This window comes from Rhinolophus sinicus, chromosome 3 (genome assembly GCF_057876585.1).
Source record: "Rhinolophus sinicus isolate RSI-liver-muscle chromosome 3, RSI-T2T, whole genome shotgun sequence".
In the NCBI taxonomy this organism is placed as follows: Eukaryota; Metazoa; Chordata; class Mammalia; order Chiroptera; family Rhinolophidae; genus Rhinolophus; species Rhinolophus sinicus.
The window spans coordinates 57,737,754-58,891,186 of NC_142503.1; the positions used below are offsets into that span (position 1 = coordinate 57,737,754).

At 35.9% G+C, this 1,153,433-nt stretch overlaps 2 protein-coding genes, 4 long non-coding RNA genes and 1 other non-coding gene across 54 annotated transcripts; 3 read left to right on the forward strand and 4 right to left on the reverse strand.

Annotated features, from left to right (window-relative positions):
• Window positions 1-11,729: 11,729 nt before the first annotated feature.
• On the reverse strand, window positions 11,730-151,524 carry LOC109448670 (uncharacterized). 22 transcript variants are annotated; one of them, XM_088796605.1, is made up of 7 exons: window positions 136,014-136,210; window positions 130,604-134,103; window positions 128,685-128,733; window positions 33,994-34,081; window positions 33,411-33,583; window positions 32,260-32,303; window positions 11,730-21,735 (listed from the first exon to the last, which is right to left on the reverse strand). In XM_088796605.1, the coding sequence occupies exons 1-2, from the start codon at window positions 136,172-136,174 to the stop codon at window positions 133,758-133,760; spliced, it is 507 nt and encodes a 168-aa protein (XP_088652731.1). In that variant the 5' UTR covers window positions 136,175-136,210; the 3' UTR covers window positions 11,730-21,735; window positions 32,260-32,303; window positions 33,411-33,583; window positions 33,994-34,081; window positions 128,685-128,733; window positions 130,604-133,757. The 22 variants fall into 22 exon arrangements, 6 of the variants coding, with proteins under 6 accessions (XP_088652731.1, XP_088652733.1, XP_088652730.1 ...); XM_088796607.1 differs by lacking the exon at window positions 32,260-32,303; XM_088796604.1 differs by lacking the exon at window positions 11,730-21,735 and having other exon boundaries at window positions 31,959-32,303.
• Window positions 151,525-169,292: 17,768 nt separating this feature from the next.
• On the reverse strand, window positions 169,293-337,320 carry MEF2C (myocyte enhancer factor 2C). Of its 25 annotated transcripts, none has more exons than XM_074328748.2 (12): window positions 337,132-337,320; window positions 321,506-321,592; window positions 265,007-265,202; window positions 247,293-247,496; window positions 209,513-209,650; window positions 202,399-202,585; window positions 200,256-200,303; window positions 182,713-182,885; window positions 181,196-181,219; window positions 180,174-180,303; window positions 179,454-179,589; window positions 169,293-174,016 (listed from the first exon to the last, which is right to left on the reverse strand). In XM_074328748.2, exons 3-12 carry the CDS (start codon window positions 265,058-265,060, stop codon window positions 173,695-173,697), a joined length of 1,416 nt encoding a protein of 471 aa, XP_074184849.1. In that variant the 5' UTR covers window positions 265,061-265,202; window positions 321,506-321,592; window positions 337,132-337,320; the 3' UTR covers window positions 169,293-173,694. The 25 variants fall into 25 exon arrangements, with proteins under 25 accessions (XP_074184849.1, XP_019589778.1, XP_019589780.1 ...); XM_019734219.3 differs by lacking the exon at window positions 209,513-209,650 and adding an exon at window positions 209,710-209,853; XM_019734221.3 differs by lacking the exon at window positions 209,513-209,650 and adding an exon at window positions 209,710-209,853 and having other exon boundaries at window positions 265,007-265,199; window positions 337,132-337,277.
• LOC109448662 (uncharacterized) lies at window positions 323,311-753,404 on the forward strand. Of its 2 annotated transcripts, XR_012495024.2 has the most exons (6): window positions 323,311-323,462; window positions 327,643-327,728; window positions 338,417-338,478; window positions 601,721-601,842; window positions 653,029-653,113; window positions 752,193-753,404. It is a non-coding gene; the product is annotated as an uncharacterized LOC109448662 (long non-coding RNA). The 2 variants fall into 2 exon arrangements; XR_002137562.3 differs by lacking the exon at window positions 601,721-601,842.
• Window positions 506,637-506,741, reverse strand: LOC141570854 (U6 spliceosomal RNA). Its single transcript, XR_012495300.2, has one exon. It is a non-coding gene; the product is annotated as a U6 spliceosomal RNA (small nuclear RNA).
• On the reverse strand, window positions 664,976-665,678 carry LOC141570413 (uncharacterized). The gene is made up of 2 exons (XR_012494418.2): window positions 665,444-665,678; window positions 664,976-665,212 (listed from the first exon to the last, which is right to left on the reverse strand). It is a non-coding gene; the product is annotated as an uncharacterized LOC141570413 (long non-coding RNA).
• A 29,802-nt stretch (window positions 753,405-783,206) lies between the features above and the next one.
• On the forward strand, window positions 783,207-848,420 carry LOC141570412 (uncharacterized). The gene is made up of 3 exons (XR_012494417.2): window positions 783,207-784,340; window positions 811,942-812,021; window positions 848,168-848,420. It is a non-coding gene; the product is annotated as an uncharacterized LOC141570412 (long non-coding RNA).
• Window positions 848,421-1,066,019: 217,599 nt separating this feature from the next.
• LOC141570410 (uncharacterized) lies at window positions 1,066,020-1,072,973 on the forward strand. 2 transcript variants are annotated; one of them, XR_012494415.2, is made up of 4 exons: window positions 1,066,020-1,066,086; window positions 1,069,280-1,069,385; window positions 1,069,971-1,070,125; window positions 1,072,227-1,072,973. It is a non-coding gene; the product is annotated as an uncharacterized LOC141570410 (long non-coding RNA). The 2 variants fall into 2 exon arrangements; XR_016020543.1 differs by lacking the exon at window positions 1,066,020-1,066,086 and having other exon boundaries at window positions 1,068,092-1,069,385.
• Window positions 1,072,974-1,153,433: the final 80,460 nt, after the last annotated feature.

Here is a 1,153,433-nt window from a genome sequence, read left to right on the forward strand (position 1 = left end):
ACTCCAAACCCACAGATAGTAGTTGAACACCAAGAGGGACACGTCAGTGGCAGAGGTACCCCTGGAAGAGGGAGGGGTACCAGCCTCACACTGGGCTCCCTAGTCTAGTGTCAGGAGGAGGAGTTCCCCCAACATCTGGCAGTGAAAATCAGCGAGGACTCTGTCTGCTGGTCCTGGTGAGACAGAAGATGGCTGGAAACCCAATGGCCTTCTTAAAGGAGCTGCACACAAACTCACTCACTTGCAAACACTCACGTGGTCTCTGGTGGAGGAGCGGCAACTCAAGAGGCACCAGAGACATATGGGGAAAGACTTAGCTGTGTGGCTTTGGAGAGAGGCTGGGAGAGCAGCCATTATCCTTGTGAGAGCCTGTCTCGCATGTAGCCTACAGGAGGGCACCATCTTTTCCATGCTGAACTCTCCCCCAAAAGGCCAAATCTGAAAGCACATTGGTCTGGTAAAATCTGTGCATGTGCACCACCTTCGTGACACCCTGGGTCCCTGCCTTGAATAGCTAGTACTGCATTTCCCAGAGCACTTTTGGTATGGAGTGGCTGGCCCTGCCTCCAAGTTGTGGAAGCCTTTTACGACAGTGGACAGCCTGCAGCAACCCAGAGAAATTTGGTGGTGGGCAGTAAGCCATAACTTGCACCACAGCTGCTTTTGGGCAGCTTTCAGGAATCTGCAAGCCTAAGTCATGTGGTGGCTGGCCGCAGTGTTCTCAGGGAATTTTGTGAAGTGATCTCAGGCCAGGCACTGGTGCAAGAACTGAATCTGCATTAACCTTATAAAAACCATCAGCCATGACTCAAGACTCCCTGGGACCCTGTCCATCCCAGCTAGTGCTATGTTGCTGAAGGCACTCTCAACACCAGGTCAACCAGCCCAGCCCACACATGTAAGGAGGCTCTTTCAATGGCTGAGCCTGGAAGGTGACAGCTGGAAGGTGTCAACAGGCCTAGGGGACCCTGAGACTTTTTATAAGCTGTCCCAGACATAATACTGATGACAGCCAGTTTCAGGTCACAGCAAGGCCACCCCAACATGTCTCTAGGCCCAGTACAGGTAGCAGCCACTCACATATAGTTTGAAACTCCTACCAGTAACCCTGGGATGGTTACATGCGAGGCTGAAATTGATTTGAATGGGAGCTCATCCCAAGAGACACCAAAAACAACACACCCAGAAGCCAACCTCAGACCACACCAAAGCACTACCTGGTTGGTTCAACAAGTACAACAGTTTACCTGGTTGGTCTCAACAAGTACAACAGTTGACAGGGGCGACTCCTCTTCTGAAGGGTCAACCCCCACACAGCAGCTCATATACTGTGGGTAGAACCAATCCTCACAGTCAGTCAGCCTGGGAGTCAATCCCACCCTCTGATGCACCAAAAGCAATCAAGGCTCAACTATAACAGGAGAATACACACAACACACACAAGAGACAGTCCTGGAACACGTGCACGGGAGATCAGGGAGACTGCACCATTGGACCATACATAAGGCTAGCCAGAAAAGACTGAGAGACATAGGAGATCTACCTAATTCATAGAAGAAAATACAGAGAGGCAGCTGGAATAAGGAAACAAAAAAACATGTCCCAAATAAAAGAACAAGAGAAACCTCCAGAAATAGAAATAAATGAAATGGAGGCAACCAACCTAACCAAGACAGAGGTTAAAACACTGGTTATGGGGGCTGGCCTGGTGGCTCAGGCAGTTAGAGCTACATGCTCCTAACTCCGAAGACTGCCGGTTCGATTCCCACATGGGCCAGTGGGCTCTCAACCACAAGGTTGCCAGTTCAATTCCTCGAGTCCCGCAAGGGATGGTGGGCTCCACCCCCTGCAACTAAGATTGAACACAGCACCTTGAGCTGAGCTCCCAAATGGCTCAGTTGGTTGGAGTGCGTCCTCTCAACCACAAAGGTTGCCAGTCGATTCCTCGACTCCCACAAGGGATGGTGGGCTGCACCCCCTGGAACTAGCAATGGCAACTGGACCTGGAGTTGAGCTGTGCCCTCCACAACTAAGACTGAAAGAACAATTTGAAGCAGACCAGCACCCTCCACAACTAAGATTGAAAGGACAACAACTTGACTTGGAAAAAAAGTCCTGGAAGTACACACTGTTCCCCAATAAAGTTCTGTTCTCCTTCCCCAATAAAAAAAGAAAAGAAAGAAACATTGGTTATAACAATGTTTCAGAAACTTAATGAGAATGAACAAAGAGATAGTAAACATAAAGAAGGACATAGAAACCATAAAAAAGAACCAGTCAGAAATAAAGAATATAATAACTGGAATGAAGAATACACTAGAAGGAATCGACAGCAGATTAGATGAAACAGAGTACTGAATCAGTGATCTAGAAGGCAAGGTAGCTGAAAACACCCAATTGGAACAACAAAAAGAAAAAAACAATTTAAAAAATCAAAGATAGTTTAAGAAACCCTGCGAAAACGTAAAGCATGACATTTGCATCATTGGAGTACCAAGGAGAAGAGAGGGAGCAAGGGATCGAAAACGTAGTTGAAGAAATAATGACAGAAAATTTCCTTAATCTTGTGAAAGAAATAGACATACAAGCCCAGGAAGTGCCGAGAATCCAAAACAAGATGAATTCAAACAGGCCCACACCAAGACACGTCATAATTAAAATGGCAAAGGTTAAAGACAAAAAGATAATCCTAAAAGCAGCAGAAGAAAGACAACTTGCTACTTATAAGGGAGCTCTCACAACACTATCAGCTGATTTCTCAACAGAAACATTGCAGTCCAGAAGGGTGTCGCAGGAAATATTCAAAGTAATGAAAAATGAGGGCCCATAACCAAGACTACTCTACCCAGCAAGGCTATCACTTAAAAGTGAAGGAGAAATAAAGAGCTTCCCAGACAAGAAAAAGCCAAATGAATTCATTACCCCCAAGCCAGTATTACAAGAAATATTAAAAGGACTTCTTTAAGCAGAAGAAAGGAGAAAACAAACAAACAAACAAAAGATCAAAAATATGAATAATAAGATGGTAATAACTATGCACTCATCAATAATCACTTTAAATGTAAATGGATTAAGTACTTCAATCAAAAGACACTGGATAGCTGAATGGATAAGAAAACAAAACCCATGTATATGCTTTTTATAAGATACTCACCTCAGATAAAGACACATACTTGTAGACTGAAAGTAAAGGGATGGAAAAAGATATTTTATGCAAATGGAAACAAGAAATAAACAGGGGTAGTAATACTATATCAGACAAAATAGACTTTAAAACACAGACTATAATAAAAGACATTAGATAATAATAAAGGGATCAATCCAACAAAAGTACATAACTCTAGTTAAACATTTATGCACCCAATATAGGAGCACCTAAACATATAAAACAAATATTGACTGACATAAAGGCAGAGATTCACAGTACAACGTCATAGTAGGGGACTTTAACACCCCACTGACATCAATGGACAGATCTTCCAGACAGAAAATCAACACGGAAACAACAGCCTTAAGTGACACACTAGACCAGATGTATTTAATTGATATTTTTAGAGAATTTCACCCCAAAGCAGCATAATATGCATTCTTTTCAAGTACATTGAACATTTGACTTTTCAAGTCATGGAACATTTTCCAAGGTAAACCACATGTTAGACCACAAAACAAGTCACCATAATTTTAAGAAGATTGAAATCATATCAAGAGTCTTCTCTGACCACAATGACATGAAACTAGAAATCAATTATAAGAAAAAAAATGAAAACACACAAACACATAGAGGCTAAATAACATTCTACTAAATAATGAATGGGTCAACAATGAGATCAAGGAAAAAAATCAAAAGATATTTTGAGACAAATGAAAATTAAAACATAACAACCCCAAAATCTCTAGGATAGAGAAAGCAATCCTAAGAGGGAAATTTATAGAATGCAGCCCTACTTAAAGAAACAAGACAAATCTCAAGTAAACAGTCTAACTTCACATCTAAGGGGACTAGAAAAAGAACAGCAAACAAAGATGAAAGTGAGTACAGGTAAGGTAATCATAAAAATCAGAGCAGAAATAGAGTCTAAAAAGCAATACAAAAGATCAATGAAACCAAGAGCTGGTTTTTTGAAAAAAATAAAAAACAAAATCAACAAACCTTTAATCAGCCTCATCTAGGAAAAAAAAAGAGAGAGAGGACCCAAACAAACAAAATCAGAAATGAAAGAGTAGAAGTGACAACGGACACCACAGAAATACATATGTATGTATATATATATACACACAGATATATATGTATATCTATATTAAGAAAAATACTACAAGCAACTCTATACCAACAAATTGGATAATTTGGAAGAAACAGTTAAATCCCTAGAAGCATACAATCTTCCAAAGCTGAATCAAGTAGAAACAAAATCTGAACAGACTGATTACTACAAATGAAATTAAATCACTAATCAATAAGCTCCCAACGAACAAAAGTTCTGGACCAGAAGGCTTCATGGATGAATTTTACCAAACATTCATAAAAGAATTAACACTGATTCTCCTCAAACTATTCCAAAAAATCCAAGAGAAGGGAAGCCTCCCAAGCTCATTTTATGAGGCCACCATTAGCCTGATTCCAAAACCAGACAAAGATATTACAAAAAAAGAAAACTATAGGCCAATATTCCTCATGAACATAGATGTAAAAATCCTCAACAAAATATTAGTAAACCTAATTAAGCAATACATTAAAAGGATCATACACCACATCAAGTGGGATTCATTCCTGGTATGTAAGGTTGATTCAATATCTGCAAATAAATTAACGTGATAAACAAATGTATAAACAAAATTAAAATCATATGGTTATATCAATAGATGCAGAAAAACCATTTGACTAAATCCAACATCCATTTATGATAAAAACTCTCAGTGAAGTGGGAATAAAGAAAACAATCTCAACATAATATAGGCTATATAGGCTATATATGAAAAACCCACAGCTAATATCATACTTGATGGGGAAAAGCTAAAAGCATTCTCCTTAAGATCAGGAACAAGACAAGGATGCTCACTTTCACCACTTTTATTCAACATAGTACAGGAAGTCCGAGCCACAGCAATCAGACAAGAAAAATAATAAAAGGCATTCGAATGGGAAAGGAAGAAGTAAAACTGTTATTATTTGCAAATGACGTGATATTATATAGAGAGAACCCCAAAGATTCCACCAAAAAACTATTAGAACTAATAAATGATTTAGTAAAGTAGTGGGATACAAAATTAATTTCCAGAAATCAATTGCATTTTTATATACCAATAACCAACTATCAGGAAAAGAACTTAAAACAATCCCATTTACAATTGCATCAAAAAAAAAAAAGAAATACTTAGGAATAAATTTAACCAAAAAAGTAAAAGACCTGTACTCAGAAAATTATAAGACATTGAAGAAAGAAATTAAAGATACGAATAAATGGAAACATATACCATGCTCATGGATAGAAATAATTAATATAGTTAAAATGTCCATACTACCCAAAACAATCCATAGATTCAATGCAATCTCTAAGAAAATACCAAGGCATTTTTCACAGAAGTAGAACAAAAATCCTAAAATGTATATGGAACCATAAAATATTCCAAATAGCCATGGCAATCCTGAGAATGAAGAACAAAGCTGAAGGTATCATGCTACCTGATATCAAGCAATACTACAAGGCCATAGTAATCAAAACAGCATGGTATTGGCAGAAAAACAGACACATAGATCAATGGAATAGAGAGCCCAGAAATAAATCGATTTCTATATGGTCATTTAATCTATGATAAAGGAAGCAAGAATATATATTGGGGTAAAGGCAGTCTATTCAATAAATGGTGCCAGGAAAACTGGACAGATACATGCAAAAAAAATGAAACTGGACCACCATCTTACACTATATACAAGAATAAACTCAAAATGAATTAAAGAGTTAAATGTAAGGCCTGAAATTATGAAACTCCTAGAGGAAAATATAGGAAGTAATCTCTCAGACCTTACCCTTAGTAATATTTTTACTGATATATCTCCTCAAATAAGGGAAACAAATGAAAAAATAAGCAAATGCAACTACATCAAACTAAAAAGTTTTTCATAGCAAAAGAAACAATCAGTAAAACAGAAAGATATCCTACTGAATGGGAGAAGATATTTGCTAATGATACATCTTGTAAGAGGTTAATATCCAAAATTTATAAAGAAAAACTCCCACAACTCAACATCATAAAAACAAACAATCCAATTTAAAACTGGGCAGAGGACCTGTATAGACATTTCTCCAAAGATGACATACAGATAAAAAATAGACATATGAAAAGATGCTCAATGTCACTACTCATCAGAAAAATGCAAATAAAAACCACGACGAGATAATACGTCACTCCTGCCAGAATAATTATCATCAATAAATCAACAAACAACAACTGCTGGCAAGGATGTGGAGAAAAGGGAACCTTTATGCACTGTTCAAGGGATTGCAAATTGGTGCAGCCACTATGGAAAACAGTATGGAGGTTCCTCAAAGAATTAAAAATAGAGCTACCTTATGACCCAGCAATTTCACTCCTGGGTATTTGTCAAAAGAAATTCAAAACATTAATTCAAAACAATATCTGCACCCCTATGTTTACTGCAGCACTATTCACAATAGCCGAGATGTGGGAATAACCAAAATGCCCATCAATAGACGATTGGATAAAGAAATTGATACATTTATACAATGGTTTATCATGCCATAAAAAAGAATGATATCTTACCATTTGCAACAACATGGATGAATCTAGAGGATATTATGCTAAGTGAAATAAATCAGACTGAGAAAGACAAATACCATATGATTTCATTTATATGTGGAATCTAAGGAACAGAATAAATAAATGGACAAAACAGAAATAGACTCATAGATATGGAGAACAAACTGATACTTTCTAGAAGGGAGGGGGCTTGGGGAGATGGCTGAGAAAGGTGAAAGAATTAGGTAGTAAATATTGGTAGTAACACCAATGGGGATGTAAAATAAAGTCATGGGGATGTAAAATAAAGTATGGGGAACATAGTCAATAATGTTGTAAAAACTACGTATAATGTCCGATGGGTACTAGACTTATCGTGGGGATCATTTTATAAATTATATAAACATCTAACCACTGAACTGTACACCTGAAACTAATATAAAATGACATTGAAGGCCAACTATAATTGTAAAAATTATATAAATTACACACACACACATTTATGAGGTCTGACGATTAAGTTCGTGAACTTGTTGCAACCATGTTGCTAACCTTTTTTGATATCAGAGGGATTATTATGAATTTGTACCAACTGGACAAACAGGCAACCAAGGTTATTATTTGGAAGTGCTGGAAAAGCTGCGTGAAAAAGTTAGACCACCTGAACTTTTTGCCAACAATTCATGGCTCTTGCATCACGACAATGCACCAGCTTACACAGCACTGTCTGTGAGGGAGTTTTTAGCCTGTAAACAAATAACTGTCTTGGAACACCCTCCCTATTCACCTGATCTGGCCCCCAATGACTTATTTGTTTACCCAAAGGTAAAGGAAATATTAAAAGACATTTTGATGACATTCAGGACATCAAGGGTAATCCAATAACAGCTCTGATGGCCATTCCAGAAAGAGTTCCTAAGCGCTGGCATCAGTAAATAACTTCCCAAGGGCAGTACTTCAAATGTGACCATAGTGATATTCAGCAATGAGGTATGTAGCACTTTTTCTAGGATGAGTTCGCGAACTTAATTGTCCGATGTCATGAATGTGAGTGTGTGTGTGTGTGTGTGTGTGTGTGTGTGTGTGTGTGTACACATACAAAGTCATGGGATGTAAAGAACAGCATAGGGAATATAGTGAACAGTATTGTAATAGCTACGTATGGTGACAGATGGGTAGTAGACTTGTTGGGGTTATCAGTGTGAGGTGTGAAATGTCTAATCATTATGTTGTTTTGTGCACCTGAAACTAATAATGATAATAATAAAGAACTAAAAAAAAAAAAAAGATCAGTGCTAAATAAAGTTGCTCCTATGATGACTATTAATTATAATTAATATGTTTGACCCCTTACTCTGCCAGATATTGTACTAAGAATTTACTTAAATTATTTTGTTTAATGCAACCAATAAGCATAAGTTCATTATTGCTACCTATGAGATATATATTATTTGTAATACGACTTTATAAAAGAAAAAGAATCTGAAATTTAGAGAGGTTAAATAACTTGCCCAAAGTCACCTAATAGCAGATGTGAAATTCTATCCTACATCTGTCCAACTCCAAAGTACTCTTTGAGTGCTGCAAAGTACTCAAAGGTTCTTAAGCATGGAATTCAATATTACTGATATTCAATATTACTACATTCAAAAATTTATAAAATTATATACAGTGGTTCTTTTTTAAAAAACAGGATGAAACCTGTAAAACATTTATCAAATTGTAATTCTACTTTATGGGACTTTTATTGGAGCTTTATGGTCTCAAAAACTAGAAACTGACTACTGCAATTAGTTGTTCAGAATAAAAGCCAGGATTGAAAGTCCTTCTTTGTATTGAATTTCAAATGTTCCACTTTGAATGAAACAGATGTTGAACTTTAGATTAGTTCAATCTGCATTAGATTTATCCTGTGCACACAGTAAGATAGTACTAACATGGGCACTTACACTACTTCCTCTTTAGGGACACCTTTCCCTAGACCAGCTTCATCTGCAATTTAAAAGAGGTCTTTTCAAAGAAATAGAGGATTTTACTTAAAAGCACAAGAATTAATCTAGTGGGTCTGAGCCATGGTCCATCCAATATTCCGTCTCTTCTAGGAATATAAAGGGGCATGTCATGTGACGGCAGTCTTCCATCATGTGAAACTCAAAAGGTTAGGGATACACCCTGAGACTTCTTGATATTTTTCTGACAAGGTAAATTTAGATTAACCTTTCTTGAAGCCCCTTTTTTAGCTTTTCATGATATAAAGTTGTACGTATACACTACCTTTTGAATAAACTAACATAAGAAAAACCTTGGATTTGTGGGTTCCAGACCTACTACAGCAAATATCTACCGTGTTCTCTAATATGAGGTCAGCTGACTCCTGTTCACCCATTAAAGCTTGTCAAACCCACCACCGGTTTCATCATATATTCAGTTGATTACTGAACTTCTATTTTCTGTTAAAAGGGATATTAGCAAGTGTTAGGAATTAAAGACATATTAACACCAAACTGAGACTGTCTTCCTGGCATAATCAAAAGGACTGAGATAGAATTTAAAAAGGATTAGCTTTGGAAGTTAGCAGCTATTGGAAGCATTTTATGTGGGTCCAAATGACTAAGCATACTGTAGAGGAGTACAACAAAGGGACTTGTGTACTCCCAAATACCCCCCCAAAAAAAATTATTCTAATTGTCCAAGTATCTTAAATCATCTATGCTAGTTGAGAGATCCAAATCACAGTTCTATTTGTTCTGTGAGTATAAAAGAGACATTCACACAAAAGGAGAAATGAGAACATATCACTATGCCTAAAACCTGGGCACCTTCTCAAAATATTTTAGTCAAACTACAACCAGAAAAGAAGGTATACTGGTTTTACCTTTACCAGTCTTAAATTTACCTGGTTCAAGCTTTAAGTGTTTCCACCTATTTCTCACATTTGTATTTAGCGTACAATCTATGTTCACTCTGTCTGTATATCCTTCCCAATTTCATGAGCTTCAGCTTTCAGCCTTTGCTTTTCCAATCTGAAGAGACACACTATTTTAGTCTCGCCTTACGTTTTTTTCATTATAAAAGTAACCTGCATTTAGTTGTCTTTAAATTTTGTGTTGAATAAATTTGCTTAGTTGGTTCTAATTAGTATTGAGAGTACCAAGAAGTCTAGACTGAACTTTATTATTTCTCTCAACCTGTAAATCAATGACAGCATTGATTCTCCCAAAAGAACCCAACTCTTGAGTACCTTAACTCTCCTCCAGGACCTTCGTTTTTAGACCCTGTCTCACCTCTATGCTTACCATCTTGATGCAAATACCAAAAGTGGTACTATGGACAATCAAGTTTCCAGAATTGCTTGGTGATATTGAGGTGCAGGCTGTGAATTATCTCTTTGTGCAGGTACAGTTTTAGGGTCATTTTTGGATGGAGATCTCAACCTTTCAGGTGCTTGTTCTCCCACTCGGGTATTTTAAGTAGGGGATTAACCAGGCAGTTTGGTAGTACAAAGGCCAGCACACGGAGTTCCTAGGTTTCTCCCATCAGCCACCTTAATGACTAAAAAACTCATGCTTTTGGATTCAGTTTCTTCTACTCAAAAGCAGGGAAATGGGAACTGGTTTTCAAATTCTTCCCAAAATTCTCTGGGATTTCTTTGATGCCCTTTTGTAGGCTATTAGGGAAGGGGTAATTGAACTGGTAGAGTTCTGGGCACCACAGCTCCCCACCAGCCACAGAACCTCTGCTTTCACCTGTTTGATGTATTTGGCTTCCTTCTAAGACTGTCTAAAACAAGAATTTCTGGGTGAGAGGGCATTCTGACTGGTACATCTGTCACCGCATTGATCACCAGTCTTTATTCCACTGATCTGGTTAGCCCAGCAAGTGTCCTCTTCCTCCCTCACTGCTCCATGTGCATCCCTCCCCAAGCTGTGCACTAGGTCAAAGAGAACAACCTTCCCTTCCCAGATAGAGGAGGATGGTTGTTCTGTCAAGGATACATGAGCAGCTGATTCCCCCCTAGCACTGTCAAACAAGCTCTCAGGGCCCATTTGTAGCAGAATGTAGGGTAGTCAAGCTTCCAAGACTCCAGACACATCTAAATGAGGCTCTGCAATGTGGCAGCCTGCCTTTAAAAAAAAAAAATGAAATCAAACAAGAATTTTTAAGAGGAAAGGGAAGGAGAGCGGAGGGGAATGGAGGTGAAGGAAGAAGGGAAGGGAGTCATTGGACTATACAATATCCGATGGCCTTGGGATGAGTAAACCTCTATCATTGTAGAGTCTAGAAAACAGTAATCATTGAAACATTTCATGTAAACTGCACATATTATAGAGAATTAAAATTCATTCTCCATGTAATTCTCATAAAATTTATAATTCTAATATTTTCTGTTCTTTCTTGGGGGTTTGCTGTATGCCAGGCACTTTGCTAAGGGCTTCACTAACATATCACTTTTTTTTTTCCAAGTCAAGTTGTTGTCCTTTCAGTCTTAGTTGTGGAGGGCGCAGCTCAGCTCCAGGTCCAGGGGCCATTGCTAGTTGCAGGGGGCGCTGCCCACCATCCCTTGCGGGACTCGAGGAATTGAACTGGCAACCTTGTGGTTGAGAGCCCACTGGCCCATGTGGGAATTGAACCGGCAGCCTTCGGAGTTAGGAGCATGGAGCTCTAACCGCCTGAGCCACTAGGCCGGCCCCACATATCACTTTGCATTTAATCTTCACAACAACCTTGTGGTGAGTAGCATTATGTCCATTTTATGAACGAGCAAATTAAGGCTTAGAGAGGTTAAGCAATCTGCCCAAGGTCACAACCCTGGTAAGTGACTTTTTTAAGGTTCAGACTGAAGTCTATATGACTCTATAAATTAAGCTCTTAAACATTAATGTGCCTAAAATATTTCTCTGAGCAGAAGGCATTAGAATGGGGGGGAAATACAATAACACAAATTAATATGACCCAAATGGTCATATAACAGAAGCACAGAAATTTTATTTTGGGAATTATAATTTACAAAGAAATAATGAAAGAAAATAAAAACCATCTGTACAATGAAAACTTCACTCTGCAGTAACTCAGTTTATCATAAGAAGCATGAGGTCCCTGACATGCACATTGGTAGATACAGAGTAACTTGCAGAGAAACAACAAATTGAGTTGTCTACTTTGTACAGGTGAAATTTCAATTGCTTTCCTTTTTTTCCTTTAAATCACTATTTATTTTAGTATATATGAGGGGTTGAGAGAAGTAATTAACCACAATTCTATAATTGTTTTGTATACATAGCTTAGAGAGCTATAACTAAGTAAAGGATTAAGGTTCTAAAGTTTCCTAATAAAACACTGTGTGCATAGTTTGGGTATATTTTGTATGTACAATTACAGATATAAAGTAAACCCTTGTATTTTTGAGAGCTGAACCATTGTAGCTAGATCTCACATGTTTCAAAATGATTGCTTTGACTTCAAGTGACCAAGTAGAAAGAAAGCTAATTAATTGCTGCTTATCTAATCTTCTTCACATCATACTCTCTGATCACTTCACTCACATAAACATTACTGGACCCTGTCAACTCCAAGGATATTCCCAGACTGTTCTCCAGAATCCTATTGATATTCTGTACTCCCTTTCACAAACCCCTCAAACACACCATTTTCCATTATTATTTAGTAATTTAAAAAATACATTCATCTCTTTTTTTGCCATCCCTATTATATGATATAACCCATTATACAATTATACAGTATTTAAGGTATTCATCTATTTTAAAAATAATTTGTTATATTTTGTTCATGTTATCCTTTTATCTTATTATCATCTTGATGTGTCAGAGACTGGTTGACTGTTCCTCAAACACATCTCCCCTCCTTTCTGGACCCATAGTTGGACTCCATTCCTGTTGTTGCCTATGATGGAGTTCTAGTCAGTGGAATGTGATTGGTGTGCCCTTCCAGATATGGCCCATCGAAACCCTTCAAGTACCACCTTCTATGTTCTTCTATTGTACTAGATTTATACAGATGAACATGACATCCTCAGAAGTCATGCCTTAAACATGGTGGAGCCCAAAAGATGAAAGGAGCCTGGGCCCCTGAATCACCCAGCCCATCAACAGGAAAACGTGTTTTTGACTTACATGAATGAGAAATAAATATCTGTTGTTTATAAACCATTATGCATTTAGAATATATTATATATTTCATATGCATTATAGATTGGGTATCTTTTGGTGTGATTAAACAAAGTTTGTTCAGTTCCTGAATAAATATTTAATACAAATAAGCATTATGATAAAAGAATTTAATTAACATTTGTTGGTCTAGTGGCAGTCACTGGCAGTAGTAGTATGCCAGTCATTCCACTAGGCACTTTATATAAGCTGGCATGCTTAATTTACTCAGTACCCTTTTAGTTGGACATGCCAGTGTGCCCTCCAGGATGAGCAAACCAAGGATCAATGGAGTGAAGTTAACCAAAGATACCAAGTGGCAGAGCTGATATCCACACAATGTCTGTCTGGCTCCCAACCTGTGTTCGTCCTACTACACCATGATAATTCCTTTTCCCCTGGTTCTTTTTTCCTTCCTTAACTAAGGCCCCAAATTATGCCATGTCCTTAAAGAGAAAAGTTGTTCTAAATGTATTACTTGAGTCAGAAGAAAAAGAAAGCAAATTAATAAAATTTTTAAAAATATATTTTTATATCTGTGCTTGAATTTTTATTGGTCCATGCAATGATTTGATGAAAAATCATAATAACCCATTCCATGACAGAGTCCTCAGATTTAGTACTACATTGATATGAGTCTATTAAAAAAGCTATTGACAGTCCCCAAAATATATAATACACTATCCTAGAAAAGAATAAAAGATGAATTAGAGCATTGATTGCTCACTACACCATAATTTTGCTAAAATTAAGTAAAAATAACTGCTAAGGTAATACTTGTATTTTTACATTATATCGAAACTTCCCAAAACATATTCTGGTCTCTACAAGGAATCAATAAGCTTTTCTTGCAAGGGTGGAGCCCAGAAGATGAAAAGATCCTGGGTCTCTGAATCATCCAGCCCATTACACTCTTGAATGGGTGTAATACATTTCTGCTGGGTAGGAAAAATCAGTTTGAAGTGTGATTTTAACTTTTGTTATACTTTGGCGCAATGAGTAGTCAAAACAGTCATTTTTGTCATCTAGAATAATAATTTTGTATTCAAATACTAATGTGGAAAGAATCTAACTCTGTGTTTCTTTTGAAAATCTTTCTATTTCCTCTCTCCATTCTCCAAGAATGCATACACACCTACTTCACTCACCCAGAGCTCTTTGTGGCTTAAGAAGCAATGCTAAAATCCCAACTCCTTTTTCTGAAGGATTAGTTTTCAAAGGACAGCTCTCCTTTAACTATTTGTCTTTTCCCCTCTCATTTCTCACTAAGAGTACAAATAATCACAGCAGACAGCCCCCAAATTTTCTACTGTACCATTGTATGTTCAGTTGACTTCTCTTGCTCATAGCAAACATTCTGTATCCTGAACAACTAAAATCTTGCAACTCTTATCCTGAAGATTACATTAAATTGAAAAATCTTAATCAGTAGAAGCAAGTAGGGGGCTGCTAAAAGTACTGAAATATTTGGCCATTCCAGACCACCTTGTAGATAAAATTTGTAACCACAGTGTTTCTTGACCAGAAGCCACCTATTTCTTAGAATGTCATACCCCACTTTGTAAGAAACTGATAAATCTTGAGGATCTCCTATTGATATTTTAAAGTGGATGCAGTCAATCTTTTTGGTATTTCTTGCATAAATTGTATGATGGTTTCAAAAGTAAGCCTATAGCCACAATTGGGTATTCTTTAGGAAATGAAAGAACAACTCTCATTTATAAATTTTATCCTCCTTAAATACATGAACAACAACAACAACAACAACAACAAAACTTACCTAAGACAGCTAATTGATTGAAGGTAGTTCTGCAAAATAATAATATTCATGTCCAATCAAGACAGTTTCAGTACTCTCTCAGAAGAGTGAAATACTTTACCAAAGTTACTGGGCAAAAAAATTTTTAGAAAGGGTTGGTGAAATTAAGGTGATCTAGACATCATCAGTATATGTGAAATTCTTTTTAGATGTTCGTCTCTTACACTCATCTCTTAGTGTTGCCACTCTATTTCTGACTCCTTATTTGTGGGTTTGTGACAAGAAACTTGCCTAAAATCATTCCTATGGCTGTATCTGTTTGTTTGGAGAGCACTCAAAATGCAAAAAGATGAGAGTCCAACAGTGGAAAAATCTACACTTTGAGACTATAGTGTTGTGCTTTACCTCTAGACTGCCCTTTCCTCCTACATCCACTTATTTGGCTATTCGTCCATCGCCCACTCTAGTTCTATGTGGCCTGGAAAGGGCTTTTACTTCTCTGATTCTGTAACCAGAGTCTATGGCCCAAGTTTGGCAAGTTTTTCCCTAGTAATAATGTTGATTCAGTAATGGCCATCTGAATTAAGCCAGTCCTGTCAAAGCAAAGGCCAAGAGTTTTGAAGAAAATAGGATAGAGGCTTCCTGTGAATACAACCAACACAAGATAAAAGACTGAGAAGAGGAATAGAATCTTAATGAAATCATTTTGGTCCCTATTTCCAGTTGTGCCTGCAGCCAGAGTACTTGTGGAATTTTGTGTTATGTGACTCGAACTTAATGCAGGTTTTTCATCCCATCACATGCTACATAAATGATTTTAATTGACTCCCTACCATAGCCTTTATTTCCTTAATTGTTTTTAATGACAGCACAGGAAAAATTAAAATAGCTTTGCCCTATCCAAAGCAAATGATCAGAACAACAAGAACAATAAATCTCATTTTCCACAGTAGCAAAAATGATTTCTGTCACTCTTTCATGCTAACAATTTTGTGGTTGTTGGCTTCCCATAGATTAAAGGCCCTTTCCACTAGAGCATGCTAGGTAGGGGCCAGGCAGAGCATTCACCAGATATCATTGTTCATTCAAAATGATAATTAATATAGTTTTAAATGTGGTGTTACTGACATGTGCTGAAAATCAAGAGTGATCATGCTTTTACCTTTAAACCACTGCTCTTAACTAGGGTATGAGACATTAAAACAAAAATAAAAGTGTGTCACAAACACAAGAGATATCACTCAGCTTATGTATAAAAATGTTGTGGTTAAAGAAACTCAATGTGATATACTACTTGCAAAAGAAATTGAAAGTAAGTCATTTTTTTTCAAATTTTTGATTAAAAGTTATTTTCCTTTTTGAAAATGAAAATTGGTTTTATGTTGCTCTCCTTGTCAAAGCCATTTAAGTAGATCAGGTTAGAGGTCCTAATTATAAGTTGTTGGCAGCCTGTGTTTATTCTGATACACAGTCTGACAAGTAGACTGTTTGTTTGTTTTAATTTAAAGATAATTTACTACCCATAAAAAGTAGGAGATTAATGGTCCTAGAAATTTAAATCAGTTCCCTATTCACCAACTAAAGAGAGTCTAATCTAAGGAAGTCTATATTTCCGTACCAATTTGTCTCATAGGTGAGAATGTAGTTTATACTCCACAATAATTCAATCCTTAGTTTTTCTCTTCAGATTCCCCACAAGGGTGCTAATTGTGTTGGTGACTTTTGTTACATTCACATTAAGAATTATTCTGAGTTCTCAACATCATTTTGTATAATCGAACAGCCAGCAGATAGCAATGACTTTTATCACTGCCTAAACTTCCATTTTTGAAATAGAAGACTCTGTAACTCATTAGCAATTCCACAACCACTGAAGGCCTATTTTTCCTGTCTTTCAACAGAAAACTATAATTGTTTTACATTTACTTCTAAAGAAGCATTTGACCTATTCATGGATTGGTGCCTTCAATTGAGTCTTCCAGTATAAGAATATTTATGTAGACCATGTTGAGCAATATAGAAATGTCTCCAAATTGGGTTGATACTATTATTGTAGTAGACTTCAAATTTAAGGGCTTACATCATTTTATTCAGCCAAAAGTTTCTAGTAGTTTTATATATACAACCTCTACATAAAACCATTGTTATGCACGTAGTGTTTAAATTTTAAAAACAAAGTTGTAAAAGATGAGGAGGCAGACACCTCAATAAGGGGAAAAAAAACGTGCAAGAACATGAACAGGTAATTCACAAAAGAAGAAGTACAAAGGTCCAATAAGCATATGAACAAGTAATTGATGTCATTAATAATAGATAAAATACTAAATAAAACAACAGTGACAAATAATTTTTCACCTATCAGATCACCAAAGATTGAAAAGAGCAGTGATACCTAGTATTAACACTAATACAGTATAGGTGGAAATGTGAAATATCACAATAATTCTGCAGGAAAATTTAACAGGATTTATAGAAATCACTTTTTAAAAAGTATTTTTTCATGGTTAGGAACTTTCCCACAGGAAAGAATTTAAAATGATGTAAAAATATTTGAATAAAAATGTTCATGACTACAATAAGCCATATACTGGACAGGAACCTGCAGTGTGTGTGTGTGTGTTTTCTCACTTTTCTATCTTCAATGTCAAATACAGTATCTGGCATATTACAGAAGTTCAATATTTGTTTAATTAATTACTTACATTGAGAAAAGATTTCACTCCATCTAAATATCTAGCATTAAAGCATGCAATAAAATAAATTATGATCTAGTTTTACAATAAAATATTATACACATTTAGAAAATAATGTCAGTCAATATACATCAACATGCAATGACATTTACTATAAATTAAAGATAAAGCTACAAAATAATATGATTTAATTTTGTAAAATTAAATTTTAAAATATTTCCAGTATATATTCTACATTATAATATTAAGAGTGATATGTGTGGGTTATGAAATTCAACTCCTTTTTTTATTCATCTGTATTTTCAAAACTGTCTACAAAGACTGTGTATTAAATCCTAGAACAAATTAGGTGAATTTTTATAAAATAAAAAGCATGGAAAGAAAGATCCAAGATGGTGGAGTAAATAAACACTGAACACAATGTGTTTCTTCCATGAACACATTAAAATTACAACTAAATTACAAAACAATCAACCTGGAGAGCCATTTGAAGTCTAGCTAAACACAAGTTTTATAACTTCTGAAGGATATAAAGAAAAAGCCACGTCGAGACTTGTAGGAGGGGTGGAGATGCAAAATGGGCTGGGCCCCAAACTCCATGTGGCGGTTGAGAACCAAGAGGGTTGTCTCAGACACGAAGGTTCCCATCTGGAGGAGCGAAAGACCCCGGCTCTATACCAGCCTTACCAGCCCAGAGTACTGGTGCGAGGAAGAGGAGCCTCTAAAAGATGTGCTTGTGAAAAACAGCCAAACGTTCTCTTAAATAGCCAGCACAAAGACTCATTCACTCACAGGCACTCACCTTGGGATCCAGCAGAGGGACAGTGACTCAGGGAACCTCGGAGACGTACAGGGGGCAGGCTGAGGTGTGTGGTTTTGGACGAAGAACTGGAGGACAGTCAACATTTTCTCTGTAAGGGTTTCACCTTCCAAGTAGCCAATAGACAGACACCATCTTTCCTGTGTTGAGCCTGCCCCCTTCAGCCAAATCTGAATCTGATTGGCCTGGTGAGCTCTGCTGCTCTGCCCTGCTGACTCACTGGCACCCCACCCCACCCAACTCGCGCACAGCTGGAGGCTCTTTCTCCACCTGTATTGCACTCTTTCTTAGAAAACTATCTCAGTCCGGCAGGCCCCAGGTAAGCAACGACTGGCGTCAGTGTGCTCAGAGACTTATGCTGAGTAGCTCTAGGCTCAGCACTGTCACCAAACCAGAATTTACATTAACCTGGTGACCACAATTCTTCTTAATCTAGTGACTCCCTGAGGCCCTGACTCACCCGGCTCACATACTGCATGAGGCATTTACAGTGGCTGAACCTTAAGAGAGCTGGCAGGTGGCAGCAGGCCTTGGGGTGTCCTGGGTTTTTGCGGAACTACCCTAGACCTGGTACTGGTAGGAGCTGTTTTTAGTTTGCAACATGGCCTCTCCCATGTGCCTCCAGGTGCAGCACAGGCAGTGAACAACCTCGGATCACTTTGTAGCTCCTACCATGTAGTCTCCCGGGTCACAGGCAGTGGCTGACCTGAGTCTGCACTGAAGCCCCTCCCAAAAGGCCCCAGAACAAACATACTTGGAGATTGGCTTCAGACCACAGCAGAGCACTGCTCAATGAGCCCAATAATGGCAGTCTCAACAAGCACCAGAGCCCACTGGGGTGAATCCCACTCAGTGGGGTCAGCCTCCTGCACAGCAGCCCATAAGCTGTGGATGTGGCCAAACCCCACAGCCAGTCAGCCTGAGCATCAGTCCCACCCACTAAGGTGCCAAAAGCAATCAAGGCTCAACTATAACAGGAGGGTACACACAACCCATGCAAAGAACACTCCTGGAGTACCCAGCTCAGGTGACGAGAGAGACTGTGCCAATGGGCCCCACAGGACACCTACTACATAATGCCACCCGACCAAGAATGGAAGACATAGCAGATCTACCTAATACATAGAAACACACACAGAGAGGCAGCCAAAATTAGGAAGCAAAGAAATACATCCCAAATGAAAAAAAATAGGAGAAAATTCCAGAAAAAGAACTAAATGAAATGGAGGCAAGCAACCTACCAGAGACAGAGTTCAAAACAATGGTTACAAGGATACTCAAGGAACTTAGTGAGAACTTCAACAAAGAGCTAGCAAGCATTTAAAAAGGACATAGAAACCATAAAAAAGAACCAGTCATAAGTGAAGAATACCATAACTGAAATAAAGAATGCACTAGAAGGAATCACTAGAAGACTAGGTCCAAATTTCCAGGTATAAAATAAATAAGTCATGGGGATGTTATATACAGCAGAGGAAATATAGTCAATAATATTGTGATAACATGGTACAGTGTTAGATGGTTGCTGGACTTATCATAGTGATCCCTTATTTAGGTATATACATATTGAATAACTATGGTGTACCCCTGAAACTAATATAATATTGTATGTTAGCTATATTTTTAATAAAAATCTTTTTAAAAGGTGGGAAGGGATTATGAAGTACAAATTGTTACACAGTAATGATGGGGATGTAGGGCATAGCATAAGGAATATAGTCAATTATATTGTAAGAACTATGTATGAAGTTGGACAATTAAGTTCACAAACTCATCCTAGAAAAAGTACTGTATATCTCATTGCTGAATATCACTATGGTCACCCTCGAGGTACTCCCATTGGGAAGCTATGCACTGACAACCAGTGCCTAGTCCACCCTTCAAAGCAATTTTGGAATTCTTTTTCTAGAATGGCCATCAGGCCTCTCTTCGTATTACACTTGATGTTCTGAATGTCATCAAAATGTCTTCCTTCCAATATTTCCTTTATCTTTGGGTAAAGAAAGAAGTCATTGGGGGCCAGATCAGGTGAGTAGGGAGGGTGTTCCAATACAGTTATTTGTTTACTGGCTAAAAACTCCCTCACAGACAGTGCAGTGTGAGCTGGTGCATTGTCATGATGCAAGAGCTGTGAATTGTTGGCAAAAAGTTCAGGTCATCTAACTTTTTCACATAGTCTTTCCAGTAATTCCCAATGGTAAACTTGGTTAACTGTTTGTCCAGTTGGTACAAATTAATAATGCATAATCTCTCTGATATCAGAAAAGATTGGCAACATAGTTGCAACAAGTTCGCAAACTTAATTGGCAGACTTAGTATGGTGACAGACGGGTACTAGGTTCATTAGGGTGATAGATGGGAGGGGGTTGGGGGCAGGGTGAAGAAGGTGAAGGGATTACAAAATACAAACTGGTAGTTACACAACAGTCATGGGGATATAAAGTAAAACACAGGTAATATAGTCAGTAATATGGTAACAACTATGTATAGTGCCAGGAAGATCATTTCTTAAATTATATAAATGTCTAACTACTATTCTGTACACCTGAAATTAAAATAATATTGAATGTCAAAAAAAGAGAAATTTTTTCTGAGAATAACAACAATTTAATCAGGCGTTGGGGAGAGGTAAGGCAGGGGATTTGAGGCATTGAGACTGAATGATGAAAAAATGAATTTTACCTACATGTATATGTTATCTCTGCTTTTTTGTGTGTTTTAAAGATTACATCATATAAAACTTTTAAGACAATAAACAAAAGTGATAGAGAACTTATGAACTGTGGAAAATATTTGCAAAACGAATACCAAGAAATTAAACAAATTCTAAGTATATAATGAACTCATAAATCAATTAACATATTAAATTGACAAAGAACATGAAGACAATTCACAAAAGGAAAAGAAAAAATGACAATGACTAATAAGCATATGAAAATAATTGTATGCTTGTATAATAATCTGTTAGCTATGTCTAACAGTCAAAAAATTTTATTTAAAATGAGAGAATTTCTTAACTAGTAATAGTTTTAAAATGACAAAAATCGATTTCTGACTTGATTAAAGTGGCAATTTGAAATACTGTTGGTAAGTGTGTAAACTGTCACAAACTTTCTAGTAAAATACATATTAAATCTTAACATTTTACTTATTCTTAGACACAGCAATTTTACTTCTAGGCATATAAACTAAAAAACAATCAAGAACATGCATGAAAATTTATCCAGAGAAATATATTAAAGTGATGTTTATAATAGTAAAAGAGATGTAAATAACCTAAATATATAAAAATAGATGCACTAAGTCACTATGATGGATTTATCAATGAAATTTTCTTCGTCCTTTCATTCATTCATTTTTTAAGAAAAATATTTAACCAGTGTCAGACATTGGTTACACACTGGGAATACAATAACAGACAAAGACATATTCCATGCTTCAAGGAGGGTCATATGATAGACAAAATCTGGCAGTGGGGTATCGTAGCCATTTGTTGCAGTAATCAAGGAAGCCTCACTCAAGGGGAGATGAAAAAGGTGAGATCTGAAAAATAAGAAACCTGTCATGCAGTGACCTGGGGAAAGAGGATTCCAGAACATTAAAATAATTCTGCGGAGAATATTTAAAACATAGGAAAATGTTCCTGTCAAATTAACTGGGGAATAAATAAGTGTCAACATCACATGTAATACAGTAATAATATCTATAAATATGTACATCACACATATAATTGGAAAGAAAGATATCAAAATTTTAACAGTGGCTATTTTGAGTGGTGAAAATGTGAGTTGATTTTTTTTCATTTATCAGTGATTTGTAAGTATTCTATAATAAGAAAATAATATATTTTCTATAATGATATATATTTCTTCATAATAAGGAAACAACTAATTTAAAAAATTAATTAAGAGTCTTTGCATTTACAAAGTATGGTTTCACACTTAGGTACTCTGAAGTTGAAAGTGTGCCAAATACTGAAGCCATAGGACACATGTTGTACAACTTTCCTTAAATATTGAATATACTGAAGTATTTGGAGAAATAGTGACAGTGACTCAGATAACTGACCATGTAAATTGCTAGGGAGCTTACACTAAGATTGATGGATATGCTTTACTTGGGTGATTTCCACTGGAATATTGGACAAGACTCGTTTATTAAGCACATCCTATATTGCCAGGGCACTTTGCTAAGTAGTAGACATCAGTAGATAATGTAGACAGGGCTTCTATATTCATGAAACTTGTATTCTAACATGGATGGACCTAGAGGGTATTATGCTAAGTGAAATAAGTCAGACAGAGAAAGACAAATACCATATGATTTCACTTATATATGGAACATTAAAAACAAAATAAACAAGCAAAGAAAAACAGAAACAAACTCATAGATACTGAGAACAAACTAACGGTTGCCAGATGTGAGGGGGGTTGGGAGGCTGGGTGGAAAAGGTGAAGGGAGTAAGAAGTATAAATTGGCAGTTACAAAATAGTCATGGGGATGTACACTACAGCATAGGGAATATAGTCAATAATATTGTAATAACTATGTATGGTGCCAGGTGGGTACCAGACTTATTGGGGGATCACTTCATAAGTTATGTAAATGTCTAACCACTCTGCTATACATTTGAAGCTAATATAATATTGAATGTCAACTGTAGTTAAATAATAAATAAACGTATTCCAATTTTTATCATCATAAGGTGATAAATTTATTAAATTTGTTAGTCAATAATTTTATTAACATTAATTCAAAAAATATTCATGGAGAGCCTGTAATGTCAGACTATGTTCTAGGTAATGGCAATAGAGCCATAAACAAATACTCCCTCATTTACCACAATTTAGACAAGGTCCAAATAAGGAAAAAAGTAACTTAAACATAACTAATAGAACTGTTACCTACCTAAATATTAAAACTTGAGCTGTTCATAAAAGTGCAATATGTAAGAAAATGATGTTCATATTTCTTTATATATTAAACCTTCGGTAAATATTAGTGAAAGTATTTTCCATCTTACTGATTTATGTGTTGACCAGTATAGGGTCAGAGGACAACATACTTTTCCACAAAAAGAGACACTGGAAGAACGTTCAAGTTGAAATGTTAAAAGAAAACAAAAATCAACCGCTGCACATTTTACTTACTGTAATTCTCTGGGTAAGCCTCATTCTCCCCAGGGTTGGCAGAGAAGACTACTAATAAAGCTATACAACTTGCAAAATTTTGTGAATGCTGGATGGTGATTGACTGGCAAAGCCATGATGGATGATTTTTCCAAGTGGCAAGAAGCTTGAGCAAGCTCTAATGTAATTTGGGGCTTAATTATTTGGAAAAGGGGTAAATGACACATGAATGAAATCCATAAGTGATACAAACCTGGGAGTTATAAATACCAATGAGAACAAATAGTGCCGAGGTGTAGGGAAGTTGTATATATCAGGAGGTAATAGCCCAGAGAAGCTCCGCTTCTTGGAAATATGCAGGAGATATGGAGGACTAACGCTGTCTGCTGGGCCTGTTAACTAGAAAACTATATCTAAAAGTTTGCAGACCACATGCCCCCTCTTGTATACACATTATTGCACTTGTACATCATTTCATGGTCAAGATTTGTAGTCTTCTGATATGGTTCCTATTTAAAGAGTCTAGAGATAAATAGATTTCAATAGAGCAACAAATATGTTTATTCAAGTAGGACCCTGGAACAGAAATAACAGTTAATGGGAAATCAATTAAAAGGGAGGTGGAGAGCAATACATTGGGTATCATTGGATTTAACATTTAAAAAATGTAAACATGGTGGTTATTACAGGTGTTCATCTCTGATCATGGTTCAAATCTGCTTCTAAAGTCCTGGATCCCCACCCCGCTGCTAAAGAAAGAAACATACTAACGGTTCTCCCAAATCCTTCATTTTCTTTCAGTCTGATTCTTTCTCAAAGTATTTTTTTCTCAAACTGTGACATCAAATTTTATAAGCATGCCAGCTTAAATTCTTTCTCTCCATCATATGTCACCCTGTGGGTCTGGTGTACTCCTGAGGCCACTGATTTTCTCAAAGGCAGTATTAGAACACCGCACAAGCTGGCAGATATTGCTTCTCCAATCACGACCTGCCACAGGGGTGATTTGAGGATTCAGAGTACATGTTTTTCCACAATTAGTTTTCTCTATAAAAAATAGCTTCTTTTGAAAATAGTGAAATTTAAATATTAATGTTTATTAGTGGACACACTGTATTTTAAAGGAATATTCAACAAAGTGAAAATATTAAAAATGTATTAGCACCTAGTTACAATTAATGTTCTTTCCATATCTTCAACTCTTAGCTTCAGTGTTTAATACTCATTGGTTCTATCTTCACATCACACTACTTGGAACTTTTCCTGTTGTGGGAACCTCTCATCATAGGCCTCTGGAATCCTGATGGTCAAATATCTCATCTGCACAGTCCTTCCCTTAAAGAAGTTTTAGACTTGCCTCTGCTGTGCTCGGGAGCAGATGGTGCTGAGACCTCTCACTCCCCTACTAGCCATTATTTCCCTCTTCCCTCTCTTAGAGAAGTCAGGAAGTCACCTTTTCATCCCACAGGGATTGGCAGAAACTGAAAAGGATTTTATATAAATATAATAAATAATAGTATATTATATACATATTCCTGTGATAAATACTATCTTGAAAACTGATTACCTGTTTCTTTTACTTTCCAGAAACTCATTCTTACCCCCTCCCATTTCGCATTGGCCTCATCAACAAATACAGTTCATCACCTTTCAAACTTGTCCCAAATCCAAGGAATCTACTGAAACTGATTTGCATCAAAAGACTTGGAAATGTAACTAGGGTTTTGCTAATAAACGTTAACAATTTATTCTGGAGTGGGATAAGCAGGGGTAGCGGGAAGGCATGATTTGTAGCATTTGCCATTTCTGTGATGTAAATCCACCCTAGCTGGTTTCAAGCTTCCAATGTGATGTCACTTATGTGGAACTGGAAAGAAATTATAACAATTGGCTCATGTGAGCCAATGTGGGTAGGCTCCAACACACCACTGGAACACTCAGCTTTACTACACCCAAACCTTTAAAATGCATTACATAGCACATAACAGGTTTCAAAATGGAGAAATTATGTAACTTCATGTGGCCACCTAGGCATAAGTTTTGGGGTCCTTACTTCCATTCCTGGCCCTTGCTTCTTGCAGCGGCTGTGCATTACCTGAGTAGAAAGTCAGATACATTTCCACTCTATAAATTTTGAACGCAAAAACATCTGAAATCATTTTGAAGACCTAACACAGGTTAATGTTATTAGCTATTATGTATATCCAATCCATCACCTCTCAACATGATTGCATTAAGCAGCACCTCTGTTCATCCTCACATTACCTGGATTACAATTGTCCCATTGCTAAGATTATTTCAAAGTAAGGCAGACAAAGTATTTGAAAAATATACACTCAGGAATAATCCAGAGTTGAAGAAAGTGGATAAATTGTGGGAGGGAAATTGCGTCATTAGCAAATAAGAGTATTCCGGTTGTATTTCCTGATGTTCAATATTAATAGGAAAATTATGCACAAGAAATTTTCCTCTGAGACAAAATAAAGTAACTCAAAATCATTCAAAGAACTTTGATTTTCATAGTTTATCATTTATAGCTCAAATTTGTCCTCTTTCATGAAGAAATTCTACCACATCCTGCTATAAAAAGGTCTTGTTTCACCACCCAGGTGATAAACCCCTAGAGGATGTGACAGGCCAGCTATTTTTTGCATCCTCCACAAAAATTCAACATTCTGTAGTTCGTTGATTGATTGTTCAATCAATTGATTTTAGCTAAATTAGAAGGTTTTTGACTGACACCAGTGATTTTCTGAATCCATAGATAGGGTTTTTAGTTTTTCTAAACTAAAACTACATACATGATGACAAATAATTTTTTCTGATTTGCACATTTCTTTATATGGAAACTCATAAAAAATGCATAAAACTAATCATGTTTAGTCATTTCTTAACCCAAAACAATCTTTCCTGAAAAGAAAGTGGAAGTTAAACTATTAACCTGGAAAATATAGACTAGGTAGCATTCTAGTCATTGTTGTGCAACAAATCATCCCCAAACTTAGTGGTATAAAGCAACACTCTTTTATTATCCCTCAGCATACAGCTGGATGATTCTGGTTTAGGATCTCTCTCATGAAGTTGCAATGATATGATTGCTGGTACTCAGACAGCTTGTCAGAAGGAGGATGGCTGGGCAGCTTTTATCTGCTCATAGTCTCAGGACCTTTCCATGTGGTCTCACCATGAGGTCTCTCCAGCAGAGGGGACTCAGGAGAGCCATACATCTTTCATGCTGGTTCAGTAAATATTGTAGGTGAGTGTCCTAAATTAAACTGACAGAAGCTGCATGGACTTTCCTTACCTAATCTCAGAGACCACACAACTTCAAGTTTGCCATATTCTCTTAGTTAAGGAAGTCTCAAGGAGGAGAGGAATAGACTCCACTTCTATTGTTTTACTTTTTTTTTTTAATTTAAAGAATAACTAACATGCAGTAAACTGAAATGGACTATTTGATTTGTTTTGACAAATGTATAAAACTGTGAAACAATCATTACAACCAAGATGATAAACTTACCCGTTACTCCTGAAAGTTTTCTCAAACCCCTTGATACCCACCCACTCCCTTATCTTTCCCTCAATTCTTGGCAACTACTAATCAGCTTTCTATCACTACTGATTAGTTTGCATTTTCTGGATTTTATACACTAAATTGAATCCTATAAGAAGTACTCTTTGTCTGGCTTCTTTTCCTCAGCATAACCATTATGAAATCCATCCATGTTGTTGTGCATATCAATAGTTCACAACAATATTGTCATGCATATCAATGCATATCAATAGTCATTCCATAATTTAGTTACTATGTTAGAGATATTTGGGCTATTTCCAGTTTGGGGCTATTACAAACAAGGCTGCTATGAACATTTGTGTATAGGTTTTGGCATGGCTACACATTTTCGTTTCTCTGTGATAAATTCCAAGAAGTATGTTTGCTGAGTTGTATGGCAAGTGTATGTTTAGCTTTTTAAAAACTGTTGTGAAATACAGTGGCTGTATCATTTTACGTTCCCACCAGCAGTGTATAGTCTAGTTTTTCTGCATTCTCACCACCATTTGACGCTAGCCCTATTTTTTATTTTATTTTAGTCGTTCTGATGGATGTACACATTGCAGTTTTAATGTGAATTTCTTTAATGATGTTAAACATCTTTTCGTATGCCTATTTGCCATCTGTATATCTTTTCAGTGAAATGTCTATTTATATCTTTTGCACATTTTCTAATTGGATTTTTATTTTTACTGTTGAGTTCTGAGAGTTCTTTACATAGCATATACAAGTCAATTGTGAGGTCAATTATCTTTAAAAGAGATCTAAATAAGAAAAAATTCTTTATGAAATAGACATTTTCAGCACTTTTCATTTCCATGCGGTCTCAGTTTCTTTCTTCCTTAAGAAATTTAACATCTCCTATAGTGTGGGTGTGTGGGTCATTTTGTGTGTATGAAACATCTTTCATCTTTGAAAGTCATTTTTGCTAGGTATAGAATTTTTTTGTCTTTTAAACTATAAAAACATTGCTTCACTGTCTGCTAACTTGCATTATTTCCAACGAGAAATTTACTGTCATCGTTACCTTTTTTCCCCCCGCTGTACAATATGCCTTTTTTCCTCTGGCTACTTTTAAGATTTTTTTTCTTTCTCACTGGTTTTGAGCAATTTGATTATGATGTGCCTTAGTATGGTGAGTCACATGCCCATCTCTACCCAACCCCTGGCAAAGGAGAATAGAATCATAATGAAGAATTTAGACCAACTATGACTCATTTCATGGAAATATGCTTATCTTCTCTGAGCCTATTTTTGCATGATATTTGGAAAGGAAACCAGAGTTTTGTTAGCAAATAAAAAGAGGAAAGGAAAATTTGGAAAAAAAAAAAAGAGTAAAGACAAAAGCTTGAGTATATCAAAGAAAACAGGATAGAAATTAATTAAAAGATCTTATACTTTTAAATATACTACCATGTAATAAAATAATCACCACTGGTATGACATATTTGTTTAGCTGGTTTGGGATTAGAGTCAGAATGGTATATGTACATAAAGCAAATATTTTGGGTGTCCAGACAGAATTAGGGTTGAGTTAGAGTTAGCCCTACCTATTTAATGACTGTTGGCCTCAGTTTACATAATTTGTAAAGAGATTTTTATACTATAAGTGCTTTTGGCATTCTAAAGTTGATAGAGAACTATGGAGTGGGTGAGGGAGAATATATTAGAGCAAAGAAAGGGCAACATTTAATCTCAAACCAAAGTCTTAAAGAGGCACCCTAACCTCCACTTCCTCAAATGGTGCCGGTAGACAATATGAACATAGTATTCTTGGATCCATCCTTCTGTGTGTCCCTAGCAATTCATGAAATAACCTCAGGGTTGAAGAGGCAACCTATCGGAGAGTCTCAAGGGTCGTTTCATTTACAAATTCTGTCTTAGCCAGCAAAAAGCAGTGTTTTTCATGAATGTTGGAGTTTCATAGCTGACCCATCACCATAATCTAACAAAACTGATGGTTGATGTGGAAGTCTTAATTATACTTCTTTATAGTAGTAATATTATGAGAAAATAAGGGTGTAAGAGTACATCACAGAACATCTTTCATGTACTCCACTCATTTTATTTCTGAATTATCAAAAATGGAATGAAATGCACAATAAATATTGGCTAGGCCAAATTTGGCTAAGAATGATGGTTTTACCAGGGACTGTACTCCTGTAAAGGAATTTAGAACAGTGTTATAATTCTTATATGTATGTTCTTCTGGTATTTGAATATGGGCTATGGTTTGATGGAAAGTGGGAAATTTGAGGGTCTTACTAAAGATATTCTGAAACTAGCATAACAGGTGTCCATTTATTCCGTATACCTTCAGGAATAAACAACACATACTAAACTTCCTCAGTGGCCAGTAAATAAGGACTTCTCTGCCTACAGATGATATTACACATCTCTCAGTTAACTCTGAAATCTAAGTGCAAAATCCAGCCTTCCTGGACATTGCCCTATGGATTTGTAACACTCCCTGAGACACTTTGATTCTATAACCCAAAGACTATAAAGCACTCACCTATTTGAGATTTTTGGATTAAAAATATAATACAGACATATAATAACACTTTCATATGTTGCTTTTTCATGAAAAAATGTAAGAACTGCAGTGAAAATGAAGAACAGACTTCCTCCTATCAACTTGATATATTCTTCATTTAACCATTTGAAGACACCAAAGCAAAAGAAAGGTCATCATCAAAAACATGGCATAGTGTTTTTATCTGACCAGGAAAATGTGTTGCTCTGGTTCACAGTGAGAACTGTGACCCAGACGAAGGAGAGTACCACACTTAAAATCTGGTTTGCAATGCATCTTTCATTTCAGCAAATGACCTCCTTTCTGCCATATATCAAAGAAGTTGTATAAGGTCAGCTAACCTCTTTACAGTGGGTGAGACAAAAGTCAGTGCTGCTACCTCGGCAGGGTTTCCATGTCTGATTCTTCCCCCTAAACTGCAATAGGGTAATCAGTCCTGGGTAGGAGACAAACCACCCTTTTGGTTTGTAGAAGTCATTTGGGGTAGTTGAAATAGCAAAAGGTATGGGTTTTGCAAATTGCTCAAATCAAATTGAGAATGAAAGGGAGCACTATTAATAATTATGTAAAGACAAATAGAAATGAAATAAGTCCTGAGCAAACAGGGGCAATTGATCACCCAACTCGTATAGAAAAATGAGGGAAGGATTGTAAGAAATGTAAACAAATATGCAAAGTGTAGCCACTAAAACTCTGTACTTTATGGCCATTATATTGTCATAGAAACACAAATGAGTTGGCATGTAGAAATCCCCTTCCCAGACAGCATGGGTTGATGTCATTTGTGTTGTTATCACAGGAGGTGGAAAGTGTAACTGGGAGAAAGCACTTCTGCAAATAGCACAGGAGCTTCTGCTAATAATTATAATGTGAGATTACTATGAGGTAAAATGATAGGAAGGATACAGAGGGTTAGGAGGTCCTCATTTGCTGTCTTTCGTTTTGGTCACTTGTTCCCTTTTCTGATAGCTACCAGCACAGAGGAGAAAAAAGAATGTCCAGAGCAAGAGACTCGGTCCTTGTTCCAGCTGTGAGTCTCTCGTGGGAACGAGAGCTACTCAGACTGCCCCAACGAAATGGCATCCTTGGGGGCTCTCGCCAGAGTTACTTCAGTGAGCTCATACTTTTTATAGCTAAAACCATTTTCAAGGATAGAGAAATCCAGGAGTTAATTTTTGTCTTAAACCCTTTAACTGTAAAGCACAAATGAATACTAATTGAGAAATCTATTTAGCAAATATTTGGGGAAGAAAAAAACACACCTTTTTTTTTTTATTGTTGTTGTTGAAATGTTTCCCAATCCTCACTCCCTCAAAAAAAAAAAAAAAAAAAAATAGGGGTTCGGGTGGGGCCGAACAGAGAAAAGGAGAAAAGTGGCTTCAGCTCAGTGAAACACTAAAAAATGCACATGAATCAATTATGAAAAAGAGAAGTTCCCTTTGAATGAGGAAAAGCTGATTGGAATTAAGATAGGCTTTGTTCCTATCTGCAAGGTACAAGGAGGGGACTTTTCAGTGGAACAGAAAAGGGGGATTTGGGACTGTTTGGCTGCTTAATGCCATAGTGCTTCAGAGCCCATGTGAAAATTTGCTGCTGGCTATTAATCATCATTGTGCCCCTGCAAAGAAGCTGTTACAATGATGACTATATGTCATTATATTCCCACTGTAAGTAACAAATCAGAGAGCTGGGAAAGTTGGATAAGAGCGGCTGGCAAACTTTTAAGCGGTCGAATCTATTTAAATAAATTTACATCACATTTGCTACTTTCTCTGGTATGGGAATCATACTTTAAAATGAAACAATATGCTGTGTTCATGGGGCCTGCTCTTTTATTCCCCTGTCTCTGAGCCTACTTTCCAGGTCAGCCTTTGCCAGCGCTGACAGCACGCTTTTCTCATAGCCTCTCCTTCTCATAGCCTTTGGTTGCTTTCAAGTTCAATTTAGCACAATAAAGTTGTTATGCATGACAGTTTGGAGAGCAGAATAGGTGGTGTCTGAGCCCGCTGTGTCGCTACAAAGTGGGTCCATTCTCTGTGGGCCAGCTCAGTTACTGGAGCCTTACTGGTGGGATACAGCCATGGACTTCCAGACGTTCCCATCCTGACGAAAACAATTAGCTTCAAACTGCACGAAGCCGCGGGGTCAGCCTCTCTTTGACTGCGACTGCGCCATTTAATATGCTGCAGTGGATTTCAAATTTATGTTGATTTATCCTGTTGTGCTCCTCTTTTATGCACTTTATTTACAGATGTGTAAAGAACAGGGCAAGTTGGAGTCCCACATGCTCCATGAGTTTTATTAGAAATCTAAACCATTGTTTTATGTTTATTTTATAAAGAAATAGAGTTGAAATGTGTCAGGCTTAATTCCACTAGGCTGAACTGCCCAGAACAGAGCCCTGGGGTTTGGAAGACAGAATCTGAAAGGAAGTGTCTCCTGGGCTAATCATCATCAACAAGCCAAACAACAAACAACCTTAAAACACCACTATTGGCAGCATAGTTTTCTATTGTGGGAGATTACCTCTCCAAAATCCCACTCAGGCTTAAAAGTGACAGATCTTTTAATAGAAGTAAAAAGTAATTTTTCAACCATTACAGACCACCATGTGCATTTGTGTACGTGCATATGGATGTATCAGATCAACTAGTGTTTAGTATTCATTGATGTACATCCAAGTGCCTAGTGGCCTTAGATATGCAATACAACATTCTACACCCAGAAAACAAACATTATTCGATTTTGACACTGCAGAATTGTCCTCATGCAGAGACTATAACCTCTTCTTTTGTCCCTCTAAAGAGAATCATGTAACAAAGCAAATTTAGGTGTATTTTGAATTTTACCATTAGAGTCGCCTAGGCCAGATGTCTTCAATCTCTGAGCAATCCTAGTAAAATAAATCATAGTTGTCTTGATTACTGATCTCCCTAATTATAGGGTACAGCCATCAAATAAGCCTCCTTCTAGATTAGAAATTAACTGAAAGCATATCTTAAAAGAATATTTCACTTTCTTAAAACATTTCACTTTTTCCGTAAGCTACTTATAACACTTAAAAAATTTTTTTATCAAAAAGGTGAGATATGAACAATAACCATGCCATATAATATTTAATTTAACTGTATATTAGTAAAGAACAGTAAAAAGAAAAATTACATATGAAGAGAATTTACAGAAAATAATTCTGTTTTCCAATATACAATTTAAATAATTTCAAAATGTTTTTTACCGAGTTACATCACTAAAAATAGAAATATATATCTAATTGCAGCTAAACTTTGAGAAGGAAAGTCAGATTGTTTGCTCAGTCATCACTCTCCTTCTGCTAATATTTGAATATTATTTGATGTCACTTATAGTAAGACATTTTTTTAAAGTTCCCATTTAGAATAGTTTTTGGAAAATAGAGCTGGACAGACAAAGAAAAATTGCATTATGAGAAAAAGTAAATGTGTTTGTGACAAAAGCACTGTACACCCTTTCTAATTTTCAAATGGGATAATTTCTTTGCCATTCAAATGAATGAATACTCCCAAAATTGACCGAGATATTTAAATGATAATTTTGCATTTAAACAGTGTTTTTTTCTTGAAAAAACTGTCATAAACATATTCAAAATTTCTCCATATAAAAGTAGTGAGAACAAAGCATAGCTAAATGTTAGACAGGAAGGGTACACACACATACCTAGAATGTTTATACACACACACACACACACACACACACACACACAAGAACACAATGTACAGAAGTATACTGTGGTATAGGCTATAAAACTAACATACATCTCCTCATCTGAATCTGGAAATACAGGGTAATTTAATATAAGTTTGTTTCCTAATCTCAGAAGAAATTTCCTAGAAAAGATTGTTAAATTAATAAAAAGAAATAAAAGATAGCAAAGCTTGAAAGATTAAAATATGTCATAATTGTTTTAATATACCATGAATATGTCATAAATGTAATATTTACAGACCTAGAATTTTGGACTTACAGATTTATACTAATATTCCTTATTTGAGAAGAAAAATCCCCAGTAGAAGTGGTTTTGAATAGGTAGATCATCTTCATTCATAAGTGAAGTTGCTTCGATGAAGGTGATATGGAAGATGTTTGATAGAAAGAAGTCTGATATGGCCGGTGATGGATCTTCAGTGTTTTCTAGGACTGAAGGAAAGAAGGGAAGAGAAAGGCAGAATGAAAAGCTCACTATAGGAAGTGAATTTGAAAAGAAGTGAGGCAATATAAAGGAAAAAAAGAGAAGGCAGTATTCACCATGAATGGCATCAGCAACATTAGCCAAATTTTACCAAAGTCCTTTGGCTGAAATTGATATTCAAGACAACATAAGCTTAGGAGCATATGATCTTGAGTATAAATCACAGCTTTACCCCTAACTTGCTTTGTGGGCTCAGGTAAGTTTTTAAAAACCCTGGAGCTTCTTTCTTCCCACATAAAATGAAATAATAATACTCCCCAAATACACAGGGTTGTTGCGGAGACTAAAAACAGTGGTAAAGTGCCCAATACAACATCTGGAATGTAGTAGATATTCTATGAATATTGACTTCCTTTACCTCTTCAATTTTTTTGATATAGCTCTTGAAATTCTCATCCTCAAATTTCTCTGTTGGTCATGAGTAGACAAAATTCCTGACATAAAATCTAGAAAGAGAGACATTCTTGTTAGCAAATCTTATCAGAATAGATTCCTGATAGTTTGGATTTGAGAAAAACTACACCCATATAACTAGTTTTTATTTGGTTGTATCTAGCCTTTGCTTATGCTAGTTTGATCACTGAAGCAATAAAGACCTGAAGAACAGTTGCTCAATACCATGGCAATGGGAGCTTCCTTTGTGTAGACATGGGTTTAAAGAGACAATTTCATGATAACTATAAGACAATCTCCACAAAACGTCTCCCAGCAACTCAGTTAAAAATCGGAAATGCCAAAAGTAAAGAGATCCTTGGCATTTTAAGAAACAATTCTACTTAGTGGTTACTCCTATTGCGCAAAAATAGTATGTTTTAGAGGAATAATGATTTAGTGTTCATGAAAAAAATAAGTGAATTCATTGACATAACACTCAGAGGCAGAGAATCATACTTCCCAAGTGACAACCTTCATTCTTGTGAAAAAGCCATGGGACCCTGTATAACTTTGATGATGGAGGGAGGCAAGGGGAGGGTAAGGATCTCTTCTCATTCAACATTTGAACTTTACTTCACCAATAACAATTAAAAGTATTTGGCAAAACTTAACATAGGACAAAGCTTTCAGAAGAATAGGTTCTATTTCTATTCACTATACCGTATACGTTTTCCTGGTACTAGCAATGATCTTGACCAAGTGATTGGTCAAAATTATTTTTTCTAGTATACTGCTGCTTAATTGAATTTCTACAATAGTGGTAGTCTTATTTTAGACAGTGCAATCAATGTATTTCATAGCATTAATTGGGAATATATAATAAATACTATATCAAACTGCAAAAACATACTTGATTCTATGTTGGAAATGCCGCATATGATGGAAACATGATAAACATTTTTTACTAAATTCAGTATATGGACATGTTGGTCCTTTTTTCCAAAGTCTACTATTTTTAATAGCAATTGATTATAGTCCTTAATGAAGTATTTGTTTGTACATTTAAAATATGCAAACCACGAAACAGCCTTCTAGCTTGACTTTTAAACTGATCTTTCTTTATAAATATTGGTAGAAAACCAAAAAAAGGTTAGCTACATTATATTTCTGCCTATTCCCTTACCTTTCAACTATTAAATAGGATATATTTTCTTATATCTCCTCATCACTGAGGTGATTTTTTTTCAAGACCTGTGAATATTGACTGAAACATATACATGTTAAATAGGCTATTGGTACAACATACAATATTTAAACAATTTTGTTTATGTGCAAGCTGTTAATAAAGAGACATATGTGCTGTTTTATATACGCACATGCTCTACTACCATTTTTTAGATAAGCACCATAACTTAAGTTGTCTTCCACACAAAGTTCTGGCAAGCTTCAATAGATTCATTAGTGGGTTTTTCTTTACAACCAACGAAGCTCAAAGAACTCCTAACAATGGAGCTAATCACTGCCTCTTCCCTGACCCAAGCTTAGGTTTTTCCCTCCTTTCACTCTAGACTCTTATTTCATTTCTGAGCAATTGGATTTCCTGGCACTCCCAGAACAAATAAATATCTCCCTTTTCCCCCGCTTACATCTTTTGTGTATATTTTTTTCTATACGACTGCCCGTATTTAAACTAGTGTGGTAATGGCAGGGTTCTTCAGGTAATCTTTCACTGGACATAAATGGTGTAGCATTAAAATGCAGATAATGTTACCTCAATTAGAGAATGCTGTGCAAAACTTGAAAAAGACGTAGCTAAATGTTTGGACTAAACAAGTAAGTCTATGTTGTTAAGAGTGGGGCTGGGCAAGTTGCATTTTCAATAGCTCCCTTAATGAATAAATGTTAGACTGTATCAACAGTCCTGAACAGGCTTGTGGTTTGTGTGTGCATGAAGTGTAATGGTATCAATTGACTGGCTCTTTGTGGTTGCTATAAAGTACTCTTGAATGTGTCAATGGAGAGAAGGCCTACAGACAATGAAGCCATGACAGCTGAATGTCAGCAGCGACCTTGAACCTAAACTGGTTTCACCATTCCAGTGACTCCAGCTACAGTGAAGACATGCACTGGAGCCGGACCTTCGGCATTGCCTGTCATTTTCTGTGTTCAGATTCCAAGCACTTAAGTGACAATTTCACCACATTGCCAGACCTTGCTAATATGCATCAGTGAACGTTCACTTATTAGTGATGGGGCTAACGATATGTTCAGCATTTTAATCAGACTTCCATTGGCATTTAAAAATACAACACACAAAGCAAAACAAAGCATCATTCTAGACTAAATGTATCATATAAGCAAACTCATCCAGAGAAGATACTCAAAACACGCCTTTTCTGCAGCAATAGATTCTTTGATCTCAATCTTACGTTACATAGCATTACTGCACATACATTACTACATTCTTTATTGCTGCAAATAGCACATGATTAGTTAATTAAAATATGGCATCAAGGAATAATTAATATTTGTAATGCAGTGTTTCTTTAATGAAAAACAAGAGAATTCTTCTAAAGGTCACATTTACAGATTAAATGTGTCTTTAACATAAATGGAATGTTATTAAGCTAGGCTCAATATTCAGGAGAGAACTACAAAGCCTTTTGTGGCAACCACACTATTAATGAATTCAAGAAACTGAATCCCTTTGCTAATGCTGAAGTTGAGCAAGGTTAGGACACCAACCACAACTGAATGTTCTTTCACATGTTCACTGTACTCTGCAGTGAAGAATGGAGGGCAGGGAAGGAAGGGACCTGGGTGGAAAGAGGGAAAGACTGGAGGAAATAGAGGAAGAAAGGAAAAGAGAGAGAAAGAGTGATCGTGGAAAAAAAGAGAGAGAGGGAAGATTTTGATTGATGAGAAACACATAACCATGTGTATGCAGAAAAGAGCAGTAATATAAAAAATTGGCAGGCATGCATTATAGGAAAGATAGCTACTATATTTTTAGCATTAAAATATGTTATTAACATTATAGCACTATAAGCTGATTACAATTCATTCTAGCAAAAATGTAGCAGTGGCTAAAAATGAACAATATGAAAAATATTAGCTTTGTAATTATGAAGATTTAGTAATGCAAATTTGTTATTAGAATGTCGTTGTGGATTAATATGAGTGAGGTATGATATGATATGAGTGAGGCACTTAATTTAACTAGTACTTCTTTGAGTCCTAATAACCAGTAAAAACTATTGTGTGATACATTATTTTTCAAAGTAAATAAAAGTAGGACACAACTAACTACCCCCGTGTGTCTCTGTGGTTATCTCAAGCTCTTATATACTATAAATATATAGTATTTATACTGCCTGATTAAATTTGTTCAGAAAAACTGGGGGGGGGATAAAAAACCCTTGAAGGATCTACCTTTGACATATTTGAAAAAGCTGAATGTTGCCAAAGATTTTTCAATAAGTTCTTAAAAAGAACAGGTCACATATGTTTTAAAATATAATAAGAAAGTATCTTAAAATTAAACATGCAACTGTGAGAAATGTTTATTATCCAAAAAACACTGAACATAGAGTTTATTATTTATTTTTAATAGGGTAATTTCTATAATATGTTATCAGATCATACAGTACTGTAGAAACAAAGGTAAATACATCATCTTGATTTCATATTTCAGTTGAAATATTCATTATGTGAAAAATCATATGATAGGTGTTATTTAAGTTCACCCAAAATAACCACTGAACACTTTTAAAACAGGTATTTTAATAATGACCTGAGATCACAATCAATTTTCCTAGAATAAAAAAATGATCAAAATTAAATTTAGTGTACAGAGAGGCTCTTTTTGGTCTTAAAACCAAAGTACAATGAGGAAAATAAATTGTGAAATAGAAATATTTTCTTGCATAAACTTTTATTTTTGTGTTTCCTAGAAAGAAAGATAATTCCCTTTCAAATTTTTATTGATGTAGTTGTAAAGTTGAATATTCAACGTACACTTTTTTACATTAGTATTACCACTTATAAGTGGGCTGATACTATCAGGTGGCTGCTGTAAAATACTTATCTGATTCATATGTTTATTGTTAGTTTGAGGTGACTGTATTTTTATAATTTTCCCATATGTAAGTTTTATACTAGAAAGAAAATATTAGCATCATCTGGTTTTATTTTGAATCGTTGAGATTTGTGTGAGTTATATTCACTAAGAAAATATAAGTTAGAAAGTTTTCATATTTATATTAGCACTTAAATGTATATAGACGTGGTATAATTTTTATGAATGCCAGACAATAAAGCAACTCCACAGATGCCACCATTCACTATGAAGTGGCATTTCTGCAAACTCCTCCGGATGGTATCATACTGTAAGTTCCTCTTCACTCTGCTGTATGGAAGAACTCTCAAGAAGACAATTCCAAATCTTGAAAAAGTTGATGGTTGGAATGAACACCTATTTTTGCTGTTACAGTTATTTTAAAGTAGAATGATAATTCTCAAATGAGAATTAATCCCCTGTGCATATATAGGTTATGGAGTTTAAGTTTAAATACAAAAGTAGTCAGAAATGAAATTCAGGTTAACAGGTCAACACAGTGCCTACAGCGGAGGCACTCATTTTTGTTGGCCTACATACACCGGGGTGCCAAAAAAATGTATACATTTTAAGAACTGTTACCTATGTATTTCTTTTCAAAGTTGAGTTGAATTATGGTAGCAATGTATAGTATGACGTTCACGCAAAAGACAGCATTAATCAAATGAATGCTAGTGTCATTCATTGTATTATAATTTTAATAGTTTTTTCCTTTCTTAAAATGTGTACATTTTTTTGTCACCCCCAGTTATCGGCAAACTTGACTAAACCCAAATGTATGTGGTGATATCTGAAAATATGTCCTTCTTCATGAAATGGTTAAAGGACATATTTAGTAAACATCTGACTATATTATTTAAGAAAATATTTTAAATAAATGTTGTACTATGAAGAAATGATAGACTATTCCATGAATAAGTGTGTGACTGCTAGAATTTGTGGTGAAAAAAAATTGCATAACAAATATGCATTCATGTGGGTTTATTACGGTACTTTAAAGTACTTTCCATAAAGATGTATGTCAAGTAGTTCCGCCTTCAACATATGTGAACATAAAGGTGGCTCAATTTAGATTGTCCTTCATTCTCCTAAAGTCCCTTGAACTTTCTATACTCAAAAGAATAAATAAAGGACAGGGTAGGGATAAACTTGGATTTACTTATTTTCAAATTTCAGTAGTTTATATATTGAAAATTCACCTTTATTTATTTGCGTATTTAGTCTATTATATGTCAGATTCTGTGTTTAAAACCAAAGAAAAAATCACTGTGCCAACATTAATTCTTTGTGTTTGTTTTTCAAATCTTGCCTAAGTTGCAGCTATGAGGAAAGACTCAAAAGTTTCCCATTGTTTGGTTAAATGTGGAACTCTGACCTGAGAATCTAGCAGCAGCCCCATACTGGGCCTCCTCGCTTTTCCCAGATGATGAAGGGGCTCTGTGGTCCCCCCTGAACCTCTCAGGATAAAACAACTGTTCTTAAAGAAGCACTCAGCTCTGAATTTATCCTGGACTCTATCTATACATTCAAATTTCAATCCAATCACGATTCTGGGGCATCTCTTACTCATATGTTCCAGACACAGCAGTAGTTGTTTTGTCAGATGATACTTTATGCGATCTTTAGAGTTACTAGGTAAGGAAGAAATTCCTGAGGCTCAGTAAGACAATGAAATTGGCTCAAAGTGCAGAGAAGCATTCAAAGGCCAGCCCTCTTTCAGATTCTTATATGCCAAAATTACCACCTGATTCACTCAGACCAAGCAGAATCCGTACTGAGTGGAAATATTAATCAAGCTAGAATTTGGATGAAGGGATTTTTTTTTAAGCCCTTAGATATAGAAGCCTGTGGAAAAGCGAGTGAACAAAGATACACTTAGCTGGTACAAACAAGCATGAGCTCAGATTCAAAGAACTCTGACTACATAACCCCCACCACCTCACTCCTACCTCTTCAGTCAGTTCTCCCTTGAAGAAAAGTATGCTTTTCTTTCTGCAATAGGGGTGGAGACCAGGAGGAATTCTTAGTGGGATTGTGCCTCTAATTTTAGCAAGCTTGAAGTTAAGATACTACATCAGAAATTGGGTTGCTGCTAGACCCAGCCATGACTCCATTTCTATGCATGCCCCTTTCCCTCTATAAAGTCCCACACTACTAGAGGTCAAGAGGTGGGTGAGAGCAATGTAGCAAGTTCATTCTCATTAAAACTCTGAGCAAAGGTGACATCTTTCAAAAGAGAAAACAACTCAAGAAAAGTTTATTCAGTGTCCGAATATCTAATATTCCTTTATATTTAATTTCTTTACTTATATTTGAATTGTTCTATTCTTAACAAACAAAAATTTTTTGACACTTTTAAGAGAAAAGTTGATTCTTCATATAGTAGCTCATGTTTCACATAAAATCAATTCATTTTAAAGGAAAGTTTAATTAAATTCATGGGTGGATACTTCCTGTTCTAACTGAAAATACAATTTATTCTTTTATTTTTGTCCACCTAAGTTATAAACCTGTGCAAATTAACATTAAATTTTATATACATATAAACTGCTTTAAATAATATTTTGTAATCCAAAATGAAGACAGATCACTGTCAATTAAATGTATGTAATACTAGTACTCATAACTGTATCTACTCTCACCTAAACTCTACAACTTCAATCCAGCTTCATACATTTTCAAACAAAAAACTTACTTGCATTCATTTTTGTCAGTAAAATGTTTAAATATATGTACTATTAACAAGTGATGATTATAGTACAATAAACAAATCTTCATCAAATTTTGTTTTTGGGAGCATAGACTATTTTACTCTATTCTATCATGCTGTTATCGTAACATAATTAAAAAAAAACACATGTGTATTTTATATTATAATCCAGATGTAATGAATTCCAAAGATAAAGATCCTCTTGTACATACTTTCTCTAGTTGCATGTCTTATTGACACAATTGATTGCATCAGCTAAAGTTGGTTGGACAGTTTTAGAAATGCATGGAATAGTGTGGTCACATTAATGCTGAAGTAATTATTAATAAAATTCTAACAAGGAGTTCTATTGATCGGAAAGAAAAATATAGTCTCATTCTACTTGTTTTCACACACACAAAAATTACATCACTACTATTGTGTACCTCAACACATTTGGAGACAACATACAAATCTACCTGTCATGTTTAATTATAAACCAGTGGAGAAACTTAATAAAATTAACGCATAAAAAATAGCAATATTCAGTATTTAACTGCACTTGGACTGAAAGCATATGAGAATCATTATTTATAAATACCAAGTGCCATTTAAATGATTAATCAATAAATACATTGTAACAAATTCTCTGAGAAGTGTTTGTAATGAGGTGAGCTGCCTACAACAGGGCTTCACGTTTTAAGATGCAGTCATCTTAAAATGGTCGCATCTGTGAGTTCAGAGTATTGAGAAATATGTGTACTAGGAAATATGAGATACTTTTGAGTATTTCAAGCCCCACTGTCGTTTGAATGTTTTCTATATCGTGGACAAAATCATGTCACCCAAATATAAAACCACAAACAGTAAAAGTTCAGGGGAACTCAGCACGTAACATTAATTTGGTGTTATTTCCAGACACCACCAGAATAAAAGAGATTCATTCCCAGTATGCTGAAAACACTGGATTTCTTTAGGACATATAAAGAAAAAAGAAGGACTCATTCATGTTAGGCCAATGTAAATTCAAGTAACGTCCCTCAAAAATTAAGGAATAATTTGCTAGTAATATCTGAGATGTAGAGTCTTGCTTTATATGAAATGGTAAACTTATACAGTACAAAATCTAATTTATAATGTCTTCCTTTGTCATCGTCATTATATGAGTATAGGTATAAATTTACCTTGGGCTATCTTAATTTATATAAAATGACTTGGAATTTGGGCCATTTCTATAGTATACTTTATTGTAAATGCTTTTGTCATTTAAAAATAAATCAAAGCTGCGTTATCTTTGGGTATTGTCTTTTCATATGTCTATAGAAAGTTACTTTCTGAAAGAATTCCTAGCTGTCCATATCGTTTTTCATCCTAACCAAGGCAAAGCATATGAATGGTCTCCTTATAGAGTTTGTATCTAAAATATGCGAGAATTTATAAAAATCAAACATCTCAGTCCCAATACAGGTATTGCACATTCCTCTCTTCAAAGTCTACAATAAATTGCCTATCTTCTTTTAACATGTATCTAAAGTTTAAGAGCCACAGATACGCATTATGAACCTTTCTTGAGTAAGCCCTACACAGAGTATAGAATACAAAGTACATTATTCCATTAAAGTGTTCTTGTTTCCCTTGGAATAATATAATTTAGAATGCACCTTAGCCATATTAAGTAGTTGACAGATAGCATAAACAAAAATAGGTTTTACATTGCAGCTGTACACAATATACCTTTGTACAGTTGACTGATTGCTTACAACAATAAAAAATAATTGTAGCATTCTGCTGTCAAACTTTCTGGCTAGTTTATAGTGAACTTCAAAAATATGGTTCCTTTTTCTCAAATGCAATTAATTTGAAGATAAAAGTAATGTGGTGCCATGAAATATAAATGTTTCACCCCAAAGAGGAGATGATTTGCTATCAAATAACAATAGATAAAGTTTCACATCCCAATTTTTCAAAAGAATGTAATGGTACCACTTAAGTATGCAAGGAAATACTTCATGTGGCAAGAAGTACAATATTATTAATATAAAAAAATGAAAAGTATTTATTTACCAATTTTGACAATTGTCATGGACATCACTGTTTCAAGTGGCATTTTTGACAAAACAATTTGCTGGCTGATAGTTACAGGGAAACTGAATGATTTTTTTCCCTGTGTGTATTTACAATATAAAAAAATACATCCTCAATGTAACTTTTCTGCTTAAGAGAAAAAAGAATGAGCTCTATAAAACAATCCAACCAGTGCAGTTTCTATAAGAACAAATGAATGTAAGTGTTAACAAGGCCTAATCTCCCCTTTTGTATTTGTTTCTTCATTAAGCTCTAACTATGCTCTAGCTCTTGTACCCTGAATATTTGATGTGAAGATGGTATGACAGGCTTGGCTTCTCCCGATGCAGCTGGCACTCCTGATGCCAAAAGCCAGAGCTTGTGGTAGTGAGATCAGGAGAGAGTCGTTCTGAACACAGTTTGCCTGTCAGTTTCCCATCCGCCTTGCAGTACAGCACTCCCTCCTCAGTCCTCTTAATGAGAAGTGGAGGACAATACCAGTATTGTTGTTTCTACTCACAGTCTTGTGGAAATAACAATCGCTGTTTACCCAAGCATTTGTATTACCCAAACTCTGTCGATAATTACTTCTAGAGTCCCTGATTAACTCTGCTGTCTGCCTCAGCACAAAAAACTATTGAGGTGGACACCAGGCAACTTTTCTATCTCTAAGAGTCTTTTAACCATTTACTAAATATGATTCAGTCCTCATATTTATCAGAGGAAATGTACCTACATGATTTGCACTCAGCTCATCAAGAGCTTTCGAACCATGTAAGAAACCCATGTACTTCAGAAGACTTGAAAATTCTCCATCACTCCCCCTTTTCCCCTCTCAAAAAAAGTTGCAGAGCGTCGTCTTTTTCCAGTTGACATAGTCCCGTACATAGGAATCTATCATAAATATAAGTACATTTCAAGTAACAGTGATACCATATGTCTAGTCAGCTTATCACTGTTAACTTTTTATGGTGAAATGTGTAGGAGAAAATTTTCTAGTTATTTAATTACTATGCAATTTTATGATATGCTTTTGTTTTGTAAGACCTAACAAAATGAAACTGTTGCTATGTCTATTTCCATGATCTGGTAATAATTTTAATCTGTCACATCACTTCTACCCCCTTTTACATCCCACCCCATATGCAGTCTGCTCTTAGCACTATGCAAAACAGCATCATGAATATGCATAATTATGGAGATTCATGGTAATTTTTCAGGGTTATCTGATGTGACGTTTATAGGACAGCAGCATACATCAATTTAAACGAGAGTGACAAATATCTTATCCCTTATATTTCTATAGTATTTTTAATATTTTCTTGGCCCTTCTCTAGGGAGTAGTGTGAAATGGTAAGAACTTGAATAATACAAATATTAAACATTCAAATGCTTTACTAGAACGTTTTTAAAAGCAACTTTAAAAATGATTCTCTACCTGTTGAAGTTTAAAAAGTATAATATACTGAATTTTTTTCCTAGTCGATACATTTTATCAAGCATCTTACACATTTCAAAACCAACAAAAGCATGGACATTTGCATGTGCCATTTGTAGATGAGGCTGAATTGCTTAATTACTTTTAAACTATGACTGCTTGCCTGACAGAATTATTTGGCAAATATGGTCCACCAACTTTATTAAGCATAAGCATTTGAAACAATAATCTAATTGTGGCATATTTGAATTTTGTTCTAAGTCTGTTACATCTCTTAGAGACTTGCATATTATCTTTATCATAGTGACTAATTAGGACTAGCTTGACAATTTTATATTTACAATGATTACCAAGAAAAATCCTTTTCCTTGTTCCTTATGTTTGTCACGAATACTGTACAATGGTAATTATATTGAAGATATAAAGAGCCCCACAATTTGATTGAGAGACATCTTGAGTTTAAAGTAAATGTGAATTGTATCAAGAATTTTAAATGGTGAGGTAATTAATAACTATTTCTTTTGCAGTCACTAAAAAAGACGAAATAACTGTGTGAGTTCAAGTGATTATACCAGCCATATTTTTAAGTACATTAACAATGAAGTCATTAAAAATTGGCTTGATTGAAAATGACTCCCCATTCCAACCACTGGATTCAGAATTCCTTTTTTTCAAGCATATACTTTCAGGATTTCGGGTTGAGGGTCAAACTTTCACAATTAAATGTTCCTCAGTACTATATTGGTAACACACCATCAAGAATACTCTCCATACAATTAGCAGGGCCTACTGTGGAGGTAGACTACTAATAGAAATAATAACGAAGGATACTGGGGCATTAGTATGCCAGAGAAAGTTGAAGAAACCTAGTTTGCATGATGCATATATAATTATATGCTACATCTAAATATCACTGTATGTTGCTTTAGAAATAATTACTTAGGAAAATATATTTAACCCCTCCCATTTTTAAAGATTCCAATTTGATTAATAAATAAGTTCAGTGGTGTATTAAGTCTGAAAGGTAGCAGTGTCATAAATGAATGTGTTCTGTATTTTCATGTTTTTTAAAGTGGCAATTTCTGGAGACACACATTGCTATGTCTATATACATGTATAAAGCAAAGTGAAGAATTGATGCAATCATCCAGAGAATTCCAAGGAAAAACACTTTTGCCTCAATTATCTGTTGCAAGCAAAACTAAGGGTTTAGCCTGAGTTGTTCAAATAAGTGCCTTGATTCTCTTCACTTTGCATGTGTAGACATATTTTACCATAATATTTATGTTAACATTTGTAACTGACATACATATAAAGGAGAAATATTTCTACACAAAAGATGACCAAAATCTTTTCACAGCAATAATTTCTACTCTTTGGTTTTACCTAACTTTTGGTAAACAATCTGATTATTCATGTGCATGTTATGTATGGTAATTGAAACAAGGCAAAACTAGACGGATTCATTTGTTCATTTATTAAATGCTTGGTTAATAATCTGAATTGTATATGTGATACTGACATCTCACTACAAAAAGTTCACTGATATAGTCTAAAACTTTAATAACACATATCTCTTACTGAGTATAATCATAAATTGATTTGGAGAAGTAAATGTGATTCATATGTACATTTACAGTAAAATGCAACATTAAAACAAAAAAATTTTCAAAAACTACATCCTATGTTGTTTATGTTTAAGATTTGTTATGAATAAGTTAATATCCATAAAGAAATCAAATACTGGCATGCATTTTCAAAAGTTCCATTGACACATTAAAAATTCAAATATGTATCAGATTTTACAGTGTTTTCTCCATACGCACTGACAGAAACAATAATATATTTAATTGCTGACATTTGTATTGTTTTACCTTATGTTTATTAAATGTATAAAGTGTATTTCCAATGCACTTGAAAAATCTGTTGTGTTTTATACATAAGGAATCCTAAATTTCTTCTGGGTCTGCTTAATCACTATTTGCAGTCTTTACTCTGGTCCACATTGAAAATGGATTCCAGAAAATGTAAAGCAACTCTACCATGTTTCTTCATATTGGTACTGTGTCAAAATATGTTTTGTTTGAACACTAGAAATTAAACCTAAATTTGGTTAAAATATTGCCAAAGCATCAGATTATAAATGTTTAGACAAATAATTAGTACCTAAATTTTAAAAGACACTGAAATATTGTATGGATCTATGTGGCAATGAAAATGAACTATCTATGTTATAAATTTGGGTGGATAGGGCTCACGTGTAGCATTCATTTATAATTTTCATGTTTTATATAAAAATAAGTAATTGATGCTTACAATATAAGCAAAATCTTCTCTGTCCTCATAAAAACACATGGAGCAGAAGTAAAATTAAGCATTTCAGAGTATTTTACTACTCCAATATTGTTTTAATTTGTTCTAAAAAAAAAAAAGTATCTATCTTTAAGTTTTATTTATGAAAAATCAACTTCCAGAATTAAATGGATGTATTTTATACTAAGTGGTGCCTTGATAGATATTTTTCTTTAGAATTGCTAAAGAGAAAAATATAATAATTTGGTGGGAAACATCTCTCTGGTAATCACATATGATAAATTCCTAAGAAATACAGTAAAGATATTTATTTACTGTTACTGCTAAGACAGTCTTTATTTATCTTAGAAGATTTTTCATCTATGAGTGGAAAACAAACTTTCCTTCAAGAGGTCTGTGAACCGAATAATAAATGTCAGGTCTAAATCCTGTATGAAAATCAGTCCGGTTTAATCCTGGATATTCTTCAGCATGCAAATGAAGACTAGAGGTTTCCCTGGGCCTGCTGTCATACAGGCAGCCAATTTACAGACCCTGGTACAGTGTATGTGTTACGGGCTAGCTGACTGCCCCTCCCCCCCCCCCCCCCCCCCCAGCCTAAGACTTGGTCTCAGCTGCCTGCCTTTCACAGAAAACCACAAACCAAGGAAACATATCAGTAATAGCGCCCTGTAAATTAACTTGACATTTGATGCAGAAAAAACCCTAAAAGCTTACAAAAGACATTGAAAACAAAAGCCACTCAGGACCCACACTACATATATTGTGGATTTAAGAGATCTGGAAGGTGGTTATTCTGTTGTAACCAACATATACAGCCTTCATCTTCTTTGTTAAGACAATTCAGTCATTCTTTGTTACAGGCATAGTATCTGTCAAACAAGAAAACAATATCTTCCACACACATACACACAAAAACACCTAAAAGTTCAACTGATATTATAATAATAATTCAATCAATGGGTTTCTTTGAAATTAAAAAATAAAGCTATACAATCCTAATGTGAAAAAAGATGCTAAAAATATGACTTTGTTTCCTTGGTAAATAAGACATGTTGACACTGCTAAGATGTAAATAATGTACGACGAGTTGAAGAATGGTGTGAATCTTGCTGAACATGAAGTATTCACAAATATGTTGTGTCAAAATTTTGCCATTCAAGAAATTTAATTTTTTTTGTGCTTGGAAACCCCTGAATCTTTTTAATAGGAAAAAAATGAGGTTTTTTTGGTTCAAAGAAGGACTATTGATAAAATATTAAATGGTTCTTTGACATCAGCTGCCGTGTGGGGCCAGAGTGAGGCACACAGCATATTTAAGCCATTAGACATGCAGGAATGTTAACATTATTATGCGTTATTGTGTCTGGCTATGTGCCCCCCCCTTTTTTCTCAGTCTTTCTCTCTCTCTCTCTCTCACTTTCCCTCCCTTCTTCCCTCCTCCCCACTTTTCTCTGTCTGTCCTTCCTCTCCCTCCCTCTGCAGGGCCTGCTACACTGCATCTTACAAATGTCTGGCCTTATAGTTTACAAGCACGAACTGTACTGGTAAAAATGCATAATCTTAGCATCTGTGCTTCTTGATATTCATGGATTTATTTACAAGTCCCTGTGTTCTACTTTTTTTTTTTTTGCCTGTTTCTATGGTTTATATTACTGTCATGCCTATATTCTTGTGGGAATTTCAAATATGAATCAAGATATAACTGGCAAATATTCTGTAATGCAGTGTGCATTTCCATAATTTAGCTGTTTTTTTAAAAGAGACAATTTAAAGAGGTTTATGGACTTAAGGATATATGAAGAGTATTTTGATTGGCTTTTTTTAGTACTTCAACTGCTTAAGGTTCAGTTTGTGTAAAATGGATGTAATAAAATAAATTTATGTACATATACGTGCTTGTGTATATGTAAATGCATTTAGAATGAAAAAGTTCATAAATCTCAGTCAAATTTACTGATTAAGTTCACTATATTCACATTTGGCAACATTAAGATATTTCACAAAAGGGTTCAAAGGTAAACGGCTAGCATTTTGTTTCTTCCTTGCATTCTAGCCTGCAAAAAGCTTAAATATTTACAAAGCAAGTATTCAGGTTCCTGTGTTCCCCCAACCCTCAATACACACCCCTCCCATATGTAGAGCTAGTTTAACAGAAACGTTTTTGTATACATCACTAGTGCAAAAGAAATTTTTTTTCTTTTTTAAGCTATAAAGACACAAATTCTTTTGAATTACTTAATTAACACTAACACTAGGAATTTAACTTAGTTTACAATAATTTTTAATTGATTTCACACCTATTTTCCCCCAAAATGGAGTTCCACCTTCATATTATCATTCCACTTATTTTTAGGAATTAATATTAATAAATTAATATTAAAAGCCGAGAAGTCCATGTATATGCTTTGCTGTTTATAGCTCCAGTTTAATTACTGTGTGTTAAACTGCCTAGACAGCAAAATTAATTTATGAATATCTTTCAAGACAGTTATAGTTTGGAACTGCACATGAGAGAAAATGGGATGGTGGGAGGCACTGCATTAAATGATCTGTATGTCAGTATTCTTGAAAATTCACACTATCTGTGTAGGAAAATGTTAAATATGAGAACATTATGAGGAAGGCTTGTTGTCCTAAAGTGTGGGATATGTAAAATATGAAGATTTTCACATGTACAGTTATAACACATGCTTAGCGGCATAGATTATTAAGCAAGATTCATTCCTTTATTGGAGAGGGAGGGGAGTAATTTACAGACAAGAGCTAAGCAATTCTGTTTAACACAACTCTGTCTAGTTGATTGTAAGGCATGTGTAGTATTTTTTCAAAGCCCGTCATCAGTAGTAAAGCAATTTACAGCTCAGGATATTTTTTAGAAGATACTCATTTTATTAAGAGTCAATAAGATAAGTTGTGTGAAAGATATACATGTATTTGCAATTCATATTGTTGCTGTGTTCCTATTGTGTTCTGAGCTTCCATCATGGCTGGGAGATGGGAAGCTGGCATGCAGTGCGGGAGGGTATGTGAGAAAGCCCCAAATAAACACTTACTGCATTTTCTAATTATCTCTAATTATAACCACGTTTCTTTTTTTTTGTTTCCTGAGGTGGGCGGGGGGAGTGGTAGAAAAAAGATGATTATGAGTGCAGGTCCTATCTGTGCTATTAAGTAATATTAATAATTCTTTTGGTCCAGGGGATGTTTTCATTCTGGACTTTCCAGCACCTCAGTCTACCCATTCAAAGCGATGACAGAAAAATGAATCTGAATGTGTAGGCATTAAACATTTAAATTCTCTACTCCCTGGTCATTATACCGACTGTCATATTTTACACCTTCCCCTCCCCCACTATGCTTTTGCTGATTTGACTTCATTTACATTGGCTCATTATGCATCCGGTCTTTGTTCTACTGAACGGAATACAGTACAGTGACAAAGCAAAACTTACATGTCTGGTGGAATATTTTTCTGATTTAAAAATTAGATTTCACTACTTAAATTTACATTTAACTTCCCAACATTGTTTAAATTGGAAGCAAGCCTTTTCTTATACAATAACTATAACCTATATGCAATTATTTTAAAAGTGGTTAAAATTACCTCAAAATGTCATTAGGAAATGACATTTAAGACCTTTTATAACAAATATTCTACCACTACGTAGGCAATATTATCATATTAGAACTATTGAGTTGTCCTTTTTAAGCCTCTGTCTGAATTTCTATGTAGGCCCAAGGAGCAAGCTTTTATCTATTTTATATGAAGTTTATTGTTTAGAGCTGTTCCTTATGGGTCTTACTTTAATGTATCAAACAACAAAGGTAATGTCAATCCTTTAAAAAAAGATTCCCACTTTGCATTTCTCGCAATTAAAAGGTTTTCTGATTTACAAACCAAATTTTCATCAAATTAAGAGGAAGTCCTAGCTGACCGATCACATGGAAAAATATGAAAGTTACTTTGAGCTTTAAACGTCTATCCCCATGACAGTGCATACTATCTTTTCATTTGTTACCAATGGAGACATGGGATTAATCTAATACAGCCTAATTAAACACCCATTCACACATGAGGGTTTTTAATGGTACTAGTGGCACAAATGCTCCTTTGTATCACAGTTATATTTATTTGAAGTTAGACAATAGATATTTAAATATAAAAAATGGGGGAAATGAAATATTGGGAAGGATGCTTTTAAAAATGGAAACAATTTCTTATTTCCTGAAAGGTAATTGCCATATGTACAATTTAGGTTTCATTCCAGATATTTTAACCAAGATGCTTTTCTAATTTTTGTTATTTATCAAAATGTATAATAATGGTCCCAGTGGCTACATATCTGGGGCACCATCTTGGAAGAGAAAAGCATTATCAAGACTTCGTGGCTCTGTTAATGACTCACTGTGTGCCCTCTGGCTTTCCCTTAACCTGCTTGCACCTTGATTATTTTAATATTTGAAAAGGAAATACTTGTCCCTTCCCTACTCCTATTGGGCCATTGCAAAGTTTAATTAGAATAATGTATTGTTCTTAGGAAGAAAATATCTTATGAATGCAAGCATTTATTTTTTTCCATTGATTAATTTTTACTATATGGTAGGAAAATGCAGTGTTGTATATTTGTCCATACTCAGTCAATCTCTTGTACTTAAGTTTGACACTTTGGGTTCTAGAGTTAATGAAAATAAAATATAAATGCTGATTTGGATTTCTTGGAGATGGGAGCAATCGCGTATATCTTGGCAGTTTATATAATATAACCTTGTTATCATCTGCAAGATATTTCTATGAGCATAATTGGCTTTAGAAAATGGCTTTTGCAGTTGAAGTAGTCAACACAGTAGTATTCATGATGAGTTCAAGCCTGTAGGAGACCTAGAAATTCAGCAAAGAATTCTTATTCCAGTGGCACGTCAAGGGAAGCAAAGTAAATAAAAAAATTTTAAGCTCCAGTTGCTTTGAAACTACCTTACTTTTTCTTTTTAGTCCTAAAAATTTTAGATATTGGACAATATGCAACTCTGGTACAGAAATCTGTAAGATGATATTATTTGAGTATTTATCAGGACTTATCTAGAAGCCCTCCCAAACTTAATACCATTTCCATAATACTGGACACAATTAACTCTATTCCCATTTTTATGACCAAAATGATGTTATTTAATTTATTCACACTTCAATGGAATCATCTGTTAAGTGATAGATTTGAGCTAAATTATCAACAAGACAATTCCAAGATCCAAAATTAACTTGGCCAGTATTTGGATATATCATTCTTGGAATTTTAGGCACATAGTAGCATGCCCAAGTCTAAATGATGTTTTATCAGATACGTGCTCATTTATTTGATGAATGTTTATTAAATACTGACTCTATGCCAGGCATTTATAAAATTCTTGAAACCTAGAAAAGAGGCAGGTTGGGAGGCAAAGATAAAGATTACCTACTGAACTCTGACCAAGATCAAAATCTATGAGCATCTAATGACTTGACACAACATAGTTAAATGTGTTTTAAGAATATTAGTGGGTATGGTAGACAGTATTACTGCTCACTAATATCCTGTATCTGTTCCTATAGGAGGATTATAGTCCCTGTCCTCATGAAGTCAGGCCAGGATATGTGACATGTTTTGGTTGTGAACAGAAGTATTAGGTGTCATTTGCAAGGGGAAGCTTTAAGAATCAGTCCATATTTTGCCATGCTTTCTTTTCCCTGGGCCACAGTTACCAGCATGTTCTAAAGAGTTTCTTCTCTACCAAAACAGGTCCCAGAGTGAAGGTTACACTGACATAGAGCAGAATGTCCAACTGATCCACAGTGGATATTAGGATGAGAGAGAAAAAAAAGAAATTTTACTGTTAAGCCACTAGTATTTGAGGATTGTATATTACTGTAGTATAACTTAGCCCAGTGGTTCTCAGAGCATTGTTTGGGAACTCCTGGGATTCCTGAAGCTCTTTCAAGGGATCCATGAGGTTAGAATTATTTCATCGTAGTATAAAGATGTCATTTCCCCTTTTGCTGTCATTCGCTCACAAGTGCAAAGTAGAGTTTTCCAAAGTCTAAACGGTGTGTGGTATTGCAACTGACTGAGGCAGAAGCTGATGTAAGAATCCAGTGGTTAAAAAGATTTGAAAAAAATGAATAATGATGGCATTCTAGTTACTAATTTTTTTGGAAAATTTAGTAATTTTACATAAAAATGTGTTGTTTTATGTTAACATATAATGGATTTATTAGTCTTATTTTAAAATTATAAATTAAAATTTTTTTAAAGTTTCCTTAATTTCTAATGTGAAGTAGAAACCAGTGGCTATAACCCACTTCAACAAATGCTCTTTGAGCATCCTCAATGATTTTTAAAGTAAAGAGACCACAGACCAAAAGTTGGGGACCTATCCTGTCCTTTTCTGACTGATGTATTGGGTTCCACCAGGAGTAGCTTATTAAAATGAATTAAACCCTGTCATTTGTGAAGCTCTGTAGATAGACAAAGTATAACTTTAAAAGTATGGATAGACTCAATCATATTATTTAGTTATGTTAACAGAATTAAATGGAACTTTTCCATGTCGTATAAAAAAGAGAACAGTTCCTGCATAATGCAACTACTATAATAATTAGCCTAAACATAATGAACTATCACTTTAGTTGACACAGTGGATTTTCCTCTTTGTTTTGTAGAAGAGAATAAATGTAATTTCTTGTGATAAGTATGAAAATATGTAAGCTAAACTACAAATCCATCAAATGTACAATTTGTCCAAATAAAAGGCAAGGGTAACAACAAAGGGAATAGACAGATGAACTGTTAAGATGTACAAGTTTCAAATCATGCTTTGGACAACCATTCAGAGATGCCGTAACTGACCACTACAGACCATACTCAAACAGAAAACAATCAGAAGTTAAAATATTTGGGCCCATCATCTCTCTTTCAGGCCAGCAGCGCTTCCATATCAATTTGCTCTTGCTTGCATGTTGGTCCATAAATACGTTTTTCCTTGTTTCGAGTGTTGATATGCATTCCTTCAACTGGGTCATAAGCTCCTAAAGGGTAGTAATGAGGTTTTCTATTGAATTTGCCTACATTCTCACCCAATGACTTCCTCCTGGGCTATGTGAGGCAGACTCCATAAATGCCAGCAGGTTAAATAAAACAAGGTAAGAACTCTAACTTCATACTGTGTTTCCCCGAAAATAAGACCAGGTCTTATATCAAGGTTTGCCCCAAAAGATGCATTAGGGATTACGTTCAGGGGATGTCATCTTGAAAAATCATGCTAGGGCTTATTTTCCATTAGGTCTTATTTTAGGGGAAACACGATAGCTATTGGCAAGCAATAAAATAATAAGTTGGGGGTGGTTGACCCTTTCTATTAAGTTAAATATACCTATTATTAAAATCAATATTGTATGAAGTATTAAATGGTTATTTAAGATAAGAAGAAAAAGATCAAATCTAGCATTGATGTCCCATTGAAGAAAGATTCCTGCTGTCCAGCATAATTCCTGGATGGGTTATGCTCTATTCCGACTGCAATACAGTGGCATTTTCATTTATGTATATTCCCCTTCCTTATGTGATTGAGTTGTAGAAATTCCTAAGGAGTTTATCTTAAAACATAAACTATTTCTCCTATAATTATCAATTCACTGGATTTTTGCTACAAATCCAGTTAATCAATCTTAAAAAAAAAAGTTTTATGGATCTGTTTGTGAATATGTGTAGGATTTCCTAGTTATATACATTGCCTACACTGTCTACATTATCTCACCTAAATTTCTCAACAAGCTTGTGAAATAATTTACCCCTATTTTATAAATAAGAAAGTAAGAACCCTGCTAGATTAAGAGATTTGTCCAAGAACATATGTCTAGTAAGTACTGAAGAGAGAATTAAAATCCAGAATCTATTCCAGAGCCATATTGCTTTTTAAAGTGTTAAGATATGAACATAACAGAAAAATTTATTTTTATTCTTCTAGTAAATAAAAACTACTGTTTCTGTCAAATGATTTCTAAATTGTATTATGCAATCAAACAATTGTATTTCCACTTGAATGAATGAGGGCCTAGGTGAATATTTTTAGAGTAAATATAGATGGGTGAAATTTTTGCATATATTCTGGAAAAAAATTATTTTTTCTGAGGTTCAAAATGTTTATTTACTTATTTATTTTTTTATAAGTGAGCCAAGGACTGATTATTTTATTGGGGAATATTGGGAAACTGCGTTTTTTCCAGGGCCCATCAGCTCTAAGTCAAGTCGTTGTGCTTCAACCTAGTTGTGGAGGACGCAGCTCACATTGGCCCATGTGAGAATCAAACCTGCAACCCTTTTGTTAAGAGCTCGCACTCTAACCAACTGAGCCATCTGGCTGCTCCCAAAATGTTTATTTTTCATTTAATTCTTTATTATGTCCTTAATTTAATTTTCTTCTTTTAAAACAATCATTCTATTTATAAATTTTAACAAAGTATAAATATTAATAACTCTAATAGACTGTCTTGAAAAAAACCTAGAGATAACGACCAAGTTTCCCTGAAAATAAGACCGGGTCTTATATTTATCTTTGCTCCAAAAGACGCATTAGGGCCTATTTTCAGGGGATGTCTCATTTTTTCATGTACAACAATCTACATTTATTCAAATACAGTCATGTCATCTTCTTCTGGAACATCGTCATAACTGCATCTGTCTGGCTGACAGTCTTAACTGGGGCTTATTTTCCAGGTAAGTCTTATTTCCAGGGAAACGTGGTATACTTCAAAAAAAATTTTTAAAGGGATATTATGGTAGCATTTATCTTAAGATTTCTAATAGCTTGGCTGATGGCGAGATTGTTAATGCAATAGTTAATCTATTTTGTGTCCCATAAAAATAACTAATGGGCCTTTCATTCAGATTTTCTAGTGAATTACTAAAAATAGTTTAATGTCTCATTATAATCCCCTAAGAAATCATTTAAAACCCAGACCCAAAATCTAGAACATAGAGTAATTTAAAGTTAGAAGCAAACAATAATCTCCATACCATGATTAATAAAAGCAATGAAATAGAAAATTACTTTTTACTTGGTTTCTAATGGCAGTAATCATAACGCATAAGTTCCCATCCTTCTTTATCTGCAGAGTTTGATATAAAAAATTGTGTACCCCCAAACTCTCCAGATGAGTGAGAGGCCATTTCAGAAGACTTGAATGGTATTGGAAGACAAGCGTAGGCAGGAGAGTTGGAAGTGACACTCTAGAATGAAACTGCTATTACTCTTCTTTTCCTTCTGGAAGTTTGAAATTCTGTCTCAGGTTACTGTAGAAATGTCCAGTGATTGTCAGGTTTTTCTAACTCTTATCTGACAGGAATATGCAAGCCAAAGAAGCTTAGTGGTCCAGACGTTACTTTTTTAATATCTCAAAATTCATAGCACAGCACCTCCTTGACACAACTTCTTCCTTTCCTTCCAACGAGCAACGTTTTCCCTTGGCACCCCCATCTGGTTAGGATGGTTCTTCTCAGCCCTTTCCAAATAGAAGTCCCTTAAGCTTTAGCAACCTCTTAAATTAACCTCTTCTCACATCCTAAAAGATGACCTTCTTTGTTTCAATGGCTTCTACAACTTCAATATTTACATGTATATGAAAACCACAAAATAACCGCCTAGACTCCTGATACTTATATATTTATCATTCCTGTCTCTCCCCAGATTATAGACAGCATGAAGAAAAGGACCTTGTCTTATTCATCAGATGCTCAACATTTGTTAAATGAATTTAAATGTATGACAGCTAATGAATTCGATGGCCTATAATATATAATCTACAATGATATTAGATATAGATGAATATAGTGGGTGACGAGGCTGGTCTGTCACCAAGGAGAGTCAGCAAGCTCTTGAATGAGTTTAGGAAACCATCTGCTCATCTGCTGTTCACAGGGTAAATGGTTTCCTTTGGTGGCATTGTGAATCTCAGAATTCTCAAAGGCCTCTAACACAGATTTGGTGAAATGTAAGGGTCTATTTTATACAATGCTTCTATCTGGAGGCAAAACAATGCAAGCATAAGAATAGGGCCTTTGCAGCCAGACTTTCTTGGTTCAAGTCTCACTTTTGGCACTTTGTAACTATATGACCTCGGGAACATAAGTATCATTCGCTTTCGAAAACTGTGAGGCTTAAAGGACATGTAAAGAACATAACACAATGACACACATAGTAGGTGCTCAATAATTGTTATTTATTTTTATTATCATAAAATTTCAGGACTGAGGATTTGGGCTTCTAATTTAAGATAAATATGTTAATTAATGTAAAATGGAAGAATGGCTGAAGAATTCATTAGTTTTGGAATTCAGTTGTTTTATATTACTAGGAAGAAATTGGAGTTATTGGAGGTTACAATATAGAAATCTATAATTGAGAGTAAGTTAAGTAGAGATTTTAACACTATTTTTTATAGGCAACTCAATCCCAGTGAAAACCACCAGGAATGCGGCACATACATTTCAGTATGTTGAAAAGAAATCATTAAGCATTGGTGCCTGAATAGCCAGCATAACTTCAAAGGAGAATATGTTTATTTTAATTTTGAAAGCATTATATATTCCAACACAATGATTATCCACCTCCAGCTTAAACTCCAATTGGGAGAATTTTGTTTGCCTACAATTAAAAATAGGCACAGACTATTTCTTAAATCATAGTTCAGTTCTTCTCTTCAAGTTCAATTATCCTGGGTGGTAGAATCTTCAGTGTAAAGGGACTGCTGCTTGAGCAGCATTATTTATTGAAACAAATAATCTTTGTATATTTAAAGCATCAAATCTAGAGCATGTCTGTGCATTTGTAAGATATTTAAGTAATTCTGCCATTCATAGCTATGCTATGGTTGAAATTCAATGTCTTTGAAGGTAATCGATGGAGAAATGACCTTCCCAAAGTCTCCATTAACTGCTTCTATGAGACAGAGAGAACTGTGAGGAAAATGGAAATATTTCTAGGCTGAGCTCCACGCAGTGTGGACAATCAGAAGCAGGAGCTCTTCTGAAGTAGGAATCGCGGCTGTGGAGCAAAAGATCTCAGCCTTACCAAGGAACTCATGACCATGTCCAATAGGCAATTTCTAGCCCTTACCTAACATTTCTTGCATATCATATTACTGACCTCTTTCTTCAAATTCTCTCCTAATCTATAATAATCTTTTGAAATTTACGTCCTACATGTCCAGACGTTTTTTTCTCAGTCATTTTCATGGATTTTTCTGCTGTAAGGGAGCAACTTCAGGCCTCTTCTCTAGTTTCAAGTGACCCCAGGAAGGGTTATGGAACCATCTACAACAAAATTATATCTTTAGACTTGTTAAAATTCAGATTCCTAGGCCCACTTCTGCTCTCCTGAATTAAAATTCCTGGACATGGGAGAGAGCAAATGGTATCTTACAGCGGCGTTATAAATCTCAGAATTCTCAAAGGCCTCATAATATGTGCTCTGTGAAATTCAAGTGTCTATTTTATACAATACTTCTATCTGGAGGCAACACAGTGAGGTGTAAGAAGGGAGCTTACAACCAGACTGCTTGGGTTCAGGTCTCAGTTTTGGCAATTATTAGCAATGTGACCTCAGGAACATTAATTCCACTTACTTTCTGAGATTGTGAGATGTCAGAGATGATATATATAAAGAATATATATGTGTAAAGGGCTTAACTCAATACTACACATAATAGATGCAAGTTGACAAGTTTCTTGGTTGATTAGATGCAGACCAAAGCTAGAGCACCACTGAGTGATGTCATTCATTGCTAAGGTTTCAGATCCACTTTTAGAATGATTATTTAAAACTGTTCAGTGACTTCCCATTATACAAGATCCTACATCAACTCATCCTTTTTGCCTTTCTAGTTTTCTCTATTGTCTTCCTTCCTGCTAAGCACTGGTCATACGAAAGTTCCTATTGGTATTCTGTTTTAGCTCCCAGCTTTCCTACTGGCTCTTCATTCTTTCTAAAATAATTTACTGTCTAGACAACTTTGCCGGACTCATCCAATCTGTCCTGTCTCAGCCTAGATGCCAGACCCTTCCCTGAACACCCAGGTCTTGAGTTTAGTTGTTCTCCTATGAGTTCCTATGCACTCTGGATATCTCCCATTATTGCACTTGTCACATTTTATTGTACTTGCTTAGTTATTTGTTTCTATCCCCTATAAGACATTTCTAGTGCCATATCCTGGCATATACTTAGAAGGTGTTTAATATATGCCGATTGATCAATGAATGAATGGCTCACAGATATATGCTTCTAGATCAGACCCTTCCCTGGGCCTTTCAATCAAACTGGACATGTGAAAAAAAGCAAATTGATTATCTTTTCCAAGAAAAATGATTTCTTCTTTCTATAGTCTTTTCAGTGAAACACATAAAAATTTTCCCAATTGCTAATGCCAGACAGTTGAGGATTATCCAAGGCTGTTGTATCTCCCTTATCCCCATATCCAATCTGTCACATTGCACATTAGCAATCACCTAGCTCAGGAGATTTTTCCGACGTGTGATTATTGAGATTTGATTTAAGAGGGAATTTTGAGTGCACATGTTTACCTTTCCTCTTTACTAAAAACCCATTGAAGAAATAGTAAAGTACAAAAGGGAATAAATTGATTACAGTCCTGAGAACAGAAAGACCAGAGATTTTGATGACTTTCTATAACATGGGAAGCAGATGGAAGCTATCATATTAATAAGCAAACAAAAGTGGGAGCCTCTATCTCAAACGAACATAGGAGAAAGCTTCAATGGAAACAAAAGCACCATTCCTGGCTGTGGAGCCACAAAAAGCCCCCAAGGAAGAAGCACTTAGAGAGTGGGAGTGGAGGTGGGGTGGATGGGTGGATGGGGAAGGTGATCTATAGGTGGTGTTACCAACCTGGCCGATTATAAGATTACACGGAGCTTTTGTTAAACAGAGACTCTCACGACCCTTCCAAGGGGACTCCGGTTTAGTAAGTCTGGCAACGTGACTCAAAATTCTCAATTTTTGACAAGGGTCCCAGGTGATTTTTATGGAAAACAAGTTTGGTCAATACTGGAATGTGGACAGCTCTTTGTTCAGGAACCCCACTTTCACCACTTATACACAAATCTGTATGGAATACAGGATTAGCATTTATCCTCAGGCTTAAAATTAGATAATGAATTTCTAAAGAAATTTTAAAATTGTCTGGGACACCTAGAATAGACAGTATCTCAAAATAAGGCTATCCTCATTCTCGCAGTTGGGATTGCCAGATAGGTCTCTCCTGAGCATCTTAAAGTGAGTCCCACCAATCTGCTTGCCCCAATCACATAACTAGAGCTCTCTGTTAGTCCCTTCGTTCAGGAAAGAGCCTTATTATAGAAACGGAGTTAGCCATATTAACTGCCTAGACTTTTATTAATACATATAAATGAAAAACCTAAATTCGCCAAACATTTGAGGGAAAAACATCATAAAAGAGAAAGAAAAAAATTGAATAAGTAGAACCTAACAACTGAACCTTTAAAAATAAATAAAGAACAGATGTGGTGGACGCTGAAATGAACCACACAGATCTTTCCATTGCAGGGAGAGTTGCCAAAAGAAAGCTCTAAAAGAATTGTATGGCCTACATCCAATGACCAATCATCATGGATATATAAAGACCTGGCCACCTTACTCCAACTTGGGGAAACTCTATAGGACCATGCCAGCTTCAAAACTTCCCAAAATTTAGCTGAGAGCTTCGTTGAGATTGCATTGCAGCTCTACCTTTTCCTCTGCCCCATCCTTTTTTCTTCCTTTTCCACATGTTGATCCCAAAGACACTCCCTAAAAATTGCATGCTAATTGGAAAAAAGAGATTATTTAGTAAATGGAAGAGTAGTTTACAAAAAAAAAAAAAAAGTAATTGGTATCTTCAGGGAGATTCAGGGTAATTATACATGCATAAAACAAAAACATGAAGCTAGAGAAAGAAAATAAAGAAGTTTGGGAAATTAAAAATATGACACTTGAAATAAAGCATTCAATAGAAAAACTAAAACAAATTGGGAATACATCACAAAAAGTTGAGAGAACAAATGGATGACAAATATAGGAAAAATTTGTGAGATATAAAGAATTACTCTATGAGGTCTATTGTCTATATAACTAAATCTGAAAATGATTTTTTTAAAGGAGGATTGAGAAATAATCAAGGAATAAGAATAAAATATCCAGAGTTGGAGAAGAGTAGTCTACAGATCACAAGTACCACAATATGATAAACAGAATGAATTTTTTAAAAGGCCTACAACTGAGCATACTTTGTAAAATTTCTGACACAAAGATTTCGAAATAATTTCTTTAAAGCCTTCAATACAAAATAACAGGAGTTTAAAAAGAGTAAGAATGAGAATGGAATTTCATTACTGATGCTAGAAGAAAATGACATCATGTCTTCAAAGTTTTGGAGTTAAATGATGTTGAACCTGAAATTTTATACCCACACTATGTATCAAGTGTGAAAGGAAAAAGATGTCTGTGGGTATACAAAGATCCAGAAAAAAATTCTAATAGATATCCTTTCTAAGGAAAAATGCTTGAAGATATACTCTAATAGCATTAAGAAAGAATCCAAAAAAAAAAAAAAGGAGGACATAGTATCCAGGAAATTGAGACTCTAACACAAAAGTGCAATGAAAAGAAATGCAAGGTGGCAATCATGCAGCAAGTGCAGAAAGCAATAAGTTTAAGGGACTATTCTAGTTCAGTGGTTAGTGGGTGTTGGATGAAGTGAACAGAAAGAGAGTAGAAAACCTAAGAATCCAGCCCCTATACAACAGCAGTCTTCTTGGTCCACAACCAAGTGGTCAGTTAGCCCTTTCCTCACTGATTCCCTAGGTAGCATTAAGAATCTAGTTCACAGCTTTCCCTGTTGAGAATCAGATATGAATTCTCTGTGCCTCCTAACTGCAGGGAATGTTATTTCTAAGCATTCCAAGTAATGCCCATGAAACACTCCTCACTAAGCAGTGATTAGAAAGAACCTTTTCCCAAAAGTTACTTCTCCAATTACCTATATATGAAAAGGGATATCTCACTCACTTTGGTGTCCTGATATCTATTTTAGCTCAGTTGATACTACAGCATGAAAAGTCCCTATATTAGCCTCCTATTGCTGCTGTAACAAATTACCACAAATTTAGAAGCTTAAAAAATTTATTCTCTTGCAGTTGTGGGGATCAGAAGTCTAAAATCAAGGTGTTGGCATGGAAGTTTTCCTTCTGGAAGCTTTAAAGGAGACTTCATCTTCCTCCCTTTTTCAGTTTCTGGAGGCCACTCACATTCCTTAACTTGTGATTCTTTCCTCACATCATTCCAACCTCTTACTTCTATTGTTACATCTCCTCCTACTGACTCTGATCCTCCACCTGCTCTCTGAATAGACCCTCGTGATTTCACTGGGCCTACCCACGTAATCCCGGTTAATCTCAGAATTATTAATTTAAACATATCTACAAATTTCCTTATAACATATTAACAGGTTCTAGGAATTGGGACTTGAGCATCTTTGAGGAGCCATTATTCAGCCTACTGCAGTCTCATTCTAACATCCTGTTATCCATGTTTGTTTTTACTTTTAGTGTTTTTAATGTGATTATTGTTAATCTGTCACTGAATTTTTTTCATTCTACTCTGCTAAATAGCTCAACCTTCTAAATTATTCCCTCTTTTTCTTACTGCCACTGCCTTAGTTCAGTCTTTACCATATTTTCCTGACAACTACATCAATGATGAACCGTTTTGGTTCATCTTCTTCGTCCATCTCCCTCCCTACCTCATGGTTATTGGAGTGAGTTTACCAAAATGCACTCCAATCTGTACTCCTCTATGTAAATAAAATGTATCCCCATGGCCTTCAGAATAAATTACAAATTCACTTGTGTTTGGCCCCTGGCTACCTCTCCTGCCTTATCCACTACCAGTCCCCAAATGTACTTTCACATGCAGTGATGTGAATTTCACACACTTTCCTGAATGGACCACATTCTCTCACTTCTTTTCTGCACTTTTCCCTCTGCCTAGAAGTCCCATCCCCTTCCTCTACCTAACTTACTCTATGTGTCCCTCAAGACTCAATTCACATTTTGTATCTTCTTATATGCCTTACCTAACCACATTCTCATGCCCTTAGTTTTCCTTTACAGACTTCTTCAGGATGCTGAAAAATCTTCAATTGCAGCATTCATGACTCTGTATTATAAGTGTTGGTTTACTTGTCTGTCATTGTCAATTGTTTGTGAATTCCTTGAGGGCGTTGACAATGTCATCTATTTCTATATCTTGGCAGAGAGACTGGCACATAGTTATCCCTCAATAGAGCATTTTTTTGGATGAATGAATAAACTATGACACGCTTTGGCCAATTGCCTTTTTACATATTTATCACTATCCACTATTTAAATCTATCAAGAGAGTTTTTCCCAGATATCTACATGTGGACAAACTTGAGCACTCACATACATACATATACACACAGATCAGCACTTCTCACTGTTTATTCTTGCCATTGAGTTTATAGAAATCAATTAGCAAACATAATGTATAAACAAGTACACGACATATACTCAAGTGAAAATAGATTGAAGTTTTTATCAAGGAACCAATGTACCAAATCAAAGAAACCGGAGATGAAAGAAAAGGTTTTCCTAAGGTTTCTTCAAATTTACTTCTTTAAATCACAAGAAAGTCAACCTGATCATCATCATGTCTGACATTAGTAAAGCATGTCCCAGCTTTCACAAGTTTTTAAATCATCTCTTCATTTGAATTTCACAATTGTATGAGACAAACAGGCTAGGTATGTGTTGCCCTACTTTTAGAGATGCAAAAATAGAAGCTTAACGGGAGGTTGAATTCTTGAAAGAAATTCAGGAAAAGTAGACATTATAAAATGGAAAGTAGAACAGTGAACTCACCTGAGGAGTTTGTGAAAATACTGCATGGCTGATCCTCACCCCCAAACAACTGAATTAGACTCTTAGAGGGAAGGAGGGGGTGTTTCTAGCATCTGTAGCTTTCGAAAGTTCACCAGATGTTTCTAATGGCAGCCAGAGTTGAGAAGCACTGGATTAGAACCCAGGTGCTCTGACTTTAGTTCAACGGTTTTTATATTACACAATGCCAAATCAAAATAGGTAGTCTGTATTATATCAGACAATGGTGTTGGAATTAGGTTACTTTTGTTATATTGCTTTAAGGGGAGTAGGGGTGAAGGTTTCTATTTGATTTCACTGAATTAATATGTTCTGATGGTTTTTAAGGAGAGGGTAGGGTTGCCAACATTTAAACAGCATTCAAGGTTGAGATTCTGAGCAAGTATTTTCCTAGCACCTTGATAACTAATAGCAAGGTTGACTATAGAAGAGAAGAGAGTGAGATGGAAGGAGGGGAGGCAGACATGGTACATGGCAACAAATGTGTCCCATGTCTTAGGTAACACATCAGAGTGTTTCCTTATGAAATACAATCCAAATTCTGCCACTCAAGTTCTAAACCCCCGTTAACTCTCCGTTTTCTCCTGTGCACAGGGGCGTACTGACAGTAGCTTAGTTGATCACTTAAAATATTAGATGCTAGAAGCTGAATGATAAATGCATCTCCATGTCATTGTCACACAAGGCTGATTGGTAGGAAATGCACACCTCACAAGGACATTCTGAGGGATAAACAACACTTACACAGCTCTCAGAAATACAAATAGCTCTCATAAAAAATGTTACCATGCACATGCTTTCTGCCAAGGTAAACTGTAATTTATACTTTTACCCTAGGCATAATTGTTAGTTTTTATCCCTTCTTTTCTGTTCATACCCATCTATTCCACGCCTTGGGCCTCAAAGCCACAAGAGTTTTTACAAAAATAATCTTTAAAACATATATTTACCCTCTGATTGACCCCTTAAACTCACTCTTTATTACTCCAGGGCATTTTAAATTGTTCTAAATTTGTTTTGGAGTCTGTGGGTGTATTCTCTCCTCTGTAGGTTTTCATAACCCCCACTAACTTCTGTGGGGTTAGGATATATACATATCAAAGTGAAACCAGACTCTCATATGTTTAAATCATGATTAAAATCTATTTATGATAAAATAAAAAATAAGAACTAAAATCTGGGGAAAAATATATTTAAAAAATGAGACCATGTTGTGTTTAATTAAAGAAGTTTACATTTATTGATAACTAAAATGGTATCCAGCCCCCGGCACTATTTCCAATATGTCCTTGGTCTCAGGCTATTTACTGTGAAGTGTCCACATTATCAAATTAAATGTGTGTGAATAACTGTCTCACAAACTACACATGGCCCCATGTGTCTTGGCTCCGTGTTATAAATACAGAGGAAAGAGCAAAGACATTGTTTTAACCAATATGAAGTCACCTGTGAGTACAATTTGATCTTACCTATTTATTGTCAGATTTTAAAGTTATGTCATAAACACATGCAAAATTTGCATATGTAAGTCTACCCACATGTATGCCCATGAAAATTGGGTAATCGAGTTCCAAGCAGTCCAATTTTTTCTTACAAACCCAGATCTGTGTAGTGTATACCCTCTCTCTGAACATTACTAGGAGGCAAATACAAACTTTACATACATATTTTGGTGTTCCTTTGAAATGTTTGCTTTGAAATACAGATATATCACACATGCAAATAAACACACTAATTCATCCATGCATTTAATGATATGAAGTCAACTCTAAACCCCACAGCAGTAAGAAGTGCAATATTAAAATTCATTTCCATTTTACAAATAAACATTGTGCATTTCTCAGATAAAATATGAGAAAATATGAACCTCTGTGAGTTTCAAACATAGTTTAAAATAAATGTATCTTTACTGAAATATAAGGTCATTCTGAGGAGGTTTGGTAAGGAATTTCTTCAGTTACATTAAGGTAGTATTTAGTCATTTGCTAAGTAAATGCTTTATTAACACCCTTATGAAAGGAGAGCATCTAATGCAGCTTTCAGAAGTAACAAAGGAACATCTAGGAAGTCAATAAATTGGGAGAATATTATTTTCCTTTATATACAAAATTATAGTGAAATTAGATTTGAAATAAGCATTGTAAAATTAACAAATATATATGATGCTATACAGATGTTTTAGAAATATGCTATTTTAAACACAGTATGATTTTTCGCAACTAAGCCTGTGTGGATGTAGCAGAAATAGGCTGTTTGAAAATTCTGAAGCTCTTCACCCTCCTTCATTCTCTTGAATTTCTGCCTCACATCCTCCTGTGGAGCAGCATTGGCCCATCTCCTCAAATGAGCTGAGCTGCCCAGACTCAAGTCCAGAGCATTTAATTAAAGTGGCTCATCAGTGGCAACTGTTTTATAGAGATTTAAGATGACTAGCATTTTTGCAATAACCAGAATTTTCCATACCATGTATTCAGCTCATACTACAACCCAAGAACTGTGCTAAATCCTTTATAAACAGATGTGCTAATCCTCAAAGTGATTTACAAAATAGACACTTTACAGGTTTAAGAAAACGAAGACAGAAGTAAGATACAGTGTGTCAGTGTTGAAGCAGGATTCACCTTGAGGACCCTTGGCCTCTGGCCTTGGAGGCTGCCTCCTTCTACTGCCTACTGACTCCCTCAGCAGCTGAACCTTGTAAACCTCACAGACTGGATACTTACATTTAGTTCCTACCCCTGTTTAGGAAAATCCCACAGAATGAGGCCAAGTAGGCATAATTTTTTTTTTAATTTCTAAAAAACACTTAACATGAAATCTACCCTCTTAAAAATGTTTAAGAGTCATATTATACAATATCATTGACTATAGGTATTATGTTGTACAGCAGATCTCTAGAATGTATTCATTTTGCTTAAGTGAAGCTTTCTGCCCCTTGATTATGAACTCCCCATTTCCCTCTCCCCCCAGGACCTACAACCACCATTCCACTCTTTCATTGTATAAATTTGACTCTTAAATAACTCCTACAAATGGAATCATGCAGTATTTGTCTTTCAGTGAACTGGATTATTTCACTTAGCATAATATCCTCAAGGCTCATCCATGTGGTCGCAAATGGCAGGATTTCCTTCTTTTTTAGGGTTGAATAATATTCCATTGTATGTATATACTACATTTTCTTTATTCATTTATCTATCCGTGGGCATTTAGGTTTCTCCCATACCTTGGCTATCATGAATAGTGCTGCAATGAACATGGGTTTGCTAATATTCTTCAAGATTCTGATTCCAATTTTTTGTGTGTAAATACCCAGAAGTGGGATTGCTGGGTCATAGAGCAGCTCTATTTTTAATTTCTCGAGGAACTTCCATAATGTTTTCTATAATGTCTGCACTATTTTATATTCTCAAGTGTTCCAATTTCTTCACATCCTCAACACTTGCTGGCTGTCTTTGGTCTTTTTGATAATAGCTATCCTGACACATATAAAGTAATACCTCATTGTGGTTTTGATTTACATGTTCCTGACGATGAGTAATATTAAAATTTTCCTCATATACCAGTTGGCCATTTATATGTTTCCTTCGATGAAATGTCTATTCAAATCCATAGCACAATTTTAACCAGGTTGTTAGTTTTCTGCTATTAAGTTGTAGGAGTTCCTTACATATTTTGGAGATTAACCTCTTATCAGATATATGATTTTCTCCCATATCATAGGTTGCCTTTTCACAGTGTTGATTATTTCCTCTGCTTGCAGCTTTTTAGTTTGATGTAGTCCCACTTGTCTATTTTTGCTTTCATGTGGTACCACAAAAGACCATGAAGAGCCAAATCAATCTTGAGAAAAAACAAAGCTGGAGGAATCACCACTTTCTGATTTCAAAACCTATTACAACACTACAGTAATCAAAACAGTATGGCATGCATAAAGACAGGCAGATAGACCAATGAAACAGAAATAGAGAGCCCAGAAACATCTCCATGCATACACAATCAACTGATTTCTGACAAAGTTACCAAGAACACACAATAGGGAAAGGACAGTCTCTTCAACAAATGGTGCTGGGAAAACTGGATATCCATGTACAAAAGAATAAAATTGGACCCTTTTCTTACTCTACACACAAAAATAAACTCAAAATGGATTAAAGACTTGAATATAAGCTCTAAAATTGTAAAACTCCTAGAAAAAAAAAAATAGGGAAAAGCTTCAGGACATTGATCTTGACAGTGATTTCATGGCTATAACACCAAAAACCTGGGCAACAAAATAAAAATAGACAAATGGGACTACATCAACCACAATTTTTAAATTTAGCTTAAGCTAGAGAGCCAATTGAAAACTACCTAACCAGCAACTGATGAGCTAGAACTAAAAGTGACATGACATGATACCTGAAACTAGACTCAGTTTCCCCAAAACTGAAATTCAGTGTTCACAAATCCTCTCTTTCGTCAAAATGCTATTATAATATAGACATTTGGGTATCAAGAAGACACAAAATCGATAATGAAGGTCAGAGATACAGTGGAATCCCCAAGTCATGGAATGACAACATCCCAGGGGGAAAAATTGTTTGTGATCTAGAAGCCATCTACAAAAAACATGACAATACATATCTTCTTTAAGATCTATTTATAAATTATTGCTTATCCTTATACTTAACAAGTTCTTTCTAAAGATAGGATCTTGACATTGAACTTCATAATGTGGAGTCAAAAAAAATTTTTTTGAGCTTAAAAGGACCTCAGGAAATCATTTTGCTTAATCCTCTCATTTAAACAGAGGAAAAAACAATTACTGCTTTTTGTTTAGAGATAACAGGATTACCGGGACACCTAACTGTAAATGTTTCATTCTGTTTCATCTCAACATGAGAAGATTGTGCTGGGGACTACTTTTTAAAAAATCCATTGCATTAAAGGGACCCTACTTTGTCCCATGACATCTTCTTGGTCAGCTGTGTCGCATTAGTACAGTATGGTGACTACTTTGGGTCCAATGTAAAATAAGCCAATGATCTTATTACTAACTTTTTCTATTTACGTATTCATGAATTACATGCATGTACGCATTCAGAAATTACAATCTGTCCTCATTTCCCAGCTCACTATAATCTCTCAAAGGGCGCAATCCCATCTGTTTTATTCACACTGTCACTGGAATTTAGATCAGTGCCTGACACATAGTAGGTAGTCAATAAATAGTCCTTAAATGATTAAAATACCAATTTTCTGCCCCAAACAAAAGATATGTTTTTAAATGGACACCTGTCTCTCTCCCTTACCTTGGTCAATAGTCAATCACTAACTCGTCTCAACTTTACCTCCTAAGTAGTTCTTCAATCTACTTCCACTATCATCTCCCAGGGCCAAGCAAGTTACAATCAGCTCATGCCTCACATAAAGTGAAACTCCTGCTCCACCCCAGCACTCTCTGGCCTGGCTTGGATCAGGTCTCCACACACTGCAGCTGAAGCATCCGTGACAAAATAAGAATCAGACTAGGTCACCACTCCCATATTAGTTTCTTAGGGCTGTCATAGCCATTTACCACAAATTTGCTGGCTCAAAATAACAGAAATATATTTTCTCATAGTTCTGGAGGCCACAGTCTGAAATTAAGATATCCACAAGACTGTGCTTCCTCTGGAAGCTCTAGAAGAGGACGTGTTCCTTCCCCCTACCAAGTTTCCCATGACTTACATTCCTTGTCTTGCAGATTCTCACTCCAATTTCTGCCTCCATCATTACATGGCGCTCTCCTCTGTGGTTTTTCTCCTCTTTTGTCTCTTGTAAGGACGTGTCATTGGATTTAGGGCCAACTGGGATAATCCAGCATGATCTCATCTCAAGAGCCTTACCTTAATTATTGCTACAAAAGCCCCTTTTCAAATAAGTTTACTGTCACACTTCCCAGGGGTTACGTACTGGACATACCTTTATGAGGGCTATAGTTAAACTCACTACGCTCCCTTTCTTAAAACATTGTCACAATTTCCACTGGTTCTTGGGATAAAGACCAAATTTTATAAATGGCTGAAAAATTCCTGAGTAGTTTGTTTGGCCCCTGATTCATCTTGTCCCTCCTTCTCTCTCCTTTGTTATCTGATCACCTGTGATTCTGGCCTTCTTTCAGTTTCCCCAGCTTGCCACCTTCTTCCCACTTGTGGTGGTTGCAAATGTGATTTCTTATCTCAATAGAAAGATCCCTATGCCTTACCCTACTATGACTTCGGCAGAGCCTTTCTTTCATGCCTACCTCACGCCCAGTCAAAACTTGGTTGCTTTGTTATAATAGATACTGAGATGCTTTCCACAAAATAACATATCTGTTTGTAATTATACAGTACTTTCTTTAGTATGGTGATATTATTAATCTTGCTTCTTCCACTTGTCTGAATCTTCACAACTCAGGAGTGTGACTGTTTGTTTGTTATTTTCCCCCCTGTATTTTTTTCCCACTTATCAATATCTTTCAGGGACTAACACAGGGCCTACATAACTTAAGAAACAAAAGCTTGTTGAATTAATGAACAGAATAATAGATAGGTGGATGAATTAATATGTTTAAATGCAATCTTCTGACCCTTTAGGGTCATCCTAGTAAATGGATTAATTAGTACTGAGGGAATATTACTATAAATTTCTATAAGGAAACAGTAAGATTACATGTACACTGCACTCATATACCAACGAACAGAAGTGGACAACTGAGACATTAACTCAGAAAATAAAATGCACTTGTAATGCTCAAATCTCCAAATAACTTTCTTGACTTTGTATTTTAGTGTAGGCACAGGCCACAATTCATGTCTATCACTAATCTTCAAGTCTGTCATTAATCACTAAATTTGAGTTGATGGGACCTAATAAGTCTCACTCTCTTGGAATCCACTTTGAAAGAGGCCATTTCCTCCATTGTAGAAACAGTAACAGACTGCATATAATATATAGCTCTCAGCTTTTGTGATTCCGTGGGAACGCTATTCTAACAATGGTGTTAGCTGAGAGAAGACTGGCTCATGTTTAATCGAAAGGCATGCAATATCCATGCTATAGCAGCAGTACATTTTATTTTATGACTTAAATAAAAACATTTCTAAAATCACATATCCTATGATAACAAGATTCAAAAAAGAGCCTAAGGTTATTGGAACACATGAAATTCAAGCTTGTAAAGAATTTAGTGGGTTTAAAATTATTTGAAGATCATATGAAAGTAAGGAATTTCCTTCTAGCTTCAGTTTAATACCTACTATCACCATGGGGATACAAGTAGCTAGCAAAAAACATTTCTACTGGATGATTCATATTCCTACATAGAAAGTTTCCTAAACTCTATGTTCACTGAATGAAAGACTATAACTAAAGGATATTTAGTTATTCATTAGTTCATATATAACAAAAAAATTCCAAAGAATTTCAAAGTCATGATAAATTAAAGCTATATATATTATAGCCTTTTTTAAAATGAGGAAATAAATCTACTTGTATATACAATTACTTTTGCATTTTGCAAATTATTAGAATGGTATATCTAGTCACTACGTACATGTTGCCAGTTATTCTATATACTTAATCCTGAATACTTTTCGAATGAAAATCACTTAATATGCTAAAGTCAAAGAAGTAATCAATGAAAGTTATTTTCATGTTAAAAGTTCACTGGAAGTTCCAATATATTTAAAGATTGAAGAAAATTTTGTAACTATAAACAAGTGCCCTAAATGATACATCACATTTTCAGATCCTACAGATTTAAAGACTGTAACAGTGATTTTAATATGAATGTTTACATCTAGATCTTCATTTTACTGATGACTAAAGTAACATTGTAAGAATTAACTTTGAAAACTGAGAGATTTCCAAATCTAAGTAATATAATACACAGGAAGAAGTTGATCCAACAGTAGAGCATAAGTACTAGGAACTTCACGTTATTTAATAACAATTGAAAACTTTATTTCTCTTCTATTTATTTTAATACTAAGAAGAACTCTTCTCATTAGAAATTGTCACCGGAGGCCATGAGAGAAGTCAGAAATTTGGATACTACTTCTGGTCCCATTGACTGAAATTCCCTTTAAAATATTGATGTTTACCACGTTGCTATCTCCAGACCTGCCCATTCTCTGGGCTTCTGACATCGGCCCTTTGCCTGGACAGACGCTATCAACATAGTCACCTGAACAGATGCTGTGGGTACTTTCTCCCTTTCAGCTGTGTGTGTCACTAGAGATTTGCAGAAAGGACTTCAAATTTCTAGAATTATTTCCAACGATCCTTTTGGTAATTTTTTTCTAGAAGGTACATCAATAAGCTGTCTTCTCTCTAAAATGCACAGCTTTAAACAGTGTTGGGGAAAAAAAAAAAGTTGCCTGCTATAAATAGGCTCATTTGTGGAGCACTAAACAGTTTTACAAGGAAAGCTTCTTTTGGTCTTTATAACAACCCTCTAGCACCGAACGATATGCATAGATGAAGGGACATCTACATTTCTATACTTGTGAAAAGATGATACATGGAATATTCTAATTTTAATGTTGTTTTCAAATGAGATCGGGAATGGATTCTATTTCAACAATACTTAGGCAAAATTTAAATCTGTGCCTTCAGAGAGTGAGGACACGAGTGTCCTTGCTTCAAGTATGAGTTGATTAAATAAGTAGACACTTAATAAGTAAAAGGACTCTATAAGGCATAAGATAAACCACAGATCATTATTTACTACAAAGAATAACTTATTTATCCCAGCTCAAATCATGCTAGTTTTTAAAAGAAATTGGGAAGAAAGGGATGAAATACATCTTAGTCTTTATATAGGAAAAACTAATTTTGATCGTTTAATTTGTTATCATTAAAAATCATTATGTAGGGGGCCGGCCCGGTGGCTCAGGCGGTTAGAGCTCCGTGCTCCTAACTCCGAAGGCTGCCGGTTCGATTCCCACATGGGCCAGTGGGCTCTCAACCACAAGGTTGCCAGTTCAATTCCTCGAGTCCCGCAAGGGATGGTGGGCTCTGCCCCCTGCAACTAAGATTGAACACGGCACCTTGAGCTGAGCTGCCGCTGAGCTCCCGGATGGCTCAGTTGGTTGGAGCCTGTCCTCTCAACCACATGGTTGCCGGTTCGACTCCCACAAGGGATGGTGGGCTGTGCCCCCTGCAACTAGCAACGGCAACTGGACCTGGAGCTGAGCTGCGCCCTCCACAACTAAGACTGAAAGAACAACAACTTGAAGCTGAACAGAACCCCCCACAACTAAGATTGAAAGGACAACAATTTGACCATTGTTCCCCAATAAAGTCCTGTTCCCCTTCCCCAATAAAATCTTAAAAAAAAAAAAAAAAAAAAATCATTATGTAAAAAAAGATGTCGTTTTTAAGAAAACAAATTAAAACTAAGGCAGCAGTATGTGTAGTGGCTAAACACATGGACTCTGGGATGAAACTGCCTAAATCTGAACCCTGACTTTGCCACTTAATAACTGCATGACCTTGGGCATGTTCCGTAACCTCTCCGTGTTCAGTTTTTGCATCTGTAAAAGGGAGACAATAAGAAAGCCTGTCTCGTAAGGTTGTTATGAGAATTAAATGAGCCAAAACACGAAACACACTTCAAACAGTACTGACATAGAGCAAGGTCTATATATTTATTATTACTAACAATTGCTGGATTACACATGTGGCCCCTCAGGAAATAGTGAGAGAATAGCAAGGAGAGATGTGCCCTTTCTCTATTGGCCTCTTTGTCCTCAGTTTCACAGTTCAAGATTTTAAAAGGTAGAAAATAAAGAGTTGCAACAACATAGTAGGAGAAAGATCATAAAATGTTTGATGTCTGGATAGTAGTTAAAAGCTCTGACTGTAAATTCAGAGATGCGTGTTTATATCCTACTCTGCCACTGACTAGTTCTGTTATCTTGAACAGGTTACATAACCTCTCTGAGTCTCAGTTTCCTATTCGGAAAACTAAGAATAATAGTACCTAACTCTAATAATGTTACATAAATAAGGCTGTTGTGAAGATCAAATGAAATACATGGAAAGCACTTAGGATACAGTAGGAGCTCAACAAATGTTACCTTTTTTTATTAGGTTACAATGTAGCACATCAAGCAAAACATGGCCTATACAACACATATATATTACCATGAAATTTTTTAAAAGTAGGGAGAACAAAGTACCATACTTAATAAGATTGTTACACAGTAGGTACATATAAAATAGCAACCACATTTTATATCATTCTCATTATAATCTTGCAGATAAGCAAGTATGCATAGTTGTTTTTCACACAATAAATCCAAAATGATTTAAAAATGAGAGAAAGGGGAAATCAGTGATACCATGAAACAACTCATGACACGAATATGTAATCTCAGTTTTGACCAAGTTCCTAGCCCCCACATTTCTCTCTAAAAACAGAGGATGAGTAAAAGAGAAATACTCTCCAAATGTTTCTGTACTGTATCCCATCCCCTCTGGGTGAAGTGTGAAAAGGCTCCAAGGCCTGCCCCCAGTGTTTTGGGTCTGATTGTCATATTAACTCCATACACTACTTAGGCCTACCTGTTAGCACAGCAAAATAAGATATAGTACTTAAATACAAAAGCTTCCTGACACTTCCTCAAGAAACTCCTGAATGCAGCTCCTCCATCAACAGCTCTCATTTATGCATACAACAGGTTCTTAAAACACTATTAATTGCTTCTGAAAAGTGACTTTATTCTGTCATGGACACCAAGAAAACATTTCTGCATATTTTTAATCTCCCATAATTGCATTGATCTAGCCTTAATATCAAGTCCACCTCATAAGAAGAAATTTAATTCATCATTGAAACCAAGCTTTTATACATTTTGTTACTTTTCCAAAGCTAAGCAGGAGAGCAGAATGATTAATAAAATAAAATTAATAAACAAAAGTTTATTTCTGTCAAGCTGTATCATTAACTTTAGTTTTTATACAATGATTCCGCCTACTCAAGGACCTTGAAGAAGCCTCAAAGATATCAGTTATTACTAAATACATATTTTTAAGTTAATAACTTAAAGTACTAGAGGTACAACTTTTACTAAGTTGCTAAAATAAAACTGAATTACTTCTCAATTAAATTCTACTCCCAGGGTAGGCTGGTGGCTCAGTTGGTTAGAGCGTGAGCTCTAAACAGCAGGGTTGCTTGTTCGATTCCCACATGGGTCAGTGAGCTGCGCCCTCCACAACTAGATTGAAAGACAACGACTTGGAGCTGATGGGCCCTGGAGAAACACTCTGTTCCCCAATATTCTCCAATAAAAATTTTTTAAAAAAGAATTGATCTCTTTAAAAAAAAAAAATCTACTCCCAGATGTGTCCCAGTGAGAGTCACATTTAACTAGAAATATAAAATTTCTAATAGTGTCACAACATATGTGAGGAATATGCAGTACTTTGTCTCCTAACATGGCTTCTCTTCTTCCTCCTCCCAGCTTCTAACTATAAGCATAGCTCAAAGTTCACTGATCCACCTTCTTTCTCAGAACTCAGCCAGTCACACAGCATTAACTATTTCTTTTCTGCATATAACTCCAGAGTTTAGAACTTCAGCCCTCAGCTCATGTCTTTATTTGAACACATTTTCTCTATCTGTCTAGTGGACATTTTAAGCATCTCAAATGCACCATATCTAAAATTGTTTCCTCCATGTAACTTCTCCTTCTCTAATGAATTTTTCTAATCCACAATTTTTCCAATCATGCAAGTTAAAATTCTCCACATGCAACTGCTTTCTTTATACTCTGTATGTAGTCAGGTCCTCCTGTTACACAGTTACACCAATCCAAAAAAGCTACAAGTGCTTTTCGGATTGGTGGCCCCAAAGAACCAAGTATTAGCTGCCCAATATTCACTGCCTCCCACACTGAACTGCTTTGGCCAATGGGACATTAGCAAATGGAAAGCAAATAAAGTCTTGAAGTATTTGCACATTGGGGTTTAAACTCTTGAAATGCTCTTACTTGGTGCCTTGTGCCACCGTGAAAAGAGGTTCTGCTACTCTATTAGGGAGACCTCATGGAGAGAGATGTCCAGTCAGCTCCCACCAGTTTCAGCCATCTAGATGAGGAGCCAGACATACAAGTAAAGAAGACATCTTGGACATTCCAACACCAGCAGACACCAGGTGAAGCGTAAGAGAGCAGAGCCCAATCCAGAAGGTACGATTATGACAAATAATAATGTTACTGTTTAAATGCTACTGTTTGACATTTTGGGGTGGTTGCTATGCAGCAATAGGTTAGAGGAAATGTTTTTTATGAAGCCATCTTGAAAAACACCACTTAAATAGGGATCTCTATTCCCACTGAATGCTTATTGCCCCTCCGGTGCACTGCACTGCTTTCTTGCTTCTTCATCATATAAAGTATCACCTTCAACCATGGAACCTTTTTATATGTTCATGTTTTCTTCTCCAGCATGACTATAAGTGTCTTACTTTCCAAATCTAGAACATCATGGACACAATAATTATTTGCTGAAAGAAGAGATGGAGGACAGATGGAGGGAGGAAGGGGGAGAGGTACTAAAGAAGAAAAAAAATGAGTCAATTCATTCAAACTGAACAAAAATGAACATGAGGCAAAAGGTAAGGAAGACATGTATTGACATTTTTGCACATTGGGCAAAGACAAAAGAAAAATTCTGCGTAGATAACTATGACTATGAAATATAGGTCACAGTAAATGCTTGGAACATTTTTCTATTTTGCCTATAAGACGATGGGCAATAAAACAGAAATAACTGTCTTATAGAAACTTCACTATTATGTGCTGACATCACTTCTTTTTCAGCACATGCTTTTAAAAGTGAAGAGAATGCCGTCAATGTGAGCACTATCAATATATTTCCATATGTATGTCACATACGTCCTGGATTGAAGGAGACTTAGCTTGTGTTCAAGAGAAGTTACCAACAAAGTCTCCTGTTAGGGACGTGGTGAGGGATTGTAATTGATGGCAGTTTTAGCACTGTAGTAATGCGAACAAGGTAGATTTTTACCGTTCTCCACTCCTATCTTTATCACTGAAATAGATCCAGGGTGTGCCATTTTCTCTTCTTATTAGTCTTTGTCATCAGAATATGGCATCAGAATGTTAATGCCTCAAAGAAGCTGAGGAAAACAAAGGTTTGTAGCTTCAAGTCTCTGGTGTATAGTAGGGTTGCTGTTTAAAAAAAAAAAAATCAAGTACTTCAGAAATTCTAATGAAAATTATTGTAAGATTTTAAAACCTTTTTCGGAACAAGTGTCTTATAGAGGATTAAATACTAAAATATTATAACTAAATAAATACTCTTGAACTTCTCCTTTCGTTTTGCAAGAGAGGTTATTTAATAGTAAGCCAGATAAAACTCACTTCAATTGCTATCATGTGCCTCTGATTGTATTAAAAAAAAGGGAAAGTGATTGAATCATATATATGGCCTTTCTAAATTAGAATGAAAATAAATTTTGATCAAGTCAGCTTGTCTAGAGACTGTCTTGGTTACTCAGATTAACTAAGGGAAACAGAGTGGAAGGTGTAAGTTTCTTCTGTTCCCATGGGGTTCCTTTGTGTATCTGCTAAATCCATGAAGTCTTTACAATTTATCTACTAGAGCAGCATTTTTAAAAATCCAATACCATGTAGAGGCCTCATAGAGCCAGAGTTGAGTCTACGCCGTCTTCCCACTCACTCTCTCTGTGGTGGTGGGAAGGCCAATGAACTTCGCTGCACCTCAGTTTCCTCAACTACAAAATGTGCAGAATAATTGATTACTAGTTTAGGCAAGGGCCTTAAAGACCTGACTCAACACATCAGGTCCCTTACCTGTAAATGGAGGTTTTAATTGTGCCTACCTCATAGAACTGATGAAAAATAAGTTAATATTTCTAAAGTGTAATGGGCAAGTGGCAAACATAAGAATTCTCCCATAATCCAAGCACTGCTCTAGGCCCTGGGACTACCAAACTGAACAAGATAGATAGGGTTTAATGTGAACTGATTTTAGTCTGAGCTCTCATGTCAGAGCAGCATATATGGGAAGAAACACAAAATTAATTTTACCATTTCAAACGTGGGATGATAATCCTACATGTAGAATGCAGTAAGAAAACTGGACACACTGTGTATGAAATTGCTTCAAAGATACAAAATATTTTTTCATTCATTTAAAATCTACTTATGGAGGTATATTATGCACCAAGCAAAATGCTTCATAAAAAAATGAATAATAGACCGATGAATAATTGGTGACCCATTTATCATTTGAGAGTTACAGTCTAGAGCAAAGTTGTTTAACAAAACGATGACCTACAATGCAATAAAATTAAAGAATGACAACATGGAAATAAGCAAATTTTCCAAGATCCCCTTCAGAAGGTAGGAAATTTATTTAAGTGATTCTTCCTAATTTCCCACTTCCTTTTAATTTTTCCAAACCATATTCTTTATGGAGCACCCATTTTTAAGGAAGGTAAAGCTAAAATAGATGTATTAGAAAACATAATACTACACTCATGGACAAGCTAGGGGGATATTTCTATAGGTAAAAATAATATTTCTTGACAAAATAGCAAAGACTGAGGATCAGAGTTACCTGATTCTTTATTTGTACTTATTACTTATGTCATCTTGCTATTTCACTTCTCTGGAACTATCTAGTGTACTGAGATTTAATTAATACCTTTTTCATGATATTCTGTAATCTCCCCTAATTAGCTATTTCCAAAATATTTGCTTTGAAATTAACATTAGAAATATGAATTTTACAGTACATAAATACTTAAAATCATCTGGAATACCATAAAAGACAAAGTTGATTAACATAAAATTCCATTTATTTTCATATCCTTTAACAAGTATATTGTGTGTGTGCGTGTGTGTCATGGGTCTCTTTAATTTCTTTCTTGCATCGTATACTTTCTCCCCTACAAGTAAAGATGGCACAGCATACGCTCTAGCAGACTAACCACTTAATATATTAGATTTCACCCTCAGCTTTCCATGAACAGTCTTGAAAGATAACCTACAGTAACATCTTTCTTCAAATGTACTGCTTTGGAATACAATCAAAGCTAGGTGGAGGTAAAAGCACCCTTCTACTAATTTGGGATGTTTTCCTAATCTGATGGTTTATACTTTTAAATGGTTCAGTTTACAAATTAAATCTCCTTTTTAGTCTGTATATATTAGTTTTTTAAAAGAAAACTAATTACCTTCTTGGTCCTTTGATCATAGGACCATCTCCAGGTAATGTTCTGTGGCTTCCTGCCTGATCTCCCTGTGCTCTCACTGCCAGGGTTTCCCTGCCCCATAGTCAGTCTCATCCACCTGCCTCTAAGCCTGCATGTGAGCGTGACCCTTCAGGGTTAGACAACAGAGGCAGACTATCCTCTTCAATGACTATTGCTAAAATGCCTCAAGGGCACGCCCTACGCACATCCCAATTATAACAAGGTTGGATTATTGTATTACTTAGCTGTCATCTTAGAGGACATAGAGACACAAATAAAAGTCCTGAAGCAAAATAAGTCAGACAGAAAAAGTCGTGAACCATATGATTTCACTGATATGTGGGATATAAAACTGCAAGCAACAAAGGAACAAGACAAACAAATAAGAAACAAAAACTCATAGACACAGACAATAGTTTAGTGGTTACCAGAGGGTAAAGGGATGGGGGTTGGTAGATGTGTAAATGGGATCAAATATATGGTGATGGAAGGAGAACTGACTCTGAGTGGTGAACACACAGTGTGATATATAAATGATGTATTACAGAATTGTACACTTGAAACTTATGTAACTTTACTAACCATTGTCACTCCAATAAACTTAAAAAGTCCTGAATTATTGTACTACAAGTGATGCTCCTAATAAATTAAAAATAATAATCCTTTAGAGTTATGTTTCTTAGAGTTCACAGAGAATTTTCATGTGTATTATATATTTGATCTTCATAAGCATCTAGGCCTATTATTCCTCTTTAAAGATGAGGAAACTGTAACACATAACGAGGAGACCTTCTAACCCACACTGTCCACTAAGCCCAAACCCTTTTAAGTGGGAAGGTGGGAAGAAGGAAAAAAGAAGGGCTAGGTAAAGCATGGCCAGAACAGTAGGCAGAGAGGGACAGAGTAAAGACGAGGTTGCCAAAATACAAATATAATAATTTGGCTCTAGACTTCCCTACTATCAAGTGGGTGGTAAAACATTTTCAAATTTATCTTACTTATGGGGTTGCTGCTTTCCTTCTGATTATCAATGTCTGCTAAGAGGGAATAAAAGCTATTGCAAGTAAATTATAAATCAAATGTCTATGTTGATAATAAACTCTAATAAAATAAATCAAATGATTTGGCCATTCTCCTGACCGACGAACCCTAATTTTTGCCTTGTTGTAGCAATTCAGTTGAGAATTTCCAGCACAGATAAGCATAAAATGAGTGCTCACGGTGCTCTACTAACGCATGGATTATTCAAGTTGAATTTAAGGGGATATTAAGAATTAGGGCTACTTATTTAGATTGAAGACCACATTTCCACTTAATATATGTAAAAGCATAGTAATCATGAAAACAAACAAAGTGCCATAAGCACGAGAAGAAATTGTTTGGCAGAAAGACAACAAAAGTACACAATACCATTTATTTTGTTTACCCATTCATCAATTCTGTTAGTCCTTCAACAAATGTTTATTAAATATTTACCAAGGATCAGGAACTATACTAGAGGAAAAGATAATTAAGTCATGGCCTCTACTACTGAAAAGCTCACATCTGGTGAGATCTACACCAGTAAGTGAATAAGTGACTAGAGAACACAGTACATGCTACAATAAAGTTATAACCCAGGTTCCATGAGCCTACCAGAGAATGGAGCCATCAACTCCATCTGAGGAACTTGAGGAAGACTTCTTGAAGACAGGAATATTTTAGCTGCATCTGGAAGTTTGCAGGCGTGACTATTTTAAGTGAATATGCTTGTGAACGTGAGCAAATGTGTTTACAGTCAAGGACAGAAGAAAGGTAGGATAGGAACTTGTCTTTTCCTTTTAGAAGAAGAGATGTACCCTGGAAAAAAAATTGCCATAGAATTCCTGGTGAGATAAGAGCCAAAACCAGCAAGGAGATCAATAAGGAGCAAGTACAGGCAGCTGAGGAATTAAGGCAGAGAAATGTTCTGGATCAGGATTCATCATAATGTGGATTTGATCCTAAAGAAGGAGGTATCAATATCACACATCTATAAAAATTAAAAAGTACGGAGCAAATTACCCAGAGTCATGGAATTGTGGAGCCCAAAGCTACCAATTTAATGTCTCAGAGTTGTTATACACTTAAGCTAAAATGCGTTGTCCTGTAAGGAGCTAAGGAGTTATTGAGATTTTTTTTCTTCTTTTCTTTTTTTTTTTGAGATGGCACCAACCGTCTAGGAAGCTTCTCCCTGAAAATGGCCTTTAGGAGTTTAGTGGGCACTGGCAGAAAACAACAGTGAAATATTCACTCTCCCACATTTGGCCCTACCCTTTTAATCTACTAATGCATAGCCTTTAAAGAAAAGCATTTCATTCTTTCATTTAAAAATAGCACCACCAATTTTTTATTGAAGTACATCACTGAAAAGAATATTATTTAGTAAGTTCCCTAAATATTCCAAAATTGATCTTGTAAAACCCTAGAACCACAGCATATGTGATATTACAATTGTGGCAGATATAAAATGAACCTGGAATGCTAAGGATGGAGGAAAGGGAAGTTTCTAAATATTTGATGGAAAATTATAAAATATATTTTTAAATTTCTGAGATTTAAAAACTAGAATTGTTCTTTTTTGGCTCTTTACCTTTATTGATCACTTTTCAGAATAATGATTGGGTTCCCAAGAATTACTAATAAAGTACGCTTTTAACACATCATTATTAACTCAGAGATTTTAACATACTTGATATTTTTCATTCATTGTAGTAATTTACAGATGTATGTATGTATTAGTTACTATTGACATAGTAACAATATTCAAGAATATTCCGGAAATAATCACCTATACAACAATATTTAAGAATATTATGGAAATAATCTACCTTAACATAGTTTTTTTTTCATTTTTTGCTTATTTCCTTTTATAAGCATAGTTGCAAAAAATAGAATTTTTAAATATTTTAATGATTTAATGTTCAATGTAATAAGATCGATGCCAAAGGAGTCCCGTGAAAGAAAAAGTTGGGTAACCACTGATACGAAGTGAACCAAAAAAATACTAGGTAGTGTCAAAACTGAAGAACAGGCCTGAATAATCGGAAATAGCCAAGGGCCATGTTGGTGATTATGCTATTATAAAGGCTGGTTCTTTATAGTGGTTATATTTTAATACTTTGGAAATGGATCAAAAGCAGAGGTTATAGTTGAAAGATCAGAGGTGAAGTAACAGGGAAAACATAATAATGAGCTTTTACTTTAATCACTTAATACACAAGTTTAAGTCTGATTTTCTTTAAACAAAAGACTATTATTTGAAGAACACCAAAGGGCCTTGACAAAGAGAAGATTATTTGAAGTTTAAGTTCTAAACTCTTTTAAGGGTTTAAAGTATTGTGAGACCTTTTAAAATACACCACCACAGTTGGGGACTATGCAGAAATGAAATGAGGAGGAACCTTATTTTTAATATCTTTGAAAAGGAGATTCTGCCTTTGGAAGCATTCTCCAGAGTTCACAGGTTGGAAAATCGGCCTATTATAACTAGTTTTGCATCTGGAAATTTTAATAATTCTTAGGATGACATGATGAACTAGATAAACCCTGTGGGTACTCCAGATCTGTACGCCAATGGTGTCCTTTCCAAAATAAACTGCTGATGTACCACAAAAATCAGTTTGAAGTATCTGAGAATAGCTGAAATCTATGCCCTCTTTTCAATATCTTTTGGCATATTCTTGGCTAAAATAAAATTTCAACTACAGGCTTTATAAATGTGATAATTACCTCTGCCATTGAATTGGAGGGCAGTGGAGAGATAAATATTTATTTATCAATCTAGTATGCAAAGTATTTCTTAGGTAATTTCTTAATGTTCCAAAGTTGTATAATGGCTAAAAGTTCATTCCACTTAAATATTTTTAAAATATCACTGATCTAGAAACTTCTCTTTGGATCATTTAAAATCTCTTGCTCTCTTAAATAGAATACTAAAATATATATATATTTTTAATCTCCCAGTAAAGTTTTCAGTTTAGTTTATTTGCAGACATAGGCTAAGCTTTAGTTCAGGCCGATGTGTAGTAGCCACTCTTTCTCAAAGAGGTATGTAATGTATGTTTACACAAATATTCTTAGAAAAATCAAACACTTCACACAAAAGATTGCATGAGGAAAAAGAAGTGTTTAATTTTAATATGTGTAGTGTAATCTCACTGAAGAACTTTTATTTAACTTTATTATTGTCACTTTGTTTAGAGCAACTCTTAAGAGTTGCTTTAAGGATCTCTTGTAACTACCAGTAGATAGATAAGGCCTTGAATGTGGTAGTGCATGTATTTTGGAATTGGAATTGAAAGCCATAGCTAGATAAATAAGTGGATAAAACATATTTTTAAGACATAAACATGTTACAGAAGTATTCATGAGTGAAAGATGTGCTATTTGGGATTTGCTTTAAAGTCATGTAATAAAAATGAATGCTATTAAAAAAAATGAATGCTATTAAACCCATTCATATTTAACTGATTTTGTTACTCTTCTCTTACGACTAACAACTGTACATTTAAATTTTTTTTTTGGCATTCTGCATTTACATGAAGTGCAAATCTCTTAATTCAAGTGTAAATACTAAATATCATAAGGAAACCCTTATCAACTCTTTTGTTACATTTTCTAGATAAAAATTTAAAAGCTTCTGATGGGTGTTTTGGCCAAAACTGATATGCAGTTATTTACTTCAAGTCCCTAAGATTGCTGACTTTTCACATAGTCACACACAGCAAATCTCAAGTCACAATATGAGCAAAAAGCAATTTACCGTGCTCAAAACCAAATTTCTAATCTTCCACCTCCCCAAACTCGTGCCCCCTTTTCAGCAAATGGCAACTCCAACCTTACAACTGTTCAAGGCAAAAGTCTTGGAGTTATTCTGGGCTTCCCTGTTTTTCTCAGTTTTCCCTATTAATCCATTAGCAAAACAGTGCAGCTCTACTTACAGAATATATCCAAATCTCTGACCACTTCTCACCACTTTGATTGCTATCAGATTGCTTCAAGTCACTGTCACCTTTACCTTATTGCAATGAATTCCTAAATGCTCTCCTATCTCTGCCCCATCAGAAAATAGAGGATGTGCTCAACACAGCACCTATAAATATTATTTTTAAAGTAAAGGTCAGACCACATCACTCCCCTGCTCAAAACCCTTCAACAATTTCTCATCTCAAAGTAAAAGCCAAAGTTCTCAAATAACTTTTAAGGCCCTACATGATAGGACTCTTCATTTTTCCTCTGATTTTATCTCCTTCTACTGTCCCCTCAAGCATTCTGTTCATGCTGCACGGGCCTCCTCACACACTAAGCATGTTTATACCTCAGGGTCTTTGTACTGTGTTTTCCTGAAAATATGACTGGGTATTATATTAAGGCTTGCTCCAAAAGACATATTAGGGCTTATGTTCAGAGGATGTCATCCTGAAAAATCATGCTAGGGCTTATTTTCCAGTTAGGTCTTATTTTCAGGGAAACATGGTATTTGCGGTTTCCTTTGCCTGGAATACTTCTTTCTCCAAATACGCTGTTTTGCCCCAGAGAACCATGCACCTTGCCTTCTCATCTCCTTTGGTTTTCCTTAAATGTCATCTTCTCACTGAGACCTTCCCTCATGCGCTATTTAAGATAGTTTCCCACTCCCAAAGTCCTGATTCCCTTCACTCCATAGCACTTGTTACCATGTGACATACTATATGTTTAACTTCTCTGTTTGTTCATTGTGTCTCTCAACACAACAAAAACATAAGCTCACTAAGGGAAGATATTTGGTTCACTGCTGTGTTCTTGGCATTTAGAAAAATGCTTGGCCTTAATAAATATTTGTAAATGAATGAATGAATAAATAAACCCCTAAAAAAATACCCAGATTTTTTAAAGCATTTAAAATTTTCTCATATTCAAGAATTTTGTATAAATGACTGTCTTTTCCATCCACACACCAAAGATCTCTTCTCTTTCCTTAAGTATATCTTCACATGATCTCTCCTCCCACATCCCTACTTTAAAAATTCACTGACCGGGCGGCCAGATGGCTCAGTTGGTTAGAGTGTGAGCTCTTAACAACAGGGCTGCCAGCTTGATTCTCACATGGGCCAGTGAGCTGCACCCTCCACAACTAGATTGAAGGACAACGACTTGACTTGGAGCTGATGGGTCCTGGAAGAACATACAGTTCCCCAAGATTCCCCAATAAAAATTAAAAAAAAAAAAACACAAAAAAAGAAACAGAGAGCTAGTTAAAAAAAAAAAAAAAAAAAAAAATTCACTGACCATGAAGCAGCATTAAGATAATCTCCAAGTGACTATGTTGCTCAATTAAGAGCCAAGTTGAAATTTCCAGAAGGGGGGAATGGATTCTGTGTTCCAAAAATCCACAAGGAATGAAAACAAAAACTTTAAATATTCAAAATTCCAAGTATATCCATCAATCCCTTTCACTTTGGGGGTGACTCAACAGATAGTTTCATAATTGGCTCACCGAAAATTTCCCTTTCTCTCAATTTTTGAGGCAAGAATTGTCACATTGAGATGAATACATATGTTTGTCCTAACAAAAATCAAGCTTGATTTCAGACTCCTTGAGAACAGGAAAGGTGGCATAAATGTTTGCTTTTTTAATAGCTCACAGTGTCAAGCACTGAGGTTACACTAGGTATATTTTGATCAGCTTTCTAGTCTGGTCTTTATCACTAGCTGAGTGATCTCAAATAAGTCATCCAACATCTCTGGACCTCCTTTCTCCTTCTCTTCAAATAAAAAAAAACACACAAAAAAACATAGTTGAACTGATTGAATTCTGGGACCATATCCAGCTCTAATATTCTAAAATACATAAATCGAAATGCTACAGTTTTATTTATTCCACCAGAGTTTATCAAATGTATTATCCATGTTTAGTTTGATGCTTTTATTTTTGTAGTGTATTTGGTTTTATTATAATTTACAAGTGTTCGTTAACTTATAGACGTTAACGTTCGTTTTTCTCTGTTGGCACAAAATGGTCGTTGGAGATAGTAATGAACTGATGAATTTTGCTAGTCCTTACTCTGGTATTCTGAGACTTATTGGGGATGTTCTGGGAAGCATCCTTTAAATATTTTTATGTCTTGCTGCTATCATTCTCTGATGGCTAAGGTCCTAATTGGCTTTTTATGATATCAATGGACACCAGTGATGCTGCTCAAGAATTCATGTCACATCTAAGTAGCTCCTAAGTATGTAGCTCCCTCCACAATTAAACATTAGCAATCCTACTTATCTTGGTTCTTTACTTTTCTTTTTTAACTTCTATTCTTATTATTCTTATCCTACTTCCACAAAATTCTACTGCTTTATTCTTAAAATTTTTCTGATTCTCCTTTTTCCAATCCAGTGATTTGATAATCTTCAATATTATTATTATTATTATTATTATTATTATTATGCAGCCTTTACAATCTTATGACAATAAGAGCTCAATAACTCCTAATGTGTCTTAGGAATAGATGCCTACATAGCATCTAGTGTTACCATTTTGTGAGAACATACTTCAGAGGACTTGCTGACAAAGTCATCTCTATTCAAATTGTCTGTGTATAAAATAAGTTCAAAGGAAATAAAACAAAACATCAGTAGTTATTGAAGCAAATAATTATTGCTTATCTTATTAACACTTTGACACTCTTAATTACACTTACTCTGAATAGTTTGACTAGGTCCACTCACTCTACTGGTCAACTGTGCTTAGAACCGCAACTGTCTGCTGTGTTGACTGTTTTTGCTGACAATATGATCCTCTGTAAGTGACTGCCTTGGGTCAAAGGGAGCTGCCTCTCCCCAGGTTACAAAATATGAGAAATAAAAATATAGAAATGGAATGGAAAACAGAGTCCAGCTAAGAGAAGGAATGTTGAGCAGCCATGTGGTTTTGGGATCCAGATCAGTATCCTCAATTTTAAAATACTTTAATCTCAGTTTTGTCAACTATAAAGTAAGAAAACAACAAAGTACATCATCTTTAAGGGCCTGTCCTGCTTTAAAAATCTTCAGTAACCATGTATCATTAATGTTCCTTTCAACTTCAAGTTCACTTTTGCAACCCAAGTAATCCCATAAAGCTACCAATTACTTCAGGCTATAATTTAGATTGAAAGTTTCATGAGAACAAGGACCAGTTCTATGTTGCTCACAGTGGTGTCCACAGGGCCTAGGATAGTGCTTCTCATGCAGTGGACATTGAATTATTATTTGTGCAGTGAACAATGAATGTTTACTTTTCAAAATCATCCTTGAACTAAAGAGGAAATAGACAACTATATTCTTCAAACAAAGATACGGAAAAGGAAGGAGCCAAGATGGTATGTCCACCAAACCAGAGAGCACTTATAGTAACAATATCATCCCACTTCAAAATCATAATCATCTTGAAAATTGTCTCTTACAAAGCAGGGTGATTAATAGGGTTATTAATCCATCATCAGCTTCTTACACAGGTAGAAAAACTAAGAGAGAAGATATTTGGAAGCAAAATACAATCTACAATGACCCAGCTTTAGTCATAAAGACTACCAGTGTGTTTGAACAAATTTTATTAGAGGAACATAAAATGAATAAACTAATATTTTCCATGGGAAAAACAAAGGCTGTTAAGAAGAGACTAAATTTATTGTTTAATTGTGGATTTGACGGTAAACACATTGATGGGGGAACTTGTACAGGAAGTTTGGAGTAGTGAAGAGAAAAGTAATGAAAGATAGCAGGAAAGAAAGAAAGAAAACATTTATATTTTACTCTAAATATTTCACTAAATCTATTTTCGATTTTGCCTGCCAGCAGTATTCTTAAAGTGCAAGGCTTGGAATGTCCTCTTACGTGAGAATAGAAAGGGGTGGCTGAGAAAAATAAAGATTTCTGACCTTCACCCCTGACGTACTGAATCAGAAATCTAGGGAAAGAGGCCTGGCAATCTGAATTCTTAAAGAGCTCCTCAGGCGATTTTTACATAAAACATTGGAGAACTGCTGCTATAGTGAGTTGTGATAATCTGTCCAAGAAAAAAAAATGTTTCTTTACTTCAGACATATAACTATCTCAGACGACCAGGATGTAATTCAGCATTCTGGAAGAGATGAATAGCCAAACACTTTCTATAATTTTGTGAGCATAGAAAAATAATTTAAAATAATAACAAAGGTTAATTTGAGGTTAATTTAAGCTCACAGAGATAACTGCGAGCATTTTATTTCAAGTTCATAATGGAACTAAACCAGTTTGATAAAGACAAAGTAATTTTTACTAGATCTGACGCATAGCCTTAAAATATTTAGTTCAAGTTTCAGTACATTGAGATTAAACCACAAACTTGACTTGAATTCATCCTTTTTTTCATGGTGACCAAACAAATATTTATTCCTTGAATGGTTTAATTCTACTGGTTTAATGGTTTAGGGCATAAAGTCAGAATGAGGAAAATGTATGATTGGGGTATGTGTCTCTGAGTGCATTTTTTTTTTCTTTTTTTTTTAACCTCACACTCAGGGGACATGCCTGTAAAAGGTAAACTGTTTCTAGAGAAAATCTAGTCACTCTTGGACTTTGTTTCCCTTATTCTTTTTATGTGCTTTTAATAAGTAATGATATTATCACAAACAGTACTTGGAACACTTAATTCATAAAAATAAAGCTTTTATGAATTAAAATATGTTTAATTTATAAAAGCTTATTCTCTAACCGTGAGATCACTGAGTTTATTTACAACTAGAGTAGTTGAAGGACTCAAGTTTATCTAAAGAGCACCAGTTTTGGAGACCTGTTTTTTTGTTTTTTTTGTGTGTGTGTTTTTTTTTAAACCAATCCTCACACAACTTCTCTAAGTAGGTGAGAATGAATATATCTGTTTTAATAATGAAAGACTATAAACTCTAAATTTCATAGCAATTCCTTCAATTATCTATTTGGTAACTCACCAGAATATGCATAATCTCCATTCCCACATTTTTTTCTCAGCATTGAACACATTCTCCTCATAATCAGAAATATTGAAATCCGTAAGAGAGTTATTTAGTGAACAACTTGTCTCCGCCTGGACCTTTGGCTACCTGAAAAAAAATCTTCCTACTTCTTATCATCTTGTTTTATCATCTTTTCCATTGGAAATGAAATATGAGCCATAAGTATATTACTTTCATCTAGTATTAAGCATCGATTCAATCAACTTTATAACTTTTATCTTAGTTTAAAAAGTGCAAAGAGTGTATAACAATTATCCACCTAGAATAGAGACCAAAGCCTATCTTTGACTGAAGTGTAAGCTCCTTGAATCGTGGTGGACATGTCTCATTTATTTATGAATTCAATAGTACATAACACGGAACCATGCATGCAGCAGAGCTCAATAAATGTTTGTTGATTTGCGGTTATAAGTCCATTTAATAAATTCTTTCCTTGAAAATAACTCAAGAAGAATCTTAAATTAAGTTTTCTATAAATAAGGCCCCATTAATTTTAAAAGATCCCTGGGGTCCTTACATAAAATTTGTGAGTAAAGAGTTATTTCTGTTTTATGTATTTCTTTAACATGACACAAGAATTATATATAGTTAATTTTCAGAACATTCCTCAGTAAGCAAAATTTATCTTAAAGTTAGTTGAAACTTGATTCTCATTTGCTGAGTTTGATACATAGATTTGTAATTTTGATTAAATTCAACATTTCCAAGTGATTTGGTAAATGAAATAAAAGGTAGAATTCTTGGAAAAAGAATTATGACTAAGGAAAAGATTTTCCACCCAGTTCGTGGAATATATAATTGTATTCCAATTATAATAGATCAAGGAAGAATGCTGATTGATGTCTTTTACATTGGGTGGTAATACCACATAAAAATACTTCAGACAGTGGAAACACAATAGTGCTTTACTATCTTCAAAGCCTTTATTCGTTACCTTGTTCATTTATTTGTACCCTTTTGTAACGATTGGATGGAAACTCTATAAAAGCAAGAGCCTTTCCTGTGTAGTTCACCTCCACACCTACAGTAGTGCCCTATTCAAGGAAAGCATTCAAATTTTCAAAATTTTGAGTTAAAAAATTCAAAATTGAGGATGCATACAGTAAATATGAAACAACCAATATGTCTCTACATTGAACCTTTCCTTGGTTCCTTGAATTATTCCTGTCATAGTAGGTACGTGATATTTACAAAGGATACACCTCGGTGCCTCTAGAACCACTGAATTAACAATCAGACCATAGCAAACAATTTCATCAGTTTCCTTATTTATAAAACTGGTATACTAATATGCACCTATTATAGAAGGTTGTCGTGGAAATGAAATAAGAATCGCAAATCCTTGGTGATGTGTGGATTCAGGGTGTTCAGTTTTCTCACTCACTGGCAAACTGCATGATTTTAATGTGCCCCAAAAATGTACCACCTAGTACTTCAAACTACATATCTTTGGAGGTACTCATAGCGTCAAAACTGTGCCAGGTATCAAGAAGTATAAGACAAAATAAGTAGTAAGTTTTCTTTAATAATACATGACCTCTGGCACACCCCTTGCTTGGTGAACAGTGTAGGCTTGAGGAAAAGCTGGGGATCTCCTCAATCAGGAAAACAGAAGTGGTTCATAAAGGATGAGACTGGGAGGTACACTAAAATTACTTGAGTAATTCTACCTCCAACTGTGAAAATCGCATTACTTACATCATAGGCGGAATTTCCACAAATAAAACAAGGAATATTGAGCAAAGTCAATATGATTTGCCTTTAAAATCATAATTAAATTTCATGGATAATTCAAATGAAAGAATTATCAGATAAGATCTTACTTGTATGATTTAGGCAAAGCTGTAAACTTTTAGCTGAAAAATATACATCAGAAAAACATTTTGGTTTTAGCGATGTCAAACATGTCATCAGACCCAAGAGGCAAATAAGGAATGATATTTAGAGGAACATGGCTACCAAGTCAAAGAGGTGAGTTGGTATTAGATGCCCTGGACAAGATGGATCTCAAAATAGCGCATGCTGGTAGTGTCTAATAGAAAAAAATTAATGCCCATGCTCTGAAGACTCCACAGCCAAAATGGAGTAGTCCATTTTAATTTTCAGAGGAATTTGGTGAACAAATTACTAAATATCCACCAAACCTTGGTACTAATGAAAAATCCAGTGCATTCTAAGAAAATCAATATATAGTTTGCCTGAAGGTATCCCAAAGGAAACATTCAGTTATTGAGGTTTAAAATACGTTAGCCCCAGAATAATAAAATTCTTGAATTGCAGGCGTTTGCAAGAACAGCAAAGGGGTTAAAGACATTTTATATTTTATCAAAGCTCTAAAACTGCTATGCAGAGTTTTATGCATTTCATATTTTTTTCCTTGCTGCTTCTTCATGCAAAAAGACTTCACCAGTTCCTCAGAGCATTGCTTCACTGTTTAGACCTTCTTAATTTGCTCTTCAAATAAAATATACTCAGTCCCACTCCTACATGGCCTCTATAGGTTCACACAGACAGTGCAGATTGGGTTGGGAGGACCGGGAGCATATCTTGAAGAACAGATATTTGTCACAATGTCTTATAATTGTAGTTAGTTACCAAACTGTTGAAGTCTTGTTTGTTTCTGTTTGGTTTTGGAAAATAAGTACTTTTTTCAGCCAAGCCACATTTGGCTCTAATTTTGATTATGAATCTTATTTTCTCCAATGACATAAAGAAAAATGGGAATTCTCAACTTTTAAAATGCAATGAAAATGTCAAGATATGAATATAAAGGGCTAAGACTATCTCTGTAGGAAAAGAAAACTGAAATATAGGTGGGAAATCAGCAACTCAATTTGGACTAAATAATGAGGTCAATTCAGGTAATAACCTAATTTGACTCTAGCAGTCCACATTTATTAGTTAACTCTTCAGTATCTGCTTAATAATCATCAACTAATGTCTTTCCTAAAAAAGGAAAACAAATATTTTGGAAACAAATTTGACAAGATGGTTTAGTATATGCAACATGTTACATTTCCCTTCTGCTGCCGAGTAATAAAACTATCAGTAGTCGAAGGGATGATTGAAGACAAGCACTTTTCAAAAAAGTGATTTCATAGAGGCAATACTAAGTTCAGTACAGAAGTATTTAAAAATAGTATAAATTTAATAAAAATAATTTTTCTTCTAATTATAAAAAGTATTTGACCACAGTAACAGATGCAGTTTTGTCTTCTCCAGCAAATACTATTACACTTGCTCTTGCATTAGTCATAGAGAGAACATTTAAATAGGCACTCACGAAGTTAGTATCATAATCATCTTTTAGTAATCACTTACAGTCTTACGATGTATTGAGTCACAAACAGAACGAGTTAGGATCATCATTCTCAGAACTCATCACTAAGAAACAATTCATTATAATTTTTGCTACCAGTGTAGCTCTAAACCACTTATTCCTATCTCTTATTTTTGAATTCTTTAAAATGTCACAAAGTTAGATGGTACTATGAAACTCCTTACACTTTCCAAACAAAATTTTAGTTCAAGAAAAAAGAAAAATACAGCACAATTAGCCATGCACTGTGACCACAAAGACAGAATGCTGTAACTCTACACAAGTTGAGTACAATTATGCCAAGTATTGTTTGCAGTGTGTTGAATTAGACAGATGATGGATTCTGAATGTCAGTCCTTTGTGTTGGTCATTTAGCTCTGACTCAAAGAGTTGAAAATACATCTAATGATGTGCTGATCAAACTTTACTGAAATTGAAAATGCTCTCCACCTTGGTCCCAAGACGCAGTTAAAGTAGACTAATCTATCCTCCAAGATGTCTATTGCAAGAACATTCTCAGAAAATGCAGAAGCTTTTTTAATAGATCACAAATTTTTTAACAGCGGGTGCTGCAGCTGTTGAAATAAATAAATGGTGACTCTCAGAAAGTGCTCGTAACTCAAGTAGTGAAAAACTACTTGCTACCTCCTGGTAGGTTTGAACAGTAAGTCACCTATAGATGATATGAAGAGTGAACTCCTCAGACATACATCCCAGATGTGAACTTTGCACTATTCTTTAGAAACTGTGATAGTGAAAAATAGCACAAGATTTTCAGTCTTAAGAATCATTAAAATTCATTTGAAAATCTCACTTGACTTTGAGTCCATGCATTATGACTTAGTTTATTATTATTGTTAGTGAAGGAAACATAAAATACGACAATTTCTTTGGCATTTTCAAAAAGAATTTCACTAAATACTTAACAGAGTAAAAAGGTAATTAATAAGAGACTATAATTACCGTCAAAGTATGCAAGTATTAACAGACTATCCAGTTTCTGAGTGATTTCTTTATTGTGTAAGAACTTATTATTTTAGTCATTTGGGCTACATTAATCCATTTTCTCCCAGGAAAAAAAAATAATATAAATTGAAGTTCATCAATATCACAAAATATCAGCACTGAAAATTGTAACAATGAAGCCAAAAATAAACTTCAAAACAGAAATTTGAATTTTTTAAATATATCTACTACTGACATTTTAAAAACATAGTATGAAATCTACATGTTTTTATAGACTATATAAAACTTAATACTAAAGATATGTAACTTTTAATGAGTATTTAATACATTTCATAGTATTAGACAGAATACTATTTGGTTAAAAAATTGTTGCTCCCCACCATATTAATGAATGAATATTACCTGGTATATAATTAAGAGGTAGATCTGTGTAGTGGAGAGAAAGCAGGTATTGAGAGCAAACACATCAGTGCTGGACGTGACACTTCCTAGCTGAATGTTAACAGGTAAACTGTTTTATCCTTGATGAGGTTATTGTGATGTTTAATATTTGATTCAGAGTCAGAGTCGACTTTTAATAATCAATAGTGCCTCTCCCTTTTGCAATTCTCTATCCTTATGCTGTATAAATATTTGTTAATATTTTAAAATATTCACAATGGACCAACATAGTTGGTGATTCTGGCAGCTAGCTAGATTTTTAGAACACAGTCCTATAATCCTCAGTGTTTGTCACAATCCCTGCATGAACCTGGCCATATCTATCCGGATACATTTTTTTTCAGATCATGTGTTTACTCACTAGACAAATAAAAAAGACATGAAGATCAACTTGCCGGTAGTTTTTGGAATTAATATTTTGAGGTCTTATCAATTTTATTTTTTCAAAACTGTTAATTCATTTTTTAAAAAATTCTATACACAAAATTCAATGAGAAAAGTAATAGAATGTGATTTTAATAATTTCTGGAAAATATCTTCATTTAATTTAATAATATTTTCAAACTGTTATGATAGCATGTATTGATCAATTCAGTTGTCTAAATTAAAATCATTTTTTAATTCAATATTTGACTTAAAACTAAAATATAAATAATACTATTATAGAAATAAAGGTAAAGTATCAGGTAAACCAATCTAAAGAAAAGTAACACTCAGATCCAAAAATACAGTGAACTGAAGGTAAGTCTTATTTATTTACTACAAAGTAAGTCCCTGGCTAGAAACACTGCATTCAGAATAACTTTGTAGATGAAGTTCTCAGTGTCTGCTTATTTTTTAAAAAAAAAAATGGTAACGATAGATTTCTTCTGATCTTTCAGAGCACCCATCAGTTTTGCCCCAGCAATATTTTTCTAGTCTTTAAAATAGTCTGTGGAATACCAAATAAGGTTAAAGGCAGCATTTTGTCTTTGAGGACTTCCTTGGGCAACAGAATAAATTAAAAAAAAAAAAAAAAAAAAAAGTTAGTTTTATATATTAAGGCCTGAAGAAAGCCTAACAGCCAAAACATCACCTTTAACATGGTTTCTATTTCTGAGTAGTTTATCAACCAACCTCTTCTTTATTCTTCGGTCTAAAAAACAGGTATGAGATTCTCTCTCAGTATTTTTAATGTATTCTGGTTCTTTTGGGCCTCATTAGAAAGTCTCTCAATATTACTAGCCTTTCTTGTCTTCCTCATTGTATAATAGCAAATGAATGCTAAGTCAATTTGAAGAAGAAACAGCACAATTGCTTATTTTATATACATTTAAAAATCAAAAATCACTTTTAGGGTGTGTGTATTTTCAAACCATTAGCTTAAAAAGAGTAGTCTTTCTCATTAAATAATAGACTTGGTCATAACAATATAGATAACTAATTCACAACATGCCTTAAACCTGGGATTGTTATAAAAGAGAATGCACAGGCTGAAGTTGTTTTAAAAGTACAAACTTTACACTTTGTCATTCCCACATTTCATTTTCTACCAGGATCCAAAGTAAAATCTGGTTCAAGGGTTAAGATTCTAATGACAAGGAACTTCAGACCATTGAGGGATTCCAAATTGTTATGCCTTCACTTTTATCACTATTCTGTCTATATTATGGTCTAAAAATGGTTGAATAGAAAAATAATAGAATGAGTAATTAAGTTGCCATGAAGGTACAAAACATTTCATTTTAGACATGATTTATTTCACTGATTCCATTGTTTTGATAATATGGATTTAATTAATTGTTGGTTGGTTGGTTAGTTGATTTCATCCAACCCAAATTATCCATCCATACAGCCTAAATACCCAGAGATATATTTACAATAAACAAATTGACAGTCATTTATTTTCGATGCTTACGTATTGTATTAATACTTAATGTTAATACCCACCTGAATCTAAACCTTTGGCTGTGCTCAGAATCTAAGGCTTATCATGTAGGAGTAATGATTGAGAAATCACTCATTTTTTCTTAAAATACTTTAACACCATATATTGGGAAACCAGAACTTTTTAATTTATTTACAACAAGATAAATATTATTACCTATGTGTTTGTTCTACAGATCCCATTTGAACACTATTTATGCACTTAGCTGCGACAATCAGGATGAAATATTATTTAAAATACTTTAGAAATCCAGATCACACTTCAAGAGATAGCTAGGTTTTGTTTACCGAAGTCCAGTCAGGAAACAGAAACCACACTAGTTATATAACAAGAGACAATGTAATATGAAAAACTGTTAACTATCAATAAATGGTCCTGGAATTTTTGGATAGCTATATACAAAAAAATAAATAAACTGATTCATGCCTCGTACCACATACAAGTATTAAAACAAAATGGATCATAGATCTAAATGTAAAACCTAAAACTACAAAAATTCTAGAAGTCATAGGAGAAATATTTGTGACACTGTGCAAAGATTTCTTAGAACAAAAACATGATCCATAAAAGAAAAAACTGATAAACTGGACTTAATCAAAGTTAAAGACATCCACTCTTCAAAAGATACTGTTAAGAGAATGAAAATTAAAGCCACAGACTAGGAGAAAATATTTGCAAATAACATATCTGATAAAGAACTTGTATCCCGAATATACGAGGGCTGACAACCAAGTTTGTGATCTGATCCTAGAAAAAGTGTTACATACCACATTGCTGAATATCACTACGGTCACCTTCAAAGTACTCCCCTTGGGAAGCTATGCACTGAAGCCAGCGCCTAGTCCATCCTTCAAAGCAATTTTGGAACTCTTTTTCTGGAATGGCCATCAGAGCTATCATCATATTACCCTTGATGTCCTGAATGTCATCAAAATGTCTTTCTTTATCTTTGGGTGAAGAAAGAAGTCATTGGGGGCCAGAGCAGGTGAGTAGGGAGGGTGTTCCAAGACAGTTATTTGTTTACTGGCTAAAACCTCCCTCACAGACAGTGCCATGTGAGCTGCTGCATTGTCGTGATGCAAGAGTCATGAATTGTTGGCTAAAAGTTCAGATTGTCTAACTTTTTCATGCAGCCTTTTCAGCACTTCCAAATAGTAAACTTGGTTAACTATTTATCCAGTTAGTACCAATTCATAATGAATAATCCCTCTGATATAAAAAAAAAAGGTTAGCAACATCGTTGCAACAAGTTTGGGAACTTAATTGTCAGACCTCGTGTATATATATATGCCACCATTGAGTCTAACTTTCATTCAGTTAAACAAATAAACTGTCAGAGTCACTTCCAGCTACACACGCTAAAGCATTAAATTTAGAACCTTTAGTTAGTGCACCCATATCTGTAAATGTGGTCCAACCCAATGTCTATTTCATGGTCCAAAACCCTTAGAATTCACTTCCTCATTCATTCCCCAGATTTCTGTCAACATAAATTAGCAACATTTTGCCATTCTCTTGGCATATAAACTATTTTGTGCTGGATGAGACTTTGTACTTTGGAGCATACTGAGATACGACCTCAGTAATAGATCTACAAAGAATGGTTGGGCTATGTCTTGAAGAGAATGGGCATCCCCTTACAAGGTGACTGCCCTGGGTAAGGTTATTACAGGATTTGTAAGCAGGGGAAGGCTAGTCTTCTCACAGGCAAGCTGCTTCCATTGGCAATACCTCCATTCCAGAGTCCCGCCTCTTCCAATCACTGCCCTAAATGTCATGATTTGGGGAGCCTGTGAATTCAACTTATAATTTTTTAATCTTTACAATTAAGTTTTGTATTTAATTTCCAGCGATATTGGCACTGTTGGTACCAGAAATAAAAGATTAATTTAAGGCTACCATAGAAGCTCTCAGGTTCTCTGACCACGCCTTGAAGAGTTAAAAGCCTGTGCCTCTCAATTGTCTTTCTGTAAATGTTCCAGTTCATTCAGCAGAATCCATCCCACACCAAGGTTCTATAGTTATTAATACAGCCATAATGGTCAAGTGTAGTAACACCTAGGCACCCAATGTATTTTCTCCAAAGATATTCATCACAATCAATTATAGGTGATAATTTGATTGTTTGTGATGCTGCCACATGCCATGGATTACTAGCATTTCATATTTTATTGGCACAGAGCTCAACATTTAATTCAAGTCCAAGGACATGCTTAAATCCCATCTTTGTAAAATATTCTGATAATTATTCTACTTTACTTAGACTTTAGTATATACCCAAATTATTTCCTAAACTGTAAAATGTGATTAATACTAATAATTGTGTAGTAAAGGATAACCAATTATGAATTGCAAAATATTAGTTTGGTGCACCAACCTAATATTTTAAAATATGATAAACTCTCATGTGAATTACTGAAAAAGTGTCTTCCTTACACTGTAGTAAATACATTATAGTGACTAAGAACATTTAGGTAATAAACCTAATGGTTCTTTCAATTATATGATGCCTCTCAATGAATTTGTATGTAGCTATGCTACAGATTGACTCATTTCTGATTTTAGGTGTATTGAGTCCCATTATACACACTGAACTAAATTCCCTAGCAAAAAGAGAATGTTTTCATTTACACATTGATTTTGCATGAATTCTTTTTGAATGCCCTAGATTTATAGCTTTCTGGGAGAAAACAAAAGGGCTTATAATCTTTTCCCTAGTTATTGCATTATAGCAACAAGTTTTTATTTTTATTTCCCTTCTCCATAATTCCTCATGGTAGGTGGGAAAAAGAAAGGGAATTATCTTTAATTCAATTTTTTATTAAACAGTAAGTTAACAAGCATTAATACAGCAAAAACTAGTTCTAGAACTACATCTCCTGAACACAAAATGAGGTTGCAAGACAGATATTAAATTTTTTTTTAATTTAAACAATTTCATAAGGAAGGCTGAACTCTTACCAATGTGTAGAATTTGTCCTGGGACCTATATATTGGGTAGATCCAGTGGCCTAAGGGTTATAAATGTCACAGTATCAACAAAATATTTCATAGACTATAACTTAGCTATTTAAATGAGTAATGATAAATTGAGTTGCATATTATTGGGGTCTGACTTAATTCTACCATCATTATAGTATTGGTTGATAATTACTGTTATAGGTCCATCTGTATTGACCTTAATTAAAAAGTTGTACTATTAATTCAAAGATTTGAGAAATTATCAGTTGAGAAATCAAATGACAATTGCAATTATGATATAATAATAAGCCTCAGAGCAAACAAGTGTCCTAGCAATCAATTTATTCTGTGAGATTTGAGAAGCTTAAACAATGATAGCAATTAACATTGAACTTTGATACTTCTCAATTAAACTCAATGTACTCTTGTTAGTACTTTTTCCTCTTTGTTGCTTTCACTGGTTACATAATTTTTCTTAGTGATTCTTCCATATACTCTAAAAAGTTAGGTAAAAATTCAATTAATATGGGTACTGTGTGAATTCTGATCCTTTAATTCTTTCATATATTTAGAAGGAGTTTTTAGAGATTCCTGATAGAGTATTATTATTCGGTAGTTAAAATGACAATGTATTTCACATTTAAATATTGTCACATATGAAATAGGGTTAAATAAAATAACAAACAATTTATGATATCCTTAAAATGTATTAATACTTCTGCATAGCACTGTTATGAAGAATAAATAAAATTTATGCTCATTCTTATGAAGAAGGGTTTCTCTAAAACGTTACGTATTTTTAAAAACTAGAAGCAATGATTGTTTATGAATAACTCAACTTAAAATTGGAATCATAATAGGATATTCCAAAAGTGAAAAATAAGCTTTTTCACTTATTTAGGCACCTCTCCTCACACACTTACACATACGGCAAAACAAAATTGTCACTTATTTAATATTAAGGTTAATATGTTTGTACAGTCATAACATCATATACAGTAAACATAATTCCAATGCACATTTCCTTTCCATGAAATTAAAGATAAAATTTCATATATTCATAGGCAACAAAAGCAAAAATAAGCAAGTGGGACTACATCAAACTAAAAATCTTCTGTACAGGAAAGGTAACAATCAACAAAATGAAAGGCGACATATGGAATAGGAGAAAATATTTGCAAAGCATATATCTGGTAAGGGGTTAGTAGCCAAACTATATAGGAATTCATACAACTCAACAGCAAAAAACTAATAACCCAACCAAAAAATGAGCAAAAGATCTGAATAGACATTTTCCAAAGAAAATACACAAATGGCCAACAGGTACATGAAAAGGTGCCCAATATCACTAATTAGCAGGGGAATGCAAATCAGAAACACAAGGAGGAATCACCTCATACCTGTTAGGATCACTATTATGAAAAAGACAAGCGATAACAAGTGTTGGTGAGGCTGTAGAGAGATTGGAACTCTTGTGCACCTTTGGTGGTAATGTAAATTGGTACAGCTATTATAAAAAAAGTATGGAGGTTTTCAAAAACTTAAAAATATAACTACCATATGATCTAGCAATCCCACCTCTGGGTATATACCCAAAGGAGATGAAATCAGGATCGCAAAGAGATATTTGTGCTCCCCTGTTCAATGCAGTATTATTCACAATAGCCATAGAAATAACCTGTGTCTATTGATGACTGAATGGATAAAGAAAATGTGATATATATATATATATATATATATATATATATATATATATATATTCAATGGAACATTATTTAGCATTAAAAAAAAGAGGCAAATACTACCAATTGTAACAACATGGCTAAAACTTGAAGGCATTATGCTAAGTGAAATGGGCCAGACACAGAAGGACAAATACTGTATAATCTCATTTATATGTGTAATTTTAAAAAGTAAAACTTACAGAAGCAGAGAGTAGAACGGTGGTTGCCAGGGGCTTAAGGGTGGGGGAAATAGGAGGATGTTGGTCAAAAACATACAAACTTTCAGTTATAAGATGAATAAGTTCTGGGGATCTAATGTACAGCATGGTGACTATAGTTAACAACACCGTATTGCACACCTAAAGTTTGCTAAGAGAGTAGAACTTAAGTGTTCTCAATACACACACACACACACACACACACACAGTAACTATGTGAAGTTATGGATGTGTTAATTGACTGTGGTAATTATTTCACAGTGTATATGTATATTAAATTATCATGTTGTACACCTTACATATATACAATTTTTATTTGTCAATTTTATCTTAATAAAGCTGGAAATTTTTTTCACAATAAAAACGGATTTTTTTAAGAAAATCAACTACTGAAATAACCATACATGTAGATTTAATTTCTAAATATGTAAAATTTGAAGCAGCAATTGTGTGTTTATAAATTATATCTACAAGATACCATAGCAATTGAATACAAATATGAAATGGTCAATTCATTTTGTAGATCTTAGGGGTTTTTTTCCCCCACCAAATGGTCTGTTTTTGCCCTTAAATGGCCTGATATTTTGATAATTTATGAATTCAAAGTACTGATGTCTTACTGACTTGAGGCTTTTTTTTAACTATTGAGATAGACAAATAAATCATAATATTCTCTAATCAGTTGTTTGTTTAAATATAAACATATCCTGATTCTGATTCTATGGTATCTACATTCCTCCACTTGTCCCCTACAGTATTTGTTTACTTGCTTTAAGTAACTTCCCCAACCCTCAGTGTCTGGCTCTGAAAAAATGAGGCTAACATAAACCATAAAGTTTTTAGGAGGATTATATGAGACACTATATGTAAAGTATCCAGCTGTGTCTAATGCAATAAGATTTCTTTTCTTCTTACCTTTCTTTTCCTGACTATTCTAGAATAGTCAGAATAATTGTAATGCATGAGAAAGAAATGTTTGTTCACATCCTTGGTTTGTTCCCCAATTAGGCACTGGTTAAAATATATATTTGATGTTCAAAGTTTTCCTTATAATATGCTATTAAGAAACCCATAGGCATTTATTTACTCACTTACCTAACTGCATAATGCTTCATCTCCATTCTACCAGGGGCAGCTGTGTGGTAGCACTACTGTGAAATTTCCCTTTGGCAGCTACAATTGCTCCAAGATAGATGATTTGAACAGAAGGACTAGCTTTGGAACTAGAGAGAATAACTTGACAGCTTCACAGAATGTCTGAATTAAACTTAAACTTTGATAGAAGGACAAGCAGTAAGAATGAAGGGGATTTCAGCAGAGTAGACACATCAATTGGTAACCTGTCTGCTAATGGAAGGACTGACGGACATTAGGCCACTATGAGGCTGTTGTTGTGGGTGCAGGAGTCCATTGGACAGAGGTTAGGGATCGACTAGCATCTTCTTCTGATTCCATGAGAACACTCTATCCTGACATTTTTAACTGATTCATACGTGACTGGAAGTTGACAAGAAGGTTACTGGTGAGGGTTTAAGCTAAAGTTTAGAGATTAGTTAATTTGAAGTCAGCAAAGAACCACTTAGCATTTTAAAAGTTGGTCCTATACATGGGGTTGTTAGGGAAACAGTTTACAAACTAAACCATAATTGTGAACTCCTTGTGTTTACAACAATGTTCATGAAATCCCTTGGGGGCATAAATAAATACCTTTTGGAGGGACAGTGCCTATAACTTTAAGTATCTGAAATATGAATTTCAAAAAGAATAAACTATGAATTCACAGAAGCCTTGCTTTCACCAAAGATGATCTCAACAATTCTTAGATACTTAATGATTGATGTTTAAATCCAATCTTTGCATACATTTGACATTGTACCTAAGAGAAAGTTGTGAAATAGTAGAAAAATTTTCCCCAATCCAATATAATTATAATTTGAGGTACTTTCATATAAGCAAAGTAATTTAAATTTAAATTTTAAAATGGTTTCCAAACTTCAAGAAAATGCTAGTTACCTCTGGGGTGTGAAACTCAGGGGCCTGGAAGCCTACTTTTACCATATATCTCTGTGCAACTTTTAACCTTTTAAAGCATGAGCATGTGTGCCTATTTTTTTTAATGGACTAATTAAAATTGTTAAACAATAGATTCAAGTCTGAACATGAATTCCAAAAACATTAACCACATGTGATTAGAAAACACCAATATTTCTCAAAACTATGATGTAAGCAATTAAGAAATGCCTTGAAAAGAAAAATTTTACTTAATAACTTTAACAAGTTAAAAATTTTATAACACATTGAAAATAGAAATATTATTAGATAATGGCAAAGAGTTACCTAGCCAAGCTCTATAAATAAATATAAATTATAGTTATTAATAAGTTAGAACAATGAATTGAAATGACTTAGCCCTCATATTTTTATTAGTATCCTAATGATCAACCTAAAATTTCTTAGCCCCCGTTCCAATCACTATTCTTGAATAATTCTATTCCCCAGTCAATACCTGTGATATCACTGTGATGGCACTTCAAAAATATAATTTCTAGAGCCTTCTGCATCCAAGATGGCAGAGTAAACAATGTGCCTGCATCCTTCATGAACACATTAAAATTACAACTAAGTTATAGAACAATCAACCTGGAAAACCATCTGAAGTCTAGCCAAACAGAAGTCCTATAGATAAAATTATAAAGAAGAAGCCATGTCAAAACTGGTAGGAGGGGTGGATTCTTGAAACAGGCCCAAAACCTCCATATGGTGGTTGACAATCAGGAGGGCTATCTCAGAGGAGCCCTCTGAGGAGGAAGGTTTCCCCCAGAGGAGCAAAGGACTCCAACCTCACACCAGGTTCCCCAGACCAGAGTACTGGTGCCAGGAAGAGGAACCCCCCACAACATCAGGCTGTGAAAAATAGTGTGACTCCTACCATCCGGGTGGAACAAAAGGCTATGGGAAACTCAGATGTCTTCTTAAACGGCCCACGCATGGACTCACTTGCTCGCAGCCACTCACCTTTGGCTCCAGCGGAGGGACAGTAACTCAGGGGACCTTGGAGACACATGGGGGTGGGAGGCAGATTGAGGTGTGTAGCTTTGGGGAGAGAGCTGGAGGATAGTCAGCATTTTCCCTATGATGGGTCCACCTTCCAAGAGGCCAGCAGGCAGGCGCCCTATTTCCTGTGTTGAACCCACTACCTCCAGCCTCATCTGAATCTGATTGGCCTGGTGAGCTCAGCTGCTCTGCCCTGCTGACTCACTGGGATGCCACCCCACCCAACTCATGCACAGCTGGAAGCACTTTCTCTTTAAGCAGCCAGCTCCACCTGCATTGCACTCTTTCTTGAAAACTATCAGAGACCAGCAGGCACCAGGTGGGCGGTGACTGGCCTTGGGGTGCACTGAGACTTTTGCTGAGTAGCTCCAGACTTAGCACTGGCACCAAACCAGAATCTATATTAACCTGGTGAACACAACTCTTCCCACTCTAGTGACTCCCTGAGACCCAGCCTCACCCAATTTGCTTACCTCACGAGATTCTATCAGCAGCTGAACAAATCTTAAGGAAACTAGCAGGTGGCAGCAGGCCTCAGAGTATCTTGGCTATTTGCAGAGCTACCCCAGGCCCAGTACTGGTGGCAGACATCCTCAGTTCGCAGCATGGTCTCTCCCACACACCTCCAGGTATAGCACAGGCAGCAAACAACTGTGGATCGTTTTGTAGCTCTACCATGTAGTCACAGGCAGTGGGTGACCTGGGCCTGAACTGGAGCCCTTCCCAAGAGGCCCTAGAACTAACATACTTGGAGGTTGGCTTCAGACCACAGCAGAGCACTATCCAATTACTCCCACAAGTGGCATACCCAAAGTGTGGTTTCATGGGCACCAGAGCCCTCTGAGGCAAATTGCACTTAGTGGGATAAGACCCCCACACAGCAGCCCATAATTGTGGATGTGATCACACCCCACAGCCAATCAGCCTGAGAGTCAATCCCTCCCACTTGATTGCCAATAGCAATCAAGGCTCAACTATAACAGGAGGACACACACAATCCACACAAGGGACAGTCCAGGAGCACCCAGAGCAGGTGACCAGGGAGACTGTGCCACTGGGCCCCACAGGCCTCCTCATACATAAGACAACCAAACCAAGACTGGAAGACATAGCAGATCTACCTAATAGATAGCAACAAACACAGAAAGGCAGCCAAAATGAGAAAACAAAACAATGCATCCCGAATGAAATAAAAGGAGAAAACTCCAGAAAAAGAACTAAACAAAATAAAGGCAAGCAGCCTACCTGAGACAGAGTTCAAAACAATGGTTATAAGGATACTGAAGGAACGTAGTGAGAACTTTGACAGAGAGATAGAAAACATAATAAAATGACATAGCAATCATAAAAAAGAAGCAGTCAGAAGTGAAGAATACAATAACTGAAATGAAGAATGCACTAGAAGGAATCACCAGCAGACTATATGAAGCAGAAGATCAAATCAGCTGTTTGGAAGACAGAAAACACCCAACTGGAACAGCGAAAAGGAAAAAAGAATAAAAAAAAAAAAAAAAAATGAGGATAGTTTAAGAGACCTCTGGGATAACATTAAGTGTAACAACATTCACGTCATAGGGGTACCAGAAGGAGAAGAGAGAAAGCAAGAGATTGAGAACCTATTTGAAGAAATGACTGAAAACTTTCCTAACCTTGTGAAGGAAATAGACATACAAGTCCAGGGAGTGCAGAGAGTCCCAAACAGGCCCACACCAAGACAAAAAATCCTAAAAACAGCAAGAGAAAGGCAACTAGTAACTTATAAGGGAGCTCCCATAAGACTGCCAGCTGATTTCTCAGCAGAAACTTTGCAGGTCAGAAGTGATTGGCACAAAATATTTAACATGATGAAAACCAAAGACTTACAACTAAGACTACAGCACCCAGCAAGGCTATCATTTAAAATTGAACGACAGCTAAGAGCCTCCCAGACAAGAAAAAGCTAAAGGAGTTCATCACCATCAAACCAGTATTACAAGGAATCTTAGAGGGATTTCTTTAAGATGAGAAAAAAAAAAAAACAGATCAAAATTATGAATAATAAAATGTCAAAAGTTACATATCTATCAACAATTACTTTCAATGTAAATGGATTAAATGCTCCAATGAAAAGACATAGAAGGGCTGAATGGATAAGAAAACAAAACCCTTACATATGCTGCCTACAAGAGACTCACTTCAGATTGAAAGACACACACAAAAAGAAAATAAAGGGATGGAAAAAGACATTTCATGAAAATAAAAATGAAAAGAAAAAAAAAAAAAAACAACAACAAAGCTGGGGTAGCAATACTTGTACCAGACAAAACAGCCTTTAAAACACAGGCTATAAGAATAGACAATGAAGAACCCAGTAACCCCATTTCAGGGTATTGATCTGAAGAAACCCAAAACACTACTTGGAGGGGATGTATGTATCAATATGTTCATTGCAGCATTGTTTACAATAGCCAAGATGTGGAGGCAGCCTGGGTGTCTGTCTGTGGAAGAATGAATAAAGAGGAGGTGGTACATATATACAATGGAATATTGCTCAGCCATGGAAGGGAATGGGTTCTTCCCATCTGCAGTGGCATGGATGGACCTGGAGGATATTGTGCTGAGTGGAGTATGTCAGACAGAGAAAGACAGATGCAATGTGATTTTGCTTATATGTGGAATCTAAAGAACAAAATTAACAAACAAAACAGAAACTCATAGATACAGAAAACATTCTGATGGTTGTCAGATTGGAGGGGCATTGGGGTGTGGGTGAAAAAGGGGAAGGGATTAAGAAGTACAAATTGGTTGTTACAAAGAAATTATGGGGATGTAGGGTATAGCATAAGGCAGGGGTGTCCAAACTGCGCGGCCCGCGGGCCAACTGCGGCCCGCAATCCATTTTTAATTGGCCCGCGCAAATTCCAAAAATATATTGTTTACTTAAATAAACCAGGTGAGGCAATAGTACTTCACCTCGAGTGAGTGGCCCAGCTGTTTGTGTATTTTACCGCATATGGCCCTTGGTAAAAAACGTTGAAAAAAGTTTGGACACCCCTGGCATAAGGAATATAGTCAATAGTATTGTAATAACTGTGTATGGTGTCAGATGGATACTAAATTTGTTGGGATGTTAGTGGGAGGGGGTTGGGGACAGGGTGAAAAGGGTGAAGGGATTAAGAAATACAAATTGGTAGTTACAAAATAATCATGGGAATGTAAAATAAAGCCTAGGCAATATAGCCAATAATATGGTAATAGTTATGTATAGTGCTAGGTGGGTACTAGTCAGGGTATCATTTCTTAAATAATATAAGTGTATAACCACTGCGCTGTACACCTAAAATTAATATAATAATGTTGAATGTCAACTGTAATTGAAAAATTTCAGGGGTGGCCTTATGGCTCAGTTGGTTAGAGCATGAGCTCTGAACAACAGGGTTGCCTGTTCGATTCCCACATGGACCAGTGAGCCGCGCCCTCCGCACTTGACTGAAGATAACAAGCTGCCACTGAGCTTCCGGAGGGGCAGCCGGATGGCTCAGTTGGTGAGCATGAGTTCTCAACAACAAGGTCGCCAGTTCAATTCCCGCATGGGATGGTGGGCTGCGCGCCCTGCAATTAAAGATTGAAAACGGCGACTGGACTTGGAGCTGAGCTGCGCCCTCCACAACTAGATTGAGGACAACTTAGAGCTGATGGGCCCTGGAGAAACACACTATTCCCAATAAAATTTATTTTTAAAAAATTCAAAAGGAGGGAAAAGGTGAAGGGGAATAAGAGGTTCAAACTTCCAGCATGGGAAACATAGTCGATAATATTGTGATAGCAGAGTAGTGTCAGATGGTGGCTGGACTTATGGTGATGACTTGTTTAGGTTATATAAATGTTGAATAACTACGGTGTACCCCTAAAACTAAAGTAATATTGTATGTTTACTATTTTAATAAAAATCTTATATATATATGTATCTATATATATGTGTGTATATGTGTGTGTGTATATATATATATATACACATATACATATATATATATAAATTCTACACCCATGTTTGGTATTATTGGTAGCATTGTTTTATTAAACGTATTATCACAATGCATCTCGAAAGTCTTCACCAAAATTTGATTTTTAAAAGAGCTTTTTAAAAATGAATTCTGAAGTTCATAAGCAGAATATGCAGGAAAAGAAACTATTTCATCTAGCTTTTTCTTTGAACTTGGATATGTAATTATGGAAGTGAAGCATATAGTCACATTCATGTACAGTGTTTTGCTCTCTACCCTTCTGTTTTGTGGTCCTGAATGGAGAATCAAAAGAGATCAAGAGTCAAGGTTTTTGTTGCTGTTAAACCCAAGTAGGTTCATTAATCTTTTGTAAACTAACAGACAAGTATATGTACCTCTTTATAAACTTAAATAGTGTATTGTGCTTTTGTGTATTAAGGTGTCGTTTTAAACATCACTTCCTCAAGTAAACTTTGCCTGACCACCTAATCTAAAGTAAGCCCCATTACCCTGTTTTATTTATCATAGCACTGGTAGCTTTCTGGTATTTATTTACTTGTTTATTGACTAGCTCCTCTTTAAAAAGTAGATTCCACAATCAAAACTAAAATTGATAGGACCAAGAACTGTGCCAGGCATGTAAGTTCTCAATAAATACCAGGGTGCTGAAAAAATGTACACAACCGGACGCTTTGGTCAATGTTGATCAAGCAGTAGTTTGCCATAATCAGAAGTGTCCGGACACTGATGGTAACCACTTTGAGCACCTCATGTAATTGCAGAAGTCACACATGACTTGTATTCATTGTTTCTTACGGGTATATATTGAGTATTACAATCTTCATAGTTTTTTTTCCTTTCAAAAAATGTGTATATATTCTTTGGTACCCTCTGTATTTACTGAATGAAAGAATAAACTTATGTTTTTCTAAAAAAAAAAAAAAAAAAATCTCTATGAACTTGAGCATATATTGGATAACTTGGTAACCATTTTTAATTAAATGTTTACAAAACATTACATGAATTCCAATTATTTCTAGAATTATATGAACACTCTCCAACCAGTCGCTCCTCCCTTTCTTTCTTTCCTTATTTCAATGTAAGATATTCTTAAATGTGGCAAACTGCAGACATTTGGGGGAGGGTTGTACTTATTTCAATAATTGAACACACACCAAACAGATAAAATTTAAATTGCCTTCAAACAGGAAATACTGAGAGACTGTTTCCAGATGTAAATTAATCCATGGGTGACACCTGCTTATTCCTTCCACCAGTTTCAAAATTGGTGCCTTGGCTTGCCATTCTCCACTCTCTACACTCTTTTCTTAGCAAACTCCACATAATATACCATACTCGTATGACTTTAATCCAATCACAAATCTCCATTGATGCCCTCCCAAACGAATCACATGCTTATGTCTGCACTTTCTATTTAGCTATCTAACACTGCAATGTCAACACTTTCAAAATGAGTCGGTCATTTTTCCTCCCATCCCACTTCCTTCTTCTAGCCACTAAGGCCACTAAAGTCACTACAATTTAGAACTTTTGAGTCAAAACAAATCATACATGATTCTTTTAAAATGTCTCTAAATATGTCTTCTCTTCTCCATTCCCAATGTCAGGTTCCATTACCTTCTCAGATTACTACAACAGTCTCCAACTGGTTTCCCTATTTTTATAGTAGGCCCATTTGGCACACTTGAATGTTGATGACAGTGAAGACTTCTTTAAATATAACTTTCCTCATTTTGTTTATCTGGTTAATTTTGCCTCATAAACACCTCTCTAATCTATTTGCCTCTCTCCATTTTCACTACAAACACCCTGGTCCAAACCATCATCATCTCTCAACTATTACCTCAGCTTCATAACTGGTTTCCCTCCCCCACTATTGCCTTCCTCCAATCTATATTGCAGTCAGAATCATCTTTTAAAAATGTAAATCCAAACATGGCACTCCCTTGCTTAAAATCATTCAGAGGCTTTTCATAACACATAGTTCAAAGACCAAAACCCTACAAAGTCTACAGGATCTGGTCCATCTATTTCTCTGAGCTCAACATAGACCATCCTATCTTGTTTTCTGTAGATTTCTGTAGTATAGTCACACTGATCTTGAAGTTCCTCAAACATGGCAGGCTTCCTCCTGCCTATAGGCCTTGACATGTGTTGTCTCCTCTGCCTATGAAGTTCTGCCTACCCCCCATCCCCTTTGCTCAGTCATCTCCTCTAGTTCAACTCAAACATTTTTTCTTAAAGCAAGCTTCCCTAACACTGCCCCCTGTCCAAGACTAGTTATTCCCTCTCATGATACCCTGTACTTCCCCTTTGCAGAACTAATCATAATTCAATAGTCAATTGTGCAAATAATTATTTAAAGCCTAGCTTTCCTGTTAGAATACTATTTCATGAGGTTGGGCAAGAACTGGATTTGATTCACTCCCAGTGCTTGACACAGTACTTTGCACATAGTAGATGCTCAGTAAATATTTGTTGAATAGATCAAAGAAGAAACTCAACATAACTACCCATAATTTCCATCATCGTGTCTATCTCTAATGGCCAAGTTTTAAGAATATAAATAATCTGGCTTTATCCCAGCTATCCACAAATATTAATGACCATTACTGAATCTGAGGCTCTTCTCCATTCTTACTCTCAAAAACATGTTCTGTTCATTCATGCATCCAGGTCATCATCAATCATTTTGTTTTTCTGGCCCAGAATGCTCTCCCCTCTATCTGTCTTAATTTTATAACTTTTTCAAAGCTCAAATTCAAAGCTGTAAATATTATTTTCTCTACTAATTCTTCCTTGGCTATTCACACTGATTTATATTTACTGTATATTCCTATATTATTATTAATAAGCATCCCACAATTCAACATTATCTTACATTATTCATGAACTGTTAGAGTTAATAATCTAGTCTCCTCAATCAGATCTTCGGTTTCTTAAAGGTAGCATCATTTCTTATATTTTTCCTAAGTCCTCTTCCAAAGCTCCCTATCTCTACATCTCCCAAGCCTACACTCTCAAACATATAAATAGTCCCTAGAACTCTATACTCTTATAAGGTATTCAGTAAATACTTAGTTGCTAATAGATTTATATTGGCCCAGAAATTCTTAATTGATTTCTTTAGATGTACTTTTAATATAGTAAATAGTATGGCCACTTATATAGAGGAGGCTTCTTTTCTAATTAAAAGCCAAAAGCATAAAAAAGTGACCCAGATAAAATATATAATCTGAATTCCCTGCTTTGCTTCATGCTAAGGTCTGTTGACAATATCAGTGTGGATTCAGATTTTACCAGATTCAGGAGTCAGTCATGATGTTCAGGCAGAATACTTGGCAGCCTATTATATCTCTCAGAGCATCATTTGGTGCCTATTTTTGCACCAAGACAGAATCCACTACAGCTTCCAAAAATGTATTCATAGGGGGGTGGCCAATTAGCTCAGTTGGTTAGAGCGTGGTGCTAATAACACCAAGGTTGCCGGTTGGATTCCCACATGGGCCACTGTGAGCTGCACCCTCCTTAAAAAAAAAAAATGTATTCATAGACAAAAATAGCACCTTAATAATGTGAGTTAATGGAGTCAACGAAATACTTAACCCTAGTCCCAAATCAAGAATATTCTTTCTCAATGGCACATAAATAGGAAAGGGCTACACTTTTTGATGACTCGTTCGTCTAACTAACTGGTCTTGTAAATGTGTTTGCTTGTTGCTTATGAACTCAACAACCTACTGCTGGTTATTTTCTAAGAACTTTAGAATCTTATTGGTGGGAACATAAAAGCCCCATTAAACATTTGATTGATTTGAGTTTCTCATCTTACATTTGTTACTTTCAACCCATGTTGTACAAAAATATGAAAAGACAAATTTTCACTGTTGATACCAAATCAGATATTCCAATTTCTGCTCAAAAATATAATCAGTAACTTAAATTCTCATGTAGGTTAGACACTCAGGTTAATTTTTAAGTCATAGGAGCAGTGTTTAGAAACATAAACTATATCTTTATTCATAATTCCCTTGTATTCTAAGGAAACTAATAGAGCTTTCAAAAATGGTCCTGATTTAATTGAGAAGCTTAGGCTCCAGGAAGGCTCCAATTCACATTTATTTTTTTTCTACCATTAGTTAAAATTGTAAGCGTTTCAGGCCAATTATAAGAGCATGCTTTTATGAATTGGATATTTTAATCAAAGTATAATAAAAATATCAAGAACACTTGCAAAATACTTTTGTTTGGAATACATTGTTAATAACTCCGTGTTCTATGATACAGTTCCCATGTGTCCAGTTAACTTGGCCTTGTTCTATGAACCACCGACTATTCCCTACATCAAGGATAAGATCTCAAATATATATACACAATTCTCCTAGAAATGGACTTTAAAATCTAGCTTAGAAGTTGCTTGCAGTCATCACTCACCCCCAAACCAAACAATGGTCTGCCTCTTTTTACTCTGTGTAGGAAGGGTGATCTCCTCAACATAGCTGGGCAGCTTCAATAGGGCTCCCATGTTGGGGAAACCAACCCATCAATGTGAATCAATCCCTTAGATCCATATCGCAAAATCTATCTCAGAAAAATCAATGTCATATTTAAATTTATTCATCCTTTCATCAACAAATAATCATTGAGTATCTACTATGTGTCCAGCGCTGTTCTAGGTGCAGGATATTCAGCAGTGAACAAGACAGGTAAGTTCCTTACTCTACAAACCTTGTATTCTGAGTGTCTCTGCAGGTGGTGAGAGGGGTGGGCATAATAAACAAATAAAGAATAATACTGGTTACTAGGAGGATAAAATTAGAAATTGAAGTAAAAAAAATTCAAATTGAAGAACATGCCATATAAAAGGCACATCGGGAGCACATTTTCCTTACTCAGTGGACTACATCCATATACTTCATTATTTAAGTAGACTGACAGATAAATAGATAGATAAGCTACACAGATATAGAATCATATCTACATATTGAATCCACACAATCTAAATATCCCCTGGTACTCACTGGCCCACAGTGAACAAAGGAAATAGTATCACACTTTCAAAATAATAGATTACTCATAAAAATGAAATTTTACATGCTTAATGTAGGCAATTTTCATTATAGATGCTTTATAACCCAATTACTAAAGATAATTAATAAACAGAATCAATAAATGTTCTAAATGAAAATTTTAAAATATTTACTCATCAATTTCACTTGAGAACATATATATATATAAATATATATATATATATATATATATATATATATATATATATATATTTATATATATATACTACTTACTCATCTGCCCTGAACTTTAACTATGCAAATTCCATAGTTAAAATTCCCTGTATAAATAGATACATATAAAGGAAAATAGTCCAGTGAGTATAATTATTTATAAGAAACAGCAAATTTTACATAACTGTCCTATTTCTATTTTCTATATGGTTTATATATATTCTAAAAGGTATTAAGAATTACCTGTTTTTCTGGCCAATTGTCTATTCACACAAATGTGGTAGATAATATAAACTTCAAAAAATAATTTATTACTGTCATATCAAATATCAATTCACATTCCAAAAGAGAATGTTGTATTTCAAAATGCACTAGTGAAGCCCACTTTTACTGTTAATGCTTCCATACACATTGTATACATGGCTTCCTAAATACGCCACTGTATTATAAAAATATATCCTCTTAAAGACATTTAAATTGGCTAACACGCTTTTTAAGAAGCATACAATTAATTTATGATCATGACAGGTATGTGTAGACTAGAGAATTAATGAAAAGCAAAGCATCTTAAACTAACAGGTTTTTAATATTATTAATTTGATTTTTCAAGAAATATATGTCACTTATTTTCAAAATGGAATGATAGCAATACCTGCTAGAGTCTATCAATTGTATTTATAATAAGATACTCATAACTTTCAAATACAGCTTTTACTAGTCATCACTTGTCATTAAATGTAACTATATTTGAGAGCAATCTAATAATAGCCTTTAATTAAACCAAGGACTGTTAGAGGGTTTCCGTTGCCCTTTGAAGTTCTTAATTATTACTTGTATCCAGCCTTTTATGGTACACTTAAAGTTAAATTAAATAATTTAAATATACCTTGAAGAGAAATATCAAGAATTTTTCCTGTATTAATTAAATCTCTGAATTTCAGAATTTGAAAATAATAACGTTTTTATTTTTTTCATGGACAAATGGTAAAATGCTCGCTATATTTAACAACAACAAAAAAATGGTAGCTTTTTATGGGACTAATCGCTAAGCAGATGCATGTAAATGAGCTATTTTCTATGCATGGCTTCCAAAAGTGCTAATTAAATAGTTGGTATTCAAGGCAATGCTCGCTCATTGTTTAGTGACACACAAATCCAGCGATGTGTGCCAGCAGACATTTTAAGTTGAATGTTTTCTCCTCTACGGCCTTTGTCATGAAATGGTGGCACCATGATGAGAACACTAGTGTAAGCAAAACATTGAAATATGCTTTAATAATGTTTTAACCATGTAGTGACAGTAGTCTAGTTTTCTAATGAATTTTTAATTTCTTTTTTCTTATAAGGGTGGTATGAGTTATCGCTGATGCATATTAAATCATATACATGAGTCATTTTCTCTAAATTTGCATAAAATGGCTAAATGCTAATGCACCAAATGGAGCTTACTATATGTAGTACAGCAAATATTCCCTTGAAGATTTTCTGCAATCAATCTCCTGTATTTCATTAGCAACCAGATAAGGTGTGGTCTGCAGGATAAAAAAGAAAAGTATGTAGCTCATGAACTTATGAGACTACAGATGATTTCTACATGGTGATTAGAGTGGATTCTGCAATTAGAATTTACGTAGGTAAAATAAACACGCGCCTCCTTTAAAGGCACAGTGCAACAAGAATTCTAAATACAGCCTTGCAATGTTAAACAATGAAAAGGCACATTTCAATTACTGTGAATTTCTATAGCTATAATTAAATGAAGAAAAGCCATTCTTTAAATTTAGTATCACTTGATTGCATAACCCTTACTCAAATTTTGTAACTCGATTACAATTTCCCTACTATGTTTATAAGAGAAATTTTTAAAATAACCATGAGTGAAATGGTGTTTGCTAACTTTCCCTTTTTTCCTTATCAAGTAATGGTGAGGAATATTCTACACTAATGTTTAACATTTAAACATGGTTTCTTCTGTAACCAAAATACCCTTACTGAACTAGCATTAAGATCACATGGCACAAAAATTGCATCAGGATGATAGTATGTATTATTGGGCAAAACAGAGATGTTTCCTTGAATGATAAACTTGCTGCTTACTCTACTCATCAACCTTTTTCTCATCTCTTCATATTTTCACCATCTGGAATATTTTTTAACCTGATACAAAAAAAAAATTGGGGAAGGGAATGACTATTTAAAAATAAATGTATTCTTTACCCTACAGTTATTTTGAATTAGTTTTGATAAATAATTAAGGAATGCATAATATATTATTTAGATGCCATGGTCTTAAGAATCTGAGTGGTATTTCAAGTACAATTATAGTCATTTATTTATCAGAAGAAAATTTACATAATCACACTTCAAAATCCAGTGGACTGGAGAGATATCAGAAAGACACCCACGAATGTGGTAATGACTCTAAGCATTAGATTAAGTTAATAATGTACTGATGCACATGATATTCGAACATCTAGCACTGCAATATTTGATCACTTAAAATGATAAAAGCATAAATATTTTTCCCTTTTCAAACTGCATTTTATACAGAAGGGCTCTTTATAGTATAAAACGCAATTTGAAAAATCAAAATTGAACTAGACAATCTCTACTAAAGTGGAGCTAGTTAAGTTTAACTTAAAGCCAATTTTTTATTTCCATTGGCTAAGAAAATAATTCTGTCTTAATAATAATTATTGGTTAACAAAAAATATTGTTCACTTAATATATGTTGAATTGACAATATAGACCTTAAGGCTAAAGTCCAGAAAAATGACCAAAATTCAAGTCCTCTCTCCTGTCAGTGAGCACAGCATGCAAATGCAGGGATTACCTATTGGAAAGGTAACACATTTTCTGTTAGCTCAGTCATGCTATGGATTCTTCCTTAGCAGTTAGTCCATCTGAGACAAATTTGGCAGAAATATATGCAGTATTTGTACTGTCCTGTTTGAATCACTGGAATCCCCTGTCATATCTGCAAACTCAGATTTTAGACTATAATTAAGCATGAGTCTTCAGTGTGAAAAATGTAAGTTATTGGGCAATTTGTAACTTTATTTGGGGACAGTTAAACTTTCTATTTGTTATATTAATCTAAGTACCTACAAATTGTCTTAAGAGTTACTTTATAAAACAATGCAAATATAAATTCATCAATTAATTCCTATTTCCTTGCTATTTAGGTATTTTCACTACTAGAATCACTCAAGAAGTATATACTACAAACTCTATAGATGAAGACCTATCAAATTATTTTTCTTCCATTCTTTGCAAACTCACTTGCCATGAATTAGTCATGGTAATAACTTCATATTTAAAGCTCCTAACAGTTTTCAAGCTATTCCACAGACTGTAAAATATCCTCAACTTCAGATTCCTATCGGCCAATGCTAAGTTAATTTTGTGTATAGATCATATATTTCAAGGATAACTCAATACATTAAAATCATATATATTGAGCAGTTACTATGTATAAACTATGTGCTTTCTGAAAATAAGGCCTAAAATCCATTATTTGAATTTCGCTCAAAGACAGTTAAATTCATGAAACAGTTTCAGGTACCTTCATAATTCTCACTGAATTAAAAATAAGGTCTAAGTACACTTCCATTATTACTATACAAGAGCTCTAGCCCTGACAGGAAGTAAGTCCATGGGTTCTGAATTTCAATGATATTAAATCTATTGTCTTCATGAAGGCATTACCTCCAAATAAATTATAGGAACTTTTTTTTCATTAGACCAGGGTTGATAAATACATAAACTAATTATAATCTAATATATTTATTCAGTGAAAATATTTCTTAATACTTGTTAGAAATTCTTCCAGTAAATTTCACTCATATCTATCTATATATGGGTGTACAGTTATAGATGTATAGATTTTTTTTCCCCAAAAGACAAAGATTTAAGAAACGTCTGGGTAGTAATCTGCAAATCATTTTTTGTGGACTGATTCAGAGGAAGTGTTTATGTACTTATTTATTTTTGGTATACATCCCTTTTTCGAAGTGGTTCATTTACAGGTTTTCACCAGTCATTAAAGTGATTAACATTTATAATTATTTCCCATCTCCCACTAGCAATTAATGATATAAGACAAACATTTTAACCTTGTCAAGTCCAAATTTAAAACTTAACTCCAAGAGCCAGGTTGCAGTTAAAAGTCTTCTCATAGCTTGTTTTCCCAGGGCCAGTAACTATTAAAAGAAACTCAGAAAACACAAGAAATCCTTCAGACTGCTATTTAGCGACTGTACGAAATGAATATTGTTAGCTGAGTGTTTTAATAAGGCAGCATTTTCAAAGCATTTTCCTAAGACTATTTCCAATTGACCCTGTCATAAAGTAGTTCCAAACTGCCTTAAAACAGTAATCAGTTTGAAACCAGTGAGCAAGCCTATGACAGGACGTTGTTAATAATGTGCTTCGGATATTTACCTGCGAAATACTGAGCTGAACTACTTTTGTAAAAGAACAATTGAAAGTAAACGGCCTTTGTAATGCAAATCGATACAGTTACAAAAGCCACCACCTTTGGACTCCCATAACTTCACCTGAGTTTGCAACAGACCTATCACTAAAGCACAGCCCATGAGTTGTGGCACGTCCATGTCTACTCAGGAACGAGTGACCATCACCCAAAAGGAACACTAGACGTCTCCTCCTGTTTCCGAATTCCTTGCGCTCCTCCAAGATTCCTCTTTCCCAGCCTTTCCCGAGGGCCGCAGATCCGGACCTGCACTGGGCTAGGTGGATTTAGACCGGTTAGAGTTAAGATGGTATCATTAGCTGCGCACAGCGTGACTTCCCACTAATCCTCTCTGCAACTTACAACAAGTTTAAATGTCCATGCATGATGTTATTAACTGGCTTTAGTAAGTGCTTAAGACCGAGATCTCTTTTTAATGCAATCTCTGAACAAGTTCTACTGTATCCACCCAACAAGATTAATATTTCCAGCTAATCTGATTGGGGGAAGATGCACCCTGAGTCCCTAGTGGGCAGTGGGGGTGGAGGTGTTAGCTGATTCAGCGAAGGGCCCAGAGTGGAATGCGCTCACCAACCGCGGCTCTGGATTCACAAAACTTCCTCCCCCAAGAACTTCCCCGCGAAGCGGGAGAGGGGTGATGGTGGGGTCTTTTCAGTTAGCAGTTTTTCACTGGGTTAAAAAAAATAGGAGGGGGACACACAATATCTTTATCAACGATATTGATCATACTCAGAGAGGATGCCTGGGCAGAACTACAGAAACTGAGTGCCAGCAAAAGAAAGCCCCTTAATCACAAGTTGCCTGCTAGACTGAGGAAGGGGCCCTAGGATGCCTGCCTCCAGGGGATGTCCTGGCGTGACTGAACTCCGACGTCACCCTCATCCACAAGCCCAACTCAATGATTCAGAAGCAACCGTAGTCCCGAGCTGGCGAGAGGCTGGACCTAGATGGCTGTTGAGGGGTCGAAGGGCAGGGAAATAAAAAAATAAAAAAATAAAAAAACAGAAGAGCCCTCGCGGACGCAACTTAGCATACCAGGCAGAGCGAGGCTGGCGGCCCCACGCTGCGGGGTCCAGCAGCGCCCGCGCCCAGAGGTCGCGGGGCGGTGGAGGGTCAGCGCCGGTATTTGAGCTCGCGGGATCTTGGGAGGCCTCCCAGCCTGCTACTCGGGCCGTAGCGCGCCCCCGGCCGCCCTATCGCGCGCCAGTCCGGAGCGCGCGCCAGCCCCGGGAGCGCGCGCGCCGGCGCACCAACACCGGTAGTTCCAGCAGCTCCGGCCGCCGGTCTCCAGGGAAACACCAATCAGACGCCCGCTTTCTGGAAAGGGCTGCGAGCCACCACAGCTGCTGGAGGATTCCGGCTGTTGGCGGTCACAGGGAAGCGTCGTGCTGCCCGGTCGCTGACCGGCCGCCTTCGCCGCTGCCACTGCCTAGCCCAGCTACTTCTGCAGCCAGTCACGGAGTCGGCTGTCTCCTCTGCACCGCCCACGCCAAGCATCTTGCAATGCGGCTGCTAAGCCTGGCTATTTTTAGATCTCAAGAAAACGTTGTGCCAGAGCTCAGCTAAAACCCAGTCAAACCACCAAACACAGGGATGTGCTTCTCTTTGAACAAATATGGCTCAGATCTCCATATTTCCCTGAATAAAGTCTACTATCTTCACTTTTTAAAGTCCTACCTGCGGTGGTCTAACAGTTGGCTGCAAAACGGAAAGCCACACTCTCCCACCTCAAAGAGGTCATCACCTTTCTAAGGACGTGCACTAACTCGCGGCCCTGAGTGAAGACAGGCAGATATTCCTTAGCAGCAGTCATAGCTACATTCTTTTCATTTCCATTCACCATCTTTAGAATTAATTCCACAATTAAGTCCAACATTTCCCAGAAGGGAATGGAGGTTTCTGCTGATTTCTGTACTAGGTTAAGTTGTGTTATGATACCAATGATCACACAAACAGGATAACAAAGCCATCCATTAAAATCTGGAGACACTGAAGAACTACCTCACATGCCCCATCGCTGTAGGACCTGTTTAACTGTCCGAAGTACTAGTGTTAAAACAACTGATCAGTATTATAGCTGTCTTTTTACTCAATAACTTCTAAAGGACACCTTGTCTCTTGTTGCCCATCTCACCACACCCCCCCCCAACACCCATCCAAATGCAACATATTAGGGTGTGTTTTACTTAATCTAACTAATTAGGGGAAAGCTAATTCATAGAAAGACAAAGCAGGAAAAGGATATCAATATTCTTAAGCTACAGTGGTATTTCCAGAGATACAGATCCATAGAAAAAACTAGACAGTTATACTATCTGTATTTCTTTCATATATTTTCTAGCCTATTAGAAAATAAAATCTTTGGCTTCATCTTTCCATTTTAAAAAAGTCAAAACCTTAGAATGCTAAACTGTCTTGAACTGTTTATACCTTATGTAGTCTATGAATAGGAAGAACATTTGCGAACTTGAAATATACTCATCCTTATCTATTACTTATTATTTAAGTGGTTTCTTAATTTTCATCAGAAACTACACATAATCAAATTAGAATTTCCTATTTTTCCAAATAAGGAAGTCATTTTAATTTAAAAAATAAACACAGATCACCAATAGTAGAAATTTAGTGTTTAAAAAGACTTGAAAGCCACTTTGGGAAAAGACTTCATTTTGAATGTAAATAATGCATTTATCTCATTACTGTGCACATTAATGGTAACTTCACTAGGGGCCTGATACTGTGAGTATGTCCATTCACAACCTGCAAGGATACTGCAGAGGTTTTCCTACATATCTTATTTACCTGTATTCAATTTCCATTTTTGTTATTTTGGATTTTTCTGTATGACTGTATTTTTCTTAGATCCTTTATAATTCCATTATTGAGTGACTTTTCATTGTTAATTTTCTTGTATAAAGTAGGACAAGGAAAATAAGTTGGTTATATCTTTATATTTACTTTTACAGGTGTCATTTTATCGGCCTATTTCTAAGTATTTCATGAAAAGATTCTAGATGTCAAAACCTGCAGTTAACGTTCCTGTTTAGAAATACACAAAATAATACCTTTGACGTTGGCAACTCAGATGTATTATTCAGCAAAACAGCAATTACTCATTGTTTTGCACTTACATATTAAGAACTATGCGACACTTGGTGACACAATAACAAAATTGCAAAGTCAATTATATTTAAAATAGACATCCTAATAAAACATACAACCAACTCCTTTTACTTTTTGAACTGTTTTGTTTCCTTTTTCTGACTGTTTATAGTCAAATAGATTGTGTGAATGTTAAACCTAAGCATAACAACCGATTCACACACATAATGAGAAAAGAAAAGTTAGAAAATGGGGAGGAGTGTAATATAAAGGGAGGTGTATTTGTGAGGGCAGCAGAATCCACCTAGCAAGGTGCCAGAACCTTGTATATTTTTAGAAATGTACATCTACGATATTCTTCGCAATGTCAATCATAGTAGCAAACTTTGAAAGAGCAGTGTCTGCCAAAATTTAAAGCAAAAATTAAGCTAGATTCGTATTCAGTAATTGAATAGATTCATATTAAAAAATTAAGCTAGATTCAATAATTCTAAGGAGCACTAAAGTAATACAACTCAAGTAGAGTCTCTTTATACTTAAGAAGGAAGAGTTTCAGGTGGGAGTAGGTGTTTGTTCTATTCTATTTTAATTGGACAAGAAGCATTTTTGTAACTTGAACTTGCCAGTAATGAATTCCACTCTTCAACCCAACCTGTAGCCTGAATTGAAGTTCCCATCAGGAAATTAAAATGTTTGGATAAAATAACTTCTAAATAAACTCTATTTCTTTTTGCTTCTTTTTGTATTTTCTGCAATGTAGCCCTTCGCAATGATATTAGTTCTAGTGTGGGAAAATATTATAATTGAGATCTGGTAAGTTATTTGCAGACTTCAAGTTTTTCTTTACACTGTGCTGACATTTAGTACAGCCCTGGTGAGGAAAACAATACTACCATTCATAGCTCTAGACGTAGATTTCAATCGACTTAAGCGGGCACAATGAAACTTGGTCATTCACTGGTTACCCATATTGTGTTCTCAAATTTTCTCTCAGCAAAAGTATAATGACTCAGTATTGTATGGTTGCATAGACAAGGGCTCTGAACAAGAGACACTAGTTTTGTCTGACGGTGTGAGAAAGTCGTGAAGGGATCTTTTCTTCCAGATGGTGTTAAATTCAGCTGCCTTTTTAACATTGGCCTTGCACAAGCAATCTGCTGCTCCCCTTTCACAAAGACTGTGCTTGGTTCCCACTAGTTAACATGCATACTCACGCAACCTGCAACTTCACTCCAACTGTTTTACAATGCAGTGGTATGCTAAATAAACTTGATCCGGTTTCTGCCAATGTTAAAACTAGCTTTCAAAGAACTACTTAACTGATATTTACACTTCTTTTGACTTAAATGTACATGCCTTTGGAATATTTCAGATTTCAAAGAAATATCACCTTATTATAAGGTCATTGTAGAGATTACCTCAGACACCCTTCAGACCCATGCTCAGATACAGTCTCTCTCTTAAACACACACAAATAAAACAAAATGTCAAAAGTTTGATGCGCAATAGAAAAAAAATTGGGACATGTTGCAGCAAGAGCAGTGGAACAGCAAAAAATAAAATGAAAATAATAACATTGAAATGTATTTTTATTGATCAATACGTCATGTAACATTAGTATGATACAAAGCAAGTTTGATATGACAATGGCAAACACATAATTATAATATTGTTTATTTTCCTTAGATGCTATTTTTAACATATTTACATAAAAGACCGAGATGTAGGCAAAAGCTTCAGTAATTTGACTCCATTGAGTGCTTTCAGTAAACAATAGGTTTCCCCAGCAAACATCTTATTGCCTTAATTGAACCTCCTTGAGAAAGAAAACCACACACTTTGTAATGTAAATGTTAATTGTAGTAGACAATGGGTCTAGGTAAATAGCACCCCTGGACATGAAGTAAATGAAAGGAATACAGGCACTTAACAATAAAAGGTTGTTTGCACAAACAGTGCTTCAAATGTAAATAAACAAGGGTCTTCTCAACGGTCACTACAGTAGTAAAACTTTGGCACGTGTTCAGCAGCCAAATTGAGAATTTACTTTAATAAAGTCTCTCAGAGTTTCTAACTGAAACCATCAATGGTTTTATAGGCTTCTCCAGTTTGAAGTCATAAAAGGAGTTGGAAACGTGTACTGCTTTTGAAGAAAAAAAATGTATATTTGGGATTTTCAGTAATCTAGGCCACATGGAAGGTAACAGGCCATTTTGGGCATTTTTCTTATTGCAATGCTTGTATTTATGTTTAAGTACCTATGCAAATGTTTTCTTAGTGACACTGGGAAACTGTGAGGACTTTTATGAAAAGATTACTGTGGGGACCTTCAAAGAGCCAGAGTTTCTGCTAAGCATAGTCACTTTTAGATTAAATAAAAATGGCTGTTTAGAACACCTCTAGCCGGGACTATACCAAAACAACCTTTTACCGTACTGTTATTGTAATCAACTTTCCATAGGTTGACGGTTTTATAGTTTTACTGCCAGTGTGTCTACTAGAAAAATTAGGGCAAGTTCCTAGGTATGTTAAGAGGTAAACAGGCTGATGAGGTGATGATAATGTCTGTTATATAGAGATATGAATTTTTAAATATAACTCACCCAAAACAAAAGCCAAAAGGTGGTCACAAGGCCAAAAGTATGTACTGAGAATTTGACTTGAGGTGCAGGCAGTAAATGGGAATCTTGGAACTGCTTTCTACTAGCTTTCCTTAAATATTGAAAATCTCAGTCAGAGAAGGGACCCAAACTTAATTATGGCCAGATTAAACAGAGGTTATAAAATTAACAGAAACAGACAGTATGCAGCAGCTACAGACCAGTTGGTGCTGCTATTTGGGAAGCTGCAGATGGCTGTGGGTGGGAAATGCCTCTACTTTCTTAAGCGATGGAGATGAGTATGGTGTGTGCACTTGATGTTTTTTTCATACCCTCACCCCCCAACAGGGCTGTCTGTCATAGGCTGCCGGGCCCGCTTTACCACTTGCCCCCCGAGCGTGGGAATCGGAGCGTCCTGCCGTTCACATCTCCTGCATTCCGTTTAGCGGAATCAATTAGGCAAGACAGACCCTCAGATTCCCCACCCCCTTCCCATTTTTGTCAGGTCTATATACGTCCTAATTATTTCAGTTTGGGATGCCAGAGCTGTTTCCTGGATAGACCTGATCATCCTTAAACAAAAAGAGAGGAGGCGCACACGTGGGTTGTGGCGTAAATGTCACTTTCATTTCCAATGCTAGGCGCAGAGTAAGACAGAACATTTTTTTAACACTTTGACAAGAGGGGAGGCGATCTCGTCTCCATCATGTCTTTCTGCTTCAGTAGCTTCCTCAAGGAAACCCTCTTGGAACAGAGAAGCATCTGTCCTTGTATTTTGAATAGAAGAATAAAAATCAGCCTTTGCTTTTTTTTTTTTTTTTTTTGCATTTTCCCTCCTAGCTCTATGTCCTCAGTAGATACAAATTATTAACCTTCCAATATAAACTTTTCTGAGAGTCTAATTTCATATCATTTGACATACACCCCCAAATACATGTGGTTTCCAAGCATAATCTTAATATTTTTTCAGGGAAGAGCCTCAGAACACCCTGAGTCTACATATTATGGAATCATTTTTTTAAAACTAGGTACCAGTCATCTCTACAACAGCTTTCTAAAAAAAAAAAAAAAAAAAAAATCCTCCTCATATTTAAACTTTTGTCTTAAAGTATGTAGGACAAACTGCACATGCCTCTTTACTCATTAGCACTACACAATCCTCCTTTGCAGCTTTAACAACCACTCTCGAGGAATCTGGCACCTTTATATTTTGGTATATGTACGTCACTTAATTTCTTCTAATCCCATCTTTAATCACAAGGAAAACAAAAACAAAAACAAAGTTAGATTCAATAAGTATTCCTGACCTTTCTGGTTTTTACTGTCTCTTGGTTGTAGTCTTTCATTTTCACACGCTCCCCGGCGATCTTGAAGGAGTTTTTACTTTCGGTTATCTAGCTTTATGAAGACCAATACACTCATACAGCTAGATAACCAAAGATAACAACTCGCTTCCCTCACACGCCTCTGTCTTCCTCTGGCCAGAGTCCAGATGCCGAAGTTTCTGGCAGTCCCGAAGGGTAGTCCTCTCGGACACTTGGCCGCGTTTAAGATTCCTCCTTGTATGTAAATATGACCTGGTTTCTGCTTGTGTGCGGCTAAAACATCCAAACGAGATCTGTGGCTTTCAAAGTTTATTCCGAACTTTTCTTTTCCTTCCAGCAAGTAATCTCCGGCAGCGTTAGCAAACAATTCATCTATTAATATCAGAAAATAAAACCAGCTATTAAGGTGCAGCAAGCGGTTACGACCCAGTAGCAGCATCCGTCCCTTCAGAGGCCTCTATTTGCATTGTAAATTGCTTCTTTCTCACGCAAGACTCTTTAGCCTCCCTCTATAGAGATGTATAAAAAAGCCAAAGGCAATTTCCAGCGCAGGTTAAGGAGGACGGAAAAAACAAAACAAAACAAAACATCCCATGCTATAGAAGTGACAGCTGATTCAGGGATCTGCTCCTGATCCTTTTGGGTTAGGCACCATGAGCTTTTTACCAAGCGGTGGCAGCTTGATTGCACATTATCTTGTGTGTGTGTGTTTTGGGGGGAAGATCCTCGATTTTCACAGGGCTTCTAGGCTGGGGAGGAGAAGAAGCCGTCTTGCTGGCATGCTGCTGCCCCCGGTCTGAAAGAAGGAGAAAAGGGCCATCATTGGAGGGGCTTTCACTGCCAAATTGCGGACCAGCCCGGCAAGGTCAAAGGTTCGAGACCGCAGGAGACCAAGGTAATGATGATGTCATGAGAAATCTCAAGTACATGGTTATTGATATGCATCAGTGATCAGCCAACTGCCCCAAGCCTGCAGCCCGGGCAGCGGCAGCGGCAGCGGCAGCCGCAGCATTGCAACAAGCCCTATTTTCTCAATCAACATCTCTTCCGCTAGCACTACGGACTGCTCCTGGAAAAGCAACCCGCGGCCTTTTACCTCCTTGGTGCTAGTGTAGATCGCTCTAATATCCAAAGACTGGAAGAAATCTCTCTCTAAGGACAGATAAAAGCATTTCAGATCTGGGGAACGTCTTTGCCTGAATTTCTCTTCTGGCAGATTGCATGGGCAGGCAGATGAAAGGCACTTTGCTGTTGCTTAAAGCAGGGCCTTGCTTTCTGGGGCTGGAATCAGCTCTGTATTACGCAGTGAGTCGATGTGTGATTACATTGACAATTTGCTCTGGTGGTGTGTTTTTAATGGCTTCACAGCTCAGACATGTTTTCTATCTGTGTACCATGGCGATAGGGCAGCGTATTTTGTTCTGTAAGTTCAAAATGAATGTCCTAAGCAAGCCGACTTCATCCTGGTTTTTTAAAAATGACTCTCTCAACAGGGGGTGTGCCATAGAATGAAGCACAGGTAAACACTGCTGCAACAGTTTCTAATGTTGTACACAACTCTGCTGTAATAAAAATGCTGCACCTTTGTCTATAGTTTCACACATCAATTTTCATACAGAAGGTCAAAATATATGAGTTTTTCTTATGAAATTATGAAAATCGTATTGCTATCACATGGAAAAGACAGGTAAAACACCTGGATGTTAATAGCATAACTCTACCCCCACCCCCCCTTCCCCATACCCACCCTTCTTCTATTTAGAGGGGAATATTGTTTAATTAGTTAGCCTCATTCCTTTTCTTAGGACTTTTCAAAGTGTGACTATGATCACTTAAAGAGCTCTTCTTCTCTTTCCTTCTTACTGAGTAATCTATGCCTAACTCATCTATAATATGTACCATTCTAATACTCAGATGCCCCTCAACATAACATCTAAGGTATAGTCCACATAAGATGCATATTCACCATGGGTGAACTTTATGGACTGTTTTCCAAAATTATGAGTTATGTTTGGTGATGTTACTATTTTTAAAATATATGCTACAAGAGAATGTCATAAATCTTCATATTCATTTCACACATCCCTAGTTTATCACAATACCCTCATTTCTATTCGTAAACTATTTTCCCCAATGACTAAAACACTTTCAGAATTAATATACACTCTTTCATAGATTCAGTAATTTATTCATTTAAGACATGAGTGTGAATATGCTTACTAGATTACATACAGAGCACATATGAAAATCCTACTGAAAGGACTGAGAAGTAAAGAAAACTAGAATTGCTAAGAAAAGCCCCCAATCAAGAGTACAAACAACAATATTACACCAATTAAATATACGATTTAATAACACGGATGCCAACTTTTCCCTAGATTTTTTATTAATTTACTTTTTTGGTAACCATTCTTGTCCTCATTATTGAGAAAACACTGTGCTATGGAAATCACTCATCTATTTTTCTTATCACATTTAGGTACAGAACTGTGATCAGAAAAGGCTATATTGGGAGATACATATATGTATATATGTATATATATGTATATATACACACATATATATGTGTATATGTATACAAACTACATGTATATATGTATGTATATATGTATATATACATATATATATACAAACTACAAATTAATTCAGAGAAACATACTCCTATAGAGTTACTGTTCCTTCTTGAACTATGAGGCCACAACATAAATTACTACTGGATAAGAATTGAACATATCACTGAAGAACATGCCAGTTTTGACATTATGTAAAACCCTAATGAGCTTTGCTGCCTTGGAAAACAGTGTATTTTGGCCTTGCTTTCGAAGACCTAGAAGCAGAATCATTAGTGAATTGGCATGTACTACATAAAGCAAGCATATGATCAGATCAATTCAATTGCTTAAGTCAAAACCCCAAGAAATGCCAGATATTTTTAGCATATCTTTTTGCTTTATATATGTCTGGGTGGGGAGTGGTGAAAGTAGAGATATGTGATGCATGTATATCTGTGTATCACCCCCATATTTGTGTGGATTTGCAAATTAATGTGGCTACATTTCCCCATTTATCAATTAAATGCATTTTAGAGCCCAAGTAATTATCAGGAAAGCCAAGACATTGAAAATTTGAGATGCTTCTACAATTAGAAGCTACAGAAGATACTGTTTTAAAATAGCATATTCGAAGGCAATGCCACATAGTCATATCAACTGACTCCAGGACTGGCCCCCATGCCTGTCACATATACTGTAGATTCATTATGAGAGCCCCCAACAGTGAAAATAGTTAACATAATGATTATGGGCAGTTTGTTCATTAACCATATAGCCAATTAAATATTTTGCTTCTCCATCATCTTCCAAGATACGAAGAAATAAAAGATATATAGCAAGGTTTAACACTGAGCACTTGATTATTTTGAATATTGCCAAGGTTCATATTATGGTTTATCATATACATTTCAAGGACTGTATTATTATCTATGATGTGAGACAAGTTGAAATAATTGTGCTCTAATGATTCCTAGCAATGTGTGCCATACATTGTTAGGAGAAACTATTAACACCTACATGTTTTTATTCCAGATACTTTTGTTTTTCAAAAAGCTATTTAAGTGAGCTACAGAATACCCTTTTTGAAATCTGCATATTGAAGGATATACTGAATTCAAATGGTTTGCCTATTCATTCTCTAATAAATTCCCATTAATGGCCAATAGGTTAGGACGTGATGGTCATGCTTGTTTTCTAATCTTTTTATAGGTCTCCAGATGGCTGAAACATGAATTGAAACATACTGGTTTTCTTAGGAATAAACAATCTGTGCTTAAGTTAAAAGTGAAAAGTTATGATGTTCCACATATTTGGATCAGAATCATGCTATTCTATAAATGCAAATACATCAGATTTGCCACTAATATTTAGAACACCTCTCTGAATCCTATTAACACTACTGCAGAGTATGTAAAAAATTGGTCTATCACCAAAATTGTTTTTAATATTGTGTGTGTATGATTGTCATGCATGTAAACTACAGTCCACTAATACAGTCAAGACTACCATTTTCTACAAAAAGCCATTTAATTTAGGGCAATCTGTATAGTTCAGGCAAGGTACTTGACTGGCTTACTTTCTAATAAAAGTCTCTTATTGTTTCTTCTGTGTTCCAAATTCTTTTTTATAGGCAGTTACAGGTTATGTTTACATTATCTGCAATATATAATTATAAAGGCTACCTATGGGAAAAAACTGCACATATGGAAACTTAGATTTTTCTGTAATTTTATCTATTGCATGAACTGGAAGATATGCAATAAATACACTACAGTCCTGCCACCCAGTAAATAATATTCTATTTTGATTTTGTGCATCACTTTGATTTTATCAAACATAAATTTTAAAATTACCTTTGGTTGGTTGGATTGTCTATTCATTTTTGCTTCTTTGTAGACTCATCTGAAAAACAGTCAAGAAAACAAATGATTACTATATATATATATATATATATATATATATATACACATATATATATATATATATACACACACATATATATATTCAGGTCTAGATTTGGCTTCATTTAAAGTATTGCAATTACAATGATTTTTTTAAATGCCAAGAGATTCCAGAAAACCTAGTACAATGTACCCTGGGCTTCAGTACCTACAGGGTTAAATATGCTAATTTGCATTTAAATGGAGACACGAAAGATAATGGGAATGCAAAATATGCAGAATCTGGAGGGGTTTGGAAATTAATTTTTTTCTTTCTTCTTTTATTTTTAGCTTGGAAGGAAGAGGGACTCGAGAAATATTACGGATTTGAACATTGTAACCTGCCATACAAAAGAGGAGGGAGAGTTATTCCATGTAAGAATTTTAAGACTGGAACAAGTTGTATTTTCTAAATGTTTGAGGGACTGAATTTCCAGGCCCTTCAAACAATGGGAATCCCTGGATAAATATCTAATCCATTAGAAAGATGCAAATAGTTTACTGTAAGGCCACAGCACGGTGAGATGTGCATTCATATCTGTGTCTCCTGATTGGCTATTTCCTCCAGTAAATCAATGAATAATGTAAAACCTGATTGCTGTAAAGTGGTGGATTTTTTATTCCTTTGCCCCATCCCCCATGACTGTATATTCAAGAAGTCTTACACTCCTGAAAATAGGTTGCTTTTCTTTTATGATTTTTTAATGCTTATTGTTATTTTGGAGTGGCAGGGTGGGGCTATTGGTTTTGCAAAATGAAAGTACTGCACTGGTTCAATTATGCTGACTATGGAGCTTGTTTCCCGGGACAGCACCCTAATTACTGATACCAAGATGAGGAAGGAGGTGGCGGGCAGAGGTGGGCATCAGGAGAGGGAGGAAACTGGATTCGACCCTCTGTTCTGGGCCCAAGGCAGCCACAGCTCCAAAAGAGCCCCCGGCCGTGGCCGTGACTTGACAGGGCCTCCGGTCTAACTTCTGATCAATTTCACTGCTGCCCTGACCCCTCAAGACAGTCCTCCATTCAAGCACCGCGGGTATAATTGCAAGAGAAAACGCCGCAGACTCTAATGCAAATACATTGCCTGGGTTCCCACTGCCCCGGGTTCCCTCAGACAATTCTAGGCCACAGAAGGAAGGTCTTGCCTCCCTCAGTGGGGTCTGGGCTCCAAGCAAACCGCAGAGACCCCGCTACGGTACGACTCCAGAAGCTCCAAGTCCCAATAACTAACCCCGATGCATCTTGATGAATCTGAACTTGGGATAACCTGGTAAAAGAGGCCCGTCGCCTTCCGGGGTACAAAAAGCAAAGAGAAAAAGGAAATGGAAATCCACCAGGTCTAGTTGGCTACTGCACATAAGTTTCCGCCAATTCCAATGAGACCCTCACATCTTTGCCAGGTAATTGCAACTTTGAGGTTGTTAAAAGAATTATTCAAAATGCGAATCCTAAATCCAGGAATGCAAAATATAACCGTATCTGGCTCTAGTTTAAGAGGGAAAAGTCCCACCACCAACAACACAAAATTACATACAAAATTCCCCTTTCCAGCACGAAATTTTCCTGGCTTCTCCCTGCAATCGAGGGTCAGGCCGCTGGATAATTAACAGTCCTGGCTCAGACAACTCTCGAGATCAACAGGTTTAGCATCTGAGACACACAATCAATTAGCTGAAACAAACCCGGGACTGGCCCTCAGAGCAGCCCGCAGCGGGGCTCTGCGGGCATCGACTCGCGGCTAGGTGAGGAGCGCCGGCGCGGAGCTGCAGCGGGCAGTGATGCCCCCCGCGCCGCCGGTAGAGTTGCCGCCTGCGGGCCGCCACGATACTCACTTGCTCTCCCTGCGCTAGGCAGTGTTGCCCCCCAAATCCAACTGGGCAGGAATCAAAGCGCGGGCCAGAAGACAAGATCCAGAGTCACAGGGCGGCCGCAGTACACAAACAGGCTCATTTCGGCGTCTCAAAAAAAGAAAAAAAAAAATTCAGATCATCCCTCTCCTGAGCACATTTAAAACTGCCGCTCAATTCCACGCGGTGATTCTTTCTTGATTGGGTCTAAAATAGTTTAAATGGATCTTCCCTTCTGGGAAGAGAGAGAAGGACGCAAAAGACGAAGGAAGAAAAAAACCCCAACTTTTCCCCCCCACGCCAGGCACTTGCTCCCTGAACCTCGGAGCGGAGAGTGAAGTGGTGTGTGCGAGGCTCGGCAAGTTTTTGGGGGGGCTGTCCAAGGTCTAGTCCAGCCCCCTCTGCCGAGGAGGACGTGCTCTGAAACTCAACCAATTTCCCCACTGCTTTTGTTACTGATGAACTGAAGCCCTATTGTTCATCCATTGCCACGGTCTTTTTCAGTCCCCACACTACGTTCTGCGTTGCCAGAGATAATGAATTTGCACCCAAACCTCTCATAGTCCCCTCCTGACAGACGGAACAAATTAGAAATGTCTCGCCTGAAGGAGGGCAATGGCTACATTTTCCCATTGTAGGATGCAAAGCACACATTTCTTTGGAAACTTCTTTTGCCTTTTCTACCTTTTATTATCTTCTTCTGTTTCTTTTTTCCTCCAGTTTTTTCTCTTGATTTCTTTAGACTCCCCCTCTTTTCTCTTTTTTAAGAATAGACCTATCTTGTTTTTCCAATGCACCAGTTTATGTAACTTGTGGATCTTTTCTACCTTCTTTCCTTCTTTCCTCTCCTTTCTTTTTAAAGGACTCCTTTGCAATTTTATTTCCAAACTTGGAGAATGACCTTTTGACTTGCAGACTTTTTTTTGAAGAAAGGTCTTTTGGTTCAAGTCCCCCTTCCTCACTCCTCACTCCTCCCCTTTTTTGTTGTGGTCGTTCAATTTGTTTGGCTAAAGACAAGCAATAGATTATAAGGATTTTTATTCCTTAAACTCCAGAGCTATATTCAAAGGGTACCAGGGACGCGCCATAGGGATTATCTATTTGAGGGGGAAGAAAAAGCGTGTGTGTGTGTGTGTGTGTGTGTGTGTGTGTGTGTGTGTGTGTGTGTATTCGTTCCAAGGGAAGAGGCAGAGAGATGTGGGAGGGGGTGGGTGGGAGTGTGCAGTGAGAGAATGGTGGGGGCCTTGAGGGGAAGGTGGGCTTCCTACAACACGATCTGGAAGACTGTCGGGGGGTGTAGGCGCGAGAGGGTGGGTGCAACAATCCGTCTCGCGGAGATCGGATTGCACCCCTGGGCCTGTTCGCGCGCCCCAGCCAACCACTGCCTGGGCACGGGTGTCTACGCGCGCGGGCGCTTGTTCCGAGCCTGCGCGCGTGCGACCGGTGACGGGAGGTGGGGGGGCTGTAAAAATTCAGATGAGTGGCCCGTATGTAAATGCGGCCGGGGGGAGCTGGGAGGCAGTAATGAGAGCCGCGGGCGCGCAGCCCCGCCGGCGGCCCCCAGCTTTCCCGCCAAGTGCAGCCGGAGGACAGCCAGGCGTGTCCTTGGCGGGAGGGCCCCCTCCCGCCGCGCGAGTCCGCCCCCCGCTTCTCCCCCACACACACCCCCTCGCACAGCACACACTCCCCTCGCAGGCTTGGGGCTCGGTAGCCACGAGTATGTCAGGAAAACAAAGCTAGGGCTGCGAGGTGGAACGAAGAAACGGCAGCCTTGGCGGCCAAGGACAGGACTGGAAAGCCGACACCGCGGCCTCCGGCACTCCTTCCTTGTGAGTCCGCTGCTCTGCCCTCCGCCCCCGGCTCCTCAAGACCCCCGCCCAGAAGAGTAAGGACCATTTCTTAGCTGCCTAGGAGAGGGTGGCGAACTGATGCGGGGACAGATGTGCACAAGGAGGTGCCAGGAGCCCCCCGCCTGGTGCGCGGGCACGCACACGCTGGCGCGCCGGGCCGCTGAGGGGAAGTCTGAAGGCCTCCTTGCAGCGTAGCCTAGAGCCGCCACCTGCTCGCCGAGGCTGTAGAGCTCCAAGTGAAAAACACACCAGACTAAATCAGGCAAGGCAGCTCCGGAGCTGCGGTCACGGAATGGTTCGCACCTCAGACCCCCACCCCCACCCCACTCACCAGACAATGTAATCGGAAAGGCCTGGCTTTTCAGAGGGAACCTGCTCTGACCACCTCTACCCTCATACCCCCTTTCAAATGGGTGAAACTCGAACTCCAGCCCAGGAGTTCTGGCCTAGATATCCCCGCAGATAAGTCCCAGAGGTGGCAGTGGAGAGACACAGATCTCTCTCTCATCTCGCTCACAGCGCCTGCCTCAGTGTGCGCTCCAACCCGAGCACCTCCCCAACACACACACACACACATCCGCGCGAGACACTCCCATCACATTAAAACGCACGCTAATGGCACGGCTGTTAATGAAGCCGACGCGCATAATGATTGCACAGGTAAGCAGGTACCGAAACGAGAAGCCCCCAGTAGTCGACTGGGTGATTTACCTCTCCCTACTGGAAACACGTATAGCTTAACGTGTTTTGGGGGTGATTTGCTGTTGTCTGAGGTCTCCCCCTCCTCTTCTCGTGGAAAGAAGCCAAAAAGAAAAAAAAAATCATGTTCCATTGTCAGTCTTCTTTCTGATAAGCTACTGAGCATTGGTCTAAAACATTTGGGGACTTGATTTGATTTGTTATCTGTTGTCTTTGATTTGTTGTTTTGGGGTGTATTGTTTTCTGAGGGAAGCAAAAGAACGTGTATTTGGTGGGGCTGGAGGTACAGGACAAGAGCCTGCGGGTGCGGTCGGAGGGCTGGCGAGGCTGGAAGCCAGGCAGTGGCGAAAGAAGGCGGTGGCTCATCCTCCCGGGGGGTTGGTACCGGCCCTCTTGGCCCCCTCGGGCCTGAGCGCGGCCAACGCCGCTGCCGCCGCCGGCACTAGCGGGCTCCACCGGCTGCCGTTCCGTGTTTTCCCCCATCCCGGCTTCACGTTCAAGGTTTAGCTGCGAGGTCACGTCCATTGACGTCAGCTCCCTGTCTCCCTCTACGTCCGGCTACATTTACATACATCAAGGAAATTAGGGCATTAAAAAAATATGCAAATCCTGAGCGAAGAGGAGCCGGTGCATTCCTGGCGCGATCGCCTTTTATTGAAGCTTTTAATTAAAGGGGCTAGTTGGCGAGCCCATGAAACAACCGCCAAAACCCCCAAAAGAGAAAAATAAACGCTGTAGCCTTCGGGAACGGTTGTTTCGGCTCCTGTTCTGTGGGCGGCTGAGGACCGCCGGCTGCCGGGCTCGGAGAAGAACAGGTTAGAGGAGGCAGCTCCAGCCCATGCATAATCAGGGCTCCGCGGCGCCTCCATTCTTTCCTCCTCCTCCTTCTCTCCTCCTCCTGCTCTCCTCCTCCTCCTCCTCCTCCTGCTCCCGCTCCTGTTGGTTCCAGCGTGTATTATTTTTAATACTGATGCATATGTAAAGCTATATTTGCATTTTCTAATCGCGAAAAGTTCAGGTTGTATTGTTTTATTGATTCTCCCCTCCCCATTTTTTCTTTTTTTGCTATCTTATGTCTGTCTTTCTTGTCCCTTTCCGTCGTTTTTATTTTATTTTATTTTATTTTTGGCGAGTGTCTGCTGCTGTCTCTTGCTAGATAATATGCAGTTGCCTCCCTGCTTCTGTTTATTTAAGGCTCCAAATATGCACATCTGTCATGTATGTAATGCCAGCTGTATAACCTCCTGGTTTGGTCATAAAAGAAAAGACACGTTTTATTCTTTCCTGACATAGTCCCTTGATGGACTGTAATGCCCACCTTTCAAGGCTCAAAGTTTGATTGTCTAATTAACTTAAGATTAGCAAAAACACAGTTCGGGCCAGCGCATTTGAGATTAATGTATGTATAAAGGGAAGTGACTCTAAAGAATTTTTTGTGTTGATTAACTGAAAGGTGCGGCATTCACTGCCCTATTGCTTTCTAGCATTTCTTATTGCAAAAAAAAAAATCTATTTTAAAATGTGTAGACACAGCAACGGACAGCCTTCTGCAAGGAAGACATTTTCAACCATGTTGTATGTTGTACCTTATCTGCTGAATTTGAAATTTACTGAGTTTCTTTTTTATCTTAATATGGCTGGAAACAAGGCACATTATCTTGATTTAAAAGCATCCTTAATTTCTGAGTTTGAAAGGAAAACAAATAAACAAAATAGTTGACTATATGAAGCCAGTTGATTTGCTCTAAAATATACAGGCCTTGAGTTAAATTTCAAGCAATGGTAATCTTGTTTATAAAGTACGATTTTCCTTCCTGGCAATATATCTATTCAGCACAATGGCTTTTGAAAAACATATATGTATAAACTGCACTTTTAAAATTACCCCAAAGCTATTATTTTTAAAAAGACTGAATCTATAATTGCATAGCCACAAAGAACAGCAAATATGCACACATGCAGCTTATTCAATTAAATAAGTCCAACTACATGCACAGGTAATTAGTTTTCTTATGAATGACTTACCTGCACAGATACTCAGGGCAAGACTCAGCCTTCCCCATCGCTTTCACGTATAAATATTCACATGTATTTTCCCTCATTTTAAACCTACAGCTGAATGCCATCTTTCATACTGGACTATCCAGCATCCATTTTTAGCAACCCTTAATTCTTATGTCATTTCCAGCCTTATCTCTGGCTGTAGTTTTTCCAGCCTACACCAAAGTGCTCATGATATGTCACCCAATAAAAAGTGGTCAGATGGCTGCACGTAAAACATTAAAAAACGGAAATACACCATCCCTTAGGTTCGCCCTTACCTTGCCATATATAGCAAGATTACCTTTTCTAAAGTACATTTTCAGCACATGCTATGAATAGTTGCAGGATTCCATAACTGATTGCAGAATTGGCGGTTTCTGGGGGGCACCTGCCTGAGTGAAACAATTCAGCAGGTTAACTGTCTCTTCGAGTTTGGCTGCAATTCAGTCGTGCGTGGCGGTTTGTTCCTGCCTGGATTCTGGCACATACCTGCCCGCCTTTATGCAGGGATCAGGACAAACACACCGGCCACGTTGCAGGGCATAGAGTGGCAGTGCATATATTTAGATGGTAGTAGCAAGGAATGTGTGCATGTACGGATGTCTGTGCATGCATGTGTGTTTAGACGCGTGTGTGCGTGTGTGTGCGCGCGCGCTGTGTGACAAGGGACACAGAGAGGAACACCTCATATCTGATCTCTCTGTAATCTCCTTTTCTGTTTCTAATCTCCCTCATTGGCACATGGTAGTAACCTGAAGCATCTGAACCGTCACCGTCATTGCCGTGTGCGCGCTGCGGCTTACCCTGGGGGCCCGTGGCTCGGTGGCTCGTTGGTTCGGTGGGTGTTGTGTCGGAGGGTGGGTAGCGCCGCTGCCGCTGCCGCCGCGGGTCCGGGTGCTCTGTCCCAGCCCCGCAGCGGAGCGCGCGGTGCCGGAGCCCCCTCCCACCCCGCCCTCACCCCCATCCTCCCCTCCCCGCCCCTCGGCGCCTCCCCCCATCCCCCCACCCCCCGCCCAGCATTACCATACGGAGGCCGAGTCCCTGCGAATCACAGCGGCAGCGGGCGGCATTTGAATAATCCCCGCAACGGGCGCAGACCCCCAACTCCTCCGCCAACAACGTGCCCTGCACTGAGGGCCACAACTCCAGCGGGTAACCGGGCAGAGGCCGACACCTCCCCAAAGTGCTTTGGGCTCTCAGGAGAGAGGGTGCTGGACCTCTCACTTGCTACTTTTACATTAACTTGACAGATAGGATCAGACAATAAATTGGGGGGGGGGGGAGAGACAGAGATAAGCACACAGAGAGGGGAAGCAGGAGGGGGGGGAGAGAGACAGAGAGAGAGAGAGAGAGAGAGAGAGAGAGAGAGAGAGAGAGAGAGAGAGAGGAAGAAGAAGGAGGAGGAGGAGGAGGGGAAGGGGAAGAGGAAGAGAAAGAGGAAGAAGAAGAAGAGGAGGAGGAGGAAAGAGAGGGAGAAGAGAAGGAGGAGGAAAGAAGAGAAGAGCAGTATGGAGAGGAGGGCAAGAGGGGGGAGGAAAGGAAGACAGAAGCCGAGGAAAGGGGAAGAAAGTGGGAGAAAGGAGCCTAAAGGGTTGAGTGAGAGAAGAAAATGGGGAGGGAATGGGGGAACGATGGGAGGGGGCAAGATAACCAAATATATGAATTTGGACTTTCCAAGCTAAAAATACTACCTCTCTGAACTTCACAACCTCCAATTAGACACGTGTTTCACTCCCCTCTCACGTCACCGAATGATTAATTTGCCGTCTCAATCAGAAATAATTACTTAGAATTGTATAGCAGATATAGGATTTAACGGAAAGGAGCCAAATTTGTGGAACATAGCAAAAGGCATGACAAGTAAAGACGATGGTCACCTCACGTTAAAAATTTAAGACTTGCCTTGAAGACCCAAGCACTTGCCCAGCATTGTCCTCCGAGATAGCGAGACCCAGGTCCACAGTCAGAAACAAGAAGTGTTCCAAAGTATTTCGGACTTAAATAAGACTTTTTCTTTCTTCCTCTTTGCTATTTGATTATTACGTTTTTCTTCTTCCCGAATTGATTAAGTTTACCAAGCAAAATACCGATAAAGTGTGGGTTTTTTAATTTACTAGAAAATGTCCCCACATTTGAATCGAAGATATGATTTTAAACGTTAGTTTAAATACATAGCCAGTTCCATTTTGCATACTACTAACTCTTTCAATAATAACTCCAAATTCTCAATTTAGCGTTTTCAACGCGTCCCCCCTCCTTTCTATCTTCAAATCCGAGCGGTGATTTCCCTGTACAAAACAATCAGAATCATAATAAAATCTCCAGTTACCTATAGGATGTACTCATTGTAAATGTCCCTCTCGGTATTCATAAGCCAAAACTCCCTCCTTTTGAGACACACAAAAAGAACGCTTCTGATTAATAATCTCTTACACGGCACACAGTGGCCGATGGCAAGGAGCCGCAGGACGCCAGAGAAGGGGGGTAGAATTCTCGATACCTAGAACTTCAATACAGATTCTAAAGATGTGCTAACTGCGAGGTTTATGAAGGAGAATAATACTTGAAAAGCAATACTTTCGGGGAAGACAACCACATCCAAATACTGACTTCTTTCTGGGCCGGGGAAGGAGGGCGGTCGTGGTTACCCGGCATTGCTGCGTGCAGACGAGTGTACAAGATGGTATGAAGCTAAAGCATGTGACCAGGCCCAGGTTTCTCTGTCTCTCTCTGTCTTTCTGTCTGTCTCTCTGTCTCTGTCTCTCTCTGCCTCTGTCTCTCTCTGCCTCTGTCTCTCTCTGAATTGAAACCATTTTTTTTTTTTTTTTTTTTTTTTGTGGCTAGCTCCCACGAAGCTGGGATTTCAACCTCTTATTTATATTTAAAGACAGTGTGGAGTCCGAGAGAAATTTCCCAGCTCGGGATTTTACTAGGATATCCCAGTTCCCAATCACTACCCACAGCACGTGAAGAGAAGAGAAAGGAGGGATAGTTGGTGGCTTCGAGCTGCTTCCGTCGGGGCCCCGAGTTTCGCCCCAACAGACCCATCTCTTCTTTCTCTCTCCGAGGGCGCTACCTTAGGCCGGCCCGTGTTGCTGCGGTCCTGGCCAGGTGAGCGAGCGAACGGTCCCGGTGGACAGCGGCCCTCTCTTAGGAGGTCCGTGAACCCGCCGGGTGCCAAAGGCTGGGTGGCGCCGGGACACCGCGCGGGCTCCGGCTCCGGCCAGCAGGGGAACAGCGACACCTACTGGCCGCGCGGGCACCGCTTCCGGGCCGTCGGGGCGGCCCTGGGCTGGGGAGCCGATGGGCATGGACTTGGAAGGCCGAAGGAATCTAAGCCCAAGGCTGGGCCCGCTGGTCTAGGCCTCGCCTGTCCCCGGAAAAGCAAAGCCTCTGCTTCTAGAGACCCTTAGGTCTCTAGTTGTATGGGACCGAACACTCACGGGCACACACGCCCTCCAGCCCGAGTCTATTTCTTCTGGTGAACCAGAGGACCCGTAGACGCAGTTGGCCACCACCTCATGATTCTTTGAGAGACCTAGGCGAATGCTGAAGCCCTGACCTCTTCGGGTTCATGACCCAGGACTCTTCTCCACCACCCCATTTCAGAGCTGACTAAAGATGGTACCTTTACAAATTAGGAAGCCAGGAGAGTTCATCATCCTCCCCTAGAGGGGAAATGTGCGAGTCAAGGACATAGATTCTTGCTGTGGCTGGTGCCAGGCACGCAGGCCCGCCAAGCCCTCCAGCTCGCCAGGATCCCGCACCTTGAGCGCACCCTCACTGCCGCCGGCGACTGAGCTTTGGTAGCTTTTCTTTAAGAATTATGATCTTAATTACACCGGAAGTAGAGGCAAATTTGGGGTCGTGGTGACATTTTTGAGACCTAAGGCTATATACGGATCACGCTAAATGTAAACGTGAATGTTTCGATTGTTGGCTTCGGTTGGGAAAGGTGGGAAGGGGATGGTCAGGCCAGAGAAAAACCTAGCAAGGATGAGGATGGAAAGAAACCGACTCGTGTAGTGTATTACAGATTTACTTTCTCTTACCAATCTTTTCTGTTCAAGCAAATAACCATTTTATATGGAAAGGAGATGTAGGTGGTCCCAGCAGTGGGTGGAGGATGAAGGGATCTCAGCCTCCCCTCCTCCCCCAGATGCCTCCGTTTCCCGTGTTGGTATCTGAGACTCACCTGGGCCTAAGAAACCTGATTGATTGTGATCCGTGAGTTAATTTGTTTGAATATTAAATATATATTCCCTCTCCTAGAAAGACTGGAGTATTTGAACTAATGCGAATCCTTGACATTTTCCATTTAAAATATTACTCATTAAAAATCCCAGAATAAAACAAATATATTTATAAACTTTTCATTGAAAGTTCGAGTTCATCTTGGAAATGATTTCCCTCAGCTTTAGATACTGGTTGGGAACTAGGGTCTAAAGTGTTTAGAGGAAAATGGGGAGGGATGGTGGTGGTGGTGGTGGTAAAGGTTACATTTTTGTCTGTATGCTCTACAATTGCAGAAGTTTTGCTAATTCTTCTGTATTTAAATAAAATTGGAATCTCTTAGTACCCCTGAAGTCAAGAATTAGATCAAGTCTCTTTCTCTCTTTTTAATGAAAGAAAATCTCCAAAATGCTCGAGAAGCTTGCTCCTTAACTCTGTTTTACAAGTTTTTTTTTTAATTTTCCTGCATGTTATACGAATGTGTTCTGATAACATATGAATTCACATCCCAGAGCAGGCCCTAAGCAGTTTGCATGATGTACAAATAAACCTGTGTTACTAATAACGAATAAAATACAGCTATGTTCTAATAGCATTTCTCTCAATGAACCCTGTACTCCACTACATACCAAAGTCAATTTTTCCTTGTAAAATGGAAGTCTTCACAGGAAAATGATAACAGAAAAATTAAACTACACTGGGCACACAACAAGCACCCATCAACAAAACCCAGTTCAGAGGCGTCTTTGAGTATTGAAAGCACCTTGAAAAATGCAGGGGTTGAATTTTTTCCTTTCTTGGGAAGCATTAGGTTTCTAGAATGTAGCTTCATTTGTGACTCAAAAATCTTAGCTAGAATGGGTTTTCATCATTTCTTGATATTCTTTGATTTTATTGACTCTAAAAATTATTGATTTAGTATAAAGAAAACAGAAAAATAGAATTTAAGTGTCAAAAATGATGGAATTTCTCTGTATACCTAATCCCCCCAGCATATTAAACCCTAATTATAGGAATGTTTCTTGATTTAGAACAGAAAATTAGACCAGTGAAATTGATTCTTTCTATGCAATATATATGTGTGTGTGTGTATATATATATATATATATATATATATATATATATATATATGGCTGTTATGATTTAGAACAGAAAATTAGACCAGTGAAATTGATTCTTTCTATGATATATATATATATATATATATATATATATATATATATATATGGCTGTTATGGTGATGTGTTTGTGAAGTAAGGGTGGAGACAAGGCTTATCGTTCTATTTAGGTCTTCTTTAATATATTTCTCTTTGAATTCCTCTTGTTTAGCAAGAAAATTAAGGAATGAAGACCAGCTATACTGTCATTAGCCTGTGTTCCTTTGTCACACTTGCCCTCCCTCTGGGCATGCCTGGAAGGTGTGTGTGTGTGTGTGTGTGTGTGTGTGTGTGTGTGTGTAGTTCCTTTCCTCCTTGTTGAGGAGCATGAAGGAAAAAAAGGTTGCAAAGATGGAAATGTTGATCAGAAAGGCACATCATTGCCTGTGAAAACGAGATGAATACATTTGAAACCCCGCTAAATCCCAGCTAGATGGTTATCTGGGGAGGGGCGACCAGTGTGTGGTAGCTGGTAGGCTGATTGCATAAATTGCTTGGGAAGAGGGGAGAGGCTCGCTGCGTCTGGAGTGGCCTCCCTTTCAGCTGCGGTGAAATCTGCAGGGGCTTAGTGTCCTTTGGTTTAAGGGAGTAGAGCGCCAAGGACACCTGTGTGCAGCTGGTTGGAGACAGGTGTGTGTGTGTGCAAGGAGGAGTAGGCGCTTCATCAAAAATTTATTTGAAAAATTATTGGTCCTAAAATTCTGCCATGCCATCAATTGGGGTCAGGCACCAAGGTCACTAACATGTCCCAGGTTCACTCATGGACCGACGCAACATTAATGCTTTTGATGATATGAATATGGCTTCTTTCATGTCTTTGGTTCTTCATGATACTTCGTTATAGTGGGGCGGGGCTCTAGCTTCCCCCCTCCTCCCTTTTTGATTCCCGCAAACAAAACCATTTTACCACTTGAGCCATCTGCCGTAGGTGTAATGGATGGCAGGGGGCCGACCTAACCACACTTCAGTCTCTTCTAGGTCGTCACCGCTCTGCACCAAACAAATGAGTCCTGTTTCGCCACTAGGGTGCCGAGGTGGATGGTGGATGCCGGCCCCCGCCCCTGGCAGCATTCAGCGCTTAGAAACCTGAGCCAGCTGACAACACGCGAAACACACAGGCAGAGAAAACGCCGAGCCAACGCGCGCGCTCCCTCTGCCCCCTCCCTCTGTTCTCTGTACACATGGAGGCCACGTACAAAGCCTTTACACATTTAAAAGCCCTTGTGACTGAATTCTTGGTTACTTATGACGGCCTTCCCCACTGCACGTAGCTCCGTGTGTGTGTTCGTGTGCGCACGCGAATGTGCGTGCGAGTTTAAAATGCTTATTGGTAGGTCATCAGCAGCTGATCAGACAGTAATCCAATAATCTTTTTGAATACATACACATTTTCGTGAAAGGTACTTTTTTTTTTAAGAGAAACTGTCAATTTCGTGCGCAAGTCTCGGATTCCCAATTTAGATTCTAGGGAACCGCAGAGCTGAGCAGCCCCCGCCTTGCCAAACTTTCCCTTTCCAAGGCTTGAGCGGGGTGCAAATTGTCACTTCATGATAGAGCAGGGGCTTGTTTGCACGCGGGTGTGTAAAAGGGGAGCTGTGAGAACGCTCAACATAGCGAGGGAAATCGTGTAGCTGAGGCCTCCCAATAGTCTCTTGGAACACTTGCAGGACGCACGGGGTGCCCCAGCGCAAGAGCAGTACAACATCGTCTTAGCCCCTCACTCCGGCTGGAGCCTGCCCGCCGCCCCACGCCCCCATTTTCAACATTATTTCAGTAGCCCCGGGTAATGGTGCTCACGTCTCGATCCTGGGCTATGGGTGGAGGCTGGGTCCTGCCAAGAATGGAACTCCGGTGCCCCCAGAGTACTTACCTTGAGCGAGGCCCTGGCAAACGGTGGCCCAGAGCGTCAAGTTTCCTCTCCCAGCCGTTGTGCCAGATTTCCTTCCTGCCTGCCGCTCCTCTCGGCAGACTCGTTCTCTCTCTTTCTCTTTCTCTCTCTCTCTCTCTCTCTCTCTCTCTCTCTCTCTCTCTCTCTCTCTCTCTCTCTCACACACACACACACACGGATTACTTGTGACTTTTAGAGGCAAAAGCTTGCTAATTCAGAGGAGAAAGGGAGGACAGAGGGTGAGGGAAGGGAGGCCGGAGGGAGGAGAAGGGGGAGCGAGTAGGAGAAGGGGGACGGAGGTTGAAGAGGAGGTGGAGAATCGGAGGTGGTGAAGGCGTAGGTAGAGGAAGAGGAGGAAGACGAGGAGGAGGAGAGATGGGAGGGGTAGGGTGGAGTAATTGAAGATGGGCTGGGATGGGACCGCGAGGAATAAATTGCTCCCCACTCAGCTGCAGTGCGACGCCCCCAGCGTCCCGGGGGAGCCTGTGCGTCAGATAGCGGCTGGCCTAGGCGGGGCAGTACAAAAGCACCGCGGGACCCCCTTCACCGGCTTCTACCCTGGCAGACCAAGCGCCGGACGCCGCTCCATGCTCGAGCTCAGACCAAGGAGGGCTCTCCTCCGCCGGGACAGGAGTGGCTGTCTACGGGTTCCAAGCCCTACACAACTTTGATTTCCTTCTCGGGCGTCTGGCCACCCTCGCCTGCGTTTCAGACAGGAGCTGGAAGCCCACGCGTTCCCCGCGCGTCCTCACCCTAGCGGCTGGCGCCCACCTTAGCCCTAGACTCTGGTGCCGGCGCCGCTCACCCCTCCCGCTTCTGCACTGCTCAGCCTCAGCCTCAGCCCTGCGTTCACATTTGGGGCACCCCCTCTGCTTCTTTTTACGGGTGTGTGTGTGTGTGTGTGTGTGTGTGTGTGTGTGTGTGTGTGCGCGCGCGCGCGCGCACAGCGCGCACGCCCCAGACTAGAAAGGAGGTAAAATCACGAAAAAGTAGCTTCAATCTCCTGCAGCTTGGAGCCCACGACCGAGTCTGAGCATATCCAATATTTGAGATACAGTTCGCAGCAAGGACCAAGGCGGGAGTTCACTGGCTCATTTCACTTGAGTTTCTATACAGTGAGGATTGTTTATTATTATTAAATACGAAAATAGGCTAAAAAACAAAGAGTAATTGCAGAGGAAGAAGGAAGGGCATGTTAGCAATGGTCGGGAACCAAAAGTGGTTGAAGTGGTTTTCTTGCACAAGAGCATCCAGGATGGATACAGGTGGACGCCTCAGAGTGGTATCTAAACCAATTCACGGCAGTGACAGGATTCAAAAATAGGAGAATTTTTTCAACATAGGCAACCGTTAGTTCTCTGTTACATGTATTAAGCAGCCCCATGGAATGATCACACGGCAGCCTTAATGTACAAACACAGGGATACTACTGAGGGTGGGCACAAGCGTTCATAGAATTCTGTGTGTACACACATGCACACACTTATACAAGAGAAAAAGTTTGAACACCAGCAACCTAAACTCATAAATACATGTATTTTCTCAAACAACTACCCCTTAAATATGGTAATTTTCTTCTGTATTTCCTTGCTGACCTGTATATGCGACACTATAGTTATACAGTAGGCTGCTGGGATCGACATAATTCTGCTGACATTTCTCGTGGATGACACGTCATAAAATGCCAAAGGGGGAGGGCAAACCTTGAGGGGCGGGGAGAAGCCTTTTATTAACAATTATATTCTCCCATAGCAGTTTAATTTAAATAATAGCAATGATGTCACGTTCACCATCCTTCTCCTACTCCAGTGAAACCACTAGATGATTTGGTGAACAATGCATTTGTATATTTAGTTAAGGAATTATTGTTGCTAAGAGCTGTAGACCTGTTCTGTGGCTTAAAAAAAAAAAATCTCTGAACATTACATTGGAACATTTGTCATGTTTTAGAATCCGATTATCTGCCAAATCTTGTTCCAGAATAAGAATGATAAAATGTTGCTAGTTTGTGCCCACCATAGTTTTGAAGGAAAATGGAACAAACGAAGTTGTTCTTTAAAAAATACGTTAGTTGCAGGCAAATAAAAATATTTCCCTTCAGCAAAACGAGCCGGTGTGCAATCTATTAAATGAGGATCATATTTTACCAATCGAAGTGGAGTTTTAAAAATTATTTTGGAGAGCAGTGGTAGGAGAGGAAGCAGGAAGCTCACAGACCCCAGCCCAGCCTGCACTCGTTGGTCACTGTGCCAGGAGCGCACACTGCGCTCGTGGGCATCCAGTCTTCGCTTATTCGCGCGATTTGGGACTCGGCTTCTGAGAATCAGAGGATCATCCACACGTTTTGTGTATAGCCCACACGTTTAGAAACGTGTATTTGTATAAGGGGAATGTTCAGGCTATAGAACAATGGCATGATGGAGATAGAACTTATTTCTTCATTATTTAACAATTGCTTAATAATTAGCTGCTTTGCTTATTGAATACCATTTTATAAAATTTGTCTGTTTCTTTGACATTATCAGCCAATGTTTGCTTGTAATGAAAGCTCCATATTGGGTTCTCCTGAGGAAGGGGAGGGAGCTCAACAAGGTACAGCTTTGAGGCACAGAACAACTAATGTAAAAGAAAAGTAAAGGAAGACAAAATAAACTTTGGGTTATGTTTAAATAGGGCTGGGCAGCTTGCAAAACTTTTCTTCTTTATATTTTAAACTGCCAACTTTATAAATTCTAATGCTTTTAAAAAAAATCACCTATAGTCTCAGAGATATAATCTTCCTTACTAGCAAAATGCCATCAAAGGCTTGAATTAGACACAGGTAGCCACTGACACCTCAACGATGTATGACCTGCCCCTTTTGAAGGTTTGGGACCCTTTATGAGGACTGAAGAAAACCCTCCAAACCAAAACTGATTCAGTGGTGACCACACTGAGGAGTTTGCTTTAAGTTTATCAGTCTTTTAACTACTACGTAATTAGACAGAAACAGTAACTTGAAAACACAACCTGATTCTGGGCAAAATCATTTTGTCCTTTTGGCATAAAAACGTAGTTATATCTCCAAGTTCTGCCCCCGGAACAGACGGCTGCATGTCAGGGCCGTTCCCTACCCAGACCACTACAGGATCTACAGCTGGAGGATGAGATCCAGCAAATGGGACTCATGAAGAAACTCATGTGTGTTTCAAAAAAAGAGGAGGGGGGGTGAAGAGTGCTACATACTGATTCTTTTTGCTGAGAGTTCCAGTGATAAGAATCAGTGGCTTCCGCAGCACCAAGGAAAGCAAGAATTCACTACTAAACAGTTCTGAACATGAAATGCTTAATGGAGCTAGTTCAAATTTTGTTTAAAAAATTCCCCTGCGGATGTTACTCTTCTCCCTGCTTATCTTTTACAAGATTTTTAAAAATCTCATTTATAGGTAGTCATTACCTGGGTTGTTCTACAATTAACACAGAAGTACAAGGACACTTCAGGTCATGTAATTATCAGTATAAAGGGTCTTCCAGCTTTACCTGGCAGCCTTACCTCTATAAATGAGAGTTACTCCAAAGAGAGACACATTTTTATTTGTGTACTTGCAAGTCAAGTCTTTATAAATGTGAGTTTTCAGTTTAATTCATCAGTCCCAAGTAAGGAATTGGGATACATGCCCAAATCTCCTGTAAATAACCATTTGGCCACCCAGTCCCTGGCCACTGTCTTCACAGTTACAGTCGTAACTCTTCAAAATTTCGCTTTTAACTTTCATATCACTTTAATGATATGAATTTGTCCTTTTGGGACTAAACACAAAGATTCAGATGTAGTCTTCAAGTTTGTCACCTAATTATTCCTATTTTATCATTCAAAATTAAGCCCACTCCCCAAAATTAAGCATTTGGCTCATTAAGGCTCAAATCCTTCCTTCTGATCTGTAAGGGTTCAAACCAGCCATAGCATCGATTTCCATGAAGGCAATTCCTTGGTGTCCACATTACTGAAGGTTTGGAGAGAGAAATACCACCATTCCTAAGTTTCCTTTCGTTTCTGCCTAATAATATGGAAGCTGAGAGTATATGAAATACCCTTCTACAGTTTACCAAAATTGGTAAAATATTTTTAATTCTAATTGGACAACAGTCCCGTGGTTTTTCATCTTAGAAAGGATCCCGAACTGGCTTTCTTTGGTTGATTTTTAGACACTTGCGCGGCCGAGGCGGCTCTCAGGTAAAGCGACAGAGATGAAGGCGGGGCTCCCTGTCGTTTAAGAAGGTGTTTTACCTAGAACCTCCTGATTTTGCGTCCTGACTCACACTCATCCACACTAGCAGGGGAATCAGTAAGTTAACAAGAGGCAAATGGCCATGGGGTGGAACCTCACATTTTCTACCCGAGGAACTTTGCCCAGAAAAAAAGAGAGCGGGGCAACCTCTCCACGCCTGGACTTCAGGCCACATGTGCTACTGTGGGCGATCTCAGGTGAGCGGCTGGGGAGGGCCCGCTCTCTGGAGGCTGGGCCCAGGGCCCAGGACTGGGACCGCCATTCCTCTTGGTCCTTTCCTGCAAAAAACACCTGCTGCTGTGGATAAGTACACCTGACACCAGATGTAGTCAACAAAAATGGAAAAGAAAAGAAGAGAACACCCACCCTCCTTAATTCCGTTTGGTAAGAGCCCGGGCTGCCAAGTCCCTTACATAATGCCAGCTCAAGCTGACACCTGTGCAGGTGCTGGAGCTGGATCAGGTTCTGGCGGCGACTCTGGCCTGATAGGTTGGCTCCGCAGCACCCGGACCAAAAGGCAAAGGGGAAGAGGAACGAATTCCGGGTTGAAGGGTGGCGCCTTGGTGCGGGAGGGATGGTGGGGACTGGATCTTGAATGGGAGGTCTCAGAGTGGCTCCCAGTACCGTGGGGTTACGAAAAACCAAGCCGCGGTTTCGAGATTCCAGAGTCCTCTCACCGGATATCCGACGCCCCTCGCTGGGATGGGCTTCCTAGGGCGCCCTCTCGGCCTCAGTATGGGCGGGCTAGACACCTGCAGCGGGGCCTCCGGGAGAGCCCTGCATCCCCGCCCTCGCCCACCGCTTGGGTGTTATTGATGGCAACCTTGTAGGTACCCACGGCGTGGCCAGACAGAATGCCCCTTCCCCATGAAGGCGGATAGTGGCTTCATTAATCGGCCATCATTAAACGATCACAAGGGAAGCTCGGTCCCGTAATGAAGGCGCGTCAGGTATATTTTGCCTTAACAGAGCAGTTTGGGCAAACGGTGGTTAACGCGCTGAATCCCGCCCTTTCAAAGACCTGAATGTCCAGATCTTTGGAAGTCGGCCCCAATGACTCCGTGAAAAGAGGTCAGTCTCCAAACTGCTAGGATATTCAGTCCCCCTCACCCCCAACCTCCTGCTCCCCGGATAAGGCGAAAGACCTCGGACCGTGTAAACGCCTGTCAAAACGCGTATTAATGTTTCCAAGGTTTTTCTCCAAAAGAATTAAGAACTCCTCAGGTGACCCGTCTACCTACCAGGACACCATGTCAAAGAAACTTGTCATGGCGGTTTACAAATAACATGACCTTGGATAGTGCTATTGGAATAAACCTGCGCTTCGTTTCATGTAGTTCTTAGGGATTCCGTTGAGGCCCTGGAGACATGACTCAGTCTTCCCAGTCCATTGTGGAAAATGGTTGTTGGGCTTTGGATGGGGGGGGGGGGGGAAGCAACACCTCAAATTCCGTGTGGATCTTTTAAAAACAAAACAAAAACAAAACCACGCGCACTCAGCAAGAGGCAGGGACCTTCCTTGGACATCTGCAGGCACTCCCTTCCTCGCGGGTTAAAAATCACCAGGGTCGATTTCCTGGCGTCCTTCTCAACCAGCCCCCTCCCTTTCCCAGACCCCTTCAATAGGCATGAGGAACGTCGTCGTCTCTACTTATTTCCTCTATCAATTTCAAAGTCATCTGGGCATTTTTTTTTTCGGTACTCCGCAACCTAAGTAAATATTCTTTTACATTCGTGTGCACCTAGGACGGTGTGGACCTGGGCCATTCGCCCTGGGCCCAACTCGGTGGCTACCGAGTTGTTGAAATCCACCCCAAGGACCAGTGTGCTGAAAGGGCCAGAACGCGCGCTTCCCAGCCTCCCAAAGCTGGAGCGCAGAGCCGGGCTCCGCCAACCTGCGCTCGCAGAACGTTATCTTCACAGCAATTTAGCAAGCCCCACAAACAAAAGTTAAAGCATGATGGCACTATACCTTGCCCCGGGTTACTCAGGCGCCTGTCTCCCATTTTGGACATGCTGGAAGTGTTGGGTTTGGGGAGGTTTGCTTTGGCTGAGTTTGGGTTGCCTATATAAGCCCTGCTGGAGTACTGTACGAAGGAACGCGCTTTGATAGACTCGGGTGTTAATTAACTGGCGGCTAATTTGAGCTCAAGGCGCTGGAGCCGGCCGGCCGCGCCGCGAGTCGCGAGGGGCCAGTGACCTCTAGTGGACACGAGGGGATATGCAGCTTGGGCGAATCTGCTCGTGGCGCTCCGTAGCGGAGAAAACTGCGCCGCCGATGCCTGGTCTTTTCTCTGAATTCAGCGACGTGGAGGGACACGAGTCCCCAGTTTAAGGGGAAAAGGCCTTCAGCAAATGATGTCGAGCAAAAGCCTTATCTGTTCTGATGTATCTGAAATTTAAACCCAACGCGGTTAAAAAACAACACACGAATCGTTAGTTACCATTCTTTTCAGCGAGAAAGGGAGAGCCTAAGGAATGGGGTTGAGAAGTGAGCTCCAAGAAGTTTGGTTTCTGACTCTAGAAGAAAGCAGGGCCTTCAAAGCTGGGGGGGGGGGGGGGGGGCGGTGTCTTCAGCCAGTCAGGAAAAGGAGTCGGAATATGCTTCTGTAAAGTTCATCAGTATGTCTATGACTTATTTTTGCTTTGAGAGAGAGAGAGACAGAGACAGAGACAGAGAGAGAGAGAGAGAGAGAGAGAGAGAGAGAGAGAGAGAGAGAGAGAGAGAGGAAAGAAAGAAAAGACCCTTGTTTAGCTCAACAAGAGGAAAGCAAGAGAAGAAATGATGTGTGGAACAGCCCAGAAGCCTCTGAGTTCACACCCCTCAGATAAGAATATAAGCAGATAAAGCAGACAGACAAGCAGACAACACTGTAAAATTACTAATAATAATGAAAAAGAGCCTTTCACATAATAAAAATTAAGAAAAAGGCCAGGAGGATAAAATGACCTGGTCAGCGCCCCCTTCTCCCCCCTTTATTTCATTAGTTAGCTAAACTAGTGCAGAAGTTGTTTTGGAAAAGATCTGTCAATGCGTGCGTCAAAAGCAAAGCACGGATCACAGTAATTCAGACTGAATGCTCCTTTTTTTGAATAAATAGGATTCTGCATTTTATCTTGCCCCCTTCCGCACACAGCAGAACGCAGAAGCTGGCGAAACCCCAATACAATCTCACGACCCGCCACCTCGGAGATCAGGGTTCCGCCGTCTGGCAGTAGCGGAGCTAACTTCGCCCACCCTCGTGCCAGCCTAGGCTGTTCCTCCCAGGTCCTGCCCTCAGTACTTTTGAGGATTTCTTAGTCTACTTTCCGTACAGACACTCTTCCCCGCGAGGGCCGTAGCCGAATCACCAACCACTCGGAGCCGGAACATGGAGGTGTTCCGGTCCCCAAGGGTAGCCTCCAGCTGGTCGCGGGCCCTCCTCCCTCTGTGCCAGGCTGTTCAGCGTGTACCCCAATCTGCCCTTAAGGCTGGGGCGGATATGCAGAACCCGAGGCATTTCCTCTCCCCAACTCAAGAGCACAACTCCCTTGGGGGTGGTTTCACACCTTCCGGGACTGAGGGTCCTCGCCAGGAACGCTGTAGTCGGGCCTCGCAGGCACTTACCGCTAGAAGCGCGTCTACGACGCTATGTCGGGGAACAGCAGCATCAGGGAGAGACAGTGGGCTCAAAGGGGCAGTCACCCATTGTGGGTGGAATAAAGTTTGGACCGCGGTGTTTGGGAGAGCAGAACTAGATGCCAAAGAGAGACGTTGAAGGTCCCCTGTGAATTGGTTCCTGTGAATGGGACCGTCCAGAGTCGGAAGCCGCCAGAGGCTGCAGCAGTGGCTACCCTCTTAGCAACGCTGTCAGATTGCAGTGTGGGAGGAAAAACTGTACCCCAGCAGGCCGTGGAATGCGCGAGGGAAAGGAACTCATGGGCACCGAAGATTTCAAAGAGCTGTATTTCACTGTAGACCAAAGAGAAAGGATTGCGAGCGGCTTAAGAGAAATACGAGAATTTTAAGTCCCAAATATAAAATATATGTTGCAACAAAAATACAATAATAAAAATAACAGATTTTAACAGATCAAAGCGAATTGTCATAGTTTAAGAAATGGTCTTTTCAGTAAAGTAAACCGGTAACAAAACAATTTTCAGTTTTAAAACTCCCAGACTTGACCCGCACAACAACAGCACATCGAGTAGTAGGCAGTTTTCTCCACCTCCTTCCACCGCGAGGCAGGAGTTGCCTATAACCCCAGGGTAGAAAAACCCATCAACCTCCAAATTAAATGAGAAAAAAGTCTTGTAGAGACTCAGGCAAGGATCCATTTACGTTCCTGCCCACCCTGCTTAACCTCGGTGCCCCCAGGAAGTGGCGCAAGTCACTCTTGGCACCACTTGGGGCGCACAGAGCGGAGCTGCCGCCTTTTGGTCAGGCAACCACACACCTGGGGCCAGCTATGCGTAGGTTGGTGCAGTCTCCTCTCTGGTGTCCTGACTGATTTTGCCCCTTGTAAACGTGGGGATTTATCTATGGCCAGGTAGCAGCCCTCTTCTTCCTTCCATTAGAGACAAAGTGAGGAGCTCTCCTTCCTGTAAGCTGGGACTTACTAAGAAAGTATCTGAGCTCACCAGGTCCCCAGCGACTCGGACTCAGGCCTGAGTGTGCCAGTTTCACCTTTGTTGGTGGCGCTCACAGCAGCTTTCCTCAGCCAACTTCTAAGTGGGTGCCGATGAGGAACAGTCCCCGCGGTTGTTCTGAAGAATCAAAATAGGGAGCTTCGGGAGGTCGCTGTGGTCTGGCACCACAGGCTACTAACCCAGACCCTGCATGTCTCCATCAGGGTGCAGGCTCCAGGGCTTATTTTCTGGTTTACAAGATCCAGCAGCCCCGCAATGCTATTAAACGGGTCGCCTCTTAAATTGGTTCATGTTCAGAATCTTTTCCCAGTAAGACTAGAAAAGACGACTTGAATAGTTGGCCCCTAGAACCTAACTCTCTCCTCACCAGCCCCATCCCGGTCTCTGATCGGGATGGAAAGACTCAAAGGCAGGGCCATCCCCTCCTCCCCAACTCCCTGGGGTCCTCCCGTTGCTGGGAATCCGAGGGACAATCTCGTCCATACAGTTTATTTGGGAAATTGAAAAACCGTGTGGAGTCCGCGATCCGGGATGATAAGTGATTTACGGCCTGGAGACGGTGTAGCTGGCTCAGGGTGCCCGAGGCCTGGTGAGGCCCCGGGCCAAGGAGCGGAGATGGGGGTATGTGGGGTGACCCCGGGCCCCGAGCCTGCGGCTCACGGGAGCGGTGCGCAAAAGTGGTGCAGGATGTTTCCCCGGGATCCTGGCTATTACATCTCTTTCTTAGCTTGAATTATAGATTTTATGTGTAGAGAGATTGAGAAAATAAATTTGGACTATTTAAGCTATTCTATATATATTTTTAAAAGAACGTGGAAAGCCTCGCGCTTTTTTTTCGTCTTTTCCCTATTTTTCTTTTTCTCATATTGCAAAATTTTAGCGCCTGGGTGGAAGGTAGGGAGAAGGATCCGCCAAGAGACTTAAGGCATGGGACCCGAGGTCCGAAAGTGAATTTTTCATTGCCTCTTTTACCCTTAATGTCTGATTTCATCTTAAATGACGACGACGATGATAATCTGAGAGGTAATGGAAGTCTATTTTGCTGATCTTCCGTGCAGTTTGGGACTCGAACCTCATGAACTTAGATTTCAGTTTGAAACTTTTGAGTGAGGAAAGAGGATACCCACTGCCTCGCTCAGACTTCGGGAATGGCATCTTCGGAACTCCTGTGGGCCGCCTCAGAAACGTCCAGAGAGCATTTCACTCCATCCTGGCGCTGCCACTCACACTGAACCTCGTTTGGTCCTGTTCTTTTTCCTCTACGAGCTTTCCCCAGCCCATCCCTGGAGTTGTTCTAGCAGGAGAACAGTGGGAGTGGAACTCCACCGTGCGATTCAAAGACACTTTTAGGTTGACCCGGGGAGGCCGCGTTTGGGGCTGAGACTTTGCAGTTTGTGCTGGTCGCTGATGACTCAATACTTCTGCGGACAAGAGCACCTGGGTGGATAGAAGAGTGGGGAGGGTCTCCAGCAAAGGCCAGGCCCTTAAGAGCAGCCTCCACTGTGAGCGTGGGCCAATGATAATCTCCACCTGGCCTCAGTTTCCCCATGTGCTTTAGATGAATTTTAAGGATGATTATTCTTTTAAAAATGATCCCCACCCCATATCTCTTGTCCCCTCGCCACCCCCAAACATCATAAATCTTTTCTTTTCCGGGTTAATTTAAAATAACCACAAAAACTGTGCATAAGACAGAATTTATCTGCCCATATATTTCTGTTGATGGAAAAACTATTTTTTTTACTTATTTTTTGTTTCTGTTGATTTTTAAAAAAACATCTGGGAAGTATTTGGCTTATCAGCTAAATAATATAGTTACCATTTATTTAATAATTTTAAAGCACTAGGAGCTGAGCTAAATGCTTTATATATTTTTTTCTCTCATGAAGTCTCACAACCGCTACGTAAAGATATTTTTTTCTTCTCTCCTCCTCCCTTCCACCTTTCCTTCCATTTTGTAAACTGCAGTGCAGAGACATTAGATGACTTTCACAAATGTACAGTGCTAGGAAGCCACAGGGGCAAGAGTTTGAAGACATCTACCAGTCCCCTAAACAGAAGCTGTCAGCCTAGGTCAGCCAATTTTTCAGATGAGGCCATATTCCTCCAGTACTTTCCAGTATCCTCCAACCTATGGTTCTTGGTTGCCCCTTAAAATGGAAAGCTGTGGTTAAGCAGCAAGGGTGGAAGGTGTGAGTAGCTAAGATGAGGTGACTTCTAATACAGAAAGCTTAAAAAAAGCTTGCATTCTCACCCCATTCAATGCTCTTCACAAGAGCAGACTCAAGTCTTGTGTGATATTAATTCTGGCACCCTCTCTCTTCTTGGTCATTCCCTCAGACCTCTGCAAGGAACTCAAAACATTTTGCCATTCTCCTTGGTGGTTTATTTTCAAAATTTGAGGTTAGAAATGTGGAAAATGTAACAAAATGATATGAAAAGGGAAAGCAAGTACCAGGAATAAGGATTATAAAGGAAATAGTCCCTTAAAAGTTGTGAGTAATAATGCCAACACACAGAGAAAATTAAGTAATAATTTAATGAAATGTCATGGTTTAAAAAAAATTACTTCTAATTTTATTACTATATGGAGAATCTTTGTATTCAAATAATTTTTGTATTTAATGCATCTTTGTATTTTATGCACCTCATTTAAGATAAACAAGATAAAATTATAGAGATTCATCCTCTATACATTATGATGTGTGATCATAAAGTCAATTTAAAACATTTTAAATAAATATGTCAAAATAAAATATGCATATAAAAGATTCATCTGGGCTGATTATGTGTTTATTTGAATAAAGTCACTTCCTACAATATATTTGGATTTATTTTCTTCTCCTCTCCTCCTTCTCTCTCTTTCTCATCCTTTTTTCTACTTCCTCTTATCCTTTTTGTCCTCGGAATCTATTTCTGAGACATACAAGCAAAATGAGTCTCAGTTTATTTTTTTCTTCCAATGGTATTTTTGAAAAAAAAAAAAAAGAAATATCTTTTGATATGCCAATTTGAATACCTTTTCCAACTGTTGCAGATATTCAGAACAATATGTGCAATCCAAAACATCTTGTATGGTAGCTATTTTTTAAGATGTTGTGTTATAGTTACAATATATGTGCTATTGGGTTAAACATTAAATTAGAATAGATTATACCATAATATTAAAAATTAACATTTTAAAACTACCATTGTGATGTCTTTAGCACTGCAACCATTTTAAGGAAAGCACAACGTCTTGTGAGACATAATCAGCAGTGGACACAATTACAGTGCAAACACAAGGACAATGCAATTTACCACAGCCCTAGAAAAAAAGGTTTGTTTGCTTTGTGGTTTCATATATCCTATTGCAGCAAGAAAACATTTATATTTTCATGTAAAAATACTCTAGAACTACTCTATGTAGGATGGCTGAAATTCTGAGCGTAAAACAACTTTGTTTTCATGACTTATCATGTATTGATCTTTTCCTGCTTTACTCACTAATCAACCAAACACAGCTCTCCTCTCTAGTTTTTTAGTGTCCTGCTCTTTGTAGTCTAAGACAATGATGAGATCACCTGATAAACTGAATCCATACTAATGTAGTGATGATTATATATGGATTAAGGTCCAAATCCTAGGCCATAGTTTCAAGCTTCCCAATTGAAATGTAAATTCTAATGAATGTGTTTGTAGGGTACACTTTTGCTTTTGTTGTCTAACGTCAAGTGATGGATGCATAGTCATACCACATTGGCTCGCTTTTTTAAGGCTGGCCTGTCTTCATGCTACAAGTCGTCAGTGCAATCATGAAGAAAGCACATTAAGGAAAGACCTGGAAGATATATCTCTGAAACATAAGACTGCTGAGTAAAAAAAATAACAAAGTCAGAATTAGAATCTAGACAGTTTGAAACACCAGTTTCTAACTCTTAGACATTCATTTTAAAAGAGCATTCAATGACAATTTAAATTATTGGGCTTGTTTTAGAAAGAAGACTACTTTCCTCTTATGTTAAAACCATGTTTACTTTTCTGTCCCCAGAACACTTTCCTTAGAGCTTTTGCAATTACTGTTCCCAATGATGGGAACACTTCCCCCAGAAAGTAACATGAGTGCATCCTCCTCCCTGCAGTCTCAGGAAGCATTCCCAGGCCAAACCTATTACCTCATCACTCTTTCTTTTGCCACATTCATATTTTTAAAATAAAATCTATAACGTTTGGAAAGCTCTTTGTTTCTATGTTTGTTTACACTTTTTTTTTTGGTCTATTCCCCTTTACTAGAAATAAACTCCAAGAGGTCAGAGACTTTGTCTCCCTTACTAGTTACGTGACAGGTACTCAATAAATATTGAATGAGTGACTAAATATGTTTATCCATAATGTAGATCATCTTTTCAATGTTTCTATCATTAGCCATCCTCACTGTAATATCCGCAAAATAAAATGCCTGTTCTGGTTTGCTTTTTGAATAACATGATAAATACCCTCACCAGAAACTTAAATGGTTTGGGAGAAGGCAGAACTTGGTTTAGAAATTGATTCAGAGGAGTAGCTTGTTAGAGAGTATACTTGCTACCTATACCATGTCTCCAGAAGTCAATTTCCTAGAGGTGAGCGATCATCCACGTATGGATCATACACAATATCAAGAATACATTAACCATTGAGTACTTGCATTCATTTATTCATTAATTCAGCAAACATTCATAGAATGACTACTCTATGGTTGGTACAGTGCTCACAAAGTCAATTGACAGGGTTCCTTTCCTGACAGGTTGGAGCAGTATAGTGATAGTCTCCACCCTTGAAGGCAAAACGACAAAGTCAGGAAAAACACCGCAGTGCCTCTAGTCCTTTCTCCAGGTACTTTCACTCTCCCTCACCTTTTTAAGGCACCCTGTTTTCTCTGGCTCTCTTTGTTCCTCAATCATCTGTAGACAAGTATTTGATAAATTTTCATACTAAAGTTTAAAAGATTTACATTGGCTATCTCCTGGAGATATTTACATTATGTCCAATTAGAAAGGAAAGGAAAAATTCTCTAATTCTGAACTTACGAAACCCAAAAGGAGGAAGTAGACTTATTTTTAAAGCCAGTGCCCTTGAAACTAGTACCTAGGATACTGCTTACATTGCTTATTTGTAAACTTTGGGAACTTAGCATTGAACAGCAAAAGGATTTTTCTGTAAGATATAGAAGACTCCATCAATATTTCTAAAACTAAGCACAAGTTTCCTAAATGCTTTTAATATTTGGAGGGACGATATTTTAATGTGCCCCCTTCTTCTTTCTCTTTCCTTTTCCTTCTTCTCTTCCTCCCTTCCTTCCTTCTTTCCTCCCTCTTTCCTTCTTCTTGCCATCCTTTTCTGGCTCCTTCTCCTTCTCTTTATCCAATCTTGCTGTGTCTCTCCTGAAAATCCAGAAGATATAGGAAATGTTGCAAAAAGAATTGCTTCATTGCTTCTGCTGAATAACACCCACCACAAAATAGACAATTAAACAAAGGAAAATACTATTTAAATATTTCTATAGCTTACCTGTAGCAAAGATATATTATGGTGAATTAATAGCTGATTTTTACTAAGTCAATTTATGCTCGTTTAATTAAAAATGTCTTACAGACCCTCCATTAAGGACAATAAATGGTGTGGAAACTTACCACCCACATATATTTAAAATGATAACTTTGAGCCTTGTCTTAGTCCCTTTGGGCTACTTTAACAAAACACTATGGACTGAACGGCTTAGAAACAACAGAAATCTATTTCACATAGTTCTGCAGGCTGGAAAGTCCAAGATCAAGGCAGATTCAGTGTCTGATGAGGGTCCATTTCCTGGTTCACAGACTGTGGTCTTTTTGCTACAACCTCACAAGGGAAAAGGCACAAAGGATCATTCTGCGTCTCTTTTGTAAGGACACTAATCTCGTTTATGAGAGTTCTGCCCTCATGACCTAATCATCTCCGGAAGACCCCACCTCCCAATTCCATCTCATGGAGGATTAGTTTTCAACATACACATATGAATTTTGGGTGGACACAAATATTCAGTCTATATCAAGCCTATTCCCCTTTCCTTTAGATAATAGCTCTTTTCCTTTGAGAGTGATATTATGACACCCCATTCGGGAAGATTGGTGATCTGTTCCATTAACGCCTTTGTTGATCTGAAAATATTAATAGCACCACAGATATAACAGCATCACTGATGTATTTTATTTTTCATAATATGAGTTTTCAGAGAAACCACAAGAAATATGTTTCTGAGCACGATGGTCAATATTCAGACTATTTCTCCCTCTGATTTACCAAGCAGATTACTCCTTTGTATGTTTTCTTTTAAAGTCTTACATATTTTATACACTAAACTTTTCTACAATTCTGGAAGCTTGGGGTTTATAAGCCACTTATTTTATTCCGACTTTGAAGGTGAGCAAGATAAACAAACTAGAGTGGGAAAGGGTTGGAGGGGGAAAGAGAAAAAGAAGTAGACCTATTTGAGTCTCTGCCAGCATGACCAATGAGTGGCAGTGAAGGAATTGCTTAGGAGGGGTAAGTCGTTCTGGAAAATGTATTCAGTTAAAGCTCTCTCCCCTTGGCCTGACTAGGAAACTAGTTAGTAACAACAGCAGGGTCTGTCCTTAGCCTAGGGACTTGAATTATTCATTAGACATGGTAATGTAAATTACCATTTAGAGGCAGGTGACACACATGTTTTCTCGAACAATTACTATCAGTAATCATCATTTTCTACAGTAATTTGTATATTCTCATTATTATTAGCCCTTGTTTTCTATGTAAATCCTTTTCATAAAACTGCCACAAGATGGGAGTTTTTTATTGGCTCTCTTTACCTCTTGCTATGTTTCTTGGCATTTTTGCACTCCTCATCTGGCACTTGATGGTTGGGTTTTCAGATTAGGCTGACTGTTGACATGCCCAGATAAAACATTCTTTCATTGAGCATATTGCATTTGTAGGGGAGGCCACCTTCTTTCACCTTCTGCCATATTGTACCCATATTTTTTTTATATTAATTGTCCAAACATTGACTCTTGCATTTTCCCCTTTTTGATTTTCATTGTGTACCATATTTGACACTTTAACTATTTTTACTATTTGTCCAAGCCTTGTCACAAAGACCAAAACTGAGACAGGCTTTGCCTAAACTGTTGCTTTGACTAAGTACATTTGCCATGCGGATTTCCCCTTCAAATCCTGTAGAACATCTTAGATATTTTCCTGTTTCTCTTGTATTACAGCTATATGAGCTCCAGGACTTCATTACGTGAAAACAACTAGTATTCTTTGTAACATTTATTTTATATCTCTAAGATTCAATTTTTCAATGAACTCCAGAAAGAGTTCTTGAAATTAACAAGTTCTTGGAAGCATGAGTTCCTGTCTGACTCATGAGGGAATGATGGGGATTTGTTTATAATTCCACTGGCTTGTAATGCTTCATCGTAATCTAAAATAATACTTAAAATTCTTACCTTTAGAATGAACCTCATTACATTGATAAGGGAACAGGCAGGCACCTTAGAAAAGATCTGGATTAACTCCCAGCATTTACAGAGTAAGGATTATAGACTCAGACCATCTCATTCAAGTCCTGACTTCCTGATTTACCAGCTGGATGACTTTGTAGCAAGTTAACTAATGCCCCTGTGCCTCAATTTATCTCACCTGTAAAAAATGTTTAATGATTATGCCAACCTCATAAGGTTTGGATGAGGATCCAGTGAGATAATACATGCAGAGCACTTAGTTTCTGGCATACAGTAAGCATGTGGTAGTGTCACCTGTTTATTATTGTTATTAATGTGGCATAGAGTTGTTTCTTGGAACAATAGAGGGTAGAATCTTGGTGATATGGACACAGATGTACAGGTTTTTATCACCCGAAGTCAGGTGAGAATGGCTTGAAGCACAGGATTTTCCTGTAGAGGGCAGACCTAGGTGGGAATCTCCAAGAGAAAGTGCTGGGTGGCCCCAACATCATGATGTTGTGGCTGCCAAGTGCTTTGTGCCTGGCCCTTCACAGTGTTTAGGACAAGTGTCCTTGACTAAACTCTCCCATGAAGCATTCATTGCCCAGTGAAGGCTTAGTGATTTTTACATAAAGACATTTTGTGGCCTTAACAGAGCTATGCTTTTTCATTACTCTCTTATGAAGCCAAGGCATTATGTAAGGACACCTTCAGTTGGTTTTCTACAATACATACTGTCTCAGTTTTGAATTTTACCTCAAGGTTGTTTACACCAGGCTTTTGCCTGTTTCGTTTTTAATGCATTTGGCTCATTGTTGAGTCTTGTCATTTGATCAGAAGATATAACTGCAGTGTTACTACATGGTTCTGATAGGGTCTTTACATAAAATACAGGTTTCTTAAACAAGGAAGAGAAGCAGCTGCAAGGTTCATGATAACAAGACTGTAAAGTGAGGGTTTTAACTTCAAGACCTATCTAAACAGTTATCTGTGTCACCACACACATGCGTGTACGCACACATACAGGCTTCAGAAATACAGGCGGAGGAAAACACAGGATAACATTCCATATTGTTATGGAGCTTCCTGAAACACAAAGCCTAGGAACTCAATATTACATCAACGTGGAATAGTGTCACAATATCCAGCCTGCCCCTCCTCCTTTTGACATTTCTGAAGAAGAAAAGGAGCTCCTACTGTTCACCCAGCATCTGACTGGGAGGAATGTGCACGAGGTGTGCCCAAAGGGATTCACATTGTAAGCTGGGTTAAAATAACTTCTGTCTGCACTAGGCAAATTATTTTTTTCTATATAAAATAAACACAGTGGAAAAGCATGTCATTTCAGGAATGCTGTGTTTCATAGACCTTTAAATTGTCATCATCGCAATTTAAAACTCAATTCTAGCATGCTGAATTGAAAAAAAAAAACCACAAAAAAACGAAAAACTGGAAAAAGCCAGTTAGAAGAGGTATGTAAATACAAAATCTAAACATAAGAAACAACAATTCAGTCATTAATATTGTAATGCAGGGTCTCTGGTCCTGCTTCCCACACAAGAATGCAGGATATTGGTGAGGCCAAAAAGGAACACCAACGGAGACATAGATAGGGGGTTCATACCACTATACTCTCACTCGTGGCTGGGTTGGAGACACAAGAAGCAAGAGCCACACGATCCCCTGTCCGCTTCTCTGCCAACCAATCAACCAGCCCGTTGCTAGCTGCAATCCACGTTTGCTAGCTCAGCCACAGCAGTTTTATCAGTGGCTAATGGCTAACAGATAACAGCTGATAGCCAACTAGTTACAGCTGATGGCCATCTAATAACTGAGCCAGCACCTTTCCAGTTGAGGTTGAGAGCCTGGAAACTGCACTCTGGGACTCTGTCCCTACAAATATACAGCAGATAAATTTTCCTTATCTGATGTCTTTGTTTTTGGAAAAATGTTACTCATTTATTTAAAATAAAATGACTTCTGGTATTTTGCACACCAACAAGCCTTGATTTTTGTAGTTATCATGTTTCCTTTCTTGCTTAACTTTGTAGAATATATTTTATCTTTGCTTAGAGATCTGCTAAGATGATGTTGCTTATAACCCATGTGTTACTACTACTGCCACCATACAAACTGCTTGGTTCAGTTGGCAGAGGGTGGGAGTAAACCTACCAAGATATTTGGATGGATTCCCATCTTGTAGGGATTTGGCTTGGCTCTTTGCCACAGCAACAGATATTTCTAACTCTTCATGACATCCTGGTTTCAAAATGCCTTGACACCAGGGGCTATACTTTAGAAAAATTATTTTATTTTTTGAAGTACCTAAAATACTGGTGTTCTGCACCCAGGATTTAATAACTATTTGCTTAGTGAAGGAAAAAACAAAGACAGCATCACAGCCATCTCGGGCATGTACTTTGGTCACAAATTACTGGAAAGACCATCCTCTCTTGCTCAGTCATCCTCTTCCTTAATAAAGAAAAAAAAATACATGGTCAAAGTCTGAATGAATTTGCATACTCAGTTACTTAAGAATTCTTTAAAAGTTATGTTATACTTTCCATTATGGTCCTATTTCCTGAATATATGTATTTTATAATGGAAAAATAACAAATTCATTAGCTCACTATTCAAAAATCCTTGAAGTTCACCATTAAAGGATACTGATGTGTAGGGAAAAAATGCAAATAAACACATGACAACATGCTTCTTCCTCCTTTTCTTATTTAACCTTCACATTTATATAGTAACAGTGTACAAAATTATGTTATCTGGATAGTACTTCATCTTTCAACTTAAGATTATTGAAGAGTCTAACTTGCTCTGACTAAATTATTTTAGCCAACTGAAAGAACTCTGACTTCTTTCTGCTTGTAGATATGAATTTGAGCTGACTTACATGATTAAATTAGCTAGAATTCTCTCAGACAAATTCCTCCAGGGACCTGGGTAAGATAAGATGCAACATACCGGAGACTAGATTTGTAAGTAGAAAACCCCTGGCATCTAAGTGATTTGGGTTAAGCTCTCATAGAGCTTATATTCTGAGACAGATATCCAAAGTCAAGGCCTCTTTTCTGATGTTTTATTGTATTAATCTGATTCATGTTTATGAACTATATATTATTTTTGTGTGTGTATATGTGTGTTTACATGTAAGTGTGTGTGTAAATGCTGAAGTTAACCAGAGTTATAAACGTGTATTTGGTTAAATGCATAAAAACAAACAGTCCCTAATGCTTTATAAAATATATTTTATGTTTTAATGCTTTGGGATTTTTTTTTCTTAAAAACTAAGACAAGTATGCAACGTCCCCCACTGGTAGCATCAGAATACTTAAGCAGACAGGCCTTGCACTTAATTTTACTAAGTGCACCTTAAAATGCACCTGGGCCTTTTATTTTCATTTGTGTTGTCCTTTATTTAACCCTGAAAGGGTGGGTAGATGGACAATCAATTTTACAGGAGAGTGATACAATATTACTGGTTGCACGTTACTATCAATTTTGATTCTATACCTATTGCAGGTTCAAAGAGTTTCCCTGGGAGAAAAACAAATGAAATTTCTTTTTGGACAGTCTAGAAACAGAAGATCAACATTCTAGCTTTATTATTCTCTTTTCTCTTCTGAGGTTTAACATTATATTGAGCAAGACTTGGTAAGAATATGGTATAAAAGCCTCCATAGAAAAATAGTCATTTAATATTCTGGAATACATAATGCCTTCATCCTTGAAGTAGTCAATTTATCTGACATACATTGTCACATTACATCATCACTCTCAACGTAATCATATTAATTTACCGCTACCACTTTAGCATTTGTGATCATTTGGTGAAGGTTGAACTGAAGTTTATCTCCCTTTATCTGTGAATATTGTAGATATTTGTCAACAAATATTGTGGGGGAATATGTGCAAGGTATTTAAGAGAACAAATGGTTTGGAGCAGTTTATCATGGCTTGGATTATGGCTTGATGGAGGTATGAGGATCATCTGTATCGAAGGTCCTACTGCTCTTCCTTATGTAACATTACTATATAAGATACATGTTTATATCTTATATATGAAATACTTATTATATATTATATAATTTCTTATGTAATATTCTGACTTTGAGATTTCTCTTCACATAAGCATTTTTTTTTAATTGAGGTAAATTTTACACAGAGTGAAGTGCCCAGATCTGTAATGTACCATTAGTAGAATTTTAACAAAGTATCCGATTCAAGATATACAACATTTCTAGCACTCCCAGAAAGTCCCTTTGTGCTGCTTCCAGTCAATCCCCACGCTGCCACAGTCAACCACTGTTCTGACTTCTATTACCATAGATGAGTTCTGTCTGTTCTTGTGTTGCAAGACTAGTATGGAATTATACAGCAGGGAATTCCATAGTGCATAAATGGAGTTATACAGTATACTCTCTTTTGTGTTCAGCTCCTTTTACTCAACATTATCCTCGCATATATTTTAATGAGTGATGTTTTTAATAATTATTATCACAATTAGCGCCAGCATTGGTTACATTTTATCTAATAACCAGTGGTATATAATTTTCTAAATGCAGAGAGTTAATGCATCCTGTACCATATTTCTTGATTGTATATTTCACAGTACTTTCTTTTTTATTCTCATGTTTTACAAAATGCATTGTTAAAGGCAGGAAGAAAACTGGGGTTTATCAAGGTAGGTGAGCTCTCAAGAGCTATTGTATATATTCTCATATTGTTGTCAGTATCTTTAAAGAGGATTCTGGAGAGGCTGAACTGTTTAGATGAAGTAAACCAGTTTTCTGAGTTCTTTCTTAATAATTTAACTCAAAGGAAAAATACCACCATTAACTGAAAATTTACGGGGAGAGGTCATGGAAAGTATTATCCATTACAGTATCAGATAGATAAAGGATAGAACTCTGAAATAGAGAATGTTTTTTGATTTGAAATAATTTACTTGATATGTTTTAATGGTAGAATTTTGTGCCTGCACAGAACATAAACCAGGATAGTAAAAGCAGAAGACAGGAAGGTGGGGAATTGTGAAAAAGGTATATTATTTTGAGATTTCCAATTTTCACGTGGAAATCTAGCCAATGAATTAGAAACTACCAAAAAAAGACATACTCTCCATGCTATTTCAGCTGATTGTTATGGACTTGGAAATTGGTTATGATGGCATGTTTGCTGTGTTCTAGTATAGCTGGGCACGTCACAGGTGGGAGCAGCTTATAGTGACAATGATCAAGACAGCTGTAAGTTCAACAGAAATCCAGTAAAAATCCCTTGATTTTACTATCTTAAAATAAGATGGCTCAATAGGATAAATAAATTCTTGATCAGGTAAATGAAATCTTACGGGATAAATTCTGATTCCTGGTTAAAAAAAAAAAGGCAGGTAAGTGGCTGGGAAAATGGCAAAGAAAAAATAAACTCGAATATTCTTAGACAAGAATATTTGTGATTTAGCTAGGGGAAACTGCTTGCTTTAGTAAGTCCTTTTGGCCATCTAGTGTAGTCAATGGAGACGCAAACTCCTAACTTTGAGGTTTCATTTCTGTCACTTAGCTGAAAATGGTATCTGAAGGCTTCTGCACCTGGAGAATCCTGAACACACACCCAACACCCTGAGTTTTGATCTACACACTGGCATTTTCCAAAGTCTTTTTCAGTCAGAAGAGAGTTTTCTATAAATTCACTCTATGTGGCATTTACATTTGTTTAGAAAGCTTTTTTTCTAAACTAAAACTTTACTCTTTTTGAATAAGTAGTATATTCATATCATTCAAAAATCAAAGCAATATTAAAAAGAATACGCTGTCAAGTCTTGCTTTCACTATGTTGATCCCTTCCCCAACCCCTCATCACTTTGGTAACTAATTTGTTGGTTTCTTTGCATATCCTTCCAGTGTTTCTTTATGCAAACTTAAGAACATTTATTGTTTTTACCCTACTGCATTTCTACCTGAAAGATAGCATACTGTATACACTGTTTTATTGTTGCTTTTTAAAAATCTAACAATATATCCAGGAAAATGTCCACATTAGTACATAGATGGTGTTTTGTTTTGTAGACTGTTATATAGTATTCCATCATGCTGCTGTACCACAATTCATTTAAATATTCCTTTATTGATGGGCACCTTCCCAATATTTTAACTATAAATACTATGCATATAAACTTTTGCATGCAAACAAATTTGCATTTCCAAACAGGACTCTTATTTGTGAAGAGAAACAAGCATATCATATAGAATATTTATAAAATAAATGCTTGAAGGAGGTCATTTTTTTCCTTTAACTATTGCTTCTAAGAAAGTCTCTGTGTTAATAGATTTAGCACCACTAGTGGGATGCTGTGGGATGAACACTGCCAAGCACTGCTTTCTCCATAAGTACAATATGTGCTTTGGGCATCAGCAAAGCAGGGGCATACCAAATTGTCCTTTGAGAAAGAATGTGATATTGCAAGAAAAAAACAACAACACATTGTAGTCATCATAGGAAAAATCAGAACTTTGTTGACTTAGTATAATTTTACAAAGTAGGGTCGCGTTTTTTTCGAGTAACTTGTAGGAGAGTAGGGATTCTGAACTTTTCAGTGATTAGCATCTGTAAAGGTCTTAACTGGGCCGCAAAACAACCCTGTGAGTTAGTGATATGTGAGAAAATCGGATACTTAGAATAAATAACTTGACAACAGCTACTTAACTTGTGAGAGGCAAAGCTGGCATGATTCTCAAGCAGAAGACTAGTTGACCTCTGGTAAAACTGCATCCAGTGTTACTGAGTAGGTTAAAAAAGACAGTGTAGGTCAAGGCCATTGCAGAGAAGGTGTCTTGCCCTCACTCATACACCAGCATCAGCTCCTGTTTCCTCATTGCCTGTGCCACTCCAACCTTCCAGGAAGTGGTGCTCTCTTTATAGAGGGGCAAGGGAACTGGCAAGGACCCTGCATTTCTGGTAGTGGAGTGTTTGGGTAAAGCGCTTTCTTAACTACTACTTTCTGTTCAGTGGAGAATCGCCCCACAGGTAGTTCACGTTTCCTCCCTTTCAGCCTGGCCCTTGCATCAGTTACCAGATTCAAAGGTGATTGTCATCTCTATTTTGCTGAGAGCAGAGGTTGGCTGCTAGGGAAGGGTACTTTAGGACTGGAAGTTCTCCCTCAAGTCTGAGCTGATCAGGACTGGGGACGTGATGGAGCTAATGAGCAGCAAGGCTGCCACTGAAACCAGAAACCACTTTAGGTCTGGAAACTATGAACATTTTCTTACATGTTTCCCTAACTGTAACTCTTATGCAAAAGTCGCCCAGGAAAAAGACTGTGCCTGAGAGAGGGGAGGTTAAAGGAATAGACTCATTTTTGGTGATAGAGACATTTGCTCTCAGGAAATAGGGACAGTAGGAATTCAAGGGAAACATAGAGTAGGGAGGTGAACTTGGCTTTCCTCTTTCATCACCAGATCTTTCTTAGAAGTCTGCCTGTAAGGACGTGTAGGAAAGATGCCACAGTAATATGCAAACAAAATGGAAAAAGGGCTTTCTCAATTCACAAATTGAAAACTCAGAGGTTCTGTTCCACATAGTATTCCTTTATCAAATTCAATAACTCTTTTAAATCCAGACTCCTAAACGTCATCGAAGTAAAAGACCCACACCCACATTGTGTTCAGAGGCCACCAAGTGTAATTCTCTAACCCCTGGTTAGGATGGGTCATGTCTGCCTTCTGCCCCTGTAGGTCCTCTCCAGCCCATAAGCATGCTCAGCTACCACCGGGTCCTTTCACTATCTTTCCCTTCATCCTTGAACATGCTAACTCCTCACACCAGCTCTCTCCTTTTAATCGCAAACATCATGGAAGATTACTTCATACTTGCTGCCTGAAATTTCACAGTATCTGCTAGACAACCTCCTGAGCTTTCTCTTCTCTCCCACACCATTTTATTGAAATAATTCTCAGACACTACCCAAGACCAAAGTTCCTTCAATCTTCCTCCTCTGTGATCCCAATAAAGCAAGACACTACTGATCACTTCTTTTTCCCCCGAAACCTCTTCGCGCCTTAACAGCACTCTTTGGCTTTCTGTCTGACTGCTCCTTCTTGAGGCCTTCCGAGGTCCTCCCTCAGTAGGTTGCCCCTCGTCAACATCCTTTTCTCAGCCTGCTTCTCCTCTTTCCCTTCCCCTTCCCCATGGCAAGCTCCTTCACAGACATGGCTTTCACTATTACCTGTTAGTAACATCCAAAACTTTATCTTCAGCATTTGCTGGTATCCTGAGTTCAAGTTTGTATTTGCAACCTTCTCATATTCTACTTGAATATAAGTCAGCAGTAAACATGCTGAAAACTGAATTAATTACCTTTCTCGTAAGGCAGTGACCTCTCTCTTTCCAATCAGGATATTACTAGGATCCTACTCATTTAAGCTTAAAACAATAAACTTCAACAATTCCTTATCTACTATCCCTCCTACCATTACCTATTTGCTGAATTTTGACAATTTCATCTCTTCTAAAACTTGCATTTAGGTGCTTAAACCACAGACACCTTAACCTGCAATTATATAATCAGACCCCAACCAACTTTTCCAGTCTTGTCTTTCACTGCTCTCCTACTGCTGGTTCGAAACCCCGGGAGCTTCCTGGATATAATATGATACTGGCCCCCACACACGGAGTGCAAGGAGAGACTTAAGAAGGAGGCAGACCACTCCAGATTGGGAGGTGGTAGGTTTAATAAGCGAGGGAATTTACATATGAGGTTTGTTGTGGATGGCTATGAGACAAGCAGATCTCTGTATCCACCTGCCAGAATCTTAAGTTTCTATAGAGGCATTAACTGGGTTTAGTTTGTATACAGTCCAGATGGTCTTAACAGCACATTGCTCTCTCAAGTCTGCATCCATGAAAACGGTTCCCACTGTGGGAACAGTGGGTAAATTATACATTCCAATGACTGGGAGTGGGTCAACCGGTGGTGACCTCCTCCAACATCCACACATGGATACACTATATCTAAACAGGATGGTCCCCGCTTCCTGCAAATTTGTCTCTCACTTTCCCATCTCTGTGCCTTTGTACCTACTATTTCCTCCTTGTAGAATGCCCTCATCTAGGCCTGAACTCATAATTTGTAGGGCTCAGTGCAAAAGGAAAATCTTTTTCCGAAAGCAAGAAAGGTTAAAAGTACTAAAATGAAAGCTTTTCACTTTTTTCTGTTACTTCCTCTGCTCCCTCGCAGGCTCTGTTGTCCTATCAGACTTCTCTTACAAAACACGAGCTCAAAGACTATCAAGGGAATGACAGCAGAGCACAAAACTAAGTGCAGGACCACGTGTACTGCAGAAGTCGCATGTCCGCTGGGTCAGCCCTGTCCTCATCCATCTGGGCCGTTCTCTGTCCTACCCATCCAAAAAGACAAGTCAAATGCTGTCTCTGCTGGGCAGATTATGAAGTGTCCTTGCTCAGGACCTCTGCCCTGCGCGGCTCCAAAGATGGCCAAAGTGGTTCCCTAGCACTTGGCAGAAGTCTCTGAGGACACTTTCGATTTCCTGTTAGTCTTTCAATCTCCTACTAGTTTATAAGTTTCTTAAGAGGAAGGGCTGTATCTTCATTCATCCGAGAATCCATCAAATGAGTTACACATAGCAATTGCTTAGTAAATGTTTGCTGAAAATGAATAAAGAGAACAAAGGGAAAAGCAGTGCTGTTTTGAAGCCACATGCAATGTTTATCCAGCTGCATTCCTTTTTGCATCAGAGCAGGAATCGCTGCTAATGCTGAAGTCCACGGGGTCCAGTTGGCTGGCCAGGGCCTCCTCGTTTTCCTTTTCAGTTTCTAAATTAGTCTTTACATTGATCTAAGGACATTCCAATTACAATTAAATTTTGGTAATGAATATATCATAGTTTCTAAAAATGTATGAATTCACTAATTTTCTCAAATATTTAGGTATAAGTCTATGTTTTCAACAGTTTTTTGTTGTTGTTGTTAAATAAACTATTTTAATGAAGAAAAAATAAATCTGGAAATGTTTTCTACACATTTTGGTTTAAAAATAATTTTACTTACTGCATACCGTAGTAGTGCCTTTCACAATGACTTCTGGAAAATTCTGTGCATTTAAGCAAGTTATCAAAGACTTTCCTAGAACTGCTTTGATAAAGAAGTTGAACAACTCGATAAGAACCTAGAACTTCCCACATTGGCTGAATACATTTATTACCCCAAGAACTATGATCCAATCTACACTCATCCTCCCTCCAAAACACAAATATCCTTTTTTTTGAGTATTTTGAGTTGAAAACTGAGAAAGCTCACTTGCGCTTGCGGGAGAAGCTACTTAAAAAAAAAAAAGAAAAATGATAAAGCGGAATAAATTTAAACAGCAAAACATTAAAAAAAATGCACCACAGACACTGCATCACTAAGAAAGCCAGTAACTTTACTGAATTGTCTGCAAAATACAAATTATACCTTATTTCCAGCAGGAGAAACTTTGGAAAATTCCCCACTTTTATTCACTACAGACAGCTGAATTAAGTCCCTTGAGATACAGAGATGTGGTTTAACTTAGTTATAACATCTTGTCATCTAGTGGCGACAAAGTCCAGCTTATGCCGCTGTGAGCCTCTATTTGAATATTTGTTGCAATGCTTGTATGCCCTCATTTACAAGCTACTTTAATTACTGTCATTTAATGGAAACAAGTCCCCCAAAAAAGAAGAAAAATGATACAGCAAACCATCTGAAGCAATCCAAGTCCTATGCCTACAGTAACCCAGGTCTACTTTGCTCCGAGAGAACATTGGTACTGCATTCAAACCACAACAGAATCCATCACTTAGCTGACCTCTCTGAATTAAACTGAGGTATGAATCAATTTGAGGTATGAATAGGGAAGGCAAACGCAATACCCGATTATGAAAATAACCAAAATGGACAAATTTAATGTAGAAGATATGTGGCTTGGATTGCTCCACATCTTTGGTTAAAACATATTTAAGAAAAGCCTTTAATTACATCTGTAGTCTGAAGCATTCTAACAGACACCAGTATTCCATCAATCTTCAAAAGATCTGTAGTGGCAGGAAATTCACGCCATATAAGTGACGACATCACAGCAGATGGCACAAACAGGAACAGATGAAGTATGCTATGCTTAAGCAACAGCCTTTATTAAGGGTTCAAGTGGCTGCTTCTTCTTTTTTTAAAAAAAACAACAACACTTTTTTTTTAAAAGAAAGAAATACAAGCATTAACTTTCTGAAAAAAACAAACAAATGGATAAAAGGGGCAAAAAATGCTATTTCTAAGTTAAAAGATGGGTGTGTGAGAAAAAGAAATACATAAAATTGTGAGAGGGCAGATATTCTTTTAAAAAGTGTATTTGAATATTTTTTTTAATTCTCACTTTAGTTAACCTTAAAGTGGTCTGAGGATGATAGGCATTTTCATATTCATCATTACAAAATGCTAAATTCCACCTTTGGGAAAAAATAAGCCATTTTACTAAAAAACACAATTTTAAAAAAGGTTGAAATGAATAGCCTTCCACGCACCAATGCATACAATATACAGGTTGTGCAGCTTGCATATATTGCATCAGTGTTACCAGTATTTAAGCTTAATATTACCAAAAAACTTCTAAAATAGGATTAGATATAACAATACTTGTAGCTGTGTAAAATGCCACTTATGGTTCTTTGACTTGCAATGAAGAATGTTGCCTAAATGTTACTCTAGGATGGGTTAAGTAAAATACTACTCCCTCAGGGCTCTGCCCTAAACTCCTGAATACAAGGATTTACTGTGATAAAAAACCAAACCATACTAGCGTTGCAAATACAATAAATGATAAATTACAGATAAAGTATGAGGGTAAAGATAGACAGTGATTGTTTACAGAAAGTGACTCATCACAATCAAAATTGTGCTTCTTCTCATTAAATCATCTTTAAAAAATTCTCAGATTATCCCTTCGCTATCTTGCCACCACTTTATATGAATTCAGTAGTGAGAACAAGAGATGACTGGCATCCATTTTCAAGTGATTCTGTTCTTTTCATGTTCTTATAAAACTATTGTCTGAATTGCTATAAATAGCCAAGGCTTCTGCTGGTACTTTAGCTTACTTTATCATCAGCATTAGAAATTCACCTTTTCTTTGTTGCTGAGGCAAATTGCAGGTAAAAAATTAATATGGCTATTTTTTCATATTTTCACATAATGACCCTTTCCCACCCACTGGTAAGTTTCTACTGATATTGATAAAGAGTTTTGAAATGACAAGGAACATTTGTGACATGTTTGCATATTTTATACACATCAAGTTATAAAGGTGTGTTGTAAGGATGGGATCAAGTCGATGGTAAGAAAAATGAGTTTCTTAGTTTTCTTTCCTGTCTGTGAATATGTGTGTGCGTGTGTGTGTATTTGTGTGTGTGTGTGCATATTTTCAGGGATGATTTTCTATTTTTCCTCTGCATAAATGTTTTTCTTTCATGTTCCATGGATACCTCGAGTAGTGGGACATATGAAATGGTTACTAGATTTTTTTTTTTTTTTTTAGTATATAAAATGTTAGTACAAGGCAGGTTAGCATCCTATATGGATACCACCAAAGGTGCATTGTGGTCTAATTGTAGATTTTAGATCAAGTTAAGAAAAATATAGCCTAGTTAGTAAGGTCTCCTGGCTTTTGCCACCCAGCGGCAGCCTTTTACAATGAGAAAACATAGCAACTGTGCAAGTAAAAGAAAAAATGGTAAGAAATGTCCTACATCTGATATAGGAGTGTCGATCTTACTGTCTGTATCTTCTTTGCTGTGTATGTCAATGCATATGATTGGAGGTGAATCGACAGATCTTCACATTCCAAGAGAAGGAAAATCATTCCTAGATTGAAATCTCTCTTAAACAATATATATCAACATTTTTTTATGGCACTCACTTTTTAAAGGGTCTGAAAATTAATCCCTTATAGACAAATATTAGACAAGAGTCATCAATATTTCTTGAATAATTAAAAAAAGGGACATAGAGAGGTTCTTTAATGGGATTTCTTGAAATGGCTATTAAATCTCTTTATTGAAGAAAAAAATAGATGACATACATGCTTTATGCAGAAGTGACATTTGGGGTTCCTAACACACTGGGGTTGTTCAACAGTCCTATATTGCTGACAAGATTGTTGAGGGTCAGTTAAAATAATTAAAAACGGATGACGAAGCAACTATCTCTTTACCTGCTTCCTTCTTGTCTAGCACCCAGTATTTCACATTTTTCTTCTGTGGGAATTTGTAACTTATGCATCGAGTAAACTCCATATCACTAGTTTCTAGGGCCACATTTGCAGGACATGTGCCCCAATACACCTTCTCTATTCTGGGCATATTTCTACAAAGCATATCAAATTCTAGGCTGAAAACCAACCAGGTAATTTAGGATACGGGCAAGTTAGGGTATGCACTTACTGAATTCCAAGATGCATGGTGAAATGGTGAGATCAGAAAGGGGCCCTGCATTTGATAAAAATTCAAAAACAAAAATAGCATAAAATAAACTAATTAGTATATACAATGGACGTCAGTTTACCCAATAGATCGCTAATGTATTTAAAACAATTTAGGGTGTTGCAGTGTGATATGTTCTAATCCCACAGGTTATCCTTTTGACAGCTGACCTTGAACTTATAAAATGTATGCAGAGTAAAAGAAAACAGAAAGAAAATAGTTACTCAAATGTGCAACTGCACAAATATACCCCCCTCCCGCTATTAACAAAACTTCTGCTATTACCATAATATTATATATATTAGAAAGCTATACACAAGCATGTTAATTTCACAGATTTTTTAAAAGATTCTTAATATTTTATATAATTAGAAATACACATTTCAAAAACAAAACTTCTACAAAGAGAAAACAGTTATCTTGGTTAGCAAAGCATGGAGTTCTTCATGGCTTAGGGTAGTGCTTTCTATACAAAAAGTCCTTTTTGGTTTTTTACAGGACTGTTTAAAATATTAGCGAAGCTATCAAGGGGGGAAAACACATTTTGGCTTAAGTAAACTACGAAAAGCCACAAATGCTTTGCAAACTCTGTCTTACCTTTTATATGAAAATAAGCAAAATGTAATGTACATATTTTTATATTTTTATTTAATAAGAGATGCAGACCCAGATTTATTTATTTATTTATTTATTTAATTAAATACGTTAGCCCTCAAACTCCACATTTTTTAAATAGGTATGGTCCTCTTTTAATGGTCATTGATCCTTTTGATTGAGTGCCATACGCCAATGATATGCCTGCAGGTTTTGAGTGGTCTTGGGATGTTAGGTGACCTGGCGTATTCCTAACATTTACCAATGGCCACCCTTTGCCGGGTCTGTCCAAAACATCTATACATTTTTCTATATGTTGCATAACAGCTGCTCTCTCTTTCAGTAAAGATCTGCCGCTTTTGGCAAATGTTTCCTTTTGTCTATTTACATGTAAATAACGTTGAACCTGCAACATGACACTATCTATTGTAACATACATTTTGCAAAGGAGCACAACAGTGAAAAGAAGTTAGCCTTAAAATCTATTTTGTACAAGTGTTCTGTTGTACAACTCGAGTGCTAAGCTTATCTCAGCATTTCTGTTTATCTTTATACTGTATCACTGAGGCAATTTAAAAGTACTTTTACAAAACAGAGTACCTGACTTTTTTTTTTTCCACACACAGCACATATAATGCATATCGACCCCCCTTCCCCATTAAGGTATAGCACACACACACACTGCAAGAAAAAAAAAACTATTAAGTAATAATCTGATCATGTTGCCCATCCTTCAGAGAGTCGCATGCGCTTGACTGAGGGACTTTCCCTTTCGTCCGGCGAAGGTCTGGTGAGTCCAATGGGGGAGTGGAATTCGTTCCGGTGATCCTCTCGGTCGCTCCCGTCGTAGGAACTGCTACAGCTGCTCAAGCTGTCAACAGGAGATCTCCCCGCCTCGTGGCGCGTGTGTTGTGGGTATCTCGAAGGGGTGGTGGTACGGTCTCTAGGAGGAGAAACAGGTTCTGACTTGATGTTGAGGCTTTGAGTAGAAGGCAGGGAGAGATTTGAACTCTGAGATAAATGAGTGCTAGTGCAAGCTCTGTAGGAGGAAAGGAAACCCAGTTACAGATGGAGGAGGCCTGGAGCCCCCAGGAACTCACAATTACATAAAACATCAGCTTAAAGACTCTCATAGACACCAGAGCATGCCCAGAGGGAGGAGAACGTGCTTAGGAGCACGTAAGGGCATTGCCTTCTTAGAGCGATTTAGGATGTCTCTGTTGATTTGCCCGGTAGTAATTACAGTATTTAACTGGTCCAGGCTCATGAATCACACCTCTAGTCTCTGACAGGTTCCCTAAACGGATAGGTTACCGGTTCAGAAAGGTTTTTTAATAAGACACACTGGAAAAAGCATTTTCTGTGTCTATGGGATTTCTTCCTAGACTAGTTCCAAAATATAATCTAAGATTTAAGATACAGTGTTTAGCTTTTGAATTAGATGTCCTTGATTTACTATTGCCAGTGTTTGGAAATTATTGTAAAAAGCTTATTATGGATATAAATGTTTTCCTCAATTTAATAAGCACGTACACATTAAGTTGCATAGTCTTCAGAAAAGGAAAAAAAGTTCAGATTTCAAATGAATAGAATCCATAAAAGGCTACTTATAACCATATCTGGTAAAAAGCTTGGGAGAGGGGAAAGAAGGGGAAGGAGGAAGGAGGATGACATTATTTGCAGAAATTTTAAGTACTGGCTTAAAAACACTTAGAATTCCTACCCCACTAAAACTAATATAATTTTACTTTCTTCGTTCATCCTTTCTCAGCTAAATGGGATAAAAGTGCTGTCTATTTTCTGCAATTATTTCAACTTTACCTCCTATTGCTAGTCTTGCTCTGCTGGGGGACTTAGGGGTTAGGGGACCACTTCTCTTATTTTTCACTGGCATTAGTTGGTGAATCTGGATTTGCCTAAGAAAATGTTGTTTGTAAAGAAGGATCTAGTGTGATTTTGTTCCAGGAAAGTATAACTTGCCCTTCTACCGAAATGTGGGAGAATTTCGATACTTGAAATTCTGGAGGGGAAAGCAGTAAGCCCTTAAGTGTATATCAGCAACGACGATGACCTTGATCAGGATAAACCATAGTAACATTGCCGATGTCAGTTTTAAGATGCTTCCATTGTTCTTACATTCTAATTGCACTGACATCCATGACTAGATTCAGCATTATTTGCTCATATTGTCGAGAGAATAGACAAATCTCTTTTTACTGAGGAAGAGTCACAGCAAAGAATAATCCGTAATAGACACACCCATTTTAAACAAAAGAAAGCAAACCTATCTACCCATGTATGTGATTGTGTTACTTTCTAATGGAGAGAATTAGATGGTATTAAAAACGTCATTATGAGTAGTGAGAAAATGGGTATATATTTCAGAGGAAAAAGTGGAGTAACTTGGGGCTGGCTTTTTGGAAGGTGCAATTCAGGCTCAAGATGTATACAGATATAAAATTAGTCAGAAATGAGTTTATTTTTGAGTGATGTTTTATACAAAAGCACCACCTACTGGCAAAGAATTACTTTCCTTCTCTTATTAATAGATGAGTGAATGTCAAGAATAACAAAGGAGAATTATTTGTTTTCCTAATCAGTTTTTCTTTCTCTGGCTTTTATGATTTTATAGAATCAAAGCAGTTTTAGCATTTGTATCAAGATACTACAAGGGAATGTATACAATTTTCAATCACCTGTTTATACTTGTATTTCTTTGTATTTTTATTTTACAGTCTATATTAGTATACTAATTTTCTAAGAGTTTTAATTAATGTTTAAATCAAGAAGATGTTAAAATGGGGGGGATACCTATATTTCAAAAGGATCCATAATGGTGGACTATTTTATCTTGTTTCAGTGTTACTTAATGTTTCATTTTGATGTCAGAGAAAATCATCTTTTGATTTTTGGATGAACTAATTTTCCTGACCATTTCACTAAAATTTAATGAAATGTCTACTATGATTCACACAACTGTTTAATAATGAATGCCAATTAGGAGTCTGAAAATAAAGTGGCATATCAATAAATATTTTTTGTCTGCCCTTTGACATTTAGATTATGTCTTCACAGGCGGGGGACATGGAAAACGAAAAAAAAAAATTTGGTGAGTTGGACTAGTAAAAGCAGTTCATCTGGATAAATTAAGCAAAAAGTGACATAATCAAAATGCTACTTCTTTAACAAAGCTTTTGGAAGCTGCATTATCTCCCAGTGTCAACTGGCTTGTCCAGGTTTTGCTGCATCTCGTCCCCATAAAAGACATGATGATTACTGTTTATCCCTTCCTATAAACAAATAGGCCAGTCCCTAAGTTAATCTTTTAGTGGCATTCCATTTGACATTGAAAGGATATATGAAGCATTTTGAGTAGTTCTGGGGACACTAAATCCAGAGTAATGAAATGTAAGTGGTATCTGAGATTCAGCTTCATTATACTATGGTAGAGGACTCAAAACAGGTTGACTTTTAATTGACTAGTCTCTGTTATCAAGGAAGTATTTTTCTTGAAAAGAAAAAACATTAAAAATCACTTAGCTGTATATATGCTGGTTCAGATATAACCATGTTGTGGTTTACTTATTCTTGAGAACAAAATTTTTACAGACACAGACAATTATGAAATGCTTCATATGTGTGAGTGATAAACAGGTGGAGGGGAGGGTGGTGGAAGTGGGGATAGAAACCAGACATGCAAGTTTCCTGTATCAAGTCCTGATGCAAGTTCTTGTCTACTACAGATGCCTTCCAACTGGAAAAACACCTACCCTTCCCCATACTTGTTCAGTAATCAAACATGACTGGATAGTTTTATTCAAACTGCTTACTGCCACTGCCTGGAAATGAGACTATCAAACTATATTTAAACCTAAACTTTTAAAAGTCATCTTTACTCCAAGTTACTCTCTCAGTATATACATTAACACAGATGATATACAGAAGTATTTCCAGAAAACAGGTTGCCCTTTTTAGGTGGTAGGAGAAAAACACCCAGAAATTTGAGGGGCATTTTTCTCAAATCTTAGCATTTAAATGACTTTCACTAACCCTTGATGGCAACTTCCTTCTGCCAGTCACCTCTGCTCTCTACATCAAGTCAGTTTATGCCATGTATGTAACTTGCTTAGATAAACATCAAATACTAGATAGTGTTAAGGTATAGCTTTGAAGAGTTAAAGGTATTTTCATGAACTAAATATGAAGCTCTCTTTTGTACTTTTCAATTTTGAGGAAGAATGGTGGTGACCATCTCGGGCTGCTGGGAATACCCACTTTGGTAGAGCTGAAATGTATTTTATTCTCCTTTGAACACTGTTATCTATCCAAAAGAATGTGAACTCACCATACAAGTGTATGAGACTACTTTAGCTAGGAAAAATATCAAATTTTAAACATTAATTTACACTGTACGAAAATAAGGGAGCTCATATAATTTATTTTACATAAATATTACATCTTGGGATAAAAAAAACAACAGTTTAACATTTAATGTTAAACTAGCATGTACTAGTCCATTTGAAGGACTCTCCTTTCGAGAAGTGTGTGTGTGTGTGTGTGTGTGAGGGAGGGAAGGAGGGAAAAGGAAAGAAGGGAGGGAGGGCGGGAGGAAAGAAAGTAAGTAGGTGGGCCAAAATTAGGACTGGAAGTGGTATCCTATCTGAGCGATAAGGGAAGTGATTAAGTGCAATAAAAACTCATAGACCAAATTCAGAGTGAAACTATGCACTATGAGAACTGGTGTTGTAAACAAATCAAACTAAACAAAATGCTTCATCCCTGTCTATTGTAATTCAGTGCCTCACTAGTCCAGTCCTATCTTTTCTCATTTGCTGAAGCATCTATTAAGAACAACAGATTCTTCATGTAACAGGAGAGAATTTTAAAATTGTAATAAAGTTAAAATACATAAGTAAATGTGTTTTATATGTAACATGTAAATTGTGAGATGTTATTGAAAACAAAAGAAAGCCACATTCAGGGAAAATAATACAATTTTTGACATTGATAATTTCGAAGGAAATCTAGTCCTCTAATGGATGAATTTTGTGAACAATGAAAAGTAAACAGCTATCTTTATTTTTTGCCAAAAAGCATGTACAGTGGATCCACTGCTGAGCCGCAGAAGTGTATGTATTTTAAAATTGCCTGGATGGTATGATGTACTTAGTGATAATTACCTGAAAAAGTTATTGCAATAAATGTCTACTTGGATAGTTAACATTTCTGAGAAAATTTAAATGTCCTAAAAAAACTCTGTTGCTGATCAATATTTAATATATCTTTCAAGTTAACAATCTTTCAAGACAGGAGCGTAATACTGTCATGTGAATTTATTATTTATACAAAAGGTTAGATTTTCAACAATAGTGATTAGTGAGTAGAATGTACATAAGCCGATGGTGAATGGGTTGAAGACTCCATTACCACAGCACTGATCGATGTGAAATCAATTCTACGGGAAGCTGGTGGGGCAGGGGAGGGTAAGAGATGAAGTTGTAATGTCACTCAGAGATTTTTATTCTACTTAATGTCTTATGCTCATTATCTCCTTAGAAATAGGAACGTAGAACTAGTTAACTATTCCAACCAAATGGCTCGGTAGACAAGTAAAAGTGAGACAGACATAGAAGATGTTTCCAAAATATAAAAACTTGTTATCTTTAAATTTTCTCTCCTCCTAGTATTTTTTTTTGAAGATTAATTGCAGTTTTGAAGTTTTTAGTGAAACTTAAAGTCTTAATCTCTAAAATAAAATTGTTTGTTTTACAAGTAGTGTGAATTGTGAATTCAAGGCTTTTTAAAGGTTTGAGCATTTCCACAATTTAATGCCAGGAGTCATTTCTACCATAAAGACATACCTCAAAACTACCACAAGGGGGCAGAAATACACATCTTCTGACCAGAAAACAACAAAATTTATTTTTATACCCAAACTTAGGTAATTAGTGTGTGTATGTATATATACATGTATGTTTATATTCAGACAATATCTATAAATATACAACTATGCTATGAGTATATTATAAATATATAAAATCAGTGGAATAGTTGATCCTATGATTATTATGTTAACATTAATCTGAGCTATGTGATTTATGCTAAGTGAGGATTCTCACATATCCCAAAAAACTTAAAGAACTTATAACTATAAATGTCTTCTTATATCCCACATGAGCTATATGAAACTTAACTAAATATTTATTACTGATAGAAGTGAAAATAAATATCGTCGAAAATAATAGGGAAATAATTTATGTCATTATCACAGAGTGCCTGGCCCCTGCTCTTAAAGAATAAGGAAAGTAATATTTAAGCTACTTGGAAGGTATTGATCTGATAATTACTTTCAGATTTGGATAAAGTAGAATTTTACGTCCTCTAATGGGACGTTAGATCACATTTTTTAGAGATTGCCATTTGTCATTTAAAAATGCATCCTAAAAGTGGATTATAAAAGAAATAATGTTGCTTACCCCAGTTGACTGAGGGCGGATGGCGGCATGTTATGTAGGTGTTGCTGTTGCCAGCCAGTTACTGACCCCAGGTGAAGAGCGCTGGCGGTGTTAAACCCAGACAGAGATGACAGGTCGGCACTACTCAGAGAGTACTCTAGATCAAAAAATAAAACAGGGAAAATGTTTAATTTGGAAATTGCCAGATGATGAATAGAAGAAACATTTTTGATTTTTAAAATATTCTATTAGCATTATTTAATGATCGTTATACGTTGTTTTACTCTTGGGATGGGAAGAAGGAGAAAAAACATCAGGGACTATGTTAATTTAAAAGAGATATACTATACCAAAAAATAAGTATTCCATGAAAGCTTCAAAGTAGTACAGCTTGCAATTCTAGTTTATTAAAACTACAATATGGTATTACAGTATATACATATGTTTTTTAAACAATCTCAAGGAAGTGAGCTTTCTATTACATCAAAGAAATAACAGCTCATTTTCCTTGAAATTGTTCTTCTATACTGAACTCAGGTTGGGTTAGTAAAACTTTCAGTCACTTAAAAAAAATGTGGATACTCACTTTGTCTTAGAAACAAACAAGTAATGGTATACTGCTCTGGACACCACAGGTACTAAGTAAAACCTCCTAACAGACTAAAAAGGTACTATCTTTTTCATCTTGCTTTTTAATAAAAAGTATTTCATGTACTATTTGAACATGGGAAAGCTACTCACCGGTACCATATGTTGTTGAAATGGCTGATGGATATCCTCCCATCCCTTGTCCTGGTAAAGTAGGAGTTGCTACGGAAACCACTGGGGTAGCCAATGACTGAGCAGACTGGGAGTTATTTATCCTTTGATTCTTTTAAAGTAAATAAAAAGACATTACTGGTGGAATTTTTTTAAAAGTTAAAAATATTATATTTCAGTACTAGTTTTGCACATAAAAATATAACCTGGTACAAATCTCATGAAATTAATCATTTAACATGTGTCTCTATGAACTCTGCCAACCCTATCATTTACAATCCTTCAAGAGACCAGTTGTTGCCATAGTAACCCATTACATCAGTATCTCCTAGGCAACTGAACTAGTAACAAGTACCATAGCTTTATTATGGGTAAAAACAGACTATGTTGAAAACTGATGAAATATGTATACTGTACTTCCATTGTTTCAATTTTTATTCAAATGCAAATGAAAAAAAATGAAATCAGCCACGGTGGCTTTATTCTCAGTTCTATATACAGCAGAGCAGATGGGTAGGGTGTCATGTGATATTCTGACCAGAAGGTGGTGCTCTGACCACTTTTTTCAGATTCTTCTAAACTTCCCTTAAACTAGATGGCAAAGCAGCTAACATTTACATTTAACTCCTTACAGCAAGGAGAGTAAAGAATCACATAAATTTGAAGATCATGAGGCTTAAACTTCTCAGAAAACAGTATCTTCATGGTTTTAAATAACTAAGGCATTTTGTGTGTGTGTTAGAATTTTACTATGAATTAAGTCCTAAAATAAATTTAAAACGTGGCCTTCACTTACAGAAGTTGAGACCGAAAAATAAATAACCTGACATACTTTTTATCTATGAGTGACACCCGAAACTAATAGTATTTAAATATAATCAACGTTAACACACAATGATGACTTCCAAAATCTTCCTGTTTTACTAGAGCTACCACTCCACCTAAAAGTTGCTTTAGGTTTCTCCTTGCCCAGGCCATTTCAGGGAAGCACGCTCACCACTTACCAAAAGCAGGTCGACATCCTCAGACTGACAGCATGGGGAAGGAGTTTTATAAATTAGTGTCTAAATATTTATAATCGGGCAAAATCTTTTCAACACAAGGAAAAGCATCTTCTAATACACACAACAGTTTAAATAGTTTTTAAAAACCAGACTCTAAAGATAATTCCTTACAAAGACATTCTTTGTTTCCCTTAATGAGCTGTTTGTCTCAAATATAAAGTCAATCTATCCAGTTTTCAGCATAGGTCACTGTCTCAACATTCATTATTTCACCATCACATTTTGGGGGAAAAAAAAGATTGTCTTTTGAAATCCCACTTGCTGGAGGAGGGGGAATTGCACCTGACCGACCGCTCATAGAATCCCTGTCAAAGCATCAGTTTTAAGGGAGTTGGGATAAATCTGCTGATAGAGACAGCCTGCCATGCATGGCCCACACTGCTTGGCTATGGCCCTGTGGGAGGTTTTATTTATTAGATCCAGTCTTCTCCTAAGGGAACGTTGCATATTATGTGATTTTTTTTTGGTTGATATTCAAAATTAATCTGCACTGTGCCATAATAAACTAATCAGCTTGCAGGACTGTTTTACCCTGAAGCTTGCCACAGAGCACAGAAAGGAAAAAATAAATGTGTTTGCAAAATGATCTAAATTTGTCTACTGAATCTTGGTTTTAAATGTTCTCGCTCTTAAGCAAAGCTAATTTGGAGAACACTGATGTAAGTCTCTTTGTTGTTGAATTTAGTTCCACAATATCATCTTCATCTTAGCCCTGCAAACCCAGGAGAAAGACAAATGATAGAGGCTGTGATATTATTTATATTTATATTTCACATTAATTTATTTACTCTTACAAGTGCCACAACTTATTTTTTTTTACGTAAAATGTAACCTTTGTTTTCAAAATGCCTAGGATCTTAAAACAATCTGCTTTTGAGAGGTAGTTTTTTGCATGAAGCACATACATAGAAAGATGAATTGAGGCAGTGTACAGGCATGTGATGTACTGAACACTATCACTGCAATATATCTAAGAAAAGAATTCCAATTAACAGGAGAAAGTTCATTTGGAAATTATGAAAAAAGATTTTTCATTGTCAGCACTTTGAGGACATAAATAGTTCAATACTGTAAAAATCTGTTATGAAATACCTCATTCTGTGAATTTGATTCTACCATTGGTCAAACCATATGTCTGTCCCATAAGCAGAGCAATAAGGAATATATATTTTTTCTAATTATAAATTGGAGCCCTTAAAAGGAAATGTTTTCTTTTCCCCAGAACACGAGTACTGTAGTGGAGTTTATTGGATGTTGGTTCTTTTTTTACATGGAAAAGGGAAATGTGAACCAGTTACCAGAAATAATTGCTAAATACAAAGAGAGCTCTAGCAACAGCACTGATGTGTTAATTTTCTGGGAGCACATAAGTAATTCATAAAGTTAGACAAATACAAAAAGAGCAGAACATATACAAAACATTATCAACATTTATTTAAAAGGCAGGTTGTCATTACCACTGATGGCATCGTATTCTTGCTGCCTGGTGGAATAAGAACGCGGAGATCTGGTTTACGGTTATTCATCCCTAAATTCATGGGGGGAGGAGATTTTGCTTGCATATTCTTGTTCAAGTTACCAGGTGAGACCAGCAGACCTGGTGAGTTTCGGGGATTGCCATACCCATTCCCTGTTAAAACAAAACAATGAAAGAAAGCACTCAGGAAGAAATCCAGACTCAAATATGTTTCTAGAGAATACACAACATGAGATTAAGAAAAAAAGCTTAACAGTATAAGACATGCAATAAATAACAGACGCTGAAAGTCTACGGGATGACTGATGAAACTGCCATGTGAAGAGCAACCCAATCAGTTATTTAATAGTACTCTATAGGAAGATTAAAAACTTCTAATGAGAAGACAGTTTATATACATCAACTTGCTCAGAAATCAACATATACTTTTTTTCCTATTAAAAAAATTCGGGAAGAAAGTCAGACAGTCATTCAAGGTCTAAGAAAAGCACAAAATTGGTCCTGCACTTTAATTGACCGGCTCGGCGGAGGCCTGGCTGGAGTGACTCACTCTTTCAGTTCAATGGTTTGGGTTTTATTTTGTGTGTCTGTGTGTCCTCAAGTGAAAAAAGGGCATACCAGCAAGATGGTAATTTCTAGGACACACAGGAAGAATAGCCTCTTACACAGCTTGCTGTTCAGTTCCCCTTTCCTTTGAGCGATTTCTCCCTATGGTTTTCTTCTGTCTCGTTTGCCCTCCTTGCTAAGTTCAGTGTACGACCCTGAAGGCTGGCTTTCCTGCACACACAGAACTTCAAAAAGCAGGACTCCTTCTCAGGAGCTGAAATGAAGGGATGATGCCTCCACGAAAACGCTGATTCACCGAGGCACAGGAATAGCCATCTAACGCGAACACTGAAAGGATTTTCTTAGGTCTCTGATGTTTAGCCCCCTACTAACAGTAAATGGCTATCTGGAGGTCTCCATGTCTCATAATTCAAAATATACTGCTTTGTGGCAGGAAGAACTATAAGGGAGTTGATGTAACCTGAGCCAAGGCAGAAAGTCATCGGCTGGCTTCCTCTACTGCCTCTGATTGGAGAATATGAGAAAACAATCACCTGATTCAACTATTCTTGCTGAAAACTAGACAGCTCTTTTCTGAAGCTCTCTAAAGGAGCGAGTCAAACCTCGTTGTAACTGCCATCATTCCCATAAAACACAAATATCTATTACCCCAGGACGAACGATACTATGTGCTGTCCAGTGGGGATGCAAAGACCAGGCTCCAGTTCTCAAAGGCCCTGAAACTCCTCTGTGGTAGTCCAATATAATATGTACACGTGCAAAATGCACAAACCAAGACAAGGCATCCTAGGGTGAAGTGCCCACAGAGAAATCCAGATTAAGTGCTACTGAGTTCCCAGAAGGGAAGATATTAAACCATAAACATTCACGTAAGAGGCAGGAATTGATGTGGACCTTGAAAAAAGAGAAGAGATAGTAAAATACACTGGGCTTGTGACTGGGCACTGGGAAAAAGATGAGGGGGGAATTTACAGAGCACGGTCTGGAACACTGAGGAAGCTGGTTAGAAGGGAACCCATGAAAAGAGAGGAGTGTTGGAGCCTCTGGAGGGCCATGGAGGTTGGGCTATGGAGACCTTGAATTGCAGTCTAACAAGGCTTGGGTTTACATGGTGGAAATGGAGATCCATGAAGGTTGCAGAGCAGAAGGAACACAGGCCCCTACGTGGACAGAATGATCTATGTGCATTAGGATATCCCATAATTAGGGAGGCCTGGTGGTATGAACCAGTCTGGAACCTACTGTGATAGCCTGAGCTACAGATGAAGAATTGGGAAGGCAAAGTACAGGTGTGTTTCAGGAGATATTTATGGGAACATCTTTTGAATTAGAATATATTTGAGGCACACTGTGCAGAGAACAATTGTTCTTCATATCCATTCATTTACCTGTCTCATTTTATGCATGAATAAACAGGCTGAATATATAGCAAATAACTACAAGACTAAATCTGTCAATTGGATTATGCATAAAACTCTCCACATTACTGGGGGGAAAAACCCCAAAATAAAACAAATGAAATACCCCAAACACGTGTTGAGTACACAGTAGTTGCTTAAAAAATGTTGGCTGAATTTGTATATAAACTCCTATAATAAACTTCAAGAAAATTAGCTAAAATCTCTAAAGCTAGCAAATAGGTTGAAAGCCAAAATTTTCCTTCACAGTTATTTTGGACAGCTTTCTGTGGCAAAAGTTATTATATGAAACAAATATATTTACCTTTTATCACTAGGAGAAATACAAAGAATTTGTTCATAGAAAAATGCTTGATAAAACTGAATGCTCAGAGGAGTTTTATATTGAGTATTTCTTTTATGTTTGAATCATTATTGTGAATATGTCAGGACTTCAGTTTTAATTAATAGATTCTACTGGATAAAAAGGGAATCAGAAAAACCAAGACAAAATTTGCACTATACTTTTCTGTCGGCTGAAGTCCAGACTGACACACTAAATACATATGTCACTTATTTATTAAGTCTGCGTGAGGTCTGGTTTAAATAAACAATCAAATGGAAAATTAGCTGGGTAATTTCAAAAGAAGGGGGAAAAAAAGTCAGTTAAGCAGTGCAATGAAGCTTGAGTAGATCAGAAGAAACTAAAACCCCGGCTTGGTAGATGCTGATACTGGTTTGCATGGAGGAGTTATTTTGTTAAAAGGAAGTAAAACCGCTTCATAAAATGTGTTGTCCTGTGATATGAAAAGCATTGGGCCAGTGTGCGAAAATGGAAATGCTTCATGGAGGCTCTGAGAAAAGTTTTTTTTTTTTTTAAAAAACATTTTCTACAGTAAACTCAGAAATTCCAACAAAGCCTACATCTTTTTACTCGCATTTTAAATAATAACTTGGGGCAGCAGTAGGGAAAACAAAAAACAACTAAACATACATTTCAGTTTTTAATCCAATAAATGCCTAAATATGAAAAAAGTTGATTTGAAAAGCATTCTATTTTCCTCTTGGAATATTTCCTGTTATTTGGAAATTATGCCATTTTTAGAAGATTACTCATATTTTAAGGTGTTTACATACTGAATGTAAAATATTGTGAACCACGATGACACTTCTTAAATTCATATTTTTAGAGCATCAAGTTATTTTTAAGAACAAATAAATTCTGCCTTTTACCGACGAATTTCTGCTCTTTTTAGCATATTGTGCCAGCTAGCATTTTGGAGCCGTATAATAACCATTTCTGTTTCCAGCCACCAAGTTGTTATTCTTCTGGCATAATATAGATTCAGGAATGCAAGACTGAGGATCCTAAACCAGTGATATAGAAACCTATCATTTGAAAATCAATGATGAATACATGCGTGTGGTTTGCTGCTAAGAAGAGCCTGCATTTAAACCAGCTCGGAAACCACGGCCTCCTCCTCACTCCGAACGCTGTGGCCTGCATTGAGGCTGTTGTCCTATCATAAGATAAATTCACCATACAGAACAGTCTTGTTCAAAGTCCAGGGTCAGAGAGGTGGGAAACACTACCTCGCAATAACCTTCTAATATACAGATTCAACCTTGCTTCATGCTATGTTTTAAAATGATCCTCCGCCTGAACAATTATCAATTTAGATGTGACTGTATACAGATGTCACATTCCCTGGACCACTTAAAAGCACAAAAATTATAAAGCATGAGTGAATGGATTTCCTGATTATAGATTATAAGAAAATGAAGAACAGACCAACTTTAGAGTCAGTTTGTTTTATAGTTTCATTTGATTAAAAATATTGTTTCACATAACATAAAACAACTTAAGCATTCACGATATAATTTGGATGAAGGATAAGGGAATCTACCTCAATTGGTTACAAGTTTCTAAACACTCATATTAAACTAGTATAAATATACAGAACTTGAAATGTGGTGTTAGGAGAAAAAAAAATTTTTTCTCTCCAGTTAACTTGAAAACACTTGCTTTTTTTTTTTTTTTTTATTGACTCCTATTTTAAGAAGTTGTAAATTCAAAGAACATATTCCTGGCTTAAGCTGTAGTAAGGAGGACATTTTGCCTTGTCTCACAGAGCTCAATTGAGCACGCAGCTCTCTTTGAGCCCAAAGTTCTAAAACTTTCTCTTATTTGGATATTTAGACATTATGAGTCTTTTCACTAGTTTTTTTTCCCCTTTTTTCTGGAACTTTCAGTTATAAATACAAGCATATAAAAAGCTATTATGCATAAAACAGAAACTAATCCTTATGGACCAAGACTAATGTTTTCATGGGCACAATCTTTTTTTCAGTCTCCCAAATTGTCTTTTTGACTATTCCCTTTTCCTCTTCCAACTCTATACCCAATCAGATACCAAATCTTGTTACTTTTTCTTCAAAAATGTCTCTCTCCATGTCCACTGCCACCATCCTGGTTTGGCTTTCATCACCATTTGACTAGGTTTTTCAATAACCCCCATGTGGTTCCCTGGTTTCTAGTTGAACAGTTCTTCACCGGGCCTTAAGATGGACTTCAGGAAGACTGTGAGCTCCTTAAGCCGTAGGCAAACTTATGTGCATATTTGTGATATTAAATCTAATGTACAGTCCCAACCTACCCAGGGAAATATTTTTAAAGTACTGCTTCCATCATGTTCCTTTTTCAGATCACACGGAACACTGGTGAGTCAGTGCCCTATGTGGCTCTCAGGACTCAGCAGAGTTTGACCCATTCTATCTATCTAACATTATTTCCAAAGGCCATAGCCAAACACATGGTCCTCTGAAAATGCTTCAGTCTTTGTTCTAACAGTTCTATAACCTGTGTTTGCCCTTCTGTTTGATGCAAATTCATTTTTTAAGGATCAGCGAATGTCCTAACTCTTTCATGATGCCTTTCAGACCATTTCAGTCCACTCTGAACTCACTCTCCTCTAAGATCTTGTTGAAATTAGAGGCAGGGATGCTATGTAGAGTACTAGCATTTTAAGTGTTTCAAGTGAGCACAAAATGGATTCACAAAATATGCTTAAAAATTAAGAATTATTCAGGAATGGTACTAAAAGTTAAGTGACTGAAGGAATGTGAGATGAGAACTGAAAAATGTAATGAGTAACTTATTAATTTCAAACATCGAGGGACTCTCCTCTTTACGCTACTTGAGAAAATTTTCTTGAGATAATAATTACATACTGATGACCAAGCACACCACTGAGACAAACTGCTTATCAACCATATAATATGCAAGTCAGGAAATCCTGCAAGTGCTCACCCACTAAATTTGTTTATAGAGAGTTAATTGAAGCTTCCTTTCCCACCTGTTACATCTATTAATCATTTCAAAGTACATTACCTTAGCTAACTGCAAGTGGTAGAATCGAATAAAGCAGAATTTTTCCCTGAGGAAAAAGAAAATGCTTAGACATTGGATCTTTTCCTCTACACTGACAAGTGTTTATTGCCATGGTTGTCTCTATACCAAGATAAATTTCAACAGTAATTTACTCACATAGACTTTCTACCAAAAGATGGGCTATATGAGATCCTAGGAAAAAGAATGGTGAAAGGGTGGCAATTAAGACTGAATAGGATTTCATCAGATGGTTCAAAGGGAGACTTCCTGCAGAGAGAGAATGCAGGAGCAATCTCAGAGTCATGACGATATTTGAGAAGAACAAACATTTCTATGAAGATGCAGCACTGCATGTTTTAGAGTATGAAATTTTCAGAAGTTGGAAAAGTAAGCTTGGCTAAGACAAGCCTCTCAGGTCATGCTAATTTTATACTGAACTTCATACTATAGAAAATGAACAGCCAGAGTTGGTTTGTGAGTGGTAAATGACATCGTTAACTCTGTGTGTGAGGAAAATAATAGCGGCAGTGGAAATGATAGATTAAAGGGGGTCAGGGTGCTGCTAGGGAAGGTAGTTAGGATGCACCTGCCATGGAACACACGAGGAATGAGGTCTCGACGAGGCAGCAGAGATGCGAACATTTACAGGGCAGAGGGGAGTCAAGAACAAAAGAAAAAAATAAAGCAGATAAATCCAAGTTCTAGTCATGAGATCTCCATCAGAGTTCCTCCAACCACAATGAGCCTTAGTTTTCTCAATGCTAAGCAATGATTTCATAAGTGAGAAAGAAGCTTAAAATTCATCTGAATCAGAGACTTCCACATACTCACCTGAGGCAGCCATCATGACGGCTGCAATATTAATAATAGCATACATACCCTTTATATAGTGTTATTTAGCAATAATAGTAATTACATAAAGCATACTCATTAAGTACCCTGAAAAGTACTAGGCACTTAGTAACTGCTATATAAGTGTTTGCTATTATACATAGATAGAAAAGACCTTTAAATGCTTACAACGACAACCGTGTGAGATACTAATACCCTCCCTGGGTTACATAATGAGAAAAATGAAGAACAGAGAGGTCCAGTAGCTCAATGTCCAACAGTGATCAACTGATAGAGCCATGATTTGAACCAGCAGTGTGTCCAGAGTCCATACTCTGAAGTACACTGCCCTGCTCCTTGAGAGTCGAACACACTTTGAGATTTTGAAAACCCTTCTATGTCAAATCTTATTCTAACACTACAGAATACAAATGAAGTGTGAGACCTGAAAGAGACATGAGACTAAAGGTCCTCTTGTGCCAGAGGTGATGTGGAAGCTTGAGAAACACCCTCCGTGGCCCAAATAACTGTTCTCGTTCAGAAGTTGCTGACCTTATGTAGGAAGGCACAGAATGGTGATGTTACAAACCATATTTCTGGTCTCTCTCTGGATAAATAAATATTTACAAACAGGAAATACTGGGTTTAACTACACTAAATGTCAGAGCAATTGTCTAACTTTCGTGTGCTATTCAACTGGATGATTAAATATGCTTTGAAAAAGAGATTTTGTAGTATTTTAGTCAATATTCTTCTCTCCTGTAACAGAGGGTAAAGATGTTTACCTGCCTATTGTCAATTTAAGAGACCATCTTCCATCAGAACCACTTAACACAATAGTGAAATGCCCAGTATTTTATAGTATCTGTTATTAGTTGTTATCTGGAAAATAATTTCTCATATATAGGTGTATAAAATTAATTTTGTTTAGTAATTTATTAATGACATCTTAATTTGGGGAATTTGAAGCAAAAAGCCATGGGAAAACATTAAGTTGAACATATAGCTGAACTTCTGATATATTGATTTTTTGCTTTTACTTTAGCAAAATATTTTACCAATCTAGGTTTCCTTTTTCTTTCATTAGAACAATTTTGAAAACATTTACAAGCATACTTGTCTTGTTAAACTAGAGATGTCACATACATTATAATGCCCATTACCATCAAGTAATTTTATATTTGACTTTTTTAAGGTTTTAAGATAAATTAGTTTTCAATATCAGGACATTGTTTGGTGTCTCAAATAAGCTTATGTCTTTTTACAGAAAATGCTTTGAAATTATATACAGTAGACTTGCTCATACAACTCACTACTCTACTGGAAGCGACACACTTAAAATAGTTTTAGTGGACAAATATTATGACCTTCTAGACTTCAGCCCTATATGCACTTTGACCTGAATGCCTGAAACCCTGCTAACAGTGGTAGTACTTATAAGTTATTCAGCTGTTGTGAAACACAGGTTTATTTTTTGTAGTTGTAGTGTTTTTGTCTTTAGGGAAAAGGAGATCTTCTTCATGGGATAGCTCTAAGGGAAAAGGCAACCACAAAACATCTGGAGGTCAGAAATCTGGGAATGATGAAAAATTCAATATGTCTACTATTGAATGGGGGCAAATCAAATTTCTGATTATGATTATGGTTGTGATCCTTAAACAGAAAACTGTCTTCATTCTATCTGGGGGTTTCTTAGGGAAATAATACAATAATGCATAATGTCAGACTAAGAAGAAACTCCTGTGAAACCTCAGCGCCTTTTGTGGTGTAGTCTTAGAAAAAATACCCCAAGAATACACCAAAGCCCAGGCTATTTTTGGTTGTACCAGTCAGAGGGTAGCAGACATTCTAAAAAGGACTTGTCTCTTTTGCTTGACCATGTCACCCTGATGTTGAACCAGACCTTCATGGATTTCATATCTACCCCACTTGTCCTTGATGTTTCTTGGCTGTGTTTTGTTTAGTATCTTTTGTGAAAGCAAGTCTATCTGCTAACTAGATACTGAACTTTAAACATTCAGCACATACAATAAGCTCTGGATTGTGAGATAGAAATTTTCTCTAAGATCAAGAGTCCATGTGATAAAGTTGGCTTGTGGTGGCAAGCCACTCGCTCATTTGTCCTAACAGTCATGTGGGTTGGGAAGGATCATCTCAATTTTTGACAGATGAGGAAACTGAGGTTCAGGGAGCTTCTGTGACTTGTCAGTAAGTGGGAGAGTTTTGATTTACTCCAAAACACACTACATTGTTACAAAGGCCAGATGTTTCCTATTTAGAATGCATCCTTATAGTCTTCCCTCTCTCTGAATACAGGCTCCATTTGCAAATAAGGAAGAAATTAACAATCTGATGTTTCCAGTAAAAAAGGCACTCAAAATATCGTTCTGCTTTTGAGTACTGATTTGCTGAAGGGATAGGTTTTTTTTTTTTTTTTTTTTTTAATTTTATTAGTTTCAGGTGCAAAAGACAAAGCAATACTTAGACGTTTATCATTTATATGAAGGGATAGTTTTTAATTGCACCACAAAAATGATATTGAACCTTGCTATCTTCAAAAAATTCCACTTAACAATGAGTGATAGATTTATGACTCACTTAATTGTTCACTTCTTGTGATTTTGGGGGCTGTCTCTTTGCTAAAAATGAGGGGGTGTGTTCATTATTGACATAATCGCTCATTCTTTCAGTCATTTTTATAAACAAAAATATTGAGACAGTATAAATTAGAGAGAACGTGACAGAAGAGAATGAATAATCACTTGTGATTTTAACATTTACACAACTGCTGCAAACACATCAGAAGATCATAATGTTCAAAGTGAAATGTGTTGCACTGTACTGCACTGCACTCCCATTCTGCCTCAGATTTATTAATGTATCGTCTTTACTCCCACCCTTGAGGGTAGAGGCTGTCACAGACATCTCTGTGAAGCCTACTAATGCATGCACATTGAATAAATATCACTGGAACTGCGTTAAACTAAGCTTTATCTTTTGCTTAGGAAATAAAAAATATAAATAATTATAATATTAACAATAGCTAACATTTATTAACAAGCACTTACTCTGGGGTAGAAACAGTGTTAGGGGCCTTGCGTTGGTTATCTGATTTAATTTTCACAACAATCCTGCAAAATGGAAATTCTCAGGATTTTCAAGGGCAAGAATGTCACCCCTAAAATAACTTGTATATCCTATATTTTCCTTGGTTATTTTATTATTCTGAGTATTTGCCTCAGGAATATTTTCCCAAATTATTGCTTGAGCAAACATTTTACTTCAAGATTTTACAGTTTTCTTTGAGTTGCTTAATATTACACTAAAGGTTCCTTTTTCATGATTGTTATGTTAATTAATGTTATCATATCTGAATATGTACACTGACCATAGATTTGGATTCACTATTATTACTATCATAACCTACATTAACTATAGCAGGGTTCCCCCCACACTATAAATACAACAGAATCAGTTCTTGACCATTACTGGAGGTGGTAAGTGGACTCTAAGGTCAAGACATTGTGAAAGGAGGGCAGAGTGTTTAGTAAAACAGTTAGCAAGTAAATATTAAGTTCAGTTAAAACAACAGAAATGGAGCAATAATAAATAAACCCAGTGAATACTTTACACCCAATGGACACATCTATAGTTTAAAAATTGAAATTGTTTATCCAAAGTTTTGGTACAATAATTTCCTTTAGTTTAAAATAAACTAAAGGAATATATTTGATTTGATCTTTCAAGTATGAGACTGTATCATGACGGTAACTCTTTGAATTGAAATTCAAATGAAACATACTATGTAAGTCTAACTGTAAAATTTAAGTGACTGGCAAAGGTTTGTCTAAAAACAGCAAATTATACTCTTGGCCGACAGCTTTGACGTCCTAAAAAGTCCCTGGTAGGTAAAAAATTGATTTCCAAAAGAGGGGTTTTTTAACCACATCCCTCCTTTAGCGTCTGCTGTCTGTTGATGTGCAATTTCATATCACTGACGATTGTTTAAAGAGCTTTTCTTTCCATGTTATCTCCAACTAAAATCTTATGGTGATGACAAAACCAGGGAAGAGAGAAAACAATAGTGTACCAAAAAGAAAAAAAAAACTGCCAAGAGAAAAAAAAGTTGAGTAAAATTAGTGTATTAGGAGGAAATATTAACTGCTTGAATTAATATTAAAAATGTCCAAAGGTTTATTATCAGTCACATTCCTAGGTTAAATCGACGAGATATGAGTGAAGAGACCAATTTTCACATTGCTTTACTGAATGTAACAGAAGGATAGGGGATAAAAACAACATAATTTGTGAGATCAGAAACCATAATATACCAAGGGCTCTAAAATCTGCTAATACACTCTCTAGGAAGTTATAATTTGAAGATTTGTTTTTCCCTCCAGAGATCAAACTTCTTAAGAAACAAGTCAAGCCAAAGAGGTTGAAAGCAGATTCTACGATATCCTGACTTAGCCTGTAACATTCTTCATTTGTCTTCTCTTTGATTTGCCTCTCTCAGTTCAGTATTAACCCCTAGAGAATGGTGTCAAGGGACTCCTTTTTTAGTAATTTTTCAGGTCTTGTATATGGAAAGTAGACAGTGATTTTCTTGGCAGTGACCATGTATCACGTGCTGTATATCATCCAACTAGAGAAATAGGTATTTTTCTTTTCTTTAATAAATCTAGATAACCTTGGTTTGGGTTAAAAATATCACTGTTACTTAATTTCATAGATATTAATAAAGCAATGCTGTTGGATCTTTATTTATGTTTTGGGTGAACTCCCAAGGTAAAACTGAAAATAAATTCAGAAGTTTTATTCAGAACAATTCAATTTAACAGAATAAAACTTTCAAAACAAGAATCCAACTATTAATTTAGGTATCTTTCACATGCTGCTTAATAATATTTTAAAATATAACATAAAATTATGTTTCTATACTAACAAAAGTAGTCTTCTTATTTGAGAGCAACTAAATGATATCCCTCCTGCACACTTTCTTGAGAACTGCAATCTAAATTTGTGTTTCGTTAGGCAACAAAAATGTAAACTTGTTAAAGCAAATCCTTTTAGGCTAAATTTTTAACCACTTCACTCATATTTTAAATCACTGGGTAAGAATTTCAGAGAAGTCTCTTTTGACTGATAAGATAAGTCAGCTGAGAAATTTTTGATAAGTATTCTCAAAAACAAAAACTTGGAAAGCAGTGATACTGGTACAGAATAATTAAACATTGTATGACCCTTTCCTCTCCTTACTTAGATCTATTTTATAATATGATAAAATTTTCTTTTTCATTGCTAAATGAATTTAGAGAGAAGTCATATAAGTAAATTTTTATAATTATATGATCATAACACATTGTGTATAAGTGGACACTAAAGATATTTGTGTCTTGGGGTGGCTAGGTAGCTCAGTTGGTTAGAGCGCAAGTTCTTAGCAATGGGGTTGCCAGTTCAATTCCCACATGGGCCAGTGAGCTGCGCCCTCCACAACTAGATTGAAGATAATGAGCTGCCGCTGAGCTGCCCGAGGGGTGAGGGGCGGCTGGATGACTCTGTTGGTTAGAGCGCGAGCTCTCAACAACAAGGTTGCCGGTTCAATTCCCGCATGGGATGGTGGGCTGTGCCCCCTGCAACTAAAGATTGAAAACGGCGACTGGACTTGGAGCTGAGCTGCACCCTCCACAACTAGATTGAAGGTCGATGACTTGGAGCTGATGGGCCCTGGAGAAACACATTGTTCCCCAATATTTCCCAATAAAAAAAAGAGAATTAAAGAACAATCTTAAAAAAAAAAAAAAGGTATTTGTGTCTTATCCCCAATGTGAATATACAGTTTAAAGGTTCTAAGTCTAAGGTCTTGCTAGAAGGAGTTTTTTCAGAGTCTGGAAGCCAGGTCTCCTTTTCACTGCTCAGTGGTTTATCCACAGCAGCACATCAAATCTCCATGTATTTAGCTGATATAAATTAAGAATTCTAGAAGTGACAATGCTTGACAACCAAATGCATAAAATAGTAAACAATTGACAATCAAAATAAAGAAACAGCTGTTAGTTTCTTTTTACATAAAATTATATCTAATTTACAATAAATGCCAATTAAAATTATTAACCAATATACATAAATCTCCTTTGCCTTATTGTCAAATAGCTATGTAGATTGTAAAATTCTCTTAAATTTTCAGAGATTCCTAAAGGTTCTCTCTCTCTGTCTCTCTCTCTTCCCTCTATCTCCAGTCTGAATCATGAATCAGTAAATCCTTGAGCATACGGGTACTTTCTACTCAATAAAAACCATGATATCAAAGTGAAAACAAAGGGTACTAATAGGACAGTGAATAATCCAACATAAGGTATTGCTATGTTAATGGTTATTTCTATTAAATCTAATAATTATGAAAACTCAACTGAACTTGATCTTACAATCATCAATAACCACTAAAATTAGCATGTTAAAAGCTTTAATGTGCAGAGATATGACAAAATGTACTTTTAAGAGCAGTGACTTTTCATTTTGCTTGTTGAGAGGAAAGGATTAAGTAGTGGATGAGTAACTGTCAACTGAAACCCAGAAATGTCACTATTACTAATGTGTTATAATGACTTGCTGTATATTTCCCTTATACCGAGAGTACAACTCCATCCCGTTACTTCTTTATCACCGCTTGCCTTCATCTTTGAAATTACTTCAATTTGAGTGATAAGAGGTTCGGTGTTTTAAGAGGTGATTTGTGAAGGTCTGAGATACCAACCCACATTCCATTTACTGCTATATATCAGTTCTTTACGTTTTCCACTAAGTATGTTAGAGAAGTTAGTAAAACTTTATTGTCCAGTGGTGCTCAGCCATGTAATCAAATAATTAATTTGCTATTCATTGTACACAGTATCAGAAGACTACATTAGTTTTGTGAATTACAGATCAAGGGCTCATCTTTTTGTATTTAAAATTACATTTTTTTCTTTGAAGTATTCTTTCCATTTTTCACATCAATACTATTAGAATTTTATGTGTATAAAAATCAGCTTTTCCTTTGTACTAGGAATGCATACATAAAGGCAAGCAGCCAAGATTACTGTCTGGAAAGTGGCAGCACACTACAGCAGTGAAGAGCCCGGACTCTGGAGACAGACTGCCTGGGTCCCACGTTGGCCAGTTACTGAACCTCTCTGTACCTCATTCCCACCATCTCCAGAAGGGCATAATATGATATCTATGTGAAAGGGCTGTTACAAGAATAAATGTTACTTTTCGTGAAGCACATAGTGAGAGCAATCTAAGTGTTTGCTATTATTAGAGTTGGAGTGCAGGGTTCTTGATGGCAGTGGCAGAGGTAAGAAGGTTTAAGACTGGAGAGTAGGTTGGGCCAGAGATAAGAGACTCACAGTTAATTCTGAGTAAGTTGGGAAGCCATTGCTAGATTTTAGGCATGTGAATGATGACTTACAATTAGTTTAAGGCTTTGAGAGAGACTAATCAGTCATGGGGAGACTGGAGTGGGATGTAATGTGAAGCAGGGAGATGAATTAGGGGGCTCTAGAAACAGTCCTGGGGCATTAGTACAAGACTGACCCAGGGCAGTGGGATAGGAATGGAGAAAAAGGGGTACATTTAGAAAACAGCTTGGTGGCAGAGGAGGTGACTTGCCAGATGAGATGAGGGAGAGGGATAGTTCAGGGACTGGATGGGAAAGACATACTTTATGATTGAGCAGAGCTGAAAATGAGAATGCTTATCTCTTTGGGCTTTTGGTATTCACAGACACACAATAAAGGTTAAATTTATTTCCTTCCCTCCTGAGACAATCCCTTTTTTACAAGTTGAGGTGATTTGATTTTGAAAAAAAAAGTTACAAAGACTGAAAATTATTTAACTTAACTGCAGAATCTTGCCACTCGGCCTCAGGGTTTCTAAGTTGATCTGAGACCTTGAATTTCAATGACAATATTCAAAATTTGGAAGATAGCTTTTGTCCATTTTGCTTTAGTTTTCTTTTCTGAAAATGTAGAGACACTCTGGCTGGCCTTGTTTCCCCCTGGTGTTATGTGATTCTCTGACATCAGCACAGATATATTCAGCTTTGACATATGATACTGTCCGGCATAAGAAAGAAGGGAAGACGGCTGAGCTTGTGAGCAGGACATGACAGCTAAGCTCAAGATTAAGTGGCATCTGCAACAGGTGTTCTGTGGCATCAGAGTTGGAAAGCACTTCTTCCTCTATTTTTAAAAAGTGGGGAAGTAACTCTTTCACAACTATACAGAAACTGTGAAAATTATATGCTCATGACTATAAGATACAACCATCAAAATATAATATTTACTGGGGAGGCCAGATAGCTCAGTTGGTTAGAGTGCGGTACTCTTAACAACAAGGTTGCTGGTTCGATCCCCACATGGGCCACTGTGAGCTGTGCCCTCCACAACTACTTGACTTGGAGCTGCTGGGTCCTGGAAAAACACACTTACATAAAAGTTTAAAAAGTATATAATATTTATTACCATGAGGATGGAGCAATGGCATGTCTTTCTTTCTGTTGGCTTCTACTGTTTTTGAAATAGAAGAGTCCCATGCCTGTGGCAGAGGTCCCGAAGTAGGAGGATGAATTTGCTAAGCTTGTAAGATATTTTTAGTTCAATGATACTATCAGCTATATGTGGCTAACTTTTATGCTTACAAGATTGAGCGTCTTCTCTGTCCCTGGAGGGCCATTAAACTTAGCGGACTGTCAGGGAATTGACAATGACAGCATAATTGAACAACCAAATACTTCTCATTTTCAATATAGGATTCTAAAGCATTCTAGCTGCTAAGCAGTAACAAGAGGCCACTTCCATCAAAGCTGAGTAACTCATCCCCCCACCACTCCACATGTTTTTCACTAGTTCTAATAATTTATTGCCACTATTGGCTGTTCCCTTTACAGCAAGCAAATTGATGCAGCAAGATACTGGATAAAATATCATATCTAAACCATCTTTATTTCTTTTTTTTTTCCAATTAAAACTTTATTTTTTAGAGCAGTTTAAGGTTCACAGCAAAATTGAAGGGAAGGTACAGAAATTTCCCATATACTTCCTGCCCCCACACATTTATTACCAACATCCCCTACCAAACTGGTACATTTGTTATAACTGATGAATCTATACTGATCTGACATTATCACCTGCTGTCCACAGTTTACATTATGGTTCACTCTTGGTGTTGTATATTTTGTGGGTTTGGACAAATGTATGATGGCATGTCTCCATCATTATGGTGACATAGAGAGTATTTTCACTGCCCTAAAAATCCTCTTGCTCCACTTATTCGTCTCCCCCCCCACCCCAGGAAAGCCTTTGTCTGTTTTTTTTTACTGAGCTATTTCTTTCTTTCTCTTTTTCTCTTTAATTTTAGGCAATCATTATATACTATGGCAACTAACCCTTTGTCAGCTATATGCATTGGAAATATCTTTATTTACAGTATGCTTTTATAACAGGAGTTTAGTATTTTAAAGGAGTCAAATTTATCAACTGTTTTCTTAATTGCTTTTGTATATTGTTTAACAACACTGTCTCCACCTTCAGATCTTAAGGATATTCTTTTATGCTATCTTCTCAATTTTTAAAATGCTGCTCTACACATTTAGTTTTTAATTCAGTCTAGGGAATGAGGTCAGAATTAAATTTTATTCTTTTCTACACAGATAACTAATTATTCCACCATCATTTTATTACCCCATTTGATCAGCAATGCAACTCCTGACAAATATTAAGTTTCCCTGTTGGCATATGCTTGAACTCTACATTCTATTCCACTGGGCACCTTGTCTATTTAAGTGACAAAATCATATTGTATTAATCACCATAATTTTACAGAAAGTATTAATCTCTTTCTCACCTTGTTCTTTAAAGATTTTTAGGCTACTCTTGTCGTTTACCATATGAATATTAAGGACACTTGTCAAGTTACATATAAAATTCTGATGACATTTTAAATAAACTGTTTTTCTTATGTTACCTTTTTCTTGGTATTTGTGACAACCCAATGCTTAGTTCCCACTGATTCTTTTTAATTATAGTGCTTGGTAGAGACTTGAATCCAAGAAACATTGGCCTGGCTTTGATCTGGTTCTGTAATATTGAGGCTACAAGCCACGAAGTATTTTTTAAAGGGAAAAATGAGCACTTCATTTCAATATCCAGCAAAATAGGACATTAAGATTACTCACTAATCTGACTCTAATTTTAAAAGAAAGATTAAAATAGGAAGCAGTGCCATCAATTTTGTTCAGTAATTCACTGTGTACTTCTAGTAATACTTTTTCTTCATTACTCACTGAATTAGTGACGAGCCAACATCAAAAGTGAGAAGCATTACCCCCAAATGGGTATTTGTAAAATGCTTTTATATAACAATGTTCTTTATTTTCTTTCTTATAATTAGCAGATTATTATATTTGGCGCTGGCAAAATATTTTAATTAGGCTGTCCATGGATATTTCAGTAAATTTGAATTTTTTGACATTTCAAACACAACCTCGTGTCATTCAAGCTTGCTTCCTACTATTTTAAATGTATAGCATGTTCCAGCTTGCAGGAATTACCATGGTTACTTGTTATGCCAACAGTGAACTGCAGTCAGCATTAAAAAGTATTGTGTGCTGTTTTGCCTCTGCATTGAAAATCGCCATCAATATCTCAATAATCACAATAATATGAATTAATACGGAACCCTGGAGAAATGTGACTATGAGTTAATTGGTCCTACTGGAAGAAGTTCTCAAAGAGCTGAAATATATTTAAGGGGCTTTTGGGGGGTACACTGTATTCATATTCTCTAAGAACTCATTTTAATGCCAAATGTGGTTTTATTTTATTAAATTATTGTTGAATGGTTATGATCTCATTACCTCCTTTTCTTTAGAAAAAAAATTCTCCTTTAGAAATGTATAGGAGTTTGGTCCTTCTTTGGGTAGAAAGTGATTCACATTTAATGTGAAATGATTAATCAAGAACTCAAATGGCAAGGCTTGCTTAAGGTACTCACGAATCTAGAGATGGTATTTAGGGTTAAATTGATTTGATAAAAACCCTCAATTCTCTGATTATGTTGAATCACTGAAGTTTTATTAAGGAAAGTTCTAGTTAATAAACAATCTTCTTCTAACTTTCTATCTAGCCACTCCCATCTCAGAAAAGTGCTTTAGAAATTCTTGGCATCATTTTTCCATGCTTCTCACAGATTCCCCCAACTTTGTTCAAAAGACTAACTTCTTGCAAGTCTCCCAGTAAAGGAATCTTGAACAATGATATACATGATATAAACTGTAGCACAGAAGTCTCCACTCACCTGCACTGGTGCCTGCACCGGGTGTGAGGTCTCCACCCATCAGACCACCTACAGATTAAAGAGCAAGATTAAAAGGAGAAAGGCTAAAGGCCCACAGAACAACACACTTTACCTTTAGCAACCTCAATATTTTGTCCTCTCCCAAGAGTCCTAAATTGTGAAGTATTATCTAAGTCAGATGGCTGACATTTGTTTTATTGTGACATGCTGTGCTCAGACATTAAAAATACATTCAATTGCTGACATTTTACAGAATCTTTTTTTCCTAAGAAAAATTACATTTAGGAAACCCTGTCTTTGAATGGTCTCTGAATTTTTATTATTTTCAAGTCTAGTTTTTCCTAAGAGGATTCTATAGAAAGTCAAAAGAAAAAAGAGTAAGGTTTACTGTTATGTTCAAATAATCATACATTTAATATTCAATTCTTTGTAAGTATATTTTATACAATTAATTTTGGGCAGTACTAATTGTTAAGAACTTTGGTCATTCCATGAATCTACCTACAGTGAATGACTTCATTTACTATGTGGATTTTACTTACTGACGCAATAAAATAGGCTGCACTGGTCTCAAATTTAGAAACTTAGGCTTATTCATTGCTAACTTAAGAAAGTACATCGAAATCTGGCAATGTTTATATATGAGAATTGGGATGTTTCAATAAAACATGTAACATAATAATTACTGTTAGTTTTTAAGGAATAAGATTTAGCCAAAAGAATAGAATATCAGCTAGATTACTTTCTAATTGTTTCTAAGTGATACTCTATAATTATTAGTTGGTTCTGGTTTTGGAATTAGAAGAAAATGTTCATTACATTTTAAGAAAATGTTTATTATTTCCAATTGAATAATATTTTGGAAATAAAGTAAGAGATTTTAAAAAATGAATGAACATGAACTCATCAAATAGGAAATTCAACTGCATTTGGGTATGATCTGAAAGGAATACATGATTATTGAAAATTCTTACGAAAACTTTCAATCATATTCGTAAGTAGAGAGAATGGTATAATGAAGCCCTTTACATCTTTTAGTCTCAAGATTTATCAAGATTTTTTTCTCTGGCTGATTTTTATTGTATTTTCTATATAAAGTTTCTGTACTGAATAATAATATACGTTTAGTTTTAATTATAAGGTAGATACTTAAGTACCCTAAAAAATTTCTTTTGTGAATAAGTTGCTTTTAATACAGTTATGTGTGCCTAAAATTTTCCTATGGTGTGCTTTTAAAAAAATAAAATGTAAATATATAATGGTTTGCCGTACATGACTTATAAATACAATTACTTGCATGGTACTTCCTTTGGAAATAGGAAGGATTTGTTTAGTTATATTCAATACACATTTACTTAGTTCCTACTGTGAGCCTGACAAATCAAGAGGACATTTTTCTCTCCAAGGTTTTTAAGTCCAGTGGGGAAATAGACGCATATTCAATACAACACATCATAATGTGTTTTGCTTGATTTGAGTAGTAATAATGGTTGAACTTTTCCTGAGCAATAATTTCTTCCCTCTGGGACACTGTACATTGTTCAACAGCAAGGATCTCTTAGAAGCATAGAAAGAAATTTATGGCAGGTATGTATGTCCTTAAGATATGCTCTTAACTTTGTTTCTGACTTAGTTTTGGTTTTATTTCACACTTCTTATAAATTATGCTATCCTATGATATTTCCTTTTTGCCTAAAATTCTTTCTGGTATAAGTAAGTTACTGTATAAATAAATAAAAATTGAACAAAATAATAACTATGTGGGGTAAACGCTATAAGGGAACACAGGCGAAGGTTTCATAGAAGGGGTGCCTGGAGAGATGGAAGAGGGGAAATGGCATTTTAGGCAGGAGAAGGGCAGAAGCCAAGCATGGAGATAGGATATTTGATATTTCTGTATGGTTAAAATATAGCCACAAGAGGAGATTGGTGACAGAGAGGCTGAACAGATAATTAGCAGATTATGAAAGATTTCAAAAGATACGCAAATGGAGTTACGCTTTATTATGTTGAAGACCTAGTGGTGAAGGAGTATAACAAATGGAAAACTGGAAAACTCAAGATCTTGTAGATAAAATAGCTTTTTCCCCAAGAGTGGCTCCTTCCAATGATTTGCTCACATTGTGTTCTTATGAGGACGTACCTGTGTTACCTGCACTTGGAGGTCGATGTGTTACACCAGGAGACATACTATTCCTCTGCAGAGAAGGGTGGGCCAGTGGCAAAAGGTTGGGGTTTCCCAGTGAGCTGACGGGGTTGCTGTATACCAAGCTGTTATGGCTGGACACTGGGATGGAGACTGGCATCTCAAAGTTGGGAGGTGGAACAGCCTATAGGAGCAGAAACAATATATGGGTAAAAAAATAAAATAGAATAAATCTCTCAAGTACAGACAGCCTTTACTGTTCCAAGAAAAATTTCAAATTCTAAACTGCTTGGTGTCTAGAAGACCATTAAGAAAAGCTCTCAAGATGTTCAGATCATAAATTGATTTCTTTAATGTGCTTAGAACTCTTTCTTTGCAACTATTAGAAAACGTTTCACTTTTGTTTAAAACAAAGCCCCATTTCATTAGACTCCATTGTCTCTGAATTCCATTCTATTAAGTAATAATTGTTCATTTGTGATATCTGAATCTGGTGCCAGAAATGACTGCAAGATCAAAGGTACATGATTGTGATGACTTCACAGAGAAAAAGGAGGATTAAAATGCAAACTGGAGCCTTTGGTTTAATTGCTTATTGAAGCATATTTATGCAGAAGTCTAATGATGTAAAATCATCTCCAGGCTTGTGAATAGTACATATACTTTAATCATCAGTTTTAAAAGTCTGTCTTTTGAAAGTAACTGTGAAGATAATAGACATTTTAACATACAGGATTCAACAGAGCATATATCATTCAGTAATTCATATTACAAAATGATAGTTCAGAATATATGTTGCACTTCATATTTTGGGATATACTGACACTGACAAATGGCAAGACCTGCATCTCAAATGAGACAGTTGGCAAATATTTAGTGAGCTGAAGCTGTGTGGCTATCTAATTAGAGTAATCAGATCCCAATTATTGATTTTTTGGGGTATTATTTTGGCAATTTAAGCAAAGTCATGCTTATTTTTTCTGCTTGCATTAACTAAATAATCAGAGTTGTAACTCCCTCCCTCCATTTTTCCCATTTTTAACATTGTAAATGAAACTACTGTCTGCGTATATTGCCAGAGGACTCATGGTCAGAGCATATAGCATTCTGAATATAAAATGTATGTATGTATGTATGTATGTATGTGTGTATCTAATATGTATATTATAGATGGGGTTTATATAGAACATTCCCTCAGGTATTCTTAAATAAGCCATTATTTTAAATGCATATGTGTATGTGGTTCAAAGTTGTTTTTTTAAAAGTGCTTTTTCCTGTAATCCTAACATCAATTTTTCTTTCACTTGTTGAGTGGCTGTTCTGCATCACACGTCGTGGTTCTACATTTATCCTGCTGATGATTACAATACTATTCTCTACTTATGCTTATGCTCCCTTTATTTCTTAGTTTTATTCTCCCCCTAGTTATCTTTTCTTCCAAGATCTGGGCATGTCGATATTAATAAGAGTAAATGTTTTGTTAACATGTCTTTGATTCTTCATTGTTTGAGAGAAATAAAAATATTCAAGTGCTACATTAACACAGTCTTTATTAGGCTTTATCTGTTATAAACAGGGTAGTAAAAATAATTTTGGAGAGACACTGTGATATAATGGAATAGCAATGTTTAATAAGATAACAAAGAATGACTATATACCCAAATTTCCAGAACCTTTTTAAACAAAAAAATTTACTATATGCTGTAAATAAATGTCTGTAGAGTGAATAAAACCTTGTGTTCCTTTATTAAAAGGCCAAATAAAAATTACTGTAGCATACCTAACTAAACAAAGTTAAATAATTGTGCTAGGGCTTCTCCATTTGCCCTCCAGGGCCACTGCCCACCTTCCTCACTGCTCTGAGCCTAAAGGCTGACCCTCCCTCCGGACTGTAACAACCAGGCTCCCCTTGACCTCTGGCTTCAGCTTGGCCAGTGGCACCACCAGCAGAAGTACTGCGAGTAGGAGGAGAGAGATCAGGGTATATTTCTACTGCAGCATCCTCCTTGCTGGACCACAGGTTGGCAGAGGTTGCCATCTCCTGACCAGTTTCCCTTGCTCTTCTTTCCCTTCTGTGATCAAATCAATTATGACATTGGCCAAATAACATCCCCTTTCATCAAGGTGCTAAAAGCTCTTTTGCTCTAAGGTAATGTGGAGCCTAGTCTACTTTTTATTATGCGAATTGCATATGTCTCTTCAAAGGAGAATTTTTAGGAAGACACTGTATTAAGACAAAAATACAAGCTTACAATTTACTGTGTATTATTTATTGAGTAGGCACTGTACTATATAATTTACATACACGATATAACAATTTCAACATTCCTTCACTGTAGATATAATTCTTCCCGTTTAAAATCCAAGAGATTAAGTAAGTGGCTCAAGATCATCTAACGAGTAGTGTGTCTGAGCCTTGTTGCTTTTGCTACTAAATCACTGTACAACACAGTCTAAGTTTTGGTATAGAAACAGAATATTGCAATCAGAAATCATTGCTCACTGTGGCGTGAGTAAGGGGTGGATGTTAGCAACTTATTATTTGTGAACTACAAAAATAATGAACTAAATGGGTTCCATGGGATGTGGTGGTGGGGCATCCACGTTGGAGTGCAGTCTGTTCTCTGCCAGGCTGGGACTGGGGTCTTGGGAAGAAATAAACCTTAAAGACTCCTCTCTTCCATATTTACTCAGATTTGATATTTTAAAGCTATCATTTGGTTGTAAATGTCTTAATTTGTTTTCACTATTGCTACTTACAAATGTTTATTACTGGATACCTAAAAAATCAGCTATAAAGTTGCTTCTCCCTTGAATATTCTACAGAATGGTGATTGTATCTCAGCAGAGAGCAAAGCCTATTTCCCTCTCCCCTCCCCAGGGTGATTATATGCAATCCAATATAAAGGGGATTATTAATAATTATTTAATAAATTCTGAACCACCCTAATAACCAATTCACGGAATGTCTCTCTACTCTTCCTTTCCTCTGACCATCATCCCCAAGAATTAGTCAGTTTCCAGTATTCTGGACCATAACTATTAGATGATGATTATTATGAAACTTTCTTGTGATTGTCTAAACAGCAGTCAGATATAATTCTGATATCAAAACATACTTGAAAAATTCAGAAGTCATAAAATATGCTAACATCCTTTGCATTTTCCTTATTGTTTGCTTTGTTTCCTTATCTGTATCAGGAACTGGCTAAATAATTTTGAAATCAAATTATAAGCTTAAAAATGACCACACTGAGAAGATCTCTCAGAGAATCAGAAAGAACATCAGCATTAATATCAGAAATCTCAGTTGTAGTCCAGATTGTGTAATGAATTGCCATTTGACCAGGCAAATCATTAAATCTCCCTTGACCTTATCTGAGACGTGAAGTGGTTGCATCCCTAAAGAGACGAATCAGCTCTAAACATTTTAGGGAAAGCAAAGGCTATAAATGTTTATAAGATATTTGTGTTATTCTTTTTTTTCTTGACTTTTCAAAATTAGGGAACTTAAAAGAATCTAAAAATATTTTAAATTTTGTCTAAAAAGTGAAAGCCAAAAAGTAGTTAAAGACTCCAAACTTGCAAATATCTCAGGGCTAGGTTCCACATTTTAGACCATTCAAGACATTTGGGGTGATTAAATAAAATGCCGTAGGCAAGACTGGCTATATAACTTGCAGGGCCCAGGACAAAATGAAAATGTGGGGCCCCTTGTTAAAAAAATTAAGAATTTCAAGAGGGTGATGCACAGTATTTAACCCAATCCGGCCCTACGAGAGCAGTACCCTATATAATTGCACAGGTCATACGCCAATGATGCTGGCCCTGGCTTTAAGAGATAAAGGCATAATAGCTAAAAAGCTTTTAGTTCTATCCCTGAACAAAGTGATCATGGTTGCTGAAGTGAGTCACCGTGGTCAGAAAGGTATCTAAACTCTTATCCAAAAGCCACTATTTTCCTAAATTTACCACAAGGAAAAGTCCCATAAAAAGTCCAATAAAATATTTTTAATAAAATATTTTTAGTTAATAAGCCGTCTTTTATTTAATGTGAATGATTGAACTGAATCCTTTTTTGGGTCGCTAATGACACCCTTCAATTTTGATCAACCATTATCGAGCTGCTGAAAACTAGCAGAGAAAAAAAAAAGTCACACAACTCTTATGACTAGTGACTACCAACTGCTGATATCCAAATTTCCTTAAAGCTGCCCAACAACTCTAGCACACACAGTATTTGCTTATTCCCTCTCTATCCCCAATTTCTCACAATGTCTACACCTTCATTCGCAGTCCTCTTTCAAACACCTGCTCCCCTACTTCAATATCTACAGAAGCTAAATTCAATATTAAAAATAGAGGTTATTAGGTCATCACCCACTCAACTTCCCTCTACACACCGACCACCTTAAACACACTGGGTCCATCTGCAACTCGGTCCTGTTCAAGTCCCATGCTCCTTTCCTTCCTTGAGAAGCTTTCCCATTGTATCTCCACTGCACCTATATGTTCAATTTTTTCCTTCCTTCTAGCCTTCTTCCTCTGCATATAAATAATCTCAAGTGCTTTTCCTTTTAACTCCCTCCTTGATCCTAGTTACGCTATTATTCCTCTCTCTTCACAGTCCTTTATTTGAAGAAAACATATACTCTCTTATTTCCACTTCCTCTCTTCCCGTGCACTCTCAACCAATCTTGCATCCGGCCCTCCCTTCTTCCTTCAGCCCATTTCCCAATTCCTGGTTCCTCAAATGGAGCTGTTTTTTCTTGGTGTGAAGCCCAGCAAGAACTGTGGTAAACCCTGCATGAGGAAATGCTGGTCAACAAAATTCCAAATCATCCATGAATTATTTCACGTAATTGAGGAATATGGGCATAAATTATATTGTACCAACAGGTGATTGCAATATTAAATTTTCTATTTTAAAAGGGAAACTCTTGAAATTGGGTCTTTGAAATAGAAAAACAGTCTTGTAATGTTTTTAAAGAGGTGGAGACACTCTCCACATACAAAGGGCAGAGTGTCCTTCTCCTGCTGTAAATGTTTTAGCAGCTGTGGAAACTTTCAACAAAATTTACTTCCAGCAACCGAAAGCGATGTACAAAAACTGGGCTTTTCATCCTGGAGACTGAAGCACTTACTAAAGAAATGAAGACTTGGAGGCACAGCTAGGAGCTATGTGGCTCCTCCTCACAGCCCTGCCTATAAACTGTAATGTGGTTTTTCATCCCCCACCGCACACCACTGCACCTCTTAAGAAATCATGTATCCTGATTTTGAACTCTTTACATGACAGGATGAAATACTGTGAGGGAGTCTAGGTCTGAGTCACACCTCTTTCCCCCTACAGCATGGGAAAAATGATCCAATGTGCAAATATGGGCATTCTCCCAGAATTTTGGGGGTTAAAGCTCCACACATATTTAGGATCACTGCCCTGGAGAGTGCTCAGCAGCGTTACATATATTGTCATTTTCCTAACTATGCAGGGCTCTCCTCCTATCTGAGACACCTAACGTATTTCGCCTTAAAATCTCACATTCACAAACTTTTGTGCCCAGCAGCTCTAAACTAGTGTATTATATAGCAAGAGAAACTCAGGCCATAAGAACTTAAAAATTGGCCCAAAGGAGTTTTCTTTCCTTCTTTGGGGAAAGATATCCCAATGGATATTTTATCATTTAAGAATTCTGGGTATAACAAGCATACATTGCAGCATCTGATAGGAAATATTTCATTTGATAAAGTGTCCACGTGGATGTGCTGTATGCAGTACTCGGTTTTGTGAAACTTTAAGAATTTACAGCACTTAGCTTTCCTTCATGATACAGTGTATTAATCATTCCGATTCAACAAAAGCTCCACTGCCGACATTATTTCACTTGACAAAAGAAGCAGACATGTATTTATGAAGACAGAAAGTTCGATGTGCATACATTTTCTAAATAAGTGCTAAAGTGTTCAATTTAATTCAACACAGGGTTACTGTGCACCTACTATGTGTAAAGCATTCATTTTCTTGTGAGTGCAGTTGTGGATCTGACCTACAGCTTTTGTCCCCCAATATCCGCTCCTGTGATGGCTGAGGTATATTTTCCCTGCAGAATGTGTCTCAATCCTCAGGTGTAGGCTGTTTTGTTAACTTAAAAAAAATATACTTTTTTGAGAAAGGAATTAATTACCCACTGAGGAGCTTGTACACTATGAGGGTTCAGAAACTAACATTAGTTATTCAGAAAGCGTGTGAGCCTCGAGCTGCATCACTTTATGTCACGTAATTAACATCACTTGACTGATGACAGAATAGAATAAAAGATATGTACTTTTCCCCTTTATATGTAGGCAAACAAAATAATACATGCAGAGTTATTTCTCTTAAGTATCTGGCAAGGCATATGATTGATTTGTTAGAAATCTTTTGACTCGGTTAAGACAAAATTTAGCCAAAGGTTAAAGCATGGAAAATGTTGGTGTAGGCAAAGCAAGTATTTGGATAAAGCTTTAAAATCACCCCAGCACACAAACATGTTGAAATCTTACCATTAGGTTTTCATGCAGTCTGTTTCCTTGCAGCGAGCATTAGCTTTAACCCTTCAGTGCTGTTGCTCAATTTCATGTTTAAGGAGAGGGGCTGAAACTTTATTCAGAAATAAACTTTTATTTGGGTGATGATTGTCAGTTTACATGAGTGAACTGCAGTTCCACTCGTGTATCTGGTCTCAGTAAAAAACATATACATACGAATGTATATATATTTTATAGTAAATCCTCAAACTTCTTGAGAAGGAGATTCTAGTGCTTTACTAGTGCACTGTGATTTGTGTGGACTGTGTGTTTAAGAGATTGTGTAAATTCAGGGTGTGTCACATAGATCTTTCTTCCTCCTGTGAATTTTCTACCTCCCAATGAACTTGACGGCAACTTTTTTTAGATTACATAATTTAAGCCTCCCTGAGGGTTTGTGTTCTAAATGAACTGCCGTGGGATGAGATGGCTGTTTTATCCGTTTGACTTTCCAGGGCTTCTTAGAGAAAGCCATCACTGAAAGGGTTAAGGTATGTTACTGCAGCAGTTATCAGCAGACCAGCCATCTACCTTTGGTACTTACAGGAATTTTATGACTCTTGATCATATTATCAAATTCTTCATTAATTTTTTTGTATTTTTCTTCAGTGCGTGGGGTGAGAGCATAAGAGGAGTCAGGATCGGGGCTTTCACAACCTTTGTTTTCTTTCTTGTTCAAGGCCTGCCAGGTTCAGAGAAATATCAAGAGTAAAAAAAATGAAGGGTGTTGTGAGTACTTACACACAATCTTTGCCTGCTGATCATTAGATCAATATCTTCGTTTATTTTCCTGTACTTGTCCTCAGACTCAGGGCTGTGACCTACTGAATCGTCTGCATCGGGATCGGGGCTGTCACAGCCATTAAGGCCCTTCTTTCTCAATGTCTGAAATACATAATTTGGAAAGTTCAATCCTAGACAAAGGCTGTAACAGACATTCAGGGGTGTTACGGAAGTTCAAGCTGCCCAGTATTTCAGGTTGTTATTACATACACTGTATATTACATTAGCGTAAAGAAACCATAGAGAAACCAAGTCATTTCAACAATGCACTTATTACTGCTAGTTAAAAATAAGTAAAGGGACATATTCCTTTTGCAACGGAATTTAGTCAGTGAACAAAGATAGTCTGAGGGCTGAACTTGCAAATATCTCGTGAGAGACAATTACAGACAAATACAAGTAAGGTGGGAACGTGCAACATTCTATTTTCCCACAGAAAAATTAGAAGTCAGGACATTACACAATGATTTCGGAATCTGATCATGACAAAAGCAGAAATGTTGGAAACAGATCTCTAGTTTGAGTTTGACATAATGGCTGGCACTCACGCTGTCCTGCCACCCCTCTGGATGTGCGCTTGACAGCAAAAGGCAGTAAGAGGACCAAGATAATATTCTCACGAAACACCCATTAAGAATGCTCAGACACTGATCATAAGGAGAACCACTTCGGTTTCGTCTGGTTAGCGTTCTATGTATGTGACAATCTGTATTGAAACTGGTAATACTGCTACGTTTTCTGCCTTAAACAACACAAGCTGAAAGAAAAGTCAAAACAGTTGAGTTGAGGGCTTCACGAGCTCCTGAGTAAGGAACCAGAGAGCACTGAAAACAGGAAACCAAGTCAGTAACTACCAAACTAGCAAAAGTTCCTCCGTGTTCCAGCTGAGTTGGATCACCCTGAGACTGCCTCCTGACACATGAAAGTGGAAAGTCAGTGCCTTATCTTGAAACTCCTGTCTCCTGAATGCAGCTCTGGTTTAGTGTCAGCTGTCACAGAAGGATAAATACTAATGTAACACGGTAACAGAAAAAGTATGAGTCAGGAGTCCTGAGACTTATTTTCTATTTTTTTTTTTAAATGATGGTTGTCAACTTAATTGTACAAGGTCTGATTTACAGAGATAATGCCATGTTTTTAGAGATCATAAAACTTCTGATTAATCACACAGCTTGCCACGTTAATTATTAATAGACAAGCAACATTTCTGCATTTTCCTGGTATTACCAAAATCGTTATAAAGAGCTGTGTACCTAAGTGTCTCTCATTAATGGGAAGTTTAGCAGAGCTCATATTTATTAAAAACAGAATTCACATACAAATAAAGCAAAAGCTGCAACATCAAGCTAAGGAATTCAAAGCTGAGATAACACTTCATCTTTAATTCGTGCAATTGGGGAAAATAAATAAAACAACATGAGTTTAAAAGGGGGGTGCTAGTCTTAAAAATTTAAACTCGTTGGCTCTCAACAATGTGTAACAAATGTCACATTATTTAAAATTAGTTTCTGAGGCACTGAAGATTTTCATTTAAAATCAAACTAAGAAAGCTACCATTTCTAATACATCTATGATACATTGCGGCTCTGTAAATATTTATTAATGTTATAGTGGTATAGTACAACAAATAAACATATGGTTATAGCTTATTATGTGGTAAAATGTTTGAATATTAAAATGAATATTTTGACACAAGATGATAAAATACACATTTACAATCTTGGGGAATTAATAATTGGGGGGGGCCACCTGTCCCCCTACCGTGGATCTATAGCCATCATTTTTACCCACAATAAGTACTTATAGAGTGTTCCACTATACATCAGAATAATAATTTTATTTGCTAACTTCATTTCCTTCATTTCAAAATCTTGCTAGCATTATCTCAACCACAAGAGCATTCTTCCGGGTGATAACTATTTGTTGAATTATGATGTGTTTCTGCTTTGATCTTCACATATCCTTGAGCTTTTAAGAATAATTTCTGAGTGTCTTGCATCATACTCCACATATTTTTCATAAAAATTCACTTATGTAGAGAAAAATATGTAAGATCAAGAAAATATGATCTGCTTTTTCAAACTTTACCTATATTTCTAGAAGGCATGCTAAGAGTATTCTTATATAAATCTTTAAAGTCTTATCTAGACAGTAGATTTTTCAATGTGCACCCGAGTCTTTTATCCAATAAATGGATATTACTGTAAAAATTATAGTTGTTTTGACGTACAGATTTTTGACAGCAGAACGCAAGGGTTAAGAGAGGCCTATCAACTGTCATCACAATCCATCTGGCACATACATGTGTGCTAAGTATTCTTACAAAGCTTTTGGGGGCAGACACTGTATTTGGTTTACAAAAATCAAACATCAATTACATGTTATTGAAAGATCTCCACAAATATTAACTCTTTACCTCTCACAAGTCTTTCATAAAGATTTTAGGGAAACCTGATCCCAGGTCTCAACCTGGCGTGGCCAAGCATGATGGCCCAGGCCTCCTGCCTCCTGTCAGGGGCGATGTGGGGCCACCTTTCCCCTGCCCAGGCTTTCCCACACTTGTGAAGTGAGGGATGTGGAAGAGAGCTCTCCCACTCACATACAATCACAGCAGTAGATTGAACACTGAAATCAACTGGGTAGAAATTCTTAAAATTAGGCTGTGGGGAAAATTTTAAGTACGAAAATACAGCTAAAATACTGATATTTCTTAGAAGGCAAATTTTAGACACAGTGGGAATCCTTATTTGTCAATAAAACACATCGGTTTACAGATTTAAAAAATCAACTTGATCAACAGCTCACTTTGTACTTGAAGAATTATATAAAGTATTAGGCAAAACAAAGCAAGTGGCACAAAGTCACAAAGGAAAAGATAGTGGGGGGGGGGGGGCGAGGGGAAGAGGAAGTAGCTCATTTTCTCCCAATAAATTTTTCTTGTATCTGACCACATTATCTTACAATGAGTAAAACCAGTACTTAAGTATTGAAGTAGCTCTACCCTAGTCCCTACCAAAGGGACATTTATAGTCTTATTTCAAGTTAAATTGTGTTATTTAAAAAAGGAGCATTTTGAAATACACAAACACAAACTCCAAAAGCAAATTAATATTGAGTTCCAAATTCCCATAATCACATAACCAGATCATTGAAAAAATTGTTCAAAAATATTATTCTCAGCTGAGAGCTTGTAGAACACATTTCTGCCAAGAACAAATGATTACGGTGGAATTATAAAGCTCTGAAAATGGAGGTGATGGCACAAACTTGAATACCATAGTGTGAATGTGGAACTCTAAGGGTCATCTTATCTTTATTATATTAAAAATCTACAGCTGTTTAATGATGACAAAGGAATTACTGTTAGATTCAGCCAAGTCTGTCTTTATCACAGTATAGCCAGTATAAACTAAAGGGATTACTAAATGGATAAATAAGCATTATTCCTTCAGGCCTTTTCTAGTAAAATCAAAATCTCTGCCACTGGCCTTTGAAAGTTTCTTTGATCTTTTACAAATGTTATTGGTCAGGTAATGTAGGCATTTAAATCATTATTCTTTTACAGGCACTGTGTAAGTGTCTGTCAGCTGGATTTATATAAGTATCTCTCAGCTGCCTATGTTTTGAAAAGATTTATTCTGAATGTCAAGATAAGGCAGGAGATCTACCAAAACCACCAGCTTCTCTTGCTATGTATCTAAAGAAACTCTTTTCTCAGAGAACTCTGTAAATCCTGAGTGAGCCTGTACACCGACCGAAGTTAGCTTTCCGTGTGAGACTGACACTTTTGGGGTAGATCAATTGAGTGCAGAGGCTTCTGGGATGTTTTCACAAGGCAGCAATTGTCATGCAGTGAGCTGAGAACAGCCGTTTCTTAGAGAAGTAATTAGACTGACAGAAGGTGACATACTCCAAACAATAAATGGGAAATGGAGTCCAGGTAGGTAATTCAAGAACCACGTGGATTGTCCCCTCCCAGACATGCGGACATATGGACCCTGCATTATTACATTTGTTAACCAGGAAAACTTGAAATCCATATAAACTGACGATGATAGGTGACAGGTGCTTCAAAAATTCTAATGAAATAGATGTGGGGAACAGATTCTATTTCATTAGTGAAAGGAATATAAATGACAAAAACAAGCCACATGGAGCTCTCATTTCTTGTCTTAGGCATTATGTTATCAACTAGAAAATGCTGTCTGTATACAATGGTTAAAACTAGTTGCCCCTTTATAATTATTTCTTGGTAGTAAAAAAGAAATAACTAAATTATTGACCTATTTCCATGAAATGAAATGATATATTTTACATTGTTGCTATTTAAGTAAAATTCTGCTTCTTCCAGAGAGTCACCATTATAGATTAGAAGCTTCCAACCATTTGATTTCTTTCCATGTCGGCATTCTTAGTCCTCAAGAATGTATATTTTTATCATCTTTCTTTTTCTGTACTTACCCACTGTACGGCAGAAATTTTAAGTCCTTTTGTGAAAACAACCCCAAAATACTCATAACTTTTTTCCTTAAAATATACATAATCACTCTTTCACGCACAGCTAGCATTACCCTTACTTCAGAGGGTTGATATGTCAGGGACACATGCAGGAATTATTTCTATTAGTTACATGCATGAATGTCTTGTTCACACAGAAGCCAAGACAAAAAAAAAAAAAAAAATCAACTTAGAAAAGGTAGCTTCCTTTTCTCTGATAAGAAATCATTTTTACGCTCGTCTTTCACAGCTTTATGAAGACAAGCGTCTGCTCTTACACCGAATAATCTTTAGAAAGTAGTAAGTACACACAGGACTAGGAGATGTGGTTGAAATAGACGCTGCCTAGAAATGAAGTTTCTTAGAGTATTTCGTAAACGTCCTCCCATAGAGGCATGCTGATACTCACGACTGCTGCCTCCAGTCCCTTCAGTATCTGGGGAGTCGCTGTCCTAAGGACTAAGCCTTATGACTTATTTCATTTAAAACATACTCAAGCACCGAAAACCTACTATACGCCAGGTGCTGTCTTGTACACTTGATTTTTAGAGGAGTAGCCAATACAAATTCAAACTAAAAAGCTCTGAACTGACCTATAATATTGTAGGTATTTTGGGGATTTCTAGAACGGATTACATAGGTTGGGGGAAGAGCAGGCGCTAAGAAATTTCTCCACAGGTTTTAATAGTCAAAACTGTAAGCACTGCTTGCACGCTCTCTCCTTGTTTCATAGTTCTTCTGTATTCTTAATATAGAAATTAAAAGACATTAAAATACTGCAAATTTAGTACAATTAGTAGGTAGGCTTTAGGTAGGCTTTAATTAGACAAGCCAATCATATCTAGCACAGAGTGTAAGAATTAAATTTTACCAAAAATTATTCATTTGTGGTGAAAATTTTAATAAAAAATTGAAAATGTAAACCTTAACAACATTATATTGCTCTAGGTTATTAATGCTCATTGTAACCAGATTATTAACTTCCACCAGGGAAAGGCTGGGAAGAACTGGAGATTTTCATTGTTTTAATTTTTATTCATTTCCTCAAATTCTTCCAATATTGGACTTGAAATTTTTTTCACTGAGTAATTTTTCATCTTTAATGGAAACAAAAGGCACTAATTAAAGATTTGAAGACTTTTAATGTATAGAACATAAAGAAACATACATCCACTGCCTCCTAATGGCCACAAATTATTTCATATAAACATTCAGAGAGGGATAGTTCCTAGAATTATTGGGACTCTGATTCTGGACAAGACCGCCACGGATCACGTGGCTTGCCCTCATGCCTTCCAGAAGGGGAGAAACAATGGTGCAACAGCACCTGGCCTCGGACACCTCACATCCTTGCTCTAGCTGACTTCTGGAGCGAGCCCACTAGTATGTGTTCTCTGCATGAGGACAGTCCTCCTTGGAGGCAGAGCTAACAGATCAGCTCCTTTCTGTAGACTTCTCTTCTCACCAGGGTTGAATTAATTGCTCCCTCTTTCATACACTCATTTATTGTATATGTGTTTCTATTAGAGCCTTTATCACACATTATTATTTATGTATTTGTCTTCTTTGCTAGTTTGTGAGGTAATTAACAAAGCACCTTCCGTGATTCACTTTTGAAGTTTCAATATAGAGTAGAACCTGACACGCTGTGGGTGCTCAATAAATGCTTGCTGAACGAACGGAACACACATTTCCACTTCAATATTAATGTATGCAAAGGTTTCGGAGACTGGACTGAGGCTGTCTGGCTGTTTGGAGGCGGAAATAATAGTGGGATCCAGCCCTCCTGATACACATTTACTAAGTGCTACTATGCGTTAGATGTTGTCTGTGCTCCTCTGGATGCAAAGAGGCTTCCTCTGAATATATGATGAAGATACTTTGTTCACATGTTTTCCTTCCCACTTGTGAGCTCCTGGAAGTTACTAGTCATCTTGTATCACCAGGCTTTAGCACAGGGCTGGGCATGGGGTAGAATAAATTCTTGCAGCATTAATGACAGACTGAATGGATGGATGAACAAAACAAGAAAGAATGTTCTGATGCTAGAGAAAGAGTAATCTCAGTGCAGTATTTTTGCAACTGTAATTTCTTTTTCATCACTTCATGACGTTATTTCACATTATGTTAAAACTCAGCTATTATTTTTTCTTTTCAGGTAACTTATAAATTGACTATTTTTGAAATGTACAGTTTTTAAGTTAGAAAGCAATGCAGAATAGGCATAATTTATGTGATGTAAGAAACATTATAACTCAGGAGATTTATATTACTGAATACTTAAAAATTGGAGTATTGGTCTAAATACGGAATGTCAGAAAAACAGCATTCATGAAATCTTTAAGGGACAAAAGCCATAAGCATATAATCTTGGTAATGAAATGGATAGCATGAAAGAGGGCACAGCATTCAGCATGGAAGGGGAAAAGGGGGAGTGGTATCTCAGCGGAATATATCAGGTTTAGAAAAGGGAAAACAGGAACCTTGTAGGAAAGAGCATGGATGTGAGTCACATTACTATAAATTTGAAATAAACATGTTTTAAAACTCTTGGGCAAAGTTCATCCTTTTCCCCCATCCTTGGATGCTGGTCTTCCACTCCACTATTCTGTGCTTTGACATTGGTCTTACTCTGGGCCAACCTTAGCCTTAAGGATTCATGGAAAAATTGGGGTGATTTTAGGGCCAATCAGGACAGGTCAGTGGTTTGGTGTTTTTGATCTTCCACCACACCTTTTCTGGAATCTAGACAAGGTGTTTGCATCACGAGGCTGGCCTAGAATGGAACTGAGATGGGGAAGTTTGGGACACTTAGCCACGAAATGCTCCCTGACATTCTGAATCCAGGAGAGATCTGAAGTAAAATACTAAGCCGGGAACACTTAAATATAAAATGATTGAAATGCATGCTAACATATGCAGTTAATTCTAATAATCTCTATAAAGCAAATCAAGAAAATAAAGCTGAAAGACAAAGGATCAAATTGTATGTGGGTTTGAAGAATGGACAATGTTAGTTATTTCTTAAATAAGGAAGGAAAAGACAAGACGGAACTATAAATTAAACAAAGGTTGGGAAAGAGAGGAGAGGAGTTAAGTTAACAAAGATCAGGAAGCAGGATTTTTGAAAGTATAAAATATGAGTGTAACTTCACCTACTAACCTTTTCCGACTATGGCATTTTACTTGCAAATAGGTTACAGAGACAAAAAAGCAGAATCTTGGGGAGCATGGATTCTTTAAAAATAACACATTGAAGCTTCTTTTGTAAACCATTAATGACTTATTTTAACAAAAGAAAATGTATGTTATCTTGAATAATCAGAGTAAGGCCAAATCATTATTTTTGTTTCTATGTAGGCGCTTATCCGGTTGTAAATGCCTTTTAATTCCAGTTGCGTAAATGCATGATTAGTCATTTGAAATGGCAGTAGCCTACAACTGCCTTATTTATCAGTCAGTTCAGGACTACCGTTCTGTCATCAGCCTTCCTCATTTCTATAAGATTCCCATGATCTCTTCCACTACATCATTCATTTTCCCATTTATTCTTTTGATTCCAACCTAACCCTTCATCTATTCCCCTTCTTTCCTTTCCTAGCAAACATCACCACCTAGTTCAAGCTGGAAACCCAGAAATCACCGTTGACTCCATTGTCTCTTGACTCAACTACCATTATTTTTTTCTATTTTTATCTCCCATCCTTAGTTTGTCTTCTGACCCCATTTTCAATCATCCTTCATACTTTTGGCAGAGTCTGCAAATGAAATGACAATCTAACTGTGTCACTGTTCTCCTTATACACCCAAAAGCCACACCCACTAGTTTGTATAGCAAGCCCTCCACTTGCTTCTCCAGCCTTATTTCCTTTCTTCTCCAGCATTCTGGGTTTTGCCAATAGGAAACTTCTGACCATTGCCCAAGTCATCAGGCAGGTCCTTTAGTGACACTGTTTTGATATGTGTCATTCATTCCTGTCTAGAATATCCTTGTTTACTCTTCTCTGCTACATAAACCTTAGTTATCCTAGGACAGCTACCACCGAATACCATCACTTGCTCTGTGGAAAAAAAGATTTTTAACTCTCCTCTGTACTTATGAACTCTTTCTCTGTACACCTATAGTCCTTGACTTTTTGTGTGTTTTCTTAAATTACATCTTTCAACATGTCTACTTTACCACTAGATAGTGGGTCCTATGAGGTTGGGTATCTCTGGTCCCTAACAGAGGGTCTAATTAATATATGTGTGTTCATATATTAATTAGACCCTCTGTTAGGGACCAGAGATATCCAACCTCATAGGACCCACTATCTAGTGGTAAAGTAACTGTTCACTTAAAAAATGAATCAGCACACAAACTTGACAGTCATACTTTCTGATAGTGACAGACTAATAGAAATGATTTGGGTGGTCTTCTAAGGTGACAGCGTAATTTTTTTATTTTAATAAGATTATTAAATCAAATGTTTCTTGCCTTTTTCTGTCTGACTTATTTAGCCATATGATTTCACTGGCATGTGGGATATAAAACTGAAAGCAACATAGGAACAAGAAAAACAAATGAAGAAAAACAAATTAAAAACTCATAGACACAGACAATAGTTTAGTGGTTACCAGAAGGTAATGGGGGAGGGGGTCAGTAGATGAGGGTAAAGGGGATCAAATATATGGTGATGGAAAGAAAATTGACTCTGGGTGGTGAACACACAATGTGATATATAGATGGTGTATTATAGAATTGTACGCTTGAAACCTATGTAACTTTACTAACCATTGTCACACCAATAAACTTTAATAATAAAAAGATTATTAATTCAAAATGCAATGAGCGCATGTTCTGGTTGGTTCAAGCAATCTCTAGAATCACTTCCTGACTGTGGCATAACCTATAGGAGCAGAAGGAACAGGGGAGGTGACACAGACTATTGTAAATGGGGTGCAATTGGTTGGGTTTCTCTGTGTTTAGAATTGCAGAGAGTCCTGGATATCACGGCCTGTTCCTTTCTAGCTCCTGAGCCTTTTGTAGCTACTGGTGCTCTCAGTTACCATCAGGAGAACATAAACATACTGAGAACCCAGAGTACTGCAGGAGACGCTTTTGTGCATTCTGTTCTCTATTTCTAGGTTTCTCCTGAGAAACAAGGGCATTACCTTTAATTTAATTTGAAGAATCTATGTTAGTTGGGATCTGTAGTTTCTCACTAGCTTACCTGAAAAAGCAGAGTGCACATAGAACACTTGATAAGGAAGCACAAAATAAAGAGATTTGAGGATGGCAACCGACTGACTCATGTCATAACAATTTTGATCGTACCTGAAAATGGTACCCAAATCCTCACTTCTGAGACAGTCAGGGACTCCCAGGTGAAGGTTAAATTGTTTCCTTTCCTAACGTCTCTCTCCCATCCTAAGCCTCTCTCAGGCTGGAGGGAGGTAAAGAGGTCCAGTGGGGTTGGCCCAGGCCCACTCTCTCCTGGGCTGGCCCTTGGCCTGATAGGAAAACCCTCTCTTTGCCATTCATCCCTGATGTTGTAGTTGCCATGTCTTACATCACAGGACCAACACGTACTAATAACAGATTTCAGTCTGGTAGATCACTGAAAATACTCACCAAGTTTCCTATTCCTTAACTGAGGAACTGGCAGGGAGAGAGGTTTTCAAGGACCAATTCTGGATTGTGAACACGGATTTTATTTACAGTATCCTTAGCTTCTTCCCCCATAATACCTGACATTCAACCCCTTCCCCCCTTTTTTTAAATAATAGATTTATCTCTCTTTCCAACAAATGAGCCTGCTTTTCAAAGAGTGGCTATAAGCTATTCTCTATTGAAACTTTTCAGTAGAAAAGTTTTGGTTTTGGTATTCCATAGTGATTTACGTAACAGCAACGATGGGAGAGGGCCTCTTACACTCCACTTCCCCAGTTAGAATACCTTCTCAGTGTTGTCCTGTAAAGACTAACCTAGCTGCTAATTCTGAGGGTTTTGCCCGAGCCTGTGATATGCCATCTGACGGACTGGTATTGACAACGATGTCAGCACATGCTGCTCAGTATCCACATTGCTCGGGCATGTAAATGAGGACTCAAGACCGCAGAGCAACGCTGGGATTATATGAAAACAATACGTAAGTTATAGCTACTGTGGCTGCCCCCGGAGAGGAGAGTCTCAACACAGTAGAACAAACCTCCACAAAGCAGAAACTGTCTTTTCACCTCTGTATCCACAGCAACTTGAATATGCCAGCACATGGATGATACTCAATCAATACTGTTGTTAATAAAACAATCTTGAAATCCAAGGCTGCAGGGACAGAGGTCGTTATTTAAAACGGAATCACAATGGGAGCTGAAAACACAGGTAGCAACTGCCAGATCTGTACTCAGAGTATACGCTGCTTTCACCCTAAGTAGTTACTAGGGAGAGCAGCCACTATTCGCCCTAAGTCCACCATCTCCCATCCTCACACATGAATTTAAATTATAAAAGAACCAATGCAAACTAGAGAGTTAATGAAATTAATGTCTCTCTTTTGTGCTGCCCCAGAACTTTGTAATTAACATTTATTTCATAACGTTGCTCTCTGTATTTTGTGTTTGTCTCATTTCTAGATTATGAGATCCCTGTAGACAGTAAATGTCTCTCCAGAGTTTTCTATCCTTGGCAACTAGTGCAGTATCTGACAGTAGAATGTTGCACCACATTGGTTCAGTTTTCTGGACAGATGTCCTGCAGCTGAATCGTGCTAAGGAGAGCTGGATAACACACAATAAGGAGGTTCAGAAAGATTAAACAAAAGTCAACGGGCACCCAAGCTTTCCCCTTCCTTTCACACTGCATCTTCTCTATGTCCTTTCAGCATTAGTAATGCTTACCAGGTCTGTCCAAGGCGAGCAGCCCTGGTCTCTAGCCTTACTCTGATTACTTGTCTCTTCTGATGTAAAATCCTCCTGGTTCATGCAGTACTAACATTTTCATTTTCTTGGCTGATATAATGGAAAACTCTCTGCTTAACAGAGAACGCCCAACATGTAATGGGTGGGATGATCATTGGTCAGGGGCTGGCCAGTTAAATCAGTAGAAGGAAGAACAGCATTGGGCTCCATCAGACTTGGTCCATGGACAGGAGACCAGAAGTGCTCCCAAGTGAATAAGGGGCCAACAAGAATGGTTGGAAGTCAAGATCTGGGGAAGAACGGCTCCTTATAGTTTCGAAGGGTTGTCCTGGATGTAGAGGTACTGGATATTAGGTTCACAGGATGTTGTCAGTTGGTCAGAGAACAAACCTCTACCCACACTCATGTCAGGCATTAAGACATTCCCTTAGATCAAATCTCCAAAATGCACAGCAGTACATGCTGTGACCCTTTTTTTCCTACAAATCTGTTTATATTGGTTTATATCTCTTATCTCTCCAACCATATTAAAAACTACTTATGGGGAAGGACAGAGTCCAGTCTATTAATCCTCTACAGCTGTTATGCCATTACCGCAGACCTAATATGTGGATTGGTAGTAAGTGGTGGAGTTGACATTCAACTGCCTTGGGTAGGAGTCCAACGGAAGAAATGCTATTAAAATTGTACTTAATCGTCAAGGAGCTTCAGGTAAATAAAACGGTGCTTAAAAATTCTCAGGCAGTTGCTCGATCTCAGCCCTCCTTTCATGGCTTTTGCTGCATTTACAAAACACACTGACATCATTCTTCACTGTATTTAAAACTAGCCTGCCCTATAGTCCTGTCACAGCTGTGCACTCTGCAGGGCCACTGTGTCCCTGCCTCAGTCTCCACACAAGACTGAGCCCCTTGAGGGCAGGGGCCCTGCCTTTTTAGCGGGGTATCCCTAAGACCAAGCAGAGCACCTGGCCCTTAGAATTTCATAAATTAATGTGAATTCTGAGTTCATTAATCAAAGGGCCTCTATTTGCTTTCCTAACAATATAATTATTTCCAGCTGGTATCAGGAAAAGAACCAAACAGAGTATCTATACAACAGACATCAAAAGTGCCAGTAGCGTTTCTGAGTTAGGATCCTTCGCCTAACTTTCCGAAAGCAGGGACTTGCCCTCTAGTTTCCTGGCTCATTTATTATGGGAGCTGCTGTCTCCTGGACTCACACTGTAGATCCTGCTACTTTATAGTATTGATATGATGGGTCCTTTATCATTGGTGTAGGCAACTATGAACTGTGTAATGATTAGAAATAAATGGGCCACAAGCCACCTATAAAGCAGATTCTGAAAACACCTAACATACAGTCCATTTTGGTAAACTGGGATCTTTCCTTCTGGATTAAATATTTATAAATAAAATATAATTCCTAAGAAATGTTTTGGAAAGTCTAGTATTATTAATATCCACTGCTGATCAAGGCCTACATAGGTTGTCACATCATGTAAAAGTTTAAATTTTTATAAATTGAGGTTTCCAAATTAAATGAACTAATGATTAAAATCAAATTCATTTTAATTTATTTTCCTTATGCTATGAATGCTAATCATGGATGAATTTATGGTCCCAGAATCTTCAACCAATTCACAGTTCACAAAATGACATTTCCTATTACTTCATATATAATACAGATAAGTAACATTTTTAGGTTTTGCATTTAGTCATCTTGGATTTCATGTAATGCTATAAAAGCTAGAAAGAACATTAAGAAATGAAAAATGGAAAGGAATGGAGAGTAAATGTTTAAGTAAAGGAATGACAAGGACAAGAGAAAGAGGATAAATGGATGATTGATAGATAGATGAAAGGAAGGAAGGAAGGAAGGAAGGAAGGAAGGAAGGAAGGAAGGAAGGAAGGAAGGAAGAGATAGGAGGGAGATATTGGAAGGGAGGGAAGATGGGGGAGGGTGGGAGGGAATGAGAATGAGTGAGAGAGAGAGGTTGAGGGTGTTGTGAAAGACAGAGGGAAAAAGTAATCAAGTGAGCACATCATGAAATCCCTTGGTATGAAAGCTGGCCTCCCATCATATCCAGGCTCAGTACTTTATGATCTAATACAAAGGTTTATCACAGATAATCAGCAATTTTGCCCATTTTGATATCCACCCCTGGTTAACAGCTCAGCACCTATTGTCCCCCTCAGTGAGGCCAAGTGGCGATGGCCAGCCCTACAGACTGCTCTGTTCTCTGTCTCCAGGCTGCCTTCTTTGGGCAGTCTCTGTGGCCTTGGGCTTCTGGCACCTGTGGCATTAGCTGTCTGCTTTCGTGGTCGTGATGACTTTAATAATTTCAGGCACTGTCGCTGGAAATATACTGCAACCTGATTTTTGAGTTTGGTACTTCAATTTCCATAACTTATGAATTCTCAGTGATTATGTTAGTGCTGTGGCAAACTTAGATTTTTCATTTGCACAATAACTTCTTCCATATTATTCATTAGGTAATGATAAAAACATTTCCTTTTATGGCATGAAGAGCAAATTAAACCACTCTCCCCGTACTATGAATGTATTAATTTTCCCTTAATTGAATCTGTGCCTTAGCAATAACACCTACCATTTATTGAGCACTTACTATGTGCCTGGGGACTGAGCCTGCAGCTTTGCATGGATCTTCTTTTAAGTCTTACAATCACTCTTCTACTATGATTGCCATTCTACAAATGACAAAAATGAGGTGCAAGGTGGTGCAAGAACTTGCCGAAGTCCACCAAGTCAGTTAGTGGTAGAACAAGGATAATGAACTCATGTACGAGCTCCAGAGTCTCCTCTCTCAGCTATTTCACTGTTTTGCTTCCCCAAGTTTGTCCAATTATAAAGACTGCCTACATTATACCTATGTTTTCTTTGAACACTTACCTGCAGCTGAATTTGGTGAAATGTTCGAAAAATCTTATTTTCTTCGCAAAAGGATATATTTGTAATAGAATTCATTTTTCTGATGAATAATCACATCTAAAATGTTGTTCCTACTCTTTTGTTGTAATATCCACTGAATACAGGGGAAAGCTCCTTCAATAATATTTAGGTTGTGGATATCCAGTTCAAATGAATTCTAAACTTAAGGCAAAGCATGGTTGCCTAACTTCTTCAATTCCTACATTTTCAAAACAAGGAAAGAATTCTATTGCAATAACATCTAGCCTGTATCTACCTGGGTAAAATGAAGCACTGGTTTGTTACAATTATTAAAATAATACTATCAAGAATAAGTCTCTGTTACTAAGAAAAAAAGTTGGCTTTATATATTTCAGTGCCTATACTTTTTAGATTCATAAACTAACTGCTCACTCAGCTTTTCAGCTTGCTTGAGTAGGTAAAGGATGCTAACTGTGAGATGCTGCTAACTATGAGATGACATTTTTTTCTGGGGTTAAAGAGGTGGGTTGGGGAAAACAGAAGAAATGTATGCTTTTACGGAGAAACTATTGTTTTTCTCTGGGCAAAGCTTTGGGATCGTGGAGAAATCTTGCACGCACTACAAAGATTCTTCATTTAAAACATGGGTACATAAGCTCTTCCCTTTCTTTTGTTTTTAAAACGATACATATAACACCGTGTTACTTTGTAGGCCGGGTAGGAGGGAAAGTAAAAGAAATGACTGTAAAAGTTCCCAATATTTTTCAACAGTTATGAGAAAGACATAGCAAGATGTGATCTTCTTAAGTGAAAATTTCCCAAAGTTCTAAGGAAAAGGGAAAACTGCAGGAAAGCTTCAAGAACCACAATCCTTGGGGTTTTGCATCAAAATCCACACTGTTAGTAAAAGCTTGGGGAAGGCTTGGCATGGACCTGACTCAGCAGAGAAATGCCACCCACAGTCACAGACTCAGCTTCCGTAGTGGCTGAGCTGTGCTGTTTTCTCTGGAGGGGTCCCCAGCCAGGCCAATACACCAGTCTCTCTGATGGGAAACTGGCTTATTTGAAAATTGAAATTAAACAAAGTTGTATAACATTTAAGAGAAGTTTACAATTATGATACTTGGCTTTTTACACAGGTTTAAAGTCAATTTTCTGTTGAATAAATAATATTAACCACATATTAGCCACCTAATAGTTTTCAAATGCCTCAAGCAGCCATCACTCTCGTTCTGAATAGAATCCCTCTCTTTTTAAAGACCACAGTTAAAAGATGAGGGGAAACAGTACCATTAAAAGAGGAAGGAAAGAAAGCACAGTCCAAAGTCTGTTTCCACATATTGACTAATGGTCAGAGGAATCCAGTCTATATGGAGATGAAGTGTGAAGTTAAAGCAGGTAGCTGGGGGAGAAGTTAGAAATCTCCCCCACACCCCATCTTACTGCATTCCTTTATTGCTGAAGCCAAAGGAGCAGACAGAAATCAGTAAAAGTTTTGTTGATCTGACACTGAAACTTGTGCGCAGAGATGAAACTTACATATATGAGCTCATCTGTTGGAAAATGCCGACCTCACATTAACTGCATGTGTATGTGAGTGTGTGCGTACACATGAAGTTAAAAATTTTGAAAGGATCTTCAGAATTGTTTCTGGGTAGATGTATTTCTGCATAGCTATTTTTATCTTTTATCTTCCCTCCAGAAGGAAATACTTCAATTTTGTAATTTAGACCACAAAAAATTTAGGTTGTTTTATTGCAGTATGTCTGAAAACTGAATGATGGTTTCTAATGGAAAACAAATTTCTTCCCTTAATCATAATATAACAAAAATTTTGTTATAATTACATTTTTCTCTAATATAAATAAAATCTCACCCATTTGTAGGAGCTCTATTGTTGAAAGCACGGAAGCGTTTCCCTATTTCTTCTAATGTTGATCAATCAGTAAGTGCTTTGATCTCAGTAGCCAGACATCAGATGCAGAATTCAGAATTATAAATTTGTTGCACCTCTTATCAGTTAAAGTGGGCTCTGATGGTCATCTTTCCTCAAATCACAGTTCATCTTTGCTAAATCTTCAGAGTGCAAAAGAGGTGTGGTTCAGCACGAAGTGTCAAACAAATATCAGTGGTTCAGAAATGATATCCTTTTCCCAGTAGCAATATACATTGTGGGTATGTGACTGGAATATTTAAAACACCTGTTCACTTGGAACTAAGCCAAATGTGTAATAAGTTAGAGTGTGCTAGAGTGTGCTTGGCTCACTTCCAAGAGCATGTATCGTTATTGCCATCAAAATACTGAGCAGCCAGGGCGAAGATATACACTCGAAGCAAAGGAAGATAGATGTACTTTATCGTTAACAATATCATCACACTAAACACTGTTGGCTGGCTAGTATTTTAATGAAATCAATTATTATTATTATTATTATTATTATTATCTGTATCAGAAAAGAAATTGGCAGCGTAGGGACACTCTTGTCTTAGTTTTGCTAATTACTTTCATTGCCTTAAAATCTCAATCAACCTCCTACTTCTCCCTCCCTCAGAAATTGTCTAACTGTGCTCTTCCCTGGATACATACATAGTAGTTCGGACGAAACACCAGAGAAAAATTATATTCTACCTATCAGAGTTCACCAACAGAACTTGGGCAAGCCCCTCTGACAGGATTCCACCTTTATTTTATTTTTTTAAAATTCTGTTTGAGTTCAGTTGATAGGTTTACCTTGTGACTCTTTCTTCTACCTTTTCCTTAGTTTTAACATATGTATATGGTGAAGATCGTCTCTGAAGAATTTCTCAACTTTATTATACAAGAAATATACATACATCATATATAACAATTTATAAAATGTGACATTCTGTTTGAATGTAATCACAAAATACACTGAAAATTTCAATGTCCATGTGTATGTGTTTGTATAAAAGAGTAAAAAGTTAAAAATGTTGCCCAAATTTATACATGCAGGAAGGAGTAGCAGGGAACAAAATAACATGTTTATGAGATCATGTGCCCAACATGTGCTAACAGCTACATGCATACATTACGTAAATTATTTCTCACAAAAAGACCAAAAAGTGAAATTTATTATCCCTATTTTACTGCTTGGGAAGCTGAAATTTGGCGGAGGTTTAGAGACTTGCCCTAAAGCACAGCTTTTAGGGAAGTGGTAGAACAGTTTGTCTGACTCTGAAATTTGTGAACTCTTATATCTAAACTGTAAAACTGCTACAGCACACTGTCTTACAATGAAAAGGTTGGGCTTTTAGATTATAGACGTGAAAGTGTACAGGTAGTTTTTATATCTGACAGTATTATATTTAGAATCCTGACCCGTTTATGTGGTCATTGAAAGTGCACTTACTTTATCAGAGACTTCTAAATTTATAGATTTTGATTTCTTCTTCAATTCAATCTAGAGAAGCTTATATACATTAAATACACTTCCTGAGGTTGCTATAATTTGCTCCTTTAACACACTATACATGACAAATAGACCTCAGCCAGAGGAATACATGTGTATATTATCAGAGCAAATTGAAATTATATGCATATTTCAAAAACAACTTGTTTTATATTATAATCATAGATGTTTACAGGATGACATAAATAGCTTAAAATATTGGGGGTGCCAAAGAAATGTATACAAATGGACACTTTTGTCAATGTTGCTCAAGCAGTACTGTTTCCCCCGGAAAATAAGACCTAACTGGAAAATAAGCCCTAGCATGATTTTTCAGGATGACATCCCCTGAACATGAGCCCTAATACGTCTTTTAGAGCAAAAATTAATATAAGACCTGGTCTTATTTTCAGTGAACACGGTAGTTCACCGTAATCAGAAGTGTCTGGATGCTGATGGTAACCACTTTGAGCACCTCTTGTAATTGCAGAAGTCAAACGTGACTTGTATTCAACATGACTTGTTATCGGTACATATTGAGTATTACAATTTTAATACAGTTTTCCTTTCTTAAAATGTGTATACATTTTTTGGCACCCTTTGTATATAAGTATGATGAAAGGTTATAGGCTTTTTAGCATACACACATATATGTCACTTATAAAAATTAAAATCTTTTGGCACTTCCACTTTTTACAACTAAATGGCTCTGTCTAGAATTTCATTTTTGAGTAGAATCTTCCTCAATAATTGGATGTCATTATGCTATTGTACTGCTTGACACTATACAGTATCTTTCTCCTACCTACTGTATTACATCTAATTCCACATCAAAAATTTAGAGCACTTGATTTACCTGTATCCTTACCATTTACCTTGCCATCTTTCTTACAGCTCCTTCCGTTAAGTGAACATTCTAGTTCTATGACGCTAATATTTTTCATGCCCTTGCTCATGTCTTGTGGATCTTTGCACAACTGGCTTTTTGAAAAGTTTGCCCATATCGTCTTCATCAATTCATATCCATCTTTCTGAACTTGACTTGCTTGAGCCTAAAAGTGACTACCTCTCATGCCTACCTTTCCTGACTTTTAAATATTTTACTTCCTAGCAGTTATGACTTGATTACAAGGTCTCATCATCGTCATCATCATCACCATAAACTTTACTATGTGCCTGACTCTGTTACAAGCATTTTATAAATGTTCATTTATTTAACTCTCATAATAACTATGTTCTAGGCACTATTGTTAAATCCCATTTACAAATGAGGAAATGCAGACACAGAGAGCCTAAGTAACTTGCCTGGGGACATACAACTAGTAAGCAGTGGCCATGGATAAGAACTCAGGCAGTCTAGCTCCAGAACTGACACTCCCAAACGCTCCGCTATCATGCCTACCCCCCAAAAGCTCATAGTGCCTTTTATGTTTTGTCCAATTCACATGTGTATTTTCTACCTTAACAGACTGTAAGCTTTAACAGGTCACAGACCCCGTCTTCCAAACTGATATCGCCCCTAGCACCACTATAAAGTTCTTTCTGTACACGCTAGCTGTCTAATAATTCTTGCTTGAATAAAAAGATCTAGAGATAAAAGTGGAAGTAACTTCCTACAATATACAGATTGGAGAGCCACTTTTAAATTTGAAAGTAAAAATGGAATTAAAATCTAGCATGCTTTAATTAATTCACAAAATAAATCGAAAGTCATTGGTTATCACTCATGAAATAGCCATATTAACTTCTTTGCTATCATAGTTAATAGTTCTTAACTGTCATTATAAGCATTTGATGCAGAAAATAAATATACCTTCTCTGATTTAAACCAACCTGCTTGTGTTATTTTGGCTTCAATTACAGATAAATAATACTGCAGACATTTAAAATCCCCAGTGATTAAGAGGTAGTCAAATCAATATCGGCTACATAATACATAAAGGATGGAGGCAAATTCTATAGCAAAGAAATTAATTATTAATTTATATCTGTTTACTGTAACAACAATTTGTTGTCAGCTTTTTTTGAAGTTTAACAATGCTTGAGCCAAGGTTAATAAATTGCATATGAAAACATCACTGTTTAGGGTAAACAGGCTACAAAAACAATTATATTATTTAATGTTTATGAATCTTATATAATCTGTTATACGTAGTAGTTCATGCACTATTGTTTCTATGTGAACAGTCTGCCACAGCTATTATAGCTCATATCACTATATATCTAGTAATATTAAAACATTTTTAGCAATTAAAAATAGCAAATATTTTCTGTATTACAAAACTTTTGCTTTGTAAGAGTCAGAAATGAATATCAAAGGTAATTATTTCCCAAATTGAATTTATCCGGCATAGCACAAATGACTCAACAATGAAATTCTGTTCTAAAGTGTACATATAAAAGGCTTTGTCCCTGGAATGTAGCTCTAAGTGGCTCACTATCTAGGTTGAAAATGGCCAAGCAGCGTTGTATGTCCTATTTTTCCATGCCTGCAGTAAAGATACAATATGGGAATTCAGCTTGGTAATTACTAATACACCACACAGACACAATTACACCCTGTATGCTGCATGAAGGAATCACTTGTGGTCTGCATCCATTACAAAGAGCAGTAGGGGGCCACCATGCAAGACGACAGAATGCTTTACAAGACGGAAGGAGACCAGAAGAGTCGATGTACACAGATACAAGGACCTTGATTCTTCTAGCAATGATTTAAGTCTCTTTCCATCAATTATCGTCCTTTGTCTGAAGAGTCTTATCACCAGCAGCAATACAGGAACTGGACATAACAATGCTCAGACCCGTATAACCCCATGAACTGTGCTGACATTTCCACACCCTGTTGCTATGTTTGACCTGGTTATTCAGATTACTTAAACAAAACAAAAAGAAAAAAAAAAAAGAAAGAGAAAAAAAGCATTACCATTGCAAAACTGGCTTATGTATTTTTTTACAGCTTACTCAGAATTCCATTTCTCTAAACTGAAAGCCATCCTATTCTTGAAATGTTATTTTTCAAAATAGTTTCAACTCCATTTAAAAAATAAACAGTGAAAATCTGCTGGGGTGAAAACTATAATTGAAGAAAGAGACTAAATATTGGTATAGCAATGGAATATATACTTAATAAGAGAATTTTATATTTAAGGGAGGTAAACTGAAGCAAGTCAGCTGCTCTCTTTAGCTGCAATGAATCTCAGGAATAGTTTTCTTTTTGCGATAAACTCGAAGATTTTGAATTTAATTGCAAGCAGTAAACAGTTTTTATTATAACAGTTTCTTCTTAATTATCACACGATGTACATTATTTTACAATACTTTCATTTAAGATGCTCTTTTAAAATACATCTCACAATTATGAATTTTTATAAGACCTTAGGAAAGTTAGTTTGTTATGGCAGTTTGTTAGCTTCTGTGAAATGAAGCCTTGTCTTTCAGAAAATGTTTACAACCTATGAGGAAAAAAAAAGTATCCTCGGGCAAAAATGTTTATTGGCACCTAGAAGTCTGAAGAGAGAGTCGGGCCTGTGGTTTTTTGAGGGCACTTTATCATCGCCAGCATTCTCAAAGGTTTCTCTGAATGAATAGAACTGGATTACTCAGCCTTCTATTCCACGCCTATTCCTCTCCATTTTCCTTGGCACGACTGAGAGCCAGGCTATTTTTAGTTAGGCAGTTTTCTATTTTTAGACAACTACCAGTTAGAAGACATTTGTTAGGAAAAAAATTTAAGCTTGCGTGCACGTGCGTGCGCGCACACACATGGAAGGGAAAGAAGCTTCCCTTCACATATTGTAAAGCAGCCCTCAACCTGTAACTCCAGGCATTTCAGCTGCTTTCAATCTTGGAAAAATAAAGAAAAATTCAGAGTTCAGGGTTTTAAAAATAAACCTACCCTCTGGCAAACAGACCAAAATGCAACAAGCTGTTACTATGTGAAACAGTGACTACAAAAACAAAGAACATTCTCCACTGATTTAACTGGGAGAAAAGTTGTAGACTGATTAGGTTATAAGAATGTTACACAGGCGTGTAACAATTTTCCAGCCTCTTAGCCAGATGTATCATGTTTTAGAATTCAGAGTAAGGGGGGAAATCCTCATCTGTAAAATTAAAGATGGAAGTAGGATGTAGCTTTAAGGTTTCCATTCTTAGCAAGAGAACCTTTTTATCAAACTTAAAGGCAATTGCATTCACTGCATTTTTCTAATTCATATCCTATAGAATTTCTCTGAAAAATTATAAACACGTTTGCAGAAAAAACATTTTAAAAATTCAATGGCAATCCAAATCAAGGCTGCTGAATGTACATATATACTACATACAAATGTATATACATGCACTTATATGTCTATATGTCATTACCTTTATTAGTCTCACTTTTACTTTAAATGGGACTAAATGACTTGCAGATTGGCTTAGCTTATCAATGTATTCTACTTATCATTCAAAGGTATGCTTTCATCTGTAATCCACCATGAAATGTTTTCAGGTGCTCATAGCTGTAAGTGCTTTCTTTCACCTCAGTTATCCCACTGTACTCTACATATTCTTGTTGTTCAGACTGCACACAGATGCATCACCAGTAACTAGCACAATGGTTTTCATGTTCATCATTCTTTGCTGAATGAAAGAACCAATCCTGTGTCTGTTTTGTCCACCCTGGACTATTGGCCCTGGAGGCACTGGATGTGTCATAATCATTGCCGCCAAGGACTCAGCCTTGCACAGAGATCATTTCCATAAATGCTTGTGGAAGGTGATTCTAGGCCTCAGCCTTTGAGCTGAGCTAGTTGCTATTAAACAGAGCAGAAATGAGATGTCCTTGTATACAGCCTCTGCCCAAACTGCACCTTCCTAAGCAAAATAAATATTATCACTGTTTTAAGCCACTAAAAATAAATAAATAAAAATAAATGCTTGTAGAAAGAAAATCAATTCATTGGCCATTGGTAAATCTTCTTAACTTACGTAAAATGCTATAGGTATTGATATAATAACACTATATTTATTAAATGATATACTTAACACAAAATATTACGTAATTATTCCCAAATTAAGAATTTGCTGTTTCTCTCTCTTTTGGTTAAACAGCTTTACTTGCCAGAACGTTTCCCTTGATGTCAGAAATAAAAGCGCCTTATACAACTTAACAGTTTACAATGGGCTCTGACATCTTTCATAGCCTGTAATCATCATGACAGCCCTGTGAGGAAGACAGATCAGGGTCGACAACACTAACAGAGAAGGAATCTCAAGACCAAGAAGGTTAAATAACTTGCCTCAGGTTAGAGAACTAGTGTGTGATGTTGCCATAACTAGAACTTAATTTCCCTCCAAATTTGTGGGGATTTTAAAGTTCTATTTCCTCAACACAAAATTTACAAGGTAAACTCATGGTAATGCTTCAACAACATTCTTTAGGAAAATCACGCTGCTTTCTTTTTGTCCCACATGAAATTAATTCACAACCCCACACTGAAGGAGAACCCAGTCATGAAGCCTGGAGGAAGATATAATTTCTTACATACCTAAGTAGGATAAGGAATGGGCCGAGCTTGTTTCTGCTTCCCCCATGTCTCTCCTTTCCTGTCTCTTCCTCTGTTTTCTCTTCTTAGGGTCATTCCAACTTCAGTGTTCTCTCTCCATCCTCATCTTGCTCCACAAAATCACATTTACTTTAACAAATATTCTGTTCCTGGGAGTAAACACTGACTAAGTGACTCAGCTTTTCTGACTACATTTCAATGGCCTGGCACAGATGCTGACACACATGGGCATACACTAAATGCCTGCTGGAGGAATGACAGATGAAAGGGCTATGTGCATCCTCTCTAGCTGCTGTGCCCTTTATTAGGTTGTATCCATCAACCATCATGCTGGTTACCACAATGAACAAGAGCACTAGATTCACCAGTTCCACCCCCTTATGTCAATTACTACCCAATAAAAGTTTCTGGGGTCAAGACCATTTCTGTACCTGTCCTGACAAACATGGGCGCCACCAGCCACATGTGGCTATTGAGCACTTGAAATGTGGCTAGTGAGACTAAGGAACTGAACTTTTAATTTTAATTAATTTCAATTAATTTAAATATAGCCACATGTTGCCAGTGGCTACCTTACTGATTAGTACAGATCTGTGTCATTTCATCTGAAATCTGGTTACATTATCCAAAGAGAATTCACATGACAGAAGTGAATGGGTTCGTTCATTGTCAGGTCATAGGAATTAAATGTATCACTTATTTACGAATGTGCACAATGACCTTGAAAGGAGTCTGGTTTCTGGAACTAAAATGGAACAGAGAGTGGAGGTGGTTTTAAATTAGCAGCTCATTCTCAGAGTAACTCTGACCTTAGTTTTTCCTCTCTGAAATAATTTTCTCGAGGTCACAGTGATGACATTTGTTTATGACTAAGGGGTAATTTACAAGCTATTTTTTTAAAAATAAATTTTATTGGGGAATATTGGGGAACAGTAGGGTTTCCAGGAGGGAATTTCCACCCTTTCTCAGGAATTTTTTTCGCTTTCCCGTTCCTGAATCCCGAGAAAAGTTGGAAAGTTGGTTGGGAAATCGGGAAAATCGGCTCCTTGAACCCAGGTGGTTGGCAGTATCGGCCATCACTTTGTGGAAATGATTCATCGTGGAGAACAGAAAACAGTTTATATCTGTGGATTCGGGAAAGGAAAGTGAAAATAATTCCTAGGAAACCCTAGGGAACAGTGTGTTTCTCCAGGTCCCATTGACTCGGAGTAGTTGTCTTTCAATCTAGTTGTGGAGGGCACAGCTCAGCAACCAGTCCAGTTGCCGTTTTCAATCTTTAGTTGCAGGGGGCGCAGCCCACCATGCCATAGGGAAATTGAACCGGCAAGCTTGTTGAGAGCTCACACTCAAACCAACTGAACCATCTGGCTGCCCTTGCACGCTATTTTGAAAAATCAATGATCTAATTCAGAAATTCTGGAATAAGATTACTATTATTATTTCGTATATCAGGTTTTTTTTTTTTTTTTGTAATAATGTTTTCTTATATGTGAGAGAAAAGCCCAAATACCCATTGTACAGTTTACTGTTTACAGTGTTTCTTATCCTAAAACAGTAGCTCTAGTTACTGAGTTTATTTACTAAAACATAAAGATAAGAGATTTAATTGATATGAAGAGGCTTTCAGAATCTAATTAACTTCCCAGCTAGTCATTAACTCTATGACCTTTAGAAATAATTGACAGGGAATTTTTTTCCCTTATTCAGAACTTCTGTCAGGTAGCTACATTTCGGGGTAACATAGAATACACTAAATACAGTTGAGACATGACTGGATAATATGCCAAATAGCTACAAGTAAAATGAGATATACTTCTAATAACGTAATTTATCCACCCAATGTATTGCATACATATGCAGCATTTGCCTCATTCCTATCCTTTTAGTGATGGAGTCTGAAGTCTTTTCCCAGAAGGTCCGATGAAATATTTTGACCCTGAGAATAATGAGGAAAGCATAGCTGCCACTACTCTGCACTCCTGGCACACACCCCTAACCAATCACATCATACTTGCCGCCGAGTCTGTTCTTAGAATCTTTCTCAACACGTGCTCCAAGCAACCACTACCAAGTGAAGGCATTCACAAGGGAGGGGACCAGGGACCAGGCCAGGAGATGGTAACGACCGAGTAGCTTGGCTCACTGAGTAATGACAGGCTTTTTATAGTGTATTTCCAAAAACCTAACACTCTTGCTTTCAAAAATTAGTTTCACCAAATTTCAGCTTAAAAATTTTATTTTATGGTATGACTCTAACTCTCAGTAAAGCTACAAAGAATAAATGTTCAAAAAAATGTACTTTTAAACTCCATGCTGGAGAAAACAAATGCTCGGAAAGGAGAGTCTAGATCAAGCGTGTCCAAACTTTTTTCAACGTTTTTCACCAAGGGCCATATGTGGTAAAATACACAAACAGCCGGGCCACTCACTCGAGGTGAAGTACGTGTTGCCTCACCTGGTTTATTTAAGTAAGCTAAATATATTTTTGGAATTTGCTGTGGGCCAATTAAAAATGGATTGCGGGCCGCAGTTGGCCCGCGGGCCGCAGTTTGGACACCCCTTGTCTAGATCCTTTGCTACTCAGTTTTGGTTCACAGACTAGCAGCATCAGCATCACCTGGAAATACAGACTCTTGGGCCTTGCCCCAGACCCACTTAATCGGAATTAGTCTTTCAGCCAGGTCTCCCCTGCCCCCCACTGACTCAGACTGGGCCAGAGGCGTATCATTTGAGACCCACTGATCCCTCTTGTCAGATCCTGGCCCAGGAATCAATGTATGTTGGTCTAAAAGTCTTTTACTTTCTACCAATACTATAAGTAATATTTTATGTGTAGTCTTCTGTACCTATTTGTGGTTTTTTTTGTTTGTTTGTTTTGTTTTTTTACACAGCAATAACCTTTATTCTTCTCTGGTTCACTTGAAATAGTCTCACTTTTATTATTATTAAAACATATCTGACTTCAACGAAAACTTAGTAAATTTAATAATGATCATCAGTGAGGATGTTTATATGTATACACATACATATATGTGTTATATTAAATATTTATTGAATATGTATAATGTTCTATAATTGAGCTGGTCGTTGGAGCTACAGAAATAAATAAAACATCATCATGTCCTTTAGGAAAAAGAAATAGATTTATAATAATTTCAAAAAAATGCAGTGAGGTAATTGAAATAACAAACATGCTTTGATTAAAAGACTCACCGTCTTTTATTCTTACTCTAGGCAGGACTCTATTCCTAAAACTTCACTTTTTAATATTTCACAGGAATATATTCAGCAACCAATCCTGAGGAAGTAAGGATGTTCTACTGTTTGATACCTTATTTGATACTGTTTAAAACCAAACAATGTTACTTTTACTCAGGTGCTATCAATGGCTAGAATGCAACTTTTGGATCAAATATACTGTCCAACACCAAGTTTCACATGTCATGAAATCTGTAAGTATCGTTAAAAATTGACAATTATGATCCAGGCTAAATATTTTTCCCCTTTCACTTTCAGATATTGGGGGAAATGCGAATCAAAACAAAACATGAAGACTTTGGTTTAAAAAAGTTCATGTAAAATAATGATGATGAATAATTATAAAGAAGTTACATTACTGACAAAAAGGCTATACTTCAAAACCTATTGTCTTTTCTGCTCCAACTATTATCAAATAATTTTCTGTTGACTATGTTAGTACTAATGCTTATTAAAGTTGCCCTAATAACAGAGATGAGAGAAAGTTCAGTTTTACTGCCTTGTGCATACAATTTAAGTAATCTAATGTGTACTTTATTTGTTCAACAATGATTTTTTTATTAAATGAGATGTGAAACAGCTTTTCATGGTTACAAAACATATGCAAATTAAGCAAGAGCATTACTTAAAAAAAGAATGGATTTTAAATTTGATGTATAAAAATTTGATACATAAAAACACCATTTTTGTAGGTTATATGAAATATAAACACATTTTTAGGCCCATTTCTTTTTTTTTTTTTCTTTTTTTTTTTTTTACAAAATCACTTTTCCTCCTTTTTCTTGGAAGCCTCAACATTGAAAGCTTAAATCTTTATGGAATATACTAATCCTTTCTTCATGTTTCAATACTACCTATTCAAAAGCAAGTATAGGAGAGACCCAAGATGGCAGAGTAGATAAACACTGTACCTGTGTCCTCCTGTGAACACACAAAAATTATAACTAAATTGCAGAACAATCAACAATCAACTATCAGAAGTCTAGCCAAACAGAAGTCCTATAACCAAAAATATAAAGAAGAAGCCACGTTGAGACTGGTAGGAGGGGTGAAGACGCGGAACAGACATGGAACAGTCTCAAAACCTGTGTGGTGGATGAGAATCAGGAGGGATCTCTCAGCCACAGAGTTTCCACTGGAGGAGTGAGGGACCCCCCAACCCCACACCAGGCTCCTGAGTATTCATGCAGGGAAGAGGAGCCCCTACAACATCTGGCTGTGAAAAACAGTGGGCATTCTAACCATCCGGGTAGGATGGAAGGCTGTGGGAAACCCAGATGTCCTCTTAAATGGCCCTCGCACAGACATACTTGCTCGTAGGCACTCACCTTGGGCTCCGGTGGAGGGACAGTGACTCAGCGGGTGTTGAAGGCATGTGGGGGTGGGGTGGGGCACAGATATGTGTGGCTTTAAGGTGAGGGCTGGAAGACAGTTGCCATTTTCCCTGTAAGGGGACCTCCTCCCATGTAGCGAGCAGTTGGGAACCATCCTTCCTGTGTTAGGCCTTTCCCCACAGGCCAAATCTGAATATGATTGGTCTGGTAAGCTCTGATAGAACCCCGCCCCACCAAACTCCCCCACACCAGACGCACTTTCTTCGCAAGCAGCCAGCCCAGCATGTCTTGCTCTCTTTCTTTGAAAACTATCAAAGTCCAGTAGGCTCCAGGCAGGCAGCCAGCAGTGACTGGCCTTGTGTGCTCTGAGGCTTTAGCTGAGTTGCTCCAGGCTCAGCACTGCACCAAACCAGAGTTTACATTAACCTGGTGACCACAACTCTTACCACTCTAATGACTACCAGAGACCCTGCCTTACCCAACTTGCATACTGCATGAGGGTCTATCAGAATCTTAAGGGAGCCAGCAGGTAGCAGCAGGCTTTGGGGTGTCCTGGCTTTTTGCAGAGCTACCCAGGTCTGGTACTGGAGGCAGACATCCTTGGTTTGCAATGAGGCCTCTCTCACATGCCTCCAGGTTTAGCCCAGGCAGCAAACAACTGCAGATTGCTTTGTAGCTCCTACCAGGTACCCCTCAGCTGGTCACAGGCAGTGAGTGACCTGTACTGGAGCCCCTCCCAAGAGGCCCCAGAATCAATGTGTTTCAAAGTTGGCTTCAGACCACAGCAGGACACTGCCCAATTACCTCCACAAAAGGCACATACAAAGGGTGTTACAACAGGCATCAGAGCCTGCTAAGGTGAATCCCACTCCATATGGTAAGCCCCCCGCCCCAGAGCAGCCCATAAGCTGTGAATGTGGCCAAACCCCACAGCCAGTCAGACTGAGGGTCAATACCACCCACTGACATACCAACAGCAATCAAGGCTCAACTATAACAGGAGGGCACACATAACACACACAAGGGACACTCTTGGAGTACCTGGAGCTTGTAAACAGAAAGACTGTGACAAGGCCCCACAGGATACCTACTGCATAAGGCCACCCATCCAAGACTGGAAGACATTTGCAGATCTGACTAATACATACAAGCAAACACAGAGAGACAGTGAAAATGTGGAAACAAAGAAAAGTGTCCCAAATGAAAGAACAGAAGAAAAATCCAGAAAAAGAACAAAACAAAATGGAGGCAAATAAAATGTGAATCAGATACACAGTTCAACACAATGATTAAAAGTATGATCAATGATCATAGTGAGAACTTCAACAAAAAAGACAGCAAGTATTAAAAAGGACACAGAAACCATGAAAAAGAGACAGTCAGAACTGAAATGAAGAATGCAACAGAAAGAAACACTAGTAGACTAGATAAAGCAGAGGATCGAATCAGTGATTTGAAAGACAAGGTAGCAGAAAATACCCAATCGGAACAGCAAAAAGAAAAAAATAATTTTAAAAAATGAGGATAGTTTGAGAGACCTCTGGGGAAACATCAATCACAACAACATTCTCATCAAAGAGGTACCAGTAGGGGAAGAGAGAAAGCAAGGGATTGAGAACCTATTTGAAGAAATAATGATGGAAAACTTTCCTAACCTGGCGAAGGAAACAGACTCACAAGTCCAGGAAGCACAGAGAGTCCCAAATAGGATGAACCCAAACAGGTCCACACCAAGACACATTATAATTAAAATGCCAAAGTTTAAAGACAAAGATAGAATCCTAAAACCAGCAAAAGAAAGGCAACTTGTAACTTATAAGGGAGCTCCCATAAGATCGTCAGCTGATTTCTCAACAGAAACTTTGCAGGCTACAAGGGATTGGCATGAAACATTCAACATTGTGATGGAAAGCAAGGACCTACAAACAAGACTACTCTACCCAGCAAGGCTAGCATTTAAAAATCAAAGGACAGATAAAGAGCTTCCCAGACAAGAAAAGGCGAAAGGAGCTCATCACCACCAAACCAGTATGACAAGAAATATTAGAGGGACTTCTTTAAGATGGAACAAAAAAATCAAAATTATGAATACTAAAATGGAAATAGCTACATATCTATCAACAATTACTTTCAATGTAAATGGATTAAATGCCCCAATCAAAAAACATAGGAGGGTTGAATGGATAAAAAAACAAGACCCTTACATATGCTGCCTACTAGAGACTCACTTCAGATTGAAAGACATACAGTAAGAAAGTAAAGGGATGGAAAAAGACATTTCATGAAAACGGAAATGAAAAGAAACAAAAACAGCTGGGGTAGCAATACTATACCAGACAAAATAAGACTTTAAAATAAAGGCTATAAGAAAAGACAAAGAAGGATCCAGTAATCCCACTTCAGGGTATTTATTCGAAGAAATAAAAAGGTACTTCACGGGGATGTGTGCATCCATATGTTCACCGCAGCATTGTTTACAATAGCCAAGATATGGAGGAAGTCTGGGTGTCTGTCAATGGAAGAATGGATAGAGGAGGTGGTACATACATACAATGGAATATTGCTCAGCCATGGAAGGGAATGGGCTCTTGCCATCTGCAGTGGCTTGGATGGACATGGAGAGTACTGTGCTGAGTAGAATGTCAGAGAGAGAAGACAGATGCAATGTGATTTTACTTTATGTGAAATCTAAGGAACAAAATAAACAAACAAAACAGAAACAAACTCATAAATACAGAAAATATTTTGAGGGTTGCCAGATGGGAGGGGGTTGAGGGTGTGGGTGAAAAAAGGAGAAGGGATAAAGAAGTATAAATTAGTTGTTACAAAGTAGTTATGGGTATGTAGGGTATAGCATAAGGAAAGTAGTCAATAATATTGTAATAACTATGTATGGTGTCAGATGGGTACTAGATTTGTTGGGGTGAGAGACGGGAGGAGGTTGGGGGTCAGGGTGAAAAAGGTAAAGGGATTAAGAAGTACAAATTGGTGTTACAAAATAGTTATGGGGATGTAAAATAAAGAATAGGGAATATAGTCAATAATATGGTAATAACTATGTATAGTGCTAAGTGGGGCATCACTTCTTAGATTATATAAATGTCTAACTACTATGCTGTATACATGAAATTGATATAAAATAATACTGAATGTCAACTGTAATTGAAAAATTAAAAGGAGGGGGAATGTTGAATGGGAATAAGAGGTCCTAATTTCCAGGTACAAAACAAATAAGTCATGGGGATGTAATGTACAGCATAGAGAATATAGTCAATAATATTGTGATAGTGTGGTAGTGTTGGATGGTTGCTGAACTTATAATGGTGATCACTTGTTTAGGTATATAAATGTTGAATAACTATTGTGTACACCTGAAACTAATATAATATTGTTATGTTAGCTATATTTTTAATAAAAACCTTAAAAAGAAACAAAAAACAAAAGCAATTATATACTTTCTTTAACAGAGGACAGAATAGAGTTACTGAGCTACCTGCACTAAGAACTGTTTTAATTATATTTTATAGTAACCTAAGAACGATTTTAAATGCTCCTGAAGAACATTATGTTTCTAAGTTCCTGCATGAAGAAAAAAATTTCTTTTCTGAAGACAATGAATTTACTTAATTATAAAGTTAAATACTGGCCCATGTTGCTTCAAGTAAATTTAAAATAAAATAGTGACAGGAAAGACCTACCGTTTTTCCCTTCTCAAATTTCATGGTTAAAAAAAACTAAAAAATGAAAAAAAAACAAAACAAAAAAAAAACAGCACCCAATAGGAAGCTCATGTGGTTAGTGCTCTTTGTTAGTCTGAATGCCTTTGCCGGGGGTTTCTGACCAGGTAGTAAGCTTAACTGATTGACTCTGTGGTTACTGGTTTAGGGGTAAAATGTGGTTTTAGTTTGTTCCCAATTGGTGTCTCTCAAACTGAACATTTATGCTCTGGATTCTAACATCTCAAGGCTACACAGTCCTTCACCTCTGAAATGCACTCCTCAAATTTTACATGGAAGAATGAATGTTGGCGTTAATTTGAGAAAACAGTGTAAATGCCTCCCTTTTCACATTTCCACCCAGACCAGTGCTATGCCCTAGAAATTTCTGTGACGATCAATGCATTCTACATCTTCCCTGTCGCACTCGGTAGTCAATAGCCACATATGGCTGTCGAGCACTTGAATTGTGGCCAGTGCAACTGAGAAACGGAATTGAATATTTTATCTAATTTTGATTCATTTAAATGTGAATAGCCGCATGTAGCTAGTGACTATTGCATTAGGTAGCACAGATCTGGATTATTTTAGGTTTTTGGTAGTACTTTGATAAAATTGATCAAATTTTAATAAACTGCTTCATCGCAGCCATGAAAACATTTTTCATACTTTCAATGAGTACCATTACACTATATGATAATCACTTGTATATATCCTGTTGTAACTGTCTACCCCTCTTTATTTATCCTACAAATATATTCCGAGGGCCTAACAATCTCTAGACCTCACATTAAGCCCTGGAGATAGGATGGCCAACAAAATGTGCACTGTTTAAAATCTAGTATGAAAGAGGCAATTGGAAAACAGCTTCCATAGGGCTTTCATGGGGACAACTGAACAGATTATGACTGAAATACAAGAAAAGATCTAACACAAGTTTCAGGGCAGTTCAAGGACGGCTATCTAAAAGTATAAATTGGGACCTGACTTGAATGAATGATAAAGAAAAGCCAAGAAAGGCCAGTAAGGAACATTGAAGACAAAACAGATACGGTTTGGAGAAGCTGAGGGATATAAACATGTTTAGGAGACTCAAGTATAGGATGGGAGTGGTGGGAGGAGGTTGGCTGGAGGGAAATAACAAAAGATGAGGTTGGAGAGGAAGAGAAACACAGGGGCCAGATCATGCATGGCCTTGTGAGCAACCTTAAGGACGAAGAGCCCTTGAGGGGCCTTGTTTCTGCTTGTATGTCCAGGCATTTCATGGCACATAGCACGTCAGGAGTTCAGCCAATCTTTGCTCAGTGAACACAAGAAAGAATGAAAATTCAACCAATAATCAAACAAGCAAATGTACTTTTTCTTTTTAAGTAAAGTATCTGTGTGTAAATCCATCCATAAGGCATACATACAAATAATTTTATATATCTATATTTTTCTAAGTATAAAATTAAAACCTATTTAATTGGTTTAGATATAAAGAGAGCTCAAGCTAAACAGATACATTTTCATAGTTTACACCTCCTCCCAAATTTTGTAATGCAGAGTTTGTAAAGGAAGTCGTCTTTCATTATTTGCTGCATTTGCTTTTCAACAAAAATGGCACGAACCAGTTTTTACCAAACTATGCAGAGGTAGTTAGCTTATTGATAACCTCTAGTATCACTGTGAAACAATAAAGTTTATAATCTATTTTAAGGCCTTTCCAGTCCCAGTTCAGGCCTTAATTACGTCTGTGCAAGAACACATTTTGCTAGAACAAACTACTCTTCGAAGGTTTTAAATTCAAATAGGATTCAGGTGACAGAAAATAAAATTTCATGTAAATATCATCTCTTACTCTCCTCTTCACTCTCCCCACACTCTTCTTGCCCATTTTTGCATTAAAAAAAAAGTAATCCTCTACTGTCTCAGGATAAAAGGTTTTTTTTTCTGCAGGAGTCACATCTATCTTTTTGACTTCCTAGAAAATAGCAGAGGACCTCGTGCTTTACTTCCCTTCCACACTTAGTCACTGGACGACTGACCCAAATTGGATGAATAGCTCCATAGAATCACTGCGTCACAGAAGGGTGAGAGGGTCCCTCCCATGTGACACTCCCCTATGGGTTCTGTGGTTAGAAAACGCGTGCTGGAATTGAAGGTAACCTGTCTGTGACTCCAAGCATCACCTGAAATGATCTGGTGATCAACCACCTTTTTGAATGCAAATTTTGATAAATTGTTTAGCTTATGCCTTCCTTTCAGTAGCTTGTACTCCTTTGCCCTCTAATTATTCCTAAACTGATTTTTATATGTTTTACATCCTTAACAAGAATGCCTAGCTTCTGCTGGCACTTGCTAAACTGTTGCTAAGTGAAGGAATGGCCTAGAAGCATGTCCTGTGGGATCTGTGTTCTTTAAGTCACCCTGATGTGCTCAACACCACATCTTCCAGGAACGGAGCCCATGCAGGGAATCATATTATTTCCCTTACAGCCCAATGTCAACTACAAGGGTAGAAAGGCAGCTAACAGAACCAGGAGTGGAGCTAGACAGTTAGAAGACATGAAGGGGGCCGTTCCTTAATACCATCAGCATCCCTATTGAATTTCAATGGCCTCATAAACTAGCATTTTGGGTAAATATCCAGTATACTTGTCACAGAATTAAATAAAATGGACTTTCTTCAAAGAAAATGCTTTTAATACCATAATTGTTTTTTTTTAAACCAATGGATTAAAAATTTAACACATTTACTAAATCTGGCATATTTATATATTGTATCTAAACAGATATTCAAGCTGCATTATAATATAATAATAATAAAAAAAACTCTCTCAGTCTAAGTCTTTGTAAGTCTTTGTGCCATTGTAACAGTAGTGCTAATTATCAAGCGAAGACATGATAATTACGCAGAGCTTTTTTGCTAAAAGAAGGAAATCTTTTTCAACACCCACGCACTGTACAATTTCCTATGACCCTGTAACACTACTCTGGTATGGCCCAGAAATTTATATTTCAGTTTAAATGCTGGGAATCATATTATTTCTCTCTCCCCATCAATCTTTTTTTCTTATGAGTAAACTGTTTTCAGAGGGTTAAGGGAGAGAGGTAATGGTCCAAATGGGAAATATAAAACTAATGACCCTTCGTGAAACATATTATGCTCCTCATTAAACTTACTCAGTTAAATGTATTCCATTAAATTAAAATAAATAGGATTTAAAATTTTACCCAGGAGTAGTAAACTACCTGAACTCTCAACTTCATGTTAGATCCATTCCAAGAACAGATTCCTCAAGTCCCTGATGTATCACAGGTTTTTCAGCCTCTAACACAATTTATGTCTTAGTGCTGCAGAGGTTTTCAAACTCGGTGTGCATAAAAATTATTGGGAAACTTGTTATAAATGCAGATTCCCACTCAGATCCCCTCTTCTCCACCAAGAATCCCACGCATACTGGTTTCAACGAACAGCACTTTGAAAAAGACTCCATGTGGAGGTGATGTAAATCTTATCGAACTCAGGGGATCCCACTTTACTTCTTTCTCCATCATCTCTTTTATTCCTAAAGTGTGGAAAAGGCAAGTAGGTGAAGAATATGTGATCCAGGTAATTGAGCAGGGCAGACTCACACGTGTTAGACTTATAACTTGTTACTTTCATCCAAAGAATCAAGCCATGGAATCTTTAGATTTGTCCTAGCAACCCCCTAATGTCTTTTTCAGAGATTCAGAGCTATACTCTATTGATGTTAAATCCAAGATAGAACTGCTGCTTTATGCTCTTTTAAAAGTATTGGGGAGGGGGGTGGTAGATGAGGGTTAATGGAATCAAATACATGGTGACGCTAGGTGGTGAACATACAATGTGATGACACATAGATGATGTATTACAGAATTGTACACCTGAAACCTATGTAACTTTACTAACTACTGTCACCCCAATAAACTTTAATTAAAAAAATATCACTTTTTAAGGAATTATGTTGTGAAGCAAGATTCTGCAAGACAAAGGTTCAAATGCCAGCCCTCTGATTTTCAACCCAGTGTTCTTCTGATGGCCTGTAAAGAAGTCTGGCTCAGATGCCCATCTGTCCAAGAATATGAAAGTCTTTACAGCATGTGAAATTTTAAGGTTTCTTTAAGTCACGTAGGATATTGTTAACCAAAACCCTCATTAGATGAATTTTCTAAACTATAAACTCCTTTAAGAGAGTAGATTTTCAAAGTCAACAAATTTTCAACTCGTTTAATATGGTTCTACTGCATTTTACATCATATTAAAAACTGGCACAGTTCAAGTCTAATAACAAATTCCAACTCAAATTCTTTTGTTACCCTGAAATGTTTGTTGTAATGATTTTGGTAATGAGATGGAGTTTTGAATATAGAGTTCTGTGTTTGGAACTTATGTTAAATGTATACAAGCATGCATAGACAGGCAGATAGATAGATAGACAGACAGACAGACACACACACACACGAAAGTACCTATGAGATTGGACAACTGATTAGTGATGTTCACAGTCATCTCTCTTTAATTTTTTTCACATTTATATGTGTACATAAATAAAATACTACCTGAAATACATAATAGGCAAATTTTATAAATGATCTTAAATTTCAAGATCAAGGCAAGCGCACAATTAAAATCATTAGTCAATGAAAACCTAAAATGATATGCAGTAATGCAAATCTGAAAGTATTTTAAACACATACCACATTAGGTCTCATTATAATTCACTTTTTTTTTTCTCTGAAATTATTTGCTTGGCCTTGCTGGGCAAAGATTAAAAAAAAAACAACAACTTTAAAACCTGATTAGCACAATACTTTAAAAAACCTTCCAAATAAAAGCAAAGAAATGAGAGTTAGTCTTAGACAATCATAACAAATCAAGGGAAGATGGATGTGAAAGCAGATTAATTTGATCAGGAATAGTACTAGATTTTTTTCATAATGTGGAACCAGTCTAAGAAATGGCAAGAATGACTTATAATCTGGCGAACTGGCTCTGCCTACGTATTTTTGAAACACTAATTTTTTTTCATTCCTAGGAAAGCAGACACAATCTAGGAGATGAGGAGCATAGGTAGGTGGGAAAAATACACAGATGGGGATAGTCCTCAATAGCCCTCTTTCTTTTTGGTTTAGTATTCATTGCTTGTGAAGGGTACTTGTAAGGCAATAACATTAAAGTAGGATACATGCAAGAAGCATTTAAAATTGTATGGCAATGATACTAACAAACCTAAAACATTTTTTGAGCTTTAATGTGGTGCTTATTTATATTTGGCACAATAAAACAATGTTTTAAATCTGACTTTAGTGAAACATTGAACCAACATTTAGAAATTTGTTTTCTTCAGATTTCTGATTCCATGTATACTAACAGTTTCCACTGCTATATTAAACTATATAATTTGCAGGAAAAACATATCTAGGAGAAGAAGTGTCTTTATTCTTCCAGCAAAAATGCATTAGGGAAAATTAATTAGAAAGAAGAGACATAAAATAAAAAAGTGAAGTGTAAGGTTGGGGTTAGCTCATTTCAAAAAAATTTTTTTTCCTTTGACTATGCTGGGAAACTAGTCTATATTAAAAGAAATCATAAGTCATCTAAAATGGGGGTGAGCTGTCCCCTGGCCACAGTTCCCAATTCTGGTGTCCTGACAGCCGTCGACAATGATGACTCACGAAGGATGAGGCCAATAATTTGACACCGGTGCCTGAATTCTAGCAAGGACCCGATTCACGATTTACATTGTCCCTATTATCATGTCATTCTAATTTGCATTTTGAGGGGGAAAGGGTGGAGTATTAGTTGGGGTGATAGCCCTGGGGACAACTGTGGGAATATGTACATCTTAGCAAAAGGAAGGTTGTGCTCGTGAGTATACGTATGTGGAGGGGGGGGTCCAAACGACCCGTGGCTCTGCCGAAGTTTGGGGTCACCAACTACGCATGCGCACTCACCTCCACGATGTCCGAGTTCGTCCGGCTCTCATGTGGCTCGTTGTATTCCGTGTATTTGAGCAGCACCTTGTCCATGTCAGTGCTGGCGTACTGGAACAGCTTGTTGGTGCTGTTGAAGATGATCAGAGCGATCTCACAGTCACACAGCACGCTCAGCTCATAGGCCTTCTTCATTAACCCAAATTTCCTCTTCGTAAATGTCACCTGAAAAAACGAAAGCACGCAAGTTTTTTAAAGAAAAATGAAATCATACTTTTTTTTTTATAAAAAAACAGTACTTTTTTTCCCCCTTTGTAAAACAAAGTGTGCCATTGTCAGAACCCTTGGGCACTAACACATTTGGAAAGAAAGCAAATAAATCTAAAACTAATTTCTGCTCAGAATTTGAAAATGTGTGATTTCTAGCTTGTTGCTGAATGTGAAACTGTAAATGCCAGATTTAATGTTGGAAATTTTAATGAAGGTGACCAGGATACTGTTCATGTTTCTTTGAACAATTTAAGATTAAAAAAATTAATTTCAGCATGGCTAACCTTTTTCCATTATAATTAAGTTTGGAGCTTTTTTTTTGACCACTTGAACACTGGACATGACATTATAAACATAGCATTTTAAATCTGTGTTCAAAAATTCTCAAAATTGCTTAAATCATGCCATTTAATTCAAAACAACTGAAGGGATATGACTGACTATGCTTTCAGACAGTGTTGTATTCTGTTTTCTAGAAATCCAGTGGGGAATTGGGAAGTACGTTAGTTATAATACCGTTAGGGTTTTGGTTTCATTCTTCTGTGTATCTTTCTTCCTCTCCCAGGCCAGAAACTGTACTGTTATCTATGCCTTTTCCTCTTTTTAATCTAATCTATTACCAAGTCCCATAATTCCTTCCCTCAAAATGTTTCTCAGGTTCACACTTTCTTGTCTATTTCCCAGGCGGCTCTATCGTTCACGTCCTTATCAGCTTCCTGTCCTAGATGATCTCCCTGTCTGGAATCATTCCCTCCTCAATTCATCCCAATCTTAAAAACCTCACTCTGCACTGCCTTTTTCTTGATGGGCCCTCTGTAACAGCTCCCTTTCTCTGGCTTCAAATACTTCCTGCCAATGCTACCAAATGCAAACATATATTCCACAATTCCCAATTTCAGTCCTCTCTTGATTAAACTCCAGTTTGCCCACCTAAAATCATGTACATACTTAATTATAAGCCCTTACATATGGCCCAATGTTTCCCAGCAGGTCTTCTGTAGAATATCATTTCCATAAAATACTCCTTTATAGAAAAAGTTCAATGGCTCAAGACATTTGGGAAATGAGGCACACTGGTATATTAAAAGCTGAGAAACCTTTTAAACTTTGTTTAACCTGCTTCCTAAACCTGCTGCTGACAGAACATTTGTTTCTTTTGTTTGTTTATTTATTTTGAGGAGCTTTTGTTTGTTTATTTATTTTGAGGAGCTTTTGTTTATTTATTTTGATAGTAAAATGATTTTTACTATCTTTTTTTGGGGGGAACAAGTTCTTCATCTTTATTTTATTTTATTTTATTTTTAATTTATTGGGGTGACAATTGTTAGTAAAATTACATAATTTCAGGTGTACAATTCTGTATTACATCATCAATAAATCTCATTGTGTGTTCACCACCCAGAGTCAGTTCTCCTTCCATCACCATATATTTGATCCCCCTTACCCTCATCTCCCATCTCCCAGCCCCCTAAGTTTTTGAAGCATATACTCTGGGAAATGCTGACTAACTTGATTTATTAATAGTTATTATTTTCAAAGGGGATGATATTTACATTTTTCCCCCTCTCATGTTCAAATTCAACCCATCTAGCAGAGGCCAGTTCAGTTTTATCTACTACCTATTTGTGTGTAATTCCTAAATCTAGATTATCACTCCTTCTCTTCGTCTCCAGACACCCAATGGAGGTCCTCCAGTGCTAAGTCTTATCTCTGAATGTCCTAGGAATCTCAACACCCCTTAAGCTCAGACTCATTATCTTCCCCCTTGAATCTGCTCTCCCTCCCAGATTCCCCATCTCCTTATAAACTCAGTCACCCAAACTAGAGACGTCAGGGTGAACTCTGAATCCCTCTGTCCTACACCCCTAAATAAACGTGTTGACAGGCACTGTGGACTAGCAGACACACAACCTGGCCTCCTGGTCTCTTCATTCCTCCACACTTTTGTTAATACCTATTGTTTTACTCATCACCCTTTATTTTCCCTTAATAGCACCTGTCATATTTTACAATTTGTGTATTTCTGTGTGATTATTTGTTTAATGTCTGTCTCTTCCACTACAGTGCATGTTCCTCAAGGGCACCTGCCGTTTTAATTTTGCTCACTGCTGTACCCCCAGTGCCAAGAATGGCAGACACAGATGGGCATGTGGTAAAGCTATCTAGTACAAAAACTAAATAGGGAAAACTATTACGTGAAGTTTTTAGAAATATCAAATTGACTATGTTATATAAAATTATGCGACAGATTTTTCCCATGAATGTTTTAGCAATTCATAAATAGAACTTTTAAAAAGAAAAATCTGTACTTAATAATAATTATATTGTTTTATCATATTTGTATTGAAGGCAGCCTGGTAGAAAAGGAAGGACATGGGGCTGAGATTCACAGGACCCTGGATTTCAAGGCTGAATCTACTATTTACTAGTCATGAGGAATTCACTTAACTTCTTTGAGTTTGATATTTGTTTGATTTTTCAACTGTAAAATTCAAAGAACACCCACTCTTAGCATTGCTGTGAGGGTTATATAAAATAACATATGTACAGTATCAAGCATTGTGCTGTAAGTGGAAGCTCAATAAATGTTAGTTCCCATTCCTTTCTGAGATGACTTACAAGAAAAGAAGAACTTACAAAATATGTCTTGGTGGGTTGAAGAGTCTACTAATTAAGGCTATCTGAGAATCTTACTATTCTTGATCGAAAGATAAAGCTGAACTATGGAATCCCTACTGATCATTCTTTGGAAAACAGCATTTAGGTATTTACCAGCCCACATAGCTAGTCAATATGTACTCAGATATGTCATTTACATTTCAACTTGGACAATTTTTCATTGTAATAATTGCCAATGTCTCACCTTCTATTTTATGTTTTTTGATTGTTTTACTAAAGTGCTTCTAATAAAATATAGTTAGTGTTTTATTTTCATATTTGGTATTGTATTAGTTCAGAAAATGTTTTACTCTGGTTCATTCAGATGAGTCATAATCAGTATTAAGGATGAACTAAATAAAACTGTCATTTTGGAATGGATAAAAAAGCATAATCATCAATTATGTAGATTTATACAAGATGTCTCTTAATATTTCCTTTATATGCAATTTAGTTATACAAATAAACATGCACATTGAAATAGGCTACAGAGTAGGTTCAATACACAAGGCACTGATCCAAAATACTTTCCTATATCTAAAACCACTTGTAATCAGACTTTCATGACCACAAACTGTACGTGGAATGTCTCAATATGGTATGGTTTCTGTTATACTCAAACCTCAGAATTTAGCACGTTACGACACTTACCGTCAAAGTACGTTTCAGCACAGAAATATCATTAAAACCACTATTTGTGTTTACTTTTAGGTACTCCTCAACTTTTGTGTAACCAACTAGGCTTCTGGATAATGCATACTTATTTAATAATACCTGTCAAAAAGTCAGTGCATGTAGCTTCTTTTCATTAAAACTGCAAACGGAAATGACTATATTAAAGCATTTAAGAAAATATCTTCAAAATCTACTCTTAATTGCTCTAAATTTAATTCTGTACTATGTTCATATTCTTCATAGCATACTCAAAATGCATTTTATAATGCTTTTTCTCACTGTTCATAGATAGATAAAATTGTTTTTAAGCATTAAGCTTTCTAAAGAGATCTGGGATATTACTCTTTGTTTAAAACATGCCACTCAATGACAGATTGCAATTCAGAGCTTTTATACTTAAATATAATAATGTATTGTAATGATTACATTTTTCGTAGCGTGACAATAGTTTGTAATGGGGACAAGTCCATTTCTATTTCAGTAACACATTTTGAACCTTAGGTGAGATGGAAAACTGTTTTTACAGTAGTTTGGCAAAGAGATGCTCCTCTAAATGCTATTGGAGCGTTTACACCAATCATGGTACACTGAGAGGAGAATAAAGTCAGTATTATTTAAGTGAGCACTAGAACTTGAAATTTAGTTTTCAGAATTAAAGAGACTTAATATGTAATATATGCGTGGAAAGCAAAAAGACTCTGGTTAAATACTAACCATTTAATGTTCTTTCTTTACCCCTGCAAACAACCCTAAATGTAATGATGATGTTGTATTAAGATATTTCAATATTAAGTTTTACAGCAACCTCAAGTTTAAATCATCATACATCTCATACTGACATGAACTCTAAAACGTACTAGATATGCATCAGGAATTGAACTTAGAATTTGAAATTGAGAAAAGGCACATTCATTAAATACAGCTCCATGTAATTCAGCTATAAAGAAATTAAGAAAAGCCATTCACAGAAAGATAAAATAATTCAAGCAATTCTTATGGAGCATTTTCTACATGTCACACCTTATGCTAAGCAATATTTATTGAGCATTCTCTATGTCAGACATTTGTGCTAGGTGCTAGGGCTTCTACTATGTATATATAGCGCCCTTGTTCATGTCTCTTTCTCAGGGCTGGAGAAAAAAATAGTCATTTGATTCCATAATGTTTAAAAGGAATTTTCTTTACTTAAAACAAAATGCATTACTTGGCTAATAGTGTTATATTTTCAGTCATGTGTAAATGATCTCAAATTGTACTTTTTAGAGTTGGGTGATTTCAGTGTTTGTTTTCTGACCTTTTTTTCTAGACTGAGCAAGAGAAATCACAGTAGATGTTAACCCAATCAAGATGAATATGAAATGAAACCTATCATACTGGTTATTTCTTATCTTGTACTCAGTGAAAGCTGACTGAAGTTTTATGTCCTTCCTCTTTCCACCTGGCCACTGGCAAGTTCCCATCATGCAAGGCTTAGTTTAAATGCCAGATTCTTCTACGCAGTTTTCATTGTCACAGCTAAAACTCATTCCTCCCTCATTGCATTGTTGTCCTAGAGAACTTTTTACAAACCTTGATTAATATTATAGAGTTGGTTGTTTATGAGTCTGCTTCTGATATTCTAATATTCTAATATTATAGAGTTGGTTGTTTATGAGTCTGCTTCTGCTTGTTTTTGAGTTCCCTGAAGACTCCACCCCTGGCCTCACACTGACTTTGACCAGTGGACACTCAATGAACATTTGCTGAAGGAGTGGATTATGGAATGGAAATATACTCTATTTTAAAGTCTAAATGTCTCAATATAATTTTCTGCTAAAAGTAGATACCTTTTTTTTTTACTTGCCTTTATGACAATCTCTAAAATAAGAGATTTTGGGGTATATTATGTTTTACTAAAAAGTTTGACATGTTAGTGACAGGAATCTTGAGAGAAAAGAATTATACCATCTTGGAATTTGTAACAGAGAATGTGTGCAGAGAAATATTATCTATATACACATGCTCTATACTTCAAGAAAAAGTATTTCAAAATATTCAGAGAAAAGCCTTTATTTCTTGCCCAGATGACTCATCATGAAGGATGGAGAAGTATGAAGATAAAAATTTAATTTTATAATCACAGGGTACAGAGATAAAGGGGGACAGGATCTAAGAGTTCAGGATGACTGCATTCATTAAGTAAAAAATTACTGAACTTTCTAATGAGTTCAGGTTTTCAAGGAACATGTATTTGGCAAAGTATTTGATGAAATTCTCATCACAATATTACAGATGTGAGACTAGCTGGCAGTAATTTTACGTGTAAATTAATTGAGCATGTCAAGGTTAAGGGAACAGTCTCCAGTAGAGTTCCATAGAATTCAGTAACTTTCCTATCTCAGGCAGCATTTTTATCATTGGTTAAGATGAAGATGTGGATGGCATGCTTATCAGATCTGCACGTAACATAAATCTGGGGGACAGCCCAATATATGGTAGAGCTCTATTCATAGCTCCCTCTACAGACCAGAAAGCTGGGTCACAAACAACAAGATGAAACAGAGATAATTTCAGTCTTCGTTTCCATTAAAAAAAACACCAAACAATCACATAACTCAGGTTGAAGGAAAATCAATGTAATAGGTGCTTTTAGGAAAAGGATCTAAAGTTATAGTGTTCCAATGTGGGAATTAAATATCCTAATGATTTTCTTTTTGTTAGTATTAACTAATCTTTGGTACTGTATTCAGTTCTGAGAATTACATTTTAAGAAGACACTGACAGAGAGGCTATAAGATGGCAAACAGGTTGATGTAGGATCTGAGAACCATTTAGCATGAGAAATCATTAAGGAAATCTGGAATGTTTCACCCAGAAAAATGAAGTTTAAAGTGAAATGCCAAACACTTTCCAAGATTTGAAGTCCTATGGCCATTTGAAGAGGCAGATGAGTTATTCTGTTTTGTTCTATGGAGCAGAATTAGAAAGTAGTGTTGCAAGTCATGAAGAGGTTCAAAATAAGGAAAAACCTAGTGATGAGAACTACCCATGAGTGGACCAAGTCTCGTGAAGTAAGAAGCAATTCATTCTTGATCATGTTCAAGTAAAGCTGTATATCAAAAAATGTATAGAGATGTTCCTGAATTAAGCAGGAAGTTGGATTAGAGACCTTTAAAATATTTACAACAAATTTCAGATGTTCAGATTCTATGCCTAAGCAGCATAGATTTTTGCATCAAGGGGAAGATTAGACTGATGTGGTTATATGGTTCAAAATAAGAATCTCTTTCTGTAATTTCATTCTGTAAAGTGCTGTATATTTTGGTTATTCAGCCTCATCAATATAATCACCTCTAATTTCCATATTCCAAGAAATAAAGATGGTCATTTTTTTTTTTTTTTTTGTAGTTAGAAGAGACACAAAAGACTAAAGAACTTGAGTAGACAATATAAATTATACGCAGTGGTGAAAATGCACAGAAAAAAACTGTCCAGATTGATCAAATAGTAAATTCACATTACTAAACTATTCTTAAAAAAGCAATATATATGCATCATTACTGGGCAGTGTAGTATAGAAGAAAAAACATGGGAATTGAAAATCAAGTCTGAGCTCTGACATTTATGAGCGTGTGCCCTTGGGCAAATTGTTTAACTTACCTGCACTCCAGTTTCCTCACCTGTAAAATAGAGGTTATAATAGGCATCTTATAGAATTATTATGAGACTTAAACTAAGGGACATAATACAAGTGTAAGTGACTTGTTGACAGTGAAACACTATACAAGGTAGGTAGTATTTTTCCTTGATGTGTCAGGCTCAGTCACTTTTTGTTACATACTGTAAAAGACTGCTCTCCTAGGACCTGCCAACTTGTGTTACCATTATTATATCTACATTAGTGTTTCTCTCAAGTAGACGTTGAACTTTCCCTTTATTATATCTACATTAGTGTTTCTCTCAAGTAGACGTTGAACTTTCCCTGAAAGCCCAGAGTATCACCTGTCTGATCTCGTAATCTGAAGTCCTAGAACAATATTTGGCTTGGTAGTTATTGAATGAACGAATGGATAGATGGATGGAGGAATTATGCATTTTTTTGCAACCCCAAATGAATGGATAAAAATAAAATTCTATGCACACTCAAACTATGTTAATAGGAAGTTTGCCACCGAGGGAGGAAAATTTCACAGTTTTACGAAGTTATTTTTCCTTTTTTGTCATGTTAGCTTACAGTACAAACACACGTTTGATAAAATTGAATAGGAGAAAAACTGGACTGAGTCAAATTATGTGTGTGGGTTTGTTGGTGAAATTGGAGCGTATCATATTTCTTATAATTGTTTTTAGATAAGAGTGTTGACTGTGTTTGGTGAACTTTTTTCTAAGAAGTTTGAAGACTTTATAAGTTATCTCACCACATTTGACAGTTATCTCTTTGATGTTACTATCAGACACAGTTAGTCACGCCCATTTCTCAGAGGATACTATAAACAAGGACATGAATTGCCTTATCCAAGGTCACAAAACTAGTCCCTGGTTGAACTAGAAAGAGAAAACCCTCTGCACACAAAATTTATCTTCCCTTCCCTTAGTGTTCCTGCCCTCTTTTAGATGCATTTCAAGGCTGAAATTCAGCACAGCGTGGACCTGGTCAACCGTTCACTGAGCAGTGTACAGGACCATTAAAAACTGTCAGCAATTCTGATGAGTACAAGCAGAGTAGTACAGAACACATTAATTAATGTAAGGATAGCTTTCTAGGTGAAAGTGAAAAAAATAGTACTAGTAATATTAAAATTGAGAGAAAGCTGGTTTCTACGTTCGGACAATAAACCAAAGCTCCTTTTGTGTGGATGCTGCAGTCAACTCTGCCCTCAGATCCTCAGCTATTCCCTCTAAAGTGGGGGAGAACCACATGCATGCACTAGTGGGCACACACTAGTTCTATATTTGTGGATGTTTATTTAAATTTCACAAAATGAGAAGCATTTTGGTTGGTAGCAAATACAGGTCTGTTTACAGCCAGAATAGAAAAGGTAGGTCTCTGATCTACACGCAGGCAATATAAATAACAAGTTCTAAAAACAGAGGACAAGTCCTGTATCACTTCCTACAGGGTAGGGAAATTAGTTTGACTACTGTATAATGGAAAGGACATTTAATAATGAGTCTCCACGCCACATGCATGCCTCCTCCGTTCACCATCCTAATCCCAGCTCCATAGAGTCACCTCAGGAGAACTTTTCTGCCATATTAATGATGGGAGTCCTTGCTCCTTACAGAAAAGGATTCTGAATAAATGAGAGCAAAAAGACCTTTGGAAACAGCAGCTACTCACATGTATGAGAATAATTGAGGCCTAACTCTAAACTACCTCAGGTGTGTTACTAAAGGAAGCAACAATAATTTTATCTGTGGGTCCCCAATACTCTTTCCATCAATCAGAGTACTTCAGATTCTTAATTCTTAATTCAACTGCTCAATGAGACTTGCTCAATGAGTGGAGAACTTTTTACTCATTTCTTTAGCTCATGAAGTAATAGCTTCCTTGTTTTAGAATCTATTTGGGACGACTGATATACCCAGGTAATTCTATTTTCAAAGTTCTGAGGTTTCATCTTTTTTTCGGTCTAAATAGAGTCATGATTACTATAACCCTCATCCTATGAAAATATTTTAGATCCACTCCTCCTCATCCCCAGCCTTGATAATTTGTTTCCTCCCAGTTAAGGAAGTGGAGTGACTAATGAGTGACAGGATGGACAGTTCATAGATACAATGCACTCTCTAATCCAGAGCCAGTAGGTCTTCCTATGTGTTTAAAGGGTTAGGGATGGAGTCAAGAGTCTGCAACGACAATCTCTAATTGAAAAAAAGGGAAATGCCCTCTTAAATGCTCTTTTTCTTCCTCTGGCTTGTTCCTGACAGTCAGTAATGGTACAACTGTTCTACAGTATTCCTCTTCAATTTTATTTTGTTTAATTCAGTCTGTCATTAGAAAGGCTCGCGAGCTTTAGGCTTGATGATTACTCTCGGTGGGAGGAAGTCATGCCACTGCAGACTTGTGTCCCAGACAAGCACTCCTTTATACAATGACGGGGCCTGCCATCGTAAATGAAAGGCTCTTTAAAGAGCAGTGAGGGACTCTTTTAAGCAGACTGCTACCATGTGCTTGTAACCCTCCAGCATAACTTGCGAGGATGAGACAGCAGTGTGTTCTGCTGCAAAGAGGACTATTGTCCTCGTTAGCCTCTAGCAAATCGAGCCTGGTCTCGCTGCCATGAAGTAGGATTTCCAAAGGGGTTTGCAAGCAGTAGTTCCTAAAATTCTGAACACAATAAAAGGATGAAATCAGGGGGCTAAGAGTGTGGAATTTAGAAAGCCACCAACCCCTCACCCTAAGTCAACACCCCAAGTCCCAAAATAAAACTGTAAATCTTGGGCACTGCACACTATTTTGAGAAAAAAGTAATAAACAATAGGTTACATTACAATGAAATAATTGAACACATATTAAAAAAATCTTGAGTGTTTATTACCAGACTCACAGACTTTGGGCTTTAAAACTTGTGATAGTTGATTTTTCATATATTGGTCTACATGAGAGGAAAAGAAAGACGAATGATCTATAATTATTAAACTTATCAGGATTTAGACGATTTTATTGTGGTCCATTTTTAAGCCTAAGGATGTTTTGGATTTTAAAGAGAGAAGACTGTAATTGTAATACAATTATCTTTCAAGTTTTTTATATGTGCTGTTCAGGTCAGCTTGGTTTGTTAAAGTACTGTTTTACATTCTAAATCCAATCTGTAGGTGGAGTCATAAATTAAGTACCTCTTTTTCTCTATATCTCCTACACATAAAATATGTAATTTAAATCAGAGAAGAATCAAACAAACCAGATTAATATTTTGGGGGCAAAAACATGTTTACTCGTTTAACAAAGCCAAAATGTACCTAAGGTAAAGGTCAAAGACTACTTCATTCCCTGCTGAGCAAATGCTCAGGAAGCACATTTGTCTACATTTCCTGTCATAACAGGAAGAGTGTAACTTCTTCCTTCCCACAATGGCTTCAGGTTTACCTCCTAACTCCAATATTTTCTCCCTCAGGGCCTTCCAAATCAATCCTTGCAAGACAGAAGGCAGGAGGCTGTCTCCCTTGTAGTTTCCAAACAGTTACATTTGTTGAAATGTTATTTAAATGTGAGTGATTTCTTAAACTAAACTGTTCCAACTTAAAATTTAAAGTCAAATTTCCAAACATTTAGAGTAGTTCTCTTATTCCTATTAGTGGTCCAACATATTTCAAAGAAATACAAATACACATTCCATATTGTGGAATTTCACTTAGATCAATTTAATTATGTAATTTTTTTTAAACCAAAGCCATTATTCTGGGGGGCAGAGTCTTCCAAACTGCTTTCAATAAGAGTATGTTGGGATGTAAACTTTCAAAATACTTTCACATAAATATTTTTGAAAGAGCTCATTTTTAACGAATAAATTACAATGTTAAAGTAAGTCTAGACTGCAAAGGACATGGCTTTTGAAACAATTAGCAACGTGTTCTTTAATCTACAGTTTAGAAGAAACCTTTTGGTTTATACGGTCTATTTATAATGTTAATATTTTTAGTGTTGTTTTCTCAGGAATACAATATCAGAGTTTAGCATTTGAAAATCAAAAGGTGACTTTAGCAAAAAAGGTATGTGCACGCATTTACAGAAGTGGAAGATGCCATTCAAAGTCAACACTGTACACAAAATGATTGAGATACAATAAACACAAACACTGGAATTCTTCTAAATTCTAGATTTAAATAGAAATTATATGAGATACACAAATCGGACTGAAACAAAAAGTCTTGAAGTCCTCAAGTGCAAGGCGAGCTTATTTCTTAAATACAGAGATAGAATTCTAAAGGAGACAGCTATCCTTATCCATGTGAAAAGTTTGGCCTCCCTTGGATTTTCTACAAAGGAAAACAGTGAGTTTGACAGAATTTGGGACAGTACCTTTCTGGCAGTAAAGGAATAGATCCAGCTGGCATAAACATCAACTGCCCAATACCTATAGGACGTATATAATAAGTGTGTGGTGCACCTCACTATGATTCAGCTATATGGTGGGGACCTCATTTGTGAATTGTTTTTAAATTGCTAGGAATAGAATAGAAATGAATGAATGGCCTGATGTCACAGCTGTTAAACATACATCTGAGCACTCTGGCTACTGCTTTCTTTGATTTGGAAATTCACAAAAGTACACTTTTCTCATTTTTCCTTTCTGGTTTTCTTTTTCGGTCTCTGCAATCACCAGTAATTCCAACTCTCTGAACAAAAACTTTCCCCTTTAGTGATTTCAAGATTAATGAACTACGTTGTTTCATATACCTGCAACTAATAATTTAAAAAAAGATTAATGAAAGAATGGTTTAACTTATATGCATGGGGAGCGTTAAGTAGGCAACCACAAGATGTATCCATATACCCTATAACTCAATTCTGAGATGTACTACTCTGTCCTAACGCATTACGATAATACATGTTAATTTTATTTATATGAGTTCAATAAAAATTTTAATACAAGTTGAGGGGAGGCAGTCAGCTGTTAAGAAATGATACTGAGGAAAAAAAGGCCCAAAAATCTTCATTAGGAGCTATTCACAGGTTTATTTTGGATTTAAAGAAAGAAAAATCAACACTTTTTCACTGACTGAACTATCATTCACTTGATTTGAAACAAAGTTCCAGATATACATTGACTGACATGGATAACTCTTCTCTAGTATTTAAAGTATAATTTCCTCTCAAATAATATGTACTTGCTTGATATGCATACAAGCATGTGACGAGTCTGGAAATTCTGTTAGTGGAGATGACAAAAGAAAACAGTGGGACTGGATTACCCTGTTCTTTTAACTCATGGTTCAGAATTCATCACAAAGTTATTTTCTTGAAGCAATTTATTTATATTTCTAAAGTATCCAGTTCCTCACATTTAAAAAGTGAATCTATCTCAATTTCAAAAGATTTTGTATTTGGTTAGTAGGTTGTAACTCTCAAGTGTAGAACTGTAATTGGCCTTTTTATTTACTGATATCCTGATACCACCTTGAAGTAATGTTTAAAAATTCCATTGATATTTTGGCTAAAATTCCAAGAAGAACCTAAAATAGTAAAAAACACGAAAAAGTGAGGAGTAAAATTTGATTCTTTTTAAAAAGAGAGTCATTTGAGGAAATCAATACATCTCAAGAGAAAAAGTTTAAAAATTTAACAGTTATGAACTCTGAATTCTTTTTAGTCACAAGGGGATTCTGCTGTTCTATTAACAGAAGAATGTTGCTAATTGTCTTTAATTTGTGCTCCAGTTATTGCCCTGATAATTACGTGAAATTTTGTTTGCTGGCAAAAAACTATTAGTGTGCCAGATCTGATGGAAAGAAAGAACTTAAGTCATTTAAAAATCTTTTTCCCTTAACATTACTGTATTAGGCCCTAACTGTATTATTTGGGAAATATTTTCCCCTTATAGTTATTAAATATTTAAATGTCTTTTTATAACAAGTCACACAAATAAACTTGAGTTAATCTCTCCTTTCAATGTGGGAAAACTGAAAATTTTAAATACATGCAAGTAAACAGGTTTAGGATAATTTTTATGTATCTTTCTTCTTGATATAACAGATATAAGAGATTTCTAGGTATACTGTTTGTAAAAAGAGTCATGCAAGGACAAAACTCATTTAAAAATCTGGTTGTTACAGGAACATAGCAAAAACTGGTACCATATGAAGGAGGGTAAGATTGTTGCCTAATTGATGAAGGTACCTAATGGGTAAAAACAAAAAATACAGAGAGACTGAAATTATAGTGTTAGAACAAGCTAGAAGTTATCAGCGATAAAAATGGTGATCAGTAGTTCAAAATAATTTGGTCAGTAACATACATTTGCAAATAAGTTCATAAGCATAGAACTTAGGAAACTACTTCTCTACATTCCGGTCACAAGCCCTGTTCTGCAAATATTCTGTATGATTTTTTTTCCTATCCACCAGCCATCCTCTGCCATCAACTGGTTCTTGCTCTGAAGTGACTCTTTGACTCCCTGTTAGCTTCCAAAGGCTCTTTTGTGCTCCTGCTCTACTCTTCTCCACTTTCCTTCTATCTCCCTGACACCCCTTTTAGAGAAAACCCTCTTGAAATGAAGGTTCAGTTACCATTCTTTAGTGCACTACACAGCACAAGAGTTCGTTTGATGGAAATCACATTAACTATGATAGCTAACGGTTCAAAGAGCACGATTCTTCATAGGAATACCTTAATAAGTAAATTTATTGAGCATTTATTTTATGTTAGGTGCTTTATGTTTATCCCCTAATTTAATTGTCAATGATCTCATGAGGTGGGTACTATTTTTTAATCCTTACTCTCCTGATGAGGGAACGGATGAAATTCCGAGAGGTGAACAAGGTTTATGTGTCTCTACAACCATGTTCTTCAACATTGTATTACACTGGGTGCCATTGTAATGTAATTGGGAAAAGCAATGACATAAAACTATGCTCTTAGCTATTATATTATACAGGACACAGCATCACTTAATCGAGAAAATCATGTTTCTTTTGTTTTTTAATCTGAAAGACTTGGGCTCAAATCTTGGCCACCTCCTAGTATTAACTAACTTAAGCTTTGCATGATCTGGGCACTGCCTAGCATCTAATCTTTTCTCTCTCTCTAAAGTTACACACACCAGGCTCAAGTTCCATAGCTTAAACTCCTTAGCAAGCTCTTTCCTTTCTTAAGGAGCTTTGCAGACACTGTTCTCTCCGGAATGCTGTCACCTAACTGACTCATCTTTTAGCTTTCCTCATTCAGCATTTCTTCAGAAAGGTGTTTCTCTGGCCTCCCATTAAATAAAGGACCTCTTGTTATTATTTCATAGCACTTTGATAGTTTCATTCATAGCACACATGAACAAAAGTTTTGTTACATATTTGCATATTTCATGTCTGATTCATCCCACTAGGCCAAGGGTCCACCAACTATGGGCTACAGGCCAGATCCAGCCTGCTCCCTCCCGCACCCCCTTCTTGTCAGTTAAGTTTTATTCAACACAGATACATTCATTCATTTACACATTGTCCATGGGCAGAGCCGAGTAGTTGAGATAGAGACTGCACGGCTCACAAGGCCAAAAATGTCTGCTGTCTGGCGCTTTACAGAAAAAGTTTGCTGACTTCTGTAGCAGTTGATAAGCTGGATGAGATTCTTCTTGTTTATCACTAAATATTTAATGTTAGGCACATTGCCACCTAATATTTGTTGATATAATAAATAGATGAATTATTCAGCTGTAAATGGGATTAACGAGGATTAAATAGAATAACATATATGCAGTTCTTGATATGTGTAGCTACTTTTGTTATCGGAAAATTTCTGTAAGACAAATTGAGAACTCAGGATATTATTTATTTTTATATACTAGCTTAAGAAATTCCTCTTGTTTAGGTTAGAAATTGAGAAATAAGTAGTTTTCATAAACTTAGAAACTCTGGAAAATATAAAAAAATTTAAAAAGCTGTTAATTTTCTTCCTCTCCTAAACTACTTTATGTATACAACTGGAGTTTTTGAATTTTAGCTGTTCCCTACTTCCATTATGAAAGATAAAATAAGGGCAAAATTCAATTTAAACAGTTAGCCACTCTGTTTTCCAACAGTTTTATTTCTTAGTGATATACAACTTATCACATCAGCTCTGCAATATTTCATTTCACACTTTCAGTTAGTATTTCTTATTCTGTAAAAACACACCCTGTTCTCTGTATTGCCAAATAAACACCTGCAATGGCAGAGCAGGCTTTTACTACTTTTAAGAAAAGATGACTGTGGACCATTGTGTGAGGTTCCATTAAGGCGTCTACAGTTGGGGGGAGCTTCAAAAAGGGCAAAGCAGTTAACATTTTTCTTTTAAACATGCGAACACAGAGTTTAAAGGAAGCCCAGGTTAGGGGTGCCTCCTCTGAATTTTGTATGATATGCTATTGCAGATTTGCTGGTGTTGATTATTAGAAGTGACCTATCTCTTTTAAGCTCTCTCCCAAATGGCTCTTACTCTTGCAGTAGGTGAGAGGGGCACATGACAAACATTTATAAGTAAGGTGGCTGTTGAAGATTGTCAATGGCACTCTAAAATAATCCCTGAAATATACATTAAAACATGGCAGTTGTCATTTTTACTAATGTCTTTTAAGAGTGTTGAATTAAAGAGTCTACTGTATCTGAAGACTAGAAAAAAGACTATATAGATCTTAAATTTTATAGAAAAAAACCAAGGAATTCATCTTTAGGATTAGAAACAAAAGATAAACTAAGTTGAATTAAAAAATTTTTTCTTCTCCTAAAATTATTATGCCTTCTAACACGGGTGAGAGTAATAGCAATTGCAGACATTAACATGTAACTATATTTAAATAAAGATGTTCGATTATTAGCTCAATAGTATGGTGTTAAAATTCTTGTATCCTTTATGTTTCTTTATAAAGCATAAAGAAAGCTCATGAATTCCACCTGCAAAAATTTCCTTATGTCTTTGAAAGCAAAAGGAAGATACAATTAATTTCATGAACCGAAAAATTACCCAATATTAATAAGGAAGTATAGGTGCTAATACATATAATTTTTGACTGTGCCCCAAACAGATTCTAGTCCAAATAATGACTCTAAACAGTCAATTCAATAGCATATGATATTCAATATTTCACTTTTAATTTCAATTACAATCTATGAACCAATTAAAATATATTATGGTTTTATATTGACAGAATTATTGCTTTTTGGCTTGACATATAGCAATAAATGATGTGTAGGAAAACATCGAAAGAATTGAAAGAATCCATCATAAATCTTAGCATTATTCATCCTTTAGCTCATTTTCAGCCAAAAATAGTTCAAGTCATATGTACTTTAAATATAACAATTTAAGGGACTATAAACTTGAAAATCTAAAAAAGTTTCTTTACCTCTTAATGGCATACTGGCTTTGACTGCATAAATAACAACTTCTACACATTATAATTTACACACACAGCAACATAAAATGTTAAACCATGAATCAGATCTAGTCTCACTTGCAGGTCAAGAAAAATAGAAAGGGGCAATAGAGGAGACAGCATCCTTATTTGGGGAAAAAATTACATTCTGGTGGAGCATCTCTAAAGTTGTTCTCTTAGCTTTTCCTAGTGTAAATGGGCAATTAGCAAAAGACTCCTCTCTCTCATGGTTAAGGAATGCCTGTTTTACAGGTTCCATTATCTTTTTGCAATGGTTGGGATCTCGCAGGAACCATTATTTGGTATTTAACATTAGAATGCATACAAACCACTCAGCTCTCCTTACATGCCTAGCTAAATCCACTCTCGCCAAGGGTGAAGAAAAAAAGTCAATTCACAGATATTCATGATGTACAAGTCTCTGCTGAAGAGAGCAACTGGGCATATAAATCCTTAGAATAGATTACCGGTATACAGATATCATCACTGGAGTTCTAGAAAAAAATTATAACATCATCGCCTCTATGTTTATAAAATTTTGGGTCTCAAGAAAATGGTATGAACTAATACTTCTTGCCTATATGTTTTAAGTTACTAATATTTTATGTGGGTGTTTTCTTTCTTGTTGTCAGGACATGTTAAATATTTTGGATGTATTTCAAAGTCTGTGAATAGAACGGAAGCCATTTTTATTCAGGATATTTAGCTTATATTATAAACCTTTTAAATGGATGACTACAAAAGGCTTCATGCCCATGAGTGTAAGAATATCTTTGTGTGCAGTGTAGCAGTTTTATGCTTATTAACTTTTAATTATTAAGCTATTTACAAATACAGCTCCCACTTAAAATTCAGGTTGAAGTAAAAAGTGTATAATCATGAATGTGTAAACTATTTTTTAAAAAATAATTTTTTTCTCTTTACATATAAGAGACTATTAGCACTTAAACTGGTCATATTGAATTCGCTAACAATTCTCTTAATGGATGTTTGTAAGTTCAAAATATTGTCAACACCCTTAACATATGTAGGGAAAATGTAATAAACAGTCCATGCAAATAATGATACAAAAAAGTTTACCCCACTCACCTGTCTGTTACGTTCATCCATAATCCTCGTAATCTGAATCTTTTTTCTCCCCATAGTCCCCGTTTTTCTTCTCTCTCTCGTCCCTGAAATTATGTATTTTTTCCTTCCTTTTCTTTCTCTTTCCTGCTTCCTCCCAACAAATCTCCTTCTTCAGCACTTGCACTGCTCAGTTCCCAAATTTCTGCATTCGTTCCTGCTGAACAAAAAAGAAAAATTCAATACCATTTTAACAGCAAGCCAGTTTCCTAAGAACCATCATATTCTAATTTTTAAAAAATAAAACTATATGGCAGTAAGCCATTCACATGAATGAAAATAAGTACTTATTAAAAGTACAGGGCATATCACATGCAGGAACACATCAAGTGGTAACGGTTTGTTTTTATTATATAATTAAAATAATCTCCTAAGTAATTTAACAAGTCACTTAAATGATGAAAACTATGCTTTAAAGCCCAACACTTGAAATGTATCTTTTGCAGAGTTTCTTAACATTTTTTAATGAAATTAAGTGACTATTTTCACCCTTCTGTTATGAAAAATTACCTAAATCAGAGAGTTAATGAACCTTTATGTACCTGTGTATGCTAAGTAGGGCAGCTAATTCATTGCTGAAGGGAAAACAATCTCGTGTTTTGACAGCAGAGGTGATAATGTCCCTCGTTATGCAAATAGGATGGACTATTATGAAAGTGCTATTTGATATATGTAAATGTCAACTAATTTAAATCTAAATCCTTTAATCTTATTTTTAAAAAGTCGCTGCTATGAGAACACTGTAAAGAGAATATGGGATATTTAATCTTACATAACAAGGAACTCTCAGCAGTGAGAGCTCCTTTTCCTTTTGAAAGCTCTTGAACACAAGAATCAAAAAGATAATCATTCATAGAAAAGAAAGAAATGGTGCAAAAATTAGCGTGTTATTCTATTTATAATTATACTTTTTATAAGCCATCCATCATCTAAATTGAAATATTTTAGAAAGACATCATATCTCTTTGGGGACTAAAATACAAAAACTACAGAAGCTTGCTATCATATACTGGACATCTTTAGGTCACGAATTAAATTAAAGACATAATCATCAATAATATAAGATAAACCCAGAGAATCCAGAGTATTAAAAGTATATATTTTACTTTGTTTGAAATTACATCGGAAAATATTTGAATGTAATTAAAGTGAATTGCCGTGAAATGTGGAAATTCACAAGAAAGCATTCCACAATGGCTTCTTCATTTGCAAGCAACAGCTTCAATTATTCTATCCCGGCTCATGTCAAAGAATGGAACAATTTTACACATTGCTCAGAATTTCCCTGTTTATTTTAGTTGGTGTCTGACAACCAACCTGATAAATTCCCACATGTATTATGTAACGCTAAGCCAGTGTCCTGGCTCTTAAATAGATTATTTGGCTCCAATTCAAAGTTATTGGAACAGGAAAGCTGTTATAGTCTTAGTCTGATCATCAGCTCTCTTTTGATTTCTTTAATTTAATTTCTAAATTCTTTATCACCTTGAGTAATTTTTTTTTAATTTAAGTTTTCTGTGATTATCTAATTGCAGAAGTTATTATGATATAATTAGTTCTGGTGGATTAAGCGCTGCTTAAACACTAAGCCCATCTATTCTCTTTTGCCCAATGCCTTTCTATTCAAGTGCAGCTCACTCCTGCCTCTGAGAATATAGTATATCGAGTAACAGCATGACCAAATAGTGCTCATCAAAAACTATTACTCCAGCGGTAATTTTAAATGTTGAAAGTAGTACAAAAGTCTTAAAAGTGTTAATATAAATAACACACATTTGACAAATACACATTAAAAAAATGGCTATCATAAGATACATTAAAAATACATTAAAATATGAAAAATCCACAATGCACAATTGCGTCATATATTCACTGTTGCCACTGTCCATCTATCTATTTTTAGAAATGGTCTTAAATATCACTCAACTGGGCAACTTTCCTGTGTTTCCTAGTCTTACCTTAGAAGCAAGCAGCACGTTAGAATGGTATTTCCCATGCATGTGCAAGACCCCAAAGAAGCGAACAGGCTTCCTCTATCACAGAAAAGCCAACCCATGAATCCACAGCAAATGCAAATGGGACAATTTCCTTTCTTTCATTTAGCTGAGGCCTGTGGCACTATCGGCTTACAGGACTCTGCCTGCCTAAGCGCTTATTCACTTTAAGGTGGAAGGTCAGGGTGAACAGATTAGTGTGTGGTGACAAGGCGGGCAAGACCAGAACGTCTACGGATCCTGCTTTCAAAATACAAATAACCAAACAAGTAGAGAAACATCCCTGGAGAAAAGTCTCCTCAGAAAGACAGGGTTCCTCCCTATCACCACCCCATATTTCACAACTTTGAAACAGGAGACACTTTTTAAAACGAGCAGAGGAAGGATTTTTTTGTTTTGTTAATTCTCAAAACATGATGGGAAGTACTTTGCCAGAAAAAATGTATATGTATGTCAAATATATATACATATATATACATATACATATATGTATATATATGTATATGTATATATACATACATATATGTATATATATATATATACACATACATAAAGTAGTTCATAAAAATGTCATTGAGTATGTTTTCCTTTTTGAAATATGCAAGGTAGAGAGAAGAAAGTTTAAATTTCAATAAAATTAAAATAGCTTCTTGTTTTCTGCAAAAATGAATATTTCTTGAAGTGTTGCCTTTTGAACCTTTCTACAATGCGAACTTGGACGTTAAGTATATATACAGAATAATAATATATGGCGATGATTTGACTGTTTTCATGAAGTAAAATGTGTCATAGAACATATAACTTCGAACATTTGATTATGGGTCACCACATTTCAAGGCTGTCAGTAAAAATTCAAACAAGAAGGTCAACAATAGCTCAGGAGTTGTTTTCTTAGCATAACACTATTTCCCTAACCTGATTTTTATGCACAAATTACGGTTTCAAGTATTATTCGTAGGAAGCTCAGGGATGCTGAAAAGAGATTATATAACTTTAGAAACCTATAAAATTGTTTTGTACGCATATGAAGAATATAGTAGCTAAACGACACGTAGTAGAATTTCAAGTTATACTGAAAACTTTCATTATGTACAATCAACCATAAGCTTAAAATAATTCCAGCAGGCTTGCCGCTACTTCTTTCCACATGAAAGAAGCATTCTTGGAAAATGACAGAGTTTCATAGAAACAATCAGTAATTAAAAAAAAAAAAAAAAAAAAACAGAAAGAAAAAGAAATGCTCTAGCATAGTTACACTATATAGAGTTACAGTCTTCTGCATTGCTTTTCTTGTTGCCAACTAAATATAAGAAAAATAAAATCAGGCTGCTTACTAAAAAGGGGAACTTCATTATAGTAGGCTTCTGTTCACTTTTGAGTTTGGCGTAAGCAGACAGATGAAGGCAAAGTGGTTTGAGACCCAAGTAGAGAAGAATTTCTCGTGGACGGATGCTAAAGATCCTTCTCCCTCTGGCTCTCTCATTTACAAACAAGTTTCCTTGAGTGATACACACCTCCCCCTCCCTTCCCCCCGCTTCCTTCCCTCCCTCTTTCTTGTACCCCTTTTCCCTCCTTCCCTCCCTCCGCCTACAAATCCCTCCCTGTAACACAGAAGAGTCTTGACAGAATGGCAGGAAACACGCACAGACTGGTCAGGGAAGGATATGATGTCAGCAACCACGAACAATAAAAGGTGTAAAGGTGCTTCCTTCCCTAAACTGTTCCAGAAGTGCAAAATGGGAACCAAAACTCTTCACTTCCTTCTCTGAGCAGAACTGTCTGAGTGTGCTGTGCTACACACCCCACACAGCGAGGCCTTTGAGAGGTTCAGATAAGGGACAATGAGAGAAATCCAGACATGGGGACAACATTTTTAATTTCTATTTTTAAAACACCTGAGCAAAATCCATTTCAGCTCTAGGTTAGTATTTGTGCATGGCTGCTTTAAGAAGTACAAATTAAAAAACAAACAAGAGTGAACTTGTTTGTTTTTTAATTTGTACTTCTTAAAGCAGCCATGTTTTACAATGTATTACAATTACCATTTGTCACAACTCACAAAAATCATCTGACACAGTTAATGTGGCCAAATAATCTTTAATTTGCCCTTCGATGCAAATGAAGAATTTTATACAGGCAATGAGCCAAATGGATACATTATATTTTTGGTGAAAAACAGAATCACAAAAACTGTCCCCAAAAAATCAATGTTGGTAAAATACAGTGATTACTTCTTTGTCCCATACTTAAAAAAGAGAGATATACTGGGTGGGGGGAATAGGTACTTACGTTATTGAAGCTCTCAAAGTTCTTTTGAAAAATTCAGACTAAGAACCAAAGTAACTAATATAAACTTTCAGGATATAGCGAAACTATTTACTTCAATCACATCACTGTTAGGTTCTTTCTAACATGAAAATGGCAGTCTACCATAAGGTTTCTGTAGGAAGAAAATCATGTATCCAGTGGATCTGAGTCATCTTCAGATTTCAATCATCTTCCCACAATACTTTGATTTAGAAATTAAACATAACCTTCAGTTATGTGTTTTGATCTTAGAGTGAAACTGCCATGCCACATTAAAAGATGTGGGAAGAAATTAATTCTCTCTTGCTAAACTTATCTTTGCAAAGCATGTATTTTGCTATAATAAGCACAATGCAGTCACTTAAATAAAAACAGCCCATGAATAATGATAAAACATTAAAATATGCAATATCAAATTGCAAAGAAAGAATTCTGGTTTTCTTTTACTCATATTGGCAAATAACTTTTTCATTGACTCACATTTTCACTAACACTAGCATCTTCATACAACATTTTGTAAAACTCAAGGCTGAAAACCAAGCACAGTATATCACAAAAAAATTATACTGTTAAGTAAATACAAGCTGGAAACTTAGTAAGGGACAAAAATGATCACAAGCCCAGTTGATGCAAGCCTGGTATTACTAATTCAAACAATTAAATGATTCATTTAAATCATTTACTTTAAGTGTAAAATGCCGCTCATTATGACGCTTCTAGACATTTTAACTTTCCATTTTATATGTTTGAAAGACATATGAGATATCTAATTATATTTTCGATAAAAGGAACAAGTAGAACTTTTACTTTTTTTCCCTTAAGAGGTATTCCGAACTTTAAAAGATATAATAATAATCATTCCTATTGTTCCTTGACTATGTGATGTCATATGAGTTGGAGGATATTTCCTTGGTCCTGAAAGTTACTCCTTATTTCTCTAAACTTACCATGTATCATGTAAAGTGTTATGCTACCCTAGCTATGAATACAAGCTGAGTTCATTTTAAAGACACAATAGCCAAGACTCAGCCTCTGAAAGGTAATGAAAGAGCAACCATTCTTTCCTCCTGGATAAACACCATCATGCAAAAGTTATTTTCTTTGCCTATTCCAATTTAGTGACAATATGATGAAATCTGAGTCATCTTCAAGTTTCAGTAACATAATACCACACATACAAATAATAAATAATGTTGACTGTCTTTCCTGCCATGGTCCTTCCTACCTCGGGGCCTTTGCAATGCAATTCCCTCGGCCCAGGAACACTCCTCCTTCCCCTCTGCGCCTGTGTAACTTCTTCCCTTCCTGTCTCACCTCCTCAGGAAGCACTACATGCTCTCCTGATCACATCAAATTCCCCTAAGAGTACTCACAGCACCATGTTGTCCTTTGTAGTGCTTGTCACAACTGAAATTGCATGTCTGCCTGTCTTCCTCAACATCTGTGGGTCAGGTCTGTTTTGTCTTACTTGTGTATTCCCAGTATCTACCCCAGTGCCAGGCATACAGTAGGGGTATACTATTAGTAGCATACTGTTAGTTGATTAATGACTTAATTTTTTAAGACTTTCATCTCTCAGGTGAGTATTTTCTTCAGTCTCTATTTTTAATGATTACTACTAGGAACATTTTCATATTTTTCTTGATACAGAAGCAGACTGATAACTGATACCCTGACACTTAATCCTTTGTCATATTTATATAGCATCTCATATATGGAATAAGAATAATTTATACTGAGAAGTGGAAGCTGAATGGATTTTGAAGTCAGGAAGCTCAGGATCTGAACTCTAGCTTGGTATTTAGAAGTGGAATGGCTACAGATTGATGATTTAATCCCTTGGAATCACTGTTTCCTTGCCCTACAAAAAGGTGGGAACATAATTCTTCACTTGCAGGATGGTTATGATTATTAAGTGTGGTACTATACGTGAAGTGCTGGGTACATAGTAGTACTGGGAACTCAGCCTACTACTTGTAAGATTGCTTCAGCTTTGAAACATCATTTCAGTCCTCTCAGACAGTAAGGCTATCAAGTGAGTTGTAGTCCTTATACATACACCAGGAACACCTCACTTTACAAAGCTAATGATGAGCAACATCTAGCAGGTAATGCTTCATTTATCCCTTAACAATAATCATTCTATGAAGAAAAATTTTACAGTGTTATAAAAATTAAGAAGTTTCTCTTAAATATCAGTCATGGAAGAGCTTCAGGCTGCAAAAGTAGAAATAACTAGGGAAATATATCAATTTTCCCAATGACCACGGCTGCTGAAAACTCTACATTAATGTTTCTAGTCCTACTTTAATATCTTTCCCCAAGGACAAAAGGAGATGAAATGTATGTCAGGAATATAATAAGGCTAAAAAGGAACTCGCTTTGAAAACCCCTGCAATTAATTTAATAAGTGGGCCTAACCTGCCATTAACACTGAAATAAATCATTTTATTTACACAGTTCTAGAAGTTAGGAGACACATACCTTTAAACAACCTTATTGTACTGTAAACAATTTAATAAAGACGAGGGAAGCACAGCTCCCCTGTCATGGTTATATCCACGGTGTATTTTGTCTTGGCCATTTTTTTTTCACACTGCAGCTTAAACAGCATTCTCCATTCCTCACGCCAAAATAAACTTCAAATGGTCTAAATATGTCAAGAGCCTCCTGCTATTCAACCACACCAGTTTTTAGTCTTTCCACATCCTATTATGTTATTAATTCAGGGTTTTGTCTTATTTTTTCCGAATTTTTCACAACAGTTAGGCACCACGTTTTCTTTCAAAGGCCACTTAGTGATGTGATTTACCACAAAGGTAAATCCTGCACTGTCTTCGTCACAAAGCAAGAGCTACTATTTAGCATCCCAGATTGTATGTATTCTGTTCCCCAGCTGTAGCCTCTCAATAAGCACATGCAGCTGGATTTTTTTTGTTGCTGTTATTGAACAAAGCAAGTTAAGCATGTACAACACCAATATCAGTGAAACAAAACTGTCAGCCTTCAAAGCAAGCGAGGCTGGAAGTGGGAGATGTTGCTATTATCCATTTTCATATTATGACAAAAATCTGAATTACCAGGCATCTCCTGATCCTGTCAGAAAAAATCTTATGTTCACTATTTTCTTAATCTTTAACATATTTTATTATTAAAATGGAAATATTCTACAATTTTCCCCCTCAAAAGCCTGTATGTATTGGACATCATTTTCAGCCATACTGATATATTTGTGTATGTGTGTGTGTGTGTGTGTGTGTGTGTGTGTGTTATGTGCAGAGAACATTTTCCTACAAAATTGCAGCAAATGGAAAAAACACATTTCAGTATTTCATAATATGTAGATAAAATAGTAAGAATACATTTTAAGACACCTGAGTAGTCCTGAGTATCATCACCAGTAAATAACCACAATATTATTAAGATGTTGATATGAATGGTTAAAAGGACATTTTAAGTAAAGGCTTTGTTTTATTCTGTATTCAAATATTATGTTAAATGATTGAAAACTATGCACTTAAAATAATTTGCCTATTATTATTTACTTTCCCAATTTATTTAACATTTAAAGATGACCTTGAAATGGAAAGAAACAATACTGTTCTCCTGCAAATGTTTCTGTTATGCATTAAGGAGGATATGCTTGAATAATCATCTGCTACTTCCATTGAATGTCATTTATTTTCATCTGTCATTAAACTGCAGAATTTAGAAAGTTTAGAAAATTTTAGAAAGTTTACACAAACCTTGCATGCTAATATATAATATTCAAAATGCCATAATCTCTCAAAGTAGACATTTAATATTACTATTATATGTGGCTCAACATGAAACCCAGTGATTCATCAATTTTTCTATTGCTCTTCATCTCTTTTACAGCATCCTAATCAACCTAATTAAGGCTTTGTTCATCTGAAACCTCTGATGACAATTTGTTTAACTCTATCCCACTGTGGTCTTCTTATAAGGAGAATTAAATCTGATCTTCTGACAGCAATCATTAAATGATCCCAACTGGCCCCAATTAAGCCACATGGCTCACGGGCTTCCATACAGTCAAGTGCCAAGTTCTCTGTTTCATTTACACATCAGTCTTTACCTTGGTTTATTTTCTTAAAGCCAATTAAGTATGTGTCTTATCAAGTGGAACTAAATTTCCTTGTGTACACTAGCTCAAGACACAGTGTGTCAACTGACTTTGCAGTCACGCAGAAGTATCATGCAGGACTACTGAAGCCATTCTCTCGAGCTGTAGAGCTATTAATGAAAAAAACGTTCTATTTATTTACTTATGCTGAAATTGATCCACATGAATCTTCTCAAAATAATGTACATGTTTAAACAGTTCTGGCTAACATAAATGAATAATAACTCTTCATTTGACTTATTTACTATGATCTTTTAATACAGTAGTATTGGCATTTAGTTGAGTTTAATATTCCTTTTTTTTTAACGTTTGAAATTATCTCTTTACAACCCTCTAAAAGAGCAGTACCAAAGTAAGACTTCTGAAGTTAACCTCTCTTACCTTTAATTTCTGCTCTAATTTTTTCACATATGCTCAATTGTAAGTTTTGTAATGATGTTCCCAGGCCTTCCTCTGAGCGCAGGTAGCCTCAGGATTTAGAGCTCATTGATTGTGTGCTACTCCAGGGAAACGGCTGATTAAAAACAGCTTCACGAAGGAGGAGTGGCTTCTGTTCACATCTGGCTCATCTTATTCTAAACTCTAATACCTGTATGGAAATTTGCCCCCAGCTTTAGCTTTGGAGAACCACAGTTTAGATGGTCCTTTACTTTAGACATCAAGGCAGAAACAGAGCTAAATGAATCCCAATATGACTGCTGTTTGACACAGTTTCCGCCGGCCTTAATCAATTACCCTGACTCCTTTCCTATGAATCTAAACAAATGCACAGTATTTTTTATATGTATTCTAATTATAGCTATCACTGCCTGTTGGTATCTGATGCATCAGCTATCTCAGTTCTCAGAGCAGATGGAGGAGAACATATCTGTTCATTCCAATCATACATTAAAAACTGACATGAGGATGGAGAACTAGAATGGATGCTATGCATCTTATAGTCATTAACCCTGATGGAACATATAATTCCTTTTATTACTTGACCAACAGATATAATGGAAAAAAACACATTTCAAAGAGAAAAAGAAAATACAGTAGAATTTTTAACATACTGATGTTTGGCAACACCTAGAAAAACTAGTGTGTGCTTTTCTTTATGAGAGTTAAATATATACTCTTATCATCTCAGTAAGTAACTGTTCTCCTCAAAAGAGGAAAATACAAAATATTACAAAATGATGATGATGTAGAAAATACCAATCTCATAACTGATGGACTTTTAAAAAACATATAATAAATGTACTAAAATTCTAGTAAAGCAAAATAGACACTGGGGTGTTGTATTATGAAATATTTCTCACTGTATTATAGTCATCTCCAATAAGATTTGATGTTAATTTTAGAGCATGCTTCTGCTAAAAAGGGCAAACCCTGCAACAGATTTAGTACAAAGAAGCTGAAAATATCCTGTGGAAAAAAAAAATCTGTAGTGAAATCAGCCAGCCCAAATCCTGCCATTACTCAGCAGTGCAGTGACGTGCGGATGTTTGTAGTGGTTTGAGGAGCCAGCAGGGGTGGAAACTCTACGTACTCGACTCCAACATGATTGCAATTGAACCTCATCAAAGTAAGAGCTCATAATTTGTCACAGAAAACAGCCAATTAACATATGTTAGAAAAAGGCTTCATAAAGATAATATATGATTAAAGACCCAGTGCAGCTGTTGAAAATCAAAACTATGCATTTAAAAAAGAAATCTCAGCCTGAGCTTCCGTATGGTTAAACTGATAATGGCTACTATGATTTTTTTTTTTTTAAAGTAGAAAAATATAATTACAGTGCTTCTCATAAGTTTGGGGTTAGGGCAAGGGAGAACTGGGCACTGTGGCACTATTTACTATGCCTTACTTAGTTCTATAAATAGCTGAAGCCCTTGCCAAAACTCTGTAGTTACTTTGTTATAGTGCTATTTTAAAACACAGACCTTTATTGTGAGCTAAATGGCCTTCAGGATGCACTTTGTAGTTATAGCATTCCTCTCAAAACTATATCCTCCCTTTATCTGTGCATAACCCCAGGACAAGAGGATTCAACATGACTTCCCCGGTCACTGTAAAACATGCTAGGGCTGTGTCACACACCGTTTTAGTACTTCAGAACTTTTGTCAGGGTTGGTGGTCAGGAAGGGTGAGAGTAAATGTCAGAAATGAGATTAAGGTGCACGTACGCAGCACAGGCCCTCTAACAGAATGCCATGCAGGCTACCTTGCCACAGTTTTGGAACAGATGAGCTACATGTAACTATATGTATTTGGTGTATTCGCATCGCAGATTTTAAACTAAACTTCAGCTTGGACCATGTGGATAACCAAATCCTGGCTGCACTGACTTCATCAGAGACCATGAGCCAAAATCATGATACTTACTATTACAGCTATCAATGAACAAGTTTGATCATTAGTCACAGAGACATAAAAGTGTGAAGCATGATATTAGGTGCCAGGGACACCACTATGAACAAAACGATGAAGGTCCTGGTCTTCACAAAACACATTTTTAAAGGGCCAAAGAGGCAATAAACAAGCACACTGCTAGGATGATTATAGAGAAGTGCTATAAAGCAAATACCACATACAGGAGAACAGGCTCGGGGCGGGGGGTAGAGATGAATGAATGGGCAAGGACGGGGGTAGGTGGTGTGGTCAAGGGAAGGTGATTTGAGAAGATGATGTGTGAGGAGAGATCTCAACCACAGATGCAGCCAGGCAGTATTAGGAGGGAGAATGAACACTCCAGCACTCTGCCTGTCACTGGTGATACGAAATTGGCTAATTCACAATTTCCTAAACCTCAGTGTCCTCATCTACAGAATGGGGATATTAACACATATCTTTTATGATAAGGTTGCGAGGCTCAAATAAAAAACAGAACCAGATTTATTTGTAAAAATTCAGTTGCATACAATTCAACTTAATAAATTTACTGTATAAACATGGGTTCTTCATTTCAGAATTACATAATTTCATAAAAATTATAAATACGTTGAAGCACTGAGAATATACTATCATGAGAATATATACTAATAAGGCAAAAAGTTTCTAAATTGATATTAATTGAATCCAAAGGTATGACTTTCCTGGAAATATGGATTATTGCATTAAAATTATACCCAATGGTTGAAGCAGTTCTTGGGGTTACAAGTTCATTTTGCAATGCTAAATATGGATAGTACCATGAACAACTTGACAAACACGATGCAAAATTTCTGCAAATGTAAAATGCAGAATATTTTTAAATCATACTTTTTTATCTTTTAGAAATAAACAATCTTACAATATTACTAATGTAACTGAGTCATTGGGTTAAGTTGATTTCCTTCTTTTCTCATAGGGCTCAACTCCCAAGCAATCAGCACAATTTTGATTAAGATCTCAGTGATATTTGAAAATCCCAGTGTCTAACTATATGGGAAATATTCATGTATCTTTGGACATACCCATCTAATGAGAATAAGCTCTGTAGCCTCAAGCCAAACAGATTAATTTCCAACTTAGAATGAATAGATACATTGAATCATCTAGTATTTTTTAAATTAAAGCATTTTTAAGAGGAAAAATACAAAATTTAAAGATTACGAATTTTAATAAGTAGGAAATTAGAGTATAGGACAACATACACACTTTAATTGTAAACGTTGTGAAACAGAAATGTTCAATGAAAAACTATAGTATTTTAAGTAAGGGGAGGACATAATTTATCAGTTTTAAAAAGTTGTATAATTTACAAAGCCTAAATAAACACTAATCTACTTTCATTTACAATTGATCAAATACCCTGAAAAAACTCATAAATTTGAATTTACTTCTTAAATCAAAACTGTCTTCTCTCCTTTCCTAAATGAATTATGGTGCAAATCTCTATTCCAATAACAACCAGCACAGCGTTTGATTTTATTCTCAGTGCTAACCAATACTTCACATTACTTACTCACCTCCTTCCCTTTCTTCCTATCTTGTAAAGTGACCTTTGGAGGACTTTCCCTTTCCCCTCCAAAACCTAGTCATAACTGCACACAAAGCAGGCATGTAAATACAAGTTTCTTCTATTTGTAGCATTCCCCCGTCCATTTTCTCATTTCATCACCTTTCTTTATCTCTTTTTCCACATGTTTAGAACTGAGGGGATATGGAAAGTAAAACTGTCAAAGAGCTAGGAATAGAGGTGTTTTCAGATGACCACAATGTTTCCTCCGTTAGAACCAGGCAGGGCAGGACAAGTATGCTAGCTCAGTTGGTTCCTAGGCCCAAGGTCTGGCGGGAGGCCCGTTATCTCTGAATGTCTACACATTCTGGCCCAAGCTATTTTCAAGGATAGACCAAGTCATCCTTGGTAGATAATTCTACATGGAAAGTATTACAGTACTTCCCCTATAAAAAAGACCATGCTACTATGGATCGGAGGTTACTGAAATGGACAGATTTTTATCCTGAGTCTCTAAAACCTAGGATCTAAAAGAAAATGCCCATCAGTGGAAGCAAGCTCATGACTCTCTTTAGAAATATCAAAGTGGATTCTAAAGTCCACTGGTTCCTAAGGATGCTAACAAGTTATTGCTAAAAAAAAAAAAAAAAAAAAAAAGTTAAAATAAAAAAATAAAAAGTCAGGAAATAAAAAGAAAATTAGGAAAACAGGTTTCTTCGGCTGCAGCAATTTTCATTCTTCAATATGCTGGATGCCAGAACCTGTAGTATTTCCAAATTTATCTATAATATCCTTTGGGAAATGCTAGCTTTAAAGCAAGGAATAAGCTTCTTCCCTCTGACTACTGAATACACTGCACCACTGAGATGCCCTAAACTGACACTTTAGCTCAGTGCCTTTTTCCTTTAGCTCAAAGAAAACATAAAAGTATTGTTGAATAATTGATCAAACATAGGAAAAGTATTCTTTTACCTTTACAAAGAAATACAAACATGGTATCAGGTGCAGAAAACTACTGCTCTTTTGAAGTAAAAATATTAATATTTAGCATTTAGTGTAATTTGTCTCCAAAGCCCAAGGCACCAAGTGCATCAGAAAGAAAGCTCTGTTTGGAATGAGACTCTTGGTTGGGTTCTGCCACCCAAGAGCTGCATGTCTTTGGGTCAGTCAACTCCTTTGAGTCTCATTTTCCTTGGGCATATGAAAAGACCTGGGTTCAATTTCTAAAAAGCTCTTTCAAGTTCCTAAATGGTATAAATTCAATAAAGGTGTAAGACAAAATGAGATCAGAATGCTTCTCCAAAGGATTTAGTCCTAGAGAAACAATAAGTTGACAAAAATGTTTAAATAGGCTGAATAAGTATAATTGCTTTTTCCATACTTTTGCATTCACTTCAGCTTCAAGCAATATAAGCAGTTAAGAGCGAGGTTACATTATGGACTTCGGACCACTAATCACATTTAGAATTTTAATAATAGCTACAAACTATAAAATACTGTGGCACTAAAAGTTTTACATATACTACCTTTAATCCACAAACAGCCTATGACGAAGGTGCTATTATCATTTCCATTTTACAGAAAAGGAGAACAGAGAAGTTAAGTTACTTGTTCAGGGTCACATAGCTAGTGTGAGAGCTATAATGTGAATCCCATACGTCCAGTCCCAGACTCACTACTCAAAACACATACTGTGCTTCTTCTCCATGCTGCAAGGTCATATTCAAAAGAGGACCTTAAAGTTAAAATTCTATGCAGAACATGTGATGTTCAGAGGGATTTAGTGGAACATAAGAAGTACTTTCAAAATCAGTGTTCTTTAAATCATCTCACATTCTCTTATTCTGGATGGCAAAAAAGAATTTACTTCATTGTGCTAGTAGGGGAGTAGAATGAAACTTGAGTTAGTTAGATATTAGTCATTAGAATATCAGAATTTACTGGCTGAACAACACCAGCAGTTGTCCCCACCCCCTCTTTCTACAAATGAATGTGGTTACTCACAAGGAAAAACAGGTGAATGAATATGAAATCAGCATATATTCATCACAACTCCTAGGAAAAACCATCAGAACAGGTGGTCTTCCTGAGGATGGGTCAGGAGAGTCAACTTCATTTCTGATGAAGATGAGAATCACACAGAGTATTACAGGTCCTTGTCTCCAGGCTTGAGGCAGTCGTCTCACTCTCCTTCAAAATACCTTGGGTAGGTTTCTAACACAGACCTAATCAACTCTGGTATTACTTTGTCACTATCTCCCCCCTCCCGCCACCCCTTTCCCACTCTTCCTCTTGTTCTTGTTTCATTCTATGCTCTTCCTTCATCTCCTTAAATTATGGTAGTACAGTATTCTATATGCAGTGGAATTTCCACTTTAGAATTTTATACATTTACCTACTTCTTTAGAATTCTGTGTTTGAGACCGCTGGGTATAACTGTGCAATTCAAGCTCTTTAAATATATTATTTTAGAAGTAATTTTATGGCTATCAGTTTTATAAGACACACACCTAATAAAATATACTAATTAATTGTATAAAAACAGTTGACATAATTGGCGATGTATTTATAATTGCTGAAGAAAAATCACACACTTTAGTGTTTTATAGACATTCACCTTATTTTTTTTCCCCACATTGTACCATGTAACCTTGCTCTAGCAGCGCATACAAAGTGTGAGGAAGTTATAGCTTGCATAGTTTCAGCATATACCAGACTTTTCTCCTACTTTCATAGGCAGAACACTGTAGTACAGATATAGGTATATAAATATTCATTTATGCATTTATCTATGTTATTGTACCAGTTAATGAGTACAGTGGGTAAGAGCCATTCAAAAACTCCATAATCAATAATGATTATATATTATATCCAAGCCTGACTTCAAATTTAAAATTCTGGGCAGTTGACTGCAAAGTGAAAGCTCAAAATGGCTGCTTGTATAGCCCTGCTATAGAGGGCTTTTGGCAAACAGGAAATCTCTAATTCAGTAAAAAAAGACCTGTTGGCAAATCTGCCTTTCACAATGAAGAAACCCCTGGAATAATTTTTATATCAGTACCACTCATACCTGTTGGTGGATCTGGTAATGGAAGTGTTCTGCGAAATATAGAGGGTGATACTACTTTTAGATGCTAGAAAAGTGGACATTACCATCAGCTAACTAGTTGACACACCAGGTCATTATTCGGCCACATTTCCAAGGTATCTAAAATTCAAAATTACATAAAAAGTTCATCTTTATATTTTATGAACTGGGAAACAATGACTATAGCACAATCTCTATTCAGTTCTCTTGAAAATAATTAGTTAAGATGAATATCTAATAAATGTCTCCTGAAACTTAAGGAGAATTTCAGTATGGGAAATTTCACTTGCTTGCCACAGTTGGATCTTTATCAGAGTCATTTTTAAATTTATCTAAATTTTGCCATGTTAGAAAAGAGTGAAAAAAATTTTTTTCAGTTGGTTGAAATACGTATCTATATTTCATTCAGGCAAGGTAAGAGTAGAGATGCCGGATATTAATACTGGCAGGGGCCATGCAAAGTCATATCATTTTTCCCTCCTTCAGATAATACCACACCCAAATTATTTCACAGAGATTCCACCTCTCCTATTTTTAAGGCCTTCCGGAAAAGAAGCAACATAACCTTCCTCAGTAACCTATTTTGATATTTCACAACTCACTCTCAGGAAATCCTTACTTATAGCTAATCCCTCACAGAATACTTTATGTCCAGTCCTCTTGTTCTAGCCTCTCTACAGAGAACAACATTTGGTTAGCATGGCCTCATTTGATATACTTGAAGATTGTATATGGAATTATACCTATTTTTGTTATTCTTTCCTTCCTTTACTTTCTCTTTTTTCCACCATCTTTGTGGCTCTTCATTTCAAGTTATAGCTGCCAATAGCTCTGGAAGTCTCAAAATATATATAATACTCAAATAGGCTCTATTATGTATGCCAATCAAATATATATTTTAAATTATCCAGACACTGCATACATTTTAAAGTAAATGTTTACCTTTTCATTTATTCCAATTCTGCATTTTTTCCCTTGCCAGATTTGTTTCTAGTCAACTCTTCTATGCTTTGTATTTAAAAAATTTGTTTCTTCCTGACTTCATGATTTCTGACCACTGCTCCAGTTTACCGAGGGTACGCTGAGTTCTGATTCTATCGTTCAAGGGCCAAACTTTCCACACTCTCTTTACACAAGGACTTTTGGCTTTTTAAAATTTAATTAACAAATTATTCATGTCACTATGCCTTCAGCTACCATTCAAATCTGTGTGGTTTAGAGGATAATTTCCCAATTTATGGATGAGGACACCATACAGAACACAAAATCAGAACCTTTGGAAAGCTGAGATTCTACCTCCTTCTCCTTCACACTCTAGAGTGAAAACGTTGAAATATTCTAATAGGATCAGATTTTTATGATGCTGTATTGATACTCACACCCAGGGAGTTCCAGGATGTATAACAAACATATAGCATGTAACAAATCATTGTGACTTTTCCTTGTATATATTTAAGTCGGCACATCAGAGAGTTATTATCCGTGGTTCTCTGGATCAGCCTTCATTTTCTTTTATCACTGATAGTTACCTTCTAGTCTTTATTTTATTTAAAAAAAAATTTTTTTTTTTTTAGTTACCTTCTAGTCTTTATTCAAAAATTCTTGGTGGCGGCCTGATGGCTCAGTTGGTTAGAGTGTGAGCTCTCAACAACAAGGTTGCCAGTTCAACTGCCACATAGGATGGTGCCTGCAACTAAGATTGAAAATGGGCGACTGGACTTGGAGCTGAGCTGCACCCTCCACAACTAGATTGAAAGAACGACTTGGAGCTGATGAGCCCTGGAGAAGCACACTGTTCCCCAATAACACCCCCCTCCAAAAAAAATTCTTAAGACTAAGTAGCTTGTGCTCTGCAATGGCATTATGTTACAAGAATTCCTGCTACTAAAATTATCCTAGGCTTTAGCCAGACCTGACCAGGAGTTCCGTGAAATTTGCTTTGTTCCTTAGTGTCATTTGATTCCACAGGTCATCATACGTACCTATGTTACATTTTATGTATGTGGCCACAAGCATGAGTTCATTTCACTGAATAAAGGTAAAAAAATAAAGCAAAGAAGCATTTCATTCATTTCTTCATTCTACAATGGCCTTTTTTGTTTTAGTAACTACTGTGTTCTAGGCACTATCCTAAGGGATATATAAAGAAATAAAACAAAAATTCATGCCCTTGGGAAACTTGTAATATTCTAGGTATTATCTATATTTAGTTCCCCATCATACGAAAAATGGACTAAACTTTATTTTGTTCTTTGTTGTTGTTCTCGTGGTTAAACTGAATAAGGTATAAATGTCATCTTAATTTTCCTTATCAAACTTTAAACCTTCACTATTTCTTAGAACTTTAAACTTCTATGCTATTTTTAATTTTTTTTTGTTCTAATTCTTTAAATTTCCATTCCTCATACAGGTCTGTCTTTAGCCCACCAGATACTCTCCTCCCTTTTTAATGTTTGTGATACAAGATGAACTGGTCTTTGACCACCTGTGTGATCAATCCTCCATCCTCCATACTAAATTTCCTAAGAATATCTTTAAATATTTCCAAGTCCTTTGAAATATGTCCACTAAAATTCATCTTTGTCTATTGTCGAATCCTTCAGATCTTTAATTCCTGCCCGTGGTTAGATCCTAAAATATTGTGAAGCTTTGGTTAATCACCAGGTTTGATAAAGAACTAAATTAATTAATGGATAATATCATCTTAGCTTTATTGAAAGAGAAAAAAATTCTAATAAATCAAGAACGCCAACTCGCTTTCATGTTTCCTGACTACATGTCTGGGTAATCTGTGACTGTAATATTTAGATATTTCTATTATACTAGGATGAGCACAAATGATCAATGACTTTTCTATTGTATAATAAAAGATAACAGATTAGAAAGAGTACAATTACAGATATCAACCATAGGGAAAAAAATAAAGTAAAAGATACACAGTGCGAAAAATCATTTCCTGAGAATTTATGAATATAGGATCAGCCATTAAAATTACAGAAAATAAATAAGTCAGAGATACTGTGATGATTTCTCTGTCACATTTTAGTTTTCATTAAATATGTTGGAAAAAAATTGCAGGAGGAGAAAACAGTGAGATAAAGAACACAGCTGTGACATATAGCTAGATCTACGACAATATGCCAGCTTCCTAGGTAAATTTTTCATGTATTTATGAGAAGCTAAATAATAATATTTAAGGTGATATTGTGGATTAGCATCTGAATTTTTCTTTTTTTGGAAGAAAAGCAACTTTCCTTTTCTAGAAGCCCTGAAATTGAGGATGGGCACCACCCTACAGTGAGCTGTCTAAACTTCAGAGGGCATGTGATGATGCTCACCACAGCCATCGACCCACATAAACCTACTGACCCTCCTCCAATCCTGCCCTACAAAAAGAAGGAGATGATGCAGAGATGCATGTCACTGTCACCTGGCTGGGAGATACAACAGAGTTATTTTGGAAGATCCCAATATATGGGGTGGTGATAGTTTGTTTGTTTTCTCTATCTCATTTCTTTGGGATGCAGGGCTTTGTAAAATGTCTCTATCATATTTTTGTGTTTTTGTTTAGTTTTTAGTTCTTTTTTAATCATGGCATGAAAAATGTTTTGATTTGTTCCATTAGCCATTTGATTTTCTTCAAAACTTTAACTGTATTATAAGCTTAAACACCCAAACAGACATGCCCCATCACTTAAAATATCGTGTCTGCGTATGTGTCATTTAAATTTGCTTACATAATGGAATACTATTCCGCCATAAGAAAAGATGAAATAGTGCCATTTACGACAAAATGGATGGATCTTGAGGTTATTATGCTACGTAAAATAAGTGACACAGAAAAAGTTGAGAACCATGATTTCACTGATATATGTGATATAAAACTGAAAGCAACAAAGAAACAAGACAAATAAAGAAACAAAGACTCATAGACACAGAAAATAGTTTAGTGGTTACCAGAAGGTAAGGAGAGGGGGGTGGTAGATGAGGGTAAATGGGGTCAAATACATGGTGATGGAAAGATAACTGACTCTGGGTGCTGAACACATAATGTGATATATAGATGATGTATTACAGAATTGTACACTTGAAACCTATGTAACTTTACTAACCATTGTCACTCCAATAAATTTTAATTAAAACAAATCAATGGTGAACCAAAAATTGTTGAAATTAAGTTTAAAAAAATCAGTCTATCTTTAGAATTCTATCGAGACTGTGCAAAAATGAGACAGACCAATTACTAGGAAGGCAATATAATTGTCTACATAATCACATTTAAACAATTTTTAATATTTCTGAAATTCAATTGTTGCATTTTATTCAATTTTTTTCCTAAGACTCGGTTTCTTCACTACAAAGTGAGAGATATTACTGAGATAATACACGTTTTTTTTTTTTCTATTTCTAATGAAAGATTTTATGATCAATTTAAACTAGTATCTGTGACTTTCTCTAATCCAGAAAATTGTCATATTAGGAGATTCTATTTCAGATTATAAACATGGAGGGAAAAATAGATTTGAAAAGTAAAACTTGCAATTTTGACAACAGACTCTTAGTTTGTATTTGATATTTTATTTCTGTGAAATAATTTTTAATCATCCTAGTGATAGTGCGAACATTAAATGAACATATCCCAGGAATATTATTTCTATAATTTCAATTGGATCTTATACCTGGATACGTTTGTGTTATCATGATCATACTTCATATTATTTTTCTGCTCGGAAAAAAATCAAGGCACAGAAAAAATACAGAACTTGCCCAACTTTATACTGCAAGTAAGTAGCAAAATGAGGAAACCTGACTCCAGATTTCAAACTCTTATTTCCTCTGCCACATGTTTTAGGAGGTCTTACAAAATGCTAAGGAAATATTTTCATTATCTAGTTTTTAAATTTTGTGTCAAAGTCTTAAATCAGCTGACAGTGAAATATATCAAATACAATAATCCATGATCTGAGCTTTTGTCTAAAAATAAATCTGAAAGTTTGATTCTCACTAGAGACCGGTGTTTCATTTTGTTTGTTTGGTTTTTCCATTTCATTCTTTGAAAAATTGGCTTAAAATATGTTGCTATTTATAGCTTAAATATAATAGGCTAAAAATACTAAGTAACTTTTTTCTCTGATTTAAATTTTATCACTTAATGCTTTTCTATTTACAATTATTTCAAGGAAAACTCTTTCCCCCATGGTTAAGAATTTAAATAGTGTTATAGGCTACCATTAACCATTTACTTATAATTTATAGCCAGGGATAAGATACCTCTAATTTTCCACTTGGTGTGCGCCTTAGTAATATAAACATAATAAAAAATTCTGACTATATAGATCAACTTGACAATGAATGGGAAATAGATACTGCTAAAGGTTAAATTTATAGGTGAACGGATACGAAATGCAGTATACTGTAATTTACTGAATATGCCTTACCTAATACATTTCTGTGTCCTTATCAAATGATACTTAAAGGTTCTACGTATGAAAATAATTCACCTATGCACTTAAAATGACCCATTAATTGGAAACAGCTTTCTAATACTCTACATACACATAAATACACACAATTTAAAAAATGTTAATGACCAGTAAATTTGCTTTAATTCCAGAAATTAACTAATTTGGATGGCTTGTAAAAATTTAAACTAGAATGTATATTATAATCAATGAACACTGAACCGAAACTGTCATATCCTCCAGTGTCAATGGCTCTTACAAATGCTGTTGTTAAAAACTGGTTCAAATTGCAAAAGATGCCAGAGTGATTCAGGAAGAAATAGTTTTAAAAAATGGATCCGCATTATGGAAAACAAAAATGTTCTTCCTTTATAGTCATTGTTTACCTCCTGTATTGAAATATGACGTAGAAACAATTGTAAGAAATTATGACCTGCTTAGAGCCTCTTTACTAAATAAAATCTCCAATATATGAAGTGTCTTTATTACAAGCATTTAAGTATAGATTACTAAATATGAGATTACAGTGGTAGAATGTTTTTAAAAAGTTACAGCTTTACTATTTGTCTTGACCTTTTCTATTCATTTACCTGAATCTTCTATGCACCATAGTTCCCTTCTTGTGTGACAAATTCATTTGAAGTAGGCAATAAGCAATGATGTGCTTGAATCTTTTATTGCAAAAGTCTAATAAGTTGTAATAAAAAGCTATGTTTTATCTTTTTAAAAAAAATTAGTATATTGGGGTGACAAGGTTAGTAAAGTTACATATATTTCAAGTGTACAATGCTGTAATACATCATCTATATATCACATTGTGTGTTCACCACACAAAGTCAGTTCTCTTTCCATCACCATATAGTTGATCCCTTTTACCATTATATGATCTAAATAAATCCTAAATGGTAATAAAAATAACTATAGAACTGAAGGTTTTATAAATCACATAATAAAAAATTTTCTTCAACATTGAATTTTCAACCTACATCTTCTCTACATATGCTTTCCGCTTTTGAGAACTTTGGTTATGAGTGGTATAATAAAATTTGACCACAGGTTTATGCCTATAATAAAAATAAAATCAACTTCAACCCTTTATGAAAGTGCTACCAAATATATAGCAGTCCTCCATAATGACAGAAAAGTGACAGCAACAGTGCATTGGAGTGAATTGTCATTTGAGAGAGCAAAGAGAAAGAATATCATTAAGGGATCATTGAAAAAATATTTTTGTTGTGATAAGAGAAAATTAAGCAGTAAAGTTCCAAAGAAAACTCTCTTTGTGCTTAACATGCTAGAAATATCATTCAAATAGTTTATCCCTGAAAAGAGATTACCTGTAATGCTGCCAAGGTCACTGCCAAGTTGTATTAATGGCCATGTTCAGTATATGTCAGTCACATGAGTTAGAGCTGCCTTCTTCTTCTTTTTCTCCTGCATAATGACCTACCTCTTAATGCACACTGACAAATTGAGGTGAGTGAATATGTTTTTCCAAAATATAGATGGAAGAGTTCCATTCCACCACTCTTCTGTTTTAATTGCACCAAACATGTGGAATGTAAAGTCTGGCAGGAAAGAGGTTTTAAATATTCTATTCTGAAAATTGAACCATTTTTGAAAATGGCACTTTGAGTCTTAAGGGGAATTATTTGTGGCTGCATTGTGAATTTTCTCTTAAGTGCACATTTGCATACATTGCTGCAAAAGCACAAAATATTTTTTAAGTGTAGGAATAACATTTTTTTTAATCTAGAAAATGTCATTGGAACACAGAGTTACTAACAGAATGATTTAGTATTCAATAGTTAAGCTCTATTGCAGATTTGTAATTTTCATTTATCAATATTATTCATCATTTACAGAAGAAATGTGAGGCATATTGGCTTCTGAATACACATCTACTGACTAGAGTGTAGCAGACATATTTATGTACTTAGAGTAAAAATAGATTAACACATCTCCTTTACAGGGCTATATTTAAATAGAATAAATCACACCCTCAAAGAATAAATGATATTCTAGTATGTTAAAATAAGACATGCTTTTAAGAGACATCTCTATTAAAAATTTACGACTTTAGTCCTGGAATACCAATTTAGTCCTGGTCTTGAGATTAGCAATATATTAAAAATATCTGGGGAATTAGCAATTTCAATTCTCAACTTGATATTAGAACTTGGCACTGATTTCTTTGTTTCCCTTATATAATTTAATTCATCAAAACATTATTGAAATGATAGGGAAAGAAAGCAGACATGAAGAAGCACTCCACTGCTTACACATCAGCTGACCTGAACAATATTTTAAAACTATATTTAGAAAAAGATAAAAAGAGCTGAGTGCAGCAACAATTCTCCATGCCAACTTCCTCTATTACCACTTTTCTTTTTTACATTTAGTAACTCATCTATAAAACAATGATATTAAAAAAAAGAGAGGGAGAATAATTCTAGGACCTCTAGATAGAATTTTAACAGGCTGATTAGATGCATAATTAGGAGACTAGAACAGACACCAATCTATAGCTTTCACATAAGATCACTATTTCTATTTTATCTCATTTATAGTTATACAATTTTTAGTAATGACTTGGATCACAAATGTATTACAAAGGAGTTTCTCAAATTGGAAGTTGAATACAAACAACTACTGTCTAAATTACAAAAATTAAGATTGAAATATATTGCATTTATAAAGTATATGAGTAAAAATTGGCAATGCACAGAGTGCAAATAAATTCCATTCTGCAAACTTATAACTAGTAATTGAGCACAACGTGATATGAGTAACTAAAACTCATATTTCATATATTCACTGAGATTTATAATCTTATTATTAAAACTTTACCAAAGATGATATAGATAATTTGCTATTAAAAAAATATTCCCCAAAAGGCAAGTAGCAGAAGGTGGTGGAGATCTGCATGATTTAAAAACCTAATAATGATCTGTATTTGCAAGTCCAAAGTTATAGTGGCCGAAAACAATTTAGGAGAAAATATAAAACCTACTTCCAGAATTTGGTTAAATGGGTATAACTCTCTAGTTAGGTCATATCTCTTACTCTGTAGAATATTGGGAAACCTTATGTAGCTGAAAATCACCTCCTTAAGAATTCACATTTTCACACATCTCCATCTTTCTATGTAGTAATAATAATAATAGGCAATATGCTAAGTGCTTTACACATATTATCTAATTTTTGTTGTAATTATTCTAGTCATAAGGTAGATAAACTGAGATACAATTCAAAAACTTCAGTAGTGTTAACTTCTCACTCATGCTGTTAGCTAATGATTTTCAACCTGGGTAAGCACATTAAAAAAAAAGTCACGAATTCATCTCCACCTAAATGGGGCACACTGATGTGAAAAAATAAAGTTCAGATTTTAGTAAAAAATGGACATATTTGGGGATAAAAATTGTTTACTAATGTAACTGTTTTCTGCAAAAGAGCTGATTAAAAGATTCCCTGCTTAGAGTTCTATGTGGGCCATGTGGGAATTTTGTTTTCTCAGATAGATACAAAAATTTTTCAGTGTTGTAGAATATTTCCTAAAAGAATCTGTCAGTGCCAAACACCTTAAAGTACAGTCAACCCTTGAACAATGTGGGGGGTAGGGACACCGGAGCCCTGCAAAGTCGAAAATCCACAGTAACTTTTGAGTATTCAAAAACTTAACTCCCAATAGCCTACTGTTGACCAGAAGCCTTTACCAATAACATAAACATTTGATTAACTCATATTTTGTATATTATATGTATTAAATACTATATTTTTACAATAAATTAAGCTAGAGAAAAGAAAATATTGTTAAGAATACCATAAGAAAGAGAAAACACATTTGCAGTTACTGAAAAAAGTCAAAACATTATTGAAATGACTGGGAAAGAAAAAAAGATAAGAAGTGTATAAGTGGACCTGCAGAGTTCAAACCTGTAGTGTTTAAGGGTCAACCGTGCTTTTAATTTACTTGTTTACAAATCAATTAATTTTAAAATACAAGGCATTCATAAATAGACATGCTCTAATTGTCTAAATCTTAAGATTTACATATCTAACAGCCAGCTACACATGATTTTAGCTATTCTATTGAATTCTACAGGAAATCTCTCTGTTTACAATTGTGAGAACAGTTTTTTTTTAAAAACTCATAAGTATGATAAAATGCACTAAAAATGAATGTGATATTTGGCTAATGCAAAATGTAGTTTTAAGGCTTAATTTAAAAATTTGCAAAAATCTGCAATAAAAGTTTGAACACATTTATCCACAGACTTGTGTCCAAATGTTTAACTTTATATCAGTGGGATTAATGATTTACCACTATTAAGGTTCAGTTTTCTCTGATGTTTCAAGAAAATGAATCTGCATACTCCTTCAGTAAGTTATCTATTGTTAATCAAGATTTCAAAACTCAGAAACTTCCAGAAATTGGTAAATCTGGTATCCTCTAATTCTATTTTTAAATTAATAATATGAACTGAAACTATTAAAATTCTACAAGAATTTAAAAAAAATCTTTGAAAAAATAAAATCAAATAATAAAGTCACCTTAAATGACGTTCGTTTGTAGGATAATGTAGAAAATTATAAAATCTATTTCCCCCCAAAAGGCCCAAACCAAAAACCTTTCAATGTAGAAATTCTTAATTATAAAAGATAAAAAATGATAATGATTGCTAATCTTTTTTGTGTGTCATGTACTATTCTATTTACTTTATGTATAGTAACACATTCATTCTTCATAACAACCTTACTGCGTTAGTACGTCCATTTTACAGATGAGGAATATGAGTCAAAGAGAAGGATTTCTATTGCCTAAGGTAAGTGATGGCTCTGGGATTGTTGGCAATATGACCCAAGCCTCTTCACTTTACATCCTGCTAAAAAGAATCCAACATTTTAATGAAAGATGATGGCTACTTTGATTGCTTTAAGAACACCACCTACGAATAGTAACTGCCAAAGCAGAGGAGAGAATGGAGGAATTTAGAGTTAGAGCAGACCTTAGAACACCATTGCTCTTCAGAGCCATCATGATTTCCAGAATGCCCTTCCTTTTGACATGGAACAGCAAGTAAAACTTCCAGGCTTCATGTACTCGCTCTAACTTTGGTGATCCCTTTGACATACATGCAAACATACATATGTGTATGTGTGTGTGTGTGTGTGTGTGTGTGTGTGTGTGTATGAACTTATATATAATAAATTTTTTAAATAAAGAATATGTTTTTAATGAACTTTGCTTTGTTTCATTATTACAATAATGCCAAGACTTTGCTTTATCTTCCAGTAAACACTCACACATTTTCCTATCAATCAACCTCTCTTAACAAGTATTGAATACAGAGTTAGTGAATTTACTCAGTGTGAACATTTATCTGCTAAAATTTGGTTTATTTTTCTACTAATATTTAGCTTCTATATGCTAACATTCTATTAAAAAAACTGTTAATAATTTCACATTCTGGTTGGCCAGCTAGCTACCTTAAGGTGCAAAAATTCAATATTTACGAATGTATACTTCTCTAGTATATTTGTAAATTAAAATAATTGATGCATTTATAATTATGTGAATAGACTATAATATTTTCCTAGGTACTTGAAATTACAAAATTTTCAGCATCTCAAAAAGAATTCTAATTGTACTAAAATGTATTGGGATAATTATTACTTGAAGCTTTATAATGCTACCAATACAATCAGACTCAATCCGGAAGTGCATTAGAAATCTAGAATACAGGTGTTCCTCAACTTACCATGAGGTATCTTAAGCTGAAAATGCATTTAATACATGCACATAGAACCTAACTTACCAAACATCATAGCTTAGTCTAGCCTACCTTGAATATGCTCAGAACACTTACATTACCCTAAAGTTGAGCAAAATCATCTAACAATAAATACTGTAGAGAACCAGTTGTTTACCTTCGTGATCCAATGGCTGACTGGGGGCAGTGGCTCGCTACCACTGCCCACCAGCATGGGAGAGTATTGTAGTGCATATCACTACCTCGGGAAAAGATCAAAATTCAAAATTCTAAGTATAGTTTCTACTGAATGCGTACCACTTTCACACCATTGTAAGATCGAAAAATTTTAAGTCGAACCATTGTAAGTTAAGGATCATCTGTTTAAGCAAATTATCAAACTAGATTTGCATTTTAGGTTGCAACATTTTCATAATGACAAATGGAAATTTAAATGACTAAAAGTGATTGTATATGGCAGTGATTTATGCAGAATTCTCTACATTCCTTAGTATATTATGCCAAACAAAAGAATATTAGTTGTCTTTTTTGATATAACATAATTAAAACATTTTTAGAACTGTATGTTGAAGTGTTCAGTACTTCCTAGCAACAGAGTCAAATTTACATTTAAAAATCACTCTCTTTTACTATGTATTTTAAATCTCTTCTATATAATTTAAAAAGTTAATTTTAAAGTATTTCTATTTATATTAATAAATATAAAGAAATATATATTTAAACATACCAATGGTAGAGATGGAAAGTTGAAATGAAGAAAATACATGACACATAATGAAAGAAGATAGAATCATATTCTAAAGTCAATTCCTGTGAAAGAACATTCAAGGCAATGTTCAATTTATTTAAACACTGGTTTCTGATTGTATTAACCATCATTTGAAATGAATATACTATACAACACGCAAAACTTTTTAACAAAGATTTTTATCATAGGTATTATTTCTTCAAGTGACAATGAAAATGGCATGTATGCTGTTCTTAAGAATGTAGTGTTAAAATGTAGCTCTAACTGAGGTGGGTACCTAACGGATAATGAGGTCTTCTAGGCTAGACTTGTACATCCTTGACTAAAGAGTCAATTATCAAATAGCTGTGTACACTTGGCAGCCAAATTATCTTCCATTAGGACCACTGAGAAGAAATGTTCCATTAGCTACATTCAATAAATTTAAAACAGTGATACGTCATTATACTTAAATGGATACAGGAAATTCGAAATGGCCTGAATAAATGAAATCTATGCAAAATAAATATGACTATCATTTTTAGATAACAATATTATTAAAACATATCTTGAAGATTGCTAGTGAAGAGTAAAACTTCATGAGTTGACCACCATTTTGTTTTTCTTATTCCCACCATATACCAATGCTAACTAAAAGTGGAATAGATAAAAGGCTTGAGTTAGCTTTTTGTTAGATGTCTACATAGAAAAGATATATACTCTTTCTAATGTACTTGGTGCTTCATATTTGTACAGGAATAAGAGATCAACTTAGTCAGATGCTTATCACAAAACAAAAACACCCCAACTTACATAAATTGATTGCATAAAACTTGAATTCCAACCAGAGCCAATAAGATATACTGTCTTTTAATGACTCATAAATGTGTCTTTTAACATAGTTTTATGAGTTACAACAGTATTATCTCATGATTTTGACTCATGACATAGACAAGAACCACAAAGGCTGATAATTTTTCATGGGGGGGCAAAATCTGGGAAAGAAATATGTATAATTTTTAAAAGATGCATCTATTACCTTCATATAAAATGAAATAAAGGCCACTGATAGCAGCTTTCTGTAACTATATCAGAACTGTGCTTTCTAATCAGAGACCACTTACAATATGTTCCCAGCACTTTCGCAGTCATATCTGGAGACCCTAAAATGGACAAGACTCGACAGATATTATAATTCAGAAGGAAGGGAATAGCAGAACTCATTTGCTCATTTATTTAACAAGTATCTATTCACCATGTGCCTGGACACATGGGCAATAAAATTCAAGGGACATCTCGGAGGAGGTAGCCCAGTAAGAGTTTATTAGAGACCATGGAAGGCAGCATCGTGTAGCCAAGAAGGGTATGGAGTCTGGAGCGCAACTGTGTGAGTCCTAATGCTAGTTTAGTCAAATCCTTCTCAGGCACTCTCATCCATGCACACGTCCTTGTTAATACCCTGTCCTCTAGTTCTTGTTCAGTTACACCTTGGGGTATTCGCTTTCTCATATATTTCATGTTAGTTAATGATAACTAGTAAATATTTAGAGTGATACTTATTATATATCTGCATTAAGGAACAGTAAAGGCTAGTTTTAGAAGAAATTATAAACTAAGAATTCTTACAATCTATAAGCAGTAATCCTCCAACTCCAATAAACATCTAAATATTATGTTGAGAGGTCTCTCCAGGAAGGTGGTGGTGGGAAATCTGCACTTTTAAAGGAACAAAGTGATTCTGAGGTCTGTATGTGGTGAACTACATTTTGAAATTTAGACAGTGTTTTCATTATTTCCACAAAAACTCCACCTGCCACGACAAAGAATCCTTTGGCCAAGCATTACTGGTTAAGGAAACTTTGAGCAATCGAATTCAGTTATTTGTATTACAAGCATCCATATGGCTTCCTACTGTTTTTAACAAAATTTGTTGTAACTGTACAATGGGTTTTTGTGGGTACATGTGAGAAGCTAACAACCATTTAAAAAGTGTTTCTATGAAAATTAAATCCTGGATTTTCCAATTTTAAAACAGATTTTGGGGATACAAATTATTTGTGTTGGGATGTGACTGTGTTATTGGATACATAGTGGTATGCTAGAGTCTGTATTCAAAACCAAGACATGTAGCAACAAGGCATGACACATTCCAGTTCTTCCTTTAAGATCCAGCTCAACTGTTTTCTCCTCTGTAAAGTATTTCCAGACCCTCATGCAGTACCAAGTGGGTCTTTTATTTCCTGTGTTATCAGAGAATGTAGAACCAGCGTGCAAGCAAAATCAAGGAGAATATCATTTAACATATGAATGTTCCTATATTAAGTAACTGAAGAATGCAGTATTCTATAACAGAAAGAAAGCATTTTTTCCCAAACTCCTACAAAATATCCCAGTTCAGTTCACAGCAGTTAGAATATTACATATCCACTGCTACCTCAGCCTAAGAGATGCCTTGGAAACAAGAGAGATACAATTAATTGCACACACTGGAAAGTTGTTCTGGAAGAGAAAAACTTCTTTTTTCAGAGATGACATAGATGTAAAGCTAATGGAGAAAATGCCCACAGCTGCAAATATATGTGATCATGTAGGAATAAGTCCAAAAATTTACAATTTTTTTTTTTTGGTGGGAATAAATTCAGTAGTGTTTAATAAAAAATGTATTTTAGATTTTTTTCCCCTTGAGAACAGAACACATGGGACACTAGAACAGACATTAATACTTTCCCTACACAACTTGATAAAGTTCTCTATAAAGTTTTTAAAACCTTACAGGCCTTATCATTTTATTAAATACTTTCTGCAAGTAGGAAAGAGTATAAATTTCCTTTATGTAGTGGAAATAAGTTACATTTTTATGAGCAGTTCAACATTCAAATAATGAATAGAAATACCAATGAAATACTATGTTCTGCAGGTAGGAAGAAAGCAGCAGTTTCTTTTACATAATGGAAATATGTTGCATTTTATAGTAGATTCAACTTTCTAATAATGATAAATGCAAAGAAATGAATGAAGTGCCTTCTAATTTTCTTCCACATCCCTCCAGGCTGGAAAAAAGAACAATCCCACCACTTCTAATGTGAACAGGTGAATAATTGAATGAAACTATTACTTTGTAGGTTTCCTTCTTTCTTATTTTTAATGGTAAGGTGAGTTCTTTAGCACCTCCTCCTAATTATCAGGAAGGCATGCCTGCTTGGCCACTCAGCTGAATTGTCCATTCTGCTTCCTTTAACATTTCCCCCCCCCTCTAAAATCATAAAGCAAAATGAACTGGGTTTTGTTGCTTTGTTGTTGTTGTTGCTTTTTAGAGATTGTACATTTTTTTTTCACCTTAAAAAGGTCGTTTTCCAGAACAAACTTTTCAGACACAACCTTAGGTCCTGTCTGTGTGCCAACGGCAGCCTGACTGGGGCATCAGACTCAGTCAGCAGGCTGGCCTGTTCAGCAGAGCCCTGCAGCCATGATCTGGAAGCGTCAGCCCCACCACGTGCGTGACATTAAGATGATCCACAGCAATCCTGCAAGACTACATTTTAAGTAGAGCTTCCAATTTGCTGTGGTTGGCATGACCTAATTTTGGCTCGAAAGGTACATTTTTTTCCCCTCTGGGTTTTACTGACTACACATTGGAGGAAAGAAAAAAAAATGTTCTTAAAGGGATTCATACTCTTCCTTTCCTTAAGGAAATATAGGGAATTTAACAACTGTTGGCCTCTGGCTAATACACAAACTAAAGTCTTTTCTCCAGCTTCGCCTACATCTTGACCCCTCATGCCAAATATTTCAGGCAGTCTATTTATAAAGTTCATCACTTCCCCTGTTACTTCATATTTAGAAATGCTAATAATTTAGAAGCTGGAATGATGCAGCTGGTCTCATAAACTAGGAAAGGAAAGAGTCTATGGAAGAGATAATTTCCCTGTTATAACTTAAGAAATCAATTTATTTTTGTCTCAATTTTATAGCTGGAAGGGAAGTAATGCTAATGTTCCTTATTTACTTCACCTTAGTGTTCAAAGATGATTCAAAGTTCTGAAGATTTTGAATGCTAACAGAAGTTCTTAACCCTGACTGCACATTTGAAGCACTTGAGGTACTTAAAAAAACCCAATAATGATATGTAGACCCATCCCTGACCAATGAAATCAGAATCATTGGAGCTGGTTCCCCAGCATTGTTATTTTTTAAAAGCTCTCCAAGAATTCGAATGTGAAGCCAGATCTGGAATCCACTGTATTAAACTATCTTAGAAATATAACACTCTAATACAGTTATGTTATAGTATTATCTTATTTGGATGGAGACTTCAAGTATATTGTTGAAGTCTACTAGTCTATCCATTTATGAGCTGACTGTCATCAAAGAATTTCTCGGCTATTGCATGATGTGAGAGAAAAACTCATCTGGATAACCTCGCTGACTCTCAATAGATTTATAAGTTGCAATCATAGAAAGCTCTGCCTTTCGGAGATAAAACAGTCCTAATAAATGTGCTCCTTTCCTGCAAAACCAGCACTGAGGGCTTCCAAGGGCTTAAAATCACTTGCTTTCACTTGGATCATATTGCATCTTTGGAGGGTTTCCAGTTGCATTAAAAAAATAAATCTCACCTTATGATATTTACTGACTTGTAAATCTCTAATAATACACTAATTGAATTCAACACTACATGTATACCTAATTTACTCAAGGTGATAATTTTCTAAAAGCATGTGTGATGTTAATGTATTGTCTATTTGAGATCAAATTCAATATATTTTGTACTTCCAAAAAAGTCAACCCATTAGATCAAAGTCCTCAGTGTTTCATAACTAATTTAATTCTCTACTCCAGTCACTGGCAAATGATATAGGCAAGCAGTACAGCCCAGTTCCCTGTCCTCCATCCCAATATGAAACTGGGCTTATTTAATGAAGAATCTGGTTTGTGGAGGTAACATGGTCTAGTAGCTGGAATGAAAAGTTGATTTACAGACTTGGAATTTTATTCCGTTATGTAACTAAGACAACCATCCAACCACCCCTTTCTCCCCCTTACATAAAACTGAATGTGGCTCATTTTATAGTAAGGATGCCTATGAAATAATGCAATTTTTTCTATGTAACTTGACTAGTATATTTATTTTCTCGTCTTCTGATATACACAGAGAAGTTGGTGTGTGTGTGTGTGTGTGTGTGTGTGTGTGTGTGTGTGTGTGCGCGCGCGTGCGTGTTGTAGCCTGTTAGGCAACACAGAAGAAATGAATCCAGTTTCTTGGATTCTACGTGTCTTTCAAGGCCATAGTTTGTTATGTTTTATAGATTGATTCCTTTCTATGAAAGTACCCTTAATAGAGTAATTTTAAAATACACAAGATCTTTTCCTAAGGGTATGACATCCATAAAGTACTTTTATTTATTTATTTTTGCTTTTTTAGAATAAGAAAAAAAAACCAAACCACCAGACATACCACTTGAAGCTATTTTTAAAGTAACTTTGTAACAGATAAACGTTGAATCTCCACAGTATATTCTTGTGGTGGTATCCCACTGTGGGTGCTCTTCTCCCTCATTCGTAACTTGTTCCACATCCCTTGTCCAAACACTGAATTGCAGGGGAGGACCTGGATCAGGCCATCCTTCCTTTCAGCTGTGTCTAGGACACAGGGCATGAGTGGGAGTGGAGGAGGAGCAAGTCCTTCAAGTTCCCTCGAGATTCGTAGCAATGAGGTTTTCTGTTGTCTAGAGAATGGAAAGGGCATGAGCTAGTCTCTTCCTACTTCTGGTACCATCCTCATAGCTTCCTCAGCTTCCCTAATTTTAATGAAACCTAAAGTCCTGGACAAGACCTGGGTCGCCAAATGGGGAGGCGATATTGAGAATATGGCAGGTCATGTAAAAACTCATAAACGTCTGTTACGCTTTCAGAGGAGAGACGAATCCAAAAAATTCCCTCTTCCAGAATACTGCCAGGATTTGACCCATTATTTAAGACTTGCTTTAGGTTAGGTGTCCTTTCTTCTACTGAAGGAAGACTGACCTGGCCAGTCATCTCCCAAAAAAGTTGAACATTCCATCACTTACGTATCCACTTTACCTTCAACACACTTGTAGTGTAGCCTTTATCACATTACGTTCATAAATTGTGCCTGGCATGTTCATCACCCTCATCAGACTGAATTCCTCAGGGGCAAAGACTTCATCTTTCACTTTTGTATCCCTAACGTCTAACAAGCCACCTCCCATTACACACTCAGTGAATGAACTGACTAATTAATAAATTTGTAGCCAATGTCCAAATGGGATGTGTTGGGGGAATAGCAGTAGACATTTTATGGGCAGAGCCCAACACAGTTTTCAAGGTACATGCTTACTTGTTTCTTTAACTTTCAGAATGCATGGAGTTGTATCACCAAGCTCTAGATTCACATTTGTCTTCTTCTAAATAGTCGTTCTTACCCAGGCTTCACATTACAATCACCCAGGCAGCTTTGAGAAACAGCAATGCCTAAATGGCAGACCAATTTAACCCAAATCTAGAGGTGGAACCTGCGTTCAGTGTTTTTGAAAAACTCCCTATATAGCCAGGATAGAGAACCAGTGCTCTAAACTAGGTGCACAAAGTAACCCCAATATTTTACACCTATGACCCTGTCACTTAACATCTACTCAAGATCAATTACAGCTCCCAGTATTTGAATGGATTCTATTTGTGAGGAACTATTAGTTGATTTTAGTCCGTGAATGATCAAAATTTTTGAAAAGGTTTTCAAAATGCAATATTTGCAATCTTCTTCCGGAAATATTACTAATGACTTTATATAATTATCTTTTATAGAATTAGTGAACAGCTATGACTTCCTCCTCAAGTCTTTGGGTAATCCAGGCCTCTATAGTGAATGCTTGTTTCCTGTATATTTAGAACTCAAATGGACACTAAATATAAATCTGGTGTTTTATGGAGTCTTCAGAGTGTGCTTTACGTTTGGAAGGTTCCAAAGAGGGAATTCAAATAACTATAGTCAAAATCACATTAGGAAGTAGACATTACTAGTTTCAGTGGTTTCCTTAGAAAGAGACGAAGGAACACTGAGCACTACCAGTGGCACTTAATATCGCATAAAACACACAAAACTCCCCCTGACGGTGGGCACCACAATGTGACACAGAGGCCATTTATCACTGTAACCAATTAATTCCAAATTACACAACTAATTCCCAAATCTTCAAGTAACATTTCTAAAAAAGCATTTTTAAATACAGAGAACACAGGTTATTTTGGTGTTTGCATGGTAATCCAAATAAGCATTTGCTCCTCTGCAACAGTAAAATAAAGCAGAACCAAATGTAGTTACTAAAATTCACTGTGGAAATCTGGCAAGGAATCCATGACTTTAAAGATATGGTAGCTATTAAGTTTGAAGTCAAAGCATACACATTTGGTAATTCATAAATATCTGAGTCTTGTTTGACCTCTGACCAGCCTCTCTGTCCTCACTTTAAGAGCCCAGTAATAGTTTTATGAAAAAACAAGAAAACTGTTTACTAGAGGAAGAGAAAGTTCATACTATTTCTCATAGTAAAAATTCTAAAAATTATCCTTTTCCTTTTTCAAAAGGCCTTTTACCGAACGCAGAAATATTCAGTTAAAAACTAAAAGCCATGCATTTGAATACAGTTGATATAACATTTCCTAGTTTTCAAATGTAATGCAAGTTGTTCTAAATTGTCAGTATTTATTTCACATATATCTGGTTTTAAAGTTTTGTTGTTTGTTTTCTTTTTCAACTACAAAGAGAAAGTTAAAAGATGTACTGAATTCAAATTCTCCAGAATATCCATCTATATTAAATTACTTGAATAACTCCTGAAATCCATTTAATATCCATTTATACACTGTCATACAGCTCACATTCTTAAAACTATATAAATTACTATGTTTCCTGAAAGTAAAGATTAAAAATTAAAACAGCTCAAAAAAGTAGGAAGCAAACTGAAGATCACTAGACAGAAATAACATAAAACTAGATGTTCACATTTCAATGAAAGCTAATATTGTAACTGAAAAAAATACATTTTTACAAATTGCCATAAGGCATTGCTTATAAAAGGAAGATCTAACAAATAGCTGGTAAAATATATATATATATATATAGTCATATATACAGATAGAGAGATAGATATAGATATAGTTTTTCCTTCACATTAACAATACAGAATGGTATCATAGACCAAGAATGAGTTCACTTATCTTTCAAAACCATACTAACGTATCACACAGTTTAAAATATGTGATTCTAGGGTTACTGAAAGAATACTTTTCCCCAAGATGCCATGTGAAGTTAAGTTTCTATAGTTATTTCCTTTTTCTTATCTAATTGCTGAGATAATGTATGTGAGATTTTGGCTTAGTGGGTAAAATTGGACTCTGAGACCCACTATTTAGTTGTTGAGGTTCTATCTCTGTTCTATCCACAAAGTGGATAACTTTAGGTAAGATGCTTAAAATTTTTTTTTTCAATTCTTCATCTGTAAAATGGGGAGTGTAACAGTGCCTATCTCATTCAGTTTGGAGGAATAGATAACTTAATGCATGTAAAGCCTCAAGCCTTTAGAACAGTACCTAAATATACAGTAAGCTCTCAAAAAATGTTAGCTGTGATTATCATGTAAAACAGCTATAATTAATAATACTCTCAAATTAATAATGCAAGTTTTTACACGTATCACAAAAGTTATTAGAATTATTAGAGATATCTGGAGTAGTGATGCTGGATAAAAGTGGAATTCCTAAGTCATAGTTGCACATATCAATTATATTTCTAGTAAATCAGTCTTACTTCCAACTACCAAGCCAGCAAGAATTGAAAACCAACTGGTCAACATATGTTGATGCAGATGGAAAAAGGATACCACTGTCTTTAAATTCCCTAAAGAAAGCCGAGTGGAGAGCCTTATGGTCACTACAGTCTAACCTATCATTACCCGTGCAGTGAGACTCTTTGATGGGCTTCGTAGTCTATGAATAATACATATTTTGGGGATAGCTTTCACAAAAATAGCCTGTCTCTGCTCCAAAAAGACCTATGACTAAGCAAATGTAAAGAAAGAATTACCTCCGAACCACAAAGGAGGGTGGTACCCATGTCGGAAAACGAGGCAACTGGCAAAATTTTTTTTAAAAAGTAGTTTTGAGTTAAACTGGCTCCATCATTTATACCCTAGAAAACGAGGGAAATTTCAAGTTTCAAAACTACTCTTCCCTTAATTTAAAAAAATAAAATTAGGGGAAAAAATCTGATTATGGCGTTATAAATAAAAATGCCTACCTTTTTAGAAGATCTGGTATTTAAAAGATTTCACAAAGCAAAGATTTGTGAATATTCTTTAAGATATTAAAGATATTTAAGAATATTTGCAAATATTCTTTAAGTTCTGTGACTCTCACTAAGAGGATAAAGGCTCTTTCTTCCCTCAGTGAAATTTAGGACTGTATTAACACTTTGAGTGATAAATAGGATTTTAAGGGTTAGTCATTCAGGATAAATATGATCAGGTTTGCCTATGGAGTTTTGTCTCAAAATGGTAGTCATGTATATTCAAACTATAGCAAAGGAAAAGATTCTGGTTGTTATTTTCCTTTGCTACAATTTGAATATACATGGCACCATTTTGAGACATGGATGGATCTTGAGATTATTATGCTAAGTGAAATAAGTCAGACAGAAAAAGTGGAGAATTATATGATTTCACCAATATGTGGTATATAGAAATGAAAACAACAAAGGAACAAGACAAATGAAAAAACAAAAACTCATAGACACAGACAATAGTCTAGTGGTTACCAGAGGGTAAGGGGGGAGGGAGTAGTAGATGAGGGTAAAAGGGATCAAATATATAGTGATGGAAGGGGAACTGACTCTGGGAGGTGAACACACAATGTGATATACAGATGATGTATTACAGAATTATACACCTGAAACCTATGTTACTTTATTAACAATTGTCACCGCAACAACCTTTAATTAAAAAAACAACAAAAAACAATATGCTACTTAATAATGAAGATGAAAACTTTGGGAAAAGGAAAAGATTCTGGCTGTTCTTCAGTCCCTGTGACTCTTCCCCTAATACTGGCAGTAATAAATTAGCAAGGCTAAGTCTACCATCTTGTAATGTACTATGGCTATTCTCCCCGACCCCACTGCCGAAGGCTTTGAGGGGAAGAGTAAGAGGCTCTGACATCCCATAGGATTCAACCAAATATTTATTCAGTTCACCATCTGTGATTCTTGGTGTAGCGTCACCTTTTTATCCTAAGAACAAATATTCGGGATTACCAAAAACTAAACAATTCAAGTATCTATAGACTAATTAAAAGTAAAGTTACCTGACACATAAAGTCCTGGATAAATTAAAGTATCGGCAAGAGAAAGTGAACTCCAGAACTGTTGTTTACCACACATCTTAAATATATGTGCCCTGTTCAAGTCATAAAAAACATTACAAAATAAACTCATGACAGGCATGGATACACTTCTACATTTGAAATATAATGAACAAGAATTCATCTTTCTTTAGGTATTAATAAAACTTATTATAACAATCATTTGATACAACTCTAGAAAGATAATTTAGCAATTAATCTATATGATGTGACAACAAAGCCAATAAGGTCCGTTTAAATTATTTTCTTGCTAAAATGCACCGAGTTATTCCAAAACGGTCTCAATATACTCGCATGCTGCTTGAGTTGTTTATGTGACAATATATCATAATCATAACATTTTTATGACAGAAATTATGCCTTAAAATATATTTCATAAATTTCTTTTATGCAGAAATCTAACGAGTTTTCTGATATAAATATATATAATTAATGCTAAATTTGTATATGATTACACATTAATATTGTTTCTAAATCGTCATTTATAGCTCATGTGAATTATAACATTGATTAAAAAATGTTTAATTTTCCTGAACTTTGAGTTGCTCTTCATACCAAAAATTATTTTAAAAATCTAAAATTCGCACTTAAGTGCATTTTAAAATCTTCAACTCTGGGAGGTATTTGAATACCATATCTGCATACAAAATGTAAATGTGTCCACTATCTATCTGCATGTGCACATATATGCAGTATGTACTTATTACACATACTTAAAATTTCAAATTCTGCTAACTTATTAAAGTTATTTCAGGAACGAATGCAGGTTTCTATTGCTTAAATATTTTATTTATTTATATAAAACCAGAGAAATTGTTTTCTATGAAGACAACAAAAGAAATTAACTTTTATTTAGAATACTTGATAGGAATAGAAACACCCAAATAAATAAAATTAAGTTTCAGAAATATTTACCTATCATGCTTTTAAAATGTGAAAATCTATAAAAGAAAAATGTCACATTATTTTGAGATAGTACAATTTATCAAGTGTCTCCATATAGGATAAGATAGTTTAACTGCTTTTGGTTTAATTTAATGGTGTCAAAGACTTAAGGGAACCCATATTACCTATGAAGTGAAATAATTGGTATTTATGACTATACCCTACATAGTATATCACAGTATTTTAAAATAAAGCCTTGATTTGAGTAGGAAAGTAGTTTGTTTTTAGTATGAGATACGTTTAATGATTATGAAGTAAATTTCGTAATTGGAAATTGGGTTTTTTTGAAAAAATCTTTGGTTTATTTTAAACATTCCTATAAAAATCTAGCCTTAAATTTAAATACAATGCATTCTGTCCATCATTAAAGACGTTTGTGAACTGTTACATTTTTATTTTTAATGGAAAATAAATATTTGGTCAAAAACATGTTTAGAGGAAAGCTTTTGGTTTAAAACTATTGTATTATAAAAGTTTCTTAGAAATCTCTTAAAGGCTGAGTACAAAACTAGGGCAATGCATATATTCTCAGTTACTCTTTAAAAAAAAACCTGTAAAAGTGACTATAGTGGCATGTTCTGACACATTCTTTTCATAAACCGAACCCTGTTAGTGACAGCAGAACAGATTGTGTGCATCTGCTGGGAATGAGCCAGATGACAGTGGAAAAACGCACATGGATACCTTGGCACAGCAAATAAAAAATGGAGAAAAAAAGACCTGGAAGAGAAAGTGCTCAACTTTAATTGAAACATTCTTTCCAACATGATGAACTTCATCCAACCACCTCTTGTAGCCTGTCAATTTTACATATAAGAATGTGTTTTAAAAGGGTCCTTTGTAAATTAGATCTGTTTTGTCCTCTCTTAGCACTAAATAATTGACTCAGGTTTTGGATTATTTCTTCAAATTATGGCAAATGTAGTAAGCATTAAGGTAGAAAATGAGGCCAAACCACTCTACCACAGTCTGGTACAAGAATGCTAAACTTTCAAAAACCCTTTCAGGTTTAAGTCAAATTTTAAATATCTGGGTTAAGTTTTGAATTATGTGGGTATTATACTGCTGCATGCTAGAGATGCCACAATTCAAATATTCTGCAAATGTGACTATTGTAAATGCTGCTTGCACTCAATAGTGCTACAATATTTTATTTTATGCTGATCAACCACAGTATTGTTTAAACAGTTGGCTCAATAGCACTAGAAAGGTCCATACATAAAAACAAATGTGCTTCTATAAATCATATCAGGAAGTTCTCTTGGATGCTCTGATTACAATGACAATTTATTCTATACAGTATACAATGCAAATTTTAAACTGAAGACCAAGTTGTTTAATAGATTAGTAGTCTGACTGAAGCAGCTGCAGTCAAAAAAAAAAAAAAAAAAATCTGGTGATTAACAGCCATTTTCCAGTAATCATAACCCTGGAAAGGGCTACTAAGCAGGGGGAGGGGGTTGCAGATGGGAATAATTCTCTAAGCCCATGTGCCTTAGATGGCTCCATCATCATCATGCAGACTTATTATTATTATTATTATTTTTAAATTAAAGTTTTTAGAGGCATCCTTGATTGCAGTGTTGGGAGCTGTCCATGCTGTTTTACCATAGCGAAGTCCACTACGAAAGAGTTCCTTGCACTGAGCACTCTTTAGCCAGGCATTAAAACAGGGCTAGGAAAGAAAGCTAGTGTGAGGTGCACACTAGAGGGGCATTATTCCAGAGCATGAGAATAATTTCAAATGGTCACAGCTCCACAGGCTGTCTACACTGGGCAGACCTCATCAACATAACCTGTCATCCAAAATATGAATTTCTTTGAGAAACTAAGTGACTATAAATGGTGAACAAAAAGGAGGTAAATGGACACTTGAGACCAGAAATAGTCCCATTTTCATCCACATCTTACTTAAATTTATTTGTGTTATCAAAAGGTACAATCCTCAGGTAAAATTCTGCATCTTCTGTACTACTTTCTATTTCTTCTCACATGAAGAAAAATACCCAAATTAAGATAATTTGAATCTGAAATTTGATAAACTATAATTCAAATGAACGATCTATCAAATCTGGAAAATGAAAAAGGACAGTGGAGTGCTATTTACTTACTTTTTAACTACTCAAATAAAAAATGCATTTTGCCTTTACTAGTAAATACGATTCATTAATTTATTCATCAAATAGCTATAGATTACCTAGTATATGCAAGAGTAATTGTGAAGGAATAGAAAGATGTGTAAATGACACTCATTCTTCATAAATTAATTCTGCCTCCATATACAATCAAAATTATGTACTAAGAAAAAGTAAGGAATATTAATGTGTCCTTCAAAAGTGGATAATACTAATGCTAAGGGGAACAAAACCTGTAGAACTCTCGGTGAGGTTGTTCTCACTATTAAAACCACCTAATAATTCTATGTACATCAAATGTTTCCTCCAAACTGAACGTTTATTAAAACTAAGCAATAATCTACCTGGAATTCATCCATTTCAATAAACGACTTTTAAAACTTATAGATGAAATTATTTTTTCCTTGGTTCCATTTATGTTCTAAAAACAATATGATATTTATTTAATAACATCTGATTCTGTGAAATGTTTTGATGTTCTTGAAAAAATATATTGTACTTAGCGATCATTAGCACTGGCCTAACATCGCATCAGAATTAGATAGAGCCTTGCCCTGAAAGTGACCCAATTTTAATGATATGAAAATATTATTGAAAAAAAATCAAAATAATTATCCCACCAAGCATTTCTAAGTGATCATCATTCGCAGGAAGAAAACATATTAAAATAATGTATGGTGCTATGATAATAATTTACTAATTACTGATCACTTACATTGTGCTTTTAGATGTATTATGCTGTTTAATCCTTACAACTCTAAGAGCTGGGTGGTCTTATAATCCCCATTTTACAGATGCTGAAACTGAGGCTTTCTGGTGGTTAAATAACTTGCCTAAAGTCACTCACCAGTAAATGGGAGGCTGGGATTTGAACCCCGTTTGTTCTTTGTTCATAACCATTCCTCTCTATTCTTTATGGGCCACTTTGTCTAATAGCACACATATGTATAATTCAAGGAATGATATTAAGTATGGCGATGGGGTCATCACTCTTTTATGCTTGCAAACAAAAAGAACTGATTTTCTCTTTCTCTTGTAGTCATCACCAGCTTCTCATGCTTTTTGTCTGTCTCGCTGCTTTCCCCCTCCTATTCCCCCTCCTCGCCGCCCTGCATCCTGTCCTGCACATGCACATGCACCTTGAACTTTTGGCCTGACATGAGGTTTTTACAGAACATCATGAAAGCCATAGCTTGGTTCAGCTACTCTAATAACTGTACCCCCTCCTGAGACTTCATAATGCTGTGCATTTTTGCTGTGGATGTACCATCTACTGACTCTAAAGCTGTCAGTGGTTCCTTACAAAGACATCATCCTGAAGTTTTTGCTGTTTCAAGATCAGTGTCTGGAGCTCTTTCATGACATGGCATTGTGCTGTGATGAACCACATCAATCTCTGAAGTGTAAGGAGATAAGTCCACACCTGAAACAATTCTATGATCTCACATGTATAGTTAAAACAAGTTAAAAGTGCACATGCTTCCTCACAATACCAAATATTTTGAAGCAAGAAGGGAACTCAGGACAGAATCCAAAAACAATAAAAAACTAAGGTAAAAAAGGGTGAAGTAAAGAATTCTTTGATTTTTGAAACTATAAAATGAGGGGGGGGGGGATCACACAGCACCCACTCTAACTAAAGAAAGGTCAGTCCTAAAAGGGACACTGTCCATTCATCTCAACCAAAGGGCCACAGGGAAACAAGCAATGGGCCTGAGTATTTACCCGGCCCCTTGCAAATCCATTTAATGACATTGTGGGAATTTCTTTTTGGTTTATGTAAGAGGAGAAAAACTCAACAGTGAAAGAAAAGAAAGATTTCGTCAAAATTATTTCCTTAACCTATAACCTATATAGACTCTAAGTGGTCTTTGGATAAGTACGAGAAATGAACAAATGGATACACTTACTATTTTTTTTAATAGTCAGGTTTGTTAGGCTTGATTCAGTTAAGAAAAAAATCCTGATGGAATTAGGTCTGGATTTATACCTTTTTAACATATTAACTGTTACAGAAGAAGGCTGAAAAGATCTACTTTCTGGACCACAAAACCTTTCCTTAAAGACCACCCAACAACTTAATGAGGTTCCTTAAATATGAATGAAAATCAGGCACTTTAAAAAAGTACAGTACTTGGTAATTTATTGGTTAACAGTTAAAAATTTTTAAATTCTTGCCCAGAGAATTACCAACTACAGGAACCTCCACCAGATTCATGTTTTAACCAGGTATAGTTTTATAATGTTTAAATAGCAAGAAAATCCATTTTCTAGTCAAAAATTTTCATCCAGTACACATTAAACTGGAACTTTACAATGTATCTAACAATATTTATCGAGTGGTAATGATTCAAATTATCCTATAGCTCCGGAGAATTCCAAGAAGATAAAGAAGTCCTGTACCATCTTCTAAATAAAAGCAGTTTTAAAGGTTAATACATCTGATTTTTAAACAGAATGCCTAATTTTGTAAGAAATAAATGTCAAAAAATTACTGACTCCTAGGTATATTAATATATGCAAAAAAAGTTCAACATTTTTCCCCCTTGCTAATGAGCCTTGAAAGTGTGCCAGATGTAGGATCCTTGTTCATAACACCTATTGCCAAGATTTGGCCATTATGATCATACTCTTATGAGTGCATTTACATTTTAAGATCTAAGTTGTATTAATTTCTTGACACTTATTAGGAAATATTTGCATCCACAGTAAAAATAGTTGCTTGATATTTAAATATAATTAAAATGATCTTTCTTATCTCTTTTAAAGAGAAAATTAAATTACCTTTAACTGTTGTTCTGACTTGGTAAATTTTATATAGGCAATTGACAATTGGTTTAGTGGGTTAATGACTAAACTAACATTTATACACCATTTGCATACTGCTAAATCGATAACTTAGTATAAAAATCAAGTTGCAACAAATATTTATTATGTAGTAGCATTTCTACTTAAGGCTCCACTTAATATATTTCTATAAGAGAAGGCTAGTTTTAGAAAGGTGTGCTGCAACAACTTGACTATACTTCACATAAATGAGAATGCGCTACTGATTGAAAGGAGCCATGGTGGCTAGAAATTATATTTTAATAAGATTTTAAAAAATCGCATTGGTAACGAGTGAAAAATGTCACTGGTAATTAAAGACTGGTTTTAACAATTTTTTACTCATTATTTTACAAGGAGAAGTATGAGTTTTCAGACTACAGTTTCAAATGTAAATGCAGATATTTGGAAGTTGATTTATTTTGCATGGTAATAAGCACATCACTTACACTGTACCTCTCAAATGAAGAGGATAAACCAAATCTGAAAACTGAAGCTCACATTTTCTCTTTGTGCTCTGTATTTTGACCTAGCAATCATTAAAAGTGTGTCTATCAATAAAAATGACTGTAGTGCCACATATTGTGGTGGAACATTGCTATTTCCTGGGATAAGTACAAAAAACACTCAATGTTAATTTGCATCACAAAATGACCTAACGTATCTGGAATATAATGCACAGGCTTCATTGAAAAGAAACCATTATACTTTTTCTCTGCAAAATAAAAAAAATACAGACATCTGATTGGGCCTGTGTGTACTAAGGGGAGGAGGATGGGGAAGAGGTCTCATTTTCTATCTTACACCTATTGTTTTATGTATTCTAAACTGCTATCTGGGAAGAAAATGGAAACCTACTGAATTCACTTTGCAGTTAATGTCTTAGTGATTTAAGAGGCTGAATTTCCAAGTTAAAGAAGGCAGACGTTATGCTTTTCCTTTCCCAAAGTGATTGCCCAGGAAGAAGGCTCTCTGCTCCTTAGCCTACACAAGAGGAAAAAAAGGACATGACTTCGGGCTGAAATCACTCCGAGACAGAAGAGGGGAAGTTTATGATGTGGCACTGTGCACTGTATCTGGTCTGCAGCCAGGAAGTTTTCATTTTGTAGCTCTGCTGCCAGTACCTGCCCTGAATATTCAGAAATAAAAATACACCAGAGCTCTACCTTAGAAACTGGATGTTACAAAGAATTAAAAGAGTCTATTTTACTTTCTTCATCCTGAGTGTAATTACTGTTTTTAAAAAGAAAGAGCTAAAGCTATAGTAACTGAAGGGTTTTTTTTTTTGTTTTGTTTTCCTTTTTAAACTTCTCAAACTACCTTCCCACAAAGCCATTTAAGTTAAATAGGACATTTACAGACTCACCTACATGACGGATATAACTTAAAACATCTGCTTAGACATGCATGTTCTGTTCAGATATAAAGAACATGGCAAAAATACTGAAAAATATAGGGGCGTTATGATATTAATAATGTGTGTTCTGTGTGTGTGTGTGGTGTGTGTGTGTGTGTGTGTGTGTGTGTGTGTGTGTGTGTTCATTCATTAAACAGATTTTTGACTGCAATTAGGTAGCCGGTCTTATAAAGGCTTCCTTGTGTGACCATGATTTCTAAAAATAAAATGCTCCAGTGAATATTTCTGCTAAATAATCACATCTTCAAAATTACTTGAAAGAAATCCCAATCCCTTATGTTACATTAAGCAATAATACCAGCTTTCCATAATGAGCCTTGGTTGTACACCTTATGCGTGGTCAACAATTAATTAGAAGGTTAAAAAAAGCATGTATACTCTATTAAGTAGTAGACTAATTTCCTGGTCTGTCTTTACGTATTTACATTAGCGCATCTATTTTCTAATTTTGCAAATATTAATACATAAACACATCTAAACCAAAGCTGCTTATCTTTGAGGTTCCCGGGAAGACACATTCTCTTCCTTATCATTCTAAACTTGCTGAAAGAATCATAGACATGTAAAAGGAAGGGAGAGGTAGTGGTTAGCTGTTTAAAAAAACAACAAAAAAACCCACTTTGCATTCTACCAAAAGCCCATATCCACCACTTTTTAAAACCAATATGCTAGAGAGCCACAGTATCTGAGAACAATTTATATGACTTCTTCATGTGCATCTTATCTATGACAACAAGATACAAGAAGAAAACCAGACCATGCTCAGGATGATATTTGTAAAAAGCAGGTTCTCAGCAGGGACTGCTCAGAGATCAGGTTCTCCAGTCTCTAAGTTTAAGGTACTTATTTAAGTCACTGCTAGAAGATTTGCATTGTCATTCTAAATGAATCACAACCACTTGCAGGATGAACAACATTGCTCCATTCATTTCAAATTTACAGCATTAAGAATTAATAAAGTCTCTATAACATCTGCATTATTAAAGAGTAATGATTCCTGCAGAAATCTGCCCGTAATAGGTTTACTGTTTATATCGTTTGTAATATCGCCAATTTCCTTTGTAATATCCTCAAGATTTTCTTTATGTGTACTTTGAACTTTGTTTACACTAGCCACTATATTTTAAAAATAATTAGAGATTTAACTTGGGCAATATAATGACAATGCACAATAAAGGCATTATGGTGATGACAAATGAATGTTACTCATCTTATCACTTGAAAGCAAAACATGGATTTCTGTAACAGGTACCACATACTATCCATACTTAATAAGAACGTGACTTTTTGCAGTAAACGTTAAATAATACAAAGAAACGTGAGATACTATTTTTAGGTAATGTTTTTTATAATCTTATTTTTTACAATGGTGCTCTGTTATAGAATTTTCTTTATTTACACACACATAAACAACTAACATAAGAACATCGATGCTATCTACTTATTCTTAAGAGAAAGTTAGGAAACGGGTGCCTCTAGCTCCCTTTATCCCTTTATATCTCAATTCATCTATAAAATAGTTACTATTGAATTCTTGTTTTGAGCAAAATTAATTCTAGTACACTTTATGAAAGTTAAATTATTAAAATTACAACACTTTCATAGACTTTTTTCACGATTCAGTGTGAGAAAGGTTATTAATAACTGCTTTTAGAAAAACCCTGACAGTTTCCTTTGCTTACTGACTACAGCAGACCATCAGAAATTATTTTTTCTCATGCTGTTATTCACTTACTTACTGCATATTTGCTTCAATTCTCCAAGGGGAAAAATGTGGCTCTTGTGGGAAAGGTCCACCCCTTTCTACGTTTGCTTCCTTGAACTAAAGGAATACACCCCCTTACATTCTTTGAAATGTATCCAATATGCACAGAATTGTAATAGCACTGTATTATTGTCCAAATCAGAAAATCTTAAATGAGAGTTAAATATTGTTAAAATGCGGTATGTTCTGAATCAGAAGAACTAAGTGACGCATATGTATCTAGATAACAGCAATGAACTATATTCAGTCTAGTGTCTAAAAGTTTGGATGCTGATAACACTTGTGTTAATGAAAGAAATTTGTGAGTTTTTGTGCATGTGTGTGTTGTATGGAGACTCGGGAAGAAGCCCACAAAATGCTACAGGTTTTTGAGGGCATCCTTTGAATTTAAGACCCATTAGGGGAATGCCTCCTCCCTTTCATAACTATTTTAAAGAAAAAATATTCAGAAACTAAAGTATCCATCTTCGTAAGTAGAGTCAGAAAGCTATTTGAAATCACAGATGTGCAAAAATATTGAAAGTCTACACTTACCCTAATGACAGAAAACTCACACCAAAGTTAGTATCTACTAACTTCTACCTCATTAAGACAATCTTCTGGTCATGAGAAGTTATGTTCTAATAAGTCTTCCTCCAATTATGTAAAATAATATACTCCCAACGCAAGTATTATTTTATTTTCTAATAAAGTGACATACTCTATATTTGTGGGAATCTGTACATTTATATTTACTTTTTTTTTCTAAATGCTCTTTTTCTTCATTCCACTTTTACAAAGAAATTCCTAAGTGTCAAGACACAGAGTTGGCAAAATTTTATATCTCTTTTAAGATATTTTAGTGTTTAAATGGTTAGTCCCTTAGCAATTTGCTCATCAGACATTTCCGGATGAACACAACTATATAATTTCCAGGCCTACAAAATGGAAGCTATGCTATTCTGCCTATGTTTTTCACTTAAAATAAGACTGACTATAAACAGTAAATATATAAACTGGAACTAAAGATAATAAACTTATTAAAACTTAGTAAGATATTGTTATGGTCAAAGAAAACCTGAAAGTGTGTGCCACAAATCCACTCAGATGAAACATCTCATTCACTAGAAGTTCCTATCTTATTATAATGCACAGAAAATTAAACACATAAATATTAATTTTATGTATCACAGAAGATGTTGGCAATGAAAATGTAATGTTTACATTTATGGGTGACTCATTAGTGTTTTATTGTGTGAAACACTAGGAGGCATCAGTTGGGTAAAAAAGGAGTTCAATTTTTAAAGAAGCAAAAAATTACTGTAGAGTTGGATGTGTAAGAAGTTGGGGTTTTCAAAATGCTATTATGTAAACCAAATTTTATTCTCTGAAATAAATTCTCAAAACTTCATATTTTGTTATAAAGAATGATCTATATGTAATATTCATAAATAATTTGACAAATAAACACCTATCAAGATATATTTCAAATATGGATTCATAATTATATAATTACACATTTTTATGAAGAATATATTTTGTAACAGAATAACATAATGGCTACTGACTATTATGCATTTTCTACTCAGTTACTCAATACCATGAGTGCATATTTTATTTCTGGCAAATTCTGTTTTGTGCTATCTACAACCCTCTGAAAATATCTACTGCAATTAAGCCTTGTAACTGTTTCGCATAAGCAGTCAGAACTTGATGTCTGTTCATAAAGAAGTGATGGAACTTAAAATTTAAGCAATGAAGACACATATAAAAAGGACATGCTTTCTCTTATTTTACTATTGAAAGCCTGTCATTTGAAAACTGAGTTTTCCACAGTTTGAATGGCTCTTCATAACGATGAAGCAACAGGGTTGTGGTATACTTATCTAGCAGTCATTTGAAATTGGACTGTCTTGCCATTTCTCAACAATCAGCTTTTATCTTTGACCTATCAAAATAACACATGAACTGGGTAATCCGTCTTTTGTAAGGTGCACAGACTGTTGTCGCTCCTGGTTTTGTGAATCGCCTCTGTAATCTGGTTTGATTTCCTAAAGATGACAGATCTCGGTGAACAGTCAAGCTTTACTGAGTGCAAGGCAGTCCACGCGCCCATGAGATTAAGGTACAGTGCTGAGAACGGGGATCTTAATCACCTATCCTTCCACATGCAGCACACAGACTGATCATCAGTGATTAAATCTTTTCATTGTGTCCAGCCAGTCTCTATAGTCATAAAATGAATATGTGCATTTTTATAAGTTTTAGATATTCATTTGCGGGGTGTTTTCTCAGAGGATGTGCTTTTGAAAAAATGTAGAACTTTCTTAATAATCTCTTTAAAGTCCATTCTGTGACCCTTAATTGCGTATGAAATTTTCCCATGTTGTTTTGAACCATGTCCCTGAAGCCAGGGTTCTCTGCTTAATAACTATTTTTTTTTTATTTTTTATTATGTAGCACAAATGTTGCTGCACAGATATTTCCCCATTTTTGTCACTTTCTGAGATTTCATAGACTCAAAATATACCGCACATAGAATTGGGAAATAAAACCACAAAATATACTACAATGAACAGAAGAAAGTTTTGAAATATAATGTTAACAGTGGCCAAGGAGTTATTTAGCTCAGTTTTTTATAAAAGGAACTTAAATAAAAGAAATAATTTCTTTGAAAGATATGGTTGTACTGTTATGCAATTTATTGATTCGGTAAAGTGAGCGCCAAGGAAGATAGTCATAGAAATCTGAAAAACATAAAATATGATGCTTTTTCAAGATTCAATTTTGAATCCTGAGATAGTCCTTTTCCCCATTGGAATGAGCCATTTCCCCCAAATTTTGAAAACTGAATATGTTTACTAAAAAGAAAAGAGGCAAGATGCAGTAAAGTTCTTGTTATTTAAATTTCCTGTATTTAATGTGTTTCTATTCTGAAAAGTTAATATATGTAATTGCATACTTTTAAAGTATGAACAGCTCAGGAAAGGTGGAAAATTGATTTTTGTTATAAAGTGCTCATTTTTTATTTAAACCAAAGAAAAATTATTATTTAATAAAAGTTGTACCTTTAATATTGTCTTTCACTATATTCCACATACTTATACAGCAATCAGAATGCAAATAGTGTAATTAATAAATGGAGTAAAATACTGTCTTTAGTAAGAAGTCTGGAAAATATGCCACAGATACTCCAAAGTTGTGTGAATTATGTTAATAAAAGAACAGTAATTTTAATGAAGTTTAGTAAAACTTGAAGTAAAGATAACTGCCAACTATTGTCTTCTTAAGTTGATTTGGGGACCATATTTTAAACAAACATTGAGTTTAAAGTGTTTTGACAAAAACTTTTAGAATTGAGTTAGTAGTCTAATATATAGCCAAATGTATTTTCCTACAAATAGAATGAGATATTTTAGAGATTTTTTTTTCCTCTTCAGAAAGGATATTAGATAGGTACATCTCATTTAATTAATACCTATCAAGTTCTGAACCACTTGCTTTAGAACTACTCCTTTTAACTTAAATAATTTCATGCATACACTAAGATAATAATATAGTTTCTTAACTGCATTATATTTAACTGAAACTGATGGAGAAACAAACATACTGCTTGTGCCATACTGATACATACTGAACGCTTTCAAAGACTAGCCAAAACTGACATTATTTAAAAAATTAATTAAGATGTTTTAGTTTTAAATTGGAGATTGTTAATCTATTTAAAGCTAAAATTAGTATGCAATTCAGAGGTTAAACGGGCTTCACAGGTGGTCACATTTCCATGTCTTACCAAGTCTCTAGGGATTCAAGTTATTATACTCTACATAAACATCTTTACTCTGCAACCACAATTCCATTGCAAGGTGCCAGTGAAAAAGAGGCTGGTCACTCTTTTTGACTGGTATAATGAGGTGGCTGGAGTTCCCTTTATAGCACTTAGAAAATATATGCAGTCACTAGCCATTTCACAAGACAGTTACTATTAGGGTTAATATCAGATTCACAATAGTAAAACCCACTTTGCGTCAAAGCAATTCTCCACTGAGGACCGGTTACAGAACTGGCAGAGAGCCCGATTCTACCTATTATACTGTCGGCATTCACATATAAAGGTATTTTATACAAAAGACACACATTCCTAAAATTTGAAGAAAAATAGGTTTTCCCAAAAAATAACTACTGGACCTAGAACAGTCAGAAATGCTTTAGATATAAAATTTCCTTTAAGAATCAATAGCCATATTCTGGGAAAGAGATAACATTAGTATCAAATTTAAATACTTGCATAATATTTAATATTATAAACAATGTGCCTGCCGTGTTTATATATACTTGCTTTGTTCCAACTTTACCACTGAGTTTGGTAACTTTCATCCAAAGTCCAAACAGAAGGCGGTTTAAGTGATTTAACCTTGTTTTTAAACAGCTATGTATTTGACTTGACCTAAACAGCAATGCATATACTGAAACCCCAACATGAACTGTGAAATGTATAGACTATCATGGCCAGGGTATTACTTTTTGTCCACACCAATTAAGAAGCCTTCTATCAAGGCAGCACTTTGGTAAGGGAATGGGATGCACAAAGGTATATTCTGACAGACAGCCATGCTTTAGCTCAAACTAATCCCAAGAATTAGTGGCTCAGAAGCATAACCCAAAGCAAATCAGAGTCTTTGGGGGGACTCAGAGGAGCATCTTTCCACAGTGAACTAACGGCCAGTTCTTAAGGCATGTACTTCAAGGTCACAGAACATTCTGTGAAATATTAAAATCTACCAGCCTCCACACGCTCCACCATATCAAACATGCTAATGACGTGAACTAACTTCATGAAACTTTAAACATATTGGTGTGACAAGAACGAGTCAGGAGTATTTCAATAACTGATGGCAAACGGATAAGACTATCTAAAAAAGTTACTTTCAGCAACAGACGAGGAAATCATGGAATCTAACGAAAAGAATGCACAACAAGCCTCAACTTCAGCCTTCAAAAAGGCAGAGGGATAGACCCAGTGCCGGGAAATATATTGATGCAAATTTTGGAGACAATACCCAGGCTATTTCTATTTTCTCGAGAAATGTCAGAGGTACTTACAGGAAGGAAGACCCGATCAGATTAGTCCTTGGGATATTTTCCTTTCTTAAGAGAGAGAGAAAGAGAGAGAAAACAACAATAATCTTTACTTCGTCCAGCCTTGAAGTGCTTCTCCACCTGATTCAAACATGCAGCCACGGCGACCCACACAGAACCTTCAAAGTCAATCCAATAGCAGCCCGAAGATGTCTGGGGTGTACGCGTGTGCTCAAGTGTCTGTGACTGCGAGCAGAGCAAGCAGAGAGCTGGAGACGATGTGTGTGTGTGCGCGCGCCAGCGCGCGCGCGGAAAGAGTGCGAGCGGGGGAGGCGCGCTCGGGGCCGCGCATTCGCGCGCGCCAAGGCCGCTGGAAGGAGGGGGAACGGGAGGAGGAGGAGGAGGAAGACGAGGAGGAGGAGGAGGAGGAGGAGAAAGTGGCTCTCAGCGGCCGGCCGGATTAAAAGTAACCAGACTCGTCCAGAAAACTGCGTCCAGGAAGGAAGTGACAGAAGACGAATGGGAAAAGGAGAGCCGCTCACAGCCTTTGAAACATCGCGTAAAAACGGCGGGGGGCGGGGGGAATGGTGGAAGGATATTGGGAGGGGAGGCGGGGGTGGCAGGGAAAATCGGAGCACGGGATTCTAAGCAGCGCGAACGACGAAGTACCTCTTGCCTTCTTTTTTTCCCTTTATTTTGTCCTTGCCTGTGTCTTTGCCTCGCGCTGCCTTTCATTCCGTCTCTCCCTCCCTCATAATCCCAAACCGTTGACTCCTCGCGAGCTGGAGAAATCATCAGTTTCACTCTTGCAAAAGGGGGGCGGGACTAGACCTCCGAGCATTTTAATAAAACAAACATACAGCAGTTCGCTCCTCACCCCTCCAGTCTCAACTAGATTGATAAATTACTCCACTACACTACTTTAATTATGTATATGGTATGCAGAATAAATCACTGAACATCAGTACCTCAATCAAGCACTTTTAAATGATAATTGCATCTTGGTGAATCAATCTTTCCATTCCTGACATTTTGCTAATTTTAGTTTTACGGTAGGGTAACGGCACATGCCATACGCACAGCTAATGACAATTCTTTATTGCACCAAATGAAGACAACACCGCGAGCGGCGACTCGCTGCTCTCTGCCGGTACCGTAGCCGAGGACGCCCCGAGAACCGAGTGTTTGGCTGCCGCGCGCTCGCTCCCCGGGGACGCTGCGAGCCAGCCAGCCAGCCAGCAGGAAAGTCCTTCTAAAGTCGGGATCTTTCCTCTGACCAATAGGAGCGCGACCCTAATAGTTGCTCTTGTGACTTTTCTCCCGTTTGGAGACGCGTTAACCACTTCATTCTTCCATCCGTCCGAGCGCTCCTCTATTACTTACGCGTAAAAGCCACTGTCCAGGATATCTGCAGCACCCGATTCCAGCGCGCTTTTCCAGAACGCCCAGAATACGCGATTTTCAGCTCTGGAAGGTCGGAGGGCTAGAAAGTGACCCTACATGGTTCTCAAATTTTAGCAATAAAAGAATCACCAGTATTTGAAATCTCGACTTCATCGCGGGGCCATGAACTTTCTAATCAGTTTGGAAATATTTAGTAAGGCGGCAGCTTCCTCGGAGATTTCCCCCTCCCTCCTCCTACTCTATCTCTTCCACACCTGACTGGATTTTATCCAGGGCATTACCATGTAAACCAAAACAACTTCCCAAATGCATTAGGCTTCCCTATCCGATAGCGGATGACTTCAGTTATCCTGAAGAGTTTCAGCTGCACAGGAAGCAGAAATAGAGACTGATAAGGAAGATACTACTTACGTTAAAGTTTAAAAAATAGATCAATATTAAAGATTTTGTAAAGGCTACTAGGGCTTGGGAACCTCCCTTCTCTAGCCAAATTACTCCACACCCATTAAAACCAAAGATAACATACACCAATTAGTACACAAATCATGAAAAGACACGATTGCATGCCAGTAGAACTATAGTTGATATAAAATGTTTAAACCAAGTTTTAAAATTTCAATATTGTAAAAGGAAGAACTGAAAACATAATGGGGAAATAAAAACATGGAATGTACAAGAGTAGACAATAGGAGTGTACTGAAATATCTAGCTAATTAAAGATATTTTCTCACTTAAAAAAATTCCCTTCAGCACTGTGTTTAACCCAATGACTAGTTGCATTTCCTGTTAAGTTCTGCCCTGTGCCTCCAGACTATTTTAATGCGGGAAGACTGTGTGATTCAAAAAGCCTCCTGCTTCATTGCAGGGGCTATTGAAGTGAGTAGCTTTTTTCAGAAGCGTAGGCTCAACATTTAGGCATTTGCCCCAAGGCTTCACTTGAAAGGGAAAGGTTGATTTTACAGGCGAGGACAACTAGATCTGAACAATCTTCAGGCTTCTGGCTCATCACATTGTGACTATCAGCACAACTAAAATGAAACTCTGGCTTTTAGTATAGGAAAGCATGGCAAACTGTGCAAAGCAAGAACCATCTGAAATAGTATTTACTACAGATTAGTATCTGCAATTTATTTGTTTGCCTGTTTGTTTTTCATCTGGTAAGTTTGCTACTATGAATTTATTTTAATAATATGGCAGAGATCATCTGTATTAGGGTTTCATTTAAGGTACAACTTCTAAAAAAGTCCAAAAATTTAAAGGTGCATAGACATTTTGAATACTAAGATACATCTATATATGGTGGTAAAAATGAAATTTCATTTTTTTCCAGATTCACAAATGCCCTAACAAAGCATACCATTTGCAGGAACACCTATGTTTATTTCCATAATGCCTCAAATTAATGTAATGAATTCTAACAGCCTGTTTTACATGTGCAAATAGACATAGGCAATACCTGACTTTGAACCATACTATTTTAGATGGATATAGAGAGTATTTATCACAGTATACTTCAATTTTATATTTTTCTTTAAAAAGAAACTTTTATCTTTTAACATTTTAAAGAATCATTTAATAATAAATATTATAAGAAACCTATAATTATCAATGATAGTACAAGCATTCAAAAGTATGTATAACCTCACACTGGATAATTTGAAAATAATTTAGACCTGGAATGTATCACAATTGGCCTTTTAAAATATAAAATATTCCCCTCAGCAGATTTAGCTTCTTAATTATGTGTGACCCTAAGTTAATATTAGCATTAGTTTCTTTCCCTGGAACTTTTATAGTTGAAGCAGAAGGGGTTGTACAGAAATATACAATAGAAATTCACCTGAGATTTAAAATTATTCATTGGAAATCCACAAAGCAGTTAATCCAAAATGTGCTTTGTATCCTTCTTTAAATACTTCTGGACTTTTTTTTCTTTCTTTAAAATCATCCTTATCCTTCCCATTTAATAGTACTTAGCTAGAATCACAATATTTTCTGGTGTAGGGAGGAGCTGGTACTAGATGTTTGGAGGCCTGGAGTCTCTGGTTCAAGATTTGTGCCTAACTAATGAGTGTGTCTTTTCTGGGCTTCAGGTTGCTTATGTGTTAAATGAATTCTCCAGTGTATTCCAGTTCTATGATTGGAAAGTAGAATATTCTTATACCCGTTAAGCCAATTGGAAGCTTGTAGCCTAGCAGGTTAAGTAAAAGGTTACACTTCCTTTAACACAAAATGATGTGTGGATTGATGTACTATTTAAACTTGATTTTTTCCCCCAATCACCAAATATTTCCTTCATTAAATAATTATCATGTGCTTTATTATACATGTAGATATATATTAACTTGTTTTTCCCCCAAAAGAAATTGTTTAGCAACATATTTAATTAAAGTGTTACAGAAGTTACAGAGAGCATGATCCTCAGGATTTTAACTCTAGGGAAAGCTAATTTCTAATTTCTGTTCAGGGTTGCATGCCATTTTACACTACCTTCCTCTCTTGACTACTTCCTTACATTAAGTCAGCAGTCACTGTGCACTGGGTCTGCCTGCTTTTAAGCTTGGCCCACAGTGGGTATAGCTTTAAAAAATTATTTTAAAGTAAGCTGGGGTGGTTACCACAGCAACCCATTCTAAAATGAAGAAATTAATCTACCCCTCAAGATTATTCAACTGTATAGTATTTGTTGAGAGACAGAGTACTCTCAACACAAACATGATAACTGAACATAGAAGTTCAGAAAAATATAAAAAGTAGTTAAGATATAAATTCCAATGGCATTTAAGGTTATTTTTTAATAGTTACAGTAGAGATGACATACATAACTTCCCCTAAAGTGGATTCATTGTAAAAGAGACTTGCAAAGATAGGCCCTGAAAGATAACAGCTTTAAATAAAATTATATGGTATTGCTTATAATATAAAGCATGTAATGGTTATATAACTTTTTATCACTTTTATACATGTCTATATCATAAATACATAATGACAAAGAGTTTGGCAGTTTTACCTCTATGAATCAACTTTGTGGTAGATGTAACAAATGTTAAGCACTCACCACATACACATACAGTCATTTGCCTTCCATTCTTTACTTCATCTCTTCATAGAAGTTACTTCACAGTTTGCAACTCTTCTTTGGCACCTTAAAATGTGTAAGTACAACAAGGTATATAGTTTTAATTAATGTTTTTAGAATGCTGATTATTAAAGTACATTCAAATAAATTTATTTCTGAAACTTCAAATCTAAAGTATCATAAATGTTAATTCTAGTATGAAACCAAATGAATGTGGATTGAATATAAAATAATTAAAATCATCATTAATTGTTATGATACTTATAGCCTTCGCTATAAATAGTACCAAATATCTAAATTTAAAAAATTCTTTAGGTACAGCTGTAGCACCTGCATAGCCTATACCGTATGGACTACCTGTGACGGAGAATCTGCAACATACAAAGGATTTGTTATTGCAAGCCAAGGTTTAATCATATTCGTTATCTCATATCCAAATATCCTATATTTATCTCTTTTTTTTTTCCTTTAATTTTGTATCAGATGAAGAATTACAAGGAAGGAAGTCAAATCCCTGCTATTCCAAGCCAACAAAATTTGTCAGGTTGGGATACTGAAGTTGTTGAAAGGGCAGCATCTTTTATGCATTGCCCAAAGGCAAATTTAAAATAGTTTGGGATTAGTGATGTGAATTCAGGACCCTCTACGAATGCTACTGCCAGTAAGACCTTCCAAGCACTGTCTAACTGTACTGAGCCTAGACAAATGCCCTGTATTCTAATCTGTTTGAAGCTACCTTTCTATGACTTTGAGAACACAAACGAACTTTTCCCTTGGCTGCAAAATGGGTCTAGTCCTCCCAACCTTGAGACATATCTGACCATCATGGTCAATATCCCTTCTCTCATTTGTACCTGTAAGACTTTTCATAGTAAAGAGTTAAGATTTATGAAATCTCTACATTTGGTTTGACATCCTTAAGATTTGCTTTTATTTTTAACTTGCTTTTGAGTCAAGGAGAAATGAAGAATTTTGGCCACTTTTATTTAGGGGTGTTAGCTGAGTTTAGTCTTTGAGGCTAAGGCCCACAGTGAGTTACTCTCAACTTGGTGACTGGTAGTCAGTACCAAGTGACTTGGTGAATTCCCTTTCTCCCAGCTCTGCTTGGTTTTAACAGTCTATTACGTGGGGATCATAACACACATCTCCCAGGGCCTTTTCACCTTATAGAAATGCAATCGTCATGAAATAATGTCTGAAAGATATGTTAAGGTTTTTAAAAATGCCACCACAAATTATAGTACATTTCTTCCTTATCCTGTATCAGCGTGCCCAAATAAGGATGGATCAGTAATTTGCTTGCGATAAAAAGTATCCATATGCATGGCTAAATTTAATGGACTTTACCTTTACTTACTAAATTAAATGTTCTTTGGAACATTGATTCTATCCCATTTCTTGAAATATCACAGAAACCTTCAATTCAAAGAATGGATTTTCACACATCCCCTTTTAACTGTTTCTTCTAGATACCTCTCTACGTGTGTGTGTCCTTTAATTTTTAAAGATCTTTACCCAGGATCGGAATGGGGGTAGGGGTTAAAAATCTCTTCCTGCGTTTTGGTGCCCACTTCTTTGTCTGGAAAGCAGAGGGCTGGGATTCAGTCGGGACGGCCCCTTAAAGACCCAGACGGGGGAGGCCTCTGATTTCAGCAGCTCACTCCGATGAGTTATTGATTGCAGGCAGCAACAATCCCTCCGGATGATTTGTGTGGAAAGTGAATCCGCACTGGCTGGGCGTTTAGCAGAGGCGCAACAGCCCAACGCTATTCAATTATTGCCGGTCCTCCCCTCAACACTGCTCTCACCACCTCTATACTCCTTTCTCTACACCGCTCCGCTTCCCCTCACCCACTTTTCTCCGCGCGGACAGAGCTGAGGGGGCGGGGGCTCCCTCAAGGGAGCGTTTCTAGAGCTCGGAGGCAGCTAGTAGGGGGTGAGTGCGCCACGTGCGTGCGCCACGGGCGAGGAGGAGGCGGGCGTGGGGCCCTTCTGGGGCCTGGATGCGCAGAAGGCGGGCGTGGGGCGGGGGTGGGGGGGCGTTGCTGTCTTGGCAGCGGGTATGCCAGGTTGTGTCTAGAGGCGGGATTTCACGGCTTGGGGGAAAGCGGCCGGTGGCTTGGCAAAGAGGCCGCGTGGTGGGCTCTGGGGAACGGAGGAGGACGCAACGCTGGTGGTTTTGGGCTGTGATGGTGTCAGGGTGGTTGTCCTGCTGGTCCGGTTTGCGGATCTTGGGGATATTTCCCCTAGGTTGGCGAAGGACGACCCCAAAGAGCTGAGAATGAGCTCCGAGCGACGTACATAGTGAACTCACCCACGCACCGTGCACAAAGCGCTGGCACGCGGTTCGGGTCCGGCGGCACAAGCTTCTCGGAGTGCTCCGAGCATTTTGCAAGCCTGAGAGAGGGCGAGTGGCACGCTCAGGTCGGGCTGCCGCCCCAGTCCCACACCAGCCAGTCTGGTTTTTCACCTGACAGACGAATAAGAAATGACTGCGTCCCGGAGCTGGATTTTATAGCCCAAGCTTTCAGGCTCTATAGGGTTATTTCAAAAGCTAACAGCCAAACCCTGGTTCTAGTAGTTAAGCTGCCTCGGTGGATGTGCGTGTCTTGGCTAAGGAAAGGCCACAAACAACAAGAAATGGGATACTAGGGAGAAAACACATAACTCCCCCCAAACTTCCTTTCTCCTTTCATCCCCCTCTATTTGTTAGCACGCTAGAATAGTATCGGGGTCTCTTGCAAACATGCCATCACGAAATGCAAATGCGTGTGCTGTTCTTTGATCTGTGTGTGGAGTTGTACCAAGGGCACCAAGCGTGGTGGAAAGATCAATGCTCCAAAGGCATTCTAGAGCACTCGGCTGAATACATCAAAGGTGTAAAATGTTTATATTGTCATGTTCTCAAAGCTATAAGCTGCTACCTAGGTTATAGCAGGTAGCCGCATGTGGCTTTTTAAGTTTAAATTAATTAAAATTAAATTTAAAATTAAGTTCCTTAGTTAACACTAGTCACATTTCAGGTTTTTGACTGGGAAATGTTGAACGTTTCCATCTTTGCATAAAGTTCTATTGGAATAGATTGAATGCTGGTTCAAAAAAGAGAAAGAAATAACCTGCTTTATGATACCATCTAAATTTTAGGACACTGGTATTTGCATTTCTTGTCACTAGTGTGAAAAGTTTTAAAGTCAGAATTTCAGTATCCTCCTGCTGGAGGAAATACTAGGAAATACTTAACAGAAGCACCTAAATTTTTACAGGGAAGGAAAGTTGGGCCCAGGGCAGTTAAGAGATGCACCCCCAAATCATGTCATAAATTTGTAAGGAAGTTAAGGTCACCTGACAGGGTCTAGCACACTTTGTGTCAGACCAGTGCACCTTTCTGCCAGCCCCAGGGCCTGGGGTTGGCTAGGCAAATTAACTTCACAAAAAGGTGACCTGACAGAAGATTTTAGAAAGGAAACCCTTTTACAAGGGAAAATACTTCTAAGCATTCCTCTAGGAAAAAATTCCATTTCATAAAGAATCAGGTGTGTGGGGAATCATACTGTCTCCCAAACTAAAAATGTATTATTGGTAGTGTCACAGATTCAAATAATGCCTTTTTGAAGAGACTAATTGGGATAACGGTGTGCTTACTTATACTTAAAAAATCCTGAGGAAATGGAATTACTCTTTTGAAGTAAGAGCTAAAAAGCACTCTTACGGTCAGGGAGGCAAGGTGTTACATAGGGGAGAATTATTAGCAAAGCATAACCTTCAAATTCTATGAAGATATAAGATACATTGATTACGTCTTTGCCTGATATTATGTTAATAACATGAACAAAACTTATTTACAAATTATACTACCTGAGACATACAAGGTAACAGAATACATCATAAAGATTTAGAGACATAGCATTAACTTTCTAACTTCAATGTTTTGGCTTATTTGGGTAGTTGGTTTTTGCCATGATCATCCCCTATATTTCTTCTTATTATTTAGGGGTGAAATGTTGGTATTAATTCTGTCCATTTATGGTAATTAGCTTGTAAGTTAACCCTTAGTGAAGGACCCCTAAGTTTTCAGATAGGAGGACTCATGAATAATAAATCATTTTACAACAATAACCATAAAATGTCTTTTAAAGCTCACACCTCCCCTGAGCTGATGCATATTTAAATTATTGTCTTTACGTCTCTTATTAATTTACCATTTGCATATGGTTCAAGGTATAAAGGATTCTTCCCATTCTCCCTGAAATCTAATAACCTAAGAGAAAAATCTTTTAATTCTTCAAGGCATAGGTACTAGAAGGCCTCAGTCTCTCTATAGCTTACTATTGAAAAGGCTGGTCTGACTAAGAGGATATGTGGCCAAAAACCAGTTGTCTCTAACACATGGTAACTATATGATTATGCACAAGTTACTGACCCTTCGTTTGCCTCATTTCTTCATCTATAAAATGTGGATCATAAAGTGCTACCCTCAAACCTTTGTTATGAGGATTCAACAAGCTATTCAATGTAAAGCACAGGGCTGGGAAAGTGGTAAACTGCAGTAAAAGCCATTCTTATTCTCCTGCAAAGAAATTCTCCTTCTATATTATTAAGTCACATATTTGCCCATACACAGGAATCATACACATTCCAAGTGGGGCTGTCACAGAGGAAGTTGGAGAAGTAGTTTGTCAGAGGGCTTGTAATTGGTTCAGGATGAGAACTGTTTGTGAGTTTTACCTTTAAGAGGTAGAGAGCTCTTCAGTCCTAAAATTCCCTGATCTAATAGGTAGAGGTTGCCTTATTTCCCTTTCAGAGCCATCGTACCTTCAGGATACTTTCAGGCTTCCTTTGTCTTTATTTAATATTATTATCATTTTCTTGAGAGATGCTTCCTTATACTTGTTAGCTGCTTGGTTGTTGAAAAGGCACTGGAAACTCCAAGTCCATCCTCTTTTCACCCTGGTTGACCTTTGGAATGCTGTTGTCAGCCAAGAAGACATTGATATCTTCAGTCTCCTGCTAGCTTGAATTCTTTAGGGCAGAGTCTGCTCAGATTATCTCCTGATGTCATTCCAAATGTCTGATGGCCATCTATGGCAACGAGGCTGGGTGGTGGCCTGCTGGGAAGGGGGAGCCCGTGGAATGCCTAACGGAGCATTCTCTACAAGAGGGACCTAGAAGTAGTTCTCTGTTGGACACATGATCAATATCACAGCTATGTCTAGGGACTATTTGCCGCTTCTTGAAAAACAAAAGCCGTAGACATCTTGCATTTTTGGTTTTAATAAAGTCCCACTTGGAATGTGTATGATTCCTATATTTGGTATTCACACCAACTCTCCTCATTATGAACACCAAGTTAAGTAAGATGAAGTAGTCTAGAAAGGAGAGAACAAAGCTACCACACTGCAAAATGTACTGTGTTTCCTCTCTCTCTCTAAGTAATTTTCCAAATGATTGTATGTATTTAATTTAGCCGAGAACTTAACACGATTATTTAAAAAATACTTTATGTATCACCTAAAATTTTAAACCAAGCAAAATAATATAAAAAATTAATTTTTCAAGAAGGCAAGAGCATGCATACATTTATATGCTTTCAATACATACTAGATTTAAAAATAAGGAGATATGTAATTATATCCATATTCTAATTTACTAGGAAGAAAGAAAATTAACTTTTATTATTTGGGATGAAGTATCTAAATTATTTTGGAATATGGAGAATTAAAAGTAAAATGTAATAAAACTTAAATTTAGTCAGTGATTAAAATTGGTTTGTTTTACCAGTGTATACTAATTCACTGAATCAAGAACCCAGACCAAAGATGTCTGGATTCCTGTAGATGATTTTTTAAAACTAAATTTGTAGTTAAATATTTCTACATCAATGATATATTTATAATGCAATGATATTTTAGTAAATGTGCAAAAATAATATCATATTTGATAGAATGTGGGTTGAAATAAATAAGTTCAAAGTGCCTAACATTTAATGTTCACTATTTGTCATTGTTGTATCACCTGCTTTAATTAATTGTGTTGTATTAAGTGCTTTATAAACTTTATTTCTTCTTATCAAAGCAACAGCCTCTCAGAGAGGTACTACTATTCTCCCCATTTTACAGATTTTAAAAACTGAAGCTTACTGAGGTGATATTACCAGCCCTGGATCACATAGCTCAGAAGGGCCAGACAAAGGACAAGAAACCAGGTTTGTTTGTTTCCAATAGATGCCCTTAGTTATGATGCCATAGTGCTTCCTTGTACTCCTGACCTTTGCTCACTTACAGGGATGATGAGAGCAGGTAATGATATAATCAATATTTTTTTCCCACCAGAAAATATTGCAGAAATACATGTCTAAATGTGTGTCTTCTTCTTCAAGGTAGACACTTTAGGAAGTTATTTGCTTATTTCAGTAATGTTGTCTTTGCACAAGTCAAATCTCCTTGGAATTTGCCATGCAGTCATAAGACCAGTCTTATTGCTGGCACATCTTTATCAGTAAGGATGAATTCGTTGCTGAAACTAAATCCAAACCAAATGTAGTAAAGAAGGTGCTTGACAAAAGCTCTGATGTGACTACAGAGTAGCAGATTATTTGATATCGCTCATAGAGTGACACTAATTGCAGATACAAAAAGAGAATTTCAAGGTTATCCCTGATACAAACGTGTAGCCTTTGAGACATTTTGGTGAGTAACACTCATAAAAGGTCTGATAATTTTTTTTTAATTTTAAATTTATTGGGATGACTTTGATTAATAAAATTATATAGGTTTCAAGTGTACCATTCTATAATACATCATCTGTATATTGCATTGTTACACTGTATCATTGTTGCATCTGTATATTTCACTTTAAAGGACTAATTTTCCTGAAAAACATCTCAATGTCTCAGTTATCTAATACTATTTTAGAAAATGTTTTCTTTTCCAAGAGTTTTCATACTTCAAAGCAGCTTTTATTTCATAATAGGGCGTTTTATATTTGAAATAAATATAAAACATACTTATGATAATGTGTCGCTTAAACCAATATATATTATGCCAAGAAGTCTTACATTTTGGGATTGCCAATTTATATTACCCTTGTTAGTGTTCTATATACTATTCTTTTCGGAGAAACTTCTCATTTGTATCCGTATTTGATTTTATCAGACTTACTAAAATAATTAGATATCCATTTGCCCAGAATATCTTATTTTTTAGTTACATCAGACATCTTCTAAATTGCTTATTGATTCCATAATCTTACACTTAAATATAAAGAACCTTAGCATAAATATGTAGAATGAGTGGCTTCCTATTAAATCTGAGTTTTAAAGTACATTTACATCAATGGTGTCCATGTGGTATAGGTAAAATTGTATCAGCTGGGTAAGTTGTATCAGCTGCCAGAGTAAAAGAAGGACAAGCTGAAGGTGATTGTAGGGAAGTCGGTGATACAAAGACAAGCTTTGGCAAACTTACAATTATTTTCAAAATCAATAGTTACATTGTCTGTTTCTTTGAGTGTCCCTATCTCCTCACAGCCTTTCATTGATGTGACCCACAGAGTGCTTTCATTCCTCAGCAGCCTCTTTATGTTCCAGAATTCTCCTGGATTATGTTCTGTCAGAGGAGCCAACCACTCCCCAAACTTCATGACACAGCATGAACATTTACTCCTTTAAATGAACTTTTCTTCAAAAGTTTTCTGCAAAGAGTTCATCATTCAAGGGAGTCTCCATGACTATACAAATTCTCTGCTGTGTTGGTCAAGGGATGATTTAGGGAGGAGACCCCATGTCTCAGTCCCTCCCACCTACAGTTATTCCCACCCACAGCCAACATGTAGGTGAGCCCTGGGTGCAAGTCAATGGGAAGCCTGGCTCTTACTTGAAGAAGAAATACTACTGTTTTCTAAAAGGCTGGGATTGGAATATGAGCTCTCTTATCAGCAAAATGTCATGATGCTCCTTGAAAATTTGTCTACTTATTTTTTAAAATATAGTACACTTTAGAACCTGTTGCTTCAGTCTCTATTTCCTCTTTTCATAGGAGTCACACAGTTGCTATGTGTTCTTTGTGCCATAGCTACCATATTGTCACTTGGTCTCACCTTGTGTGTACTCCCTTCTAACTCCCCAAAGCCGCCAGAGGTAGTATAATTAGTTATTTTTTCCAGACACATCTTGAAGAAAATATACGAACCCTGTGGGGACAAGATGTGTTGCTTCCTGGATGAAGGGAAGAAGTTGTTAGAGTTGGGTAGAGGTTCAGGATTGGAGGGCAAAATGCATACCTCCCATATGAAATCAGTGATAAAGCATCTTCCTGTGTGCAAAGACGGTGCACATAAATATTTCCCAACTTTGTATAGCATTAAACCTGTAGATACAGAGGATCCATTTCAAGTGAAATGCACTTTGTATTAATAATCATCACTCTTAAGAGATTCAGAAATGAAGGAATATAATTCTAAGTCAAAAATTTTGAATACTACTTAGAGGGGTAAGAAATATTATAGAATTTTCTTGCTCCTTTTGACCCCCTTTAGCAATAAATAGCCAAATCAATAGATTTACCCCCATCTTTTCCATTTCCTTCTTTTTTCCTTCTTCATCTTTTCTGCCCCATCTCTTCATCTTCAGTTGTAAATTTTTTTTATTTTAAATTGTAAACTCAGTAAAGTTACACACACACACACACACACACACACACAACTGGTTATTACTATTCAGAGTTTTTTCATTGTTTTGGAAAGTTACATTGTCTGTTTTACACCATAGGATATTAATAATAGTTTTATATTTATCTGATTCACTTATTTCTCAACAATTGAGATATGCTATAGACAATATAGCCATAGAAGGGTTTCTATGATTACTTTTGTTATTAATCATTATAATTACTCTGATTTTAATAATGATGAACTCACAGTGAATAAGGAATGTGCTGAGTTGTTTGTCTAGTATTGGCAAAGGATTTATGTTCATCCATCCACACATTCTCACCTCACCCTTATGTAGCTATGAGATTCTAGTTTGAGTAGCCTACAGCTACAAAATAACTTGCACACAGGAGAATAAAGCTGGTGGTTTCCTTTACATTAGTGGTAGGCTATAACCTCTTAAACTCTAGGTCAGTAATGATTAATTGAGTATTTTAAAACTTGAATGTGTATGCATACCGACTTCTCATAATAAGCACTGTTTGTGCTGTTTCATTATGACTTTCCTAAAGAGCCAGTTCAAGCCACTTTTCATATTTCAAGCTGTATTAGCCAGTTCTCGAAGTAGAACTTGAGAATGATTTTTGGTTTATCAGTAGTATTGGGTGAACCTTATCATTTACCAACCCACATGAAAATAATTAAAATAAATGAACTACTTAAGTGCTCATTTTCTTACTGTCATAGAGGAGAACCAACCCTCTTAAAGAAAAGGGTCGTGTGGGGACTCAACAATGTAGTGCAGAGAAGAGTTTATCACAGTGCCTCAAATTCACCCAGATTCCTGGGCCCCACTTCAGGCCCACTGACCCACAGTCTCAGGAATCTCTTTTCACTAGCTCTTCAGGTGTTTCTCATGTACATTTTGTTTGCAAGCCACTGCCTTAAGGTAAGAGTAAACACAAGATCTGTGAAGACCTTCTAATTCCATAACCTTGACTTTTCTCTATTACTTGTATTCATTCCTGTTCTCTCAACTAATCTTAACACGTTTTATGGAACTTTTAAATTAGTGAAAGCCGTTTAAAATATTAAGAATGAGAGTTCAAATTGATACAAATCTTTCCATTGCCTGTCTTGGTTCATGTTGTAAACAAGCAAAATAGACATACCACACATAGTCTGCCCACTGTAATTAGAAAACTGATTAATCAGTATGGGGATCTAATTCTCTCAAAGCTCTGTACAATTCCTCATCTTTACTTATCTGAGGAGTAACTTTTTTCTTGGATGGAGTATGTTCCTTGGATCGTGGTATCTCAGCAAAACTTACAAAATGGGCTTCAGACCCAGGTACCTACTGTTAGTGCCCGACAGACGAGTTCATGCTTCTTCCATGACCGCCAGCTGCATGTGTGCCTAGATTTCTTGCAGCCAGGACTAGCACTGTTCTGATCACTTGAGAGCTGTGGCTTTTCACTAAAGAGACTTTCAATCAATACGAATGTTCCTTATGATCTTGGTAATTACCTCTGTCTGCTGAGTAATCATAAAGGGCCTTCACAACATGGCCATCCCAGGCAAAACGGTGATCCATATTACCAGCCTTTTAATCTCTCTCCATACCCAGCTGCTGCCATTAACCTCTTTTGGACCCAGATATTTTTAACACTTCAGATTAGGGGTTCTCTGATATGCCTGTTTCTTGTTACAATGTTTTACTGACACAAACACATTCTCAGGCTGGCTTATTTACAGCAGTGAACGTGGTAAATTTCTTTTTCAATTTTTCATTAAAAAAATTTTCTCCCATTTTATAGAACTAAAAACATCAAGTGACCATTAAGTCCTTTGTGTCACCTCAGCCCTATGGAGCATACTGAAAAGTTCAAAGCTATGTGTGGTAATATAATTTCGAGGGTGAGACCTTGCATGTTTTGTTACCAGGGTACCCAAGTGGGAAAAATATGGCCAGCTGGTTGGGAGTGTGTTACAGGGTGATTTTGTTTGGCCCACTGATTTCACAGGCTGAATACTGGTGTTAGTTTTAATTATTTGAAATGCCGACATGGTGGGCTACATATAGCAATAAGAAGCGTGCAGGGCATGCCATTGTAGACAGGAACTCACCAATATGGTCTAGAATCCTTTTAGAAGTTCACACTAAGCAGAGGAATCACCTCTATTGGATAACTACAACTTCCTTTCCTATGATTGACACAAAGTCCAAAAGAGTCTCATCCATTCTGTAGCCTCACAGAGGTTACACGACTTGTTTTCAATCACAAAATTACTAAGCAGTGAAACAGAGACTATGACTCGAGCTGCCTACTTCTGCTCTGGTGCTATTTGGGCAACAATCTTCAGCTCTAAAGAGAAACCATTTATGATCTTTCAAAGGCCAATGATGGACAAGTCATTCACTAACACCCCTTTGAAATGCAGGGAGACAATTGAATTTTTTGAAAGAAAAAAAAAAGAAAGTCTTGTGATTCTGTATATTTTGCTTTGACAACCTTGTCTTTCGCATTTGTTAGCAATGGATACTATTTACTGATTATTTTGCTTGCAGTTGATTTTCATGCTGTTGTTGTGTATTGTTAACTGGTTTGCAGATTAATAACTGTTTTAAAATTAATTTTTATTTTTCAATTACAATTGGCATTCAATATTATTTTATATTACTTTCAGGTATACAGCGTAGTGGTTAGAGATTTATATAATTTACAAAGTAATTCCCTCCCTCCCCCATAAGTCTAGCACCCACCTGGTACCATACAAGTTATTACAATGATTAATAACTAATATTGATTTGGACTAAATATAATGGAATAAGCAAATACATTTAGATATATAATTTAGTTGCTAAATGGGAGCATAGAGCTGTTGGAGATCATTTTAGACCAATCTCTTTCAGGGAAACCCTATCCACAATTTCCTACCATGTCCTATATCAATGTTTTAAGCTCCCTCTCTCTTTTTTAAAATTAATTTGCATGTCTGGGTTTTAAAACAAATACTGCTGCAAAGCCCAGTATTTGTTACCAATAGGTCAAGTCATACTTTAAGATAAATTCTTTAAAATTTAGAACAAGGTAGATATCTCCTTTCTTTTCTGGAGGGTCCCAAAATAATTGAGTATTTAGTTTGAATATACGTTCATGACCTTGACTGAATCAGTATGTTGTATATAGCATTATTGACAAATTATAGCAATATAAAATATTCACATAATTAACAATTAGATGAATAAATGTAAGATACTTATATTAACACAGGATTATTGAGTCATAGAATTTCTGAGCTGTTAGGAAGCATTTGCTGATGGGGCCTTTGGGGTTCAGAGAGGTTTGGTAATTATACACACAACGACACACACACACACACACACACACACACACACACAAATACACAGAAATTGTTGAGTCAGTTATATGAACTGTTTAATATACTGCACTTGAGTATTATACATATGCTTATGCTTTGATATATTTGGTATTTTTAATTATCCCCTAATATTTCAAAAAAATTTCAACCTCCACTTTTCATTTCTGCATTCATCTTCTAAAAATATATATTGCCACTGATTTTTTTTTAATTTCTGCTATTTCACATACACTATAAATATTTTCAGTTTGCAAATCAGTTTAAATGGTAAAGAGAATCAAAAATAGAATTTATACTTTAGATATTTTTATGTGTTTATACTCTTTTTAAAAACTACATTTTAATATGCTGTGGTAAAATTGTTTATTTCTTTAATAAGGTTATTAAGTTTGGCGACTGAAACCAGTTCTCCAAAGGAATGTAACTCACAATTAATTTTTCATTAATTTTACTTATAGTTTGATAGTCCATATGTTTAAAGACTAATAGAAAAAAAAATCACTGGATTTAAATTTGGGAGACAGACTCAAGTCTCCATCTACATCTTCATGTTGGTTACCTTGGGTAAATTTCATTTTTGTGCTTCTGTTTCATTTTCTTTAAAATGAGTAGTAGAAAGCTTCAAAATCTTTCCCACAACTCAAAGGTTTCATGAGCTCAAAAGAAGATTTGATTGAAAGAAATGTGTGGGTTTCATTACTCGGTTGCCCAGTATTTTCATGGACATACACTTGTTACATACATCTGAATTACCTTTAAGGAAATTAACTCTTTGTAGGTGTGAGATATGGTCATCAAGAGAAGTGGGATAAATAAAGAAGGAGAAATAAGTTAATGACAAAGGAGGAATGGCAGGTGGTTGAAATGACTTCCCTTTTACTTCTTTATACATACAGTCTAATTATTCCTATTTTCCTATTTGAAAACCTACTGGCACCAGGTATTATCAACAGGGATGAGTAATATGTAATTTTTATCTTTACTGGGTTACATTTGGCCCAAGGACAGTTGACAGCTGTCAGTCAGGTGGCTGGTTAATGAGGAGACACACATAAAGCTGCCAAAATACTTTTGTTTCTTTAAATACCTATAAGAAAAAACATTTTAGCTGGAAAATCTGATGTCCTGAAATTAAACAGATTGATGTTCACAATATAATTTACTGAAGTTAGTTGCTGGAGAGTCAAGATTGTCTTTATGAATACATAAGATAAACAAAATGTTTTTCAAATGTCTTTCCAAATTAGGGGAATAATTATATATTCTCCACTATAAATAAGCTGTCCTTAAGATAAGAAGATGTATTGTAAACAATGCTTAAAGTGTATAGGTTTTCAAATTAACCTTTTGGGGAACATACGAGTTATTGCAACTTTAATCCACAATTTCTGACTAGGACTTATTAAAAGAAACGGTTCCCATACATTGAGGGAGTTGGCATAGGTATTTTCCAGACATGAAAATTGAAAGCATGTCAGAGAAGGACAAACATGTAGCTATGTGTCAAACTAGGGATTAAAGCTTCTCATAATTAAAAGAAAACAATCATGGAATTTTAGGTTAAGTCACAATTCAGGGTGTGGTTAAAATCATAAACTTTAGTTATTTAGAAATATTTGGGCTATACTTAACATTGTTACGAATAGGTCCAGTCATACTTTAATAATTCACAAGTGTCATAAAAATAGTTTGGAAGAAGCTTTTGTACTGCTTATACTTGGTGTTAATGACAAACAGTACAATAATTATAGCGGATAGTAATGCACAGAAATGTAATTCCAAAGTTGATCTAAGAGTGTATGTTCAGTTTTGCAGTAATTAGTTATCCCTAAAAGTGAGTGATCTGATACTTTAGGAATATACTGTTTAACTGACCAGATAAATAAAAATAAATCATCAAGTACATGGGGTACATACTCATCCTTTAAAGGACTAATGAAGTTATCTAAAAAATTCAGTGAGCATGGTTATTCAGGTGCCAGAATCAATATAATTAAGAAAAATGTCACACAAAAATAGCAGCTTGAAACCACAATATATTCCTTTTTAAAAGTAAAATATGCTTTGATTTCCTGAACCATATTCTACATGTAATCATTTATAAAGAAAATCAGATTTGGGTTTTAATTTTTTTAAAATATGGGTCCATTAAAATGTAGATAATAGTATGTTTTAAAAATATTAGGTTTTTTTTTTTGTTGTTGTTGGATCATTTCTGGTAGTTTTTAAAATCACAAATATATCATAATTTTAAATAGCAATTAAATCATACTAAAAGAGTATGATACTTATAAATTGGTGGCATATCTGTGTCAGCATTGATTTGAAAATTGTTTCAGATATAGTGGTCATTTAAGAAAGACAGATCTTATTTTCCGACTATACAACTATGTATTAAACATGTAGATTGAAAATTATTGATGGGATCATCAGAATAAAATAATTGCTTCATAATATTAGTAATTTATATTGGTAGGGGCCTTTCTCTTCTTAAGCACCAATTCTACCCCCCACAGCCCAGAAAATTGATTTTATGCATAATAATTTATAGCATTCTTGATCAATGTATGCTGTGTGTGTTTTACATGCATTAGCCCATGTTGCTTGTGAATATTGAATTTGGTTATTAAAACGGTTTCATATGTTTGCGATATATAGTCCCTAGCTTTGAGCTCCTTACTTGCTTAAATAAATGTTTTCAATTTGCTATAATACAACAATTTGTAGAGAAATGCTGTGAAGCATAGTTAAAAGAATGAGTCCTTGAAATAGAATCACTTTTTAAAAATATATCCTAACATGTGGTTTCGTTTTTCCATGTTTTGCATTAATTAAAATCCTATTCCACAAAAAAATATTTTTGCCTAAACTTTTGATTTCACAAAATAAAAATACCAAATATATAAATGTACTAATTTTGGAAATCAATGACGTAAAAACATGCTTTAGTACTGTCTTGGTTGTTTATTCCAAAGATTTTTCTCTAAAGAAACTCTTTGTAAAGTAAAGAGAAAATGTTGCCACTTTTAATTATGAAATATTCTGTATAATACATTTTAAAAATGTACTAAAAATAAAATTAATTTCATATTTTCTCTAATCACATTCCTGTCACATGAACACATAAAAATATTAGCACATGAAACATTTGAAAAGAGCATGTACCATTTTACATTTTTATTTGGAGATTTATTGAAAAATAACATTTTATTTGGAATAGATGATGACAGTTAGAAAAAAGAAATGATATTTATGTGTTTATTTAAATAGTTTAATATCATATATGCAATTAAGTCTCATCTTTCAGAAATTGAAGATAGTAATGAAAGAGACCAACATTAAAATATAAAGTATTTCCTTTAAAAAAAAACTTAAAAAAAAAAAATCCAGAAAATTGTCAAATGGTAACTGCTCTACTTTTTACACCAGGTAAACACATTGTTGAGTTAGGTGGCTCTGATTCCAATGGTCTCATTAGCTTTCTGAATGTAGGTACCTCAGCAGTGCTTCTTCTAAGATAAGAAAATAAACTTTTAGAAATTAAAAATTATATTTTGGCAATTGAAACTCACCAGTGCCTTTCTGCTTCTCCAGGAAGTTGTACCCGTCAGCACCTGCTGAGGGCTTTGTTGTCCAAACTCTGACAGGTAAAAAAATTCCTGTAGAATAAAGCCAGACCAGCTGGCTTTGAAGAGAAACCCCCCAGTTTGGGCTGCGCTTGCCTCCTCTCCTTTTCTATGAAGACCCAGGCTTTCCCCCCTTGATCGTCAAGCCGTAAGATGCGTGATCCCTGTGCACAAGTGTCTGGCAGGCCGAGGTGCACCTGTTCCTGTCACTCTGGAGTAAATTTAGCTGTAAAGGTATCACTGACAACCAGACCTTTGTCAGTGCTGGCAAAAGAACACAGAACTGCTTCCCTCCCCTCCCCCCCTTGCAAGCCCCTAGACTGCTAGTTCAAATGGAAAATATCAAATCGGAAGTCTATCCAAAAATCATTCCTAAAAAAATGAGATTGCTTTCACATGGTAAAAAAGTAAGTTTCCTTATTTCACACAGACTTCAAAATTACATTTCCAAGAATAATCTTGGAACAAGACAAGTTTTTGTTCAATTAATTGTGGCTGGAAACTTTTTAATGGAAACATACCATACACTTCCTTCATTTCAGGTTATTAAATTGTGTTAAGCATTCAAGTTAGTTGCCATTCTTTGCTGTAGCTCATTTGTTCCTTTGGATCCAAAGAAATATTAGAAGGTTAAAACTTATCACATAAGAGGGATTAATCACGCTACCAAAATTAGAAAGCATGTAGTTCTGAGAGGCTGAATGTCAAAATTGTATGCTCATAGCACTTAAACTATTGGGAATCTAGGATCCCACTCCAACATTTAAAATGGCAGCTAATGTCTGTGGGTGTTTAGGAGCTGGCTAAAGCTAGCATTCTCCTACTCTTTGATTAAGGTAAGGACATTTATCATTTATGTGAATTTTTTAAACATTAATTTCGTTACTGATGGTTTGAGAACAATTCCTTTTGAAGGAAAATAGAGGCAGGCATTGTTCATTTATATGTTTGGCATAAATATAGTAGTCAAGATATTTAAGCAGCCCAAGGAGTAATGTGCTTAGCTAAAGCATTTTGAGCTTCTCTTTAATAATTACAATGTCTTACATGGTGTTAAAAAGAGTTGTGCAAAGTACCTGTTCTACCATATTATTGCTACTTACAAGGGTTGGGTGTGATGAGAAAAAGAAATCTGGGTCAAAATAAAAAAAAATGCTTTGTAAAAATAAACAAAGTTCCTATTTACTTACTATGTATAAACAGCCACTCACCAAGCCTCATTTCTCCACAGGGCACCACTTTCAGATAAAAACATAGACCTGAATGGCATCATCCAGTATCCAAGGAAACCATGTAAGTACCTCTCTCAGTGTGTACTTCTCTTATTCAGAGTTTAAAAGCTAGCTGAGTACTGAATAAGTGAGTGTTTTTATTTAATAATTATACAGGAGGTACTTTTTAGGAGTTAGCTAAAAAGAAACAGGTTCTTGATTGTTATGTGCGTCATAACAAAATGCTTATGTTTTCATCATATTTCATAAAATTATGTGTTTAGTTCCAAACTCTCCATCAATTCTCATTCTTAGATACAAAACAGCTACTCAAAGTCCTAATGAATTGAGAGTTTCAAACTTTTCCAAGACCCATTAGTGTCTGAGAAACAATGTTTCAGAGGCCTTGTGCCAAGAATAGTTACCTAATTGTAATAAAACTCTTTAGATTTTAAAAATTAAGAAAAAACAGCTTGGAAAATAATATTTTATTGGTAAACATTTATAGCAATTTATTGGGTTTTAGACTTGCTTGGGGAGTGAGCAAGTGAGCAAAGAGATGAGGTTACAAATTTAAACAATGCAAAGAATCTTGAAAGCAAGTCTAATTTCCAAGATGCAAAAATCTGTAGAAAAGGTTGGAAGGTTGGTATATTCTTTTCTTCGTTTTTTTCCCCCTTGCCCCAAATGAATGTACTTTTTTAATAGCTAATTTCAAAGTTCTAATTAATTTTTAGAACTATGGAATCTGCTGTGGAAATTTAGTTTCCAAATAAAATGTTATTCTGGAAAATGATCAATTTCTAAAATATTTGGAATTTTCTGTTAAGTATTTATAAACCTGGACTTTATTATTTTTTTTGTAGTTGTACTACCTACTTCTAAAATAAAATATTTTCAATCCTAAATGATTATTCATTATTCTTCACTTTTTTGTGAAAATACTTAAAATTCTCTGTATACTCATGTAATTATAGATCCTTTTTAAGCCATCTGGATCAGCTATCTGGTTTATCTAGTCTTTTTAAATACAGACATTTTATGTTTCATCAAGGTTTACAGCAATTGCATTTAAATTCAACTGGTTTAGCCCTGTGGTTTGGGAGTTTTTCATATTATTTTCATTTACTTTTGTTACTCTTGTATTTTTATCTTTCCTCTGCACCATGGTTCCTTTCTAAGCATAAATGGTAGAGATGATGTCACTCACAGTTTCTCTGCTGTATTAGACAGACCAGGCAGACCTTCATATTCAGGTCTAACTTCAGGAGCATTTCACTTTCTTACATAAGGATGTCAAATTGTGTTGGTTATTCATTTCCACGTTTCTGTCTTTTTATATATGTTACAAAATGCATCTTTCTGAATTGGGAGATGAGAAGTTGTGTTAGACTAAGGAATTTGCTGGAACTTTGGAAGGGTGTAACAAAAAACTTCCTCACTTGGTAGGAGGACCTGGCGAGGAAGTGAGTTTTTTATGCTAGTAACCAATTTCTCAAGTGTGGAGCTTGAAGCCTGAAGTACTGCCCTCTAAAATAGGAATTCCTTGCCACAAAATAAAGGTTGGGCCATTGTTGGGTAAACTTGGAAGCAGAGCATGGTTAGAATAGATCTTTATAAAGAAAGAAAATGCAAATTGAAGGGGAAGACTGGCTAATGCTATAATTCCCTATCTTGAGGAAATGGAATCTTTTGAAATTCCATTCTTCTTGTAGTGAGAGAATAAAGAAAATCTATACTGCAATGATTGTGGCACATTTTTAACTTTTTACTTTATAATATAAATTTTCTAGAAAAATCATTTAAATTTGATAGGTTTAATTCAACCTCCTATAACAAAGGAAAAATGACTTGATAGAAATAAATTAATATCTACATATCCATTCATCAGTAGTGGTCTCTCTAACAAAGACCATCATTATTCAATAGAACTTTCTGTGATGATGGATATGTTCTATATCTGCACTGTCCAATATGGTAACCTGTAGCCACATGTGGCTATTGAGCACTTGAAATGTGAGTAGTGCAATGGAAAAACTAAATTTTGAATTTTGTTTAAATTTAATTAAATTTACACAGGCCACATATGACTAGTGTCTACAGTACTAGTAATTTGCTTTCATCAGAATTTTAAATACTCTCTTGAAAAGAATTTCTAATCTGTTGGTATTGTATCATACAATATCATTTTTATATTTACTTTAATATTTGAATTATCATTGCAGTGGAACTGTTTTATAACATTTTCCCAGAGATGAATGTTTTTAATATTGTTGATGGGAAGACACTATAACATTGTTTTATAAGCCTGGGGTAGCAACTTTTAAATGGCCATTACAAACAAGACTGTGTCTAAAACAAAAAACACTAAAAAAAGTTCTTACTATGGTGATAAATATTTTGAAAAGTTCAGTTGCAACTTCTGCAGCACATTCTTGCAAATAATTCCCAAAATGTAACCAGCCTACAAAAATGCTCACTAGCCTTGATTCCCCAAAGCTAATTCTGCTCCCAAAGCACATATCAGGTTTTAAATCTGCTCCTGTGGTCTTGTCAGGCATTTAGTAAAAATGAACATTAGGATGCATGATGATATTTTGATAATATTATTAGTACAGTAATATTATAGACATAATAATTACCTAAAAATATGCTGAAAATTTAAAATTTACTTCGTGGGTTATTGGTTATTTGTAGGATACTGAACTAGAGACCATGAGAGATTTTTTGGAAATAGAAGATATAACACTCATCTTCTTAGGGACTCCATTTATTGGACTTGGGCATATCCTTTTGGATGGGTAGGATTCAAATCAGTTAAGAGAGAGGGTACTTTTTTCTTTTTCTTTTGGCAGAACCTTGGATAATCTACTCTGAATGTCTTACTGCAAAACAACCAGATTCTAGATAAAGCATACCTTCTAATGAACTATTTGACCCCAGAAAAATTTTTGGACATCTCCAAAGATTCTTCTCCCTCACCTCAAAAACAAACAAACAAACAAACAAACAAACAAACAAAGTGTGAGTTGAAAGTAGAATTGAGAGCAATACGCAAACAGGAAATGTGGGAATGGCAAAATTGATTTGGAGGAGTTGTATTGCAAGAATGCTGTTGGAAGGATAGCAGCCATGTGTTCTATTAGACTTCTCATAAACCTAGCCTTATTAGAAGAACAGGAAGGAGTAACAACCACATTTATAGACCCAGTTTTCTGGTCTCCTTTGATGTCTTCAATTAGATAGTCAACCACTTGTGTACTGCCAGATCTATTTTCAGAAAAAATGTCTATCCTTAAAAGCCAATGACCTGTGTGGAGAAAACGTGGTCTCCATTAAGGGAATCTCACAAATCAGTCTTCGTTGTCCTTGTAAATGTTATCTCTGGTATCTCTAATTCCTGAGAAATAGTTTTCATTCAGAAGCATAGAGCATAACATCTGAGTCCTTAACCACTGCTTCAATTTATTACGTAATTATTTATGTACTTTAACATTCATCTAAATTTTTATTATGAAAATTCCAAACATATTGAAAAATAGAATAACATAATGAACTTCCATTCAACTACACCTACCTTGAATAACTATCATCTCGTGGGCAATTTTGTTTCCTCATTTCTACCCTTCACTCCACCCCAAATTTTTCTGAAGCCAATCCCTGACCTGACATTATTTCATCCTTTAACATTTCAGAGGTATCTTTAAAAGATTAGGACTTATTTTTTAACTGAAAATATGAACCACATCTAAAAAATGAACTGTATCTAAAAACTCAGTATTTCCTTATTGTTATCAAAAATATACAATCAGTATTCATATTTCCCCAGTCAATTTTTATGAGTGCTTTTTACTGTTTGAAACAGAATGCAAATAAGATCCATGCATTGCAATTGGTTGATGTTTCTCTTTTCTTTTAATCTAAAGGTTTCTATTTATTTTTCCTTATTTGTTGAAGAAACTGGATTGTTTGTACTGTAGAGCTTTCCATGGTTTGTATTTGCTGATGCATTCCTGTGGAGTTGTTAAATAAACTCCTCTGTCCCATGTCTTTCTTATTAACTGGGAATTAGGACTAGGAACTTGACAAAATTCATTTGGAGGAAGCTGGACAAGATTACTGGTTCTCTCATTATTTGTGGTGTTAGAAGGTATCAATCATTGTGTACATCTATTTATTCCTCAGGGTTAAGGACTGTCCAGCCTTGGATAGTTTTCTCACACATTTGCCCACATCAGCACACTGCTAAATTCTTGAATGGGACTCTCTAGATCTCAGAAGATCTTTCTCTGTGCAGCAGCTCTCTGCCAAGTGCTCTGTCCTGTGAATGGTAGTCATCTTATTCTCCCATACTTTCAGTTTTGTTTCCTCAACTCAGGCAGTTTGCCTCTCTTGAGTTACCCTCCCTGTGCCACTGCCAAGAAACCCTCAAAACAGTAACCAAGAAGTACCAGGGAAGATGGCGGATTAGGTAAATGCGAGGCCAGTTGTCTCTCAGGATCACATCAAAATTATAAATAAATTACAGAACAGTCAACCTCAAGAATCATCTGAAGTCTAGCTGAACAGAACCCCAATAACTAAGGATATAAAGAAGCGGCCACGTGGAAACTGGGAGGAGGGGTAGAGACATGAAACAAGCTGACCTCAAACCCACAGGTAGTAGGTAAACACTGGGAGGGACACCTCGATTAAAGGCTTCCTATGAAAAGGAAGGGGCTCCAGCCCTACACTAGGCTCCTCAGCCAAGGGGTCTTGTGCCTGGAAGAGGAGTCCCCACAACATTTGGCAGTGAAAATCAGTGAGGACTCTGTCCATCCATCCCGGTGAGATGGGAAGTGGCTGGAAACACAGATACCCTTTTAAAAGGCCCACACACAGATTCACTGATCTTGCAAACACTCACCTGAGCTCTGGTGGAGGGGCAGCAACTCAACAGGCTCCAGAGACATGTGGGGAAAGACTGAGTTTTGTGGCATTGGGATGAGCACTGGAGGGACAACTGCCATTGTCCCTATGTGGAGCCTGCATCATGTGTAGCCTATAGGAGGGTACCATCTTTTCTATGTTGAACCCTCCCCCAAAGGGCAAAATCGGAGACTGCATTGGTCTGGTATAATAAAATCCATTTGTGTGCACCAACTTGGTGACACCCTGGATCCCCTCTCCACTCAGCTAGTGTTGCATCATGGTGGCACTCTCAACTCCTGGGTGGCCAACCCCACCCCACAAGCTGTGGAAGCCTTTTACAGCAGTGGAAGGCCCACAGCAGTGTGGAGAACTTTTGATGGTGGGTAGCCAACCACAATTTGTACTGCAGCCTCTCTTGGGCAGCTACTATAGATCTGTGGGCCTGAGGGGAGCAGTGGTTGGCCATGGTGTTCTCAGGGCATTTTGCGAAGTGGTCACTGGCCTGGCACTGGTGCAAGAACCGAATTTACATTAACTTTGTAAAAACTACAGCACATACCCTGTGACTCCCTGAAACCCCACCATACCCAGCTAATGCTGCATCGTCAGGGACACTCTCAATGCTGGGTCAACCAGCCCAGCCTGTGTACCTAAGGAAGCTCTTTCAACAGATGAGCCTTGTGGGAAGCTAGCAGGTGGTAACAGGCCTAGAGGGGCCCTGGGCCTTTTGCTAAGCTGCCCCAGGCCCAATACTGATGGCAGCCAGCCTCAGACCACATGCCTACAGGTCTAACACAGGCAGCGAAAAAATACATACAGCTTTGTAGCTTCTACCTGGTAGCCCCAGGCCAGTCACATGCAAGGCTGAAATTGGCCTACATGGGAGCCTCTCCCAAAAGACACCAAAAACAACACACACAGAGGCCAGCTTCAGACCACACCATAGCACTACCTGGGTAGCTTGACAAGTGGCACATCCAAAGAGTGGTCTCAACAGGCACAAGAGCCCACTGGGGTGAATCCACTGGGGTCAACCCCCACACAGCAGCTCATACACTGTGGGCATAGCCAGTCCTCACAGCCAGTCAGCCTAGGAGTTAATCCCACCCTTGGAAGCCCCAAAAGTAATCAAGGCTCAACTAAAACAGGAAAATACACACAACACACACAAGGGACACTCCTGGAACACATGCACAGGTGATCAGGGAGACTGCGCCACTGCACCACACAGGACACCTACTACATCAGGCCACTGGGCAAAGACTGAGAGGCATAGGAGATATACCTAATACATAGAAGCAAACACAGAGAGGCAGCCAGATGAGGAAACAAACATGTCTCCATTAAAAGAACAGGCTAAACCTCCAGAAAAAGAACTCAATGGAATGGAGGCAGCAAACCTATCAAAGACAGAGGGTAAAACACTGGTTATAAGAATGTTTAAAAAAAATTAGTGAGAACTTCAACAAAGAGATAGTAAGCATAAAAAAGACATAGAAACCATAAACTAAAAACCAGTCAGAAATAAGCAATACAATAACTGAAATGAAGAATACACTAGAAGGAATCAACAGCAGCTTAGGTGAAGCAGAGGATCGAATCAGTGATTTAGAAGACAAGGTAGCAAAAAACGCTCAATTGGAAAAACAAAGAGAAAAAAAGAATAAAAAAGAACAAAGATAGTTTAAGGGACATCTGGGACAACATCAAGCATGACAACATTTGCATCATAAGAGTACCAGAAGGAGAAGAGAAGGAGCAGGGGATAAAGAACCTATTTGAAGGTATAATGACTGAAAACTTCCCTAACCTGGTGAAGGAAATAGACATACAAGCCCAGGAAGTACAGAGTCCCACACAAGATGAACCCAAACAGGCCCACACCAAGATACATTATAATTAAAATGGTAAAAGTTAAAGACAAACAGAGAATCCTAAAAGCAGCAAGAGAAAGGCAATTAATAACTTATAAGGGAGCTCCCATAAGACTACCAGCTAATCTCTTAACAGAAACTTTGCAGGCCCAAGGGAGGGCCAGGATATATTCAAAGTGATGAAAAGCAAGGGCCTACAATCAAGACTATTCTAGTCATCAGGCTATCATTTAAAATTGAAGGAGAGATAAAAATCTTCCCAAATAAGAGAAAGCTAAAGGAATTCATTACCATCAAGCCAGTATTACAGGAAATGTTAAAGGACTTCTTACAAAAAGAAGAATGGGGAAAACAAGGAAACACACAAAAGAAGAGTAGCTATATGAATAATAAAATGGCAATAACTCTGTACCCATCGATAATCACTTTGTATGTAAATGGATTAAATGAGCCAATCAAAAGACATAAGGTAGCTAAATGGACAAGAAAACAAGACATATATATATATATGCTAGCTACAAGAGTCACACCTCAGATTGAAAGACACACATAGATTGAAAGTAAAGGGATGGAAAAAGATATTTCATGCAAATGGAAATGAGAAAGAAACTTGGGTAGCAATATTTATATTGGACAAAATAGACTTTAAAATGAAGACTATACTAATAGACAAAGAACAGCATTGCATAATGATGAAGGGATCAATCCAACAAGAGGACATCACCCTAGTAAACATCTATGCACCCAACATAGGAGCATCTAAATATATAAAACAAATATTGACTCACATTAAAGGCAGAGATCGACAGCAACACAATCATAGTAGGGACTTTAACATTTCACTGACACCAATGGACAGATCTTTCTGACAGAAAATCAAGAAGGAAGCAGTGGCTTTAAATGACAAACTAGACCAGATGGATTTAATTTATATTTTTAGAGCATTTCACCTCAAAGCAGCAGAATATACTCTCTTTTAAAGTGCAAATGGAACATTTTCCAAGATAGACCATATGGTAGGCCACAATACAAGTCTCAATAAAGTTAAGAAGACTGAAATCATATCAAGCGTCTTCTCTGACCATAATAGTATGAAACTAGAAATCAATTAGAAGAAAAAAACTGAAAAATACACAAACACCTGGAGGCTAAATAACATGCTACTGAATAATGAGTAGGTCACCAATGAGATAAAGGAAGAAATCAAAAGATACCTTAAGACAAATGAAAATGAAAACACAACAACCCCAAATCTATGGGACACAGTGAATTTTCCTAAGAGCAATGCAGGCCTGCCTAAAAAAACAAGAAAATTCTCAAATAAACAATCTAAGTTTGCACCTAAGGGAAATGGAAAAATGAACAGCAAATGAAGCCCAATGTGAGTAAAAGGAAGGAAATAATATAGATCAGAGTGGAAATAAATGAAATAGAGGATAAAAATACAATAAAAAAGATCAATGATCCAACAGCTGGTTTTTTGAAAAGATAAACAAAATTGACAAACCTTTAACCAGACTTATCAAGAAAAAATGAGAGAGGATCCAAACAAATAAAATCAGAAATGAAAGACAAGAAGTGAAAATGGACACTACAGAAAAACAAAAAACTTTAAGAGAATACTATGAGCAACTATACACCAACAAATTGAACAACCTGGAAGAAATGGATAAATTCCTAGAAGCATACAATCTTTCAAGGCTGAATCAAGAAGAAGTGGAAAATCTAAACAGACTGATTACTACTAAGGAAATTGAATCAGTAATCAACAAGCTACAAATAAACAAAAGTCCTGGACCAGATGGCTTCACCGGTAAATTTTACCAAACATTTAAAGATTTAACACCCATTCTTCTCAAACTATTTAAAAAAATTTAACAGTAGGGAAGGCTCCAAACCTCATTCTACGAGGCCACCATTACCCTGATTCCAAAAACAGACAATGACATTACAAAAAACCGAAACTGTAGGCTAATATCCCTAATGAACATAGATGCCAAAATCCTCAACAAAATATTAGCAAACAGCATTCAGCAGTACATTAAAAAGATCATATATCACAATCAAGTGGGATTCATTCCTAATATGCAAGGTTGCTTCAATATCCATAAATCAATGTGATACACCACACAAACACAATGAAAAATAAAAATCATATAGTCATATCAATAGGTACAGAAAAAGCATTTGACAAAATCCAGCATCCAATTCTGATAAAAACTCTCAGGAAAGTGAGAATAGAGGGAACATATCTCAACAAAATAAAGGCCATATATGACAAACTCACAGCTAATACACTCAGTGGGGAAAGCTAAAAGCATTGTCCTTAAGATCAGGAAAAATAATAGAAGGATGTCCATTTTCACCACTTTTATTCAACAGGAAATTGTAGCCATGCCAGCCATATAAGAAAAAGAAATAAAAGGCATCCAAATAGGAAAAGAAGAAGTAAAACTCATTACTTGCAGAGGACATGATACTATACAAGGTCTGACAATTAAGTTTGCGAACTTGTTGCAACGATGTTGCCAACCTTTTTTGATATCAGAGGGATTATTCATTATGAATTTGTACCAACTGGACAAACAGTTAACCAGGTTTACTATTTGGAAGTGCTGAAAAGGCCTGCATGAAAAAGGTAGATGACCTGAACTTTTTGCCAACAATTTATGCCTCTTGCATCACCACAATGCACCAGGTCACACGGCACTGTCTGTGAGGGAGTTTTTACCCAGTAAACAAATAACTGTATTGGACACACTCCCTACTCACCTGATCTGGCCCCCAATGACTTCTTTCTTCATCCAAAGATAAAGAAAATATTGAATGGAAGATATGTTGATGACATTCAGGACAGCAAGGGTAATACAACGACAGCTCTGATGGCCAGTCCAGAAAGAGTTCCAAAATTGCTTTGAAGGGTGGACTAGGCACTGGCGTTGATGCATAGCTTCCCAAGGGGAGTGCTTTGAAGGTGATTGTAGTGATATTCAGCAATGAGGTATATAGCACTTTTTCTAGGATGAGTTGGCGAACTTAATTGTCCGACCTCATTTACAGAGAACCCTAAACATTTCATCAAAAAAACCTATTAGCACCGATAAACAAATTTAGTAAAGCAGCAGGATACAAAATTAACATTCAGAAATCAGTTGCATTTTGTACACCTATAACAAACCATCAGAAAGAGAAATTAAGAAAACAATCCCATTTATAACTGCATCAAAAAACAAAATAAAAAACCACCAAAAAAACCCAAAAAAACAAAAAAAAACACCCTAGGAATAAATTTAACCAAGTAAGTAAAAGACCTGTACTCAGAAAATTATAAGACATTGAAGAGAGAAATTAAAGAAGATACAAATAAATGGAAATGTATACCATGCTCATGGATAGGAGGAATTACCATAATATAGTTAAAATGTCCATACTACACAAAGCAATCCATAGATTCAATACAATCTCTATCAAAATACCAATGGCATTTTTCACAGAACTAGAGTAAATAATCCTAATATTTATATGGAACCATAAAAGATTCCAAATAATCACGACAATCCTGAGAAAGAAGAACAAAGGTGGAGGTATCACATTACCTGATAGCAAACTATACTACAAGGTCATAGTAATCAAAACAGCGTGGTATTGGCAGATAAACAGACACATAGATCAATGAAACAGAATAGAGACCCTAGAAATAAATCCATGCCTATCTGGTCATTTTATCTATGACAAAGGAAGCAAGAATATACATTGGCATAAAGACAGTCTGTTCAGTAAATGGTGATGGGAAAACTGGACAGACACATACGAAAAAATGAAACTGGACCACCGTCTTACACCATATAGTAGAAAAAACTCAAAATGGATTAACGACTTAAATATAACACCTAAAACCCTAAAACTCCTAGAAGAAAATATAGGAAGTAAATACTCAGACATTACCCTTAGTAATATTTTTACTGATATATTTTCTTGAGTAAAGGAAACAAAAGAAAAAATAAACAAATGGGACTACATCAAACTAAAAAGTTTTTTCACAGCAAGGGAAACCATCAATAAAAACGAAAAGATATCCTACTGAATGGGAGAAGATATTTGCCAGTGATACATCTGATCAGGGGTTAATATCCAAAATTTATTAAAAAACCTCATACAACTTAACATTAAAAAAACAAACAGTCCAATTTAAAAATGGGCAGAGAACCTGAATAGACATTTATCCAAAGAGGACATACAGATGGCCATTAGACATATGAAAAGATGCCAATGTCACTAAAAAATCATCAGAGAAATGCAAATAAAAAGCACAATGAGATACCACCTCACTCCTATCAGAATGGCCATAATCAATAAATGAACAAATGAGTGTTGGTGAGGATGTAGAGAAAAGGGAACCCTTGTACACTGTTGGTGGGATTGCAAATTGGTGCAGCCACTATGGAAGACAGTATGGAGATTCCTCAAAAAATTAAAAATACAACTACCTTATGACCCAGCAATTCCACTCCTGGGTGTTTACCCAAAGAAATCCAAAACACTAATTCAAAAACATTTATGCACCTCGATATTACTGTAGCACTGTTCACAATAGCCAAGACACAGAAATAACCGAAATGCCACTAGATGATTAGATAAAGAAATGTGGTATTTGCATACAATGGAATATTACTCTGCAATAAAAATGAATGGCATCTTACCGTTTCAACAACATGGATATACCTAGAGGGTATTATGCTAAGTGAAATAAATCATACTGAGAAAAACAAATACCATATGATGCACTTATATGTGGAATCTAAAGAACAGAATAAATGAACAAACAAGACAGAAATAGATTCATTGATACAGAGAACAAACTGACAATTGCTAGTTGAGAGCGGGGTAGAGGGGTTGGCTGAAAAAGTGATTGGGAAGTATACGAATTGGTAGTTACAAAATAGTCACAGGAATGTGATTACAGTATGTGGAATATACTCCTAGTCAATAATGTAAAAGCTATATGTAGTGTCAGATGGGTACTTGACTCATCGGGGGTATCCCTTTATAAATTATATAAATTTCTAACCATTACACTGTACATCTGAAACTATTATAAAGTAGTATTGAATGTCTGCTGTAATTTAAAAATATATATAATCACAGGATATAAAGTATAGCATAGGGAGTATAGTCAATGGTATTGTAATAACTATGTACATTGTCAGATAGGTAGCAGACTTGTTGGAGTTATCACTTTGTGTGGTGTGTAAATGTCTGATCACTATGTTGTTTTGTACACCTGAAACTATAAAAACTGTTCTCTAAAGAAAAAAATAACAATAAGCAAGACAATCATAAGATACATCTCCTTGGCTTCTCATCTCTCAGGGATCATTGTTCTTTGTCCCATGTCTTAAAGCATGTCCCATGTCTTTTAAGACCTGATATCCTGTGTCTTAAAAATCATTGTTTCATATATTTTGTAAGAGTTTTGTTGTTGTTATTAATGTTGGTTTAGGAATGGTGGGTACATCCAGAACCTCTTATTCCATCTTGGGTAGAATAGGAAGTGTCCCCAATTTTTTTCTAAAACTTAGTTCAGTCATAGCTTATTAATACAGACAACATCTTAATCTGAAGCTCAATATTTAAAACCAACTGGAAATTGTTCCAATTGAAGTCTGTGTGTGTGTGTGTGTGTGTGTGTGTGTGTGTGTGTGTGTGTGTGTATCTTTTGGAACACTGCCTCAGTCTTAAAATTGCCAGTGCAACTTCCAGGACTTCTTGCTGACATTTTCCCTCCCAACTAATTATGTTTTTCCCATGAGATGAGTCCTATTTTATTTTTCTGCCATTTAGAGATGAGTACTATTTTATTTTCTGCCATTTAGAGACAGTTTCATGGTTCATTCATTCTTCCTTCAACAAATATTTTTGAGTACCTACTATGTGTTGTGTAGTGTTGAAGATACAGTGATGAATAAGACACTGTTGTCCCCTTAAAAATCTTGCAATTTATTTTTACACTGGAACTTGTACATGAATGTTCCTAACAGCTTTGTTAGTAATAACCCAAAACTGGAAATAACCAAATGTCATAAATGGATGAACGGTTAAACAGACTGATATATCCATGGTATGGAATATTACTCAGCAATAAAGAATGATGAACTATTGATATGGGCAATAACTTGGATAAAACCTCAAGGAAATTATGCTGAGTGAATAAGTTTGTCTTAAAAGGATACATTATTGCTTATATCAATTTACACAACATTCATAAAATAACATAATCACAGAGATGGAGGACAGATTAGTGGTTGCCAGTGGTGAGAGGGGAGGGGAAGGAGTAGGTGTGGACATAAAAGGGTACCACTAGGGAGTTTTGTGATGATGGTACAATTATGTGCCTTGATGGTGGTAGTCGTTTCTCAAAGCTACAGATGTGATAAAGTTTCATACAGCTATACGCACAAACATGAATAAGTACATGTATAACTGATGAAATATGAATAAGCTTTATGGATTTTACCAGTGCCAAGAACCTACTTTTGATATTGTAGTTATGCAAGTTGTTAACACTGGGGGTAGGGAGAGGAACTGGGGCAAGAGTACACAGCTTAGTACATTTCTTTGTACCTTCTGTGAATTTTTAATTATTTCAAAATAAAATGTTTTTTCCTTAAAAATTTTGGAGTTTCATGGAGAATAAAAAGAACTAAGTAGCCGATTAGAATACACTATACTAATCCTCAGTTAAGGGCGAGTATTATAGAATATATGTATGGAGGAATGCCTTGTTCCCATTTCCAAGCCAATGTCACTGCTACTCCCTACTGCTCCCTTGTCTCCCAAAATTCCCTGTCAGGTTCAGCTTCTGTTTGAGGGGCATATATTAGCATAAAGGACTTGTGGAATGCTTGTGATTGACCCTCCCTCATTTCCATCACACAGTGTGGAAATGTGCCCTACCCATTAAGGCCTCAGTAAAATACCTTAACCATACAAGGCAAACATTTTATAAGAATGAGCATGTATAAAGTAACAGGAGTCTTGGGTTCTCACATGTTCAAATGGAAGTTCAAAGATCCATTCCAAATTTAAAAATCAATGAGTTTTGGATTACACACAGCTTTGGCTCTTCTCAGACCATATCCTGCCATCAGTACCTATCAGCCAAAGCTATACTCTGACCTGTTTAGAAACAGCCTTTGTATGTGAAGACAAACAAATAGCTGCAGTGGTTTTTGTACATACATTGTCACTTGTTACTGTAACCTATTTTAATTCGGTGACAGATTGTCATATATTTTGAATTTTTGTAAGTTATAATAGTCTTTTTTCCCTTGGAACTAAGTAGAAAATATATTATTTCTGATATGTTGGGGGACATATTTTGATTTTGTTGGTATTTAGTAGGAAGCACTATCTATAAAAGTTCCTCAATATGAATTTATGTTCTTGTCACATGGTGACAACTTAGTTGTCTTAGAATTTTTATTAGGTTGTATCTAAATTTCACAAACCCATGAATAGGTGGGCTTATAACATATGAGCTGAGAAATTTTGATATTTTATCTTTATTGTTGTTGCTGAAACTTACCGCTCTTCTAAGTCAGGAAAACCTCCTAGGAAATTCCATTGGACTAAGGAGGGTGTTTGAGTTTGTACCTATGTGTATTGCTGGAATATTTACTGGGCAAACAACATTCTTAAAGCTTTTAATATGATCTGAGTTTCCCTGAAACAGAATCTCAAAGTGTGTGTGTAGGTAGCTTTGGTTTGTGTCATTTACCTTTATCAACATAGCAGCCATTTTGAAATTACCTACATCTACCATATGAAATTCACACTTCTATCTTTTGAACTCATTCTTTTTTAAAATTGATAAAGTGGTGGGGTCTTGAACCATTTTTTGGAATTTTGCTAAAATAGAAATAATATATTTTATATTTAACGGGTCATTTATTATTGATCAGATCCTGAGACTTTTCCTTATTTTTTCATTGTGGCAAATTGTGTACTGTTTTTCAATTTTAACATTTTATTAACTTTGATTTTCTGAAAGAAAAACATTATTTGTGTGCTAAATCCTTTAAAATCATTTTAAGAAAATATAACAGAATGTCAAAGGTTATGGCTGACTTACAATATTTTTTTCTCATCTTCTGGTAATTTATAGTAACTGTGTGGTCCTGATTTTTATATGGCCATGATCTTTTCTGTGTCCTATCCTTTCTCTGAATATCTGGCAAAATTATTACTTCTCATTCTTATTTATTTCCTTAAAATGCCATTATAAGGACTCGTGAGGTTACACAACATTACACACATTCTATACTTTTCCACAGTCTTAAGATTGTGCCTGTGTTACGCTGGATATTTAATACTATTAAGAAAGATTATAAGTGGATTTTTCTTTTTTTTTGTAGAGGAATAGGGATTAACAGGAAACAGTGGCTTTTTCATAGATTTGGGAAGCTACTGAAGTGTGGTTTTTTGTTTGTTTGTTTGTTTGATTTCTAAGCAGCCTAAATATCCTTGAAACATTAATTTTGGAATAAGAGTTGCATAGGCACTAGTATAATCCCTCCAGTTCATAGAGAGTCACTGCTACCGTCTCCCTTCTTTGTCCTGCATCTGCCTGAGCAAAGTCGAGCTGAATGTACTGATGCCTGAACCTGTGGTCAAGCCCATAAGTCTTTGGACTGAACCCAACAATAATAGGAAGCATATTTAGAGCCTTTGACTTTCTGTTCCTCACTGGGTACATCTGGTGGCCCAGCTACCACTGCTGGGCTCCTGTTACAGCTCATTCTCAATTCGAATCTGTGGAGTCCACTACATCTGTGAGGCCATTTCTGTGGGTCTAGTCTCAAGAGCCTGTGTGGTTCCACAGTTAGGAAATTATCCCCTTTTCTCTTTTTGTGGGACTAGGCCTTTACTAGGTCTCTTTGGATCTTTAGATGCTGTCTCTATGCCTTTATTCCACACTGTGGTATGTCACAGAATATGATCAGATGTGATAATGGCCATCTGATTTTTATGTATTCCAGATAGTCCTTCTTTCCTCTGCTTAACTCGATACCATGTTACCTATAGGTGCTTCCATGACTTCAGAGCTTTCTGTGCCCTTCAAATGTTGCTATCTATCTCCATGAGCTTTGAGTGACAGACATGGATGGGGTCTGTACTGATGATCCTAAATGTGAGCACTGGCCTAGTATTGCTAAGCATACATCACACCTCATACCTGTGACTGGGAGAATGAGTCTCCCCAGGCTCTGGAGAGTGGTACCTCACTGATTGCTCCATGGTAAGAGGTTCACTCATGCTTTTATTTGCTATTAAGCTTTATTTAGTTCCAAAAAGCTTTTTTTTTTTTTTTTTAAAAAACAAAACAAAACAAAAAACAACTTACAATAAAACCATTAAAATAAGGGCAGAACCAAGGCAAGTAATAAAGAGGGCGTGGGATAAACTGCACCAGAAAACCAAGGCCCTCCCAAAAAAGCTTGCAGTTGAGTAAACTGAATTTTAGGCTCAAACATTCTGACAGTCAGAAGAAAAGGGAGGTATAAATACTGATGCCATTTACTATCATATCAGAAATGGACAGGTGATTCCCTTCGTAAGGAGATGCTCTTGTTTCCTAGCTGTGCATTATTGGGAGGACTGTATTGAGTGGCTCATTATATGAAGATTTTTATATCAGATAATCATATTAAAATATCAGTGTATGTTCCTGAATGTTATCCTCCCTCCCTATCATGAAATACTTCAAAAAAGTATTCTTTCTCAGAATGCCTTTAGACTAGTGCTGTCCAATAATTTTCTAGTATCCACAGTAAAAAGTAAAAAGACACATATGAAAATAATTTAATAATATATATATTCCACTCAATATATCCAAAATATTATTATCTCAAAAGGTAACTGACATAAAAATATAGATATATTTTTACATTGTTTTTTAAGTCTTTGAAGTGCAGTGTGTATTTTATACTTATAGCACAACTCAATGTGGACTAGTCTCATTCTGCATGCTCAGTAGTCACATGTAGGTGGGTGGGGTGGAGGTGGGAGGGGCAATTCTTGTTTGTTATAATACTTTTGTGATACTTTCAGTGTTGAGATTCCTCTGCTAAAATTACCATCAGGAGCCTTGAACGGAAAACTCTTCAGTGTTCTTTGTGCTGGGTGGTCATTAATCCAGAAGTTATTTTATGTATCAAAACTAATTTGATTAGAGGAATGAATAGATTCTGTCATTCTCAAGAAAGTGAGTAACTTATTCTGGAAAATTTTGGACCCCTACTTTCAATTCCTTCATCAGCGGTGAATGCACTAATGTACGTTATCTGGGAAATTATCTTGATCTATTTTTAAGCCACCTACTTCCTTAAGACTTCCATGATTTGACCAGCTTTCTTTCCTAAGGTTCCAATGGGAATTAATTTGTAATTTTTCAGTGATATTCATGACATACAGTTAATTTCTTTGTTAGCTCCTTGTTAAAAACTGAGACTTCTTGGCATCCCTCCTTCCCTTTAGTGCCTTGCAGTGAGTAAAGTATGGTCAGTAATGCTTGTTGATAGAACATATACATATGTGTTTTCTCTTCTAAAAGGCAGGGACATGCTTTTGACTCCTTTGGTCTATTAGCAGTTACTAGCATAGTGCAGGGTATGCAGTTGGTGCTTAATGAATTCTTGCTGACTAGACCCAGGACTTATATAATTGACTTTCCTAGACTTGGTCTAAAACCATATTCATCAAACTGTTAAATTACATCCTTGAAAAGAAAAATCACTCTTTTCATTTGGAAAAAGAAATTACAAACACACACATTCAGTAATCTTCCTTGATGGTTCCTAACTGACTCTATGAAAAAGGGAAAGAAAAAAGAGAGTGCTACTACTTTTAGTTAAATACCAATAATGTATAATAAATATTTTTTTTGTCAGAAAAAATAGTATGACTATTGTTGTAGGTCCTAAACATCATAATGAATCTAGTTTGTGGATATTTGTGTTTTTTTTTTCCATAGTTTGATATTTTAGTACCACTCGAATTGACAGCATACATTTTTAAAAATAAGAGAAGGCCTGAATGACAATATTAACTACTTTGACCTAACATTTATGGGACACAACACTCAACAATTTTTCAAATGCACATGAAAGTTTTATCAAGATAGACCACATGATGTGACATAAAACAAGTCTCAATACACTTTAGATGATTGAAGCCTTGACCACAGGAATTATATTAGGAGTCAATACACTAGAATACACTATCTAGAAAACAATATTTGAAAATTGAATACATTTGTAAATAACCTAGAAGTCAAAAACAGAAGGAAAAGTAGAAAATATTTTAAACTAAATCACAGTGAAAAAAAATACAAATAAAAATTTGTGGGATGCAGCTAAAGCAGTACTTAGAGGAAAATTAGCTTTAAATGTGTAGAAAAAAGGCTTAAAATCAACTATCTTAATTCCACTTAAAGAAGCTAGTAAAATAAGAGCAGAAATAGTGAGATAACCAACAAAAATTTTACCAAAGCCAAAATTTGGCTCTGTGAAAGGTTAATAAAATTGATAAATACTTAGCAAGGACAATCAATAAAAAAGAGAAATTACAAATTACCAATGTGAGGAATGAGAGATGGACTATCTATAGATTCTACAGAACTTCAAAAGAAAATATGAACAACTTAAGCCAGTAAGCTTTACAACTTAGGTGAAATGAACAAATTCCTCGAAAAATTCCTCGAAAAACAACTTAGCAAGACAGACTCAAGAAATAGGAAACCCAGTTTGCCCCATACCTATAAAAAGCAATTTTTATTTTAAAATCTTCCTATAAATAAAAATCCTGTCCCAGAAAATCTTCCTTAAAACATTTAAGGAAGAATTAACAAGACCTATCAATCATTTTCCCTCTTTTTTCATTTTTAAATTACAGTTGACATTCAATATTATTTTATATTAATTCCAGGTGTACAGCATATGGTTAGACATTTGCATAATTTAAGTAGTGATTGCCCGGTCTAGTGTAGTACCCACCTGGCACTAAACATAGTTATTACCATATTATTGACTATATTTCCTATGCTTCACATTATATCCCCGTGAACTATTTTGTAACTACCAATTTGTAGTTCTTAAACCCTTCCCCCTTTTCACCCGCCCCCTTAACCCCCCTTCCCATCTGGCAACCATCAACCTGGCAATTGTATCTATGAGTTTGTTTTTATTTTGTTTGTTTGTTTATTTTGTTCTTTATATTCAACATATAAGTAAAATTACATTGCATTTGTCTTTCTTTGTCTGACATACTCCACTCAGCACAATACCCTCCAGGTCCATCAAAGTCGCCACAGATGGCAAGAACCCATTCCCTTCCATGGCCAAACAATATTCCATTGTATATATGTACCACCTCCTCTTTATCCATTCATCCATTGATTGACACCCAGGCTGCCTCCACATCTTGGCCACTGTAAATAATGCTGCAGTGAACATACAGATGCACATGACCCCTTGAAGTTTTGGATTTCTTCAGGTAAATGCCCAGAATTAGGATTACTGGGTCCTTCTTTGTCTCTGTTATATCCTTTGTTTTAAAGTCTATTTTGTCTGGTATAAGTGTTGCTACACAAACTTTTTTGTTTGTTTCCATTTTCATGAAATAACTTTTTCCATCTCTTTATTTCAGTTTGTGTGTGACTTTCATTCTGAAGTCTTTTGTAGGCAGCATATTAAGGGTTTTGTTTTCTTATCCATTCATCTGTCCTATGTCTTCTGATTGGAGCATTTAATCCTTTTTTATTGAAAGTAATTGTTGATAGATATTTATTGCCATTTTATTATTCATACTTTTGATTTTTTTTCCATCTTAAAGAAGTCCCTTTAACATTCCTTGTAATACTGGTTTGGTGGTGAGGAACTCCTTTAGCTTTTTCATGTCTTGGAAGCTCTTCATCTGTCCTTTTGTTTTATTTTCAAAATTTTATTTATGTTTTAATCTTAGTTTCAGGTTTACAAAACAATATAATGATTAGACATTCACACCCCTCACCAAGTGATAACCCCCCCTCCAAGACTACTACCCATCTGACATCATATATAGCTGTTACAATACCATTGACTATATTCCCTATGCTGTACTTTACATGCCGTGAACATATATATGTGTGTGTATATATATATATATATATATATATATATATATATATATATATATATGTTTAATTATCGTTGACCTTCAACACTAATGTACTTCAGCTTCAGGTGCACAGTGCAGTGGTCAGTCATCTACACAATCTATGAAGTGATCCCCCTGATAAGTCTAGTACCCCTCTAGCACTCGACATACACTTTACAATATTATTAATTATATTCCCCATACTATATTTCATTCCCCATGACTATTTTGTGATTACCAATTTGTACTTTCTATTCCTTTCACCTTTCTCCCCCATCACTGTTGTTTGATTTTGAATGATAGCCTTGTTGAGTAGAGGAGGCTTGGTTGTAGGTCCTTGCTTTTCGTTATGTTGAATATTTAGTGCCAGTCTCTGGCCTGCAAAGTTTCTGGTGAGAAATCAGCTAACAATCTTAGGGGAGTTCCCTTATAAGTTACTAGTTGTCTTTCTGTTGCTGCTTCTAGGATTCTCTCTTTGTCTTTAACCTTTGCCATTTTAATTATAATGTGTCTTGGTGTGGGCCTGTTTGGGTTCATCCTGTTTGGGACTCTCTGTGCTTCCTGGACTTGTATGTCTATTTCCTTCCCCAGGTTAGAAAAGGTTTCAGTCATTATTTCTTCAAATAGGTTCTCAATCCTTTGCTTTCCCTCTTCTCCTTCTGGTATCCCTGTGATGGAAATGTTGTTATGCTTAATGTTGTCCCAGAGGTCCTTTAAACTATCCTCATTTTCTTGGATTATTTTTTCTTTTTGTTGTTCTGGTTAGGTGTTTTATGCTCCGTTTTCTTCCAAATCACTGATTTGATCCTCTGCTTCATTTAATCTGGTGTTAATTCTTTCTAATGCTTTCTTCATTTCACTTATTATATTCTTCATTTCTGACTGGTTCATTTTTATAATTTCTATGTCCTTTTTTTTATGCTTGCTATCTCTTTGTTGAAGTTCTTACTAAGTTCCTTAAGCATCCTTATAACCATTGTTTTGAACTCTGTCTCTGGTAGGTCGTTTGCCTCCATTTTGTTTAGTTCTTTTTCTGGATTTTTCTTCTGTTCTTTTATTTTGGATGCATTTCTTTTTTTCCTCATTTTGGCTACCTTTCTGTGTTTATTTCTACATATTAATAGATCTGCTATGTCTTCCAGTATAAGTTGGGTGGTCTTACGTAGTAGGTGCCCTGTGGGGCCCATTTGCACAGTTTCCCTGGTCACCTGAGCCAGGTGCTCCAGGGGTGTCCCTTGTGTGGGTTCTGTGTCCATCCTGTTATAATTGAGCCTTGATTGCTATTGGCTTGTTGGTGGGTGGTGTTGACCGTCAGACTGATTGGCTGTTGAGTTTGGCCACGCCCACAGCTTATGGCCTGAGGTGCAGGGGGCTTACCACATAGAGCAGGATTCATGCCAGCGGGCTCTGGAGCCTCTTGAGACCACCCTTTGTGTGTGCTGCTTGTGGGGGTAATTGGGCAGTGCTCTACTGTGGTCTGAAGCGAACCTCCAAGTGTATTCGTTCAGGCCCACGTCACCCACTGCCTGTGACTGGCTGGGGACTACCTGGTAGGAGTTATAAAGTGATTCGTCATTGTTCATTTTCTGTGATAAACATGGAGGGATGTGGGAGAGGCCTCACTGTGAACCGAGGTCAGCTGCCACAAGTACCAGGCCTACAGTAACTCTGCAAAAAGCCAGGATACCTGGTGGCTTGCTGCTGTCTGCTAGCTCTGTTAAGGTTCAACTGCAGATAAAGACTTGTATGTTATGCAAGTTAGGTGAGGCAGGTTCTCAGGGAGTCACTAGAGTGGGAAGAGTTTTGGTCACTGGGTTAATGTAGATTCTAATTTTGTGCCAGTGTTGAGCCTGGAGTGACTCAGCAGAAGTCTCAGAGCACACCGAGGCCAATCGTCACCTGCCTAGTGCCTGCCAGACTCTGATAGTTTTCCAAGAAAGAGTGTAATGTGGGCAGGACTGGCTTCTCATGAGAAAGTACCTCCAGCTGTGCACACGTCGGGTGGGGCAGGTCCCAGCTGAGTCAGCAGGGCAGAGTAGTGGAGCTCACTAGGCCAATCAAATTTGGCCTGGGGGAGGGGGGCTCAACACAAGGTGGTGCCCACCTGCCAGCTGCAGGGAAGGAGGACCTTGAACCAGGAAAATGCTGACTGTCCTTCAGTCCTACCCCTGAAGCCACACACCTCGTTTGCCCCGTATATGTCTTTGAGGCTCCCCCAGTCACCATCTCTCTGCCAGAGCTCAAGGTGAGTGCCTCCGAGTGAGTGAGTCTGTGCTCGGGCCGTTTAAGAGGACGTCTGGGTCTCCTGAAGCCCTCTGTCCCATCTGGATGGTCGGAATCCCCAGTTTTTCACAGCCAGATGTTGTGGGGGCTCTGTGGGAACAGAGTCCCAGAGAGCAGTTTCCAGGCTCTCCGCCTCATGAGGAAAGGTGCTGGCTCGATTATTAGATGGCCATCTGCTGTAATCAGATGGCCATCACTGTGGCTGGGTGGCCATCAGCTGTTGCTGGTTAGTCATTAGCCACTGATATAAGTGCCACCCACGGCTAAGCTAGTAAGTGCGGATTGCAGTTAGCAACTTAGGTTGGTTGAAAGAGAAGAGGACGACAGGCTGCGGATCATGTGGCTCGTGCTTCCTGTGTCTCCAACCCAGCTGCCAGTGGGAATATAGTGGTATGACTCCCCTATCTATGGCTCCGTTGGTGTTCCTTTTTGGCCTCACCATATCTTGCGTTCTTGGGGAGCAGGAGCTGAGTCCCTGCATTATAGGTTCCTGTACCCTGCATTAGTACTCCAGACTGGACAGCCTTGTGTGGGGGCTGGGGTCCTTCACTCCTCCATGGGGAACCTCCACAGCCAAGATATCCCTCCTGATTCTCAACTGCCACTGAGGTCTGGGCTTGTTCTGCATCTCTGCCTCTCCTACAAGTCTTGACATGGTTTCTTCTTTATATTTTTATTTATAGGGCTTCTGTTCGGCTAGACTTCAGATGATTCTCCAGGTTGATTATTCTATAATTTAGTTGTAATTTTAATGTGTTCACAGAAGGACACACAGTGTTTATGTACTCTGCCACCTTGGATCTCTCCTATTTTGTGGATATTTGAATCATTCACTGTTTCATTCAGTAAATACCTACTGAACACCTATTATGATTAAGACATTGTGTTGGGTACAAGGGATAAAAAGTAATATGTTTTGACCCTCAAGTTACTCACATTTTATTTGGAAAGTCAGATTGTGCCAAGGATCTCTTTAAAATATTTGTAAGTTTAGAGCAAGCTAGCTACGAATTGGAGAAAGATTGAGGAAGTCTAATTTTCACTCTGTTTTTTCCTTCAGTGGTATTGGCTAGTAAGTATTTTTATAAATGTGTAGATAGTGTTTTCTTTTTAAAGAAGTTACATTATTTGGCATTTATTACATTTTATTATTTCTTTGATTGATTATTTGCAGTTAAATTACCTTAGCATGCTAGAACAGATTTCACAGATTTTTGACATATGATTAAACAACATAAAGCATAGCTTACGTGGTTTTAGTGGCATGATATATTCAAGCATAAAAGTTAAACACACTTAATCAGAAATTTTTATAGTTACAGTGAATTAGAAAGATTCAGATATTGTAACTCCCTCCCCAACCCCTTTTTGGGGAGGGGCGGAATTTTATAATTGAGATTATTATAGAAGAGTGTCCTGACATAACTGATTGACTTTAGTGATGTGCCTTGAAAGTTCAAATTCAAGGTGTGCACTTATTTTAGTCAGCTTATTCTGAATGTTTAAATAAGAAATACTATTCCTGGGTATTCTGAATACCTCGTTGTACATTTATTCCTAATAGTGAGCATTTGAACTAATGATGGATTACTAATGAGCATGTAAATGTATCACCTGATTACATTAATATATGATCTTCCATGACGAGGTCTGGAATCAACCGTTCTAATATGTATTTCTAGTCCCCAAATGGCACTGTAGTGTATATTGAGCAGGACTGAGACAAGGATGTTTTTCTTATGAGCCACTGATTTAGTCAATTATCAAAAATCACATTATAATAAATGCTGTTCTAAGAACTTTGATTAACCTTTAAATAAATGTTACTTTGGAAAAAACTGCCAAATGTGTTAATGATAAATTGTGAAGTGGTAGTAATTGCAAGTATGGCTTTATAGATAATACAGTTAATTGATCCCACCCTCTCAAACATATATAACACACCAGCTGCTATGAGGCTGGGTGATGGTAATGGTGTCTCCAGAATTTTTGATGCATTGACGATGACATGAGTAAAATGGAAACTTAGAGTGCTCACCAGGGTCATACTCTCATGGATGTCTGATGCCCACGGTCAAGTAAATTTTTAATGACACATAGTTACTACACACCTTTCAGCCTTCTAGAGAGGTAAGTGTACATTGATCTGTCCTAATTGGCCTTGCAGAGTACTTCAGACATCCCTACATGAACACTATTATTTAATAAAATGGGAGCTGTTTTTTGTTTTTGTTTTTTCCACAAGCTCAGCATTTGCTCCTTGGATGGCTGTATTGTTTTTGTTTTTTTAAACTCAACTCTCATGTTCATTCTTGTCTTTGTCTGGCAATGTAGTATTAATGCATCTGCATAAAAAGGTAAGCAAAATTAAGGAATGGGTCTGATTATGAAGGTCCATTGCTATATTAAGAAACCTGTAAAGCGCACATCCATTCCTTCCCTAATGTATAGGGTGCTGACTGCATAAAATTGCTTAGAAAGACATTAAGGATATACAGGCAATTCTGTTGAGATGTGCAGTAGGATGCTTTTATGCTTGGCCATAAAGGTGGCTCTGGAATATCTTATTTGCAAAATAAAAGGTAGCCAAAACAGTTTGTAACTGGTCTACATTGGAATATTTATATAGGGACACATACTCGTTTTTAAGAGTTTATTTTTCATCTGAGTTTGGGGTCTATAACAAATAACTCTGAATTCACTCATCATTGGAGTAAATCAAGCATTGTTTATAATCAGCTGATAGGATTTGGAAGTAGGGGAGTTTCTAATATAGACGCTTCTTATAATTGTGAAGTTATTCAGTTCCAAATGAGATACAGACCAGATAGCGTTAAATCCCATCCCAGGGATAAAGTCTACAGGCAGAACTTCTTAGAGGCACGGATATCGCTTGGTGGACCTGGTTCACTGGTTACTGGATTTATTTGCTCTTAAGAAAATGGAACAAGAGTGGGTTCCTGTTGACTGTAGGGCTGGCCATTGATGACAATGTCTGGAGTTGCCCTTGTGTGCAATCTCTTCCTGCTGTTTTACAGCCAGAGAGTTGGCTATCAGGCTCCACAAATGCCTCCTTTACCTGCTTACTGATACCTGAAGTTGTAATTAGAGTGGAAAATCTTTGGATTTTGCAAATATCCCTAGAAATAATAGCATTTTATTTAAATCAGATCCATAGAACTTAGCGTGAGTTTACTACCTAGCTGTTTCTGGAGAACAAGTGTTAAAGGTGAGTGGTAGAAAAACATGAGGACACAAGGTAACTAGGGAGTAAGGGGAACTGCCTTGTGGGCATGAAGGGGAGAGCAGGGGTTAGATGAAAGGCTCTGAGTGAGGAGGCTGAGAATGGCAGAGGACAAGATTTACTTTCTTTACATTATAGGGAAACCTCTAAAAAAGCTAGGCCTTCTACACATTGTTTTAAAATAACTTTTAAAAATTCTGATTGAAAACTGAATTTGTTTTCAATTTTGTTTAGGTATAAAATTCATAATTTTATTATCAGACATTTTCTTTGAATTACTCAGTTCATTTATTCCAGAAGCATTTATTGAACAACTACTATGGGCTAAATAGTGTGCTGGATGCTAAGAAAAAAGAATATGATTCCTATCTGTAATGTTTTATTAGCCACCATGCTTTTGGCAATAGGTAGCAGAAAACCTAACTCCAAATGGCTTTAGTCAAAAAGAAAATTTGTTGGCTCACACCTCTGAATGTCCACAGGTAGGGTGGAATTCAGGGACATTTTAATCCAGTAGTTTTGACTTAGTTTTCCTTCCATTCTTTTTCCTTACCCTCTCTGTGAATCTGCTTCATCTGGCTAGTAGCAAGATGGGACTCAAGTGAAAGGGGCTATTTCAGAGACTTTCTAGAAGAGCTAGGAAAGCTTTCCCAGAAGCATCAAAGAAACCTCTTCTTGGATTTTATTAGCCCAAGAGACCAAGATTATGCAGGCAATTACAGGACTGGTAGGTGCAGACATGTATGGGTTCAGTGAGATTATTGAAGGGGGGGCATCCACTCTACACCAGTGAAGAAGCGGGGGTTCAGGGAAGGATACCATGAAGAGATGCTGCCCAAACTAAATCCAAGAGTATGAGAACTAATGAGGAGATGGGAAGGGCATATAGGGAATGAAGGAAGTGGGTGCACGGACACAGAAGTGAGAGGGTCCATTGCATGTAAGCAGCTATCCTTACTTCAGCTTTCAGCTTCACCTTATCTTCCCTAGGAGGTTTAACAGAGCCTCGTATGGTTTCATGGTTCCCTGTACTTAGTCCATCTTAACACTCACCACACTTTATTGTCATTCATTTAACTGCCTGCTCTTCTGCACTAGACTCTGGGAAGGCAGAGTCCATGACTGTCTAATTGCCTCTTCTATTCCTGGCGCCTAACACAGTGTCTGGCACATCATACACAGTTAATAGTGTTCATTAAATGTATGTATGAATGAATGACTTATTATCATTTTGTGAAATGACAGCATTTGGACGTGTTCATTCCTACATTGGTAACTTTCATGGCCCTGATTAGACTTCTTATAAACAGTCATAAAATGCTGGCGGTAAAACTAAATCTGAAGGATTCTGAGGACTTTTTGACTCTCATGTGACTATTTTGAATAGAATTTTCTTGAGCATAGTTATGTATTTTTATACACTATATAATCCCAAAGCAGAATGAGACCTTGAATGTCATCAAGACTCTTATCTGTTGGATAAGTCTTTTTTTATTGGAAGACTGAATCTTTGCTCACCACATTCTTCAAAAGATTAGCCCCATATGTACAAAGCTCCAGCTTCTGTGACTTTCTGATTTTTTTCTAGTTTTGTGATTTTTGAAAATTCTAATTAAATAATTAATCCATTATTTTATTGACATTACCTGTTTTTTTCTGTTATATGTAATGAGTTGGGCAAAGATTTTGCTAGATTCCACTACAGTGCATTTCCACTTGAAGTTTTAAATTAAACCTCACATATTGAAATGAATTAATAAAAAGATGTTTTTGGATAGAGTTGTATATAATACCTGCTGCTCATTATCATCAGTATTATAATTTGCAAATATAAAACATACCAAATATTGAAAGTCTAAAATGTTTAACTTGAAAAAAAATAATATAAGAATGGAAGAAACTATAATGATGTCTCATGATGAAATCTGATCTAAACTTCTATTTGTGATGTTAAGGACCTTTTGCAGGGCAGCATGGTTGTCTTGTGGAACTCTACAGATTTTTTAAGGCAAATTTGAGGTTTTCCCAGAGTTTGTCACAAGTCTGTTTTATGTTGTGTTTGTGAACATTTTTAAAATTTATTTACAAGTTTGAAATCTCTTAATGTATTCCTTATGATGTCATCCAGACAGATTGGTTTTATTGATTAAAGCCTCATTTTTAAGCTTATTTAACTTTCTCCAAGTTATAAAAACTATTTTAAAAATAAAAATCATTGTTTCATTAATTATAAATAGTTTTTACACATTTTTTTACTCTAGCTATCGTATATATGGGACATTTCCCATTGAAAGATGTTTTTGAGCAGTTCATGGAGCATCACACAAATATACTCTATGATTTCTGCTTCCTGGAAAAGTTATGGGGGCAATGTAGGCATAATAGAAATAATAAGAACTGTAAAAATACTTCATTTTTAATTTGGAATAGAGTATCATCATCAAAGAGCACACTTTTCATTATATAAGAAATGTCATATTCCTACAATAAGTTCTTTACAGTAATCTTCCTTATCTGCAGTTTTACCTTCTGTGGTTTCAGTTACCCATGATCAACCGTAGTCCAAAATTATTAAATGGAAAGTTCCAGAAACAACTCATAAGTTTTAAATTGCTCACCATTCTGAGTAGTGTGATGAAATCTCCTGCCAACATGCTCCGTCAAACCTGAGACATGATTCATCCCTTTGTCCAGCATCTCCACGTTGTGTATGTTTGCCACCCGTTAGACACTTAGCAGCCATCTTGGTTATCAGGTCAACTGTCGAGTTGCTTGTTTTTCAAGTATCCCTTTTAGTTGCCTAACACTCTGTCACGATACCTACGTCATTCACCTCACTTCATCTCATCATGGAGGCATTGTATCAGCTCACTTCATCATCAGATGAAGGGTGACTACAGTACAATAAGATATTTTGAGAGAGAGAGAGGCCACATTCACATAACTTTTATTACAGTATATTGTTATAATTGTTCTACAGCAGGTCCTCAAAGAAAAACTTCGTTTCGTTCAAAGCCATTTCATTATAATGTTGATGGGAAAGAAAAAAAATCTTTTCCTGGCCCAGAGCCCTGTCTGTGTGGGTTTTCTCTCTCATCCCAAAGATGGGTAGGTGAGGTGACCTGGTGTGTTTCAGTTGTCCCAGTCTGAACGAGTGGGGGTTTGTATGAGTTCGCCCAGCGGTGGAAGGGTGTTCTGTCCAACTGGGGTCCTGCCTAGAGCCCTGAGCTGCCTGCACAGCCTTTGGCCACCTGCGATGACTCTGAATGGGTTGGGAAACCATTATCTTACTTATTTTTATTCATCTTCCTTAAATTATGCATAAATCACATTTATTTTATTGTTTAATATTAGAAGTGTTTTGGGTCTTTATTTAGAAGTTTAGTGATGTTTTTATGACCATAAATATGCTCTGGGAACTTATTTCTTGTTTTTATCAATTAGCCTATGGTAAAATTGGTTTCATTGTACGTTGTTTCACTTAAAGTTGCAGTTTCCAAGAAGCTATCAATGACATTGAGGACTTACTATATTTTATTATAAGTTTTTGTTGTTAATTTCTTAATGTGTGTAATTTATAAATTAAACTTTATCATAGGTATGCATGTATAGGAAAAAACGTAATCTATATAGGGGTTGGTACTACTACTGTTTCAGGCATCCACTGGGGTTCTTGTAGTATCCACCTGGGTTAAGGGGGGGACTACAGTATTGCTATTAAGAATCAACTGTTTAAAGATAAGTTGTGATTTATGCAGTTGTAGGTAAGAAATAGAAATTTTTATAATAATTTTATGTTTCCCATGTAATCATCTTACATGATAGGTAGAAGGCATATTTCTCTAATTTAAGTGAACAGAGGAGATGAGTGACATGAGCCATTATAAAGTATGGTTGGTTGGACAGCCCCTGTTTTACAAGCCCGGGAAGGAGAAGGGAATAATCTTTAGTGAGATGATTTCTGGAGGTTCTGCTGTTTTGGGTAGAATCAGGGGGCTGGAAGAATGCCTTAGAAAATATCTGGTTCACCCTTCTGTTTGTACAGAGGAGGGGGCTTGGGCTTAGCAAGGTTATGAGACTTACCCAGAGCTGCGCATGATTAATGAGCCTGCAGAAGAGATGGGGCCAGTGCTGTGTCTCCTGCTTCTCAGACTTATGGATGTGCTTTGATCAATGTCGTGCTGCTCTCTTGAACTCTTCAATCTTGAAGAAACAACTAGATGTGAGAAGTAAAATCTTTGTGTGTAAATTCATTACAAAAAATATTACGCTGGTTTTGAGGTTTACAGAGTGGAGATTTATTGACTTCAGAAAATTAAGGAGTTAAGCCCCCCCGCCCCAGATACTTAGTTAAATCTACTCATAGTTTAAAAAAAGCGAAACTTATTTAGGAAATTTTCCTACATTCCCAGAGGCCCAGGTTCCTCTTGGAAAGAAAGCAGGTTGAGGCTGTTCAGTTGGGCTGTGCATTGTGTTTTTCTTCTCTGAGAGCTCGGAGATTGGCATTACTCCGCAGTAGTGTCACAGCCCGCAGTCATTTAATGCCTCTTCTTGTGAGGCCAGGATTCCACGCCCAAGTGCATTTAGTAGGTCAGTACAGTAATTTTAAATGTCTTTCTTTCAATCTTTTGCCATCTTCAATTATACCTTTCCACCCTACTATTTGTGTAATTTTCTTCTGTCTGAAGTCTCTTTACTGTTGTTCTCTATTGCACAGCATGACAAATTACCCATCAAGCCATATCTTTTCAGCCCAGAAATGCGCAATAACACGGAGTCATGGCATTATCGCATGTTGTGCACTTTATTTCCTCACAGTTCATTCAAGTGTGTCACTTTATTTTCCTGGCTTCCTTTTGTCATCATGGAGATTAACCATTTTATCCTTCCCAAACTTTAGAAACAATTAGAATTTCATTATAGTGGAAGCTGAGAGTGAATGCTTGCTCAGTTCTATATGGAGTATACTTTTCATATTATCGGTGGCAAAATTAAAGCCATGAATCCTGAGTCCTTTTCAAAGGAGAGACTTGAGGTTATTATACAGCTGAGTAACCCTGGCTCTGGACAAGAGAATTATTTGAGCCGGTGGCCACCAAACATATTAACTCTAAGAAACCATTTAGTCTGACATTGAGTATCTGATTCTTCTGTTCTCCTGGGAATTATGACACTCTCTGGGGCCCTTGTGTTCTGTACACAAAATCTTTTCCCCCCTCTTAGCTCTGGCTAAATACCAGTAGTGTACAGTGTACAATGAGATACAATAGACATTGCAGATATGTGTTAGGAAATCAATTGGTATTGATGTTCTAATCAGCAGGGCTGCAGCTGGTATGTAGACACATCGCTAGAAGTGGTGATTAAGATCGTATTCAAAAGCATTAAAAAACTCCCACAACATTTAGATCACTGTTCAGATAGACTGCTGTTTTACTGGGATAGTCGATGAGTTGGGCAGCCAGTGATACTTCTAGATTCTGCTAGGTTAATTTGTAAGATGTTTTATAACTTAATATATTTTATGTGTTAAATTTATAATTTATTTTAAATTACAATTTATAGGATATAGGTTAGTGGTTGTTGGTAAACAAACAAAAGTTCAAAGTTCTTTTGCTACAGTCGACTTACAGCCTGCAAGATACTAAATGCAAGCTGCTCCAGAGAAAGGGCAGAAAAAAAGGAAAGGAGGTGGTTACAGTTTAGTTGTAGTTTGAAAATACATTTAGGGAAGAGATTGAGGGGGCAGGGGGAAGAGAGAGAGAGATAGAGAAATGAAGAGAAAGGGAGGGAAGCAAGAAAGGATAGAAGAAGAGAATGGCAATAAATGTGAAATAATCTAGAGGAGAAAAGACAGTAAGAATCATGGTATGGTAAAAGAGGATTTTAGAATTTAAAGAAATGGAACAGTAGGAATACGAGGCAGGTGTCCGACCTAGGCATTTCCTACCTGTGAAAAGTAATTAGCTGAAAGTATTAGCTAAAACATTCTTTTAGGAAAATTTAAGGATGAAAGAGGTTTGAACTATTAGGTTGGTGCAAAAGAAATTGCGGTTTCTGCAATTATTTTTAACCTTTTAAACCGCAATTACTTTTGCACCAACCTAATAGAAGGGGTGGTTGCTTTCATACAATTCTCCATTTTCTAAACTAAATCCACGTTCTAAAACTACAAACATTGAAAGTCCAACCATATACATAATTTTCAATTTCAAGTCTTTTTATAAATAGGGATAAAGCTGGATGTTTAAAATAAATCTAGGTACAGAGGTCCTATCTTTTTTCTCTACATTAACTTTGACAGTAACTAAGTTCTAGTCTAGAAGTAGCAAAGCCTAACTAGAAGACAGAAGGATACCCAAACTATTGAATAGGAGTGGATTTCGGAAATAGTGACCATCACAGAGAAGTCAAGGTATTGATATTATTGTAAGCTTGGGATTGATTTCATTAAGTCAAACAGCAATTGAGAGGGGAAAAAGACTGGTACTTTAAGCATTTGACAGTAGTTTTTTTAAAGCATAAAACACATTGAGCCTTTCCATAAATGATTTTAACTAGCAGCCAGTAACTTAAAAAAAAAGAAGAAGAAAAGTGAGGGAATTCTGGGGGAATGAAAGAAGAAATAGCAACAAAAAGTTAAAACTGAGGAGAACTTCCTAGTTTTCAAACTATTTTTAAATGTATTTTTCCATGTATTAACACAAACTACCTTCAGTAAAATAGTGCAGGAATTATTAAAGCCCTTTTCATAGTTGGAGAAAATGAGACTCAACAGAAAAGGGACTTACATTAAGCCACATAAAAGAAGAATAGAAGAAGTAGTACTAGAATTGAGATATTTAGAACTCTGCTGTCCACTAGTCACATGGGGCAATTGAAAATGTGCCTAGTCCTATTTGAGATGTGCTATCTCAGTTTTATTTATCATTTCAATTCGATTCAATTAAAAAAACAAACATTGAGTTTCTAATATGTATAAAAGGGTAGTTCTAGGCATTATGTTCAGTATGTTTTGAGGAGAGGGGGGAAAGGATCATAACAAAAGGAGATAATACCTTTTCTGGAATTCTCTAACCAGATCACATGAGAGGAGAGATACAAAAGATTCTCTTTCATTAGATTTTGTCAAATATATTCTAAAGGAACCATAACTAGGGTAGAAGTGAAGAACCTGAGATTTTCTTGGCTGGTGAGTCCGCTGCTCTAACACACCCAAAGGCATTTTGGCAGGTGCACGGAGGGAGGATATGGTCTGTCATATGGTCTGTCCAAGTGGACTCCACCCACGCGGAGGAGGACTTTGAGGACAATTGAGTGAAGCACATTAAGGAATAGCTGTATGAAAAAAGCAATTCAGAATAAGAATAAAGGAATTGTTGAAAAACTAATGAACCATAAGATCTCTGTAATCGCCTCTTAATAGGTATATTGTTGAATAACACTGGTGTGCTCTAACTTAGTTATACCTTGTTATATCCGATTTCGTGAGCTATATGGCAACATGCACTGCAGTCCGTCCTGCGGAAAGGACTGAACCTACTGTTGTCATTTAGAGCACACTCTGGTAATGACTGCTACAGATTCCAGTCTCAGAAAATATTAATATTTTTCACAGTAATAGTTTTCAAAATGTGGAGTTCAACAAAGGAAACTCCAACGACTATTGCAACTTTTCAGGGTTTGTGCGGAAGGGGGGAATACACTTGTGTGATATTTTAAATGAAATTTTACTTTCAGAGTTCTAGATATAGTTGCTGTCTGTCATTTGAAAATTAATAACTGTTTTTCCTTTAATGTAGGCTGTGTAAAGAAACCCAATTCACTTCTAAACTGTTCTCCCGCCTTCCCAGATACATGGAAATTCACTACTGTTGCTGACAAACAAAATGCCACAAGATTTGTCGTACAAATCACATTATAAGAGATTCCAAAAACTTGACAACGTTGACAGTTGTTTTCAGCAAATGGCTGCTTTACTCTGTACTGTCAATGTTGATGTCCTTGTGCACATGTAAAAGAGCAATGTGATTAAGGCAAGCTTGTCCACGCTATATCTGAGCCAAGTTTTCCGTCTCCGCGTGGCACTGAAAGATTGCTCAGCTGTTGCAGATAAGGCAGGAATAGCTAGCAGATTTCTGCCATTTAAAAAAAAAAAAAATTCTCTGGGCATGCATTTCTGTAGGAATTTACCAACATCTGCTGCTGACCTAAAGTTTTCTATAGAAGTAGCATATTTAATTTATATAAGTACTTCATCACCGTATTGGTCAAGCCTGATTTCCTTAGGAAATAATGAGTTGTGTTCACCAAGAAGAGATGGGTTGAAGTTTAATAACATTTATATTCTCTAAATTGTCATTGGAGCTTCGGGCCTCATACTTTCTTGGCCCATCTTACATTTATTTTCTGCATGTTCTCTAAATTATATTTCAGCAGAGAAACTTTTTAGAGAGAAGAATAAAGAGCTAAGAGATTTTGGTGATTCCACAGAAGGCCTACACTTCACACATCTTTTTTTTTTATAGGCTCTCTGAAAATGTTTGATTTTTTTGGAAGCTAATTTATTCTGGGAGAATTTTGTAGCTGAATTTTAGTGTGATTTAAAATTGTCACATGTGCTATCCTCAAAAGAACATAGGACTTAGGTATTTCCCATTGTCAAGGTAACTTTTGATAACCTCTAATTCTTTTGATTTCGGACATCATTCATTTACCACTACTCACTTTTGAAATGTATTCTCTATGTTTATATTATTTTAATTCAGTTTCTTTTGAAATATAAATGCTCTTCAGGTAAAAATACAAAACTTAAGTCAGTTCTAGACATTCAAACCTGTCTTGTAATGCATTTGTTATTTGATTCATCTATTCTTATTCTTGGTCACCTTCGAGTACAGCTGCATGCTTTAACTGTCTGACTTGTCTTTGAAAATCTTAAGCCACATTCTTTGGAACAGTTGCTTCATGTTGGTTGAAATTCTCTGTGGCACTTTTTTCCATTCACAGGAGCCAATAGCCACCATAGCAGACACATAGTTTCCAAGAAGGCATGGTTCATGATTCCTGAATCTCAACAATTTCTTGTAGGAATTGCATTACCATGCATAGTGGCTGAAACCTTTGTGCTGTAAATTATAATAAAATAGGATACATTTATACTGTAAAGTTAAATGAGCACTCATGATTTAATGATACTTTCATTCTTGTACTGAGCAGAGGGACACAATTTGAATACCCACTAATAAAATAAAAATAATCCAATGGCCATGAGTAAGTAATTAGCTAAAGATATTAGCAAAAAAATTCTTTTAGGAAAAAACTAAGAATGAAAAGCTATTTGAACTAGAAGGGTAGTGGCTTTCATAAAACAATTCTTTATTTTCTAATCTAGATCCACGTTTTCCTATGAGCAACTTTAGGTTGTACTAAAAATATGGCAATTGAAAGTTCAAATTTTTAAGTCCCAAATTACTGCTTTTCAGATTCACTGAGGCATCTGAAAAACAGGTCAAGGTAACAATGCATAATTTGAAAAGTTAACAAAATGTTTCTGATGGGAATAAAATGAAAATCAGTATAATTGTGATAACCTTTAAAGCCTGTCTTATTTCCATTGTCAATTAAACATTTTAGGAAGCAGAAATCTTTGTGAAATATTTGCCACAGCTAGTGTCTTTATTATCATGTAGTCACGGTAGAAAGGAGGTATTTCCCGTAGAATGTTTAGATCCTTTGATTAAGTAACTGATTAAAAAAACATGAGTGGTTTATAAAAAAAGAGAGTTGGAATAAATACAGAAAAGCAAATGTGCATCTATAGAGAAGAGCATGCAGGCAGGAAAACATGGACATGCGCTTATTCTTTTTTGCTGATTTTTATTTTCACAAATTTTTATTTTGTAAATTCTCATTAGAACAATATTGATAATGATGTTTTATACTTGAATAACAGCTTATGAACTGGAAATGAGACAGTATCTCATTCATGGGATTTATGAAGTTCTGGTCTTAGCTTCTTCCTTAATTTTTGTTTTGTTTTTTAATTCCAGAAGTGCATAATCTGTCTGGAACTCAGCTCTTCTCACTGCCACTATCCTCCCAAGGCTTTGGTTCAATCCAATTATAGCTATGTCATTGATAGACAAAAACAAAGAGTGTGAGGAAAATTAAACCATTATTTGTGTATACATAAATTTGAAAAAATTCCTTTCTCTAAATAAACACATATAATGACATTCTTCTATGCATATTTTGAGTTTACCTTTTGGCACCATAGCTGTCAGGAGAGAAGTGAGGATAAATTGTTCTTCACAGACATCTGTGAGCTATCAGAAATACATAAGTAGCTTAAACACTTGCACTTCCCATTACCCTATCACTCCTCAAAGCCATAAAACTCCCATGTGCAAGGTGATTGGATTTTACTGATGGAAAAAGGAAAAAGCAAACTTTTATTTGCTTTTGAACTTTCTCATGATACTGAGAATTTCATGAGGCAAAAGTGATGTTATCAGTCATGCTATAAATACATGGAAGTTTTATGTTTTTCTGGGGTGTGCAAGCTGAAATCCCTTTTATTGAGTATTTCTAGTGTTGGGAAATATTTTCCTGGTGGATTGGATTCTATATCATTTTTGGGTATGCTGCAAAATATTAGCCATAATTTGGGAATGAAATTAGGTTTAAAATAAAAGGCCTCCTGAGACGTGAAGAGTCTTTCTCTCTAGGGTCCAAATCCTTTGGTCCACTCTGCTCTGGCTGCATTTCTGGGGAATGGTAACATGCAAGGACTTGTAAAGGGAGTGAGGGAAGAGGGTAACTAAGTACGTCACTAAATTTTGAAACCGTTATGTTTTTTTTTTTTTGACAAGATTATTGAATATGATTAAGAAACTACAATGGCCTGCTGTCACTTCCAGGATCAAGTTTAGATTCCTTAGTGTGGCACAAAGACTTCATGCATTGTCTACTTTTCAGACTCTTCTATATTACTTCTTCATAGCTACACCAAGCTAATAATAATTATTATAAATAATTATAATAATCATAATTATTAACCATTTTATTATCATTGATATTAACCATGTTCTGCCCATAGCTGGAATGTCTTCTGCTATTCTGCTAGAAAGTGTTTCAGTTTTATCCATTTTTGGAATGTGTATTCACTCTTTCAAGATAGGGTTCAAATGACATCTCCTTGGTGAAACATCTCCTGACCATCCAAGGAAGACAGTAGGTCCTTTGGCTTTTCCCCTAGTTTTGGCATTTTTCATAGTGTAACACACTGTACAGTTCCTGAAGATATATTAATTTCCTAAACTAGACTGTGAATCTTTTGAGCATAGGGATTATAGCATATCCATTTTTTTATTCCGTGGATATTGTATAGTACCTGGCCTATGATAGGTGCTGTATAAATATTTGTTGAAGGATATGCAGCTTTGTACAGAATCTGTGCCCCAGCCTCAGATAATTAGAGTTCACCTATCATGAGAATCTCTCATACCAGACATGTTGGGAAAACTGTACATAAACAAAGCACCTCTATGCATATCATTGGCATTCAAGAGCCCTTACAAGATTCTTTTACCTTAAATAATGTTTATTTTCATGTGCAGATCATTTTGTGGGGCCAGCATCATTGTGAGCATCGCACTTCATATAGAAGAACTAATTCAGATACATCGCAACTCATAAAGAAGTAGCAGAATGACCTGGCCACTGTTTTTATTTAAAAGTATTCGTTGCAGTTCAGAACTAAAGTTGGTAGGGAAAATTAACTATAGAGGCTGAAATACTAAAACCTCACATAACAACTGGTTAATATCTCAAACATTCAGACCATAGCTAGGAATTAAGACATAATCAAAAGGGCATAGAAATTCGAAGGAAAAAAGTCCACAATTTCAATCATGGTAGAAGAGCACCTCATTCCCTCATTCTTCTTCTCAGACAGAGCCTACTCATTTTTTATTTTTTGCAGTTCTCACAAGGTTTTGTTTGTTTCCATGGGTTTTGGAGATTAGAAGGGACATAGTACTCAAATTTGGGATTATGAAATTTCTAGATTCAGACAAGAATCTAGAAACAGTAAATGCCAGCTGAAAATCGAATTCTGGAATGTCAGAGGAAGCAATATTTTCAAAAGCAGAAGATAAAACGGCTTTATTGTCTGTCTGTGGGACATTTCAGTATTGTTCTAGCTAATCTAGCCTTACCTCTGAATTAAGGGACAGTCATTAGGCATTCCTTGCCTCCTTCTCTCATATACCTACCCATTTCTCCCCTTCTGACAATTTTGCTCTGCCTTTGTTCTGTGAAATACATACTGTCCAATTTCCCAAAAGCATGATGTGGGTATTTAGGGGTGAATAGACATGAAGGTTCAATCTTGGGATCAATATATGAACTAAACATTTGGGTACTTCACTCCCCTCCCCCACCATTCCATATAAAAATGTCTGCTTCTGAATCCCTGTAGCTCCCACTGGTTCCCCATGGGGTGCTCAGATGTGCCCCGTCTTTACCTGACTTCACAGTGTAGCTGCTGTTTAGAATCTTCCAGTATCTGTCCTGCTAGCCCAGTGGGTCCTCCTGGGCTCAGTGCATGGCAATTCCTGTATGGGACCTTCCACTGCTGACTAATTTTGGACAACCTAACTCTGGAAATTTGAGACAATAACTCTTAAGCACCTCTAGATTTTGTAGCTGACTCATTGACAATCTCAGTGAAATATGCACAGCGACAATGGCTTTAGAAGTTCAGGGAAGTAGTAAAGATTGTCGCAGTAACCGTGGAATTTTCATAGTAGTATTGTCCTTTAGGCCATGGACTATAATGGAGACAGTCTCCCCTATTCAAAGAATGACTGTCCTCTAAAAAATGCTGTTTTTTTGAGTTTCTTTGCTTGCATTGCTGGCTGTCATAAACCTCCACAGACAGAATGCTTCAGTGTGGAGTGTGTGGTTCTGTACCGCTATGCCACCCACGAGAAGAGTATGCCTGGGGCTTTAATTTGTGTAGCATTGCTTTGCTGACTATGAATTTTGAACTACTAGTGTTACCACCTTCCACTTAGTGATAATTTACTATTCTATTCCATGCTTGTGTTTTAGATCAAGTTCTTATGGTACAATTTAGGAGCTTTTATGTGCATTCCTGCTTGCTTAGATAAAATTACAACACATGGCTTAATTAGTAAGATGTGTATGTTCAGGAGGGAAGGCACACTTCCCACTGATCTTTTTCCCCATTTCCAACAAATTGCATAAAATTGAAAATGTTTTGGAGAAGTAATGATGCCATTCCCTGAGTAACATTTATTGTTATTTAGCAGTCTATGAATGAATAATTGAGTAACTAACAAAACTGTACCATTCATCTTGGCTGCAAACATCATTTCCATAATCCATCAGCTTCTACCATCATGACTGTTACAGGTATGTGTCTAGATGGCCACCCCTGAGGACAAATTTGAAGCTCTTTGGGAACTAAATATTATTATTCGTTAACTGTTTGAAATTATTTCATTCATTCTTTGGGGTTTTCAGAGCCTGTAGTCGTCAATGGAAATATCCGTTGCAGGGATAACATGCTAAATGGCCACATTTAATACTTAAATCATTGGTCAGTTTGGTGAAGCTATAGAGGTGTTCCCTGGAACACACAATAAAAGGTGAAGAAAGAGGTTCTGAAAGTGAGAGCTGAAAGCTCTGCATTAGTCTAGTATTCATTTTATCTAAGTTATAAAGTTGTTAAACCCTATTTATGTAATTAATTGCTGAATCATGCGGGAGGTATCTCGAATTTTTTCTAAAAGACTTATAGTTTCAGGGTACTTTACTTGAACTTATATATTTATTTATTTTTTTAATTATAAAAATATTATGGTTTCTTCAACTCTTATTTTATTCCGTGGAAATTGGTGATTTAATCACCAATAACCTCTAAAGTTCCTTTCAACCCTAACTTCCTATGATTCTTTCCTTTGTATTTTTTTCATTAGGAGATTTCTCAGGATGTTTGGTTCTGGTTCTCATTTGGGTGGTGGTGCCGAGGTAGTGGCTTATCTCTCTGAGATCATCAATTTGGGCATAGTCTTGATGGAGAGGGCTGATCTTACCGAGACTACCATTCAGTACATTTTTTTTTTTTTGGCATGAGTCTATTTCTTAATTATATTTGGCTTAGCATATGGCATTGTACATAGATTTTCTTGCCTTTCCTTCTACTGTATTTGTAAACTTTTATAGATACTAGGAAGCATTGATACCTTTAAGAGGAACTTACAATACTCAGTAACGTTTCCTATTGGATTTCTTAAAATCTATGTCAGAAAATACACTGCCAAGAACTAGCACTTTGATATACTTAATTTTAGTGAATCTTGTGAATATTGGTAGATCTTTTTTTGTTCACATTAGAGTAACTCAGAATTATTCTAATGCCCGTGAAACTTTCAGTAATTTAGAACAATGGAAATTCAATATTTAACATGAATAATTTTTTTGGAAAATATTTGACAAATTTCTGGAAAAAATGGATTGACTTTATAAAAGTTATTAATTTCGTTTACATGAATTAAAGTATGTTATAAATAGCAGGTATTTTGTTATACTTTTTTGTTCATTTAAATAAAAAGGATATAACTTGAGACATAAATCTGTCAGATTTGAGGATAGTAAATGAATATTATATGTATAAAGTTACTGGTAAGACTGGTGGATTCTACTCAATAAAATCTTCGTAGTGATTTTCCAACAAATGAGTATTTATTTACTAAATAACTATAAAAATTGATATAGTCAGTGCAACTTCTTAAATACTAAAGGAAAACTGTCAATGATAAAAGAAATTGTGGATTGTTTAAATAGTAAGTAGGTTTTGAGCAAGTGCACAGAATTAGTTTTGTTATTTTGCAGAATTAATAGTGATGTATGAAAATAAGTCACAAGAAATTTCCATTGAGTCAAACGTTGCAACTATGAACTGCAATTAAAAATGTTTTAGTACAAACTCCATTCTGTGGATCTACTGCCTTAACTCCATGGTAAAAGTCAATAAGAAAGTATAGTTTTATATAAAAGCGTTAACCTTAAAACAAAACTTCTTCAGACTGTGTCTGGCGCATAAGTGAAATGAAGCTGCATCTTTTCCAGTCGTAGGCCAGCAGTGCCTGTTCCCTAGAAGGAAGACAGGGAGGCAGTTTTCAAAGAAGTGAGCTTTTGCCTGCAGTGGCTTAGATGACTCATTCTGTCACAGGGGATAATTTCACTGCGACCATTGAGATTTTTATTTTCTTTCTGGGAGAAGGAATAGATGGGTTTATTTTAAGTACGGGGCAAAGGGATCGTTAGTGGGAGTTCTGCACAAAACTACCCAAGCTGTGAGCTGGACAGGAATCATTCATATTCTTAAGATAAGTTACTTCAAAATATGAGTATAATTACCCTTGAAATGTTACTTTTGAGTGTTTTTTTTTTTTTTTTTAAAGTGTCCCCCCCCCTCTTTTTTTCTTAGCGGGTGAAGGAAACACTTAAAATAATGACTGGGGTTAGTGGTATTTATAGGCCAGAATTGTCTGGTAGTCCTTCTTTTCATCTTCAAATAAACAGATGACCATATGTAAAATGACCATTATATACTCTTGAGTATTTTAAATCTGACTTTCATGTTTGGAATGCTCCTGACATCACCTACACGAGGATCAGTCCTGCTAGCCTCAAGTTTCTGCTTTGCTTGAATGTGCTAGGAAAGCATAGAAAACTAAGCTTCCTCATGGGCTCCTGCTTCTCGGCAAGAAACTCACCTCAGGCTAATAGTGAATGCAGAGAGACAGGTCTGTACTGTGCCAAGGTTGTATGCAAACTGCTTAGGATCATTTGGGGCCCTACTGGCAGCTCTCAAAGCATTTCTGGGTTTACAGCCCTCAGAATATCTTGGGCAGCGGGTTCCCTAACTCTGACCTGTTACTAAGAGTCAAACCTCTATGTAAAAATAAGTGCCTCATTTTTCACAGAGGCTGCTCTGCAGAGCAAGTGGCAAGTTCTTTCCTATGACCACAGTGCTGGTTGGGTTTGTTTTCCAGAAAAATGCATTGGTACATTTGTAGCTGGTGGGGGCACTTCTTTACTGCCAATTGTGGAATGCATACCAAATAAAAAAAACACCACGATTTGTAACAGGCAATCTTATATGCTTTCCAGGTTACTCAGATATTCAAACCTGCATAACCAGCCATCAATATAAGAAATTCTCTTCTAAGCTGTTAGCATATTACAGTCTGTGACTTTTCAACTCGGGGAATGATACTCATTTCTCCATCTGTTCCATTCGGAACACCTTCTCCTTTACTGCATTTAGAACAGTGTAACTGAAAGGCAATAAGGAAAGGCAATATCATAGAGTGGTTCACATTACGCTGAATTTTATTGTAGTCTGACATTGTGAGTGAACCTTTGGAATTCTTGAAAGCAGCATAAAGGCAAAACCTGCTTCTAATGGACTGAAGAAAAACATTCTGACGTAGTGATAAGTGGGGTGACTTCTAGAAATCACGACTTGAAAACATTTTCTGACCAAGTGCTATTTCTGCTATCCAAATTCACAGAATGATATTAAAACAGCCTGCCCTTGGCCCATACCACTAATTTTTCCCTCTAAGGGCAAGTTTTGTTTTTAAAAATATAAAGTTATCTATAACTCCTCCAAACTCCACTTAAAAAAGACACACACAAAAAAACCCTTGTTTTCCATTCTCCTCCAATTCTTTTCCCAAATGTTTATATCAAAAGTTTTAGAATTTAGGTACTATGAGAGTATTCCCTTTAATCTCTTTATTTTCTAATTGGATACATCAGTGGTGTTTATAATTATGAGCTATATTTTTTCATAAAAAGCAACAACGCTCCATTATTCTCTACTTTGAAATATGTGGAGTTGTATATTCTTTAGGCTTGAATTATTTTCGAGAACTAGTATAGATACATTTTTCAATTACCAAGGGAATTTCAGTAAGAATAATAAAGAGCCCATCAACTTAGGGCCCTTTCCCCAGAATCTTATGGTTCAAATTAGAAACAAATGATTAATATGGATGACAAGTTAGACTGAGAGTCACAAGATTTTTACAGGATGTCAGGAAAAGAAGCTCCCCTTTTACTAACCGAAACACAAACTATTTTTTCCCCTCTTTCCTCCCTCGCTACCACTGCCATCTCCCTGTTCTTCACTTTTCCCCAATTAACCTCTTCTGTTGTTGTGCCTGGCACATAGTAGGTGCAGAGTAAATATTTGTGTGTGTGAATGAATGAAGGACGTTCAGGATACAAGAGCTTCTTGGTTACTTGAGTCAGCTGGCTCTTAGCAGTATTCAGTGTATAAACTGGACGTGTTGTTGACAACTCTCTTTGCTCTTTGTGTGCATAAGCTAAGAATAAACAGCATTGAAGGGAAGGGAGTGCTTCATTCATCGGAGGATTACACCATCATAAACTCACTAAAGTGTACCACACAGAGCCAGTGATCACAGAAGACAGGCAACCCAGGCCCCATCATTAAATATAGAAGCCTGTCCTCACTGTTTTTAGCCAAACAGACACTCTGTATTTTGGAAATTTCCACCACACTTCCTTTTGAGTTGTTTCTTTTCTCAAGATACCAAGACTGAAGCTTTACAAAAGTAGACTTGGTCAGGGAAGCTGGTAAAATGATGGCTATACATTTCTTCATTCCCCCCGAGGAGAATGGTGTTAATGCTTCTTGGCTGACTTTTATGTCCCTAAAAAATATCTATACTCTGATTGAGAGACTAGAAACTCTGACATTCCAAGAGCCAAGGTTCAATAACTAAATGATTCCTCTTTTTCTAGAGCAAATAAAAGTGATATTTCAAATCTATATCTGTAATTGAACACAAACTACATAAAGAAACTCAGGTAGAATTGGTAAAGCTATTTGTGGTTTACCAGAAACGTTTTACATCTCAAGGTTCAATAGTTTTTCTTCTTACTTGTGAATAATTTTGTATGTGTGTATAAGCATTAAATACCATCTTTATTTTGTTTATCTATACAACATTTACTCTTTCATACAGCATTGAATATATATAGTTTTTAAATAGTTAATATTTAATACAATATTTATTTTTATTAAACTATTTTTAAACACTAAAATATTTTAAAATATTTTATTAAGTTGTTTTCAATATTACTAAGAATTTACTAAAATAAGAAAATAGGTGAGAATAATGGCAAAGCCACAGCAAAGGGAGAAATGTGTTCATCTGCTGAGGTGACAACGTGATAACTAGGTTGTGTGGATTCCTCATCTTCCCATCCCTGAGTAATCTCCAGTGCCCATTTGGCTTGTTTTAAAGATGTTTGTATTCCTCACTTTCTTGTAATGCCTTACACTAACTTAAGGTAGCTTGAATATGTTTCCATTCCTTGTTACCTGAAAAAGCCAAACTCATAATACTCATAATTATGAAGGTAAAATGGAATAATAGTACATTATGTAGAAGTTATTTGCAAACTATTTGTAAACTGTGAGCTGTTGTTCAAATGTGAGATGGATTGGAGATGCTTAGGATATAAATTAGTCTCAAAAGTTAAATGCTTATTAAGGAAAAATTCGTTTGGTGGTCAACTCAAATTGCAATTGTATATGTATGTATTCCTTGACTTTGTGAAGTAATCTAGAGGTAGTCAGGACTTGTATATTACAATACTCCTTACTTACCTGACTAGTGTTCTTTTGGCAACTTAAGCTTTTTGCAGAAAATACAGTGGCAAAACTTATTGGAAATTTATATAGTAGGTTTTATCCAGAGCAATATTTATTATTATTTAGCATAAATGTGTTAAAATATTTAGATCTCTTTTTCAATCTCAGAGCAGATTGGAAGGAAGAAGGTGAAATAATATTAGACATAGGCACAACAGTAGAAAAGTCTTAATTAAGAACCTGAAACTGAAGGAGAAAGCAGTCAACTTTAAGGGCAAACAGGATGCACAGGCATATAATATAATAGCGGAGATTCATACTGATGACATAAGACAAACACTTTTAGATTTGCATTCTAAAACATTTTTATAGAGGTAAGCGCATTTAGAAAACATCCTAGAAACTAATAAAAATGGCTGAAATTAAAGTGTTTAATTTGTTTATATACTGATCAAATACTTATTTGGAAAATGCATATCTGCGGCCATCTCATTAATGAGGTGTATTGTGTTTAGAACTGAACACAATCTCCATCCATTCTTTCAAATGGTGATCTTTTTTATTTCTCTTTAGCCCCTCCAGACTTAATTTTCATAGTTTTTGACATAAATAAAAAATACATTCTTTGGTAGATCATGATATCTTAAACTGCTCATCAAAAGCAGAAGAAGCGATATCTGGAAAAATGTACAGCCAAATGTATATTTCTTCTGCTATTCCTTTGATGCTGCTACATTCACTATTATACTGATGATGTAAACCATGCAGGTAAATCTATTCAGGTAAAATTCTAATAAAGCCAATGCTGCCACACACACAAAAAAAAATGGCGTCTGAGGAAGCAAACTTGGGATCCTCTGGTTGTGACCAAAACCCCCCAGTTTTTTGATGTAATATTGAAAAAAATGAATATGTAACTAATGTTTTATAGTAAACGATTCATTTTATTCCTTCCATGTTAACAACTGTCCTGTGTAATGGAAGTACTTATTTGTTTGGTGTTTAAAGGTTGAGAAAGGAATTGGTCTAAAGAGGCTCTTAGCTGTTTATCAAGCTGTTGTTTGACCATCAAGGCATGCTTACTCTCTGTTCTCCTCACTCTGACACACCAATCATTGGCCCTGGGGAAGTCTACCTTCAACACCAAGTTACTCCTGAAAACACAATAATGCACCCACATCCAGAGCTGGTAGACAGCTAGGAGGAGAGGGACAAGAGCGATGTACCATAGCTTCCTCCATTTCTCTTTCCTCAGGTCTGGGTATGGATTCCCCATTGCCATCTAGTTATAAAGAGGCTTTATTTAAAAAATTTTATTGTCTATTCTCAGATTGGGAATTTGTTTTCTATGAAGGTCATCATTATAACAAAACTCAACTGTATTACAGCAAAAATTTGGCTGGTCCATGAATAATATAGTAAAGAGAATCTACCCATGATCCTGAAAAATACTAGACTACTGCATATTCAATTCCACAATTTTGTAATTTTAACAGGCTCTTCAGAATGCCAAATCACCAATCCAACTGACTATATGGAAACTTGCCATCAACATGCCTGCCTCTAACAAACTGATGCTGTTACTCTATGTTATCCAGCTTGGGCTTAGAGACTAAAGGCTAAAAAGCATGTTGAATTTTTATGGTAAAAAAGTGCATCAGGAGGGCAACTACATACTAGGTTACCCTCCCAGGTTGACCCTTGTCCTTAGGTTTTTATTGCCTGAACTGGCACCAAAGAAACTCCTTGAAAATAACACATTCCTTGTCCATTCAGTGGTTAATGATGCTTTAAAAAAATCACAGTTTGTGACTGTGACCTAAATTATGCCAGAAGCTGTAAAACCATGGTTTCTTTAAATTCAAATATGACCCACATGCTTTAAAACCACTACACTGACCCTATAGTACTGTTGGTGAGTGTGCGTGTCCTCACATAAACACACACACACACACACACACACACACACATGCACACACACACAAAACACTTGGCATTAAATGACTCGATAAAAGAAATGCTATTTTTCAGACTTCCATGTTAGAGAAAAGGCTCATGAAAGAGATGTAAGTGAGCTTTAAGCCAAACATTTGTTTGGCCTTGCTGCAGCAGGCTGCAGGAATGTAAACTTTTTTTTTTTTTTTTTCAATGACTTCAGCTCCTAATTTGAAAGCTAGGATTTTTAGGAGTGAGCAAGAGACTATATTTGGCCAAAAAATTCTGCTGGCTTTACTTAGCCACTCTGCACATTCAAAACAATACTTCTTTATCAAAAAAACAATAGTCTGTATTATTCACAGCACATGTAGAAGTTGGAACATCGACCAAATTCTACTTTCTTCTCTCGCAGTGTGTCTGTAACCAGCTAATGAGCTGCAACAGAGCCTGGTCTTCATTTTCAGCACATTAAGTTCATCCCTCATAGGAATTGTGGTCTGGCTATGGCACCGCCCCTAGGTATGGGTGGGATTTGTTTCTTCTACCAGTGGTAGGTTAGCCACATGGGTACGTGCTGTCGCACCACACAACAAAATTTTCTCTATAATAACCACTTTAAGTAGCCTTTTACCCCACAAAAGTAGATCCCATTTAATTTACTTTGTGTTTATAGCACTCCCTCTCAAACCACATATTGGCACAGACTGATATTTATACAACTTTTTATTTTAAACTATTTATTTAGAGTTGAGACTTCAGTAGCACTGCCTGTCAGATTCATTGAGCATGATTAAATTCAGGATGCTTAAAATGTAAATTGGGAAGAGTGATGTGTGTTCGTGGGATTTGTTTCTTTAGTGCATGGACACCCACACAACTCTTACTGAAGTAAAGAGAGGTTACACATGTGTTGATAAAATTTGTGATACAAATTGCTGATAGGAAACTTTATGTTGATGGGTGATTAAAAATAATTGCTTTTGCCTATTGTGTCTCCATATTTCTTTGGCAATAGAGTTGATCTATTCAGTTGTGTATCATGCATCTAAAAATTTCTAATTCAGAAGTAGCAGTATCATTAGGGATCTCTTTTTATACACAATGCAATATTCTTTTACTCAGTTATTCTAATGGAAGTCTCTAGTCAAATAGACACTTGCCACAGAAGAAAAGGAAAATAAAGTTCTTGATTTTGTATTTGACCTCTGCTTTAGGACCTCACCCAAGTTATCTTTTTATTAAAGAAAATTTTTCAGTTCTTTAACTTTTAAAGTGAGGGAAGGGATGTAAATTTCAAATCGACGTTTAACCACATAAAATGAAGTGACATATGGGCCATTTTTCTACTTATGGTAGTCATTTCACACTGTTAATGACACTGAACCTTCATTTTTTTGTGAGTTCTGCATGTTGTTCATAAATCCCATATATTATTTCGTATTCTAAAAACACAAAGTCTTACTTGCATGTTTGATCCTCTTTTATTTTCTTCTTTTGATGAACACCTATCCATTTTCAAGACATGCCTCACGTATTGTCTCTTCAGTGAAAAATGTCCCACTTTCTCAAAGGACAGCATAGATTTAGTATAGTGTGATAATCTTTTGAGATATTAACCAGTGCTTCTGTCCTCCCAGTATTTTCTATAACCTCTATATTTCCTCTTAGCATTCAGGAGGCTGGGCTACTACAGGGAAGGGACAAAAAAATATTTTTAAAACAGGAGGCAATAAATAAATCAACTGCTTTGTTTTTGTAACTCAAAATTAAGGTCTCAATTTAGAAAATAGATTTAAAAGAATCAGGGGTCAGTTTCTGTTGTGCTTCACTCAGTCCAGAGCAGAGAAAGATTTCATGGGTCCTGGGAGGGGAAGAGACTTGAGAAGGGAATAAAGGAGCTTAGACACTGGAGTGTCCCTGAGAAGAGGCGCAGAGAGTGCCTGGAATGGTAGCAGAGCTGAAAAGTAATGGGATGAGGAGGACACCCCGAAGTCACCACAAGAGATGGGGGGCTTTCCCATAGTCTAGAGAGGAGAAACAACGCAGTGAGGACTGGATTCCTCCCCCTTACCCTGCTCTCCAGACACTCTGGTACTTTCCAAGCCTCTGGAAGTTAGAGGCAACCCAGAAAAGAGGAGGCTAGAGGAGGCCTTATTTTTGCCACTGTGTGAGTGGAGGCTTCAATTAAAAAATGAATTGTTATGGAAAAAATAACACGATACAGTTGTTGCAAACCTGAGTTTGGTGGCTCCAGGTTTGTATGCATCAGAAGGAACTATGCCTTCATTCTTGTCATGCTCCTGTGACAGAATATGTGACACATAGTAGGCACAAAATAAACGGTAACAGAATGAATTAATATTGTAGAGCCGGAGTTGCATGCCAACTCCTCTGTATCTTTGATCTGGTTTCCCTGTTGGGTCAGGAAAAAAAAAAAAAAAAAAAAGTCCTGCCTTAATTTTGCCTGCTGCATGTCAGCTTGGCCTGTTTACTCCTTGGTTTCCCGAATTCCAAAACAATGCGGCATTGCCTGAAATTACACTTCAGTGTTTTCTGGGGCCTTTCTGCTGCCCACCCTACTTGCAGTGACTCCACTTCAGTTCCTTGAACTCCAGCTGCTGCGATAGCTCGCTGTCACTAAGCCTCTCCATGCGTCCACCCCAGAGGAGTTAAGTGGGACCACATCAATGCTGGGGAACTGGCTGTCTTCCAGAACTGCAGTGTGGGTCATTCTGTCTCATGCTTTGGTGAGGTCTATTTTCTCCATGGCCTTTCAGTGGGGAGAGGGGCCTGGGATAGGGCAGAGCCTGGAAAATAGAAACAGAATGCCCAGCGTGGGTGTAAAATGTCCCCTTTCCCCCTTGAGTCAAGGAGATCTGTTTAGAGGACGGTCCACTTACACATTCTCTTCTAGTCGATTTTTAGTCTACTCTTTTTTTTGTTCCTGTTGTTTGTTTCTGGCACCTGTAAACCAGATGGGATATCCACTGACATACTGAGCTGTGTAGGATGAGGGTGGGGGCTCTTCTGTTTCCTACTTCAGCGCTTCTAAAGGCAGCTGCTGTTTGCCTCATGCACTGCTTAGACCTCAGTATCCACATCTTCTAAGTCACATTTGTATGATCCAAAATGCTCTGAAGCATTTTTAAACTTTAATACCTTAAGTACCAATGTCACTTTGATGTCTTTTACGCATAAGTTTAAAATATGGAAGAAAGTGTAAACTGCCCCCCCACTCCTATTTCTTTCCTGTATCAGTTCATGTATTTTTGGTTACAAGTAGCAAACCACCTTATTCGAGTTGGCTTAACAGGAATGTGAGGGCCTCTGCGCTGAATGGTGGTATAGTGTAGGTGGTTCCATTTCGTCAAGAAAACATGATTATTTCTATTTCCCTACTCTGCCCTCTAGAGCCTTCCTCGTGGTCACAAGATGACCATCAGCAGCTGACACCAGGGCTACCTGTTTTCCTGTCCATGTGCTGCAGAACTATGGGAGCCACTAACGAACCTCCTTTCCCAGAAATCCTCAGCAAATATATCCTTAAATCGTATTGGCACAATTTTGAAACACATCATATGTATGCAACATGTCACTTTCCTCCACCTTCATTTATCACCTCTACCATCTACTTGGTTAAAGTAGATAAAAGGGGACGAGGATATTATAACATATCAAAATGGGCCCGAATGAGACTGCGATGAAGAATATACTCTCAGTGACACAGCCTCCAGCTGCTTGCAATTAATCACTCTCACTTAATTAATCAATCAATTGAAGCTGATTGGGGTTATGAAAAGAGTTTAGTGAGGCTGTGTTCAAGCTGTGGCATTGATGTTTGTTAACAAGACTGATAGTCCCAGACAATTTGTTTCACCTCTCAGAAACCCAGTTTTCTTGTGAGAATCAAACGAGATGCTTGTAAAAGCACACATCATGTCCACATTCTACAAATGCAAGTATTATTATGATGATCATTATTATAATGATTCCTGTTTTAAATAAAACAGACTGGTCTTCATTATAAGAGATCTACATTGAAAGATTTTGCAGTGTATCAGTTTTTATTAAAAAATAAAAGTTTATGGACACTTTCAAATGGGCAAAGCACTGTGCTAGATGCTAGGAATATGGTATGTAAAAATAAATGTGAATGTTAAGAGAAGATGATATAAGAAAATTCATATAAGATGTTATAGGAAATTGAGTTGCATCTTCCAGGGCATACCTAGAAAAGTCACTTTTTATCCTCGAACAACCACCTCATATTTGACTTTTTCCCTCTTTATTTTCTTTTTCCTCATTTGACTGAGGAAAAGAAAATTTGGTTAGCTAAGGATTTAAATAAATTAGATTCCAATTGATTGAGTTCCTGATATATGTATATATTTTATGTTAAGAAACTTGTATGCTTAGTATTTTTTGATTTATAGACATGTTGCAATATATATTACTAATACATCAACGTTTTAAAACTTAGAATTTTTCAGCACTTCCTTAGAAAAACTTCTTATTCTGTAACTAATTTCAAAAATTTGAAACATGAACAGTAAACATAAAGTTAATTGTTTTAAAATTTTGAGTTATGACTACCCAAGCCAAAACCTTGAACTGCCATAAATCTCAGTTAAATTTAGACCTTAGCTGAGAAATGGTCTATTTCAGGTTCTTCTAATATTTCTCTTTGCTCCTGTTTCAGTTTTATCCAAATTTATTTTAATTGATTCATATTTCAACATTTTAAGTGTTTTCATACTTTTTATGGAAGTTACAACGCAGAAGAAGAAAGATATGGAGGGAGGGAGAAAGAAAGGGAGGAAAGAAAACTAGAGAGGGACTTAGAGAAAGGAATGAGCAGCTCAGAGCTGAACAGTAGTTTGGAAACAAGAGGGACTGATGAGAGACAAGTAGTTGGTTAGAAGGTACAAGTGTCAAAGAGAAGAAATGAGATCCAGACATAGGGCTATGGCAGTGAGAGAGGAGATAAGGGGTAAGTGAAAAGTAGACTGTCAGTGATGCTGAATGTTTAAACCTGGCTGATCTCAGAAAAGTTATGAACATTGGGTGGGGAGGATATGGAGATAATAGTGCCAAACACTGTGCTAACCAATTTACAGAAAGCCCTTCACATAAAACATCTTATTTAGTTCCCCAAATAACTGTGCCAGGTATTAGTATTCCCTGTTTACAGATGAGTAAACTAAGGAAGAGCAAGCTTTTTGTTTTGTTTCATTTTTTAAACTGGTAATTCTGTCTAATACATACACAGAAAAACCAGAAAGGAAACCCAAGTTGCTCTTTGGTCAATTTGATTCACATGGTCATTCAGTGTGGACAATTCAGGTCAAAAAAGGCTACCCCACTTTCCTTACCAAATACCATATTGTGATCATGTATGTGTGTAAGAATGTGTGTTTGCAGAGAGAATTATTTTTACTACAGTAACTTTCTTCTTTGTGTTCATTATATAATATTGACTTCCCTCACACAGCGACTTGGTTGTGTGTGGAAAATGTAGCTCCATTATCTTGTCTATAACTACTCTGGTTCTCTTAAAGTCGTATGTGGTTTAAAATTCAGTCCACCCCAGTAATTAAAACCATTCCTTTAGGTAATGCTGCTCCTTTAGGAAAACGTGCTTTGTCTCCCAGACCTCTCAACCTTCTGTCTACTCCTCAGCGCCCTTTCCAGTTGGTGTCCCGGTGTGTGGTAGAGGAGTAAGGTTTTCCTCGTCTGGAAGTGGTGGGGAAGAGCTGGCATTTTTGGTTGTGGAGTCCTGATCTTCTCATTTTCAGGGTGATGTCCCTTGTCTGTTGTCTTGCTGGTACTCACAGCTGATAAGGTGCTCACAGTGAGCACCTTTTATCTTGGCATGGTTGACTCACCCTCATCTCAGCTTTCTCTGCTTTATTCTCTATGTGGCTCCCTGGATGAAAGCCCAAATTCTGCCTTTACCATGGCGGAACCTTGCGTACCAGGTCTCAGCTCAGCTGCCAGTTCCCCATGGGATAGGGGTGGGGTGCTGTGGGAATACCTGATTTCCATGCAGGAGTTTAGGAAAGCCATTCATCAAAGCTAATATATCAGCTCTCAGGAGGTTGATGCAGGCAGCCCTGGGGTGTGGGGCAATTTGTGTTTTAGTCAGATATGGAATTTGAGGTTGTTCTTTCCTTCGGTTTCCCCGCACCTTACCATGAAGAAGAGTGAAAGCCAGAAAGGGAAATTGGGAGGCAATATCAGATTGCTTTCCATACTCTAACATCCTCAGTTCCCAGAAACAGAAGGGGTGGGCTATGCTCCCCTTCCTCTTTGTCCTAAGTTCTACCAGAAAGCAGCTAGCCACATGGCCTGCACAGTTCATAGGTGGGAGGTATTTTTTCTTCATTACGAGAATTCTAGATTGAGTCCTTTAGGCTTAGTCCTTGAAATGTTAAGTAGGAACTAAAAGAATTTAGCAAATCCATTTATTCTCCACAAAACCTTCCTCTCAAACTAAATTCTTATCCTTTCCTGATCTAGGATAATAAGTTTTCTGGCTCTGCCTTGAAGGTGGGAGACTGCAAAGAAATGGGATTTAGAAAATGTCGTGAAATACAATGGTTTAATATTTGCAAAATACTATTCATGGTATAGTTACACAGACACAGTCAAAAGTCCAGAAGTCTGTGTAGCAAAATGTATGTATACACTGTCTAGCTTTAGGTAAAATTAACATGAGTATCACTTTTTAATCCATTTTGTCTAGCAAGTAGGAAAGTTGGAGAACTGATTTTATTGTGAACTAAAAGTGGATAAAAACCAGTGGTATATTTAGAATACAGTCTATTAAAAAAATAATTATAGCCATTGTGACCCAACAAATAAACAGACTTGGCAAACACTTCTTTTATCAATAAATAATGAATTAACAAAAAGGTAACTTTTACAATGTAACTTTCTTGAGCTGTTTTTCAACTGGCATTTTTAGAGTGTTTTCTAAGCGTTTTGTCAGGAAAAAAAGCAAGTTTTATTTTGTGAATGCTACAGTTTAGTAAATTTTATTTAGTAAAATTTAGTAAATTTTATTTTATGAATGCTACAATTTAGAGTTCTGTTTTATGTGATAGCAAAATAAACTCACTTTTATACTTTTTTTTCTCCATTAGATTTCATTATTTGTAGCAGGCTTTGTAAATAGAGATGAAAATTAAATCAGCATGAAAACTGTACCTAGAAAATCATGGGAATTCTTTAACGAAGTATCTACATTTGCCTTACCCAAAGGAATATTTTTTTTGTGTGTGCTTGTGGTGCAAACTGATAATTAGAAGCATTGAATTAGACATTTGTAAAAGAATAGTGGGAATTACCCACTATTGCCTGCATTCTATCTCTTAGTCTTGGTATTCTATTCTAATTATGAGCCAACATTTTCCCCAAATTCCAAATTCATCATACAAAAAAAATGTATACTGACCACATTCCTAAAATCATCTTTGAAATTATGGACACATTTGATCGTGTTAATATGAGGCTTGCAGTTGAATTTAGATGATGGCGCTATGGATTGCTTTTGTGAATAGTTTCATATAAGGGCAGTTTGTAAGAATAGATAAAGCCAAAGGCAACCATAACATGAACCCTGTTCTTCCTCCTGTATGTACAGAACTGTGAAAGTCTAGAACCTTTTTCTTTATCGCACCTGTCAAATCTTAATGTTTAAGAGTTTTTCATTCTAATATACATATAAAAATTATACATAATGGATGGAAGAATTATGGCAGTACTCTTTATTTCCTCCTCTTCAACAATTATATGTTCATCTGTCACTCATAGAAAAGTGGAGGTCTCTAACTGCTTTAGTCTTGTTTCTTGAAAGATGCCTATTTCCCTTTTTCTTATGAACTTAGATGTATAGATGTAATGTTTTCACCCATGTAATATTACTACAGGCTTTTCTCCCTGTTGTTTTTGGTGACTTGATCATGAAAATAAAATGTTAAAAATGATTAAAAAAAATTCTCCCTCTGCATGTGGTAATTTAGGCAACACCTGTTGAATGCAAGTTGGCTTGAGGAATTCAATACATATCTTAATATTGGGCAGAGGAAGAAGCATATTTACATATGACACTTATAATCACTTTAATTTGTCATGATATCTGGAACATTTAAAAAATATTTTTGGAAAAGGGAATCTTGTTGACTGTGCACACTATAGTAATTATTGCTTGTAATGGAAGATACTCGTATGTCTTAAACGTGAGCTTTCTAGAAACCATGCCTGGGCACTGATGACATTCTTTAACTCTTCCTACCCTTTGTGAGATAATATACAATTTAGTATCTAAAACTATAGTTATGTATCATTGTCAAAAACTTTTTCCTGAACATGTGAAACATAATTCGTTTTCAAACAGCTATGCTTTCACTTCATAAAGTTTTATCTTAAAACCAACACCAAAATGAAAATATGAAAATGAAGATCTCCTTTTTATTTTTTTTTTTCAACTTATCCTTTTGGTAACCTAAGAGGGAACTGGTTAACATGATTTTTAATTTATCTCAAGGCCTGTGGAAAGAGACTGGCTTTCTAGAAGGTACATGGTTAAACATCGTACAGAAATAAATATCTCTCCCCCCTTGGAATTTAAATTGTATCTAGTAGTACTATTTTTATACCTCTTACTAGGAAACGAAATACCTCTAAATTTAGTGCTTTGGAATTTTATTTCCACTAAAAATTTCTTCAGATATGTGAGCACCATAGTAACAGCTTTGCAAGCTGATTCTTCATTACAGTTCCCCGATAAGAGCTTCACTCAAGACAGTTCCTTTGGGATGACTGAGACTAAAAATCAATTCTGATAACATTAGAACAAATTTAAAGATGGAGGGAAAAAAACAATCAGAGAAAGCATGCATGCTGTGGATAAACAGCTTCCTTTATTTATTTTTTTAATCAAAAGCTAAAATGCATTTTTTTCAAAAAATTTTGTTTCTTGCATTATTTTATATCTATGTAGGATTTTTTCCCCCTTCAAAAAAAACCCAACTTTTATCAGAGATGTGGAAAATTCAGCTGAATTTATTTATGGCAGAGGGAAAGGTCTTTTTCATGCTTTACAACAACAACGTTTTTACAAAACACACAGGTAAGTAATATGGGGTGTGATAAGATGACTGCAATGAATATATTTTAATAAAACATTAATAATTAATTATTTTCAAGAAAATCATTGCGAAAATCTAGTGTAGTACACTAGACTGAGCTCTGATCATCTTAGAAAGAAGTCTGTCAAAATAAATCAGGTTGATAACTGATTAGCAGAACGTGTAGTCTGTCATTTTTAAATACGTGCCCAATTTTTCCCCATAAATCTTACCTTTAAAATCTTCAAGGGGAAAATTTATTTTGGGCACATTGGCCATGAATATCAGTTGACATTTATACAGTGCACAGAATTTATACTGTGGGTTAGGATGTCGGCCATAATTCTAGGCTGATAGTTTGTAAAGGGAAGATTCCATTTTGTACTGTTTATAAAATGTTACTCTGCAGTTCCCTGCTCCAAGACTAACAAAGTCTATCCAAGTATAGTCAAGCGCTGCAGTTTAACTTACTACATTCATTAAACTAGGCTTAGATTGTCCTAATTATATGTTATCAACAATTAAGGAATGGATCACATGCCACAGACTGGCTAAAACATTCTGTATTCTTGGCTGGATGCCAGTGGAGGTGCCAAGTTCCATTCTACCTTGTCATCAGCTGCATCTCTGCTTTTGCAGTACAAGCAGCAGCTGTGCTAGACAAAATAATCTAAATTCTCACATGTACTTTTCCTTTAGGAAATAGCTCACACTGAATTGCATTTCTGGTGTGAATAGTGCTACACCTGAGTTTGTGCTGGACACGTATTTTTATGCAAATATAATTTTTAACTGATATAATCTCTCTTGACTTTCAAATGCATTTGTCCTATCAAAATAATGGTCTTACTTTTCATCCTGAAATTATTACCAAATGGATTCTGTGGGCAGCAAAGTACTCTTTGCTCGTTCGGCAATGATTTTCCTATACCTCAAATTACATAATTTTATAGGTGCTCTGTTTCAAAGGAAAACAATCTTTATTGATCCAGGCAGTCAGAATTAATCATGGATCTCCGATCGCAAAGCTCCTAGCAAAATCCTTTTATTCAGAACACCCGTGTGCCAGACGCTTGACACTTTACAAATCCTTGTGGGATGATGGGTTTTTTCAAATAGTCTGATTGTTCAATCTAGTGTGGCTTCTGAAGCGGAGATTCAGCCAGGCTTTCCCCTGAGTAGAGGCTGGCCCAGCCAATTTTACGTAGAGCTAAATCTGACCCAGCTTTTACTTCAAATTGTCATCTTTGTTCTTGGTAACATAAAAACGAATGCCAGAAGTTGTTCTTCTTTCCATGTGTTTGGTAGACAGAAGATCCTGGATTAGCACGTGTGTGTTATAGCAGGAGCAAAGGGTAATGGTGCCAGGGTGCCCTGCTAGGTAAATAAAGCCCAACAGCCTAAGATCTTTTGCTCATTGAATAGATCCTGTAATAGACAGTCATGGAAAGCTAGTCTCTATAGGAAGAAATGACTTTAAAATTCACCACAGAGCTTACATGTGGGTTGACATATATTTTCAGGTTACCAATTTACTTGGTTATTAAAAGCTTTACTGTATCCTACACGAATCAAGGTGGAGGGCTCATACTAAGTCCTTAATTAGAAAGGGAAGATATCAAAGCAATTCAAAAGACCCAGTCAAGGTTTCTAATTTACATACAGCTTGTCCCATGCCACTTTGTAAGGTATCTGCTGAGATCATCTCTAAACGGACAATTTAACTTTTCAAATTTTACTTTATAGCAGGAAATTTTTACAATTCAGGCAAATATGCCAAGAAATTGTTTGCCAAAACCAACTTCCCAGAATAATAATTTCCTTTTATTTCACAAAAGAATCCCCCCCCCCCCCCTTTTTTCCTTTAGTAGGTGATCTCTCTAGAGATTCAGATTAGTCCTCTCAGGGGAGAACCTATTCTGTTTGTGTTTGATCTTGATAATATATTAGCCTTCTCTGCTCAAGAGCCAACCAGTCAAATAGTCCCATTATCTGTATGCATCGCCTCTCTCATTTCTTTGCATCAGGCTAATATAAAAAATGCAAGTTAAATAATATTTAGGTTATTTTTCTTGCAATTGGGAACAAACTCTTGATACAGCACTTTGGTAATTGGTGTGCACGTTTGGGTCATCACAGACTCCCTGGCACCCAGGGCAGTATCTCCAGTAGGTTCTTTTTTAAAAAATTAATTTGTGTTAAATTTGGGGTGACACTGGTTAGTAAAATGATATAGATTTCAAGTGTACATTTCTATAATATATCATCTATATATTGCATTGTGTGTTTACTACCCAGTGTCAGTTCTCCCTCCATCACCATACCTTTGACCCACTTTGCCCTCTTCTACCATCCCTTCTACCCCTTACACTCTGGTAACCACTAAGCTGTTGTCTGTGTCTAAGAGTTTTTGTTTTTTTGTTTGTTTGTATTGTTCATTTATTCCTTTCAGTCTAATGACTCATATATGAGTGAAGTCATACAGTTCTTGACATTTTCTGTCTGACTTATTTCACTTAGCATGATAATCTCAAGAGCCATCCATGTTGTTGCAAATGGCAGTATTTCATCTTTTCTTATGGCCGAGTAATATTCCATTGTGCATATGAACCCCATAGCCTTTATACAATCATCTATCAATAAACACTTTTGTTGTTTCCATCTCTTGGCCACCATGAATAGTGCTACAATGAACATAGGGTATATATATCTTTATGGATAAATGTTTTCAGTTTTTTGGAGTCGATACCCAGAATAGGGATTGCTGGGCTGCATGGTAATTCTATTCTTAATTTTTTGAGGAATCTTCATACTGTTTTCCAAAGTGGTGGTGACAATTTACATTCCCACCAGCAGTGTATGAGGGTTCCTTTTTCTCCACAACCTCCCCAACACTTGTTATTACTTGTCTTGTTGATAATCGCCATTCTGACAGGTATGAGGTGGTATCTCATAGTGGTCTTGATTTGCATTTCCCTAATAACTAATGAAGTTGAGCATTTTTTCTTATATCTGTTGGCCATTTGTATATCTTCTTGGGAGAAGTGTCTGTTCAGTTCCTCTGCCCGTTTTTTAATTGGATTGTTTGCTTTTTTGTAGTTGAGTTGCATGAGTTCTTTATATGTTTTGGATACTAGCCCTTTATCAGAGATGTTTGCAAATATCTTCTCCCATTTGGTTGGTTGCCTCTTTGTTTTGTTGATGGTTTCTTTTGCTGTGCAGAAGCTTTTTAGTTTGGTATATTCCCATTCATTTATTATTGCTTTTACTTCTCTTGCCTTTGAGGTCAAATTCATAAAATCCTCTCTGAACCCAAGTTCTGTAAGTTTAGTACCTATGTTTTCTTCTATGCAATTTATTGTTTCAGGTCTTATGTTTAGGTCTTTGATCCATTTTGAGTTAATTTTGCTATGTGGTGACAGTTTAATTCTTTTAATTCTTTTGCCGCAACTTCGCATTTTTTTCCAGCACCATTTATTGAAGAAGCTTTCTTTTCTCCATGTTTTTGGCAGCTTTGTTGAAAATTGTCTGCCCACGTATATGTGCTTTTATTTATGGGTTTTTAATTCTATTCCATTGGTCTGTGTGTCTGTTTTCTGACAATACCACGCTGTTTTGATTATTGTCTCTTTGTAGTATGAACTGAAACCAGGGAGTGTAATATCTCCAAACTTTTTCTTTTTTTTAGGCTTGCTTTGGCTATTTGGGGTCTTTTGTGATTCCATACAAATCTGATGATTTTTTTGGTTCTATTTCTTTAAAAAATGACATTGGGATTTTCATGGGGATTACATTAAATCTGTATATTGCTTTGGGTAATATGGCCATTTTAACTATGTTGATTCTTCCAATCCATGCATATGGAATATTTTTCCATTTCTTTGTGTCTTCTTCAATTTCTCTTATTAATGTCTTAATGTTTTCAGTGTCCTTCATATTCTTTGTTAAGTTTATTCCTAGGTATTTTGTAGCAATTGCAAAAGGAATTTTTTTTCATTTCTTTTTCTGAAATTTCATTGTTGGTATTAATATTTAGGAATGCAATGAATTGTTGTACATTGATTTTGTATCCTGCTACTATTTGTTTATTGTTTCTAATAGTTTTTTGTAGGAGTATTTAGGGCTTTCTATATAAAGAATCATGTCATCTGCAAAAAGTGACAATTTAACTTCTTCATTCCCAATTTGCATGCCTTTTATTTCTTTCTCTTGCCTGATTTCTCTGGCTAGGACTTCCAATACTATGCTGACTAACAGTGGTGAGAGGGGGCATCTCTGTCTTGTTCCTGATCACAGAGGAAAAGTTTTCAGTTTTTCACCATTAAGTGTGATGCTAGCTGAAGGTTGAGGTACTTTCTTTCTATACTCATTTTATTAAGTTTTTAAATCATAAAGGAACGTTGTACCTTGTCAAATGCTTCTTCTGTATCTATTGATATGATCATATGATTTTTATCCTTTATTTTGTTTATGCGGTGTATTATTTGTTGTCTGAGACTTATATGGCTGGCTTTCATTCATATAACCAATTATTTAGGTTATATATCTTTCACTCTTTCACTCTGTGATTTTTGATTCTTTGGAAGGAGTTCCTCCAAAGATGTTCAGCCTTTTTTTGAACGGTTAAAATTTTCTTTCTTCTTCAGACTTTCTTTCTGATCTTTTGTTAAAAATAACTTTTTTTTATCATGTACTTCTTTATTGTCTCTTGCTTTTCTTACATCTTGTCTCTTTTGAAGCAGACTCTTTTGTTTTCCTTTGTCAGATTTTTTTCTCATTTTGCTCTCTTTCATGTTGCCATTTCAGCTGAGGCTAAATTGCTGGGACAGCTGTCTCTCTGACCTGCTCTAGACTTTGCTGACCACATCACCAACTGGCAGGGTGTGGTGCCTTACGGTCTTCCAGGAGATTTGCTTCCAAATGGAAATAATGGAGTGACATTTTTGAGTTATAATTTGTGACAACATGAGAGAATCCCAGTAATCTTAAGCATTTTAAAGCACATTCACTGTATCACTGAAAAGATTACTAAAATCCTGAATCTTAAAATCAGTCAATCCCATATTGAAACTGCACGTGAATACGTGATTCAGATAAGTCATTGGTTAAGAACAGCACCAGAAAGAAACCCTTGGGAATCATCCAGTATCCTCTCCTTCTAGGAAGCTATTCTTGGTAGAAGACTATGTTGTCTTTTCTTTAACTACTCAAAATAATTTTTTTTTATTATATTCCTGTCTATTGTCTTATGACTTGTACAGCCTCTGAATTGTTTGAGCTAAATCCTGTTCTTTCACTAGCTTATTCCTTCTCAAACACACATATACACAAATAAGTACACATGCTCACAATATAGTGAGAAAAATAGGTTTTTTTTTTTCTGTGTGTGTGTCATTAGGAAGAAGTCTATTTTTTTTCCTATCGAAGGAGTAAAATTTATTTTCGTTTTGCTTCAAAATGCTTAGGACTAGAATCAAAGTACACTTGGTTAGTGCTGAGAAACATTTTTTTTTTTTTTTAATTCAAAAGCCCAGTGGATCTTTTTGCCACTTCCATTCTTCCCCATTTTATCATAAACTTCTCTTCAGCTGTTGTGCAATAAAAATGGTGTGAGTAGTGCCCAATACCTCCATGGGGGAAGCCCAACTGCTTAGGGGAATGCACAGGACAAAGGGAGGTCCTGCACACTCTGTAGCCAGCAGAGAAAATCACTGACATCCTCTTAGATAGTAGAAGGGAATATCCTGAGCTATTCTCAAGTCTCTAAAGGACTAACAAAGTTCATTCCATTTGTCATTGAAATGTGACAGTGATATAGAACAAAACCTTTCCGCAGTGGGGGCTGGCTGCACCGAATTTCTTTTGCAACAAGGAAATTAGGTCAGAAGAAATTTAGGTCAACACCTTACAGAAATGCCCCCATACCTGAAAGGAGACAGGAGAACTTAAAATGTTACAAACAGAAAGGTTATTGTTTTTATATTTACTTTGAAAAATGGTACCTTCCAAAGCTTAGTGTGATATAAACTCAGTTATGATTCAGCAAAGAAAATTACCTCTTGCATCACTGGCACTGCTCCTGATAAATCAAGGGGCAATCCTGAAGCACTTCCAACCCAGCCCAGCCCAGACGACCCAGTTTAATCATACAATTCAAGAAATATTTTCAAGCCTTCATTATGTGCAGTGAACCTGTTAGTTAATTTAAAGGTTATAAAGATTAATAAGCACCCTCCTCCCACCAGCTCCATCTTTGCCATTAAGAAGCTTATCAGCTAAGGTTAGGAGGTAGATGAAAGTGTAATATAACCTAGAATTCTTCAATTTACTTAGCATATAGTAAATGAGCTTCTACTGTGTGCCAAAAGCTATGAACAGTGATGTACAACAGTTAAAGCAAAGTGATTCTGGGTGGACAGGAGAAAGAGATTAGTTCAGTTTGGCATGGGCAGGGAGGAATAATTTTTATGGAAAAAGGGCAGTTTAACTGAACTTTAAGTGGATATAATTTCAACAAATGGTGATCTATAAGGGGTTGTCTAAGTGGAAGCATTGGGGAAAATGGCAGGGTGGGGAAGGGGGGCTGAGGGGTGCCTATAGGAGAGGACATAAAGTAGAGGCAGTGGCTGAGAATTTTCAGAGTAGAGAACAGTATTTGCAAAGATAAGAAGGTAGAAAATAATATGTTGTATTTGGAGGACAATTAAAGATCCATTTTGACTATATTGAACATAGAAGACAGAAGTTGAAGTAGTTAGAAAAGGTGAGTTAGAATCCTATTTAGATATACCTTGAATGCTATACTGAGAGGTGTCATGCTTGGGGTGAACCATTCCATACTGCTGGATTCTAGTGACTTGCGTGACACTTCTGACTAATTAGATGGCTGAATAAAGTCTAGCAATATTAAACCATAAATCTTGATCCATTGTTCTAGATTGTCTCTAGATATAAAGTTATTTGATCAACATCTATACTATAAATGTAGAATATATGTTTTCTAAAAGAAAGTGGAACTTTACTAAATTCACTTTTTAAAATATCTTAACTGAAGTCTAATTTGGTGTTCGGCCAGTTTAAACACAAAATGTGAATGAGAAATTTAAAAAATGAGCATGCTTTTTTATTTTCATTGGTTATGAGACCACCTTCTCACTACATACATCAGTTAGCAAAGTCTGCTTTCAGCAGTGGAAATTTCATTATCACATCTAATTCTGGTTTGGTAGCACATTAAACTTTCAAACAGTTAATGACTCTGGTTTTCTTTCTGTTCAGCTTTACCTTTCATAAAAGTACCGCCAAGAGGAAAGAAATGACAGTAAGACTGAATTATGAACTTTAAAAAGTTGAGAACAAGTAACTACTTGTACTGTGAAAGCTGCTCTCTCTGCTCTTGATTAACTGTCTGCAATAGGTCAGTGGTGAGCCCTGTTTGCAGTGGTGATGGTTGTTGTAGCCGACAGGCAGGTGGGGGACCCAAAGGGAGGAGCTTCTTTTAGCTTCCATGTGACTCGGAGATCACCGAAACTCTTCTTTCATAAAATGACTTTTTCTTCCCTAGATTTTACTTCCAGTATCTTTTGTAGGTCACAATTTGAACAAAAAACAAAATAGCATTTGTGATGAAGGATGGATTAGTTTCCTAATTGCTCACCTTGATATTCTTTGGAAATTGGTGAGTGGTAACTTTTCTGAATAAAGTTTTGATCCCAGAAATCAGCTGTATGTGTGTGTGTGTGGGTGTGTATGTGTGTTAGAGAGGTTATGCACATGTATACATGTAAATATGTGTGTATGTGTATATATACATAGATATCTCTATATATGAGATGTAGCTGTCGTCACAGTTTGTAATACACACACACACACACACACACGATTTTGATGTTGATGGAAATACCAGAAGAAACTAAAGTTAATTGATCTCTTACTGTATTTTATCCATTGAGATAAGTACTAATATTCCTTCATTTTAGATGAATTTGTGGCCCAGAGCAATTAAGTAAGTCACAAGTTATGCAACATGCCCAAAGTCAAAAGCTGGAAAGTAGTGGGATTCCAGTCCAGCACTGACTGAACTGCAAAGCTCAGAACACACAGTCACTGTCTTTCTCTTAGTCCCCTTCACTCACTGCCTGCTTCTCATACTTCCTCGTATTGTCTTTTATTGAACAGTCAAAATGGTTCATTAAGAATATATCAAAAAGTAAGTAAAAATGATTTGAATCCATTAAAAAAGATATTACATAGCCAAGTGAAGACCAAGATAAGAAAGAAAACACAATGAAGCTAGATGTGAATTTAATGACAAAGATGACTTCGATTTTCTTAGCAGCCAAGCTAAAGAAACAAACAGAAATAGTCATTCAACTCACAAACCAATTACTCAGAAGTACCCAAACCGACAAAGTCACACTTTTATACAGCTTGTCTTTAATGATGTCCTTTGGTTATGGTGTTTAGTACAAGTCTCTGATGATCTGGCTTCATTTCTCACTTTATCATTATAATTTCATACATAGGTTTATGCATGGCGCCCACCCAAACACCTTGGTACAAAGAAACAAACTATTGAGGAATGGGTCCACACTTCAAGCTGAGTTTCACCGTCACTGGTGAGATTAGTTGTCACCTCTAAGAAATATCTGTTAAGGTTAAGGAAGGGGGCTGATGTAACAGACAGTTTTGAGAATTCTTATACTGACTGTAGTCATGCCACAGGCACATGTGTGTAATTGTGCCAATGTATGTGTGTATCTCAAAACACCCTGTCCTATGTCTTCTCTAACTGTGCCTCCCATCGTTTGTTTGTTATTAGTTTCACTGTTGTCCATGGAAAAGCCTCTCCACAAACATGTAATCATTTCACAATTTTATACCGTTTTCATTTAGACCTTTACACATCCCAGGAATGAAGTGTATGCAATGGAAACATTTGTAATTACAAATGAATGCCATTTTGTGTCTTGGTTAGATGGGATGAGTCGTAGCGATGAATATTTTCAAGAAGAGTGTGCAAAAGACCTGCTATAGAGAGTAAAAAACAAAGCTACAAGCCCTGCTGGCTCAAAAAGTTGTCAGGCTTCCTTTTAGTTTACAAAGAAAAAAGTGCACTTCAGGTTAATTTTGTTTGATTGTTTTCAGTAGAGTTCCAAGAGATTATTATGACATTATTTTCTCTCTTGTATATACACACATTTATACACACACACACACACACACACACACACACACACACACACACACACTCTTTAGGGAATAATAATTATGGAAAAAGTTGCTTTTCCTATTTATTAAATTCAATTCAATAAATACTTTCTGTTTAGAAAAAATACTAAACATGAGTTTTACTGGCCTGATTTGTTTTTACTGAAATACTGGTAAAGCAGAACTGAAAGATCAAGATATTCTTATATTGATTCTGAATCTAACATTCTTCAGTAAATCAGAGAAATCAGAGAACAAGGCTCCATAAAAACCACTAAGCAAACTAGGTCACAGATAACATGGTAGCGATTTAAATGACTGTAACAATTATTTGGTTAAGTTATTTCCTAATATTTCACTCTGTAGGATATTTTATATAGGACCCTCATTGAATACTCTATTTTAAAGACAAAACGATTTTTTAACATAAAAATCTATTTATAAAATCATTTAAAATATGATAAATGGAAAAGAGCATTCACTTAAAAAGAGGTGGGGAAATTACCAGAGAACTCTCATTTAGAAATCTCTTCAACTGAAATCACCAAATTGCAGTTGATGTGATTAAAAACAAATTTAATAAGTTACCTAAAGAATATCATTTGGAACATTCTAGTTTCCCTGATCTCTGTTCTAGGAAATATGCTTCCTCCAAGAGTTGATTTTTTGCTGCACTTTGCATCAGTGCTTTTTTCATTGTTGTATCTGCCTTTCTTAAGCCTAGATTAACCTATTAATTTTAAAAGCCGTATCTTTTACAATGTTCTAGGAAACCAAGCCTGAGCAACCAGAGACTTGCAAGTGCAACAAATGATTTTATCGAGTGTGTTCTGTTTATTTAACAGCCCCTATTTGCTCCTTATAATTAAATTTTTATGCCCCCCTCCACCAAAAGACTGAACCAGGTACTTTGTATTATATTACTGTACATTAAAATGGGTTATTTACAACTTTTCCAGAATTACCAAACCTCTTTGTGGCCTTTTGGAGCCACTTCCATGGAGCTTATAGACATCTGGCTGTAGGATGGAAGCCAATGAGAGAAAAGCTTTCAAAATACATTAGAAAGCTGAGTAAGATTCCACGGATTCAGCATAAATGTCCTCATTACACTAGAGTTCACTGGCATATATTTTGTGAAAGGAATTAGGGAAAGTATATTCTGCCAGATCCCATGATGCATGCTGGGGCATACAGATTTGGTCCTTGTCCTGGGGGAGTTTGCTTTCTTTTTGGAAAGAGAAAACATACCCAGATCACTATAATATGAGGTAAGTGTGGGGATGGTGGTATGCACAGGGTGCAGGCAGCGAAGAAGAGAAACTCCTCACCTGGCCTGAGGTTGGGCATGTTGGGCCAAGTTAGGGACACCTTTCTGGATGAGACCATGCCTGAGTCTTAAAGGCTGAATCACAGTTAGCCAGGTTAAAGGAGGGGAGGACTTATAAGTGGGGGCAGGAAGGGCATCCTTGGTAGGGTAGGTCAAGACAAAAGACAAAGAGGGAGAACTCTAAGCAAGTAGTAGAATTACTTTCTTCTTCCACTACTCACTAAAGTTTTTTGTTTGTTTGTTTGTTTGAGAAAGAATCCAATAGTGAACAGTTAAGAAATATCATTTTAGCCCCTTTTGCCTTTGTCCTTTCCATGGAAAAAGGATGCGTTAGTGTATCATCAAGATTTCCCATTTTATCCTTAAAGCTATCACTTTTTCGATCTAACTTAACTAATATTAGCGTTCCTATAATGTATGCAACTATGATAAACACTGAAATCAAAACAAAATGGACGAACAAGACAACCAAGCAAAAACTCATAGACACAAACAACAGTTTAGTGGTTACAGAGGGTAAGGGGGGAGTGGGGTGGTAGAAGAGGGAAAAGGGGGTCAAATATATGGTGATGGAAGGAGAACTGACTCTGGGTGGTGAGCACACAATGTGAGATATAGATGATGTATCATAGAATTGTACGGTGAAACCTATGTAATTTCTCACACACACACACACACACACACACACATACAGTTTTCTTCACATTGTAGGATGGAATATAGATTCAGCCATAAAAAATGAGGAAATCCTACCATTTTCAACAACATGGATGGACCTGGAAGGCATTATGCTAAGTGAAATAAGTCAGACAGAGAAAGACAAATACTATACATCTCTCTTATATGTGAAATACAAAAACAACAACAGAAAAACTACCCCCAACCCGCACCAAACTCATAAAAGGGACAGACTTGTGGTTAATAGAGTGGTGTGTGGGTGGAAGGGGAATTGGAGGAAGGTGGTCAACAGGGATAAACTTCCAGTTACAACATAAATAAATACTAAGAATGTAATTTACAACATGATGATTATAGGTACCATTGCTCTATGATGTATAGGAAAGTTGTTTAAAAAGCAGGTCCTAGAGTTTACATCATAAGGAGAAAATGTTTTTTCTTTTTATTGTATCTATATGAGATGATGGATGTTAATTAAACTTACTGTGGTCATCATTTCACAATATATGTAAATCAAACCAGTATGCTGTACATCTTAAACTTCTACAGTGATTCATGTCAATTATTTCTCAATAAAATTGAGAAAAATATTAAACTTAAGAAAATATTTCTTCAGGGCTCTATTATGTGATTTATATATTTAATTAAGAAAAGTGAACAAACTCTTACAGTGTTTGCTATTAACAAACAAATATCTTCTGGAAAAAAATAAAATCGTGTTTCTTCTTAGACACAATTTATAAATCAGAATTTTGGACTAATACAGATCTTTTCCCTTCATGGAATCTGATTAAAATCAGTTTTACTGCACACATTTGTTTTCACAGGAATTTCTCAGCAAATCATTTTTTCCACATATCAAGCAAAAGCTGTGCTCCTACTGTCACATTCAGAATTGGGGATCTTTTTAAAAATGGGAGTAGAAGAGTCAAACTATGTTACTACTGATGAGTGGTAAATTCCTAATGAAAAAGCTTTACACATTTGGGGTGTTGTTGTTATGCTACTTTGAAACTGTGGGAGAAATTAACGAGTTTTTACCATATGTTTTTGTAACAAGGTATAAGATTGGGATTTTTGGGCAAAGGTAGGATTGGGATTAACAGCAACCAATTGAGAGGAAACCCCAAGATTCCAGGGTTAGTGTGTCACCACGTCATCAGCCGTGCCTCAGGATCCTTCTAGCTTTCTGTTCCACAGTTGTGACAGAACACGTTTTGTACAAAATGTGTCAATTTTCGGCAGAAACAACAGGGAAGCGGAAAGGACAAATGCCTGTGCTAGTTGAGTCAACCCCACCCAATAACTTCTGCTTACATTTTATTGGCAGAACTTAGTCATAGGACTGCCCACCTGCAAGGGAGGCTGGTAAATATAGTTTTTAGGTAATCATGTTGCAACCCCCAAATAAATTGGGTTCTGTTATTAAGGAATAAAATGAATATTGTGTAGATAACCTGTTATCTCAGCTACAAGTCTCAACATTAACAATAAATAAATAAATAAATAAATAAATAAATAAATAAATAAATAAAAAGAAATCTGGCTCAGAGTTTCAAAATAAAACAAAAAAGTCTAAGTGGGTAGAAGAATAAAGTGTCTAAGAGGAAAGATAGGCTTTTAGCCGAACAATACTATATTGTGAGAATTTCTTTCATATTTATTGGCTGAATTAATTTGTGCTACCATGAGGTAGATAAACAAAACCTGGATGAGGTTAGGAAAAAAAAGTTCTACTTTCAAATCTGTTACTTAATTACTTGCAGTAAATTTATCTTTCTGAATTCCAGACTAAATTAGTAATTTTCAAATTTTTCTTAAAGCCATGAAACTCTTTGTTCACATGGATGTTACCTGTAAGTAGTTAAAAGCAGCACTATGTGGACTGAAGAACATGTTGTGGTGGTAGATCAGAAATCCCACTTGGTTTTCCTCCCAAAGCCTCCATAGGAAGAAACAATTTTGGAGCCTCTTCCTGGCTTTACCATTCCATGTATGATTTTTTTTTTTTAATTTTTAAAATTTATTGGGGTGACACTGGTTAGTAAAATTATACAGGTTTCAAGCGTACAATTCTATAATACATCATCTATATATTGCTTTGTGTGTTCACCACCCAGAGTCAGTTCTTCCATCACCAAATATTTGTAAGCAGGGACCAAACCCTGTTTGCCCTAAGAAGCCACGTAGTATCACTTGGAATACGTCTAGGCATTGTTGTAACTATACATAAAATGTACTTTTCAAAACATTCCCTTTTTTTGGTTTTCAACAAGTGAATTACATTTCCCTGCCTTTCAACTATCTGCATCAGTCTCTGTTTTGTAAAACATCTTATTACATTCTTTTCAAAATGTGGAAATGGTGTGAAGCTCCTGGGAAATTCTCAGAAGTTTGCAATTTAGATTTTTGCATTTTCCCCCAATTTGTTTGGCCTCCAACATGGATTTTCAGCTTTTTTTAAAAAAAGCCCATCTGTCTAATACTTAAAATTTACATAATCACACATAGCCCATGGAGGAGAGTAGTAATGTTTTTGCTTCAAAGGTCACCATAACAGGAGGTCAGTGAAAAATCAAACATGACTTTAAAACCATGAGAACAGAAAGATACCCACAAGACTGGGCATGTGGACTGAGTACTAGATGGGTGGTCAGCCCAACCCAGACAAGCCAGCAATAGTCCAACCACATAACAGACCGGGAAACTCCAAAGTTGCTAACTAAGAAACCAGTTTTATGTTGTTTAATTTTTTTTTCAAGAATTCTATTTCCAGTCACTACTATCAAGGGGTAGAAAATGTGCTGATTTCTTGTGTTGCTTCTTACTGGCCTTTTATGTAAGTTGATTTTATGAAGATATAAAATGCATTTACATTTTGGAGTATTATGAACAGAAAGCAATACTTAATTTGGGATTTTCCTGGCATACCAATTGAAATAATAAATATTCCTTAATTTTTGCATAATACATGTTTAGAAATTAAAATAAAACTTAATGAATTAGTGGTTAGTATAGTTTTATTAGTTTAATTCTTAATAGTCTGAGTAGCATCTTAGACTTACAAAATCTTATTACTTTAAATTTGCCTGTTAAATCACGTTTAATGAAGTATTCCCTTTTTGAGGGATTGGGGGTAAGTCACAAGTTTTGGAGTTAATCATATTTAAAACATTTCAAAGTTTTCAAAATTAGTTTGGAAATTAGAATTTATAAAGTGCTTGAATTGCTAAACTTTTTGCATTGATTCACACAAGAAAGTGTTGTATAGTGACAGTTTGGCTTTTGATCATTAACTAGAAAACCCAACATGCTTATTTAGTTACTAGGGCCCATTATTTAGAACATTTGGCGCTCACATCCATTAATTTATTTTGGTCATTCACCTTTAAGATGGATTTAGAGATAACGCTTCCTTTACCTGCAAAAAGTTCGAGTATGTGATAACAAAAGCACTATTTTTTATTGCTTTTTAAAATTATAATTGAATATCTCTAGCTTAGATCTTTTTTTCTTTTTTCCAGAGACATATATAGTAATTTCTTGACATATGTGATGGAATTATTGTTGGAGAAGCATGAGTAATCCAAAAATGCATTTATCAAAAATAATTTTCCCATAAGAAATCATGGCAAAGGAGTTTATGACATAATTTTCAAAGTTGTGTAGTTGCTTGTTAATATTTTTATATGTGGCTAGACGGAACCAAAACACCAGGGACCACAGTCCTTCACCTCTGGGTACCTGCAGAAGAGAATAGTTCCTAGACCTTCCTGCCCTTCCCTTGTGCCCTGTGGAGAGCTGTTCAATAAACATAGCTCTAGAGAAAGATTTCCATGACTTTTTTTTTCCCCGTCCTTCCACCAGAATTCCCAGGAAGCAAGACAACTAGGACACTGAGCATGGAAGCCATATGAAAAACAAATGGAATCTAAAGTATGAACAAAGCTCAGAGGAACATCGTGCTAGGTTGCAGGGATTTCTTGCTTGACTTCTCAGTAGTATAAGCTAATTGTTTCTTTCAATCTTCAGATCCTTATAGTCCTTGGGTCTTTGAACTTCTCAGGGCTCCTCAGTTTCCATTTCATAAATTCTGAGCCTGATTCTCAGAGATGAGCCAGCCAACTCTTTTCTAGTCTGCCTCATCTGTGATGTCTTCAGAACCAATTTGAAGAGCCTTTTAGCAGCTTTCCATTTGAGTCCCAAGAAATGGCCCCTAATCATGGTCAATAAATACCATCATACAACTGAAACAAATTCAGCTTGGTTCAGTTATTTCATTTGTTCATTGACTACAATTTCCAGTCACCGTACCAGATGCTTAATAGTCTAGAGGTAGAGATGAGCTTCTGAGTAAATATTTTTCAACCAATAATCTATGTGCCATTATAGAAGTATGGTTAAGAAATGGAATTTATATGAATAAAAGTGTGATTAGTTCAGAAAAGAGGGGTGGGCATGAAAGACCTCAGAGAAAAGGTGAATATCTTAGCAGGGTTTCAACGAATGAGGTTTTGTAGGCAGTTGAGATAGGGAAGGAATTGCTGGGAGAAAGGACAGCATGGACAAAGGCTCAGAGGTATGAAACAATCTGGTATAGATTGAGGCACTGAATATAAAGTTAACAAAAGGGAAGTATTTGAAAGGGAGAATAGAATGAAGAAGTAGTTAGGGGGCAGATCATAAAGACGATCCCAGATTAAGATACTTGAACTTAACATTGAGTTGTACTAGAAGCTAGTAAAGCATTCGGTGCAAGTATTTGCCATGGTCATCTTAGATTTACTTTAGAAACTAATGTAATGGGCATGAGGGACATTAGACTAGAGGTGGGAAACACAATTAGGTGGCATTGCAATAGTCCAGATGTGATCTGACAAAGGCCTTCATTTGCCCAGTGGCTGGCATTTTTTTGTTTATATGCTTGTTTTCCTTCTCTGCTGGGAACATCTTAGTAACAAGGATGTGGTGGTGTTCACCTTTGTTCCCTCAGTGCCTGCTATCACACCTTGACATGCAGTAAATTAGCATATTGGACTATGAAAGTATCTTACTGTATGACCGTTTAAAATTCTTTATGAAGGTAAGATTTTTTTTGTGCACTGTAATTGCTGCAGTGATTTAATTGTGAGTTTCCATAATGAAATTAAGGGTATTTTGTGTCTGTAAAAATGAGATTTATTGTTCACAGTTTGCATATGTGTGTGTGTGTGTGTGTGTGTACATATATGTGCGCACGCACACACACACACACACATACATAATGACATAGACAATTTACTCTAATGTTGGCCTTCAAAATAACAGTGATCCAGTATTTCTCTCTGAGCCAAGCGTGCACTTGAGGTTTCTTCCCCCAGTAGTGGCAATAACGGTATAAAAACTCATACAAATTTCTCATTCCATTCCTGTTGTGTGAAGTAGCATGCACAACCAGTTTGTTTAATCAACTAGAACATATCAAATGCAAACCTTCTTATGGATTTGCTCTTTCCCCACCTCTGGTTGAAATCTTAGGTGAGTTCTATAGTTTTTCATTAATTTTTTTACAATAAAAGAAGTGCTCTAGTCACATATAGTCATAGTAACAATCCCATTTCAGGTATTAAAATGAACTCCCAATTTTGTGTCAAGTTAAAAGCTTCCCTCATCCCCATTTTGGTCCTGTTGCAGATGAAGAAACATCCTGCCATCCCCCTAAGGACCAGCTCTGGAGTTTCACCTTTTCTTCCTGAAACGTGAGGAAGGAGAGGGGGGACAGGTATGCCAGTGACGTTGTGTGTATACAGCTGACATGTGGGATACTCTTGTGAGTTTCTCAGAGGTTCTCTCACAAGAACCACCAGTCATCTCTCTTCTGCTTGAATGCTTTCACTGATCCTCAATTCTGGTGTCAGTTAGGGATCCACAGCTTCTCTAGCTAAGGTTTATTTATCCCTAGAAAAAAAATCCTTCCAAAAGAACTCCTTAGCCAGCTCTGTCTTATGGACCCACACTTGGTTCACAGAAACACAAAACTCTGCCCTCTTGCTGGGAGTGCAGCTGACTCTGCTCTGCTACCAAGCTGGCAGCTTCAGCTATATAATCTTTTGCCTGCATGTCTCAAGGGTATGGATTTAAACACTAGTCCTCCTAACTTTAAGGAATACACATCAACTTCTCTGAGAGGCTCTCAAAGCCTCTCTCATAGGTACGGGAGAGGGAAATTTGCTACAGCCTTCATCAACTTCTTCCAGAGAAATTCTTTGTCTCTTTCAGTTTCCTCAGTTTCAACCCTTTGAGATCCTTGAGGTAGATACTGAATCACCAAGTAAGGAGTTGTAGTCCAACTCCTTTTGAGTCTTGGATAGGCGATTTAGTTCTTCATTTTGGAATGAGGGAGAACATGCCACCTGTTGTTTCATTGTCTTTTTTTAAAATTACAATTTATTGGAGTGACAATGGTTAGTAAAATTACATAGTTTTCAAGTATACAATTCTGTAATCCATCATCTGTATATTACATTGTGTGTTCACCACCCAGAGTTAACGCTCCTTCTATCACCATTTTACCAATTTAGCCTCTTCTTCCACTCCCCCACCCTTACCCTCTGGTAACCACTGAACTATTATCTGTGTCCATGACTTTTGTTTCTTTATTTGTTTGTCTTGTTTCCTTGTTGCTTTCAGTTTTATAGCCCACATACGAGGTCTGACAATTAAGTTCGCGAACTTGCCCCCGTGCGCTTACATTGGCAGCACTGTACAAACAACTCGGTAGAATTTCATAACCTTGGTATATCAGTATCTCACTGCTGTGTTTGTGTAGACATGTGGCGGTGTCTGCTGAGTGGTGTTCATCGTTGTTGTTGCATGTTTTTGTGTGCCGTTGCAAGAATGTCTGAGCTTCAATTCGAGGAACGAACAAACATTGAATTTCTTGTTAAACTTGGCAAGAGTGGAAGTAAAACCAACGATATGTTAATCCAAGTTTATGAGGACCATGCCATGAAGAAAATGGCAGTGTACAAATGGATTAAACGTTTTTTCTGAGGGGAGAGAATGCGTCACTGATAAAAGGAGGTCAGGGCGGCCAGTAACGAGCAGAACTCTATTCCATACAGACAGTTCCATACAAATCTGATGATTTTTTGTTCTATTCCTTTAAAAAATACCATTGGGATTTTCATAGGGATCGCATTAACTCTATATGTTGCTTTGGGTAATATGGCGATTTTAACTGTGTTGTTTCTTCCAATCCATGAACATAGAATGTCTTTCCATTTCTTTGTGTCTTCTTTAATTTCTTTTAAAAATGTCTTATAGTTTTCAGTATAAGTTTCATCCTTGATTAAGTTTATTCCTAGGTATTTTACTTTTTGTTGCAATTGCAAAAGGAATTTTTTTAAATTTATTTTTTCTGAGATTTCATTGTTAGTATATAGGAATGCAATGGATTTTTGTACATTGATTTTATAGCCAGCAACTTTACTGTATTCGTTTATTGTTTCTAATAGCTTTTTGGTGGAGTCTTAGGGTTTTCTATATATAGTATCATGTCATCTGCAAAAAGTGACAATTTAGTTTTTTCATTCCAAATTTGGATGCCTTTTATTTCTTTCTCTTGCTTGATTGCTCTGGCAAGGACTTCCCACACTATGTTGAATGGCAGTGGTGATAGGGGACAACACTCTCTTGAACACAGAACAGAGGGCTTCAGTTTTTCATCATTAATTGTAGTATTAGCTGAGGGTTTGTCTATATGACCTTTATTATGTTAAGGTATTTTCCTTCTATACCCATTATATTAAGTGTTTTAATCATAAATGGATGTTGTATCCTGTCAAATGCTTTTTCTGTATCTATTGATATAATCATATAGTTTTTGTCCTTTATTTTTTTTATGTGATGCATCTCATTGATCGATTTGTGTATGTTGAACCATCCTTGTACCCCTGAAATGAACCCCACTTGATCGTGATCTATAATCTTTTCAATGCATTGTTGTATTCTCTTTGCTGGAATTTGTTTAGGATTTTTGCATCTGTATTCATCAGAGATATTGGTCTGTAATTTTCTCTTTTTGTGTTATGCTTACCAGGTTTTGGTATCAGGGTAATGTTAGCCTCATAAAATGAGTTAGGGAGTATTGTTTCTTCTTCAATTTTTTGGAAGAGTTTGAGTAGGACAGGTATTAGATCCTCTTTGAATGTTTGGTGAAATTTACTAGTGAAGCCATCTTGTCCTGGACTTTTGCTTTTGGGAAGGTTTCAGATGACTGATTCAATTTCCTTACTGTTTATTGGTCTCTTCAGATTTTCCAGTGAGTTCATCATGATCCAGTTTAGGAAGCTTATATGTTTCTAAGAACTTGTCCATTTCTTCTAGGTTGTTGAATTTGGTGGCATACAGTCCTTCACAGTTTGGATGATCCTTTGTATTTCTGTGGCATCCGTGGTAACTTTTCCTCTTTCTTTTCTGATTTTGTTTGTGTCTTTTCTCTTTTTATCTTATTGAGTCTAGTCAAGGGTTTGTCAATTTTATTATTATTGTTTAGGTCTTAGTTTTTGTGGCCCTCCCTCAAAACTTTGAGAGGATTCTTGTTATATAGGCAAGTATGAGATGTGTGAAAATCATTTTTTAACCAGAATAAAGCTAATTTATTTATGGGGATTTAAATGCTTAATCTTGGCACACAATAAGCAAACAATATTGAATATCATTAAAAAAATGCAAAATCACACAGAAATCAATCAAACAATTCACCAAAAATTGCTTACCAGGTTCTAAATGCTGGTATTATTCTAGATGCTTAATGTGCAAAATTGAACATATTGTTCTTTTCCTCCTGGAACTAACCATCTAGTGAGAGAATCATATGCTGAAGTTTGTCCAAAAAAATAATCACAATACAATTTAGCATCACGATAATGCTAGGATCTACAAAGCATTAGATCCTAGGATCTACAAAGACCTAAGGAAGTACAGAAGACTGAGTATCTGAATTTAATAAAACTTCACAAGAAACATTTGAACTGGATTTTGAATGGAGATAGGGCTTCCCTAGGGAAAAAGGAAGAAAGGGCATTCCAGATGCACAATGGTTGTGTGAAGGAAAGAAAGGGATGGTTGAGGTGCTCTGGTGTGGGAATAGTGAAGAAGAGGTGCAGCTGGTACCCAGGCTTGTGTGATGTGAGATATGTATTGGGGGATTGGAAAGACTAGCTTATGCCAAAGAGTTTCAACCTTCTTCTGCAACTAATGGGAAGTTACAATTATTGTTTTGCTTCTCTTAAAGTGTTATTTAAAAATTTCACACACGTTTTATATATCAATATATAAAAAGGTGATGAGATACCTAATGTTTTTTCCTTTTTTTTTTTTTTAAATTGGGTCCTCCCTCTCATTCTTCTCTCTCCTTTCCATCTTCTCCACTTCACTATGCACACCTTTCCCTCCCCAACTCATGTTAACACTAAATTTGTATCCTTTATTTGTTTTCTGCTTGGTTATATAATCATATTTAAGTGTACAATGTGTGAATATATATGTCCAATATTCATACACATAGCTTTTATGGCTATTGTTTGTGTTACAAAAGAATACTTTCCATATTTTTCTGCATCTTGCTTTTTTTATTCAACTATTCTTAGAGGAAATGTCTCCAAGTCCATAGGGCTAGCTCACTGCAGGTTTTTAAATGGGGACTGACATGATCAGGATTTTATATCAGAGAAATGATACTGGATTGGACAATGAGCTATAAAAAGGTGGGTAGAAACTGGAGGTGGGGAGTAAATTTAGAGATTCATCAGGACTTGAATGATGGGGCATGATTCAATGTAGTCACAGTTTTGGCAAGGACAGATCTATGGCACATGCAAGCCTCAAATATATAACAAGTTACTATATAACACATCTCAATAAAATGCCAATAACCACAATCATGCAACTCTAAAATTTTGATATCAGATACTCTGAGTGTGCTGCTTAAAGAAACATAGGTTCAAAATATTGACGAGCAGCTTAGCTGGAGTTTTTAGAAAAGTCCATTATTCCTCCATATACATTTGTATTTCTTTACTTGCTCCTTATTCTGCACATTTTTCTGTAAAATAAACCTGATGTCAAACTTGTTTTGAAACCCAAATGACTAAATTCATTGGTGGTTTAGTTTAGAATTCGTGCCTACATTGTCTTTGAATAACAATAACATTGCCCATCTTCCAGTAACACTATAATCTTTCCTTAAGCTGCTTGGTATACACTATATTTTTTACCCATATTGCAATTAATGCAAGCATATAACACATTTCTTATGCCAACTAGTGGCCTTACGTATTATACTATAAATCTTCACTAGTTCTCTATCTTTGTAAATGTCTTGTCAACGTTAAAACTGGGTAAATATTTCATTGGAACATCTAATATATAAGTACCAGTACAGTTCAACAATTGTGGTTGTTCTGTAATATGAACCCCATTTGTCATAACCGTGATAAAGATAACTTGACCTCCTCCAACTTTCTGTACTCCAGTGTAGTTAGTAATTTATTACTAATCATAAAGTACCTAGGATTCTAATAATTCAATTGTTTTAAAAATGTAAATATTTCAGAAAAATGCAGAGAATAATAGAACACCCATTTTCATAACTAAGAATTATTTGTTTCCTATTAACCACCAGTATCAGTCTTATTCTACTCTTGTTGTCCACACCGGGAATCTCTATTATGAATTTGGTGTTCACTTTCTAGTTCATTTTTATCTTATATACGTGTGTGTATGTGTGTGTATTTAAGTTATACACCTTAAACTTACACAGAATTATGTCAGTTATATCCAATAAAGCTGGGAAAAAAGTGAGATACTATGATCAATTCTTGGTCAGCGCCATATTCTGGTTAAAGACAGTCACTGGCTACCATCTTGCTGCGTGCTCACAAGACCTCTTCTTTGTTCTCCAGGAAAAAGCAAGAGCTCCTGAATCTCTTCCTCTTCCTCTAAGGGCACTAATCCCATCCTTAGGGCCTCACCCTCATGACTTAACCTAAACTTAATTATCTCCAAAGGTCCACCTCCTAATACTGTCACATTGGTGGTTAGGGCTTCAACATATGGTTTTGGGGGTGGGGGGCAAAACACAAATATTTGGGCCATAACACTGTTGAAGGGCAACTTTTGAATGTGTGTCTATGGAGACACTCATAGTGTCTGCAGTACAGCTGGTGCTACCAAAATAGATTTAGTTACATATAAATAGTTCTCAAAAAATTAATACTGAGTGAAAAAGGAAGGTAAAAAATTATAAATGTAGTGATGAAACTAATGTTAAACATTTTAAAACATAAAAGCTATAAATTATTTATGATTTGATACACTTATGTATTGCAAAATGATGAGCACAGTGGTGTTAGTTAACACCTCCATCACCTCATAAAAATGGTATCTAATTATGTTTAAATTTGCATTTTCCTTATTATTGATGTTTATGGATTTATATATGGATTTAAAATCCTACTAGAAACTTTGATCTGATTGATGTTATAATATGAAAATGCTATAAAATTGAAATTTATTAGAGAATGAATCCATAAAGTTGGTATACCACCATTTATCCTTGTAACATTTAAGATTATCAATTTGCTAGACAGTAAGTATTATTAAGTCAAACTCTCACAGTCAGTATTTATTACAGCAGTGATATTGCAGAACTCAACTTCGGGGAAAGAACCTGTATTTAAGGCAGAGAGAACTATTTGGTTATGAAATTTCAAACTCATAATCAATTTAAAAAGCAATTGAGAAAAGGTAAAGTCATAAGAAAATATTAATTTCTTCTCTCGAAAAAAGTTTTTTGAAAGTATATAAGTTCTTGATCATCCATACCTTCTAAATTTGAATAACTCTTTGTGTAGTTATAAAAGAGCATTAAAACAAGTATGCAAAATACTGGTCTCAAGTGGAAACTGGGAATATTTGCATGAAGTCTTTGCTTTCCTGCTTAACACACAACTGAACTAACACACAGCTATTAAAAAATAGTCTACATTCTATGTAGAATGCCTTGGATGTAAAGAAATAGGATAGGATTTGAAATGGTATTTAAACTGCCCTTTAAATAATAATTTTTATTTTAAATGAAGCTTTTGTATTAAAAGAAAAAAATTTTTGCTCTCATGAAATAAAAAGAGCCTGGGGAGGATATAGGAAGTGCAGGGTGGTCCATATAAAATAATGGATCGTTATAACACAAAATGGGAAAGGGGACCCGTTTTTCACAATAGTTGCTGATTTCCAAAGTAGAGTATTTCTCTCATAACAGAAAATTAAACCTTGGTGGGGAGACTGGTGATTTTTGATTGATTTTGGATTTTGGAGAAGCATCATGAATAAGAGAGGAAGGCAGGAAGGCAGGAAGGCAGGAAGGAAGCAAAGAAGGAAGGAAGGAAAGACAGAAGGAAAGAAAGAAGGAAAAAAGGAAAGAAGGAATCCTGGATTTTTGGTTCTAGAATGACCTGGGTTCAAACTCTGTTCCTACCATTAATATTTTTGAGTGAGTCATTTAAATACCCCAAGTTTTGTTTTCTTTATGTGAGAAGTAGAGATAATCTTATATTCTAAAACATATCTTATAGTGTTCCTATGAAAATGAACTGAGGAATTTTATAAATTGAATAACATTTGCCTGCCACACATAGTAGCTCATTCCCTTCTGAATTTTCCACTTTTAGGAATTTAAAAATATTTATTTTTTCCATACCTATAGAATTAAAATGAAATATTTTTCATTGAATAAATTATTTTATATAAATTCTGGTGCCATACCTAACTGGCCCAAAATACTAGTGTTTAATCAAGTCATTAAACTGCCTTGCAAAATAAATTCTATTTTATACAGTTTAAACTTGGCAGCATTTCTCCACTGTGTACCCCAGAATGTTAGTCTTATGAAATCTCCCTTATAAAGAAGGTTTGCTTAATCTCATACATTTGGGAAATGCTGTACTCTATCCTATTTCTTCTTTGAGAAGTCCTCCAGCCAAGAAAGCTGTTCAAATTTATTTCAGCCTGTGTTTTCCTACTTTATTTGGTCATGGAAATTCCTTTTAGGTAACTTCTATTTAAAGTTCATGGAATACAGTTTGTGATATGTTCATGTGATTGATCTGATTTGCTCCACCAAATTTGTATGCAAATATAGTCATACTTCTTTTCATTTTCAAAAAAAAAGCAATACTTGATTTGCCATTATTAGTAGGAACTCTCTTGCATTTGGCCAACATCTCATAAGTCTCTACCCTTTCCTCATTCTCTTGAGTTGTCTAGGAAATCTGATATTTACTCAGTCCAAAAGGAAGTTTTTCTGCTTCCAAATACAATGCAGAGAGTGAACTAAATGCCTGATTTTCCTCTGCTGATGGCTGGTTTTGCACAGGTCAACAGAAGCTTGTCCATATGCCTCTCTTTGCTAGCCCTGTTATTGAGCTCTGTGTCTCATACTGAGCATGAATGTTAGAGTGCCATTTCATAGTCATTGCTCAGTCACTGATCCCCAAAGCATAATATAGAACAGAGGGTCTGGCTGCAGAGTCAGCCTTGCTTCCTAAGTACGTAGGCTCCAATGTCAAGTCCAAGTCTCTAGCTCATGCTCCTTTTGCCTTCTTGGTGCGCTCCCTCTTGGGGCCTTGGGGTTCTTTTGGACCAGGAGACTATGTATAGAGTCAGGTTAGTACATTTAAACAGTGTCTCTAACCTCAAATGTTGGGGAATGGGTAGAGTCATTGTAGCTTTCCTACCTGAAGGCCCATGATCTCCTGATTCTCCTGGGTGAACCTCTCCCTAGAGCTCTGAATGTCAAAGAATGTCAGTGAGAAGTAGACTCATTAAGACCAAGGTCACAGTATAACTTTTCCTGGGACAATGGTTTCTTCTTACTCTTTATTTTCATAAATAGTTCATAAATATTTTCATAATTCCACAGATTTAATAAATATTTACTAAGTTTCAACCATGTACCATGTCCCAAGACTGGAATATGAAAATACTCACAACAGATTATATTTTTGCTTTCTTGTAGCTTATGTTCTAAAGTAGAGAAAAAGATAATAAATAAACAATTTACATCAATTAGTGATGAATGCTATGAAGGAAGGATAAGAGGATATAGAATGATAGGGGTAGGACATATTTTATATAGAATAGTTAATGAAGGCTGCACAGCTAGAGTCCTGTTTGAGCACAGAACTTGAGGAAGTAATGGAGCTAGCTATGTAGACATTTTGATGAAGCCCCTTCTAGGCAGAGGAAAATATAATTCCTATGAGTCAGGAAGGTGCTTGGAATATTTGGGGCATATCGAGGAGTCTTGTGTTACTGGATCAGAATTTGTAGAAGAATGATAGGGGATGAAATCAGAGAATTTGCAGGGTGGATCAGAGATGATGATTTAGCTCTTGTATACTGTGGTAAGACTTTGGGTCTCATTATGAGTGATATGGGAAACCAGTGGATGGTTGTCAGCAAAGTTTTGACATGATTTAATTTATGTTTTATAAAGATTATTGGATTCTTTCTGGAGAATAGACTGTAAGAGTGGTATGATTAGAAACATGGAGAATTTAGGAGCCCATTACAGTAGGATAGGTGACAGATAATAATGATTTCAACTATGGTGTTAGAAGTATTAAGTAGTTGGTTAGGAATATATATTGAAGGTAGAGCTTATGGGATTTATTGATGGATTGAATGTGTGGTGTGAAAGAAAGAGAGGAGCCTATTATGACACTAAATTTTGTGGCATAAACAACTGAAATCATGGAGATGCCATTTATTAAAATAAAGATTGGTGAAAGTTGTAGGTTATGAGGGGGAAGAGAAATCAAGAGTTCATGTTTGGGCATGTTAAATTTGAGATACCTTTGAGATATCTGAGTGAATATGTTAAATAGGCATTGGACGTATGAGTCTGGAGTTCAGGAGAGAGATGAGTGATAGTGATTAAATTTTGAATTATTAGCTCCTAGATGGTGTTTAAAGCCATGGTATTGGATGAGATTACATAGATAGTAAGTGTCAATAGAGAATGGAAGCAAAGAGTGGTCAAGACAGCCTGAGGACATTCTAATGATTCTATTTAAGGTGAGTTTCTCACCTGCTTAGGTTGTAATTTTCCCTTCTTTCTCCTACATGATGAGTAGGAGAGTAGGATGAGTAGGTACCGGTGAGAAAGGAGAGAATGAACAGTAAATTGTATTCTCAAGAGTCAAGTAAAGAAAGTGTGTCAGAACCATATGACTATTGACTTTGACAACGTGAAGATCATCGATATCATTAACAAAAGCAATTATAGCTTTAGGGGTGTGTGTCAAGAAATAATGGAAAGGGAGGAAGTGGTTTCAGGAAGTGGAGACAACTTTTTCAAAAAGATTCATGTTAAGGGAACCGGTGAATAAGAATATAGCTGGAGGGAGCTATGGGGTCAACGTATTGTTGTTTTCCAAGTTGATAGATAGTAATGCATAATTGTATGTGGATGGGAAGTAATTAGTAGTGTATATGATCATGTAGGAGAAAGAAGGGAAAATTACAACCTAAGCAGGTGAGAAACTCACCTTAAATAGATGAGAAAGATACAATGTAAAATGTTTGGGTTGGCATTAGGTGGGATTCATACCCCCATTTAGGGTGCGGGTGGAAGTCGAATACAAGAGTACAAAAGGGGAGGGGAATATATTTGATTGAGGTATGCATTCATTCACTGATTTACTTATCTAACAAACATTTATTAGGTGCTTATGTCTTAGGCAGTTTTTCTAGGTATTGGGAATATTATAGTGACCATAATAGTTAAAAATTCCTTCATTTTATTTTCAGTGAGGGGGGACAGAATAAATGAAATAAATACATGAATTATATAGTATGGTATATTGTACAGATGACATGGATAAATTCTAACTTAAGAAAACTCTGTATAAACAAATCAATTTATAGGCATGTATTTTGTTATGATTATTATTACAATCTAATTTTTTGAGATGATCATGTTAGTTAAATAGAGAAAAAAATTATAGTAAGCATGTGGCCACAAAGACAATGACCAGTCAACATTCAATCCATGTATGTCTTACACTTACAAATGGCCTCCTTCATCCTGTATTTCCTAGTATCACAGGACACTGGTGGACTCGCAGAGAGAAGTTGAAGCCTTATAGATTTTGAGTATAAAAGTGAAATAAAGGAAAAAAAATCTGTATAAAGTAGGAAAGTTTAGGAGAAAGGGGTGCATACTTTCAAAATAGCAGATATGAGGTGTTTGACTCATCTAGCTGTTTGATGTTTGTTTTTTCTTCACTTTTTAATATGCCTGAATCAAATAAAGTTTTGGGTTAAAAAACAAAAATAATGCACATGTACATTAGTGAGATCTGAACACCTGGCGAAAACTAGGCAAATAGAGAATCCCGCATGTTGGAAAATAGATTATCTTTAAGTCAGGAGCCAGAAATCTTGGAATTTGTATTCATTTCTGCAATTGTCTATGTAGGTGCATATTTGTTACGTAACTTTGTACAAATCTCTTAAATTCATTGAGCCTGAGTTTCCCTATCTACAATGTGTAGGTAAAAGTACTTGCCTTTTCTAGCTCAAGAGTCTGTCAACTTCTTTTTACCACAAAGATCAATATGCTATGCTTGTTTGAAAATACATGAGGAAATTGAATCTTAGGTCAACCAACCTGTCTAAGATCACATAGCATATATATTAAGACAAATGTTGAACTCAGGCTTCTCTGATTCTAAAAACCTGTAAGCTATTAACATGTTCTGCAGTCTACAGCAAGCACAGATACTTCACAGATCAAGAGGACAAGAAAATATTTGGTAACTAGCTTTCATTCTCATATCTGCTTTAGCGTTCACTGTTGGTTGGTTTCAGAAGAAGGGTAAAAAACAAAACAAAACACCTCTTCAAACAATTTAACCTGGCGGCCAATATTTCATTCTCCTCTGGGAACTGCCTTGCTTTGAATTGCTTCATTCACCTGCTCTGCAGTCCACATGTAACAGGGGACTAACATCCAGTGGTAATCACCAATATCCTATAAGCTAAATAGGAAAGGTGAGTAATAAGTAATTTTTCTCTTTTCCTGTTATGCAAACATCTATGAGTTATGCAGGGTATAAGTTAGAGCATAGCAATGCACTTAAAGTTTGCAAATATGCACTTACAAATTAGGTTGCTGCCAAAGTTGATTGTATTGGTAACACATCTAATGCTGTTCTGCTCAGCAGCAATGTTACAGATGAACTGAAAGACAAAGTAGTATTTTATGCCAATATATCATAAAATGTCTTTGCTAAATAAGCAATTCCTTCCCTAGCAAAGTTTATTTGCAGTGATATAATTTAGAAGCATCCCCAGTGACAACCTTTTGAGCCATATTAGTTAAATGATAGAACATCTACAGTGTTAAATCTACAGCAATATATTATAATAGGGGGAAAAAATGGCTGAGCAGCAGGGAGCCTTTAATACAGAACTGCATAGGCCACTTAAATAGTGTAATCTGGCTTTCAAGTGGAGCATTCTGAAGAATCTCTATGAACCTTGCTTTGGGGTTTCACAGAATCAGAATGATATTGAGGACAAAGCTCTGTTCTGGATCTACCTGTCACTGAAACGCTCATGCTGCTTTTCTACAAAGCCAGGTGGGATCATTTTTCTAGGAAACATCAATTACTTCTGCTTTTGCTCAAAAATGGCACAGTTATTTTTAGATATATTTTCCACTGGTCTACAAAGTATTACAATTGCCATTACATATTGGGTAGTATCATAATGGTACAAGGATCCCTGAGCAAAATATGCCTCCCCTTGATATTGCCTTACTTATGTTTGAAAAACAGTAGAATCATATATTTTCTAACTCCCTGTACAGGGGAGTAAGGTACCAATATGGGTGGCAAATGAATGAGTGAGAATTTTATAGATTTCCAACATACTTAAATTCAGATATTTTTTCTCTGAGGGTCAGTTTGTGAAATTGATGGTTTGAAATAGCCTTATCTGAATAAAATAAATCAGGTTTTTCTAGGGGCTAATCAAATCCTGGATAGTAAATGAGCTACTTTTGAAAGTTGCATTAACACAGCAGTAGCTTAATAAATCTGCTGATTTGACTTCCACCGGTACTTAATTTACAACTGGAGATGATCATGGTGTAGAGAAAATCCAGCTTATTATGAACTAGTTACTTGTTCTGATGTAGTGCATATATGCAGCCAAGATATTTGAGATATAGTTTTCTAAAAATATAAACAAATGGAGTCTTGTGAGGATAAACTTCTTGACTAAAGAATTAATACCTAGAATCATAACATCTTTTTCTTTCTTGGAATATTTTCTTTTTTAAAAAAATTATTAAAATATAGCTAACATACAATATTGTATTAGTCTCAGGTGTACACAATAATTATTCAACATTTATATACCTAAAGAAGTGATCACCATAATAAGTCCAGTGGCCATCTGACATCTCATTAACTCCTTTAGCTCTTTCTTGTCTGGGAAGCTCTTTATTTGTCCTTCAATTCTAAATGATAGCCTTGCTGAGTAGGGTAATCTTGGCTTTAGGTCCTTGCTTTTCATCACTTTGAATATTTTCTGCCACTCCCTTCTGGCCTGCCAAGTTTCTGTTGAGAAATCAGCTGATAGTCTTATATGAGCTCAATTGTAGGTATAATTGTTTATCTTTTGCCACTTCTGGATTCTTTCTTTGTCTTTAACCCTTGGCATTTTAATTATGATGTGTCTTAGTGTGGGCCTCTTTGGGTTTATCTTATTTGGGACTCGGCACTTCCGGGGCTTGTCTATCTATTTCCTTCACCAGGATAGGGAATATTTTAGTCATTATTTCTTCAAATAGGTTTTCAATACCTTGCTCCCTTCTCCTTCTGGTACCCCTGTGATGCGAATGTTGGTATGTTTGATATTGTCCCAAAGTCCCTTTAAACTGTCTTCATTTTTTGGATTCTTTTTTCTTTTTGTGTTCTATTGGGTGTTTTCTGTTGCTTTATCTTCCAAATCGCTGATTCAGTCCTCTGCTTCATTTAATGTACTGTTGATTCCCTCTAATGTGTTCTTCATTTCAGTTACTATATTCTTTATTTCTGACTCGTTCATTTTTATGTTTTCTATCTCCATTTTCCCCCCCTATCTCTTTGTTGAGGTTCTCCCTGAGATTATTGAGCATAGTTTTAACCAGTGTTTGGAGCTCTGTGTCTGGTAGATAGCTTGTCTCCATTTTGTTTAGTTCTTTTTCTGGAGGTTTGTTCTATTCTTTTATTTGGGAAATGTTTCTTTGTCTCCCCATTTTGGCTGTCTCCTTGTGTTCGTTTCTATGTAGGGCTGCTATGCCTCCCGATCTTATTAGAGTAGCCTTGTGTAGTAGGTGTCCTGTGGGACCCAGTGGTACTGATCAACAGAGCTGGGTGCTTCCAGATAAGTCCCTTGTGTGGGTTGTGTATGCCCTCCTATTGTAGTTGAGACTTGATTGCTGTTTGCATGTCAGTGGGAAGGGTTGACCCTCAGGCTGATTGATTGTGAGGACTGGCTATGATTTCAGTGGAGGAGCTATTTTGCAGGGGCAGACCCACAGAGCATGGTTTGTTTTAGCATGGCTCTGGTGCCTGCCCAGTCTGCCCTTTGGGTGTGTTGTCCTTGGAGGTGGCTGGGTGATGCTCTGGCCTAGTCCAAAGCTGGCCACTGGTCCTGCCAGCTTTCGGGCCTCCCGAAAAGGAGATCTGCTGCAGGCCAAGTTCAGCCACAGTCTATGCCCTGGTTGGGGCCACCTGACATGAGACACAAAGCAATCCAGAGATGGCTGCCACCTATGCTGTTATTGGAGGTGCCTCCAGAGGCTAATCTGTGAACAGTGTCTAGTTGTCACTAGTGCCAGGCTTAGGACTGCTCAGCCAGAAGTATGGGACATGCTGAAGCCAGATGCTGCTTGTTTGGATCTTGGGAACCTTGGAGAAATTTAAGAATGTCCACAGCATGAGCCAAGGCAGGCCATTTATACAGAAAAACCACTGGAAGTGGCTTGGGTGTGCCCATTGGTTGAGCGGGATGTGACCTCAGGGAATCCCTAGGACAGGGCAGAGGAAAAGTGATAGCCAATTGGATGGAGACTCAGATATGCTGTCTGCCTGTGTCTTCATGCAGAGAGAGGGGAGGGCTCGACATAGGAACAATGGGTTCCACCTGCTCCTCCATCTGGGAGAAAGCTGCCCCTTCAGCCTTCACCCTGAAGCTAGATAATTCAGTTCCTTCCCTATGTCCCTGGCCCCTTTCGAGCCGAGCCACTGCCCCAGTGCTGGAGCTCAGCGTGAGTGAGTCTGTCAGCAAGTAATTCTATGCATGGTCCCTTTAAGAGGAACGCTTGGGAGGGCATTTGCCCTCTGTCTCACTCAACTACAATCTCTGCTGGTTTTCACAGTGAGAGATTATGAGGACTTCTCTCCCCAGCACTGAAACCCTGGGCTGGGGAGGGGCTGGGACACCTCACTCCACAGGGGGGGATGTCTGCTGCCGAGATATCCCTCTAGATTTTTACTGGTGTGGGACCAGCCCATTCGTGTCTCTGCTGCTCCTACCAGTCTCAAGGTGGCTTATGTGTCTGTAGTTGTAGGGCTTCGGTTTATCTAGACTTCAAGCAATTCTCAATAATGGTTGTTCTGTGGTTTAGTTGGAACTGATGTGGTCTTGGAGGAGGTGAGCACCGTGTTTACCTACTGTGCCATCTTGATTAGAAATCCTTCTTGGAATCTTTTGAATTTATCTTCCATGATAATATATATGACATATAGAAAATGAATTGTATCATTATTGTCTTTTAAGGAAAAATTTCCCCAATCACTCCCCAGCTGTCTTTAACCTACTGGGTATGATTTCAAACCAGATACCATAAGAGGCAAGTATAATACTTTGGTATTCTATTTTAATAAAAATTATATTATAAATTAGAGTTTTTGAAAGTTCGTCTATCCATTCATCTATACGTTCAGTCATCTACCAATCTTTTAATCAATTTGTTTTATTCATTTGATCAACAAAGAACTCTCTCTTTAGTATTTTTGTAGATTACTAGGCTTTGAAAAATTCAAACCAAAAGAGATATAGACCATAAAAACTACTAAATCTCATCTTTGGCAGAGATATTACTGATAATAACTTGCCTCAGGCAGCTAGACTTGGTCAGCTATCTCTGCTGCATGTTTAGCTAAAGTGGGCATTGAATTACTGTTCTGTCCTCAGGATTGTTGTTGGAAACTCATGTGGGTACTCTACATTCCTATTGTGACTGAATGCACTATACCTAACCTTTTCATAAACAGAAGATTTTGGTTTCTAAGCCTCTCAGTGTTTTAGCTGTTAAGTACATGCATATCATCTCTTTCTGAAAACTGTAGAATATATATTCAGAATTCAACACCAACAAACAAGGATGGAGTTCTTATGTCAACACACATTAGCAGGGAGATGGTGACATAGAAGTCACTTTTTATTAGTCTTTTTAGTAAGGCCTTCAAACATCTATCCCTAATTCACTCTGACCCCATTGGTGTCTCCATTTTTAATAGTTAAAGCCATTCTAATAAATGCAAAATTAACTCTAATTCTCTGAATTAGGTTGTAAAACGCATTTAATTAAGTGTATGGATGCAATTTACTAAATCAATTCACTTATTTACTTCAATTCACTGAGTGGGGGATTTTAAAGTGTTTTTAGTTTTATTTAAGTGCATTAGGATACATGAGTCAAAGGTCTGAATCCAAGATTCTAAAGATGGTGCCAGGAGAAAGCAAATGTTGATATCAATTGCACTTTAATTTCAGGAGACAGTTTCCCTTTCAGCTGATGTGAGGCGGCTCATGTTCACTAATGGGTCTGGCCTAGACCCTTCGAGAGATGTTTATTATCATTGTCTGGACTTAGGAAATGATTTGAGACATTTAATTTCAGAGTTCCATCAAGTTTTTAATGCTGCAAAGATCATCTGATCATTTCATGTGTTCGTCTCAGGCAAAGGACAAATAGAGTAAAAAAAAATATTTTATCTCATCTACTCATGTGATGTGTGAACTTTGACTTGCATGTATTTTATTCTTCATGTTACCGTACTGAATTGTGCTCCTTCAGTATGAAGGAACTCTACAAAAGCTTTCAAATTCAAGTGACCTGAGGGGAAAATATTCCTTAATTTGCAAATTGGTTGAACAGATACTGAATGAGAATCATAGAAGTGTTTTGGATATTTTATATGTTTTTAATTAAGGGCAATTATATAGAGATGTAGATGTTACACACCAGCTGGTCTAGTATGGAATAGCGGCATTCCGTGTTCGGCGTGGAATTTTATGTGTCAGTTTGTGGCAAGACTCCAGGGTATCCACCAAAGATGTTCAACAATTTACTGCTTCTCAAGGCCAAATAATTTTCCAGAGGATTAATACCTCAAACTTCTTAAATTGGTGACTTGGACTATTTGGAGATGCAGATCTTATTTCTTTTAGTTGTTGATTTTCAAGGCGTGTTCTTCCTGGTGCTGGATAATTCTTCAAAAACAAGGAAGACTTACATGTACAGAAGGCTTATGGAAGACTTACACATAATCTTTAAAAGTTGGGCCATTTAGAAATATGATCATTTGCATTTTTCCTTTTCTGAAAGCTAACTCCTAAATTATTGTTCTTCAGAGAGAAGGGTTTTGGGATTTATGATTTTTTTTTTCCTTTCCTTGAAAACTAAAACACACCCTTGTTTTTAGCATATAGTTTCTAAGGTAATGAAGAACACACCACTACATTAAAGCAAATGTGTGTCAAATCCCCAGGGAAAACAGATGTCATGCATGCAGTATTTCCTTCAGACATCTGAAATCCAGCATCATTGTTCTCTCAATCTGTTTTCTAAACAAATGAAACAATGGGGGAGTAAACATAAATCCTCCTATATTAGAATTTAAGAAATGTTTCAATTGGAAATGTTCAAAGTTTGGATTTGATAAATCAAGACATAAAGAGCTTAAAACTAGGAAACCCAGAGTTGGAAATGTGTATACATTCCCACTGGTTATTCCACAACTCTACATATTCCCAATGATTTTCATAATCTGTGATGAATTTACAAGCCTGAAACTCATCTATAGGTAAAGTCCACTATTTTATGAATATTTTAAACAATATGCTCGAATGTGAAATACCATATACTTAATGTGGTTTTCCTAATCTTAAGTAAAGTTTATTAGTTTTCATCATAAATTAAGATTTGACAGTCAGCAATAAATTTGGAACTTTGAAAACTCCAAACTTAAGAAAATCATTCATACTACATTAACGAAAGTGTGTTAGTGTGAATATGTGTGCCAGTGCTTCTCTGCATGTGTAGAATTTAGCATTTTTGGGATAGAAAGAAATATAAATGACTACATAAAGGTAGATTCATATCTTCTCTAGCCACATTTAATTTTAGATATCGAAAACCTTTAATTTGTAAACTCGTTTCTGTCCAGTTTTGAGCTAGAGAGAACTAAGACTGAGAGAGAAATGTGAGCTACGTCTCCGCCAGCCAAGGAACTTGGCACAAGCCTTCTTCTGAATCAGTCCCTGCTTGGTCTGGCTTGGGCCTGAGCAATTTCCTGCCCATCGTGCTGCAGCCACATCTCCTGATCTGGTTGTGCCCTTCTCATGATCTGGACTGTGCTTGCTTTCCCATGTGTCATCCGGTTCTATTTGCTGGAATAGAGTCCTGCCGCACAGCCCAGGGCACATGGCTGTACACTTACTTCTCAGGTAGCTCTTGCTGTTCTACCAGTCCTTCTTGCTAAGAATGAGCTATGTCATTGCTTTGCAGCTGCATGGCAACCAGTCAGGATTACATCTGAGATTGAGATACTTCCTTAGGCATAACATGTTGGTTCCTTGAGGGTTGGCTGTACAGCTAGATTAATTTTCTTAGTCTTGGCTCATCACAATTCCAGTTTCCTATGCTTTTCATGTTACCCCACCACTGAGATACCAGCATGGCTTGTGGCAAGGCTACGCAGGTATGACAAAAATTGCGTTAAATAGGAAAGCTTACAAACATTTTGTTTCAAAAGCAAAATTATCACTAGGATTATTGAGATCATTATTTGTCTATCGAGTTGTCATCCTGCATGTAAAGTTTAGTTGAGACATACTGTGTTTCCCCGAAAATAAGACCTAACCGGAAAATAAGCCCTACCATGATTTTTCAGGATGACATCACCTGAACACAAGCCCTAATGCGTCTTTTGGAGCAAAACTTAATAAAAGACCTGGTCTTATTTTCAGGGAAACACGGTAGTACTCTGAAAACCTTTTAATACCGAAAGTTTGCTCTCCACTGTTTGGACACTGACAAGATTAGATAATCAGCGAGGAGCAGGTATTTTTCCAACAAGAGAAAAAAAAAAAAAGCAAATAGTAAATATTTCATGATACAACATCTCTAACAAAAACAACAGAGATTTTAACAAGTTTGTGCTATTTTTCTCTCTCAAGGTAAGTCAGGTGTTACCTAATCTAAGACACCTAGACCTTCTTGTCTTCTACATGTCTCTTATCTGGCCTGAGACCAATTAGATAAGTAATTATTTTTCATTATTAAACTGCTTACATTGTAGCAGAATCACTTATATTTTAAAGTGGTAATAATGCTTAGTACTTATAAACGGTCCATTTCTGTTTTGGATATATAGGAAAGGAAATCATCTGAATGCTATAAAATTATTTCCTTTTAATGTAAGTTGCCAGTAATCAGCACATTAATTTAGGTGGATACACATATTTTTCACTGTAGGCATTTATGATATTTTATATTATCTGTAAAAGTGAAAACCCAGCAAAAATGAAAAAGCATATCCTATGATGTTAAAAGTGAAAGATACTTTTTGAAACCCATTTACCAAAAAACAAACAAACAAACAACATAGAAAAAATACTAGTATGAGGGATAATGCTTTTGTTTCAGTGAAACTGATCACTTTTTGGGGTGGAATTAAAACTATAAAATAATCCCTTTAATTTAGGCTCATGTATTTGGTCCTTCTGATGAAGTCTATTAGATAACACTTGATTAACTTGAACCCTTAAATATGCTATCCAGTGAGCCTGAAAACAAGTAATTTAACTTTTTTTCCCTGCAGAGGTTTTAGAAATTTATCACTAATCCTGGAGAGTGGAGGTATATTCTCTGTTAAAGCAATATGCTCTTTTTAAGTGTGGACAAATTTGGCTCAGGTAAAATAAGAGCCCAAAGAGCAATCCCCTAGAATTCAATTCCAATGTTGACCTTCACTTGAGAAGTCCCAAGATATATATGTTTTATGCTGCTTTTTACAAGAGTTCAATGTTGAAATTTTGTTATAACCTTGCATGTGTTCTCCCTTCTACTGAGTCATGTTAGGGATCTAACTTATTGTGGAGAGATGCAATTTATGGATTCCCTGGGTATTCTCATGGTTTTCAATGCTTACTGACCATTTATGGATTTTTATCTTTATTTAACTTATCTGTAAATTGTGTTACTCTCAGTGTAGTTATGTTACCAATGTAGGGCAGAGAATGTAATGTGTGTGTTGGCATTATGATCCTCTACATTGATAGTGTGAGTAGTTTTCATATTCTAGAAGAGATGGATCAGGAAAGGTGAATTTATTTGATGAAAGCAGTAGACTTCCATTCTCCTCAGTGTCCACTCCCTCCCTATTCCTTATCTCCAGACACCAGAAGTTGACTGGGCTTAAGCAAAGTAGAGAGGAAGGTGGGAAGAGTGCTCTGCTGTTACCCAGTTATTTCTCTTTTGTGTTACCTCTAGTTCTACTCAGTTTTCCATAGTTCTTAATACAGAAGTGATATTGACTTTCTATTCTATTCTAGTCTCTTCTTCTCTACTATTCTATTCTATTCTATTCTATTCTATTCTATTCTATTCTATTCTATTCTATTCTATTCTATTCTATTCTATTAATTTTTACTGTCAACATTGCTTATTTTAATTTTTCCCTGAAGTATACCCTAGAAACACAGGACAATGGAAACTCCCTTAATTTTCTGAGGTTGCGGTGTTTGTCCACAGTGACCTTGGAGGAAGGCGTGCTGGCTTGATTGAGGAAAGCTTTCTAAGAGGGTTTTGTGGAGATAGAAGGTTGGCATAAGGAGTAGAGAGAACTCCACTTTTCATTTTTCTCTGCTGTTGTTCCACCTTGGTCATCTTTCCTGCCTGGGTTATATCTGCAGAGCAGTCTCACACCAACCCTTACAGATGTGTTTATTTTTGGGATTGGTTGTAGAGGAGGATAGATGGAATGCTATAACATGAGAAAAGTTTAGTGAAAGAAGGAATTTTTTATATGTAGATTGTAGAATGCTATCATGCTAGTCTTCTTTACTTGGCTTTATTGAATTTTCCAATCAGCAAGTATATCAAGAAAAGCAGTATAACAATTTAATCTGCAGAACTATTTTTTTCCTTTTTTGACATTGCCTCTAAATTGAGTAAACTACAGTATAGCCCAGAAGCCAGAACATAAAAATATTTCTGTTGAGGACTGGTGATACCTTTATTATCTCTTAACTCAGGCTATAGCTACATGAAGCCAGTGGATTAGCTATATAATTTGGTTGCTTTTCTTCACCATTTGTTATTTGAACACAATACAAAAAGCATCCTGGGTAATTTTGGAAGATAACATATATATATATATATATATATATATATATATATATATATATATATATATATGTATATTAAATCCATGTTCTCATCCTCAGAGTATTACTGTCCTCTCCAATGAGGAAAAAGCATATATTCCTCTCATACTTATTCAATTAGATTTTAGTAGGAGATTGTTTAAGGTCACAGAAAAATTAGGCAGAAGAAGAAAGAGGATTGTAGACAGAACAAGGTTTTGGAATTCTATTGTGACTTCAAAAACCAGAAATCTTGGAAGTTTGATTTTTAATTTGTTGAACGTACCATCACTTTTATTTAATGTGCCAATGCTTTTTGTTATTTTCATTAAGTACTTTAGCATGATTTTATGGTATAATTTAATAAGTACATCTATTACAAATTCTCATTCCCAATACAGAATTAAGTCATTGTCATTAATGCAGTTGTACACTGGTGGAAGGGTCTGGTGATTCACCTACTATTTAAGTAAGGTTTTGTTTTCAGACTATTGGTGGCTTACCTAAGAACTATCCAGTCTTGTTGATATCCTAGCAAAACATACCCTGTTGGGTCTTATTGCTTAAATATTCTCACTTCTAAAATTACCACTACACCACTGGGGGTGAATGAATACATGATTATAATTTGAATTTGACAGTTTTAAAGGAAATGGCATAGGGATTTAATTATACCCTCTCCATGTGCTTCATTGATTCTCAGATGGGTTTTCATTCTAGCATAAGCAGATGTGGATTCTAACTTAGAAGTTAGGTTTCCTTATACCTTGGTGGGGTTATTTAAACCAATAAAAGAGCCAACAGTTAGTTGTCTGCATATGCAAAATTCAAAAGCAAACTGGTTTGGAAATGCTGAGCAGTAGTTTCATTCTTTACTTCCTTTTTTATGAAATAGAAAGATTGAAGTCATCAAGAAAATAATAATTTTTATGGCTCTTGATCTTTATGTTGTATAATGAACAGGGAAATTAGGCCACAGTGAGATATTTTTATTTTGGGCAATAGCAGAAACTTCCTGACATTATTAGAAGAGAAATATTATAATTATTGCTTTTTTTTGAGCTAAACAAAATGCCCAACTGAGAAAGATATGAAAGTCATTGTTAACATTAGTTACTGGAGATTTTAAGAGGGAAACATTATAACCCTTTGAAGATTTTCTTTGAAATATATTTTTTATTAAAGTGAGGACAATATGCATCCTGATTGTAGAATTCTAGAAATCCCAAAGTTTGCTCAACAAATGCATTTGTTAAACGTTCAAAAAATTGAGTGGGGGACAAATTAGCAATAGCAAGAAAATAATTGAAGTTGACCACAGATGGCTGAGATGGTATGCCACCACCACCAGTTGTCTCACTGGCTGCAGAGTAGAGAGTGTGATCATAGACGCCATAGTATATTAGTTGAAAAATATAAAATAGGTAGCTGTCTAGTTTCTGTAATTCATCAGGAACTCCACATCAGGACCTACATAAGCTTTGACTGTGACTCCTTTGTGTGGTCTTGAACCCGTTTTCACCAAGCCTTCTGGTCCTCATCCTTCTAGCCTCTGACCTTTTGTTTTACCCTCCTCCTATAGACTCCCATTCTCATTTTGTTTGCCTTTTTGAACCATTCTTCTTACATCAACTTTCCTCTCCCTGTCCTCTGGTCTCACTGTGTTAGTTAACCCTGGGTCTTGTCAGACTCTAGGATAGTGGCAAGTAGGCATAATTTCTCACCCATGGTGCTCCACAGAGTTCATCCACTAGTTTTACTCCCTGAGGTGACTCTCATAGGAAAGTAGTGTCATTTGTTTTTTTTTGTAGACAGTGCTGTAGTATTGTGCTGAGATGGAAAAGACACAAAGATGAGAAAGAAAATTATCAGGCAGTAATGATGTATACCTACTAACAAGTTATTTGTGACATATGTTACCTTTAGTTAAATGTTTACAACATTTCAATGCTTATACTTCTATTTTTTAATTTCATTGGCATGCATGCAATAATTGATTCTTTTAGAAAAGGTTTAAAACAACAATACTTATAATGAGCCCTCTAATTTAAAACTCTTTGCTTCTTAAGCTACCCATTAGAGTTATGGCGAGCCTTCTGAAATGCTAAAGGAATGTTGTCTCTTTTCCTTTGTATTCTATTTTCAAACAAGTTGGACAATAATTAACAATTTAAAAAATGAACATCCTGCTTGTACCTTGTAATCTATATAACATTTATTACCTTTTAATTAAATATGTATGTGTAAAGATGTATATATGTATACATATGAAGCATATTCATCTGTTATCTAGATGTCCTGTGTTTCTTAGTACTTGGTCTACCTTGTATATGGTGTTGCTACAAAATAGAAATTTCTTACAATATATATTCTATTGTTTTAAACATTTTTTTGAGAAAATTTTATTTTTAAAAAAATTTGTTATGTCTTTCTCCGAGGTTTTGAAGCTTAGGTGTTTATACATGTGTAGATACATCCTACCATTTGTTTGTTGGCATCTACCTGAAATAGGTAGAACGTATGATTCTATTTCTATAAGATAGTCTTTGTAACTAATGTTAAACATAATGAAGCATTAGGATATGTCATCATTATGATAAGCCATCCCTACCACTTGTAAGGTGTGGCCGCTACCTATCACTATTTAGGGGAAAAAAGGAAAGAAATTTCCACCACTGTGGCACATTTGTATTATTAAATGAAGCAATAATAACAAACAAAACATTTTACAACACAAAAGGCTTTTTCCCTCTTAACATCTATCCAAGTAAGGTGGCTTACACAGCTATCAGCTGTCATCAGTATAAGTGAGAATTTGAGGTACAAAGACAATGATTTATCTCAGACCATTTGATCAGTAAGTTAAGTTATGCTGAGCCTAGACCCCAGCTCTTCTAACTATTAGACGATAGACCACAAGTAATCCACAAAGGAGATTTACAAAAATGACATTGGGATGATCTGAAGGGCCCTCAGACCTTGGGGTCCTTGTATCACTCACGTGAGTTGACTTAAAAGAATGTCCCAGTCCTTCTCCTTTCCCCTTCCCTGTTTGCATCTGCATTCTCACAACACCCCTCCCTCGCCCTACCTTCCTAGGTAGACCAGAACCATGAACAAGAAGAACTTGATGAAATGTCCAGGAACTTGGGCTTGGTTCCGTGCCTAGCCTCCCTGGAGGCTCTTCTCAGAACCTTAGAAGCCTTAGCCAAATCTAGGGACTTAACCTAAAGATATTGCAAAGGAGTTATCTTAAAACCTGCGTTCTGACTCTTGGTTGCCACCCTGGTTTCTACTGGGCAATCACGGACCAGAACATTTTGAACCAGCTTTTCTCACTTTCTGTCTCTGGCACTTGGGGCCCTCTGAGTGAACCATTGGGAAGCCAAGGGAAGGAACTGCCCCTGGACTGCATGGAACATTCTACCTGTGGTCTTTGGGCAGAAACAGCGTTAATAATTTTGCTGCATCATGAAAAGTCCTCTCTGAGATAATCATAGAAGTGTTCATCCTGAGTTTGTAACTGCTAAGCTCTGAAAGTGCCAACATGAAATTTTAGGGCACCTTTATCTTCTTCCTGCCAAATTTCTCACCTTCCTAGAAGATGCCAGAAATTCTAATTTAGTTCTTCAGCTTAAAGTTTTTTTTCCTGTTCACATGCAAATAGGAAAACAGCAAGTTTAAATGCTCTTCATCACAATTTAGTCTTTATAGTATTTCCTCCCTCCCTCCCTGCCTTCTGATTCCCTTTCCTTTCCTAGTTGTTTTCATGCAGCTCACATTTATTGTACACATTCCGTGTTCTAGACATAGCAATGTTTAAAGAAAGATGCTTGAATCCTGACAGTTCTGAGCCTGAATCCTTGCTTTCCACATATAAACTGTATAGCTGTAAAGAAGTAACTCAATCCTCAGGCACCATTCACTTTCACATCTTTAAGTGGCAATATTAATGCTAATGCCTGCCAATAGGGTTACTATAAACAATAAATAAAATAGCTTGTGAAACCTTTCCTAAGAGCATATTTTGAAAGCGCGAGTGCCTATGAAGGAGGACACAGACCACTGAGAAGGGCCAAAATAGAGAATTAGACAGGCCTGAGGACAAGCGTCACCCACATCCTTGTGTTGCTGGAGAAATCTCTCATAGGAAAGGTGTCTTAGGTTATTTCACCTTTGCATCTTTCCACTTCCCGGACATAATTCACAATGAAGCTGTGTGGTGTTATGAAAAAGCAGTGAATGTGGAGTTAGAAAATTAGTGTTCCAGTCTTGACCATGTACTGACCAGCATGCAATCGGTCATTTCACCTTCCCAGACATTGTCTTCTTCCTCTGTGAAGTTAGGGAATGAAATGAGATCTACTGCCCAAGACTTCCAGTTCTCAAAATGACATATGATTCTAATTTATTAAAGACTACCATGACTACTTAAAATGTTGTGTTTTAATGCAAGCATTCCCAGGTCTGCTACAAAAACCATATAGACATTATATCTGTGCACAGTGGCCGGGGAGCACAGAGAACAATTTGGAATATTGTGGTAGAACTGAGCTCTGCTCTCTCAAATCTCCTCTGAGAACTTAGGTCAATTTGCAGGTTCTGGCAAAGGTGCCCAGAAGCAGTTTCCCTTTATGTTTAGGAGGGAAGTATTCGCTTTTCTTCCACTGAAAAAGGCATTTCGTTGGAAAACAGAAGTACTATGTTCTGCCTATGGTCCTGTCACTAATTAACTAGGCAACCTTGGGCAAAGCAAAAGACTTTTCTTTGGACCTCATTTTTCTTGTCTGTAAAATGAGCCAGATGTTCTAGATAATCTTTGAGTCTCCTTCTATTGCCAAAATGCTCAATTACAACCCCAGTTAGAATCATTTGATTGACCGATGAGTTACGAAAACCGTTTAGGTTGGAAGCTCCCCCTTAATGTGTCAAAACAGGTCAAATTACAACTTTTCAATGAAAAAAATTTCTTTTGCTATCACCACTCTTAACCACATGTAACCACTTATCTTTCATGAAAAAAAATAATTGTCATATTGTAGATACGATCTTAAGGTCTCTAATATGTTTTGAATTACATGGAAACCACACACACACACACACACACACACACACACACACACACACACACACAGTTCTTATAAATAACAAGTAAATTCTCCCCCACAAGGATACTAAATTTAGTCTGGAGAAGCATTCCACATGCTTTTAAATATAGTTCTGTCTAATAGCTAAGATCACTACTGTGGTACAGAACTTTTCCTTTTCTGTTTTTCCTCATTTGCTAAGGTTTTATAATACCAGGGCAAATATTGGTCCTCGCATAGGTTTTACTCTTCTTATGTTTGGCTCTGTATTCATTTGTTGGGAGACCTTAGTTTCTTGAGTTTAAAGAACCACTGATCATTGAAGAATCACCATTGATTAAATAATAAGTTTGCAAAAAGGAATAAAAAAAGAAATATTACCACAGTAAAAGTACACCGTGATTAAAAGTTGCTTCCTGATTTTGGAAACCATAATTGTGAAAAATGAGTATCTTGAATCAAGGAAATATATTAGTCACCCAAGTAGGGAGTAGGCATATTTGAAATATTATCCAGAGCTCTCTGACTTTTCTGGGAAGCCCTTTCTTTATTGGGTCTTCCCTTTGAACTCTGGATATCCTGGATATCAATAGGCAGCACTGCATGGTAAGTAATGGCTTGGTATTCATATGCTGAGCTCCTGTGATAAGTTCCTCTGATTAAACACAGTTGTATGATCCTATTCCCTGAAAACTGCTGGTACAAATATTGAAACAATTGCTCAGTTTCCTATGTTACAAATCCCTAGATCTTGTTGCATTGCGTATACAAGCCTCCTCGCTCCCACAAGAAGTAAAAACAGAGCTCTTAGAAACAGCTGGGTTGAAAAATTATGGAGGGGCAAAACATAAATTAAGAAAAAGTCACGATTTTGTTAATATACTGGCAGAAACTTACTGATACATTGTTGGGGAAAGTTAAACAATAATGGTTATACATTTAAAAAAATGAAACTTTGAGATCTACATCCTCTTGGATAAAAGGACTAGATAGCAAAATTAAAGATACGTTCTGTCATAAGGACCTGATTGCAGATTTGAATTCAAGCTCCAGCTAGTTTGGAAGTGATACTGTAATCTTATACATGGTGGTGATTATTCCAGTTGCAAACCAATAGCTCGAATTTCTCTCATAGCTAAATTGTTCTGTGGATTCAAGATACAAACTGGACAGGTTTTGTTATTCTATTTTAGTTGAATGATATGAAAATTATACTGACAAGCCACCTAGATATATGAAAAATTTCTGTAAATTTTTGTCTGAGTTCCAGATATCAATTTAACCTTTACGGGTTTCTAAAATGAATTAGCAGCTAAATAGGAAGAGTTTAAATTTGTGCTGTGGGAAGAGAGGCACCTCTCTGCATAGTTACACAGAATCACCCCTACTTTATTTTAAATATTCAGATATGGATGTGGATACTCTCCTTACCTCTTTTTGTGGTTTCTGCTAACTGTTCATTTCCTTTCCCCTGGGCCTCAAACTTTCCCTTGAGATCCAGCTACAAAGCGTTATTCTCTGACAGGATCCCAGAGGGAAAGTCTGGTGCTCTCTCTTCAAGTTCATTCAACTTAACAGATATTCATTGCATGATTATTAGGGCTGGAATGTTTTAGTAGATGACTTTCCTTTTCCCTACCCTCTTCAAATCCAACTATTCTGGCTCCTCTTCTGCTAGGGACTCCTTAGAAGGCCTCAATTTATCTTTCAGAACTAGTTGAATATGATAGTGACTTAATGCAATACCCCTGCCAGACAAAGTCTGCCTTTAAATGGTGGTTGCCAATGACTAAAGTCTTGAAGTCTGAGTCACCAGGATCAAGGGGAGGCCAGTGGAAAGTGCTCAGTGCTTCTCAAATTAGGCCATGTAGAAATTTCTCTATTCACTCAACAGGACTGAAGAGGTAAATCAGGACCTAAATTTAGCTTTGCATTTACTTTTAAATATAATACCAAACAAAACAAGGAAGTGCTTGTATTTTATTTTATTTTGTTCATTTATTTAATTATTTATTTATGTATTTTAAATTAAAGTTTATCGGGGTGACAATAGTTAGTAAAGTTACATGGGTTTCAAGTGTACAATTCTGTAACACATCATCTATGTATTCCATTGTGTGGTTTTAAAATGAGCTTTTTCTGGCGATAACTAATTTCCCCTGTCCAGTCTTTTGAAATTATTATTTTTATCAAATGACCACAATAAACTATCACAACTTCAAAAAAAATCACCCTTGGCACAATCAAATTACATTTGTATGACTCTATCAGTCTTCTCAAGCTGCAAATTATATATATCTATGAACATTTCTTTGCATTTGCCCATATGCCATGTGTTGAAAGTCAGATGGGGTCAAATATTGGCATTTGATTGAATTGATCTAGTTAACCTATCTACTATAAAAAAAATATAAGTCAATCCACTTATAGCCATTTAGTTAACGCAACAAATTTTAAAATTGATACTGACAGATTCATCATTAAGAACTGGAAAAGTACAAAATACTTCTCATTCAAACGAAGTTGTCATTTATCTGATTGAAGATTTGTTTAAGGAGAAGAGTTTGGAGAATTCTCTTCTATGCGTGAAGTGAGCTGATTGTTTCTTTCAACTTCCACTCTTAGAGAATAGATGGAAAGTGCAATAGTCTTTTTCTAACTCATGAATTACTGTATATAATTTGTAAAGTCTAAAGTAATACAACTGCTCTTTAAAATTCCAATGCATTGCTCTTTAGAGTTTAAGCAACAATTAAAACAACTACAGCTGACTTGTTTCTATTTATTTTCAAAAATACCTGGGGAAATCATTGATTTTGTTTATATGATTGTTTATCTGTTCTCAAAATTAAATCTGAATTCCTATAGATGGATTTCTTCTCTAAACATAAATACGAGGTCATTTACGTTCATGAACTCATCCTAGAAAAAGTGCCGCATGCCTCATTGCTGAATATCACTATGGTCACCTTCGAAGTACTCCCCTTGGGAAGCTATACACTGATGCCAGTGCCTAGTCCACCCTTCAAAGCAATTTTGGAACTCGTTTTGAAAATAAATAGAAACAAATCAGCTCTAGTTGTTTTAATTGTTGCTTAAACTCTAAAGAGCAATGCATTGGGATTTTAAAGAGCAGTTGTATTACTTTTGTAATACAGTTGTAGTCCATCCTTCAAAGCAATTTTGGGACTCTTTTTCTGGAATGGCCATCAGACCTGTCGTCGTATTACCTTGATGTTCTGAATGTCAGCAAAATGTCTTCCTTTCAATATTTCCTTTATCCTCAGGTAAAGAAAGAAGTCATTGGGGGCCAGATCAGGTGAGTAGGGAGGGTGTTCCAATACAGTTATTTGTTTACTGGCTAAAAATTCACTCACAGACAGTGCCGTGTGAGCTGGTGCCTTGTCATGATGCAAGAGCCATGAATTGTTGGTGAAAAGTTCAGGTTGTTTTCATCTTTTTCACACAGGCCTTTTCAGCACTTCAAAATAATAAACTTGGTTAACTGTTTGTCCAGTTGGTACAAATTCATAATGAATAATCCCTCTGATATCAAAAAATGGCGAGGAACATCACTGCAACAAGTTTGAGAACTTAATTGCCAGACCTTGTATCTCTTGTAGTTTGCCCTTAAAAATGACATAAAGGATTTTTATAGTCAAGAAGCAAACAAGCTAAAAAAAAACCATAGAAGATTCCTCAAAGCATTTTCCTTTCTTTGTGAGAACTGAGTTTACCTTACAGTTGTCTGAGCAAATGCTCAAAGATTTTCCTAAATCAGCATAGTTATGAGTTGTCTTACTGAGAATAATAGCACTTTTTATTATCCTTTTTTAAGTCCCTTTAGATTTTGTGGCAAATTTTAGCTTCTTGGTAAAAGATATTTTCACTGGAATAAAAATGGGACTTTCAGGTAATTGTCACTTTCCAAAATGCTTTGAAGTTTGAATTTTCTCTGTGTATCAAGAGAGTAAATCCCTCTGAATAGAGTGTACTAATGATAAATTTAGGATTTCAGGAATCAAACTACATTACAGTTACAAAAGCTATACCTGTTATTGACATCACAGTCAGCTTTTGTGCAAATTTCATTTGTGACAACTATTTATTATACTTATCAAATGGCAAGAAAAAGGCTCCAACACTGAAGTTTTAAAAATAGACAGGCACTGAATGTAGATGGCATTAGACCAATCAGATAATGTGATAAGATAGTGCTAAGAGGTCAAAAGTTGTAGAAAATGAAAGGAAGTTAAAGTATTTGTGGCTATTCAGCAGCTCATTTTTAAAAGAGTGCTGTACTTCCGTGGGAAGCCTGAGAAAAGGTGCTGTGGTGGATAGAATTCTCTGATGGTCACAAGATTTCCTCCCCCTAGTGTGTAATCCTCTCCCTTTGAATAGGAATTGGACTGAATATGATGGGTTATCACTCTGGTGACCATGTTATAATATATGGCAGAAAAGATTTTGCAGATGTAATTAGGGTCCCTAATCATTTTACTTTGATTTAATTGAGAGGGAGATAATCCTGTGTGAACCTGACCTACTCAGGTGAGCTCTTAAAAGAGGTCAGAGATTCTCCTGGCTAGCCTTGTAGAAGTAAGTTTCTATATGTTGGAAGTCTACAGGGCAAGGAAGCGAAGGCAGCTTCTAGAAGCTGAGAGTAGTCCCTAGCGAATAGCTAGCAAGAAAAGAAGGTTATGGGTCATACAGCTGCAAGGAAATGAGCTCTACCATCAACCAGTGAATTTGGAAGAAGACCCTACAATTTCAGATGTAATTGTAGTCCCTGCCAAAACCTTTATTTTAGCCTGGCGGCACTTTGAGCACAGGGCCCAGCTAACTCGTGTTTAAACTCCTGAGCAAGAAAACTGAGATAATAAATTTGTATTGTTTTAGGCTACTAAGTTTGTGGTAATCTTTTACATCACAGTATAAAACAAATATAGGTGAGAATGACTTTTATGCTTAGCTTAAAAATTTAGAAGCGCTATCAGCATGGCCACACTTAGCCAGAGTTGAGAATCTCACATTAGATGAGATGTGTGCCTTCCAGTTTGCCCCAGTTCCATCACTCCCAGTGGCCTACCTGACTCTGAAATTGAGCGTCAATTGCAATTCATCCTTGCATTTGCTGCGTTATTCCTACAGAATGTTACAAATGTTATCCTTAAACACTTTTCGGTACTCTAGCAAAAGTGGAAAATGAAAGACGGAGCTGAGAGGGCTCCTTGTTTTTCAAGCCCAACCTTTCTTCATTTCTGATCTTACTGGCATTTGCGAATGTGAACCCTGGAGATTAAAGAAATAATTGATTGGAAACACCTAGTATAACCTGGACCAGATGCTTAGCAAATGTTCGTTCCTTCCATCTAGGCTTTCTTGTAGTTGTTTTGAAACATTTGGACACAGAATAAAGTAGTTATAACATTTTCAGTTACTGTAAGTGGAGTACTGTGAAAAAATGTTGAAATCAAGCAGGGAAGCCCAAGATTACATTTCTAGTAAAGCAGAGACTATAGGAAGGACAGTATGATAACCACGTAGGTGACCCCAATTTTCCCTCTCCATCTCTACTAAAATCAATGCGATTTTTCCCCAGAGCCAGGAAGGGGAGAAAACCATCCTTTGTTGGAGTGTTCGGTTTCCGTTGGCTATATATCCCTGGCCTCTGGGTGAGGTTAACTGTGGGAAGGAAAGTCACACTTTCAGAACAGTGAGATACTTATTCTCACTAAGCCACATGGAAGACACTAATTCCATTTCTTTCCTGGCTGTAGATAGGTGAATTAGCAAGAAAGCACTTCTGTCTTGTCTTTTAGTCTTCAAATGAAGCCTAATTAAAAAAAATATATAGTTTTTATTGAGCTGCAAGACAAAGGGACATGGGGCACAATTAAGTTCTTATCAATAATTAAAGCCATGAAATTATTAATGTAGCAAATAGTACACATTAGTAAGAAATATATTTTGTCACCAACTGCTGCATAAAATCTCTCTTTCATAATCTATAATCCAACAATAGAAATAGAGGAGGAACATACAAAAAACTTTATGTTCCAGCCTTAAGTTTATTGCTGCTGGAAGTAGAGATGTTTGCCGTATTTCAACACTATCGTTTTTGAGATGCAATTGTTCTGAATCAGTTTAAAAAAAAGTCAGAATAAAAAAGATATAATTGTGATAATAATGGCTTGTACGTAACATGAAATTTTACTAGGGGGATGAAAATATTTATCAATCTGTCCAATATTTTCCTCTGATAGAGGACTACAAGGTCAATATGCAGAGAGGGGAAGGCCCTCGCCTGCCTTTTCTCCATATCTCTTTTCTGGCTGAACTTGAATCATTCTGCTCCTGCCCTCTTTGGAGAGAGGTTTGATGTCAAAGTCAACTTTCTGATTCATGGATCACCTAGTGAGAAAATTCGTCTCTTAATCATTACAAGTACTTTGGAGAGTGTTATGTAAGGAATATTTATCTCTGCCCACCCCCAATCCCCCCAATCCTGTACTTCTTTTATCAAAGCCCTTTCACCTGCTTCTGCAATCTACTGTTTAGTTGCATGTGTCCCATAGGCTCACACAACTTATGCATCAGTAACTACTAAAGAAATAAATGAATGAGGTAGCAAGAGAGTTTGGTCCAAAACAAGATTGAGATTGCATGATTTATAAACATCCCAACTAGATTCTATTAGTGAATTCAATTTTTAAAAGTTAGTAAATACCTACTACGAGCAAGTTGTTAGGGGTGATATAAGGTGAAGGAAGTTAAGTTTTCTGTCTTATAATCCAAGAGGGAAAAGATAATGTGTTAGTAAACGGTACAAACTGCCACAGAGAGGCACTAATAAAATGAAATGGGGGGTTCAAAAGTGGAAAATGTAAAGTTAGTGTGAAGAGTCAGGAAATCTTCATAGTGGCATTTAGAAAGTGTGATAATAAATGGAAGGGATTTTAAGAAGAAAGATTCTGGGTAGCCCAGTGGTTACATGTATAAAGAAGGAGCATGAGCGAACAGACAGAGGAAAATTTAGCACAATAGGGGATAGCATGTGTTCCAACTTGGCTGAAATAATTTCCAAACAAGACCTGGAAAATGAGTCTTCCAAAGATGGGTTAGAGCTCTGCTGAGGTGGCCTTTGAGTGATAGCCCTGGGACGTTAATGATTAAGCTCTGTGCGTTATACCACAATATAGAATGTTCTATGTTTTCACAGTTGGCATTATGTTAATTTAGTTTTGTGCCCTTTTTTAAGTGAATTACCATCCTATTGACAACTAGCTTTCCTAGGTTGGGTTCTCTGGTTCTGATTTCTTTTGTATCTTTTGTGGTTCTTTGCTTACAGTAAATAGTAAGTACCAATTCAGTATCGATTGACTTTTTTTTTTTACTTGATTGTTGAATTGTTTGGCTGACCTCAACTGTAAGGTACCAGTAAGTTTTATATAGCCTCTTACTTTTCTCAGGAGCATTGTGAAGTAAGTATGCTCATTTTACACCTGATCAGAACAAGGTGCAGAGATTAAGATCTTTGCTCCATTTCTTCCAATGAGACTACAACACATACATGCTGATTTCAAACCCTTTGCTCTTTCCTTTGCACCAAATTTTTGTGTTTCTAGAACATGAAAGTTTTAACACTTCATAAGATCAACCAAAAGGAAGGAAAAAAGGATACATTTCTGGGATAAGAAGAGAGAAGCCCTCTTCGTACACAAATTGAAAATTCGCTTGGATCCAAGTGTTCAGTGTGATGCAGTTAATCTTTCTCATGGGTTTTCTTTTTGCCTATATAATTTATATGTCATTTCATCCTTAATTTCTAGACAAAAATATATTAAGTCTTTTTTTCCAGACAATATTGGGCCATGATAATAAATAGCTGTTATTTACCAAGTACCTACTGTATGCTAGTCAGTGTAGTTGCTTTACACACGTTACATCTATTCCTATCACAATTCTGCAAGCCCATTTTATAGAAGAGTTTCTGAACTAACTTTCACATCTAGTTCCTTCTTCACATTTTGAGTCTTTCCTCTTGTCTCCCAAACTACTGTTTTCTAGTCAGGAACACGTTCTGCTGGATCTTTTCTGCTTCTTTCTGAGTACACGATTCAAGTCAAGCTCTAACCCTACAGCCCTAGTCTTCTTGCCTGAATCTGTTTAAAAAGCACTCAAGAAGCACTCCCGTGTATAGCCCATCTTCCAAGTCCCCATTGTGTGCCTGATTCTAGTCTAATTACAGAGGAGTTATTGAGGGGCAGCTGTGTAACATAGGCTTTTTATCTTTTAGGGACTTATCCTTCAGTTAAATCAAACTCAAAAATGATTAGAGGGAAGAGTAGTCAATGATATGCATAATTATGTATTCTGCAAGGTTGGTAGAGGAAAAAAGGAGATGAAGTTAGAGTTGAGCCTTGAAAACTGGTTAAATTTGGGTGAACAGAAAGAAGAAATGAGCATTTGGTGGGGGTGATCGAAAGCACCATGAGAAAATGTGCTGGCTTGCGAACGTGTTTATTAACTCAAATGCTTCTGACTCATCTTAGAATTCACTCTTGGTTCTTCCTAATGACCTTTCAGAAAACTACTTTTGAGCCACTCTATGTGGCTATGGTATGGAAAATTGTATAGCTCATAGTAAGACTTAAAACAGTTTAAAGGCAATTTAATGTCAGAAATCAAGCAAAGTACTAAAAGGCCTAAAGGTAAAAGCAAGAGTTATGGGCAATACAAGGAAAGATACTTGCCAGACAGTCATTCTGACCTAAGATGTTAACTTCCATCTAGTTTGGACTACTAATTTAACGTGTGGGTGGAGGTGTGAAATTTAAAATCTTTGATGAGAGTAGGGCAGTATTTAACCTCAAGAGAGTGTGATTTCTGTTGCATAACTTGAAAAAAAAATGTGGTAACAAATGTGATAACACCACAAATATACATCACCTCCAATCCGAATCTTGCTTGATGATATTATCACAATTTTTTTTCACTTATCCAAGACTGGTATCTTATGCTAAATTACTTGGGATAAATCTTCTATGAAAATGTTAAATTGCTTTAAAATTTTTCACTTTTAGCAGGTGGTGTTCTATAAGACAGTGGAGCAGCCAGAGACAATGGATTCAGCAATCCTGAAAGACCCCCACCCTAACCTCATTTCTTGGCTGCCTTTGTATTGCATCTCTAAGTCCTTCCTACTAGTTTATCTCACCTAATTTAGTTCAGCATTTACAGCAATGCCAGCAGGGTTAGGATTCCAAGTTATTGTGCATCCAGGATTGAGAACCATTGATTTAGAGTCTTTATAGTTAAAAACGTGGATGTAGTGGTTTTTAGTCATGATATGAATATCATAATGGAAAAGCTCATCAAGCTGAACCAGTATCAACCCTTTTAGGGAGAATGAGAAATATTCCCAGTGGGCTACCAATTCTATGCTAAAAGGTAGAAGTCTTTCAGGAACTTGCCTAAAGACATTTAAGAAATTAGAAACGGGAATCTTCTGTCTCCACATCCTGTGTCCTTTCTACCAGGTTATTTAATATCTATAATTATGCATGATTGCTCAAATATGATAGCCTTGGGAGAGGTTTCCTTTGACTGTCCAATCCAAAATAGTCTTTCTCTAGAAAGTTGCCCTGTTTTATATTATTTTTTCATAATAATATACTATCTGAATTCATAGGAAGTAATTCCATGAGATCAGGGACCTTCACTATATTGTTCACTACTGTATCCTCAGCACCTCAAACAGTGATTTGTATACAGTTGTTGAATGAATGAATGAGTCAGTGAGAATTTTGCATTCTTACAGATATGTCAGTTCCATCATGTGGCCTATGTCTAGATGGAGGTGGAACAGGGACACTTTTAATAGGATAGGAGGTTTCTCAGAGCAGCAGCTGTATTTGAGGCAGAAAATCAATTTCTACCCTGGATGACATTTTCAAAAGAAGTGTATCTGGTAGCATGGAATCGTCTATCTGACAGGGTTTATGTCAAAATACTAGGATGTCTAGATGAATGGCCCACATTCTATAGAGAGGGTGTGCCATTCCAAGATGCCCTGAAGTGTATGTGCAATTTAGTCCTTATTTTAACTGACTTTCTGCCTGCACAAATAAGAGAGTGACTAGGGCTTTGTGAGTATACGTATGTTCAGTAAGAAAATTTGCATGCGAATACATATATGCACAGACATTTTACAAGCTCGGTGAGAAAGAAATATGGGATGCAGATTCTGCAAGTTAGCTAATATTTGTAATATTTGTGGTAATAAGGTGGAGGATGCCTGTCTGGTGTGTTCTCAAATATTTGAAACACAGCCATTGTTTAAGACCTAAAATTCACAGTAATATGGAGACAATATCAGAAAAAATGTAGACTATTAATCACAACTTATGCAAAACATGTTAAGTAGATGAACCCAACCACTTGTCATGTACACACCATTGTGCTAAAGAATGCTTTTCCTCATGGTATTTGTTACTGAAGAAAATCATTACCAAATTTAGCTAACTGATATCCATGTTTGGAATTAAGCATTTTTAACAGTTATCTACTTCCCATTGTATGCCTGGGACAAGCCTTGTCTTGTCAGTAAAGTACTTAGCTCTCTGCTGCTGCCAGAATTGAGATAGAGGGTCATCAGAATCTCTTGTAAACTCAGGGAAGATAAAGACAGGGAAACTGGTCCATGCCCAGGACAGTGGGATAGGAGGAAGAAGAAGAGGGCAAATTTGGTTTTATGTGTAGGTAGACTGAGGTAACTGCTTCCTTTGTGTCATTCAGTGTCCTAGGAAGTATCTGTGTTTTTCTCATTTTACTTCTCCCTCTCCTCATTCACACACACACACACACACACACACACACACACACACTTTCTTTAACGGAGACAAAACTTTCATTTTATAACCACAGAAGAGTCAATAGTGAAGGTAGAAGAAAATTATTGATTGATATTGTGAAGGTAGAAGAAAATTATTGATTGATATTCTCATGGATTTGTAAATAACTGATAATAGATCCTTTCCTGAGCTGGAAAAAGAAAGGAGCTAATAAATTTGAGGCTTCTACTATGTACCCAGTTCTGTCTTAGGAGAATGAAATACACTTTCAAAATTTCATTAAATATAACAATTAGATGATAGTTTGATGGGAGGAAGATCTTAGGCTCTTGAAATTAGTTAGGCAATAGGAAACCATCTGAAATGGGAGACCAGGTTTTTGCAGACAAAAATGTGTCCACTTCAGAATTTTCCTTGGGGCTGGAGTTTTTCAAAATGGGAACACAGGATTATAAAAGTGCATAGGCTTCCATCCTTGACTCCCAAGAGATTTTAGAGTTTAAAAACATTTAGACAACTAAAACTGTTAAAAATAAGTTAAAGTAATAAGACTATGTTATCAATAAGTTAATGACTACTGAAATTATAAATTAATAGAGGTAGCTCCTTTTGACCTGCCCCAGATGTCATGTCAATTGATTAAATGTTCTGAGACAATGAAATAGGAAAAGACAACTTTATTATAATGCTTCAGGCAGGGAATATTTTTATTTTGCTATTAGGAGCACATCCACATGTCAATGACCAATTCCATTTGGAAAAAGGACACTTTTTGGGATATGTACAATTAGGAAAAATCTCCAAGGTGAATCTTAGGTCTGAACTAATCACCTCTGTTATTTTTAGTTGGTGTTAGGAACCATAAAAGCTAGCATTTGTAGGCTTTATTTTTACTTAGGGCAGAAGAGTTGTTGGTTCCATCTCTCATAGGTGTCATGGGCTGGCACAGCCCTGATGGGATGGCATCCTCAGTAGACATTGCTAGGGGCATGTTCCGCATTGAGTCTCTGCACTTCCATGACAGGGAATAAATTGGAAAAGGTGACAAGGAACTAGCAACTTTTCAGCTACATTCTCTTGCTAGCCATTCTGAGTGTGCTGGGGTTTCTGTCTTCTTGAGGGTAATTTGGCAGCCATGAACCTGCCTTCTGGGACAGCTGTTTGAACCTCAGCTTTTCTATGGTGATGGGTGAATCAGAGAGGGAAAGGGACCATTTCCCTTTTTACTAGAAAAATATCATGCTATAAAAAAATAATAGAACCTATCTTTATAACCTTTAGACAGAAGAGAAACCCTGGATGAAAGCTTTGTATATTTCATATTTGGGAATAGTTGATGATAAACTGAAATTGACCACATGCTGTAATTTGATCAGCTATACAAAAACTGGTTGTCTGGCAGGCAGAACTAAATCCTTAATCATTTGAAAAATGGCCCGTTGAGTAGACCCATAGACACATAATCTCATATCTCATAGCCTGTTAGGTCAGGAAGCTGTTACTTATGGGGCCCAAACCACTTTACATGGCTCATGGCTCTGTCCCTTTGAGGAATAAGCGACACTTTCTTTGTTTCTTTGTGTCCCCAGAGACGAAGATTAATGTGACATTAGCACATTTGTTTTAGGTCAAACCGTTGTATTTCTCTGACCTTCTCTGGGTTTCTATTTTAGTTATTTCTTATTTTTTATTATTTTTCTATATTATCTTTTTTATTAAAATATGTCCCTTTTAAAATGTGAAAGATCTAAATAGAGCATAATGTCTAAAAATATTTATAATGCTGATCATGAGAATGTCATGACTTTGGAATGTTCTACTTTTTAAACTACAGGTGAATTCACTGTCCATTTTAGTGACCAATTTATTGCTGGATCTTACAACTGGAATGATTTATGCTCACTTATATTAACAGGATTTAGAAACCAGGAACATAATGTATTCACAAGTACATAATGTCCCAGGCATTGTGTTTGACTCTGGAGTCCGAATATGGTGGTCCTTACTGTCCTGGAGCTCAGGGTCAATGGCAGGTGTGAATGCCAGTCACACAACTACAACCCAGCTGTATTTGTCTTTGTGGTATGAGGAAGATTAGGATGATAAGAAGGCATATAGAAGGGATATCAGTTCTCAGCGGATCCTTCCTGGAGGAAGCGTTATCTAATTTGAGGACTTCAAGAACCCCTCTAGAGATCAATGGACAAATGACATGTAGCTGCTGTGATGGCACTATACATATAGTCACCCAGTTCTGCCCAAAGAATGTGTGATGCATTTTGTTATAACTTTAAAACAGGAATAGCAGTAAGACACCAAGTGGTAAGAGATGATATGATCTCTTGGGTCTCACCTAGTTTTAATTCTACCCTTTAAAAAATATATATTTGGATATTTGTTATTTTATCTCATTCATAATTTATAAAAGTATTTATCATTTGTAACTTATTACAACAGCTGCATTGTTCTTTTAGGAATTAATCAGTTTTTTTCCAACAAATACTTGAGATGATTAATAAACAATTTGCTATTATTTTTATTATTATTTGTGATAGTAGGAGGAATCCTTAGGAGAGCTTCGAAAAATTATTTTTATCTAGAGATAACAATGTCAAAGAGTAAATTGCTTGGCAAAGAAATTGAAGCACATGGGCAGAGATACAATTATTTACTGCATTTATAAGTTTCATTATGACTCCGTAAAATGCAACATCATTTGTCAGTAAATCAAAGCTTATAAAACTGGCAATCGTTAATGCAGTTTTGCAATATCAAGAGAATGGGGATTAGGAGTGTAACTGAGATTCCTTTTATGATAAATTATCTAGCTCCTGGCTACCGTGTATGAGCTCTATTAACTGCCTATAAATTGTTCATCATAAAATCTAGTTCATTCTTGTTAATTAGGCCAAGGCTTTTATGAAGATTTTTTCTCCTCATTCTGAAAGCCTAGGCTGACGGGAGAGTAGCTACACCAGAATACTGAGGAAGAAAGGGATTCTCAGCTAAACATGATGTTATGTTCCTTAAAAACTCATAATTAAAAAAGAAATCTCTAAATTAAAATTACTTTGGCTTAAGAGTGAGAATGGAATCATTGCATTGTAGTCACAGAAGGAGATTAAATACAGCCAAAATAGTTGCATCTTCTAACTTCAAATTCTCTCAATCAATAAAATGCAAGAAAGGAAGGAAAGGTGTATGTATAAAAATGACTAGATATACCCACTAGAAATGATTAATACCAAGCAAGTTCCAGAAAGACAAATAGACATATCATATTTTTCTGGCACATCATTCCATGTCATTTTTTAATGCATTTTCCCATGAAATTGAACTTTTATGTGAAATTATCTTTGAGGAAATCTTGTATTTATTGCTGCTCCCCATTTTTTTTTTCTGTTGTATTTTGGTTTTTGTGGTGCTCACAGAAGTGATCAACTGGCAGGGAATGTTATGTTTATATTATCTCATACTTATTTTGCATTGCTAACCGACTCCCCTGATACCATTTAAGGTGCATCCCTAATCAGCTCTCACGTTTCACACTGCCCTGGCAATCTCTGAATTTTATGAAGAGTAGACACGCTGTGCCCCAGTTCTAGACGCCAAAATGGTTGTGACTTCAGGAAGTCCCAATAGTCAGAGCCACAGGCTGAGTCAAGCCGTGTGATTGCTCCCCTGAGATGCAGTTAGCAAGCCTCTCTGACAGAGGCCAGAGGCAAGGAACAGTCAAAGACTAGAAAAGTCGAGTCTGTTTGCACACACGCCTGTGCTTAACACCCATTACTGTGCAATTAGGAATGGTCAAAAGCACTATTAAATTTGGAAATCCCAAATAACAGCACAAGTTGGGGGTAAAGGAGAAAATCAGTTCAACCCAAAGAAAAGCAGTTCTTTCATATTTAAAAAAAAGGGATTTTTGCTTAAGCTACTTCCTGTTTTCCCTTGTAAATGCTTATATTAGCTAACTGTTAAAAAAAATTGTAAAACAGGTAAAGCGTGTTTCATTTCCAAGATCTTATGGACATATCAGGTTTGTCTCACTCCTTTGCAACTCACAGGATCCTAACTTTCTGTTTTTTCCTGGTCCAGCTTCTGGGTAATGTTGTGGCTCCAAAAGACTGTAGTGCAGATAAGACCTCATATAAGTTCATTTTAAATTAGGTACTTAGGAAGACAATGCCGTTCTTTGCACTGAGTAATAGTAAGGGCTCTGCAAGGGGCTTCCTTAGATGAACTGTGGTTTGAATCAGTAACTTTTTAACACAAGGCTACCAGAATGCCCTATAGGTCTTACCAATGAATGCCTTGGGAGGAACAAATTGCAAGAGGCCTAAACGTCTACCTTTCTGATGATTATAGAGAGATTGCTTAAGCTGCCTACTTTAGTTTTAGTTGAAATAATTATTTTTCTTTCCTTTTGAAAGGCTAAAAAGGGAAGCCTTTAGAACATGGTATTCATTTTTATCAAATTGTGTTAAAGAATCTCTTTTCTAAAAATAAGCAAACAGCCATACACTTTTTATTATTATCCTCACCATCATCATTAGTTTTATTATAATCAAATGTTCAGTTATGATGTGTAGGTAGTGGTCTTAGTTTTCACCAGATAATTAGGCTCTTTTCTAAGCATCCCTTTAAGCTTTGAATAGGCAAATAGAAATTAATAAATATCAGGCTTTGATAGAGGAATCTCATTGTTTTGGACTGAATATTCGTGGCCCCTCAAATTCATATGATGTAATAGTATTAGGAGGTAGGGCCTTTGGGAGATTATTTGGTACAGAGGAGGTCACAATGGTCGAGCTCCCATGATTGGATTAGTGTCCTTATAAGAAGAAGAAGAGACACCAGAGCTTCCTCTCTTCTGCCATAGGAGGACACAGCAAGATGGCAGCCTTCTCCAAGCCAGGAAGAGGGTTCTTGCCAACAGCCAATTCTGTAGGGACCTTGGTCTTGGACTTCCCAACCTCTAGAACTGTGAGAAATAAATGTCTGTTGTTTAAGCCACCCAGTCTATGGTATTTTGTTATAGCAGCTTGGGCTGACTAATATACTTAGCTTTTAAGAAAATATTCCTCAACCACAAGAGACAGAACGTAGCAATGATAAAAGCATGCAAAGGAGAAGAGCCTGGGCAGATAGGGGAAGAACTGTGGAAAAGCACAAATGCTTTTTAACCAAATAGCCCATACCACTTTGGCTCATTTTTCTTTGACAAGAACTAATTATAGCCACCCTAATGCAAGGTTGACTGGGAAATGCTGTCCGTGGCTGGGTAGTCATTTTCCAGCAACAATTCTGCACTATGGAGGGGAGCACACATCTTTGGTGGACAGCTGGTGGTCTGTGGCATACCATTTTGTATGTTACTTTAAGTTTAGAAAATGCTTTTTGTGGTACTAAACACTTCCCAGTCAAAGGTCACTGTAAGGTATGAGCAAAGTTTTTAAACATTTAGTCAGTTCAGTTGATCGTCAATTACTTAAGTGAAGTCAGTCCACTTGGTTGTTTACTGAATTTACAAATGTTTGGCTCAATGGGATGGTTACTTTGGTGTTAAAGTTTGTGAAATAGTCCTTTACAAATGTAATTACAATGCAGTTGGTATAAAAATTTTCTTTGTCACTATATTTATTTTTCTAGACATTATCACCTTCCCTAATTTACGTTCCTAGCTTCCTTTTAGAATGTTTCATTGTCCTAGGCTATTCAGAAGAAGGCTTCTTTTAGAGCTAGTTTGCATGTTTTATTTTTGCTGTCAATATCTGATGGGCTCCATCCGACAGATCTCTTATTTCTAAAAAACAAAAACAAAACAAAACAAAAAAAACCCAAATCTTACAGTCCTATAGATCTTCTGTGTAAAATCTTGCGTAGCACTCTGTTGATGGTCAGACTATTAGTTATATTGAAAAGATGTCTTAACCAGAGCACATTACTGCAGATTTTCAGAGGGATTTAGAAAATGTATCTCTACTTTATTTCTTAGGCTTTCAATCTGTATTTTTCTAACTTAGATTTTAGGGTGTTATCTCAGGCTTACATTAATGCCGAGCAATATGCTTTCTTAAAGCCAGCCTCAATTTGGCAAAAGTCTCTACCGTTAGAGAAATTTGGAGTTGAACACTTAACATTGATTATGCACTTATATTTAAAATCCAGTAATTCAATACAATTATCCATCTAATGAGTGCCTTTCCTAAGCTCTGTAAAGGTTGCACATAGAAATGAGTGATTGCCTCCCAGGAACTTATACTCTGGAACATAGACACAGTACCTGGCACAGTGGAATTTGGTAGAGAGGACAGTGCATACGTAAAAAATGTGAACTAGCAACCCAAAATAGCCCATGGTAAGAGCCGAGTGGTAGTGTGGGAGATCAGTTCTCTACGTGATCTGAGGAGAGAAGGATCATCATGGTCTAGAGCAGCTGAGAAGCAAACAGATGACATCAGTTTTTAGGATGGATCTAAAGGGAGGATGTTGCTTAGATAAGTGGAGAGGTAAGGAGGTATCTCAAACAGAGATACACATAAGTGAAATTGTAGAACTTGGAATCCATATAGTTTTTAAGTAACAATGAATAGATTTTTCTAAAGGGAACTGATAGTGAATGAAAACAGCCGTTTAAACCTTGGAAAGATAGGTTGCTATTAGACTGTGGAGAGCTCTAAATGGCAATTTGATAAGCGTGGCCTTTATAATCACTGCAGAACCATTGGAGATTTTGAGATGATCTATTTATCGATAGCAACTTGGACCCTAAATTTGTCACTAGCTTAAGATTTAACTTCTAAGACAGGATTTCAGAAGTTTTCACAATTTAAAGCACATTGCTATTGGTCCTTCGCTGGTCTCCACCTTTTGTTTCACCTGCAAGATACAGAGTTGAGAAGAAATAGTCTGCCCTGGGGAGATTGCATTCCCCTACTTTATCAAGACAGAGTGATGTCCATTCACTTTTTCATTTGGGGCATGTGTTCCAAGAAGAAGCAGAATCCAATTACACAACTGACAGGTGTGAGGAGTATACAGGTATCTTTTCTTTGAACTTTGAAGGAGACTGTTTTCTGTTAACATAAAAATAAAACTTTTCCTTACAAATCATTAGCTTTTAAGAAGAATGACCTAAACATTGTGAGGTAATCTGCCCCATGGACAAACATAAAAAGAATCAGTTGTGGCTCTTGACTAAACAGCATCAGTGAAAAACCACACACAAACCTTGTTATACTTCTGAGTTGTGTGTATGGTTTACAATCGTGCCCATGTGGCAAATGCAACGGGTTGATTATATTAATACTGAGTTTATCTCCACCATCTGCTGTCATATTGACATCTACTTTCTTCAACATAGCACCCTCCCTATTTTTCTTAGGCATGTTCTATTATTTCTTTCTTTCTTTCTTTGTTTCAAGTCATCCCCACTGATATCGGCACTGTTTCATGATACCAAAAAAAAAAAAAAAAAAAAGCCAACAAAAAGAAACACAAGGAGGCTTTCAGTGGGGGAGTGGTGGGTGGCATGTATAAGTGGTCAAAGAACTCATTAGAAAAAAAGTCATAATTCATGGACCATGTAAACTGTAAAAAGGTGAGCCCTGATGTAAGAAAGTATATGCAGGAAGCATCACAGAGAAGTGAGTGTTTAATTTAGTGTTAACTCAAAAATCAAAGGAAATGTCGAAGCGCAGAGGAGAGAATGAGGACCATTTCAGTATATAGGGTAATGCAGAGCAGTTCACAGAGATTGAGAAGGCATTGACATGAGCATTAGAAAGATACTTCAAATTTTTGGCAACACATTTCAATATCCATAACTCAAAGGAGCCTTCTGAAATCAGGGGGCAACAGGTGAGGACTTGTTTTAACTTTATTTTTGAATTGCAGTCAAAATTAACTTGTATAAGCCCCAGTTTCTTTTTTAGTTTGTTTCCAAAGCACTGTTCCAGTTCATTTTTTCACTTAGCCTCAAAAAGTAGCTGTGAGTTAGCTTCCTAGCATCACCAGGCAATTCTCCTGACTCCCAACACTTAGATAATTCTAGTAGAAAATGCTGACTTTAATTGTGTGTGAAAGGTGAAAAAAATTCTGTTAAATAGTCACTAGATTTTTAGAACAACAACTAAATTTCAGAATGGACTTGGAGTTCCAAAGAAGAGAAAGATATGGAAAGGAACAAGAATATATATTCAGTCTAAGTCAACAGAATTAACCTGGGCATTATTTGAGTTTTTGTTCCCTGATACAGGAATAGACACCTTTGATGAAGAAAATGCATGGATACTGGCATGGGAGGACATGGTTCTTTTTCTTTCATTCCCAGATCAAATTTAAACCTGTGATTTTGGAGCTTACTCATCAGAGGAGAAATATCATGAGCTATTTGCTCTCTCTCTCTCTCTCTGCTGTAACATAGCTCTGGCAAGCCTGGAAGTTGTGTTGAGATCGTCAAATCTATAGTCAAGGACCATCTTTCTGAATCATGAAACCATATGGCACTGGTTGTCTGAATTGGAAAAAAAAACAAAAACAAAAACAAAAACTAAAAAACCATCTCTATACCAATGAAACCAATGATATGATCAGAGAATGCCAAGGGCCATTTGACCATCTTACATCTTCTCAATCTATGCATTTAAAAAAATCGTTGTTACTGCCTGGACCATGTGAAATACAAGAACTACTGCACTGCTAACAAGGAATAAAGATCTTATACCAGATGGTGCCTCTTGTCTCCATCTATCTCTAGCCCAAACAATCTGCCAGAGTTTTGAGGAAAAATGTGATGTGATCGTGTTGCAAAGTGTATGAAGAAACAGTATGAAAAGTAAGCTGGCTGAAGCAATGGAACCCAGAAAGAAGGAGATTATTATGACTCTGTGAGCCTATGGATGAGAGGGTATTGTTATCCTTGTATTTTAAGCTGTAAGACAAATACTATGCCCAGGCACAGTTGGAAGGTGAGTATCTCATTGAGATAATCTCTTTTTATTTTTGCAACATATTGACACCAGTCAATATGGTTGAAATTTCAGGAATTCATCTGGATATTTTGTTTATATAACATAAAATGAGCAGTTTGATGATTTTTAAAAAAACTTACTAGTTAAAAAAGGGTAGTGCACAGAAGAACTTTAATATTTAACATATTTCTTCCAATATTGTCTTTCATACTGAATTTGGCCATCTGAGTGATAAGAACTTGAATATATAGTTTCTATGTCCCTTTTGCAGAACATTCTTAAAATTTTCTTTAATAAGCTTGGATGGGATTTTTTCTTTTTTTGGGGGGGGGGTAATTTCTCTGCTTCTCTCTAAGACTTCTGTAGCCATGATGTTTTCATGTATCCTGCCCTCTCATACATTGGTACCTCTTTGCCATAAGATCTTTGACGATTTTATGTAACACATAGGATTCTAAAGTGCTTTATTATTGGAGGATATTTAATGGGAGAGAAAAAAGTCTTTCCAGGTTTTTTCGAGATGGAACTAATCTGAACAATTTAGTTGTATGTTTACGTTTGATGCTTGGAATGGAATAATGTAAATTGTGAGCCTAGAAAATAATGGTGATATGATAGAAGGTAGTTCGTTGGTACTACTCAGAGGGTGGTCTGCGGACTGATTTAGATCAGTAAACTGGTAAAGCTCTGTATGGGACATACAGAAACTGAGAGTCAGCATTTAGAAACTTCTACAGCAGTTGGATATAGCTGTGACATCCAAGCCTGTGATCACTTTTCCAAAAGTCACTTTATTTTAGTTTACCAACATATCAGTCCATGATGGAGTGGAGGAAATAAAAACCATGTTCATTAACTGTGTTCAGACAGTTTAAGAAGCATCACTTTGCAGTCCCTGGTTTCATCATTTTATGTAAGATGGATAGAAATAGAGACAATGGTTCCACCCACAATGAAGACGTACGGCAATCATCTAGTTATGCGTTAACCATGACTCAGGAGCTTTAATAGTAGTTGTGGAGGGAAGGGAATAAATTAGAAATATCACACAGAAGAAGGAATAGGATATTATCCTGAATTGAACAGGCTGTATGACAAGGAGATACATGTAACCCTAAGCCTGGTATCAGCCTGGATGATGTTACTACCAGTAGACATAAGACAGCTTCAATGGAAAGAGAACCTTGAAAACTCTAGGAATTCTGGTTTTTTCAGTTTTGAGTTAGTAATGGCAGAACAGCTATTTATTTATTTATTTTTATTTTCTTAAGACTTTTATTAAAATATAGTTAACATTTCACCCTTTTCACCCTGCCACCCAAAACCCCCATCTATCACCTGAACAAATCTAGTCTCCATCTGACACCATACATAGTTATTACAATATTATTGACCATATTCCTTATGCTGTACTCGACATCCCTATGACTACAATGTAGAAAACAAATTTGTACTTCTTAGTTCCTACATACTCATAACTATTTTGTAACAACTAATTTGTTCTTCTTTATCCCTTCCCCTTTTTTCACCCATACCCTCAATCCCCCTCCCATCTGGCAACCATCAAAATGTGTTTTGTATCTATAAGTTTGTTTCTGTTTTGTTTGTTAATTTTGTTCTTTAGATTCCATATATAAGCAAAGTCACATTGCATTTGTCTTTCTCTGTCTGACATACTGCACTCAGCACAATAACCTCCAGGTCCATCTATGCTGTGCAGATGGCAAGAACCCATTCCCTTCGATGGCTGAGCAATGTTCCATTGTATATATGTACCACCTCTTCTTTATCCATTCATCCATTGGCGGACACCCAGATTGCCTTCATGTCTTGGCTATTGTAAGTAATGCTGCAATGAACATATGGATGCACATGGCCCCTTGAAGTAGCATTTGAGTTTCTTCAGATAAATTTCCAGAAGTGGGATTATTGGGTCCCTCTTTGTTTCTCTCTCTATATATAGCCTTTGTTTTAAATCTATTTTGTCTAGTATATGTATTGCTACCCCAGACTTTTTTTTTTTTCATTTCCATATTCATGAAATATCTTTTTCCCATCCCTTTACTTTCTGTTTCTGTGTATCTTTCAACCTAAAGTGAGTCTTTTGTAGGCAGCCTATGTAAGGGTTTTGTTTTTTTATCCATTCAGCCCTCCTATGAGAATGTCTTTTGATTGGAGCATTTAATCCATTTACATTTAAAGTAACTGTTGATAGATATGTAGCTATTACAATTTTATGATTTATAATTTTGATTTCTTTTCCCTCCGTCTTAAAGAAGTCCCTCTAACATTCCTTGTAATACTGGTTTTGTGGCGTTGAACTCCTTCAGCTTTTTCTTGTCAGGGAAGCTCTCTATCTTTCCTTCAATTTTAAATGATAGCCTTACTGGGTAGAGTACCCTTAGTTGTAGGTCCTTGCTTTTCATCACATTGAATATTTTGTGCCAAGCTGTTCTGACCTGCAAAGTTTCCATTGAGAAATCAGCTGACAATCTTATGGAAGACCTTTTATAAGTTACTAGTTGCCTTTCTCTTGCTGCTTTTTAGATTCTCTCTTTATCTTTAAACTTTGCCATTTTAATTATAATGTATCTTGGTGTAGGCCTGTTTGGGTTCATCTTTTTAGGGCCTCTCTGTGTTTCCCGGACGCATATGTCTATTTCCTTTGCCAGGTTAGGAAAGTTTTCAGTCATTTTTTCTTCAAATAGTTCTCAATCTCTTGCTTTCTCTCTTCTTGTTGTGGTACCCCTATGATGTGCATGTTGTTATGCTCGATGTTGTCTCAGAGGTCTCTTAAACTATCCTCATTTTATTTTTTTATTTTTTGCTGTTCCAATTGGATATTTTCTGCTACCTTGTCCTCCAAATCGCTGATTCGATCCTCTGTTTCATCTAGTCTGCTGGTGATTCCTTCTTCATTTCAGTTACTGTATTCTTCACTGGTTCTTTTTTTATTACTTCTATGTCCTTTTCTTGGCTTGCTATCTGTCTGTTGAAGTTCTTACTAAGTTCCTGGAGCATCCTGGTAACTGCTGTTTTGAACTCTGTCTCTGGTAGGTTGCTTGCCTCCATTTTGTTTAGTTCTGTTTCTGGAGTTTTCTCCTGTTCTTTCATTTTGGATATATTTCTTTGTTTCCTCATTTTGGCTTCCTATCTATATTTGTTTCTATGTATTAGGTTAGTTCAAAAGTTATTGCGCTTTTTGCAATTATTTTTAACCTCTTAAACCACAATTACTTTTGCACCAACCCAATATTAGATATATCTGCTATGTTTCCCAGTCCTGGCCGGGTGGCCTTATGTAGCAGGTACCCTGTACGTTTCTGGTATGATGTCCTTGGTCATCTGTTCCGGGTGCTCCAGGAGTGTCCCTTGTGTGGGTTATTTGTGCCCTCCTGTTACAACTGAGCCTTGATTGCTATTGGCATGTCAGTGAGTGGGATTGACACTCAGGCTGATTAGCTGTAGGGTTTGGCCATGTGCACAGCTTATGGGCTTCTGTGCAGGGGACTTACCATGTGAAATGGGATTCATCCCAGCGGGCCCTGGGACCTGTTGAGACACCCTCTGGGTGTGCTGCTTGTGGGACTAATTGGGCAGTGCACTGCTGTGGTTTGAAGCCAACCTCCAAGTATGTTGGTTTTGGAGTCTCTTGGGAGAGGCTCTGGTGCAGACCCAGGTCACCCACTGCCTGTGACCAGCCAGAGGCTACCTGGTAGGAGGTACAAAGCAGTCCGCAGTTGTTTATTGCCTGTGCTAATCCTGGAGGCACGTGGGAGAAGCCATGCTGTGAACCAAGGATGTCTGCCACCAATACTGGGCCTTGGGGTAGCGCTGCAAAAAATCAGGACACCCCAAGGCCTGCTGCCACCTGCCATTTCCATTAAGGTTCAGCTGCTGATAGAGTCTTGTGCAGTACGCAAGTTGGGTGAGGCAGGGTCTCATGGAGTCGCTAGAGTGAGAAGAGTTGTGGTCACCAGGTTAATGTAAATTCTGGTTTGGTGCCAGTGCTGAGCTTGGAGCGATTCAGCGAAAGTCTAAGAACACACCGAGGCCAGTCACTACCTGCCTAGGACCTGTCAGACTCTGATAGTTTTCCCAGAAGAGTGCAATGCAGGCAGCACCGGCTGCTTGTAGAGAAAGTGCCCCTGGCATTGGGGGAATTGGATGGAGTGGGGTCCCAGTGGAGCTCACCAGACCAATTCAGATTCAGATTTAGCCAGTGGGGCAGGGCTCAACACAGAAAAGATGGTGCCCATCTGCCGGCTGCAGGGGAAAAGTACCCCTCAGAGGGAAAATGTCAACCGTCCTTTAGCCCTCATCCTGCAGCCACACACATCAGTCTGCTCTCCCACCCCTGCCACTGTATGCCTCCGACACCCCCTGTGTTGCCATCCCTTCACTGGATCCCAGAGTGAGTCTCTGCAAGCAAGTAAGTCTGTGTGTGGGCCATTTAGGAGGACATGTGGATTTCCTGCAGCCTTCTGCCCCACCTGGATGGTCAGAAAACCCACTATTTTTCACAGCCAGGTGGGCTCCTCTTCCTGGCACTAGTACCGCAGGCTGGGGAGCCTGGTGTGAGGCTGAGGTCCCTTGCTCCTCTGGGGAAAACCTCCACAGCCAAGATATCTCTCCTGATTCTCAAATGTCACATGGATGTTTGAGGTCCGTTCTGCATCTCCATCCCTTGTATCAGTGTTGACATGCCTTCGTATTTATACTTTTAGGTATAGGACTTCTGTTTGGATGGACTTCAGATGGTTCTCCAGGTTGATTGTTCTGTAATTTACTTATAATTTTAATATGTTCACGGAAGGACGCATGCACAGTGTTTATCTACTCCACCATCTTGGATCTTTCCTGTGAAACATCTATTTAGAAATTCACAGTGTACCAGTAAAGACTGTGGACATTAACTAAAATATTTCATATTAGAAATTTAGAATGGATGGGAAATTCTTTTTGATAGTTTTACTGAGATTGAGAAGTTCTTCTCTTCGCATTTTCTGATGTTTGAGATACCACTGTCTGCAACTTTTTTTCTTTTTCTTTACAAGGTAGAGGCAAAATGTATCAGTGAATAAAGGACACATACTCAGACCAGTCCTGCCTTTGCAGGATGTGTTGGCATATTCTGAGCACTGAAAAATGCTATATATAGGTTAACCCATAAAATAAGTAGAAAAATTGCATAATGATGATGTATCTAAATGATATTCTAAGTAAAAATCTTTTAGTATTTCAAATTTGAGTTTTGTCAAAGAAATAATATTAGAAATGAGTACTGGTCAGCTCTCTAGGTTATCTCCATAACGTAACATTTTCTTTCTTTCTTTTTTTATTCTTTAACCTTTTAATAGAGTTGAAATAATGTTTTTATTGCTAACAATATCACTATGACTTCTTATTTCTAATTGTACTATTATTAGTGATGTTGTTTATTTTGTTTTTACCTTTTTTGTTAGTTTCTCGGGTTTTTATGATATGATAATGACCCATATGGATAACCATTAATATTGTTGCTTGTATGGAAATCCTATTGTAGAATTATGGTTAGAAGAAAGCGTGGCATTTCATCTAATTCACAACACACACACACACACACACACACACATACTCACGTACGAGATAATCTCTTTTGAATCCTTGGTGCAGGTAGCAAAGGAGGAAATATTGAGAGTCAGTCTAGGAGATGCTGGAGCTCACCCAAACTATAGTATGGATTGTTTATTTTTAAGGTATATATCATAGATGTATTGACATCACAGTTGGAAAGTTCCTGTCATTTTATCTTTTATCAAATACCTAACCGGTTCCCATTTTAGCTCTACTGCACAAGGGAGAGGCACAATTCTACTGTTATTGGACTCTGAGGGGAATAGGGAGTAGAATGATATCTCTTCTGAGCTTTAGGAAGTATCTTGCTTGCTGAGTGCGAACCTGACATTGAACAAATGGCAGAGACCAAGACAATGTCTGCTAAATAATCTCTCTTTTATCTCTTTAATATATACAAAATACATGGGCAAAGTTATAATTTCCATTTAATATTTTTCCCTTTTCTTTCTTGACCATCCTTCTGAAACTTCACATTACCTCTCCTTTTCATGTCTTTGTGTTCTGCCCGGGCATCATTTGATGAGCAAGGAATGCCTGCTTCCACATTGCACATCATTTGGACTATGTCTAGTGGGCAGGGTGTTTCAATGCGATTGTATCTATTCATCTACTGACAGAAGTGGCAATGTTGCAGACAGGGATATTTGTTATTGGAACAAACAAAGCATGTGGTGTTATAGATTTGTATGCAAAACCTTCACAACAAAACTAAGCAGCTATTTACTTTAAATATGCCAATTAACTGTTACTAATGTACAGTGCAATTCTAGGTTAAGGATGATTGATAGTAACACACAGTGAAATTTTCTTAAATGACAGTCAGGAAATGTAAATGTACAAAATGGAAAGAACCAGAAGCTGACAGCACTAGTTACATGTTTCAAAACAACACTTTCAAATGGTTCCTTTATTGTTCTTTCATCCTTTCTCTATTCTGCACTTCTACAGCCTGATAGCCAACAGTATAGTAAGAAAGTTTTGGCAAAGAAAAAAATGTTTTAGTACGAAGTAAACATCACGGGCCTAATCTCATTTGTTTCACTCAGGCAGAACTCTCAGGAACCACAGTGGGAGTTTTGCTTGACTGAAGAGAATAGTCTTGTCTCTTTTAAATGTCTGACATCAAATATGTTGCTATCAGAAAACTAATTAAAAGGAGAGATGACTTCTCCTTTAGTTGCTATGTCCTGTCTCTGCAGACACTTCATTTTTCCCTTGATCAGCACCATACAAAAGAAATACAAAGAAAGCCATGAATGCTAGCCACGTATATATTTTTAAATTTTCTAGGAGTCCAATGTAAGACGTAAAAAGAAACAGGTGACATTAATTTTAATAACATTTTATTGAATACAACATATGAAAGCTATTATAATTTTAATACATAATCAATATAAAATATGAATAAAGTATTTTGCATTCCTTTCTTCACAGTCTCTTCAAAATTTGGTGTGTATTTTATGCTTATAGCTTATGCAAATTCAGAAAAATCACATCTCAAGTTTTTTGGTAGCTTTCTGCAACCAGTCTCTACTGTATGGGACAGTACAATTTTATATGTACTGTCCCATTTGAGGTTCAGTCTAGTGTCTATGATTAAAATGTTTACTTTGGACAATCAAGAAAAGCTGACTATGCATCATGAATCAACACAATGATGCAATTACTATTCAATTCTACTAATTACTGTTAAAGCTTGCCATTTTTGGAGGAAGATTAGTTAAATTCATAAAGTCAGCCAGCTGACTGATGATTTTATAAAGCTACCTGGCTATTAAATGCCAAAATGTTTGTGCCAGGGATACTATATAAATATTCTTTTAATAAAATCTCAAAAGAAAAAAAAAAGAATTACTTAAAAAAGAAAAATAGTAATATCAAAGACCTTTTGATATATATTGTTTAAATGCCAGGTGAGCATTTTCACTATGAATTTCATGTTCCTCACAACAATGAAAGTTGGGTGTGTATTGTTAAAAATACAATCAGTAAATGCTGATATTGTCAAGTGAATCCTCTAAGAAGGAAAATTGGATCCACTTAACTCCAGTTAATTATTTATTAACATCAACTGTAAACTAAAAGACATAATATAAACACAATGAAGCAGAAACTGAACATCAAACAAGGAAAGAGATAATAAAAAAGGAGCTATTTTTTTGGGGAATAATAGATTTTTTCCAGAATCAGACAAATTGTATTAATTTTGTGTCTCCTGTGTGCAACACACTTGTAAATGCCGTGGAGGTAAATGACAACAATACTACCCACAGTGGCATCACTGTTATGTCATACTTGTTTGGATTTAGGGAAAATATTTGTGTGAGTAGCAACCTCCAAAACAAATCATAATAAAATGGGTGTTACAATGAAAGTAATCAATACAAGTACTGAACTATTCTTTAAGTGTTTAATATTTGAGGAATCATGGAGACTTGTGGAAGGGCATCCATTTCTACCCCTCACTTACGAGGCCCTGGACCCCCTGCTGGCTGCATTTGCCAGATTTTTGTGTCAGCTGACTGTCCAGTGGGCTTAGCCAGTGGGAAATCCCAGTGGAAGACTAAAGCACTGGCAGAAGGGGAAAGCCAGCTTATTTTCTCTGTTTCTCTGTGTCTCAGGTGATATCTCTGGAAATGTCTCAAGTAGTGTCTTCTCTGTAGCTGCAACTACTGCTCTGTATTCCCGTCACAGTGCCATCTTCCTCTGGGTGACCCTAACTCCTGGCCCTGGCACCACAGGCTCCTCCTTTTCCTCTTCTAGCCTGGAAGGCCTAGTGACTTCCTGCTATTTCTAATCTCTGGGTTGCCTCACCACTCCATATTCAGTGAAACTTTGTTTTTCTTTGTAACTAATTCCTGTATTAAATCCACCCTCTTTCCCCATTTAAAATACTTACAGCCCCACCCTCAATTGAATTATGATTGATACAGAATGAAATATAGAGTCTGAAAACAAAAAATGGGCAAAGTTCCAAATGAATTATTAAGCAGATTGCTTATGTGCACCCAAAAGTAGGCAGTGATCACTAAGAGCCAGCATGAGTTTCTTAAGAGCAATTATGACCAATTCACTTTGCTTATTTAAATGGTGGTTGAAGAAATACTGGCATTAGTACACGAGCAAGGCCTTTGAAGTGATCGCTCCTGATGTCCTTGTGGTTAATAGACACATGTGTGCAGGATGATACAGATTTAGTCAGGTTTATAGGCTGTACTGGAAAATACCTACAGGGAACCATGGCTGCCTTTCAATATTTGAAGAGGGATTAGATTAAATCTTTGAAACACTAGAGGCTGGAGCCAGGATCAATGTTTGAAGTTCAGGGAATCTGATTTTGGCTCAGTAAGTGGAAGTGTATTCTAAGAATTAGACTTCTTCAGAAATAGAATAGGCTCTCTGTGAGGAAGACGATTTCTGCCCCTGGTTGTATCTAGACAGATTTTACCTGTGAGGAATGGAGTAGAAAAGATTCTTGCATTGAACTTGAAATAGATGATTCATAAAGTCTCTTCCAACTCCGAAAGCTTAAGAACTTATGAATATGTCATCCATGCTTGATGCTAGCATGGCACCAAATGGAATCCTATCATTTAATGAGACTTCAGAAGGAGCTCCAAAACTTGCTCTGCTTCTGGGTGATCATTGTTATTATAAATGATTGCTGTCTTGTTAGAACCGATCAATGCTATTTCCTGGTGTATAGAAGTACAAATATACTAGATTTTAGTTCAAATATAAAATGTGTTTCTCTCATTTTGAGAAAAATCAGCATATAAAGAAAGGGGCGTGAAGCATGAACAAATATTACAAAAAATATTTTCATTGATGGATATATATTTAGGAATATAAAGATATGCATACAAGATATATTAAAGGTTTTAGTGAGGAATGACATCAGTCTTCTGTGGTTTAGTTATCAGGACAAAATTTGACTTTATAAGAAAGTTTGTGTAGAAGATGAAATTTTTAGCAGATATTTTTATGACCTGTGCTAACAGAAACCAGTTGAACTTCAGCTAAAATCAGTCATTCAATAAGTTTTCATCAAACACATGCTCTATGTTTAGCATCAGAGATAGCTATAGGCAAAACTTTTAAGCAGAAGTGGTTTTCTTGTCTTTTATTCTCTGTGCTTGTCCACTACATGATGCCATGTATTTGAAAGATTTACATTATCCTCTAGATCTCTACCTTCTACTTCTCAGGAATGGATCTGAGAAAATATTTTTCAATAAGACACAAAATACATACTAAGTAACACTACTTGTTGAATAGAGGTATGAATGAGTGAATGGGTGAGTATTCTTCTATGAAGAGGATTTTTATATGCTTGTTTCTGATGAACATCTTTTGAGTATCTATTATAAACAAAGCACTGAATGAATTACATATTGTCCCCACTTTCAGAAGTCTCCAGGATCGTGAAGATAGGCCCATGCACACAGAGCTAATTATAATACAACATGGCAAGTATATTAGCACAGTGCTATGGTAACACAAAGGAGCATGTGATTAATTTATTAATTCTGTTTCAGTGGGGGTTAGGCAAAATTCTGATGGGGGAAAAGCTTTAGAGAAGCAGTGACATTTAAACAGAGTAAAAGAAAAAAATACTTCTTTCCACAGAAAAGAGATAAGGGGAAGGATCTTGTAAGCAGCAGAAAGAGCGTGTGGAGGAAGTTCAAAGGTGTTTGCTTTTAACAGCTACAGGTTTCCACTGGCATCAACCAGGGGTTAAAATCCCATTTGTGGGAATTTAGAAAGGTATTGTCTCTAATAGACTCTTCATGGAAAGTAGCTTTTTCTCCAAGTGTAGGGCCAGGGTGGTCTATTACTGTGCTGTATACCTATCTATACAAGTTCTGGCAATTAAGTTAGCGAACTTGTTGAAACAATGTTGCTAATCTTTTTTGACATTAGAGGGATTATTCATTATGAATTTGTACCAACGGGACAAACAGTTAACCAAGTTTACTATTTGGAGTGCTGAAAACGTTGTGTGAAACAGTTATACAACCTGAACTTTTTGCCAACAATTCATGGCTCTTGCATCACAACAATGCACCAGCTCACACAGAACTGTCTGTGAGGGAGTTTTTAGCCAGTAAACAAATAACTGTATTGGAACACCCTCCCTACTCTCCTGATCTGGCCCGTAATGACTTGTTTCTTTACTCGAAAATAAAGGAAATATTGAAAGGAAAACATTTTGCTGACATTCAGGACAGCAAGGGTAATACGATGCCAGCTTTGATGGCCATTCCAGAAAAAGAGTTCCAAAATTGCTTTGAAGGGTGGACTAGGCGCTGGTGTCGGTGCATAGCTTCCCAAGGGGACAACTGCAAAGGTGACCATAGTGGTATTCAGCAATGAGGTATGTAGCACTTTTTCTAGGATGAGTTTCAGAACTTAATTGTCAGACCACGTATATTAACAGTGCCTAATAATTACTCTTACTGGTCTGATAAATTCAATGAGGAATGAACATTGAGTTTTTAGGTTTCAAATAAAAATATTCAATATAAGCCTTATGCATTAATTCTTGCTTTCAAAAGCAACCTCTGTTGGCTCATTTTTCAGCAAAGTGTTCATTTTATAGAAGTAAACTCATCTATAGCATGACATACAGTAATACTAATGTACAACTAACAAGATTTTTTTCTTTAAAAATATGTATTTATAACTTCAGCCATAGTCTTTTAGCACTGCAATGTTTTAGCATCTGCCAACTTTTATGGCAGCTCACAAAGCAAGGGCACCTCCCACAGCTCCAGATTTGTCTTTCCTCTCTTGGGCAGAAGTATTGAAAAGAACCACTTTCAGGCTGAAAGAAGCAAGGTCAATGACTGGATACTCAGACCTGTGTGGATTTGCTACCCAAAACCTTGGAGGATCAAATTGCAGATTTCAATAGCTATAGCCTAAAGAATTTCTGTAATAAACTAGAAACAATCATTAAAAGCAACCACTTAGGAAAAGATTAATTTCGGCTAGGAAGATGTTATAGTCAGAATTTTCCTAGGATTATTAAATCCGCAAAAAATTTACACGAAGTTTTAATTTAGTTTTCAATTGTACTAGTGTCACAATCTTGTTCTACTTTGGATCTACTGATTTTTCCATTCCAGAGTCAATGCCATTTTTAAAGGGTGGTTTTAAAACCAGTAATTTAATCCATATTCTGCTAAAACTTTTAGTATAAGTGCTTTACTCAGATGTATTTTTTTCTTGCTTGAAAAAATCTGATTTTAATTGCCAAACTCATTTTTAAAAATCAATTCAATGAAAAATGCTATGGTTTTCCATTGTTTTTCCCCCCTTCTTTTCTTTCTTAAACCCAAGGGAAAACATGGATGAACAACAAAAAAATAGTGCTCTGTGTAGAGTCTTCTTTAATGTCTCACTTTGGTGCTGTATGAAATCAAAACCAAATTGTTTGAACCAGCTACAAGGCTTAGTTTGAATTATCCAGAATGCTTGTGTTTTGCAGTAATTTCTTGTGATGATTTTATTTTGTTCCTCTGGTATGTACCATCATATTAACACATGCTAAGTAAGGGGCAATTTTTAAATATACATGCTTTGGTTGCTAAATCTGCCTCTACTTTTGTCTGGGCCAAGAATTATTGTGGAGTTTCTAGTAAGAATGGTTAAGACAGGATGAGCAGAAGAAGCAACTAAGGGGAGCTAAATGAGACATACAGGGGTTTAGTTGATAAATAAAGACCATCTTTTTGTGATTTTGCTCTTTAAGGGAGAATGTAATATTTTCTCATTCGAATGTCTTTATAATACAAAGATATTTGGACAATTTAATCAAACCCATCAAAAAACCTGACTCATTTATCTTTGCATAATGTGGATATATTTCAATGCAATCAAATGGGTTGACTTCTAGAACTAACTGAAATCATCTGTTAGGTGGTCACTACCAGTGAATAATCAGAAGAAATTGAATGGTTCAGGGTCACTCATTGGAAAGCATTTTTAAGGAGAAATTTCTTTCTAACATTGTGACTGTATTACTTAACACTTTTATGGTTATAATAATAGAGGTCCATGTAAGACTATTTTAATTAAAACATAGGAATGTTTATAGAGCACAGAGCACCAGGCAAGAGATGCAATAACTGGGGCTCATGAGGGGCTGTAGCTACCATGTTTCCCTAAAAATAAGACCTAGCCAGACAATCAGCTCTAGTGAGACTTATGGAGCAAAAATTAATATAAGACCTGGTATTACATTATATTATATTGTATTATATTACATTATATTATATTATATTAAAGACCCAATCTTATATTTTAGTAAAATGAGACCAGGTCTTATACTAATTTTTTCTCCAAAAGAAGCATTAGAGCTGATTGTCCAGCTAGGTCTTATTTTTGGGGAAACATGGTAAGAAACCATATTAGTAGTAGTGTTCTCTCTCACATGCTCTGTCTCTCATCTCAGGATTGGTTCTCTGCTTTTAGGTTCACGGCTGCTTCAGTCTTCTCTCTCTGCTTCTCCATCCTCCTACTGTTTCACAGATCCCAAATTTACATGTCTTCTGTTGGAAAAAGAAAATCAATAAAAGTGACTATAGCTTAGGATAGCTGTCGACCCCTTACTGGCCAGGACGAGATGAGGTATCAGGTATTCATGTAGTTGCTAGGTTTTCATTTCCATGGGAAGGAAGAGAATTTTGACTTTAGAGAAAAGGTGATATAGTGCCTTAGCAGACCTCTCAAATATAAATATATAATAAAATGAAGTCTTCCCACTTGTGACAACATGGATGGACCTAGAGGGTAATGTGCTAAGTGAAGTAGGTAGAACAGAGAAAGACAAATACTGTATGATTTCATGTATATGTGGAATCTGAAAAAGAAAGTGAATTAACAAGCAAGACAGAAGCAAACTTATAGATACAGAGAACTTTTGATGGTTGCCAGATGAGCGGGGCTTGGGTGGGGCAGGGAGCAGGGGGCTGGGTGAAAAAGGTAAAGGGGTAAATGAGTACAAATTGGCAGTTACAAAATAGTTATGGGAATGTAAAGTACCACGTAGGGAATATAGTCAGTAATATTGTAATAACTATACATGGTGTCAGGTGGGTGCAAGACTTATTGTGGGGTTTACTTTGTAAGTTATAAATGTCTAACCACTATGCTTTACACCTGAAACTGCCATAATATTGAATGTCAACTGCGATCAAAAAATAAAAAGAAATTTAAAAAATATAATAAATTCAATTCACTTAAACACACACAGCAATAGCCTGTAGTTTTTCTGTAACTATAATATACTCACTGAAACTTTACTATGTAAGACATTTTGAAATATTTTTGGTAATACATTGTAGGAAATTTAGTACAGAGAGGCAATTTGTATTGGGAAAGACATATTTGAGTTCCACATTTAATAATAGTAAATTGGGGGGCCGTTAGGTAATTATTGCATTTTCATGGTCTCAGTTTGCACACCTATAAATTGGGCATAACACCTATCCCTGGGGGTCTTGATAATTAACAATAGTAGATATACAATAACTAGAACAGTGTATAATTTATGTGTAGGTCAATAAATGGAGATTTTATTACTATATTTATATTTAGTGTGATTTGGAGTTACATAGTCAGCAGTATAATTTCAAATGAAGTACATATATGTTGTTGGCTCAAGAGGGGCTTTGAGGTAGCCCCTAAAGAATTTGAAAACAGAGAAATGAATTTTTTTCCTTAAAGTTATACTATAAAAGCATTTCAAAATGAAACAGAGAGGTATGCAAAATCAATTTAAAGCAGTTTTTCCCCAACTGCCCTTATTACTCCTTCCACAAATTGGTGACATCTGCACAATACTGAAACTATTATGTAATGTTTTTCATTAAATTAACTTTATATCAACTCACCATTTTAAATTGTTTAACCTCATCTTTGTAATACTATTTTTGAAATTAGAATTTGATATATGGGTTATATCTTTTCCCTAATAACCTTGATTATACATACATAATTGTTTATGTAAAAAAGTCCTCATCCTTTTTCCACATAAAATGAACTTGTAGAAACTGACTTTATAAGACAAAATGACTCCAGAGCCTATAAAACTGACCAGAACCTGAATGAAGACTTTACCATATTTAAAGAAATAAAAATGTCAGGACTAGAGCAGAGCAGAAGTGAGTCACTGCCATGCATGGCCCCACTGGCAGTCTCAGCCCTGGCTGTGTGCAGGGTGCCCTACCAGGCCTGAGCGATCAGCCCGACACTGTCAGGTCTTTCCCTCTTGTAGAGGCAGAGAAAACCACTTCACTTCCCTGTGACTCAGTTTATTCATTTGTGAAATAAGGACATAATATAGTACTCAAAGTATTGATATGAGAAAGCATTAAAATAATGTCCTTAATAAAATTTTTTTTTTTAATTAAAAACAAATCTTCTTACTCTAATTTATGTTGGGTAGTCAGTAGGACTTATCAGGCTACCTGAGTTAGTTTTTTCCTGGAAAATTAAATAAATTGGGAAGGAGGCCTTGCATGTCTACCTTATAAGCTTTGTTAGACAGCAAACAACAGTTTCATTAAGTTTAATCAACCCTGATAGTTGATTAATCTTCAAGTTCTAAGGAAGACCCTGGTTTATGGTAAATTTGTCCAAGGTAAATTCTACATTGATGTGGACTCTTAGTGGCTAATTGACTTCCTCTAGTATCAGGGTGCAAATGCTTTCAAGTCTTGTTCTGTATAGTATATTAAACAACTATTTACTGAAATCCAGTTATCAATATGACATTACCAATAAGGAAAATACAATAAAGAGATTCCTGAATCTCAAAGATTTTATCATCTAACTAAAGAATTCACAAGTACATGTGTGAATATTTTTCTTATATGTATGAGTACTTCTGCATAGATTGCTTCACAATAATATTATGTTACAGTTGAAAAAAAAACCTGAGTCACAGAGATTAAATGATTTGGCTGAAAGTCTGTAATGAATGTTCAACAGTAAAACTAAGACTAGAATTCAAAGTCCAGCGTTCTTTATAGTGGATCTGAACCACAGGGGTGCCTCTAACAAAGCAGATACCCAGACTTCTCCCCTAGATATTCCACATTCAGCAATTCCTGGCAGGGTCCCAGGAATCTGCATTTGAATGTAACCAAGGTAATTCTGATGCAGGTGATATGCTTCAATAAACATTGCATTAGAATATGCAGTGTTCCCACAAAGTAACTAGAGAGCCATTTCAAACCAACACAACAACATGTGTAAAATGCTAGAGTATTGAGTTATGTCAGGATTCAGGGGCTGAGGATGCGGTGTGGGGAAGGGATGAGATCTTTTTGTGCAGGCTGTGGCTAGGGACACAGAGGGGACATTTAGATTATCGGGTTCATTCCTTCAATGAGTTGGACAATGTCTGCTCATCACTACATTCTGCTCACACAAGAAATCCCAGGAGCATTTGCCCTGGAATTCTTCTGATTCCGTGCTTTTTTTTTTTTTTTAAACAAAAACTGGACTCAAAACCATTTTAAATCAGGAAAGAATTCAGCATCAAATGTTTCTTTTTGCCCTTATATGGATTTTTCTGAAAAGCTCTGTCTAAAATGCCATGTTCTTTCTATGTCGTATTCATTGTGAGTACAGGCAATGGGATTCTGCCCTTGGATGGCTTTCAGGGGAAAAGACAGAACCAAACAACAAAACACTTTATGTTTCTTTCCAATGGCACCGATTTTTATCATGTTAGGGTCAGGATTGAGTTCAAAATGTTGCTCGTTTGGGAGTGAAGAATTTCTGTTTCTCAGATGATATGAGAAATCATAGTCAACGAAGTACAGAAAAATACAGCTATTTGCAATGATTGTGAATTGAAAAACCGTATGCATTGCATTATTTTTGATTGGACATTTAAGTGTGAATAATGATCTTTAATTTATTTCTAAACCCTAAAGTAGAAGCCTATGTCTCTGGCAGGCAGGCATTTATTCGGAAGCCTGACTTTCAACATAGCCATTGCTGTGTACTGGGAGCCAGTAAAAGGATTGCCCCTCAGGGATATGGAAAGTGGCAGGAAGCGACCTTTCAATTGGGTCATTGTCTAAGGAAATGTTCCAACCATCTCTCCCTCAGACTCGTTGGTTTCACATAATCAACACATTTGTGCAGGAAGGAAGGAGTGCCAGTCAGGGCTAGTCCTTCGCTGCACAGCTCTTCCTCATTTGTTATTCCCTTTTGCCCAGCATTCCTAGCATTGCCTAGCTTTGGGACATCTTTGTTATTCAGTACTTACATGAATGGTTATTCCTGTTCACCGAGTGGTACTTTCCTTCACCTAACTCACAGCATATCTAAGACTATTTGGCAAGATACAAGGCAGGGGCATTTTCTATGTACGGCCTGTGCTATCGTACTGTATTCCTTAATTTTAATAAACATGTATCTTTTCTCCTAGGTAGAACGTATGTTTCTGGAGGGTAGACAGCATTCTTATAGTTTTGAAATGGTTTTTAATGCAAAAGTTCATACAGAATGGTCCCTCAAGAAATTAACAAATAAATACATTTTGCAGTGTCAATGTTTATAATCAGTGTCTTCCCCTTTTTCTTCTGCCCTATCTTCCAGGAGGACTTTTGAGAGACTTGTTCTTGAAATGAGATCTGGCTTCAGACTTGTGTCTTTATTTCTGGCAAAATTGCCATGATGTGCCTTATACATATAGTCACCTTATCACAAGATAGACAAAAGTGGGTGAACTAAAGCAGGACCAGAGCTGCTAGTCAAAATTATGAAGAAGGCAAGATTTATTTGCAGCAGCTTCTAGTGCCTCTGCTCAAGGTCACTGAATCCTTCCAGGTGGCCTCTGCTTACCAGGGTAGAGCTTTTACAGTGTTTACCAAAATACTCACTGATGTTAGGAATAGACCTCACCCACATTTTTCCTTGTCTATACTTTGTCAGAATTTACCTCTATTGTATTTCAAATGCCCTCTTACCTAGCTGTCTGTTAGGTGACGATGCTTGGTAATGGATGAATGACACAAACAAATTTTTCCTAGTGTAAGACTAGTCAATATGGCACCCTCCTCAAGAATCAAAATGTCTTAATTCTACACCACATCATATGTGAAAAATGCAAATTGAAATAACACTGTGATACCCACTACATGCTTAATAGAATCACCAAAATCCAGAAAACTGACAATACCAAATGTTGGCTGGACATGGAGCAACAGAAACTCTCATTCATAGTTGGTGGGAATGCAAAATGGTGCAGTCACTTTGGAAGACAAGTTGTCAGTGTCTTACAACTTACCATATGATCTAACAATTGTACTTCTTGGTAATTTACTCAAAAAAGGAAAAAAACTTATGCCCACACAAAAATCTGCACATAGGTGTTTGTAGCAGTTTTATTCATAATTGCCAAAACTTAGAGGCAACCAAAGTGTTGCTTAGAAGCAACCTTCAGTAGGTGAATGGGTAAATAAACTGTGATACATCAAGACAATGGAATATTAATCAGCTCTAAAAAGAAATACGCCACCAACCTCATTCTAATGGAGGAAAATTAAATGTATTTTACTAAGTGAAAGAAGCTAATCTGCAAAACTATACACTATATGACTCAAACTATAGGATATTCAGGAAAAGATAAAACTACAGAGACTGTAAGAAGATCAGTGGTTGCCAGGGGCTGGGGAGGAGGGAATAGTCAGGGCACAGATATTTTTAGGGCAGTGAAAGTATTCTGTATGACACTATAATGGTGGCTACATTTGTCCAAACCCACAGAATATACGGCTCCAAAAGTGAACCCTAGTGTAAGCTATGGACTTTGGGTGATCGTGCTGTGTCAGTATAGATTCATCAGTTGTAGCAAACATTCCACTCTGGTAGGGGATGTTGATAATGGGGGAGGCTGCGCATGTGTGAGGGCAGGGGTTGTATAGGAAATCCCTGTACCTTTTGCTCAATATTGCTGTGAACTTAAAACTGTTTGAAAAAAATAAAACGTATTTAAAAAATACTCTAAGTCAGTTTAAAGGCTCTTCAGAAGTCACGCTAAGTGTATTGATTTATTCTTAGAATTTCTTAGATGTATTCCTTCTTTTATATTTACATTGTTGCTGTCATGGTTTTTGTAAAAATCTCCGAAGTGGTTTTCTTTTTTTTTTTTTTTTGTGCCTCCTGTCTTATTTCAGCAGCCTATCCTATTATCTGTTGCCAAATTAAATTTTTAAATCATCTCTTTAATCGTGTTACTCTTTGGCTAAAATTGCCCTTCTTGACCTCCATTGTTTACATTGCCAGGATGGCAGACAAAGCCTGTAAGCCAAGAATTCTCTTTCCTCATGGCAGACATTCATAATCAATCATACTTTGTTTCCCTAATAGCCAGTGGCCTCAGAATTCTCAACACAGAGTTCTAATGAACAACGGTCAATTGCTAGGAGATAGTTTTCCGGACGAAACTTCTTTGTCATACCTGGGTCACAATAAGAAATTCAAAGTGAAAGCCCACACAAGGTGAAGTCATCGTGAGCTGATGTGGCTCTGTCTTCTACTGGACGTAGGTATGAAATATTCCTGTTTTGCTCCAGCAAAATTCAGAGCCTGTCTGCTGAACATGCTCTATTCTGTCGAGACTCTGGGCCACTGTTCCTGAAATTTCCCTGCTCGTAATGTTCAGCCTACTTCTCTTATCTTGTCCAACTAGGCCTGTTTTTTAAGGCTCAGCTTTAGTTCTCCTTGCTCCGTGAATCCTTCCTAGACCATGTCAAGTTGTAGTTGCCTTAATGCTCCGTGAACTATCTGTGCCCCTCATGTAATCAATGACAAACAGACATTTGTGCGATGGCTGTTGTGTGGTTGGTATTTTCTTGTTGAGAGTGTGTCTTCTTCTCTTCCAGTTAGATTACAGAGGGCAGGAGCTCAATTCCTACCTCTTCCTACCTTTCATTGTGCTGATTGAGAACCTCTCATGAGATGCAGGCATTTACTGCTTGATTTCAGACATGGTGGAAGGTCAGTGAAAAAGAAATTAAAAAGTATATGTACACATACATACATAATACACATATGCATACCTTTTCATGTTACTCGTACGATAGAATAAAATGTTCCTGAAAATGGAATGGTACAGGAGAGAAGTAATCCTCAAACTGTAATTGAGGCCTGAGGATGTAACCTTTAGTTAAAACAGTTTTCCATATTTTTGTTTTGTGGCTAACATTAAGAATCTATGTACCAGGCACTGTGCTAAGGGTTTATACACAGGATCTCATTCACAACTACCCTGTAAAGTGGAGTCTAGCATATCTCCAATTTGCATATGGGAAAAAATGAGGCACAGAGAGCCTATGTGACAGAGGCTCAGAGAGCTCAAGGATATTCAGCTGGTATGGAGCAGACCTGAAATTTTAACCTGGCTATCTGCTGTCTGACCATGGGACCTTTATATTTCATCACCACAAATATAGCTTTTTGCCTGGGGAGTCTTTCTTTTTTCTTTCCCAAGACTGATTTGTTGACTGGTTTTAGAAGTTCAGTGGGTAACCTGAAATCTTGAAGGAAAGTGATAAATGTCAGGATAATTCAAAAGAAGAAATGTTATTGTTTGGTTTGTCGTAAGTGGGCAGATAATGCTTAGAGATTGGATTGGTATTTTATCAGAAGAAATGTGAACTAATGGCAACAGACTACTGGGTTGGAATAGAGAAAGGACGAGATCATCTTGGAGGCTACAATATAGTAGTTCTGAGGAAAATAAGGGGAAGAGGCTCAAAACCTTCTAAAATAGGCTATCACAGAGAAAGAAAGGAAGAATAGAATTGCCTGTTTTAAGTGAGAATATGCTAAAGAGAGAGCATAATGTGAAAAGGGGTGATGTGGAATGACCTCAGAAAGCTCAACTGAAAAAAGTGTAGTTCAGACTCCACGTCTCCTATACTGATAAACCTGCTGTTTCCTAAACTGTTTGCTAAATGGCAATGGCTAAGAAGCCAGAGAGAGTTGGGGAAAGATCGGAAGCCATGAGCACTCCCTTTGGTGGGAGAGATCCTTTCCGTTCTAATTTTTAAACATTCGCACTTAAGAGAGAAACTTGATGTAAACCAGTGTTTGTCAAATGAGTGAGTGCTGGGTTGAACCTCCCAGTTTTGTCTTATACCACAAGCCCTCAAAAGTCCTCCTATATAGGTTTGGTCCTGGAAACAGTTACAACTGGGGAGGAAAAGGTGAGGACATGCTTCTTCTTCTCTGTGCCCCGTAGTTTTAATTGAGCCTCAAGTGAATTTCCTTAGAAGTCAATGGTGGCTCCACGTCCCAGAAGGGACAGGGGAAGTGTGTGAAAGAAGATGAGAGGGGGATGTCCCAGAAGGGACAGGGGAAGTGTGTGAAAGAAGATGAGAGGGGGATCGTTATTCCCAGGACTCTTCTGACTTCTTTTTAGACCCTGGTCAAGGGTAGAGATGTTTGTTGTAATGAAATATCCAGTAGCAGGAAGTTGAAATGGAGGTTATGTTAGAAAACAACAACAACAACAAAAGCATAAAATAAAACAAAACAAAAAAAACATGCTAATTTTAGCTCCATTCAAAACCCAGGAAAAAAGATCGATGTTTACAAAATTAAGATTAATGAGCTGCCAAAATCCAACTCATTAGTTAGCAACAGTACAAAGTAGTGATGAAGTTTATGGTTGGATTTAAAGGGAATTAAAACTATATCACTGGGAATGCTCGTCCCCTTGCATGTGGCTTACTAATCATGGACTTTTCTCCTGAAGGTTAGTAGTTAACGAGTGGATCTAAAAATCCCTGCCTAAGAGTTTACCCACTTGACTTGACATGGAGCGGAGTCTTGTCAGGATATATTGAGTGCTGAAGATCATGGTTATTATAGCTTAAAAGCTTTTGCAGATATTGATTTAAACACTCCTTGTGTAGATAAAATAATCCCAGACACTTGAAGGAAGTACAGCAGGACAAGGCAAACACTGAGCCTTCTTTTCTTTTTGGCAAATATGGAGTTCTTTCCTCCCAGCAGGAAGTCCTGTGTTAAGATGCAGGCTATGGAAATCCTTAGGGTGGATTTGGACTGGCTGGGTGTGCCTGTACGTAAAGGTCTTGCTTTATACAAAGTCTCTGTGCATGAGGTGGGCATATGGCAAGCCGGCCTGAGGGGAGAACTGGAGACCAGAATGAGAGGGCAGAGTGTGTTTATGATACTAAGCTGAGATAACACATGCAGAAATTCCTAGCTCAGTGTCTGGCACAAAATAAGGGCTAACATGTTCATTTGGTGCTTCTATTGTTGGAGTCATATTTATCTACTTTAGTTCAACTTTTAGAGTTGCTTTATTGCTTCACCAAGGAAGCTCAATTTAACCTTCTGACTGGTGATCAATGGATCAGAAAAGTGATACATTATTTCATGTAAGTCTTATAACTGACACTGACCTGCAAGAGCTCTCTCTCTCTCTTTTTTATTAGTTTCAGGTGTGCAAAGCAATGTAATAGTTAGACATTTATACCCCTCACAAAGTCATAACCCCCCCCAATCTACAACTCCTCTGACGTGATATATAACTTTTACAATGCAATTGACTATATTCCCTAGGCTGTACTCCACATTCCATGACTACACACACACACATACACACACACACATTCACACACTCACACACTGTATTATATATATATATATATATATATATATATATATATATAACATGTACATTATATATATGTTATATATATATTTATATATATCAATATGTTATATTTAATTATAGTTGACATTCAATATTATTCTACGTCAGCTTAAGGTGTACAGCACAGTGGTCAGGCATCTACATAGTCTGTGCAATGATCCCCCTGATAAGTCCAGTGTTCATCTGGCACCCTACATAGTCTTTACAACATTATTGATTATATTCCCCAAACTGTATTTCATATCCCTGTGACTATATTGTGACTACTAATTTGTACAAGAGTTCTCTTGATTTTAGAAAAAAAGTGGTAAACTTGTATCTTTGAAAATTCTTTTAAAATCTGGGTATCTTCAAGTCTGATTCCTCCACCTTAAATTTGCAGAGAAGTTAGCAGTTGGTCTTCAGAGGCGACCACATCCCTTCACAGAACCTTTATAGGTACAGTGGGGCTTAGAGATCCTCTGGGCTTACTGTTCAAAAGAAGAAACTGTTTTCTCCAAAGTCACTAAACTAGATAGTGGCAGAGAAGGCATTAGAGGCCAGCTCTTTTGATTTCTGGGACAATATTCTCTTTCCTCAATACAAGATCAGAGATTTTCATTTCTTGTTTAAGTTTACTGAATAGCCTCCTCAGGCCATGTACACTCTAAGTTGGATAAAACATAGATTGTCCTGAAAGGATGCCATCCCTTACAGGATTGTAGGAGAGAAGTCAATAGGAATGACTGTGCTTTCATTGCAATCTATCCAGGCCCACTTGCTGACTGTCACAGGCTAGCCCAGAAGGATGGACAGCTGTGCATGATTAAAGCATCTATCGCTGGTCCCTCCTGGGGCCATCACATAGCTGCACGTGTGGTTTTCTTATACTGCAGATCGGCTACTAAAAGATTGCTCCAAGTGAAAACAACATTCCCTTGAGTAGTTTGGAAAGATGGGAGAGGGACACTTGAGATTCTGGAGAGCAAAGTGAGAGTTCTTGGAGTTAGTGGTGTCACAATACTTTTCCTTTTCTTTGTCCCTCATTCTGCCCTGGCTTCTGAGACTGCTAAACATGGGATGCAAAAGAAAGATCATTCCCTCCACTGACCCCCGCCCCCTCCACCCAGTGTATTTTTGCTCATGTTTGGGGAGCAGAGAGTGATGCTAGTTTCATGAAATTCCTGTTTTAAGCAGAGGTTGGAGGGTTTAGCTGGGAGAAAGCGAAGAATACATAAATGCAGAGGGGAAAAGAATAAGTAAGAACTAGAGCTAAAAATAATTTCTGGTTGCTAATCATCATAAAGCTGATTAATTTAAAAGAAGTTCAAAGAGCAGATAAGATCCTGGGTAGCTACATCGTCACAGAATCTTTGAGACCATAGTTTCCAGTCACTAGATGTTACCAGAAGAGTTAATTAGCCCAAACTGTGGCTGCTAGTTGCTTTAGCTGTCTTCAACTTGAAGTTTTTTAATAAGTTTTAAAGCTAATTAGGATACACCTGGGATTCATGGCCAAAGCCAATAGAATTCCCCCCAGGGGGATATATATATATATATATATATATATATATATATATATATATATATATATATAATTTTGGCATATATATATATATATATATATATATATATATATATATATATATGTCAAAATTTAGAAAAAGGAAAAATGTCAGAGGAAAACATAATCTTTAGATTTAGAGGGGAAAAAATGGCATCACCATTTCAAGTCAGCAGACCACAAGGCCAAACAAGCTCTGGCTAGAGCTGAATGCTGTGCACTTCTCTTCAGAGAAGAGGTTGCTTCCAGATGTGTCTGGGGGACTACCTGCCTCACTCTTATTTATCATCAGCTCTAACACAGGATGTGGTGTTGCTGGCTGGTAATGTGGAAATGGCCTGTTTATTTTTACAGATCTGTAGAAGAGATTCAATAGTTGTAAAGGATGGAAGAGTACAAAGCAGCTTGCAATTCACAACAAAGGAAAGCAGGAGGGAAAAAATAGATAAAACAACTTGTGAGCATAAGATCTGCTCCTTGTATCTGTTGGACACAGGTGCCAAATGGATTTTCTAGTTTCAAAGAAAAGACAGTTCTTCCTCCCCACTCTGCAGCTTATGCACTTAGAACATCCAGATGCTTTTTTTTTTTTTTTTCAGGGAACCTTTTTAGTCTTTCAGATACTAGGACTGGTTCCTTTATGAGTTTCATAAAGAAAAGAAACTTCCCCTAGAGGTGATGGTTCTGTTTCTATCAGTCCTTTCCCGATAATGTCCTCAAATGAATGCCCCGTTACAGGGCCTAAAAAAGAGGATTCTGCAATACAGGACAGGGATAATGTTACTGCTCAGTGCCTGATTCTGCTGAAAAGTTATCCTGAGTGTAACAGTCTCCTCTATCTTGAGAAAAGATATGCCGGAGGTGGATCGAGACCCTCCCTGGGAACTTCTGTCCACTCTCTAGAAGATGTGAAAGCAGATTTCCTGTTGAATTCTGTTATGGACGGAACTTGCTTGCTGCAAATCATTGCTTTCTACTAGAGTCAAAGGATACAGAAATTGGGGAGAAATATTTTATATTTTTTCTATCTTCAGGAAACAAACACAGAAGCCGCAGTGTCCAATACCCAGAGAAATATCAGATGAAGAACACATGGGCAAAGAGAGCTAGGAATTTGGGCTTGTGAGTGACAGAGTGGGAATCAGAACTTGGGTCTCTTTGCTTCCAGTTTTATGATCTTCCCACCAGCCATGAGGTGCCACGTGGCCTCTTGTGTTGCGACACGGTAGTCAGGAAGGAAAAACCCTAGGCAGTGCGGGACAGAGCTGTACTGTTGAGAAGCTTTGCCCTGTGTAAGCACAATTGGCTCATATAGAGTTGCCTTTCCCCAAGAGGGAGTTGGGGGAAGCCAGGGTGTATTTATCAGCTCTATCTTTTTCTCCCCTGCCTTAACCACCCCAGAATGAGGGCATGTGGTTGCTCCCTGGCTCAGGGAATGCTTGGGTATGGGGGACCACCCAGGCGGTGAGGCTGTGACCACTGCAGAGTCACCGCAGCAGAAGCAGGGAGAATGGGCTGGCTTTGAAGTTCAGGGGTGGGAGGACCAGGGCTATTTTTGGTTTGGCCTGAGGTAACTCATACTTTGTGTAAGCCCTCCCCCAATATTTGCATACAGGGGGCATCATACTACATTGACTACATTAAAAAAGAACTGGAAAACCACAAATCACAAAACATAATTCACAGTATGGGTGTGCAGCTGTCCTAATTTTCCTTGCTGCTCGTGGAGGTGGTGGTGGCAGAGGGTTAGTAATTGATCACATGTTTGTGAACATTAGACCTCTGTACCATCTGAAGGTGAGCAATTTATTTCCCAGTCAGACCTTCAGGAAATGATGACTGGTGTTCACATATTGCAGCAATATGAAGCTTTCTAAATTTCCAATTTGAATGTAATTGACAAAATCAAAGTCCTACCACATGCTGGTTCTGTGACTGTGGGAATGCCCTAACCTCCCTGCCTCAAGTCCCTTATCTGTAAAATGGGGCTAATGCTAGCTACCTCAGCATGTTCTTATGAGGATTAAATGATAAACTGTGTGTAAAGCTCGAAGTGCAGTGACTGGCTTATATAACTAATTCAGAAACGCTGATTCGTATTACTTGTTAGGTAGGTGGCTTTATTATTATATTAAGCCTTTTGTGAGAGTGGCTCTTAATATGTGGAAGTCATTGAAAGTCCAGCCAAGCTTGAGACCAACCAAAGGAATATGGTTTGGCTCCATTATTGAAGCTCTGAGCCAAACCATCAAAAAGGATTGAACACATATTAGGAGAAAAAATATATTAAGTGATGAGGTGGGTGTGACTGAGACCATAAAGAATCAATGCCACAATATTATTATTGGTTTGGCTCTTCTTCATTTATAAACATTGAGCCTGGTTTGAGTGGTTCAATTTCAGCCCCATTGACAAGTTCTTCATTTTACTTTTAAAATCTTGGGCGTATTAAGGAAAATATTTACACATATTTGTGCTCTATTTTTGTCGCTCTGCATGGCTCCTGCATACTCTCTATATCTTTGTCCTGTATTTCATGAAGTATCTACAGGTTTTTGATCTAATAAGTATTGTGTTTTTCAAATCAAATATAGTTTGAGATGGAATTCAATGACAAATAATGAAACGGCTTTATCATATTGTACCAGGAAGTCAGAGAATGGAAGCAGGCTTTGGTCCTGTCCTTTCTATTCCCAGGATCTGTGCTCGCTGAGGTTAGCAGTGGCCATGAACAAAGTTGCCCTCTTGACTCATTTAGGTTCTTTGAGAAAGAACAATATTCCAATGAAATAAATCCCAAAACAGTCCTTAGGGAAGAAGCATTGTATTTGGGTTACTTAGAACTTGAATCTATTCTAGGGCTATGCATGTCTTTCGGTCAATAGGTGACAAGTGACAATGATCCTGATCTTGCAGGAAACTGGAGCAGTGTCTTTGACTAATTAGGTAATCTAATAGAATGGAGAGGGCAAAGAAAGACCCAGTATCACACTGAGAAATTTTGGGGAAAAAAGAAATTGGATGTTTCTCTAGAATATTTGTTTTTCTTTTTAATGCCTTTAGTCAAATTTCTCTAGTTGTTACCACTTATCCTTTGTTCTCCAGAGGGTTTATAACTTACATCTGTGAATAGATTTTTGTGAGGGCAGCATCTATTTCTATGTGTGTTTATTTGGAGCCTAAGTTCAGTGCTGGGTATTTATTGAACTCTGTGATATCTTACTGGATAAGATAACTTTTCGATTGATTACAAATAAACACTTTCTGAATTGTTGTGGTATTTGGCCATATCCTTCAATCCTTGAATTCTGAACCAACTAAAACATCTTAAGTGTTCACAATTAGATATGTTCATATCCCCTGCTCGTGCTTCTCCACATGTTTTAAAACCATTCTTTACAAGCAAAAAGCTTATCTAACCAACCTTATTCTTTTATAAGATTCACAGCTTTCTTTAAATCTTTTGTTTTTATTTTTAGAGGTGATTTAACATATCAGATAACTTGTAAGTATCAGGCTAACTCATCCATTTTGTTTTAGTTTAGAAAAATGTTAGTACCAAGTTCCCTTGCTGCCAATGCATAGATTTCATGCTGTTCCATAGTTGTTCCTACCAAGGGGAGAATATGTACTCAGTTGCCAACACTCCACCAGGACTCCTCACAAAGGAATTTTATTATGCCAACTTCCAATTGGATGCAGTGAATCCCTTGCCAGGAGCACGACAGTGGCTACTGCTCTTGCTCCAGAATTGCTGTGTGGTCAGGTCAGGCCTTTTTCTTAATACTCACTGGGTCAGACTTTCTTGTGGGTTTGTGTGTGGGAGGCAAAGCAGACAGTGTGTGTCCAGGAGAGGCCCTCTCCTCTTGTGTAGGAAAATTACTGCCACATGAAGGGAGGTCAGAAAGCCAGGGGTTATCCCATAGCCTTACCCTTTGGTTAACTTGCCTCCTCTCCTGTGCGCAAGACACTTGTGCTAGAGTGAGATGATTGTGTTCCTGGAATACGATCTCCTGACTGCTAACCACTCACAAGTTGAAAGTCAAGCATCTTCGGATGCCGCAGTAAGTCATGTATTGCAACCGACTGCTGGAAGGATTTCAACTATTGAAAAGGTTGCCTAACTTAGCTGTGCATTTATGGTTATCAATCAAAATTAGTAGTAAATGTTTAGAATAAATCTAGTCCTCCCTTCTTTGGCATACAGAATCATTTTAGTAACTAATGCTATTAATTCAGTGTGAATGTATGTATGTTCCTGTTCAAACCTAAAAGAGTCCAGAAGCCTTCAAGGGATGGTAAAAGTCCAAATCCATGTCATAAATACCCATGCAAGTGGTGAAGACTGACCAGATCAAAGATCTTTGATTCTAATTTCAAAGGAGTAGCCACACTAAATATAGGCTGAATACCTGAAAGTACATTAAATACCGAGATATTTACACGTAATAATTATAGCTGAGGCTTCCATTACACAAAGTAACTAGTTAATAAACTCAGCAGTTTAACTGGATCAAAGTCACCAACTATTTATATGTAAAAATAATCACCCTCCTGGTTGAAAAAAATCTCAACTTTCAGTTTGAGAATTTCAGAACTGTATGCCAAGAGTGAAAAGTATCTCTTTAACAAAGAAATCAGGCAATTGTCATTGTCCTGTGACCAATCCTTCTATCCTTAGGTGATTTGATTTCAAAAAGATAAAGGAGCAATAAAATCAGATAGACTCTGCATTATTAGGAGAATCTTGAAATTAAGAGGGAGCTATGTAGACGATTACTGCTGCTAGCAAAGAATAATTTCCTCTGCCTATGCATTATTCATCTCATGTAAATTTTGATAAAATTCATCACTGTGATTATTTCATTTACTACATTTTATGTGTTTATAGCTCAAGTTCCACAGTAGGATCTTTCTTTTTCCTTATCCAGATTAACATAAGAGTTTGTGTTCTTGATAGAAAAGGGAGTCTTTTTAGAAGCAGATAACTGGCATATGTCACCCAGCTCATTGCCTCAGAATTTACTCCACTATGGTCATCCTCATCCATGATGTCTAGGAATGGGCTTTATAAGGTATAATATCTATGTACCGTATACTTATGTACCTATAACAATTAACACCTACTGCATACAGCAGGCAATATATAGATGATTTTATATGCTCACAACTACCCTGTGCGATGGGTATAATCCTCAGTTTATGACTGAGATTCTTCAGTTCATTGACTTCTTCAAATGTACGCATCTAGTTGGGTGAAAGAGCAAGGATCCTAAACCATGGTTCTCTAATGGTAGAATCCATGTTCTTTTTTTATTATCATACTCACCACAGGGAACTCAGCCTCCTTGAAAGAAATCCTGGGCTTAGAAAGAACCAAAATGAGGATATGTCTAGTTGGGATGACTGTCTGACAGTGTCTTGAAACTGTTCAATGAGCACCCTTGGAACTTCCAGCCTTGGTTTTGTATTAATAGATTCATATAACTTCAACATTGGGAAGAGGTTTAAAGATCAAATAGCCCAACTCCCAAGGGGCCATCTAACCTTTGCCTGGATGCTGCCTGTGTTCTCTTGAGGCAGTTGGTCCATTCTTTGTTGGGTCAGCACAAACTCATAGAAAGTTCTTTATATTCATCCAGACACTTTCTCCCATGATGCATCCATACAAAATAAGCCTTACCCATCTTCTGTAAGTCCTTCAGATATTTAAAAGTGATTCCAAATTTCCTCTATTTTTTTTTTTCTTCTCAGCAGTCCCAGTGCTTTCAACTCTGTAGGATTTGGTTATATATCCCCATGACCATGTAGTCTCTTGCCTGAATGCTGTGCCGTCTTACAAAGTAGCAGTAAGATCTAAGCACAGTACTTCTTTATTGAACTAGTGCAGATTAGAGTGGAATTGTCACCTGGGAATTTAGAGAATATACATCTAAGATTATATTGGGCAGCCACACAAAGTGCTATGATTTCATTCTAGCTGAACCCCTTTCACACTATCCCCTCACCTCAACAAATGCGGGTTTCAGGCTTCAGCCAAACTCAAGCTTCCTGAAATCATAGCTTCAGGAAAGAACCCTCAGGGAAGAGAGTCAAAGTGCACATCTGCTTCCAGGAAAACAGGTAAGGAGATGGAGGGGCAATTTCTAGCATATCAAGGGTTTGTCACTTACTCTGGCAGTCTGATATTGTGCCGAAGTGCTAGTGGGGATAAGGTGTGGAGTGAATGGTCAGAAGTAAATGAGTACACATTGTATTTCTCCAAATGTCTGTGAGATATTAAGAGACAGAAGGCAGTGCTTCTTCTAATAGACTCTGATTTCAACATACAGGTCAGTGATTTTGCTCATCTGTTAGTTCTTGCAGTACCCTGGGACATAATTCACCATGGCCAGGATGGATTTGCTGTACATAGAAGTGATCCTTCTAACCTACAATGTCCATAGATATATGACAATCTAGGAGGGAGCTGAAAGAATTATACCCTGCGGGTTCAGACTCAGAAGGTGGGGGATTTGTTCCTTGTGTCCTTTGGAGCACATGCGTGGGTGTTATTGACATGATAATGAATTTTCTGTTCCTTTTGTGAAAATGTAAGATGATATAGAATAATTTTCAAAGGTGTAAATTGAATACACAAATAGTACATTATGCTCCATTTCAATTAGCAGAGTAGGTATAAAATTTGTGTGGAAATATAATCAGATATTTGTTGCACTCATTTTAGATATTCATAATAGACAGCTATAGAGTATTTAGTGCTCTCTGGATCAGATTTGAATTAGTGACCTAGTTGCAAAATGCTGTGTTCCATGTTCATCAAGCATATCATTGTATTTAAATTTTTAGCATATTTAAAGGTAAAACAAATCATATTTTCATTTTAAAGGATTGTTTTAATCTTTTATAATAGAATACCTCTCTCAACATTTTAAGAAAAAAATGGAAGAAAAATACTTTAAAGTACTTTAAAACTCTCAATTTGAGATGTAAACATTTACACACACACACACACACACACACACACACGATCTCTTCAGAGCTGTATTTAGAAATGAGATAGGAAAGCATACAGCACCTGTTTTGCATTGACAAATTTCAACAGACACATTATGTGGGGGTAAAATTATTGGACCTATTAAAAAATTGATATTTCTGTTTCTGGACTTGCCTAAAATGTCCCTATTTCCCACCTCCTAAATATAAATCAAACTCATATATTCTGTGCACAAGTACCCATGTGCAGAAAGATTCTGAAAGAGAAAATTTTTGAAAGACAGAACAAAGAAAGAGGCGTCCTTTAACTGTAAAGCTGTAATTTATTAAGTGCCTTTAGAATTCATGTAAGGGGCCTCTCTTTTTTTTTTTGGTTCTCCTCTTGTAGGTCTCTAAGTCCACTGATGACAGGAAAATCTCCAGCGGTTCCAGAGACAAGCTGCTGGAAATCCTGCACATTTATTTTCTAGGAGGAAGTGAGCTGATTAGGAGAGTGATCCCTTCAGAGAGATCCTCCGTTTAAAAATTTTTAAAGGATTCCAAATTAAGCTGTATCCATTTCTGGGACCCTAAAGTGACTCACAAAAGCCAAGGGCCACTTGCTTAATGTTAGGTGACTTCAAAAGCCTTAGTAAGGAGAGAGCAAAGGTGGGAAAGGGGGTGGTGAATAAAGTGTGAGAACCTACCAAGTAACAGGACATCTCTTTAATTCCAAACATGTTCTAGTTCACTTTGTATCTTTCAATTAAATAAAGGAAAAGGTATCTTTTTTAAAAAGATACATTTTTCTCTATTAATATGCAGTACTTTATATCTGTGTATGGCTCCATCATTCATTAAGTCTAGGGTAGATCACCACCTAATTTACAAATTCAAAAGCATATTCAATCACATCAACTCAATTGCTCAAAGCCATGTATTTGCAAGTTAGAGTATACACTGAAAATGTTCTGTCTTTGAACTGGTGTATTGGGCAATGCTGCTTTTCTAGAAGAAGTTGTTCGTATCTTCGATTTAACACAATTTTGCTTATCAGTTGAAAATGTTTAACCTACATTGACTCATATAACATAAAGTATAAAATTAAGTCAGTGATCTAGAAAATTCAGGGTACAGTAGTTTAAATTATTTGGCTCTTCCTAGAGATTCTGATTTTTTTTTTTTTAATAAGAAAAAATAGATAGTTACTCGATAGCCTTAGCTCTAAAATATATCTGACAGTTTATTTTTATTTTTTTGGTTTTCAGAAATCATATCCATATTTTCTACTCTCTGTAGTCTTTAGCAGAATGAATCAAAGCTACTCTGTACCCAAAGCTACCACCAGTGTTGTTGTTGTTTTTTTTTTTTAAACATTGCAGGGCTTTACCTCAAGTGCTATGCAGTAAATTTACAGGGAAAGAAAAATTTTTATTAAATTATAACTGAGAGGAGCTGATTTTTTAGCATAGCAAACAAAAAATTCCTTCATGAAAGGCTATAAAACCCGTATTATTTACCAGAGAGACCTTTCCTGTCTCCCAGGTAAACACTTATAGTGTGTAGTCTTGTGTAAATACATATTTAGGAGTGGCTAAATATGGCGAGGTATTTTTAAAGGTGTATTTACAAAGCTGAATACATATATTGGCATTTTGGTGTGTGTGTGCGCTGTGTATGCCGCTATGCTGTCTATTCAGAAACCTAGCAGGACTCTGGTAGATACAACTTGGATATAGGGCCTGAGTTTGAAAACATTCATCTTTAATCAAAATTACTATGGACAGGTCCTTAAATCATTTCAAAAGGGTAAAAATTTTCAACTAATGGAATTCAAGTCTTCCTTGCCAGTTTGACTTGAGAAAAAAATTTCAGAAATGCAGGCATCATTCACACAGTAAATCTTTCTGAACATCTTTATGCATAAAATAACCATCATTTCACATTCAGCTCAGAATATTACCAACTACTCAAAGATACAATATGATGAATGGATCAACGAGGAAATTTTAGTTAAGGGGAAAAATGCCATTAAGATATTTTTAAAACACTTTGAAAACACATGAAAATGGAAATGATAAAATCTGTTTGTTGTTAATTCGATGGCAGGAAGCTTCCTATGATAATTCAGTGAAACTCCGACTAGAGGATTCACAGTGTCTGTGTTTCTTCTTCGCTTCTTGGGAAATGTGTTCTCTATGAGGAAAAGAATAAGACAGAAACAGAGAGGTTGTAGATGCACTGAAGAGCACTAACTCGGCATCTGCTGTCTGCTGGACCTTAGAATGCTTAAGGATCCCATTTGTTTAAAAGCCCTTTTTAAGATGGAGAAGTTGAGAGTCTAAATAACTCTAGGGCTTGGGCTATCTCTGGAGCCTTTAGCTAAGAAGTCTAAACAATACTTCTATTTCATTTTTAATGCTGTATGCAGCTATTTCTAAATGGTCTCAATAACCTACAATGGAATAATTGAAAAGCTTATTATGGTAAACCATATGGGGGACAAAGAGTATTTAGTGAAATTATTTCTCCAATCATATTTTCACTGGGCTGAGTTTTTAATTTTCCAAAAATATATATCACATGTACATATTTTTCCTAAGGTACAAAAACTACAAATTTTGATTAAACATTCTGGCTTTTAAAACTCTAAATATCATTTTAATTTAAAATACTATGCCAGTACTATAAGACCTCTGGATTTTAGAAGCTGGTAATACAAGTGCTGACACAGTTTTATCTTTAACTGTGAATAGATGCACTCTATGCATAGTACTTGTGCCAGTATTTTCGACTTGGAAAACAAGCTTTCCCGGTAAAAGACAATCCTTGTTTTAAATTTTTTTAAGGATATGAGCAGGCACAAACACCTTTGCATTACAATTTTTATTAGTTTTATCCCATCCTTAATTTTATTCTGTGGGTAAGTATCTCATTTCCATGTAAACTTCCATTAGGAACACAAATTGCTGACACCACATCTACTGACAGAAATGCCACAACATAAATTACGCCAAGAAAATGACGCTTTGGGTGGGGGGCAGAGCAGGGGGAACTAAGCTAGATAAAAAGCCACTGTGCCACTGCCCACTCTGCAACCCTGTCCCGCTGACCACTGATAAAATTTATCACAGGGCCACATACGGGAAGGCAGCTTAAAGAAGTCGTCTGTGGTAAAACATGTAACAGCAGAACAGCTAATGGAGCGTTATTACTTTATTGGAAAGCAGTATCTCTGGATGCTTCACTTTCTAGCTTTAGCAAATGTATGAATTGTTCTTCTATATGCGGAAGAGCTGATACAAAAAACAAAAAACAAAAGTCAGAACTCTGAATGGTGGCAGTAGGCATCCCCAGGGCTCACCAGTTCACCACTCCCTGCCCAGTACCTTACCCAGCAGAGAGGTGAACGAATTCCAACAAAGTTAAAAACCAACCTGAATCTCCATTCTTAAAAGAATGCTAATCTATAATATTAGTGTTAATAGTCTCTTTGTAAAGAAGCAGTCTTGTAAATTCCTGGCTAATTGTTGTTGTCCTAATTTGGTACTGGCATTAGTAGAAAGTAGAAACATCCAAATTCCACCAATAAAACAAATCTCATTTACCAAGAAATTGTACTATTTTGTATTGGGTGGGGTTTATTCTTTAGGAGTTGAAAAGAAAGAGGTTGGGTAACCTTGCACATGCACTGAACAGTCCCATTGGATGGTTAGAATGGTTACAAATAACACTGATTGGGTGGCGTTGCACCTTACGTGTTAGGGAAGACAGCACTTCGAAGAAAGGAAGGCGATCAGTTGTATCACGTGCTGCTGAGACAGTGAAAGTGAGGTCACCAGGATGGTGACATAGGTTGTTCCGACTTCACTCCTGCCTCCTAAGAGGAACAACTAACAACTCTTCATGAACAAGACGCCACTGAGAGTATTGTAGAACACGGCAGTGAGGCTGAAGCAGCCCCTGCCCACAGAGATCAAGACAGACTGCATTAGAAAGGCAGGAGGAGCTGTCGTACCTGGGCCACATAGCCCTTCCCCGGCCAGAACAGGGGGGCTGCCCTGAGTCTCCAGTTCCTCTAGTGGGAAAAGTGATTAGCATACCAGTTTTGTCCTTATCATCTTTGTTATCCATAAGCCATGTCTTAGAACATATATAATAGGACATGTAAGGTGCAGCTGTATTTTGCCCCTCTGCATAACATGCATCTGAGCTCTGTCCATTCCTACATGTTCATTGAAGAAGTCAGGGATTTGGGAGACACTGCCCCCAGTTCATGTAAGAGAAACTGCATGGCTACCTAATAGGGTCTTTTTATGCTAAATCTGATAATAACTTCAAGAGACATTAGTAAGAGAACAACGTTTTTATCTCTTACTGTCAACCTCAGAAGCTGGGAACCTCATATCCACCTTCTTTCCTTTTGCCCAAGTTCATTGTAATGCCATATTTATATAACCCCTATGAAGCTGCATATGTACCTAGCCTATACAGTTCCTTAGGTTGATATTTCATGTTTACTACCTGCAGTTTAAAGCAGCACTTTATTTTATTTTTCCTAAATACATGTCATACAAGCTGTACAGGAAATTATTGTATATCTAAATCACCAGGATTTGGTGAATAATAATAGCTACTCTTTATTAAGTGCCTAATATATGCTAAGCACTATTTAGGAGCTTTCTATATGTTAACTCATTTATCCTCAAAAAACTCTGTGAAAAAAGTGATTATTTTCTTCATTTTATGAAAATGAAGTTTGAGATTTAGAGACGTTGATACAATTCATTTCAGGTCACACATAGATGGTGGACTTGTTCACTGGAATATAAAATTTGGGGTTTTATGTGTAGATGGATTTTTTTTCAAGATTGCATACTTATGAACAGCATAAAACCGGCCTTTTTACTTTGTCTTTCGTTGGCACAATGAAGAGCATACAGTACCATACATGAAAATGCATAGAAGTACGGGCTATACGAGGTCAGACAATTAAGTTTGCAAACTCATCCTAGAAAAAGTGCTACATACCTCATTGCTGAATATCACTGTGGTCACCTTCGAAGTACTCCCCTTGGGAAGCTATGCACCGATACAAGCACCTAGTCCACCTTTCAAAGCAATTTTGGAACTCTTTTTCTGGAATGGCCATCAGAGCTGTCATCATATTACCCTTGATGTCCTGAATGTCATCCAAAGGTCTTTTTTTCAACATTTCCTTTATCTTCGGGTAAATAAAGAAGTCATTGTGGGCCAGATCATATGTTGCCTTTTATTATTAACAAACAGACATTCAGCAAGTCCCTGAACCTCTTTGGGCCTCAATTGCCTCAAATATGAATATAAAAAATAATCCTTTAACAGTGTGAACACAGATGGATGAATCAGTTGGTCTCTATTGATTTCTTTTAGGTTTTAAGATGCTGCTGATAGATCAAATGACAAAGAAGAAAAAAGTCATAACTGTGTCAGGATGCAGAGCCATGCCACCAAAAATCTACCTGTCTCAGACATTGATCTTACTACTGTAGTCAACAATATAATGTTGTTGGTTAGAAAACAGTTGCTTTATGTAAATTGACAAAACAACCTAGAAAGAAAGGAAATAGGTAATGAACCTGCAAACAATTCCAATTATCATGGCGACAGCATCAGCCTACTCCGAAGTCTTAGGCAGTGTGCTCACCAAGTATCTTTGAGAGCCTCTATTTCGAAAATGGAGGAAGAAATTGATGATGGAACATTTGGCTTCTGTGAGCCAAAATGGATTAATTGTTTTTAATGAGTGAAGAATGTAGACTTCAGCATACCTGATGTCTAGTTGCATAGATCATTTCTAGAAAGAAAAAAAAAAAGAGTATGCCAACTTTTATTGCAAAAACTAAAGCCAATTTAGGATTCTGAAGAAAGGTTCTGATAGATAAGATTGATGGCTATTACTGCGAAAGCAAAAAGGAGGTTCCTCCTTCACTAACAGAAGAGGCAGATGAGACTAGGAATCAAGAAAGCTAGACAGCAATCCCTCATTTACCAAAAACTAACTCATACACTTGTTTTTTTCCTTCTTTGTTCCCCATTTTCATGTTCATTTTGTTCTTTTACACTCCTGTAACTTGGCCCGAGACCCAGGACTTAGTCTTTTATCTGCCAAAAAATGAGAACGGGAGTGAAAACCTGTGTGTTCCGTGAGAATTCCTGATTCTAGAATGAAAATGGTGTAGGAGGTCATTTTTATCTAGTCCTTGGAATAAAGCAAGGATAGTACACGTAGATTCTCCATGTGTCCTAGGTAGTGAGAGTTCATATAAGGCAGATATTTACTGGGTTATTCATTATGCTTGAACCTAATGGAAATTGTCTGAATCAAAGGATTTATGTATAGATATCATTGGATTGCATAACCACAGTGACAGTTATGAGTATTTGACATTTAAGAGGAGACAGTTTAACACAAATAGGAAGTAGGGCAGAGGTGGATAAAAGCAATTAAAAATTACAAAGAATACTTAGTAGTAGAAAAATAAAAAGAAATAGATCACAGCCGTTTCCCAGTTATTATATTAACACTTTTCTAATACTTCATGGCTTTATTTCTTTCTTTAGAACAGAATCTTGTGAATATCCCAGTTACACCACATGCTGGAAATAGAAAGAAGGAAAGCCTCCCTCTCTCCCAACCTCCCTCCCACACTTTCAATATTCTGTGAATTTGACCCATTTATCACCTGGAAGTATGGTTTCTTATTGAGAAGCTTAAAGGATCTTATGTAAGCAAACTGCAGTCAGCACAGGGGAGCCCTCATGTTATCTGTCTCATTCTTCCTTTAATTTGGGAAAGGTAACCTTTGAAAATCAGGTGTCCAATGCTAAAATAAGGTCCGCAGCCTAGTACAGGGCCATAGCCCCTAATGTGTCTCTTGTCACTGGAGAAGGGTACCATAACCTCTCTCTTAGGTGACATAATAGATTTAATGTTTAGTGAATTGGTGAGGTTTGGAGGACTGCCCCTCAGAAATATCAGGCTTGTTTGAGGGACAATGTAACTTTATTTTGACATGGCCAATGTAACATATCAGAATATTGGAAACAAACATTTTCTTTCAAAATTTTGGCTCAACTAAGTATTATTATGCATTTTGTGGTTAAAAACAAGTCATTGTCTTTCCTAATTTCATGTGAGCTGTATTCAGCATCACTTACATTCCACAGGGAGGGGGGAGAATAGAGTATCTTTGGCTATTCAATCTGAAAATAAAGTTTATGGGACTGTCATTGGGAAATTCAATTATGGAAAATAGGCAATTGTGGCCAAAGAAAAATCTTGAGGCAACTGCAAACATTATTGGTTTTCTTTTTTGGAAATGAAACTTTTTTACTTTTTTAAATGAAGAGACAGCAGACAACCAAATTGAGACTTGGAATTATAAAGGTAATTGAATAGATGGTGTCCTATATTTTCTAAACATTGTCAATCTATCATAATTTTAACAATTTTACTTAAGTATCTTTTTTCAGTGTTTTTTTTTTTACTACAGTGATCACTCTGTGTTTCTAAATCTGATTTAAAAGTAGATTTTTAGATTATAATTATGCTCTCACTCATACCATGGTAGAATTTACATATACTAGAGTAGTAAATCATGTCAACAACAAATACTTTAATTTGGTTTCTTATCCAACAATGGTTTAAAATAAAGTATTAGTAGATGATGAATGTGGCTACACAATATACCCCAAACATTTGGAAATAAAAAAAAAAAACTATGGAAGAATTACTTCTTCTTTTCCACACAAATCAGTGGTATTTCACCCATAGTAAGAAAACTCAACTTATTTGACAATTTATCATTTTGCTCATTTCTCAGGATGGAGCAGACTGACCAGTCAGCCTAATGTATCCTGGCTTCACAAAGATGTTTCTGAAAGGACTGTGTTCTAAACAGAGAATGCGTGCATATAATAGATACTTCATAAAAGACATGTTAAGAATTTAAAACTTAGTGTTCAAGATTCTAGTTACTTTGGTAGATCCATTGGGAGAATTTTGTAGGAATGATTCTTGTAGTGGCTCCAGGCAACATTACGTTTGAATATGAGGTTTAAAAAGCAACAACAATGCTTTGTTTTCAAAACTCAAGACAGTACATTTCTATGTTGTTACCACTGCCACTTGAACACACTGGATTTTTGAAAGGATTTCTCCAAAAGCCATGTTTTACCCCTTGAGAGTCAATCTGCAATTTGGGTGATATTTACCAGATAACTTGGACCTGATAAGCAGACAATCTTCCCACAGTGATATTGATGGAAAGAATAATCTGCACTCCCAATCTTTACTCCTTCACCTTCTACTCAAATCCTCAACTATTTCAATTTCTGGCTCTATCACTTACTAGTTGTGTGACCTTAGGAAAATTGTCACTTCTTTGTGTTTCAATTTTCTTATCTTGAAAAGAGCATAATAATAGTACCTACCCCATAACGTAATAATTGAATGAGTGTGTGTGTGTGTGTGTGTGTGTGTGTGTGTGTATGCACATATGAGGTGTGATCAAAAACTACGGTGAATGTTTAAATAAAAAAAAAATTATTACAGTAAAAACACATTGCCACTAATCCCCTCAGAATATTCCCCTCACTTGGAACACACTTATCCCATCATTCTTGCTACTTTCTGAAGCAGTTCTGGAAGTCCTCTTTCATGAATTGTCTTTATTTCATCCTCTATCATGATAATACTCTGTGTCACACATTGCTTCTGCTATGGCAATTTCCATCAAATAAAAACATTACAGTGTGTCCTCATCTACCTTATTCACCAGATCTGGCACGTGTGACTTCTGGCTCTTCCCCAAAGTCACAATGCCCATGAAAGGAAAATGTTTTGAATCGGTTCAGAATATCCAGGCAGCCATGACATCACAACTAAAGAGACTCATGAGAGGACTTCCAGAACTGCTTCAGAAAGTGGCAAAAATGATGGGATAACTGTGTTCGAAGTGGAGGGGAGTACTTTGAGGGGGATTAATGGCAATGTGTCTTTTACTGTAATCATTTTTTAAAAATTTAAACATTCACTGTATTTTGTAATCACACCCTGTACCTACATATATTTATATATACATATATGAACTTACATATATGTTAATAGTCTACTATGTCACCAAATGTTGTGTACAAGGAGAATTGACACATCTTAGTTTTTGTGTCGTTTGGCTTCTCAACCATATTGGACACTGTTGAACACTCCCTCTTTCTGAAACTCTTCCTACTCTTTCTATTTTCATCAAGTTTCCTCTGCCATCTCTTCCACAGTTCTTTCTGAATGCTTCTTTTCCTGTCATTCCTTAAATGTTAGGCTTTATCAGAGCTCAGCCTCTGGCAATTTACTCTTCTTGCTCTACCCATTCCCCTTGGCCAATCTCATGTGGTTTCAGAATTTGAATTATTGTAAAACCTATAAGTTGATGACTTCCAAATTTCTCTTCCTAGCCTAGACCTCTCTATAGAGCATCAAATCTCTATATCCACCTGCTTTCTAGGTATCCCCATCTGATGGCCTAAATGAACCTCATATTCTACATGTTCAAAATTGGCTTTGTCAGGTTCCCTGTCTCATGTGCCCCTCTCCTATGAAACAGTACCAGCATCCTCCCTCTGATGCCCCCACACACAACATGAATCTCATATAGTCTTTATCTTACGTATTTCTTTAATTTTATTTTATCTTGCCTGATCTACTATAATAACCTCATGGTTGGCCTCCCCAACTCTAGTTCTGTCTTCAATTTTCTACGTAGAAGATAAAAGATGATTCTACAGTGCAAATCTGACTATGTTCCTCTCCAGTCTTAATGTGATAGATAATGCCCTACAAATTAGCCTTTGCTTACCTCTCCAATTCTCCGCCTCCATAGAATCCATGCTTTCCTACCTCTGGTGTTTTGCACATGCTGTTTCCTCTGCCTAAAACACTTCCCTAATTTCCGCACCCTTCTCAGTTGATAATTATACTTTAGGTCTTAGTTTAGATTTTACTTCCTCTAGGAAGCCCTCTAGGCCATTGATTCCTCCAAGTCATTTCTCCTGACATTTCTCATGACCCCTTTACTTTTTCCATCAATAACATGTATTACATTGCTTTGCAGTTGTCCATTTACCACTCTGTCCCTCTTAGGCTTAAATTCCAACAGGGCAAGGATCATGTCTATATTTTTCAAGGTTATAGCCTCAGCATCTAGCTTAATGTGAACCATTTAGAATGTATAACACACACACACCCACACACACACACACACACACACACACACGCATGCACGCACACGCACACCAAGTCTGACAAGTAAGATCGCAAACCCATTCTAGAAAAAGTGCTACATACCCCATTGCTGAATATTACTATGGTCACCTTTGAAGTTCTCCCCTGGGAAGCTATGCACCAATGCCAGTGCCTAGTCCACCCTTCAAAGCAATTTTGGAACTCTTTTTCTGTAAAGGCTATTAGAGCTGTCATTGTATTACCCTTAATGACCGGAATGTCATCAAAATGTCTTCCTTTCAATATTTCTTTTATCTTCAGGTAAAGAAAGAAGTCATTGGAGGCCAGATCAGGGAGTAGGGAGGGTGTTCCAATACAGTTATTTGTTTACTGGCTAAAACTCCCTCACAGACAGTGCCATGTGAGTTGGTGCTTTGTCGTGATGCAAGAGCCATGAATTGTTGGCGAAAAGTTCAGGTTGTTTTAGTCTTTTTCACACAGCCTTTTCAGCACTTCCAAATAGTAAACTTGGTTAACAATTTGTCTAGTTGGTACAGATTCATAATGAATAACCCCTCTGATATCAAAATGGGTTAGCAACATTGTTGCCACAAAGTTCACGAACTTAATTGTCTGACCTCGTGTGTGTGTGTGTGTGTGTGTGTGTGTGTGTGTGTATGAGGCTATGACTTTCAAGCAAGAATAACTGAGAAATGGGTCACAGTTCATAATTGCTTTTTTTTTTAAAAAAAAAGGGAAATAGAATTTCATTTAAGTATCAAAACAAATGTACTGAGAGTACACTACCAGGAGTAACATTTTAGGGCAGAATTATGTGGCCTTGGGGTGATGTCCCATTTAATGGTGTCACATCATAATTTAATTTTAGTGTCATTCTCAGCACAAATATGTAGACACTGGAAAAAACAACCCAAGTTTTGTCTGACTTCAGTCATACATGTTGTATTTTAGTCAGTCAATGTATTTTAGTAAATATAGATATAAAGCCTTCTATCATTATAGTTGAAAGGGAGAGTTTTTCTCAGTTCTCTGTGGCTTTTTTCATATTAATTTCTTTTTTGAATTGTAGGGCCTTATTTTTTTAGCCTATGTTTTAAAATACCTGTTCTTTTTTTTTTCTTCTTCTACTGTTTCATAAGTTGAAAAACTCCCAATTCCATTATTTTTCATTTTCAATAGAGCAAGCGTTCTCAGATGACATAGCGTTGAACTAATGGTACTATCATTCTCTTTGGTTCATTTACCATTTTACGTAGTTGGTTTTATTCTCAGCACCCCATTTCTAAGCTCTAACTAATATAGCACATTTTTACTCCATCATTTTAAAAGCTACTTAATCAGAGACCCCTCTACGTAGCTACTTGTTTTATCTTCTCCTTTTAGCAAACTAAGTTATTAAAGGAGACAAAGTATGTTTAACATGGTAAATATTTTGAAGAGAACTACTTAGAAAGAGTTGAAAAATTTTCTTCTCAATTATAGATTGTTTTATCCTCAAAGGTTTTAATTTACTTAAGTACTTTTTTTTTTTTGGTCAATTATTTCGTGCAAAAATTTTAATGGTAAATAAAGGATTTGGTCATTTCTGCTGAACATATGCAATAATTTAAAAAAATTTTGAAGCTGTGGACATGAAACATATGAGTGTGTGTACACACACACACACACACACACACACACACACACACGGATGTTGACAATTAAGTTCGCAAACTTGTTGCAACGATGTTGCTAACCTTTTTTGATATCAGAGGGATTATTCATTATGAAATTGTAACAACTGGAGAGACAGTTAACCAAGTTTGCTATTTGGAAGTGCCGAACAGGCTGCGTGAAAAAGTTAGACGACCTGAAGTTTTTCCCAACAAATCCTGGCTCTTGCGTCACGACAAAGCACCAGGTCACATGGCACTATCTATGAGGAAGTTTTTCATCAGTAAATAAATAACTGTATTGGAACACCCTCCGTACTCCCTAATCTGGCCCCCAGTGGCTTCTTTGTTTACCCGAAGATAAAGGAAATGTTGAAAGGAAGACATTTTGATGACATTCAGGACATCAAGGGTAAAGGACAACAGCTCTGATGGCCATTCCAGAAAGAGTTCCAAAATTGCTCTGAAAGGTGGGCTAGGCACTGGCGTTGGTGCATAGTTTCCCAAGGGGAGTGCTTCAAAGGTGACCGTAGTGATATTCAGCAATGAGGTATGTAGCACTTTTTCTAGGATGAGTTCGCAAACTTAGTTGTCAGACTGCACACGTGTGTGTGTGTGTGTGTGTGTGTGTGTGTGTGTGTGTGTAATACCTGATTGCTTGGTTTTACATATAATTTTGTAATATACTTTATAATATGTACTTTATGAAATTTATGTATAATTTATATATAATGTATATATACATACATATGCAATACACATACATAGAAATATACTCTGTATTTACTATTTTTGTCTATACTATATTCATGGTATATATAGGAGAATGAATAGATAATATAATGAATGTACTGTATACATTATAAAGTATAAATACTATGTTTATGTGTATATATGTGTAGTCCCAAATCATTTATGAATTCTTGTTGATGAATCAATATTCTGAATTAAACAGTATAGTTAGTTCCTTTAGGAAAATTGTCAATGTAAACAGTCTGAAAAGAATATTAATTATAATTTAAATTATGCTTTATAGAAAATCAAAATACTGTGCTCAGTTTAGTAAGAAACAGAATTTTCAGTTTCATACATATTAAAATTTCCGTTAGAGAAGGGAAAGCATGCGCAATGGAAAGACGTTGAATTCTAAGTCTCCATCCCTGTCCTCTATCATGCTGCTCAAATATGCTTCTTAAGTCACATGATATTACTTGACATCTCTTGGACATATCACACACTTTTGTAGCTCAATAGCTTTGTTAATGAGGGTTTTGTTACCTGGTGAGATCCTACTGATACTCCAAGATTTGCCTTGAATTTTCTTTGCTCTGTGAAGTGGTATCCTTTGGCTCCACAATACTTTGCACTTATTTACTCATCACATTGTATCACTTTCCTAGTTTATTTTTCTATTTTCCCCATTAGGGCCAATGTACTGTTAGGCATTATAGGCAGAGAATCTGGGCAAAAATGTCTGAGACTCTGGAGAATATGTATATTGGCTATAAATTATAAAAAACAACTACATCATGATTAATGATATTAAAATGAATATAAAAATAATCTCAAGCAAATGTAACTCAACTCATATGTAGTTATGTTAATTATATTTAATGTGAGGTGTGAGTGCATTTCAGTGTTTTATATGATGTCAAGTAGATAGAGAAAACTGAGTGACTAGAGCCTGAGAAGAACTTAAGTTGGCTCTGTCGGCCCCATTACCTTTTGAGAGCAAAAATTGTGTTTTATTCACTTTTATAATTCCAATGGCCAGTGGCAGCAACTGGTATATGGCACACATCTAAATATTGGTGATAAAATTACTGGGAGTTATAAATAATCTGTAAGTATCATCTGCGTAATAGAAGTCTATATTAAATGAATAAAGCATAAGAGGGAGTATATCATAATGGTTAAGAGTTTGGCATTGAAGTTCCCCCAAACCTGGGTTTGAGATGCAGTTCTGTCACTTATTAGAGGGGTGACTTAGGGTGAGTTATGTATTGCTCTAAACATAAATTATCTCCTACATCCAAGGGTAACTCTCTCAGGGTTTTCATAAGGATTAAATGAGATAATACATATTGAACCCTTAACATAGTGCATGGGTTATTGTTATTATTACTATAAACTAGGCAAAGGTAGCTTTAACATAATGGCTACACCTATAATATTTAAATGTTTCAATAGCTTTCAGTCTTGTTAGCCAAATTTAAGGAGAGTAGAGATAAAAGAGGTTACAGTGTACAACTTTCTCTAAATTCTCAATTCTTACCAGCAACAGATTGTAAAAAAAAAAATGCTGGAATAAGTCAAATTTTGAGGCTCTATGTAAATTTTTAAAAAGTGATAGTGATAAAAGCTTTCTTATTTTCAAGATAACATGCATGAAAACAATTTGTGATTCAGGATAGCAATACGGGTATGTCTTTAAGCCAACTAACTCTTTGTGACACATTGTCCTTGCTTTCTAAAGTAGGCCTCATCTCACTTTTAATGTGTGAAAGGAGAGATTATTCAACACAGTGGTAGACACATTTTTGTTCTCAAGAACACTGCGATATCATTAATCTTCTGGCACGCCTGCAAAGGCGGGTTATGTGAATGCTAGTCTTTTGCAAGGCTATAAATAAAGTTTAAAGAGAGAAAGAGACAGAAAGAAAAGATGTTTTCCTGAAGCTTCTTTTGCCAGAGTACGGACCACATTAAGGGTGCAATAACTTACCAGTAATAACACTTTTAAAATCCTCTTTATGGGTTTTTAACATCTGTCTAGAAAAAAACAGCCTAAAAATAGAATTTGATCTTGTAACACAGCTTTCTCAAATTGGGTTATCCTAAACAGTCTCCTCATTGAATAGTCACATATGACTATTTTAGAGCTGTATATGTGGGTATAGCAATGCTTTGTTACGTATATCACATGCTTCTGCTTAGCACTCCTGTAAGATGTTGCTATACACATTCATGTATTAGGGTGTGTGTGTGTGTGTGTGTGTGTGTGTTTGTGTGTATGAGAGAGAGAGAGAGAGAGAGAGAGAGAGAGAGAGAGAGAGAGAGAGAGAGAGAGAGAGAGAGAGGAAGTGGTTCCTCATGGATGGAAAAGCTTCAGTAAAAATAATTTTTTCCTTTTTAGGTTTTGAAATATAATTGAAAACAAAGACACAAAGTTTGTCCCTTTTTCACATTAGAAATTTCATTGTACTCATTAGTCTAATAGACCCAAATTTCATAATTACCCATGTTTAAAAGTTGAGTAACATTTGTTTTCATTTGAAAATACTCTCAAGAATAATGCTTGTATGCTGAATGCTGTTAAAGCATGCTCATGGATTAGTCTTACACATTATATGCACTTAATTTTTCTATCAAATTGGAATAGCTGGTAGCATTTTTGGGTCTAGCAAAGGCCTCTTTTCTGATAGTTCTTCAGCTGGCAAAACTCCTGCTGACTTCATGAGAACATCAGGCACAAAGCAATTAACTGTATCACAGGTTGTTGTTTAGAGCTGTTTTTATTCTAACCTATTGGGTTAAAAAATTAATAGAAAAACCCAACTTGCTTATACACTGTGTCTTGCCATACACCCTTGGAAGGTTTTTTTCATAATGTTTTGGAATTTAGGACTTCCAAAAGTTTGTATGTGACAAACCTAAAGACACTGTAATTAGAACCTCTTTACTAGTCAGTTTTCAAGAGACAGGTGTTACTAATTAAGCATCAGTATCTCTGGCAGTTTTTCAGGTTGAATAAACCTTTCGTTTTGGGACAGTCAGCTGACACTGTACACTCATAACTGGGCTTCTTCATGGCTCTTTGCGGTGTCCCCTGAATTTTAGAGGTCTCATCTGGGAACTTGTGATGAGAGTCATTTCTCTATCCGTCTTTGCATGTGGCTCCTCTCTCACACAGCTCACATCTGGGGAGCTCATTACATTCTGTAACAGATTAGTATGGAAGAGGCAGTTTGAATTCCTCATGCAAGAAGCATACAAGTGGAGTTTCCATGCCATTTGCTCAAAGAGTTAGAAAACAGACCTGGATCTTCCCCTCAAGACAAAGTAGAATCCTCAGGAGTTATCATGGCCTTTGGAAACCACGTTTTGACCATCATGAGGATGATGACGTTAGTTAACTGTTAAATAGGGTTTTAAAATTCATTACAAATATGGATTTGGGGGATGGTAGTTAAATATTTTAATAGAGTTTCAAAACTTGTTGCAAATATAGATTTAGGGGGCACATTGTATCTCTAAATTGCAGAAGAAAATGGAAAGGGAAAAAGGGAATAGTAATTAACATTTGTGAAGCTCTTATTACATATGGTTAAATATACAATTGCCTCATTTATTACTTAAAATATTTTCATGAAGTATATATTACTTTCCCTCTAGGACAGTAAAGGAAGCACACTATTAAGATAGGTTGGGAACTTGTTAATGACCTCATAATTCCTGAGCAGTAGAGATAGGATTTGAATGCAGGATGGCCAGATTCTAAAGATCACATTCTTTACTCAACTAGGGTCAACAGGACTGACCCAGGATCAAATGATGAATGAAGTAAAATTTCATTTGTGGGGTTCCTCCCTTCCCCTTCCATAAACTTCCTCTCCTTTTTGATGGCCCCTATTCCTATCTTCTGTCCCATTTTCACAGATCTTGTTTTGCCAATATCTTTGCTCACTCCCAACATACATGTTAACTGAAAATGATACTAGTTAATTATACTTGTCTGATAGGTGTTTCTATTTTTTGGTAAAAACAAAATACACTAAAATGCCTTTAAGATAAAAAAAAAATTATGTGCTTAAGACATTATGATAGCTGCAGAATGTTGGGAGATATACATACAGGCTAATGAGCTGTATCTTCTCAGAAAAGGGCTTGGAGCCTTGGGAAACTCAGTGTTTCCCCCCTACATGGTTTTATACACATGAAATCAGTCAAAGATGCATCCTAAGAGCAGTTTTGAAGGCAAACAAAGTTAAAAACTATAGCTTAAGGGGGGAAATGTGGTCAGAGCAGGGCAGAATAACTCTTTTGCTTGGTGACGTCAGGGTGTTCTATGAGGTTCTGAACGGATTACATAAACCTTAGATTCTCTTCCCCCGTTTATACTTCATTCCATTCCACTTAATTGGAGTAGCAAGACAAGACCTTAGAACACACATCCAGGATTCCATGTTTCCTTACTGCCCTTGAATAGAGCTGCTTCCTGCTCAAAAGGTTGGAATCTGCTGCCCACAGTAGGGTAGTTACAGGTTAGCTAGACAGGACCTCTGCCCTGCTGGTAATAATACAGAGCTCTTTTTCTCCTTCTTCTTCTTCCTCCTCCTCCTCCTCCTTCTTCTTTTTTTAAAGCTAGTATTTGCTCACACAAAATATTAGGGAATCTTAATGTAAACTTGCCGAGTTTTGAATATGGAGAGTAAAAAATGTCAAGAAATAAATAATTTTTGAAAAAATTCATAAAACAGCAGAAAAAATTATTGTCCATGATCTCACTACTCTAACATACCAATTGATATATGTTGTAAACTTTCAACTACATTTTTTCTGTGAACATTTATTAACATAATTGTAGTCATAATTCATATTTTAAAATTTTCCTTGCTTTCTCCTAATATTATGCTATAGTCATTTTCTATGTCACTAAGCATTCTTCATTAGTTAGGCTGATTTCTTTCTTTCTTTATTTTGTTCTTTCTTTCTTTCTTTTTTTTGGAAAGAGAGGATAGGGCTCTCTTCATTTTTTTGAACGGCATAGATGATGTTCTATTGTATGTCTAAATACATGACTTATCTCCAGTAGTCATTGCATAAATGCCAATGTAGTCCAGCCACAGATTTTGAATATTACTTAGTTATATAGATTCTACAGTTTATCTCTCAGGGGATTAACAGCATCACATTTTTAAATGAATTACAATCCTACCATTTAATTATACTTAAAAATTGGTTTATCAACACTAGTGTTTAGAAAGAAGAGAACAAGTACAATTCACATAAAACGTCCAAATAAATAGTCATTAAGTTTAGATACGTTTTTGAAGGTTGCTTAGATTCATATTCTACATATTTTCTGAGAATTTCTTTTACACTGAAGAATGTCTTTAGGCTATTTGCAGCTGTTGTGGCTTGGCCTTACCCCATGAGAGGTGATTTGTGGGAAGAGAAGGAGACAAATTGTGACACTGTCCCTTATCAAAGGACCACACAGTTGTTCGCCACTTTGACTCCATGATGGATAGTTATCTTGAGGTTTTACGGATGTAAGACTAAACGTTTAGAGGAAAACAGTGCAGATGCCCAGTAGCTCCTTGCTATTGACACTTACCTGATAACACGGGATTAATCAATCTTATCTATTGTTTTTAGCTTCAGTTTTGTTTTCTGTTCAAGCTTCGTTTTTCCCACCTCAGCAGATTGGCATGCCAAAAAAGATATCTGAGGGAGAAAAGAAAAAGTAACTCTTTTCACCTTACTGATTTCACCAAATAAGCTTCTGTTGTTTTGAATGCATACACTGGAGAAAGACACACACATATCCATTTTCTGTGCATAACATGTGCATATATACGTTTTTAAAATCTTAATCTAATGAATGGTTGGAAAATAAATAGATTTTTGTGATCAAATGTTGAATAATAATCTTTATCTTGGTGAAAGACTTTGTCTTCAAAGAATTTTGTTTTGTTTTTTTAAGAAGCAGTTCATTAGTGATTATTGATCATTCCACTTTCCATGTTTCCTCAGTATTTGCCTTAATTTAGTGATAGGCAACTATTAGATATTACATTGAAATAATTATTTATTTTAAATATCTAATTGAATTGCACATATGGTATAATGTATGGTGAATAAATATGGTGAATTTTTATCTGGTTCCAAGAGATTGATGAATTGTTATAAGACCTGTCGGGTTTTCCATGCCTGAATTCATCAAGCAAAGATAAACAGAGGAGAAAAGCTCCTGTGTTTTTCCTGAAATTTTATTACCGCATGGCAGAAAGGATCAGAATGCCTACAAAGATTTTTTTTCAATATTGGAAAACTTTTTTGTCAGCTTTATTGAAATGTAACTTACATACAAGAAAATTTCACCAATTTTAAGATTTGATGAGTTTTGACAAATATATACTGTGATGTTACCACTACTGCAATCATGATAGAAAACATTTCTGTTACCACTCAAAAATTCCGTTGTGGTCCTTTGTAGTCACTACTATCCCCACCTCCTCTAATCCCTGATACTCAGTGAAATATGCAGATCACTTCATACATTTAAACATCCTCTGTGTGCAGACATCACACTAATCTTCTCTATATTGTTCCTGTTACAGTATGTGCACTCCTAAAGTAAGCCCTCCGAGTTTTCAGAAGTAAGATATAACTACATTGATATTAGCTTGTAAACTTTTTACAGCATTCATTTATTAAATTTCATAAGCTATTATTTCAATAGTAGATTAGACATATAATGTCAACCCCTTGGAGAAGAAAAATCAGTAATTCCCTAGTTTTGTGCCATGCACAGCATAGCACCGTATTGAGGTCCTGTCCTAGTCTCATGTGCAACTCATACCTCTTTTTGAAGCACTGAGATGTTAATTGATAATTATCTTTTTTTAGTCATCTTGCATTCTGTTACCTTAAGAATACTTTTGTTGTTGAGCTTTTGAAACAAAAAGTTGATTGAGCCTATGCCTCAGCTAACCACTTTGTTATCTTAAAACAATAATGTTCTAAGGCTCAAAGAATTGTTGAAATACATTTTTTAAGTGTGGAAGAGAAAAGGAAGGCAATTTAATTTACTCTTCTGGTTTGGCAAAGAACTACAAAAGAGGAAACGATAAGTGCATGAAAATTGCTGTATATACTCATGGCTGACAATTTTTTCCATTATATGTGCAGACATATTAAGTGTAAGAACACTGTTCATTGTGTATAAATACAAAGCATTCTTATTATTGGGCACCATCAGTACACATACACTGTGTGAATAATTTTAGCCGCAATGGAGATACCATTTCAGTTATTAGATTGAAATTTTCTTGTTTGTTTTTTTAAACTAAAAATGGGTGCACATAAATGATGCTACAATACATGGATGTGCCCAAACATGTTGGAAATGAATGAGAATGTGCTATAAATATTATGTGGTATTCATATCTTAAAGTCTGATGATATTGTTTGGCTATTCACAGCCATTTGCATTTGGTTGTTTTAAAACAGGTTTTCTACTAAGATAATATGAAAATATTAGTATATAAATAATAAAATATTAATAAAACATGGACTTTTACAGTACAGACTCCACAACTAACCTAAAAATGCATCACTTGTAAGACTCAAGTTATTTAGTTAACGGTGTGGAGGAGCTATAGAGTGGAAGCAATGATTTTTGAAGAAAATATGTTTTTTAACGTCTATACTTTTTAAATTTTACATCTGATTCTTTATCTCTATTCATAAACTACATTTTCCAAAGAACCCCTAGAAATCTACCTTCTTGGCAAGCAGAAACAGAAGATGTTACTTAAACAAGAGTGAAACCCTATGTAACGTTTTCTGAAGTTATTAGGAAAAGGGGTGCAATTTAACTTGTATTTGTCTATGTTTACATATTGTAAAAAGCTTGCTCCCTGGACCTCAGATCTCCAAACTCAATGTTTCTATTGATTTGAGACTAATGAGAAGCTCAGAGTGTTTGAGAACCCCAGAGAAAGCTACTTCTATTATTTTCCCATTAAAATGCAAGAGCCCCAAGGTATATGGTTTTATGCAGATAAATGTTGGGTAAATACCTGATCTTTGGGCATATTTGAACCGACATTATGAATCATGCCCAGTTCTGTCATCCCTGGCTAGGAATGAAAGTGTTTAGCTTTTCATCTGTATAACTGCCTTTTCCAGAGTCTCTTTGTCTTTGCTATAAGCACATTTAAGCTCAGTCATACACATTGTAATCAAGCTCAGTGTTGTCAAGAGTGACAATAATTGAAAGGTGAACGTAACTGCTAATATTTCATGCAACACTTGCCCTTTGTAATAGCAGTCGGCCACCCAGATCAGCAGGATGGGTGTGAGCTACATCTGTTCTGTGACAGTGTCTTTCCTAAACCAAAGGGTGTGCCTGTGGTTTAGTGCTGCCACATGGCTGCCATTGTTATTTCATAACCTAAAGCCCTTTCTTATTTCCCTCTTTGCTCCAGAAACCTTCGTTCCTGTGTGTTTTCTTCCCTTTTATCCTGATTCTCTAACAGCTGAACTACATAAATGCCAAGAAGCGACATGAATTCCTAAACAGAAGCTGCCATAAAACAACGCAGCTCCAACCAAGAAACATACATGTAGAGGCACATGACTGACAGGACTCAAAAGGCAGGTTTTAGTAAATGACAAGTGTGAAGTTCTTATTGTTGCTCTAGCCGATAGAAGCTCATATTTACACAAAAAAAATTATTCACATTTCAGAACAATTTAGTATAACTGGCAGCTTGGGAAAGAAAAGACTTAAAATCTCTTCAAGATGAAGAAGACAGGAGGAATACAGACTCCAAAGCGTTCTCTCACTTTGGAATATGTTGGCATCTTTTGATTTGGTTTAAAACTGGGATTTTGGAGAAGCAGCAGGAAAAGTTGAAATTACAAATTATTTTTGTTAAGAACAAGGGAGAATAAAAGAGTGAAAAGAAAGAGCTGTTCATCTTTTATTGATTCCAAGCATAATTCCATTCAGTGTTAATTAAATAAAAGTCTAAAGAAGCATGTTATCCTTTTGTATATACTCATTGTCATTACTACAGAAAGATCTGTGGTTATCTAGAAATACAGGAAGGAAATATTATGTGATGTCAATCCATTTATGTGTTCCGTGTTATAATTGCTAATAAAATGTCATGAAATATATAATTTGAACATTGCTTTTCATCAGTTAAAATAAGCTTATAAGGTGTTGTCTTAAGAAAGGATACAAAATTATTCTATATATATCCTATAATAAATTCTGGCTTCTGTATTTTTTACTACTGAGGGTCAATAAACCAGTCAAATAACAAAAAACTTAATAAAATAGAAGAAATCTCAGAAATTATCAAATCTGAATATTTTATTTTATAGTTGAGAAAAGAGGCTGAAAGAGAATAAATACATATTCCTTTAGTGTGACAATCTGGTTAGTTGTTCATCAAATTCCTTTCTTCTTTCTCCCTTGTAGTTAGGTATGGCCTTGTGACTAAGTTCTACTTAATGAAACATGGGCAGATGTGATGTGCTTTACTCTCAGACTCGGCCCATCAGAAATTCCCAGCTTGATTCTCCAGGCTTTTTACCTCTCTGCTGACCCAGAGTGAAAGACTCAGAGGTCCTATGACTCATGTAGCTTCAAGAGAAGGAAGCATGGATCTTGGAATCATTGTGGGGAAGGCATCTACACTCCAGGTATATAGGACTATTGTGTGAGTGAGCAATAAACTTATTTCTTAGGCCATTGGAATTTTGAAGGATGTCTATTATCACGTCCCGCACGATGAGGGTTGTGGGGGGAGGGAGAAGGGCAGCGCAAGGTTAAGAAAAGATAGTAGCCATGAATAGAGTGCAAGTGCAGGGCCCAGGGGATCAGCCTCAGGGTCTGAGCCCTGAATGCCAACGCATAATTTTTATTGGTAAACTTCTAAAGAGGTAAAAGATTATTAATCTCAAGATCTGTGTGTTAGTAGCCTGCTGGCTGTCTTTCCGAAAGTTCCCATTGTGTTCCGCTTGTACTTTGCCTTCACACACACGCACATCTCCAAGGAATCCATTGAAGGGGAGGGACCGATATAATTCCATCGGGTCTCAGTTTGCTGAGACTTCCCCTCAAAGGAGCTTTTCCGATATTTCTCCATTGGGCCTCAGTTTGTTGAGGCACTCCCTTGTGAAATCCTGGGAAGAGCGCGGGGAAACAAACGGTTTGGCAGCTGTAAGGCGACAGTCCATTATAGTATTATAGTTAGTGTTAACAAAAATATGGATTTGGAAAAACAAACTTCTATTGTCAAGGAAATGAAATCAGAGATTTATAAGTAGCTGTTGCAACAGTGGGAGAAGGAATACATCTGCCAATGGCCTAATCATCATCAACTGTGTCTTGGAATGGCAAGTTTCATTCTTCATCCTGGTCTGTCTCCACCACATCTGCAAAGGTTCCTTCCTTTCTAGTCTTACTGTTATAACACTATATTGGACTTTTATCATTTGAACTTCAATTGTGGCAAAAGCCTTCTAATTCTCACTGTGTCCCAACATGAAAATAATTCTGCTCAGAAAAACTTTATTGATATTTTTAATAGTTTTTTTATTTTTTAATTATAATTGACATGAAATATTATATTAGTTTCAGGTGTCCAACATAGTGATTAGACATTTATATAACTTACAAAATGATCACCCCAATAAATCTAATACACATCTGACACCATACATAACTATTACAATATTATTGACTGTATTCCTTATGCTGTACTTTACATCCCCATGACTATTTTGTAACTACCAATTTGTACTTCTTAATCCTTTCCCTTTTTTACCCATCCCCCAAACCCTTCCCATCTGGCAACCACCAAAATATTCTTTATATCTATGAGTTTATTTCTTTTTGGTTGTTTGTTTATTTTGTTCTTTAGATGCCATATATAAGTAAAATCATACGGCATTTGTCTTTCTCTGTCTGACTTACTGCACTCAACACAATACTCTCTAGGTCCATATGTTGTTGCAGATAGCAAGATTTTATTGTTTTTTATTGCTTTTTTAATGGAATAATATTCCATTGTATGTATGTACCACCTAATCTTCATTCATTCATCCATTGATGGATACACAGGTTGCTTCCTTATCTTGGCCATTGGAAGTAATGCTTCAATGAACCTATGGATGTACATGTCTATTCAAAGTAGTGTTTTGAATTTCTTCAGATAAATACCCAGAAGTGGGATTACTGAGTCCTTCTTTGTCTCTTGTTATAGTCTTTGTTTTAAAGTCTATTTTCTCTGGTATATGTGTTGCTACTCCAGATTTTTTAAAAAATTTATTTCCATTTTCATGAATCTATTTCCATCCTTTTACTTTCAGTCTGTGTGTTTCTTCCATTCTGAAGCGAGTCTCTTGTAGGCAACATTATATAAGGATCTTGTTTTCTTAACCATTGAGGCACCCTATGTCTTTTGATTGGAGCATTTTATCCGTTTACATTTAAATAATTATTGTTAGATATGTAATTATTGCCATTCTATTATTCACATTTTGATCTTTTTCTTCTTCTTCAAGAAATCCCTTTAATATTTCTTGTGATACTTGTTTGGTGGTGATGAACTCCTTTAGCTTTGCTTGTCTGGGAAGATCTTAATACGTCCTTCAATTCTAAATGATAGCTTTTCTGGGTAGAGTAATCTTGATTGTAGGTCCTAGCTTTTCATCACTTTGAGTATTTTGTGCCAATCCATCTGATCTGCAAAGTTGCTGTTGAGAAATTTGCTGATAGTCTTATGGAAGCTCTTTTGTAGGTAACTAGCTCTCCTCTTGCTGCTTTTAAGATTATCTCTTTGTCTTTAACCTTTGGCATATTAATTATGATGTGTCTTGATATGTGCCTTTTGGGGTTCATCTTTTTTGGGACTCTCTGGGCTTGTATGTCTGTTTCCTTAGCCAGGTTAAGGAAGTATTCTGTCATTTTTTCTTCAAGTCGGTTTTCTATTTCTTACTCTCTCTTTAATCCTATGAGGTGAATGTTGATATGCTTGATATTGTCCTAGAAGTCCCTTAAACTATCCTTTTTTTTAAATCTTTTTTTCTTTCTGCTGTTCTAATGGGGTGTTTTCTACTATCTTGTCTTCCAAATCACTGATTCGATCCTCTGCTTCATCTAATCTACTGTTGATTCCCTCTAATGTATTCTTCATTTCAGTTGTTGCATTCTTTATTTCTGACTGGTTCTTGTTTATGTTTTTTTATCTCCATTTTTATGTTTCCTATCTCTTTGTTGAAGTTCTCCCTGAGATCATTGAACATCCTAATAACCAGGGTTTGGAACTCGGCATCTGGTAGATTACTTGTCTCCCTTTTGCTTAGTTCTTTTCCTGGAGCTTTGTTCTGTTCTGTCTCCCCATTTTGGCTGCCTCCCTTTGTTTGTCTCTATGTATTAGGTACACAGGGTGTACCTAATATGGGTGGCTATGCCCCCCAGTCTTAGTAGAGTGGCCTTATGTAGTAGGTATCCTTGGAACTCAGTGATGCAGTCTCCCTGGTCACCAGAGCCTGGTGCTCCAGTATGTCCCTTGTATGGGTTGTGCGTGCCCTCCTGCTGTAGTTGAGCTTTGATTGCTATTTGCATGTAAATGGGAGGGATTGACCCTTGGGCTGCTTCCTTGTGAGAACTGGCCATGACTGCAGTGGAGAGATGCTGTTGTGCAAGAGCTGATCCCAGGATGCATGATTCACTTTAGCAGGGTTGTGGTGCCTACCCACTGTGCCCTTTGGTTGTGTTGTCTGTGGAGGTCATCAGGTGGTGCTCCAGCTTGGTCAGTAGCTGACCACTGAATATGCCAGTACTTTGGCATCCTGGGAGGGGCCCCACCACAGGCCAAGTTCAGTGGCTGCCTGTGCTCTTCCTGGGCCCATCTGACATGAGCCACAAAGCAATCTGCAGATGTCTGCCACCTGCACTTAGCTTAGAGGTGCCTGGCAGAGGCTGAGCTGCAAACTGAGGCCAGCTGCTGCCAATGTTGGGCTTAGGGCTACTCAACAAGAGGTACCGGACACACCAAAGCCAGATGCTACTTGTTTGGGTTTTGTGAACCTTTGAGAAATTTTAGAAAAGTCTGCAGCATGAGCCAAGACAGGGCATTTGTATGGAAAAGCCACTGGAAGCAGCTTGGGTGTGCCTGTACATTGAATGGTGCAGTTTCAGGGCATCACTAGAGTGGGGTGAAAGGTGTTATCCAGGTTGATGGAGACTCAGACATGGCGGCTGCCTGCATCTGCATGCTGTGGTGGGGGGAAGGCTCAACAAAGGAACAGTGGCTTCTGCCAGCACTTCTATCTGGGAGAGAGCTGCCCCTGTAGCCCTCGTTCTGAAGCCAGACAACTCAGTTCCTCCTCATATGTCCCTGGTGCCTTCTGAGCTGCTGCCCAGCATTGGAGCTCAGAAGCTAGTGAGTCTGTCAGCAAGTAAGTCCATGCGCGGGCCCTTTACGAGAGCCTGGGGCTGCAGCTGCCCTCGTCTCAGTCAGCACAGTCTCCACTGGTTTTCACAGCCAGAAGGTATGGGAACTTCTCTCCCCCACCACCTTCCCCATACTGGAACCCTGGGCTGAGGAACCTGATGTGGGGCTGGGATCCCTTGCTCCCCAGGGGGGGGCTCAGCAACTGAAATATCCCCCCCAGTTTTTAACTGCCACACATGGGTGTGAGACTAACCCATTCCTTGTCTCTGCTGCTCCTACCAGTCAAAACATAGCCTCTTCTGTATATCCTTAGTTATAAGATTTCAGCTAGACTTGAGGCAATTCTCAATGATGGTTGTTCTGTAGCTTAATTGTAATTTTGATGTGGTTGTGAGAATTGCCAAACACAGCATTTACCTACTCTGCCATCTTAACAAGAAGTCTCTGTTGACTCTTAATTGTTTAGAGCTGAATTGAGGAATTGGAGGCCTGTGGATGCATATGACATTTAGAGAGGTTTTGCTTGGCTTATGTGATGTGATGTTTTTAAAAACTTTGTTGTCAGTGTTTAAAAATTAAGATATTAAAAAAAATCCAGATTTTTGGCTTATCTTGACACATAAATGGTTTGGCAGGGTTGGGTCCCCATTCTCATCTGGATGCCATCAGCTGGAGCAAGGCATGTACTTTAGGGTTTTCTTCATCCTTACCTGTATTAGTCAGGACTGTCCAGAGAAACAGAACAAATAGGGTGTGTGTGTGTGTGTGTGTGTGTGTGTGTGTGTGTGTGTGTGTGTGTCTGGGAAAGGTCATGTTCTTGTCTACCTTCATCATTTGCTTCTGCTGCTTACTCTACCATGAAAGTTCTGGTGGGCCTAGCCACTGTTTCAGTGTTACCTTCCCTGCTAAGTTTGGCCCATTTTTTTTTTCTTCTTTTCTTTTCTTTTCTTTTCTTTTCTTTTCAGTGAAACCTTCTTGACCATTCAGCCCAGAATGATCACTCATGTCTCTGAAATCTCATGATACTTTCTATTTGGATCACTCTTACTGCATTTTGGTCATATACAGTTTTATATTGCTATTTAACTTCCAAATGAGTATTCAAGATCCACCAAGGAAGAGTGAAAAGTATTTGTAATCTGTCGTAATAAGTATTTGTAATAAGGCAATATCTTGAATGAAAATAGGAGGCATAGTAATTAGGTTGTAGCAATCAAGATAATAAGTTAATTTAGGAAGTATGTAATCTATTTACCACAGTTTCATTGGATAAATATTTGTTGCTCCCCTACTGTACACCAGGTAGTATGCTGAGGGCATTGTGTATATTATCTCATTTAATCTCAAAGCAATCTTTGAAGAAACTACTATCATTAGCCCCATTTTGTGCTTGGGAAAAGAGAGACTTAGAGAGGTTAAATTTGCCAGTGGTCCCAAAGCTAAGACATGACTAGTTTGGAATGCTAACTCAGGTAGTGTGACTTCAGAGCCCAGTATCTTATTTAACCATCATGATAAACTGTCTTTCCAGATTCATGTATAGTTTATAAATGTGACAGAAAATAAATAAGTTGAAATTTCAGAGACAGCAATAAAAACAGCAAAGCAAGGTAGACCGTTTGCAAAGAGAGTAGTCAGTTTGTTAAATGAGTGGCATTGAGTAAAAGTAAAAGTCAGGAAATTACACAATACCAAAGTAACATGCATTATAGGAGATATTAAAAATACAGCACATAATCATCAGCACAGAAGTTGAGATACAATAGTAGAAAAGATATCTGAGACTAGGGAAAAATCCTAATTACAGGGAATAAGCTATTGCTGCCTTAGATAATTATGTATTATAGGTACAGTTTCTGTTGCATTGATTCCCAAAGATTCTCTAATCGTTTTTATATATTAAAAAAGCCAAACACATTGAGGCATAATACTGTGCTATGAGATATTACAGTACAGAGTATCTGGCACATTGTAGGTACTCAAAACACACTTGTGGAAGGAGGGAAGAAAGGAAATCAGTGACCTCATGGAAAATTAAGACAATAATATCAGGATTTTTTTTTTTCAGATAAATTTCCTCAAATATAAAAGGAAAGTGTGAGAAGAAATGTTGGGGTTTAAATTCATAGTGGTCCTATTATTGACAGTCAGAACATTAAAGAATCTAAATTTCGGCTGTTTGATATTTGATAATATCTGGCTGGCTGGATGTGACTGATATTTTGCTCTTTCACAAATGTTTTATTTTATTCATCTAGCTACAAAATCGATATTTGACTTAATGTGGACATATGTGGGAAGGAATGTTATTATGTTGCCTGGCATATGAAAGCTAAAAAGTGCAGAGATTTATGGTATATTTTAAAAGGGCACTTCCTGCCTTCCCCACCCCCCACACACACTACACCAGGAATGTTGTCTTTCTTTAGTCTTGGGGGAGGAGTGAGGTCTCTAGCTAACTACTGTGTCTTTTTATAGTCTTTCTTAGCAAATGTCCCTTCCCCTTAGCATTTGTACCACAAAATAATGCATATAAGAGATCAAAGAGTTAAATATCATAGCCCCACCTTCCCTGAATAATATCATGTAGCACAATACAGTGGGACTCTCAGGGATATAAGCTCACAAAGTTTGGACTGGATGGAAATCTGGCCTCTGAGCAGGAAGAAACCAGGTCTTCACTCATTGTAGTGACTAAAGCTGCATCTCCATCTCACTAAATACCAACTAAAATGCTTACGTTGAAGACCATATTATACTCTGTATTCAAAACGATGATGACAAAAGTTCAAGCTCTCTAGCAGGTATGTGAAATGCATAGAAACATGTGAAGAATATAATATAGAGGCAAAGAAACAAGTCTCCAAAGATGCAGACAGTATGATGCCTGTTTATAAAGTTCAAAGCAAAGTGAAAGTAAACAGTCTATTGCACAGGCAAACATACGTGCACAGGTGCGATAAAGCAAGGGGATGAGTAAGACGCAATTCAGGATCAGGGTGATTTCTGAGAAAAGGATACATTGGGACTGGAGAGGAGGATGAACATCCCAACATATGTAAATATCTGGTAATATTTATTTCTTGGCTTGAAGAGAGAGTTCATAGCTTTCATTATATATTAAATAAATAAATATCCAATAAATAACATAAATTTTAGAAGGGTCATGCATAAATAAATGATGATAATGCATTATGAACCAACTGTTATGATGAATCTAATTCTGTGTACCTTAGGTGCAAAAACAAATAAGCCAACAAACAAAGAAAAACAAGGGCACCATGATTGGGATAAGCATATCACTTTCTGAAATGGCAACTCAGAAGGGGAAACTCCCATTTTCACTTAAACAAAAAAGAAAATCAGCTATATTCTGTTGTAATAGTAAGAGTTAAATATTTTTAAAAGCCAAAGAAGGAAAATAAAAAGTTATCCCTCTCCTTTAGCAGCTGGCTCAAGAATATTTTTAAAAATAGTGGTTCTCAAGATCAATGTGTACATGTGTAAGTGTGTAAATACACATACATGCCCACAAACCATTTGCTGTTTTTTCTCTCCCTTCCGTATAAAAAAATGTTGATTTAATGTTGATGAAATTTGCATACGACACAAAGCTAGATGAGATAGCTCATATTTTAGGTGACAATAAAACACCCCAAAGGATCTTGAACTTAGTGCTGATAATAGTCAAAGAGGATGGGATCAGGCATACAAAATGGTGAGAACTGTTGCTTTATGGCTTTGTGGAACTCCCACATTGAACTACAATTAAAAGTTAAAGTTATGTTGGTCCAATATGCTATCAAGTCTATATCTTCTATTTCTGAGCCTTAATTTTTAGTTCTACTGGTCACTTTTAAATATTTAGCACACACATTTTCTTGTATTGCATTCTGTAGCACTGGAGGTAGATGGGATTCAAACAAGGACCTTTTTAAAAACACCAGTTTCCTTGTCTTAAAAAAAACTCAGCTTGTATGAATAACTACGGTACACATCTTGTACTTTAGAGCATATCTATGCCTTCTGAACAAAGAAAATGCAACTGTAAGAAAGGTAAAGGGAAGAGAGTCTCAGTGATGCTTCACATCGAATGTCTAAAACATGGGGAAAGGGAAAAAGAGAAAAACTAGGGCACTGATAGAGATCACAGTACATATTTTCCTTCCATGCAGTGGTGGGGTAATCAATTTGCTAGAATAATGGCCCAGGCAAAAAGGAGTCATGCTGTCTCCTAACAGTTTCCTACAGGGTTTGAAATCATGTTGCAGGCCATATAATCTATGCCTGAGTTTATATGAAACTTTGAACTTTGTTTTCCTGAATGTATCAAAGCACTGAAATCCTGACAGAGAGGAAAAAGAAAAAATGTGGTTTTAAGTTCATCTTTATGTGGTACTAGCAGCCGTGAAAAAGAAAGCTTTAGAACCCAGGAATGCTTCTCTTCCCTGAGTGATTTGATGGTCTTTGGAAATTGTAAGTGTGACTTAAACATCTTGATGTATATAGAAATGTTATCTAATTATATCCAAGAGACTGAGAGAACAATCTAAAATAACTTAATGAAGACCTATAGAATAAGTCAATGGATCTCCTTTACTGAAAAAAAAAAAAATTGATTGGATTTAACAACTAATCTCCTTGAAAATTAATTAATTAATTTTTAAAGTATTATTCGCCATATTAGTTGAGTCTTTTGGATCTCTAGTTCAAATATTAAATTTTAAACTTGCTGTTTCTCAGGAGGAAAGAACAGAGTCTAAACAAAGTAAGTGCAAGTTTAATGACATGCCTACCAGAGTTCAGAGGGTAATGCTTTACAGAAAACATTTGCAGTTTTTCTTTTAAAAAAATCATGTTCTATGTTCATAAAATCAAGAAAACAGTATAAATAAAATAGAACCAATGGAAATGCCTTTTTTCCAGAAACCCTGCATATCAAAACCAAAAAAGTATTTTCTAGTAAAAAGAGCATCAAATAACATGCGATGTGATATAAATGTTTTCCCTTTTCAAATGGTAGAATTTTCATTGATTCATCAAACTCTTACAGTGCTATGAATTTGAGGTAGCAAAACATTTGTGGTGGCATTTAAGATTCATATTAACGATATCTACAAAGATTGTTCTCCATATGCTTTATGCTCATTTTATATATCTCATGCCTAATTATATGGTGATTTATAATGGTGTAATTTTTTAAAGTGATTTTTCAGCCCTATTGTTCAGCCAAGCTAGCCTCTAATTTGTAGAGTCCCTCTCCCCAGTTTCAATGGCTCCTGCACAAAACCCCATTTCTCATTAACAGTTCCCATTCCTTTTGGCAGTCAGGATAAAATCTCTAATCAAGCTCGAGGAAAGAGCCACAGTTCAAAGATGTCATTGGGTCTCCAGGCTGGTCTTGTGTGTCTCACTAAAGGTTCTCAGGCTTAACATTTGGTTTGTGAAGAGAACTGTCAGAGTCAAATACTCCAATCAGCAGTCAAATAAAGCACATTAAACGAGCAGAAAGGAGAGTGAGAGTTTTATAAAAGAGAACATAAAACTTCAATACTTGTTTCAGAGTCTTATAATTTTAGCAACTGCTCCCCATGAACTTTCTGATGAGTGTACATCGGGATGTGCTAACCTCAGTGGGCTGCTTTTGGAAGCATCCCGTTTTTATACCTAGTGACCTCTCCTTTTTACAGTATTTTATTCGTCAGTATCCTCCTTCTGCTTTCTTTTCTTATAAGTAGTACAAAGTTTAGGGAGGTTGTGTGGGGGAAAATGATCTTAATTTACATATTCCTACAGGATTAATGATTTCAGAGACTATCGTTCTGAAAATCTATATCTGTTTGAGACTGTAAAGGAACAAACTTTCCTAAGACCTCAGGAGAACAATATAAAGCAGGCTTTTATTTTGATTTAGGGATGAAGTTCAAAAAAGATGTATATTGCAGATGTCAAATCCACTATTTTGCTCCTGATAAGTATGTAGGACTCCCAGGAGCCTGTTTTGTAGGAGGAAAGAATAACAGGCTTAAGTCTCATGATGCAAATGTGAGAAAAGAATTTTGTCCATAATTTTAGCTTAACATTTGGGGAAGGAAGTTTCAATTTAATCTTAGAAAGTGAATTCTGTCTGCTCTCTTTTCACAAAACAGCAGTACCATTATGAATTACATTTGACTTCATAATGTCCACAGTGAAGTTTCTTGTTTTTGATATGCCCAAGTGAAAGCAACAACAAAAAATACTTTGCATATTAGCGCATTTCAGTTTTACACTCCTGAAAAACAGTTACTGATGCCCTTTTATAGATAAAGTGTGGCCACAATTCTTGAGTGTATAATTCTTTTTTTATTTTTTTAATTGTTACTTTGTTTTGTGATTACAGTTTATTGGGGTGACAATTGTTAGTAAAGTTACATAGATTTCAGGTGTCCAATTCTGTATTACATCATCTATATATCACATTGTGTGTTCACCACCCAGAGTCAATTCTCCTTCCATCACCATATATTGGATCCCCTTTACCCTCATCTACAACCCCCCACCCCCTTACCCTCTGGTAACCTCTAAACTGTTGTCTGTGTCTATGAGTTTCTGTTTCTCATTTGTTTGTCTTGTTCTTTTGTTGTTTTCAGTTTTATGTACCACATATCAGTGAAATCGTATGGTTCTTGACTTTTTCTGTCTGACTTATTTCGCTCAGCATAATAATCTCAAGATCCATCCATGTTGTCACAAAAGGTACTATTTCATCTTTTCTTATGGCAGAATAGTGTTTCATTGTGTGTGTGTGTGTGTGTGTGTGTGTATCTCACAACTTTTTTATCCAGTGATCTATCGAAGGACACTTTGTTGTATAATTCATTGTAATGTTCCACCATCAACACATACTTTGTCAGAGTGGTCTTGACTGTATGAATTAGCCAGATTACATGTTTCTCAAAAAGTAAAACATTAAGGCTATCTTCATCCATTTCTTTTTTTTTTTTTTTAAGAGTATCAAACTGCTTTAGTAAATGGCCCAGAATTATTTATCCCAAAATGACGTCAGGAAGCCTTTAACCACTGCTATCATGATTTCTGATATCAAAATCTTCAATAAAATTATCCCTTTGTATACAGCAGTCCATCCATTACCCATAGTATTTGGATGAGTTAAATGTCTTGCTTACGACATGTTTAATGTTTTGTGAATCCTGCCTCCTGATTCACTTCAAGTACTTTATAATTATATTCCTTGAAAACAGATGCTTTTAATATTCAGCTTGAGAGTTTTATAAGCTATACAAATATTTTGTTTGTGGTATTTTCTGGTGCTCACAGCCAAAATGTACTAGTCGTCTTTCCAGAAGATCATTTTATTATGTAGGAACCTGGGCATTTCAGCTTCTGAAGAGTTCCCCCCCACCACCCGAAAATGAGATCTGTCAACTTCATGATCTGTTCTACTGCAAAGGACCAGGTCCCTGCGTTTTAATTCTTTGAATAGATCATGAAAATATTTTGTCAGATACTCACCCTCAATTTCATAAACTGATAATGTGGCTCTCGTCCTGGTCTGCCCTTCCTTCTGTTGTTGGGCTGAAGAGTTTTCCTCAAGCCTTCTAAGGAAGAAGGCCCAATTAAAACCAGTCATTCTTGTGCCACTAAAACCCACACAATAATTTGAAGAAATACCTCTAATTTGAAGCTGTTAATACAACTGTAATTTTATGTCTTGAACATTGCCGTTGTAGGGTACTGCCAATCTTTGAAAACAAACCAGTAATAGCACCATTTGAGAACCACCCAGGGTCAATTGTCCTCTTTTCTTTTTTCTAAATAACCTATTAAAAGACCCCTAGCAGCTGTAACAATAACTAAAAAACTAGCAGTGCCAATTATGCCTGGGTAGTAGTAGTGGTAGCGCAGCACCAGTCCCAGAAATACTCCCAACCAACAGTCTAGCAATTTTCCGTGCCCAGGGTACTCAATCCAAGAAATAGGTTGGCTATTTTGTTGAGGAAGAAGTGTTATGGTTTTTATATCTATGATTTTTCAGGATATGAAACTTTAAAAACCACTTCTATTTAACGCTATAAGCCTTATAGTTTTGCAGTGAAATTGAAGTAAGAGTGCGTTGTGCAAAATATCAGAACATAGCGGCAGGATGTGCATACATTTAGATATCATTTGTAAGTTGCCGCAATTTATAGGTATTGTTTATTTGATAACAATAGTGCTGCTAGTTTTTTTTTTTTAATTTTATTGGGGAATATTGGGGAACAGTGTGTTTCTCCAGGGCCCATCAGCTCCAAGTCATTGTCCTTCAATCTAGTTGTGGAGGAAGCAGCTCAGCTCCAAGTCCAGTTGCTGTAGTTGCAAGGGGCACAGCCCACCATCCCATGTGGGAACTGGACCGGCAACCTTGTTGTTAAGAGCTTGTGCTCTAAACAACTGAGCCATCCAGCTGCCCCTCCAGAAGCTCAGCAGCAGCTCATTGTCTTCAATCTAGTTGTGGAGGGCGCAGCTCACTGTCCCGGCAACCCTGTTGTTCAGAGCTCGCGCTGTAAGCAACTGAGCCACCCGGCCGCCCCAGTGCTGCTAGTTTTGAAATAATAAAACTCAACTATTTTTTCTGTTCTTCCTGGATCAATGTCTCAATCTGCTGATCTCTTATTGTTTATATTGCTAAGGTGTCATGTGTTATTCTCTAAGTGTATATTCTATAGTGTGTTTTTCTCTACTCCTTCGTGTGAAAAATCTTATCTGTACTATAAATTTCTTGAGGAAAGAAACAATGAATGCCACGTGTTGTTTGGATACCCTTTAACACTTGATATATTACAAGGTACTACATACTAAATAAATTAATTAAATAATTTCATATTTCCAAGGTTTTACATATTAATGGCTATGCATATAATTTTTATAATTTAACTATTCTTGCTACACATTCTAATATTACCATCTGTCTTTTTAATGCATTATTATAGCAAAATGTATTGTCTGAAAGGTTATGCTATACGTTATGCTGTTTAATCAAGTATTCTGACTAATACATTTTATTCTGAATATTATCCATGAATTAATAATTTTTAAAACTTTTCCTGCTATGTCATGTATTTTAATGCTAAACCTAAATTAAACAAAGTTAAACTATAATGATTTAAGAGATACTTCTTGAGTCTAGGTCAACCAAACTAGTAAAAGAAATATCTGCTAATAGAGACTTCTGGGTTGTAGAATTCCAGTTAAATAAGCTTCTAATTATGTGAATTGATTTAAAAAGCTATTAAGTGATGTAGAAGAGAAAATATCCAAATATGTGGTCATATTTGTGTTTTAAAAGTCCAAGAATATCGAACTGATAGTGGTATTTAATATTGTTTTTGAGTAAAAAAGTAGTCCAGATTTTGGATATGTAAAATTTATATACCCAAATTTACATGTATATGTATAGTTTTAAGTCTCTCCCCATGTCTCCCTCTGTTTTTCACACCATATCATTCACCTATTCTCTCTGCTTCATTTTTGAGAAAAGAAGGCAAGGGGTGGAAACATGTTATCTGATATAATGTTTTCAGGGGCAGACAGTAGTCTAGAAAGAGTCTCTGTGAAAATGTAGACATTTCCATTGAGCCTGACACCTCTGCAAAATAGTTTACTCTCTGGGAAAGGCGGTGCCTGGATCCCCTACACATTCTGTCCCCCATCCACATTCAAACTGTCCTTAGTCTCCTAACTGACAAGGGAAAATCAAACTGACTCAATATGTTGTCCAACAGGGCTACAAATTATCTTCAATATCCTTTCCTGACCATCTACCTTACTCCTATGGGAACTGTTGGAGAATGAAATTGTCCCAGGAATTACTACCTCTGAAAGTCGAAATAACAGGAAGGGTATTACAATGCACACACATACACAGATATTATCTATAACATTGGTGAGCTAAGTCAAGGTTTTCTTTCTTTAAAGCATAGAGGGGGATGGATGTGTAATCTCATTCTGTCAGAAATGCTGAAGATTTTCATATATCACTGTGTTTCAAAATAAATTACGTGCATAGTAGTGCTACATTAAACCTACATCCAGCACTGAAATGTTTCTTCACTGAGTTGTGACGCTTTTTTATCTCCTGAAATAAGAAACACATTTAACTTGGTTTCTATGATCATCCTGAAAATAATGCTCTCTTGTTTTGGCATAAAGTAGAAACATACATTTTTAATCAAGAAGTATGCTTTTCATTGAGAGAGGGACAGCCGGCACCTCGTGCTGACTTTAAAGCGGTTTTGTAGAGCTGTGGAGGGCGGACATGGCCCACTTCATCCACAGCTCAACATACACACTGCTGACATCAGGCTGGCTTCAGGCGAATATTACAGAGTGAGGTTTCACTCACTTCTGTCAAGCCTCCTCTCCCACCTCAGGATGAAAAAGAGACATGGCATTTCTTTTAAGCATGGATGCCATGTTCAGACTTATCCCACAGGCTTTATTTTTGACTTTTACCTCCTGCACTGCTAATGGGAAATTGCCAATAGTGTTGACTCTCTCTCCTACCCCATCGATTTCTTTTTTTTTTTTTTTTTTTTAGCTAAATATGTACAAAAAGTTTGATTGAAATGTGCCAAGTCCCAGTTCGGTATTCCCTGATACTACACACAGTGAGTTGCAATAAATATAGTACTAAAATTCTGAAATTACTCCATGCACCCATTTCTATAGTTAAATACCAAGAAAGACATAAGGGAATTTACAGTATGCTTCAAAGGGGGAAAAAACACCTCCTCCCAGTCTAATAAAATTTGGTAGCTCGGGGTCACTTCCTAATAGGTGCTACTTCCTCTATTTTAATAAAGGTATTTTAACACCTGAATTCTATGCCAGATACCATTGTCATTTTTTCCACTGACTGGCTCAACTAACTGCTGGTGGGGGCCAGACACTCTTCAAACACTGCTGCTGAATGCCAAACACAACTAACATGCATATGGAAGAAGCCAGGGAAAGCAGCACCCCCCTAATTATAGCCAAAGGCTCACAGTCCAGAGAGCTCACAGGAACTTCTGGGGTGGATGGGGGTCAGGAAGCTCCTCAACCACGATCCCTGAATTGGCAGCTATCCTTTCCCACCCCATCAACACACAGTCATTTTTTGCCTGCCAAATCCTTGTCCAACCCCAATTCAGATCTATTTATACTTGCCTTTCCTATTTCTGGGCTCAGATGTTAGCCCATACGGTGTGTTGACCGGCACTAAATGTTACTGTGAGAGACCAGCGTTTGCCAGCTTCCTTGGTTGCTGACAGCAGGGAGACAAAAGTTCTGAATATCTGAGCGACCTTACTTAATCTTCCTAGCATAATCCTGGCCTCAGAGTGGTGGCAGTGAGGTTCAATTTAAGAGCACTAAATCTCCTGAAATTGAAGAATTTAATGGGTTAAGAGTTGATGCTAGCTAGCCTTCTTTGGCAACAATGATGGAGCCCCACAGGGCTTCGCAAACCGTGGTGTGTGCAAGAATCACCTAGGGAATGAGTCAGTGATGCAGCTTCAGGGGTTGCTTGCAGAGATTCTGATTCCCTTGGAAAGGGACAAGCCCAGTAATCAGTTTTCAGTAAGCCCTGCAGGTGATTTGTGATGCAAGTGTTCTGAGGCCCCCCGCTTTAAGAAGCAATCGGGGTCTTCAGCGTTCTCTCCCAAAACACGAGGCCACGTTTCAAGAGTAAGGGGATTAGCAACCTGATTTGGAGTGCTTCTTTAATTCAGATTTATTTAAAGCTTTGGAACACTGAACTTTGTTGTAGAAACTTTATTTAAAATTCTGAGGTGGAATAACCTTCTTTTCTGAGTTCAGTTTTAACAAGAAATGCTATTTGAAGACTGTGGTCCCCGGTTTGTGAGGTCTGAGCATAAAAAGAAAATAAAACCCTACAAGTTGGACCTTCTTATGTAAAACTAGACCTCATTCTTTTTAAGAGGTGTGACCTTGGATCATTAAAATTTTTCTGAAGAGAAGAAATCTGGGATAGATAGCTTTCCTGATAAAATGTGCAGTAGAAATTGTAAGCAGCTTATATAGTGCTCTATCTTTTATGCTGTTTTAAGGGAGTACTTAAATGAAAAGGAATGTTTTAAAGTTAACTCAGCTGAATTCTGTGTAGAACAGAGGGAGCAATCCCCAGGGTGCATCGCTTTTGATATGTTCTCTTGCTTCACTCTTTATGGATAACTTAAGAAAACATTGCCACCTTCCCTTTGACCAGGAACTGGGGTAGGTGGGTGAGTCTGTGCTGTGCAACCATAGGACAAAAGACATAGTATTTAAATAAAAATAAAATAAGTGAGTTTTATTCATACAGCAGTTCCAAGGAAAGTGAGTTCCTTGTTCCAGTAGCCAGTGGGTTTTCAGAGTAGAAAAGCACAAAAATAAACACTCAGAAAAAGGGGTACATGTGATTGGATTGAAGGGAAGATATGTGAGGATGTGAGCAGGGAAAACAGTAATGAGATACTAAAGAAGAGCTTGTGTTTGGGTTAATAGCTAAAACTAATGGTAGCTGTAGGAACTTCTGTGATTATGAAAGACTGTGTAGGATTATGCGAAATTATTTCTTGCAGAGAAAATAAGCATCTGTATTAGTGAAGAATATAAAAATCACATGATGTGAATTTCCTGTTTTTGGATATATGCAAAATGTTAGATAGCTCTTAAGCAATACGACAATACTATAGGAAAAGGATTTTAAAGATAAACAATACCCAAGGGTCTATAGCAATCCATACCTCTTTGTGCAGTACAGTTTTCTCTTCTTACTCTTTACATCCTCATTGGATTTAAAAAACAATGCCAGGCAATCTGTCAATACATGTTTTACATTGTGTGATGAAATTTGGTCAGAGACCAAGGTGCATCTAAGTAAAGAAAGCTGTTAGATAAAACAGCAGCATATTTACTAGCAATAAAAAATATTAAGTCTTAACTTACTATCCTAACATCAACTAGAGTCATAAAACTGAAGACTTCTAAATATTTTTATTAACAGAAATGCTACCCACTCTCCACCCTGTGGTATAGAAAGAAATGAAAATAAATGACCTCCAGACTTCTTAGTAGTTTTGAAGAAATATTTTGGATGATACACTGTTACATGTGATAAAATCTTCTTTTACTTGATTATAATCCAAAATCAAACACATTTCCTTCATGCAGTGTTAATCTATGCCATAGGCAATGTGCATGTAACTACTAATGGGAGTGGTCCAGCAATTTACAGGTGTCAATAAGCATTTCACCTTGCAGAGGGAGTTTATGAAGTCAGCAATTTCGGGTCATTGCTGTGATGTTGTACGTGGCACCTGGTATACAGTATGCTCACAGAAATGAGCCCATTCTGCAGCTTACTCCAACAGAACTCTGCTATGGGCTACCACAGATATATCAAATATTTAAAGATGCCCATTTTCCCTTCCATTTAGTGTGTATTATAAGATAGTTGGATACTCTACTAAAAGCATATCTTTCTGCCTTCATAAAGAGTTCTGGAAAGAAAGCAAAAGACATTTAAAGCATCAAAGAGGCTGATGAATAGGGATGCCAGGATATTCAAATACATTTAGAGACAGTATTGTCAAGCTGGGTTTTTGAGCCATGATACTAAAGATAGTAGGAGCCAGCAAAGAAAAGAACTCTGTAGAAATGCAAATCTCCTCAATGTTGAATCTATTAATCCATTGCACACTTTCTTCTGAATCATACTTACTCAGATGTACAGGCAACAAAAGTATTTAGAATATTTGCATAATTTCAAACACCCAGTTCATAAATTATTTATTGGTTGTGGTCAAATGAATGTTAGCTATTTCATAATTATCTTTTGTGTAAAAGGTTGCATGGTTTACAAAAATATTTCAATGGCAATTGAATATCTGTAGCTTGCTTAAACAGTGCAAAAAATAAATGGTATTTAATTATGTAGCATTGATGTACGTTTTTCTCATGTTCAAAAATTCTAAGCAAAATTACATTTAATTTGTAGATTTATCTTAACTGAACATCAGATATTTACAGTAAAAAAAAAAAAAATCATCGGCTATACTCTAGGATTAGGCCAAAGCATTAAGAATTAACATGACAGTGTATGATATAAGTCAAATTATCAAGCAAATATAGGTCCAAAGACTTAGAGTTATGAAGTCATAAAAACCTTAGAACAAGAAGCATCTTCAGGAATCATTAGTTCAACATTTCACTTTGGCAGTAGAGAAAATCATGGAACACAGAATTTGATTGTTTTACCCAAGATTGAAGAGACAGAATATTAACTGTGGTGGCCAAGTTCCTAATCCAAACCATTTCCCTCTACACCACATCAGCTCAGTCTCTTGAACAATTGTATTTTGTTTTTTTCACGGTCATGATTAAAATCTTAGGAAAATCTTGAAGCCTAAACACCCACAGTTGAGTTTACTAGATCAATCACAAAGACCAGTATGCTGGAAAAAAGGACTAGCTCCCTAGGTGCTACAGCTTATAGAAAGGTAATGTAAATACAGTTGTATCCTTGGAAATTTAGTTCAGTGAAAAACAATTCAAAATCCAAATATAAATGTGTCACTTTTCATTATGTGGCTAGTGGACTGGCATTCTGTTTTTGCATGAAGGATTTTGGTGCCTTATAAATATTACTTGAAAATAAGATATACTTTATGCTGAGAGAAGACATGGCAGATTTTTACTTAGGTAAAACACTTTAGAGGTATTAAACACCATGAGAGGTATGTGTGTGATTGGCTAGGACTGCCATAAAAGAATACCAGACTGGGTGGCTTAAACAACAGTAATTTATTTTCTCATAGTACTGGATCTTGAAGCAAGAATTTCAAGATCAAGGTACCAGAAAATTTGGTTTTTGGTGAGACCTCTCTTCTTGGCTTGCCGGTAGCCATCTTCTCAGTATGTCCTCACATGGCTTTGTCTCTGTGTGTGCATGGAGAGAGAGGGATCTCTGGTTTCTCCTCCTCTTTATAAAAGGATGCCAGTCCTATCGAATCAAGGCCCCATACTTATGGCCTTGCTTAACCATAATTGTCTATAAAGGTCCCCCGTCTTCAAATATTCTCCCATTTGAAGGTTGGTGTTTCAACACAGGAATTTTCGGGGGATACAATTCAGTCAAAAACAATATGGGAATATAAAGATGCAGAAGTTATGGAACTGAATAGCATAGATTGATTATCAACATTTATATTGTCACTTTTCTGTGAAACAGACAACCACGAAAACTTCCGAAACATACAATGAGCATTTATTTTTGTCTAATGTATCTGCGGGAGGTCAGCTGGGACAGGTCCCTTTCACACGTTGCACTCTGGAGCAGGAGCAGGACTAGAGTGAGGCAAGAGAAGTGCTTAGGACACCTAATTTAAAGTAGAACTCACTTTCATAATAGTTCAAGAACAGGTATAACACTTTTATGACCCAGACAGTGAGTGTCTCCTTAAATTTTAAGCCCTGGGCATTTTACTTGTCTTAGTCTAGTCCTAGCCCTGGTCTAGAGCCCAAGCTGGGGGAGGCAATAGCTACCTGTAAAATGTTTTCCTCATGGCAGAAGTCAGAAACTGTTAAAAGGGTGAATGGAAATACATGAAGCCCCATTAAATCCTAGGCTAGAACTTGCGTTGTCATTTCCAAGCACATTAAGTTGGTCAAATCAAGACCATACTAGGTATGGAAATATAAAAATGCAAGATACAGGGCCAGGTCCAAGTTTGATGCGGTGGGGAAGCATAGTTCTCCCATGGAAATGGTGCTTCAGTTATCTAAGGGGTATAGCAAACCATGGTGATTTATTTTTGTTTTCAATCCTGTGTTGACTGGGTTTAGTTGGGCAGTTTTGCTGCTCCATGTGCTGTAGCTATAACCATGTATATGTCTACATTCGGCTAGAAGCTCACTAGAGCTAGATCAACTAAGATGGTCTCCATCTTACAGGATTTCTTACCATATGGTTCTCATAATTCAGTAATTTAGCCTGAACTTTTTTACAGTAAAACAACTGATTTTTAAGAGGAAGCGTTCCAAGGCTGCAAGCACCAAAGTACAAGTACTTACAGAGTTTCTGCTTGCATCACAGTTGGTAATGTCCTATTGGCCAAAGCAAGTCCTATATGGCCAAGATGAGAGAGGCATATACAGGAGCATTACAAAATGGAGTTGTGGTTTATTGGGGACCACCACACTGGTAATAGTGTACTGCAGGTCTCCTTTGGCCCCTAATGATTCACATCCATTTTATTTGCAAAATATACTTCCTTCTAAGACTTCCAAAGCTTAATCCCATTTTTGCATCAAAGTCAGGCTTGAACTTCCTAATATCATCATTTTAATCATTTAAATCAGTACAGGTACAATGAGGTGTCTTGGCTGTAGTTCCTTATGGGTAGCTCCTTGGATGTTATTCCTCAGGCATGACTTCTTGGGTAACAAAGCCTTGTAAACTAAGAAGACAAGCTATATGAGTAATACAGACCCAATACTCAATGCTGAAATGGGCAGGATAAACACAGTAGAGGCTCTTATTTAAAAAGTAGAGGAATTGATGGCATATAAGAGTTAATATCCATAGCAACTGGACACATGTCCTCAATTCCCCTTGTTCTTGGTTCAGGGATTTCTCTTTGACTAGGATCCAATTATCCTTCTCTAATCCATTGTTCATGGCTATATCCTCTCAGCTCTTGGCTTTGCTCTCTGATTCCTCCTTCTTTTCTTTAAGTAATGGCATATATTTGCAGCTGAGTAAATTTTCTAGCCTGTTTCCTGCCTGGCGAGGTGGGGGCCCAGAGACATCTTTTAATTTTGAACTGTTTCTGACCTAAGTTGATTCACCTCCTTTAAATAACTTATGGATTTTCTATATATCAAACTATAATTTACTCCACTAGATAAAAACCACACTCGAAAATCTCTTCCAGATCAGTCCCTCTGTAGTTGAGGTTGCCTGCTATGGAACAATGCCCTGAGAATTCTTAGAAGTCATTTTATCTATAAAGCATTTCCTTAAATCTTTTAAGGTCTTAACAAAGGGCATTACACATTCATCTTTGATTTGATCTTGACCCCAAAGTCATGTTTTATGGTAGCACTCTGGTTCTTGTCTTTGCCTTGAGGTCATTTCTTAGTTGAGAATTTTTTGCTGTCTGGAGAGGCTGAAAATAAGAAAGAGTTTCATTTTCCCACCCATCAAGCTCTGGATTGGAAAAAATCCTCTCTAAATTCTGCTTGGAAATTGACCAATTCTATCTTTAGTTCATATCTCTCTTGTAATACTTTATCATAAGAGCCTAAATGGAGTCAACCAGCATGTTCAACATTCTACAAGGAAATATCCACAAGTTCCTTAAATACATTTTCTATCTCCAAAATTGTCATAGGCAACAGTCTCATTTACCTTTCCACTAATAAAAGGTTTCCCTTTCTCCAGCCTTTGATAGCATGTTTCTTCCTGCTTTTCAAGCCTCTGCTGGTTGCCACCTTTCAAGCCTCTACTCAATTTCCGTCCCCAAGGTCAATGCCATATATTTTAGGTTTTTTCATACGTAGAATCCCATCTCTGGAACCAATTTCTGTATCAGCTATATGTTGCCACAAAACAAAGCAAAGTAATACAAAACAAATAAAAAAACTACCTGAATTTAGTAACTTATGCAGCAATGCTTTATTATTTGTCATCATTTTATGAGTATTTCTTTTGGTTCATACAGTGTAACTGAGTTACTTAGGAGGAGAGCTCAGCTATTGCCAGAAAATCTAAGATGGCTTCCCTTCTTCCAGGGTTTCTCATTTAGTAGTTTAGCCTGAGTTTCTTTATGGCATGCTGTCTGTATGGTGGCTGCCTTTTATGGGGCAGAGTTCTAAAATAATATTCCCCAACGTGCAAATGTTTGTCAGGGTTCTGCTTGCATCATAGTTGGTAATGTCCTATTGGCCAAAACATGTAACAGCCATTACATAGGAATATTCTGGAAGAATGACTCATTATAGGCTACTGATGTAATGGTTTGCCATAGATGTGGAGAGAGAAGGGAATGAATATTTGCCAATCAATAATTTCATTTGCTATAATTTACAAACTCTCTTGGATTTTTATTGAATTTCTCTCTGCTATGTACATTCTGACCATTTACTGCCTATTATCATTTTCAGTGGAGCTGAGATTGGGCCACCTTATCAAAAAAGACCACATTTTATGATGGTAACCCACCAGTCTGTGCTCAGGGGCAAGAAGTCTTAGCTAATCCCTTCCTCTCCTACATAAATACAGTCAAGGATATGATTGCTTAATTACTTTTTGATTGAGACTGAATTAAAAAAAAAGAACCAGGCTTGTAGAAAAGTGATTGTTTGATAAATATATTGACTGCAAAGATATTGCAGTCAATATCTTTGGTATCTGTTCTGACATTCCCTCAGCCACCTGTGATTGTAGTCACAGATACATCGCTTGGTTCCTTGTGAGCCCACACTCACTCTGCTCTGAAGAGGGGTGGCCCATCGCCAGCACATTATGAGTGTCATTCAGGTTTTATCCTCTGGGCTTTCTCTGAAATGTAGCCTGAAATGCACACTGCTGAGAAATGAGGGGGTATTGAAGGGTGAAGTCTGTATTGCCATTGGGGACAGCAATGGGAAATAACAGCCAGCTCCTCTTCTTCAGGTGAACAGGGTGGCAGGCATTCTGTATGCTTCTCAGAGGTCCCAGTAGAATTGAGTCCCAACAGACACAACTCAATAATAAGCTCTTACACTTGTAATTTTTACTTCCCTGCCTCTCCCCACCCCCTCACTTCTGCTTACTGGCTGACCTCCTAATTAAACCACATGCTCTCATATCCTTGTCTGAAACTTTGCTTTCAGTAGAACTAAATTAAGATACTTACTTTCGACAAATACATAAAAGGACCAAAATTAGGTGATTTTTTTAATGTTTAATTTTAAAAACAATTTTATGCTTAATTCTAGTGCTGTCATTTTTATCATCACCACCGTCATCTCTACCGTTAATAATAAAGTAAACACAATACGCAAATGTATTTTGGTCATATGTGGAGAGTTTCATAAAAGTCTACAAATATGACTTGGGGGGTTAGCAAAACTACTTTTTATTTGGGGGAAAATCAAGAAATGAAGGAATGGCATTGGGATAGGATATTGAAGATGATGTCAGATTTTGACTGGGAGAGATGAGGAAAAGGGAAAAAAAATATACAGCGAGACCATTTTCCCAATTAATTGCTTTATCTCCTGATTATGCATATTCTAGTATGTTCAGGAAAAAAATAGGGCAATTCTAAAAGTATATTTAGGTACTTAGTATTTGAAGCTCATTAATCGCAACACACTGATTTAAAAAATTGAGCTCCTTCTAAGAGTGTGATGGTTAATCTATGTTATAGAACTTTTTCCCTTTGTGCTGTGGCTGAATTTTTTCACCTATTCTCACCCAGGCAAATTCCCACATACATATCAAGATTTGGGCCTCTTTGTAGCCTTTGCTTCTCCAGATGCGATATTAAGGCAAAAATAGTTGAAGTTGAAATGCCTTCTCTACAATGGCTTACTGATCATATAGGATCATATATGAATTGATCATATAAGAATATAATTAACAATCAAAGCATCATTGTGATCTGCCTTCGGTGTCATCATAATTTTGGAATCATCGAATGAAAGGTATAAATGGTTAATTTTAGCTGATGGGCTTCAAAGTCAACCTTTGTGCTATGTTGGAAGAATGTATAAGGTCTCAAGAATATTTTGTTAATAGATTTAATACTATATTTCTTTTGAACACCCCATGTGCTTTCTCATAATAAATTGCTACTTGAACAAAGATATAGCTTCTATTCCCCTTAAAGTATGAGTCATCTCAAAATTTAATCAAGTAAGTGAAAGGTAAAAATGTCACCACACTTCTAAAATTTGCTGTCAATATTTCACACCTGTATGGAAAGCAGATAGATGTGTAAGCAGCAGCTTGATAACATTCCAAACTGCAACCCCTAATTAACTTACCTTTTGAATTATCAGCCAGGCTCCATTGCGACTCATGCAGCCTATTGGCAGGGAGCCTGACAACAAAATGCATGTTTAAAGTACCAAGTAGGGGGAGAAACGCTATATTATTTGGCACAAATACTATCATCTACCTGTGCACAGGGAATATGCTTTTCCACTTTGCTTATTATAGATGATCTATTAGTTATATGCACTTGGCTTAATCCCAATAAATTATACAGTAATCTCTTAGCCCAAGGAATAATAGTAAAGCTGTATTACAGTGGACTCGATATATTAAATTAATTAAATTAGATTTAAAAAGTCAACAATATTTAAATGAGTCTGAAATTTGTATACAAAAGTCTACAGATGATATGATTTGTATCATGAGATTAAAACCAATTTGAACACATCTGAAACTTGGAACAGAGAAAGCTTATCCCATAAAAGAATTGAATCATGCAAGTATTTGAGAATTTAGTCTGTCTCTTTGTAAATGAGTGAGGGAGCCTTGCTATAAATACAGAGTGAGAAAGTGGTGGTCATTAAAGTTTTATGAAGCTGATTATTTTAAACAGCTTGAAATGATAAAAATCACTCATTTGAGGCTGTGAACATCATGTAAGTCTTATAGTAACAGTTTTTTTCATCAAAAGTGAGTAGAATTTTTTTTCTACCACTAGTTACTTTTACAGTAATCAATCCATTAAAGGACTTCTAAGAACATCTGCTATATTGAGCAAATGTTTATTATGACTATTGGAGTTTCAGTCATTGTATAGCAAATACTCTAGTAACAAAATGTTGTACTAGTATAAATGAACATGGTCAGAAGGGCAGCACTAGAGAAAACAAGCAAGGTGTTATTTTAATACAAGTAAGTCTATCTGAGAGGACAAGGTGATGATGTAACAATACATTTCACAAGAAATGACCCAAATTAAAACTATTTTTTCTTCCATTCTCTCACCCCCTTTCATTTTGTTATCTTTATAGTAATGATAATAACTATCAGCATTATTATTTCTGTGTCCTGGCCTCAGGAAACGAAGAGAAAATCCCTTTCTGGTTAGATGCTCATAGACAAAAATTACTGAATTCAGAGGAGGGTGGGGCAGGGACATGATCCTGAAGACATGATCCTGTGATCCTGTGAGATGTGATTAACGAATCTCCCTTTAATGAAAACATGAGTTATGTGTGTGTGTGTGTGTGTGTGCGCGCGCGTGTGTGTTTCTAGCTCAATCATAAGCTCGTATACATACTTCTGGCCCATATTCTAGGACTTTCTCTTAATAGGACACTATTCCCAATCAATCAAAATTCACAGATATGTGGTTTAAGTTCACGTCTTTGAACTGGGGCTGCCTGGCTTACCTCCTGAATCTTTTTGCATTTTTCCCGTTGCTATATCATGTACTTTCCAGGGGCCCAACACTTTTCATGTAGCCTATATTTGACTGTTTCTCCAGAGCACTAGCAGATAACTGCCGTTTCATACTGAGAAGATTCTCACAAATTAAAAAATTGTCTGATATGAACAGGATCGATTGAAAAACACGATTTACTTAATGATGTTTAAGAACATAGCATCTATTTTTATAGGCAAAATAATATTTTTCTGCTACTAGGTCTGTATATTAATCTATAATTTAAAAGTATTATACGCCGTTGAGTTTTCCCCTTTTTCAGAGGAGGATTGACTGACTTTTTCCAAAAAGCCACATTGAGTTCTAAATCTTGTGCCTTTAAATGGCATTATACCCATGTTATGGTTTCTGAACTAAAGAATTTTTCTTTTCTGTTAACCTCTTGAGGTCACAGTGGTGGTTTGAAGTCTAAGCAACAATTCTGTTCAAAGAGTAATTCACAGCAGGGTGTGTGCAGTAAGGGTGTTCGTGGTCCCAGTCTTCACATATATTCTACTTTACTTTTTAGAACATTTGGTTCTGAGGCTACTACAAAGGCAATACCCTTAACGTCATTTTCTATATCTCCCTGTACCAAAACCCTTATATAATGACATTGGAGATGCATTACTAGAATTTTCATTGCACAGATGCCATTTTAAAAAAAAAAAAAACCCAGTGGAGACCTTCATCTCTCATTTGCTTTTGGCTCTAGAGTGCTTTCCATTCACCCTGGAGAAGGGATTCAAGGGTCGCCCTCTGGAGTGAACTGGAATATGATGTGCCCTTTAAACCAAGGATCATCCCTTCCACTTGGTCCTTTTTCTGAGTGGTGGGAAGAATATGATAAGACTTGTATTTTTCTGAGTGATGTTAAGAGTATGGACTCAGGGTCCTGACTGTCTGTCGTTAAATCCTGACTCTGCCTCTTACTAGCTGTGTGAATTAGGGCAAATTCCTTAAGCTCTTTGTACTTCAGTTTCTTTTGTCATGACATCATAGGTGTGTTGTGAAAATTAAATGAATTGATGTATATAAATATCAGTGTCTGGCACATTATAAGTGCTATATATGTGTAACTATTTTTATTATCATCCAAATATGCATCTATCTTTATTAGGGTTTCCTAGATACTGGATGACAGATTTATTGCCATATCTGATTGGTTTCTTGGAAAGCTGTGCTGGGAATACATGCAATTGGAAAGGGAAAGAAGTAATTATTTTGTTTGCTAAACTTGCATTTACTGCTGATGTACAAGTTCTTCAAAAATATTTATATAAACCATAGGTTTAAAAAAGCTTGAAAAGTTTAGCTGAAATTTATTATTTTAACAAACATGTATTGTGCTCACTGTGTACAAGACAACTGCTATAGTGGAGGCATACCAAGATGATTTAGATAGAAATTGTTGTCAAGTAACTTACAGAAGAGTAGGATGGTATGCTGGTATACAAGCAACCATAACATAAGGGGAGAATTAGAAATGCTTTCTACTTTGGGTTTGCAAAGAGAGAGAGAGAGAGAGAGAGAGAGAGAGAGAGAGAGAGAGAGAGAGAGAGAGAGAGAGAGAGAGAGAGAGAGAGAATGGGAGAGAGAATATATTACTTCTTACTGAGGTGTGGTATTTCTTGGAGTCAATGGTATTTAAGATGATCCTTGAAGGCTGAATATGACCCAGACATATAGAGAAGTGAGAAAAGTAAAATTTTGGCTGCTGGGAAGAATACTATATAGTGGCTGGAAATCTGAACTTTGTACTTGAAACATCAATTAAGTTTTGTTGGAGCCAGGAATCTGTGCTGAGAGAAATAAGTTCAAAGCAGAAAGTTGGAATTAGATCATGGAAAGCCTGAATAGTAAGCTAAAGTGTTTTTGTTTTTTTGTATTACCAACAGAAAGGTATCAAATTTTTTAACAATCAAGTGCTGTGTAAGATACTGGTATGAAATTGATCATCTTTGTTTTCAAGAATCCTCTAGTCGGTAGCCATATCAAAGATAAATACCAAACCATTCTCAGGGCACTGCCCCTCCCAGTATCGATTAGAGAGGGGTATCCCAGGGCAAAACCAGATGTTTCTATAAGGCTGGAGAGAGAGAGAGAGAATTAGTTGTAATAGCCCTGTCCCTCAGGTTGGTTGTTAATTGCTTTCCCTCCAGTTGGCTATATCCTCTGAAGCCCCCATTGTTTCTCATCTTTCTCTTTCAAGGTGTTGAATCCTTGGCATTATCCTGCATCTGGCATTTGTCTTGAGTCTGCCTTGTACTTTTAAAGTTATACCTTGGCCTGCATCCTTTGTATGTGATGTACTGCTGTTGGACTGCATCAGCAGCCCTCCTTGTTCACAGTTTAGATTGACTTTATGGTGGTCAGTCCCTCCAAATAGAGACAACAATTTGGTCTATTTATTTGGACAGGAGGTTTTTCCCTGCGCTTTTGGTCAGTCATTTCTTTTCCTCTTAAAATTTTTGTATGACTTCTTCAGGAAAACAATTCCAGAATTAGAGGGGAAATGGATGGAAAGAAAGAAACTAGAACAAAATAAACCTATTAGAAGGTTCTTGAAGAAATCCAGCCAGGGGCTTGAACCGAGATGTGAATGGCAGAGGAAGATAGACGACAGAAAAGAGAGAATGGATGCCAGAGATACTGCAAAAGACAGTGTGTCAGGATTCACCAACTAGTTACACAGAAAAAGAAAACAAACAGAGTGAATAAATTTTGAGCTGGGGTAACCAGGATGGTAGGTAGTGCTAACTAACAACATAAGAAAAATAGGACATGATGTAGTTTTTAAAAGAAATAATCCCTTTTGAACACACTGAGGCATCTGATGAATAATCAGATGGAGATCACTATTAAGTATTTGGAAATGATGATCTGTAACTTCAGAGGGAGGTCAGGCTGGAAGAATGTATTTGACAATCATTTGAAGTACTAGTTCATTGAAATTGTTAAGGAAGAAAACTTGCCAAGGAAAGGGTTCTTGGGTGAATACCTTGAATTTAGGGAACAGGAGAATAGCAGGATGGGGGTGGGGTTGGGGGAGAGATATTGAATACATAAAAGTTAGGAGGAGGACCCAGAGAGGCATGTTTAATTTGGTCATGACAAAAAGTTAATTTACCCTTTATATCAGTCAGGATTCTCCAGAGAAACAGAACCAATAGGATGTGTGTGTATATATACAAAGAGATTTATTATAAGAAATTGGCCCACACAATTATGGAGGCTGGCAAGTCCAAAATCTGCAGGGTGGGCCAGCAGGCTGGAGATCCATGAGAGCCAATGTTCCAGTTCGAGTCTGAAGGCCACCTGGTGTAGAATCAGGAAGGGCTGATGTTGCAGATGAAGTCAGAAGACAATATGCTGGAGAATTCTCTCTTGCTTGAGGGAGTCTGGTCTTTTTGTCCTATTCAACTGATAGGCCCACCCACACTATGTAGGACAATCTGCTTTACTCACAGTCCACCAATTTAAATGTTAATCTTATCCAAAGTACCCTCACAGAAACACCCAGAATAATGTTTGACCAAATATCTGAGCATCCTAGGGCCCAGACAGGTTAACACCTAAAATTAACAATAGCAAGTATACCTGTTGTCAACTTCGCACCCATACACATCTCCTTAACCCATTCTTTATCTCCAAATAAAGATGATAACGAAGTGATACTTATGCCTAATATTATACAACTATCTTGTGTACAACCTAAAACACACTAACTTTTCCCTCAGAAGAGGATGCAGAGTCCTTGAGAGGTGTTTGCTTTTCTCCTTGATGTCCTGTAACTTAAATACTATGATACAAAGTCAATAAATCTTATGTTATACTATTTATGTATACATATGCACACATACAACAAAATAAGGAGGAAATACTCATGACAATTACAGTTCTCATTTCTGTAACTTGTCATGTGGTCATGGCTGGTATTTCTAACTACCTTATTCCACTACCCATTCTGTATTCCCTTCACCTTCAGCCAGCATCTCTGCTGGTCATGCTACTTACCTGGTGAGATGACCCAAACCTTCATTCCTAAAGGGTCAGAGCCATTAGTAGCCTTGCCTGAATTGTGTTACAGTTTTCCATCGACGTTAATCACAGAGCATAATAATAGTAGATCCCCTAGGGATTTCCTGTATTCCAGACATACTCTTCCTTATTTTCAATTTCTCCTTGGTAATCGTTATCAATCACGCCAGCCAGCACAGTAATGCTTTTTTCCTGTTGATTCAGAGCCATGAGGAACTCAAAGTGGCTGAGTGTCTTTCTTAACTTCCAGTTCAATGGAATCATTGTTGTGTCTTTGGGTGGAAGGATTCTTCCTTTTAGAACTAAGAACTAGTCTAGCAGAGCATAAGGTTGTGGGGACTGGAAGAAAAAAACTTTTCTAGTGAGTCACTAGGGATAACAGAGAATGATGTCACTCCCATTTCCACCCTTTGATTCCTGGATCTGTGAATCCTGGCTATGGGAGAAACAGCACCATATACTGGATGCCAATTCAGAGCATATAGAGCCTCCTGGAGAACCTCACCGCAGACTTGCAAGGTATTGACACCAACCTGGCACTGCAGCTGAGTCTTCAAAAGGCAATTCCACTATTCTATCAAGTCAGCTGTTTTAAGATAGTGGGGAACATGATAAAAACGGTGAATTCCATGAGCATGGGCCCACAGCCATGCTTCATTTGCTGTGAAGTGAGTTTCTTGATCAGAAGCAATGCTGTGTGCAATACCATGACTGTGAATAAGGCATTTTATAGGTCCATAGATGGCAATTTTGGCAGAAGCAGTGCATACAGGGAAGGCAAATCTGTATTCAGAGTTGGTGTCCATTCCAGTAAGAACAAAATGCTACCTCTTCCATAATGGAAGCAGTCCAGTATAATCAGCTTGCCGCTAGGTAGCTGCCTGATCGCCCCAGGGAATGGTTCATTATTGAGGACTCAGTGTTGCCCTCTGCTACTCCTGTGATGTTCACTTTTAAACACTTCCAGATGTTTTTGAAATGCTGATGTGATACACTGCTTTAAATTTCACCTTGAAAACAAAGTCTCCAAATTGAGATGGCTCTGAGAGTAGCTATCTACTCTTTAATTTTAAGGAAGACACTGAGGGAAGGTTATTATCACTTTCAGGCCATTAGATTGCTTAGTGCCCTTCCTCAGTAAGTCGTTGGATATCTTCTACACAAGTTATGTATAATTGCAGCAGAAAAGAAAGATTCCAGCCAAAAGAACAGAGGTTCTAATGGCTTATTTCATTAATAAATGAATAAATTAATATGAGACTCTGTCACGCTCTATTGACAAGAAAAAATCAGATACTTCTAAACTGAAATTACATTGGGGAAATTTTGAACACTGGGCATGTAGGACTTGTGTCTTCAAATTTATGTTAAATGTTCATATACAGTGAAAACAAGGATGGAACAGCCTGGGGCAATGATAACCGAATATTGCCAGTGTTCTTGGCCAGATGATTTTTCATATGTAGTGTTGAAGACCTGTGTACACGTAAGAGTTTGTTTAAGCAATACCATGGGTTTGTATGAGATTTACAACACTGGTAACATTGCAGTTAAAATTTAAAAGGACCAAAATTAAAAAAGAAAAAAAATTTGGAAGGACCCGCTGATTTCTTGATCACTGGTGACTTTCGATTGAAAACATGAATGGAAGGGAGAAATACAAAAATAACACATATTAATTTTTAAAAACCACTTAAAATACTTCAAAAAAGCCTAGACTAGAAAATGCCAACTCTTTCTCTACTCTTTCAGATAGCAATAAAACTGTTAATCATACAGATGATAGTGAAAGGTAGATAAAATTCCCTGTTGCTTTTTAAAGTATTATTCGTAAAAGAAAAAAAAGCAGAAAAAGGAAGGGACATGAGAATTCTTCTAAAGACATAAATGTATACTGCATACCGCCTGTCACTATCACCATTTCTCTTCTGAAGTCGAACAATCTGGAAAATGTTTTCAAGCAAAGAATTCTTTTCACTAGCCCTTTTCCCACACTAAGTTCTGTTTCAATTTTGAAATTCATTTGAGTCAGAGCTGGAAACGACTGTAATTAATTTGCATATCTTATAAAAGAGAACACAAGAAAATTAAAAATGGTCCCACACGAAAGAATATTTAATTCATCTCTTCCTGGAGACATTTAGTGAATTTTGGATCATGATTTGGGAGGATTCTTACTTAGTATCAGTCACTAGGATATATGTGATCCTCTCAACTTTCCCCCAGCTGCTTTTTATTATATGTTGTACAGTAAGTGCCTTCCTAGAGTGACATCTTTAAACAAACTCCTAAAGGTTACGAAAGTATTGACAGTTTCAACAAATGTCAATGCTAGATTTCAGGAAACTCTAGTCTTTGCTCATCATTTGTATGCACAGAAGTTTTGAAATTGAAAAAGCTACTTAAAATACAGCAATTTTGAAAATGTATTGTATGGACCTATTAGGTTATATAATAATCTATTAGATACTCATGTATATTACTTAATATAGCTTTTGAGAAAATGATTTGATAATTATGATAGTAATGATGATAGTAACTATTTATGTAGTGACTACTATATGTCCAGCTCTGTTTCAAATGCTTTATATGTACTGGCCCGTTTAATCACCCCAAGACCTGTATCATGCCCTATATACAGATGAAGAAACTGAAGATTATGTAACTTTTCCAGCGTTACTGGTGAAACTGAGATTTTAACTGAGGTGGTCTGATACAGTCTGTGCATTTGTCTACTAGATTTTATAGGTATGATTCTTGCAGGCCATCTTTGACCTCAATGACTATGATTTGCTCACACAGATTTTTAAGAGTAGAAAAAGAAATGTGACCAATACAAAAAATTGGTCAAAGCCTAGAAATGCTCTGCATTATAAAGAAAATGTTGAAAAGTCTAATACAAAGGTTCACATTTCTCCTCTTGAAGTAGGCATATTTTGGTGAATCATTCAGGCCACAAATGTCCAACTCTGAAACAGATATAACACCTCCACTGAGTCAAGATGCTAAGAACATCAAGCAAAGCAGTTGTTATTCTCAACCCAACTAAATGTTCGTTTAAAGCTTTCCTTTCTGATTTCTCCTGTCAGAAAGGGATACAGAAAGAAATTGGGAGATGCTGCCGACATGTTGTTTGTGGATAAGGCAACACTTGAACACATTTCCTGCTGTACCATGCACAAACTTTATATTGCAGTCATGTGTTTAAAAAAATTTTTAGGACATTGTTTTCCTAACCAACTATGTGTCTCTGAGTGGTACAATGAAGCTGGCAGGGGAGCTATACGTTGTAACTAAATCCTAAGAGTTACAGGAGCTATAGCAAGAAGTAAATGAAATCATTTTCAGCTAGTCTATGTCATAACTTCTACTTTCTGAAGATATACTTAGCATTCTTTTTTGAATGCCTGGTTGAAAATTACCCCCAATTTTGAGAAAATTTAAGGAACCCATACATATGAGAGAGTTCTCTAATTGAAAACCTCTAATCAGAGGTAGGACTTAAAATCACGTAGCTGACCCTTTGTAGCTCTGAATCAAGTTCTGTTACGTGGAATTTTAGAGAAATGGGTTAACTTAAGGGTCAAACTTCCCTTGGCCATATATCTCAAAGTTCTAGGAGATGAAAAGTTCAAGTCCAATTCAATCTTAAATTATTTATACATTAAGTAATTAAATATGCATTCTATAATGTGCAGTAGAATGGTAGTTCATTCACATTGCTCATTTGAAAAATTCAATTTCTGAATTAAAATATACTTTCTTTTCCTGTGCTTAGGGAGAAGTATTGCAACAAATGTGTAGGATGAATCACAAGTTTCTTAAATAAATGTATTCATTTTGGCTGCTATTATTTTACATTTTGATAAAAATTTATTTATTCTGGCCTATGTAACTTAAAAGTATTGTCTCAGAAGACTCTTAAGTCTTCATTCCTAAGAACTCAATATCTTGCTATGTTCCTTCCACATCACCAATAAGCACCTTGTTAAAAATATGTACCAAATATTAAAAGATAGGCTGCCCTGGAACAATTTCATATCACGCCAGATTGCAAACAAATGAGCCCTTGTACTAAGGTATATTGGTAGTTTCTGGATACGAAATGACATTAAAAGGAAAGTATTTAGTATTGAAAAGACAGACCCATTGAATTCTCAAGGTTGGGTATATGGCTTGCTTCAGTGTTAATGGTACTCATGTGTTCACAGTGTTAAAGAAACAGACTTCTGTTCATTTGTTGTTTTCAGTATGAAATACCTTATACCAATAAATTTAAAAATGTTTTATGACATAATTCTTTAAATGGACGCTCTTTTTATGTAAAGCATATAGTTTTCTGACAAAGGTGAGTACAATCTACATGTAAAAAAAACTCTACGTTGATAAATTTAACACTAAAAGTACTACTAAAATAGAACAAATTTTGCTTTTTGATTGTATTGATTTTATGTTTGCCTTCCAAAAAGAAAAGCAACAGGGACAAACAGTAATGTTAAATGTCTGGAGACTGCCAAAGCGTTCGTATGTTTTCATTTTCTATAGTCTAGAAAAATGCATGTGCACAGAAAGTGATTCTGTTATTAAATGATATTTTGTCCCTATCTAAGCAATATAGCTTTAGCCCCTACTAATGCTCAGAGGAAACAAGTGCTTAGTAAATATATATGCAGTACATCAGCCCATATAGAGGCTTAGAATAGTCATGCTATATTTCTTGGGAGATGAAATGGATGATATGAGGGGTATTAGATAGAGCCTTCAGAATGGGAACAATTTTTGCTAGTTTATTACTTGTCTTGTACTTGCATTTGTAAGATTCTGACTTTATTAATTCATACATACTGCCTTATTCCAAAAATGTTAAATTTTGGTAAAGATTACAAATCCACTAGCTTGAAGCAAGAATTATTGATAAGTCCTATAAAGCAATTGTTAAAGAGTTGGAGGGACTTTTGAGACATTATCAAGTGATTTTTTTTTTAAACAATTGTACATATGCTACTTGGTTTTTACACTTTCCAAATACTTATAATTAATTTGTAGAAGTATATAGAAAAGATTTGCTATGCAATGCAATGCAATAAATTATTATTCAGAGAGTGGTGTCCAATGTGTGAAATACCTTCTCGGCTAACACATCAACATTTTTCCATTTTTTATTACTTACCAAAATGAATGTGAAGAAAACAACAACATACAAACAGCTTAGTTTTGTTGATATTTAGTGGTTTTAAGAAAATGTTTGATTTGGACAGATAGTAATTGAGATTTGGGCATTATCTTTGGGTTTTAATTATCTCATATTTTTGTTGATATTATGAGTGTAGTGTAAGAAATTGTGTGTGCATGTAACCCCAAACACTGCTACACAAATAAAGTGGATATAGGAATAATTATAGAGCACGAACAGGTCCTCTCCTCAAAATTAACTCATTGAATCCGATCAGCAACTGTAATGATGGAAAATGGCAATCACTGTTCTTGACGATTAGTATGGAAAAGGAAACATGTGGAGGGGTTAACTGTCAGATTTAAAACATCTTTTAAGAGAGCAGGGTCTTTTGAGTTTGGTTTCTATCAGGTTAGCCTTGAGTGACAGTCTTGGCCATAGGTGCTCAACTGTGACAGCTCCCATCTTTGAGTTGAACTCATTTGGGAGAACATGTGAGAACCTTAGGAGAGCAGTTCTGCAAAGTCATGAGTGCTCTCTACGGTGAATCATTAAGGTTTCGCTATTTCAACTCTTCGTTATCACTTTTTTGACTTGATCATCGAGAATAATTTATTCTCCCAAGTGAACTTTCAAGTTTACTGTTAAAAATCTGTATGTTCTCTTTTTATATAGATTCTCCAAAGCTAGCTATAAAAGAAGAATCATAAAAAGCTTTAATTTTCCTGAATTGTTTGCACCTGAGTTATGTGATTTAGTCACACAAGAATGTCTGTTAAGTTTTTAGAAGGATTCATAGCTTGTCTTTTTTACCTTCTAATAAAACTTTCAGTGTGACATTTGGCTCTGGACATTAACAATTTAAAATTGATCAGTCTGTGCATAGCTACCTCTAATTCATTTTGGGTAAAAGGAAAGAGTATAGTCTTTGGCTTCAAATTGTGGCATATGAAATGTTTAGATGTGATGTAAAAGGGGTAAATGTTTTTAAATCCAAACTTTTCTACTGGTTGTGCCAAAATATATTATTCTTTTTTATTGATTTTTCTATAAAGTGGTTGTGAAGAATAAGGCATTGTAGTTAAATTATTCATTAATTGTTTTTTTCTTCCCTAAAAAACTTTCTTATGTATGACAGGAACTATCAAAAAACAAAATTCGAGGTAAAATGAAAGAAGAAAAGAATGAATTTGCATTAAATACATCTAGGCACAGCTGTGTGCTACAGATGCAGGGACACTGCTTTTCTAAGAAATATTCATCTTGGCCAATTACTTAGTATTTTATTATATTATTCATATTTATTTACATAAATGGAAAAATAAACTCTCTCCTGAAAAACTATTTTTCATAGCAAAATATTATATACCATTATTTAACTTTTGTAAACAGAATTATGCTTGCTATACAGCTGTTTGTTTCGGTTATATGTCTGATTTACAAATCTCTCTGAAATATTTATGTTGCTTGATGAATAGATCACAGAAAGGTTTACTGAAATATCTTTCATTGATTTTTAACCTAAGTTATTTCATATTTTGTTTTGGATGATCTCCAATTACAAATTCATTTGTAAGTTTTGTTTTAGAAAACAATTTAATCATGGCATTTAACTTAATTCAGTGCTCAACTAAGCTCATTCTATATGTAAAGGAAAAAGCACATTGATATAACAATTATAACTTTTACAAAAGATTTTTAAGATGTATCCTTAAAATAAATCCTAAACCTTTATGTGTATAGAAAATGTGAGCTAGTAAGAAATGCCCCTGAATTTTAAAAATACAAAAAACCTTACTATACTTAATGACTGTTATGTAGAACTTCAACAATTGAGGGTAGCATTTAGAAGAGAGATAACATATCAGCAAATCAATCTCATTTTTAGTCTCATTCTAGTAAAGAAAGCAGAATTACAAACACATATAGCAGTACAACAACCAGAAAAAAAGGGAAAAGTTTCTTTCTCTCTTATGCATTCACAGATCTACTCAGTTTTAAATGACTCAAAAGAAAAAGTAAAAAGAAAGAAAAGCCTCATGGTAATTTTAGTTTGCTGATCATAGTTTTAACTGCACAGTGGTGGAAGGGTGTGGGGCCTGGGGGTGGATAGCAACTTGTGGTTGCTTTTACCACAGTCAGCTTGGGGGGCAGGGACGGGGAAGGCAGGATGGTACACAGACCCTGGAAGCTAGCCAGCCATGGCCATTAATTAACTTGAATGACTACGTTACAGAATTTGTGAGGTACAAAGTACTTCAAGCTTCAGAGAAAATAAAAACTTCAAACTAAAATCTTCTGTAGTTTTCCAATCAGCTCTTCAAGTATTCACATTTACAGGAATGTCAACCATGTCTGTGAAAGGGGAACATTTTCTAAAATTAAAATTGTTTTGGTGTTAGTGCAATGCATAGTAAAGACCACAGAATGAATACTAACTGCAGTACATAGTAAAGACCACAGAATGCATAGTCTAAAGTGACTGAAAAAAGAAATGAAAGAATTCAACCTCCGACCCTAACCAGAATAAGTGGATATTATCTTATATGGAAGGAAATGAATTTGCAGATAACTTTGAAACACACTGGATTATAGAGTATCTGATAGAACTCTCATGTAGGTAAATGAGGTAAAGCAAGAGTGATCATGGTGGCTGATATTCACATTCATCGTTGAAGGTCAGTCTCTCTGAGTTGAAACATCATAGGGCAGTACAGAGTGATGGTCTTACTTTAAGACAACAGAACTCAATGTGGTGTTAATGTTAAAAAAACATAGAACAGCCATAATACCTCAAATGGGAACAAATTGCATGGTATTAATTATCTTTGTATGTAGTAGAGCCTATGAATGCAAATGGTCTCTATAGATAGGCTGATTAGAATATGAAAGAACAATTTAAGAAATCAAAAATGATTAGTCTGTTGATTGATTGATTTGACTCATGAAACTTGAAATAAGTTAAACTGTCAAAGTCAAAGCCACTTTGGCTGCCTCTCCAACTATAAAAGTCATCAAAAAATCATTTCAAGACCTGATTACTACATGGGTCTATTGTAATGGTTATTGTTTTGTTTAATTAGCTGATTGTAATTAAAAGCTTGCCAAATAGCTCTTTTTAAGAGTGTCTTAACTTTTTTTACACTTGCATAATTCTTTAATGGAGGTTCTTTGTAAATAGGTGCCTAGCTACATATGACCATTCTTTAGCCTATAGATCAATACTAATGCGGAGAAAAGGGTTTTATTTCTTCTTTGTTTGGATGGAAATTTTAAATACCAATGCAAAATGGCAAAATACTTGGTTATGTATAGTTTGTATCTTTATAGAAAAAGGAATCTCAGGGCAAAATAAAGAAAACTAGGGGACTATTTCAAGAACTTGAGTGCAATATTCAGCTGGCAATGGTGGGAGTTAAAGCTTGGTGGTGGTGGAAAATACTTCCAGGAGTTATGTTTTGGGAAAGGTGGAGAGATATTTGGCATGAGATAGGCAAAGAAGGTGAGAATTTCAAATATTAGTTTTCTTATATACAAACACATCATAGTTTTTAAACATAGATTTTTTTCTATTTATCCCATAATTTTTAATTGATCTCTTACTATGTACCAAGAGATTCATAAGTAATACAATCCAAAGACGGTTTAGACAGATGTTGTGACTTGAAGAACTTTTCCTCTTCACAGGAAATAAACGACTATAGGCAGTTCAATGAATGTAACAGTAGGGGTATGAACAAAATAATAATTGATCAAATAAAGCAGTTTGAAGGAGTTGAATGCATTTCAGAAAATAGATATAGTAGAAGAGTGTATTGGACATCTCCAAAAGGAGAAGAAAAGGGTGAGGTGATGACTGATGGGAGATGAGTCTGGCTAGATGTGGGTCTGAAACACATAAAGGCTGGATTGCTATGGGTGACAATCCTCATTTATAGATTCAATGGAACCTATACACAACTGGAAACCATCAGAGAATTTTAACTTTGAGGGACATGATCAGAATTTTGTTTCAGAAAAAACACTCCTGTAGCAGTGTGGATGATGTGTAACAGGGAATTCTGTAAGGAGATTATAAAAGATTATGAGGATCTTTACCAGGCCAGATTGACAGGAGCTGGAAAGAAATGAAAAGTTTAGAGTGAAATTATGGTGACAAAGATTTAACTTATTGATTATACGGTAAGGTTGAGAGTAGAGATGAAAGAGGAGGTCCCAAGGTTTTTAGCAAGGGAATTGGATGGGTAATGATGACTAATTTCTTGTGTATATAAAAAGCAAACTCTCTTCAAATATGCATACCCTCTACTGTTTTCTGCAGCCAGAATATCTCAAAGATATTTTGGAGCAGTATATATTCTTGGGGAAATTTACTCTGATATATGTTTGGAAGACAGTTATAAAAAAAAAAAAAAAATCACAGGCAAATTATTGCAACTACACTGTAGTTTATCAACTTTCTCCCATCCACAAATCAACTCTCTCTCTCTTGCTCTTGCACTCTCTTATTTCCTCTCACTCTCTGGGAAACGTAACTACCAATACATAGTGACACTATGCCTTTTGTGTCAGCGGAAAATACATTTTCCCTGTTAAGGATTTTAGATGCCTTATGTGTCCTTAAGATGCTTTTGGGAGAATAGAGCTGTGTAAACCTTATATTATTCCATTACAAATTATGAGTCAACAGAGCAGAATGTATTCTACAATTTATGGCTTCCTGTGAACATTAGAATAAATCTCCCAGGTCAGGGTTTGGTGGTGGAGTGTGGGAATTTTCCGTGCCTTTTAGCATTGAAGTCCATGACTTTTAGTCCAAGTTATCAGTTCAAAATGAATGGGGGCCATTTGCTATTCATTTTGTAAAGTGTGGACAGTCATTTGATAAATGAACTAAGCTTTGGATAATTTGAGCAAAATCCTTTTCTAGGTAACATCTATGCACTACAGAGACTAAAGAGAATGACATATTAGATAAAGGAAAAATGTGTATGTGAAGTCCATTGATGGAAAATTCAATTATGTTCTGGATCTAAATCTCTAGTCATGATCAGTTTAGGGAGAGGAGGAAGGAATCTGTAAATCATGTAGGTCTAGGAAAGGGGGAAGGAAATGAAAGAAAAGAAAACAAGGAAGAATGCTATAGGCAGCATAGCAATTAGATTACTGATCATAGATTTTCACAGGAAAGCAAGAGGTTCTGACCAATATTATAAACATAACATCACCTTTACGGAAAATAATTAGAAAGAATACATACACACATCACACCACACACACACACACACACACACACACACACACACACACTACATTGACCCAGTAGTCCCTAAATATTAAAAGGGAAAAATATAAGAGAAATCTGAAAAAGTTGCAATGTGACTTACTGCTGTTTGCACAGGAAATATTTTATTTTGAACACTAAAAAAAAAAATATGTCCAAAGAATCATTTAGTCCAGGAAACACCTATGGAATGTATGTATTTAGAGACCCTCATTAGAGTTTAATTTGCATAGATATTTTGGGGAACTCTGGACTCTGTGTACTTAGGATTTTATTTGCAAAAATGAAGTGACAGATGAATAGGATTTTGTCAAGTCTTTTAAATTCTGAATTTCAGGCTGTATCTGGAAGCATAATAAACTTTACTCAGACACACTCTGGGAGAACATTAACATGGAGTGTGAGATTTTATCCATAGTCAAGTGAAGGACAGGATTTGAGCACTGACTTGGGGAATGGGAGGCGAGTGCTTGCTTCCACAATGTGGCCATGAAGGGTCTGGCCAAGGTCAGCTTGCTGGCAGAACTATGCTATCCTGTAATGGATTAGGATTCAATGGGGCCATGACTCCAGGCAGCTTTTTAAGGCAGAATACCCCCAATTTACTTGACCGCTGAAACATGTTGAAGTTACACCATATTAATAGAACACTAACAGGAGTCATAAGATACATTGTATACTTTGAACCTAAAAGACCTCAAAAATGGTCTCACATCTGATTTAAAAGCTGCAAAAATGACCAAAACTTGTTCATGTGTGTACTTTAACTTTGTAATACCACAAAACAAATCACATAATTTATTTTATTTCATTAATAACTGGAAACAGCCATTCGAATCTTAAATAAAATACAAAAACATATTTTATGTATCAGTACATTAAAAAATCTTTGTAGTATATTTACTTAATATTGCTACATAATTTAAAATATTGTATGGAAATATCATGTAGCAAAAGAAAAGAATTGGAATTGCATGTTATGCAATATTTGGGTAACTTTAGATTAATTGTTCCAAGAATCATTAATTATTTCTCTGTCCAAAGAAAGGAAAAATCGAGATTCATCATTTTCATTTTGAACTATTCTGATTTTTTCACTTCCTTACTTGTTTTATTTAGACACAATTTGAAAATCACATGACTCACTTAAAAAATACTCTCCCTTTCAATTATTGCTCATGGCAAATGAGATCATGAAGCATAAATTTTTAATATATGACAAATATTTAATAAAACCATGCCGTATTTTTCTCAATTATGAAATACTAATGTAGGTCAATGATCATCAAATCGACAGTACACACAACCTGAAGGTTAAGTGGTCAATACTGTATCAATGTGTAGATTAAAAGTCATGAGGCGATCGATCCTTCTTGTAACTTCTGGATGTGCTGGTATGCATTTCTTGAAAACAGAGAATTGCATGACGATTATAGTTCTTTACATACTTATTCTATATTTTATATATTAAATTCACATATAAAATTAAATGCAGAAGCAGTAATACTGCTGGCTGTGTGTGTGTGTGTGTGTGTGTGTGTGTGTGTGTGTGTGTGTCCTGAGGAACAGAGTTTGGGAATCATTGCTTGTAGTGGTTGTAGAGGGCAATATAAAACTGTCCATTATCCATTCATTTAAAGAAGGATGCAAGGGTGCTATAAAACAAGAGTCAGATAGACCCTTTGGGAATAGACTCTAGAAGATGCCACCTTTTCCTGAAGGCCCACCTGTTGGTGCTGTCTTTATCAAGGGGTTGTTGCTGAAAGCCATCCTGGAGACAAAAGCAGCAGCCATAAAAGGGGGTTGGTTCTTGGGGATTTTACACTAAGGATAGCCTTAGGGGTAGTTGATAGAATTGTGGAAGGGCTCCGCTCCTCTTTGTTTTTTTTTAAACACTTTCTTTGACCCCTCATTCCTGGGGTAGATATCTATGCATTTTTTGCTACAGTTTTTAGTTAAGGGTCTCCTCACCTGAATTATAGCACAGTTCTCAGTCTTGTGGGTCTTTCCCAACAAGTTCAGGGAAATAATTATTCCCCTAGGGAGCTGGTTTGAGTAACTGTTTTATCAATACCCCCAAGGGGTGTGTATGGCTAATACATTCTAGGTGCAAGAGAGATAAGATCATTGATTACATTCAATGAGTGTCTTAGGACATTAGAACTTAATTCCTTCCCAGAACCCTATTGAGAAGTCTTGTAGAATATCTTCTATTCAGTCTATGTTCACTCTGCATACTCTCCCAAGATCACAGCATTTACATAACTGTCAGGAAAATATTTTAAAATACCTCTGGCTTTTGTTTCCCTCCTTTTATATTTGTTCCCTTTCATTTTATTCAATCTGGGACAGCCCCTGTACTCATAGCCTTGGGAGAATCTTGTGACAGATGTAAAAGAGATCTGAGTCCCAGAGCTGGAGAGGATTCCATGGTACAGGTAACATATCTTTACAACAGAGTGAGGGATGTGGACCAGGGATAATAAAGCTTCCTTGACGCTTTTCCAGAGAAGGAGGTAACTGCTGGGATCAGAGCTAAAGGGAGGGCAGCTATTGAATCTGAAATTAGAGCATGTTCCCAGCCCAGAAGACACTGCACCTTTCAGTGTGAGAGAAATGGTGACTTGGGTAGGCAGGCAAGGCCACTGGCAGATTTGTTAAATATGCTGGCACCCAAATGTGATCTGGAAACAGAAGAGAGCCTCTGGCTCTGAAGAAGCCATGGAGACCAGTAGACTGGGTTTTCCATCAACTGCGTCTGTGGACCCCCAAACAACAACTCCCTCACTTGCTCCCGACAAATCCCAAGTCTTAACACCATGTAAGATGGTAAAACTCAAGCACAACTTTGGCAGACAAGGATGTGAAACTCCAGGAAGAGCCAGGGTTAAATTTTCTATTGATGGAACAGAATGAGGGCTGAAAGTAGAAAGTAAGGCCTGAATTTTGCACCAAGATCAAACCCATGTTGGTCCTCAAAGCAACCCCAGAATGTTAAAAGTTCTGCTCCTCTTTCTTGAACCATGATAACACCCTTAGGAGACGTGTACTTAACAGTTGGATGGTGTGGTGACATCAAGAGGGGGAGCAGTAGAGGTGATGATGGTGGTGATGATGATAATGAGGAGGAGAACTTTATTGCTGTCCTTTGAAGTGAAATAATAAAAAATTCACATTAGGAGCTCTAGTGTTTAGAATCTGGTTATCTAGATTCTAAATAACTAGAATCTAATATCTTTCTAGGAACAATAACTCTGCTCTGAGATTCCAGCTACGGTGGTATAGCCTGGGGAAAATAAAGTGAGTATTTACATGAACCAATAATAAATTTAATAGCAGGATGTAGTTTGACTCAATGGATCTTCAGAGACTAGAATATGTAAGTAGAATTACAATGTTTCCCCAAAAATAAGACCTAGCTGGACAATCAGCTCTAATGTGTCTTTAGGAGCAAAAATTAATATGAGACCCGGTATTATATTATATTATATTATATTATATTATATTATATTATATTATATTATACTCTGTATTATATTATACCTGGTATTATATTATACCTGGTATCATATTATATTATATTATATTATATTATATTATATTATATTATATTATATTATAGACCCGGTCTTATAGTAAAATAAGACACGTGTATTAATTTTTGCTCCAAAAGATGCATTAGAGCTGATTGTCCAGCTAGGTCTTATTTTCGGGAAAACACGGTACTGATTTGGGTTCAAGCTATAAACCAGCACTAGTTTAGAAGTGAAATAAGCCTTTAGGTTTTAGTCATTCTATTCCTGGCTCTTTAAGCATGGGAAGACCACCTAGGCACAAGTCCTGCTGGTTCATAAGAAAGGCTAATAAGAAACAAGATTCTAGGTGCTCCCGCTTTCCTTACCTCATTCCACGGTTCCCAAATCCAGTATTAACTTTCTCATCAAACTGTCCTCTGAGTACACTGCTTCTGATTTCTGATGTCATTGTTTAACAAGCCTTCTGAGCTCTTCTAGGTTTTCTTTCTTTCTTTTTTTTTTTTTTTCCTTACCTGGCCTTTGGCTCTCTCCCCTCTCCTGCTTCGGTGTGGAGTACAGCTTCTCATAAGCTAACCTTGGTCCATGGCCACCTAGTGAGCATCCAGATGGTTCGTCTTCAGCCCTATGGTAGTTGAAAAATCATACAATATTTTCTTGAGCGTGGTCTAAATGCATCTCAATAGTGGGAACTAAACACATGAAAGCTTGACCATTTGTGGGAATGCCTGTAAAAGGGCTAAACAATATATGTGGTCAGTTTGAAAATCTGGGAGATTACCACAGAGACTGTTTATTGTATCACATAATTGCTACATACTGAAACAAGCTATAGACAATCTGTGTTTGATAAGCAGTAATATTGCAGCACATTGTTTTAACTTTAGGAGCCTGGTGAGGCTAAGAACAAATATTAGAAGGGAATGAAATTAATAGCTTCAGTTAAACGGCTGAGGAAGACAATGTCCTCTGGTACGGGTAGGAGAAAGTCTGCTCATCGTGGCTGTTTAAACTCAAAGGTTAGATGACTGGTAAAGGGCATTGTGTGGAGACTTTTGCAGTTCAGGTTCATGCTTTCAAACTCTCTAAATTACAATATATAGCTGATAAGAAACCTGAATAGAACTTTCATATCTGTACGGTAACTAGGATATACACCATGTATGGTTGTGAGACTGTTACCTATGAGACTTCATTCTGATAACTAACTTCCTGTCAAGTGATGTATTGCAGAGACTGCTTCCAGCTTCTCATCTCTTTCACTACAAAATGTTCCATGCAACATGTCATATTTTAAAAATTCACAGTTTTTAAACGTTCTAGATGATTTTAATGGAGGTTATATATTATTATATTGGTTTTTTATAGATTTTATATAATACACACATATATCTGTAGTAATCTTATAGATTTTATACATATACACACATGTGTGTGTATATATATACTTATACACACATATATGTGTGTCTATGTATATGTATATATATGTGTGTATCTATGTATATACATATATGTGTATATATGTATATATATATATGTATATATATGTATATATATATATATGTAGTCTCTACCATAAATCTATATAAATAGATTTATCCAGCATTGGGGCTTTTTAGAAAAGTTATGGAGTTATGGTAGAGACTGCAAGGGCTCACATATGAACCAGGCATTACCTTTAGAATGAATAACTACCACATATTGAACATGGTTTGTAGTGCTGTTTTTCAAATGTGTGCATAAGTGCTTGTACTTATAGAACATACATTTTATTAAAACTATTATTAGATAAATTATAGTTTCTTAGCATAGTCCTTTATTTTTATAATGATCTACTATCCTGTAGGTAGAGATTTTTGAATTTTTTTGCCATTAAAATGGAGTCCTAGTAATTGAAACACTTGAGAAAAATTGTTGTACTGTTCAGAAATCCAAAAACAGTCAGTTCCTCGTGTTGAAAAAATTTGTGAACTATTTACATACAATAGATTGAGAAATATGCTATTTTTGTTATGAAATGTCTATAAAGAAATCATTTAGTTTCATAATGTTGTATATGTCCCCTGACCTGTCAAGTTGAAATAATCCATCCTCGCCCCCCAAAAAAAAAATCCTACAGTAAATATACAAATAAAGGGGAAAATGCATTTAAAATTGTAACCTCTACTGAGTTACTTTAGAAATAAATGTTGGCTAAGAAACTGGTGTATTATAAGAAAATGCTGGTCTGCACATCCAAAGCAAAAATTATTATATTAAAAATTACAGTTTCTAAAACATTTGTTTCTCATCTGACATCAAATAGAGTTTAATTGCAAGTTGTTTCATGTCATTTTCTCTTGGGGATGTGTTTTCGAAAAGATACACAGGAGGCTCATATGTACACACATCTCATTATTTCTCAGTAGGATTCATGTTTGTGCCACCTACTCATGATTGGTAGCACATACTCTAATGTCTCTGATTTACTTGTACTGGGCTTTTATAACAACATAATTCTTATTTTGCTACATGGTTCTGTAGGATGTTTCAAAATGAAATTCCAAATTGCCAAAAAAACAAGCCACCCAACCAAAACCCCTTAATGACTCTCAACAGTTTCTTTGACATGTTAAAGCAAAATATTCTGTTCCCTTCAACAAAAAGGCACAAATTTTTGGGTTTGGGTTCGAATTACATTTGGTCAGCAGCTGTTTATAAAATTGAGCAGCAAACAGTGCAATAAAAACAGATTATATGTGGATTCTGTTTCTTTCCTGGACAGCCTGTCTTGTAAATATTTGCTTTTACCATCAGCATATGAGAGAAAAGCATTAGCTTCTCTCCACGATTTAGAAATGGCTTAAGAGAAATTGTAAAATAATCATGCAGGAACCTCCCCCCCACCAGGGCCCCTTTTGGTTTCTTTGGTTATTGTCATGAAAAAATATTGAAAAATTTACTACATTTAGCATTTAAAAGAATCTTGTTTAGACTCTTTCTTAATGTGCTGAGCAGAAGGCAAAATGAGCTCAGCTTCAGGCTCACGAGGCTGTAGGTCTCTGTTGAATTTATTTAATTGAGACCTTAACTTGACTAAGAGCAAAGAGTATCTGGGAATATTTATAATGCCATAATTCCTGAAAAGAAAAAAAAAATTTTTTTTAAATTCTAGACAAGGTTAGCAACTCTGAATCATATTTCCTGGTACTTTCTGATTACATTTAAAACATATCAGTGACTTCCTGTTGCGCTTAGGGTTTTATCCTTAACAGAGCTTATAAGGCTGAGTGGATATGGCCCCTTCTCAGCTTTCCTCACTCATCTCCCCAGTACCCGGCCTGCTCTTCACTCTCCACCTAGGTGGGCTTTCGTCTGGCTCCTCCTCCTGCCAGAGCTGCCTTTTAACATAGGACTAGTGCACAGGCTGTGTCCTCCACTGGGAAGGCCTCCTGTGCTTCCTCCACTTCTACTCAGCTTCCTCCTTCCTGTCTTAGGCCTTCTCCTCCCTTCCTATCTTAATCAGTGCCCCATCCTATTCTCCTCTTCTTACCCTGCAGCTCTCTTTTGTGGCACTTAACCACAGTTGTAATACTGGGTTACTGTAGGGCTTTTCCAATGTGCTGTGAGTTCCTGAGGCTAGGAAATCTGTTTGTGTTCACCATGGTAATACACCGGCAGCATGCCTGGTACATAGTAGGCACCCAAATGTTTACTGAATGACTGAAAGAAGGACTCCTACTCTATCCCTTTCTATTCCAGAGCTCAGTCAATTTAAGAAAGCAAACCTTGTTTTCTGTTCAACATTCCTCTGCTTTCCAACAGAGACAATGTCGAGTTACTGCTGGATGTGTAGTAGCCATTGTATTTGTCTACCTGGGTCATACAAGAATAATACATTACTGATTTATAATGTCCTGTGACATGCATTGTCTAAGAAAGGTGGCATACAAAAATTAAATCTTTTCTATTCTACTTCAACATTCCATTTTGTGTAAAAAAATCATAAGCAACCCCCTCTGAAGGCCACTTTCCCTCAAGGTAATTTGGCAAACAATGATTCTATAGCAACAGGAAAGCACTACCTTGTTTTATGAGCCTTGCTTTCATTTCTCCAGGCAGCTATCTTGTGCTAAATCCTCAGTGCCTCAAGGGGCTCTCTGCCAGCTAGAAACCAGTGATTATAACCTGATGCTGTGAAAATGCTATCAGAGAAGTCCTGTCAATCCACTTCTCCTAAGAACTTTCCTTGGTTAGTTGGCAAAGGCCATCTATTTAAAATAAATAAATAAAGTGAAAGGAAGCACTAATGCAATGATCTAATCTAGTGAAGACAGATTACCTAAGTAATTATTATTTAGGAAAGGGCTTTTTCTGTTCTGGCTTAGAATGGACTTGCATTTCCACATGTCACTTTGTCAGCCTTCCTTATTATTGTCACTGCAGCTATCAGCATGGTCCATGCATTTCTATCTTATCTCTTACCTCCCTCTCCTGGTCCTTATCTATTTGGAACCACTACCTAGGAGCTCTGGCCCTAGAGTGGACTGAGTGGCTGCTTTCCTGAAACCAGCTGGATACAATCAAGAGAACAGAACAGGAGCCTTTTGCTTTTCTCACTTTGGAGAAGGCTCTTGGACACTTCTCAATTCCCAATTCCCAGGTTATTGTAAATTTCTTGTGTCGTCAAAGGGGCCAATCACAGACACAGAGACAAAATTGTCTGTCAAAATATTTTCAAAAATAAACATGAGCTGATAGGTTTTATTGTTAAGTAAATCTTAATATCTTTAATTTCATATTCTAAACAATAGTACTCTTCCCACTGAATAGGTATAAGTGAAGTAAAATGGACTGGCAGTAAATCACACTGAACTTCAAAGGTAAATAATTCTTTTATTATCTGATTTAGCTTTCGTATTTTCATGCTTCTGTGCTTACAGAAAATGGAAACAAAGATATTTGTATGTTTAGAAAATTTCAAGATGGCCACTGTCATTTAAATTAGAATTTTGGCCTGTTTCCACTTTGCGTAGAGCCCTGGCCCTTTCTTTAATAACAATAATAACAAATGCAAACCTAAAACAGTTTTGGTCTTGAGTTTGCATTCCATCCATCTTCTTTGAAATGTTAAAACATCTGGTTTCAAGGGGAAAAAAATTCAACTTCAACATGCTTGGAGAGAAAAAGGCAGCCCACAAAATAAATCAGGGTCAAGTGTTGTTATTTCACGGGTAATTATAAAGCAGTCCAATTTATTAGTAGATTTTGCATCATGCTTACTTCTAGCCACAATCCTTGCAATTGTTTTTACACTCCATTGGAACATGGCTAAATTATAGTGTGTAGGAAAATATGGGGCCAACTATCATGGCAAAGAATGTCATGTGGTCTTGTCATACCTTCCTTCCCTAAGTTTTCCATCTTGCAAGTAAAATTGTGTCTTTGTTTAGTTCATTTTCCCAATTAATTTATGAAATTTAACCAACAGTTACTTGGAAATAAAAAGACGCCCACAATAAATTATTGAAGAGAAAATGCTTGCTAGTTTAATTGAAGAGCAGATGGTTGGCTCAAAGGGTCTTCTTACTGTGTTTCAATAGCACAGCAAGGAAGAGGGGGACAGGTTGCAGTGGCCCTGTTAAGCTAACACAAACAATTTGGAGGAGGGTGAGGCTCAGCATTTTGAGAAAGCCAACTACTTTGAGACTTTAATTACAATTCAAGAAAACTCTGCAGCCTCTTTTTCAAGCAAAAGAACTGACAAGGGATCTTTAAACCAGTCTTCAAGAAAATGTAGACCCTTTATGAAAACATGGAGTCCAAAGTGTTCAGACCATGCAATACCAAGACTTAAAGCAAAGTCAGCTTTACTTTTCTCTAATGGGACTACAAATTCATAGTAGTTTTACACCATCAGGAAATACTCACTTATTAACCAACTGCTAAATGTTTGCTTCAATAAAGAACCTGAAATCTCAGTTTTTAGAGCCAATAAAACAGGTTCATCTCTTAGTACCTACGTTACTTTTTTCTTCTCCTGTTTTTGCCAGGTCATCCAGATTACAGTATATCTAGATTGAAGACTGATACTCAAATAGAGTAGAATGGCCTTAATTGTGAAATTCAGCAATTAGATTAGGAAACCATATTTATGGTTTTTCTCTTTGGGAAATTGGTGTATATAAAGAAATTGTTTTACTTTTTTCCTCTCTGTCAAATAAATTAAATCCAGTGTCAAATACAACTTATTCCTGCTATGATTTTAAAAATTGGAATTTAGACAGTATTCATGTGATGCCAGATATCTGGATAGGAATTAAAATATTTTGTAAGATACAAAAAGCAAACCAAACCAAACCTGGGTGCACTGTCCAACTCTCAATTTTTACTTACATTAGAATAAGTTACTTAATTATCTGGATAATTAAAAAAATCTACAAGTGAGTAAAATCTGGAGCGATACTATAAAATCTTTAAATTTAAAATGCTATCATTTTACTCATGGATCTATCCCTGATTATCAACAAGAGCCTACATGTTCTTATTTTACTTAGAATTCTAGCAAACTTGGTTATCTCAGTTACTACATTGCAGTAATTTATACATTGTTATTAGAAGAGAAAAACTGCTGAGACAAAAACATTAGTAGCAAAAAGAAGTGATAGTTGGCAACAAGGAAAAACTCTTAAAAACTCAATAGACATTGTAACCTGGATCTATTTAATATGGGGTGAAAAGATACACACTCAAAGACTGTTGTTTCTTAAATATCTCTGGTAATAAGAATCCCTGGGGAGGATTGTTAAATACTCAGCTTTCCTAGTTCTTCTGTAGGAGACTCTGATTCAGTGTGTCTGGGATAAGACCCAGGGATCCGTACTTAATTTTAGCAATGTTTGGGAAACCCTGCCTCAAGACTGTAAGAGCATCTACAAGTGATAGCCCTAACACATTAAGAAGAGGCTTTGTTGTGTGCTTCATTCTGTTTAAATGGTTAAAGGAACATTTAACCATATTATTTAATATTTCTATCAATAACAGGGTGTCCAAAGGGTAAGGTTCATTAAGTGTAAGCTTAATTTCTCTGTCACTGATCATTCCCTGAAAAAAAATTGCTTATTGAGACAAAATAGTACGTATAGAACCATTCTCAATGATGACAACTGGTGGGGAATAGAATGGTGTGATTTGGATTCAGCTTGAATACCTTGCAGATAGCATTCTTCATCATTATCATCATCAAGTAGAGAGCAAGAACCTGTAAACAACATGTTGTCTTATTATTTTATTTTTATCATACTACTAGGTTTCCAAAGGTATTCAGTGTTTAAATATGACTGGTTAAATATGACTCATTAATTCATTATCTAGAGGGATTTAAAATTGCATTTTAATTCAGAGTAAAAAGTTACTGATGACATCAATACATGTGTAAAATAACAAATGTCACTGAGTTAAAGCATTTTTTCAGAGTGATAGGAGATTGAGCCATTTCTATTATATGGGATCATATCTGAAGGATGTAGAATTTTAGTTGAAATGATCTTTATTTGTAGGATTATGGAATTACTAAAAACATCTTTTAGGATTTTGCCCCCTTTTTCAATGTAGATTTTATCACTGACTTCTCGCAGTCAGTTCTCCTACGGGGCTTCAATATCCACTTGGATGACCTGCCTGTCCAACAGCTGAGGCTTTCAATTCCTTGTCTTCAGTGTCAGTGTGACCTCGATGTATAAGTCACTTCAGCTCCCCTATGTCATTGCTGTACATCGTATCTTGTTATCACCCCAAGCTTCTGCCAAGTTATCAAATTCAACCATCCCACTTCATAATGTCCAGGTTTTATACTTCCTGTTCTTCCATTTACTTTTTTCTACCACATGGTTTCAGGGAAATGTGGGAACTTCTGATCCATTGTCTCTTCCACTTGTTCCTCTCAACAAGTCTGCTTTTGTTTTTGTGTCTTTCCCATCCCAACATACATGTGCTGTCAATATTTTAATGCTGTATAAATCTAATTGGGCCAATCCTAGATCAATGCGGTCCCAAAACTTGTGAAAATTAAATGACCTTGGAAATATATGCCACTAAATATTCATGATCTCCAAAATCAACATCCCTCAACAGGGCCCAGCAATACTTCTAGATATCATTAGCTGGCTCCTGCTATTGCATACTGCAGTGGTGCTTTCAACACTTCTGTGTGTTCCTTGAACCTCTGATCTCCTCTTCTCCTCCCTTTCTCTCAAAAGATAATCTTGTCTCTCACTTCAAAGAGAAAATGTAAGCCATCAAAAAAAGAAACGCTGTTAACTATGTACTGTCTTTCAAGTGTGACAATACTTCCTTCTATGATTATGCTGTTACTCATGCTCAGGAGCGCTCTTATCCTCTTCTCAGGTATCCCATCCCTCTTTTCACTTCAGTCTCTCCTTATGATCAGTTTGTACAGTTCAAATATCTCTCAATATTAAACAAACAAACAAACAAACAAACAAACAAACCCTACATACAAACATCCTCTCTCTCAGAGCCCCTCCACCTTAACATATATCTCTTCTCTGCTTAATGGCTAAACTTATTAATGAGCTGTACACTCAACTGCCCTTGTATCTCAACTTTACTTACATGTGAACCTAAATAATTTGGTTTCTGCTTCTACAACTCTGCTGAATTTGTTCTTGGCAAGTTCACAGATCTATGTCTTTATTAAATCCAAGGAACGTTTCTTAATCTGTACTTGACTTGATTTTTCAGGAGCATTGAACACTATAGCCCACAAACTCCTTTGAAACATTTTGTTTTCTTGGCTTTTGAAACCTTCTTGCTGTTCTGTTACTTCTCTTTATCTCTTTTGCAGGATATTTTTTTAGCTACCCGGTTAATTTGGGTTTCCTCTGGTATCCCTTACTTTTCTTGCTTGACATACCCATTTCTATAGCACCTGTGTTCTGATGACTCTCAACTCACATCTTCAATCCTTATCCCTCTGTAAAGCTCAATCTTATGTAACTAATTTCCTTCTGTACATTGGTTATAACTACCCACTGCCACAGTTCTCATCCAAACCACAGTCATATCTCACCTGGACAAGTCTCCTAAGGGCTTCTCAGCCTCCAGGCTTGGCCACCCCTCATCTATACTCCAATCAAGATGTGTTTTTAAATACATAGCTGATCCCCAACTCCTGCTGGAAACTTTCCAAAGGCTTCCCACTACACTTAAGGTAATGGACTATGGCTCACAAGGGACTCCACAATCTCAACCAATCCAGCGTAATTACAAGTTTTTCCGTGCGTTTCATGCTTTAGCTATATTAAATATATTTAATTTTCTTGATTGAACTAGGCTGCATATCTCTTCTAGAACATTTTATAGTATATTTTCTTGGCTTGGGGAATTTTGCTGCCCCCCTCCACCCTCCTACCCTCACACTCTTTAGGTCTTAGCTTAGGGGTCTGTTTCTCCAGGAACTCGTCCTGACCACTCAAATTGAGCTAGATGATCATGCTGTAGCAACTTACAGTTTCCTTCTTTTAGTATTTATCACCTTCATTTAGAGTCCCCATTAAACCAAAGGCTCCTTGAGAAGAGGGATTATGTATCTTGGCCACCACTGTGGCATAGTCTCTGGGATAAAATATGTGCTCAATTAAGAATAAATTAGTGGATAAGTATATGTCCAGATGTTGGAAACGTTATACAAGACTGGAGGGAAGGCATGAGAAGTAAAAGCCTTTTAAGATGAGGTAGTTATAGATGTAGTCCTTGTCAAAAGAAAAAGTATTGCTTCTTTCCTGGGATTTTTTTGCCCTGTCAGACTTTTCACTGGACTTTACAGTTGGAGTAAAGGAGCCACAATAATACTTTACGGCAATTTTATTGCAGTGTTCACAATCTTCTGCTGACCTAGGATCATTAACAAGATCCAACATTCTTCAACATATAAATATAAGAATCCAGGATAAATATCATTCCTTTTCCATTGCATACCCAATCAGGCCACCAGAGAACCAGACTACAACTTAAATCTTATTTTTTGTAGCAGGTATATGCAGGTGAAGTAAATCTGCTAAAATACCACAGCAAAACTTTTTGAGGTGACGTTTAAATTGTCCTTGATAATATTTCCTCTTTTTTCATATCATGTTTTTCTTGATAACAAAATATGTGAGCATAACTGCATTTTACTAATATCAAGTGGTAAAATAGCATCAAAAGATTCAAGTAACTTAAGCAGATATTTTTTAGTCTCTGATGACACTTTCTTCTAGTTCCTTTTTCTATAACTACACTAAATTACAACATTTCTTCAACTTCAAACACCTTGATCATACCTTTCTCCATACCTTCAATTTCTTCCTCCCAAGGGGGAGGGTGAACATGTGTTTGAAAGTTTTCTTCCTAACACAATCCATGTGACCTCCATGTCTTCTAAAATGATTTCTGGTGGGAATACTAGTGATTTTGAGGATCACATGTAATTTCCTGCTGAGCTGTTTAGCATGTGCAAATTACCATTTGACCTCCATAGTGACATATTTGTCATAGCAATTTTCACTTCTAGTGAAACAAGTTAAATTGCCTCTGTAAAAGTGATTTTAAGCAGTAATTCTTCATACAAACCTTTCACATGGATCTGCCACTATGTGTTTTACAGATTGATACCTGGGCTTCAGATATTTCTTTTCATGTTGTTTTTAATAAGAAGCACAATATTTCCATAACTCATATTTGGAATGGTTCCTGGTTTTGGAAGCAGATTATTAAAACTGAGCATATGGAGGTCTTAAAGTAGAACCTTATGGGGGAAAAACAGTTGATCAACTCTATTTTGCAGCATTGAAAAATTATATGCTTGCAAAATCTTGGTAACGCAAGATGTATTTTGTAACTTTTAAAAATCCCAAATTAGTAACTATCTGTGTTGGGTGAGTTAATAACCACATTGAAAACTCTTCCATCATGATTATTTTTAAACAATCAGATTGTTCCTTTGCCCACATTTTTTACCCTTATGATGGTATTGCTTAGAAGCAGTCAATGGGTTTTTAAAAGTGACTCTCAAAATGGAAGTTGAATTTCCAGTGATTGACTTTGCAGATAAAATATTAGAAAATAAGGGAGGTTGATCCTAACTAAATAGGGTAATAAAATGAAAATCTGAAAGGGCTTGGTTCTTGCATGCCAGAAATCCAGTACCATCCAACATTTGCTCTTGATTCAAATTCAGTAACACACATACAGTCACTTCTCTCCTCCATGGACTTATTATTTTCTCAAAGGAATATAATCAGAACATTTTATACTACCCAAGTATGCATAGTGACTGCCTTTATTTCTTCACTAAGATTCCTTAAGTACCAAATGTCCAAGACAAATAAGATACTATGCCTTAAAGAACTTTAGCATTAAAAAAAAAAAATTATTGCAGGAGTGTGTGAGGCGTATTTAAGTGTATTTAAGGTGCAATGAGAATACTGAACTAATTAGCCATTCATTAGATAGATACAGGCAGGAAGAAATAAGGACATCTGCAAAAACAGGGAGCCATTAAGACTGCACTTGTTAAAAGAGTTGTGCTTAGTTTGGTACGGTTAGACTTCAGGATGCATGTGAGGAAGTGGCAAATAATGACTCTGAAATGACAAGCAAAAACATATTCTTATAGCCAGTAGGAAACTCTTCAGTTTAAAGCAGAGATGTAACACAATCAGATTTGCTCTTGGAAAGATGCATCTGGCGTGGAACATGAATTGAAGGCTAGTCAAGTCCTATAAAGAGACCAGTTAGGAGCCTGTTACACCGAAAGATGCTGAGGGCTTTGAACTCCAATCATGTACTGAGGATAGAAAGGTGGAGCATATTTGACATATTTTTAAGGAAAGCATAAATGATTGGATTCCATGAGCTGTCGAATGTGGGAAACGAGAAATAAAGATAAATCAGAGATGGTTCTTCGGTTTCTGATGAGGGTGGCTGGGCTTATCTTAGTGCTGTTAACCAAGAGAGGTTTATAAGTGGGACTATAAGCTTGGGAAGAGAAGAAAATGAATTCAGTTTTGAATTTGTTGGTTTAAAGGAATGAGTAGGATATCTATGTAGACATGCCCAGGAAACTTAAAAATATAAGCCTGTTAACTATATATATTGAAGAAACTCTGAACTTCTTTTTAGATGGCTGCCATTTCCTCATTGAAATCTGAGGTATTAAAGTTATTGTTTGAAGTGAAGGAGGTTATGGTGGGTAGAGGGTAAATGATATGGGTAAAGGTTTACAAGAACTGCTCTAAGGAGTATAAGATGATCAGGGGAAAGTAATAGTATATGGAGCAATGCTGAGGGACAGTGCAAAATTTTATTTATAAGGAACCAATCTGAGATCTGAGGGAATGAAAGAAGGAAGGAAGGAAGGAAGGAAAGCAGGAAGAAATGAAAGGAAGGGAGGGAGAGGGAGAGGGACGGAGGGAGTACTATTGTAGAGAAATTTACGGATGTGTGCTTGAGGAAGGTGGTGGCTGTGAAGAGAAGGGAAATATTAAGTAGAGGGACTTTAGCCTTAATCGCCTCTGATTTCTGGATGTAGCTCGAGGCAGGCAGTATGACGGGAGGAGTGAGGAACCACTGATGAGGTGAGACACATGATGGTTTTGAATAGTTACATTGGGCTTTGGGAAGAGATTTGCTTAGCAACATGTAAAATAATTGTAGGATGCTATAACAGCTCGGATTTGAAAGCGTAAGCATGTAATGCCACCAATCTGCCCGTGTGTGTGTGTGTGTGTGTGTGTGTGTGTGTGTGTGTGTGTTTTAAGGACCATAAGAAGATCTTTGTAGAAGTGGAGAATGGTTGAGAGTTTTAAGGAGGCTGTGAGAAGGACAAAAAGGGTAAGAAATGTGAAGACTGGTGAGGAAGCAAAGAAGTAAAGATTAGTTTAGAAGTTTAATATATTAAAAATATAAAGATGAAAGTGGCTAATTAAATATTCTTCATAAATCTTAACCTTTGGTAGTCTCTTCAATTTACTGAAATTTGTAGAAACTTTATTTCTTCTATTAATGACTGATTTGTCATTGAGTTATCTTTAAGGGTAGAGGTCATGTGTCCTAGACATGTGTCATGTTTAGAAGAGTCGTATGAAAATAGCAGATGCTTACTAATTGTTTTTTGAACAAATTTTATTAAAAAATGATTCCTCCTGTCTAATTATATTCTAAGAAGAAGCAATGAAAACATTGTTGTGCACTGTTATTATTTTACTTTTCAATTTCTTCATTTTTCTCACGAGCATAGTTGATGTAGATGGGTTTATAGAGAATTGATGACATTATTGGACAATTTTAGGTAAAGAGTTCATCTAGGGTCTATAGGATTATCTGTAAAGGCAGAAAAGGGAGAAGGAGAGCCAAGGCTCAAGTACAGCTGGAATTTAAGTCTTTGGATAAAAAAGACACTGTATAAGAAGAAAGGCTGAATAAATTCTCCTACAGGAAGAGGAATCATTTTATTTTAAATTAAAACAATAGGTTGGAATTTTGCCGATGAGGAGAAAAGGAATGAGGTATAGTAAGTCAGATGTTAAAAAATTAATCTAGTATTTTGAAGTGCTTTAAAATGATAAAATGAGACTAAACTCTTCTGAATGAACTTGAACCAGACACTTTTCAGTTCTTCAGCCCAAGACAAGGTTTGCAATTGTACACAGGACTGTCAGCCTTAGCTATTTCCTAGAATTCTGTAATTGCATGACCATATACTATTGGCTAACTGGGTCAAAATAAGAAATAGAATATCACAATTCAGGAATTATTTTATTCCTTATTTCCCTTTACTGTATATTTAATAAGGGCCCTTATATTCACCAAAGTAGAGGAGCATTTGTATCTGACAAATATTTGGTACTATGAACAAAAAATAAGATCTTTTATGTTGTTTTCTTTAAAAAATAGCAAATGCATGGTGTTGATTTTAGTTAATGCCTTATTGCAGCTACTTAGATTTTCTGGACTCTCTAGAGCCTTCTCTGCACTAACTTGATCTCCAACCTACGCAAAGGTGGAGGGCATACTTTGCTGTAGTGCTTGACAGAATAAGGGAAGTGGCAGTGAAGAAACCAAACAATGCGTTTACTCTAATTAAGGCTGGTTTTAAACATGTGCTACAAAAAGAAAGACATATGGTCTGTTTTAAGAGATTATGTCTCTGATTTAAGGGTAATCTTTATTTAAAAAAGAAAGTGAAATAAAAGTAGAATTTGATGTGCAGAATTTTTCATCACTAAGCTTTGTACCTATAACCATGCATTTTCTAGAATAGAATCCTTTTAGCATGTTTTGGAATTACATGGCCAATTAAGTCCTTAAGTATCTAAAGCTTGGTCAAATTTTAATTGTAAATTTATAACTCAGAGAATCAACCAGATGTATACTTATTATTTTGCCTTTGCTAGACTCTGTGAAATTTAAACACTGCTGTTGAATGTTGAATGTTTTCAGCATTAATCGATAACATAGTAATCAAACACAGGCACAGTGTACTGCAAGCATCGTAATTGCCTTTTGGTTTTAAAAAGAAGTCACTTACAATCTAATGAGTTTGAAGAACATGTGAGAGCAGATTTTTGTATACATTTGACTTTGTTTTCAATTGAACTTTGAAATCAACGTTTATAAATGTTCTGAGGGCAGTTAATTGGTTATGTTTAAAGGTTTTATAACCCAGGATAGTGCAAGTAGCATTCTGCATATTGATGGTCAGGGTGTATATCAAGATTCACCTCTTTTCATTCATTCAAGAGATCCATTCAATACATGTTTGTTGAGCAACTACTATGTGATAAGCACTGACTTGCAAGATTCAGATTCAGTATGAAGAAATGATACATCAAGAAGAATTTTGGGAAGCTTTGGAAAAAAGCAAGACCAATAATAGCAAAGAGGAGACTCACGCTATATGGCAAAATAAGACCAGAAACAAAATATTTGACTAGAGCAAAGTATCCAGAGCAAATTTTCACATAATTCAGCCCTTAATAAGTATGTATTAAATTAGGAGTGAATGAATGAATAACTTTTCTTTCCATTTGACTGTTCTAAAGAAATAACACTGCAAGCTTGACAGACAAAATCTCTCTGCTTACTAATTGACTGTCTGACTAGAGGAACATTGAAGAGGATAGAATTGGAAAGAGAGGGGTTGTAATGGGGAAAATCACATCAAGAGAACAAGAAAATATTTTCCGGAGGAAAGAAAAAGTAAAAAGTTACTATATATTTTTAGATATTTTCCTCAAGCTAGTTTATTATTTCCACTTATTATAATGCTCTATTTTGAGCGTATATTTCCACAAAGGTAAAATGTTTGACACATTGTACTTTTACTTATATAAATTATACTTCATTATTATTTCCATCTTTTATTTTTGTCATTTTGACTAATATCAAGAAAACTAATATGTGATATCCTATTGTTTAAAAAATGGTTAATAATGTGTTTGTCATTACTAATCTCTAGAGATTTCTCCTAAATTGAATAACCTAACAAGATTAAAAAATGTCTATTGCTAACTCTCACACATTTAAATGATTTATCTTTACCTGGTTTGGGCACTTCTTAACTTTGTAATCAATCAAAAAAGCTAGTTTATATTCCAGTTTTCAATCTCCATTTGTTATATTTTGCAACCTGATTCTTGTCTTTGGAAACATTCACAATGTGTGCACATCAAACACTTAAAATATTTAAAGAAAAACTGGACATGTTACATGACAATTATCTTTAAAAATTTTTGTGGCAAAATACACATGACAAAATTCACTATTTTCCATTTTTAGAGGTGTAAATTTCTGTGGCGTTAAGTACATTCGTATTGTTGTGCAACCATCACCAGCATCCATCTCCAGAACTTCATCTCCACTGGAATTCTATACCCATTAAATAGTAATTCCCATTCCTTTCTCCTTCTAACCCCTGGCAACCCTATTTTTTGTCTCTCTATGTTTGACTACTCTAGGTACCTCATATAAGTGGAATCATACAGTTTTTGGTTACCATTGTAATGAGTGTGCAGTGGTATCTTATTGCAGTTTTGATTGACATTTCCTTAATGATTACTGATGTCGAGCATCTTTTCAGATGCTTATTGGCATTTGTATATCTTTGGAGAAATGTCTATTCAAGTCTCTTGCCCTTGTTTAAATTGAGTTGTTTTTTTCATGGGCTCTATAACTCAACTGCCAGCATGTAGTTCTGACTCTGCCACTTATTAACTGTATGAGTTTGGTTTTCCAATCTGTAAAATGGGTCTAATGATAGTATCAATCACATTGGGTTAAAGGATTTAATCAGTTAATATATGTAATGCATGAAAAATAAGGGCTGGATGTAGTAAATGCTCAATAAATGATGATTATTACTGCTGGGAAAAAAATAAATTGAGTTATTTTTATTGTTTTGAGTTATAGGAATTCTTCACAAATTCTGGATATCAATCCCTTATTAGACATATGATTCACAAATATTTTCTCTTATTCTGTGGTTTGCCTTTTCACTCTGTTGATAGTGTCTTTTAATATAAAAAGGTTTAATATTAATGAAATCCAACTTATCTATTTTGTTTTCTTTGGGTTACCTGTTATTTTGGTGTTATATCCAAGAAACCATTGCCAAATTCAATGTCATGAAGATTTTTCCCTATATTTTCTTCTAAGAGTTTTATGGTTTTAGCTCTTATGTTTATTTATTTGATCCATTTTGAATGAATTTTTGTATGTAATGTAAGATCAGGGTTCAAATTCATTCTTTTACATGTATATATCCAGTTTTCCCAACATCACTTGTTAAAATTATGTTTTCTCCCCACTGAATGGTCTTGGGGTCCTTTTAGAAAATCACTGACTATATATGAAAGGGTTTATTTCTGGACTCTCTATTTATGACAATCTCTTTCTTTCTTTCTTTCTTTCTTTCTTTCTTTCTTTCTTTCTTTCTTTCTTTCTTTCTTTCTTTCTTTCTTTCTTTCTTTTTTGCTGCAAGTGAATAATACGTTTTTTTAAATAAAATTAAGATTTTATTTTTTAGAACAGGTTAAGGTCCACAGCAAAATTGAGGGCAAGATACAGAGATTTCCCATATGTACCCTGCCCCTACTCAGACAATTACTTTCTAATGAACTTTTTATTTGGGAATAATTTTAGATTTACAGAAAAGTTGGAAAGATAGTACGGAGAGTTCCTATATACCCTTTGCCTACTTTTCCCTATTGTTAACATCTTATATTACCATGGTACGTTTCTCAAAATAAAAACAAACCTATTAGCTAAACTGTTCATGAGACTATCCATGCTACTCAGATTTCACCAATTTTTCCATTAATGCTCCAGGATCCAATTTACCTTGTTTCCTCCGTCTCCTCTAATCTGTAATAGTTTCTCAAATCTTTCCTTGTTTTTCAAAGACCTTGAGAGTCTTGAAGTATACTGGCCAGGTATTTTATTGAATGTCTTCAAATCTGAGTTTGTCTGATGGTTTTATCATGATTAGTCTGTAATTATGAATTTTTCTCAATAATATTACAGAAGTGAGGTATCCTTCTCATCACATCATATCAAAGGACATATACTTACGTGACATCATTGATGATGTTAATCTTCACTGCTTATTAAAGTAGTGTTTGCTGGGCATCTCCACTGTAAGGTTACTTTTTTTTTTCCCTATCCCATACTCTTTTTATTAGAAGTGATCACTAATTTTAGTCCGTACTCAAGAGGAAGGGTATTAAACTCTACGTTCTGGAGGGGAGAATCTACATATATTATTTAGATTTCTTCCTTAAGCATTTGTCTCTTCTTCCCATAAATAACTTCATCCAATCATTTATGCATATTTATGTCAACATGATTCATGGATATTTATTTTATACTTTGGGCTATAATTCAATACTCGATTATTTTATTGATCAAATGGTCCCAGCTTTGGCCTTAGGGGGCTCTTTCAGATTGGCTTCTGTGTTCTTTGGGCATATCCCCCAATCCTTTATTTTTTGATCTGGTACAATAAGAGACTCCAGGCCTATCTTGTGTTTTCGTTACCCCAGCTCTAGAATCAGCCATTTTCACAAGAACACTGGGTTTCTTCTTCCCTCTCTTCCTTCCTTCCTTCCTCCCTCCCTCCCTCCCTCCCTCCCTTCCTTCCTTCCTGTCTCTCTCTTTCTTTCTTAAAATATTATTTAAAAACCAAGATCTGACACAAATTAATTTTTCAATTCTATATATTGAGTATTATTTCAAGATGATTTACGTTGACTTTCTATTTTGGTATGGTTGATATTTCAATTAAATTTAAAAGTATATTTGATATAAAGGGAGGTATTTATATCATTTTTCATATACAAAGTTGATATTACCAACATGGAATTAATATGGAACATGTACTGTATTACTTTTTTAGTAGTGGTGATGAATTATTAGTGATTCATCCATACCCTTTGGTTGGAGAAATAGAAGTGGAAACCTTGAACTCATCAGGACAGCTTCTTCTCAACAAAAACAAAGTTACTCAAGTGGAATGATAAACGTACATGTCTGGTAGTTTTGTTAAACAAAGAGTTTGATTTATCCACATTGTAGACACTGTCTTAAAGTCACGTATAATTCTTGGAAAATTTAGCATCGAAGGAATTACAAATTTTCCAGAAAAACTTGTCATGAGGACAGATTCACAGAGAATAAATGACCATTAGAGAATTTTTAATAATTTTGGTTAGAAAACATTGAATCAAGTATTCTTTACCTTGCAAAAGATGGAAGCTTACAGGTAATTAAAAAATAATCTTTTCCATTGGTATTTTTAAAGTCTTTTAATTATCAAAAGCAGTGTTTGTTTAGATCCTTCAGTTTTAGGAAAATTAACCAATGCTTTTTATCCATTTTAATTCTATGCCTTCAAAAGAAATACAATTATTTTTCTTTTCTTTTTTTTTTAATCAATGTTTCATTGCTCTTTTTTTTTTTTTTTAATTTATTGGGGTAACAATTGTTAGTAAAATTACATAGATTTCAGGTGTACAATTCTGTATTACATCATCTATAAATCCCATTGTGTGTTCACCACCCAGAGTCAGTTCTCCTTCCATCACCATATATTTGGTCCCCCTTACCCTCATCCCCCACCCCCCACCCCCCTTACCCTCTGGTAACCACTAAACTATTGTCTGTGTCTATGAGTTTTTGTTTCTCATTTGTTTGTCTTGTTCTTTTGTTGTTTTTGGTTTATATACCACATATCAGTGAAATCACATGGTTCTCTGCTTTTTCTGTCTGACTTATTTCGCTCAGCATTACACTCTCAAGATCCATCCATGTTGTCACAAATGTTCCTATATCATCTTTTCTTACTGCCGAATAGTATTCCATTGTGTATATATACCACAACTTCTTTATCCATTCATCTATTGAAGGACATTTTGGTTGTTTCCATGTCTTGGCCACCGTAAACAAAGCTGCAATGAACATTGGAGCACACGTGTCTTTATGTATAAATGTTTTCAGATTTTTTGGGTAGATACCCAGGAGAGGGATTGCTGGGTCATATGGCAATTCTATTCGTAATTTTTTGAGGAACTTCCACACTGCCTTCCATAGCGGCTGCACCAGTCTGCATTCCCACCAACAGCGTATGAGGGTTCCTTTTTCTCCACAGCCTCTCCAACACTTGTTACTATTTGTCTTGTTGATGATAGCCATTCTGACTGGGGTGAGGTGATATCTCATTGTGGTTTTGATTTGCATTTCTCTGATGATTAGTGATGTTGAGCATTTTTTCATATGTCTGTTTGCCATTTGCATGTCCTCTTTGGAGAAATGTCTCTTCAGGTCCTCCGCCCATTTTTCAATTGGATTGTTTGTTTTTTTGTTGTTGAGTTTCATGAGTTCCTTGTATATTTTGGATATTAGCCCCTTATCAAGGCACTGTTTGCAAAAATCTTCTCCCATTCAGTTGGTTGCCTCTTTATTTTGTTGATGGTTTCTTTTGCTGTGCAGAAGCTTTTAAGTTTCATATAGCCCCATTTGTTTATTTTAGTTTTTACTTCCCTTGCCTTTGGAGTCAAATTCATAAAATGCTCTTTGAACCCAAGGTCCATAAGTTTAGTACCTATGTTTTCTTCTATGCAGTTTATTGTGTCAGGTCTTATGCTTAAGTCTTTGATCCATTTTGAATTAATTTTGGTATATGGTGACAGATAGCAGTCCAGTTTCATTCTTTTGCACATGGCTATCCAATTCTCCAGCACCATTTATTGAAGAGGCTGTCTTTTCTCCATTGTATGTTTTTTGCTTCTTTGTCAAAAATTATCTGTCCATATTTATGTGGTTTTATTTCTGGGTTCTCAGTTCTATCCATTAGTTTATGTGTCTGTTTTTCTGCCAATATCGTGCTGTTTTGATTATTGTAGCCCTGTAGTACAAGCTAAAGTCAGGGAGTGTGATACCTCCAGTATTGTTCTTTTTTCTTAAGATTGCTTTGGCTATTCGGGGTCTTTTGTGGTTCCAAACAAATCTGATGATTTTTTGTTCTATTTCTTTAAAAAATGCCATTGGGATTTTGATGTGGATTGCATTAAATCAGTATATTGCTTTGGGTAATATGGCCATTTTAGCTATGTTGATTCTTCCAATCCATGCGCACGGAATGTCTTTCCATTTCTTTGTGTCTTCTTCAATTTCTTTGAAAAATGTCTTATAGTTTTCAGCATATAGGTCTTTCACATCCTTGGTTAAGTTTATTCCTAGGTATTTTATTCTTTTTGCTGCAATTGCAAAAGGAATTGTTTTTTGTATTTCTCTTTCTGAGATTTCATTGTTAGTATATAGGAATGCAATGGACTTTTGTACGTTGATTTTGTAGCCAGCAACTTTACTGTATTCGTTGATTGTTTCTAATAGCTTTTTGGTGGAGTCTTTAGGGTTTTCTATACATAGCATCATGTCATCTGCAAAGAGTGACAATTTAACTTCTTCATTCCCAATTTGGATGCCTTTTATTTTTTTCTCTTGCCTGATTGCTCTGGCAAGGACTTCCAACACTATGTTGAACAGCACAGGTGATAGGGGACAGCCCTGTCGTGTTCCTGAACGTAGAGCAAAGGGCTTCAGTTTTTCACCATTAATTATGAGATTAGCTGAGGGTTTGTCATATATGGCCTTTATTATGTGAAGGTATTTTCCTTCTATACCTATTTTATTAAGTATTTTAATCATAAATGGATGTTGTATCTTGTGAAATGCTTTTTCTGCATCAATTGATATAATCATATGATTTTTGTCCTTTATTTTGTTTATGTGATGTGTCACATTGATGGATTTGCGGATGTTGAACCATCCTTGTGCCCCGGGGATGAACCCCACATGGTCGTGATAAATAATCTTTTTAATGCATTGTTGTATTCGATTTGCTAGAATTTTGTTTAGGATTTTTGCATCTGTATTCATCACAGATATTGATCTGTAGTTTTCTTTTTTTGTGTTGTCCTTACCAGGTTTTGGTATCAGGGTAATGTTGGCCTCATAAAATGAGTTAGGGAGTACTGTTTCTTCAATTTTTTGGAACAGTTTGAGCAGGATTGGTATTAGATCCTCTTCGAAGGTTTGGTAGAATTCACTAGTGAAGCCATCGAGTCCAGGACTTTTGCTTTTGGGAAGGTGTTGGATGACTGATTCAATTTTGTTACTGGTGATCGGTCTGTTTAGATTTTCCAGTTCTTCATGGTCAGCCTAGGAAGGCTATATGTTTCTAAGAACTTCTCCATTTCTTCTAGGTTATTGAATTTGGTGGCATATAGTCCTTCATAGTATTCTTGGATGATCCTTTGTATTTCTGTGGTGTCCGTGATAACTTCCCCTTTTTCATTTCTGATTTTGTTAATTAGTGTCTTCTCTCTTTTTATCTTAGTGAGTCTAACCAAGTGTTTGTCAATTTTGTTAATCTTTTCAAAGAACCAGCTCTTTGCACATTAATTTTTTCTATTGTCTTTTTGTTTGCTATTTCATTTAGTTCTGCTCTGATTTTTGTTATTTCCTTTCTTCTGCTGACCTTGGTTTCATTTGTTCTTCTTTTTCTAGTTCTTTAAGGTATAACATGAGGTTATTTATTTGGGATTTTTCTTGTTTCTTGAGATAAGCCTGTAATGATATAAATTTCCCTCTTAAAACTGCATTCGCTGCACCCCAAATATTTTGGTAGCATGTATTTTCATTGTCATTTGTTTCTATGTATCTTTTGATCTCTCCTCTAATTTCTTCTTTGACCCAGTGGTTCTTTAAAAGTATGTTTTTTAATCTCCATGTGTTTGTGTTTTTTCCTGCTTTGTTTTTGCAGTTGATATCCAATTTCAAAGCCTTATGATCAGAGAATATGCTTGGTATGATTTCAATCTTCTTAAATTTTCTTAGGCTGATTTTATGTCCCAATATATGGTCTATCCTTGAGAATGTTCCATGTACACTAGAAAAGAATGTATAGTCTGATGTTTTAGGATGAAGTGCTCTATATATGTCAGTTATGTCCATTTCATCTAATGTGTCATTTTGGACTGCTATTTCGTTATTTATTTTCTGTTTGGATGATCTATCCATAGCTGTCAATGATGTATTTAAGTCCCCTAGTATAATTGTGTTTTGGTCAATTTCTCCCTTTAGTTCTGTTAGTAGTTGCTTGGTATATTTCGGTGCTCCCTGATTGGGGGCATAAATATTGATGACTGTTATGTCTTCTTGTTGTATAATCCCCTTTACCATTATGAAATGTCCATCTTTGTCTCTTGTTACCTTTTTAACCCTGAAGTCTGTTTCATCTGATATCATTATGGCTATACCTGATTTTCTCCTGGTACCATTTGCTTGGAGTGTCAATTTCTACCCTTTCACTTTGAGTCTATGCTTGTCCTTGTAGCTGAGATGTGTCTCTTGGAGACAGCATATGGTTGGGTTTAGTTTTTTGATCCAATCTGCTACTCTGTGCCTTTTTATTGGTGTGTTCAGTCCATTTACATTTAGGGTGATTATTGATATGTGAGGATTTCCTGTCATTCTATCTTTAGTTTTCTGGTAAGGCTGTGTCTCCATTGTTTCTTTGCCTTTTTGTTGTTGTCTATTATTTCTGTGTGGTGGTATGCTATGATGTTCCCCTCTGTTTCTTCTTTTATTACAGTATATATTTCAGTTCTGGATTTTTTTTTTTTTTTTGAGTGGTTACCCTTAAGTTTATGTAAAAGAAAGTTTGATATTTAGAGTACTCCATTTTCTTCAGCACGCTTACTTTCTCCATTCCCATATTCTGGTTCAGGCCTTTACTCTCCCCCTTTTTTATGTTTTGGTTGCCACAAATTGTCCCTGTTGATGGTGGTCGAATAGCCTCCTTTCGTATTTCTTGTAGCGCAGGTCGTGTATTAGAAAATTCCCTCAGCTTCTGTATGTCTGGAAAGGTCTTTATTCCTCCTTCATATCTAAAGGATATCTTTGCTGGATATATTATTCTTGGCTCATAATTTCTCTCTTTCAATAGTTTGAATATTTGGTTCCACTCCCTCCTGGCTTGTAGAGTTTCTGCTGAAAAATCTGGTGATAATCTAATGGGTTTTCCTTTGTAAGTTACCGTCTTCTTTTCCCTGGCTGCCTTGAGGATTCTTTCTTTGTCGTTGATTTTAGACAGCTTCAATACAATGTGCCTTGGAGAAGGTCTGTTGGGATTGAGGTAACTAGGTGTTCTATTTGCTTCTTGGATTCGAGGGTCCAGTTCTGTCTACAAGTTTGGGAAGTTCTCATCGACAATCTATTTGAATATATTCTCTGTTCCCTTCTCTCTTTCTTCTCCTTCTGGTATGCCCATTATTCTTATATTGCTCTTTCTGATGGAGTCAGAACATTCTTGTAGAGTTCTTTCATTTCTTTTAAGTCTCAAGTCTCTTTCTTCTTCCATCCATGTCAATTCCAGGTTTCTATCTTCGATGTCACTGATTCTTTCCTCCATCTGGTCGACTCTACTACCTAAGCTGGCTATTTCATTCTTAATTTCTTCTATTGAGTTCTTAATCTCCAGAAATTCTATTTGGTTCTTTTTTAAAATTTCAATCTCTTTCGTAAAATGCTCACGTTGTTCTTTGATTGTGTTTCTGAGTTAATTAAACTGCCTTTCTGTGTTTTCTTGCAATTCGTAGAGTTTTTTCAGAACTTCAATCTTGAATTCTTTGTCATTTAAGTCACATATTTCCATATCTTTAAGTTCGTTTTTGGGAGACTTTTCACTTTCTTTCTGAGCTGTCTTGTTGCCTTGGTTATTCATGACAATTACTGATTTATTATTTCTCTTCCTAGACATCTACAGGAGTGGCTTCTGCAACAGGTTGATAGGAAGAGGTTTTTGTTTGTTTTCCAGTACTTGTTGGTAAAATGTGTTATTTTCTCTCCGACTGCAGCCTTTTTTTCTCTCTCACATGGTAATGCTGTTTTCTCTGCACTATTCCAGCTTCTCACACAATTGGGGGATTCCCTGGGAGATGGGCTTCTCCTCTGTTAATAGTTCGCCTGGGTCACAGGGCACAGTGTCCCGTGTGGGTATGTGGAGAGCTTTTGAAGATCCAAAGCTCTTCCTGTACCAGATTCAGAGCCCGTATGTTTCAGCAGTTTTGTTTACTCCTGCAGGGATCTGCCCAGATAGGTGGGGCAAGGGGCGGGGTGAGTTGTGAGAGGTGGCCCAGAGCAATGGCTGCGACCACAACCACAACATGTCCTGCTTCCACAGCTCCCTCCCCTTTGCCGGAACCAGTTGTGCTGCGAATCTGTGTCTGTGGTCCACAGTTCTCAGAACAGCAAATATTCTGTTCTTTTGATCTGACATGGCTACTGTTCTGCTTCTAGCATCGGGCAGGTGGGGGTGGGGGTGAGCTATGGGAGGGTAGGAACGGGGAGGCTAGTCTCAGTGCCTAAGGCTTCCATTCTCTGCTCGGCAGTGAGGGCTTACACCACCATTTTCAGACTTCTTCCCTCAGTCTTTTCTCCGAGGTCTCTGCCGTGAGCGTTGGGTTCAGCCATGTTATATGCTGTCCACTCCGCCCTGTGGGCCATAAACAGAGCCCTAGCAGTCCAAGTTCTTCCCTGTCCTGCAACTGCGGTAGTTCCGGGATGTAGCGAGCTTGGTGCACTGAGCTAGGTCTGTGTCATGCATCCGTGCGGCTCCATCTCCACACTTCTCCCTTTCCTCCTCCCCTGCTTGCACAATTCGCCCACCTTTAGGTGAATTCAGTAGTGGGCCTCTTTGTCTTGCCTGTCTGCTGTACAGGGAGTCCTTTGTGGAATTATAGTTGTTCGATTAGTTGTAAATTCCAGGGGAGATTTACAGAGGCTCACCTCATGCCACCATTTTGATGACATTTCTTATTTTTCTTTTTTATGAAAGTAGAAATAGTGAACTACTTAGCAGATTTAGCAGTATTTATTAATACAAAATTGAGAGAAAGAAAATAAAAGGATTTTATGATACATATGAATCTGTTCATCTAAAATATATTACCCATGGCTGTTAATACATGTGATCCAGCCTGTGGATCCGTGAAATTCAGCTTTCATTGATTTTTAGATTTTTAAAAGAAACAAAAAAGAAATGTACTTATTTTGGGGATCAATAAAAATAATACTGAACATAATAGATAAGAAATTATGCTTCTTCCTAGATGCTATGCATGGTCCAGATCCCCTGCTTTCTCTGTAGGAAGAATGAAGACTTATACTGTTTATTTTTCCCTAATTTTCAGTGATTTAAGTATACTGTATTATATATTCTTGTAACCTTGAATATAAGTAGGATTTTTTATGGTTGGATTCTTTAATCTAAAAAGAAAAATTCTAGTCAAATGATCTTGATTCATTGAGACTGTCTAAAAATAAAAATCTGTCATGGTTACCATGGGTTTATCATTCCTCCTATGGACCACTTCCAGCCCTCATTCTGTGCACAGCATTCTCATTATTTTGCATTGGACTTTTTAATATACACAGTTGGTTTCAATTGAGAAATTAAACAAGGTATATAGTAGAGATGATTATACAACATATATATGTCCATTGTGATTGCTGCGGGTTTATTTGTGTCTTTGTAGCACAAAGGTAGCCTTGAGGATTGGATGCCATATGTGCCAAAGTTAAACTAACAAGTCTTCATACACTCCCTACGTGTTTATCTATTCATTACGTAAATGAGTTTCCTGCCCTACAGATACTGAAAATTTGCACTAAGGAATATCCTCTATCACTCACTTCTAAGTGCTATGCAGCACACTACAAAATTTTGCCTTGAATAAATGAAATGAAACAATTTTGCCATCACTTAAGGGAGTGATTAACATGGGTATGGCTTATGTTACCATAAGCCTGTCCTTGTATTTCTAGGTTCTTGATATTGGAATGAGCAGATGACCTCATTGACACTATTATAAATCTGTTTTAGTAGAAACAAGCATATTTGTAAACATAATTTTACTCCTAGCCTGGTTTCTTATTCTGTAAGACAATTATCTGAACTATCTCATCTGATGCAGTCAAGTGTAACTTGAAGAAATGAATTGAGATTACATTTGTACTAAACTCTTTTGTGAGCTGTTCATTTCATTACTCTATGTAGTTGTCAGCTCTGATGTTCTGAACTGTAGGTGTGTTCAAAAAGTTCAGCCAACAAAGCTATGAAAACTTGAACAAACCACTCAGGTACTTTTCCAATTAAGAAGAATATGATCCCCAAATCCCATTTTAATTGAGAAATTGCCAGGGCAAGTAAAATCTTCCCTTGTCCCATCAAAAACCCATGGTAAATGGGAAAATATTAATGAGGTGTTAGCAAGAGGAGTGGCGATGTAAAAACAACAAAACTGGATAAAACAGATAAATATAGACTCAGTATTATGTTGTACTAACTTTAAGCCAGTAATGTAATGATTCAGTAGTAATGCCACGGCAACTAATTCCATAGAGTGGGAGATTGATCCATAATGGTCAGTTTGACAGATAAAGCAGCTGTAGGTATCTTAATTTTGGTTGTACACATATTATTCTATGTAGTCTATATTACTATGAAATGGAACTTTTCCTATTATATTTGTACTAACAGGAAACAACAACAGTTTTAGTGCTAGTCTTAACATGATTGTATTGTAATCAGCAGGGTTTTGAAAATTGTCTCAAAGGTTAATCTTGGTGATCATCACATTATACTCACTCTTATTCTAATCGGTTATATTTAGTGGCAGATTGCAAGCTTTCCTTATTATCTTGTTAAATCAAGAGGTGAAAGCCTTTCAAGGCTTCTCTTTTTAAACATCTTTTATTAATGCTAATATGCCAGATGGGAGAAATTAAAATGGTTCTGTTCTTCATGCTGCCGCTACCCACAATTTTACCACATCATTTGCTGGTTAAGGAAGCATATGAAAATGATAGGTAGAACACACAGTTTTAAAAGTTCAGAAATGATGGAATTCCTTGTCTAAGAAAAACCTTTCTTTATTTCACCATATATATATATATATATATATGCCAACACTTTCTGAACATACCTAAGGAATATTGACAAAGATGGAATTAATATAACTTGGAACTAATATACAGTGTAATATTTCCTAGTTACTCATGTTTACTTTACTCTTAAATTCTGGCCAATAGCTGGCAAGATGATTATACAAGAATAATCCCTCTTGGTCCATTGGGTTAATTGTCTGAAGCAACTAAGTTCATTGAAATGTTGTTTCTTTTTCATTTCCTCATCCTTTGGGAAATCAGTGTCTCTAGCGAATGCCTACTTACTCTTTTTACTGGTTTTGGGAAATATGTACACAGTTTCAGCAGGTTAGATCTATCTCTAGGAGAGCATTTTTAAACATTTAACCTTCCCCATAGACACACCAGATAAGCCTTGGATTCTAAACAATTCACACTGTCTCAATCGTTAATCCACTCAACTTTTAAGTCTTGAGAAGCAATATTGAGATACACATGAAGGGTGGCTTTATTATAAGGATAAAATTGAATTGACTCTAACTTTTAGTTAAGTTAAATTATTTGCAAACTTAAATTTATAATATTTAATAATAAATTAATGCAATTTGAAGCATTACTTTCTATCCCTCTCACCACTGCCAACTAATCAGGTTTGAGAACTCTGGGTCCAGTAAACGTCCGAAGATTTTCTGTTCTTTAAGGAGGAAAATCAGGATTGCTAAATCCCCAGTATAAATTGAAGGCAAATACGGTATTTTTCTTTGTTTCTGCTCTTAAATCAGAAAATAGTCCTTATTTTTTTTTCTTCTAACTCTGATTTGACTGCACAACTCTCTATGCATCTCTTCCTCAGTATGTCTCCCATTGTCCAGATTTGTACAGAGTGCAAATGCGATGAATTAAATGCCATATATGGTTGATAAACTTGAAAATTGCATTGGACTTTACTTGCCCAGGATATCTTAGATCCACAGCAGAAGAGAAGAGTAAATGAAAGTCTGTGTCAATTGTTGGAAAGAGAATAATAGGAAAGTCAAAATCATGATGAAATTAAGCACCAAAATACCTGTTTTCAAGGCGAGGATCTTAAAATGTACTAGTGTGCCATCTCTGATAAGTCAGTTTCTCTGAGGTTCTGTTTCTTTACTGGGAGTCATTCAGTCATCTAGCTTTGCATCCATTCACTAAACAAACAAACAAAAAAAATTTGAGTACAAATGATATGTCTAAAACTTTATTTTTGTAGGGTTGTTCATGTTGATTTGGGAACCACACAAAATGTAAAGTATGTGTCATATAAATGATATTTGCATTGTTTCAATGGCTTATTCTGCAAAGAAACACATAAAGATTTTAAATATTTCTTGAAAGTATAGTTTGCCTTTTGTAATTGACTTTACTACATTTAACTTGATTTCCAGATTATTTAAAGTATCAATGATATGTTTAGATAAGTAACCATCCAGACAGATAACTAAGAAGTTATTTCAACCTGAGAGTATAGAATTTAGTTTTACATTTCATTCTGCAGCACATTCACATCTAATGAAAAAAATGAAAACAAAAATTACCTCCCCATCATCACCAACATGGACAGCGACAACAACACCACACACACACACACACACACACACACACACACACACACACACACACAGATACAAAAAGTCTATTTCTTGCCAGCAGCTAGGAAGATTTATTTCCATTTTTCCATATGTACAGGTCTCTCAGACTACATATGGATCTAATGAATATGGAAATCAGTTACCATTAATATAATTGAATGTTAAAGTAATAATGAACCATGCATAACTGCCAAAATTTAAGATTGCAATGTTAAGACTTCTGTATTTAAGACATATCTGCATTTTACAAATTGTTCTCAGCAATTTGTATTTTCATAAAAACAACATACAGTGTTGTTCAACTTCTGCCCCTATAATTTTCAGGCTCTTTTCTCATTGCCACAGTCTGCTAAACCTCTGTTCCTTTTTAACAATTTCTGAGTAAGAAACACACAAAACTGCTAGGACCATATTAAGACAGAGCTCTGTAAGGCAGAGACTAATGGTGGGAGAGACAGTATGAAAGCAGAGTAGTTGACTTAATTTTTAAATAGGAAAAAGGCAGCTCTCAGACACCAGACCAAATAAGAAGCCCATTCTCAGTAAGGGCAGAACAGGAGACCCTGAAATGAATAGTAAGGTAGGAAAACCCCAGGTGAGAGCTTTATCTTTTGGTCTTTTTTTGTCTTTTCTACATCCATTAGCGTTAGAAAAATTGCCTAAAAAGGAATTATATTTCAGTTTCTGCAATTCATTTTCAAAAACAATAAAAGAATATATTTGCTCCATAAAAACTGTATTAGTTGGCATTCACTAGTGCCAACTCTGGTCTGCGAACTATCCCAATCATCTTCCATGGCTTCTCCAGTTTTTATTTTAGGAGAATTTCAAAATCTGCTTGGAGAAAATATGCTCAATGATTTATTTCACAAACACAACTTTTTTTCGTGTTGTTATAAAGAAGGACAATAAAGATACATAAAAGACTTCTATATGTTTGAACTAGTTATTAAACAGATGTCTAGTACTACCAATAGATATAGACATGTTGACTTTTAAGAGGAAAATATAGCCCATAATAGCTGATTGTATTGCAAAGTCTGAATTGGTATGAGGCTTCAGTGACATTAGTATAAAACCATTCTTATTTATTAGGAAGTAGTCAGGGAAATTGGATAAAAAACTAACTTGGGGGGGTGAAATTACTGATAGATTGTCTTCCCATAAAAGCCTTGACCAAAAAGACTTTCATCTTTCCACAGAGAAGTTTCATTTGACCATTGTAGTGAGGGCCTGCCAGGCACCATCAAAAGTGAGGTGCTTCTATTATGTTATTATTTTGCCCAAGTGCATTCATCTTCTGTACACTTTGGCAAGCAGAGATTTGTCAGTGTCAGGAGAAACAGTATGAGGAGTCAGTGCAATATGACATTGTTTAGATCTGGTAGCATTCAACTTCATGCAGATAACCTAACACCCAATCAGAAAACTTGTCAAAAATACATACCTTGTTTGAGTCTGGAAAGTTTAAAATATTTCCCATAATAAAGAATACATTTAAAAGATTATGGAAATATAATAATGAGAGTTTATATAGCACTCTACACATTGCTCCTTAGATAATATTTTCACTGAAATCAGCTAAGTTATGTGTGTTGTTATCCCTGTGTGCTGACAAAGAATTCAAGGGTGTCAGCCCTCAGAGAGAGGAAATGAGTCTCCCAAGATTTTAAATGTATAATAGTAAAGGATGGACCCAGGACTCAAAGCTGGGAGTTTTGATTCAAAATTCTGTGTGCTTTTCCATACTACTGCCTTTCCTCCCCAATGCAATAAGGCAAAGAAACTGAGTGCATAAACAATTGTTCTCAAGAATAACTTATTTTTATCAAGAAGCAGAAAGTATAGGTTTTAGAAGACTGGCTATATTTTTGTAAATATAAATTGAATCTAAATATTAGATCTAAAAACTGAATGGCTTAGACACACTTCAGTGTATATGGATATATTCTGAGACCCCTTTGGAAATGATATTTTGATTGTGAAGGCAGGTAACACCTTACTTTTTGTTTCAAAAATTCTTAAGTGACTTTTGATAAATGTTGTGCCAGAAACACATTAAATCAGCAGACAAATGATAAATGTTTACATTACCCCAAATTAAAAGTTTCGTTTAAAAATAAATATGCTACTGTCAAAAAAAGTAGATTTTTTAATATATTAATATCAATTATTCATTGTTTTCACTTAAAAGATCTATTTTATACTTGAAGAAACTGATATCAATGAAGTCATTGATTTGTTGAGTAGAAAGCCTTTTGTAGATCTGGGTTTAAAACTGCAATTGCATGGTCTTGTGTTGCATAAGGAGCCATTTTTGCTGTGTAGTACAGTTCTTCCAAAACAAATGGTGAAACTGAAGGTCAGGACAGTCTGCCTATTAAAGATGAACAAGGCGGGCTAGTCCTTGTACTCAATTTAGGTTTTCTGTGTGACCTTGTCCCAAAGCAAAATAATAGACTGAAATACACACAAGATAGAATTGAAACTTCTCTCGTACTATTTCCTGCTTATGTTTCAAGCATTATACAGAGGGTGCCAAAAAAACATATACACATTTTAAGAAAGGAATAAACTATTACAATGTAATAATATATACTGATAACAAAAGATGAATACAAGTCACATTTTGACTTCTGCAATTACAAAAGTTGCTCGAAGTGGTAACTATCAGCATCCAGACACTTCTGATTATGGAGAACTACTGCTTGAGCAATATTGACCAAATTGTCCACTTGTATACATTTTTTTGGCACCCCCAGTACATATGAATAATTTCAAATAAGGCACCATTTATATTTTCAAATGCCCTCACTACAGAATGGCTTTTATGGTAAGGGCCCACCTGGTCAAACAAATGAAGTTTAGAGTCTGGCGTTCTATGACAATACATATGATTTAGCTTGCGACAATTAAAAAAGACAAGTCCTAATTAAGATAAAAATAGTAAATTGTCTAAATATTTAACACATGTATAAGAATATACTAAATCAATGACTAATACATGGTTTTGAAATCTGGATAAATGTTTAAAATGTTTCTTCAATTTAAGCCTACAAAAGATATAACCTATAAATACAACTTTTGGAACCGGCTTTATTTTTTGTTACTATGAATATGATGTTTATGATGTGCTGCTAATAGTTTATTCTGCCAACTACATTGACTTGAAGAACCATATCCAGATTTTCAAATGCTGGGCAACATAGAAGATGCTGGTCACCCCACTGCTGGGTGGGGAGCGGTACTGCTGAGTAGGAAGGAGACTGGCTTGCATCCCCTTCCTTCCTCCCTTTCTCCCACCTTCCTCCTTCCTCGTGTCTTCTCTCCCTCTTTACTTTCTTCTTTCTTTCTAAAACCATTTATTGAGCCTTCAAGTGATTTACGTAGTTTACCAAACCTGGGGGTAAAATGATGAGTAAGATGTCCACAGCACTGCCTTTCTGGAGCTTACAGACAATGGCGAAATCAAGCTGGTAAACTGGCAATTACAATTTAATAGAATAGCTTCTCTAATTGGGAAGTAAGTACTAATTGGGAATTGGTACTATGAGATCCCCTAACCAATTCTTTGAGGGAAGGAGAAGTCCTCTCTGAAACAAATTACATCGAAACAGAGAGCAAATTCATCATTTATTCCTCTTTTTACAGAGTTGTTTTTATTTTTTATTTTATTTTATTATTTTTTTGTATTTCTGCAAAGTTAAGATGCCACTCAAATCGTCCTGACCTTCAGTTTTATTTTTCATTGTATCCCTACACATGCTTTGGACTCTAGCCCATCTTCACAATCAGTCTCCTTTTCTGATCTTAATTCCCATCCTCTAATTGTATTTACTTCACTCAATTTTGTATTATAGTTTATTGTTTCCATGTGTTTCTGTAGGTAGAAGGCAAAGATTGATTCTTAATTTCCTTCTTAGTCCTTCACTTACAAACTTTGCTTCTCATAGTAATCCAGAGTGTATCATTGTATCTTCCACAGAAGTCTCTGATGAAACGAAAATGATTTATGGATCTTTTTCATTCATTCACTCAAAGACTTTATTAATTATCTATCATGTGCAGGAAAAAGAGAACAAAGTTGAATATCCATAATGAGTATGAGTAACAAATTTAACGGAGGAAATCATACATATTCCCAAATTGGTTCAGTTAAAAGAATTAGCTTATAACATTTTCTTTTTTTTTAAACTGTTTATTTATTTTGATATTATGTATTATTTTATATTAATTTCAGGTGTACAGCATACTGGTAGACGTTTAAATAATTTTAAAAGTGATCCCCCTGACTAGTCTAGCACCCACCTGGCACTATACATAGTTATTACCATATTATTGACTATGTTCTCTATGTTTTACTTTACATCCCCATGACTATTTTGTAACTACCAATTTGTACTTAATCCATTCACCTTTTTCACCCTGCCCCCCAATCCGTCTCCCATCCATCCCCCCAATAAATCTAATATTTATCTAACACAATACATAGTTATTACAATATTATTGACTACATTCCTTATGGTACCTTACATCCCCATGACCACTGTGTAACAACCAATTTGTACTTCTTAATTCCTTTCCCTTTCTCCCAGCCCCCTCCCATCTGGAAACCATCAAAACATGTTCTCTGTACCTATGAGTTTGTTTCTGTTTTATTTGTTTGTTTATTTTGTTCTTTATATTCCACATATAAGTAAAATCAGATTGCATCTGTCATTTTCTTTCTGACATACTCCACTCAGCAAAATAACCTCCAGGTCCATCATGCCGCCACAGAGGCCAAGAAGCCATTCCCTTCCATGATTGAGCAATAATCCGTTGTATATATGTGCCATCTACTCTTCATCCATTCATCCATCTATGAACACCCAGGCTGCCTCCGTATCTTGACGATTGTAAACAATGCTGCAATGAACACATGGATGCACAAGTCCTTTTGAAGTAGTGTTTTGGGTTTTTTTAGATAAATACCAAAGTGGGATTACTGGGTCCTTTTTTGTCTCTTGTTATAGCCTTTGTTTTAAAGTCTATTTTGTCTGGTATAAGTATTGTTACCTCAGCTTTTTGTTTTGTTTTGTTTTCATTTTCAAGAAATATCTTTTTCCCATCCCTTTACTTTTAGTCTATGTGTGCCTTTGATCTGAAGTGAGTCTCTTGTAGGCAGCACATGTAAAGGTTTTGTTTTCTTATCCATTCTTCCACTCTATCATTTGATTGGAGCATTTATTCCATTTACACTAATTGTTGATAGATATGTAGTTATCATTTTATTATTCATATTTTTTATCTGTTTTGTTTTTTTCTGCTGCCACTGAAAGAAATACCTTAACATTTCTTGTAATATTGGTTTGGTGGTAATGAACTCCTTTAGCTTTTTCTTGCCTGGAAAGCTGTTTATCTGTCCTTTGATTCTAAATGATAGCTTTGCTGGGTGGGATAATCTTGATTGTAGGTCCTTGCTTCTCATCACTTTGAGTATTTTGAGCTAATCCCTTCTGGCCTACAAAGTTCGGTTGAAAAATCAGCTGATAGTCTTATGAGAGTTCCCTTGTAGGTAACTAACTGCTTTTCTCTTGCTGCTTTTGCAATGCTTTCTTTGTCTTTAACCTTTGGCATTTTAATTGTAATGTGTCTTGGTGTGGGCCTCTTTGGGTTCATCTTGTTTGGGACTCTCAATGCTTCCTGGGCTTTACATCTATTTCCTTTGTCAGGTTAGGGATGTTTTTCATTATTAAATCTTCAAATAGGTTTTCAATTCCTTGTTCTTTCTCTTCTCTTTCTGGTACCCCTATGATGCAAATGTTGGTATGCTTGATGTCCCAGAGGTCCCTTAAACTGTCTGCATTTATTTATTTATTTTTTTGGATTCTTTTTCTTTTTGCTGTTCTAATTGGGTGTTTTCTGCTACCTTATTTTCTTAATCACTAATTTAGTCTTCTGCTTCATCTAATCTACTGTTGATTCCCTTTAACGTATTCTTCATTGTAGTTTTCATTTTCTTTATCATATTCTTTATTTCTGACTGGTTCTTTTTTATGTTTTCTATCTGTATTTTTATGTTTCCTATCTCTTTGTTGAAGTTCTCTCTGAGATTGTTGAGTATCCTTATAGCCGGTGCTTGGAACTCTGCCTCTGTAGATTGCCTGTGTCCTTTTGTTTAGTTCTTTTTCTGGAGCTTTGTACTGTTCTTTTATTTGGGACATGTTTCTTTTTCTCCCCATTTTGGCTGCCTCCCTGTGTTTGTTTCTATGCGTTAGGTAGGGCTGCTATGCCTCCCAGTCTTAGTAGAGTGTCCTTATGTAGTAGGTGTCCTGTGGGATCCAGTGGTGCAGTCTTCTTGGTCACCAGAGCTGGGTGTTCCAGGTGTGTCCCGTGTATGAGATGTGTGTGCGCTCCTGTTGTAGTTGAGACTGGTTGTTGTTTGGACATTAATGGGAGGGATTGACCCTTGGCTCATTGGTTGTATGACTAGCCATGACTACAGTGGAGGAGCTATTGTGGAGGGACTGATCCTATAGAGCAGGGTTCACTTTAACAGGGCTCTGGTGCTGCCCAATGTGCCCTTTGGGTGTATCATCCTTGGAGGTGGGTAGGTGATGCTCTGGCTTGGTATAAAGCTGGCCACCAGCTATGCCAGCCCTGGGGCCTGCTGGGTGAGAACCTGCTTCAGTCCAAGTTTAGCCACAGATTGTGCTCTGCTCGGGGCTACCTGGTATGAACCACAAAGCAATCTGCGGATGGCCGCTGTTCTTGCTGAACTTGGAGGTGCCTTGAGAGGCCAATCTGTGAACCAAAGCTGTTGTTGCTAGTGCTGGGCTTAGGCCTGCTGAGCCAGAGGTACGGGACATGCTGAAGCCAGGTGCTGCTTGTTTGGGTTTTGTGAACCTTTGGGAGATTTTATGAAAATCTGCAGCATGAACTAAGACAGGTTGTTTGTATGCAAAAACCACTGGAATTGGCTTAGGTGTGCCTCAGTATTGGGTGGGGCAGGGTCTCAGGGAATCACTAGGGCCGGGCAGACAAAAGGTGATAGCCAGTTTGATGGAGACTCAGATAAGGAGTCTGCCTTCATCTGCATGCAGGGAGAGGGGAGAGGTCAACATAGAAACAATGGCTTCTACCAACTCCTCCATCCGAGAGAATACTGTCCTTCCTATACTCACCCTGAAGCCAGACAATTCACTTTCTCCATATATGTCCCTGGCACCTTTTGAGCTGCTGCCCCAACGTCGGAGCTCAGAGTGAGTGAGTCCATCAGCAAGTAAGTTTGTGTGTGGTCCCTTTAAGAGGAGCACCTGTGACTCCAGCCACCCTCCATTTCACTTCGCCACAATCTCCAGTGGTTTTCACAACCAGAATTTATGGAGACTTTTCTCCCAGCACTGGAACCCTGGGTTGGAAAGCCTGGTATGAGGCTCGGACCCCTCACTCCTCTGGTGGTTACCTCCCCAGCTGAGATATCCCTCCCATTTTTTAATGGTCACACACAGGTGTCGAACCAGCCCATTCTGTATCTCTGCCCCTCATACTAGTCTTGAGGTAACTTCTTCTGTGTGTCCGTAGTTGTGGGGCTTTGGTTTAACTAGACTTCAGGTGATTCTCAATGATGGTTGTCTGTAGTTTAGTTGTAATTTATGGGTGCTGAGAGGATGTGAGCAAAGAGTTTACCTACTCTACCATCTTGACTGCAAATAGTCATTCATTCTTGTTTTCAACAACTATTTATTGAATGCCTACTATGCACGAGTCCTCATTGTCATAGATCTTACAATCTAATTGGAGGATATTGACAATTAAACAGAATAATGAATATGATGAACTCAGATAGTGATAAAATTGCTAATAAAAATGGAAAATAATGTAATGTATTAAATATGTGAAAGGATTGTGACAGGTTAAGACATCAGAGAAAACCTCTATGAATAGATGTCATTTGAATTGAGAGCTGAGTGGTAAGGAGGATCTAGCCATGGGACAATCAAAGGAAAGGGAATTCCAGGTGGAGGTGACAGTAAGTACAAGGAACGCATGGAAATGGAAGGAATGGTTTTTAAGTGAAGTTGGGGAAGAAGGAATGGGTCAGATCATTATAACATCTTGTAGGTCATAGAAAGGAGTCTGGGTTTTATTTTAAATACAACAAAAAAAATCACTAAAGAATTTTAAACAGGTGGGCAACAAGATCTGACTGAAACATAAGAAAAACCTCCAAATCCTGTGTGGAGAATGAATTTTAGGGAGAGAAAGATGAAGGCAGGGAACCCTGGTTGGCAGCTGCTATGGTGGTCTATAAAAAAGGTGATGGTGCCTTGAATAGGAAAGGTGAGAGAGGAAACAGAGATAAATGGAAAAATTGGAGTTATTCTGTGGAGACAGATTCAGCAGGACTTCCTGATAGTTGAGTGCCAAAAAGAGGATAATAGAATAATTCATCAATGAGTCTTCATGTCACAAGTATTCAAAATAGAATGGAGTTATGGACATTGGGGTGTGGAGGAAAAACTACATTTGCTAACATAGTAGTTCATAATAGGAATGCTTAAAGATCCTAATATGAGCCTTTTCATTACTCTAATACACTTACAAGGAAGTATATATTAAGCTCTGTTAAGGCTATGGAGGGTAATTAGGATTTTTACTTTTGGCTGGAATTACATCAACTCAGTATATAAGACTTAACTCATATTTATTAAAAAATTACTAAGTGTAATTTGTGTCATACGGATCTTTCAAAACATAAATTCCTTGGTGGAGAATATTTAAAGGTGGAAATCCTTGGTGACAAAAGTTTAGAGAAATCCTACTTAGATTTCGGATATTTTCGTGAGTTAGCTGAACCACTTCTTTTTTCCCCCACTTATCTGATTTGCTTATCAATTATTCTTCTCCACTCTGTTGACCTTTGTCTAAAGTATCAGGAATGCTTAGTGACTATAAATTAATCATATTTAGGTTTGGGGAAGTTTGAAACAGTTTTTATAAACTAATATTTTATCATCTATATTCCAATTTCCCATATTTTCAACATTAAATCTAAAAGTTTCTTTAAAAATGGAGAAGCAATATGATTCCATGAAGTATAATTGAAATATATTTTCTCCCATCACAGTTAATGTACCAACTTTAAGTTGTCCATAGATGTGTATTCTCCCCTCCAACGGGATGAGAATTAATAGGACAGTGAATAGAGCAACACAGTGGTCTGAGATGGTAATGAAGATTCTGACACTGAATTCTAGTGCATTGGCAACTCAGAATGAACTTACCATTTGAACCTACTCAAGTCACTTGAATTCTCTTTCTTTAACTTCACATTTGCAAAATGATACAGCAAAGAAATCCTAATAAAATAGGACAAATATTAGATTACACAAAAAAGATAAAAAGGAAAATTAAAAATGTGAAATGCTAAATTAAGACTTTATATTGAAGATTAAGAAGTGGAATTGGGACAAAGCCTTTTATTTTCTAACATATTTCTCATTACTATATTGATTTTTAATTGTTTGTTTTCAGTTTTTGGCCAGGCACTGATGGTATGAAAATTATTTTACTAAATTCTCTTTTTTATCTAAAGAATGCTCAGTTTTGCTGAGGGAATTTTTTTTTAAATTACTGACTTAAAAAATGGAATAATTTTATTCACATCTATTGACCTTTAACCTTTTTTTTGTCTTCTGTTAATATGATATTCTATAATATACTATTTGAGTGATTCCAGAAATTGATAGGTCCTGGTCAATAGCTTTTGGAAATTCTACTTAGCTGAAAAAAGATACTTTTATCATTCTAAAAAACAAGGCAAATAAATTATTAATGTATATGCAATGCTAGAATACAGGCCATGTTGTCTTTGAAGTAGATTTCTTTTTGTACGTGAAAGAAAAAAAAACTATTTTTCTAATGTTTTTCACAGTTCTTGCTGGAAATGTGGGATTCCTTCCCTCCCTCCCTCCCTCCCTCCCTCCCTCCCTCCCTCCCTCCCTCCCTCCCTCCCTCCCTTCTTTCTTTCTTTCTTTCTTTCTTTCTTTCTGTTTGAGAATAAGGAGTCTGTGTTTGTGCAAACTGTCCTTAAAATGCAGAGATCTTGTAGATGTACTTGGGACATTATTTAGAAAGTCTATAGCTCAATAATCACTTTTATTTGGTTTATTTCCATTCCTTTGAACACACACTTTCACCATGGAGTATCCTTCATTCATTGTGAGATGGGAAATAAAAACTTAAAAGACTAATTGTTTTATAAAGAACTTGTTCATGAGGAAGCCAGTGCTTCGCAGATGATGGCTTTGGTCATAACACGGAATTCAGAGAGAAACGTGGATCCCTTTAGTTCAGAACACAATGCCCTTCAGGTGAAATGACCGTCTCATAGAGGGACTTTCATCTCTAGACTGACTCCTGTTGTTAATACTGATCATACCCAACACCTTGCATTTATGTGGTGCTTTACTCTTTATAATCAATATTTCACTTCATGAACATGTATTATATCCTATAGTAATTGGGATATAAGGAAAAAAAGGCACAGTTTTCCTGCATTAGAAGAATATATAATGTAGTGGGGAAGACAGACATATAAATATGTTAATACAATAACACATTGTACATTCTAGTAAATAATTCTGAATAAGAAAGATGAAGAGGAATGATAGGGATGCTAAATTTGTTACCTTGTGTGAGCCCTTTTGTAGTTCTTTGAGATAAGTAAGAAAAGCATTGCTATCTGCATCTGCTCCAAGAAGAAACAGCCTCTCTCTTGGGTGAAGGGCTTTGTCTGAGGTCACACAGCTACTTGTTGGCATAGTTGTGGTTCTCTGATTCCTCAGATGGTGCTCCTTGCATTCTGCAGCAGGAACCCAAATCACAGCCTAATATTCTGGGAGAGAATCACTCTGCTTGTCTAAGTGATACGTAGTTGGTGCAAAGAAGCTGTTACTTGACAAAAGTTGTCCTGTTATGAGCTTTCTCTGATGTGAATTCAAATCACATTTTGGAGGAGATATTTCAGGTGGTCTCAAAATAAGTCATCCTTGGGGTTTTGAATTTTCATGGGACTATGATTTTCTGCACAGAAATTTAATAAGGTTTTATTCATATTTAAATATTTGAATGATTATATTTGCTTTTATGGTAAAAAGCAAATATGAGGCATGCAGCATTTTAGCCAAAAAACAGAACAATAAAAAGTCCTAGTTCAGTCAAACTATAGTTGGACTCAGTAAAGGAATAAGATAACTGGCAAGTCTAGTTTCTGTTTTTCTAGAGAGAACAAAGATATTTTAAGCATTGTGTAATGTTTGTAATAGTTCTTGTTACTTCAAAAAGTTGGAAACATATTTTTTCACTTAGTATTCTTAAAAGACCACTTTGGGTTAGGTTATCACCCCCCGAAATATCAGAATGAATATGAAAGAACTTAAATTACAATATAATAACTATTGTATGGACCATGTTGGAAACCTTCTGGGTACTAGTAGCCCATGCAATCCAAATTGTGGAGAATAAAGATTTATTTCTAAGCTATTCTCTGAATAACTTGAAAGTGTGGAAAGGAAGGTAATTGTTTTAGTTTTTTCTGTACTGATTACATGGGAGGCCTCATTGAATCAGATAGACATAACATATACATAAGGTGCTGAACCACTGGGATAATGCAGTTGGATTTGATACAAACATGGATATAAGTAAAGATTTTTTAATGCTTGTATAATAAACCTTTATTACCAAAGATTATTTATTTATTTATTTACTTATTTACGTTTATTGGGGTAACAATTGTTAGTAAAATTACATAGATTTCAGGTGTACAATTCTGTATTACATCATCTATAAACCCCACTGTGTGTTCACCACCCAGAGTCAGTTCTCTTACCATCACCATATATTTGATAAATAAAGTCTTACTCTGTAAAGCTTTGTAAATGATTTCCCTTTAATAATAATAAAAAAAAGAAATTCAGGCATGAGTCTCCCTTCTGAATGGAAAAATCCTGACATATAAGAAGTATATCTTATGAGAATATCCCTTCTCATAAGGTAGAAGACTCGTTTTTAAAAGTATATTTTCATTATTTTAAATTAAAAGAGGAGCTCATGCTTGTTTTATAACAAAGATGTGCAAAGAAAATAGTAAAAGCCTGCTCCTTTCTTTCTTAATCCCTCCTACCTGATAATCTACTTTTGTTGTATACTCACCTATATATTTCCATGTATTTATACAAACACATACATCTTTTTTTTTTCTTTTCATGACACTTTAAAAAGTCAAATATATACGTATTTCTTCTAAATCCCATCCAGTAGTGGAGCCAGATTTTTTTTCTGCCAAGAGCAATAGATGAGCCAAGCAATACTCATTCTTCTAATCTTTCCTTTGATAAATTACTTACATATACATCATGAATTTAGAGTTGTTAAGTAATAAAAATAATGACCTGATATCTTGAATTATTTACCCTCAAGTAACTTCCATCAAATCTATTCACACTCACACCACGTTTTCCATGTCCTGGCATGGGAGATGCTGAGGGTTGTGTGGGGCTGTGATAGATGCACAGTAACCCTACTTACCAGCAATGGACTGATTCAGAATGCTCCAATCCCCTCAGAGAAAGACAGCTGAGACTTACTACCCTCTCTGTTCTAACATCAATGGTTCCTACTGGACTCCATGTCCCCAAAGTAACAATCATTGAATATTTTTATCACAAGAGGGAATTTTTTTCCTGGATTCTCTTCTCTATTCTTTGTGGGAAGAAGGAAATGTCACAGTACCCAATTGAGCACAGGTAGAGAAAAGTCTTATTGGAGAACATACATTTTTGATGAACCCATCATCACAAATTTTTCAGTATTTAATTTAATGATGCTAGAATAAGTGGCAAAAGGAACAGTAATACCTCAATAAATGAATAGTAATAGCTTTGATGATCTTTATGATAATTTCTTTGATGGTTAATTTATTGTATTCGTTTTTTATTGCTGCATGACAAATATTCTGTTTATTACTACACATGAACATTGAAATACATGGAAATAGTTTCACATACTCATAATTCTCACAATGAAAGATGTGCAATAATACATCAAAATTCTCAAGCTTAAGAAAAACAATTTTGAAATTAGGATATTGGGTAACATATTAAACCCCAATAGATCAATTCCTTTCATACCTTTTCGATAGTCATTATTTCACTTCTAGTTAACTTAGAATAACATGTTCCCCTGAAAATAAGACCTAACCGGAAAATAAGTCCTAGCATGATTTTTCAGGATGACATTCTCTGAACATAAGCCCTAATGTGTCTTTTGGAGTAAAAATTAATTTGAGACCCTGTCTTATTTTCAGAGAAACACGGTACATAGAAAAACCTAAAAGAGGAGATGTTGTGGGGGCATTTTGGCTGAAATAGCAACCCAATGATCCTTAATTTTTAGGGAAGTAGTATATTTAGCTAGGGGAATCCAGCTATCATTCTTACCACCTTTGTTCCTCATTTGCCTGTCCCTGACATTCAAAATGTATTGAGTAGGTCAAAACCTTTATTTTCACCCTACTTAGATCATTTAGAAATTTTCATTTTTACTAATGACCTGAGCCAACCCTTTGGGCCTAAACAGCTTGACTATGTTTAGACATGTTTAGAGTAAGCACTAGTAATTTACGTCAGTAGATGACTAGGAAATACCTATTTTTGTGACCTATATAGAAATTCAAAGGCCTGAAAGAATACAAGATTTTCCCTACACATTCAATGTGCACCTGAGATGAATGCTAAACAGAGTCTTTCAAAGATGTAATGGTTTGGGGAATTATCTAGGATGGGTCTGTCTTTATCCTTATAGTGTTAATGAACATGAATTTTCCAGAAGTTTCCTACCTATGTGCTACATATCAACTAAAATCTCTGCAATCTTTCATTAAATACTCTGCCAAAGGCTTACTTTAAATAAATATGAATATTTATAATATTGGTGTTTGAGTTACAGAAACTTAAGAGCCTGAGCAGTTCATAGGTTTAAATAATACTTCTTTGTGGTCAAATGTTAAATTAATGTAGACACAAATGATAAAAATGGTGGGTGTGGCAAAGAATTCTACCTGATATCACCACATTCTTTTTCTTTGAGTTGTATGTGATTCTATAGAGGCACCTCCCAAATCCTTCAATATGTCTAAGTATGGGTGTGGATTAACCTTATATTGAAAAGATTTAACAATAAATTAAAAATAATTAAATTACATACATCTATTCTTAATTTGTAGATGAGAACATACTGAAAGAGTGTTATCAAGACATTGCTTCCACATACATTCATTAGTAATTCAAAGATTTAGTAGCTGATGGTGATGTTAGTGTAATTAGCAGGAAAGAAATGGAAGAAATGCATGTTGCTATAGCAATATGTTCATCATGAATGATCTACAGCATAAACACCCAGATTAATTTACAAGATGCCAGGTAGAAAGCTGCATGGCTGACTAGGCTACTCTCAGATGCCACAGTATTTGTTTTTATTAAGTATAAACATTACAGTGGAGCTTTCAAGGTATGTGTACTTGTCACTGTCAATCACACAGGGGTTGCATTCCCGAAGAGTTTTCAATTCTCTTTAAATTTTTAACAGATGAAGAGAAACATTTTTCAGAGAATTAAAAAAAAAAAAAAATTACCAGCACATATGACATTTTGACACTGAAACCAGCTCCACAATCTCCTTGTTCACGAGCAGAGTGTGTTTCTGTTATCTGCACATTTGCTTGTTAATACCAGACGTATGGGGATTTTAATGTGCAAGCAGATTTAAAAATACTGAAATTGGAGGCCATGTTGTCAGGAAACCTCTTAAGAAAGCACTTGTGGATATGACCATAAGCCTTATGACATTTTAGCCCACCATAGTTTAGGTTATTACTAGAAACTCAAGGCAAAAAAGGCATCCTTACCTCATTGGGCAGGGAAATGTGATATGTGGGTATATATATAGGTGTGTGTTTATGAGCAAGTCTGAAAGATATAGTTGCCAACTGGATGCTTGTTGCTGATGGTATTTTGGGGCCTGGAGCCAGACACATGGGATGGTACTAGGAACTCACATTCCTTAGCATTGCCAGAGGGGTGGTTCAACAGCCTTGGCACAAATGTAGAGCATGTTCATGACCCGACTTTCTCATTTCCCATTGCCTGAATAGGCCAACTTCAGAGTGGGGCAAAAGTTAGAAGAGGCTAGAATGGGGTAGATAGATTAACAGAAAGGCTCAGGAATTTTAAAAATAGTGATGCTTAGATAATCTCATCTGCATTCCCTCACCAATGACATGTGTGGCTCACAGAGTAATTTGGAGGCTGTATATGACCTGTGTGAGTGGTGTGTACAATTAATGGGATTTTTACCAATTTATTCAGCACATAACAATAGCAAGTATAACTGTGATGTGGGTGGCCATTGTATTTTGCTCAAAATGTTGTATGAGAAGACTCAAAAAGTGGAGATGATATATTCTAGTGGGACCCTGATTGTGTAGTATCCACTTACGACAAAAGTCAAGTCACCGTATGCTTCTAGAGCACCTGGTTTAAGTAAGACAAAATCATTGTCCTTGTGCAGCAGACAGCTTGTAAGGATCCCTAGTACAGAATTCTTGATTGAGTGCCATCATGTTGAGGGCAGGACCTTCCAGGACATTGGGAAGAGTAGAAGATTTGTGGTTGTATTTTTCTTCCAGTCTAGAGAAGGATCGGGTCTCTGGGACTAACTCCCAACATCTGGGTAAACCATGTATGTTACGTTATTTGGCCAAGGGAATTCTTAAACTTTAAGCCAAGCCTGTCATTCACCAATACTATCCCTATGGGATTTAGCTTGGAGGATAGAGATTGCCAAACCGAGGTTTGGACCCTGTATTACTTAGGCTGGATAGACAGACACTGTGCAGAGGAAATAAACAATAAACATTGTGTCCTTCGGGCTTCCACAGAGGAAAACAATAAACTTGCATCAATCATGGTTCCAATAAAGGATGGGTTGCTTCAGGCTACTGCCCAAATAAAGGCTGTTGCAGGCAGTTAGCTCCTCAAGAGAACAAGGAACTTTCTTTTCTTGCCACACCCAGTTAGGGAGGCAATTGCTGGCCACCAGTGAAGTTGGTGCTAATCTAATCAGGATGTTTTTGCTTTAACTCCTGGTGTGGCTTTTTGTCTGGATGGAGGAGGCAGAGAGGATTTTTTTTTAAATGCTGCAATTCCAAGTTGTTTGTGTGGGTTTAAGATTTTCCCCCCTAGTACAAATTTTGCCACAGTAAAACTGGTTTAGGCATTTAGACTTTACAATATTACTTAAGGTATATAGTATAGTGATTCTCAACCTGAGCTAATTTTTGCCCCCAGGAGACATTTGGCAATGTATGGAGACATTATTAATTGACATGACTGGGTGGGAGGGTGTGTGTGCTACTGGAATTTACTGGGAAAGGCCAAGTATGCTGCTAAATAATACGCAAGATATCCTACCAGAACAAAAATTTGTATTGTCCAAAGTGTCATTAGTACCAAGGTTGAGAAACCCTAATCTACTATAATCATATGATAGAATCTTGCTATTGATCCTGTGTTTAGTAAAACACTTCCAAAGGTGCATCTAAAGTTATAAATTTCACAATTTATTTCACAGCTTCATAATGACATTAGTATAAAATGATATGCATGTATTGCTTGCAAAGGATGTCATGTCAAATCCTGGAAAAAAAATATAACAACAAAGGCAACTAGCAATCTAATAATAATTTAGAGTCTCCTCTCAAATCTAGAATGGAGGAAAAAATTTCGCTAAAACTATAATTTCTAAGAAGATATTTTCACCTTCAATCTCTGACCTAAAATATGCAGAAATAACCATTCTAAAAATTAATAATGTTCCAAATGCTCATTTGTCTGTGTATTATTTGGAAATAGGAATAAAGTATGATAAAGTCTAGTTGGATAAAATAGAACCTATAATTTATTAAATATTTATGTTTTAAGTGATGATATATATGTATACACACATCTCTTATTTTATCTGAAAATTAATAGAGAATGAAAGTAGAGTACATATACTTACCTAACATTATTGTATGTTTGAAATTTTTATGCATTATAATATTCAGAAACTTTCTGGTTTCTTTCTAGTATACTCGTATGGTCGTATAACTATAAGAATTCCTGAATATTAATGAAAGAAATGCATATTTTTGTGTATCAATGAGAATATATTATCTTTCCTCAGATATTATCAACTAAAAAGAATTATTTAACAACCATTCATGGTTTGTGTCTGTTTGAGAATTATAAAATGAAAGTGTTACTAAAGTTAAATAATATCTAAGTTTAAACCATAAGATAGTTCATAATCAGAAATCACAGAATTTTTTAAATTTTTATTTAAAGATCTTAAATATTTTGTTTTATTTGGTACACAGGGATTTGGACTCTACATAAATCGAATTAGAAAATTACAATTTCAGGAATTAAAATTATATTTTAATTAAAAAAAGAAACATTATTATAATTCTTTATGGTGTTATTAAAACTGTGTTTGTGCCATGCAGTATCCTTATATACAAGTACTGTAAATCCCCAGTAAAGATGTAACCTGAAAAAAAAACACAACTCTTTTTGTGATATTGAAATAGGCAACTTTAATACCTGTTATTCCTCAAGGTGTAGCTTGTAATACGGTTCCGCCAAATAGTGTAGAGAAAAAAGTGTTCAAAGTGTAGAAAAAATAATACAGTCAAACTTACTTGTTTAGTAAAAAAGTGGTGTATGTATGAAACCCAACTGTGTCTACATCTAAAATTCCAAGCTCTTTATCCTAAAATGTTGCTTTTCACCTACCTAGGGGTTGTATGATGGAGTAAAAATGCTGTAGATATATCACAGGGGTCCTATGTTATCCAAGATGTGGAATAATGGAAAAATGCATGATTAAATTTTATTGTATATGTTCCTAACATGTCATAACAATGTAGTGAAGTACAGTCTTCAAGTACGGTCTCTGTATAGCACTCAGATGGGCAAGTAAATTTAAAGATTCTGATACAATAAGAATCTTGGGTGAACTTGATTACCTATTTGCTGGAACCATATTTCAAGCTCACCTAGAGTACATGCTGAATCTGACTTCCCATTGTTTCTGTTGTATCTATACTCTCTTGCTTGAAACAGATCTGAAAATGTAATCAGTGGTAGATATTTATTAATGAAGAGCAAAGTGTGTTGTACAGGACCCTGTGGAAGAGTGATATTTAAGTTCCGCAATGAGGAAAGGGAGGTAAGGTAATTAAAGAGTCAGAACAAAAGCATTCAGGGAATTGGTAAGAAAATCATAAAAGCACACAAAAAGATATCACAGAAACCAAGAAAAGGGGTGCAACAAGAAGAAAGGTGTGGTCAAGAATACTACAGAAACCCTTGGATCAAATACTCTTTTTAGACCTGTACCAGCTGTTGTTTCATCTTTACAGGTTGATGTTTAGATAATAGTATCAACTGAAAATATTCTGAAAATGCACCAGGGATTAAAACTTCTGTAGTTTTTGTGTAATTCAAGTGCTCTACAGATAAGTTTAACAAGGTAAATGTAGAATAGTATGATCAAGAAGACTAAAAAAAGAACACTTCTGTAGTCTGTAACTAATCTCTAATGATGTCTTTATCTAAATCTGTATAGTTTTTGGTGCAGTATAGACAAGATTCTGGAGAAAAGGGGGACTGAAACCATGACTCAATCACACACATACACACATATATATGGATGTATTTATGTGTATAAATATGTATATATTCCTTTAATTTTATGGGAACCAACATTTAAAAATAAAATTATTTTAAAAATATTTTGAAGGGCCTTTAAATAGAGACCAGTTAGTGGGTTTTATTGTGTCAAGATTACAATTAAGCATCAATCTGCACCTATCTTTTGATACTGTTATAATCGGACTGATTATCCCTTAATGCATTCATTAAACATTCATAACATTTTTGCTAATTTTTTATAATCATTACAAATATGGCAAAAATAGGCTTTTCATTTTCAGTTACATTCAGCTTTAGGAAAATGTAATGCTTACTTGAGAAGGTACTTGAAAGGATTCCAATGAAAACAAAGCAGGTGCTGTTAAATTCCAAAGTAAAATAAATCACATTTTAAAACTACATTCCATCCTTTACACAATCCAAAACGTGTAGTCTCCCTCAGATAGCAAAGGAAATATTAAAATTTACTTAAGCAAGACTTTTACTACTTCCTTTGGTTGAAAACTTAATATTCTGAAAAGTTTACATATGTTTCCAATTTCCAAGGCAATGTATTTAATTTCAAACCAATTCATAGTTTCTTTATAATAAGCAACAAGAAGATTAACCTGATTCTGTAAATGAAACTAGAACTTTCTTATGACTTTATTCATAAGAATACTGAAGAAGGTAGTATAGCTGTTATTTCTGTTTATTAGATGTGAAAAGGAGAGAAAGTCTGACCTATGAAACGGTGGTAGACATTAATATGGAGTCCTCAAGGAGCTTTTGGTGACTATTCCATCAGAAACACTGCCTGCTGAACTCCACTCCTTGCCAGGTAACTATCTATGCCCTCACCGTATCTCCTTATTCTTTATTATACTTAATACTCTCTGAAGATGCGTAATTGTTTATTTGCTTAGTTATGTATTAGTTATACCAAGATTATTAGTTATATCAAATAAGCTCCGTAAGGGCAGGGACTTTGTCTTGTTTATTACTGTGTCCCAGGGCCTAGTTCTTTTCCCAGCTTCAGTATCTGACACATATTAGGTGTTCAATGAATCTTTCTGAATAAACAAGTTAGTGAATATGTTCTTTCTCCACAATTAGGCATCTTAAGTACAGTAATAATTTACCCAGCTTTAAAATAGTTCCAGTTCCTTTAATAAGCCAGAGAAGATGTTTTTAGAGACCTCATTACTTTTTGCTATAAAACATTTAAAGGTGTTTATTAAACTTTTACTTTGTATATTGTGCTTCAAGTATACGTGGGTTTGTTGTATAGTTGTCAACCAGTAAATGAAGATCTCAAGCACTTTATAGGCCAGGCCCATTATGTTTATTATAATCTCTAATCTTTATTTTTGTCTCATGAGCTGCATATTATTGACTCCATTTTATAGATGGTGATACTGATATCCAAAGATATCAGTAACATACTTGATATACTTAAAGTCATATGGTTAGTAAATGACATAACTGAGATTTGACCAATATGGCTGACCCCACATATATTTTCCACTTTTGAATCATCTAAACACTAGTGTATAAAGTACCAAATGAAAAAAGAGGTTTGAGCCTTTTTTACCAGTGAATTTCATTAACAATACCTTATTGATAAATTGGCATCGAACTATCTTTAAAAATCAACATAGTAGCTAATCTCTATTTTTGCTTATACTAAATAATAGCAAATCCACACATATCATTTTTTTCTATTTTTTAAATTGAGGTATAATTGACATCTAACATTAGTTTCAGGTATACAACATAAGGACTCAACACTTGTATACACTGCAAAATGATCACCACAAGTCTAGTTAATATTCAACTCCGTGCACAGTCATAAAAACATTTTTATTCTTGTGATCAATTTTAAACATATTGTATATTTTGTGAGGGCAAATTTCTTAGTGTATAACCTGCGTAAGTAGTATTCCAATAGAAGTCTGCAAATTAATTATAAATCTACAAAAATATAAATGTAAAATAGTAGAAAACATCTTTTTGGTCATTGTATTAGGAAGATATATTAGGACATTCTTAAAAATGGAGATTATTAATTGATTGATTCCTAAATAGTTAGACATAAGAGGAGGAAATACAGACTTTGTCCAAATTATAGAATTCTATAGATGATAGTCCAAGATATTGTATTTTCAAGAAAGATATTATAAATTTAAATACCTGTCTTTGCCTATCTCAGGTAGGTGCCTGCCATTACTGAATAAGGTTATTCTGCAGGAACAGGGAGGGAATAAAGCAGTTCATTCTTCAGCCTGGAAATTGCTTGTAGAAAGCAGTCTTGACCACTTGCTTACATAGTAACATGTGTAAAGAATAATTTTGTTCAGCATGTTAGTGGGCATTGCAATGTCTCCCCCACATATTTTCTACTCTTGAGTCAATTATGTAGCACACATGTATTTTCCATGAAATTGATCTGATTCCTAGCCCCATAGGTGGGACTAGAAAAGTCTAAATGAGGATCATTCTGTCTTCCTTGACATAGTAATTGCTTCTGGAAACCTTGGCCTAAGCCAATTAGCAGATGACATTCTCACTGCCACAAATATTGATTCAGGGTGAGCAAAAGACCTAAACTAGTCCAATGATAACAAAGCTGAGGTTGTAGGAGACGCCATCTCTCTCTTCCGTGTGTTAACCAGATGGCATGTGGCCTAGGTAGTGTTGGCAGCCACATCTCTTTGACATCAGAAAAGCCAGTCTAGTAAAAAGCCCAACAGGTGGAACTGAGCAGTTCAAGGAAATTGCAAAGAAGCAAATCCGCCCTGATGAAACTCTCTCTGTGGCCCTTCCAACCTCTGCACAGTTTACTTGGATGAGACTCCTTATTTTGGCTGTTTTGAGCTGAGTATTCCATCCCGCAATTAAAAGCCTCCTATGAGATTAATGAAATTAACTAATTCATTTTCTTCCTAAGCCTACCACTCATCAGGTGCCCAACACTACTGATTCTCACTCTTATATCGTGTCTGTTTTTGTCCCCTTCTCTCTTCCTACTGGCTTAATTTGGGTCCTTCTCTTTTCCTTCTATGCTGCTGCACAAGATTGTTAATAGGTCTCAATAATTCTAATTTACTTATTAATGTAAAGTTTTTCAAAATCTCCCCACTACTTCCAGGATAATGCTCAAATTCTTCAGGAGTTATGAGGAAACTTTGACCCTCTTCTACTTTTAAAATCCATCCTGAAATCTAACCTAAATACCTCTAGTTGTCTGAATGCAATATATGCTTGAACTCTTTGGGCCTTTGCCGGTTTATCTTCTGGAATATTGTGACCCATTTTGATCAAACCCAGCTAAAATACCACCTCTGGGAAAGTGTTTCTTAATTGCTTTTCTTTTACTTCCTGCATAGGTAGATAGTTGCTCATCCTTCAGTGTTCTCATGGCACTTTATACATACACTGGTCAACACTTTCCACATTGTGTTGTAATGATTTGTTTATAGTTTGAGCTCCTTTGTAGACTGTGACTCACTGAGGGCCAGGTCTGGACAAAGACATTGTTTTCCTCCCAACTCAGCCTAAGGCTCTACACATAGTGCCCGTTTAATAAATGTTTGCTGATTACATGAATAAAGGACTGAATTAGTCTCCATGGTTATTATTTCAAAACATGCTGTCAGAATACACACCCACATACACTGTACTAAAAATAAAAACAATTCAAAAGGACATGGTACCTAATGTCTTATATTTTACTGGTTGTTCTTTCTGGACTTGAAAGCAATTGTAGGCCAGAATATTGCTTGTTAGGTCTCCTAAATTTAGTCTCATTTTAAGAATTATAATTTTCATTTTTTCCCCCCAGAAAGACTTCCCTTAGTTCAAACTGAAGCAGAGCCAAAAGACAAGAGGAGGTCTAAGGTCTGCTTGTCTGTATTTACTTGGTCTAAAATAGCACTGGACTTTTGTTATATGAGGTTTTCATGTGATTTGAAAAAAAAAAAGTTTTAACCTGCTGCTTTGTTTGAACAGTGATGGCAAAAGCTAAAAATAACACAAGATTCCAAATGTGTGTATGGAAATTAAAACACAATTTTGGGCAATTGCTGTAAAAACTTCCACTCTCTTTATACACCTTTAGACTTAGCTGGAGCCAGATCTGCCCACAAAGGAGACGTTTAACTGATAGGTCCTCTTTATGAAAGGCCTTTTCCAGGGGCCACATCTTGGGGGGTTTGGGGAAGGGAAGTATGTGGTTCTGTCTAAATTTCATCCAGGACTTCTCTCCCCATCTGACCCTGGAAATTGCTACAATTTTAGCTTCCTGTGGTAGGCAGTAAAAAAACTAAATCAGAAATGGTAGAAATACACTTTGCTCAGTCAAGGGAGTTTCTAAGTTTCCTATGCTAGAATCAACTACATATTCATAAGCAACATAGCATAATTCTAATCCTTGCACCAGGCATCAACCATAGTAATTCAAACTTATCTCTGGATGAGCCTTGAAAGTGGCTTACCATCCAGAGCTACTATTGGTGAGATGTATTTTTGTAGTTCATTTTTAAAAATAAGAGAAGATTCATAAAACATCTCTCCTAAGGAGCTATCTGAAATAAGGGTTGTAGAACAGTGTGAATGGGAGGTACAGGGCAAGAGAAGCAGTTTGAATAGATTGCCATAAAAAGAAAGGTCACAGTATTTCAACCAACTAAGTAGGCCCAAACTAAGAATACCACAGAACTGCCTGTTGGACCAACATGGCTTTGAAGGAAAATGACAAATGAGATTGACAGGGGCATCTGAACCCTTGCAGCTGTTTCATTTCAGGCATTCTTCTCCAGGATGGCTACTGCGTGGATTTAAGAAGCTGCAGACAGTAGTCATTTAAGGAAATGGACACCACGGCCAAATCATCTTAGAATGCAATCGAGAGTAGAGGGTCAGTTTGGCCAAAAAATGCAGATTCAAGGCATTCATCAGCTTAGTCCCTCTCCTCTCCATGGTTTTCCTTAACACCCTTTATTGTTCTGGTTCACCTCTTACCTGCATCTAACCGTAGTCTCCTAAATCTAGGTTGTTTAAATGTCTGAGCTGACAAAAATCCTGTGCTGATGTAAAGCAGTGTAGTAGGATATCAAAATCATAGGTGTTGGAATCAAAATGTGTTTCATCATGGCTCTGCCCGTTTCTAGCTCTGTGGCTGTGGGCAACTTCTTTGAGGCTCACACTCTTCATCTGTAAAATGGGAATATAAATACTGATGCATAATTTACAGTCATATAAGGCAGATACTATATGTAAATGGCTAGGCACACTTTGAATTCTCTGTTTTCAAGCTCTTAATTATTGAAACTAATGTCATGTTGGCTTTCAAACTTTATTTAACAGCTAGACCTTTTTATTCAAAGCCAATCTTACATTGTGGCATCAATCTGTCTATCTATCAATCTATCTACCATCTCTCATCCATCCATCCAACCACACACAAATGCATAACATATACACACACCTTTATATATACCAGTTGAAAGTAGTAAGTATATTTCTATAATAACTATAATTCATAATTTCAAATTAAATTATTTGAAGGCAAACAATGAGAAAAGAAAGCTTGATATGCTGAAAATAAAAATTGTATAGAAATAGCATTCATAACAAGCAGTTATTGGGGGTGTGTTATGCACCAGGGGTGAATTATCTCTTTAGATTTCCACACTATCTTAAAAGGCAGTTATTGTTACCACCATCATTTCCATTTTACAGAAAGGGCAATGGGACTTAGACAAGCAAATCAATTTCTCTGCATCCCATAGTGCAGTAGGGAGTCAGGATTCCGACCCAGGCAGTGTCCCACTAGAATCTGTGTCTTCAGAATCCCATTACCTCTGCAGCCAAACTATTTTATATTGAGTATTGATAATCTTGACACAGGGATAAGTAGTGGAAAATTGTCAAAAAATTTAAATAGTGTCCATGAAATCTCTGAAGACTATTTAACTATATTAATGCATAAAATTTTAAGGAGATTACTAGGGTATTTCATTTTCAAAGTTAAACCACTGAAATTCCCAATGACTTTTCATCTCCCTTACATGGTAAATGTTAAACTTGCATGAATTGGTGTATGGGTTTCCTAGCCATTCTTTAGCTCATTAGTTCATCTAAAAATGTTTTTGAACACAGGTTAGGTGACAAGTCAACTTAAATCTTTATTGCTTGATGAAAAATTATTTTCAAATATAGTTTGAAATATAATGACATTTCGAATGAAATATTTAAATTGTTTGCTAAATATGTCCAAAGGTAAAGCCATAATTTTGTTACGAACATTCTATATGAATCTTAAGCATAGTAATATGGTAACTGTTCATTACTTGAGCTCATTAAAAGCTCATTTTAGAGATTTTTTTTTAACTATTGGGTTTTTAGGTCAGGAAAATTTAAGGATTGATTTCTTATTTCACGTAATAGTTTTACAGCATCTCCTGACCACGGGGCACCTAGTAAACCTCCGTATAGAAAATTGGAGTTTAGATTTCAGTGCCCAAATCATTACCCATAACACAGAGAAGTGAGTCTTAATAAAACTAACCGTTTTTATGACAAGATCCCAAAACGTCTGCAAGATACCGGTGATTGTGTAATGAAAATGAAGATAATGTACATAGTTTATAAGTAAATCACTGGGAGAGAGAATGCATCCTAGTTTATGAAGATGTGTTTTTTCCTTAGATCTACTGGCCTTGATGTATCAAGAATATATATCATTTATCTATCTATCTATCTATCTATCTATCTATCTATCTATCTATCTATCTACCTCTATATATTTTATGTCTTATCTGAACTTGAATTCTGCATCTGTTAGCCCTGATTTATGCCCTCTCCACTACTTTGAATTTCTTTTATATACTCTCTTTCTTGTTCTGTCATTCACATCTACAAAGTTAGCTTTTGTTTCCCTTCATTTCCTCATTCTCAATGACCCTTGAATGCCTGTTACAAGTGATTTTCAAAATGGAATGCCCATAAGATCAGGTGGGGAACTTTAAAACATGTAGATTTCCAGATCCGATTTGCAGAGGTTCTGACTCTGAAGGGTTGATCTGGAGCCCCAGAATATGTATGTTCAAGATGTATCCATATGATCTCACTTATATGCAGAATCTAAAGAAAAGAATAAGTGAATGAACTAATCAGAGACAGTTTTGAAAACATGGAGGAAAAACAGAGGGTTGCTAGAGGGGCGGGGGGGTGGGGATAAGGGGAAGGTGAGAGGTTTTGAAAAATAGTCGGTAACCACAAGATGGTCATGGGGGTTTGAAAATTAATTTGGGGAACGTACAGAGGGATAGTGGATGGGGGGAGGGGGGTTCAAACAGTGTGAGGGATATAAATGATAAACGTCTAAGTTTTGCTTTGTCTTGTGCACCTGAAACTAATAAAAAAAAAGAAAATAAAAAAAGAAAGAAAGAAAAAGATGTATCCCATTGATTCTGATGCAGGGGTCTTCCTGAGCACACTTTCGGGCAATTCCTGCTATAGTGAATGTGTGAAAATGTCATGAAAATGTAGATTGATAGATTGCAGGCATGAATACATTGAATTCCCAACACTAGAAAATATTGAAAGACTGTGACTTCAAACTCTTACAAAAATAAAAGAGAATCTTTTCTTATATGGGGGCAAATTGCTTCTAATTTATACTCCTTATAAAAGGACGAGGGGGCAGAAAAAAGCTGAATATGATTGTTCAAGATAGTTGCTGTAAATTAGTTATAAGTGTAAATATTGTACCTTTTTATACAAAGGAAATTAAATCAAAACTATTAGATAGTGGCCTAGTTCTGTTTCTGTATGTGGGCATAGCTTTTCTCTCTTGTTTATTGTTGTTATTCCCTGCCCCCGAATATTATAAATAGTGAATAATGGGCTATGAACCCATAAAGGAAAAAATATATGTGTAGATGAGGAACACCTAGGTATAATTCAACAGAGATGTCTCGATTCTACATTGATTCTATTAGGCTTTCAGAATTGGTGTAAATTTAGAAATATAATTTTCTTGGGATAAGTTAAGTATATATTTTTTATTTGTCTAAGATTTGTGATCCCCTCTTGTTTGTTTCCACAGACAGATCTATTTTTGTAGTTTTTAAACATCTTTAATCTGATAAAAAAGATCACATATATACATATATATATATATATATATATATATATATATATATATATATATGAGTGTGACTTCTTGATATGAAGTGCAAGATTTCAGGATTTCAGTGTAACTGTATATATATATATATATATATATATATATATATATATATGTCAGAATTCTCAGGTTAGGTTAAACAAAGATCACTGGAAAAATTTCTCAAATATGTGTATTTCAAAGGTACATTGGCATAAAGATTCATTTAGAATTAAAATGCAGCTGAAGGCTCTGTAAATGTAAAAATAAAAATGTGTTTTTCTAAATATATAAAAAATATCATATATTATGCTTATTTCTTAGCCAATTCTATCACAGGTTGCCTGGGTATAAGTGCGTGAAACTATGAAGAAAATTTTGGAATTTATGAATTAGATGAGATTCTAGGTAATACACATCTGACAACGGACTCTCTTCTAACGATTTTTAAAATTGGACTGTACATTCTTCCCTCTAGAATAACAGACAAAAATCTTTGATAATATTGAAATCAAACTGACTAGGTTGAGTTCAGTCTCAATGAGGGATTTCTTTTGCCATAATTTAAATTATTTTTACAGAGTTGGGATTTTCTTCACAACCACAATACCTTTTTTTTATTTTTTTATTGCCTTTTGGCTTTTATTCTGAGGCAGACCCTTTTTAATTTAAACATGATCTGTTGTATTTACTTTGAATGCCAACACATTGTGTATTACTCACCAAGTGACTCTTTCTTTCTGCTATTCAGAATTAAATAAACCAAGACGCAACACATGTCTTAAAACCACAATAGTTTATTTATAAGAAGAAAGACAGCCCATCAAACTTTCCACAGGAATTTAAAAAATCCATTGGGGACTCAAAGCCTTTACTTTCTTTCCATTCATATAATTTTGGTTTTGGCTTAACACTTAGCACAATATTCACTTCAAAAGAATATCCCTTGCATTTAAAGTAAACAATCATTGTTCTACACAGACTTTTAATTTTTCCCCTCTGCCCTTTGCCACTTTTCTTCTCTTGTTCCAGTTCTTTGCTAGCATTACATCCCGAGTATGCCAGATATAAAATCCCTTTTTAGTTTATATTTTGATATGAAGACTTACTCAGGAAAAAATCAAATTGTTACGTTTTGTATCATTTCCAATTACTCTTGACATCTATAGTTTCTTAACATTTTAAAATGATACTTTGATTATAGGGGATGAGATAGGACAAAATAACTGCAATTAGAATGAAATAGATTCTGGCTTTAGAAAGGAAAATTCAGTTTGAACATGATGCAAGGCAATGAGCTTTCATTTTAAGTTCAAATTCTTTGGGTCTGGCTAAGCCAAAACATATGATCTAGGGTGGCCTTAGTTTCATACAAAGTAGATCTCAAAAAAAATAACTTCAAACCTCACTGCAAGAAACAGAGTTACTAATGACCAAGTGAGGGTCAGTAGCAAATAATGATGAATTGCAAAGTCCTATGTCATGTTCCGCTGTCTCAAGAATGAGTTGACAAACCATACAGCCTATACTTTGATCACTAAGATTGTCTGGAATACATAAAGCCCATTGGAGTCATAAACATTGAAATTTTACATCAATTTCACAGTTACACTGAAATCCTGAAATCTTGCACTTCATATCAAGAAGTCACACTCAGCCAACACCGTTTTTGTGATATAGTATGTATATGACATCGTTTACCAAAACACAGGACTTGCCAAATGAACAAAGAGTTTGCTTTTATGAACGTATAAAAACTCATGAATTTGCTTAAAAAAAAGAGCCCTTATTGACTATTGTGGAAGGTACTGTGCTAAGTGCTAGATCATATACAGTCCTGGCCCTTAGGCAGTTCATAGCTTTGTGGTTCTTATTTTTCCCTGCAGATAGTAATCTAAGTCATTGGGACATACACAGGTGCTCCCTATCTGACTTAACAGTCTGTTCTTAAAGGCCTTTTGCAAACAGAATCTTATCTGCATTACAATGTGTAATTTATAAATCTATTCTTTATATAAATATAAAATACATAAATATATAAATATATACATACCTCAACAGTTAAAATATTATAAATTTTAGTGTTGCATATATCCATGCAGGCTTTTGCCATGTGGCAGTCCTGTAGGCATGGTACTTATTAATATTTCCTCAATGTGTTCTAAATTAACACATACTTATGGACTGGTCCTGCCCTCTTGCTCTCAACTGATCTTTCTCAAGTCATGATTATAATGCAATAAAAAGGAGGTATGAATAACCTAAATACCATGGAAATAACAGGAGCTTGTACAGAAATAATTCACAGGGCACAAGAAGAAAAAGGCTTCTTTGTGGCAGCTACTCTATTTCCTGTGACTTTGCTTCCTGCTATTTGTGCCTGCGACCAACACCTTTATGTTTCTTGAAAAATCCAATGTTATATCCAGTGTTCTGTCATATACAGTGGAGCTCCATGTTTAAGGTCATAGATCTCAGACTATTTTGCCACTTTCTGGCTAAGTGACTTTAGGCAAGAAAATTTACCTCTTTGTGCTCTGGTTTTCTCATCTGAAAAATGGGGCTAACGCCATTATTAATTGAGTCTAAGTAGTACAAACTTTCACAATTCACTTCTCAGAAATCAGGTTGCATCTTACAGTTGATGGAATGTCATAATTTAATTGGTAATGCTTTTTTCCCTTGGCGATGCATAGCATAATGGCCTAAGAATCAATACTGTGATGAAGTACAATAATTGTAGCACCCTTATAGAGTTCTGCTAAAGAGTAAATGAGTTAATGCAAATAAAGCACTAGCACAGTGCCTGGCAATATGTTTCAATACTCATGTAATGTGCCTGATGGAAATGTTGCTTAAGATTGAGTCTGCGAAAGGGGAATGTTGTGTGTCTCCTTTGGAGAAACAGATAGACATTGGTGTCTGTTATTAAAAAACTCAATTGAGAATGGGGAGTGGGGACTTATTTGCTCTAGCTTCTTCAGTAGATTCTAAGCTTCTCAAAAGTAGAAATTGAGTCTTTTATTTTTAACAACTATTAGACTATCATGAATGTGGCTTATATTCAGTAAATGTTTGTAAAGCATATACCCCGTCTCTTGTTTAATTGATCTGTTTTTATATTGGAAAACAAGTGCTAAGTGTTTTACAATTAGTAGTTGAAAAATAATTACTGGCTTAAATGTGTGGACCCCCAATAAATATGCATTATTTCTACTTAGTCATGCTTTCCTAATCCTGTTATATATGTGCTCCCTTTAACAGACTTTTAAATTTTCTTTCATTAGTTTGATGTCTGTGAAACTATAATCTACAGGGGGAATTGAATGCCAAGTAGATTTACTTATAAATTTACTGAAGTTTTCATTAGATCTCGAGCATAAAATCAGCTCCATCTTAATGATTCATGGGTGTCTTACCTTTGTTATAAATCTTCAGTATATATGTGTACTGAATACTGGGGAATCTCACATTCCTTATTTTACTGTGCATGTGGTACACCATTGCATCCATTGCTTCCACATAATTCTTTCAAGAATTGCTCCAGTACAAACTTCTTCAGGAGAAGGTAGCAATTCCATCTATTCATCTAAGACAGCATAAAAATAAAACAGGCTTTTTCCAGACTCCTCCCTCGGCCTAACAGGGGATATATTTCAGCAAGCCAGGGCCTACAAGAAGAAAGCAGAGAGTACCTGAAAGCAATCCCAAGCTTGGAATAATGAAGAAAAATAGATTGGAGTGGAAGGGAATACTCTGGTAGGTTTGGCAATGAGAATGAGAGAGGTTTGAATTCTATATAAGGGGAAAACAAACTTTTTCAATAAAAAGCTAGGTAGTAACTAGTTTTGTTGGTCATTTGGTCTTTGTAGCAATAATTCAACTTTACCACTTTAGCTCAAATGCAACCATAGACTATGTTAACAAATGAGCATGACTCTTCCAATAAAACTCGTGGGAGACAGAGAGACTTGGCTTTTAGGTCATAGATTGCTAAGTTCTGTTACACAGGAAGACACTGTCTCCATATTTTAATGTATTTATTGTAATATATTGGTCATCTATTATTTGTTTAGTACTGTATTTTTTTTTATTTTTTTTTTTAATTCCAAGCTACCTTTTTTTTCCCCTATAAAGAAGACTCCAGCTTCTGTTTATTTTTCCATTTGGCCCACAGTTGTATGTCTTGTTTTGTCTCTGTGGTGGTCTCTTTTCCCCATGACAAGCATTTTCTGATAAGAGCTAGTCCACATTATCTTAGTATAGATTTGAGCCTTAGGTGGGGCTTGAGAGAATAATCTTCATATCTGACAACCTTTTTGGAAGTTAGAGTTAACATAGTGAGGCGAGAGAAGCAGATGGTGCCATTGTGATGAAGCATGCTTTTCATACATGAGTTGGATTTCCTTCCTCGTCATCTACACAGTTGCTTCCAAAAGACCAAGGCGTTGTGTCCTGCAAGATATTTGGAGCTAAAAGTAAGTTTTAAATTGGGATACCTGGGACCCTTATTATTTTGTTCTTTCTCTTTGGCAGAGGTCCTTATATCCATAATGAAATAAGGTTTGAGTTTCCAAATCTTTCTGAGATCCTGTAGTTTATCCTAGAACCCATAAAATCCCACATGTGTCCCAGAATTGATGGTCAACAAATGTTTGTTGAGATAATTAACACGGGTGTATTGAGCAAGGCTTCTGAAATTCACCCTTGCCTTGTACAAGTAACTAAGATAATACCAGGACGTTAGACATAAATTCCACTTTTTTTTTTTTTAAAGACATCTTCAACATGTTTACTGCACTGTTTCGTTCATCCAACTGGAGAGGTAGAGGCAAATTGCAAGGGACATATTTTGTTACATCCCTAGAGAATGTATAAGTACTTATGACTTTAATTTTTCCACAGAATTATAAATCACTATGTGCCTCTTTGAATTAGCTATTGGCACTCCTGAAAACTTCTTTGACAATACAAAAAATTCTTTAAAAGTCAAAAATACTTCTTTTTATTCATGTATTACACAGTTAAGCATTATGTGTATTTTTGTTCTTTTTCCGCTTACTAGTGTTTATGCACTAGATACTAGTATTGTTTCTATGATTAGATGCTTCTCAGGCATTTGTCTTAAATTAAATTTCCATATGTTTAAGGCAATGACTTTCTAACGCAGAATTTTGGCATTTGCATGTATTTTATTCCATTGCAAAATTCTATAGCATCTGTAATTATTTAATGATCAAAACAGTTACTTGATCTTGTCAATATTGCTATTTCTAACTAATAGATGAAAATGGAGATGTCCTTTTTTTTCCTCTTTCACATATTAATTATCACAGTAAACTGAAAAACAGAATTAAAAAAGTTTTCATTCTCAAATAATTACTGCTTGTTATCCTAACCTGAGAAGCATTGAGCTAAGTGAAGAAGTATTACTTTTCCAAAAATGTAAACTCAATTTACACTTAGCATTTGAAATTCTTCTGATACGAAACTCACCTGAAAGTTAATAATACTTATAATTTCTATATTATGTTTCTTGTAAGAGAAGAGAAAAATCACAAGAGCTCTGGGTCTACCTGGCCCGGTAAGCACTGGAATTTAGTTGAAGCAACCTATGGAAAATGCTTTTTAAGGATCCTAGGACACATTCTGGAGGCTCAATAATTACAGTAACACCAAAGGCTGGATTTCTTTGTTTTGTCACTTTGCAGAAACTTGCTCTTTACCCATCATCCAACCTATTTAAAGTAGCGTAGCATCCAGTAGCTATAGAAAAGGAAGAGAGGAGTCACTCTACACTAATGTGAGAGTTGGGGTATACTACTGTCAATTGGAAGGGTTACCACAGAATGATGAACTGTTAGATCATGAAATGGGCAGGCACTCAAACACTTATGGAGTCACACATTCCATGTAGCATGGCCTTTCACAAAATGCACAGGAATGTATGCGGTTGGTTCTAACTTTGGAACAATCCAGTCTACCTTTGGGTTCTATAAAATGTGCGATGACCTCTTTGGTCCAGGTAGCCCTACAGTTCATTCCATGATTTGGCATGCACACACAGTCTCTGTACCATGCCTCCTAACATTTGGAGCAGCATCTGCTAATAAATAATATGGAAAATAGTGCTGTCTCTTTTAAGGATGCAGAGGTCACTGTGAAGTTAGTGGGCAGGACATAGCCAGGAAAAAGAAAACATGAATAGGTCAGGTCAGCTGGAGACTTGAAAATTGTTTGGAAGTTAGTTTGTGACAGATGGCATAGAACTGTAACAAAGACTGCAAAGCAAGTCAATAAAATCCATTTTGTTTTGCTCCTGGGCACATTTTTCAAACTCTTTTGCAGCTGTCTGGGCCATATGACTGATTTTGGCCAATGGAATGTGGATGGGAGGCCTGACTCATAAAAACCTTCTGTGTGATCCTTTACTTTCTCTCTTTTCCATGTGCTGATTTGACTGTGTCCAAGTTGAAAAGCACAGTCCCTCTATCTGTCTGAGTTCCTAAATGACTACATGGAGCAGAGGCACTTCCCCACTTTCAATTGGAATTTACATGAGCGAGAAATAAATTCCTGTTGGGATAAGCCACTGAAAGGATGGTTATAGGAGCTCACTAATGCAAGAACTTAGTGGTCCAGGCTAAGGTGTTTGACCCTTATCTCAAAAAAGTAATAAGCATTTTGAGTAACAAGCCAGCAGGATGAAATAATGTTTTAATAAGACTAATGTAACAGAAGGAAGAAGATAGTTAGAAACAGAGAGAGAGACTGTATGTACCCTGAGTTACTAGAGAGAAGGGAATTCCACAGCCCAGATAAAAGAGAACCAAGGGGATCAAGCCACTCAAGGACAAAGGAAGAAAGAGTCCCATGTAATGGATTTCTAAGTTACCCATAATCTCAGCAATGCCAAGGGTCAAATCTTATGATGAGACCAATGAATTTGATGGTGTAGAAACTGGAGGTGGTCTTTGAAATGCTAGTGGAAAGGAAATAATAAAGGCAGAAAATAGATTGCATTGGGTTAAGGAGGAAATATATAGTTTCTGTCAGAAAAAAATTAAATTGTCAGTCTTGACATAAACTTAATTTTGAAATAAAAATTCTGTTTTGTAAAATCTCAAATTGATTCATGCCCATACAGACGCCCTATGGTTTCAGCAAGCCTCCATTCAGGATTGTGTTGGACATTGTAGCACATTCCCCTTTAGACACATTCTCCCTTATCCATGATAGCAAACACTAATGGGTCATGGGCCTCATTTTCCCACTGAGAAGACCTTGGCATTCTCAACAACATGCTTCAAGTAGCAATTCTCATTTCATTAGAGTTGGCAATTGAACTAATGCTTTTTATTGCTATCTGTTTATTTCACACAGTCTTAGAAGTTTTGCTTTTATGAAGGTAGTAGAAGGGAGACTGAGGAGTAATACTCCTTTGCTCTACATGACCGGCTTGTGTGAAAAGGTTCTCAGACCCACAGCAATAAAAATTTGTTATAATTCTGCACTCATTTCTTGTCTATCAGGCCATTTTCTTACATCAATTTTCTCCTCAATTGGTATCATTATTATTCCATTGTCTTTCAATATTATGCTTTAGGGTCACTCAGTACTTTATGATCGTCATTACTATTATTTAATGATAATATTTACATAGAATCTTTTCCTCGAAGAATCCTTAAGCATGCTGTACTTCATATAACTCAGTAGATTAAAGGAAAACTATTCGAACTCCTCTCAGATTTTTTTTTGCCTCTCAACGGTTTGCCTATCTGGGATGCAGTTTGAGCTATGGGCTGTGTGCCAGCTGGAAGCTGGGCTGATTTCTGAGTGGAGCCACAGCCCTTATAAGTTAGTGTAGCATTACAGTGGTTTTCTGTTTCCCATTTGGCATTTAAGAAGAAGCACTCAGATGTGATCTGCGTTTTGTAACATAAGTTCTGTATAACATTGGTAGCCCCAGCACCAGCCATAGCAAGAGGGGAAGCACAATTAAATGATATTTTTTTCAGAGTCATAGATGTGTGTGAAATTTTGACAAAGTGGCTACCTTGATCCCTATGTAAAAGCTTATATACCATGTGACAAGGACATAGGCTGCCACTATTGCCATCTAGTAAAAGCTACAATAAATTATTGTTCACAAATTAACAATTAGTCACTGGTGGGAAAAAAGGTTAAAGGATAAGACAGGAAACCTGAAAGGTTACCAAGCAAGAAGCACTATGACAAGTGCATTATTAGGGCTCAAATATATATGTATACTTATTGCCTGAATTTTAATTGGGCCAAGAAATCAGAAAATTCTTGACTGGGGTGGGATGATATGAACATAAAGACTGGATATGACACAAAACATACCGTATTTTGCCATGTATAATGCATACCTTTCTGCCCAAATTTGCAAGGAAAAAATTAGGATGTGCATTATACGTGGGTAGTACTAATTCCATATCTATATAAATGTTTTTAATTCTTTTATTTACGCTTATGAGTTAAAAGTGTAACTCTAGAAATCAATAATGCTATCCATATGCAAAATAATACCATGGAATATGATAATTGGTTTTGTTGAATTTACAACAAATTTACAAAGAAGGAAGCATTCTTGGCCTTCAATGATGTGTAAATATTGTAAATTTGTTACCTGTATATAAAGTTTCTTGTACCTTGTATCTGTTCTTGTGTTTTGTGATTATTTGTTACATAAAATTTCTTGTACCATAATATGTTAAAAAATAAATGCTAAAATTCCTTCATAATACCAAAAACAAGTACCTAAATGTAAACAAATAAAAAATTTAATTAAAAATTAAAATGAAAGATTATTTTCCTTGAGAGTTTGGTCAAAACCATGGGTGTGCATTATATATGGGAGTGCATTATACATGGCAAAATATGATAATATCTTTTTTGTTGATAGCTGGCCATTTTTTGGTTAAATTATATTGAGAAAGTGAGATAATTATAATAGCTAACATTTATTGAGCGTTTATTATGTCAGGCACTGTTTGTTGTATTCTATGTTATGTATTATCTCATAGACTCTTTCAAGCAAGAACTAGTTTATCTTAGAGAAATTGTTAAACTTTCTTAAAAGAAAATATTTTTAAAAGAATATATATGCTTAATAATATGCATAGAAATTAAAGATTATTGGTTCTCACTTAAACATAACCCTAAATTATCCTAAATTCCTTGCTCCAGTTCATTGAAATCATTGGGCTTTTATGACTCTTAACTCTGTCATTATTCTCTGTCAACTAGTCTCATTTTCTCTTTGTGTGTGTGTGGGGGGAAGGAGCGAGGGGTCATTAAGGAAACACAGTTGTCTAAAGGAAAAATTATCTTAAAGAATATGTTACTACGTTCATCATCAAGAGAAATCTTATATGAGTTTTAGAGGCGTTTCTTGATTCATATATATTTTTATTATTTTAAAAATAAATATTAAAAATATGTTGATTTTGATACTTCTTAGATAGCTTTGTAAAAAGAATAGGTATACAGGCTTTGTTAAACTACTTTTTGGAGTTGGATTTTTGTCTTATATGAAGAAAAGCAAAAAGTCTAGATTTTCAATATATCATCTAATGTTTGTCTTTTCTAATAGTTTCATTTTTAAGAACTGCAACTCCTCTTGTTTTCTAGTGCTGCATTTTATATAGATTTTTCTCTTGGAATTAATAGAAATTATACTTTCATGGCATTTTTATATGCATAGGACCTTTTTCTTTTCTGTTTTACAAAGCACAACTATATAAATTTGTTTAGTTAACTAAGACATTTTTTTAAAAAATATATTTGTTCCTGGATGAGTTTACCTTTAAAATAATGTTGAAATGGCATATTAACCTTAAGAGAGTAACACTTTGTTTTAAATACATGTATGATTCTGGATGCGAGGTATGCATGAATGCAGTCTGGAATTCCAAGTTTCTAGGCTCTGTGTGAGAGGGCAAGGAAGGTCAATTCTCATCTCCGCTAACACAATACCAGTCCAACCTAAAGAAGAGCTTTTCTTTCGGGAAATTGTAACTTTTCATTCTAACTTGGTATATATAAATGTGGATTCCAAATAGATTTTACATTATGTTTAAACTGGTGAGCTCTGTCTTTGGGGGGGGGGGTCAAGTGTAGCAAAGATGTTTTGGGTAGTAAGTTCATAATTATGTTACAGTGCCTCTCGGAATTGGATACTATGGACTCGTGCTTCTCAAACTTTAATATCTGTATGGATCACTGGGGGAACTTGTTCAAATGCAAATTCTGATTCAGTAAATCTGGAGTGGGATCTAAGATTCTGCATTTCTAGCAAGCTTCCAGGTGATGCTAATTCCATCGGTCCATTTTTCGCACTTCGAGTAGAAAGGCCATAGAAAATGATAAGCAAGCAGGAAGAATTGCCTTAATTTACTCTTGCACAGACCTGGCCATCTTCCCTCACTCTACACTTTCCATTGATTCTGCACTTTCAAGTTCCTGGTGAACATCCAGGGCCCTCACACATGCTCTCTGAAAAAAACACCTTACGTCTCCACTTCTCACCTAGCTCATATCCACGCTGTCATCTCATCTAAACATATTTTTCTCAGGAAAAATATTCATTTCCTTCAAGCCTGAGCTAGGGATTCCCAGAGCCTCTCAACATCAACTGTAATAATAATCATTTCACTTATATAGACTTGGGCAATGTCTGCCTTTCCCATTAGATGGTAAGTTCTGTGATATGATAAGGTCCTTGATACAAGAGCTTATATCCTCCTCAGGACTTCCTTTAGGCTCTAGGAAGCAAGGCCTCGGCCTGACCATAACCTCAGAAGTCATTGCCTTTGGCATGCCTTCCTCGGTATTTGGTAAGCCCCCTTTGCTCTCTGGCACCTGCTTAGACTCAAGCCTGAAATGGAATGTGCGTGGGCCCGATCCCTGTTTTATCTTTTGGGGCACTCTCCAAACCTATCCACTTTCTCATGCTTCAGTCAGCCAGATGCTGGAGTAGCTCTGGAACTTACATGTAGCAGGTCATCCTGGGGCTCCAGGTCAAGCTGGATCCAGGAGGGAGGCCTGGCAAATGGATCCCTTGCACTGGCCAGAGCAGAATTTCTTTTTCAGTGTCTGGTGACTTGGGACCGCTAGAATAATGCTGACATAGCTGGTTTGGGGTGATTCAAGTTGTTTATGTAGATAGGGGCCTGCAATATTTTTTACTGGGATCCTGAACACCGTAAGAATGGCTCCATTTATCTTGATCATTGATACACATTTTTAGGTACAGCAAAATGAATGAAAAACCTAGAAATTTTACAATCAAATAGAATCTAAATGCTACAAAAATTGGTGTAGGGACAAGAGGTCATTCTCATCTTGGTAGTTTTGGACATGATCTTGGATTCTCAAGGTACTCCTGACACCAGTTGAGACAAGTGAAGTCATGATACAAGCCACAAATATAGCAGTCTCTTAAGGTGCATTTTTCAGGTGGCACTTTCAGTTTTGACCACAAAAGAACCCAGTCTTATATTTCTCTGAAGCCTTAAGAATTTTCTGTATTCTTTTTCTGTTGCACTGCTACCACAATATGTGCTCCATATGTGAAAGCAAAGTTATATCAAAAGCTGCCTTTTCCCTCCTGAAGTCTGCATTTACTATATTGAGCTATGACTGTGATATCAGAAGGTAAAATGACATAAGTAATACCGTCTGACATGCTGAATCATAACTGGGTGCAAAACAAACACATTGCTTCTGAAAATGACACCTAGAAACATCATTCTTAACCACTAAGCTATGCTAGTGATATTATTTTGGAAATCCTTTCGCTATTAATCTAACTTTAAACTGTGTACTTTCCTTTCCTTTTTCAGCATAGCAGGATTAAAGACCAAAAGAACATTCTCATGGTTGGGATCACCTTTATAACAAGGAGGTTGTTGAAAGACAAAGCATCTTAGAAGCCTCACAGTTAAGAAAATATGACTGAAAGCACTTCAGCCTAGCAACAGGCCCAACCAGATGTTAGAGTCCAGTCATGCTGTTTGCTCACTGAGTAACCCTGGCTGGGCAAGGCAAGCCAGCACACTGGGCCTGTTTCCTCATTCACAAATTGAGGCTAGACTGGGTAATTGGAAGGCTCCTTTCTGTTCCAAAATCTATGAGAAAAATTCCTTTAGAGAATCACTTTGCTCTTCTCAGCCAGTGTAGGCTCAGCCTCAAGGCTGTAATCCCAGCGAAAAAAGGGAGCCAGGGTTAGGTCGTCAATGAATATCGCAGTTCTCTGGGTCCTCATTTTCCCATGAGGTATCTTTGCTAATTCAGGACACTGAATTAGGACTTCAGATGAACTTGGGTCAACTTAGATGCCTGTCTAAACATTGGGAAACTAGGTCACTTGACATTTGTGCTCCATGATTTACCATATGCACATGCTTTGTTCCTAGATATTGTTTTAAAGATCAGGGAAGACATCTAAGCTTTCTCTTTGTCTTTCGTCTCCATTACTGTCGGTCATTCCGTTTCCAGTCACCATCATGCTATCCCTGGGATGCTGTTATAGGCTCCTATTGTTCTTGGTGTGCTACTTTTGCTCCAGGAGTCCCTAGAACTCTTTCTCCAGGCAGTAATTAGAAGGATTCGACTGCATCTTCTCTTTCCCCTCGAGGTGTAATTGCAACCCTTCTCCCTCCAGCTCTGTTCCCCAGCGTGTCACCTTACGTTGACTGTATTAAATGAGCTTCGTTACCTTCTGGCTTCTGTTGAGATTGGTCAATTGGGGAGGCACTCGTAGGAGACAATGGTGGGGAGGACAGGAGAAAGTGGTTGCTGTATTTATCACCCATGCCTCCTCACTTCCAGAGCACTGTTTGGCAGGGTCAGTGAATCTCTACTAAGGGCCCAGCTCCTATTTTGTGGCCCTTTCCTTCAGCTACCTCTGCAGCTATAGCTCTTTCAAGTTCTGTGAATTCCTCCTTTTCCTTGTCCCGTCAGTCCCAAGGATAATGATGCTTTCCTACTGTTGCTAATTCCAATATACTTCAACCCCTCATTTTTCCCTTCAACCCTATTTTTGTATTTATAAATAACCCCCTTATTAAATTCTCTTTAATTAAACCATGTATCATCTACTTTCTGCCATGTCTTTGACTGGTCTAGGAAAGAGAACTAATTCTCATACCATAAAATTCACAATTTTAAAGTGTATAAGTTAGTGGTTTTTAGCATGTTCACAAGACTGTGCATGTATCATTCTCCAATTTTAGAACATTTTCATCACCCTAAAAAGAAATGTATCCATTAACAGGTACTCTTCATTTCTTCTTACCCCCACTTCCCGGAAACCACTAATCTACTTTCTATTTCTATTTCATGTAATATAATCATACAATATGTGACATTTTTGTCTGATTTTTTTTTTTTTTGAAGCACTATGTTTCAAGGTTCATCCATGTTGTACCACGTATCAGTACGTCAGTCCTTTTTAGGGCCTAATGATATTCCATTATATAGATATACCATATTTTATTTATTCATTCATTGGCTGATGGACATTGAGGTTGTTTCTACTTTTTAGTTATTATGTATAATGCTGCTATGAACATTCCTGTACAAGTTTTTGTATGAACATATGTTTTTTAATTATCTTAAGTATATTCCTAGGAGTGGAATTGCTGGATCATGGAATAACTCAGTGTTTAACTTTTTGAGAAACTGCCAAACTGTTTTCTACACTGGTGGAAGCATTTTACATGCCATCAGCAATGTGTGAGGATTATAATTTCTCCATATCCTTGCCACCACTTGTTATTTTTATTTTTCTGATTATAGACATCTTAGAGAGTGTGAACTGGCATGTCACTGTGGTTTTGACTTGCATTCCCCTAATAACTAATAATGTTGAGGATCTTTTCATGTATTTATTAGCCATTTGTACTAATAAGCCATTTCTCTAGGGAGAAATGTTCATTCAAATCTTTTGACCATTTTTTAAATTGGGTTATTTGTCTTTTTATTATTTAACTGTAAGAATTACCTTTTTATTGTTGAATTGCCAATATTTTCTTCTATTTTGCAGGTTGTTTTTCCACTGCCTTGGTAGTATCTTTTGACACACAAGTTTCAATTTTGATGAAGTTCATTTATCTGTTTTTTCTTTGGTTCTTGTACTTTTGTTATCATATTTAAGAAATCATTACCGAACGTAAGGTCATGAAGATTTACAACTAGATTTTCTCTAAGAGCTTTATAGGTTTAGCTCTTACATTTAGATCTTTGATCCATTTTGAGCTCATTTTTGTCTGTGGTGTGAAGTGATGGTGAAAATCCATTATTTTGCATGTAGATATCTCATTGTCCCAGCAGAGTTTGTTAAAAAGACTGTTCTTTCCCCATTGAATGATCTTGGAAAATGTTGCTAAAAATCAAATGACCATAGATGTATGGGTTTATTTTTGGTCTCTGAATTTTATTCTATAGATCCATATGTCTATCCTTATGCCACTACCACATTGTCTTGATTACTGTAGATGTATGATAGGTTTTGAAATGAAAAACTATGAATCCACCAACTTTGTTTTTTTAAAAAAGATTGTTTTGGCCCTTCTGGGTCCCTTGCAAATCTACATGAATTTTAATGTCAACTTGTCTATTTCTGCAGATAAAACAGTTAGAATTTTGATAAGCATTGTGTTGAATCTATAGATGAATTTAGGTAGTACTGTCCCCAATATTTGACAATATTAAGTCTTCCAATCTATGAACACAAGACATCTTCCCATTTAATTAGATCTTTAATTTCTTTAAACAATATTTTGTAGTTTTCAGTATATAAGACTTGCACTTCTATGATTAAATTTATTCTGAAGTATTTTATCGTTTTTGTGCTACTATAAATAGAATTATTTTCTTAATTTCATTTTCAGATTATTCATTATTATTGTATAGAAATGCAATTTATTTCACATCCTGTAAACTTGCTGACCTTGTTTATGTCCAATGCTATTTAAAATGGAAATATACAAAAGTCTTAATGTAAAATTGGAATTATTCTGAATAATTAGCTAGATTTAGATATGAAATTTCATCCAGCTAGATTTAGCTATGATATTTTTTCCAGAAAATATACTCTTAATATTTTCAATATGTTAAACTAGGGAAAAAGTTATAAAAATAATGCCTTTAATCCTCAACATAGATAAATAAAGCTTTTATTGAGAACTATTCTATGCACTCTATATATACACACATTTTATCCTTATCGCACTCTTTAAAGTAGGTGTCATGATTAACCCCGTTTTATAGATGAGGAAATTGGGGTCGTAAAGAAGTTACCTGACATGGCTAGAAAGCGGTAGAGTCAACATTTGAAGTCTGACAATCTGGTTTCAATGTCCATATTTTTAAAATCTATGTTATGTTGCCTCTTGAAATACTGTGAAAATCGGTCTGCAGAAAAACTCCTCACAGTGGGTGGATAAAGTACAGTTAGAATTTTTCAATATTGTCATTGTCCTTCCCCAATTACAAAAATACCCCAAAATATCTGAGGATTATCAAACTCATCCTGAGGAGAAGGAAATATACTCTGAGCAAGAGCAGTCTTATAAACTTAGTTTTTCATATTAAGAAACAAAAACAAAACAACTTCATTTTAGAACAGTTGTGGATTAACAGAAAAAATACAAAGATAGTACAGAGAATTCCCATATATTCTCTTCTTGCTTTCATGGTTTCTGATGGCAAATCCACTATCATTCCAGTCCTTTTCCCTCTTGGTAAGGTATGTTTTTCTCTTTTAAGATTTTCTCTTTGTCTTTGGTTTCTGTAGTCTGAATAACACATGCCTAGGTGGAATTTTTTTGGTATCTATCCTGTGTGGTGTTCATTGACGTTTCCTGGATCTGTTCTTTGGTGTCTGTTATGAATTTTGGAAATTCTTGGTCATTAAACATCCAATATTTATTCTGTTTTAGTCTCTCCTTTTTTTTTTTTTCCTTTCTGGTATCCAAATTATACATATATTGTACCTTTTGAAATGTTCCACAATCCCTGGTTATTCTGTTCTGTTTTTCTAAATGCTTTTTTTCCCTCAATCCCTGGATATTCTGTTCTGTTTTTCTAAATGCTTTTTTTCCCCTTTGCATTTCAGTTTAGGAAGTTTTTATTGACCTACCTTCACGCTTATTGTCCTTTTCTTTGCCATGCTCAGTCTACAAATGAGCCTATGTGGGGGCTAAAAAAAATACTTTTCCTCTCACCATCTAAGTTCTTTTAGCTGGGCTAATAATCAAATTAAGAGAGACAGGTTAATAGGAGAAAATGCACAAAGTTTATTATGGATGTACATGCCAAGGGTGTCATAAGACATGAGACCTGAACCACACTGGTCAATTGAGGTTTATATGCCATCATGGACAAAGGAGAAAGTGAACAGAGGTCTGAAATTTCAAAGGAAACAGGCAATTTGCAGGTAGCTGAGAAAGAGCAGAACACAAATGGCAGGCAGATTCTTGCTGGGCAACCCAGAAACAATTAAACAACGTGGGGGAGGCATGTAGCTTCCCCGGCCACTGCTTTGAGCCTTCCTAGCTAAATGCTGAGGTGAATATTTTGGTTTTCCTCCTGGAGCAGGCCTTTTCATCTGAATCTCTTTGGCAAAAACAGGGAGGGTCAAAATTTCTTTCTGAGTCTTTTAATAACCAGCTTAAAATCAACATCCCAAAAGGCACAGTTTGGGTGTTGCAAAACTTCGGTCCCTTTCACCAATTAAAGACATTCTTTATTTCTGTTACTCTTTTTGTTTTCTGGTATTTCTTTTTTAATTTTTTGTTGAAAGTTCCGTCTTTCTCCTTATATTACATATCTGTTCTTGTATGTTGTCTACTTTTTCCATTAAAGGCCTAACGTATTAATCATAGTTATTTTAAATTCCTTGTTTAATAATTACAACATGTGTATCATGTCTGAGACTGGTACTGATGCTTGCTTTGTCTCTTCAGACTATGTGTTTTCTTGCCTTTGAGCATGGGTTGTAACCTTTTGTTGAAAACCAGACACGATATATTATTGGATAACAGGAACTGAAGTAAATAGGCCTATAATATGAAGATTTACATTAATCTGCTGAGAGTTGGTCTGTGCTTATGTTTGTTGTAGCTGTAGGTGCCAGGGACTTCATTCCTCTAGTGTTCCTTTTTCATTTACCACGTTGACTTTGGGCTGCTCTACTATCCTCAGAGAGAGTCAGCTTCTTCTAGCTCTTTCAGTGGTATGCAATCCCATGTTGTTACATTGGAACCATGTTGATGTGGTAAGGTATGGAGGAAGGGAAAAATTCTATAATCTTATGATTAAATCTGACTCTTTTGGCTGCTCTGTGTTTTAGGGCTCTTATCTTTACAAGTGTTTCTACGGTGGTATAGCTTTCTACCCATTGTCTCCTTCCCTCTTCACTGGCTGCAGCATTCCTAATTTATTTTGTTGAAAATCTGACTCCCGTTTCCTGTTTTTCATTTTTGTTTTGTTTTCCTCTCCTTAGTTAGAACAGGAAGGCTAGATGGAGACTGCTGAAGTTGGAGGAATTCCCTTCCCTTAGTTAGGATGAGCCTCAGGCAACTTCTTTTCCCCTGGATTGTAGGACTTTGTTATGAAGTTCTGGGAGGGTTTCACAATGATGATTCCTCCCCTGGTCTTGTCAGAGCTCTCAGGGATCTTTTTGGGATCCTCACTGTGAGAATCTGGTGGGGTTCCTGAAGGTAAAGCCCACAAAAGTGTGGGGGACCAGGGACTTCATTCCTCTAGTCCCTCTAATCCCAAAGACTGTGATTCCCTGGAGTTTCTCATTTTCACACTAGCCCACTGAGCCTTTAGCAGTTTGTCAAAATTACCATTTAAGTGTTTCTACCATATTTATGCTCCAGTAGCTTTTGCTCCAGGCAGGCCGGTCTGGCTGTGACTCTGGATTTGCCTGTCTCTCTAGGTGGATTTTTGGGTGGCAGTTTGCCCTGTCACCTCAGTCGTCTGTGATCCAACAAGGCATTGTTTTTCAGTTTGTTCAGCTTTTCATTGTTGTAGTACATGAGTACTACAAGCTCTTTACATGTCTGAGCTGAAACTACAAGTCATGCATATATTTTTGAATTCTGAAATACTAATATTGATGAAACTTGAAAAAAGTTACTGAAGAATAGAACACGAAAAGAAATGAGAAAATATAGCTTAAATGTAAAAGTGCATGTAACAATTTGATTTGTGGCTGCAAGTGTACATGAAAGTAGCAAACTGGATGTCAATTTACTCTTTCTCCAAAAATTCAGATAAGCCATCCTTTCGATGGGGGTAATCAATGGATTTCTGTATTTCATGTTCCATTCATGGAAAATACTGCTGTGATGTCCATTTGACAAGAGAAAGAGATTTTTTTCATAGGAAGTAGCATAAAATTCAGTGATTCGGAAAGTTTGTCATGGGATTTGTTTTTGGAAAGATATTATTATTATGTATGTAAAACAGTCTTGGAAAGACCACAATGATCACAGTTTCACTGAAAAGTCAAATGCTGATGCAAACCTTATGTTCTCACAGTGGCTGCCTTTTAGTACATCAAACCCTAGTGAACATCATTAGATCAAATGACTATAAAAGGGCTTAAGTGGAATGATTTTGATCTGCTCTACACATTTCCCACTGGATTTTTGTCCACATTACATAATCACTGTACATTTGGCACAGTATGTTGCTTTTGAAAAAGCTTCAAGATTAAGGAAGCATGAAGACAGAATTGGCCATAAAATCAGAGAGGAGTATTAGAAATATATATGCTGCAAAAAAATGGAACCCTCCTTCCTCCTTCAATGTAAATTAAAAAGCTCACGCTGAGCTAAAGCTTTATGATTAAGGACTCAACTTAGATAAGCATTAAAGACTATTACACATAATTTGTCTTCTGATTTGGCTGGGCATTGGTATTAAAAAATGTATTTAGTAAAGAATGATAAAATTCTTAACCCCTACAGAAAATGGTCCTATTTATTCTAGGTGGTCAATAAGCATGGATATGAAAAATCACCTGTCAATATACATATAACAGATTAATATAAGAACATTCTGTTTTAAGGGAGCATGCCAGTAAAGGAAGACCACATTGATGTGGATAGTCTTAAAGTGCATATTGACAACTGAACAAATATTAAATGCAGTTCTTCAAATAGAGGTGATTTATATATATATATATATATATATATATATATATATATATATATATATATATATATATATCTTTTAACACATATCCACTCGTATCCCATATCTGCTCCTCCAGTGTAATTAGATTTAATAAAGGAACAGTGACATCAACTTGAAAGTTTGTAATGTGCTCAGAAGTCACCTTTGGAATCACCACAAACTTCTGCCTTCACTTTTGTTCTTTTACAGTTAAATAGACTTCAAGTTTAAATGTTTTTCTTACTAAAGTGTCATCACTGTTTTTTGTTGTTGTTTAGTATTATTATAAAAACAGAGTTTTATTTAGGCCTGTTTCTACCTAACCATATTCAACAATATTATTTTCATAAGTAAAAGAGGTTAGGAAGTCCAAGCAATCAAATCAGAACAAATATTTTGGACAATAAACCTTTGTTGTTGAGAAGCCTATAGAAATATTCAAAGATATGCGAGAGCCAACTTTTACCAGCTTGTGAGAACCAATTGTTAAATTTTCATTAATTTTGCAAGTTATTTGTTCATGGACATCACATTGGTAGCTTGAAATTGACCATGGTGAGAACGTTTACACCATGAAAATCACTAAATGCTAATAATCAGGGATTGAATTATTGTTCTGTGGATTGTACAAGCTTAAAAAGTGATGGGGAAAATGTTAACAATGCAGATTACATTTAAGTGCCTTGTGTATATTCATTACATTGTGAGTAGCACAAAAACTGAAGAACTATTCTTTCAATACCAAAAACTGTGATCCAATTACACAAAGAATTGCCACAAATGTCATTGATAAGTGAGTGACATTCTGATATGTTTTCATTTTATCATTTTTACCTTACTCATTATTATTTATAAATTGTGTGCTGCATAACCTCTCATTTTGTCAGCATACCTTTAAGGGTGTATGAAAAACTGTGAGGGGGGGCTACATTTGACCAATTCTATAGCAGTACTGGTGACAATTACCTTGATATTTAGTAGGGAAAAGAAAAATGTTCATGATACAGACCTAATTGGCAACATGAAATCAACAACTTTATTGAATTGCCAAATAGCTGCCTACTTTTCCTAAAGCAGCATGAACCTCTTTTTGTTAATGTAGCATCTCAATGTTTCTGAAAGGGGACATAGCAACATGACATTGACTTCACCTTTTACGTTCCCTCCACAAGTGCTGTTTTGGGGACAGTGTTTTGGAACAATTTATTAAACCTTTTTTGTTTTGTTTTGTTTCTCAGAATTATGCAAGCCTTCTGAGCCATTTATTCAGGGACACTTGTCTTTGACAGATGTCACTTAGCTGTTTAAATATACATATTTGGTCAAAATATAATTTTCAATTCCAATAGCAATTTTTTACACATTTTATATTGCTATAAAAAAAGAGTTACTTTTTTATTTCTTTAAATACTTTTCTTAAGTCAATGTGAAGCTTTCTTCCACTCCTGCTGGATCTAATATATGGCCATATGGCTCAAAATGGGGGAAAAAACAAAAGAAAAAAGAAGCAAATTTAGAAGTTATTAGGTTGTGGCACTACACAGTTAAATGATGGATTTCTCATGTGTTTCCTCTAATTCTTTTCATGTCTAAATTGGGCAAAGAGTAATATGGAGATGGAGAGAGAAGCTTCATCTGAGGGCATACAAAATGACATCCCTGTCCTTTTTTTTTTTTTTTAATTTATCCCCATCCCCCACAAATCTGTTATTGATGGAGAGTGATGACTGTGTGGAAGGCATTCTTTCTAGAAAGACCACTCTTTTCACTGAGAAAATACTTGACACTGCCTAGAGTGTCCTAAACTATAAAATGAAGAGTTGTTTTAAAACGGTTATATCCCATACATGGAGGTTTGGGGAACCACTTCTCACATTATATTGTTGAATACTCTCACAGGGATAGGCACTATTGGAAAAAAATGTTCGCAGTGGTGATTTCTTTTTAAAATTATCTTGTGGCAACTGGGGAATTGTGAATATCTAATTGGCTGTTTGTGGCTAAGTCTTGGAATTAGTGTTCCATACCATTCTCTAGTTCAGTCTAGCCCTTTACACATCCTTCCTGATTTGGTGATGCCTTTTTACATGTTTAAATGTCAAAAACACACTGAATTAGAGCACAGGGAATGCACATGTGCACCAGTTTGGGTTCTATAATAGTCTTTAGACATCTATCTTACTAGAATTAAGAGTTGGGGTTATTGGGTGATCTTGACAGGTAGGCATTTAAAACTTACTTTCCAAAAAGGTGACATACAAGGATCACAATAAAATATGTATTATAAAAATATAAAATATGCAAAATTTTAATTCCATGCTACTTCCTACCCACCTAGCCCATGCCTTTTCTCCGCAAAAGTGAATTACTTGCATCGTTATTTTTTGTGTGTGTGTATTTCACCAGGGGTGTGTGTGTGTGTGTGTGTGTGTGTGTGTGTGTTTTAATATAAATTCAAGATGTAAATACATGTTACAGATATAATTATATTTTTACTGAGCAATCACATTTCTGGAAATCTGTCCTATATTACTATATCAAAAGACAAGGAAAAAACAACTTCCATCAATAAGACACAAGCTAAATACATTATGGTACATCCATACAGTACATTATTGAAAAAAAGGGAAGGAGAAACTTCTATGTACTGAAATGCTGAAATGGAAATATTCCAACAGATATACATTGTTAAATAAAATAATTGCAAAACAGAGTGCCTAGGTACTAACATTTGTGTGTGTGTGTGTGTGTGTGTGTGTGTGTTAAGAAGAAATAAGAAAAGCTTTTGAAATAAAAATAAACTTTCAAAAATAGATTGTTTAAACACAAAGCTCAAGGCAGAAATGACTCTATTATTTAATTTATCCTCAAGGGTAGTACAAAGGAAAACACAGTCTCTTAAATTTACGGATCCCAAGTTGATCATTTTATTGAATTATTGCAAATAATGCAATAGTGAAAAACTGGAAACAAAACTAGAAAAATGGTAAATAAATTATGGTATGTCTACATAATGCAATATAATTCATTAAAATGAGACAGCATTGGAAAATGCTTTAAAAATAATTTATGTATTAAAAAGTAGGCCAAGCACTGTCTAATGAATTAGAATGATTAATCCATTAGTTAAAGGGTAGGAAAAAATAGAGGAAAAGGCTAACAGCAGTCATCTTTGGATATGGAATTATGGATGATTTTTTTTATTTTTTATTAAACTATTCTTTATTTTCTGAAATTTCAATGCTGATTTCCTATTTCTGGAGAGATGTAAAAATAAAGTTTATTTTAAAAGGTGATTGAAATCTTTCTTGGATATGGTACTGAAGAAAATATGTAAAACTTCGTGCCTTTGATAGTTAGGGGGAGAGGGATTCTTGACATGAAAGGTAACTCATTCTTCCGTCCTTTTCCTCCTTTTCTTTCTGAGGCCAAACAACTTGAGTCTAAATATATAGCTCAGTAGCTCAGTAGACAATTAGTTGGCTTGCCAGTAATATGATAGATAAAATATTCATAGCTATTATCCAACAAAAAATGTTGTTTTAGTAATATTTTATAATGTACTTATAAAATATAATAAAAATATTTATTTTCATTCTGTTAAAATTCATCATTCAAGGATGTGTTCAATCTTCCAGGGTATAAAACATTGTGCATTCCTGCAAGATTGAAATTCCATATTTAGGCAAGAGGAGTACAGATTTGAGGGTCAGTTGCCCAAAATTTTCAAGAAAAATGTCTGTTATAAAGTCAGATATTTTAGTGGTAGAATCGTTGAAACAAGTTTGCGAACTTAATTGTCAGACCTTTTCATATGTTAGTATATTTGATCATGTCCCATTGTTTTATTATTTTTGTTCTTTTTTTTTTCTGTATGTGTTTCAGTTTGGATTTTTTATTGACCTTTAAGTTCTGATTTTATGTCTTTGCTCTGTGCAATCTACCGTTATATCCATCAAATATGAGTTATTAATATCAGATAATGTATGAGGTCTGCCAATTAAGTTCACGAACTTGTTGCAACGATATTGCTAACACTTTTTGATATCAGAGGGGTTATTCATTGTGAATTTGTACCAACTGGACAAACCAAGTTTATTATTTGGAAGTGCTGAAAAGGCTGCGTGAAAAAGTTAGACGACCTGAACTTTTTGCCAACAATTCATGGCTCTTGTATCACGACAATGCACCAGCACACACGGCACTGTCTGTGAGGGAGTTTTTAGTCAGTAAACAAATCACTGCCTTGGAACACCCTCCCTACTCACCTGATCTGGCCCCCAATGACTTCTTTCTTTACCTGAAGATAAAGAAAATATTGAAAAGAAGAAATTTAGATGACACTCAGGACATCAAGGGTAATACAATTACAGCTCTGATGGCTATTCCAGAAAAACAGTTCCAAAATTGCTTTGAAGGGTGGACTAGTCTCTGGCATCAGTGCATAGCTTCCCAAGGGGAGTACTTCAAAGGTGACTGTAGTGATATTAAACAATGAGGTATGTAGCACTTTTTCTAGGATGAGTTTGTGAACTTAATTGTCTGACCTTGTATTTTTCATTTCTAGAAATTCATTGGATTTTTTTATCTTAATTCTCTATTGAAATTCTCCATACTTACTTCCAATAGGGCTATTGTCCCTATATTTTCTTTAAGAAATTTATGAGAGGTATACTAAAGTTTTTTTTATACTGATTTAAGTTTGTGAAGTATCTGTAGGTCTATTTTCTCTCTCCTGTTTCAACCATTTCCAATAAATTAATCATATTTTTAGCATGTTGCGTAAATTTTGATAGGATGCTAAGTACTTTGAATGACAAATTTTAGAAGATTCAGAAACTGTTTCCTACCAAGAAATATGATTTTGTGGGGGAGTGGAGAGGCAGATAGCGTAGCAATGGATTACCTTGATCAGTTTTGGTTTTAGACTTTGTAAAGACAGATCTAATTTAGTATAGTCCCTAGTATTAGAGGTTGGATTTTTTAGCATTTTAATGAAAATCTTACTTTTTTGCCAAATTCCTCTAATTTGATGAGACTTAAATTCTAAACTTTATCTCCCCAGCATTAGGCAGCTTTTGCAATTTTGTCGCTCAGTTCTTTAGCTTTCTAAATGTCATTTACTTCTGGAGTTCATGTGCCATTTTGGAGTCAGCTAATGCTTGATGGGTATTTGTGTGCATATTTTAGAGCTCTCCCCTGTACAGTTCCCTTTTCTCTGTATTTTCTCTTAATTTTATTTATTCTTCCAGTCCAAAATTCCAGCTTTTCTGTGTTTCATCAGTTTTCTAGAATCCTGTTTCCTGCTTCAGTTTTAGTACCAGGTGTACTATGTCATCATCCTGAAAAAATGCTTTCAGCAGAAGTGCCAGATAAATGTGGAACTCACCTAATACACCTCTCTTCTTTTAAGAATTGGGACCTCTAAGTGTTTCCCTGCTTTGGATGTGTTCCCAAACCTTCAAATCATTGTTACATATTATATTTGTTTCCTAGGGCTGTCATAACAAAGTACCACAAACTGGGTGGTTTAAAACAACAGAAATTATGATCTCATATTTTCAGAGGTTACAAGTCTAAAATCAAGGTTTCATCTAGGGTATGCTCTCTATGATGACTGTTGTGGAGAGTCCTTCTGTGCCTCATTTCACTTCTGGTATTTGCCAGCAAATTTTTGATTTTCTTTGTTTGAAAATGCATCACTCCAACAGTGTGGCCATCTTGTTCCTATGTGTCTTCATATCATCTTCCCCCTGTGTGTTTCTGTCTCTACGTCCCAATTTCCTATTTTTATGAGGACACTGTTCATATTAGATTAGATGCCACCCGAATGATCTCATTTTAATTTGATTACCTCTGTAAAGATTCCATTTGTATGAAGTTCAAGATCAAGTAAAGCTAATTGATTATGATAGAAGACACCAATGGTGGTTACATGAAGTATGAGAGAAAGAAGAAGTATGAGAGAAAATTTACGTGGTCAGGAAATATTGTGTCTTAATCTCAGTGGTGGTTACATATGTGTTTGCATATGTTTAAATCACTGTGTTTAAGACTAATACACTTTATACATTAGTACATTAGTTTATGTGAGGGAATAAAAGTGTCCCCCAGTCTTTCAGTGGCACTATCCAGGAATGGCAGCTACCTTCAGGGATAAATCAACCCTGAATGCTGGGCTCATCTCCAGGCCTCTGTCCTCTCTGGGATTCTGGCCTTAAATTTTCCACTACTGAGTTAGATTTCTAGGCATTTAAGAATATTTTTCTTTTCAAATAAAAGAATAATATTAATAATTTTGTCCAGAGTTTCTAGTTGCCATCAATGGGAGGGGCTGAGTTATTTAGTTTGTCATTATGGAAATTAGACCTCTATCCACTGGGAATCCTTGTAACCATAGAGGGCCTCCATAGATATTTAAATCTTATTTACTACATCTGACTTTGGAATCTTCTTGCTGATTTTGAAAATTGAGTGAAAATTGGCTTAAATTTGAACTCTATTTCCTGTATCAAGGTCTTGCCAAGATTCCTATTTGCCATCTAACCAGCACAATTTCTAAATTCTCCTTAAGTAAAATGATCAGACTGTTTGTTTCCACCTGATTTTATCATTCTCTCACACCTATCTCTGCTGCCATCACTTACTTCACTGCTGCATTCATTTAACAAATGAAAAAATAAAGGAATTCATCTTTATTATTAAATTGGCTTCTCTTTTAAACTAATTTGTTAGTGATATCCCTCCCCTCTCCTAACATACTTTGCTAGTTCTTTATGTAAGTGTGTTCTCATTTGTATGTGTTTTGGACATGTTTCTAAGGATTGTCCATGTTCATGTATTTTTATAGCAGCAACTGAATTATAAACTCTGCTTGCAAGGAACTTTATTTCATCCCTTCTGTATTCCACATATAACACAGAATGCCCAACACAAGTTCTTAGTATACAATAAGTATTCTTGAGAGTCTGTTGACATTGTGACATCAGACTATTCAAATTTCTCTCTCTTACTAAATTCAATGAAATTATATTTAACCCTTAGCAGCAATTCTAAATAGTATTCCACAAGCTCGAATAGCCAGGCCAACTTTATGCTTCGCAAGGACTGTGTTAAAGTGAAAACATCTTAGATGCTTCAATTTATGTGCTAACTACCTTTGATCTTTAGTGTTTATTTATACCTTTAAGTTTCTAAAGCAGAAATCATTGGAGTTATATGCAAATACTTTTTAACTATGTCCACATCTGCCATATACAATGAAAAAAATGAAGATATTATTAAGATAAATTAACTTCAAAGGAATAAAAATCTTGAGTCTGAAATGTCTAGATAAAAAAACACCCTTTTTTATTATATAATTGAAGCCATTAATTTACTCACTAATTTAACATTATCTATTGAAAGCTTATCAAGTGCTGGAAACATTTCAGGCACCGAGTTCTTGCCTCAGTAGAGCTTATAAAGCAGTGACAAGGACAGGAATAAAGACCAAATTAACAAAATATTTATGTAATTTCTAGTAGTTGTAAATTAAGAAAAGTAGATTACTGTAAAGGAATTAGAAATGAATGGGGAGATATCAAGGACACGTTGGTCAGGGAAGCCTTTCTAAGTTCATGATCTTTGAACATAGACATGAATAAAACAAAGGAGAAAGTTACTGGAATACCAAGGGTTTGTTCTACACAAAGAGAACAGCAAGCATGAAGGTACTGGGGTAGCCATAAGACTTGATGTATGCAAGGAAACGTGAGAAGTATGCTGTGGGTAAATTGTAGTGTGTACGAAAGAAAGGAACATAGTAGGAAATGAGATTGGAAAAAACAGACAATAGCCGGATGATAGAGGCAAGGATTGGAAATTTAATCCTGAGTATGTTGGAAAACCGTGCGTAGAGTTTGGATAGGTTAGTAAAAAAACATTATGATTGAGATTTTAGAAGTCCCCCTTGACTACTCTGTGGGTGAAAGACTGGAAGCTAGGAGGTAAATTATGAGTCCATTGTAATTTAGAAGGGAGATAAAGGTGACTGGGAACAGAGTGGTAGCAGTGGAGGTGGTAAGAGGAGATTAAGTTCAGGTTATATTTTGAAGGGAGCACAGGACAAGGAAAAGCAAAAAAGCAAATTTTCAAGGATTACATGTAGGTTTTAGTTTTATGCAACTGGACAAATCACAGTGCAATTTACAGAGCTAAGAAATAATGGTAAGAACAAATTGAGAAGATGGAATAGGAATTCAGATTTAGTTATGTTACATTGAAGAAACTAACAGATATCCAGTGGCAATATTGAGTAAGCAGTTGATGAAAAACGTCAATTTCAGGAAGGATGTTGAGATTGAAGATATAAATTTGAGAGTCATGGGTTTGTTTGAGAAACATTAAGGTGTGATTATAAATAGAGAAAAGGAGCAGTTTGAAGCCTTGGGATATGCTGACATTTAGAGACCGAGTACAAGCCAGAAAGAGTAAAACATCAGTAGTGTAGTCATATCAAGAAAATCAAGTGAAAAAAGTATTTCATGAAAGGAGATGTGATCACCTGTGCTGAATTGTACAAAGAAGTAGTGAAAGATAAAGATTATTCATTGATTACTGGTTTGGCAATATAGAGGCTGTTTGTGACCTTATTAAAAGAGAACATACAGATGGCCAATAGACATATGAAATGATGCTCAACGTCAATGTTTATTTAAACCAAAATTTAGCATATGATTTGTTGATTTAACAAGTATCCAAGAAACGAAAGTTCCATGGGTGCAAAGAAATTTCCAGTTATATTCATTGCTGTATCCCAAAGGAGACAGTATCTGGTACATATAGTAAGTACTTAATAGTTTAACTCATTGTTTAATGCGTGAGGGAATATAAATATTCTTTGCGGTTTGATTGCTGTGCTAATGTGGACAGGCTTTGGAGTAATTCCTTATTTGGGCAAGTACAATTTAAACTATTGCATGATCACAGAATCTATCTTTAACTGTCCTGCAGGCAGTCAAGTGTCAAATCTATGGTGTGTCTTGAGAAGGACTGAGCCTACCAAGGAGGGGAAAATACAATTAAATAAAACCACAATTGATACTAAAGACAATAGCTAACATACTTATACAGTCTAAAATACACATGAATTCCTTAATATGTGTCAACACTCCTAAAAGCACTTTATGTTTATTAACTAAATTTTCACAACAATGCTGAGGGAGATTCTCTTATGATAATCATATTCACCATCATCATCATCACCATTATCATCATAGTTACCATCACTATCAGTTTCAGCATTTCCACTTTATAGATGAATAAATGGAGGTATGATGAGGTTAACTGAAGTGCCAAGTTCAGCCAGTTAAATTTTTATATGTGTCATAACTATGATTTGAATTCAGGAAGTCTGACTCCCTTTACCTTGCACTTGGCCACAGTATTGGACTTCCTATCTGGTATGTGGTCAAGCATGTAAGAAGGACAATGTTATTATTATTTTCTTCTTCATCCCTAATGGGGAAAGTGAAAATAATAGCTATTCTTTACTGAGTGCTTTCTATGTGCCAGACACCATATTCAGTGAGTAACTTACATTATTTCTGGTCTTTGCAAAAACTCTCAGAGGTTGGAATCATTATCTCCCCTTCTACAGATAAGAAACTAAAGCTAAGGAGGTCATAATTTCCTTAAAGTCAAAGAATAGATTTATATAGCTCCCAAATCAGAAATTATTGACACAATATCATAAAATGTTCATTAGTAGGAAATTTTTTCCTTTGGAATTTGATGTAAATTAAATATATGCCTACTTCATTAGTGATTTTATTCATTCTGTAAATTTATATCAAACACAATACGTTAGGAAATCTCAAATTGAAAAAGAAAAAAGTTCTAATGTTGGAATTAAGATTTATTTGTTGTGTTTCTTGCTGCCTAAATTCTGAACATTCCTTTTAGTTGGGGAAAATCCCTCACTGCATGAATCCTGGCAAGAATCTATGTTTTGCCTCTGATTTACTAAAGCTGAAGAAGTCCTGTTCCCTCCCATGCCTAGGCTGTTGGAGCTCAAGTGTGTGGTCAAGGTTCTGGTCCCAGACCTGACATATTGAGAAAGTGATGTGAAAATCAAGAAGTGGTTGAGAATCCAGGGGCAGTAGTGCCTCTTGAGGACTTATACCCGATTATGTCCATCTTTCAACCTTGGCCATGATTGCAGTTGGCTACCCTCCCCAGGTTCTGGGCCCCTTTTTGAGATGGGTTCTCACATTTCATGTTGATCTTGTAAGCCATCTGATATCCTTCAATAAGCTTATTTTCCACTCAAGTTAGGTAAAGTGCTTTTTGATGCCTATACATAAAAGCTCTGACAAATTCAAGGCAGGAAGACATGTACAGTGTTAGAAAAAAAAATGAACAATAATAACCAATATGGCAAGAGCCAGAAGAAAACTATAAAGTGTTATAAAAGTGCAGAATATTACAAGATAATTAGGATTAATGGCATAGTTGACTTAGTTGAACTTAGAATAGAATATTGAAAGATGGACATGAAAATGCCAAGAGATGAGAAAAATAGGCTTAAGGGAGTAGTGAGAAGCCCATATTGGCTGGAGCATAAAATACATATGTATAGAAAAATGAGGGCAAATGAGGTTATAATGGAAAGCATTGCTCTCCTCCTCTCTAAGCTGAATCTTTACACATATGATCTTTTTTTCAGTCCCTTTCTGGATTTTGATATCTTGCTTTCTTCTTCATATTTTCAATGTCTGTCTTTTACTGACAGAGATACATTACTTTATCTCACAAATATTCTCTAGTTTCCTGGCATCTTGAAAAGACAAATGTATATACATTTCCATTATGTTTTCTTTTCTCTCAAGCTACTATGTATTTCTTTTCTTTCACCACTTAACATATTCAGAGAACAAGCTACATTTTCCTTTCCCATCTCTTTTTTATTTTGCTTCTTTTATTGTTTTTTGAGACAGTATATAAATACTGCTCAATCTCCCCTATCCCTTCTCCATCCTTCCCGAGATGTAACTACTATCCTTAACTTCATGTGTTTATATTTGTTTTATAAATAACATATATGTATTTATAAACAATGTATTACTTCATTATCTTCATGTTTAATAGACATAATCATGAATAATATGTAATTTTTCAATTTGCTTTTTAATTAAATATTTTTGAAATATGTCATGCTTTCTTTTGTAATACTTTAATTTATTCATTTTAACTGCTAAGTATTTCTCTGCTGTGTGAAGAAACCACAACCTCAATTTGTTTTACACTACTCACTTCTCAGTTTTTTGAATATTGACTTCATCCTGTAGTTATCACCTGAAACTGCTCCCTTAAACCTAGTCAAATCTAGTAGGTTTTTTAAAAATTCATCATTTTTAATCCCTTCTTACATGTAGGGCTGTTAATCACCCCATTTTCCTTGAAATTCCCTCATCCTGACTTTGTGAAAATATACCTTTCTAGATATCTTTGTTTCTCCCCCTTTTTATTGTCTAAATATAGGTGTTCCACAAAGGTCTATCCCTGGGGTTTTTTTTTTGTTTGCTTGTTGTTTCTCTCTCCCTTGACAATCTCATTCATATCATGGCTTCACTTCCCAAATGACTTTCAAATATACATTTGGTTTGTTTCGAATTGTCTGCTGGACATTGCCAGCTGGATGTCATGCTTGACCTAAATTTGTACTTTTTCCTCTCAAATTTGTTCCTTTTTTCTGTTTACTATTTCAGTGGCAGTGGCACCATCTTAGCAATCATTAAGGCTCAAAATCTTGGAATGATTTATAAGTCTCTTGGGCCTCATCAGTTGCCAGGACCTGCAAATTACTGTTCTATTCATTCTGCCAAATTGGTTCCCACTGCCACTACCCTAGTTTAAACCCCAGGACTTCTAGGCTTTTCACAATAGCATAACTTGTTTCCCTGCTTCTGAGTGTCTTTCCGCTTCCTAGGCATCCTCTGTCCTGCTTGATTAATTTTTCTAAAGCACAATTCTGTTCAGAATATTTCCATGTTTGGAAGCTTTTAACAGTTCTACATTGCCTATAAAATAAAGTCAAAGCTCTCTAAACTGGAATTCATGCCTCTCCACAAATTGACTTGTTTAACCCTGTAAACATATTTATCACTTTTCCATTTAATATTCCACATATGCTGACCATTTCTGATGATCGTTCTGTACTTGTCTTCATAGTCTAGGTTAAAGTGTGGTAATAAAATTCTCCAAAATCTCAGTGTCTTAAAATTCCAAAGATTTATTTTTCGCACATGTTATGTAGTCATTTCAGGTCAGTCAGGATGTTCTCTGCCTATGTCACTCAAAGACCCAGCCTAAGGGAGTAGCCACCATCTTAAATGTTGCTATTCTCTATGCCATTGAAAAGAGTGGAAAGAGTTCTAGAGGATCTTATACTGGCAATTAAATGTTATGACACAGAGGTGACAAATGTCACTTTAGCTCACAACCCACTGGCCAGAATTAGTCATTTGACTCTAACTATAGGCGAAGCTAGGAAATGCAAACCTACCATGTGATACAAGGTGAAGAAAACCAGATACTGGCTAACAGCAATAAGGACTACCACTGTTCTTAATAGCCATTTCTATCGTTTTCCCCCTGTGGACCATTGCTCATGAAACTGAAAATACTTTTCGTTCTCTACTTCCCTTGTTCAGATCCTGTTTACCCTTAATTCCCAGCACAGCTACCACTCTTCAATGAATTGTTTTCTAATATTTCCAGGAACATATATTTTTTCCTCTGCTCTAATTTCCCATATCTCTTTATTTTGAGATAATTATTGTTCTCTGTTGTGCATTTAGATCCTAGAGGTCAGGATACATTTTTATTAACCTCTGAACACATGGTGTTTTTTCAGTTAATACATAAATCCAATCAGAGTGTATTCTAATCACTTGGTGGTGCTTTTTTTTTTTTTTTTTTAAATTTGGTGCGGGGAGTGGCTTCTTTTATTAATTATTTATGGGGAAAATAGTTTATTCCTCATATTTTGTGTAAAGTTGGATATACATTTTTTCACATATGATATATGTATATTTATATATATTGTGTATATATACATATAGTTAGCAGGTTCTAGCTACTATGGTATAAATATAGAGTAAATTAATCATGAATCTGCCCCATTCTCACTCTGAAATTGTTGGTACTGCTATTATAACACTTTTCACTCTTCTTTTTTGATAAGTGGTATGTTTGACCATTGTCCTTTGGTAACAATGACATAGATAGCTTAGAGATCTATTGTAAGTGAAATATTTTAAAGAATATCCATAAGAGAAAACTGTCCTTCCTTCGTTCCTTCTTCCTTTACCAAAATTTATTGGACACTTGTTCTGTATCTGGTGCTATGGTAAGATACAATGTTGGATTAGGCACAGACCCTGCCTTGAGGGGGATCTTACAATTCAGAAGCAGGAAAGACATAGACAACCTCCTTCCAATAGTCAACCTGGAAATCACTATTTCCCCAACTATACACCTGGCCAATGTCCACCCACATTGAAACTCTCCACTTCAGATGTTTTTATCCTCTGAAAAGCCTTCCTTGATCCCTTAAGTTTAATATAGCACTATTAGAGGGTATTTCCAAAGCTTGAGAAAGACATAATTAATTTTAAAGTAACACAAGGTTACTTTGGAAGTAATATAGAAGGAACACGAAAGACGAAAATAGACGTTTAGGTGAAAATACAAGACATTTAGGAGAAAAAAGAAAGTATATGGTGATAACCTGCTTGTAGTGGGCAAGAGAGAAGAAGAAATTGAAAATGTGGTTATTTTTCTGACTGAGATGACTGAATGACTGAAGACCACAAATGGAGATAAACAGACAGGGGGAAAGCAAGTTTTGAAGTACAGTTATTTAAATTGAGAAACCCATTTTTTCTCTGAAGAAAGAATTGACATTTACTGTGGAGAATAAAAGTGGAGTTCCTTAGAGGTTTTGAGTGGAGTGGCACATGTTTTGAATTACTACTGAGAGAAATGAGAGTAGGGGCTAAGAGAAGACCCATAAAACCTTTATGAGCAATGGAGAGCGGCAAGCTGAAGTTGAAGGCTATGAACATTTAGTAGCCCTGGTCTACAGAATTGTATTACTTTTTTTCAACCCAACTCAGCCTCAGAGTATGAAGGTGGATAATTTGTATGACTGCTCCAGGGTTAAGAGATATGGCGAAAGCATATAGTTGCAAAGAAGATGAGGGTGTTTGTGAATCTATGTAGGGAAGGAAATGAGACAATTAAGGAATAACATGGAATCATGAGGTGATGGAAGGATTCTACAGTGTGAAAGAACAGGTGTAGAGAAAGTGGTGCCAGAAGGAAAGCAGAAAGGCAAGGTGTGATCAAAGCGCAGAAGAGCAGAATTTCTGATTTCTAAAGTGGGGAGAAGTTTTAGTTCTTGAGAAGGTCCAGCAGGAGATATGAAAAAAAGCTAGGGGAGAAGAGTAGAGGTCAGCCTTCTGGGATTGAAAGTATTATTGATACATGTGAAAGGTATTGGAGAATTCTTCCATGTGGACGTTGAAATTATTCAGGATAGTAACAACCTTTCAGGCAGAAAGAAGCTGGGATCCAGGTGACAACCTCAGTGGGTATGGGGGCTATAATCTGGAGGCCAACAGATGACATATACCAGGAGGGTATGTCTTGACAACAAGTAAACTGATCTTTGGTGTAAGAGGACTCTTTTTCTTGTTTTCTTGAACTAGAGTTTAAGCATAAACAGTTCTCTTAGGAGAAACATGAACTTTCTTGAACAGAAGAGTCAAAGTTAGGTTGCATGATACTGAGGTAAGAGATAAGAGAATGAAAGACCACTATACAAGAGTACTGCAAGAAAAGTGCTGCCTTTGGGGAAAAGCCAATTTGAATTGGAGCAAGGAAGTAGAAGAAATATTTTGTGTTCTATAAGGAAGTTGAAGATGTTGTATTTATGTTCTGAAATTAGTTCACAAAAGAAGAGGAACGGGGCAGGTAGAAGAAAGAACAAAGCAGATGTCATATAAATGGCCAAAGATGGCCCCTGTTGTTCCCATGTTGTTTATTGCTTTATAAAATTTACCAAAATCTATTCAACACTTGTTCTGTAACTGGTGCATTAGCCCAAAGCCTGCTAGCACCAAATTCAAATTCTTACACATTTCTTTAAATATAGCTCATATAATCATATTTTTAGCCATTTAGAACCTGCCTACTTTACATATCCTGTGAAGCTACACCCAGTGTCTGCCAACCATAGATAATACAAACCCTGATGCTATAAAGGACCCCAAACTGTTTCTGCCCTTTGGAGCTCTGTGATGCACAGATTCCTTACTTCACGGCTGTCTGACATCATCTTGACATGCAAACCTCCCTCCCCCTCTGGTTTCCTCTTCTCTCCTGGGAGGTCTCTTGCCCTATTTCCATGGTGGATTTCAGTCACTGATTCTGGAAGGTCTCTTGATGGAAGATTTTCCTCTCATACAACTATGTCCAAACACCACCCATTAAAGCTTGTGTATTACTGCCTCTCATGATCCTGCCTCTTTCTTGATCAAGATATAAATACTTGAACTTTCCACAACAGAGTGGACATAGCAAAGAACCTGAATGATGGTAGTCAATTACAGGGATGGGTGGCACAGATGTAATTGACTCACCCTAAGCTTCCAAACTTCAGGACCCAGGTATTCTGATACTAGATCTTTAAGGGCAAAAGATGAGTAGAAATCTACATGGGCTTCTTTTTGGTACTAGGTGTTATAAATATGAACACTAAATCAATTTAACCAAGGAAAATATAATGCTACCTGATAAATAGGGATGTCTGAACTCTTTAGAGAAATGAAAGATAATTATGGGGGAAAGGATTGTAATTCACAATATATCCTTCAACCAAATTGATATGTTCCTAAAACTGTCATGAAAAATGTATACATTGCAATATATCATATTTTATGAACAACTAACTTATATAGATTTTTATATGCATTGGGAGAAACTGTAGAGTTTTGGGAATCCTATGAAATACTCTTGCAAAATGAAGCTTGTGTACTTTATTTGTTTAAAGTAAGGTACATAGGGAAGTTTTAAATTAATGCATAGGTATCAAGTGCTAATACATTGATTGTAAAAGTGCATTCAAAATAGAAAGAACTTAGTATTTATACTAGTTTTCCATTGCTGCTGTAACAAATTATTACAATCTTAGTGACTTAAAGAACTGATTTATTCCCTTATAATTCTAGAGGTCAGAAATCTAAAATGGATCTTACAGGGTAACATCATGGTGTTAGCAGAGCTTTGTTCTGTCTGGAAGCTCTAGGGGCAAATTTACCTTTTTCCTTCTCTACCTTCTGCATCTTTGGTTCATGGCCCCTTCAAAGTGCATCACTTCAATCCCTGCTTCCATTCTCACATCTCCTCTCTATGACTTTGACTCTCTTGACTCCCTCCTATAAGAACCCTTCTATTTACACTGGATTCACCTGCATAATTCAGAATAATCTCCCCATTCCAGACCCTTAATAATATCTGCAAAATTCTTTTTTGCCACTTAAGTTCACATATGAGGATTCATAGGTTCCAGGGATTAGGATATGAACCTCTTTGGGGACCTTTATTTTGTCTACCATACTACTGAATGCCAATTATGAAGATCGAAATTATTTGTGATAAAGGTAAACATTAGTAAGTTAAATTAATTTTTTTCACAACCAAACAACTAAAAGAAAGATGATCATTAAAGTTTAATTTTAAAATATTTTAATGATTAATGTTTGAATCTCAAAACACTGCCCAGGATTATTTGCCCCATTTTATACCATTGCATCTTACTCATTCTATAACTGATTGTATGGCTGCTTCAGTGCTGAGTTTGCAAATGAATTTAGGTAAAATAAGGATCAATTTAAGCTTTGTACAAAATGTTTCATAAATTCTTGTGATTCTCTTTGAAAGAATTTTCCCCCAAACTTTCATCATGTACTGTTGGGTATATTTGGGACTCCAAATTTCATGTGGATATAAAATCATGCTTATGGAGGAATATGGAATATGAGTTGAAATGTAGGTGTTTGCATGTGTGTATATATGTATGCATGTGTGTATTGCATTTATGTACATGTGTGAGTGTCTGTTTGTGGTGAGTAAATATGTGTATCAAGGGGGCATTATAAAGATATCTCCCAATCCATTTAAAATAGGAAGAACAAGATTTCTCAGAGCTGAAATTGACTCTCATGAGATTTGCAACCTTGTGAGAGTCCTCTTATAACGAGAAGGGTTCCAATTATATTCCAATTTCTACTGGCTATGTGTGGGGACAGAGTCCCAGAGAGCAGTTTCCAGGCTCTCAGCCTCACATGGAAAGGTGCTGGCTCGGGTAGTAGATAGCCAACAGCTGTGACTAGTTGGCCATCAGCTGCTACCGGTTAGCCATTAGCCACTGATATAACTACCATGGCTGAGCTAGCAAGCGCGGATTGTAGTTAGCAAGTGAGGTTGGTTGGCAGAGAAGTGGACGGCAGGCTGTGAATTGTGTGGCTCCTGCTTCCTGTGTCTCCAACCCAGCCGCCAACAAGACTCTACTGGTATGACTCCCCTATCTATGGCTCCGTTGGTATTCCTTTTTGGACTCACCATGTCCTGCATCCTTGGGTGGGGAGCGGGAGCTGAGACCCTGCATGACACAATGTTTTCTTTGGGTTTGAAACATGTATTGCATTAACAGAGAGCTGGCCAATCTGACCCAATAGGTGAGATAAATAATGCCAGGCATCATGTGGGTTCTTAAGATAGTCAGCAAGTCGTTCTGAGGTCACAGATGAAGGCTGACAAAGCTTTTGTGTTTATAGATAGAGGTGAATTTAGCTAGAACAGATGAGGGGATGAGCTTCATTTCTTTAAGTTTTTAAATGTCCACCTGAACTCAAGTTAAATCTCCTAAGTCTTGGCATGGGATTCTACAATACAATACTAGTTGTTTTGAATAAAATCAGAGTTATTACACTACTGTACAATCCTACTCAATACTCTCTGGTTCAATTTGGTGATTTTGGCAGCAAAATCATAAAAACTAAAGTCCTTTGCTGTGTGTTTTAAATTGATACTTGAAAATATGGTGTGCTATGATTGTCTGCTGAACTTTTAGACTAATATATTTCTTGAATTTAATTTAGATTTTAAAACTTTGTTATACAAAAGTTTTTAATAGGAAAATTATATTTTGAAGAAAATATGTGGCTAGGTCAGTATAAAGGCTTCTGTCACACTTTTTGAAAGTTTGATTCTTTTTCAGTTGTGCACCATTCTTCTAAGAATAGAATAGTAACAATTTCTGGCTTCAGAGAATCATGAAGACTTGGTGGTTAATAAAAACTAACTATGAAAAAGAACTAAATCCAACACTTTCTGTTATCTAATTATCTCAGCATAATTAACTGTTTTCTAGGTTTAGTGCCCAAATTCTTTTTTTCCAAATTTTAATTTCATAATCCTTTTGATTATACAAACGTGATAGTCTATCATATATGTGAACTAGAGAGAATTCATAAGGAATAATTAGGATCACCTGGATTTCTTTCTTATTAACTCTATCTCCACTCCCTAAGCTTCGAATGCAAATTTAAAATATTGCTTCTCTTCAGACAACCACACCATCCTTATTTCTTCCTTTTCACTAAAATGCAACCTGCAAGTTGTGTCTAAAAACAAAGGAATTACACATTTGAAGATAATTAGTACTCTTGCTTGGGAAAGATTTATCCATTCTCAAGACAGGTTTCTATGTCCATAGCAATCAGTGTTAATCATTTGAGTATCTCCAAACACCTGATCAAAGGTCACATTTTTACCCCCAAAAGTATTAGTTTGTAACTCAGCAGAAATTTTTAAAGTGTCGGGGAGCAAGAGAGCAAATAGTTCAATGTACTTTCTTCTTGACCACGAAAGCAAGTATGATTAAAGCCATAGAAAAGGCCAGTAAATGAGAAAAATGCAAATGTTCATCATATTCCATTGCTGTTTTGACACAGCAATTAGATTTGTGCAGAACAGCAAGATTGTTCCAATTCTATTCTCCCAAACATAAGTCTTAAAAAAAGAGGTTACATTTGTGACTGTAGCTCGTGGAGTATCCAATCTGGCATCCTGAAAATCCATATGTAAGCCACACTTATATCTTAAACCTGTCAAACAAATAAATGTACAGAAGCAGTAATTTATGTACTTTATAGACTGTTTTGCCCTTTTAGAGCAAAAGCCTAATTTTCAAGTGTTGCTATTTTAACTTCTGGCAGTGTCTGGGAGATAACTGAGGTTCAAAATGTGAATTTTACAAGTAAAATGTGATTCAAAAATTGATTTACCCTGTTCTCACTACATGTGAGACAGAGAAGAGAAATGCTGGGTGTTTGTGAGCTTTAGGCAAAGGGAAACATATTGCTAAGTACAGAAGCCACGCAAAACTTTGCGGGTTTTCAGTTTAGAAGTGAACTTGAGCCTTTCTCAGTTCAAGTTCTGTTTAGGGCCGGCAAAACATGACTTTCTGATTCAAAGAAATAAGGCTTAAAAAGGCTTATAAAACAGGCGCACAGGCTTCTTGTACATCAAATAGCTCTTGCACAATGGCATTTAGATGATTTAAGTGTAAATGAATCAAAGACATATGGATTGCATTTCCCTTGAAATACGCATGGGTTTTAAAATGAAGGGAAAACACACTTGCCAAAATCCTTTTTGGGTTGTGCTGCATCAAAAACATTTGGAAATGACTTTAAATGTTTGGAAGAACCCCAGACACTGGGTTCAGTCACCCCTGGAGATTAAATCAGTGTCCTTCATCCAATTTTAACTAGGCCCCTATTTTGCAAAGACATTTTTAAAAAACATCAAGTCCCTAATCTGACACTCTTGAAAACTGACTTTCTTGATGTTTGAATTGCTGATTCAATGATAGGGTTTTATTATGGAGTCTTCCCCAGAGATGAGGAATCCATTTTGTGTTATTTAAACCACCAGAAGCACGTTTCAATTTACCCAATTTCTCAAATGTGGTGAAAAATATAAGCTCTCTCTGTTTTAGAGGTAAAAAAAAAATTAGTGCTTTCAGGGACCCAAAAGAAAATCAAGTTTTCAAGCTGAATGAAAGGACTACATGATCAAGAAGATAAAAATGGAAAACTTGTTTGTTCTCGAAAATGTATTCAGGCACAAGTTGTGATATCACGTGGCTGTTAGCATACTTTACTTGGAAAAAAAAAGTACAAGAAGGAAAGGAGGGAGGAAAGAAGAAAGGAAGAAAGGAAAAAGGAAGGAAGAAAACTGAATGGTAAAATGTCTTTGGAGATAAAAAGTGAGACTGAGTGAAATACAGAAATAATTAGGCTTAATGAAAATAGGTAGTTTCATGAAAATAGCTAAGCAGAAGTAAGAACGAAACACCACATACAACACATTTTAAAATACTGATGCACTGGAAGGCAATACGTGGAAATGAATGAAACATGGGTTGGCACAAATGATACACAAAAGATCGAAAGAAACAAGAGAAGGGGTCAATACAATTGGAAGAAAGTATTAGAAAGTGTTAGATGCTGAAATCAAGCAAAAACAAGAATAAACCTCTGTTAGGACAACACCTAAACAGAGAGAACGGCTAAAAGGCACTCAGTAGTAGCCAAAGGAAGAATAAGAAAAGACCATCCAAAACATGTGAAGGGCTGTCTGTGCATCTGAACAGCTTATACTAAAAACACTAGATCAGATTTCACATGCAGTTTTGATGTGAAAGGAAACAGTTTTCAAAATCGTTTAATGACCTCCTGTTATGAAGGTTAACAGAATTATCATGCAGTTCACTGGAGGATGGACAGCAACTCTCAGGGTGTCCCTCACTCAATGTGTAATTCCAATATTCTCCTTTACAAGGAAGTTTAAAATCATTGTGCAACTCAAAGGCATTAGTCAGAAAGTTGGGATGCTTTTAATGAGGGAAGTTCAACATAACAGGGAAATAAGGAAGGAAAGAAAATGAATGCTAAATCCTGATCTCTTTTAGCTTCACTCTGCACTACTTAACTATGGGGGTGTCTCTTGAGGTTTCAATTTGCTGTGGTCTCCTCTCACCTCTGACTGGGCTGCTTGCATCCTAGGTAACTAGTGTGACATTCTCTGCCTCTGACATGTTATCCTCCTTTGTTCTGCTCTACAATCATTTTCTTGTAGAAGTGGGGAAATATTCCCCACCTTCCCTTCGTTTATACAGACCACAAAGCAATACTGCTTTGCTGTCAGTGTCCTATAGAGATGCTAATGAGAAGGGTCTTCAGGATAGCCCCCCTCTGATAGTTATGGCCTTTGTACCAGCTGAGTGCAGGAGAGTGGGGATAGGGAAGTGAGGAGAGCAGTCCAGAGCATACTCTGAGCAATGCTCATCAGTCACAGAATAACACAAATCATCTTTTTTTTTTTTTTTTTTTTTTATGAGCCATTGTTTGTGCCCTACACTTGAATTCACTGACTTTTGAGCAACTGTATTAGTCAGGTAATTAGTGTCAGGTACTATAACAAACAACCCTGGAATTTTAGTGACTTTACCAATAAAGGTTTTTCTTCCAACTAATATCACAATCTGTGTGGCAGACACCTTCCCTTTCCATGCTTCTGGAATTACAGTTCTTCTGTCTTATGGTGGTATCACATTCTATGGCCTCTTCAGAGTCCGCTGTTATATCCTTATTTAGTTGGTTGAACAGCAAAGACAGAGGAACATGATATAATATATGTCCATGACTGGAAGTGTTGAACCTTACTTCCATGACATGGTACCAGTTTAATTGCAAAGAATGCTGGGAAATGTAGTTTCCTGAGTGCCCTGGAGGAAGAAGTGTGATTGGTGAGCTCTTAGCCACTCTCTGCCACATTGACCAAAGGGTTTTTTTTCCATCCCTAATGCAACATACTCTTTAATAAGTCTGCCTTCCCAGCCTTTGCCATATGTTCTGATGTGTCTGAGTTCATGAACATTATTTAATGTGGAAACTGAGACAGATTATTTAGATATACATGCCTAATAAATGACAGAAGTGGAATGTAACTCAAATTTTCCTGAACATAACATCTCAAGTTTTGTTCTCCCTCTAAGTTTTATACTTTGGGGAGTAGCAATAGGTGGGATCAGATTGGAAGGAGTCTTCTTTGTTTTGCATCCTGGAGCCCCCAGAGATATGAGAACCTAACTGCCATCTAAAGATTTGAAACAATGGTACTATAGCTAAGGTTGTTGAGGGCAATCCTTATAGAGGAAATCCTTAGGTTGATATTTTCTCACTGGCAGGAAAATGAAAAACTGGGAGACAGTGAACATCCACCTCATTCTCCCAATTGGGGCAGTAAGACGGCTATGTCAAATGGCTTCAGAAATCATCTTTAACTGCCTCTCTTTTGACCAAAAAACTGAAGCAAAAAGTCAAGAAGACCATAGAGAAGGGAAGACTATAACATGTGGGTTTGAGCCTGGATGTTAAGCATTGCTCTTACATTGTAGTTTTGCTTTTTGGTAGCTGTATGGGTATGATGCATTACTTAACCTCACAGAGCCTCAGTTTTCTTGTCAGAAAAATGGGTGTAGTGAAACTTAACTCTCAAGATAGTAACAATTAACAAGGTGCTATGCCTAACCAATAAGAGGCACTGCAACTAAGGGCTACTCCATTTTCCCTTTTTATTCTCTGTTTTTCATAAATGTGGCATCAAGGGGAGGCATCATGGTGGGAGGATAATTCTCCTGTATGCTATAGAAAATAGGTGAAGAAAATGGTAAATACATTAATTTATTAATTAATAAATTATTAATCCATTTCTTCATTCATTGGTCCATCCATCAGTAGTGTATTCATTCTTTCATACATTTATTCAATATATACTGGCAAAACATTGTAGTGGACATTGAGGAAGGGTAGCACGAACCCAGCTCTTAGGATGCGTGTTTTCTAGTGAGGAGAAAGGCATGTGCACAAGTCATGGAAATTACAAGGTAATAAGATAAATGACATATATGCAATTTTAAATTCAGTACTGTGGTAGTGTAGAAGAAGGAGGACAGAGCAGGGGATGTGGAAAGTGTAAGAGAATCAGCAGCATTTGTGCTGGGACTTAAGGTGGTGGCTCTGGGATATCTACAAAAGGGGAATTTTAGAGCAACAATCTGATAGGCAGAAGCAAAGGTATTTCTTTTGAAGCTATGTTTGCATAGCAAAAAACACCAAGTTTGCTCAGACAGCTTATTATATATCAATAAAAATAACTCAATTTTTAAAGATGCTTTTATTCATATTTTTCCATGTAAAAATTATGAAAAAATTTCTAAAGCATTTCTTTTTACTTATTTGCTAAAAAGTTAACAATTATTATTTTTCATTTGATTGCTTCAGGGGCCATATTAGTCAGCTCAGGCTGCCATATCGTAGACTAGGGGCTTAAAAAATAAGCATGCATTTTTCCACTGTTCTGGAGGCTGGCATTCCCAGATCAGGGTGCCAGCATGGTCAAGTTCTGGTGAGAGCTCTCCTCCTGGCTTGCAGATAACAAAGAACTCCGATGTCTCTTCCTCTTCTTATAAGGGCACTAGTTCTGTTGGATCAGGGCTCCACTCTTATGACCTCTTTTAACCTTAATCACCTTTTTAGAGGCCCTGTCTCCAGATATAGTCACATTGGGGATTGGTGCTTCAACATATGAATTTGGGGGGGTGGGGCACAATTCAATCCATAGCAGGCAGGAGCCGACAAAAGCTCACATCTTGGTGCTCTCTCTGCCTTCGAAACATGAGCATGATCGCATTTGAGAACAGATTGGAGAGATAATGGGAACAGCATGATCTACTTTACCAAGTAATGTCTCAGAGTGGTCACAATTGAAAACCTCCAGTGTAAAATTCCAGTATGATTTGTATACTTGTCAAAGACAGTAGCTATTTGAAATAGTAAAGTAATTGACTCTATTCCTCTTTTTAAGGTAATCTTATGAAGATTCTTATAAGAATAAAAATATAAATTTTATCATTTTTCAATCACTGGTTTTATAGAAAACCCACAAAAGATTTTACTGGTTGGTAAACATTTTTAACAGCTGTATTGGATTTTGTTTTTTCTTGCAGGTAGTAGAGATTTTTCAGTGCACATAATTTAATCATGATTAATGGCATGTTTTCAAAAACCAACATGAATGGCTTGTAGCATAAAAGTAATCTCTATTAGTTGACTAAGGAGGGCAGGCACAATCTAAACTTTTACAAGAAGTTGAGAGTTAACTCCAAATAAACTACCTATTTGGTAAAACTTTTGCCAATTAGATATAGAAAGAAGTTTCAATTTTTCTTGTTTATCTCGTGTATCATGACTAAAACTCTGCTCCATAATTCACGTTGAAGTCTTACTCTACTCATTTTGTATTGAATACAGCTACATTGTGCTATAACAAGAGAATTTGGACAGGATATCTGTTGGAGTTAGACTGTTTCTGTGTCCCTTCAGCCAGAACCATCCCTTGGGAAATGTTGGTTTTTGAGAAATCACATGGTGTACCCCTTTTCCTCTATTCCAGCATCTCTGCCACTGAAGGGAAGTTCAGCCGGACAGTGATGACCAAGAAAGGGAAAAGTTACAGATGGACAAATGCAGCTTAGAAGGTATGTGTGGAAAGAAGAGCAGTGCTAAGAAGGTATATTGTGAGAATTAGAAAAAAGGTGACACTTCCCCTGGGTGGACACGGACAACCCCATGCCAGGGTATGTGGTTTGGAAAACAGAATGAAGGGTGGATTTCAGCTCCCACTTGCCCTTGTAAGTGAGCAACTGTCTATCATGATCTTTGGTGGGGTCAAGTTGAGGCCTAAATTGAGAAATCAGCAATTAATGGTACCTGCTATTATACTTTGCATGTAGTAAGTATGGTTATGAGTGAATAGTTTAATTACAGTTATATTTAAACAGTACCCAGTCCTTTGTGGAACACCCTATCCCAGAATGAGTTTACAAGTCCAGACATTAATGGTTTTCTACTAATCTGGCAGTGAAACATTTATGAGTAGCATTGTAAATGTATAAAATTCTCGTCTTGAATAAGATGAATGATAATCTTGGGAAAAGGAAAGGAATTGGTGTATGCAGTCCATTTTCTGATCTGTCCAGATAAATTTGGATTTGGGATTATCTACCTTTTCATGTGAAATAAAATGATATTTTCCCTTTCTCAAGTCAGTTCAACAAACCGTTGTGCAAAGTCAGAGGCTAAGATGACTAGGCCTCCTTGCTCTAAGGGAATTCTTCAACAACTATGGGGAGAGTTGCAATGTATACTTAAAGAAAAACACAATGGTTTCCTTCTCAGATCCAGGACCAGCTACTAATTTTCAAGTCTAGCATGAGATGATAATGCAGGTGCTGGCAGGGTAGGGAAGTCAGTCTCCCTTCCTAACATATCACAACCTCTGTGCTGGAACATGCTCAGTACCTTGGTCTGAGGTGGGCAAGAAGTCCCATCCCAACCTCTGCCAAGCGACTGGGGCCCTGCCAGCCAGGGAAAGGGAGGACCACTCACCTTCCCTGCCCTGACACATTGCAGGTGTGGCCACCACACTGCTGCACTCATACCTGGGACTCTGCCTGGGAAAACCATAACAGGTATAGTTTTTGATCTTGCCCTTAAAGAATCTCATTTCAATAGGTCTAGAAAGGGGAAAAGGCAATATAGGCTATTTCTGAGGGAAAAGTTCAGTGTGAAAACTCAGCCGTGTTTCTGAATTGCTGGTCAACGGAGGGCTCTGCTGATTGGGAAGCAGATGGTAGCTGGTTGCTGGAGATGTCTGAGATGACATTCCTTCGTTCAGTAATCATTTATTAAGTGCCTACTATGTCTCAGACCCTGTGCTAAGTGCTGCTGATATAATGTTGAGCAAAATCATATGAATTCTTTACTCTCATGAGGCTCAGAGCTAATGGAAAAATTAGAGTCAGATTGAGGAGGTTCTTGAATGTCATTTGCATTCAGGGTTTCTCTGTAGACCTGTAATTCTCTAAAGTCAGAAACATTTATCTTTTGTCTCCTGCAGCCTCCCCTATTGCCACCCGTATGTTTAAATCATTTCTTTTTCTACATTGTGTATATTGCTATTTGCCCTATCTCTCCAGTGCTAAGGAATCATTTATTTGTAAAATTTATTTTTTACTCCTTTCCACTCTTGATTGTGAGTGATAGTGAAGACAGGAATGTGTTACTGAGGGAGTCTTTGCCAGAGGTCACTTGTAGTTTGGTTGATTGGAATTCAAAGCATATTAGGCAGTGTTAAACTTTGCTAGCTAGCCCGTAGGAACATATTTAGTCCATATGTACCTGCAGTAACTATTAAAGAATATAACTACCACATGGGAGAATGTTTCTATGGGAAAACTCACTCAAGAAATTCTGAGAAAATAAAATGTGTACCTTACTAAGAACAGGGTTTCCTGGTAATAATGATAGAAGACACTCCCATTTTGATTATTTTTCACATGTCAGGCCTAATCTCTAAAGGGAAGAGTGGGAGCTAAGATTAACCCTTTAATCTTGAGTTTTGGATATGAAGGAATGAAGGCCAGAAGGGTTTATAGGAGGCAGTGGAGGAGGGGGTTACAGAAGTGGGAAACTATGAACAGCCAGGAGACAGTGGGTGCCTGGAGCATGAAAGAAGTAAGAACCAAGAAATTGGGAAGAGAGGCAGAATATAGGAGGAAGAGGGCCAACTTGGTCTTATTTCCCGTCCTGGCAATACTAACATTCTGCCCAGCTCCTGAAAGCTATCTTGGAATGGGTAACAGGAGTACATTACTTTCAGGTGTACAACATAGCAATTCAACATTTATATACCTTATGAAATGATCACCATAATAAGTTTAGTAATCATCTGCCATCATACATAGTTATTATGATTTTATTGACTATATTCCTTATGCTCCTGTATATTACATTCCTGTGAGTTATTTTTAAAAGAATATAGAATTATAGTCTGAAGGCCAGGGGCAAACCCCAGCTCTCCTACTTACCAGCTTTGTGGCCTTGAGTAAGTTACTTCACTTCTCTGAGTTCTAGCTCCGTTATCTAAAAATTGGGTAACACTAATGGCCCCAGACTTACATGGTTATTTTAAGGAATAAATGAGGCAATGTGTGTGGAATATAGAATATAAGCTCTATAGAGGTAGAGAATCTATCTTGCTAAATTCTTAGTGCTTCATACAGTTCCTGATGCTCTACAGGGGCTAAACAAATGTATAAAATTAATGAATAAATAAGAAGAGCTTACCTGAAGCATGAAGGAAGTAAGGACCAAGACATTGGGAAGAGAGACAGAATTTAGGAGGAAGAAGGCCACCTTGGTCTTATTTCCCATCCTGGCTTTGTAAGTGAAGTGGGATTTTAAAAAGCCTAATTACTAGGTTGTTTACAGTTGATTAAGCTACTGTAATGGTAATAAGTGAAGATTCTAGAAGCGTGAGGCTGTGTGAATTCAAGTCCTAACTGTCGCTCACCATCTCTATAACCTTGGGCACATTTTGGCCTCAGGCTCTTTCTTCTTCTGTGAAATTTGGATAATTATAGTATTAACTTCACGGCATTATTGCGAAGACAAGATGAGATTAAGCAAAGCATTTCATGCCTGGCACATAGTAAGTGCTCAGTAAATGTTAGGTGTAACAATGATGATGATAATTTTGCTGTTGAGGGCAGCTCTCAGCTCTACAGGCAGGTTTCATTTTACCCAGAGACAAAATCACCCTCTGTCTTTGCCAAAATTGGAGCAAGAAGTGGGTGCTCTGTTTGTCAATCTTCTCTAGCCATCTTGGAAGGGTGTGTGTGGCCCTGAGTCTGGCAAGGATAGAGCTGAACCGAGCTGTTCACAGCAAATCTGCGATGATGATCTTCTCATCTGTCTTCTAAGCTTGTGGGTGGCTCCTTCTTTGGGAAGCAAGTTATAATCAGAACTTGGAACAAGCTACCCTCCAAACAATGCTCTCATTGCCTTTTCTGCCATTTAATTAATGCCAGTCTAATTTTATAAAGTATATAAATATGACTTAGGCATATTTGTACCTATATTTTCCTGTGAGGCTTGCCACGAGATACATAGCCATGGACTCATAAATCATACCCTTCTGATAAATACTTCTGTCCTGAATACTTAACATTATTATTATTATTATTATTACAATTATTATTATTTTTTTTTGTAGCCACATTTAGTGAACTTAGCAAGTAGAGTGATGTATATTGCTTATCCTCACCTTCAAGTTATTGACTAAAACCGAAAGGTGAACCTCCCATTTCTTCCAGATTACATTTTAGGTAGATTTAGATAGATTTCAGCTGGTAGCCCTCAAGATCCCTTTTGCTACTGCTCTCCTTTCAGTTCTTGTCAATCCAACTCAAGAAACAGACAGCAATCTGGGAGCTGCCACTTGAAGTTTATGAGGACATGATCCATACATGCCTCATTTTTAGAGAATATAAAACCAAGTCAGGCCAGGATTTCAATGCACTCACGTCCTGGAAGAGTTGTAGTGGAACTCCTGCAGGTTAGAAGGGACCAACTGGGTGTAGTGGGCTGACTTTGCTGAGCTTTTTTACAACTTCATTTGCATGGTGTCTGTAACCATGTGCACCAACGAGCTGATTTTACTGGCAGTAACTTTTAAGAACTAGTAGAAGAGCCTTTTCGTTTTACCAAATGCATTTTAAAAAATTACATAGAAATCCGCATTGTCAAGTCACATGAAGTGCAATTATAAGCTGAAGGCTTGAAACATGTTTTTTGTTTAAAGCCTGTATTTGATTTAGCAAAAACAACAGCAATAAATTGTATTCAAAAGCACTTTTGAAGCCCGGGCAACAGTATTATTACCAAGAGCAGGGTCTACATAATACCCCCCGTTTTCATTTGGTTTAATTTTTCATAGGCTTCCCAAGGCATCCAAATCTGTGTTTACAATTCTGGAGACAAAGGATTGTTCAGATTCTAGTGCCTGACACTTGCAACTTGGTATTATTAGACAATGATTGTAGCACTTATTTTACATTTGTGTTTTCTTGAAAACTTCTGTGGAAATGACAGAATTCCAGAGAGTAAAATGCAAATATGTTTCATTAAAATATTTAACACAAACATTCTGGTTTTGTCTTCCTCCTGAAACTTCAGATTTATTTCATCTTTTTCCTTTATTTTCCTTTCCCCCAGATAATACCTGTAACATTTTGAAACCTGAAGTAGTTAGTGCCTACAATCAATAGTCAGTAGGAATATAAATGGCAATAATAAGACTGTAAGGACAGGACTACATCTCTGGCTCAAAGTTCGCCATAAGACTAATTCTTGAATGGCTATAATACATCTGATTTTTTTCCGATGTTGTCCTGTCATATAAGATCTAGTACTACACTGATTCTTCCTAATCTTTTTGCTAAATTGTCATTCCAGAAATAAGTGACTTTCAACATTCCCCAAATCCTTTAACTAACATAAAATCATATTTAGGATCTACATGACAGAAGATACATGCCAGTTACAACACTATAATTTTGATTTTATGTTTTCAACAACCCCATCAGGCAATCAAGACAAATGGAAGCATCTCTATTTTAATTGTGATGACAATGAAATGTGGACTGTTTAAATGGCTTGTTCATGGTTACATAGTGACATGGCAGCTAGAGGGATTCAGGTCTCCTGATCCCTATATATAAGATTCTTTTTACTACCCTGTGCAAAATGTTAATTGTCAGGTTAGACAAACCTCTAAGTAGAGGGTTGACCAATTTTGTGATGAGACAGCTGTAGGTAGCAAAGGATACTTTCTTCCCTTAAGTTTATTATGGTAGTCCTGGACAGCTAGTTCCCTGGACACACTCTTGAATTAGTCTTAAGGTGTAATGGTGATTTTGAGCAAGCTAGAATATAGCATCAGAGACCTGGGGAGGTCCAGGTAGTGGACTGGAATAGCTGCAGCTATTAAATATCTAGGTCATCCTTTATAGAGGGTTGTAATATATACTTGAGCTTCGGATTTCAGTGCTGACAAAAAGGAAAAAAAAAATATTCCATCTTGCTAAAATGTAGTCAGACAGCAGTTTGTCTTTCCAAAACATTATTAGGTATTATTACAGAATGTGAACACCTTTCATTCCTGACAAACAGGAAATGTATGCTGCACTACTGGTATGTCAATCATAGTGATAGCATCAATTTTATGGTTTTTAATTCATCCCCACCTCCTGCCGAGCCTTTTGCTCATCCCAAATTATGAATCTTAAAAGGTACGTGATTAAGAAGAAAAAAAATAAAGCTCTGCCTGTGTGAACTACTGTGTGGAAAGCATAGAGGCAGATATTTAAGAAATGTGTAAAGCATGTCCTGACTGCTCAGTGACTGGACAAGTGACTTACGAGTGATTCTTGCAGCTGGGAGGGTCCCTTCATGCTTTTGCTTAAGTATTTTGCTAGCAACTCAGGCGGATAGTTTTTATATGCATTGACACTTTTACACTTGATAAGGAGCCTTTATATGCACTGACACCTTTACACTTGATAAAGAAAATAAATTGCACATTAAAGCTATATTTGTCATTCCATGATGCTTCAGTTACATTTTCAATTTAAGTTTTCAGTGTCTATTTCTTTAGCTGTGGGGTTTTGTTGCTTTTGATATATTTTTAAAGAATAAATACTGGAGCCTCGCTTTGAATGAATCAGAGCAATCTTTCTCACAATACTTTTATTTTCACCCCTTCTTTTCTTCAACATGTGATGAAAATGAAGAACTGCCAGTGTCAGTAGGAAGTGAGGCTGTTTAAAAATAAATAAATAACGTGTGATTGTGGGGTGTGTGTATGTGTGTGCACACACACATCCACACACCTACATCTCAACGGGGGTTTGGCAGCCTGGGGTGTCTGAATCTGTCCTCCCCTGCTCATCTCTTGTTTTTGGTGAGGAGCCATTTTTCTTGTTTTTCCTATGCAGCTCCACCTGGACTCCATTTGCTTTCACAAACTCTGCAAATATCACGCACTTATTTAAGATTTAGGAATGTGATCTGATAGTTGCTGATTGAAGGTGAAGCAATAATTAGCAATTGGTCAAGGTCAATTTCCCCTCCTGGCATTGACCACAAAGTGAACATTTCATCTTTGACAGACAATTCTCTGTCTGTTGAGAGCACATGATGACATATTTCATGGATCTTTAATAAGAACTTTTACTCTCTGGTGGCTTCCATGTTTAAATCTCTCTTGGCTATTTCAGCCTTAGCTTTAACATTTTTGGTGCTTGAGTGTTTCAGCGAGAGTGCATGGAACCTTGAAGTAACCCATGTGGCATTTACTTGTGAAGAATTTTCTCATTCTGCTTTTACCACAACTTCTCTATGATTCAGAATTGAAGTATGCTTGTTCTCTTTCATGCGAGAAAGCAAATGTAGAAAATAAGCCCGAGCTCTTCTTTGCCTGGTGGGGCACCAGCACAAAACACTGACTTTTGAGAGTGATGATAAGTAGGCATGCACAAGTGTGGCTAATGCAGCAGTGCCTGCCTTATAGGAAGGCAATGCCCTGCAGAAAAGCTGCCCTTCCCATGTGGGAAGAAGGAATATATCAAGGATCCTGTCAAAGGAGACTTCTGTGCGGACTTGTCCACACTTCTGTTTCCTTGTGTGTGGAGCTAACATTTCCAAAATGCTTTTGTGTGCTCCCTCTCACTTGATTCTTCATTTAGGTATTATGTCTGCATGCAAGGGCACTGAAACTGAGAGAAGTTAAGCTGTTTGCTTTAAGGTCACATAGGTGGTAAGTAGCAGAACTGGCTTTTGAACCCATGTTTTCTGACTCCATATCCAGGGCCCTTTGTTCTAGTTTGTGGTTGCTTATTATTCAAACTACTTCTTTGGCCCTTATTTGTGTTTAAATTCTCCATTAGATAGTTTGATTATGAATTCCTTAAGAACACTGACATGTTTTATAACAGAGATTTGTACATGGTGCACATGGAATGAGCACTTTTGATTGATGAATGAGTTACCCAGTTTTACTCATTCTCCCTTTATGTGGTGTAGCCTTTAATCGCATCCCAAATGTTTACAGACATTACAAGGACTTACTCTGGATATTGGGAACACAAGGTGATTGTTATAAACTGAATGTGCCAAAATTTCTGTGCCAAAGCCCTACCCTTTAGGATTTGGAGATAGGGCCTTCGGATTAGTGTCCTTAAAAGAACAGATACCAGAGAGTGAGTGATCTCCCCACCCCCACCTCCATTTCTCTCCTGTGTTCATATCCTGAGGGAAGGCCAAGTAGGGACATAGCAAGAAGATAGCCATCTATAAGCTAGGAGGACAGCCTCACCCGAACCTAAATTATCTGGCACACTGTACATGGACTTCTTAGCGTTCAGAACTATTCGAAAATAAATTTCTGTTGTTTAAGCCACCCAGTCTGTGGTATTGTGTTATGGCAGCCTGGGTAGACTAGTACAGTGATTAAAACCCAGTCCGATTCGAGCAGCTTATTATCCTGTGAGGTGGCTCGAGAACAGTCATAGAATATAGATGAGCTGGATACATGCCCATGTGCTTTGTCCCTTTGGGAGTGAAACTCAGGGTTATCATACCAGTGGGGGCAAAATGCCCTCAAAGTCAAAATGGCAAAGACACAGTTGTTGAAAACATTCTGTACTTTTTGGAGTTGCCTATAGTAGTACTTGAGTCTGCATGGTTAGGGGGTGAAAGTGAGAATTATGGCAAGAAGACTTCAAAGAGAAGATAAGAGTCTGTGTCTTGAAGAATTAACAGTAGTTGACTAGGGAATAAGATGGAAGACAGTGCATGTTCCTCTGAGAAAATAGAGGTATAAATGAACATAGTAGAATCCTGGATTCTGGACCTTAATGCATTACGGATAGAGCTTAGGATACATGTGGAGGAGATGTAGAAGATGAGGTGGGAAAGATAAGAAAGAGCCAGTTCCTTAAAAATCGTCATACGTTAAGCTTAGAAATTTGATTTTACTCTGTAAGTAATATAGGTGATTTAAAAGAATTTTAACCTGTGTATCTATAGAATCAGAATTGCAGTTTAGAAATTTACTCTCGATGCTCTGTGGACCATGTACTGGAACCCAGTCTTGGGTTAGGGCTGGGAATGGGATTTCAAAGAGTGATGCTTAGACCATACGTTCTCTATGGAAGATGACAGAAAAGCAGTCATGAGCTGGCTTTGAGGTTACCTCCTTAGCTAAAGGATGCAGCTCAAATTTTCAACCACTTCAGAATTCAAGTAATTCTTCCTTATTTTAATTATGACACTGAATTGACTCTTATTTCTGTTAAGAAAAAAAAAAAAGAGTGACTTTTGATCTTGTGGATGCCACACATCACCAATGACAGCTATGCTCTGGTTTTCATCAAAACCCAAAACCAGAGTGTCCCCGAAATGAATAAGCTGGTGGCCTGGTGAGACATTCAGCATTCTCTACTTCTTCTTCTGAAAACTCGTTGGTTTCATTTTTATGAAGTACCATATTTTGCTATGCTTTTAGTTGGACCTAGTTGAATTTTCTTAATCTGATGTTTCTGGTAGCAGTAAAAAGAACAAATAATTACACTCACCAAGCAATTGCTAATGCATGCCCTGAGCCCTAGCCTGGTCAGGATGCTTTCAACTGGAATTAGTTGATATATAGGAGAAAGTTCATGTTTTTGTGGTATGAATTGGATTTTTTGTGTGTGCCTAATGCATTTTAAAACAATTGTAAAATCACTACTCTGAGACTCTTCTGAGAGTAACTCACATGTGAGAAAGGTGGACAGTTTTGTCTTGTTATTAATATGCCTTTCCTCTGATTATTCTGCTCATTCTTTCCTCCTTGAACAAATTTAAATATCAGTCCACTGGAGAGGGACTGTTCTCACTTTTATGTGTTACACGGAATCCTCAAAACTGATTTTGCCCGTTAGTGCTAACAACAGTGATGATTGGTTATCATGGCACCTGCAGATGCCTTTCTTCGTGGGCACTTATTATCAACTGGGAATCTTGTCACCCCAGAATGTTTCTTTATGACTGCATTCTTACTAGCTGTAAGTAACTCTTTTACTCAACAGGGAACAAGGGCCAGATGGCAGGCAGACATGTGCTTGAGACTGGGTGAGTCTCATTTGTTCTCTATTTCTTGTTACTTACTGTCACTCCTTAGCTAACCACACATAAGGAACCCACCCTGTGTGCTGTTTTTTGCTGCGCATATCTGAGACATGATTACAGTAATGTGCTTTTTATTAACATTATTTTTATGACTTTTGTTGTTTCAATCGGCCTCATTTTTTGGAAAGGTGAGATAAAAATAAATTCAACTATGTAAACAGGTCAGCCAGAACACAGATGTGTAAATACAATGAATGTTGTCCCCTTCCAATTAATAACCTTGAACTTATTCCAAAAACAATGTTACAGCGCAAAAATAATTTTGTTTGGGAAATTCTCTTTTGAAAATGTCTTTAGAGCCTATCAATCACAGCAAATCATCTTTTTCTGAGGGTGGGTTTGATCTTTCTTAAAAAATTCCTTGAACAAATAATTATTAGGTGCTTACTAAGTGGCAGGCAGTATACTAGGAGCAAGGTGCAAGACAGACGTGGGTTCTGCCTTTGAAGACATTTAAGATCAAATCTGAGATGAATGTCTGGCCCTGGATAATACCTTTACTGATAAAAGCGAGATGTGACTATACAGTGACAATCTTAACTGCCTGAAATGACAATTTTAAAGAAGAGATTTAAAACATTTTGAATAATGGCAGCATTTCTAGAATATCTCTTACACATACTACCTAAAAGACAAACACTGACTTTTTAGTGAGTGCACACAGTATATACTTTATAAAACATTTTATATACATTATACCACTCTCTACTTACAGGCACTCAGTATTGTTCACCAGGTTTGAGTACTGAATTCCTCTACTATAAAATGAATGATATCTGGGTGTTTTCTATGTCTAAAATTCTGTGATTCTTATGTCCCTTATCCCATGTATTCATACTGTATCATGGGTTTAGTATTGTAGAATAGTGCCCTGTGATCTATCCGGCTGAGGATCTTCCAAACAGAGATGAGTGTCCAATATGTTCTCCTGGGGGTGGCAGGTAGTGGCAGGAGGCCAGGGGCTCTGCCAGGCTGGGCATCTAGAAGCCTGATAAGAGATGGGCCAGGCTCACCCTCAGCCACAAGGTGAGAAGCAGAGGGAGACTGAAGTTGAAATCCTAGTTGAGGGAGCTCCCCTGGGAGTGAGGGAGGGTCTGAAATACCAATATCAAAAGGTCAGGCAGAGCCAGAATCAGACTCAAAGAAAAATATTGGCTAGACAAATTAAAGAGGTTGAGGAGGCAGAAGGCTACCTAAAGAAACAAGATTTTATTTTTCATGAGTGCTGAAGACAGAGCCCAAGAACCATTAGAGTGATAAGGCAAAAAAGGGGAAAAACAAAACAAAACAAATAAAAAACCTTTCTTTCTTAATCTCATCAGTGGTTGAACAATAAAAATGTAAAGAAAATGTAGCTCTGTTCTAAAACTTTATCTCATCAGCTTTCCCAACCAATAGCCCATTCTTATAAGGAAATGCAGTGTTTATCAAATGGAACATCTTGATGATTTCTCCATAGAACAAGTATTTAGAGATTGAAATGGAGATTTTTCTTTATATCTCAATCTCAGTATCTTTGGGCTTTCTTTGTCCATATCATCAATAATAATATGTTTATAAGTCCAATTATTAAGTAGATCTAAAAATCTCTTTTCTTTCAAAATGTATACACAGTTAGTGAAAAGTCAGAAGACTTTTGTTTCAACATTTTGCTGCTCATCCCAGAAAACTAAGTGGAATGTTTGTTTGAATATGTCATAGTGATATTAAGAGATAAAAGTAGCCCTTGGTGGCTGTGACTACTTACATACACACAGACACAAACACACAATGCGGATGAAGGGTAAACTGTGAGAACATTTCTTAGAGTTATGGGTATGATAGGGCCCCTTTGCAAAAACTTTTACTTTGGGCTCAGTATTTCAACTCATTTTCCTCATCACGTTCAATGTTCATACCTGTGTTTTCCCAGCACATCTTAGCTTATCCATGTGGACAGCACATTGTTCCAGGAGGAAGGAAGATACAATAGATAAAATTTTGTACAAATCATGGGTAGAGAAAGCTGCTAATAATCTGTTTCTAGTTTTCTACTTCTGGTTTTGTATCATTTTTACCTTTAGGCACATTTACTAGTGGCGCTTCAAACATCCAAAACTTGCTTGTTTTCCTGTGTATTTTTCAGTCTTTTTCTGGAGAGTTTCTAAGTATCTAGGTGTTTTTCTCATCAGCCATACTCCAGAATTTTAGCACCCGTAAGTCTGCTTACAGGCCTTTTTGCTTTGCTGTTGTTGTTTTCTTTCCCTGAACAAATTTGTAACATTAGGTCACACTTTATCAAGACGCTTTATTTTCCATCTGCTCTCCATTTTTGCTCTATTATTAGGCTATGCTTCTGGTATTCAGTCAGATCCCGCTTCATTTCCAGGACTCTCATTGACGTCAGTGGGGAACTAGGCAGAGGAGGAGAGCGTGATGCTCAGCTTGGCTGCGCAGGCTGTTTGGGGAAAAACGTCTGGTCTCCTTGAGGTGGGACTTCCGTTGGAGGGACCTCTGTTCATTTCCTACAAGGAATGGAGCCTCTGCGTCATGTTTAATGCACCCGCCACGACAGGATGATACACTTGCTCAACCACCCAAATATATTGACTTTCTGTTAAAAGGCTTTTAACATAAATTTTAAGAGATTAACAAAATACGTCACAGGCTATTGCTGAGAATGCAGGGTTTTAACTACGTTTCTCCTCCATTGATTTTAGTTAATATATTTTAACCACCCCCTTATTTTACTGTACCTTTTAATTTGTTATTCATTTGTTTGAAACCGAACTCTGCTGAGGCGCTCTGGACCCACAGGAACTGAAATAGTTTGCCTTCATTATCTGGTAGACCTGCTCGAGTCTGTAGCCCCTGACAGAAACCACAAGACTGTACAAACTGGCAACTGTGGGTTTGTCTGTTCTCTATTGATTCTATTTCTGGAAGAAAAAAAAGAAAAAAACACGAACCAATGGGTAAGACATGTGACTGTAAAACTGACCCAAAGCTCCCATCAGAAGGGGGATGGAGACCTTTAGCAGAGAGGTCATAATGGGACCCCAACACTTTTCTGTTTGCCTCTTAAACATGGCCTTTGAAAGCTTTGACTTACAAGCTTAACTCCTTGAATATGAAAAGTCTATAGAATCTTAATGTGCTATAGCATGTTATTTAAATTTGGGCCTATTGTCCCAAATATCTAAAAGTTTATATATTAAAGACCCAATATAACTTTGCTTATTAGGTGTCTTAGTTCTTCCAACATGAGAATAACAAGGCAACTTCACCATAAGGGAAGGCTTTAAAAGAAAACAATACACATGTACTTTTCACTACGAAACTGCAACTGCTATAGTGTTTCCTTTTCCTGAGCTTTGGTGTTGGTGCTAAATACCAATACTCAAGTAAATAGAATGCAGGACTTCTATGTTGTATGGTTTAATGAAAGAGTTCTGGCTTCAGCTCTAATAAGCTATGCATCCTGATCTTCTCTCTCCTTCTCCATTGCATGTGAAGTGACCAGACCATCTCTAAGGCCTATTCTAGTTCAAAGATTTGAAATGAATAAAAGCCCCTGGTAACAACAGAGAGATCCAGGTAGTGGAGAACACATTCTATTACACACACACACACACACACTCACATACACTCACCAGAAAAACCAAAATAGCTCCCCTCTCATCCTCCCCCAACAATGACAATGCAGCCATCTGTTGGACGTTCCATTTCACTTAGCAGCTGCGCTTAGATACAGAAATCTGCATTCCTCCGGCTCGTGCTGGTATGTATGCAGCATGTGTGGGTACTAGCACTTGACTCTCCCACCCAAAAAAATGGCTCTCATTGAATAAAAATGATCACAGAAACGTTCTTACTCTCCCATCACATAAAATGCCTTTTTCTCTGGTAATAGGCATTTGGATCTATCTCTACTCCTCTGTGTATTAAAATATATTCTCTTAGAGATATTCACATCAAGCAATCATCTAAAATTGAGGATGACAACCAGTGAAACTCTTGCCTTGCTAGAAACCTCAGCCTTGAAAGAGTGTGGGAGAAGTTGGAATATAAAGTTCCATTCTACTTTTATTTTGTCAATACCCCTAACATAGCACTTAAGCACTGAGAAATGAATATTGTTCCAAAGTGAACCAGGAGGCTTTCAAAAGCAGCATTCATCTTACCATCAAACTAAAGGGAAATGTATAAGATGAATCTCCAAAGGGGAAAGAAAAGTGAAGTCATTTAAATATTGCACTCCCACCCCCTTGCCTCTTTTTCAAACTAAAAATTTGTCTTCTGAGACATATACAAAATGGTGTATCATTTAAAAAGAGGTGCCTGGGTTGGGGGTTGGGAGAAGTCAGAGTCATAAACAACAACGAAAAGGGTCCTACAGGCTCTGCAGACAGAAAACCTTGGATAAAATTGGATCTGCTTTTGAGAACATAATTTAGGACATTTGTTATAAGATTACTGTGGTTTTCTATAAATGTTAGTTTGCTGTATTATTTTCCATGAACTAGTTTTCCAAAATGCAGCCTATTTTGCCCCAAAACATGGAATCATTAAAGCTCAGATGAGGCCCTGATTCATGGGGAGTCACCCAGAAACAGCTGGTCAGCCATCTGCAGCCCCAGAGTCCACTTATTTTTACTTTATTCAGCTAATTCTTTATGTAGAGGGGAAGAAGATACATCAATCCTGGGAGAAGAGTATGGCTCGTGTAAGAAAATGATGACTAACTCCTGCCTGACACTGGTATCTGGTGGCCTGATGTGCTGATTTGGAGAGGCGGCAAGTTTCCTATGTGCATTAGGCTTTCAAACTCTTTACTACATGTGCATTATTTTCTGTGCATCCTGTTCTCTGGCAAAAGGAAAGAAATGATGATACACCATTGATTGTTTTGTGGGAATTGGTCCAGATTAGTGCACCCTCGAGAGCTATAACTGGCCTTTTCAAGGCAGGCAGAAGAGCCTGCAGAATCAAGGACAAGCCTGCAAGTCAAACTTCTGTGTGTTTGTCTACTCATCTCTCAAGAGCCCCTCAATTAGACCGTTTTGCTGCCCTATATTCTGTGGCCAAAAAATGTTGGGGATAAAGGCACTATGTGACACAGATTAAAAGATAAACCATGATTCAATGTCATAATCATGTTAAATAGAAATGTTGAGTAAATATTTAGGCAGTGCTCTTTTATTTTGCATTTGGACATTATTGTCATTAAGTTGTGCATAATTCTATCAGAATAGCCTTTGCTTCCCTGAATGGTAAGGGGAACTTGTTGACCAAGGATGGATGTTTATGTTATCCCTTTCTCATGCTACTTGAGGCAATTCATTTCGATGACAGAGCCAGATGACTGTGTGGGAAGGAAAATGTTCTCGTTCTAGGAAGAAGGTGCTTAGGTACACAGGTATATGCTGCACACAGGTAGGCATAATTATAGTTTAATCAAATTCTTTATCTCTGGAGACCAGTTTTGACACATCATTTAATTTTTTAATTTTTTCCTTGAATCATCAAAACCTTTTACCCATTCCCCTCATAAACGTACACACACAAATGCACACACACACACACACAACATATATATGTATCCTCCTTATTTAATTTTTTTTATCTTATCACCGAGGTTTTTCATTTTCTTAATGACTTACATAGCTACACTACAAGATAAGTCTTAGTTTTTACAGATAAAAGGTAGAGAAGATACACTTTTATAGCTACAGTTAGCCTCTATGGCATTATAATCCCAGGACCTAATTTACTTGTCACTTCTCATTTTTCTGGTGTACAGCCATGAAAAGATTCTGGGATAGTTGACTAGAACAAAAGGCAAATGTACCTTTAATTGATAAGGCTCACAATTTTAAGAAAGAATCAGAAAACCATCTGTACTGTAAACTTTTGTGTCTCTTATTCATTCCTGTTTACTCTGCTATTCAATCCAAATAAAGATTGTTTCCACCTCAGCAACACAAAAATCACATGGAGTACCCTTCAGGCTGTCAGTCAGAGGAAAGATATACATATGCCCAAAGTATACACTGTGCTTGTTCAAAGTGTTATTTGGGGAAAATATGTTGCATGTTCTCCTGGCTCTCCTAGTTTTACATTTTGAATTAATGCAATTTATTCTAATTTATGACAACTGTTTGAAAGGCTTGCTCTTCATCTTCCCATTTATAAAGAAGTTATTTACATAGAAGAGGAAAAGCAGTAAGGAAATTGGATTGCTTTGCACAGTCAGGTAGAAGAATCAAGTGGACTCTGTCTTGTAGTCAGCATTGTGATCTAGGGCCGAGTGTAAGGATGTCTTTCTCATAACACCCTTTTCTGCCTCTTTGTAGATAGGAACGAAATTATGGAGAACCTTTCTTCTGCTTCTTAAAGAAAGCCTTATACAATTGAGTTAATTACCTCCCCCTCCTCTCTTGTTCTCTCTTCCTGTACTTATATAGCAGCTATCACCATAGTCCCTACAAACGTTGATAAGTGTGCTATTTTAGAAAAAAGAAAAAGAAAAAGAAAAAAGCACAAGGCAGGGGGAAAAAAAACAGATTCTTCCTTGTTCTAGTATAAGGATCCTTTAAGACCTAAAATCCTGGGACATCTCAATGATTTTAGAGATCTTTTAAATAGCCCTGAATGAAAGGGGTTGGTCTCATTGTACCTAGAAGAGTGCCTCAACTATAATAGATGTTTAAAGAATATCTGTTTATTGGCATCACTGGTACCTATTCTTCTCAACTTCCTTGTTTAAAAACAAAGATGCATCCCAGATTGCTCTGCCCTGCCTTCCTTCTTCCCTTCAGGGCTTGTTGTGAAAGGGCCGCTAGGTGAGGAAACTCAGACAGAAAGATGATGGGGGAGCACATATTGATTTCAGGGCTAATAAAGGATCTGGATCTCCCTTGGGGTTTTCATAAAATTCTACTGGCATATGGTATTTTATCCTGCTAACTGTGTATGTGCCCGAAGTGGTATAGGGACATGCACAACTTCAGCTACTAACATCCTTAAAAGAAGTCACAAGTCATAGACACTACGATTTATTATTTTGTGCCAGACACTGTTCTAATCCCCTCATTTGTATTAACTCTCTTAATTCTTGTAACATTTCTAGAAGGTATGTCCCATTATTATCACCATTGTTTTATAAATGAAGAAGCTGAATGATGGAAAGATTAAGTAAATAGCCCAGGCCATTCAATTAGTACTGACCAGTAAAAGGGATTTGAACCTGGGCAGTCCCATTGCAGGGTCCATGTTCTTAACCATCATACTCTGCCTGCTCTGTCTCGAACTACTTAATTTCAAACTGGGTTAGAACTTAGAGCTGAGAACAAACCTTTAGGGTAATATGATTTTAGGTCTGGATCTTGCCAGTTACGGTAATGATCTGCTGAACCTCAAATCTAATCTGGCCTCAGAGCAGGCAACTGAGCATAAGATTCCCAAGAAAGTATTTTTCTAAATTATTCTTTGTTTATGTGGCTTTAAAGTGTTGAATGCAGTGCATACAGAAACTGTGGAATGAATCCATGGCTGTATGCTAAAGCAGTGTATTTATTAAGTAGACATTTACTGAGCATATACTATGCAAAATTACTGAGGATACAATGAAATCATTTTGCTTTTATGGATATATCAGTACATTGGATGGGGGAAACCTAAACACATGCATAAATAGTTAAAGTGTTCCTTAAGTATGATTGGAGGAATCTACAAAATATAATGGCAGCGAGGTAAGATTTTTTGTGTGTGGATGGTGGGAATTAGTGCAGAGTAGTAGGGGTCAGGCTAAGGATATCTACATGGAGAACTAAGTTCTTATATTTATGTCTTGAAAAGTTGATAAAGAGTTATGCAGTCAGGTAACTACGTGAGGACAATCTAAGAAGATGGAGCAGTTTGTTCAAAGACTTGAAAGCATGAAAGAGCATGATGCTGTAAATATGGTATAGCTGGTGTGAGGTGCCAAAGTGGTGAGAGATGGGGCCAAAAGGGTAAGCAGGGATCAGACCCGTAAGCTCATGTCACCTGTGGCTCCTATGCTGCAGGTATGGGCATACCACAGGGGATGATATACTGGGCACTAGTCTAATCTAACTTCTTTTATGAAAAGGAGCTCAGAAGTTGATGGCCTGGAGGAGGGTAAAACAAAGGGAAAAGGGGCAGTGAAGGAATCTTCTGGTACAGTGCAAGGCGCTAAACATATTATCACCTTTAATACTCAGAACAATCCTATGTGCAAGGTATTTTCTCCATTTTATAGACTTAAAAAAAATCTGGGAATTGTTGAGTAACTTGCATAAGGTCTTATAGCAAGTGAGAGCTGTTTAATTTTGTATCAGTTGGACTCCAAACCCTCCCCACTTCCCACTAGGTCATGCTGTCTCCTATTTCAATTACTTAAAAAAAAAAAAAAAAAAAAAAAAGTCTGCACTTTCAATCTCCACTTTGAATCACTGAAAACGTTATTACACTTCCCAGATTCTCTCCCTAACCTCTTGACCGTACCTTCTTAGCCTCTTCGCTGCTGCATATCTTCTTCAGCCTTCCTCTCTACTCTTTCTTTTTCTTATAGTTCTCCCTTCCACATGCTCCTCTTCTCCTCCTTCTTCCTCTCATGCCCATCTCTCCCCCTTGACAAGATCCCTCGTTCTGAAGTGATCCCATATATTCATGTATCCCATTCAGAAATCTGAGAAGTCAGCCACCTACCCTCTCTACTCTTCTAACTCTCAACACTGAAGTGTTCCCATGTCCTGTTTCCATTTTTGTGTCTGTCTTTGTTGCATGTTTGGTTAGTGATCATCAATCTTACCTATATTATTGCTACAGCATTTTGACTAGTCTTGAACTACATTTGGCCATCAAAGTTATGTTTCTGAAAAGAAATCTGACCCCACATCTCCCCCGTTTAAAACTCTTCATTGGCTCCCTATTAAAAGCAGAACAAAATATATTATATTTTAAGAATGATCTACAAGTACACTGAGATTGAGCTACCAGTTTTATCTCACTTTATTCGCCCATAATTTAGCACTCAATAATCATTTGTTGGATGAATAAATGAATGAATGAAACTAACTTGCTTAAACTGATGTCTTTAAAAGAATTAGAGGTACAAGTAATCTTAAATAATATCTTCATTTTTTCTTAGTTGCTATCCCAAGGCAGCTACTAATACTCCAAATGTTTATAAACAAAGCATCAGCGTTGACTAGTTAGAAAGGGCATGGGCTCTGTGTCGCTGTACAGTATACTATAGAGCCCAACTGGACTTTTCTTTAGGAGATCGTTTTTTTTTATTAGCTTAAAACCCCCTAAGTTGAGTGCCCTCTCCTTTATACAAGGTAGAAGTGCTTCTGCACAGAGTTCTCTGACTTGGGACATCATCCTAGAAGCCTCCTCTAGCTCCAGTTGGCTTCCTCTCTCAAGCAGCTGAAGGACAAGAATGAAGTAAAATTCATAGGTGGAATCTGGGGCATTAAGGACAGAACAGCCCCTATGTTCCTGGAGGATGTGACTCAGAGAGGAACATCACTCTCCAAATTTTCCCTTCTCACCCCATAAAAGTTCGACAGAAAGACCTTTGAGGGTACACGTAGAATTCCCCTCTTTTTGAGCCATTAGTTTTCTATGAATTTTTCAATCTCAAGCTCCATTCTTCTTGTCTCCTTTTCTCACCTTTTTCTGTTACTTGTATTTCTGCCTCTCCCACAAATGGTTCCTATTTCCTCAATTGAATAAAATTATAACCTGTTGTACATGTTTAGCATATTCATTAAATAAATTTTAGCACCTAAGAATCAAATAAATATTGCTTTTTAGGAATCCCTTTCTGACAAAAACAGTTAAGCCATAACAAAACAGTTTTTTTGTTGTTGTTTTTTAATTTGGATGAAAAGCCTTGAATACATCATTTTTGTTCTAATGGGGCATTCATTTATTGAATATATAAAAGAAAAAAAAAAGAAAACCCTATTGTGGTCTAAGTACTTAAATAAAAAAGGCAATAGAAAGGAGAGACTAATATTAAGAGAGAGGAGGAGGAAAAGGAGGAGACTTCACAGATGAAAAGTTAAAAAGAAAAGCGAAAAAGAAAAAAAGAAATTGGACAAATAAATAAGTAGCCTGTAATGACTATATGATCTTTCTGGTTCACGGTCCTTTCCTTCTCAACATGGGTGGAATTTCTATGCAGCCAAAGGAAGACCAGCCAGAGTGTAAGAAATCACATCTGGTTTTATTCATGAAACCAGTTTTTGAGAATCCACTATGCACTAGGTATTGTTCTAGGCAGTTGGGAATCTTATAAGAATACTTTATGGTGCTGATCTTCTATGTTTCTTTTTATGTTAAGAGCAAGTTCTTTTCAGGGAAACATTCTTTTATTTTGTCAGCCTCCCTTTTTGTAAGTTGCTTTGTGTGCCAGCCAAAACCAAAGGCAAAAAGTAGGTAAAAAGCAAAAGAATAAAATCCTTATAAAGATTTGTATTAAACATACTGTGGAGAGAGGTGTAAGTCTTTTCTTCTTGTATTTGCATCTGTTTCCCTATCCCCAGAAGGAATTAGCAGAATAAACCCCTACTGTACCTGGTGGAAGTAATGCACAGCGGAAGCTTCACTTGTGCCATTGGATATTAATGCTAATGTACACGAGTTAAATATAGTACAAAGCAAGTGTGTCAGAAGGAAAAACACAAAGCAACTAACTTCACACTGCAAGGGGTGGGATGGTGATGAGGAGATGATTATACCCTGAAACATTAGGATAAATTGCCATGGTAAGCGGAGAATATGGTGAGTGTATGAAACTGAGTCATGCAAACCTAATATCCTCAGTGGCAAAGAAAACCCATGAATCTTGCCTAGATAGGTGTGGATGAACGGGTTCGGAAAGAGACAGAAACCAGTGGTGATGCTAAGAAGCGGGCTCCGTAGGAAAGGTGGGGTTCTCTAAGTTTTCTGGGTTTTTCCACGCCTAACAGGAGACAGTAAGAAGACCATACACCATTATATAATCAGTAGTAGCAAGCGCTAGTCCTCCAAATCTACAGAGTTGCCATTGCCTAATTGTTACATACAACTTTGAAAAAACTCCAGAACTGTTTTATGGGCAATGGCTAAAATGAAGGAACTTGGTTCTGAGGAATTGATCCATGGTTGTGAGATTTGTGCCTGTAGCCATGGTAAATTTTGGTGCCAACATGTACCCCCATCTTTTCTCCAGGAGACTGTGTGATAGCTGAGTGAAAGCCCTGGATGGGGAGTTGGGACAACTGTATTTGAGAAATGCTTCTTTCACTACGCATCCACGTCATCTTGAGAAGTTAACTTTTCGTCACGTTATTTATTTTTTCATTTCTAAAGCAAGACAGTTAAGCCAGGTGACTTCAGTTGTTCTTTCTGGTTATGACATTCTGGATTCTCAGTATGTTAAATTGAAACGTTCCATTCATGACCAAGGGTAGAAATTGTGTTGAATATTCTAGTCACAGATGATGACAGTATGGCTGCCTGTGCTCGGAGCCTGCTATTGAGGAGCCTAAGCTTTCTCTGGGCACTGAGTACCACCTTACAGGAAAGATGCTTCTCCTTAAACTGGGATAGCCACATGTATACCTGAACACAGCTGGTTCTGAGTGGCTCCCCCCCTTTAGTCAATTTATATGTCCCCAGGGCTAGGAATAGTCAGTGCCACTCACTAAGTGCTCAGAAAATCTTTGGTGAATGAGTAAAATAATTATCTCCTGGGAAACTGATACCTAAATGGAACTTAAAAGGCTGTAAAGGATAAGGGCCAGGCGTTCCAGGGCGTACAGTACTGAGTGTAACCCTGGATAAAGGCAAGAACTCTGTTTCCAAATCTCAGCTCTGTCACTTATTATCTGGCTGACCCAAGGCAAATTACTTAATCTTTCCAAGTCTAATCCTTTTCCAGAGAATGTGGGATTAAAATGGTGTCTCCTTCATATGGACATTGCAAAGGTTAAACAAGTACTGAATTATGAGCCCAATACCTAGCAAATAGTGAGTAGTCATTAAATATTAACTCTACTTAAGTCAGTTTTGAACTCTGAGGACAAAACTTCTTCCAGAGTTATAGGGATGCAGATGTATTCCATGAAAGAGCTAGCTAACTAGTTATTCAATAACAGTGGAATCGAGGTTTCCTCAATATATTCTCTACTGAGCTGGATTGTGTTGTGTGGTAAGGGGAGCTGGGAGAGTGCATTTAAAAGAGAGATTAAGAGTAAAGAAGAAACAAACAGGTGGGTAGCTAGTATTTAGAGAAAAGTGAATTCAGCAGAGAGAACACACAGGATCTAGACTGGATGCAATGATATTACATAGGCTTTGGCTTGAGGCATTAATTAGTACAGTGTCATCTGTGGGGAGAGAACCACACAGTCTCAGTCACTAAGGCAAAGGGCACTGGCCTGGTTGGCCCGAGCGTCTGGCTTAGGTGAAGGCAAAATGCTCAGAGGATGTTGGGTCCCAGAAGATATGGGGGCCAATCATGGTGTACACAGGGAATGCTAGAGACTTTTCTGACATAGCTGCTTTGGGGTTTGAAGATAGCCTCTGGTTTGGGGCAGGGCCAGAGCAGACTGTGACTGGGAGCTAGGAAGTGTAGGATTAGCAAGAGTTGGTGTTAGACCATGAATGAGTGAGGCTGGGATGTGGAGATGGGCCCAAGACCTAGAAGAAAGCTAGGTAAGAGGTTGGGAAAAGGGCAGAAGGCACATCTTGCCTCAAGGGAGACATCGAAGTCCCTATGAGCTAAAATAGCAGGAGAGAAAATAGAAGGTTAAGGAGAGAGCACTTTAATTTTGAGACAATAGAGCCACCCAAGTTTTACTCTGTTTGTAGGTAAAATATCTGCTAGGCATCAAAAATTAGTTCTCTATTGTACCATGTGAGATTGACAGAACCCATACACATTCTGCTTTAATATCATTGGCTCAGAAGTTAAGCTGGCTGCAGAGACAGATGATAAAAAAACTTGGCAGGGGCTGGCAGCCGAGCTACAGAGAAGGAATAAAAGCAAAGAGAGGAATAAAGAGGAGAAAATGAAGCTGAGAAACACTGACCATAGAAAAGAAAGCTAAACTTTCTAAAAAAAAATGAAGAACAGGAAGAACAGGAATCCAAGAAGGTTTATCTGAGGCCCAAAGGCTGATCCAGTGACTGTGAAGAATTTTCATCTGTTTCCAAAGGGACCAGACCTGGGGCCTGCAATGAAAAACAAACAAGCTGCTTCCTTCCCCCACCTACTTCTCTTGATGACCTAAGAAGTTAGAAAGAGTGCACATATTAAAACAGGATGGAAGAAAGCTAATGTTCGCCAAACAGTCCAGGGGTCAGGGCTCGAAGGGAGACCTGGAAAAGGAAAGTGCCATCAAGAATTGCCTGAAGCAAACTGCTGGAGGCCAGAAAGCAGCAGCAAGCATTAGGGTAAGAGAAGACAGAGCTTTGTGTGTGTAAATAGACCAAAAGCAGTTTATCCTCATACAGGGTAAAGATCTGTTGAGCAATTGCCAGCGATTCTAAACTTGCATTGATGTGATAGCATAGCTGGGATGAGTCCCCACCAGGAAATAGAAAGTGGGGAAAGGCCTTGAAGTCTGGGGTGTGGGTTTTATAATAGAAATTCCACAAAATGTCAAGGGAAGGGAAACTGGCTATGGGACTCCAGCTAGGACATTCCCCAATAGTTTTAACACAATGGTCTTAGTCCATTCAGACTGCTGTAACAACAGTAACAGGCTGGGTGGCTTTAACAACAGACATTTATCTCTCATAGTTCTGGGGTTGGGAAGTCCAAGATTAAGGCTCCAGCAGATTTGGTCTCTGATGAGGACTATCTTCCTGCTTCATAGACAGCAGTCTTCTCACTGTTTCCTCACACGGCAGAAGGGGTGAGAGAGCTCTCTGGGATCTCTTTTATAAGGGCACTGATCCCATTCATGGGAGCTCCACCCTGTGACATAATCACCTCCTAAAGTCCCCACCTCCTAATACCATCACATTGGGGGTTAGGATTTCAATATATGAATTGGTGGGGGGGCACAAACATTCACTATATATGCCAAATTTAGCCATTTCATTAAGTTATGATTCCTTGATCAGAACTTTACTAGTCCCCACTTTGAAACTCTACAGACAGCTAGATTATCAGTTAGAGTTTGTTATGTGCCCAGGTATTCTTTATGCTGCATGTCTTGCCTTCCTGAATGACTTCAGGTACCCTTAGATGCCACCCAACTCATATGATTTCCAAGATGCCAATAATTTACATAAGTCACTCCGTGTCACTACCAAAATGCAGTTATTTTTCTTATGGTGCCACACTGAGAATTATCAGCCATGAGCCCAATTTTTCCAAAAATTGTCCTGGTGATCCAGGAGAAACGAGACATGACCATGGACTTATATTTGAGTGATTGGTGGAAAATCTTCAAAATGATCTGGATTGGTAGTGACAATGGTAGAGTACCTTTGTGATTTCAGATGAAAGATTAAAATTATAAGACAAAGTATCAATAATCACCCTCAAATTTGTAAATCTGACTCCAATAAAGAACAGCCTAACAATAGTTTGAGGTCTTGCCTACTCATCATATTGCGGGAAAGGCTGACACTCGATGTTCCTTTCAAGTTGGTCTCTTCTCTTGCACAAAAGTCACAGTTGTGACTCAGACATTCTTTGATTAAATGTTGGATATAACAATGCAGGTAGATTGTCTTCAAGATATAAAACAAGATGATTTAAGATCTGAGAACCATTTTTGTTTTCAATTATAGTCACTTATTTTATACAAGTTTACAAAATTTTACTCATTTACTCACTAAAAATATAAACATTTAACTACCATAGAAGTAATATAATTAAAAGAAATAAATATATTGAATCATTTAAAGTATACTTGAGTGTATTTTATTAATGTTTATATCATGAAAGGTTTTTTGTTTTTTTTTAGCACTATGGGAAATTTACAGAGAATACTCAGGGAGTTATAATTTGACAAAGCAAAGGATTGGTGTGATCTGAAGGGATAATGGAGAATAGAGAACATTTGTTTGACTTAAATTGGGTAACTTGATTTAAGAAGCACCAGAACAATACACAAAACTACATATGCCATCCAACCCTGTCAAGGAATACCATTCCAATGCTGCAGAGCTGTGCCAATTCAACTCAGAGTGCCATCTTCAGCCAGCCTCATATGGCAGTGAAGATTCAGTGAAGAGTCAAACCATTTCCAATTTTCTTTAATCCCTGGGAGATGGATTCAGGAGGCCAGTCTGCCTTTCCACATTGCTGGGTAAAGAGAGCAGCAAGCACAAGTCTCCGTGATTACTTGTACACTTTGTAAAGCTCAGCAGCCATACAGAGCAAGTTATCTTCTAATACATGCTGATTTTTATTGAGGACTGCAAATTTTCAGATTCCAAATCTTTGTAAGACAATGAATAATGAATAGCAACTTCAGAATAGGCAAAGCTAATTCTATTTTGAGGCTTCAGCATGTGTTTTTTCTGGTGATATTTAGGTCAGGCAACTATTGTTGAAAGGTTATAGTCGGTTCTGGCCAGTTACTTTCCTATTTAACCAACAGAGGTCCTAGAGACTTTATTATGACAATATGATGGATTCTTATATTCCACCTTGAAGGGTCTTACCCACATGGCCTCCAGAGGATTAGTCGCAGAAAAGGCATTTATTTTCATTCAATTTGTTTACTTATGACCAGAATAAAAAATCTTATGAGGTAGCACAACTAAATTCAGTGTTAAAGCGGAAACGAGTAACTTTTGATTTTTGTAGGCACAGAACATAGACTTTAATTCAGCCAGAAAGCTGGAGCATACTAAACTTTTTCTTTCTAATCCCTTGAAATTTAAATATTCAATAAGCCTCCTCTGACCTGCTTCCTAAATTGTTCTTTTGCTTCTCCCTTCCACTCCATCATCATTGCCACTGCCTTATTTTGAGCTCTCATTATCTTTCCTGGATTGTCATATTGGCCTTGTTGGGGATTCTGCCTTTCTGTTCACAGAGATCCAAATCAGCTTACATAGTACTGGCAGTGCTAACTCTCTAGCATTCCTATCGAATGACATTAACCATCCTGATTAAAACAACAGCGGCAACAACAACAAACCAATAGTGATAACAACAAACTAAGAAAGAAACTCTGGTGGCATCCTATCACTTGAAGGACAAAGTCCAATTCTTTACAGGACTTTCCAATAGATTTACATTCTGGGCCCTCTCTGTCTTGTTAGCCTCCCCTTCTGCCACACTCTCATGCTTCCAGTGCACTAGCCAGATAAAACTACTTGCTGTTCTCTAAACCTGTTACAATTTCCCATGCCTCTATGCCTTTATACAAAATGTCCTCCTTAGCTACCTTGCAAATTTATCTCAGAATCTCCATTTGGAGGAGAGCTGCCTGCCAACCAAGAACACCCTCTTTGGATTATTATGTGAGCAAGAGATAAACTTCATTCATATTTGAGCCATTATATAGGCTCGAATCGTTTTGCTACTGTAGCCTGTCTTGTCTAACTAACTCAGGCACTTTATAACCATGAGATGCAGTTGCACACATGATCATGTCCCTTTTTGTTAATCATCACTCTTCATGTGGTCTGCTTGGTGAAGAAGGGTGTCTGCAGTAGAGGAGCTAGGGTCTGTGAGGTTTAAGTTTTCTGCTATAGCTTTATTAACATCTTCTGTCACAAGTCTCTGACAATCTTGATTTGTATTTTTTAACCTGTTATGAGTGTCAACCGTCGCTGCTAGTTGAAACTGCTCCTGTTAATGAGTTAGAAAATGGTGCTGCTCTTATAGGGCGTATGGCTTCCCTATTGGAGGGAGTGAAAGAATGAGGCAGCCCCTTTTGGCAGACTCTGGGTAGATTGGTTAGGAAAAGTTCCCCCTCTGTGCTGACACAGACAGTGTCACCTGGTTTGACAGGCAGCAAATGGGCTAGATTTTAGCTTTCAGAGGCTCATTCCTAAAAGTAGTGTAAACATTGTACTATCATACTCAGTAGTCCAGGAGTGCTCAGTGTGTAAGACGAGGGATTTTACTAAGAAGTCCAAAAATGAGGGACACATGGATTAAGACTTTGAGGTGGTATTATTAAAAAAAATTATAACCTGTAGGGCAAGGTAAAGAACTATTACAAATGTACAAGTCACAGAACCTCCAAGGAGGGAAAGAGTATTTATAACCCAGAAAAGGTTTTATGTAGAAATTTGCATTTCTGCTGGACCTATAAAATAGGTAAGGCTTTGATATTCAGAAAATGGAGAGCACAAGAACATTTCATTTTGTTGTAAGAGTGTGGGGGGAAAATATTAAGGTGCCAAAATGCACCGCTAATTAGCTGGATGATCTGGAACTTGAGGGTGGAGAAAATGAGAATGGAAATATAGGTTGGAAACTGATCATAAAATTGTGTAGTGCTGTGATGGTAGGTTAGAGAGTATTTGGGGCAAGAGGATCCACAGTGGGATTTTAACACAGATATTCTATAAATGATATGAAAATGGTTTTGAAGGGAGTAGCCTGGAGGTACAAAGACAAGTTAGGAAAGTTATTGGAATTACTTGGGCAAAGAGTAAAGAGAGTCTGAGTTAGGCCAATAGCAGTGGGAAGAAATAAAGGGAATGAATGTTGGAGGAAGACTGAATACTTTTAGATGTGAGTGAGAAGAGAAAGGGAAGAAAGAAGTAAAACTAAGATTTAACGGTTTGGTGCCTAGGAGAAAGTGCTATACTTAACAAAGATTGGGATGCCATGAAAAGGCACACATTGTTATAGAAGATTAGTTCAGTTTTGAACTCTTTGAGTCTGATTGGATCTATATACAGAGACAAGTTTTATATTTTATGTCAATCTTTAGGTTGTAAATAGCAAACACTTAAAAAGCTCTTACTGTATGCCAGGCACTACTCTAAGCACTTTAAACAGATTAACTCAATAAATATTCAAGCAACCATGAGGTAATTACTAACTAATATTGTTCTGATTCTACAGATAGTTGACATGCTCAGAGTTACACAGTTAGGAAATGATAGAGTAGGGATTTTAACTTTGGAAGTCTGACTCCAAAATCCATGTTTTGAATTAGTATGATACACTGCTTTCTATAAGCTCTTTTAGGGAAAGAAAACTTCAGAAACCAACAAATAAAGTATAATGCAGATTGTGATGTTTAGGAATATTTCTAATAATTATTACTAATCGAAATTCTTCAAGTGCCTTTGTTTCTCCTTCGTTGAGCATTAATCTTTGGAAACTTCCAGACCAATAAGGTACAATTTAATAGGTAGTGATCTTTTTCAGATAGGAATATGATTTAGAAAATAATATACAAAAATTATGGGGATGAAGAAAAAGGTAGGATCTGGTGTTAGGTTTTGTTAGGCAGAGGCAATTTTCAAAAATAATAACATGTTTGTGTCCCATGAAGAAAAGCTGGAAGAGTTAGTCAGCCTGAGCTCTCACACTCAGCCTTATTCTTTATGGTTGGACTTTAGCCAGAGCAAATCCTTCCAGCAGACAGCTGTCAACTGTCACAGGTTACAGATTAAAGTGACAAAAATTCAGAACGATGGATAAAAAATACTACAAACTCAGAGATTCTAAGAAGAATACTTTATATCTATATTCTGAGCACTAGGAGTAGATATCCATCTCTCATACCCATTTCCTGAAAAAAATTTTGCTTCACAGTAGCATGAATAGCTGGACATAGTTGATTAGCATTACTTCTCAGTTAATCTGGCCCCTTTAATTAGAGTTTCTTCCCTTCTCTATAGGCCAAAGATATGATCTATATGCTAAAAGTCCAATTCTGCCATTTTCTTCATATTCTAATACATTTCCATTGAGAAATGACTAATAATAATAGTCACCTGGTATGTATACAAGTTCTGGCATATGAAGGGATCAGTATGGATGATGAGTTGGGTGACTGTATACCCCAGTTTGCTCTGAGCAATCTCGATGTACCCCTGATAGTCCAATATAATTATAAATACGTTTCCCTTTCACATTTCAAAAGTGTTCTGGTTTGGTTCATAAAATATATGGTTATTCTACTGGTAAGGAAAGCATCAAGAGTCTTGGTCATAGATTTATAGGCCTGATTCTACATTCATTTAAGTACGATCAGTTATTTCAAGACAGTCTTGAACTTCCTTTACACAAAAACAAAGTGTAACAATCAGCCAACTGCTTTATTGAAGTATCCCAAAATTTTTCTCTATTTTTATCTTTATTTTTATCTAAAATTTGATTATTGAATGATGAACACCTGGATTATTTAACTAATGAAGACAATTAGAAATCTAAGCTTGAAGAAATGATATGTCACAGCAAGTTATGCTTGGTCTAGAGAAGTGAAGCAGAGACTACGGGTCGCCCATCTCAACATCCATTCTCCCCCTCCTCGTTTATGCAAGAACTCTGAATTTTGGGGGGTAGCAATGTGTCAAGCTAACAATTGTATTTCCCAGAGTAATTTGCAGCAAGATTTGCTGTGTGACTAAGTTACTGGCAAATAAGTATATTCAAAGTGTGTAGTGGTTCCCAGAAGTCGTATTAAGAAAGGAGGGAGCAGAACTTTCTTCTTCTTGTTCTGTGGAATGAATGAAGTGACTGGAACTGAAGTCATCTTAACTCAGAAGTCAACACCCTGAGGGTGGTGGAGCAGCAACCAAAAGGACCCTTGTTTCCTGATCATCCCGACCCCACTATGTTAGTTCTAGACTACCTGCCTTGAGAAATCTTTCCTAAGAGAGAAAAATAAACTTTTTTTTCGTTTAGGCTACTGTTATTTTTCTTTATGGTCACTTGCAGGAAAACTTAATTGCAATTGACTCAGGAAAAAAAAATTAAAATTTCTTATACAGAGTTCAGCGTGGATAGCACAGAACATTGAGGAAAGTGAGAATGTGTTGGATGGGAAGGGAAAGGTATAGAAAGGAAGAATTTTTTTATAGTGTTCGTAGAACTTATAAAGGTGCAACTTACCATTTTGACAAATTCACCTACTGAGAAAATCATATATCTTATTATGTGCAGCAATGCTGACACTCCAAGTGTGAGTAGTAAAAATGCCCTAAGTCTATCAGAAGTATCCCTAGCTTTCTTAGCTGAATTAAAAACAATAAAGTATCCAAGTACCCACCCTTCACTTCGAGTCCTGGAATGCTTGGAGAACTTTCTTTAAAGGAAGGCATATTGCAAAGGACTATGGTATCAATTGACTACAAAATGCTTTCACAACTTCCCAGAAGAATTTCAGCTCATTTCAATACCACATGACTGGGTATGACTACCCATTACAATATGCTAGCACGTGAATTCATTATGTGCAATATCTAAGCCCATCAATGTTGATCTAAGCATTTCCATGGCTGCAGCTCATAGATCCATCTTAATACAAAGTCTGAAGGTTTGGCTTTCAAGAATACATCACGGACATGTTGCCTTAGCTCTCTGTAGAATTAGAGGGCTTCCACTTGGGTATCTAAGGGCTTGTGAGGAGTGGGAGCAGATGGCAGTTTTTATATGTTCTTTTTATAAATGCATTCTGAGCAGGTTTTTTTGCATGAATATTTCATTTATGACAGGGTGCTGCTTAGTTATATAAAAAGTAAATACATAACGAGCGAGGTATAAGTATAGCAGCAATGTAGAGTTGAGGCTAATGGGTGGAGAGGATTTTAAAATGACAAATAATTCCCATTTTCAAAAAGTACTTTGCAAACTTTAAGAGATAAATGACTTGTTTCTTTCCTACTTCCTTTATCCCCATTTCCCCCCATTCTGATGTGTGCTTGTCCAGGGAAAGAGGAAGCATTATAGTCGAGATGTCACACATTGGATTTTCAATCCTTGTTAGAAGCACTATTTTTATCAGTTTGAGAAAGGACAGAAACAGCCTACATAAAGTGAAAATAGCAAGGGCAAGAACCACAAAGAGTAGCAGCCTAAGGTTAGGAGACCCTGGGTGGCTGGATATACAACCAGCAGCAGGAAGAAAGGAGGATGGAAAACAACAGCTGCCATGTGCTGAAACGATGAGCCTTGATCTTCATAAGGGACAGGTGGCCAAGATATGCCATATACTTCCCATTATGCAGCATCATGTATATTGTCACCATATAGGGTGGGCTTCAAAAGCTGTTTCCAGGCTTATTCTGCCTAGAAAAAATGTTTAAGCCAACTAGAGAAAATATGTCAAATCCCCTTTCTCTGTGGAATTGTTTTAGCCCAGACCTGTATTGCAATTAATTGGAATAGTTATTTACGATTCTTAGCTTTATTTTAATCCAAGCTATATTAGCTAGTACTTAAAACTAAAAAAATAAACAGCAAAAAAACACAATACCCCCCAAAAAACAAAACGCCCCAAAACTCCTAAAAAAAATAACAACTGTAGTTTTGGTTAATACTTCAAATCTTGTGTGGTGGAACAGTAGACACTGGTGATTTTGTGCACAATATTAGAAAGATATAAATAACATGGATGCCCTGTTCTTAAAATGTAATTAAATGGCATTCATATCTGTAATGATCTAAAGATGTGGCTTGTAAGGAGGTGACCATGAAAATGAATTTTATGTTTTTCTAAGTGTTTCTTGATGATAAGGTCTTTATTTTATATGGCAGAGCCTCAATATTCATGAGGGATACCACAGTCCCAAATTTATGAATATCAGTTTAGCATGTAATTGTCTCCATAAAACTTCTATTTTTCTGGATTAGAACCATCACTTTCTTGGATAGTTTTGCTTCCACTTTACTTTTATCACCAGAACTAGCAGCTGACTTTACTTAAAAAAAAAAAAAAAAAAGTATTCACAAATAAAATTGTTTTTTATCATGTCATGAGAATGACTACGTAGTAACTTGACCACAAGTAGAGAATATCTAAACAACTACGAGAAGATATGTGGGCCAGTCATCCAAGCACACTCTAGTTAAAGGATTCCTACTAGAGACACGCCTCTTGCCACATGTAATTCAATTTCATGCCTCAGCAAAATTACAAATTGCTACATGTCATGAATCTTTGACTATTGCTTGAGGGTAGTCAAAGTAGTAATGTTAAATAAAACCTCTGTCAGTAACATATTTCTTTGTATTCTCAAAATATTGCCTACTACAATGCCTTATATGTAGTAGGTTATCAATGAGCTTTGAGGTTGGTTGATTATCTGATTGATTAAGTATGTGTATTTTAGTAAGCACTAAATAGGTAAGATGTTGGGCAGACCAATGGAACACCCCACTCTGAATTACTCTTTGGCCCCCTCTAGTGCTTCTCTTAGAGGCAATTTAGTAGTTTTGGTTAAGAATAGCATTAGACTAATGGGCGCTAAACAGTGCTACAGCTGTTGTTAAGGGGGGAAAAGGATTACGCCTGAAACAAATGTGGTCTGCATAGAAGGAATGGATGAAAACGTTAGAATGCCTTCTAAACTTTGCTAACTTTATGTTTAAAATAGTTTTAGAGATTCCCTGGGAGTTAGCTTTAGTACTAAATCAGCGAATCAACAATTCTCCCTCAAGCCAAAAGTTCATTTGCTACAAGCATCAAGAAAATGCATTATGGAGATTCCTTTGGTTCAGCCATAGATCTTGGGTTACCCATAGAACATTTTGTCATTTATTAAGAGCAATGGAAGATGTACATGCAGTACTTAACACAAAAATGATAATATGTGCCTGGACTTCCTATCTCCTCTAAAAAAGTTTTGCATATTTGTAAATATTAACTGAATGCATAATATAAACAAATAATTAAATCATGTTTCTTAGTTTTCAAAAATGTACTTTACTCCAAACTTAAAGTTACCCTGCAAAGTTGGTCCTTCCCACATCTAATTTTCTTCTTGGTAATCCAAGCATTTGATTGATTCTCAAATCAGAGAAGACATAGTTTTGCACAAAACAATATTTAGAGTCTCATAAAAACTCAAATTTCCATAAAACCAAATATTTTTTAATAAAGAGAAATACATGAAAATTTTTGTTTCAGTTCCACTTTTTGATTCTCACTAGATTTTCTTTTATTTTTTTTCAGGCTAAAGACCTGAAGGCTATTACTTATTTTTATTGCTGATTTACATGTGTGGGCATCTCTCTCTTCTCTCTCTCTCTATCTCTCTTTCTCTCTCTTGGTATTATAATATGCAACAGGGACAATGAATTAAATTTCCCGAAGAATATACAGTGGATTTGTATAAATAATCATTGCATTTAAATATCAATTACACTAAATTTTTGTGTCTTGATAGTTCTATGAATTAGGGGGAAAAGATGATTCTGAATACTGGTAAAATATTTCAAGTGTAAGTGGGAATGAAGGCCAAGAGTAAGAGAGATAGATGATTGCAATGTAGGGAGACTTAACTGATTAAAGGACAAACATGGAGCAAAGGAAAAAGAGAAGTAAAATCAGGGCAAGTCATTGAAGGAACTTGAAACTGGGGGTTAAAATCTAGTTTTAGTGTTAAGCACAAACTTAAAATTTGACAAAATATTATTCTATAATTCTTTTAAAGCACATCATAATAAAATGGGGATTCAAGAATGTTTATGAGATAATTTCCTGGGGTAAGTTTTCCTTCTGTTATTTGGGCAGTGATTTCCAGTGCTACACAAAACTCCTGAACTCTCCCCATAAATTGTCAGTATTTCAACATCAACATGAATAATGTATATTAGAGATAGAATAGGAAGAATTCAGATTTGTAAAAGAGGAACAGCAGATGCTGGAAGCCCTAATTGTGGTTATTGGGCAATGTTGTCTAGTCCATAGCTCAAGACTTTGACACTTACTGACTTTAACAGCGTTGTGCAATTCATAGACATAGGAATTTAGCTTGGCTGAAAATGACGGTATTTTACCTGATAGTTTTCTCAAGAAGGTGATGGTTCCCAAATGTCTAAATTAATATTTTGACTGAATTCCACCACATATACCTCATCTCTACTGAGCACAATGGAAGACTTGTGTTTTGGGGTTGATTAGTGGAGGACACAGGATTAGCACATAGTAGACTAAATTGTAAATGACTGAAAAAAAGCTCATTTATGTCTATTTATTCATCCTTATTAATAGTTTCGGGCACTTAGAAATGCCTCAAGGAAAGGCAGAACTGCAAGTAAATAGGTTTGTGAATACTACCATTAAACTCTGGGGTATTTGAAATACACAAAAATGGCAAAACTTAATGGATACCTAATCGCAAGAAATCAGATTTTTCTAAAATACATTTATAATTTCAACTTAAATTATTGCCTCTTGAATACCAAATATTTACCAGTTAGCATGGAGGTCATATAATAGCTCAATGAATTATTTGTTCAAATGTTGATTTGGAAAGCTATTAAAAGAGTTTTGCTTAAGAAATTTTTAGTGAAATCCTAAAGTATTTCAAGCCACTGAATTTTAAAGATCATTACTCAGCAACAGTTTTTATTTTCTTTCAATGAAATTTATTAGGATAACTGCCTAAGGGCCAGGAAAAAAAGATGGTAAATCGAGTATCTATTAGTGACAATTGAGAACTTCGACATTTTTATCATGAAACCTGAAATTCCTTTCATACTTTTTAGGATGTTTTCAGAAAAAAAAAAAAAAAAATTCCCGTGTAAGTAGAAAGTAGAAGAGACTGCTGAGTAAGGAAAACTATGCTGAATGAGGAATCTGAACACCCATGTTCTTGAGTCCTTGTTCTATTATATCTCGTTATATAATCTGGAAATTCACCCAAATTATGTGAGCCTCATTTTTCACATCTGAAAAATTAAAGGGTTAGAATAAATAATGTATAAGCCATATGCCATCCTTTATATTCTATGGCTTTATTACTCTGTGATCCAGCATAGAAGTTTGCAAGCTCCTTTCCAGAAAGTTTTCCTCATGCTTTCCTCAAGCTGTATTAATGTTGTTAAAGTTTGTATTTTCCTAATCCACTGGAAAAAAATAGATATAAATTTTTTCTTAACTCATTGTTTTCTTTGATAATTTGTCTTAAAATATTGGTTGTTACTACTACTTATCTGTATAATAATAATATACAACTATTACCTGATTTAGCATGAACCTTCAGTTTGAGACATTTTTAGTTTAATATTTGATGATGGCTAAGAGGTACTCTACACCTGTTGTCAGTCAGGAGGCTATGCTCCAGTCGGCTCTCTCACTTCCTGTCTGAACTGAGTAAATATCCAAACCTCTCAAGGACTCATGTCTTTATGATCAATTGGTTGTTTCTAATAATAACACAACATTTAGTAGCACATACTCAGAGGGTTCACTCAGGAATTAGAACTCAGAGAAGGCCAAGTAAATAGGAGAACCCCAAGGTGAAGAGCACGGTGAGCGGGACCATGTTCATAGTAACTTTCAACTTGGAGCTAATGACACCTATAACTGGGTAGAAAAGTAATTTAGGGCAATAATGTCAGTTTCCTGTAAGTGTGAAAAAAGGAAATTACATGAATCAATATATAAGTCATTCATAAAAACTGTGCCACCTAATCTTGCAAGACAAGCCTGTGTGCTGAGAATGAATGTTTCTTATTAATGGTAATTTGTTTGCTGTACTAACTTTCTTCTGATAATCACAATCTTTCACTAACATGGCACTGTTACTTAACTATTTCTTAGGTCAGAAATTGAAAACTCTTAAGAGAGTAAATAGTCTTCCTATCATATTTAACAAATTCCCATTTTACCTCCTAAAGTATGGTTTTACAATGAATGTATGCATCATAGACATGTTCCGAATTGACAAGCTCTGATTGGTGTGCCTGAGTCTGCCTGTGACTTTTTTTGTCCATGTGCATGTGCGTGTGCATGCGTGTGCGTGCACGCGCGCGCACGCACACACACACACACACAAACTGCTGTTAAGAATATTATATTTTATTTTGCTTGATCTTAGAAAACCTAAGAACCATCTCAATGATAAGTTGAAGAATTGGCTAAGGATGGAATTCTGATGACGTAAAGCTCAGTGTTTCTTCTCGTGTCTTAAGACCAAAACATGCAGTTGACTCTTCAATTATAAAGTATGTTCTATAGGTGTATTGACATCTGGGGGATGAGCAGAGGAAAGTTGTCAGAGAAAACATAGTTAGAGAGATAGGAGGAAAACCAAGGCTATCCTGTCATGAATTACAACGGAGGAAAAATTACAAGATGGAAGTGATGGTAAATCATGTTGTATATTGCCAAGAAAATTTAGAGCCTTTTCTGAAAATTTTCAATTGATTGCTGATTGTTGAATCAATTGATTTTTCAGTTGATTGCTGAAGCTAGATTGAAAGTACCAAGGGATCATGTCATAATTAGAAAATAGCATAAGGAGATGGATGACCTTAATGAACTTATCACATATGTGAAAAAATATTACTGCAGGATTAGAAGAACATAACTGTATCAAATTGCAAAATGACACCATGGTTTTAGTATCTAATTAAATTTTTTTTGTATGTAATTCTGTGTTAAGAAGAATTTTTGGTTTTCATGTAGGAGCTCTCCTTTTTCTGTTGATCAGTCTTTTTAGTGCCCTAGATTGCAAACGTGATTTATAATTTGATCATCTGCTGCTTCTCTGAATTTGGTGACATCTGTGGGATAAGCAGTCTGCCATCTTGTGTACCCTAGAGTCACAGTGGTCTGGTCATTCTGCCATACAAACTTGGGGGAGGCAAGTTCACTTCTGACCCCAGTTCTGTCTCATTGGTGAGGGTAGACTGTGGGTGGGATACTGCTATTTTTCATAAATTTCTTGTAATCACAGCCATCTTTCATGTGTATCACTGACGAAACCACAAGAACATTCTGTTATTTCAGTGCTGTGATTCTACTTGACAGAGACAAACATTGCCCTAAAATGTCTGGTGGGGTTTCTTTTGTTTTGTTTTCAATTGTTTGCTGTAGATTCTGTAAATCCAAGGCAGACAGCAGTCAATGGTCTAGTTTGCTGTAATTCTTTGACCTGAGACGATGTCCTGTACATTCACTTATGGTATATCTAGATGAGACCTCCTCCTTATTTTCAGGGATAATTATGCCATAATTATTTAACTCCCAGTATATATTCAAGTGTCACATTTGTTTTCAATACCTATTTGTGTGTGTGTGTGTGTGTGTGTGTGTGTGTGTAGATAGTCCTTTTAAAATGCCTAAAGTAATAGAGTAGATTGTTGAATGTTTCTCTCAAAACAGGATTTTCTTTAAAACTCATCACAAGAATTTCTCTTTAATCCTTTGTAAAGAGGCATGCTATTTTTTTTTTTTTTAAATAGCTATATAAAAATAACTAGTCAACGTTTTCAAAAAACCTCTATGGAATCTTTCTCTCTATGATCTCTTTTCAAGAATATGTTCAAAACATACAGTAATGTTCTTTATTTATTTAGCTTTGTTAAAGTTTCTTCATGTTCATGTCATTTTTTTCCCTCAGGGTTTTTAGAGACAATAGTTTTTAGAGTTAAATGCTAGTTACAGTTATCAAAGTGTTCACCAGCTATATTTTTACTGAAATACAAGCGGTAACTGACACTTATACCTGGATGAAAATATTTTGCTAGTAGTCATTGACTCATCTCTTAGGACTCTGACAATAACTTATTCTGATTTTGTGTATAAAATGTACACAAAATGTGCACATGTATAAATGTTATTTTGAATTTTTTCAGGGACATTTATTGAGTCTTCCCTGGATTTGTGAAATTAGTTATGTGGCCTCGTCACCTATTGGCTTACATGCAGGCAGAAAGTGTGAGGTTCTGAACTTTCATTTTTCAATAAAGAATTTTTTTCTGAACATTTATTGACATGACATTAAATTCACTTGTTTGTAGTTTTGATTTGCTCAGTCTATAAGAATAGGGTAGTCATTGTTTTGGCAAAAAGAATTTGTATATTATGATATATTGGAAACATGGTAAACAAGGAAGAGTCTATTAAAACATTTTAATAACAAACATTTTTATTTTCTGTATTTTAAGTCTTGCTTTTTTAATAGGCTTAAGCTTTGTATCAGTCAAGGCCATGGTAGAAAACATAATTCACCAGATAGTCAGATAAAGAGACAAAGGATTAGTAGTTACAGAGATGTGAGGCGGGTAAGGGAACAAAGGCTGGCAAGGACCCAAAGACTAGCAACAGTGGGAGGTTGTTACCCTCTGGAGCTTAAGGGAAGGAACAGTGTTTCTAGAGCCCAGTGGGAATTGGAACTGTGGAGAAGGGTCTATCCCTGGGAGCAGTGAGAGAAGTAGCTACTGCCAGAGATGCAGTGCTAAAACAGGCAGGGAGTTGAAAGTAAACCATGGTCTCTTTCTTCTCTCACATCCTCTGATCTCCCTCTAGTGCCTTCTATTGTTTTACCCCCAACCAGAAGCCAACAACAAAGGAGTCCCAAGTGATACGTAGAAAATAGAAGGGAGAAGTAGACCTGGAAGCAAACAGAAAAACCACCCAAAACTTCTAAGGGTAAAACTACCCTTTGGTTAGAGTATTAGTTTTATTTATTTATTTTACCCTGGATTCAGCAGAAATAGCATAGGTAAAAGATATAAGTGCTCTATAATACAATCAAATCAATATAACAAAACTATTAAGAACCAGGGTTTTACACAGTTATTAGTTGGATCTATTGAATTTCTATAGGATTTAAATAACTTTAAATCAGTGATTTTTAAAGTATTATTTTAATTTCCTAAATGCGTTTTTTCAAACAGCATCTTATAAAAGGTATCATTATTAGTAAAGAAGATTGGGAATGGTTTATTGAAGTAACAGTGTGGAGTACCCCCATTCTAACTTTCCTTTTCAACCCTTATACTATAAAAGTCACTAAAGATCGTACTGGGAATACCTGGGCTCCAAGGAACCCACTTTGGGAGTCTTTGCTTTTATGAAGAAATTATAAATCTAATTTTGTATTTCTTTGTTAGCCCATCTTCTATTGGGGAAAAAAAAAAAAAAATGCCTGAGGTAAACCAGCTATTTGTTCAGTTTGTAGAAATGTGAAATATATTAAGAAAGTTTCAGTTATACTTCCAAATGGGACAGTCATATTTCTTCCATCCTTTCTTTAAATATGGAGTCTGTCATTAATAATTTCAAGACTGAAGATTTATGTTTAGAAGAAAATAGTAAATAGTGCATTAATTATATAATTGGCTAACCACTGTTCTGTATGCTTGAAACTAATATAAAATAATATTGAATGTCAACTGTAACTGAAATAATAATTAAAAATAAAGAAATAGCGAATAGATGGTCAGCCTCTAGTGGGAAATGTGAGGGATGTTTGATGATTCCAGATTAGTGTATTCACACTTCAGAATAGATTTGATAAGTCAATCAACTGCTCAATTTATTCCTTCATCAAACAAATAATTAATGAGGGACTACTTTGTGCCAAACACTGCACTAGCCATTTGCAATATAGAGAGAACAAGAATGACAAGTTTTCTGCTGTTCTGAAGATTACAAATTAGCAGGGAACATAGATTACATGTATTAAGCAAATATGTACAAAATAATTATTTAATTACATTGCTAATGGGTTGTTAAAATTATAGTAGTTACAGGACAATTAAAATTTCTACTTGTAATATGTATATAGATGGATATAGATAAGTAAAAAATCAAATGTGTTTAATTGATAAAATCCTAATGCATAAATATACATATATTATGGTGAGAGCTCAAAAAATTCAGCACTCTGGGAGACATAGGTCCAGAATAAGGTCTGAAGTCCTCAGTATAGCAACCAAGGCCTTGGTAATCAGGCTCCAGTCTATTTTCTTCCATTACATCTCCACCTACTCATACTGAATTGATCTCCTGGATGCCACTTATTGGCATGCAGCATTCTACCCCATCTCCACAGAGTCTAGTCAGGATTACAAAAACTGAAGAATTTACTTTCTGAAATACATGCTGAGTTAATCTGTACAAATCTGCACAGATAAAGAGAATTGTGAGAACAATGTAAGTACAATAAAAACACAACATATGTAAAAGAAAAGCATTGTCATCAGAATTATTATTTTAATTTGACTGACATATAAATAAATGAGGCAAAGTGTTTCGTTGGAAACTGTCCATATTTCAATAATCTCAGTTCTCCACTTTATGATATATCTCTATACTGAGGCTCAGTGATTCCTCCATCAAGGTTGATTCCCATGAATGCTCAACAGAAAGAAAAAAAGAATAGAAAGGAGAAGTAGATACATCAAGTTTTGCTTAGGTCTGCTGGCAGATTTCCATGATGTCAACCCGGTTTTCTTTTTCTTCCAAAGCAGAGGCTCATGGTCTTGTTTCTGTTTTTTTGTTTTGTTTTGTTTTTTTCACCAGTTCTCAATCCTGATTCTGAGGGTCCTCTAAATATATAGAGTGTCAGATTACTTGGTTCGAGTTGTAAAGCAAGTTTTTGAAGACAAGATTTTATGTATTTGCTTTGCTGTTGATAGGTGACTCTGAGTTGCAGTCTGACTGAGCTCCTGAAAACAGTACTGAGAAGCTGTCTATAAATAAGTAGTTTTGTTTACAGGAACTTACTGGGGAACTGGACTTGTACCACCTGTCATTTGGCCAGTGTTAAGAAGAGGAAGGTGTTCTAATATAATTCAAATCAGCCAATCTACCTCCATGTGGGCCAGCTTCTTTTTCTTTTTGTATTAAAGTAGATATAGACACCCTTTCTCTCAGTAATACACCTTATGTCTATTTGACAGTGTTCCTTTATTTTTTTCTCTGTATGCCAGGTCCTCTATTCTTCTGTAAGCTCTCTCAGAAGGTATTTCCTTTGCTTAATGTGTCAACAACAGCAACAACAACAAAAATTAGGTAGGATGAGAAGAACCACATGAAAATAAACTGCTTAGAATTATGAAAATAAATATCTGCAATGCTTCATATTTATCCCAAAATTCTTAAAGCCAGTTAAGAAATTTCAATTTTGTGGGCTAGTGGAAAACTGGAGTCCATATGGAGTTTCTCAATCGGTCTCTTGAGTAGGTGGGATATAAATATCATGACAGCATTTCTGTTGTGTCCCTTCATGGTCAGAGATGCTGTCTTTTCTGTCTGGTTGGTCCTATGCATAGTGTGTCATGACAGAAATCATTGGTGAATTTTGTTTCATGAGGTGACGACACTTATATAGCTAGCAAGTAACTAAAGCCTGACACTTGTTTCCTAAGACGTGTTTTGTAAACCTAAATTGCCATTGTAAGAGGGAGGTCACTCTGTTACCAATTTAAGGCTCACTGAAAGCTTGCTATGAAGGCAAATAAGAAATGAGTAGACAAAGTGTTCTGTGCATTCTGTAAAACATAAAGTAATGAGAGGTAATAGGAAGAGAGTCTGAAAAAAAAGGTCTGTAATTCTTTCCAAAGTTTTACCCGTCTATCCCACATGTACTAGTGTCATAGCCCATCCTGACTCTAACGGCTGGTAACATCTATAAGATGAAGAACTAGGACTGTATTCTGAGTCACATGTTCTATTTTTATTTTAAAGTCCTACTTAGAGCTTGGCTACTATTAGCCTTGTCCTGATTTTACTTAGTTATTGTGCTTTAGCCAGTCGATTATTTGCAAAATGCACATTAATAGTCAGAGACTTGTTTTAATGAATGTCTAGGGTTAGAGGAATAAATTGAGAGTTTATAGGACAATAGATTATATAACCTTCATAACTATAGTGTATTTATTTCATTAGGAAAATATAGAATTTATTTTCTTTCTTAAAAGTGGAAGGGACTTATTTTGAAACTCTCAGAAAAAGACATTTATTAATGAAAATAACCGAAGAAGAATTGAAGTAAGGACCTATGCACTGCTCTGTTCATTGCCCTGTTTTTATTAGCAATTATAAGGAAGTAGATCTGGAAATAGACATGCATGATAGCGAGACATCAGTACAGTAACCAGTACTTTCAGACATCACCACAAAAACATACACTCAGGATTTCACAACCCTCTTACATTGGCAATGTCACAATGCTGCCTCGGGCAAGGTTTTCGTCTCCTTTTTGGGTAAAGTAGGGTTCCTTTTTTCCCCTCATACCAACTTCTATAAATCACTTTTCTTGAAGGGCAAACTAAAGTTTCTCAGTTTCAAAATCGTACTTGTCACGAGGAGGGAAATCCTGCTCATGCCATTAGAAAGTCAGCTTAATATGTTTGGCTAGCTACAGAGAATGATAAAGGACATCCTTCCCTGGCCAGCTACTTAAGTAGTTCGAATATAGAAAGCCTTAAAAACGCAATCTAAAATGTTTTATTGATAACACAATTTGCTTCACTCTTGCATATTTACAAAAAAAGTAGATACTCTGTAGTTATTTTTTTTAGTATCTTAAGTCTATGATGTTATCACTGTATTCACGGAGGTTAGCAAGTTTCATCACATGGAAGACCTCTCTTTATCAATATATTTTTCTTGCCTTTTTCACTATAGAACTCTCTTTAAACCCCCTCTGCTCCCTAGGTTAGCAAATTCTAAGTGAAACTGAGAATTAATACATTCAGCAATTTGATTGAGATTTTAAAAAAATCCTAAAGCACACTCCAGACTTTCACCTTGAATATTCAGTGGGTTTTGTTTTTATATTTGAATTAAATGAGTAATAGCTTGAGTGTAACCCCAATGAAGTGAAAGGACAAAAAAACAAAACAAAAACAAAACACCGAAATCTGATTGTTCTTTTATTTATGGCTAGTAGTAGAATTTTAAAGGAAATTTACAATGGTAGCCAAGCTGCTACTGAAATGAAAGACATTGCCACATACACGATCCTATTGTGCAGTTCATGGGCTGGTGAAGGAACTAGTCATCACGGGAGGAGGAAAACAGCCTGGAGCTTTACATCATCAATTCAGACAGTAGAGCTTGAATGATGACTGGAAAGTCACTGCCGTGGAAGCACCATGGTAATAACGTGACTCACTTTAGGCAAATCCATCCATTTCTGAGGAGAAAAAAAACAAAACATCTCTAACAGGTTAAAGATTTTCACCTCTAAATACTTACCAAAGAACAAGTTCCATGGTCCTCAAGCAAATGTACTTATTTTTTCCTTACTCTATTTACATATTGGTGATAATATCATCATAAAAATTGTTTTAAAATGTAGGAATTGCAAAAGTATAATGTATGTGGTACTATAGATTTATTTATGAGTAGTTCCATTTAAAAGAACTATGGTTCTCATAATATGTTAAAAAGATAAGGAACGACTACCAAAATATCTAGGACATATTGCAGTATTAAAGATTTCAATATGATGAATTTTTTTCTTTGTCTTGCATCATTATGTTCTCCAAGAAAATCAGTAAAAATATTGCTTGATTTTATTATGTCTTTTAAGCAAATGGATCGTTATTTCCTAAAGGAAAGCTAGAAGCTAAGTTTAAGCCTAGAGCTAATTTCCAGAGCAAGTTACAGTTATTCCAATTTTGGATTTTTAATTAAGTTATTATTGATTTACCTGTGCTGGAGCAAACCATATAACAGAAGACTAGAAAACACAGATATTGATAGGTAGTTTCCTTCATGTTTGAAAGGGACTCATTCCTTAGGAGTTAATAGAAAGAAAGAGTTTTCCTTGCTCTGGCATCTTTTCCAGGAATGTTACTGATCTATTTGGAGAGAAGATAAACTTGGTTGCCACATAGAGTTACAAGCCTCAGAGGAAACTGAGAATTAGATGAAATGTATATGTAATCCCTGTGCATAGTAGCAAGCATGCCAAGAAATGAAAAGTGTACTTGGCAAGTTATGATAAGGTTCCGCTCTGCCTACTTTACTGATAAAACTTCAAGTTTGCCCTGGATGATGAATAGCTTGGGCAAAGATATTGTTCGTTCATTCGTTTGTTCATTTATTCATTCATTCATTCATTCACTCACTCAGTCAATTAGCAAACATTTAATGAGCACCTACTATTTTACACAAACAGTATAAACCTGGAGAATGGTGAGCAACATAGATAGCAGTGGATGTAGTTAGTTGAACCAAGTCACAATATTTCATAAGCCGATGTCTAATTTACTGAGTAGGTTCTTAACAAACTTTCTTCAAATATTTTTTAGCAACAGATGAACTTCAGATAACTTTTTCATCACAATTGTCACAGAGAATGAGTTGTCTGAAACATTTGATATTCATTGTATTGTTCAAATTTCCTAATATTATACTTTGAGAAGTCCCCAAATGGTATGCATACAAACTTGTCCAGTTCTGCTCTTTATGCTGACAATTGATACATGAAGTGTGATGTTCATTATATATTGAAAGTAGTGTGTGCTACCCATAAATAGTGTTTTAAATTGCTATTAAGAGGTAATATGAGAGCACTATCTAGAATAGAACCTGGTATAGAGAAAATGTTTAATAAATTATTTTTTTTCAGTGACTGAACAAACCATTCTATTTGTGTATCTTTCTACATGAGAATGTGTCATTGTCATTGTCAACAGTACAAGTAATACTTCTCCATCTTCACCCATAACTTACTCCTTCTTCTGTATTTCTAATTTTACTGGCATCATTTATACCAATTCAGGAATGAAAGCACAATATTTCACTTAGGAGAGTCCCACTTTCTAGACTTTTGTAGTCTGGTGGCAGGAGATGAGACTGGAAAGACACTGCAGAAATTGGGATGATCCATGTGGACAGGAAAATGTGTGTTAAGAGTCTCTGATACAGTGAAGGCGCTCACTGGTATCCATGAAAGAGTTAGTCAGTAAGTGGCTGAATAAGTCCTCAGGCCTGCTGCCAAGGGAGCGAGCCCCACTCTACCATATATTTTTTAAAGGTTTATAAACATTTTAATAAAATGTCTATTTAAAAAGCTTTTGTAATGAGCATTTGAGTGAGACTCTTCCTGTTATCTCAGTATTTTAGTTAAAACCTCAAGGCTGATAAGTGGTAACACGATAGATTAAAGAATGAAATAAGTAGCTACAAAATACCATCTCCAAAACTCTCTAAGAAGTGGCCAAATTTGCCCTTCACATTCACCCCTATCACTCCAACCAGGCTTTATAAAGGTAGGACTGAAAATCCAAGAAGACTGGTTGAAGTAGTAGAATTTATGAGAGTAGAAATCTTTAGCCTGCATACCCTCTCCTCATCTCTCTGAGAGGGGCTCCAAAGAAATCACTATTAGAAATTGAGGGGATGTTTTAAAGAGGTAGAGGCTGGCGTTTCATTTATTGGTTGGATATTTGCCTGTGCAGCAGACAGACTGATCAGCCCCTTGATGTTATCTGAATACATGGAGAGGACAATTGGAGAGGTGACAAGGAGGGGGAGGGCAACAGCCACATGTCCTGTACCACCACCAGTAGGCAAGGCTGGAGAACTTTTGTGAGCCAGTTGGATGCTGTAACAAGTGATGAGACTTGAGCTATCTAAAGGTCCCCTACCCAGGAGGCTGGCCTGACAGTTGTGCAAAAGAGGCTGTGGTGTGGACTGTAGGGGCCAGGAACCAGGGGAGAGGTGATTTGTAGGAAGTCATCTGAGGTCATCTAGAGAGAGCATTGTTCCTGTAAGGTAAATCTACCCCAAGAGACAGCCAGTGTCTACATGTTTATCTCAGAGAGGGCATCTATAGCCAAGAGTGAACTGACAACAGTTGCATTAAGTGCTTCTTTCTTCTAAGCTGCCCCTCTTCTACTCTGTCTCCGGAGCAATGATGAGTAGAAATGAGTGAGGGCAAAGAGGGCAATCAAAGAGTAGATTAGCTTCCCCACTCCTTCCTACACATCCTTCCGGCCTACACTGCCTGGATAGGGGAATCTAGGTTTTGTGAGGCCTTATACAATTTGGGATACCCTCTTTAAAAAGAGGTATACAGAATTACAAATACGATATTAGGCACAGAGTTTGTAAGGGACACCTGAATGTTCAGGGCTCTGAAGCTTAACCTTCATTATCTTTGCAGGAAATCTAGTACTCACGGGAGTGAGGAAAAGAGCCATGAATTGTACATGAAATTGATGCTTTTGTTTAGTAGAGGTTGGGTTTTTAAAAGTCCAATATCTATTAATCCGTCTATATCTATCTATCTATCTATCTATCTATCTATCTATCTATCTATCTATCTATCTATCTATCATCTATCATCTATCTTTTCATCATTATCACCAACATCATCATAATAATGTATTCTTCTAACTGAAAGTGATTGGAAATCTACTGTTATGCTCAAGTTGTTGTCAAGGAGCACAGAAAGTAGGTCTGTCGTGGTAGATTAAAAGGCAATGGCTAAAGAACAATAAAATCGCTCCCTGATTGTACCCCTAAACCATTTAATATCCTCAGCTCTCATTCTTTATAAAATAATAAGGGGAAATATTTTATAATTACTTAAACCAAACCCATTAGCTAGAAGATAATCAATTACAGATAAATAATTAATGATAAAAATAGGACTTTTGAGTGCAATAATTTCAGAGTCCCTAGGTATGGACAAGAGTACCAGAGGAGCAACAGCCAGAAAGTAGATTATTTGTTAAGACAGAGGTCTAGCTCCATTTTAGTTCTGACCTCATAGAGGGCATAATGACTTTTTTTTTTTTTTTTTTTTTTTTTTTTTGGCTGAGATATGTTGACTCTTTGTCACACTTTCAGTCGTGAATAGGAATTTTTATTCCTGAAATAGAAGCAGCTCTATATCTGCATTGTAACAATAATAAGAGACTGTGACCACCTTATTAATTCACTCCATGCCCAATGAAGAATATCTTTTTCAGACACATTGATCAGCTCTGCCTCTTGTTTATATTACCATTTATCCCCGTGTATTTCAATGGGAACATGACAGCTCCAGAAACAACTGTCCAGGAACTGATATTTCAATTTTGTGGGTATTTCTGAGAATAAACATTAGAAGTCTGGCTAAAAGTTATAAAAAATGCTCAGATAAATAGTATTTAGAAAGCTCATTCATGAATTCACGTTACAAGGTAACCTAGATTGTCTTAAGTCTTCATCAAACACTTAATAGATAGCTTCTCAAAGTTGTGGACAAAAAGATTCTCATAAAAATTACGTTTTTCTGTTTCTGTGTCTATATGATAAAGCACTTGAGGATAAAACTGTTCTTTATGTTTCTTGTGAGTCCTCCGAGCTGGCTGCATTGCTTGGAACTCAACAGGTACCCAAATACATTTTTTATTAAATCAGTGGAAACATCAAATCTCATACCAATGTCATATGTTGGGGAAAGTAACTGTCATTAATGATGAGAATGGATAGCAAGAGCGAAGGGAAATTAGGAGGTACATAGCTCTGCGTTTGAATGTTCATTTTGATAGTTGACAAAACTTCAGTGTAAGTTTATTCATCAAATGACTACCTCTGGTAGAACTGATGAACCCGAGATTTCTAAAGTAGAAATTAAATGAGCATGTGACCAACACAACTAAAATGGAATTAGAGTCCCAGTCTGTGGGATACAAAATTACCTGCATTTGTGCTACACAACACTGGAATCACAGCACAGAACTGAGTGATACAGCTGTCAATCACTCAAAAGTGACAGCAGTAAGTGACCACAGTGGTCTGTTCTGTTGAGACTATTGGAGAATGCGGCACAACAAAATGATGCACTCTCTCTGACCTTAATTTGGAAAGCCACGAACCTTGTCAGTCTTGGCTATAAGACTCTTCCCCCAATCTCTACAAGGGGCAGAGAATGTGCTAGTGTTATCAGGGGAACACTTATGCCACAGGAAGTAACACTCTCAAATAAAAAGAACACATCTAAGTAATAATATTAGCACCTTCAACTTGAAAGCTTACATTTCCCCAAGTCACACTTTCATCTGAAACAAAAAAAAAGAAAAACCTGGAGGATATTTTTAGTAATAGTCCTGGTCATAGAAAATGCATCTGCTCTGGTGATTTGAAGCTGCAGGTCTACGTTGGTGAATATGCTGTGGGAGTTTGACAGGTTCTCTTAACAGCCTCACACATGTTAAACTGCCTGCAGCCTCTGATAAATAGATGCTTAATATTAGGCTCATCTTTTTTTGCACCAATACTTCTCCTTGGGGATGTTCTTCCTACTCATCAAGGCTTTAAGAAAAAGTTTTAGGAATTCAAAATTTCTAACCCAGCTTGAAAATCTAATCAGATGGCAGATTCTAGAAATTCTTCTTCAACAATGAATCACAAATCCTCTCTCTTGCCTCATTCGGTATGTTGCTGCTCTAGGCTCTGTAGGTTCATCATATTACCCCAGTTTATCACACACTCACACACACACACACACACACACACACACAAACACACTCCTCATTGGACTTTACTATCTCTAGTCTTCTTAGTTTATCCATCTTGCAAATCACTGCCTGACATGCTTGAATAAAAGGTAACTCCAATTACTCAATGACCCTCTTCAAATGGTCTTTTATCATATAAGATGAAATCCAACCTAACTCTTTACTTTGATGTTTAACCCACTTTTCTCACCTTAACCTTTCAGGCATGCTATGCTCCAGTTTAATTTGTCTTTCCATTGTTCCACTGTTTTTCCTATTGATGCCCTGCTTAATTTTTGGCTTTGGAGTTGTTGTTTTCCTTGTTTACATGCCTTGGCCTATTTTCCTCCTTCCTGGGATCTCTACCCAAGCCCGCTGTGACCCATGATCACTCAAAGATCTTTGCAGGTACATTCTCACCCTGAAGCCTTTCAGTGTCTCAAAATAGATGTGACCATTCCTTTGTTTAAATTCTTTAAACATATAGTTGACATTATCCACTGTTAATTAGCACTCACTTCTTTTATAAGAGTTATTCTCATACATCTCTTATTTTTCTCCCTAAGCTATAAATTTCTTAAGGTCATGGACTATGCCTCATTCAACTTGTAGAGCTTGGAATGCGGTAGAAATTGATCAGTATAGCTACAGTTTACAGTTATGTAATATTTATATAAATTATATAAATGCTTATTTGAGTTAAATAGATAAAAGAATTAGAGTCATATCAAAAGGAAATGGGCCACCTCTTGCTTTATGATAAAGGCAGTGACTTAATTCCTCATTTGGCTTCTTTTTTTCTATTAAAAACAGCCCCCAAACTACGATGTAAATGGCAGTTTTGTTTTCAACCAAAAGATTACAAAGCTTGAGCACATGATTTAGAAGCCAAAATGAAGAATTAAGTCACTCCTGCAGTGGCATGTTTTAAATGGAGTGCTTTTCTGTCTGTTATATCTACCTGAAGAGTAACATAAAGGATTATTTCCACCTACAACTTTATCTCATTGTAAACTGTATTGGAAACTTTTGTATGCTCCTTCTTTACAACAGCATGCCAACTTCAACATTTCCTTAGATGACATGCTGATCACTTAAGAACATCACTTACAAATTATTTGCCAAGTTATTTTTATAAACCAAGGTTTCTACTGAGGGAAATTACTTTAAATGTTGGGCCGACTTGGGCCTCCAACAAATAGTGCTTGTCAATAAATATTAAACAATCATATGAATATGGAGTTAAAAATCTGAATTATACCTATGCCATGGGATTTATTATCCTCCTCTCATGATGCCTGGGATATGGAGGCTAAAAGGTCTATTGCAAATCCTGTATTATTCATTGAGAAACATCCACTGAGGACCATGACTTGAAACTTTTGCAACAGTTGAAGAGTTCTATAATAAGGCAGATTTCTTCAGTGTGCCATTTTATTAGAAAATAAAAAAAAAAATGATGAAACTTTAGTGCTGCCTTTGAAAATATCGTCTCTGAGTGGGTTTTGGATATAAAACATAGGATCTGAGAAATCAGTTTAGGGAATTTGGAACCTGAGACTTTGTTTTGTTTTCATTGAATAGTGTAAGAACAAAAGATTAAATAATTAACGTAAAAAAAATAAAAAGCTACGTTCAAAGGGCTGGATTTTGTCCAGGATAGCTTGGACTGTAGAAGAGCTGATGGACATTTCTCAGCTCTCATTTGGCTGTGTTTCAGAGGCCTAACCACAAGTGGTCAGGGTTTCAGAAGTGGATGGACTGCCTTCTTACTTTTATCATCAATGCACTGTGACCTCAGTGGTCATTCAGCCAGTAGTGTTTCTGTTTGAGTTTAATGATCATGGAATGTGAGAGCTCAGTGGTTAGGAGCATGGACTCAGAGCCAGGCTGCCTGGTTTAAGTTACTGCTCTGCCACCTAATAGTTCTAAAATCTGTAGCAAGTTGTTCAACCTCTCTGACTAAGTTCCCTCACCTGTAAAATCGGTATAACAGTCATTCCTCTCTCTGAAGGTTATTGTGAAGATTGAATGAGTTAATATTTTTAAAACATGTAGAACATATATTGGCACAATGTCAGCAGTATCAGATGTATTCATGATTACTTGCTCTTTAACCTCAGGACAAAACATGGTGGCTGATACATGGTAAGCACTCAATAAATTCTCAGTAGTTAATGATACCTCGATTCATCTAGAAACTCTCAAAAGGGATCAACTATGGTGGGTTAAATGATTTTCAACTTAATACTCCTGAATCCAGTTTATTTTGTTTGACTCTAGTCTGGGTGAACATCAGTGCAGCTTAGAATTCCTCTAACCTGAATCCCTTCCTGTGAATCTTCTCTGTGTCAAACCAAAAGCTCCTGAATTTGATAATTCACCTTACTCTTCAGAGAGACTGGGAATATGATGCACTTCCAAATGCCTGAGTAAGTTAAAACACAGAGACAACCTGAGCTCCTACGACTTTCTCAAGAATGGGGGTAGGGATTACCCAGGCTTTATTTTGAGGCTCTGTTGCTACTGCTAATGTAAATGGAACCCCAGGGGGACTTCCAGTACTGATTCATCCTAACCAGAGTAACTTAATATAGTCAGAACCCACTAGATTGGAGAATGAAGCAAGGCAAATCCCTCCTTGACTCACTCCTCTTGGGTCTCTCTAAAAGCAGTACGTTATCTTCTCTAGTGTCTAATCTCGCCCTTGGCCCTCCTCTCCTCTCCCTCTCCTCTCCCTCTCCTCTCCCTCTCCTCCCCCTCTCCTCCCCTCCTCTCCCCATCTTATCCAAAGTAGAACTCGAGCCATATTAGAAAGTCTGACCACCTAGCTACTGCTTTTCTGTAAGAGCTGATGCTCTTAGCTGAGGTTGGTTGTCTAAGTAACAGAGCTTGATCTCCTATGCACGTTACTGAGTAATAGTTTCTGGGAGATTATGGAAAGTATGCAATATTGGCTTAATAGATCAAGACTTTCATCAACATAAAAGGAAAAGAATTACAAGGTATTTGCTGACAGGGAATTGTAACTTGAGAGGGCACTCAGGGGGCAGATACACTAAAAGCATCTTGGCACAGGGAAGTGTATTTCCTGGACAGATGTGTTTCATTCGTGATGGAAGGGCCTCTCGCGTCTCATGAGTTCTAACATGCCAGTTACATGTAAGCTGAAGTCATGTTATGTCAGGTACCGTTATCATAGGAAGTTCAATGTTATCACCCCTTAAAGTGACATTATTTCAAGAAAGCCCGAGTTGTCTTCTAAGAAAAAGGCAGTGATCCTATGTTTATTTAGTGTTTTCTCCTCTCATCTGGCAATCAGATTAGATTAAAAATAATGATATTTGATTTGGTGTGTATGCTTACAGTCCTGGCCATTTTCACACACAACTTCATTTTGCCTTTTCCAATTTCTCCTTACAGATTCCAAGAAGTCTTAGTTTTATTGACACTCAGCCGGGCTAGCTTACAAAAGTGTTGCTTAGAAAGCATAGAGATATTTCCTCTTCTTTTCAGAGAGAAAAGAATGAATCTTAATAAAATGAGAGTTAGTGTATTAGAGGAATCACAAAATATAATCTTTTCTATTGTTGTTTAAGAAAATCTGGAAGGTAGAAGTTACTATTTTCTTCCAAATTTCACACTGCCTACAATTTTTCAGCTCTTCCTTATTATTCCCGTTATTTTCTTTAGAGCCGAATAAGTAGATTCTGGGTTTTCCTTACCCTAGAGAGCCCCTTTTCATCATAAAGTCTAATAAGAAGGCCCAGACATAACTACAGTGTCCCAGACTGCCCTTTACACTAGACGAAAGGTAAAACGAGCCGATCAAGTAACAAACTACAAATTGATGCAGGCAGTGAGAACAGAAGACTGGTTTTCTGCCCTGTAACGTCTGCATAAAAGTGGAGAATATGGTTAAAAACATTGGCGGCAGCCAGTTACCGGAATAGCTAGCACTTCCAGGAACAAATGCATTCCTAATGAATCTGTGGACACTGCATTTACCGCAACAACGGCAGGTTTTCTCACACATGCACTCCACAGCACCCGCCTGCTCAGGGTTTATTGACCTTCTACAAACACTGATGGAAGAGCAGGCTGCCAGAGAGCAAGAGGCAGAGAGCCATCCAAAACATCTTGGAAAGGCCTCTGAGAGCATTTTTTAGTGTTTAGTAGACATACTATTCTTCTCTCTGCCAAAAGTCATTTTTTTCCTTATGTTAAAGAATTCAAAGAGTGAAAAAAATATATGGTTTTCTAATGACATAGTCACGCAACCCCTTTCCAAGACCCACAATACCTGCCGAGATTTTGTTTCATTCTAAGGCAGCTCAAGTGTCTTGATTGTAGTATAAACATACATTTTGACTGACTGAGAAACTGAGAAAGGCTTTTTTTTTCCACTGCTCATTTACACAGTTTTGTAATCTTCCTGTGTATTAAACAGTAAGTCTAGCATGAAGAAGTATCTTTCCACAGGACACAACCTTACTTAAACACTGAATAGTTTGGACCTTGGAACTGATTAGAGAGAGAACACAGGTTTGGTTTTTTCATTTTGTTTTGTTTAGTTTTTCTTCCCACATCTGGCTGTAGCCCGATGAACCAAAGTTATCAAAGTATGATTTAGTCACCTCAAAGTCACCGGCCAACTCACCATTGAGTACTAATGATGACAAGTTAATGCATCCTGATAAATAAAACACTGTAAGTTTCACGTTGGAGGAAAGATTCCTTATGAATCAAAATAATTCTTTTCCTGAGAAGTGTTTTATATTCTCACACTGACCAAACTGGCTAAAGTTAAAAATTTCAGGTCTAATTAATCAAACATTGCCATCTTGTTATCCTTTACGCAAGATCTGGCCTCTAGAAAATATCTCATTAACTGGAATAATTTAGTTATTTGGCAAAATACTATAACTAAAACCAACATCCATTTGCTCCTTCTTTTAGGCTTTGAAATTAAAGTACAGAATTCTTCAGCCAAGATCAGTTTTATCTGTTAAGAATAAAAACCAACAGTGATATTAGATGCTGGGCTCCAGGTAAATTACTCACAACTGTCATCACCATCGTATGCTCTGCCCCACCCTAAACCAAACACAGATAGAGACAATGGTGCCAGAACAAATTGCAATGAAACATTCAATCCCCAAGCAGCTATTCTGTACATAGATCTGGAGTAAATAAATTATACAACTGCCGCAAATGCACATTTATCATTTCATTTTACCAGTGATTTTACTGACTCAACTAAAGATCATATCCAGTAAAGTCCTGTTTTAATGACCAACTCCCGACATCAAATTTATGCTGTTCTGGTTGCTTGTGGTTGGTATTCTGACTATTGAATGAATGGCTCTGTCTTCAAAAGATTGGGTTGACCTGCTGATTTGAAACTGCTTCCCAAAAGCAGTTAATGGTGTCTACCTCGCTGAGATAAGAGGACTTAAAACATGCCTTTATGACAGCAAAAGGGAAGAAGTTATCTGTCACATAATGAAGATTTGAAAGTATCCTAAAATCCTAGATCTGTAAATACCTAAAGATACTAACCACCATGTATTCACCCCAAACATCTCCAGTTCCTGTGTAATTGAAGAATGGTACTATCTCTTCTATTCACCCTGACTACCAACTTATTGATCCATTTCTCTGCTTGTTAGCATGTAAACCAATGGTAATCAAGGCAAGTGAAAGAATATGAAAGTCCAATGTGAGACTTCTTAATAATTGAATAAGTGAAAAGAGAAATATACTGGACTAGAAAATTATGTAAATGATGCTTTGAGACTTAACATTTCAAAGGTATGAGATACCAAAGAAGCATATGATACCTTGAAAGATCTCCCCTTTCAAATATATTTCATTAACTCTAAAGTCACTTCTTTCCAGATGTTTTTGTCCCCATAATTCTTCCTAACTCTGGTTACTGCTTCATTTGGGAAACATTTTTTCAGCATGTAAGAATCAGGTCCAGTTTGTGTTTTATTTATTTATACTTGTTTATGTTTCTTGCCCTTGTTTCTTTAAATTAGTCTATTAGCAAAATTATTAATTAGTTAAACTGTGTAGTGAGAGAAATTTTCCTAACATTTGCTTGGCTAAAAAAGATTGATTGATATCAGATTACACACAGATTTGAGTGAGATATAAAATGTTTGGACTTTATAATCTACCAGGGGTGGGGGGCTTTTATAAAGTACTTCTACCCAGGACCTATAAGCAAGGTTTCTGATATGATTGATCTGGAGAGAGGTCTGAGCATTAGTATTTTTTTTAAAAAATCTCTTGACATATATTGATCAGGGTCCCAGAAAAATGATTCAAATAAAGACACTTGAGTGAAGGGACAACTTGCAAAAGTTTGAACAAGGTTAATGAAACAAACCCGTGTTAAGGAGAAGGTGGCCAGAAATTAGTAACATCTGGAATCCATTTGGCCTCCTGGCAGGAGCTGTAGTCACAGAAGGTCAAAACTACTGCTAGAGATGTGATTCCCAAACAGAAAAAGACTAAGGAGAATTACTCTGCCTCTTTCTTCCTGTCCACTTGTCTCCTCTCAGTGACTCCCATTGGCTGAATCCTGGGAAAAACTAGTGGGCAAGAGAACCCAGATAGTGCACTGTGTGGGAGTCGTCCTCCTGGGGCACAGGGTAAGGTAGAGAAGGAGGAAGAATGTAGTGGAGGGGGCAGATGGAAAACTAATGATGCAGCAGGTAATTAATCTGTAGAGCCAAGTTTGAGAAGGGCTATTTAGAGAGTGGGAAGATTGGGAAGCAAACAGGATTACACAATCTGAGATTAACATATATAGTAGACCACTGAGTGCTATCCAAGTGTCACACATTTAGGAAACCTAAAATTCAGGGCTAGAAGGTGTCCAAGTTATTAAACATACAAGTGATATGATGAAAATAATATTTAAGGAAAATTAATTTGGCAGCAGTGGACAGAATGTGTTTAAAGAAAATATTAGAGATACAGACAGGAGTTTGGAAAGTATTGGTAAGAGTTTAAGATGGAGCTTATAGGATTCTCAACTAAAACAATGGAAGTTGGAATGGACAGGAGAAGGATTCTCCAGGGCATGCAAAGAAAGGTTTGTAGACTTTCATAAATTACTGTGCAGATAAAAAAGGCAGATGAAAAGAACGTGGAGTCAAATGTGACTTGGATAATCCTAGTCCAGAAAAATTGGAGAGAGTTGGTAAAAGTAATAAAATAAGGACAGGAGTAGAAGCTGTTTCTTAGAAAACTTCAGTTTTAGGTGGGCCAAGTTAACCGAATATATGAGTTAAACAGTCCGTTGTCAGTTGGTGACATGGGAACTGGAGCATATGGTTCAAATATATAGTATATAGTAAATGTGTCTCCAGTGGTAAGATATTTGTAGTTATTGAAATACCTGGAGCACAGTTCTTATCAATATTGTGTTGTGGTCATTTGTCAGGGGAGATCCTAGAGCCAAGTTAAAACATTTATTAGGGGAAAAATATGGGCCTTTCCTAATCGTTTTCATCTTAGCTCACTGGACTGAATCACTTGTATATCTTTCAATAAGTTTCAAGAACAATTTATTCTTGAATTTGATATTGATACATCAGAATGTTTTCAAAAAATCCAAATAATAGTAATATACATTATATTTTACTCCTTTCTTTCCTGTCTTTCATTGCATTCCAACAAAGGATGATTCTATATTAAAATATTAAAAACTTGACTAAAATGTTATATATTTAATTCGGGCTGAGTTCCTGTAACCTAGAGATTCAAAGAAAGATTTCATATTGTGACCCTTTAATAAGGATGTTTGTTCTGAGAAAAAAAGTAACATTTTTCAAAAGATATTTTCTAAATGTATACTCTATATCTTTCTCTTTATCCTACCACCTCATAAATAGTGCAGAAAAAAGGTAGAACATTAAATTTTAAAATTCTAACTTTTGTAAAATTCTGAATTTTAAGTAAATCACCCTACAATTTTTTAAAAAGCCATTCCAGTATGGAATAATGAAAACACTGATGGAGAAATTAAAAGAACTCATTTCAAATAAATCTTATTAATTGAATATTTTTTTTGTGCTGAGTATATTTATTTGAAAATCACAAATTAGTTACTCTCTTTAAAGAGTTACCGAGTATTTCTTTCTTCTGCTATGAAAAGTCACAGATTTTCTCAGACTTTTAAAAAATCTCAGTAAAACCAGTGATAAATTGCCCAGGTGTATTAACTCATTCTGCTTTTTAAAGTAGTCTAATTTACTTTTCATGCTTTGTTCAATTATATTCAACTATAGTTTCTTTGTTATAGTTAAAGTCAACATTAACCTCTCAAGACACACACTTCCATTCAACTTTTGAAAAAATGTCTAATTCTGGCATTTTGGAGGAAATTCTATTATGAGTTTTTTGGTAGCTCTGAAGGCTCTGTGAACTAAAGGAAAAATAATCTAAATTACACTAACTCACTGTCAACCACATCACATAGAGACTTTACTCTCAGTTTCACACCTTGTTCTATTTCCAGATGAAGCTGACTTCTGAAGAAATGCACAAATTTTCTGGTTTGCCCACTCCTCAAGGGATACATCATAAATAAAATCAGGCAGTGCCATTTTTCTATTGCCCACTTCTAAAGGTTTCCACAGACTCTTGGAATGAAATACTTTAAGTCACAGTATTTATTCTTACTTCATAATATTTGTATTTGCATAAAGCTATAAATATGAATTCAAATGCATTTTTAAAACAAACTGACGAATAACATTGCCAAAACCTTTCTATTTCAGTTTTTAGAAGTAAGATGTCATAGTCTAAGGTGGAAAATCCAAATGTAGTTGGTAGGACGCAAGAAGTGAAAATGCGTAACGATTTTTTTTTTTTAGAATGGAAACTCCAAACGACCAAGGTGCTAACCAGTTGTGTCCTTGTTTGTAGATTTTACTCACAGTGCAAGAAAGGCATGTCAATTTAGAGTTTTCTGATAGATAGACACTTAGTGGTTCATCAATTATAGGGTGGATACCCTATGGGTCGCTATCAGTGTATAAGAGTTCTGAGCCAGTCTCCAATTCCAGTTAGAATACTGTTTTCATGGTCCATCTTTGACATACTCAATTCCCAAATGTTGAACTTGAAATTCGAGAAAGTATGGGAGTGGGTGTGAGTGTGTGGGGGGAGGGAAGTGTGAACAAGAACAATTCATGTGATTCATTATTATTTTTCCAGTCCGGGTGATCACTTTGCTGAAATCTATCTGTACATTCCCCATCCTTCTGCCCCCAACCCTGCCCAGTTCCTTTGTAAAACTTGTTCCTTTAATGATGCATTTGAGACAGTTGCTAGTGTGTGAAGACTACTCACTGTGTTACACTGGGTGGAAAACCTTGTCGTCATTATCAGTGGTATGAGTCTTAATAGAGTATAATCTATTACAGAGAGACAAAATATATAGCGTCTTAAAGAAAATGGATATGTATTTCTCGTTCTCATATAATGATGCAAAGAAAATGGTCAATGTGGGAAGACTTGACATGGTAAGTCAGGACGAAAGCTGATGGGTTGACATTGCTTTCTTTATCATGTAGCTTCTATCTCTGGGTCTAAGAAAATTTCTGTTCTTGCCTTGTCAACCAATTGGGAGAAGAAAAAGAGGTAATGTGACCAAGACAAATTATTCTTAAGGATAGGACCTGAAATTTGCACATATTTCTACTCATATCCCACTGGAAACAACTAAGTTATAAGATGCAAATAGTTGGAAGGAACACTAAGTAATGGAGAATAAAGCTGGGTAACCATGCAGGAAGGGTCTATTACAAAAGGAAAAAAGCAGTAGAATAGATAATATGAGAAATTAACAACCTCTATTACAATAACCATATACTAACCAAGTGAGCTAAGCTAATATACTGAATACAATACTATAATTGCATAATGTAGTTTATGCTATAGGAAGTAAACTATAGTTAGGCAAAATAATATAATAAAAAATCAGGTGAAGTTCTATTGAGAAAATATTGCCTTTTTGTATTTGAACCAGGCATAATAATTTGAACCAGCCTTAGAGAACAAAAATATAGTAAAACAGTCAATATTTATCAAGTATATCAGAAATACATGTCTAATTTGTACTGAACATTTGTCCTAAATTTCTACTTTTCTGGACTAAGAAGAAAAAGTTCAGTTCATTGTCTGGACATCTGCTTATTTGGAATTTCCAGAAAATTTGCCCAATATATTTTAGTATCTCAATGTTCTGTTATATCAATTATTATGTCTTTATAAATCTTTCCACTGTGAAGGGTGTATATAACAAAATTTGAACTGGTTGGTTTTTCTATCAGTAGAAAATCTACTGTATTTAAGAATGACAGATAAATGAAAAGCCCTCAATGTGGCAAGCAGTGAAGTCAGTGAAAAGTATATAGTTAGCTGGAATGGAGTAGAATAGTCCATGGCACTTTATCTCTCCAGCTATTCATTGATGAGGGCAAGGGGAGTGTAATATTAAAGGAATAAATAAATAGAAGGGTAGCTTTAAAGAAAAAAGTAATGATTTTAAGCAATGCAAAGCAATAGTGTTTGCATCTGGTTTCCCAAGCGAGAAACCTGGGTGTCATCCTTCTCTCTTTCTCCAACTTTACCTCCATCTCCAATTCATTATTAAGCCTTGGTGCACAGCCTACTTAAATATCTCAGGTCTATTTCCTCATCTCCCAATATCACTAGTTTTTTCAAATCTAAACTATTGCAAGGAGACCCCTAACTAATTTGTCTGTTGCTCATCACGCATGTCTGTACAATACCCTACACTCCTGGTAAAGCACTGTCTCCGAAATGCGCATCCCTTCACATCATCCCCTAAAGCCTTAGAAGACTCTCCATAATTTTTAGGTTACAATAAAAATGTCCTTAGCTCAGCAGAGATGGCCCTTCATAATCTGGCTTTTGCTATCTGTTTAGCCTTAACTGCAGCATGTTCTAAATATGTCCCCCCTAATGAAATAAAATGATTTGTCATTCCCTGGATGTTTCCGACTAGGCCTTGAATAACATCTTCTCCACCTTGTCCACCTGGGTTTTGTCAACTCTATCTTCAAGACTCAGTTCAGATTTCATTAAAAATAACCACCTTGCCCCCCAAAACCACTTTCCCTCAATAATTTTCTATATCCAACACCAGGCAGGCTTAATTGCTCCTCTTCCGGGCACCAATTATGTCCTGTTCATGTCTCTATCATATCATTTATTGCACTATATCATATGGCTTCACTTCATATTATGTTATATGCTACACATCAGTCTGCTCTAGTCTGTGGATGCCTTGAGAGCATAGACTATGCTTTATCTCCATCTTCCTTGCACCTAGAATATTTGCAAAAGGTAATAGTCACTCTTTGTGGGTGTGCTTAAAATAATTAGTTGACATAGTCAGGAAAGAAAATGATGGTGATATTTTTAAGACTTGCAAGCATTCTTCCTAGATTTAAACAAATTTATTAAACACTTTCTTCATCAACTATTGGTGTCAAAGAGATACACTAGAGAGTTTCAAGTCCCCAAAACCCCAGATAAGTTGTATATTCACTTTACAAACCAGCCACCATATTTACCTATTTGAGTAATTCCTTATTTCATATGAAAACAAACAAAAAGAACATGAAGACTATTATTACTCTGTATTTAAATGAAAGGTGTTAAAGATGTTGAAAGAGACTGAAACAAAAATAAATCCCTTGATACAGATTCCTAAAAGGCATTGTAACTGAATTTTTGGATCATGTAGCAAGCCATCAGTGAATCAATTAGATATCAATGCAAGTGACTAGAAGGGCTTTCTTCACTCTGTGTTTACGTTTGAAAAAATACCACATTAGCAACACATTATCTAATCATAAAAATTAGAGATCTTTATCGAAGTTGTTTTACAAGGACATTATCACATATTTTCAATTTAGAAAAACTATTTCTAAACACTGAAGGCATATTTGAAATAATATTCAATGTATTATTTCACTACCATTTTACAGAATAATATATACACCTTTCACAAATTCACTACAATAAGATTTGGCCAAATTGAACTATTTTTGCTTTTGAGGACTTTTTTCTACTTTTTATTTTCTAATTCTGCCCAGAGTAAAATGTGTTCATATTAGGGTGAACGAAGATTATCAGGTCATCTAAATAAAACCATTGAATCAATTGGTTTGGATGAAATTTCTACTGATTTAATTATTTTCTTCACTTCTGGTTATTTGATAAAACAACTATTTTGTTTTGTTACTAGAATTTACTTAAATTGTCAGCTGATTTGATGTTACCTAGATAGGGGCAAAGCTCATTTTGCTGGAAGCATTCTAACAAAATTGACAATCAGTTTTACTTCTGTTGTTATTACTGCTCTTTTCCTTAAGAAACAAATATTGAACGGATACTAGTTATAGAGAGCCCTTTCCCCTAAAGAGAATTTCTATGGATCATGAGAAACTTAAAGTCAGTATTGCTTTTAATTGTATTGCTTTTAATTCTTGTTTTTAAAAAAGGAAATAGAATTCCTAAAATAACATTGTATGCAAAAAAAGAAGAAGAAAATTCTATTTGGTAGACTAAGGAAACTCAGGGGTTGAATCAACTCTTTCCCCTGAATTTTTTATAAACTTCCTCTTTATACCACTTTCAATTTGAAATAAACATTTAGAACAGATATTGAAATAGTTCTTTGATATTCTTGAAAACAACCTCCCACCTATTTTCCTCTTCCTCTTTCCTTCTACTTCCTTCTCTATTAGGTCTTCTGTTTTCAGATTTCTGATTCAAACTTGAAAATTAATTCAAACACTTTACTGGGTCTCCATTTACTATTTTCTCAAAATGAAGGCCACATCTCTACAAATAAACTACTAATCCAGAAAAATCTAGGTTTGCATTTGGAATGTCATTTTATTTTATTCTTAAAAACATAGTATAAATTCAGGCTTATGAATATTTGAAAAGAAAAACAAAAAACCTGTTATAATTTTCATCAGATGACTTTTGTGTCACCATGCTTTGTACTTTTCAGATCACATGTGTGTCAAAAAACTCATATTCATTCAGTTTTTCTATTTTAAATATTAACGTATGAATAAAGTATTCCTTCCTGATCTTAACACATAATTCAGTAGAGTATTTTGATTAACTGATTTCAATTTACTACAGAGTCAAAATTATTTAATATATATTTCTTCTTTCCTTTCCATATATGCATAACTTATTCATCTAACATGGTGTAATACTAATGAGGTAGATGCATTATTTAATTTTAAGACATTTGACTGTGAGTAAGACACTGTTGTGTGAACACATTTTGTCAATCATCAAGCTCTATAAAAATGCCTGTTGTTAACATTAGTCTTAACATTTGAGTGTCCTGTGGGTGACCATACCTCCTCAAATCTCACTCGTGTACAGGCCTTTTCATATAATTATTTCATCTGTTATTTAATATCAAACAACTAAATGGAATTTTAAAGAACAGTATTGTAACTCACATTTCCTAGGATTTACATAATGCATGTTGTCACATTTAAGCAACACCTAAATCATGAGTACAGTGGTACCTCGGTTTTTGAATGTAATCCACGAGTTCTGAAACGTTCGAAAAAAGCCGACAGCTAGGCCTCAGGATCTTGCACTCAGCGGAAGCCGTGAGATGTTCGCCTTCTGAGTTGTGTTCAAAAATCAAAGCATTTACTTCTGGGTTTATGGCGTTCATAAACCAAAATGTTCGTCAACGGAAATGTTCGAAAACCAAAGTACCACTGTATTTGCTCCCTCCTTTGCTGATGCAGGATTTCCAGCCTCTGACAAAGTCTTACCCAATTATGTCTCAGAGTTTACACAAGGATCTTCCAAGAGCTACAAACTATTCTGTCATGTTCTGCTCTGCTATCACTCTCCCATGGATGGCATTTCCCATAAAGTCATGATAGTAGCCTCTCAGTGGTGCTAATTGTTTGATGAATAACATTCCAGATGATTTAACATTTATAAAATATAAGAAGCACATAGAAATAGATAAAGACATAAACATAAGTATGAATTTGTACAGCTGACCCTTGAACAATACAGGTTTGAACTGCGTGGGTCCATTTATACTCATATGTGGATTTTTGTCAGTAAATACAGTAAATGTGTTCTGTTTTCCTTATGATTTTCTTAACGTTTTCTTTCCTCTACATTTCTCTATTATAAAATTATATAATACATGTAACATACAAAATACATGTTAATCAATGGTTTAAGTTATTGGTAATGTTTCCAGTCAACAGCAAAGTTTTGGGGGAGTCAAAAGTTGTATGCAATTTTTAACTGCACGAGGAATCATCACCTCAGCACCCCAAAAACCCCATGCTTTTCAAGGGTCAACTGCGTATATACACATATTTTTTCTTGTTTATTTTTAAACTTATTTGTAACATATTTATTGATATAGTTTATATCATGGAATTTTTCTATGTGCTTACATATGTATTTACCTTATTCTTTTTGTTTTGTTTGCTAGTTTTTACAGTTGCAAGAATGGCTAATCAGAGCTTGTTTATCCAGTCTTGTTATTGATGGATATCTAGTTGTTCCTAGTTTTTGTTGTTGTTGTTGTTCTTATTGTTACAAACAATGCTCTAAGGAACATTCTTGTGCATATATTGTTTTACATTTAATGAAGTATGAAGTAAATTATTAGAAGTGAGATAACTGGGCTAGACAGTATCTGCAATTTAAATTTTGTTAGATATTGCTAAATTTCCTAAACATAGTGAATACAAGTTTATTTTCTACACTACCACTAAAACTCTTTCTCTTTCTCTCTCTCCACTCACACACATTCACATCAATCTGTCTCACTACTATTGAAGTGATTGTCTTAACCACCTTTCAAAAGGAACAAAAGACAATTGTATTTGTTGCCCCACCAGGACTTTAATTTTTCTGCATATAGAAAGATGTTAACTCATCTTTTTAAACCATTACAATGTTTGGCTCATCATTATGCACTAGTTTAACTTTAACTGTATTCTGGTTTACTTAAAAACAAAACATTCACTTCTCTGCTCTTCCAAATTGCAGAGACTGAAGGTATGTGTTCTGTTTTGACACTACTCCTTAAGGCAATTAGGCCTCTGAGACAGAGGTGAAGAGAAGGTCAGTGGAATTTTCCTTCGTGTGTGTCTGTTTATCATTGACACAAGCTAAGTTCCTGTTATGTAGAGAGATTGAATTATTCTGAATTTTGCTATGGTTCTGACCTGGGGGCTGTTATGAATTGTTCAGTTGAAAGGTTACAGTAACAACCAACTTAATGGGCTTGTGGTTCCTTCATCATTCATAATGCTTTTCAAAACTTACACAAATCCTTTTCCATTCCTAGAGATGAGATGAGCACCCTAATTACAGTGTGTTTGACCTTACTCTGAGTTTCAGATTCCAAAAACATATGGGCTCTTTAAATGGAACCAGCAAGCAATGAAAGAACAAAATCTGTACCAGAGTCCTTTTCCAAATAGGAAAAAGAGAGGATTCTTACTACCATTGCAAATTTTCCCTTTATACATTTTGTACTCTGCTCGTGGATTTTGCACATGTTCTTTGAAGGTGTTAACACTCATCTTCCCAGTAAAATGTATTAGCATACACTTTCTGCTTCTTTGTGACTGTAGGCAGAAATTACTGCAGGTCACAAAGCAACTGGAGGACAGAGGAACTTGCCTAGTGCCAACAGCTAATACACACACACACCCCTGCACAAAATTACATAGGATATTAAGACTCAAGTGTTCAGGGTATTGTTTGGAGGATAATACTCAACTCTTCACTGCCATTTGCTGATATGGAAGGAATTTTCCTTTGTCAATCATTGCTATTTTACTTAACACTCACTAAAATGTTGTACCAAATTTCAGATAGTCTTCTACCTAATTTGTGACTTTTGCTTATCGTAAGTAGGACTTGTGTAATTATTCAATATTTTTCTTTAAACTCACTTGCCTTTTTTACTTAAGTGCATTTATTTGTAAGAATATATATGTAATTACTCTAAATAAAAAACGAGAACCACTGAAATAAATAGGAGAAAAATGAAAGTAAATACTATCAAAACAAAATATTATTTAGTTCTAGCAAGGTACTATTGTCTGCCAAAGGTTCTGGGCTTGTCTTCTCTCTTTTTGTTCAAAAAGAAAAAAAAAAATGGGTTGAAAGATAATTTAAAAAGATTAAAATTTTAACAATGTGATCCAATTTTTTCTCATGTCCCTATGCGACTATAAATCACACCTCGGATCACCAATAGTAAACACCCACATTTTGGGAAGCACTCCAGGATCTTGGCATGAATCTACCCTGTGGATCCAAAGTAAAACACATGTGGTTTCATTCACTGCTATATAAAAGAATTACAATTTAGATTATCTCTATGAAGCAGAATGGTAGACTAATTCCATGAGACTCATTACAACAAATATTTTACTCTATTTCCTAACTAGTGTAACTTTTTGCATAGGAAAATAATGAATTTAAGCATTTCTCAAATAATTACATATGTATAGGACATTTGCTTGTGTGTTGGCATTTGCAATCACTGTACTGATGTATGTTTATCACATTTTCATTTTATCAGCTCCTTCTTTCCTAAGGAAGTCCATAAATGGTCAGTGGATATAAATGGAAACCTCTAAATCTGAGTTTTTATCACCACTCAGAAATACCATGGCTTCCACATAGGTAATAGATGTAACAAAAATCTCAGCATTTATTATTGATAATTTATAATTATTATTTATTATAATAATTTTATTATATTTCCTTCCTTTAAAATGTTCATTGAGTGCTACTATGTATGAGGGGCTGTAGTACAAGAATTTGGAAACTAATGTAGAAGACGGTGGTTAAAGGTAAGTATTCTTCTTGAGTTAAAACACCTGGAGTTGAAGCTGAACTCTAGCACTTAGTAGCTGTATTATTCAAATAGAATGGAGTAACATTCTTACTGTATACCTAGAAGTTTCCCAACTTTCTCTTTTGTCCAGATGTCATACCATCCACAATTAAAAGCCCAGATTAAGGAAAGAGAAATCCTTGCTATGCTGAAGATTTGAAAGTGGAGAGAGAGGATGAAAGCTATTTTCTTTTCATTCAAAAGTGACCCCATTGTTTGATTGTTCTCAAAAAGGGAGACAGGTAGTGTTCTTTAAAAGTCAGATATCAATATAAAATATTCCACTGAGCAAAAAAAGACACTGTATTTTGAGTTTGTCACTGATTATCCAATCTTAAAAATACTTGAGTAAAAATTTTTTTCTTGGCGGTGGCCAGTTAGCTTAGTTGTTTAGAGCGTCGTGCTAATCACACCAAGGTTGTTCAATCCCTACATGGGCCACCGTGAGTTTCACGCTCCTTAAAAAGATTAACAAAATAAAATTACTAAAAATAATCTTTTTCTTACCTGACTCAGCAAATAATCAGAACCCACATATAAGAAAAATCACATCAGTGAAATGAATTATATATAGTGTTCAACACAAATTTATTGACTCATATTTCAATTGAATTATTTCCATAATGGGAAATCACTAGACATTTATATTTGGATCTTCATAATGTTACATAAGTGATCAGCCTACTCTATTCCCTCTATTCCCTTCTTACTCATGCACTTTGTTCATTTTTATAAGACTTGAAACAGCTTAGGAACCTCGATGCTGGTGGGTGAAATTTCAGAATATCCACCCAGATATTTTCATACCAGAATTATACAAATTACATTCATCAAACTTATTAATTACAGAGGGCAAATATCTTAGCTGGTTCTTGGTATATTCTTTCAAAGAATGCAAAGATGGGATGATGTAGATGCTTGATCACTGCACTGTACACTTGAAGCTGAAGCTGAACAATAATGAATGTCAACTACAATTTTATATATATATGTATATTAATATATAATATATATAAAAAATATATATATAGTTACAAGAAGTGAAGTACAGCATTAGGAATAGAGACAGTGGAAATGTAATGGCTGTATGCGATGTCAGAGGGGTAGTAGAGGGGGATTGTCACTGTGTGAGGGATATAAATGATACATGCCTAACTATTACATTGTTTTGTGCACCTGAAATTAATTTTTAAAAAAATGATTAAAAAAAAAGAAAAGGGCACCCTGATTTCCATGGGACTTATTTAAGAACAGTGTTCACAATGTTTTATTGCTGTATCCTGCCTCACCCCTCCGAAGAAAAGTAAACATTTCAGGCATGTGAAAGGAAAAAGAAAAGAATGCAAGGATGATATAATCCCAAGCTCTTTGCACATTTATAGATCAACGTTTACTATAATTTTGCTCCATTTACTTGGTTAAGGAAATGCATCCATCAAAACCTCTTGTAATTGCAATAATAGTTGGAAAGATGGTTTTGTACTGGTGTCCTAAATTTGCACCATAACTCAAATTTCTTCTGTTCCTCTTACCCTCAGCCTTTTTTTTTTCCTATCTCTATCCCTATTTCCTTCCTTTAAAATGTTCACTGAGTGCTACTATGTATGAGGGGCTGTAGTACAAGAATTTGGGAACTAATGGTAGAAGATGGTGGTTAAGGGTAAGTGTTCTTCTTAAGTTAGAACACCTGGAGTTGAAGCCAAGCTCTAGCACTTAGTAGCTGTGTTAGTCAAATAGAATGGAGTAACATTCTTACTGTATACCTAACCTCTGAGCATTTGTATACTGACAAGGAAAGTGAATATTTTTCTGATGGGTGTTGGGTAGATGAAATAAAGACATTCAGAAAAATCATCTAGCACAGAGCCAGCGTCTGAGTAATATTCGGCAATCAACAAGTGGTTGCTGTTTTGCTAGTTATCATTATTATGCTATCCCTTCCCTCAAAAAGTTCAAAGTCAGAGAAATTAAAAAATAATGCAATTTCATTACTACCAGCTAAACCCCACAGGAGGAGAAAGTGGGGGACATAAAAAGTGCCATGAAGATAGCTTTGAGGGGGACAAGGAGAAAGAATGCTTCCCTGGGAGATGAACTCTGAGTGGAATCCAGTCGTTCAAGACTAGTCAGGATGTGCTGGTCCAGAGAGCAGAGGTGAGAGGATAGAAGTAAGTCTGGACAGAGCGATCCAGGCTGATGTGAAGCTGCAGCACCTTCCTAAGAGCCACCTGTCATCTAAGTTGGCTAGAGTATGGAGTACAAAGTGAAGAGACAAGATCCTACATATGAGTTCAAAGACAGATTACATAAGGCTTTACATGTTTGGCTAAGCAGTACTTAATGAGTGTTGCAGATGTTTAGGTAGGAGAGTTACAAGTCAGATGGTTTTACCTTTAAAATGGTCACTTTTACTGCAATTTGGAAAATAGTTTGTGTGTGGGGAGAAGAGCAAGACTGAAAGCAAAAAAAGAATCAAATGAAATCAAGAGCTACTGAAGGGCAAGAATGGAGGGATTGGTGATTGATTGGATGGAAGAACAGCGGTTATCCATTTTCCTGGCTTGGATAAATACACAGGAAGAGTATAAAATCTGGGAACAAGATTACCAATTTTTAAAAACTGTTGTACTTGTGTTTAAAAGTTCAAAAATATAGAATATAGAGAAAAATGTAGCAAATATCTGTGGTCTCTGCACCTAAAACTTATCACTATTCTATGATTTTCTCATCAGATATTTCTAAAATAAAAGAAAAAGAACATTACAGATAAAGATCAGTGCCCCCTCTATTCCCATCCATGTTTTCCCTCTCTCTCCCTCTTCAAAGGCCATCACATTCATAGATTTGGTGAATATCTTCCATTCAATGTTTTATATGTTTAACACACACACACACACACACACACACACACACACACACACACACACACCCACACCTTATAATCTATAATGTTACTAGGATATAACTTTTAAAAGTTTTAGATTTACATTATCAGTGTTATACTATAGCTTGCTTTTTTCATTCATCATTCTTTTCTGAGATTTATGTGTATTTATAGAAATAGGTCTAAGTCATCCATTTAAATACGCCATTGTATTGTTTTACATGAATAAATATTTCTATATTATTACTTAACCAGTCTGAATATTGCACATTTTTTCCTATTTTTTTTTTTTTTTACCGGTAACCATTAAAACGTTTAATATACTTAACAATGCCCAAGAGTATTACTACCCTTTCCCTCATATAATGTAAAGGACTATAGAGAATCATTAACATGCTCTTTCTCCTGTCTTCCATGTTACTGTTGATTGACATTTTAGCTCAATCTTGTTTTCAAGTCCCACAGTTAGTATTATTAACTTGTCTAGTTTTACTTGTATTTACAAATATATTTACCAGTTTCTTTACTCAGTATTGCTTCTTACGTCTTATTCCTACCTTCTAGCTTCATTTCTTGATAAAATATTTCCTCTATTCCTTTTTATTTAATTCATTCTAAGATACAGGTTTTCATATTTTTAACATCTCTGTAATTACGATGCACTTTACAACTGAGGGCATATCATAGCTTAATTAACAGTATTTTTCTTTTCTTGGTCCAGCTGACAATTGATGACCTCTTAAATTAGTGATATATGGTAGTTCATTTACTAAGGGTCTATAACAGAATAACTCTCATACTTTGTATGCCTAAAAGTATCATTATTTCAGCTTCACTCATTAATTCTGAACATGGAAGTTTAATTTGACAATCATTTTCCCCCAGCACTTTGAAAACACTATTCCATTTGTTTCTAGTGACTATTGATGCTGTCAGTTTAATTGTCATTTCTTTGTAAGTAATTTATCTATTCCTTCTCATAGCTTTTAAGAGTGTTAAGACATATATGAATCTTATTTCTCCATAAGCCTTTTTAATTTCTGAATCCTGGAGACCATCCTGAGAAAGTGACAGAAAAAAATTGAGTGTTTCAAAAGTGCAGCACTTCTGAAGATGATTATGTCAAAGGTGTGCCTGTGGTAATGGATGATTGAACAGCGAGGTGCTGAAGGTATTTGAACTTGAGGAAGTTAATAAGAAAGAAAAACTGGTGTATGGGCTCCCATGTCCAGCTGAACCAGAAACTACCCACATAGTAACAAGAGTTTTGATAAGGACAAATGCAGAAATAGAGAGGTTAATATATTCAATGCATAAGAAGTTTGAGAAGTTGGTAAAATCATAGACAAAAGGCAGAGGGAGAAAAAGGTGACATAACACTCTGACATGAGCCTCTAAACTTCAAGTTTTCTATGGATGAAGCAGTAATGGCCTATTTACTGATCTAGGAAGTGTATGGAAAAGATTCCTTAGATGAGACACTTATCAAAATTTTCTAATCTTAAATTTAGTATTTTGTGATTCTACATAATAAAAGCTTCAATTGGGACAAACTGGAGCACCTACTAACTATTCCTGATATTTTCTATGTTCTTAATTGAGCTTTAAAACTGATATAATTACAGCAGTTATTTTTAGTTACAAGGGTTGTATTTGAATAAAGAATTTGAAGTATTTCACTTTTCATAAATTTGCACTTTTTGTATTTTCACGCAGTGCATATTTTTGTCACTGTTTGTTTTATATTAGCTCACCTTCAGGAAATATCACTTTAATGATCAACTTTGAGACAGTTATCCATGTAGAATACTTTAATTTAATTAGGGTTTTATATATTGCTTTCTGAGCATCTGTATTAATAATGGGGATCTGTGTCATAGAAAGAGACAAGGCGAATGCAACTTATAAATACTACTGCACTACTAAACTTTCTTTTACTTTTGGCTATAAAGGAATTTGTGTCTACTCAAATTTGGGGAAAATATTACCTCATAGAGAGAACTTTATCGAAGAGAAGACTACCTTTGACTCCATTTGTTTCTAAATCAATGGTGACCAGTAGGGATACAAGCTGGTGGCCTGGGAACACATTTTCTACGAAGTATATTCCTTTTATTATTGGTGACATAAATTCTGTTGAGCATCATTTCCAGAATAAGTTTCTTTTGCTTACTTTGAACATCTGGTGAAGCATGCACTCCCACTCTTTGATGATCTCAATACAAACATGACATAGCTCCCTTACTCCACGCTCATCTACCTATCTGATCTCAGATTGCAAAGCACCTACAAATTCTAGTTGCATCCAAAGTGTTATCAGTGGTACATTCACCAGGCCTGACCTTTATATAATCTTGAACTAACTCCTAGTAATTCCCTGAGTTAATGTTAAACTGAGAGTATCCAGAAGAGATGTTGAACATCTACCCAAATTCTCAAATATTTTGTTTCATAGATCACTCTTCTTTCTCTGTTGAGAGTTATGTTCATTCATAAAGGCATAACTCTTTATCTTTTGTCCTTTATAATCCTATCTTCTCTTGAACAATGTATCCTATATAAATTTGTTATCATCTACCCACTAGCAGTTAAAAAGATTTCTGCTATTTTTTCTCTTGTAATCATATATCCTAAATCTCCTTTTATTGGCCCTAATAATCTTTTTACACATATGAGATATATGGAGTAAATTTCAATTAAAAAATAGGTACAAGTGAAGCAAGTACAATGTAGATTTAAGAAAAGGTGATATAAGAGACCAAATGACCCCACACAAAACCCATTTTTTGAAAGGTTAAGGTTATACAAACTCCATGTTTAGCTTCTGTTTATATAATTTCCATACTACCTAACAAATTATTCAATATTCTTCAAACATTTTTTCCATGATTATGATACTCTGTTATTCTTTCTTTTTAAAGATATAATTGACATATAACGTTACATCAGTTTCAGCTGTACAACAAAATGATTTGATATTTGTATATATTGTGAAACGATCACCACTATACGTCTAGTTAACGTCCATCACCATACATATTTACAAATTTTTTCACTTATGATGAGAATTTTTAAGATCTACTCTCCTAATTACTCTCAAATATACCTTACAGTATTATTAACTGTAGTCATCATTTTGTACATTCCATCCCCATGCCTTATTTATTTAATAGCTTGGAAGTTCATACCTTCTGACCATTTTTACCCATCTCATATCTCGTCCTTTCCCCATCCCCTGCCTCTGGCAACCACCAATCTTATCTGTATCCATGAGTTTATTTGTTTGTTTGTCTATTTATTTTACATTCCACATATAAGTGAGATCATATGGTATTTGTCTCTGTCTGATTTATTTTGTGTAGCATAATGCCCACAAGGTCCATCCATATTGTCACAAATGGCAAAATTATTCTCCTTTGTAATACAGTGATGAAATAAAATCTTAAATTTTGTTTATATAAAATGTGTCTTTAATTATTTTTGCAAACCTCATATTAGTGTTGAGAAATTTAAATGACTCAGACATTTTAAGTAAAAATTAATCAAATAATTTTTTAGCAGGGTTTTTTTGTTTTGTTTTATTTTTAGTGGGACTTTGAAATTCATTTCTTTCAATAAATTTTAAGTAATTATTTTCTCAATATTACTAAAAATACTGCTGTAATTAATTATAGTGTAATGGTTTTGAAATCTTTCATATATTTTCTGGTAAGTGAGACTTCCATGATAGGAAGCAAAATATTATGAAAGATCAGTGTGGCCGCCACGGATGTGCACTGCTCTCAGGATCTCCCTTAATAGAAAACCTGCTGTGGAGAGTTACCTGACAGGGTCTAGCTGCCACATAGTTAGCATTCATGCTGAGGTTGTGTTCTAGCTAAACTTCTATCAATCAATGGCAGAGCACTGAAGGGAATCTACACTCCAGCCTTGCTTGCCCAATGCCGCCCCTCATTAATGGTCAACTTTTGCTCTGGGGCTAACCACTGGCATGGCTAGCACTTTCCAAGAGTTGGACATCAGTCTAAGGCTTTTTTTACTCAAGACTCTTTCTTTCCCCGCTTCTTTCATGGGTGTTATACCTGCATCACACTATAAAAGCCTTCCTTGCCTTCCCTTCCTGTTCACTCTCTCCATTATCATTTCCCCCAGCAAATCGCTTGCAGTTCTCATTCTGTCTTCACATCTGCTTCTAGAGGACCGATACAGTTTTGATGTACCTACTGAGTTGTTCATGATTACAACAATCTATTTGTTGAGGTGTATGGTCAATACTATTTACTAGATTTGATTGAATGCAAAATAACAAGTGCAAACAACTGACTACATTAAGCAAATGTTAAACAAGATCCAAAGAATGACAAAAATTAAAGTTGTATCATCGATAAAGCTCATTCCAACAGTCAGTAAGAAATTTTTTTCAGTTGCTAAAAACAATTTTAAACAGATGTTCCTTGTATTAGAACTTAAAAACTACTAACATCAGGCTATACGATAATGAACAGGAAACATGATCCAGACCTGAGGGTTCAGCATCAAGAATTCTCTGGTCACCACCCCAGTTGCCAAACTCTGAGAAGAGACATTAGGAAATCCCTTTCACTGTATTCTCAAAATACTAACAATTCTAAAGGTTTTGTGGTCAAGGAACTCCCACTTCCTGTTGACAATTTGAGGAGGCAGCAAGGGTTTGGCAGCATAAAATGAGTTCTGCATGTAGCCAAATTAAATTTCTTTGGGAGGGTAAGTATAAACTTCAAATGTCTCCCCACTAAGATAGATTTTAAAATAGATGAAGTTCATCAGGAATAGTTTTATTTATAAGTGAGAAATATATTTCATTCCTCATAAATATAAAGAAAGAAGAGAGTTTGTATATACAATAAATAAACTGAAACAGGAATTAGAAGCAGCAGAAACATGAACACTTCACAAAAACTCTTAGCTTAAAGTGATGGATAAACGAAGAGATACTGAACAGAGACCATGCTTCAAAAATCTGTTTTCAAACAAGTGGTAGAGCAGCAACAAAAGTACTGTCTGGAAAACTTAAGGTAAGCTAGTGTCCACTTGAGATACTCCTTTCCATTTTATCAAAGTCCAAATAGGCTCTGTCAGTTACCTGCCATTTCAGCTCAATGTCGCTTAGATATTGGTTCCTGTTTCTCATAGAACTCAAGAGATCATGACTGAAGCAACTTTGATCCTTCCATTATCAAATTATGGCCTTATCCCTCCATTGTCCATATGTCTTTCCTGACTGTGTTACCTCCTCCCAGAATTTTCCCATAGACTAGTTTGGGAGAGTCTGGGATGTGTACTCTCCACTGTGTGAGAAATCATGAGAAAGCTCCTTCTTTTTTAATGATTATATTAAAACTTTAGAGCTGTCACCATGGAACAGAAAAGCTTCCTTTAAATCTGGTTTTCAAGAAGTTGGTGTCTAAGTATGATGTTCACTTTCCTGATAGAATAACACCTTTTGCTAAATTATAAATCCATTTAAGTAGAAAGGCTGTTTTAAATATTCAAATTCATTGAATATTTTGTTTTAATTCCTGTGTCAAAGCATTGCTTGGAAATAATATTAATAATAACCACAATTATGCTTCACATATTTTCTGAGTATATCTAATTTATAACTTATATATGTTTATAAATTTATATTTTATAATACTCATAATAAACCTATCATGGTAAAGGTAAATATTATTTTTATTTTAGAGTTGGAAAAGTGAGACTCATAAATTTAAGTGACTTATAAATCTCACAGGTAGAAAATGACTGAATTGAGATTTGAATCTGGAATTTTGCAAAACCAAAGCCAACGCCCATCACAACCTTACCTAATAACCTGTGGCATCATGTGAAATATGTGGACTTTGGACAAAACAGTTTGAATTTGCATCAACAAGACTTGAACATTGAATATGTATGTATTTCAAAATACCTTTCATTGTACAAAGGCCAAAGATGAATTTTTGAAAATTAAAGCCAACTTAGTACAATCTGCATTTACTGTTACATGTAGAATGCAATGCAGATTATTGTTGGGAAACTAAAACTGTGCTCATTTCTTTTGTGTTCAATAAATTTTTATCAACTATGAATGATAGTTTTCTTGAAACCATGTGTTAAAACTAGTTGATCTGTACTGAAATATGAATACCTTTCATGACAAAATAAAAAGCAAATGCAGTTTAAAACACAGACTGCAGTGGAAATAAGATATTTTAGGAGAACGATCAAAAAACAGATAATTGACCCAAAAATAGATAAAAGAAGGTTCATTAAAGAAAAAACAAAACCTGATCAATAATGCAAGTGATAGATGAAAACAATAAAAATGTATTACTCTTGTGGTAGTAAGAATGAATTAGTTAAATATTAAAATTATGGGACATCTATAGTAGTTTTTTTTTTAAATTGTTACACATAATGGTTTATATATTTAAAAAACTATAATTTTTAGTAGTGTAGAATTTGGTTTCAGCTCCAATCCAATTTGGAAGTGTCTTTTTCTGCCAAAAAGAGTGGTTATCAAATACTCTTCCTTACTACAGTTTAGGTGAATGCAGAGATATCTGAGCAATTCTCAGGGCATCCATCTACAGCACATACAGAGGAAAATCTAGTCTCCCACCACAGAAAGTAACAGCCAACACAGTGCAGAGTGTTTTAGATGAAAGACAAATCTCCTCAGCAATATGTTTGATAAAAAATATGTGATGAAAGTAACCTTTGAGCAGTTGCAGAAGCAAATGCTGAACAAGTTCTGTAAATAGAGAGTGGGCTCTGCGACAAATTCCAGTCACTGCTGGCCGGGCCCAGGAGCCATGCACAGCTCAGAGAGACAACGAGCAGCACCCAAATCCTTCTATATCTTTGTAACTTCCCATTTCGTGATCAAAACCAAAACACCTTGCCAATTACTGCGGGAGACGGGGATCTAGACTCAGTGGGTGTCCTCCACTCTGAAAAGTATGCCAGGAGTTTGATGCCCAGAGAAACTTGGTGGTGTCTCCTTTATAACAGAAGGGACTTGTCAAATATACGTGATAAAAGCTTAAAGAAATATATCAGCATTATTAAGTCACACATTCCTTATATGTAAAAACGTCTGCTCTTTCTTACTGTTAGTTTGTTTTAGAGATTTCACTCGAATGGGAAGAAATTGAGCTGAACGCCGTTTACATTGCGTGAGACACTATTTCAAGAGAGAGGAGAGGCAAACATGAAACTGAAATTTTCATAACAAAGAAAGAGATAAAAGAAAATAGTTACCCTTTGTTTAGTCTCTGTTAGAGAACAAATACTCATAATTAAACTGTAACTGGAATCAAAATGTAGTTTGGGATAAACAACCTAAATGGCCTCCAAGATAAATTACAATACTCATTTCTCTATTGTTGGTTTGTTCTCGCCAGTTTCATCAGGAAGCAGGATTGTGGTGACTCTATGCTTGCACATCACCACTAAGCAAGTTCACCCATGCCAGCTGGTTTAGCAACTGGTTTGAGTCTGGCCACTTGCTCACCATCCGGAACTACTTCATAGTCTCATTACCAAAAGAAAAAAGAAAGGAAGGAAGGAAGGAAGGAAAGATGGAAGGAAGGAAAAGAGGGAGGGAGGGAGGAAGGGAGAATGGAAGAAAAGAAGGAAGGAAGGGAGGGAGGAAGAAAGGAAAGAAGAAAGGGAGGAAGGAAGGGAAGAAGGAAGGAAGGAAGGAACGAAGGGTGGGAGGGAAGAAAGGAAGGAAGGGAGGGAGGGAGAATGAAAGGAAGAAAAGAAGGAAGGAAGGGAGGGAGGGAGAAAGGAAAGAAGAAAGGGAGGAAGGAAGGGAAGAAGGAAGGAAGGAAGGAAGGAACGAAGGGTGGGAGGGAAGACAGGAAGGAAGGGAGGGAGGGAGAATGAAAGGAAGAAAAGAAGGAAGGAAGGGATGGAGGGACGGAGGAAGGAAGGAAGAAAGGGAGGAAGGAAGGAGAAATAAAGGGTGAGCAAAGCTGAAGGTTTGCGTCTACTTTTGAAGAGCTTGCTAGTGCCTCTCCAACCCATGTGTTCATTCAACCTGGAAGTACCCTACCAGCCACAATTTACCTGACATTGGGTTTGACCACAGAACTTCTCCCTAGAAATATGTAAGTTCTGGATCCCATATCATGACTTTAGATTTCCAAGAGAAAAATGTAGTTGTATTTTTAAACATTTAATTTTCAGTCTTTTGCAGGTTTTACCCTATATTCCTCAATTTGCTGTGATCTTTATGAAGGTATATTTGATTTGTGAGCAAAATTGTCTAAGAGGATTTTTTTTTTCTAAAGATGAAAATAGCTTACATGGTATGTGCTCTGGCTTACACTTTGCCATGCGTTGGGATGGGGTGTGGGAGTGGGATGAGATGGGGAGAGGGTGTACACTATGCTGGTACTTGTCTTAGAGAAAATAAGCTTCATTCTAATCAGGACACCCCTTTCATCAAAATGTTTTTCCATGCTAGTCATTTCTTAAGACAAAGAAAATTGAGGAAACAACTGATTTTTAAAAGGCTCTTGCTTTAAAGCTTCAGCTGTTTACAATTTGTGGGAACACTTCTCTGTTCATAAATTTATGAAATTCCAAAGTCTTAGTACTTGCTCAACATTTTGATCTGTAACTAGCATTGGACAATTTAATACAGAAAAAAAACCTTACAGATGATATGGTGCTTGTAGCCTAAGGAAACCTCCAGGTATTACATTTGAAAATTGTTGACCTTAACTCTTCTGTCAGATTTTATGATCGTCACAGCAAAGCAGAGAACTTCTTCTCTGTTGACCTGCCTAGACTCGGGGTCAATAATTAAGGCACACGTGCTAAACAAGACCCAAGGACTTGTTTTCATTGATATGCATGCCAGTAGCCTTCTCTTGAGAGAGCACTCACCAGCTGCATGTTGTGACACGTGAGAATGTGTGGGTGGAATAACCACTTCCCCACTTGTCTTCTGCCCAGTCTCAATATCACTATAGCCCAGCTGGCTCTCCAGAAGCACAGGTGCTGCCAGGAAGGCTTACCACTTGTTTAAAGGGTGGTCAACCCCAGCTGGACCCACAGTCCACTACTTGGTCCATCAGCAGAATATGGGAGGAGCTTACAAAGTAAAAAAAATAAAATAAAACCAGTATTTGTTGAGCACCTTATACCTGTGAGATAGTCTTTATAATCTTCAGAGAGGTTAAAGAACTGTTTCAGAATGACAGTCATAACTCGTTTAGGTGATTTAAACCTGACTTCTGACTCCAAAGCCTATCGTGAGTTCTCTATATTTGATTCCATGTCGTCATAAAGAAATCAGTTATTATTCTTTAGAAGAAATCTCTTAAACTGTTGCCCATAGGGAGCACTGCTCCAAAGGTTATTAATTTGTCATAAAGAAAGTGTTTTGTGATAAACTGTTAAAAATCACCCTCTGTCCCCTTAGGACGTCTTGGATCCTTTAATATATTAACATGCATTGTGAATCTTCTAGAGAGAGATCAGAATGGCTGTACTTCTAAAATCTATATCCTCACATGATGCATCTGTTAATATCTTCTTGAATCACTGTTCCACAGAACAGCATGGGTAAAATGCCTTGAAATATCTAGGAAGTCCATTCTATTTATCAAGGGCAGAGAAGAGCATCATACACTTAGATAATGATTATAAATGATATTAAAATGAGTTATGAAATGAAAAATATGCAATAAAGAGGATTATTTATCCATGCAGTATAAAGCTTATTTTTATATATAAAGCTATGTAAAGCTTATCGATTTTGAGCTGATCTATTTGTTTGATCTTTGTATGTGACATCTTTAGAGTATTTCCTTCGCAAAATTATAATTGGCAAAATGTTCTCATGGCAACAAAACCCATCACAATCCCAAACAAAGAATGCATGCTTAAGCACTAAAGAATGCTTTGGGTGAATACGGCTCTACTCACTGAAAACTGTTAACTTATTATTAAAAGAGAATTTTCAGTGCCTGCAATGGGCCACTCATAATAGTAGATACAGAGGATTTAGCATGGCCTTCAAGGGCCTCACTTCCTAAAAGGAGAAACAATCTTACTAACAAAGTTTTTTAGTAATGAGCTCCTTTTTCACCATGGTATCACACTATATTCCAAAACTAGCCCATATTAGCTGCCTGTGTTGCACAGATAATTAAATAGCAACAGTATTATTTCAGTCTACTGAGGATTGAAGAGAATTTAAATTTGTCATTAAGTTTGTGTGTGTGTGTGTGTGTGTGTGTGTGTGTGTGTGTGTGTGTGTGTCTTTCAGGGCAAAAATGTTCTCTACTTCCAGTATTTTTGGTCATTAACTATCTTTGCATAAATTTTGGTCATCCAGCTGTAGGCTGGATAGAGTCCAGTCTGTTGTACTTGGTAGCTGGTTATGGATTTAATAGCTGGCTAATGTCCCTGGCAGGCCTTACTCCTGAACACTGGGTTCCACTTCTATTTTCATACATCCTACTTTTCCCTGTGCTCCCTCCTGTGTAGAATCTTTTGGACTACCAGTGCCATATTTGGAACTACACCTCTAATTCTTTTACTGCATCCTTTCTGATATGTCCATGATATGCTGTTTATAGATGCATAATCTATACCAACACCAAGCTTAAGATATAAACCTATACATGAATAACTCCAGGAGTATTGAAAAGAAACCTTGAGAAGAAAATTTTAACTCTGTCAAGGTGGTCAAGAAATCTCTTAAGCCACTCTGAAGAATGAATAAGGAGAATTCTGCAAGAAGTCAATGAGAGTGGAGAGTGGGAAGAGAGAGGAAATGCTAAACAAATCATTTATGCAAAGACACACAATGAGAGAGATGAACAGAAAAGTACTTTTTATGACTAGAGCATAGTATATTAAGGTAGAGATGTGGTTGTACATGCCAAAAAGTGTACATAAACGTATGCACATTAAATATCAAAAATATTTGATACTGGAGTAACAAATCAGATGTACGGCTTAGTAATTTTACTCTGGCAGTGACTTAAAGATACACATTGGTGGTAGGTATGCTCCTATTTGAGAAATGATGTGAGCCTGCGCCTGGTAGTTGAACCAAGACTTCATTATAAATAAAATGTGAACACTAGGAAACATTTTTATTTTTTGCTTTGTTCACAGCTATATCTTCAGCACCTGGAAGAGTGCCTGGCACATAAATTGAATGAATGTAAAGAGGAGAGTACTCATTATTTAGCCATCCATCCATCCATCCATCCATCCATCCATCCATCCATCCAACACTGAGCACCTGAATTGTGCTAATCATGTCCTAGATCCTGCAAGAATGTATAAAGTGGCAATAAAAGAAGGCCAATTACAAAAACTTAGAAACATGAATATTTAACAGTGGGGTGAAGAAAAGGATCAAGGAAAGAGACTGTAAAAAACAAGAGAGGCAGAAATAGAATATGAAACTAACAATAAGTCACACTGAGAGCTAAGGGTAAATAAGATTTAAATAAGATTTCATGGATGATAAGGTGATTGCCAGTATTTTGATGCTTAGATCAGGTAATGATACTAACTGGTCATTGTCCATTGGATTTTTCCCCTTTTCAGTGAAGTATAATTGACAAACACTCAAAAACACAAACTACCATAATGTAGTTCAGTAAAACAAATACAACTCTGTGACCTACACATTTATCAAACTATGGGACATTTCTATCTTCACTAAAAGTTTCATGTCCCTTCCCAGTCAATTCCTCCCATACAGAGGTGACCATGGCTCAGTTTCTCCATAGATTTCTTTTGCCATTTCCTGTCTCCTGTCCTATCATATGCATATAAGATCATTTGATACTGTGCCTTAAGTCAAAGTTGTGGTGCTTTTTCTCTCTGTATTTCAATTTGGATAGTTTTTATTAGCTAATCTTATACAGTGTCCAATCTACTTTTAAACCTATGCATTTAGGATGTTTATTTTAATTATATTACTTACAGTTCAAAAATTTCCATTTGTTTTTTCTTTTCGTAGTTTATATTTCTCTGTTGAGATTTTCCACCTTTTCATAAATTACCTTTATCTTTAAATCCATAAATATACTTATAACTATTTTAAAGTCAGTGTGTTCTAATTCCAACATCTCTGTCACATCTGGGTTTGTTTCCGTTCATGTTAATTCTCCTGGTTATAAATCACATTTTTAAATTCTTTGTATATCTAATAAATTTTGATGGAATTTTGGGCATTGTGAATACATTATTTCAACTCTAAATTACATTGTCTTCTTTAAAAAAAAAAGTTGATATTTATTCTAACAGGCATTAATTTGCTGGTAGCTCAACCTCATTCTGTTGAGGCCTAGTTTTAGGCTTTGTTAAAATGGCTCTAGAGTAGCCCTTACATTAGGGCTAAACTTGTCCTACACTATGGCCTATAGTTTCAACTAAATGACTGGGTTTTTCATAGACAAGTCTCTACTCTAGCTGATTGGAATTCAAAAGTCTTCCAGCACTGAGTACCCTCTACAATCCCCATTCATCTTGCAGTCCCTCACTAACTATGGTTTTCCAGGCCTCATTTTATCCTGTGTACGCACAGCTTATCATTTGGCCAAAGACAGAAACAGACTCCAATGCAGATGTCTAGGGTTCCTTCTTTACTCTGTTCCCCACTTTCTGGTACCCTACTTTCCCAATTCTGGACACCTCAGCAGTCCTGAATCCCATCTATCTTTCTTCTGCTGGGAGACACCAATGCCCTCTATTTGGACTCTAGCTCTTGTGCTGCAATTTGAAAAATGCCCCCAGACAGAATGCTGGGGTTAATGCACAGCTATGTGTGCTTTCTTTTTTTTAAGAATCAAACCCCTTGTACTGTCTGTGTACAAAGTCTGATTTTTGTTTTGTGCTAGATTCACACTTGTTTATAGTGGGAGAAGTGTTTCAATAACCAATAATCTATCATAGCCAGGACCGGAAGTCCTGTCCATTGGATTCTGCAATGGAAATTGAGATCAGGTTATTTTCAGCATCACAGAGTGCCAAATGTCTGTCCTTCACCTTATTGCATGACGTTTTCCTTTATTCCAAGCCTCTAAGTTTCTGAGGCCTTTATAGAGGTTTGCTGTACTTAAACCTTACGGATCATAGGAACTGTTCATTAGCACTGTTTTTACAAAGTTATAAAATACAGTTTTTTAGATTTTCACCTGTATTACCACGTCTTTCTTTAAGTCATGCCTTTTGGTAAATCAGATGGCATTTTTGGATCACCTTGAGAAAGGTGAAAAAAACAAATAAATATGTTGATGGATGGATTCAGTCAATGCTAAAACTGAAACTTAGGTCATTTTCATGACCATCAAATCATTGATTCTGTTGTTTTTCACTTGCAAATAGTTAGGGAGTTTTCATGTGGACAATCTGTATTCGCCAGTTGTATTGGAGTCACACACACATAGCTTAAGTTATGCATAACAGTGCACTCTGCCAAATGACTGCACAGCTGAAGAGTTCAGTGGGGGTAGCAGCTGGGTGAGGATCCTCAAAAGATGGGTGGATATTAAAGGAGTTCCGTCTTGCTTTTGTACCCAGAAGGCTCACTATTAGCATCGTGCAAACACAAAGAAGAGATTAGAGTTTATTGTTCATTTTCCCCTCATGGGGAAGCCGTGTATGTTTATGCCCTAAAGATTGTACATTTAAAAGAAAAAAACCACTTTCACTGTGGAATTAACCAAATTGACTATCTTCCCAGTTTGAATTCACTGGATAACTGCTAATCCCCACTTTACATTATGCTCTAAAGACTCAGCGAAAGGATTCTAAAGGCCTGAATTTCCAGGTTTTCTCATCTGTAATACAAACACCAGTTAAAGATATAATATCATTTTATGCTATTCTCAAAGGGCATCTAACAAAGCTGGCTAGCATTACTGCAACATTTTAATTACTGGTGCTTACCATAATTTGCAATAATTACAGTTCATTTAGTGAGCTGGTTCTTAATTGCAGCCACTGCTAAAGTAACAATTGAATAAAAAATAAAGTGCACGTTCAAAAATGTATATACATATATATATATATATATGTTATTGAAAAAAATGTAGGCTTATAAAGAAGTAAAAGAAACTAGCATATTCTACTAGATCGATTTCTAAAGCAGAGATAATAAAAGCAGTTTTCTAAAAGAAAGACCCAGAATTAAATTTCATCATTAGGACAAGTTGCTTCACTATTTATGGTATTCTTTTTTTTTAGCATAGCTCCTAATTCTGTGTTGTTGTTTATTTGTATTAAAAATGCTCAATGAATGAATTCTAGTAGTAATATAAATAAACTCTCAACTAACTTTTGTTCATTATTAGGTGGAAAATCTCAAAGACAGGGATAACTCTTATTTAGAATGAATTTTCATCTAAAAGAAAAAGCTGTTCTGGAAAACTCAATAAAACTTTATTCTTGTTCATTCTTCCCTTCACTGAACACCAAGTGATCATGAGATTTTACCCTAAAAAAATATATGTAGGTAATATGGAGGATCAGAATGTTCGGTGGATAAGGAAGCAATGAAGATGCTAAGAAAAGCCAAACTGAAGTGAAAAGAATAGTTAACAAGAGGGTTTAATCTCTTGATAAGAAAGTACATTAGGATCTAATTTTTCTGTGAGTTATACTTTTCTGGATGTCCTGGAGTAATTTCCCCAAACTCTCTGTACCTCAGTGTTCCTGAAAACAAAAGACAATAATAGATTCAACTCTTGCCTGGAGAAATACCTGTGTTTTGATGATATCATGGGTTAATATATTTGAGAGCACTTTGAAATAGATGGGATGCACCAGATGCCTTTCTGGCAGGTTACTGCACTGCAGCTCACTCAATATGGCCAGTTCCATTGCATATTCTTGTCAGTTTGGCCCCAAAGGTGGAAAGCCAAGGAAGGATTGGGGAAATAGAGGTAACACAGAGAATGGGTCCATCAGGCAACTCAGTAATCATAAGGATTAATCTAAGTTGTTGTGGAATTCTGTTATAAAATCATGTCTTCACATGCAAAGTTCATTGGACGATGGAAGCAATAAAGAAACCAAAGGAATAGAAGACAATTTTCCTTCTGTTCTCAGGAAGCTTCTGAAAGTGAAAAAGAAACTTAAGTCCTGAGCTAATTTCATGAGCGTTCTTCAATGTTAAAATATTCTCAACTCATATCTAGCTAATGTCAAAAGTTATTATAAATTGTTCTTCACATTTTTAAAAAGTTCTGAACATTAAGGGAGAGGATTTTGGTTGCCTTAACCAAAAAATAGGAAAAGCAATATTTTTATTTACTGGACACATTTACATATATCTCTTTGCTGACATGGGCTTGAAGGTGATAGCTCTTATTTAAAAAATTGGTCTCTTCCCTAACAGGTATTATAATTATATCATAGATCTTTAGCAAGTTTCCAGTCTTTAATTTTCTGTATACTTAACGAGAACATTTTAAGCCAAAGGAACAAATTAAGCCAAAGGAACAAATTAAACCAAACTATCAAACCAAACAAACAAGAAGTCCTTTCCCCCGAAAAGAGTTGTTTTCTGAGTAGGTGGTTTCGATTACAGCAAGTAGTAATTTGAAAAGTGATGCATCTCTCCAAAAGAGATAACTTTATTCAGATTAAAACAACATTGTGATCTTTATAAGAAAATGTCATGTTAGCCCTCAGAAAGAAAAGTGTCCTTTTATAGTTCAAATGTCTTAGCACTTTATGCAGTAGTATGAATGAGGAAAATTGGCCCAGTGATAAGGTGTGAGGCTGTGAAATCTTTATGATCCTTTAAAGTAGTGTGATCATGGGTACCTTATTTAACTTAAGATTTCTGTTTTTAAAATGAAATATTAATAATACTTATCTCAGTTTTTTATTGGTGACGATTAAATTAATTTCTACATATAAAGCATTTAAAATGGTGGTGTTCATGTAAATGGTAGTGATAAATATGTAGTAAGTGTTAGCTATTGTCTATTAATTATTATTATTATTATTAAGAAGAAGAAGAAGACAGAAAACTACTGGGAATTAGGATACCTGAGCTATATCCTAGTTTCACAGCTTGCTTCTTATGCAAACCATTCAACTTGCTTTAGCCTTGGATTCACCAGTTGTGAAACCAAGAGGCTGGCTGATATAACTATGAAGATTCCTTGTAGTTCTAACTCTTTGATAACATATCCAAGCTTGAGTTTCATGCAGTATTGGCTTGAGCAAAAATTGTAATGTATGTAGTGTGATTCTAACTCTCCATCTTCTATTTATTTTTTTCAGTTTCCTGCTCTCAAAAGTGCGTATACTATTGTCCCCCTGGTACTTTGTGCCATTAGGAAAAATTTTGTGAAAATAGTATCTGAACATTCTTGAAAGCATTTTGGGTTTATCACAGATTCATTTTGCTTAGAAGAAAGCTTCCTCAGCAATGACAAGTAAGTGGGAAAGGGCCAATGTTAAATCAGACTTTATATATTATAGTCAGCTTTCTATATATCATGCTGTGGTAATAAATGACTCTCTCATACAAAAGCCTACAACAATAACGGTTTAGTTCTTATTCATATTAACATGCCAGCTGCTGCTCTCTATGTTCAGCTGAAATCAGAGTTGGCTGCATCTCTGCTTTACATGTCTTCTCATGCTAGCACCCAGGATGAAGAAACTGCCCTTATACGAATCATTAGTAGGCAAAGATAAGAGCAAGGGAGCTGGCAAACACGTGCAATGGCTCTTAAAGCTTCTGACCAGGGTGGTTTACCTGTGTCTACTGGCATGCCATACACCAATTCACAAGGCCAATTCCAAAGGCATTGGGTAGTCAGGAAGGAGGAGTGAATAGTGGGGAGTGATAACATAGTCTATCACAGTTTTCAAAAGACCCTCTCTACTCTTTGGACTTCAAAGATCCAAATTCTTCTAAATTTAACCAATTCAAATATTCCTTCTCCACAAACCCTTCCTTAAGGGTTCATTGATCAATCTATTTGTATTCCTATGCCATAAATATATATATATATGGTGTTTCCCCAAACATAAGACTGGGTCTTATATTAATTTTTGCTCCAAAAGATGCATTAGGATGTATTCTCAATAATGTCTTATTTTTATCATGTACAATCTACATTTCTTCAAATACAGTCATGTCATCTTGTGGAACATCGTCATCACGTACTAAATGCATCTGTCTGGCTGACGATCTTAACTGGGGCTTATTTTGGTGGTAGGTCTTATTTTTGGGGAAACATTCTGTGTGTGTGCGTGTGTGTGTGTGTGTGTGTGTGTGTGTGTATTACATATAACAATGTGTTATAATTAGAAAAATTGTTATGCTGGAAGTGTTCAACAAATGTGGCTCTAGGGAGGGAAAAAATCCTAATTTGTAAAGTTTGCCAATTTCCATGGTGTAAATACTCTACCATGGCTGATTTCAAGTGACCAACACGGACCAATCATGAAGCATAATTGGGAAGAGATGTGCACTAGCACAACATTATATAAGATTTCCAGCATATATAAATAATAGATGTAAATCAAATCAAATGCATAGCTAATAGTAAAATGCAGTAAAAGAATGGTAAAGTGGTGAGATCTGAGTATCTCTTATCTGTATTTTAATATAATTTGTTTAATTGTTAATTTATATAATTTAAAATTTAGTAATGTCATTGTTTAACAATCATCTTACAAAATTTCTGGAATGTTAGTGTTTGGTTCTCATGAGCAGATACAAGATGGCTGCAGTACACCACTGACATTTTGACGTCAATGTTTATCTTTCTGCTAAAGATTGTGTGCCCTTCAAAGACAGGTGCTGTTTTTATTTTTTTATTTACAGTGCCCAGCACAGTGCCTGACATTTGGTAGGCTTAATTAATGTTGAATAAATGAGTGAAAAAATTGAATAAACAGGAATTCTATAGAATAGTAAGAATGAATAAAAACTAACGTCACTGGATTGGCTTCTCTTCTAATTGACAGAATTATGGAAACCTTAACTCCACAAATACCTTATTCCATACGAATGAGAACTCTTTTAAAAATAGGAAAAAAATCACTTTGCCAGATAGGTGATTTAGAGAGATCTCCCAGAGATGTCTTTGCAAAATAAAGATTTATTTTCACTTTTTGATAAAATACTGAGCTCTACTGACTGGATAACTCTGTTAGTGGTAATTATAGAAGTCATTTACTGAGTACTATGTGCCACACATTATGTCTCCTTTTTATGTTATTTTATCCTCATAGCAACTCATGAAATAAATTACATTATTATCCCCATTTATAGATAAACACACTAAGATTTAGAGAAGCTAAGTAACTTGCCAAGATTCCAAAAACAGAATGAGTATGAGCCAGAATTTTATTCTGAACCATCTGACTCTAGAATCTTTGTGCTCCTGAGGAGGAGAGTTTGGGGAAAGTTTTACCTTCTCATTCTATAGTGAATGACATTTGTAGATTTAATGAACTATTCAGTTATAGGCATGTACATTTGGTTTCTAAAGCCTGCTGAAACTTTTGTTTCAACATACTCTGATATACTTATTCTGGGCAGAACTTTAATGCTGCCAAACTTAGCAATAACACCAGGTTATTTAATATTACTGTGGTTCTCCAATTCATCAGTGCTTTCCATTTATTGACTTCCTGATAATACGATTACTTTTCATTCAAAAATAACCCAGAAAACAAAAAAACAAAATGAAAACAAAATTCCTAATCGTTAAACAAATTAAGAAGGAAAATATTTGTTGTTTCCAACGAGAAGTCATCTTAAGGCTTGCGTTTATCTGTAGTCTGGTTTTTGTAGGCCTGGTTAATAAAGCCTGCTCACACGTTGAATTTGCTAATGTTTCTCACAAAAATAGTAAACAAATGAGTTAACAATATTCACAATACTTCAGGAAAATAATCTTTAGTGATATGGCAAAAGAGTGACTTAGCTACCCACTCTTTGAGAGAAAGCTGCTGAATTATATAATTGAATACCAAAATAGAGCCATGGATCACAGAGGTAAAATATAAATATATTTCAACAATTTGATGAAAAAAAAATGTCTAACAGAGAGTTTTAAAGAAATAGCTTATCAATCTGTCAAAATAATAATTTTTTCCTAAATATTATAAATATGACTGCCTGCTGAGTTAAGAATACAAGGCTAAAATTAGATAAAATGATAAATATGGTTGGATCTTCCCAAGTAAAACAATTTTCGTGCTAACAATGAGGAATCTATTGTATCTTGGCTTCTACTGTCACACAACTGTTTGCCTCTGACACCATATGAAACAGTATTATACCTTGTAGTGTCTAGTAAATTGCCTTGCTTGAAGTAGCTTTGTTATAAATATTTCTTGAACTGAATGACTGAGTTGGAACTGGGTGTAATTTATATTTTTATACATATCTTATATTTATAAACTACCACATATAAGCAAACTACCACAGCTTAAGTGGAAATTAATATGGCATACTTTAGTATTAGGTTGGTGCACAAGTAACTGCATTTTTTGCAGTTATTTTCAACCTTTTAAACCGCAATTACTTGTGCACCAACCTAATATTATATTTTTTTATTATTTCATTATATAACATGGTCATAATGTTTGTTTCGGAACTTAACCATGGTTTTTGAGGCTGGAAAATACAGTAAGTATAATTTGCCGTTTCTCTGTCTTCGAATGCAATTATAAGTCCTGCAGAGAATGCATTAAGCAGCTATCTGAAGACTATGAAGAGTAAATAGATTCACTGGAGAAGACCATTATTTTGAAGTACAACCTAACTGGCACTGAGACTACCTTTTTTTTTTTTCCTTCCAGTAACCCCAGGCCTGGACTCAATCCTCTTAAAACTTGGAAGTGAGCATCAGCATGGATACAGAAAGCTCTAAAAGAAACCCTCCAGTTTAGGTTTGAGTGGATAGGAATGTCCTATCAGCAGTAGTGTCACAGCAGGGTGCCCACAACTCTATAGCTCTGAGGGAGGATAACCTTCCTCTCCTGTCACAGGATCTGTGGTCCTGTGTGGGTTGTATAAACTGGTATCTCTTTCCTCTTTGTTCTCCTGTTCTTTAGACCTGGATGAGGGTAAAGAAATGTGATGTGTGCAACAGAAAAGGATAACTAAATTTCTAGCTTCCTGGCTAGAAAGTACTATGGATATCAATGGAGAGGGATAAAATTGTTGGAAAAACCCAAGAAATTGTTATAAACTCTTAAGCTCACTCCTGAGCTTTATGTACATGAACCTGACCCTAAACATTATACTAAGATCTTAGAGAACTGAAATAAGACATAGACTACCACCAATCTCAGACTGGCCACTGGGTGTAGCAAACAGAAGACAGATATAAATAGCATTTCAAAGGCTTTGAAAATGGAACTGACAGTAAAACCACAACCCTTAAAAGGCTAGTCAGAACTTGTGGCCTGAATCCAACTGAGTTGACTGCCTACTAAACAAAATATCACCATTCTCTGAAAGATTTAACCAAGATACAAACTATCATAATATTTAAAATATTCAGAACACAATCCAAAATTTCTCAGCTTAAGAAGAACTGGGAAAATCTCATATGTCATGGGAGAAGAAAATCAGCAGACACCAACACCCAGAGGACCTAGAAGTCAGAATTATCTGATAAGGATGTTAAAGTAGCTATTATGAAAATGATATAAGAAGGAAGAGCAAACACTCTTGAAGTGAATATAAAGATAGAAATTATCATCCAAGCAATAGAAAAATCAAAACAAGAACCAAACAGAAATTTTAGAACTAAATATTAAAATACTAAATATTAAATTATAACAAAACTCACTGGATAGGTTCAGTAGCAGAACAGGGATGACAAAAAGAAAAAAAAAAACATGAATAAACTTGATGATAACATTACAAATTATCCATTTCACGTATAAAGAAAGACTTGTTTGTGGGAGAAAAAAATTAACATAATCCCAGGGTCCTGTGGAGATATATGACAAGTTTTAAAATTCATGTCATTGGAGTCCCAGAAAGAGAAGAAAAAGGGTGTGGTGAGAAACAAATATTTGAAAAAAATAATGGCTAAAACTCCTCACATTTGGTGAAAGATAGAAACCTATGGCCTTAATCAACTCAGTAAACCCCAAATAGGACAAATGTAAAGAAATTCACGTCCAAACTCATACTCAAGTTGCTGAAAACTAAAGACAAAGAAAAATTTCTTGAAATCAGCCAGGAAAAATAAATGACATACTATTTATAACAGAACAGTGATTTAAATGACTACGGATAGCTCATCTGAAATCATGGTGGCCAGAAACATGGTGGAATATTTTTAAAGTGCTAAAAAGAACTGTTGAACTAGGGTAAAAATAATCTTCAAGAATAAAGGTGAAATAAATACATTTTTAGGTGGAGGACATTCTTTACAAAGAAGGAAAATTTTTTTAATCAAAAGTAGACTTAAAATATTTGTAATAAAAGGAAAAAAATAGAAATTTTAAGTATCTGCATAAATATAATAGACTGCATTTCTCTTCAGTTCTTCAAATATTTTTTCACAGTTGAAAGAAAAAAAAGATAACATTTTCAAAGAGGTTTCAATGTATGTAGATGTAATAAACAAGCCAACATAGCATAAAACATAGCGAGGGTAAAGGAACATTTAAATCAGTACATTTTTGACATTCTACTTGTAGTGGTAAAAATTTAAGTCTAAGTCAACTGTTAAAAGTTAAGTATGGGGGGCAGCCAGTTAGCTCAGTTTGTTTGTGTGTGGTGCTCTTAACAACAAGACTGCCAGTTCAATCCCTGCATGGGCCACTGTGAGATGCACCCTCCACAACTGGGTTGAAACAACTACTTGACTTGGAGCTGAACAACTATTCAACTTGGGTCCTGGAAAAATACACTTAAGAAAAACAAAACAAAACAAAACAAAATATTAAGTATGTATAGTATAACCCTTAGAGCAATCGCTAGAACACCCATAAAAGTATATATTAGGTGGGTGCAAAAGTAACTGCAGTCTAAAAGGTTAAAAATAATTGCAAAAACCGCAATTACTTTTGCACCAACCTAATAGTTCAAAAACAGTAGTTACATTAAAATGGAATATTGAGACAGGTTAGTTAGCATGTTTCTAGGTAAACAGGGGGGTCCCTGGTGGAATAAACAAAAAGGCAGCCATATCCTGAAACTCCAAGTCCTGGAAGTTCTCCTTCACTCCAGGACAGAGACATGAGAATACCCCTGAGGTTAATAGATAATCTCAAATGCCTTCTGGCCAAAGAAGCAGACCTGATAGATAGGAATGGACTACTTCGTTAATCCCTTCAGGATGAGCAAACAGGACAAACCTGATAGATGAATTCAATTAGAAAGCTCCAGCCACCTTCCCCAAACAGCTTTTGCCTCAGTCACAGGGCACCCCATTCGTGACCCCCTCCAGGTTGGGAGCTGCAACCTCTTCTCCTGCTTCAATAAATTATCCTCTTTTTAAAACTTTTTGCCTTTCTTGGGTCTGTGTTTCCATTTTTCGGTCTCATGAGACACGATCCCGGCCCACACCCAGAAACTGTTGACAGATCCCACATCATTTACATCATTTGGGGACTCACAGAAAAATATTCCTACTTCAATGAGTGAACACAGAGGAGAGAGAGGTAGAGATAGACAGATGATAGCTAGCTAGCTAGTTAGCTAGATGAGAGAGAATATTAAATAGCTCAGAGAAACAGGGAAGGGGAAGGAGAGAAGTTAAAAAAAAACAAAAAAAACCAGAAGGGACAAACAGAAAAAAATTATTCTAGACCTAAATCCACACATATAATCAACTTCAATATAAATGGTTAAAAGTCAGAAATTATAAAAATGGATTTTAAAAAAGACTTAACTGTAATGGTTAAGTTTATGTGTCAACTTGACTGGACCATGAGGTACTAGATATTTGATCTAACATTATTCGGGATGTGTATATGAGGATGGTTTTGAATGAGATTAACATTTGAATCAGTAGACTGAATAATGCAGATTGCTCTTCCTAATGTGGGTGGGCCTCTCCCATTCAGTTGAAGACCTGAATATATATATATAAAGCTGATCTTCACTGGAGAAGGAAAGAACTTTTGCCTGAATGCCTTTGAGCTGGGACAGTGGTGTTTTTCTTGCCTTCAGATTCAAAATAAACATGGGCTTTTTCTGAGTCTTGAGCCTGCCAGCCATTGGACTAGAACTAGAGCATTGGCAATCCTGGTTCTCAGACCTTCAGACTCAGTCTGGAACCACACCATCAATGTATTAGTCAGTTTGGGCTGCCATAGCAAAATGCCATAGACTGGGTGGCTCAAACAAGAATATATTTCTCACACTTCTGGAGGCAAGGAAGTCCAAGATCAAAGTGCTGCCCAATTTGATTCCCTGGTGAAGACCCTCTTCCTGGCTTGTAGATGGTTGCCTTTTCATTGTGTCCTCTCATGGTGGGGACAGAGAAAGAGGAAGCTCTGGTGTCTCTTTTATAAGAGCACTAATTCCATTATGACGACCTCATCTAAACCTGATTACCTCCCAAATGCCCATTTTCAAATATCATCATATTGGGGATTAAAGCTTCAACATATGAATTTAGTGGGGATTGCTGACAAAATTCAGTCCATAGCAATTGGCTCTCAGGCCTTTGGATTCAAACTGGAAATACACTACCAGCTCTCTTGAGTCTTCAAAACTTGCTGACTACAGATCTTTGAATGTGTAGCTGTCATAGTCACATGAGCCAACTTCTTATAATAAATCTCTTTCTATAGATATATACAGCCTAGTCATTCTGTTTCTCCAGAGAACCCTGACTAATGCACAAAGTATTTTACTTCAAATATAATAATACAGTTAGGTTGAAAGTAAAAGAATGGTGAAGGTATACCATGCAAATGCCAGTCAAAGGAAAGTTAGAATGGCTTTATTAATATCAGACATATTAAAATTCAGACCACACAAAATTACCAGGGCACATTATATAATGAGAAAAGAATCAATTTGCCAAAAGATGTAATATCCTAAATGTGTAAGTGCAAACAACAGAACCTCAAAATACATGAAGCAAAAATGATAAAACTGAAAAGAGAAATAAATTCACAATTATAATTGGATACTTCAACATCCCTCTTTGTAATCAACAGAGCTATTAGACACAATATTAGCAAGAATTTAGAAGAACTAAACAGCACATCAATTAATTTGGTCTAATAGACATTTATATAACAATCCATTCAACAACAGAAGAATACATTCTTATCAAGTGCACCTGGTCCATTCACCAGAATAAACCATATGTTATAAAATAAACCTTAACATATTTAAAAGGAATGAAATCATATAAAGTATGTTCTCTGACCATAATGAAATTAAATTAGGAATGAATGAAAGAGAAAAGAATAGCTTCAAACACCTGAATGTTAAATAACACTTCTAGGTAATCCATGGGTCAAAGAAGTCTTAAGGCAAATAATAAACTATTTTGATCCAAATAAAAATGAAAATACTACATATGAAAATTTGTGCTATGTAGCTAAAGCAGTGCTTTGAGGCCTATTTATAATATTAAGTGAGAATAGAATTAATAGAACAGAAGAAATGTCTCAAATCAACAATACAATTTCCACCTAAAGAAATTATTAAAAAAACAAAGTTAACCCAAAGCAAGAAGAAGGAAGAGTTAATAATAAAAATAATAAGTATAAGAGCAGAAATCAATGAAATTGAAAGTATTAAGTATAAAAAAATTAATGACACTCAGCTTATTCTTTAAAAGGATCAGTAAAATTGACAAATCTTGAATAAGACTGATCACAGAAAAGCATGATTTCCACATGTGATTATTAAAAATGAAAATAGATTATCACTACAGGACCTATATTACTCTATTAATAATAATAATAATAATAATAATAATATTCTATTAAAAGAATAGGAAAACATTGCATATAACTCTATGTACATAAATTAATCTTGATTCAATGGAACAATTACCTGAAGAGCATTTCTCCTTTGATTGAATAGGATCTGTATGCTCAGAACTTACCTGTGATGAAATAGGTAACTGAAATAATCATATAACTACTTAAAAAATTGAATTCACAGTTAATCTCCTCTGAGAAAGTTCTCTCCAGACCCATATGATTTTATTGGGAAATTGTAGCAAACATTTAAAGAAGAAATAACACCAGTTTTACAGTGATATATATATATATATATATATATATATATATATATATTTTTTTTTTTTTTAAATAAGAGGAAATACTTCCCAATGTATTTTCTGTGGGGCGCATTGCCCTGGTAATAAAACCAGGTGTAGAAAGTACAAGGAAAAAAATATATATATTTTTCATGAACAAAGAAGCAAACATCCTCAACAAATGTTAGCAAATTGAACTCACCATAATCAAATGGAGATTTATTGTGACAACGCAAGATTGATCCAATATTCAAAAATCAATCAATGTAATCCATCATATAACAGTCGTAAGAAGAAAACCATAAGATTATATCAACTGATAAGGAAAACACATTTGACAAAATTCAACCTCCATTCATAAAGAACTTCTGAGGAAGCTGGGAATAGAAGGAAACCTCCACAACCTGATATGGGATGTTGACACAATCCTGTAGCTAACATCATACTTAATGATGAAAGACTGAATGTTTTCTTGCGAAGTTTGCAAACAAGGTAAAGATGTCTATGTTTACTATTCCTATTCAATATTATATTAGAAATTCTACCCAAGACAGTATGACCAGAAACAGAGAAAATATATATATACAGAATGGAGAGGAAAAAATAAAACTGTCCCTGTACACAGATAACATGACAGTTGACAGAAAAGGAAATGTACAAAAGACCTTCTAGAAATAGCAAGCGAGTTTCATGGTTGTAGAATATGAGGACAACACACAAAAATCAACTGTATTCCTATATAATACTGATATAAGACCCTGGTGTGTTACTGGGATGGTGATCTCGTAGTCGCCAAAGAATGGAAATGCTGTTTGGAGAGGCAACGTTTAAGCAGTACAGTTTTATTGTAAAGCGCAAGAGAACAGCTCTCCGAAGAGAGAGGAGATCCGAAAGTGGAATGCCCCTGAGTTGGGCTACTCTGGGAACTATTAATGTCTCTGAGTCAGAGCTGATTGGTCTCCTGTACCTGGGCAGTTAATCTTGGTGGGCTCTGAAGTTTCAATTTGTTTGAAACTATTTTAAAGTTATTTTAAAAGTTATTTTCTTCGGCTTTGGTTATGGTCTTGGCCTTAATCCCCTCCACCGTGGCCATGTCCCTGACTGCCTATGTTTTTTCTATCTCAATACTAATTCAAAACCTGAATTATTTTTAAAATTACCATTTACAATAGCTTTGTTTATAGTATGAATAAAGAAAACTATGTCATCTAAAGGCAGGACACTAAATCAAATATTAAAGATCCCTTGCCTCTTTAATGTTTATGATTCTATATGCTACAAGGCTCTGAATTCATTTTGGTGTGCTGCTAGTTTTCCTACTCTATTTTTGAATCTTTGTGTTATATCTCATTTAACTTACCTTCTGTTATCTGTTTCCTTACTGGAGCCTGTTAACCTGATTCCATCCCATGGATTCCTAGTTCCATTTGGAGTCCTGTGTTCCTCACTACCCTCATTTGCCTTAACCTGGGTGTGAAGCCCATTGCCCTCTAATCCTGATTAACCTATTTTAGCTGTCTTCCTGGGAGCCGCATTCAGTAGCATATATTTTAATCTATCAATCAAGCTGAGTTTTGTTCCTGGAGTGAACAAAACAATGGTTTCTACAGAAAGTACCTCACAGGGTGATAGTGAGATAGGTTAGTACAGATTGCTAGGTAGACGGGGTGGGAGCAAGGGGGGGAGGGGTCTCTGCTGAAATAAACAAAAAAAAGCCCCAGCCATATCCTGAAACTCCAGGTCCTGGAATGTCTCCTTCACTCCAGGACAGAGAGATGAGAATGGGCCTTGAGATTAACAGATAATCTGAAATCCCTTCTGGCCAAAGGAGCAGATCTGATAGATAGGAATGGGTTATTTTGTCAATCCCTTCAGGATGAGCAAACAGGACAAACCTGATGAGGAATTCAATTAGAAGCATCCAGCCCCCTTCTCCAAACTGGCAAGGGAAGATATAAAAGTAAGAGCTTTTGCTTCAGTCACTGTGTACCCCCAATTGTGACCCCCTCCCTCTCGGGAGCTGCAACCTCTTCTCCTGCCTGTAATAAACTATCTTACTTTACAACTCTTTGCCTTTCCCTGGTCCATGTTTCTATTCTTTGGCTTCACGAGACACAATCCAAGACACAATCCGGGCCCGCACTCAGCAACTGTCGACAGATCCAATATCGTTTACATCGTTTGGGGACTCACAGAAAAATATCCCTACTTCAGTATGATCATAAATTCCCAACTGGGCAAGTCATGGGGGGGTAGTCATGGCCCTATTAAAAGGCTTACCTTTGCCTTAACCAAACCCTGTCCACTGTGCATCTAGATTAACACACCTTTGAAATCCCCTTTCAGAACCCTGCTTCTAAAGCCTGCCCGCTCTTTCATACTCCTTCTAAAGACACCCTCAAGAGAGCCCCTGTAATCTTCTAAGACTACCCCAAAAATTTATACTGCTAACTATGTTAAGTAAATGTTGACGTAAGAAATATCCAAACTTAGAGAATTTTGTAAGAGTTTGTGTGAGCCAAACCGATATGTCAGGGAGCATTTGAGATCTTGCTCCCCTGCATATGTCATTTCTTACATCGACAAAGGTATTCTTTCTGACCCTACCTCTTCACCATTCACTCAGAGATACTGACTTTTGTGAGAAATGGTTGCTACCTGAGAGAAATCATCTTTATTTGGCTTTCCAGTTTCAGAAAACTTAAATTTTAGTTTGTAAGATCTTGGGCTTATCAAATTTCAAAAGTCCATCCTTTACAGATATGTGACACAAATTTTATGCTTTGCAAAAGTATGCAAAATAAAAGATATGCAAGTATGCAAGGCATGCGAAGTAAAAGCATTAAGAGAATAAGTAGGTGTGTGAAAAGATATCCCTCAACAACCTCTACATAAATTGATGGCAACTTGAAGACTGTAAACGGGCTGGGGGAAAGACAAAGCAGAAGAGAAAGCGGGATAGAGTAGAAGAGTGAGCTGCTGGGTAGGGTCCTCAAAATGGCAGGTCAAGAATCTTTGCAGTGTTCTAGGCACTAGACAGACAAGGCTACCACTAGAGCGCCTGTGGGATTCTTTCATATTCCTAAGGGCTGACTGACTTTTTGGGCATAGTAATGGAGCAGGGATAGGGAAAAAGAGAAAATAAGAGCATTATGAGACAAAAGTTATATTATTAAATATCATAGGCTGTTATACTGCCGAAATACTACAAAACTGCTGCAGTATTGTACAAAAATTTTTTACTAATACAAATAATAAATGTATATGACATCTATTTGCAACAATTACTATATCACAGTCTATATAAACCTGTATAAAATATAGTTTATTACACATTAGATGTAGCTTATATAGATAAGGGATTCAAGATGATATATGAAAGACAAATCTATAAAGGTAATAGAAGAATTATGGAGGAATACATCTGTTTTGTAAGAATATGAGAGGACTTCTTAAATAAAACTTTAAAACCACATACCTTAAGACAAAAATAGATATTTAAAAAAAAGGTTATATTAATTATATACATTAAAATAAAGAGTTATTCAGCAGAAAACACCTTGAACAAAATTAACAAACACATTACAAAAAGGACCCAAATTGCACTTTTAAAAACAGTCCAGCAAATACTATCTAGAAGATTATACAGAGAATCTAAAAATCACCAAAAGAAAGATGGCACAGGATGATAAATAGACAACTTAAGAAAGAAGAAACCTAAATGGGTAAAAGGATATAAAAGATGCTCATCTCATTAGTAATCAGAAAAAAAATGGAAATTAAATATGTATCTTTTACTGGCAAAAATTAGAAAGCTGGATAGTGTTAAGCACTACTGGGGATATAGGAATCCAGGACTCTCAGTCTGTAGGCTGGCACAGCCACTCTGGAGTATAATCTGGCAGTATTTAGTCAAATTAAATGTACAGATATAATATAATCCAGTAAGTATGCTCCTGGGCTTATACTGCAAGCAAATAACCACAGGGGCATTTGTGAAGATGTTTATTACAGCATTGTTTTTATTGCAGAGTTGGCCACATCTGTGTGTTTACCACAAGAGAGTGGATATAGGTTTAAGGTATGACAAACAAGCCATTTTCAATTAATTTGAGTTGCCAGTTTTCCACTTTGAGGAAAAATAAAAGTCCAAATTATATAGAGCAAAGGTTCCTTAAAGCTATGCCAACATATTAGATTAATTTTAATATGAAGAAATTGAAAAAAATATTAAAAATAACTCACTTAAGGCTGAGTGGTGAGTAAATGGCCAGGCAGGTCTAGATCTTACTATTGACTCCTACTCAGAGATCATTCCTTTAAATCACATTCATTGTCAGGTTTGTTAATTAAAATCAAATTGTAAACTTCAAACTCTCATAGTTTTCTTTACATAGGGATGGTTAGTGTTCAAATGATGACCTAGTACAGAAAATGTGAATCTTATAATGATAAATGCTTGGAAGATTTATTTAGCCAGAAGTTACTCGACAGTATTTAGTAATTCACACACTATAGTTCTGGTAATTTTGTTATGATTTACTTCATTGATTCCCAAAAAGACTTTTCTTTTTATTATTGTTTTGCAGATCCATGTGTTTTACTGGCAGTTGTGGCATCAAAAATTGGTAAATATTTTTTACCAATTAGAGTAGCGTGGCACATTTCAGGGCCTTCCAAAGTTTCTAGAAAATGAAAAGATGCCAGTACTCTTGAGATAGAAAAATTATAGGCAGTCAGGAAAATGGCTGCGGTAGAGGGCATTAAGGCGGAGACCATAACAAAGCCAGAGGAAATAACATTAATAGCTAACTAATGGATTCAAGCTGCAGGACCAGCCTGCCAAAACTCAGGTGTAGGGGGGGGAGGGCCATTCAGCTTGTAACAAAGCCATTCAAGCTACAGAGCCTGCCAAACTATCAGCTCAGGTGGGCGGACGGACCAATCAGCTTGTAGTTAACAATTTCAAACTGCTGAGAACATGCGCAGTCTGAAGAGATAAGGTAATAGCCTCTTGTCAATCACAGGTGTCAATGGAGTAGTCCCAGGCCTGGAGCTGAGCAGCCCATCCCAGATAACACCCCCAGGCTCCTGCAAGCCCCTGCACCCTCCTCTTGAGCCTTGCCCTTGCCGCCCCCTCCCCCCAAACCCTTTGGAGTGTACTTTCTCTTCTAATCCTGGCCTTGAGCCACTGCATTCTGCTCAGGCCCACTTTTAGCCCTTTGAAGTGTACTTTTTTTGTAATAAACTGCTTTTTCACTCCTTTAACCCGGTATCTCGTTCAATTCTTTGCTCGAGAGGCCAAGAACCTGGATATCGCGCTTAGAAGGGCCCACTCTCCTGTAACATCTTTTGGCAAGCCAGCCAGGGGTCGCTGCCCAGACATCCGGCTCCTAATTCACACTCTTATTCCCCCACTCCCACGCAGGAGAGGTTCTCAGGCAGTGAACTGGGACATTCATAAACTAGAGCTTGATATTTTCAGATATTTCCTAAATAGTTAGCTTTTCTTTTTGCCCATCGTTTGTGCTTAATTGGCTTTCCTCAGCACACTTCAGGGGGTGGAGTTTTGTGAAAAAGAAATTCTTGGAAAAGTGGTTAACTGTGTAGCTCACTCATTCATTTTGCAACTATACAATGATAACCTACTGATATGGGCCAAGGGAGTAGCCTCCCTTCCCCCACCAAAAAACTTTTAAGTTTTCTTTCCTATAGGGATTTTAAGTTTCCCTTAAGTTTTCTTTCCCCCAGTTTCTTAGCTTCCTAGTTCCTGATCTTAATCACCTTTCAAATCAGCTTCTTCCTAGCCTGAATCATTGGGAGGCCCCTGCCCCCTGCCTGAGGCCATTCAAGGCCCTGCTCCTGGGGGAACACCACCACCTGAATAACCAGAGGAGAAGACCACAGGCTCCATGAAGCTAAGCAGAATCTCTATCACACAGCCACCTTGGATCAGCTTTGGGTCCTGCTTCTTAGGCCAACACTTTTAACTCTGTTTAACCAAAATCTATTTTTCCTCATTTAGGAGCCTTGAGGATACAGATAATACCCCATGAAGATTGCCAGTCGCAACCAAAGAAGCCAACGCGTTCTTCCAGGCGAATCTCGAGACCCCTTCCTCTCATCTGAGATCAGACAGGGTGAGAGCTCCGTGAATCCCCCAATAGGTAGGGACAACTCTATGCCTCAGCCCAGCAGGAAGCAGATACAGAAGAAAAGACCCCCTATCCCTCAACTTCCCATGAGATTTTTATGAGGATCATGTCTCTCAAGGGGGAGAACAAGGCAGGCAGTTAGAGACAGACATCGGGTCTCTGCATTCCTGCACAACCACAGAATGCGACTGCCCAAAAGACCTCCACTCTGTGCCCAAAACTTCCCCTTCTCACTGTAATTATCTACCTCTATGAGGAAACAAATGCGTACAAAATACCCAACTGGATTAGACCAGTCACTCACACCTGCGCAGTAAAGGCCACAATGACATTCATTTCAGCTGGGCCACATTATACTATCATTATAATATCATGCATATGCCCGGAAGTTCATTAATATTATTATAACAGACTGAATTCTGGGAAGAAACATACTCAGTTTAAAAAAGTGAGGTAATCGCCTCTCATCAATCACAGGTGTCAATCAAGTGGCCCCATGCCCGGAAAGGAACAGCCCATTCTAGAGAAAAAAAAAGATAAAAACTCCAAGTCCTTGCCAGTCCAAGCCTTTTGAGCCTTGCTTCTGGTCAGGGGCCCGCTCTAAACCCCCTGGAGTGTACTTTTTCTCCTAGTAATGCCACCTTGAGCCACTACTTTCTGCTCAGTGTCATGCAGGGTCTCAGCTTCTGTTTCTCACACAAGAATGTAGGATATGGTAAGGCCAAAAAAGAACACCAATGGAGCCACAGATAAGAGGAGTCCTACCTCTATATTCTTGCTGGTGGCTGGGCTGGAGACCCAGGAAGCAGGAGCCACACGATCCACAGCCTGCCGTCAGCTTCTCTGCCAATCAACCAACCAAGCTAGCCACAGCACTTATATAAGTGGCTAATGGCTAACCAGTAACAGCTGATGGCCAACCAGTTACAGCTGATGGCTATCTAGTACCCGAGCCAGCACCTTTCCATGTGAGACCGAGAGCCTGGAAACTGCTCTCTGGGACTCTGTCTCCACACTCGGGCCTGCTTCTATTTCTTGAAAGTGTACTTTTTCTTCTAATAAACTGCTTTTTCACTACTTTACCTCGGTATCTCATTCAATTCTTTGCTTGAGACACCAAGAACCTGGACACCGCGCTGAGAAGGGCCCACTCTCTGGTAACACTACTTTTGGCAAGACAATGATTAATTAGATAAAATGGTACTCTTCAGGTAATAAACTCATTCTGGAAATGAGATGGTCACAAAGAATGGCCTTAGAAGCTGTAGACCGACTTCCTTGTGCTCAAGAATTGCTGTATGATGATGATTCCTAGGAGAACATGCTCTAGATATCTGGAACTTTATGAAAGGGGTCATATAATTAGATTAGTTCTACTAGGGTAAACTCCCTAATTTAAGGTCAACTGATTAGTAAACTTAATCACATCTGCAAAATCTCTTTTGCATGTAAGAGCTTTTTCTTTTTGTTTTTAATTCAAGAAACATTATGGTGCCATAGTGGAAATTTCAGAACCCTCACCAAATATAACTGGGGAGTCCAGCCCCATCTTTGGGTAACCACAAGTTCGCCATAATTTCTACTGAGCAACACTGGCACAATTTTTTTATGTTCTGCTCTCTTCTTTTATACTAGCCCTCAACTTGAATCTTGATTCTGCTTGTAGCACCATTCATGGGACCCTGAATGTGCAGTTCAGAATACGCAGTATTGAGGGCAAAAGGGATCAAATATATGGTAGTGGAAGGAGAACTGACTTTGGGTGGTGAACACACAACATGATATATAGATGCTGTATTACAGAATTGTACACTTGAAACCTGTGTAATTTTACTAACAATTGTCACCCCAATAAATTTTAATTAAAAAAAAGAGTACTCCGTAGACCATCTGTAGATCATCATTTTGTATTTTATACTCACATTCACCAATCAATTGCAGATTTGAAATAACTAGGATAATGTTTAAAGCACTTTTTGCAAACTCATTCAGCCTTGAATTTACGTACTTACCACTGTAGCTTTCATGGGCACTTAAAATTAATCATTCACTACATGTATACACACTGGGAAATAGCAAGTCTGAGCCAGAAGAAAGCTATATGCAGTTTTAGGCAATGAGTTTCAAAAAGTGGCCAATCAAGGACAAAGGTTTTCTTCCAGAGGTGCTGTGAAAGTCTTTCTGTTCCACTATTCAAGGTGAGCTCTTCAATACGACTTGCTAAGAAAGCCCAAATAGCCTCTGTGTTGAGTATAGATTCTCACTCTCAGGAGAGGCATCTGGTTGACAGTAGAGACCCCTGCTGCCAGGTAATGACCAGGCTGTGTTCACTAGCTGCACAAAACAACTTGGATAATTTCCATTCCTGCCAGGTAGAGATTTTTACAGTGGCCAGTCCATAATGCTTCTGGCTCCAGAAAAGTGCCCCAAATGTATTCTGCATCTTAGGTCAGGTCATTCCGAATGGAAAACCCGAGCCAAGGATTCAAGTGCAAGTGATTTATTAAGGCTGTGCTCCCGAGAGAACCTGTTAATGGACTCCAGAATAGGGAAGGAGAAGAACTAAGAAAAGAGGCATTATCAGATGAAATTCCAGGCTCAGCCAGATTCCAGAAAAAGCTGTATAGCATAAATTGCAAGTCAGTTTGTCATGTCTAAAGGCAACTGGGCTTTGTATCACTTCAGCAGACAGTCTATGAGTCACCCCAGAGAGACATAAACTCCTAGGCATTTCTAGCCATATCCCCACCAGAGCAAAGTGGCTCCAGTAACCCAGGGCAATCCTCTGAGAGATGTTAGCATGAAAAAACAGTAGTACCTCGGTTTTAGAACATCTCTGTTGACGAACATTTTGTTTTATGAATGCCGTAAACTGTAAGTAAAGGCTTCGGTTTTTGAACACGACTCAGAAGTCGAATATGTCACACGGCTTCCCCTGAATGCAAGATCCTGAGGCCTAGCTGTCGGCTGTTTTCGAATGTTTCAGAGCTCGTGGATTACATTCGAAAACTGAGGTACCACTGTATACAGAAGGTGGAGCACACATAATGGGTAAAGGAGATGGAGGAATCTGGCTAGGGTATTATCTGGGGGTCATTTATCTATCTTGTGTAGGTTTCTGGGCGAATGTTCAGCTGCCTCTTGCAATTCTGTCTCCCACCCCTACGACTCTCCTCCTGGGTGTTCCTCTGGGAGTCATCCTATTGCTTATGTGGACTTTTAGTTAGGAAAATGGGAAAGGTTTCCTGGAAGGCATGAAATAGTGCTGCAAGTTACCGCCCCTATTGTACATGGAAACAGGTGCAAAGGAATTTTGGCTCCAAGAATAAGCTCCTCACACAAGCCTGTTCATTACTGAGCTTTTGTGGGTGTTTTCTCAAGACCTCTGGAGTGGAAGGCAGTGAGTGTGGTATAGTAGATAAAAGAGCAGGGGCTTTAGAGTCACAAGAACTAAGACAGTCGGGGCTGGCCAGGTGGCTCAGGCGGTTAGAGTTTCGTGCTCCTAACTCCGAAGGCTGCCGGTTGGATTCCCACATGGGCCAGTGGGCTCTCAACCACAAGATTGCCAGTTCAATTCCTCGAGTCCCCCAAGGGATGGTGGGCTCCGCCCCCCACAACTAAGATTGAACACGGCACCTTGAGCTGAGCTGCCTCCTGGATGGCTCAATTGGTTGGAGCGCGGGCTCTCAACCACAAGGTTGCCAGTTGGACTCCCGTAAGGGATGGTGGGCTGCACCCCCTGCAACTAGCAACGGCAACTGGACCTGGAGCTGAGCTGCGCCTTCCACAACTAAGACTGAAAGGACAACAACTTGACTTGGAAAAAAAAAAAAAGTCCTGGAAGTACACACTGTTCCCCAATAAAGTCCTGTTCTCCTTCCCCAATAAAAATCTTAAAAAAAAAAAAAAAAAAAGAGAACTAAGAGAGTAAGCATCCATGACCTCTGCCCCCGGTGATTATATTACATGGCAAAAGGGATTTTGCAGATGTAAGTAGGATTACTAATGAGGTGGCCTTAAAATGGGGAGATTAAAATGGTAGGCCATACCTATCCAGGTGATTCTTCCCAGAGCCTCTAGGTAAGATTCCAGTAGGGCTAACATGTTATTTAAGCCAGGTGAGGTCCTAAGCAAAATATCCCAGTTGAACCCACCTGAACATCTGACTTGCAGAGCCCTGAGATAATAAATGAGTGTTGTTTTAAGCTGCTATATTTGTGGTAATTTGTAACAAGTAGTCGAATACTAATTTATTATGTTCAAATTCTAATATTATTACTGCCAAAGTGCTGTAACTGTGTATTAGTTTCCCAAGTCTGCTGTAACAAATTACCACAAACTTGGTGACTTAAAGCCACAGAGATTTAACTTCTCACAGGTTTGGAGGCCTGAAATCTGAAGTCAGCATCACTGCGCGAAAATCAACATGTCAGTAAGACCATGCCTTCTGCAGAGGCACTAGGAGGATCTGTCCTTTACCTCTTACATCTTTTGTGGTTGTTGGAATTCCTTGGCTAGTGGCTGCATCATTCCAGTCTCTGCTTCCATCTTCAATTGCCCATTGCCTCCTCTTCCTTCTCCCTCTTGTGAAAAATCTCCATCTGCCTCTCTTTTATAAGGATACATGCCAGTGTATTTAGGGCCTGTCTGGATAATCCAGAATAATTTCCCCATCTCAAGATCCTTAACTTCATCACATCATATCTTCAAAGAATTTTTTCTGTCCTTTCTTTCTGCTACATAAGGCAACATTCACAGATTCCAGAGTTTAGGTTATGGTATATTGGGGAGGGGGGCATTTTTTTACCCCACCACACACTGTGAGCAGTCATTCAACATCTCCTTGGATTTAGTCTCCTCATTGAAAACATGGGGCCAAACAATCTACCATAGTGCCCAGGACAGGGTTGACAGCCAATGAATGATAATTATTGTTGGCAGAAAAGCTATGATCAGTGGGGTCAATGATATTGCAACTACACGTGTATTTGAAAATGCAAAGTGAAAATAATTAAAGATCTGCTAACATAAAGGTATGAACTCAACTTTCTTTAATCCATTTGATTCTAGAAATTGTCCATTTATCAGCTCTGTCTGTTTTAGAGAATTGTCAAACAACTGTCATCTTACTACCATTATAATTCAGATTCCGCTTTAACTCTGCAAATGTTCACTCATTCTGCTATGTGCAAGAACTCTGCTGTTCACTAGGACATGCATGTCTAAGCAGGACACAATCTGTGATTTAGTCGGCCTCACAATCCAGCAGGGGAATGAGGGTTCCCCATAAATACTTGCTTCATAGAGCACAAACTCTGTCTCAAGTAAATCGGGTATTAATTCAGTTATCCCCATTTTATGAGGTTTGCATCCAAACTTGAAAATAAGCCCCATCGACAAGAACAAAAAAGGACAAGCATTAGATAGAATTGTTAGATTCACAGTCCAGGAAACAACACCACCACATAGTACTCATATAATTTCTACTACACATGCAAGTTTTATAACTTTACAAATACATATTGTGCAAAGGAAAACCCATATAAGAAAGATTTGAAAATAATCACAATCACGGGTTTCATTTATCAGCTGTCTAAGCCAAGACTGCATGCCCCTGCCTTTTAAAGTAGGGCTGACTGGAACTCACAGAAAAACAATGGGCTTCTGGACCCTCATGAGTCCTTGGAAATGTTCTGTGAAAATTCAGGCATTTTCAATAACATGAATGGTTCTGAAACAATTTTTTTTTTTTGCTTTAAATATTTTTGTCATAGAACTATACTTGTGGTATTGCTGTCTATGTTGGCAGTAGTGTTTTAAGTCAACAGAATTTCTTATAAAACAAAATGAAAAGACAGTGACTCACTAATCTGTTTAAAGCAGGCAACACATTAGATAAAATAACAGAAATTGTTTCATTATTTCAAGGTTTTATTTCTCTCTCTCTCTGCTTGTTTATTTCTTTTCTTTCTTCTTCCACCTTTGTTGTTGTTGTTGTTGATTTAGAATTATTTCTGCAATTAAATTTACCTCAACTGTCTTGTGATACATTAAGGTTTACTGTCTCTGTTAACCCTCAAATATTCAAAAATATTCCAACATGATCTTCCCTCTCCCATCATCATCTGGTATTCCATAGATATGAATGATAGAATATAGCATATAGAGACCGGGAAGAAAACGCAATAAAATTAAAACCGACGCAGAGATTTTGTTGTAGTAGAAATCTTGATCTTTTACAAGAGAGGCCAACCGCCAACAAAAGCAACTGGCAAAATAGCACACAAGCTGGTAAGGTGTTGGATATTAATATTTGAACTATGATTCTTTGAGTCTGGTGGGATGGAAATACTTTACTAACTTAGCTTCCCCGTGCTAGGTTAACACCTCATGAAACAGACCTGAGTTGCAGTATACTCAATGTTCAGAAAGATTCTTTGTATATTTGTGGGGTGATTCAACTTCCAGGTACAATAATTTGAAACCATATTGTTCAGCAAATTATTAGATTGATACAGTAGACTGTCAATGCCACACATATTCTTCTGCTTGACTGGTGACTTCTACAACACAAATAATCCAGAGGACACAGAAACAGAGGTTTTAGAAAAAAGAGCGTCTTTCTAACTTCAACATAGACAGAGTAAATTATTCCTTCCCTGTTGAAAAATGATAGATACAGCCAGAAACACTTTTGGTTTGTTTTTTGTTACTATTCCCTGTCTAGACACAAATTCAGGATACCAGATGAGCATCTAAGATCTTACAAAGACGTAGCAATTTGATGGCCTGAAAGCATGTCTGTAAGTAATGTTATTTTAAAAGTGCCCCACACATTTTGCTCACTACTACAACCGATTTATGGTTTAATGATGATAAAAGAAGGGCTTGCCCTGGGTTATGAACATAGAACCCATAAAAGGATTGATTCTTATTAAAGAGCTACCTCACAGATTTTGGGCACCCCTCTTTGCAGTACCTTTTGTACCCAGCCCCACCTGTAAGGGTGCCAGTTAAGGGAAAGATTGAAAGACTGTGATTAGAGATGTCAAAATTCATTTTGCAAAGCCTTTTTCTTCTGTTAACAGGTGTTTTTATTTTCCCAGAGGGATACAAAATCTTGCAATTTATTCACTTTATTTTTCATTTATTTGAATAAAGACAGTTGCCTGATATAATAGTTAAACACTGCATGTTTGCTAGTCAGTATCATAATAAAATATGATTCTATTTAAAATAGACGATAATTTTGCCACCCTCCCAGAAGTGAGCAGCAACAAAATGTGTCATATTATACATCTGAAAAATGCGAGTGATCAGCTCTCATCGACTCTAACCAGAAATTAAAATTTGCTTCTGTAGGCTTGAGCCTATGAGTTTCACTGGCCTGCATCTAGCAAGGGCAAACTTCTGCAAACTTTCAGGATGGGGAGAAATTACGTACATTTCAGAAAATGTTATTACTTCAATTCGAATATGAGGAGTAAAGAGACCTCTGGGTTTTGACAAATTCACTTCTGCAATGTGTTATAAAAGAAGAAGAAAAGGCACAGGACTGATCTCCATCTCACTAGCAGTTCTGGCAAAACGAAAACAGATTTGGTGCCACAGGTACATGGCACATTACTTCTCTTTGTCCATTCTAAAACAATGGTGTCTGAAAGCAAGCTCAGTAGTCAAAAACTTTCCCAGGTCAGTTTACAAAGAAAAAGGAAAAATATTACAACCATAGCTTTGAACGTGGGTACTTGCTAGCAATGAAATTTAGAAGGTGATAGGTTACATAATGAGTTTGCAGTTATGATTGCACCTGGCTCTGAAAGGTTACAATGCTATGGAAAGAGAATATCAGCTCACGGGTACTGGTGAACAGGCTGGTGCCGCCTTTTCACTCCTGATAAGTTCTTCTTGTTATTGGGGACACTGATTTAGCCGTTCCAGCTGTATATGCTATTGTTTGTTCTTTCTTATTTGCTCACCCTATATAATGATTTCCTCAGATATGCAACAATACTTGGGCTTTGCTTTTATCTAGAGATTACTTTTCTTTTGTACATGAGTGATCATTGAGTATTTAATTAAGCTGGATTTGAAATGGTTCGGATCCAATTCTAATTGATTTCAATGTAAACCAATAGAGTTTTTAATCAAGCAAAAACAGCTGTCCAAAGTTCAATACTGAATTGACTAGCTAAGCCTGTACCAGTTTACTAATGCTTAAATTAATAAATGGTATTTTATTTCATTTTTGACTGGATCTTTTTGTGTCTGGAATTGAGGAATTTATAGCAGTTTGTTGACATTAGAATAAGGTGTGTTATTTTGTAAACCTGTACATTTCAGGCCTGATAAAAGACCTTGAAATCCAAAAATGATAAACAGAAGTGCTCGGAATATTTTTAAATCCAGGAACTTTTTTCTTTTCTTAGGGGAGCTATTTGATATCAGGTGTTCAGACTGCCAGTTTATGGTGGGCAAAGGGAGTTTTATGTTGTTGTGTTTTTAAAATACATAATGTCATGATTACAGAGCATCACTGCAAAGAGGGTTAGGCTTCAAAGATAACCAGACAAACCAGTTCTTCAGAAAGTGGCTGATTGGCTGCTTTGCTAAAGATAAATCTTTCCTCTTCCAAATATTCTGAAAAAAAAAAAAAAAAAAAAAAGTAGACTAATAGCGAGAAGTGTAGTGATTTGCACATTATCCAAGCCATTGAGTTATTCCTGCCTGTCCTCATTCTGGTTCTTGATTTGCAGGCCAGCTATGCTCTGCAGCTGGAGCAAATTATATCAGCAGAAGTGCTGATGTGACCACAAGTTGACAAAAGGACATGATTTCTAGTAGCAAAAAAGCAACTAGATTTTATGAAATTGTATCTAATAATGTTGTTTAACTCATGGATCCTGCATCTGACGCCTGCTTTTTATCCAGTCCTTTCAGCGGCCCTTTGTTAACAGTCACTCAGAAGAGGAAATAAAATGTAGCCATTGAAATAAAAATTGCTCTACTCTTTTTAATAGCTCAGCTGCAGGCTCCATTGTTTTATTTAATGGATTGTATAACTGAAGTCTCTCCTCCTGATGATTCCCATTTGGCTTCTGAGTCCCCAAACTCTGTCAGAATCTTGGGGGTTCCAAAAAGGAGGGGAGTCTGGTGCTTTGCTTGTTCAGAATACAAGTGGATAGTAAAAGTGACAACATTGTTTGAAATGTAATTCCTGCTATGGACTTTACAATGTGCAAGAAGCAGAGTTTTCTCCTAAGAAAAAAGCAACATTAGTCTGTCCCTAGACTCAGCAATTCTAGTTCAGGACACAGTACAAGTTGGCTTGTCTTAAATATATAGAAGCAAGTAGGGTTGGAGGCAGTAGCAAGGGGAAAAAATGAATTGGAAGGACTAGAATAAATAATTGTCTTGTCAAAATCACTGTGTTGTCCTCTAATGAATAGATGTGTCCTCTGCCCTGGGATCCCTGCAGTGGGTCTCTCTAGCCTCCTACCTGACTATCCTGGCCAATATAGAAAGTGTACCTGTGAATCATTTGACTTATTGTCATCCAAAAGACTGTCACATGAATCTTATATTTTGAATTATTTAATATTCTTGGTTCTGCAGAACAGTTAAAATGTGTCTGGCTTCTGTTGGAAGGATTATAGGTGATTTAAAAATATACATTTTACTTCTACTTTACAAAGATAAATTGCATTATGTGTATATTCAAAAGATCAAAGTTAAAAAAGTGCTTCCTACCTAAGAAAGGTGGTATAAAATACCAACACAAAGGATCAACCCCCTGCTCCATACTTACAAATATTTTAAATATGAATGAGTTGCAAACTATGTACCTGACTAAAATACACTCTGGTGCTACGGTTTTTGGAGAATTCTGCAAAAAGCTTTTTAAATTCATTTGTGTCCTGCCTTGATACGTTCTGTCAAAGCAGGTTTGTTGTTTTAAAAAGAGGAGGATTTGTTAAATTGTGAAGTGCTAAGAAGCCATTCAGCAGAGGAAGATACACAATGTACCAAGCAGTTAAAACAAATCAAATCCTACAGTATAACCTGTTAAGGATGTAATTGAGATACATGTAATCATTAACCTTGGAACAGACTGGGAATTCGTTAATGAATCAAATCAATACCCTCTCCACTGATCCATAATAATTTGAAAGAAATGAAAAATTTAACAGTTACTGTATGTGAGGTTATTGTGGGTTGCAATTAGCTAGCCTCCAGGAGATTATGTTACCTAGTTACCAGAAGGTAAGTATAATTTCCGTAGAGCTTCTGGAAAGATTGTCATAAAGATAGGTGCCAGACATGGAAATGGGTCATGAAAGGATATTTGGTATGACCAGAACCTGGGTCATCTTTCTGTCATTTCATTTCATACATCCTTTTTAGGACATTTCATACTCCCAGGTGACATGCATGTACTGCTTTGAAAAGACATTACAGTTGAATTTTATTAGATAAAAAACGTGATTATCCCTTTTTTATATCTTACCACAGATCTATATCTCACATAAGATGGCAAAGAGTTCAAGGTGAAAATTCTGCATCTGGGAACAGAATAACACATGAACTTTCTGCTGCAGGCAAGATACTGAGTCGGAGAATATTTCATATTTGTACTATTCCCTCATCTTAACATTCCCAGCATGGTCATTATTACCAGTGGAATTCTATAGAAGTATAGTAAAAGGGAATGAATGTCTTGCTCTATTGAACCCCCATATTTTTTTTTCATCTCCAAGTAATATGTAGTACCCTACAAAGTAGTTTGGAGAGAACAAAATGATCCCAGGGTCAATGGCTTTTATATATATATATATATTGCTTTTATGTAAATCTTAGTTAGAAGAAACAATCTCAGTATGTGAAGTTTCATAGGCAAATCTCAATTTGGGGGAGATATAAAAAGAGATATTGCCATTCTCTAGGGAGTCAGTAAATAAAACGCAGAACAGAACTTAAAAAAAAAAATGCATGTAAAATATATGCGTATGGAAATGTTAAGAGCCTTATTTTATAATGCCAAGGAGGGCACAAGATAAAAACTGTTGTCATTTGTTTCCAGGGAAAGCAGTCGGTGAAACCCAGGCACAGTAGGATAGTTAGTTAGCTACCACATGTAAAGCTGAGAGCAGATGGCGCCGTTGATATAGAGCGCAGGAATGTGCGTGTTTATGCGGGTGCGTTACTGTGCGTGTGCGTGTGGAAACCAGCAAGGAGTTTGACACTGATGTACTCCATCAAGTCCAGTTATAAAGAACAAGTAGATAGAACAACATTCTGTGCATCTGGCAGCCTAACTAGCTCTGTCAATCTGTGGATACTGCTGACATTGTACTATAAGCTTCGATTCCATCTGTGTTGTTTATTTTGAGCTGGATTTACTGCACACTATGTGAATTGATGATGGCTAGAAGGTCCAAAAGATTCTGAGTCTGTTTAAAGTTCCAAGGTGTCAAATTACACAGGATGGTGTCACGAACATTATGAAAGGGTAAGTGGAGAGGCAAACCGTTTTCAGTATTTGTTAGACGTCCAAGAAAAATTGCTGAAAATATAGATGAAGAAAGTTTATGAAAACATCTAAAGGGTGCATACGAACTCCTGCAATCAAATGTTTCTTTTTCAAGTTGTATTGTGTCATTTTAGAAAATTCAAAATATGTACAAACAAATAGACAAGTCAAATCAGCTCTCCACTCTGAGGTTGTGACATGCATATTATTCAAAACTTCCTGATGAGTACCATATTAAATTGCCAGAATAAAGGAATGGACTTGATGGGTGAGGGTTGTGCTTCTCTTCTCTCTGAATGGCTAGAACTGAGGAACAAGTATGTTTCTATACATTCACTGTTAAGTTCTTCTGTGACATTCTTTTCTTGCTTCATTTCCTTCTGTATGTTAAGACATTTATAAATCTTTCTGCACAGTTATGAAACGGGCATTGCTATCTTCACCAAGAAATCACTAAATAGTTGAGAATACAATTTTTAATGAAAATCATACACACTTATATGAGAAAAACAACACTATTTGATGTAGGTCATCTATATCAAAGCTTTTGTGTATTTTAATTTTCAACATTATGTGCAACTGAATGCTATGTCTGCATAACGCCAGAACAGTCTCATGAATTCAGAGAAAAGGGATTTAATGATTCAGGTGTTTTATAAGCATCTGCATATCTGATGTCATTCAATTCGTGCGGTTATCCTTGTCTGCTTGTGTGGTGAGTAGCCCAGATTAGAATTTTCCTGCACCACAAATGATACACACTAGACTAGATACAGTTTGGCTTGTAGTCATTGAATGGAAAAAAAAGCATTCTGCTTATAGTATACAAATTTTAATTCATGCTTTCAGTCCCCATTCAGTTAGTGGTTGATTATGGTTGAATTGTGTCATTGAATACAGTTATATTTATATGTAACTCTGTCCTTCTTTAAAGAAGAAAATTTTTAGTCATCCTGCCTCATGTTTCACAGCCAGGACATCAAACAGAATCTACGACAGTTGTTCATTTGCTTGGTAATGTTTAATGTTCATTGTTCATAAGTATTTATTCAAAATATTTGTTAGGTAATGTGAAATACACAGTCAATATACTATATGATCTGAACCCTCAAGTTTCAAAGAAGAGATCATAAAGTTAAGACATCCTTATAAAAAATGTCAAATAGCAATACATATATTAAATATCAATTACAAAATACTAGGTGGCACAAAGTAAACTAAAATTAAGTTGGAAACATTCACTGTCTTCTACCTGCCATATACTAAACTGGAGAATTCTTCTCCATTAGGTACCTCACTCAACTCCTCAACACTCTCAGATGTCCTCTCTCTTTCCCCAGAAGACAGAGGCTGGGAAAGTGGACGTACCTTGTCCAAGTCACATAACCACTAAGTGACTGAGCAAGGCTTTACTTTAGTTCACGTCCATAAACACACGTATATTGAAATCTGCACCAAGCATACTTCTTGGCACTGGAGTAAGTAATATTAAAAACCTGTGTAAAGAAGTGTACATGCTTGTAAGAAATAAAATATAAAAAGTTTAATGTGAACATAAAGGCTGAAATAGATGTATGCACAGGGAATGATGAGAACAGAGAGAAGGTACCTAGCTTAGAAAGCTGACAGAGTAGACAGAAAAGGAACAGGTGACAGGCTTCCCAGATAGGCACAAGCATGAGCAAAAGGATGCTGGTCTGAGCAACAGGGATAGTGGAAGATGCAGCTTTTGTAACACATCCTGGTGAGTCATGTGGGCCAGTGAGGGAAACGCATTTGTAAGAGGAAGTAATCCCAATGGGCTGAGGTAATGCGCAAAGGCTTGAAAGAGGTTGGCCTTGACTCAAGAAGCTGGGTAGATTTTGAATAGACAGATAAAGAAACAACTGCATATTGGAGGTGAAGATAAAATGGATAAACAAACACTTGGAGATAAAGATGTATTAAACCAATATGGCAGAAGGAGGGATGTTCAGGCCAATATGGTAGGTCTGCTCACTTTCTAGTTTGGCCACCAGTTAATGTATACAAACTTGAAACTTATTATCACCTAGAACTGGTACATTTCTAAAATTTCAAATTTCTCTCCATGACAACAACTTCTTAGCCTTGCAGTTCTCATTCAGTCATCCTCGTTCTCCAAACTGATCAAGAACTTGAATCCCTAACAGTCAGAATTGTGTGTCTCTATCATCCCAATCTATCTAATTCCTAACTGTCTTAGACTCCCTGGTCCACCACTTCAACCTCTCTTTTTTGCTTCAAATTCCTTGCCAAATTTTTCTTTCATATCACACCTTTCTGGAAAAACCTCAAGATTAGATCAATTCTTCTTTAGTTCCCTAGTTCTCTTTCCTATTATTCAAAGAGATGGTTATTATCTCTAGTCTCCTTTATTCTAGCTACCTTTTACCCTCAGCTTATTACCTCATCACACACACACACACACACTCACACACACACACACACACACACAAAACAGAAGCCATAACCCAAATAGTACAAGCAAATGGACATCAGCACCCACTGCTTCTAACTTTTCCATCACAGGTGTAGAGGTGATTTTCCCTATGCAGGAGGTCAATCTTTTCACCTGTGCTTTGGATTCCCCCATACCCCCAAGCTTGGATTTCAAAGGGCCATAGTTCCTTGAAAAATCTTGTCTTTCTTCTCGTTTTTTAGTTTACTACGAAAATAACACCTAGCCAGACAATCAAGTCTAATGCATCTTTTGGAGCAAAAATTAACATAAGACCTAGTCTTATTTTACTATAAGACCCAGTCTTAAATATATAATAATATAATATAATATAATATAATATAATATAATATAATATAATATAATATAATGCTGGGTCTTATATTAATTTTTGCTCCAAATGACGTGTTAGAGCTGATTGTCTGACTAAGTCTTATTTTCAGGGAAACAGGGTATGTTTTTAATTGGCTCTTTCTGAAACAATATTGTTTCAATATTCCCATATCTTTCAAATTTTAAAAACAAACCAACATGCTCATCCTCAAATCACTTTTTAGCTACCGTCCTAGCTCTTCCTTTCATAGACAAACTTCTTTAAGAAAGTAGCATTCCTCAACTCATTTCAGTCTGAAAACCACCCCCAAGAATTTCCTAAAACTGTGCTTGTTAAAGTCATCAATGAATGCCTGGCTTCTAAATCCACTCTTACCTTATTTTACTTGTAGAACTTATTATTGCTGACTAATGTCTCCTCTTTAAACAGAATTTCCTTAGTTTAATGACACAATACTCTGTCGTTTTCTTCATTGACACTGCCATTTCCCTAAATATTAGAGTCTTCAGCACTATCTCTTGGGCCCTTGGCTTTTATCATTCTATACATTGTGCCTGATGAATATCATTTATAGCTTTAATTATCATCCATATTCTTGTAGCTTCATTGACCATCTCCATGTGGAAGAAACCAATCCAAGGAATAAATCCTCAGCACTGTGTTTTTGATGAGCTTCCTACATATTTAACTAATGACTCATCAACACTGCTCAGATGTCCCCAGCTATCAAAATGGCTACATGTCCAAAATCAATGCATCATCTCCTTTCCTCCTTCTTGCAGCCAAACTTCCTAAATATTTCTTAAATCCATGAACTTTTGTTTGTCTTATTTAAAAATATTTTTCTCATTCAGATTAAGGTAAACCAAGGAACCCAATCATTTAAACATCTATCATTGAATAAGAACGTTATAATTTGGATGGATGTAGGAAACAGTTAAAATTAAATGAAGCCATCAAAATACTTTTTGAAATTAAATTGAAACAGTTGAATGAATCACAGCTAAAATACTAATTTTTTAAAGCCTAACTGATAAGAAACAAATATTTTTAGCAACTTAAAGACAGAAAGCATATCATCTTTATGTTTATATTCCTAGCTCTAAGTACTGTGAATTGCAACAGAGTTGCAGGTCAATTAATACTTATTTAATGAATTAATAGGTTTGTTCTTCAATCCTCCACAAAAGCAAGAAGCAGTACAAGGTTCTCACCAAGTCATTCACACATGTTATGACTCTTTTTTAACTTATTCTGTATATTGAATGGCTGATGAAACAAGGATGTCAAAACTACCCCTACTCATGACTGATGGAATTAGAGATTTCCTTACAATGTGGTAATAATAAAAGGAATATCAGGCATTAAAATGACTAGTTATGTTAGCTTTGTATAAAAACAAACTTCTATTCTACAGCCTTAGTTTACAAAATTGACCACTCTTCATAGGAAAAAAAAAAGTTTTTTTGACTGGTTCAACCCATCCTATTCCTATAAATGGAAAACTAGTATTTTATACATCCTGCTAATGAAGAAAGGTGACTTGTTTAGCCAAAACAAACTTTATCTTTTTTCCCCCTCAATAAAGTCATTTCCTTCCTGGCAGTGAGTATAGACTAACATGCTGATGGAAATTGGTAAGTCTAGTTCATCTTTCAGTAATGCTCTGGACTTAAAGCAAACAGAAATGAAATTTTACTGTGGTACCATCATCCTTCATTGTGACCTATAAAGAAAAGTATAGAAAACATAAGTGCACAGTTTAATGAATTATATAATAAAGCAATCATCTATGTAACCACCACTGGGTTGCAAAATAGAACTTTGCCAACAGCCATCCAGTTGTAACACCTTACCTCCCATTCTGTCCAAACATTTACAATAATACTTTCCTTGCTTTTCTTTATAGTTTTACCACCTGATAATGTATCACTCAGTTTTGTCTGTTGTGAACTTTCTATAAATGGAATCATATACATTTCTTTGGTGTGACTTCTATCACTCAGTGTTAGGCTTTTAAGATTTCTCCATGTTGTTAGGAATACGTGTAGTTCATTCATTTTAATTGCTATTAATAATCCATTTTATGAATACACCTTAATTTACCTTTCCATTCTACTCTTGATGAACATTTTAATTGCTTGCAGTTTTGGGCTGTTATGAATAAGGATGCTATGGTATTTGCACATATGTATCCTAATATATCTAAGCATATCTTTTTGTAGGGCATATAATTGGAAGTGAATTGCTGGGTTTGAGAATATATATATCCTCAACTTTACTACAATAGACAACAACGAAAATGAAAAAATAATTACAAATTTGTTGTATCTGTTTGACTGGTTTTATTTAAGAAGCATTTCTTAAATTTTAAAGGTGAATTCCATCTAGTATTGCGTATTTCACATGAAAAGTAGTACACAATCTGAAAAATTTTCAAAATAAAATGCAAATGAAGTATTAATATCTAAAAGAGATTAACAAACATTTGTACTTTTTTCTGACAAAAGTATATAGTTCTTCTCATAAAAGTGGCAAGAATGCATTAATCATATTTATCGGAATCCTTAATCAAGCAGTAGTGTGGCCAGGAATAGAGCCTGTAGAGATTCACAAGTAGAACATAATGCTTAGATTTTCATTTTATGGAATTCATATTTCTTTTGTAATATTACAAAGGTTATAAATCTTGCCCAACATGCAATTAACAACCATTGTAATAGCTTATTGAAGAACTTGCTCTTAATATATAACTTCCACTTTTATATTTATAAAATTTTGAGCATGGGAAGCAGCTTTACACTAAAAACAGAAAATCAAATCAGTGCTCTCTTTGACGGGTTCTCCTGAAAGGGAAAAAAAAAAATTAAAAAGTCTCCATGCTTTGATTTACCATGAAACAAAATATCTTTTCTTAAATTACATCAGAATTTTTGGAACCAGTACTTGAGAGATTTTTTTAGAATGTATGTGTCATGGTATTAAAGATGCCACTGAGAACAAGGTAGATTTGGTCTCTGCTGTCACGCAGCTTAGAATTTAAAGGGAAATGCAGAAGAATAAGAAACTGAGATATTATGACAGAGTAAAAAGGCACATTAAAAGGAACACTTGATCAAGTAAGACTTGAAGGATGAAAAAGGCGTGATGGAGAGGGAAGGACAAGATACACTCTAGGAAGAGGAACAAAAGCCCAGAAATGAGAAAAGAAAGAAGTACAGGAAGATCAGTAATTAATATAAGGATCTTAGATGTCAACCAGACATAAGATGAAATCTCAATCCTCCGATTAATAGCTGTGACTTTGGGCAAGTCACTTACTTTTTCTATTTCTCCCTGTAAAATAGCAATAATAATCATACTTAAGATTTTTGCAAGGATCAACTAAGATAATATTTATTAAGTACACAGAATAATTCCCCCATAAAGGTAGGTAGCAACTTTTATAGCAGGATAAAACATTTTGGAGTTGCGTGGTGTTCATGTGAGACAGGAATATATAGATATAAGAATTTTAAGTCATCAAGAGCATTGGGACATATTAAATAATCCAGTCCTTACACTAAGAACAATGGGGAGTGCCAGCAACAGACTGTGTTTCAGAAAGGATGCTAAGCTGTAGTAAAAATGGCTGGAAGGGGAAAAGAAGCGGGAAAACAAGGGACCTGCATGAGGTTAGTGACAGTGGAGATGATGGAAACTGATGTATTTGAAAGATATTTAACTGCAGTATGTCCATTTCAGGCAGTATGGCAGACAGAACTATAACTCTTCCTCTATATACCTAAACAATTGTGTGTTTGTGTCTCTGTATGTGTATATCTCTATCTCTATCTCTATCTCTATCTCTATCTCTATCTCTATCTCTATCTCTATCTCTATCTCTATCTCTATCTCTATCCCTATCCCTATCCCTATCCCTATCCCTATCCCTATCCCTATCCCTATCCCTATCCCTATCCCTATCCCTATCCCTATCTCTATCTCTATCTCTATCTATCTAGATATTTTCTTTAACAAATATGTTAGATTTCAAGTAAGAAAGGGAAATAAAAATGTTCTGGGGACAGATATGAAGCATGGGTACGTATCCAGGGAAGTTAGTAAGCACTGAAGGTAATTATTTCCCTGAGTAGACACTTTTGATCTTGGGTGGCCTAGAGCTTAAGTTTTTATGAGTGGCACATGTAGGGGAGACAAAGCCTTGCTCTGCATCCACCCCTACCTACCTCTGCATGGGTTCTAGACTCATAAGGAGCTAGTTCAAGAAAAGGATGATTTAGAAAACAGTGCTGTGTAACATTAATATTAGACAAATAAAAAGGCAAAAGTCCTATTGCTAGAAATAAAGATGGTAACAATATAATGATAAATGTTTCAATTCATCAGGAAGATGCAATAATATAAAACTTGTAAACCATACTATAGCTTCAAAATAAAGGAAGTGAAAATTTGACATCAAAATGAGATATTCAATATAGTCTTTTTAACAATTATTAGATTAAGATGAAATGATTGGGAAGGGTATAAAAGATTGTAACAGCATGATCAAACTAGATTTCGTTTAACAATAAAATATATGTTTGTAAAGCACATGAAAGAATAGTGTACTTTGAACTGTGAACTGTGTACAAATTTTGTGGCATACTTTTCAAGCACACATTGTACATGTGGCTTCATAAAGAAAGTCTTGAAAAATTCCAAAGAATCAATACACACATCAAAATCGCTTAATACAAAAATACTTATCATCTAAATTGCTAAAATTTAGATATATTGAGAAATCACCCAAACCAAAAAGACATTAAAATTTTTAAATTATGCGTTACATAAACAATTTATGGGTCAAAGCAGATTTCATAATGGAAATTAGAAAATATTTAGACCTAGCCAATAATAAGGAATATCCCAAATCTTGTGGGATATAACAAAAACAAAAATTTCTGAAAAGGAAATCTATAGCCTTATTATCTATCTCAGAATAGAAGAAAAGGATGAAAATTACTTACTTATCCTATGTAATAAATTAGCAAAAAGCATAAAAGATGTAAAGTACATACAGAAAGTAGAAATGAGGATATAATAAAGATCAGAAATTAATAAAACATATATATATATATATATATATATATATATATATATATAAACTCACAATGCCAAAAATTGAATTGTGGAGGAAAAAAATGACAAAATACTGGTAAGTTATTGCTTCTATCCACTTTATACTAAACGTTCTGGATCTGTTTGTAAAACAAGAAAAATAAGTAAAAGTCTAAAGGATTGAAAAGGAAGAAACAAATATCATAATAGTAAAATACATGATTATCTATATGAAAAACTCAAAAGACCAATTATTAGAATTAATAAGAGAGGTTAGCAAGTTGGTATATATACCATGTTCAAGAATATGGAAATTTGATATTGTAAACTTGTCAATTTTCTGCAAATATATTTATACTTTTAACACAAATTTAATCAAAACCTCAATAGGATTTTTCATAGATCATGACAGTTTAAAAAATATATACATAGGATAGGAAAAAATATAATCAGTATATTCTTAAAGCAAAGCAAGTTGGGAGGACTAGCTCTACTGGATATCCAGACATATTCTAAAGCTATAACACTTGAAAGTGTGATTTCAGCACAAGGATAGAAAATATACCAACAAAAGAGAGCCAAAAAGTCAACCCACCAATGTATAAAACATGATCTAAAATGGGGAAACTGACGCATTTTGCAATCAATGGTAATTGAAAATCAGTTTCTAATTGTTAAAAAGAATTTGTTTCTTCCAGTATACCATACACACACAAAAAAAATCCCAGGTAGGTTAAAATATTAAATGTTGAAGAAATATTTTATATTTTCACAATAAATTATAGGCTGTCTTTATGACTTTGGGGAAGTAATAGAGTTTCTTAAATAAGACACAAAATCACTCAACATAAAAATAAGAATTACTTAATTTACATTAAAATTAAGAACGTCTGTTGATCAGGAAAAGGAAAAACTTTTCTCTGGATTACAAATAAATACAAAAAAGCCACAAATTGGGAGAATAAAATTTGTACACCTATAACTGAAAAATAATGCCAATCCACATATATAAAATTCACTAAGAAATGGGAAAAAACTAATAGAAAAATGGATCAAAATACATACTGATATATTTCACAGAAGAAAAAACAAATGGCTAAACGTTAATAAAAATGTCCATCTACATTAAATTTTCGAAAAAAAAAGGATAATCCACAATGAAATACTATTTTACACCCACACATTGACAAAAATAAATGTCTTGAAAACTCTAGTGTTGGTCAGAATATGGAGCAATGGGAATTCTTAAACACTTCACGACGGAGTTAAAAATGTTCTCCATACACGGGAAAATAACTTGGTAATAACCAGTAAAGTTGGAAATTGTACATGTACTACAGTCCAGAAATTCTACTTCTAGATATAGACCTTAATAAGACTCTTGTTCATATCATGTTAACTGAGGATATGTATATTAATTTCATAGAAGCACCGTAATAGTAAAAGAAAAATTAAAATGCAAATGGCCATTGTTAGGTAAATATATGAATACATTTTTATACACTTATAAAACGTTATACTATACAAATTTCAAGTTAACTACCCCTACATGCGAAATATGGATTAAATCTCAAGGCATAGTGTTGAATGAAAAATGCAGATTGTGGAAGGAAGCATTAGAATACCATTTTTATAGAGCTCACAACCAGGCAAAGTTAAACATTATATTGTTGGGGGATAAATATAAAGAAGAACAGGACGAGTAACAAAATTTAAAAGAGTAATTAACTCTGAGGGAGTGAGTAGGAACTAGGCTGCTCCATAGACCAGCACAAAGTGAAATTCAACAGAAAGTATTAGTGACTTCTATTTCTCAATTTGAGTGACGGGTTCATGGGTATTAATTTTATGATTATGCTTTATGTTATTTTTGCTACAAATGTACAACATTGACAATTAAAATTGTAAATGAAGATGAAATTGAATTACCAATATTTGTTAATTTGTAAATGGTGAGGAAGAGGAAAGAGAAAAGAAGTCCTACACTGATGAGTTGAGCCTCTCAGTCGATGGTATTGTTATTTAATGAGAGAAAGAAGAGGATCAGGTGAGGTCGGGTATGAGCAAGTGAGGAGGCAGAATGGTGCTGAATGAAGTTTGGAACTGTTCAGATTCAGATACCTGCACTACATCTTAGTAAAATGTTGGAGAGTCGATTCTAATGTGGGACTGAATATGGAAAGAGAACTCGGGGCTTTAGATTGAGAGTTCTGGGAATAGTTGGCATATAAATTGTCTCTGGGGACTTTGAAATGGATGAAATTACCTGGGGAGGAGACTGAACAGTACAGAGGAAGAGAAGAGGGCCGGTATTCACCTTTAGAGATGTCACATGTTGGCAATTCCAGAGAGCTCTCATCTCAGAAAGTAAAGGATTAACAAACACAAGCCCTTGAACTGAAATTTGCATGCAGTAAATTATGCAAATACTTCTTTAAGTCCCAGAATGGGTAGGCAAGTAATACAGAGATGTTCCACAGTACTGGAGTATTTACAATTCCTGGTTTCATACTGGCTGCAAGAAAACCCTAAATAAAACACCCCATCCTTGATGTGGCCTGCTGGCAAAAGATAATCTCTCAATAAGTTTCTTAAAACCAGAGCCTACAGAATTCCAAAATGCTCCATTCTCACACTGCTGCTCGCCTTAAAGAAGCAAACAGTCATGCGGTGAACCACCTGTGGAGAGTCCCAGGTGGGCAATAAGTGCAGACATACTGTAGGACCTGGGGGCCTTAGCAGTACAGCCACAAGGAAACGAATTCTGCCCAAACCTGCATGAGCTTGGAAGTGGATTCCTCCCTAGTTGATCTTCCAGATAAGAACCCAACACTGCTGACATCTCAGTTGAAGCCATGAGACCTTGAGCAGAAAAGGAAGCTAAGCTAAGCTCAAGTTCCTGTCCCTCAAAAATTGTGAAATGAATATGTGCTATCTAAGGTGCTAAGTTTGTGGTAATTTGTTATGCATTAATAGAAAATGAATAGAAGTGTTGTGTGTGTGTGTACACGCGCGTGCACGCGCATGTGTGTTAGATATTCATCAGGATCGATGTGGATAGTGGGGAGGAAACAGAAAAATATGGTAGGTATATTTCTTTAGGGAGATTTTAAATGGGTAGGAAGAACCCCTCTCTCCCAAAAGAATGTATATAGTAAAGAGAGAATCCCCCATTCAGGTAAAGTGATTGAGTCAGAAACAGTTTCTGGATGACCAAAGGAAAAATGTTAGATCTTTCCTTGCAGATTGTACCACTTATTCTCTAAGTTTTCCATTTGATCAGTTTGGGTTTCTCCCCTAACTTATACCTCTCTCTTCTAAGATATGCATTCATAGTTTGTAAAAGCCAATAGCCAGTGAAAGTGCATTCCCGGTTGAAACCCAACTTACAGTGAGTAATATTCCTCCTCAGTTTAAAATGTAATATAAAGTCCAAATATGGATGGTTAAATAAGCAGAATTAGCTCAAATTTTCTGTGCCTGTGATATTATTTATTGATCACTTTTACAAATTGGTTCAAATTTACAACCAAATAATGAAACCCAGAAGGCTTGAGGAAGTATATAAGCAAACAGAAGTATTTAATAAAATTGGAAAGTTTAAAATATTAAATTATACTTAGTAATAAGGAACTATATCTACATCAGGCACAAAATAGTGTAAACCTGGACCTCACAAACACTTAGTAAAACAGAAATTCTCTGAATGAAATATTGGGCCTGTTAAATGCCTTTCTTTTTCATGTGTCTTTCATTGATGCTACAAAGAACTCATTGAAGGTCAGCCAGTCTTTTTGAAGTCATAGTAACTGTGATCTTAGCCACATCTTTAATTTAGAACATCAAAATGTCATAATTGATATCAAACTCATGGACACCAGATCAGGGCATTGGAGCCATATTTGATGAAACATCAAAGGTACTTACTTGTTTGTTCTTGCGCTTAGTGTTCCTCACTCTCTTTTTCTATTTTACATCTTCCCTCATAAGGAACAAAACTTGGAAATCTCAAAATACTCACAATGTAGAACTTACCTATAGGCTGAAATCCACCAGAAAAGCTAGAGAAGGACCTGATGTTAAGAGGAGAGATTCCGGGGCTGATCTTTACAAGGCAAGGGAAGTAATTGGCTCATGTAATTGGTTCAACCATTAGCTGAGAATCATATAGATATTAGGAATGCAGGATGTGATCCTGGAAAGAAATTTTAATCACACAGCACAGGTTAGAAGAAGAATAGAAAAAAAAAAAAGGCTATATTCACTAGAAAAGCAAAAACAAATAAACAAACAAATGAACAAAAAAACAGAATAAAGAACAACCAGAGAAATAAATACGGTTATATTAGCAAGTGAAGTTGGGAACTGCCCTACGAGTGTAACAGGTGGGGAAACATCAGACCTGGAAGGGAGTAGAATCCCTTTGAGCTACTTATAGTCAGTGACCTCAAAGGCTGGTAAAGTCAGGAGAGAGCCTCAGCTTTAACACAGCTGCTCTCTGGCATTATTAATGGCATGAGAATGAATCTGTGAATGGGTAAAATAGTAACAGCTAAACCAACACTTAAAAAATAGAAGGAAGTCTCCAAGTCATCAATTATACGGAAAAAGTCCTTTCTTGCTGGAAATGAAAAGAAGGAAAGAATCCCCAGCCCATATCAATCTCAACAACTCTGTCTTTAACTCAAGTTCATTTTGATTTAAAACCAGCCTAACCTGAGTCTCTAGCTTATGGTTTGGATCCACTTTGGGATTCAGCTAAGTTTTCCTCAAACCTTCCTCCCCAGCTGCACAAGGGGACCACTCTGGGAAGATGACAAAAAAGGTAGTATGTGAGTTTCTCAGTGGTCCAAGCTCTGAAAACAATCTTTCTCCTCAGTTGTCCGTTACTTATAATTATACTATATGAATATTGCACCCTAAGGAAAAAACAACATGAGAAGAGTATGCTGTCTTTCTAATGGTGAAACTCAGCTCACTGAGGAGCTTCTCTGTCCTTCAAAACAATACGAATGGGCTACTTCGGGGTTTAGGAAAATTATTCTGGAGACCATCACATCTTAAGCTTTAGTGTACATAATAATTGCTTGAAGAGCTTGGTAGAAAAAAGACCTGACCCAAATGCTCAGAGAGTCTCCAGGCAGAGAACTTCAGTGATGGTTGTTTCTTTATCCACCCCACACAGGTCAAACCCTTAAGCTCAGCCAGAAAAAACCTAGGTCTATAAGTAATTCTGTATCTCTTACTTTTAGCAAATACAACTCAGTAGATGCTGAAAAAGGCAATATTGTTATAGGTCAGTGCACTGGCCTTACTCATATTTCTATTTAAATTAAAAACTCTCACAAGATTGCTTTAGCATCTTACTAAAAGATGCTAAAGTGTGTAAAACTTCCATAAGTTTGCTTAGTATCATGTTCCTTTAAGCGTTTTCCTAACAGGAGAATCTAAGTTGATTTCCTTCAAAATTTCCCGACATTTCTGAGGGAAGAAAAGGGAATGCTTCCACTTATTGGGTGGGTACCTATCTGTGGGGAGAGAGCCAGGAGTGCAGTTTCCAGGCTCTCAGCCTCATGTGGAAACATGCTGGCTCAGGTAGTAAATGGCTATCAACTGTGATTAGATGGCCACCAGCTGTGGCTAGTTGGCTGTCAGCTATAACCAGTCAGCCATTGGCCACTAATATAACTGCCATGGCTATGCTAGCAGCAAATGGGGGCTAGCAAGAAGATGGTGGCTGAACTAGCAAGCGTGGATTGCAGTTAGCATGGCGGATTGCAGCTAGCAAGTGGGGTTGGTTGGTTGGCAGAGAAAAGGACAGCAGTTGCAGATCATGTGGCTCCTGCTTCCTTGTCTCTAACTCAGTCACCAGTGAGAATATAGTGGTATGACTCCCCTATCTATGGCCCCGCGGATGTTCCTTTTTGGCCTTACCATATCCTGCATTCTTATGTGGGGAGTGGGACTAGAGACCCCACAGGCCTCCCTGCATGACACTATCATATACCAGGTATAGTACTTGTCCCTTATTTAAATGATTTTACTTAATCCTCCCAATAGCCCTTATGAAATACTGCTAGTCTCATCATCATTTTATGAGGTGTCTAAGATACAGAGAGATTGAGTAGCTTCATAAAATGGCATTGCTCAAAAGCAAGTAAACATAGATTTGAATACAATTTCTCATTATTTTGCTACATAATTTGTTCCATTTTCTGAATTGCTTTAAATTAAAAATTATCCCAGGGCCATAAATAAATAAATTGGGGAATGTCCTACCTTTTAAGATAAAACAGATGTTGGAAATATAACTATCATATATATATCTGAATTAAGAAAAAAAAATATATTGCTGAATTAAAAACAAGCTTTTGTTCTTATTAACTTGTTTAAGTAAATACTTATTAAGTACTGAGTACATTGTGTATAGTGGTTAGGAGCACATGTTCTTGAGCCCGCTGCCTGGCTTTCAATCTTGTCTTCACTATTTATTATTGTGTATTAGTTATTACTATTTTTTATTGACTATAACTGACATACAAAATCCTGTTAGTTTCAGGTATACATCGTAGTGATTCAATATTTATATACATTATGAAATGATCCTCACGATAAGTCTAGTTACCATCTGTCACCATACAAAGTTATTACAAATATTGAAAATATTGCCTATGCTGTACATTACGTCCCCATGACTTATTTATTTTATAATGGGAAGTTTGTACCTCTTAATCCCCTTTCAATATTTTGACTGCCCCCAATTTATATTAAATAATCATTTTATCTGTTCCTAAACTCAGAGCCTGGAGAAGTCAGTATTAACTTTCTTGTTCCTTTTCTCTTATTGTTTACAGCCAATCTAGACAGATTAAAGTACAGATGAAAATTTCTCCGTTCACTGCAAGTGTGGTTCAATGGTTTATTTATTCCATGGTTAATAAGGGTTATCACCACACTCCTTAATCTATTTAAAATATCCTCTAGTAATAAAGAATGAGAGAATTTTCTAAGGCACCATTTGATATGTTAAAGCCAAATTTATTCTATTTAGGGAAAAATGCTTTCAAAATACTTCATAAAACTTTGGCGTCTTTAGATATAATACAATCATGAAAGAGACCTGCATGTTTCCCTTTTTCTTAAAAGATCAGTAATTTTCAACCCCATTACAAATTAATAAGGCCTCCCAAGAAGATTGAGGCTGACAATTTTTATGTTCTCAGCTGTCTCCAGTTTCTTAATTTATTCATATATTCAACAAAACTTTGTTGTACTTTTACTTGTGTTCAACATAAAGAATACATTGGTGAACAAAACCCATCATATGTTATCTGCATTTTTGTAAAATCTGAAGGCGTGTGATCATATGATTCTTCTGTTTCTACATTAATTATAGTGATAAAAACTAAAGCATGTTACAAAAGTTTTTAATTTAAATAAAAATGTTAATAAGGCCAATGCACTGATCCATAAAAATATTGCCTTTTAGCATCATAAATTTATATGTTAATTGTGTGATTCAATCACAAAGATTTTCATGGCATTTTTCTTTTCTCTGGGGTAGACTTTCAAGGTCCACATAGTAGTAATAATATTAAATCCAAAAACATTAATAGGAGGAATGAGCTGTTAGACATTTTAAAGGTAAAATTTATACCTTTAACTTATAAATTAGAATAAGTCTTTAAAATTGAGGTAAATATTATCTTGCTTATTTTTAGGTATTTTTAAGTAAATAGACTGTTTACAAAAGATTGTTTAATCATCTACTTCAAAGTTAACTATCTTTGTACCCAAACTCTTTTGCATAATTTGTCTCTTTGTTTTAATAGTACCTTCTCAACAGACCTCCATCTTTCCCTCCTGCAAAGAAAATTATCTGCTGACCATTAATCAGAGTGCCAGATCTCTTTGATAAAGACTTTATAAAAATGCATTTGACAAAGGAGCCAAAATATACAATGAAGAAAGGATAATCTGTTCAATAATGGTATTGGGAAAACTGGATAGCCACATGCCAAAGAATTAAACTGGACCACTATTTTACACCATATACAAAAATCAACTCAAAATGGATTAAAGACTTGAGCATAAGACCTAAAACCATAAAACTTCTAGAAAAGAACATACGAGGTAAGTTGATTGGCAATGACTTTTTGGATTTGACACCAAAAGCAACAAAAATAAAAATATACAAGTGGGACTACGTCAAACTAAAAACTTCTGTACAGGAAAGTAAACCATCAGCAAAATGAAAAGGCAATCTACTGAATGGAAAGAAAACATTTGCAAGTCATGTATCCGATAAAAGGCTAAAAATATATAAGGAACTCATACAACTAAATAGCAGAAACACAAAAAATCCAATTAAAAAATAGGCAGAGGTTCTGACTAGACAATTTTATAAAGAGAACACACAAATGTCCAACAGGTAATGAAAAGGTGCACAACATCACTAATCATCAGGGAAATGTAAATTAAAACCATATGAGTATCATCTCACACCTGTTAAAATAGCTAATATAAAAAAGACATGAAACAACAAATGTTGGTGAGGATTTGGAGAAAGGGAAACTCTTGTGCACTGTTGGTGAGAATGTAAATTGGTGCAGTCACTATGGATAACAGCATAAAGGCTCCTCAAAAAATTACAACTAGAACTACCATATGATCCAGCAATTCTACTCCTGGGTATTTATCCAAATAAAACAAAATCACTAATTCGAAAAGATATGTGCACCCACATGTTCATTGAAGTATTATTCACAATAGCCAAGACATGGTAACAAACTAATGTTCGTCAATGGATGAATGGATAGAGAAAAAAATATACATATAATTTAGCCATAAAAAGTAAAGAAATCTTGTCATTTGTGACAACATGGATGGACCTCAATGGCATTAGCCAAGTGAAATAAGTCAGACAGAGGAAAAAGAAAAAAAAATAAAGAGCTCAAATATAGAGAACAGGTTGGTGGTTGCCAGAGGCAAGGGGTGAGGGTGTGAGCAAAATGGGTGAAGGTGGCCAAAAGGTACAAACTTACTGTTATAAAATAAATACGTCCCAGGGGTGTAATATACATCATAGTGACTATATTAACTATATGTAGTATACCGTATGAAAGTTGCTAATCGAGAAAATCTTAAGTCCTTATCACAAGAAAAAAATGTTTGTAACATTGGTGATGGATGTTAACTATAATTATTGGGATAATCATTTCATATTATATACATATATCAAATCATTTTGTACACCTAAAACTAATACAATGTTATATGCCAATTATAGCTCAATAAAAATATACTTAAGGATATTTGTAGTGACTTTCTAAAACCAAATAAACAGAATAAAGCAGGGGCAAATAGGCTTAGAGCAGAACATTCTCTAACTGCCCTAATATTACAGATATACATGAAAAATGAAATTTGACAAATAAATATGTCTATTAAAATATATGTTAGGATTTCTAAGGTTTAAATAAGAACCATAGGCACCTAAAGATACTTCTGATTCTCTTAGACAAGATGAGAATCACTGACTTAAACCAGCTAAAGCAATGAAAGAAAAAAAAACTGAAATTGAACATCTTTATAGCTATAGAATTAACCTAATTCTCTATAACTTTACACTGATTTTTATCATCTGGCTTAATACAAGAGGCTTTGTGTACACTGACAGTCATGAAAGCATCTTTGTTACTTATTACCTGTGAAGCAGGGACACATTTGACACTGCTCTTGTTGTCATAGAGGAAAGCGAATTTCTGCTCCTTTTCCCCAAAAAGGAGAGTATGAGAGGGATACTTTCAGTTTTTCTCCTTCTTCTCTTTCTCTCTTTTCCACTGAAAGTGGAGTGACCTACCCAAAGGGTAAGTTTGGGAGAAAAGTTGAATGTACTAGACTCAGGCTGTTTTGCAGAACTAAAGCGTCTTCCTCATGTATGCATTCTTTTCTGCTCTCCGCACTGTGGTTAACCTGTTGAGAGCAGCCTATGGATCCTTGTGGGGGCATCTATTCTTATCCATTCAAACCTGATTCATTAATTTAGTTAACTCATTTGGTCATAGATCAAAAGTTATTGTCTCTGGTAACTTTTATCAGTAATAAAGTTAATATTTTGAACTCCACTTGTCATTTCTCAATTATTTATAAACTTAGAAGAAAGGGACAAATATGGTGTCATTTATTGGATTTCTAAAACACTTACATTACTTAAATACTCAATTTGTTGGCATTAGAAAGTTTATTTCTTTAGAGAATAATAATGATTGTAATAAATTTTAGGCATCTTCAAGCATAAAATTCAATAAAAGTTCTGGGCTTAGGAAAAGGATGATAGAAAGAACTGTACTATTAAAAATGTGAGTTTGGTGTAAATATCAATAATATATAAGAACCATAGATACAAATATAGAGACCAAGAAATTATAGTTTTTCAGTATAATTTTCAGTACTAAGTTATCCAATTTATCAAGAATTGACACATTAAGTTTATGCAAAATTAATCAAATTTTTGAAACTCATTATAGGAGAAACACAATCAAGCTTTAAGTTGATTTTTTAACAATTCCTTTATTTGCTTTTGGTTATAATTCTTTACTTGTTTCACTATAATCATCAGACTCTTGGAAATTATTTTTACTCCCACTAGTTAAAAAACTGTGTGTGTGTGTGTGTGTGTGTGTGTGTGTGTGTGTATGTTTGTGTGCATACATATACACATGAACTAAAATTTACAGTTGAATTATTTAAGTTATTTGCTGTTGAGAAGGTTTTTTCCCTGGAGAAGAATGATTTCTAACCTTTAGATTATTGAATAGTAATTCTTTGGGTAGCTTTATCTTTACACCCCACCAGAAGCAGAACTATGAGCAAAGTAATCATACCCACGTAACAAACATTTCCTTCCTCATCCTTCAAAAACTAGTGTTCCTCTTAGCCCTTAAGAACATTTTTTTAGTATTTCCTCACATGTATTTATTAACAAAAAATTTATATACATACACATACATATATACACACACACACACACATATATATATATATATATATATATATATATATACACACACACAGTGTTTTTTGTTGCACAATCTCACATGTGCATGTGCTCGCACACATAGAAACAGGAATAGCTTGCTCCCCTTTCTCTGATAAGTAAACATTTAAATGCACAAACATCTGTGAGAAAACAAATCCGTTAAATGACAATTGTTTGCATACAATAATTTCCTTTTTTAAATGAGATTTTATGTAAAGATAGTCTTAAGACTACTGCTCCTTGCTCAAGTATAGCTTAAATTTCAAACATGTTAACATATTTTGTCTGGGCCTCTTTTCTCTGGATGATCCACAACTTTACCAACTATATATACTCTGAATATACCTACCTAAATCTGTCTGTATATCATCTATCTGTCTGTCTGTCTATCTATCAATCATCTACCTATCTCTTTAGAACTGTTTATGTTGCTGCCTGCTGGATGTCTACAATTTGTCTAATGTTGAATATGTAAAATCAACATACCCAAAAGTGAATTTGGCATCTTCCTTTCATACAACCTCACCTTCTTATGTTCCCTATCTCAGAAAGAGCACCTCCACCCAAACCAGAGATCTTGCTTTCATCCCAGCTGCCTTCCTCTCTCTGCTTCATCTCTTTCCTCATATACCATTAGTTGTCAAATTTAATCCACCTTATACACTATCAGTTTTCACTAGATTTAAATAATTGTCTCTTGATTTATTTCCAATCTGTTTTTCCCATAGCCCCACCTAATCTACCCCCCATCCTAGTGTTGAAATTATCTTTCTAACATGGAGATCTGATCATGTTGACCCTCAGAGTTATAGCAATTATCTCATTACTGATGTCACTGTGACATGGAAAGATTAGATAATTTAGTAATTTAAGGGCATGTTGATGCTCACCTTCCTACCTAGTACTCTTTAGATGATATGATAATGTGAAATTCTAAAACAAAAGAAGAGTAGAATGATCAGTATGAAAGGAAGGCATTCCTGCAATACGTGTTTTAGATGAAGACTAGATGCTGTTTTTTCTACTTAGTGGAAGGAAATATTTGAGGCCCTCCTGAGTCAGCAATTGTGCAATGTAGTCCTATTTCAGGCCCTGATTTCTACAGCTTCACATAATGCTCTAGTTTGCAAATCTTCACTTCAGCAATGAACTGTCAATTTCTTTAACTTCACATTGCTTGGTCTCTTCCCATAATTCCTGGAGCATGGAGGTCTCACATCACTGGCACCTAACATCCTTTGTTTTCACAGCAGAGCTCAGCATGTAGAAGGCCCATGTGCTGAGGGAACAGTCCTCCAGCAACCGCTTTTCCAACATGAAGCTGTTATCAGCAACAGAACCAAGCAGAGGAAGCAAGTTTACAAGATCACACCCACATCGCAGCCCCTAGTCAGGCCTTTGTGGTTTCAAAAAGAGCTACAAATTCTGCCCACAGCAAAAGACTACATATCTTGTTTCCTGTTCTACTATAGCCTTCTAGTTTATTCCCCAACTCCAATATCGGTCAAGCCCTTACTCCAGGGAATCACCAAAGGTAAAAGTCTAGTATTCTCTCCTATACTTCTGATATGTGGATTCCTATTGTCAATGTCAGAATGTCCAAATCTGTGAAGACTTTTTATAAGACTTTATTTGAGCCAAACCGATGATGATTGCCAGGAAGCAAGATCTCAAATGCTCCGCAGAATAACAATTTTGCAATTTCTTTTATGCATTTGAAATTAAGGAGGGAAAGTAAGGAAGATTACATGAAGGTAGGAGAAAGCAAGGTGGAAATCAGGTTATAGGATAGTTAAGATTATGTGCTCTTTTGAGGGTGGTCATGCATTAGGAAAAGGGGTCTGAAAGGGGGAATTTAAAAGGTGTCTTAACCTAGATGCACAGAAACAATGGACAGGGTTTGCTTAAGGCAAATAAGCCTTTTATTAAAGTTATAGGCCTGGGGTGTGACTACCCACCATGACCTGCCCAGTTAGGAATTTATGACCCTGTGAGATTACTTTCCATAGAATCCCTTTTTCTTCCACACTATCAAAATCATACCTAATTCTGTAGATACACTTCAACTCAATTGCCACTTTACTCTCATTTTTCCCCTTAATCTTGTGAATTCATTTTTCTACACCATTAAATACTTTTCCATTATTCTACCTTTATAGGAACTTGGTTCTACCTTTAATTTTATCATTTTCTTCATGAACCCTCACTAAACTCACAGGGAAAGAGGAAAAACAAACACGTGCCTTTTTTTCCTCATTGACAATTCTATACTATTGTTCCAAACAATTTCAAAGAACTTCTCATGTTTATCATTTGCCATATGGTTTCACTTGCCACCCTACACACCCAAAACTCAGTAGCCAATCACATATAATGCTATGAATAACTTATTAAATTCCCATAGAGACATGACAATTTACTTGCTTATTTTAATATGTAAATATTTAATATGTAAATATTTTAATATTTAATATATAAATATTTTAATATGTAAATATTTAATGCCTATATGTGTTCTGTTTTTCTAAAATAAATTGAATTTACAGTATGAACAGGATGGCTTTTTATAAAAATTAACCTGTGCAGGAGGTAACCCACATCTTTTTGTTATCCAGCCTAAAGCCTTATTTCATTTCTGTCATGTCATTGCTGATAGTCACCTCTAACCTCTAACCCTACAGGTCACTCTGTCCCTAATATTTACCTTCTTCTTGAGGTGAGACCCAGATTTAGGTAGTGGTCATTTAAAAGTAGGATCAATCATATGTCAGGAAAGGGACAGAAGCCTAAGAATTGAATCTCAGTGATAGGGTGGGGATCAAGGCTCAGGTGACTGTCAGGGTTAGCTGGAGGATTACGGATTTGTTAGGGGTCACATATGGAGTGACATCAGGGAGGAGGTGAAGCTCATTGTTGGAATAAACATCTGGGAAAAAAAATGTTGAATTCATTATTTGCTAATGCAAAAACTGTGAAATTTATTGTTTATGTTTTTTTCTGATCATGAAATGCTCAAAATCTTAAAACAGTCTCCTCAAAACTTTCTACTTGAAATCCTTACCCACTGTCTTCTACCATACCAGAATTTTTATCTCTCTGGTCTTGAACAAATTTCCAATGACCATTTTTTCCAATTTGACTTTTGAGCTCTGAGCATTGCTGGAGAAAATTGTGAATCTAAAATTAACTATGTCTACTATATATCTATATATCTTGACACACTTCAGTGGAGCCTGTACCATGTTTCCCCAAAAATAAGACCTAACCAGACTATCACCTCTAATGTGTTTTTTGGAACAAAAATTTATATAAGACCAGGTCTTATTTTACTATAAGACCAGGTATAATATAATATATGATATGATATAATATAATATAATACCAGGTCTTATATTAACTTTTGCTACAAAAGATATATTAGAGCTGATGGTCTGGCTAGGTCTTATTTTCGGGGAAACAGAGTAGCTCACAAAACCCTTTGACTTGAATCCTCCTTGTTACGTTGCCATTAAATATTTTCTCCACTATTTTCTAACATGCTCAAGCCCCAAAGCCACGCTCCACCTTCCCTTTGTTTTACAGGTGATCACTTCTTTATTGAGATCAGAGTTAGCTTCTGTGAGCTCCCTCAACTTCCCTTCTCTCCATGTCTGAATTTCTTTTTAACTCATCCAGATCTCCTTCCTTCTTGCCTCAGACAATGGATACTTTCAGCCTTTCCAATATTACATCTTTACTTGTACACCTACCACCATCTCTTCCCCCCAATTTCGGAACCTTGCTCAATTAACCTTCACCTTCTGTCACATTTCCATTAATTTCTTTTCAATTCACTGACATAAAGGAAATATGTAATTTTATTGAAAAGCATGAATGTGTGTATGTTTATCATTGAATGATTACCTCTTCTGTCCCTTAACTATCATTTCTTTGTGGGCCAGAGAGACATTTTATGACCAACACAAAAGCATGTCTTATTCCCAGCCAGCTGATGTTTGTGCATTGGAACTTCCAGCTGCAGTGCTGCAATTGTAGAGTGTGGGCATCAGTCAGCACTGCGGTGGTGGTTTATTGGTTCTGCCCTTTATTACTTGGTCACCTAGCGGAGCTAGACACTGGGGTCAAACACTAGACTGTAGGAAGTGAAATCCGACTTGGTAGAGAATTTGCCTCCAGTCCAGAACTTTGAGGGTAGGATTATGGTTTTCTCTGAGACCTAAGCAGTGGCCAGGATAAGCCATGTTCAGTTTCTAGGCTGAAGTTTTATCAGAAGCTTTTTGCAGTTTTCAAGGGAGTTGGGGCTGGTGAATTGTTTTTTTTTTTTTTTTTAACCAATCTATGATCTAAACAAATGTGGTTTTATTAACTATATTAACTGATATTTTTCTCTAAATTATGTTGAAGACATTGTAGTTCTTAATAGTTTGCTTAACTAAGAACATAAGGACCTAAAAAAATCAAGAAAACCAAGAATTTGAGGAATGTTTTATATCTATATATAATCCATTTTACAGTTCAAATCTTTTCAAGAATAGGTATCGTGTTTTACATGTATTTAATTTAAACATTCATAAAATGTTGAAATTCTCTATGATACTGATTTATATTCTAACACTGGAAATAAAACAAGATTATTTTACTTTCTTTTGCAAGGAGCAAAGGGTTTCAGAATTAAGTTTGTCTTCAAGCAGCAGCAAAGTCTTGCTGACAAGATATTTTGGAACAACTTGCTATTAGGAAGGAAGTACGAGTGGGAGGATGAGAATAGCTCATGCCCATATGACACATACAAGTTGTGAATTTGTTAGAAGTCCATGATGTAGCACATAAAAGGGTGTAACAATTTATCTCAGTGACATAAAGGACCTTATTCTAATCTTTTGTTTTTACAGTTCTGTTCTGAATTAGATTTTCTTTCTCTCTCTGGTTCTCATTTACCTCATCAGGTCACATGCTGATGGTTATAAACATTACAATTTATAACATCATGAGAAATTACAGAACCTATCAAAATATCTTGAAGAAAGTGCATGGACTTTCATGTTGAAGCCATTTGCCCTTGTTACTCTAGGTACATGGCAAAATTATTGCTACATGAAAAATATTAGTGAATTTTGTCCTTTTTTTCATATACTAGTAATTAACGCTTTTAGAGTTACTTTGTCTAAAACTGTCACAATGGCTTTATACACAAGCTTCTCTGCATTCCACAGAAATTAGTATTAAATAAAAATGCAGTCAAATTTTTATACTACAACACAAGATAATCAAGTGATTTTTTTCCCTCCAACGATACAGTATACAGAAATTGGAAACCCATCCAATAATTTACTCAGCCAACAGTTATTGAACTTCTGTAATTTTCAATACTCTCTGATGGGTGCTTGAGGAATTCACAGATAGAGATCATGGGATTCCTGCTCCTGAGGACTTTGGAGTTTACTTTGGGCCAAAAGGTTCTATTATCCCATTTTTACCTCAGCTATATCTCCTACCTATACAATTCCCTATATCCTCTAGCAAACAAGCTCTCTCTTTTAAACCCTTGTAATACTCTAAATTTCCTTATGGAACAAAGTTTTTGTTAGTCTTGTATAATAGTCATATATTTGCTTATATAAGTCATCTGAGTAGCTTATAAGAGTTTGGGTTCTTTGGGACAGAATAATACTTTATACAACTTTGTGTCTTCTGAAATACATTGCTTAGTTCCTTAACCTTTGTAACGTAATATGAAATCTCTTATACCAGCATCACAAGGCAGTTTACAGGAAATGCCAGATGAATGGCACAGATAATGAAGAGTTATGGGAAAAAGAGGAGGGGAAGGCAACTTACAGCTTGAAGCCACGTAGAAATGCTTAAAGAGGGGTAATATTTGAATTATAGATGGATTGACACTCTTTCACTAATAACATTAAAATATATACTTCTCTAAGTTTTAAAATTTATTACTAAATTAACCAATGGGAAAAAGGAACATTGACAATGTATGTCGTATTTATTTATACAGACTATAAAATTAGTATATATTGAAATTATATATTGCATATTATTTCATTTATATGTTTATTCTATCCCAAAATTTAGTGGAATAAAACAACTATTTTATTTTGTTCCTGATTTGGTGGCTTATGAATTCAGGCAGGGCATAGCAAAGATGGCTTATTTTTTCTGCAATATGTCTGGGCCTCAACTGGCGTGGCTCAAACATCTGGAGATGGTTGGGATGGTTTGCTTGGGGCCTGTCTGTTAATAATATTCCTTGGTTCTTCTCCACATTGTTCTTGTAAGCACTGGCGCCTGGGCTGGGATGCCTGGCATAGCTGGGGGGTTGCTGGTCAACTCTCTTTCTACTCAATTTCTCCATGTAGCTAGCTTGGATGTCCTTATACCAAGATGGTCTTAGGGTATGTGTGGTATCAGGAAAACTTCAATGGACATTTCCATTCAAAAGGGAAGAATGAGGGGTAAGTAGTGGTCACCAGTCTATAACAGTTCTGAAATACAGCCAGAACAATAATGCCAGTTCCTTAGTTGTGTTCCCCAGGAGCTGTTTCCTGTGGTTTTAAACTCCACTCTCCAGCTGGTTGGCTCCACAGTGTGAGTCACCCTTCCTTTTCCATAGGAAATGGCCCATATTTGCAGCTGCTTAACTGTCTCAGTCTGCTTTCTGCCCATAGAAAGTTTGAGACCCTATGATATTTTTATTTTGAAGTGATCCTCTTCCTTTTAATACAATTTGTCAGTGCTTCCACCAATATAATTGTCCTAAAAACATTGTATTTTTCTCTGGAATATTATTGATGTGTACGCCATTAGACAAAAGCATATCCACAAATCTCTTTTAAATAGGTCATTCGCAATCTCGGGCTGAGAGTCAGGGTGCTATAGTACAACACCCTTATAATTCATTAATACCTTCTAGTAAAGAAGTCTAAGAGGCAAGCTTACAAGCTTATTATTATTATTACTATTATTATTATTATTATTAGTAGTAGTAGTAGTAGTAGTAGTTTGGTCTAGTGGAGAGGGTCTGTGAAGATTCTTACTCTATCTTTAAACTGAAATGATATTTAAATAGTAGGTATCTGTACTGATCATTACACTGGGGCAATTTCTTACTTTATGAACCTTATTCTAGACGGTCAACTGTCCTTAACTCTCTATTGTCTCTCTAAATTCTACTAAAAAACTAAACATTTCCCCCATAAGTTTATCTCTCATTCCTCATATTTTGCCATAAGTACTTAGAAGAAGCCAGTTACCACTTTCAACTTTCTCCTTTAGCCAGATCAACGAGTTCCTTAGATACTTTTTCTATTTTACACATTATCACAGGTAAGGCTAACATTTCTGCCAATGGATAACTTCAGGCTCCTTTCCTCCATCTTCCAATAATAACTTCTGTACTGTTCTTCAAGTATTCACTAACAGGTTCTTCAGTGTCCTTACAGCTTCTTTCCACCACCAGTTTCAAAGTGAATGCCACATGCTTTAGTTTGTCGTTGTTGTTGTTGTTGTTTTATGACACAGCAACCCAGTTCTGGTTTCCAATAACTATTAGTCAGTATTCAATCAGAAATCCAGAAGCACTATGTGTATTAGGAACAAGAAATTCATTATGGGAATTAGAATTCCACAGTTGTGAGAGAATGCATTTTATTTGGAATGCAAAATTCCAAATAAAGGAATCATAATACCAGAGAAAACTAACCACTCCTGACAGGCGAATGAGTTGATTCTTGCATGGAAATCTGGAAGTTATGCACATTGGAATTTGAATCATACAGAATTGGAGTCATAAAGGCAAGCAGGTGTAGAAATCCTTATTGGCTTTTCATGATCATTGTCTTGGTGAGTTCACAGCAAAGCATCTGGTGGTGAGTCTGGGGCTGATGTTAGCCAGTAAATTTGTCAGTCTGGAAGGAGAGCTAAACACAGACAGGGGAAGAGAAAGGAAAAGCTGGAAATCACCTGTAGGTCTGTATCTGTCTCTCATTGCTTCATACTGATGATGACCATTAGGGTGTAATGACTGTGCTTTGCTTCTACCTTCCAGAGCACACACGTTATTTTTGGTCAGGTAAACCTAGAACCACACAAGGAAGGGGCTTCTGGAAAACATAGTTCCCAGTTTAACCAAGTTGAACAGTACATAACTACAGTCATCGAAGAAAATGTGAAAATTACAAAAATATATCAAGAAGCAGAATAAATATTGCTCATATGCTCAGGATTAAGAGGAAAGTGCTATTAACATTTGACACATTCTTATCTTTTCTCCGAAATATTTCATTTTGTGTATGAACTACAACATAGCAATTAAGGGCCCCAGTTTGGATTTCTTAGCTAGGATTGAATACTAGGCTTGTCACTAATAACTGTATGACCTGTTGTAAAATAATGAACATCTCTCCCTTCCATTTATTTTATCTAAAAGGAGGTTAAAAAATAGACTATGACCTTCCAATGATACCCACATCTCATCCTCAGAACCTATGAATATGTTAGGTTTCATGGTAAAGGGGAATTGAGATCAAAGGTAGAATTAAGTTTGTTAATCATCTGACTATGAAATAGGAAGTTTATCCTGAAATATCCAGATAGGCTCAATATAACCATAAAGGTTCTTTTAAGTAGAAGAGGCAGTAGACAAAGAGCCAGAGATACGGCAGTATAAGAAGTACTCAGAATGACCTTCCTGGCTTTGAAGATGGAGAAAGGGTGCCACAAGAAGAGAAATAAAGGCAGAAAGGACGTAGAAAAGGGAAGAAAACAGATTATCCTCTAAAGCCTCCAGAAAGAACACAGTCCTGCCAACACCCTGAGTTTAGCCCAAGGAGATCCATTTTGGATTTTTGACATCCAGAAATATAAGAGAAGAAACTTGTGTTGTTTGGAACCATTAAGGTTATGGTAATTTGTTACAGCAAGAATAGGAAATTAACACACTACCTCATGAAATTGTGAGAGTTAAATTAGATGATACATGTAATTATGATTAAAATAGGCTCCAGCACCTGGTAACTGTTCAATACATGTGATTATTTGCTATCAAAAATTATAATTATTCCATTGAAATATATATATATATATATATACACATATACACACACATATATATATATATATATAGACATATATATATATATATATATAGATGTATATATATCCTCCCCTGTTTTTGGATAGTTAATTTGTATTCAATTTCCTGTTATTAGAAAATGCTTCACTGAAAAAACTTTATGGAGACCTTGTCTGTCTTGATGTCTATTACAGACTCAGTGGCTAATATAATGTCACATTGTAGAAGCTCTATAAATATTCATTAAATAGATAAATGAATAAATGATCAACATATTTGTGCCTATATATTTTTTCACATTTGTCTTTTGTCTTTGGGATAGATTCCCAGAAATGGAATTACTGGATCAAAATGAGCTGAACATTTTCATGCTCTTTATACCTACTGCCAAATGGATTTTCAGAAAGGTTACACCAATTTACACTCCCACAGCATTGTATAAATGTGATTTTGTCATCCTACCCATGCTAACGTGTAGTATCTTACATTTTAAAATCTCTGACAACGTTTGCCTATTTTTATCAGTCCTTTAATTGCATTTTTTATTATTTGTAATATTGAAAAAACTCATTAATTGTTCTTTTATTTATTATTGATCATTTTTGTAATTTCTTTTCTAAATTCTCTGATGATTATTTTCAAATTACAAATTATTTTAAACATAAGAAAAGTATAGAGTATAATAAACCCTTCTGAATCTACTGGCAAAACTTGACAAATGTTAGCAGTTTTACAGTATTTGCTTCATTTATTGATTTATATATTCCTGAAAAAGAATGTCATAGCTATGTTTGAAATGTCGTCTATTTTCTATTTTTCCCAAGCAGTATTTCTCTCTCCCCAAGCAGTACTTCTATTCTGCATATTCTTGTTTATGTTTTTGTACTGTTATGTGTTGCCACACAACACACATGCACACACAATTAGTATTTGTAATTCTTTTCTTCAAATTATCTATTTCGCATTGCCAGACTGTTAGTATTTTTCATATTAATTAATGAGCTCTTTGTATCATAAATTTCAACTTTTTGCTTGTCATATTTGTTGTACAAATTTTTCCACTTAGTCATTTTAATTACACTTGTTTTTAAATTGATTTTCAACTTGTAACATTTATTTGAAAATCAGCTGCTTCAATTGATTTTTGTACTGTATAGAATTAGCACTACATTTACATGGTTTCATTTATATGTTTGGTTTAATGGCAAACCATCATGGTAGTAATTATTAATACTTTCTGATTTATAATTTCTAATCTTTACTTAGAATGAACTGCCATAAACATAGACTGAGAGCAACTATTAAAATCTATGTTATCATTTTATTTTAAGGTGGAATTTGAAAAAATTAAGATCTCTAAAGGTCTTATGTCTGAATTAATTCCTTTTTTTTTTTTACAATATTAGTTTATAGTGGAGGCTTAAATGATAGTGGTTTTATTAATTAAAATTTATCAAAAGAAAAAATCCAGAGGCAGTCTAATATTCGTCAAACTTCAAATAATACTTAGAGAATACATTTTCTGAGCTATTAAAAGTAAAGGAGTAAAAGATGTGGCTTTCAGTGGTAGGCTTCTCTGATCCTAATGGAAAGGTGTTAGAATTCATTCACCATTGTTTAAAGGTGTGAGATTTTTATGAAAAATCAAAATAAATTTAATCAAATAGATGTGAACTATGATGAAATGGCTTCTTAGTATACATAGGCAAGAGATTATAAAAAGGAAATGTATTCAGGACTTGTGACTTAAAAATTTTTAAAAATGAAAAAAAACAGACAAAATTATTACATAATTTGTCACGACTTCCACTAAACCCATAACATCTAATCAATGGGTAAAAATCTATGAACCACCTTCCTTTAAATTTTCTTTAGATGCAAACTACCACAAAAAAGAGCCAAAAATGAACCAGTGCTTTTTTGTGGACATTTGTAGAGAAAGAAATGATTTTTCCTCGCCCCAGGAAATATATAAAAATATGACAATTTTGGGACTAACAGAATAAGTTATAATTTTAAAATCTCTCATTGGAAAGTGTGTTTAATATGAAGTAGCTATGTTTATATATGTTCAGAAATCAGTAGAGTTGCAAGGTGTATATTTTCACATTTTAAAACAGTAATTACATGATATAAAAGTATTCAAAAATTGTGAACCTATGCACACAAAATAAAAACAATAAAAAAATGCTACATCTAATGTTATCTATTTGACCAGAGATAAATAAGAGCAAAATAAAAATTAAAGGATTAACAGCTAGAAATTAGGTTTAGCTGATATTACCACAGAGTAATACTTCATTTAAATATATGTGAACTTTTATTACATTTAAATAAAGCAACTAACCAGGCAAAATTAAGTCTATACTTGTCAAGTAAATGATAAATATAAGAAATTAAGATGTGTTTCTGGTGAACTCTGTTAAGAAAGTGTAACCCACTTAACCTATCCACTCTGAGTTTAAATCAGCACTCTTCAGCTTCCTCTGCCAGCTCTGCTGGAAACTGGCAAAGAGCACAAGTGGAGACTAAACTTAGATTCTATTGCTTTCCTTCAAAAACGACTCATCAATTTAAAATACTGGGCAAATGAAACTGAGAAGTCATTTCTACATTGAAGATAACTAAGAGCTATGAAAATGAGAATAATTTGCCTTTACTCTTCTATTCTTGTAAGTAAGAAAGGTCACACATTTCAAAAAAAATTAGAGCACTATTTTGCGAAATAGCTTCAGAAATGAAAACATTAGAGGGTAGGCTATTTATAAATGATAACTTTCTATAATCCGATGTAAATATGTATTGGCAATGGGATAGCCAGACTTGCATTTGAAAACTTCCTACTGTTATTCAAAAGCTTTCCACTGTTTCATTAGTACTTATTTATTTATTTTTCTGTCAGGATTAAAGTATATGGCAGGCTATCTTTAGTAACCTGACCTAATGGTCTCTTTCATCCACTTCTTCCCAAAAGCCCACCCTAATGGAAGGAACCTTTCCCAAGTGCCCTGGGAAGAAATCTCCTTGGGAAATTCTTCAGAAGGCTATTTAGAGCACACATAATGACGGAAATAGTTTCAGGGGAGATGCTTTGACTTTTCTTGAGGGAGGGACTGTCTGGAGCTCCCTTGCCAGATTCTTCTGTGGATAGCTCTTAGCTCTTTGCTCTTTCTGGTCTTTAGCCTGGTAGAACTTTATTCCATTACATTTATACATATATGCATATATATATGTGTGTGTGTGTGTGTGTGTGTGTGTATACATATATATATATATATATATATATATATATATATATATATATATATATATATTTACAGAAGTGTGGAAAAAGAAGTTAAAGGGAAAAAATGAAGAAAAAGGATGTGATAGAAAGGGTAAGAAATGTATAGTGGTGGGTGCTGCTATCTGAGAAGGTCTCAATGACAACTTTTGCTGACAGCTCATGAATTGTAGAAAGATAAAGACATATTTAATCAATACATATTTTGGGTGAGATCTTGCCTGTTTGGCAGAGACTATAAAGTAAAGGGAGTCTGAATTTTTAATTACATTTGTAGCCTATATCTTATTTATTTCTAAATAGTTTTTGTCTCTAACTCATTAGGAAATGAACTTCCCTAGGAATAATATATTTCTGAGGATATTGACTTGATCTTCAAGAATGAAGATTTTTTTCATTTCTGTCTCTTTTTCTCCAGGTCCAGAGGTAGCATCCTTACATCCCTGCTGTGGTCAGTCATTTGTGCAACGACAGCCACAATCTTTTAAATATAAACTCACATTTTTAAATCAAATACATTAGATAGCTCCTAAAGCTTTCTACAGACACTCAGTTGTCCAGGTCTTGCAATTAATCAAGATAATAACATGTAGAAAATGAATAAAGTGCATAGTCTGATGTGGAAACTTTTACTACCTATCCTATACTAACCTTAATTTCAGCCATGATGACGGGAAATAGCTTGTTGATTGAGACTGATAATATCCAATCCAGGTATTTCAATGGGAAAGACAAAGATCCTCCAAGTCAAATATTATCCAGATAAAGAAAAGGAGAGGCTCAAACGACCAGCTCAGCTCCTGCACTAATTGCCACAATAATACAATGTGTGGCTTTGCTGCTAGAGAGTTAAATTGGCACACTGTACCTTCTTGTTGGAATTAAAAAATGGCTGGGGGGGAATATAAGAATACACTTATAAAAAAAGTTAGGAGGTAATCTCGTTATAAGTTTTCCAAACTTTCTTACTGAATGTTTGTTCCAAACTTTATTTAAATAGCATGTTACAGCGATACCTCATTTACATGGTATGTCAAAGTGTTATAATTTTCACATTTCTAGACTCCCAGGTCCAAGACAGCATTGCATAATGAAGGAGAAGGATACAAGATTTCTAGGAATGAATTTCAGTGTAAATAATAATCAGTTATTCTATCAACCTTCCAAGGACAATGAAGAATCTATGATATATTGTTTATTACATGCTTAATGTTTTTGTTCTCTGTGGAATTAGGCACTTTCAGTAAACATGGATAGGGGATTCATTACAATGTGAAGTATTTAAAAAAAAAATTATGTTACTATTTTTTTCATCACAAAATTTATCTAAGCATAGAAATGGTTGTTTCTCATTGGGGAATTTATCTGCCAAAATGTTATTGCTATAGGAAATGTATGTCACATCGGATTATCATTTGGCACTATCAAGCCAGAATAGTGTGAGCTTTAAACTTGGTTTTAAAAAATCTAATTAGTATCAACTGAAAAAGAAGATCCCTAAAGATATTTCTTTTTTAGTTTCCCTAATATAAAAGGTGATTTGTGATAAAATTGTTAATCTATAATCATTTTTGCTACTCCAAATCAAATTTGACAGTTTCAGAACATATTTTTCTTAATAATAGGTAAATTTTTAAAAAACAAACTTAAAATATGGAGGGGAAAAATGAACTGAATAAAAAATATTATTCCTAGTGAAGTAACTGTGAAGGAATTGGTGAATGAAAATATTATAAAACTGTAAGGTATTTGTAACTGAGTACTGTTCAAATTGAGTGATATTTTATTTATTCAATCAATAATAATTTATTGAGCAACTACTATGTGCCAGGTACTGTGTTAATGAAGGAAATGCAAAAACTCTATGAACATTCTGCAAAGACTATGCATAAGATATCATTGTCCTTACCCACTTTATGATCTAATCTGCAGGCAGATATAAAAAAGACTTGTTGTGATGAAGTAAGGAGGGCCCAACATGGCAAATTAGGTATACACTATGCCTACTGCATCCCAGGATCACACCAAAATTACAAATAAATTATAGAACAATCAACCTCAAGAATCATCTGAAAATTAGCTGAACAGAACCCTGTAACTAAGGATATAAAGAAGAGCCCACATTGAGACTTTTAGGCGGGGTAGAGATGTGAAACGGGCTGACCCCAAACCAACAGATAGTGGCTGAACACCAGGAGGGACACCTCGGTGATGGAGGTTCCCCCGGAAGAGGGAGGGGTCCCAGCACCATACCAGGCTCCTCAGCCCAAGGGTCCTGTGCTGGGAAGAGGAGTTCCCACAGCATCTGGCAGTGAAAATCAGCGAGGACTCTGTCTGCCATTCCCAGTGAAATGAAAGTGGCTAGAAACCCAGATGCCCTCTTAAAGGGCCTGTACACAGACTCATTTGCTTGCAAACACTCATCTGGTCTCCTTTGGAAGAGCAGCAACTCAATTGGCGACAGAGACATACGGGGAAAGACTGTGTTGAGTAGCTTTGAGGTGAGAGCTGGAGGACGCTCCACCAAAAGGCCCAGTCTGAGACTGGTCTGGTAAAATTCATGCATGTGCACCACCTTGGTTACTCCTTGGGTCCCACCATGCACAGCTAGTACTGTATCACACAGGGCACTTTCGGTTACTGAGCAGCCAGCTCTGCTCAAGTTATGAGAGGCTTTTACAGTAGCGAATGGCCTGCAGCTGCCCATGGAACTTTTAGTGGTGGGCAGTGAGCCACAAACTGTGCCACAGCAATTCTTGGGCAGCTCTTGGGGATCTGCGAACCCAAGGAGAGCACTGGCTGGCTATAGTATTCTCAGGACACTTTGCAAAGTGGTCACAGGCCAGGCACTGCCCCAGAGGTGATTGGTGGCTGGCTGTGGTGTTCTCAGGGCATTTTGCAAAGTGTTCACAGGCTAGGCACTAGCACAAGAACTGAATCTGCATTAACCTTGTAAAAACCACCAGCCATGCCTCATGACGCCATAGAACCCTGCCCGGCCCAGCTAGTGCCGCATTGTGGAAGGCACTCTCAACACCAGGTCAACCAGCCCAGCTTGCACACCTAAGGAGGCTTTTTCAGTGGTTGAGCCTTATGGGGGATCTGGCAGGTGGCAATAGGCCTAGGGGGTCCTGGCTTTTTACTAAGTTCCATCAGGCCCAATACTGGGGGTAGCCAGCCTCAGTTCACAGACAGGCCACCCCCACATGCCTCCAGTTCCAGCACAGGCAGCAGTCAACCACATATAGCTTTGTAGTTTCTACTGGGTACCAGAGGACTGGTCACAGGCCAGGCTGATATTGGCCTGCATGGGAGCCCCTCCCATGACACACCAGACACAACACATCAAGAGGTGAGCTTCAGACCACACTAGAGCACCGCCTGGTTAGCCCCACAAATGGCATACCAAAAGGGAGGGGGGCTCAGTAGGTGCTAGAACTCATGTGGGTGAATCCTCCTCTGAGGGATCAGCCCCCACAGAGCAGCTCATACACTGTGAAGTAGACAATCTTCACAGTCAGTCAGCCTGGAAGTCAACCCCACCCGCTGATATATCAAAAGCAATCAAGTCTCAAATATTATACAACAGAAGAATACACATATCACACTCAAAGGACACTCCTGGAGCACACAAAGGAGATCAGGGAGATTGTACCATTGGACCACACAGTTACACACACTATATAAGGCCACCCAGCAAAAACTGAGAGACATTGGAGATCTACCTGATACATAGAAGCAAACACAGAGAGGCAGCCAGAATGAGGAAACAAGAAACATGTCCCCAGTAAAAGAACAGGAGTAACCTTCAGAAATAGAAATGAGATGGAGGCAACTGATATACCAGAGACAGTTTGAAACAGCAGTTATAAGAATACTTAAGGAAATTAGTGAGAATTTCAAAAAAGAGACAGCAAGTACAAAGAAGGACATAGAAACCATAAAAAAGAACCAGTCAGAAATAAAGTACACAATAACTGAAATGAAGAATACACTAGAAGGAATCAACAGCAGATGAAGCAGAGGAGTGAATCAGTGATTTAGAAGACAATGTAGCTGAAAACACCCAAACAGAACAACAAAAAGAAAACTGAATTAAAAAAAGATAGTTTAAGGGACCTCTGGGACAACATCAAGTGTAGCAACATTCACATCATAGAAGTACCAGAAGGAAAAGTGAGGAAGCAAAAGATTAAGAACCTATTTAAAGAAATAATGACTGAAAAGTTCCCTAACCTGGCAAAGGAAATAGACATACAAGCCCAGGAAGTGCAGAGTACCAAGCAAGATGAATCCAAACAGGCCCACACCAAGACAAATCATAATTCAAATGGCAAAAGTTGAAGACAAAGAAGGAATCCTAAAAGTATCATGAGAAAGACAACTAGTTACTTACAAGAGAGCTCCCAAAATACTATGAGCTGATTTCTCAACAGAAATGTGCAGGCCAGAAGGGAGTGGCAGGGAATATTCAAAGTAATGAAAATTAAGAACCTGCAACCAAGACTACTCTACCCAGTAAGGCTATCATTTAAAATTGAAAGAGAGATGAAGATCTTCTCAGACAAGAAAAAGCTAAAGGAATTCATCATCACCAAGCCAGTATTACAAGAAATGTTAAAAGGAATTCTTTAAGCAGAAGAAAGGCAAAAACAAACAAACAAATGAAGATAAAAAATATGAATAATAAAATGGCAATAACTATGTACCTCTCAATAATCACTTTAAATGTAAATGGATTAAGTGCTCCAATCAAAAGACTTTGAGTAGCTGAATGGATAAGAAAATAAGACCCCATGCATACGCTGTTTACAACAGACCTACCTCAGATCAAAAGAAACACATCCACTGAAAGTAAAGAGATAGAAAAAGATATTTTATGAAAAATAGCATAGCATTGGCATAAAAACAGACACAGATCAATGCAACAGAATAGAGAGCCCAGAAATAAATTCATGACTATTTGGTCATTTAATTTATGACAAAAGAATAAAGAATTTATATTGGGGTAAAGACAGTCTATTCAATAAATGTTGAGGGGAAAATTACACAGATACATCCAAAAAAATGAAACTGGACCACCATCTTACACCATATACAAGGATAAACGAAAATGGATTAAAGACTTAAATGAAATTAAACACTAGAAGAAAATATAGGAAGTAAACTCTCAGACATTACCTTTACTAATATTTTTACTGATATATCTTTGGGGGCAAAAAAAAAAAAAGAAGAAAAGAAAAAACATAAACAAATGGGACTACATCACACTAAAAAGTTTTTTTACAACAAAGGAAATCATCAACAATACAAAAACATCCTATTGGGAGAAGATATTTGCCAATTATACATCTGATAAGGGGTTGATATCCAAAAGTTATAAAAAACTCATACAACTCAACACGAGAAAACCAAACGATCCAATTGAAAAATGGGCAGAGGACTTGAACAGACATTTCTCCAAAGAAAACAAACAAATGGCCAATAGACATATGAAAAGATGCTCAACATCACTAATCAGAGAAATGCAAGTAAAAACCACAATGACATACCACCTCACACCTGTCAGAATGGCTATCATCAATAAATCAGCAAATAACAAGTGTTGGTGAAGATGTGGAGAAAAGGGAATCCTTGTGCAATGTTGGTAGGATTGAAAATCAGCAGCCACTATGGAAACCAGTATAGAGGTTCCTCAAATAATGAAAAATAGAACTGCCTTGTAACCCAGCAATTCCACTCCTGCATATTTATCCAAAGAAATTCAACACACTAATTAGAAAAAATATATTCACCCTTATGTTTACTGTAGCACTATTCACAACAGCCAAGATATGGAAACAACTGAAATGCCCATCTATAGACGATTGGATACAGAAATGGAGTGTTATAATATAATGGAGTATTACTCTGCCATAAAAAGGAAAAATATCTTACTATTTGCAACAACATGGGTGGATCTAGAGGATATTATTCTAAGTGAAATAAGTCAGACTAAGAAAGACAAATACCAGAACAGAATAAATAAGCAAATATATATATATATATATATATATATATATATATATATATATATATATATATATATATTCACGGGATGTAAAATACAGCATAGGGAATATTGTCAATGTTATTGTAATAGCTATGTGCTGTGTCAGGTGGGTAGTAGACTTGTTGGGGTTATCACTTTGTGAGGTGTGTAAATGTCTAAGCAGTATGCTGTTACGTACACCTGAAACTAATAACAAAGAAAAAAAAAAGACTAGTTGTAATCTTCAATAAAATTCAGTAGGAATGTGTGTGTGTGTGTGTGCATGTGTGTATACATATATATATATATACATTGCTATATAAACATACATACATATTTGCACACATATGCACACATTAAAGTATATGTATTATTTGCACACACACATATTTGTACATACACACAAGTGAAAGAATGAGACAAAAATACACAGAGAGAGCACACTGCTTTTCAGAATCTGAAACACCTGAATGTTACTTGAACCATGCTGAACCTCAATTTCCTCATCTATAAATGAGATTGACAATACTCCCTCCAGAGGGTTTCTGAGAGTTTTAAAAGACATTAAGAGATGAAAAGCATTTAGCTCAGTGTCTGCCATATAAAAGCAATAAGAGAGCCCAGTTGTTATTATTTTAATCTTTTTGTTTGTTTTATTTTGGGAGACCTCTTGGAGGAGGCAGCATATAAGCAAACGTTGAGAGATGAGAATACAAAGGAGTAATTTTAGACAAAGGAAGTCATATGAGGATTGTATATTGTAAGTAGAGAAGGTAAAAGTCATTCAAAAACAGGTATGAACTTCTACCACCATCAACTAGTATATGCCAATTTACTAATCCATCTGTAATAAAAGAAAATTATAAGAGCAAAAAGTGGGTATTTTTTAAAAAAGAAATTAGTGCTTACATGGAAATAAACATGTCAGCTTAGATGTACTTAAAATACACTAAAATATAATCAGTGAGGAAGATATATTATTTACTCAGGAAGGTCTACTGAAAATGAGGAAACTATAGTACTTAAAATACACTAAAATATAATGAGTGAGGAAAATATATTAATTACTCAGGAAAGTCTACTGAAAATGAGGAAACAATAGGAATTTAAGATATTATGCATAATTTCAAAGGTAAAAAATGTATTTGTGTGATTAAAAATATATTGGTTTTAAGCAGATCATAGAGGCAATTTAACTAATTATACATACGCACTCTCTCTCTGTTTTACTAATATCTCACATTTCCCCTCATTTATCTTTCTTCATCTGAACTGGCTTTTTCATAACAAAGATCTTATCTTTTGAGGTGACTTCTTTCAGATGACGAGAGACGAGAATTTATATTTAAATTGAGAGTCTTTGTGGTATAGAATTTTACCTACACATTATCGTAAAGATATGAGTTTAGACAGGGTCACTCTGGAAAATTTCTATGAAAGTATTTCACAGAGTGAGCTTTGATGGATTATAAATGCTTTGGGCATGACATCTGGGGCTGGTATTTTGAGAGCAGACTTCTGTAAGCACACACACACACACACACACACACACACATTTGTCTTCCTAATTCTAGTTATATGTGTATAGATATAAATAAACTCATTCCTTCATGTATTAGAATTACTAATTTTTCATTAGTTTTTCTGAGAATAGATACGTTATTCATCAAAAAACATTATAATAAACCTTTCATACAAACAAGCATCAAGCACTGTTCAGTTGCATTCTATGGAACTGTCATATTTTAAATGGTTTAATGATAGGAAGGGACAAATCTTTCAAGTATTTTTCATCAGCCTATTTATTATTGTTTTTATTTTTTGAGGTAGAAACACTAAATAATATACAAATCAATGTATAAGCAATGTAAATGTTACCATCATCATCATGACCCAACAAAGTGTGTAATACTTTAAAACATAATAGCAACACAGTGAAGAGTTAAAACAATTTCATTGATTTTTATTTCTAGCTCTTAATGCATCACTGGTCTTCTTCCTTTCAAGAGTCAATTTCCTTTACTACACTTGCTCATTCAGGATAAATGTTTTCTATCATAGTTATGTTATCATCACTAACAATTAGAATATATGTGAGTATCCTGATGCTTAGCTATAATGTTATCTCCAGAGTCAATGTCAATGGAACTACCATTTGTGGGAAAATGCCTTATCCTTTTGCTTTCCAAAAGTCATTTTTGGTGCCCTCCTTTGATTAAGAGTCCATGTTTCACTCAAACAGAAGTCTATCCTGAAATTCTGGTCCATTACATAATTTTCAGAAGCTGGAAGAAAACCATTTGCATCATTTCTGTTCCCAGATCTGTTCAATATATACTTCCAGTCTGTCATGCCTGAAATTATTTTTTTACAATCTGGATCTTTACTATATGCTAAAAATTCAGTACAAAAAAGGACCTCCTTCTGCAGAGAATATGTAAGCCAGAACATCATGTTCCATCTTTATAATAAAACACATAGTTCCTATCAAAAGGCAAATTTTTGTTTCAAAATGTTTGAAGAGAATAATTCTTTAAAATATTTCAAATAGTTACTTTTATAAAAGTGAACATATTCCTATCTGGAATATATTTCAGCCTGGATAATATACTTTGTGTGTAAACTGAACAACTTTTTATTTATTTCAAGCTATTTTCCTTTCTTATTTCATGCTTCTGAGGTTGGAAAACAAAAGCAAATAATCCTGAAAATAGTTTCTCAAAATGTATTCAAGTGTACGACTGTTAAAAATATATACTAATTGTTAATATCTATGAAGTTTTAAGCAAATAATAGTATACCATTAGGTCTCTTTAGTCAAGAAGCTTATCACACTCACATCTTAAAATGTTGTTTTCCACAAAGTATAAAATCATTTCTCTGATTTTTTTTCCAATCAAATAGAGTAGCCCTAGAAAATCTCAAATGCTGGAAAAAGAATATATGATTACATTAAAAACAAAATGAACAAAAATCCTTTGTATGACCTTGGGAAGATTAGCTGCCTCAGAGAGTGTGCTCATTTTTCTGTTAAATGGGGATGGGCAAATACCAAGATTTAACGAAGTAACGCACATAATGGCCATTAACACAGGACCTGAATTACATTCTTCTTCTCTTATTCTTCCTCCTTCTCCTCTTCCTCCCTTCCACTTCTTTTTCCTCTTCCACGGATTTCCCTTTCTCCTTTTCTTCATTCTTCTTTAATTTCAAAATTAGAGATTTTGGAAGCTTCGGAAGTATATAGCATTTGACTTGGATACAGGATTCCAACTGAGGCCTATATCACACCAAAGTCATTCTTCTTCTGAGCTTATTAATTTCTTCTAGAGGTTCTATTGATTTTTGCATACATGGTGAATTTGTCACAGACTGATTATAAAAATAGTATAACATTGTACTTTTTCTTTTTCTTTTTTTTTCTTTTTGGTTCTATATTATTTAGTGGATGGCTGTTAATGATTTGTCTTTAAACTTTTTCAAAACTAAAACATAAATAATAGACTTCTTTAGTTCATCTAGTTTTTGCATTAACTTCTAATTTGCTTGTTAACAATACTAACACTCATATGACTGCTTTATACAACATTTATTAATAAGTATTGGCATTATTTTACTTTTAGCTTTCTGGATTCTTTTTGTTCTGGGTCCATTTTTTTATACATAGCTAGCGCTTTTTTCCCAGTTCAATCTGATATTTTATATTTTCTTATTTGTACTTTATTTCCATTTATCTTTATATTAGGTTTGCTGCTTGTCATCCACTACATATTTTTATTAGTTAGGCTTAACTGATACTTCCTTTTCTACCATAGCTTTGATGTTGCATTAGGTTGACTAATCTAAGGCACTGAATAAATATCCTTATTCCACAACCATGTATATTGGCCTAAACTTTTATGGAGTATAAAAAATACTGTGCTTTTGCACAACCTCTCTCCCTGTTCTCTTTTAAATTTTCAAAAATTTTATCTGTCTATTTGATATTAATATTTTTATTTTATATTTTGATCACTCTTGCTCTCCCCACTAGTTGTTGAGAGTCTTTTTAGATTGCTTAATCCACCAAAATCTACTTCTTTGATACAGCTAAGCATCACAAATATCATGAAGGGGCACTACTTAAGTCATTTGGCTGCATGTGTCTGAAAACTCAATTCACAGTGGCATAAGGAAAAAAAGTTCATTTTTGTCACATAGCCATATTCTGAAAGTGACCATTCCAGGGCTCTATGGTAGTTTCTCCATGACATTAAAGACTTCATCTCTTTCAGGATTATTCACTCAGCTGAGTTTAGCATGATCTTTTGCCATTAGGCTTGTCATACCATGCTTGTAAGATAGCTAGGAACCACAGCATTGTATCTGAGTTTTGAGGGAAAAAGAGTATTAAGAGGCACATGCTTTCTAAGTCTTTCCTTTTAAAAAACTTTCTCCAAATCCTCAGCTGGAAAATTCCACTTATATTTCATTGTGCCAGAACCTTGTCAAATGGTGTTTTTATCCATGAGAGGCTAAGAAATGTTGTGATTTATCTGGGGACATTGTTGCCTCATACAAAAATCAGGACTCTTTTACAATCATAAAAGTGCAGAGAATGGATATTGCATAGGCAAGTAGCAAAGTCTGCCAAAGGAGCTAGCTCCCATGTTAGTATCATATGTTTCTGTTCTCCCCCAGCCACTGCTGATTCGTTGTGTGGTAGACCCCTAAATTTGGGTCAAAAAGATTTTCTAATGTGTCAATTGGGGATTATGATTCAAAGAGAATAGTTCAATCCGTGATGGATGCTGGAGCTAAGAACCAAGGCTGGGACACTCATTGTCTACCATATGCATATTGCAATGAGATAACCTGGAGAGAGAAAAGAGATGAAAAACTGAAATTGCTCTGCAGAAAGTTTCAGAGCTGGAATACCATGTAGCCTCAGTGAGACAAAGAACAATTCCGCCCACTGTTCTTTCAACACATCACCCTTTTTGTTCCAACTAGTTTGATAGTATTTCTGTTTCAATTCAAAGATATACAAGAATATAGCATCCTCCCCTCTTGGTGTTTTTGTTTCATTTTTGTTTTGTTTCAGTACTTCTGTTTAGCTAGAATTTAAACTCTATGGGAGAAAGTACCCATATGTCTGCTGAATATTATATTTTCTCTGTCTGGCAGGGCATGTTATCAATAATGAAGGAGGCTTTATTATAAGCTAAGCACCCCCTAATTTTATTATTTCCTATTTTTGATTTTCTAAATTGGTTTCACTAGCTATTTTCTAGAGTAGCATTACCTTTTAATAGTGTAAGGGTACCTTTTTTGAATGATTTCTGGACAATGCTCCTACTGGTTCTATTCAAACAGTTTATTTTGGTGTGGTCAATTATCTGAAAGTGTATTTCAATGAGAAAAATCTTTCTTTTGTTTCTACATAGGTTAGTTAATATTTGAGGAGATACCTGAATATTCCCTGCCACAGTTGTAAACCAATTGAGAAATAATACACAGGAAAAGATAGGGAGGGCCACCAAAATATAATCCTGATAGAAGGTCGTCATGTAAGAATTAGGTTATGTCTGTATTCTTGTGTGTTTCCTAATGCTGAACCTCGGCAGTAGGCATACTCACCCACCCAACAGTTCTGGAACAAGAAGAAAAGTGTGAACTAAATTACATTGCCTTACGCGTTCAAGTTCAAAGAAAATAAAGAAACTCAGTTGGGAGGACTCTCCCAATAAAAGGCTACGTTTGGCATTATGGATTTAGCATATGGCAGGACCTGTATTCCACCTATGCATAATTCCTCTTCTCTCACAGAGTTCCATTTGAGCTATCATTAGATTCTTCCATATGTTTATGAATTTGACTTCATGGTATCCCCATTGTGAGTTCTTTTACAAAGTTCTTTCTTTTCAGCACAGTATATTCAGAGCATCTGAATCTCCATTTTTCCTTTAGTCCCGTATTTCTACATTGCAGAATTGAATTGAGTACTTTCCAGTCACAAAGACCATATCTCGTCATGAGCAGGCATTTCCAGGTCTCTGGCACTGTGACTATTTCCATTGCCTCTTACGGAATTGCCTAGGCATAAGAAATACACTTATGAAGGAAGTTTTCTTCTTCATAAGTAATTAACCAATCTGGAACAAATGTGTCATCATGTAGAGAAAGATAATTCTTGAAACTTATGCAAAAGCTACATTAATTTTACATTATTTTCCCCCACATTTTCTTTCCTAGTGTGAATGTAAATCAGATTTGAGTTAGTTGATCTAGCACTGTCTGCCTAGGGATGGAGCTCACAATTTAATTTAGAATCTCATTAGTACATGAAACTCATTTGTTTGTCAATTTAAAACCACTGATACTGTTCTCACCCCACTGTCATAAAACTCATCCAGCTCCTCCTCCATGCCCCTCCCCCTGCCCCATTAAACTTTTGCCTCAGTTGCAACAACTTTTGTGTGACCTGGGAAATGGAAAGAGGCCAGGTGTATGAGGCAAATAGTACTCAGACCAACAGAAGAGAAAGAAGCATCCCTCCCCCTTCACCCCTCCCTGCAATTCCTAAACCTTTAGCTCCACCCATAAATGAATGGCAATTTAGTTTTGCATGACATTTTATGTTTTTCTTCAAACATTCTGAGACTAGACTTTCATTATATTCTGGCATTGATTTTATAGTAACTTTTGATTCAGTTTAGATTTAGATTTGGTCTCTAAGCCTCTCAAGTCTTTTCTAATGTACTCTCTAGTTTTTTTTTTTTTTTTTCCTAATTTATCTATTGAAGATACTGGATTTTTCTTACTACATCCTTATGCTATAAGTTCCTCTGTACCCTGCATATTGCAAATTAGATCATGAGGCTCAATCAGATTAAAGTTTGAGGTTTAGGCAAGAATTCTCCTAGCTGGTATTGTATACATGTTTTATGAGGTATACAATTTCTGAGTATATCAGTTGATGATGTTAATTGGTACTGATAATCATTGCCCAGATGTAATTTCATTAGACATTTTAAAAATAGTTATATTCTTCCACTATCTTCTATGTCTGTCATTTTATCTGTTTTTATTGCAGAAAATTAACGGTCTCTTCCACATTTCATGCTTCTCAGTTCTATTTCCTATTTTATGAACTGATTATCTGAACTACGGATTGTAACTACTTAATCATTTTCAATAATGACTTGAATTGTTTTTTAAACAACATTTAATCAGTTTAGTTTTTGTTTCCCAGCTATTCTGCTTTCTTTTATTCCTTCCAAAAGAATAGTAGCAGCTATTTTCAAAATTTACTTTTGTGTCGGTGTTCTATATAAGGGATGGCACAGCTATTTTTTCCCCTCGACTTTTACTCAGTTCTTTAAAACTTTATTAAGTAAAGTTATTATTGTTTCACCTCATTTTTTCTTGTGATTATTTGGCTAATTTTTAGAGACCAAGTCTAAGTGTAGGCAGATTTGAGATATTGTGGCAAGTGCTCAGTTTATGGCTTTGTTTGGTATTGGGGAAGTACAACTGGTGCCATTGCTAGAAGAAAAATGCCAAGATCCATCTATAAACTGAAGGAATGACTTAGTGTAGAGCCAAAGGGAAGATTGTATTTTATTTCTTTGATACTGAAACTTTTGTTCTTACATGTGGTTTTTATATCCACAGCAGAATTCTCAGCATGATGTATCATATGGGTTTGGGATTGGGGAGCACCCTCTCTTGGAAAGATGTTTTCATTCCCCTTCCCATACTCTGAATAGTAAAGACTAGCTCTACTTAACAGCAGAGTACATCTTCTGTATTTGAAACTGGGGAGCATGTCAACTGGAGATGAACATTTCACTCCTGCCCTCTTTCTTAGACCTTCAGAATTGGATTTAGAATTTAGGCCAATTTTTTTTTTTCCAGCTTCATTGAGGAATAATTATTATACAAAAACACTGCACATACTTAATGTATACAATTTGATGAGTTTAGACATATGCCATATACCCATGATACTATCACCATAATAAGGTAATAAAAAAAAAAATCCATCACCTCCAAAAGTTTCCTTGTGTCCATTTATTTTGTTTTGTTTTATTTTAATGGTAATCCCATTTAATGGGAGGTCTACCCTCTTAACATATTTTGAAGTATACAATATTGTATTTTTTGCATCTACTCTTTTCTTTTTGTGGCCCCAACATTATTGGCTATATTACAGGCTGGGATGTTGAGACCACCCTCAATGTTACGTTTCCTATATTGCACACAGTAGATTGATCCTACTGAGCCAAATGCTTTGAATCTAACCTATACCTGCAGTACTTATAATTCATTCCTCCCTGGTTTGCAACCCTGACTTCTGGTAGCATGCTTCTTTAAAGGGCTGCCTATGAGTCTGACTGACAGAAAATACCATTGCTGGGTCCTAACCCATTAGGTGAAAGAATATTGAATATCGTGGGCATTTGTTTTTCTCTCTGTCATTCTTGTAAACAATAGTTAAGAATTGGTTTTCTCTTTAGGATGATTTCATGAATATATTAGGGAGAAATAAGAAAAGGGAAATTTAGTTATATTTCTATCTTCTAAGAAGGCCATTGTATGTACTTATAAAAATCTATTCATTTCTTAATACACATTCATTATAATTCATTTACTTTTACATAAGAATGCAGAATATCTAGTAATACAATATCGCTTTTTGTATTCCCCACCCTACTTTGCTAAAAGGGACAGCTTTCTAGTCAATCATAACCAGAAAATGACTTCTCCTACACTAAGGCAGGCTGCTGCTGTGAGAAGCCACCCCAAAAGACAGGGGTTTCATAAAGTCAAGACAGCTCTTTCTGTGGTAAATTTTACCTCTTTTCTTCAGGGCATGCATCAAAATGATCAACAAAGAGTTAGTTGGAAACGGTGCCTAGAATACAATTCTGATTATCATCCTTATTTTACATTTTCTACCTACTTAAACTTGGGATTTGCATTTTGATTTTGGAAAACAAAAGGAAAGAAAATTTCATCTAATAAAATGATAAAAAGACCACTTTCAAAAAATAAGATTTAACACTAGATCTACAATATTTACAACATAATTATATAAGTAGTTTTCTTTTCATTTCTTTTTTTTTCTCCCTCCTTCAATTTCCCTCTCTTCCTTCCATTTATTTTATTTTATTTTTTTGTTCTTTTCTTTTTATAAGAAAGGAGTTTTAACTCTACATTTTGTGTTCATTACTCACTTAGGGGAAAATGGATTAGAATAAAGAAATGTGTGAAAACTATATTCAGAGTTGCTCTGTATAATTAATGAATCATCTCCTTTAAGCAGAGAATCAGGATGTTAAACTTTGCTGACTGTGATTATTAGTACGAAAACCTCCACATTCTGACTCACTATTTTCTCATCCTGAAGATCTTGATCTTTACCAGTGTTTATATCACAAATGTTGAATCCAAAGGATTTGACCTTCACCTAACTTCAACACCAGTTTCTTCCAAACCTGTGGGCCACTAGAGAGAAATAAGAACCTTCTTTTTCAAATGCCGCTAACCTCTGCTGGCTGCACTACTGAGCTGACTTATTAATGATTAACCACTCAGTCATAAAATGTTGGTAATAATAATTTTATTTAGTCTAAGTGCCACATTGAAATTTATAGGGATGAACTTATTTTCACAGTGCCAATTGTGAATAAGTTAAATTAGGTAAATTCCTTTATGAGTGTAGAAAACATAATATGTCATTTCCAATTTTTAAAAACAATAGTATCTCATTGAGGACTTCATCCAATCACATCATGTGTGTTGTAGAGCAGTTCTAGTCACTTTTCAGCCACTTTTTCTTCCCTTTTTTTGTATTTTTCTCTACCTAAATGATATGAGTTATTTTCTCTTTCTTCTCTCACTCTGTTTACTTCATATATACTATCCAATGGTTGATTTAAAAATTCCATCTACTCTACAGTTTTATCTACACTATTCCATTATTTCAAAATCTTCTGCTTGCCTGAACTACAGAATTTGCAAAAGCTTCCCATTTTCTTGCCATAATTATCTTTCTACACCACTTTTTGTCCATTTTGCTACTAGAGTTATCCATCTGAAAAACAAAACTGATTATTCATTCCCTCCCTTAGAATCCTTTACTAATTGCTTTCTGCATATCAGAACTCCTTAGTTTGATGCATAATGACTTTGGAATCTGCCTCAAACTTTGATTAGGTAGATGGTATCATTTACGGTCTGAGTGACCCTCCTGTACTTTTATTTAGAGAAAATACAGGACCAAGTAGAATTCTTGGGTACATCTGGAAGGAGCAGAGGTTTATTATATTTAAGTGTCACTGTGGTATTACTATTCCAGAACAGTCTATAAAAAAAGACAGATTTAAATAGAAAGTCCAAAAACCTCACATGTCACCACATTTGAAGGAGGATGGTCCAATAGCAGCATCAAGTCTTAAATGGTTCAATAGCCAAGGTAACCCCTGGCAAAGGAGTCCGACAGGTAAATCCATGGGTGCAAATCAGGAGGCATTAACATCTTAAGCCTGTGAGTAACCACCTTCATTAACTTATATTTATTGAGAGAGATAGTAAATTGATAGAGAGTATTGGATGATTGAAAGACCAATTTGTTACTTTAAACAAGCAACTCCAAAACTGTAGCAACTTATGACAGTAAACATTAATTTCTTGCTTATACATTTGTAAATTAGCTCTGCTCTACTTCTCGTGTCTTTTTATTCTAGAATCTATGCTGAAGGAGCAGCCTCTATATAGGATATGCTATTTTCCTGGCAGAGGACAGAAGCAAGCTCAACAAAACCATGTAAGCACGTTCAAAGCTTCGGCCCAGAGGGTATATGTCACATCAATTAGCAAAAGCAAGTCACATGGCTAAGACTGACAATGGGGTAGGAAAGTATCTACCTACAGGAAGGTGTGGGGGTGAATTATACTCCTAGAAGGGAGAGAGTTGATAATTGGGAACAATAATAAGATATACCTTATATCTCAAATATATTCTGCCTTATGATTCTCCCCTACTCCTCCTGTGGAATTCATCATTTTAGGAAGATGCTACATATGCTCAGCCTTGTCCTGGGATAATTTGAATATTTGATATCTTATTGGTCAGATTATACATGACATCAGGTAATCAGCTATAAAAGAAGGAATTACAATTTTTAGGTAATATGTAGTTATTTTTATAATTATTTGTGTGCATATCTTTACTTAGATTATGAGAATACAATCTAAACTTTTCAGACATTTCTATACCACATGTAAGGCATTTTCTTATATTACATTCTGATAACTGTTCTGGCGCATGTTTCTTCATTTTCTGATATTAAATCATTATCAAATACGATTCGTAATCCTTTCTCTGCATGCAAGGTTGCCAGTGGGTAGGCTGGGTGGACATAACACACACTACCAATATGTAGGATTTATATAAAATTATAGGGAAATTACCTGTGTGTCTAGGTTAAATGAATTTAATGCTTTATACATATTTTCTGCAATGATCTACAAAAATATTCTTTATAGATATTAATTTATCACTAATAATGTTATGAACACAGATTTGAGACAATGCTACTATACCATACACAAAGTGTTAAAATAAGTACATTACTTTGAGATTCAGGGTGGATCACCAATTTACACTTGCAAGACACTAAAGATTCTGAAGAACTTAATAAGAACTTCATTGATATCTACTGAATGTACCTTTCACTTTCAAGTTTAGCTATTCATATAACAAGAAATTAAACAGAAATTGGACTCTCTGCACTTCTGATAGCATAGTTATGTATGAGACATGCCACCTTAGGGAGAGGTAGAATAAGGCTCTATAGTGAGCCCATTTGAGAACAAATATTAGGGATAGATGGCTGAATATACGGCTTATATTGAATTACGAAAAGTGAAATCTTTCCTTTATTTTAATTTATAATTTGGTTCCCATAATATTTTTATTCCCTCTTCTTAGTCTCTTATCATTACTATGCTGATCCTCTTAGGAGTCATAAAATAGTGATGACATATACATAAAATATGAGTAAAACTGCTATTATAACATTTAGTTCCTATATCAGGAAGATAAAATTTGGAGAATTATTTACTTTTCTGTTTATCAAAAAGAACCTCAGGATGGAGGGTTTTTTTTTTTGTCAATTTATGTAATTATCTAGTTTGTGGATTATTTTTCTGGTGCTTAATTTGCAAATTTCCTACAGACTGAATGAAAATCTATCTATTGTTTGTTAATTGGACAGCAATACAAAAAGAAGTAAATATTTCATTTATCCATTTTGCTACAGGATAATAGTGCTGATAAGATACAATAATAAATCATGGATAACAGCCCTGTAGAAAGAGAAAATTTTACTTTGCTTGGTTTCTCTTTGCCAACTCTATGAGTGTCCCACCGAAATTTTACTACTTTTTTTTATTGTTTGTTTTCAGGATATGCAATAATTTTAAAATATGTTAAGTTTCCAGATTTTACACAAGGTGTTAATATTTTTTATGGTATTTTTCAAACAGTGAGAAAGCTGGATTTGTGGTTAAGCATTGAAAAACCAAGTCAGTAAATATTGATTGAATATTTAGTTATCAGAAAGATTACCAGTTAAATACAGAACCTACTGATTACATGTCAGATATAGAAAAAAGTCACTGGAAGACATACCACTTACAGCATCTTCTTACTGACCCCACTCTCATTCCTTTCTGGGTGGGAAGTTTACTTACTTGGCTAGTTAAGAGGTCTCTGGGTGAAAGGTAGAGAGGATAATAGAAAGACCAGGAAGAAAGTTGTCTTTAGCTACCTAAAAAAGAGAAGGTAATATTTGGAGAAAAAAAAAAAAAGATATACAATACAAGGTATAAAGAAGTTGGAAAGCTTGGCAGAAGAGAGAGAAAAAAAGAATACAAAATCCCAGCATCTTGGAAGAATCAGAAAGCCAGATGAAAAATAATGAAATTAGACTGCTATCTGTCACTGTGTACCAAAATTAACTCAAAATGGATCAAAGACCTAAACATAAGACCTGAAACAATAAACTACATAAAAGAAAACATAGGTACTAAATTATGGACCTTGGGTTCAAAGAGGATTTTATGAATTTGACCTCAAAGGCAAGGGAAATAAAAGGTAAAACAAATGAATGGGACTATATCAAACTAAAAAGCTTCTGCACAGCAAAAGAAACCATTGACAAAAGAAAGAGGCAAACCAACCAAATGGAAGAAAATATTTGCAAAAAACACCTCTGATGAGGGGCTAATATCCAAAATTTATAAAGAACTCATACAACTCAGCAACATAAAAACGAAAACTCAAATTAAAAAATGGGCAGAGGACCTGAATAAACACCTCTTCAAAGAGGACATGCAGATGGCCAATAAACCTATCAAAAGATGCTCAACATCACTAATCATCAGAGAAATGCAAATAAAAACCACAATGAGATATCACCTCACACTGATTAGAATGGTTATCATCAACAAAACAAATAATAGCAAGTGTTGGAGAGGCTGTGAAGAAAAAGGAACCATAATACACTGTTGGGAATGCAGATTGTTGGAAGACAGTGTGGAGGTTCCTCAAAAAATTAAGAATAGAATTACCATATGACCCAGCAATCCCTCTCCTGGGTATATACCTAAAAAGTCTGAAAACATCTATCCGTAAAGATATATGTGCTCTAATGTTCCTTACAGCTTATTTATGGTGGTCAAGACATGGAAACAACCAAAGGGTACTGTGATAGATGATTGGATAAAGAAGATGTGGTATATTACACAATGGAATACTACTCTGCCATAAGAAATGATGAAATTGTGCCATTTGTGACAACATGGATGGATCTTGAGATTATTATGCTAAGTGAAATAAGTCAGACAGAAAAAGTAGAGAACCATATGACTTCACTGATATGTGGGATATAAAACTGAAAGCAACAAAATAACAAGACAAACAAATAAAGAAACAAAAACTCATAGACACAAACAAAGTTTAGTGGTTACCAGCGGGTAACGGGGTTGAGGAGTGGTAGATGAGGGTAAATGGGTCAAATATATAGTGATGGAAGGAAAACTGACTCTGGGTGGTGAAAACACAATGTGATATATAGATGATGAAGTACAGAATCGTACACCTGAAACCTATGTAATTTTACTAACTATTGTCACCTCAATAAATTTTAATTAAAACCAAAAAAACCTTCAAAAAACAACATCTGATGGGGCATGTCAAAGGCATACAAGAACCAACTTGAAAGACCTTCCAAGGGTTAAACCCAGAACAATTTGAGCAATAAAATAAATAACATAATTACATTGGCTTCTTAGTGCTGCCATGAAAAATTACCACAAACTGGGGCTGGCCCAGCAGCTCAGGTGGTTAGAGTTTCGTGCTCCCAACTCTGAAGGCTGCCCGTTTGATTCCCACATGGACCAGTGGGCTCTCAACCACAAGGTTGCCAGTTCAATTCCTCGAGTCCCGCAAGGGATGGTTGGCATCACCCCCTGCAACTAAGATTGAACATGGCACCTTGAGCTGAGCTGCCACTGAGCTCCCGGATGGCTCAGTTGGTTGGAGCACGTCCTCTCAACCACAAGGTTGCCCGTTCGACTCCCGCAAGGGATGGTGGGCTGCGACCCTGCAACTAGCAATGGCAACTGGACCTGGAGCTGAGCTGCACCTTCCACAACTAAGACTGAAAAGACAACAATGTGAAGCTGAACAGCACCCTACACAACTAAAATCAAAAGGACAACAACTTGACTTGGAAAAGAAAAGTCCTGGAAGTACATACTGTTCCCCTTCCCCAATAAAATCTTTAAAAAAAAAAGATTACCACAAACTTTCTGGCTTAATACAACAGAAATTTATTCTCTACAAGTTCTGGAGTCTAGAAATCCAAAATCAATGTATCAGCAGGGCAATGCTCTCTCTGAAAACTATAGGTGAGGACCCTTCCTTGCCTCTTCCTAGCTTCTGATGGTTGTCAACAATCCTTGGCATTTTGACTTGTAAAATTCATCATTCCAATCTCTACCTCTGCCATAGCATTCACCCATATGAGTGTGCCAATCCTTGGTTCCAATTTTTCTTCTTATACGACACCAGTGATATTGGATTTAGGTCCCACCTTAATCCAGTAAGACCTCATTTTAACTTGATTAAATCTGCAGAGACTGTTTCCAAATAAAACTGCATTCACAAAATCAGATGGACATGAATCTTTGGGGATTCTAGTCAACCCAGTACAATGATATTAGAGCATAACCCCAAGTATGAAAGATATACATATACATATAAATATATATGAATATACAAATATACATGAGGTCTGACAATTAGGTTTGCAAACTTGTTGCAACGATGATTTTTTGATACCAGAGGGATTATTCATTATGAATTTGTACCAACTGGACAAACAGTTCACCAAGTTTATTATTTGCAAGTGCTGAAAAAGCTGAGTGAAAAACTTAGACGACCTGAACTTTTCAGCAACAATTCATGACTCTTGCATCATGACAATGGACCAGCTCACATGGCACTGTCTGTGAGTTTTTAGTCAGTAAACAAATAACTGTATTGGAACACCCTCACCTGATCTACCCCCCAAAGACTTCTTTCTTTACCTGAAGATAAAATAAATTTTAAAAGGAAGACATTTTGATGATATTCAGGACATTAAGTGTAATACAATGACAGCTCTGATAGCCGTTCCAGAAAAAGAGTTCCAAAATTGCTTTGAAGGGTGGACTAGGCACTGGCATCAGTGCATAGCTTCCCAAGGGGAGTACTTCGAAAGTGACCATAGTGATATTCAGCAATGAGGTATGTAGCACTTTTTCTAGGATGAGTTTGTGAACTTAATTGTCAGATCTCATCTATGACTACATACTGATAAAAACAAATAATACAATAAATATGTGTGAAGGGAGACACAGATGCTTCTTACAAATGAATTCCAAATATATATGTAGATACCCCCCTCTAGAGGAGATGGAACTTATTTCCCCAATCTCCTCATGTATCGTCTCACACACACACACACACACACACACACACACACACAAACAATACACACTTTGAGTGTGTACTGGATTTAGTGACTGATAGCCAAAGAATAGAGTATGGAATGAAAAAACTACTAACTTTACAATGCAGAAAACAGGATGGCTTTAATCAAATGATAAATGTTAACATCACCAGGATATGTCATACAATAAAATGTACACCCTGATATGATATGATGAGGAAGGAAATTCACCTATGTGTATTCTTCTCTAAAACCCATAACCCCAAGCTAAACATGAAAAAAATATGAAATATGCCAACATGGGGGGACATTCTACAAAATAACTGACTAGTACTCATCAAAATTGTTAAAACAGAGAAAGATCCAAGATGTCAGAGTATATAAACAGTGTGCCTGCTTCCTTCCATGAACACATTAAAATAACTACTAAATTATAGAACAATCAACCTGAAAAATCTTCTGAATTCTAGTTGAACAGAAGTCCTATAACTAAAGATATAAAGAAAAAGCCACATTGAGATTGGTAGGAGGGGCAAAGATGCCAAATTGGCCACCACAAACCTCTGTGTGGTGGTTGAGAATCAAGAGGGATATCTTGACTGCTGTGGTTTCCCCTGGAAGAGCGAGGGACCCTAGCCTTACATCAAGCTCCTCAGCCTGGAGTTCTGGTGCCAGGTAGAGGAGACCCCACAACTTCTGGCTGTGAAAAAGAGTGGGGATTCTGACCATTTGGGTGTGAGAGAAGGCTGGGAAACCCAGACGTCCTTTTAAGGGGCCTGTGCACATACTGATTCCCTCGCAGGCACTCACCCTGGGCTTCAGAGGATTGATGGTGACTTGGGAGACATCAGAGGCATATAGGGCGGGTGTGTTGCTGAGGTGTGTTGTTTCAGGGTAAAGGCTGGAGGACAATCGACATTTTCTCTGCGAGGAGTCCTTCTACAGGGCAGCTGGCAGGCAAGCGCCATCATTCTTGTGTTGAGCCCTCCCCTATATGGTCAAATATTAATCAGATTCATCTGGTAAGCTCTGCAGCTCCATCCTGTTGACTCAGTGAGAAGCTAATCTACCCAATTCCTCTAACACCGGAGGCACTTTCTCTGTGAGCACCCAGCCCCACCCACACTACACCCTTTCCTGGAAAACTATTGGAATCCCTGGGCTCCAGGTGGGTGGCCAGTGGCCTCAGTGTGCTCTGAGCCTTTCACTGAGTAAATCCAGGCTAGGCACTGGCACCAAATCAGAATCTACATTAACCTGGTGAACACAACTCTTCCTGCATTAGTGACTTCCTGAGACCCTGCATCACCCAGCTTGCATGCCACACAAGGCTTTATCAGTGGCTAAATGTTAAGGGAGCCAGAGGGTGGCAGCAGGCTTCTGGGGTGTCCTAATTTTTGTGCCGCTAGCCCAGGCCCGGTTCTGGTGGCAGACGTCCTCAGTTCCTAGGATGACCTCTCCTATGTGCTTTCCAGTTCAGCAAAGGCAACAAACTACAGATCACTTCATAGCTCCTACAAGGTAGTCCCTGGCCTGTCACAGGCAGTGGGTGACCTGGGCTTGCACTGGAACCCCTCCCAAAAGGCCTCAGAAACAACATACTTGGAGGTTGGCTTCAGACCACAACAGAGCACTACCTAATCAGTGCCACAAGTGGCACATCCAAAAGACAGTCTCAACAGACACAGGAGCCCACTGGGGTGAATCCCAAACCCCCACACAGCAGCGTGTAAGCTGTAGACATGGCCAAATCCCAATCAGCCTTGGGGTCAATCCCACCCACTGATGGGCCAATAGCAATCAAGGCTCAACTATAACAGGAGGGTATATACAACCCACAAAGGGACAGTCTTGGAGCACTGGCTCAGGTGACCAGGGAGACTATGCCAGGGCTCCATAGGGCACCTACCACATAAGTCCACCTGGCCAAGACTGGGAGACATAGCTGATCTACCTAATACATAGAAACAAACACAGAGAGGCAGCCAAAATGAGGAAACAAAGAAATACATCTCAAATGAAAGAATTGGAGAAAACTCCAGAAACATAACTAAACAAAATGGAGGCAAGCAACCTACCAGATACAGAGTTCAAAACAATGGTTATAGGGATGTTCAAGGAACTTAGTGAGAACTTCAACAAAGAGATAGCAAGCATAAAAAAGGATATAGAAACCATAAAAAAGAATCAGTCAGAGTGAAGAATATAATAATGGAAATGGAGAATGCACTATAAGGAATCACCAGCAGACTAGATGAAGCAGAGGATCAAATCAGAAATTTGGAAGACAAGTTAGCAGAAAACACCCAATCAGAATGGCAAAAAGAAAAAAAGAATCCCCTCCAAAAATGAGGATAGTTTACGAGACTTCTGGGACAACATCAAGCATAACAACATTCACATCATACAGTAGTAGAATAGACATACAAGTCCAGGAAGCACAGAGAGTCCCAAACAAGATGAAGCCAAACAGGCCCACACCAAGACACATTATAATTAAAATACCAAAGGTTAAAGACAAAGAGAGAATCCTAAAAGCAGAAAGAGAAGGCCACTGGTAACTTATAAGGGAGTCCCCATAAGGTTATCAGCTGATTTCTCAACAGAAACTTTGCAGGTCAGAAGGGATTGGCACAAGATATTCAATGTGATAGAAAGCAAGGACCCCCAACCAAGACTACTCTAACCAAGAAAGCTATCATTGAAAATTGAAGGACAGATAAAGAGCTTCCTAGACAAGAAAAAAGCTACCAGAGTTCCTCACCACCAAGCCAATATTACAAGGAATGTTAGAGGGACTTCTTTAAGAGAGGGGGAAAAAAATTTAAAAAAATATGAATAATAAAGAGGCTATAAATACATATCTATCAACAATTGCTTTCAATACAAATGGGTTAAACGCTGCAATCAAAAACATAGAGTGGCTGAATGGATAAGAAAACAAAACCCTTAATATGCTGTATACAAAAGATTTACTTCAGATCAAAGACCCACACAGATTGAAAGTAAAGGGATGGAAAAAGATACTTCATAAAAATGTAAACAAAAAACTGAAAAAAGCTGGGATAACAATATTTATACCAGACAAAATAGACTTTAAAATAAAGGCTATAACAAGAGACAAAGAAGAACTCAGTAATCCCACTTCTAGGTGTTTATCCGAAGAAACCCAAAACACTACTTTGAGGGGACTTGTGCATCCATGTGTTCACTGCAGCGTTGTTTACAGTGGCCAAGATGTGGAGACATATCCAATGTAATAATGGATAAAGAGCAGGTGGTGCAATGAAATATTGCTCAGCCTTTGAAGGGAATGGGGTTTTGCCATCTGCGGTGGCATGGATGGACCTGGAGGGTATTGTGCTGAGTGGAGTGTAAGACAAGGAAAGACAGATGCAATGTGATTTCACTTATTATGGAATCTGGAAAGCAAAATAAACAAGCAAACAAAACAGAAACAAACTCATAGATACAGAAAACATTTTGATGGTTGCCAGATGCGGGGTGGGGGGGGGGGTTAGGGTGTGAATAAAGGAGAAGGGATTAGAAAGTACAAATTCATCGTTAAAAAGTAGTTATGGGGATGTAGGTATAGCGTAAGGGACATAGTCAATAATAGTTATTACAATAACTATAGTTATAGTGTCAGATAAGTACTAGATTTATCGGGGTGATGGGAGGGGTTTTGGGGGTGAAAAGGTGAAGGGATTAAGAATTACAAATTGGTAGTTATAAAATAGTCACAGGGATGCAAAATAAAACAGGGAATATAATCAATATTATGGTAATAACTATGTATAGTGCTAGGTGAGTATTAGACTAGTTAGGGGAATTATTTCTTATATGATCTAAGTGTCTGACTGCTAGGCTATACACCTGAAATTAATATAAAATAATATTGATTGTCAATTATAATTGAAAAATTTTAAAAAGGGGGAAATAGTGAAGGGGAATAAGAGGTCCAAATCTCCAGGTATAAAACAAGTAAGTCTTGGAGATGTAATATAGGGTATAGGGAATACAGCATAGGGAATACAGTTAATAATGTGATAGCATAATAGTACAGTGTCAGATGGGTGCTGGACTTATCATGGTGATCACTTCTTTACATAGAGAAATGTTGAATAACTATATCCCTGTTGTATCCCTGAAACTAACATAATATTATATGTTAACTATATTTTTCATAAAATTCTTTAAAAAGCTGTTAAAACATTAAAACAAAGAAAGATTGAAAAGATGCCACAGATCAGGGAAAACTAATGAGGAGACTCAATGACTAAATGCAAGGTGGTATCCTGAAATCAACTATGTGGCAGATAAAGAACCTTAGCATAAAAACCAGTGAAATTCAAATGAAGTCTTGAGTTTAGTTAATAGTAACATACCAGTGTTACCTTCTTAGTTTTCACAAATATACCACGGCAACAAATATAAGATGTTGACATAAGGGAAAACTGTATGACGAGTATAGGGGGAACTGTCTATATTATTTTTGCAATATTTCTGAAAATAAAAATTGTTTCAAAATAAAAAAGGTTATTTTAAAAAGCAGTTGGTATTTTTATAAAAGAAGAAAAAAATGAATGATTATTTGACATGTGAGACGTTGGGGAGCACCGTGAAAAGAGTAGTACTAATATAAACAAGTTTTCCAATTTTGGTGCATGTGCTGGGCTTTCACTGCTTTCTTAAGAGATGATGGATATTAATGTTTTTTGTGGGGTTTTTTATTATTTTCCTCAGATTTCTGTTATATTTGATGTAATTCTATACTGAGATTGACCTTAGGTGGAAAGCAAAGGTTTTTTTTATTTATGTTATATATAAAATTTGAAAACAACCAACAACTTCCAGTAAGGGTAGCAGTTAGGGTTAAAAAAAATGGAAGCTCTCTTATAAAAGAGTTTCAAACAAACTTGTAGTACGTGAACAATCCTTAACACTATAGAATTTACCTTTGCCCTTTCTTTGATTAACAGTATTATGGAATTCTATCTTCCATGTTCAATTCTAATTTCTGTAAATGAAGGATTCTTCCTACCTTCACTGTATCTTTCTAAAGTGATGCTTTACTTAATAGAGGTATACAAATATTGACTGCTGGGCTTATGTCTATGACCCAAAACTCTTAAAAAGTGTAGCCCTTATTTTAAAGTTAATTAAAATTTCTATTTTTCAATCACCTGATACTTTTGAGTATTCTTTAATTTTTCTGGATTTTAGACATACTGAATTGTTGGGCTGAGTGAACACTCTGAGACCAAATTAAAGAAACCCAATCAGTATTAATAGCCAACTTCTCATGAAGTACGTTAAAGTAGAGCTAGATTTTTAAAAATAAAACGTGCTCTTAGTTCTTGAATGAAATTACATTTGAAAAAGCTTCAGAATAAATGAAAATTAAAACTAAAACTTTCCTTTTCAATCTATTTGCCTAGCCTTGTTTAAATTTACCTATAGCCTAATTTTAGACCTGCGTTATGCAAACATGCTTGTATGTATACGAGAGATACTCATTTTACTTAAAGTATTACTCATGATTGAAATAATTTTTCCAAAATACATAAAACAGTAAATTGAGAAATAAGCTTAGCTTTAGGAACAGAAGAAAAGAATATGTGAAAACTGTTATTATTAAACTAGTAGAAAAAAGATGAATATCAATATATTCACAGCTAAAATTTCAAAGTGTACTTTAATTACAATGCCAATGCAAAGGCATTATTAAGTATATGCTTAATTTAAAATGGATATTTGCATAGATAAGATTGGATATAAAAGGTTTAAATATTTGCATTTATGCACTTTTTTTTTTTTCCCCAGTTCTTAAATAAATGGCCCACTCTTGCCCTTTGCAACTGTTCCTCCTGAGGTTAGAATTTCTCCAGGGTTCTTCTGGAGAGACACACATGACCCTGGTTTCTTGCATGGAAATTTTCTCTGCCTCTCCAATGATCCGATTTCAATTGCCTATTCTTTTTCAGAAATTCCTCAAAATTTCTAGTCCATTCTTTGTTTTCTTGCACTAAGTATTTTTGTATTTATTTATTTAGTTTTTAGTTTTTCGGTCATTTAACTAGGTTTATAGGAGGGAGAGAAAGTGGATATCTATGTCAATGTTTCAGCTTGAACTTGAAATATGTCATGTTCTTTCCTCTATATCACATTTTCTCCCATTTTCTCATTTTTTAAAAATTCAATTTATTTAAACTTAACCCGAAAAACAAAAACAGTTCACCATATCTCTGACTCTCCACCTCTTGCCTCTGGCAACCAACATCTATGAGCTTCAGTTTTATGTATTTATCTATTTATTTATTTATTTTTAGATTCCACATGTAAGGGTGATTATACAGTATTAGTTTTTCTCTGTCTGACTTATTGCAGTTAGCATAATGCCCTCAAGGTCCACCCACGTTGTCACAGATGGCAAGATTTTATTCTTTTTTTATAGCTGAATGACCTCTCTCTCTCTCTCCATATATATAATCACAATTTCTGTTTCAATTTATCCATTCATGGACATTTGGGTTGTTTCTATATCTTAGCTATTGTAATTAATGCTGCAATAAACATGAGGGTGCATATAACTTTTCAAGTTAGTGTTTTCATTTGGGGGTACGGGGTAAATAGCCAAAAGTGGAACTGCTAGATCATAAGGTAGTTCTATTTTAATTTGTCGAGTAACTTTTATACTGTTTTCCATACTGGGTGCACAAATTTACATTCTCACCAACAGTGCAGAAAGGTTTCCTTTTCTCCTCATCCTTGCCAACATTTATATCTTTTTTTTTTTTTATAATAGCCATTCTAACAGGTGTGAGGTGCTATCACATTATCACACTATGGTTTTGATTTGCCTTTTCCTGATGACCAGTGATGTAGAGCATCTTTTCATGTTCCTATTGGCCATCTGTATGTCTTCTTTGGAAAAATATCTATTCAGATCTTTCTGCTAGTTTTTAATTGGATTGCTTTTTTTTTTTTTTTTTTTTTTTTACTATTCAGTTGTATGACTTCTTTATATACTTTGGATATTAGCCCCTTATCACCTTATCAGATACATGATTTACAAATATTTTCTCCCACTCAGTAGGTTGACTTTTCTTTTTATCGATAATGTTCTTTGCTGTGCAGCAGCTTTTTAGTTTGATGTAGTCTCAGTTATTTTTGCTTTTGTTACTTTTGCTTTTGGTGTGAAATTCAAAGAAAATCATCACCAAGACCTATGTCAAGAAGGTGCTGCCCGTTTTCTTTTGTGAGTTTTATGGTTTCAGACCTTAAGTTCAAGTCTATAATCGATTTTGGGTTAATTTTTGTATATGGTGTAAGTGGTCCAGTTTCTTTTGCATGTGGCTGTCCAGTTTTCCCAACACCGTTTACTGAAGAAGCTGTAAAAAATATTTTTCACCAAAATAGGCATATACCTTGTATGATGATATATATATAATTTGCAAGATAATTTGGTCAGATAAATCAGTAATAGAAATAATAATTACCTTCAAACAATTTTAGTCTTGAGTAATTTAAATTATCATCACTCTTTTGTCATCCACCATTCAGAATTTAGTCTACAAAGCTAAAGATTCATGAATGAAACATTTAACCAAGTCTATAATTGCTTTTGATAATAAATGGTGATGGAAGAAAAGATTATCATGGAAGGAGGGGTAAAAGAATAAGGTGGTTTCACATACCTGTGATCTCTGTGGAGGGTAAGACAACCAATGATGGCTCCTAGACAGAGGGGATCTAATCTTGAAGAGAGTGGGAGAGACAGAAGTAGATACAAATGAAAATATGGCCATCAGGAAAATAAAGGGGTACTGAAGACAAGGGGAAAAAAATTAAAAACAGAAAGAAGTAGAGAGCAAATTGAACTAAGGACCATTCCAGAGAAGTCACTGTCTTGAGCAATCAGTTTAAAATAACATCAGTACAATTTTATTTAACCTTTAAAAGTCACTTCATACCACAGAACCATTTTTTGCTGGCCCCATGGGTTATCTCCTTAGACAGATTTAAAGGAATTTCTGTATGAAATGTATGTACAACCTGTAGACTAATTTCTAAGTCTATGTTTTAGAGAGGATTAAATATTTGGTGTCCATCAATAATATCTGTAGCCTTCCTGAGAAGAAAGACTCCATGTATTTCATTATTTTGTTTCTCTCTTTTTACCATCATGAATCCCTTAAAATAACCAAGTTCCTATGGGTATATTATGATGGTTTTTCAAATTTCCACTAAATCATTTATCAGTAATCTTCCAGCTGTTAGGAGAGTTCAAAAAGGTATATAATTTAGTTAATCTCCCTATTAATTACTATAAATTCAATTGATTTTAAGAAAATTTAATAACTGAAATCTATACTGTGATGAAAAGGATCACCAAGATTGACTGAGGATTGGCATAATAAATAAGGTTTTGTTTAAATACTGAAATGGTCTAAATATCATCCATTAATTACATTTTTGCATCAAAATTGTATATTCACTACTCATCAGTTTGACTCATTTCCATATCATTGATTATTGATATTATATAATTAACTAATTGAAATTTCTTAAAATAATATTTATCTGAATTGGAAAATAGAATCTTTATAAGGACAATTTTATTGATTTTGATATGGTCAAATAATCAAATTTTATAAATTGATACTAAAGGATCTTCTTAAATAAGAATGAATAAAATTCTTGTAAATTAAGAAAAATATTTTTGAAATTGCTAAATGTGATTGAAACTGTTTAAAGCTGTTCGCTACAATTTAATTATCTAATTATTAATCTACTTAAATTCTTTTTTAAAAATGAAGGTAAATAATCTAATTAAAATGGTCTAATAAACTCAAATCTGTCTATATTTCTATATTTTCTTTCAATATCTCCTTGAATTAACAAAAATGATAAATTAAAATGAATGATACCATAGCACTCTGGAAAACAAGAAAAGTGCATCATCAGTGAATCAGTTTTATAGAATTTCTTGGAAGATACAGCACACAAAAGAAATATGATTGGTAGGGAAATGATGAAATTTAACAAAAATCACCAGAGACCTTGAAGGTGAAACAACAAATAGAGAGGGCAGAGATAGGTTAAGAGGCAATTCTGGGTCATTATTCAGGTATCTACTTTCCAAACAGCTGAGAAAGTTGAATCCTTCCCCATATATGGGTGTAAATAGAGCTAAGGTTTGGCAGCAAAGGATTTTGTTCTGTGGCCAAAGCCCAAGGGCCATTCTCAAAATCAATTGGGTACATACATAGATGATGTTCCTAAGAAAGTTATCTTCTGAAGATGCTAGGGCCTAACAGAGAAGTCAAGCAGACCTCAAGAAACTCTAGTCTGCCACACAGACATAGAAAAAAAATAGGTTTAAGATGACAGGCAGGAAAGCAGTTCCTTTTAATAGTGGAATATGCTAGGCCTGTAGGAGTTTCCTTCTGTAACCTGCTTTTTTCCCAGGGGTATTTCAAAGAGACTAACTGGCAAAACATTCCTCTGACTTCCCCGACTTACACAGAACCTTCAGTCAGCCTTCTCACTCAGATGAGAGGCCTTGTGGGAAAACAGTCCTGAACAAGAGTAAACAGAATATATGCCAGCTACCTTTACCATTCAATCCAGTCCATCGTTTGTAAGTGTGACTACGTATCCAAGAATCTTGAGAAAATTGAGGAATACCAACCACATGAAAGACAAGGTCAAATATGAACAAACAAAACAAATCAATCCATTTGTCCTTAGGGCTAAGGAAAGTGGTACAGATGATCTCTTTCAGCAGGGGAAAGATGTAATATTATTTGAGTTTTTGGAAGACTATATTCATTACAATATGGAAACCTAATTCCAGGGGAGCTAGACTATAAAAAACCATTTAGAAAACTTTCAGTGACTGAGGAGAGAAATAATGGTGATTGGTAAGGGTGAGCTAAAGGAAACTCATGAAAGTAAGAGATGTTTCACAGGTAGAACTAGTGTTGATTAAAAGTGGGGTGAGGGAAAGTCAGGAGTCAAGGTGACACCCAGACTTCTGACTTACCCTTTCACCATAATTATTCTCATTTTGGAATTTAGTGGATTTCCTTCTGACTTTCTGAGCCAAGTTATTTAGTACTGGACACGATGGAGCTCAGCTTGTCCAATTTGCTTTCTGCTGAAGCTGTGAACAGCGCACTGATTCAAAAGTGGCTTCAGGTCTCTTAAATTCCCAAATATCTGACTTTGACACCCAAGTTACTTTACTGTCTAGTAAGTCAGGTGTCTTAAGTATCTGGATGTTTTAAAGAGTTTTACCAGAACCCTTCATAGATAAGGAGAATAAGAATACTTTTAAAGTACAATATTAACATAAATCCAGGAAAAAATTGACTTTGTGATATAATAATATTGAGATTTGTTATTGTTCATTATATATGTGTATGCTTACATGGATTTATATACGTATATGCTAATATATATAATGTATAATGAACATGTGTTATAAGAATATATTTAAATTCTGTTTCTCATTGGTAGAAGGAATGATGTTTTACATTTTTAGAAATAATAAGACACATTTTGAAATATTTTGGAATATTATTATTAATGGTTGTAATTCATTCAGCTTTTTATCAAATGGAACGATCAATTAGGCATATAATATTACACATGCAATAAACCCAAGCCTGTGCAATTGCAATCTATGGAAATTAATTGTACAGTGTTTGATTTTGTACTACACTATCTTTTTGGGTGAAATAGAAATTTCCAGCGAACATATTGCATGGCTTATATCTCCTAATACTTCACAGACTGTGGGTATAAATGGGCCTCAATGACAATAATATATAAAGCTTCACTCTTTGTTGTCTCTATTTCAGTCTATTTATAGAGGATCCAAGCCTTTGTAATATTTCCTCAATTACATCTTGAAGTTACCAAAGGCTGTTTCTTGGTTTCTAAAGTAAAACCATGTAGTTTAATAAGTGTTTTCTATTATATAAAATTAAAACCCTATTTTTAATTTTAGTTTAATTTTAGTTTATCTTTGAACCCTTACCTAGAATAAGATTAGTACCCTAAATATAAAAGGCAAAAAAAAAACAAAAAAAAAAAACAGACCTGAAAAGGAAGGAAAAGACTACTTTGTCTGAGGTGTTAAGTGGTTCTGAAAAATATATTGAGTCCCCTGGAATTCTTAAAGGCAAAGAGCAATTGGTTGTATAAAGGTATCCCAACAATTACTTTATGAAATTAAAACTGCATGTTAATTTCAGTTTCAAGAAAGTGTGACATTTCGACTTTCATAAATCTTGAACTTGATTCTTGCAAGAAATTAGTTTTAATATAAAGCTAGAGAAAATATTTTAAGGCTGTGTTTTGTTTCATCTTATAGTATTTCATAATTAATATAGGTTACGTTGGCATAATGCTCCTAACTTTGTTTCAGCATGTTAACATCTAATAGTAGTCTGTTGTATCTCCATCAGCATCCTTTTAAGGCACAGTTAGAATCACAATCTTATTAGATTCATGAGAGAACTGAGACCCAAAACACCCTGTGTTTTCCCAAGAACACAGGGTGAGTGAGCGCTAGGACCATGGCTAGAAAGCCCGGCTTATGATTTTTAAACTTTATCTATTTTAGCAAAAGGAACATTTGAGTTACAAATAAAGGCTGTGTGTGAGATTCAGTGTAATTTGAGGTACTGCAATATTTTCTCACAGCCTCCCACAGTGCCTGAAGCCTCAAAGTTCCAGTTAAGACACTATCCCCAAAAAGTCCCTAGTTGAATGCAAATACCCAGAGTTTCTGATTTACCCCAAATCAACGTACACAATATCTTATTTTCTGCCACACTTTACCCACACACCAGTGCCTTGCCGCCGCTGAAATGGGAACTACAGTGAAGATGAACAGGACTTTTTAGAGATTCTATGGTGCAAAAAGTTTAAAATGAAAAAGGTGCCCAAATCATGAGTAAAATGATGCAGAGGCAAAATTCTAGACTGGTATGATCTGCCCCTGTGTTGGATAAAAAAATAAACCCTTACACATTATCTGAGCATTTTTAAATTCAACTTATTATATTGAATTAAGGTTCTACAAATACATGATTTATTTGGGTAGCAACTATTCTAACAACTCTCAGCCTTTGGGAGTTTAAGGGATTAACAATCATTCTCACTTTCAATGAACTAGTAGGAATTAGTACTTTCAAATTGTTTCCTATTAACAAAGCTGAGAGCAACCGTTCTAGGAGGTTGACTTTTCACACCAGGGGAAGGGGTAGCCAGGAGAGGAGAAAGGGTACTAAATGTAAAACACAAGTTCAAGATTTGTTTTTATTTGTTTCCTGTAAACTTAGAAATATAACAACTATTTATAGCATTATTTCCATTTATAGAAAATTCTCTGAATAAAATCCCTTGACAAGATGATTATTTGCTTGCATATTATATAGGATGCTTGCTATACTGATATCCTTATTACATTACAGTCCACAGCACTCAGAACTGTAGTCTAGAAAACTTGTAACAATAGATGAGAATGAGGCAAATCTTTACATTGGGTGCTTTCTAAAAATCCTAAATCCTCAGGGACACAAAACTGTGGGCTCCTGGAGGCTTTCCAATGGGAATAAAATCTAGAAAAATATACTGCAGAAGGTGCGTAATAGAGCAAAAAATATACTGTTTCCTCCTATATATATAAGGCCAGCCTTGACAAAGAATAATTTTCATGACAAAACAGACATAAGAAATCTTAGGCACTATTTTTAGCTTCCATTTTCAATTTTGATTTCGCAAAGAAATTCAGGATGCATGCCCAAATGAAGGTTTCATCTTTATTTCAAGGCAACATGTGAATGCAACGAGAAACCTCACAAACATCATCACACTATAAGAGAGGAACACTACATTACCAGTTTCATTTTAAGATTCTCCTTGTGTATGTGTGTGTGTGTGTGAAGACTAGAACAAACCTTAATTTTCCAAACATTACATGTAAAGAAAACATAAAAAGGATTTGACTGCACCTTTAAGAAGAAATCACACTTTCCACATTTAGTTAATTCTCGGTTATCTACAGTAAACTTAAATCTCTGTCTGACTTTGTCCTGTCACCCAGCATGTACCAAAGTCACCTTGTCTTGGTAGTTATGCATTTAATCTTAATTTATGGACCAAATATATTTTTAATAAGAAGGTTAATTTTCTTTAAGAAAATACTTATTTTAGAAACAAATATATGAGTTCTATCTCTATGGTTATAGCCCTTTAGGAAGGTAGGTAGGTAGATAGATAGATAGATAGATAGATAGATAGATAGATAGATAGATAGATAGATGACAGTAAATAGTTTACTGAATTTAAGTAAGCTTATGGAAAACTTCAACTTTTGAGGATCATGGGTACAATATATCTAATCATTCTGTGAAAAGTAAACTAAAAGATAAGACTATTATTGTGAGACTCTTATTTTTAATCCTAAGTAAAATTTCAACTGGATATATACCATTTGGGTATTTCCAAAGGTGACTGTCTAATACAATTTGTTGGCAGATGTGTGGTGTCTACAAATCTAGATATCTCAAGAACAAGATTTCTCATAATGTTGAATATGTTATAAGTGCATTTTTGTATGGGAATTTTTCTTAGCTTCTCAACTGCTAGGGTTGAGAGCCTAGTTGTCCAAAATTACAATCGAGACTAGAAACACAATGTCAGAGACTCTTTCTACACTCTGTCTCACCATTGCATTTAAAAATTGTTGTTTCACATTTCTACTAATAAAAGCCTTTCTAAGGATTCTGTATCACTCTTTTGCACGACACATTCACATCCTTCAATGAAAGTTGCTATTATCAGAGTAATGTGCTCTTACTATTTATTTATCACAACATCTCTCATGACTTCTTACCCAGGCAAGCACTAGAAATATCTAACTCATTACCACTATATAAAATAACATGGGGTCGTTTCAGAATGAAAGAGATCAGAGCATGAAATTTGAAAGCTGCTCGTGTTCCTGGTTCTAAAGGAAACAATTGCTATTTAACAAGCACTGCTAACTTTTAACTATTGTTGAGGATATACTCCACTCTTAGTGAAACTATTACCCAGACAACATCTTGTTGGAAATACCTATTTGCTACCTTTTTTTAATTTAAGCTCTGAATACCCTTGGATGTTCTCAGGCTAGATGATGAAAGAAAACTGACCCAGATAGAGTCAGAAACTGAAAATGCCTATTGACTTATTCAGCTGGAAGTTGATCCTGGTTGCTATTTAAATCTATTGCTTTGAGTGTCAGCAGACATACTGCATTCCTTATGATGGTTCAGAGGGCAGACATTTGGGTCAAAATATTCCTTCCCTTTCTGAACCTAATGTGGGCTTTACAATGTTTACAAACAGCTGTTACAATAACCTAAAGATCCAAAGAAAAATGTGACACATTCAAGAATCTGACAGTTAAAACTGTTCAGATAGCAGCTTGTGGTTTGAGGTAATAAGACCCATGATGATAATGGTATTTGTCACATTCACAGCAGCTATATTCATGAGAGTGGAAGTGACCACCCTCTTACACACCCAGTTACTACTTTGAATCTGGGTCTATATTTTGGCCACCTTGGCAACAGCACAGCAGTAACAACTGGGGCCATAATAGTAATGTCAATCTAAGGACATTTTTGGATAAAGCAGGAGCCCTGACTTTCACGATAGACAGACAGAAAGAAAACATACAAAATAAACCGAGAAGGTGGGGTCCTTAGCATTAAACTATCCTGAGTCTCTAGGCCATTATTGTAATAGTTCTGCTTTTACAAGTCCAACAATTTTCTAGTGGTTGTTGTTTTGTGGGGAAAAACATTTTAGGGGAATGCATCTGTAAGTAGGGGACTTTTTTTGTTTTGTATCTTTGTCTGAAGTGAAACTGTGAACAAAAACTGTTCACTGATTTTGACCACATTAATCAGTGTAGGTTTCCACATAATCATTACAATAAAAGGGATTATAAACAATGAAACAGACAAAATTGATCATTCGGACTTCCTATTGGTTGATTTATCTCTTGTGATTAGCCACTGATATCTCTTCTTTTGGGCACACAGTCAAATTGCTTTTCCTTGTCCTCATGACATGAAACACATTTTATGTCCTCATAACTTGCTTTGGTTAATAAATGTGAGGAGAGGTGACAGGTGTCACTTCAGGATGAAACCTTCTAAAGAAAAGTTCAATTTGCTGTTTTTCCTTTCTACTGCCAAGACACTCAACACTTTCCAGATGATAGCAACATTGTCATTCTGGCATGAGAAGATGTGGAACAGAGTCCCTAGTTGTCCTGTCATGAACACGTAATATGAGCAAGAAATACACTGTCATTGTGCTGATCTACTGCAATTTTGGAGCTGTTATCTCAGTATAACCTAGCCTATCCTGATTATACTCACAGTGTGACTTATAGACATTTAAAGAATGCAATTCCATATTAAAATATATTTGACATATAACATTGTGTATTTTAAGGTTCAATAAAAATAAATACATACATACATCTATACATACATGCATACATATATACATACATACACTGGGGAAAAAAAGAACACCATTCTTTATCCTTTCACAGAATCAGAGGCTATAATGAAGATAACACTTCAAATCTGCATCAGAATAAGATCGACTGTTTCTGTCTTGTCTAGAGATAAAGTGCAGGACCGTGAATTTATGGTCAAACTGTGTTCTTCAGGCAGAAACTCAAATGCACTCTTAGCCCAATCCAGATGAATTGTTTTACTGCCTGAACTAGCCAGAAATAATTTCTTTAACTTGTTTTCTTGTAAATCAAACCAGAGTTTTATGAAATAATATTCATTGTCAGCCAGACCTCTTTCATTTTCCTTTTTATTGGTCTTTTCCTTTCATATCCTTCACACTCTTTTTCCCTTACAGCCACTTTCTCCTTTACATAGGCTGTATTCTCCTGTCTGACAACAAGAGAAAGTGATTATTACTACTTTACATAACAGATTCTGGCAAAGTATTTGGGCTTCTGTTTCCACAGTAATTTAAATGATTTCTGCTGTAAGTGGAAAGCAAAGTTTGATCTTGGCCTTATGGAATCTTTGCTGAGTGATATCTGTTCCACTAGGCATTTCTAGACTCCAAAAAATGTTTGGATCCTTTGTGATATAGGTAAAATAGAACACATTTAACTTTGAGGCAGACCTACTACGTTTCTCTGTTTATTTCTGTGATCAGCCCAGAACGACAGCTTGAGTGTTGTGTCTGTGAGCATAGTTAAATGCACAAAAAATATGGAGTGTGTGTGTGCACACACGTGCACGTACATGTTCATGTGTTTAAAGTAAAATAAAGACAGTGTAGTCAGCTTAAAATGGACATTTATCAAATTTTTAATTATGATAAATAACATCATTATGTTTGTTCATACTCTTTCTCCAAAATTACTACAATAAAAGTCCATACTTATAGACTTACGTGGAAGAAGGTCATGATGACTTTCAGAAAAATCAAAATGGACACAAAGTATATTCTATATATTATTGACCAGAAGCAAATTCTTTTTCTCAAGATACAGAAAGCAAATTTTTAAATTTTATGAAACATTATGATATGGTGTAATTTTTTCAAAAAGGTCATTTTTCTCATTTGCAGAATATCATTTCTTCTCTAAAGTAGTGGTTTTGCACAAGATTTACCAGTTGTCAGTTTCACCTACATTATATGTATTAATATAGAGAGTCTCTATGAGAAATTTGAAAGGTAACAGACATGCATTATTCCACAGGATTAAAATAATTTTCTATAAATTAGCTAATATCTCTCCAAATTAAACATATGTATTCATTTTAAAATTGCTTTATTTAGATGATTTATTTATTAAAATGAATAACAAATATATCAATTTAAAATAATTTAAATTCATTTTTTATTTGTCAAATATTGGGAAGGAAGTCCAGCAATAATTTTGTAAAATGATAAAAATCCCCATTTTCTACCCAAATCTGTATATTTATAAAATTTATTAATCTGTGACAATATTACAACTCTAAGTATTATTTTCATGGATCACATTCTATACTCATGTTGTCCTCTCTATGAATCCATGGATTGGAATTATATATACATAAATTAAGGGGAATTTGTTAATGAAATAATAATTTCGATACCTTCATTAGTAGAAATGGTAGTTATGGCTCTCAATAGGGGATTTTTTAAAGAAAACTCCCCTACCAGAGTTACCCACGTTCTTCTTTTAAATATGAAAATCTACTTTGCATTGATCATAGGCTTTATTAAGAAGACTGTTGACTTCAACACTAAAAATATCCAAAAGAAGTTCTGATTGTTCCAGAGAATTCCTGAGCAATCATTTTTCTAGTGATTAAACGGATCATATGCCATTAGATAGTCCAGGTTGAGGGAATTCACATTTTCTGAGCAACCACTATGGGCCCAAACTTCTTTTAGGTACTTTACACATATTACCATTTTGGTATTCATAATCAGTCCATGATGAAGCAATTATTATCTCCTGATTACAGAGGAGGAGGCTGATACTCTGGGAGGTGGGTAATTTGACAGGCACCATATACCTAGTAAGAAATGGATTAAAAATTTATAATTTAGGTCTTTTGATTTTAATGTCTGTATTAATCTGTTATGCCATATTGCTTCCCAGAGAGTGCAATTTCTGCTTCATTAATTTAGGGATTCTTTTCAAATGGATTGTCTACCAGTAGTTGGCCAATTATTTTCCTCCTATGAAAAATTAACTAAAAATGTACAGAAGACGTATGGTTCAAATTCTTCATCCTTTGTTATTCATCAAGAATTTGACAAAGTAAACCGAAAAAAATTACTGAAGAAATCTTCATGAATGGGCCCCAAAACAGTCAACAAACACTTGTAACTTGCATCTCAAGTCATATTTAGGAAGGGCTGGACTGACCCTCAGAGCCAGATGTTTCTACTCCCTGGTTTCTCTTCTCAACTTTTTTTCTTCGTCTCTTTTTAATGGTTTGGTATATTAGAGATGAAGCAGTTCCTTGATCTCTGCCCATTTATCCAGGATCTGGAAAACTCTGAGTTAGAACTATAATTTGCTTTCTTCCTGTCAGCAGAAATGAAACAGTAAATACATGGGCATTTTATCTACTATCTATGCAGAGTCCTGCTGCTTTGATCCTGCTTGCTTCCCAAATCAGATTCCAGAATTGTCTCTAATTCTAGCTTTATGTTCTCAGAGGGTGCTGTGCTTTTTCTTTTTAAATGTATAAAATCTTTTGGTATTTTTCCACCCATGTTTAGAATTCTGACTTTGATTTTGACATTCACATTTTCTAAATTTTAATGTTAAGAACTTTCTACCATACTTTGTTCCTCATTTAAGATTTGTTGCAAAATTCTAATTAACAGATTGAACAACAAAAGAACCCACTGAACACCCACTAGGTTTTTTTTGTTTTTTTTGAAAGGGGAAAACATTCTATAAAAAACACTGAACACTAGCAGACACACACTGATGAACACCTACTGCTTAATGAAATTTATCACCAGCTAAATTCAGTTCCTTCTTCCCCACTTCATCGCCTCTTCCCCCTACACACGCATACACACACACACACACACACACACACACAAACACACACATGCCCTCAAAAGACCAGTTTTGATAGCATATGCACCATAATATACATTTTAAAAAGAGGGTTTGTAAAACTGGAAATCTTTGTATTTCAAATAGATGAGATGATAATTTCTTGGGTGTCTGACTTCTGTTTTGCTGTATTAATCAAACGACGGCTCTGTTTATGCCATTATAAGGACCATTTAAAATATTAGTTATTTCTAGATGTTATAAAAATATAACATGCCAAAATGTTCTATCATAGAATTTTTAGAAACAGATTTTTTTCCCCAGTAAATGAGCTAGTAATAACCGAAGTTGAGCCCAAAGCACACTAAGTAAAGATGTATGATTCTCTGTAGATAACAGCAATGTTGGGGGAAGTTTTTTCTTTTAACACAAAGTATATGACAAGCAGTAGTCAGTCATTTTGTAGCTTAAGTTCTAGAAGACATCACTTTAGATTATACTTAGTGTAGGTATAAGTATGAAGAAACACTTACTTACACATAATTTCTTAAAGTTTCAGAAAAAAAAATGTCCCATGATTTTTAAATAAGCAACGTTTAGCCCATAAAGAGGGTAGGACTATCTTATCTTCTATTCAGTTCACAGGTTTTAGCAGTTTTCTGAATACTTATGAGTAGCTCAGAAATTCATATAAGTTCATGTAATTCACACAGCATCTGTTGTGAAAAAATAAAGTGATAATTTACATCCAATTAAAATATTTTTCATTAGATAAAATGCTTTAATAAACTAACAAACTTATATAAGAAAGTAGTATTCACTGGGAATAAAGCAAGTTAATTTTCTATAGCGCATGCCAAAAATCAAAATTGGTCAACTGGAAAAGGAGTAAGAGTCAATCTTTTATGTAAAATGTTAGTACATTGATTACTTAAAAAAAAATAGTGTGTCCTTAAAGTCTTACAATGTATGTAAGTTATTTGAAAGCATCTTTACTCATGGGGTGAATCCTTATTAAACTGCTAAAAATATATATCTACCAACCCTCTCATATCTTCTATAGAAGTGGAAATTTTAGGAGCGTTTCTTATACTGGAATGCTTCTTATGCCTTTCTGTCTTTTAAATCTTTGCAATACTACACAATAATATATGTAACCCTGGCTTAAAATGAAGTTAAAGGTTGTTTTTTACTAATTTCTTTTTTCTGCTATAAGGATTCTTTACCTTTAAAAATAAGCTTATGTATAAATTGGCAGGCAATTATGCAAATGCATTCTGTTAGGGCAGATTCCAATGGTAAAACACAAAATAAACTTAAGAGAAAAGGGGGAGTCAAGTAAAGAGAAAGTTGGTGGGTCTTGATTTTTTTTTTTTTTTTGTGCTTTAAATATTTTTAGGCCTCTTTACCACTGCTGCTAGGTCATTTCTGTTAGCTATACTAAAGAGCCTTTGTCAGTCTGGAGGAGGCAGCCATGTGTCCATGAATGCTTATTTAGTACGGTGAGGACAGATGGCCTGGAATTGCTGAAGAAGACCTTAAGATATATTTTTAAAAGGAAAGGGAAAGAAACAATAAGGGAGGAAATAAATTAGAGAAGAGCCAAATGTGTGGCCAGGAAAAGTATGCACACGGACACACACACACACACACACACGCGCACGTGCACACAGTCACACACATATGCCTACAAATAAAGATAAACTATAAAGTGGTAAGCAGGATCTGATGTATTTACAGATTTACTTTTTCTGTAGAAACTAATTTTCATTATTGTTGATTTGTATCTTTTTAGTAGAAACTTGACAATCATAATCACTTTTGATCTGAGCTTAGTCTGTCCTGGTTGATATATAATACACCTTTTGTTTCTTATAGCATCCAAACTTGCAATATGAACTTTGATTCATAAAAGCTCAAGCGATTTACTTAAATAGTATTAACTCCTGACACCATAAGAGTCAATGCTCTTAACACAATTTGTTTTAGAGTCTACCATAATTAATTTATCTTGCTTAACATTTTATTTCATTTTTTTCCTGTTATTTTAAGAAAATATACACACTATTGCCCAAACAAAAACTCATGAAGGATTATTTCATGTGTATTAGAAATGGGAGAGGAAGTGAAGATGGAGAATGGCTGGGCATGGGGGCATCAGTGGTTATTATTGTGTTTTCAAGTAGAAAGACTTTGTGAGATGTGAGATGATAAAAAGTGACATTAGTGGATTTTTATTATGTATTTTTTCTTTCCAACTTATCAAATTAACATTTTTTTCCATTTTCTTCAGATTTATTCTCTTTCAACCATGCTGTGACTATGCCGGGTAACAGAGGACTGTTGCTTCAATTGCCAGATTTTGTTACTCATAAAACAAATATTAGATTCCAAATTTCTTTTTATTGCCTTCTGAGTTGTCATGGTTATCAAGTGACACCTTCCCTGAATTCTCTCTCATTTTAACTCTTTTCCATGCTTTGTATAAATAGGCTGCTTGAAAATCAAGAGAAAAATAAACCATCAAGTTTGGGTGCTATAAGAAGCAAACAACACAAGGAAGAAAAAAAATATATATTTCGTTAACTACAAAGTGAAATTGGAAAGATTTTATCCAGAAGCATTAACTGTCATTAAATAGAAGCAGTCTAAAAAATATCTACATTATATAATGGTTCTCTGAACAAGCTCTGGGTAACTTGCTGCCTGTTAAGTGTGTGATTCTTGCATTGTGGTTAGAGTTCTTCTGCAACACCCCACCCCACCCCCAACACACACATCCACCAACCACCACCACTACCAGCCGTGGAACAGGCAGCAAGGATGCTGGATCATTCTAAGGTAAATATAAGAAACATTTTTTTGGACACAAGCACCTTTTAAAAATAGAAAGGCAAGAAGATTCATAAACAGAGCCTTTGAAATTGTACAATACTTTTGTCTTACAAAAACATCTGTTGCTCAGATGAGTATTTGGAACACTGAGTACTTCAGATTACCCCTCAGAAGGTGTGTTGGGTGGTGGCTCTCTGTGGACTTGGCCCCAGGGGAGGTCAGCCTAACTCCCCAGCCTGTTAGCTCAGCAATTTCCCAGTGGTCAGCCCGTCTTGCCATAATCATATGCTGGCGCCTCAAGCCTGTTTCTTAACTGTACTATGTACCTTCTAATGAAAGCATCCCAAAATATCCCCAACCGCTCAAATTCTGGGGCAGCCGTGACCTCAGACTGGACTGCTGGACACACGGCATTTGCTCAGACAGAATGGCTGATAAAAATCTCCCTGCCACGATGACTAAAATGCTCACTCTGTCTCTGCTAGGTTTTGTCGCTTCATAGCTTATGATTACTTGCAAGAATTCCAGAATCTTTGACATACAGCTGATTAGGAAGCTGTAACCCAACACAGGACACCACAATTTCATATGACTTGGAGCCTTTACAATAATGAAAAGAAGAAACAGGAAAAAAAGTAATTATAAAATAACTTTTTGTGCTTAAAGCAACAAATACAACAATAATAGCAACACAAAGTAATGTGTGAAAATCAAAAGAAATAGTTCTTTTGAAAGTTATTTTAAAAATGTAGTTTACCTCCTATACAAATGGGAAACGATAATATGATTTTTTCTAAGGGAGCATTCCTGATATTAACTAATTTACGGAGGAGCTATGAACAGTGCTATTGGATTTTACTACAATCTTTTAGATAAACTTTCAGAAGCTTTGAGGATAATAAAACAAAATGGGGGGGGCACACTTTATGAAAAGTCAAATGGACTACTAGGCAAATAACTGAAAGAGGCTGTGTTTAAATTCAACAGGTGTTCCTCTGGGCGCTTCATCTTGTAAAGCCTTTGTGTGATAAAAGTAACCCAGGGTCTTATCCGATGTGGCTTGAACAGAAAGAAATATATTTTAACAATCTGTTAATGAAATAAGAAAAAAAAAAAAAGGAAAAAAATTAGATTTAGATAGAAACGAGAGTGATCCCTATTGTTATTTTGCCATGTTTTATATGCATTTTGAAAGCCTTAAAGCCTCTTCAAAAAAAAAAAAAATAATGCTTGTAGACTTACAGCACAATTCACACAACTTGATTCTTAAAAGTACTTTGTACTTTGACAAAATCAGCTAGGGCATGTTTGAACTAGCCTCCTAGTATTAAAGCTTTTATTTTCTTCAGGAAAAAAAAAAAAGAAAAGAAAAAATATTACTTATAAAAAAAGGATAATACAAAATATACTGACATGGTTTTGTTAAAAATACAAAGCATTATCATTTATATGATAGTGACTTTTTCCCTACAAGTATGCTTTGTAAACGTGATTGAATGAAATGGAAGTCTTTTCTTATCTCAGCTCTGGTAAGCTTTCTTGTTTAAGCTACACTTGCTGGTAAATATAACAGAATTAAAATACATCAGGATATTGTATAGCAAGTAAGTAACAAGGCACTAATAAGGATTCGTCGCATGCATTTAAGCACACATTGGCAAAAATAATACCTCTATTACTTATTTAAAAATTATAATATTAAAGGCCCAAATTCTGATTTAGCATTTCTATACCTATTTCCTTATAAGATTCATAGATTTCAAATCTACACACCTCACTTTGAGGAAAGTCAATAACATTTTCTTAATGTATGCATATTTATATACAGTATACAAATATACATGTGTATATTTAGATGATATATTATATATATAATATATTATATATATATATATCATTGTATATGTCTGCTTATATATGTATAATAATTACAGTCCACTTCCTACAACTAAAAAAATCTGCACAAATTCACTTTAACCTACGAACCTCCTGGATCTTTGGCTACTGTCTTATTATTTTTCCTTCTCCACTGGGGGAGAGGGGTGGGGCAAAACAGCTGAAGTTACAAGCAGTGTTGAAAATAAATGAAAGTCAATTTACCTTGCTAATTTTTCATATGTTTCTTTCTTTAACTGCAGAACTCTGTTTTTTTTTTTTCCCTTTTTTCCAGAGTCACTTAATTTTTTTTCTTTTTTTTTGCAATCTATTTTTTCCCTTAGAAAGTAACCCCTTGTGTCCTACCTTAGGCTCTCACTGAATGATCTCTTTTTCTTCTAATTATATTTCTTCATCTTGGGAGGAACTCACATCGCTTCAGGATAAGCAACCCAGAAGAGCCTAAGGTCAAGTGTGCCCTAGAATCTGAATCTAGAAATTACAATCATGGAATAAGAGCAGAGAGGGAAAGAAGAGGCTTAACGGGGAATTTGTAACGATATTGAGGCCCCTTCTGAAGAATAATTAATTGAACAGCATACTATGTTACATCACTTTCTTGAAATCTCAGAGGACACACTAAAGAGTTTAGGAAGTTGATCTGAATCTGCTTCCTAAGCCATGGGGTTAACACATTAGTTGTACCATGGTCAAGCCTCAGAGTTTTATTTCCTAAGTATTTCCTGTTCTAAGGTTCAAAAACCAGTTCTGTTCAAAAACCAGCAGAACACAAAGAATGCCAATGCCATATTACACATTAAAGAAACTCAAATTTTTAAGACATCTAAAAAGGAGGAAATAGACTTAATTTGATAGCTGGCTTTTATTCCTGTTAAAGATGGGGTTCAATGAAGGGGCTGATGGGGGTCAGCAAAAGAGATTTCTAAGATAATTCTTGAAGTAAAAGAGACTCCTATTTCGGGAGAAGTATGGGGACATTTGTGAAATACAAACACTTCAGGTAGAGGAATTGTAGGTAGAAGAGGGGGAAACATTAGCAGAGCTTTTAAACCAAATCTTCAGCTGGGCTTTTGTTTAACACATATGCAAATGTGTGCACTGCTTCATTTGAATATTTATTTACTGCATTTGTGAAGGAAATTGGGGGATTATAGCCTCTTCCCAGCTGTGTTTTAGTTAATGACTGGTCAGCCATTAGCCTGCTCCACTAAACGGATTCTCGCACAAGCAACACCTTTTTTCACCCCACTAGAAATTCTTCATATAAACAACAGTGGGGAAAACAGCAAATCCGATCTACAGAGAGCTGTGTACCAAAAATGAAAATATTCCCCCAGAATCATTAGAAATAAACAAGAAAGTAATTTAACGATGGTGACTTTTGCATTTTTATAATAAAGCAAACATTTACTATCAAATATTGTGGGGGGGAAGGGAATTAGCTAATCAAAATTTCTCTTTACTGAGAACTAATTCAGGATGCTATAGTAAGTGGCCTTTCACTTCCTTCCCCAGTACTTGCTCCCTCCTGTCCCCTACGGTTATAAACACACACATCAATGAAAGTGTTGTGAATCACTTGGGCAATATTAATATTTTACAAATTTATTGGCAATTTCACAATTTCCTCATATCTTTTCACTGCAAAAACAAACAAAAAAAAACCACACATACACAGAAGGAGGAGTAAATAACATTTCGTTAGCAATTAAACTCAGTGTACTGTCATTGCTCAAACTAACTTATTTAGAGGCATCAATGTTAGTTATGAGATTAAAGACTTGTATCATGAAAAGCTCATTTCTAAGGATTAATGGTGACCAAATCTTTAGGGCAAAAAGCTCTCATATATCCTTTCAAATTTTATTTACTATAGATCCACTCCTCTGGGGAAAAACATGCACTGTTCTAAATACAGTAAGAATTAATCCATGGGAATGAATGAATCAAATTTTTATCATCAAAATTCTGAAATTTTCTGCCTGGGTGTAAGAAAAGCCTGGTCATTGGTTTATTAGTGAGGTGATCTTTACAATTATTGAGGTGATCTTTGCAGAATAAATATAAACTACTTATTTATCAAAAATATTAATACTGAAGATAATTTATGCAAACCACTTGTCTGTGCTTGATTAGGTATAAAGTACTGCTGCACATAAATAGACAACACAGAACCTGAGAACTACTTGGACATAAGGAACTGTTCGTGGAGCAAAGTGATCATTTCTCTCAGTTGGAAAAATTAAGTGTCAGACATTAGACTGACAACTCAAATATTTACAGAACAAAACTAAATAATAAAGGAAGAGATACTGTCAGACCTCAAGAAAAGCAAAGAAGTAATAATTATGTCAATGAAAGAATACCACAAGAATTCTACCTAAGAAACCTGATTTAGCTGCTTCATTGCTAAGATCACTTTAGTTCTGCCTGATACTTAAAACCATTCCAAACAGCAGAAAGAAGCTTCAGGTGTACATTTCATGCCATACTTCTATATCAGATGTGAATGGTGTGCACGTATCAATGGCATCATTTTCCTCCCTTCATATATGTTTCCAAACCATCTCAGAAGCTCGTCAGGCATATTTCTTGTTCATCCCTTCTGTGGGGCAGAGGCAGACAGATTGCTGGATCAGATAGTGCAATACGCTGTATACTGCATTTCAAATGTGCCTTTTTTTAAAGCAGCAGATTTATTGATTTTCTTAAGTAGAAAATATGCACCCGGACATTAGACAAACACAGACTAAACACAGACTGAGGAAAAGCTGATAATTTGATTAAACTGACTGAGCTTTTGTTGTCTGTGTTTGGGGAATTTCCAATAATGTACAAGTGCCAAGCTCCCCTCTTCTTCTGAATTTAACAAATGTAATCCCGAAGCACAATGAATTTTGCAATTATCCTGTATGTGGAGAATTCTGTATCTTTAGAAAAATCTATTGATGAACACATATATTGCTTTGAGACAAAGGTGGGGTGAAAATCTTGCCTTGCTCACAATATAGGACTATACTCACAAAGGGGTAAGTACTGCCCAGGCAAAAAACATTTGGTTTAAGGGTCTCTTTTATATCTATGTGTTTTGTTTTTTTCTTTCTTCCTTCCCTTCCTTCCTTCCTTCCTTCCTTCCTTCCTTCCTTCCTTCCTTCCTTCCTTCCTTCCTTTCTTCTTCAAGAGTACTGAGATATAATTGGTTAGATGTAATTTGCTCAAGTTGGGGTCAACTTGAGTTAAATATTTAAGATTTACAATACTTCACAGTGTAGGTATCTTTTCACATGTCTTAGAGAGCAGTTTATCTCAAGGTTTCCAAAAGCTCTGGTTATTTAATTTACCCTTGAGGATGCCTGCAATGAAATTAATGACAGCAGGTGTGTGTGGGTGTGGAGCGACAGGGATGAGGGAATAATAGCTGAAAGTATGTGATGATTACTGAGTTTTATGAATTAGTTGAATGAAACCTTGTAAATTTTTATTGTGAAAATTTCTGAACAGCCCTTGTATGTTTTTTTTAATCTCCATCATTTGTACCATGGTACTGAGAAGAAAATCTAATTCCCTAATACTCTACAAGAACAAGGCTATAAAATAGGCATTCTTAACTGCTTAACCGTAAAGACTTTCATCTTTATTATTTTCTAGACATACACTTATTAGGTTTTTAATTATTCTTTTCTCATATTGTTCTGCACCTTCCATTAGCCATTCTTTCACAGTAATATTTTGTCGCCTTTTGACTGGCTCAACCCTCATGCTTTTATGTCTTATAAAGACATTTCCCCTCCTAATTTTTGCCCATTCCTGCTCATATGGTTCCCAGAACCCACCACTTATCCCAAATTATACCAGATAATTTGGCTAATAAGATATCTGATTACAACTTTTCACAAATTTCTTGTGTTTATAGTTGAAACTCTGGTTTCTTTTCCTTAGCCTATACCACGCACACACACACACACACACACACACACACACACACACACACACATTTTTCTAAGTGGAGACTTAGACCCCAAATAGGAAATCATTATGGTGATTAGATATAGTCATAACCCAGAAAGTCACCAATTTCTTAACAATTGTTTTATCACTGATGGGATAGCTAAAGTATTAGCAAGATAATCTGAATTTTGTCTTTAGTTAGTGAAATAAATTTCAATTATAGATTCTACTATTCTTTTAAACTTTTTCTTTGAGTCAATGATATTTATACACAAGTTAAGGTAACACTGAAGTTTAAAATCTCTTTGCCTTTTTTGTACTAAGATTGGAATTTATTTAATGGTTCATCTCAGATGGCCTGAGGATGTTTAAACAGAGACACATAGGAGACAGATATAAAGATAATTTAAATCTATCCTTTTTCTGATTTGCCTTTCCAAGTGTATGACAAAGATAATTTCCACTAACTCTTTTATTCACCCTGTGTGAACTCAGGAGGGAAAATAACGTATAAGCCAAAACAAGTTGCCAAATTTTAGAGGACATTTTATATATTTGTGTGAAGCTTATCACAACAAATTTCTATGGTGATTCAAATATATTTTATCTCATTACATCATTTATAATTATAGCATTTGGAAATTATATATATTCTTTTGGGGGTTCTAAGAACTAAATCATATGTAACCAAATTATGCCCCATTTTAATTTGACATACATTTTCTTGCTCTTTCAATCTGCTCTTTTGAAAAGGATCTGAGGGTAAAGTAATTTTCACTAACTGTATTAAATACAACATTCAAGAGCTTAATATTAAGTGATAGTTTTCTTTAGAGAAATCAACCTATAAGGTTGACCGACTAGAAGACAGGAAAACTATGTTCACCTTGCGATTCTACCTTGGGCAAGTTATTTACCTTTTCTCAGTCTTTGTTGCCTCATCTGCAAAACCACAATGTTAGAATAAATATCTCTTGCACTTTAAGGATCTAGTCATATATTTAAGTTCCATGATTTTTTTTTTTCTCTTTGTGAAAACTTTTTTTGGTAATGAGGAGAACCTTTGAACTCAATAATTAGGGCTTCATTACATTCTCAGATGTCTGGGTATTGATTCAAACTCTTACAACCCACACTCCATGAACCTTAATTCAAATCATGAAACTGCTGTGTAGGCGTGCGCTCTAGCAGCACACAGGAAGCTTACCGGAAGGTATCAACTGAAAGGAAGCACACATGGAAATATCCTCTCACCCATACTGAAACCTGCTGCAGACCGAGGCCTTTCATGGGATCTCCCAAGCATGGCTGCCCACAGCTGCCATCACACCATCCAGCTTCTCTTCTCTTTTAAAAAAAAATTTCTAAATATAGACTTTTATGATGTACATATTGCTGATGATGTATCTCCTGAATACCTTCAAATAACAGGCTTTTCTTAACAAGGTTTTAATGAATTTTTTAAATCTAAAAATTTTTACATAGTTCTTTGTCATAGTACTTGAAATTTCTTGGATTTCGGTAGAATTGAGGGAAAATAAAGACTGTGATCTCTATTAAGGAAATTAGTGTCGATAGTAACAATGCTATTTCCTATCTCTAAACAGAAACACAACAACAACAACACTTTGCCTTACATATAGCTGATTAAATTATTTTAACAAGTCACGGAAAGATTTTAATTGTTCTTTTAAAATAATCTTATCTCTTGTCCCAAATAATTTTTCAACATAGGCTCTTATTTTTTAAAAAAGCCTAGTTTTCTTTTCAAACTTTCATTTCTCTAACGCGGATATGTACAGCCATGCAAACAAAATTACAGTTACTTATTTTATATGCAAACATGTAGGTTTTTAGAAAACAGAAGGATGCAGCTGCCCATATCATGTCATTCAACCAACTAAACATATTCAGAAATCTAAAGGCTGCTTCCTCTAACCATTAACAGTATTTTAATTATTTTAAATAGTCAATCACCTGAAAAATACCACCTAGTAATAAAAGTTCAGAAGTTTACTTAATAGTAATTTAGTTATTTTATATTTACTCAGAAGATATTCATCAAGATTTAATGTACATTATTTGTACAGATATTAATGGAGTTAGGCAATTTTATTTGGTGATGGGGAAAGAGGGAGATATAAATAAGATCTGACTCTGGACACAAAGATATTCTTAATACATTAGAGGAGATAAAGAGGGAGTATGAATAACTATAGCACAAGGTTGAATACAGTAAGGAATTGAAGTTTAATATGTGTTGTGCATGTAACTCTGAAAGATTTGACAGGTAGAAATGGGGAGGATGTCAACTGAGGTTGACATCTGGGTTTCCCTTTGAGAGAAAGAATATTTCAACACGTGAGAAAAGTGGGGAAGCCTCTTGACCACATGAAGGCAGTCGCATCACCAAGGTGTGATTAACTAAATTCATTCAAGAATGGTAAATATGATTTAACTGTAACAGTGCAGGGTGATTGAAGGAGACTTTTTGGTGGTGCATCATAAAAATTAAGTTCAACCTGATTTGTAGAAGGCCTTGAAATCCAAGGTAAAGGCTTCGGGTTTGTTTGATAGGCAGTGAAAACCCATGGAAGAGGATAAAGATATGAGAAAAGGAGTGGCTAACAAAGATAAACTTGGAGGTAGGAATGAGCAGGCAAGACGGTATAATCAGAAGTAGATACATCTTTTAGGGATGGTATACGACTATGTGGGCAAAGTAAAATAAAAGTAGGAACAAAACAATGACAATAGAAATGCAATGCATATGTTGGGTGCAAGAAAAATTCCAGGAGAATCAGAGGTTGTGATGACCATTAAATATATGTGAATATGGGAGAATGTAGGGAAAGTGAGGAGATTTGAGATTGGATTACTGGGAGAGAGATAAAGTACTAACATAAAACATAGAGATGGTTAGGAAAAAACACAAATATGGTGAAATGAACTCAACATACATACTATTTTAGGGGCTATCCAAATGGCACCTGGAAAAGTGAGTTAGCAGCAGCAGTGTGATTATCATACAAAGAAGTAGAAGGAGCCTGAGCTTTTTTGTACTATAAGAAACAGTTAAAAGTGTTCAATGAAATGAAGTGGTCAGAACATGAATCAACTAAGAAGTTTGTCAAAGAGAATTATCTTTATTATTTAAGTGTCTGTCACCAATCAAAAACTTCGTGCCTCCCTCTTCTCTGTCCAGTCCCTCACACATCCCCCTTTCCCAGGCTTTATCCTCTCCCAGCATTGGGGTCCTGATGATGTTAGGGTTTTAACTTAGAACAAAGAAAAAGAGTTAGTTGTCATCTTTATAAAGGTGAAAATAAAACTCTGGAAATGGATGGTATCACTAAAAGCAGAGGGAATAAGGAGGAAAGGGGAGAGGCCTTAAAGAAATGCCTAGATTTAGATTTGTAGGAGCAGAAGAAACTAGAGAAAGCATGATGAGAGGCAGTGGAGGAGAATTTTGGAAGAAAGTGTCTGGAAAGCTGAGTTTCCTGGAAAGTGGAAAGGGGAAGTATTAAGCTATATTTAGGCCAGGAGCAGAAACCTTATCTTAAAAGCCATCTTGTCTTGATGCTCTCTTGCTTTATCTCCTAGGGGCCTGTGATCAGAGGACCTTGGCGGTCCTGACAGGGACCTGGGGCCAGGGCGTGGAGCTGGAGGGCTTGGTCATGCCCTGAAACCTTTTGTCAACGAAAACTTCCTGAAGCATTGAAGGGGGAACAGCCTCGTTTACCCCCTCCTATAAAACACCATACCCCTCTTTGCTCAGGGAGGTTTTGATCTTTTCCCTCTGCTCTAGCCTGACCTCCTGCAGCTCAAACACACCAAATAAATTCTAATAGACCAATCTTGGTTTCCTGCGACTCATTCCTCTGGCCGTTCCTAACAGGAAGTGATCAAGAAATCCAAAATGCTTCCGAGAGATTAATGCAGAGAGTTTGAGAAAAAGCAACCAGAGAAGAGATGTTATGTAAGGGGGGTTTAGATCAAAGGCAAGATTTTCAGTTACTAAAGGGAGACTCAGACTATATTGACTAAGGCTGAGTGGGATAAGGGGAGCAATAAGTGGGGAGTGAGGAGATGGGTAAATAGGATAAAGCCAGCTAAACAAAGATTTATTTTAAAAATGAGAGAAAAGGTCAGAATATGTGTCAGATTGGCAATTATGCATAACGCTCAATTGGAATAGTCTGGGGAGACTTCTCAGGGAAAAAGAAAAAAAATGGTTAAAATAATGCATACAGCTAATCAAACTCAAAGTTGCAGTTGTAATATCAAAATGGCTTACAATGTGAACTCTTGGTGATCAAAATTTATTGGTTCTAATGAAAACCTTGCAATCAAGCTGATAAAATCAGGTCTCAGATTTTGAAACAACAGTCTGCTAAAGACTGAATTGTGTGTTTCCAGTAAATTTGTGTTTTGATCCTTAACTCCTAATTTGATGGTATTTGGAGATGGGATCTTTGGGAAGCAATTAGGTTGAGATGAGGTCATGAGGGTAGTGCCCTCATTATGGTATCAGTGCCCTCATAAGAAGAGGTACCAGAGAGTTTCCAATCTCTCTCCCCAGCATGGGAAAATACAGTGAGAAGGAGGATATATGCAAGTAAGAAAGAGTTCTCACCAGAACCCGACCATGCTGGAATCCTGATCTCAGATTTCTAGCCTCCAAAAATCTGGGAAAATAAATTTATCTTGTTCGAGCCACCCAGCCTATGGTATTCTGTTATTGCAGCCCAAGCTCATTAAGACACAATCATTGATTTTTTTCTCCCTAATTTGGGATTTTTATAGTATAATCGATTATAGTCTAATTTAAGATTATGAAACTTCATAAACAAAATAGAATCCTACTCTTTATATGGTTTGAATATAACTATAGCAATAAAAATAAGAAAAAATGAGAGACTGGAAGAAAGGAAGGAACAAAGAAATAGGATCATTTGAACAATTTTTAAATGTCTTGCAAATATCTCCAAGTAGAATAGAATAAGAATAATACCAGTTGAAGCTGATTGATTTTTAATATGTATGTATATTCCTGGCACCTTTTCAAGCTGTCTTATTTAATCCTCACAATAACCCTATGGAATAGGTACAATACTATTGCTACCCTCTTTTTATAAGGAAAAAAAAAATCCCAGGGAGGTAAAATAAAACTTGCCCAACCTCAGCATACAAGCCAATGAAAGGGCTAGGCTCCTGCTTCTACAGCATCTATATGTTTTGTAAGATTTACATCTATAAAGAAAAAACTATCTTTCCCTAATTTTCTTACTTCTGTGTAAAGCCACACCCACATAAAATCATGTTAGCATTTACTTACTATCTCTCAGTCTCAAAATAGAGGTAGTAAAGCAGCAGGTGTAGAGGTTAATATACATATAAAATGTCTAAGACAAGGTTGAGATCTTTCAAAGTTATATTTATTGCAGCATTATTCACAGTAGCCAACATGTGGAAACAAACTAAATGTCCTTCAATGGATGAATGGATAAAGAAAATGTTACATGAATATTATTCAGTCTTAAAATAAAGAAAATTTTGTCATTTGCAACAACACGAATGGAGCTGGAGGATGTTATGCTAAGTGAAATAAGCAAGATAGAAAGACAAATACTGCATGATCTCATGTAGATGTGGAATCTAAATAGTCCAACTCATAGAAACAGAGTAGGAAGGATGGTGATTGCGAAGGGCAGTGAGAAAGGGTAAGTGGGGTGATGTGAGTGAAAGGGTACAAGGTTTCAGTTATGCAAGATAAAAAGGTAGTTCTGGAGATTTACCATACAGCATAGTGCCTATAGCTAACAATACTGTATTGTGTACTTGAAATTTGCTGAGAAGAGAGATCTTAAATGAAATCTCACCACTCCCACACCCATATAAGAGGTGATGGATGCTTTAATTAGCTTGAGTGTGGTAACCATTTCACAATGTATATGTGTACCAAAGGTGTTGCACACCTTACATACAATTTTTATGTCAATGGAATTGTAATAAAGCTGTTAAAAGATTATTTCTGAAATGTCCATCATTTAAACTCTAATCACTGTTCTATCCTACACAAACCTCCAGTAAATATCTTGATCAATTCAAGCGAAAACGAGGACACTTTAACCCTCAAACTGTCTCTCTTCTTTCTTAATTGCATGTTTTTAAAGAGCTCTCTGTCCAAAATTAGTTGTAACTTTCAAACTTGAATTTTTAAAAAAGGAAAGGTAAATATAACAATCTTCTAAATGTAAGTCTGCAGTTTAGGTGCACTGTCATTTCACAGAGCAAGTACCAAGCTCCTGCTTTGTCCAGCCCTAGCACTGTTACACTTGCTTGTTTTTATTATTGAGAGCTCATTCAACCCCTCCAGTCTCTTGGAGTAATTGAGCTTGGTGACCTTGTCTTCTTTAGGTCAGCCATTGTGTGGCTATAGGATAGTGACATACTTCCTTGGGGATGAGAGTGGTGAAGGCAAATGAAATTTTACTAGGTGGCCTTTAGAGGAATCTGTGGTTTTACACTTTTTCTAGGAGTTGAAGAGCAACAGGGAGTGACTTGCTCCTGCTGGAGATGTTGCCCAATGGTCCGTTAACAGGAGAGTCCGTCCAGGACAGACTTGGCCAACTCTGCCCGAGGCCAGCCGGCATTCATGTGGTTTATCAAGATCATCTCTATGAATGTCACTGAGGAAGCAGCATTTAACTTCTTAAAATATCTCCTACAAAACCGAAAGGAAATTGCACCAAGCAGGGCATCTGGGAGAGAGGTGCACAGCTGCTAAAGACAGGAAATTTAAATTAAAGCTGCCTCTCCCCCCAACATCAGATTCCTTTTTATATTTTTTTCAGGTCCCATGATAACATATGATAATGAATGCAGAGTTTCACAGAGACTTCTGAATTTCTGTTTTCTAAGAAGTCTAATCCAATGTGCCTCAAATTTTCCATTGGTGGTTGGTCTGAGGAGACAAGCAGAAGGAACAGGTTGATGGTTTGAAGGAAAAAAGAAGAGGGAGAACAGCTTCTAATTGCTTACAATTTACACTTGGCCAAGCAGTAAACACAACTTCTAGACTTGCCGGCCTCCTCAAACTGGCCATTTTTATCTCCTTTTCACCGCTAGCTTCTCAGAAACATACCCCAAAATGCCCTGACACAAAACTACTGGAGGGTGTGGTCTCTGCTTGTACTGGGCAATGAACAGGGAAGCTATTTATTTCTAGGGCATCTCTGTTCAGTGACTCATGTTTCAACTGGAAAATTGGCCACAGCTTTCTAGCAGCTCTTTCCTGCCAGCTCTCCTGGCATTCTACCCAGTGCTCATACTGCCCCTCCCCCTTTCTCCTTGCCCAGTCTGCTTTTATATACCTAAAGCCCCCACTTAATAATAGTCATTGTTCCACGTTAACCTTGAGGATGTGGGAGGAAGGACAGTGAAGGGCGTAGCTGTGTGCTATAATGAGCATTTGGCGCTATAGCAGGTGGAAAAGGCTTTGGGGATCTGGGCAGATTAGGAGGAGAGGGGGCTCTAGCAGATGTTGAAGCAAGATGATGTATTGCTGCTCACTCTGGGATTCAGACAATACCAGTGCAAAAGTAGAACAGGGAAAAGGGGGGAAAAATTGATCCCTTTTGATATAAACTGGGCTAGAAACCAGACACACTTGAAAGTGAGCATTTAAGAAAGACAAATTTGTTTCCAGGCCCTGGGTTTTTGCCTGTCCATTTTTGTTTTTGTTTTTGTTTTTTTTCCTAATGGAAGATCAATTGCCAATTTAGTCTTCTAATTAGTCTACGTCCAGGGCTTGACTTATTAATCTGACTTCCTCCTAGTAAAAGAAAAAAGTCTCTTATTAATCTGACTTCCTTGTAGTAAAAGAAAAATAGAAATATATATATATATATATATATATATATATATATATATATATATATATATATATATATATCAAAAATTTCATTTTATTGTACGTTCAGAACCAAGAAGCCATATACAGCAAAGGTGAATAGTATCTAATTAATGATTGGTTTGCATTTGAAGAAATATATATTTAAAGCTATTCTTTTACTTTGCACTAAGCAATGAAATAATAAAGAAAATGTTGATATAAACAAATGTTCCATTTACTTTACAAAGAAGGATAAGAATTAACCAAGAATGAAACTTAATCTTAATAGATTTATACTGACTATTCCCAGTTCTGATTTTAAATATTTCTTTCAATGCGTTTTGTGAAATTCTAGAAATAGAGATGAATTCCCTGCTATACTATGCAGTTTGCATAATTATTCACACATATTAGCGCACACACACACACACACACACACACACATACACATCTACACACATACATGCATGCATATACACATATAATATGTTACAAATATGGAAGGACTAATCAGATATAACAACAACAAAAATAATCTCAATCCTCAAATGTTGATAATACTAATGAAGACAATTATAACCAAACATATTTTAGGGTATATTATATATGGATAGTTGGATTGTCAAAAATTGTTTCTAGAAGTTTTAGACTCTTCGTTTCCCCATCCTGCCATGCACTCAGTACATGCATTCTACTAAACCAATTTGTGTAGAAAGGGGAATAGAATCTATGTATATTTCACGCTAGTCAAGGATGACAATTAGAAGCTAGAGATTATAACCTCTGACCTATGTCTACTTGTGCTACGTTCTTTATGACAAAAGTTATTTAGGGATCATCTATATGATAGGAAAAAATGATACAGCAAATAAGAAAATAATTATGAGAAGACTTATTATGAGAACCCTGATATGAAAACCCTGTATTAGGGGTCTTCAGAGAAAAAGAACCAATGGCTATTTATTTATTTATTTACTTATTTATTATAGGAATTGGTTCACTGACTTTGGAGACCAAGAATTCCCATGATCTGCTCTCTGAAAGATATAGAACCAGGAAAGCCAGTGATGTGATTCAGTCTGAGTCAGAAGTCCTGAGAACCAGGGTTGTTGATAGTGTATGTCCATATCCAAACGTCTGAGAATTAAGGGGCCAGTAGTGTAAATCCTGGTCTGAGTTTGAAAGCCTGAGAAACCCTGAAGTCAGCACAAGATGGACGCCTCAGCTCAAGCAGAGAGAGCAAGCAAATTTGCCCTTCTTCAACTTTTTTGTTTTATTCACCCCCTCAGTGGATTGGATGATGTCTACCTACATTGCTGAACACAATCTTCTGTGTCTGTGGATTCAAATACTAATTTCTTCCAAAGAAACCCTCACAGACACACTAAAAAATAAGTTTTTTTCCAGCTATCTGACATCTCTTAGCCCAGCCAAGTTGACACATAAAAGTAACCACCACACACTCCCTAGTAACAGTTAATTAACTAAAAATCTCTCAGTTTAGAGTGAATTATTTAGATCTTTAAACAGGAGCAGTTACTCCTATTTACATAATTGTAAATCTGATTTAAATCAAGTTCTATAAAGTTTGTGTCTGGATTGCAGTATCTATAAAATATTAATACTCACTAGCCACTTAAGTACCAGTAGTTATGAGGAAAGATAAATAAAACTTTTCATGCTAAAGTTGTTAAATGTCCCATTTTGAGGAGCTGAGGTGGGAAATGGAGGAATTGTTCAATACTGTCAATAAAAGATACATTAATTTGAGTGATTTAATCGTTGAGTCATTTTTTTCTATTATTAGTTTAACTTTGGAATTTTTGTATTCAAGAATCAGATTTGTGTGTTGGTGAGTATTCATTAGAGAATATTTAGTACTTTATGGAATATTTCAAAACAGTTATTTTGATATTTGGCAGGTGGAATTAGGTATCTCACTAAAACTTGAGTAATAGAAGATGAAATCGCTAGTGCTAAGATGCCTGATAACTGCTGTGTAACAATCACCACCATCCTCTAACAGTTATTTTAGCCTATGCTCAAAATATCTGTGGGTCAATACAGGACAGAGTGGAGATAGTTTATCTATTCTAGATTATGTCTGGAGCCTTGAGAAACCCAAATGACTAAAGGTGACTAGTTTTGCTGGGATGTAGAAGAATCTGGAAGCTGCTTCACTCAGGTATGTTTCCTCGGTGGGATAAACTCCATGTCTGGGCTCAGCTGTGACTATCAACAGAGTGCCCCTTGCAGGCTCTTCATGTAGTTTGGGCCTCTTAAAAAATAATGTGTGGAACCCAAAAGAGAGCATCCGGAGAGGGAATAGCCAGAAGTGAGTGGTCTAAGAGACCAAACAAAAAGCTATAAGGCTCCTCTTAGCCTCAGAAGTCATGCAGTGTCCTTCATGCCACATTTTGTTGGTTTCAAGGTTTGCCAAGGCCAGCCCATAGTCAAGAGGAAGGGAACAAGACTCCACAACTTGGTGGGGAGTAGCAAGATCACATTGCAGAAGAGCATGTGAGATAGGAGACAATCGTTGTGGCCATCTTTGCAAAATGCAATGTGCAACATGTTTGTCTTACAACATATCACAACCAGTTCTTATACTTTTTAAGCCATGTACTCTTCATAATTTCTGAAGATAAAAATATGTACATTTAAATATAATAAAATATTGTTTAAAATTTGTAAATATCTGTACATTTTTAAAGCACTGCTTGTTGGTTGTGTTATTAAAGCATTTTTTAAATCTGATAAATCATTTTGAATACTAGTTTTGCCACTCATTAGATGTGGGCATGGGGTAGCTTTCTAAAATTCCTGGGGCCTCGATATTTTTTTCATCTCCAAAATGAGGATGACCATAATATATGCTTCAGACAATTCTTAGGGTTGAGTGATATACTACAACTAAACCACACAACTTTTAGGGTATCAAGAAATGTTTATTTTCTAAATGGGTGTAGGCATTATCTGTGACTATAGAAATAGGAATCCAAACATTTTGAAATAACCATCTAGATTATGTCTGGGGCCTTGACCATCTGACTGAGCATGTTCTATAAGGTAATAAAATGCTTTATTTTAATACTTAATAATACTAAAATCTTAATGGCAATTTTTCTGAGCTTTACTAAAGCCTCTAACACTAAGTATAAGAAAGTTCCAAATCATGTAGTTCCTTATATACAGAAAACATCAATGTCACCTCCAGAGTTATTAAATTAATATTCACCCACTCAATGACTATTAAGCTCTTTTAAGTCAAGCCTGGTGATAAAAATGGAGCTGCTTTTTGTTTTTTTTTAACAGAGTTTACAAGTTGTGGTAGGAGGATGTCTTATATTAATTCTGCTATATGGGAGGGATTAGGAGAAATTAAGATGATGGAGCCAACAAACACAAGAAAACATTCATTCATTCACTCATTCAAAACATATTCAATTGAGTATTATAATGCAGATTCTGTGGTAGACAGAAGATATACAGATGATCAAGATATAATCCCTGATCTAAAGGAGCTGTCATTCTCTGAGGGAAAGTGACATATTGAAAGATATTTCTAAAACAAAATTTAGTAGTAGTAATATATACATGTCTTTTTGGGTGGCGAGGTCTTCCTGAATAAGGTGATGTAGAAGTTTTGTCTCAAGGACAATTATTAATTAACTTGATGAAATCAGGTGGGAGAGAGGAGTGAGAATAAAAGGATCACAAAACTTCCCTTAAAGATTTACTCTGAAATTGCACTACTTGTCTCACTAAACATAATAGAGGAAATGGTGAACATTTTGTCCAGATAATGAAGTTTTGCCCAGTTCATCCTTCAAGGAAAAGCTTGGGCATGCTATTAGCAGATAACTTTTAGCTGTTAACCCCTTCAAGAAATTGCCTCAGCTGCACTGCGCTGCCTCATCCACGGCCATGCCCTTGTCAGGGAGGCCAACACCCCATGTCCCATGGAGGTGTGAGTATCAAGATTTGGCTATTTTGGGCTCAACATGGGGGCCCAAACATAGAAGGCCCTTTTAGATCAGAGCTCCTACTCGGGTCAACTAAAGATGACACGGGGCCTGTGATACAGTTCAACGTCTCCCTCTGCTTCCTTCCTTTCCCTACCACAGGTGTTGGTGCCAAGAGCCTTTCTCAATTAACATCCTGCTTCTCTGTCTCAGAGTTCACTTCCTGAGAAACTCAACCTGTGATACTATGATAAACAAAAAAAATTTTAAGGAATTTAATTGTGAATTTCTCTTTGTTTATTGGATCCCCCAATATAAGCATTTCCCCACTTTACGTTTTTAATAGATTGCTCAACTATTAGTCATATCAGTCTGCATTATACAAATAATTACTCAAATTTAGTTGAAAAATATTACTTAGAAAGCACAGCACGAAGCTGGGTTTTAGTCATGAATCTCTCATCCATTTATCATTTGATCATATTTTTGGATAACTGCTTGCCAAAGCTAAAAATTTTAATCAGAGCCATTTTTGAGAAGAAAAGCAGAAAAGATGCCTCTGAAAGCAATAATTCCTTTTTTGTTTCTTTTTACTTTTATATAATTTAAAAATAGTCAACTGGATTTTAAAATTTTTAATTGGTAAATAAAATTGCATTTGATCCTCGCCAAGTTGACTCATATATTTCATGGATGAAATTAGATTAATTAAGATACTACAGATTCCACAAAGTTATTTATGCTACTCTTCTGTTAAATAGCAAATACTAGTTTTGGTCATACAATGATCATGAGAAATAATTATCTTGAGAGGTTTCACAATATTTATTATGATAATTTGTTATATTGCATTTACATAATATTTTAAAATATCGTTTAGTCTTAGAGCCCAATCTTTTCATGCATACTCACAAACAAGGTTTGTTTTTTGATGTGTGTATGTAGTAGTTTTTCCCTTATACTGTGATAAAAATATAGTGGAAAAAACACAGCTCTTTGCTTTGTTGTCTTTGCTTTGGGTTTGACAAGGCCCCATTTTCCCTCCTTTCTTTGCCCTGCTCCTGTCTATAAAACCACAGGAACCATATAAAAGATAATAATAACAATGACACTTACAATAATAATAGCCAATATTTGGTTAACTCATATTATATGCTTGCTGCTGTTCTAATTTCTTCACATGTATTAATTCATTAATGCTCATAACATATTTTTGGAGGTAGGTGCTATGATTTTCCCTATTTTAAAAATAACAAGTGACCCTTATCTAGAATGGGGAAGAACCACTGAAGGAAAGAACAGTGTATGTTATGATCACTTCCATTTGGGGGTTAAATATAATTTCTACCTGCTAATGAGATGCATAGCTTGTGTACGTATTAGGTTGGTGCAAAAGTAATTGTGATTTAAAAGGTTAAAAATAATTGCAAAAACTGCAATTACTTTTGTACCAACCTAATATTAGGAAAAGTGGGAAAAAAACAACAGAGAGTTAATATAAATGTTTAAAATTCTTCTGAATATGATGTAAGTAATACAGAAACAAAAACCAAAGCAGAGAGACAGGTGTTTTCTTTATACCTACTTAACATGAAAAATAGCTCTAGTTGTGTATGGGGGTGATGTGTGGGGGGGTGGGGATTGCTGAAATATGGAAAGGGAATTCACCAAATTGTCCAAGTATCTGTCTATGCATGTTGGAAAATGTGATAGTTTCTCTGCTCTCTAACATTTTCTAATTTTCTATAATGACCATGTCTTACTTATATATTTGAAATATTAATTTGAAAGATTTTTAAATGCTAATATTTTACTTTCATAAATATTTGTCTGTCACTACCCTATTTCCCCAAAAATAAGACCTAGCCAGACGATCAGCTCTAATGCATCTTTTGGAGCAAAAATTAATATAAGACCTGGTATTATATTATATTAATTATATTATATTATATTATATTATATTATATTATATTATATTATATTATATTATATTACATTATATTAAAGATCCGCTCTCATATTATAATAAAATAAGACCGGGTCTTATATTAATTTTTGCTCCAAAAGATGCATTAGAGCTGACAGTCCAGCTAGGTCTTATTTTCGGTGAAACACGGTATGACAAACTACTATGTACCATCTCCTGACTTCCAACGAGTAACTCATTTCTTTCACCAAATATGATTTTAGGGCTCCATGCACGCTACACACACAGTGGTGAGGACTACGTGAAGACTCCAGGATCATCTTTATCAAATTCTGAATGTGGCAGGAAGTATGAGGTCACTTATGCTTCTATATACTTTCATAGTCGTTAACATTTTAATTGGGAAGTTAATGTTACTAATATTATTAATTTATATATTAGGGCTCATTAAAATGCCATGTTTTCATCTGTTGTGTTAGCATTTTCTGAAGCAAAACCCACTATGTGCCAGGCACACAGGGAATATAATCGTGAACAGGAACAGTATGATTCGATCCTCATCAAAATACAGGCGGGGGTGGAGGACCCAATTTTGTTTCAGAATATCATGCAGATTTTCATTTCACTTGGCTTTTTATTATTGCTTATGTGTTTGCTTATTTAAGGGTGGTAAAATTTCATATTATGTTAAATTTCATGCTGTAACTGATTTTCTGAGAGGATCTTGGTCAACACCTAATACGAATTGAAGTAATCAACTAGTTTAAACTTTGCTCAGCACACTCCAGCTGACTTCACAAGCAAAGCCAAGCAAAGAAGGGAGGTTTTCTGGTAACACCGGTGGAGAATGGTGCTTTTTGTCATTTTGTGGAAAATGTTAACTGCTAATTGTTTATATATTGATAAGTGGTAAAACCTCCTCCTCTTCTCAATGTATACACTTCTGCATTCCATGACTAACTTGAAAGTTTGGCTTTTTTGTTTTCCTGGAGAATATGTTCGCTTCTAGCCTGTTACTACTTTTAAATGTTAAACTTTTAATGAATTTCATTTATGTATACCAATGGGCATAAAGATCTATTCTGAAATAGTTACTGTCATTTTGAATTTATTTTAAAGTCATTGTGAACATGTGTACATTTCTTATAACTTAGTGGATGTTATTGGTGAAATGATATCTTGTGTGTCAATACGTTGAGGATAGGGACTTAGGCAAACTTGCCTCTAGCAAGAGCTAAGTGGCTGGGAAAACATAATAAATATTTGATGATAGGAAGATGTTAGAATAAGAGGAAAAGGCAGATTCCTAACCAAAGAAATTATGCTTATTATCTTCTTATTTGTATCTTATTGTAACTACAAGAATATTTTACTTAAGAATTTATTTGTTTTATTAATACAAATACTTGTTTTCTGTATGTAAGAGAACCACATACGTACTACAGAAAACATAGAAATTACAGAAATTTGGAAAAAATATAATGCGTGTATGAGGAGGTGGTTGCTAAAATATAGAGAGAGAATTCATTATATATATATATATACACACACACACAGAGTGAGAGGAATTAAAATAATAAAATTATTATTCTGCTGTAGAGAAATAACTACCATTTGATGTTATTTACCTTCTAAAAGCATAGTTTTACATAGTTAATGTCATACAATAGATTAACTTTTGAATCTCATTTTAAAACAAAATATTATATCCATTTTAATGTTCATGACATTATTTATATCTGTCTTTAAAGTATTTGAAAAAATATGATTATATCTCTATAATTATTTAGATTATCTATAATTTTGGGCTATTTTAATAGTAGCGATTGACATAATTTTTTAAAGAATTTGCTCTATGCCAGGCACCGTGTACTCTTTATAATAAATCCATTATGCAAGCATTATTTTCAATTTCAGGTGAAAGAGTTAAGTTTAAAAGATAAACATTTGTCGCAAACTTACTGCTAGTTCATGGTGGTGGCAGAATTTGAAGATAGGTGTTATCTGACTCCCAAGCTCACCTGTTAACTGCTTTCCTGATTTGGCTCCATATTAAATGTGCCATTTTGATACACATCTTTGTGGCTTTGTGTCCATTTTGAATTATATTCTCAAGTATACTCTGAGAAATAGGATTATAGAATCAAAAGGGAAATCTTTTTTGAAGGTCTAATATATTTGTCCAATTTACTTTACAAATGTGTTAATCAAATTTACATTGCTATCTGAATTCAGGGAATCTTTGTATTTATTAGTTTTATTTAATATTTGTTAATTAGATAGGCCAAAATGTATTTCATAGATTTCACTTAATATTTGTTAATTAGATAGGCCAAAATGTATTTCATAGATTTCACTTCCATGTTTTTGAGTTTTAAATATATCAAATATCTTTTAATATATTAATTGGCCATTTGTATTGCTTCTTATGTGATTACTCTGTCTGTTATATTGCTTAGTTTGTTTATTGCTCAGGTATTAGCATAAATCTTGCTGATTTCTAAACTCTTGATATTTAGGAAGTTACCCATTGCTGATGTGCTTATTAGCAGACTTTTACATAACCATTCCTAGGTGTCAGTCACAGTTCAGAGCACATTATATTTACTCTTCACATTTACCCTTAGAGATGGGTGCTATTATTATCCCCATTTTTACAGATGAGGAAATCCAAGCACAAGAATGTCAATTTCCCCAGCCAATAGAGCGAATAAGGAAGTTAAACTTGGGCAGGTTAACTCAAGCAATCACACTTTTATTCTATGTGTATCTTGCAAATATTTCCCAAACTTCACATTTTCTTTGGTTTATTATTACATATGTTACAAATTCGGTTTCATATAACTAAATCCATTGATCCTGTACCTTCACTTTAGGTGTAGTAATTCTTTCCAAACATACCCTAAAAAAAATAAAATAATTGCACGGATGTTTTGTCAGATATGTTTATACCTGTATTGTTTAGAATAGCAAAACAACTGGAAGCAACTTAAGTGTCTGTCGATGTAAGAACATCCAAACCTGAAGAGAATTTTTATAAAAATGTATGTGAGCCAAACGAGGATACACCTGGAAACAAAATCTCAGAGACTGTGATAAATACTTTGGAGAATAACAGTGTTGATTTCTTGTATACATTTGAGATTGAGGAGTGACAGTAAGGAAAATTACACGAAGGTGGGACAAAGCAAGGCAGGGATCAGATTACAGGAATAGTTAAGCACTTGAGGGTGGTCATGCTTTAGAAGGAGAGGTCTGAAAGAGTGGTCAGGTATTAGCAGGAAGGGTCTGAGAGGATGATCAGGTATTAGAAGCAGGGATCTGAAAGGGAGCGTTTGAAAGATGTGTTAACCTAGATGCACAGAAATAGTGCAGGGCTTGCTTTAAGCAAAGATAAACCTTTTATTAAAGAAGTTATAGGCTTGGGGTGTGACTGCTCAGCAAGACCTGCCCAGTTAGGAATTTATTATCTGACCACCCTATGAGGTTACTTTCTGTAGAACCCCTTTTTCATCCATGTCCAACAACTGAGGATTGAACAAATATATTATGGTACACTCATACACAGATCTTGTATAGTCATTAAAAATGATGAGGAGTCTGTATATTTGTTGACATAAAATGTAGTCACCACATATCGGTAAATAAAAAGGTAAACTTCAGAAATATAAACTCACCTATGTTTATATTTCCTTATGTTTAAGAAACATGTGTGCATACATCTTTACCTAAAACTATTAATAAATTAATAAAGTTTTCTCTAGACTGCTTATCTCTCTTTAAAAATGTTCTAAAATGAGAGGGATTACTGGTGGGAAAAAATAGCTTTTTCAAAAAATTAAGGCCCTAACTCCTTCACCAGTACACATGGTTCACTGATTAAAATGGAGAAACAACATTATTCCCAGGAGGGGAAAAAGGATTTTTTAGCAAGAGTCCAAAGAAATATTCACTTGTTTTTTGGTTGATAGTCTTTCTGAAATATGTATGATTGATATTAAACAAATACATTTTCTGTACTTTTATAGAAATCTCTTTATGCACTGTAGGTGTCAAATACAGTCATGTTCCATTGAACAAAGTGGATACATTCTGAGAAATGAGTCTTTAGGCGATTTCGTTGTGTGAATATCATAGAGGGCACTCACACAAACCTAGACGGTATAACCTCCTACACACCTAGGCTAACTGGTAGAGCTCTGTAGGGGAGGAAAAACAAATTTCCCTCTATCCTCCTGGGTTCTTGACTGAGACATCCCTGTAATAAACGATAGCTTAAAAGGAGAAAACAAACAAACAAAAGTTTAATAACATGTATACCTCCTGTATGCCTAGGAGAGACCCAGGAAAACTGAGTAACTTGCTAAAATGGCAGACTTAAGTTCCTGTCTTCTGCATTGATAAGAGTTTCTAAAGATAAGGTCATCCTTTCTTTTCCTACATCCAGAGAGACACCCTTACAAATGGAGATTTCCGTTATAAATGTAAACAATTTTTACAAAGGGTAACTTCTACTTGGTTTTCAGAACTTCTCCCGCCTTTGCTGTTTCTTAAAATTAACGAGCCTAAAATAATCCTTAGGTCAAATAGACATATTTTGGGGTGACAAATTCTGTTCTCCTGTAGCTCCTAGACTACAAACGTATATAGCATATTACTGTACTGAATATTATAGGCAATTATAACACAATGGTATTTGTGTAATGTGTTGCACAATGGTATTATGAGGTTAAGATGTCACTAGGGATAGAAAAATTTCAGCTCCGTTATAATCTTATGGGACGACCACCATATGAGGTCTGACAATTAAGCTTGTGAACTTGCCACTGTGCGCTTACATTAGCAGCACTGTATAAACAGCCCAGTAAGGTTTCATAACCTTGGTATATCGGTGTCTCACAGATGTGTTTGTGTAGACGTGTAGCAGTGTCTTGCTGAGTGGCCTTCATTATTGTTGCTGCGTGTTTTTGTGTGCCGTCAAGAAAATGTCTAAGCTTGAATTAGAGCAATGAACAAACATTAAATTTTTTGTTAAACTTGGCAAGAATGGAAGTGAAATCAGGGACATGTTAGTCTAAGTTTATGGGGATAATGCCATGAAGAAAACAGCAGTGTACAAACAGATTAAACGTTTTTCTGAGGGAAGAGAACGCGTCACCGATAAAGAGAGGTCAGTGCGGCCAGTAACAAGCAGAACTGACGAAAACATTGCAAAAATTTGTCAAAGTCTGTGTAAAAATCGTTGGCTGACTGTGAGAAGCACAGCAGACCAAATAAACATCAATAGAGAAGCAGGAACATCTTAACTGCAAACCTTGGCATGAGAAAGGTGTGTGCAAAAATGGTCCCAAAGGAGCTCTTGCATCAAGACAATGTACGAACTCACACAGCACTGTCTATGAGGGAGTTTTTAGCCAGTAAACAAATAACTATATTGGAACACCCTCCCTACTCACTTGATCTGGCCCCCAGTGACTTCTTTGTTTACCTGAAGATAAAGGAAATATTGAAAGGAAGACATTTGGATGACATTCAGGACACCAAGGGTAATACAACGAGAGCTCTGACAGCAATTCCAGAAAAAGTTTCAAAATTGCTTTGAAGGGTGGACTAGGCGCTGGCATCAATGCATAGTTTCCTAAGTGGAATATTTTGAAGGTGACAATAGTGATATTCAGCAATGAGGTATGTAGCACTTTTTCTAGGATGAGTTCGTGAACTTAATTGTCAGACCTTGTATATGCAGTCCATGGTTGAATGAAACATCCTTATGTGGTGAATGACTATATAAGCAATCCCTTTTTCGGTGAGACTGGCCACACTCTCTTATACATACACCTTCCTAAGAACCATCTTTTTATACCATTGTTAACAGTTATGCTTGGATGCATAATACGCACTTAGTAAATATACATTGCCTATTGAAGGAAGAACATGCATTAGCATACTGACCAGAGTTCAAATTTAATTTGCAGGCTAAATGCAGAAGGCTGCTCTTAAAATAACATGTACTTCTGTGTACCTAAGTATAAGCTCTAAGGGGGAGAGATTGTTATCATTGGTTACTGCTATATCCTTAATTCCTAGATCAGTGCCTGGCACATAGTAGATGCTCAATAAATACTGTTTAAAAAGTAAATAGTTTGTTATGTACTTTGTAAAATGACTCATTTTTATAAAATAAAAATGTGTCCTAATTTGACCCATTTTTCCTAATCTCCAATAATTGTGGTAAGTTTTATTGTTACCATCTCACAGTTTTCAAAACTAAAACTCAGAGAATTTAAGTAACTTGCCCAAGCCTTCACAGTTAATACATGTTGGATCTGGGACTTGAAGCCATACTCTCTGACACTAAAATGTATGTAAGCACACTGTAAATCCTCTTAGAACATACCACTCTAGGGGCTCTACAAGAAAACATTAAACATTTTATACTGTTCTATTGCCGTGCCAATATATTTTCATTCTTTTTTTAAGCAAATATTTATTGAATACCTATCATGTGCCTGTTTTAGACACTGGGCTTACATAATAATAATTTTTTAAAAGTCAGATGAGGTCCCCTGTCACATAGTTCTGACATTCTACTGGGGAAGGAGAGAAACAACAAATGTGCCAAGGAAGGAATAAATAAGATAATTTTAGAAACTGATACGTGCTCTGGGGAAACTTTAAATAGGTCAATCAGGGATGGCTCTTCTGAGGAAGAGGAGCCCTCCACTAGGAGATTTATGGTGGACTGTTATAAGCACAGTATCAAATAGCAAGTGCAAAAGTCCTGAGTAAGAAATAAATAAGGTCGGCACGTTTGAGGATATAAAACTGGACAGTGTGCCTGGAGCTAGGGAACCCGGGAAGAAGTGGGAACTACTAGGTGGAAAGTCCTTCAAAGTCACTTTTATTTCTTTGGAATTCTCAAAGCTACCATAGAATAGGCATTCAATTCAGGCATATTAAGCTAAATAATCAACACAATATTCCATCAAACAATAATTACAAATAATTCATCCCTCTATGCAAACATAAGAATTATTAAAACTTTCACCAATTATTTCACCAATATATATATATAAAGAATAGGGAAAATAAGGATAGTAAAACAAGTACTATGAACCCAGTGAAAGATGGATTTAAAATAAATCACTAGGGATGCTAGACTGGCTACAGAAAAGGTTGCTTAATACTGGCATTAGCTTTCAAGAGAAATCATGGAATCTCTCCTCTGGAGATGGTTTAAAATAAGATTAGATATACTCACTCAGTGCAGTCTTGCCTGAAAGCCCCCACTGACCTCTCAAGGCCTTGTCTGTCCTGTGATTCTGTGATAAAATTAGACTCTTTCATTGGGCGAAAACAACCCAGGGTTCACCATGCCAGCTGCAACCTGGAATAATTGGAAGGGACTGATTTTGGAGTAGTATACCTCCTACAGCTGAGACAAGATGCAATTAACAGATCCCCAAACCTCTCTTATTTCATGCTGTACTGAGTACTCTGCTGGTTCTCAGCCAATAATGGCTGGTATCAGTGATACAAGCAAAGTCAAGTGGTCCGATCCATGATTAAATAGTAGATGTCTTTATTAGCTGCTGACCTTGCTTTGAACAGCATGGCTTCAAGAACTGTGTACCTATTAGCTGATTCTTTGATCCTTGAAAATAGGAACCAGATGAATCCAATAATGCATTTTTATTTGGCCTCTTTTCCGCTGTTCTCAAGATGAAATAACTCAAGTTCTTATGCCATGAGCCTTAACCTCATTAAGCAACTCAGCTCAACTGTTCAGATACTTCATCATCAGCATTTATCCATTGTGTTTTCTCCTTTAACCATCACTGCTTTGAATGAAAATTCAAGCCAATATTTTTTTCTGTGACATTCTCATTTAAAGGCAACTGGGCATAGAGACTAGAGCACAACTCTGGAGTGAGGCAGACCTGGGCTTAGTGCTGACTCCTTCTGACCCAAGATGTATGAACTCAAAAGTTACCAAATTCCTCTGAGACTTGAGTTCTTTTTATTTTTTTAACTTTTATTTATTTTAAGTGTGTTTTTCCAGGACCCATCAGCTCCAAGTCAAATAGTTGTTTCAATCTAGTTGTGGAGGGCACAGCTCACAGTGGGCCATGCGGGGATCGAGCCAGCAAGCTTGGTGTTATGAGCACTGCACTCTAACCAACTGAGCTAAACGGCCGCCCCCTGAGACTTGATGTCTTTATCTACGTATTAAGCATATTAGTTCCTGTCTCATAGACTTGATGTTAGAATTGAATGAGATGAAGTAGCTATCTTTCCTCATCTTCCACACTGTTTTCTACCATAATCTCTGTTCATTAACATAAAACACTATCAGATAAATTATATATACGAGGTTGGACAACTAAGTTCAGGAACTCATCCTAGAAAAAGTGCTACATACCTCATTGCTGAATATCACTACAGTCACCTCCAAAATACTCCCCTTGGGAAGCTATCCACCCATGCCAGCACCTACTTCACCCTTCAAAGCAATTTTGGAACTGTTTTTCTGGAATGGCCATCAGAGATGTCATGGTATTACCCTCGATGTCCTGAATGTCATCAAAATGTCTTCCTTTCAATATTTCCTTTATCTTGGGGTAAAGAAAGAAGTCATTGGGGGCCAGATCAGGTGAGTAGAGTGAGTGTTCCAATATAGTTATTGGTTTACTGGCTAAAAACTCCCTCACAAACAGTGCCTTGTGAGCTGGTGCATTGTCATGATGCAAGAGCCATGAATTGTTGGTGTAAATTTACATCATCTAACTTTTTCATGCAGCATTTTCAGCAATTCCAAATAGTAAATTTGGTTAACTGTTTGTTCAGTTGGTACAAATTCATACTGAATAATCCCTCTGACATCCAAAAAAAAAGATTAGCAACATCGTTGCAATAAGTTCGGGAACTTAATTGTTAGGCCCTTTATATGCTTCTTTAGCCTCTTTCGTAGAGTTGCCTTTGCCGGTTTACTTACTTCTTTACTTATTCACTAGCTTCATGACATAATTCATGCCTTACAAATTGAATAGGGCCAGGCTGGGAAGGAGAACAGTTTATGGCATGAGGCTCGAATTTCAGAAGGAGGAACAGCAAACCTGGAGATTCAGACTCTAACGCAGATTGTTTCCATGTTAAATTTTACGTATTCATGACAACTCGTATATGTATATATGAGTTGTGAAATAGTTATGGCATATCCATACTTGAGAATTTTAAGCAGCCATTAAAAAGAATGAGGACATCTTTATGTATTGAACTTAGATTAGGTTAAAAACTTAAGTAGCTGAATAATTTGTATATGACCAAATTTTGATTACTAACAACATGTATATCACTTATTATTATAATTCTAGAAATATGTGGGAAAATAGACATGAATTGCTTGCTTTGGTTTTCTGAGGAGTGGGGAGGGAGACAGAATGGCAAAGAGAAATGGGGGAGATTACTTTTCTTCATATTGCTACATTGTTTCTTATAACAATTATGCATTATTTTTGTTGTTAAAATAATAACAGAAAAGTATTTAAAGACTTAGAGCTGTTATGTTGGATTACTAATTTATACGGACTACTCTTTTATATGGACTAATCTTTTATGGAAAGTCATTCATAGTTGATCCCTAAACAATTCTCGTATTTGAATGCCTGGTTTAAACTCTGACAGACACTGTTAATGCAATAACCATTTTCCCTTCTCCCTTAATATGAAACCTTATAACAGTAGCAGAGTCAACATGGCCAGCTTAAAAATAAAACAGAACAGCATGAAACTAACCCAAACAAAACCAAACAAAATAGAAAGTTTTATCTCCTCACAGCTAAGGGTGGCCATAAGAATAAGATCCTGTCAAAGTGACATGAGTGGAAGTTATTGTGTGGGACTTTCAGAACTCTTACAAGGAAGATAGGTAGCTTGTGGATACCCTTCTGCCCTTCCCGTCTCACTCCATCTTGCTGCCAGGAATAATGACATGAGGACTGGAGCTTCAGCAGCCACCTTGGATCATGAGGTAACACTGAGGACGGAAGGCACACTCTGAGGATGATGGAACAGAAAGAGAGAAAGGAAGTTTACTGATGATGCCAAGGTGCCAATTATCATACCTGGACTGTCTACTTCTGAAATGCTTTTATTTGAAAGAATGAATTTTGTTGTGAGTTTAAGCACTACTATTTTTGAATGTTCCATTGTATGCATGTTATTTTAGTTCTAATTTATAAACAGATATAAACAGACTAACTGCATATGGAAATTAAAATTTCTTATGGGAAAAGACAGAATTATGAAATCATGTTCTATATTTTTGCTTTTGTAACACAGGCATATTCTTTTTGTGCTCAGATATAGAGCCGCTCACTTGTCAAATCATGATAATTCTGGTTCTATTTTGTTTCCATTAAACACTACCACTTCTGACGAAGAATCCAGTGTTTTGCAGTTGCAATGAAAATTTTAAGTCTCTGTCTTTTTCTCCTAATAATAAAAGGTCTTGATGAATTGATTAAGCAAAAATGAAAGTTGAGGCAAGAGTGCTACAATCATTTAAACCTGCTTCTAGGAGGCCAAAGAGCTAATCTGTGAAATTTCCGACGACAAAACATCAACTGTAAATAAGAAATCTGAGCTGAAATGGAGCACAAACCTCGTTCAATGACGTGAGGACATACCTAGAAGTAAAGCCATCTAATGGGCTCTAATTCCAGTTCTGCCATCTAATTGTCATTTGTGCCGAGTGATATCATTTAGCTTGCACATGCCTCATTAGTGAAACGGGATAACTGACCCATAGGGAAAGAAAATATTCCATAGTGGAGTGAAGCATGGTTGAGGGAACTTTGCGAAAGCCCTTCTTCCATGAAAGAAGGTGTATGTCTTGAATGCACATGTGCCCAGTCACCCAGATGTTATACTTACACTCAAAGCATGATTGATTCCTAGAAGATGGTGTTTTGAACAAGTGATGACGAAAAGAACAAAGAACTTTATGGTGTGTAAGGGGTTGTAAGCAGGCAGCAAGCTCTCTTCCTTACTCATCCAGGTGGTCAATGGCCATGATAGTAAGAAGTAACTGTTGTATTAGCTCCTTTTCTTTTAACATAGAAAGCTACTCGTGTGACGTACTTAAAATAATTGTCCTAAGTGTTGTAAATCTCCAGTAAAATCCAATTTCCTTTTTAAAAATTTGATTAAGCAGATAATTGGAACTATTATTTCCATTTTACAGATGAGATCATTCAAGCTCAGAGTCAAAAAATAAGTTGACCAAGGCCACTTAGGTATTGATGGCATAGCTGGAATCCAAACTCAAGTTTTCTGCCTCTAAATATAGTAATCTAAATATACCATACACTGGTTTGCATGGGATATAGGGGTGTGGGTTGTAACTAATATGCAAGCTTGACAGGGCATGTTTAAAGATGTGAGAATTATCTCATTCCCTTTCTCTCCAAGCTGTATACACTCTTGACAAACAAAATATTCTTAAGTACACACACACACACACACACACACACACACACACACTCCATGTTTATAGTTTTAAACAGGACAGAAGAACCAGGTCTGGGGCTCCCTGGGAAAAGGATAAATATGAGCATGAGAAATTATATGAAAATTAAAACTGTGTTGTTAACAATTTACTAGTGACCCAATCTCGTAGCATGAAAATTTCCAACAAGAATCTAAGATGATAGCAAGTCAGAAACTCTAGAGGACAACAGGCACATCTGTCTCATTCACTCCCGACTGCTCAGGGCTTAGAACAATGTCAGCTAAGTCAAATGAAGTAAAAAAAAGAAAAAACAAACAAACAAAAAGAAATAGAAGAAAGGGATGTTTGAAACGAAGTAATCTACCTATAGGTTAAGGATCTTTTTGAATATCTAAAAATTTTCTAAACTCTGAGTTCTACCCTAAGCCACTTAGGTCAGGTCCTGGATGTAGAAGACTTGAAATTTAAGAATTTTGCACAATGACACCTACAAGATTCTAGCCCATGAAGGCAGAGAAAAATGACTTTTCTTTGTTTTTACTATTGTATTCTCAGGAATATCACACTGCCTGGCCTAGGTTTAATGTTTGGAAATTTTGTAAATCAACGATGCACTAGGTTTATTTCCATGTAAATAATAGTTTCACTACAGTAACTAGAAATCTAACGACTGAAAAGTTAATGCAGCTTTTATAAGACAAGAGGCTAACTTTATACTTGGTAGCAATTTTGGCAATAGCAAGTGTAGTCTCAGTGGAATCATTTATTTTATAGAATTAAGGAAATCCTAACAGAAAAAGAAAATGTATGGCTTAGGCCATCAATTACCATTGGTTTGAGTTTAGATCTAAAGAAAAAAAATGTTCTTCTTTATAGCTCTAGTTCAGATAAGACAAGAGTGAAGACCCTTACACTAATTTGGATCACAAATGCCCTAAATACACGTAACAAGAAATTATTTTCATTATTGTGACCACATAATGTGTTCCAACACTCCTGAGCTATGGAATTTCCCTGAAGCAGATGGGAAGCCATTTACTCTGGTGAGGGCATAACCCTTTTTAAGATTTAGATCTGACAAGAGAGCTGTTTCAGCAAAAATGAGAGAAATCTGGTGGCTCTGGAGCACCAGGGTCCTCTTCTTGGGAATCTGACAGGAAAAAACTCTGCAAAGGATAAGTAATAACTCAGATCATTAGACCCTTTCAGCTTCTGCTAAGGAAAAGATTAAAAATCTAAACAAATCCAAAGAAATTGGAAAACTGGATGAAAAATGACCAATACTTATTTTGTCTACATGTGTCTTTTTCCCAACTGAGTACAGAGTCAGGAGCCTTCCCTGGCCAGAAACTCAGACTAAAACAGAGAATAAAATATTTATTAAACCATATATGTCAACAATAGAAACAACCTTACAACAACACAATCAAACACTTAACTTATAGGTGAGGAATGCAAGAGTCTGATAAGAAAAATAAATTGTCCAAAATTACTTTATTAGTTGCTGACAGAGCCAGAATTAAAAACCAGCTCTTTGCTCCCAACCAATTCAATGTGGTAAAATTTTGGTGGTGTTGTGTAAATACTTACAATTGTGCTATATTTCCCAAGGAAGAAACCTATTTATAGAAATACAAAATTCCAATTATGGATTTTTTAATTTAACATCATAAATCATGGAAATTCACATTAATTGCACATAAGAATATACAACTCTACACATCTATCAGAATGGCTGAAATACTCACAATACCTAGAGTTGGGAAGGATTCACCGTGACAAGAATTTTTATACGCTGATGGGAATGTAATTGCTTTAACCACTTGGTAAGATCATTTGTCAAATAATCTTAAAGCTACATATATAGCACTCTATAACCCAGAGATTATATTGTAAGACATAAATGTAAGAGAAATGAAAATTTGAACATGAATACCTATTCCACTTTTATTCATAATGGCCAAAATTTGAAATAGTCCAAATACTATACTGCATCAATACATTTTGTGACATCCACAAAGTGGAATACTATGCAGCTATGAAAATTAAATTACTGCTTCATACAACAATTTGAATGACACTCACAGATGTAATGATGAGAGACTGAAGCCAGACACAACAGCCAATTACTATGTGATTCCATTGATGTGATGTTCAAGAACAGGCAAAACTAATCAATGACGACAGAAGTCAAAATAGTGGTTGCATTTTGGTGGAGGGAGGAGTGAAAGGTGGGTAGATTCTGGTATTGACTGTGAAGGGACAGAAGGGAACTTTTCAGGGTAATAGAAATTTTTCTCCTTCCACTTTGTCAAACGCTTGTTCTACCTGTTAGAATAATGAGGTTATAGGAAAATAATAACTGTAAGCCAGAAAACTCGCAGTAGTCAAGGCCGAGAGCTCTGCCTATATCTTATTGCATCTCACTCTCTGCCCTTTATGGCCATAAAATTAGCTAGACCTGATTTTCAATTTTCATTGAACTCACCTAATGTTTTTTCTGAATGTCTGATTTTATTTAGCCTGCTTAACTTTTGCTCTTCTATAGCACTTTGACAGCTCTTTGGTCAAATGTCTCAGAAAATCATCTTGAGTGACTGACAAACTATTTCCTCTTCATATCAAAATATCTTAAAAGACTTCCTCTTAAAGAGTTCTGATGTCCCACAACTCATCATATAACTGGTATTAATAACCAAAATATACTTTTGTTTAAAAATAATTCTGCTGATAGTATTGTCATTTCAGGGTCTTAAAAAAACTTGCCGAGTAAACCCTTCCATGATTAGCCAGTGTTTGGCAGTATTTCTTGCCATGTAGCCACTACTCTTTTCTTCTTAAGATCTATAGTCTTTAAATTCAGTGTCACCTGACTACTGTCCAGAAGACCACTCCAAATGCCTCTCTTGCAACTAGTCTAAAAAACTCATTTCATCAAATTTTCATGGTAGTTCTACTACCTGTGCCTACATAATATTGAGATATCTTAACAAAGTATTAAAAAAATACTGCCATCAGAATTCCTCCAGTATATACTCATATATTCAAAAAAACAAAACACCAAACTCGAATATTAAGGAGGGCTTGTAAGTTTTTTTAATTTGGTCCTCTCCTCTTGAAGATAGGCCACTTAAGACCCAGAGAAATTGTGACCTGTCTGAAGCTACATGGTTTATTGGCAAATAACAATAACACAACAATAAAAACTGAATAAGAGCCAATATATGTTGGATGATTATTGTGCATCAAGAACTATGTTAAACATTATAGGTGAATTGTCTCATTTAATCCTAACAATAAGCGTATGAGGTAGGTTCTGTTGTATCCCCTGTCTGATTGCCAGTCTGAGTGTTCTTTCCATTGACCTACAAAATCTCTTGTTAATGTTGAGGAATGATGATATTCTTAGTGTTGATGTTAATCTTATAGCAGAAGTGAAATAATAAAATGCTAAGAATCATAAATGTTTGTTTTTGCCATTTTAAATGTCAATTAAGTGTTAGCCATATTATAAATTAAATACAATTCTTTTCTTTATTCTGATGTTATTCTGCTACTATCCTCTGACCATTATGATAGTTTTGTCTATTTTTATTCATTAGTCTGTAACTCCACCTTAGCAGTAAAAGCCAGTGGCTTTCATTAATTATGAGGTAATCATTGGTTGCATTTTTATTTTATGAAATCTGGATGGTATATGTTAATCTGGAGGTCTTTGCAGAATATGTAAAATGACCTGTTTCATGAGCTTGTGATATAAATGAGGTCATTTCTATTTTTAGTATTCAAATTAATCTCTAGAGGCTTCACACGCCCATTAGCAGGAACTCAAGCATCTCTCTTGAGACTCCTCCAAATCCCTGAATATTTCAAAAACTCTGGAGACATTCTCATTCCAAGGGGATGAATTCTGCTTCACACTTTAGGGAAAGAACCAAAAAATCTGATCAGTTCAATGGAAGAAAGTTCCCCAGTTGCTGCTGCAATCACATTATTCGTAGCCACATTTGTCATTGTTAAACATATGTGGACCCGCACACTGGGATGCTTTATTCATCTGCTGCTCTGATGTCACTATCCTGGCAATACTTGCTCAGGGTCTAAAGTGCAGAAAGTTTATTTCCCAAATGTTCCTTATACCATTGTAAGCATAAAGTTCCAGTTCTGAAATCATTCCTACCATCTTGGATCTCAGCCCTGGAAGTAAGATCCTACTGTGTCAATGCACTAGAGACAAGGATGCTCCAAGCTTGGAATCCCAGAATGTTATAACGCAAAAATAGGTGGACACGGGAGTCAAACTGCCTGGGATAATCCCTGGCTCAACCATGTAATAGATGTGTGACCTTGGTCACCTGATTTATTCTCCCAATTTTCCCATGGGTAAGATGTGTGTCATAAAGTTATTTTGAGATGACCAATGTAAGACACACAAAAAAAGCTCTGATACAGAAATGTTACTATTTTATTACTATTAAATCATACATATCGTCTGAAAGCACACACAGCATTAGCTTGAGATAAATTCCTCACTGCCTTTGTCCACCAACCCACGAACCAAGTTTAGGCACCACTCTAGGCCCCCATGTGGTATAAACCCACTGAGGCACCCCTGGGGAATCTCTTCCACCTATGGACTCTATTTTCTAACCACCTGGATCCATCAAAGATGATGTTCTAGGATTGAACCTCAAAAGGAAGCTGGTGGAGGTCTTGATCTCTTTACCCTCCAAGGGTTCTGTGACTCCTACACAAATGTTTCCACCTTCTTCTCAGGGATCAACACTTTGTATCAAGTGGGTATTCAGAGGGACAATTCTTATGTGTTTGTTCACAAACTTTGGTTTTCAACAGGTGAAATCTGAAAGTGGCTGCCTTATACAAAGGGCAAGAAGAAACCAAAGAAAGGCAGACAACTCCAGATTGGTAAGTATCAGGCTTAGTAAACACGGGAACTTATGAAGCTTGTCCTGGGCAGCCGTGAGAAGAGAAGATCTCTGCATCTGCCTGCCAGAATCTTAAAAGTTTAGCTAGAGGCCTTAACTGGGTTCAGTCATGGAAACTGTCTAGATGGTCTCAACACCTTACTCGTCAAAGATGATGTCCCTGAAATGACTACTAGTGTGGGAAGAGTAGGACAAATGTACAATCCTAGCACAGGACAGGGGGTAGAGCCTCCAACTGCTTCTGTCAAGCTGGAGAGTCAACCAGCAGTCACATCGTCTTGATGACCCCCTCCAACATTATGCAAAAAGGACATCTTGTGATAGATACCCTTTTCTTAGAACAATAACCCATATTTGTCTTGTAATTGTACAGTTGACCTTAGAGAGACTTTCTAGAGCCAAAAAATGAACTTCTCCAAGGCAACTTTCTCTTTACACCAATACAAAGACATGACTGCTGGCTTTAAAACAGTCATTGGTTTCTTATTTATTTTTTAAATAATTAAAGTTTTATCTAAATCGTGTGCCATGGTTCCCAACTATTTCATATCTAGCTACATTGACTTGCTTTCTGATATGAGAACTCATGGTTGTGCCTAAAGGAAATGAGACTGAGGACACAGTAGGATTTAATAACAACGGAAGTAAAATCCATAATAATACAAACATAATATGATGTGCTTCCTAAAATCATATATATCTTCATTATGGTATTGCTAATTCAGAGAAGGACTGATTGAAATTTTCCAGGTTGGCAAATTGTCTGTAGTAGATAGGGCCCAAAAAGCTGTCTGCAAAGTTATGTTACTGGTAATGTAATTGTACATTATGCAAACATAAAACTCCCTCAACATCACAACTTTGACTCGGCTTACATATCCTAATAATGTACCTAACACTGGGTGTGTGCAGCTCGTGAATACTTAATTGACTCTATTTATTACATACTTTTAATCTATCTTTATACTACATCCATTCATTGCCAGTGAGTTTTCTGTTTGTGTTGTCTCTTTTAAATAAAAGAGAGCAAGGTTATGAAAAGTTTGATATAAACATCACATATTTCAGCATGCAATACTAAGGACTGGAAAATAATAATTGTATTTCATAACAATTTCCAAAAAAAAATCATAAATTGTAGTATAAGGAGATTTATAAAAATAATATTTCTGTTTTTTGAAGAACCAGGAGGAAAGAATGTATTATATTTTTTTAAAACATAGGTTACATAGGTTTCAGGTATACAATTCTGTAATAAAACTGCAATGTAACTTAGTAATGATTGTCACCCTAATAAACTTTAATTAAAAAAAATGGCGGATAGTAGTGATAGTCAAATTAATAAAAAGCACTAGGATTTTTATAAAAGGTACAAGAAACGAGATCTTCTGTCCTAAGAATCTAGAGTTCTGTCATATAGTTATTTGAGAAGTGATTGTTGTTGGTTTATAAAGTATATTGTGGTTAGGACATTACTTTTAAAGGAAAAACCACATGATATTTAAGTGTGAAAAGTAGATGTGCATTACTTACAGTCTTTGCTTATGACACAACAGAGCATCAACATTAACTGTCTTTGTGGTAATGCTCCTACGATGCCATCAAGAGAACCAAGCTTTGGTAGTCCAGGTTCATGGATACTCTATTATAATGCCATTATGGTAGGAAAATGATTTTAGTGCAAGTTAATGGAAACCACATTACACTGGTAAGCAATTTTATTGTAAGTCTATGAAGACCGCATTATGATGGCCAAACAATTTCCCTGTAAGTCTATGAAGACTGCATTAATAATGCCATTATAAGAGCAAAACAATTTCAAGTAAACTCTATGGGGACTCATTTCACTGTCATGATGGTGGCAAAATGATTTCAGTGTATGTTTATGAAGAACCCCTTACAACGCCATTATAGTAAAAAAAAAAAAAAAATCATGGGGAGCTCATTATAATGTCATTATAATTCCATTACATTGGTTAAAAGTTTTCTGAGTAGTTCTACAGCATCACTACAATGGTAACAATTAGCTCATAGAACATATCAGAAAGTATGACACTTAAAAGGAAAAAAACAGGTCTAAGTTAGGAAAGATCAGATTAATGTCCAGCAAAGAATTAGGTCTATTAAGAAAGTTTTACCTTACCGAGTTTGTTTAATTTTATGAAAATTTCTTCGCCTCTAGATTATCCAATCTGTCATCATGGCTAGAACTATTTGTGATTTAAATTAGAAGTTCAATCCCTCCTTTAGATGTAAGTTACTTTTATTGCTCCCAATATGTTGCTACCTAGAATATGGTGCCCCTGGAGAATGTATCCAATTTATGGACCTCTGTTGTCTAGCTGTCACAATCCGTCAAAGAAAATTGAACTTTGAGTCTCCATAGGAAGTGGTAAAGGTCTTGATCTCTGTTTCCAAAAGGTTCCCTGACTTCTATACAAGTTTGCTCAACTCTTCTCACGTGATCAAAACTGCCTTGTAAATGCGTATGCAGGGTTGGCTAATGGTGAAGATTTTACAACTCATTTAGTTTCATGAACATAAACTTATTGTATCATGACCATAGATTATCTCCCTATCTTCACCCAGCTCCTTGATAAGCATGGGCGATTGATAAGAATGTAAAGTATGTAAGGAAGATTATAGATGGCTCAGTATGATAGGCTGAATAATGATCCCCCAAAGGTGATCCCATCCCAATCTCTGGAACCTGTTTATATTTCACTTTACATGATAAAAGGGACTTTGCAGATGTGAAAATAAGGATGCTGAGATTAGGGAGATTATCCTGGATTATCTATATAGGTCTAATACCACCAGGGTCCTTCTAAGACAGAGGTGGGAGGGTCAAAGGCAGAGAAGGCCATGTAAAGACAGAAGCAGATTGGTGTGATGCAACCATAACCCAAAGAATGCTGGAAGTCTCTTGAAGTTGAAAGAGGCAAGAAATGCATTTTCTCCTGTAGCCTCCAGAAGGAACCAGTCCTGTCAATATATTGATCTTAGCGTTCTAGGACTCATTTTGGACTTCTTCCCTCCAGAACTATAAGAGAATAAATTTGTGCTATTTTAATTTGTTAAATTAGCAGTAGGAAACTAACATACTCAGTAAAATGAATTTTTTTCAACTGCTATGAAACAAGCAAAATAAAACATTTTATTCTAATGACAAGACCAGAATTATCACATTATGTTAAACTTTTGCAAAAGACATAATGTAATCATCTATGCTTAGATGATCCACTTGTTTGCATGTTTTTAGGTGCTGAATGTTTTAAAGATATTTTTCTACTTATATTGCTCCTCTTGATTCAAGTCCGTTGCATAATGTCTTTCAAATAAGATATATGAAAAAAAAATGACAAAAATCTTTAAAAACATAAGGAATGATACCGTCATTAAGAAACATTAGATGAAACTTAGATGAATGTTTTAAAATAAATGCATCTCTAGAAATATCGCATTCCTTCTACGGATGTTTGTCCTTTATTTTTGTTTCCTGGTACAGGAGAGAATATATGCATATAGAGATACATCAGGGGGTATGAAACAGGAAGAGAAAAAAAAAGATTAGTCATCTCAGCCTGGAGTGAGGATAGAGCAGAGTTGCCATGATGTACAAAGACAAACATACAAAGTCAAGTGCTCAGCAAGGGTCATTGTGCCCGTTCACATTTCTCAGCCTCTTTTGCAGTTGGGCTAGGGAAATAGAAGTGAGTTCTGGCAGATAAGAATGTGAGTGGAAGTGATGTGTCACTTCTCATTCAGAACATTTAAGAGCCACTGTGCCTCCTACTGTCTCCCCTTGCTACAACAAATTTGGATGTCATATGGTGATAAGGAAACATGACAAAATGGAAGAAACCTGGATCCTTGAATAATCAAATGGCAAAGAACCCTCTGCTAAACAATGTTGGATAACTTTTACTATGTTAAGCTATCAAGATTTTGGAGTTTGTCTGTTGTGACAGCCAGCATTAATTACCTTAACTATTAATAATTAACATACAAGGAGAAAAAAAAAAAAGTTGAAAATTCCTTCCCAAAGTTACTACATTTGAAATAAACTTTACTTTTTCCAGAGGTATGGGCTTCCCAAATAAAAATTATATAGCTTTTAATGAGCATGCCAACATACGAGAAAGGGCAATAGGAGATGTGACTTAGAGACATGATTCCTCAAAAAAATACGTAATATAAAGAACTGTAGTTGTTAATCCTTATTAATATTATCACGGGGAGGACATTACAAAGAAACATTGTTTCTTTTCTTTTCTTTTTTTTAAATTCAAGTTTATTGAGGTGGCAACTGTTAACAAAGTTACATAGATTTCAGGTGTACAATTCTGTAATACATCATCTATATATCACACTGTGTGTTCACCACCCAGTCAGTTCTCTTTCTATCACCACATATTTGATCCCCTTTACTCTAATCTACCACCCGCATCCCTCCTTACCTTCTGGTAACCACTAAACTATTGTCTGTGTCTATGAGTTTTATTTCTTCATTTGTTTTTCTTGTTCTTTTGTTGTTTTCAGTTTTATATACCATATATCAGTGAAATCATATGGTTTTCTAGTTTTTTTGTCTGACTTATTTTGCTTAGCATTATAACCTCAAGATCCATCCACATTGTCACAAATGGTCCTATTTCATCTTTTCTTATGTCTATATACAGTATGCCATCGTGTATATATACCACAACTTCTTTATTCAATCATCTATCGAAGGACACTGGTTGTTTCCATGTCTTGGCCACCGTAAATAAAGCTGCAATGAACATCGGAGCACATATATCTTTACAGATAAAGGTTTTCAGATTTTTTTTTGGGTAGATACCAAAGAGAGGGATTGCTGGGTCATATGGTAATTCTATTCTTAATTTTTTGAGGAATCTCCACACTGCCTTCCATAGTGGCTGCATCAGTCTGCATTCCCACCAACAGTGTCTAAGGGTTCCTTTTTCTCCACAGCCTCTCCAACACTTGTTATTATTTGTCTTGTTGATGATAGCCATTCTGACTGGGGTGAGGTGATATCTCAATGGTATGGTATTGGCAGAAAAACACACAGACCAATGGAATAGAATTGAGAACCCAGAAATAAACTCACATAAATATGGACAGACAATTTTCAAAAAAGAAGCTAAAAACATACACTGGAGAAAAGACAGCCTCTTCAATAGATGATGCTGGCAGAATTGGAAAGCCACATGCAAAAGAATGAAATTAGACTGCTATCTGTCCCCGTGTACCAAAATTAATTCAAAATGAATCAAAGACCTAAACATAACACCTGAAATAATAAATTGCATAGAAGACAACATAGGTACTAAACTTATGGATCTTGGATTCAAAGAGGATTTTATGAATTTGACTTCAAAGGCAAGGGAAGTAAAAGCTAAAATAAATGAATGGGACTACATCAAACTCAAAAGCTTTTGCACAGCCAAAGAAACCATTGACAAAATAAAGAGGCAACCAACCAAATGGGAGAAGATTTTTGCAAACAACGCCTCCCTTAAGAGGCTAATATCCAAAGTATATAAGGAACTCACACAACTCAACAACAAAAAACAAACAATCCAACTGAAAAATGGGCAGAGGACCTGAATAGACATTTCTCCAAAAAGGACATAAAAATGTCCAATAGACATATAAAAAAGTGCTCAATATCAATAATCATCAGAGAAATGCAAATATCTTATTTTCTTAAAAGAGATTTGGAGAAGGTTTCAAGATTAATACAGAAGAAACTTTTAAGAAGTAGAAGAAAGTTTAAGAAAGAGCAAGGTAAGTCTGGGAAGCCTAACCTTAAAGGTAATTGCACAGAGAAGGGAAATGAATCTAGTTTAATGTAATTGTGTGAGGTGAATTACACCAAAGCAATAAGTGTTCCAATGGAAGATTCGTTTTTAAAACTTTAGTGAACTTCAGGCCCCAACACAAAGACGCATGCTTGATCAATATGCAATGGTATGCGTGTATGAAAGGATGCCACAGAGCTCTTCCCTGCTGTGGGTGCATTTAGCAGACAGTCTCCAGCTATAGCACTTCTAGATCCACTGTGGCATTTGTGCTGAGTCCATGCTTCCCTGACTAATGACTAACCATAAGGGGGTACTTGAGCCCAGTCACTCAGACTCAGTGCTGGGCTCGAGTGAGCAGCCTTTGCTAGGAGACTCCTCAGGGGAGTGCCTGAAAGTGAACCTAAAGTGTTTCCTATCCAATTCCCCTGTCTTCCCATTCTCCTTTAACAAATGTCAGACGTGTATTATGCCAGAATGCAGGTCTTGCCCTTACCTCTTTCACCTTCACAGACTTATTCCAGTTTGTCATCCAGTGTTTCTTGAAAGAACTGACACAGGTACACTGATATTTAGGTTCTAGGACTGGCTTCCTCTACATTCAGAGAGCAGTGAGGAAACCCAGTTCAAGTGTAATAGGAGTATGGTTAGCCCCTGGCAAAAGGTGACTGTTACTTTTTTCAATACCAATTTTTTAATCCAAAATTTATTTATTTATTTGTTTATCCACTTATCTTCTTGTTGCCCCACTCAAGGGTTTTGTTTGGCCACTGGGTAATTCAGATTTGCCCTGGGCCAGTGAAGATTGAAGCTATATCACTTAGGTTTTGGCATCAACACTTCCACGGTCAACCTACTTTTTTCATATTCATTTTAGCCTGAAGGATCAGAGACCTCAGGCTTTCTCACACTCCTGTCCCAAGTATGTCATTACATGCAAGTAAATCATTGCATGCAAGTAAATCATTGCATGCAAGTATATGCAGCATATGTAGACCTTTCTTTAACCTTCATGTTTTGTATCTTTCAGATATTCTTCTTGGGAGACAGTTTAAAGAATTGGTCTCATGATCCTTTCATACTCAAGGGGAGCTGACTAGGCTGGTATATGGATCAATAACGATGTCCTGGGTGCCCTTATCTATAATGACTTTTGAACTTATAAGCAGGTAAAGTATAGCTCTATTTCTCATAGAAGCATCCTTCTTGGCCTCCCATTTTGTGTTTAACTTCAATGTGTAGTTAATAAAAAGATTTGCAGAAAATTTTGTGGAGCATGGCAGGATGGCGGGATAGGAAATGGGAGAGAGTAATGAAAGGTATAGGACATTTGCCTTTGGAGAGAATTTATCATTGAATTTAGAATTTTATATGAAAAGTCCCCGAATGCAAGTGCTGAACAAATATAAGGCTTCTGCATATTTGTGTGTAGAGTAAGCACTCAATAAATGTTGACTGTCCTTCATAAAATTAATAAAAGCAACATTACGTCCCATACCAAGAGTGTGCTGAAAATATTCCTTAAAAATATAATCCATAAAGGAATTGCTGGGAGCAAAATGAAATGCCAAAATAAATTTAATTCAATGAAGGTAGAAAAAGTTTTTTTAAAATAGATTGAAAGATTATACTAAGGCTGTCATGTAAATCAATCTGCCCAAAATCTAAGCATTGACATATTCAATATTATTGATATATGTCTATTATAAACAACATAGTGATGGTTCAGGATGTTTAAACTTTTAACCAAACTTGATCCAACAACAGTTGTAGGCAATCTATGTTAAAAACAACAGACTCAACCCCAGAATTCTCTAAGGCCAAAGCCATGTTTTCTATGAGGATTCATTAATGGTTCTCTCAATAATACATATGTTGACATAAAAATATGTTAGCATAAAGCAAAAAAGAAACCACATCAAAATTACAACTAAATTACAGAACAACCATTATTGAGAATTGCCTGGAGTCTAGCTGAATTGAAACCCTACAACTAAAGACATACAGAAGAAGCCACCTGGAGATGGCTAGGTAGAGCAGAGACTTGGAACAATCTGATCCCACACCTGCATGTGACCATGAAAAATCAGGAGGGATATCTCAGCTGTGAGGTCCCACCCAAAAGAGTGAGAGGTCCCAGCCTCACACCAGGCTCCCCAGCCCAGGGTTCCAGTTTCACAGAAGCCTCCACAATTTCTGGTTGTGAAAATCAGCAGAGATTGTGGCTGATCGAGATGGAGGGGCCTGGAGTCCCAGGCACTCCTCTTAAAGGGACCATGCACGGACTTACTCACCATCAGAATCAGTGTCTCTGAGCTCCAGCACTGGAGCAGAAGCTGTAGAGGTAATAGCGACATGTGGGGAGGAACCAAATTATCTGGCTTCAGGAAGAGGGCTGGAGGGGCGGTTTTCTCCCAGACCACGGAGCTAGAGAAAGCTATTGTTTCTTTGTTGAGTCAGCCCCCTTCCCTGCATGCAGATGCAGGCGGCCACTGGATCTGAGTCTCCATCAAACTGACTGACACCATTTGTTTGCCATGCCCTGGTTATCCTGAGACCCCGTCCCACCCAACTTTCAGGCATACCCAAGCCACTTCCAGTGCCTTTTTTGTACAAACTGTCGGCCTTGGCTCATGCTATAGACTTTCCTAGGGCCTCTCAAAAGTTCACAGAACCCAGACAAGCAACATCTGGCTTCAGCATGTCCTATACCTCTGGCTGAGCATCCCTAAGCCCAGCACTAGTGGCAGCCAGTCTTGGCTCGTGACTTGGCCTCTCCAGGCACTTCCAAGCACTGTGTAGGCAGTGGCCAGCTATAGATTGCTTTGTAGCTCCTGCCAGGTGACCTCTCTGGCAGTAGAAGGGTAGGACTGGATACTACTGAACTTGAACTGCAGTGGGTCCCCTCCCAGGTGGCCCTGGGGCAGATGTGCCCAGTGTCCAGTTTCAAAATGAGTTGGAGCACCACCCAGCCACCTCAAAGGATGGCACATGCAAGGGGCAGATTGGGCAGGCACTGGAGCCTGGCGGAGACAGAGCCTGCTCTGTAGGATCAACTCCTGTACCACAACTCCTGAATTGTAGTCATGGCCAGTCCTCACAACCAATGGCCCTGAGGGTCAATCCCTCCTAGTGATGTGCAAGCAGCTATAAAGGCTCAACTACAAGAGCAGGGCACATACAACCCACACAAGGACAACACCTGCACTGTGCTACTCAGGGAATCAGGAAGAATGTGCCACTGAGCCCAACAGCACATCTACTACATAAGGCCACTTTAGTAAGACTGGGAGACATAGCAGCCCTATCTAATACATAGAAATAAACACAAGGAGGCAGCCAAAAATGGAGAGACAAAGAAACATGTCCCAAATGAAAGAAAAAAATGAATAAAACACCAGAAAAGGAACCAAACAAAATGGTGACAAGCAATCTACCGGATGCAGAGTTCCAAACACTGGTGATAAGGATACTCAGTGATTTCAGGGTGACCTTCAACAAAGAGAGAGGAAACATAAAAAAGAACCAGTCAGAAATAAAGACTATAATCACAGAAATAAAGAATACATTAGAGGGAATCAACAGTAGATTAGAGGACGCAGAGGATCGAATCAGCAATTTAGAAGATAAGGTAGCAGAAAACACACAATTAGAACAGCAAAAAGAAAAAGAAATGAATCAAAAAAAATAAGAACAGCTTAAGGGGCCTCTGGGACAACATCAAGTGTACCAAACTTTGGTATCATAGGGGCACCAGAAGGAGAAGAGAGAGAACAAGGAATTGAAAAGATATTTGAAGAAATAATGATGGGAAACTTCCCTAACATGGTGAAGGAAATGGATATTCAAACCAGGAAGCACATAGAGTCCCAAAAAACATGAACCCAAAGATGCTTACAGTAAGACACATCATAATTAAAATGCCAAAGGTTAAAGTAAAAGAAAGAATTTTAAAAGCAGCAAGAGAAAAGCAGTTAGGTACCTATGAGGGAGCTTCCATTAGACTATGAGCTGATTTCCCAACAGAAACTTTACAGGCTGGAAGAAATTGGCACAAAATATTCAACATGATGAAAGCAAGGATCTGCAACAAAAATTACTCTACCCAGTAAAGCTACCATTTAGAGTCAAAGGACAAACAAAGAGCTTCCTGCACAAGAAAAAGCAAAAGGAGTTCCTCACCACCAAATCAGTATTACAAGCAGTTAGAGGGACTTCTTTAAGATATAAAATAAAATAAAATAAAATAAAGTAAAAGATATGAATAATAAAATGGCAATAACTTCATACCTATCAACAATTACTTTAAGTATAAATGGATTAAATGCTCCAACTAAAAGACATAGGAGGGCTAAATGGATAAGAAAACAGGATCCTTACATATGCTGTCTACAACAGACTCACTTCAGATCAAAAGATACACACAGACTGAAAGTAAAAGGGTGGAAAAATATGTTCCAGGAAAATGGAAACAAACCAAAAATACACAAGCTGGGGTAGCAATACTCATACCAGACCAAATAGACTTTAATACAAAGGCTATAACAGAGATAAAGAAGAATCCAGTTATCCCACTTCTGGGTATTTATCTGAAGAACCCAAAACACTACTTCGAGGGGAGATGTGCACCCATATGTTCATTGCAGCATTGTTTATTATGGCCAAGATGTGGAAGCAGCATGGGCGTCCAATGATGGATGAATGGATAGAGAGGTGGTAGTACATATATGCAATGGAATATTGCTCAGCCATGGAAGGAAATCGGTTCTTGCCATTTGCAGCAACATGGATGGACCTGGAGGGTATTGTGCTGAATGGAGTATGTCAGACAGTGAAAGACAGATACAATGTGATTTGGCTTATATGTGGAATTTAAAGAAAATAAACAACACAAACAAACAAAACAAAACAAAAATAAACTCATAGGTACAGATAATATTTTGATGGTTGTCAGATAGAAGGGGGATTGGGATTGTGAGTGAAAAAAGGAGGAAGGGATTAAGAAGTACAAATTGGTTGTTACAAAGGAGCCATGGAGATGTAGAGTATATAGTCAATAATATTTTAATAACTATGTATAGTGTCAGATGAGTACCAGATTTACCAGGGTGATAGATGGGAGGGATTTTGGGGGGCAGGGTGAAAAAGGTAAAGGGATTAAGAAGTACAAATTGGTAGTTATAAAATAGTCATGGGGATGTAAAATAAAGCACAGTGAATGTAGTCAATATTATGGTAATAACTATGCATAGTGCCAGGTGGGTACTAGATTAGTCAGGGGGATCATTTCTTATGTAAATGTCTAACCACTATGCTGTACCCCATAAATTACTATAAAATAACATTGAATGTTAACTGTAATTGAAAAATTTGAAAAGGGGGAAAAAGGTGAAAGGGAATAAGAGGTCCAAATTTCCAAGTATAAAACATATAAGTCATGAGGATGTAATGTACAGTACTGGGAATATAGTCAATAATATTGTGATAGCATGGTATGGTGTTAGATGGTTGCTGGACTTATTATAGTGATCACTTCTTTAGTTACACAAATGTTGAATAACTATGGTGTACACTTGAAATTACTATAATATTGTATATTAGCTATATTTTAATAAAATATTTAAAAAATAGGATACAAAAGAAAAGCACCCCTAGAATAAGTCAGATTTGAGGTTGTCATTACAAATATTCAAGACTAATTTTTCCTCAATTCTATTTCATATTTAAAAAAATAAGGCATTCTATAGCTCTTATGCATGCCCCCTCCCATTTTCCAAAATAATATTTTGGATATTTATGGCTTGATGCAATCTAAAATGAATTGTTTTAATCTTTTTCCTTCTAGTATTAGCAACTAAGTGCAATTTCAGAGATATTTCATGCTTATATTTCTAATTCATTTGCAAGTAAAATGATTTTAGAAGTAACTTTTGAAGTTTTTGTAACTTTTTCCCATGAAGAAAGGAAGGTCATGATTTGCCAAGAAGGCATGAACTTGAATATTTAAAAGTTTAAGTTAGATTTAAAATTTCAACCACAAGAGCATTCACTGGGTTCTGAACTCAGAGGAATAAATTCTCAACTTTTCTGTATCTTACCTGCTAAACTTCCCTGGGTCATGTATGAATAATAAATAAATTCAAGCCTCTGTAAAGGTGAAAGATGATTGGATTTTGTGAGAGCTAAAAAGCTATGCTCTAGATAAGTCCACCTCTAATCTTGGGGGTATAGGAGAGAGCAGAATTAGACTCCTGAGAAACAGCTGAGCACAAAAATGTACTCTCTATAAACCCACAGGCACCACCTGTACTTTCTCCTGTGCTCTCACGAATATTAAGATCTAAGTTCAGATGCATTCCCAAGCCACATGGTGTTCCACTGGTGCATCCTGGGAAGCCAACTCTCTCCTAAACAGTTGCGATTCCACAAAAAGTTATCAAAAGCTAGGTCCAGGTACATTTTATACAGCACTTATGCTTGATTCCATTGAAGCCAATATTAGATTGATCTTACACTATATGAATAAAAGTGAAGGTCAAAGTGATCTTTTTCTGATACTTATTCATCAGAAAAACCATTAGTATATTTCTGAGAAATGGTCAGATAGACTTCTATCTTTAAGATAGACCTACATCCAGAGCTGAGTTACACTAGGAGGGTGTCTGACATCTCTGTACCTTGCCTTCTGCATGACCGGTATCTCCGTGATTGTTCCAGGGCAGCAGAAAATACAGAAATAGCCTGATGCCCTGAAAACTGCACAGTAGCCTGCCACAGGACTTTTCCTGGCCTGTGTGGGGAGGTGGATGGACCTGACTTGACTGCTGTCATTATTAAATGCAGGAGGAGAAAATAGTAACAGTTAAGTGCTTCACAACATGCCCTACTGTTTATGCCCACTTCTGCCCTCCTAGTTGCCTTTAAAGGGCAAGGTTGGGACTAAGTTTATATTTTATGCATAGTAACAACCATCACTGACACTCTAGGGAGGGCAAGAGGTGTCTTGGAAAAGACACTGGATTCAAAGTCATAAGATTTGGTTTTAGCCACAAACCAGTTTTTTGACCTTTAATAAGTCACATAAATTAAGCAGTTCCCAGTATTCTCATTTGAAAAAAAATTAACCTGGTGATCCTTTGTTTTGTTGTTGTTGTTGTTGTTTTCTTTTGTTTTATGTCTGCATAAAAGTACAGCTCTGTGTTGCTAAGTGGTGGCACGAGGATCATTACGAGTTACAGAGCATCCTTTGCTAATACATTCATTATTTTCAGGGAAAGGATAGGCTGCGTTTGTGTCATACTAAAATTAAAACTGTGTTTCCCTGAAAATAAGACCTAGCTGGACAATCAGATCTAATGCATCTTTTGGAGCAAAAATTGATATAAGACCTGGTCTTAAGACGCATTAGAGCTGATTGTCCGGCTAGGTCTTATTTTCGGGGAAATAGGAAATTTCATCCAATTTCTTGGTGTTTTAATTCTGTGAGAGGGTGGAATTTGTGCTCCTGGGTATCTAAATAGATGAGTTGTATTAGATCAGCCTGGAAAAATATCCTGGTTGCATTTGATAGTGGCCATAAGTCATGGGGAAACAGAGTCCAGTCGGTTCATCTCATGTCATACTTGAAAGATCATTTGTGCATTTGTGCATTTATGCTTAAGAGAGCTGACTCAGGAATGCAGTGACAGCTTTTAACTTAGAATTTTCTTATTTTTCTGGATTTCTGTCTCCTTCTTAATGGTATTTTAATGCAGTTTTGTGTTCAATTATAATAGTGTTGCTAAATACAGTAGGTCTGATTCCACAGAAGAAGAATAGTTTTTTCAAAATCAGCATTTTCCTGCTGATTTGCCAGCTGTTTCAATAAATACTCATCTCCCAACTTCAAATGCGTATATTGCACTCTTACTAAATATAAATGCCATCCACAGATACTGTATTCTGGCTTTTGAGTTCTCCTTAAAACCAAACACAAAATCTGCACTATGAGAGACGCCTCTCTCAACCGTGTGCAGGTGATTTTGCTTACTCAGGTGTTATAAAAAGTAATCAAGGGGAAAAAAATGAGGAATCAATGATTGTTTATTCCAGTCATTTCTTCCCAATGTAAATGTCTAAGTACCAGCAAGTGAATTAGCCCCTCGTCTTCCAGTTTCACCATCTCTACTGTTTCTATCTCTAAACCACAAGGAATGATTGGTCAGGGCAACTTGAATTTATAATAATAATAATAATAATAATAATAATAATAATACCATGTCGATACCATACCTGTTTTTTCAAAAGGACTTTTGGCCTGCCTGGTGGAATAGGATCTAATATGCATTAGGCTTCAAGCATAAACTTTTACTTTTAGATACATAGAGCAATAAGATATACGGTTTCAGTGTAAGGAACAGGCATTGTTAAAAAGTAAACTAAATGGTAGTAAGTAGTGTTCTCCACATAAATTTTGTGCTTTTATACACTAATATAGTAATAACCCTGTGTAAGATCGGCAGAAACATCAGACTATATTTCCAGCCGTACATTGTTCTTGTCACAGTCCTCATTGAGTTGTATGTGTGCATTTTTCTTATTTTTAATCACCATTACAAGAAATACAAGCAATTAAGCCTTTCAATATCTCCTAACAATAGTAAAAAGGCAGCTATAGTAATTGCACTGAGCATATTTGTTGGTGTTTGTATTTAGAAAAATACTAGTTGGTCTTTTATTTGACAGAAACTAAAGCTGGAGTATTGTTACAGAAACAAAATGCAATTCCAAAGCAAAGTCACTTCACTTAAAAAAAATTATGCAAGTCTATGCTTTTGAGTAAACATTTTTATCCAATATCGCAGTCAGATTAATTAGAAGAAAGTATGAATTGTTGGGTTCTTAGGTAGCAGCCCCTGCTGGTTGATTCTTGGATTGATAACAAGCCTCTATGGTAACCATGTCCACAAACACCACGCTGACTATTTTCCAATTAAACTATTTTTTTCCCCACACCTTCAGAAGATGAGAAAAAATGTGAGGCTCCAAGGTACTGAGCCTGGCGTACTGCATTCTCAGACACGTAGGTGGCCAAGAGCAAATGGCCAGCAAACATTCTTATTTGGTAACTTGTTTTCACAAGATGACATTAGTGGCCCACCCTGAATTCTTGATACACAGACTATCTACACATAGTACAAATTTGAGGGGGCAAGTAGGCTGAATGCAAACAACCAGGTATTGACTAGATTTGGCCACTTTTGGTTGTTGGTTTTTTCAAAATAACTGGCCATTTAAATGAATTCAATCATTTTAAAAATCAGTTTGTGGATGCAGACACAGCCACAGTCTAACATAGTTGACATTCTTTTCCTTGCAGCTGGAATTAGAAATTAGATACTTTTTTAGACTCTCATCCATTCATAGCCCATTTTCTTTGCATACTTTATGGTTTGAGATTTCTAAAATAAATCTTATATGCAAAGTTTGATTTAAAATGTGTTAAGTCAATGTAATTGGAATTGTTTACAGTATTTTCTATGACTTTTATCGGATGATCATCATAGTTACACTAAATCATACACATTGGAGACATTCTGAAGTTTGATATGAGATTTACAGATAAAACATCTAGTTTAGTATAATTTTTATACTTTATCCAGAAATTTTGGCACTACAAATAAAATGTGCAATTTGAAGAAGAGATGTCTTTCTAATTGTTAGCAAAAAATCACTGATTAGAAATGGCTCTACTTTTTGAACCAGGTACAAGGCAAGTTTATGTATTACACTCATTGGAATATTAGCTGTCTGAGGGCAGGGACTTTATGCTTTTCATAGTTGTATGCTCATTGCCTAGAACAGTGCTTGTCATGCACCATGCCTCTACCAAATATATGTTGTATTCAGGCATATCATAAAATTTTATTATGTGCATTCCAGATGCCATGGCATATCCTGGGGTCATCAAGCAAAATATAAGCTTTTTGTAATCAAAATGCTAACCATCCAGTAAAAGATAAAGAGTTGATTACAGTGTGTGCTACACATGGAAAGGTGTAAAAGCACAGAGGAGAGGCCACTAACCTAAAATAGGGGAATCAGGAAATGTACTCATAAATAAGTTATGTCTCAGCTAAGATTTTAAAGATGCACAGAACTAACCAAATGAAGGAGTAACAGATCAATGGCTGGAGAAGTATGTAGGAAACTAATTCTTACAAGTTCGTGTGAACTCAGTAAAAAACAACAACAACAACAACAACAACCACTGTAATTTGAAGGGAACAAAATCACTAAAAGCTTGTTTTTTGGAACACGGCATAAAATGAGTGAGTTTTAGAAAGCTTGTTAACTTCAGTATGGAGAATGGGTTGGAAGAACCACTGAAATAATCCACTTGGGAAACAATGCCGATCTACAGTAAAGCAGTAGCTTTGGAGCTGGAAATACTTAAGTACATTGGAGAGATATTTGAGAAGTAGGATGGACAGAATTAAGAGATGTAAGTTTAGGGATGGATGAAAGTGTTGGTAGAGCTAAAGATGATTGGCTTGGAAGACTGGATGGACAGTAGTGCTATGCAACAAGACAAAAAATGTAGGACAAGGGGAGGTTTACCAGAGGTGGTTGCTTGGAAAGAATTATAAAATTAATTTGGAGCATATTGAACTTAAGATGCTAGTGACACACAGAAGTGGACACACCCAGTAGAAAGTAAGATTATATGCATGTGATGTTGAGCAGAGTGGTATAGGATGACAGAAGGGAGTTGGAAGTCATCAACATACAGATGGAAATGAGGTTATAAAAGAAGATGGGATCATGAGAAGGGAGCTGAGGATGACACCCTGAAGAGCACCAACAGATAAAAACAACCAGCAAAAGAGAAGCAACATACCTAAGAATTATCAAAACTTTAAGAAAAGAGAACATATAGGAAAGAAGTGAGGGAAATTCAATGGGAATAGATTCACTGTCAAAGTGATATTAAAATCAGGTAAGATGAAGACAGAAAATAATATTAAAAATAAAAGTCTATCAGACTTGGCAATTAGGTGGTTATTGGTCAACCATGCTGAAAAAGAATAGTGTAGTCAGTAACCTGGAAAATAGAGAGGTCAGGAAGTGAACGATGGGCAGACTCCTTTTTATAGACATGGCTAGAGCATGAAAGAAATTCAGGAGCTTATAAGGTATAAAAGATTTATAGAGCAGCATTTTAGTTTTTATCCATGATTATTTGTTTACTCATTTATTTGCTCCAATACTGGATAGACCTAACAGAGTATAATTAAAAAAATGGGGTCTCTGACTAGGTATAACTTGATTGGATCCAGGCCACAAGGGATGTTATTAGCATTGCAAGGAAAAGAAGCAACATTTTCTGTGAAATATTAGGGACGGAATGAATTGTATGTGGGTACAGATAAGCTGGTTGTTGGGGGGGGGCTTATGGCTTCCATTTGATCTTTGAAGTTGGGCTGATGATGGGGTAGACATATACGCGCGTGCACACATACACACACACACACACACACATCCTGGCATATATGCTGCTGAAAGACAGAGTATGTATCTATCTATATCTATCTATCCATCCATCCATCCATCCCTCCATCCATCCATCTATCTATCTGTCTATCTATTTATCACATATACCGTGTTTTCCCGAAAATAAGACCTAGCCAGACAATCAGCTCTAATGCATCTTTTGGAGCAAAAATTAATATAAGACCCAGTATTATTATATTATATTATATTATATTATATTATATTATATTATATTATATTAATTACATTACATTATATTATATTACCTGATCTTATAGTAAAATAAGATCGGTCTTTTATTAATTTTCGTTCTAAAAGATGTATTAGAGCTGATGTCCGGCTAGGTCTTATTTTCAGGGAAACACGGTAAGTAGAAAACATAAGTACAGTAAGTGGAGCAAGTGACATTGAGCAATTACTACTACCTGGTTGGAGACATTAGATATATGTTCAGATGTTGGATTTAATTATAGTCACAAATTAATTAAATATAACCATAATTATATGTTGAATATTCTCAAATATATTCATTTCAGTTCATGCCCACATCCCTGAAATTCAGGGCCCTAGATCTAAATACTTCCTAAACATCTGTAAGTTCCCCACCTGTACGTTCCTAGAGACCAATGAGCCAAAAACTAAATTCCTGTACGCCCTGGCCATCTTTCTCCTCACAACAAGCTCTTCTCCTCATATATTACCCTTCAGGAACCAATATAATATTCAATTTGGACCCTGGGTATTTGCTAAAAATCTCTGTTTCCTTTACCATTATCTAATCAGTCATAAATTCTGACAGTTGTACTCCTTAAAATCTATTTTTTTTTCACCTTTAATAACACTACCTTCATTCAGGCTTTCATTTTCCTTTACCTACACCACTGAAATTTCAATTTATTCAGCAAATTATTTATTGATTATCTATCACATATCAGGCACCACTCTGGAGGCAGGGGATACGGATGAAAATCCTTGTCTCTCTTGAGTTTACATACTAGTGGGAAGAGATAGAAAATAAAAATAAATATAACAAATAAATAAATTACATAAATGTTAAGAAATGATAAATGCCGTCTGAGCCCTTCATTTTGATCTATCACCTGCTATGTTGCTGGCTTTGACTTTCTAAAATAAAACTTAACTATATCAGGTACCTACTGTCTCCAAGCTCAGATTTCTTTGCATGGCACTTAAGATTGCACATGAACTGACTCTGCTCAAATATTGAACTTTATCCTTTCCCGTCTTTTGACACGTTGTCTCATTTTTAGTAAACTATTCACAGTTCCCAAAGTTCACCACAATGTTTTATATCTCTTGCCTGTGCTGTTTAACCCACTTAGATTTCAATCTTTCTCCCAGACTTTTTTTCTGGGTGAACACACTGAAAAACTTAAAAGACTCAGCTCAGGGCAAGTACTTTCGGAAGGCTTTCTGATAGTCACAGACCAGGGTCATCTGAGACATCACTATCTCCCAGGTATCCCAATGCCATCCCATGCCTACTTCTATCATTCTAATCATGATATTGTGTTGAATTTTTTTGTTACAAACTGCCTTTCTATATTAGTTCCTAAGCTTCTTGAATGTAGCAACCATCTTTGTGTTGTCAGTATTTAATAAAGTATTTGTCATAAGGTAGGTACTAGATTAATATTTGCTAAATGCATAAATGACTGTGTGTTGAAGAGTTTGAAATAGTTACAATTAGGGCTCTGTGTTATAGTCAATGAAAAATTAATCTTCCTAACAATTATTCAGATTACCTCATAGAATATAATAGTCATAGCTTACATTCACGACCACTTTTTATGTGGCAGGCACTGTCCTGACCACTTTATATGTATCATTCTAGTTAATAATACAAGAACCATAGGAAGTAGGTGTTTCTATTATTTCAATTTAAGGATGAGGAAATTGAGACACTGAGAAGTTAAGCCATACCCTATAGTTTGACTTCTGGAGCCAAGCTCTGAACATTTACACTCCAATGTCTTCCCCCACTTAATTACCCATTATATTTATTCATAGATGTTCCCCCAAGTTTAAAGATTATAATTAAATTAAATTTTAACTGATGATTACAATTAAATTTAAATTTTGTTATTATAATTAAATTTACGATTGATGATAGTTAAAACTAAAGATGAAAGCAGAACGGGTGAAGGTGGTCAAAATGTACAACCTTCCAGTTATAAAATAAATAAGTCATTGGGATGTAATGTACAGCATGATGACAATAGTTTATAATATTGTATTGTATATTTGAAAGTGCTAAGAGGGTAGATTTAAAAGTTCTCACCACAAGTTAGTAAAAAAAAAATTATAATTATGTGTGGTGATGGATATTAACTAAACTTATTGTGGTGATCAATTCACAATAAATACATATATTGAATCATTATGTTGTACACCTGAAACTAATATAAAGTTATATGTAAATTATAGCCCAATAAAATAATAATAATAAAAATAATAATGGTAAAACTAAATAAAGATGATCTGAGAATTATTTAAATAACTGATTTACCTGATTGATGGAAATTACCATATTGGCTCCCAATCGTCATTTGAGCCTCACCTCAAATTTACATTGAAAGTTAAAATTGTCATGCCTTCAATTCCTTTTATTAAAACCCTTACCTTTATTCATTATTTACATATGGTTTGTCTAGAGCTATTTATTCCTTTCAAATTAGGGTAGGTAAGTATTTTGACATAAGAATTTTATGTAACTCCCAATTTTTAAGTAAAGTATATGTTTCTTATTATACAGAGATATTGTCTTAGAGACATAAAATTTTACTGAATAAGGATATATGCATGTGTTTAAATATGAAAGTACTTCATTGCATGGTTTCAAATATATAGAATGATCCTCTTTAAATAGAAGTAAATAACTGCACATACATTCAAACCTGCTATATTATATTCATACTTCTAGTTGCAGAAGCTGGAAATAGGTCTAATAACGTTTTTTTCCCCTCAAAACATATTTATGAAAGAATTCATTCAGCTCTTACTTCTGTTAACCCCTACATGGGCCTCAGCTAGGCTTAGTCCTGGACATAAGAAGGAAAGAAAAAAATTTCTTTACATTCTACTTTTCTTACCATGTAAAGCCCTGAGCAAGACTGTGAAAGAAAAAAAAAAAAAAAAGTGAAAATAATCTTTGTCATCATGATCTTGTTTGTTCTATTCTCTTCTTCGGAACAGCAAATAAGATTCTACAATGGGGGAATTTTAAACATCAAATTGTTAGTGATCGTGATACGGGGTCTTTGGAAGGATACTGAACTTAAATCTGAAAATGAAGACTTTCATTCAAAAATAAAAATGACAAGTGAAACAGAGAGAAAACAGACACAGATGCAAGAGACAGGATCTGCTATACTTGCTTTAAATATGGATTTTGGGAGAGTCCTGGTTACACTGAATTTTGGAGAATATGAATACATAAAACACATTCTGTTCTCCTTAATCTTGAATTCACTGCGTAGCGTCTTTAATTGTTCTTATCATTAAAGGTTTTATGGTTGTTTTCAATGCACGCATGCTTTTTCCTTTTTAATAAACCATAACTTTTAAAACTTAAGGTTGTATCTTAGTCGTCTTTGTACCCTAATTGTATAGCATAGTGTATGTTTCATAATAAATGCTCAATTAATTGGTACATAAAGTGACTGGATAAATGAATGAATATTTTAGTAGTGGCTTTGCTATACTCAAGTCTGTTTAGTAATTTATGACTTGAGCATGGCAGTATGGAATGTTCACCCTAATCATATGGATTTTGTGGCAGTGCCTTTTAAAATGATGGCTTTGCCAAAGTGCTTACACCTTCCCTGGGAACTGTCTCCCACAGAGCACCTGAGTTCCTTTCAATGGCTTTATTCATTCTTCTTGAACTCATGATTTGTCACAGATGATTGATCCAGGAGTAGTTGCCTGATTAACTTTATCCAATCAGACTCTCTCTTTCAGGATTTTTGGTACATAAGAATCCTCTACTCCAATCAAGAGTCATTGGAGTAAATTCTTAACAATAACATTCTAGAAAGAAAAAGCTACACACTTCTGCGGTGGCGTTTTCCTTCTTTCAAGTCTGGGTTACTTAGTGATTGTCTCAAATTTCATAAGCTGTTTTTCTAATATTCCTCTAAGTTTTCTCTTAAACTAGCGAGAGAGTTTTTTATACTTATGGAATGAAAGAACATAACGGGTAAAAGTATGAGTGAGGAATAAGTCTCAACCTTTTCTTTTTCTCTCCCATTTCCTAGAGTTGCAGTTTGTGTGTTATATTCTGTCTGTTGTGCTTTCTGTTATATTCTGTCTCTGTGAGAAACTCAAATTTTCAGCTCTGTTTTTATTTTCAAGCCAAGTTGCTAGTCCATGTATGGCGCAGATGTATTCTTTCTAGAAATTCTAAAATATTGGGAAGAGTGATAAGGTCAAAGATCTAAAATTAGTTTCAAGGACTGCCATTTGCCAAGAGAAATCTTTAACAAGGGAGCCTAAGTTTTATTATTATTTCTATGGTTACCATTTTCATTGCGGAGATTAAAAAAAGAGACCAGTTCTTTTGCAAATTTTTTCACTTTTCCCTCAGGGAGAACAATCTGTTTCCTTCTGAATTTCTGTTACCCTGTTTTGTACCCTTCTCTTATAGTGTTTTGAAGTTATAAAGTCCCATTTCCCTTATGTAAGACTATTTGGATATAGGTAATGTGGTATAGACCTTTAATTTCAAACACCAACACAAGTAGAACAAAAAGATGCAAGTCACAGGCAAGAAATTCAAATATTCTGCTTGAGTTAGAAAAATATTCCTGTGTTAGAGAATTTAAAACAAATAAAAGCTTCGGTTTAACAAAATGTCCTAGAAATATCAAGTACTACTCTTAGGATGATAGACTCAAGATAAGTAAATAGTGCATAATACAAAGATGTTAATTTAATTTTGCATTTTCTAATATTTAGTGAAGAAATAGTACATCTCAAAATTCAAAGAGACTCTAAATATATTAAAATACATTAGCTAGCCTTTAAATTTCTTGTGAATTTCACATTTAATTTTGACAGAGTGATAATTAAAAAAACAATTGAGTGTTGATATACATCGGTAAAACACCTAGGACTATATTATTCCCCAGTTTGGTCTATTCACCCTCCTCAAAGTACTATCAAGCTCTAGACATTAAAAGAACAACAGGTAGCACATGCTTTGAAATTAAAATCATATAACAACCCACTTTATAATTAGTGCCATAAAGACCTTATTGACTAATTCATAATCTCATGCTCCAAATGCTGTCCTCCTTTGTCACTCAAAACAGTGGAAAGACTGAAGCTAAATCCTTTATATTTGTTAAAAATCAAATATTGGCTTCAAAATGGCATATTTAGATGCATTTTTAAATTTATTTTTTATTGTGAAATATTTCAGAGACAAAAGTAAAGAACATCAGACCCTATCTATTAAAATATATGTTTGGTTGCATTCTCACTTTTTCACAGCAGAAGACATGATCAAGCCCATGTTCTGAAATTCAGATGATGTTATATTATTATGATATTATATTATTAATCTTTTATAACTATGATATTGTACTAAAATGACTTAACAAATTATCCCTCAAGGGTAAAAGTCAGAAGAATGGTGATTTCCAAAGTACTGACAGTTTTTTAAATTTCATGAAATAATTTACACATGTATATTTAAGCAGTTAAATTGGTAAAAAATAAAATGACTGTTTTTTTTTTAATTGATGTTATAGCCATAAATAAATGTTGTATTCATCTATTCAACACTGACCAGGATGTATTCAACAGTGACTATAAAGCTCAATGTCTCATGGACCCTGGACTCTATTATCACAAAACTTATAACCTAGTAGTGAAGTGATCATAATGTAACATATGGCAGTCTACGGAAAACACTACAATATTAGTGCAAACAAACCTGCTCTTGGAATCTGAAGAAAGAAAAAAAGATTTAAAAACTTTTTAAATCTAAATGTTTTTTAGCAACTATTAAATCCCTCAAATTTTCTTTGCTATTTAAATCCCTCATTTTTCATTACTTTTGGTTACTTTAAAAAGCCAAAAAGAATTCTTCAATTAGCTTATGATCAAATGTGAAATCCTGCTCTTCAGTAACTTCACTACCCTCTGTTGGAAACTGCCAAGAGTGCTAACTAACGTTCTTGCGATTATTATCCTAGCTTCCATATCTCATTAGCACTCACTTCACTAAATACAAAGAAGAGAGCTCACAGTTAAATGTCATCCTGTGGCTTCAGGTTTTAAGGACTGATAACCTGGAGGCACTTGAAGAGGAATGTCAGCTCCAGAAGAGTATTGGGTTGATACAGGATGTGCTCCCAGATACAGTGAGACTCAGATCATATTTTCAAACTTTGCTCCCCACTCTACCCTCACCAAAGGAAAGGGTTTTAAGACCTATTGATGTAACTCTCCCACAGCTCAAGCTGTTCCCTGGTTGTAACTTTATCAACCTTTGGAAGCTGCTTCTCTCAGGCCACTTGGGAACAGCTGTATTTAGGTCACTCACAAGCAGGACTTATCAAATAGTACGTATTACTCTGATTCAGATTCCTAATGTGCGTCATCTACTTCTAAAGTGTATTTCAGAGACTAAGAATTCTGATTTTATGTTATGTGCCTTCGAATTTACCAATATGTTGTGTAAACTTCCTTCATTTAAATTTACATATATTTTAAAGTATTTTACTATATATACATAAAGTAAAAGTTTAAATATATATATATGTGTGTATATATATATATATATACATATATACACACATATATATATATACATATATATGTGTGTTTTCTATTCCGTTTTCAATCAGATAATTATAACCTTATATAATAATCTTATATAACAGCTAACTACTGTTTATGAGAGATGTAATGTAGATAAGATACATAATATTTCAGGAGCTACTAACCATCTGCAAATGTGTGTGTGTGTGTGTGTGTGTGTGTGTGTGTGCGCGCGCGTGTTTCATTCTCTGAGTGGTAATCAGCATAGTACTCTAAGCTAGCACCTCTTGCATGTTGAAAATGTCTTTAGAATGCTCCAATAGAAAGATTGGGCAAATGACGTTACATTCATTCACAAAAGGAACTTCATAAATGTCCACAAAACATATAAAAAATGTCCAATCAAATTAGTAGTAAAATATTTTAGATTAAAGCAACAGTATTTTTGTCTGCTAAATAATGTTTAATTCTCATCGTTGTCAAGGTAAGAGTGAAATAGGCACTGTTGCATATTCTGGATGGAATTGTAATCTAGATCAGTTTTTCTGGAAGGCTTGTTGCCATTTTTATCAAGAGATTTGATACTCATGTAAAATGGGGAAACCTGCAAAGAGCATTGCTTTGCCTTTTCTTCTCTTAGTACTTTGCCATACATAGTTCTTAGTTGTCTTTTGTAGGGTCTTGTTTTCCATTTAATGGAAGAGATTCTACTAAAATATTTAAACAAAACTAAAGGAGAAATGAATGTCACTGATGATGGAATCAGAGAAGTTATACCCATGATGTGGATATAGTGTACAATATGATTTTGGATTATTTCCCATTACAGAGAAGGTTAAAGTATAGAATAGCTGATTATGTTATATCAATTGTATGTTAGAGAAGGGGATGTGGCAGCCAAGAATTAGATTACACAGTTGTTAAATATAATTGACAGTGTTTTTTGTTTTGGTATTTTTTGTTTGTTTGTTTTTTGCTTTGATTTTGTTTTGTGTCTGACTAGCATCATTTATTTAATTGAGAGAAATGTTTCTCACTCTATGGTATATAGTTCTGATAATTTGGAACCTTATGGAGAGAACATGACAAAAGTTAGGCCAAATATATCTTCTCTTCTAGGAATATGAATCTTAAATGGAGGCGCACAGAGATAGAAAATAGTTGGTATGGAGTCCTTCAATGGCCAACCCTTAACAAATATTACATTTATTTCTTCTGCTGAGGTCCTAGGGATTTTTCTTGTTGTCAAGATCTGAGGATTACGACTTACTTTTATTCTGTGAACTGTACAATATTTGCCCAACAAATATCTTTCTTACTTGAAAAAGGAGGGAGAAGGTGAAGGTGAAAGAAAAGAAGGGAAACTAAAAGGAAGGGAGAAAAAAAATTTGCTCATAACTTTGACTTAATAATTCCACTCCTAGGAATTTTCTTAAGAAAATTATGAGACACCAACCCAAAAAATGTACATACAAAGTAATCACTACAAGAATATATACAAACAAATGAGAAACAGAAACTCATAGACACAGACAATAGTTTAGTGGTTGCCAGAGGGTAAGGGGGGCGGGGGGTGGGGGGTGGGAGATGAGGGTAAGGGGGATCGAATATATGGTGATGGAAGGAGAACTGACTCTGGGTGATGAACACACAATGGGATTTATAGATGATGTAATACAGAATTGTACACCTGAAATCTATGTAATTTTACTAACAATTGTCACCCCAATAAATTTAATTTAAAAAAAAAAGAATATATACAATGGTGAAAAATAAAAACAAATGAAAAGGGCGTATCGAATACTGTGATACTATTAAAACAATTATTTTCAAATATTACTTTATAACATTGGAAATAATTATGCTAGCCATAACAAAACAAAGCAACAACTAGAATTTAAACTATATACTATATAACCCCAGTAAAATAGAAACATACATACATAGACAATCATATAATGTCCTAGAAGAAAATCTAACCCACGTTGACAGTGGTTATTTTTGGGGTGAAGAATTGTCTAATTTATCAATTTTAATGAATACCATCAGTTGAATTATATCAAAGTCCCTACATATATGTATTTCTTTTGTTTCCATATTCTATCTTAATGAAAAATGACAGATTTATTCAGTAAAGAAAAACAAAGCTGTGATTTAATTTTTACAACTTTCATAGTAAGACTGTGAACTTTTAACACTTCTGTCTCCAATCCATTTCATCCAATTCAAAAATCAGAAAATAATATTATCTTCTATGTAGTTGGGCCAGGGGTAGAGAGGTTGGTGGGGCATAACTATCCATCAGAGTTCCAAGCCTCTCTCTCTGGTCTACCTTTCTAGCTGACCATATAAGAGCCTCTTCAGTCACTTATTACAAATAAATTTCTACCCTTCCTACCCTATATTCAATTCCTTTCCCACCTCTGGCCATCAACTCCCACCTTGTACTTGTCACATACACACACTTCCTTTCTGGCTATATGGATATCCTTTTGCCTCTAACATTCAAGAAGGGTAATAGTAATATAAAATTGTTGCTCTTTTTTAAATTCTGTTTAATTTCAATGTCACTATAGTAAAGTTTTCTTATATTAATTTTTTTTCATTTGTATGATGTGTTAAGGAGAACTTTCCTGTATACTACTATTTATAATACCAATCCTTAAAAAAAAAGTCTTTTATATTAAAACAACCAACTGAAAAAATAACCTTTGGGGAAAAATAAGGAAAGACGAAAATATTTTGTACTCAGCTTACATGGCATAATTTTGACTTTCACTTATGTGATTATAAGTGGCTTTATGCTATTTGAGTGTATTATCTCCTCAACTGGACTGTCTGTTCCTTGAAGGCAAGAACTATTATTTCATTCCCTGTATTTCCCCTATACACTCACTGTTTTACATAATATCTTATATACAGTAGTAACTCAAAACATTTTCTAACCTACTTTATCATTTGTGTATACCATGATTCAGAGTTTTCTAATAACTTGTTTTCAAAGAAATAACTGTGGAAACAGGGCATACTGAAGCAAACTGTCCCCACTCTCAAAAGACCTACTAATCTCATACGTGGGATGTTTTAGTTTAGTTTGTACAATAATGAGTTCATCTTGGCCTCAAAGTTTTTCTCTTTTTGAATAGAATATTTTAACATTTAAAATTAAAAATAAGATCTAAATTAAACAGGAAGAACATGGCTTCTAAAACTCCCTTTATTTGACCTCTTATTTAGAATATGAGTTGCCACTGATAGGTACTAGCTTAAGATGGAATTGTGTGAACCAATTCATTGAAGTGAAAAAGAAAACAAAAATTTTAAAGAATCTCTGAATTTGTATAACAAAACTTCTGCTATTCTACCATTTATCTGAAAAAGAGATGGAGAATATAAGCTCACTCTCTCTATCTCTCTATAGCTATAAACACATATATACACAAACATACATATTATTTGCTTGTCTTAAAAAATGGAGGAGTAAACTTATGAAAGTTGTTACCTTATGGAGAGAGCAACAGCAGAGTGAAAGGGGCAGAGGGAGAAAACAGACATTCAAGATAAACCTAATTTTAACTATTGGTTTTTGGATTCATGAAAATCTTTGATAATTAATAAAACAAAGTCAAATTGAAATAAACACATATAATACCTAAAAATCAAAAGCAAAATGAAATAAATGGACCAAATTGCATATTGTATTGATGACACAACCTGACAGAGATAAATTGTTTTAAGTGGCTTTAAACAGTGACAAGTCTTCCCTGGTAATCTATATCTTAAAGACAAAAAGCACTGGGGGGGAAAAAAAACTTAAGCCACTTTTAGTAATCATATATTTTTAAAAAACCACCTTATAGAGCTATGATTGACATATAAAAAGCTGTACATATTTTATATATATATAACTTGATGAATCTGGAGACAAGTATACACATGTGAAACCATCACCATTATCAAGGCCATAAACATATCCATCACCTCCTAAAATGTTTTTTTCCTTCCCCTTTTATTGTTGTTATTATTTATTATGGGTGGTAAGAACACTCAACATAAGATATATCCTCTTAGCAAATTTTAAGTATACAAAACAGCGTTGTTAGCTATAAGTACTATGCTGTATAATAGATTTCCAGAACTTATTTATCTTACACAACTGAAACTTTGTACTCTTTAACCATCACCTCCCTATTTCCCCTGATTCCCTGACTCTGGCAACCACCATTTTGCTCCCTGCTTTTATGAATTTGACTATTTTAGATTCCACATATAAGTGGGAACATACGGTATTTGTCAGTAATCATGTTATAATGCTAGTGGTGTTTTGTTATTCTGAGACTGTTATGTGTATAGTATATAATGAGATAAAGCAAATAAGTAATTAGGTAGTATCATTTAGACCTTTGATTTTTAGTGAGGAAAAAGGAGATACAGATAAAACAGAAGTGAAAGAAAGAAAGAAAGAAAGAAAGAAAGAAAGAAAGAAAGAAAGAAAGAAAGAAAGAAAGAAAGAAAGAAAGAAAGAAAGAAAGAAAAGAGAAAAGAAAGAGAAACAATAATAACAAAAACAAAACACAACTAATCTTTAATTTCAATTGGAAGTATCAAGAGGAACTCATGATTTTTATTTTCCCAGCTAAAAAACGTAGAAACACAACCAAGTGAGGAGCAGTGAGGATCTCTAACATCTACATTTTGGTCTCTAAATACCATTTCTCCATGTGGAGAAGTGGCTGATTTCAGGACACTGAGCATAGAAGCATCAAGAGATGCCCTTAGGAACTCCCTGGTTCATGTCTGCCTCCACTGTGTAGAAGCAGCCCTGAGTCTATCAGCATCAGTTACCTGTACCAATACAGAAAATTCTTTATTTGTCTTTCAGAGCTCAAACTAACCAGGTGGTAGTCAGAGTTTCAGAGTGTACACACTGGCAAAAAAATCTCCTGCCCCACACATGGAAAACAGAATCTCAGTTCTGGTAGAACATGACTACAGAGATGAGAATTAAAAATTTCATAAGGTATGATAATGAGAGGGGCTAATCACACTTCAACTCTTTTTTCCAATATCCATATATTCTACTATCAAGGACATAGCACCTGACGATGGCCATTAGTTCAGCACATATATGAAATCATAGAAGACAAAGTCCAAATCCCAAACTGGTACCTTAGATAAGCATTTTCCAATGTTCTTTTCAGTCAGCTGCTCTGAGGGAAAAATACATGTTAAGACCAATGACAATCATGTCCTCGGGCATATTGTAATAACCTCTATCATAAAAATGGGTTATTTGGTCTAAAGCAGGAGTGTCCAAACTTTTTCCAACGTTTTTCACCAAGGGCCATATTCGGTAAAATACACAAACAGCCGGGCCACTCACTCGAGGTGAAGTACGTATTGCCTCACCTGGTTTACTTAAGTAAACTAAACATGTTTTTGGAATTTGCTGCGGGCCAATTAACAATGGATCGCAGGCCGCAGTTGGCCCGCGGGCCGCAGTTTGGACACCCCTGGTCTAAAGCAACTTTACGAGGGTACCATGTTGATAGATAGACATCTTGGTAAGCCCTGAGGTGGTGTCAGTGGTAGCAGCATTTCATACATGGAAGCATATCAATCTCTAGTGTTGCATAAGGATCTATTTTGTTAGGATTTAGCACTGATCATGTAGGGTGGACAGGATTAATATAACAAAAATGCCACAGAGTGCCTAACTAGTCTCTGAGAAATGCTGCCATATTGAGGGCTCAGAATCCATTTCTGGTGATAGCAAATCAAGCTTTCAGCGGTGGCAGTAGCACGGTCAGGCTTGTTGAGAAGGAGCACATGTTCCTGGGCCCACGCACAGATCTCTGCCCCTATTATCATGGACTCACTCTTCATGGGCCCATTGTACTAGTTTTAGAATGTCCCTCTAGTTTCTGAGAGTCTCTCTGCCGTGGAGGCTCTCATATATACATTAACATGAAACACAAAGATCTGCCTCTCTTATCATTCCATAGATTAATCCATCCCTCTCTCCCTCAGACTTCCTCAGACTTTCTCCTCTAATTTTGTTCCTTTCCCCAAATATTTTACCATAAGACAGGAATCTGCATATATCTGTATTTCAGTCCACTTATCCCTATACACAAAATAAATAGACAAGTTTCTGCTCACAGCTCTAGGCAGTAGAGGATTTATTTTTACTATTATTAATTAGTGTGGGGCCAAATATGGCAACTGTCCACTTTGGGATATGCCTGTTCATTTGAAGCTAGTTCTAACAGACTGAATAATTTACAGATGAAATTATACATTAATTTTTCCAAGTTACTTAAAAGTAATCAGAGAGGTAAGGAAAAGGTAGCTAGTAACTCAGCAGAGTTTAGACAAAACAAGATTGACTATGAGTTGATAATTTTTAGATCTGAGAGATAGCTACAAAAGTGTGCCTTATGCTGTTCTTTCTACTTTCATATGTGGTTGCAATATTTCAGAATGAAACATTTAAAAACCCTCCTACTATACAAAGTTCTAGCAAGCATGCAGTGAAGCTGCTATATTCATGCTCAATGACATGGGAATAAATCACCATCTTACCAGTTGGTATAGGAATTCTCTTATAGGGGAAGACTTACTCTGTAGAGAAAATAAGACTCATATAAATAAAATGCTGTGTGCTTAGTGATACGGTCACTTCTTTATGTCACCACAAACCTTTAGTAAAGCTATAGAAAAGAGTTTGATATGTTCATATTTTCTGGGAAATCTGATGAGTGGACTAAATTTGGAATTAAGGTTAGGGAGGTATCAAAATATAATCAGCAGGGCAGAAAAGGATGACAGCAGGCAAATGGAATGTACAACATGGCAGATAGTCTGCAATGATAGGCACCATCAGTTCATTCCCTCTGTGTAAGTACTTGCTACTTTACAATCAAGAAGTAGAATCTATTTCCTCTCTCCTTGAATTTCGGCTAGCCTAGTGATTTACCTTAACCTACAGAATATGGCAGAAGTGGCACTGTACCAGTTCCAGTCTTAGACTTTGAGAGGTGTGGGAGCTTCTCCTATCCTCTCAGAGAAAATCAACAACATTGTAAGAAATCTGAAGCTCCTGAGACCACCAATTTGTCACGAAGCCCAAGCCAGCTAGGTAAAGAGTCCACATGGAGGAGAACCAGGGGACCATCCAACATCTGAGCCAGCTCCTAGCCGTTGGAACAATACCAACAAAGGTCCCAGACATTATGCAACAGAAATAAGAAGTTCTTGCTGTGCCCTATCTCAATTCCTATCACACAAAAACGTGATTAAACAAAATAGTTGCATTTTAAGCTTCTATTTTTGGGGACAGTTTGCTAAGCTAAAATAGATAACTAAATGTCTACCAACAAGAAAAGTAAATTATGGTACATTCAGTAGATAAAATTTTATGTATTTTTTTATGAATAATAGAAGTGAAAAAACTACAGCAAATTCTTACAAAGTAATGATAGATGATAATTGGTATATAAAATTATATATGCACGCTGATGAAAATCAAATAAATATACATATATATAATAATGGAAATAAATATAGGAATATTATATCAATGACATGATATTTGTGTTTACAATTGACATTAACTAAATTTACTAAATATACCATAAAATGAATTTAGTTTTATTTCATAAATATGGAATCTCAAACACTATGCTCACTTATTTGTTTCATGCCCAGAGACTTGTAAACACTTTGGGATTGTATGGTACCAGGATAATAGGAATAAACTGAGCCTGGAAAATAAGCAGAAAAATGATTTACATTGTCTTTCTGAATCATTCCTGGGGTGGGTAAAATATTCTATGACAAAGTGCCTGGCCTAAGGTGGACTTTAAATAAGTATTGGTTGAAAAGAAGGGAAGAGAGGAAAATGAAAAACTTTAGACCTTGATTTCAAGGAGGAGACACCCTAATATAAAAATATACCTCAAGAAAGATACCCTAAGGCTTAATACAGTAGTAGCTAATGAAAAATTACGCAGTATAAGTTAATATGGGACATTCTCCTTTTACTCATAGTTGTATTACCAGCATTTGTTTTAAAATTAGTTGGTTGAACAATAGAAAACAGTTTTCCATAGAAATGACCCAACAATGGTACTGTGCCAGAATGAGGTTTGGCCTTAGAAAGGAGCTGTGCGATTTCCTACTGGTTTCAAAACTTTCAGAGGGCCAAATAGTCAGCAAATCAAACTAGTCACAAAGTCCTTAGTATATTTTCTGGCTTCGGGCTTCATGGCGAGATTAGATTTCAAAATCGGTTGGAGTTATTAAAGTATGTAACCCCAACAACATTTTTGACACTCCCAGAATCTCATCGATTTACTAGTTGACAAGTTATAATTGAATAAGACATTTTTTAAATTGATAAATACATGTGGAGCACTTCCTCTAGAGAGTAACATAGTATATAACATTTAATTTTCATTTGATCAGTCAAAAATTAATTTAAAAATAATATTTCAGCCACATGGCTATTCAGCCAAGAATTGCATATTGATTAAATATGACTAGTCATTAGGGGTATCTAAGCTTATAGCTCTGAAAACAAATATCACTAAAAGTAAAATCAACTTGAAAAATGTAATTGAAATAGATTAAACATATATCTATATGTAATGAATCTACTACGGTACAAAATTCACATTCATTACAAAACTAATTTCTTTTATTTATAAACACATGGTCTTCTGAACTTGGGATCTCAAGGTGTTTAGAGGCTCAAATATAGGCTTTTAACTAGGTCCCTATCCTGGGTTGCACCCCTTATGTAAATTTAGGGAATTTAACTTTTCTGTGCATCACTTTTTTCATCTTTGATACATAGATGATATTAACTTCCTCCTAAGCTTGTTAATTAGATAAAATATGAGCCAATGAGAGTGTTTAGAATAGTAAATACTATTCTGGGACTTAGTAAGTACTCAATAGATACTAACTTTAATAATATCCAGCCTTATCGAGTACAATCTTTCCATGAAGAGACATGAGAAAAGACAATCATAGTCTTTGATGAAGCAGATTTACCCACTTTCCAAAGACATTATCCTATGAGATACTGACTTCAATTATAATTTCTTTCGCCCCCTGGAGCATTACGTCCTCCTGTGATGTTGCTAATATTCCCAAACTTCTAGACAACTTGCATATCAGTCTCTGGAGGACAACTTCTAATTGTTTGAAGAACCTGGAAAAAAAAAAAAAAAAGCATTTAGAAATCTCTCTACTTAGTAGACCCAAACTGAAAATTTGAACTACACAAAGTGTTGCTAATTTGGAATATGATTTTCAAATAGATAATATTTTTAAATAGTAATGTTTATATGTGGATATTTTATTATATGTCAGTCAACTGGAAGAGGAGCACTAGAGAACAAAACATGTGTAGTGACTTTCCTAAGGTAACGCAAAACCTGGATAATTCCTGAATCCTTAAATCCCTAAACATCTTGCTTGGTTATGTGCTTGGATATATTACATTGGCCCACATCAAAAGGCTTAAGTTAACCTTGTTTCATCTGATGTGTGACCAAGGTTAGCAAACATCTCAAAAGTTTAGATTTTTTGATATAATCATTTACGAAGTATTATTATATTACTTTATTGGAAGATCAAGCCATCTAATTTGTTTTCTGATACTTGTATCTTCAAATTCCCAATTTCAGATGAGTGAAAGACTATTATTAAAACAAAAACAAGACAAAAGAGAGAATTGTAGAATTTCTTGAAGCCATTATCAAGAATATTCTGATTTGGTTGTATCCATAATGTGTTGCAGCCCAATCAGGAGATTGCTTCTAGAATTCCTACGGGTTTTTTTTTGTTTTTGTTTTTGTTTTTTTTGTTTTTTTTTAACCTAACAGAAAAACTGCTTTGAGGATAAATTCATTTCAATTGAACATTAAATAACCTGGAAAGATCAAACTGCAAAAATACAAACTGCAAAAATAAAAATGCAAAGAGAACTAGAGCAGTGCCTCTCTCCAGAATGGGCAAAGCAAGAATTGAGAGCATGATTTCTAAAATAATTCCTGTTTACTCTGAAGGCTGCTTAAAAACATTGTAGATTCACTAAATGTTTGTTTATAAGCACAGTGATCTCAAATGTTTATAGAATGCTCTCTGGATATTCATATAAATGTGCATATGAACTGTCAATACATATCTAGCCTTAAAGACTACATTTTTATGTCAGAAACCACCCACACATAGTAAACCACCTTGGGCTATTGTGCATAGAAAAAACATATTTGGTTTGTGTGGGAAAAATTACATATCCAGTTCTTTCATAAAATTATCTTATTGAATCCATTTCTGAGCAGGTAAAGAATCCCCCCGCCCCCTATAGGATGTTTTCCAAAGCTCAGATATTATACATTACTTTTGTTTTTTTCTCTCTCTTCCTTTGCAACTCCTCTCTCTCTATGGAACTACATTCTTCCCCCTCTTAAGTTTATGCCTAGAACGTAGTCCTTCAACTACTGTGAATGAATATAGTGGATTAGTTTATCATATGCAATTAGTTGTATTGAAAAAGTAGCTGAGAGTTTTTGATATCACAATGTCATCTTTCCTGTAAATTTCTCAAAGTCGTGTTTCTACTTAACTGAGATTATGTCACTTTTCCTGAAAATAAAGTTCACAGAACATATGCCACGAATTTCATAAAAACAAAGGCTATCAGGAAACACCATGTTCTACTATGAAAATATTGGGATTTTATGTGCAGTGATACCCAGTGAGATACTTAAGTATTAGTGAATTTTTAATTTAAACTTCTGAAAGCAATTTATTTATTTACCTGTTTTACAACTTAGCTGATTCATTCAGAAAACATTTAATGAGAACTCTGATAAATGCTGATGATAAAAGAATTAAGAACAATTCTTGCCATGGAGAAAGTGGATACTTTGATAATTCATCTTAAAAATCTATCTTTTCTATTCCAATAAATAGTCTGTGTGGGTATGTATGGGTGTGAATGAGCATTTTTGCAAGTAAGACTCTAAACTATAGGACTTAAGTTTTCGTTTCAGACCTGGTTACAAGTTCAGCTCTGCTAGGACTAGCTGTATGAATTTATGAGAGATGGATAACCCCCAAAGCTCAATTTCTTCAAGTTGTAAAGTGTAGACAATAGTGGCACCCTTAGTGCCCACCACTAGAAATATAGCCACTTCCCATGGCTCTCTTATTTAGAGATCTCAAATATATGATAAGTTAGTGTCAATATGTATAAAATATTTCAAAATGTATTAATTAATATCTGGCTTCTTCTTAGGATGTAGAAAGCAGGAAGGAGTATTGCTCCTACCCTACCAATAAGAAAAAGACAAAATGCTAACTTTTCTTGCATCTATCAGGTTGATAGATTGTATGGCAACCACTGAGCCTGAAATCTAAAGAAATACGGTAGCTTCCAAGGAGATATGGGTCTCAAATACTGACTTACTGAGAGCACAGCAGGGGAAGATGATAGGACAGGTAAGGAGAATTGAGCTAAAAAATTTAACACGTTGCTACAGTGTAGGCTAACATGAGAATATAAAACCCCTGGGAGCCAAAAATAGAGTGGAATCTATATCCACTCATATGCTCTTCCCCAATAATTTCTACCAGGTCCCATGAGAGAGAATGGCAACAGAGAGGACTGTAGAAAGTTCACCTCATAGTGCAAGGGAGGGTGGAGAGAGTTATCACTATCAGAGAAGGCAGAAATCCTTTCCAGATCCTTCTCAGGAGCCTAAAGTTGTGAGAAAGCCAACCTCAGTTATTTTAGCGTTCAGGTGTAGACCCAACGTGACTAGGGAAGGAGAAGTGGAGAATGCCTCCACTCCTGAGGGAGAGTCAAGAGGCCATAGGGGTTCCAGATCATTAGAGGTCTCCTATCACTGAGGGATGGGCAGAATACCTGACAAAACCTCTTGCCAGGGACAAAGGGACTGATACAGTATAAAGACAACCGAGACTCCTCCGTCTTTCACCACTAAGTTAGCAAGGATGGAGTAACAACAGCAGTCCACCTCTGGGGGACGGGCAAGAGCACGGAAAGTGACCCTCTCTGAGGTATAGGCACAGAGGGAAAGCCTAATTCGGATAGAGAAACATTGAAAAAACCCTCTTGTGGACCAGTCGCACCCCAAGAACAAGATCATGTTCAAGAAATCTGAAGTCAGTGGAATACTGAAGGTAATCAAAGCAATGACAAAAGGTAACCCAGCCTACTTTCTGATCAGATTCTCATTGTCAAACTAATAGCCAAGCAGAAGAAAGCTTATGCCTATTTCTAGGCTTAAATGCTATTGACAAATCCTACAAAGCATATTGCCTGATCATGACAAAATTTAACTAGGATTTAATAGAAGTAAATATGAAAAATAATCACATATTTAAAAATTAAGCAACATACTTCTACATAACATGTGGGCTAAAAAGGAAGTATCAAGGGAGTTTTTAAATATTCTAAATTGAATGGAAATAAAAACACAACATCAAATTTCTTGGAATGTAACTGAGTACTTCAAGAGAAATCTATAGTATTAATTGCTAACTTTAGAAAAAGCAAAACCTAAAATCAAAATTCCCATGTCAATAAACCAGGAAAAGAAGAATAAATGAAAACACAAGTAAACCGAAGGAAAGAAATAATAAAGATAAAGGCATAAAGCAATGACATTGAAAATAAAAAGCAATAGATAAAATCATTAAAACCAAAAGCTGGTTCTTTGAAAAAAAAAAAAAAAGGATAAATCTGTTAGATTTATCTAACAGATAAAAAACAGAGAGTAAACATAATATCACTAAACAATCCACAGATACTAAAATAATAAGGGTATCCTATGAACAACTTTATGCCCATAAATTTTGGTAACAGATGCAATGGACAACTTCCTTGAAATATACAAACCTCCTAAGCTCACTCAAGAAAAACAGATAACCTGACTAATCTCATATCTACTAAATTAATTGAATTTGTAGTTAGAAACCTTTCAATAAAGAAAACCCTGGGTAGATTCACAGATGGCTTCACTGGCAAGCTCTACCAAACATTTAAGGAGGAAATAATGTAAATTCAATGCAAAATTTTCCAGAAACTAGAAGAGAAGGGAATGTTTCCCAACATATTTTATGAGGCTGGCATTACCCCGAAACCAAAATCAAATGGTGCCATTACAAAAAAACAAACCTACAATCTAATATCCCTCATGAACATAGATGCAAACATATTCAAAGAAACTGAATCTAGCAATATATTAAAATGTTAATACATCGTGATAAATTAAAGCAACTCCATCACACCAACAGAGAAAAAAATACGATAATCTCAATCAATACAGAAGCATCATTTAACAAAATACAATATCTATTCATGATAAAAACTCTCAACAAATTAGGAATAGAATGGGAACTTCCTCAGTCTATTAAAGGGCACCTAGATAAATAAAACTTACAGCTCACCTCATACTTAATATGGAAAGACACAAGCATAAAAAGAAACATAAAGTTGAGCTGTTCATATTATGACTTTAAGAGTTATTTTTAAGCGACAGTCATCAAAATAGCATTATATTGGCAAAAGACTAGAAATATAAATCAATTGTGAAGAATGGAGAGTCCAGAAATAGACCCATATGTAAATGATTAATAGATTTTTGGCAAAGTTGTAAAGACTATGGAGAATAGGTGGTCTTTTCAACAAGTGATGCTGGAACTGTTGGACATCTATAACCAAAATTACCTCAAGTTACACCTTGCACCCTAAACAAAATTAATTAAAACGGAATCATAAACCTAAAATGTAACACCTAAAACTAGGAAACTTTTCAGTAAAACATAGGAGGAAATCTTTGTTAACGTGAGTTAGGCAACTGTTTCTTAAATATAACTCTATAAACATAAACCATGCATGAAAAAATTATGATAAAATGGATTTTACTAAAATTAAAAACTTTGCTCTTCAAAAGATAGGATTAAAATGAAAAGACAAGGCACAGATGGGAGAATCTATTCATAAAACAGTTATCTGATAATGGACTTGTGTCTGGAATGTATAAAGAACTCTCAAAACTCAATTATAAGAACACAGATCAATAAAACATGGCCAAGGTATTTCAACAGACACTTCACCGAAGAAGAAATAAAGTTGGCAAATAAGTATATTAAAAGATGTTCAACATAATTAGTGATAGGGAAATGCAAATTAAAACCAAAATGACTTAAAAAAAACCCAAAATGACTATGTGATAGAAGAATTCTAAGATGACAGTCTAGTGAGCATACCCCTGCTCTCCATGAATGTGGGTGGAACTTCTAACTAGAATGGAATAGCACTCCTATAATTAGGTTACATTAAATGGCAAGATGAAGGGATTTTATAAATACATAAGATCTCTCATCAGCTGAGTATGAGTTAATCAAAAGGGAGATTATTTTGGTGGGCTTGATCTAATTAGATGAGCTCTAAAAACAAGGTTTAGTAGTCAGAAACAGAGGTAGTCAAAGAGACATGCTGCTGTTGGCTTCAAAGCAGAATTCAAGTGCTATGTTGTGAGAGGGCCTGTGACTAGGAGACCTCTAGGAGCTGAGTGTGACTTCAGGCCGACGGTCAGCAATAAAACAGGGACCTCAGTTACACAATGCAGAAAACGGAACTCTGTCAATGATTTGAATGAGCTTGGAAGAGGACCCTGAGACTCAGAGGAAGTTGCAACCCTACTGACACTTTGATTTCAGTCTGGTGAGTCTTTGAGCAATGGAGCCGTAGACCCGTTAACCTGCACCTAGTCTTCTGACCCACAGGAGCTTTGAGATAATAAATTCATATTGCTTTAAGGTGCTAACTTTGTGCTAATTTGTCATGCAGCAATAGAAACTAATATAAAAGACCACTACACACTTATAAGAATGATCAAACAAAACAAAAAGCTGACAATAGCAAGTGCTGCATGCAATGATGCAGAGCAACTGGAACGCATACATTACTGATGAGAATGAAAAAATTATACAAATAGTTCACAAAACAATTTGGCAGTTTCTTATAAAGCTGTACATACACTCACCATATGACCCAGTAATCCACGCTTTCACCTCAAGAGATGTGAAAATGTATGTTCACACAAGAACTCTTAGGTGAATATTTACAGTGGCTCTATTCATAATGCCCAAAACTGGAGACAACCTGAACGTCCTGCAACTGGGGAAAGGTTAAACACACTGTGGTACATCCATAAGAGGGACTCCTGCTCACCAATAAAAAGGAATGTATGCTTAATATATGCAATGGTATTGATGGTTATCAATTGTTTATACTCAATGACTCAAAAGTATATATACTGTATGGTGCCATTAATTTTACATGTCAGAAAGGGCAAAATTAGAGAAAAATAAGACAGATCAGTGGTTGCTAGAGAGTATGGTAATCAGAAATATTGACTACAAAGGGGCATGAGTAATTTTTGAGGGGGTGACAGAACAGTTCTATATCTTGATTAAAAATTGCCATATATGTATATCAAATATGTTTTTCTGAACCTACATAGTATATATTACTCCCAATTTTATGCTGTATGGCATTTTATACAAGCAAAAGTGAGAATTTAGTGTAAATAGATAGCACGTAAACTTCTGGGGTTTTTGACCAAATTTGATGAAGTAGTAGATTAATCCATTCCAACAGAAAATTAGTCACTTGGTTATTAATTGATTAGCAACTGGTCTACTTAAAACCAGACTTATCATGCAGCATCAAATTTAAGAAGCACTGACATCCTTAGGAATACAAAATGTCCACTCAAAACCATCTACCTGATAGTGCTTGGCTGTTTTACTTCTCCCTTACTCGGTCACATTTTTCCTCCACACTAATATTTTTCATTAGAATCGAATTATGTATAGTTTTCTTTAATCCTTGTTCCACTGATTAGTCTCTCCTCAAAACTAATTTTTAAAATGATGCTCAAAGCTTTTGAAATATTGAGTTCTTCAAATTGAATTTTCCTCATTTTATCTCTTATTTATACTCTGTAAATATATATATATATATATATATATATATATATATATATATATATTCAAATTGAGACAGACCTTGAAACATAATGTATCTTTATATAGCTGTGATACACCCACTCAGAAGAAAACAATTCATGAACATGGAGTTTAAAATACATCATAAAATTCACGCTTCATGCTGTGCCAGTTTAGCACAAACATGCCACATCCCTTGCATTAATAAGCATAGATGATGACTGATAGAAGTTCATAAGATTGCAACTTAAAATCAGTTTTTAGATCAGAAAATAACTTGCGTAATGATATGTAGCTACACGAAAGAACCATATCTGCACTTATTCACAGATGACCAGAATCCATAATGGATGCATTATATATATGAAGCAATAGGCAATTATGCCATTTTACTTTCTCCCATCTTTCCAAAAGAAACATCATATCTTTTTAAAATATATTTTTGCCTTTAGAAGCTCATTGAAACAATAGTTGGCTGATATTCATGGGATGAGAAAACAATTTTGTTTAATTCTGACTTCCTAAAAAGGTCTCTCATCCATCACCAGTGATTTGTGGGATTATTCAAGTCAAGAAAAAAAACAAAACACAAAAAACAGCAATGTTTAGAAAACAATGAAACAATGCTAACATTATATGAATCTGAAACAAAATCACTTTGTCGATTATGAAATCTGGTAATACTACTCCCTAACCAATCCTAAAAGAAGGATTTACGTATAGAAAAATAAGTGATAATCAGCATTTTGTATCAGTGCTATTATATACACTATCATATAACAACCAAAATAATAAGATACACCAAATTTTATTTACTTTTTCGTCTCAGTTTTTCTGAATGATTTCCCAATATAAGTCACTAAATATTATTTTGAAGAGTCCACCAATTTTCACGGCGTCTCCAAAATTGAAACCAGGAACAAAGGTATTTATTTTACCCTTATGCATCTTATATCAGGAAAGTACAATTCTTTTCAGAATTAATACAAAACATTATGAAAGTTCTAGCGTCTCTCAAAAACTTTAGCAAAGGCTGCAACACAGACGACAATGCACAGTGGTATTTGTGAGTGTAAAAATAACAGAATACGGATGATATTAGCACTCGAGGATTGTGAGACTCCCCATAAACTGAATGCATAGAGCAGAAGCTTGGAGTTGGACAATGCAAATCCCCTAGGAATTCACAAATTTCTTGGAAGCACATTGGATTTCCACAGACATATGTAGGGACAGGCTAACAGGAACATGGCGATGTGCACTGACTTTGGAGTTACCGGTATATTGAAGGTAATTCTCCTGACTAGTACCCAGATTGCAGAGAAACAGCTGCAAAATGAAATTCTTTAGTGCTTGTATAACTTATATATATGTACACTATTATTCAGTAATATAGCATATTTATAAATTCTTTAGTAACATCTCAATTTCTATCCAAAAAAGTAGAGAATTATCTTAATTAGGATCATATAATTTATTAGAGGAAATTAGGGACATTTTTGCAGACAACATTTGGAAGAGATGATTTTGGAGCAAACTTAGGCTCAGTAGGTGAATATTTCAGAAGGTTGATTCAGGGATATGGTTCTGTGGCCATATTTGTTTATTACAATATTTCTATTGGATTCACAACCATCAGTGTGTTCCCTCTGTTTCTCCACTTGGCCAATCTTATTATGCTTTACACCCTGGCTTCAGTGATATTATTATAAAAGACTTGCCCACCCCAAATACTCAAAGATTATTGAGCATTTTTTTAGTTAATTGCATTTTTTTCAGGCTGCTAGCCCACTGAAATGACTCTTTCTGCCTGGTGACAATCTCTGTAAAGACTTTTTTGATCCCTCATAATTAGAAGATATCTATATCTATACCTAGAGATAGATATAGACATGTATACAGCTATATTCTTAGCACAGGTGTATTATTTTAAGAATTCAATGACTATGTGTTGAATGAATGAATGAATAAGTGATGAAATTAATAAATATTTGAATGAATGGGTATTCTTGGTCAATATCTTGATTTACAATGAGAAAGCTCCTCTGTTTTCTTTAGCTGTCATCTCGTCAGTACTCATGGCTGTCTCCTGCACATTAATTGTTACACAAGTAATAACAGACTTTAAAATCCATGAACTGATCCTTATTGGCACTGATATTTTCATCCTTTGATCCCTCACCACTTTGCTGTTTAACAGTGGCCAAGAGTTTCAAAGCTTGGACTGAATGGTGGTTGAACCTTTATACACACAGAGTTGGTCCGCGTCCTAAAGGTGCAAATCTAGCTTTTCGTTGCAGGGCATATTCCATGTTTAGCTTACAGGATCCCATAATACTGAGTGCAGTTCAGTACCACTTTTTTTTTTTAAATTCTGTATCTTGCTTTTATTAGCCATTTTAGAAAGTTTTATGGGTTGTTTATGACATGCCTAAAAATATTGAGACCCACTTTAATAATTTAGTAACTAATATACACATATATATACTATTTTGTTTACAAAGGTATTCTAATAGCTATGCCAATTTTTAAATAATTACTATTGCCAGTCTGTAGTTTAAATCTTTACTGATATCAACTCATCTTACTTCTCATCACGATTCTATCAATATTCCCATTTAACAGATGTGGACTATGAAGGACAGAGAGATTAAGAAACTTGACCAAGGTCACAGGCTAGTATGTGGCAGAGCCTCAATTTGAAATCAGAGAACTTGACTCCAAAACCTACACTCTTCATCACTTCCCAATTCTAAACAAGCATATCAAAAATTAGCTTTACTTTTCAGAGTAGTTCTCTATGGAGGTAAGACTTATTTAAATGATTCTGTGTTTTCCATAACATTAAGTGCATTTGGTCTTTAGGAATTGTCTGCAGAAGTGGTTTGTTGGTCACAAAAACATTATAATCTGTAGACTCTACTATAATATGACACTCATTTTCCTTCTTCCCTATTCTTTCTTTCTGCTCTTCAGCTTGGCTCTGCTCCTTTCCTTAACTCTGGTTTTTAGCCAATAGCCGACAGATGTCCCGTGAGTGTGACTGGGCTGTAACTTGGGGCGAGCAGTATCCCTTCCTCCTAATCCCCCCCCCCCCCCCCCCCCCCGAGGAAGTGATGAAAGGCCACTCTGAGAGCAGGGCCTGGAGATTCTTAAGCAGAGTCCTTCTGGAAGCAAGCTTAGAAGGCAAGTTTGCATATTGCTCCTGCTCTTTGTATGTGTGATAAATTGATAAGCCAGCAGCACTTGACTATAAATCATTAAATCACGTTACCTTAAACTGAGAATCTCTGTTCTGTGGAGTCTGTTGATAGCTACAGTGAATGGGTATCTGTGGTGGTACCTGCTCAGTATCTTTATCGCAGTAATAACATATTAGGGAACATACTTCACCCTCATTTTTAATTTCCTATGTTACGATGGCCTGACCTCTATAGTTCAGGGTTGCACATGCGACCCAGGGTTGACCTGTGACAGTCAGAACTGGAAATTTTAGGACAATTGTTGGGAAAAGAGCCTGCCAGAGTAGAAGACCAAAACAGTGTTCAGAGACAAAAAGATTCCGATTGCTTACATTACCATTTGACCTCCTGGATCCTTATGTTCATAAAGCGAATTAAATGCATTGGAGTTTTCAGTTAAATGTATTGATATGTCAATTAGGCAGATTAAAATAGTTTTTGCATACCAAAATACTTATGACTAACAAATAATTGACGGCACACATAAGCCAATCAAGTGATGTTCACTCAAATTGATTATTAATTTGGCTGGACAAACCTTAGCTAATACACTTTTCCTAAATTTCTGCCAAACATACATCAAGCCTCCTGTACTCATACAGCATAAGGACATTGGTCTTTCAGTTTTCAGAGGAATGTTATAAAGTGAGAAAGTTCTTCTTCATTCACTACAAATACTGGTTAGACATCTACTATGAATTTGCAGAAGTATTTGGCATGCGGATACAATAGTGAGCATAATCAAACCCATTTTATGGCTTAATTGAAGCCACAGATTTACAGCAAGGTGAACACCAAGTACACAATCACCCAAACAAGTGTAAAATCACAAATGTTAAAGAACTTCCACATGATAGTCTGATGGCCTATAAAAATAATAGAGGCATTTGACCTTATCAGGGAGGTCAGGAAAGACTTTTCTGGGTAAATGACACCTTTTTATGGGTTAGGCATGAGTTGAGTCCCCTGGGCGGCCACCCACCACTTGTCTTTCCATCATCCTCATGCACATTTGATACAACCTCCACCTCCTTTGCCCCCTCTAGAAAAGCACAGTGGTGCCCTCTGCAGAAGGGACTTGGAAAATCCTCCAGTACAGTTCCGGGGAGTGATCTCACAGATATTTGGGCAGGAAATTCTGGGGTGCTGAGTACTTGTGATGTCATCTAATTGAGGAGTTGAGGTTCCAACCAAGCTTGGGCCCTGAGTCTGCCCAATGGACTCTGTCTAGCTTGGGAGGGGGACAGTGGAAGGAGAGTCATAGTGTGGGTCTCCAAAGAAGAGGACTCTGAGCAGGAGACACATGTGACTAAGTCCAAGGGAAGAAGGAGCGCTGAAAGCAAAGATTGTACTCATTAGTGGAACAGAAGTGCAGAGGAGGTGGGTGGGAGCAAAGGATGGGAAAACAGCATGGACCAGCATGTTAGTGAGAAAACATGTTCTTCATTATTAGAAGGCTAGCCTGTACTTCAAGTTTATATTTTTAAACATCTTAAACTACTTGTTTATGTTTTATAAACATCATAAATATGCATATGAACAATGCAAAAAAATAGTAGCAAATGCCACTGAATATAGGTGGACTAAAATTGCTACATACTGTAATTTACACACCAAGTTATTGTCTCAAGATAAACCAATCTCAAAACTACACACACACACGATGCACAACAAATATAATACCCCCTCTACACACAAAAAAAGTCTTGGTTTGTTTAGAAAGAAATGATATATTCTGCATAGCTTACAGCTACCTAATCACTCTGGGACTGGTTTAACTGAGTGACAGTCACTGAATATGTCCATAGCCTGTATGGTGACAGGAGCAATTTACCTGCACTTTTCTTCTCTAATTAAATAGTAATTAGTGAGTGGTAATTTAGACGCCCATCTATATGGGTGTGTGAGAAAGTATGACAGCATGATTTGCTAAACTCTGAGTGTTAATCATATTGAAGGTCCTAGCTAAATTTCTAGGTTTCAAGGCACTTAAGTCTGCTGTTGAACTTGAAAGAATTTATAGCTCTAAAGCATGTACAGATTTATTAAAGGGATACATTAAACCCATAGACATATAGGTGATTCCGTATATAAAGATTACTTTTTCCTAAGTACTGGGACATGATCTCTACAATATTTTCTATTTTGACTCTGAATGCTACAATAGTAGCAAGTTGGCTATGAAATGGTTTGCTCCTCTTAGCCAATTTTATCAGTTACTGTTATTAAGAATAGATATCTTTCTTTTAAAAAATAGTTGAAAGTGCACAGTCAGCAGAACACTTTGAAAATGAAACCTTAAAACAAGTCTTTTTTCACTATAAACTAGATAAAGTTCTAACCGGATGAGATTTTATCTGATTTTCATTAGAAAATGTGTATATTTATCAGCCATTATCATAACATCAAGTTTATAAAACTTTGTCATTTAAGTAATTTCAGTTATAAGTTCCAGTTTCTTCCTCTTATGTAAATAGCCTTAAAATTGCTTTGGAGCAGAAGCTCTCCAAATATGGTCTTAGCCTAGAGGTGTTTTTTTTTTTTTTTTTTTTTTAAACAGAAAGATTTTTTTTTTTTAGTTATATTAACTCTCAAATGTAAAATCCATGAAAACACAGTGAAAAGAGAATCTGAGAAATTCTTTCATTTTGATAAATCCGAAATGTTGGAACTCTCAAGTTTAAAATTTTCCCTGGGGCACTGTAAGAAAACTGACAGGAGATGTTTTAAAAGAATGTTATAACATTTAGAAGTTATAAATAAATTAAACAACATAGGTCATTGCATAAATGAGTATTAACTATTTCTATTAAGCTTGAAATTTTCATGACCTACATTTCTTCATATTACATTATGAGGTCTATATTCATTCCCAGAGCTTTTTTTTTTTTTTTTTTTTTTTTTTTTTTTTTTTGAGAGCTACTAGAACTGTGTGGAAAAGAGGTGAAGCAAGAAAAGGTTAATGGGGGTGAGAGTGAAGGCCTATGCTCCTGCCACCGTTCATTCATGACCCATTTCAAGGAAGGGGCTCCTCCTTCTAGGACTGACAGGCACCTTGCATCACTCAAAAATGAAGCCACATTCGATTAAAGTAAGAATGAGACATTTCATTTATGGCAAAGGACGCCAAACCCTTTGAGGTGTAAACTGTATGTGTATTTCTCCATCCTAAGTAATGGTAACACAGATGACGCAGTTTCCAGCTACCAACCCGCCAAAAATGGCACTATTTTCCATCCCTTTTATATAGCTTATTTAAAGGGTGTTTTTGCTCTACAAAATTGTCCATGGTATTCACCTTCAGATTAAATTCTAAACTGATTTTTGTAAAACTTTCAAATTAAGAGCCAGGTAACAGCCAAATAACTCAAATTGCCATGTGTCCTACACTTAACTAAAACATTCCAGAGCAAGTGGGTCTTTAAGCCAGGAAAGCTATACAAATAATGATTATATTTATTTTAATCTCTGTGTCCTTCCTTGGGGTGAGAAAGGGCTGGAACATTTTGGGTACATATTTGTTGAATGGACGATGGAATAATCATTGGCTCTTTTCAAAGACAGCAACTAATAAATCCTATGCAAAGAACAAAGCAGAGCCAAAGTATGCAAAGTGCAATGTTCAAAGTTCCAGAATGTCAACCTACTGAAACTTGAGTAAGTCATCTACTAACACTCACAGACTGTCTTCCCCTCTGCTACTGACAACTCCCAATTTCATATCATTGGCAAATTCAATTAGTCTGCTCTTTATTCCTGTCACATAACCCATCTGACCTCCTCTGTCTTTCAGCTCCGTTTCACACTTCTACCTCCACAGACTCTCCTAGGAACAGAGGAATACATTTTTTAAGTCCTATTCATCTCTGCTTCCTATTTTCTCTGCTGTGCTCCAAGGATAAGAATTATGAGTACAAATAGTTACGTACATTTTGGTAAATGAATAGAAAATTTCTGAAATGATTCTTATCTTTCTGATTATGACCTAATCTATGCAATAATCCAGTAAATGTATACATGATTATAAATTTTACACAATATTTCTATGTGTATTTATTATGTGTTATTATTATCTACAAATGGCCTACCACTTATAATTGCCATGTGGAGAATTTGATGCTACATGCTTGTGACATCAAATTCGTATTGTGTATCTCAGTGTGCATGGCAAAAATAAATTTGTCTTGGCTACTAAGCTACCTGTGTGGTTATAGGCACAAATATTATCGTTAAATAAAAAAGTATTTATATGTCAGCATTGACCTTTTAATTAAATGGATATGGCCAGAGTCAATCATCTATTGACATGTATTTACATAGCAAGTAATTATAGGGTAAAGAGATTATTTCAGTTATAAAATCAGAGGGCAAGTCATACAAACTTTAGAAATAGAGTAGCCAAGAAATCTGTAAGAACATGTAATTGCTGTTTTTAACTGGCATTTACCAAGGAAAACTAAATTCTTACGGTAAGTAATATTGTCAAGTGACTTGTAATTGAGGGCATTAGTATGGTTTTCATTTTCTTAATGATTAGGAGCCTGAAATCCCTAAAAACTATTTACATTTTTACTAATATGTGAAAGAATTTCATAACATATTGGCATAAAATTTTTGTACAGCTCCTCTGCTCTATTGTTAGGAAGCTAGGGTATTTCAAAGGTGCCGGGGATGCAGTGGAAGGGGGGGGTCATTTTGCTCCTCCTAATTTTAGCCCCAAAGGAAGTACTTTACACCTTTAAATGCCATAGAAATAGTATTTCTTGAGAATTCTATGTCCAGTATTGACGATAAACAGTGAGTGATAATACTATGAAATCATCACAACATAACTTCTGACAATTTGAAATTTGGGTACATACAGTTTTTAACATACTGTACCTTTATATAAAGGTACCTGGATCCAGAGATTGGATCAAAACTCAGAAGAAAACACTACCTTTGTTCCGTGCCACGCTCCCTGTCTCTAACCTCACCTAAATAGTTACAAACACATTCAGTTTTCCTAGTCTCTCAATTCTGAACCTCTTATGCTTGCTAAGGTACAAATTAGGACCTATTGCTATGAATATGATAATTAAAAATTGTTTTGAACACATTTGCCTAAGTTATTTATTTACTCAAGCTACCCCTCAGGTATTTATGTAATAATGGATGGCTGTTTCCAATGTCCTATTGTTAACATAGATTTTCAGTGGACTGTGAATTCAGTCCAGTGTAGGTCTACAAGACAGATGCTTTATGTCAAATGAAGACAAATGCTCCAGATTAACTACCTGCTGAAGCATGGTAATTTGTACGTCTTTTTGGCTTAAATATTGCTGAAATTTGAGGGTGAGTGTTAACAAATCTGGGCACCAAACGAGAAAGTCCTATTGAACCAGGAGACTGGGAAGATGAGAACAGTACAAATGGAAATGAAAAGGAAGCTTCAAACTGAAAACATGCCTTTTTAAGCTGCTATCACTAAATGATGGTTAAAGTGTGTATATATCTGTAATTGTTTAAATAATGCCACATTTTACCTGTCATTTGGAGAGGTAGAAGAGGCTCTAGTTAACACAAGTAAACAAACTCAAATAATTGTAGCTCAAGATGGAAGCATGGTCAAGGAGAATTCTAAACAGAAAACTTTCTATGATTAGATTTCCTAAGTCTACTGACACTTCCAAGAACTAAATAACAACAACCACAAGAGATGGAACAAATATTTTGAGTATTTGCTAAGTGCCAGACAAATTTAGGGTACTTCAAATCTTTTAATTCATTAACCCTCTTATACAAAAGGGGAAACTAAAGCATAGAGATACAATTTTCAATTCTGGGGACTTTTATCCTTATGCTAAACTTCAGGGTGTGTCTGCTTCTAGCATTTTCAGTTTCACTTTAGCCCTTGCAATATCTTTTTCTTGTTTTCATTTTGTTTACTCTAGAAAGCCAATTTGCAGAAAGTAAAGTTTGGTATTAATCTGGTTTCATACACTAAGGAAAAGGCTGAGAGAAAATATGCATTTAGCTATAAAAATATACACATACAATACATTGTTAAAAGTAACAGTGCCCTCCCTTTTTTTCCATCTTCTTTGCTTAAACACTCCTCATAAAAATGGTATTTCTTGGCAAGAGAAACCATTTTTCCTTTATGTCAGAGTCACTGTTAAGTTCACATTTGTGTTCGCAAGTTCTGTTTCCAACTTTCCACTCCAGTTCTATCCCCCACAGCAAGAAGAAAATCACGGAATTTGCATGTTGTGCTTATGAAGTAAAGTAGCTGCCTCAAAGAGATTCACCGAGGGGTTAGAAATCATGAATATACACATACGATGTCGCAGAACCCAAATCCAACATATTTGTCCTCTACTTTTGTATATTTCTCTGCTTTCAATTAAGACACCTTATTAAATAGCATTCAAACATGTGAAAGCAAAGACAGAGTCTGACAGAATTTCAACAGGTTCTGTGTATTCATACTGTATGTCACCTCTTAATTAGCAACCAAAAAGCAATGAACAGATTGTACAGTTTACCATCCTAGCCCAGCTCCTACACTTGCTATTTGTGCATATACAGCATATTTAAAGAGATCACCCCCCCCATCCCCCGCCATCCAGTGGGATTTTCATACTTGCTCCATCCGTAGAGCACAACCACCATCAACTTAAATGCCACTTCATGGATGCCTTAGCCTGCAGCAGCAGCTGGCATTACCAAGCAGTTGAAAGGACATTTTAATCTCCTGTTTAATGCATTTTTCTCCACCTGGGATAAGAAGCCAAAATTGCTGTTAGCAAAAAATGCCTTAGTCATTAACTGAAAGTGCCTTTTTTAAAAGTGTTCCATTACTCCCCTACTGGGAAATTTCAGACTTTATTAGCATTTTTTGAATTTGTATTAGTAGTACCTGAGTGGTAAAACGCTAACAGATGAACACTTAGCTATTTCCCACAGATTTTGCTTTTGGGCTCTCCTTGTACAGGGGCAAAAAAAAAGAAGAGAAAGGAGTCAATATATTACATCCTCATGTAGCTCTCCAGGACTAAAGTCCACAGTCAGAGGAATCATCTTAATTTTCTATTATTCTATTCCTGCAGAATCTCAAAGAATGAATTTAGGGGCTCTTTTTTTTTTTTTTTTTTTTTTTTTTTTTTTTTTTTTTACTTAAGGGCAACTAAGAGGATAATAAATGTTCTTTAACTGCAAGTCGTGCGTATTTAAGTCACATGCATGCTGGGGTGGTATTGCCTTGCTTTGGTGATCAGACTGCATTGAATTCAGGCTGTAAGAAAATAGAAATTCTCCCATTGAAACACTTGCTGTTAGTGAAAGGTTTGGTCTGTCATTTCGGCACAAGAGAAGTAACTTTGAGAAATAAGAACCATTCAAGCAATGATTTAAATCAAACGTAATTTAGATGGAGATTCAGTCACATTTTTGTTTGTTTCATTTTGTTTCTGCCAAACAGCCACTTGAATTTTAGAAAATTTCTGAAATATCAGGTAAGTCTGATACAGTTGTGATTTGGTTTGGTTTAGTTTCTGTAAGGACTGTACTTCATTATGGGCTAAAATAAACAAACAAACAAACAAATAAATGTAATATAGCCACTTGGGTCCCAGATTGAAAATGCATTGAAATCTACCAAAATACTTGACTGTTTAGTAAAAACTAAAGAAGAAAAATAGAAGGTCAAAACATTTTTGAAAGTAATGTAGCCAGTATTGATTTCTTGCTTTATTACCATATTCAATCAGTTGAGCGATATAGTGTCATTTTATATAACTGTCCCAGAGACCCTCTTTCTACCTGAAGTTTCACTTCTGCTGTTTCCTGGCTTGGTAACAGAGTAAGTCAGCCTCCCTTGACATGCAGAAACTATGGTTTCCTTAAGGTAGAAATGAAAATGCAGTCCTTTTCTAATAAACCGTGAAGGCAGCAAGGATAAAGAAAGACTGCTGGATTTACAGGGATTAAGACTAACAAGGCACAAGTCCCCCAGGATGTGTTTTCTGGAAAAGGATGGGACAATAGGGCACTAGACCTGACTTCGAGAACACAGAAGAAATATAATGGGAAGAGAAAGGATTAGGCATTTTCTAAAATTGCTCCTTATTATTTGAATACTCTGAAATCATAATTAAAATAACACTGAAAGTCACAAAATAGGAGGCTTCCAGTGGCTTGGCATAAATATTCCATATCAATTAACTGTATCCTCATTACATCCCTGACTCTAAGCCTTACCAAAAATAAGTAGCTCAGATGTGGTGAACAACTGCAAATGTCCAGTTCGTCTGGCTTATGAGAACATATAGGCATGTATGTGGATAAATAGACAGACAGATAGATAGATGATAGATAGATAGATAGATAGATAGATAGATAGATAGATAGATAGATAGATAGACGGATAGACAGATAGACAGATAGAAATTCAGATTTGATTGAGGTGTAAATCTTCCCAAAGCAGTCTCCTGAGTGAATCATCAGCAAATTTGACTGCATCTGTTATGCAATATGGCTTCATTGTGCATTATTCAAAATTTTAATAGAGACTTTGAGAGCATGCGATTATGACTTCTCTTTTATAATCTAATTGAAAAGCTTCTATAGTTAGAAGACCACAAACACATTGTGGCCTTTGGAGTGGAAGTCAATGGAATACTTTTGCACACACTCCAAAGTCATCCTCAAATTGGATACTCAACTACATGGTTGTTTTCCAAGTTTGTAACTCATAAATTCCTTTCCCAGAAGCACATAATTTTGAGACAACCTCTTATTATTTTTTAAAATCTCTTTATACTTTGATGTATATATGGAACGTGACAAAAATACCGTTTTAAGTAGATTTTTAAAAAATTTGTATTAGCATGTTAGAAAACATTGTATTATAAAACTGATTTTCATATTCTGGCAAATTTTATAGCATGTAAAGACCAAACTTGACCTTTCCCACTTAAGTTATTCATAGTATTTAATTTACTTTAACTTAGTTTTGTTATGAAAAAGTCTGATTTTTAAACAAATTTACAAAATGACATCACATTTGAATTGGCAGCCTGCTAGCATGTAGATTGAAATATAACATTTTTAAAATCAAAACAGAAAAAAGAATTAGCTGAAGTAATATTTTGAATTTTCATATTTTTTCCTTAAAGACTTTTAAAAATATAATTTTTGTGTTCTTTTCCCTCTAAATTCTGACTTAAAAAGAGCTTAGGCAATTTGTATGCCCACAAATGACACATGATCCATATAGAGAATCCCGGTCTCATTACATAAAAATACAAATCAGACATATTTATCACTATGTATTTTTCTTTTGACATTGGCTTTTGCAGGACTGTAGACATCTTGACTCTGATTAAGATAAAAACAATTTAGGGTTGTGATCAAATGAAAGCAGCTGAAGAACCATCTTTAGATAATTTTATAGATTTATTTTTTCCATATTCATCTTTGTTCATTTATGTTTTCTGTCTTTTATCAACATTACATTATTGGTAAAAAAAAGAAATAGTATGTGACCAGGAATAAAAATCTGGAATTGTATAATGGTCAGCCATCATAGTTTCCAGGGATTTTGGTGATTAACAAATTGAATGACTGTGTTATGACACCACTCGTCACTTATTTGATACATTCTAGGATCTGCTCAGACTACTTCATTTCAGAGGCAGAAAATATTTAAATAACAGTTATCAATTTAAAACTTTAAATGAAAACAAATATCATTATCACTATTAAAACTGTGTCCCCATATTTGTATTACGCTAACATTACTGAAAATTTCTGAGATCTTAAGTTCAAGGAACTTAAAATCCCTTAAAAGATATTAGAGTCTGCTATGCTCTATCATCCCTAGGGTCACATTCCAGGCAGAATACAAGACGGGGTGCACCACAGAATTCTCTCTCAGGAGCATTCTCTAATTCCTTTATTCAACAGATACATCTTGAGTTCCTTTATGTATTAAGCCAGGCAAAAGGCTAGGATTTGAAGAGACAAAGAAGCCAGACTCCTTGTTTTCAAGCAACTCACTAGCTAATTAGGGCATCAACACATAAACAAATAAGAGTAATACTATTTTACTAAGTGCTGTAACAAAAGTAGTAACTATTGGATGAAGAGGATGAAGGCAAAAGGTATAAAGAAATGGCAAACTGTGCAGGGGAAAAATTAAGAACATTTTCACAAAAAAATCACACTTGATATATATACCTCCACGTATAAGTCGAAGTTCACTGGGCAACATCCATCTGGGAAAGGACGTTTCAGCACAGAGAATGACATAATGCTAAGCAGAGCATGGCCATTTCAGAAGTTCTCTGAGTAAGCCTACAATTGAAATATAATGTTTTCTTAAAACCAAAAGAGACAAAAATTCTTAGCTGAACTAATATTTTGTATTTATGTGCAGAAGGAAAAGCAAACAACTGGAAAATGTTGTGAAAGACAAGGTCTACCAGACAAAGAATTTGGATTTTATATATAGGTAATGGGGAGATATTAAAGGAATCTTAGCACTGGAATAAAATGATGAGATGTGTTTCAGAAAGATGATTTCTGACAAGTAGTGATCTTTCTCCCCTTTACATCTGCCTTTCCTCTAACCCTTCCGTCACCAATACCTGATGAGAGAAGAGCAAAATTACAGGATATTGATAATATTCAATCTAGTTATATGGTTATTTGGAGGGAAAAAAATAGGTTTGAATGAATTTAAACACAATAGATTTTTTTTAACTTATATATTCAGTGAACAGTTGGAGTATTATTGCTGATATTTTTTGAGATGCTTAGCCAATACTCATTTATATAATTTTATTTGCTTTTCAGCTAATCACAGCTCACAGCTATCTCCCAAGTATCAAAAAGTGTAGTTATATGCAACCTGTATAATGTTAAGGAATACAAGTTCTGACAATTAACTTCGTGAACTTGTTGCGACAATGTTGCTAACCGTTATTGATATCAGAGGGATATTCGTTATGAATTTGTACCAACTGGCCAAACAGTTAACCAAGTTTACTATTTGGAAGTGCTGAAAAGGCTGCATGAAAAAGTTAGATGACCTGAACTTTTCACAACAATTCATGACTCTTGCATCACAACAATGTACCAGCTCACACAGCACTGTCTGTGAGGGAGTTTTTAGTCAGTTAATAAATAATTATAGTGGAACACCCTTCCTACTCACCTGATCTGGCCTCCAATGACTTCTTTCTTTACCCGAAGATAAAGGAAATATTGAAAGGAAGACATTTTGATGACATTCAGGACATCAAGGGTAATATGATGACAGCTCTGATAGCCATTCCAGAAAAAGAGTTTCAAAATTGTTTTGAAAGGTGGACTAGGCACTGGCATCAGTGCATAGCTTCCCAAGGGGAGTACTTCGAAGGTGACCATAGTGATATTCAACAATGAGGTATGTAGAAGTTTTTCTAGGATGAGTTTTTGAACTTAATTGTCTGACCTCATATTCACCATTTTGGAGTTTCCTAAAAACGTATCTATTTGAAATTATAACCTAAGAAACAATTTTTTCTAACGAATCCGCAACATTGTAGATCTAACTTCAGAAATAAAAATACAATGCACATATTCATTATATATACGTATATGTATTAGATATGTATGTGTATCCCATTTTTTAAACTTTTAATTCATTCATGTCAACAAACATTGATGTTTGGTTTCTGTGGACCCATGGGGACATGGAGGGTCATGCTAGCCTGTGTCGAGCAAAACACTTTGGTGTTTGAGGCACACTGTTTTAACAGAAAATCTTAACTATGAATCAAGGTCATAATGAAATATTCAAACCCCTATGGTTTTCCTTCCTTGTAGTGGACATTTATTGAGTTATGTCAGGAACTGTTATGTGCATTACATGCAGTATGTTTAATCCTCACAAGTCTTGGAAAGAAGTTATATCCAAATTTGAAGATGAGAATGCTAAGGGTCAGGGAACTTAAAAATTTTTTTCCAAGAGTTTCCTTTCCCTGGCTATACTCACTGGTGAGATTCTGACCAATAGCATTTTCTCTTGTCTCCTAGATTGTGACCCTTGATTTTCCTGATCTAGGTAGCAGCTTAACTCTGTCCTCCCAGGGCTCTGATTTTGACATGAGAGGTTGATTAATATTTTGCATCTCGTTTTGTACCATACAACCTAATTATGATCTAATTGTGAGCTCAACCCTGTCTTTGCTATTAATGCAAAGTCTTAATATCTCTGGTCACCATAATAAAATAATTTGATTCCAACTTGAATCTGCTCAGTCACAGAACTGATTTTTCCTAAAGTCACTAATTTAGAGAAAAAATGTGAGTCTAATATTCAACTTACAGTAGTGACAAATTTTTTAGAAAGCCTGATTCAGAGATTATTAGCACAGTTTTCAATTAAAATACAATTAAAATAAATACAGAAGAAATGGTAATTCAAAGACAACGACTAGAACTGTTTGATGAAGATGTCCGGAAGAAGATGATTTAATCTTTAAAACAGTTTCTTACCAAGCCCTCCATGGTCCGTAATTAGTCATTGTTGAAGAGAAAATAAGATACTTCTTATCTGAAATTCCTGAAAAACAAAACAAAACATGAAAACACTGCAGAAATATCAAAGTGATCCCCACAATAGCTCTGTAGAAATTAGGGCCTAGAATCTGAACTTATAGAAAACAAAACATTCTAGTGGCCAAAGTGGCAGAGTGGCAATTGTTGTGTAGCAGAATTTAAAGTGGCATAGATATGCTCACGGAATGTAGTATGAGTTTCATACATATTCGCTAAGTGCCAGTTGCTGTGCCAAAAACTTTTCAGAATTAATTCATTGAACTTTGTAAAACCTTATGGACTACAACAACCAATAAATTATTATTCCTGTGTTACAGAGAGGAAATCTGGTGCTTTTTAAAGCAACCTGTGCACCGGCATACTACTAGTAACTGGTGGAACTCCTGATCCAGCTGAGTCTGAACCTAACACGTGGCATCTAAGATCTTCCCCGTGACACTGTGCTTCTTCAATGGATTTGGTCAAATAATTTCCATACTTCTCTAAGATAAATTTATTAGAATTAAGCCTCAAATAAAATTTTCATCAGAAATAGTTGATTTGAACATTAAGACAATTTCTGTATTCTCCTTTTCTTTCTCTGGAAAAACAATTATTTTCTATCTTATTAGCCTTTCATCAGTGTGTTTTATCTATCTACAAATCAAACCATATTTTCACTTGCAAATTCCTCAAATAAAATTTTTAAAAACACTTCAAAACATACCTTTGGAATGCTACAGAATGTAAGATATATTTTCTAACACCAAATAATGATGGTTTTCTAAATAATAAATTCTGTGAGGAAACGTCTAATGTAAAGCACATATAAAAACACTTCATATCAAAAAATGTGGTAACAGATACACCATATGATCAAATTTCCTGTTCAATTTTATTCTCTTAATTTTCTAATCTTTTAAAAAATTGAATGTTTTATTATTTAATAATTATTACAATTAGAGATAAATTTAAACATGAAGAATTATTTGGATTAAATTCTTTAATTTCAGTTTACTTATTTAGTTTTATTTATTTAAAAATAAAATTCTGGAGAGATCCAAGGCAGTGGAGAGTAGATAAAACTGTGCTTGCCTTCTTCTGTGAACACATTAAAATTAAAACTAAATTATAGAACAATTGACCTGCAGTACCATCTGAAGTCTGGTTGAACAGAAGTTTCTCAACTAAGAATATACAGAAGCCACATCAAGTCTGGTAGGAGGGGCAGAGATCCTGAACAGGCTGGTCCCACACCCATATGTATTGGTTGAAAATCAGGAAGAATATCTTGGCCATAGATGTCCCTCTGAGGAGTGAGAGATGCCAGCCCCACACCAGCCTCCCCAGCCTGCACTGCTGGTTTCAGGAAGAGGAGCTCCCATAACATCTGGTTGTGGAAAAAAAAGTGGATATTCTGACTATCTGGGTAGGACAGAAGGCTATGGGAAACCCAGACATCCTCTTAAAGGGGCTGTACGCAGACTCACTCACTCACAGGCATTCACCCTGGGCTCCAACAGAGGGACAGTGACTCAGGGGGAGTCGGAGACATATGGAGAGACACTGAGCTGTGTGGCTTTGCAGTAAGGACTGAAGAGACAGTCACCATTTTCCCTATGAATGGGCCTTCTCCAGTGCAGCCATGAGGTGAGCACCATCATTCCTGTGTTGAGCTCTCCCTCACAGGCCAAATCTGAATCTGAATTGGTCTGGTGAGCTCTGCTTTGACCCCAACCCACCAAACTCCCCCAATTCCTGAGGTACTTGCTCATGATAAGCCAGCCCGACACACATTGCACTCTTTCTTGGAGAACTATCCAGGTCTGCAGGCTCCAGGGGGGCAGCAACTGGCCTTGGTGTGCTCTGAGACTTTTGCTGAGTAGCTCCAAGCTCAGCACTGGCACCAAACCAGAATCTACATTAACTTGGTGACCACAACTCTTCCCACTCTAGTGACTCCTGAGATTCTGTCTCACCCAACTTGTGTATTGCATGAGGCTTTATCAGCGGCTGAACCTTAAGGAAGTTGGCAGATGGCATCAGGCCTGCAAAGAGTTCTGATTGTTTTGCCCAGCTACCCCACGTCCAGTAAGCAGCCATCGTTGGGTCACAGTGTGGCCTCTGTCACACACTTCCAGGTTTAGCACAGGCAGAGAACAACTGTGGACCACTTTGTAGCTCCTACCAACTAATCCCCAGCAAGTCACAGGCAGTGGGTGACTTGGGTCTGCACAAGAGCCCCTTCCATGAGGCCCCAGAAACAAATACTTGGAGGTTGGCTTCAGACCACAGCAGAGCACCACCCAATTTGCTCCACAAGCACGTACACAAAAAGGGTTGTCTCAGGCACCAGAGCCCACTGGGGCAAATCCCACTCATTGGGGTAAGGCCCCTGCACAGCAGCCCATAAGCTGTGCATGTGGCCAAACCCCACAGCCAGTCGGGATGAAGGTCAATTTCACACACAGACATGCCAAAAGCAATCATGGTTCCACTGTAACAGAAAGGAACCCATGCCTACACAAGGGACACTCCTGGAGCATCCAGCACAGGTGTCTAGGGAGACTGTGCCAGAGCCCCACAGGGCACCTACTCCATAAGGCCATGAGACAAGACTGGGAAACAGAGTAGATCTACCTAACACAAAAAAACAAACACAAAGAGGCAGCCAAAATGAGGAAACAAAAAAATATTTCCTAAATGATAGAACAGGAGAAAATTCTAGAAAAAGAACCAAACAAAATGGAGGCGAGCAACCCACCAGAGACAGAGCTCAAAACATTGGTTATAAGAATGTTCAGGGAACTTAGTGAGAATGTCAAATAAGAGATAGCAAGCACAAAAAAGGACATAGAAACCATAAAAAATAACTAGTCGGAGTGAAGAATACAATAACTAAAATGAAGAGTTCACTAGAAGGAATCACCAGCAGGCTTGATTAAGCAGAGGATTGAATCACTTATTGGGAAGACAAGGTAGCAGAAAACACCCAATCGGAACTGTAACAAGAAAAAGAAAATTAAAAAAAATAGGATAGTTTACTAGACCTTTGGGACAACATCAAACATACCAACATTCACATCACAGGGGTACCAGAGGGAGAAGAGAGAAAGCAATCAATTGAGCACTTATTTGTAGAAATAATGACTGAAAAATTCTCTAACTGGTGAAGAAATATACATACAAGCCCAGGTTAAACAAGATTAACCCAAACAGGCCCACACCAAAATACATTATAGTTAAAATACCAAAGGTTAAAGAAAAGGAGAGGATTCTAAAAGCAGCAAGAGAAAGGGAACTGATAACTTATAAGGGAGCTCCCATAATATTGTCAGCTGATTTCTCAACAGAAACTTCACAGGCCAGATGGATTTGAATGAAATATTCAAAGTGTTGAAAAGCCAGGACCTACAACCAAGATTACTTTACCCAGCAAAGCTACAGTTAAAATCAAAGGACAGATAAAAAAAACTTCCCGGAAAAGAAAAAGCTAACCAAATTCATCACAACCAAACCAGTATTACAAGGAATGTCAGAGGGACTTCTTTAAAGAAAAAAAAAAAAAAAAAAAGTAAAACTATCAACAATAAAATGGCAATAACTACATATCTATCAACAATTAATTTCAATGTAAATGGATTAAATGTTCCAATCAAAACACATAGAGCAGATGAATAGATAAGAAAACAAAACCCTTAATATGCTGCCTATAAGAGACTTACTTCAGAAACACACAGACTGAAAGAAAAAGGATGGAAAAAGATATTTCATGAAAATGGGGGGGAGGGGAAAGTTGGTGTAGCAATAACCAACCAAGTTGGGGTGCCAAAAAATGTATACAAGTGGACACTTTGGTCAACGTTGCTCAAGCAGTAGTTTGCCATAATCAGAAGTGTCTGGACGCTGATGGTAACCACTTTGAGAACCTCTTGTAATTGAAGTCAAACATGACTTGTATTCATTTTTTTTTTTATCGGTGTATATTGAGTATTACAATTTTAACACAGTTTTCCTCTTTTAAAATGTGTACACATTTTTTTTTTTGGCACCCTCTGTAGTTATACCAGACAAAATAGACTTTAAAACAAAGGTTACAACAAGAGATAAAGAAGGACCAGTGATCCCACTTCTGGATATCTATCTGAAGAAACCCAAAATGCTCCTTCGAGGGGATGTGTGCATCCGTATCTTCATTGCAGCACTGTTTACAATGGCCAAGATGTGGAGGCAACCTGGGTGTCCACTGATGCATGAATGAATAAAGAGGAGGTGGTATATATGTACAATGGAATATTGCTTGGCCATGGAAGAGAATGGGTTCTTGACATCTGTGGCAGCTTGGATGGATCTGCAGAGTATTGCTCTGAGTGGAGTATGCCAGACAATGAAAGACAGATGCAATGTGATTTCACTTATATGTGGAATCTAAAGAACAAAATAAACAAACACAACAGAAACAAACTCATAGATACAGAGAACATTTTGATGGTTGCCAGATGGGAGAGAAGTCAGGGGGGTGAAAAAGGTGAAGGGATTAAGAAGCACAAATTGGTTGTTACAAAGTAGTCATGGGGATGGAGGGTATAACATAAGGAATATAGTCAATAATATTGTAATATCTATGTATGCTATTAGATGGGTACTAGATTTGTCAGGGGGATAGATGGGCGGGGGTTGGGGGACAAGGTTTAAAAGGTGAAAGGATTAAGAATACAAATTGGTAGCTATAAAATAGTCATGGGGATGTAAAATAAAGCAGAGGGAGTATAATTGATGATATGGTAATAACTATGTATAGCACCAGGTAGGTGTTAGTCTAGTCAGGGGAGATCGCTTCTAAAATTATATAAGTGTCTAAGTACTATGCTGTACACATGAAATTAATACAAAATAATACTGAATGCCAACTGTAATTGAAAAATTAAAAAATGAGGGGAAAAATGAAGGGGAATAAGTGGTCCAAATCTGCAGGTATTAAACAAATAAGCCATAGGAATGTAATGTACAGCATAGGTAATATTGTCAATAATATTGTGCTAGCATGGTACAGTGTTAGATGGTTGCTGGACTTATCATGGTGATGACTTCTTTAGGTATATAAATGTTGAGTAACTGTTGTGTACGCCTGAAACTAATGTAATATTGTAGGTTAGTTATATTTTTAATAAAAAATATTTTAAAAGAGACCAGCAGTCATAAAAAAACAAAAAACAAAACAAAACAAAAAATATACGTCTTGCACTTAACACAAAGTTATTCTAAATAATTTCTGTAAACTCATCCTATCTCCTCATTTACTTAATTCAAATTCTTTGTATCATAATGATGTATGTATGGGAAGCTATTTTGTGTGCAGATATATTCATTTTAAAATTAAATTTTAATTATATAACTAACACATGAATATATTCTCTGTATAAAAAATTAAAATATTAGACATAAAAATAAATAAAAATAAAAATAAAATTCTGGTTTAGGAGAAAATAGCTGTGATTAGACAAACTTCCATATATTCAAAAAAATTAAAAGGAAATTAAAATTATAGATCAAAATACAATATAAATGCCTAAGAAAACCTATATTAATAGCTACATTTTAGCTTTAGAAATAACAGCTATTCTAAATAATTTTAAAGAGTAAAGACATTGTTTTTCTTTCACCCTGACTACAGAGAAAGTTGTTAAATTGTATACAAAGCTGTTCCTTCTCATTTTCTATATACATTTTCCACAGCAAAAGTGTTTGTAGTCATCATTCTAAATACTGCTTTCAAGGCAATAGTGGGATTTGATAGTCCTTTTCCCTAGAGATTGCTTTGTTTTTGAAGAAATCCCCATTAATGTTCCAGTCACAGAATTTAACAGGATGGGAAATAGCCCAGCTAAATGAAGGATTCAAAACAATGCCCCTGTACAACCCTCCCAGAAACCATTACCACTTCCCAAGATGACAGAGTATTTTTGCAGGTAGAATAGGGAAGGACAAGTCCTGGCTGTCCTGCCTCTTGACAGAGGAAATAAATCACCCTACACACTGGAGGATACCTTTCCAGACTGCACGCTGGGAACTTCATTACACAAGCTGTGCCACATATTACTATGCATATCGCTGCTGATTGGACATAGCTGCATATCCACAGCCTATTTCTGTCTTATGGGGGAGATATCCATTTTTCCTCCATAGACAGATACAGGCTTGAAAAGGACATGAAGACAATGATATTGTGTGCCCAAAAGATCTCCATCTTTAGCAAAATACGCTCTTAACTAATGATTTGTCTAACCTGCCTTAACCTTATCTCTTGGTGCATAAAATGTGATCATGTTATGGTTTCATCTTCACACAATGTCATTTGATCTGAATGTGATTGCTATCAAATATAAGTCTTGTTGCCCTTGGTCTTGGCCTCATTAAGAGGGCAACGTTTTCCCATAGAAGAATTTTTAGTGCCTTGTTCTTTTTAATTGGTAATCTTTTGGTTCATTCATAAAACATACACTTTATTTACTCAGTTTTGCTTAGATGCTACACATGTAGCTTAATCTAATCTGGACCAGTAGTGATAATGAAAAAAAAAATTGCAAAGGAAGACATAATCTTTAGGCTGGAAGCACAGCATCATTTTCACAGTCAAAAACATAAAAATTGATGAACCAAAGAAGATAAAATTAATGAACACAACTATTAGCAAGTTTCCTGCAGTTTGAGAACACTAATGTAATTTTAGTTGTAGATTCCCCATAATTTAGCCTCTTCTTGGGGAATTTTCTGTGGTGATATGCTTCTGCCACTTCCGCTTTGGTTGAATAATATTGTCCACTGAAAAATACTTGCACCATTCTTGTTGCTATGTGTAGTAGCTTAAGCATCCTAAAAGTAGAGGCAAATAGATATTTCCCTGAAACTTAAGCCAAATCAATTTTATATTACTAAATAAAATTATAGTCTTGATGTTCAAAATCTATCAATACAGAAAAACAAAAAAAACTAACAAGAGCTTCATACACCAATTTCCAGCTCTTAAACATTTCTTGTGGGTAAAAGATATAAATAACTTAGATTTTATATTTTTTGTTTACTGACTAATATCTCCCCCTTAGGCTGTGTTTATGGTCTTTAAGAGAGGTAGTTGTTGTTAAACAGTGTTTCCACTTTGATTAACATCATTACATCACTCATCAAAGAGATGCTTCCAAAAGTCTGTGAGAATTCAAAGATTAGCTTCTGAGTGGCAGATGTCTAGTTATGCATTCATCCAATCACATTACTCTTATCAGACTTAATTTTTTTAGTTAGAAATGTATTTGTAATTTATTGAATATTGACATTATTTTCTGTTGATTGACATTTGCAGTCTGAGATTAGCAGTTTTGGTCTGCTTTTGTACATACTTATTCTCCTTAATCTTGATAAATAATAAAAATAAACATAATTTAATATGCCTTTCTTATTTTAGTCCTTTGTGTCACATTATATAATCTCAAGATATTAGGGGGAAAGTCTCCAACAAATTTTTTAATGGGGAGACAAAGCAAAACACAATGGGGACTTCACAGTGTCCCAAGCATGATAAATCCCCAGACCCTGCACCTAATCTGTACCTTGAAAAATCATTCCCATTTTCCAACTTTATTAAGATATAGTTGACATATAACACTGTGTATGTTAAGTTGTATAACATGATGATTTGATACACATATACATTGTGAAATGATTATCATAATAAGGATATTAACACATTCAACACCTAATATAATTACGATTTGTTTTTGTGGTATGAACATTTAAGATCTACTCCTTATCAACTTTCAAGTATATAATATAGTATTGTAACTATAGTCACCATGCTGAATAGTTCCAGAATTTACTCATAACTGGAAGCTTGTAGTCTTTGACCATTGAATCTATAGATGGCTTTGGCTAGTATGAACATTTTAACATTAATTCTTCCAATCCATGAACATGGGATATCGTGCCAGTTATTTCTGTCTTCTTCAATTTTTTCAATTTCTACACTGAGTTGCAGTTCTCAGTGTACAGATCTTTCACTGTCTCAGTTAAATTTATTCCTAAGTATTTTATTGTTTTTATGCTATTGTAAATGGGACTTTCTTTATTTCTCTTTCAGATATTTTGTTGTTAGTGTATAGAAATGTGACTGATTTTTATATGTTGATATTATATCCTACAACTTTACTGAATTCATTTATTAGGCCTAACAGTTTTTGGTATAATCTTTAGGGCTTTCTGTATATAATATCACGTCACAATCTCCAACCAGGATCCCAAAGCTCCCATAAAGTCACTTTTGTTTGTAGATGGACGACAAATAATTGTTATTGAGGGGAGTTACATGCAAAGGATGTTTTATTTAGCATTTTGCAGATGTCATTCTTCCTCTCATCTTTTTCACTTTTTGCTTGGGATGTAAATGAGTGTTCTTAATCATAAGTATTATCAAGTCAATACTTGTAACACACACATACAAATAATTTATAGTATTCAGAACTAACACATGAATTTGGACTCACTTTGTTCCCTAAATGTATTATCCCAAATTATATTTTAGCTGAAAATGTAGTATTTGATCATTAACCACATGTTTTTAAAAAGTTGTTTCTTTCTATAATACCAATGTGGGAAAAAAAATATGATTTCTTGTTAGCATATATAAATTAACTTCTATATTTATTTTCTTTCTATTTACTCAATTTATTAACAGTAGAATTTTTGAAGATTTGACATTAATGAAGAAATAAAATAATTTAGCTAAATACTTTTAATCTCAAGGCCAACAGCAATATTAAAATATTTTTTGTTGTTGTTCTTTTTGTTGATTTCTATATGTTTTCTAAATAAAACAGGTAGTGATAGAATAAAATTAACAAAGAAGCAAAAGTTATGAGGTGGTAGGTGACTTAATGACACTATGGAAGATGCTGGAACTGCCAGGAAGAACACATGCTGAAGGACCCAGCCATCCTTTTAACATCAATCACTGGAGATCATGATCTGCTGTGATAAAAAGATGTGACTCATGGTATTTTCATTATGAACAATGGCTGACTCATTCAGGTGACAGCAAAGATGAAGACATAACAGTAAGACAATCCTCATCTTATGTAAGATGATTTTTGAATAGATAATGTTTAGGAACATCACCAAAACTCATGTTCAAGTGACCTTTTATTAGGCTTTATTACTCACTTAGATGTATCAATTTATGTCTTGAAATACAAGGTGAATTCACATTGGTCCCTTTTTACTCAGGTCTCTGCAGTAGTGTGAGTGCTTAGGCATAGAAATGTTCTCCCAATTTAAGTACTATACATAGTCTTAGATACTTGCACAGATTTTTCAGAGGTTATACCTCTTGAGGGGGAATAAGAAAATATTCTTAGCCTCCTATCCTCAGACCATTGATTGACTTCCTCTATGTAGTCATTTAAAGGCAGCCGGTATCATTCTGGCTGGTTATATAGTTGCCAGAAGTGGTGATAGAGGAGCCATAATAGCAGTATGTTTTCCAAAGAAGCTTTGAAATATCTCCTCCTCTTAGAAACTTCTATGAATGTCTTCTGGTCCCATTGTGATAGGATTGTGCCACTTATATAATTGTACTAGGCTGTTCAGACTCTCATAAGAAAATGTCATAGATTAGATGGCTTAGAAAACAGGAATTTGTTTTCTCAAAATTCTGGAGGCTGGAACTCTGAGATGAAGGTGCCAGCATGGCTAGGATCTGGTGAGGGAGCCCTCGCTGGTTTGCAGATAGTCATCTTTTCTCTGTAAGCTCACAAGGCAGAGGGAGAGCAAACTTTCTGGTGGGTGTCTCTTCCTATAAGGGCATGAATGCCATCATGAGGGTCCATCCTTATGACTTAATTTGAAACTAATTACCTCCAAAAGGGCCCATCTCCAAACACCATCGCATTAAGGTTTAGAGCTTTAACATATGAATTGGTGCGCGGGGGGGGGGTGGGGGGGGTGGGGGGGGGGCATAATTCAATCCATAGCAACAACAGCCTTCTTTTTGGTGTTAAATACCATCATTACAGTCAACTCCTTGCAAAAGAAAATAAGATTTATTCAATCTTTCTCAGGGTCTGCGCAAACACATAAGGAGTCTGAGCATTTTAACGTGATTCCCAGCATACTATAGTAACAGAGTTTTTATGTAAAAGAGGCTAAAGGGAAGCCATCTCGTTGTAAACGGTGGCTTGGACACCAGTTTAGAAACTTCAATTGATAAAAAAAAATAGTGGTGGTGACTATTGGATTATTTATGCTGGTAATGAAAAATAAGAATCAGTGACCCCCTTCTGCAACAACTCTCTTCTCACACATATGAAATGGGAGAATCACTCAACACCTTTTCAGCATCTACCAGCAGTAGAGCACTCTGACAGAACTACGTGACAAACTTTGATCATTGCTAGACTACCTTCACTTACTTTTCCCAAATCCCCATATTACCTGTACTGTTATTTAGTCAGTATGGTTTCTTAACTAGAAAAAATGTATACAATGAAAATAAAACAGAACTATTAAGGTATTGGTTAGAGATGGCTGATTTCTGAAGGTTCTAAGTCTGAAGTCTGTACAATTTTATTAAAAAAAAATAGTTATTAGAAAGATTTTTGAAACAACACCAAACAGGGGGCTCTTTCTGGATGTAACCATAAGGATTTTTAAAAAGTAATGCATTTCTCACTATATTGTTCAAGACCCTAACTATGCACCACATAGAACCATCTTTCATGTCACCACTGGGGTCCACCCTGCACTCTAAAAATCACCAATCTAGGTGATCAAAAACGTTTAGGATATAGGATCCAACCCTTTGAAGTTCATAGTAAAGTCTTGGAGACATGGCTAGCACAACCCCAACTACACCATGAAGTATATGATACATCATGAAAAAGATAAGCAACCTGAGGAAAACATAAAATGTTATAGAAGATCAATCAATTGAAGAAAACCATCAAAAGATCACTTGTGACTTGGGACCTATAGAAGTTTATTGAAAGATGTGGTATCTGATGTAGCATTTAAAGAATTAATAAATATCATTGATTGCAATGAATAAAGGTACCTAAGCAGAAAGCATGGTATAAGCAAAGTTCAAAAGCAGAAAGATATCTGGCATACTCATGAAATGAGATATAATCCAATTAGGATATCAGTGTGTAAGAGTAGAGTAAGATTGGGGTGGCCAGTTAGCTCAGTAGGTTAGAGCATGTTGCTAATAACAGCAAGGTTGCTGGTTAGATCCCCGCATGGGCCACTGTGAGCTCAGCCCTCCTTAAAAACAAAAAAGAGTAGGAAAGATTAGAGCAAGAACAGACTAGAGAAGGTGAGACAGAATGGAGAATGTATTGCACCAAGACACAATTTGGCATTTGGGCAAGCAGTATGCAGTCAGAAGACTAATTTGACAATACTGTACAGGATGACTGATGATGAGAGAGACTGAAGGAGGAAAGATACTGTGTGAAACAAAAGAAGCAGTAGAGACCTACCAGAGTGATGACAATGCAAACAACAATATTAACAACATATAACAATAGCCATCCTGTGTTGAAGCTTTCCACAGCCGGGCACAAGCATAACATGCTAAGCACAGCATTACACATAATGCTGTAATGTGTAACAGCATTGATATTTATAACAACTCATTGAGATACATAATGTTTTCATCCTCATTTTACAAAGGAAGGACTGACTTAAGATCCATGGCAGAATAGAGTTTTATATGCAGAACACTCAATTCTAGAGGTTGAGCTTTAAACTCTAATGCCATAATATGTAGGAATGTACTGAAATAACTTATTTAGAGTTAGCACGGCATTGAAACAAAATGACTAGTGATTTATTGGATTATGAGGATTAAGGAAGAAATCAATAGTAATACTCAAAATTTGAGCATAGAATTGATATTGAAAAATTAGGACAATTAAGAAGAGGGCAGCATTAATGGGATACTCAGGAAGTGACATAAAAAATGCAATGGAAATGCTATTCAATTAAAGAGAAATGAAGGTATCAGGCTCAGTGGATCTGAATTAGTATCCTGCTTAACTTCTAAGAATCTGACCAAAGTCTGCTCTAAAGTTTTCTCCATTCTGTGCATCAAATAGCTAAAAAAATGGTAGAATAGAGTTTCCCTAATTTTTTTTTTTTACTACAACTTTAAGTACATTTCTTCAAAAAGCGATGCTCTTCTATTTTATTTTTTAGGAAGAATTGTATTTTTACTTATTAGAAAGATCACTGTGTTTTTTTTAAATGCTCTTTATGCTTTACAATAGCAATTATACATTCTGGTCCTCTGCTTACCTTAATTAATGTCTAGTTTGTTAACGAAAGAAGTGCCTTCAGCTTTACTCTAGGGTAAGAAACAAACTAGCTACAAACTACTGATGATGAATCAGCCTGGGGACTAATCATTAAGTGTATCTTGGCAGTGTGTAAGATTAATTTGCCCTTAGATTATTTAAATGAAAGTCATGTTTGTTCTGTCTCTCTTTTAGTTCATCTCTGAAGTTCCCTTATATGCAGTCAAGCAATCATATAGCGGAGAGTTACAGATAGTTACAGATATAGGGTTCAGCTTCAGGCTACTTGGGTACTAACAAGAGGTAACATCTTCACTGTGCCAGCCAATGTTCTAAGTGCTGTGCACATACCAATGCCTTTAATCTGTCCATATTTTTAAAGCAAATATTGTTATTGTTTGCATTATATGCCTGTGGAAAATATGAAGTACTACAGTATTGTCAAACTAGTAAGTGGTAGAGCTGAGTTTTAAATCAGTCACTAGGATTACAATACCCCATGCTCTGCTGCTGTCTCTTAGATTTAGTTCTGTTAAATAACAGCACCTCACCTTAAAAAAAAAAAAAAAAAAAAAAAAAAAGCTTATTTACACAAAACAAACAAAAAATTTGCTTTTTAGGTAAGTACCTATAAAACACAAGCTTAAGGCGTAGGAAACAGCTGCAGAAGGTAAAATAATATTTTGTTGTGAATTGAGCATTTGTTCAACCAAACAAAATGTCATTCATAAGTTAAATAGTCTTCTGTAGCCCTTTTTTGAAGTTTTCCATTTTTCATTCCACATTATTGGTGTGGTTACTATGTTGAGGTACATAGTGTGATAAGAGCTAAAGGCTTTGAGATCACAGTCTAACTTTAAGAAGGAGTCTTTGAGACTCATGGAAAATGTGCATTTGTTTGCATCAGCTTTGTTTACTTTTTGTCTCAGAAGAAATTATTTGATGTTTACATATTCAAAGTTAAGAAGGTATGAGACAGATGAAAATTTCAAAAGCTTAGAGGAGAAAAAAGAAGTGTCGTTCCCTTTAACCAAAAATATACAGAAAGGATGAGATAGGAAAAGAGCCCTTCCTCTTACCACAACTGCTTTCCACATGCTTCCATTGGTAGATGGTGACCATATTGGGGTTTCAGTAGACAGAACCTCAGCACTCAGGAGATGACATCTTGAAAACATACTGGATTTCTGGAGATGCTACATGACTCCTGATATGTTATGCCTTCTGTTTCTCTCTTTGGCAAGTTCAATATGGAGCATAAAGGCCTAGGAGGGAAACAATTAGATTATCAAAACTCGTTTCTCAAATCTATAGATCAAGATTGCATGTTGGTAATGCAATGAAAGTGTTATTTAGTGATTTCTATTAATTGCCACCCAAACTTTCCACATCACAAGAATGAGAACAAACACCTTTATTTAAAATTTTGTTTAGGGCAAATATTTCATGGTAATTAAAACTGATAATTTCAATGTGCAAAATGACAAAATGTGGTAGTTTTAACCAAATACTTGATAAATTCTATCAATGTTGATCATTTATTTGTATGATTAAATTAATCAATTAGCCAGTTAGTAGTCTAATGGCTCGGTTATAAAGATATTTTATGTAGTCTCTCACCAAACTCAAACCAAAAATGTCAGTGTACTGGAATGATTCTGAACATGCATACTTGTCATAAAACACTATTCAATCCAAAACAAATAACTGAGATTTTAAATTGACCTTTCATAAATGCTTATGATTCATATATAGACAATGATCCCATGAGGTAGAGCAACGATTGCTCACACCTTTATAATATCATTGTGAAGATATAGCAAAGATTAACAATGTTCAATGGAAACAGTTGCTCTTTTTCTTTTTTCTTTTTAATAAGTATGTTCTTTGTTCCAAGCCTTGTTTGCTCAGATTATTCATATGAGTAGAATGGAAGTATTGGGGTGGGGGGGGATGTTTTGCCATGGTTTGCAAGGCAGATGGGAATGTAGGGGGTATCAATGCCAGCAAATCTCACATTTGTTACATTGCCTAACTTGAAAAGTAGCAGTTATGTGGTTTACAATAGTCTAAATCATCCTATTTGTATCATCAACATATCACGGCCTTTTTTTTTTTTTTTTTAACATTGGCATTGTTCTTGCTTAAACATACTACACAATGGAAAGTGTTGAAAGACAGTGATAAATGCAACTTTATCATTAATATTAGCCCTTACTATAACTAGTAATAATTTATTTCTTTGTGGAAACTTGTCAAAATAATTGTGTGTTAGATTTCGATGACTCTTCCCTTTTAAGGGAGATTTAATGTGTATATTTCTTGCATTATTATTATTTTTCTTCAACATAATTAATTTTGTGGACATTTGCTACCACAGCGTATTACTTTAGACAGAGTTGCTGAGGTTATTATGACTCATCATACAATCCAGCAGGAGGTAGCTCAAACTTTCATGTGAGACAATAATTAGAGGCTGTTATTACAAACAGCTTCAGCACAAAAGTAGACAAACCAAATTTTTAACTTTTAAAAGGTAAAAAACTCCCTTTATTTTTCCAGAGGGAGAATTACAGGGCTAACATTGCATGAGTTATGTTTAATTTTGGCTTGTGCAGCAGGCTCTGCCCCATGAAATTTCTATTTAGCCTATCAGAGATAAATCCTTATTTACAACCTCTTATCAATTAAAAAGTTTATTCCTTTATTTTCATTTCCTTACCATATTAAAATAGCAGCCTGAAATATTTATCTTTCTGCTTGCAGTAAAAAAATTAAAAATAAATAAATAAATAACAGCTTGCATCAGTGATCAAGTTAAAATTATTTGAATTATAAACTGTACATAAAGATAAACTAGTAGATTCATCTTTTAGTGAATGATGGCCAGTCAATATGAAAAATACCATAGCAACTAGTCCACACTGACCATCTCATTGCATAAAGCCACTTTTCTTTTCAAACAAATATTTCAGATATAAATAATTCAGTATATTAATACAATACTACCCTTCAAATAAAGCTATAAAATAATTATAGATACTGTTATTTGTTCCAAATGTGAAAGATAAATTACATCATGCCATTTATTATATACTGACTTCAAGAAACCCACAATATATTCCTGGAAAACATTCTACACACTGACAAGAATAAGCAGCAAACACCTATTTTGAGAAAAGGAAAAAAAAAAAAAGTAACTAGAAGCTATTTGAATAAAGCAAAACTTCTCTCTTCAAAGCATACATAATTAATTAGCTTGATTACCCCTAAAACACCGGGAGTAACATTCCTAAGGCCCAAAGAAGAGGTTCTGCTTTGCACCCCACTCCTATGTTGCTCGTTTACCTGGGCTCCACCCTGCTTAAATATTAAGATAGAATTCAGGGGTTTAGTGGTAGCTCTAATGGAAAGCAAAAATGATCAAGATGGCTTCTTAGAGAAAACCAGGATAAAGTGCTTTTTGGCCTTGCTTGACTATGTCTAGCACGTTTGTCTTCTGTATTCCAAAGGCTGCATTAGCCCTGGAGAGAGAGAGAGAGAGAGAGAGAGAGAGAGAGAGAGAGAGACAGAGAGAGAGAGACAGAGACAGAGACAGACAGAGACAGACAGAGACAGACAGAGACAGAGACAGAGATTGTGTAAATATATGTCCATGTACACTAGCATACATTAAAGAAAAGACAAGTGGGGGGAGATAACTTTATTCTTGGTGTGTATAGCCTACAGGCTTATGGATTATAAAACTAATGTCACACAGGTCCTTGAAAATGGCATTTTGCACACATAAGTACCCTTTTACACTGTATCTAACAGTGCATCAGAGTAAGCTTGCAGGTTTGGCTTTTGATGTAAGGAAAATGCAAGAGTTGAATATTCTGGCAAGAGTAAGAAAAACCCTCCCCTTTACTTTCTCTTCAAAGATATTCTTTAGAGCCTCCTTTTACAGCTGAAGGTTTGCTCAACACTGTACAATCAATGATTTGGCAGTACTGGTTTGGATGTAGAGGGAGCATTTGTTAGCCAAGAATTAAGCTGAAACACAGACTTCAGAGACTTATAGATTTTCAGGAAAATAGATCTTTCGATGGGTTCCTTTGCCTTCCATTCTCCAAGTTGTTTTTGTTTTTATTTTTCCTCTGGTTGGATTTGGTAAGTATATGGAGCCAAAATCATACAAAGCGTAGATAAATGAAAACATTTTGACATTTAATCTTAAGAGTTCTCTGATCTGGGAAAGGTCTAAACTATTTCCAGAAGGGAATTAGAGATTCAAGTGCAAGTTCTTTGGTTAAAGAAGATTTAGGCCAAAAGACTACAGACAAAAAAAAAAAAAAAAAAAAAAAAAAAAAAAACGAATAAGAAGAAAAATATTATTACACTATGCAGATAATCAAGTATGGCTAATCCATTCCCTTGGCCATACTAGCGTTAGTGATATATTGCTCATTAGTCAGTGTGACAGTTGGGATTGAAGATGATGTTGGTAGGAATGAGTTAAAAGAGCCATTATTGATTAGATAGCTTGGACTAAATGTTGGGCGGCTCCAAGCTCACTTAAATTCAGTATGGAGTCAGGGGTACAGGACATGGACTTTTTGTTTCCTGTGCATAATCTCTGACCAATATAGCTTCTTCTTTGTTTCTTTTGGATAATGCAGCACTCCAGCTCTCTTTATTCATGTATCTCCTTTGCTAAGGCTCCAGGACACTGGGGTCAGGAAGGTCCATATGTCCTTTTATCACTGAGTTGTGTCAGAGGACTAGCCATGGGCATGTGTTCTCCTAGTGAGCACCATTCTTCCTTCTGCAGCTCATAAGAGAAGGTAAGAAGGTAAGAGCCTATCCCAATGTAATTGAATGACCACACTTGCATTCATTCAGAAATACAGCAAAAATCGTGAGCAGTCAGTGGCTTCTCTTGTTACTACCATAAAAACAGAAGAAAAAGTTGTGGCCCTTATCCAGGAAATGTTTTTAGTGCCAGTCCTAGGAAATTGGCTTGGTCAGAGGGAACATTTATTAGTGTTACCACTGTGTCAGTGAGTGTCCACTCTAACTCCCTTTCCCATTCTCTCTCATTCCCTTAGACATTCCACCATTTTTATGTTCAGAGGGTTTGTATTGTGGGTGCCTCTGAGTCTGCTTGCAATACAGTAATAAAAAATCTCTTCTTTTTTTCCATTTCATTGGAATATTGAGGAACATTTCACTGAACTAAAGGGTTTACTATTTCTGTCCTCCTAATAGCTCCCCTGGTAAAATTTGACCCTGTTCCCTGTGGGAATGGAGAGAGGCCATTAACCAAATGTTGGTATAAAAAATACCATTCCAGGTTGGACCCATGGAATCCAAGACTGAATTCAGCCTTCAAACTTCTGCAAATTATTCAGTAAACCTATGATTCTCTCATGATATAACTCTATGGCCAAGAAGAGTCGTGACTGTCACTCAGGAAATTTCCAGGCCCATTCATTTTCCACTGACTATTGGAAAAATATTGTATGCATATTTCTATCATTGTCTTTGCAATGTTGCATTGTAACTGTGCTCTATCTGTTATTCCTCTTTGGCTTTCTTGAAAATAGGAACTAAGCCTTTCTTTTTATACCTTGGTATCTATCTGTCTGCACACTGTCAGTATTCATTAATTGAAAAATTGGTGGTGGAGAGTAGACCCTGGCCACAGTGCATTGTTCTGCCTTTAATGCAAAATTCCTCCTAACTAATGGCCTACACCATCCACATAAAGCTTTTATTGACCCTTTATTTCTACCTTGATTTTAAAAGACTATTCACAAGTGATACATTTTAATCCTTGAGTTGGACCCCTATATTTTAGTACCCTTTATTTTCTCCTGCCACATAATTCATAGAAATAACAACAACAAAAACAATTATAGCTAATATGTATTCAGCACTTGCAACAGCCCAGGCAGTGTTCTAAGTGTTTTATACATAGAAAAAAAAATTTAAGTTATACAACAATCTTATGGTGCAGATTAATGTATTTCTATTTTACATAATAAAAGTCAGGCCTGCAGGATCCTCCACATTCACAATTTTTTTTTTTTTTTTTTTTTTTTTGCCAATACAGTAGCCTTAAGTTTCCCTCAGTTTAACCAAACCTTGTTTTCTTGACTACATGCCCTTCACTCCCCTTTTCTTAGAAAATTTGCAATTGTGGATTCTTTCTCTGACCCTCTGAGATGTAAATCTTCTCTCAGCTTTTGGCCAGTTCTGCAGCACAAGAGTATCTTCTCAAGGACCTTGGAACCACCCTTTTGAAATGTAATCAAGAAAGGTTGCACCCCATCTCCCCATCTCTCTGACAGGATAGGAGCCTACCTTCATAAGCAACAATTAGCAAACACAGATGACCTAGTCACATTGACCAACCTTCCCTACCTTTTTCCACTAGCTAACTTCAGGGTTTAAAATCTCTCTCATCTTTTGTTTCAGTGGAGTCCAGTCCAGTTTCTCTCCCCTAGAGCAATAGTTTTAAATTACGTCTTCCTTGCCTATTTGACACTGTACAGTACAATTTTTCTTTGACACTTTCCAAGCTTACTTAAGCTTCCCACAGCATTTTACACAATCTCTCTTTTCCTTTTTGATTCTCATAACCAACTATTTGTTTTACTGCGAGTTATATCGTTCTAGAAATTATATATGTGTTTCTCACCATTTTCATTTCTGCCCATTCCAAGAGGACAATTCTAGCATTCCTTCTTTTATTCCTATAACCCTACCACTTTTTTCTCTCACTTTCTTTTCAGAATCACTTTGAGCAACTTCATAGGATGTGATTTTGCCCAATGTACTACTCTTCAGCGTTTGTTTCTCTTTTTTTCTCTTAGAATATTCCTTCCACTATGACCACTTAAACTTTCCCCACCCTCCATAAACGTATTTTCCATATCCTCAGTCACATAAACCTAGTTTTTGTTTTGAAATTATCAAAGTGAAATAGATAAAAGGAACAATAAATTGCTTAAACACAAAAAAACTTCCTAAAGCTTTAGTGTACGTAAAAATGCAAGCTATAGATTGCATTTATTTTACTATTTCAGAACAATTCTTGAGGATAAAAACCTCCAGAAATATTCATGGAGAAAGGAGATAATGGAAGTTAATTTGATGTTCAACAAGTGGGAGAAAGATAGGCAAAGTCCCATGCAGATGCCCACTGCTAGGACACAGGCCTTTCCTGTAACCACAGGAGAGTACACGTCCTGCTTCCCCTTTTCCCCCATGATGGATGCATCCTGTAAACATCGTGTATTCCTAAGAGAATTCTTGGTGTTCATGACATTGTTAATAATAATAATAGATTTAAGAAACCGATGAGTCCCATGGCTCTCCCACGTGAGAACAAAGCATCCTCATTATCTAGCACTAGGAAGTCAGTGCCAGGGTGGATTTATGTTCCCTTCCAAACTAGAATATAGCATCACAATTGATTTTCTTTTTCCAATTCTAATTTTTCAGACCTATTAAAATGACTCTAAACCAAACTGCTTTGAAAGAAATAATATTGGCTTTCTCCCATTATTCCTTTCTTTTCTCCCTTGTCTCCTCTCTACTAAATCAAATTAATCTGCTTTAAAAATAGAAAAGATAAGTGATTATATAATCTTTGAAGGGAGGCAGGAAGCTGTGGGACATAAGGCACAAATGAAATGCTCACACATAGGGCATATTTAGACAATACGCATGTCAATACAAGCCTTTCGTGGCTCAATACGAGGGGGATACAGCAAATGGAGCGGGGGGGAGCCTCCCTGTCTGAGGGCCCTGGTGATGGAAAGTGCCTTCTGAGGGAAAGAAAGTGCTTCCACAAGCTCAGAGAAAATGTTAAGGTGCCCCTGTGAGCTCATGTCGTTCAGAATTACAGCCTGGAGGCAGTGAAGAGCCCCTGTGACTTAATCCTGACACAGGAGAGGAAGAGGGGCTTTTTATCAGCACAGCTGCCACTGTCATTGTCACTTTAAAAACCTTATTTGAATCTTGTTTTTAACATATATGGAACACACACACACACACACACACACACACACACACACAACAAGAAAGAAATGTAATTATTTTAGGTAAACAGTGGAGCTTCACTGTAACAGAAGCAGGGGATCCTCAGCCCCTAACTTCATTCCCTAAAAACCAAGCTTCCATCCTGCCCATCCCCCAAAAGACCAGATTTTATCCAAAGAAGAGTCAGTTGAGGGGATGGATGATATTCTGGGTGAAGAGAGTTATTTTAAGAAACCACCAGCATTTGCATTTCTAAACTATTAGAAGATAAAATGAAAGGAAAATTTTAAAATGCATATAGATATATACATGTTTTAAAATCTAATTTGGGGTCACAGCTGTAATTGCAGAAGCTTTGGATTGTGTGTCATGCTGGAATAATGTCGTGTTAGTGAATGTAAAGCATTCAGCATTACTTTATGCCTCATTGCATCCTAAGTGCGATGCTATTTCAATACAACACCTACCACTTTTAGGTCTTTATGCTTAAGTATGTCTTGCTGGATGAAATCAAGCTACAAATTGGATGAAATTGGGTCCTCCCAGTTGATTCTACTGCTAGAGGCTCCAAAACCCAATTGTTTTCTAAGTCCAATTCCATGAATTCAGAATTCAAATTATCATGATTTCTTGCACTGAAAAATAAATACAAAAGCTCAACTTGCTGCAGAGATGAAAAGCAGTTTTTTGGCCACAAAAATAAACTTTTCTTTTCTTTCACACAGGCATTAAAAATGGTTCAGAAATGGAACAAGAAATGCTAGAGAAAACATAACCTGCAGAAATCTGAGACATAGTGTATCCATGCTTAGGCAAAAGAGATCCTTCAGTCAAACAATTCTGTCCGAAATATTTCACAGAAAAATTGCTCTGCGTACAGTTTCCTTTTATCCTTGTATAGTAGCTCAAGTCATTCCATTGCCACCTAAATTTATGGTTGCAACAAATTTACCTATTTTTAAAGACAACATTCAGATCACATTATCCTTCCATTTGGTAGTTCAAGACGCATTTTAAAAGATGACTGTGTTCAAAGTCTGACCACTCCACCCTCAGAGGATATGTTTCACTAAATTGTACAAAGTGTGGTAAGAGGGAATACAGATTTTCAGTGCAGCAGAGAGAATTTAAAAACCTAATCACAATCTAGGTTTCAAACAGCAATTATTACTGTTGATTTTGAAGATCCTTAAATTAACTCTCCAGAATCCTTTTCATGGTAGAAACAAAAGTCTCTTCAAAACAAGAGTATTTTGCCTGGCAATACTTTTGGGGGAACAATTCTATTAAAACAAATTGCTAAAAACAGTCAAGTTTTCATTCCGTATACATATTTCATTTATGCTAAGTGAAGGCTATATATTTAAGATAAAAAGAGCTAACCAAAGACAAACACTGACTTATCCACAGCTGGGTATTTTAATAACTCACACAAATTTATGCTTGATCTTAGTCATCACAAATAATTAAACTTGAGCGCTAGTAAAGATAACACAGGAGGTAAATGCTGTGCTTATATCTTCTCATGACCATATCAAAATTACAACTAAGCTACAAAACAACTATCATTGAGAATTGACTTAAACGTTACTGAACTGAAGCCCTACAACAAAGGACATACACAAGAAGCCATCTAGAGACTGGTAGTGGGCATAGACTGGTCCCACACCTGCATGTAACCATTAAAAATAAGGAGAGATATCTTGGCAGCAAAGGCTCCCCCCACCCCAAAGGAACACAGGCCCGAGTGCCACACCAGGCTCTCCAGCCCAGGGTCCATCATTTCTGATTGTGAAAACCAGCAGAGATTGTGGCTGAGTGAGATGGAGGGCAGCTGGAGTCCCTCAAAGGGACCACGTACAGACTTACCAACAGAATCACTGGCTCTAAACTCCAGTGCTGGAGCAAAACCTGGAGCGGTGACAGGAACATGCGGGATGTGGGTGGGGGGCGGGGGGGAGGTTGGAAAACCCAAGTGTCTGGCTTCAGGATGAGGTCTGAAGGGGTGGCTTTCTCCCATGGAGGAGCTGGTGAAGCCACTGTTTCTTTCTTGAGCCCTCCCACTTCTCTGCGTGCAGACACAGGTGGCCGCTGGATCTGAGTCTCCATCAACTGACTGACACCATCCATTTGCCATGCTCTAGTGATTCTTAGGCCAAGACCCACTCAATTTTCAGGCACACCCAAGCCATTTCCAGTTTTTCGAACAAACTGCCTGTCTTGGCTTATGCTGCAGAATTTCCTAGGGTCTTTCAAATGTTCGCAGAACCCAGATAAGGAACATCTGGCTTTGGCATGTCCCGTACCTCTGGCTGAGCAGCCTTAAGTCCAGCACTAGTGGCAGCCACCCTTGGTTCGTAGCTTGGCTTCTCCAGGCACCTCCAAGCACCACTCTGGCAGCGGCCATCAGTGGATTGATTGCTTTGTGGCTCCTGCTCATTGGTCTGTGGTGGGGAGGGGGGAGTATGGGCTGCTGCTGAACTTGACCTGCAGTGGGTCTCCTCCTAGATGGCCCTGGGGCAGTTGCACCCAAGATCCATCTTCAAAACAAGATGAAGCATCACCCAGCTGCCTCCAAAAAATGACACACAAGGGGAGGATTAGGCAGGCACCAGATTCCTACTGAGGCAGATCCTGCTCTGTAGGGTCAGCCCCTGCCCCATAACCCCTCCACTGTAGTCACAGCCAGTACTCACAACCAATGAACCTGAGGGTCAATCCCTCTCATTGATGTGCAAACAGCAATCAAGGCTTAACTACAAGAGTAGAGCACACACAACCCAAAAGGGATACACCTGGGGTGCGCTGCTCAGGTGACCAGGAAGACTGTACCACTGAGCTCCAGAGCACACCTTCTACATAAGGCCACTCTACTAAGACTGGGAGGCATAATTGCCCTACCTAATACATAGAAACAAACACAGGGAGGCAGCCAAAATGGGGAGACAAAGAAACATATCCCAAATGAAAGAAAAGAACAAAGCTCCAGAAAAGTAACTAAACAAAATGGAGACAAGCAATCTACCAAATGCAGTGTTCCAAACACTGGTGATAAGGATGCTCATTGATCTCAGGGAGAACTTCAACAAAGACATAGGAAGCATAAAAATAGAGATAGAAAACATGAAAAAGAACCAGTCAGAACTAAAGAATACAGTAATGGATATGAATACTACATTAGAAGGAATCAACAGATTAGATGTAGCAGAGGATCAAATCCACAGTTTGGAAGATAAAGTAGCAGAAAACACCCAATCAGAACAGCAAAAAGAAAAAGAATCAAAAAAAAAAAAAAAAAGAGGAGCGTTTAAGGGTCCTCTGGGACAACATTAAGTGTACCAACATTCACATTATAGGGATACCAGAAGTTGAAAACCTATTTGAAGAAACAATGACATAAAAGTTCTCTAGCCTGGTGAATAAAATAGATATACAAGCTCCCAAAGTACAGAGCGTCTCAAACAAGATGAACCCAAACAGGCCCACACCAAGACACATCATTATTAAAATGCCAAAGGTTAAAGACAAAGAAAGACTCTTGAAGCAGAAAGAGAAAAGCAGTTAGATACCTACAGCAATGCTCCCACAAGAATAACAGCTGATTTCTCAACAGAAACTTTGCAGCTCAGAAGGTACAGGCAGGAAATATTCAAAATGATGAAAAGTGAGGACCTACAGGCAAGATTACTCTACCCAGGAAAGCTATCATTTAGGATGGAAGGACACATAAAGACCTTCCCAAACACGAAAAAACTAAAGGAGTTTATCACCACCAAACCAGTATTACAAGGAATGTTAGGGGGACTTCTTAAAAAAAATAAATAAATTAAAAAACATTAATAATAACATGGCAATAACTATATATCTATCAACAATTACTTTCAATGTAAATGGATTAAGTACTCCAATCAAAAGATAGGGTGGCTAAATGGATTACGAAACAAGACCCTTACATATGCTGCCTATAAGAGACCCACTTCAGATCAAAAGACACACACAGATTGAAAGTAAAAGGATGGAAAAAGATATTTCACAAGAATGGAAACAAACAAATGAAAAAGCTGGGGTAGTAATATTTATACCAGAGAAAATAAACTTTAAAACATAGACTATAGCAAGTGACAAAGAAGGACCTAGTCATACCACTTCTGGATATTCATCCAAAGAAACTCAAAATGCTACTTTGAGGGGATGTACTCATCCATATGTTCATGGCAGCATTGCTTACAATAGCCGAGATATGTATGAAGGTATCCTGGGTGTCCCTGAATGGATGAATGAACAAAGAACAGGTGGTACATATATACAATGGAATATTACTCAGCTGTAAAAAAGAATGGAATCTTGCCATCCGCAACAACATGAATGGACCTAGAGGGTATTGTGTTGAGTGTAGTAAGTCAGACAGTCAAAGAAAAATGTCATATAATTTGACTTATAAGTGGAATCTAAAGAACAAAATAAATAAAAATATGAAACAGAAACAAACTCATAGACAGAGAGAACACTTTGATGGCTGCCAGATGGGAGGGAGATTGGGGGTAGATAAAAAAGAGGAAGGGGTTCAGAAGCACAAATTGGTTGTTGCACAGTAGTCATTGGAGGTAGGGTATAGCATAAGGAATATAGTCAATAATATTGTAATAACTGTATGGTGTCAAATGGGTACTAGATGTACCAGAGTGATACATGGGGACAGGATGGAAAAGGTGAAGGGATTAAGAAATACAAATTAGTAGTTATAAAATAGTCATGGGGATGTAAAGTAAAGCATAGCGAATATAATCAATAATATGGTAATAACCATATATAGTGCCAGGTGGGTACTAGTTAGAGGGATCACTTCATAAATTATATAAATGTCTAACCACTATGCTGTACATCTGAAATTAATATAAAATAATATTGAATGTCAACTGTAATTGAAAATTTTAAAAAGGCGTTAAGATAAAGGTGAATAAGAGGTTCAGAATTCCAGCTATCTTGGGGATGTAATATACAACATAGGAAACATAATCAATAATATTGTGATAGCATGGTACTGTGTCAGGTGGATGCTGAACTTATCATAGTGATCACTCCTTTAGCTTAGGGAATATAATCAATAATATGGTAATAACTATAGTGCCAGGTGGGTACTGTTGAATAACTATGATGTACACCTGAAACTAATATCATATTGTGTGTTAGCTACATTTTAAGAAAAATCTTAACAAAATAATTAAACTTGCCAATAAGTACCTTAATAAGGGAAAAATACACTAAAATATAGCGTTACAAGTGGATGCATTTGTAGTTGTTTTCGATGAAAAAGAAAGTAGACTGATAATGTAGTAGGCAAAAGCATTCTAGTAAATTTGAGGAGCATTATGCAGAGACTGTCTGGTGCCAAGTCAGGAACTAGATTCTCAGACATAGGTGCCAGACCTTTTTGGAGAACCTAATAATCCAGGCCATGTGATCTTGGGAGAATCAGACTGAGATAGATTGGACTAGAGGAAGAAGAACTGTCATTGACACTAGATACAAAAAAATTATAAATAACAATAACAGCAACGGCTTTGAGACACTGAAGAAGCAAAATGGAAAGGAAAGCCTCAGGCACAAATATTTCAGAGGGTTGGAAATAGACACTGACAAAATTCAGCTCTCCCAACCCACACCCCCAAGAGCAATACTAGCTGACGTTTGGGATCATCAGAGTAGTTTATGCTTCCTGCCTCTGTGCAGTTCTGCTTTCTGTTCATACACTATACCTAGCTGTCTAGCGTCTCCCCTCTTTTCTGCCTGTCATTACTGTCCCCTCAGCTTACTTGCTCATGTGATGATCTTTGGTCAGTAACCTGGTGGCTAGTTCCAGACCCACCTTTCCTGTCTTAGACTTACCTATCTCAATCACTGATGCCAACCCCTTAACCTAGAAACCTCCAGAACTAAATGGGGTAATCTGTCTTGATGACTTCACTGACTGACTTAATTTATGTACTAGTCAAGACAACTAACATGGTCTGTTGGCTTAATTTCAAGGGTTTGTGGTCAGAGGGGAAGGGGGGGTTGCAAGAGAGGGGGAGGGAGAAAGAGAGAGAGAGAGAAAGAGAGACAGACAGAGAGAGAGAGAGAGACAGAGAGAGAGATATTTCTATGGACAATTTGTATATATAAATTGACATCATATTGAGCAGATCCTCATTATTTGTTTATGGATTCATTATTTGCTAATTTCCCTGCTTGCCAAAATTTATCTGTAACCCCCCCCCCCCCAAATTAATATCCGCAGCATGAAAACTGTCATTTGCAGTTATGTGTAGAGTGGTTAAAAAATTTGAGTCTCCTGATGGGCTGAAGTCCAATAAGGTGATACTCTGCCTTCTTGTTTCAGCTCTCATACTGTAAACAACTTTCCCTTTTGTGGTCTCCTTAGTGCCACAGTTTTTACATTTTTGTGCTTTTTCTTGGTGATTTTTGCCACTGAAAATGGCCCCCAAGTGTAGTGCTAAAGTGCTGTCTACTGTTCCCACGTGCAGAAAGGCTGTGTGTGATCTGCCTTACAGAGATCAGCTTTATTCAGGCACGAGGTACTGTGCTATTTATAATTAAATGATAATAAAAAGTACATGCCAAAATTTGTGAAACACAATCAAGAGAAAAAGAAACACATTGATTAAAAAGTATAGCTTTGAATGCATATATCTAGAAATTAGATTAAAACTAGAATTTAATAACAATTTGAAAGAAACTTTAAAACCAAGGTTATAAACATGGTTTGAATATCTGAAGAGGAGTTTTATTTTCTCGAATAGGACAAGTTACTTTTATAAAAATGTCAATTCTCTCTAATTAACACATACATTCAATACAATCCCACTCTTATTTTCGCTAGATGTTTTGATAAATACACTTAAAATTTACATAGAAAATCAAGGCCACAAATACCTCTTAGACAAAAAAAAAAAAGAAAAAAGAAAAAAAAAGAAAAAGAAGAAGAAGAATGAGGGGAGAGTTTCCTAACCAGATAAGAAGATAAACTACAAGGTCATGGTAATAAAAGTCATGCATTAGCACAAGAACAGACAAATGGCCAGCCAATGGATCAAAAGAAAGTACTCAGAGATAAACAAATGTATATTTGGGAACTTAATATAGATTTAACCCAAAAGTGAAAAGGTGGTTTGTTCTCAAATGGTGTGGAGGAATAGCAGCTCATTATGGGGAGCAAATAAAACTGGTTCACAACAGTGCATACAAAGTTGAACTCTAAATGGATTCAAAAACTATCAATTTAATGAGCAAAAAATGCAGGAAAATATCATTGTGAATGCAATGGGTAAAAAGAAACATTTTAAGCAAAATTTAAATAACACAAATCATATGCCAAATAATTATAAATGGACAAAAATAAAAGACATATGATAGATTGAGGGAAGATATTTGCAATGTTTAAAAACAATAAATCTTGAAGCCAACAAGAAAAAGATAGGAACTCCAATGAAAAAATAAACACAAAGTAAACAGATAAGCAATTTATAGAAGAGGAAAAAAAAAAACACTAACTAACATCTGAAGATGCTCAAATTCATTCGTAACTAGAAAATGAAATTTGGGGTGGGGGGTGGGAGATGAGGGTAAGGGGGATCGAATATATGGTGATGGAAGGAGAACTGACTTTGGGTGATGAACACACAATGGGATTTATAGATGATGTAATACAGAATTGTACACCTGAAATCTATGTAATTTTACTAACAATTGTCACCCCATTAAATTTAATAAAATAAAATTAAAAAAAAATGAAAATTGAAACAGTATATCAACAAGCTACCTCTTTAAACTGGCAAAAATTAAGATACATGGAAAACACCAAATGTTGGGGTTATAGAAACCCTCATGCGGGAAAGGGTCAATTGTAGTCAATCTGAGGAGTAATCTGACATTATTTAATAAAATATAATATCTTTACACCTTGTTATCCAAATTCTTTACACAGCATTGAGGAAGCTTATCAACTATTATATTCTGCATCAGGGCACTAGAGAAAGTCAGCATATATATTACTGGGAGAGCAGACAGCTTAATTTAAATAAATGCACACCCCAAAGTTCTATGCAGAAGTTAGGTGCAACAGATTTTCTACCTACACACATATTTAAAAAAAAAAAAAATAGTACTGAGTAAAACAAAACAAAAAATAAATACACAATACCATATCCATATATTTAAAATGTATGCAGACAAAACAACAATATACACTTGCATGGACCAATGATGATGAGGTGCTATGAACTAGATGATATAATTTATTTGATCCTATGCAACTGATTTACACATAATTAAGTAATTTTAAAAATTATATTAGAAACAATAACATCATTATAGACCTTCATCCCCCAAAGAGATGGCATTTTAATGAGCCAGATATTTATAAAAGAATGTCTGGTAAGAGAAAATCACTCATTATGTCTCACAGGTCAGCCTCTAATGAACGTAGTTAGTCCAGATTCAATGCTCTCACTTAAGCAGAACCTTGATGAATGGGAAGCACATCTTGTGTGGAGAGCTTGGTGGGTGAGAAGACTGCAAATCACCTAATGTGAAGAACAGGGAGACAAAATAGAATGATTTTACCTGGAATCATAGAGAGTATGTGTACAGTAGTCCCCACTTATCCAAGGGGGATACATTCCAAGACCCCGAGTGGATGCCTGAAACCAGGGACAGCCAACCACTATATATGCTAATGTTTTTTCCTCTACATACATACTTATGATAACATTTAATTTATAAATTAGGCACAGTAAGTGATTAACAATGACTAATAATAAAATAGAACGATTTTTAACCACGTACAATAATAAAAGTTATGTGGATGTGACCTCTCCCTCAAATTATTGTATGGTACTTACCCTTCTTGTAATGAGGTGAGCTGATACAATGCCTACGTGATGAGATGAAGCGAGGTGAGTGACCTACTCACTGAGACGTACTGCTAGGCTCCTACTGACCTTCTGAAGATTCCTCTGGAGGATCAAATCTAGCATGAATTTCTTTTTCCTTCTTTACAATTTCACGGACAGATGATTTGTTCTTACTATAGATCTTAGCAACTCCGCATACATTTTTTTTTCTTTCCTTAATAAGTTGAAAACTTTCATTAAAGAAGCACTTTCAGGCTTCTCTATGGCATATCCAAATTGCCAGTGTCATGACTCTTATGCATTGGGGCCATTATTAAGCAAAATAAGTTATTTGAACACAAGCACTGTGACACTGCCACCCTTCGTCTGATAACCAAGATGGCTGCTAAGCAACTAATGGGCGGGGAAAGAACACAGCATGGATTTGCTAGACCAAGGGGTGATTCACATCCTGGGCAGGAGGGCATGAGATTTCATCATACTACCAAGTACCTTGAGCAATTTAAATCTTATGAATTGTTTCTTTCTGGAATTTTCCATCTCATATTTTCAGATCTTGGTTGACCACAGGTAACTGAAAGCTCAGAAAGTGAAACTACTGACATAGGTAGCTACTGTATCTCTCTTCAATTAATTTTTGAGCTGTCATGTAGAACGGAGATGAGAACTTGCGTATTGCAGGATGAGGGGGGATGGTAAAAGCAACAGGAGGACCCTACAGACAAGTAATTTAGGATAAGAACAAAAGGGAAATTTCTGAGTCAGGAAAGTACAAAATGGGCAGTGTTACAGAATGAGTGTCTTGCTAGGCATTTTTCAAGCAGAACATAGACATCATTAGTCAGGAATGCTGAGGGATTCCTGTCTTTGAAGGGGGTGCAAAGGGATTGGCCTGTAAGCCCTTCTACCTTTTAAAATTTTATAAAACTAAAGACTTTAAAAGGCTCAATGCAAAGAAACGTTAAATTGTAAGCTGTTAGTTTTGTTTTCTTTTCCTCAAATATGGATCAAGCAATGACTCTAGAGGCTAAGTAAGCTACTAAATTAAAAATATATATATTAAGAATAATTTGAGGATTTTCTTTTTCTCTTGCCTATTTGTAAGGCTGGTGTGTCATCCTCATTCATCAGTTCACATTGAAGTTAGGAAGAAGACACTTTGATGGTTCCAGGTGTTTAATCACATATCAATCTGTTTTCATACCTATGATTAAAAGCTCTCCACAACCATGATCATGTACCACAGGCATCTGTTTTTCCCCTTTGGGTTGGAAAGAATAAACCCAGGGTATAAAATAAACAGAGGTGGAATCTTCTCATATCATCATATGATTCAGAGTTCTGTAATAAAATTGACCGTCAGTCATGTAGCAGGAGTATCCTCAGAAATTACATCATTGCTAGCATCACTAGCATTTGAGCTATTCTAATGGTACATTAGCACATAGTGCCTGAAAGGAAAGTTTAATTCATTCTTTATTCTTTTTTCTAAGTCCCATTCCTAATTTATTTTCCCTTCCCTCAATCAAATTCAAACTGGAATTCAAGTTACCTAAGGCACCCTTGGAAGCATTTATAACAGGGATAAAATGGCAGAAATTTAAAACTCAATTTTCTAAATAAAATAAGTAATGTTGAACCTTGTCTCAATCCTGTGCACTCTCTAGGACATATGCTAATCAATTCTTATTTAGTGCTAATGTGATTATGTAGTAAAAATATAACTCAAAACTAGAAACATTCTTCTTTTTTCATTTACTGGTCATTCAAAAACTTTGAATTATGCTTAGTTCTTTTTTACTCTGAGTATAACATTCTTCCACACATAGCAGCACTTCTCATTTTACTAAACTTAATGAAAGGATCAGAAACCTATCTGTTAAGGATTATGAGAAGAAGAAAATAATGATATCGCTAAAACCAGATTCATGATATTAGATGCCTAGGTTGTGTATAAACTCAGAGCTATTCTGGGGGTAACTAGTAGAAAATTTTGCTCATGGTCAGGGGTCAGCAAACAATAGACCTCTGGCTAAATCCAACCTACCACCTATTTTGTTAAATAAATATTATTGTAATACAGCTGTATCCATTCATTTACCTATTGTCTATGGTTGTTTTCATGCTACAAAGTTGTTGAGTAGTTATATTCAAGACCATATGGTCTGTAAAGCCTAAAATATTTAATATCTGGCCCTTGCAGAAAAACTTTGATAACCTCTGCCTTAGTTCCTCTGAAGTCCTATGAACAGATAAATGGATCAGACTTTGAGACCCTTAGTTACTCCTCAAATAATAAGCCTGAATATAGGTAAGTGGTAAGTAAAATATGCCACAAAACTGGATGGAGAGAAAAGATACCACACCAGAACAGGAAACTCATCTACAGAAAAGGTATTAGTGAGGATTTTACTAATTAATTCATTAGACATACATGTATTAAGGGCCTACTATGTGTTAGTCACCTTGCCAGTCCCTGGAGACACAAATGAGAGCAAACAAGATGTAATTCCTATCCTCCTGGAACCTAGAATAGGATTCACATATTAAATCAACTCAAATACATACAAAACTGCAAAATGAAGTGAGTGTTATTACTTACCGCAGGGTGATTGAGAAAGAAAGCTAACAAGTTTAAGGTGGACATCTGCTTTATTTTTCCTGAAACATTTTCTCCCTCTGGTAATAGTAATCTTTCTTTGAGGAACTGTCTCCCTAATCTAAACTTGGATTAAAAGGCCACCCTTCCTTACCTACAAGGTTGGAAACATGACATGAGCTAGGTTAACTGGAGTAGCTCATGTGCCCAGGTACAGGGATTGTTACAGGAATAATTCCATGACTGAAGCTTAACCAGTCACAAGTATTTATTATAGTGGAGAAAGGAAGTTCTCTTTCTTCTTTCCCTTTTGGTCATGATGTAGTAAAGATGTCAGACCAAAGCGGCCAGGGATCTTGTTCTCCTTCATGTGAACTCGGAGAGAGACATAGACAGACAGAAACAGATGAGATATAGATACATAGACAGATAGAGCGATAGAGAGATAGATGATAGATTGATAGATACATGATAGATAGATAGATAGATAGATAGATAGATAGATAGATAGATAGATAGATAAAGAGAGAATCAGAGACAGAAACAGAGACAAGAAGTGAGCTCGTAGCATTTGAGATCCTGGATTCAATTGTCCTTGGAGCCAAAGATAAACCAGAAATGATCAGAAAAGTGAGTTTTCCATGTAATATTCCAGGATATTACACGGATATTGCCCTAGACACCCATAAAATGAAAATAGTTGTTGTTTTGAAATTGAGATTACCTTGAAATCAGAAAAAAGACAAAGAGTTACTGAGGGTGCTTGCCAAGTATAATTGGGAACAAGGTCAGTGTGTGTGTGTGTGTGTGTGTGTGTGTGTGTGTGTGTGTGTGTGTGTTTCTGTAGGGGGATAGCTATGTGGGAAAAGGATAAAGGAAGTGAAATATTATAAAGATCCAAGTAGTAGCTAAGTGGAATGGGATCTGCCCTTTGATGTGGCATTGTCATAATCACTTAGACATTAAAGACCACATGCCTACATGTGGGAACATGGGTATTTCTATGGCTGTGCACCCTTGAATTCTGGGATTCTTCACTGTTCTTATTTCCCTTATACTTTTTCAATACTTTTCCAGTTACATTTGTGGACTAATTCTTTTGTATGTGGCCACTTAATGTTGGAGTCCTAAGTCTCCTTGCTCCCGTTCAGCAAACTTGTCACCATCTGTGATGGTAATTACCTTCAATATATTGAGAGCTCCAGAATTATCTTTATTTCAGAGCACTCTTTTGAATTCCAGGCACATCCATCCATCATCTTATCAACATTTCCTCTTGTAGGTCTTAAACGAACCTCAAACTCATCAGCTAAATCAAGGACTTATGAGTGCCTCCTGCAAAATTTCAGTTCCCCCATTTCAGTAAATGATACCAACATGGTTCAATCCAGAAATCTAGAAGTCGATCTTTTTAATACTCTCTACTTCATTCCCAAAATTCAATCTATTATAAATCCTGTGAATTTAAAATAGTGGTTCTTAAAATGTAGTCCCCTGGCCAGTAGCATAAACAGCATCTGGAAACTTGTTAGAGATGTAAATTCTCAGGGTTCACTCTAGACCTTCTAAATTAGATACTGACTTTAGGACCCACCAATCTCTAATTTATTTTGAAGTTTGGGAATTCCTGATTTAACCTTTTGAAAACTCTGAAATGTGTTCACTTTTCTCAATCTCCACTATCATCTACCTAATCAAAATGCCACCATCCCTATCCAGGACTCTGTAGTTGACTCTTAACTGATCTCCCCAAATATAAATACACCCGCCAATGTGTTTTATTTTTCATTGTGATAATTGTCTAGGTTGTTTTCATTTTAATTAATTGTCTGATCCATCCTCTGTCACCTCGCATATGTGAGGACACATTCAGAAATGTTGTCCTGCTTTTGCAAACAGCTTAAAGTCTTCAATGTTTGGAATCCCCTCCAAACAATGGCACAAGTTTTTCAGGAGGACTCTCGGGCTTGTGGACAGGGGAATTTAGAGTCCTGCTTCAACTGCTATTGGTTAATTTAGCAGGAAACACAAATGCATTCCTTCCTTTCTTCTTTCATTTATTTATTCAACAAATATCTTTCTAGAACCCACTATGTGGCACAGATGATGCAATACTGCTGTGCAGTAGTCCAGAGGTAATACAGATAGGGGGCTTGCCTACACAAACTTTCTAGTCTAATTGGGGTATAAGTGCTACGTGGATAAGTGTTCTGAGGTGAGCAAACCATCTTCATTATAAGGAATAATGGGGAATGCATCTTTATTATATAGAGTGTTAATCTAAAATTAAAAGACAAAAGTGAGAAGGAACAAGCATTTATTTGAGATCCAAAAGAATAGCTATTTGGGAAGCACTATTCAGGCAGAAACTCGGATAGTATTCCGATTAGGAGGTAAAGGCAAGCGGTACTTATGAGAAAGGGAAGGGGAACAATTGCATGGATAGAAGGAAGGGATTTCTATGGTTGTTAATAAACTAAAGAAGGAATTTCTATATGTGTAGATAAGCTAACATAGTGATACTGTTTGTAAAGAACATCTTTAATCTTCAGCAAGGCAGTCATAACAAACAGTTGTTTGGAATATAGTGATGCTTTCAGCCCAGTCTAAAGGTAATTCTGCCCAGTTTTAACATTCTAAAACTGGGCAGCTCCAACTCCATTTTAAAGTGGTTCTGTTTATTATTTTTCACTAGAGCAATGAGGAAAGGTCTCAGAAAGAAAGGACAATCTATGTGAACAGCAAGGAAACAAAGACAGAGGAGAAAATAGGTGTAAATGCCTTGAGGCAGGTAAAATCTGATGCTAATGATGAATCACTTGAAAGCCAGTGAGGCTGGTAAGAAGCAAGCAGAGAGAGAGAGATGAGATGCGGCTGGAGAGCAGGGAAGGGCCAGATTATGGGACCCCTAACTCAGTGTAAGCAGTTTGGATTTTATTCTAAAGGCAACAGCTAAATTGTACTACCTGCTCTTCAAGAGAACAGATATGAAGAAGACAAGAATGGTTATGGATGACCTTATTGAAATCCGAGGTCAGAACCCAGAAAACACTATTGTTTTATTGCTGTACTGATGCCAGTACATCAGTTCAAGCATATTAAGAATCAAGGAGGCTTTTGTCGGTGAACCTGGAAAGTCACCATAATTTGTAATTTTGCTTCTATTGTAAAACACATTCCAAATTCGAAATAATTAAGTAACAACAAAGACAAAACCAAAATCTTTAGAAACACACTCCATGAAGTTGGGGAGCATCTCAGCAGTTCAAAGCATATTTAAAATTAAGTTACTTGATATCAGTATTTTTACCTCTAAAGTTAAAAGTTAAACATTTCTTTAAGTATTTTTTAAACCCATGATCTTTGATCATCCGAAGAATCAATTACTGATGGTTTTCAATTCCACTTTTGGCTCAGACATTTCAACCACATATTGTTTTTATTTATATTTTATTTTAAGCTTTATTTAGTTCTTCCCTTGTTCTCTTTCATATAAATATGAATATGCTCAGCAGGCAGGTGGTTATATTTGTCAAGCTTCCCCTTGGTCTTCTATAAATAAATAAATAAATAAATAAATAACTCGTGTGATGGGAAAATAAATCATATACATTAATTAAATTCAAATTTTCCTCCTACAAAATGTCCTTTTCCAGATTTTCTGCCTACTTTTTGGCTACATTCTTTGCTGCCAGGGAGGGGAACAGAGAAGTGTAAATGATATGCATACCTCAGAATTGGTATAATTAACAGATCTTTAGGTTATTCGGCAGCACAGCAGTTCCTGTTTCACTGTTACGGTCTGAAGAAACCAGATTACATACTTCAGTGACCTGTCCATACATGGGCAGAGCTCCAGCTTCAAAGCTTCAATTTGTTACAACTCGCTGGCAAAGTGATCATACAGTACCCATCTTCTACAAAGACGCACGTTCAATAGCCATTTTCTAACTTGCTTGCAGCTATTTCAGCTGTAGCATTATTTCCAGTTCAGGAAATGTTTTCCAATGCAAGAGAAGAGAGAGAGAGAGAGAGAGAGAGAGAGAGAGAGAGAGAGAGAGAGAGAGAGAGAGAGAGAGATTTTTAACAACTCTGCAAAAAGAAACCTTGCTTTTAAACTTTGTTCTGCTCCTCATGTCAAAGCAGATTGCCCAACTAATTAGGGCCCTAAGTTCTCAGTTCAGAGCCCTGAACTTTCCTGAAGGCTTTGCCTTGACCTTGTTTACAATCAGCCCAATCTATGAAGATATTCCAATTATTAGCTAGAATAATTCTCAGCTTAATTTCTTCTCTCTTACCCTAATGATCTCTCTTTAAAATTATATGTAATCAGTGATCCACTGAGGATAAGATGTGGGGCTCTGTGGGTCATGTGCAAGGGTTTAAAGCTTCACTCCTGTGTAATTTTAGGCAAGTTACTTAGCCTCTCTGGGCTGCATTTCCAGACAAAATGTCAATTTTAAATAAACAATGAATATTTTTAGTATAAGTATATGCCATGCCACATTTGTCCATTCTCAACCTGGCAACCCTACTCTGGGCCTTAGTTTTCTTATGTGTACAATGAGCATAATAATGGGAGGCTTGTAAAGATTAAATAAATTAATCCAGTTGAAGCATTTATTATAGTGACTCACACATGGTGGGCTCTCACTAATTCTTAGCTTTTGTGTTATTGGTATTATCTTTTCTCCAGGAAATAAAGGAAAGCAACACAAAAATGTTTGGATAGAGTTTTGAGTTTCCCACATGCTAGGCAAAGTGGGACCTAGATATCGTGGGAGACACACTCATTCTATCAGCACAGACTTTATTAGATGCAGACATGTGCCAGGGGCTTCGTGTTCTCATTTACTCCTGCAGTCCCGTGTGCTCTAGTTGTTTTCCGACCCATTTTATGGAGGAAAAAATGGAGACTCTGAGAAGGAACTTGCTATAGGATTCAAGGGTAGTAGTTGGTAAAGCGGGGATATGTTTTGTGATATTTCAACATGCAGGCTCTTTTCTCTCTTCAGACCATTGTCCCAAAATAAAATCAAAATTTGATACTACAAAAAAAAAAAAAAAAAAGACTCAAAAATACTTTGAATTTAAAGAAAAAAATACAAATTCTTATTTAGCAAATATTATTTGATGAAGATAACTAAAAGTAATTCTATAACACTTTACAAAGTTACAAAGCACCATCACCATAATTTGTAACTTATCTCACAATGACCCCATAAAGGTGGCTTTTCTAGTAGCCCTCTTTTCAGAAATGAAGCAATAATATTCACGAAATAGGTATCTTCCCTCTCAGCATGCAGTTGTAAGGGTTAAAACCAGAACTAAAACCCAGGTGGGTTTTAAAACCCAGATCTGGTAGGGCTGCCATAACAAAATACCACAGACTAAGAGGCTTGAACAACAGAAATTTATTTTCTCACTGTTCTGGAAGCTGGCTCCTGCGTGAAGCCCAACACCAAGGTCACTGCTTATTTGGTTTCTTCTGAAGCCTCTCTGCTTGGTTTGCAGGTGGCTGCCATTTAGCTGTCTTCACGTGGCCTTTTCTCGGTGTGTGAGCATCCCCAGTGTCCCTTTTCTTATAAGGACACCAGTCATATTTGATTAGGGCCCCACCCTTATAACTTCATGTAACCTTTAGTATTTCTTTAAAGACTTTACCTCCAAATATAGTCACATTGTGTAACCCACTTGTATATATGAATTTGGGGGGAACACAATTCAGCCCTTAACGCTAGGCTTTTCCATCTCTGGTCCTATCTGTATTGTTAGTCACGCTGCTTGGCGGGGAGTACTTTAAATACAATTCTGTTGGTATTTTTGATGGTGAACGAAATATGTAAAATGTGATAATGGGTACATTATAAAGATCAGTAATAATTCTTTGAGGACATAAAAGAATTTTCAAAATTCAATAACTTACACTTGACATTTGGTGCACTGTAATACTGTAACACGTTTTTGGATTACGAGTGAAACAACTGAACCTGAGAGGAAAGTCTGATCGTAGCTGATTTAATAACTAACCTCAAGTATGAAGAAGCATTAGGAATTCAAAATACATTCCATACATGTATGGGGAAGACACAATGATAAGGCATGCACTATTTTACCCTAACACCTCCAAATTTGAAACTTTCTGAAGTATAGGAAATGTAGGCAGCACTCTAAGGGTCAGACCAACCTCCACATGTACCTACAAATACCAGGTGAGATTAACAGCTGCTTGTGCTGGGTGAGTGGATGGATGACGCATAGGACTACCGCTTACTCCTGGTGTCAGGTGGATTCTGTGACACAGTCTGATTTGTTTGCATTTAGCAAGTGTGAACCAAGTAAGGGAAGCTTTATGGTAGCAGCTGGAGGAAAAATCTGTAGGAAAGATTTAAAAAAATCTTTCAACACTTAGTGAACGTAGGTAGAGAGCATTTAATATGGACACCACTATAAATGATTTGAGCTTCAATACTGGTTTTCAAAAACACAGTCTGCACAGTGGTATTTTTATAGTCAGTGTCAAGCGCAGTCGTTTTTAGTTACAGCTTGCATAACAGTTCAAGATAAATCAAAGTGAACTGTTCTGAACGAAAATTTAAAAAAGGCACAAATTTGCTAATATTGTAATCGTTGCTTTGGCCAAAGGCTACTTTGCACTATGTCTACATAACACTCCTTCAGCAAATATTTATTAAGTGTTGATTATTTGCCAAAGAATGTCCTAGGTGCCGGAAACATATCAATGAATAAAACACAGTTCTGGCATGCAATATGCCTATAGCATCTCCTGGGGAGAGAAGCAATGGCCATACTGGGGGTTAAATGCTAAGTGACATCAGAACTCCATGCTCTGGATTCTGGTGAAGTGGGCAGCAGCTACACTTTTCTTGGCTGAAGGAAATCAGGGTGAGTTTCCCAAAGGAGTTGATGTCTTAACTCAGATCAAGGGCTGAGAAAGAATTAGTTAGACAAGTAGTCGGCAGGAGGAGCCTTCTGAGACAAGGGCACAGTATGCTCAGTGTACTGAAGGGCAAATTAGCATAGCATGGGGAGTCATTTAGCAGGATTAGAAAAAAGAATGGAAAACAGGGAGTGTTGAGAGATGAAGCTGGAAAATTTCTCAAGGGGATATGCACATAACGAAGGGGAGTTTGGATTTCACTCCTATGCATTCTGACTATTCAATGCAAAAATGGATATAGTAGGAAGAACAGATAGGGGATAATGCAGTAATGGAGGCATAAGATTATGGTATTCTGAGCAAAAATGTCATGTGGGCCATTATGACCTGTTTTAAAGGGATGGTGATATTGACAGAATTAGTACTTCATTAGATGTGGAAAGAGAAGGAAGGAAAGAACTAAATATTCCCCAGGTGTCTGGAACAGAGAGTAAGGTTGGAGAGAAAATGGTAAATGGTGCATGTGTAATATATTTTCATTTTATTTATTCAAACAATCTTTACTGAATCCCTACTCTGTGCTTGGGAAACAGAAAATTGTGGTAAACACTGGACATAGTGGTAAATAATATAGATAAATCCCTGTAGCTCACGTTCTATTGATTTTAATAACCAGGTGGAAAAATCTAGAAGGCAAGTGGCTCATTACAAAAGTTAGGTGGTTATCAGTACTTGGGTGATATTTGACAACATATCAAGAGGAAGAGGATCGATCAGTCATAGAAAATGTTGAGCGAAAGAAGAAAAGAGTTTAAACATTTTTGAGGGACATGACATATGACAGACAAATAGATGACAAGAGCCTTCAGTAAAAATGAGAAGTGGCCAGGATGTAGTAGGAAGACAAAAAGAGAACATTGGCTTCATGGCAGACTAGTCATTACCTGGTTGCTTACATCTGTAGAAAGTCAATCCAGATTATTATAGTGCAAAGCACATTGTTTCTCTCTGAATTAGCTGGTGCCTATCTCCTTTGAATTAAGGTTTACAAAGAAGTCTACATTTACCCTTGGGTGGCAGGAACAGAGATAAAAAGGAACAGTAACTTAAATGAGTCCTTCTTTTTATGGTGCTAAAAAGATAAATGCTTTTTTTTCCCCCCAGAAGAAAACTGAATTCTAGTCCTACATGTGATTACATAACAAAATAATTACAAAAAGAAGCCTGGAAAACTCATAATTTCCCTAATGTTTTATTGTATTTTTAGGTTTATCTCTTTTGTTTCTGCTTCAAACTTTTCTGAATAGAAATTTTTCTAGCCTGTTATAATAATGACGATGACCAAATTTTAGTAAGTGCTATGTGCCAGGTAACAAGTGCATGCTTTGCATGCATGCACTTAATTCAATCATCACAACAATCTTTTGAGATTGTAGTTTAGGAAACTGAGATTTGGAGAAGTGGAGTAACTTGTCCAAGATCACATGACAATTACGTTGGTGAAGGTGGAATTTGAACTAAGAACCCATGACTCTAAGCATGTGACAACACCTCCATCGAGATGAAAAAGCCTTGGGGTTTGCCTTTCAACAGGGAAGATCTGTATTATGTTCGGAATCAATTTTAATCTTGTTAGGAAACCAAAGAATATATATTACATTTCACTCATTAAAATTACATAATGCCCTCATCTGGATAAACAGATAATCTCCATAAAAGTGAAAACAACTTAATATGGTATTTTTCTTTCATGAATTTTTTAAAGAGCTAATTTATTCATAAGCAAAAATGAATAAAAGCATTTCCTCACCAGTAAGGTTGTGTTGTTAACATGAATTGCTTTCTGCCTGATGGAGCTGGTGTCCATAGGGATTATTTTTCTTTCATATGTAAATGCCAATCATAGAAAAATTATCTGTTAAAAAAATGGCCATTGCTGTGCTCACTTCGGCAGCACATATACTAAAAAAATGGTCATTGGTTACTAGGTGTCAGTTCGATTTATGGGTAATACCAGTACTTTCTTTGCTTCCCTTAAATCATTTATATTTCTCCCTCAGAGTCTGAATTATCCTATTCCCCTCTGTAGAGCTAGGAGCCCTAATAAAGCTCCCTCCTAGAAAACATTAGCTGTTGGCATTGTTGTGGATTGAATTGTGTCCCCCTAAATAAGATATGCTGAATTCCTCTCCCCCACAACCTCAAAATGTGACCATATTTGGAAATTAGGCTGGTGCAGAGTGTAAATAGCTAAGTTAAAATGAGGTCCTACTGGAGTAGGTTGGGCTCCTAATCCAATAAGACTGGTGTCCTAATAAGAAGAACATGTGAAGATAGAGGGAGAATAACCATGTGAGAAGGCATATGAAATTATGCAGCTGCAAGCTAAGGAACTCCAACGGTGCCAGCCAACCACCAGAAACTAAGAGATCTGGTATAAAACAGATTCTTTCCTAGATCCTTCATAGGGAGCATGAGCCTGCTGACATTTTGACTGTGGACTTCTAGCCTCCAGAATTGTGACATAATAAAGTTCTGTTATTTTAACCCACCCAGTTGATAGTACTTTGTTATGAGTGCTCTAGGAAATTAAAACGTGTGTGTGTGTGTGTGTGTGTGTGTGTGTGTGTGTGTGTTCACCATCACAGTGAAATTTGCAACATGAAATATTCTTGGAGCCTTTAAAATTTAGAGTCATAAAAAATGATGAAAGGTAGAAGGAGCACTTCAGATCCTATAGTCCAGTCTCTCATCCCTGAAGTATGTCTTGTGGAAGCATTCTTGACACACGATCATATCTTCTCTGCTTAAATTACTGATAACCCAATATGCCAGGTTAGGCATAATAAGGAGACACAGGAGATATTAACAATTCCCTGTCCTCGTAGAATTTATAATTTTTACTGGAGAAAACATTTGTAAGTAAATAGTTTTTAGAAAATCCAAACAGATAGAAATAGGATTTTTCAGGATGCATGTGTCACATAACCCAACTTTGACTGGCTTAAGCAAAAAGGAAAGGTAATTCATTCACGTGACACATTAGTCTATAGATGAATCCGAGTTTGGAAGCAGCTTGATAAACAACTCAAAATGTAACACTAAAATGAATCTCTCATCTTGCCTTACTTGAGGTTGACTCTAACCACAGGCTTGATTCTCCTCAGTAGAAAACACAGGTAAAACAATTTTAGGCGTTATAGTGCCAACCAAATGAGAAAGGAAAAATCTGGGTGCTCTCAACCGTGTAAGGGGGGCATTATTGTTGGGCAGGCAGCCAACCAAAATCTACTAGACAAGAACAAAGTCTATCATGTTATATATGCAGGAGAACATTTATTCCTCCTGGGCTAGTCGAGAAAGTTTCATAAGAGAAAAACATTTTTTTTCCTAGATCTGAAAAGACAGAGAGGTAGAAAGAAGATATAAAGCCATATAAAATGACCAGCGTATCATAAATGAATGCAAATAAGCTTAAATGAGGTAAGGGTTTCAAGGTATGGTGAGTAGGGATAAGTAGGAAGTGCGAATGGAAAAAGAGGGTGGGTTGGGTTCTTGCCTTTATAATAAGAGCCATCAAGACCCAGACCAGGTGTGGCTACCAAGTGTTTCAGAAGAGTGACTTTTAGGGATAGTTTAAGGAGGAGATGGATTAAAGATAACAATAATAGTTTAAAACAAAATAAGAAGATGTAAATTAGAACTAAAAATGTGCAAATGGAGAATATGGCATCAATTTGGTAATGTACAGGATTTGGTGGCAGGTGAGGGAGAAGACTGGTGAGAAGTTTCTTCTGAAATTTCTTGAGTAATCACTGAGAGAAGACTGTGCCTTTAACCAAGGCAAAAGCTTATTTAAGGAATAAGAAAAAAATCGTAAACAAAACAAAACAAAAGTGAAGAAGAGAAGAGTTCTGTTTTGGATACATTGATTTTATGGTATTTAAATATACTCCTGTGAAGATACTTAAAAAAAAAAAAAAACGTAGTTAGAAATATATGCCTGAGATTCCTGAGAAGTCAAGACATTAAAATATTGGAGTTCTTCCACCGGCCAGCACTTAACTTGTAGTGAGATCAATTCAAAAGGCAAACTTTATCTGGATCCTTAATTACTCGGCTGCCACAAACCATAAAAATCCTTCACTGAATTTATTTCATTGAAAATCTCTCCCAACTCAGTGTGTGTTCTACATTTTTGTCTTTTGTGTCGCTCTTTGTTTTTAGACCCCCAAGCTCCTTGGGGTGAGGACTTTGTCATTAATTTAGCACAGCTGAATATATTACATGGTGCCATGTGTATTTATAGAAGTTTGCTAAGTAATGATGATTCAGATTTGATAATCAGCACTTGTGATGATGATATGGTTATGCAGATCAACACTTACTATGCAAAAATCGTTTCCTATAGGGGCAGATGTGCTGGTCTCCCTCTTAGTAAATTTTTAGATCAGTAAATTTCTTGCACTGTAAAAGTCAATTTGGAATTATGCCTGTTTCTTATTGCCTAAGGGAACCAAGAATGCAGGACCTTTCAATGCACAAAGCTGCTGATGGTAAATAATGCTGATGGCTTTAGCAGCAACTAATTCTAATCATTTAAATGATATAAAATGCCTTTTATTGCTCTAACAGCATAGTGATTTTACATCTCCAAGTAAAAAAATCAGTGGTTAAAACACTTTAAAATATTTAGAATATATTCACACAAAGGCAGTTCCTCCATTAAGGAACACTGAGACTCCATTCGAAATTGGAATAAAAAAAGTTTTCATTAAGTTTTTTGGAAGATGACAAATGCTTCCAGATTTCAGATTTAACCTCTCTCTAAAAATAAGAGGAGCGCTGTTTCATAATCTTTTTAAATTTTTTTTAAAATTCTATAAACATTTGAACTTTTATTTTAAAAATATTGGTAAAAACTGCACTCATTTACTAATACTCTATTAACTAGTGATTCCATCAACCTAAGATAGGTGGATACAAACCCAAGTTATTAAGAGGAGAAAAAGGGGGTAATAAAGGAAGCAAGGAAAGAAAGTGGGAGAAAGAAGTTTGCAGGTTTGGAAATTTTCATTTCTACAATATTGGAATGCAACTGTGACAAAGTAACTGATTTCAGAAGGAAACCTCATGGTTAAGGCTATTTTCATGCTTAAATTTTCAACACATTCTGAAGTGAAATTTTGCTGTAATTTCATACCTGGCCTCTCAGAAACTCCTAACCATTCCTCTTTATTTATCACACTCCTCAGCACCAGCTGATTGAAATCTTAGTGGTATCTAAGTGATTTAAATTTGATAGACAACTCTAACCCTATTTTTAAAATGTAGCAATTAGGTGACATTGTATCACTCATCTCCCAAAACAACCTCAATAACAACAGGAATATGTTTAAATATCCAATTATATATTCTGGAGTGCATGTAAAAATAAACACCACCACAACAGTAAAGTATTAACAGAAATGATGAGAGTTCCACAATAATAATTGCTGCAAGCACCAAACATGATTAAATCTGTGGTTTTATGGTCTTCCTCCTCCCTCCCCATCCTGGGAACTAGTGGGTGTGGAGGAAGGCAGTAAACAAATTTTTGTTTGTGTACGTGTGTATATTCAAATTTCTCTCTTTAACATTTATCTTTAGAATCAACTAGAGTAAAAACTGTAAAAAAAAAATCCCTTTAATACTAAAGTGGTTTTCTTCTTTCCTTTGTTGTTATTGATACTGTTTTGTAAAGATTCATGTGAAGGAACAGCTTGCTATTTATGTGTTTTTGGAGAGCTTAGTTGGAAAATGTAGGTCTATCTATTCTTGATGGGGGTAAGTGACTAAAAAGGAATGTGAAAATACAGAATACCTGTTCCCATGTGCCAATATTATATAGATTCTAAATTACATATATGCAGAAAATGAGGTTTGCTGGCATCCACTGCCTTTCTTTTCAACTTCTCCCAAATTGATCATATGGAAGTTTATAAAAAAAAAGAGGAACACATTCGGGATCAAAAGACAAAACCAGACAACTTGTGGGTGGTCCCACAGAGCAGAGTAAAAACACTAGAGCTAGACCACAAAACACCAGAAAAGCTACAATGTGATGCCGAAGCAAAGAGAAAGAAATCTAACAACTTTCTGATTCTCTACCCAACGTCCTGAGTATTCCATTCTGTTTACCCGACTATTTCTACAGTATTGGTGAAGGGGGAGTAGGACTCATTTCTCATGTGTGCACTTTTCTAGAAGAAAACGATGGAGGCAGCATCCATTGTGCCTGAGCAGATTTAAATGTGTGAATGCATTAAACACTTTTTTTTTTTTTTAATTTCATAAACATCACATAAATAAAAGCCGGAAAGTCCCAATCCATTTTTTCTAGTGGCTAGAATGCTGGCATATGACTGGATGGGAAAGAAGACTGCAAGTACTGCAGAAGTGAAAATTTGAAACACAGTGAGAAAGTGTTAATGATTTATTCAAGTTCACAGATGAACAGTTTAGAGAATTGTACAAAAGTCTTATAATGATCGTTGTAAATTTACACCAATCAGGGTCATTCATTATCTGCATTGCTTAAAAAGATACTATCCATAACCTTATAACAGGCTTACTTTGGAACAAACACTCACAACTAATATTATGTGAAAATGTACTTATCTTGTTAGATTCTGAGAAATGTGAAACTGCCATAGTCATTTGTACCAGTTAGCTTGCTGGCAATTAGAGGATCTTGGACTGTCTACATTTGATTCTTTGCTCATTATCATAGGGAAGAGGTGGGAAAAGGTGGGACTGTTCTAATTAAAAAATATCTTTGTATCTATTTTGTTACCCACTCAACTTCCATTCATGGCTTACACTTCTTGGGTAAAATGCCTTCGAATTCGTAGGTACAATGAAGTCAGATCTTATTATTAGCAATACTCTCCCTCACCCTGCCTTCCATATTATAGATTTTACTAAATAAACATGTGTCACTCCTCCTTATCAACATTGTGAATCTAAGTACAGAGGGAGCCAAAATAAAATGTATACACATTTTAAGAAAGGAAAAAACTGTTAAAAGAGTAATACTCGGTATATACTGGTAACAAAAGATGAATACAGGTCATGTGTATACATTTTTTTTTTTGGCACCCCCAGCAGTTAATAAATGAATAAGCAGAGAATAATCTCTGCTTATATAATCTATGATTTTAATGCTATACTCATTCATTCATTATTATTATCCCACATATATATGGGAGTGGTAAGGACTGAGGCAAAGTGTGAAGCGGATTCTCTATCTAAAGGGGCCAACTAACCTGAACCCCTCAGTGAAGGTTGCTATTTCTTGATGCAGGCTCAGGGCTGCTAGCTGTTTTGATTTTCAGAGAAGTCATATGTTTTTATTTGTTTCGATTAACTCAGAATATATAAGCAAAATACATATCTAGGACAAACTACCATTTGTTATCCCTTGTATACAGGTGAATTCAGCAAGCAACAGTTCATCAAGTTGATAAACTTGGACTCAAAGGTCACACCAGAATGCCTTGTCAGGCAAAGAAAATTCTCTTCATCTATTAAAGAACTCGTCCTCTTTTGCCTTTGACCCATCCATTCTCATTGCATACCTTCTTCCCTCCCTGTCTCTTCCCGTACCTTCTCTTCTGCCCTTTTCATTTTCTCAACCCATCACTCAATCTTTCTACTTTTTTGCTGTCTTACATTCAACAAATATGAACCACAGCTCTACTCCCAAGACTGTGTTCTACTCGACACCCTTCTCTCACATCTTTTTTCATCAATATCCCCCTTTTCCTGCATCCTCAAACTTTTCCAAACTAAAACGTCTTATTTTTTCAAAAAATATGTTCTGAAAGAATCTTCCTTCTAGCTCTCCTTTTCGTTTGAACTGATTCTTTCTCATCACCAGATTTCTTGAAAGCATAATCCATGTTCACTGCTTTTATCTCCACATTATTCATACACTTACTCCTTAAATGAAACAAATCCAGTCTTTAAAGTTACTCTCCCAAAAGTTTGTCTCTCTTTAAGTTCTTTGATTTCCATTTTGCATATGACAGCTTAGCCTTCCCTATTTTCCTTGAATCAGATTCCTGCTTTCAATTTCTGTGACATTCCATTATCCTCCTACATATATTTAAATTTAATTTTGAAAAACATTTGGTATAATTTTTATGACATTTAATGTTTTCAATCATAGAACTAATACATATTAATTAAAAGTTTAAAATGCATGAAATCTTTTCAACAAATGGTGCTGGGACAACTGGACACTCACATGCAAGTGTGAAGTTGGAGCCCTTCATCACACCTTATGCAAAAAATAAGTCAAAATTGATAACAGACTTAAAAGTAAGAGTTAAAACTATTAGAAGAAAGCATAGCTATAAATCTTCATGACCTTGGATTAGACAATGGTTTCCTGAATATAACACCAAAAGCACAGTGACTATCTATCTATCTATCTATCTATCTATCTATCTATCGATCTACATAAATTGAGCATCATCAAAATTTTAAAAATTTGTGATTCAAAAGATACCATCAAAAAGTGAAAAAAAACCACAGAATTTAGAAAAAATATGTGTAGAGATCTCTTAGAACTCAACAGTGAAAACAGGAATAACCTAAATTTAAAATGGACAATGAGTTTGAATAGATATTTCTCTAAAGAAGATATTTAAATAGCCCACAAGCAGATGCAAAAGATAATCAACATCCTTAGTCATTAGAGAAATGCAAATCAAAACCAGGATATACCATCATATACTCACAAGGATGGCTAAAATAAAAATGACGTGCAAAACGAGTGTTAACAAGGATGTGGAGAAACAGTAATCCTCATACATTGCTGGCGGGATTATAAAACAGTGCAGTCACTTCAGAAAACAGTTTGGCAGTTGTTTAAAATGTCAACCATAGAGTTACCTTATGATTAAGCAGTTCTGCTCTTGGGTATGTACCCAAGAGACATGAAAATACACGTTTACACAAAAACTTGTACGCAAGTGTTCACAGAAACATTATTCTTAAGGTAAAAAGTAGAAACAACTCATCTGATTAATGGATAAACAAAATGTGATATAGCCATACAACGGAATACTATTATTCATCAATAAAAAGGAATGAGTATTGATATATGCTACACCATGGATGAACCTTGAATACTTTTATACTAAGAAGCCAGTCACAGAAGACCATGCATAGTGTGATTGCATTTATATAAAATGTCCAGAAGAGGCAATTCAGCATTGTTGAATAAAATCGAGGAATAATAGTTCCCAGGTGATAAGAGGAGTAAGGAATAGGGAGTCACTGCTAATGGAATGTTTTTGAAGCGCAGACAGTATTCTCAAATTAGATGATGGTGATAGTTGTACTACTCTGTGAATATATGAAAACCCACTGAACCCATTTAAAAGAGTAAATTTATTGGTATGTGAATTATACCTCAATAAAACTATTAGAAGTAAATAAGTGAGAATGAAAAAAAGACAATAAAGATCATCTCTGAACTCAACAGCCAGAGACGATCACCCTGAACTTAAAGATATAGGGCAGATTTTGGAGTCACCCAGACCTACATTCAAATCCTGTTCTTTTCACTTATTAATGTATTCGTGGCTAAGTGATTTCCCTCCATCTGTGACTTACTTTTTTTTTTTTTTCCATTTGTAAATGGATACAATACTAATGATAGGATAAACTGTTGTTACAAATAAACTGAAATTTAACATATCAAATATAACAGGGTATTTTTTGTTTGTTTGTTTGTTTGTTTTTTTGGTTGTTGTTTTCTCGGGGCTTATGTAATAGTCTGGGAAATCTGGGTTCAGTTTGGTGGTAGCTCTCCTCTCAGTACCCTGGGGACCCAGGCTGCTTCCAGATCTTGACTTTGTGAAGTTCTAAAGCAGGGATTGGTAAATGTTTTCTGTAAAGGGCCAGACAGAAAATACTTTAGGCTTTGCAAGTCATAAGGTCTCAGTGGCAACTCCACTCTGCTGTTGAAGCACAAAGTGGCCCTAGGCAATACGTAAATGAATGGGTGTGGCTTTGTTCCCTTGCTGTTTACAAAATAGGCAGCAAGGCACACTTGGTCTACGGACCTTAGTTTGCCAACCCCAGCTCTAGAGTTTTGTAGTCCATCTGCATCCAGCTAGCAAACAAGAAAGAAGGTGTGAAGGAAGTATACCTGCTTCTTCAATGCTCAGCCTATAAGTTGTACACATTATTCTGCTCATATTCTGTCAATTAAAACAAGGCGATAGCATAAAAAAATCATGCCCACCTGTACAAGGGACTAGGAAACACCACCGACTAAGCATCTACTTTCTAGCTTCAACTCTTTGAAGAGGGAGGTGGATCTGGTGGAGTTACTCCATCTTACAGCATTGCTGTGAGGATGGGTAATAGTGTCTATGCAGTACCTTAAACACAAAAGCAATCAATAGATTATCATTTTTATCACTCTGATCTTACATATTTTTAACAAAAATTCCAGTCTTCTTTGATTACAACTTCTCTGCCTTCTGAACTGTTTTATGAATTATTCTCTTTCCTTAAGATGTGTTCTGTGGTTATTCACAGACCCTTTCTCTGTTTCTACTCTTCACCCAAACACAAAAATCTCTGAACTCCTAGTTTTTAAAGATAGCACTATATTCCCAAGTTCAAAACTTCTTAATTTTTTTTGGCTCACCTTTGCATACTTATTGACTGCCCGCACATGATTCCACCAATTTTTTTTTTCTTTTTCAGTGTAGTTTAGATGCCTTTCTCTCTATTCTTGTGTCCATTTTTTTTTTTTTATTGTCATGTGTATTGTTGTCCTAGGGTGACTGTAGCAAAGTACCACAAACTTGGTGGCTTAAAATAACAGAAATTTATTATCTCACAGTTTTGGAGGCTTGAAGTCCAATATCAGGGCGTTTGTAGGGCCATGCTCCCTTTGGAACCTGTAGGGGAATCCTTCTTTGACTGTTCGTAGCTTCCAGTGGTTCGCTGACAATCTTTAGCATTCTTTGGTGTGTAGATACATCACTCCAATCTCTTCCTTTGTTGTGCATAGTGTTCTCCCTGTGTCTCTGACCACGTGACCGTTTTCTTACAAGGACATCACTTGCATTAGATTAGCAGCCCACCCTACTCCAAGAAAACCTCATTTTAATTAATTATATTTGCAATGACCCTATTTCCAAATAAGGTCACATTCTGAGGTACCAGGAGTTAGGACTTTAATATATCTTTTTTGGGGGAACACAGTTCAACCCATAATACCATGGTTCCAGCTTTTATTGCCTATTTGCTAGACTATTACAGTAACTTTTTCTCTTCCTCTTCCTTCTCCTTCTTCCTTTTTTAAATACTCCAGTACTGTCTTATTTCAATACATCTTTTAAGGTCAGAAAAGATTTTCTAATGTGGCATGAATATGATGTACTGGGCCTTGAATTAGAAGCTGAGCAGCCTTTGGTAAGTAACTTAATTCCCTAAACCTCAGGTATTTCCTGTTAAACAGACATAATAATATCTATGTAGCATTGTCATGAGGATTAAATGAGGTCATGCATGCTCTCATACCTACTGTACATAGTGTCTGATAGGTGGTCAAGTGTTTCCTCAATCAATAATGTCTGAATTTATAACCTTAATTACACTATTCTATTACTCAAAAATGTTAACACTGTGTACTTGTTTTATTTCTTTGAATGTCACATGAAGATTAGCCTTACCTTGCCCCTAAGAGACACTCAATAATCATTTACTTTATACATTTTTGAAGGCAATGTATTTAAGAAGAAGCTACCAGTGTTCAAAATAAAACAACTCTAAATATTAAAAGAAAATTTGAGGAAATTATGTCAAAGAAGTGAATAAGAAAATAAGTATACAGGGCAAGGTCAAGTTCACTAGTATTTTCATTTATTTATGAGTCATACAAATGATGGTTAGCTTATACAAGAAATATGTACAGTATTTCAAAGTTGGCTGTTGAAGATAAAAAAAATCTGTTTTGTGTTTTAAAGCAAAAAGTTTCTTTAAATAACAACATGACACTGAATAATCTCAGCATTTGCTTGTTTTTAACCCAACAACAATCTGCTTTCATGCATACTCCACACATAATACCAATTCAACAATCTTTTCTCTGAAAAATTGTGTGGAAGACTAAGTAGTGTTAGTCTCGTTCATTTTATCTTCCAATGTATGATAATCTGAAATTGAATTATTAAGTTTCAGAGCTGAAAGAAGACTTAGTGATCATTCAGTGTCCTTTTATAGATAAAAAACTATTACATGAAATGATTATGCGATTGAGATCATACTGCTATGTAGAGCCCAAACTGAGATGCAAACCCAGGGCTCCTGTCCTGAGCTCCTTTTTCTTTCCCATACCTCCTTGCAGGCAAATCAGAGGTGATGAAGACAGAATCCATGAGGTTATATCTTGGAATGAGACTGTGGAGTGCCCGTTTTGCAAACAGTCATCCTGCACAGGGAACATTTATATTCCTTCAAATATTGCTTGAAAAGTAAATAAGAAATCAGTGCATACATGAAGGCTGGCTTTAAACCCTTAAAGACAGTCAATGCGGGGAAAATTTAGAATAAAGGAGGAGCAAAATCTTTCTTTCTTTTATACTCTACATGCGGTGTTTCTCAAACTTCACTGTACATGCAAATCACCTGGGGATTTTTGTTAATGGAGATTGTGATTCAGTAGATCCCGGGCAGGGCCTGAGAGTCTGCATTTCTAACTAGATCCTAGATGACGTTGGTGCCTGTGATCCATAAACACACTCTGAATGACAAGTTCAAGATTGCAGGTGGATTACAATCTCTCTGGTGTCTAGGGAGTGCACAGCCTGGTACATAGTTACCACACGCTCTTCTCAGTAACCACAGTGCATGCTAACTTCAGCACTGCTTCGGACCTTCACTCTATTCTACTTTAATATTATATCGCGTTTTGTCTATAAGACCAGAAATATCTTTTTGAGGGAAGGGATCATGACCCATATTTTCTTGACTCTCTAGTGCCTAGCAAATGTTGGTTACTTAACAATGTTTATGACTGATTATTATGATAAGAGAAAATAACGTTTGAAAGAAAGCCTGGACTCAAAGAAGGAAGTCCTCTTTAAATACAAAATCTTGGCCAAAATTTGAATCATTTTGTAAGCTAACCATATTATATCTGCTATGATATTAGAATCATGTCTTATTGTAAAATATGTGATTTGGCTCCTCATATAAATCTATGGCATAGTAGTGCTTTACTTATTCTGAAGTAGAAATATTTAGTGATTTCATTTACAATTTCATTGCTATCTGAAACTGGACATACTAAATTATGATTGATTATGTGCAAAAAATCCTTTGTATATGATATTAATTGTTGCTGAGAAATCAAGTAAAAGTGAATTCATTTAAAATAATTCATGTTTTGGAAATTTACATTGAAAAACTAAAACCAAATATTTAAAAATCATTTTGATCTATTCAAATATCAATACACTAATATTTATTGCTACTATGCACTAATTTGAGAATTAAACAGGAGTTCTTGTTTGGAAGGAGGCAAAATTTTTTCCAATAAAATTATCTGAGGGCAGATGGAATACCTTTATATTTTCCTGACACCGCTTTATCATAAAGCGAGATGTATTTGGAAAAAAAAATATTCTAGTGATCACGTTTCCTCAAAGCTTCTCTTGGTTTCCTGATATCCAAATATTTTCTTTTGGAGTATATAAAATATCCTTGTCCTTGGAAACGTTCTCCTTTGTCATTGGTAGCTGGTCTAATTTTTCCATGTGCTGATTTACCTGTGTTTTTGCTTATGAATCCAACAATTCTTCTCCATAACTTTCAATGTATGACCTTATTGTGCTTTTGACTGAAATACCTGATATTCCCAACTCAAAAATGTATTAATTGCAAGGAAATAGATTAGCACACATAACATAGCTAGAATGTACTCTGGATACCATATAACAGGTGCTTAATCACACTATCAAGAGCTCATTGATTTAATTTTTATTAATTTATTTATTTTTTGTCTTTCAGCCTGCCTTCTACATCCTAGGCCTCACCCAAAGTCTGGTTCCCTTATAATCAACAAAGGTTTCCAGAGGTATTTGAGAATTGTTTATTGAATTCCAGAAGAAGAAAGTGAGAATACATGAAAGAGAAAATGCCATTCCTCTTAAAGCCTAAGACAGATGTCATTCTCTTCTATTGAATAAGCAAGTCAAAAGCTCATCTTGGATTAATGATAGTTAAGAGAGTAATACCAGACACGTGGATACTCTAATTAGAATTCTTCTCAGGAGATGAGGGTTTGTGTAGGTGCCAGGGGTAAAAAAACAAAAACAAACAAACAAAAAAAACCACCACCAACAACAACAAAAAAAACAGAGCTCAGTTTGGATGAAGGAAGACAATGGGGAATTACTCTAAGGTCTATGGATTTAATAAAACCTAGCCTCTTTTACAAGATTCACGTTCATATAGCAGTGCATTTGTCCTGCCTTTGATTTTCACTGTCTTTTGACAGTTGAAAGTGGTCAATAAAGACATAATAAATAGGAACTAAATGCCAAGAGTAGAGGGTAGGGTACTAACCTGGCAATGATCATTCCATTAACACATACTTTTGTGTCCTAAGAATTTTGCTATCTTACCAGTCTTCCAAAACAGGAAAAGAATACTTACAAATCAAGGACTGCCTATATTTCACATATACTTCATTCTTGTGATGTATTAATTCCAAAGGAAAACATATAAGTAATATTTACTGTGCATCAACAAAGAAAAGTGTAGAAATTGACAATCCCATGTGCTCATCTACATTTGCATTATAGAGAAGACGACAAAAAGACCCTCTTTTTTTAATACACAGAAATGGAATGAATTAGAGGCACTCCCCAGGGTAGCGGAGCATCTGAACATCAATAAAAGATGCAAGGGTCACTGGAAAAAGCTCTGTCCTCGGCATTTTTGTCTGGCATAGGTCTAATGATTTGGGTGACAAAATTATACTTAGTTTATAGAGGAAGCATATTATCACTGCCTCTTATTTGGTTGAATTTCTCAATTTTTTTTTTTTTTTTTTTTTAATTCTAAGCTGATATGTGAACCCATGTAAAAATGAGTCATGGTCTAACAGATTTCTTTTGTATCTTGTGGTAGAGAGCTGGGCTAAAATGATAGATGAAGAAGATAGTGGAGAAAGACTGGCTGTTTTTCATATACATTGAGGGCTAAATCTGTGAAAAGAGAGGACCCTCAAAAATGATATATTGTTTTTCAAGGGTGACAATCAGAAAGGTGAATGTCAGTGGTGACAGGTACACGCAGGGACATCAGCCAGCAGCATCAATGACTTTGTCCTTGATTGGAAAGTAACAAGCACTGGGTAAGGACTAAGGAATGCTAAATCCTGACAACTAACTTTACATGTAACTAAAGACAGTGTAAGATACAGGTCAAAATGCTATATCAAAAGCAAAGAATCTTTACAGACTGGTGACTAAGGCAACAAGTTAAGTATTAAGGCTCAGAATAAAAGATCTCTGGAAATACAACTCTAGCATGCCTAGCAACATGTTCTGCCTTTGTTTTAAATGTTTACTTTCTCCCCTTCTTTTTCTATGAGCAGGAGAACCACACAGGGTGAATGGCCTTCAGGAAGGAAAATACTGGTGTGGGATGGGAGTGGGGCACCAACTAGTTAGTGAAGATGCTCAGCTGGTCTCTTGGTACCAGGAGTCAAGCTGAATTGTGAGATACAACTGAAGTTGATGCTACATTACACTTTTGTGATGCTATTGGGCAGAATAAAAATGCTCTTCTAACACAAGATTATCTTGTCTCTCTTGAGTATTATCAAGGGAGGCTGAGCACAAGACAGAAATGCCAGTAAGGTGGATGTCCTTATTTTATTCTTATTCAAATGTCTTTTCTCAGTAGCCTCCACTGGAATCATAGTCTTCCCAAAATACTTAATTTTTTAAAAAAGAAAAAAAAGCATTACATATATATATGTATGTGTGTGTGTGTGTGTGTGTGTGTGTATATATATATATATATATATATATATATATATGAATCTCTAGATAAAGAAAATTAAACTAAAGTACAAAAGGTTGGAACACAAGTCAAAAAGGAAACTATAGACAGTCAAGACAGTCAATTCTGTCTGCTTTTAGGATACTTCCATATGACAGATAAAGTAGACAATGATTTTTGGAACACCTCTCTAGTAAATTGCATTGGCACAATTTAGCTGTCCCCATAATTCCCCATGCATTCCTGCTCATCTCAGCCACTGCCATGCTGTCTTCCTGGAATGAGTTTACTCTATAAGGCATGAAATTTAATATAATAATAATAAGTGGTTGAATGTGTCCTAAGCTTGCTGTTTCTCAGAGAGTAAAGTGTTTTACATTATCCCATTTAATCTTCACAAAAAGAATTTGGAATGAGTAGCTTCCTTTGACAAATGAGAAAACAATGGCACAGAGGGGCTAAGTAACATGCTTGACTCACACAGCACTAAGTGGCAGAGCTGAGACTCCAACCCAGGTAGACTGCCTTCAAAGCCTATCCTAGTAGCCACCAAGATTTATACATTTGTGCATATTATTTTCTGGTGAAATATTTTATATTTTGAAGTATTTTTTGGTCATATTTGGTCCTTCTAAACAAATAAAATGTAATTTTACTATATTCTTCATTTTGATTTTTGCGTGATTCTCAAAAGTCAGGCAACCCATTGCTCAGTATCTTCAAGGTTCCAGCAGATTAATAGCTAGAATTATTACACAGAAAATTAACGATTTCAATTTAGGAAGTTTTTGTACTGGTCACAAATATCAATTGTTTTATTAATTTCTTTTTCCATTTAGTGCATTAGAAAAATGTAAAACAAAAATCTAAGTTGAAGGAGAAGAAGAAATCCCCATGGCCGAATCCCAGATGTATGTTCTCGGGTAAATCCTGAGGGGTTCATTCCATTTGTAAATAATGGGCAAGAGTAGTTACTATTTAAGGAAGCTTCTGAAACTAAAATGTGATGAGTTTGAACATTGCTGAATTTTTTTTTTTTTTTTTTTTTAGTAGAAATAGTTTCCTTATTCATCTTCCTTATTTAAAACTAGTCTGGACAATATATCGCAAAGAACTTTCTGTCAAAGGAAAAGGACCTCTATTAAGTTGTTTCAAAACACTTCTCCATTTCTAAGGATACTATATATTCTTTTTTTATATCTTTGAAAAGTGGACCATTTCTCTTAGAAGTCCTGACTGCTTGATACTCTATTAAATATTTTGAAAAGCAAATTATGATTTGAGGGAAAATAAGTTTTTTCAGCAGGCTAACGAAGCCACAATCATGCTAGGGTTTATGATGACATCAACTTTTCCTAGACACTAAAGCAAGACATTGCTCCTAACACTCTACCATCTGCTGCAGATATTTTAAAATTCTAAAGCACTAACAATGATGCAATTTGCTACATTTTGAGCTGCATTTTACAACTCTGTCTTTGCTGAATTACTATTGATGACATTAAAACCCTTTATAAATCAAGACAACACATTTGCTTGCTATTGCCACCAAAGAGCTGTCAGCTACTCTCTTCTCTTTCTCTGGGAGTCTACCTGCTACCTCTTTCATGGTCAGCAACGTTTAAACCCTTTTAGAGAATGAGAAGCAGAACAGAACATTGTTTTCTCTGTTACCTACCATATCACTCACGAGAGAAAAATGCACAGGGAGAAGACAATATTAACTTGAAGAAGCAATAAACTGGGAAGCAAAGTGAACAATTTATAATATTTTTTTTTCATCTTCTCATAAATAAAAAGTAGAATTCTCCAGATTTCTGGAAACAAAAACCAGGAGTTTCTTAAATAAGTTATACAACATAGGAGGATCTAGGAGCTAAAACAATTTCTTCAGGAGTACAGATGTAAAGCCTGGAGAACTACTCAGAGAAAATAAGTTTCCTGAAATGTGAAAAGCATAACAACAGTTAAGATTTAAATGTTTGATAGAACTTAAAAGTTTTCTTTTTCTCTGGAAAGTTGAATAAGTAGGATATCGCCATAGATAGGTAGCTTTTAACAACTCCAGTTTCAAATTTGTTTCAGCCAGTGATACTGTGATATTTGGCTCTCTGCAAAAAATGGCCATTTAGAGGAGCAGAAAAAATAAAAATCACCAACAATTATGAAAGAAGTCTCAGCTCAACTCAACACCTGATGGACCGTGGTCACCAGTTTCAAAATTCAGAAAACATTAGCAGCTGTTACTTTCTAAAAGTAACTAAGATATTCAAACATTTGCCCTGGGAAAATGACACCTGTCAGAATAAATGACAGGATAAAATATGTCTTCATTCATTTTAAAGGACATATTTTATAAGAGATTTTCCTCTAACTGAAAACAATCATTTTTGACATTCTTGGTTAGTTTCTTAGCCCTTTCTTTCCCTTAATACTAGACTCTTAAAAATACCTTCTTCTTATATTCAAATTCCTCATATTTCTATTATGTCTCATTACTGAAGTAATATTAAATGTTGTTATACCTGTTATAACACTGACATCTACAATAGTCCTAGGTCAATAGATATTTGCATATTTATTAAACAAAAATATGTTTCAATTTTGATATTAATAATTTAGAGATACTTGTATAATGCCTTTTATTTTCTTGTAAACAAAATATTATTTCAAAGAAAAGGTAAGACATTTTAAAAAATAATTTCTTGTTTTTAAGTTTCTGGATACGAAAAAAAATAAACAGTTTATATTGCCTAACATCATCACGCCCAATATTCTACTGCATAAAATGAGAGAATGGCAAGTAACTTCACAAACAATGCTGAGAGCTGAGTCACCACATTTGCAAGTGGCAAATTGTCATCTTATTTTTATTACTGAACACTTAGTGAAAGTGAAAGAGGGGTGAGGTTAAAGCAGGTGGCCCGGCAAGATGTGAATGAATCACTTGGAGAAAAGGCATAAACATAGTTTGTCACCATAGCAAGATATTTGAAAAAGAAGAGACATCCATCACATGATCCCACACAAGTCCTCAACCAGCCCAGAGAGCTTCTCCCTCATACAATAACTGTAGAAATAATAACATCAGGAATATCTACTGTGCATCTACTAAATGCTAGTTCCCAAGATAGACACTTTACATATATTAGTTTTAAACACTAGACCAGTACTACAAAGCGGACATTACTAGTTTTGCTTATAAATGAGAAACATTTTGCTAATAAATGTTCAGATAGGCATAGATGTCTATGATTCTCACACTAAGCAGAAGCTGAGCTGGGCAGCTTACCTGTGCTCTCGCTCAGGACTGGTCTAATATCCAAGCCTGCACTCTACTCAACGTACTTTGCTGCTGCATCTTTGGTTGCATCCAAGGTTGTTTCTGGGGAGAACGGAGTAATAAACTGGGACCCAAGAATTTAAACTTGAGTCTTTAAAACTCAGTTGTATATTCATCTACTCAGAAAAGAAAATGGGAAACAAGTACAATAGACCCATGAAATATAAATGTAATATCCAAGTGGACTCACTAAATTAGAAATGTCTATGTCAGATTACATCCTATAGCACTTATTTGAAATATATCACTGAAGATATTGGATGGTCTTAATAAACCAAATGAGTCACCTCCCTCTCTTTTACTTCCTCACTTTGTAAATGCTGAGTCAAGCAGGGAATGAACTAGTTCATATATCACATGGCTGAGGGAAAGAAGAAAGTTTGGTTGGAGGGAGTGAAACAATATAGGCCTTTCCATCTTCCCTAGAATCTGTAGTTCTAATTTATTAGCCTTGACCTGCTCCTGACAAAACAGGAGAAGCCAGTCTCTGACCCCTGGGACTCTTTTTCCCCTAGTCCTGATGCCCAGAAGGAAATGCTTCTAGCTTCTCATAACTTGTCATATGTGATGCATTAGTAATAATACCCATGCAATCACTCTAGTTTAAAATGTGGTCCTGGACATTTTCATCAATGTACAATTATAATTTTAAATGCTTCTAAAAATTTTATTGAGCTATGATTTCTAGCTTATAATCAAAGAAGGCCAAATTTGGACTTCAAGAGGTATTTCAATTACTTGGAAAATTCATGTACTCCCTAGAAACATTACCATAGAGTGACAATCGAGGGAAAATCCTACAACTTAATGGAATAAAAGGTTCATAATTATAAACAGAAAGACCCCTCTGTAAACAGTGCATGCTGAAATGAAGGCAGCTTTCTCTGCTTGAATGCTTGATAACCAAGAAAGGGACATCTTAAGTTAGACAATCCTTTACCTTTAATTCCGTTTTATTTTAATCTTATTTTTTTTGGTAATTTGGAAGTTTATTAGTATGCTGCAGATGGTGAGGGGATTGTGTTTTATTCTTTGGCACCTTAGTCACTTACCTCATTAAAATAGGCCCCAGTGTTACATTTAAGAAGAGGTACTTATTTTCTAACTACTTTTCTATTGTTCACCAAAAAAAGTTTCATTTCTCAGACTAAAGCACCAGGAACCTAACACCTGAGTTCTCTTCTTGACTTTCCTTGAAATTGTATTTGACTGCACTTACTTACCTATTAAATGTTTAATAACGTTTAAAAAACGTTACCTCTCTTAGAAAATTGTATAAAGATTAATGAATTAATATTTACAACATAATTTGAACATCTTGAAGTTTCATAGAACTTCTAAATATTAAAATCATGCATTGTTTCAATATTTACTTTTTAATATTTTGGTTTTATTTAAAATAAATATTTCCCCAAAAAAACATAAGTAAAATCCATCAGAGTAAGCTGAGTAAGACATTTCAACATTGTCAGTGAGGCAGTTTTCGTATGCCTTGCCAGTATCTCTGTAGGTTTCCTTGTTAATCATTTTACTTTATTATTTATTCCATATATATTTCCATGAAGAGTTCTTAACTTGATGAAAATCTGATTTCTTGATCCACAATCAAATCTTACTATGGCCAGCTGCTATGTCTTCATAACTGCGAAAATATTACATCTCTTTGCAAGTTGGCTCTAACACAAGGAAGGTTACTAAACTAACCCAATTAAATTGAACATATCTGCAAGTTTAGATGATTACTGCTGTTGTCTGTGAGGGCTGGGATCCAAAGTGATGGATTGCTGGCTACCCTAGTGAATTCTAAAGGGGAAAAACATCCCATCCTGGATTAGCTTGAATTGGCTTACATAAAGGTTTTATGATGCAAATTCGAGATATTGGACTTAGTAACAGCCTACGCTATCTGCTATATTTTCCCATCTCAGAGTCACAGGAAGCTTTCTGGAGTATGACGCTCCATCCTCATTAATAAGCTGTGTGTTGTACATCTTTGTCTGATATGAAGCTGCCATACCTTGTCACCAATTATAGACTCTGAAAAGACCCATCTCATTATAGTACTTAAATTGCTTGTTCCTGAAGGTGAGGCTTGGTGTGTCTCTTCTGCCTCTTGCCAACAGGAAAATCACCCTTGAAGTGAATAGATGTCAGTCAAAAGCTACAAAAGGAAAGCAAAAAAGAATTAATGAAAAACCTGGCGAGAATATTTATCAGCTTATTGTGCAGAAAAGCATATAGATCAGAAAAATAAAAGACAAGGCTAAAGAGATACTTTTGCACATTTTAATCGCATGAAACATATCTGTCCATGAATTTGGGACCAAGCAAATATTTTGAATGTGAATCACACCTGTGGACCAAAGTAGACTGTTTATCATTTTGTCATTGTCACACTAAGGGAAGGATGCAATGTTTGAAAGCACTATTTCTGTTTCTTATTGCATCCCTAGGTGGTAGGAAACTGAGCAGCATGTAACAGAATTTTTATCCTTAGATGGTATTATTCTGTTTTGTAAACCTGGTACACAGGAGGTTTTTAATAAATTATGACAGATCAGTAAATTGAGATATCAATTGATGAATTGCTAGGTTGACTGGACAAGAAAGGGCATAGCAGAAATACATTTCTGCCAATTGAAAGCTAACATATTAGACTTGAATGTATGCAAAACACATTTGAAATGCATTCAAAGAACATTCATTCCCAGGTGCGATAAAGTTCTATTTATTCTATTCCATTTCAAAAGCAAAGATTTCTTTAAAAATTCTCCTCACTAACAATAAACCCCATTATAAGCAAGTGCAGAGAAAAAAATGTTTATGTTTCTTTTTGCTTCTTTGCTTTTGGAATGCATGAGTTAATTCACACGTTAAGCCAGTGGAGACTATTTTAATAGTGGTGACTGACTCTCCAAAGACGCTGCCACACACCTCCTTCGCTACAGAATTGAGTCAGCCAAGGGCAAGATGAAAAGGCTCACAGAAATCCTCAGAAACTAGCATGCGGTTCCTAGCTCAGCCCTTAGAACACAAATATTTCCTAGTCCTTTACAGTATGTGTCAAAAGTGTTTGTAGATCTTGTGGTGTCATTCAGCATGCTATGGCTCATTTGGAAATCAAATGTTTAGTATCAACACCATGAAACTTCCCCTTCACAAGAGGGTCAATAACTTATGCCCATTCTTTTAAGAATTCCACTTAGTCTAGTGAACTATATCTTCAAATGCTGTGAGAACACACCATTTGCATATAGTACCCATTTGTGCGCAAACATATACGCACACAAGCTTTCAGAAGAAATACTAGAAAGAGAAAAAAAGATGATCAGATAAAATACAGAGCATATATGTTGAAAAATACTTGGTACAAGACACTATACAAGATATAACACATAACTCCAGTTTCAAATTTGGTTTCACTGCCACCATTTCTTTATGGCAATTTGTAAAATCTAATAATACATGATCTGAATCTGAGAGATGGAGAAAACTCTCCACTGCTCACTCCTGAACAAAAAAGTAACGGAATGCTGACATTCTGAATTCAAAAGAGCCTTCTATTAATTGGTGTTTAGGAGCATGTTGTCATCCTTTCAGCAGATCCAAGAACTGAGAACATTATTATTATCACTAACTTTATACGAATTACTCTACAAAGCTTATTGTAAACTGTAAAGAACCAAACAACTTTAAGGTCTTATTAGTAACCCAGGTCCTCAAAGAGAAGTGGTGATACATATAAACACTTTTTGGAATTTAATTAAACAACTGAATATTCTTTTTTTATTCTATTATTCAGGCATTTAAAAAAGAAACTTAAGTATAAATTTAAAACACATTTCAAATTGAAGTTGAAGTCACATTTCCCCAAATAAACATAAAAGTGTAAGGGCTGAACATGAGAAGGGCAAAAATCTAAACACATTTTATTTTTACTTAGTACAAAATATATAAGCTCTTTCTTTGAGAAAGCTTATCAGATTCTCACGATGGGGCTATTATTTAAGTAGGGATGCAGGGCAAAAATTTCTTCTTGAACACATTTATTTTTATCTGTGATGCTGGTAGGAATATATTGCCAAGTAAAGAGCATGCAAGTAACTACTATTTTACTCCCTATGAAATCAGTAGTGAGACCATAAGCAAAAGGAAATGTAGGTATCTTGTCTGAAAAAAATGCCAACTCAAAAATGATACAGCCACTGATTTTTTAAAAAATAAGGAAAACAGAGTAGCATGAGGAACTGAGCTTACCTCACTGTTCATGACTTAGGTCCCAGAGCACAGGGACCAAAACGTATACTTGGGTTTGTAAAAGAGACAACCAGTGGTAATATTTTCCTGCATCCTATGTGACCCCTAATAATAAACTTCGCTCTTGAAGATGAATATGAGGACCTTCATTTCCTTTGCTTCTCTTAAAACCACTTTCCTATAGTTTCACCCTTAGGTTATCAATTTGCCCCTGCTCCTCCCTTAACAGAAAACAAGCTATGATAGCAACTGCTTCCCTAGTCCTCTCATGCTCCATTATATAACATTATATACCCTGTTCTTACCACTTTTCCAGAATGCATACTTCCACTGTGGTGAATTTGTCTTTACTATAAAAAGATTCAGTTATTGATCTTTGCAGTTTTAATAATAAGATGGTCTGGTATTAGATGCCTAATACAACAAAATACCCAGAATTTTATATCATGCAGATCGGTTTCATTTTCAACTTAGGTCTTAAAACTTGAAATACTTTATTTTCAAAATATAGGAATATATTTTTAAATACTTTCATAGAGTTCAGTAATTTCACAAAAGATAGGTCATTTTAATGTTGACGCTCTTTAGGCTGTCATATTTGGTTGTTCCCTCCTCCCACCCCCATGTTAAGGGACATCATTCAGATGGACAACAATATGAAAGTCACCCCCTAAGTTTATACAGAGGGCTTGAACTTGAAAGCCCCAAAATGTAGGATTCTAAACATAGCTATTAGGATCTATGGAAGTAAAAGCTGATAATTTTAGAGTACTGATAATTGTTTTACTATTAAGGAGAACTACAAACATAAGCACATGGGTGCCTCCCTGAAATAGTGAACAATCATTAAAAAATGACTCCTGAAAATCTCTGTTTCAATTTAAGTGTCTCAATCTGTTTTAGACACTGAATCATGTGAGAAGAATGAAAACAGAGATATCTTTATTCTCCTCATACAGGTAAAAACCAACCCCTACTGAAAATGTTCATAGCCATTTTCACTCCCAGGAATCTCATGAATACAATCTTCCTCTCCCTGCCTGTGTAAACAACTATCTGGTCAATCAAGTTTACTGGTTCAAACACCAAGTCTTTGACTCTTTGATTACATAACTGTTAATGAGAGATTCAAATATTACATAGAAAATAAAAATATAACACTGTATTTGAGAAGCAACTTTGCTTTTATTCTTTAATGTTACCAAACAGAATTCAAACTAATTTCCCATCACTTTAATTTCTATCTGTTAATATAAGTTCCTAATGGCCAGAGCATAAATGAAATGGACTAGAAGCTTTTAAGTTCCTATTCAGAACAATTTTTTTAATTGAGATGGTGATTCTTTGCTGAGAATTCAAAACCATCTTCCTTTTTTAAAGAAAAAAAAAATTTTTTTTTCTCTCAAAGGAATACCTCCCCTGAATGCTTTCATAATTTTGTGTAGATTTCTCTTCAGTTGTGGCTCAATCTTATTTACTTACAAAGTAATAAGTAAAAGCAAGTTATTTATTTTTATTTCCTTCAAAAACATACAAAAGAATTTAATTTCAAAATACAGTGCAACACTTATTAATGATCAAAATCTTTTTGAATCCTACAAAACAGTCCAGAGCTTAAAAATTACCCTTTTCCTTCATTAGTCAAGAAGATTAAGTTTCAAAATAATTTGCACTCAGCTAAACATTTGCTAGAACAAAATAAGAATAATTTAACTGATGCATAAAATATTGTACATGAAGTTATAAGGACGTTATAAGAAATCAAGTACTTGGAGGCAAATAGTTCAGTCTTCATTTTGCTTCGACGAAAGAGCTCAGAAACCTTAGTGTTGTCAAAAACAGCTTTACTAAAACTTCTGGTTCTTCGGTTTAACTCTCATATTAGTTCTGCCTTTACTTTCATTTCTATAGCTTCTCTGTTTTGAATCAACATAACTAAAAGAATACTCATAATCTTCTAAAACATGGCAGCACCCCATTTCTGCAATCTCATCCTTTGATAGGACTAGTAGTCTTTGACAGCTTTCATTCTTCCTGCATGAAAAATGAGCCAAACTCATTTTGTACGTTTCCTACCAGAGACATGGATTCATCCATTTCTTTGAAATGTCTTGATTTCTTTAAGTAAAAATGATGTCACCAGATCATAATCTGGAGATGAGAGATGTTACTGAGTGTGTTATTATTTCTAAGCCTTTTTGGTAAGTAGCAAGAGATATATAAACAGATGTAAATGATATATTATTTAAAAATATATTTCATAAGTTCAAATTGATCCTTTTAATTCAAATATAGAATATAGAACAATGGGGATTTAATTTAACTTTCTCTACATTACCATTATATTTGCTTCTTTACACAAAGTATGATAGAATTAGAATATTCCATAATTACTCATTTGTGTTATCTAACCACACAAGCCCAAAAGCCCTAGTGAAATAATACTAATGTTATCACTTCAATATGATGATGGAAAAATAGTTTTTGGGTTTTTTTCCTGCATATGGTACCTACATTCTCCCACATTTACTATATTGTAATTAATGGAGTAGATAGTAATTAACTGCCAAATACATCCCTTTTAACCTTTATTTAACCTTAATTCTACAACTATGTATTTTTTGCTCACAATCAGTTGTATATCTATGTCTTCATAGTCATTTTTTTAGGAACGTTTTAATTCAGAAAAAAAACACTTGTGAAAATAACAGGTATTTAATTTGGAGATTAAGTCTATGAACATTACACTTTTTATTCCCTGGATTTTTATGGAGATTTTATTTCATAAATGGATATTGTATCTCAATATGGAAGAATGCATGCAATTAATAAAGATTGCTATGCCACCATCTAAATCCTATGGTGGTAAAATGTATCTACTAAAAGTCCCATGCCTCTGTGCTTTTAGAAATCTTCCTAAGAAAAACCCCTGACATTCACCATTCACTCCCCTAGGTTAGACAGCAAAGTGAGTGATGGCATGACTCTCAACTAGGTTGTTTAGCTCTGCAGATCTACTTTTTCTCATTCTGGGAGTGAGCTAAATACCACATTTCTTGTTGGGGAAAAATACATTTCAATGGTCTCATCCTGTCTCTTCAGAGTCTCTGGGTCTTAGATTCTTTGCAGTGAGCCTAGTTTTTGACACACCCTACTCTGATCCTGCCAGAGCCTTCCCATGGACAGACTGTGCTCTATTAGTATACACGTGGCCCATTGTTGGCTCAAAGTCTCAGCCCACTTGAATTTGAATAAAGATTCATAGGCAGTTGTTATGAAACAAACACCATAATGACACCCAGACAGGCTGTAGAATTATTTTTAGGTAGATGATGTGTGTGGCCCGGGCCTCAGGCCCACCAAATGATAATAATAGTAACACTAAGCAACAAGGAAAGAGAGAATGTTACATAAAACTTGCATAAATCATAAAGTGTTTCTTGCCATCTTTCTGTCTCCTGCCCACCTTCCTCTCCACACCACCAGGAGTCACAGGGCTTAGAGCTGACCACACTGCAGAATCCAAGTAACAGTTAGGGGGGAAAAAAAAATAATCTTTAATTTTTGTTTAAGTGTTCATTAGAGAAAACCGAGGGATAGCACTACTTGTGTACAATAAAAGCAGCCAAGCTTCACATAGTTTTAAAAACTAAGCCTAGATTGGTTTGTCTTTTAAAAACAGGGTCAGAAATGAATTCTTTCATGTTTGACATTTTTCTTCATATATATGAATTAATATGCAGTAGTGGCATAGGACCAGAATTAACGCACTTCAGTAAAGAGCTGAAAACATTTATACGAAAAGGGTCACTCTTGGAAATGTAAACGTTACTATGATAACAAAGATAAAGAAGTCCTTCGTGAAGAGCATTATGTTAGCCTATTGATAAATTTAGGTTGCCAACACTACTTCCAAGTCTTAGAAGTCAGAGAGCAGAAATTTTGGTTTCATCTAGTAGTTAAAGAAGCTAATTTTTTTTAAGCTCTCTATTTGCTCTTCCATGTACAGTTAAGAACTGCAAGATAGGCTAAATATGGAAGCCATTTAAAGAAATCTTATTAAAACTCCGACTTCCTAAAATTGAACCTCAAGTGAACTCCCGCATCAGAGTAAACCAGCAAAGTGAGATGTATATTTAGCGTAAGACAGATGACGGAGCAGGTTAGAGTACAAAGACTTGAGAAAGGAAGCATTTAAAAATCTGTACATTTAACTGGCTACATTTACTCAAGATTTGTAAAAAGACACAATTACAACTCAGAAAAGACAGGTGGTGTGACGGACTCGGGTACATCTGGGTCAAAGTCCTGTCTCAGCCCCTTTTGTGGATGTCTCACCTTGGGTGACTTTTATCTTTCTGTCCCCGTTTTCCTAGCTATGAAAAACAGCAAGCAAATAAGGAGCAAAACAGTGGGGGCTTTTCCTAGCTAGAAACTAGTAGAGAAAAACAATAAAGGGAACTACAATAAGACTATTTCAGTTAAGACTTTGTTTTCCTTCTTTAAAAAGACTATCAATGTCAATTTTTCTGTTTCATATATTCCATTTTGTTTTTTTTCTCTTTTCTCAAGTTTTGATTCCTAAGTATTCTTACTTTTTTCTCCATGATTGAATTCTTTGTATTTTCTTTGATTCTTATCCTTTTATGTTTGTTTATCTCTAAGTACTTAATTTCCTATCCATGTCCAGTTACTCTCACTTGTATTTAATAATGAGAAAGAACAATATCAGATTTCCCTTCTCTCTTATCTTCCCTTCTATCACTTAAATGATCGTACTGTCCTAATTTCTTTTAATTGTCTCCCAGAAAACAAAAAAGAGTGATACTCTGAGAAATGTACAAATTTTAAGCTTTGTCAGACCCTCAGAGGAATGGAGAAGTGATTACGTACGCCACATCATTGTTTAATTCTGGCTGCTGATCCTAACTCCCAACAACCTTTGGAGTTATTACATTTTATTGGGTCCAGATCACATTCATTCCTTTGCCTCAGAAGTTTAGAGTTTTCTGCAAATTGCTCCACTGTGTCTTATTGCATCTTCTTTAACATTAAATTATTATATGTTAAAGTTTTGGAATTGGGGAAATTGTCTCAATATTATAGAACTGATAGGAAAATATTGATGATCTCTAAACATCTGAAATTATTTTGACACAGTGGATTAACATTCACTCTATAAAAAGTCCACACCAATGCCTGTTTCCCAACAAGTGTTATTGTAGTCAAAGAGATGTTTGTACAAGACTTCTCCCAGTTCCAGGACAAGACATTTCTGTGTTCAGGGGTATTCTCTGCTTTTTTGATATTCAAGACCAAAGGCAGGACAAATTCTTATGCTTAGCTTTACAAAAATACATAAACTCTAAGTAAAAACAAAAACAAGTAAAACAATAAGAACAGTCAACAAATCACAAAACAATTGATAGCCACACAAAATCCCCTGGCTAGTAACTAGTTTCAATTAAGTTGGTTAAAGATACAAATTCTATTGCCAACCACTGCCCACCAGGTTCTTGCTGTGTTCCATTTTACTTAAAAAATATATCTAACTTTAATATTTTTAATAGCACTTATTACATTATGTTTTTGGTTTTCGATGCTATTTTGGTCTTCCTCAGGAGACTTTGAGGCTCTTGAGAAGAGAGGTTATATATTTTTTGATTCTATATCTAAGCACCAAGTCTAGTGACAGGAGTAGCAGGGGAAATATAATAATAACTACCACTTTGAGGGCCCCTACAATGTGCCAGGAATTATGCTATTTCACATATCCATTGCTCCTTGTTGCAACCTGATGAGTATTAGTATCTCCATTTTTCATATGAAAAATTAAGTCTAATGAGGGTTAATTGGCCTGTCGAAATTCATATAGTTTATAAATTAATATTTTAAACCAGATTTGTTTCCAAAGCTCAAATTTCATTACTAAATAATAATTAATAGTGATAGTGATTTTTTATTAGAGGAAGCAATAAATGTATGAATATATAAACATTGGCACATATACATATAAATACAGTCTCATATATATCCATATAATTTTATTCTTTTTTCCTTTTATATATAATTTTCAGATATGTGTAAAGAGATTTAAGTTGGGGACAAGGGGAAAAATTACACTCCACCTTCTCTATTATTATTATTATTATTATTATCTCAGTAAGAACCAAAGCTTACCAAGGAATATAGGTAGTTACAACTGGTTGCAGAAGAGAAGACAAAATATCTTTGTCCCCTATTCTATCTGTAAAGGCTCAGGGTAAGGTGAAGAATCAATCATGATAGACTGATTTTAGACATGATCTCGGAAGAGGAATGAGTTTCAGGTTGGGTGTTCCTGCTGCCCCTGGATTGGAGAAGACATTGATTGACATGGGAAATGCATCATCAGACAAATCTTTTCTTGTTACATTAAAATTTAAGTCAGAAGACTGAGTCTCATTGAGGCAACAATTCCTTTTGGGAGATGAAATAAATCATTTTAACATAAAGTACTACAACCTGTCTAGTGAAAAGGAATGGCAGTATTGCCCGAGACACTGGAAAAATATTCTCTCCCATCCTGGACACTTTCATCCAAAGGAAATTTTTCTAGGTTTTTTTTTTTTTTTTTTTTTTTTTTTTTCTGTTCCATAGAGAAAGCACAACTGGCAGTTTTATGAAGACAATATTCACATGCTTTTTGGCTATGTTCTTCCTTTTCAGACATTAAAAAAATAAATAAATAAAGACTCTAAATTAGAAAGAAATGGAGAATAGAGAATAATTTCAAAGAATTGCATGCAACTCACCACAAATTGGAGACCCCAAGGGATCAAACTAACCTTTCTGTTTCTTCCTTCTGAGGATCAGCATTCTCAGCAGCTTTTACATTTGGAGGCTGTATACATCCCATAGTAGGACATTAAAGAAATCTAAGAAGGTTATAAGCATAAATAACTTTCCAAGAGCTAACTGAGAAGTTATTTGGGGTTGCTTACCTCCAATTTTTATTCAAGAATTTCAACTTTAAAAATGACTGGAGTGAGGGCCGGCCCGGTGGCTCAGGCTGTTAGAGCTCCGTGCTCCTAACTCCGAAGGCTGCCGGTTCAATTCCACATGGGCCAGTGGGCTCTCAACCACAAGGTTGCCAGTTCAATTCCTCGAGTCCCGCAAGGGATGGTGGGCTCTGCCCCCTGCAACTAAGATTGAACACGGCATCTTGAGCTGAGCTGCCTCCCGGATTGCTCAGTTGGTTGGAGCGCGTCCTCTCAACCACAAGATTGCCAGTTCAATTCCTGGAGTCCCACAAGGGATGGTGGGCTGTGCCCCCTGCAACTAACATCGGCACCTGGACCTGGAGCTGAGCTGCCTCCTGGATGGCTCAGTTGTTGGTTGGAGCGCAGGCTCTCAACCACAAGGTTGCCAGTTCAATTCCTTGACTCCCGCAAGGGATGGTGGGCAGCGCCCCCTGCAACTAAAATTGAACACCGCACCTTGAGCTGAGCTGCCGCTGAGCTCCCGGATGGCTCAGTTGGTTGAAGCATGTCCTCTCAACCACAAGGTTGCTGGTTCGACTCCTGCAAGGGATGGTGGGCTGTGCCCCCTGCAACTAGCAATGGCAACTGGACCTGGAGCTGAGCTGCTCCACAACTAAGACTGAAAGAACAACAACTTGAAGCTGAACAGAAGCCTCCACAACTAAGATTGAAAGGACAACAACTTGACTTGGAGAAAAGTCCTGAAAGTGCACACTGTTCCCCAATAAAGTCCTGTTCCCCTTCCCCAATTAAAAAAAAAAAAAAAAAAAAAAAAAATCTTTAAAAAAAAAAAAAAAAATGAGTGGAGTGAAATATACTTAATCCGTTCAATGCAGCAAGACATAGTCGGTATGCAAAGACCAGGAAGAATGGTTTTAAAGACTTTATGCTCTGCCTTTATGTCTCCATGTGCAGCCACTATTCTCTCCATTTCTTCAAAATGTCCTTTCAAAGTCTCTTCTATTTGAGCAAGAGAAATGATTCTTGCTGGCTTAAAGTAGCTATCTAACAAAGCTGAACAGTGCAATATTCTATGGTATAAATTCAATGAAAAGTTAAGAAAATAAAAATGTACACCCCCCCCCAGTGTGAATCAAAAAGAAAAGAAGAATGTCATTTACAAGAGAAACAATGAATTAAAATCAGTGTCTTAAATTTTAAATACAGCACTTTTTTAAGTACTCGGGAACATAGTAGGTTTGTAATACCTGTCATTTCTTTCTGAGATCTCTCTACAGGTGCATAATTTAATCATTCCACCTGAAGTGTCAGACACATAAAGGTATTATTAGTTAAGAGTGAATAGTAGTTTAATTTGAAATAGAAGATTGAATTTTGTTTTTAACTATTAAAAACAGATAAAAATTAAAGTGAATAATTTTATTGTTTTAAATAACCACATTTCTTCTATTTTAACTTTAGCCAAGATGATCTTCCAAAATGTATGACAACATTTATTTTGAGATCTATTATGTTTTAACTTTTGGAGCAAGATAAGTGCAATTCAGCACAGAGAGTTTTAACCTTTGAAATACCTATTGTGAATCAATTTTAAAAACAGATGGAGATTGAAATCAATTTCTTAGATGTATATTCAGTGACTATTACATGTCAGGAATCATTAGGTGTGGTGGAAAGATATTGATAAGCCCCAGTTCCTAGTCTCAAGGCTCTTGTGGACTAATGGATGAAACACACATATACAAATACAATAGATACAGTAAGTTGAATGCTAAGGTTGATATATGTACAGGGTTCAAATTCTAACTGACTGGTAAAAGTTTCAGAAGGTGATAGCTGAGCTAAATTCTAAAGAAAAGATAGATGTTTATTCTATAAAAAATAAGGAATAGAAGTAATTCCTAGCAGACTAAACAGCATATAGCAAGAGAGTGAAATATGGAACAGGATGATTTAATTAGATAATTATATAGAACAGATATCTTTTGAGTCTGAAGAGTAGAGAGGAGTGCAGGACAACCCTGTTAAAAAAAATGTTGTGTTCACTTAAGACCACAATATAGTATAATGACTAGGAGCTTGCCCTCTGAGGAAAACTGTTTGGATTTGAATCCTGATTCCATTATTTATAAGTTATATGACCTTGACAGGTCACTCAAACTCTATGGCTCAGTATTCCTATATGTATAATAGGGGCGATAATAGTACCTAATTCATAGAATTGCTGTGGGAATTAAATTAAGCAATACAGGTAAAGCACTCGTAAGTGTAAAGCACTTACGAGTGCTTTACATGTATAGTCTAATTTAATTATGGTAAGCACTCCACAAACAATAGCTGTTGTTATGACACAGACACTCAATGACTATTGTGGAAGCTACTGTAACCTGTAAAACACACTTTTTTGGTAATAAATAAAAGCAACTACTCTATGTCAATTACTGGTAAGACATTAAATGAACATGAATAAGATATTAGATTTTTCCACATCCATTTAGGAAGTACAAGTGATCATAATTACCACCATACCAATTAGAACAAATTAAAACAGGATATAATGTACGCATAGATATATGTCCATATATGTTAGACATAGAAAAAGAAGTCTAAACTAACTAGTTTCTTTTCCAGACAGAAAAGAAGCTCTTTTTTAAAAAATACCAGTGCCACTTTCCTCTCTGCAAGCATTAGCCATGTCTGGGAATAAACAGGCAAAAAAAAAAAAAAAATGGGCAGAAGGACTCTGCTGAGGTAGCAAGAAATATGGAAAAGTTGTTTATAGTGGCATGGGCTGGCATCATTAACTGGAATTTATAGTATCCCCAAACTCAGAGCTGATTCTTCTGACCAGGAAATGCTTCCCCAAAAGAATTTTGCTGAGAGTATGGATGCATAGGTTGGGCTGGAAACTAGAGGGAAGTCTCTAGGTATTGTACTGCTTCAATCCCAAATATCCCCGTAGGGGTTGCCTATAATTACTCAGAAAAGATTTCACTCTGAAGACATTTGAAATTGGAGGTAAACTGAAACTCAGGCTGCAACCCATCTGAATAACCTATTTGGATAAAAATAATCAGCTCTTCACCCTAGCTCCCTGACAGAGAAAGTAATGTGCCCTCTCTGAGGAAAATGATTTTTACTCCAAATTCCTTGGCTCACTTAAATATGCATTTCTTCATACTATCAGAAATAAAAATAAAAATATAGAAGACCCACAAATGAATCATATGTAGGAGTTAGCAGATTATGGACTTTGAAATTACTTTATAAATACATTAAAAATTTTTGAAGACGATATTCAAAATAAGGAAAAATTTCTTAATAAAAAATAAAATCTCTAAAGATCAAACTGATAATCTAGAATATATTTTTAAATCTGAAATTAAAATTTTATTGAATATGGGCTTAATATCAAACTGAATACAGTAGAAGGAAGGTCAGTGAACATGAAAATAGGTCAACAGAAATGATCCAAGTTGAAGCCTACAGCTCAAAATACTTTAAAAATCTATGAACAGCTTGTAAAGGATATGTAAGCAATATAGCATTTATTTAGCTAGAGTCCCAAAAGAAGAGGAGAAATAATTTTTAAAATGAAGTAACCTATGTTATTCAAAAACTGCTCAGTGAACTCATGTAAGGTAAGTACAATTAAAACTGTATTCCATCATAGTCAAATTACAAAGACCAAATTTTTAATAAAAATTCTAAAAAAATAGCCTAGGAATGAAGACACTTTACACACAGAACAATAAAAAAAGATGACTGACATCTCATCAGAAACAATGCAAGCCAGAAGTTTTGGAATGCCAGGTGATGAGGGGGAAAGAATGAAATGGCTGTCAAAATAGATTTCTGTACCTGGAAAAAGTGTCATTCAAAAATAAAGACAAAAGGAAGAGAGTTTCAAACAAAAGCTGAACGAATGTGTTGTTAGTAAATCACACTCAAAGATATACTAAAGGAAAATACTAAAGAAAGTTATTTAAACTGACAGAAAATTATCATACACAAGTTATCCATTTCCATTTCTCTTCATTTGTTTCTGTGGATTTCAGTTGCCATGTAGTGTCATTTCCTTTCTCCATTTCATTGTTCTGTTATTGTTAAATACATTTCTACATGCTACAGGCTTAACAACAAAGTTATATACAGATCATGTTTGCAATTGATTTTTAAATCAGTTAATACTGTCTTATAATTGCTGACATAATTAGATTAACTAGTGCTTCTTATTTTTTCATGTTGATTTAAATTATTCTGACTGAATAATTTATTTTAATATGTTTTATAAGATGGGTCTGCTAGTAACAAATTCTCCAAGTTTTGTTCATCTGGCAATATTTTAATGTTGCCTTAATTTTGGAAAGATAGTTTTTCTGAATATAAAATTCTTGGTTCACAACTTTTTTCTTCAGCACTTTGAATATGTCCTCTCATTTTCTTTTTGCTTCCATTACTTATGATAAATCAGCTGTTAATCTTAGTGGGATTCCCTTATACGTGATGAGGTTTTCTTGTTGCTTTCAAAAGTTTCTCTCTGTCCTTGACTATCAACATTCTGACTATGATGTACTCTGTGTTGGTCTTTTTGTATTTATACTACTTGGAATTCATGGAGCTTCTTGGATATTTACAGTAATGTTTCTCCATTTGTAAAGTTTTGAGCCATTATTTTTTCAAATATTTTTTCTTCTCCTTTCTCTTTTTCTCTCTTCTTGTACTCTCATTATTTATGATAGCTCACTTAATGATGTCCTAAATCTCTCTGAGATGGCTCAATTTACTTCATTCCTTTTATTCCTCTATCTTCATATTACATAATCTGTATATATCTATCTTAAGCTCATTGTTTCTTTCTTCTGCCAGCTCAAATCTACTGTTTAATCCTTCACTAGAACTTTTTTATTTTAGTGAAAGTATGTTTCAACTCCAGACTTACCATTTAAAAAGTAATAATTTTTATATTTTTATGGCTAATCTTTATTTCATGAGATATTGTCATCCTGTCTTTAATTCTTTGAACATAATTTTCTTTAATTTTTGAACCTAATTATAATATTTGATTTCTAGTCTGCTAAGTTCAACATCTGAGCTCTCTTTAAGGCAGTTCCTATTACCTGCATTTATCTCTGTGTAGGTCATGTTCCTGCTTCTTTACATGTCTTGAACATAACTTTTTAATTCTTTCCTTTGCATAGCTAATCACATCTTTCGCCATATGGTATACTGTGTGAGTTTGATATGGCTCAGAAAAATCCATATCTATTAAAAAGAAATGCCTCAAAGTCTGTAGGCATGTCTTCATATGTTACTATTAAAAAACCACAAAATAGTTATTGCTGCTAGAAACTTATACAGAAAGAAAATGTAAAATTCTTTTATTTTATCCTCTATGAGTTTTCTCTATGTAGTATGGCTCAATAAGAAAAGTTTGCCAATACCAGCACCTGGAATATATTCTTGTATAGTTTCTTGAGATGTATCTAGAAACATTTCTCCATGGAATCACATTCCTAATTTTTTCTTCATTTCAGGGCTCTTGGACTCTTTCTTTACACCTGTGTATTATTCTAAATATTCATTTTTGACCTAATGTTTGAATACCACACGATGAACACCTACTTGGTTACCTTCCTTGACACTAGTGCTGGCCTCTGATGGTGACTAGATGTTCATGGTTCACCCATGCACACATCTAATTCAGACATCTAACTTCACTAATTTGATATGTTGAGGTATTTTTGCCTTTCTGTGTTCAAATGTTTTTCATTTTCAGCACTTTGTTTTCCTAATTGGTTTTATGGTTTAACAAGAAAATTTCACAGCGTAGTTTTCATCAATTGTATTTATTTAGAGAAAAAAAGAAGACGATTGATTCAAAACTTCAAGTGGTAAAATTCATTTGCTGCAATACATGTTGTGTCTCTATGTAATATTTAACTTGGCAATATCCTAATGGTCAACTTTTTCTCTTCTAAGAAAAAGATGTAAACATTTCCAAGATTGAATTAGCATTTATGTAATTTATTCAGGGGTATTATAGAAGTTTTTGCAATACTGCATAATAACATTCTAGGATTTCTCTCATACAAGTTCTTCTGGGGTTAATCGTTATTAATTTCCCAAGAAATACAAGAAAAAAAAAAAATGAATGGCAAGAGAAACTATATACCTAGATAAAAAGGCTAAATACTGTGAAGATGCCAATTCTCCCCCAAATTAATATATGAATTTAATACAATCATAAAGAAAATATAAGAAAGTTTGTTTTTTTCATATCTGACAAAATTGTTCAAAGGATTTTTTTTTTTGGAGGATATATGCATGAGACGAGCTCTAAAATATTTGAGAATTAACATTATGGCATATCTACAAATTACTTAACAGACTTAATAAATAAAAGAATAAAGCAGAAATAGATCAATGGAAAAGACTAAAAAGATCAGAAACAGATAAAAATATATTTAATAATTGAGGATATGATAAATATTGTATGCCAAATCAGTGAAGAAAGAATTCAGTAGCATTGGGAACATTGTTAACCATTAGAAAAAAATAAAGTTGAATTCCTATGTCACATCATACATTAAAATTCTAGATGAATTAAGATCTCAAAAAATAAAATAAAATAAATACAGATGTGAATTATGTAATTTGGAATGGAAATATTTTATATATGATATCCATAAACAGAAAGTATAAAGAAAAACACTGTTGTAGTCCACTATAAAAAAAATGCAAAGTAAAAAGATCCATTATAATTGTAGCATATGTGAGAGTAATCAATGTAATTGAGTAAATCAATGGAATTAAGATGTAAATATTTCTCACAAATCAAGAGTATCCAGCAAATACCTGGACACAGGAGGAAAACCAAAAATAAAAAAAGAGGAAATACAAAGAAAAACATTGCACATCACCAATAATTATTGAACATGAATTAAAACAATACAATTTTTTTTTCCTTTCATGCTTTATTAAACGACCTTTAATAAGGGTCAGAATTTGGAGAAAATAAGTTCTTACAATACCAAAAGAGATGTAAATTAGTGAATTTTTTAAAAAGAATTGATCACACATACTAAAAATATTAAAATATTTATTATTCATTGATCTAATAGTTGTATTTCCAAAAATCTCTCACAAGGTAACAACCATGAAAATAGGAAGGATTTAGCTATGAGAATACTTATCCTTTACAACAGTGAGAAAAGTAGCCATTATAAATAAAACCCAAGATGACATTAATGGCCTATAACATAAAATATTGATGTTAAATCATATATAATATCATCTCACTAAAGTACGTGCGTCCAATTAACAGTGAAAAAGTGTACATATGATTTTTTCTCCTTTTGCCTACCTGTATTTACTAACGCTTTAACAATTAACATGTATGATGGGGGGAAGGGTTATTGCTAAATTAATTATTAATTTGAAAGCCTCAAATTTCAAAGTGAGTAGTGTTTCTGTGTATCTGTGCTTGTGTCAGAGTTTGGATAACAATAGATGAAACGTCAATTAAAATTTTGCAGGGATTTTACCGTGTTCATATTCCTGACCCAATGGAAGACTACAGTGCTTTAAACACACCAGCATATTCCCAGGTACCTTTTGTTGAATTTAACGTCCTTCAATTTGCTTTACCTTGACACTTTCAGCTTAATTCTCCCTTTAGTTGTAGTAAATTCCTCAGTGGTAGAGGATTCAGAGAGCTTCTCCATTCTCCACTGTTTATTCTCCTTTTTATTTAGCTGGAGACCTAGGCAATGATTACAACCTTGAGAACTCCACCGCTCCTTTGTTGCTTCAAGGGTGGTGTTTTATTCTTTGGTTAGAATACAAACTTGAATACTAGAACAATGCTATGTTTTTAGATCTTTTTCTTCTCTAATGCTAACTGTGCTTTACAGAGAATGGACAAAGAAGGCAGACACTGGGGGGAGAAACTCATGAAATGGGTCAGAAATGTCTTTTTTGGGGGGATACTTTCCTACTTCCACAGAAGGAACTTAGCACCCACTCTTTTATCTGCTGCCCTGGTACATGGTAAAAGATGCATATTGCATTTTTTCTCTAAATGCTTTGCGACCAGGACATTTGCTTTACTCATCTCTCTATTTTTAGTCTCCAATACCTCAGAGCATATAGTGATCATTCAATAAATTAATTCATGAATTAATGTGTCAATCGATTATTCTAGCACTGGCTCTGCCATTTGCCAACTCTGTAACTTTAGGATGATCAACTAGGCCTTTGAAATTAATATTTTCGTTATATAATGAAAATAATACAATCTACTTTATATGATTATTGGGAGAATCAAATGAGATAAATGGAACATGCTCTGTTGTTTCCTCCCCAAAATTACATTGAATACTCAATAAATACACACAAATGATTCCAATTCGAACAATATTACTGAAGCCAAGCAAACTTTTTATGTGTGAAAGACTTCATTTGAAAAAAGTCTTACCCAGGTTTATACAATTTTCATACTCTTTATCTTTATTTTAACTTCCTTCCCAAACATGCTATCACTAATGGTGATGCATTTTCACATCTCTGTAAAGAGATCATATTCTCATTCCCAATATTCATATATACAGAAATTTGGCAGTTTTTCCTTGTTTTGTTCATATTTGTGGCCTCATGGTTAAAAGATGTCAGATAATGTCTAACGCTTATTATGTACTTAATATATTTTTTTGAATGAGAAAATTAAAAAGAATTAAGAATAAGAACTTTAAAATGCCACTCACGCACTGTCCCAAGGTATGGAATATATATTGGCATACTTTGCAGCACTAGAAATACTATGAAAATAATTTATATGAGTTGTACTATTAGAGCTGACCCAACCGGTTTTCTAGGTTCTATTTTCCTACTCTTTGTCCTGGAACTGAACTTTGGCAGGTAGGACGTATGCTCCAGTTATTCACTTTTATCCTGTGGAAGGAAGACCATGGGATTTCAAAATTAATTTTGACAGACATGACAAATGGGGGTTGCCATTTCACACCTAGAGCGTGAATATTTCAATGGCAAAGAGTCAGCAACTGTTAATTAAAAATGGGTATTGTTAATTGGGCCCAGTGTTGTGGTTTTGTCAGCAGCTTCAGACCCTTTTCAGACCTATTTCAGTGGATCCTTATGGTCTGATAAGATAAATGTCTTTTCTTTCTGGTGTGGATGATAGCAATTATGACCCAGATTTCCCCCCCCTCATCATATTAGTTGTGTAGGTGTGTATAATTTTATAAAGTGGAGAAACTCACAGGGACTGAGATTTGGCTCAACAGTCCTTCCTTTATCTCAATGCAGAATATTCAGTAAATAAAACAATATGACAGATATTTATCCACTTCACAATCTTGCACAACATAGAGATGGAACAGCAATTTGGAAGATTCTTTTCACACCAAAAGAGAAATTTGCTTAAAATGTAAAAATATTTCAGATAATAAGAAAGATTCATTTTCTTTTAGGTAGTTACAATCTATAAATGTTTAATCCTTCAATTTCTTTTTTTTTTTTTTTTTACCATCAAAACGTGTAATTAGTACAGTATTTTCACGTACAAGTAGTATCTCTGTAGACAAAGGGAAAACAATGTTGGAAAAAAATTGTGTACTGAAACTGAAAATTAATTGAACCAATATTAACCCAATAATCCCATTAACATTAATTTAACAAAACAACAACAAAAAAGCCTAAAGTATACAGTTCGATCTTAAATTCCATTTTAAAATTATTCCCTTCTCTAAGTAGGTTAACTTTAGGATAAGGTAGCAATGTCTCCATGTCTCTAATGAATATAAGGAAGCTAATCCGAGTGTGCGTCCAGAAGGGAATGTTTGAGAGGGGTGGGCACATAAAGAGCTAGTTATTCTAGACAATTTGTCCCTCTCATTTTTCCACTCTTCTAGTGTTCTCTGATTCAAGTATCTTGGGAGCCAGTGGCCAATATACTACAGAAAGAAATGCCCTAAAGCCACTCAGAGTGTGCACATTTGAGGGCAAAATATTCTTCCTTATTATTGGTTAAATATCCTTTAAGCCAAGTAAATGTCATTAAGATAGTGAGGGAATCAAGTTTCAATAGTGCACATGCTCAGAGGCCTTGCCTGACCCTCAATCTAAATTAGGTAAATTCCTCTTAATTCTCTCATAGATCCTTTTAATTGCCACTACAAAGTTTTTCTCAATTTTTAATTATATACACACATTTACATGCACACACATATACATTACCTTTATGCATGTACCTAGTATGGTTCTGGAACAGAGTTGATGTTCAGTAATCTCTTGTTGAATGAATGCATGACTAAAAAAATGAAGTAATAATGGGAATTCTGGGATATTGTTTTCGTCTGAGAAACTTGAAAGCTATAGGTTAGTATTATGACAGGCATTATTTGCTCATAATTATTACCAGAATCATTACAAAAATTATGTAAAGATGATGGAAATTATGAAACTGCAATTTTGAGGGATCTGACTCATTTCGATCAAAATAGAGCTAGATATCCTTAACATTTTTATTTACATACTTACTCCAAAACAAAATAAAGCATTACCACAATGAGCAAATAAAGATTCTTACAATAAACATTAAAATCCACTTCACTGACAATTTGTGATAGTTAAATAGGGACTATGTTTAAAACATGGTCTCTCCCATGCACACAACAAACACAAACTCACAAAAAGCACTTACTCATTTTCACTTTACTCTTCTACAGCTACATATAAACGTCAAATACAAACAAGCCATTGCAAGTAGGGCTTGGGAACATTACAACCTCCTGAAGTCATCAAAATAATATTGCTAACGTGTAACCTAAAATTTCCAATACTGGAGGTGTGCATGTTGTTAAGTGTTCACTCAATCTTTGGCCTCCTGTAGTTCCTAGCAGTGATGCCATTTAATACTAATGGGAGGTTGACTTATTTTTATGTTAAGATTTATTTGCTAGAAAACCACTAATTCATTTTATATCCACTACTGACAGTTATCAAGTCATACCTATGGGACTATATCAGGCTGGTTTTGTTCAATCTTTTTATCTACAAGGGAAAGATTCCACAGCCTATTACCAATGCCCTGAACCAAAAATGTCCCCCAAATAGACTTACTCTTAACAGAGCTGGTGACCAGAAATATGGGATAAAGTTTGAACTGAAAAGGTAAGATTTTATAAATCTTTTGTCTGTAATCCTCAAAGCAGGGTAGTTTGTTTTAAAGCAGAGTTAATTAGTATACATGTGGAAGCAGTTTATGGATGCAGTTTAATCCCAAACAAATGTGAAAATAAGCTCACATTGTTTTGTAGAATGATTTACATTAATTATCATCTACTTACACACAAAAAAAACTATGCATGCTTTAAAAAAAATTCATTATTCCTACCAGAAAATCAGAATAAAGTATTTCTGTATTTTTACTTTTGAAAATTATGTATTTCTATACAAGGTCATATTTCTTCAAATAAAAATAAAATGGAAACTTTTATCTAAATCTATAGTGTCCAAACTTCATCCAGATACAGAGAGATTACTGAACGGCATCTGATTCATGAAATGGGTCAAGATTTAATTGACTGTACATTGTTAGAAAACCAACTTCCTCTACTAGTTCCTATAAAAGACATTCTGGAACTTCATTAAATGAGATCTCTATAAAAAGCTCATGATGGCAATAGCTCTAGTACTCATATTACTCTGATTATGAAATAACAAGGCTTATATTTTAATATGGCCTGTAAAACTCTCATTATTTGTTTGTGATTATGGTTTTCAGAGGACACTATTTGGCCAGAGATATAATTGTACCTTAGATATAATGATGAATCATATTGTAATGAAGTTTGACTTCATGGAAATCTAACATCAAAATGAATATACCATAGGCTGAGTTGGCGGCCTCAAGATTCTCTGAAATAATCTAATTGGGATGTTCAGAGGAAAGTGGAGTCTCCCCACTCCTGGTCTTCTTGAATCATTATACTAAGATCCAGGCCAAATCTCAAGTGAGCTACAGACATGGAGGATGAGGTAATATTTACCTAGGGATACCCTACTTGTAAAGCATTTGATAACTTATTCATGTTTCAATACAAGCCTTTATTCAATCAATAAATATTTAGGGTATCTACTATGTGCCAGGCATAGGACTAAAGCCTTTGATGAAATGGTGAACAAGAAAGTTAACGTTCCTGTTCTTCAGAGGGATGTAGTCTGATAGCAAAAATAGTTACATAATATGGAAAGTGTTAATTGTAGGATAAACATTAGAATAAAGGAATTACAGAGTAATTATAATCTACAGAAGAGCCACCAAGTTTAGGGGAAGGGGTATGGGAATGCATCCTGGATTACTAATCAAGGTAACTAAATTTAGAATGAATAGAAGGCAACAAAGGGAAGAGGGGGGAATATTCTGAAGAGATGCTTCTGGGAATGGATAGTACTTACTGTGGTTGGAATTTCAAGTTTGGAGATGAGAAGTTAGTGATGCATGTTACTGAAGAGATAAGTAGGGGTCAGTTTTGGAGGCATATTGAGGACTTTGAACTTTTCCTTTGTCTTAACATCTACTTGTCCACACTGACGCCACTCTTCTGTGATATTTATTGAATGTTCATTGTGTGTTGAACAGTACATTTAGCAATTATCTGATGTTAAATTGGAATTCTGCCTATGATGGATCTACGTAACACCATCGAAAGGTGCTGGTTACAGTAATTCAAATGGAGGCAACCATCCATTCTTAATTTCAATACTGTTTGTTCCCACAATATGCACCCATTGCAGTCTGCTGGAGTAAATGCTAGTATTCAAAGTCACAGTCCTTGCCCAAACTTAGTCAAGTTTCAATATAAAATTATACCAAATCACCATTACTCCATTAATTCCATATTAATTTTACTTTCCCTGGCAGGCAGGTAAGACACAGTTGATTTTTGTTGGAAAAGACATAGGGTGGGCTTAGATTGGGCGCATAAATTTAAATAAGCTTGATTTGTGGGTGGGAAGTGTGAATTGTGTAGCAATTACAGAATTTACTTGATTTTGAAAACCTGATTTACAGGATCCAGGATTATTTATTGAAGTCAGACTTGGACATTAAGTGTGTTTCACTTCCATGCAATGCTTCTCCTCAGGTTGTCCTTTGTTTATCCTATCATGAGAGCATCAGGATATCACCCAATATTATGCTTCCAGAAGAGGAATGTTACAACAAAATAAAGTTATATACTAGTGATTCTTTTGTAGAGAATTCTACTTCAAACTGTGTTATTATAAGTGGTCAGTTTGAGATTTTTAAGACTCCTTGATCCCTTGAATCTCTTCTAAGTGAGGTCAGTATAAAAGAGGAATGTCTGCTTTTATTCAAACTTCATGGGCGTTCTTACAGTTACACGAAAACAGCTGAGTTTTATGAAGACAGATTCCTACCAACAGATGCATGTGTAACATTTTTATTTCTGTGCTACCTTTTTTTTTTTTTTTTTTTTTTTTTACACAGCAGAATGAGAGCCCTCTGAGAAGGCTCCCTGCTGCTGTCCTGGATTTTTAATCTCTGTATTCCTTTCAGGGGTGGAACTGAGCATTTCCAAAATCTCACGGACACCGGAGACACCATTTTTTGGGTGACGCTAACTAATAAACCAAAATTTTCTTTTAGAACCAGTAGCACCACAATTCCCTGATATTTTGGCCAACCACACTGGCAGACCCAAATACTATAAACAACAAATATCTATTTTTTTTCTTTCTGATGTTCTTTAAATTCTCTTTATTAAAGAGGACTTCCTCAGAGGAAAACTTAGAGGCATAGCACTGAGAATATAACTTTTTCTTCACTTTAAGAACACTTTAAATCAATAACAAATCTCTGGTTGTTTTCTCATTTCTTATCTTCCAAAGTAGGAAGGAAACACCTGTTTCAAATTTAACAATAATTTGTATAATGAATTTTCATTTAATTTAGACTAGAGCATTAGTTGATTTACCTTTTACTCCCTGAATGTGAAAATCCCTTGGAACTTCCAAAGTGAGTTATTTTTATTGGTAAAATTGGTGAGGGAGGTGTTTTTGCCACAAGGCTATATAAAGTAACTAATATTTATTTTGATTTTCCTCATTTTTTACCACTATGACTGAATAGAAAATACATCTGAGATCAAAACTCCTGACACATATAAACCCAGAGAAACAAAATAATTTTTATGTATATATTTTTTTCATTGACCCCATAAGGTTAGAGACATTTTTGGTTTTTTAAAACAAATGTAATCATACCATTCCATCGCTAAAGATCCTTTAATGGTAACATCCATTGCTTTAAGGCAAAAAAAAAAAAAAAGAAAGAAAGAAAGAAAGAAAGAAAGAAAGAAAGAAAGAAAGAAAGAAAAGCAACCCTCATTCTGATTATTTGAAAAAAAATAAGTTCTCAATCCAGTCAAATAATAAATAGAAATATTAATAATAATATAACAAAAGTGGAGACACTACTTAAAATGGATAATTTATGGAACTTAAATTTTGGAATTTAGAGTAGGCATCACTCTAAATTCTTAAAATGAATTGAGAATAAAATGATGATTCTATGTTCAAGAAAGTAAAAGGCTAATTGCGTTTGGTCACAGTAGCAAGTGACCACTAGAACTAATTTTAAGCTCATCGTAATGTGTCAGACACTTTGATTAGATACTGATCTATCAGAAAACACACTTCTGAGAGCCAGCTGATCAGTGATGGTCCAATGAGAAGCAGCCTCACTCTAGGGACCATGTTGAAAATTAGCTATGCTTAAGGACCACACTGCAGTAGCCACTTTTCCATGGCTACATATTCCAGCTTCTGAAAGTTTGCCAATCCCAGACCTCCACACTTCCTCAGACTTCTAATAGTTTGTTCAGAGAGACTTCTGTGCTACCTCCGTTGCTTACCAAAGCATTCTCCATTGCTTACCAAAGAATAAAGTCAGCTTTTTGTTTTAGATATTGAGTGATGGCCTCTTCTATCAACAGGACTAACTCACTTAATGTTCACAATGTTAGAGGTTAGGACCATTACTGTGCCATTAATGTTAGAGGTTAGGACCATTTTACAGATAAAGAAATGGAATTTAAGAGACATTCAGTAACAGGCTCAATATCATTTAACAAATAAACAGTAAGGAAGAATTTGAATCAGATAATCTCATTCCTGAGCCCATGCTCTTAACCATTATTACTTATAGCCCCTCTTTGTTTCTTCCTTAAGTGTTTACTTTTCATCCTCACTTCTCAAAACTCTGAAACATTCACCACTCACTCCTGCCATAACAAATTGTGTACTTATAGTCCCTTGAATGCTTCATGCCTGCCCTTTCCTGTGATCTCTTTGTACACATTGTTCCCTTAGCAGAAAAATTTCCCTTCCCACCTCAGTTATGCCTAGGGCAACACTCATCCTTCATTAACTTTCACATTTACTCTAAGAAACCTCTAACAGTGCCCTCATTTTGTAAACAGGAAATTGAGATCCAAAAAGATAAATAATGTGTCCCAAAGTCACACAGCCAACAAGTAATAAAAGAGCACTAAAACGCGTTAATACTGACTCACAGTCCCACTGCTTCTCATAGGGAATGTTTTCTGCCATCTTAATCACTTGCTCCTTCCTGGCAAAACCCTCTCTGGTTTCTCTATATTCTGCTCGTTCTCCCCCGCCCCCCGCCCCAATTTTGGCCTCAAAAAGGCCTGCCTAAAAGAACACCAAGTGGAAATCTTCCTATTTAGAGCTCACACATCATAGCATTACAGATCCCATTTGTCTATTCCTCCCTGAAAAAACAGCCCCATATTAGTGTTTCATGGTCATACTGTGGATGTGACAGTGATACAGGCGAGTTAGCCTGTCCCTAGGTAGACAGGGAGGTCCCTGGTGGAATAAACAAAGACAATCATATCCTAAAACTTCAGGTTTTGAAATCACTCCTTCTCTCCAGGACATAATGTAACAAGGTCTTGAGGTTAATCATAAAATTCCTTTTGGCCTGACAAATGGAGCAGATCTGATAGATAAAGAGTGGGTTACTTTGCTAATTCCTTTAGGACGGGCAAGCAGAACAAACCTGGTAGACGAATTTCATTAGAAGGCGCCAGTTCCCTTCTCCAAACAGCTCCCCTTCCCCAAGCAGTCAAGGGAAGGTATAATAGTAAGAGCTTTTGCCTCAGTCATGGGGCATCCCCCATTCGGGACCCCCTCCCGCTCGGGAGCTGCAACCTCTTCTCCTGCCTCTAATAAACTATCTCTTTTTAAAAACTTTTTGCCTCTCCCTGGTCCGTGTGTCCATTCTTCAGCTTCACGAGACACGATCCCGGCCCACACCCAGAAACTGCCGGCCGATCCAACATCACCTACATCAACAGTGGTATGCAAGTCTAACTTAGCAGTCCAGAGACAATAGCTGTAAACCACCTGAGGCACTGGCAGAGCTGGTGCTTGCTCAATTAATCACAGGTATTATCATTATCTGTGTCTTGCATTTGTAGTATTTTTCTACACTAATTATTTCAATAGTGGTCCCTATACAGTGCATACCTATGGATTTCTACCAATATGATATTTTGAGGTAGATATTATAGTTGTAAGCTGGTCTCTTTGATCTTCCTAACAAAGCCTTAGAATTCCAAATCCATAAAATAAAAATAACAACACGACTGCCTCCTGGGGTGGTTTTTAAGGTTAAATTTGGCAATTCATACATGTACTTAGCACAATCACTGACACCTAGATAACCTGAAGAAATGGTGGCTTGACTGTCCTATTTTAATCATGCCTACTTCACTCTTATTAAATGTGTTTTAAATAGTGATAGTAAGTTTTTAAAAGGGTTTGCTTTCTGATCTGCTGTTCTTCATCCTAGTGAACAGTCCTTCATCTCCAAAAGACAAGGTGCTTTTTAAAAGTGGTAAAAATTTGGGTGAATATGAATATTTGGTTGGCTCTTGATTCTGTATAAAATTGCATTGAAATGGGTTACACCAAAAATGGGAAGAATCTGTGCTACCAGTTGTGGAACTAAAAATCTTTCATAAATAAATAAATAAACCACCCCATCTCAATTTCCTGCACACTACTGCCAAATTAATCTTTCTAAAGTGTGGCTTTGACATTGATTACTCTGTTCATTAACTTGCAAGGACTCTCCATTTCCTACCAAATACAGTCCAAATTTATCACCTGAGCATTCATCCCTTCACTCTCCTTCCTAATGCTTTTGACCAACACTTCCCATCAAGAGTTCAACATCCTCATGAAGTACCTGCTCTTCCCTATAGATGCACCATGATTCCCAACTGCTTGCCTTTCTCCATGTGCTCTGGACGCTTAAACCCTCTTTATCACATCTCTCCATATCCCCGTGGTATCTGTCAGGGTCCAGCACAACTCCAGGAAGGCTTCACAGAAATTGGAAATGATCTTTTTTGCCTGGTGTACTACTCTCTTAGCTCTCTTGAAGCACTTCTTACTTCCTCCCTTACAAAATAGCCCACTTATATGAGAGATTTCTTCTACTGGCCTATAAATTATTTAAGTTTGAAGTCAATGTCTTACTTCAATATTTTATCATACCCAGTGCTAGTTGAGTACATTGAACACTGTAGGTGCTGAGTACATTTTTGTATTCTGTCAATTTACAATTGCATACTGTAAAATAGAGACTCAGGGGGTCCCCTCAACATTTCTTTTAGTATTATGATCATTTTGAAAGATATTGAACTATATTTTTAAACGCAAACTTTGACATTCAATAGAGATGCAAATAAGCCCTGAAGAGCATAAGTCCTAAATTAAAACTTAGCTTAGGATTTGATTTGTATCTATTGACACATTTCAAAAAATATATGTGGAAAGTTGTACACAAACTTTAATGCATCCAAACTTTGTCATAGGTACTTTAAAAGGAGATAATAAAGAAACATGGTTTAAAATTGAAAATTCAAATGTTGGATAATCAAAATCTAGTACATTCTACTCTGTATTTAGAATACTGTTTGATTTACAGTATGTTCTCAATAAAAATTAAATAAATTAATTAAAAGCTTTCGAAAATGTTGGGAATATGTACTTAGAAAATGACCTTATATTCAGATTACCTTTTTTGGAAATTATAGTTTCCTCATTTGTTTTTTCCAGTTGATTTTTTAAAAAAATTCTATGATAAATACTGTTTTAAATCTTATTTCAACACTTGAGCACAATCTGAACTGTTCTGTAGAAAACGATCACTTAACCGGAGAACTGGCATTGCAATTTATTCCAAAACCAACAAAAAATTAATTGGTATTATGAGTATTTTCATGATCACAACTTTTGCTATCCCACAGGGGATCATAGTTGCACTGAAATTACCAGGATTTTGAGAAACGTCTCAGAAAGTATAATGGAACAATGTAAATAAGACTCTCAGTAAATACTTTTCTCCAATGGAAGTGTAAAGTAAGCATATCGAAAACAAATTTTCCTGGCTCACCTCCAGGTATCTTTCTACCTTCTCACATCTTCCTTTCCCGAGTTACTTCTTACTCGCTGAATATTCTATGTTATTATTCATCATCTCAATGGATGTTTCCTTCACTTTGCTCCATATCAATTCATTCAAGAAACATTTCCATTTGTCCTTTCTTTATTTTCCATAAATTAGTATTCATGAAAGGTGTTTTATGTGTATGTGGCAGATTTCCCTGAATGTTGTAGAAAAACAAGCTTTATAGTATAACCATTAAAAAAAAAAAAATTAAATAGTACATAGCTTTGTTCGCAAAAGAAGAAAAACTTTGTGCCATGTTATATTTTTGAACTCTCCTCTCTCCTCTCCTTCCTCTATTCCCTTCTTTTTTCAACCCCTTATATTCCTATTCATTACTATATAAAGTAGTTACCGGTCTTATTTTCTTATCTCTAGCAATCATACTCCCTTAAAGTTTTACTTATCACCCCAGCCCACCCAATTATTCTAAAGATTTATCAAAGAATTATCCTAACCTAAGAGGAACCAAACCAAGATAAACCAAAGTATTGTATCTCCCCAAGAGGATTCTTGGTGCCAACTGTCAAGATAGTTTTAAAGCCTGCTCTAGGTATAATCTCTGAACTCTCCTCAGCCACACTCCTGACCGTGTGTTATCTGGAGATGGTATTCTGGAATCTGTAAATTGAAATGTAACCAAGCATGACCTTTAGGTGTCAAGCAGGGCGACATTGGTTCACTCTTGCCTGTCTCTTCTCTCCAAAAGCGGTGAAATATGTCCCTTTCATTGAGTTCTCCTCTTGGCAATTCATAGTCTACTTACACTTACTTTCAGGCAGAAATCAATTTTCTCTCTATTAACAGCTGTATAACCTTACTCTTACCTTTTGAACAAATCCCCACTTTGGAACTCTTCCAGGGTAGAAGAGAATCGTTTGATTGGGATGAGACAAACAATTTACTTCAAGAAAACAAAAAGCTGTTTCCTTTACTTGCTTTCTCTATCAAGAATAGGAAATTATGATTTAAAAAAAAAATCAGCAAGAGCTTGTTCTTACTGCATTTCATGTTATTTCTGAGTTTGTGAGCTCTCAGCAGCCTTCCATGGTGTCAACCCATTATATACCTTTAAAAAAAAATGCCTCCATTAAACTTTAAGCTGTCAAGGATTACAACGAAAAGATGCAATTTTTTTCACTGCAGGAAAGGTCTGATTTAGTAACAAGCTATAAGCTAACAGCAACAGAATCCACATATAATGTTTCATTGAAAGGGAAAAAAATCATGCTGCTTTTCTGTGTGCTTCAACCTTGTTTTTTCTCTTTTTTTATTTAAAAAAAAGTATAGTCCACTTAGCTTTCAAATACAATAGAGACTAGGAGTGTGTTCCGCTTACATTTGCAGCTACAAATCTTGGTATTCAAGCACATACAGACATGCGGTTGGTTTATGTACCTTTTACATTGGAAGGGGCACCATGGAGAAAAAAAAAAAGTTTAGTCCACTTTGCCATCTAGCTTACATGTTTAGTATTGATTTAATTAGTCATTTAATTCCAAACACCTTTATTATCTACTTGTTTGAAAAGACTATTTACTTTCACCACAATGCATACATTAAAACAAGTGACTGAGTAGAAAGCCAGGCTTGTGGCCTGGTGCTTTCTTGGTGCAGAAATGATATCCTCCTCCCCCACTTTAGTTAGAGCATCACAATGTCAAACATTCCGCACACATTCCCTAAGGAATCTACAAGGCTAATTAGGGTGAGCTTCACCATAAAGAATACAGTTGTTAAAACAGCTTCTGTACACACTAGAGTAATGAGCATTCTTTACACACGCTGTGATTTGTTACTGCAATTTGCAGTCATATATCTCTTAGGAAATAACTCATGTGTTGTTATTTATTGCATGTATGATTATTAATGATATATTAACAACTGTTGAAAGCAAGTTATTTCACCTCAATAACTCATGTACTTAGCTCAATGTTTAAAGAGCCAGAGAAGCATCAATTTTTCCAAAAAATAATGCCTTTTGGGGGCAGGGGGGGATGTTGTTGCTTTTTTTGTTTGTTTTCCTCCAGGATAGTAAAAAAAAAAAAAAAAAAAAAAAAGTCCAAAGTCTGAAAAATATGAGAAATATCATTTAGAGCTTTCCTTAAGGAAGATTTTATCATGGTTACAGAAAAGAGTATTTTTAGAGTTGGATTGTTTACTATTTTTTTAGTCTTTCAATAATTCCGACCACCTCTATAATCCAATGTCTGATATCAAAAATAAAATTCAAATATCATGTGCCAATTTTTATTAATGACTTGCATAGGGACAACAACACAGCTATTTTCTTTTTTATTAATGTTGCTAGAAGAAATATGTTGCCCCTCATTCAAACTCAATCCAAATATAGTTACCTAAATACTTGAAAATGCTGTGTTGGTAGTTTATATTGCATTAAATATACAAGGAAGGTTAAGCTACTGACTTAAATATTATGTGTGAGACATCACACCATTCGGCAGTGATGAAAACTGAGCTCCTTACTGTTTCACCTTCAGCACTGACAGATTTTTACCAATTAACTACTAACCAAATGTCTTCTGATAATTGGAACATAGGAGCAAAAGTGCTTTTGTTTCAGAAATTAGGAATATAGTATTAGATCTAAACTTTCACGACTCTGAGCCACTAGGTGGGATGATTTCCGGGTCTCAGGACCTGCTTGGGCTTACCTTAAATCATGGGGCTGTGTGCGTGCATCCCTGCATCCCTGCAGCCATCTTTTCTAGAGGTATCAATTGCATTACAAGTGTGGCACATTTCCAGAGAGAGACAAAAGATTCTGCCTTTTGAAATATTCAGAGATCTGAAGAAAGCACTACACGGTACTCGGGTTCATTACCAAACACTCAGATAATGTCATAGATCTATGTGATATTAGAGGCAACTAAACGATTAATTCAGCTTTGATGATCAGAAAGGATGATTGTTGACACAAAGTATGCCACATGATGAGACAGCACCTTAGGTTGCTAATTACTTAAGTTTATAAAATCATTTCTGACAAGTGTTTATTTTATGAGGCTTTTCAAGCTCTTGTGAAATAGAGTTTTGCAATGAATATTGTCGAAGCTGTTGAAAAAGCTGATATTAAATACTACCTTCTTTGAAGTAGTATCCATTGCACAGTGTGTGTGTGTGTGTGTGTGTGTGTGTGTGTGTGTGTGTTTTCAAATGGGTTGCATTAAAAAGTCAATTGAAGGCATTCAGTTCTCAAAAGAAAATTATAATGCTAGAGATCTGAGGTAGAAAGCAGTATAACAATAAACAAGCAAAGAAACAAATCAGCAAGCAATGGGGGTGGGTCTCCAGAAAAATCTGGCAAGACTAAAGGGACAGGACTGGAAGGAAACAACACATCTGCATATCTAAGGAGAATGATAACATCAGATGAAACAAGTGAATATCAGGATTGAAAAGGCTGCAGGAGTTTGCAAGCAGATGTCAAAAAGCATACAAGAAAATGTCAAGAAAAGTATAACAAGCAGCTAAAACTGGTTGCAGAGATTAGGATGCTAAATATATGCATGATGAGAACACTACTCTGGTTTACAGACCCAAGAGCTGCTTCACAAGCAAGAAGGGGAAAAAATAACTTTATAAATAATTTTTGCAAATAAAACTGGAGTTAGAATGTAAACAAAGGTAAAAAGCAAATAAAGCTCTGCCTGGAACTTGCCAGGCTACTTTACCAGACGATGAGAGAATGACTTTTATTAAATAAAAATTGTAAAATGCACTAAGTCTAGAAGGGAAACAGAGAGAGAGATATCCAGAGGTAATTATTATAATCTCTAACTTTCAGAAGCCTACTTAATGAAATATTACAAACTGGAATTAGAATTGCAGAATTGAGGATGTCTTCATTGAAAAACCTTATAGTAGAATTAAGTTTCCAGAGTCCAACTTAAGGGATTCTTGTTTAATGTAATTTTTGACATGACACAGTTCTAATTCCAAAAAGATTCACAAATTTAGTCTAATAAGGTATGAAAAAGTTATAGATGGCAATTTACCTGATCTACTATGAAAAATCAATAAAGTTCATAGGCAAACTGCCATGGGAGTATTAGCTTAATTTTTAGGTTAAATTTTACCCATATTGGGAACAAAATGACAGCACAAAATCCTTCCCTAAAAGAGCTCATTGTTCCCCAAGAATAAGAGTTAATATATCAAGATTTATGCCTAAACTCAGTGAGACTAGCAAAAAACTTATTAAAAACAAAACAAGCAAACAAACACTCTACAAGGTAACAGCACCACCAATCCTGCACCTTGGTTTCTCTTTCAAGGACAAACTACATCTGAAGAGACCAGAAATCCTTAACCAAATGGTCTTAAAGACTTTGCATCTAAGTTTCTATTATGCAAGTTTCTCTTAAAGACATGTCAGTCTTGCTCATCAAGACTAGAACAAAATAAATCCTCTATAAATATTTGTTGACTTAAATTTGCTATATATTCAAATCATTTGGGCCTTTTCTTTCCCAGTGTTGAGCTTGCTGCTGGTCTCAGCTTCATAGATAGTTAATAAATATGGTCCTTAATCAGACATTTCTAAAAGATCTCTTTTCTCAATTGCCTTTATAAGTTTTTAAAAAAGATATAGCACCTTTTTTTGTCATAGAAGCGCCACTTATGCAGTCACTAGGATAGTGGCCATCTGGCCATCTAATTTCTTCCTCATCTGTCTTATCTACACATTGTTCTTTGCATTTTCTTCATGCAGGACAGAATCACATGGAAAATTTAATTTTGTAAGGCTAGAAGCAGAGTTTCTAGGAACTAGTAACTCCTGTCACTTAAAGAATTCAACTGAATTGAAAAATTATAAAGTTTTATCACTGAAAATACTGTAAGCATGACAGTATACTTTTAAGGATTTAGCAATTTAGTTTGATTTACTTTATTTTGTATTTTATTATTTTTTCCTTCTTCTTTGTTTCTCTCCCTCACTGCCTGATTCAATTGCTCTGCTTTCCCAAGGCTACATGCATACCTCATTAATCTAACTATTCAGCAAAACTAACTTGCAAGAAACTGAGTCAGCCCTCAGCCATTCGGACAAGGGCAACCAGGCTGCAATTCTAGATTGGGATTTTCTGTCAGATAACATATAAATCACCCATAAAATGGGGTTCAAGATAACCATCGCAAACAAACTGGACCCCAGGAGATGTTCTCCTGGACGAAAATTGCATGACTAACTCCCTTTCCTTTGTTCTGTTTCTCCTTGTGAACCTATAAAAACTTCTGACAGGTCTAGGAATGAGGACGTGGCCTTTGGACAGGCGTCCTCCATCCTCCCGGAAAGCCAGCATTCTGAATAAACCTGCTTTTCTTTCCACCAACCTTGTATCTCGGTTATTGGTTTATGAGCAGTGAGCGCCCGGACCTTAACCTGGTAACGATATGACAAATGACAAATAAACACATAAATACATACATACCATATGCAGTTTTGTCAGCTGAAAAACTAAGCACATGGAGCCATTTTGTGAAATTGCTACATGCAAGAGTGAGAGCAGCCCAGGAAATCCCTCTTTACTACTGTCCACTTCACAAAGAATATACTTGATGGGGAGAGTTCAGGAGAAGAAAAAGCGTTTCCAGAAGCAAACAGTTATGAGAAAATTAAGAAAAACTGATTCTATACAGCCACGATCTCTCACTCAGAGCAGATCATTCTCAGAACTCTGGTTAATGCAAGGAAATAGCTAAAAAAACACAATGCTGTGAGCATCTAAAGAATTTCTTATGGCTACATACTCAACAACGCCTTCAACGTATTTTGGAATTAAATCATTTTACTAAAAGTGATACACATACATAATATAAAAAGCAACTTGGATCCAAACCATGAAAATAAAAATAAAAGTCTCATCATATTCTCACCCCTGACTGAAGTCTATCCTGGCGTAACCACACCTGCTTACCCTGGCAGAAGGAGAAAGGAGAGGAAGAAAGATCTAGTATTATGCTTTGCCTCAAGGTGCATTTTTTTCCTGAAGAGCGTTTTATGGTTGCAAATATCTTTGATCATTATCACATTAAATTTGGTCTGTAATGCCTATTCTTTTGCTCTCTGTTACTATCACTGTACATTATTTCCCCTGTAGCGCTGCTCCCACTTCACAGCTTTAATATACAACTCCATTATAATCATTCTTAAATATGTATCTCCAGTTCTGAACTTATTTCTCAATCCCAGGTCTCTCTCTCTCTAAGTAGGATGGTCTGCCGACATTGTAAATTCAACAAAGCAAATCACGATACTTCCTATTTTTCCCAAAAACATACTATTGTAAAAATTAAGTAAATTATACAGTACATAGAAGGTGATAATTGTCTTAGAAAAAAAATAAACAGGAAAATGTAAAAGGTAGTATCAGGGGACAGGGTAAAAATTACTATCAAAGAATGTCTTTAACCATTTCTTGTTTTTGCTTGTCTACTGTTTTCCTTGTACTTAAATTCCTCACTTCTTCAAACTGCATGGCCCTCTTCAGCACCTTTATCATAAAATTGGTCCTTAAGAAATATTTTCATTGTGTCATTCTTTTCGAAATTCTCCAATCATGTATCGAATTAAGTTCAACCTGTTCTCTGTGTTTAAAAATTATTTCTAGACATGTTTTCTAATCCATCCACAACATCAATTCTGGAATAGAATTAACTGAGCACCAACTAGGTGTCAGGGACTCTGTTAAATGTTAATTAGGATACAGTCTCTATTTCAAGGAGTTCAGAGTCTGGTAAAGACCAATAGCAAGCAATAAATATCCCAAACCTACCACACTTGATCTTTAATTCTAAACTTTATTCATGGTGACTTCTTGCTCTGAAACACCACACAGTGCTTAAGCCTACTCCACTTTGACCCATCTCTCAGAGATCATGTACAGAGACACCCATACTCCTCCCTGCAAGGACACTTCAACTATTAGGTTATTTTCAGAATTTCTATAGAATTGCTCATTGATACAATTTTGCCATTTGTGCCCATATTAAAAGTTGCCTGCTAAAAATCTACTTTTCCTCATTCTATATTAACAGATACTAATTTTATTTAAAGAGGAAATATGCCCACGTAAAGAATTGTTTCCTAACCTGCCTTGCAGATGGTGGCAACCAATGAGAAATAAGAATAAGGACTAAAGTGAGGTTTTCAGGGAAATTCTTTAAAGGTGCTTATTAGGTAGGCATTGCTATATTTTTCCCTCTTTCCACTCTTTTTTTTTCTTGACTAGATTATAGACATGAAGGCTGGATATCTATTAGTGACCTAGATTATGAATAACTTTGAGCATGAAAACCATTGAGTAGAACACTGAAGATTCTAGATCTGATCATTGTGGGGCTGTCACACCAACCCTTGATAAATACCTATGAAATGATTCTATGTAAAAAGGAAATAAAACACTCATTAATCCACTGGGGTTTTGTTGGGGTGAGAAAAAGAAAATTTCATTTCTCTTGCCCACACACAATTTCTAACAGATTTAGGATTATTTATCCTCAAATTCAGTCATTAACAAAACATTTGTTGTGCATTGGATATTTGTCATATGCCAGATACTTTGCTTCATATCGGTGACACAAAGACAAATGAGAAGTGGTCTTTGCCTCCCAAGAGCTCCCAAATGCAGTAGGAAAACAAGAAAAACGCAATTAGTATGATGCAACGGTCTGCAGCACTGTGCTCAGGCAACTCTCAGGTGCCATGAGAACCTATGGCAAGAACATGAAAGAAAACTCCTGAGAGGAAGGGACACCTGAGCCATGTCCTAAAGGTATCCTGAGTTATCTGTAAAAGGAGTGAAGGTGGGGGGGGGGGGGTAGCAATAAGGTACCATGGGTAGCAATAAGGGCTGAATAGGAAGGGAGAGCACAGATTATAAAATGCTTTTTATACTATGCTCAGGAATTTCCAGCTTTATCTGCAGGTGATTGAAGGAAATTGTAGGATTTTCTAAAGGATGAAAAACATCAGATTCATCTATCTGGGAATTATTCAGAGAGAATTTTTAAAAGAGGAAGATCACTTAGAGGACTGTTAGAGAAACCAAACTAGAAAATAAGAGGTACTAATCAAGGAGAAATGATTCAATTGAAAATTTATTTAAGAGTTATTATTGACAGTATTTCATGAGTATTCATTATAGGAGATGATGGGGGTAGTAGGTAGAATCAGGCGTGATTCAGGCTTCTAGTTCCCGAGAGAATGAGAATGTCACCAACTAAGAGCGGGAAGACAGGAAGAGTAGCAGGTTTATTGAAGGTTGTAAGAAAATTATAAATTCAATGTGGACATGATGATCTTGAAGTGGCGTAAAATAGCAAGTGGATATTTACTGTAGGTGGTTATATATAAACTCCTGAGTTCAGAATAGAACTGGATTGCAGGCTGGATTTCAGAATCATTGATGTCTGTGTGATGATAAAGCCATGGGCCTGGGTGAAGTCTCCCAGAAGATGAAGAATTACAGGAATAGACTTCTGGGGACGATCACCTGTTAATAGGCCAGCAAAGGACAAAAAGAACATAGAGGAGAGACTGTCCAGACTGTCCAGAGAGATGAAGGAAATCAAGAGAGAAGGCTGAATGGAATGCTAGGAAAGTTTAAAAATGTAGGGAGAGGTCAAATGTTGCAATGTTAAAAGTTTTAAAGAGAATTTTTTAAAGTACATAATTTCGGCTACAAATGCAGATAGAGCAGTTACAATGACATGTGGGACAGGGCCCCAATTAAAGTGGGTTGAATAACAAATGAGAGATGAAAGTACTATAGTGCAATTGTTCTGTATATCATATCTTGTACCCTCAATTAAACTGTATTTTTAGAAGGCAGTTTTTACATTTTATTCTACTTATGTCCCATTTATGTGTGTGTGTGTATATGTGTGTGTGCATTTATGTCTGTATGCATATATACTTATATATGTATGCACAGATATGCATCCATTGTATACATGTATTTATGTATAAATGTATGGGACACATTTATACATAATGTTTTTATCCTATATGTGTAACAATGGTTGCAAAACTACCAACGACTAAGGTTGACTTGATAGATATCTAGATGAAGTGCCTGGGCTTCCAAGCCCACTTTGGCAACAGTGACACTTTTAATCATTTCTATTCCTTTTTTCCCATATCTCCTAAGCAATATCTAACTTGTCTTTACCATAGGCTTTTGTGTAATCCAAGCATGTAGCCTGGTGTTCCTCTTTGTTCCTATTTATTTTACTCTTTCATATCTACACTTTCTTTCCTCTTCCGCTCAGATCATGAGCATCCTGCCTTCAACAGCTGGCATTTATAGCGCTGTAAGTTTCTATAACTTCTCCAGGAACTCTGCATGCATAAGCATGCCAAATCAAGCCCTTAAGCTATTCTGCAAATAATTTCTACCGTAAATTTCATTTGTAATGATCTGAAGTTGAGTTTGTATCTTTTAGGAAAAGTTATATCTTCTCACGGACCTCGCAAGCTCTCTCCTTGCGATGTTAAACTCAAATTTTACTAGTATAATTAGTATACATATGGAATTTATGGCACAAAAGTATAACTGGTGTTAAAAAACCCAATCACTTTAAGCAGTACTAAAGCACAAACATACTTTTGTTTTGAAAACCTCCAATTCTTCTTACTGTGTCTTTGGGTTTAGAATTCCCTCTAACCACAATATGGTGTGTTTGGGGCTTCTATTATCTGTTTTGGCATTTCACACATGGAACACCTGCATGAGATAGGTTCCTTGACTCTACAAACAGCTTGCAGCATAAGAATTTATTACTGAATGTGTCTTATTCATGCTGTTTAAGTGAAAGGGGAACTCCACTAATGGTTTCTTCAGTTTAGTAACTAGAATATTTTATAGTTTCATCCAACTTTTATTTTCCTCCATTTGCCTAAGTGTTTTTATTCCTCTCAAGTTGAAAATTTCAAGGCATTTTACTAATAGTATGTTAAAAAGTATCGGTGTACTTTTTTCCCCCTACCACCTTTTTTCCCCAATAGTCTTCTTTTGTTGTTCTCAGAGGACTTCTATAAACCTTTCCTTTCCCTTTCTTTTCCCTGTGATGTCCTCCAGTCTAAAACAATTCTAAAAACGAAACGTAGTCACAAAGAGAAAGAAGTGTTGGAAGCATGGACAGTGAAGAAGCGACCACTTTGCAAGGACATATATAGTCCAGATTGCCTCAGTCACGATTGTTTTATAAAACCATTGAATCAGTAACACTCCTCAAAGTTTTAACTTTCTAAATCCCTTCCCACTCTTCTCCCACCGTACCACCAGTCATCCTTGCTCCTTCCTCCACATTGTACATCCTTCAGTCTTGTGAATCACGGGCTCCATGGTATCTTGTGTTCTTAGAAAAGCGGGGAACTAATAATACGAAGCTAGGCTGTTTGTGTGTCCTCATATGATACCAAGGAATGACGGGGTAGGAGTGCATTCTTTCTTCTCCTTCAAAGGACAATTTCAGTTCCTCTTAGAGAAAAGATGTTCTCACTTCTGGTCCATGGCATGGTGGTTTCACCTCATGTCTTGAAACTCCTTCCTTAGTTTTCAGTCCACCATGGAGTGAAAGAAATTTTCCTTCCTTAGTTTTTCAATCCCTGTATGCGCTGTGGGGGATGGGAAAGATGGGATAGTGGGAAGCAAGATGGGAAGGTGGGGAACTTGATTTGTAATAACTAACAACTTCGTCAGTGTAAATTACTCCCACCATGGTAAACTTGAACAAACAACAGTTTATGAACCCCCACATTTTTTGAAAATCTAATAATTGTCTGTCATAAACTGTTATAAGCTAGCTTCCACATAACACTGCAAAAGGATCTCATGCTATAAAAAGTTTTGAGGAGTAATACACCTCTTTCACTTTCTACCCTACTAATTACTTGCATTACGGAAAGATCTGCCCATATAGCTTTCACAGGGCCAGCTCTAGGCAAACTTGCAAAATTAGTGGGACTTATCCTCAGAGCCGTTTGCTTTGCCTTTCAATTTCCCTGACTTTTCATCACTTTGCTGTTCCTAATGCCTAACCGGTGTCCTGTGATTTAACAATCCTACAATATGCTCTCACCTCCATTAACATCACTTGCCCTGCTTAGCATTCTGTCACTGATCTAATAACTTAAGTGAGCCAATAAACTCACAAATGAGTTAATGGGCACTAAGTGTTAATGGAGATAACAGTTTGATTCTGTTTTCTTTCTTGTGTTATCTACAATATTAAGAGTGATGGACTGAAAAAAATGTCCTAGCTCTGAATAGTGACTCTGTAGCATTATCAGGCACTAGGAAAACAACAGAGCTTTTAGCTCTGTCATGTCAATTCTCAAATGTTACCTGGACATTCAGTCCAAGTTTCTCCAAAGCAAGCAGGGAAAACTTACTGGGGAGAAGAGCTTATCTTACCCAATTTATTTCACTCAGCATTTCCCTGACTTTTCAGAGGCACTTCATTCATGATTCCTCTAAAATCTTGACCAGAACCACGTCTTACCTCCCATTACTCCTCAACCTTTTCACTCCTCTCCATGCCTGTGCTTCTTCACTGTGCACTGATTCCTGACCTTCTTTGCACCTGACAGTCCTCACCTTATTCCTTTGAGATTGTGCTAAAAATTTAGCTCTTTCAAAAAGATTTTCTTAATTCCTATACCATTATATCTCACCTTCACTCTGATTTCATTAGGCCTATATATACTGTTTATCTTACTAGCTAGAAGATCTGAAGTATCTTTAACATTTCTGGGCCTTAGTTTCCTCTTTTACTGTCATGAGAATGACAATAATATGTAATCAATAGAGTTATTGTGGGGATTATGTGAGTTAGTGTGTGAAATACCTGTAATAGACTAACTGCATATACAAGTATATTAGTAACTTTGCAATAAACATCAGCTTTTAGTAGTAGTAGTATTGAGTGATATTTTATCCCTCATCAGACTCTTGTTTTCTAAACTCAAAGAGACTATGTCTTTACCATTTTTGTATTCTGAGCCTCTCTCTTCATACCTGGCATTCAGCAGAGGCTCAGTGCATATTAGTGACTAACACAGAGTTCCTGGTAATTTTTCTAGTTAAATGCATATGGTTGGTCTTCCAAACTAAATTGTAATTGTTTTCCATGAAAGTGATATGCCCTTTACTTTTTCATATTCCTTAAAGAACTTAATGCAGTACAAGAGAGGGACTCAGATAACATTAATGAATGAATCGAGTATGAATTGGTGTTAACCCTGGATGGTCTAAATTTATTCTGTTCTCATTCTTTTTTTTTTTTTTTCTTCTTCTTCTGCAGTATCAGTTGTAGCATCCAGGATAGGAGCTGCCAGTGTAGAAACTACATTTGATTTATGTATTTAGAAGTGTTGAAAAGGTTTTCAGCACTCAGTGAACAGTAATGACAACAATAATAAAGATAATAACTGCAGTACACTGGTTAGACAAGAATTATGCACAAACACTGGCTATTCTATTGTGGCTGGGGAAACAAAGCATGACTGCTGTTGGGAGATGGAAAATCACTTTTCTGTTGAAACAAGGATACACCAGTGGCTGCAAACAAATAAATAGGAGTCAAATAAATGAAGTGGAAAATGTGAAAGTGAAAGTTCTCCATATCAAGCTAATGTTTTAAATAAATATTCTGAACCGTCTAGCCTACCCCGAATAGGCTGTAATGAAGGCAAGTCTCAATAGTATTAAAGGCTGAATTAAAGGCTTGATACTACGAGATAATAATAATCTTTATATTGGATTTCGAAGGACTTCAAATTCCTATCAATCCATACTATATTCCTGTAGATGACTGGTACTGTTAAAGTATAAATGGAAAGGAAAAAAGTTATTGAAAAAAAATGATAGGACTAATAAGTCAAGACCATTAAATAGGAAACCTTGACAAATAAAAGTCAATATCCTTTCAACAATAAAAACAAAGGGGGGGAAGGTTTGGTACCAATATTACATAACTCCTTCTATCAATATATTTATCCATTCTACAACCATTTACTAAGCTATTATTGTACTGAATACTGAGATAAATGCTCACAAGTTATAAACACCTTGAAGTACATATATTCAGGCATCATTTAATGCTTATGAATGGATAAAGATTAAATATACTTTAATGCTCATGAATGGATAAAGATTAAATATACTTTAATGCTCATGAATGGATAAAGATTAAATATGCTTTGATGCCAATTAAGTTTTCTTGTGGGCCAAAGTGTTATTAACAATAAAGTTATTAAGTCCCTACTATATGCCACATATTGTTCTAAAGACTTCCCAATATTCTGTGAAGTAGGTATTAATATAATCTCCTTCTTGAAGAAACAGAGGCCCATAAAGGTTAAATAAATTGTACAATGTCACACAGCTGGTAAGTGGCAGAGTCGATGTTTGGACCCAGGCAGTCTGCCTCCAGAGTCTATAGTCCTCACCCTTAAGTACATTGTGTCTCAATAATAGTGTTAATGAAATCTGATTGGGTGCTTATTAGGTATTGAGTGCTCTAAACACATTGTGTCATTGGCATTCACTACAAATCCGTGAGGTACACACAGGCGAGCAACTCAGAGAGGAAAGGGTAGTTCTTCCGTAGCATGCAGCTAGTAAGTAATGAAGTTAAGATTTAACCCAGGCTGGCTATCCGGTTCTAAAGCGTATGCCTGTAACCACCACACCATGCTGCCTGCACCTGAGACCCTTCATTCTTACATGAACAACATATATTACTGTACAAATACTCTGCCATGTGCATCACCAAGATGCATGAAGATATTTTATTCAATAAAAACAGAAAAGCTGGCTCCCTCTGTAGAGTTATTTCAATAATGCCGAGGTCACAGCAGAGCTTATAATAAAATGTCCAAATAGAAGCAGTATATACCTAGTTCACCAACCTCGTCCCCCTTTATTTACACTTCATGACTAAAAAGCTGAACCAGAGTGCTGCCCCCACTCAGCAGGGGGTACAAATCAGAAGCAGCCTGGGATTGGGCATCAGAAGATTCTACGTGCAATAAACGAATAGAGAGCCTTGAACAAAAATTTCTCCGTCATGGCTTAAAGAAAGCAAACTGGTTTTTTGTATGTTTAGAGTTCAAGAAAGAGATAACTGCAATCAAAAGGACAGAAAAACACACCAGAAAAAAACTAAAAGTGAGTCAACAGAACTAAAAATAGAAATGGAAGTTGAAGGTAAAACCATTTTGTAAGTAAAGGCACATTAAAAGAAACAAAAAGTAGTAGAGACAATATGAAAAACTCAGCTGGGGACACGAAAAAACAACTTGAATAAATAGAAATAATTGAATGAAATGTTTTGACATAAGTAAGAGATAAGAAATAAATTATGTCCTACATGTATGTATATGTACACATACATATATATTTCACATTTCTGAAGAAATGAACATAAAGTTTCTTAACACTGAACTAATAAAGATCTGAATTTGTATATTAAAATTTCAAGCTATATCTTAAGAAAAAAAATGAAATGGATCAACCAACACCACATAATATCCCAGAGTAGTTATTAGATTTTAAGTATAAAAACTACTTCTAAACAAACAAGACAAAATAAATAACCAATTAGAGGGCAACAGAGAGTAGATTGCTGAAGGAAAGAAAATGTGGTCTAAATTTTTTATTCCCCAACAAACTGTCTCTTAATAATAAAGGCAACAAACAGACATTTCCTAGAGCTCGGGTTATTCAATCCCCATGAGCACATTTGAGAAATACTTAATCACAAAATCCAACATTAGCAGAGATGAATCAAAATAAAGACCAAGAATGAAAACTTAATATGGAATATAATGATGGTGAACATTGATTCACCTACATAAAAGAATTAATGATAAAGAAATGTGGGTATTATTATTACCCTGTTTCCCCGAAAATAAGACGTAGCCGGACAATCAGTTCTAATGCGTCATTTGGAGCAAAACTTAATATAAGACCTGGTATTACATTATTATATTATATTATATTATATTATATTATATTATATTATATTATATTATATTATATTAATTATATTATATTATATTATATTATATTATATTATATTATATTATATTATATTATATTATATTATATTATACCTGGACTTATAGTAAAATAAGACCGGGTCTTATATTAATTTTTGCTCCAAAAGAGGCATTAGAGCTGGTTGTCCGGCTAGGTCTTATTTTCAGGGAAACACGGTGGTACTTGTCAGTTATATTATAAAATAACCAACAAAACTGGGAAAGCGAGTGAGAGAAGGGGAAGTTTGATGAGGTGACTGTACAATCACTTTCCAGGTGAAAATTTAATAGATACTGTCTAATTCTGTGAAATAAGTTTTACAAATAAAAGTTTTAAAATATCATAAAATCAACCCAAATAAATATAATATATATTGGGAGGTAAGATGAACAAAAGTGTAAGTGAGCTAATTTCTTTACCATGTGATCAGAAAGTCAAAAGTTTTCTACAGTTCATAAGCTAAGAAATAATTTTTAATATAGTTAAACATATAAGAACTTAAAAGTCAATAGACGGTTCCAAGAGATCACAAGAAGACAAGTACACACACAAAGAACAAAGCATAAAATATAGAGTGTTCACTAAAAGACTAAAAACAAGGAAATGTGAAATACAAATAAGATTATAGTACTGAGATCAATCAAACTTCTCACATCAATGATGGTAAATAGAATACAATAACCTATTATGAATAAAAGATTATCTAATTTGATGTCAGGAAAATCTAATCTCATGGAGAATTGAAGTAAACTTTTAAAATAAAGTCACTTTAAAATAACACAAGAAATGGGTAGGCAATGATATAGCAGAAAAATGCTAACAAAAAAGAAAGCAAAATTTGTAATGTTAACATTAAAGTTGAAATTAAAGAGGACAAAGAACATTAAAGGAGTTAAAATAGGTGCTTTAATGAAGATAGAAGATAAACTACAGCAGTAGGGCATTTTTAACTTACGTTTTGAGCTCTTTGGGTCAAATAGACCACATACATGTATATAGATATATCTAATAATACATATCAATCTCCATATGCAAAACAGCATACACATTATGTTATAAAGCAAACTAAAAGCAATTTTTAAAAGAAAGATTAACTTAGAAATTCTTTGCTTACAATGAAATATAATTACAATAACACAAAAAGAAAAACTAAAATACCAACTGCTTAAGATTCAGAAGTTCAATGTTCAGCAACTCCTGAGTTAAACAATAAAAGCAAAGGCAAAAGTGTAGAATACAAAATATAACAATAACAAGATATTATATATTAGAACCTATGAAAATTGACTAAGATTATACTGAAAATAAATTTTACAGGGTTTAATTTCTAAACAACCAATAATAAAATAAATTAAACTTTTATTAAAGAAATTAGAAAAGTAACAATAATATAAAACTAAGGAAAACAAAAAGAAGGAATCAATAGTGATAAAAGCAAAATTTATAAATTGGAACATAGAAAAAGAGTAAAAAAGCAAATTCATTAATTGGTTGATGTGTGTGCACATAAATATGTATCATATATAATTGAATATATATTTTGAATCTATGCATATACTAATATATATACATATATATGTATGGGAGTAATATTGGAAAATAATATTAGGGAGAAAGCATGTATAACAAAAAAGAAAAATTCAAAGTTAGTAACTACATAGATTACATTATATACTGTGCATTTTAAAGGTATATTATATATACGTATATAAAACTAAATAAATGTATGTGTGTGTATGTATGTGTGTATATATGTATATATGTATATATAGAGAGAGAGAGACTGATATTAGAAAAATAAGATAAAGAGGAGGTACATATAATAAATATGTTAGGAAAAAATAGAATTTGTTAGTAAATATAGATGCAGGGAAAATGAAACTCATTATGAGAAAATACATAACACACATTGAAGATAAATTTGAGAATCTGAATAAAATGAATGCCTTATTATGATAACAGAAATTGGTCTTAGAGGTCAACAGAAGTCGAATCGTAAATTTTCCAATTGTCTTGGGGGAAAAATTAAGAAAAATGTTTATTTATACCCACTCCTAAGAAAGCTAAACACTTCCTAAACCAGAGTTTCGGTGATGAATTCTAACCAGCCTTACGGAATAGATAATTACAAAGCTATTTGAAATATTCTAGAAAGCATAGCAACATATAGCTTCCAAAGTCATTTTTCATAAATCCAACATAAAACAATGTTCTAAATCTGGAAAATTATCTTTCCAGATTTAAAAAAGGGCAAAAACCATAATCCCATACTACTTTTATATTCAAAACAAAACAAACGGAAGAACTCCTAAAAATATTAAAAGGATAGAACACAATTAAGAAGGTTTATTCGTGAAATATAAATGCAAACATCTTTATATAAAATCTAGCAATGTATTTCAAAACATTAGAAAATAAGAAAATAAAAGCATAGGATTATCTTCATAGATAGCAGAAATTTATTTGGTAAATATTAATATCTAATCTTGATTTTTATAACTCTTAATAAAAATAAAAATTGATATTTTATAAAACTTCACAATCTGATATATATGTTTGAAAGCAAATTCTATGATAATAGTGAAATATTAGCAGATACTCATGAAATTCAGTAGCCATAAACCAGGATGCTTATTATTATCACTATCGGTTAAACACTTAATATTAATCTAGAAGTACCAGATAATGTATTTTAAAATATTTTTTAGATCATTTTAAAAATAGAGATAAAATACTGAAAAGGATAAAACAACATTTTTTTCATATGATTATACAACTGGAAAATTCAAAATAGTTAAAAATAATAGAAATATTCACTGAGGAAGCCAAACACAAATTAAAAAGAATACATGAAAATTAATTGTTTTCCTGTAAACAAACATATCCAGCTATAAAATACAGAGCAATAGGAATCTCATCTTTAAAATAAGAAGAATAAACATCTATGTATGAAGTTAATCACAAATGTGAACTATCTCTATGAAGAAAAATTTTAAATTCTACTAAAGGACATATATATATATATATATATATATATATATATATATATATATACACATATATATGTATATATATATATATATTATTTTTAAGACTTCAAAAGTTAAAAAGACAAAACTTATTCTTTCACAGAAAGACTTGGTATTGTAAAAATGTAAGTTCAAAGTAAATTAATCTACAGATTTCACATGATCCAAATAAAATACCAACAGCCTTATTTTTGGAACTCGAGCTAGCTGATTCTAAATTTCTTATGTAAAAATAAACATGAAGAAGTTGGCAGTAAATTTCTGAAAAAATAAAAAGTAGTAAAGGAGATTACCTCGGTAAGATAGTAAGATATATTTTAATACTACTGTAATTATTTGCTGCTAGTGTTTGAATAGGCAGATTGATCAATCGGATGGAAGAAAAAGAAAAAAAAAGAAATCAACAGAAATAGACCTGAGAATTTATTGTATGATAAAAGTAGCATTTCACTTCAGTGACAAAAATAGCTCTCTCAATAAACGATGTTGGGGCATGAGCTATCCATTAAAAAATTAAAAATCTCGTTATTGCCATAAGAGTAGATCCCAATAAATTTCAGATGTTTCAAATATTTAAATGTAAAAGTAAAACTTTAACAGCACTAAAAAATTTATATTAAAAAAAATTGTTTTGATATGGAAGTACTTTCAAAATAAACCTTCCTGAAGCAGCATTAGAAAGGTTTAATAAATTTGACTATATAAAAACTAAAAATCCTATGCCCCAAACCTCCCAATATGAAAATTTTAAAAAATATTTTGTAAAGCTTATTAAATAGGATAATATTTGATACTTATAATAAGCATATATTATTTTTATAAATGATAACTGAACTGCAAAACAGGCACGTATAGAAGGAAAATTTAGTTATACATATCTAATTATAAACTTATCTTAGCCTTTGACCCAGTAATGCCACTTTGAGGCATTTATTGAGCATTTATACATGCATCTGTAAACAAAGAATAAGAACAAGGATGTTCTTTACAGCATATACTTAGAAAGAACAAAAGTCTGCAAAATCTCTGCATGTCAAGCAGTAATACATGGGTTAAATCAATGGCAGTCCACTGATATATGAAATATGCTGCAGCTGTTGAAAAGCAAGGAAGCTTGCAGAGCTGATAATGAAAATATCACCAAAATATAATGTTAAAAAAAGAGAGAAATATTTTATGTTTCCATGTAGATACAAAAAAAATTTTGGAAATATACACAGACTTTAACTTGAATTGGGACTGCAGAGCATATTACAACTTCTTTACTGTTTGTAATTTTTTACACACACACATACACACACACACACACACACACACACACATATATTACTCTTTAAATTTTAAAAAATTAAGAAAAATAAGATTAAAAACCTGGAAGTTGAAGTAAGCACTACTTAGTGTCTTTATAAACTTCATATTTTCATGATTTGAAATGCCCAATAAATTTTACAAAAGTATTAGAAGTTTGATTACAAACTTTCATGTCACAATTTCTCACCTTAATGTATGTCCCCACAGGCAAAAACAATCCTGGGGGTCAGAGGAAGGCAAAGAGAGGTTCAATGATCAATGTAATTGTTGAAATCCTAATAATGTACAACAGCAAAAAGATTCATACGTTTTATTGAAGCTATAGGAACTTACTATCACATATGTGATTTAGAGGAAAGAATGTAGGAATTGTATTCAGATAATCTGGGTCTGAAGCTGGCTGTACCACTTACTTGGGCAAGTTATTCAATTTTTAAAAGCCTTAATTTATTGAATGACAAAATAGAGATATGGGTAACACCTTTATAGTGTAATTGGGATGATTACATTATGACATTTAATGTCAAATATAGATTCCAGGACTTACAGTGTGATAGGACGGCTATACAAAAGAGATTATCTTTGTGGTATTGTCTACAACAGCATCTTCAGGCCAGAAAATGGTTAGAGATTCATTTTCTAAAGTAAATTCCCAAAGACTATAAAAACAGGAGAATGGAAACCACATGCAACTTAATAGTCTCAATTCACTAAGCAACTCCTGACCAATGCAAAAAGCTCACAGAGGCATGTGGGTTATATTCAGTTGGATGCATTTTGAATGCTTTTTAAATACTCATTAATTTGTTGTTGTTTTTAATGACCTGACTGAGAATTTTTAGGGTCTACTAAAGGAGCATTTTATTTGTTCTTTAGCACCATCTCTTTTCTTCCAATTTTTTTTTTTTCTCTCTCTGTTTTCTGCCTCTTCTTTCATTACATAAATAGATAAACCCATGCCATCTGGGTAATTTGCTTCAAATTCACTCTTCCTCCCCTTATAGAAAGCTGTTTTAAACGGACTATACCAACAGAACTAGAGGTGCTAACTAGATCAAACAGTTAATTCTGAAAATTTTGAAGGTTTTCTGTAACATTTGTTTATGTTGGCTTTTTCATGTAATTTCTAGGAAAATTTTATCACTGTGACAGTTAATTCAAATCCCAGCAAGACCTGGTAAGCAAATAACTTGCCAAGTTTTAACTAGAAGTACTCCTTAGCCTTTACCAAAAGAAGAACCAATTTGAGGTGTATTTCTATAATGGATGAGCCTTCTGTCTGAGTATTCCATTACCTCATTCATTTTAAAGTCAATTTAGAACTCATGGACAGTGCCAAATTTATAGCCCTGAGTCCAGACTCCCTTTTTTAGTCTACGGGGAAGGCATTGCATAAGTTGTCATGCTACAAGCCTTCTGAGCTACCCCCACTCCATCACATCCTTATTCCTGAGGGGACACAGTAGTTTCAGACTCGTAGTCTATCCAATAATGTAAGTACCATTTAAGATCAGCAAGTCTAGCTGAAACCTCAAATCCTCCCTCATCTTATGGGACATTATTATATCACTAACAGAAAGGGTTGGCAAAAACAACCAAGCTCTAAAATACCCAAGATTCAAGCCACTGAATGTCTTTGTGTTCACTCTATGATTACAGATTAGTAATCAGGAAGTTATAAAACATTTAGTTTTCCCAGAGGTTCTCAAGAGCCATTCCTTGAGAAACTGGGACCCCTAAATGTGCAGAATCCAGGTTCAAGAAATGACAGGTTAGACCATCTTCTCTAAGAAGAAATGATGTCAGGTTGTTTAGGGAGTTAAGCCTATTTGCGTGCATGCCCCATCTATAATTAGCATTTTCTGAGGGATGGGCTAAAACATTGCCGGGATAGGATTACCCTTGCTATTTCACAGTATCACTGCTATTATGGGCCCGGTTACATCATTCTGTCAAATGTCCTAATGCTTGAGGGAACAGAGAGCTTTGGCCCCACCAGACAGCTTGCCTTTTGTCACACGTGTCCTGATCTTTGCTGTGTACATCTTTTCCCTGTAGTTTCCTCTGTTTAAGAATATTCACGTTTCCTCTAAGGGACCAATGTAAATTTTGCAGGGACATCAGGTGGGTGATAGCTGGGACTTTGTGCTTTGGTATATATGTGAAAGCTATGTCCAAATGGAAGTTCAAAACTGGGAAAGACATGTTTTCAAGTGTAGGGACAAGCAACAGAAAACGAGGTCAAGGGAGCTGGGATTTGAGAGGGAAGTGAAATCCAAGAGTCTAAGAAGAAAATTTTCAAAACTGTGAAGGGTGTCCAAGGCTCATTTATAACAAGATAGGACAGTATAGTGCAAGGCGGCATCAGTGTGCTTCAAAATACAGTCAGGATAGCCAACTGTGCCTTCTCTCCCTTTCCCACCTACCAACGATGTTTTCATCCTTCACAGCCTAATTCAAATATCATCTATCTGAAGCCTTCTGAGAGTCTTTCCTGACTCTCAACAGATGAATCATTCTTTCCTCTGAGCTCTCTCAAGACTTACTCAAATTGCCTAGTTTGGAACTTATAATTTTAATATAGTTAGTTATAGATTTATCTTTTTGAGTTGGGGCTAGGGATGGTATTTTATTCCTCTTTATGTCCCTAAAACCTAACCAATTCATAAGGCAGATGCATAATTTAGATTAGATGAATTGAATTCAAATATTGCATCCTCCATGAGATCAGATTATGCATATAATAGGTCAGAAGCTTTCATGAGCCAGAGTTTATTTCCTACTTGATTAATTCCACAGCCAACATAAAAGATGTCGTAGCATACCCTTGGATTAGACAGGAAATTTGCAAACAAATTAGATATAAGAAAACAAAACCAAACCAAAGTATTACTGGAATTATGAGTATGTATGGATCAAGTGAGGTGAGTTGCAGATAGAAGATAAATTTACTTTCTGCAGCTGATTCAAGAAAGAGCTAGCAGGATGATGGGGGAAGAAATAATTCCATTGAGCCACCTACTGTGGAAGAATATTAAATATCTATGATAATTGTGATACCAATAACTATCTCAAAGGCAAGAAATTGTATTTATATTACTACAGTGGCATCCGTGAAACATTTAGATAATTTTAGTTCAAGGTTTTAATCTTCAGATTTTCAGAGCTTTCACAGTTGCAGTGCCCTGTCAGGTTCGGGAAGGAGTACTTATTCATAAGAAGCTGTATCTTCATTCTTTAGTCATTAGTAAAAATGGGTCATTGATCATGTCATGTTGTCTGTAACCTAGTTATAATTCTGGCAGGAGGGAAGTTTCAAAATCATGATTTCACATAGGAACCTTTAAAAACTCATTAGCTTCTGATAATTATAATAATATCTAAAGCATTAAAATCATGGAGCTAATTTCTGCAAAAGATCAGCTGTGAACGTGTTCTGGGAAAATTTTCTCTTTTAACTTTCTGGGAACAAAAGAGAAGGCAATTCAGGGCTCTAACTTGACACCCTATTTCAAATGCAGAAGAGATAGGATTTCACAGAAGCATTGCATCATGAGTTAGCGGATTCTAAAACGAAAAGCAAGAATATTAGAGCCACATCTCAAAATGTGACTCTAGGCACTGGAGAAGCCTCTCCACTTGTGATTGATTTGCATTTCTGCCTATGTCTGAATTCATATTCCATAAGCACAGATGGAGGTGTGATAGATTTTTTTTTTGAGCACATCTATTTATTCAGATACCGGATTCCGTCTCTGAGTAGAGAGATGGTAAAGGCTGCTGTGAGCAGATGGCACATAGGCACTATGACTTCAGAAACCACATTCTTTAAAGATAAGTGGCACAGTAATAATAATAATACTTAGCACATATATTACACCTTTGGTCTGCCAACATTAACTAATTAATGTTCAGTAGACCCTTGTGAAATAAGTAAGTGCTTATAATTATGTCTATTATGCAGTCAAGTCAACTAAGAATGTGTCTGCACATGCTGTGGAAGAATTGGCCCAAGTTAAAGACCGGGTGGATTCAATTTGCATGGCACTTTAAGATTTCTGCTCTAGCAGCAGAGACTGGTATTGCTAGACACCCTACTGTTGGAGGCACTGAGTAGATTTGAAGTAGGGAATCAACTGCAAGACACATTTCATTCAGGGATAGGCCTGAGAAAAGGTGAGTCAGATTTCTAAAACCCAAGAGGCCACGGCTGGTCAGAAGCAGGTGTAGAATTAGTCTCTGCCTATCTCTTTTATTTAAACCAGGCAATTTGAGCACTTGTATCTTTGAAGGCTATTCTTTACATTATTGAACAGAGAAATCTTAAGTTTTCCCTTAGTATTTGCTGTACCTGAGGTTTGCTCACCACAAGTTGGTTGAGGGTGCTCTATGGCTTTGACTAAAGATATTAATAACCCACAACAGAATGAAAGGTTGATGAATGTCTTTTGACAATGAATTGATTAGATTCTGAGGTTTTGATACTGCGGACATGGAAGAGCAAATGTGTCTGTCCTCAGGGTCTGAAATTTAGGATTACTGGAGTGTGCCATGATATCAAGGACTCCTGGCCTCAATTTGCAATGTGAAGTAAAAAAGAAGCTTTGCAAAAGCGGGAGTATTAATACTACACACACACTTGTGAGGATTTAAGGAGAAAATATATGGGAGGTGTCTCTCAGTACCTAACCCATGATAGATAAACAAGCAATATTTCAATCCCAAAGCCACCTCTTATTAGCAGTGTGACTTTGGATAAGTCACAACCTTCTTGACTCAGTTTGCTCATCTATAAAATGAAGGCTAATTCCATCAACCATAAATAACTTAAAGCCTATAAAGCTGCTTCTACTCTTCTTGAAAGTGTCAAAGACTCTTCATGACCTCATGATTTCATATTTTAAAATCCTCCTGTTTTCTGTTACAATATCTATGAGAGCACTCTTTGTATGGGAAACCACAAACCCTTGACTTTAAACCTTGGGAGGTGACTGCCTGTGATCTTCTACTTTCCTCTTGTCCATTCTAAACAGGCTCTCGTTTTAGAAAACCCAAACTCAAGGGAACCCAAACTCAAATGTCTTGAAAGGCAAAGGGAGATCACACTAAAATGTGCAGTTGCTCAATATAAAACCATAATCAGCCAAGGTGCCTAGAGACAAACGAGCAACTGCAATGCCCTGGTTGCAGGTACTCAAAATGAAAGTCATTTTTAACATATATCACATCTGGGGCACAGAATATTTTTTCAGTTATAAAAGATATTTCCTTCCCTGGTACCATACTTGCATACTATGCTCTTCTGTTCCCTTGGATTAGAATACTCTCTTCCTTCCTCTCAGTTATCAACGTCCTTCCCATTTTTAAAAGGCCAGATTATATCCCAGTCTTCCCATAAAGTCATTCTTGACCTCCACAGTTCATAATGATCTCATCTTACTCAGATTTTATAAGTTTTTTCTCCTGAATATCTTATTTGGCATTGATGAATAGCACATGGCACCTATTTTTTTTAAAAAAATACTATACATATTTTCATCGTTATCTTTTTAGGCTATGTACACCTGTGCATTAAGAGTACAATAAGAATTAAATGAGGCAAAGCACATTGAACTGAGAACTATGCCTGGCACATAAAATGCCCTCAATAAATATTGGTATAATTATTTTATCATTATGATATCTTGATTTTCCCCTACTAGATTTTTCAACTAGATTCTTCCCTCCTCTGTCTGGCACACTTGATCCTCAAAAAAACACTTAGAGGAAGGTATTATTAGGTATCTCTGATGGAGGAAAAACTTAAGGTTCAGAAAAGTTTAGTAAATTAAACAAGAGAATTAAACTAAAATGTAAACAAACAGGAACTTCAGGGCTCTTGATTCCAAAACCAGTCCAGGGGAAGAATTCACCAATGATGGCAAATGTGTCATCCCCAGTGGGCAACAAGATGATACAGATACTGAAACTTCCTAGGAATAAGCCTTCTAGCTCTGTGAGACCACACTAGCCAATCAAAAGTTTGGTCATTAATGTATCCTTCAGATTGATTTATGACCGAGACAGGGAACTGTGGATTAAAAAAAGGCATTCTAAGGAAACTAACCTCACAGGGTGACCTGATCATAAATTCCTAACTGGGCAAGTCATACTGAGTAGCCATGCCCCAGGCATATAACCTTTTTTAGTAAAAGGTTTATCTTTGTGTTAAGCAAGCCCTGTCCATTTTTTCTGTGTATCTAGGTTCATACACCTTTGAAACAAGCTGTAAGCACCCTCAAGAGGGTTACCTTTAACTATCCTGTAACCCAATCCCACCATAATTTTTCCCACTTTCATGTAATCTTCTTTAAATTCCTTCCTTAAATTCAAATGCAAAAATGAAAAAGGTGAAGAGATTAAGAAATACAAATTGGTAATTACAAAATAGTCAAGGGGTGTAAAGTACATCATAGAGAATATAATCAATAATGTTGCAATAATTATGTATAATGCCTGGTGGGCATTAATCGGGGGAATCACTGCATAGATTATAGAAATGTCTAACCACTATGCTATACACCTGAAACTAATATAAAATAATATTGAATGTCAACTATAACTGAAAAAATAAATAATTTTTTAAAACTTCAAATGCTATAAAGAAGCTGCAAAACTGTTATTCTCTAGAACATTTGAGATCTTGCCCCCCAGCATATGTCAGTTTGGTTAAAATAAACTCATAAAAATTAAAAAAAAAAAAAAAATTGATGGCAAATGTGCTGATTCAGCAGCCCTCTCTAATATTAGGTTGGTGCAAAAGTAATTGTGGTTTTTGCAATATTTTTAACCTTTTAAACCACAATTACTTTTGCACCAACCTAATATAATCCCGAAGCTGCTCTTGTTTCCCTTTCTGAGTCATATGAGCTTTATTACATTTCAATCAGTATGTAAATTATTTACAGGTTATATATCTTTTATTTAGATTATAATTTCCTTGAGGGAAGTTATTACACCAAGTATTTCTAAGTTGCCCCTAACCCCTTGTTACAATACTTGGTATCCTTTGAATATTGAATTAGTAATTTAACAATTTAGGACTCTAATCTCACTTGGACTATTAATTTCTCATGTGACCACTAAGATAATCAGCAAATATTTATTAAAAACACCTTATCTAGATACATCTAAAAAAGTTATTGCCAATAAAATAATAAACTAAAATACATAATCTCTTGGGTTTTCACTAAATCTATTTCATTTAATCAAGTTATTTTACTTAGAAAAATTATTAAAAATATAAATGAAGCACATTGAATAGTAATTCTCAGACTTCCTGTGATAGTACAATCTGCAGAAATCATGATTTGTAAAAGTCCACAAAATACTAATCAGTTCCATCTCATTTCCAGTAATAGAACATATTTTTTGGTGTGTACTGTTTGATATTTTAATTTGCTTATTAATTTTATGTTTAAATTAAGTGCATAGAATGCAAAATAACAACCAAGAGCTCCCATGTCCATCAAAAACCGGTATTTATGTAGGCACTGGTGAGTTTGTATTTTAATTCCCTTACTTGTTCATTCATTTTGCTCATGAGAATACGAGTAATTCTAGATACCAAATTTTGAAAATATAATCATGAGATTAACACTAATAATGGGGGAAATACTACATAGCAATTTGATTATTTTGCTGGAAATTGGGAGAAAATAACTCCTGCTTGATTTTGGTAACGAAACACAATGTGTAGCCTATAGTATTCCAAGTTTGATGCTCAAAGTTTAGAAACACCTGCAGTAGAAATTAAGGTAAATCTGAATTGTCCCTCTAGTTTGCTCTTTACTTAAAAATAATCAATATATTAATTTGTTTATTTTTTCATTTACCCGTCATATTTTTCTTGTTTGTTAAGAGTACAAACCATGCACATTTTATAGAAACATAGTTATTTAGGAATACCTCCGTTTCTAACAAGGGGAATCTAGATCTGGGGGCTAAAAGAAAACTGGAGGTCATGACAAGCATGTGAAGGCCATGGTAGATGCAACTTGCTATTAAAACAGCTACAGTTGGGTATAAAATTATCATGTTTGCTGGATGTTAAAAACAGAAATCAATACAAACCCATAGGCTGAGTCCAGAGAAGATAATAACTGTGAGTAAAAGGCTCAGATACATAGGTACTACCTATATCTATCTAGAGTGAGAAGTGGAGTGAAAGACAAGTCAACAAGAATATTTTTTTTTTACCTGCCATAAAATATATGTATGGATATTCCATTACTATTCTGATGATGATAGAAGGAAGATTAGAGAACTAACAATTATGATGCAACTAGAGGACCAAAAATCCCGCCTCCCCTCCTTTTAGTAAATATCCCACATTATTTTATCTATCAATTCAAGGAAAGTTTCCTTTTCAAGGCATTTGTTCTCGGCTCGGTGAAACTACACAGGTGGTGCTGCCTCAGCTGGAAACAGTCTTCTTGCTGAGGGACAACCAATTATGTGTAGTGAAACTAAAACAGAAGAATAAATACTACATGTTGATGGATGCCTGTCAGGAAGGGGGATGAGGGGCTTTCAATGGGGAGTGGGGCTTGTCAGATGCAAAAACCTTCAGCAGATATACATTTTCAATGGCAAAGTGGCAAGAATTCTACAACTGCTTCACTGGTGAACCTCAAGATTCATCTCATAAATTTAAATTATAGATGACATAGCACTGGAATGGAAATAGATGACACCTTTAAAAATAAATCTAGTGCAACATTGGGAAAAAAAGAATCACACATTTAAAAGGGAAAGAAAAGAAAGTTCCAATGTGCCAAAACAGAGCTTTTATTTATTGTCCTATTTACTATTCTCTGTCTAAAATTAGCATCTCTCTTTCTTTTCCTTTTAGTCCCCTTTATAAGACATGCTGTGGAGGAGCTCTGGAAGTTTTGTGCAACTCAAGGAGTAAGCTGGGTTATAGCTATAACAAAAAGCTTGCCAAGGTTGAGAGCCAAACTGGCAAGGTTTTCTGTTGTGTCAGCATTTAAGTATTATTGCAATGTTATCGTATTGCTAGAGAAAGGGGAGCATGGAAAGAGCAGAGCCAAATGCTAAGGAACATTTGAAGGAAACTGTGCACCTAGCTTCAATAGAGAGTTTGGCTGTATTGAACGGGGCTTAACTTTAATAGGAACCAGTCAACTCAACTTTAATTCGATCATATAAAATTGTGTTTTTAAAATTTATTCCAGGAGATTTTGATTCTAGCAGTCTTTCTGAATCAGATAGTGGTAAAAAGTAATAAAGAATATAGGTCTGAAAACCTGCAACATCAGACGAAGACTTGCTTGCATTATAAGGAAATCTCCACTAGCCAGAACAGGGAGAACAATTCTCTCATGGAGAGAAATTTGAGATTTTTTTTTCCATCTTTCATGTATTCATTCAAATGTCCAGATAAAAGTTGATGAAATTTTGGACACATGTCATGGGAAATCACAACAGAATTTATGATTTGAGCAAATTTTCTATCAATATCAGAAGAGTCAATTGAGAAATACTCAAAGATGAAAGCACCAGCTACAAGCAAAATGAGTAAACCAAAGCCATAACTTATCTGTAACATTAAAATGTTTACTGAGAGGATAAACATATAGCAACATTTTGATCATCCCATGCAAGCTACTGTGAGAGTTGGGTTGCACTAGATTAGAAATAATTTTATTTTTTTTTGAACTAAATAAAAACCAAAGTAGGCAGGTACAGAGAGAAACATGAGTTCTTCCAGAGATAAATTTTCCCTCCCCTATTGGTTTTTGTTTTCTTCTCAGGTCAGTCATGGAAGTACATGTATATCATTCAGAGGATTCAAAGATTGAAATGGTGAGTTTAAGAGCTTTACCCACATTCACTATTTGCCTCATTTACTTTCCAATTCCCTGTAGTTAGATAGAGTCAAATATATTCTCACCCAGTGATCAGTGTTGGTTTTCAACTGACACTCTGCATGTGGAGCTCAGGAAAACCAAACACCTACCGGAATGTGTTGAAGAAACCAGATAGCAAGGCCGCCAAATGACTCAGTCTCTGCTTCCATTCCCTGGGGTTTATCAACTTTGTTAATGGGGCATATGTGCTGAGAATTATGTAACATTAAACATGGGAAATATTTCCTGTAAAAATTTTTCATTCTTTCTCAAAGCCAATGCATTGATAGGTCTAGTGTCCAGGTAAAACACCACCCTCTAGTGTACATCTTGAAATAATGCTGTCGTGACTCCTTTGATGATGATTATGATAGTCGAGAATATTAAAATAATTATTACAATGTAGGTCATTTCCTATTAATAGCCATGGGGCAATACATGCAAGGACTATCTGTACAATGGGTGATATATAACTCATTGGTATGATCAAAGTAACTTAATTTTCACTCCAAACGAAGCAAACAGTTGGCTAAATGAAAAGAATCCAACAAAACTCATTAATTTCACAAGTGTTAGTATTTGTTATGGGATAGACATTGTTCTACTTGTATGATACAACCAGGATGACAGATCCTTAAATTAAGAAATAGAAGAAAATTATGAAGAGGTAAACATTCTTTGAGAAATTCCCTTAATACCAACTTTTAAGAAAATGACATAAATTGCTGGGATTAGGGTGGCATTCAATTAGTTAAAGAAAACTAAAAATTGCTAATAGAAAAAAAGATTTCTTGGAAATCCTCAAAATAATTGACAAATAAATTGCAAATTATCCAAATATATAAGGGAAAGAAATGATAAAAGTCTAGATTATAAATTTTTAATGTTATGTAGCCTGATTCCATGTGAATAAAAGGAGTAGGTGGGGTAATTAAAAGTATTCTATAATTCTTTGACATAGGAGATTGTCGGAAAATCCTGTGAAAACACATGACATTGCTCTCTTCTCTCTTGTACAGAGCTCACAGAAATTGAACTCTTTTGTTAAAAATGTCTGTAGATTTTTTTCCACACTGGTGAATATCTTAAGAAACTTTTTTTTCTTAATCATATCTAGCCTGAATTGTTGAAAGTGGATTTGACCTGGTACATAAAAGTGTGAAGCATTCGAGAGTGTTAAAAATTCTGCCCACAGGACATGGAATGTATTAAATTCATCCACATGTTCCCAGATAGTATCTTTAAAATGACATTAAAATTCTCTCCTTGGTATTTTCCAGTGGAATCAGGGAACATCTAACATTTCCATCTAACAGTAACATTGCTAATCAATATCATCTTTAGCAATCAGCAAGTTATTTAGACCTTTGCTACCAGCGACTCTTTTCTTACATATCCACAACTGTGACTTAACTGCCTCAAACACTTTGGGAAGGGGTTGGAATTTAGTATATGTATGGAGGTGTATATTCTGCCCAAATTTTCATGTGTAGATATAGTGAACTTCAGATGAACACAATATGCTCAGGTAGAAAACATCTCCTTAAATGAAAAACATGGTGGATTTGCTCCCGAATTTGTGTTCTTTAATAAATAAGAAAGAAACATAATTAATCAACACATTGGGAGCCAAGAGACCCAAGTCCTTATGCTGGCTCTGAGTCTAACCAGGTGTATCAGTTGATGAAAATAACTATATTTCACAGACCTCAGATTCATACAATGTGTGAATAAGACAGAGAGATTGCAAAAGCCCCTCCTAACTATTATAGTCCAAGACTTAAAAGGCGTAGCAATTTGGCTCTAATTAATATTGAAATTTAAGTTTATATTATTTTGGAAATTTTTATATGAAGATTGGCAATAATCAACACATGTAAAACATCTAAAAGGAAAACTTTTCAATAAATAATTCTATCTCATGTTGATACCTCTTTCTGTTGGTTTAATACTGGGTAGCATAGCAGTACGCAGGGCAACATTCAGAATGAGGTTGCCTGGATTGGAATCCCAGCTCTGCTATCACGAACTACATGACTTGAGCTACTTCTCTGTGCCTTAGGTTTCTTACCAGGAATGTGGAAATAAAATAGCACCTCTTCTACTTTGAAGGGTTGTTTTAAGGATCAATTGAAATTAAGCACACAAAGCTTTTAGCAGAGTTTACACAGACCAAGAATCCAACATTTTTTTTTTTTATTATACTACTACTCTAACAAAGAATAGAGAAAACAATGAGAAGAAAATCTACTCTAATTCTTACTTTTCACAGAATTTTTGAGGAAAAACTGATTTTTTTCAAATCCATAGCAAATGGTTAATAATCTTAAATTATGCCTCCACAATTGGCATCATCTGTAGTTAGAAATACAGGTAGTATCTGGCCAACATTCTAGTTTGTACTATGGAAGATATGTTTGAACTCATGGGGTAGCTTCAGTGAGACATAGTTAAGCTGTCAAGAATGGATAATGGATAATAAACTAGGTATGTGGACATTACAAAGGTATCTTTCTCATTGTTTTCTCAACAACATATCAGTAAGAATCATTTTAAACAAATAGCAACCACACAAGCATGTGCTACACACCAAATGAAAGCGGGAAGTAAGGCACATTATAACTGGTGAACACAGCAACCTGCCACCGGAAAACTGTTATTGAGTGAATCCAACAGTATAGTTTCACAGGTTCTTTAAAAATAAACAAAACAGCGTATTCTGAAATTTATCAAGTGATTTTTTTTCCAAATAAATATCCATGTTGTGTTTCAATGTTCTTTAAACCTTGACATTTACGTTGAGTTATATATTTGCTACAAAAATGGAAACTTGGATTCCTACAAAAGAAAGCCTTTTTGGAGTTGAGAAATAATTCTCACTGCCTTTCATAGTCTCTCCAAACTTCAAACCCAAATGTCAGAGCTAAAGATTGTGATGACTGAGAAAAGGAGAGGTTTTGTTGATGTTTTCTATCCTATTACAGTTCTTACAAAGGTTTTTGTTCCAACTGAATACAACACATCATATGGTTTCTAGTTAGCACTGGCAGAGAAAAAAATGAATTTGCAGAGTTCAGAGAGACTAAATAGATAAAGATAATATGGCCTGAGGATATCGTCTTCTGTACATCTATTTCTCCTATTTAGTAGTGTGCGTAAAAACTAAGTAGGCGTTAAGTACAGAGTATTATCTTAAAAGGGTGCAAAAACACCCTGGTCCTAAATTCATACTTTGAGAACTATGACAGAAATGAGGATCTGAGGCCAAACTGACACTACTTAGCAATCAACAAAGTTGCCTGTGTATTCATCAGCTCTACTGGGCACATTTACCACAATTGATCAGGCTAACTTTGAGAAGGATCATGAGGACATAAAACTCCTTCAAAGCAGTAGGAAAATGAATAGCTGAATGGAGAAAATTGTGCCACCCATCTTCTTGTCCTATTACTGTTAACGCCAGCAGTCACAATCAGTAGTTTATTGTATAGGGCAATCTTGTTGATTTGAAACTGGATTCAAGTTCATCAAAATGAAATGGCATGTAACTCATCCCTTCTATTACTACAAAAATAACTTATGCATCTTTATAGACATTTTTATTTGTAGCACTATGTCATAAGAATTGGCTTTGGAAATGTATATACTGCCTTGTCAATCACTTCTGCCGTTCAGTTCTTAAAGGAACTAAAAAACAAATCAGCAAAAAAAAAAAAAAAAAAAAAAAAAAAAAGGTTTCACTTTGGCAAAAGGGGCACTTCTATGCTATTTTTTGTTTGAAAGGTTTGAAATATTTGTCTTGAAGTCCAATTGCTTTGTCATATTATTTGGACTATCTTTATATCAGGATGCATGCACTTTGCAAAAAGTCCCCTATATATAATTGTTAACTTAATGATCTAAAAGAAACAACCCTAAAGAAGTGGAATAATATGCTAAGAATTACCCAGGAGGTCACTAAGTGGAAAAACAATGCCAAGCCAAGAAGTTTAAAGTTCATCACTCAGCCACTACCTCCTTTGTTTCTCTGACAACATGCAACATGAGCCCATTATGCCCAGTCTTGACCCAAACAGGAGAGGATAAATAAACTTGGTTGCTTAGCAACAGGGTTGCTGAGGAAAAGAGATAGAATTTGCTTTACTGTTGTTTCTTGGGCTGATCATTTATTTCTCAAGGTGCTTGCAGATCATGCAACCTCTAAAACGGGTGATACTGATTAGAAAGCCATTTCAGTGGCAACATTATAATAATTATAATATTACTTAATTAGTATTTATTGATGTATGACTGGTAGATACTGTTTTAAGTGCTTTGTATGTGAACTTGTAATGGAGAAAATGGAGAAGAGATAAAAATTATATATTGTGCATATATTGAAAATATGAACATATATATATATATGCATATATGAAGAGAAGAATATATGTGTATATATATTCCAGAAGAAAAATTATACATTCAAAATAGAAAATGGTTATTAGGTTAATATTTAAGACAAGGAATAAGAAAGACATCACCAAATGTATACCTCTTAGCTTTAAAATATATACAAACACTTTACATAAGGTTTCCTTTCACAGATCTTAAAACAATAATTTCAGTTTTTCTCCCAAGGTCTTGAGAATTGAATACAGTACAGCATGTTTTCCTTTGTATAAAAAAAAGTAAAATGGGAAGGCTCAAAGTCTTTGCCTCTTCTTAAAGCAGGAAGATTAGTCATATAATTAGCTCATGAACTTTAATGTTCCTTTCAATTTACTGCACTTACGAACCAGATGTTGTGTGTGTGTGTGTGTGTGTGTGAAATTTCAGCATCACAGCTCAGCTAGTACAAAGGAAACATTGCACAAATAAAACTGTATTAAAATCAATTGCTAAATAGTTACCTTTACCAATGCAGTTAAGTTAATTTATAACCATCAATTATTTGGGGATCGCTCTAAAAAAGTTAATAAGTTTCACAGAGAAAGGACAAGGAACACACCATCTTCATTTTTCCCATTCATAGAGGCATAATGTAGCAATAGAACACTGAAGACATTCCAAGAAAAAATAATGGTTCCAGATATATCAATATATAGTATTTTCTATGCGGAATTTTAATATAAAATTACTTGTTTTGAAAGATGAAATGATTCCATAGTTGCCAGGAAGACTACAAATTTCATTTGTAACTTCTTTTTGTCCCACTAAAGGAAAGGAACTGTGTCTTGTGGTCTTTCAGACCCTGTAGATTTACTTTGGGGGAAAAAAGAAAATAAAATTCACAGTGAGAACAATAGCTCCAGACACCACAGATGGAAATTTAAATGTGGTGTGATACTGCACATCAGGAGCCAGCTAAGGTAACTATACTGCAATCTGCGAGTTACTCTTGTGAAAAGATCCCTTGGCATTTTCTTAACAAGAGCGGAGTGTTGGTGCCAATGCTTTGGCTTTCTTCCATTTTCCAGTGTACGAACTCCAACAACCAATACTCTTTCTACATGTCATATCTTAAATAATTTTAGGGTTCTACAAATCACATTGATATTTTTCCTCAAACATACACATCAGTGATGACAAACAACACAGATTGGACTAGGTTTTTCTGAGATTCCTCAGGAAAAATTGTGTTCTGCTCTTGAGCTGCAGGAACAGCCGTCTTATGTCTTTTTTTTTTTAAACCAAGGTCCTGATTACATTTTCTCACATTATCCAGTGCTTCATCAAATTAAATGCTGTTATGAGATTGAACCAACTTCAAAACAGGCACAAATAAATGCAAAATAGAGGAGACAAGGAGAGAGAATACATGTGTACACAGACATACACAAACCATGCACATAATCACGCAGTATTTGGTAGCACCTTGAAATATTTATCTTTAAAATGAGTTTTTATATAGGAAAATAAAATATAAGTAATGAAATACGAATGCTTATTTAAAAAAATAATTTATTTTGTCATCAACATCTTCAATACTCTTTAAGCTAATGAAAGTTTAACAAGTCATTGACACAGTGATTTGTTTAAATATCACATTAATTTCAAAGACAAAATGTTTTGAGGACTGAATCTGAAAGTAATATTTTTAAATTCATTTTATATATCTGTCATAAAATATCTTAAATGATTATCAAGAGCTGATATCAGGTTTCCAGTTTCCCAAGTGGCATGTATAAACCTTGGAAGTCGCCACTCGGTCCTAACAAGAAAAAACTGAACTGAAAAAAATCAATAACTCTTCCTAGATCTACAAAGGAAGTAGATCACAGGGAAAACTGCTTCCTGAAAATTGGAGACACACAGACAAAAAAAGACACTCGCAACTTACTGTAGCAGAGAAGCCCATGAGCAGAAAAAGCTGTAGGAGGGGGTGGTGGGGCAGGCAGAGACGTGATGAAAACCGGAACTGTAATTGACAAATTACTGGAGGCTTAGTGTGTACAACTCCTAGAGTTAAATCTCCAGGGAGACCCACCCAGTCATAGGGGTAACCCCACACAATTTTGAGTATTACCTCCAGGAGTTCAACCTGGTTCTCACATAAATATTTGAGAAAAATCCCCTCATGCTTCCACCAAGAGAAAAAAAGGAACACTAGAACATTCTATTCTTCTTAACCAGGTCCGCCCTCAGGAGAAACTGTTTAACAGAATCTAACCTTCTGGAGCTCTATCAGAAACTAACTGACCTGAGTGAAGGGAAATACCCAACCCCAGCCAGCTCTAGCTAGATTTTGAGGGCAGTGAAACTATTGTATAATACTGCAATAATGGATACATGCCTTTATACATTTGTCCAAACCCACAGAATGCACAATTCCAAGAGTGAATTCTAATGTAAACTGTGGACTTGGGGTGATTACGATGTGTCAGTGTAGGTTCATCAGTTGTAACAAATGTACCATTTTGGTGAGGGGAGGGAGGCTATGCATATGTTGTGGTGGGAGGCATATGGGAAATCTCTGTGCCTTTCCCTAAGTTTTGTTGAGTCAAAAATTGCTCTAAAAAATAAAGTCTGTTTTTTTAAAAAGTTGATATACAGCCTCAAACTTACTTTTTAATCTTTCATTTTATCCAATCATTCCCATAATTATGTTATTCAGTTATTCTCTTTTCGAATCAGTCCAATTGTTTTATTCTCTCTGAATTCTATTGCTATTATGTATTTAATGAATGCTCACTTGGTGTTTAGTACTAAATGCACATAATTCCATTTAACCATTCACATCCATACTTTGAAGTAGAAATTATCATTGCCCTTTGACAGGTGAACAATCTTAGATTTGAAAATGTTAGTTAACTTGTTTAAATCACACAGCTAAGAATCAACAGGATGAACATATTGTTGTGTGTTAAGTTACAGTCTTAACTACATTCTACAGTCATTAGCAATGATAAGTTGTATCACACTGAATCCCATCAGTGTTCTTTTTTTACTGAAATAATTCTTCCGACTTGTCTGTTATGCTTCTATAAAGCTACCTTCCCCAGAACTTCTGAGTAAATTAATAGCTACTTCTATTATCTGAGCACTAGCTAATTCATGTGTTTCAAATACTGCATAAAAGTTTCTCCTTTTTATGTGATTTTCTATCTTTCAATAATATTTTCTGCCAATATTTTAAGACAATTAGGGGCTATATTTAAGGGAATAAGGTTATCTACATTGCTGTTTGTGAGTTTAATATTCTAGACAAAATAGATGATGCTATTAAATTATAATTAGGGACAAAAAGTTACCCAAATGGCATATTATTACTGCTGAGGGACTGAGTAAATTAAAGAAATTAGATCAAGCCAAAGCTTGAGGACATGGATATACATATATACATATAAATATATGTAATTTAAACACAGGCAGATATTCTAGTCCTCTGGAGCGAAGAACCATCACCATATTTATAAATCATTGATATGTTTACATTTCTTTTGCATGGAAAAATATTGGATGGATTTTGGAAGGCTCTATGCCACTGTTAACAAGTACAAGTTCAGACAATTCAGTTCGCAAACTCAGCCTAGAAAAAGTGCCACATATACCTCATTGCTGAATATCACTATGGTCACATTTGAAGTACTCCCCCTGGAAAGTCATGCATCAATGCGAGCACCTAGTCCACCCTTCAAAGCAATTTTGGAACTCTTTACTGGAATGGCCATCAGAGCTGTCGTCATATTACCCTTGATGTCCTGAATGTCATCAAAATGTCTTCCTTCCAATATTTCCTTTATCTTTGGGTAAAGAAAGAACTCAGTGGGGGCCAAATGAAGTGAGTAGAGAAGGTGTTCCAATACAGTTATTTGTTTACTGGCTGAAAACTCTCTCACAGACAGTGACGTGTGAGCTGGTGCATTGTCGTGATGCAAGAGCCAGGAATTGTTGGCAAAAAGTTCAGGTCATCTAACTTTTTCACACAGCCTTTTCAGCACTTCTAAATAGTAAACTTGATTAACTGTTTGTCCAGTTGGTACAAATTCATAATGAATAATCCCTCTGATATCAAAAAAGTTAGCAACATCATTGCAACAAGTTCGTGAACTTAATTGTCTGACCTCGTATCAACATATGAAAATGTTGACTCAATCTTTTCTATAAAATGCTAGATTTGGTAAATTTTGTTGTGATTATGAAAATCAAACCAGCATAAAAAACTACAGGAAGTCTCAAATTCAAACCAACAAATGACTAGTATTGATAACGTGAGTATTACCAAATCTTATTTTGTTTCATTTCTAATTTACTATCCTTGCTAAACACCTGGCCATGGCCCTTAGCTATAACAGATCCTTAGCTATAACAGGCCCTTAGCTGTGACACATGAACATATTGAGTCAGATATAGAGTAGATAAAATAAAACTTTCGTATTGAAAATAAAAACGAGGAAGCAGGAAGGAAGATGGGAGTTTAGGTAGTTACAAAATAATTTAACTAGATTTAGGTTGGCTTCAACTTTGTCAGTGTTTTCATTTTTCAGATACATAAAATATACTGCAAACTGGAGAGCATAGTTTTGAAAATATAAAAGCATTATTTCACATCCAATTCCAAAAAAGTGGAGGATAAATTTAAGAAGAGGTAAAACAATCATATTTTATAGTCACAAGCATCCCAATTTTATTTCTTATTAATGGACTGAAACTTCTGGGGGAAAAAAAGAGGGGGCAAACAAGAGGTCTAAAACAGGCATTTTAGAATATTACTATCAAGAGAGAGATTGGTACAATTTCACCACTGAACTGGAATCTGAAACACTTAAAGTGTGTTTTTAGGCTGCTGATCCTGACCTCCTACAGACCAATTAGATATGAATAATTGTTGTTGGTATGACAACCTCAGGGAGAAACAAAAGACTTCACTTTCTTCAAGCGAAGCCACAAAGTTGTTCTTTAGAATAGAAAATAAGTAGGGGTGGCTATAAATTGTGGTGGCTTATGAGATCACATTGGACAATGACATTTTTCTTCTAATAATGTTATTAAGACCACAATGGGTCATGGAGGGCTAACCCATGCACAGCGTTGATTTGTACATTTCAGCTGTCTTTAAGAATTGATTATCAAAGCCAAATTGATTATTTCATTTATATGAATAGTCAGTAAGGCACATAAGCACAATTTCAAATCCATATATTTCTTAGGTATAGCTTTAGTTTTATATCTCAGGAGATGTGTTAAATGGTCTAACGGTCAAAGCCCATGTATTTTTCATTCAAAAAAGAAAAACACTTGTAAATAGTCACTTTTGATGTATGTAAAAGCTGTTATTACTGATCATATGCAAATGAAGATATCTGAGATCTTCCTTTAGTACAGATATATTATTCTTGATTTCAGAGCGTTATGAGGTATGATCAATGTACAAGAAATTGCACATATTGATATAGAATTTTATGAGTTTTAACATGTATCCACTCAGAAAATCATCATCACAACAGAGGTAATGAACATATCAATTACTCCCCCCGATTTTTTGTGCCTCAATATAATCAAGCCCTTCATTTCCTTTCCCCCACCTGCCATCTCTAGCGAACTATTTACCTGCTTTCTGTCACTATACATTAGCTGGCATTTTCTAGAATTTCACATAAATGGAATCATAGAATAAATACTTTTTTATGTCTGGCATAACTATTTTGAGATTTAACCATGTTGTCATGTTCCTTTTTGTTACTAACTAGTATTCTATTTATGAACATACCACAATTTGTTTATATATTGGGGGTGAAAAAAAATGTATACAAGTGGACAGTTGGGTCAACGTTGCTTAAGCAGTAGTTTGCCATAATCAGAAGTGTCTGGACGCTGATGGTAACCACTTTGAGCACCTCTTGTAATTGCAGAAGTCAAACATGACTTGTATTCATCTTTTGTTATTGGTATATAGTGAGTATTTTAATACAGTTTCCCTTTCTTAAAATATGTATACATTATTTTGGCACCCTCTGTATATCTACCTGTTGATCATTTGAATTATTTTGTTACTGCCTGTTACAAATAAATCTGCTATGAACATTTCTGTGAAAATAATTATGTGGGCATATGTTATTTTTCTTGGGTATATATCTAGAAATGGAATGCTTGTATTGTGTAGTAGAAATACATTTAACTCTTTAGGTTCCAAATCATTTTCCAAAGCAGTTATAATATTTTTTATTCACAATATCCATATAGAGATATTAGATCTCTATTCCACAGCTTCATTGTCAGTTGTTGTGGTAAGTCCTCTTAATTTCAACCGTTCTAGTGGGTGTGTTGGCATATCTAATTGTGGTTTAATTTGCATTTCCTAATGACTAATGATGCTGAGTACCTTCTTTGGTGAATTGTCAAGTCAAATCCTTTGCCCATTTTTAAATTAGTTTGTTTGTTTACATATTATTGAATTTTGTGGGTTTATTATGTCATCTGAACACAAGTCTTTTATCAAATATGTTTTGGAAATATTTTTTCCAAGTCTATAGCTTATCTTTTCATTTTTAGGATGTCTTTTGAAGATCTGATTATTTTAATTTTGACAAAGTCCAATTTACAAATTTTTTATTTCATGGATTGTGATTTTTATCATTAAAAATACTTGCTTAAACAAAATTAGAAAGTTTTTCTTCTATTGTCTTCTAGCACTTGTACTGTTTTAAACTTTCATTTATGTCTACATTTCATTTCCATTAAATTGCTGCATATGATATAAAAAAATGTCAAAGATCTTTCTTTAAAAAAAAATAAATTATGGCTATTCAATTATTCCAAAATCATTCATTGAAAAGATGATAATTTCACCATTTAATTACCTTGACATCATTATTAAAAATCAATTGACTATATATATTAGGCTCTATTTCTAGATTGTGTATGTGTTCCATTAATACTTTTGCCATTATCACACTATCTTGATTACTCAAGATTAATATTAAATATTTTTATCAAGTAGCATAAGTACTCCAATTTTTTTCTCAAAGTTGGAAAAGTGAAAGTCATTCTGGCAATTGTAGATCCAGCATTGCCAAACAAATGCATAATCAGTTTGTCAATATCTTCAAATACCTACTGGGATTAATCTTAATTGGAGTTGCATTGAATCTATAGGTTAATTTTGGATAACTATCTTGATAATATTGAGTCTTCTAATTTATGAATATGGTATATCGCTCCATTTATTTACCTTTAATTTCTCTTAACAATATTTGGTAATTTTAAGTGTAGACATATTGCAAATTGTTTTTCAAATTTATCCCTTAAGTATTTCATTATTTTTATGCTATCTTAAATGATATTGTCTTTTAAATTGTAGTAGTTTTCTGGTAGATCTTCTAAATTTTCCTCATAGGTTATCATATCATCGGCAAATAAAGTTTTCACTCTTCATTTCCGACCTGTATGATTTTATTTCTTGTCTTTACCTACTGACTAGAATCCCCAGTACAAGACTGAATAGAAATAATGAGAGCAGATATCCTCATTTTCTTCTTGATCCTAGGGGAAAACATTCAATGCTTTTACACTCACATATGATGTTAACTGTAAATTTTGTATAGATGGGTTTTATCAAATTGAGTAAGTTTTCTTCTATTCCTAATTTGTAGAGAATTTTTATCAGAAATCAATACTGGATTTTTGAAAAATGTTTTCTTTGTATGTATTGAGATACCCTAATACCTTTCTTCTTCTTCTTTAATCTCTTAACATGATAGATTACATTAAGTTTTGAATCATTAACAAATCTTGCATTCTTGTGATAAAGCCCACTTAATTATGATCTTATTCTTTTATATATATTGTTAGATTAATTTGCTAAAAGTTTAAGAATTTTTGTATCTATGTTCATGAGTGATGTTGCCCATAGTTTTCTTTTCTTATAATGCTGTGTATTTATATACTATTTCTTTTCTTATAATGCTGTGTATTATATACAGGATAATACTAGTTTCATGGATTACTTGTAGAATGAGTTGGAAGTGGTCTGCTGCTTGCAATTTTATGTAAGGAATTGGTATTATTTCTACATTAAATCTCTGGTATACTCCACAAATTAGGATATTAGAACATCTTCTTAAATATGTGAATATTGATAACTGTTTTAATGTCATTTTATACTAATTTTATCCTGTTTCATTGCGTTTGTATTGATTGATTTTCCTCCTTTTCATAGTTTATATCCTGCATCCATGTCAGTTTTTGGTTTGATGCTATTTTTGTTTTGTTTTATCTTGTGGAATACAGACACATACATTTTTTATTGCGCTAAATATTCTTAATCATTGGTTTAGGAAGCAAGTTACTTGGATACCATTTTATCACTTCAAAGTTTGCTTTTAAACTTTGTTAGGCAGTTCCAAGGCAATCTTTAGCCTAGCGAAAATTTTGCCCCCAAACTGAGGCGATACCCATTTTGAGTATTCTACCATATGCACTGTGTATTATGAGGCCTTTCCTTCTCTGCATTGTGGAAATACAAACTATTCTCATCTCTTGTGATCATCAGGGATTGTTCTGACTACTCTCTTTCAGAGATTCTTTCTCTGACCTTGAGTAGTTTTCTCAGACATGCACTCATTATGTACATAACTAAAGACTTAAGGAGAAGCCTGTACAGACTTCAGAGCTCTCTCTGCTTTGGCAGATCTCTCTCTTTTTAGTACAACTCTCCTTTCTGGCAGTCTGCTCTGCAAATTCTAGCCATTTTGGCTTCCCCTGCCTTTTCAACTCAGGAAGACCACCGGGCTCTCATTGGTTCTCAACAATCTTGCATAAAGTCTGATAAGAATTAGAAATATCATAGGCTTGTCTTGTTCTTTTGTTGTTTTTGGTTTATATACCACATATCAGTGAAATCATATGGTTCTCTGCTTTTTCTGTCTGACTTATTACACTTAGCATTATACTCTCAAGATCAACAAATGAGAAACAAAAACTCATAGACACAGACAATAGTTTAGTGGTTACCAGAGGGTAAGGGGGTTGGGGGGTGGGAGATGAGGGTAAAGGGGATCAAATATATGGTGATGGAAGGAGAACTTACTGGGTGGTGAACACACAATGGGATTTATAGATGATGTAATACATAATTGTACACCTGAAATCTATGTAATTTTACTAACAATTGTCACCCCAATAAACTTTAAAAAAAAAAAAAAAAAGAAAAGAAAAATCACAGGCAATAAACTGGGACAATCATAGAACACAGCTCATTTATTTTCCTTCCCTTAGATCACTGTCCTATACTAATTTTTGTCCAATGCCCACTGTTTCGTATGTTTTGTCTTTTTTTTCCAGTTGTTTAAGGAAGGAGGATAGATTAATTCTTTTAATTTAGTGAAGGTGGTAGGGAAAATTTTATTAGAAAACAGTGTGCAAAAATAGGTAACAATAACAGCACATGTACATCTACATTGTCCCCAAGGAGATTTTTTCAGGTGATATCTTGGGCATCTGATATGTCTATTAGTTGTGGGAAAATATAAAATGTAAGATTTGGGACAATCCTCATATCACTATTGTTAGTGAGGTGGTAGAACAAAATAAGGCACCAAAATATGTAGGCTGCATCAAGATTTCCTTAAAATCCTTAAAGGAGTGTTTTCATTGATTGAAATATTCTATTTATGTATAAAATGTATTGAATTTTTTAAATTATTGATAATACTTAACAGTGTTTCAAACATAATGCTTAAATTAAAGAACCAAACTCTATAATATTATATATTCCACCTGCCAGAATAATACTTAAGTATTTAATTTCTGCTAGGCAGGAAAATACAACTCTGTATCAAATGCTTTTCACTCTTGGTGGCTTAAGAAGCAGTGACTTCCCTTCATAGTTATAAGCAGTAAACCTTGTGGTAGTCAAGTCAGGAAGCCTATTCAGGAATTTTCCATTTCTCCTCCTTCAAGACACAAGGTAGAAGTGTTAATCTACCCTGTTTGGGGTTACTCAATATCATATGACTCACTTTGGCTAAAGAAATGTGATGCATGTCATTTCCAGACAGAAGCTTTAAGAGCCATGGAGTAATTCATCAAGTTCCCTTTTCCTGCCTCAGTAGTTATCTAAGTATGTGTTGAGATAAAGCCTCCATCAGCTGCGTCTTGGAGTAACTATGATAAAGAGAGTCTCCAACTAATCTGAAGACTACTGCTGCACCCCACTGAACATGTAGTGTGAGTGAGAAATAAATTCTTGTTTTGTTTAAGCCACTGAGATTTTGGGATTTAGGGGCTATTGTCATCACAGCACTGTCTGGACTACTAATATGCACAGCATGAGATCATATATACCCCCTCAAGGACATCCACCAAACAACACTGAAGAAAATTGTACCAAAAACATCCTGGCTCAATAAGCAATGCAAAAGTATTTCAGAAATGGGAAAATTACCTACTTTTAAAAATAATTATTAATCTTTTAGAAAAGGGTTGTGTTTTTTAAAACTGTTTCATTATTTGTGAGCTCCTGAGTACTTAAAATTTTAATTTCTAACAAGTAACACTGAATGCTGAAAACTACCTATTTCATAACTCTAATTCTGGGTTATTTACATTTACCTTAAACAAAGAATCAGACTGTGAAACAAATAATACATTAAATAAATATGCACAGTGCAACAGATTGTAAAACACTATTCAGGAAATCTCTCCACAATGACTGCTAATACATTAGATATTTTTCTAGTAACATATCCTGTGCCTTTTGACAATGCCAAAATGACAACACTCTGGCAGATTCTCCTCCACCAGTTGTAGAAAGTACGTATTAGTCTAATTGAAGGATAACGGCTGTTCGCATTGCTTGGCACTAATGACCAGTCAGTTCCCTCAGAATCTAGGCCACTTCTTAGACTTTCAAAGTACAAGCCTTTCTACATTTCAACAATATGTTTTGAAGTATTATAACTAATTTTATAATCTATTTAGCCACTACGTGTAAGATGAGAACATTTAAAAACTTGGTTACAGTAATAAATCAAGAGCAAAAGATCTGAAAGCAAAGACATCAAATGCCGATGGCCAGATAGTTTTCAGAACATGAGACTTGTTACCTACTTTGAGTTGTAAAGGGGAAAGGTAGTAAACGTTTTTACAGGCATTGATGAGAATTTGTAGTTAGTGGAATGTTGCAGGTAAATTCTAATGACATATAGCTAATTTTCAAATAGAATGCTCATCCACTGTGCTCCATTATCTGATCTGTGTATCTTCAGAGGCAACCTTGTGATTGCAGTCCATTCTAAAGCTTAGACAGACCTTAAAGCTCTTTCTACCCATGCTAATGAGGACATAATAATTTTGATCCTTTGAGTGATCCTAAGTAATGCTTCAAATTAACAATACATGTTTCTGTCCAATCAAAGAGCAGATTGTTGCAAATCTTTCTTCTCTACTCTTAGAACTTAAACTAGAACAATAACTATTATGTTATTTTGTCACGTAGTCAGGGAATTTAATTTGCAACAAAATTAAACCATTGAAGGAGCAGACATTAGTGAGAGTACATCCAAAACAATTTTTAGGATATGCATTAATATCTATCAAGTCCGAGAGTATAATTAAGCCCCGATTCTATAGGTAAACTATACATGTACTATGCTGAATTAAGCTGTACTTTGCATTACTTTTAATGAAATGCAAAGAAATCATGATATAGAATACAGTTCTAAAATTCTGAGAGCTCAAAGTCTTATTTGTAAATCAAGGATTAAACTTGATTATCATATCTTTGCCAAATATTCGAGATTTGGTAAAAAGCCCTATCTTATTATAATTTCTTTTAATGTGATTTCTAATAATTTAAACAGTGTAACATCATACATAATACATGTCAATATACTGTGCCAATATAGGATGTGATATAGCTATACTCCTCCTTTATATTTAAGATGTATGAACTCAATACATCCTGCTATCCAACGCAGCCAGGAAGATATTTGTGAAAAAAGTTAACTTCTACTTTTTCTCTCAAAAAAATTTTTTTTCTGTCTTTGGGCTTTGAGAACATTAGCAAACTGATTAAATTACTTTCGATGTAGCCACATCAGAGGAAAAAAATCACACCAACTGAAAGAGAAACATGAATTTAATAATAATAAATGTGTTAAATTAAAAGTCAATTCAATAAACAAATGAGAGGAAGAGTAGATAGCAAAATTGGAAAGGCCTTTGTAAAGGCCTGTATAAATTAGTATACATTTTGTTCACTTTTAAATATAATAATAATCATAATCATAATAATATAATAATATTGATGATAATAATAGAAACTTCTAGCCTTTTTATGAATTTATGGTGTCTCTGGGGGAGAAAACCCCCAAAAAGTGTAATCAAAATTTTAATGAGACTTCAAACCTTCAAGATACTGTCAAAGAAGCTGCTCCCGTCCCTTAGTTTTAAAAATGAATTGAGAAATGTGAAAGCTTAGAAGAAACAAAATATAGGCTGGCAGGAAGAAATTCCATCTTGTTGGGTCTCTGAAACAGCGGAGGATTGAACACTTATAAACACGGTACCTTGAGCAATAGTTGCCTTATGGCTTGTAGTTTGAGGCCAAGAATAGCATGATAAACTTAGAATGTGTTTATCTCTTGGCAGCTTCACTTTACTTGCAAGCTGGGAGGGACAAAGACCAACAATTTTCCACCTACAAAGTGCTTCTAAGCTGGCAGGCAGCTCAGTGAGTAAGTGAACTTGAACCTCCAGAGCATGACTACTCTCAAAGACAGATGGACAATTTTGGAAAGGGGGATGATTCAGCCAGTATCTCAAGGCATTTGTGGTTACAATGTCCTGTAGTTGGGGGTGTGTGTGTGCAGGGGGGAAGCTTTAATTTGGAGAATTCACATACGTTTAGTACTATTTTAAGAGACAAACAGTATGTGTGCAAATTTTTATAATTCCATGTTCTTTGCTAGTTGAAAACAGGTAGGAAGGAGGCAGCATTTTAAGAACCTGAGCTTTCTCTCCAAGATACACAAAGCTAAACAATTTTTCAAACTACTAATTTTATTTTGTTATCTTTTTTTTACTTCTTTCATAACAGTATTATGTCTGCTTACTTCAATGGCTTAGTGTCAATTATTTAATGATTGATTATAAACCCAGGTAGATTTTTATGTTTCATTTTCAAGTTGCTTAATTTAGGATTAGTGTTAATTTTACAAAGTATGGTTGGGAAAAGAGGAGCTTGGGTGTTGTATTTTGAAGACTAAGCAAAGGAACTTCTTGTTACAAGGTTTGAGACATCTGCTCAAGTTGGGTTATTTGTGTAGTAGGGGTGTTATGTTTCAAATTATGGAGATACTTTGAGATCATAAAACAAAACTCTTTTTAACTCACTGGATTCATATTTTTTGCTTTCAACAGAATCCTCTTCTGCTTCAACACACAGCTGATTACCCCGGATTATTCTGAATCCTAGGAAAGTAGAGGTAAAGTCTTTTGGTATTGGAAAAGCACATTTTACGAATACAGTATGGTTCTGATTTTGCAACAACTTGGGAAGAAATAATTTATATTATCAGAAGGAATGAGGATGATTCTGCCCTTTTTCAAACCATTCTCTGATCAAACAGAGATATTATAAAGTAATATTGTGGGAATTAAATGTAATCAGCTGTTTATCCAATGCAAGAATTTCTGTTTGAAATTTGTTTCACGTGGAATAAAATAAAATGATTTTTCATACATTTTTTATAAGTTATTAAAAAGTAGATTTGTGAAGAGAAAAAGCAATGACCAAAATACTTAGAAACGCTAAAAGTAGGTTGTAAGTAGTTCTGTGAATGACTCATCATGATTTCTTCCAGACAGTGGCAAATTAACATGTTTTACACCCAGAGAAAATTAATGCAGTTGAGCCTGCCAAATTCCAATTCCTTTGCCTTGCCACATGTCCAAAATAATTGTTTGTTTCCCCCCCAAAAGGGTTCCCGGTGGACCTCCACCATAGCTCATGCTGAAGTGTAAGTCCTGACAAGAATAGCGATTTTTTTCACCCTGCACCTTGCAACCCTTAATTTATTGAAGAGATCCAGACCAGTATTATTATCTTTTTGCCTTTTATTGTGCACCCTGAATATTTCACTTGTTCTTTTTAAATAACACCGCTACATGGAAAACCAACTTGATTAAATATTTTCTGATAGTAGATATCTAAGTTTTACAAACATATCATTGGTGAAATGGCAGAAATTTTACTAAACTGATTTTTCTCTTGAGAACAACTTAGTATATCTATTCTTTAAACTTTACATGTTTGTTAAAGCTTCAGTTTGAATTAATAAGTGATCACATGATCAGACACATGGGATCTTGCCGAGTCCACTGTAACTGGAATCAGAACTGACATAAATCCTCTTTGCTGTTAAAGATGAATCAGTCCCACCTAGAAAGCAACTATATTTAAGTGAAATTTGTCATTCTCATTGCCAAATATCACTCTTTAAATGTCAATGTTTTAAATACTATTACATACATTTCATGGTATCAGAATTGCATGCTTGCTGAAAGAATCCATAAGTAAAGGTACTTCTGTCTTGTCTGATTTTCATAACACTCATTGCCTTCTTTTCTTTCTTGCCTTCCTATACAAATATTGGAGAAGCTATAGCATCATTACAAATGATACTATACCCCAAAGGAGAAAACTGTTCAAATTGAGTCAGAACCCAAGGGGAAAAAAGTAAGGCAAGGTAATTCTAAAAAGAATTCTCAAAATATTTGTCAATGACAATAATGCCAGAATTGGAAGTCAATAATTTAGCCCCCATACAGATGTTCTAGATGCCAGAATGTATTCTCATAAAGGAAGGAATGTTGTTGATGATTCTTATGAGCACACAGTCCTTAGAAACAAACATTCTAATGGAGAGAGATACAGAGTTAGGAATTGATAAAAGGAAGGTGGGTCAGAAGAGAAAAATAAGTGCTTCTCTTCTTTGAAAAGGAGAAGGCATACATGGATGCTGTCATGGCCACTACACATTGAGATGAGGGGAAAACAATGCCCATGTTCTGTAAACATGCAATATTATCCAGGGAGAGAACATAAGATGAAAAACGTATTATCACGGCAATAATTCCAAAAGGATCCTGACCTGTTAGCAAAAGTGGACTTCTGTTATCTACCAAAACATTAGTTTGTTGTTTCTAGTTTTTATTTGTCATATCCTGGCAAAAACACAGGAGCTTTGAAAAGTCTGAAAACATTAGACAGAAAAGGCTTCTTCTCTCCTCTGTGCCAGAGGAGATATTTACCAACTACCTCTTAATTTAAAAGGGAGAATCTGTTCCAATGAGACTAAGTGAGATGACTAGAATGTAAACTATTACTGTATAGTACAAAAAGCCACAGAACACTTTCCATTAAAAATGTCTTGCTGCTGAACAAATGTAGCTAACTCTCTTATTTTAGCCCCTATTGCCTGCTCACAAAGGCCCCTCATGTTACTTTGAGATCGTCATTTCATTACATTGAGACCAGGATGTCTTCATTTATGTATGAAGAGAAACTTAAGTCACTGAAGCAGACTGAAAGTTTGGCTCTGGACCATGCCATTGAAGGACGTTCAAATGTTTACCAATGCTTTTCATTGGCTGCACGGTACCTGCACCTGTGTTTTATGCTAAGAAAATATTTCCGTCCCTGGAAATATTGAAATTGCTTAAATTCAAAACACAGAAGACAACTCTACCTCTGTGGTAAGGACCCGATTATTCCAACTTTGTATTTCAATCCAATTTTAGCTTCTTCCTACCCACTTTTTCCCACATGCTCTTCCTACCCTCTCCCCTGCCTACATTTTGGCTAATACCCTGCTCAACAAGATTAGCACAGGAGTAGCCAATAGATAAAAGAGATAAAGCAATCCAAGCATTTCATATAGAAATCCATTCTCTTTCCCATTGTGCATAATGATCTAAGATTAAAAGCAACCCCAATTTTAATTCTTATGAGTTTGAATTCCTAATATGAATTATGTTCCATACTACTTTTCTCTGGACTTAAAATTTATCAGGTCAATCCCTGAAAGTCTACTCACTACAAGCAATTGAAGTCGATGCTAATTTGTTGAAGGTTATGGTGCACTTTTATCTGCTAAACTTTAAAATTACAGACATCCATATTGGTTAAGATAGTTCCACCATCTTTTAAAAATTTCTGCAAAGTTTTAGTTGACCATTTTTCAATTTGTCTTCAAAACAGCACCTTAAAGAATGCTCTATTTCTCTCTGTCCCAATAGAAAAACATACACATGAAAACTATATCCACCAGGAAAAAACCTTCATAAAGAATACATTTACATATTCATAATGAATATAGCTTTGAATAATTATTTGTATACATTCTTAAAGTATCTTATATATAGAGTCTCATGAACAGGTTGTTATATCCCTCCGATTTTCCCTTTGTCTGCTCTGCCTCTTTTACTATATCTTATCTCAGGCTCCTCTTTCAATGTACATGAATCTCTCCCTCTGTGCCTCACACCAAACACCCCTTTCAGTCTGTCCCTAGGTAAGATGACCAGACTTCCTGGTCCTGAACATTCCTGGGTTTTCATTTGTGGTAGCTACAATAATGTCTGTTAATTATTTCAGTGTCCCCTTTTCCCTCTCAGATTCTGATGTGAGCAGTATCTTTTGACGTCCTTCCTCTCTTTTGAGTCCTCCATCCCTGTCATCTCCAGTCTGGGCTTTGCTGTGTGATGGCAGTCCTAGCTCCCAGTAGGTACTCTCTACTTTTTATCTCAGTTCCTTTAGTTTTATATAGCGACAAGTGGTCAACGGGAGACAAATTAAAATAACTGAAAACACTGTGCGGAAAATGAAATGATAATTGTCAAATAAAACTTTGCAGGAAACTCCAGGGGTGAATAAAACTTCTCTGTTTAGTAAAACTTACTGTAAAATTGTTCAGAAGCTACAAGGAACAAGGAAATGTGAATAATTGGATTTTTATCAAATTGACCTTTGGAAAATTGTCTTTCAGGGAATGAATCTAGACCCGGGTAAGGGGAAGTATGACAGGAAGAAGGAGAAGTTTACACAAGCCCCTTGGATGACTGGGATATGCCCCTCTCAGAAAGCAATAGCACATCTAACTTAAGAGTCATTGCTTTAAATGCCTATAAATTAAACATGTGCAAGGGGTATAACATAAACTCATGCAATCTAAGATAGTGTACTGTCATTTAGTGAATGCTTATTCTGAGCCTAGAACTACAGCTGTCTCATTTAATCTTCAGAATAACTCTCTAGGTTAGGTATTATTTTTGTGAGGAAACTAATGAAGTTTTGCAACTTGTACAGGTAACACAGCTAATATGTGATGAAGGCAAGAAGGAAACCCAGGATGGCTGAACTTGGTAGCTGAGGTTCCCGATCATTATGCAAAGAAATCTGGGGGAATATGATGCAATCAAAGATAGCTATAAAATACAATATGTATATATGAGGTATATATGGTAAGTATGATATGTAAGCTTTAGCATTCACTTAATGATGCGAGAAATATAAGACTTGTAGGGAAATCACCATGGAAGAAGGATAGTTTTGTGGGAGGGTGACATTTTTGGTATTAAGAAAATAGAGGAGAGGCAAAGAGAATTAAGCATTTCTTCATTTTGGTGAGGCTAATTATAATACATAAAACTCTTAGCACAATGTGTGGTATATTTTAAACATATTGTAATTTAAATGTTAAATAATATTAATATTTAGTATATTAATAATATTAAACACTAAAATACATTATTTCATATAGTTTAGTGCTATAACATGTTATAGGTTAGTAGAAAACCTAATTATGGTGGTTGAAATTTCCAAAAATAAATGTGGTTTTACAAAGATTTGCCAGCGTACTTTTGACAAAATTATACCTCTTCATTTCTGCAAGAATGGAATCAGGCTATATAGGCTTCAGTTTTTCCAGATGTGAATAGACATGTATTGATTGAAAGTGTTGTGAGAAATATTGTCCCATGTGAGTTGCATGTTTTCAAATGCATAAGCACATGAATGTGTTTGTAGACACATGCTTATGTAAGTGTTAGAAACAGAGCAACTTTTGTATTCAGAAACAAGTTATCTGGTAGCAGGGAGACGAATTCTTATTAGTATAGTTTCATCTGTACAGTTAATTAAGAAAGAGAGAAAGAGAGAGAGAGGCAGATGGAAAGGATTAAAACCACCTGAAACATTAAAAACAAACAAACAAAAATTTGAATTTAGATAATAATAGTTGAAGATGAAATGTCAAAACTTATTGGGGAATTACTTAAAGAGCTACTAAGTTTTGTCATGTGATATGTGTAAAACTGGAAAATAGAGCTTTTTCCTCAAAAATATTATACATATTTGCATACTATTGCTTAAAAGTAGAAATATGATAAAGTTTCTATTCATGTTTCCTTATAAATAAAGACTACCTTTACTCAACCAGAGAAATGCAATTATCCCTTTTTAAGTAGGAGTAAATATTTTTTAAAAACCTAAAAAATTGATTGCTCATTAAAAATTGTTCTGAATCTTTCGTGACATTTTGCTTTTCTTACCACTAGTACAATAAAAGTACCTGTTTTTAAAACTCTAAAATTTCTCTTTACACATCAAGTGGTGGGATTTTGATAATTTAATTTAAATGAATCCTAAACATATGAATTAGCTTTCATTGAATGACCCATGATATTAAAATTTAAGGCAAAATATTCTTGGCATAATACAGTTCAATTTGAGCTCATAAAAAAGTTTGAAAAATATTGATTCTGTATTGTCCAGTATTATAAAATATAACAGTGTATCCCAAATTGTGAACAAATGAAAAATTTTCCTAATTCTTTTAAGCCTCAAGAACAATTGAAAGTTTAAATTCTACAAACATTATATTTTTGCATTCAATATTTCTTAAGCATCTTTAAATTGCTACATTTTGTCAATTAACTGAATTTATTTTACTTTGACTTGTTTAATAATTACTATAAGTACATTATTCATCTAATAAATAGCATTTATTGCTTTCCCCCAAGAGATTCATACAAATAACTACATATTTGGTGTAGAAAAATTAAAACACAGGAGATTTTAAAGAAACACGAGACAACAGAAATACCATCAAGGTAGAGATAACCATTGTTAACATGTAATTATTAAACATTTGATGTTTACAACAAATGTATGTGTCTTCTGGACAAATGTACAAATACAAATAGTGCGGCATCACATCAGAATACCTTAATTTATAGGAATACCACTATAAGTGCTTAGCAGAAAGGTATTAGAAATAATCAAAAGTATCAGAACGGTATCAGAAATAATCAAAAGTAAAGAAATGTCAGGCAAAGAAAGGAAGAAGGAATGAAAGAAATGAGACAATGATGGAAGTGAGGGAAGGAGGGAGGGGAAAAAAAACAGCGGTTTGCCAAGTTGAGGTAATTTACCTGCCATTCCCCCTGATAGCATTTAATCTGGAATAATCATGAAATGGAAGGGGCAAATCCATTGTCTTAGATTCTGATCCCCATTCTAGGTAGCTGTTGTTTATGCTTTGTGTTGTTTGTTTGTTGTTAGGGACTTGCCTGGAGCAATTCTGTGGAGTGTCTCCCTCATGGTGTGCCACCACTGAAGACTCTTCAGAATATTTTTAAATTATTATTATTTTTATTTTCTTCTAATCTGGCATCCTAGAAGTCATTCTTAGGTCAGTATATTTTAGTGGTCAGCCAATTATTGCTCAGATTTTTTTTTTAATACCTTGGGCCTGTGAGCCATCTACTCTTTGCCATTAATCTGTATTTTCTAAAGCCAATATATCATGTTCATTTATGTAAATTTCTAAACAAAATATTAACAAATAGAATACAGCAATATATAGATCAATGTAATTTGCCAATTTAACAAAATATAGGAGAAAAACGAACATATTATTATATGTATAGATGCAAAAAAATCATCCGATAAAATTCAATTCTCATAAATATAATATTGAGCAAAATAACCAGACATTGAAGAATGCATCCTATATTATTCCTCTTATACAAAGTTTTATAAATAGATAAAATTCAATTATGGTGTTTATGTATAAAAATTTATTTGCTAAAACTATAAAGAAAGCAAATGATTACCAAAAAATTGGGTTAGGAGTTACTTTTGTGAGGCAGATGAAAGATGCAGGGGTTTCTTTTGGACTGGCAATGTTCTATTTCTTGACCAAAGGGGTGGCTATGAGTGTTCATTTTGTGAGAAATCATTGAGCTTTACAACTTTGTTTTGTACTTTCTGTATGTTTATTTTACAATAAAAAACTTATATTCATTACATTGATTGCAGTGATGGTTTCCATGGAGATTATATATATATATATATATATATATATATATATATATATTATATGTATATGTATGTGTGTGTGTATATATATACATATATATATATACACACACACACACACACACACACACACACACACATATACATACATACCAGGGTGCCAAAAAATGTATACGCATGACTTGTAATCATCTTTTTTTTATCGGTATATATTAAGTATTACAATTTTAATACAGTTTTTTTCCTTACCTAAAATGTGTGTACATTTTTTGGCCACATATATATATGACAAAACCTATCAAGTTATACACTTGATAGATATACAGTTTAATGTATATCAGTTATAAATAATGCAATGTCAATTACACAGCTGTAAAACTATCTTTTAAAAGGAACCAGTACTAAATGTTGAGTGATAATCATAAGATTTTCAACCTTAAGATATAAGCTTTCAGGCCTCAAAATAGACTTTATCTCTCTGTCTGGTATCTGCTTTATTTTGTAGGTGGGAAGAAAACTTGAACTGCACCTGGAAAGGCTGGGGTATGGAAAATTTTTCTTAAATACTTGATTAACACCTGCTTAAATATTTTTCTTTTCAATCTTTAATTAAACAGTTAAGGTAGGACTTTATTTCTAGATATATAATCAGACCAAGTCTGAATAACACTCTACAGCTGCTAATTTCCCTTTCCAAAGAGAGAGTTAAACACCAAAACATTCTTCACTTTTTAAAAGAAACAAAAATCTCAGAATAGGAGATAAAAACTATATGTGTGTGTGTGTGTGTGTGTGTGTGTGTGTACACACACACACAGAAAAAAACAATTGCAACAATATTTTTAATTCTGAAAATTAAAAATACACATTTTTCTCTCATTCTAGAGGACTGTTAAAAGATTCCAAAATAAAGTTTGGGTCAATAAAATGATAAAGTAAGAAGCTTTCCCCCAACATATCAACTGTTTGTATTACTTTAGACTATACATTTTCAATATCTAAAAACAGTAACATTAATGAAGTTGCCAAAGTCTAGTCTAGCCATCAGTAAGATATGGACTTTATTATATAACTCCCCAATTGCCTTCAGCATCTGTCAGTTTCTGAAAAAGGTATATAGAAGGCATTTATATTTCAAGTATATGAGTATAATACTACAGTTGATATTTATAACATATTTAGATCTATACTGTTTCTATAAACATTTTATTAATTTTTTTATCCCACTTTCTGCTTTGCAGAATTTTAGGGCTTTTTCTTCACTCCCTTGACTAGTTGATTTTCTTTTTAAATAGTGTATTGTACTGGGCAAAGAAAAAGAGGGAGAAAGAGAAAGGGGGAAGAGAGAAGGACGGGGAGGGAATGGAGGAGGCAGAGAAAAAATAAGATGGAAAGAATAAGGTGTCATCATAGCATCATCATAGCATCATGGCAGTTTTAACGTTAATGGTCATGGTTCAGCTAGATGGACAACACTCTGCTCATAACTTCAAATGTGTACTAGAATGACCAAGACCAATACTATCTATTCCTTGCGTATATGTAAACTGTCCCTTGGAAAGGAAGAGTAAGGTTACTCATGAGAATCCTTTTTTTGTGAGGTGATGAAGCACTCAATTCTGAAGTCAGACTGTGTGTGTTTGAATTGTTACTCCATCTCATACTTGCTATGTGACCTCAGGCAAGTCACTTAATCACTCTGTGCATCTATTTTCTCATGTGTAAAATAGGGATATTAATCAGGCATATTTCACAGGGTTGTCTGGAGGATTAAATATATTCATGTATCAAAAGGGTTTACAACATTGCTTGGCATATGTTCTACGTGAATGTTTGGTATTATTAATTTTTTTACTGTTATTATACCTATGTGATTGTTTCCATTGCTTAATAAAACAAGAATGGTGCAAAAAGTCATATTTTTATTTATTTTGAGTGCTCATTTCCTTAACTTTAAAACATCATCTGTCTCACCCAGGACAGTTAACCCAGAATTTAACCCAGGACTGTTAAATTCCTATATAGTTCCAAGAAGCTACATCACAACATACAATTTATAAAGGAGTTATTCTAAGAAACAGTGACTTATTCCATTACAGTACCTTAAATATATGCATGAATTCAGATATAAAATCCATTGAAATAATTGCATCAGACTTAAACTCTTCCAGTGAAAGAGTTTTATAATCTTTAGAATGAAAGCAACTTCAATAAATCATAAAAGAGTTCATAAACTTATCAAATCTTCCTTCGAAAGGTCTTTGGAATATTTTCTAAAATATTGACTTAATCCCATACTAACTTATTGATATAAATAGTCTCTACTAAAATATTAATTTTTAATTCCAAATGACATAATAGTAAATGAATTCCAGGTGATGTAATAGTAAATGTTATCATAAATTATCAGTATAATAACCATCCATCCAAATTATGAGTTACCAACATAATGCTTCAGTGAAGAGGAAAGAATAACACTGGAGCAGTCTTGGAATAGGTGAAACTATCTGGTTGTTGTCCCTTTAGACTAGTTTTAGTATTACCCTTTAGTAACCTGTAAAAACAAAGCATAAGAAAGCCTAATAATTTTAGAAGTAAGAAAAACATTAATAAAAAGTTAGACCATTAAGCAACATAAGAATGGATGAGAAAAGGAAAGCATTAATCATGCCCAAATGGGTCCGATTACTTCAATGAATAGTGTATACAATTGTAGTGGATACTGCTGGCATCTCACTGAGGTCCATCCAGTAGCAGGTACACCTATCATCGGTCACTGTGAGTGTTGGTTACTAATAGTTCATGGCTGCCCTCTTCTCTGGATAACTGACCTCACCACATGAGAGCTACCTCACCAAGGAGGTCCCATTCCACAACTCACACCAGGCACACCTAAAATTAGGTATGGCTTGAATCCTTTTCTTAGGGTCCACTTCTAGATAACCTCACCTAAGAAACCAATTGTTTTCATTTCTTTCTCAAAATCAATCAAGAGGAAATATATCTAGGATTTAAGTAAGCTACAAGAAGCATTATTTAAATATGATTATTAGTTCCTAGTAAAGTAATAAATCAATTTTTTCCTATCATTATTATTTCTACAAGAATAAAATAGTCTTTTTGTAGTGCTGGAACACATGGACTATCTACAAGGTCTTCCATGTATGAAAGTCTTAGAGAGAGAGAGAGTGTGTGTGTGTGTGTGTGTGTGTGTGTGTGTGTGTTTCAGTCTGTCTTTGTGTCTGTGTGTGACTGTATGTGTGTGTTTGTGTGTACATATAGTACAATTTCTGAATCACTACAGCATATAATATACACACAGCATTTCGCTGTGTGACCAACTGATTGAAATCAACACATTTAAATGTGCAAATTCAGGAAAAAATGGACTAAAAAAAGTATGTCATCATTATTTCAAACCCTTTCAAAAAGTAAATTTTTACAGTTGCTATTCTTGATGGATCTAGGAGTTCTGTCAGTTGGATAGAATGAATTAAAAGTTACCTTTTCCAGACAACTAATATGCCCGAATGAATGTGGGCCCACTCCCCAAGACTTGTAGCATATTCACAGATAACTTATAGGTGTCAAGTCAGTTCTCCAAAGGGTTTAACTTAGAAATGCAGTTTCTTTCATAATTTAAAATAAATTTTAAGAGTAAATTAAAGAAACTTCTGCTCTTTCACTATATTATCTGCCGAAATGTTAGAAATACGGATATTCTTAATCTGCATACTGTGTTTCCCTGAAAATACTACCTAGCCGGACCATCAGCTCTAATGCGTCTTTTGGAACAAAAATTAATATAAGACCCAGTCTTATTTTAATATAATATAATATAATATAATATAATATAATATAATATAATATAATATAATATAATATGATATAATATAATACCGGGTCTTATATAAGACCGGGTATAATATAATATAATATAATATAATATAATATAATATAATATAATATAATAAATACTGGGAATAATATAATACCAGTTCTTATATTAATGTTTGCTCCAGAAGACGCAATAGAGCTGATGGTCCAGCTAGGTCTTATTTTTGGGGAAACACGGTAGTTATAATTCTCAAGAAGATTAATATTGTTGACATTTTGTAAGATCTATAATTTATCTAATACGTAAATTCTGTATTGATCTTGTATAGATTAACTCTCCCCCAGGTAAAAAGAAAAGGATGACAGACTAGATATTAAGAAAGCAAATGACAATCATGTTTCTTTGATTGCCTGTCTATTGACACATCAAATGATAAGCAATTTCTACACTTTTATAAATGTAACTCTTCCTACCTGCACTTATCTCTACCCTTCCCACCACAGGATTTTATTGAATGTAGCATATGGTCTTGTTGGTATACGCTCCGTTATTTGGGTAATTGGTGACTGATAGTAGAAGTCCTAAGGCAATTAGGGACTGTAGGACATGAGAACAGAAAATAAGGAGAATGATTGAGGTTGTTTCCCATTTGGCTGAACCAGTACTCACTCCAGGTCTCTTTTCTTTCAACTCATTATGAATACAGCGTTATTGTGCATGTATGTGCAGGGAAGAAGGGATTACTTGATATTCGAAATATTCTAATTTCACTTAGTCTTAGTCTAACCTGAAAGTGAAAGATATATAGACCTTTTCAAACCTACTATATAGTGGCTAGGAAAGATCTATTTAAACTGAAATAAGAAAACACTCTTTGAATCTAAAATGTGGTGCTTAGAAACACCAGATAAACTGTGGAGGCTGGTACACAAAAGGGGAAAGAGTGATGATGGAGGACAGCAGAAGGAAGGGGAAGAGATTCAAACTGAGACAAATAGGAGAAAAAAGAAATCTAAACTTTGTCTAAAATTGTTGAGGCACACATAATCCTTAATATACCTGAGTTTACTGAGTATTACAGTATTTATGCTACAAGTTAACAAGAAAAATGTTACTAGATTTCTGGAAGACTCAGCAGATGAGTTAAAAGTTGATGGGAGTTACACGGTTATTAATAAAGAAATATCAAACTTCAAAGATTCAAAAAGAGAAGGAAAATAAGTCTAACTTGGAAGCTATATCATATTTGGCAAAAGAATGAAGACAAAATATGGCAAGTTATTTTTTTTTTCTCCAAATAAAATTTTCCCTTTCTCCAATTCCCTCATTTTGGTAGGTAACATTTTAGGAGTGTAAAAAAAAAAAAATCATTTAAATTCATGACTTTAGAGGTTCTGGTTAAAAGAGTATAACACCCCACAATGCAGCTTCTCCAAACTCTCAAAAATATTAAAAATTACCCCTGAAAATATATTTAAAAACTCAAAAATTTTAAGAAAGATATTACAACTGAAATTGAAGTTTGGGTGTCAATCTATTGCAAATTCTTGAGGGAATTTCCATTAAAAACAAGATGGATGGAGATGGTTTATAAATAAGATCAATGAGCTATGTATGTTTAACTCCTGAAAACAGGAAAGTTGCTCAATTGAAATAAAATTAGAAAACCTTCCTCTCCCCTACTCATTCTAGTTCTTAACTCTGACATACAACAGAATTATAACCTAAAACTTAGGCATCCATTTCGCTACCCATAGATGTTTCTCCTGAGAAAGGGAATGTCCTTAAGTATTCTTCAGGCACTTCCACTTGGTGGCTAGACTTCGATAGCACAATCAGGCATGAAGAACATGGGCACTGTGAGTGGATTTTGGCACGCCGAGAGATATAAACCTACTGAGAGCCCAGATAGAAATCTCTGTGGAAATTTTAGCCTGTCTTATATTGGGTTGATCAGGAATGTGCCAGAACCAAGCAGTGGAAGTAGGAAAATATTCTCGATTCACTGCAAGAGATCCATACCGGAAGAGAGCTTGCTGGCCACCTGGATGTCCCTGTCAAAGTCCCTTATAACTGTAGAACTGAAGAGGCATTCGGTCAGTACCACAGTGGATGTTCAATGAAGTCAAAGGCAATAAGATATTTGTAAATATCAGATCTGAGAAGATCTATTTTACACTAGAATGAATGAATAGATAGATAGATAGATAGATAGATAGATAGATAGATAGATAGATAGATAGATAGATAGATGATGGATCAATAGATAGATACCAACAATGGATTTATTATAAAATTTCAAAACAGAAACATTACCCTAGAAATCATGTTTATCAAATGTATTTATTACAAAACCAGGAAATTTAAAGAAAAACTCCAACAGCTTGTTATCTACAATAGAATGTAAGGAGATACTGCTGCAAGGAAACCACATGCTGATATTTAGAAAAACAAAGATTCTTCAGAAAAAGTAAAAAAATAGCAAACTAGAGTTAATTTTTATTTGTATTAGTTTTATTTTTATTTTTTACATGATATAGAACACGGACAGATTGAAAGGAAAAAAGATAACCATAAAATAACTTTTCTTTAAAATCCTTTGAATGAATATTAGGTTGGTGCAAAAGTAATGGCAATTTTCGCAATTATTTTTAACTTTTTAAACCTCAATTACTTTTGCACCAACCTAACACTAACCTCATCTGTGACGACTCAGAAAAATTTAGAACCAGTGGAATCCATGGTTAAAGAAAAAGAAAAAGAAAAGAAATTCTTGTACATGTCTTATTATAAACAACACTGATACTTCCTTACAGTAAGTTCCATGGGTAAGAATTATTGGGACAGATTGAAAAAATTTAATTCACTGATTGGACATTTCTATCTCCTATTAGGGGAGTATAAATTATTTATTGATATTTTTTGTTCATGTTTTATAAAGTGTTGGGGTTTATGGGATGATGAGAGGAGGCTTGTCTTTTTCAGAGTTTTAATCACTCATCTATTATTTGTGTTGAAAATATATTTTTCAGTTTATTGAGTACCTTTGTTTTCAAATTAATTTAATTAAGTTTTAAATCTTCTATACTGGACCATGAATTTTTTGTCATGATTTTCCCTTTGGTTTAATTCCTACATATAAGGCATTCCTTTCCTCAGAGATCAGATAACTATCACCAATATTTGTTGTTCAGATTTTAATTTTTACATTAAATGTTTCAACCTGAATTTATTTTGATATATTGTGGAAGGTATGATCTCTTTTAATTCTATTATTGTTCAAATAAATGTCCCATCACTGTTAATTGAACTCTATCCTTCCTGATTTTAAATAGGAAAATTATCAGTCTCCAAGTATAATATATATGTATACAGTCCCTTCATGGTTCTGGCATGGGGAGAGGAAGAGTAATTAATGTGAAATAGGTCAAGAATATTCTCCATAACAATGGCCTATTTGCTCTGGAGAAGACTTGCTTTCTTTTTTGAAAAATGTATCAGACATTTTATTATCTTCCTTTCAAGTCTCCATTAGTTCTTTTTATTGTTTCTATAATGTTCCTTTCCTCTTCAAATTGTGTGTTTCCAAATTTTCCAAGATCATTGTTATTTCCTACAAAATCCTCAAGCTTTATATTTTTCTATCACATAGACAATAGAAGTAATGCTCCTCTCACATTTCTCTGCTTAAAAAACTTGTACACGAGTCTAGAATTTCCCAGCTTTAAAATGTTGCTGATTGTCAGTAGTAATGGATTATAATATATTTTATTATCTACTTCTCAGGAGTGAATTTTGAATGGGCTTTCAGTGATGTCTCTAGTATGGCCTTCTTTCCCATATATCTATTTTTTAAAAAAACTCTCAAATTCTACTTTATTGCCCCTAACTTTCTTGTGACATTATGCATTCTTTCCCAGTCTCATCATTTAAAAATTTTAGTCATCATTTAATGGATACCTGAGTGAGAAAAAGGGTGGAAAAAGAAGGCAGGCAGGATTAAGAAATAATCCAAATGTCGGTTAAAAATAGTTGAATTAAAAAAACAAATAAAATATCAGCTGACAAAACTTTTCAGTAACTCTAAATGCAAGAAAAGATTGAAGCACTATAATGGAGTATAAAAGCATGGGCTCTGCTAGCAAGAATCAAATCCAGCTTCTACCACTTATTAGCTTCATGACCTTGGGCAAGCTATATATTCTAAGTGGCATCATCTATAAATTAGGACAGCAATACCCGCCTGAGAGGGTGATAGCAAAGCTTAAACGATACTGAGTACATATACCATATAGCACAGTACATCATAAATACCGTATATTATTAAATATAAGAATTCTAGGATTGTAAGACACACCATTATTTTATCTACTATTAAGTAAGGGAGCAAAAGACTGTCAATTAAACTGTGACATAATGCCTTAATGACAGTCCTAAGTGACAATCCATCACACCAGCCCCTCGTTTGCTTTGAAATGAATTTCAGCTACACCAAGGTTCTTGGCAGTTTCTCATGCTTTCATTAGCATTCCTTTGAGTGTGACAGAAAATATTTGTGCACAAAGTCTGTAATAAATAATCAATACAGTTCAGTCCTCTACTTTAAGGTTTTGTCCTTTTTTGATAACATAAAGCATTCATTTTGTTTTGTCTTTGCAAAAATAAAATAGAATTATAGTAATTACTCCAACAATTAATATTTCTGCATTAACACAAATTTATTCCACTGTTCTCTGATCTATGACTTTCTTTATATTCAATAACTTTACACTTAACTGTGAAGTAGTGTGTAATTCTTTTGATGACATGTGACAAGGCATTTAAACTCAGTATGTGCAGTCACACCAATGCATACACTTAAATGAAGTGATGAAAAAGAATTGTGACCAAATTTGTATACGCCTAACAAAACTGTCATTGCCACTCTAAAGTGACTCTATGAGCTTATTAATTATAAGTTTCATCACAGTTTTAGAAATGCTAAAATATAAAATAATATACATTTTAGAATTGATGAAATATACTCAGTAAATATTGTCAATTTGTGTTACTATAGATCATTGAGAGTAAAAGCTTGTGTTCATAAAAACCTCACATTCATTCAAATTTTTATTTTTTTAAAGGAATCAAAAAGAACATGTCCAGATGAGCAAACACTCAAAACATATACCTCCTACATACTGTTTTTTATGAAATAGATTTCTTAAAAATTATAGTGTATAATAACAATCCGTGGTACAGCCATACGATGAAAAATATTTAGCAATATAAGAAGAATTATCAATTCACATGAAAAGACACGATAAACCTACAATGCACATTCTAACCGAAAGAAGCCGATTTAAAATAGCTGCATACTGTATGATTCCAAGTATTTGAGCTTCTGGAAAAAGCAAAATGATAGACATTTAAAAAGGTCAGTCACTATGGGAGACTGGACCACTCCACTTCCTAAGGTTGATTAGGTAAAGTGTAGGGTATTTTTTAAGGCAGTAAAACTGTTCTGTATGACAATGTAATTGTGGAAGCATGGCATTACGCATGTGTGAAAATCCGTATAACATTAAAGAAAACATGATGAAAATAAAATCATTTAGGAGCTCTTGGAATGCCAGGAAGGAATGCAGACTGTGACAAGAAAACCTAATCGTATTATAAGTCACTGATGAAAGTGAGCGTACAAGGTCCTGACCTAAGTAACTTTGAAAATGAACAGAGTTTATAAAACTAAAATCCAAAGGAAATGTGCTCTAGTTAATCAAGTTGTTTCCACAGTAGTATTGGTTAACAATTCTGATATTGCTATACATGTGCACTGAAATTGAACAATTAATGTCTGGTAGATAGTGGAAGCCAGATTTCTCACTGTTGGACTAGAAACATACAGATAAGCTAAGGTAGGAGGCTAGAATGATCCATGTGGGAATGAATTAGACTTGGAAACATCGGTCTAACTCATGTTTAGCTTAATATAGATACAGATGATTACACAGAGAAATATTTATAAATGTGTGTGTGTATACACAGGTTTATATACACACATGTTTCCTTACTCTGTCACCTGAGAGGGCTCCATTAGCAATGAGCACCCGTATCACCCAGATCTTGTTTTCTAATATCACTCTTCAGTAAAAGGAACCAGAGTTCCTTGGAAATGGCCATTCAAGTACAGGTTGGAAATGTATAAGATGAACCTGAGGCATCTTGTAGTTTCATAAAATAAGAAAACAGAACAAACAAACAAAACAAACCTATATTTTGGAAGGTATGTGAAAGGGATACAAGAGGCAACTTAAAGAGCTTCCAACAGCCAAGCTGGAACAATCTGAGCTACAAAATAAATAAAGTACCATTACCGTGTTTCCCTGAAAATAAGACCTAGCCAGATAATAAGCTCTAATGCATCTTTTGGAACAAAAATTAATATAAGATCCAGTATTATATTATATTATACCCAGTCTTATATGAATTCTTGCTCCAAAAGACGCATTAGAGCGATTGTCTGGCTAGGTCTTATTTTTGGGAAAACATGGTAGATTACAATCAAAAGTATGAAGTAAATATCCACGAGTCCATACTGATCTAAATAAATGATTGACTAAATAACCAAATGGGGAAGGGGTTAGACAAATCTCCCTTGCAAAATTCCAAATAGTTCACGTAGATAATCTGCCCTTAAAAAGGGGAAACGTAAATCTCCATCCCTTAAGTGTAAGCTATACACAATGAAAAAAATGAGCAATTTTACAAATATTTTATAAACCTGACAAATACTACCTCAGTCAGGTGATCAAAATCAGTATGAATAATGATAAATCATGTTGACAGTATGTTCCTGTGATGGTCAGTTTTATGTGTCAATTTGATTAGGCTATAGTACTCAGTTATTTAATCAAATACTAACCTAGTCATTGCTGTGAAGGTATTTTGCAGATGCGGTTAACACCTTTAAATTGTTAACACCTCTAAATTGACTTTAGATAAAGATTACCCTTGATAATGTGGCAATTAGTTGAGAATCTCAAGAGCAAAAACTGAAGTTTCCTGGGGAAAAAAGAAATTCTGCCTGAAGATTGTAACATCAACTCCTGCCTTAGTTTCCAGCCTGTGTACCTACCCTTTCAGACTTAGCAGCTTTCAGACTCACCAGTGCCTAAAACTGTGTGAGCCAATTCCTTAACATGATTCTCTTTATAATGACCCTATTAATTAACTCTTTTTCTGGAGAAACCTGACTGATACAGTAGTCTTGATAGGCTGTGATAAAAATGGCACTTTTTCTCTGTGGTCTTCCTTTAAAAAACCCATAACTCCATTTGAAGCATTAGAAAAACATTCAAATTTCAATAGTAGGACATCTGAGGAAACACTTAGCCAATGCTCCTCAAAACTGTCACAGTCTTCAAAAACAAGAAAAGTCTGAGAAGCTACCACAGCTAAGAGGAGCCTCAGGAGACATGACAACTAAATGTAATATGGTGTCCTCGATGGAATTCTGAAACAGAAAAAGACATTAGGTAAAACTAAGGAAATCTGACTATACTACACACTGTAATTAGCAATGATTTATCAGAACTGGTTTATTAATTGTAACAAATGTACCATACCAACATAACATGTTAAAAATAGAGGAAACTGTCTGTGAGGGTTTTTGCGATTTCTCTGTGGTATCTCCTCAATTTTTCAGTAAATTGAAAATTGTCTTAAAAATAGCCTATTATTAAAAATAATCTACACTAGATTATAATCTAGTCTATTGAGAGAAGAAATAAAAGTAAGAATTCCAAATCTGGGAAATAATATCATAATAGTTCTCTCATTTAGAATTGAAATATGTAAATTTTTAGTTATATAAATAACTACCTTAAGTGGTTTTAAACTAAAATGTAAATATAAAACACATGGAAAAAAATGTGCTATGCAAAAATGAACAATTTAAGAACAAAAATACAGTCTGAATATCCATATTAGCAAAGTATAGGAGACAGAGTTTGGGGGAGTGGAATTGGGAAAGGTAAAATCTTGCTAAATCTGTGCCAAACAGAAGAAAGATTCTAAAGACTCAGTTTTTCCTTGAATGTATGAATTCTAGAAATAGAAATTAAAGAATTTTTTTCCCCTTCCAAATTACTAGAAACTGTAAAAAGCAGAACATTAGCTAAAAGAAAAGGAAACAGTAGGCAAACATGAAAAATAGAAAGCAAAAAAGAAATGACAGCTATAAGGTGAAATGTTGCAGCTAGGAAGATTAACATAAAAATTTTAAACTTATTAAAATCTGGGTTAGAATTCTGCTTTCTGGATAAGTGAGTAAGACAAATAAAAAGCAAAATAAATAAAAATGATGAGAAAACTTCTGTAGAAAAGAGCAGGATGGCAATATTTACCTAAGACAAACTGGAAATTCACAGAGCACAAATGGACTAAAAAATGACTTTAAATGAGGCATGTACAGCATTTTCTAATGACTAAAATCAGAAATTTATAAAATGATGTCTTCAAAGTATATGCTCCAACAAATTTCATGTACAGATATAGCTGCTTTTTAATTTCAATTAAATGCTTAAGTACTGAAATACTCTATTAGAATCAAATTTAATAGTTTCCTTTTAAGAACCTTTCTTTCACTTCAATGCTCTATTCTTTTTCCACATACCAATTAGAGGAAGACACAAATCAGTTCCCCACTTCACTGCTTCTTGGTAACACAGTGTTGCTCTTCAAGACTGACCCTGCACTCTAGTCAGGGGGTGGCTGCTTAGGTTCCCCTGGCTCCTGGATACTTTCTGAGGCATTCTCTCAATGTTTGCAACAGGAGCCCCGAGGAAAGATTTCAGACATCATTCCAGAACATACCCATTGCTCTAGAATGAGTCAGCTGGGAGAATCTTCTTGGATCAGACTCATATTGTGCCAAAGACCTCCTACACAACATTTTATGGCAAAGATTTGATTTCATGCCAGCAGAAGACTTTTGAGAGCTGAAAATATTATAAACAAAATGTTTTATACTGTCTCAGTATATCAACTCGTGGTTTTGTATTGTCTCATCATATCAACCTATGTGGTTCTTATTATGACTGCAAGACACTCTTCAGCAATAACCATCAAGAAACTTTGAAAAGACACAGGTTTATTACTTACAAGACCTCGAAATTACACAGTACATCTGGGGCAACACAGTGAGGTCACAGTCAGAGAAACCGTGTGGGCCTGGGGTTCTGCTTTTATTGGGGTCAATGGTAGGGGTCTAGGGTTTCAAGGCTCACTCTTTATTGGTGAATTTAAAACATAAGAGGGAATTTAAAGCCCAGGAAGGGAAAATAAGCAGCACAAATGGACAGTTGTTGAAATCAACCAAGATCTCTTAAACAAACGAACCTCAGGCACTTGTAGTACAAAAAATAAAAAAAAATAAAAACAAAAACAAATGTCAGAGTTTACACCATGCAAAAATATAAGGAAAATACACACACAAAAACGGAAACAAGGTAAAGACCATGATATAGGCAAATGACAACAAGCACACTACCCCCAAACACACACACACATGCACACACGTGTACACATGACTATTGTGCATGTAGGAAAATGCTTAACCTCTTTGATAGAAAAAGCCATAAAAATTATAAACAGACACTACTTTATTTAGCAAACATGCAAAACAATTGTAAATAATATTCAGTTATGTCAAGGATCTGATGAGATGGACAGTGTCATATTCTGCCACAGAGAGTGTGAACTAAGAAGATATTTCTGTGAGGCAAACAGGAATATGTATCTAAAATCTTTAAAATATTCAAACATTCTATGAAATCAATACCTATAAATCTGTCCTATGGTTATAGCAATGCACCAAATGACTAAAATACAAGTATTTATGTAGTATTTATGAGAATAACAAAACTACGGAAAACAATCTAGTTGTCTAGTTGAGGCTCAGAGTCTTCAAAGTAGAAGATCTACTGGTGATATCATTTTTGTTGTTTTCAATTTATTTTTAGTCTTCACTATTCTTGCTGTGTTGTTTTTGTTGTTGTTTATGAGTTAGAGGTTGGAATACATAAATATTGGGTATCCTATGTATGTTATATTTGCAAGTGTAGTCTTAAACATATGGTGGTAATAGCTATAAAAGAATTTAATGATAGCAGATAAACAGTTGTATTATAAAGTAATAATTGAAGGTAAGATGATTTGGTTGTGTTATGACAGCTAATGTTGCCTATTGAAGTACTTATGTCCATCTCAATGGGATCTGGTGTTATCTTAGCATAAAGTAGTATCCCCTTGGGCTCAGTAATGCATAACATGTTTTGTATTGAAATAAATGGTTTTTTTGTACTTTTGAAAAATTTTTTGTATAATTTTTTTCCCCCAGAAATAAATTACCCTATTGAGACAGGGAAAACAGGGTGAGTATGGCTAACCAGGGCAACAATGACTACCAGCCTAACTCCAAAGAAGTGGTATGGAACTCACTGCCCCATCATAAAAATACGGATTACCTAGGGTAGAAATGAATGAATATGGGTAGCACATTACATTTTTTTTTTTTTTTTCACTAAAATATCCCAAGTTCTACTTCAGCTAGAGCTTTGGGTTCACTACTCAGCTTTCAATCTCTAAACAAGGACACAAACTTGTAGGTTGGCTGATAAAAAGTTACGTCTAAAAGCTGTGCTTAACATAGTGCCTACCAGTTAGTACTCACTTGATAACTACTTTTTGAATGATCGATTGATCCCCACCTAACTTAAGGAACAGAAACTGGAGTGGGAAGGAGAGAAGGGTGTGTGGATTCACTTAAAGGTTCCTGAGGACTGAGACCTAGTCTGGAATATATATTTTTCTTCTTTCAACTCAGGTGAGTCTATGTCTCTTTATAGTCATTACAAATAAAATAATCACTCAAATTTATTTTCTCCAGAAGAAAAAGTTTACTAGCTCAAATAAAATGGTATTGCACAGTGTCTATAAGAGACATTTGTGCACTATGATAAAGGGTAGACTTTGCCTTATGTCCAATGAATTTCACCGTGAAAGAAGAATCACCCTGATGCCATAATATGTATCATTGAGAACAGCAAAGGGCATTAGGAGCTCCTGTAACCCAACAGCATAGATATCAATTTATCCTGTACATTCCCAATTTTCTACAATTATTATTTTTATTTCTTGTAGAATCATGAAAATAAAGTACTACATAGTCACTGACAAAAGCCACTATACTTCAGGCCAAACATCACCACTGAGGATGATGTTGAACTAAATATGTTAGAATAAGTCACTAAATGTTTGTCTGGAAAATATAACTAACACGGAACTTTAATACGAAACAAACATTGAGTTATGTTTAATCTGGTTCTATTTATATAAAGAATGATTAACTTTAATATTTTAAGAATAAAATGTTACTCTATGTTTTCACTTAAATTCTCTTATTTTAAAGTTACATAATAAAATAAATTGGAAAACTTCAATTTTTATCTTAAAACTGGGATTGTAATAAAAAAATCAAGACTTAATATTTGTCTCTTGCAAAATAGAACTGATTAGAGAAATGTATGGTATTAATTTTTTAAAACATTGGACTTGGCAACCAGAACATACAAATATGAGAATGTTTTTGACTGTTTATAGCTTTGTGGCCTTGGGTACATGATTTGTTTTCTTATCTTAAAACTAAGATAGGATTAACTCCTCCAAAGACTTACTGAAAGGATTAAATCAAAGAGAAAAAAAAAGTAAGTGCTTAGTGCCAATATTTCTCAGAAAAGGAACCCACTGTGTTGGAGAAGTAAAATGCACCAATGGCAGTGAAGAAGCAAACTGCCATGTTGTGGAGAGAGCCACACTCAGAGAATAGCAGGCGGCCTCTAGAATCTGAGACGCCTCCCCCACCCAACATACAGCCAGTGAGCAGTGACCTGAGTTCTACAGCCATATGAACTAAATTCTAACTACAACCAGTGAGCTTGGACAAATACCGTAAATCTCAGACGCATCTGTAGCTCTCACCAATCCCTTGAGTTCAGCCTTGTGAACAGAGAGCCCAACTGCACCACGCTCAGACTTCTGAGCATGGTGTAGATAACACATTTGTGTTAAGTCTCTAGGTTTGTAGTAATTTGTTATCGCAGCAATAGAAAACTAGTACAGTAACTAAGCCTATGTCACATAGATACACAGTAGATCATGTATTATATTACTAAATGATGAGTTGGGGAAACAATGTACAACAAACCATGAAATACAAGCATATACTAAAAATGATCAGTCTTTTATACAAAAAAAAAAAAAAAAAAAAACGAAAGAAAGAAATTATTTCCTCCTTTTCATCAATGGTGTAGCAAGAGGTAGAGAGGTTAATAGCTTACTAGATGTAATTTCACAGAAAAAAAAAAAGAGAGAATTACACCAAAGTCCTGTAATTCCTTAAATGTTGTCATTACTAATCACGGGGAGTTACTGAGTACCTATAATATGCCAATAACGTTACACTTACTTTTTTGTTTAATCTTCCCATTATCTCTACAATGTTTGTTTTTATCTTGTTATGCAGATTAGAAAACTGAGGCACAGGAGATTCAATAAACTACTGGAAGACACCAAGGTTGCTAAACATAGTCAAGGATCAAAACCAATCTATCAGACTCCATGTCACTGATCTTTACTGTACTACATGGCCTAGAATAACTTTGCTTTAAGCCTTTTATCAACATTAAAATATAAATACTCATGGGAAATGACTATTATTTACATTAATGCAAATTAAAAACAGTTTTGGAAGCATTAACAATTAATACGCATATAGTACCTTTCATATTGTGATTTAAGGACAATCCTGTGAGGTAGTCAGGGCAGGCATTATTTTACAGATAAGAGAACTGAGCCTCTGAGAGTTATACATAATTTTCCATTGGCCGTGACGACATGAGTGATAGCCTGGTCTCAATCTCATGTCTTTTCTTCAAATATGGAGCTTGTTTCCCTGAGGTGGGGCAGGTGTGGGGGAGGGCTGACAGGAAAGGATGATTTAGGAATCATGCTGAAAAGAGACTGCAAACACCCACCCTACCTACTTCTTACATAGTTCTCAAAAGGTCAGCCTGAGTGATGGCTAATCTACAAGACTAGTACACTGAAAACGTATTTATTTGCCTAACTATCCTAAGACATAAAACTGCTGCTGTGCCTGGGAAGAGAAAAAGCAACATGGTCTTCTGCTTTGGAATCCACCATATTTGCATTTAAAATAATAAGTACACTAGACTACTTCTATATTTGATGATTAATCTACTTTCATTTGATAAGAATTGTCTTGGACAAAAATTCCCAGAGTTATCCTATGATTTTAACAGTTAAATCTCTCTCTCTCTCTCTCTCTCTCTCTCTCTCTCTCTCTCTCTCTCTCTCTCTCTCTCTGTTTTTAATGTAGGCTCCATTTTGCCACATCTGTTCTTCTGACATCATTTGTGGAAGTATAAAGAGAGAATAACCACAACTGGAATAAATAGAGGCTTCTCCATTGCACGAACTAACACTCTCTAATGGCACTGATAAGAAGAAAAGAGTGTTCAGTCATATTCTACATTTTGCTAGTGAGTTATGGTTAATAATATCACAAGTATTGTAATAATGTTATGGTGGTAAATCCTGTTCTAATGAGCGGTGAAGCATAGTTAAATGCATTGTCAACAATGTTGTCAATTAATTGTCAATTACTAGTGCTGAGGTAAAGGCGACCTGTTTGTTTTCTGAGCAAACAGTTCATTGAGAAGATTGCTTTAATTATAAATCTCTCACGTCCCTCCACATTAAGTGTCTTCTAGGTTGAACAGTCATTAATGTCTTACATATTCGAGACTTTGCAGCAATTGTTTAACAGCTATTTTGCAATTATAAGCAGCACACTAGTTAAACAAAATTAGAGTCCACAATTATTTTTGTAATTAATTAGAAATGTAAAAATACATGTAACTCTCTGGAACTCAAACGTGCTTAATTCTCCTCAGTGTCCATGGAATGAAGGGTTAATTTATTAAGGAATGCAGTATGATTACAGCAATTATTGTGTAATGGTTCTTGATAAGTGAGAGTTTCTGGAGTTTTAAATCCATCATGGGTAGTATCTCAATGTGATTCTCTTAGGACTCTAAAAGGCACTTTTTTTTATCTTTTATGTGCCAAAATACTGTGTATATACTTACCTTTAACTAATGGACTTTATGAAAAATTAAATTAAGTACTCAGAGTTTATCACTAAGAAATAATAAATGCAGTTTGGATTCAGAATATTAATCTTGAGGAAGGACTTTTCTTTCTTATTCCCCTCTTTGTAATTATATAATTATTTTTAGGCTTACTGTAGTACATATAACAGTAAGTGAAATCATTATTATTCTTTTTAATGCTGTGACTACTGTGCTTATTTTAATGCATTTTAATGCATGGACTACTTAATCAGTTCCAAACTTGCTAACACAGTGGGTGTGGTCTTGATACACAACAACAAAAACAATGCTTTAATCTTGGATTTTTCACACTGACTACTTAGAAAGTGCTGCAGAACACACAAAACATAGACAACCCAGGCCTAACATGGAAACTGCTACCATTTCAATTTAAAGTTCAGTTTAGGAATCTATATGCTCTCACCACAAATGTTTCTTTCAGAGAAGCTACTTTTGTCCACAAATTTTTCACCCTGGTTGTGCTGTCACATCAACCCATTCTGTCACCTGAAAGCAGATAAAATTCGTAATCATCATTAACAAAAAAATGTACCTATTAATTATTGATGGCTCTTCTAGAATATCAGCACCAGAAGTCTGTCCCATTAACCTCTGCATTTCCAGTCCCCTATATGGACTTGGTGTATAGTACATTTTAATAAATAGATGTTAAATTGGTAAATTAATGGATTCATGAATAAGGGTGTGTGGCCCCAGCTTTTGCAATCCCCCATCAGTCTCCAGAAGTAGCAACAGCGGAGCTTATAATGAATACTCTGTGAAGATAAGAATCAGTTCTGCCTGGCATTCCACTGATCAGCTTCCACCATGAGGCACGTCTGAAAGCACCTGGGCAATAAGGGCAGGGTACATCATTTATTAAACTCACATCAGAGCTTGGCTGGAAAGCACTGCAGCATCACATCATATAGCTTGTTACTGGCTGATGCAGAAGCACTAGTCACCATAGCATCTAAAATTGCAACCAGGAGTGTAGTATAAAGGGATGTCTTTAGATGCCAAGAATATAAAGAAAAAAAAATGCTGATCATGAATCTCTCTGTTCCGTTTTATCCTCACACAAAATAGAAATATAAACTATAAGCCTGACTCATCTTTGAGGAAATTCTCAAGAAATAGTCCAAGGAATAATTAATCTAGAGCTAATATATAATTTTATTTTCTATCCATGTCAACCAACATCTCCAGAATATTTACATACTCTAGGTGATAGCAAAATTTGCTACCCAGAATATTAAGGAAAAAGTGAAGAATCACAGACACTTGGTGAGATCTAAGAAAAATTTGCATGAAACCAATAGTGTCACATGGTTAGGAGGCATCAAAGAGTCATTAGCAATGATCTCTTCCTGCCTTGCCCATAAAGGTTTTATTATCCTATGTTGCCTTATGCTGAGGGCACACTAATTGTTGCTAAATTATGCTGAAATCTTTGCCATTTGGTTTTACAGATAAATATAGGAAGTTACTTAATATAGGAAAAAAAGAACAACATTGGTTATGATTTTACAACCACAAATCATCCCGAGTTTTTTTTTTTTCCTTTGCCCATTTCCATATAGCAACTAAAAAGTATAGATGATTAGGACACTCCAAAACAAGGCCTACCTACATTTGATGATTAGACAAAGAGAACAAAAACTAGAACAAAATCTTAATTGTGTGTCCTATAGCATTATACATTATACAGTATTATGCAGCACTTTGTATTGTATAACAAGCCTATTTCTGACCGGTGACAACCATTTCATACATGGAACTAGTCTCAAAATTATAATGTAGATTGTGTGAATTAGACTTCAATAAAATTGACTCAATAGGGAGCCATTGGAAATAACAAGAGTTAAAAGCTTCACAATAGAAATTTGTTTGGCAAAGCAATTTCTGTGATACAGGAAAAACAATTAACAATTTTTCACTGCCACTCAGATACCAAATGGACTGAAGAAAAAAAGAAAAGTGGTGGTTCAACATGTTATATGGAAGAATTAGAGAAGCAAGCATTTTAAAGTTTCCTTCATCAACTAGTCGGCAGTAACTCAAAGATTACTAACAACTTATGTAAGTTTTACATGTCTATTCCATCTGCTCGTCATTAAAAAAAAAAAAAACCACAACTTGTCACCATAGCAACTGCAACATGCCATGGTATTTATGCTGCATCTGATGTACAAAGCATAGTTTGTGTAGGAAGGAGTGTGTGTATGTATATGATGTGGCAGCTGTCGTCTCTGCCATTTTGTTGCTGCTCTAGGATAAAACAAGTAGTGGTTATGAATACTCATGACCTAGTGATACTAGGTTCATTTAACTAAGTTCTCACCAAAAAATCCTTATCTAATTATAACACTACTCTGTTGACATGATTTACTTAAAAGGAATTATGTTAAATAGTTGTTTAAAGAGAAAACCCCAATTTTTATCTTAATTTTAAAAAGTAGGCATAATACAACTGAAGTTCATTTTTCTCAAATAGCCAGTGGTATTTTTTGTGTGAAATTCCAATATATATTAGCCCTAGTAGATAATGGCATTTATCACTTAGTAAGAGCCACTGCAATAAATGTTCAAAAGATGTCTCAGATTCTTTGTTGTTCCATATTTCTTTTGTAGTCAAATTGCTAGAATTCAATTGGACATAAGATAGAGCTTAGAAATCAGGGCAGACAGTGCTGACATAATTCTCTACCCTTTATTTTCTTTCTGACTTATACCACAGAGACTGGAAATGCTAAACACTTGTTTTCCATTGTCTTGCAAAAGTTAAACTCTTAGTTCCAGATTCCCTTGCAGCTAGAGGTGGCCAAATGATACAATTCTGGCCAGTGAATCTTATCAGAAGTCCCCTGGGGTATATTTGGGAAAACTTTGCTCTCCTGAAAAAAAGAGAACAACAAAAAGCAAAAGTGACAGACTCTACTACTCCTTTCCTGTTTAACTGCAATTGGAGTTTAAATAGTTGTTTTGAAATGGAGTGACAAGCATAGTAGAGTGAAGAGATAGAAGAAACAGAAATTTATTTTGGTATGGTGAACATGTACAAGCTTCTTAGTTCACTTAGTTCACTACTTCCTCGTATTTACAATAATAAATGTCATTATTACTTAGGCCACTATTTGTGATATTTTCTGTTATCTGCAGGTAAATGCATTTTTATCTGACACAGAATTATTTATTCTGCAAAGAATGTATTGTATCATTTTTATATTAATAAAATAGAACCTATTCCATTTTAGAGATTATTTTGCTTGCTAAAAAACTATACATGGGAAAAAGATAGCATATATGTTGCATTCCATGCCTTTGATTCTTTCTTTGATTAAAAAAAACAAACAAACTAGTGTTCCAATAAAATGGGTAAAATCTCAGGTTAAAAAAGCAAAAGAAATGAGTGAATCTAAAATCTCAGACAAATTACAACTAACGTTTTTAAAGTTGAAAAATTCAATTCAGATTGAAGAAGTTTCTGAGGTATTCATTTGTTATTTCAATAGAAATTTGAAGACATCAAGATAGCTTTTGAGGTCTGCGGCCACACTAGAACCACTTCTTTCAAGAAACAGACTGATAATAATGTGCTTTTTGATGTCCAGCTCAACTGGAAAAAAGTTTCCGGCCCAGTTTTCAAAATGTTACACACATGTTCGGAAGAACAAATAGAGTCCAGACAAGCATACAGGCAAGGTTTCAATGGCATCCAAGTCATCTTAGTTGAAAATAGCTTTTGTTTTTCACCTTTGATAAAGATTAATATGCTGTATTAAGCAATATGTCACAGTAGTTAGAGTTAAAATGGTTTTAATATAAAAAAAAAACAAAAACACACAACTAATAAGCCAGCTATAAGCTGAGAGCATCCAAAACAAGAAACTAAGCACAAACCGTTGATAATTCTCTAACCAAGACTCACCTCTGCTCTTTCCACCCTTCTCCTAGACACACACACCAGAAATCCTAGCAGTTATCAGGAGATCCGGTTAAATCTAGAAATAATTCTCAATGACAGGAAAACACAAGGTGTCCTGTATTGCAAAACTGGTGGCAGTAAAAGAGTAACATGAACAGAGAGCAGACAGAAGGCAGATGGTTCACAGACACAGCATACACTTTGTTCTTCCAACTTTCATGTGTCCAAATTTCAAAATATCTGGTTAATGACAAGTACGATATATAATCACATATAATGTCCAAGAACCAAGAAATAGTGCTCACTTTGAAAATTTGATCTATGTCCACGATAAATGGAATTGAAAATATATATAAATGAATAAATTGAATATAATTTTAGTCTTAACAAATTTACACATTTAGTTCATTTATTCATCCATACAATTACCCATTTATTCATTCAACAGAGTTACTGATCCTTATAGGAATAATACTTTAGCCCTGTTTAGAATTATTCCCCTCCTTAAAAAATTGTCATCCATTATTTTAAAGTATAGTAAATAAATTATTTGAAAGCTTGGAAAATCTTTAAACTCTGTTGCACATTTTAGTAGAAATAGTATTTCTTCTTGCTTTTTTGAACCCATGGCTCTGACAAGACTACAGCTAGTGAAGCAGATTACCCTTCCCTTATGTTTTTATATAATTTTATTTTGCCCTAAATTTCAATGTTAAGAGATAAAAATTCAGGGGATGGTATGAAACAGGACATAATTTGCCAAAGCACACTCACCAGTATATATAATCACACTACATTGTATATGGCCAGATGGAACTTCAGGTGCCTACATCATCATAACTATTATTAAATTATCTTTTGTGATGATACCTCAGCTAATCAGGACAGTTATGCAACAGGGAGTGAGGGAAACATCGTCAGTTCTTAAAGCTATTAAAATGTCTTGCAGGTGTGTTTGAGAGAAGCACAGCACAAATTCACTTGCACACTGTGAGGATTAGAGACTATATAGCCCATCCACAAGGGACAATTAACACAAACAGTGTGAAGGAAGAAACAACCAGAGTTGCAAACTAAACAGAACTCACATCGTACTTGTATCCCCCAATTACATTGCAAAGCACAGATGTTTATTCCACAAAATAAATGATATTGGCAGTTTTGGGCTATGATATAATCCTACAGAGTCTACCTTTCTCAATACCTACTTTCTACTGATTTTATTTTCCCCTCATTCTCAAGATTGTGTTTTCTTTTTTCTCTATGAAGTGAGCCCATTAAAAACATGAAGAATTTTACTATCCTACTTGTTGCAGCCAGAGTAAGCCTCAATATACACCCGGAGTAGAATTTCTTCCTGTAGTCACTTCAGTTATGGGAGCATGTTAATAAAAACCTTCCTAAGGTCCATTTTCCCCACAATCTGATATGTTTATAAGAGGTTAACTCTTACTCTTGATACAAACTGAAGTTCATTTTATTATCCCCAACACCAGTGATCCAAACAAAAGCTGGTTCCTCCCCCTTTTAGTGGTGCCTGAGTCTGTTTTTATAAGAAAACTTAAAATCCTATTGTTTCCTCAAATTCTAGAATATCTCATGAGTCATTTCAGAAATAAGAACAGCATAGAGAATAACTTTGGCTGCCGTACCAACCTGTCATTTAAGAAAGCTACATTAATCAATAACACCTGAACAGTTCAATTACTGAATAAGAAAGGCAAAGAAATGGAAAAAAGATTAATAGGTCTTCCCCAAAATTAGACCCCTAAAATAAAAGAGGAGCTGCAACCCACGATGATTTGAAAAGACTATTACTGCTTGAGTTAATATATAATTATCAAACCCTTTTATTTATTTTTTCCACATACAGCAGCCCGTTTCACTGACAATTTTCCTTCGCAGAGAATTTTTCACCTTTGATTAATGACAATACAAATTCCAGCTAGCATCAATGAAAGCAAAAAGAGTCACTTGAACCAATGGTGAAGTGCCTTATAGAGAGCTAGGCCAGGAAAGGTTAATGGCATCATTATTCAGGTCTTTGGAGTATGCACAGTCCTCTCTAGGAGTATGTTAGGCATGTTGGAGAGTGCATTAACCCCTTCCAAACTCCAGGTCCGTTGAAAACGGTTCATTTGGAAAGATAATTAATTAACATTTAGAAATACACCCATTTTTTTCTTAAAGGATTTCTGGATATTACGATGACACATAAAACAAAACAGAGTAGAATAAATCACATCCAAGAGGATGATCATACAGTAAAGAGAAAGAAAAATTGCTTTAGAAGAACAAAACTCAACTCCTAGGTTCACAAGTCAAGTAAAAGCCTAGGGAAAAAGTTTAACTGTTCTAACCCCGACTGCCAAGAGTGCCTCCTGAGAACAATTACACTTCATACAAAGGAATAGACAACATTTTTACAGTGCCACAGATTCATGGAAGTTTTTTCTGAGTCACCCCTTGATATTGACTGCAATTGTACTGCATCATGGTACTACACAGTGCAATAACTTTTTTAATTTAAACATTCATATATACATCTATGTATACATATATATTGAGATGAGGAAAACTAGTTTATTAATTAACCAAAGTTCATTGAGTCCCTACTATATGACATGTTCTAGGTGTTTGGGATACATCAATATACAAAATAGACCCCTCAAAAATGCCCTTGTGAAATTTACATTCTAGTGGGTAAAGTAGATAATTTAAAAGACTCATAATAAATAGGAAAACCTATACTGTCAGAAAGCTCTAAGTGTAAAGGGAGCTAATAGAACCAGGTGAGCATAATTGAGAGTGGAAAAGGAGATTAACAGGACAAGTAGGTTGCTATTTTAATGCGCTGGTTAATAAGATTTCCATTGTAGTGGCTAATATCAGCCTTTTAACGCTCGTGATCATTTTGATTAGTGAGGAAACACTTTGTTGGCTGCCTACCCACCTAGCTTCTAGGAACTGTGTGGTCTATTAGCCATTGATCTTTGTGGATCAAAGTCATGCTCGCCTCAAGGCTCAGAGTAATTACATCCGTCTTGCCTCTAATACTTAAGTGCAATGTGAGTTTGCCCTCCTTTAGCAAAGGACAAACTGCTTCTGCTGGCCTAGAGGATTCAAGGACATCTGGGGAATCAATGTTTTTAAACATATCCCTCGTTCCTACCGTCTGGTCCTACGTCCTGCTTCTTCTCCATCAAAATCCTGACTTTAACATAAGATCCCTGCTAGAAGTGCATTCAGCCTCTTTCGTACCCCTGCCATTCTCACAACAATTTGAGGTCCTGATTTACAGTGCATTCAGCTCTCTGCATGCAGAAGGATAAGGATTTGTATAAAGCTGCCATGGGAGCATTCTGGATGTCATAGCTGGACGAAGTGTAACTGTATCCTTCTTCAAGGCCTCTAGGTCAGTTGAAAAGCCAGTTAACTCTACATTGTTTATACTTGTCATAGCCCCTTATTGTTCACATGCTAGAACTATTGCATAAGCCAGCACCACTCATATGTTCCAGGCAACCTGTAACTATTGCACTCTACCACAGGGATAGTCTAAGGAATTGTGGTAGTACAAAACACAAAAGATTTTCCACAATTTAGTTATCATCAACAATTGGGTCCTTGTCATCTGATGTCCAAGGGATCCAATATCAGAATCATGTCCTAAAAGTCTGCTTTCTGTAGCCAAGCCTGTTATAATTGTCTTAATTTGGGTTCCCTAAAATCAGACCTTCACATAGGGACTTACGTACCAGAAGTTTACTTGAAAGAATTCCCAGGAAGAATTGGGAGTATGTGGGACATGAGACATAGAAGGGAAAGAATCCAATAGAGGGGGTATGAATAAGCAAAGTGAGACTTTGCGGTGGAAAACTAGGGTCAATCCTCTGAGAACCTGTGGAACATACCACAGGCTCACCCCACTAGAGGACTGAGAGTTTAGGGTGTTTTTCACAAAATTGTATCCCAATTGTGAGATACCCTTGGAGTAATACACAAAGTAAATTGTACCTATTATAGTGGAATAAGTTTCAGGGAGAGAGAATTCTTTCAGGAAGAGAAGAGAGATGTAGGCACTTGTGATATTACATTGTCAGCATGCATGCTGGACAGCCTACTACACCAACAGGCATATTTAAGCGGGCCAATGAATCATGGCTCAGGGTGACAATAGCATCTATTAATAAATTTAAACATGCACACTTGACTTTTCCAAATTTAGTATTTTACAACACCTTTACTAGGTATTAAGTCCTGAGCTGAAGCTTTGTTAGGAGGCTAATACAATAGGGCACATACGAGGTTCTGAGGGTCTAGCCTTGAATGGTAGTAGGGAAATGAAAAAGAGTGGAGTGATGACAGAGTTGTTGGGCTTGGTGACCATCTAGACTGGAAAGACAAACACTGATAAGTAGGTGAGAAATAAAGGACGAGAACCTTCATATCCTTGTGTAAGGAAAGTTTTAATTTAAACACGGTTTGGTAATGTTTGTTCTGATAGTACAGTATCATAAATTATTTATAGCTAATTTTTATGAGTTTTATTTAGCTATTATTGCTACATTTAGAGTGTTTTGCTGTATCTTTCTATAGAAAATGAGAAAACATGAAGAAGGAAATGCAAAGATGAACAGCTTTGAACCCTTTAAAAGAAATCCTATAAGTGAAAATTAGGAATCACTGCATTTATTCCATGGTCACACACGAATCTGCTTAAAACCACATGGACTTGGTTTAGAGTGTATACATTTGTCCCTAATACTATAAACCAGTAAGAATTTATCAATAAAACTGTAGTTATCATGAACTGATTTGAATATAGAAGAGCACAAAGGCCTCAACAGTTCATGAGGAGTAGCATTTCTCTTACATTGATTTCCCTCTTTCTTAGAGAGAATTATTCTTGAGAACAATAAAAACATTATTGACTCCATTTTACCTTTTATACAACAGATGTTATCTTCTGAGGACTCAGAGGACAGAAGTTAACCCTGTTCACCTCTTCACCACATCACCATTAGCCACTCCAAGACTGCCCTGGATAATGCAGAAAAGGGTCAAGGGCAGAAGCTTCGGAATTCATCATTAATTGATTCACTCTCCCAGCTGAACCTGTTTCTACTGCCTCTAGGACAGAGTGTCAGACACAAGGAATCATTGCAGCCATGACTCCCCTTTATGACCCAGGCAATTTGGGAGTTAGCCCCACTACAAAAGATACAGGAGGGTGCACTAAAGGTGAGATGAAGCAATCTTTATTTTCTTCCCCAGCAAAAATGCAGATCTGAGGCAAGGAAATGCCTGAAACACAACGGACAACAATGCCTGGTCAGGAAGAAAACAACACTAAAGTGAATAAGCATAAACTGACAAAAAAGTCTTTCATTATGAGACGCCCCCCCCCCCAAGTAAATTCTATCTGTAACTAATAAACATATTATTTAATATTTAAAGTAATTGAGTTCACATTTTAGCTAGCAAAACAATTTCAGTCTCTTTTCTAAAGCCCTCTCTGTGATTAAACTGTAAAATACCCAGGGTTCTTAGTTTGGTCTAAGGGATCCATTATATTGGTTCCTGCCATATTACTGATGCTAGAATTCACACTTCACACCTTGAAGAAGGAATGTTTCCCAATTGGTGGTGGAGACGTGTTTCTGCCACCTTTGGCCACCACTTAAAATTGAACTATCTTTGGAGAGATCTCCATTTTCTCCCACAGCCGCACTGAAGCTGAAGGACCAGACTAGACTGTTCTGTATCAGAATCATACCTCAAAAGCAGCCCTTGGTACTGTCACTCCTCCACTGTCACAGAAGAGCTGTGTCCTCATCACTGTCCCACACTGCTCAGGGAAGCAGGGCTGGAACATGGAGCCTTGGGTCACCACTGACTCTGCCTTGACCCCATGAGAGGAGCTTACTCCCAGTTTCAGAATGTCTCCTGGCCTCTGTATGGCATCTCTTGCTCATTCCTAATTAAGCAAAAGACCCTCCCTTCTCTAGGCTTATGTTCCTGCTGTTTATTCTCTCATGATGGCAGGCAGTGCAAATACCCCCAGTCTTTGTCATGAGGCAAAAATGACAATCCCCAATATAAAATAGCCCGCTCTTGATACTTTCCAACATGCAATGCTGTTCAGTTTTTGCCATGGAAAACTTGCTGCATATTTTATTTAACACCATCTCTGAAATGCTGTTCTAAGAAGATATTTTCTTTCCTAAAATATGAAATAATTCTTTTCTCTCAGAATTACAAAACTGGTGAAGCCAGCTTATATCTCTTGGCCTCTAGTTGAGACTGAAAAATGTAAAGTGCTGAGAAAGATTCATGTAGGCTAAAATTCTTTGGATATTTAAAAAGGACCAAGAGTTTTGATTTTCAACTTTATTTTTATACTCATTTAAGAATTTTGGAACTTAATTTATTTGGGACTCTACTGTTTGAACTTTAATTTCTCCCTGGGAACTTGACAATAGGAAGGGTTTGCAGTTTAATATGGGTTATGGTGTTGTTAGCATTTTATTATTGAAATATTTTTAAGATGCAGTTTGATTTCATCACAAAATTTCTGTCAGTTTTGTTGAAGAGTGTGGCTGGACATAATTTGGGATACATAAAAAGATAGGAGTAAAATTTTCGCTTTGGGTACCAAGTAGCCTTGGAGTTGATTTTATGGTTGTATGATTCTGACCTATTTCAAAGCCTCCTACTGTAAATGCTTCACTGTACGCCAAAAGGATAAACACAGCTACCGTGGTTGGTACTAGCAGAGCAGGCCCATGGCAATGAGAGCAAGAACTCCCAGATGATATTGCTGCTCTCCTACTCTAATGCCCCAAAGTCCCTGCCTGTTGCTCAAATAGAGATTTGTTTGGGTTAATGAACACCATCTTATAATTTTTAAATATGCCTCAAATGAGAAAGTTCATGAATCCTTCACACTGTGATTCTACTTACTTTGATTAAAGAATTAGATTTACATCCCTCTAATTGAGATAAACTAACACGTTGGATCATCAACTTTAAGTACCAAAAGAAATACTTTTTTATCTAGTAAATGAACAGCATAATTTTTCCTGGGAATGAGGGAAAGTGTCTTCATAATATGTGGTAAGGAAGGTGATCAAAATGAGAAGCAACCAACCTTGCATCTTTTCATAGTGTCCTAGTGATCTCAGTTTCCTACCCAAACCCCCCAAGTCCCTGAAAATCATCTTCTTTGAGAGTGTTTCTACCATTAACACAGGTGGCTAAGAGCATGAACTAAAGAAAAAGTAATCAGCAAACTTCTGAAGTACGTGGCACCCAGAGTAAGATGCATTAAAGACCACTATTTTTAGAATATCAAGTCACTGTTTTCCTTCTGGGCTGATGCAACTTCTCTGGCCAATGATAAGGGTAAAATAAATAATCCAAGAAATAGACTACCTGGAAATCTCAGAAAGACTTCAGGGCATGAAGAGAGCCCATTGGCTATCTCCTAGCCTGGCTGGCACGTTCATCTAAGAAGTGATGATCTACATAGAGCTGGTGAAACAATATGAATGGACAATCACATACTTTGTGATTTATTTAACCAATCAATGGGTGAAGCAACAATTCTGCATTCTCCAGAAACTCTCATGTCATAGATTCAAACTATTTGACACAGAAGTCCTATTTGTCCATTCCATGCCATCAGTGTTTTAAGCAAGAGCCTTCACAAACCTTTTAGAGAAAGTCACAAGTTTAAATACTTTTGAACTCATTTAATCTGAATTTTGTCCTCAATAATGCTACTACCATAGAGTGATAAATTCACCCAGAATTGAGCTCTGCACAGCTCTGACCAAGCATTCAAGGCAGCAGAGTCGCATGCCTCTTTGTCCTTGGTTAAAAGGATATAAGCTATTCTGCACAAGTAACAGTTTTCTTGTTTTCTCTCTCTGTCTCCACAAAACTCTTTTTTTAAGGTTTGGCAAATCTGCAGTTACTCCCAAAGAAAAAACTGAATCTCTTGGTCTGTCCATCATTCTATATAATACATTTAAAAATCTGTACTAACAATATACCACCTTTTTGTTTGCGTCTCTTTTTATTGAAATGGTTTTGTATAAAATGTAACAAGTCAAACCACTGACATATATAAAGTTATTTACCTCAAATAATAACTTTATGAAACTGATTGTTTCACCTCTGGTTATCAGTTTCAAAAACATGGCGCCAAAATTAACCAAACAAACAGAAGTCTCTCTCCTCTTTTCAGTGAGGCCCATTTCTGTCTGCTTGTGCTGCACGTTACGAAAGTATATATTCTCATATTAAAATCTACCTTAAAAGACCAAGTGCTTTCCAACTACTCAAATGGATGTTTCTACAATCATAGTTCTCTTCCAGAATGTGCTCAAAAGGGGCTCATCAGTCGGTTTTAGAGCTACACCACAGACTCTCTGCTATCCCCAAATCATCTTGGTGGTCTCCCAGGTTCTTACGACTATTTGTGAATGACTTCATTCCAAGGACAAACACTCCTGGAGTAGAGAAGGTGGACACCATGCATCCCCAAGTGACTAGAGACTACGAAGCTCTATCATGGCTGCTTGCAGTGGTTTGGCAACACACTGAGGACATCAAGGCCCTCATTTAACCACTGTGAGAACCTCTTCCAATCTCACTGCTCCATAAAGGAGTTAAAACTGACTTCAGGAAGCTAAGAAGATAGCAGGACATGCCTGGTTGATTCATTATTGAAATAATAGCCAGATATTTAAAGAAAAATTGTCAGGTCAGATTCTTTTTGAATTAGTTTTCTGTTGCTGCATAACAAACTGTCACAAATCTAACAATTAATTAATTATCTATCAGTTTCTGTGGATTAGGAGTCTGGCACATTTTAGGTGGGTCCTTTACTAATGATCTCTCAAGACGTAAATCAAGATACTGGCCACCTATGTTCTCATCTGGTGAATCAATTAGGGAAAGATCTGCTTCCAAGCTCCCTCAGGTTGTTGGTAGAATTTGTTTCTGACTGAGTTCCCTATTTTCTTTTCAGATGTCTGTTAGGAACCACCCTGAGCAACTAGAAGCCAGTCTCAGTTCCTTTGCACGTCATGTGGCTTCCTCCCTCGGCTATTCACAATCTGGCTATTTGCTCCCTTAAAGCCAGGAGGAAAATGGCTCTTTCTTCAATCTATGACCTATAAACCCTTAAAATCTCACTTGATTGAGTTAGACTCAACCAGAATAAACCCGTTTTGATGAACTCAAGCTCAACTTATTAGGGACCTTAATTACATTGGCAACATGTCTTCAACCTTTGTCATATAATATAACTTAACCATGGAAGTGGTATTTCATTTATACACAAATGATATTTTCATTTATACACCAAAGGGAAGGGAATCCCTGGCATGTACACCAGGAGCTTAAAAACTTAGGGCCCATGTTGAGTCTTGCCTATCACTTCTGTAAACTATTAGGCTGTTGCCATTTTAAGACTTTTAAGAAACAACAAAAATAGTATGCCTACACCTGTTATCTACAAATATGGCTCAGTGATGTGCTGTACGAATAACTATTCTATTAGTTTGGAGGTTTGGGAAATACTTCTCCTTCTTATGGCTTCCTAACCAATGTGAAAAGAAATAGACAAGAACTAAATAGGGATCAAAATATAGTAAAATTATTAATGGGGAAGTTAGTTGGAAAACACAGCATGTTCTCCTTTCTCTTTTCTTGATTTACACTTTGGTATTTCCATCCTGTCTCTTATCCACATGGAAGAAACTCACCTGTTTTACTGATATCTAAAAGAGACAATGAAACAAAGAAGAAATGGACCTAGCTATGCCGTTTGAACCTCAGTGCAGTAGTTCTACTTTCCAGTTAACAAGGCCCATCAGTCAGCATGAGCCGGGTTATGATGCATTAATAAGCAATCCCCAAATCTCAGTGATTAAAATGAACACACCAGTATGTATTTCTTGTTCATGCTACTGGTAAGCAGGGGTTCTCTATTTATCACAGTCACTCAGGGACACAGGCTAGTGGAGGCTTCCTCTCAACCTGTGCTTCTTTAATCACTGCAGCAGCAAGAGGAGGAAAAATGGTGAATCACACACTGGCTTTTAACATTTACAGTGCAAAGTAACACATCATCTCTGCTCAATTTTTATTGACCAAAGCAAGTTGCACAGCCACAAAAGGAGACAGGAAATGCAATCCTACCATGTCCTTTACAGCAGGGAGAGCCAAAACAATTTGCTGGACAGCATTAACAACTACCACATGTGGCTCAGTGAATGTCACTTGATGCAGGAATCAAGGAAGGCCTCAAAGTATGTACTCTAGCACTGTCCCCTCCAAGAGAGCAGAGTCTGTAATCTCTAATGGAAATGTGAAAAGAGACATGCAACAGCTTCCTCTTAAAAGTAAACATAGGCGATAGAAAACTTTTGTGAAACAGCCCTGTAATGCCAAGCCTCACCTTGATGGAGATTGCTTCAATGAGTGGCTAACACACGCAGCTCTCCCCAGGCTGCTTTGAAGGCAGCTGAGAGAGGTCCTAGCCCCACAAGATGGGCTCCAAATAGGAAGAGAGAGACTGTGCCTGCCACATTTGAGGAGGCCACCTCCAAATTTAGGCTGCATGTCTGGAGTAGCTGTGCCGAACAGGATCTGTGAGCTGGCTCTGTGCTGGGTGAGAAGTGTGAAGCCTGGTGCCAGAACGCGAGTGCACATCAAAATCCTGGCACGGGCGCTCTTCAGAAACGGACAGAAGACCAACTGTAACATGCTGCTCATTCTTCTCACGTCATAAATTGAAAGGCATTAATCACTGGGAGGCCGCCCAAAAATTAAAGTTCATCTATTGGTTATGGGGTGTCAAAAGGCAAATGTGAAGTGTTTTAAATTTGTGTAGTTTTCCTGCAATGTAAAATATAGGTTTCAAATGCTGGCTTTATCTTCACAACAGGCTCCTGGCCCTGCCAAAGCTAACATAAAGAGAGAACCCAGAACTCCACACAGGTTTCTCATTTGGAGCATAATTTCCTCCAAAGACAACTGTTTTAAAATGTAGATTAACCCTTCACGTCTGAATTTTCCAAACCAAAACTTTGAAACAATGAGGTCCCATCTGCCAGCACTGAAAAGCCACATGGCACAGAAGTCGCCGGCAGCTTTCTGCAGTGAGGGCCCGAGCACGATGCCTGGCCTGCTGACTGTCCACGCAGCCGCGGATGCCATGCTCTACTCTTGGGCAGTCCTCTGATTGTGAAGTAACCACTATGCTGTCACACTACAAATTGTAATCATCTGATAAAAGAAAAAAGGAGTTTATGATATATCTGTCTTCTTTGAGGAAGTACTACAGCACGTATGTGTCATTACCACCGAGTTGAAACAATTCAACCAAAGCAGTAACTCCTTAAAAGTGATCACCATGCATTCATCAGACTAGTCGTGACGGTGTAAATATGAATACGTGCAAACCGATTACCTCATATTCATTATCAAAATGGAATTATGTATTTCTTGGTCTATCTTTTATATCTAATAACTTTTGCTGAAGAAAGAAAAGGAGAAGTGATAGCTTAAAGGGCTGCACACTCTGTGTGTGTGTGTGTGTGTGTGTGTGTGTGTGTGCTTGCATGCATGTAAACGCACATGCTCACCTGAATGTCATTACAAATTAAATCTGAATGACTTCATGTAGGACGTAAATTCTCCATTTTCCACAAATATCACAAAGTCCTTATCATGTTAAAGTGTGATTTATTTATTTATTTATGTTACCTACTCTACTAATGTAGACATTTGTGTTTGTGTGTTTTACTTTAAAGCAACTTAAAAAGGAAGACCCATAAACATAAGCATGCCCCAAAACTATGTCTCCCTTTGAGATCTTATTGAACTAAAGTCAGGGTAAAGATGATATCCCATATACAAAAATGCAAACAATGAGTCCCTATGTTCTTCTTTGGGCCATTCCCACAGCATGAAATTTCATCTGTGAAATAGACTAACATTATTTTGAAGTTGAGCAGATATAAAGGTTCTCAACCCAGTGGCTTGCTCATAGTAGGCATTCAATAAATGTCAGCGATGATCATAATGATGCTTAAACTGCAAAGTTAGTTTAGTACAAAAAAGTGATTAAGAGCTTAGGCTTTAGTGTCTATAGGCCTGGGTTCAAATACCAGTTTCACCATTTACCAGTTGTTGTGTGGCTTCTTAGGAAAGGGATCAAAGGTAAGGCACACCTTGAGGAATCATGAGAGTGTTCGAGATTTCCCAAAGGAGAGAAGTAGATAGAAGACATTCCATGTGTGTGAGAAGAAACAAAAGCACTGAGTAGGAGCCATCTCTAAGGTAGAAGATCTAGAGAAATGGAATTATCAGAAATCTGGGGTAGATAAAACTTTTTAAAAGAAGAAGGATTATTAACACTGCCAAATTCTGTTACATTATAAATAAGATTTTTGTCAACAGACTCATAGAAGCTGCAATGAAAGAACTTTAAACCTAAACCGTTTGTTGGCATCTCTCCCTGAATCTCTACATCGATGGTGTTGAAGTAACATTAGAGTAGCACAAGTCCTCAAGAATTCTGAATGGGACTGAAGCCTCAGAGATTTTGGTCTCAGGGTACAGAGTTATAACTAAATGTCCTAGCAAGGAACCCCAAAGACTTTACTTTCCTGAACTGTGTCTGTAGAATCAGTTCTTCTGGAGAAAAATCATTTTCACCAGGCACAGAATATAATAGAAAGCTTCAAATTGATTGATAACTAAGCAAGTAATTGCTAGAAAATACCTTCTTTCCCTCAGCACTGGGTACTTGTGGGATAAAAAAATATTTTTTTAAAAACAGAACATTTAAATACAATCACAAATGAAATGTACATATTAAATAAGATAAATACCTGTCATAAAATTATCATTATTTATTTTCTGTGCTTGAGAATTTATTCCCACTCTTTATTTCTCTTCCAAATACTCATTTTACTTTTTAAAAATGATTGCCTATCAATGGATTAAATTTAAGCCGTTAGAGAATAGATGCTGCTGTCACATACCTTTCTTTATACACAGACTCTAATGAATTCATTTTTTTTTTTTTTTTTTTTTTTTACCTTATTTGGCTCTCCAATCCAGTGAGAAGTAATTTATTTTAAATAAAAGGAGGAAGTCAACTCAACTTACCCTTAAACCTAGAGGTCAATCTCCATGCAAACCATCTTTACCACAGTGAATTTGTGTGGGAAACGTTGCTAGGATAACTTTCGCAGGGGGGTCACAGAATGCTCTTCAGAAAGCCCTCTTGGATTTCAGGACATCTCCAAATTTGTTACCCCAAATAACATCCGTATGCAAAGGGTTATTTATGTTCACGTGTTGTGAGTATCAGGCTTTCAGAGGTTAATATAGAAATATTGTACACATTTCAGGGAAAGATTTTAGCTCGTAGAATAGGTCCACTTTTTGTTCCAAATTAAATAGGTTCCCAATAATAAGTTCATCAAAGTGCTTATTTGGTACATACTTACTGAGCACTATAGGGAACATGGGAGATATTAGATATTAACAACATTAGATCTTCAGGTAAAAGGAAATTAACATTATTGAAGGTTAACTATGTGCTCTATACTTGGCCTACGCAAGCCAACACAAATGTACAAAAGGCAAGGCTGCATATACCTTTACATAGACCCAATAGCTAATACCTGGTATGAGTTTAACGGACTGGAAGTCATTTTTGGCTGACCATAGAAGATTTCATGGAACACGTACTATTTCCACATGGAAAATCTAAGGGTTTAATTGATGTAATTAGAGGTTCCACAAGCAGTTGGAGATGGTATATGAAGTCACTAAAATATGAAAATCTAAATATATTTAGGGAAGATCTTCTAGGCGATTCTCAGGTAGGTGAGGTTGAGAGCATATGGTGAGAGCTTTAAGGCCAGGGTGAGGCTTTTTATTAATTTGGTAGAGGTGGATTCTACAAAATTTGATAACTACACGTACACATTTTAGGAAGATCAATCTGTTAGATGCATATGAGAAACTGGGGTAAATAAAATTGGGGGAGTGTCCTATTGGAAGATAATTAACTGTAAATAGTCTAAGCACAGAACATCAAGGGTTTCAGTAAGACACCAGTTTTAAGTTTCAGTATCTAGGAGTATAGAGGGTAAATTAAAAGGGCAAGTTGAGTTCAGTTTTAGGTCAGTTGAGTTGGAGGGGATCTCAGTGTGTATAGAGAGAAGCGGTACTTTATAAGGGTATGTGCTGAACACGTGGGAAATGAGGCGTGTTCCATCCCATCATCTGCCACAACAAGCAGGATTGCACATTTCCTCAACTGCCACACACAGTAATACTGACTAGTGTCCTTGGGCATTCCTTCTTCAAACTCAAATGTGAAATGGAAAGCAAGTCAAACTTGAGTAACACTTTTGATAAAATTATAAATATTTGCTACCACCAGAGGAAAAAAGCAACTGGTTTCATACTTTTCAGCAGTGTAAAATAGAAATTAAATGAAAAATACAAGTCTTCCAGGTCTGCTTGATTTGTTATTGTTCAAGGGGGAAAAAGCTATAATTATTTCATCTAGTTAAACAAAAGGAAATAGTCTAGGGCTATACTGAATAAACCAAATTTAAACAAACTGTCCAAATAAAAGGAAACACAATGTTGTAAGTTAAAATTTTGTACCTCTCAGCCAAATGTGTTTTTTTGTTTTTTGTTTTTTTTTAAAGCTCACTATCCTTGCAGTTTTCAAAATACCCAGAGGCCGGATGCAGAGGTGCCTTTCCCTCCCTGGGCCCTTCCTCATCCTTCCCACCCCTGACATCACCTTCACTCTGCCTCCCATTTCCTACTTTGCAGGAAGCGCAATATGCATAGTGTTACTCTTGAAAAGTCCAGAATTACTCTGATTATTTTTAGTAAACCCGTTTTTTGATTTTTTTTCTTCTCCTAGGAACTTTATTATTATTTTTTCCTTTGTCCCCACAGTTATAAGATTTTGTGATAGTGTGCTTTGGTATGAGGCTGCTTTCCACTTTTACACAGAAACTCAAGGAACCACTACAATCTGAAAAAAAATTTTCTTGGTTTATTCCAAGAAAATAATTGATAATTTATTTTTTACTTTCTTGTTTTTTGTTTGTTTGTTTGTTTGTTTTATGGAATTCCTATTTTTCAGTTATTGGACCTACTAGACTATTCCTCTCAATTTTTTATCTTTTCTATTTTTAATGTTATTGACATTTTGCTCTGGTTTCTGGGAGATTTCCTCAATTTAATATTCCAACCTGTTATTAATATTTTTTCTCCTGAAGTTTTTCATTTTTAACTGCTCTTTTTTTCTCTCTGTATGTCCATTTTTGTAGTACCTTGTTCTTGTTTCATGATTAAAATATTCCTTTTTGTCTTTTTTTAAGTTTTCTTCTGTCTCATCTGTTTCCTCTCACTCTTTTTCTAATTCTTTTGTTATGATTACTGTACTTCACGTCAGAGACTAACATGTTAATCCTTGGTTATTTATCTGCGAACATTTTTTAGCTAATTATATCATTTTTGTTGCTCAGTTCCTAATTCTACTTCAAGATGGGACGTATAATGCTTCTGATATTTAAATTCCATTTTAAATATGAAGAAGAAAAGAAAAAGATAATAAGTACATATAACTTAACACTGATAAATTTGAAAGTTTGGTTGAAAAAATTAAAAAGTCAATAAATATAAGAATTTTTAATAATTAAAAAACTGCAATTTGCTGCCATATTTGGGGATACTTTCTACTCTAAAGGAGAAAGAACTTAAATAAAAAATGAGTTTTGTAGCTGCCAAGTAGTTTGCCAGGTAAAGAAAGTAGAAATATTTGGCCCATTAAAGTGTTTGTTTTCAGACCAAATGAGATTTGTACTTCTCTCCAAATGTTCTGTAGGAAATTAGATTAAAGTAAAAAGATAAAAACCCCATTCATAACTGACTGATTTTTAAAGAGTTCATTAACAGCTAACATTTGCAGATTCTTTAGGAGATAGATAGATAGATAGATAGATAGATAGATAGATAGATAGATCCACAATTTTATTCCTAGAACAATTCATCACAGGTATCTAGCATAATAGCCAATGAAAAAAGAAAAGTAAGCAGCAGAACTAAGGATTAATCGTATAAGCACTATAGATAAGTATTTTCAAATGACCTTTACATAAAGAATAAGTTCTCAAATATATACACAGCTTAAACTGTTAAAATAATTATTATTTTAATAAAATTGTTTAAAATGTATGCAAGTAAAAATACTAGCTGTATCTATAAGAAAATTTGGGAACAACTCTATTAAAAAAACACACACACACACACACACAAAAACAAAACAAAACATTTAATTGAGAGTTAGTTAAAAATCATTCTCAACCATACAAGGATCCATAACAACACAATTCAAAACTGAACTGAGTTATCAAAAATCAAGAAAATCACAAAATAATACCACCACCACCACCAACAACAACAGCAACAACAGTAAATCATTCAGAAGAAACAAAGTTAGAATGATGTGTCTTATTCACTAACACAAAGTTATTCTTAGAGCGTGTTCCTTATTTGATTTTGCTTTGAATCATAAGCACAGTAGATATGAAAAAACTGACAAATACAGTTTAGTAAATCTCAGAGTTTATAGATATTAGCTAGGGAATTTTTAAACTTTGAAATAATGTTTATAATAGGAATTAAATAATATACCTTGGATTCATTCAGTTTAATTTGGATTTATTTCCAAAATGTTCAATAAAATTGATGAAAATGAAAATATTCTAAAGCCATTTAATACCTCCAATTTCAATAAACACAAAAATTTTACTAAACACACTCACATTACATGCTATAACAAACAATAGTACACATGGTTCTGAGATACGCAATTCTTAATCTGTACATGCATATATCAGGAACATAAGTACTATATTTTAAAATATAACGTGCCAATTCTTTCCTCTGTAAATTTCTCTACCAACTTGAACTCAGAACTTGGTAACTCAGAAGAAGGTCACTGCTAAAATGGCAAAGGATCCCAGCAAAGTCTAGGTCTGTGGCAAAGAAGTTTTCTCAGGCCTGGGAAGAGCAGCCTCAAATTCACAGTCATCAATCAGATTGTATCTTCAAAGCCACAATCAATGCTGTTTTGCCTCAAAGAGAAATGGAAATGTCATGAAAAGTGTGGCCATGCTGAACAGCAGATAGAGCTGAATCTAGGGCCTTTTAAGAAAACAACTGTTTCCAACAAAACATATATACTTCATTTTATTAAAGGCTGGGTAGCACCATGGAAAGAGAGCCATGTTAGAAAGTGAGAGAACTGAATTCTTGTTATATCTTAGTCACTAATTCAGGGACTAAAATATTGAATCTGTCTGTGTGCCAGTTTTCCGATTACAATGGGGTATGCTACATGGTAAAATCACATTGAAAAGTTGAATGCATTATTGAAGACATCCCTATTAAACAAGAATAAATTTTAAAATTTCATTGTCCAAAATATCATTACTGGAGGTAGTAATGATATTTACTAAAAGAGACATGGCAATGAAAAAAATTAGACGAGGGGAAAGGAATAAAGAAGAAGGGCAAGAGACACAATTCATAGCCAATTGTCTTCATTTATAGAGTGTGAAAAGGATAGACACTATTTCTCAATTGCACAATTTCCACCACAAGCTATCCAATACTACTGGGCAGAATAGTGTAGTTTTGTTTTCCAAGACAATTATAGTGAAGCTATCAATTAATCAACCATCTTTAATTTAGAAATCTACATAGATATAATTTATTTATTAAAAGATTTCTTTCTCAAACTGCTTGGAATAATGACCCTCAAGAAGAAACATTTAGTTGGAACATTTCAAACTAAATTATAAAGGAAAAAATATTTTTACTATGATTTTTCAAGTCTCTTTACAGACACTATTAGTCTTCAACTTTGCAGAAAATTGAGAGTCATTAATTTTTATCATTTAAATTGAGGTGTTCAATGTATTTTAATTGATCAGGAAGAAGTCTAGAAACTATTAAAATGTAACTTTGAAAAAGACAAAAATAGATTCACTAAAGGATATAAACTTTTGCACAGATTACCTATAATACCATGTTAAACAAGAAGATATTTTCATTGTGTATTTGCATAAGAGTGCAAAGAATAATTCCACCAGTTTTTACACCAGAATTCTCATAATTCTAGTCTTGAGTGGTATTTCAAGACATGCTTTCTGTAGATGGTACAATTTTTTTGGTTGTTGCCTATTTGTTTTGCAATGATATTGGCTATGTGCCTGGTGCCTTTTATAAGAATACATTTCTAAGTAATATTTGAATAATTTAATTTTATTATATGGTTTTTACAGGAACAACAGTAATAGTCATTTAAAACAGCATTTACTATTATATGCAGTCCTGAGTTCCTTCCCCTTTCTCTTGACCAGCAATGAAAATATCACTGTAAAATTTGAGGCATTAATAAATTTACTGGGTGCTTCTTTTTTCTTTCTCTAAGGTTAACTAACATTTTTCAGCTCAGCGTTTGTTAGGTTCTTAGATTCCAAGATTACTTTTTTTTGTTGCTCCAATGTAATATTGCATATTCATTTGCGAAACAAAGACACATGGGCAAAAACTTTTGCAATATTGTCTGTCTAGGGACAGCTCTGAGGATTACAATATGCTCAGCTCTCAATTTTTTGAAACAACTTAAGGATGCAATCTTTAGTTGAATTTCAAGATGGATTCTAATTTTTACATAGATCCTTCTGGCAAGGAAATTCTGGGTACCTTAAGTAACTGAAATAAAAAGTATAAGGCATGGATTCTTGAAACTCCCCCCTCCATCTAGATGAAAATGAGCATAGGAAAACATACTGTGATAATCCAAAACATTCATTATGAAAATCATGTAAGATTTGAAACTCACTCTGCAAGCTGCAATTGATTACAAACTTCTCTTGGGGCTATGCCTAGGTATTCTTGGGCTTGTGACCAGACTACATTGCTTAGCCTACCAACCATCCCTGAGCATGCTTTAATATCGCTCCACTCCATAGAACCCACACTGTGGAAAAGTACACATTTGACACACGTTCTCTATAGCCCCAATTAAACTTATTAGCAATGTTAAAATTGTCCACTGCCCATGTTTTCTGTAAATGTGCTGCTCTTCTTAGTTTTTTGAAAGCAGTGCTCTTTCTTCCATTACACTCCAGTGACATTAAGTATCTCCTTACTCTGTGTATGGCCACAAGTATCTAATGGCAATGCTGGCTCTATTCACACTGCAAAAGGAAATACCTTCACTCTGATCCAAAAAAGACAGTAAAGGAGTAGTCTGGGATGAAAAAGAGGCTGCAGAAGGAAAGATCTAGTCAAAGGGGAGAAGCAGGGTCATAAAGAATATACAGTGGCACCTCGGTTTTTTAATGTCTCTGTTGACAAACATTTTGGTTTACAAATGTTGTAAATTTTATGGATCTATGGTATCATTAGATAGTAAAATTCATGCTAAATTTGCAGTTTTAGGGGTTGATTTTAAAGATCTGGAATGGATTAATCCATTTGCATTACTTTCTCTGGGGAAACCATGCCATGGTTTTCGAACATTTCAGAACTTGAACGGTCTTCTGGAATGGATTACATTAGAAAACTGAGGTACTACTGTAGTTATTTGAAGTCTGGTATATTGAATCCTATGACCATATATATTAATCATCAATATTGCATATTCAGAAAAAATCTAGGTCAAAGTAGTTTTCCTCAGTCATAATATGGTTGGGGGCATGAATTAGAAGTGTACCTGGTCAAAAAGTAAAGTTGTAAAGAAGCCCTGGTTACCACCTGGGACTCCACTGCACCTAATTAGTGCAATGCCTGAGATAATTTCTCAGTGAGGAGTCTGTCCTGCCCACATTGCACTCATTCTTGGACAACTCTCTGGGGTCCACATGTCCCAGGAGAACAGTGGCTGGCCTTGGTGTGCTCTGAGACTTTTGCTGAATAGCTCCAGGATCAGCACTGGCACAAAGACAGAATCTGACCTAGTGAAAAACACTCATCCCACCCTGGTGATTCCCTGAGACCTTGCCTCACCCAACTCACATAATGCATCAGGCTTTATCTGCAACTGAGCTTTATGGGAGCTAGCAGGTGTCACCAAGCCTCAGGCTTTTGGCAGAGTTACTCCAGGCCAGGTACTGGAGGCAGCCATCCTCAGTTCATAGTGTGGCCTCTCCCATGTGACTCCTGGTCTAGCACAGGCATTGACCAGCTGTGGATCACTGTGTAGCTCCTATTAGGTAGTTCCAAGCTGGTCAGAGGCAGTAGCTGACCTGGGACTATACTAGAGCCCCATTTGAGAGTCCCCAGAACCAACATACGTGGAGGTTGGATTCAGACCACATCAGAGCACCACCCAATTAGCTCCACAAATGGCACATGCAAAAAGAGGTATAAACAGGCACCAGAGCCTACTAGAGAAAATGCCACTCCATGGGGTAAACACCACACACAGCAGCTCATAAGCTGTTGATGTGGCCAAACCCAACACTCAGTCAGCCAGAGGGTCAATCCCACCCAGTGACATGCCAATAGCAATCCAAAGCACTTATTAGAAAAGATATACAATGTATCCTTATGTTCACTGCAGCACTATTTACAATAGACAAAATATAGGAGTAACCCAAGTGCCCATAGATAGATGATTAGATAAAGAAGATGTAGTTCATATACACAATGGGATATTACTTGGCCAAAAAGAATAAAATGTCAAAGTAAGAAAGACAAATACCACATGATCTCACTTATATGTGGAATCTAAAGAACAACAACAACAAATACTGAACAAACAAAACAGAAACACTCATAGATACAAAGAACAAACAATGGTTGACAGAGGGGCGTGAGTTTGGGGAGCTGGGTGAAAAAGGTGAAGGGATTAAGAAATACAAATTGGTAATTTCAAAATAGTCATGGCGATGTAAAGTACAGCATAGAGAATATAGTCAATAATGTTGCAATAACTATTTATAATACCAGGTGGTTTCCAGATTTATGAGGGAGATCACTGCATAAATTATATAAATGTCTAACCACTATGCTATACACCTAAAACTAATATAAAATAATATTGAATATTAACTGTAACTGAAAAAAAGAAGTAATTTTAAAACATGCATTGAAAACTTATCGGAAAAATAAACAAATTTTATAAAAACAAAACATAAAACAGTGCGATTTTGGTGAAGGAATGGACAAATAGATCAATGGAACAGAATGAAAGCCCAGAAACAGACCCACATAAATACAGTCAGCTGATTTTTGACAAACAAGCAAAGATAATACAATGGAGAAAAAATAGTCTTTTCAACAAACAATGATGAAACAACCCGAACATCCACATGCAAAAAAACAAATACAGACACAGACCTTGTACCCTTCACAAAAATTAACTCAAAACTGATCGCAGGCCTAAGTTAATCATAAAGTTATCAAACACCTAGAGGATAAAATGGGAAAAAATCCAAATGATCTTGGGTTTGGTGGTGATTTTTTTAGATGCAACATCAAGGCACCATCCATGAAAGAAAGAATTGATCATCTGAACTTCATTAAAATGTAAAACTACTGCTCTGAGAAAGACAGTGTCAAGAGAATGAGAAGAGAAGCCACAAAGTAAAATAAAATATCTGCAAAAGACACATTTGATAAAGAACTGTTATTCAAAATATGCACAGAACTTTTAAAACTAAACACTAAGAAAACAAGCCATCTAATTTAAAAAATGAGCCAAAGACCTTAACAGTTACTTCACTAAAGAAGATTTACAAATGACAAATAATGAAAGAATACTCCACATTATAAATCATCAGGGAAATGGAAATGAGAACAATAACAAAATACCACTATACATCTATTAAAATGGCCAAAATCCAAAGCACTGATAACACCAAATTCTGATGAGGATGTGGAGTAACAGGGACTTTCATTCACTGCTGGTAAGAATTGTAAATGGTACAGTCACTTTGGAAGGAAGCCTGGTGGTTTCTCTTAACATATGATCCAGCAATCATGTTCCTTGGTGTTTACCCAAAGGAGTTGAAAACTTATACCTACACAAAAACCTGCGTGTGGATGTTAACAGCAGCTTTATTCATAATTTCCAAAACTTGGAAGCAATGAAGATGTCCTTCAGTCGGTGAATGGATAAACTGTGGTATATCCAGGCAATGGAATGTCATCCAGCACTAAAAAGACATGAGCTCTCATGCCATGGAAGGATATGGAGGAACCTTCAATGCACAGTACTAAGTGAAAGACGCCATTCTGAAAGGCTACAGCGTCCTATGTGATTCCAACTATACGACCTTCTGGAAAAGGTAACACTATGGAGACAGTACAAAGATCAGTCGTTGCTAGAGGTTAAGGGGGTGAGAGGGATAAAGAGGCAATGCACTGAGTATTCTTAGGAGAGTGAAAATACTCTGTATGATACCATAAAAGATGGATACATGTCATTATAAATTTCTCCAAACCCATGCAATCTACAATTCCCATCCCATGTAAACTATGGACATTCGGTGGTTATGATGTGCCAATGCAGCTTCATCAGTTGTACCCAATATACCACTCTGGTGGGAGATGTTGATAATGAAGGAGGCTATGCATGTATGGGGCCAGGGGTATATGGGCAATCTCTGTTCTCATTCAATTTCACAGTGAATCTAAAACTATTCTGAAAAAAATAGTCATGCTTTAAAAAATGTCATTCACAGATTTTTTGTATCAGTATCCAACTTTTGCAAGAGTGCTATAAAATGGATTATTTTATATATTCTTTTTTGTTATTAAAACCTTTCAATGGATTTCCACTGCAATTAGAATAAACTCAAACTCATTAATATGATCTAAAATGAAAAGTTGGTCATTTCTAACCTCTTCTATCTCATTTCACACCACTATAGCTTTTGGCACCACCCTGCAGCCATACTTGCTTCTTTTTTTATTTCCTGATCTGTACTAATACCCTGTATTGATTCCTTGCACTTGATTTTCTCTTGGTTTAGCAATTTCTAGCCTAGACTTCCCATAGCCAGCTTCTAGGAAAAACTTAGTTCTCATATTATCTTAATCTTTACATACAGCATAAAAAATTTCCTTGCTAATTTTTCTATGCACTTTTTTGCCTTTGTCTATTCCATTCCTCTATAACATAAACTCCGTGAAAGTGGGGATCTGGCTTATCTTATTTATTGCTATAAGTAACTAAAGCAGTACTTAGCACAGAGTAGAAACTCAACAAGTATTTGTTGAATATATAAATATCTACTGTATTATTTTCTCTAAAAATCTGTTTAGATGGGGGTGGCAAATGTGAAATTGAAACTATTGTGTAGGGAGGCAGAAGATATGATAGTTCTTCCAACACTAATTTATAATTAACATTGCATTTCCAAAATCTTTTCCTACTACCTATCTCTGTCATAAGAACAAAAAGCATTTTAAAGTGAGCATATCTTTAAAAATAAGTCTGGAAAACAGATTTGGTTCCAACAGTATGTATTTTTGTCCTTCATATTTGGGAAAGATCTCATCTACAAAATAGAAAAGAAAGAATCCTTATGAACTTACATGTGCTGCTTTTTACATCGCCATGATTTCTACCCTTCCATAGAGCTTTAAATTTAAGAAAGTCATGGAGAAACTACAGGAGGTATAGGTAACTAGTTAATGCATATGACCTCCATAAATTTCCACTTTCCTATATTCCACCCTGTCACAATTTATCAGGCCATGAATAATTCTATGTGTTTATAAATATTGTCTACATTGGCCAATGTCTTAGTCTGAGTTTCCCAGAAAGCAGAGGCTGAAACAAAAGCTCATATACTGCTATTTTACTAGTAAATACAAACCCAGAGCAACATGAGTGAAAGAGAGGAGAACGAGACAGGGAAGAACAGATGAGCTAACAATTGGGTGTTTTATCAAGGTGGTATCAAGTATAATTTGTTGTCGAATCTCAGAAGATCCCACCTGTTCACTATTGAAATGAAAAGTCTCTCTATGTCAAGGAAAGGTGAAGAATTCATTTAAGAATCCATTCTCCATTGGTGAATCCATTCTCCATTGGTGAAAGATTTGTTCTACAGAGTGAAAATTTCTGGCCCCTCATCCTTTTTACCTCACTCCTTCCATCTGTACTTCTGGATTGTACTTGTGTAAAGGCCAAGCAGATACATTGCAGTCTGATGCCTCATTATCAACAAGGAAGCCTCAGGGCCAGAGAAGTCCTCAGTGTGATCCTAAAAGCACAGGTGGTTGAGTGAGGACTGCATGCAATCTAGAGCCCAAGCAGAACTGGTCACTTCAGCAGTGACGGAGACAGGACCAGTGGCCAAAAGAATGGACAGATGAGGACTACAGATCTCTAGTGTGTCTGGTACAACAACGTTTCCAGTTTTCAATCCCACCTAAACAATCTTATTGGAAATCTAGGAACAGACATATCATTGAAATTGAGATTTAAAGCAATATAATAGGGACTATCTATCTTTAGGGGAAAAGGATCTCTATTTATTGACTGCCAGCTCTATGACAACTACTGGGCTGAGCGTCAAACACTTCTCATGTCAACTTTAGGGCAGGTGACAGCACACTCCAGCTCCAGAGTACGAGTTCTGCTGCTGAATGCTGAGCAGCGCTTTCAAAGGTGCTAGTAATCAGAAAAGCTTTAGACTTTGGTTGCAGAGATGAAAATTAAAATAATTAATAATAATAATAATAATAATGAAAACAGTAAAGCGGAAAGAAAGTGGGCAGAAGGAAGAAGTAAGTACTAATTCAAGTAACTGTAGAGATTGTCCCTAATTACTTTAGGAGCTGTTCAGAGACATTTGTGATGCTAATATTCGAGCTTTGACCTTGAAAAGAAGGCCTAGACAAAAGAGGAAAGTGAACAATCATTTAGGAGACCTTAACAATTCAAAATAGCTATTGAATTCCAACAGGAAACACAAGTAAATCTTAGTCAAAATAATTTTGAAAACTTGATTGAAATCAAGTACCATAAAAGAATCACTAATAAATGTAAGCCACAATATTATTTAAAATGCCTGTATACCTTGCATAACCACTCAGGATGGCAAAATGCAGGATCATTACTTTGATGTTTTTTCATTAAATTGTAGAGCTGAAAGAAACTTTGGTGATCATGGGATCCCAAATTCTGAATTGCAGAGGATGGAACTGTAACCTTGAGAGTGATTGACTTGTCCAAAGTCAAATAGGAAGCTAATGGCCACAACAAGACCCGACACAAGACTCCCAGTCTCAATGTCATTGCCTTTTTAATATCCTCAGCTGATTTAACTTTCCCAGGGAAAATCACAAAGTAAACATTTTCCTCCACTCAAGAAAAAATTAAATTAATGGACAGGGTGCAAATAGGAGTTTCAATTATTTTTATGTTATTTACACATAGTATTCATAATGTTTGGGGCAAAAATACACTTGCAAAGAAGTGCATATTACTTTTTGATACTTGAGCACAAATTTTCTTAGTACTAACAATGATTCACTGACCTGATATAAAATTACTAACTGAAGTCAAACCCAGGAAGGATAGTCGGCTACTCATTGCTTTGTTTCATTCTATTCAAAGTCTCCCATAAATGCTAAATCTATATCTATTCATAGAACAATGAACTGCCAGCTTCTGCTCTAATGTACCACATTATCTGCATTGACCAGATCGCTACAGAATCTTGGCAAAGATTCCTTCTGTTAGAAAACTAATTCATTGCAATCAGACACACATTTATGCTTTATTTATGTCCATTGCACAAAAGATTATTAAACAGAATGGATGTTAAGATTACATTAAAAGGTCTGACAGAAGGCAGAATTTCAGAGTGAAGAATTTGTCGTCTTTAACTCAACCCATTACAGCTCCCTGCACTGAAGCCAGCATAGACAGAGCCTCTAGTTCTGCAAGCGCATTGTCTATGGGGCAGGAGCCCAGGGTTAAAGACAGAGAAAAATCTTGCCCTCCTCCTAAACAGGATAATAAACAAGCTTATTTTGTTTGTTGCAACACATTGGTAGTGTTTCTACTCTTCTAAAATCTGCCTGTGCTCTGAGGGTCCCGGAGGTAACCTACCGTGGGTGAGACAACTGGCCTGATTTGCACTGACTCCCGGTGACCTCCCTGCAGGCAAAGCCCTGAGGACAGCCTCCTGGAAGTACAGGTAGAATTTCAAACACACGTCCTGTCTGTATGATATTTTTAAATTGGCAGAGTTAGGAGAAAGAGGAGCAAAAATTATTACTAACGTGATTCATTTTCTCCCAAAGCGCCTCAAGTCTCCAGAAATGTTTAGCATCACTCCCACTGCATTTGTATTATTTAGATTTATTTTACTTGGAATAAAGTCATTTCTTTCCCACCCACATGTACGAGGCATTCTCATTATCCTCAGAGCAGTCACATGACAGATGGTAATGGCTTCTTCTGTGCTGAAGAATGTCAATTATCACACTGTAGGGAGATTTTACATTGTGGTCAAAACCTGTCTAAGAGAATGGTGTCAGTCTTTTAAACATGGCAAAAGGCTTGACCCTGACCTTTCTATTTTATCTAAAGATCCACTACTCATGATTAAGAGTAATGTTGACGATATGACTGTATCTGAGCTATGAGGGAAAGCATAAGTTAATTTTCTTCTGATATTTGTGTGATTCAAACAATAACAGTGTGTATAGGGGGAGGCATTATTTTGTAGCTGTGGTTGCTATTGCTTTTATATGTTTGATTGGGTAGTCTCTTGGGATTTTTCCCCCCCTGAAATGTATGCAAAATTATGCCTATAAATACAAGATATTTTAGATGAGGGCTATTTTAACAAAGCACACATAGCAATTTTTTTTTTCCTTCAAAAAGCAAATCTCTAACAAGGACCCCAACAAATATCTTTGGGAGTAAACAAGACAATAGTTGTTACTTTTATTTTATGGATGGTAAAGACTCACAATAAATTGTAACCACTACATGAATGCTTGTTGAAATTTACTGAGGCAAATCTAGGGTATAACCAAAATGTTTTAGGATCAGAGAAGATGTAATAATCGGGAAAGTTTTCATATAAAAAACAAGATTTTACCTGCATCTTAAAGTAAGTGTAGCTTCATCAGGAGGAGGTAATGGATGTGGAAGGTTATTTTAAGTATTGGTAAGAGCATAAAGGTATGAAAGTATATGGCATATTTGAAAATCTTTGGAAAAAGCAAGTGAGTTATGACATAAGAGGTATGATGCAAATGAGGAGCCAGAAAATTGGCTAAGCAATTTGTGAATAATTTTTATTTGATTCTATAAGCAGGGAAGGGGATCAAAGGTGTTTGCTGTTTGTTTGCTTTAAAGCAAAGGTGTTACATAATCTAACTCATTTTGGTATTGGAAAAATAACCTTGATAGTACCGAAAAAGATAAATAAAAGGGAGGAGTCATTGGGTTGGAATGACCAGTTTAAAGGATTTTACAATATTCTAGAATAGATAAAGGCCCAGACTAGATGAGTCGTATAAATAGAAAGACATGATTAGAAAGTAAAATAGAGAAACTTAAAACTAATTGGACGTGGGATTTAAGAGAGAAGAAGCAAACATTTTTAAAAAGGTTTATAACACAGGCAACTATAGGTAGCAAGAAAATTAACTAAAAGAGTTAATGCAGACACAGCATTCAGAGAAGTTATTGTGTTTAGTTTGGGATATCTTGAATTTGACAGACCTGAGGCAGAAAACTTATGACAATTTTAACTACGTATTGGTTTTATCCCTATGAGTGAGTGCAGAGGTGGAGATTTAGATTTGGGGGTCCTCAGAGAGAGAAGCGGAATAAGTCAACACCTACAGGGCTAGGGTTGAGAAGTGGCTGGTTCCTAACCATTGCAGCAGGTCAGTCCTCCCTAGCAGGCCTCGGCATACTTTCTCTCCTTAGGCTGTTGCTGACTTCTCATCCCACTTCTCAGGCAAATCCCTGCAGATTGTGTGACATGCAGTCTTTAGTAAAAAATCAGGTCCTAATGAAGTTCACATCAATAAACTGAAAATAAAAATAGAAGGGAGAACATTCCCCCTTAGCAATTTGGTTCAATTTTATCCCTGAAAATTATATTTACATATGTTCTGAGTGCTACCATTGAATTAAGCATACAGAATCTTTGCCCTTCATGAACTTTGATCATCAAATTATATATAACATGTTTATTGTTAATAAATAAAAGCATTTCATATTTTTAAACAAATAATGATATCTTAAGGCTATTAGTTACTTAAATCATTCTTACCTCAACATGTACTATAGACAGTCCTCAAAGCTGGTGAGAAATCTGTCTGTATACTTAACTCTGGCACCATTTTCCTGTGTTCAATTTTGATAACTTTTTCAGAATTAGATTACCACTTCAGTTTAGCACATTACCTACTACTAAAGAAAGTCAACTGTGTTTGATTATGTGTCTTCTTGGTTTAGGAAATATTCAGTATAGCTATTAGCTCTCAAATTTCCTTTCCCAGATATGCAGATGAAAATTTAGGGGGGAAAAAAATCACTATAAAAAATTAAGCAATATTTAAGTAAATCAACTTAATGTAATTTAACATATAATTATTAGTTACTTATCTTTAAGCTGTTTATTGCAGTAGTTCTAAACATTGTATTTAGAAGACTAGTATCTTACTTTTGTGGGTCATACGGGGAAATAGAAAAGCAAGGAGGTGACACATGCATAGAAAACTGAAAAAAAATACACAGACTCCTCTGTGGTTTGTGATATGCGTTTTAAGAGAGACAGAAAAGCTCCCTAAAGCATTTCTAATGAAAAAATTATATTCCAGAATAAGGAGCTAGCATAAATTAAGTCATAAGAGACATAGTAAGAGAGAGCAAATAGTTTGTTGGAGAAACAAGAAATAAATCATAAAAACCCTATAGAAATGTTTCTCAAAATGTACTCCCCTGAATGCTGATAGACACGTAACAAAATGTTTTCTAGGTGCATAAGCTTATGCAACTCTTGATTTAAACAGTTTTATTTACAGTGGCCTTCTCAGGGCATGTAATATGCTCCTGTGTAGCAAAATCTGTACAAGGGAGAGAGGACTCAACCTTTCTCACAATAGCATAAGGGAAAGTACTGGGAGCAGCAAAGACTCTTGGTGCTCCACGCAGATCCCACATTTACCTTTGCAGAACTGACCTCAAGTTATTAGACCTCCTTTGCCAGCAAAAACAGAGACGTTCCCGAGAGTTTGTGTTTTTACCCCTTCCCTGTCCCCCACCCCCATGGCTGATTGCGCCCGAGTGTGAGAACCTAGCTGCCTTGCTGATAGCAGCACCAAGGGCAATATGTAGTTTATACTCTGCAGGGCCCCGGTGGGATCAGGCTGACGACCTGCCTGCCTGAAACACCCTTGCTTTTATTTTTCCCCTTCTCTGTCTTGCCCCTTCTCCCTTATTGGATTTTCCTGGGAGCTCTTCCTTAATACATTCTATGCACACAAATCCTTGTCTCAAGGCAATTCCGGGAATAAGGCTGAAAAGATATCCAGGATAATACCAAGGAGTGTCCTGAATGCCAGATTAAGGTTTTTGACCGAAATTTCTTATTTCATTCCAGAGATCTGGCACAGTTTAGACATCCTTTTTGGCAGGTTACATTTGGCAGGTTACATCAATAAAGCTAAAACCTTTAAAATGTAGCACATTTATTCTTCTATCGCTTCAATAGTTATTCAATATTGCAAATTTGTCCACATTTGCTAATTTATGGTTCCTTCCAAAATCACAAGAAGCAAGAAAATGGATGCTTGACACAACTGGGAAACAATATTTTATGTAAGATTTTTTTTTTCCCCATAACTTAGATAATCCCCACTCAAATCCTTTTATATTCTGACTCTTGGGCAGTGATACCATGAACAATCTTTCATATCATTCGAACGTAGTTACCTTTTATTTCCAAAAACAAAAGCAAAAAAATGTGGAAAAGCATTTCTTGGGGACTGAATTACACTTATCATGATAGCAGATGTTTAAGGACATCCAAACTCCTGCGCCAGTATTGAGCACCCAACCCCTAGTAGCTGATGTGCCCGTGTTCCTTAATAAATTATGGCTGAGTTTTTGTTTATAATCTGTGGGGCATTCTAAAATATTGGGCTAGGGCTCCACTTGCCCATCTCTGAAGGCTATACAAAACAGAAAAATGTTCTTTCAAGTTTATTTTATGAGCACCATGTCAATAGAAAAATATGCTGAAATAATTCTGTTTGATGGTTTAAAAAGTAAATCTATAAATAAAAAAATAAAAACTAGATATTGTTTTTAAATAATTATAAATTGATATACATGATTGTGTAACTTAAATGCAGCATACCAAATTTATCACTTCCCTATGAAAAATACATTGAAACCATTCCAGAATACATAAGCCACACACACAATTCCAATAAAAGTATATTTACATACTGTAAACAACAAATGAATAGACATATTTTGCTTCTTCTATGAATGCACTGAAGTAGACATCATATAATGTCTGTAGATCCTTGTTTACTTAGTTGTATTGAAACACAGAATTTCAAGAATATTCTTCAAGAGGTGTTTATAATGAAGAATAGTCCAATTCAGTAATGCACAGTAAGGTTAAGCAGTGCCCCTAAAAATAAAATGCTTTTTCCTAGTAAAGAACATCATTTCAAGCAACATAGAATACAATTTGCATGTCCTAATCTAACAATGTAAGCTATGTGGCAGAGTGGAAAAAGAATATAACAAGGAATTCAGAGTCAGGAGCTACTGCCCCAAGAACAATAGTAAAGCATTTAACTCTGACTCTAACCCAGACAGCCTCTCCTCTTTGGCAGGACAACCATGCAAATATGTTCATTGTTATTACTATCACATTAAAATGTAGTAGTAAACACTTAAATACTTGTTTGTTGAATAACTAAATAAACAAATGAATGATCAAGTCAGTCTATTTGGACCTGTGCTTCCAGAATTGTAGAATAAAAAGGCTTGTACTAGTATTGAATGATTTGCATACATTTGATTCAGGTTTGAGACTAATTCAATAAAAGTAGGAACTCATTATACTACCCATTCTAACATTTTGAGGTGGTTTGTATCTCTTTCAGTTTCTTAAACCAGCAGGTATCCAGATCCTAACTGAACCACCTGCAGTGATATGGTTAATGGTAACTCGAATGGGATGTGATAATAAAATTCTAGGTCATTAATCTGTATTTCCTTTACTATTTCTCAAATTTGTGTTACACTGCAATGCATTTACACTCCTGATTCAGAACTTCCAGTTCTACCTCGACTGTGAAGAAAAAAAAAGTGCATAAACTATCTTGGGATTTTCAGAACGCCGTACATCTTGTGCCTGTATAAATCATAAGACTCTTTGTCTGCACCTCGTGTTACTTGCATGGAAAAGTATAGTAAATTCTCCAAAGTTTTAAAGAAGTGTTAACATGGATATGCTTGAGAGGGAATGAGCCACGAATTACAGGACTTCCCAGCATGCAGTCTTGCCCAGTCTTGGCTCTCAATTCCTTGGGAACTCTGCGTTTCTGGATATAAATGCTATGTGCTGGTTTCATTCATGGCCAAGCAAAGGTTTCCCACAACTTTATAGTGGTTGGCATTGGCTTCAAACAAGACTGCGTATGTCTGAGTAGAGCGTAAAAAAGTGTTCTATTGATATGACTCAAGCTCAGGAATCATTTATCATTTTCCTTTCATTGTGTTTTTTAAAACTGATGGCATAAGCCTGAAAGTCAGAAACATTTTTGACAATAACTTGGAATTTTCTCTAACCCAATAACACAAGCTTTAAAATGAATTATGGGGCCATTTTAATAGTAGGTAGATAACCTGAGAACTTGAAAACAATTACCTCTATATGGAGTGTCTTATAGCACAAGAGAGAAATACCTATGGTTGGCAGAATAATTGGTAATTATAGTTTTTAAGAAAATGTATCCCTGCCACTCAGTTGAAAAATGGAAAATTAGAAGATTAAGTTTTAGAAATAATTTAAGAAAAAAATAGAGTAATAAAACTCAATATAGTATTTGTGTTAACAAATGTGAAATGTTTTTACAGTCTTCACTTTCCCTCATGAGGAAACAAAGGGTGTGTGTGTCTGTGAGTGTGTGTGTGTGTGTGTGTGTGTGTGTTTTGTTTGCTTATACATTTTTACAGTTTAAATAGGTTATCTCACATATTTCAATAAATTTGCAACTTTGGAATCAGTTCAAATTCAATAAATGCCTACCACTGTGGAATATATTGAGAAGGCAAAGTTATTTTTACTTCCTTTAATATCTCAAAATGTGATTGGAAAGAAAAGACAGACAAAAATAAAACTATTATATTAAGGGACAAAACAGAGGCAATAGATAACTGTTTCTGGTGCCAGAATTTCACTTTCGCAGTTTTAATTCTCTGAGACCTTGTGATTACTCATGAAAAGGTAAATACTGTTCTCATGCATTGTTGATGAGACTCAAAGTGGTGTAACCACTGATTGGTAATGTTTTCTAAAATAGAACATATTTACATCCAATGGCCCAGCAATTCTTCTCCATGATCCAGCAATTCTACCCCTAGTTGAGTGCCCTAAAAAAAGGTCTACATATATTCACCAAAGACATAAAGATATGTACAAGAATATTTATAGCATGTCTATTTGTAATAGCCCCTCCATTTATCTAAAGTATAAACCCAGGCAAAACTAATGTATGATGTTAGCAATCGGAATACTAATTAACTCTGAGGGTATCATGATTGCAAGGGGATATGAGGGTAGAGTGTGGGACACTAGTCAGAATTTGGGCTACTAAGATATAGTTAATTTTTAAAAATTCACCATTCAGAACTTTCTGAAAATTCAATGATATAATTTGTGTATTCATTAATTTGTGTATATGTTATACTATAGAATCTGCATATGTGTTATATCATAAAAATGAAATACAATAAAAAGGTAAAGGTTAATGTAGTTGGCAGTAGATTATTATCTTGGCAGGGAATATTATCTGTCTATTAATGGTCACATGACTGAAAGTAACACCTACCAGAATATATGCCTCAAAAAAAAAAAAAGAAAATCTTTCCTCCGGGCTATTACTGCATGTCCTTCTCTAGATCTCAGCCCTTTCATGATAGGTCTTTGTAAATGCTCACACTCCGTGACCAAGAAGTAGGGGAAGTGAGGAGAGGCAAGGTAACTTACCTTGCCACTACACTCAGCTGCCTTTATCTTGGGAGTAGCTTTTATCTTCCACTGAATTTTTGCCATCTGTTAACAATACACCAATGAGTACTGACAGATACAGGTCTTTCTAGACTAACCTTGGATTTTTCATTTCTTCTAATATCGCCAGCTAAATTTCAAATTATATCCTGCCTGCCTAACAACTGGGGAAAGGCAACAAGCTTTCTCAGATAATAGACAAATGTTATCACTGGATCACTTATTAATTAAACAAGGAATTTCAGCTCTAGTGCCCGAATAGACCTTTGATATGTAAGTGGGAAGCCCAAAACACTCCTCTAACTTTATCTGTAATTATCTCAAATATAAACTAATACATGTGGTTAGGACAACTGATAAAGAATATGTACAGAAGATGTTCAAAGAAAAATAAAAATTTTGAAATGCAGTTTTTCAGTGAAGACTGTGGAAGAGATAATTCTTACAATTGATCTTTTAAAATATATTGCAAATTGTCCAAATGTTATTGAATTCATTTAACAAATATTTATCCTTCACCGTTTATCAGTAAAAAGAATAATATAAACAAAATTGGTGTGAGAATGAGAAAAAGTGAGACCAGCAAGAAACCTACTTAAGATGGGGTGAAGCCAGGAAAACCTCCAGTGCCAGGAAGGACTGGCTACATCATTTGTGGGGCCCAGTAAAAAACGAGCATGTGAGGCCCCTTGTTCAACATTACTAAGAATTTCCAGAGCAACAGTAGAGTCTTAAACCCTACATGGGGTCCTTCTCAGTGCATGTCCTGTGTGACTGCAAGGCCATACAGCCATGAAGCTGACCCTGGTGTTCAGCCTGTGGTTCATAGTAAAACCTCTGCACATGTTCAAGTGGTAGAGTAACTTGATAAAAGTGAGGTCTTGATAAATAAATCCACAATAGTGTGTATATGATAAATATGATAAAATAGATCCAGGAGAGGTGAAGATGAGGAGAATGGACAAGAGCAAGTAAATACTCCAGGGACAATTACAGCAAATTTCATCTGGAAGGACTGAGACCCTGAAAGGGGAGGTAATTGTGAGAATGGAAAGGGATAGGTAAATTTGAAAGAATGGAAAATGGGTTCGATATAAGGTTGAGAAAAAGATATTCTGAGTAAAATAATTTGATTAGAATTGCATATTGTGGCTGTGTGTGTTTAGGAGGGTGGGACGTGGTGAGCTATGATTTTTCAAGGAAAAGCAAAGCATACAAAAATGAGCATTTCTTGCTCATGGTTGACTCAGAATGGAGAGTCTGTTCATGGTAAAGAGAAGAACATTTATAGAGGAAGACAAATCACAGCTATTAGATGAATCAGAAGATGAATGCCAAGACAGAAAATGCCAAGACAAATGGCATTCTGGACTACAATGGTGATGGTGAAATCATACAAGTGAGATCTCAAACTATGAGGCTTTAAATGATAATATGCTTAATGAAAAATATATTTCTAAAGACAAAAAGGAAATATGGTATTTTCACACAATTAGTTATTCAACAGAAAGAACTTCATCGTGTAACACTTGCAACAAAAAACTGAATTATCTGATTTAGCTAAGACATGACAGTATGCGTTCATCAGTTCTGGTGTGTGAATGACAAAATTTGACAAAAGAGGTTTGTTTTATTGAAATTCTTATTAAAATTGCTAATAAATTTGTTTTTCACTATTCCTCTATTCTTATATCAGCAAAATCTTCATAAAATGCATAAAAATAAATAAATAAATAAGGGTCAATTGGTCACAGGTGGTAAATTATGACGACTCTTTTCTCCTGGTATACTGCAGGTTAAGGACATTTATATTAAAAATATATGTAATTCTTTAAGGTTTTACGAAGAAGCCTGGTGATTCTTTTAAAGTGACTGCCAGGTTTTATTTTTTGGGGAGAGTAACGTAAGAAAGTTGCAATTTTAATACGATCACATTTTGCAAAGCTAAGAATTTTGGAAAGGGAAGAAAAATGATACTGTTTAACAAATATGAGGAAAAATGAAACCGAGAACTAGTATTGGGTGGGTAAGGGAATAAAGAAAGGTGATCTGATCTTATATTTGACACATTAGTTGATACAGGAGTATAATAAATTCCCTGAGATTTTTGTTAATTCAAGTGTAATATACAGAAAAATATAGAGGTTTATCTAGCAAGCATGGCCATGCATAGGTACAATGATCTCATCATAAATGCTTAAAGTTGAGAATGGCAGCTTTAAAACGATTAGGCAGTGGTAGAGCTGGCTTGTACAAACTTGCAAGAGCAATTGTTAAATTTTCAGATATTTTAGCTGATTGTTAAACAGCCATTATTAAAAGTTAAATTACATAAACTTATAGTTAAATAAAATACAGTATAAACAAAGGTAACAAATACTCAAAATGCACCACTTTCTAATTTTTTTTTTACATTTTTCTATTATCTATGCTCTTGAGGTTATTTACATCTATTATATGTGTATGGTGAAAATGACAGCTATGTGCTCTTCCCATTTCTTCATTCAGTGATATCAAGTTGGTAGTTTCTAAGTTTATTTTTATGAGAGAATGTTGATAAAATTTTAGAATTTGTTGATAAGGTAATCCCAAATTAGAATGAAATCTAAGGAAAAGAGGATCCATGTTACAATTAAAGTGCTTTGTAATAGTTTCTAGTTAGACTTAATGGTAAAAAGTAAGGCCTCCTATATATAAACGGTGATTGAAAATAAAAACCTAAGAAGTATGTGCATTTTACTTGATTACTATTAGAGAACCAATAGGCTGTTTTCCTTTCATTAAGGGAGATAATGCTCCTGAGGAATTAATAACTTTCTTCATCAGTTCTTGGGGTACTAAAAAAGTTTCCTTGAAACAATTCAACAAATGGTCACTTATACCCACTCTAGAACACATATTCCAGAGAGCTACAGAAATGATCCTCTCTTCCTCTCCAGTTTGCCCTGGGTAAACAAAAGAGCAGGCCCAGTTTAATCCAGAATGGATTCAGATTTTCAAATAAGTTTCAAAATTAAGATTCTTCTTAAGAATAATCAGAAAATGTCTCTCTGGGAAAAGGATATTTAAAAAAAAAAAATTAACATCGCATGTTAGGAACCCTGTTAGAAAGGACTTCTCTTAACATGGTAAGTAAATTCAGATGGATGACAGAGCTCTTAGTTTGTTCCTGAGACTTGAAAGATCCCAGTGCCATTTCAGAGGACTCCCCATTAGGGAAATAGGCCCATGGTGGCTAGACGATACTGCAACTACAAGTTCAAGCATATTCCAGTACATTCTATTCTTTGTGTTCAAACTCTATTCCTGAGAGACAAGAGGAACGCTCTCCAAACCTGATGCCATGGACTTTTAAAGACATACATTTGAGAATTAACTCAAGAGTAAGAACAGCTAAATCATGAGACTCTCTTTCAGAGGAAAGCTAAAGACCATAGAAAATATTGTTTTGTCACTTCAGGAGAAAAGTCTTAGTTACTTTGAATAGGAAATCATAAAATTTAAGATAAAATAACCTGGAATGTATTGGATGAGGGGTGTCCAAACTGCGGCCCGCGGGCCAACTGTGGCCCATGATCCATTGTTAATTGGCCCGCAGCAAATTCCAAAAATATATTTAGTTTACTTAAATAAACCAGGTGAGGCAATACATACTTCACCTCGAGTGAGTGGCCCGGCTATTTGTGTATTTTACCACATATGGCCCTTGGTGAAAAATGTTGAAAAAAGTTTGGACACCCTTGTATTTGATCATCCAGGTTCTCTTGAAAGAGCAGATATGGACCAAGGGGAAAAAATAAAAAAAGATGAGAAATCTTTCCAAACCTCAGACCTATCCAGTTAGCAGATGACTTTCCCAATGTCAGTGTTAAATTCCTTGTGCATTTTCTCTTAACCCTACAAGTAGAGACTCAATGCTTATATAGTTCATTTTGGTACCTAGATCTGTATACAATAAAATAATATTTTCAACAACTTTTTCTTCTTAATAGTAAATGTTTCTGACTAACATATACTTCTGACGAAGAAATTGGAAGTATTTTTTATTTATCTTGGGAAAAAAAATGGTGCTTGCAACCCAATTTTCTTATACCTCAAAGTCCTAACTAATTTGGTTGAGGTAAAGTGTTTTATAGTAATAACTTATCTCTGGTAAACTCCAAACACATTAAATTCTTCTTTAACCAGAGCAACACGATCGTTCTCTAACCAAATCAAATCAACTAAATCACAGAAAGAGAAGAGAGAATGCCCCCCAACACACACACCACCAAAGAAAAAACATGCGTAGTGGATAGAGTAAAAGAAAGAATGACAAGGAACTGAGAAATCACACGGTGGATAGGGGAGAAAAGGAAGTGTTACCGTAACAAAAATGGTAAAACTTCTGGAATTCAGTGTATTCTTTACAGACTTCAGCTAGTTCCGCATATATAATGCCCAAAGATGAATTCCGAGTAGGTGTGGAGAGTTTTAAACAAGGAGCTTTATGTGTAGATTGGTAAAGCATTGACTCTAGCACTGCACTGGCTTCTTCAAGAATTTCCTGTAAGCCTGAAAGTAAAGTTTATAATTAAAAACAAAAACACTTTTCTTTATCCCGGTTAGTAAGGCAGGTGCCAGGACTTCTGGATGGTGGCTTCCATAATATTGCCGCATTCTCTCATCCTCACTGCCTCACTCCCTCCACCTCCCCCAAACAAGTCCTACCATCTCCCCAAACAAGTTCCAGTCCAAAAAGACCAAAAAAAAAGTAAAAGAAAACTGAGTCACACCTGAGTGACTGTGAATTCCTGTGCTGGAATTTTTACTATTTTACCAAAAGAAGAAAGTTGGTCATTTTGAAAGTATATAAAATGCAATCTTAGAGCAACGGTGAAATCAAACATTGTGCTCATTGCAAAGTTTGCAACATTTGACAAATTGTAATTCTGTTCTTTGCAAACTTCTAAACACTTCCTGCTAAGTGACAACAAGCTTCAGCAAGTTTCCACAAACCTTCTGCAGCTTCTTCATCTCACTATAAAGAACAGATGCCGTTTAGGGGCTGCTGTGAGCTATTCTGTTCTCTGTACAATATGTACACATACTAAAAGGAATTCACATTCGATGAAAATGTGATAGTCAAGGCCTCCAGAAAGCTTTAGCAATAAGTGCACAGCACTCCAACATCTGGTCTAAATCAAGGGCTCTCTGTCAATCATTGAGAAATGTGACAGACTTGTGACTTTGTAGCAAAAATGACAAAATTTACAGTTTGAGAGAATCACATCAATAACAAAATAATTTGTGTTGTTAAAATATACAAAGATGCTCCAAATTGTTTTCCAACAAGTTTAAGGAAAATGAATATATATTTTCATATTTAATATTAGAAAAGCTGAAAAAAGTAGGTAAATAAATATAGTTCTAGTCATTTTCATGTAAATCATTAGAGCAAAGCGTACATATCTGGCTTTATTTCTTACCATGAGGATTAATGCCAATAAATGTAAGTTATTAAAAAAAAAAAAAATGAAACCAACCAATGCTTCTGGGAAATTCAATGAGTTTACTGTGTTCTTGATTTTCTACTTTATTTTTTAGTAAACTCAGGCTCCCAAAATATAAATCTAGTCACAGAGTTCAAAGGTAGCTATTTGCCAGTGCAAAAACTTATTTTACTGTGAAATTTAAAATTTTATCCAATATCTTTATAAACTATGTTTCCTTTGGACTTTGTGTTCTATTCAATGTTACAGAAATCATTCCTAGTCTAAAACAATCTTTCCCAGACATTCATGTACTTAAGATATTTACCTTAAATTCACCTGTGATACTTGTCAAAAAATAGCAATTACTGGGTCTCTCCCCTAGAGAGTTAAAGCAGCAGATTTGGATTGGAGCTTTCAGGCAATAATTAGAATCAGACAAGTTTGTCACACTGTACAAAAAAAAAAAAAAAAAAAGAGAGAGAGCGAGAGACAGAGAAACCAATTTTCTAAGACATTTCTATGCGATTCTAATAATCTTTAGCACTTTAACTTGAGGACAACTAAGGGAAAACAAATATATGTCAAAAGAGAAAATAAAATAGTAACTTTATAATAACTGCAATATTTCCATATCTATTTCTTTATGCAAGAAATAAAGGAAAAAATGGGGAGATTGGAAAATTGAGTCTTCATTAAACATATACATCATGTTTTATTAGGTTAATTTTGATAAAAGATAGGCCATATTTTTTATATAATTTACTTATATATACTAATATATGGTTTTAGTGATAAAATTAAACTAGTATATACTAATAATGTATATATGTATGTATATGGTGTGTATATATACACTATATATATGTGCATATATATGTATATATATATATATACGTATATATACATATTTTTAGATCTAATTTTTTCACTAAAACTGTATGATTTGGGGTGGGCGAGCCAATATTACAAATGGTATCTCCCAGGAAACACATCACATGTGGTATCATAAATTTCCTTGTACTATTTTTCTGTAGGATTTTGCTTACATTGAGTTTTCATAATTAACACCTTCTAGTTTGCAGTTATGGTTACATTTGGTAATCATAGATAATATCTGAGTTTCAAAACTTTGATAAATGTTTTGATTTAGTGCTTCTATTAATATTATTTTTGTTCATTTTAATTAATTCATTCAGTTAACAAACAAATGTGAGAGGCAGGAGAATATAGTGTTCCACCACTTATTTGCTCTATGATCTTTGGCAAGCTTCTTAACATCTCTGAAAGTCATTCTTCTCATCTATGAAATGGGGTAGGTAATAGTGCCTGACTCATAGGGTTGCTATGAGGATCAAGTAAATTAAAACAGTTAAAGTACTCACAATAGGGTCTGGCACATGGTTACTGCTTGATAAATATTAATTATTCGTAGTATAAGCAAGATGTTGTGCCTTCTCATAAAATATGGTCCCTACAGCCACATAATTTGCCATCCAAACCAGGAAACTTCTGAGACTAACCATTGCACAATTAATAATTTCATGGGGACAAAGTGAAAACCTGGACAGTCCCAGGAAAACAAGGATATAAGCCAACCCCCATGCAGAAATTCCTTTGTCTACAAAGGATGCAGCAGAGATGAACACAGTAGTCTAGTGAGGCCAATCGGAGCCCAAGAGGCTCAATTCTAGAACTTGGATTTCAGCTGCTGGGACCATCTCTTTAATTGGACCAGGATATTGATATAAATCTTAAGAATGTGCCACTCTAGAGGAAGTGAAGCCTACAGATGAACCTGTGGACGTGGTGTGAACCACAATCTAAGCTAATTTGATACCAGAAAGCTTTCAAGAGTTAATAAATGTTATTTTGCTTAAGCTAGCAAGGGCCAGATTTCCTATCACTTATAACTTCTATGTAAAGACGCCTAAGTCATCTCACTGAGCACGGAGGTTGAGGCAGTTGACTGTATCATGGTTGGCACAGAACTGGAATGGGGCTGCATCTGCAGACAGAACTCACTAGTTGGTGGCAAAGGAGAAGAAATCAGAGGCAGGCCTTACATACAATCAGAGCAATGGTTCTTGCCTGACTGGCTGCACATTATTATAGTCACCTAGTGACTTAAAAATATACCCAGCCCTTCTGCTAAGAGATTCTGCTCTTAATTGAGCTGGTTTGGAGCCCATACATCAGATGATTCAAATATGAGGCCAGATGTGAGAATCTCAGCCTTGAGTCCCAAATCAATTGTGAGAATTCCTTACTTCATGCTGACTGATGTGGTGTTCTCTTTTGCACAGTGGGAAAAGGGCTGGGCTGGAGTCTCATGTGGCCTGAACTTGAATCCTGCAGTGTCTCTCATTAGTAACTTTGCACAAGTCTCTCAAGCTTTCGAAACATGAAGGTTTTTTGTTTGTTTTCTTAGTGTATATAATGGGGATTACACCCTCACACTGCTATGAGGACTGAATAAAATAAAGGAGGTAAAGCGCTTAACACAGGGCCTGACACATAGTAAGCACTTAAATGACAGCTATCTGTGGTGATAAAGAAAGAAATGATACAAATGCAGGCCACTGTGTCAAAGAATTCTGTACTAAACAAGAATTCTGTACTAAACTACTCAATGTGTGACTTTGGACAAATGATGTTTCCTTTCTGAGCCTCAGTTTTCTATACTAGTCAATGATATAGTAAAATGAACTATTTAAAGATGTAAACTTACATCTCTAGCTGCTTAGATACATCAGATATCATATGTGAAAGGGCCTAGAACACAGTAGTCTTTGCTGTCTTTGGCTTCTCTTAAATCATGAATACAAGGAAATCACAACAGTTCCCATGTAGGGATACAAAGTCAAAGTTAAGTGCTTTTGTGGGAGATTTCACATAAGCATGGAAGCACATGACAGAAAACTGATTCCAACCAGTGAAGTATATATTCATAACTTCTGAGATAATTCACAGTAATCACAGATAGCCAGTGACAGAGGTACAAAACAACAGCATTGTCAAAGAAACCTAGTACATGAGACGTTAAACTGACTCCAAAACAGCAGGATCAGGCTGAAGGGTAAAAAGTACGTAACAGGAACATTTCTTGCAAATTAATAAGAAAACCACAACAACAACAACAACAACTACAGGGTGATTTCTCAATCAAGCTTTGGTAATCTGTCCAACTGAGAAAATAGAACTTGGGCTCATGCAGACCTAGCCATCCCTTGCCCTGTCTCCGCTGGTACAGAGGATGAATGGAAAAACTACTTTAAGAGCAATAAAATACATATATGAGAAAATCTACACACATATTCAGAGGAATAAAATAAAATAAATAATGAAGGCCAACTCTAAATAGAAATATTGGTTGAAGACATTTCTCCGTAAGTCCATAAATACTCTTAAGATTGAAACACTGAGTTACTGCAGTTTTGGGTACTTGAAGGCTCTTTCTGAGTTCACCTGAACTAGGGGCAGATGTGTCACTTCCTACCTCGTTAGAGCATCTGATGACCTACATAATTAGCAGAGCACTATGAAAGTAAATCCTGGCTTAAGAAGTAAACATAGAAACTTGCAAATAGAGTAAGGAAAAGAGCAGGCATATAATTCATCAACTAGCCCTTGATTCTCCGGTGTGAAATAAGACCAGGCATTAAATAACACAGATACAATTGCGACAGACAAGCTTCTGAGGTGCAGGTGGAAGGTAAGTTTGCTCTCTGGAGGAAGTGGGGTGTCAGCTCCAGGATGAAGGTTAGTGACTTCTCCAGCAGCATTCACAGGAACGTGGGATGTGTCAGCCAGGCCTGAATACTCTTTGCACTTACCCTCAAGTTTCAGTTTTGAAATGTGTGAAAATCACCAAATGAGACAGCGTCATGTGAGACTATGAACATTTTTCTTCTTGGTTTTAATTATTAGAAATTGTAATTGACCTATGTAAGTGATGTCTGTTGCATTGATTAGATAGCTGAGCTCAGATGCTAACTCCTTTCATTGTTAATGAAAAAGAGGTGTTTGCTTCAGTATTTCGAGTGTGACAGAAATGTCAACTATGAAAAACGGAATATTTTTATCCCTGAAACAAAGAATAATTTCCCTGTTGTGTATTTTTTTTTCACTGCACCACTATATGATCTACAAATGGGTTTCGTTCAATCCTCTGATAATCTCAGAAATTAAAAAACATTCTTGTTCTTTCCTAATTACCTTGTTCATTTCAAAATTAAGTCTCTTTTTAGTAATTAATCAATTCACATTCAAATTCTGAATTCCTTCATGACAGTGAAACAAGATATGTGTGTGTGTGTGTGTGTGTGTGTGTGTGTGTGTGTGTGTATATATATATATATATATATGAAGCTAGGGGAGCCTATCTTACTTTTGTCCATTCTCCCTCATTTGTACTGCAGAAGGTTTTTCCTTAATTTCTTTTCAGCCATTGGTTCATCTTTCTTTCTTCCCATAAACTTTAGGTAAAGCAGCTGGAGATCTTAGGATTCTGCATTTTCTACATCAGCAAAACTTGGAGTCTGTGCTGTGAAAGGGTGTGATTCTGTTTAATCACAGTGTTATATAACTCTGCAGATTCTCTAAGGTGTAATGATATTTAGAGGTGACAGTAAAAGCATTACAATTCCACCAAGTGTTATACAGAGAAACCATGCACAGAGAAGGCTAAACTTTTTTCAAACAGCTAGTAGGAACATAATGAATTATTTTTTTTCTTTGCAACATTTTGATAAAACAAAAATAGTTAGTTGAGATTTTGGTCACAAACTTGAGATGCTGTTATAATATACCTATTAAACTGAAAAATAAACCCTGCATACTATTTATGGATTTTTAGTACTTTTATAGAATATATATTAAATAGAAATGAAAAAAAATTCAGGTGGACTGGTGTGCCTTTTTAGCTCTAATTTGAATGAAAAATATATTGACACATTCAGGAACTTGGCTAAATTCCTTGAATTATTTTTCTTTTGAAGGGTTCATAAAACCCCATTGCATCATGACATTAGTCATAGTTGTAGTAGGAGCAGTAGTTGTAGCAGTAGTAATAATACTTAGGTAGCATTTATAAAAATAAGCATTTTTCATAATAACCTTTTGAGATAGGTTATAACTCAGAAATCTATTGTTATATGGGTAAAAAAAATTATGTCATAGTGAAAATTTGAACATGAAGATAGCATTTTATAAAGTCCTGAGTTTATAAAATTTCACCAAAAAAAAAAAAAAAATTTCACCAGGAACCCTGAAATCTTATGATAGTCAAGTATACCAGTGTGACTTATGAGCAGATTTCAAGACTTACTAAAATACAATACTTAAGATAGTGTGGTGTTAATGCAAGGATAGACAGACCATTGGAACAGATTAAAGAGTCTATAAGTGGACTCACAAACATAAGCAAACTCATGACAAAGATGGCACTATAGCACTGTAGTGAAAGAAAAGAATTATCAGTAAATTGTACTGTTCCAATTGGATATCTATATAAATAAAAAAGGAATTATTTATCCCTATCTTTTTCCATGAACAAAATAACTTCCAAATCATGGATCTAAATGTGAAACGCAATAAACAATAAAGAATCTAGAAAATATTATAGAATACCTTCATCACTTTAAATAGACCAAGATTTCTTGAAAAGGATTTAAAAAGACAACTTCAAAAATGATACAGAAATTGAACTACACTGAAATTAAGAATTCATATAGGAATTGGACTATTTTAAAATTAAGAATAAATATACCATTGAGAGTGAAAAGCAAGCCACAAAGCAAGTGAAAATATTTGAAATGCATACTAATGACAAATAACTTGAATACAGAATACACAAAATCTTCTACAAATTAATATAAAAATACAAACAACCACTTTAAAAATGGGAGGTATTCATACACTTCAGAGAAGAGGATAAGAAAAGAAGGGTGCTCATTGTTATTAATCTTGGGGGAAATGTAAATTCAAACCACAAAAAACTAAAGAATTGATAATTGCCATTATTAGTAAGAATGTGGAGCAACTAGAACTCTTATATATTGTTCTTGGAAGTATAAGTTGGTGCAATCATTTTGAAGAACTATTTAGCAGTTTCTACTAAAATTAAACATATGCATACTCTGTGACACACCACATCCATCCTATGTATATTCACCTTGGTACTCTGAAAGACGTTTAAGAATGTGTATTACAGAACTGTACACCTGAAATCTGTGTAACTTTACTAACAACTGTCACCCCAATAAACTTTAATTAAAAAAAGAATGTGTATAGCAGCATTATTAACAATAGCCAAAAAATAGAAGCAACCCAAATATTCATCAATAGTAAAATGGATAAACTAGAATATTCATAAATGAAAATTTATAAAGCAATGAAAAGAAACTAGTACTATACACTTCAGCATGGATGAATTTCACAAACATAATATTGTTTAAAAGTTTCCAGACATAAGTTCAAAACAGGCAAATCTATATTTGAAGTCAGGTAGTTGGTTACTTTGAAAGAAGAATGGACTACTGATTAGCAGGGACCTATCAGATGCTGGTAATATTAAATTTCTTGGCCTGTGTGGTGGTTCCATAGGTATATCCCCTTAGTGAAAATTCATCAATTTGTATACATTTGATTTCTTCATTTTGCTATAACCGGAATATATTCGCTAAATTATTCCTGGCATAATGCAACCTCTCTTCAAGGAAAGTGGGAAATTATAAAGTAGCAAAAGCAAGAAAACAAAAAACATGCAGTGAGAATGAAATATCAACAGATTATTGGTACTTGGGATCCTTCTACCAAGAACTGATTCCTGGGGTCAGCAGAGTAATGCGATACAAGTCTGCTTGTGGATTTTATTAGCCTTACTGATCTCATGAAGCATGTTGACATTACTGGGATGAAATATAATAGTTGATATCTTACTCCGGAGTATGTTTTCACATAAATTTGTATCATCTAAAATTCTTTCAACTTTACAATATCACTGAAAATCATTTTATTTCAAACCTCCAACTCCCATCATTATAAAAACTCCTATCTATAATAAGAACTGAGCAATCTTATTGAGGAATGAGTTTTGGGATTGTTTTACTTCAGGATTCCTTTCAACCTTGGGTCTTGATATAGTTTCATATGCCTTCCTAGTAAACCAACACTTGAAATCCTCCCAAGATGGGGGGTGTATCAGATCATAGAAACTAAATGAGATTTTTAGCAATATTAAATAAAACTGTAGTAATAAATCAAGGAAGAGATGATGTACCGTGTTTCCCAGAAAATAAGACCTAGCTGGACAATCAGCTCTTAATGCGTCTTTCGGAGCAAAAATTAATATAAGACCTGGTCGTATTTTACTATAATATAAGACTGGCTCATAATATAATATAATATAATATAATATAATATAATATAACATAATACTCGGTCTTATAGGTCTTATTTTTGGGGAAACAGGGTAAAAATCTTTTCTGGAGAATATGAGAGTAAAAAGTTCTAATTTTTATATAATGATTCCCCAATTATACAAAGTTGTAAGGTAAAGATGGTAAGTACATGATATTTATGAAACTTATGCCCCTCCTTTGACATGGCACAGCCATCCACCCTGCCCTAAATGTAGTAAATATCACTCATTTATTAGGACCGTTTTTTTCCTGCTGAGCTCTTCTCAATACTGTGATCCAGATAGACTTTAGCAATTGTTGGCACATAAACTTAAGCTTGACAACCCAATCTACAGGAGAATTATGATTTACTAAGCAGGGTAGACATTCTTATACAAATAGATTTTTATAGGAGAGAATTCACAATATCACAAAATGTCACTTCCAGCAAATCCAGGGAGAGATTATTGCAGACCAAACAACTCATATCTCTTTCATTTAAGAATCTCCCTCTTAAAACATATCCAAACATTTATACTAGTTTCTCTTGTTCATATTGCTGCTACTGTAGCATTCTGTTTGCTTAGGATTTCAATATCCATATACTAGTACGGCTGACTTTAGTTTAATAATTTAGATCAATAACACCTTTATGCAACCAAATCTTTCTGGTCTGCCTAATGTAAAATACACAGTTTATTTTTTTTCACTGTTATTTTGTAGGTTAACACTTTAAAATAAGCTTTCCAAGCTGAAAATCTTTCAAGCTATTTTATCACAAACGACAAAAGCTGAATATATGCCCCAGAATAAGCTGGTCTTTCACTAAGGTGACACAGGAGGCACACCACATTGACACAGAGTCAGAATCCAATCTATATTTCTGAATGAATAAACAGTGAAAGATGAATCTTCAAGAATGCATTAGGATAGTATTCACCAGTCTGTGAAAAAAGGCATAAGATATATCCATTTGGGTAGGTACTTAATAATCTGACATGAGAAATATCTGAGTACCCTTATGTTCATCCACACTTAATGATATGGAGAAATATTTAAGATGTATTGGTACCTAGAGGAAACTCTTGCTTTAGGAAAAGAAACAGATAAAATGTGCTCTAATCCCTTGTGCTGAATGGTTAGCAGAATTCTGTGACATTTTGAATATTTTTATGATACTTGTTCTAGAAATAACAAAAGCAGCTCAGTTTAACAAACTAATAAATAGTTCTCAATGGCCATCTGAATCAAACTGATATTTTTGGTTAAAATAGGATGGGGGCATCTTATTTACAAAAAAGGTGGGCGCAAAATCCATTTACATTTTCTTGAAATTCTCAGCAGAGTTCCATTGCCATAGCTGAAATGGCTTAGGTTAAATACTGAGACTCGTTGAGAGAACTATTCAGAAAATGCTGAAATTATAAAAAACATATTCTCCCTTAAAAGAGCATCTGAACCTGATATCACTGATAGGAAATCACGCTCGAGCTGGATGACTTCGCCTGGACTCTGGAACAATAACCTTCCCCCAGAATTTTTAGGCCTCTAACTTTGGAGCAACTTTCTCATTTCTTGTTCGTATTGACATCCAGCTGTATTCATTTGCAGTGGTAACCTAACCCACCAAATTTGCTTTACATTCAATTGTAAAATATGTCTAGTCTACATTCTAGTTATGTTTGCAGAAACTGGTATGTACCCTCTCTGTGGAGATTACAAAGGAGCACACATTTCCTCAAACAATTTATAATATCTGAGAGCTGGTTATGACAGGACGCCAAGTGAGAAGGCCAGACAAAGACTGAGGCAGAAGGGACTCCTATGACCTATTTGCGCACTGCGGAAGGCTTCAGAAGAAATGTAGCTCTTCAAATAGGCTCTGATCAAGTATTCCTTGCTATTTATTCCTCACAAAATTCCTTGTGGGGTTTATTTGTGTGACATAAAATGATCACATAATCTCTGTGGTTTCTAACAACAAATATTTGTTTCTCATTTGTGACTTGTGTGCACTGTGGGTCTGCTGTAACACTGCTCCAGGTTCACAGAGCATTCTCCCTGGATGCAGGCTGATTGAGCAGCTCTGTAGGAAGCATTGCCTGCCTTGGTGGCAGAGGGAAGAAAGAACCCACACTGGCTCTGGACCCTCTGCTGGGAAGTGACTCATCACTTTCACTCACATTTCATTCGCTAATGCTCGTCACGGGGCAATGCCTAATCTGTACAGTGCAGGGCTTCTCTAGAGAGGGTGTCCACAGGGAGAAGCACTGGATGTAATGAAAAGTTCCACATTCAGTTCCAATGCTCCACATTCAGTCCAAGTAATCTCCACTCTTAATTGGTAAGAGGGAGAGGATGGCCAGGGATTTTCTTAGTCAATTTATTACATGGGTAACAGAGGAAAGGAGTGAAAGCACCTGCCAGGCTAAGCGCTGTACATAATTATTCCACAGAATCATCTCAACACAGGGTGGGGTGACATCAGTAGCCTGATATTACAACAGAAAAAATAACTGCACCAAGAAGTAATAATGTAAAGAATAAAGGCCATACCATACCAAATAGCAGGTGAATTCAATCCTTTGAACCAGGTATATGTAAAGCCACCATCATAATGAAAAAAACGTGTATTAAGAGCTCATCTATATGTGAAGGGAACCACGTGGACATAGCCCTTTTAGAGCTGACAATCTTAGAGACACACAGTATATACATACTTGAAAGACAACAGAATAAAACATGAATGCAATACCTAAGCCAATGGGAAAATGTATATACCACATAAAACAAGTAAGTCAATTATGAAATTTATGATTAGAGAATAAGAATAAGAAAAAGAGAAAAAAAGTCATTCAGGTTACCATCACCTTAAAGTTCTCTGTCATTAAAGGACAAAGGCAGGTGGAATATCTATGAAAAACTAATGATCTAATATTTTTACTAGCTCAACAAAAGGGGAAAGAGTGGCACTTATGTATCCAACTTTGCTTCTTCTGAGAATTCTAAAACAACAACATATTTTTATAATCATTTGCAGGTGGATCCCAAAAACTGATCTGGTAATTAATGATGAGGCATGTAAGTCTCTACTTTTACAGTAGAATCAATACATTTATTATTATTATTATTTTACTACGGGAATTCTTTCTCAGTAATGCTAATCATGGACAAATATTTTCAGTTTCATTCTCTATAGTTTCTCCCATCTCCACCCTTTTTGTGTCTATAATTCAATCCATTCTCCGAGGCCTCTCTTATCCACACAAATCCACAACATTTCTGGAATGCTTTTCATTACTTACACTTTTTGACTATCACATCCACAGCATGTTTAATCACAGCCTGTGTCGTCTGCCTCTTTCATCTTCTAGAACAGTGGTTTGCAAACTTTAGTTTCACAAGTATCACCTAAAGCATTTGTAAGAAGAAAAAAGGAAAAAACAAAATTTCTTTCTGTGTCCTTCCCAATTCTGATTCAATACAGTCAATACAGAGAGGGGTCTATAAATCAGTATTTTAAATAAAGCCCTGCCCTGCCCCCCCACTCACCCCACCCCCGAAAACTGAGGGCCTTTCAGGGCCACAGGAAGGAAGTTGTATATTGCCCCTCCATTGTAATGACACTTTTAAATGGATATTTCCAAAGATGTTCTATATCAGATTTTGTTATTTCAGGCTAGAAGTTATTTTTACTCTAAACTGTAGGAATGAATCATTGAATCCTTTCCTAAATTATGCATTTTCAGGTGATTTTGATTCCTGAAGCTGCGAAAATATGCATACATATTCAAGGTAAATTTTCAGTCTCAAAAATGAAAGAAAAAAAGAGTTTCAGCTCTTCCAACTTCCTCAGGTACTTCATGTCTGCTTTGACATGACTAATCAATTTTACTTTTAACTATAATTATCTTAGTTCACAGATACTGATATTTTACTATAAGGCCAAAGGCAAAGACTTATTTACCTTTGTATTATCTAGAATGCTTAGTACAGGCAAATATTCCAATGTTTGTAAATAAATGAATCAGTGAAGAAAGCAAGCATATTAAAATACTTTAATAACCAGTAACTTATTGGTGGATATACTGGATATACTGGATATAAGTGGAGACATAAATATGTATGTATGTATGTATGTATGTATGTATCTATCTATCTATCTATCTATCTATCTATATATATATATATGTATATATATATATATATTTATGTGTATATATATATATACATATGTGTATATATACATATATGTATTCTTTAAAAAATTTTTAATAAAAACAAATAGATATTTGAATTGGTTTAAATAAAGTTATCTCAAGCTCAACACTACTGACCTTGGGGGCAAATAATTATTTGCTGAGGAGAATAGACTTGGCATTATAAGATGTTTACAAGTGTTTGAGCCTCTACTCACTAGACACCTTCCCTCAAAGTTGTGACAACCAGAAATGTCTACAGATATTGTCAAATGACCCCTAAGGTACAAAATCACCTTGGTTGAGAACAACGATATTAAAGTGAAACAATTTTCTTGGACTATACAAGTAAAAGCCACATATTTACCTATAATTCAAAGAGAATGAAGAAAAAGACCAAGATATAATAGAAAACTGTAATGGGAAGAATAACATCTGTGACACACAAAAAGTGCAATCTCATAGTTACAAGAATAGAAAAGATAACATAAAACTTGAGGTGAGTAACTGTACTGATTTTCAATAGGGAAAAAAAGGTAGATATCAAAAATCTGTGCCTGAAAATCTTGTCTCTGGACAAGTTTTTAAATATTCTCTTAAATTGTGAAAATTTAGGAAGAATTAGGTGATCACCAGGATTAAAAATGGGCCCTTTAAGGTCAAAATGGGCCCTCCCGACTCATATCCTTTTATGATCATATAAATACATTGGAAAATTCTGAATTTATATTATAAGAAATTTGATAAAATCTGGCAAAATGCCCTTTTAAAAGGTGTTGCAGCAGAAACTGAGTCGCCATTCATCCACCTGGGAGTCTTTCTTTAGGAAAAAAGTATGCAGCAGATAAACCAAGAAACCTTCCATCTCTATTATTGTATAGCTGAAGCCACTACACTCTACTCAGGTCATGCCTTCTTTTCTCACTGATGAAACTCATGGGGAAGAGTTCTTGGTTGAGCCATCTGAGGATCATAAAGAAATGAAAATCCACTCAGCAAAAAACACACACCACAGAAATCTAAAAACAAGAATGCAGACCCACTACTTGAATGAAAGCTTCCAGAGGACAGAAAGAGCACCTGTCTAGCTCATTATTTATCTGGTGCATAGTAGCCCAGTAGTTCTTACTGAAGGAATGAATGTCACAGATCTAATTTAACTCTACTTAGTTGTGACGGTAAGACAGTGGCCATCACTGGGAGGAACCAAGAGGCTAAACTGTATTTGTTACTCAGTTGCAAGTTTGAAACCTATTAGACAAGTTGAGAAGGGACTTCCTGGCTCCTGCTTCTTTTGATGTTACTTACGTATGAACCAAACTGTTATCTTCCAAAGAGGCTAGCGTGGTGCTCTCCTAACAGATGAGTATACACTAAACACGATTTGCCCCTTCCACACATGCTACTACCTCAGTGTGGAAAGAAGGGCTACTGTCTTTCCTTCTTTGACAGAAAAGAGAGGAAGACTCAGGAGTAGAAATCCATAACTAATTCAGTCTGTCAGCACTATCTGAGGGTCATGCTTACGTGTCCTCACATTTTCAGGGCAGAGAAAGGGGTGGGAAGACTAGCATGACAATCAATATCAAAATTACAGCTCCATGCTGTCAACGTGGTAATGACTTGTTTAAACATTTATTAAATCACTTCACAACAAATAGTAACACATGAAGTGTTATCCTCACATTTCATAGCGACATCACTACTAAAGCAGAAAAAATGCTAGCCAAACAGTTTTAAAATCTTCATCAAGATATTATTTAGTTAATATTGAGTGGTTTAATTATTCTTGTAAAGCAACCCTTTTACAAACAAATTTGGCAACCAAATGCAAGCATATTATTAATGCTGAGAAGATAAATGTCTGAAATCAGAAAATTCAATATTGGAATATCCACAACACAATAATTTTCACCTTCTCTATGCACTTTTCAGGACTTTTCTATTTTGGTTTGACTTTCAATCATCATAAATTATAACAAAGTTTTTATTGATGACATAATCATAATTTAGAACTTATAAAATTATGTGTGTTTCGTATTCAATTCGATGTTTCTTGTTTCATCAGTTTTTAAACTTTTCCTCCAAAAAAGAATAATAAAGAGAAGGAATCAATATTTTAAAAAATATGCTCTTGTAGATCATCCTTAAAATGCTTTCTATTCTCCGGGTAGATAGGTAGATAGATAAACACTTTTCACATAGAATACTGCTGAATTGTCTTAGTCATCTTTTTAGGACAGGTTAAAGATTACTGATAATGTCACATTTTCATGTCTATTTATTACCTGAGTTACCTTTGTATTAATTGGAATATACTGTATTTTGCAGTGTACAATATGCACTTTTATGCCCAAATTTGTGAGGGAAAAATAAGGATGCACATTATACATGGGTAGTACTAATTCCGTATCTATGTGAACATTTTTAATTCTTTTATTTATGCTTATGAGTTACAAGTGTAACTCTAGAAATTAATAACAATATCCATATGCAAAATAATACCCTGACTACGATAATTGGTTTTACTGAACTTACGATGAACTTGCAATGACCAAGAGTTGTTGGCATTCTATGATGTGTAAATATCATAAATTTGTTACCGGTACATAAAATTTGTTGTACCTTGTATCTGTTCTTGTGTTTTGTAATTATTTGCTACATAAAAATTTTTGTACCATAATATGTTTAAAAATAAATGCAAAAATTCCTTTATAATACAAAAAACAAGTACCTAAATACAAACAAATAAAATTTTGAATTAAAAAATTAAAATGAAGCTTTTTTTTCCCCTGAAAGTTTGGACCAAAAATATGGGTGCGCATTATACATAGGGTCATATTTACACAGTAAAATATGGTACATTAGGCTGTTATGGTACACAGTAAAATATAGGTACATAGGTAATGTTCAATGGCTTAAGAAAGACATCAAAGTCTAAATAGGCCAAGTTAGTGTGGCAGTTCCACAAAAGTAGGGACCCATAATTCTTCTTTAATGTCACTTCATTCACCCACCATGGCCTTGCCTGCCTGCAGTTGGAGATGGCTCACATGTCCTCATTGCAACATGGAAAAGTTGGGGGTGAGGGTGGCATGTAAAACAAAAACCTTTCATTAAAGATACTATTAAGAAGTTGTTCACATCACTTCCCTTTGGCCAGCCCTCAGTCACCCAGCCACTCTAAACTAAAAGAGATATTGAAAAATGTTGCCTTGATTTTGAGGAACGATATGCCATCCATAATACGAAGGTTCTATTGCTAAAGAAAAATGAGTAATAGATGTTAGGGACATCTACAAGGCTCTGCCAGACTTTCAACTATTTTCAGTATTTGAACCAAGGCAGAAAATGCTTTGTCTTTCATTAGCCAAAACACCTGATCCCAAACATGGTGGAGAACCCCATCCTAGGAGTTGTTAGACAGGCTTTTGTTTTAATTATCTGACAGACTAGTCTCAGAGTAGCACATCCAAGATATTCTGACTGAAATGAATCTGGGTGCCATGGAAGCCTGAATGCTATCTGTGCCCACCATTCATGCTGCAGAGAAATGAAAACAAGCTACAAAAGGAGGCATGATTTTATGCTGAAGATAACTCAGGAGGAGAGAATTTCCTCCCCTTTGCCTGATAGAGCATGAACCACATAGACTGAGAACAAGAGAAGGGCTATAAATGATCAAAGAACCCACCTCTTTTTTTGGACTCTGAGTTTGAGATAGGCTGAAGCTCATGCACTTAATTAGTGGCAGATGAGACAGCATCTGCGTAGTCTGATTCCCAGTTTGGTGCTTTTTCCATTACACCAAAGTGCTTCCAACATGGCCACATGTATCAATAAAATGAGAATGTTCAAGTTATGATATTGATAATCCAAACAATCCAGTGGGGGTGGGGGAGTAAAAATCCAGTGAACCAGTCAAGATTTCTATTCACAACAAAGTCTTATACTTTTCTGCAACATATGCTCCCTGAGGACCATTGTGTGTTTTGTCTACTGCTCTTGCTGTCACATATTAGGCACCAATAAATATTTGTGCAATTAATGAACAGATTAGTCTCAAACAACCACCAGTTTTCACCAGAAGCTCAAACTGCAAACTCTGTTCTTATCCTGACTGTCCTCGGAGCAGCTCTCCCTAGAAGCAGAGGCAGCGGTGTGCAAGAGCCTTAATCCTTGAGGGCAACCTTCCAATTGGCCCCCAGTAGCAAAGGTATAGCTGGGCCCACTTCTCCACGGGAGCAGAGTGGAACCATCTAATCACAAATATATGCCATTGATTCAGTTTTTCCCCAGGAATACTTTCCTTCACTGTCTAAAGATGTTTTATTTTCCCTGCTGCCTTCTTCCCTCTAACTTTTCCATTTCTGTTTAGAAATAATAATCAGCCAGGTCCCTCTTTCTCACCACAGCCATAAGATTTTTTAAAAACTAGAAAATCGTATTGAAATAATGAGTAATTCAACACTGCAAAATTCTCTAGGTAATGCAGTGGTCCCCCGATCATACACTATATCCTAACTACCCAATTGTAAAATTCCCAATTCACCAGAGAAGCTCATGATGAACTAGAAAAAGCAAGTACTCAAAGTACTGTGGACATTATGTTAAGTGAAATAAGTCAGACAGAGAAAGACAAATACCATATGATTTCACTTATATGTGGAATCTAAAGAATAGAATAAACGAACAAAATAATCAGAAACAGTGTTAGAGAAACAGAAAAAACTGAGGATTGCTAGATGTGGGGAGGAGGTGAGGATGGGGGAGAAGATGAGGGAATTAGAAAGCATAATTGGTAACCACAAGATTGCCATGGGGATATGAAAGACAGCTTGGGGAATATAATCAATAATGTTGTAAAGATTTTGTAGGGTATCTGATGGACATCTGTCTTATTAGGGAGACCACTTCACGGATGGTGTAGGTGCCTGATCACTGCAGAGTACACCTGAAGCTGAAGCTGAATAATAATGAATGTCAACATATATATTCACAGGATACAGGATGTGGACTACAGCATAAGGAATAGAGTCACTGGAACTGTAACAGCTATATACGATGCCAGAGGGGTAATAGATTAGAGGAGGGGGGTTATCACTTTGTAAGGCATGTAAATGTCTATTACATTGTTTTGTATTCCTGAAACTAATAATAATAACAAAAAAGTACTATGGAACTACCTCTATTCAGGATAGAAAATGAAAGAGATGAGGGCAAAATAGAAAAAGATGAGCACTGTGTATTGATAACATTGTTATAATAACAGTAACTCAAAACTGTTGAGTGTTTTGCAGTTCACACAGTCCCATGGCACACATAATTGAACTGAGGCTCAGTATTCTTAAGAGGGTTGTTCAATATGATGTAACTGATACCCTAGGGTGTAGAACCAGACTGAAGTCCTTTGAGTCTAAAATGTTATGCTCCTGTGAATACACTGTGCTACTTTTAAAAAGATTAACATGAATTCTGAAATCATAAAAGAGCCTTACCTCTTCTGAAAGGCCAGTGGATCCACTGACTATAACAGTTGTTTAAAACCATGGTATTGTAGCCTAGTAATTTATCTTGATCACCTGTGGGATGTTACAAGTAATTTATTAATAATTCACTAACGTTCACAAATGACTACTTTTTATATGACTTAGAGTCAATATACTTGTCACAGTCACTCACTCACTTGTATTCGAATACACTTTTTTGGGTGGACACAAAGCCATGTGGGAACAGCTGTCACTATCAGGCCAGCATTTGCACAGGACCTTGCCTCCATCAGTGAGAGTATACCTCCAAGGGTATTTGCACGTACCATGTGAGAACCTCTGGATCAAAATAAGAAATCTGGGGTTACAAACTAATTTCTTTTCTTTTCTTTTCTTTTCTTTTCTTTTCTTTTCTTTTCTCTTCTCTTCTCTTCTCTTCTCTTCTCTTCTCTTCTCTTCTCTTCTCTTCTCTTTTCTCTCTCTCTCTCTCTCTCTCTCTCTCTCTCTCTCTCTCTCTCTCTCTCTCTTTTTCTTTCTTTCTTTCCTTTCTTTTTTTTTCTGAGCACAAACAGCACCAGCCACAATGCAAATGTGTTCCATTCTATCATGAACAGGACCAATGAACATCTGGAGCTGGAAAAGATCTGGGGCTGTTACTGGAACAGAGACCAAAGACGATCATCTTTGTATATAAAGGCCCACATACTGCCTTTAGTCAGACCCATTATTATGACTAAAATAGTATGGAAAATAGGGAAACAATTCAAAGAACAGGGCTCACCTTCCATTGGCCAGAACAAATGCTGTTTCTCTGAGATCTTCTATGTCTACATCAGGTAATTTTAATTGATTGTTCCTCACACCAGTGTTTTGTGCACACACTCAACACTATAACACTGTTATAACACTATAATTACTGCTCTTATAATTATTCATCTCAGTTTTGTCTTTTCTCCAAATGTAAAAACCCCTTGAGGGCAGTAAATATTTTATTCATATTTATACATCCATAATTGGTGCTTATAAAATTAATAAAAATCGATTATTAGGATTGGAAAGTAGAGCCTGTGTTTAAAAAAAAAATGGGAGGGGATTTTCTTAACCTGAGAAGCAGTCACATAAGAGTATCTAATGAACGACTAGTAAGGCAGATACAGACAGTGATCAAACTGTTGCTAGAATGCACTCATTCATATGAGGCTGCTAGGATTTTGGCTTTTATTCTGAATCGCCTGGAAATCCACTGGAAGATTTTACACAGAGGATTAGCATGGCTGTTGTGATGAGAATAACTTGTAGGAGGACAAAGGCAAAAACAGGAAGACAAGGTAGTAGTTTATAGTAATAATCCAGGAAAGGCATTATGTTGGCTTTGATAAGAGTGGGACTGATGAAGGATATGAGAAGTGGTCAAATTCTAGATTTTTATAATATGTATAGAGTCAATAGCTCTCCATATACACTGGTTTCCGTATGTGTAAGAAAGAATGCAATCAAAGATAGATGCAAAGTGTTCGGCTAAAGCAGTAAGAAGGATGGAGTTCTTTAAGACTTGAGATTGAATCATATCGCTGAGGGAGGGAGTGTAAAGAATCAAAGGGGTATAATGTAGGAGAAAAGCACTCGGAAATTGAAGAGTAACCAGAGAGGTCGAAACAGATCCAAAGGAGAATGCTGTTCTTAAAATCATGTGAAGAAATTATTTTAAGAAGGAAGGAGAAAGAAGACCTCAGTGACCCATTTTAAAAATATATATGTCAAATGAGATAACGACCAAGGATCCACGGATTTAGCAAAACGACAAACATCAGTAAACTTAAGAGTTACATGTGATGGGGAAATGGGGTTAAAAGCCTGTTGCTGTGGGAACAAAAGAGAATGGGAGGAGAGGACCTAGGTACAATGGGTATCAACAACTCTTTTGAAGATGCTTTACAAAAGAAAAGCAGAGAAATGGAGAAGAAACTAGAGAGGGACATGAAATTACAAAGCTTTTGTTTTTAATAGACTTTATTTTTTAGAGCAGTTTTAGGTTCAGAGCAAAATTAAGCGGAAAGTACAGAGATTTCCCACATGCCCCTAACCCCCATATACATAACCTCCCTCATTTTCAAAATCCCCCACCAGAGAGGTGTATTTATCACCACTGGTGAACCTACACTGACATATTGTCCATAGTTTACATTAGGGTTCCTCTTGGTATTGTGCACTCTATGGATTTGGACAAATGTATAATGGCATGTATCCATCATAATAGTATCACACAGAGTATTTTCACTGCCTGAAGAAACTTCTGTGCTCTGCCTATTTATCCCTCTCTCTCCCTTAACCTCTGGCAAACACTGATCTTTTTACTGTCTCTACAGTTTTACCTTTTCCAGAAGGTCTTATAGTTGGAATCATATAGGATGTAGCCTTTTCAGAATGGCGTCTTTCACTTAGTACTGTGCATTGAAGGTTCCTCCATATCTTTCCATGGCATGAGAGCTCATGTCTTTTT

Excerpts from the sequence above, each read along its gene's own strand:
- MEF2C (XM_074328755.2), bottom strand. The coding sequence starts at position 265,060 with ATGGGGAGAAAAAAGATTCAGATTACGAGGATTATGGATGAACGTAAC. Across the intron at positions 209,651-209,709 it reads TCAGCAGGCAAAGATTGTGT|GCCTTGAACAAGAAAGAAAA; the intron begins GTAAGTACTCAC and ends TGAACCTGGCAG. Across the intron at positions 200,304-202,398 it reads TCCAAGTGCAGGTAACACAG|GTGGTCTGATGGGTGGAGAC; the intron begins GTACGTCCTCAT and ends TTTAATCTGTAG.
- LOC109448670 (XM_088796607.1), bottom strand. The coding sequence starts at position 136,174 with ATGGGGGTGAGGGCGGGGTGGGAGGGGGCTCCGGCACCGCGCGCTCCG. Across the intron at positions 134,104-136,013 it reads CCGAGCCACGGGCCCCCAGG|GAGCGGGAGCAGGAGGAGGA; the intron begins GTAAGCCGCAGC and ends TGGAACCAACAG.